This window comes from Schistocerca serialis, chromosome 3, assembly GCF_023864345.2.
Source record: "Schistocerca serialis cubense isolate TAMUIC-IGC-003099 chromosome 3, iqSchSeri2.2, whole genome shotgun sequence".
Taxonomy (NCBI): Eukaryota; Metazoa; Arthropoda; class Insecta; order Orthoptera; family Acrididae; genus Schistocerca; species Schistocerca serialis.
In genome coordinates, this window is record NC_064640.1 from 781,612,326 (window position 1) to 782,765,758 (window position 1,153,433).

The following is a 1,153,433-nucleotide window of genomic DNA, read 5'->3' on the forward strand; positions in this document are numbered from 1 at the left end:
TCACCACCAATCTGTTACAGTTAAAACCCGTTTTTGGTTAGAACGCTTTCTTACTAGTTAAAACTAGTTTATACTGAGTCACTTCATCAAAAGGCGTTTTGCCCAGTTAAAACTAGTTTTAACTGACTTCCGCTTTTGACCATCAGTAAATTCTAGTTGTAACTAAGGCTATCAGTATCAACTAGTTTCAACTAGTAAGAACGCGTTCTAATTAAACTAGACAGTTCTAGTTTTCACTAAATTTATTTAGGGGCAAATATTAAAATTAAGAGTAACCACGTGTTAATTGAAATAAAAAACAGCATTTTTGTATTTATTGAGAATATTGATCATACATCTAAGTCATTAATATTAACTACAGCAATACAAAAATAACCATACACTGAAGAAACGTTTTAAGGAACATTACAGAGCCATATTAACAGTATTAGTTACGAAAGTGGAAAAAAATAATCATACAGTAAAAATATATTAATTACTCATACATTTAACAAAAGTTGCTGCAGTCTTAATAAAAGAGAAACGTACGAAAAAATTTAACAATTAAATTTTGATTATTTGTTATTGCAAGGCAAACTGTCGTGATATTTTGAGTTACAAAGGTTTCCTTTTTTCCTACAAAAGCACCATTTTGAAAGCCATGCGTTCTTACACACACAGCGAACAAATCCTTGTCCTGATCATAAGGCTGCCGTCTTGGCAGCAGTTCTTAATGAGGCCTTTGTCTCTGGCAGATCTTCCAGTAGCAAGAATTTCTCTTTGGACACGTCGAATTCAGATCTGGAAGAGAACTTTTAATTAGCTTGTTTGATAGGCGCTTAGGTACTTAATACATATTATAAAATATATTACAATGTAAGTATTAAAACAAACAACATTAATTAATTACTTGAATAGTTAGCAACATTTTCAGAGCATTAAATCAATGAAGTAATGAATATGTCTGACATTTGTCCTTAATTATTGAAATCAATTCAGAAATACATACCTGCAATACAATTTGTCGAGTATCCCATATTTCGTTCCAATCTTGTGCAAGGCCTGTTCATCTTTCTGAAGAACAACTCCAATAATATTTGGGAGATCTGCTTTTGCTCTGTCGATAACAGAAATCGGTATAATTATATTGTCACTGATTTGTAGAGTGGCGTGTATTGAATCTGAAGCCATCTTCATTCTTTTGGCCTGTTTCGTCAGGTTTTCATGAGCATTTTCTCTAGCTGTTCGTATTTGAGATTGTCGTTTCGTAATAGCTTCAACTTCTGGATCTTTGTGACAAGCTGGAATTATTTGAGGCTCTGCTCTCGTACTAGCTACGGCTTCCGGATCCTCTTGATTGGCTGCTGCTGTTATTGGAGACTGTATACTTGTACTGGGCAAAGCTTCTGCATCTTCTTGTCTGGCTGCAGCTGTAATCTGTCCTTTGCTACTAGCCGTAACCGCTATCTCCTCTGAGTCGTGTGATAGCTCCAATTCATCAGGTGTCTCATTTACTGTGTCTACCACATTAATTTTATTTACAGCCTCTTTAAGATCAACTTCATCTTGTATGTCCTTAATAACATCCAGAGGCAAACTCGAAGTCATAAGCCCTGCTCGTGGTTCTGTGCCAAACATAGCTTTGTAAGGTGTTTGCTTGTTACCAGAATGATATGCCCGATTTTTCATAAACTGTACAGAGCGAAGACCGTTTGACCAGTTGGTGGTAATGTTGTCTTGCATCCATGAAGCCAATATTTTTTCAACGTCTTGGTTGGTGCGTTCAACAGAACCTTGGCTTTGGCTGTGCTCGGTTTCCCGTGAATCAGTTTACACTCAGGCCAAAATACAGCCAGCTCTTTTATGACAGAATTAACAAATTCTCTGCCGTTTCAGAGTGTAAAATACAAGGAGCACCAAATGTCAAAAATATATCTGCTAAATGATGTGCCACTTCCTCTGTCCTCTTGCTTTGCAATGCACGCAACAAAACAAATTTTGTCAAGTGGTCCTGATACACCGTTATATACTTAAAGCCACGATCTTCTTCAGTTTGTATGTCGATCAGATCAACTTGGCAACGACTGTTCGTTTCTGAATGAAGTATAGGTTTCAAAACATGCCCCCATTTCTTAATGCTCCTTTTGCGTCGACAATTTTCACACATAGACAGATAAATGTTTATCATCTCCACTGTTATGTTTGCATATTTTATTGGAGTTTCAACCTTTAATCTGTCTCGACCTCCATGACCAACGGCCTGATGAGCTGCTTCAATAATGCCGAAAATTTCTTCGACACATAAGTAGTACTTCACAGGCTCTTTTCTTGTCACTAAACTTCCTGGTCCCACAAATATTAATAACCGTGAATCGATTTAATATTCTGTACCGCTTCTGTATCTTTTTCTCAGCTGATTGTGCTTCCTCAATTTCGCCCACTAATTTATCGTAAGATTCTTTTGTCATAACATTGTAGTGGTTTTCTCTTTTGTCGTGTTCTTCAATCTGTAACATCCTTGAAACTTGAAACTTCCTAACAGATTATAACTGTGTGCCCGACCGAGACTCGAACTCGGGACCTTTGCCTTTCGCGGGCAATTGCTCTACCATTTTTTTTTTTTTTTTTTTTAACGCGCTTCTTCTGAACGACGAACGAAGTATGCCCCTTCTGTTGCCTTTGTTTGCAACATGGCTTGAATAAAAATAAATGTAAATTCCATTGAGAAGGCAGGTGGAAATGTAACTGCATCTGTAAATTTCGTTCTCCGTGCGTGGAAAAACGGAAAGAAGCAAACTCATTATTCCTGATAAGTATAATTTCCTTTTTCAGAAGGTAATGAAGTAAAATAGGCTTCTTCTGCTTGATTTTACACTTAATTAACATAAATGTGTCTTCTTGTGAAAAGAAAAGGAAAGAAAGACAGAAACTAAATAAATGGTGTATACCAGTTTCATCACTGTGTTTCCCCGAAACCAAAGTAATAGATACACGTAGGCTTAATTGGTCTATACTGATGATCTTCTCTGACTACTTTCTGTTGGAAACCCTCCTCCTGCTACGTGAAGTACAAACTTTAACCAAAAATCATTCGTCTAATATACGAAATGCTTGGATGTGCAATGTAAATTACGCATTTCTATTGGTTACAGGATTGTTTTAGTTAAAAAGTTTGCGTAATTTTCTTTGTATTTTTTAGTATACATCAACTTGTGGTGCTCAGTTGTAAGGTATACTCAGAAGTCCTCCCTATTACTTGATTCTTTTGTTAGGACGTAATGCATCGTTTGGCCTTTCAACCAGTTAATTGCATTTCGTTTTGTTTTAGGGTAAGGTATACCATCAGGGTTTAAAAATTCAGCAGTCGTAACGGCATTGGGCGTAGTTCTGCTGACGGTCGCTATCTTTTATCTTATGTAGAGCCATATTTCTTTTACCCTGTCACACAGCAATCTACGCTCTTCGGTATCTGGTAATTTACATAATGGACACAGCGGTGACTCGGCCAATCGAATAGAGTGAAGTTTAGAGTTCGTTGTAATTTTTCTGTTTACAGCAAAGTACCAGGTCGATTTGACATACGTTGGCAAGTTCCGGCAGTGAATATTTTCCCATATTGTTTCCCAGTTATAACAAGGATACTTTTGTTCTACGTCGTTTCTGGGTTTGTCTTTCATCAAGTTATTATAAAGTTCTTTTACTTTCATGATGTCTTTCCCAGGAATTCTTGCCTGTATATAGCTGTATTCTACGAAACAGTATTTCAAGTGGTATAGTCCGTTGGGTATGTGTTGGACATTTATAGGTGCACTGACGTCAGCAGGAGCTATTTCGTTTAACAAATGTGCAGCAAGGGTACCACTTGGCTCTTTCCAGTGTTTGTATGTGGTAGCAAGGTATAAGGCTTGCGCTTTTTTGCTGACATCGGTAAGATTTAACCCACCACATTTCGTAGGGAGCATCAGAATGTCATATTTGACTTTGAAAATACGTCCGCGGCTCACAAAGTGTCCTAGTGCAGATCCGATGCTTTTCAACAAAGTCGCAGGTGGTGGCAGAACTTGTGCTACATAATTAACTTTGGATGTGATGTATACATTTGCCACTGTTACTTTTTGAAGTTCATCGAGTTTCCTAATACTATGTGCTTGTACAGAGGCGCGTATGCTGTTAAGTAATTTTCGATAATTCGCAGCAATAGTGTGCTTGATATTTCTTTTAAAATCTATGCCGAGACATTTCATGGTTACAAGCTCGCGTAACAGATCCTGCGTTTGCGTCCCAATTCCACGGCCGATGTTGAAAATCCCCGACTTTGTTCTATTAAGTTTTGCACCAGATGCCTGTTCATATTTTGTTACTTTTCGTAGTGCGCTCTGTACTTCAGCGCCATTCACGACTAGGAAGCCAACATCATCAGCGTATGCCTTGCACACGATCTTTTCTCCATGTATTTGTAGTCCTTGTAGATGTTTCATAAGGGAGGCAAGCAGGGGCTCGATGGCGATGGCGAAGAGTGCCATTGACGTTGGACACCCTTGCCTAATGGAGCTGGTGACGTCAATCGGGCGGCTAATGTGTCCATTGATGACAAATCTGGCTGAGTTGTTTGTTACTGTATTTCTTACTACCGCAATGAATCGAGGTGGGAAGCCCATTGCGCCCATGGTGCGAAGGAGAAAACTATGGTTAACTCTGTCGAAGGCTTTGTCAAAGTCGAGGGAGATGAGTGCACATTTTATTTTGCAGACGTCGGCCGTTGTGATTAGGTCCCTGTAATCACAGAGGGTCTGGAGAATTCTTCTGTCTTTGCCCACACTTGTTTGATAAGGGCCAGTGACGCTGGTCATTGTGGTTTTCAGCCTGCGAGCGAGGATGCGGCCAAAGATTTTGTAATCGCTGTTTAAAAGGGTAATTGGCCTCAGAGCGCTTACAGATTTCGTATTGGCAGTTTTGGCACTAGCACTACGAGTCCCTCACGAAATTCTTTCGGGATGTCATTCTCAGGGTTTAGCAGTTCGTTGCAGATGAGAGTAAACTTGCCTTTTACGAGGCCACTGAATCTGCGATATAATTCTGCTGGAATTCCATCTGCCCCTGGAGCCTTATTTTTCGTGCTTCCAGATATAGCTTCTTCGACGTCTTCTTCAGTCACTTCCGAGATGAGAGTTTGTGCTTCCGCGTGGCATACTTTGCCCTGGAGGTTAATCATTAACTCGTCTTGAAGCTGTTCGTCAACCGGCTGACTAGACATTAAGGATTCAAAATGCTGTACGATTGCCTCTTTAATCTCTCTTTGCTTCGTCAGCTTCCTTCCATCATCAGTTGTTATTTCAGATAATATCTTGCGAGACGCCCTTTTGCTTTCACGAATGACATGATAAATGGAAGTAGCCCCGTGCTGGGCTATGTTCTGGGCACGCGACCTTATTTGGTAGCCTTCCAGTTGTTTACGCCGTAGTGCTAAAATTTTTGCTTTAATTCTGTTAATTCTTTCGTAGTTGTCCACAACTGTTGCATCGCACTTGTACAAATCCCGTAGACACTGAAAGTAAAATTCTATAGTTGATTTGTACCAAAAGTTTTTGTCTTTGGAGTAGTTTATGAAAAACCTCCGTATTTTAGGTTTGGCATGTTTCAGCCACCAGTCAGTGCCAGAGTTGTACGAGCTAAATTTGCTTTCACACTCTCTCCATACCTTGTGAAATGCCTCCTGACAAGCATACCATCTGAGCTACCGAAGGACGACTCACGCCCGCTCTCACAGCTGTACTTCTGCCAGTATCTCGTCTCCCACCTTCCAAACTTTACAGAAGCTCTCCTGCGACACGGCCGTGTCTCCGCAGTTTCCTTTCTTTCAGGAGTGCTAGTTCTGCAAGGTTCGCAGGAGAGCTTCTGTAAAGTTTGGAAGGTAGGAGACGAGGTACTGGCAGAAGTAAAGCTGTGAGACCGGGCGTGAGTCGTGCTTCGGTAGCTCAGATGTTAGAGCACTTGCCCGCGAAAGGAAAAGGTCCCGAGTTCGAGTCTCGGTCGGGCACACAGTTTTAATCTGCCAGGAAGTTTCATATCAGCGCACACTCCGCTGCAGAGTGAAAATCTCATTCTGTAACATCCTTCTCACAAATTCCTCTTTCCGTTGCCTTTCTTGATTTAGATCTGCCATGATAAATACGTACAAGCTGATCTGCGCGTGCTTAACCCCTAGACCGTGTTGTTTGTTGTGGCGAAAAGCGCCCAGTGGCGGGCTATTGTCGGCCGCTGGAATGCTGCTCAGGCGGGGGGGGGGGGGGGGGGGGGGCGGGGCGGGTTTGGCGCTTGGAACTGTTCCCGCGCGTGATTCTTTCCGCGCCTCTAGCGCTTATTGTAGCGGCGCGTATTTGGCGCGTTTATGTACGTTTGTTGTGGGGGCAAGTGATTATCTAACAACTGAATACGTAACAAAGCGAAGGTTTTCACAGTAGTAACGCTGTTGCAGAATTAAAAATTATTTATTATTAATTTTTATACAATGAGGAAGGGTTTTAGTGGTAGATTTAAAGGAAACGAAGTTTCTTGAAGAATATTTATTAGAAATGACTCTTTGTATGGTATAGCTCAAAGCATGGCATTGCACACAATACACACGCGTTTCTCTTATGTTTATCCCGTTGTCATCCAGTTTGCAGCAACACTCGCCATTTTCGTGTCGGCGCCTTCTTGTTTTCACTATCTGGAAAGTGATTAGATGTTTGATCAATATTCCTATAAATACTGCATTGTACAACACAAAAATACTGTTTTTTATTTCAATCAACATGTAGTTGCTCTTAATTTTAATATTTGCCCCTAAATAAACTAGTTCTGTCTAGTTTAGTGAGAACACGTTCATACTACGTGAAACTAGTTGATATTGGTAGCCTTAGTTACAAGTTCCCCCCCATGAACCATGGACCTTGCCGTTGGTGGGGAGGCTTGCGTGCCTCAGCGATACAGGTAGCCGTACCGTAGGTGCAACCACAACGGAGGGGTATCTGTTGAGAGGCCAGACAAACGTGTGGTTCCTGAAGAGGGGCAGCAGCCTTTTCAGTAGTTGCAAGGGCAACAGTCTGGATGATTGACTGATCTGGCCTTGTAACAATAACCAAAACGGCCTTGCTGTGCTGGTACTGCGAACGGCTGAAAGCAAGGGGAAACTACAGCCGTAATTTTTCCCGAGGGCATGCAGCTTTACTGTATTATTACATGATGATGGCGTCCTCTTGGGTAAAATATTCCGGAGGTAAAATAGTCCCCCATTCGGATCTCCGGGCGGAGACTACTCAAGAGGATGTCGTTATAAGGAGAAAGAAAACTGGCGTTCTACGGATCGGAGCGTGGAATGTCAGATCCCTTAATCGGGCAGGTAGGTTAGAAAATTTAAAAAGGGAAATGGATAGGTTGAAGTTAGATATAGTGGGAATTAGTGAAGTTCGGTGGCAGGAGGAACAAGACTTCTGGTCAGGTGACTACAGGGTTATAAACACAAAATCAAATAGGGGTAATGCAGGAGTAGGTTTAATAATGAATAGGAAAATAGGAATGCGGGTAAGCTACTACAAACAGCATAGTGAACGCATTATTGTGGCCAAGATGGATACGAAGCCCACGCCTACTACAGTAGTACAAGTTTATATGCCAACTAGCTCTGCAGATGACGAAGAAATTGAAGAAATGTATGATGAAATAAAAGAAATTATTCAGATTGTGAAGGGAGACGAAAATTTAATAGTCATGGGTGACTGGAATTCGAGTGTAGGAAAAGGGAGAGAAGGAAACATAGTAGGTGAATATGGATTGGGGGACAGAAATGAAAGAGGAAGCCGCCTGGTGGAATTTTGCACAGAGCACAACATAATCATAACTAACACTTGGTTTAAGAATCATGAAAGAAGGTTGTATACATGGAAGAACCCTGGAGATACTAAAAGGTATCAGATAGATTATATAATGGTAAGACAGAGATTTAGGAACCAGGTTTTAAATTGTAAGACATTTCCAGGGGCAGATGTGGACTCTGACCACAATCTATTGGTTATGACCTGTAGATTAAAACTGAAGAAACTGCAAAAAGGTGGGAGTTTAAGGAGATGGGACCTGGATAAACTAAAAGAACCAGAGGTTGTACAGAGATTCAGGGAGAGCATAAGGGAGCAATTGACAGGAATGGGGGAAATAAATACAGTAGAAGAAGAATGGGTAGCTTTGAGGGATGAAGTAGTGAAGGCAGCAGAGGATCGAGTAGGTAAAAAGACGAGGGCTAGTAGAAATCCTTGGGTAACAGAAGAAATATTGAATTTAATTGATGAAAGGAGAAAATATAAAAATGCAGTAAGTGAAACAGGCAAAAAGGAATACAAACGCCTCAAAAATGAGATCGACAGGAAGTGCAAAATGGCTAAGCAGGGATGGCTAGAGGACAAATGTAAGGATGTAGAGGCCTATCTCACTAGGGGTAAGATAGATACCGCCCACAGGAAAATTAAAGAGACCTTTGGAGATAAGAGAACGACTTGTATGAATATCAAGAGCTCAGATGGAAACCCAGTTCTAAGCAAAGAAGGGAAAGCAGAAAGGTGGAAGGAGTATATAGAGGGTCTATACAAGGGCGATGTACTTGAGGACAATATTATGGAAATGGAAGAGGATGTAGATGAAGATGAAATGGGAGATATGATACTGCGTGAAGAGTTTGACAGAGCACTGAAAGACCTGAGTCGAAACAAGGCCCCCGGAGTAGACAATATTCCATTGGAACTACTGACGGCCGTGGGAGAGCCAGTCCTGACAAAACTCTACCATCTGGTGAGCAAGATGTATGAAACAGGCGAAATACCCTCAGACTTCAAGAAGAATATAATAATTCCAATCCCAAAGAAAGCAGGTGTTGACAGATGTGAAAATTACCGAACTATCAGCTTAATAAGTCACAGCTGCAAAATACTAACACGAATTCTTTACAGACGAATGGAAAAACTAGTAGAAGCCAACCTCGGGGAAGATCAGTTTGGATTCCGTAGAAACACTGGAACACGTGAGGCAATACTGACCTTACGACTTATCTTAGAAGAAAGATTAAGGAAAGGCAAACCTACGTTTCTAGCATTTGTAGACTTAGAGAAAGCTTTTGACAATGTTGACTGGAATACTCTCTTTCAAATTCTAAAGGTGGCAGGGGTAAAATACAGGGAGCGAAAGGCTATTTACAATTTGTACAGAAACCAGATGGCAGTTATAAGAGTCGAGGGACATGAAAGGGAAGCAGTGGTTGGGAAGGGAGTAAGACAGGGTTGTAGCCTCTCCCCGATGTTGTTCAATCTGTATATTGAGCAAGCAGTAAAGGAAACAAAAGAAAAATTCGGAGTAGGTATTAAAATTCATGGAGAAGAAATAAAAACTTTGAGGTTCGCCGATGACATTGTAATTCTGTCAGAGACAGCAAAGGACTTGGAAGAGCAGTTGAATGGAATGGACAGTGTCTTGAAAGGAGGATATAAACAAAAGCAAAACAAGGATAATGGAATGTAGTCTAATTAAGTCGGGTGATGCTGAGGGAATTAGATTAGGAAATGAGGCACTTAAAGTAGTAAAGGAGTTTTGCTATTTGGGGAGCAAAATAACTGATGATGGTCGAAGTAGAGAGGATATAAAATGTAGGATGGCAATGGCAAGAAAAGCGTTTCTGAAGAAGAGAAATTTGTTAACATCGAGTATTGATTTAAGTGTCAGGAAGTCATTTCTGAAAGTATTCGTATGGAGTGTAGCCATGTATGGAAGTGAAACATGGACGATAAATAGTTTGGACAAGAAGTGAATAGAAGCTTTCGAAATGTGGTGCTACAGAAGAATGCTGAAGATTAGATGGGTAGATCACATAAGTAATGAGGAAGTATTGAATAGGATTGGCGAGAAGAGAAGTTTGTGGCACAACTTGACCAGAAGAAGGGATCGGTTGGTAGGACATGTTCTGAGGCATCAAGGGATCACCAATTTAGTATTGGAGGGCAGCGTGGAGGGTAAAAATCGTAGAGGGAGACCAAGAGATGAATACGCTAAGCAGATTCAGAAGGATGTAGGTTGCAGTAGGTACTGGGAGATGAAAAAGCTTGCACAGGATAGAGTAGCATGGAGAGCTGCATCAAACCAGTCTCAGGACTGAGGACCACAACAACAACAACAGTTACAATTACTTACTTCTTAAATAATAGAACCCAGTACGTTGTCCTCGATGGTGGGTGTTCATCGGAGGTGAGGGTATCATCTGGAGTGCCCCAGGGAAGTGTGGTAGGTCCGCTGTTGTTTTCTATCTACATAAATGATCTTTTCCATAGGGTGGATAGCAATGTGCGGCTGTTTGCTGATGATGCTGTTGTGTACGGGAAGGTCTTGTCGTTGAGTGGCTGTAGGAGGATACAAGATGACTTGGCCAGGATTTGTGATTGGTGTAAAGAATGGCAGCTAACTCTAAATATAGATAAATGTAAATTAATGCAGATGAACAGGAAAAAGAATCCTGTAATGTTTGAATACTCCATTAGTAGTGTAGCGCTTGACACAGTCACGTCGATTAAATATTTGGGCGTAACATTGCAGAGCGATATGAAGTGGGACAAGCATGTAATGGCAGTTGTGGGGAAGGCGGATAGTCGTCTTCGGTTCATTGGTAGAATTTTGGGAAGACGTGGTTCATCTGTAAAGGAGACCACTTATAAAACACTAATACGACCTATTCTTGAGTACTGCTTGAGCGTTTGGGATCCCTATCAAGTCGGATTGAGGGAGGACATAGAAGCAATTCAGAGGCGGTCTGCTAGATTTGTTACTGGTAGGTTTGATCATCACGCGAGTGTTACGGAAATGCTTCAGGAGCTCGGGTGGGAGTCTCTAGCGGAAAGGAGGCGTTGTTTTCGTGAATCGCTACTGAGGAAATTTAGAGAACCAGCATTTGAGGCTGACTGCAGTGTAATTTTACTGCCGCCAGCTTACATTTCGCGTGAAGACCACAAAGATAAGATAAGAGAGATTAGGGCTCGTACAGAGGCGTATAGGCAGTCATTTTTCCCTTGTTCTGTTTGGGAGTGGAACACGGAGAGAAGATGCTAGTTGTGGTACGAGGTACCCTCCGCCATGCACCGTATGGTGGATTGCGGAGTATGTATGTAGATGTAGATGCAGAACTAGAATTTACTGCTGGTCAAAAGCGAAAGTCAGTTAAAACTAGTTTTAACTAGGCAAAATGCGTTTTGATGAAGCGACTCAGTAAAAACTAGTTTTAAGTAGTTAGAACGCGTTCTAACTAATACGGTTGTGGCCGAGCAGTTCTAGGCACTTCAGTCTGGAACCGCGCAACCGCTACAGTCGCAGGTTCGAATACTGCCTCGGGCATGGATGTGTATGATGTCCTTAGGTTAGTTAGGTTTAAGTAGTTCTAAGTTCTAGGGGACTGATGACCTCAAATGTTAAGTCCCATAATGCCCAGACCCATTTGAACCATTTTTTTAAATACAGGTTTTGTCTGTAACAAATTCAAGGGATTGCTGAGAGATGTAGAAGCGGAGTACGGGGAATACCTTAGTACAGTACAGTTCGTTGGCTTAGTCGGGGAAAAGTTGTTATTGTTTTCTTTACTATTCGTGAGGAAATATCTACCTTTTATGAAATGAAAGGAGGAGAAATGTATTGTCTGAAGGACTTAAAATGCGTTCATAGTCGGTATAAATATGCATTTCAACAATTTAAATTTGTTATTGCAGGGCAAAAATCAGCTGATATTTGACATACACGATCAAATCAGACCTTCAATAGGAAAGTCATGTACGTCTGAGAGGCAAATTGCCGGCCGGAGTGGCCGAGCGGTTTTAGGCGCTACAGTCTGGAACCGCGCGACCGCTACGTCGCAGGTTCGAATCCTGCCTCGGGCATGGATGTTTGTGATGTCCTTAGGTTAGTTAGATTTAAGTAGTTCTAAGTTCTAGGGGACAGATGACCTCAGCAGTTAAGTCCCATAGGGCTCAGAGCCATTTGAACCATTTGAGAGGCAAATTACTAATGGTATTTAAACATTCTAAAATCGTCTGTCTTCTTTAAAACTACCTGAAGGTACTAGTTTTGGCGTTTACCAAGCCAAGATAAAGCAACTCAACGTGCCTTTTGATACAAGATTCCGAGAGCTAACCACTTTTGAAATGAGAAAGAAATTGTTCAGTTCAGCATTGCTTTCTCAGTTTCATCCGATGATTTGCAATCGTTTCTACAGTTAGAAGTTATACGCTTGTAAAATTCAACTTTGCTGAAAGACACTACAACACGCTGAATATGTTACGGTGGTATCGTTTATTACAAGAAAAAACATTTACCAAGCTGCACAAAAATGTCGCCAGTATCACGTACATGTTAACGGATTTACATTCTGTTGTGAGCGACCTTTCAATCAGTAATGAAAAGCATAAAAAGCAAGGAACGATTTTTTCTAAAACGCCATAATGAAGAGCATTCTCCGTAATAACGTTACGAACATTTTGACGCCTGTTGATTTGAATATAAAGTGTCAGATTTCAGAAACCCAATAAATGTATTCAATTTGCTTTAAAGCAGTTGCCTTCTTATTTATATCCTTATATTTGTTTCCCTGAAGTCCGCAGCTCGTGGTCTTGCGGTAGCGTTCTCGCTTCCTGCGCGCGGTATCCAGGGTTCGATTCCCGGCGGGATTTTCTCTGCCTCGTGATGACTGGGTGTTGTGTGTCTTTCATCATCATTGACTCGCAAGTCGCCGAAGTGCCGTCAAATCAAAAGGACTTGCAATACGGCTACCGAACTTCCCCGCATGGGGCATCCCGGTCAACAATGCCATGCGATAATTTCATTTCATTTTTGTTTCCCCGAAGTAGCATGAGGCTACAGCATGGCAGCTAGGAGAATTAGATTAGCGATCATGAGACAACCGACTATTTTCAACAACCAGTTGTCCAGTCGATTGTTTTTTCGTTCAGTCGGTTTTTTCAGTCGAATGAAACAACCGAATGAACGGCCACGTCACTCGTTTGAGTGGTTAATGTGACCCAAGTATCTGTCGGTTACGTAAGCTGTATGAATGTTTTCAGTCTCTGTGTTTGAGTGATTTTACTTACATAATTTTTCACCCTTTCCCGGGGGTGGTGAGGGGGAGGGGGTAGTGGGGGGCGACGGTCGTTGGTGGTTTAGGGAGTAGTAGGGGGGCGCGAGGCGATGCCGCCGTAGCCTCCTCCTACATCTGCTAGAGCCAGCGTTGCAGCCGGAGCGAGGAGGTAGCGAGGCGTACGTCGCTACAGCGGTGGCGAGGAGGTGGCGCAGCGCCCGGCACAAGCGCAGTGCTGCTAGGGCCGAAGTTAGCGGTGACTGGTTACCTCCTCGCACCGTCTGCCTCCCTGGCCCTCAGGCAGCAGGACGCTGACGTGGCCCCAGGTGACAGATAAATAAATAAAAGTAATTAATTAATATAGACATTATACCTTTCAGTTGAACTTAGCGCAAACAGTCGTAAAAATCTGGCAATGTTCCTGTCTAATAGAGCCTGTAACATTATGTGATTGCCTTATCTTTTTAAATCATTCACTAATCGAGCAGTCGCTCGGCAACAGCTACAGTTAAGTTAGCAAATAATGTTGCGAGAATGTAAAAGGTGAACGACCTGTGACGTAACTTGTTTATTGTCGAAGCGCCGTCAGAGATACAGTGAGTTATTGACTTTGACTTCTTGACTTCTTCTCTTGTCTCTTGTAACTTGTGCCGGACGCGCATGTTTTGCCGCCGTATTATTATCGTTAAAAGTAATATTATTTTAGTGTAAAGTAAATGTGCAATACTAAAAGTGCAATACTGCATAGCAGTAGATTTATTGTGCGACGTGTATGTGAAAACGTCAAAGGAATTATTTTCATTACGAGAAGAGAAGTGCCAGTCAAAACGGCATCCATGTGAAATTCTTCATTGTAGTGTAAGTTCATCTATTAACTGCCATAAATTCAGAGTTAAATGGAACTAGTGTATGGACTATTTATTTAATATGGAATCTATGTCTCACTCCTTCATAAAGTTATTTAATTTTCTTTATGTTTCTGTCAAATAGAGAGTTCACAGTCACGAATTCTTTCGTCTAAATCGGACGGAAATTGTATGCCTCGAAATATTTTCTCCGCGCCATATTCTACCGGTAAATGCATGATAAACTACGGTCCTTTAGGAAATTCATGTTGAGCTATCCAAAAATAATTATAATTTGCCCGCATCTCGTGGTCGTGCGGTAGCGTTCTCGCTTCCCACGCCCGGGTTCCCGGATTCGATTCCCGGCGGGGTCAGAGATTTTCTCTGCCTCGTGATGGCTGGGTGTTGTGTGCTGTCCTTAGGTTAGTTAGGTTTAAGTAGTTCTAAGTTCTAGGGGACTGATGACCATAGATGTTAAGCTCCATAGTGCTCAGAGCCATTTGAACCAATTATAATTTCAATAAGCATTTACTCTGCTCTGCAATGCAACTTCCGACTGATCAGACGATCCAACAAGAAACAGCCGCACACGGTCGCGTTCGCAAATATATTTCCACCGCTGATTATAGCTATATGTTACAGCACAAAAGTAAACATATTGTTATAATTAGCGACCACGAACGGGGACATTTATAACTGTATGTTTATGTATACACATTACGTAAACATATCGTTATAAGCCCCAACGAATCTTTATTAATTTAATCGCACCTGGAACAATTTAATAATTGCACAGCAGCAATCAATCCTTTTATCACTTTTAAACAGACATGCTTCAACCGCCAGAAAAACTGGTTTCACTTGAAAAGAAAGAACGAGTAAGTCAGTCAGATTAGATTAGATTAGATTAGTACTTGTTCCGTAGATCATGAATACGACACGACACTTCGTAATGATGTGGGACGTGTCAGGTTAATAAAAGATGTCTATACAAGATATTACACTAGACAAAATATTACATGACACTCAATATCTTTAATTTTTTAAAAATCTTTTTCGTGGGGGTTGGGAAATTACCCACTTACTATATCCAAAAATTCATCTAATGAGTAGAAGGAGTTGCCATTAAGAAATTCTTTTAAATTCCTTTTAATTGCTATATGGCTATCTGTCAGACTTTTGATGCTATTAGATAAGTGACCAAAGACTTTTGTGGCAGCATAATTTACCCCCTTCTAAGCCAAAGTTAGATTTAAACGTGAGTAGTGAAGACCATCCTTTCTCCTAGTGTTGTAGCTATGTACACTGCTATTACTTTTGAATTCGTTCGGATTGTTAATAACAAATTTCATAAGTGAATATATATATTGTGAGGCTACAGAGAAGATTCCTAGCTCTTTAAATAAGTGTCTGCAGGATGATCTTGGATGAGCTCCAGAAATTATTCTGATTACATGCTTTTGTGCAATGAACACTCTTTTACTCAATGATGAGTTACCCCAGAATATGATGCCATACGAAAGCAGAGAATGAAAATAGGCGTGGTAAGCTAATTTACTGAGATGTATATCGCCAAAATTTGCAATGAACCTAATAGCATAAGTAGCTGAACTGAAACGTTTCAGCAGTTCCTCAATGTGTTTTTTCCAGTTCAATTTTGAATATTCTTTCTTAGCCACCGATTTCTGATCGAAGTCTATATTTATTAATGGGGTCATTCCATTTACTGTGTGGAACTGTATACACTGTGATTTGTCAAAGTTTAATGGGAGCCCATTTGCAGAGAACCACTTAATGATTTTCTGAAAAACATCGTTTACAATTTCACCAGTTAATTCTTGTCTGTCGGGTGTGATAGGTATCTTGTATCATCGGCAAAAAGTACCAGCTTTGCATCTTCGTGAATATAGAATGGCAAGTCATTAATATATATTGTGTCGATTGTTTTCATTCGGTTGCTCCCAGAGACTGGTTTCAGGTGAAAGAAATGAACCGATACGTAAGTAAAGCCACAACCGACCGATTTTATTCTTTGTATTCAGTTGCTGCCAGACTTGTTTCACTCAAAAGAGTTCAACCGATACGTAAAATTAAAACCGAATGAGTCGATTGTCTTGCGACAAACAACTGAATCGATTGTATTCATTCGGTTGTTCCCATCACAAGCGATCAGGGAGTTCTGATGAGGCTCGGCGTGCCAGGTGCCGAATCCCATGCCACCGGCTTATTTGATTGTTGAAACTTCCTGGCAGATTAAAATTGTGTGCCAGGCCGAGACTCGAAATCGAGACCTTTGCCTTTCGCGGCCAAGTGCTCTACCAACTGAGCTAACAAAGCACGACTCATCCCCTGTCCTCACAGCTTTACTTCAGTCAATACCTCGTCTCCTACCTTCCAAACTTTACAGAAGCTCTTCTGCGAACCTTGCAGAACTAGCACTCCTGAAAGAAAGGATGTTGCGGAGACATGGCTTAGCCACAGCCCGGGGGATGTTTCCAGAATGAGATTTTCGCTCTGCAGCGAAGTGCGCGCTGATATGAAACTTCCTGGCAGATTAAAACAGTGTGCCAGGCCGAGACTCGTACTCTGTTCACAGCCAGCGACAATGCACCGCAGAGCAGAGAGCGCTCTTCACCTCAACAGGGAGCTCAGCAGCTGGAATACCCATTTCATTGATCTCCACTATTCTGTTAATATTTGTGTACGTAAATGTGTTTAATAATTTTTATTATAATGGATGACCGGAAAAAGTAGTGGAGCGACGTACAGGAAAAATTAGCAGAAGAAAGTAGGAAGAAAATAAGTGACATGTTGTCCCAAACATGAAAATTGGATTCATTTTTCACAAAGCCTACTGCCAGTAACGAAAACTAAATACCAATTAAGATTGTATAATACCTGTATAAATACAATCCGCAAGCGATACCGCCGGCCGGTGTGACCGAGCGGTTCTAGGCGCTTCAGTCTGGAACCGCGCGACTGCTACGGGCGCAGGTTCGAATCCTGCCTCGGGCATGGATGTGTATGATGTCTTTAGGTTAGTTAGGTTTAAGTAGTTCTAAGTTCTAGGGGACTGATGACCTCAGATGTTAAGTCCCATAGTGCTCAGAGCCATTTGAACCATTTTTTTTTTACTATATTCGATTTTTATGTGGTTTTAAAATCATATTTGTAATTGGTTGTAGTCTTATTTTATCGTTTGATATTATTTTCTTTGTAATAATTTTAAGTGACTGAAATGGATCCTATGTGCACAAGAAAGAGGAAGGCAGAATCTAAACAAAACCTTAGGCTGTGTGCTTTTGTTTTATTTCTATTTTTGGTTTGTTCACGTCGCGATCAGCATTACGTTTGCGTACGTGAAGGATTTTAAAAACGCAAAGCATCAAGTAGTTTCTGTTTTAAGATACCGGTAAACATACAGTACATAATAAACGTTTCTAATCATATCTAACCATAGAGCATATGATGCCGTGCAAGGTCAGTCGAGAGAAATGGTTTGTGCGTTAAGTGCCTACTTCGAGGCTCAAAAATGTAATGGCAGCCTGCTGCTCGCCTTTAAAACTAATCGATAGAACTGATGCAGCTCTGAACATAAACAAAAACACAATTTTGAAGATTGCCAATAAATGTTCGCGAAATAAAATGAAGCTGAATGACATCAAAGCTTGACATTCTTGGGGAAAAATCGTTGTATGGATAAGCGGATTACCAATACAGATTTATTTCCTGAGGATGCTATTCGTCGTCATGTTTTTGATTATAATTGCGGAAAGGAAAATCCGACACTCAGCATGTTGTTAGTCACCATTAACGAATCCTGTCTTTTTCAAGTTAGCCGCACACAGTTCTTTTTAATTTCATTAAATAACAAAGGTGACAGTTACAGCTACACTTTAAGCATCTGTAATAGCAACGAGAGTGATGTCAGTGGAGTTTTTGCGTTATCTCCACAGAAATGAAGTACATTAGGATTCAGCTGCATGTTTGAAGTGCGCAGTCTAAAATGGTAGGTAAAAAGAAAAAAAAGCACTCCGTCTTCAGGCCACGAGTGGCCTACCGAAACCATCCGACCGCCGTGTCATCCTCAGTGGAGGATGTGGATAGGAGGGGCGTGGGGTCAGCACACCGCTCTCGCGGTCGTTATGATGGTATTCTTGACCGAAGCCGCTACTAGTCGGTCGAGCAGCTCCTCAATTGGCATCACGAGGCTGAGTGCACCCCGAAAAATGGTAACAGCGCATGGTGGCCTGGATGGTCACCCATCCAACTGCCGACCACGCCCGACAGCGCTTAACTTCGGTGATCTCACGGGAACCAGTGTATCCACTACGGCAAGGCAGTTGCCGAAATGGAAGGTAACACAACGGAATTGTATTAGCGTACGTTTTAATAAGAACCTCTTATCAGCAACTAACTCCAACTGCAGTTTGTCAGGAATTCAGTCTATATCACAAAAAATAAATATTACCGTTTACAATATCACTGCAGCAATACTGAAGTAATGTTTTCGTAACGCTTTTTTTCTTTCTCCCTACACTAGATGGACTACGTAAGGTACGTTCTCTAACCACGATAAACACGATCTTATACTCTGTTATGCTCCAAATAAGTAAATGGATTAGAAAACTTCATAAGGGATTAATTATAAGTCTAGCGATCCGTTACCTACGGGCGACCACTAAGTGCGTCGTATTTAACGGACATTATTTCGTGTTTAGAAAACTCTGACAGAGTTCCGGTTAGGAGTACATGAAAATTTGATGTATTCGTAAGATTTCATCCACTGCATCTCTTCACCTTGCTTCAATAACAAAAGCGCTTCTCGCAGGTCGGAATTTCAGTAGCGTCGTCAGAAAATACAGTATTTTAAACTGCCCGTTTAGCGTCTTAATAATTTGTTGCCACAAATAAAAGTAAAATTGACACATACTGCAGCTCTTCAGGATCACATTGATCCACGTTCCACATTTATAAGGTGAGTAGTTTGCGAGCTTGAGTAAGCTGAATGAAACGTTAAGCTCACGCGTGTGCTCTCCATGCGGAACGTGGCAACTTTTGTCCGCGCCTCGGCGTTCTCGTGCCGAACTGTCAATCCTAATGTAACTTTTATAAGCTTGAAGCAAGTAATGGTAGATTTCCATCGAATTATCTCATGCGATCGTATAGATTTTACTTTACAATAACAGGCTACGTACGAATAGTTTTCTTCTTGCTTCCAAGGCTCTCGGGTGTACTGCCGCATGCAATCGTTGAAGGTGCACTATATTTCGGCGAACAACCGTTCCGCCATCATCAGGTGGTACTGACGATATGAGGAGTGTGCCGTGCGCTCCCAGTGTATAAGTTTTCCTCTTGTATGCGCGTTTTTGCGACATTTTAAACACGGATTAACCCCTTGCCGTTACTGTAAGACTACCACAACATCAAAGGACGTTGACAAATTACTACTGGACAGTAAATCTCAAAAGGTTAGCGTAGATTTTATATTTTTTGGTTTCAGTTTTGAAGTTAACCACTAAGATGACACGAGTATGCAGGAAACAGAAGAGACGGTGAAATGTGAAACGCCAATTTCTGGAATATCACCTGGTCTTCGTGAAAAGGGTGAACCTTGTGAATTTGAATTTGATTTTAACGATCCTGCTACATGGCAGAAGAGGTTTTCTGACACTGAAACATGTTATGCTATAAAAATGGCTGTAGAAAACTAACGTGATCCCCACATCAGTGAAAGCAATGTAGAATGCGGCAGTTTAAATAAAGATTGGTTTCGAAAGAAGTTGAAAATTGGACAGTAGTTAAAAGACCATGGCTAGACTATAGTCAGAGCAAAAATGTTTTATATTTTATGCCCTGCAGATTATTTTATCATTTAGGTTCAGATTCTTACTCAAAATCATTATTAGCTAAAGAAGAAGGAATGGTTAGCTGAAAAAAAAAGCCTGCTCATGAAAATTCACCAAAACCACAAGCTTTGTTTTTGCTCACGGAAGGCTCTAGAGTCTCTCACGGGAGCGGGGGCATTGACAGAGAGCTACAAGACAAGATACAAAAAGAGGAATTGTGTTATTCATGCTTTTTTCCTTTTTTTCTTTTCTCCCCTAGCAAGGAAAAGGAATCCGTTCAGAGGAACAAAATAAGTTGATGATTTTGGTGATCCAGAGGGTGGCAGCTAACTGTATACCATTGATCTCATATCACACTATAGTGCTTCCCTTCATCAGCATACTGAACGCCACAAAGATGAGTTCATTGACGTCATTGCCAAAAAAATGAGACAAGATATAATTAAAGATATTTTAGATGGTAAATATTTTTCATTGATGTTTGACTGCACTCCAGCTGTCAGTCACAATGATCAGATGACTCAAGTATTTCACCATGTCAAGTTCAATGACTCAGAAGTACTGGAAGGTTTTGTTGACTTTTTTATAGTTAGAGACAAAATAGGAGGTCTTAGTCAAGAGATACTGTTGCATCTATTCTTTGTGGCTTCAACTTCAAGATGGAATGTCTTACAAAAACAAGTCCTCATATCATTAAAATCCCAGAGTGAGACTAGGTAGTCTGCAAGAGTAAAGGTGGTCGAAATTGTTTACAAGAATTTTGATAAAGTCATAAAGGCTATGGAAGAGGTTATGACTCAGAACTTGTCAACACCAGGAACAAAAACTTAGACAAAATCTATTTTAAAGAATACAATAAAACTCTAACTCGTTGGTTTAACTTGTTTCTGGTGTGCAGTATTAAAAAAAATGGTCATTCCAATCAGTTTCTGCAAAGAGATCTTACGATTGATAAAGCTGTTCGAAAAAATTCAAGGCTTTTTGAGTTTTCTAAAGAGCAGTGGTTCCCAAACTTTCTAGGACCATTTTCCCTGAGTGTAATCAGACATTAGCTAGTACCAGCGCCCTCCTCCTCTGCCATCTGTTGCCCTCCCCCCCTCCCCCCCAAACCACATTATCACCAACTTTAGCAACTAACTAAAACGGAAGAATGAAAGACTTTTCTAGGAACACATTTATTTTTAAAATGATGAAAGATGGATGACATTTAGTTTGTGTGTGTGTGTGTGTGTGTGTGTGTGTGTGTGTGTGTGTGTGTGTGTGTGTGTTAGAATGAATGACGGAGGAATTTGTGGTGCAATGCAAGGGCTACGCACAACATCTCAAAAACGAAAGCTTGTACTCACAGTGGGTGTACACACTTATTACAAAACATGCTTCCCCTGCATTACTCCTCCCCATGCAGCACTCGCTTGATATGCACGCTGCAACCCCATTTAAAATCAAACAAGTTCAAATGTGTGCACTGTACTTGCTGTTGGTAAATCAGTTTATTGCTGCACTTACTTCTGAACTGGCAGAAGTTGGAAGACTTTAGGTTGTTAATGCTTTGTGTTCAAATGCTTCAAATGGCTCAAGGCAATATGGTACTTAATATCTGAGGTCATCAGTCCCCTAGACTTAGAACTACTTAAACCTAACTAAGCTAAGGACATCACACACATCCATGCCCGAGGCAGGATTGAAACCTGAGACTGCAGCAGCAGCACGGTTCTGGACTGAAGCGCCTAGAACCCATCGTCCACAGCGGCTGGCAATGCTTTGTGTCTAACCATTCTAATAATAATAATAATAATGCAAAAGTTTTGGATTTCTAGAGAAATAATTTCCAGTCTATATCTTCGGAATTATGTTGAACAAGCGATACTGCTATGTAAGTGATATTGCTATGTGCTTGATATCGAGAAGTACCTCGCAAATTTTATGATATTCTGGCAAATCATGCGAAATTATATATGTTCTTGTAATTCCAGAGTCTGGAGATGTGCGTAGAAAACAGGCAATCAAGCAGGTCTGGACCAGAAACGTGTTTGTGCAGAGGGGAAACAAGCCCATTTCTGCACAACAGTTCTGAGCGTGACTTTGGTCCACTGAGTTCACTCAGGTCACGCGTTGAGAGTAGATCACCACCTAATCTTGTGGGGAAGTATCTAGTGCAGTGAGGAGTATACCTATGGTGCATGTGCTTATGCTGTCTGTCTTTGTGGTATATGTACAAGTGTCTGGCAGGCGATAGCTATACAAATTATGTAAAAGGGCGATTTTGGTATGTATGTTTACTACATTGACATGGTACGTGGACATATATTGCTGGGTTGGAGAGCAGTTTCATGCTCTAATATTCAAGCTCCAGCCCTCAGTGGCAGAGCGTTGTAATTGAATAAGAGTCTTTCCATATTTGACGATCTGTAGGCCACTTTATAGGGTTTAATTGTCAGTGCAATATGATGATCTGTACAAAATAGTTTTTTGTTTGCCACTGAAAGTCTCGTCTGCAGAAAGAAATAAAATGTGTATGGTGCTTCCACACTGGCAGCATCAGTAATTTGGTGCGTAAATTTAATAAGAGCCAATCATAATGCTCCATTCATTCGCAAGACATCCTGTGTGTCAGAACATAGGAGTCTCTATTTAGCAGTGAGAAAGTTTGCATATGTTGGAAGCAGAAAGGGTAACACATCATGGATGGGGTGCCACTTTAGGACCACAAGGAAGAATGCATTAGGCGTTTTTCCTTTAAGATATTTTCTTAAACAGGGTCTGTTAGGGTTAGAATTTCCTTGCAGACAAGCTGACACATCACGGAAGCTCCTACAAAAGTGACTGTCCAGCTGGCCATGCAAAGTGTGCGTGCGCATTGGAGCCTCTTATACTTGCGGTTGATGATAGTTAAAAAGCATTTTTTACGTGCACTGAGCGTTTGTGACTGGATTATTTTCAGCTGTTTAAGCGTTGTGAGCATTACACATGCATTACCGTTTCATAATTTACAAGCTGTTTTGGTGTCTGTTGCATTATTTTGTGAACAGGTGTGCAGTGCATGATTTTGACAGTTGACGATTAGCAAGCGAGTTTGCAGCATCCTTTAGATACATTATTTTGACAATTTACGAGTTGAAACTTCCTGGCATATTAAAACTGTGTGCCGGACTGAGACTTCAACTCGGGACCTTTGCCTTTCGTGGGTAAGTGCTCTACCAACTGAGCTACCCAAGCATGACTCACGCCCCGTCCTCACAGCTTTACTTCTGCCAATACCTCATCTCCTACCTTCCAAACATTACAGAGGCTCTCCTGCGAACTTTACAGAACTAGCACTCCTGAAAGGAGTGAGTCATGCTTGGGTAGCTCAGTTGGTAGAGCACTTGCCCGAAAAAGGCAAAGGTCCCGAGTTCGAGTCTTGGTCCAGCACACAGTTTCAATCTGCCAGGAAGTTTCATATCAGCGCACACTCTGCTGCAGAGTGAAAATCTCATTCTGGAATTTACGAGTTCAAAAAATGGTTCAAGTGGCTCTGAGCACTATGGGACTTAACTTCTAAGGTCATCAGTCCCCTAGAACTTAGAACTATTTAAACCTAACTAACCTAAGGACATCACAAACATCCATGCCCGAGGCAGGATTCGAACCTGCGACCATACCAATCGCGCGGTTCCAGACTGAGCGCCTAGAACAGCTAGACCACCGTGGCCGGCAATTTACGGGTTGTTTGGCTCTCTGCACATCAATGTACTGCATTATTTCGGTGATTTACGAATAGTTTGCAGGTGTGTAGGATGTGCAATGCATTATTTTGACAGTTTGCAATTAGCAAACGTGTCTACAGAGCGTTTTACATGCATTATTTCGGTGACCTACGAGACGTTTGCAGGTCTGTAGGGTGTGCAAAGCATTATGTCGGTAATTTACGAGTCGTTTTTGTAATTGTACATCAGTGTACTGCATTATTTGGGTGATTGACAAGTAGTTTGAAGCTCTGTGTGCTGTGTAGTGTGACCCCAAGCACATCAGAGTGAGTGTTTTGTATAAGTGTAATAAATATACTGTGTCAAATCCATCCCTAAATAAATTGTTCCAAAATAAATACTCCCCTTCCTCTCTCCAGCAGCCCAGCACAGGCTAAGTCCTTTTCTCGTTATTTTCCCCCACCCCAGACCACCATCATGGATTACATCACAGGAGGGATGACAGTGCCCTCTGGTGGCGATACCGTGTACTAGGTCAGTCGGACTCCAGACCTCATGGTGGACACACTGGATGGAGCTACGTCCTCTAATTGTTTAAATAAAGACTGAAAATATAGACTTACGTTCATCCTATTCAGCACAGTCCTTTTCCCACCAATTACTAGGAAGAGGTGGTGGTCAGATGACTTAGGTTAGAGGAGGTAGCCCAAGTGACCTGTTTTTCCACCATTTTCTTAGGTTAGTCAGGGTAGTCGTGGTGTATTGCATTGTCCTGCTGGAATTTGAACTTCCGGCCATTTTCTGGGGGAGGAGAGTGGAGGCCGAGGGGATGGGGTTAGGTTAGTGGAGGTAGCCCGATTGACCTATTTTCCCGTCATTTTCTTAGGTTAGTGGAGGTAGCCATGGTGTGCTGCATTGTCCTGCTGGAATTTGAACTCCCCTTCATTTTATGGGAAGGGGAGGGGAGGGGGTTAGGTTAGTGGAGGTAGCCTAATTGACCTATTTTCCCGCCAAAATGTGAACTTCCCGCCATGACGTAATTGCAACATTGCTATATCTTTCTCCGCCGTCTTGGATCCGCCATCTTGAATAAATTTGGCAACAATGCAATGTGGGGTGGGATGAACTTTGTCCCACTACTGCCAACTACCTTCAGAAAAGACTTCATAACATTTAAATCTATATTCGATGTTAACAATTCATTTCTCTTCTTCAGAAATTGTTTTCTTGTCATTGTCAGTCTACATTTTATACCCTCTCTACTTCGGCCATCATCATTTATTTTGCTGCCCAAATAGCAAAATTTATCTACTATTTTCAGTCTCTTATTTTCTAATCTATGTCCCTCAGCATTATCTGCTCTAATTCGATTACATTTCGTTATCCTCGTCTTGCTTTTCCCTGTCAGGTTAGCTAAGGGCACTAATGGGCTCTTTCATGGACTCGTTTAGGCTGCCGGACATGGATCGAATCCGTCCGGTGGATTAACGATGAGGGCTGGTGTGCAAGCCAGCCTGGATGTTGTTTTCAGATGGTTTTCCACATCCCACTAGGTGAATAGCAGGCTGTTCCTCATGTGCTGCCTCAGTTACTTGACTTGCAGACATTTGCGAAACATTCACACTATTTCATGGCTTACACTAGACACAGACAGCTGGGGTACATTAATTCTGTCCCGGGACATATGAGGTGGCAACAGGGAGAGCATCTGGCCATCCTCCAACACTAACATCACCAAATCCATAGTAACAAGGCCGCCCCCATGTTTAAGTGGAATAGAGGCCCTAGACTATGACAATGATCCTAGCCTTGCTTTCGTTGATGTTCATCTTACTACATCCTCCTTTCAAGGCACAGTCTATTCTGTTCAACTGCTCTTCTGAGCCTTTTACTGTCTCTGATAGGATTAAAAAGTCATCGGCAAACCTCAAGATTTTTATTGCTTCTCCGAGAACTTTAATTCCTACTCCATTTTTTCTATGCAAGTTTTAAATAGCCTTTTGCTCCCTGCATTTTACCCTTGCTACCTTCAGAATTTAAAAGAGAGTCTTTCAGTCAACATTGCCAAAAGCGTTCCCTAAGTCTACAAATGCTATAAATGTAGGTTTACCTTTCCTTACCTGCCTTCTAAGATAAAATAACCTACCTTCTAATTTAAAATAACACTTCCTGAAATGATTACGAAACAGTTTCTTTTACCAACCCATTTAGCTGACACAAGGGAAATACTGACGTACGAGGCAATACCTACATCATCATTTTCTCTGCCTTGTAGTGCTGGAGTTGATAGGAGATAGTGCTGCAGCATAGCTGATGATGCCGGAAGTAGGGCACAGAGGCGACAAGTTCTTAGCTTGTAAATGACAGTCTTATTATGATGATAGAAATTAATTTTTATTAAATATAATGCAAGGACATAGTATGTTTTCTAGTGCATTTTTGAATGGGTTTCTTAGCTTTTTGAGCATTAGCAAAGCCGAAGTAGATAATCTCCCATGCTCTAAACCTGTGAAGAAAAGTTGTTTATGCTTAAGAAATGTCGTATATCTAATTTCACATGGTGAGGACAAGAAAAAGAAAGACATTAATTTCAGTGACGTCAGGGAGAGCACTGAACAGCAATTCACAGGAACCAAACATACTAAAAATTACACTTTATGATCAATTAAAATAAAATTGGGATAAGAAACCTTCCATAGGGTAAGGGTCTGTGTATACTCCTGAACAAGTTAGTCAACCATGTGGCATCATTGGCACAATTATTCTATGGCATTTTCTTGGTTTAGCCACAGCATACCCTACAATAAGCTTCAGAAAATCATCAGCTACAAGTATCAACAGAGTAATGGGTTTCAATAAAGGTGAAGTTCATTTATTTTTTCCAACTTGAGCACTATGTTTGGAAAACATGCTGTGTATGTATTTTGATAAATGTTAAGATAATGAAGGATGTTGCGTTCTTAGAACATAAATTTTATTCTGTCTGTATTTCATGCTCTTACTACTACCTTGTAAGAGTGTCAATTGTTCCCTAGGTACATGGGGCAATACCAACGGGTTTGAGACTTGAGAAAACATTTATATGACTCTGAACATACTCAACATTTTTCGATTTTTCTGGTGGAGCTAAGTGGCTAACATTCCTGGTTCACTTTATAAGGGAAGTGGCATATTCTGAAACAAAACAAGAAATCTCTTAAGGTGTCCCCTGATACCCTCCACTCTTTCATCTTTGTTCATGATCGGAGGTAGCCAAAAAAGTAAATACAGTAAAGTTGGAAATGACACTAAATAAAGTCTTCTTATTTCTGCTTGAAATTTCCAATTATTGTCGAGCTCAGTGATAATGAACTGTTGAAACTCAGGTGTATATTAACCTTGGGAAAAAGCAGCCTTCATCAGACATTATTGAAACCTACAGCTATTGGCAAAGGGTAGATATAGTAAAATTTTCTTCTGGGCAATTGAATGTGAAATGGGAACAAGCCATTTGATCATTTACATGTACTTTGAAATATCACTTGTTTTACTCTTCCTGTAGATTGGTGTAATCTGTGGTTTCCTCTAACTGCTAGGTAAAGTGTTTTGTTCAAGGGATGTGCAGTAGATCATGGTTGGAGTAGGAACAATTTCAGCCACAAATTCTGTATACAATCTGATAGGTGTTCCTTTGGGTGCTGGTGCTTTCTTTAATTTTAGCTATTTTGGCTGTTTCTTACACTACTGACACTGTATCACTCATCTCTGTAGCAGTGTAGAAATAAAATTGTTGCAGTATTCCTGTATTTTCCTTTGTAAAGGAACATTTGAAATTGGAGTTCAGGTTTTTGGCTTTTGCTTTGCTGCAATCAATTCAAGTTCCTGTGCCATTGATAACTGTTTGGACACTAACTGAAACACCACTGACAACCTCCATATATGATTAGAGATAATTTTCGTTTTGTGAGAAGTCTTTTGACAAGAGTCTGCTACAGCAGTCTTTGAAAGACTCACACATTGCCCTTTTGACAGCCAAATGCACTCCCTTTACCCTCTACCTGTGTATTTCATCTTCAAGCATTTTACATGCCATTGGTGATAATAGTTTACACAAACTGAATAATAGATAACTGTACATATAACGATAATAAGCAGTTAAATTATGTAGAATTGCATACAAACATAAAATGAATATAAGTTAAAATATTAGATCCACTTTAGCACAATCAAAAAATTCTCCTATGTAATAGAAAGCCTTCTGTTTAAGCCAGTTTTGTAGAACAATTCTGAAGGGTTTTAATGAGATAGTGGTGCTTCTGGTGGCACTGCACTGAACAGTTTTACTCCAAGGTTGGTATAGCTATTAAGAGTCTTGCTTAGTCTTGTAAAGGACTGGTCAATTTTTCTCTGTGACATGTATTGTGACAATGAAATGATTGCTTTATTTATAGCTATCTTGATTTTCTTTTGTGTAGACTAGGCAACTAAATATGAATACTGATGGGACTGTCATGACACCCAGTTTCTTGAAAAGTGGCCTACAAGATACATTGCTTTGTCAAATATGCACTACACATCTAACAGCATTTTTCTGACACATAAAAACACTTTTTGCCCAAGTGGAACTGTCTCAAAGCAGTATGCAGTAGGTTATGTGGCAATGAAAAAATACATAACAGGAGCTGAGCATGATCTTCTCACTCACTCATGCTCTAAGTCTATGTAACAGGTATATTACTCTTGATAATTTAGTGCATATATAATGTGTGGAGATTCCAAGTTAATTTGCAATCTGAGTGTACACCCTGAGGTTTAACTGACATACAATTATTGTTGGTACTGCGTAAGTTAAAAATAGTGTTTTCATTGTAATTCACTTTCTTTGAACCAGATACTAGAAATTCTTAGACCGCCTGGGCTTTGTTCCTTTAGTTCCTCTATGTTATTTCCAGTTGCAGTGAAAATGGTGTCATCAGCATAAAGAACAGATTTACATGGCATGGTACTAGGTAGATCATTAATTTAAATTGTAAACAAAAGTGTCCCAGTATGGAGACTGAGACATGCATCTTGAAACACTTAGGAACCCTTTAAAGCCCACCTTCTGCTTCTTACTGTCAATATATGATTTAATAAGATTGAGTTCTGTCTCTCAAATGCCGTAGCGTCCAAGTTTATCTATCAAAATCCAATGCCTCACAGAATCAAATGTGTTGCTCAGGTCAATCACTAGGACATCAACAGATGATTGTGGTTGAGAGGCACTGAGTATTGTCAAAACAAAATTTCCAACAGCTTTCAGTGTAGATGAATTTCCCCTGAAGCTATACTGAGTGTTCTTCAATATTTCATTGTGGGTGAAATGTTTGTAAATTTGTTGGTGTGGCAATTTTCTGCTATTTTCAAAAGTATTGGTAGGAGAGAAATAGGACAGTAGTTATCAACACATGATTTGTCTCCTTTTTTATGAAGAGGGACCACTACTGTTATCTTTGAGCAGACTGGAAAAGAACAACTCATAAAAATCCAATTTATTAGTAGGTAAAGTGGTTGCAGTACAATGTGTGCTATCTTCTTAATAACAAAATTTGACAGACCATACACATCATCTGATTTTGAGTTGCTGAATTTTGCTATTGCTACTGTAATGTCAGTGACAGCAATTTTTTCCCACTTTAGTGTAGATGCTGCAGGTTTGTTGTGTGGTATGAATAACTTTTTTTTCCTAGGTGTTTATTAATGCCTGATTTATAGCTGTCATTTTGTTGTGTTGGGTGCCGTTTGTTACCAGAATTAATAAGATTAGATTAGATTAGATTAATACAAGTTCCATGGATCATGAATACGATATTTCGTAATGATGTGGAACGAGTCAAATTTTCCAGTACATGACATAATTAAGTTAATTTAACAACATACTTAAGTTAATATAACAACTTTTTTATTTTTTGTGTGTTTTTTTTATTTTTTTATAATTTTTTTGGTTTTTTTATTTTTTTCTTAATTTATATCTAAAAATTCCTCTATGGAGTAGAAGGAGTTGTCATTCAGAAATTCTTTTAATTTATTCTTAAATACTTGTTGGTTATCTGCCAGACTTTTTGGTAAGTGACCAAAGACTTTAGTGGCAGAATAATTCAACCCTTTCTGTGCCAAAGTTAGATTTAATCTTGAATAGTGAAGATCATCCTTTCTCCTAGTATTATAGTTATGCACACTGCTATTACTTTCGAATTGGGTTTGGTTGTTAATAACAAATTTCATAAGAGAGTATATATACTGAGAAGCTACTGTGAATATCCCTAGATCCTTAAATAAATGTCTGCAGGATGATCTTGTGTCGACTCCAGCTATTATTCTGATTACATGCTTTTGTGCAATAAATACTTTATTCCTCAGTGATGAATTACCCCAAAATATGATACCATACGAAAGCAATGAGTGAAAATAGGCATAGTAAGCTAATTTACTAAGATGTCTATCACCAAAATTTGCAATGACCCTTATTGCATAAGTAGCTGAACTCAAACGTTTCAGCAGATCATCGATGTGTTTCTTCCAATTTAATCTCTCATCAATGGACACACCTAAAAATTTGGAATATTCTACCTTAGCTATATGCTTCTGATTAAGGTCTATATTTATTGATGGCGTCATACCATTCACTGTATGGAACTATATGTACTGTGTCTTATCAAAATTCAGTGAGAGTCCGTTTACAAGGAACCACTTAGTAATTTTCTGAAAGACAGTATTGACAATTTCATCAGTTAATTCTTGTTTGTCAGGTGTGATTACTATACTTGTGTCATCAGCAAAGAGAACTAACTTTGCCTCTTCATGAATATAGAATGGCAAGTCATTAATATACACTCCTGGAAATTGAAATAAGAACACCGTGAATTCATTGTCCCAGGAAGGGGAAACTTTATTGACACATTCCTGGGGTCAGATACATCACATGATCACACTGACAGAACCACAGGCACATAGACACAGGCAACAGAGCATGCACAATGTCGGCACTAGTACAGTGTATATCCACCATTCGCAGCAATGCAGGCTGCTATTCTCCCATGGAGACGATCGTAGAGATGCTGGATGTAGTCCTGTAGAACGGCTTGCCATGCCATTTCCACCTGGCGCCTCAGTTGGACCAGCGTTCGTGTTGGACGTGCAGACCGCATGAGACGACGCTTCATCCAGTCCCAAACATGCTCAATGGGGGACAGATCCGGAGATCTTGCTGGCCAGGGTAGTTGACTTACACCTTCTAGAGCACGTTGGGTGGCACGGGATACATGCGGACGTGCATTGTCCTGTTGGAACAGCAAGTTCCCTTGCCGGTCTAGGAATGGTAGAACGATGGGTTCGATGACGGTTTGGATGTACCGTGCACTATTCAGTGTCCCCTTGACGATCATCAGTGGTGTGTGGCCAGTGTAGGAGATCGCTCCCCACACCATGATGCCGGGTGTTGGCCCTGTGTGCCTCGGTCGTATGCAGTCCTGATTGTGGCGCTCACCTGCACAGCGCCAAACACGCATACGACCATCATTGGCACCAAGGCAGAAGCGACTCTCATCGCTGAAGACGACACGTCTCCATTCGTCCCTCCATTCACGCCTGTCGCGACACCACTGGAGGCGGGCTGCACGATGTTGGGGCGTGAGCGGAAGATGGCCTAACGGTGTGCGGGACCGTAGCCCAGCTTCATGGAGACGGTTGCGAATGGTCCTCGCCGATACCCCAGGAGCAACAGTGTCCCTAATTTGCTGGGAAGTGGCGGTGCGGTCCCCTACGGCACTGCGTAGGATCCTACGGTCTTGGCGTGCATCTGTGCGTCGCTGCGGTCCGGTCCCAGGTCGACGGGCACGTGCACCTTCCGCCGACCACTGGCGACAACATCGATGTACTGTGGAGACCTCACGCCCCACGTGTTGAGCAATTCGGTGGTATGTCCACCCGGCCTCCCGCATGCCCACTATACGCCCTCGCTCAAAGTCCGTCAACTGCACATACGGTTCACGTCCACGCTGTCGCGGCATGCTACCAGTGTTAAAGACTGCGATGGAGCTCCGTATGCCACGGCAAACTGGCTGACACTGACGGCGGCGGTGCACAAATGCTGCGCAGCTAGCGCCATTCGACGGCCAACACCGCGGTTCCTGGTGTGTCCGCTGTGCCGTGCGTGTGATCATTGCTTGTACAGCCCTCTCGCAGTGTCCGGAGCAAGTATGGTGGGTCTGACACACCGGTGTCAATGTGTTCTTTTTTCCATTTCCAGGAGTGTATATTAAGAACAACAAAGGACCCAAGACTGACCCTTGTGGAACCCCATTCTTGATAGTTCCCCAGTTTGAGGAATGTGCTGATCTTTGCATATTATGAGAGCTGCTTATTTCAGCTTTCTGCACTCGTCCAGTTAAGTACGAATTGAACCATTTGTGCACTGTCCCACTCTTGCCACAATATTTGAGCTTGTCTAGCAGAATTTCATGATTTACACAATCAAAAGCCTTTGAGAGATCACAAAAAATCCCAATGGGTGGTGTTCAGTTATTCAGATCATTCAAAATTTGATTGGTGAAAGCATATATGGCATTTTCTGTTGAAAAACCTTTCTGGAAACCAAACTGACATTTTGTTAGTCTTCACTTTTACAGATATGTAAAGCTACTCTTGAATACATTACTTTCTCAAAAACTTTGGATAAAGCTGTTAGAAGGGAGATTGGACGGTAATTGTTGACATCAGATCTATCCCCCTTTTTATGCAAAGGTATAACAATAGCAAATTTCAGTCTATCAGGGAAAATGCCCTGTTCCAGAGAGCTATTACACAGGTGGCTGAGAATCTTACTTATCTGTTGAGAACAAGCTTTTAGTATTTTGCTGGAAATGCCATCAATTCCATGTGAGATTTCGCTTTTAAGCAAGTTTATTATTTTCCTAATTTCAGAGGGAGAAGTGGGTGAGATTTCAGTTTTATCAAATTGCATAGGTATGGCCTCTTCCATTAACAGCCTAGCATCTTCTAATGAACACCTGGATTGTACTATATCCACAACATTTAGAAAATGATTATTAAAAATATTTTCAACTTCTGACTTTCTGTTCATAAAGTTTTCATTCAATTTGATGGTAATACTGTCTTCCTGTGCTCTTGGTTGACCTGTTTCTCTTTTAATAATATTCCAAATTGTTTTAATTTTATTATCAGAGTTGCTGATTTCAGACATGATACACATACTTCTGGATTTTTTAATAACTTTTCTTAATATAACACAGTAGTTTTTATAATGTTTGATAGTTTCTGGGTCACTACTCTTTCTTGCTGTCAGATACATTTCCCTTTTCCGGTTACAAGATATTTTTATACCCTTAGTAAGCCATGGTTTGTTACAAGGTTTCTTATGAGTATATTTAACTATTATCTTCTTCTTCTTGGGGAAGCAGTTTTCAAATGCATTTACAAAAAGTCATGAAATAAATTATATTTTTAATTGGCATCAGGTTCACGGTACATAACTGCTGTAGGCTTTCCCTGAAATTTGCAATTGTTAAATTGTTGACTGAACGTACTACTTTGGAGGACTGTTTAGTATTGCTGAATGGAGCTATGTCATATATTGTAACTAGCTGTGCACCATGATCAGAAAGACCATTCTCAACAGGCTGAGCATTTATCTGGTTAAACTTATCTTGGTCTATAAAGAAGTTATCTATCAGTGAGCTGCTATCCTTTACCACCCGAGTAGGAAAATCAATAACGGGTGTCAAATTGAAAGAACTGAGTAATACCTCAACGTCATTTTTCCTATTACCCTCTTTCAGAGAATCTACATTGAAGTCCTCACAAATAATAATTTGCTTCCCCCTGTCTGACAGATAGGACAAGGAGTCCAAATTTTTCAGAAATAGATGAAAATTTCCTGATGGGGACCTATATACAGTTACAATCATAAATGTGCCTTTATTTAATTTAAGCTCACAGGCACATGCTTCTATATGTTTCTCTACACAAAACTTTTTTGTTTCTATACTTTTTGCACAATGATAACTTTTGACATATATGGCAACTCCTCCTTTCTCCATATTTTCTCTCATTACATGTGCAGAGAGCTTATATCCACTTACATTTACCTTATCCATATCAGTAACAATGTGATGCTCAGACAGGCATAGTATATCTATTTCATCCTCAGCTTCTAAATCTTCTAAACAAACCAGAAGCTCATCTATTTTATTCTTTAAACTCCCAATATTTTGATGAAATATACTTACATTATTTTTAATTATACTTTTATGAGAACCTTTCCTTATTCTAACATTTGCAGTACTCTCCTGTCAGTTTCTCATTGTGCTTAGGCCTAGTTCCTACACCAGTGGTCACATGGTGTTCAGAGAGGCAGATTATGTCAACTGGGTTGTGTGACTTTAATTCATCAATGCAATTACCTAGAACTGAGATACAACTTGCTGGAGATAAAATTTCTGGTGATTGGTGAAAATTTATAATTGACAGGTGTGATTGGTGATCCAATGTGCTAGAATTGTGCTGTTTAATTTCTTTCCTAAACTGAAGATTTGTTTCAATCCTGACCTCTCGTAGAACTTGACATCTTTCTGTCTTACCTATCCTAAAAAAGGTGCTGCTCGAACACCTGTAACCACTGGTATTTTACCATTCATGGCAGTGCCACCCCACCTTAAATTTCCTGCTATTACCCCAGCCAGAAGTTATTCATTTCATCGGGTGTGATGTTTGTAGTATCACAAGTGGTTCTGTTAGTATTACCAAGTTCTGATTTGATAACCCATCAAGCAGCCTTGCATTTATTTTGTGATTGCTGAATATTAGTTATAATTTGCCATTCATTTCTGTTTATAATTTCTAATCTGTAGCTATTCTTCAGGTTTATCTTCTTTTACTGTTCTTAGATCTGTCATAGAGAGTGATGACATGTGTTCTTAATTTTTTGAGGTCAAGTGGGAAATATCAAAGAAAACTTCTATGATTACTTTTACTTGGTTTCCCCTTCTGTCTTTTCAATCCTGTGGGGACAGCACTTATGAAACATATTAGAATCAAGATTGACAAAGCTGTCAGCAGCTTCATCAACATTTCTAAATTGAGACAGGAAGCTGGACCATTCTGTCATACACAGCTGTGGCCTGAATGCTTTGACATAAATACCATTAACAGTTCTAATGTGTCCGGGTTGTTCACATTGCTCTGTGGGACTTTTTGTCAGAAATTTTAACCATATCCCCCCATGATCTGATAGACACATAGTAAGCAGTATAGCAAGAGTTTATTGGCAATACAATGTAAAAGATTAAGTTTCTTGGGTGCTTCACGTTTGTTGATGTGTACCTTGTTTTGTTCCAAATCTATTGAGGTCCTCCTTCTTAATGTGATCTATGGGACATGATGTTCATTTGAATGAGTGAATCTCTTAAGCCTTCCAGTGTTTCAAAGTCTCTTCCATCGCTCTTAAGGCAAGTATTAGCAATGATTAAACTGCTCACCATGAAAAATTCTACTAAGCTCCTGCTCCTTTCACTCTTTACCACAGTCCATGTTTACCTACTGTTTTGGCTTCTCTTCCTACTGTCAAAATGAAGTTCCTAATGACAATGAAAATTTCATCCTTAACATACTGAAGAATTTCTTTTCTCTCATACATTTTTTTCAGTCCTTGGAGCTAGTTGCCATTTACACTTGTACTATTGGTTTAGTGTCTGTCTTGAATGTGGTAATGTGTTCACCATGTTATAATAGTTATCTGCATACCTATTTTTCTGTTTATTATTAGATCTAATCCTACATCGCAAGTAGTTTGATTTTGGGTTGATAACCCTATATTCACTTGACCAGAAATCCTGTTCTGCCTGCATTCATACTTCACTAATTTACACTATATTTAACTTCAGTCTTTCCATTTAGCTTTCCAAGTTCTCTAATCTCCTTGCATGACTGAGTGATCCAGCCATCAACCCTCAAACCCATAGAAGGCCAGATTTATTTTTGCTGATGACAATATCCTTCTGAGTAGTTTCCATCTAGAGATACAAATGGGAGTTATTTTATCACTAGAATATTTTACTAGAATGTCTACAAGAAGAATAATGGCTATAGTTTCCCTTGTTTCAGGCATCTACAGTGCCAACATAGCAATAGCATGTTGGTTAATGTTTCAAGGCTAAATCGATCAATCATTGACACTGTTGCTCCTGTACTACTGAAAATGTTATTTCCCCTATTCAGGAACCATATGTTGTTAGTCTCTCCCCACCACACTCATCTGATGTGGTCGCATTTATGGTGCTGCCATCTGTCTGTGTGAGGCATGCATGCTTCTTAATTATTGTAACCTCCATGATTTGCTTCTTATAATAGTGTCTGAAAATCACATCATACAGAAAATAGACTTCACAAATATCCTGATACACACCCATATTCAGAAAAAACAGAACACCTTGAATGATTAGAGACAGGATATTCATATTCACAGAATATGTACATTAGTATGTTCTGCAGAACAACACTACCTGAAGACCTTATGTTGTGGGGTACTATTGGATACAACCACAAATGTCACCTGTTGCATGTCCAGGGCACTGTGACCGGTGTGACCTACATAAATGACATCCTGGGACCTGTAGCCACACCCTCTCTACACAACACCTCAGATGCCATTTTTCAGCAAGACACTGTATGACTTCATGTTGCTGCAAGAAAACATGTCTTCTTGGTGTCACAGGATGTCAGCCTTTTGCACTGGCCTACCAGATCACCAGACTTGTTGCCAATCAAAAATGTGTGAGATATGGTGAAACTACAGGTGCAGTGCTGTGACCCAATGCCTACCACAGGAGATGAACGTTGGAGCCAGGTGAATGCAGTATGGATTGCTATACCACAGGATCCCATTCATGCCTTATACGCATCATTGCCATCATGCATGGAACAAGTTATCAGGACTCATGACAGACCTGGTGCCTACTTGGCAACAGGACACATGCTGAACCTAGGTGACGGAAATCATTTCTGCAGAATATACTAGTGAACATGTCCTGTGAATATGAAAATCCTGTCTCTAGTAATTGAAATTGTTCTGTTTTTTTTTGAACAAGAGTGTATTTTATTGGATTAATTATTATTTTTTGTTTTCTACAATAAAATTTATTTACTAATGTTATCAGTTGGGAAAATTAAGAACTTATTATCAGATAATATGGGTATGGCCCCATGATTTGAATTATCTGGGCACTTCCACACAGTTTAACCAGTCATATGATAGGCAGTATCTTTAGCCAATGAGTTCATTTAAGGGTGCATAACATGCGATATATATTTCTTGAGTGTTGTCAAGTGAGGTAGCACAATTGTAAAACACTACACTCTCATCCGGATTTATATTTTCAATGATTTCTCTAAATGCAGGGATTGTTCTTTTGGAAAGGACATTGCCAATTTCCTTCCTCATCAGGTTTTGTGCTTTGTTTTTAATGATCTCATCATTTACAGGAGACATAACTATAATCTTCCTTCTACCTGAATTTTCTAAGACTACAGTTATATTGTGAACTCTGGTTTTTACCTTTTGAGTATTCTTCAATTTTATATTTATTCTTGTATTCTGTTCACCTGCCTCTGCAGTGAATTCTTATCAGATATGCCCAACTTCTAAAATCATTATTTTACTATTAAAAGCTAGTAGGAGCATTTGTTAATTCCATCCTTCTGTGGATTACTGCCATTGTCATCAATAATGTTTAGTTTATAAATAGTGCCCAGAGTGATACACAGAAATTGACATATATGTCAGTATGAATTCAGCATGCAGTATAATTAGTTTTTACTAATACAATGAATACATTTTGCCTAAATAAATAAGTTTCTTTAAAATTTTCTTACCATAACTCATCATATCATGGCAAACAAATACTTCTCATACAGATCCATATGTCAAGGATGGTGGGTAAGGCATGGCATGACTGGATAGCTGATAATACACAATATTAAAATGTAACAAAGGAATTTTGCAAAACATGTATTAAAATTAATTTAAAAGTGATAGGCTCTTTGGATAAATATTTTAGTACATGTTTCAGATAATGTCTTTGTTACAATTTAACAACACACATTATCAATTGTCTAGCCACTCTCCCTTATGCTTCCACCTTCCACCACTCCCACCCATCATCCCACACATTTTTAGATCTGAATGATACAGAGTAGGGTTAGCAATATGGTGGAGACCACTGGATGCTGTTACAAGTCTGGTATATAGCTGTTCCTCAACTTTACAGCTTATAACATTTATTTTACTAAATTTCTTGACATTTTACAGCTTATGATTAATTAATTATTATTTCAGGACTTTTAAATCTTAAAATATTTTCAGTCTATGTTAATTACTTAAATAGACACTTACTAATATTTTATTTTTATTTATACCTCTGACAATAAAATAAGTTTTTATTATTATTGTATGCATCAATTAGAACAACAAAACTGTTACATATATATTTAATCACAAAACTTACATGTGCAACTAAACATTCAATGACCCAAACTACAGTCACACTTGTCGGAAGACTCAGTCCAGTGGAGCATGTTGTTGGACACTTCATGGAGACACTTGACAGCACCGGGTAAACATCTCTTAAGACAATAATTTACAGCTTAGTTCTTTGTGTGAATATCACTGCAGTCAAATGTGCTGTGAGTTCAAAAGCCCCACTCGTGCATGATGTATTTGCACATACCATCTTCAGTTTGGGGTCTATTAAGCCTACCTCCCAAGGATGATAAAAGCCTCGAACTTTAACAGATGGATTGTCAACAAGTTCATGGCTCTGTGTTTTCATGGCTTACCACTCTTGGAATTTAAGGAGATGGAACCTTGATAAACTGAAAGAACCACAGGTTGTAGAGAGTTTCAGAGAGAGCATTAGGGAATGATTGACAGGAACAGGGCAATAAATACAGTAGAAGAAGACTGGGTAGCTTTTAGAGATGCAATAATGATGACATCAGAGGATCAAGTAGGTAAAAAGGTGAGGGCTAGTTGAAATCCGTGGGTAACAGAAGAGATATTGAATTTAACTGATGAAAGGAGAAAATATAAAAGTGCAGTAAATGAACAGGCAAAAATGAATACAAAATTCTCAAAAATGAGATTGACAGGAAGTCCAAAGTGGCTAAGCAGGGATGGCTAGAGGACAAATGTAAGGATGTAGAAGCATATATCACTAGGGAAATTAAAGAGACTTTTGGAGGAAGGAGAACCACCTGTATGAATATGAAGCACTCAGATGGAGAACCAGACATAAGCAAAGAAGGGAAAGCAGAAAGGTGGAAGGAGTATATAGAGGATCTATACAAGGGTGTTGTACTTGAGGGCAATATTATGAAAATGGAAGAGAACATAGATGAATATGAAATGGGAGATACAATACTGCATGAAGAATTTCAGAGCCCTGAAAGACCAGGAGTTGACAACATTTCATTAGAACTGCTGATAGCTTTGGGAGAGCCAGCCATGACAAAACTCTTCCATCTGGCGAGCAAAATGTATGAGACGTGCGAAATACCCTCCAACTTCAAGAAGAATATAATAAATCCCAAAGAAAGCAGGTGTTGACAGGCCGAAAATTACCAAACTATTGATTTAATAAGTCACAGTTGCAAAATACTAACATGAATTCTTTACAGATGAATGAAAAAAACTGGTAGAAGCTGATCTCAGGGTAGATCAGTTTGGATTCTATAGAAATGTTGGAACATGTGAGGCTATACTGGCCCTACAACTTATCTTCGAGGATAGGTTAATGAAAGTAAAACCTATGTTTCTATCATTTGTAGACTTAGAGAAAGCTTTTGACAATGTTTCAAATTCTGTAGGTGGTAAAGGTAAAATGCAGGGAGCAAAAGGCTATTTACAATTTGTACAAAAACTAGATGGCAGTTATAAGAGTCAAGGGCATGAAAGGGAAGTAGTGGTTGGGATGAAAGTGAGACTGTGTTGCAGCATATCCCTGATGTTATTCAATCTGTATGTTGAGCAAGCAGTAAAGGAAACAAAAGAAAAAATTTGAGTAGGAATTAAAATCCATGGAGAAAAAATTAAAACTTCGAGGTTTGCTGACAACATTGTAATTCTGTCAGAGACAGCAAAGGACCTGGAAGAGCAGTTGAACAGATTGGACAGTGTCTTAAAAGGAGGATATAAGATGAACATCAACATGAACAAAACAAGGATAATAGAATGTAGGCAAATGAAATCAGGTAATGCTGAGGGAACTAGATTAGGAAATGAAACGCTTAAAGTAGTAAATGAGTTTTGCTATTTGGGGAGCAAAATAATTGATGATGGTCAAAGTAGAGAGGATATAAAATGTAAACTGGCAATGGCAAGGATAGCGTTTCTGAAGAAGAGAAATTTGTTAACATTGAGTATAGATTTAAGTGTCAGGAAGTCATTTCTGAAAGTATTTGTATGGAGTGTAGCCACGTATGGAAGTGAAACATGGACGATAAATACACTCCTGGAAATTGAAATAAGAACACCGTGAATTCATTGTCCCAGGAAAGGGAAACTTTATTGACACATTCCTGGGGTCAGATACATCACATGATCACACTGACAGAACCACAGGCACATAGACACAGGCAACAGAGCATGCACAATGTCGGCACTAGTACAGTGTATATCCACCTTTCACAGCAATGCAGGCTGCTATTCTCCCATGGAGACGATCGTAGAGATGCTGGATGTAGTCCTGTGGAACGGCTTGCCATGCCATTTCCACCTGGCGCCTCAGGTGGACCAGCGTTCGTGCTGGACGTGCAGACCGCGTGAGACGACGCTTCATCCAGTCCCAAACATGCTCAATGGGGGACAGATCCGGAGATCTTGCTGGCCAGGGTAGTTGACTTACACCTTCTAGAGCACGTTGGGTGGCACAGGATACATGCGGACGTGCATTGTCCTGTTGTAACAGCAAGTTCCCTTGCCGGTCTAGGAATGGTAGAACGATGGGTTCGATGACGGTTTGGATGTACCGTGCACTATTCAGTGTGCCCTCGACGATCACCAGTGGTGTACGGCCAGTGTAGGAGATCGCTCCCCACACCATGATGCCGGGTGTTGGCCTTGTGTGCCTCGGTCGTATGCAGTCCTGATTGTGGCGCTCACCTGCACGGCGCCAAACACGCATACGACCATCATTGGCACCAAGGCAGAAGCGACTCTCATCGCTGAAGACGACACATCTCCATTCGTCCCTCCATTCACGCCTGTCGCGACACCACCGGAGGCGGGCTGCACGATGTTGGGGCGTGAGCGGAAGACGGCCTAACGGTGTGCGGGACCGTAGCCCAGCTTCATGGAGACGGTTGCGAATGGTCCTCGCCGATACCCCAGGAGCAACAGTGTCCCTAATTTGCTGGGAAGTGGCGGTGCGGTCCCCTACGGCACTGCGTAGGATCCTACGGTCTTGGCGTGCATCCGTGCGTCGCTGCGGTCCGGTCCCAGGTCGACGGGCACGTGCACCTTCCGCCGACCACTGGCGACAACATCGATGTACTGTGGAGACCTCACGCCCCACGTGTTGAGCAATTCGGTGGTATGTCCACCCGGCCTCCCGCATGCCCACTATACGCCCTCGCTCAAAGTCCGTCAACTGCACATACGGTTCACGTCCACGCTGTCGCGGCATGCTACCAGTGTTAAAGACTGCGATGGAGCTCCGTATGCCACGGCAAACTGGCTGACACTGACGGCGGCGGTGCACAAATGCTGCGCAGCTAGCGCCATTCGACGGCCAACACCGCGGTTCCTGGTGTGTCCGCTGTGCCGTGCGTGTGATCATTGCTTGTACAGCCCTCTCGCAGTGTCCGGAGCAAGTATGGTGGGTCTGACACACCGGTGTCAATGTGTTCTTTTTTCCATTTCCAGGAGTGTAGTTTAGACAAGAAGAGAATAGAAGCTTTCGAAATGTGATGCTACAGAAGAATGCTGAAGATTAGATGGGTAGATCACATAGCTAATGAGGAGGTATTGAATAGAAATGGGGAGAAGAGGAGTTTGTGGCACAACTTGACTAAGAGAAGGGATCAGTTGGTAGGGCATATTCTGAGGCATCAAGGGATGACCAATTTAGTATTGGAGGGCAGTGTGGAGAGTAAAAATCATAGACGGAGACCAAGAGAGGATACACTAAACAGATTCAGAAGGATGTAGGTTGCAGTAGGTACTGGGAGATGAAGAACCTTGCACAGGACAGAGTAGCATGGAGAGCTGCATCAAACCAGTCTATGGACCGAAGACCACAACAAACAAAGAAGAGAACAGAAGCTTTCAAAATGTGGTGCTACAGAGGACTTCTTCAGATTAGATGAGTAGATCACATAACTAATGAGGAGGTATTGAACAGAATTGACGAGAAGAGGAATTTGTGGCACAACATGACTAGAAGAAGGGATTGGTTGGTAGGATATGTTCTGAGGCATCAAGGAATCACCAATTTAGTATTGGAGGGAAGTGTGGAGGGTAAAAATCGCAGAGGGAGACCAAGAAATAAATACACTTAGCAGATTCAGGAGGATGAAGGTTGCAGTAGTTGTTTGGAGATGAAGAAGCTTACACAGGATAGAATAGCATGGAGATCTGCATCAAGCCAGTCTCTGGACTGAAGACCTTAACAACAACAACACCACTCACATTTCCATTCAGCATCCTGGTTGAACTCAGTAAAGTGCATTTAGACTCCTTCTTCATATGCTTGTCTTCTGGATTTGAGGAATTTCCTAGGCAGCAAGGGTAAATCTTCATCAACAGGTTTCCATTCATGTTTAGAAACTTGCTGGCAGAGGTTGAAGAGAGAATCATGTTTTGAGAAAGGTGAGCTGGACAGATGCTTAATAGTATTGGTAGCCAGCAAGCAGGTGTAGAGCTGACTGTGCCATTAATTATTCTCATAGCTACATTCAAAAGAATGTTAACTTTCTTCACATGATTGCTGCCGAGCCAATCTGGTGTGCAGTGTTCTGCTGCTGCGTATACCAATGTAGAGGATGCTCTACAGAAAATTGATGTATTTAATTCCCATGTGCTACCTCCCAGGATCCTCATCAGGTTCTCTCATGTTTGTACCTTCATAGTTGTCTTAGAAATGTGTTCAAGATATGTCAATGTCCTGTCTAATGTGACACCAAGTATGTTGGCTTATCATTATATCTGACTATGGCAAGATGACCAAACCATGGGCTGATATTTGCTGATGATAAATCACTAGAGAGGTGGAAAAAGACATATTTCTGTTTTAGAAACATTAAGTCAGGCCTGGTCAAGATTTTTCCTTCTGGAGTGCACACATACTCTGTGAGTGCAGGCAAGTCTGCTCAGCCCTCCAGCTTCCACCACCACTGCGCAATTCTGAGCAGGTGTGTGAGTGAGTCGGCTACATGCCAAAGGCCACAAATGCGGGAAAGTTAGGAAGATGTGTTTGCAACACAGTGCGGCTACTTCTAAGAGATGAATATTACAGCATACTTTTATAAGCAGAATTTTTGTCATGTGTGTTTCTTTTCATCTTTTTATTTTTCTGCCAAAACAATAAGTGTTATTACCTAATTAAATAAGTACATTAGATTGCGCTACAATGGTGAGCAGACCTACAAAAAGATTTACATGTAGGCAGTTAACATCAAGTTGTGCTGTTTATAGACTTACACACATTATGATTTCAGAATAGGTAATATATCTGAATCTATGGTTCATGGTATAAACACATGGAGCTACCCAGATTAAAATCTGGTAAAGTTGACCATTGACAGGACTGGGTCAGCTTGTTAATATAGAAAAGTTGGGACACACCTGTTGAACCAAACATTGAAATAGCCTTAGCAGCTTTTCTGTGCAATTGAAGATATTGCTCTTGAGGGTAGCAATTCATAAAAGTCTTGTAATTTACTGGATCAGAGAAACAGGTCATTGAACAGGGTGCTGCACTGTATGGCGAACAGATCAAGCTGGAAGTAATGAGGCATGTTACTGAAAACTTTAATTAGTTGATTACAAAATTTGTAACAATCCAAGGTTTAGTAAATTATTATTCCTCTTTCCCACTGTGTACATATGATAGTGGAACACATTATTTTACATGTTTATTTTTTATCATGGAAATGGAGCAGCTCAGAACATGGGTTATTATTCAGGCCATTTACTTCTCAGCATCCTTCACAGCTTAAAATTTAAAAACGAGTTGTATGCAGGATAATAACACATTTAACACTAGCTTGGGTCAGATTAATTCATTTCAGATTACCCTGTGGTCTTTTGAACTTCCCTATTCAAGTCACTGAAAGCAGACTGCATGGTCATAACACTATTTTTCTTTTTTTTGCCCTGATATTTCAATGAGTTACTTGTTACATTCTCACCTTTGCCTGTAGTATACACAGTATGAAAATATATTATGTCAAAACTCTTAGGAGTGGCAGAACAGACAGAAAAAAAGCACTTTAATCAATATAACTGTAGGTTGGAAGTCTGTCTTTAATGACTACAGGGTTCGGAAATAAGATAATAGCACTATATATGTCACCTGAATATTCCAAACATAATTTGACTTTGTCACTATGTACGTCAATAATTTATCAATATTTATGGGATTGTGACACTTTAATGAGTGACAGGAATGTTACATGATAAATATAACCACTGTACTGCATGTATTTTGATGATGTATTGTTGCAAATCCAGATCCCACTGACAGTTAAAAGTTATTCAGTAAGAACCATAAGTAACCATATGAATGAGAGAGGGGGTGGTAGGTTTGGAGGCAAGAAAATTTCTGTGGGCATTCACAATAAGAACTGCATTTTCTTGACTTTTCAGGAACTCCTATCAATTTTTTATATGGAACTATATTGTATCCATTATGAGTGTCAACCAAAACATACAGTATTTTTTATTCATCCTTACCATACAGAAGTTGCCAGAATGCCATATTACTGTATGGAACAAATTTACATTTTTTTTTTGTAGGATGAAGCTATACTTTTGTTTTAGCCACTGAAAATGATATGTATTTAATTTGCAGATTTCTGCTTACTTTCTTGTAGATTTCAGCTCTCAGAGTACATATATATTGACACTTATTGCTTATTCTTCAGATATGGGCTATCTAGCTGATAGCCCATACAATAACAGATGAAAAATAGCTGTTTATATGAATTACGGCTAAACTGATGATTCTGCCGGTAAAGTAATATCAAATTAATTCATCTTCATGTACAGAAACCTAAAGAAAAAAATAAAACAGATGATCATAAACTGCTACAGACATCACTGAATAGCCTGTATAATTGTGTTCAAAATGTTTCTGTCTTTGATTAGCTATACACCTGAATACTGCCAAAAATATGTGCAGAGTAAAATTAGACTCTGTTGCCAAGAACAAAACATGTAATTTCCTCAAACTATTGTGATATTTATCACCTTGGTAAATTCCATTTAATGCATTTCTCTTTTTACATGTTTGTTACTTCAAGTGATTTGCTTATACTTTTACAGGACACAGGTCTACTTTATTTCTCTATAAGAGAATGAAATTTAATTCATTTTAGCCCTCAGAAAATATACTAAAATAAATATATTTATTGCAAATCATTCTCACATAAATTACAAAGCATATGAAAATAATCTCTGAGTTACAACATTATATGTTTGTCAAGCAGTTCAGTACATTCATCAACACCTCTCAAACTTAGAAAGAAAGTTCATTATTGCTTGAAACACATGAAAGCAATGACATAGAGGTACAAACATTTTGGTTACTTTGCCCTGCCATTCTTGATTAAAAACAAGTTTACAGGAAATTTTATTTCATAACAAAATAAAAGTATTCTACATCTTCCCTACAGAACAAAATAACCAGACAGAGCAATTCTTTAAATGTGCAGTGCAGCCATTATAGTGAGTTGTATGTTGCATTTCTTATAATTTAGCCAAAATGAGTTTCTTAAGCATCTTTCTTTTTCACGTGGACCAATGCTGATGGTGGTAATGGATCATGTAATTAACAATTATATTAGTTTCCTGAAAGCCACATTTGTGGTTTGGTATTTATTTAAAATCTGTTCTTAGGAACAGCCAATGAATTTTTTTGAAAATATGTTCGTGGTGGTTTGCAATGAGCTGATGGAATGATCATTTTTTTTTCTGTTTTGAGTAAATCAACTGAGTTCAATGATTTGCTATGTATCTAGTATGGAATTCAACTTAGTTTCATTTGATCTTCTGTTTAATGTAGTATTTTCATAAATTTTGTTAAATAATTCATACAATTTGAAACATTTCCAAAATGAGACAACCAATAGCAACTTGGTATTTCTTTAAATGCAAGGGTCTTCATCACCACACTTCATGCTGCATGCAACTAGCAAGTGTTGGGTAACACTATCTTGTACCTTTCGTTGCTAATATGTTTTGAACTTGCTACAACTAACCATAATTGTCGTAAAGCTTTAAATTATCTCAATTATTTTTATACTCCTGTCTATCCTTGGACTGCAGACTGTGACAGTCTCAGAGTTGCACTTTAACTTTCTGTTTAAAGGTAGCTAATGAAGTTCTGGATCTTTAATTTATCATAGCATTTTGCAATATTCTACAAACTCTTGGGTACCTACTGAGCATACTGTCCAAGAGAGAGGTTAGAGAGGTTTAACACACTAACTCTCCTTGCCCTTCTTTTACAGGTGTAGCCTGGAAAAGATGAGATACTGAAGAAAGTATAATTTTTTATTGTGTATTGCACATCTTGGCCTTTTGTAGCAATCTTTTCCCATTTTAAGAGGCATGTGGTGAATTTTATGGTCCTTTTCATTATGCATATCCAGTACAGATTTAACAGTTTTATTGAGATTTTAAATGTGATCTCACTGCTTTTCTTTCTTGATGAAAGAATTTTTTGTTAATCCTGTGAGTAATTAAATATGGCACTGTAGTCTGGCTGTACAGTCTTGCCAATATAGTTCATTTCCAGTCCTGGGAAGAGACAGTACTCTATGATGTCACATTTTCAGACTTTTAAAAGCTGTGTTTGTACTACATCTTCACCTGTGTCATGATTTCCATATTTATTATTTACTTAGTGACTTTTCTTAGTGAAAATGTTTCATATACTCAATATAATCTGTTACCTTTGCTAAACAATTACTGTTGGAATGCTACTGTGCCACGGTGTTTTGCAGAAATCTTCAGCTGAGTGCACACAATATATACTATTCCCTACTGGTAAGTGCTGCAACAAAGCCCAGAATTATTAATTCCCATGTCATCCAAACAAAGCTCAATATGGCTGAGGTTTTACCAAAGAAGCATTAAAGTAATTGCTTTTGTCATGTCCACACTGTGTCAAATATACTGCTGACATGTGTTAAGAGTAACTTTTTTACCTTTAGGTAAGACATTTACTGTTGTCATTACTAATATACTGACTGAATTGTTAGGTGGCTGATGAACCGGTTGTTTTGGAGCTGGGCAGATTGTTTAGCTGTCTCTGATCTTTCATAGCTTCTGTGGTTTATGATTGTCCCAGGGCACTGGTTGTGTAAGTGGCAAAGAACAAACTTGGGTGGTACAATAGTGCTGTAACAGATATAATTCTCTTGTAACTGCATCATGAAAGAGTTCTTAGGCATGCACTCTGCTGATTAACTTTTAGTGACATATTGAATCTCACATCTAGCATATTGAAGGCCAAAACATGCAAATACAATATGTAGCATCTACCAGCAGATATTATTAGTAAACAGATGTCACATCCCTCATACAGCCAGATATAAGCCTATCTAGTTAGTAGAATATTCGCTACCTCTTTCAGCTGATAATGGTAAAGTGGTAGTGTGTTCATTTCATCTGATATAAATGAAATTTTTTGGCAACATGTAATGAAAACTTAATTTTCATTTGAATTATATCTAACAGAAAATTATATCAAACAAAAGACAAGATACTAATATAATAGAGGGAAACATTCCACGTGGGAAAAATATATCTAATAACAAAGATGATGTGACTTACCAAATGAAAGTGCTGGCAGGTCGATAGACACACAAACAAACACAAACATACACACAAAATTCAAGCTTTCGCAACAAACTGTTGCCTCATCAGGAAAGAGGGAAGGAGAGGGAAAGACGAAAGGATGTGGGTTTTAAGGGAGAGGGTAAGGAGTCATTCCAATCCCGGGAGCGGAAAGACTTACCTTAGGGGGAAAAAAGGACGGGTATACACTCGCGCACACACACACATATCCATCCACACATATACAGACACAAGCAGACATATTTAAATATGTCTGCTTGTGTCTGTATATGTGTGGATGGATATGTGTGTGTGTGCGCGAGTGTATACCCGTCCTTTTTTCCCCCTAAGGTAAGTCTTTCCGCTCCCGGGATTGGAATGACTCCTTACCCTCTCCCTTAAAACCCACATCCTTTCGTCTTTCCCTCTCCTTCCCTCTTTCCTGATGAGGCAACAGTTTGTTGCGAAAGCTTGAATTTTGTGTGTATGTTTGTGTTTGTTTGTGTGTCTATTGACCTGCCAGCGCATTCGTTTGGTAAGTCACATCATCTTTGTTTTTAGATATAAAAGACAAGGTACCATTAAAAAAAAAAAAAAAAAAAAAAAAAAAAAAAAAAAAAAAAAAAAAAAAAAAAACCCTCTGTCCAAACAGGCCTTGAAGGATCAACAGTACTGACCATCCGCCATGTCACCCTTAGCCCTTAGGTATCATTAGATGTGGATACTGAGGGGCATGTGGTCAGCACACCACTTTCCCAGCTGTTGTGTGTTTTCATGACTGGTCACTACTCTTTAATCGAGTAGCTCCTCAATTGGCCTCACAAGGGCTGAGTGCATCCTGCTTCCCAACAGCACTCGGAAGACCCAGATGGTGACCCATCCAAGTGCTAGCCAAGTCTGACAGCACTTAACTTCAGTGGCCTGACTGGAACCGGTGTTACCACTGCAGCAAGCCATTGGCAAGGTACCATCTAAGCTACTCGATTCTTCATATTTACTATGACAAAGCAAGTATCTTACATTGCATTGATCAAAAAAGATATTGAGACATGGAATGTGGAGGATGAGTGAGGCAACAAGAACTATTAAGAAAATAGTTATAGTGCAGGAATCTGACAGTTCTGCCACTTGTGGGGCCAATATATGAAACGTATAGTAACTCTGAGCAACTGATAGTCAGCATTTGTCTTCATGATTAATGGTGTGGCCAGTCTCTTGAAAAGATATGGAAATTATGAGTTTGAAGACCAAAACAGAATTGAAACATTCAACAATAGTCATAACATCCCCACTCAATGGCAAAATTTGTTAATTATGTGTGACAAAACATTAAGTGGAACATAGTTGAAAACAAGTCAACAGTCAACATAGATTGGAAATTACAGACTTCAAGAAAAATACCTAATGAGTAGGCTAATACATTTGTTTAGAGATATAGCATCAAGTAATAAAAATAACATGTTAATACACGGAATCTAAATCATTAAGAGAAAAATCAACAATTTCTACAGTATTTAAGCCTATTTCAAACTTTTTCTATAAATAACTGATACTAATACATTGTACAGACAAATAAGATATTTAAATGCATGTTCTCACAAATAAAATTGATAGTGAATAATATTGAACAAAAATATAACAAATGGTAAAGGAACTACATTACAAAATGCTCATTGATGGTTCTTTTCCTATGACATGAAGAAACAGGACATACTATTCATTAACCTACTGTGTCATAAAACAGAAATATTTCTGTTTCAATTAATATAGTGCACATTAGCTTTTAAAGAATAACACAGAGAGTTGTCTTACATGGAACAGTAGTGAAATTGCTGCCATATTCGCACACATTGACAACAGTAACACTAAAAAATATAGATCATAAGCATCTTTTCACCTCAGGTGGTAGGCATTCCACAAAATCTACAAACACATCTTTTTATTCGAGTAATTTTTCTCTTCTGCATGAAAATAGTGCCTCTTAACTAAAGCAAATATACTTTATTTCCTTCTTGCAATTTGATAATTTATACAGTTGTGTTATGAGGAATACATTGTCCTTACTCTCCTCAGATGTAGTAGCTTCAGTGCTTACATGATCTTAAGTTTCATTTAATTTGTTAGTAGAATATCTGTAAAGCATTTATGATATGTTTACAATTTGCTGACAGGAGTTACATTTCCTTTAAGTTTACAAGAAACCTGATCATAGTATTTGATAAAGTAACTATCAAAATATGTTGTTTTAATTATGATATGTAAATATGATTTTTTTCTAATTAATAGTTTGCCCAGTTTATTGTGTAATGCTGTGAAGTGCCTGAGGATGCACCCAGTAGAAAAATAATTACAGTAATCATATGTCAATCTGTACAATACTTTATCATTTCAAATGAGAATGTGTCAGTCTTTGTAGATTTTAGTTGTGTCTGATAAGTATTGGACAGAAACTTCTTCTAACTTTGTAAGACAGACAACTTTTCAACATTTGCAAATAACAGCTTCTTTTTATTTATGCATATATTGTCTCTGTTAAAATGTTGTATGAATTCTCTGAGCAACTGAATGAACATAACATTATTTCTTTTTCACAAATTTATCCTCTTTCCACATGGTCAGAAGTTGTATTACAAGAGAGTAGCTACTTACAGATGCTTTATATCCTTACAAGAAAAAAAAAAAACTACATCACACTGTGGGATGTGCAAACAGGCTTGTGTGTGTGTGTGTGTGTGTGTGTGTGTGTGTGTGTGTGTGTGTGTGTGTCAGCAGCATTCATGGCTGGACCTTCAACAGGGGAAACATAAATACTGTATTATAACACTGGCCATGTACTAATATTAGCATTCTATCATTACTAAATACTCATACTTGGAAGAAGTGAACATTGATCCCTTTCACACCTTTAAACCACATAAGAACTTTTCAGTATTATTCATAATTTATAATTGTCCTTGGAAACCATTCTCATATGCCATGCTAGTTACTAAAAATGTGTGGTACTACACTACATTGTTGTTAAGGAATAGTTTTCATTTGATTTTTTTGTTAATGTTTTCAGGATTTACAAGCAACAATGCATTTACTTACAATTTAATAATTTTTGGAATGTGTATTGCAGAAAAGTGTATAACAGTAACATCAGCACTTTTTATCCCAATTATCCACAGTGAAGCTATGTGATAGAGAGAATTGTCAGAAATGGTTGTGTCTTGATATATTTTACTTTCTTTCATTCTTTTACATAAAAATTCTGTGCAAAGAACATGCCTATGAAAAGGTATGCTATTTCAATATTTGATTTCCACTTTGTGTTGGTCCAGATTTTCAACATTTCCACCTACAGCTTCATTGGCCTTTTAGCTATGGAAATATTACTTTATCCATACACATACATTTCTTTATCTCCATTTTCAATGTCTCAACATTCTATCATTTACAGGAAATTAAAGGACTGCTTGTGTCTCAAAGGTTGCAAGTGTGTGCTGTGGCCTATCTCTAAGCAGAACTATTCATAGAATATCACAAGAGGTAACAAACAAGAAAATACAGTGTCTGTGGTTGCATTCTGCAAATCATTTTCTTCTCTGTACAGCAAAAGGATAAAAAAAAATGAATAAATGAAATGATATTCTGGAAGAATTATGACTACAAGTTCTCCACATGAAACTACACACTTTCCTGTATTAGCTAGCAAGTTCTATAAAGTAAGTAATTAAAATACTCTTCAAATGTATATGTTCTATTTACAGTCAGTATTGTGAGGCAGCTTATCTAAATACCATATGATGTTTTTATAAATAAAACCAGATTACTACTTGGAAGGTCTGATACCACAACAAAACCTGACACACTTTGGACTTATCTTGAGAAGACATGATTCACTGGAAAATATCTTAATACTGGGGAAGAGCAAAGGTACAAGGAGAAGAGGCAGCAAAGGATGAGATGAATTGTTGACATCATAAAAGTAATGGATTTCAAACTGGAAAGTCTTATGGAGATGCACCAGGACAGAAGAAATTTATATGATTTATCTCATGTGGTCAGGAAGAGTCAAAATTGATTAAACAACTAGAGAGAGAGAGAGAGAGAGAGAGAGAGAGAGAGAGAGAGAGAGAGAGAGAGAGAGAGAGAGGGTGCTATTTTTATTTACATGTCTCACTGAACTGTTTGGGCATCTCACATGTATAATAAATTTTGTGTCAGTTGGGACAAAAGTTACAGCATGCACACTGTATAGACAGGATGATAAATGTCCCCATTGAAACTGATCTGCTTCATGTTTGGCAATTATATTTGGCAATTCACAGGAAATAAATGAAATATCTGTGAATATATAAGAGTATTACAGAAGATATAGGTATTAGTAAAAAAACCTAATGGGTGCCACCACTAAAAATTAGAGGAAGGGCTCCAATTTATGTGTTGGTTTTTGGAGAATGCAGTGGTATACTTGCAGCAGGATGGGCTTTATACTAGTGTCTGATTATATGTGATAATTTAAGACTGTGTAGGGGTCTGAGAATCTGAGCTGGATAATCTCTTTTCATGGCTGTGTTCTTCCAGTTGAGCCATCCAAGCATACCTCGTGGGCAGACACACAGATTTTAGTTTTCATTTCTCTCCAAGCATACTTCATGGACAGGTTCACAAACCTTAGTTTCCATTTCTTTCCCTGTTCCCAGTGTTTTGTGTGGTAAATTTTACTTTATGTAAGCAATGAATACCTTGTGTACATTAGATTTCACAATTTCTTTCTCCACATGAAACTATATACATTCCAGTATTAGCTACAAAATTTCTATTAATATAGAATGCTTGAGAATAGCACTTGCATTAATCATTGTCTAGCACAACAATGTGTTTATGTAATTTGTACATAAATGCTCCAAATTGGAGAAAAATACTTTATTGACTTTCTTAATATTTTACTAGTATTTATGGCAGGAAATTCTGAAAGTGTTCATAGCTGGCATTTCTTCTGTTTCAAGAAAGCAGTCATTAAATAATGCCAGTACAGTGCAGTTTGTGTATACAAAATATGTTGAAATAGTTTATGGAAAGCAAGTACCAGTTCCCTATGACACAGAGAATCGTAAATGAATATCAAGAGGATCAATGCAGGCTTATTAATGATAAAAGAGAGACAGATTATTTTGTGTTACTTGGCTGCTGTAACTGAAAAGAAAATTAGAGGCAAGAACTGCAGGAAGGTCACACTAAAATGTGAGAACACAAACTACAGGGATATTTTCTATGATAGTTAAAATTTACTCTATTTTAATTGTGATGTCCATAAAATAATGTAGGAGGCTCTTATAAAACAATGTTTCCAGCTATATCATCTAATGAATGGTACCATATAAGGCATAGAGCACTCTTTGGTTTCTAGAGAATTAGGCCAACATCATGTCTTTTATAAGACATAAACTAATAACACATACTTTATTGAATTTCAGAAACTAGATCATAAGAACTACATAATAAATGAAACTTAATGAAAAGCTAAAAGCTTAATCCTTACTTCAAAGTCATTTTAAATATCACAATATTCTTAATGTATAAATGTAAAAGTAAATAGGTAATACCAAGGATCAATACTTATTTCTAAGCCGTTTCAAATACTGTGATACTTTTAGTTATCATGATCATATTAAACGCACAGAAGGATAATTATTTTACTACATTATGGAAAGTATTGATTTGAATTTATGTAATATCATTTTCGCAGTATCGCAATCACATGATCTTAAATAAATCATGTGTATTAGGTTCTTTTGTGCTCATGGCAATCAGGGTATAACATATTTTACACTGTGATTCAAAATAAATATGTTAATTTTAACAATGTGGTATGCCACACTGTACCACTGAGAGTAAAGTTAAAAATAATAATAAAGAAGAGGATTTCCAGATGCAGAATTTGAAACATACTGAAATAAGTCATTAGTTGCACATTATTTAACATGCGCCACATCTGCAATTGGGTATCTTTCACTGTGCTTCTGAGTGTGCTGACTAGGCACATGAGACTGTATACATCACGACTTTTTCCTGCATCATGATACAAAAGATAATCCTTGCCTTGATGAAAATAAAACTGCTGAGATTATATGGCAGTAGACAGTATTGGAGCAATGGGTAGCTCAAAGAGTGAAATTAAATTTTGGGGCAATTAGTAGCAGATTCATATTTATGTAAGATGTAACTGCCTCCAGTACGAAGCAAACATAGTGCACTGACTCATACTTAATTAGATCTGATTATGTTGCTTTACAACTTTTGTTGACAGTTAACATTAAGAACCGATTACAATTATACCTTTTGATGTAATATATTCTGTGGATTATGCATAAACCATTCTTGTTTCCCCATAAGCCTCTGTTTTCTAGTGTCTTTCTTGTGGGTATTGTGGTTGACAGTTTTCTTAACATTTCCAATATGTTATAAAACCAGCTGCAACAGATGGTTTATTGACATACAAAATCTTCCTTTCATAGTTATTTACATGTTTTTCACAGTCTATCAACAGAAAAAAAACACAAACTGAACCCATAAGAAGCTGCCTTGTGCTATGATATTCACCTTCCGCACAGTCCTTTCTGTGGACCAATTTCTAGTGTATATGATTGCTAGTCTATAAAATATTTAGTTGAAAAGAAAAAGTTCAGAGGTCACAGTACATATAATATTATTTTCCCTTATGGGCACACTAATTTCAGAGACAAAAGTTTAATACTTTTTTGTATTTCATTCACTGCTATTGATTAACTAATAAAGATAATCCACACATTTGTTCAGGACAGAAAGTATTTCAACTGAAAATATTTGTACTTTATTTTCATTCACACTTTGAACAAGGTTTGTGAAATGAAATACCATTCACTCCATGCTAGCCAGAGGAACTTCATATTTTTCTTTGCTTCTTCCAAAACAACTTGCACATGCTGTGTCTCCTTCCCCAAATTTCTCACCATCTTCTAAAGTTTGAGGCATTGGTTTATTCAGTGTTTCTGGGAGTAAAAGTGCTAATAAGCCTGAAGCAATGGCAATTGTGGCAAAGATGACAGAAGGTAGCTTTTTATCAAAGGAGTCCTGCAAATTAAAAAAGAAAAAAATGTTACACATATAAGATATCTTGCACTTAAGGATCAGTTTACTCCTTTGCCAAAAGTATATTTTAACTTACACTCAAAGAAACTTGTTGCTAATATAGAGAATATCATATTATACTTACATGTAATTTATTAGGTCATATGAGTAATGTGATTAATACACTCCTGGAAATTGATATAAGAACACCGTGAATTCATTGTCCCAGGAAGGGGAAACTTTATTGACACATTCCTGGGGTCAGATACATCACATGATCACACTGACAGAACCACAGGCACATAGACACAGGCAACAGAGCATGCACAATGTCGGCACTAGTACAGTGTATATCCACCTTTCGCAGCAATGCAGGCTGCTATTCTCCCATGGAGACGATCGTAGAGATGCTGGATGTAGTCCTGTGGAACGGCTTGCCATGCCATTTCCACCTGGCGCCTCAGTTGGACCAGCGTTCGTGCTGGACGTGCAGACCGCGTGAGACGACGCTTCATCCAGTCCCAAACATGCTCAATGGGGGACAGATCCGGAGATCTTGCTGGTCAGGGTAGTTGACTTACACCTTCTAGAGCACTTTGTGTGGCACGGCATACATGCGGACGTGCATTGTCCTGTTGGAACAGCAAGTTCCCTTGCCGGTCCAGGAATGGTAGAACGATGGGTTCGATGACAGTTTGGATGTACCGTGCACTATTCAGTGTCCCCTCAACGGTCACCAGTGGTGTACGGCCAGTGTAGGAGATTGCTCCCCACACCATGATGCCGGGTGTTGGCCCTGTGTGCCTCGGTCGTATGCAGTCCTGATTGTGGCGCTCACCTGCACGGCGTCAAACATGCATACGACCATCATTGGCACCAAGGCAGAAGCAACTCTCATCGCTGAAGACGACACGTCTCCATTCGTCCCTCCATTCACGCCTGTCGCGACACCACTGGAGGCGGGGTGCACAATGTTGGGGCGTGAGCGGAAGACGGCCTAACGGTGTGCAGGACCGTAGCCCAGCTTCATGGAGACGGTTGCGAATGGTCCTCGCCGATACCCCAGGAGCAACAGTGTCCCTAATTTGCTGGGAAGTGGCGGTGCGGTCCTCTACGGCACTGCGTATGATCCTACGGTCTTGGCGTGCATCCGTGCGTCGCTGCGGTCCGGTCCCAGGTCGACGGGCACGTGCACCTTCCGCCAACCACTGGCGACAACATCGATGTACTGTGGAGACCTCACGCCCCACGTGTTGAGCAATTCGGTGGTACGTCCACCCGGCCTCCCGCATGCCCACTATACGCCCTCGCTCAAAGTCCGTCAACTGCACATACGGTTCACGTCCACGCTGTCGCGGCATGCTACCAGTGTTAAAGACTGCGATGGAGCTCCGTATGCCACGGCAAACTGGCTGACACTGACGGCGGCGGTGCACAAATGCTGCGCAGCTAGCGCCATTCGACGGCCAACACCGTGGTTCCTGGTGTGTCCGCTGTGCCGTGCGTGTGATCATTGCTTGTACAGCCCTCTCGCAGTGTCCGGAGCAAGTATGGTGGGTCTGACACACCGGTGTCAATGTGTTCTTTTTTCCATTTCCAGGAGTGTATATTGAAATTCAGAAGCATATGAACCATATTAAACTCAAAATATTCTATGAAGTTAATGTTATTTACAATTGAATATGATGTAATTAACAGAGAATTTTAGATTCATTTTATGTTATCACTACTGAAATGAAGCTTGCAAAACTGGTGTCAGAATTCTGATAAAAGTAGCACAGCAATAAAACACACTTTGATAGTTCATTCATTCTGAAATCAATATACCTATTTAAAATAATTGCTTTACAGGATCTTTTATAAATAATTGAACATGGTACACCAAATGAAAAGTCACACAAAGTAGTATAAATGAGTTTGAAAAATTTTGTGAAAATATCAAGCCAAAATATGGAAGAGAATAAATAATGAGATACAAACAACTATATGTTTCATTTAAGTAAACATAAGTACCTGGGACCTGCTGGACAATGATGTAAATTATTTACCACTACCTTCAAGAAAGATGAGTATAAAAAATTAATTCTTTTATAAACATTCCGCCCTTGCTTGAATTAATAAGTGGCAAAATATTAATGTGCTTACTAGAAGTGCACTTCACTTACTGAAATTTATACAACTTGTAAAATGAACTGTGTAATTTGTGGAAGTAGTTGAATGTTTAAAAAATTTTAATAGAGTTTCTAATTAGGAGAAGGGAGTCTACAGAGTCTATTAGCAACCTTTTTCTTTGATTACATTTTGATCCTTTACCTATCTGTCTGTTAATGGAATGTGAAGAAAGTTATGTTGAATAATGTGGCTTAAACTATCTAGACTTATTTCTATGGTGCTGTGATATCTTGATACTAAATTTTGCTGCTGATTTATTCAGAAATCTCATTCAGAAATCTCAGTATACAACAATCTAATATGACTTATGTAGAATTAACTGTCAGAGCTACATCTAGATATATACTCTGCAAATCACTGTGGAGTGAACAGCAGAGGATGAATGCCTTGTACCAATTATTAGGATTTCTTCACATCCGATTCACATATGGAGTGTGGGAAGAATGTTAGTTTGAATGCCTCTGTGCACTGTGCAATTATTCTAATCTTATCCTCATGATCTCTGTGTGAGCAATATGTAGGGGCCTGTAGTGTATTCCTAGAGTCATAGTTTAAAGCCTGTTCTTGAAATTTGTTAGCAGATTTCCTTTGATAGTTTATGTCTATCTTCATGAGTCTGCCAGTTCAGTTTCTTCAGCATTTCTGATACACTCTCCCATGAATCAAACAAACCTGTGACCATTCATGCTGCCCCTCTGTGTATATGTTCAGTATCCCCTGATTGTCCTATTTGATACAGGTCCCACACTCTGGAACAACACTCTAGAACCAGTTACACAAGTGATTTGTAAGCAGTCTCCTTTGAAGATTGACTGCACTTCATCAGTATTCTGCCAACAAATGGAAGTCTACCAATTGCTTTACCCACAGCTGGGCCTATGTGATCATTCCATTTCATATCCTTACAAAGTGTTATACTTGGTATTTGTATGAGTTGGCTGATTCCAACAGGGACTCGTTGGTAATATAGCCATAGGATACTACCAGTATGTTTTTTTCATTTTGTGAAGTGCACAGTTTTATATTTTCAAAGAAAGTTTCCAAATATTTGCACCACTTTGAAATATTATCAAGATCTGACTGAATATTTATGCAGCTTCTTTCAGACTGTATTTCATTATAGATAACTGCATCCTCTGCAAAAAGTATGGGTTTACTATTAACATTTTCTGCAAGGTCATTAATATAGAAGATGAACAGCAAGGGCTCCAACACACTTCCCTGCGGCACACCCAAAGTTACTTCTGCATCTGATGATGACTCTCCATCCAAGATGACATGCTGCATCCTCCATATCAAAAAGTCCTCAAACCAGTCACAAATTTTGCTAGAGACAGTATGTGATTGTACTTTTGACAAGAAGTGTAGGTATGGTACAAATTGAAATGCTTTTTGGAAATCAACAAATACTGTATCGTTGTGACTGACTTGGTCCAAAGCTTTCAGTATATCATATGAGAAAAGTGTGTGTTGGGTTTGAAATGACTGATGCTTCAAAATGTGAAACACTGCTCTGTTATAGATCTAAACTGCTAATTACACAGACAATTCTGTTTCAGAACATTATATAGCTAAATGAGGGACTGTTTGCTTCTCCATTGCATTATGAGTAACTCACCAGAAGTGTGATTAGAGGTGTCAAAGCACCACTGAGACGTGCACACATACTGCCAACACCCAATGCTGTATTGCGCACTACTGTGGGAAAAAGTTCTGCTGTATAGTTGTAGATGATAGCAAATGATCCTGCTATGAAAAACTTTCCAAGCATAACTACTGTAACTGCAGAAACACTTCCTGTTGCTGTCTCTGGAAGTACAATAAATAATTCACATTAAAATTATATGAAAAATATAATATAACTCTGTATGAAGGCTATCATTTAAGAAAAATTTTAAATGCAATAACAGAATAGTTTCTAAAAATTAAATTATCATTTCCTACAAAAAAATCACTGTAATTCTCAGTTGTCAGACTCAAATTAAATGGTACTGCAATGATCAATTCATATTTAAAAAATAAAATAGTTCCTAATGTTACTCTTATTCATCTGCTGCTATAAACTGAAAGCCATTGTGTTTGTTTTTACTTATTGTTCAGTCCCTTATTTTATCTGAGGAAATTAGAACTAACCTCAAAATTATTCAAATAAAAAATATATCGAAAAAAGAAAGCCAATTTATTTGCTGACATACCCATCTACTACAGTTCTTTTTGTGGTCAATCTGAACTGGTTGATATATGACTGACCATTTAAAATGGTGTGTAGTGATAGAATAAATGTATGATTTACTTGAGTACTATCAGCAATGAAATTCAAAATGTGTTTCAAATACAAGAATTTGTAGAAAACCATACAGTAAAATCACTTTACTAAAATCTGTAGCAGTAGAATGTACACAGTCATAAACACAAATTAAAAGTAAACCAGTGTATTGACTATGGATACAAATGGTCTTTGGAAGATCAAAATGATGTTCCCAGTTGTCTCCTGTGTTACAGCAATAAGCAGCTAAGAGAAAGCTGAAGTGTAATTAAGTATTTAAATAATAATAATAATAATAATAGTTATATTAATAATTGCAAAGAACTATGGAATCTGAGATTAAGTAAGTGATGTTAAAGGCGCGGGAATCATGGAGGAATAAGAAAAGTAAGAAAGACGCGAATTTGCAGAGCAAACAGTATAGCTTGACTGCTAGGTTTCAAAATGTGCTCTGCAACATACTTATAAATATCTGTAAAATATCCACTATCTAGAGTGAACACCGAGAAGTAGGAATATAGTTTAGAACTGGTGAAAATGCCTAAATACTGCTAAGGAAAATTAGAAGTAAAACAGCTGAAAATAACAAATTCAAGTGAAAAAGGTGTTTCTTGCCATGTTCTGGAACTTATTGCCCCATGGTTTTTATTATGTTTGCACCTCAGTTTCCAAATATAACTGAAAACGAATGCACTCTACTTGAGACATATTAATTTGTTAACTGCTCTGTTTCCCTCTTAACAAAGCATTCTTAATTAGATATCATGTTTACCACTAATATGTGTATTTCTTCTTGCCAGTTTTTCAAAATGAAGCATACATTTTATATTTTTCACTTTTATTGACAGACCAAATGGTATTTTCAAGCACTGGTTAATGTTTGTGTATGTTACCATTATTAACTCTTTTTCCAACTTTTCCTCTTATTTTTCTCTTTTTAATCTCTTACTTTCTTTCATAATATGTATTTTGTTTTTCACTACCACTGTTATAATGTAAAATGATAATACTCTTACATTATTCATATAGTTGTTATAGCAAAGTATGTAATAATTTTATATGAAATGCAGACTGTTGGCCAGGATTAAAAAAATAAGACCTGACAAGTTTCTCTGATCTTGCATAAATTTGCTAATACATTAGGGCACCAGTAACTACCTTATACATTATAGAGGATGATCACAAACATTATGTACAAATTGTTAGGGTGTTACAGGGTAGGTCATACTAAGAACTAATTGTTAAGAAAACAATTCCATATGTTGCACTGTTTCAGTGTTAATCAACATTGAAATTAGCCAATCAGGCCATTATACATGCAATTTCAAGTGGCTCACCAGCCTTTTGTTTGGGTTCAATCCTTACTGCCATCTCATATCCAGTTTTTGTATTGCTCTCTTGTTCAGTTTTAGGAAACCAAAGGAAGAACACATCCGATGAAACTGTTCCTGGTGGGCCACTTCAATTTGCTTGTGCAACTACTTGATTGGCTAACTCCAGTGCTAATTAACTCAGAAAAAGTGTAGCATATCAATTTTTTTTTAACAGTTATTTCTCAGCACAACCTACTCTGCAACAACCTTACAAGCTTTCCAGACTGTTTCTGAGTACCCTGTGTAACTACATTAGATTTATGGACATTGGGCTATGTTATGTACTATAGTATATACGCTGAGCAAATAGAATATAATGTATTTACTTTTGTGAATAGAGAAGTTTAGAAAACACTGTTGACATACCTTGTGGAATGTAGCATGCTATGATACAGCATATCCCACCCAGCAGCATCAGTGAGCTTATAAGCGAACGTCTTCCAGTACGGTCCATCAACAAAATAGTCATGATATAACTGGGTATTTCTACCAACCCAAGAATGAATAAAATTAAATATGGATTTCCTGCAAGATTCCCTGTGTTCAGGGACAAACCATAGTATGCCAGGCTATTAGCAAACCTGCAAAACAGAGACCATAGACCTCGTAGATAATATTTTTGTGATTCATTGTATTTAAATGAATTATGCATTATGAAATTTCTAAAAGAACGGTAATATCTGTATTCAAACCGAAATATGCATCCACAAGCAGAATATTCCAGAGAAAAATGTTTGGAGCAGTGAAAGACCATACCACTGGAGACTGGCATATCCAAACGATAAACAAGAACTCTATGGCCTAATTGAAGAACCTGACAATGTAGCAAGAGAATGAGATTCTAAGATGATGTGGAATAGAAATTAAATTTACTTGCAAATTTCTAATTGGAGAGAACATTGTAAAAACAGACAAGTTTGGGAAACATTATGTGAGCAGCAAAGAGATTATGTAGCTTGTAATTCCTTAATAATAAATAATAATTGTATTTAATTTTGGAAAATAATTATAATTTTGTATGAAATGCTACTTTTAAGTAGGTGTCTGTGTTATATTTCTAAGAGGTTCAGTGTATTTCCTAGTCCTTAATGAAAGCCTCAGTCTTCTTTAGTTGCTTCATTTACTGAAACATTTTTTTCAGAATTTTACATTACACTCATCAGCAACTGAAGAAGATATAGTTACTGTATTGGAAAGAGAATGTGCCAGTCACTATAGTGACTTGCATATAATGTGAGTGGGAGTTCATCAGACTTTGTAGTGGTTTTGCCATGATAGACAGACATAAAATTGGCAAGAGGTATGATATCACAACAGTCGATTGTCACCAAATCACAGGTGCTTGTGCATGGGACAATCCACCTCTAAGATCAAGCTGTCACTGTGATTTTCATGTGTCATCTTGTCAATGCTGCACCACAAATACCTTACTTTGAGGAGATTTACCTCTAGACATATCAACTACCATATGCAACAGCATGTTAATAACAAGAGTTGCCATCAACTACAGATAGTGTAACAGAAGAGAGAGAGGTCATAACAGTAAATTATAACTTCAGTGCTGGTCAACAGCAACCAGTGAGTTGACATACAATCCAGAACCAGTTTCACATTATAGAAATCAGAGACTACAGTCCCACATCAGTACCTATGCTCATCACATGTTACAGGGAACACATACTTTAGCCTGGGAACAGTAACACTATCACTGGACGCCCAAAGTGTGAGAAAATGTTGCCTGGTCTGATGAGTCATAGTACATATTGGTAAATGGTGATGACAGGATCATTGAAAACTATATGAAGTAATGCACCCTCTTTTGAGGATGAGTATGAAGTTAGATATGTGTATATGAAGAAAGAAATGGTATCTGTTGCCCAGAAAAGAGTTCTTCAACATTCCTTCAAATAAGTTGCATCAATAGTATGAAAAAGGTGGCTATGATATCTAGTAGTGCCCCACATCATCATGTGAAGCATTTATTTAGTATGACATTGAATAATGCCCATTGGGAGATTGTTTTCACCTCTACAGTATCACATGGGGTCATTATTACAGTTCACAAGGAAGCAAGACTTATTGGAAGTTTCTGTTCTTTACCAATTGGCATGCCATGCACTGTATTGTTGAACTCATTGTAACTGGCTGTATCTCTGATTTGATAAAATACACAAATTACATGCATGAAGCATCCCCATTTACTTATTTCAAATTCTACAATTCTGTGAAAAAAAAAAAAAAATTCTGCATGAGGCGTACTGATCTGCGGTGTAATGTTTGGTTGGTTGTTTTGAGGAAGGAGACCAGACAGCTAGGTCATCAGTCTCATCGGATTAGGGAAGGATGGGGAAGGAAGTCGCCCGTGCCCTTTGAAAGGAACCATCCCGGAATTTGCCTGGAGCGATTTAGGGAAATCACAGAAAACCTAAATCAGGATGGCTGGATGCGGGATTGAACCACCGTCCTCCCAAATGCGAGTCCAGTGTCTAACCACTGCGCCACCTCGCTCGGTGGTGTAATGTTTCCCTCTGAGTAACACTAGTGCGAAATGTTGAACTCTCTCTGTGCAACAGTTTGTGTGTCTCCATGGTTCTCGTGAGGAAGCTGATCAGCACATATGTAGACTAATTGGTTCAAAATCCTAATTATTTATATGCTTCAAATATTCTTTGTATTTCAAACAACTTTCACATTTTCTTCATGATGTTACACTGTTCACAAACCTGTTCAGAGAAGTGGGTATAGTGATTACTGCTTGACACTGTGTTTATTCATCAGTTAATCAATTGGATTTACATTAAATAATATATACAGTCTCCAAAAACATCAGTTCAGTTCACAGAATTATCACAAGGAGTAGTTAAGGGTGCTTGCTTTTATTCCAGACAAGATGTCTGATTGCCAGTAAAGAAAATTTTCAGTAACTTGTTAGCAACCATAATGAGGAGTCTGCTAACAAGGTACAGGCAGTTTCAATGGTAACCACTCAGTTCATCAATTAATTTTGTAATAAAACTAATTATTGTTTATAATGTTAATGATGTCACTATGTTACTGCTATACAATATACGACTTCCACACATCTTAATTCCGTAAAGATTACCAGTGCAAGTAAAAAAGACAAGGAATTATTTTATGTACAGTGCTTAAGTAATTGTGGATTTATATGTTTATGTCAATTGTATTAAACTGTGAATTAAAATGAATTCCACAGTTGAAGATTTTTTAGCTTCTGTTGTGCTAAATAAGTTTGTCATGAATATTAATATAAACATGTTAATTTTTGTATTTCACATTTTATTTTGTATTATGTCCCACATCAAGAAGGATCTCATCACAATGGGTCTATTAAATAAACAGAGTATCTCTTTTAATCTAATGTATTGTTGGGAATGTTCCTCCCATTCCTTGAACATTAACCCATACTATGCTGTAATACACTTTATTCTTTCCTTTTACATGCAAAAAAAAAAAAAAAAAAAAAAAAAAAAAAAACTCAGTCATTTTCATTTGAGAACTGTTGTTCCTTTTCAAATGTACTACATAATTTCAGTTATGTCAATAAAAAAAATCATGGAAAATGTAGAAATTATTTTGATAAGATTACGTACCAGTTGAGACAAACATTGAGTGTTTTATTTCTGAGATTTGGTGTTTTGAACAAATCTAATAGGCTATATGCAACAGTTTCTTGCTTCTGTGCAGACAGTGCACCTTTAGAAACAAAGTGTGCTATATCCACTTTTTCTGAGTTGCTATTGACTTGTGCACCACGATCAACGATCTTCACTGCTTCAGTGACTCGCCCTTGAGCCCATAACCAGCGGGGCGATTCATCAATAAGCCTGAAAAATAAAAATGAGCTCTCAGACATTCCCCCAAAAAACTGAGCTACATAAGGAGTACTATATGATTAGAGGGAAATTCTAGTAGAAAAGTAAGTAATGAAATGGACTAAGACTTCCAACAACTGCAAAGTCAACTAGGCCACATATTACTGAAATTATATTATTAAAAGGATAGTTGTCACTCACCATATAGTTGAGATGACACACACACACACACACACACACACACACACACACACACACACACACACACACACACACACAGGGGTAGAGGAAAAGGAGAGAAATATACAGACAGTGAGCATTGGTGGAATAGAGGGCTGTGTAGTGCTGGAATGGGAGGGAAGGGGCTAGATGGGTAAGGACAATGACTAATGAAGGTTGAGGCAAGAAATGTTATGGGAAGATAGGATATACTGCAGGGAGAGTTCCCATCTGTTCAATTCAGAAAAACTAGAGTTGGCGGAAGGATCCAGATGGCACTGGCTGCGAAGCAGTCATTGAAATGAAGAACGTCATGTTGGATGGCATGCTCAGCAACAGGGTGGTCCAGTTGTTTCTTGGCCACAGTTTGTGGTGGCCATTCATGCAGACAGGCAGCTTGTTGGTTGTCATGCCCATGTTGAATGCAGCACAGTGATTGCAGCTTAGCTTGTAGATCACATGACTGATTTCACAGGTAGCCCTGCCTTTGATGGGATAGGTCATGTTTGAAACTGGACTAGAGTAGGTGGTAGTGGAAGGATATATGGTCTTGCATCTAGATCTATTACAGGGATATGAGCCATGAGGCAAGGGTTGGGAGCATGGGTTGTGTAGGGACAGACGAGGATAATGTGTAGTTTTGGTTGGTGGCAGAATACCACTGTGGGAGAGGTGAGAAGGATATTATGTTGCAAATTTCTCATTCAGGACACAACAAGGGGTAGTTGAAATCCTGCCAGAGAATGTAATTTAGTTGCTACAGTCCTGGGCGGTACTGAGTCATGAGGGGAATGCTTCTCTGTGGCTGGATGGTGCAACTTTGGGAGGGGGTAGGAGACTGGAAAGATAAGGCATGAGAGATCTGTTTATGTACAAAGTTGGGGGGGGGGGGGGGTAATTATGGTCTCAGTGAGACCCTCAGTACATTTCGAGAAGGATTGCTCCTTACTACCGATGAGACGGCCTTGGGTGGCTGGGCTCCATTCCATACAGCCTAGCCACCCAAGGCTGTTCCTATGATGTGACAAACCTATTTCCGAGAGACATACAATTGTGCCCCTTGTAAACGTATTTATTATTTGACAAGCAAACTGCAGACCAGCCTGCAGCAGGAACTAACTTATAAGGGGAGACCATGACGTTGGGAATGCAGATTTACTTCAAACATTGTACACTTTTAGTAGGCCATTAACACAACATAATGTGCAAGTAGTAGGGTGCACTAATCTGACAATCCTGAGAAAATTGCAAGAGAAGTTTTATGCATCTATTATGTAACTGATATTTCTGTGTGTAGGGTCCAGACATTAGAGTTCATGGTGGGCAAGTGTTTAGCATCTGAGCATCATAAGCTGATGGTTCAGTCTTAATTTTTAATCTATATTTTTTCATCACTGGTCATATTATTTAATTTATGACATATGAGAGGTAACAGAATTTAAAAAAATGCATCATGTGTATTTGCATGAAGTTTTAGTGAATTTCATGTTACTTGACTACTTACTAGTTTTAATTAAATTTAATTATTAGAACAAACACATTTATAGCTATTGACAAATAAATGAAGTGTCATGTGGAGTTTTCCTGAAAATGTATGCCTGTTGCAATTTGCAAAATTCCTTATACATGCAATCTGGTAGGGTACCTGGAACTACTTTGCACCTTGACACTTTGAGCTGCAGACACAGAGGCAGGCCCCATTTAGCAGTTAATCTGCATGGTGGTGGGATATTGCTAATGCAGCAAGAACAAATAGTGTAGGTGCAATTTTTTGAATATCACAGAATTTACACTTGTACTACAAAAACAAAGGTTTGAGCAGGAGTTGAACCATCTCCTCATACACGTACATCTTACAAAGCTCAGACATATTAACATGAATATTAACATCTGGCACCTGTGCACAAATACATCATTTATTTAATAGATGTGTAAAACTCTTCTTGCACTTTTCTCAGAACTGCCAGAGTAGTACACCTTGCTACTTGCACATTATGTCATTTCAATGGCCTACTAAAAGTGTACAAAGTTTGAAGTCAATGTGTGATCTCAATGTTGCGGCCTTCCCTTATTAGTCACATGAGTAGGTGCAGCTATGTTCCAGTTGAATATTGTGTACTTTACTACTTCTCCGTGCAAGTATTGAAAGTTATCAAACAAAATGTTTCAGTGGCAGTCACTATGGTTTGGTCTCAATGGCATTAAATTTAGAGATAGTTATAAGAAGAAATGTTTGACAGTGCTGATGGTAATGGAGACAGAATGTACAATCAAAATGTTAAAGTTGTGCAAGTAAATTGTGTCCAAATGACAGTGGGTGGGAATGATGTGAAGTGGAGGGTGACTGAAGTATCTAGAAGCACTGCACACACAATAAGTATCTCATTGATGATATGGATAAATGTGTTATTAGAAAATAGTATTTGTGATACTTTGATCAACAGAAAGAAATAACAACTTTGCAGAAAATTCACAGCTTTTGTTGCTCAGAAATGGACTTAGAGATTAGTAAGCAAACTTCGGGAAAAATTATTTTATCAATGGGATTTGGTTTTAAAGGCTACCAGAATAAATGAGTCATCATGTATACAAACAAGACAACTTAGTTTCACAAAAGGTAGATGAAATTAGTTTGTAATGAAAAAATGAAGCAACAGAATTCAGGCAGTTGTAACAAAGCAGATGGATTCTTTCCCCCTGTTACATTTTCCTTCCTACCAAATTTTTATTTTATTTTATTTCATTTATTTATTTGCAGATATCTTCCATATTATCACCTATATGGTCTGTGCACACTACTAAATTCTCAAATATCAACTCAGGCCTTAGCCAACTTGACTTTATTAACCAGTACCATCATTTTCTTAATCAGAATCTGTTGATGTAATTAGATAGTTTACCGAAAAACTGTGCTAATTACAAATACCAGTAATTGCAAACTTTGGTATCATTGTTCACATGTGAACATATACCCAGTTACTACCTTTCAGAGAGAAGAGGAAAAAGAGAGATAAATAATTGTAGCACTTATACGGCTAATGTTGGAGATATGATAGTAGCTTTTGCCCTCATTTGGTTTCAGAGTAATTAACAGTCTTATCTAAAACATTGTTACTGAAACAGAATACCAAATTTTGGTAAACCAGACAGCATAATTCACCAGCAATAACTCTTTTATCTAAAAAGTCACCAGTAAAAAAATCATGTTCCACTATTCAGTTATTCAGAAACAGCAATTTTTAACTGTAACTTGTAAAACCCCAGCAAATGAACATAGCTGAATTTATTGCTAATTTTTGCAATCTTACAAAAGGAAGCCTGCTGGGAGCCATTTTAATCAGTCTGCAGATGTGAATAATGTGAGCAAGATCAGTGCCTCAAATTAACGCAGTGTACCACAGATGAGTTAACGCAAATTACAACTTGTACAGTGTGCTGAGTTTTAGCTAAAATCCATGTCCATGAGGCTACTCAGCGACTGTTTCATTTGATTGACTGTGAACTTGTAATTAGTTTCATGGAATGTGTTAACCTTCTAATAATCCCTTCTGCAAACTGTGACAATAGTATCAAATTGTGAACTGTGTTATTTCCAAATTATGTTTACTGTGCATATCATTTTATTTTAATATGAATAGCTACCTGAAAGGACAGTGTAATTGATGAATGTGTTAATGATTCCCTTGCTACAAATTACTTATTGTGAATCAGGGCATTTATGTTAGATTAGTGCACTCAAACAGCCTTTGTCTTTATAGGTCATCAATTGAGTGCAGTATGTGGGTGAAACATTGTCTGTGCTTAAATTAGAGTGAATGAGACTTGATTTGGCAATAAACATTAGGTTATTGGATATCAAAGTGCCATTAAAGCGTTTTGGACTGTAAACCTGGAGTGGAAAATGTCACATGAAATAGTCTACTTTCGCCAATTACTTTTCAGCCAGATTCAACAGAGATGCAGGTTACCAGAGGCATATTAGCCCAGATAAATAGGATAATGTTACACATTTGTTGTTTATTCAGACAAATTGATGATTCATATATGTTATGCTGTTAATTAAATGTTCTTAGAGTATGTGAGCAGTATTGTTATGAAGAAGTGCAGGTCAATGTTTAATTGTTGAGCCATTCAGGGTATAAACTTGTAGCACATTAAACCACTCCATTTGCAAGAATACTGGACTGAGCACTAGTACTACTTCTTTCCCCTGTTTCTTGGCCATAAACACAATGGTACTGCCACTCTGGTTACGTTTACAGTTCAGTTTGGCATTTAATACTTGCTGATGTTGTACACTTTAATGTGTACAAGGCATACTGACACTTGCTTTCACAATTCCTCTTTGTTTGTTGGTTCTTCACCAATTGAGCTTGGTGTAATTAATGTTATCCTAACCACTTATTACAAGTATACAAGTGCACTGCTCTACACATCACTTTAGTTTGTATTTATACAAGCTGTTCTTTTTGGATGCTGCACTTGCACAATCATTAGTGTCTAAGGCAGTTGACAGATACTCCAAAAGTCTATGTCAGAGAAGGACACATGAAGCAGCTGATTGCGTTTATTGCAGTGGCACATTTTGTATAGACAAAACAGAAATGTGGGAATAACTGTATATGGTGGCAAACAGAAAATGAATACAATGAAGTGTAGCAGAGAAGATGCAGATTATTACTGAACAGATAAAATTAACATTATAATTTCAAAATTAATTTGTAATAATAAAATAAGAAAATAAGTTTGGAGCAGAAATTAAGACAATCTACTCAGTAGAACCAAGTATTTGTATTTGTTTCCTGTTTAGTAACATTATTTATAAACACCATGTAACTGTTGAAGTTATTTGTTTTCTGCACATAATACTTGAATATTTGGAGACAAGCCCCATATGAAAGTGAGAAAAGCTGCAAAAGTAGTTGAAGCAGCATAATCCTGGTACTTATATTTATAACTTTGTTTACAAACAAAGAAACTGGTGCCAATATTGATCTAAATTCTATTTTCAAATAACTTAAGTTATTTTACTCATTTACACCTATAATTTATTGATAGTAAAAACAGAAAAAATTTCTGTAATGTATTTTTTTTTTGGTCTTGCAGAAATTAGACTGTACTTACCACCAGTGTGCAATGAGAATTGTACTGTGTAGTCCATATACAACTTGAAGCAGTGTGCTGTCTTTTATAAAATATCCCCAAAATGCAACCATCATAACACCAACAGCAAACATGGCTTGGAATGTTACCCCACAGATGGTTCTTTTTGATGGGCCAACTATTTCCATTGCTGATAAAGAGGAAAAAATAGTTTCAGCAATATAGCTAAATTAAAAATGCATAAGAACATTCCCAATAAACATATAAACATACAAGATTTTAGATGTGGTAGAGAATAGAGAGTAGAAGAAGCCATTAAAGATGTATAAATGCTAAAGTACAAAATAATTTATAGAAATTCTGTTTTATGTTTTGATCTGAATTGATATTTACACACATCAAAATATTTGTGTAACATTATAGGCATGTCTTCCAGGCATTTTAAACTCACTACAACATAAACACTATTTAGAAGAAAACCAATGTTAATTTCTCAGCAGTTGATTTATTGCCATTATTGCAGTTTTAGTAGCTTTAGTTTGTGCTGATATCATTCTTGTGTTTGTGAACAGTAATATGACACTATAATTGTATCAAAAGTTTGTTGCTACTTTTACTTGACATTTAATAATTGGTAATCTTGCATGAAAACCTATGAAAATTCAGTGATTATGACTTACAATATAAGTTGCCAACATTTCTTTTACAGGATTTTATGAATCTGAAATGTGGACTTATTACCACTTTCATGAACCACATTGTTGTTTTCTTGTTTCTAATTTCTCTTTGGGTCTTGAAAATCATTAAAGGCCCTTTTTAGATTCCATTAGATAACAAATATAGTTTAACAGCTATCAATAAATAAGGAAGACATTTATTCTGGATAAACAGTGAAAGAAAATGTCACACAAAGAATTAACTAACTCTGCCAACAGTGAAATACAGTGTTGGTGAATAACTAGAAATTTGTAGATTGAGCCAAATGTACAGTGGAATTAATTCATGATAAATTAATACTGTGTTGTAGTCTGGGACTGGAAATGAGATATTTGTCTTTCATGGACCATACTCTATCATTTAGGGCATCTAAGCATATCTCACAGACTGAACCAATTCTTCAAGTCACTAGTATCTTTCTGTTACACTTTCAAACTCAAGGGTCTTCTTTCTCTCCTGCTCTATTATCAAACTTAGACTAAAGGTGTGAGATAGAATAGCTTAGTCAGAGCCCAAGAATTGGTTGCACAATGACACTTTTACTCTGCAGTGTGCCATGCACTAAAGTGGACATTTCAGACAATTTAAAAGGGGTGGTGTGATATAACACCCAAAACAATAAGCCACACACAATGTGGAAACCGGACAGTAACCTACATATGAATGTAGTCTCATGAGGGGAACCCACTATATGTCCCTCTCTGATGCAGTCCAAACACTGCAGGGTGAAATAAGAATGAAAACTGTAGTGAACCACATAGATCTATACCTCAGATCAGAGTGTGCAGTAATAAGCCATGCCACATAAGATGGCAGATGCAGCTAGAAGTTAAACAACTGTTGGACACCACCACTTGTGGATGTGTGTGCAGCCTCTTGTCCATGCACTGTACCAGCTGTCAGATAGATTTTAGAGATTGGTATAGCAGCTTTGATTCAGTTACATGTTTACCTTTGCATATGTGTTATCAGACTGTTATTGTCAGCCACTATGTGACTAATGTGCCCATTATAATAAATTGTTCTCAACATTTAATAAAGTTCTTTGTATCAGTTATTGTGTGGTGTTCTCTTGCAGGATTAGAACAGTTGCTTTCCACATTTTGGCACGGCATAGGGTCTCTGATTCATATGTTGGTGCAGGAACAGATGGACCTCATCACTGTCATGTAACAGGCTTTGCTGGTGTTGCTCTCCAAAAATTCAGCTCTTGCTCCATTTCTTCTCAGTTTGTGCTATTCAATAAAGTGGCAGAAGATTGGTAGGCATGCAAACACCACCTACAGTAGCATTTTCATACTTTCAGTGTTACTGATGCAAAGGTATGCTATGTACTGTTTTTGTCATGGATTTCTTCCACCTTGTATCAGGCATTCCAGCAGTTGGCCCCATTGCAGGAGCCTTACTCATTGTCATTTGACATTTGACATCTAACATTCGTTGATGGCTTCATATTATTGTTTCTGCATACACATCATGGTCACTAGGGTTGAATTTTACCATTGGAAGAAGCAGCACCATCAGTCTTACCATTCCTGGGCCATGACCCTCCATGGTGGCCTTAGTTGCAAGTGCCATTTTGTCACAGATAAGGCAAAAGAGTCAAATGCAGACATGGTTCGTGATGTTATCATACACTCCACCCCAGATAAGAAAGTCTGGTAATTGGCCCTCCAGAGGTTTTGTTACTTGCACAGTTGTATGAGGTTTCACAAGCCACTGGTCAGCAACTGGAAGCCTAGTGCAATGTCACAGTGGTGCAGGGAGGCCTGGCTGTATTCGGGGAGGACAACATCATGGCACTGCAAACTGGCCGATTCAGCAGCTCCTGCACAGCATGTATACACTGTTCCACCTGCCACCCGCAGTTGCCATCATGTGTGTTGGGTTGGTCCAGACATACTGATCTGGGCCTTCTGTCTTAAGTGTCAGAAAAAAAAGGCCACACTGTGGCAGTCTGCCACTCAACTGCTCAGCTGTACAGAACACAGTATCAGAGAACATAATATGGATGTTCAGGAAGTGTTGAGGTCAGAGCTGGTTCCCAACAAGTTTTTTTATTGAAGTTTAGGTTCTCTCAAGGCAGCTGCATCTGGAGGTGGACACCAGCATGGTAGTTTCTCTGCTTAATGCCCAAAGATCTTCAGACCTCATCTCTCATCAGCTGTCACAGGGAATCAGGCACCTCAGGGGATAAGGTAAACAACAAATCCGTTTGCTTGGTCAGTTCACTGAGGAAGTTACCTATAAATCAGTGACTCAACCTATTACCTTTATAGTCATTCATGATGCTAGCCCAGCAAATCTTTTCACGTTTGATGTCTTTTATGCCTTTGGCTTTTCAGTTACCGACTCAATACAGTTGGTATCTGTTGAGGTCCTCTATCAGTCTTTGGAATCTCTGTGTTCATAATTTCAGGATATCTTTGCGGGAGGTCTTGGGTGCCCACAGACTTCCAAGTCCTCATAACCTTGAAGCAGTCAGCTTGTCCTTGATTTTTTTATGCTAGATAGAGTCCCCTGGCTTACACGTCAAGGTGGAGCTGGACTGGCTTGCCTCTCACGGGATTGTGTCTCTCATTTTCTCTAGTGAATCGGCCACACCCCCTTCACTGTTAAGAAACCATCTGCTAAACTGGACCTTTGTGGTGATCTTAAGGCCCCTATGAATTTGCAGTCTGTGATCGACATATACTTGTTGCCACATCCTGACAAACTTTTCACATGCTTAGCAGGGGGTCAGTTCTCTTCCAAATGTGATCTTTCCATTTACCCCTGGATGATGAGTCTAAGCATATCATGGTCATTAACATGCCATTCAGCCTTTATAAATACCAATGGTTGATGTTCAGGGTGATTAGTGCCCCCCCAATTTCTCAATGCTGTTTGGAACAGGTCATGTCCTGTATTCCACACTGTTTCAACTTACCTGGATGACATCGTCATTACAGGATGTACTATGAGCTACCATCTGCACAACCTCCAGGCCCTTTTTTTCAAACTTTTCCATCCATCCATTGAGTATTTGGCACCTGCTATCTCAAGGCAGGGCATTCAACTCACGGAGAGTCTTTGTGCCGTTACAGACCTGCCACATCCTTTGTCATTTTGTGAACTGAAGGCTTTTTTGTTAGGTAAAATTGCCTATTACCACCAGCTCATTCGCAAGCCATCCACCACTGTGCACTCACTGCATCTCCTATGCAGAGGTGTTCCCTTTATCTGGTCCCCGGTGTGTGACCAGACCTTGACCGCACTGAAGGAACACCTCTGGTTGGCTCCATGTCTAGCTGCCTTTGATCCCATAAAACTATTAATTTTGGCTATGGATGCCTTTCACCATGGTGATGAGGTGTTCCTCTTGTATTGGACTGCAGATGGCTTGGAGCAGACACTGGCATTTGCATCCAAAACTCTCAGTCTACTATTCTCAGATCAATGAATGACTGGCCATTGAATATGTGGGCACTAAATTTCACATTTTCTTATGTGGCACCAAATTTGCATCTAATTATGGACCACAAGCCCTTACTTTTGTCATTCAGTCCATCCATCCAGATGCCTGATAAGGCAGCACACATGTTGTATTGGTGGGCCCTTTTCCTCACCAAACACAACTGAGGCATTCATTTTTGCCCCATGGGGTACCATACCAATGCAGGTGCCTTATCCCAGCTGCCTGTTGGCCCCCAGTTTGATCAAGAGGAGCTCATGTGCTTTCATCTGCATGTCTCCTCCTCCTGAGTGGTAGACAGTTTTCTGACCATGAGTGCCCAATTTGCCAAGGAAATAGCAGCCAACCCCATCCTGAGGCACATAGTCTGCCTCATCCAGCAGGAATGGTTTTCTCATCCTCTGGGCCACTTCTCTGATCTACTTTGCAACTTCTTTGTCTTGTACCACTGTCTCTCTGTCTTGGATGAAGTCTTTATCATCTCAATGGACAATGCAGCTCACTTGGTGGTCATTCACAGGAGTTTGTGGTGGGAAGTTTTACAGCTGTTACATGAGGGACACTGGTGTGCTTCCCTTACCAAAGTCTTGGCTCACAGAAATGTTCACTGGCTCAGCATCAACCAAGAGCTGGAACACTTGGTTGCTGCTTGTTGCCAGTGTGCTAGTTGACCCGTGGCTCCCAGGTCATTGTTCTCTCTGTGGTCTCCAGCAACCCAGCTCTGGGAGCACTTCCATCTTGATTTTGCAGATCTGTTTCTCAACATGATGTGGCTGATTGTTATTGATGCATTTTTGCATTTTCCATATGTGGTCTTGTGCCACTCAGCCACTATTGAGGCCATTATTCAAGCTCTCTCCAAAATTTTTTCTTTGGAAGATCTTACAATTACCCTTGTTTCTGACAATGGACGCCAGTTCCTGCCTCAGGCATTTCATAATTTGTGTGTATGGTCAAGTATTCACCATGTTTGCTCCCCTCCAGTTCACCAAAAATCTAATGGGGAGGCTGAGCACATGGTTTGCACCTTTAATACCCAGATGAAAAAATATCTGCAACACGTCCCCCTCAAATAAGCATTAATTTTTTTTTCTGGCAGCCTACCAGATGACTCCTATAGATTCCCATAGCCCAGAGGAGCTTCTCCATGGGCGCCAGCTATGGACACTGCTTCATTTTCTCCATCCTGGATATTGACCGCCACAATGTTCCAGAGTACATGGTTTTGCACCAGGGGTGGCAGTCTAGGCAAATCGTTTTCATCAGCGTCCCACTGGATACCAGCAGTCATCATATGCTGGAATGGCCATCACATATACACCCTGTGAACAGGTGACTGGGAGGTCCAGTGCCATCAAAATCAGTGCTGTGTATGGGGGAGCACCCACTCACTCCCATCCTGGGCAAAACACCACGTTTGCCGGTATCCCAGTCACTGAGACTGGCTACCTGCTAGGATCCCAGCCTTCTCTTCCACCTGTGGCAGCGCCTCCACATGAAGAGTGTATGCCTCCACAGCATACAGCAGCAGCTCTGGTGGCATTTCAGTTGGAGTGCATACCCCTCACTGGTTCAATGTCACAGGAGCAGCCTCACCCTGCATTGGTGCAGAAACTGGTCTGGCTAGTTATTCTGAGCCACTGTGTTGCCAGTGTATCCACAGTAAGTTGTTTTCAAAAATTGATAAGTTTTGTTGTGTCAGTCATCCTGTGGTGTTCTCTTGTGGGATTAGAACAGGAAGCTTTTGAGGAAATGACACTCAAAGTTTTGACACCACTTCATCAATATGTGCACATGACATTGAGCTAAGCAAGCATGTAGCATAATGGCTAAGAGCATAGTTTCAGAGTTTTGCACCCCTGTTCAAATACAATCTAATTATTCTTTTTTTGTTTTGTTGTAACAAAAGTATGACAACAATATTGGCAAAATAAATAAGCATTTCAGATCTTGATAAAAATAGAGTTAATCACTACAAATTGTATATAATTAACAGTAACTGAAAATTAAAAACATTTAAGTTCTAGTATTTCAGTTTTTGCTTTGTCTTTTAGTATTATACATTCTGTAACATCAGAAAAACCACTGCATTCCCCAGGGTAATATTTATCATTAAACACTCAAAGTACAAAAAAATGGGACACCATGGGCACTGTATGAAGGTACATATGTGACAGTCACATGTTTAGGTGTAAATGTCATTAGAAAAAGCAACCTCATTAACACTTTTGAGTATCTTGTGAACTGGTGATAATTTTGTGGCAAACTACACATATCGAAGCACATTCTTGACAGCTGGAGTGTGTAGTTGATTATGGATCAAAATGTGTATTTTAGTTGCCTCAGTTCTTCTTGTGATTTCTCTCTGCTGTGTGACAAGAAAGTGGCATTCCTGCAACCAGGGAATCTTTGCCTACTGGTAAAAGTGTAAATTGCAGAGTTGACAGAATGGCATTCTCTTTGGTGGAGTTACTCTTAATGAACATCTTGATATTCCAATTTCATCAACAAACAGCCCATTGCATAAGGGGACTGGTTTTGTCCACACCATGAATCAATAATATACAGAAACAGTTCCATTTTTACAAATAACTAAACTTCATAAAAAACTAATGATAGGTATCTTGTGAAACTTTTGCAGATTTTGTTGCTGTTTTCTACACATTCTGATACTATTTCATTAACTGTTATATGTCTTATTGGACTCAAGGATCCGATTTTCCACTGACTTCTTGGAGACAAACAAAAACTGTTTGTAACAGTAAGGGCAAGCAAACCATACATACTGAAGCATTTTCTCAAAAGCTAAAACCTTCAATCGATTGTGGATAAAGGCATGTATTTAATTGCATTACTTCTACAGAAGCCTGCGATGTAGGAGCAATGCAGTTAAAATACATGCCTTTAACTGCATTACCTCTACAGAATCCTGCAATATAGAAGCAATGCAGTTAAAATACATGCCTTGATCCATAATCAATTGCACACTTTAGCTTTTGAGGAAATGCTTCAAAATGTATGGTTTGCTACAAAATTATCACCAGTTCATGAAGTATTTGGTAACATTAACAAGGATGCATTCTCTAATGACATTTACACTAAAAAATGTGACTGTAGCATATGTGCCTTTGCACATTGCTCGTGGTGCTGAATTTTTGTATTTTGAATGTTTTTTTATGATAGAGCTCAACGTGGGAAATCTACTGATACTCCTGAAGTATAATAGTAAAATTCAAAGTAAAAATTGAAGTACTAGAATTTATATGTTTTTCATTTTCTGTTACTGTTAATTATATAAGAATATGTTATGGTAAAATCTATTTTTGGCAAGATATGAAATGTTTATTTCTTTGGTCAGGATTGATGTCACATATTTTCATAATAACAAAAGAAAAGAAACACTTGACATTGGATTTGAACACAGGACATAAAAATCAATAGCTATGTTCTTAGCCACTACATTATCAGCTTGCTACATTCAATACCACATGTGCATATTGACCAAAGGGCATCAAAAATGTGGGTGTCATTGTCTTGAAAACAATTCAGTATTGGCACCTAAGCCAAAATAGCAGTCCTTTATTTCCACTCTTTTTTCACCCCGAGAAGTTTAGACAACATCAGAGAATGACCTATTACCAGTTCCCCTTGTCAATGACATTGTGGAAGCAACCATGTTGTTAACCATTAGTGTGTGGCTCCAACCAGAAGATGTGCAAGGACAGCACTGGTTGATAACTTTGTTTGTATCCTTAGTCACTGGTGGTCAGTAGGTGAATTGTTTTGCAGATTGTTTGGCCAGGGAATGGCCACTTAAAATGAGGGGTGTGACTTTGATGCCATATGTCACATATCCAAAAGAGTGTAGTATACTGGACATTTAACTGACGGTCTATGAGGGCCACAGCAGGTGATCCTGCAGTGGGTAACAGATTACCATCAGAGAGTCAATATTGTCAACAGTCTCCACAGGAAGTCAAGTAAAGGTATTAGCAGAGGCATGGCACACTGCAGATTTAAAATTAGTGCTGTAATTTTCATTGGTTAACAGCAAATGCTAAATGCTGTGGTCATACTGTGCTCACAGGGCTATGGTGGTCGGGACGGGCTTGCAGTCTAACCTGATCAAATGGTAGTCTGTAAAGATAGTAATAAAAGTTATAGATGCTATGAATGATTGATAACACTTCTTTCTCTGTTTCAGGAACACTTGTTTTGAAGTGATGAGAGGGCTTTAAAGATTATATGATTAGGGGTTGTGACCCACACAGTGTGTGTAGTTCTATACTAAGGCTATATACTGATTTGTCTATTCTCTGAATATGTTAGCAACCTGGGATGATGTGCTTGAGACATGGTGCTTGCAACTGACAGTTCATCAAATGGCTTAAGGCTTGCTTAAAGTGAGGAGTGCAAGCAGATTGAAAGATATTATTACCAACTTATGTAGTGAGCTGAGTGATTCTGCAGTTGTAGTAGCATCTGGGATGAACTGAACATAAGAGTTCACCTTCTGAGACACAGATTATTATTTAGTGATGTAAATTCTTTAACAGAAATACTTTAGGAGTGAAGGAGACCACTCACTGAAAAGGAGAAGTGTCATTGACAGGTACATACAAAAAAGACAGAAAACTTGCTAGCTTTCAGAGCACATCCTTTCTCGAGCTTGAGTACAAATACAGACTCAAAACAAAAACATTTACAAAAACATGCATGTACACACACACACACACACACACACACACACACACACACCAGGTCCTTACACAGTGGTGGCTAGGTGCAAAATTTGAGGAATGCAGTTCAGCAGGTGAACTGGTGTAGGGTAGGGGGTAATGGTAGCTGGCAGCTTGGAGAGAGGCAGCATGTTTGCTGACTAGGAATGTGGGAGGGAGTGGTGGCAGGTGCTCAGGCTAGATATGTGATGCATGGGAGTCAAAGCCAGTAGCAAGCAGCTCTCCATGAAGGTGAAACAGAGAGGTGAATTTGGAGGGGGTGATAGAACAGATGGATGGATGGTATGGAGACAGCCAATTAATATAGGTTGTGGCCAGGACAATTCCAGGACTGAAGGATGTGCTGCAAGGATAACTTCCAACTGAGTAGTTCAGAAAAGCAATTGGTGGAGGGAAAACTCCAAGTGGCATGAATCATGAAGCAGCCATTGAAATCAAGCAAGTTGTGCTCAGCTGCTTGTTGTGCCATTGGGTGTCTATTTTGTTCTTGGTCACAGTCTGGCAGTGGCCATTCATTCTAGTGGACAGCTGATTGGTTGTCATACTGACATGAAGAGTTGGTATTTTATGATATGGCCACTTTCACAGATGACAAGGCTTTTAAGTAGTGGGATAGGATAACCTTGTGACAGGACTGGACGAGTAGGAGGTGCTGGGTGGGTGGATTGGGCAGGTCTTGCATCTGGTTCTTCCATAGGATATGATCCTTATCGCAGGGGGTTGGGAGTGGACGTGGCATAGGGATAGACAAGGATGTTTAGCAGGGTGGGTGGGTAATGGAACCCCACTTTAGGAGTGGTGGGAAAGATCTTTGGTGCAATGTTCCTCTTTTCAGGGCACAATCATAGCCCTGGTGAAGGACATGGTTCAGTTTTTCCATTCAAGGATGATACTGGGTGACAAGGGGGAGTGCTCCTTTGTAGCTGATTCTTGGAGGTGGTGGGAGGATTGGTGGTGTGTGAGGATATGGCATGGGAAATCTGTTTGCGGACTAGGTTTGTGGGTATTGCCTGTCTGTGAAGGCATTCAGCATACTGGGCAAGGGAGTTCTCATCACTGCAGATACATCATCCACTGGTGGGTACACTGTATGGGATGGATTTTTTTCTATCAAAATGCAGGTATTGTTGGTGTTTTTGTGTTTTGTTAGACAGAGGGTTGGATGGAGCCATCAGAGAGGTGGAGGTCATCATCCAGGGATGTGGTATCTTGGGCAGAGGAGGATCGGTGAAGCAGATGGGAGAGAAGGAATTAAGATTGTGAAGGAATGTGGACAGGGTGTCTTGGCCCTGAGTCCAGATCATGAAGGTAACATCAGTGAACAAATCACATGCCCAGACTAGTGGTTCGGAGTTTTGGGGGCTTGGAAGGTTTACTCTAGATAGACAATAAACAGGTTGGCATAGGAGTGTGCCATGTGGGTGCCCATGGCTGAGTCTCAGATTTGTTTTTATACCTTTTGGTCCAGGATATAGTAGATGAAGTATATAAGGGATGGTGGGTTTGGAGCCTGAACGATGATGGGAGAGATAATGTTTGATAGCAGCAAGGCCATGTGCATGAGGGTTGTTGGTGTATAGGGAGGTGGCAGCAACAGTGATGAAAAGGGATCCTAGAGGTAAATGGGTGAGGATGGTGGAAAGTTGATGAAGAAATGACCATGGATACCTGCATGGTATGTTCCTATGCCAACCTTTTTTTGGGCCATCTAGAGGAAACCTGCCTAGCCTCCCAAAACCCCAAATTCCTTGTTTGGTTCAGGTTCATTTAGGATATATACATGATCTGGACTCAGTGCCAAGACACCTATCCTCATTCCTTCACATCCTCAACACCTTCTCTCCCATCTGCTTCATCTTGTCCTCCCCTACCCGACATGACACCTTCTTGGAAGTTGACCTTCATCTCTCTGATGGCTTCAACCACATCTCTTTCTGTATGAAACCCACTGACCACCAACAGTACTTGCATTTTGCCAGTTGACATCACTTCCACATCAAAAAAATTCCACCCATACACTGTGGCCACAGATCTGCAATGATGAGAGCTCCATTGCCCAGTATTATGGAGGTCTCAAAAGGGTCTTGACAGAGAAGCACTATCCCCTCCCCCTCCACCTCCCAAATCTAGTCCCCAAACAGATTTCAAGTGGCACATCCTCACACCCCAAATCTCCCCACAAACCCTCCCCTCCATGAGTTAGCTACAAAGCAGCAACTCCCTCATCATCCAGTCTCTCCCTGAACTGGAACAGCCAAATCATATGCTTCACCAGGCCTTTGGTTAACAGCATGCCCTGAAAAGAGGGAAATCATACCAAAGATCCTTCTGACTAATCCTAAAGTGGTGTTCTGTTGCCTACTCAACCTGCACAATGTCATACGCAGTCCATCCCCATGCCACTCTCATTCCTGACCCCTTGCCACACAAATCATATCCCAGTGGAAGATCCAGGTGCAGATCCTACACAATCCACCCACCCAGCACCTCCCTCTCCATTCCTGTCACAGGCTTATCCTATCCAATCAGAGGCTGAGCCATCTGTGAAAACAGCCATCTTATATACCACCTTAGCTGGAATCACAGCACAGCTTTTTATGTCAGTATGACAACCAACCAGCTGTCCACCAGAATGAATGGCCACCACCAAACTGTGGGTAAGAACAAAACAGACCACCTGGTAGCACATCATCCAGCTGAGTACAACATTCTGCCTCATGAGCCAGGCCATCTGGATCCTTTCCTCCACCGCCAGCTTTGCTCAACTACACACATGGAAGTTATCCTTGCCACACATCATTCACTCCTGGAGCCATTGTGGATACAATATCAGTTAAACAACTGTCTGCACACCCTCTACCCAAGAGCTTCCCCTTCCTCTGTCCTATCACAATCTCTTCACCTCATCTTCATCGTATGCTACCCTCCACTGGCTCCGTCACCTGTGCTCCATACTGGCTGCCTCTCTCCAAGCTATTAGCTACCTCCCCCCTCCACCCTCCCCCCAATGCCTCCCTCCTCTGTCTTCCCCTGCCTGCCCCATGTGGCTCAACCTGCACCCCAGCATAATCTATCAAAACATGTACTACAAAAGCTAGAAAGTTTTTTGTCTGTTTTGTGTGTGCCTTTCAGTGATGCTTCTACTTTTCAGTAAGTGGTCTCCTTTGTTCTTTATTCCTAGTGTCAGACTGTAGTTCAGTAACTTGGGAGATTCTGGAAACTGTTAGATGATTTTTAGACAGAAATTTGTAAGGCATGTGCTTCAGATATTCAATATCTGGCAGGAAGATCTGGCATTTTTGTGGGTTGGAGTGCTCACCTGTCCACTTTAGTAATAAGAAAACCTATCATGTGGTGTGCTGATCTATGCCTGTAACTGTAGTGTCATCAAGGGAAGGGTGCCATGAGTTACATCATCAGAAAATGTTACAGAAACCAATGAAATGTTACCTGTGCACTTGCAGTGCTTAAGGACTTAATGAAACTGGTACAAGCCATAGAGAGTATTGATCATCATGAGTTTTTGTTATGCATTATCAATGAGTAGCTGAAACTGTGCTTTCTCTAGAGTAATATTTGTGCAAGAGTGACCACATGCTGTACATGAAAACAACTTATCAGGGCTGGCATGGGATATGTATCAATCACATATACATCAACTGTTGTCTTGAAGCTGTCACATGGACCGACCACATCATATTTTCAAAGAACAATAATGAGGATTTCCAAGCACTGGTTAGAATGCCGTGAAGCTATTCACAGTTTGACTAGACAACTGAGCTCTTCATACATCACATTGTGAAAGGTATATGGAATGGAAATGTCATAGAAAAATCAAGGGTAGTGTTGGCTTGAATGTAAATATGCACATTTAAATTCTTTGTGCTTCTGGGTCCTGTTAAAATTCAATGGTAGTTGAGTTTTTTGAATGTTATTAGCTCAGTTATGGCCCATACATAGAATAAGATAGAAAATCCAGAAGTGTTACATGAGCCAAGCTCAAAAATAATTGAAACATCATCCCAGGTGACCACCAAGCATATGAGGTGGCACACTGCCAAGCTGTACATGGGGTATGTGTGCTGCATATCTAAGATTGCAACCAATTACTCCCTATATGAGACCAATTCAATGATAAGTTTTAAAAGCTGACCAACTATCCATATGTTGTGGCTGAAATTAATTCTGCTGTTGGTTAGGTGTCTAGTTGAAATAAAAACTCATTGTGGGCAGTGGTGTGATAGAACCACAGCAACCTACCTTTGTGTGTATTATATCCATCTATTTCTGTAACATGAAAGGTGTGCTGTTCCTCTTGAATGTAGAGCAACAAGCAGTACCAGAGGAACACCAATGAGGACTGTCTACTCTTTTGTGCTGCTAGAAGCACTTAGGGCAAGATATCAAAATAAAGTAATTTTGAGGAGGCAACTCAAGTCATCTTGGTAACTTCAGAGATTATGTGATAAACACAGTCTCTAGCACTATGGTATTTTCAGCATCTTGTGTTGATTCTATTAACTGCACTGGTAAAGCTTTTGCAGCATTAGTAGTCAAAAGACTTTTGACCACACTAGTCCAGGAAATTATCACTGTGGTGGTCTGTGCCTGTAACTTGAACTGCTGCAATATGATGTGATATCTTGCATAGTCATTCAAGTCATTGGGGGTTCTGTCAAATGACAGGAATGAGATGAGGATCACCAGGCACTGAGAAAGCAAAGTGACGAAGACGCTCACTGTACCGTAAATTTTTCAGTAAGCCATTATTGACACAGAAGTTGTTGCTTTTCCAACTGTTTATGTTTTTATGTTGATCCACTATGAATTTTGGAATTGTCCCTTCCATTATGAATATGAATTCTATCCAAGTTGAATTTATGGCAATCAAAAATGTTTGCCATCATGCAAATGTGCTCAGGGGAAAGACACTTGACTCTTATTTGGAAGGATAGTGGTTCAGATCATTGTTCACTGTTTAGCCATCCAGATTTATGTTTTCTATGGTTCCTTATATCACTTAAGGAACATTTTGGGATGTTCCTTCACAAAGTCAACAGTTGATTTTCTTCCCCATTCTTTTTCAGTCCTAAATTGTACTCTGTCTCTAATGATCTTGCTCATGGATTACTAAACCCATTCTTTTTCAAAAACCTTGTGTTTTCCTACAAAAAGATGGGAACTGTGTTGAATGGATTAAAATTTTATTCATTTTACATCATAACCACAAGGAAAAGCAGGCATTACATTTGATTTTAAGTTGCTTAAAAACAATAACATTTAATGGGATGCAAATAAAACATTTTGAATACTAACTGCTTGGTTGCTCCTGTAAATATTTTATATAATGACTGGTTTTGTAGCCTAGAAGCCACAGCATCAGGTTAGATGTGTTAAATTACAAAAAAGTGTGCACTACAACTGGAGTTGAATTATGGTTACAGTCAATGGTGAATTATGGCATGAAAGCTGCAACATCAATGGGACTCAACATTCCTTGTATATATATAAATGATGTAATTGGCATATCATCAGATAATTGGAAAGCATTGGTCCAAGGTTTCTCAAGCAAGCCTAAATTTTTTTTAAAAACTGTGAGAACTGTCAAGAAATAGCCTCCCAACCTAATACAATAAAACATTTTTTAGGCAGGCTTGAGGAACCAAGAACTCATACTTTCTGTTTACATCATGATTCACTAATAGCATCATTGATTTGTGGAAAAGGAGTGTGTGGTCCTGTCCATTTTGCAACTTCAATGTAATGATTCACCATGTAAGTAATTCTCTCCACTTCTCACTACTGATTGCCACTACAGTTTCATCACAATATTAACAAACACTTTTTGTAATATAACAGATTTAATCTGATGATATGGTTTCTAGACTACAACCAGTTGTTAAATAAATTGTTCACAAGAGCAGTAATCATTTTTCAAGATATCTACTTATGTCTGTGGTTGTCCCTCATATAAGATAGTGTGTAATGACCAAACCAAGTTTTAGTTTTAGTTCATGTTTGAAATGAAACACAAAGCCAAAGAATATCAGGAATTTGATTTGAAGACTGTCAATGGGGTCAGTTAAGGTTAAACACAAAGAAACCAGATATCACTACAACATTTATCAGGCTAGGTCCCAGAATAATTTAAGTTTCATCACTGGTGACAAGGGTGGAAGTGAGTAAATCATTATTGATGAAAATTCATTTTAGTTTACTGTTTTTGCATGTTCTATGGATCATATTCACAACATAAACATATCAGTAGGCTCACAAGTAAGATACATTTTCTATGTGAAAACATGACATTTGCTGGCCATTTACAAAACTGGATTTTTGTTGTAATCTTAGCCTACAACAAAATTTGGTGAAAGTAAACTGACCAGATGCATACCGTCTACCCATAATTTCATCTATGGAGTAGAAAGAGATGTCAAGTAGAAATGATTTCATTTTTTTAGAACTTTCATTACCTGCCAGCACCTTTAATTCACAAGGGAGGTGGTCAAATACTCTTACACAAAGTAAAGAAATTGTGTGATGATTCCATCACCAAAACCAGCAATTACATGTAGAGCGAATATTACTGATCTCAAGCATTTTTGAAGACTTCTAATTTGTGATTTAGTATTCAAGTTTAGTTTAATACAAACACCCAGGAATTTTGACTAATCAGTTTTACATATTTCCTTTCTCCCTTACTGTATTGTTATTGATGATGATCTATCTTGTTTGGAATAGAATTCAACAAATCATGTTTTTTTCTAAGTTAAGTGATAGACTATTAGCAGGGAACCTATAAATAATGTAGTGTCACCGCCAGACACCACACTTGCTAGGTGGTAGCCTTTAAATCGGCAGCAGTCCATTAGTATACGTCGGACCCGCGTGTCGCCACTGTCAGTGATAGCAGACCGAGCGCCACCACACGGCAGGTCTAGAGAGACGTACTGGCACTCGCCCAATTGTACAGCTGATGTTCATAGCAAAGGTTCACTGACAACTACGCTCTCATTTGCCGAGACGATAGTTAGCATAGCCTTCAGCTACATTTGCTACGACCTAGCAAGGCGCCATATTCAATTGATAATTAATATTATGAAGCATGTATCGTAACGAGAGATGTTCTACAATTGTGGATTAAAGTTAAGTATTATATCAACTACTTACTTTATTTGCAATTCTCAAGATATTGTCCTGTTCCAGACCTCACGCCAGTCAGCGTGTAATTAAACGCGTGCATTTCGGCCTCCTCTAGAAAAACAGTGTTGGCTCTTCTGCCAACACTACAAATAATACTTGTGAATATTTCATTTATTGCTCTTTCTGTTGTTGCAGCACTGTTGGGATTGATTATTGTTTTCATCATCATCAGCAAAGAGCACTTTTTCTGCTTTATGACTATAAGATGGAAGTAATTTATACATGCCAAGAGCAGGTGTGGTCCCAGAATTGAATCTTGTGGTATTCCAGAAGTAATTTGTCCCCATTCAGAATAAGATTTATTGTGAGAGCTAAATGAGTTATCTAATATGATCCTATGCTTTGTATCAGTTAAATATGGTGTGAACAACTAACGTATTATGCCTTAAAAGTAATGATTTTTAAGTTCTCCAAAAGAATGTTGTGATTTTCTCAATACAATGCCTTGGAAAGATCTAAGAAAGTCTTGGAAGGTGAAATCTTGTCATTCAGATATTTTTAAATGTGGTCGTGAAATGGTGAGTGGCATGTTCATTGATGAGGCCCTTCTGGAATTCAGATTGTGACTGACACATAATCTTATGTTTTGCAGATATACAATCCCATTTTTAAATATGTTACCTTATGGAAATCTTTGAAAAGGAAATTGATAGTTACTAATATCTGTCCTATCATTCTTAAAGAAGGATATGACAACAGCATACTTTAGTCTCTCTGGAAAGTCACCTTATGAAATCAATGCATCAAATATGTGGCTGAGTGCAGTAGATATAATCATTGAAAAGACATGCTTTTAATACACTGCCTAGCAGAAAACAGGAAAAATACAGAAGACTTGGTTGGATGTCAATCCCGCTTTGTACATGTACCCACTATTCGTGGGTAGATAAATAATTAGAGTTGTGTTTCTCTGAGACAGGTAGAACTGCCACAAAAGTGTGTTAGAGTTGTTTGTGTTTGGTGTTGCTACAAGCCATGATAATGTATATAAAAAGTGTGAACAGCATCAGATGTTGAGTGTTCACTGTGAAAGAAATGAAGATGCCATATACACATGTCAGAGAGAGTATCAGCACCTGACAAAGTTTGAAAAGGGCATTATTGTGGGTCTCTATTTGGCTAGCTGGTTGAATTATGCAATATCCAGATGTGTGAGGCATTTGGAAGTGACAATGGCCAATTGTTGGATTGCATAAGAATGTTAGGGCAGGTATACTCATTATCAAGGCTCCATCAACTACATCGAGAGAGGATTGTCATATTGTGCACCAGTCACATCATAACCCCTTCGCATCTGCACCTGCCATCTGATAACAAGTAATGAATTCGCTACAGCATTCTGTGTCATCCTGCACCATTGGTCAGAGACAAACAGCAGCCAGGCCAGGGATTATACATGCATGGGCTTCCCAAACACCACATCAGAAAAGGCTGTTTTGAAGTGGTGCTGTGATTGCAAAGCATGGACTGCTGATGAATGGCATCACATTGTGTTCAGTGATGAATCATAGATCTCCTCTATGCCAGATGACCATCATCAGTGTGTAGGGTGGGGACCTGAAGAGACATTCTATTCTTCCAGTGTTTTGAAAGGCATTGTAGTGTTATTCCTGGGGTCATGGTGTTGGCAGCCACCATGTATGACTTCAGGTCACAGCTGGTAGTGATTGAGGGAACTCTGATAGGACAGACATCATGCATCCTCACGTGTTACCTCTCATCTGACTGAATTGTGGTGCCATTTTTCAACAGGACAATGCTCATTCACACATAGCATGTGTGTCTGTCTACATGATGTCAAGGTGCTCCCATGGCCAGCAAGATCCACAGATCTGTTCCTAATAGAACATGTGTTGGACCAGGTCAGATTCAGCTCTATTTTAGTACCAGTATCTGGGACATCAAGGACCAATTACAACAGTTGTGGACCTGCATGCCTCATGAGAGAATACAATGGCTTTATGAATCCTTCCAAATTGTATCAGTGCATTCACCCAGATCAGAGGGGTTGCAACATCATACTGATAAGTGGGCTCTTATTGCCATGTTCTTTATAAATTTTATTCAAATTTATGATTACTGAAATAACATGACACATCCTCTCAACCTCAAAATTTTCATTTCATTTTTTCCTCTTGTTTGGGGCGCTTCACTTTTTTTCAGGCAATGTGTTCTGCTTGAAATGTTTTCAACCCCCTGAGAATTTTTGGTTTTGAGAGCTCATCACTTTCTCGATTTTCAGGAAGGAATTGGTGTGACCTAGAATTGATTGAAAGCTTTGGTATTAGTCATTACATATATGGCAATGCTTTTTCTTTTGATTTGACTGTACTTAATTACTCAGTTACTTTTAGAAAGTGATTGTTAAGGAAGACTTCTGTATGTTCTGAGTCATGAACCATTTGGTTATTGTCAAGAATTGCAGAATTTTGGAACACGTATTGTGTTCGAGTATAATGACTTTTCTGGAGAATAGAAATCTACTCTGTAGGAATCAGCATGGGTTTCGAAAAAGACGGTCATGTGAAACCCAGCTCGCGCTATTCGTCCACGAGACTCAGAGGGCCATAGACACGGGTTCACAGGTAGATGCCGTGTTTCTTGACTTCCGCAAGGCGTTCGATACAGTTCCCCACAGTCGTTTAATGAACAAAGTAAGAGCATATGGACTATCAGACCAATTGTGTTATTGGATTGAGGAGTTCCTAGATAACAGGACGCAGCATGTTATTCTCAATGGAGAGAAGTCTTCCGAAGTAAGAGTGATTTCAGGTGTGCCGCAGGGGAGTGTCATAGGACCGTTGCTATTCACAATATACATAAACGACCTGGTGGATGACATCGGAAGTTCACTGAGGCTTTTTGCAGATGATGCTGTGGTGTACCGAGAGGTTGTAACAATGGAAAATTGTATTGAAATGCAGGAGGATCTGCAGCGAATTGACGCATGGTGCAGGGAATGGCAATTGAATCTCAATGTAGACAAGTGTAATGTGCTGCGAATATACAGAAAGATAGATCCTTTATCATTTAGCTACAAAATAGCAGGTCAGCAACTGGAAGCAGTTAATACCATAAATTATCTGGGAGTACGCATTAGGAGTGATTTAAAATGGAATGATCATATAATGTTGATCGTCGGTAAAGCAGATGCCAGACTGAGATTCATTGGAAGAATCCTAAGGAAATGCAATCCGAAAACAAAGGAAGTAGGTTACAGTACGCTTGTTCGCCCACTGCTTGAATACTGCTCAGCAGTGTGGGATCCGTACCAGATAGGGTTGATAGAAGAGATAGAGAAGATCCAACGGAGAGCAGCGCGCTTCGTTACAGGATCATTTAGTAATCTCGAAAGCGTTACGGAGATGATAGATAAACTCCAGTGGAAGACTCTGCAGGAGAGACGCTCAGTAGCTCGGTACGGGCTTTTATTGAAGTTTCGAGAACATACCTTCACCGAAGAGTCAAGCAGTATATTGCTCCCTCCTACGTATATCTCGCGAAGAGACCATGAGGATAAAACCAGAGAGATTAGAGCCCACACAGAGGCATACCGACAGTCCTTCTTTCCACGAACAATACGAGACTGGAATAGAAGGGAGAACCGATAGAGGTACTGAAGGTACCCTCCGCCACACACCGTCAGGTGGCTTGCGGAGTATGGACGTAGATGTAGACGTAGATGTAGAAGATCATCTTGTTCCCTGATTGACTATGCTCCATATTGGTTTGATTTTAATTTCAGAACTCTGACATGACATGAAAGTTTTTTGATTTTCTAATAACTTTTCACAAAACAACAATACTCTCCACAACATAAAATCAGTTGAACATCTGTGCTTATCCTGGCCATTAGGTGTACTTCCCTCCTACTGAGATATGTGCTTTAATATCTTTCATTTTCCACAGTTTCTTTGATACATAACTGGTACAATATTTCACAGTTTTTATTGGTAAATAACTTTTAAAAGCGGATATAAATTTATACAGATATTCAATAAATTTAGAATTTACATCCACTACATCATACAGCTCATACCAGAATGGGACTTGAAGCAGAAATGTTATTGTCTTGATAAGGCTAGAGGTGCTGAATGGCTGGAGACATGGAATTACCGCAGAAGAATGTGGCTAGACTACTGCTCAGAATGAACTGATTGTGGACAGGCAAAAACCATCTTATACTGACACTGAAAAGAAAGTTACTGCAATATACACAGTACATGAGCTGAGCTTGATCTCTTTGGATGATTATATGTCATTGATCATCAAGGTCAAATTTTGTTTGCATCTGCTCTGTACCCAATAACTGCCAAAGAGAAGTATGAGGTGTTGCTATAAAATAATGGTACTATTACTGTAAAACATTTTATTTCAGAAACATACAGGGTAGTGCACGAAATGTGTTACCAATTGTTTCTTTCACTATTTACGATGCACATTAGATATCCCACTGGGATCTCTACAGCAGTACCAGCAGAGCTTGGAAAAACAAATGAGTTACAAAATGACGTGTAATTCATGATACTGCCACTAGGAGAATAGTAAGCAGCAATGGCTGACAATGGAAGACTGACGACACAGCAACGATCGGCAATTGATTTACTTTTTCATGAAATGAAAAGCCTTGTTGTGGCTCAGAGGTGTTTTTGACAACCGTTTAACACATGATGGGTCTCTTGCAAGAAGACCATCCACAGGTTGTACGATAAATTTGTACAGGAAGCAACAGTATTGGAAGCGAAGCGACCTCGGCCTAAGCCTGTTTGTTCCCAGGTTGTACGATAAATTTGTACAGGAAGCAACAGTATTGGAAGCGAAGCAACCTCGGCCTAAGCCTGTTTGTTCGCCAGAGAATATTGAAGCGGTACGAGTTGCTGTACAGAGAAGTCCCAGGAAATCGTGTAGAAAGGCAGCAGTGCAACTGGTAATATTCAGATGCTCCGTTCAACGCATTCTTAAAAGTGACCTCCATATGTACCCATACAAGATGACCTGTGCACAGAAGCTCACTGAAGAACACAAGCAGCAGAGACTACTGTTTGCTCAGTGGGCAGAGGATAGGGAAGAAACTCTCAACACATTTGGTTTTCAGATGAGACACATTTTCATTTAGATGGTGTGGTTAACAAACAAAATGTACACTTTTGGGCCTCTGAAAACCCAAAAGTGCTTCATGAACGACAACATTATGCTCCAAGGATTACAGCATAGGCAGCAATTTCCAATCACGGACTTATTGGACCCTTTTTCTTTGAAGAAACTGCGAACAGCGAGCGTTATTTGAGCATGCTTCACAATAGCTTTATTCCACAGCTTCTTGTTACTGCCTTGCCCTTCAACATGCAGTGGTTCATGCAAGATGGAGCAAGGCAACATACTGCAAACAATGTGTTGGAATTTTTACATGAGCATTTCGACATGTGGATCATTTCACTCAGATTTCCAGGTCGCTTCAATGAAGGACAAAATTGGCACCCCAATAGTCCAGACCTCAATCCACGTGACTTTTTTCTTTGGGGGTACCTAAAGGAAAAATTTTTCCCAAAACGTCCATGTGATTTAATGGAGCTCAGAAGCCATATTCTTCAAGCTTGCAGTGAAATTACAGAAGACATGTGCTGTAGGGTAATCACTAACTTCAGTGTTCGTTTGAAGGAAGTTAGGAAACGAAATGGTGGACATATTGAGCATGTACTGAGTTAGAACAAATCTCCATGGATGGCTCTTCATTGTAGTATATGTTCCTTGCAGACTGTATTGACAATAAAGTTCATATTCAAAAACAAAATGGTAACACATTTCTTGTGTCACCTTGTATATATGTAGTTATTGTCACCCTCAATATACTCCCCTCCTCTGTCCCTACAAAGCTCAATCTGAATTTTCAATTGATGGAAACAGTGCTGGAAGTCTTTCTCTTTGAGCTCCTTGATGATGCCACTTTTTCTTTCACTGCTTCAATGGATGGGAACCTTGTTCCTTTTAATGTCTTTTTTTTATTTTCTGTAGAGCAAGAACCTCAAGGTGGTAATTTTGCTTAACAGTTTGAGCTTCAGGAACCCACTGAAGATACACCCCTCCCCCCCCCCCCCCCCCCCAAAAAAAAAAGAAAAAGAAGATAATCTCACTTTGAATTATGATTTTCTCATTCAAGCTTTCTCTGCTTTCTGTGAAACTGGACCCTTCTAATGCCTGGATTGCTGCTTAGATTCGCAGTCATAAGTGAAAAATCAATAACATAAAATTAGGGCGATTTTAAATCATATTGAAAGTGTCAGAATGAACATTTTCAGAAGCTGCTTTTTATTCAGTTGTGAGAATTTTTGGCACCAGTTTCACACACATTTTTCTCATGTTAAATTGGGCATGTAAAATTTAACTTTTGTTTATCGACTCTTACAGTTTCAGCAAGCAATCAAATACTCAACTGATGGTCATATCTAATCGGACTACCTACTTTTTTTAATATTTTCATCTGTTTCTGATGTTGAAGGATGCCCTGGGCATGAGTCATCTTCTTACCATCCATCTTGGGAATGCCTGAACCACTCAAAACCTAACACACATAATAAGCAGTCTTTGCCATGTGCTTCTTTTAGTAGAAGAGAGGTTTCAGTATCAGTTTTTCCAAGTTTTGTGTGAGACTTCACGACAATTCATTGCTCTATTATTTCACTTATCATTAGTATAGCAAAACGAAGTAACAGCTCTTACACAAACAAAGGACACAGTCACATTGATCTGCCTACAAACCACAGAGATGCTGCATGCGACTGGGAAGGCTTCAGGCTTCACAGCTATTGGTCATTTATTTTGTGTACTTACTCTGTGACAGCATCAGTCACATCATTTTATAGCCAAAGCTCATATTTCTCCAAACAGTGAGCACACATAACAGCAACAATGTTTAATAATGTCATGAAGGTCTACTTACTCCTAGAAAAAACAATAAATAGGAAATAAAATGATGGAAAGTCCAGGAAGGAATAACTACAATATGAAAGGGCTAGATTGCCACTCACCACATAGAGAAGGCATTGAGTTGCATTATTAAAGCTGTCAGAAAATACAGTCGATATGGTCACTGTCTCTGGACATGGGGCCTGATTGCGAACTGCTCCTGTGTCTGACATGCAGCATTCTAGGGCAGGTGGGGGGGGGGGGGGGGATAGCATGGGACTGGGAGTGGGAAGGATAGGAGGGTAGGGATGAGAGAGGATGTCATACTGCTTGTGGGAGTGTGCAGGGATATGGTGGGGACAGGACGTCCTGCCAGGTTTAGCGTTGGGAGGCTGTGGTGGTGATGGGGGTTGCAGGTGGAAAGGGAGAGGGGTGAGGAAAGATGTGAGGAAGTGGAAAATCCTGTAAATGTATTGGTGAGGTAGAAGGTGTGTGTAGTTCTATAATGGGAGTAGGGATGGGGCTAGGAATGGGAGGACAGGGACTAGCGAATGCCAAGGACAGAAGATTACAGGAGTGAAGGATATGTTATAGGGAGAGTTCTCACATGCACAGTTCAGAAAAGCTAGCATTGATAGGAAGGATCCAGATGGTGTAAGCTGTAAAGCAGTCATTGAAGTGAAGCATATCATGCTGGGCAGCATGTTCAGCAACTGTCTCTCGACCACAGTTTGGCATTACCCATTCCTGCAGACAGACAGCTTGTTAGTTGTCACATCCACACTGAAAGCAGCTAAGTGGTTACAGCTTAGTTAGTAGATCACACGACTGCTTTCACAAGTAGCCCTGCCACTGACAGGATAGGAGGTGCCTATTGCAGGACTGGAGGAGGCTTTTGTGGGAGGATGGAACACATCTTGCAGCTAGGTCTGTTGGAGGGATCTGAGCCATGAGGCAAAGGATTCGGAGCAGGGGTGGAGTAGAGATGGACAAAGATGACATGTGGGTTCAATGGTTAGCAGAATACCACTGTGGGAGTGGTGACGAGGATAGTGGATAGGATATTCCTCATTTCAAGGCATGGTGAGAGGTAGTTGAAACCCTGGTGGAGAATGTGATTCAGTTTCTCCAGTCCTGGGTTGTACTGAGTCATCAGAGGAACCCTACTTTGTGGCCTGACAGTGGATATGTGGGAGATGGTAGCTGACTGGAGAGACAAGGCACAAGAGATCTGCTTCTGGACAGGGTTGGGAGGGAAATTTTCATCTGTGAAGGTCTCATCGAGGCCCTTGACATATTTGGAGAGGCACTGCTCACCACTACAGATGCAACGAACATGGGTGCCAGGTTGTATGGAAGGGACATCTTGGTATGGAATGGATGGCAGCTGTTGAAGTGGAGGTGTTGTTGGTAGTTGGTAGATTTGATGTGGATGGAGATGCTGACAAAAACATCTTTGAGATGGAGGTCAATGTTGAGGAAGGTGGTTTGTTGACTTAAGGAGGACAAGATGAACTGAGTTGGGGAGAATGTATTGACATTCTGGAGGAAAGTAGGTAGTGTGTCCTCACCCTCTGTCCTGATTATGAAGATGTCATCGCTGAATCTGAACCAACTGAAGGGTTTGGGATTCTGGGTGGCCATTGAATAGGTTGACATAGTACAGTGCCATGTATATGCCCATTTTTGTACCATGGATCTGTTTGTAGGTGATGTTTTCAAAGGAGAACTACTATGAAGCACCAAAGAAACTGGTATAGATATGTGTATACAAATACAGAGATATGTAAACAGGCAGACAATGGCAGTGCAGTTGGCAACACCCATACAAAACAGTTTGTGTGTGGCACAGTTGTTAGATTGGTTACTGCTGCTACAGTGGCATGTTATCAAGATTTAAGTGAGTTCGAATGTGTTGTTATAGTTGGCGCAAGAGCAATGGGACACAGCATCTCTGAGGTAGCGATGAAGTAGGGATTTTCCTGTATGACCATCTCATGAGTGTACTGCGAATATCAGGAATCTGGCAAAACATCAAATCTCTGACATCACTGTGGCTGGAAAAAGATCCTGCAAGAATGTGAACAACAATGACTGAAGAGAATCATTCAATATGACAGAAGTGCAACCCTTCCACAAATTGCTGTAGATTTCAATCTTGGGACATCAACAAGTGTCAGTGTGTGAACTATTCAATGAAACATCATTCAATATTGGCTTATGGAGCCAAAGGCCAACTTGTGTACCATTAATGACTACATGACACAAAGCTTTACTCCTCACCTGGGCCTGTCAGCACCAACATTGGACTGCTGATGACTCGAAACATGTTGCCTGGTCTGATGAATCTTGTTTCAAATTGTATTGAGTGGATGGACATGTGTGAGTATGGAAACAACCTCATGAATTCATGGGCCCTGCATGTCAGCAGGGGACTATTCAAGCTGATGAAGGCTCTATAATGGTGTGGGCCATGTGCAGTTGGAGTGATATGGAACTCCTGATATGTCTAGAGATGACTCTGACATGTGAGACATATGTAAACATCCTGTCTGATCACCTGCTTCCATTCATGTCCGTTGTGCATTCTGACGGACTTGGGAAATTCCAGAAAGACAATGTGACACCCACACGTCCATAATTGCTGCAGAGTGGCTCCAGGAACACTCTTCTGAGTTTAAACACTTCTTCTGGCCATGAAACTCCCCAGGCATTAACACTATTGAGCATATCTGCGCTGCCTTGCAATGTGCTGTTCAGAAGAGATCTCCACCTCCTCGTACTCTTATGGATTTATGGACAACATAGCAGGATTCATGATGTCAGTTCCCTCCAGTGCTACTTCAGACATTAGTTGAGTCCATGCGACATTGTGTTGCTGTAGTTCTGCATGCTCATGGGGGCCCTACACAATACTAGGCAGTTTCTTTGGCTCTTCTATGCAATTGAGTGTGGGGATCTAGTTGATCATGATGACCATGGAGGAGGTTTGAAGTCAATCTGGCATTGGGAAAAGTTGTGTTCAAGGCCATGGGCATTGGGGATGTTAGTGTAGAGCATCAACAGTGATGAGCAGTATATGAGGAACAGGAACAGGCACTGTAGAGAGTCTGTGGAGGAAATGGGTGGTTTATTTTATATACGGCGGTAGGTTAAGGGTAATTTGCTGAAGGTTCACAAGAGCAGAGATTCTCTTAGTGGTGGCACAATAACCAGCCACAACATGGCATCCCAGGTGGTTGGGTTTATGGACTTTAGGAAGGATGTAGAAGACTGGAGTGTGGTGAGTGGTGAGGGTGGGGAGAGAGATAGGGAAGAGGTTCGGTAGTAGACCTAAGGATTACATCCTGATGGATTTCTGGAATGGGGACACCATGACAAAATATGTTGGTGGATGTATCAGAGAGCTGGAGGAGTCCCTCTGCCAGGAAATCAATGTGGTTCATAACCACAGCAGTGGAGCTTTTGTCAACAAGTAGCATTATAAGGTCAAGATCAGTTTTTAGGTGGAAGAGTGTGGTTCTCTCTGTGGATATAAGGTGGTTTCCATGTTGACAGATTCGGGAAAGTTAACAGGGAGTGATTTGGGGGCAGTGGGGATAGATCACAGTTGGATGGATTGGATGGAGGAGGAACTGAGTCAGGAAGGGTTCAATATTGGAGCACATTCTTTGCCAGGGTTTTGAATACCTCTCATCATGCCCTGAAAAGAGGAATACTGTACCCACTATCCTCCCCACAAACTCCATAGTGGTATTCCACTGCCCACTGAACTTACACAATATCCTTGTCCATTCCTACTTCATTTCTGCTCCAAACCACTTGTCTCATGGTTCATATCCTTGCAATCGACCTTGATGCAAGATGTGTCCCATACATCCTCCCACTACCACCAACTCCAATCCTGTCACAGGAACCTCCTATCCCACAAAGGCACAGTACCTTTGAAAGCAGTCATGTGATTTAAAAACTTTTTTTCCAAAAAGCTTAAACATTTAGCAGTATTTTCATTATACAATACGGGGAGGTTTATTATCGAAATTACGAGAGAGCACATTCCGGGAAGAGATGGACAACATATTACTACCGCCCACATATATCTCGCGTAATGATCACAACGAAAAGATCCGAGAAATTAGAGCAAATACGGAGACTTACAAGCAGTCGTTCTTCCCACGCACAATTCGTGAATGGAACAGGGAAGGGGGGATCAGATAGTGGTACAATAAGTACCCTCCGCCACACACCGTAAGGTGGCTCGCGGAGTATAGATGTAGATGTAGATGTGACTACAAGACAACACCACCTCTATATGGTGAGTAGCAATTTATCATTGTCATATTGTTGTTAACTAGGAAATAAAGAAGAGCCAAGTTATTTGTTTACATTTTTATCCATCCATATGGTTAATAGAGCACTTAAAGGAGAAGAGTAATCTCTGTTGGTGCTTGTCCATCAATGGATGTGAAACAGTAGCCAAAGTCTATCGAGAATGGAAGTAGAAGAGACACCTGTTATTACAAGACAGTTTTCAGACCCTCCAATTGATCACCTAGCCACCACATCTTGGAAACACTGATGATAAAGACACAGTTTTTCTATGAGAGGAGGACTCAAAATCAGCAAATCTTCCTCTGCTAGATGTCATTTAAATGTCATGTAAAAATATAGATAACATCATGGTTTGTCAACTAGTAAGAGTATTTATCATCTCTGGTGTTTTTTTCCAAGCTTTTCAAAAAAGTGTAATTGCACCCAAAGGAAAGCCAAGGATTGCTGGCAACATAAATTATGCACACCACATTAAAGGGCTCTGTTGTTTGGAAATTCTACTTTGTTGAGTTTGCAACAATATGTACATACAATATTTTTGCTTGAGTGGTTCAAGTTTGGCTCAACCAGAGGCTCAGTTTTCATGAGGTCTCATAGTAATTAGCACATTGATTTTCAGTAGCTAGATTTTTACAGAATTAATTTTAATAAATGGCAGATGCAAACATGAACAAAGAACAGAAATTAAATTTAGTAAAGAATCTCAGTGGAGTCATTGTGCTTCAACATTTGAGAAGAACATATATTTGAGAAAAACCTGCCACTAGAAAATCACATACTAATATTATCTAAATTTCAAATACTCAAGAAACAAAAGTGAAAGAGGAAATGATAACACAACAGAATGCTGAGAGCAGCATGAGAGCCTCTTGCAGAAAACTGCACTGCAACTCTACCCTCCAAGCAGTTCTTGGGATCCTGCCCATGTCCAGATGTGCTAGCTTTAGTTTTAGACATAGGCCTCTCAGCGTGCTACCAACCATCTGTCTGGTGGCAACACCTTCATGAGTTTTTAACCACTGTTCAAAGTCCCCGAAAGATGAGCTACCCAATGACAACTCTGTGAATGACCATTTGTCAGCAACCTGCAATAGCAATCCCTGAAAATTTTAAGATAGATGTCTTGATAAAATATTTATGGACTTTCACTACATAATCCAGTCAATGATCTGAAAGCTATGTATTCAACCAGTAAGATGACTGTTCAATAAAGAAAAAGATTCTTTTAGTAAATTTCGTTAACTTGTGATGATTTAAAATTTTTAGCAAATCACACACTACTCTGATGGAGTTTACTTCAGTTAATGAGTATTTTATTTCTCTCAACGATTTAAAAAAAGAAAAAGATCAATGGTCATACAAATAAATAATGGAGGAAATTACAGAGAAAATATTTGATTCAGATACAGCTATAAAATTTGCATAGTTTGTCACCAAACAAAAGATGATTCCACAGAGTGGATAATTTAATCGAAGGTGAAAGTTAAAATGATTTCATCACATTATGTGACACATATTCTTACTACTTACTCATTACAAATCCTGTGATGTAGGAACCTGCAGATCCAAAAACTCCATACAGGAATCTTATTACTAGGAATGTATAGTATTCAGGTATAAATGCCACTCCAACACCAAGAAGAAGCTGCATTACTGCTGAGAGGTAAAATATAGTCTTTCGTCCAAACCTAAGAAACGTTTCAAAGAAGATTAGGGAATATACAACAAAAAAGTGTTTTCTATCTATACAATTTATGCGATCTGTTAAACACATTATACATATTTACAAACTAAAAACTGGATTTTTCAAGTTACATTGCAAAATTGCAAATGTTTTCAGGGAGTACACTAAAATCTATCATCATACTAAAATTACAGATGGAATTTATACAATACTTGCCCCGGTTAACATTCAGGTGTATAAATTAACATTTTTTTATACAGGGTGATTCAAAAATTGAAGGAGCTGCTACAGGTGACAAACTACAACAACTTTGGAATATAAATATCTGTCTCTTCAAGGAGACTACTCATAGAAAATCAGAAGCACTGAGTTGTCAATAGGCACATTTTCTAGCTTTCAGAGTTATCCTTTTACAAGCTACAGTAAAAAAAAAAAAAATAAATAAATAAGAAAATGGAAAAACCTACATCGTGCTGGCTGGACCAGCAGTGTTGGTGCTACATTTTGGCAGTTGAACTGCTTGTGGTGGGTTCAGTGTCAAGTGGGATGGGTAGTGGGAAAGGGAGGCAGGAGACAGGGATTGGGGGTGGGTAGCAAGCAGCTCAGAGGAAGGTGGCCACTTGGTGAGATTGTCAGTTAGTTATGTGGGAGGGAGGATTGGCAGGTATAGCAGCTAGCCATGTAATGCAGGATTGTAGGTGTTGGTAGAGAGCAGTGCATGCTGAAGATGATATGGGAACATTAATTTTGAGGGTGTGACAAGACAGGGGAAGAGGAAACAGTTGGGAGGAGGGTGCAGAGACAGTGGGTTACTACAGGCTAAGGAAAATATGAATATTGGAGTGGAGGATGTGTTACAAGGATAACTCACACCTGCATACTTCAGGGAAGCTGGTGGTGGAGGGGAAGATCCAGATTGCTCAGGTTGTGAAGCAATAAATAAAATTGAGCATGTCATACATATTGTGACAGCAGGTGGTCAACTTGGTTCTTGGCAACAGTTTGGCATTATGGTGGACAGATGGTTGATAGTCATACCAAGATAAAAAACTGTGCAGTGTGTAATGGTACTTGAGTTACGTAACCATTATGGCACCTCACCTCAACCTCTCGATACCAGCAATATTCTACTGTTTTTCTGTAAAATAGTTAACATATTTCTGTGACAACATTCAGATTTGATTTAATTAATGTAGAGGCACTTCGATACATCGATATGTATATATTGCAATGATATTATTCTTATGTGTATTCTTTCTTTTGTCACTATGATCTTTGACGTACTTGTAACTCTGATGTTTGGGCGCGTAAGCGGTTATTAGAGTGTCAAGCTTTGGTCATCACGTTAAAAAGACGCAAATTGTAGTCAGTTTATGAAATGTGAACTTTAACAGTGAGGAAGATATTTTCAAGTATGTTTTATATTGTGAAGTGATGTTTTGGAATGATTTACATGATATTACAACAAAATTAATTAAAAAAGAAGTGTTAACTTAAATTCGGAGTGCTGATTACTTTTTTACATCATCACTGTCCTAACTTGCAAAAGTTTAATCTTCAAGAATGGTTTATGAAACAAATCTATAAAACTTTTGAATATCACAAAATAACACCTAGGCCTCTTTGCATCCGAGCTTGGAATCATCACTACCTAGATTTTCGATGATTGAGCCATGAGTTCACAACGAGACCAGCGTGGGAAACACGAAAAGATGAGTGCCTAGTTTATCCATTATTTCAAGAAATGAGTTTATTAACTGTGCTCTAATGATACCTACCACATAATATAACTCTGTTGTTGCCCAAAAATGCAATATTTAGCAGCGTGAGTAACACTACAATCATAATTAATTTTTGACCTTTGTTGTGGTAGGGTTGTTAGAAGTGTTTGCAGTGGAGCTGGTATTGGGTAGGGCTGCTTTCAAGGTGGCATGGCCTCTGTGGTGTTAGATAAGCTGTGACAGGACTGGAGTAGGAGGTGCAGGTCTTGCACCATGGTCTGCCACAGGAATATGATCCATGAAGCAAGGAGTTGGGAGTGCAAGTGGCTTAGGAATGGACAAAGATGATGTGTAGGTTGGATGGGTGACTGAATACCATTTTAGGAGGGCTGAGAATGATCTTCAGTAGAATGTCCCTCATTTTTTGGCATAATGAGAGGTAATCAATGCTCTGGCAAATGACATGGTTCAGTTGTTCCAGTTGAAGATGATACTGGGTAATGAGGAAGGGTTCTCTTGTAGCTGACACTTGGCAGTGGTGGAAGGATTGGGGACATATGAGGCTATGACATGGGAAATCTGTATGTGGACTAGGTTTGACGGATATTGCCCATATGGGAAGGCCTCTGTGATGACGTCAGAATACTGGGCAAGGGAGTTCTCATCCCTGCAGATACGTTGTCCATGGGTGGCTAGGCTGTATAGGAAGGATTTTTTGGTGTACAAAGGATGGCAAGTGTCAAAATACAGGTGCTGTTGGTGTTTAGTAGGTTTCATGTGCACATACATGTTGCTGGAACCATCTGAGAAATGGAGGTTGATGTCCTGAAAGCTGTTGTGTTGGGTAGAGGAGGATCAGGTGAAGAGGATGGGAGAGAAGGTGTTGAGGTTGTAAAGGAATGATGATTGTTGTAGTTTGGCCCTGAGTCCAGATCATGAAGATAACATCAATGAACCTAAACTGGACTAGGGGTTGAGAGTTTTGGGAGGCTAGGAAGGTTTTCTCTAGATAGCTTATAAATATTTTGGCATAGAAGGGTGATATGTGGGTGTCCATGGATGTGCCATGGATTTGTTTGAACACCTTCCCTACAAATGAAAAGTAATTGAGACTCAGGATGAAGTTGGTAAGGCGTATAAGGAATGAGGTGGTGAGTATGGAGTCTGAATGACATTGGAGAGGTAGAGTTTGATGGCAGCAAGGCCATGGGCATGAGGGATATTGGTGTATATTCAGTGTCGTCAACAGTGACAAGTGTTAATTCAGGAGGTAAAGAGGTGACGGAAGTGATTAGTATCTTTGCTGAGAGAGGCTAGTTTCTGGGGAATTGGTTGAGGTGTTGGTCAACAGGAGTGGAAAGTCTTCCCATGGGAGCACAACAGCCAACTACAAGTGGGTGTCCAGGAACGTTGGGTTTGTAGATTTTGGGGAGAATATAGAAGGTGAATGTGTGGGTTGTTGTTGGGATTACGAGAGAGATGGACTTGCAGGAAAGGTTCTGGGAAGGGTGTATGGGTTTTCAGTAGGGAGTGGAGGATATGTTGGAGGTATGTGATGGGATAACCTTGGCAGAGCTTGTAGATGAAGGAATCAGACTGTTGGTGGAGGCCTGTCAGGTAGCCACTGCAACTCATCATGACAGTGGTGGATACTTTGTCTGCAGGGAGGATGATTAGGTCAGGATCCGTTTTCGGGTTGTTTATGACTGTCCTTTCTTCTACAGATAGCTTAGTGTTCTTGAGAAGGAATCTGAGGAAGGATGGTGAGGCCAAGTTGGATGTAGGGAATTTCTGGAAGGTGACAAGGGAGTGGTTTGGTGGGTGGTGAGAGGGGGAGGGGGGCGGGGGAGGGAGTCTGTTATGATTGGATGGTGGTATGAACTGAGACTGACAAAGTTCAGTGTTGGGATGAGATTGAATTTCAATGGAGGCATTGGCAGCAAAGAAGTGTTTCCAGTAGGGATTGGGAGAAGGAGAGTAGGCCTTTGACGAGTCCAACATCATTAAACCTGTGTGTGGAACTGAAGGTGAGGCCTTTGGATAGCACTGATATTTCTTTGGCAGAAGGGTTAACAACAGTGCTTTGAGTTTGTCTAGTTTCTAGGCTTTATGGGGTGCTGGGAGGGAGTTTTCAAGGATCTGATGAACTGCAGAGGTCAGCTAGGTAGAATCTGGGTGCTATGAGGAGTCAGTGAAGAGTTTCACTGTGAGTAGGATAGGTGTTGATGGATATTGGTTTTCCAAGGTGGGAGTAAGGTGTCAAACAGGCTAGACAATTGATAGAGGTTGTGTGTGGGAAGTTCTTCCAGGTGTTGGAGTGCAAAGGTTTCTATTTCTGAGATGCTTTGTAAGTAGTAAGGATAGCACAGCAGCAGTATCTTGTTGAGGGAGTAGATTTAGTTTTGAGATGTGTAGGCCTATGACATGGAGAGGCATTTCTGCAGTGGAGTTGGTGGGATATGAAACTGTGAATGTCACTGTGAAAGGAATGGTGGGATCCAGAGAAGGAAATTTTTACTGTTAGGCTATTGGGGTTTTTCATAATTTAGACAGGATTTAAGACTCAAGATGTGGGACTGAGTTTTAGCCAGGGACAGGGATACCTTCCTGAACTGGTGCAGAAAAATGGAGCAGGGGTTGATTGGAATATGGATGGTGTTGGGAAACGGGAAATGATGCAGGAAATGGGTGAGTGGAAGTGTTGGGTAGTTATAAGGGAACTGGATGATATAGTGTAAGATCATGGAGTAAAAAGGACAGAAGAAGTTGTGCCAGGAGCAATAGGATGGATTTGTGGCACGTGGATATTTGATTACATGCTGGAAAGGAGAAGGAAAGACATGAAATTCTGACAGGAGCAATGACTGAGGAGGGATGAGTGGATTTGATGGTTAAATGTGGTGGTTAGTCACTGGAAAGTGTTGTAGCTGTGATCCGGGAGATGGGATGTATGTAGAACAGTGTGTGGCGCAGTCGTAACAATAGCAACCATTGCTACACGGTGTCACAAAAGTCACATGTCACCAGGTTGGTCACCACCAGTGAAGGGTGTGCGTAACATAGATGAGTGGGAAAATTTAGGAAGAAATATGGATAAACAATGCAGTATAGCAAAGAGGATTTAGATTTATGAGTAGTAACAAAGCAGGGCTCACATGATGTTTGGGGGGAAGAGAGCTAATAGATAGCGTAGACGTTGCAGGAAAGTTCTCATAGGTAAAATAATCATAAGGGTGGGAAAGAGAGTCAGTTCTGTCAATAATACTAAAATATACATTATTATTGAAAATTGGAGGTGTACTGTTTCAGTTTTGATTGGCACAGTTATGAAGGCATCAAGATTAATCACTTGTTTAATGCATGACAAAATAACTGCTCCAATAATAGTTTTATCTTACTGTTATCAAATAAAAACTTTCATTTTTTCAACTGAAATTCTAAAAATTGTTACTGATATATTAGGACCACTGTGGCAATATTTAATACACCCATAAACTTGACAATTAGAATGAATAATTATGTCACTAATTGTAAGACAAAATATTTTGTTAGTTATTCATAATTAGAATTAATTGTAGTCATAATATTAAAACAGTAAATCTGTATTTCATAATTCTAAATTAACTAGCAAAAAGCAGAAATTACATTTACACTATTCTTATTTTTATTCACATTACATGGATTATCATCATTTCTTGGATTTCAACAAAAATGAATTGTTATACAATCAGCAACCTTAATAACAGTTACAGTGGTATTAACAAATGTTACACTATATGGTTATATATTAATTTGATTTCTGCCCTTATTATATCATATTCAGAAAGTTTATGATCAATAAACATTAAAACTCTGTAATCCAATTTTAACCTACCAATAATAGTTATAATTGCAACACTAGAAGTGATGTCAAGACTGACTTTAATCACTCTATGTTAAGGACTTATTTGCAGCAAAGTAATAATCCTAAAAACAATAATTAAAAGGCCAATCTTTTAAGTCTTAGTGGAAATTTACACGTGAAGAATTGCAGTATAGAAGCACATTTGAATATAAAATTTATTTCATGGCAAGAGAGAAAGATTTTCCAGAAGTAACATTACAACACAAGACCAAATACATAAGCCATCTTGCTTAAAAAATAATTCTTCTCAAGAATGTATAAGGAGATCAGTACTTCATTTTTTAAATTATGGCCTGGGCAGAAATAGTCAGAATATCAGTAAGAATACTTACTGAAGCCAAACTAGATCAATTTATATCTATAACTGGGACTTATCAAACATATAATGTACTGTAATTACTACAGCTCACACATTAATAATGTTCTTTATAGTAGGTGGGTTTGTTAAGTGTTTTTCAGCATTAATAATCAGGCACCAGATATTGAACTTTTACAAAAAACACAATGTTTTTAAATTTTCCAATATCATTAGCAATTTTCTTAAATCTTCTGTAACAGACAATGGTGCTGGTAAAGAATGAAACGTTTCTCCACTACTGGCAAGTCTATTGGTCATGAAGAAATACCAAAAGGCATTACAATTTCTTAATTAGATTTTCCAAGTGTTTTGTCGATTTTAGGTGCAAATTAACTTTATTGGAACAGTAACTAAGACATGCTCAAAAGTATGATGACTGATCAAATACCATTATTTGTTTTATCAGTATCTATTACATCCCTTCATCTTCTAACATTACATATACTGGAATGCTATGTAATAATATTATTAACTGACCAAAACTTAAACTCATCTTTCTTTGAACTGGTAGGAGTTTGTGATTCCACTTCTACAAACATTTATTTCGATTTTCTTGGTCATGTAGAAGCTTGTACATTAATTTTATCAGGGTTTTATGTTACTTCACATACTGTTTGACAAGAAAGTGGAAAATATTTAGTACATCAAGTATAAACTATTCTATTTTATCAACTGGATTTATAAAATTAATTGTATGAGCATATCACATATATTTGAAGAACTCTGGGACCTGAAGCCAAAATTTCTTTGAATATTCATTTCATAGGGAAATGTTTAAAATTCATTCATCACATTTTACTGTCATCCCAAGAGAAATTAAAGTATTAAGACGATAAACAACACTTTACAGACCAATGTAGAAATGACACCAGTGTGTACTTTGAATTAAGTTACTTATTTATAGTTGGTGGATTAATAGGTATAGTGTGTAATAAATAATAACTGATAGTCTAGTATCTTTTGGAGAATACATTTATTTTATTATTGTTTATTATTCATGTAAGTGGATCATCATACAATAATTTTCCATTTAGTAATTTTGTCTACTGTGCACTTTGTGTTTGGGGTTGTTGAAAAGGCAGAATATACTTACTAACCTCTATTTAGGTTGATTTTACAGTTAATTCGTAGTTAATGTGTTGTAATCATTACTGTATTAATTGAAGAATTAAATGTCAGTCATCTTCTATGATATCTATCTTCTCCAGGAAAAAATAATTTTTTTGGTGAATTTTCTTGTTATTTAAATTTTGAAATTAATCATTTCAACCTGTTCATTCTTTAGGGGATAAATTCTAATTATTTATTAAGTACTGAATATAACAGTATGCTTTAAAGCAGCTATCTTCCTCTATTATATTGTATTTCGTTATTTATTATTCTAATTGTATTATTATTTTAGGTTTTCATTAATAATAATGAAATTAAAATATTGATCTTGTTTATAAAAATTAGTCAATTTATTATAATAAGTAGGCAAATATGATTTTCAGCTGTTTACCAAAATTGTTCCTCTGCTCACTGGCTAAGATTAGAGGGACAGTATCTTCACCATTCAAAGGTAGCATAATCATTATTCTCTTAATCAGGAGCAGAATCAATGATCTGATGAGAAATCAATTGTCCCTTATTAACCATCTTAGTTAAAAGGCTTAAATTTTTTTACGAACAGAAGGCCGTACAGAGCTTGACATTTCGCTTTGTATGTATTTTTATATTTACAGGTAATATTTTGTCGGGGTTATGTAGAGGACAAATAAACTCTTTATTATTACATTATTAATTTTTCTTTGTTTTGCTTCAAAAATAGCGATCATAAGTTTAAGTTACTTAATGGGTAACAGCACAACAGTTTTAATGTAAGAGCTGATACTGCTACAGGCTGTGTTGCATGCAGTGTAGCGTAGTGATTGGTGTCACTAGCTTGTGTGCTGGGGTTTACCAGTTCAGACCCACTCATCTGCAGTTATGTGTTATTTAGTATTTTACTTATGTGGAAGGTTCTTGAAATATCTTATGTTTTGTAATGTTTGTATGTTCTGGAATATTCGTTTGTATGAACACCAGCATTCTGGAATATCTGATGTTTGTATAAATAACTGCACTCGCCACCCTGGAGGTCAGTTCTGTTCTGACTTTGCGTTGGTGTAAGTAATAAACGTACTTTAGCTACTTTGCCTTCAGATTTAGCCTTGATTGTGGTTTAGACGTGCCACTGGTTGGTGGAGACGTTGGGTGCTCAACATCTATATCACTATGGCTTCAATTAGACAATGGAAGAGCCGTCGCCTAGACGGACAGAAACCGAATTATAAGCATTGTATCGTTCCTAAGACGCATACATTCAGGAAAGAGATGGACTCCAAAACAGCAGAAAGTCAGTTGCACATCAGGCATCCATCAGATGTTTGCGGATACACTGGTTAGGAATGGACAAAAATGGCTGAAAGTATTCGATCAAGTCGACAAATACAACAGATGGGATGACACAAGGTGTTTTGCAAATGTTTACTTCTCCTTGGATGGCACAGGCCATTAGTGGTTAGGAAAAACGTAGAGGCATACAGCTGGTAAAAGTTCCAGGACAAATGGAAGAAAACGTTAGGTGACGATCAGCAGCAAGTACACTTACAGGACGAAAAACCGAAGAATAGGGACCAACATCATGGGGAAGCGATACAGTGGTACACACAGAATGTTTCAGCCTTACGCCACATCGCGAATCCTGACATGATAGAAACTGACAACATCTCACACTTGATGAAATGAGCTGCAGAAGACATGTACCGAACTCTTCTGGTAAGTATGTCACAACAGAGGAATTCATCATGTGGTGCCAGGGAATTGAGGAAATGTAACACAAACGAAGTGGACGAAAAAGATATTACCGTCTGCCGAATGTGGCCACTATGGCAGTAGTGGAAGACCACCATGGGTTCGCCCCTTTCATACACCAATTCGTAAGATAAGAGATACAGCAGCGTATGGCAGCCTGGAATGTCAGATGATCACACAAGGTATAAGAGCCTTGAATGTCGACCTCATAAAGCAGGAGGTAATAGAGAATGTTGAAGAAGAGATGCATCCGTCATTAGTGTCAATCTCCGTCATCAGCAATGGGTGCCCATGCGATAGTTGGTAGGGGGGGAAGGCTAGATCTGGGGTTGTGGAGTATTTTTAATATTTAGGAAGACGAATGGCAACTTGTTACTAACTATAGAAAAGTTCCAGTTCTGCTCCTGTTAAAAACCTACGTAAAACGACTTTTAAATCATTTTATTGAGAGAGAAACACCTTACTACACTATGTTTTTTTACCTAGGAACTGGAGGGTGGAGGAAGTGACTGCCTCTTGACCCCGGACGTGGGCGACCTTGTCACCAGAACGCGTAAGGAAGAATGGACTCACTTGCACTTACGTTGCAGCCATCAAACGACAACCCAGCACTCCAACAACACAGGTAAAATCAACTCCTATGCCAAGCAGAAGGCTCCACAGAAGAACAGACATTTGGAAGACAGAGGACAACACCCCAGCGTGTTTCCACATTGGACGACCTGGACACATTGAATGTACTGCGAAGAAAGAAGGCGAGTTTTTGAAGACTACTACGCAGCCAGACCTAGTAGATAGTGTCGGAAGTTCCATGCGGCTTTTCGCGGATGATGCTGTAGTATACAGAGGAGTTGCAGCATTAGAAAATTGCAGCGAAATGCAGGAAGATCTGCAGCGGATAGGGACTTGGTGCAGGGAGTGGCAACTGACCCTTAACATAGACAAATGTAATGTATTGCGAATATATAGAAAGAAGGATCCCTTATTGTATGATTATATGACAGCGGAACAAACACTGGTAGCAGTTGCTTCTGTAAAATATCTGGGAGTATGCGTGCGGAACGATTTGAAGTGGAATGATCATATAAAATTAATTGTTGGTAAGGCGGGTGTCAGGTTGAGATTCATTGGGAGATTCCTTAGAAAATGTAGTCCATCAAGAAAGGAGGAGGCTTACAAAACACTCGTTCGACCTATACTTGAGTGTTGCTCATCAGTGTGGGATCCGTACCAGATCGGGTTGACGGAGGAGATAGAAAATATCCAAAGAAGAGCGGCGCATTTCGTCACAGGGTTATTTGGTAAGAATGATAGCGTTACGGAGATGTTCAGCAAACTCAAGTGGCAGACTCTGCAAGAGAGGCGCTCTGCATCGCGGTGTAGCTTGCTGACTAGGTTTCGAGAGGGTGCTTTTCTGGATGAGGTGTCGAATATATTGCTTCCCCCTAGTTATACCTCCCGAGGAGATCACGAATATAAAATTAGAGAGATTCGAGCGCGCACGGAGGCTTTCTGGTAGTCGTTCTTCCCGCGAACCATACGTGACTGGAACAGGAAAGGGAGGTAATGACAGTGGCACACACCGTTGGGTGGCTTGCGGGGTATAAATGTAGATGTAGAATTACCATCATAACAGTTCTGTTCACGCCACTCAGCCGCACACGATTTTAGTCGACCTATGGGACGAAGCCCATCGCTATACAGTGGAAGAGATAGCCCTTCAACACGCCACAGCCGCTCCCTGTCGCGATTCAGAGGTACTAGCTGCTCGCCTAGCTAACTGACTTCAGGAAAATTAAGTAAGGCGACCATCTATGGAAGTGAGGTCTTCGTAGACGAAAATCCTGCATAGATGACAGTCACCAAGATATCAGAAAATCTCACTGACGTCATCATTGATGGCCAATCTCTCCGGTCACTAGCTCACTGAGGGACATCCCTTTCTGTAATGCCGGACGCTTATCGCTGTCAACTAAAGAATACTATGTTCTGTGATATGAAATAGCTTGCGGTGAAAGTTACAAACTATACATACATCCAGCAAACAGGGACGTGTATTGCAAGAATAACTACCAATGACTGAACACAGCCACTCGAATTTGTTATTTTATCAGAATGTAATCATAGGGTTATTCTCAGATTGTGCTTGTTGCCAGCGTCACAAGCTGTCATAGGCTATGGAAGATCAGAGCTCCAGACTGGCAAAGCTATTCCAACAGGTACACAAAACAAATACTGCTCTGGGCGGTTGTTTGTCACTGGAGAAATTGTTATTCTACTGTCATCAACGAGACGAGCTCCAGTCGTCAATCGAGATGCACAGTTAAATTGTGAAGCTTTTGTCGATTGCAAAGAGATACTCAGGCTCACTAAAGAAGTCTACATGACTACATGACAGCGACCATCATAATCACTGGCGGTGGTCAAGGAGAACTCTGGATCACCATTGCCACGAGCAGGTGCAACACGTTCTTAGATACGCGCATAGGGACAGATGAACCAATCCAGGAAGGGCAGCTCAGTGTTATCAGTGAAAAATTATTCCAGGAAGGGCCAGTTCAGTCTTATCGACGAGGAATTGTGCCCTCATACCACTAAAGACAATGCAGAGTGCATTCTTCCAGTCTTCCTAGCCACAAAGATGTTGCACAATCTTTGATCATGAAACAATGCTCGGTGACCATGAATGCTATCACGAAGACACGTCAGCATTGCCTGATAACACGCAAAGAATTGGAGATGCTCTGTGCTGAAAATGATATTCTACTCCAACACCTTCACAACATATCTGTATAACTTGCACACAACATATCTGCATAACTTGCACGTGCACATAAGCTGTACAAAAGGCTCTCTGCCACCCCTGCATATGCAGAACACATCTCATCGCCTCCACATCAAGCGGACACGCCACCGGCGCACTTGACCACACTGCACCACTCTTTGGGAATGGTAGTCCATTCTTCACGGTTTGCTGCACTGAAGAGAGGTAGCGACGTCGGTCGGTGAGGCCTGGCACGAAGCTGTCATTCCAAAACATCCCAGACGTGTTTTATTGGATTCAGGTCAGGACTCTGTGCAGGGCAGTCCATTACAGGGATATTACTGTCGTGTAACCACTCCGCCACAGGCCGTGCATAATGAGCAGGTGCTCGATCATGTTGAAAGATGCAGTTATCATCCCCGAATTTTTCCTCAACAGTGAGAAGCAAGAAGGCGTTTTAAACATTAATGTTGACCTGTGCTGTAGCAGTGCCACGCAAAACAACAAGGGATGCAATCTCCCTCCATGAAAAACACGATCACACCATAACACCACCACCTTCGAATTTTACTGTTCAATCGTGCAATGTTTACGCTTCTTACACTAAGCGATGCGACGTTTGGCATTTACCGGCGTGACGTGTGGCTTATGGGCAGCCGCTCGACCATGAAATCCAAGTTATTTCACCTCCCGCCTAAGTTTCATAGTACTTGCAGTGGATCCTGATACAGTTTGGAATTCCTGTGTGATTGTCTGGATAGATGTCTGCCTATTACACATTACGACCCTCGTCAACTGTCGGCGGTCTCTGTCAGTCAACAGACGAGGTCGACCTGTACGCTTTTGTGCTGTACGTGCCACTTCACGTTTCCATTTCACTATCACATCGAAGACAGTGGATCTAGGGATGTTTAGGAGTGTGTAAATCTCGCTTACAGACGTATGACACAAGTGATACCTATTCACCTGACCAAGTTCGAAGTACCTGAGTTCCGCGGAGCGCCGCAATCTGCTCTCTCACGATGTCTAATGACGACTGAGATCGCTGATATGGAGTACCTGTCAGTAGCTGCCAGCACAATGCACCTAATATGAAAAACGTATGTTTTTGGGAGTGTCTAGATACTTTTGATCACATAATGTAGGCGAGATTGTCGTTTTTTCGAAGACATTTGAAGAACGCACAATCTGCCTGACAACGGTGCTGATGTTTATTCGCCTCCGCCTCCAAAGTCACAGCCCGCGCTGAGCGTGTCCCGCTTCAGACGCCCCCAGCCGTCTACCGCTCACCTGGCGCCGTATCATCTCTACACCACCGCCGCTGAGTACTAGACGCCACGAAACAGTCCAGTCGTGCCCTGCGTCGCAGTCGACTACGACACAACTGGTCATGTGTATCTGCACACGCTCTCTAAACTAACAACACTTACCAAGCATCACCACCCACAGTTGCGTTGGGTTGTTTGGGGGAAGAGACCAAACAGCGAGGTCAACGGTCTCATCGGATTAAGGAAGGACGGGGAAGGAAGTCGTCCGTGCCCTTTCAGAGGATCCATCCCGGCATTTGCCTGGAGCTATTTAGGGAAATCACGGAAAACCTAAAACAGGATGGCCGGACGCAGGATTGAACCGTCGTCCTCCCGAATGCGTATCCAGTGTGCTAACCACTGCGCCACCTCGCTCGATAACCACCCATAGTGCTCTGCACTATTGAAGGAGGAGGGGGGAAGGGGGGGGGGGAGCCCTGTGGTGACATCAGCGTTAGAGACACCGCTGATCAGAGAGTCTCCACTGTTGTGTTGAATATCTGTGTGGAGCTCGGGAAAGACAGTTCAGTCTAGAATCTCATATAATGCAGATGTGCTGTATGTACTCTGTTATAATAAAATGTTATTGCTCAATATCGTCTCGTCTACGGTCTTGGTATTTCTACCTTACGGGAAAATGTATCGCAGTGGTGTTCGTCCATGAAATCAAGAGTACTGTAAACTAAAGTGCCCATATTGACGGGCTGTGCCTTGACATCTGGAAGGCGCACTGTACCACTCGGGACTGTCGTTTACTGAACAAAATGTGAGCGAAGTGAGCACTGGATCGGATTTGTTACAGGATTCCGGGTTTCCTAGGAGACAGAAAGAAACAAACTGTTCTTAACAGGACGAAAACGTCGGATGTAAAGGTATCCCAAGGAAATTTGATAGTACCGTCACTTTTCGCAATATACCGGTATATAACTGATCTAGTGCATAACGTCGGGAGCTCGTTGACGCTGTTTGGAGACGATGCTGTTGTCCACAGGAATGCTGCAACACCAGAAGAGTGTAGCGAAGTTCAGGAAGACCTGCAGAGGAACGATGATTGGCGCAGGGATTGGTGGTTAATCCTGAATGTAAATGAATGTAATGTATCGTGCATAAATAGGCGAAGAGATCTATTACTGTTCGATAACACTGTTGGTGAAAAGTGACTAGAACCATTAAAAACCGTAAAATACCTAGGAGTAACTGTCCAGGGCGACCTAAAGTGTGATGACCAGATAGCACTAATTGGAGGAGAAGCTGATGCCAGGTTAAGATTCCTTGGAAGGATCTTAAGGAAATGTAATTATTCCACGAAAGAAGGGGCTTACAATACACTTATTCGGCCGGTTCTTGAGTACTGCTCCTGAGTATGGGACCCCAGCCAAGTAGGATTAATAGAAGAGATAGAGAAGACCAAATGAAGAGGGCACATTTCATCAAGGGATCATTTAGAAGGTGTGAGAGCGTTATGGAGATGTTCAACGAACACCAGTGACGGTCGCTACAAGAGAGGGGTTGTCCACTGTGGAGAGATGTACATATAGAATTCTGAGAGAGTACGTTCCAGGAAGTCTTGGGTGTCATCTCACTTCCTACCAAATACTTCTTGTGAAACGACCACAAGAAAATCAGAGAAATTAGAGCTGATATGTTGATTGATCAACAGTCATTTTCCCACTAATCGTTTGCGAATGGAACAGGAAGAGTGAGAAATAACCCAGCACCACACACCATGAGACGCTGACGTAGTTGCTAAGTGAAATACTGATGATAGCGAATTCACGCATCGATCTTAGAGGTGCTACTCAAACGTTCCCGGAATACACCAACAAATAAAATTACACTTTACCTGGACATTATTTATTACCATCACCTTCAAAGTAGTCTCATTGGTGGTATACACAGCTTCTAGCGTTTTTTTTTCCCATGAACTGAAAGTTCCTTGGAATGAATTTTTAGTGAGCCTGTTTAGTACCATTTGCGATTCTGTTTGAATCTCCTCAACTGTCTGAAATATTCAGATTTTTAACCTGAATTTCATTCCAGGGAATAAAAAAAATCACTCGATTGCAGTTTGGGTGAATATCGCGGATGAGGAACAACAGGAATTTTGTTTTTCGCCAGAAACGCCCGGATGATCAACGCAGTGTGTGACCTCAGACTGTCAGGAAGGGGGAACCATTCGTTCATGCGGACAAAATCCTCTGACACGTCTCGTAAGACAGCCCCAAGGCATTGCATTACGTCCTGGATGGTCTACCCACAATCTTTTGGCACCGTATTCCGAACAGCAGGTCGTCCTGAATGGGCTTCATCGTCAAACGATGTTCTGCCATCTTGAAAACTTTTAAAACAGTCGTAAATTGGACTGTGACCTAAGGCATCTTCCCCAAATGCTTCCTTCAACATGCCATATGTTTATGTAGCGGTTTGTTTTTGAGTTTGAAACAAACGTTTATACTGCATGTTGTTTCCAGGCACCCCCCCCCCCCCCCCCCCTATTTTCGCAAGACACACAACACACAAGAAGGGAGAAATGCGCATAAAAACTAAACGCGACTACCTAGCACAAAGTCGCTTAAGCCACTAACACTCAAAGAATGTATGAGATACCACCCGGCGGCGTTCCGTCGTGTTAACCAGACTTCACCAACTACACATACATTTTGGGAACTTTCGGGTAGCACATCGTATATTGTGTGAATATACACTCCTGGAAATGGAAAAAAGAACACATTGACACCGGTGTGTCAGACCCACCATACTTGCTCCGGACACTGCGAGAGGGCTGTACAAGCAATGATCACACGCACGGCACAGCGGACACACCAGGAACCGCGGTGTTGGCCGTCGAATGGCGCTAGCTGCGCAGCATTTGTGCACCGCCGCCGTCAGTGTCAGCCAGTTTGCCGTGGCATACGGAGCTCCATCGCAGTCTTTAACACTGGTAGCATGCCGCGACAGCGTGGACGTGAACCGTATGTGCAGTTGACGGACTTTGAGCGAGGGCGTATAGTGGGCATGCGGGAGGCCGGGTGGACGTACCGCCGAATTGCTCAACACGTGGGGCGTGAGGTCTCCACAGTACATCGATGTTGTCGCCAGTGGTCGGCGGAAGGTGCACGTGCCCGTCGACCTGGGACCAGACCGCAGCGACGCACGGATGCACGCCAAGACCGTAGGATCCTACGCAGTGCCGTAGGGGACCGCACCGCCACTTCCCAGCAAATTAGGGACACTGTTGCTCCTGGGGTATCGGCGAGGACCATTCGCAACCGTCTCCATGAAGCTGGGCTACGGTCCCGCACACCGTTAGGCCGTCTTCCGCTCACGCCCCAACATCGTGCAGCCCGCCTCCAGTGGTGTCGCGACAGGCGTGAATGGAGGGACGAATGGAGACGTGTCGTCTTCAGCGATGAGAGTCGCTTCTGCCTTGGTGCCAATGATGGTCGTATGCATGTTTGGCGCCGTGCAGGTGAGCGCCACAATCAGGACTGCATACGACCGAGGCACACAGGGCCAACACCCGGCATCATGGTGTGGGGAGCGATCTCCTACACTGGCCGTACACCACTGGTGATCGTCGAGGGGACACTGAATAGTGCACGGTACATCCAAACCGTCATCGAACCCATCGTTCTACCATTCCTAGACCGGCAAGGGAACTTGCTGTTCCAACAGGACAATGCACGTCCGCATGTATCCCGTGCCACCCAACGTGCTCTAGAAGGTGTAAGTCAACTACCCTGGCCAGCAAGATCTCCGGATCTGTCCCCCATTGAGCATGTTTGGGACTGGATGAAGCGTCGTCTCACGCTGTCTGCACGTCCAGCACGAACGCTGGTCCAACTGAGGCGCCAGGTGGAAATGGCATGGCAAGCCGTTCCACAGGACTACATCCAGCATCTCTACGATCGTCTCCATGGGAGAATAGCAGCCTGCATTGCTGCGAAAGGTGGATATACACTGTACTAGTGCCGACATTGTGCATGCTCTGTTGCCTGTGTCTATGTGCCTGTGGTTCTGTCAGTGTGATCATGTGATGTATCTGACCCCAGGAATGTGTCAATAAAGTTTCCCCTTCCTGGGACAATGAATTCACGGTGTTCTTATTTCAATTTCCAGGAGTGTATTTTCAAAACTGTGAGACAGTGTTCCTATTACATTTCTTAAATCAATTGCAAAACACATGTACTTCTCAAAGTTTTGGACGAATGCTTTTAAATTGATATGTATCACTCAACTGCTACAATACAAGTTACTTTAAGGTGATGCAAACAAATTGATATTACTGTTGTTATATAAAACATTTCATATATTATTATAGTTGTAGGAATCTGTGGCAAGCTAAACCTGGAGGTGTTGGTAAGATAGATCTGTGAGGAATGAGAAGTGGGAGAGAATGTAACAATCCTTCCAGAACTGAACCCAGTGTTCATGCTTGAGCATTCGAGATGTATATAGCAGAACAAGTGAAGCACAAATGAAGACACGAGTGCTACAGGTTTATGTTTTGCCTTAGTATCAATTAAAATTATTCGTAACCCTGGTGTTGTCCAGGTGAACGACAAGTAGTGGAGTGTATAAGGCAACAACATACAGGACCAAGTCAGAACACTGTAATATGGAGTGCCGGAGCTTACAATTGCGTTTGCTGGAGTTAGAATGAACAGTGCAAAATATAGCTAGAATTTCATCCATCACATTCTGTTACCGTTCCTTCAAAATCAAGGAAATATGCTTTTCCAACAGGACAGAATCTGTGCACACACTACGCACATCACTCAACACAATCGCCGAGATATCCGTCAGCTGCAGTGGCCAGTTCAGTAAACAAACTGGTCCACCACTGAGCTTGTGTAAAATTGAATAGGAACGTGTCTGGCTCAGTGTACATTACTTTAACATCCCTTGATAAGCTGTGAAAGCAAGTGGAAGTGGCATGGAACACTATTTTCCAAGTGGCTTTCAACAGCTCTGTGACCATCTGTATGCAGTATTTTTGGATGAAATTATGACTGGAAGAAGCTATACAAAATACTGAAAGTCTTTTCTGAGACAATCAGTTCGAAGTTACACAGCTCTGTGATTTTGGGCATATATCGTGTACAAGCTACTTCTCTGTGAATAAAACTTCATTCATGTGGAGCTATTACTTCCAGAGCCTTGTGTTTCATTTTCCACTAGTGTTGTAGCATCTTTTCAACTCTATTAATAAAAAACGCTGTGAGGTTGGCTGTATCCTCGCCATACATCCGTGGCGGAAGGGGAAAAATGTAAGTAAAAGTAAAAATGAGGGTGGGTAATGTTGAACCACTATCTTAGGACTGTAATGAAAATATACATTTGTTACAACTAAATAATAGGCCAGTCATTCTCTCCTCTTGATGTTATCTAGTAATCAATACGGTGCGAGGAAAGAAAAGAAAAATATTTCTGTTGAACGTCTAATATTCTGCAGTGGAATCTGAATTATTATATCATTTGTGAAAGACCTGAAACCACATGCTTCTGGTTCTAAGAGGAAGGGATGTGTCATGCTCCTCTGATGACGAAGTACAATCTACAGTAGAAAGATGATCTTGGGCACGAGAGAGTTATGAATGGTCTGATTTTGTTTTCCATTAACATCAAAAAATTGAATTCCACTTCATCCACCTGTGGCATTTCACTACACTTCCAAGTCATAACACGATGGGAATTGAACCCGATGCTATTACTGGACTTACTATTTGCTTTATTGTCTGTTTGTCCTTCTAAGAGGTTCACAGCAGCTCCACAATCTGAGACCGTGTTTTCAGCGTCCCTCAGTGTTGACAGTCTCCTCTTAGCTCATAACATATTATTGCTAAATGCAAGGCAAGTGACACATTTAAGACTGTAATATGATTGCCCTCTGCCACTATTCACATCTTTTACGCTCTATTCACCGTTCATAATTTTCTGCGGGAAATGCCTCTTCTGAAAACTATCTGATTTGGAAACACCTATAAATAGTGCAGAGCAAAGAGACGGTAAGATGGCGATATTTTGGACCTGCACTAAGATTCAGGAATGATAGAAGCACATCATCACTGACATCCAGCAAGCTACTGGCATCCATTCTATGGTGTCCTTGTCGTCTTAAGCAAGGATCTGCAGTTTGGAAATCATGTGCATACAGATGATATCACATACACAGGGTGATCAGAAACAGTTTGGAAACCCTGTAAGGGTGTTGCAGCTTAGGTTGTGCTGAGAAACAATTTAAGAAAAAAAATCGATACGTTGCGCAATTTCCGAGTTAGTTAGCGTTGAAGTTAGCCAAAAAACGTTGCGGGTGCAAATTCAAGTAGCCCGTCAGAGAGGATGTCGCCAAACGAGTCCCTCGTTTGGTTCTCTAATACCGAACAAGATAGCGATACAAGAATTGGACATGGAACTGTAGTAAGGACTTAACCCGAGGCAAAGGCTGAGCAGTCTCGTGTGCCATCTTCTATGCTAAAGAAAAACTGACGCGAATTGAATCTGGCGGGCCGCTTGATTTTGCGCGCGCAACGGCTCAGTTGACTATCTTCAATGCAAACTAACTCGGAAACGGTGCAACGTATCAAATTTTTTACTTAACAACAATTTCTCAGCAGAACTTACCCTGCAACACTCTTAAAAGATTTTCGGACTGTTTCTGACCACCTTCTTTATATTTACCGGTAAAACATCAGCTCTACTATGAAGTATTTCTGTCAAGTACAAGTCCTCTGTTTTGGTATGTTTGAGTATTTAATTATAACAGTATGCGCATATTTTCTGACATGAAATTAGTTAATCAAGAAATCAGTCTTCATATGAAAGAAAGGAAGTAAATGTAGCTCACACAAGCGTCGATCTGAAATTGTTGAGAAGATAACGCAAATTTCTAATAAGTCAAATATTTACTTTCAAGTCTTCTCAAAGTATTCTCCATCAATTTTTATTCACCGTTATGAGTGAAACGTGAGTATTTCTTAGCCTGATGATGAAAGACATTGTTTTTTTAGGCAATAAACGAATTTTTATTTAGTGCTCCATTAGGTTAGTCCACTTTGTTCAACATTCTCCAGTGAGTGTATTCTATACCAGAAGCATGATTCTTGAAGATCTTCAAAATCCCGTTCAATAACTGTTAGTATCTTTATTGGCCTTGAAATGCGTTCTAGCCAAACTTTCTTTAGGTTCTGGAATGTGTGGAAGTTACAACGTGCAATATCTGTTTAATACAGTTTATATTCGAACAGTTTGTCCTGCTGATTCCTGTTTTTCTGTTGCCTTTGTAGCCAAAACTGTTGTGCTGAAATATCACGATTTTCTCCAGGTCTCTTTCCTTGTATTTCTCGCACTGTGGAAACAGTTGTTGGAACAATATCAGCAGCAGTAGGAATGGTTCGGTTCTAACAGTAGCATCATTATCGTCATCATAATCAACAACAACCACAACAGCAGCGGTAACCACTGTTGCAACAACTACAACAAGAACGATACAGAGCGGCAGCAACATGTTCCAGTTACTGCCTTTTGCTGCATTCAACGAAACCGAGGAAACCTGGGATGTTTAATTATGACATTTCTTACTGTATTGCAGTACAGGTGCCATTTCTCACCCAGTTCATCAGTGTGTCTACTATTTTCCAGTAGTCATTTTTATGAGACAGCTTCAAAATTTACAGCTTCTATCAGCTACAGGTATGCTTGAATTATCTGTTGTCTATGATTTAGCGACAAAAAGTAATAGCCAACAACTGTCTTTCAGATCGGGAGTTATTTATGTGGACAGCTCCAAAATTTACATCTTCTAGCAGATAACAGTTGGCTAGAGTTTTCTGTTGTCTGTGATTTAGTTACAAAAAGTTATAGCCAACAAACTCGCATTATAGCCAAGTTAGAAGTCTATCAATGTACAATTCTTGACAATCCTCTTGTTTTGTATTCTATTTAAGGGCCCATACCACGTTAGCCTTGATGTTTCCGTCCTGTTCTGCAAGGATTCCTCTTTCACTATTTCCATACCCTTTCATCCCTTATCCTGTCTCTCCTCGTTACGCCTTTCGTACTTCTGAGTTACTTCATTTCACATACCTGTAATCTGCTTACATCTCTTTACTTCATTACCCATGTTTCAGATGCATAGGCCTGTACTGACAAGTAGTAATTTCTATACAGGGTGTTACAAAAAGGTACGGCCAAACTTTCAGGAAACATTCCTCACACACAAATAAAGAAAAGATGTTATGTGGACATGTGTGCGGAAACGCTTAATTTCCAAGTTAGAGCTCATTTTAGTTTCTTCAGTATGTACTGTACTTCCCCGATTCACCGCCAGTTGGCCCAATTGAAGGAAGGTAATGTTGACTTCGGTGCTTGTGTTGACATGCGACTCATTGCTCTACAGTACTAGCATCAAGCACATCAGTACGTAGCATCAACAGGTTAGTGTTCATCACGAACGTGGTTTTGCAGTCAGTGCAATGTCTACAAATGCGGAGTTGTCAGATGCCCATTTGATGTATGGATTAGCACGGGGCAATAGCCGTGGCGCGGTACGTTTGTATCGAGACAGATTTCCAGAACGAAGGTGTCCCAACAGGAAGACTTTCGAAGCAATTGATCGGCATCATAGGGAGCACGGAACATTCCAGCCTATGACTCGCGACTGGGGAAGACCTAGAACGACGGGGACACCTGCAATGCACGAGGCAATTCTTCGTGCAGTTGACGATAACCCTAATGTCAGCGTCAGAGAAGTTGCTGCTGTACAAGGTAACGTTGACCACGTCACTGTATGGAGAGTGCTACGGGAGAACCAGTTGTTTCCGTACCATGTACAGCGTGTGCAGGCACTATCAGCAGCTGATTGGCCTCCACGGGTACACTTCTGCGAATGGTTCACCCAACAATGTGTCAATCCTCATTTCAGTGCAAATGTTCTCTTTACGGATGAGGCTTCATTCCAAGGTGATCAAATTGTAAATTTTCACAATCAACATGTGTGGGCTGACGAGAATCCGCACGCAATTGTGCAATCACGTCATCAACACAGATTTTCTGAGAACGTTTGGGCAGGCATTGTTGGTGATGTCTTGATTGGGCCACATGTTCTTCCACCTACGCTCAATGGAGCCCGTTATCATGATTTCGTACGGGATACTCTACCTGTGCTGCTAGAACATGTGCCTTTACAAGTACGACACAACATGTGGTTCATGCACGATGGAGCTCCTGCACATTTCAGTCGAAGTGTTCGTACGCTTCTCAACAACAGATTTGGTGACCGATGGATTGGTAGAGGCGGACCAATTCCATGGCCTCCACGCTCTCCTGACCTCAACCCTCTTGACTTTCATTTATGGGGGCATTTGAAAGCTCTTGTCTACGCAACCCCGGTACCAAATGTAGAGGCTCTTCGTGCTGGTATTGTGGACGGCTGTGATGCAATACGCCATTCTCCAGGGCTGTATCAGCGCATCAGGGATTCCATGTGACGGAGAGTGGATGCATGTATCCTCGCTAACGGAGGACATTTTGAACATTTCCTGTAACAAAGTGTTTGAAGTCACGATGGTACGTTCGGTTGCTGTGTGTTTCCATTCCATGATTAATGTGATTTGAAGAGAAGTAATAAAATGAGCTCTAACATGGAAAGTAAGCGTTTCCGGACACATGTCCACATAACATATTTTCTTTCTTTGTGTGTGAGGAATGTTTCCTGAAAGTTTGGCCGTACCTTTTTGTAACACCCTGTATATTACTTGTCTGTGTTTTTGTGGGACGTCTTCGTTCCAAGCCAGGCTCTTAACACTTAGAAAGGAATTCTTGTGCCTGTCTAACACGCTCTCTCTTTCTCATTTCTTCCATTTTCCTATATCACACCTTCCAAATGTTTGACACTTCCACCTCCTTCGATTGTCCACCTCCAGTCCGTATTTCAGCTAGTTTGGTCTGCCTTTCTTTCTAGTTGTAACCAGGATTTGACATTTGTTTACATTTAATTTCATTCCATACCGTCTCACAGCTTCTTCCCAAGCACCCAGCTGTTCCTGAATCTCGTTCTTCCTGTTTCCGCACATTATCAAGTCATCCGCGAACACTACTGATTTCATCTTGTCTTCTCCAGTTTTTTCTGACCATAAGGCGACATTCAAGAGGAGAGGTGACGCCTGCCGTTGTGGCCGAGCAGTTCTAGGGGCTTCAGTCCGGCGCCGCGCGGCTGCTACGGTCGCACGTTAGTTAGGTTTAAGTAGTTCTAAGTCTCGGGGACTGATGACCTCAAATGTTAAGTCCCATTGTGCTCAGAGCCATTTTTGGAGAGGTGACAATGCACTGCCCTGTTTCACACCACTTGTGTGCTGGAACTAATCCACCCTTCCATTTCCCACTTTCACACAACCCATACTTCCTCAATACGGCTCTTCCACTCTCTTGTTTTCTACAGCTTCCCAGACCTTTCTTCTACAGACGCCATCAAATGCGTTATCTGTATCGAGGAAGGCTTCCAGAAGATCTTTCCAAAATTCGTAGTGATGCTGCCGGAGATGCTTCACTATAAGTGTAAGGTCAACAGTTGACCTCCCAGGTCTGAAGCCACGCTGTTTCTCTCTCAATTTGTTGACGACCGTTGTTCGGCTTTTGATCTCCTGGATCTTTTCATACACCTTCGCACAATGTTGTATTTCTGTCGCTCCTCTATAGTTTCTACAATCCTTCCTACGCCTTTTCGTACATATAGAGACAATTAGCGCCCTCTATCAATCTCTTGGAGTCTTCTTCTCATTCCACACCCCTCTCATCACACGTACAATCAGTATTTCCCACACCCTTGCTTTCACCATTTCGACACTTACTTCGTCCATAACTGGTGCCTTTCCTACTTTCATCTTGTCAAGTGCCACATTTCTACTTCTTCCCATTTCAGGTCCCCCCACCCCTCCCCCTAGAGTTTACTTCTACTTCCTTTAGTCTATTATCATTATGTCCAAGCCCGTTCGGATTTAGCAAGTACTCAAAGTAAACCTTCCTCACTGTCTTTAGTGTCTCTTTGTTATTAAATTCTCTTCCATTTTTATCTAGCATCCTCTCTCATACCTTTCCTCTCATTTTTGACCATTCCATATACTACTTCCTTACTTCTTCTGCTATCCTCCTCCATCAACTTTGTCCATTCTTCCAATCACCTTCTTCAGTAATCAGATATTGTCTTATTTGCCTTTTTCTTCTTTTCCTTATACTCCTCCCTTGCTAATTCGATCCTTTCTTCTAACTATAATCTAAAGGTCTTGTTCTTCCTTCCCACTGCCTCCTTGACTCTTTCTGCCACCATGATGACACTTTCAGTCTGCATACAGTTACTGCAGCTTCTACCATAGCACTTTTAAACTTTCCCCGTTCCTCTTCTCCTGTTTTTGGTTCATCCATTTCGTAACTTTTCCATCATAACCTCCCGGTATTCTTTCGTGACTTCCTTTTCCTTCAGTTTCCATATTCCAATTCTCCTTTCCTGGTTCTCTGTCTTCTTCCATTCCTTCATGGTTCTCGTGCAACTCACCATGGCTCTGTTTCTTCTGAAACCAGGAGTTCCCTATTACTAAACCACTTCTGTTGCAGAATTCCAGCAATCTCTTTTCATCTTCATTTCTACTTCTCCATCCTTCTGCTCCCAATACATTTTCATACCGCTGTCTTTCACTCCATTGAAGTCTCCTGTGACTGTTATCCTTTGTGTATTCATCAGTTTTCATCATTCTTCCTCAAAGTCCTACTTGAGGGGCATACACCTGAGCCACCGCCAAGCTTCTTCCCTTTGCCATTATTCTTATCTCTATTATCCTGTCGCCTGTTCTCTGTTCCTCTCCTTTTAGACCGTCCCTCATAACAACTCTCATTTCCTTCCGTCTTCATTCTTCATTTCCACTCCAATACAACTTGTAAACTTTCCTCAGTTCCCTTTTGCCTTCTCCTTTCCATTTTGTCTCTCCCATGCCTAACATATCCAGCTTTCTCCTCTCCATCATATCCACTATTTCCTCTACCTTCCTTGACGGTGTTCCGATGTTCAGAGTACCAACTTGTGGTCTGTTTGCCTTGGAGGGTCGTTGTATTTTATACCCATCCTTTCCGGGGATAGTTCCCTTGTCGAAAGCTAGTTGTTGATCCACTGTTGGCTAGCTAGGCCTATCACAGTTTTACCACAGCTCCGTTAGCCAATATTTTTCCAAAATCAATCTCCCTACTCCTCCCTTTGACAAGTAGTCATTTTTAATACATAATCTGGGATGTACTAATAAAACTGATTGCTGTTCGTGGAAGCAAGCATGCCTGCTGTATTCCAAAGGTATATCGGACAGTTGATTCAGGGCATCCCTAACTGTATTAATTATTTAGACGATATTTTGAGAACCAGACCTAAGCGATAACAACGTACAGTTAGTCGTCAACCATTGTTTAACACTGCAGGGTAACAGCTTAAAATTGTGGTTCGACAAGTACATTATTTTTCATCAGAGTTTGAAATGCCAAGGGCATGCACGAGTAAAAGGGGCTCACACCCGTGAGAGAACATATAGTGGCCATAGAGACTCTGCCAATTCTGAGGAATTTAAAAGAATAAGACTAATTTATTGGAGATGTGGCAGTGATTTGCTATCTCAGTAATCACACTCATTTCCTAACGTTAAAGTTACGTAATCGAGCCAGCAGAAATAGTAATGGAACGTATCTCAGTATGAGCTCTGTTTAATTTGATACTGATTGGTGCAAACCGCACATTCATCCAACCTTTGAACCTGTAGATTTTGAATTTTAATTGAGTGAAGGCATCAGAACTTACTGGATTGTGCGACAGACGCTTCCGACCATTGTTGCACGGAGGGCTGCCGAGCGTCTGGTAAATATGCAAGCCACCCATGGTGGGGCCGTAGTGAAGCATTTGGAAGGTTCTGCGTTCTTGGCACAGGAATACTACCGGAAAATATTAAAAGTAAGGCAAGTTGGTGGGGGTGGACACCGCTTAGCAACAGGTGGTTGGAGTTGTCTCAAGCCCTTAAACTAGCGAGAAGTAAAGGTAGTTTACCCGTAAAAATACCTTTTCAAGAGATAGCACGATCGTAAAATTATTTCAAACCGTATTTACCAGAGAGTTGGTACTTTAGGTATCAGTGTGTATCATTGTCATGTCAAAATTGTATACAGGATGGCCAGAAACAGTTAGAAAAGTTTGTAAGGGTGTTGCAGGATAGACTGTGCTGAGAAATAATTGTCAAGAAAAAAATTCGATACACTGCAGCGTTTCCGAGTCATTTAGCACCGAAGTTAGCCAATCAGGCCGTTGCACGTTCAAGTGGACCGCCAGAATCAATTAGTGTCAGTTATTCTCACATCGTAGATGATAGTGCGCGATCCTTACTACCGTCCCATGTCCAATTTTTGTATCGCTCTCTTGTTCGGTTGGAAACCAAACGAAGGACACGTTTGGCAACACTGCCTCTGACGGGCCACTTGAATTTCCACGTGCAACGGCCTTATTGGCTAACTTCAATGCTAATTAACTCGAGAACGGCGCAACATATCGACTTCTTTCTTAACAATTATTTCTCATTGCAATCTACCCTGCAACACCCTTACAAACATTCAAACTGTTTTGAAACCCTATATATTGGGGAAAGTGATGCGACTGTCATCACAATTGGCTAAAAACTGGTAAGTAGGGGTCTTAGGCCTTTGTTCGAGGCAGAAACCGACTTGTGTTGACTTTTTGATGTGCATTTTATGCTAGCAAAGTCAAAATATGAACAGTCACGTCGGAATTTATATTTTGATTAAGACAGTACCTTCGGCCTTAGACGTTGGTAGCTTAGATGAACAAAATTCATGTCGCATCGCTAAGTCATCTCTCACGCCGCTGATTGTAAGTAGGACGATGCTTAATATCTTGTTGTGGTTCAAATGGTTCAAATGGCTCTGAGCACTATGAGACTTAACATCTGTGGTCATCAGTCCCCTAGAACTTAGAACTACTTAAACCTAACTAACCTAAGGACATCACACACATCCATGCCCGAGGCAGGATTCGAACCTGCGACCGTAGCAGTCACGCGGTTCCGGACTGCGCGCCTAGAACCGCTAGACCACCGCGGCCGGCTATCCTGTTGTGAACTTTCCCAGTCTTGTGTTGTAAATAGTTGCCGATAATCTTTTGATTGCGACTGTGGCTGTCCATTTTTATAGTCTTGGAAATATGGTGCTTAGTTCCCACACACGTTCAGAACTGTCCTGGTGTTTCCTTTCCAGGGTCCCCCGAGGCACCAGTATTGCTGCAACGGCCTGGAACACAGCCACAGCTCAGGGTCTTACGTAGAGCTCAGCTGCGGGCAACGACTTTCCTTTTCAGCAGCAGCGAGGAATTTCAACACCGAACTTCCACGAGTCAACGACTAGACCGCTGACCAACTTTCTGGAAGATTCTGCAGATTCACTCATTACCGTGTGGCAACACGTGGACCTTGGTCACTGACCTAAGCTAGAGACACTTCTGCAGTTCACAGAAAGGCGGGTTCTTCCGCACGCTCAGCGCCGGACAGTGGTATCTCAGCCCTCAGGACCACCCCGTTATCGCTTTCGACAGCTGGGCAATATTGCTGCGCCTAGACCTTTGAGCTACGTTGTAACAATGACACAGCCCAGGATTCATCTCCCTGGACTGTACCACCCGCCACCACGCCACTATGACACTGCCGGCTATAGCGTTAAGATGCCTACGCAATGTTGCAACTGGCCGCCAGCTCCGAGACTGCGTCCGTTCACGCCACCACTGACTCAACGTCCAGAGTGCAACAATGTCGACCTCAGCACGTCCGCCTCCATGGTAGCGTGCATATACAGTGATGTGACAAGTCTTATCATGGTGTCGGACCTCCATTTTCCCGGCGTAGTGCATCAGCTCGACGTGGCATGGACTCAGCAAATCTTTGGAAGTCCCCTGAAGAAATACTGAACCTTGCTGCCTCTATAGCCGCCCATAAGGGCGATAGTGTTGCCGGCGCAGGATTTCGTGCACGAACTTCTCGATTATGTCTCATAAATGTTCGATGGATTCAGGCCGAGCCGTCTGGGTGGCCAAAGCATTCTCTCGAATTGTCTAGAACAGGCTGTTCCAACCGAGCTCCAGGGAGCCGGAGCGCTCCGGAGCGCTCACTGCTGCAGCTCGGAGCCCGCGTGGAGGGGGAAAGCGAACTCACTGCCCCCTGGCCGCATGCAGCCGCAACTGACGCAATAATCCGTGTTCAATGACAGCTATGACTAGCCGCGGGAGCCCTGTACCTCTATTGGAGGATACCTTTCAATTCATTGAGAGGGATGGTCGTCCGCAGTGTCTTGTATGTCATAAAGTATTTAATTCTGCGAAGAGGTACAATATACAACGACTTTATACACGTCTTCTCGCAGCGCACTACTATCAGGTGGCAGGTGTTGCACGCAGAGAACTGGTAGTCAGGCTTAAGAACGACATACTAGGAGACGTAAGTTTAAAAACGGTTTCGTAATACGGAGGGTAACAAAACATGCAACATAGTTCGTGTTCTGTAATGCGATTATTATTTTCAGGTGAATGAGAGCGGAGAAAACACTACAGAATCTGCAATTCAGGCAAGCTACAGGGTCGCTCACATCATTGCGACGAGTGGCAAGCCGTTTTCGGTGGGACCACTCGTAAAATCGTGCATGGTAGCAGTTGCAGAATGTTTGTTTCCAAGGGAGGTGCAGGCAATCGAAGCAGACAATGTGTTCAGCACTCCTTTTTCAGTTTCCCATGATGACTTGTCATCGTCACTTCAATTGGAAATTATTGATTTGCAAAATTCAACTTTGTTGAAAGAGAGGTACTACAACACGTTGGATTTATCACGATGGTATCGTTCATTACAGCAAAAAACGTTTCCAAAGCTTCACAGCAATGCCACTCAGATCACGTGAATGTTTGGTTCTACGTATTGTTGTGAGAAGCTTTTCTCAGCAATAAAAAGAGTAAAAAGTAAGGAACGATCGTTTCTTCAGGATGCAACAATGAAGGCTATCCTCCGCACTAAAGCTGCGAACACTTTGACGCCTGATATTTCCGATCTTGGGATGAAAAGAAAATGTCAAGCTACAGAGGTCCAATAAATTTAGTATGCAATTTCTTGTGGAACAGTTGTTTCTTATTTATTTCCTGAACATCGTATTTTCTGGTGTAGCATGTCTCCACGTCTTAGCGGCTAAGAGTATGAGGTTGTCGATTTTGTAAGACGCAGCTGGCACATCACAACGCTTGCCTTGCCGCCTGCCTCAGCCGGCGTGCCGGCCCACTTGAATGTTCACAGCAAGCGACACGGCTCCCTGGAGCAGGGAGCGCTCCGCGGCTCACAAAGGAGCCGACGAGCTGGAACAGCCTGGTCTAGAATGTTCTCCAAACCAATCGCTAACAATTATGGCCTGGTGACATTACATAGCTGTTTGTGAACATGAAGCCCATGAATGGCTGCAAATGATCTCCAGGAAGACGAACAGAACCATTGGTTCAGTTGGACCGCAGGATCCAGTCCATTCCATGTAAACGCAGCCCACACCATTATGGAGCCACCACCAGCTTTCACAGTGCCTTGTTGACAAGTTGGGTCCATGGCTTCGTGGGGTCTCTATCACACTCGAATCGTACCATCAGCTCTTGCCACCTGAAGTCGGGACTCATCTGACCAGAACACGATTTCTAGTCGTCTAGGGTCTAGTCGTCTAGGGTCCAACCGCGCGGGAGTGGAGCTGCAGGTGAAGTCGTGCTGTTAGCAAAGATACTCGGATCGGTTGCCTGCTGTCATAGCCCACTAACGCCAAATTTTGCTGCACTGTCCTAACGGATACATTTGTCGTACGTCCCACATTGACTTCTACGGTTATTTCAAGTACTGCTCTCGGTCGTTAAGTGAAGGCCATCGGCAACTGCGTTGTCCTTGGTGGGGGGTAATGCCTGCAATTTGGTATTCTTGGGACAATCTTGACACTGTCGCTCCCGTAATATTGAATTCCTTACGACTTCCGAAATGAAATTTCCCATTCGTCTAGCTCCATCTACCGTCCCACGTTCGAAGTCTGTTAATTCGCCTCGTGCGGCCGTAATTGCGTCGGAAACCTTTTCACATGAATCACCTGAGTACACATGACAGCTCCACCAATGCACTGCCCTTGTGTTGGCGATACTACCGCCATCTGTATATGTGAATATCGCTATGCCATCACTTTCCTCACCTCAGCATATACCGCATACACTTTGTGCTACGCATACCTCGCTTGCAGTGCTGAGAGAAAATATTACAAGACTACAGCGAGCCGTGCCAGAAATGATTGTCCAAATCAGATGGAATAATAAAGAACAGTTTTGGCTCTCTGAGCACCATGGGACTTAACATCTGGGGTCATCAGTCCCCTAGAACTTAGAACTACTTAAAGCTAAGTAACCTAAGGACATCACACACATCCATGCCCGAGGCAGGATTCGAACCTGCGACCGTAGCAGTCGCGCGGTTCCAGACTGAAGCGCCTAGAACCGCTCGGCCACCGCGCCCGGCAAAGAACAGTTTTGTTCACCGTTTACTTCTCTCCACCCTTCTACAACGGTCTCATGTCTCTCTTCGAATCACCTTAACAGTATAACAGTACAGTGCACTTTTTTCAGGGTAGTGTATTTATTTAATGGTGTATGACCTTCTTCCTGAATTGTTTTGTGATAATGCAAAGATTAATTTACCACACCTGTTGGACCAAGGGATGTCGGGTATCGCAACGGATTTTCGGTTACATCGTTTCTTTTCGTCTCCAGTTTAACCCGACTGTTAAAATTGTTCAAAATAACCGGTTTCTGAATTAACCAATTTTCAGGGTTTTATTGCTATTACTTCTACTAACAAACGTAGATTTCGAACAAAAGTGGATATTCTAATGAGGATGAAGGATTAGATCACGGGCGATATGAGGCTGAAGCTACGGCAGAAATCTGTCTCATTGTCTCCAGCAAAGACTGCGAAAGTGAAGGAGACGGACACGGCGACAGCAGAGCGTAAGGTCACAAGTTGATGTCTTCTCTGCATCGTCACTTTTGGATGGTATGAATTTTTCGCTCTGAAGCCGCCACAGAATTAAGGAAGGTAGGACGTCAAACGGGTTGACTTGGAGCAGCAGAGGCATCACAGGACATTTTAATTTCCAGTGTCTATAGTTTTACAAATAAAGTCATAAAACTTTGTCAGCATCTTCAGGAAGGATTCAGGATTCACACTCATTGCAGTGGAAGTTCGAAAACATAACAAAATAATTTTTTTTTACGTGCGAAATTTCATCATTTTTTTCACTTACTAATGGCTGCATTTGTTGCTATAGATACACTTTTCTTCATAAGTTAGAGAGATTCTTCAATGAATTTTGCACAGCATACATACCATACTCACAGGTGTATGAAACTCTAGAATTTATTTAATTTATGAAAAAACCAATGAACTGTTATATTTTAAATTTCATGATTAGAAAAAACACAAATTTTATAGTTAATTACCTCAATTTTTACCACAGTTTTTAATAGATTTGGAAAATTCTAGATTTTCATATACGAGGGCGGTTCAGAAAGTAACCTCCGATTGGTCACAGTGCGGGTTGTGGGGGGAGTAGCGATGCCATCTGTGCGTTCACGCACTCAACAGGTCAGTCGGCATCAAGCCGTGGTCGAGTGAACGTCGTACCTGCGCTAGTTTAGTTTTTGTGGCAGTTTCAAATGTGTGCTGCAATAGAAAACCCCGCCAAATGTGAAGTGCGTGCTGTCATAAGGTTTTTTACAGCCAAAGGATATTCTGCAGCAGCTATTCATCGTGAGCTTTGTGCCGTGTACGGACCAAGAGTTATGAGTGAAGGAGTTGTCCGTGAATGGGTACGTTTATTTAAAAGTGGACGAGCAAACGTTCATGATGAAGAGAGGAGTGGTAGACCATCATTGGTGACTGACGAACTCGTTCAGACAGTTGATGCAAAAGTTCGTGAAAATCGACGTTTCTCAATGTCGGAGTTGTCTACTGGTTTTCCACAGATTTCTAAGACTCTCTTGTACGAGATAGTGACAGCAAGATTGGGTTACCGTAAGTTCTGTGCACGATGGGACCCCAAAATTCTTACCGACCACCACAAAACTCAAAGAATGGCCTCTGCATTAGACTTTCTGTCACGTTATGAGGACGAAGGAGAACCATTGTTAAACAGAATCGTGACCGGTGACGAAACCTGGATTAAGTACGTGAACCCTGAGACAAAAGAACAATCAAAGATGTGGGCACATTCAAATTCGCCTACCAAACCAAGAAAAGCCTCGCAAGATTTTTCTGCCAGAAAACTGATGGCAACGGTGTTTTGGGATGCCAAAGGGGTGTTGTTGGTTGAATTCATGGAACGTGGTACGACCATTAATCAAGACGTGTACTGTGAAACAATAAAAAAGTTACGACGGGCTATACAGAACAAACGCCGTGGTATGCTGACTTCCGGTATCGTTTTTTTGCATGATAACGCCCGTCCTGACTCTGCTCGCAGAACAACGGCCCTTCTTGAGTCCTTCAAGTGGGACGTTATCAACCATCCACCTTACAGCCCAGACCTGGCGCCAAGAGATTATCACCTCTTCATGCATTTGAAGAAATGGCTCGGGTCACAGCGGTTTGATGACGACGAAGAGCTCAAAGATGCGGTCACAGGCTGGCTCCAGGCACAAGCGGGTGATTTTTATGCAGAAGGAATTTCAAAGCTTGTGAAGAGATACGATAAGTGCCTCAATCGCTATGGAGACTATGTAGAAAAATAGTGCAAAGATGTAGTTGTTAGATGTATATACTAAAATATTTTTATTTAACTTGGTGTATTTTTTTAAATCAACTGGAGGTTACTTTCTGAAGGGCCCTCGTACCTTTAAGTATGGGTTGTATGCTGTGCAAAATTCATCGAAGAATCTCACTTACTTACGAAGAAAAGTGTACGTATAGCAACAAATGCAGCCATTAGTAAGTGAAAAAATGATGAAATTTCACATGTAAAAACATTATTTCGTTATGTTTTCGAACTTCCTCTGCTATGGGGGTAAATTCTGAATCCTTCTGGCCATGCTGACAAAGTTTTATGAATTTATTTGTAAAAGTATTGTTGTTGTTGTTGTGGTCTTCAGTCCTGAGACTGGTTTGATGCAGCTCTCCATGCTATTCTATCCTGTGCAAGCTTCTTCATCTCCCAGTACCTACTGCAACCTACATCCTTCTGAATCTGCTTGGTGTATTCATCTCTTGGCCTCCCTCTACGATTTTTACCCTCCACGCTGCCCTTCAATACTAAATTGGTGATCCCTTGATGCCTCAGAACATGTCCTGCTAACCGATCCCTTCTTCTAGTTAAGTTGTGCCACAAACTTCTCTTCTCCCCAATCCTATTCAACACCTCCTCATTAGTTATGTGATCTACCCATCTAATCTTCAGCATTCTTCTGTAGCACCACATTTCGAAAGCTTCTATTCTCTTCTTATCTAAACTATTTATCGTCCACGTTTCAGTTCCATACATGGTTACACTCCATACAAATACTTTCAGAAACGACTTCCTGAAACTTAAATCTATACTCGATGTTAACAAGTTTCTCTTCTTCAGAAACGCTTTCCTTCCCACTGCCAGTCTACATTTTATATCCTCTCTACTTCGACCATCATCAGTTATTTTGATCCACAAATAGGAGAACTCCTTTACTACTTTAAGTGTCTCATTTCCTAATCTAATATCCTCAACATCACCCGACTTAATTCGACTACATTCCATTATCCTCGTTTTGCTTTTGTTGATTTTCATCTTATATCCTCCCTTCAAGACACTATCCATTCCATTCAACTGCTCTTCCAAGTCCTTTGCTGTCTCTGACAGAATTACAATGTCATCGGCGAACCTCAAAGTTTTTATTTCTTCTTCATGGATTTTAATACCTACTCCGAATTTTTCTTTTGTTTCCTTCATTGCATGCTCAATATACAGATTGAATAACATCGGGGAGTGGCTGCAACCCTGTCTTACTCCCTTCCCAACCACTGTTCCCTTTCATGTCCCTCGACTCTTATAACTGCCATTTGGTTTCTATACAAATTGTAACTAGCGTTTCGCTCCCTATATTTTACCTCTTCCACCTTCAAAATTTGAAAGAGAGTATTCCAGTCAACATTGTCAAAAGCTTTCTCTAAGTCTACAAATGTTAGAAACGTAGGTTTGCCTTTCATTAATCTAGCTTCTAAGATAAGCCGTAGGGTCAGTATTGCCTCACGTGTTCAAATATTTCTACGGAATCCAAACTACTAGTTTTTCCATTCGTCTGTAAAGAATTTGCGTTAGTATTTTGCAGCCGTGGCTTATTAAACTGATAGTTCGGTAATTTTCACATCTGTCAACACCTGCTTTCTTTGGGATTGGAATTATTATATTCTTCTTGAAGTCTGAGGGTATTTCGCCTGTCTCGTACATCTTGCTCACCAGATGGTAGAGTTTTGTCAGGACTGGCTCTACCAAGGCCGTCAGTAGTTCTAATGGAATGTTGTCTACTCCCGGGGCCTTGTTTCAACTCAGGTCTTTCAGTGCTCTGTCAAACTCTTCACGCAGTATCATATCTCCCAGACAGAAGAAATTAAAAGGTCCTGTGGTGCCTCTGCTGCTCCAAGTCGGCCTGTTTGACGTCCTACCTCCCTTAAGGGTTCAGTTCTTATTCCAAGTTTATAGCACGTCTATGTATAGACCAGGTGGGGGCAAATCTAGTAGACTGCACTTACAGGCGTACCGTCTCTATCGGACCACTGCACTAGGATCGCCAGAAATCCGGCTTTAGCCTGACATGTCTGGCTTTTTACATACGTGTCCGGCCAGAGAGATACAGATTTTGTTCTACTTTTCATCGATGAAATAGAGAACGCACTACTAGGGCCAGTTCCAAGCAAATGACGCAAGCACGAGTAATAAGTATGAGGAGGAATGGGGACATATACTATAATGATATACAAATAGAGAAATCATTGTTATTATTATGTCTGTGTCCTATGTTTCTCTTCGAAGGTCGGACGAGCCTAACACAGAATATCACAACCACACTAGATGCACAGCGAGCGAGGCAAAGAAGAATGTGCCTATCAGCCGTTGCCAACCCGCTACGCCATGATCGCACGCCTCTCCTATCCGTTTTCAAACAAGTAAGTGCACAATGAAGAATTTTATTCCGAATTATTGAAATTGGCAGAATGTTACTTTGGAATTCCAGGCCTTAACGCCAAAGTCGAACGGGTGTCCTGTTTCGTAAACGCCCAATGAACAAAGGAACGCAATAAATTGCAAACCAACACAATCGCAAAGATGTTGTGGTTGTGTAATTTAAAATTATATTGTCACGAGTTGCACGAAATTATTTCTAGGAAAAATAATGTTCTTGATAAAGTGGGTTTAAAAATGGTTCAAATGGCTCTTAGCACTATGGGACTTAACATCTGAGGTCATCAGTCCCCTAGAACTTAGAACTACGTAAACATAACTAACCTAAGGGCATCACACACATCCATGCCCGAGGCAGGATTCAAACCTGCGACCGTAGCAGTCGCACGGTTCCGGATTGAAGCGCCTAAAACCTATTTTTTTAAATCTCATTTTGTTCGTTTTCGTTCGTTGCATATGCTCGTGGCGGACGTCGCAAGACACCCTTTTTAGTTCGTCGTTGATCCATTAACTCAGTTTTTTTTATTACAGAGGGCAGCTAACCCTCCGACCGAACACGCTGAGTTACCGTGCCGCCATGGCAAAGTGGGTTCAGTTGAGAAATATTAACACTTAATTGCCTATTACTGTCCTTTGTTTATAAGTCTAAATGAAATGAACGTTTTTGAATGTCTTTTCACTTTCTGTCCCAGAAGAATGTATAATTATTTACTTTGCGTGCTGGAGAGCTTTTAGTTTATTCTGACATAATATTATCATAGGAACAACACAGCAATTCAGAAGACTGAGTACTTAGTTGCTAACATAATTGCCAAATTATAAGGATGTTTAATGATTGCTGCTTAGTTTAAGTACGTTTATTGCTGGTCTCGCAAAAAACTGACTTTAACTGGTTGTTAACAAATGATTGAAAATACCCAACTGACGATTTCTATTCAGAATTTGTAGTCCGGCTTTTAGAGCAAAAAGTCCAACTAAATATAACACCGAGTCCGGCTTTTCTGGAAACCCGCACGTCACACGACAACAGGTACAGTATTATCCCCGCAATGCCGTACTGATTCGTGTGTCTTGTGTTTTGTTGTTATTTCCTAACCGTAAGCGCCGTTATTACTGCTGGTCGATTTTCCCAAATTCTATCAGACCCAGTATTTCAAAGCAGTGGAAATTTTACGAATAAACAGCACTCGTTTTTAAAAAGGTTTTATTTAGAAAGCAAAAATTTTAGCACTGCTGCTGTGAAGGTATTTACTCGGTTATTAGCAAAAAATGAAAGAAACCTGTTATAGCCGAGACCAAACAAACACCGGAAAATACCGGTTATTCAGAACTAAAGCACGCGGAGAGATGCAGCGACCATGGTGATCCTAGAGGCAACAGGGAAGCCTCAGCTATCGCCACAGGGGTGTCATCAACCCAGGCCAAAGGCAGCAGCTGGAGACCAACTTCTAGCTGCTTGCGGACAGTGACCATTTTGATGAATTCTTCTCGAGTTATCAGCTGAGTGGTGGCGTCGTCTTGTCGCAACGTTTCAATGAGTTTCGCACCCATCATCCTCTGGTGAAGATGGGTACGAAACTCATTGAAACGTTGCGACAAGACGACGCCACCACTCGGCTGATAACCCGACAAGAATTCATCAGTGGAATACGCCGAGAAAGACTGCAATCGCAGAGACCAGTTTGCCCTGCATCCACTCACAAGAATTCTCCTACCTATTCAGAATATTCAGGAAGTGAAATCGAAATGACTATATTCAAATAGTCAAACATATTACAGAGTTCTACACTTACACCATCTGTTCAAAGGTATCGGCACACCTATTAGTGGACATTAATATGGGGTGTGTCCACACTTCGCCTTGATGACAGCTTGAACATTATTGGGGGCACATTCAGTGGGGTGTCTGAATGTCTGTGGGGGAATGGCAACTCATTCTTCCTCAAGAGCTGAAACCAGAGAAGGTAGTGATGTGGCACCTCGGGGTCTGGTGCGAAGTCGACGTTCTGACTCATCCCAAAGCTGAGTGGTCAGCGTGACGGATTGCTGTCCTACGGGCCCGGGTTCGATTCCCGGCTGGGTCAGAGATTTTCTCCGCTGAGGGACTGGGTGTTGTGTTGCCTTCATCACCATTTCATCCCCATCCGGCGCGCAGGTCGCCCAATGTGGCTTCGAATGTAATAAGACCTGCTCCAAGGCGGCCAATGACGCCAAACGCTCATATCCCTATATAGCCCAAAGGTGTTCCATTGGCTTCAGGTCGGGAGTCTCTGAAGGCCAGTCCATTTCAGGAATGTTATCGTCCACAAACTATTGCTTCACAGACGCTGTTTATGACAGGATTCATTGTCATGCTGATACAAACAACTGTCGTGTCCGATTGGTGTTTGGTGCTGGCGGGCGGTCGACGGCGAGGTTGTCAGCAGATCGTGTCCGAACTGTTTCTGTACTGTACACAGTAAAACGTGCTCATATCATACCGCATTTAAATTTCTTAAGTACAATAAGAGCGCTACACTCTGATGACGGAAAACACCCCGTACCGCAAGACTGTCCTTTGTACTCAACTGTTTAAACTACACATGATCGCAGATAACATCTGCATCTACGTCTACATCTACGTGATTACTTTGCTATTCACAATAAAGTGTCTGGCAGAGGGTCCAATAAACCACCTTCAAGCTGTCTCTCTACCGTTCCACTCTCGGACGACGCGCGGGAAAAACGAGCACTTACATTTTTCTGCGCGAGCCCTGATTTCTCTTATTTTTCCGTGATCATCATTTCTCCCTATGTAGGTCGGTGCCAACAACGTTTCCGCAATCGGAGGAGAAAACTGGTGACTGAAATTTCGTGAGAAGATCCCCCTGCAACGTACAACGCCTTTGTTTTAATGACTGCCACCCCAACTCACGTACCATGTCTGTGACACTATCTCCCCTATTTCGCGATATTACAAAACGAGCTGCCCTTCTTTGTTCTTTTTGGATGTTATCCGTCAGTCCCACCTGATGCGGCTCCCACATCCCAGCAGCAATACTCCAGAATAGGGCGGACAAGCATAGTGTAAGCAGTCTCGTTCGTAGACCTGTTGCACCTTCTAAGCGTTCTGCCAATGAATCGCTGCCTCTGGTTTGCTTTGCCCACAACATTATCTATATGACCGTTCCAATTTAGGTTATTTGTAATTGTTATCCCTAAGTATTTAGTTGAATTTACAGCTTTCAGATTTGTGTGACTTATTGCGTAATCGAAATTTAGCTGATTTATTTTAGTACTCATGTGAATAACTTCACGCTTTTCTTCATTCAGGGTCAATTGCCACTTTTCGCACTATACAGGTATGTTATCTAAATCATTTTGCAATTCGTTTTGGTCATCTGATGACTTTACAAGACGGTAAATGATAGCAACATCTGCAAACAATCTAAGACGTCCACTCAGAATGTCTCTTATGTCGTTAATATATATCATGAAGAATAATAATAATAAGCGAATGACATTGGTGGCCAGGAGACTCCTCGCGGGGCGGTTCGGCCGCCGCTCCACAAGTTCTTTAACGCCACTACGGCGACTTGCGAACGAATGAGGATGAAATGATGATGAAAGACACACAACACTGAGTCATCTCGAGGCAGAGAAAATCCCTGACCCTGCCGGGAACCGAACCCGGGACCCCGGGCGCGGGAATCGAAAACGCTACCGCAAGACCACGAGCCGCGGACTTCAGGAACAAAAGATGACCTGTAACACATCCTTGTGGGACGCCGGATATTACTTCTGTTTTACTCGATGACTTTTCGTTTATTACTACGAACTGTGACCTTTCTGACAGGAAATCCCGAATCCAGTCACACAACTGAGGCGATATTCCATAGGCACGCAGTTCTGTAAGAAGACTCTTGTTGGGAACGGTGTCGAAAGCCTTCTGGAAATCTAAAAATATGGATTCAATTTGACAGCTCCTGTCGGTAGCACTCATTACTTCATGAGTATAAAGATGGTTCAAATGGCTCTGAGCACTATGGGACTTAACATCTGTGGTCATCAGTCCCCTAGAACTTAGAACTACTTAAACCTAACTAACCTAAGGACATCACACACATCCATGCCCGAGGCAGGATTCGAACCTGCGACCGTAGCAGTCGCGCGGCACCGGACTGAGCGTATAGAACCGCGAGACCACCGCGCCGGCTGAGTATAAAGAGCCAGTTGTTTTTCACAAGAACGATATTTTCTGAATCCGTGCTGACTATGTACCAATAAATCGTTTTCTTCGAGGCACTTCATAATGTTCCAATACAGTATATGTTCCAAAACCCTACTGCAAATCGACGTTAGGGGTATGGGCCTGTAATTCAGCGGATTACTCCTACTTCCCTTTTTGGGTATTGGTGTGACTTAACATTCTCCGGTCACCTGCCAACGGAGACCCATCCATCTGATTGCCACGGGGTATAGTGTGATTCATCACTCCAAATCACTCTTTTCCAGTCATCCACTGAACAGTGGCGTCACTCTTTACACCATCTCCAGCGTCGCTGAGCACTGATGACAGAAATGTGTGGCTTATGGAGAGCTGCCCGACCGCTCTACCCCATTCTTTTTAACTCCCTAAGCACAGTCATTGTGCTAGTAGGACTGTTGGTCGCGCTTTGGAACTACAAATGACTCCTTCCGCTAATTTCGTACCATATTTTACTACCACCCTCCGCAATGCACGACGGTGGCAGCCCGTCTGTGCATGAGGTACACTTGGTCTTGGTTTAGTTGTGGTTGTTCCTTCGTGTTTCCACTTCATAGTCACATCACCAACAGTTGACTTTGGCACCTTTAGAGGGGGTGAAATGTCCCTGATGGATTTGTTACTTAGGTGGCATCCAATGACTAGTACGAGGGGCGTTTGAAAAGTCCGTGCAAAAATAAAAACTACTTATGTGTTTGGGGTAAACATTTTTTATCTTTCGGCATAGTCTCCTTTTAGACTTATACACTTAGTCCAGCGCTGTTCTAATTTGTTGATCCCTTCCAAATAATAGGAATTGTCCAAGTCTGCAAAATAGCTATCAGTTGCTGCAATCATCTCCTCGTTTGAGTAAAATCTTTGTCCTGCCAGCCATTTCTTCAAATTGGGGAACAAATAGCAGTCCGAGGGAGCCAAGTCTGGAGAATAGGGGGAATGTGAAACGAGTTGGAATCCTATTTCCATTAATTTTCCGACCACAACTGCTGAAGTGTGTGCTGGTGCATTGTCGTGATGCAAAAGGACTTTCTTTGCAGCCCAATCCCCGGCGTTTCTCTTGCAGCTTGGTTTCCAAACGGTCCAATAACGATGAATAATATTCACCTGTAAGAGTTTTACCCTTTTCCAGATAGTCGATGAGGATTATCTCTTGCGAATCCTAAAAGACAGTCGCCATAACCTTTCCGGTCGAAGGAATGGTCTTCGCCTTTTTTGGTGCAGATTCTCCCTTAGTAACCCATTGTTTAGATTGTTGTTTGGTCTCAGGAGTGTAGTAATGTATCCATGTTTCATCCACAGTGACGAAACGATGCTTGAAGTCCTGCAGATTCTTCCTGAACAGCTGCAAACCATTCTTGCTACACTTCACACGATTCCGTTTTCGGTCAAGCGTGAGCAATCATGGAACCCATCTTGCGGATAGCTTTCTCATGTCGAAATGTTTATGCAAAATATTATGTACCCGTTCATTCGAGATGCCCACAGCACTAGCAATCTCACGCACCTTATCTCTTCTGTCATCCTTCACCATATCACGGATTTTATCAATGATTTCTGGAGTCATAACCTCCACAGGGCGTCCAGAACGTTCACCATCACTTGTGCCAATATGGACAATCCGAACATTTTGAAACCACTTATAAACTGTTCTAATTGAAGGTGCAGAGTCACCGTAATGTTTGTCAAGCTCCTCTTTAGTCTCTTGAGGCGTTTTGCCTGTCATAAAGTAATGTTTCATTACCACACGAAATTCTTTTTCGTCTATTTTTTGACAATCAATCGACTTCCTTGATTCACACGAAAGCCAAAAACAAAGAAATAGACCAATATGGCTCAAACTTGGTGTGCATTCTTACCAAAGATGCTACTAACTAAATATGACCTCGATACGCGCCGGTGGTGCCATCTCTCGGACTTTGCACGGACTTTTCAAACGTCCCTCGTACACGTTCGAAGTGACTGAACTCTTTCGACCGTCCCAGTCCGCTGTTACCGCCTCTGTACTGACAACGCAGTTCTCCCCGTCTCCTTTTATACGGGCGGGTCTGCCTCTCTTGGCAGCTAGCGGTGAATTACGCATTACATGAGGGGGAGAAGGGGTTCCAGATACTTTTGATCAGATAGTGTATAGTTCTAAAAATTTTCTCAACAATGGCCTAACTTTGTTGGAAATGAACAACAAAATACACGATGATGACAATACCCAACGATAACATTCATCGGATAAGTCTAAGACTGAAGATCACGACGGAGTGAGAAACATAGGGAGGTTAGATGCCTCACTCTAAACAGTGACAGAAATTTAGGGATAATTGAGGAATGAAGAAATGGAATAGAAAAGGTGAGCAGTCACTGTAAATGACTGACAAGCTCTCTCCTCAAACCAGACCTTTGCTGTATGTATAGGACTGGGTGAGCACCCCGTCTCAAAGAGGCTCGTGATTCAAAGAGAACGAAAAGTAGTTCGTTGAAATCCCGTGGCGGAATCCAAAGAACTAAACCCAGTGAACAAAGACCAGACCATAAAGAGCAAATGTCAAAGTCGAAATAACAGCTCGCAACAAATAATGCTCATCTGGCATTTGCGCAGTTCGTACACCACCACTAGACTGGATCAGAAGCTAATGCGATTCGTTACTTCGTTTCTTACTCTGAATTGCTGTAGGCCTGTGAGCAACGTGTTTTCTGTCACCGTGATCGGCAGCAAACAACTGATGTGGTCCTTCGTTTATGTGCCTCCTTCTCACCTGTGGTATCCCAGCACATATTTTTCTGAACAAATGGTACGAATATTAATATCTTTTAAGTGGAAATCGAATGTTTTGATATTTATCGGCCAGCCGCAGTGGCCGAGCGGTTCTAGGCACTTCAGTCTGGAACCGTGCGACAGCTACTGTGGCAGGTTCGAATCCTGCCTCGGGCATGGATGTGTGTGATGTCCTTAGGTTAGTTAGGTTTAAGTAGTTCTAAGTTCTAGGAGACTGATGACCTCAGATGTTAAGTCCCATAGTGCTCAGAGCCATTTGAACCATTTTGATATTTATCAAGGTGTAGGTGGCCCCTGTTTGCGAGTATTTTCGACTTCCATGATCGAGACTGTTTAAAGTCTCCGTTTGCGGCCGTTGCTGCAGCGTGTATGCAATGTAGTGCGACTTCGATGCGGGTATACAAGCTCCGACATTTAGGCAAGGGAGTAGTGGGGCATTCGTGCGTGCGGTACATGTGGAAACGTGAACTATGGCGACGTTATTACCAAATGCGTCCAAACAGGACCAACGTGCTGTTATTCTTTTCTTGGTTTCCGAAGGATAAACGCCGTAGACGGCCATTCGAGAATGAAGAACGTGTTTGGGGCAGCATGTCTGCCGAAAACCATCTTGGTGGAATGATACGCCAAGCTCCGTGCTCGTCACGATTCGACACAAGACGCTGATCGATCTGGGAGGCTAGCCTCATCCATCAACTCAAGCGGAAGACAGTCGAGCACCCGCCATATAGCACTGATATCTCGCCAGGCGATTATCACTCCTTCGGTCCCTTAAAAAAGGCCTTGAAGAGTCGACGATTCCTGTCAAATGGCGATGTGCAGCAGGCAGTTACAGACTTCTTCACGCAGCAGGACACAATGTTTTACCAAAAGGGTATATTCATCCTGGTGCGTGGGTGGGATGATTGTCTCAATGCTAACAGCGATTTTGCCTGACCGACATGCCGATTCTGGACCGAACAGCCTTCGAACAAAAACTTTTTGATCGCTCTTTCTATCTCGTAAAGCACTGACTTTTCCTCTTTTGCTACGTCATCCACTGTTGAATATGGAATGTGAAATTTGACCGAAATCTCACAGAAGGGCAACTGCGTTAATAGAAACTATAAAACTACTCTTTTAATTCACATCTCTGTGTCTTTGCGGTGTTTCGGATAGCATAGCTGGAATCTAATGTAGACGTCCGGGGCTCAATCCAGAGAGCTACAAAATACTTTTTTGCAGTGGAAAGTTTTCGACAGGAGTCTACTGTGCCTCGTGGGACTAAGTGAGAAGCTATTTAGCAAAAGAAACGATAATGACACGCAGTCCTTTTAAGTGGCGTCCAGTCGAAATTCTTGCAACATGTTAGGATTCATACGTCCAGCGCTTGTCGTTTGTTCGTTTAGTCTTCTGCAGCCAGAAATAAGTCTTCTGAGCCGCTAGATTCCAGTAAAGAAGATTACTGTTTCACGTTCTATCGATGATGAGGTCATGATGGACGAATCACAAGTTCGGAGTAGGGAAGAAATCGACTGTGTTCTTTATAGAGAAACCATAGTGGCATCTCCCTTAAAAAACAACGGAAAACCAAAATCTGGATGGGTGGACGAATATCTGAACCTCTGTCTTCCCGAATGCGAATCCAAAATCATAACAGTTGCGCCAATTCACGCAGCTAGTACATTTCTGATATCACTAAGTGACCTATGGCAACAATCTACACTGTCTAAAACCGTTATCCAGTAAGAAAAAAATGTAAATATGTGAATTATGCTCATTCACTTGCAAGAGAACATTTCCAAGCGTTGATAAACATCTGTACGAAACTTGGCAGGTGTGTTGAGGGAACAAAATAATGCAATACATATTTTTTTGTTCGTGCCTAATTTCACTATTAAAGGGGAAAACACACTCCAAAACGTAATTTGGTGTATTAAGTTTAGAGAGAATATCTTCGCAACGACGATGTATAAAAAATGTTTTTTCATATGAAAACTCTATAATCAACTTCCGCAACATTTAGAAATTTTGCAAAATACACCACCATCATTAATTAATTTTGAAAAATTAAAAATTTTCTTACAACGTTAATTAAAGAAGCTTCGAAGCCACATACACTCCTGGAAATTGAAATAAGAACACCGTGAATTCATTGTCCCAGGAAGGGGAAACTTTATTGACACATTCCTGGGGTCAGATACATCACATGATCACACTGACAGAACCACAGGCACATAGACACAGGCAACAGAGCATGCACAATGTCGGCACTAGTACAGTGTATATCCACCTTTCGCAGCAATGCAGGCTGCTATTCTCCCATGGAGACGATCGTAGAGATGCTGGATGTAGTCGTGTGGAACGGCTTGCCATGCCATTTCCACCTGGCGCCTCAGTTGGACCAGCGTTCGTGCTGGACGTGCAGACCGCGTGAGACGACGCTTCATCCAGTCCCAAACATGCTCAATGGGGGACAGATCCGGAGATCTTGCTGGCCAGGGTAGTTGACTTACACCTTCTAGAGCACGTTGGGTGGCACGGGATACATGCGGACGTGCATTGTCCTGTTGGAACAGCAAGTTCCCTTGCCGGTCTAGGAATGGTAGAACGATGGGTTCGATGACGGTTTGGATGTACCGTGCACTATTCAGTGTCCCCTCGACGATCACCAGTGGTGTACGGCCAGTGTAGGAGATCGCTCCCCACACCATGATGCCGGGTGTTGGCCCTGTGTGCCTCGGTCGTATGCAGTCCTGATTGTGGCGCTCACCTGCACGGCGCCAAACACGCATACGACCATCATTGGCACCAAGGCAGAAGCGACTCTCATCGCTGAAGACGACACGTCTCTATTCGTCCCTCCATTCACGCCTGTCGCGACACCACTGGAGGCGGGCTGCACGATGTTGGGGCGTGAGCGGAAGACGGCCTAACGGTGTGCGGGACCGTAGCCCAGCTTCATGGAGACGGTTGCGAATGGTCCTCGCCGATACCCCAGGAGCAACAGTGTCCCTAATTTGCTGGGAAGTGGCGGTGCGGTCCCCTACGGCACTGCATAGGATCCTACGGTCTTGGCGTGCATCCGTGCATCGCTGCGGTCCGGTCCCAGGTCGATGGGCACGTGCACCTTCCGCCGACCACTGGCGACAACATCGATGTACTGTGGAGACCTCACGCCCCACGTGTTGAGCAATTCGGCGGTACGTCCACCCAGCCTCCCGCATGCCCACTATACGCCCTCGCTCAAAGTCCGTCAACTGCACATACGGTTCACGTCCACGCTGTCGCGGCATGCTACCAGTGTTAAAGACTGCGATGGAGCTCCGTATGCCACGGCAAACTGGCTGACACTGACGGCGGCGGTGCACAAATGCTGCGCAGCTAGCGCCATTCGACGGCCAACACCGCGGTTCCTGGTGTGTCCGCTGTGCCGTGCGTGTGATCATTGCTTGTACAGCCCTCTCGCAGTGTCCGGAGCAAGTATGGTGGGTCTGACACACCGGTGTCAATGTGTTCTTTTTTCCATTTCCAGGAGTGTATATCCATGTGTAATACAGCTGTTTTTTGAAATACTGTTGTCGGAAAATAAGCTGAACAAAATGTGCTGTCAGCGTAATTTCAACATACCTAATAAATATTGTAAATATTTGCATCCACTTCTTCAGTTGCTAATAATAACTTCATTTATATTTTATCATAAAGATAAGAAAACTTCTTTCTTTTGCAACGGAAATTTACTCTTGAGTACCAGACATGTTTCGCCTGTTCATGTTGGGCAATTCCAGTACAATAAATATAAAATTATTTAATCATACATATTTTAAGGGCAATACTGACCTTACGACTCATCTTAGAAGAAAGATTAAGGAAAGGCAAACCTACGTTTCTAGCATTTGTAGACTTAGAGAAAGCTTTTGACAATGTTGACTGGAATACTCTCTTTCAAATTCTAAAGGTGGCAGGGGTAAAATACAGGGAGCGAAAGGCTGTTTACAATTTGTACAGAAACCAGATGGCAGTTATAAGAGTCGAGGGACATGAAAGGGAAGCAGTGGTTGGGAAGGGAGTAAGACAGGGTTGTAGCCTCTCCCCGATGTTGTTCAATCTGTATATTGAGCAAGCAGTAAAGGAAACAAAAGAAAAATTCGGTGTAGGTATTAAAATTCATGGAGAAGAAATAAAAACTTTGAGGTTCGCCGATGACATTGTAATTTTGTCAGAGACAGCAAAGGACTTGGAAGAGCAGTTGAATGGAATGGACAGTGTCTTGAAAGGAGGATATAAGATGAACATCAACAAAAGCAAAACAAGGATAATGGAATGTAGTCTAATTAAGTCGGGTGATGCTGAGGGAATTAGATTAGGAAATGAGGCACTTAAAGTAGTAAAGGAGTTTTGCTATTTGGGGAGCAAAATAACTGATGATGGTCGAAGTAGAGAGGATATAAAATGTAGAATGGAAATGGCAGGGAAAGCGTTTCTGAAGAAGAGAAATTTGTTAACATCCAGTATTGATTTAAGTGTCAGGAAGTCATTTCTGAAAGTATTCGTATGGAGTGTAGCCATGTATGGAAGTGAAACATGGACGATAAATAGTTTGGACAAGAAGAGAATAGAAGCTTTCGAAATGTGGTGCTACAGAAGAATGCTGAAAATTAGATGGGTAGATCACATAACTAATGAGGAAGTATTGAATAGGATTGGGGAGAAGAGAAGTTTGTGGCACAACTTGACCAGAAGAAGGGATCGGTTGGTAGGACATGTTCTGAGGCATCAAGGGATCACCAATTTAGTATTGGAGGGCAGCGTGGAGGGTAAAAATCGTAGAGGGAGACCAAGAGATGAATACACTAAGCAGATTCAGAAGGATGTATGTTGCAGTAGGTACTGGGAGATGAAAAAGCTTGCACAGGATAGAGTAGCATGGAGAGCTGCATCAAACCAGTCTCAGGACTGAAGACCACAACAACAACAACAACAACAACAACAACAACATATTTTATGTTGGATTTGCAGTGTTTTTGGCAGTTTGTTCTGATCTAGTTATTTCTATTTATAATTGCGTGCTTATATTTTTTACTTACAGAAATTTTTGTGGAATTTTCATCCAGCCACTTGTTGTTCCATATGTGCTAAATGCACATTTTATAGTTTTCGTCCAGTAAATACTTCTATTCACATAATGTGTGCTGTAGAAAAGTGCATATGTTTGCACTGTTCTTGGCCACCTGCTATAGAGATGACTGAGGCATCATGAGAACTGACTGAGGGATCCTGAGGGAATGGAGTGGCGTGTTGAGCTGGGGATTGAGGAAGGATGGGTAGTGAGGCACTGTCTGTGTGTGTGTAAATTTTTATTTATTTATTCTTATTTATATTTTCTTTTCAATTCTTTTAATTTTTAATATTTTTAAACATAAGTTCATGGTAGCTTGTGAATTAGTTTGGATATGGGTCTTCTGCTGTTGCTGTTTTGGTCATTGAGCATATTTTCATTTTTATTTATGACCTTTTCGTATGAAATGTGGATGCTTTGGGATGACCATTCCCTAGCTTTTGTTGTTATGGTATAAGAATGCCATGTCTGTTTTTACCTCAGTGTGGTGGTGATTTTCTTTTATTCGGTGTTAAGCATATTTCTAGTGGGTGCATTCACTCTTCAGTGTCCTTATACAGAGTGTTCGGAAATTCTAGGACATGTAGAGGGAAGTGAGTACATAACCTTTAGAATAGGAACCCATGTCCGGAAACGTACGGTTTCCATTCCCAAACGGTTTCAATTCAGATTCTGAACTCATCCACTTCTGCTTGAGGATTGAATTTCGCGTGACGCAGAACGATTATTTGGTAACAATTCGAAAGGAAACATAACGAAACATCCATTTATCGCTTAAGCACATTTGTTTGTATTAAAACTGAAAACTTACATGTTAACATTAACCCAAAACAAAAAAAGAACCCAGCGTACTGTATGTACAGAACAGTACTGATGCATTACAACGGCGGCTGGATGTGGTGACCCTCAACGCTGTTACATTCATTGTACCTTCGAAGCAAGTTCTGGTACACACTCTCCATCCCACCAAATGGTTCAAATCGCTCTGAGCACTATGGGACTTAACTTCTAAGGTCATCAGTCCCTTAGAACTTAGAACTACTTAAACCTAACTAACCTACGGACATCACACACATCCATGCCAGAGGCAGGATTCGAACCTGCGACCGTAGCGGTCGCGCGGTTCCAGACTGTAGCACCTAGAACCGCTCGGCCACCGCGGCCGGCCCCATCCCACCAGGTATATCTTCAATTTCTAGTGCAGCAATCAGAATTCGTGCCAGCAGATCTGTCTCTACAGGAGACTCGTAAATTAAACATTTCATACGGCCCCACAAGAAGTACTCTGTAGGAGTTAAATTCGGCAATCGCGGTAACTACGCCACTGAACCACCTCGGCCTCTCCATCTTTCACTATATCGTCTCCGAACGGCACACGAGAAGTAAGGTGGTTCACGATCATGCTGAAACCACATTTCCTGACGGATATTCAGTCGCACAGCTTCCGCGAACGGGTCCAATACGTTTCATAGGCAGATCAAGTGTGCAGGACCAGTTAGCTTCAGTGGAAGGAGGTATGGCCCATTCACATGACAGCCTAGAATACCTGCCCACAGGTTAATACCGATCCGGTGCTGAAAGCCCTGAACATGTGTGGCATGAGGGTTTTCTTCTGCCCAGACGTGGCTATTTTCCAGATTCAGAACAGATGAACTTACATTCATCTGTGAACAGAAGTCGAAATGGGAACAGAGGTATTTGGATGCAGCTGCGCAGCAACCACGTGCAATAGGCAACGCGTTGTGGAAAATCTGCTGAACTCATAGCGTGTACGTTTTGTAAGTGGTATGCAAGTAATTGTTGCTTGGACCGGTCGGTTAGCCGTGCGGTCTAACGCACGCCTTTCCGGAGTTGGGAGGAGCGCCTGGTCCCCGGCACGAATCCGTCCAGCGGACTTGTGTCGACGTCCGTTGAGCCGGCCAGTCTGTGGATGGTTTTTAGGCGGTTTTCCATCTGCCTCGGCGAGTGCGGGCTGGTTCCCCTTATTCCGCCTCAGCTACACTATGTCGGCGATTGCTGCGCAAACAAGTTCTCCACGTACGCGTACACTAAAATTACTCTACCACGCAAACATAGGCGTTACACTCGTCTGGTGTGAGACGTTCCCGGGGGCCGAACCGCACAATAAACCTGAAAGAGTGGTTAGGTGTGGGGCGGCGGAGGGGTGAAGTGGACTGTGGTAGTCGTCGTGGGGTTGTGGATCACTGCGGCTGCGGCGGGGACGGAGCCTCTCCGTCGTTTCTAGCACCCGGTTAACGTACAATACAATACAATACAATACAACTGTTGCTTACGTAGAATTTCCCAGACGATACTGTGACTAACACCCATTGCACGCATAATTGTTCGAGTACTCGTTGACGGGTTCTCTTCAACGCGATGCAGTACATGTTGTTCAAATTCGGGCGTGCAGTATTGCCGTGGTGCACACAGTCCTGCCTCCTCATAGTGAAGGTACCTGCTTTTCGGAACCGCTGATACAGCCGACTAGCAGTTCTTCCGTTACCTCGAACTTCACCATACACAAGGAGCATGTCGGTGTATTCCGAAAACGCGTAACGAAGCATGTTCACTGTATCGGAGACGCACAGGTATTGAATAGGTCTCGCAGCAAAGCAGAAGTTAAATGACATCACGTAATCGTGTGACGTAGTGCAGATCATCCTGTCCACCCTGTTACATGCCAGCACAATCAACTCTCATACATTTCTCTTTCCTTCAGCAGACGTGGACACGTTACACATCTGATCTTAAACCATTGTAGAATGGAACGGTAGGTTTCAGGACATGGATTTCTGTTCAAAATATTACTTACTCATTCCCCTCTACAGATATTAGAAGTTTATAACAGGAATTTCCGAACACTCTGTATGTTCTTGTACAAAAAAAAGCTACGAACTTACGCTTCAATCTAATTGTTTACCGTTTCACATAAATGTATTTTATTAAATAAAAATAATAAGTAACTCAAAACGATTTTTTCACTCTGACCACCAGTTTTTTCAGAGATTTAAAAGAAACTAATAGTGAGTTAAGACCAAGAATTAATCTCTTTTTGAAGCTACAAATGTCCTTGTAACAACGTAGAAATCTGGTAAACAAATGTCTTACCAGGTCAAAAGATATTTGAAAGATGTTTTCTTTCCCAAGGGGGGAGAAAAATCTGCATTGTTGTTACATTCTTGGAGTGGTCAATGTGCAAGAACCGCTTAGAGCACAGCAATTGAGGACAAGAAACTTGCACATCTGGTCATCCCAAAGGGCTCGTCAGCACGAGTTAGCCGTGCGACTTATACGGCCTTTATGTCAGGGAAAACTTTATGGGAAGGTTTTCAGATCTAGTTCTGTAAAATGATTATGATGTCCATCTCCACTTGAGAAACAATATAATACAGCTGCAGTCACTGGTGCATAATCAATTCTCTTCGTCAAGCATTACCAATGTACTGAAATATGCCTGATACAAAGCTGGATATTTAGTGGATCACATATGAAAATTTGAAATCCTGCTTGATTTTGTTTTATATTTTCTCCGTCGTGTATATTATGTGAAGAAATTTCGTTAATTTTATGTGGATACTGTAAAAAACGTTATGTTTAAATATTTCTTTACAGATAATCATCATTATAATGATTTTGTATCATAGCAGTGAGTTACTATTTTCAATTAATAAAATACACATACTTGAAACACTAATCTAAAAAACAGAAAAACCATGAATGTACAACGTCAAATAACAATTTAAAACATAAAATAAATGTAAGTGAAATACAGAATTAGGATAACATAAAACGTTTAGATATTTTAATTATGTATGTTGAAAATGCTCCGACAGCACATTGCGTACAGATTATTTTCCAGAAATGTGTTTCAGAAATGAGCTTTATTAAACATAGAAGTTTGTGGTTTGATAGCTTTTTAATTAATGCTGTAACAAAATTTTTCATTTTTGAAAATTGATTAATGGTGCTTCGGTACGTTATAAATTTTCAAATTATTAAAAAAAAGTTGATTATACAGTTTTCAAGAACGTTAATAATATATTAACTTTTTTATGAAAAACGTTTTTAATGCCTCACCGTTTCGGAGGTACTCACTCTAAGCCTAATATGCCAAATTACCTTTCAGGGTGTGTTTCACCCCTTAAAAGAGACGTCGGGCACAAACAAAAAAATAAGTAGTGCATTATTATGCCCGCTCTACACACTTGACAAGTTTCATCAAGACATTTTATTTAGACTTGGGAATATTCTCTTGTCAGTGATTGAGTGATCGACATAAAGTAAAATCAAGCTAACGAGACTAACGAGCACAGACCTGTGGTACCGTACTGTTTTGCCATGATCTCTCAGCTGTACCAGATGGCTAATAACTGTACATGAATAGCCATTTCTGTCGTCATTATGATCATTTATCCTTCTAATTTTTTATTAAGACTGCAGAGACGTGGTGTGCGTAGGTCCAGTAGCGCTCTCTTTTCTGTGACCGAAGAAGTTAATGTTACGCTCCATTCAGTGGATGCAGAGCCTTCAAACGAAGTGGAAACGTGCAAGCAAGTGTATACACGCTTCGTCAACGTCAGGGGCGGCAATGTCCGCTTTTGAGTGAGTTCTACCGGGGCAGAATGAACGGTCCCAGAAAAATGGCTTTGTAGTAGTGTGGCACTGCAGCTGCGAAGGCAGAGATGAGTGTGTCGAACCAGAAGAGGGTCTTACTCGGCGACGAGTAGACACTGAACCACAGAAGGCGACCACAGTAAGGGATCACCGCCATCTTCTCCGCATGGCCGTAACCGACAGAACAGTATCGTCCACACTGTTTTTGGCTCGATGTCGGAGCTCTGCAGCGGATGGGGATATGTCTCCGTCAAAGGTTCGATGCTTTCTGATGCGAACTGGACTGGTGGCATGCCGCCATTCTGAAGCGTTCCACTGTCCAGAAACAACCAACGCCTCAGACTGCTACGGGCAGAGAACGCCATCAGTATCACGCTGAGTGGAAAAATGTGTTTTCGCACAAGTCTCACTTCAGCTTGTTTTACAGTGATAGCCGCGTACATGTTACACGCTAACGCGGTGAACGCAATCGGGCAGACTGCACTATTTTGCGGCATAGCGCACAAACGATAATTGTGGTGGTTTGAGATACCATTGGCTATAACGTGCCATCTCGCCTCCTACGTAGTGAGGGCAACCTGAACAGCAACCGCTGCATCAGGGGCGTCTTAGAGCCCGAGGCAATGTCCCTCCTGCATCAGCTACATTTGCCGTATTTCAGCAGGACAATGTCCAGCCACATATAGCAAGGAATTTTCTAGCCATCATCGAAGAATGACAGGTACCACTGCTTCCCTGCTTCACTTTGATCTCCCGAACTAAATGCTGTTCAGGGTGTTTCAGGAGGAATAGTAAATATTTTAGGAGGCGTTGCTAGGCTAGTACGAATAAAACATTTCATAAAACATGTGTCCAGTTCTTATTATTTACAACGACAGTGACTATTCCATTTCGCGTGTTGCTATCTAGTTTATATGTCCTTATTTATCGACTCTCATTGTTGTTTTGAAGTTCAGGTAATTAAATTGTGCTCGAGTTTACGTAACTGAAATTTTCAACTGTGATTGTGATTGCGGTATTTTGATCAATTGTATTGTATCGTTTAAGCATACTGTACTTATTTACAAATAACACATAGCAAATACCGAAGGAACAAAGTTACATTTGGCTGTAAGGTTAGGTATATTCTTCCAGCATGACGATGCTCCTGCACATTCTAATCGTCAGGTGACACATCATTTATACTTAACATTCCTCGGCAGATGGATCGGGCGAAATGATCACGTTCCTTGGGCACCAAGGTCCCCTCTACTTACGACTTTAGATTTTTATTTACCGAGCGAGGTGGCGTAGTGGTTAGACACTGGACTCGCATTCGGCAGGACGACAGTTCAATCCCGCGTCCGGCCATCCTGATTTAGGTTTCCCGTGATTTCCCTAAATCGCTCCAGACAAATTCCGGGATGGTTCCTTTCAAAGGGCACGGCCGACTTCCTTCCCCGTCCTTCCCGAGACCGATGATGATGATGAGATTTTTATTTGTTGGGGTTGTTGAAAGGTGGACTCTACAAATGAAATGTAGACACAAGAGTCGAACTGATCGTTCTGATTACGAATATTGCTGCCCCTTTCAAATATCGCCGAAGTAACCTCAGAAGACATTGCCAAGAGAATTCAAAAGCGCTGTTGCATGCCCACCTTGTACAAGGCAACAAACGGTTAAAATTTACATTTACATTACGGTGGTGTCGACACGAGGCGGGCGCGGAGAATAACATTTCACGATAGAGAGTGGATCAAGGGAAAACACATCATCGCGGATTCTGGCGAGCCAGACAGCGGACCTTAGCAGAAATGTAGTGAGGCAGGGCAGCTGGGTGGGATCGCGTCACCATCCTTACGTCATGAAAGAAACGCTTTTGCTAATGCAACAATGTGTACCAAGAGCTTTTACGGACCAGTCTTATACTGTAACAAATTAGCTGAGCTACCCAGCAGAGTGAGAATCGCTTATATCTTCGTTACAACAAGACCGACGTATGTGGTCGTAGCGCCGGGTAAACATTAGCCACAACGTCGCTGCATAAATACTTCAGTATTTTAGCTCGTAAGGCAGTGGCTCACACGGCTGTATGGCGTATATTACGTTCACACTCGACTTCCTGATTTCAGCAAAGCGACGTATGGCACAAGTCTCTTGTAGATTTCCTGCACGCTACTGAGCAACGACAGTCGCTACTGGGCTATCTCGCTATAATCATCATTCGCAGAGTTCAATATCACAGCCTGCTGCTGTCTACATCTACATCTACACCTACATCCATACTCCGCAAGCCACCTGACGGTGTGTTGCGGAGGGTACCTTGAGTACCTCTACCGGTTCTCCCTTCTATTCCAGTCTCGTATGGTTCTTGGGAAGAAGGATTGTCGGTATGCTTCTGTGTGAGCTCTAATCTCTCTGATTTTATCGTCATGGTCTCTTCGCGAGATATACGTAGGAGGGAGCAATATACTGCTTGACTCCTTGGTGAAGGTATGTTCTCGAAACTTTAACAAAAGCCCGTACCGAGCTACTGAGCGTCTCTCCTGCAGAGTCTTCCACTGGAGTTTATCTATCATCTCCGTAACGCTTTCGCGATTACTAAATGATCCTGTAACAAAGCGCGCTGCTCTCCGTTGGATCTTCTCCATCTCTTCTATCAACCCTATCTGGTATGGATCCCACACTGCTGAGCAGTATTCAAGCAGTGGGCGAACAAGCGTACTGTAACCTACTTCCTTTGTTTTCGGATTGCATTTCCTTAGGATTCTTCCAATGAATCTCAGTCTGGCACCTGCTTTACCGACGATCAACTTTATATGATCATTCCATTTTAAATCACTCCTAATGCCTACTCCCAGATAATTTATGGAATTAACTGCTTCCACTTGCTGACCTGATATTTTGTAGCTAAATGATAAGGGATCTATCTTTCTATATATTCGCAGCACATTACACTTATCTACATTGAGATTTAATTGCCATTCCTTGCACCATGCGTCAATTCGCTGCAGATCCTCCTACATTTCAGTACAATTTTCCATTGTTACAACCTCTCGATATACCACAGCATCATCCGCAAAAAGCCTCAGTGAACTTCCGATGTCATCCTCAAGGTCATTTATGTACGAATAGCCAAGGTCCTACGACACTCCCCTGCGGCACACCTGAAATCACTCTTACTTCGGAAGACTTCTCTCCATTGAGAATGACATGCTGCGTTCTGTTATCTAGGAACTCTTCAATCCAATCACAGAATTGGTCTGATAGTCCATACGCTCTTACTTTGTTCATTGAACGACTGTGGGGAACTGTATCGAACGCCTTGCGGAAATCAAGAAACACGGCATCTACCTGGGAACCCGTGTCTATGGCCCTCTGAGTCTCGTGGAGCCTGCATCTCGTGGTCGTGCGGTAGCGTTCTCGCTTCCCACGCCCGGGTTCCCGGGTTCGATTCCCGGCGGGGTCAGGGATTTTCTCTGCCTCATGATGGCTGGGTGTTGTGTGCTGTCCTTAGGTTAGTTAGGTTTAAGTAGTTCTAAGTTCTAGGGGAATGATGACCATAGATGTTAAGTCCCATAGTGCTCAGAGCCATTTGAGCCATTTGAGTCTCGTGGACGAATAGCACGAGCTGGATTTCACACGACCGTCTTTTTCGAAACCCATGCTGATTCCTACAGAGTAGATTTCTAGTCTCCAGAAAAGTCATTATACTCGAACATAACACGTGTTCCAAAATTCTACAACTGATCGACGTTAGAGATATAGGTCTATAGTCTGTCACGGATGGGTGGATTCCGGGGTGTTCCCAGGTCAGGACGCCAGCGATCCTGATACTTCGGCTGACTGACCAGAGCCTACCTGAACGACAGGCAAAGATCGTTGTACTACACTTCTACACGGCATTCACTATAGCGGTCAATAGATGAAGAACGGTGGTGAGTGGGAGGGGACAGAGCACTTCCCAAATCGTCGTGTGTGAATCCAGCATACGCGTCGCCATCACTCACTGTCGCAGCATCGCAGAATGGCCAGCGCCGGAGCCACCGCGTGGCAACCGCCACAGCACCAGCCGACGAGAAACGAGCGTACGGCGCCATCTACCTTGAGCGGCTAAACGACAGTAACGGCGAGTCAAGACACTGGCTATGACTTACGGAAATAAACAACTAAATCTGAATCTTCTTTGACTGCGCTTACGGGTGACAACAGGTTACCGCTATCCTTCCGAAGGAAACCCGCGAGGAGCGATCTGGAAGAGTCCCTGCTTTACGGAACTATCTCTACTTCAGCCGCCCAAACAGTCGCCTCTCTGAGTAAATAGAAGTCAGAAATGGAGCTTCGAAAATAAACTTTCATCTTAATCATTTGCCTAAGCTTAACACCTTCTGTGAGTATTTTTTTGGGTTGCATTCTAACAGCTGCGTCTCTGTAAATAATAAAAACTGGACACATGTTATACGGTTTTTTTTTTCAAATCAGTCTGCACTACAACCTCCTAAAATATTTACTGTTCCTCCTTAACACTTTGCGTCCGGCGACACCACAGTGGTGTCGCGTGCATAGTATCGCTCAGCGGCTGGCGACACTACAGTGGTGTCGTGAGCATAGTATCGCGCAGTGGCCGGTGACAGCACTTTAGTACCTTTTTTCATCCTGTTGGTGTTTTGTTTAGATAACATAAGTTACACACGTCAACAAGTTTTTTTGTTTTTATAAGTACTTGTGGACTTTCATCATGGCAGACGAAAGAGATGATACGATTATTTACGATGAATGCGCGGACATCTTGTCTGACGTTCTGGACGACTTGGCCGGTTGGGAAGAAGACATTGGATATAAAAAAATGAAAGTGAAGCAGAATCGTGGGAAGATAGTTAAATACATCCGAGAAGAATCCGGCGAACGCTACGGTTGCCAACTGATTCGGATGAATCAGACGCAGAAGACAGACTATGATTTACTGAAGACCCATAATAAATTTGGAGGATCTCCGGATCCACACATATTTCCGAAAGATACACAGAGCGTTGTGGATATCGTAGAATTACATAATGGTAACTAACTATCTGAATATATTAGCAACGAAACCAACAAGTATTATAGTCAAAATTACAATAGAAGGAAACTGGATTTAAAAAATGCCAAATCTCTCAACATTACGGGACCCGAACTTAGAAAATGGTTTGGGCTTTCTATCCTTATGGGAATTGTAAAAAAAGCAAGGATCGATGATTACTGGTCCACGAATCCGTTGATAGACACACCGATATTCGCAAAACGATGTCCCGCAACCGATTCAGACAAATATTATCATTTTTACATTTTTTTCGACAATAACAATAAACCGGATAATGCCGACTGGCTTTTCAGAGTGCAATTCGTAATTGATTATATTCCCAAAATGTTTAAAGAAACGTTTAATCTAAGTCAAAACATCTCAATTTATGAAGGAATGATACCGTGGCGTGGAAAGTTAAATTTTAAATTACGAAATATGGCATACTCGTTCGGATGCTTTGTGATTCGATTACGGGGTACATTTCCTCATACAAGATATATTCCGGTGCTGGACAACCATTAACGCGTACAGTGATGGAACTATTGCCACCTTCTTATGGAAGTGGCATCACCTCTACATAAATAATTATTATAACAGCGTAGAACTTCCAGAAAAGTTACTTGAAAAGAAAATTCGAGTTTGTGAAACGATACGGCAAAATAGAGGATTTCCGGAAAAATTAAAGCGCGGAAAAGTCAATGTGTTTCAAGCTTGTGATCATCGGGAAGGTGACAAGCGGCCGGTGACAAGCCAAGTAATGCTAATTAGCGCTGCCGGCGCCAAGCGAATAAATTTGTACGAGACGTGCGGACGGCAAAGTGTTAATTATTCCTTAAACCGTATGGAAATTGAAGTGTTTCACGAAAGTAACGTTGCAGAAAGTTCTCTGTGAGATGTAACCATGTCTGTAGAGAATTCGAGAGGCGTGTTGCAGCTCTAAGTCCACCTCTGCAAACTTCTACCTCAGTGAGAGGACCTTTTCGAGGAGAATGCCAGTAATTGTCTGTATGTGTTCTGTTGTTTCTCAAAATAATAGTGCTCCTATTACCTGCGCCATTGTGAATGAACTAATCCATTTCACACATTTCAAAGATGGTTTGGAATGTTTATGGAACAAAGATGTTTAAGGAAGCCAGTATGGCAAAGGTATCTCTTGTAAGCCTTCTATTTGCTTGTTTTACTATTGTTTTAATCGTTTTAACGTTTCCTTCATTTACCTCTGACAACGCCCTTGCCGCAGTGGCAACACCGGTTCCCGTCAGATCACCAAGGTTCACGCTGTCGGGCTTGGCTAGCACTTGGATCCGGATCCAACGAGAGCTGTTGGCAAGCGCGGTGCACTCAGCCCTTGTGAGGCCAATTGAGTAGCTACGTGACTGGGAAGTACCCGCATCCAGTGATACCTATCGACTGAGGATGATATGGAGTTTAGCTCATCTACATCTACATGATTATTCTGCTGTTCACATTCTGCATCCTCAGCTGTCCACTTCGTCACATCTCAGACTATACAGCGAGATGGCTCTGCCATCTCCTCTGTAGGAAAGAGGAATGTGGCGTCTTGGATGGCACCTAAAGACCCAGCCACTAGCCACACATCCAAGTGCCACGGGTTGCCACCCTGCCAAGGCGCCAACAAACCAATCCCACGTTATCCTGCCTGCGTCAGCCGCCGCAGTATCTGGGGGCACCACAGCGCCGCTTTTGACGACACTAGCTCTCCTATGTGGCCATGTGATAGAAGCACGACTTCCCAGTGTTCGTCTGCTTGACGGCTTTACAAGACGCTGCCCAGCAGCGCGCCTGTCGGTCTGTGAGTGTGCGTGTTCGACATCGACATTTACCGAGTGCCATTCGTCAGAGCGCAGCGCACGCCAGTCGAAACGGAGACATCGATACTGCGGCAGATACGGACTTTATCTATGGCAGTCATTTCTTACTGTGACAGGCTGCGTTCTCAAACTGTATAATGAAGAACTGCTGTCGAATAGTCAAATTTCTCATTAAATCAGTTGCATTTGCCAGAAGCTATTCAGACCCAAACGTTAGTGTGTATTCTTTATGTCAGTAATAAAGTTGTACTGTTTTTGGTTACCTGGCCACATCTCTCTTGCAGTGGTTAGCACACTGGACTCGCATTAAATCAGTTGCATTTGCCAGAAGCTATTCAGACCCAAACGTTAGTGTGTATTCTTTATGTCAGTAATAAAGTTGTACTGTTTTTGGTTACCTGGCCACATCTCTCTTGCAGTGGTTAACACACTGGACTCGCATTCGGGAGGACGACGGTTCAATCCCGCGTCCGGCCATCCTGATTTAGGTTTTCCGTGATTTTCCTAAATCGCTCCAGGCAAATGCCAGGATGGTTCCTTTCTCAGGGCACTGCCGACTTCCTTCCCCATCCTTCCCTAATCCGACGAGATCGATCACCTCACTGTTTGGTCTCTTCCCCCAAATCAATCCTAGCACATCTCTCTTCTGGCCTGCAGCACCCATGCAACGGGATACTAAATCACACTTAAATGCGGAACCGAAGGTTCACAGAACCATTTTCACATTATTTGTCAACTGTTCCACTCACGAATAGTGCATTGGAGAAATGTACACCTAAATCTTTCCGTGTGTGCTCCGATTTATCTTATTTTGTCACGATGGTAATTTCTTTCTACGTAGGTGGGAGTCAACAAAATATTTTGGCATTCGGAAGAGAAAGACGGCGAGTGTTCATCAGAGACAAGGGTACTGTCAGGAGTGCTCCAGGGAAGTGTGACAGGACCACTGTTTTTGTCATCATTATTTCCTTGAGGCCTTATACCCGCTGCAAAGCGGAGTCGGCCTTGTTATTATTAAATGGGCAGTGTTAGTGCCCTTCCTGCCACCACTCCGAACCCCCCCCCCCCCAGGACGGAATCAGTGTACCCCAGCTGTCTGCGTCTAGTATAAGACATGAAAGAATGCGAACGTGTTTCAAATATCTGCGAGTCGTGTAACTGAGGAGGGACGTGGGGACCTGCCCAGTATTCACCTAGCGGGATGTGGAAAACCACCTAAAAACCACATCCAGGCAGGCTAGCATACCGGCCCTCGTCGTTAATCCGACGGGCGGATTCGATCCAGGGCCGACGCGCCTAAGAGTCCAGGACCACTGTTTTGGTATATACATAAATGATCTAGCGGACACGATAAGTAGCAATCTGCGGCTGTTATCTGATGATGTTGCGGTGTATGGGAAGGTGTCGCCGTTGAGTGTCTGTAGGAGAATACAAGATGACTTACATTAAATTTCTAGTTGGTGTGATGAATGGCAGCTGGCTCTAAATGCAGAAAAATTTAATTTAATGCAGATGAGTAGTAGAAACAAATCCCTAATGTTCCAATACAGTATTAGTAATGTGCAGCTTGACACACTCCCATCGATTAAATATCTAGGCGTAACGTTGCAAAGCAATATGAAATGGAACGAGCATGTAAGGACTGCAGTAGGGAAGGCAAATGGTCGACTTAGATTTATTGGGAGAATTTTAGGAAAATGTTGTTCATCTGTAAAGGAGACCGCATATGTGGCACTAGTGTGACCCGTTGTTGGATGCTGTTCGAGTGTTTGGGGTTAAAGGAAGACATCGAACTAATCCAGAGGCGGATTGCTAGATTTGTCACCGGTAGGTTCCAACAACACGCTAGTAGTACGGAGATGCTTCCGGAACGTGGAAAAAAATCACCCCGTAGACAATCTTTTTTCCCTCGCTCTATTTGCGAGTGGAACAGAAAAGAAAATGACTACTAATGGTACAGGGTACTCTCCACCACGAACAAGATGGTGGCTTGCGGAGTGTGTATGTAGATGCAGATGTAGAAGTTACATGAAAAGATCTCGCCTCAAATAAAACACCTTTGTTTTAATGATTGGCACCTTATTTCACTTATCATGTCCGCGACACTCTTTTCCCCTATTTGACGATAATAACAAACGAGTTGCCCTTCTTCGAACGTTTTCGATGTCTCCCGTCAATTGTATCTGGCGCTTCAGTCTGGAACCGCGCGACCGCTACTTTCGCAGGTTCGAATCCTGCCTCGGGCATGGATGTGTGTGATTTCCTTAGATTAGTTAGGTTTAAGTAGTTCTAAGTTCTAGGGGACGGATAACCTCAGATGTTAAGTCCCATAGTGCTCAGAGCCATTGTATCTGGTATGGATCCCATACCGAACGGCAATACTTCAGACGGCGTAATGTGGGTAGTGTCTTTAGAAGATTTGTTGGATCTTCTAAGTTTTCTGCTTATAAAACGTAATCTTTGGTTCACCTTCGCCAAAACATTTTCTATATGATGTTTTCAATTAACGTTGTTCATGATTGTAGGTATTTAGTTGAACCGACAACCTTCAAACTCATATGGATTTTCGTTTTACCGAAATGTGACGAAATTTTTTTGTACTGAAGCGGAGGCGCACACACTTTTTACTGTTTGTGGTCATCCTTATTTTTCGCATCATGCTGATCTTCTTCTCCTTTTCCGTAGCGTGTATACCGCCTTGTATGGGGCCCACTTTTTGAGGAGTTTGCACATTTTATTTTGCTATTTAACTGTGTGGCTCGAAGCCTTTTCTGACGCCACAGTCGTCATGGTAACCTAAGGGAGGGATGTCGTCAGCACCATTTGCCTCTGAACCGTGCAAAATAGATTGCCGGAAAAAATTCAGTACACCCTTTAAGCGATTTCCAATTCATTCAAGATCTATAGTTGCAACAATGAATATGGAATACATGAAATGACTACATTTACAGATCAACAGCACAAGCGATTATGAGGTACCAGGTGTCGCCCATTAATCAGACACATACACTACTGGCCATTAAAATTGCTACTCCAAGAAGAAATGCAGATGATAAACGGGTATTCATTGGACAAATATATTATACTAGAACTGACATGTGATTACATTTTCACGCAATTTGGGTGCATAGATCCTGAAAAATTAGTACCCAGAACAACCACCTCTGGCCTTGATACGCCTGGGCATTGAGTCAAACAGACCTTGGTTGGCGTGTACAGGTACAGCTGCCCATGCAGCTTCAACACGATACCACAGTTCATCAAGAGTAGTGACTGGCGTATTGTGACGAGCCAGTTGCTCGGCCACCATTGACCAGACATTTTCATTTGGTGAGAGATCTGGAGAATGTGATGGCCAGGGCAGCAGTCGAATACGTACTGTAACCAGAAAGGCCCGTACAGGACCTGCAACATGTGGTCGTGCATTATCCTGCTGAAATTTAGGGTTTCGCAGGGATCCAATGAAGGGTAGAGCCACGGGTCATAACACATCTGAAATGTAACGTCCACTGTTCAAAGTGCCGTCAATACGAACAAGAGGTGACCGAGACGTGTAACCAATGGCACCCCATACCATCACGCCGGGTGATACGCCAGTATGGCGATGACGAATACACGCTTCCAATGTGCGTTCACCGCTATGTCACCAAACACGGATGTGACCATCATGATTCTGTAAACAGAACCTGGATTCATCCGAAAAAATGACGTTTTGCCATTCGTGCACCCAGGTTCGTCGTTGAGTACACCATCGCAGGCGCTCCTGTCTGTGATGCAGCGTCAAGGGCAACCGCAGCCATGGTCTCCGAGCTGATAGTCCATGCTGCTGCAAACGTCGTCGAACTTGTCGTGCAGATGGTTGTTGTCTTGCTAACGTCCCCATCTGTTGACTCAGGGATCGAGACGTGGCAGCACGATCCGTTACAGTCATGCGGATAAGATGCCTGTCATCTCGACTGCTAGTGATACGAGGCCGTTGGGATCTAGCACGGCGTTCCGTATTACCCTCCTGAACCCACCGATTCCATATTCTGCTAACATTTCACCAGGAAACGCAGGTCAACTGCTGTTTGTGTGTGAGAAATCAGTTGGAAACTTTCCTCATGTCAGCACGTTGTAGGTGTCGCCACCGGCGCCAACCTTGTGTGAATGCTCTGAAAAGTTAATCATTTGCATATCACAGCATCTTCTTCCTGTCGGTTAAATTTCGCGTCTGTAGCACGTCATCTTCGTGGTACAGCAATTTTAATGGCCAGTAATGTATATTAGTACGTGGTGTGGCCCCCACGGCAGTAATGCGGGGGCTGACTGTGGTTTCCCGTCGGTTGTACAAATGCCGAATGCTGCCCTGCCACGCCTGCTCGACATATCCACGTAGTTCTGCGAGATTTGTTGGCTGACGAGTCGCACGAAACATTTCTCGTCCCTTCATATCCCACACGTGCTCGGTTGGAGACAACACCGGGGATCTTGTTGGACAGGGACGTCGCTGCACGACTTTCCGAGCACGGTGAATTTCACGGGCAGCGTGTTTGCGAGCAGTATTCTTTTGGAACAACACATCACCTTCCTGTTGCAAAGACGCCAAAAGGACGGTGCCCCAGCAATGCCTCTGCGACGTTGTTACCGTCGTCGCTGGCGGCGCAGTGCACCTATTTACAAGACATTAAGGGTGATTGAAATTGATCTCGACGGACAGGTTAATAAGCAACAACTGATTGAAGGTCCTAAAGTGTTTTGTGGACTATGAATGCAGTTTACTTGTGATGTACAAACTGTGTTTGGAGGCAGTACATGGCTGATATTGGCAGTTGTACGGAGCAACCAAGCAGATTATGGCGGCCTTGAAGCTTTTCCAGACTTTAACATCTTGAGTTAGAAGACATTGAGTATAGCAGAGAATACAGGACTGCTTGCTAAAGTTCCTTCCAAGAACATTCTGCACGTACCGAGCCTGTTAGCGTCCTTTCCAGAAACACCAAAAGCGTACGGGAGTTGTAGCTTATAGTACCCTAGAGCATTAAGCCTGGGGTAGGGGAGCGTGCCCTGGACGAATGCACTCTACGAGACAGCGCTTACCAGGTCTAAGTTTTATGCAGAAACGACCGTAACTTGCTTGCATGAAGAAGTTACTTTCATCGCTGAAGATCATGGCGCGTCATTCCATCTTCCAAGTGATCCTCTGATGGCACCAGTCAAACCATGCACGTCGATCCTGTGGCGTGAGTGGAAGACGGGCTAGAGTGTGCATGTCCGTAGTCCCACTGTTAATGACGAGTTGGAAACAGTTCCTGTTGCTACGCATGGAAAAATGGCTCTGAGCACTATGGGACTTAACATAGGTATGACATTCCGTCGCGCTGACCACTCAGCTACCAGGGGCAGACTCATTTGTGCTGTGTCAGCTGTACGATCTGCTACTGCTGCCCTTACAAAACGACGATCCTTGTGGGCGTTTGTACTGCCTGGACGTCTACAACCTCGTCTACGAGTGTGAGAGTTTTCATGTGATCACGGATACCATCATCGTTGCACAAGTGACGCAGCATGTCTAACTCGTGTGGCAATTTTCCGAAAGGACCATTTCACCATTCGGAAGAATATAATTTGACTCCTTTCAAACTCGCTCATTTGGCTGTAGGAAGCACGAGTGCGTCTCCGTAGCATAGTGGTCTGCTTGGTTTACACGCGTGAGCCATAGTGAGGCTTATTGCTGAGAACATTCCCTATTAAAGGATAGACACAGATGGCACTCTGGTAGTTATGCCACTATGATATCTGTTGGCGGACGACGTTGAAACCATTATCAGTACTTCTACTGTCCTCCAGGTGGCATATGCCGTTATCGAATCAAAATCGACGTCGTGCTTTTAGGTATACTAATTTTTTCCCCAGCAGTATACATCCTGTGTCTTACTATATTTTAACCGTTTGTGTGTCATATTATCTGATGCAGAAGTAGGGTACCAACTTTTCATTAGCCTAAACGATCCTGCGAAACACCATCTAAACAGCACGCTCAGGCTGACTGATGTACTAGTGAACGGTCATTCATATGCTGCGCTGATTCGATTCGTATGTGGTTGATCTCCATGTCTCGCAACGTAGTGCACTGTACGGTACGGTACGCTAATAGAGCAGGTCCTCAGCACCCTGCAGATACCTTGTCAAAATCATTTTGCAATTCGTTTTGATATTCTGATGAGTGTACAAGATGGTAAATGATAGCATCATCTGTAAACAATTTAAAAGAGCTTACAAGAACATCTCATAAATCGTATGTATAGATTAAGAACTGGAGAGGGCCTATAACAACTCCTTGGCGAACTTCAGATATCAGTCCGTTTTCACGAGATGACTTCGCGTCTATTACTACGAATTGTGTCCGTGATGACTGGAAATCACGAATCCAGCCGCACAACTGAGACGATACTCCGTAGGCATGCATTTTGATTAGAAGCCGCTTGTGAGGGACGGTGTCAAAATACTTCTGGACATCTAAAAATACACTCCTGGAAATGGAAAAAAGAACACATTGACACCGGTGTGTCAGACCCACCATACTTGCTCCGGACACTGCGAGAGGGCTGTACAAGCAATGATCACACGCACGGCACAGCGGACACACCAGGAACCGCGGTGTTGGCCGTCGAATGGCGCTAGCTGCGCAGGATTTGTGCACCGCCGCCGTCAGTGTCAGCCAGTTTGCCGTGGCATACGGAGCTCCATCGCAGTCTTTAACACTGGTAGCATGCCGCGACAGCGTGGACGTGAACCGTATGTGCAGTTGACGGACTTTGAGCGAGGGCGTATAGTGGGCATGCGGGAGGCCGGGTGGACGTACCGCCGAATTGCTCAACACGTGGGGCGTGAGGTCTCCACAGTACATCGATGTTGTCGCCAGTGGTCCGCGGAAGGTGCACGTGCCCGTCGACCTGGGACCGGACCGCAGCGACGCACGGATGCACGCCAAGACCGTAGGATCCTACGCAGTGCCGTAGGGGACCGCACCGCCACTTCCCAGCAAATTAGGGACACTGTTGCTCCTGGGGTATCGGCGAGGACCATTCGCAACCGTCTCCATGAAGCTGGGCTATGGTCCCGCACACCGTTAGGCCGTCTTCCGCTCACGCCCCAACATCGTGCAGCCCGCCTCCAGTGGTGTCGCGACAGGCGTGAATGGAGGGACGAATGGAGACGTGTCGTCTTCAGCGATGAGAGTCGCTTCTGCCTTGGTGCCAATGATGGTCGTATGCGTGTTTGGCGCCGTGCAGGTGAGCGCCACAATCAGGACTGCATACGACCGAGGCACACAGGGCCAACACCCGGCATCATGGTGTGGGGAGCGATCTCCTATACTGGCCGTACACCACTGGTGATCGTCGAGGGGACACTGAATAGTGCACGGTACATCCAAACCGTCATCGAACCCATCGTTCTACCATTCCTAGACCGGCAAGGGAACTTGCTGTTCCAACAGGACAATGCACGTCCGCATGTATCCCGTGCCACCCAACGTGCTCTAGAAGGTGTAAGTCAACTACCCTGGCCAGCAAGATCTCCGGATCTGTCCCCCATTGAGCATGTTTGGGGCTGGATGAAGCGTCGTCTCACGCGGTCTGCACGTCCAGCACGAACGCTGGTCCAACTGAGGCGCCAGGTGGAAATGGCATGGCAAGCCGTTCCACAGGACTACATCCAGCATCTCTACGATCGTCTCCATGGGAGAATAGCAGCCTGCATTGCTGCGAAAGGTGGATATACACTGTACTAGTGCCGACATTGTGCATGCTCTGTTGCCTGTGTCTATGTGCCTGTGGTTCTGTCAGTGTGATCATGTGATGTATCTGACCCCAGGAATGTGTCAATAAAGTTTCCCCTTCCTGGGACAATGAATTCACGGTGTTCCTATTTCAATTTCCAGGAGTGTATAAAATGAACGTGAGCTCTCCTGTCTTGAGTTCAGGTCCTTTGCCAATATGGTCATTTCACGAGGAACACCGTATTTGATGTTTTCTATTTCTAAACATAGTTTTTGCCCCGTGATGACAATTGGGGAGCTACCTACCCTAGTTCTAACTGCTCTACGGTCTGTGAAGTTAGCAAAACAGCCCACATGCGTCACCACACTGCATCCGCACGACATCGCAAGGCACAGGATGACACGTCGACCGGTCGACATCCATTGGGCCCTTACGGCCTAGAAGAGGAGCTCGTTTTGTTTTTTCCTTGTGTTTCTAATGTATTTTTTGTGTGAGTGCCTGACAAACAAGGCAGGTCACTGCCGCGAACAACACATCCTATGGAAACTAAGATCGACTTTAAATTGATAGCCGAAAACGTAGATGTGTGCGAATGTTACCACTGAATGGTATATCAGCTCAAATAGGTACTAGAGAAAAAAGCAAAAATCATCTTGACCACAATATGCATAATCAGAGTTCCGTTTCAGAATTCCCGTCGAGAAAGCGAGGTAACTGAAATACAGATGCTTCGAAAGCAAGATACAAAGTGACGATCCAGCCGCCAGCACGACTGCCCTTCCCACGTGACATTTTTTCAGCGACTGCCGGGGCAGCGGAGGCCGAAAGCTTAAGTATCTGCTATACAGATAACATCTTACCCTCACTCTGAGCATGTTTCCATATTGTTGTAATTGCAGAATGTTAGGGAGATGATGCATTTCTCCTCTGTAGTGGAGTATACTTTGTGATGAACACTGGTGACATGTTAAAACTGTGTCGGATTGTGATCTGAAACCAGATCCACGCTTTTCGTAGTTAGATGTACACAGGATGGCTTTGGAATTTTAGTAATTAGTTAAAGTTTCAAATATTTTTCAGCTGAGGTTTACTTTCTCGTTGCTATCAAACAATACGAGCACACATCGTTAACTAAGCCATAGCTTCGACTTGCCACTAGAGTTTGGAGGACGAGGAGAGACGGGAGTAGCAATCTGAAGCCTTGTGAGAACGGTGAGGCTTTTTCAGGTCGTACAATTCGTGACTAAGTATTCACGAAAGACTAAAGTGGCACAGAGCTTTCACTTATAACATACACTATGTGATCAAAAGTATCCTGACACCTGGCTGAAAATACTCGTAACTTCGTGCCACCCTCCATCGGTAATGCTGGAATTCAGTACGGTGTTGGCCGATCATTAGCCTTGATAACAGCTTCCACTCTCATAGGCATACGTTCAATCAGGTGCTGGAAGGATTATTGGGAAATGGCAACGCATTCTTCACGGACTGCTGCACTGAGGAGCGATATCGATGTCGGTCGGTGAGGCCTGGCACGTAGTCGGCGTTCTAAAACATTCCAAAGCTGTTCTATACGATTCAGGTCAGGACTCTGTGTAGGCCAGTCCATTACAGGGATGTTATTGTCGTGTAACCACTCCGCCACAGGCCGTGCATTATGAATAGGTGCTCGATCGTGTTGAAAGATGCAGTCGTCATCCTAGAATTGCTCTTCAACAGTGGGAATCAAGAAGGTGTTTAAAACATGAATGTAAGCCTGTGCTGTGATAGTGCCACGCAAAACAACAAGGGGTGCAAGCCCCTCCATGGAAAGCACGACCACACTGTAACACCACCGCCTCCGAATTTTACTGTTGGCACTACACACGCTGGCAGATGACGTTTACCGGGCATTCGGCATACCCACACCCTGCCATCGGATCGCTACATTGTGTACCGTGATTCGTCACTCCACACAACGCTTTAACACTGTTCAAACGTCAAATGTTTACGCTCCTTACACCAAGCGAGGCGTCGTTTGGCATTTACCGGCCTGATGTGTGGCTTACGAGCAGCCGCTCGACCATGAAATCCAAGTTTTCTCACCTCCCGTTTAAGTGTCATATTACTTGCAGTGGATCCTGATGCAGTTTGGAATTCCTGTATGATGGTCTGGATAGATGTCTGCCTATTACACGTTACAACCCTCTTGAACTGTCGGCTGTCTCTGTCAGTCGACAGTCGAGGTCGGTCTGTGCGCTTTTGTGCTGTACGTGTCCCTTCACGTTTCCACTTCACTATAACATTGGAAACAGGGGACCTAGGGGATATTTAGGAGTGTGGAAATCTCGCGTATAGACGCATGACACAAGTGACACCCAATCATCTGACCACGTTCGCAGTCCGTGAGTTCCACGGAGCGCCACATTCTGCTCTGTCACGATGTCTAGTGACTACTGAGATCGCTGATATGGAGTACTTCCCAGTAGGTGGCAGCACAATGCACGTAGTATGGGATACGTATGTTTTTAGTGGTGTCCAGATACCTTTGATCACATAGTGTACGTTCTTACGACATACTGGTGGTTTGTTAATTAGATGAAAGGCATTCAATTTATTCTGCCCTATATACTAACAGTTCGTGAATTGACCGGTTGAAGGCTTTCAATGCATGTGAAATCCAAGCAGTTTATTTGGTGAAGTTCATATAGAACGTTGTTGGTAAAGACAAAACCTAACAGCCTACCTTGTACGAACAGAAGAGAAGATAAACTCTGAAGCTAGGAATATGATTTTACCTGTATAATTTCGGAACAGATCAACGTGCGAAGTATGGATTATTGAGGAGCTCTGGAGAAACAGGTAAATCGAGCTGTATGCTATTTCTGTGTCTCATCGTCTATAGTGAGGTGAGACTACTGCCTGTTTCAGACAGTAGGAAATGCACTAAAAGTCACTGAATTATTAAAAAGCGAAGAAGGCAACCTATTCATATCAGGGCAAAATTATAATATTTCACTTGACACATCGTTGAAAATAAATCTGATAATATTTTTGGAGTCCAAATAATCTTCTGATTTTGGCTGTCATGTGTAATTTAAATGTAAAATCATCTGGTGAAGAATAGTGAGCACACCTGAGTCTCTTGCGGCAGAGTAAGCAGTGTTATAATCTCGTTGCCGCGTTTTTCGCAAAAAAGAGTCGGAATTCACTGAATGTGGTGGTCACTGATAGATTTATGTTTCCATTTGTCTCACTGACAAAAGAGTGAATCATAGCCACTTGACATCAGTTATCATTCAATTTTGTTTACTACATAATAAATTCATTGTTATTTTTCACCTTCAGAGCTACACTGGAATATACATAGTTTCTGTATTCTTGATGACACAAGTTTGGAATTTGTTGAACCTTTTCTTGGTGACATTTCTCCGTTGAATAGGGCTGTTTCTGTGACTGAAATAAAATCCTCTCATTCTGGTGCATAATTATTTTGTTTATAAGGTTGTACTCAATTTTTTTTGTATTTGTGTTGAATTTCACTGTTCAAGAAAATGTTAACTTTATGGTGCAGTAGTGGCATAAAAAGTGTGAACTTTCTTATCTACAGTGACTGTATGACACATCCATTATTTCATGTGCGATCTAATTATTTGGTTCAAATAATTAGAATATTATCTTTCACATAATATTTGTTTCACATTACTTGTAATATATATGAATCGATTTATTGTTAAGGCTATTAATATAAACAATTTATCTTATCACATATTTTGCATCATTGTAAGCTATTAAATCCAGAAACAGTTTATTAAAAGTTCCCTTAATAGTTCTTTTTGTCCTAATGAGGTTCTGCAATAAGGAATTAAAAGATCGATACCATCTCTCCATGTGATCTCTGTACAAGTACAGAACTGATGTTGCTATAATTCTTTATTTTTGTCCGATGTGTTTTATTAATGGAGTTGCTCATTAATCAGCGAAAAATTTAAATTATTCCTCTTAGAAGCCTCTGTCATTCTTAGGTCACAAAGAATTTCAAAATATTTATTGAGTATATCATTCACGAAAATTAAAGTTTCCATAATGGCTCTGCTTTTTGTATAAACAGCTATTATTCATTTCATGTTATTACTTGTGCAGTAACACATAGCCTATTTCCCTTAAGAAAAATTTAGTCCACAACACATACGGACATACAGGTGGAAAGACTGTGACAATTTGTTATTACTTAAAGAAACGTAAATACTTAATCTCTAATGTTTGAAATTTGTACATTTGATTAATCTTCTTACTTTTAAAATTTGATGCGGTCTTTGTTTTATGAAGATATTACTGATCTTCTATTTCAGTATGAGTTTTTATATTTAATTATGTATTTGTCAAATAATTGTCGCAGTAACTTTAGCTGTGCCTGCTGTATTGTAAAATATATATATTTTTTATTTGAGAATGACATCTATTTTAAAAAATATTCATACATTTTGAAGCTGCAGTCATTTTTCACTGCTTAATGAACTACACTTAGAAAATGTTTCTCATGTAACAATCCTTTGGCATTTGTTCCAATTATTTTTAATAACTGATTAATTTCTAGAATGGGATGTAATTTTTTATTCAGACGAACAGTAGAGTAGTCGGAATATGAATGTAATATACTGTTAACATGCCCATCTTAACAAAATGAAATATAGCAAGAACTCCACTGACAATACACTTTCAGCTAGTTTATAACATTGATCGAGTTATCTGATGACTGTGAAACACAATCTTTATCAAAGTTAATCGCTATTTTAGATTTGGCTTTGAGAGAAATATGGCAGTAGCAAAACAGAATTTTGTATTAATATATAGTTTTAAACAATCTTTCATTGTATTTTGAAAGGGAGATACTTCTCACTTGTCATGTACCCCCTTTACTTTCATTGCAGTACTGCACTTTGTCCCATTAGAAAAGAATATGCTGAAATATTTTGTTGGTCAAATTTGTCTTTAAGAAAATTTATTGGGAAAAAAGTTGCTATTGTCTTTTTAATGATGCTCATTATCATTTCTTTTTAATTTACACCAAGACTGACAAGATAGAACTACTCATAATGCAAAATGAATGCGATTCACTTTTACACGAATAAGTAAGGGAAAGATCACTATGTATATATAAGTGAGCACTTTTAATGTACTTCTTATCTGAAAAATGCCCTGTGTTTAATAGCTACCCGTTACCTTCCAAGAGTCGTAACTTTTGATTGAATGTAAAGAGAGGCATTAGGTAATTTCTGCGTGCTTCATTTCAACTATACTAAATCAAAAGCTTTAAAAAATACTTTGTTCAATATTTTCCATCCCATTTTATAAGATCATATGGTGAAATAAATTATTTTTTCTTGGTTCTAGTGCATTTCTCCCAATCTGAGAATACTTCACCAGTCAAATTTGCAGTTGTGTGGAGGAAAACTTTATATCAGCAAGATGTCAAACCGCATGTTAAACAGTGATTTGTGCTACATACGTAAATGTAATGTCTGTTCTGTGTGCTTCTTTATCCTTAATGTGATAGTGGCCACACTTGAACAAAGATAGCCATTTCTTGAAACGATCACTCATGGACGTGAGACAGTTGTGCAAAAATGATACTCGAGTGTTAACTGAAAATGTAATAAGTGATCTTTAATCACATCTGTTTCAGATTTTTCGATTTACTTCTCTATATATCATACTCTGCTTCTCTCATCAGATGTACAAAAGCATGTTCAAGTATCTCACTTGTCAGCGAGGCTCCCCAGCACAACAGCGCCAGTAAAAACACCGAACATGTACGCAGATTGTGCAACAGCTCCCATCCACCGGCGGTCACAAACAAAATTCCACTGCAAACAATAATAAAAAGTCTTCAGGCATCTTATTGTGAACATGATATTTTTATGTACATTGAAAATTGACGAGAAATTAGTTATATACATCAGAAATGAAACCAAATCACAGGAAACAAACTCAACTGATTATGTGTCAAATTATTTCTCAGACTTTCTGAGTTTGCATTCCAAGAGTTTGTTTCTGGATTACTTTTTTCTTTTGTGATTGTGCAGATGTTTATCAATTTCAATTTTCTGATCTCCTTATGCATAGAACGCAGTATTAAGTAATGTGGAAGAGAAAGATGCAACATACAGATTTATGGAAAGTCACAGTGGCATTACGTCCTTGATAATTTCACACATACGAAGCAATCTACGCCATAGTTAGAAAACACATTAAACGTACTTGAGGGGCCATGTGAATATCAATATTGTAAATAGTTCTTTGGATTCTATCTCAGGAACTTTACTGATCGAGCTTCTAGTCTCTGAGAAAGGGATATGGTGGAGTGTAAATTCTGAGATCGCAAGAAAATGTTTGCTTTTCACAGGCCTCAGTTCTTAAAAGACCTATTTACATTCTAAATTATAAAATTTAAATTCTTTATAAATGATACTCTACTTGGACTTGTTATAATGTTTTCTATGAGCGGATGTAGCGTTTCTGAAAGTCTAAATTTTCACTATCTGCTAACTTAGCGTCATAAAGATGCAGGTAATTTTGGCACAGCAGAAGTGTTAACGTTGAAGATATTAACCAGCAGCGTCATTTTTTAGGTGTTCTGAAGTTCATCAGTAAATACATTTCACAAAGTATACCGTTGCTACAGCAAGGAGATGTATGACAGTATATAGGTACGCCTGTTTTGAAATGCGGTCTTCATCACACAGTGTTTGAAACTCACTTGCTTAGGTGTGCTTGAAGTAATTTGCGGCACATCACTCAAATTGTGTCGTAATCTCAACAGTGGCAGTAGATGTGAAAAGAAAAGAAAAAGATAATAATAATAGGGAATTCGAATACCAATATAGTATTCATAATTTCACGCCTATGAATCAAATTGTACCACAGATAAATAATGAGTAATTTTTCAGACCCGCTCGGTTTCGAATTATCGATTTAAAAAAAACTGATGGATTCCTCGAATTTTCAATACCCAGAGGCTATTTAGAACGATTGTTTGTTACGAGGGAAATATGTGAATTTCTGAGGCGGAGTGGAAGACGGGATTGTTTACGTAAAAAATGTACTTATTTTCTGATGATGTCCACTTTTATGAGGTCTCCTGGCCAGTGTTTTTCCAGTGAGTAGATTTCATTCCTGAAATGCGATTTTGGAGGATCTGAAAAAACATCTGTCTATGGCTTCCATAGCCTCATCATTGAACTTACAACGTTATCCATCCATAAATTTTGTTTTTGGAAATAGTTGGAACTCACAGACTGCAAGATCTCGTGAATATCGTCCAAGCTGCAGGAGTTTTCCTCAGGTGAGAGAATCTTTTGTTTAGTCGCCGAATCTGGTGTACGTCTCCTTCGTTTTGTTTTGACATCCAGTTGGTCGAGATGACTTGTGTATCATTCATCAGTTTTTGTTTTATCTCTGTAGGTAGAAAACAGGATATTTTACAGACCATAAAAAACTGATTATGTTCTTTCCGACTGATGAAACCAATTTAGTCATTTTTGGTACGGGGCTATCGACTTCCACTCACTGCTTTGATAACTGCTTCGTATCTTGCATGAAGTGTTGGATCCACGTCCCATCCACAATAACAAATTGGTACTCACCATTATTTGGTGGTTTATTTATGAAAGGGTTCAAACATTGGTAACAAACAAGTTTTCGCAATTTCTTTTGGTCAGTATTCAACAAAAGCGGAACCCGTCTTGCACGAAGCTTTCTCGTCCATAATTTGGCACATAACGTTACTGTTTCTTCTGATATGTCTACGGAGTTAGCTATGCCACGTTAAGCACTTTCTCAGTGTTTTCATATGTGGTTGCAGGTTTGAGACGTCTTTCACTTCTTCTTGAAAAGAAATACCGCAAGTTTTGAATTCAGCCATCCATTTCCTAACTGTTAAAATGGAGAATTCGTTGGCGCTAAACAGTCCACAACAAAGTTTAATGACGACTCTATTTTCCAGTTAATCAGTTTGTGCGAATCACAAACAAGAGAATAACTTAAAATAGCAGTAGAAACTGAACTCTTTATAGATACAATAAATACTTGATGAACGTTACAAAATATACCAAAATAACAAAAACAAAATTTCATTGCTAACAACACCATCTCTGCGGCTGGTGCCTCGTCCTCTTTCTCTACCGGTTCTTGCAGAACAGAGTCAGAACCTCTCATTCTGGTAACACATTAACTGCCAAAACTCCGTTGGCTCTTCTCTTGTGAACTGTCTATTGACAAGATTCTCCATATAATCTGATATGGAGACGTTCTTGGCTGCATGAGAACCGGAAGTGCATTGCGGAACGTCACATAGTTAGCAGATATTGATTCAAGACCACAGCTGTCATAATGAAATAGTATGTTGTGGAAATTCTATAATAATGTTTCCTGGAGCAGTTCCAAAGCCCTACGTTATTGCACAGTAATGCAAAATGCCTTACAGACAAGTTACCCATCGACGGCATTCCTGGTGCGACATGTTACCCTGGCATGCAAGATCCACTGACCAATCACACACTCGACATGGTGGGGCCCGATGTGAAGGTTAAAGTCTGGTACTAGGGATCTGAAATGCTCGTTGCAGAAATACGGCACATTTCCTCAGCAATACGTCAAGCGCCTCTATGACGCAATGGGTGTTCGCCCCAATGTGCAGTGTCTCATTTTAACAGTTGGCCATATTTGTGATGCAGATAATTTTATATTATTTGTATATACATATTTACGAAAAAAATAGATTTTATGATTTTACAATTTTTTATATCGCAAATAATATTTACAAAGAAACACGTGAAAATAATCATAAAGTAACAGAACATAAAACGGAGACACTTTAATATTCGGCTGTCCATCAACGACCCAATAAATTTCTACTTTAAAAAGTTCTCAATATATTGTTTGACATTGTTTTAGTCTTAGAATCTCTTAAATGTTTATACCGGTACCTGTTTCCTTAGCATTTTTCTGTTGTTTTTCGAGTGGGTAATGAGAAATTCTTTAGTTCTGTCTATACGGAAATTATCTATGCCATACTCTTCTTCTCAGAATGTCTCATTACTTCTCCATGAGCCTGAGCTACAGAGATTGCGAGATTATTTAAATAACTTTAGAGCAGCCAAAAGGCAGTCGCAGACGCACTGCGAAATCCTCATGTTTCATATCTCGGTGGAATATGATCGTCAATCTGACGCAAATTATTTGGTTCGACTTCTGTGCAAATACTCCTATAAAAGATTCAGGTACTTGCCTCTAGTCAAGTTCTGTCAGTAAATGTAAGTTCGCCTCCCCTAGTCGAAGATATAGATTACATATAATTACACCAGTTCCAATGTGGTTTATTGTGATGCGACGGTTTTACTTTGTAATATTTCGTCGATCAAGTGCCACTCACGCGCTCTGTCATCTGATTTATTACTTTCGTCCTTAAATGCATTTCCTACCAGTCAGGTTCTTTACTCGTGTAGTTCGGATCCATCGTACAACTGTTCACATTAAATAGGTAATCTTTCCTTTCTTTCCACCCGGTGTAATCTTGACAAAAATGCATTGTCCTCTCTGAGGGTTGATTTTGGTGCCACTGTTCTGAAAAAATTACGCTGCTAACTTAAGCAATTGTACAAGGGGTTTCCCTTAACTTACGGCTGATGAGACGTCTGTGTGTTTCACTAAGCTTCCCTTGCTGCCGCTGTTGTGAAAGTGAGAGGATTCTCTCTTCATTTCTGTACGAACGAATACATTATGATGATTTACGGCGGAGGGCGCTAAACAGAAAGGTCATCCGCGCCCGAGCGTATAGAGCCGATAGTGATGGAGAGAGATGTGTTGAAAACGAATCATATCCCTGAGCGAATCGCGCTTTTTATAGCAACAGGCCAGCAGCTGTCACTAATAGAAAGATATTGTTGGCGACAAGTATTACTGGGATGTAAAGAAGGTATTTGTTACAGTTTCAATGAGGGAACAAACGCTCGAGCCATTGGTAGCAGCATGTTTGTATATTATAACTTAATGCTACTTTAACGACAAAAAGGAAATTTTTTCCTACAGTTCAAGCCAGATATAATTGAACGGTAAAAGTACCTGTCTGAAGATTTACTTCCTTTATGTCGTTACTTACTTGCTATCATGCCTGCTTTTTGTCTGCGGAATTTCGACGTTGATGTACTAGGTTGGCCAAATATTAAAGTAATGCACTGTATATCATCCTGAAAACCTGATATATGTAACGTAATTAAAACGAACATTCCAGTACAAAACAGTGTCGCTAAATTCTGATATGGAGTGTTCAGTTTTGTTCCCTGGCGAACGTGCCATAATCGTGAAGTCTGATTGCGTTACGCATGTTCTCGGGTCACTTTCCATACTAATGGCAATGGAATTAATTTCAAAATGGTTGCAATTCGGATGTAGTGTTAGGCTGATACTACTAAGTTTACAGAACTAGACAAGGAGACGGAATAATTTTAGACTTGTAACCACGATAGCTGTAAAACAGAATGCACAAGGTATAGCTCGACAAGAAATAATATGACGCTTTTCATTTAGAAATAATATTAACCCTGAGAGATCTGAATTTTGGAGAATTGGAATTAAAAAAAAAAGAGCTACTTAGAGAATATGTATAAAGGAAATGCAGCAAATAAACCTTGCTTCGAAGCGGTAATGGCTCCTGGGTATAACGAACTGTTATCTAAGCTTCACTCGCAACTGACGTGGGACGGAAAAATCTTCTCAACATGTCTCGTGCCACTGGACCTCAGACTGACTGATGGGTATTTTATTGGAGTCATTCAAGCGATATCACGTACATAAGGCTTTATGTCAGACATCTACCCCGGTTGAGCCCAGTGTCAAAAAACTAGCATGTCCCGTTAATCGGCTGCAGATATGCAGCACTCACAGCACTTCCGTAACCAGTATATGCTGCACAACGTTTGGGCATGGGCAGTCTGGATAATCAGGTTTGAATGCATGATGCTACTTGTACGGGTCATCACTCATTCCATGTGGGGTACAGAGGGCTTGCCCAAATGGTAGGTGACTGGTAAAGGACATGGAAATATGATTTGAGTTTAACGTCTCATGGTAATCAAAGTCAATGGAAACGGAATGCTAGTTCAGTTATGGAGGTATCAGGGAAGGAAGCAGCCGTGGCCTATTTAAAGATTCAGTCCATTGTTCGACTGAAATGACTTAGAGAATACACGCAAACGAGGTTATCTAGATTAGTAGATGGGTGAAAGTGTTTCCCTTACGGTAAGTCCCCCCCCCCCTTCCCTCCACACCGCCTCCCTACCCACCCCATGCCGCACGTGTTAGTTGTCCTAAAATTTGGTGTCAGGGAATGGCGATGATCGAAACTTGTGATGTAACGACTGTTTAGGATTCTCATGTACCAACGTACTTCACTCATTGTCTAACTGTGTGACCAACAACGTCCGTTGCAAAACAATTTATTTACGATATTTACTGTTCTGTTAACAATGTGAAAGCCGAGCAAAGTACTTGATAATAAGGAGAAAGAAAACTGGGTCTCTTACATTGTTAAAGCGCTTGGGCTGCATTGACTTGATAAGATAGCTGAGCTTGTCAGTCAATACAAGGGGCAAACCGAGGTAGCTGAGATTCACCAGTTGGAGAAGACTGAAGTCTATGAACATGGTTTCAAGCGATACCAGAAATTTACAGAGGCAAATGTACGTCTAATATTGAGTACTTCTCAAATTGGCATATGATAACGTGACGTAACTTCAGCGTACGCACTGTGAACGGTTTTCGCAAAAGATGAAGACTCGCCTACTCCTGACAACACTAGAATAGGGTAAAACTCAATATTCTAACACCAGTCTAAAAGGGAACCGCACTGTCTATGTCATTAGCTATGGGATGCGAACTGCGTTGGGCGATAGGCAATACGAAATGCCTGACTGCGCTGTGGAGAGAGAAACATCCTGTGGGCAGCTAAGTCGCTAGAGGCTCTATTCAGCGGTTTCCTTCCTCGAGTTGTTTACATCGCAGTGTTTCCTCTGATTGCAGAGATTTTTAAATTTCCGGTCAATATCGGTTATTTGCACGCAGAATTAAAATTAATAGATACGAAACTCTGAGCAAAAAACAGATTATTTCTCTTTACCATGCTAATTTCTCTAAATTATCATCTTCTATGTACAGTATTTGCGTTGTATCATGTTTATCTACTTTGGGAACGACAGAAGATCAATTATTAGTCATTCTTTGTAGGTAGAAGATTTATTCAAGATTTATCGTGGTCTAGTTAATACCACGTGTAGGAACATTGGCAGACAATAAACAGAAAGGTTTAATGTATTTTAGTAAACAGTATTAGGGTGGACTTAAGGCGCAATCGATAAACTATGCATACTCTGAAAGGTTATACCGACACCTAGAAAGAGCTAAGTTCCGTTTAAGTTCCTGCCGGGTTTCGTACGTCAGTCTATCCACGGCACAGTTTATTCTTTTATAGGAGGTTCTCGTTTGTTTACTTTTCAAAAACTTCTCTAAGCTGAGCCAAAATATGTACCTGTAGCCCACAGTATACGATGAACTAACAAAATCGATTAGACTACACCTCCACGATGTACTTTGCGTGGAAAGTATCTAGTCGCCAAGAAGAGCGTTAGAATGGTTTCCATGTCCTCTTGCCACTTTACATAGACATATACTATCAAGCTACGGTATAGACGGACCTCATCTCTTTCTTGCAGCGTATAACACGGGCGTAGTGTCTCTACAGAGATAGCGAGCTCCTCAAATGCACTCTCTATCATCCATCCTGCTGCGGATAAGCTGTCCGACAGTCCATAATACATATTTTCTTAATTATTATAGAACTAGAAACATGCGACTGCATCATTTCATCACTCACCTCTATTGCTTTGCTCGATTCGTAATACGTATTATCAAACACCCAAGAGTCACACTTGATTGATTGGTTCGTCGAGTGGTCTATTATACGGCAGGAATCGAGACCGTCCTTTCCACGCGGTATATGGAATGTCAGCTCACTTGTGTTCCAAGGAGCTACACTGCGATTCACGTCAACTCCGGGAATTGCACACCTGTCAAGAGAAACAAACACGTAAATTGTTGAATGAATGTTAACTGCCATTTGTTACTGAAAGGAGAAACACAATTATTCTTATGAGAAATTACTGAGCAAATTAAGAATTAGACAGTCAAACGGTGTTCACTATGTTCTACGTTATGTTTCTGCAAAAATATTTTGCAGTTAATTCATTTAATACCTTTTTTGAAAAATCAAATGTTTTTTGGTATGATTTGTTTAAAATTAAGTGATGAAATTGATTAGAGAAACGTTTGACATGGCTCTGAATGATGCTTGAAGTCATGTACAGCAGCTGAGATGCTCATATGTTAGTGACATAAGGAGGCTAATGAGTGAAGTTCTACCAGAAAAATACTCTCCAGCACAATTTAAAATTCTAAGTTACACATTGGACTTTAAATTTTCAATCGGCACCTCATTTTCTTTACGTAATTTCAAGTATCGTTCAAAAGTGCGTAAATGTTCCTTTAATCTAGTTTATTTTTTACATTCAAATTATTTCACAAAACATTTGTTGGTCTTTCATTAAATTTTTATTTTCAAGAAGCTTGAAATATATTTAAATATCGATCGACAGTCTGTTATTATTAAGAATATACAGAGTGTATCAAAAAGAACCATCCTATTTGGCACGTCTATATTTCTGAAACTAATAAACATATACAATGAATTTTGTTTTTTCATGAACGGGAAATTCAAAAAGTTTTTCCTTTCCATAGGTGTTCAATGCGCCCCCCCCCCCCCCCCCATACCCATATGGCATTGGAGGCACGTGAACAGAGTGTTTTATAAACCCCGACAGGAAATAATCACATACAATCAGGTCCGGTGACCTTGGAGGCCAGGAATGTAGGGCTGAATTATTTGGTCAAGTGTGACCGATTCATCGTTCAGTAATCCTTCGATTTAAAAATTCCCGCACTTCCAGATGCCAGTGTGGCGGTGCCCCATCCTGTTGGTAAATGGAGACGTTCGAATCAGTCTCCAACTGTAGGAAAAGAAAATTCTGAAGCATTTCGAGATATGTGTTTCTTGTAACGGTGTTCTCGGCAAAGAAAAATGGACCATACACCTTTTGCCGTGAAACTGCACAAAACGCATTAAATTTTGGAGAGTCCTTCTCATATTGTAAAACTTCATGTGGTTCCTCCGTACCCCACATTCTCACATTACGACGGTTCAGCTTTCCATTCAAATGGAATGTTACCTCGTCACCAAACACTGCCATCCTCCATCTTGCCAAGAACGAAATTACGGAACTCCACACGTTATTGTTTGTCACCTTCGAAGAGCTTGCAGTAGCTGAATTTTGTATGGTATCATGTATAAACGTCGACGGTACATACGCCAGACGGACATAGGGGGCATGTTGAGTTGTCGACCTGTACGGAGAACGGATTTCTGCGGTCTCCTGCCTACATTAGCGTCGTTAGTGATACTGTTAATGCCAGCTACGGATTATCGTAGTACTTTATACACAAAGGAGGATTAGTAAACCTTTACGCCACTAGATCCCATGTACTCCAGAAAAAAAATACGAGAAATGTAGTTAATAGAACTGAACTCTGTTGAGTTTGCAGCACTCAAGACTTCAGCGAATTCGAGTTTTGTATCAAGGGGCCATCAGGTTTTGACTCAATGTTGCGGCACTGTAATTATTTTTTCACTGATGTCATGTCGAGTGAAATAGCACAGAAATTACTTCTTAGCTCTAAAATTAAAAACCTTAAATATGTATAAGAACCTGCAAAATAAATAAGATTACAGTGTTTTTTGTTCCTTTTTTTTAAGCTTCCAAGGTTCCGTAGTCTGAATCAAACTGGGAAACAGAGAGTCTAGTTCTATGGTCAATAGAGGACAGATCATTAGAGGGTCGCAGCAACAAAACTGCCTTAACAGGGAATGTGTAAAATTTCTTTTAACCTCTTTCACAGTGAGGGAGAAGTTAAGTCCTGTGGTAATATAAAATATATCAGTAAAGAGAATTAGAAGAAATGTGACATAATCACAGTGAAGGACATAGCGATCAGGTGCATAAAACTTGTAGAATACAAAAAAGTTTCAATTGAAATTTTTTAATTTTATTTTATGGCCAGTTTCGATCTATAATACCAACATCATCCATTGGTCAGCAAAACTAAAGGACGCGCGTGATATGTCTCTGCCAAGTAACACAGCTCGATGAAACTTCGACCATACATAGAAAGACAGAAGGTAACTGAAGCAAATACGCAATAAGACGAAAAAAATAACACCTTTGCTCAAAGGCAGTAATTACAGTGGAGTCACCACATTTTATGATGATGCCCTGGACACTACAAAAGGCGGGTGTGTGATCACCACAGGCGGTAGTGAACGCTCTAGAACGTGCTTCCATGTGGGCCACAAAGCTGATATGAGTTTCTTGTGGCAGGGCGTTCCATTCTTCAAATGGTTCAAACGGCTCTGAGCATTATGGGACTTATTATCTGAGGTCATCAGTCCCCTATAACTTAGAATTACTTAAACCTAACTAACCTAAGGACATCACACACATTCATGCCAGAGGCAGGATTCGAACCTGCGACCGTAGCGGTCGCACGGTTACAGACTGAAGCGCCTAGAACCGCTCGGTCATTCCGTCTCCATTCTTCCACCAGCGCTGTTGACAACTGCTGAATGGTCGTTCGTGCATGTGGACGTCTCCCCAATACATAGGACCTGACTTCATTTTTATGGATGACAATGCGCGCCAGCATCGAACAGAGCAGGTAGAGTAGCTCTTGGAAAGAGAAGAATTTGGCGAATGGACTGCCCTGCCCGTACCCCCCGACATAAATCTCGCAGAGCATGCGTGGAATGCGTTGAGGAGACGTATTGTGGCACATCCACGTGCACCAACGAGCGTCCAGCATTTGTCAACCGTACTGGCAAAGGATGGTGGTGGTGGTGGTGGTTAGTGTTTAACGTCCCGTCGACAACGAGGTCATTAGAGACGGAGCGCAAGCTCGGGTTAGGGAAGGATTGGGAAGGAAATCGGCCGTGCCCTTTCAGAGGAACCATCCCGGCATTTGCCTGAAACGATTTAGGGAAATCACGGAAAACCTAAATCAAGATGGCCGGAGACGGGATTGAACCGTCGTCCTCCCGAATGCGAGTCCAGTGTGCTAACCACTGCGCCACCTCGCTCGGTCAAAGGAATGGAACGCCCGACCACAAGAACTCCTTACCAACCTTATCGCCAGCATGACTATTTGTTGCGATTACCTACCATCTTACGAACTACGTTTCGCCTTTTGTAATGTCCAAAGGACCACCATGAATACCGCTGACTTCAGTGTAATAGTTGTCTTTGAACAAAAGTGCTATTTCTGTTCGTCTTATTGCGTATTCCTTTCAGTTACTATCTGTCCCAGACGGTAGCTGTTCTTTCTGTGTATTGTCCAAGTTTCATCGAAGCACACTGTCCATTCAAATTAATGTGACGACCTATCAAATGCCTAAATAACGACCTTTTGCCACACTGATCGCTGCGAGACGTGCTGGAGGAGGAGGAGGAGGAGGAGGAGCAGGAAGAGAGGATTAGTGTTGAACATCAAGTAGACAACATGGTCATTAGAGACGGAGTACAAGGTCAGATTAGGAACGGTTCAAATGGTTCAAATGGCTCTGAGCACTATGGGACTTAACTTCTGAGGTCATCAGTACCCTACAACTTAGAACTACTTAAACCTAACTAACCTAAGGACATCACACACATCCATGCCCGAGGCAGGATTCGAACCTGCGACCGTAGCGACCGCGCGGTTTCAGACTGTAGCGCCTAGAACCGTTCGGCCATAAGCGAAGGACCAAGAAGGAAATCGGCCATGTCCTTTTAAACGAACCGTCCCGGCATTTGCCTTAAGCGGTTTAGGGAAATCGAGGAAAACCTAAATCAGGATAGCCGGACGCGGGCTTGAACTGTCGTCCTCCCGAATGCGAGTCCAATATACAAACCGCGAGAAGAGAGTCATTGAGGTTCTGGAAGGTATCGACAGGGGCGTGGAGCGATGCTAACCCCAGTGCCTTAGCCACCTGCGCTAGGGCGCGGTTGAGGATCCATTGAGCGTACAGCTCGATTGAGATGGTCCCACAGCTTGACGGTCACAGGAATACAGTAAGCTCAACCTGGTGCTCTTCGAACAACGCATGCACATTGCGAGGTGTGTGACACCATGCATTGTCCTGCTGGTAGATGTCATCGTGCTGCAGAGGAACAAACTGCGTGTAGAGGTGGACATGATGCCCAAGGATAGATGCATACTTGTGCCTTCCAGAATGACGAGATCACCTTGGGGATATTGTTGCTAGCTGCTTGGTTCAACTGGGGGGGGGGGGGGGGGTCAGTTGCTCAATAGTTGCACGTCTATTCACTGTACTCATCTTCGCTACCGTCATTCAACCGTTTCATCTACGGCCCATGATGCACCACAACTGCCTCGGCGCCGGTTTTGGATAGCGCCTTTTTTACCGTACACAGTATACGTTAAACATGGTGGCACGTGAACAGTTTACAAACTTAGCCGTTTCGGAAAGGCTTCCACCCTTGGCGAGAAGCTAATGACTATTCCCTTTTGGACGTCAGGTACACTATGTGATCAAAAGTATCCGGACACCACCCAAAACATACGTTTTTCATTTTAGGTGCATTGTGCTGCCATCTGCTGCTATGTAATCCATATCAGTAATGTCAGTAATCATTAAACATCTTTAGGGAGCAGAATGGGGCGCTCCGCGGAACTCACGGACTGCGAACGTGGTCAGGTGATTGGGTGTCACTTGAGTCATGCGTCTGTACGAGAAATTTCCACTCTCCTAAACATCCCTAAGTCCAGTGTTTCCGATGTGATAGTGAAGTTGAAACGTGAAGGGACACGTACAGCACAAAAGCGTACAGTCAGACCTCATCTGTTGACTGACAGAGACCGCCGACAGTTGAAGAGGGTCGTAATGTGGAAAAGGCAGACATCTATCCAGACCATCACACAGGAATTCCAAACTGCGTCAGGATCCACTGCAAGTACTATGACATTTAGGAGGGAAGTGAGAAAACTTGGATTTCATGGTCGAGCGGCTGCTCATAAGCCACACATCACGCCAGTAAATGCCAAACGACGCCTCGCTTGGTGTAAGGAGCGTAAACGTTGGACGACTGAGCAGTGTTAAAACGTTGTGGGGAATGACGATTCATGGTACACAATGCAGCGATCCGATGGCAGGGTGTGGGTACGACGAATGTCCGGTGAATATCTGCTAGCGTGTGTAGTGCCAACAGTAAAATTCGGAGGTGGTGGTGTTATGGTATGATCGTGTTTTTCATGGAGGGGCTTGCACCCGTTGTTGTTTTGCGTGGTGCTATCACAGAACAGACCTACATTGATGTTTTAAGCACCTTCTTGATTCCCACTGTTGAAGAGCAATTCTGGGATGACGACTGCATCTTTCAACACGATCGAGCACCTGTTCATAATGCACGGCCTGTGGTGGAGTTGTTACACGATATTTACATCCCTGTAATGGACTGGCCTGCGAAGAGTCCTGACCTGAATCCTATAGAACACCTTTAGGATGTTGTGGAACGCCGACTTCCTGCCAAGCGTCACCGACCGGCATTGATACCTCTCCTCAGTGCAGCACTCCGTGAAGAATGGGTTGCCATTCCCCAAGAAACCTTCCAGCATCTGATTGAACGTATGCCTGTGAGAGTGGAAGCTGTCATCAAGGCTAAGGATGGGCCAACAGCATATTGAATTCCAGCATTACTGATGGATACGGTCGCAGGTTCGAATCCTGCCTCGGGCATTGATGTGTGTGATGTCCTTAGGTTAGTTAGGTTTAAGTAATTCTAAGTTCTAGGGGACTGATGACCACAGCTGCTAAGTCCCATAGTGCTCAGAGCCATTTGAACCATTTTTGAACCATTACTGATGGAGGGCGCCACGAACTTTTAAGTCATTTTCAGCCAGGTGTCCGGGTACTGTTGATCACATAGTGTAAATCGTTCCGTTTCCGCATTACTCCAACATCCACCCACACCCCCCCTCCCCCCAAACGCTTCATATACCATCGCTAGTGCTGACACCTGTCGTCTGCAAGTGGTTATTCCACGTTAACCTGGAATATAGGCGGTTGTCACATTAATGATCCTGGATGGTTATATTACGTGGCAGTGAAACATTATGTGAAAATTACTTTCGTCCTGGTTTTGCGTACCAGTGTATATGTCTAGAAAAGACAAAAAGAACGTGCGGTTTATCAATTGCAGCATTAGAATAGCATACAACGGCACTGGAAATAGCTTTTAAGTAATTGGCGATCAGTGATGTTTAAACCTGCAGTGAACTACCGACGTACTAACTGCAGTGTGGTTCTTTACCGCTGCCGTTAGGTCTCAATATAACAGTATGTAACTTACGAAATGGTAGGGATTTTATTTTATCTTTTTTTTTTTTTTTAGCTTGTGTAGGTTTACAAGTGTGCAAGTGTGAATTAAGTGTACGTTGTTTCTGTAGTGTAGAACCAAGTAGTCACATACCTGCGATTGTCTTCTTTTTTTTTCAGTGATTTCTGAAGTGAAGTGAAAAGTGTGGGAGTGGTAGCAGATTCGATAGCAGTGAATCACTATGCAGGGGATTTAAGGTGTACTTATGTAGGGAGAAATGTGGTGGGGAGATTACAACGAAGCTTAGTTAGACTCTTCCCTCATTTGTCAATTTTTCAGCAGTAACAGACAAACAGAGGTGTAGAAGGAAATATAAGCGTCGTTGAGGCACTGTTAGAGGGTGTCAGCAAACAATCTGACAGGCTTAAGAGGGCCGTGTGGAGACGGAAAGGGCTAGAAAGTGCAGCAGACAGAAACAGGGGGAAAAAGAGTATGATTCCGTAGAGTGATGTTAGAGAGTTTTAGGGTTGATGGAGAATGACAGATGTATCAATTTGAGGTAAGTGACCCTGGTTCAAAAATGACCGAATCGTTCTGATACCTCTGACATTGGACCTCTTATCATGCATACCTTAAGAGTTATGAACACCTGTTCAGTAGAAGAGATGTGTTACGCATAGCTCTTAATGAATGCACTTTTGAGACCATGTTTACCGGATTTCTTTTCTTATGTTGGTCCATACTTAATCCTCCAAAAATACGCAAAGCAAAGAGCTTATAGCAGAATAGGTCAAGTCAGCGGTGTCAGAACTATTTTCGCTTATAACTTTCGACTCGGTCGTTTCCGGATCAGGGTCCCTTATTACATACTAATAGGTTTACTCCTCTCCATCACCAATGACATTATCATCATCACGGAATCACCCCGTTCATTACAGACGGAATATGTATTTTTCTAGCCGTCAGATTCCAATGAATGTGTATGTAAAGTAGGTATAGGTGTAAAGAACGTGGAGAATGTTTTGAACGAACCAAAAACCATACATGAGGCTTCAAATGTCGCTTGTTTGAAGTGCCAATATGTGAGCATCACGTAACTGATGTATACAGACACATGTTTCAGTCCATTAAAACAGAATATGAGACTACTCCGCAAAGACTATACAAAGGATGATCAAGTGGCGATAGCGGATGGGATGGGTTAAGTTGCGACGGGGCAAAGTCAGCTTTTCAGATTCATGGGCTCTTATCATGAGCGACGGCTCTTCATCGGTGATATGAAGTGAAGTCTCGCACGACTGGATTACCAGTAATTTGGGTTTTTCAAGGCAGATGATCTGAAAAGGAGAGGCAGGTTGCGTGCGTCAGATTTAGGCTGTAATGGATCTGAGACATAGCTCTACTTAGGAAACTGACAAAGGTCACGGAGCAGGCAGGTCAGGGGACGGAGCCAAAGCGGTGCTGTACCCCAAGGAGTCAACAAAGTTTTAGGAAAGCGGAAGGACAGAGAATGGAGCAGTTGACGGAAGCGGACTCCCGGTGGTAGTAGGGAGGAAGGGCGGCCTACATACCCTAAATCCTAGGAGGCGTCGAAAAAAATGTCATGGGCCGGATTTGCAGGCATGGAAGATTAGATGCCTGGCATAACGACTCAGAAGGACTGCTCGCCGATTGGACAGCGGAGGTTCAGCAGTCTCAGCATAAAGGCTTTCCACAGGGCTGGTGTAAAAAGCTCCAGACACTAAACGTAATCCACGGTGGTGGATAGAGTCGAGACAACGAAGAATAGACGGCCGAGCAGAGGAGTAAACTATGCTTCCATAGTCCAATTTCGATCGCACTAAGGCGCGATAGAGGCGGAGAAGGACCACTCGGTCCGCTCCCCAGGAGGTACCATTCAGGACACGGAGGGTGTTGAGGGATCGCAGACAGCGAGCCGAAAGATAGGAAACGTGGGAGGACCGGCACAGTTTTCTGTCAAACATAAGACCCAAGAATTTAGCGACGTCCGAAAACGGAAGGTTGACAGGTCGTAGATGTAAGGAAGGTGGAAGAAACTCCGTACGTCGCCAAAAATTAACACAAACGGTCTTACTGGGAGAAAAGCGGAAGCCTGTTTCGATGCTCCAAGAGTGGAGGCGATCGAGACATCCTTGAAGACGTCGTTCAAGAAGGCTGGTCCGTTGAGAGCTGTAGTAGACCGCAAAATCGTCCACAAAGAGGGAGCCCGAGACATCAGGAAGGAGACAATCCATAATGGGATTTATAGCAATGGCAAACAGTACAACACTTAGCACAGAGCCCTGGGGTACCCCGTTTTCTTGGGAGAAAGTACGGGAGAGAGTAGTGTTCACCCGCACTCTAAATGTGCGCTCTGCCATAAATTCGCGAAGAAAAAGGGGCAGCCGACCTCGAAAGCCCCAAGAGAACAGTGTGCGGAGGATGCCTGTCCTCCGACAGGTATCGTATGCTCTCTCCAGATCAAAAAATATTGCTATGGTTTGGCGTTTCCGGAGAAAATTGTTCATGATATAAGTGGAGAGAGAAACAAGATGGTCAACTGCAGAACGATGCTTTCGGAAACCGCATTGGGCAGGTGTTAAAAGACTGCGGGACTCCAGCCACCAAACTAAACGGCAATTCACCATACGCTCCAAAACCTTACATACACTACTCGTGAGAGAAATGAGCCGATAGCTAGAGGGGAGATGTTTGTCCTTTCCAGGTTTCGGAACAGGAACGACGATAGCTTCCCGCCACCGTCTGGGAAAAGTACAGTCGGTCCAAATTCGACTATAAAGGCGAAGGAGGTAACGCAGACTATGGTATGGTAAATGCAGCAACATTTGGATGTGGATACGATCCGGTCCTGGGGCGGAGGGGCGAGAAGAAGAGAGTGCATGTTGGAGTTCCCGCATGGAGAAAACAGTGTTGTAGCTTTCGCGATTTTGAGAGGAGAAGGCAAGAGGTTGCATTTCCGCAGCGCGTTTCTTCGGGAGAAACGCTGGCGGGTAATTTGAAGAGCTCGAAATCTCAGCAAAGTGTTGACCCAATGAGTTAGAAATTGCGACGGGGTCCACTAATGTATCATGCGCGACAGTGAGCCCAGAGACCGGGGAGAAACTAGGCGCGCCACATAACCGTCGAATCCGACTCCAAACTTCCGAGGAGGGAGTGAAGGTGTTAAATGAGCTGGTAAAGAAGTCCCAGCTTGCCTTCTTGCTATCACGGATGACGCGACGGCATCGCGCATGGAACTGCTTATAGCGGATACAGTTGGCCAATGTGGGATGGTGTCTGAAAACGCGAAGAGCACGCCGCCGCTCACGTATTGCGTCACGGCATGCCTCGTTCCACCAAGGAACTGGGGGGCACCGAGGCAATTCGGAGGTGCGAGGTATTGAACGTTCTGCAGCTGAAAGAATAACGTCTGTAATATGAGTGACCTCATCGTCGACGCTCGGAAAGTGACGGTCATCGAATGTCGCTAGAGACGAAAAAAGTGTCCAACGGCTTGGGCAAACTTCCAGTGTCGCGGGCGCATATATGGCAGGTGTGGCTGGAATCGAAGGACACATGGAAAGTGGTCACTCGAGTGTGTATCAGCAAGTGTGAACCATTCGAAGCGCCGAGCTGGCGGAACAGTACCGACCGAAAGGTCCAAATGAGAGAAATTTGTCGTGGAGGCAGACAAAAATGTAGGGTCCTCAGTGTTGAGGCAAACAAGATCCGCTTGGTGGAAGACGTCTATCAATAGTGAGCCACGCGGACAAGGATGTGGAGATCCCCAAAGCGGGTGGTGGGCATTGAAGTCCCCAACCAGCAAATAGGGGGGTGGAAGCTGACCAAGAAGATGAAGCAGATCAGCTCGTGCCATTGGTATGGACGATGGAATGTATACAGTACATAGAGAGAAGGTGTATCCAGAAAGGGAAAGACGGACAGCGACTGCTTGGAAGGAAGTGTTTAAGGCGATTGGGTGATAATGGAGAGTATCATGGAGAAGAATCATGAGTCCTCCATTTGCTGGAGTGCCTTCAACAGCAGGGAGATCAAATCGAACTGACTGAAAATGGGGGAAAGCAAAGCGGTCGTGGGGACGCAGCTTTGTTTCCTGAAGACAGAAGATGACCGGCGAGTAGGATCGTAAGAGGATCGACTATTCGTCCCGATTGGCTCGAAAGCCGCGTATATTCCAATGTATAATGGACGTAGAGTGGACAGAAAATGGAAGAGTGTGACCAAGGTTGCCCTCAACTCAACGACAGCTCAGAGCTTGCGACTGACAGCGTGGAACGGCATTCAGCCGAAGGCAGATGATCCTGATCCATAGGTTGTTCAGGAGCAGCTCCTGCCACCAGCGATCGGCCGGTTGATCGGCCGCCAGCAGTGCACCTCGGCGACACAGAAGACGGCCGAGGGCGGCTACCGCCAGGTGGTGCTGTAGAAGAGACACGCCGTGGCGGAGAAGGAGAGGAACTGAGTTTCTTATTAGCCTTCTTGGAAGCAGGATGGTTAGATTTAGGAGGAACTGATGGTTGTGAATTTGGGGTACGTAAAAAATCTTCACGTGAAGGCTCTTTTTTGGAAGTCTGGGTGTCTGACTTTTGGGCTCGAGATTTAGCAGAACCCGATGAAGGGTGAGCCTTAGAGTGAGCAGGCGAAAGTGGGGAGGTTGAACGGGCGATCATTGCGCTGGCCGATCTGACGACTGTGGCACTAAAGGTGAGATCACAAGTCTGCGTGGCCGCCTCCTTTGTTGGCCGAGGAGAGGCAAGGACAGTGCTGTATTTACCTGTCTGAGGCACAGTGGGCTTTCGACTGGCGAATAATTTTCGAGCAGCAAAGGTCGACACCTTTTCCTTCACTCTGATTTCCTGAATGAGCTTTTCGTCTTGAAAAAGGGGCAATCTCGAGAGGAAGCAGCGTGGTCACCCATACAGTTGATGCAACGAAGGGATGGAGGTGGACAAGCACCCTCATGGGCATCCTTGCCACACGTAACACATTTGGTCGGATTGGAACAGGAGTGGCTGGTATGATTGAACTGCTGACACCGCGTAAGGTTTGGGATGTAAGGGCGAACGGAAATTATCTCATAGCCTGCTTTGATGTTCGATGGGAGTTGAACTCTGTCAAATGTCAAGAAGACAGTATGGGTTGAACGATGTTTGTGTCAACCCTTTTTATGACTATGAACAGCCGTTACGCCCTGGTCAGACAGGTAATGTTGAATTTCCTCGTCGGACAATCTGTCGAGGGAGCGTGTATAAACGACCCCACATGAGGAATTTAAAGTGCGGTGTGCTTCCACTCAGACAGGGAAGGTGTGTAGCAGTGAAGTACACAGCAATTTTTGGGCTTGGAGGGCACTGACTGTTTCTAACAACAAGGTGCCATTTCGTAATCTGGAACAAGACTTTACAGGACCTGAAACTGCGTCAACACCTTTATGAATAATGAAAGGGTTGACCGTGGAGAAGTCGTGACCTTCGTCAGACCGAGAAACAACAAGGAACTGTGGCAACGATGGAAGAACTGTCTGTGACTGAGACTCATTGAACTTACGCTTGTGAGCAGACATAGTAGAAGATGAGGAAGCCATTACGGAAGTATCCCCCATGATTACTGGCGTCTCCAATGGCGCGCTCCTCCCTTGTGGGGGCCCTCTCTGAGGGCACTCCCGCCTTAGGTGATTGTTCACACCTCAGGTCACACCTCCCGAGAAACGGACGGAGGGACCAATCAGCACTTTCGGAAGGTATCAGCTCGGGTAATCACACCTCCCTGGGCCTGGCCGTTACCAGGGGGTACGTACGTGTCCTACCTGTCTACCCGGGGCGGGGAATTACGCGTTACCCCGTCACCGGCTACGCATGGAAATGCGTGGGTCGGCCTTCAGACACGCACAGGGAGGAAAAAAGAGAAAGGGGGAAAAAAAATGGCTCTGAGCACTATGGGACTTAACATCTATGGTCATCAGTCCCCTAGAACTTAGAACTACTTAAACCTAACTAACCTAAGGACATCACACACATCCATGCCCGAGGCAGGATTGTAACCTGCGACTGTAGCAGTCGCGCGGCTCCGGACTGAGCGCCTAGAACCGCTAGACCACCGCGGCCGGCGAAAGGGAAAAACAAAGAAATCGGAAGGAAAGAAGAGAGGTCTCAAACTCCATAGCGGAGAAAGGGTAAAGAGAAGAGGTATGGAAAAGAGAAGGGCAAAGGAAGGATGAAGACGTGCAAGCAGAGAAAGCAAAGAATGTGTTACATTTTCGAGTGTCCGTCTCCGAACGTAGGCACAAAACATACTCCCAGAGGGGGAGAAAGGGAAGGAAAGAGGCGGTGGCGAGGGGGGGGGGACGAAGATGGGGGATGGGGGGATGGGGAAGGATGCGGAGAAGGAAGGTATGCAGCCCGGAAAGGAAGGAGGGCCACATTAGCTCGGGGTCCCGTGCTCGCTACGCACGTATCCACAAAAGAATTGTGGACCCCCTGGGGGGACTGAAAGGTATGTGGAGTCATGACTACTCCAGTGCTGCGCCAGGTTTCTCGGTTGAGGAGCCATGGCGCTAACAGCCCGATAGTGGTGATCCCACAGATTCTCGATTTAGTTTAAATCTAAGGAGTTTTGTCACCAAGAGAGTACGGCAAACTTATCCCGGTGCTCTTCAAATCACTATCGTATATTCTGAGCTGTGTGACACATTGCATAGTCCTGCTGGTACATGCAATAGTCCCGAGGAAAACCAAACTGCATGTCGGGTAGACAAGGTCCCCAAGGATTAATAGATACTTGTGTCGATCTGTCGTGCTTTCCAGAATGACGAGATTACCGAAGTAATGCCACAAAAACATTCCCCATACTACACTGAAAAGCCAAAGAAACTGGTACACATACTGAATATCGTGTTAGGCCCCCGCGTGCACGCAGAAGTGCCGCAACACAACGTGGCATGGACTCGAATAATGTCTGAAGTAGTGCTGGAGGGAACTGATACCATGAATCCTGCAGGGCTGTCCATATATCCGTAAGAGTGCGACGGGGTGGAGATCTCTTCTGAACAGCACGTAGAAATGCATCCCAGCTATCCTCAATAATGTTAACGTCTGGGGAGTTTGGTGGCCAGCGAAGTGTTTGAATTCAGAAGAGTGATCCTGGAGCCATCCTGTAGCAATTCTGTACGTGTGAGGAGTCGCATGCCGCATTGGCCTGCTAGAACTCCGAGAGTCCATCGGAATGCACAATAGACATGAATCGATGTAGGTGATCAGACAGGATACTTACGTACGTGTCACCTGTCAGAGCCACACGTACGGGTATCAGAGGCCCCATATCACTCCAATTAAAGAGCCTCCACCAGCTTGAACGGTTCCCTATAGACGTGGATGGTCCATGGGTTCATGAGGTTGTCTCCATAACCGTACACGTCCATTCGCTCGATACAATTTGAAACGACACTCGTTCGACGAGGCAACATGTTTCCTGTCATCAACAATCCAAGGTCGGTGTTGACGGGCCCAGGCGAGGCGTGAAGCTTTCTGTCGTGCAGTCATCTAGGGTACACGAGTGAGCCTTCGGCTCCGAAAGCCCATATCGATGATGTTTCGTTGAACGGTGCGTACGCTGACACTTGTTGATGGCCCAGCATTGAAATCTGCAGCAATTTGCGGAAGTGTTGCACTTCTGTCACATTGAACGATTCTCTTCCGTCGTCGCTGGTCCTTTTATTGCAGGATCTTTTTCCGCAGCGATATCGGAAACTGGATGTTTTAGCGGATTCCTGACATTCACGGTACAATCGTGAAATGGTCGTACGGGAAAATTCCCACTTCATCGCTACCTCGGAGATGCTCGTGCGCTGGCCATAACACCACGTTTAGACTCACTTGAATGTTGATAACCTGCCATTGTAGCAGCAGTAACCGACCCAACAACTGAGCCAGACATTTGTTGTCTTATATAGGCGATGCCGACCGCACCACCTTCCTCTGTCTGTCTACATATCTTTATATTTGAATACGCATGCCTCTACCACTTTCTTTGGTGTTTCAGTGTATAACGCTCCCTCCTCCATCCTGGATGCTTGCAGGACATTTGTTTTCAGATGTTTCACGCCGAACAGGGCAAAGGCCACCTATGCAGTGGAGCATAAAACGTGATTCATCTGGAAAGGGCACCTGCCGACACTCAGAGGACGCTCATTGACTTGTAAATTCCAGCTTTTGTACTGATAACAGCAGTCAGCATGAGAATATGACCAGGCCCTGGCTGTGGAGGTCCTTATGCAGCAACGTTCGCTGAACAGTCGTTGAGGAGACACTGCTAGATGGTAGCCCTTGGTTCATCTGGTGGTCAGTTGCTGAACAATTGCACGTTTGTTTGCCCGTACACATCTCCGCAGCTGTCATTCACCCCTTCCATCTATGGCCCGTGGTGCATCTCAGTTGGCATGGCGCTGGTTTTGGACAGCGCCATTTTTCCATGCTCGTAATATTTTATGCAAGGCGGCACGTGAATACTTTACAAACTTAGCCTTTCGGAAATATTTCTACCTCTGACACGAAAGCCAATGATCAAGCCCTTTTGGACGCCAGATAAATCGCTCCCTTTCCGCATTACAACGATTGCTTCGTTTTCCGCGTCCCACCGACAGGCTTTGCATACCCTCCACTGCTAGTGTTGCCATCTGCCGTCTGTGAGTGGTTATTGCACTTTAACGTAGAACATAGGCGGTGGTCATACTAATTATTGTTATTATTAGTGTTATTGCTATTATTATTATTATGTTTTTCGTGTTACGCCATACTATAACACTATAGCCCCATACTTTATTATTCTGTTTTTCCTTCTTTCTGCAATTTCGTGTTTTGCACACATATACTGTGACATTATCATAGCGTAGATATCTAGCTGAATAATAATTAAATCAAAAGGGGCATTCACATAGTAACAGTGCTCAGCTGACTGGTACAGGGGCAGGCGCTTTTTAACGATGGCTCGTGCCAAAGGGAACCTGGCGATTTATATAAAAATAACGTCACGCGTTCACATTGAGATTTTAATTGTTGGATCACCAACTCCAGAAGTGTGGCGGACATTTACAAGTATAAAGAAAAAAAGCATTATACAGCTCTTTTAATTGAAGACTGACTTCAGTACACAAAAGACGAAGATGGTAAGGCCGAAGAAACCGTTCAAGTTACGACTGTTACTATAGACTAGGCGAACAGCGCGTTAGCTAAGGTGAAGAATGGCGGATCACCCCGTCATGGAAATATTCTTGTGGAATTGTTAAACACTGGACACCATTTGAAGAAAAAAATTACGGACGGTATGAGCAACTGTTGTGAAAGGATTGAAACATCCACAGAGTGGAAAAAAGATCGTGTATGGTTTCCTTTCCTAAGAAGGGGAGAAGAAGAGACATTAACTGCTCCAGAGGCATTAGTGTGAACTGCACAATGAGCTGCTTATAATGTTACTTGAAATCCGTCTTGATTGCAAATTTTTTTTATTCATATGACTGGTTTCGGTTCATTCAGAACCATCTTCAGATCTGTAAAAATAATGATACTAATTTACTATTTCACGGAAGCAAATCTTTTTCATCCTATCTAATCAACATCAAATGTACCAGAACGTACCTGATATTTCAGTTACAGGAGTAACCCGTCCAAATCCAGCAACTTTCACATGCTACGTCACATAAAATTGGTTGGCAGAGTGCACGTCATTTATTTTAATTATAACACTATTACCGACAGGTGGCATCTGGTACATTTGTTACATTCCATTTGCACATACTGTATTCAGTAGATCTTTTTTATATTAAAAATACTTAATTAAAATATGTAGATGTCAAGGTTAAAATCTGTACTCGTCAAAATTAAAAAAAACAGTAAAATTATCATTTTTATACGATCCAAAAAGCATAGGGCGATTTATATATCTACGGTGCTGGTGTGAACTTGTTTTCCTCTACGGTCTGCTTCCGTGGTTCCCGCCATTTCGGTGTTGTGCCGCGGTCCGCTCGGTCGTCTGATGTCCGTCGCCGCGGGCAAGAGGGCCGCACAGGAGGGGCCCGTCAACGACACCAGGCCCTGCACGCGTCTTCCGGCTTCTCCACCGCGCACCATCTCTCATCCCTCGGCCTGGATCTCCACACGCAACAGTTGTCATCTTAGTGGGTCGTCATAAATGCTAAAATAGGCGTTATGATTGAATTCGCTTTGCTCGTTGAGGATTAAATCCGGATCTTTATTTTTGTGGGTGTATATTTCAATCTCTTCCAAAATGTTAAGAAACCGTCCCTTATGAGCTCTATGCAGGATGTCTAAATTGTGTTCAATGTTCGTGACAGAGTGCTTTGTCGCAGCCACATGCGCCCCAAAAGCTGTTTTGTTTTGAGAGTAGGTGTGCTCCCTGAATCTGGTTCCAAAGTTCCTACCAGTCTGCCCTATATATTGTTTACAGCAGTCATTACATTTGATCTTATATACACCCGAATCCTGAAATTTATTCCTACTATTACATATTCTATGCCGGAGCTTCAATTTTAAGGTGTTATTTGTTCAGAATCCTATTTTAAAGTCGGATTTACGAAAGCATCCCGCGCGACTGCTACGGTCGCAGGTTCGAATCCTGCCTCGGGCATGGATGTATGTGATGTCCTTAGGTTAGTTAGGTTTAAGTAGTTCTAAGTTCTAGGGGACTGATGACCACCGATGTTAAGTCCCATAGTGCTCAGAGCCATTTGAACCATTTTTGAACGAAAGCATCTTTCAATTTTGTCTGTAATTCTTCCATTGTAAGTGAGAGCTACATATGTTTTCTTGTTGTTCCTCTTAACTGCTACTTGACTTCCTTCTATTTTCTTCCATTTGCCTCTTCTTTATCTTCCTATAAATATTCATCACCTGCTTACACGTATATCCGTTCGCTACGGTCACTTGTTTTAAAATACTTAACTCCTTTTCTACTTCCTGTTGGCTTAGTGGCAATCTTAGTAGCCCGTATACCATCGAAGTAAAATATGCCCATTTGTATCGCGGTAACACAACAGCCAGTCATCACGAGGCCATTGCGAAAAGAACCAGGATGTAACTTGTTCAATTTGTAACTAAAAGTGCCATTGTGATTTCTCAGAATTTTTGCAAAATAAATAATAACTTTCGTTAGTTTCATGTTTTTCTTACACTAACTAGCACTACTCCAGTACCCAAGTATCCCACTAGTTACGTAAGAAATTTTGCGAATTTTTGTGTCATTTCCGTACATCGGACGACTCCAGAAGATATTTATTGCTGAAAGTTTTTCAGGCTTTTCTCTTTAGAACGTTAGGAGCGTCTGTCTGACTTCTGTAGTAGTGTGGGTGTGGAAATTGCATCTTGCAGGAGACACAGGGTAAAGGGTTCATCTCAAATTAATCTGTTGCGCAGAATAACAGAATAACAGATCAACCTCACACCTCAGAAAATCGCGACCCTGCCAGGAAAGGTAAAATAGGTAAGCTACCAGGATAGGAAAGTGTCAGGATAGTTAGGTACAGCAGGTCGCAGCAGTAGCACTTTGAATAACTTTCTTTCATGTATTAAATAGCTATTTGCAAAGATTTTGATCAGAATAGATACAGGTAGTGAAGAAAGCAGAATTGTAGGGAAAAGGGCGTGTGTTATTGTGTTGGAAAATTTTGCATTTTTTTTTACTATTTTTGTATAACTGTTAGGGCATAGAATTTTCAGGTGATAGGCACAGACGCAGAGTGACGCAGGGACGCAGTGTGTCATATAAATTAGAATTAAGAAATAACATTTTTCTCCCTTTGCAAGCGCACAGGTAGAGATTGGAGACTGTAGCAGAGCAGATAGAACATTAGCCGAGAAGTCACGACGTTGTTGTTGTTGTTGTTGTTGGTTCAACCAACTGGTAAGTGGTCATACAGTTTTGTAGATAGGGTTGTGGTGTGTTGAAAGAATTTCCGTGTTAACGAGAGCACAAGCCAAAAGGTTACGTGAGAGACAGCAAGTACACAAGATGGGGGAGAATCAACCAGATAGACAGCAAGTAAACGAGCTTATTGAGAATAGGACAGAAGGTGAACCTGAAAATAGGACAGACGGTGAATCAGAGAATAGGACAGTCGGGGAGCTGCAGAATCAGCAGGCTCAGTTAGACTGGGATAAAATTGAGACAGATCAGACAGATGGGAATCGAAGGGATGAGACCATCGAATTTCCCGAATATGAAATTCCAGGTAGGGCACATTCTGAGACAGAAATAGACAGCCCACGTAGGAAATGGCAAAGATTAGAAGCGAAACGAGCACAGGAAACTCGTTTGTTTGCCGCATATTCAGGGACAGAATACGCGTCAATACAGTCAATGAACCGGCAGTTAGCTAACGTTCAAAGAGAAGTAGACAGTGAGGACGAGGGGAAACATTTAGAATACGTCGAACCTATTGTACACATTCTAAATATGCCCCAACAGCAGACACAGAATTTTGCAGAGTTACGAGCGCCACGAAAAGGTTCCGTAACAGACGCAACAGTACCTGCAAACACAAGACATACACAACAGAGAGGGCAGAATGCGGAGTTGTTTGCGCCACGTAATGGTTCAACGACGAACGCAACTAGTCCTCAACACAGACAGCACGGGTTATTGGAGTTATCAAACTTAGAAACGCCACAGCACAGCCCAGTAAACGACGTAACTGACCGAGTAGAAAACAATAGATCGAGAATAAATAGTTCAGCAGAAGGTAGTGTTACAGGACAGGACGCGATCATGGAGATGTTACAAAAAATGAACGCTAGTGTGACGAAACAAAATACAGTATCAGGAATTGAAACAGGATAATCAGGAATAGAAACAGGACAGTCAGGCTATTAAGACACAGATTCAACAGGTTAAAATCCAGATGGAAGAAGGGATCGCCAGAATTGATAGTCAGATCACTCAGATAAACAAAGACGTGAAAGAATCTAGAGAAAGAATTCAGGTACTAACACAAGGTCAGCAGCAATTACGCACTGACGTGGACAAGGTCCAATTGGACATCGTAAACGTTGACAAAAAGATGGAACGTTTTACGAAAAAAGCGACTCGAACAGCAATACAATTTTCGGAAGAACAAGCAATTCAAAGCAAGGTCGCAAAGGTCGCACTGAAAAAGTATGATCAGTGGATTAATAAAATAGAACTTAAAAACAAAGATCAGTTTGAAAAGCTTCGAACAGAATAGATACAAACTATCTAAGAAAAGATCGAGACCGATTACACCTGCAGCGAAACAAATGACGCGTCAAGCATTAATTCAGTACACGAACACTAGCCGTCTAAGAAAGTTCAAGTAGAACCAAGGCTAGACGTAACACTCGCGCAGAAATCGAAACAGAAAACCCCGATTAAAGTAATACATGACATGCCACAGGACCAGGCACAGTACCCAGAAAAACATTCAGCCGATAGCAATCGAAAGACAGGTAACTGAACCAGTAAATCCAATGACACAACATAATAGCAGCACAGGTACTATACCACGAACGACGAGAGTAGAAACACACGAACAACACTTTTGTTCACCAATGACACGATATGACGCGGATATGAGTCAGGAAATTGAGAATAGGCAGACAGGCAGTAGATTACCAGAGAATAAACACGACGACACAAGCAATGGCAGATTATTTGAGTCCATGAATCAGCCACAAACCGGATTTATGAGTAGAAATGATACAGGCCACTTCCTTACAGTTAGAAAATTTCAACATTTCAAGGAAGAAGGCGGTAGCTTGCATGAACGCACATTCATCGACCAGTTTCAAGTAGGCTTACCAAACCACTGGAGCGTAGCTCACAAACTTGACTTCATTTGTGCACACATGTCAGGGACAGTAGCAGAGGTGATGCAAAAGATCGTGGCTACCTGTACATCTTACCTATAGTTCAGAACAGCATTTCTCGAAACATATTGGTCCAAGGAGGCGCGAAACAAAATTAAATACGAGTTACTTCAGATGACACCATATGAAAACTCAGGAGAGAAAAGCGTGGTAAAATTCTTTGATACAATGGACAAAAGAATCAATGCCTAGACAAACCATACAATAACGGAGAGCTGATACGTCTGTGTAAAATGAAATTACCGGTAAAGTATCAACAGGTAACAGTAGGAAAAAATGAAAATACCGAAGAATTCAAAGAGGTTTTAAGGGAACTTGAATTTATGTTTAAAGAAGACGAGGTGAAAGAAAAAATAAAGGAAAGGGAACAGCAAAAGGAGAGGACTAGAAACGAATATTCCAATAATAATAATAATAATCGTAATCCTAACACCAATAATGTCAGGCAATTTAACAGACAAGGACAGTGGCACAATGGAGACAATTGGCATAGAAACGATAACCAGAATAATTGGTACGGAAATAGGAACAGTAATGGACACTCATACAGTGGCGGTTATGGATTTAGGAATCAAAATGCCAACGGTCAAGGGTACTTTGAAAGAGGTCACGATGTTAGAAACAGCAACTGGCGAGACCAGAGCGCGAATAATTACCGAGGAAATTGTGGTCCACAAAGACAAGAACAACACAGCAAAGGGAAACCAGAAGTAGAAATTAGGCCACCAAATCCTGAAAAACGTAAAAATTGACGGGAAAATCCGGAAGAGGTTAGGCAAACTAACGCCCATTCATTAGAACACTCAAAAAAGGACATTCATGTTTTGGAAGTAGCTAGATCAAAATTATAAAAAACTGCAAATAGCCAAAATTCAGAGAAACGGCGACATACGAAAAATTCCGATAAAGAGTCAGCACCAGATACACTTTAATTACGCTACATAGTCTGGGAAAACAGCGTAGAATGGGAAAATTCTGAAAGCGAGGATGAACTGCCACCACTTCCGTGTATTAAAGAATTAAGCGATGAAGAATTGTTAACCGGACTTAGCAATATATTTGACGAGAAGCAAGTAAATGAACGCAATAAAACAAAGCAGAGTAAGCTAGATAAAAACAAAACACAGACGCCACGAACACAAAAGACATATAATGTATACAACATGGGTGACTGTATTCGACGCGTTCTTAAAAGTTGTAAAAAATGCATACAGTCAAAACATGTGACATGTCAGACCAGACCCCCAATGGTTCCAATTATCCCTGATAAATTAAGACAGGTTGCTGCAACCGATATTTATGGTCCAATTCCACGAACAAGGAAAGGCTTCACCTACATATTTGTTGTAATTGAACTAGCATCAAAATACATTACACTTCCACCCTTAAAGAAAGCCACAGGATTTATAATTAGTAAAGCATTTCAAAATGACTTTATAAAACAAGTTGGGAGAGTGAAAAGGATCATCTCAGATAATGGGCCCCAATGCAGATCAGTGCATTGGAAAAACACATTAAACAAATTAAAAATCAAACCCACCTTTATTTCCAAATATAAACCAAGTGGAAATCCGGCAGCACGTACCATGAAAGATTTGGGAACATTTTGTAGGCTGTTTTGTAGAAAGAACCATCGTACTTGGGACCTATATCTACGAGACTTCTAAGAGGTAATTAATGAGACACCACATAGTACCACGACTTATCCACCAATTACAGTATTAAAGAATATAGATCCACCAGAAAAAATAAAAGAAATCATTAAATTTCCAGTTATTCCCCGAAAGCAACATAGACAAATCGTCGCTTCTGCCCTACAAAACATTCGTTCAGCAGCAATGAGATGTAAAATCACTCAAGACAAATCTGCCACAAAGAAACGCTTCACACTGGGCCAAAAGGTATTCGTAAAAACTCATTACCTTTCACATAAGTCAAAATAAATGCAGAAAATTTTTTGCAATCAATAAAGGGCCAATGATAATTTCCAGGATCGCTCACGAAAATGCCGTAGAGCTAACGAATCCAAAAACAGGAGAAAGTATTGGCATCTACCACGTGAGCCACCTAAAAGAATGTGAATGAAAGAAATGGTAAAAGAGAAGAAAGGGAAACAGACAGAGGGGCAATCGCTAATCGTGTACTAACCACTAAATCAAAAAATAAATTAAGAATCAACAAAATAACACATTAATTAAAAGAAAAAAGAGACACAATACACACTAACAATATCTTGTAGTATCAAGTACACTACAACATGCACACAAACAATAAACGGTACACAACAATTAAAAGAATGAAGAAGTGGTAGACATAATTAGAATAAAGAAAAGATATCATATATATACACAATAATTTTTGCCACTATCAGAAAATTTTTGCATTATATAAAATCAGAGTTTTTTTTTGTAAATAACAAATATATGTAAAACAAAAATTGTAAATATTTCTGCGCATCAGAGGGACATCGCCACCAACACCAATCACCAGCTCGCTTAACACCAGATGCTTCGAGATAGCGACGGAGAGGGTACAGACATGCTGAGAAAGCACTTAGGGCAATAGCAACAACATGAAGACCAACGCCACACTGGAAATGCAGGTCGTAACCAGGGTGGACTTCAGGAGGACAACACGCAGCATGGACATTTCATATGTCACGACACTGGTACACAACACAAGAGTGTGGGGAGAATCACAATATGACGAGACGACAATGAGGGTACAAGAAATTACTAAGATCTACAAACTCATCAAGTAACAGTTGTAAAGGCAGTCAGATCCTACAAATCCTATATCACTCCTACACTAAAATTCACATATTCCTAGCCCAAAAAGAACAGAAGAATGCAAGAAAGGAGAGAAGAACAGAAGATGCAAGATGAAGAAGGGCAGAAGACAGCAAGATAACTTTCTTTCCTATCCTACAAAGCAAATTGCTACAAATGTCTTTCCATGAACTTTGAGGCATAGCAACTACTACAACCACCTCTCCAAAAATAAACCTTGAATCGTCAAACAAATACAAGTGAACGGCAAACGGAATATTAAGTAGTACCAACCAACATTATCTAGAAATAGATTCAGTAAAATGAACAGTATTCTCCCTACCACATCATCAAATTGCCATTTCCGAACCAGATGTAAAGTACCAAGACGTCACAGCACAATATTGGGTGACGATCGTCGGTAGTCAACTACAATCATCGAACTGCCACACCGTCCCAGGTGTGACAGCAAAGGAGTACCAAGATATCACTGTTTATGCAGTAAACCACAGTCATCATCATCGGTTAAAAGTACCACTCCATGATGACAATGTCAACAAGTAAGACCCGGAATCGCATGCTAGAGTGCTTCTCTCATGATTTGTGACACCCATACAAACGAGTCAATGCCCTCCAGCATTTCAGTGGGGATCATAGAGCACAGATCTGACGCAGCAAATGAAAAAAAATCACAAAACACAAATGTAGGGTTCAGAAAATGATATATTTGTAAAAGTACCTTTTCCCTTTCTTGTAAAAGTAATTATTTTTATTACATATGTAAAGTCCACAATTTATAGATACCTTAAACCTTTTGTAAAGAAACTTAGTTAGTATAGTTATATAATCTCACAAACTCATGGAAAGTCTATTTATTTCTTTTATATGTAAAAATAGAAAAGGATTTGTGCAGGATCTTTCTTCTTTAAGTAACATTCAAAGACACCTTTTTGGGGTAATAATATTAAAACCGAGGATAGAATTAAGAGGAAACGCTTCTTCATTCTTACAAAAAAAATGACACATAATGAAAAAGATAATGCCTAAATAAATAAAACAAAGTAACACAACAGAGCTTTTGCAAACATTTACGCACGCTTAACTAAAGAATAGATATAACCACACTAAAACATGATACACTGTACACTTACAAGTTTAGAAAAATTAATATTGTAAAAACAAATTTTAGGAAATGAAAAAGACAGAGACACGTACTGGCAATGACAAAGAATAACAACCTTTGTAAAGCCTATATTTGCCTAACAACAAAACATAAACTGTAATTTTGAAAAAAATAGGAACAATAGCTATAAAGAAATCATTAGAAAAAATTCTTAAGAATGGCTGAGAAAAGTTTATTGGAAAAAAAAGAACAATTTTTGCCTGACTTTGTCAATGTTTTCCTCGGCATTGACAAACCCCAGACAAAAATTTTGTCAGAAGGAGGGAGGTATGGAAGACGTCGTGGTCTCCTGATCTTCATTGCTTAGATACTCCGCCCTCACAATCATATTCCGCACATCAAGACGCATCATTCGAACCCAAACTCGATAAGATAAAGTCAATGTTGTATGAATTCATGTAAACAATACGCAATTAACAAGCAAGCACACCGTGGTTGAAATACTCGAGGCTGGCGTACACACATACATTCCAAACAATGGTCGCAGAAGCTTTTAGTTCGGGAGAGAAACCCCGCAACGGGATGCCGGACCCTTCAGAGGATGACGGAGCCTATGTCGGCCGGTGACCACCCGTGTAGCAGACAGCGTGGACCCAAGTGAAAAGGGGGAACAACCCAGTGTTTGGCTTAAAAGCAAATTCTGCTACATTGTGTGGGAGCGGCCAGGCTACGCATTCTTTACACATAGCATGCAGTTTCAGAGATTTTCACAGGGAGACAGCAAACGCCAAACGCCAATGCTACAGGTTTCCGGATTGGTCGCCTTAAACAAAACGTCGTTCTCCCGTTTTAGAAAAGCAATGCTGATTGGCAGATGATATTTCTGACGCCTTGAGCTGAAGGAATAATGGAAGAGACCGAAAGATATACCCCTTCACGTCTGGCATGGAGAGGCGCCGTTCCATTGTCGCTCTTCGAACGAGGAACAAATCTCTCCTCAGTACTTCACTGGGAGAGCACCTCTGTCGAGAGCGAATCGAAGTGCTACTCTATATTGAGTCCTTGCAGTTAAGTGTTGCTCACTGTGTTGGCCGACACACTTATTGTGCGGTGTGAACGCACAGAGTTATAGTTAAACGCCTGCGAGCGAATTCTGAGTGGCATCGCGGTGGACTGGTTATCTGATCGGTGTACCACGCCAATATTTAGACTTGGGGCGAATAGGAATCCTTGACTTCATCAAGGCATAGGGAGAGTTTGATTGGTGAAGGTCAATCCAGATAGAACGAGAGTCATTTTATTTGTCAGCAGCGAGCGGCGCAGACAGCAGTCATCGCAGCTTATGGTATTGTGCGCTACAGCTATTGCGAGCCCCATATTTCCTCCACAACAGTACACTTCACTGCATTTCACACGCGACAGCCTCGACCGTACCTAGCAACATTCTGAAGGATAATTATTCAAGTTGAGTAGGCGCGCCTCTCAGCCATTCTGCCAAGTCAACAACCATCTTTGCATAGAAATTTCATTAGCGAATCCTATCCTTGAGAGGTTACTTCACGTTTCGAAAAGAATCAGGATATAACTTGTTCAATTCATAACTAAAACTGCCATTGTGATATTTTTGCAAAATAAATAATAACTTTCGTTAGTTTCATGTTTTTCTTACACTAACTAGCGCTACTCCAGCACACAAGTATCCCACTAGTTACGTAAGAAATTTTGTGAATTTTTGTGTCATTTCCTTACAGCGGACGACTCCAGAAGATATTTATTGCTGAAAGTTTTTCAGGCATTTCCCTTTAGAACGTTAGGAGCTCCTGTCTGACTTCTGTGGTAGTGTGGGGGTGGAAATTGCATCTTGCAGGAGCCACAGGGTAAAGGGTACATCTCAGATTAATCCGTTGCGCAGAATAACAGAATAACAGATCAACCCCACACCTCAGATAGGGAACAGAGTTCTTGTTAAGGTCGTTACATATGTATTCTCTTCTCCAGTCACAACAGAGAATTTCTTACTGCTTATCTGGCAGGAGATGAAAATCTGAAGTGTAAACCCGTTATTGCTTAATAGTGACAAGTTTTCGGGTCCAGATCGTATACCAGTTAGGTTTCTCCCAGAGTATGCTGATGAAATACGTCCATGTTTTATAATCATATACAACCACCTTTGCACAGCAGAAGATCTGTACTTAAAGACCTGAGAGTTGTCATGTTACACCAGTGCACAAGAAAGGAGATCTACATCACTGTCATCAATGTACAGAAAGGATTTGGAAGACAGACTGTGTTCGAACATTATGAAATACCTTGAAGAAAACGATATACAGTCAGAACAGATTAAAAAAATATCGTTCTTATGATCTGTAATTCATACGAAGTAATGAGTGTTATCGACAGGGGATATAGTGGTGCTTCATCTGAATTAAACGTAAGGATATTTCATTGTCTATTTCTTATAGGATAAGAAAAAAAGAGTTTTTGGGTGTTGCACTAGACTTGATTGTTTTAAAGATAGATTTTGCTGTAGCGACATTGCAGAATGGCTTTATAGTATATCAAAATGAAAGCGATGAATTTTATTTCAGCAACTAAATTTAGTCAGATTAGTAGTCTTTGTGACACCTCGTGAATTAGCCATGAGCGCAAAGTAATCGGCCATTTGCTTAATGTAGGTAATATGAGTTTGCATGATGTGCAAGAAGTGCAGTCTCCAGACGGTGTGTCGCACTACGTGCTGGCCCTAGGCTTGGAAAGGACAGCTATCAGCAGATATCTCGTGTAACATGCAACGGGACCACACACTCAATGCAGCGAAGTCCCGTAAAACGTACCTCCAATTGTATCTGTTCTGTGAGTAACTTCAGAATTTTTTCGAGTAAATAAACAATTGTCTGAATATCACAAAAGACATGCCTCATAGAATGTTCGATCGAATACGAAAATTAGACTCTGCGGAGACAAGAGAGGATCGTTGGCACTGGCTTAACTAAGCTGATAGCTTTGAAATGAGAAGTTACGAAACAAACGTGATACTGTTGTAATGTATGTAGATAAATATCAACATCTAACTACTACTCCATTCGATTTTTAAAATTTTTGTGTCTGCACTAATTTCAGTTAACAAAACTTACTCACTGCCGATGGAACGCTGTCAATGGTCTCGACTTGTTAGCGAATTTAGATTTTAAATGACAGGGCAGATACAGATTATCAGCGACATTCCTGTTAGATTGGGCAAAGTAGCACACAGTAGATAATCATATGCAGTCTATGAGTGTCGTAATGAAAGTTATTCGAAGTAGATGGATATTCGTAAGATATTTCTCGATCCATTTGATTAATAGGGAATTTCCCGAAACATCTTCAGATCTGTTAATGTAGATTTATGCTGTAGTTTCGTAAGGCGACATAGGTATGTGAACCGCAGATGTGGTGTTGATCAATAATTAGATCTTTGTGTTACTTATATATGGAAAGTAAGTTTGTTATAATTCGATTTTCATCATTTCTGTTACCAATGTAAAAGTGTTATACAGAACTCAAGTAGCAATCCTAATTCTCTGTTGTCGACAAGTGCAGTACATTAAGTTCACTCGGTAGATGTTCCTAGCAGACACTACTGCGTCTGTATGACTTCGTTACTCCTTCATTTGTGGCTTAGCTTAAAGAATATTTCGTCCATGAGGCAGTTTTACTCGCTATTAATTCAGAATTCCGCAGCAAATTTTCCTCATTAGTACTAAAGAGAGCTACAAATGATGCGAGATGCTACTACCAACCCGAGCAGTTCATACCACGCCGGTAATTTTATAGAAAAGCAGAAAGTAGAAAAAAGCACGAGGTAATACACTACTGGCCATTAAAATTGCTATACCAAGAACAAATGCAGATGATAAACGGGTATTCATTGGAAAAATATATTATACTAGAACTGACATGTGATTTCATTTTCACGCAATTTGGGTGCATAGATTCTGAGAAATCAGTACCCAGAACAACCACCTCTGGCCGTAATAACGGCCTTGATACGCCTGGTCATTGAGTCAAACAGAGCTTGGATGGCGCGTACAGGTACACCTGTCCATGCAGCTTCAACACGATACCACAGTTCATCAAGAGTAGTGACTGGCGTATTGTGACGAGCCAGTTGCTCGGCCACCATTGAGAGAGATCTGGAGAATGTGTTGGCCAGGGCAGCAGTCGAACATTTTCTGTATCCAGAAAGGCCCGTACAGGACCTGCAACGTGCGGTCGTGCATTATCCTGCTGAAATGTAGGGTTTCGCAGGGAGCGAATGAAGGGTAGAGCCCCGGGTCGTAACACATCTGAAATGTAGCGTCCACTGTTCAAAATGCCGTCAATGCGAACAAGAGGTGACCGAGACGTGTAACCAATGGCACCCCAGACCATCACTCCGGGTGATAAGCCAGTATGGCGACGACGAATACACGCTTCCAACGTGCGTTCACCGCGATGTCGCCAAACACGGATGCGACCATCATGATACTGTAAACAGAACCTGGATTCATCCGAAAAAATGACGTTTTGCCATTCGTGCACCCAGGTTCGTCGTTGAGTACACCATCGCAGGCGCTCCTGTCTGTGATGCAGCGTCAAGGGTAACCGCAGCCATGGTCTCCGAGCTGATAGTCCATGCTGCTGCAAACGTCGTCGAACTGTTCGTGCTGATGGTTATTGTCTTGGAAACGTCCCCATGTGCTGACTCAGGGATCGGGACGTGGCTGCACGATCCGTTACAGCCATGCAATAAGATGCCTGTCATCTCGACTGCTAGTGATACGAGGCCGTTGGGATCCAGCACGGCGTTCTGTATTACCCTCCTGAACCCACCGATTCCATATTCTGCTATCAGTCATTGGATCTCGACTAACGCGAGCAGCAATGTCGCGATACGATAAACCGCAATCGCGATGGGCTACAATCCGACCTTTATCAAAGTCGTAAACGTGATGGTACGCATTTCTCCTCCTTACACGAGGCATCACAACAACGTTTCACCAGGCAACGCCGGTCAACTGCTGTTTGTGTATGAGAAATTGGTTGGAAACTTTCCTCATGTCACTACGTTGTAGGTGTCGCCACCGACGCCATCGTTGAATGCTTTGAAAAGCTAATCATTTGCATATCACAGCATCTTTTTCCCGTCGGTTAAATTTCGCGTTTGTAGCACGTCATCTTAGTGGCGTAGCAATTTTAATGGCCAGTAGTGTATTAAATGGCAGTCGAGTATATATGGCACACCATCGGAGGACAACTCCAGCGTCATGCACAGCCTATATTGACGGATCAAACGCAGCAGACGTGAAACTCAATCCCACAAGCTAACATCCGGCACCTGTACAACACAATGCTCAACGTTGTGGCGGTTACACCTGTTATTAACGTGAGAGCATTTCACATTTGCAATGGCTTACATGAACCTGTCATCTTGTAATGTTAATCATTTAATACACTACTCACTCTGTCGTCAGGCCACGAGTGGCCTACGGAACCACCCGACCGCCGTGTCATCCTTAGCTGAGGATGCGGGTAGGAGGGGCGTGTGATCAGCACATCGCTCTCCCGGTCGTTACGATGGTTTGCTTTGATCGGAGCCGCTACTATTCGGTCGAGTAGCTCCTCAATTGGCATCACGAGGCTGAGTGCACCCAAAAAATGGCAACAGCGCATGGTGGCCCGGATGGTCACCCATCCAAGTGCCGGGCACGCCCGACAGCGCTTAATTTCGGTGATCTGTCGGGAACCGGTGTATCCACTGCGGCAAGGCCGTTGCCTGCTAGAAGGAATATTTTGACAAAAAATAATATGGGCATGTATCTATACATAGGGAGTGTCTATTCTGTAGGACACAACTAGTGATGACGTGGTGGTGTACACATTACAGTACATGAAATATACGAATGGGAAGGAAAGAGAAAGGGTGGGTGAGAAACTATTGACTTACAGGCGCACAGAGCATTGTAGAAATGCAATGTGCAAAGTTGAAAAGATGCGCCGGATTACGATTTGAACCCTGATTTACCGCATCTCATGAACGGTTGCCTTAACAGTTTCGGCCATCCCGAAACGGTCCCTGACCGACCCAAATTTCCGAGTCACCGCACGCTACAATCAGCATCCCTTGTTCATTAACTCCCTACTCGCAAATTATTGATTCCCGTAGGAGTTCTGGAAGTATTAGTATCTTCGCACTGAAGTAAATACATGCTCGACAAAACAGACGCCAATCGTGATAACACGGCTAGTGTAGACATTGTATATGAAACAGAGGAATAGGAATGACAGAGAAATGGTGGGTGGGAAACTGCTGACTTCCAACCATATGGACCATTGTGGAGCTGCAGTGGCGGGACTCAAACCCGGATTTATCGCTTCTCGTGAGCGGCCATCAGCACATAGTAACTGACCGACCCAAATTTCCAACTTATCGCACGCTGCAAATGCAGCGTTCCTCGGCCATTAATCCGCTACTCGTAGCATTTAGGATGATATTAGTGCATCCGCACCAAGGAAAATGTCATGGAACCGTTACGCTATCACAGAAATGTATATATACACATATCCAGCAGAGCAGACACCTCTCGCACATAAAAGGGGCTAAAGAAACTGTCGAATACTTTGAGAGATGGTAGTACTCATCGAGACAAGAAAAAAAGTCCAATAAACATGGTTCGCAAACGCATACTTTCCGAGATAAACATGCGTTTATAGGAAGGTCTGTGCGACGCTTGGTTGCGGATATTAGAAGAGCCGTTGCATTGGCGCTCCGTTAAATGTGTCGGCAGGGTATTATGATGTCTTAATCACAGTACTCTACCTATCATTAGGTGGTCTGCAGTCCGTTGTGTGGTTCGAGTCGTGTTGTAGGCTACGTTAGCTTTCGTCGTGTTTGTGTGCCTTATTGTATAGTACTGTCAACTCTGGGTACATATCATGGTGTTTTGCCTTCCTTCAAAAGCGGATTCACTTATATGTTTACTGTTATTGCCGTGTTTGCACGTACGGATCGTGTAATACGTTTAGATTTTCCCTTTTCCACCACTTGTTGGTAATGGCAGCCTATTATTCGACAAGTGAAATGGCGGATATGGTATTCTGCTACGGTTTAGCAAATGGACGAAGCCTGTGACCCCGTGCCCTTTAGGCTGAAAAATATCCACAGAGAAGAGTGCCCTCTGATAAGCTGTTCGGCAGACTTTCGCAGCGTCTGAAGGTCATAGGTACCTTTGCACCTCGGAAGACTGACAGTGGAAGGTCCCGCACAATCCACAGGCCTGACATGGAGGAGCGTGTGCTACGTTCGGTGGAAGAAACCCTTGAGACCACTGTGTGATGATTAGCAGCAGGAAATTGCGTCTCCACTCTATTATTTGGGGGGGGGGGGGGTACTTCATGAACAATTGCTGTACCCATATTATCTACAGCGCGTTCAGGCCCTAAGGCCACAGGGCCATCATGGCAGATGGCGGTTCTGGCAGTGGCTGTTGCAGAAGTGTGTCGCAGATCCACTGTTCACATCCAAGATTTTGTTTACCGACGAATCAGGGTTCACAAGAGATGGTGTTGTGAATTTCCATACCCAGCATGTATCCCCAAGCAATTCAGGAAAGCGGGAGTCAACTGCGAGTCTCAGTCAACGTATGGGCAGGCGCACTTGGCTACCACAAAGGTTAATTAGGGCGCATTGTCTGGACTTCCTCATCAGTGTACTGCCTACCTTGCTGGAGGCTGTGGTATTGCCTGCCGCTGTGACCGAGCGCTTCTAGGCGCTTCAGTCCGGAACCGCGCTGCTGCTACGGTCGCAGGTTAGAATCCTGCCTCGGGCATGAATGTGTGTGATGTCCGTAGGTTAATTAGGTTTAAGCAGCTCTAAGTGTAGGGGACTGATGAACTCAGATGTTAAGTCCCATAGTGCTCAGAGCCATTTGAACAATTTTCTTGAGCTGTGGTATTGCAGCAACAAATACACACGTGGTTCATGCATGATGGCGCACCGGCACACTTTCGTCACAATGTGCGCGAACATGTGACGCAGACATTTCAGGACCGCTGGATTGTACGGGAGGCTCCACACCTTGGCCTGTTCGCTCCGCAGACGTCAATCCCCTAGACTTTTGGTTATGGAGACACTAGAAGGAATTGATCTACGCTTCGCCAGTCAACGATGTGCGGACACTACAGGGATTTTAGTGCGTGTCAGCAGGTACAACAAACGGGTATACTACAAAGGGGCGTCATTCCTTACCCCAGAGGGCAGAGGGGTGCATTGACATGAATGGACGCCACGTTGAACACTACCTGCAATCACGTGTTTATCGCAGGAAGTATGCATTTCCGAACTCGTGTTCATTGGACTTATCTTTCTTCTTTCGATGAGTACTATCACCCTTCAAAGTATTCGGCACTTCTTTTTGAAAACGCTGTATATACGTTACCGTGATTCGGCTACATGACGTTCTCTTCAGTGCGGGTGCAGTGGACGAGGGACGCGGCATTGAAGCGTGCGTTAAGTTGGAAATTTGGATTTGTGCGGGGCCGTGTCCGGATGGCCAAATCGGTTAACAAAACCGCTCGTGTGAAGTGGTGAATGAGCGTTCGAGTCCCGGTCCCGCACAGAATTTCAACTTTTGCCATTGACTTTTCTCAATTTGCTTTTGTAAGTCGCTGGTTTCCCATTCACCCTTTCCCTTTCCTTCCCATTCCTGTATTTCATATATAACGTATACACCAGCGCATCATGATGAGTGGTGTCGTTCCGTTGGACATGTCCTAATGGACAGACACTACCCGTTTATACAGTGTCAAACACCTAAAAGTTGCACCGCAAATATTGGAGAAATGGAGAGGGCTATTACTTGTAGTTTTCACAGAATGGATTGGTAGTCAGGGGCTCGTATTCTCAGCGAACAAACAGATTATAATAATACTTGGGAACTGTATTTTTTGTGCAAACATACACTTTTTAAATGGAACAATGCCTTTTGACATTAACAAACTAAAAGTAGAGTAAATTAGAGTGTCAGTGGCGTTTGTTGCAGGATTCTAGTGCGAATCGTTTACGAGATGTCGTATTTTGAAAAGTTTCCACACCGACATTTGTTTGTGCCATTCAACCTCCCTAATTGCTGGATACGATGTTGTTATGTTTGTTTATGTTGTGCTTATGTGTTCTTGAGTGCAATGTGACTTGTTAGTGAGTTAGTATGTGACAGTTCAATCGGTAGGTCGTGAATGGACGATGGTATTTACCAATGCAAAAAAAAAAAAAAAAAAAAAAAAATGGTTCGAATGGTACTGAGCACTATGGGACTTAACTTCTGAGGTCATCAGTCCCCTAGAACGTAGAACTGCTTAAACCTAACTAACCTAAGGACATCACACACATCCACGCCCGAGGTAGGATTCGAACCTGCGACCGTAGCGGTCGCGCGGTTCCAGACTGTAGCGCCTAGAACCGCTCGGCCATTCCGGCCGGCTTTACCAATGCAGAAAAAGCCGATATGTTGATGGTGTATGGAGAGTGTAGGAAGAATGCGGTAAGATATCCCAAATGACGTTAACCATCTCAACAGTTATTTATCAACTTGTTCACCCAGTTCCGTGAAAGTGGTAGTGTACCACCTAAACAACGTAACGGAGGGAATCAAGTGACGACAGAAGTGGGGGAAATCAAAGTTCTTGCTGCTTTTGCAGTTGTTCCGCACATTAGCTCCCGTGTAATCGCACGAGGAAGTGGCATGAATCAGGGAAGTGTCCTACCCTTTCTCCAACGATACAGGTTCCATCCCTATCACCTCTCTTTCCATCTATAGCTGCATGGAAACGATTATGAGACTCGTGTTAACTTCTGTACATGGGCATTAAGGCAGGATACTCCAGGTGCATCATGTATCTCGCTTAGAGATGAAGCCACATTTACCAATCATGGCCAGGTAAACCCCCGAAACATGCGCTATTGGTCTGTTGACAATGCACTTCGTCAGGTGGAACGTCAGCGTCTATGGAGTGTAAACATGTGATGTGTCATAGGAAACCATCAGCTCGTAGGCAAGTTTTTCATAGACGGAACACTGAATGCGCGGAAGTACCGCAGCCTCCCAACAGGCCATCTTCCACGGATGCTAGAAGATGTTCCTCTGCAGACTAGGAGGAAGCTATAGTACCAACACAATAGCTGTCCAACCCATAGTGCACCAAGTACTAGAGCATGTATTCACGGATTGTTTCAAAATCTTTGGACTGGATGCATAGGACCTGTACTTTGGCCGGCCCGTTGCTCGGATGTAACGCCTGTAGACTTTTTCCTGTGGGGACAGCTGAAAGACACTGTCTGCAAGGATATACAAACTACTCCCGATGATATGCAACGACGTATTACTGCAGCCTGCTCGAACATCTTCACTGAAATGCTAGGATGTATGCAGCAGTTATTTCATACCAGATTGGAAGCGGGTATTACCACTGCATGTGGTCATTTTGAACACAATTTGTGGTGGTCAGCTGTTTCATTACTGCTCAGAATCCACATAACTAGTGTATACAGTTGTGTTCTTTAGTGTGTGCTACCACAGGTATTATACAAGTGTCGATGTGTGAACTTTTTCAAAATACGGTATCTGGTAAACGACTGGCACTAAAATCCTGCGAAAACTATGCTGAAATCTAATTTACCCTACTGCTAGTTTGTGAATGTCAAAAGGCATTTTACCATTTAAAAAGTGTATGTCTGCACAAAAAATACAAGTTCTAAGTATTATTACAATCTGTTGATTGGCTAACAATACAAGTCCCTGACTACCAATCTATTCCGTGAAAACCGCATATCAATAGCACTTTCCATTTCTGCAATACTTGCGGTGAAAGCTTTAGGTGATTCACCCTGTATATAAATTTCTGTACTAACGTGACCGCTGCATGCCATTTCCTTCAGTACAAATGCACTAAGATCGTCCGAACTACTATAGTGATCAATAATTTGCGAGTAGACGGTTAATGGACGAGAGGCGTTGTATTGCAGCGTCCGGTAAGTTGGAAATTTGGGTCGGTCAGTGACTACGTGCGGGTGGCCGAAGCGATTAGGGCACCGCTCATGAGAGTTGTAAATCCGTGTTCGAGTCTTCGGTCCGTCACAGAATTCCAGGTTTAGCTATTGCGCCTCCACAATGCCCTATGCGGCTGGAAGTCTCTAGTTTCCCACCCACCTTCTCTCTTCCCTACCCAGTCCTCTATTTCATATACAAATAATGAGGGCGATCTACACTTGTCTTATCGGCAGAATTATTACAATTTATTGATGTCGTGACGGTTCGAAAACATACACAAATACGAGGCACCTGAATGTTTAATAAATTTAGTAATGCCTATTTAACGACAAATACACAACAAGTCTAGATTTTACCTGCATTATTAGCGTGTGATGCCTCTATAATCACAGAGCTTCTGCTGAACGTATCGCTTTACGCAGTTACGGGACAGCAGCCTTAAAAATTTTTTTATTACACGTCTCTCTAACTATCGAGAATATTTCCAGTAATAAGTCATTACCAAAATCATTAGATCAGAAGTGACCAAGCTTCCAGCTGTGTATATTTCTTTAGTAGCATTCCGCATATAGTGAAGAATCATCCCTCGCTGAATATGAATATGTAAGAAAAGAACGTGTTATTGTCTTGGAACCTGGAAACGCTTTGACGTACCTTTCTTCCAGAGCAAGTCTGGTATGAAGTTTTCCTCTGAATATCGTTTTTATCGTCTGTTCCTCTTTCATGATGGCTGGCCAGAAAGTTATTGGTAGGATCCCAAAAATGGTTCAAATGGCTCTGAGCACTATGCGACTTAACTTCTGAGGCCACCAGTCGCCTAGAACTTAGAACTAATTAAATTTAACTAACCTAAGGACGTCACAAACATCAATGCCCGAGGCAGGATTCGAACCTGCGACCGTAGCGGTCGCTCGGTTCCAGACTGTAGCGCCTAGAACCGCACGGCCACTCTGGCTGGCGGTAGGTTCCCACATGATAGCCAAAACCGTAGAGTGTTTCTCAACAGTCTTCAGATCTGTTAATGTAGTTTCATAGAGTAGTTTCGTGAGGTGAATAGCATGCAAATACCACATATAGTGAACATTACAGTGTGCATAAATTAATGACGTCGTACCATATTCTGCAAAATAACGGCAAATATTCAAATATTCTGCTATATTACAGTGCATATAAATTAATGATATTATGGTGTATTCTGAAAAATGGTGGAAAATTTTGAAAAATCTATCCAGTATGGAGAAGGCTCCAAGATATTCACTACAAACCATGACGTTGCTTCTAAATTTGCTTCTTGCGAGTTATCAGATGTTTTCTTTGAATTTTAAATACTACAAAATGGTACAAATCGGGAGTAAAGGTTGTAGAGTAGATGCATTGGCAGGATAGACCGTAAAAATTGGAAAACTGGCAGGACAGGTTGTAAAATGATCAAACTGGTAGCGTAAGAAAGAAACTGGCAAATTTATACGATATCAAATCTGGAAATTGGCAAATTGGCCATAAAAACTGGCAAATTAGTAGGATAGGTATTCAAACTGGCAAATCGGTAGGATAGACCATAAAAATGACAGAGTGGTAGGTGCCAAGTCTTTCCCTTACAGATACGCTAAAACTCTCACATGGAATACTCACTTTAGATATCTGAAGTGACTTTAGATATCTGAAGTGATTCTTACAAAAATATCTTTCCACGATCACCTGACAACGATGATTTCCATTTCTACTTTCTCGTATGTTAATAACACAGACTACAGTCCAACTACAGCTCGCAAGCTTTGTATATGTAACTTGAACCTGTAAGATTTATGTGAAAGATGGAAACAATAACAATAATGTTCAAGGAACAGACCCATGCGTGCCTCGATGTATACAGATAAATTCCAATTATGAAATATGTAAACTGATGTACACTCAATATTCGGAAAATGAACTACGTGATCAAAAGTATCCGGACACCTGGCTGAAAATGACTTATAAGTTCGTAGCACCCCCCATCAGTAATGCTGGAATTCAATATGGTATTGGCCCACCCTTAGCCTTGATGACAGCTGAAACTCTCCCAGGTATACGTTCAATCAGATGCTGCAAGGTTTCTTGGGGAATGGCAGCCCATTCTTCACAGAGTGCTCAACTGAGGAGAGCTATCGATGTCGGTCGGTGAGGCCTGGTACGAAGTCGGCGTTCCGAAACAAATGATTCAAATGGCTCTGAGTACTATGGGACTTAACATCTGACGTCATCAGTCCCGTAGAACTCAGAACTACTTAAACCTAACTAACCCAAGGACAGCACACTCATCCATGCCCGAGGCAGGATTCGAACCTGCGATCGTAGCGGTCGCGCGGTTCCAGACTGAAGCGCCTAGAACCGCTCGGTCACACTGACTGGCTGTTCCAAAACATCACAAAGGTGTTCCGTAGGATTCAGGTCAGGACTCTGTGCACTACACTCCATTACAGGGATGTTATTGTCGTGTAACCACTCCGCCACAGGCCGTGCATTATGAACAGTTGCTCGATCGTGTTGAACGATGCAATCGCCATCCCCGAATTGGTCTTTAACAGTGGGAAGCAAGAAGGTGCTTAAAACATCAATGTAGGCCTGTGCTGTGATAACGCCGAGCAAAACAACAAGGGGTGAAAGCCCCCTCCATTAAGAACCTGTCCGCAGCTCGTGGTCGTGCGGTAGCGTTCTCGCTTCCCGCGCCCGGGTTCCCGGGTTCGATTCCCGGCGGGGCCAGGGATTTTCTCTGCCTCGTGATGACTGGGTGTTGTGTGATGTCCTTAGGTTAGTTAGGTTTAAGTAGTTCTAAGTTCTAGGGGATTGATGACTTCAGAAGTTAAGTCCCATAGTGCTCAGAGCCATTTGAGCCATTACGACCCTCTTCAACTTTCAGCGGTCTCTGTCAGTCAACTGACGAGGTCAGCCCGTACGCTTTTGTGCTGTACGTGTCCCTTCACGTTTCCACTTCACTATCTCATCGGAAACGGTGGACCTAGGGATGTTTAGGAGTGTGGAAATCTCTCGTATAGACGTATAACACAAGTGACACCCATCACCTGACCAAGTTCTAAGTACCTGAGTTCCGCGGAACGCCCCAATCTGCTCTCTCACGATGTCTAATGACTACTGAGGTCTCTGACATGGAGTACCTGGCAGTAGGTGGCAGCACAATGTACCTAATATGAAAAATGTATGTTTTGGGTGGTGTTCGGATACTTTTGATCACATAGTGTACGTCTCCTTCTACTGCTCTGTGTCCTATTTTATGTTACACACCGAATGCTTCTTTTAACGCTACCGTGTGAGGTGTAGACCACACGCTCCGGTTGATTTCTGATTCTATTGCAGGCAGCTGCTCAGGATTAAAGTATGGACTCGCTGACTAAGCACTTCTGAAAGCTCTAAATTGCAGAGACGGTGAAATACGAAACCGCAGCCTGACAATAATATTAGACCCGTCTACTGGTTTAATTGGATGCCGTTGTAAACTACTAAATGACAAGTAAGCCAATCCCACTAAGCTTCGAGCGTTATGTGAGCACCATCAGAACCCTGATAGTCGCCAATGTGCATGTTATCGGAAGTTTTCGAGACAAAATGTGTGTGAAACCTTATGGGACTTAACTGCTAAGGTTATCAGTCCCTAAGCTTACACACTACTTAACCTAAATTATCCTAAAGACAAACACACACACCCATGCCCGAGGGAGGACTCGAACCTCCACCGTGGCCAGCCACACAGTCCATGACTACAGCGCCTAAGACCGCTCGGCTAATCCCGAGCGGCCTTTTCGAGACACCAATGTTTTATAAGCACGTAATATTTCGTCGACAGATCTCAGACAGTAACAATAATGATGATCCAAATCATATGAGCTGCTTGGCCGGAAGTCGACGGAACACCATTGTGTCAAATAAGCATATCTAATATTATGCCGACAAATCATGCGGTTTTACATGGGACCAATAATATGCTGATAGGATCTGGCAGGAGGCCACTGACGAGCTACATATACACATGGCGAAGCACTTGTTAACAGATGATAGGAAACTGAATATTTTACCAATAGCGCCTTGTGGATGAAGAACATGACGTCTTTTTAACCCTGCAGAATAACATCCATGTTGACAAAACACTGGTACTATCTGCCAATTCTATGTTTTACCACTAGAATCATAACTCTAAATCTTTCCAGATATGCCTGTTGCTGATGCAATATCATCCACTTGTAGGGGAATACAGCAATTTCGTCTTGACACTATGTCTCTCTAGAATGTACAGTCTTTCAGTTATTAAAACACGCATGTAGTATCATTCTGCCCCTGTATTTCGACACTGCTTCTGTAAAAATACATAATGTTTGCATTTCCATTTCGTATCCATGTTTTTACTTTTTTCATTATTTTCCATATTTTTCCTAATTGCAGTCATATTTTCAAAATTTTTTCAATGCCCTACCAGGTTTCTTTAGCATGCAACGTACAATGCTAGCTACCGAAACAAAGCCTTATATGTACACTGAAACATACACCCATGTGGACAGCTGACTTTACATGTCTTAAATACAGTGTTATGCCTACTGATTCTTACAAAAAAAGTATCACTCCATGACCACCTAACAACTATGACATCCACTTGTCTTTCTCATATGTTAATAACAGAGAATACAGTCCAACTACGGCTGGCAAAGGTTTGCATATCTACTCTAAAGCTACGAGGTTTATGTAACGAATGAAAACTGACTTTATCCTGTTGTAAACAAACATCGTTCAACTAGATTATTTTGTGTGATCCCCACGGTCGAGAGTAGGTCACCTACATTTTTTTGATCGCCGTTGAAATTACGTATCTTCATTTCTTGTTGGTGTGAGGTATGGCTGAAAATGGGATCACCCAGGCATAAGCGTTAGTTTTAAAAGCATAGTGGTAGGAGGAAGAGGGAGAAGTTCTGTCCTTATTGGTCTGGAGAGATAAGGCGAGGAGTGTGAAGTGTTTAGCGCTTACTCTGCTAGCAACGTTTATCCACAAATTCGTCCAATGATTTCCGTTGGTGAACGTGTATTTGTCTACGACTTACTACTGGTTTGCTATGGCGGGGTGTCCCTCACTGAATGACTAATTTCGTAACAGTGCTTTTTCTGCCAGCCACTAGCACGGAGATGATTAGACATATACACAGAGGTAACAAAACTGAGATACCTCTTAATATCGTATCGGAACTTCTATTGGCCGGCGTTCTGCAGGGGATTAAACAATTCGTTGAAGTCCCCATCTACAGCCGTCCATAATTGCGAATGTGTTGCCGCTGCAGAATTCTGTGCATGAACTGACCTCTCGGTTATTCCCCATAAATGTTTGATGGGTCTCATGTCGGACGATCTGGGTCATCAGGCAATTCGCTCGAACTGTCCATAACGTTCTACACACTAATCGCGAACAATTTTGGCCTGGTGACATGGCGCATTGTAATCCATAAAAATTCCATCGTTATTTGGGTACATGAAATCCATGAATGGCTGCAGATGATCGCCAAGTAGCCGAACGTAACCATTTCCACTCAATGATCGCTTGAGTTGGACCAGAGGACCCAGTCCATTCCATGTAAACACAGCCCACACCATTATGGAACCACCACCAGATTTCACAGTGCCTTGTTCACAACTTGGGGCCATGCCTTCGTGGTGTTTGCACCACACTCGAACCCTACCATCAGCTCTCGTCAACGGAAAGCGAGACTCTCTGACCAGGCAACGATTTTACAGTCGTCTAGGATCCAACCGATATGGTCACGAGGGCAGAAGAGGCTCTGCAGGCGATGTCGTGCTGTTAGCAAAGGCATTCGGACCGGTCGCCTGCTGCCATAGCCCATTAACGCCAAATTTCGCCGCACTATCGTAACGGATACGTTCTTCGTACGCCCCACATTGATTTCTGTGGTTGTTTCAGGCAGGTTTGCTTGTCTGTTAGGTCTGTGGAGAAAGGTAATGTCTGAAATTTGGTATTCTCGGCACACTTTTGACACTATGGATCGCTGAATATTGAATTCCCTACCGATTTACGAAATGGAATGTCTCACGTTTCTAGATTCAAATACCATTCCGCGCACGCGCCCAGAATCACGTCGGAAACCTTTTCACATGAATCACCTGAGTACAAATGACAGCTCCGTCAATGCACTGTCCTCTACATGATACTACCGCCATCTGTATAGGTGCATGTCGGAATCCCACGACTTTTGTCACCTGAGTGTAATTATACAACTTTCTCGGCCATTGCTGGTTTGGAATAGTGTTCACGGCTACACTCCCCACGTCGGTACTTTAACCTGATAGCTACTTGGAGGTTGGTCTGAAATACTGCTCACCTGCACTGTCTGTTTCTTCTATACACATTATCTTTGTTTGAAAGCATCACAATTTTGCTATGACGTCATTATTTCCATCGATATGATAAAGAGATAGTTTTAGCAAACCTTAGTACTGTAGAGATGAATTTTAAAGAGTTTATATATCGAACCATGTTATTTTGCTAGGTATCTCCAACAGGCTAACTTCACCGATCTGATGGACGCACACAATTCACCTAGATGTGTGGGTACAGTAATATTTTGCAAAACATCTAATAACTAGCCAGAATGAAATTTGGATTAATGTCATGCTCTCCAGATGTGTATTTAATTGTACTGTGCCAATTCATACACACACACACACACACACACACACACACACACACACACACACACACACACACACACACACACATATATATATATATATATATATATATATATATATATATTATTTTTGGTTGGTACCATAAGAAATTTACTATGACGTCACACAAATTATTAATGTGTTGGTGACTTAGCAGGGGTTTATCTATCACTGTGTGGTATTTCCTATACGTACTGTATCCTTGATTCAAAATCGGTAGAAGTTCAGTGCTTATCGGATTTGCTATGATGTCACTATTGACACCAATGTGTTCGTTTCTAATTCATGCAAAAATGGTTCAAATGGCTCTGAGCACTATGGGACTTAACATCTATGGTCATCAGTCCCCTAGAACTTAGAACTACTTAAACCTAACTAACCTAAGGACAGCACACAACACCCATTCGTCACGCTAATTCATGCACTATCAGGTTACACACACACTAATAATGAAGTGGTGGCTTAGCAGTGATAAATAATTCGGGCATATGCTGGACTCTGATTGGCTGAGAGCATCATGACGTCGACATGACTTCGAGAACAGTAGGGCGGAACTCACGTAATTTGGTATAACATCGAAAAATATTGACAAATAGGAAAAAATGGGTGAAACATACGTAAGATTGTGGAAAATATGGAAGAACGAGAGTATGTATATATCTGCCTGGATGTGGTCTCTGTTGGTGCCTAGAATGACGAATATTATGTAACATTAAATTATTAAAAAAATAGATCTTGAATGACATATTTTAACACAATTTGTTACTAACAAACAGACATAATGTGATCCTCTCCATACGATGCCCACCTCTAGAGTGAACCCCACTCACTTAGGTGTCCCATTTATAAAAGATGAAGATGGGAGATGGTGTTTCAATCTCTTTGGTCCAGGCGGTGGAGCAGGTGAAAGGGAGAGGGAGAAGAGGGAAGGGGGTTGCGGTTCTTCTGGATTACCTTGATCAGTTCCTGGTTGTTCTCTGGGGGTGAGAGGAGTGGAGGGTGATCATGAATGTAAGTCCCCCAAGTATGCAACCTGTCATCTGATATGTAACCTGATACTACCCCGTATCAGCGACTTACAGATAAGATCGTTATCTGAGCTCCAATGACCACAGAATAATTACTACTGTTTGCTGTGTTTACCCCTGATTATGTTCGTTTCATAGTCGCTGAGCCTTATGGCTCGCTGACAGTGCAGTGAGCAAACATGCCAGGGAGGAAAGGGGGGTTTTTATTTTCCACAAAGTGTGTTAACACCACATGGAATACCGACATGAGTTACTAATAATAATCACCCAAGAAGTGCATACGGACTGAATCTTCGTCAATTTCTGCTCGCTGTTCTACACTTCTGGAGGAGAAAATGATTTTAGTCATCCTGTACGGAGCTGTTGCCTTCTTCCGCGAAAAACTACCTTCCCTACCATGAGCGAAGCTCGCTTTTCAGGTTATGGACCATGCCTTATCAGCATTTCCTGTCCAGTTATCTTATGTGAGTAGAAAAAATAACATTTGAGCACAGTGTTGCCGGCCAGGGTGGCCGAGCGGTTCTAGGCGCTGCAGTCTGGAACCGCGCGACCGCTACGGTCGCAGGTTCGAATCCTGCCTCGGGCATGGGTGTGTGTGATGTCCTTACGTTAGTTAGGTTTAAGTAGTTCTAAGTTCTAGGGGACTGATGACCTTAGAAGTTAAGTCCCATAGTGCTCAGAGCCATTTGAGCAAGCACAGTGTTGTTATTTTCAGTTTATTAAACGAGTATTTATTTGCAGTTGTTAAGTCAGCTTATGCAAAAAAAGTTCATCAGATGAAGCTGTCATCTGTATCACACACTGCAGAACCTGTTCCATGTGTTACAGCCGGCCGATGTGGCCGAGCGGTTCTAGGCGCTACAGTGTGGAACCGAGCGACCGCTACGGTCGCAGGTTCGAATCCTGCCTCGGGCATGGATGTGTGTGATGTCCTTAGGTTAGTTAGGTTTAATTAGTACTAAGTTCTAGGCGACTGATGACCTCAGAAGTTAAGTCGCATAGTGCTCAGAGCCATTTGAACCATTTGTTACATGATGTCAACATGTGTCCTACAATGACGATTTCTTTATCTCCACTTATAACTTGTTGGAATACTTTTCACAGCATGAGGAGTAGAAAATGAACAACCCCCGCCTCAACTGTCCCATCATTTGAAGAAACCCAGACGCTTAAATTGTCTCCCTCTCCAACAGAAGTAGGTCACCTGGGAGTAACGGAACATCAGAAATTTCAAATTAAGTCAAGCAATGTATTACAGCAGATCAATGTTCTAGACTTCAATATGACTGCCCATTCCATCAGACATATTCACACCTACCTTGGAAGACATAGTGTGGATGCGCGGTAAGTATCTCCAATAAAGTAAAGCAAAGTCGTGTGGCACGGAGGGCTCGGAGACTCCAAAGGGCAGTTCAGCCGTCTAATTGGAAAGGTTTTCACTATCCTCTGCGCTGCAGGCACCTTTTCTCTGGGAAGTATAAGAGCTTTGTGTGTAAATGTATCTGTTAAGTGTAGGTGAATGGCTCTAAGCCATATGGGACTTAACATCTGAGGTCATCAATCCCCTAGACTTAGAACTACTTAAACCTAACTAGCCTAAGGACATCACACACATCCGTGCCCGAGGCAGGATTCGAACCTGCGACCGTAGCAGCAGCGCGGTTCCGGACTGCAGTGCCTAGGGCCGTTCGGACACACCGGCCGACTGAAGTGTAGGTGACTGTGATGGTGGGTGTGTCTTTGTGTATCGGAGATAATGAGGGAAGGGAAACGGTGAAACCTGGTGCCAGCTCATAGTCTACTCCTCTCGAAGAGGACGAGGGCCCGCAGAGTTTAACGTCCCCATCCGAAAGCCAGATCAACATCAACTATGCTGCATGCCCTCACATCATGAGACATTGCAGGGGGGTCTGGAACTGGATCCAGGACATTGACGCAATGACTGGTGATCAACGATTTTCTTTCAGGAGTGCTAGTACTGCAAGGTGTGCAGGAGAGCTTCTGTAAAGTTTGGAAGGTAGGAGACGAGGTACTGGCAGAAGTAAAGCTGTGAGGACGGGGCGTGAGTCGTGCTTGGGTAGATCAGTTGGTAGGGCACTTGCCCGCGAAAGGCAACGGTCCCGAGTTCGAGTCTCGGACCGGCACACAGTTTTAATCTGCCAGGAAGTTTTAAGTTTCAAGGATTTTACCCTTCTTCCGTAAAGCCCGGACAGTCATCCACCCAAGTATTGCCCACTCTCGACCGGTGCTTAACTTCAGTGATTTAACGGGAACCGGGGTATCTATCTCGGCACGGTCGCTGACAGTGGCTCCACTGAGTGCAGCCCACTCTTCAAGTGCCAGCACTTCCTGAATGGTAGAGGTTTATACAGTCTACCAGTAACAGAATTAATAGTGAGAGCAGTGCAGTAACTTTCTAGACATTCACTAATTCTCTACCAAATGACTACAACATAATTACATGGCTCTACAATATGCTGCCAACGACAGGCAGCAGCAAGGTTCAACGTTTACCAGTTTAATCCCTTTCCCACAAACACTTCAAGGTCAATGACAACATCACACTTACAAACTATACACTTCTGAGTTTTTACTTACAGAAACGTATTTTAAATAGAAGCTCGTCTAATAACGTACTCATTTAATAAACCAAAAATAGCTGCACTATGTAAACACCAACTCAGTGAAGATATTTTTCCTACGCAAGTAAGAGAAGTGGACAGGAAATACTGGGGAGGTACAGACTGTCTGTAAAATGAAAAGCGAGCACCATTCGTGTTGAGGGAAGGTGGTTTTCCCGAAAAAACATCATTGATTTGTACAATGTCTGTGTCTATATAGTGTCCGTATCTTCATATTACAATGTCCTGACACTGTTCTGGTAAATATTACGGAATAGATTAGAATTTTTCGAATGTGGATTGACATCAGCTGTTTGTGACACATGGAAATTGTACCGAGCCAGGACTCGAAACAGGATTTCCCGCTTATCGCGAGCAGTCATCTTAACCACATTGGCTATCCGAGCACGCCTCCAGGAACGATCCAAAGTTCCGTATGTCTCCGAAGAACACTTCAGTTACCGTATGGTGTGACAAGAATCACTTACTCTTCTAGTAGAGTACGACACTACAAGGAGCTTTATATAGAGTCTGTCCAAACGCGTTTCTTGTGTTAATATTATTTATAATTCATGCCTGCATTCCATGTGGTGGTAATGCTCTTTATGGAAAGAAAATACTAGATACAGGCTCCCAGGTAGATGCCATTTTCCTTGACTTCCGGAAGGCGTTCGATACAGTTACGCACTGTCGCCTGATAAACAGAGTAAGATCCTACGGAATATCAGACCAGCAGTGTGGATGGATTGAAGAGTTTTTAGCAAACAGAACACAGCATGTTGTTCTCAATGGAGAGACGTCTACAGACGTTAAAGTAACCTCTGGCGTGCCACAGGGGAGTGTTATGGGACCATTGCTTTTCACAGTATATATAAATGACCTAGTAGATAGTGTCGGAAGTTCCATGCGGCTTTTCGCGGATGATGCTGTAGTATACAGAGAAGTTGCAGCATTAGAAAATTGCAGCGAAATGCAGGAAGATCTGCAGCGGATAGCACTTGGTGCAGGGAGTGGCAACTGTCCCTTAACATAGACGAATGTAATGTATTGCGAATACATAGAAAGAAGGATCCCTTATTGTATGATCATATGATAGCGGAACAAACAGTGGTAGCAGTTACTTCTGTAAAATATCTGGGAGTATGCGTGCGGAACGATTTGAAGTGGAATGATCATATAAAAGTACTTGTTGGTAAGGCGGGTGCCATGTTGAGATCCATTGGGAGAGTCCTTAGAAAATGTAGTCCATCAACAAAGGAGGTGGCTTACAAAACACTCGTTCGACCTATACTTGAGTATTGCTCATCAGTGTGGGATCCGTACCAGGTCGGGTTGACAGAGGAGGTAGAGAAGATCCCAAGAATAGCGGTGCGTTTCGTCACAGGATTATCTGGTAAGCGTCATAGCGTTACGGAGATGTTTAGCAAACTCAAGTGGCAGACTCTGCAAGAGAGGCGCTCTGCATCGCGGTGTAGCTTGCTGTCCAGGTTTCGAGAGGGTGCGTTTCTGGATGAGGTATCGAATATATTGCTTCCCCCTACTTATACCTCCCGAGGAGATCACGAATGTAAAATTAGAGAGATTCGAGCGCGCACGGAGGCTTTCCGGCAGTCGGTCTTCCCGCGAACCATACACGACTGGGACAGGAAAGGGAGGTAATGACAGTGGAACGTAAAGTGCCCTCCGCCACACACCGTTGGGTGACTTGCGTAGTATAAATGTAGATGTAAATGTAGAAGCCCTGGGCATTTCTGCACACTGCGTCGTCGGTGATTCATATGGCGTGTTGCGGAGGATCAATATAACTTTGTGAAAAACATTTCAGCTGCTTCTTGTGATATAGTGGGGAAGGTGGAATGGGGAACCACCTTCTCGCTTTTCACTTTGCAGACCTAAGAAAGAGGGAAGTGTGTGACCACAACCCGGCGACCGTTCTTTCCTCGCACTTCTACCCTCCATCGTCCCCTCCACTCTGTTATATCCCCCGATCACAGTTTACCCTTTAAAATGGCTCTACTGCACTTAGACGTGATTCAAACATTGAATATTGGTTGTTAACCCACTTTGTTTAGCAATAAATATTAATTTTATGGTATTAAAAAAATATTTTAATAATCTGCGATTTTTCCATCCCCTGCAACGCGGAAACTATATTGCTAGAGAAAAAATGAATATGACCTTCTTTGTAGGAAATGTAACGTAGTTTAACTTTGTACTGGAAAACAGTTTCGCTAGAAGGCAGGATTTTCGAGTTATTCAAGAAAACCTAATAGCATGACCATCACACACCCCTCCCCAACCCTCACATCCTACACGTGGGGAGGCCAGGTGGGCGTGGGGCCAGTGTGGGCCAGTGTAAGTTTACGAAATGCTTCATTCTGGGCCACAAATTTCCAATCTGATTCAGGTCTTACGCTCTAACAGGTCAGTCAAATGGTTTAATGGCTCTGAGCACTATGGGACATAACATCTGAGGTCATCAGTCCCCTGGAACTCAGAACCATTTAAACCTAACTAACCTAAGGACATCACACACATCCACGCCCGAGGCAGGATTCGAACTTGCGACCGTAGCGGTCACGCACAGGTCAGTAGATCAGATCCATGTAAGCCGGTTGCAGAAGTCATCGCTGAACTGTTCGACTCGTGTGAACCGATGAGTGTTCCTGCTGAACTGGATCACTTCACTGTATTAACGCAAGTCGAGTGGCTGGAAGTGACACATGATAAGCTGCGTCTAGTGAAGCCCACTACGTGGCCGTGACGTACTTCCTTTCAGACACGTAGACGGGATCAGGTTTGCATAAGCCACAGCCCTCTGATGCACAGCTTCTTGCTCTGGAGAGAGGTTCTTTCAATGTGTGGTGCTTGTGGCGTACAGATCACTGTGTCACACATTTTATTAGACTCTGTTTTATTTGGAAACGAATTTTAAGTGCTTTAAGGTTCTGTGATCTGTTCTTAATGTGTTAACATGCCCTCATTATGTCTCCTTTGTTTTACGACGTCTGATATGAAGTGATTGTCTTGGTCTACGCCGGCCGGTGTGACCGAGCGGTTCTAGGCGCTTTAGTCTGGAACCGCGCGACCGCTACGGTCGCAGGTTCGAATCCTGCCTCGGGCATGGATGTGTGTGATGTCCTTAGGTTAGTTAGGTTTAATTAGTTCTAAGTTCTAGGGGACTGATGACCTTAGATGTTAAGTCCCATAGTGCTCAGAGCCATTTTTGTTGGTCAACGCGAATGAAGTAGGAGTGACTGAGTGAGTGTGTGATTGAGTGAGTGAGTTAGTGAATGTGACAACACACTCACATTCGCTCCTTTTAAAATTTGTAAGAGTTTTGATATCCTTGCCGTTGAGCGACACACACACACACACACACACACACACACACACACATACGAGCGTGCGCGCTGTTTCATGCCGTGCAGAATCCACTCACTGGTCCGCGCCATGATGACCATAAATTCGATGAAGTATCAGCCATCTGATGACAATCACTCCCAGCACGAGACTGTGATGCGGCCAACACACGAACGTTGGCCCACGTGGGCTTTCTGTGGGCTGTAACGTGCTCCTCATAGCTTGTAAACGATCACTGGACCGTCATCCACTGAGCTAAATATTGACTTCTCTGATACGGCCCACATCAAGTTCAGCTTGGCTGCAAATGGTTTGCTAGTATCCAGGGAAATTGGTCTCTTTCTTGAATTGGACGGCATCTAAAAACCGACTTTTCATACGTGTGTCAACTACCACGTTTTCTTGCTGAGGCTTCCACACCCTTCCTTTCTCCGACTCTCGAAGTCGGCCAAGTACTCTGTCCCGCGTCACCGCTTTGTCCACTTCTGGCACAGGGAGGTTGTACGCCACTCCTAGGTGCCACTCCACGCGCAATGGTCGAGTGCGAGGATGCTATCTGTCGTGGCCCGCGTATGCAGAGACAGTCTGGCAGTAAATGACTGTTTGTCATTTACTCGTCCATGGCGCCGTGTGTTATCTTGTTCGGTATACCTCAACTATATCCGTGTTGCGCTTGTAACACAATATCGAACAATACAATGTAAAACAAAAGTGGTATGAGGGGGGCGAACGCAAATTACTTCAGTAGAATTGCACTGCAGCGAACGCAGCCACGCGGTTACCCTGTAACTGTACAGGTTTGTTCTTACTAGTTTATTCGAGGCTGAAGCGTCTCGCCGTTCCGAACAGATAAAAGAAATTGCCGTATTGTACAGTCGTGGACAAAACGAGCGAGACCCCTCGCCTTTTCGTTATGCTGATCCGCACAGCTTTAAAGTCTGCTACACAGCATACAACGCAAGGCGACGAAGTGCTACCAACATATTATGCACAGGTGTGAAATTGAAAAACAATCTTAACTTTGTCAGACAGTTTTCAGTCACGTGTAACACTATATTTATGCTGGTTAGTGTGTTAAACAACACGTAAATATAGGATATAAACGAAAGAAGAAACGCTAGTTAGCATTAACTGTACTAATAAAAATTAATTTCTTACACCACTAAGGGACCGTATACCGCAGGAAGTGCGATACATTTCCGCTTATTAGGTCTACCTGTACTAGAGGTAAATGGGTTTTAAGGGTTGGGTAGACAGATGACGGTCAAGAAATTGAGACTAGTGGGGTTTCATTTTTACCGATTTAGGTGACGAAATCCTAACAACGAAAATAGCTACGACAGTTACTGAAGATTAGGGCCACATTAATAATTCCCCCTACTCTTTATTCGAAATGTTCTAGTTGCAGTCGATACATCAGCATAGTAATCGCAGCTACGCTTTCGATCCAAATCACGTTTACAGGAATGCAAATAAAATACATTTGCCTATACACGTGGTAATTCAGATCCCAGTATTAATGCCACCGCGTTTTAGAAGTGCGAGCATTCCCATTGCTAGCTAGCTTAAGAAACACTTCGGCTAATGAACGTTTTCTGGCTGTGGTGAGTCTAATGGAGAATTCGAAACATTGTAGAATATGTTTGGAGCTATGCAGACAGTTTTCAGTCACGTGTAACACTATATTTATGCTGGTTAGTGTGTTAAACAACACGTAAATATAGGATATAAACGAAAGAAGAAACGCTAGTTAGTATTAACTGTACTAATAAAAATTAATTTCTTACACCACTAAGGGACCGTACACCGCAGGAAGTGCGATACATTTCCGCTTATTAGGTCTACCTGTGCTCGAGGTAAATGGGTTTTAAGGGTTGGGTAGACAGATGACGGTCAAGAAATTGAGACTAGTGGGGTTTCATTTTTACCGATTTAGGTGACGAAATCCTAACAACGAAAATAGCTACGACAGTTACTGAAGATGAGGGCCACATTAATAATTCCCCCTACTCTTTATTCGAAATGTTCTAGTTGCAGTCGATGCATCAGCATAGTAATCGCAGCTACGCTTTCGATCCAAATCACGTTTACAGGAATGCAAATAAAATACATTTGCCTATACACGTGGTAATTCAGATCCCAGTATCAATGCCACCGCGTTTTAGAAGTGCGAGCATTCCCATTGCTAGCTAGCTTAAGAAACACTTCGGCTAATGAACGTTTTCTGGCTGTGGCGAGTCTAATGGAGAATTCGAAACATTGTAGAATATGTTTGGAGCTATGCAGCCGTTTATTTCCTGGGGTGGTGCAGAATTATCCTACTAAATTTACTCGCTAATAACAGTATTTTGTAATTTCGACAAACATCCCGAATGATTGTCACATAAGCGGTGACATAAAGGTAGAAAATTCATGTTTTTGACTCCAGAAAGCTCTATGCAACAGAAATTGCAGATCATTTTGACATTTTCAGTGCGAAATTGCCGGCTCATTCATGTGTGGGGTAATAATAGAGGGCTGTTTACCTGGGTTGTCTGCTAGCGTAGTGAAAAGTGTTTGCTACTGCAAGGGAGGTCTGGTTTGTTTTCGGCTCTAATCTAGATGGAGGCACATAGACTGTCAGTAATGCAATTGTAAGAAATTCTCGTGCCCCTCCAATACGTTTAATTGCTACCTTTATTATGTACCGGCGCCCTGTGGATGTAAATATGAAAATCTTGTAGAGTTTCATACTTGTTACTGCCTACTTTTTCCTCTTTTGTCAATACATGAATTGACTTAACTGTGGCAATGAATGATTTTTAACTGAATTTCGTTATGAATCTTCACGCATTGCTAAATTTGCTAACTTTCATGGTAGGTCAGCATCGGTGATCCAGTATGACTGGTCTGAACGTTGACACAGACCGTTTCACGGCCGAATGCGCATAATATTTTGCTAATTCGTAACCATCTGGGGTACTTTGTCTTACTAAAACAGTTATGTTATCTCGATAAGCTGAAATTCATTTTTATTAGTTCAGTTCATACTAATTAGCGTTTCTTCTTTCATTTATATCTTCATTTACGTGTTGTGTTTAACACACTAATCAGCATTAATATAGTCTTACACATGATTGCTAATAGTCTGACAAAGTTCAGATAGTTTTTCAGTTTCACGCCTGTGCATAGTATGTTGGTAGCACTTCGTCGCCTTGCCTGTTATGCTGTGTAGCAGAATTTAAAGCTGTGCGGATCAGCATAACGAAAAGGCGAGGGGTCTCGCTCGTTTTGTCCACGACTGTACATGTAAAACAATACGCTGTAATTATACCCTGGCACAGAAAATCAAAAGCTCTAGGGGTAAAACTGATACAATAATAAGGGAACAAATACACTTCTAAAAGTGTGTTACATGTGATGCTGTTGCCGTTGCCAGTGCATGTCGCGTTAACATTGGTGCGAACTGTACACAACCGAAGGTACCAGAGCTTATCAAGACACGCGAACAGTTTTATTTTGTCGACTGTACAGGTGCCACACAATTAATTTAAGAACTATAATAGCAGCAAACGCCACGACATTGATATCGTCGTAATTTACACAATACAAAATCTAAGTGTGCGCTCAAATTTATCAGCTATTTCACTAAGCTTTACGACTGCGATCTGTGTATGTAAATGAGGGAAATGCAATTTCTTCGAGTCGTTTCCACCCACGTTTGGAAAATCCGTTTTTCTGTGTCTTCTCATTCATAGATGTTCTTTCCCGTTCCCTCTTGCCTTACTCAAGATGTGGTTTGGTGGTTCTACCTGCGAACGCAGGAACCGCATCCGATTTGTTATTGGCAGCAGGCATGGTCAGGCCGTGGATGTGTGTTTTTCCATGACTGGTATCTCACTTGTCAGGCTGGGAGCCCATCCACCTCGGCATCACGCAACCAACTGAAAAGCATCCTGTGCTAAATGTGGTTTGAAAGTTCTGGAATTCCTTGCCGTTTTCGAGAATCTTAGTCTTCGCGCTACTTTATTATCCGAAAGTTAGCTGTGGAATTTGGAAATTAACATATGGGGTGATTCCGTGATGATGTTACGAAACATCAGGGATTATGTAGAAGGGAGAAAGGATCAATTTCAGGCAGGGGACCCTGGTCCAAAAACGACCTAGTCGCAAGTTGTAAGTGAAAATCGACTCACGTTCCACTTTACCCACGCTTATCGCTCAAACTACTAACGCGAATTCTTTACAGATGAATGGAAAAACTGGTAGAAGCCGACCTCGGGGAAGATCAGTTTGAATTCCGTAGAAATGTTGGAACACGTGAGGCAATACTGACCCTACGACTTATCTTAGAAGCTAGATTAAGGAAAGGCAAACCTGCATTTCTAGCGTTCGTAGACTTAGAGAAAGCTTTTGGCAATGTTGACTGGAATACTCTTTTTCAAATTCTGAAGGTGGCAGGGGTAAAATACAGGGAGCGAAAGGCTATTTACAATTTGTACAGAAACCAGATGGAAGTTATAAGAGTCGAGGGGCATGAAATGGAATCAGTGGTTGGGAAGGGAGTGAGACAGGGTTTTAGCTTCTCCCCGATGTTGTTCAATCTGTATATTCAGCAAGCAGTAAAAGAAACAAAAGAAAAGTTCGGAGTAGGTATTAAAATCCATGGAGAATAAATAAAAACTTTGAGGTTCGCCGATGACACTGTAATTCTGTCAGAGACAGCAAAGAACCTGGAAGAGCAGTTGAACGGAATGGATAGTGTCTTGCAAGAAGGCTGTAAGATGAACATCAACAAAAGCAAAACGAGGCTAATGGAATGTAGTAGAATTAAGTCGGGTGATGCTGAGGGAGTTAGATTAAGAAATGAGACACTTAAAGTAGTAAAGGAGTTTTGCTATTTGGGGAGCAAAATAACTGATGGCCGCAGTAGAGAGGATATAAAATGTAGACTGGCAATGGCAAGGAAAGCGTTTCTGAAGAAGAGAAATTTGTTAACATCGAGTATAGATTTAAGTATCAGGAAGTCATTTCTGAAAGTATTTGTATGGAGCGTAGCCATGTATGGAAGTGAAACATGGACGATAACTAGTTTGGACAAGAAGAGAATAGAAGCTTTCGAAATGTGATGCTACAGAAGAATACTGAAGATTAGATGGCTAGATCATATAACTAATGAGGAGGTATTGAATAGGATTGGGAAGAAGAGAAATTTGTGGCACAACTTGACTAGAAGAAGGGATCGGTTGGTAGGACATGTTCTGAGGCATCGAGGGATCACCAATTTAGTATTGGAGGGCAGCGTGGAGGGTAAAAATCGTAGTGAGAGACGAAGAGATGAATACACTAAACAGATTCAGAAGGATGTAGGTTGCAGTAGGTACTGGGAAATGAAGAAACTTGCACAGGATAGAGTAGCATCAAACCAGTCTCAGGACTGACGACCACAACAACAACAACAACAACAACAACATCGCTCAAACTAAGAAATGGTTCAAATGGCTCTAAGCACTATGGGACTTAACATCTGAGGTCAGCAGTCCGCTAGACTTAGATATACGTAAACTTAACTAACCTAAGGACATCACAGACATCCATGCCTGAGGCATGATTCGAACCTGCGAACGTAGCAGCCGCGTTGTTCCGGACTGAAGCGCCAATAACTCAAACTAAGAGCCCCAGCTTCCGAACCTTGATCATGACGTACAGAATTACCGTTGATTATTCTCATATACCCTCAGATAATATCTCCTGTTGATGGATTAGCAACTTGATGTCACAGAGACCGGAAATCGTAAGTCTACGGTACGGTAATAATGACTTCCATTTACCTGCACAAGTTTCAGAAGCCGCTACACTTACAACAGTCGTTCGTAATGGCGTCCCTCAGTGTCAATGCAGGCATGGCATCTTCGCATAAAGTTCTGTCGTACCCGTTATAATAAGCCCGGTGCCGTTTGAACAGTGGCGCAGGCTGCGAGAATTCTTGCCAGGAGAACCTTTTCAGTCTCGACAGACATCTTGTACACAAGACTTTTCACAGGGCCCCACATGAAGGAATCAAATGGGGTGAGAGCAGGTGAACATGCTGGTTACGAAACAGAACCTCTTCTGTCTCTTCACTCTTCACGGAATGTCTAATCCAGATGTTCACAAACTCTCAGTTCAAAGTGAGGCGGGCTCCACCATGTTGGAGCCACATCCGTTGATGAATAACAAATGGCATATGTTACAGGAACCTGGATAGTATGTCCGCTGGTGCATTAAAGTGGGGAGGAAGATGAAACTGGTCTAGTAAGTAATCACAGACTATGCGTGCCCACACCCTGACGGGAAATCTATGTTGATGGCTCTTCACAACTGCAACGTGGGGCTTCTCATCGGCTCAAACATAACTACAAGGTGTGATTGGAAAGTTTTAAGAATGGGCTTGTAATTGTACAATGGTGGTACTTACATGCTACTGTGATGCATCTCCTTCAAAATAGTCTCCTGACTAAACACACCGACTCCAGCGGTGTTTCCATTTTTGAAACATTCCTGGAAATTTTTTTCCTGAAGGACGCTCTCCATATTTGCCTGGATGTTTTCAGTAGAGTCAAATCGCTTCCCTTTCAGTGAAAATTTCAGTTTAGGTAACAGGTAGAAGTGCGAAGGGGCCAAATCAGGGGAATATGGCGGTTGTGGAAGCACAGAAATTTTGAATTTGGTCAAAAATTCAACGATGGCGAAGGCATGATGAGCCGGAGCATTGTCATGGTGTAGCACCCAATTCCCGTCTTTCCTCAATGCAGGTGTTTTCTTCTGCACGTTCAAGGACACGTTTGTAGTATTTCTGGTCACTTGTCTGCCCTCTAGGGGTAAATTCATGATGCACAATACCGGTATAATCGAAAAAAAATCACCAACATAGTTTCCATCTTTGCCGACCGGGGTGGCCGAGCGGTTCTAGGCGCTACAGTCTGGATCTGCGAGACCGCTACGGTCGCAGGTTCGAATCCTGCCTCAGGCATGGGTGTGTGTGATGTCCTTAGGTTAGTTAGGTTTAAGTAGTTCTAAGTTCTAGGGGACTGATGACCTCAGAAGTTAAGTCCCATAGTGCTCAGAGCCATTTGAACCATTTGAATCTTCATCTTTGAGCGACTTTGCCGTGCTTTTTTGGTCGTGGTGAACCTGGAGTCTTCCACTGCGAAGACTGCACTTTAGTTTTAGGATCATATCCATATACCCACTATTCGTCACCTTTAATTACTCTATTTAACAAATCTGGGTCATTTTCAGTCCAATTAATCAGTTCTTGGCATACTTCAAATCGGTATCGTCTCTTGTCACTTGACAACACTTTTGGAATGAATTTTGCGAACACTCAACGTATGTTCAGATCTTCAGTTAAATTGCCTGAACTGCATAGAAACTTAAATTAAGTTCATCAGCCATCTCGCTAATTGTAAGTCTATGATCAGAGCGCACTAAGTCGCAAACTTTCACAACATTTTCATTCGTTTTTGAGGTGGAAGGACGGCCGGACCATGGTTCATATTCAAATGATTCACGGCCATTTTTAAATCTGTTGAACCAGACAAAAACATTTGACTGGCTCATACAGTTATCTCCAAAAGCCGTTTTTAACAGTTCGTAAGTCTTCGAAGCTGATTTATCGGTTTTAAAACAAAATTTCACAGAAACTCGTTGCTCCGTTTTTACGTCCATTTTCACGCAGACAGCTGCCACAAGGAACTGAATAAAGGAAACGCAGTTTCCTGTCAGAGGGCGTTCAAGGACGAGGCAATGACTCACTCCCCACCCTCTGTGTACCTGCCTGCCAAACCAGTAAACAGTAGTGGATCCATTCTTAAAACTTTCTAATCACACTTCGTATTTCGACCATTTAGCATTCCGTCTCTGGTGAAACAGACTTCATCCGTGAAATATACAGGATATTAAGGATCGACTGTAAGGGCCTGTAATAACCATTGGCTGAACACGGCATGTTGTCGGAAATCAGCAGGAGCCAAAGCATGCACTTTTTGTGGATAGTAGGGTTGTAGCAGCATTTAGTGTAATAATCGCCACACTGTACTCTATGAAACATTCATTTCACGTGCGTGTGATCGAGTGCTGATTGTAGGTTCGTCATCCACTTGACCAAGCACTGCATCTTCTAAGCCTATAGTCCGTATAGTTTTACATCCTCCTCGGCCGTTTGTACTGTGATACCAATTGCCCCGTTTCCCTTAATCGTTGGAAAAGTATTGTAAAAATGGTGCGAGCAGAATGTTTTCTACGCAGATATTTGGTCCAGCACAACATTTCCGCTTCTCTGCCGTTTTCATTTGCTTGCCCATACATGGCAATCAAGTCTGGAAGATCTGCCACCGGGTACAATCCAATTTGGTTAGCTTTAAGTCACAGACTGTAGTCTACTACAGTACAGACATTGTACTCCAGGACTGCTCATGTCGGTATACAGTACGTCATCTGCACTGTATTAGTTGAGTTATTATCCCAACCTCTACACCTAAGTGCTCTTCAGGATTCCGTACTCAACAATCTTAGCGACAACATTACCGTTACATGTATTCCACTGTCAGAAGTATCAGAACGATTTTCGATTACAGCTTTCGACTCGATCGTTTCCGGACTAGGGTTCCTTACCTCAGATTGATATATTTACCCTTCTACATAATCCCTGAAAGTTTAGGTCGTCATCACGGAATCACCCTCTCTGTAGAATATAAATGTTTCTACAATTTTTTTTGGGGGAGGGGAGGGGGGGATGGGAGTCTTGTACCTTATGACACCACTACCCCTCTGCCCCCCTCCCTCCCATTTTTCCGATTCGGGGGTACTGAAGACTTCTGGAATATATCTTAAGATTCGCAAGACTGTATAGTAATGTACTTGGAAAAGTTAATTCGTTTTGTTATATATGACATAAGAGCAAATCCGTACCGACAATGCAGTGCGTAAAGACGCGCACAGCTTATGTCATTTACGGACTTAGCCTTATCTAAGGGCACTATACTGCCGCACTCAAGTGAGTCCTCAGGCTGAAAGATTACATTTTAGCCTAGTATTCCTGATCCCCTTGTATCTGTGTAACCAATGAATCGTGCACCGACTTAATTTCAAGAGTAGATTTGCAGGTATTAAGGACTTACCTGTGATCCGGTACTGCGGCGACGGTTACCAGTGACAGCATGTGCATGCCGGCTGTGAATGCGGCCATTATGTGTAGTGCGAACTGGCGCATCTGGTAGGGCCCAAACTCCCCTGCAAGCGAACGAGACAAAGTTAACACACTTCGTTAAAAAAATGGCTCTGAGCACAATGGGACTTAACTTCTAAGGTCATCAGTCTCCGAGAACTTAGAACTACTTAAACCTAACTAACCTAAGAACATCACATACATCCATGCCCGAGGCAGGATTCGAACCTGCGACCGTAGCGATCGCGCGGTTCCAGAATGTAGCGCCCAGAACCGTTCGGCCACCCCGGGCGGCAACACACTTCGTTCTCGCATTACTTAGCATAATAAGTAATAAGCTCCGATAGGCATTCGTTGAATGCTATCCAGTTCTCTGTGACCTTTTTTCCACTGTATTTAATTTCGTGTTTTATTCTGTGTATACGGAAAACATGAATTTTGTTGAAAATGTGAAAGCCTGTAGCTTTACATAATGACACACTGCATGACAGCACACAACCCGAGATAACATACCATACACTACTGCAACAGAGCGTTGCATTCTCTGAAAAATGGAGAAGATAGACTCTTTGTAATTTGTTCGCATTAAGAGGGAGAGAACTGTAATGAAATGGGACTAATACGGTCTGAGGTTTCGTGGAGATACTATATGCAGTGTATTATTGTGAGCCGGCCACTGTGGCCGAGCGGTTCTAGGCGCTTCGGTCTGGAACCACGTGACAGTTACGGTCGCAGGTTCGAATCCTGCCTCGGACATTGATGTGTGTGATGTCCTTAGGTTAGTTAGGTTTAAGTAGTTCTAAGTCTAGGAGACTGATGACCTCAGATGTTAAGTCCCATACTGCTTAGAACCATTTGAACCATTTTTATTATTGTGAGACTTATCGATAAATTTATAATTGACAGAAGTACGTCCGGCCGTCGGCGAATTCTGAACCGTGATTGTGACTAATTGTAACGGGGATTGGTTCAAATGGCTGTGAGCACTATGCGACTTAACTTCTGAGGTCATCAGTCGCCTAGAACTTAGAACTAATTAAACCTAACTAACCTAAGGACATCACACACATCCATGCCCGAGGTAGGATTCGAACCTGCGACCGTAGCGGCGACTCAGCTCCAGACTGCAGCGCCTAGAACCACGCGGCCACTCTGGTCGGCTGTAACGGGGATTGCTACGACTGATTTTAAAAATATATGGTATTACGTTTTAGGTACGTGCCCGGCGTCTATGTCTCAGTTTTTATATGTAAGATTTATTTCTACGGAAGTTGTAGACATGTGTGAAAGATGACGTGTTTAATAGAACCTACATCACAGTCAAAATGGCTCAAATGGCTCTGAGCACTATGAGACTTAACTACTGAGGTCATCAGTCCCCTAGAACTTAGAACTACTTAAACCTAACTAACATAAGGACATCACAAACATCCATGCCCGAGGCAGGATTCGAACCTCTGACGTAGCGGTCGAGCGGTTCCAGACTGTAGCACCTAGAACCACTCGGCCACCCCGGCCGGCGGGACCGATGACCTCAGCAGTTTGGTCCCATAGGAGTCCACACATACACACACACACACACACACACACACACACACACACACACACACACACACACACACACGCCGCTTATGGGAAGAGTGAACGCTTTTGTAAATGTACTATTATTAACCCATTTCAGCTCGGATGTAGCACAGCTTCGCTGTAAATGTGAAATCACATTCACCTTGAGAAGCTATTCAAATTCTATTTCAATTGTCCGCATAATAGCTGGGTGTTAATTTGTTCGCCTCCCATGCAAGGAGCCCGGGTTCGATTCCCGGTATTGTGTTGTCTTCGCCATCATTTTATTCTCCTCACCGGCGCGCAAGTCGCCCAATGTGGCGTCGACTGAAATAAGACTCGCACTTGGAGGCCGAACTTTCCCTCCCGGCCAACGATGCCATACTCTAATTTCCATCGGTGATTTATTGCTCTGAAACGATAAAATTCCTAGGACAAACATTTCATTTAACAACAATTTTCAGAGTTCCATTTTCAGCTACATACGCAGTTAAAAACGTCTGTGTCAGATTAAATAAATCATTGTAGAAATACAATAGTTACGGGAGTACAGAATTTTCTTTTCTCTCGTTCGAGTTCACATGAGTGTTGCACTAATTATCTAACTGTGTCTTCAGCAATTCAGCGTGCAAAACATTCTAAATAAACGCACACGAGTCACAGGCAGTTTGTTCAAAATGGTTCAAATGGCTCTGAGCACTATGGGACTATGGTCATCAGTCCCCTAGAACTTAGAACTACTTAAACCTAACTAACCTAAGGACATCACACACATCCATGCCCGAGGCAGGGTTCGAACCTGCGACCGTGGCGGTCGCGCGGCTCCAGACTGTAGCGCCTAGAATCGCTCGGCCACCCCGGCCGGCTATCTGGATAATTTATGAGCAAGACTGAAACAACAATGAGGGTGTGCCAAGTTAGTGCCACATTAATCACAGCAACCCACTTCTGTAGCCGAGGTCACTCACGTATACCTGTGCGCTGGAGTTCGACGTGGAGGTAATCCTGCTGGCGGATGAAATTTTCACGGCCAGTATTTGGCCGGCAAGAGGAGGAGGGGCGGCAGCGACAGTCTTTGCACCAATGTCCTGGATTAAATTCCAACTCTCTTCGTAGTGTCTCATAAAGAGAGGGACGTGACTGTGGTTGGTGGTGATCCGTCCGTCGGATGGGGACGTTAAGTTCGGCGGTCCCCTTTGTATTATTCGAGAAGCGTAGGCTACGTACCAGCACCGGCTTTCACTCTTTCCTTTCACTCATCATAATCACACAACTCAAAAAAAAAAAAAAAGACTGTACTACACACGCATCCATTACACTTACCCTCAATATACAAACACATATACGACACAACTCTCACATATCCGCAAGGAAAAGCGCTGAAGATCGCGGAAGAAAACCACTCTTTGCTAATAGCGACTGAACCCACACGTGGGATTTTCCAGCCAACACTAATGACAGCATTTGCCGTTGTACTGATGTTCTGTTACAGAAATGTAGAACTAACATCGAAAGCACGATAATTGTAACGACTGAAACCAAATAATAATATTTTAAAATCCGGTAATACACTACTGGCCATTAAAATTGCTACACCAAGAAGGAATGCAGATGATAAACGGGTATTCATTGGACAAATATGTTATACTAGAACTGACATGTAATTACATTTTCACGCAATTTACGTGCATAGATCCTGAGAAATCAGTACCCAGAACAACCACCTCTGGCCCTAATAACGGCCTTGATACGCCTGGGCATTGAGACAAACAGTGCTTGGATGGCGTGTACAGGTACAGCTGCCCATACAGCTTCAACACGATACCACAGGTCATCAAGAGTAGTGACTGGCGTATTGTGACGAGACAGTTGCTCGGCCACCACTGACCAGACATTTTCAATTGGTGAGAGATCTGGAGAATGTGGTGGCCAGGGCAGCAGTCGAACATGTTCTGTAACCAGAAAGGCCCGTACAGGACCTGCAACATGCGGTCGTGCATTATCCCTCTGTAATGTAGGGTTTCACAGCGATCCAATGCAGGGTAGAGCCACGGGTCGTAACACATCTGAAATGTAACGTCCACTGTTCAACGTGCCGTCAATGCGAACAAGAGGTGACCGAGACGTGTAACCAATGGCACCCTATACCATCACGCCGGGTGATACGCCAGTATGGCGATGACGAATACACGCTTCCAATGTGCGTTCACCGCGATATCGCCAAACACGGATGCGACCATCATGATGCTGTAAACAGAACCTGGATGCATCCGAAAAAATGTCTCCGAGCTGATTGTCCATGCTACTGCAAACGTCGTCGAACTGTTCGTGCAGATGGTTGTTGTCTTGCATACGTCCCCATCTGTTGACTCAGGGGTCGAGACGTGGCTGCAGGGTTCGTTACATCCATGCAGATAAGATGCCTGTCATCTCGACTGCTAGTGATACGAGGCCGCTGAGGTCCAGCACGGCCTTCCGTATTACCTCCTGAACTCACCGATTACATATTCTGCTAACAGTCATTGGATATCGTCCAACGCGAGCAGTAATGTCGCGATACGGTAAACCGCAATCGCGATAGGCTACAATCTGACCTTTATCAAAGTCGGAAACGTGATGATACGCATTCCTCCTCCTTACACGAGGCATCACAACAACGTTTCACCAGGCAACGCCGGTCAACTTCTGTTTGTGTATGAGAAATGGGTTGCAAACTTTCCTCATGTCGGCACGTTATAGGTGTCGCCACCGGCACGAACCTTGTGTGAATGCTCTGAAAAGCTAATCATTTGTATATCACAGCATCTTCTTCCTGTCGGTAAAATTTCGCGTCTGTAGCACGTCATCTTCGTGGTGTAGCAATTTTAGTGTCCAGTAGTGTATGTCTACTCTGCCACACCTCAAGGTCGTTTATCTGTAAAACTATGCATTTATGTACAATCTATGTTTGAAAATTGATTAAAATGAGGACCACAAAATCAAACATCATTGAAGAAACAATACAGTGTAACAGACAATTGTAACCGGCAGATTCATAAGAGTCATAAATGAGGTAGTATTTGGCAGAAAGGTAAACATCTGAAAGTTAATGGCAGATTAAAACTGCGTGCCGGACCGATACTCGAACTCGGGACCTTTGCCTTTCGGGGGCAAGTGCTCCGCCAGCTGAGCTACCAAAGCACGGCTCACAACCCGTCCTCACAGCTTCTGTTCTGCCAGTACCTCGTCTCCTACCTTCCAAACTTCACAGCCGCTCTTCTGCGAACCTTGCAGAACTAGCACTCCTGGGATATGGCTTAGCCACAGCCCGGGGGATGTTTCCAAAATGAGATTTTCACTTTGAAGCGGAGTGTGCGCTGACATGAAACATCCTGGCAGATTGAAACTGTGTGTCAGACCGAGACTCGAACTCGGGATATTTGCCTTTCGCGGGCAAGTACTCTGCCATCTGAACTACCCAAGCACTACCCACCACCCGTACTTACAGCTTCAGTTCTGCTAATACCTCGTCTCTTACCTTCCAGAATTCACAGAAGCTCCTCTGCGAACCTTGCAGAACTAGCACTCCTGGAAGAAAGTATATTGCGGAGACATGGCTAGCTCTGCAAGGTTCGCAGAAAAGCTTCTGTGAAGTTTGGAAGTTGGGACACGAGGTACTGGCAGTATTGAAGCTGGGTAGCTCAGATGGCACAGCACTTGCACGTGAAAGGCAAAGGTCCCAAGTCCGAGTCTCAGTCCAGTACACGGTTTTAATCTGACAGGAAGTTTCATATCAGCGCACGCTCCGCTGCAGAGTGAAAATCTCATTCTGGAGTTATACATTTAGTTGAAACAATTTGCGTTAACACATGCAACACTTACAAAGCCACTCTGTACAGCAGGAGAAAGTGGCGATCTGTGGAATATCTGACGATAGAGTACAATTCTCTATGCGAAAGGCTACTCGAGACATGCACCGTGTCACGGACGTAGGCCGATTGGGGGCAGTTATTACACCATTGAGGGGATCCACTTGGTGTTTCACGGGACGTGTGGACTATTTCAGCATTTTGCGGACCACCGATACCCTTCAAATCTTACGTATTTCCAGCCAGCAATGCTATCTTCCAGTAGCTTAAATGCCAATGTGGTGAGCCCAGAACCGTGCTACAGTGGTCTGAGGAACATGAAAGTGAACTCATGTTGATGCCTTGGCCAAGAAACTCCCCTGACCTAAACCAGGTTCATCTGGGACACTATCGGACGCCAGTTAGCCACAAACCACCAGCCCATAGCTTAACGGCATTGTGTGACCTGTGCATAGACACATACTGCCATATACCGCCTGAAATCTACGAATTACTCGTCTAATCCGTGCCACCAAGAATCGCTGCTATATTGTGCTCCAAATTTCGACTAAGACTCTAGAAGCAGGTGATCATAAAGTTTAGGCTCATCATTGTCTGTACTTGCAGCAGTTACAGAGTTATATTTTCCAAAATAGTTGATGTGTTGTCGTACGTTCTTCCATTCTTCCTCATCAAAGTGTAAATACAGAGTTTAGATGAAATAATTAAAAGGCGGCGTATTGGAAAAATATAGATAAGAGGAATATGTTGAGCCGGTGTATCCGCACTGCATTATTATTATTATTATTCTTTCTTTTCTCAGACGTTATGTCTGGTCAAAAATGGAAAGTGACACGGACCTTGATCAAGCGTGACTTCCTTTTAACTGTACGGTATATGTTACATTGCATTTAGGAACTTTCGGGTAACTGAACATGTATCAATAATTACAGATTTCTGTAGTTGCATATATAAGTTTGGATGTAGCTGTATTGCGTTGATGTACTGGTGGATATTGTGTGGTATGACTCCTGTAGTTGATAGTATAATTGGTATAATGTCAACTTCATCCTGATGCCACATGTCCTTGACTTCCTCAGCCAGTTGGATGTATTTTTCAATTTTTTCTCCTGTTTTCTTCTGCATATTTGTTGTATTGGGTATGGATATTTCGATTAGTTGTGTTAATTTCTTCTTTTTATTGGTGAGTATGATGTCAGGTTTGTTATGAGGTATTGTTTTACTGTTATAATGGTTCTGTTCCAGTATAATTTGTATTCATCATTCTCCAGTACATTTTGTGGTGCATATTTGTATGTGGAAACGTGTTGTTTTATTAGTTTATGTTGTATGGCAAGTTGTTGATGTATTATTTTTGCTACATTGTCATGTCTTCTGGGGTATTCTGTATTTGCTAGTATTGTACATCCGCTTGTGATGTGATATACTGTTTCTATTTGTTGTTTGCAAAGTCTGCATTTATCTGTTGTGGTATTGGGATCTTTAATAATATGCTTGCTGTAATATCTGATGTTTATTGTTTGATCCTGTATTGCAATCATAAATCCTTCCGTCTCACTGTATATATTGCCTTTTCTTAGCCATGTGTTGGATGCGTCTTGAGCGATGTGTGGCTGTGTTAGATGATACGGATGCTTGCCATGTAGTGTTTTCTTTTTCCAATTTACTTTCTTCGTATCTGTTGATGTTATGTAATCTAAAGGGTTGTTGAAGTGGTTATGAAATTGCAGTGGTGTAGCCGATGTATTTATATGAGTGATTGCTTTGTGTATTTTGCTAGTTTCTGCTCGTTCTAGAAAGAATTTCCTTAAATTGTCTACCTGTCCATAATGCACGTTTTTTTATGTCGATAAATCCCCTTCCTCCTTCCTTTCTGCTTAATGTGAATGTTTCTGTTGCTGAATGTATGTGATGTATTCTATATTTGTGGCATTGTGATCGTGTAAGTGTATTGAGTGCTTCTAGGTCTGTGTTACTCCATTTCACTACTCCAAATGAGTAGGTCAATATTGGTACAGCATAAGTATTTATAGCTTTTGTCTTGTTTCTTGCTGTCAATTCTTTTTTCAGTATTTTTGTTAGTCTTTGTCTATATTTTTCTTTTAGTTCTTCTTTAATATTTGTATGATCTATTCCTATTTTTTGTCTGTATCCTAGATATTTATAGGCATCTGTTTTTTCCATCGCTTCTATGCAGTCGCTGTGGTTATCCGATATGTAATCTTCTTGTTTAGTGTGTTTTCCCTTGACTATGCTATTTCTCTTACATTTGTCTGTTCCAAAAGCCATATTTATATCATTGCTGAATACTTCTGTTATCTTTAGTAATTGGTTGAGTTGTTGATTTGTTGCTGCCAGTAGTTTTAGATCATCCATGTATAGCAAATGTGTGATTTTGAGTTGGTATGTTCCAGTAATATTATATCCACAATTTGTATTACTTAGCATGTTGGATAGTGGGTTCAGAGCAAGGCAGAACCAGAAAGGACTTAATGAGTCGCCTTGGTATCTTCCACACTTAATCTGTATTGGCTGTGATGTGATATTATTTGAATTTGTTTGGATATTAAGTGTGGTTTTCCAATTTTTCATTACTATGTTAGGGAACTGTATCAATTTAGGATCTACTTTGTATATTTCCAATATTTGTAGTAACCATGAGTGGGTTACACTATCAAAAGCTTTTTGGTAATCAATGTATGCGTAGTGTAGCGACCTTTGTTTAGTTTTAGCTTGATATGTCACCTCTGCATCTATTATCAGTTGCTCTTTACATCCTCGTGCTCCTTTGCAACAGCCTTTTTGTTCTTCATTTATAATTTTGTTCTGTGTTGTATGTGTCATTAATATCTGTGTAATGACTGAAGTTAATATTTTGTATATTGTTGGTAGGCATGTTATGGGGCGAAATTTTGCTGGGTTTGCTGTGTCTGCTTGCTCTTTAGGTTTCAGATAAGTTATTCCTTGTGTAAGTGTGTCAGGGACTGTGTATGGGTCTGCAGTGTAACTGTTAAATAATTTATTTAGATGTGAATGTGTTGAGGTGAACTTCTTTAGCCAAAATTTTTTTTCTTATTATTATTATTATTATTATTATTATTATTATTATTATTATTATTATTATTACTATTCGTATGGCTTACATGGTCACTTTACTTCCTATATAAATGTTAAATAAATATAAAATACATAGTATGAAAGCAAACACAACATAAAAAACAAACACTCAAAAAATTAAAACTTAATATATAAGTTTCTTAACTAGTCCACAGATTTTGGTATCATCAAATATATTCACTGAGTCCACCAGGATATTTTTGTAATACACATTCTTCAGTCAGGCGTTGGTAGTTTGCACAGCAATCCCACAGTTGCACGTAGGCGCATCCTTGCCGTACAAACGGGCACCACATCTTCCGTGCCCTGTAAGGAATCGGTTAGAGCTGTCCATAGTTTCTTGGGAAGAGCAAATCCATTTAAGCGTTTCGTAGGATCTGCAGTGAGGCAAAAATTTGCTGGTGGAAACGCCTACCAAACATCCCTCCATCCTTGACACACATCATATATAACAGACGTAACTTAGGTTGTTCTGGGTGGTTTTCTGGACTTAAGTCAACTGGCAGATATATTCTGTGGCTGGTTATACAGAAGTAAATTTTGCTGAATAACACGCTTTTGGAACTCTGTTACAACTGCTGCTTTTCGTCTAATTGATGGTGGTGCAGTATTACATAATACATGGAAGTAGTGTTGATTTAGTAGTGCCGCTTATTATCCTCACAGCATGATTTAGCTTCACATCAAATTGCGTGCATCTGTACCGTATCTCCATACTGGAGCATGGTACTCTGCCATAGAGTAAACCAATGCCAGTGTAGCAGAGTATCTGCATTTGCACCACATCCTGACCGAGCTAGTTTTCTAATTCATGAGTCCAATACCAAAAACCACAGTTATTCCATTATCAAGATCTTCGCCACAAGGTGCCCCCTTTCACTGTATTATAATCATTTCATTTGAACCACACGTTCGCTGTGATGAATAAGGGAAGAACGTGCAATACAGCAATTTTATTTTAGGAAATATGACTCTGTAAGTACAGTATGTGTTAACATATACCGTTTCAATTAAATGTGTATCTTTTTTCCAAATAATACCTCGTTTATGACTCTTATGAATCTACTGCTCTTAACTCTCTGTTACGCGTATTATTGGTGCTACGACGTTTGCTTCTATAGTCTGTAGATATGTTAACTTTCAAACATCGACTGTACACAGATACAGAACTTGACAGATAAATAACCTTGATGAATGGTAGAAAATATGTATTTTCGACTATAAAAATATTTTGTATTCGGTTTCAGCCGTTAAAACAGCCTCGCTACCTTTGTCAGAATACGAGGTCATATCTCGAAGAGCAGAATCGAGCGGCAGATAAGGGAGGCAGAAACGGCAAGATGGAGTACGGCCATTATCCTAAAGTTGAATGAGACACGTTACGTTACGAAATCTCGTAAAGAAGGTCACTGGTGCAAGCAGAGCTACAGACTTAATACGAGGCTTGTGACACAATTCCCGTTTACAGCATCGCGGACGTGCTTACCGAAGAACGTGTAAGGCTCACAAGAGCACGACTAAGAACACAGGTAGGAATGTAGTGAGGATGAAAAGTTTGAGGCGTTGAACCAATAGTTTTGTAGGTAATGAAAAAGAAAAAGAAGGTTAGGGTTTAACTTCCCGTTCGACGTCGAGGTCATCAGAGGCAGAGCACAAGCTCGAAAGGTTTCAAGGATGGAGAAGGAACCCGGCAGTGCCTTTTTAAAAGGAACTATCCTGGTACTTGCCTGGAGCGACTGGAGGAAATCACGGAAGACCTAAATGTGGATGCCCGGACGCCGACTCGACCCATCGTCCTGCCGAATGCGGGTCCAGTGTGCTAACGGGCAATGGAGGAAAAATATTAGTGTCTTGTACTTACTGCAGAAGCTATCTGCAGGCCCGGATGGAGGGGGAGGGGGTGGGGCAAACCGGGGTATCTGCCCCGGGCGGCAGTTTCAGGGGGCGCCAAATTCATAGTCTTGAAGAAAAAAACCTTGTTTCACAAAGCGCCCGGCAACCGGCGCACGTTGGTCTATCGATTGCTCATACGATTTTGAAACGCATCCCTGTTGGTTTTTGAACACATTCCATATTTGAACTAATCATAAGTTGATTTTTGAATGCGTGCATAGTGTACGTGCTGTCTCTGCCAGGGGAAACCCCGTCGCATCTAGAAATAAAAAAACCTTCCGGCAGAGAAAAGGGGACGGCGCTATACGAGCTGAGCTGAATAAACTCGAACAAGTCAATGCTAATTGCGGTTTGTTTATGTGGTTGACTGGATGTGCGAATGATAAGCGTTGTTGTAATTGTTAGCGAAATCCATACACTCAGACCACCAGAGTGGAAATAAACACCGTCCGGTGTGACCGAGCGGTTCTTGACGCGACTGCTACGGTCGCAAGTTCGAATCCTGCCTTGCGCATGGATGTGTGTGATGTCCTTAGGTTGGTTAGGTTTAAGTAGTTCTAAGCTCTAGGGGACTGATGACCTCTGATGTTTAAGTCTTGAACCATTTTTTTTTAAATAAACGACTCACTGGAATAACTGATAAGAAAGATTACATATTATCTTCTAGGTATATCCAAGAAAATTAAATTCTGACAGAAAATTTTTGCTATATCGCTACACTACTAATGGCCAGTTGCAAAATCCACGGTTAGTAGTCACCTAATTCAATTTTCGGAATAGCGCAGAAAACACGTTGTACGAAAGCGTAAAATCGCCTAACCGGATAATAAACCGTGGGATAACTAAACCGATGATTCTGGCAGGATTAGTGAAGTTAACCGGAGAATAAGTTTTGACAATAACATGAATAGTTACTGAATTAGTGATGACAAGATTGTTTGTTAGAACGAGGAAAGAGAAGAAACGGAGATATCACACAAATTACATCGAAGAATATGGCGATTCCAAATTCACATAAAAATTTCGTACTATTACTACTTTTCGATTCCATGTTTGAGAAACTGGAGCGTATGAATGAAATGTGAAAGTACTTTCTAACACAAAACTTTTTGCTTGTAGTAGGCGTAAGAGACATCTGATATTGGTACGTTGTGAATTATGGTCTGTCGTGTTATTTATGTATGTGACATTGATAAAAATGACCATTTGTGCCAAAACAGTCTTGCTTATTTTGGCGTGTGTTAGAACGTTTTATTTAGCAGACAATGACAAAATGAATCTAGAAACCACACTAGTTTTGGGTACTATTCGTATTAACAGCCTTTTCAATGACAGACAACGACATTTTGATATTTCATGTAGCAAAAGTTTGACGAACTTTGATAAGGTAATAGATTCTCTCGCATAAGGCAAATGGCTAGAAGATTCGTTTCAAAAGGACACGGTACCACTCCAATCCCCATCTCTCATGACCTCGTCGTTGACGGGAAATTAAACCAACCTTCCTTTTTTATTTGTACAGGTTCATTCTTACGACGATAAAGTGAAAACAGGAACCCGACACTGTTAATAGTGTTATTTTTTAAGAAAATATAGCACCCCATTACCGGTTTAGGGCTGACAGGTTATTCATCAGACGGCTGTTCATATTTAAAATTAAATTTAGCTAATGCTGTACATGCTATGTTTGCTGATTTCCTTTGTGGCGAAAGTTCCTTGGCGTAGTGGCGCCCTACAACAAAAGAAAGTAAGGAAACGTAATAATTTAGTATAACTTGACCTAACAATGAATTAAAGCAATGTAAACAAAAAAAAATGGTTCAAATGGCTCTAAGCACTATGGGATTTAACATCTGAGGTCATCAGTCCCCTAGACTTAGGAACAACTTAAACCTAACTAACACACATCCATGCCCGAGGCAGGATTCGAACCTGCGACCGTAGCAGCAGCGCGGTTCCGGACTGAAGCGCCTAGAACTGCCCGGTCACAGCGGCCGGCCGCAATGTAAAAGACTGATCCTTCTGTCTGCATGTGGTTAAGGCTAATCTCAGGAACTACTGTAGGGATTTTGATACGGTTTTCATTAATACATAAACTTATTCACGAGGGAGGTTTGTGTATATAATTTTTAATTATAGTAATGATGAGTATGTGATATGTGTGTCGGTACGCACGGGACAGCATGCTTACCAGTATATTCCATAACACCGAGCATGAATACTTGATGTTCTTGTGCTTGTGGGTGACAAACAGATAGGGTCAACAGATAGCCCTTGCACTGGAGACCATTTGTATACCCATCAGAAGGATCGTGTTACTGTCACTTCCCAAAGCACAGGGTCAATGTATGAATATTACATGCTTCCTCCGGCATAGGCCAATGGAGCAAATCGGTGTGTTCTTTTTGCACTTGATGTGGTCTACGGTGGGCTTGATGTGACTTATGGAGGCACCATTATTTTATGGGCGATTCCTCGGGAAAAACACAAAAAAGGTTTTTTTACTATGTTTAGCCGTCACCAACGGTCCAAATTAGCCAGCCAAGGATTCCAAGATAGCTATGCACAGCAAATGGCTAAATTTTTTAAGATGTATTCCTAAGATGTTATGTTAGATTTACTGATAAAAAAGCGATAAAACTGGCATTAAAATCCCAAAGGTATCAGCGTGTAAGTGCGAGTTCAAATGGTTCAAATGTCTCTGAGAAGTATGGGACTTAACATCTGAGGTCATCAGTCCCCTAGAACTACTTAAACCTAACTAACTTAAGGACATCACACACTTCCATGCCCGAGGCAGGATTCGAACCTGCGACCGTAGTGGACGCGCGGTTCCAGACTGAAGCGCCTAGAACCGCTCTGCCACAGCGGCCGGCCGCAACGCACAATACCGACCAAAACGCAAAAAAAATGGTAAATCATTGACTTTATCGATAGCAAGAAATCCGGGTTCGAACCCCGGTCCAGCGCAAATTTTCTTTCTCGTCATTCCATTATGCAGCTGATGAGTCTCCATATCTGCAATCGCGCATACATTTCGTGTACTGTAATGTTTAATTCTACTAACACATTTGGAACTAGGTTAAAATGTTGTGTGCTGTATCCACATATACCAATTGATATGCAACATTTAGTCTGTTCTTTTATCTGGGTAACAGACTAAAATAAAATAGCAAATAAAAAATAAGTAATAAAAATGTATCTATTTCTGAGACGCTGTCGCACTGCCTAAACAAACCGGCAACGTATTGTGCAGCTCATTTTTGAATATCCTCCATCTCTTTTGCTAAACAATGATAGCAACATGCAGGTTTTTGTGGTATTGAGGTGACGACACTACCTCATGTAACAGTGGTCGTAGATTCGAGTCCCACTTCAGGCAAGGGTGTGAGTTTTAAATACGCTGTTTCTCTCTCTCTCTCTCTCTGTATGTGTGTGTGTGTGTGTGTGTTTTTTCGTAAAATTCTAAAGTATGAGTTATGAATTTTGAACCACATGATGAAGAAAATACTGTAAAACAATAAAACTGATGGAATATTTCATATCTGTACGTACTCGTATTAGAAAGTCCTCCACTGCGCTTTTCAATCTGTATGTGAAGGCTACTCTTAGGAGCCACTGTGGGAACTGTGATACGGCTTTGACTAATAGACTGATTCACGACGAAGCTTAGTGTATAATTTATTACCGCTACGCCAGACAAGTCGTCCCGCATAATCCGGGGCGGGTCGCTTGTACTTACGTAAAGAGCACAAACGTCTACTTGGCTGTATGGTCGAGTTGTCAAATGAGAATTATTTTCATGAAAATAGCTTGGTAAAAATGGACTACGTAAAAGTTCCCTTCGTATTATTATATTCGTGCCGGATCAGTGGCCGGATTATCGTCGTCTCCTTACTGTCCACGGTTCACGTCAGGAACCAGTTCCAGCGAGATGTAGCAAGCCCGCGTATGAGCTCAAGTAAGCTGCCAAATCGTCCGCTAACATGTTGTGTGAGGTCAACTGTGTGATACGTCTGAAGATCTGACAGGAATATAATCAATAAAAGAAGCTTCGTTATGAGCTCTGACCGACCAACAACACTCAAGAATTCGCCGAACGGGGTTCCTGCTTGTCACCATTTTAGTGTATAAATTACACTTACTAAGGGTCATTTCGACAAATCTCATTCCAGCACCTAGCTTCTCAATGGCTAGATTGGTTAAGTATATTTAGGTGCTTCACAGTTGAGACTCATTGTAGTGACTAATAGCTGATGGTGTAGTCAAACGGAGCCGGGTCTTCTTTTTAACTAATATTTACACACACTAGATTACATTTATTGATGTTAAATGCCAGCTGCTAGTCTTTGCAACAGGTTCTGATATTTTGTATGTGTCTTTTCTTTGTTGCCCGCAAAGATAACGCTGAGTCCGAGACGCCAATGCAACTAGAAGCAGTTTCTCGTCAGAGGGCAGTGTTGTGAGCTGCCGCCAACACTGTGACACACTAGTGAAACACGGGCCGGGCCTCTAGCGAAATGGTTCCCAACCTTTACTCCTGAGTGTAATCAGGTAGAACTCCCGCCCCAATCTCTCACCATCACCAAAATTATCGACAAACTAAATTTTATAATGAAAGAGAATTTTCTTTGAACTCTTATTTTTAAAATGACCAAAGATAAATATTTAATTTTTTGGGTGTTTTATTAAACCACGAACTAATGAGTCAGCGCCATAACTTGTAATACTTGCTTCCCAACAACCTTTTTTATGAAGCTCCCTACATACAGCTGCTTCTAAGAAAAGATAAAAGAAAAGCTAACTATCCACATTGAGAGTAGACCCTTGTTACAAAACATGATTCTGCTCTACCACTCCTCTCCCTAGCGATATTTGCTTCACCCGTATTTTGCACCCCCTGTTAACAGCAACCAAGTTGAGACTGTCAATGTTTGCGTCTGACCAATGATAATAATAATAATAATAATAATAATAATAATAATACTGTGTAGGCTGTAGGCAGTGTAGAAACTATTACATAGTTACCGTTGTGTTGTGCTGTCAATTAGTTTATCTCATGCGAAGTGAATAATGAAGTTTTTTCTGGTTCATTCTGCAAAATAGGTAGAACTCGACAAAGGAATATGTGACATATATGTCTCGGTTTTACTGTCATAGATGCATGGTAAAAAGTGCAAAGTATGTGTGTAATGTAAAGATTATGAGAAGAAGATGTTGCTCATATATTCATTTCACGAGCTGTAGCCTTCTCCACATTGTGTCATGCGTTAAGACTAGTACTATTAAAATGTATTATATTGTAATCAGTATTGCAGCCTTACGAGTTAGTGATAATGGTAATGACATTTTAAAAATAATTTAGTTTGATGACAGAAACATAGTCAAATCCTTTCGTTTTTTAACCTTCAGGAAATTTCGTTTACACCGGGTTGGGAGCCACGGCTCTAGCGTGTAATCCCCGGCCTCGAGCGGTCCCAGCAGCCGTTTATCGCCGTAAGTCGTGGGGCTCATTGCTGAGCGTTGAGACCCCGTGAACCAAGTGTCTCCATCCCGGACGGCTGCTAGTTTCTCTTAGAGCCTGCTGAAGAGGTACACCCGAGATCTTCTTGGTTTGACCTATACACCTGCTCGCTGGTCTTCCCTGGTCTGTTCCCCTCCATCTTCCCAAGCAGGATTATTTTCTCTAAATTTCCTCTATCTCTTCTCACAAAACGCCCAAAGAACGGAGAATTTTTTGGTTGACTTGAAAAGAAAGGCACCTGGGGAATGAGTTGCTCAATAATGGACATGCTGCGGCCTTAGGGGTCAATTTTTCGCTTTTATAAAAAAAGACTTCTTCGTAGACACTCGCCCTAACGTGATCCGTCTTCTGATCTCATCTTAACAGCTTCCCGGGTCGCAGATTGTTGACCTGAGCTAGATGAAAGAATACACGACTTCCAAATCCTTTTCTTGACCTGGGAATTGAACCTGTGCTCCTCAGTCAATTATGATAAGTTTGGACTTGCTGAGATTGATGTCTATTCCATATGATAAACTAATTTTCTTTATTTTCGTTAGTAGCTCAGCAGGTTCATCTTCGCTGCTAGCTAAAAGCAGGTTGTCGTAAGCAAATCGGAGGTTATTAACAGTTTTACTACCAACTGCGATGTCTTTAGTCCAACTATCGAGAGCATTCCCAATGACATGTTCTGCATAGATGTTGTACAGTTGGGATAGAACACAACCCTGTCTGATATCTTTTGATAAACTGAAGAAATCAGACGTGCCAGCACTTGTTTTTAGTAGTTTATGTTTACTGCCAAACTGCTGCTTCTCTGGTTGACGTTAGTGATCGAAGTGGCACATTGGACTCGCATGCTTCAGGAGGTGGTTCTAGTTCCTTTTCGGCCACACAAATTTAGATTTACCATGGTTTCCATAAATTGTTTACGATAAATCCCCCGATGGTTCCCTTGAAAGGATACGGTCTATATCCTTCCTCAGCTGAAGCTGGAGCTCCTCTCTAAAGACCTCGTCGCCGACCTGACTTTAAATCCTAATGTTGCTTCTTTTTCTGGTTGTTGCTTGGAAATTTATTCAGGTGCTCTGTACTTGTGAAATCACTTGACCCTTGACACGGCTCGATGTGAATTACGTTTAGGTGGGACTTGGACTTTACTGCTGATAACTGAACACCCTCGGTTATTGTTTATAATATTCTAAAAAAATGGTTCAAATGGTTCTGAGCACTATGGGACTTAACATCTTAGGTCATCAGTCCCCTAGAACTTAGAACTACTTAAACCTAACTAACCTAAGGACATCACACACATCCATACCCGAGGCAGGATTCGAACCTGCGACTGTAGTAGTCCCGCGGTTCCGGACTGAAGCGCCTAGAACCGCACGGCCACCGCGGCCGGCTATAATACTCTCTTATGCTGTGATTCGTTATTAGGTTCAAGTAATCACGGAGTCGTTCTCACCTCCTTGCGCACAGCAGTGTAATCTGAGAACAGCTTTAGAGAACTACAAAAGTTACGTGCTTTGCTAGTAGTGCCAGTAATAGGAGACCATAGGGCAGCTGGATTTTTGCAATTTTCTAATTTGTGGTAAGTGAAGTTCAGAACTCAAACATCAATCTACCGAAGTATATCGTTGCAACTCTCAAAAACTCTCGAGAAAATCGACTTCGAAGTTTTCCGTGCGTCTTTAATATCCGAAAGAATGGTTGGATTTTATTTCGAGAAGCTGCCTGGCTCTGTGGTAGGATGCTCAACAACCACGTAAGGTTCCTGATTTTGATTCCTGGCCGACAGAAATTTTTTAAAAAAGTTACGTGTTCTACGAGAATTTCTGTGAAGCTGAAAATGTAGGGTGGTTATAATTATACATTCGTACACGAGAGGGCTTCCATGAAACATTTGTAAGGACATGCAGAACAGAAATAACGAGTAAACAAGTGAAAGGAACATTTTAATTTTCGCATGAGAGAGTAATATCTGTCAGTTGCGTACCACGTTTACGTTCCAGGTTACGAATGTTGCTCATTCTGACTACCATCTGCACCCTCTACACAAAAAAAAGAAAAAGGCTCTGAGCACTATGGGACTTAATTTCTAACGTCATCAGTCCCCTAGACCTTAGAACTACTTAAACCTAACTAACCTAAGGACATCACACACATCCATGCCCGAGGCAGGATTCGCACCTGCGACCGTAGCGGTCGCGCTGCTCCAGACTGTAGCGCCTAGAACCGCTCGGCCACCCTGGCCGGCGCACCCTCTACAGTCTGTAACAGCACAAGTGATACCATTTCACAATTGTTCACACACAGCTCGAGCTGTGCAGTATTCTAAGCCACAGAAACAATAATTTTTCCAGCAATCTGTGGCAAAATTGACCGTCGGCCTCTCCCAGGAGCAATTTACAAATTGCCAGTTAATTCGAACTTCTGAATCATGTTCTTCAGTCCTACTGCGGGAAGGGGACCTCTCCGTATTGTTTTAATGCGTCAGAACTCGCGAAGAGCAGCAGAACTTTTTCTGTTGTTTTGATAAAGCGGCATTAAGAGTAAAGCCCTGTCCACTTTGTTCAGACTCATATTGACTGTCTGCAACTGTAATGCAGACCGATGTTTGTGTTTCAGCCCTACGTCACCGGACCAGTCCCGGTGTCTAACGCCAAGGCATGATATTAATACTACTAATAAGGAAAATCATGCAGCGGAACAGTCTGAAAATCATCCGCTTAATGTTGGGTACCCATACGGTAAATAGTTTTCCTTCTATACTGGCTCCAGTAGTGAAAGTTTAGTTACAGCCACCCCGTACACAAAGATGGAAAGAAGTTAGAGCGTACGAGACTGGTAATTGCTGTTTCAAGTCTCGTTTCTGTCTCTTTGTTTTCTTTTCCTTTCAGTTCAAATACCTACGTCATTTGAATATAAAATTCATCAAATGTATGCCAATTATCACATATCTATCATTTTTAAGAAAAATGCACGTCTTCTTATTACTAGTTACATATCGTACACGGTAACCCAGTTTTCATTGAAAATACAAAATCTTAATTATTGACAAATAAAATATTGTTAATAAAGATTGTTTAAACTAAAAAACACTACAAGATCTTTTTAACGATTCACAGAAATGGTTATGGAAGATGAATCTATGTTTAAAAATTCAGCATGGCTTGGAGTGAACCCTGGTTGGCCACATGCTAAACAAGCATTCTACCACAGACCCACATATAAGGTCTGAAACAGGACCTGACTTTAAGATATTAAAGACACTTGGAAAAGCTTGATAGTCGATTTTCTCGATTATTTTTGAGAGTTGCATCGGACTGCTTCGGGAAATTGATATCTGTGGTTTGAACTTCACGCACCATAAATACACTCCTGGAAATGGAAAAAAGAACACATTGACACCGGTGTGTCAGACCCACCATACTTGCTCCGGACACTGCGAGAGGGCTGTACAAGCAATGATCACACGCACGGCACAGCGGACACACCAGGAACCGCGGTGTTGGCCGTCGAATGGCGCTAGCTGCGCAGCATTTGTGCACCGCCGCCGTCAGTGTCAGCCAGTTTGCCGTGGCATACGGAGCTCCATCGCAGTCTTTAACACTGGTAGCATGCCGCGACAGCGTGGACGTGAACCGTATGTGCAGTTGACGGACTTTGAGCGAGGGCGTATAGTGGGCATGCGGGAGGCCGGGTGGACGTACAGCCGAATTGCTCAACACGTGGGGCGTGAGGTCTCCACAGTACATCGATGTTGTCGCCAGTGGTCGGCGGAAGGTGCACGTGCCCGTCGACCTGGGACCGGACCGCAGCGACGCACGGATGCACGCCAAGACCGTAGGATCCTACGCAGTGCCGTAGGGGACCGCACCGCCACTTCCCAGCAAATTAGGGACACTGTTGCTCCTGGGGTATCGGCGAGGACCATTCGCAACCGTCTCCATGAAGCTGGGCTACGGTCCCGCACACTGTTAGGCCGTCTTCCGCTCACGCCCCAACATCGTGCAGCCCGCCTCCAGTGGTGTCGCGACAGGCGTGAATGGAGGGACGAATGGAGACGTGTCGTCTTCAGCGATGAGAGTCGCTTCTGCCTTGGTGCCAATGATGGTCGTACGCGTGTTTGGCGCCGTGCAGGTGAGCGCCACAATCAGGACTGCATACGACCGAGGCACACAGGGCCAACACCCGGCATCATGGTGTGAGGAGCGATCTCCTACATTGGCCGTACACCACTGGTGATCGTCGAGGGGACACTGAATAGTGCACGGTACATCCAAACCGTCATCGAACCCATCGTTCTACCATTCCTAGACCGGCAAGGTAACTTGCTGTTCCAACAGGACAATGCACGTCCGCATGTATCGCGTGCCACCCAACGTGCTCTAGAAGGTGTAAGTCAACTACCCTAGCCAGCAAGATCTCCGGATCTGTCCCCCATTGAGCATGTTTGGGACTGGATGAAGCGTCGTCTCACGCGGTCTGCACGTCCAGCACGAACGCTAGTCCAACTGAGGCGCCAGGTGGAAATGGCATGGCAAGCCGTTCCACAGGACTACATCCAGCATCTCTACGATCGTCTCCATGGGAGAATAGCAGCCTGCATTGCTGCGAAAGGTGGATATACACTGTACTAGTGCCGACATTGTGCATGCTCTGTTGCCTGTGTCTATGTGCCTGTGGTTCTGTCACTGTGATCATGTGATGTATCTGACCCCAGGAATGTGTCAATAAAGTTTCCCCTTCCTGGGACAATGAATTCACGGTGTTCTTATTTCAATTTCCAGGAGTGTATAAATAAATATAAAAATTCGATTGGCGTGTGGTGTGTTTGTGAGACGTGGAGTTACGTCGACTGGGGATGTTCCCAACATATTTTACGTGTCGAGCTGCAGGTAGATGTGCTAACATAATGGAGTTGAGCTGTCCGTCAATAAAAGCAATACGGTTCATTTTTGGAAATATTATCAGTTAGATCTTATTACAGTAACGAAGACCATAACAAGGTTTATTTTTTATTTGTAGATTTATTCTGGTAGTGTGAGTGAGCGGGCGGGGGGGGGGGGGGGGCGGTAGGGAGTCAGTAGGTTCCAACAAAAAAATTTTAAAAAAATCGTACTGTCCTGAATGGTACTCGACGAACTGATCTTTTTCTACTTGAGGTCAAAGGAAACAGATTTAGATTGTTCAGTTTGCCCTAATGTTGCCTTCGATTAAAATCGAGCTTCTTTGGCCAGCTACGTCTGATTGCCATTGTGAGGCAGTTGTTTCATTTTTAACAAGTTATTAATAAGTTTTGTTTTACAGTTCAACTGTTTATTTATTTATGGACCTCCACGGTAGAAACGGACATGAAATAATTTCGTCTTGGAGCTTCAGGTTTGATTTCTTCTAGTCAGCCGTGTGCTTATTACGTTCATGAGACTCCCCGTTCGCGTAGGCAATTCAGTACTACTACAATATCACCTATGACAATCGTCAGGGTTGCACGGTGTGTGCGAGAAATGCACCTATAAGCTTAGGTCGCGTTAACGTAAATTCACTGGCTGCAACTACTCGAAAGTGTAGTGACATAGGGGTCAAAAGTACCTAAGTGAATTGAAACAGAAGTAATACGAAATAAAGCAGAACTAGCTTCTCACGGCCTGACATTGGTCCTATTAAAAACACTCGTGATCACCCGTCGAGAGCAAAGTGTGCGCTTCCTATAGAGTACTCATGTGTTGCGAAGGTTCCACATTGCATTCGACGCCTTGCTGAATCCGTCTTACGACTGCCCAACGTCGTCTGCAAGACGAAAACAAGAGCGACATGTCACTGAGACGGTGAATGCCTCTCAGTGGATCATTGGTTTTCAAGAACCTTCTATAACGTCAACAGTCCGTTATGACTGTCCTAGATTAACAGCCGTTGTTATCCTTGAGGCTTCTCCAATTTCAGAAAACACTGATGAAGGATCTTGCCGCGGAATAGCTTAAATAAACGTTACCGCATTTGACAGAAGCAGCTCAGGGAAGAATTGGAATATCTAGAACAGCATCGCTGCACAATTAGAAACGGAACCACCTTGACTGATCGTTTTACAGCATGCATTCTCTCTCGGTGTGATAGACTGCTGCAGCTACACACGCACGGCTTTCGAGGAGGTAGCAAGGGGAGCTGTCAGTTTGAGCAGCAGACGACACCTAAACCTCTGCTATTGGCCAAACATATGGTCCACGAAGTAAGCTGGCTGTCAGATGCGCAAAAGCTGGTCTGAAGGGGTCTGCGAGTTGTTTTCCCTAGGCGAACGGCCGTTGCAGGTGCGCCAGGGGTAAAAGCTCAGAGGTTGAAAATTATTTCACAGCCGCCAAATGAGTAAAATCCATATTAATAAAGATGAAGGAAATGCAATGGCACGGAGCACGTCTCAAAACCTACTCTGTAGATATACACTGAAGCGCCAAAGAAGCTGGTATAGGCCTGCATATTCAGATACAGGGATATGTAAACAGGCTGAATACGGCGCTGCGGTCGGCAACGACTATAGAAGACAACAAGGGTCTGGCGCAGTTGTTAGATCCGTTACTGGTGCTACGATGGCAGGTTGTCATGATTTAACCGAGTTTGAACGTGGTGTTACAGTTGGTGCACGAGCGATGGGACACATCTCCGAGGTAGCGATGAAGTGGGGATTTTCCCGTACAACCATTTCACGAGTGTACCGTGAATACCAGGAATCCGGTAAAACTTCAAATCTCTGACATCGCTGCGGCCGGGAAAAGATCCTGCAAGAACGGGACCAACGACGACTGGAAAGAATCGTTCAACGTGACAGCAGTGAAACCCTTCCGCAAATTGCTACAGATTTCAATGCTGGCCCATCAACAAGTGTCAGCGTGCGACACATTCAACGAAACATCATCGATATGGGCTTTCGGAGCTGAAGGCCCACTCGTGTACCCTTGATAACTGCACAGCACAAAGCTTTAAGCCTCGTCTAGACCCGTCAACACCGACATTGGACTGTTGACGACAGGAAACATGTTGCCTGGTCGGATGAGTCTCATTTCAAATTGTATCGATAGGATGGACGTGAGCGGGTATGGAGACAACCTGATGAATCCATGGACCGTGCATGTCAGCAGGGGACTGTTCAAGCCGGTGGAGGCTATGTAATGGTGTGGGGCGCGTGCAGTTAGAGTGATATGGGACTCCTGACACGCCTAGGTACGATTTTGACAGGTGACACGTACGTAAGCATCCTGTCGGATCACCTGCATCCATTCATGCCCATTGGGCATTCTGACTGACTTGGTCAGTTCCAGCAGAACTATGCGACAACCTACACGTGCAGAATTGTTACGGAGTGACTCCAGAAACACTCTTCTGAGTTTAAACACTTCCGCTAGGCACCAAGCGCCGCAGACATATCTAGGATGCCTTACAACCTGCTGCTCAGAAGAGATCTCCACCCCCTTGTACTCTTACGGATTTATGGACTGCCCTGCAGGATTCATGGAGTCAATTCCCTAGAGCACTACCTCAGACATTAGTCGAATCCATACCACGACGTGTTACGCCACTTCTACGTGCTCGCGGGGGCCCTACACGATATCAGGCAGGTGTACCAGTTTCTTTGCTTCTTCAGTGTATTAATACCTCTATGAGTATGGAAGAAATTAGTAACTTCTAATGGCTTTAAGCGAAATTAACGAACGAATTATCAACTGATATCGTTTCAACAGCTCTACCGGAAAGCAGCTTCAGAATTTCTATTAAAGCAGTTGAATCTGAACTATGAAATGTCATGTTGATCCCATGGGCTAAAAAAACGTGTTTTACTACAAAATAAGCAGCAAAACATTAAGTGTAGTGGTAGTATAAGAGAATAAACAGTACCTATCTGCAGAGGTTAGATTACCCGTAGATTTAAACTAGGTAATAGTAAAGGAGCCCAAATTTGACTATTTCACTGAATTAGTTAGAAATAACCCAAGAACCAATGACCTCAGCCAAAAACTAGATAGGGACGCAAAATCTAATGAAATTCTAGTCCTAATTATTCATACGTAATACTTACAGTAGCGGTAAGTTTAATGTAATTTTTATCAGTTATAAAGTTCATACCCAAACAACGAGTAACGATATGTTAAATTTACTGATAAAAAAGAGATAAAACTGGCATTAACATCTCAAATGTATCAGCGCGCAAATGCGAGTCATGTAAAGTGTTTACATTTGTAGTCCTTACAGTGTCCGCAGGTTTGTGGCTTTTTGGGGCGACAGATCGAGGCTACATAGGGGCAGTGACCTTTTGGCATAGGTCAGTTTAGGTGCGTGAGATAGAAGAGCCAAGTCCTGCTCTGATGAGCGGCACGTCAGTTTGATTAAAATGTTTGAAATATTTCGAGCAAAAAGTACAGAAATTTGTAGAATTTCTGCAGGAGTTCGTGAACTTGACAAGTTTTAGACAATCGCGTTCGTCAATAGCAGAGCGGTGTTAAAGTATTGTAAAATTTACGTACGCTATCTGATCAAAAGTCTCCAGACACCTATTAGTGATCATAAGTACGGCGTGTGTCCACCCTTCGCCTTTAAGACGGTTCGAACTCTGCGGCAGACACTTTCAGTGACGTGTCTGAATGTCTGTGCACGAATGGCATCCCATTCTCCCTCAAGAGCCGAAGCGAGAGGAGGTAGTGATGTTGGATGATGAAGGCCCGAAGCGAAGTCGACATTCTGACTCGTTCCAAAGGTGTTCCATTGCGTTCGTGTCGGTACTGTGGGCAGGTCAGTCCAGGAAAGTTATTGTCTATAAACCAGTGCCTCACAGATGCAGGTTGCATTGCCGTGTTGATACAATCATCTCCGAACTGTTCCATTACTGTACACAGTACATAGAGTTGTAAAATTTGTTCATATCCTTCCACATTTGACGTTTCCTGAAGCGAAATAAGGGCCCCACACCCTAACCAAGAGAAACACGTAACCTCCTCCGTATTTCACTGTTGGCACTAAACATGATGGCAGGTAACGTTCTCCACGCATTCGCCAAATCCAAACCCAACCATCGGATTCCCACAGAATGCAGTATGATTAATCACTCCACATTAGTCGTTTTTAATCATCCAATGTTCAGTGGTGTCGCTCTTTTCACCATCTTAAGCGTATCTTAGCATTGATTTCAGATATGAGTGGTTTATGAGGAGCTGCTCGACCATTGTACCCTATTGTTTTTAACTCCCTACACAGCCATTGTGATAACTGGACTGCTGATAGCAGTTTCGAACTGACGAGTGATTCCTTCCATTGATTTCATGTGATTTTTTTACAACCACCTTCGCTACGGTCGCAGGTTCGAATCCTGCCTCGGGCATGGATGTGTGTGATGTCCTTAGGTTAGTTAGGTTTAAGTAGTTCTAAGTTCTAGGGGAAGGATGACCTCAGATGTTAAGTCCCATAGTGCTCAGAGCCATTTTTACAACCACCTTCCACAGCGCTCGACTGTTTCTGTACGCAATTATATGAAGTGGGACAAGCATGTAATGGCAGTTGTGGGGAAGGCTGATAGTCGTCTTCGGTTCATTGGTAGAATTTTGGGAAGGTGTGGTTCATCTGTAAAGGAGACCGCTTATAAAACACTAATATGACCTGTTCTTGAGTACTGCTCGAGCGTTTGGGATCCCTATCAGGTCGGATTGAGGGAGGACATAGAAGCAATTCAGAGACGGGCTGCTAGATTTGTTACTGGTAGGTTTGATCATCACGCCAGTGTTACGGAAATGCTTCAGGAACTAGGGTGAAGTCTATAGAGGAAAGAAGGTGTTCTTTTCTTGAATCGCTACAGAGGAAATTTATAGAACCACCATTTGAGGCTGACTGCAGTAAAATTTTACTGCCGCCAACTTATATTTCGCGGAAAGACCACAAAGATAAGATAAGAGAGATTAGGGCTCGTACAGTGGCATATAGGCAATCCTTTTTCTCTCGTTCTGTTTGGGATTGGAACAGGGAGAGAAGATGCTGGTTGTGGTACGAGGTACCCTCCGCCACGCACCGTATGGTGGATTGTGGAGTATGAATGTAGATGTAGATATGAGGACTGCCTGGTTGTGGTTCAGCTGCGGCTGTTCCTTCGCGTTTCCACTTAACAGCCACATCACCCACAGGCCTGTTGGGCAGCTTTAAGGGTTGAAATGTCGCTGATAGATTATATACTGATGTTATATTCAATTGCTAGTCCACGTTCGAAGTAACTGAATCTCTCTGAATGACCCGTCCTGCTGTTTCTGCTTCTCTACTGACAAGACAGTATTCCTCGTCTCATTTTGTGCTGGCGCGTCCACCTACCGTGTAATCTAGTCGTGAACTCCACATTTCTTAGGTGCATCCGGATACTTCTGATCAGATAGGCCCGCGGACTGTAACTCTGAGCAACAATGTGGTGTGCCGGCCGGGGTGGCCGAGCGGTTTTAGGCGCTACAGTCTGGAACCACGCGACAGCTACCGTCGCAGGTTCGAATCCTGCCTCGGGCATGGATGTGTGTGATGTCCTTAGGTTAGTTAGGTTTAAGTAGTTATAAGTTCTAGGGGACTGATGACCTTAGAGGTTAAGTTCTATAGTGCTCAGAGCCTTTTGAACCATTTTTTGAACAATTTGGTGTAAGAGAATTGCATAATTTATACATCGGCTCGTGGACCTTAACTGTGGACAACAGTGTCGTGTTCTAAGATTTGTGAAACTTCTGCTTAGGTTGGTGGACAGTAAAATTATCCAGAATCTATTTTTCGAACTTTAACTCCGAACAGCAACGTGGTGAGACCGACTTAGCGCATTCGTAATACAGTTCGCGAATCGATCTGTTCTTGCACTCACAAAAACAATTTTAAGTATTGAACAGTACGCAGCTTATGTTATGGACGTTTCTCAATACTGTTAACCAAAATCCTCCCTACAATTTAGTAAAGCTAATGGATGTTAACAGAACAGTAAGAGGGTTATATGAAAGGTGTGCGGCTGTTCCCTGGACAGCTACGAAGCCAACGAACTCTAAAAATCGGCCATGAACTTAGTTTCTCTCTCTTACACGAAGGCAGTGTAAAGAAAGAGTTAGTTGGTCACATCGGGACTTCCATAAGTTGATCGTTTTATTATGTTAAAATACACTCCTGGAAATGGAAAAAAGAACACATTGACACCGGTGTGTCAGACCCACCATACTTGCTCCGAACACTGCGAGAGGGCTGTACAAGCAATGATCACACGCACGGCACAGCGGACACACCAGGAACCGCGGTGTTGGCCGTCGAATGGCGCTAGCTGCGCAGCATTTGTGCACCGCCGGCGTCAGTGTCAGTCAGTTTGCCGTGGCATACGGAGCTCCATCGCAGTCTTTAACACTGGTAGCATGCCGCGACAGCGTGGACGTGAACCGTATGTGCAGTTGACGGACTTTGAGCGAGGGCGTATAGTGGGCATGCGGGAGGCCTGGTGGACGTACCGTCGAATTGCTCAACACGTGTGGCGTGAGGTCTCCACAGTACATCGATGTTGTCGCCAGTGGTCGGCGGAAGGTGCACGTGTCCGTCGACCTGGGACCGGACCGCAACGACGCACGGATGCACGCCAAGACCGTAGGATCCTACGCAGTGCTGTAGGGGACCGCACCGCCACTTCCCAGCAAATTAGGGACACTGTTGCTCCTGGGGTATCGGCGAGGACCATTCGCAACCGTCTCCATGAAGCTGGGCTACGGTCCCGCACACCGTTAGGCCGTCTTCCGCTCACGCCCCAACATCGTGCAGCCCGCCTCCAGTGGTGTCGCGACAGACGTGAATGGAGGGACGAATGGAGACGTGTCGTCTTCAGCGATGAGAGTCGCTTCTGCCTTGGTGCCAATGATGGTCGTATGCGTGTTTGGCGCCGTGCAGGTGAGCGCCACAATCAGGACTGCATACGACCGAGGCACACAGGGCCAACACCCGGCATCATGGTATGGGGAGCGATCTCCTACACTGGCCGTACACCACTGGTGATCGTCGAGGGGACACTGAATAGTGCACGGTACATCCAAACCGTCATCGAACCCATCGTTCTACCATTCCTAGACCGGCAAGGGAACTTGCTGTTCCAACAGGACAATGCACGTCCGCATGTATCCCGTGCCACCCAACGTGCTCTAGAAGGTGTAAGTCAACTACCCTGGCCAGCAAGATCTCCGGATCTGTCCCCCATTGAGCATGTTTGGGACTGGATGAAGCGTCGTCTCACGCGGTCTGCACGTCCAGCACGAACGCTGGTCCAACTGAGGCGCCAGGTGGAAATGGCATGGCAAGCCGTTCCACAGGACTACATCCAGCATCTCTACGATCGTCTCCATGGGAGAATAGCAGCCTGCATTGCTGCGAAAGGTGGATATACACTGTACTAGTGCCGACATTGTGCATGCTCTGTTGCCTGTGTCTATGTGCCTGTGGTTCTGTCAGTGTGATCATGTGATGTATCTGACCCCAGGAATGTGTCAATAAAGTTTCCCCTTCCTGGGACAATGAATTCACGGTGTTCTTATTTCAATTTCCAGGAGTGTAGTACCTCATTCTATTATGTAACATTTACCTTCTCGAAATACTATTTGCTACTCCATTATTCAGTTTCTTCAGATTATACTGGTAGTAGGAGTAGGCAATTACAAAGCTCTTTCCAAGAAACTGTTGTTAGGTATTAAACGCTTGATAACATCTTAAACGTTTCTAGTCGTCCGCCGTTTCGGAGCTTCCGTGGCGTCTGGCGAAGCCCCACTCGCGGCAATGACCAGAGTCCACGCACTCTGTGCCGTGCGGAGTGCGAAGCAAACCAGGCGACGTATTGCTGCGTACACTCCTCCGAAACGTTTGTTGGCGGGCTCGAATTATTTCTATGGACTGTTACACAGATAGTATCACGGTATATATTGGAGCATTATGTGAAGAGCTCTCCGAATAACTCGGGATTTTTACGACCTAACGGGCCAGATGAACAGAATTTGGCACGATATCCTGCACCAGAGGGCTTCAAACTCCCTCCTGCTTCCCACCAGGGCTTCCGACCGACTCTTCCATTTAGTGATATTTAGTGAGCTTCTCACAGCTCCACGACACTCTTTTCACATGTTGAAGTTTCGGCCAATCAGCCTCCAGACCAGAAAGTAGGTATTGCGATTGTACATTTCATGTTAACGCTCGCAGTATTACTGTCACGCACTGCTGCCTGTTGACACTTTCAGGAGTTTGTTTCTCAAAGGGTACTGAAAACGTTTGTCATTCCGAGGGGCCGGCCAGGGTGACCGAGCGGTTCTCGGCGCTACTGTCTGGAACCGCGAGACCGCTACGGTCGCAGGTTCGAATCCTGCCTCGGGCATGGATGTATGTGATGTCCTTAGGTTAGTTAGGTTTAAGTCGCTCTAAGTTCTAGGGGACTGATGACCTCAGAAGTTAAGTCCCATAGTGCTCAGAGCCATTTGAACCATTCCGTGGGACCGAGCGAGGTGGCGCAGTGGTTAGCACACTGGACTCGCATTCGGGAGGACGACGGTTCAATCTCACGTCCTGCCATCCTGATTTAGGTTTTCCGTAATTTCCCTAAATCGCTCCAGGCAAATGCCCGGATGGTCCCTTGAAAGGGCATGGCCGACTTCCTTCCCCGTCCTTCCCTAATCCGATGAGACCGATGACCTCGCTGTTTGGTCTCTTCCCCCAAACGACCCAATCCAATCTATTCTGAGGGAAACCCTCGAATTTGTGTTAACGTGCCTCAGCAATGCCTCTGCGACGAGCGTTTCGTCGTCGCTGGCGGCGCAGCGCCCTAGTGTATAAGACACTGAGAGCAATAGACATTGATTTGACTGGAGTGTTTAACAAGCAACAGCTTCTGGGTGGCCCTAATGTTTTTCGTGGATGACGAATGGAGTTCACCTGTGATATACAAGCTGTTTTTGGAGGCAGTACATGGCTGACCTTGGCTGTTGTTTGGGGCAATCATGCAGACTATGGTGGTCTTGATGCTTTCCCTGATGCTAATATCTTGGCGTGGAACACTTGGAGTATAGCAGAGACTACAGGATTACTTGGTAAAGTTCCGTATGGGACCCTTGTTCCAGATAAGCCATTTACTTTGTCTACAAGAAGAAAGAAGAAGCTCAATGCAGATGAATATCTTTTTATTTGGGCCAAAGTTGGCAATGGTAATTGTAAACTAAGGATTAATGGTAACTGTATGTTCTATTACAGACAGTAAATGTCCTGTTCCTTGTCCTTAATCCTCCCTCCTTCGGATCAGATCACCACCCGTTAGCCAGATTAACGAAGACCAGACAGCCGGCCGTTGTGGCTGAGCGGTTCTAGGCGTTTCAGTCTGTAACCGCGCTGCTGCTACAGTCGCAGGTTCGAATCCTGCCTCCGGCATGGATGTGTGTGATGTCCTTAGGTTAGTTAGGTTTAAGTAGTTCTAAGTTCTAGGGGACTGATGACCTCAGATGTTAAGTCCCATATTGCTCAGAGCCATTTGAACCAAAGACCAGACATTTCATTACAGGCGTGAGGACGGTTTCTGTTCCCCGGAGGCAGGGAAACCGATGCTGCCGCCCACAGTACCGACCAGCCTGCAAATGATACTTACACCTCGTGATTAGAGATGGTCGAATGGCCACTCTGGATAAGTGTGAGTGAAGGTATTCGCTGGGGATGACAGCTGAAATTATTTGGGAAAATATAGAAAGAACTCGTCAAGTAAATATACAATAACACTGAGCATCGGGTTTTCTTGGCATTCGTCCACTCCATGGTATTACATAGCGTACAGCAGTGTTTACTGCTGCTGATCCGTAAATTGAAATAGCGGCAGCTGACAATTTCCTAATTCACTTAATGACATACCGTAGCAGGAGTCTTTACTAACAGTATCATAATGTGCAGCGGGCGGAATGATGTCTTGCAGGACATAGTACTGGACAAAGCTAGGAAAGAAGAGTCCCATAAGCGTATGTGTGGAAATTAATATTTGGTGAGATGTAGGCTATACTTTCCTGTGACACCCACTTTCCTGGTAACACTACAGATGTTACCATATTTCTCTACATATCCTTCAGTCTGCATCTACATCTATGTAGATACTCCGCAAGCCACCGTATGGTGCGCGGCGGAGGGTATCCGTCCGCAGCTCGTGGTCGTGCGGTAGCGTTCTCGCTTCCCACGCCCGGGTTCCCGGGTTCGATTCCCGACGGGGTCAGGGATTTTCTCTGCCTCGTGATGACTGGGTGTTGTGTGATGTCCTTAGGTTAGTTAGGTTTAAGTAGTTCTAAGTTGTAGGGGGCTGATGACCATAGCTGTTAAGTCCCATAATGCTCAGAGCCATTTGGAGGGTATCCTATACCACTACTAGTCATTTCCTTTCCTGTTCCACTCCGTCTGCCAAGTCATTTATGTATATGAAGAACCACAGCGGTCCTATCACACTTCACCTAAGCACTCCTGACTATACCCTTGTCTTTTTCGAAAACAATTAAGTGAAAAAATTTGAGTTATGCACACGTTACATTCTGATATCTTAACTCGATGAATAAATGGATTTCCTTTCTTTATGCGTCATGCTTACTGCGCTGCATCAAATTAAGTAAAACACTGCACGAAGTTGTAAAGACTTCACAGAGGTGAAAAGCCATTGCGTAAACTTTGCGTATGCTTCGCTTTAGCTGATACCTTTTAGTGAATCAAATGTTGATAAGATATCGACACTTTACTTTAAATTGAGAGAAGAAGGATAACTCATTTTGTTCTCGAATTATTGGGTATTATATCCCAAGGACGGTCGCACGCGATGAGCCCTTTCACGTCCTTGGCATCGCTAATCATATTGTCATAATAATCGTCGTATTTCGCAAATGGTTCAAGCTATCGAAACGAGGTTCTTTTTGTAAATGACAGCACGACATAAAATGCATATGTTGTACGACAAATACTCGAAACTTTTTGTGCAGCGAAGAATATGAATAACTCGTCCGTATCAGTGAGAAGTGGGCGGCTAAAGACGCTTTCAGACATCCATAGCACCGTAGGAAAACCCAAATGGCGCGCGTATACACGTCCATAACACCTGGGGAACGGAGTAGCAGAACGAGTATACGCGCCCACAGCAGCGAAAGGACTCATCTACCGCAGTTATCCAACAGGGGAATGGAACCTACACTTTAAAGCGGAATCCGAACTGAGTGTCGTTCCTGGTGACTCTTCGCATCACAGAGGTGAAGAGTACGTTAGAAGCAGTCTGAAATATTCCGTGGTCTAACCGGCATTCGATCCCGCGACATCTTGGGTTCCATGTACGCGCTTTACCGCTAGACCACCAGGGCCAACAATGCCTGGCCATAAATATGAACCTGAGTGGCCGAGCGGTTCTAGGCGCTTCAGTCTGGAACCGCGCCACCGCTACGGTCCCAGGTTCGAATCCTTTCTCGGGCATGGATGTGTGTGATGTCCTTAGGTTAGTTAGGTTTAAGTAGTTCTAAGTTCTAGGGGACTGATGACCTCAGATGTTAAGTCCCATAGTGCTCAGAGCCATAAATATGAAATTGGAAAAATGGTTCAAATGACTCTGAGCAATATGGGACTTAACATCTGATGTCATCAGTCCCCTACAACTTAGAACTGCTTAAACCTAACTAACCTAAGGACATCACACACATCCATGCCCGAGGCAGAATTCAGACTGTAGCGCCTAGAACCGCTCGGCCACTCCGGCCGGCTATGAAATTGGAAATTTGTGGTAATGTCTTGTGGGACCAAACTGCTGAGGTCATCGGTTCCTAAGCTTACCCACTATTTAATCTAACTTAAACTAACTTAGCTAAGGACAACACACACCCAACACACACACCCATGCCCGAGGGAAGACTCGAACGTCCGACGGGGGAAGCCGCGCGGACCGTGACAAGGTGCTTCAGACTGCACGGCTACCCCGCGCGGCCATAAATATGAATTAAGAGTCTTAAATACTTCTAATCGGCACTAGCGTTCGGAATCCACCTCCGTAATGGAGTGGTCAGTATCGATGGAGAAATATAAATGTGTCTAAGTTGTTTATTGTTTTGCATAAACTTATTACTCTGTATACCTGGTACACCACCAGTAACAACATGTTCTTCAGTAGAGAGAGCGATACAGTTATTGCATTGTTGTATATTACACTCCGATTAACAACCAGTCATTTACAGAAAAATAACTGGGGCAACGGGAACGACGACATTTCAAGAAAAACAAGCAGGTAAAATGAAGAAACTGAGAGAACTTCACAGTAAAAGGAATGAGGTTCGCCAGTTGAATATTTAAGAACTCGCGCAAAAGGACAAGCACCAAAATCTACCTACCAATTGGGAAACAAAAAAGAGCATAATTGATTTGGAATGAAGAAAAGAAAAGAAGAGATTCTGAGAAAAGTGGTTAACATTATGACTGTGCGAAACCTCTTAACACTGGAGCTTCTGAGGTTGAAATTATTGAAAGACAGAGAAGTAGAAAAATTCTGGTACTTGTTTTGTAGACAATGAACAAGCTACTATCAGACAGTACGACGTAACACCACAGTCGACAATATGAAAAACGTAGAGAGGCTTTCTAGGGTAGCCAAAACACTACTGCAGAAAGACACGAAAGAGGGGTTTGACAGATTGGTTGAAGATTTGAAGAAAAAGATCGCCAAGAAGGAAAAATACGGCACCCGCAGTGATGATGATGACATCGATTACATCAATGAATGCAACACTAAATTCAACGAGGAGTTGCAATGCTTTTATGGTGAACACACAACAGAAATCAAACAGACTCTTGAGCGTGGAATAACTGGTTGAGTGATTTATGAAACACTATTTCTATCCCAAATTTCGCCACCTTTCTCAGAGCTCCTCAGCCGTTTGTTATCAAAAACAGCTTTATTAGTGGTTTCAGACTGATTGCCGAAGAAGGATTGAGTTTAGGATAAAAGAAGAGGTGCTGTAAATAAACTGCATGTAAACAAGTGATAAGTACTGTACAGGTGCACCTTGTATCTTTGTAGTTACGTGGGAATTTTCATATTGAAAATAAGGAACATATGCCCATGACAAAAATAAGTGATTACCGATTCTGAGTGCCATGCGGAACAGTCGGATTCAGTTATCGGTGCTAAAAGACATTTTTCTTGGTGAGCGGACGGGAAAGATTTCCACTCAGCTTCATGATGCCTAGAAAGCAGTTTTAATGAGATGTAGCGGCTCCAAGATGTGGAAAGTCAGCAACCGTAAGATGAGCGATGTGCTGATCCCATGCGCCGTCATAATGCCATACCGCAGAGGTTGACACGGCGGTCGGTTGGCATCGCTCAGTCATCTCACCCTGATGGTTGAGTTTAGTTTTTTAGTTTTACCTGCATTTATAAAGCCTATCATTTCTGATCACATCGTCATTCAGTCATATACCTTACGACAATCAATGGGTGCTGGCTGTAAGTTTATGCTGTATTCTGTGAGCGAATGGCCCAAATTTCTATATAGCATTATGAAAATAAAAAAAAGGGACAGGCTGCTATTCAATCCCGACAAATAGCATGCTTCCTGTGGACTGCACCAAGGGATACACCGAGCTTAAACCCATGCAGTGAGTGGATCTCCTTCAACTATTACAGATAACCTCATTCGACGAAACACTGCTGAGAGGTTTGGGATTTACGCTACAATATTGGTTCACCGTTTACTGATTAGGAACAGTAAGCCACAATGTCTCTTTCCTCCTCCGTGAAAAAACCACGTTCGAAATTTCTTCCATAATCGACTTCCTTCACGTCAAGCACAATCCTACTATCGTGAGTTAGTAACCTCTGCCATAAAGGCGAATGGAGGTCAAGTAACTACTCGATAACATTAGCATCTGTCTCGGGAACAGCTGTCGTGAGACACTTAATTCGGTATCTTTATACACGTCACCCATAACGCTGTAGATATCGTCGCTAAACAGGAGACTGTGTTTCTTGATATCGGGAAAACCTTCGATAAAGTACAGTAATGTCGTTAATTAGAAATCAACGTCCATGTTGATTGCTTGTTCAGTCACACTGTTCGATAACAGTGTTTTTGATGGTAGGACGTAGTATGTTGCTGCAGATTGCACAAGGTTATAGGCAACGACCATACGGCCGCGTGGAATCGTCGAAGTGTGGTGGCCACACAACGTTGTTAATAGCATGAATATTTTACGCTCACACAATAGCTCCACATTTAGCAATTATATACAACGGCTCGCTCACAGAAAGATCCGTACCTAAAGACTGGAAAATTGCTCAAATCACACCAATATTAAAAAATGTACAGACCGACGAGCATTGCGGAGGGTGGTAGTACAATATGGCACGAAATTAGCAGAGGGTATCATTTGTACTTCCAAAGCGCGACCAACAGTCCTACTAGCACAATGACTGTGCGTAGGGAGTTAAAAAGAATGGGGTAGAGCGGTCGGGCAGCTCTCCATAAGCCACAAATTTCTATGGCTCAAATGGCTCTGAGAACTATGGGACTTAACTTCTAAGGTCATCAGTCCCCTAGAACTTAGAACTACTTAAACCTAACTAACCTAAGGACATCACACACACCCATGCCCGAGGCAGGATTCGAACCTGCGACCGTAGCGGTCGCGCGGTTCCAGACTGTAGCGCCTAGAACCGCTCGGCCACCCCGGCCGGCCACAAATTTCTATCATCAATGCTCAGCGACGCTAGAGATGACGTAAAGAGTGACGCCACTGTTCAGTGGATGACTGGAAAAGAGTGATTTGGAGTGATAAATCACACTACAACCCGTTGCAACCCGATGGATGGGTCTCGGTTACCAGATGACCCGAGAATGTTAAGTCACACCAATACCCAAAAAGGGAAGTAGGAGTAATCCGCTGAATTACAGGCCCATTTCACTAACGTCGATTTGCAGTAGGGTTTTGGAACATATACTGTGTTCGAACATTGTGAAGTACCTCGAAGAAAACGGTTTATTGACACATAGTCAGCATCGATACAGAAAATATCGTCCTTGTGAAACACAACTAGCTTTTTATACTCATGAAGTAATGAGTGCTATCGACGCGGGATGTCAAATTGATTTCATATTTTTAGATTTCCAGAAGGCTTTCGACACCGCTCCTCACAAGCGTCTTCTAACCAAACTGCGGGCCTATGGAATATCGCTTCAGTTGTGTAACTGGATTCGGAATTTCCAGTCAGAAAGGTCACAGTTCGTAGTAATAGTCGGAAAGTCAACGAGTAAAACAGAAGTAAAATCAGGCGTTCCCCAAGGAAGTGTTATAGGCCCGCTGGCCGGGGTGACCGAGCGGTTCTAGGCGCTACAGTCTGGAACCGCGCCACCGCTACGGTCGCAGGTTCGAATCCTGCCACGGGCATGGATGTGTGTGATGTCCTTAGGTTAGTTAGGTTTAAGTAGTTCTAAGTTCTAGGGGACTGATGACCTCAGAAGTTAAGTCCCATAGTGCTCAGAGCCATTTGAACCATTTTTTTTTTTTGTTATAGGCCCTCTATTTTTCCTGATCGACATAAAGGACATAGGAAACAATCTCGGTAGCCCTCTTAGATTGTTTGCAGATGACGCTGTCATTTGATTTGCCGTCTTTTAAAGTCATCAGATGACCAAAACGAATTCAAAATGATTTAGATAAGATATCTGTATAGTGCGAGAAGTGGCAATTGACCCTGAATTAAGAAAAGTGTGAAGTTATTAACATGAGTACTAAAAGAAATCCGCTAAATTTCGATTACGCGACAAGTCATACAAATCGGAAGGCTGTAAATTCAACTAAACACTTACGGATTACAATTAAAAATAACCTAAACTGGAACGATCACAAAGATAATGTTGTGAACAAACCAAAGACTGCTGTTCATTGGCAGAACACACAGAAGGTGCCACAGGTGTGTTAAAGAGACTGCTTACACCACGCTTGTCCGCACTATTCTGGAGTATTGCTGTGCGGTGTGGGATCCGCATTAGGTGGGTCTGACGGATGACATCCAAAAAGAACACAGAAGGGCAGCTCGTTTTGTAATATCGCGAAATAGGGGAGATAGTGACACAGACATGATACGTAAATTGGGGTGTCAGCCATTAAAACAAATGCGTTTTACGTTGCGACGGGATCTTCTCACGAAATTTCAATCACCAGGTTTCTCCTCCGATTGCGAAAATATTCTGTTGGCACCCACCTACATAGGAAGAAATGACCATCACGATGAAATAAGGGAGATCAGGGCTCGCACAGAAAAATGTGAGTGCTCGTTTTTCCCGTGTGCCGTTCGAGAATGGAACGGTAGATGGTTCAAATGGCTCTGAGCACTATGGGACTTAACATCTCAGGTCATCAGTCCCCTAGAACTTAGAACTAATTAAACCTAACTAACCTAAGGACATCACACACATCCATGCCCGAGGCAGGATTCGAACCTGCGAACGTAGCGGTCGCTTGGCTCCACACTGCAGCGCCTAGAACCGCACGGCCACTACGGCTGGCGGAACGGTAGAGAAACAGTTTGAAGATGGTTCATTGAACCCACTGCCAGGCACTTTATTGTGAATATCAGAGTAATCACGTATATGTAGATGTAGATGTACTAAGCGCACATCGCGGATTGAAACTGCATGTCAGACTGGGACTCGAAGATGGAATTTAGAAAAGCAAGAGAGAAATGTCGACAGATCAAAACTTGAAGTCGGACCACGAGGTGCAGAACCCTCGCAGGTAGTGATGTTATTTGTCGCGAGATGTCATGAAAAAAAAATTGGGAAATCGGGTAGGATCTACAGATATTGCTTGATTCAGCGGGAAAGTTGTCATCTGGTGACGAACGTAATCACGCGTATTGCTCAGTGTATAAGTCCAGGGAAAGCCCCTTATCGCTGGCTAAAGCTTCTATAATCAAACTTCGTGGCTGATTCAAACTGGCTGCTCTAATGGGAGTAGAATGCGAACTCTAGCACGTGCAAGGCTTTTATCAGCTGGGTAACTGAAGCGTTAAACTGCATAATCTACCTCCTATTTCTCCTATTTCCCAAGTTCCAGTGCCGCTGTCACGCATAAAGATAACTTGCTGCATTAGCATCTCAGCCAGAAATAAGTATGTAGATTGAAGTCACATGTAACCACTAAGTTGTAATGTGTCAAGGAGTTTGTTACTGGAAAAGAATAACTGTTTTGAAAAACAATCCATATGTTATGGATGCCAGTATCGTTTCCATATCCTTTCATATACTTGTTCAGATCCAATAAGATATACAGGAGGCTCTCTGTGGTATATGAAAAAGTCGGAAAATCGTAGTGGGAAGTAGAAGGCTCGAGGCGAATCGACGAGCGTCCTCGTGTAGCACTAAGCGCGAAGACCACATGCCGGCGTTCGAATTTATCAGGAAATTTCGTGTGTTACGTTTCTTGTAGCACCTTTCACTTTTGGTGAGAGACGCTTTGTAATTCACGAGCAAAGAAATGTGATTTAGCAAGAACCGTTCTTTCAGCACTACAAAAGGTACTCTTCATGAACATTGGCTTCCTGAAAGGTCAGGTATACCTTTTGAACATAAAACAGTACGAACTGAAAAATCTGACTTCAAATGGTTCAAATGGCTCTTAGCACTATGGGACTTAACATCTGAGGTCATCAGTCCCCTAGAACTTAGAACTACTTAAACCTATCGAACCTAAGGACATCGCACTCATCCATGCCCGAGACAGGATTCGAACCTGCCACCGTAGCGGTCGCGCGGTTCCAGACTGAAGCGCCTAGACCCGATCGGCCTCACCGGCCGGCCAATCTGACTCCCCAGACCAGATAATTAGAAGACGTACATATTCAGTAAATAGGCATCTGGAATGCGTTCTGCAACGCGTATGGTTGAAGTTTTCGCTTTTTAACAGCACCATTCAGCTCAAACAATAATGCAGTTCACTTACGGCAGCAAACTGTAACGCATTCTGTCAAAGATTTTAAAGATCGTCCGTATCAGTCCAATAAGTTACGAGACTGGATTAGTAAAGACTGGAAAATGGAAATAAGCGTTTGGCGTCATTGGACGGGTGGTATCTTACGGGGCAGGTCCGGCCGCCTAGGTGCAGGTCTTATTACATTCGACGCCACAATGGGCGACCTGCGCGCCAGATGGGGATGAAATGATGATGAAGACAACACAACACCCAGTCCATGAGCGGAGAAAATCCACGTCCCAGCCTGGAAATCGAACCCGAGCCCCTTAGGACGGCAGTAGTAAAGACTAGAGAAAAGTTGAGTTGGTGATTTTAAGGCTGCAGGTGTTCTGTATAGTCTCTCTCTCCCACCCCCCACCCCCCACCCCCCCTCTCAAACTTGAATTCAACGCACGGAACGTTCATACAACCAGGCAAAACTGTCAGATAAGTCTTTTATGACATGTTGTTCAACTCGCGTGTCACTTTGGCTTTAATGTCGATTACGTCGGGGCAGACTGTTGACCTTCCATACCAATTTATATATTTTGTCGTTTCTTAGTAGGTTCATACTGATAACGCTAAGTCTCGTCGTCAGAGGTGCTTTTTCCAGTAAAGAACTGTCCGCGTTTGTCATTTCAATAAGTCGTGGCAGGCGTCCACGCGTCGTTGTTTTTGTTCGGAAGATAAGGTGTGCGGGACGAACTTGGCACACTCTCTTCTCTTCTTCAAAACGTCCTTGAGATATTCTTGAACCCTCGATTTAGAGATGTTGCTACATTATGATCTGTGGCACAACAACGCTGACACATTACGCTCGCACGTCCACTGCTTAACGCTGCCTGCTCACACCTGATTGGTCGAATGCACATCTGTTGTCAACACCTGGAAGTTCAAAATAGTTCAAATGGCTCTAAGCACTATGGACTTAACATCTAAGGTCATCAGTTCCCTAGACACAGAACTAATGAAACCTAAATAACCTAAGGATATCACACACATCCATGCCCGAGGCAAGATTCGAACCTGCGACCGCAGCAGCAGCGCGGTTCAGGACTGAAGCGCCTAGAACCACTCGGCCACAACGGCCGGCCCTGGAAGTTCAAGCTGCCTCCGTAGTTACTGCACTGACGTCGCTCAGGAACAAAATCTGTCTCGAAACTTTTTGGACGAAAGGTGTTTTGTGCTGTAGTGCTATAGAAGTAAGATTCTGCGGTGTGACAAGAAAGTCGTTCACCAAGATTGGTATCAATGGCGTTGCAAGGGACTACTAATGTTATTTAACACTATTCAAGGGAAGTTCAGTGGGCCAGCCGGAGTGGCCGAGCGGTTCTAGGCGCTTCAGTCTGGAACCGCGAGACCGCTACGGTCGCAGGTTCGAATCCTGCCTCGAGCATGGATATGTGTGATGTCCTTAGGTTAGTTAGGTTCAAGTAGTTCTAAGTTCTAGGGGACTGATGACCTCAGATGTTAAGTTCCGTAGTGCTCAGAGCCATCTGAGCCAAAGTTCAGTGTAGAGTAACATTGTGTTGTCAAGGTAAATTAGTTACGGTTTCGATGGGCTAGTAACAACATCGCTGCTTCTTTACTGATGGGCTCCTGATCTTATCTGAAGAGAAGCCGTGGGTGTCTGCCACAAGAAACAGAGAACTATAGTAGCCCTAAGTTGCTTTCACGGCTAGAATTATGCTAGTGGTAGTGGCAAATTGAAGTTGAAGCTCTGAGTCGGTCAGGGGGCCGAAAATAAAAAAAAAATTAAAAAATGAAGTGTGCGTGTGGCTAGAGCCTTTCGTCGGTAGACTTGTCGCCTGGTGCAAGTCTTTTTAGTTGACGCCGTTTCGATGAATTGCGTGTCGAGGTTCAAATTATGTCCTCAGGGACATAACCGTCAAAGGCAAAAGATATGATTTCGAGTATTGATTCGGGCTGTAGTGTCGATGTCAGGATGTTTCAACGCCCAGTTCGTCCATCTATTGATAAAAGTGTCACGGAGGTTTGGGCGCTCCTATCGGAGCAGGTAAACGGCGAAGCAATTTTTTTTATCAGGGACGATCTTGACGTAAGATTACAAGGAGCTATTACGGCAGGTATCGCTTCGAAGTCTATGAAGGCAGTCCGCTAGACGATACTGGTTTTTGTTAGCTCTGCATTGCCATCCGCATCCTGAATGAGTACACAGATACACAATCTGATCAAACGTATCCGGAGACACGTACGTAATGCTGAGTTGAGCAGTAGATATCACGAGAGATGTATCTACCAGTATAATTGGAGGCGGAGAGTACTGAGTTGTGGGTGGAGAAACAGTATAGACGAAACATATCGATTACACGTATAGAAGACCGCTGAAAAACTATTTATTCATCAAGGAAACTCCGATAAGTCTTAATTGAGGTACAAGGATGGAATCACAAATCATACTTGCGTACACAATTTTCCGCAAACGATTATAATGTCGTAGAAAACGCATTTGAAGTTTCAGTAGCTCAAAATACGAGGGCAGCTAGGAGAGGCCACTCCGTTCGAAATACATGGTGAACGTTAATTAAACCGACAAACTGCAGGGACAGGTTTCTGACTGGAAATAGAGGAACAAAGGTCCTACAAGTCTGTGTCCGGAAATGCATCGTTGCCACAGTAGGTGGCGCTGACACTGATGAACGGAATTTCCCCCGACCATGTGCCGTGTGTTGCAGGCTGTATGATTGACGAAGCGAGCTGTAAGCAGCAGAATATTCATGTTGGGATCAAGCCGAAATGGGTTTTATATACGGCCAAGCAGATGGTTCAAATGGCTCTAAGCACTATGGGACTTAACATCGGAGGTCATCAGTTCCCTAGACTTAGAACTACTTAAACCTAACTAACCTAAGGACATCACCCACATTCATGCCCGAGCAAGGATTCGAACCTGCGACCGTAGCAGCCGCGCGGTTCCGGGCTGAAGCGCCTAGAACCGCTCGGCCACAGCGGCCAGCCCAAGCAGATGGAAATGGTCAACAGGTAGCACGGCTATACCAAAACAAGTATCCTCACAGACACCAACCACATCACACAACGTTTAAAGTCCTTTTTGGGTATTTATGTGATCATGGGTTCTTTCAGTCAGACGAACATGCAGGGAGGCAGCGGCCTACGCATGCACCAGATTTGGAGGACCGTATTCTACAGGATATTGAGACAAACCCTGGCACAAGCTTTAGGCAATTAGCCCCTCAACATGGTGTAAGCCAAAGTACGATTATGTGTATCTGCATGAGAAAAGGGCTTGAAATATTGAGTGATGTAGTTGGCGTCCGCGAGGGTACTTGTTTTGGTACAAATGGAAATGAGCGTTTGGCGTCATTGGCCGGGAGGCACCTGTGGGGCAGGTCCGGCCGCCTTGGTGCAGGTCTTACTACATTCGACGCCACAAGGGGTGACCTGCGCGCCGGATGGGGATGAAATGATGAAGACAGCACAACACCCAGCCCTGAGCGGAGAAAATCCCCGACCCAGCTAGGAATCGAACCCGGGTCCATAGGACGGCAATCCGTCACGCTGACTACTCAGCTATTGGGGCGGACGTTTTGGTACAGTGGTGCTGCCTCTCGACCATTTACATCTGCTTGACCGTGCACAAACACCATCTTGGCTTGTTCCCGAGATGAATACGGGACCACCTGCTGCCTACAGTACGCTGTGTCAATCACACAGCATGCGACTCACAAGTAAAACACGGAACGTGATCAGAGGAACATTCATTCGTCAGCGTGATCAACCGTGGCAACGATGCATTTCCGGACACATGTTCATAGTACCTTTATTCCGCCGTTTCCAGTCAGCAATCCATCCCTGCAGTTTGTCGGTTTTATTAATGTTCAACCTCTATGTCCAGAATTAGTAAATATACTGAGTTTCAGTTTTCGCTATGCTATAGCTGACAGTGTGGTGGTTTTTCTCAGGCAGACAAGTAGTTGTTAACATTTATAGCTCCAGAATTATACCACCTTTTAAAGAGAAATGTATACTTTTTTTCTCTGGCATTGGAATGACTCATTATAGAGGAGTTCAGAGCCCTAATATGTGTGGAACTTGGTTAAAATATAAGGAGATACGAGCACCGTAAACCACAGCTCCGCCTAACAGTGCCAAATGTAAGTAAACATTTAATTCAGGTACGGTATGTGTGTCTATTATTATGGCCGATATTATCAACTGCTGCAGATGTTGACTCTTAACAGTGATACATTCCTATAAAGCGATTCTGGACAGGAAAGTCTGCGCATTGATTTTCATCTGAACTTATACCAGCACAGGGCCGTGTTGTATGGGATTTCATGTCTTCATGAGAAGTCGGTGTTAACTTCTAAACCTCTTGTTTTAATTTTTCCCACTGATAAAAATCCAGAGATCTTAGTCTTGAGAGCGAAAATATTTTTTGTTTACCGAACGAAAGATGCAACAATTTCTCAGTGTTCCGTAAAGTACACTCTTAGGGGAAAAAAAAAAAAAATCCGACGCACCACAAAGAAATTACCCGATTGGCACGGAAATCGGTATATGTGATGTGCAAACAAATGTTTACAGTTTCATAAAAACTGGACGATTTATTCAAGAGAAAGAGCTTCACAAACTGAGCAAGCCAATAACGAATTGGTTCACCTTTAGCCCTTATTGACAGAGTTGCTGGATGTCCTCCTGAGAGATATTGTGCCAAATTCTAACACTTGTGGCGTTAGATAGTCAAAATTCCGACACTATTGTAAAGCCCGCCTCCCATGCTCCAAACGTTCTGAATTGGCGACGTTGTTGGCGAAAGCAGGATTTGTTCAAATGTGTGGGAATTCCTAAGGGACCAAACTGCCGAGGTCATCGGTCCCTAGACTTACACACTACTTAAAATAGCTTATGCTAAGAAGAACACACACACCCCTGTCCGAGGGAGGACTCTAACCTCCTTCGGGAGGGACCGCACGATTAGTGACACGGCGCCTCTAACCGCGCGGCCACTCCGTGCAGCTGTAGGATTTGCCAAGCACAAAGACAAGCAGTAGAAATTCGCATCGTGTGCGGGCAGGCATTATCTTGCTAAGAGGGCTTGCCACGAGGGCAACAACACTGGCAGCAGAATATCGTTGACATATTGCTGTGCTGTAAGGATGCCGTGAATGAAAACCAAAGAAGTCCTGCTATGAAAAGAAATGGCACCCCAGACCATCCCCCCTGGCTGTCGGGCCGTATGGCAGGCGAAAGTCAGGTTGATATCCCACGACTGTCCGGGAAGTCTCCAGAATGTTTTCACTGCTCGAAGCGAGACTCATCACTGAAGACAATTCTACTCCAGTCACTGAAATTCAAGGCCGAAGACCTGTCCGGAAAAGCCATGGACAGCGGTGGTATACAAGTCTGCTGTCATACGGCCCGACAGCCAGGAGTGATTGTCTGGGGCGCCATTTATTTTCACAGGATAACCCCTTTGGATGTCATCTGCGGCACCCTTACAGCACAGCGATACGTCGACGATATTCTGCACGGTGATTTGTTGCCCTTCATGGCAAGCTATCCTGGGCTTGTAGTTCAGCAATATAATGACCACCCACGCATTGAGAGAGTTTGTTCCGCTTGTATTCGTGCTTGCCAAACTATACCTTGGCCAGCGGGGTCGCCGGATCCCTCCTCAAGTTTGGAGCATTATGGGGAGGGCCTTCCAGACATCCTGGGTTTTTGACGATATAACGCTCCAATTGGACAGAATTTGGCTCGATATCTCAGGAGAACAACCAATAACTCTTTCAATCAATACCAAACCGAGTAACTATTTGAATAAGGGCCAGAGGTGCACCAATGCATTGCTGACGCACTAAGTTGGTAAAGCTCTTTCTCTTGAATAAATCACCCAATTATCCTGAAATTGTAAGCATTTGTTTGTTTGTACATACACATCAAAGGTACCGATTTACGTCCCATTCAGATAATTTCTTCATGGTGCGTGTTATTTTCTTTTCGAGTCTCGGTGTGGCACACAGTTTTAATCTGCCAGGAAGTTTCATATCAGCGCACACTCCGCTGCAGAGTGAAAATTTCATTCTGGAAACATCCACCAGGCTGTGGCTAAGCCATGTCTCCGCAATTTCCTTTCTTCCAGGAGTGCTAGTTCTGCAAGGTTCGCAGAAGAGCTGTGAAATTTGGAAAGTAGGAGACGAGGTACTGGCAGAACTGAAGCTGTGAGGACGGGTCGTGAATCGTACTTGGGTAGCTCAGATGGTAGAGCACTTGCTCGTGAAAGGCAAAGATCTCGAGTTCGAGTCTCGGTCCGGCACACAGTTTTAATCTGCCTTGAAGTTTCAAATGGATTCTTCTATGTACAGTGGGGTGTCTTTCAATAACTCAGGCAGCATATCTGTTAGGAACTGTAGATACTTGTGGCTATTTAGAGTACCATCAATGCTATGATTCTTCTCTCAGCAAGGACAGATTTTCAGCTGACCAGTAGCGAATGCTGCGATGATTGACTTGCCCATAATTTCTATTTGTATGTTTCATCCGTAAACAAAATCTTGCATAGAACCTCGGGATCACTTTGAGTTTCTTGTCGACACCATTCTGAGAACTGTAACAGATTTTCAAAGTCGTTGTCATGAAGCTGTTGATGGAGCGAAATGTGGAAAGGATGAAATGCATTGGAATGTAGTATTCGCAGAACGCACGCGTCGGTGGTCACACTCGTACGTTGAAGCTGCCTCGTAGGGACATGTGGGCTGAGTGGTACTGCTACTAAGATGTTAGTTGCATTTCTCTCATCATTTGCTGTTCTTTATTGTTGCCGTATTTTATTCTTCACAGTTTCAGTTTCCTGAAAGTTTTTCGTAATATTTGCAAAGACAGACAACGAGGATCTGACGCCACCAGGCCTTCTTTCAGCATATTACCGCACTGCTGCACTATCAGTTTGGCGATATTTGTATACGAGTATATAAAAGGCAGTGTCGTAACTGACTGACCCATCATCGCACAACCGAAACCGTTGAAGATAGGAACTGAAATTTGGAGAGGATGTTGATCTTACACTATAGGCGTCGTGGGCGAAACAGCGGCTGGAAGGTCTCTGGAAATATGTCGCTATTAGGGTAATTTTGGAACTAGACCTACGACAATTGATATTTAGTTTCTCATCAGAAATAAAGAAATACATGTTTCACCATTTTGGGAAATTCTATGGGGTGACATGGTGGGTGAACTTTGTTATGAGATAAATCGTAACTAATGAACTACTAAGCAATTTTCATAGTTAAATCTATGAAAATCTGCATTTCACTCCGTCTAGATATAAAGAAGTATGTTAGGGGATGGACGTTTCCATGGAAATATCACCACAAGAACGCGAAAGGCATGAGTAACAAAAACCTTGTAATCCAGCTACTAGGACAGCTTTTTTGTCATAAGTGCATTCGGAAAAGACCATGCTTGTCTGACCTTAAGTACCGTGAAAAATTAAGAAGGTGTTTCAATTTGTGAACAACATAAAAAATCGATTGAACAAAAACAGAACAAATCTGTACATACCATACAGTCTACAAGAGCGTCGCAGAGTGCGCTAAGCTAGTTTTACATAAACGCAAACCACATACATTCTGTACATTATCGCATACAATGTGAAATTCTGAATTGCTGCAGCAAAAAGTTGTATGATAGCTATAACAGCAGAGCACAAACTACTGTACTTCAAGCGCACAAGTAAACACACGAGCCATGTCTACTGTCCAGTTTGTCGATATTTTTTCCAGTTGGGTAGATGTATGAGGGACCTCTTCTCCTCTGGGTCAGTGGTTTGTGATGCTGTTATCTTTTTACCGCTTGAGATAGTTCCACACGTGCTACGTCTCTGAAATCCATTACGAACGCTCTTTCCAGTGCCACAGAAAAAGCATGTAGTTTCATTTAAAAAACAGGAACGAGAGTCGTAATTCGGCAGCTATAGACGTTAAAAATTACTCGCATACATCAGAAATTTTGCCACGTTGTCCGTTGCAGCATAAAGAAACTCTCACGCTCACGTATTTCCTCACTCTGGATATATCTGAGGTGACCTGTCTCAGCTGCGTCGCCCAGTATGACATATTGTAGCTACATGCCTTTGACTGCATGAGAAGAGAATTCCAACGTCTCTTTCATGACAACTATCATGTAACTTTCTTTGGTTTTTCACACGTGTCGTTAACAAACTGAGTCTGTCTCCGGGAACGATGTGGCTGACTAATCAGGAACTATGTTGATACATGTGAGTCCTTCAGAGCCATGTCAGCGTGACACCATAATGCTTTACAGTTACTGCGCGGCAACGCTGGATCAGCGTTTACCTTTGTTTCACGATTACTGCCGACTACTAGATAAGCGGCCTTAAGGCACGGAAGTCTAAGGCAAAGGCGAGCCACTAACACACGGTTATAAAACGCTGCACGCTGCACTTCTGCACTGAACATATCCACGCCGAGCGTCGTTAAGGCACTGCGGTTGTATTCGGATGAACGACGGTTCAAATCTCCTTCGAGCCATCTGCGTATTGTTTCCTTAAACCACTTAAAGTAAATGCCGGAATGGTCCTTTTGAAGACATCACTGGCCATTTCCTTCCCCATCCTTGTCGAACCCAAGCTCGCGCTCCGTCTTATTGCCGACGGGACTTTAAACTTCATCTGCCTTCGTTCCTTTTATCTCTGCATCTACACTAACTAAAAAAGGATCACAACAGCAAAAAATAAATAAAGTAGAGTAATGAAATTTCGGGAATATATTTGTCTAGATAACATACACGACTGGCCATTAAAATTGCTACACCAAGAAGAAATGCAGATAATAAACGGGTATTCATTGGACAAATATATTATACTAGAACTGATATGTGATTACATTTTCACGCAATTTGGGTGCATAGATCCTGAGAAATCAGTACCCAGAACAATCACCTCTGGCCTTAATAACGGCCTTGATACGCCTGGGCATTGAGTCAAACAGAGCTTGGATGGTGTGTACAGGTACAGCTGCCCATGCAGCTTCAACACGATACCACAGTTCATCAAGAGTAGTCACTGGCGTATTGTGTCGAGCCAGTTGCTCGTCCACCATTGACCAGACGTTTTCAATTGGTGAGAGATCTGGAGAATGTGCTGGCCAGGGCAGCAGTCGAACATTTTCTGTATCCAGATAGGCCCGTACAGGACCTGCAACATGCGGTCGTGCATTATCCTGCTGAAATGTAGGGTTTCGCAGGGATCAATGAAAGGTGGAGCAACGGGTCGTAACACATCTGAAATGTAACGTCCACCGTTCAAAGTGCCGTCAATGCGAACAAGAGGTGACCGAGACGTGTAACCAATGGCACCCCATACCATCACGCCGGGTGATACGCCAGTACGGCGATGACGACTACACGCTTCCAATGTGCGTTCACCGCGATGTCGCCAAACACGGATGCGACCATCATGATGCTGTAAACAGAATCTGGATTCATCCGAAAAAATGACATTTTGTCATTCGTGCAACCAGGTTCGTCGTTGAATACACCATCTCAGGCGCTCCTGTCTGTGATGCAGCGTCAAGGGTAACAGCAGCCATGGTCTCCGAGCTGATAGTCCATGCTGCTGCAAATGTCGTCGAACTGTTTGTGCAGATGATTGTTGTCTTGCAAACGTCCCCATCTGTTGACTCAGGGGTCGAGACGTGGCTGCACGATCCGTTACAGCCATGCGGATAAGATGCCCGTCATCTCAACTGCTAGTGATACGAGGCCGTTGGGATCCAGCACGGCGTTCCGTATTACCCTCCTGAACCCACCGATTCCATAATCTACTGACAGTCATTGGATCTCGACCAACACGATCAGCAATGTAGCGATACGATAAACCGCAATCGCGATAGGCTACAATCCGACCTTTATCAAAGTCGGAAACGTGATGGTGCGCATTTCTCCTCCTTACACGAGGCATCACAACAACGTTTCACCAGGCAACGCCGGTCAACTGTTGTTTGTGTATGAGAAATCGGTTGGAAACTTTCCTCGTGTTAGCACGTTGTAGGTGTCGCCACCGGCGCCAACCTTGTTTGAATGCTCTGAAAAGCTAATCATTTGCATATCACAGCATCTTCTCCCTGTCGGTTAAATTTCGCGTCTGTGGTATAGCAATTTTAATGGCCAGTAGTGTATTAAATGGCAACGGCCTTGCCGCAGTGGATACACCGGTTCCCGTGAGATCACCGAAGTTAAGCGCTGTCGGGCTGGGTGACCATCCAGGCTGCCATGCGCGGTTGCCATTTTTCGGGGGGCACTCAGCCTCGTGATGCCAACTGAGGAGCTACTCGACCGAATAGTAGCGGCTTCGGTCAAGAATTACCATCTTACGAGCGGGAGAGCGGTGTGCTGACCTCACGCCCCGCCTATCCGCATCCTCCACCGAGGATGACACGGCGGTCGGATGGGCCCGGTAGGCCACTCGTGGCCTGACGACAGAGTGAGTACGGTATTAAATGATTAACATTGCAAGATCACACATTCATGTAAGCGCGGATAAGCCATTGCAAATGTGAAATGCTCTCACATTAATAACCGGTGTAACCGCCACGATGTTGAGAATTGTGTTGTACAGGTGCCGGATGTCAGCTTGTGGGACTGACTTTCACGTCTGTTGCGTTTGGTCGGTCAATATAGGCTGTACATGACGCTGGAGTTGTCCTCCGATGCTGTCCCATATATGCTCGATTGGAAACAGATCTGATGATCGAGCAGGCCAAGGCATCATCTTGGCACTCTGTAGACCATGTTGGGTTACAACAGCAGTAAGTAGGCAAGCGTTATCCAGCTGGAAGACATCCCTGGAATGCTGTTCATGAATGGCAGCACAACAGGTCGGATGACCACAAATTTTTAGTCAGGGTGCATGGGATGACCACGAGAGTACTCCTGCTGTCATTCTGAATCTCACCCCCAGAACATAACTGTAGGTGTTGGTGCAGTTGTCTAACATGCACACAGGTTGTTTGCAGGCCCTCAACTGGCCTCCTCCTAACCAACGCTCGGCCATCACTGGCGCCGAGGCAGAACCAGCTTTCATCAGAAAACACAACAGACGTCCACCTGGCCCTCCAATGAGCTTTCGTTTGACACCAATGAACTCGAAAACAGCGGTGGTCTGGGGCCGATGGAATGAGCGCTTCGGAGTGTTTGGCCCGGAACAGTCTTAGAAGTAACAGATTTGTAACGGTTCGTTGTGTCAATGTAGGTGCCATCTGCTGCTCAAATTGCTCCTGCAGATGCAATACGATGCGCCAGGCATTTTTGACTGACCAACTCACCACCACATCCTGTCACAAAGGTAAGTTGCGCCCACGACCATTACAGCGCGTATTTAAAAATGGTTCAAATGGCTCTGAGCACTATGGGACTCAACTGCTGTGGTCATAAGTCCCCTAGAACTTAGAACTACTTAAACTTAACTAACCTAAGGACAGCACACAACACCCAGCCATCACGAGGCAGAGAAAACCCCTGACCCCACCGGGAGTCGAACCCGGGAACCCGGGCGTGGGAAGCGAGAGCGTATTTAAAGCAAATCTGATTTGTATCCTCATGGTGGCGCCACTATCGCCATTCTTTATGCGACTTGCTTGAAATTTGAATAGACATCGTCTTTCAGATGTAGTAACACACCTACCAACTCCCGTTTATGTCGCACTTTTCTTTCCTGGTGTTGCTGTTGTTTCCATTGTATATACTGCACAGATGTAGAGGTACACGGTTGAAGGGTTGTTTGGGAGCATATATTATATACTCCCAAACTAGCTATTCATGTACCACAGCCGGCCGCTGTGGCAGAGCGGTTCTGGGCACTGCAGTCCTGAACAGCGCTGCTGCTACGGTCGCAGGTTCGAATCCTGCCTCGGGTATAGATGTGTGTGATGTCCTTAGGTTAGTTAGGTTTAAGTAGTTCTAAGTTCGAGGGGACTGATGACCTCAGATGTTAAGTTTCATAGTGCTTAGAGTCATTTGAACCATGTACCACACTCGGTCCCGTTCGACTGCCAGTAAGCCCTTGTATAACCATTAACTTTCTTGATATTAGCATTATCATCATTTCAAGCTGTCTAGACGAACGTTAGACGAAATGCGTCTCTCTGGATTTTCTCTACGTCCCCTATTATTTTAACCTGATTATGATTCCAATCTGACTAGCAATACCCAAGAATTGGTCGAACGATGGTTTTGTCTGCTATCTCCTTTTTGAGTTACTTACATTTTCTTAGAATTCTCCCATTGTCCCATTGAATCTGTCTGTCTTCTGCCTTTTCTACTACTAATTTTGTGTGGTCAATCCATTTTAAATCGCTCCGAACGAATACTCTAAGATATTTAACGGTTTTGATTATTTTCCATGAATGATCATGAACTGCGGATTCAAATAATAACTAGCCTCTTGCCTTTTTATGCGCTACATGTGAAAATTGCTTGTGCTGGGTATAAATTCCACTCCCTTAGCCTTTACCAAGCGTCGATACTTTGTAGCTATTCTCATTTTTTATTTTTTTAAATAATTTTCTGGCCTTATGACAACCGTATTTACAACACCATTCCCGCGGCCATTCGACGTTATTCACCAAATGGTTTACGTATATCATTAACAGATCTATAACACTCCACTGGAATACAACTAATTTTGTTTCCACATCTGATTATTTTTTCCTAAACAAAGCCATGTAAATGCTGAGCTCCAGTTGCTCTGAACTCTTCAGTATCATCACAAAGGTAGGCATTCTGTAAGCTCGCATTTGGCACACAATTTGGAAATCGGTGGAAAAGTGTCAGTATGCTGGAAGGAAGAAATTTCTTCCTGCACAACACTTCAGGGTCTCCCGTATAAGAAATCAAATTGCTTTACTTTTAGTTTCCAGTGTTTTATACCTGAAATTAGCCAGAATGTTCATCACTATATAGTTCATTCTTTCACTGGGCGTGAACAAAAGTTTCTGACAGTCTCTGTTATTTTGTTGTCAATACAAAACTTATACAAAACCATCCGCAGCTCGTGGTCTCGCGGTAGCTTTCTCGCTTCCCGAGTACGGGGTGCCGGGTTGAGGGATTTTCACCCGCCACGAGATGACTGGGTGTTGTTTAGTTTTCATCATCATCATTCATTCCCATTACGGTCGGAGGAAGGCAACGGCAAACCACCTCCAATAGGACCTTGCCTAGTACGGCGGTGCGGGCCTCCCGCATCGTGCCCTACGCTCTGTTACGGAGTATGGGACTTCATCATACATAAAGCATTATAATATTTGGTCAACTTTTATTTAAGTTGTGTAGCAGCAAGGCAGAAAGAACTTTCGGTTATACTGACACAATCTGCCGTCGTTTGGAAATATCTATCTTCCTTCAACTGGAAATTTAATATTTCAGCGTTGACGAACTGCTGTTTTAAAGCGTTTGTGTGCAGGTTTAATGTGTAGACGTAGTTTACTAGGACAGTAGACAACATTTGTTTGATGAACTATTGTGCTGTAGATATGGGGAACTGAAGGCTTTGCAGCCGGCCGGTGTGGCCGAGCAATTCTAGGCGCTTCAGTCTGGAACCGCGCGACCGCTACGGTCGCAGGTTCGAATCCTGCCTTGGGCATGGATGTGTGTGATGTCCTTAGGTTAGTTAGGTTTAAGTAGTTCTAAGTTCTAGGAGACTGATAACCTCAGATGTTAAGTCCCATAGTGCTCAGAGCCATTTGAATTTGAAAGCTTTCCAACGTTTGACTCAAAAGATAAGAATACATGTGGTTCATCATTCGACGGTCAATAGCCAGTGGAATAATGTAGATTTCTTTGTGAATAAATGGAAGCCGCCGTCATTTAGATAAGAGCAATACACTGGCGATAATGATGGAGGACCTTTGTCTTTGTCAATGTCCATGCTGTCTCTGCCAGTACAGCTGGCAGGTGCTTCTACATCTACATCTACATCTACATCCATACTCCACAAGCCACCTGACGGTGTGTGGCGGAGGGTACCTTGAGTACCTCTATCTGTTCTCCCATCTATTCCAATCTCGTATTGTTCGTGGAAAGAAGGATTGTCGGTATGCCTCTGTGTGGGCTCTAATCTCTCTGATTTTATCCTCATGGTCTCTTCGCGAGATATACGTAGGAGGGAGCAATATACTGCTTGACTCCTCGGTGAAGGTATGTTCTCGAAACTTCAGCAAAAGCCCGTACCGAGCTACTGAGCGTCTCTCCTGCAGAGTCTTCCACTGGAGTTTCTGTGAAAGTGGCCAGTATTCCTGGAGGCAGGCGAATGTTACTTTCTGTCGAACGTCACTGAAAGGGTCCTGGATGGAGGTGCTTACGGGAAATGGCATCTGTCTTGGAGATGCCACAGAGTTCTCTTTGCTCCCTAATCGGATCATGAATACTCACTGTAATGTGTATGTTGCCTTGGAACATACTGTTAGATACTCCGCACAATAACGAAGTGCAGAAGTTCCGTACCATTATGCCAGTCTGTACAAGTCATGCTTTGTGTAAGTGTAATATTAAAGATTATTTCCTATGTTAAAATGTATTTATTTTTATGTACTTTGTACGGAAAGCCTTGAAACATTTCATAAACTGGACAGTAATCGTACATTCTCCTATACAGACGCTGTCCATTCCCGATTAAATTTGAAATGTGACAGCCAGATTTTGGGCTGAAACGTTAATATCTCCCCTTTATTGCCCCGATCTACAGATATCTGTATGATGACGTCCTGAGTAATGATGATAATTGCGAAAATCGAGCCACTAACACCCATGTAATGTTTTTTTACCTAACTTCACATTCTGAAAAGTAAGTCCCCGAATTTTTTATGTAAAAACTCTCAAAGCTTTTTAAATAAGACAAACGGTATCAACATTCTACATATTTATGCTTTATGCTTACATAGCTATTCTCAACGTAGTCACCTTGATGAGGAACACATTTCTCTCAATGAGAAACCTGTTTGAGGATACCGCCACCACAGAATGTCTAACTTTGTTGATAGATCCACAGCTTCAGTTGTGCTTGCACCGCTTCATCTCTGTCAAAGTGAAGTCCTCCGGATGGTGTCAAGTAATTTAATGAGGACGATCGATGACAGTGAACCCAAGGCGTCAGATTGTTGTAGATGTAGCAGAGCCCGTCGGTGGTCTGACATTATCATGCTGGAGAAGTGAGTGCTCCATGCGTGGACGAAATTTTCGAATTCGAAACTCGACTGCAGTATAGCGTTTCTCACATACCGTCATAGTTACGTTGCACACGGCCATGTTGCACGCTACAGTTCGAGGTCCTCTAGAGAGGAGGCAGAGGCCTAGGGCTGCAAATGTGTAGACGTCCGTCTGTAGAGCCCGAACATTAATAAAACGGACAAAGTGCAGAGACGGATTCCTGACTAGAAATGGAGCAAAAAGGTCCTATGAACATACGCCCGGAAATGGAAGGTGTGAATGCAACGACAACAAATTTTCCTGGAACAGCGTACACAGCTAAGCAAAGTTGGATTGCTGGTGTTGAGGATAGTAGCGGTTGCCATGGGAGATACACGCGATTGTAGTTTGGCTTGTAGTATGTTGGAAGGTGACTTTCCTGGAGCTTGTACAATGGTTCGTCGTAATATCCTGTGGAACACAGTCCTTCAGATCTGGTGCACGCACTGTCCACCTCCTCCCTGCACGTTCGTCTGTCTGAAATGACCCATGATCATACAGTCTTTTTTTTTTTATTGAATTTCGAATTCCCCCCCCCCCCCCCTCGAAGGGGGGCGGGCTGGCAGCAGCTTAGGATGCCGCTCTTCAGACTACAGACTTTGTTTGAAAAAGGTGAAGATAATACGTAATAAAAAACAGGCGATGAAATCGAAGACTTAAAGGATAACATGGAGGAAAAATCGTGGAACTTAAAACAGAACAAAGGGATGATGATGTTAATAAAAATACGTATGAAGCAAACGGGTAAAATAATAGACAGACAATTAAAAAAAAAACATGGCGACAGTCTGGTTTCTGTTCGCAAAGGATATAAAATCCACAGCATGGTTTCTGTTCGCAACACGGGAAAAGATGAAACAACACTGAACATTCACTAGAATGACATACCACAGCCGTGAGCACGTGGGGGGAAACTAGACAGATGAGGGGAAGATAAAAAAAGGGGGGAAGGTGAGGAAAAGTGAAGGGGGGGGAGGGGGGAAAGGAGCCAATGGAGGATGAGGACCCATAAGAGGGGTGGGGGGTGCTAGACGCAACAGGGAGTGGGGAAGGCAGAGGATGGGAATACAAAGGGACTTGGGGGGGGGGGGGGGAGAATGGAGGTAGGTAGAGGTTAGGCGGGGAGAAACACAGGATGGAAGGGGGGGGGGATTAGGGAGCCCAGGGAAAGGATGGGGGAAAGGAGAGGGGGGGTGAGGATCAGAGTTGATAGAAGGGATAAATGGAGGGAGAGAAGGCATCATCTGGGAGGGGGAGTTGATGGAAGCCACCTTGGGAAAGGAGATGAAGGGTGTAGAGATGGAGGGTAGGGGGGAGACAACAGTGAAGACGCGGCAGGGGGTGGGGATGGGAGAGAGGGCCGGCCAAAGTGGCCATGCGGTTCTAGGGGCTACAGTCTGGAACCGCGAGATCGCTACGGTCGCAGGTTCGAATCCTGCCTCGGGCATGGATGTTTGTGATGTCCTTAGGTTAGTTAGGTTTAAGTAGTTCTAAATTCTAGGGGACTGATGACCTCAGAAGTTGAGTCCCATAGTGCTCAGAGCCATTTTTTTGGGGATGGGAGAGGAGAGGAGCAACCAGGGGGTGAGGGGAATCAAGGCAGCAGGAGGTGTAGAGTATGTGGATATGTTCGAGGAATAGGAGCAGATGGGGGAAAGGAATGAGGTCATAGAGGATCCGCGAGGGGGACGGGAGGCGTATACAGAAAGCGAGGCGGAGTGCATGACGCTCAAGGATCTGGACGGACTTATAGAAGTTGCGGGGGGGGGGGGGGGGCAGATATCCAGGCGGGACTGGCATAACAGAGGATGGGACGGATTAAGGATTTGTAGGTGTGGAGGCATACAATCATACGAAAAGGGCTTGAAATGTTGTGTGATTGGGTTGGTGTCTGTGAGTGTACATTTTTTGGTACAACTGTGCTACTTATCTACCGTTTCCGTGTGCTTGGGCGTACACAAACACCATCTCGGCTTGTTTCCAGCATGAATACCGGACTATTCTGCTGCGTGCAGTACGCTGCATCAGTCACACAGCCTGCAGCATGCAAGGAGGACACGACACGTGGTCTCTGGAACTGCCATTCGTCAGAGCCATCTACCGTAACAACGATAGGTTCTGGACACTTGTTCATAGGACATTTTTTTTCCTCCATTTCCATTTTCGTCCCAGCAGGTTGTTGGATTTATTAATGTTCACCCTCAGTTGTGCGACTGGATTCGTGATTTCCTGTCAGGAAGGTCGCAGTTCATAGTAATAGACGCCGAATCATTTAGTAAACCTGAAGTGATATTAGGTGTTCCCCAGGGAAGCGTCCTGGGATCTCTGCTGTTCCTGATCTATATAAATGACCTGGGTGACAATCTGAGCAGTTCTCTTAGGTTGTTCGCAGATGATGCTGTAATTTACCGTCTAGTAAGGAAATCCGAAGACCAGTATCAGTTGCATAGCGATTTATAAAAGATTGCTGTATGGTGTGGCAGGTGGCAGTTGACACTAAATAACGAAAAGTGTGAGGTGATCCACATGAGTTCCAAAAGAAATCCGTTGGAATTCGATTACTCGATAAATAGTACAATTCTCAAGGCTGTCAATTCAACTAAGTACCTGGGTGTTAAAATTACGAACAACTTCAGTTGTGGGGAAGGCGAGTCAAAGGTTGCGTTTCATTGGCAGGACACTTAGAAGATGCAACAAGTCCACTAAAGAGACAGCTTACACTACACTCGTTCGCCCTCTGTTAGAATATTGCTGCGCGGTGTGGCATCCTTACCAGGTGGGATTGACAGAGGACATCGATAGGGTGCAAAAAAAGGGCAGCTCGTTTTGTATTATCACGTAATAGGGGAGAGGGTGTGGCAGATATGATACGCGAGTTGGGACGGAAGTCATTAAAGCAAAGACGTTTTTCGTCGCGGCGAGATCTATTTACGAAAGTTCAGTCACCAACTTTCTCTTCCGATTGCAAAAATATTTTGTTGAGCCCAACCTACATAAGTAGGAATGATCATCAAAATAAAATAAATCAGAGCTCGAACAGAAAGGTTTAGGTGTTCGTTTTTCCCGCGCCCTGTTCGGGAGTGGAATGGTAGAGAGATAGTATGATTGTGGTTGGTTGAACCCTCTGCCAAGCACTTAAATGTGAATTGCAGAGTAATCATCTAGATGTAGATGTATATGTATGAGGGCAGTTCAATAAGTAATGCAACACATTTTTTTTCTCGGCCAATTTTGGTTGAAAAAACCGGAAATTTCTTGTGGAATATTTTCAAACATTCCCGCTTCGTCTCGTATAGTTTCATTGACTTCCGACAGGTGGCAGCGCTGTACGGAGCTGTTAAAATGACGTCTGTAACGGATGTGCGATGCAAACAACGCGCAGTGATCGAGTTTCTTTTGGCGGAAAACCAGGGCATCTCAGATATTCATAGGCGCTTGCAGAATGTCTACGGTGATCTGGCAGTGGACAAAAGCACGGTGAGTCGTTGGGCAAAGCGTGTGTCATCATCGCCGCAAGGTCAAGCAAGACTGTCTGATCTCCCGCGTGCGGGCCGGCCGTGCACAGCTGTGACTCCTGCAATGGCGGAGCGTGCGAACACACTCGTTCGAGATGATCGACGGATCACCATCAAACAACTCAGTGCTCCACTTGACATCTCTGTTGGTAGTGCTGTCACAATTGTTCACCAGTTGGGATATTCAAAGGTTTGTTCCCGCTGGGTCCCTCGTTGTCTAACCGAACACCATAAAGAGCAAAGGAGAACCATCTGTGCGGAATTGCTTGCTCGTCATGTGGCTGAGGGTGACAATTTCTTGTCAAAGATTGTTACAGGCGATGAAACATGGGTTCATCACTTCGAACCTGAAACAAAACGGCAATCAATGGAGTGGCGTCACACCCACTCCCCTACCAAGAAAAAGTTTAAAGCCATACCCTCAGCCGGTAAAGTCATGGTTACAGTCTTCTGGGACGCTGAAGGGGTTATTCTGTTCGATGTCCTTCCCCATGGTCAAACGATCAACTCTGAAGTGTATTGTGCTACTCTTCAGAAATTGAAGAAACGACTTCAGCGTGTTCGTAGGCACAAAAATCTGAACGAACTTTTCCTTCTTCATGACAACGCAAGACCTCACACAAGTCTTCGCACCCGAGAGGAGCTCACAAAACTTCAGTGGACTGTTCTTCCTCATGCACCCTACAGCCCCGAACTCGCACCGTCGGATTTCCATATGTTTGGCCCAATGAAGGACGCAATCCGTGGGAGGAACTACGTGGATGATGAAGAAGTTATTGATGCAGTACGACGTTGGCTCCGACATCGACCAGTGGAATGGTACCGTGCAGGCATACAGACCCTCATTTCAAGGTGGCGTAAGGCCGTAGCATTGAACTGAGATTACGTTGAAAAATAGTGTTGTGTAGCTAAAAGATTGGGGAATAACCTGGTGTATTTCAATGCTGAATAAAACAACCCCTGTTTCAGAAAAAAATGTGTTGCATTACTTATTGAACTGCCCTCGTATATACAAAGAATAGTGTCCGTTTGTTTGTAATTCATACAAATCTGCAGTTTTATTCCTATCTTGATGAAATTTTTCAGACTTTACCCTCAAGACAAGAGGATGATCGCTGTCTACATAAGATTTGTAAATCTGACCTGAAAAATATATACATGCTATGATGAATGGGAGAGATTGTTGCCAAAAATCTCTGGAACTTCTTGGCCGACTTACTTCAAATTTCTCCAGGATCTCCTAATGAGGAGGAGGACATTAGCATTTAACGTCCCATCGACAACGAGGACATTAGGGACGGAGCACAAGCTCGGATTAGGGAAGGATGGGAAGGAAATTGACTGTGCTCTTTCAAAGGAACCATCCTGGCATTCACCTGAAGCGATTTAGGGAAGCCGGTTGCGGTGGCCGAGCTGTTCTAGGCGCTTCAGTCTGGAACCGCGCGACTGCTACGGTCGCAGGTTCGAATCCTGCCTCGGGCATGGATGAATGTGATGTCCTTAGGTTAGCTAGGTTTAAGTAGTTCCAAGTTCTAGGGGACTGATGACCTCAGATGTTAAGTCTCATAGTGCTCAGAGCCATTTGAACCATTTTCGATTTAGAGAAATCACGGAAAACCTAAATTTGGATGGCCGAACTCGGGTTTGTACCGTCGTCCTTCGTAAAGCGAGTCCAGTTTGCTAACCACTGCGCCACCTCGCTCGGTGATACCCTAATGAACATTTGGGCGGACGAAGGCTATAAAAGATTGAAATGGTTCAAGTGGCTCTGAGCACTATGGGACTTAACTTCTAAGGTCATCAGTCTCCTAGAACTTAGAGCTACTTAAACCTAACTAACCTCAGGACATCACACATATCCTTGCCCGAGGCAGGATTCGAACCTGCGACCGTAGTGGTAGCGCGGTTCCAGACTGTAGCGCCTAGAGCAGCTCGGCCACTTTGTTTCAAACAGCTCGAAAAGCACTTGACTGATTTACTTTGAAGTGCTTGGCAATTTACTTCAAATTTCTACATTCAGCTGAACAACGAAGAAATTTAACGAAGATTTAAAGCCTAACAAACCAACGGAGCTAACTGGAACGAGTATGCAAGGTCTGTTGAAAGGAAAGCGAATGGTACACTTCGATTTGTTGTTAGAATTATAGCAAACTGTAGCACTCCTATAAAGGAGGAAGTCTACAGAGGACTTGTATGGCACTTCCTTGAATACTATTTTAATGTTCGCGATCGCCATCAACTCGAATGAAAAGAAGACATCGAACTAATTCCGAGGAATGCTGCTAGATTTGTTGCCCGTAGTTTCGATCAGCACTAGAATGTTTTATTAATGCTCCGTGAACTCAAATGGGAATTCTTTGAGCAAAGATGATGTTCTTTTTGTGTGTGTATGTATGTGTGTGTGAATGTGCGTGTGTGTGACGAGGCGGCTGAAGTACTTCACTATTTTACTAACATATTCTCCTGATGAATGAATTTTTCAATTAACTATCTCACTTAGTTTCCCGAAATGTTTCGTTTCTGGGTAAAAATCCTTCATCTACTACCGGAAGAATATGAAATTCACGTCCGTATAAGTGAACAAAGGTTTTCTCGATATTTTTTTTCACTGCAAATGTTAACAATATCAAAGGACGAGTTTGCCAACCGGTAGAAGTGCGTGCTCGCGTTTGTGTGTTTGAGAGAGTTAAACGCAGGAAGAAAAACAGAAAGATAGTGAGAGAGAGAAGGAGATAAAGAGAGGAAGATAGAGAGAGAGAGAGACAGAGAGAGAAGAGCGATTGGATAACTGTTTTAATGAATGATTATAAATAGCCGGCCTCGGTAGCCGAGCGGTTCTAGGCGCTACAGTCTGGAACCGCGCGACCGCTACGGTCGCAGGTTCGAATCCTGCCTCGGGCATGGATGTGTGTGATGTCCTTAGGTTAGTTAGGTTTAAGTAGTTCTAAGTTCTAGGGGACTGATGACCTCAGAAGTTAAGTCCCACAGTGCTCAGAACCATTTGAACCATTTGATTATAAATAGTTTATACGTATTCCTCATGGAATTTATCTGCCACAACGTCTATCATGAACACACATCTCTGATAATTTTATGCAGCGTAAAATGTTACTGAAGGAAGTGTGAAAAGCGGAAAAATCTTTTAAATCTCATTTTATGTCAAGATACTATGTATACTGGAAAAGAATATACCTATTTCGAATGCATATATTTATTAAACTTTAAGGCTTACGAATATGAAACTTTACTCACATATTTACGAACCTCTGAAGCTCAGATTACAGGCGTTCAATATGTCCTCCATCAGCGACACGAACAATATCACATCGAAACTCAAAATCCTCCCATACTCGGGCAAGTGTGTCCGTCGTCACTGATGTTATGGCAGTACAGATACGGTTCTTCAACTCTTCCGGGTTCTGTGGGAGTGGCGGTACACAAACTTTGACTTAAATGAAACCCCACAGGAAGGTATCTATTTAGTATCTCAACCTGAAACGTCTTTGCACTGTAATCACGGAATTACACCTCGCAAACTCGAGAACACAAATGATTTCTGCTGCGGAGTAGCCATTTCAAACGTATGACGGTTACTAAGCAAAGCCGAAGACAACTGACATCTAGCGGCTATTAATATAAACTAGACTGTGTATTCGTTTCTCCACTAGCCGAGCCGGGACGCGGCGATCGGTAGTTTGAACAAAATAATACTTAGTAATACGTATTTTTAAATACTTTTGGTACACACTAATATCCACTGAAGTAAGTCTGTGTTCTGTTATTGTTGGCGGCAATGAATTCAGTTTGAACGAGTTTTTGTGAATGGATCCAAAGGGAGATTAACATGATACCACCGTTCGTACTGCTTAAAACAAACTATAAAGCTGGTGGTTTGCCATATAGTAGCTTGAGTCAAGCGTGTAGCAGACACACATAAGCGACGTTTAATGATAGGAGCCCCTTGTTGGTTGAATGAATGAATAAATAAATAAGTAAACAAGCACGTAGTTTTTGATATACACAGGGACTACTATTTAGGAGAAGCGACGTTTCGATACCTGTCCGACAGCCAAACAGGTTTAGACTTCCCGTAATTCACCTGAAGCGAACGCGGGGTGCGTTCACTTGCATGGGCCGCAGTCAAGTTCACCTCTTCCTTCCCTATTCTGTTTCACCCCTAATGACTTCTACGTCGGCTCTTAGCTTCCTTCCTTCGGAGCAGGAAAGCGTGGCGGCGTCCTTGTGTGACGACTCTGTCGTGAGTGCAATCTACGAACTTAGTCACGCTTTCGATTCAGAGAGACAGGAATTATACGAAACCTTTATTTCGGTCTGATGGTCTTACAATATCCCTTCTTTAGCGATACAGCGAACCGGAAGAAAAGATTTCAACAACGAAAACTAGCTGCGCTTGCCATGTCCTTCAACATGGTACAGTTGTAGACGCAGACACGCACAATCGAGTCCACGTGTGAGTTTTTCCCGTGTCTGCAGCACGCCGTGTACCTCTTCAGCAACAGACTACTCCGCAACACAGTAGTCTCACCTCTCTTCCGCCCGTAGGCACAGAATCCTCATTTCCATTCATGTCGGTCAAAACGAGTATGACATCGTACTAGATGTCAAGCATTAGCGTGAAGTTAGCAGCTCACTCTCTCATCATACATGAGAGGATGTATTTCTAGATACAGTACATTGTGTTCCTGGCCATTTTTTTTCGATAGCATAACGTCCCACATAATTCCGGTAGAATGTGGTTTCAACAGACTATCAACGACGAGTTGCATAGCTAAGCCGGCCGCTGTGGTCGAACGGTTCTAGGAGCTTCAGTCCGGAACCAAGCGGCTGCTACGGTCGCAGGTTCGAATCCTGTCTCGGGCATGGATGTGTGTGATGTCCTTAGGTTAGTTAGGTTTAAGTAGTTCTAAGTCTAGGGGACTGATGACCTCAGATGTTAAGTCCCATAGTGCTTAGAGCCATTTGAACCATTTTTACATGGTTAAATTCTCGAAGGGGAGCTGTTAAAAAATAAGTATCGTTGAACGAAGCTCTCAAAGTTAAATATTTTTTGTCTGGAAAGAGCTTTGGCGTGTTGTGCCGATTCAAGGACTGCGATAAAGATACGTTCCTGACACTCTAGGCTTGAACTACGCTAGAGGAAAGATGTAATAAAACGTTAATTGCTAGCGCTGCGATGAGAAAATAAGGTTCTTACTCTTACTCTTTTTTTCCAATGTAGCAATAAGATTACGGTTATCAAGTCGTAAACAATATTTTATATGGAAATTAATACAAAATAACACTACCACCTGTTATGGTCATTATTTCCGACTGACATTTCCTTGGTGGGCCACTCATACTTTGCTCAAAATTTTCGCTGGTCGATGGGTTCAGAGAGAAACTTAGCTCTCCACGATTGTTTATTGCGGGAGAGTGTCAAAGACACGGTGTACTGATACTGTCCTACGAGAAGAGGTGAAGTGATTACTTATTTCTGGAAATACATTTGTTGCTACTAGTTGTAAATAAAGTATGTAGCTGTAGACGGGGCACGAATATGCATAGAATAAGACGAAAAACATTTTAAGTATTTCTTACAGCAAACCGAAAATAGATGAATGATTCGTTTATAATACAATATAAGAACTAATTATCATGAAATTTTATTTAAAATACGAAGTACGGGAAAATTTTCAATTTGTGCTACGAATAGTTGAAGTCAATAACATAACGGTATACTAGTTTATTTTATTAAGTGGTTTCGAACCATTTGAGTCTCATCTTAAGATTAAAGGAAGGAAGTTTAATATCCCGTCGATGACGAGGTCATTTGCATGTTAGGATTAGTGAAAGAAATCGACCGTATCCTTTTGAAATGTTCCATTCCGGTATTTGCCTTAAGATATTTACGGAACATCAGTCGCTGATGTCCTCTCTCGCCTTTCTGTCATATTTATGGAAGTTTTTCATGTTTATTTAACTTACTGATTCCTTTAGACCTACTCTATCTATATAATTTGTCATATTTTTCCCATTTTTTGAAGTTAAATGTTTCGATTGATTATAAAATTATGTCTCAACACAGTAATAGTACTAGCAATAATAATAATAATAAAATAATCATAAAAGGAAATAAATATATCCAGGACGTTCCTTTTAAGAGTCGTCAGGCAGATTTTCTCTCGTATTTTGCAGACATCTGCAATTTCGTGTCTGCAGTGTTCAGTTGGAGACAGCGCAAACAAGTACTGCTCATCACGTGTTTCATTCGAAGCCCAGTGTCAACGGAAAGCGACGGTTTTTGTTCCTGTTACGAACTAAATTATTTTCAAAGCAGACTTTTTCGTGTCCATTCTATAGAATGGTCTCAAATTTGTGGATTTCGATATTTGTTTTATCGATATGCAATGACAAAGACAGTAAAAGGCGAAGAACGTCCAGTATTCCAGGAGCAAATGAGCGGCGCCCTGGGCCCCGCTGACAGCTACCACTGTCCAGCAGCGCTCGTCAGTCGCTGCTGGCGTACTGGTTCTTGTCATTCATTATCGATAAAAGGAATGTCGGACTAGACTCATTTGCGAACGTTGTATCGAATGGGCACTCAAAATTCTGTTATAAAAATAATTTTGCTTGTATCGGGTAGCAAGCCGACACTTTCCGTCGACGCTGGGTGTCGAATGAAAGACGTGATGGACGGTATTTGTTTGGGGTGACTCCAGCTATACACTAGAAACCGAAATTGCTAATATCGGCCGAAATATGAGAACAATGTGTCTGACAACTTTTGGAAAAGACACCCTGTATATTTGTAATGTATTATGTATTTACGGATTACGTATTACATATTTACGGAACTATGGAGTACTTGCATCGTGGTGGCTGGACGGGAATTTGAACCACGCTCTTCCGGAATGAGAGTTTACCTGCGACTACTTAATTATTTAATTACTAAGAATAAATCAAATTCAACAGTTCTCAAAAGGATCTATTTCTGGCAGAGACGACCCATCGTAACAGATAAATTAACTAAAGGCATAATAGTTGTTTCACGTATTTCTGATGTGTGAGGCGGGGTATATATACCAACCCAGAATACATCTACGTATGTAGATGTATGTAGAGTCGAGGGGTATGAAAGGGAAGCAGTGGTTGGGAAGAGAGTGAGACAGGGTTGTAGCCTATCCCCGATGTTATTCAATCTGTATATTGAGCAAGCAATAAAGGAAACAAAAGAAAAGTTCGGAGTAGGTATTAAAATCCGTGGAGAATAAATAAAAACTATGAGGTTCGCCGATGACATTGTAATTCTGTCAGAGACAGCAAAGGACTTGGAAGAGCAGTTGAACGGAATGGACAGTGTCTTGGAAGAAGGCTCTACGATGAACATCAACAAAAGCAAAACGAGGATAATGGAATGTAGTCGAATTAAATCAGGTGATGCTGAGGGAATTACATTAGGAAATGAGACGCTTAAAGTAGTAAAGTAGTTTTGCTATTTGGGGAGCAAAATAACTGATGATGGTCGAAGTAGAGAGGATATAAAATGTAGACTGGCAATGGCAAGGAAAGCGTTTCTGAAGAAGAAAAATTTGTTAATATCGAGTGTAGATTTAAATGTCAGGAAGTCGTTTCTGAAAGTATTTGTATGGATTGTAGCCATGTATGGAAGTGAAACGTGGACGATAAATAGTTTAGACAAGAAGAGAATAGAAGCTTTCGAAATGTGGTGCTACAGAGGAATGCTGAAGATTAGATGGGTAGATCACATAACTAATGAGGAGGCATTGAACAGAATTGGACAGAAGAGAAATTTGTGGCACAACTTGACTAGAAGAAGGGATCGGTTGGTAGGGCATATTCTGAGGCATCAAGGGATCACCAATTTAGTATTGGAGGGCAGCGTGGAGGGTAAAAATCGTAGAGAGAGACCAAGAGAGGAATACACTAAGCAGATTCAGAAAGATGTAGGCTGCAGTAGGTACTGGGAGATGAAGAAGCTTGCACAGGATAGAGTAGCATGGAGAGCTGCATCAAGCCAGTCTCAGGACTGAAGACCACAACAACAACAACAACACGTGAAGGAAACTATCAAACTAAAGATTGTCTGAAATTAATATTTCCTCTGAGTGTAAATCCAATGATTTGAAAATGGCCTACCTCTACTCTTTGTTTCTTGGAGCTCTCTTGGCGATCTGTGGCAAATTTATGGATGTGTGAGAATGTGAGTAATGGTTTTCATTTTCTTCATTTAGAATGATTAATCGTCCTCTTGACAGAGAGAAGGTCTTGAGTGACGGAGCTGGACGAGGAAGATGGCAGGAATACAGGAACCGTATACAGGAATACAGGAACATTGAAAGTAGTTTACGGAAAGTGCAGGAGCCTACGTAGAGATTGCCGGAAGGATGGTGAGAATTCCGGGACAATCAATGAGTGAAGATAACGAGTCTCTCATTGCGTTGTAACGATAACAGTCAATCTGTGTATGAGTCATAACTGAGTGCGTGTTGCAGAGAAAGGACAAACGGGGCGACACAGCTGCGATAAGAAAATCGCCTTGACCGTGAACTAATCTCTCTCCTACTCTCTCGCGAACGCCTCTGAGCCGTCCTCTGCAGCCGGCCGAAGTGGCCGAGCGGTTCTAGGCGCTACAGTCTGGATCCGCGGGATCGCTACGGTCGCAGGTTCGAATCCTGCCTCTGGCATGGATGTGTGTGCTGTCCTTAGGTTAGTTAGGTTTAAGTAGTTCTAAGTTCTAGGGGACTGACGACCTCAGAAGTTAAGTCCCATAGTGCTCAGAGCCATTTGAACCATTTGAACCGTCCTCGGCGATGGCAGGTATCGTCGCCATTACTAGTCTATCAGGCGTCAGGCACAAAGAAGCAAGAACGTTCCACCACCATGAGGTCGTTATTGGCTATGCACAAGCTCGGATTGGGGATCGGTGGGAAAGGAACGCGGCCATATTCCTCTGAAAGAACCGTCCCAGCATTTGCCCTGAGTGATGTAGAGAAATCTCCGGAAACTTAAACCTATACGCCAGTTTCTGTATCTGAACCGCTGTACTCCTGAGAACAGGTCCAGTGTCTTACCGCTACACTAATTAGTTCGGTTCCAGACTCATGGAAGACCAGGAGTACAGGGCGTGCCTCCGAATATTTTATATGAAAACTCTTAAGGCTTTTTAAATGAAACAACCACTGTTAACATTCTCGATATTTATTCTTCATGTCTACATATTTGCAACCCTCTGCCGTTAAAGGGTTCAGATTTGTAGCGCGTAACATGGTGGTGAGTATTGTTAACTATTTCGGTGCGAGAGAAACAGAGTGCTATAATCGAGTTTCGAACTCTAAGAGTTCGTCCGCACATGACACACACTATCGTTCAGCATGACAATGTCAGACCACACACAAGCTTTGTGACATGAGCTAAATTCCCGACGATTTGGGTTCGCTGTTACTGATCATCCTTGATCCGGTCCTGACTTGGCCACAAACTTAAAGGACGCGGTCTTGGACTTCACTTTGATAATGATGAGGCCGTGCAAGCAGAGGTAAGCTTGTGGCTCCGCCAACAAAGTCGGTCATTCTATAGCGACAGTATCAACAAAAATGGTTCCAATGGCTCTGAGCACTATGGGACTCAACTGCTGTGGTCATAAGTCCCCTAGAACTTAGAACTACTTAAACCTAACTAACCTAAGGACAGCACACAACACCCAGCCATCACGAGGTAGAGAAAATCCCTGACCCCGCCGGGAATCGAACCCGGGAACCCGGGCGTGGGAAGCGAGAACGCTACCGCACGACCACGAGATGCGGGCCAGTATCAACAAACTGGTATCTCGTTGAGAGGAATATGTTCGTCACCAGGGTGATTATGTTGAGAAAAAAATATGTAGACATGAATAATAAGGATATAGAATGTTAAGAAAGTTTCTTTTATTTAAAAAGCCTTAAGAAATTTCATATAAAAAATTCGGAGGTACTCATTTTCAGAACGCCCTGGTCTATTGTTAGATTATGGTTGGTTGCATGACTACGTTTTTCATAAGGGCGAAGAGGTATGTGCCACGACTTTGGCTACTCTACGCCCAAAACCAATAAAATAGAATAAAGGAAAGATTTTGGTTAAGCACATAACTTACGAGGGAAGCAACAGAACAGACGTAACATATTTACTGTATGGCGGCTATTGACAGCTATGTGTTTCATTTCTCTTCTTACAGTGCTAGTAGAAATGAATTCCTGATTTTCCACGTTCAAATCGGCTGCTATCTGACTACCAGCTGACCGCTGGTCGTCTTGTATAGGTCTGGTGAGACGACGTGACTTCCGTTCGTCAAATTTTTGTGGTCCTCTTATTTCGCGCATGGAAACATTATCTCTACGAAATTTAAGATCCACCTTGGACACCAAAATTCTCGTGTAATTCCCATAACTGAAGTCGGTTTACAGGCGACGAGCTGCCATGTTCACCACACACAGTTCTGCAACGGACTGCTCAGATACCATGTCCACACTACCGCCACACCTAGCATTTAGAGGCAACATTGGGCGTCATACACGGCACACTTCAAATGGAACAACGCTTCCCGCGACTTTTGGCTACTCACAAAAGGGACCGATCTAATCGTCAATGCCGATTTCGTCCAGATTAATGGTATATGCAGGGCTTGGCCAGAAATGAAAGTGACGGAAGAGTGAGCTCAAGATGGACAACCACTCAGAAAAAAAAATGGTGGGTTTTGACGCGAGTTGGGTGACGCATGAGCTGTTTATGTTAGCAACGCTTCGAGACAGCGGCTGCCGCAGTGGAAAGAGTGCAGAACTGTGCTCCAAGGGTCGTGGGCTCGAGTCCGTATATAAAATTTATTTTTTTACTTCACTTATAATTCAAATAAACTGAAGTAATGCTCAATACATAGTATTTATTAACATTTTATTAAAACGTATGAAAAGAAAAGCCAAAGAAAAATTTGGGATTGCGAATTAAATTCGAGGAAGAGATTATGAGGGGTATACGAGAACTTCCTATAGAAAATTTGATACGTTTCTTGTTTTACAGTTGCTCATTTACATGTCCTGGTGTAATATCCACCGTAGAAACAGGGCAGGTTGTAATTTTCTCGGCATCTTCACACGTTATAAACGTTGAATTTTTACGATCACATTGTTGTTTTAAAGTTTACGTACAAAAGCAACCCTGGTTTACATTCATAAAAAGTTCTCTTTCATTGCACAGTTTGGCAGTGAACCACGCTTAACGCATCATTTCGCTTGTAACGGTGAGCGTAGCTTGCGATGTCCAACGGAATGTATTTTGATGCAGTTTTCTCGGGATGTGATTTCTTATTATCTCTCGAAGAGATAAGAGCAGATTTGAAGCTTTTTGGTCAGATTCTTTACTTGAGGATACAAATACGTCGAAGGGTTGCACTAGCCTAGTGTATTTGTGGGGTATCGCTTTATAATTGCACGATGGCATTCCCAAAGTTTCCTTTGCCTTTCCTTTTCATGTCTTTTATGAAAATATTAATAAATACAATCTATTGAGCATTAGCTCGGTTTATTTGCAGTGTAAGTAACGTAACAATTGAAAATAAAAAATTTCTACATAGGGATTCGACCCCATTACCCTCATATTGCCGTTCAGTGCTCTTTCCGTTACGGCAACCGCTGTTTGGATACATAAATGGCTCATGCTGGCCCGACCCGCTCCAAAAAAGCTATTTTTTCTAAACGCTTGGTCATCTGGAGCTCTCACTTCCCTCGCTTTTATTTCTAGCCAAGCGCTGAATATATAATAAATTTGGACGATCGGTGTTTACTAGTAGCCGCGGTTCCCTTGCCAGTTTATGAGGAGAACATTTTGGGTTATGTTTCACTGAAAGAATCATCTGGCGCCAGCACCTTCCCTATATCCACTCATTTCGATGGACGACGAAAAACGGTTCATTTTACCTATGCGCTAGATCACGCGTGCCTTCTTGCTTTGAGTAGATGCCACGTGGTTAAAATACCTGATCCAGCTGTGATGGAGTACATAACAGTCTTTGAGGCAGCAAATGAGAAGGAATTGTAGCCCGTCCCATACTTTATTCAGTCTATAAGTTAAACAACCCGTAAACGAGACCAAAGAGAAATTTGGAAAGGGGTTTAAAATTCATGGAGAAGAAACAGAAACACTGAATTTTTCCTATTGCAAGGTAATTCTCGCAGAGACGGCAAAATGTCTGGAAGATCATTTGAACAGAATGCGGTGTGGTCGAGTAAAATCAGGCGGTACTGAATGGATTGCATTAAAATGTGAGATACTATGAGTTTTGCTATTTAGACTGAAAAATAGTTGACGATTGCCGAGGTAGAGAGATTATAAACAGCATACTGCAATAGCTAGTAAAGCTTTCATGAAAACGAGAAATTTGTTAAAGTCGAATACTGGTACAAAGCCTTTTTCATGATATTTTTCTTAAGTGTAGCCTTTTGCGGAAGTGAAAGGTCTACATCTACTTCTACACCTACATGGTTACTCTGCGATTCACACTTAAGTGCCTGGCAGAGGGTTCATCGAAACATTTTCATACTACTTCTCTACCATTCCACTCTCGAATGGCGCGTCGGAAAAAGGAACACCTAAATCTTTCCGTTCGAGCTCTGATTTCTCTTATTTTATTATGATGATCATTTCTCCCTACGTAGGTGGGTGTCAACAAAATATTTTCGCATTCGGAAGAGAAAATTGGTGATTGAAATTTCGTAAATAGATCTTGCCGCAAAGAAAACCGCCTTAGTTTCAGTGACTGCCACCCCAACTCGCGCATCATATCAGTGACACTCTCACCCCTATTGCACGATAACATGAAACGGGCTGCCCTTCTTTGCACTTTTTCTATGTCCTCCGTCATTCCTATTTGGTAAGGGTCCCACACCGCGCAGCAATATTCCAGCAGAGGACGGACAAGTGTAATGTAGGCTGTCTCTTTAGTGGGTTTGTCGCATCTTCTAAGTGTTCTGCCAACAGTCTTTGTTTCGCCTTCCCCACAGTATTATCTATGTGGTCTTTCCAATTTAAGTTGCTCGTAATTGTAATTCCTAGGTATTTAGTCGAATTGACAGCCCTTAGATTTGTGCGATTTATCGTGTATCCAAAATTTATCGGATTTTTTTTTAGTTCCCGTGTGGATGACCTCGCAATTTTCTTTGTTTAGTGCCAATTGCCACTTTTCGCACCATACAGAAATTCTCTCTAGATCATTTTCTAAGTGGAATTGATCGTCTGATGATTTTACTAGAAGGTAAATTACAGCATCATCTGCAAACAATCCAAGGGGGCTGCTCTGATTATCACCTACATCATTTATGTAAATGAGGAACAGCAGAGGGCCTATGACACTACCTTGCGGAACGCTAGACCAAACATGGACGACAAATTGTACAGGCAAGATGATAATATAAACTTCTGAAATCTAGTGCTACAAAATATAACTGAAGATCAGATAGGTAGATCGGATAACTGATGAATTGAGTAGAATCCGGGAGGAAAGAAATTTACGGCCCAAGTTTACCAAAAGAATGGATCTGTCTTTCCGACGTGCGAGTGGTAAATGCGGAAACGTGAACTATGGCGACGTTGTTACCAAATGCGTCCAGACGGGAACAATGTTCAGTAATTCTTTCCTTGGGTGCTGAAGGACAAACAGCAGTAGACATCCATCGGAGAATGAAGAATGGGTATGGAGTAGCATATCTGTCGAAAACGACCGTTGTGGATTGGACCGCCAAGGAGTGTTACTGCTTCGTGATAACACATGTCGCCGCATACCTAACGTCGTAAAGCTAAAGTTACGCCAACTGAAGTGGGAGAGACTCGAGCATCCGCCCATAGTCCTGATCTCTCCCCATACCATTATCATGCCTTCGTTCCGTTAAAAAAGGCCTTCAAGGGTCGACGATTCCTTTCGGATGAGAATTTGCAGCAGGCAATAACGGAATTTATCACGCAGTAGCATATGGTGATTTACTAATCTGGTATCTTCAACTTGGTGCGTCGGTAGGACGGTTGACTCAATGCAATTTTGCCTGAATGGCATACCGATTCCGAACTGTACAGCGGTCAGACAGAAGCTTATTGATGGCCCCTTATATATTAAACCGTTCCATCAATTACACATCGAACCGCATTAACGAGGAGTTGTAAAACGAATCTCACGGAGAAGATTCCACTTGTTAACTATTCAGCGCAGCAGCTCGTGCTTTGAATCAGTTAATGAGGAAAAGGAGGGAGTGCTCTTCGCAACTATAGATATACAACATTTAAGCTTTTGATGCAATATATGAGGTGAGAAGGGTGAGAAATGAACGATATGGAAACATATCCTCCATTTTAGAGGATAATGATCATGAAACAGTTTTGCTTTAGGGCAATAATGAAGGCAAAGTTTTGAATTTACGGAGAGGTATTACCGATACAGTGAATGTCATCAATTTTGGTTTATTTTCTCCAGCTAACGCGTTTCAAGATACGGTAGCTGGTTGCGAGGGATCTTTACCGAGAGAAACAGCTCAGTAGTACAACACTAGACTCACAGTCAAGAAGCACTGTGCTCAGCCAGCCGGTTGCAAAATCTGATTTATGTCTCGTATGGTTCCCGAAATTAATCGAAATAATACCATTAATCAAAATAATACCGTAGTGTTTCTTTGGAATATGTCACAGCTAATTCCCGCCCTTATCTTTGTCAGAATTAAACTCCTGTTCCGTCACTGAGGATCTTGGTTTCTATGGTGGTTTAAATCACACCAAAACGCACGAAAAAAAATCGCATGGAGACTCGTGAAGTGTTGTGCCCTGCCCCTGAGTGACTGCTAAAACATTGCAGGTTTTTAGCTTCAGGCTGGCCGGAGTGGCCGAGCGGTTAAAGGCGCTACAGTCTGGAACCGCACGACCGCTACGGTCGCAGGTTCGAATCCTGCCTCGGGCATTGATGTGTGTGATGTCCTTAGGTTAGTTAGGTTTAAGTAGTTCTAAGTTCTAGGGGACTTATGACCACAGCAGTTGAGTCCCATAGTGCTCAGATCCATTTGAACCTTTTTTTTTTAGCTTCAACGAATGAAACGACAGATAACTTTTATGAGCTATTATAATCGAAGTAAGCTACATTCTAGCTTTTAAGCCCACATTTCAGAAGTATTACACTCATACTCTTGCATTCTCGATACTCTTCTGCTATTGCTTATATTGGACCGTTCTTCCACTCATGCTGTGTGAAAATGTAGCTGCGGACGCAATTCATCTTAAAGATGTCAATAGTAAGCGTGTTGTATCCATTCACAGTTTGCCATCTTTCGGATGATCTGTTCTTGGCTCGGTATTATTTTTTTCCTCTGGTCCCTGGATTACTATATGGCAAATATTCCAAAATGCTCGTTGGTCTTCCTGTAAACAGCGGCGCCTTCTTTAGCATGTACTGAAAATTCTTCGTTTGTGTAGTCATAGTGTCCTTAGCTGCTTTATAATTGTCGAAGATATTTTAAATCCATCCAAGCAACTACAAGAAAATGCGTGATTTTATTGATGTAAAACATCATCAGCGGAGTTGTTTTATGTCTGATGCTGGCCCACATCGAACGAGGTAGCGGAATCGTTAGCACACAAGACTCGCATTCGGGGGGACGACGGTTCAAACCCACGTCCGGCCATTCAGATTTAGGTTTTCGTGATTTCCCTAAATCGCTTAAGGCAAATGCCCTGACGGTTCCTTTGAAAAGGCACGGCCGATTTCCTTTTCCGACCTTCCCCACTCCGAGCTTGTGCTCCGTCTCTAATTACCTCATTGCAACGGAACGTTAAACACTAATCTCCTCCTCGTCCTCCTCCTCTTTTCTCTCACAGCAAGAAGTGTCGTCTTCTTGCACATTTCTGAGGTATTCTCTCGTTTGGCACTGCTGTTCTTTCCCAGATCCCCCATAGCTTTGCAGCACCACATATTTCTTGATGTGGAACAGGACACAATGTGGCACCACTACTGTTTGCTTGCAAAGCGAAAATCGGACATAAATTAACTACTGATGACGTTTTGTATCAATGTAATGAGACGCGTGTGACGACAAAAATACGCACTTCATTTAGTTGCGCAGACGAATTTAAGGGGAGGTTTACTATCTTTGGCCCCAAAAAAGCATGTTCTTTGAGAATTTTTCCTCAGGATGTGCTATAGATACCAATGCCAAATTTTGTCAAAATACTTATTGATATTTGCTCTACAAACTGGAATTTTTCGACCGGAAATGTCGAAGAGCAAAGGTGGAAGTGCCGTCAGAACGAAACAAAATTTCGATGTAGACCTCCACGCGCGGTATGTCACAGATCAGCCGGCTCGTCTGAAATCAAAATTGAGATGACGTTAGTGAAGTATACAAGATTCTTTAGGAGTTGCACCTCGCTTAACTTATTTGGACCACAGGAAACAAAATGGTGGCCATTTGAAAAAATAGGGGATTTTTCATCGATTTTTCTACTTCGTCGACCAAGTAAAATATTTATATTTGATGGATCGGAATAAAAGATGTACGACTCCCACACAATTTAGTTAACTTCGTCGGAAACAAAGAATCATGCCAATCGCTTCAGTAATTTGAAATTACCATACCGCGCGATAAAAGAAAAGTCATTTCGAGAAAAACACGTTTGAAGTTTTGACTACACATAAATGCAATACTATGCAACTTACGTTCAATCTGCTATTCCGAGTCCATAAACTAGTCACTCCTCTTCCCCATAGAGGGCGTTCTACTCGCCCTGGGCCATCCAACGCTGCTCCAGAGCCGCGCGTACGGCCGGTGACAAGCGGTTTTCGGCAGCTTGAATCCGGTGGTCGTCCGAATGCTTGGCGAACTGCGTCGTATAGAGTCCCAGGGTGACGTCCATCGTTGTCATGGTCTATAGAATTGCTGAATACCCTTCGTTGAAGCTGCTCACTGCCAGGAAAGTCGCAATCTCTACAGTCTTCGCACCAGAATGCAAATGCCTGCTGGCTAGCTTCCAAATACACGCGTTCAAACTTTCATTGGAATTTTGTGTGTTTCCTCCCAAGCACCGGTACAATAACTAATCCTCAGAAAGAAAAAAACTGGTGCGTGAAAAAGGCCGATTTCAGCCAGGTGCATTTTTTGTTCAACCGCGAATACCAAACATTTCCGTTCCGTATTCGGAAAAACCGTTTCAGAGGTGGATTCTAAACACTTTTATGGATCCAAAAATGCAATTAAAAAAATAGATTTTTTGAACCAAAAGATAGTAAACCTCCCCTTAAAATACCTGCAATATTCATTGACTTCTCAGCTAAACCATGTGTTCCACATTTGAATGCTGCGAATCACTGTACACCACATGGATGAGGTTACTTTTTTTCTTTATTGCTACTTCAGACTACCTGCCCCAGCTGACGAGAGCGGACTGGTAACACTACAAGAATCCACTCCACAACCACACAATACTAAAAGTGAAAGTCTGATGATTTTTTTCAAGTACGAACGCATGAAATAGTTTTAATATTATTTAAAAAATTATTTCCTCTGACACTTTTACAAGTTCACACAGTCATAATTATTTTGTTTCAAACGACTCGCCGAAAAGGTTTAAAAGAAGTACTGCAAGTATCTGTTCGGGAAGGACATGCACTGGGTAAGGATAAACAAGAAGAGGGATGGTTGACTGGACTATAGGGCTTTAGTTGTGTGCTACGGCAGGATCAGGAGAGTTTGGATGTATGAGTAGGATTTGTGGTACCTGACTGTTGGGTATGAATACGGAGCAATGATGTACGGTCATCGAAATGAATCGCAGTTGGAATCAGTCAGTGCATACAAATAGCTGAGAGTAATAGCTTGTGGGAATATGAAACGGAATGATCATACGAGGTGCGGCTAGAAAAAAACCGGACTGATGCTGGAAAAAACATTTATTTACAATTATTTACAATTTCATGTTATCTCCTTCAATGTACTCTCCTCCTCGGTCTCTACACCGCTCCATACGAATTTTCCACTGTTCATAGCAATGCTGCAGATCATTTTCGGTAAGTCCATACATTGCTTCCATCGCTTTTTCTTTTACTGCTTCAACAGTCTCAAATCTATTTCCTTTCAAAGCTGACTTGACTTTAGGGAAAAGAAAAAAGTCACAGGGGGCCAAATCAGGTGAGTAGGGTGGATGATCTAAGATGGGAATGTTGTGTTTTGCCAAAAACGTCTTCACTGACAACGCACTGTGAGCTGGGGCATTGTCTTGGTGAAGGATCCATGACTTTTTTCTCCACAAATCGTTCCGTTTTCTCTGTACTCGCTCACGTAGGGTAGCCAGGACGCTAATGTAGTAATGCTGATTCACTGTTTGTCCCTCTGGTACCCAATCAATGTGCACAATCCCTTTGATGTCAAAAAAAAACAATCATCATTGGCTTGAATTTCGATTTTGACATTCGTGCTTTTTTTGTCGTGGAGAACCAGGAGTTTTCCAATGCATCGATTGGCGTTTAGTTTCGGGATCGTAAGTAAAAAACCACGATTCATCGCAAGTAATAACATTTTGTAAGAAGGTGGGATCACTTTCAATGTTTTCCAGGATGTCAGAACAAATCATTCTTCGGCGTTCCTTCTGTTCAATTGTGAGACACTTTGGAACCATTTTTGAACACACTTTACTTTGTTCATGTTGAAACTTTCATGAAGAATCTACCTAACACTTTCCTTGTCAACTCCTGTTAACTCAGACACTGCTCTGATTGTTAAACGGCGATCTCGTCGAACAAGTTTACCGATTTTTTCAATGTTTGCATCAGTTTTTGCTGACAATGGTCTGCCAGTGCGAGTGTCATCGCTGGTGTCTTCGCGGTCATCTTTAAATCGTTTAAACCACTCGAACATTTGTGTTCGCGATAAACAATCATCGCCGTACACTTGTTGTAACATTACAAACGTTTCACTTGCAGATTTTCCTAGTTTGAAACAAAATTTGATGTTAACACGCTGATCTTTCTGTACACTCAACATTTTCCGACGCACAGACAAAACGTCAACTACTTAAAACAGACGCCACGGGCAGACTGAGTGCAGGAGGCAGATGAAACTCGAGCAGTAGGCGGAGCGAGAGTCACGTGACAGGCCACGCGACTTTCAGCCTTATTGCATTCGTTTTATTGTTTCACCAGTACTAGTCCGGTTTCTTTCTAGCCACACCTCGTATAGGCTCAGTCGTAGGTAAAGCAGGAGAGAGATTTTCTTTCATGGATAGGATACAGGAAAGATGCAATTAGTCTGCAAAGGAGTCTTTTAACAAAATACTTGTGAAACGCATCATACAGTATGACCCAAGTGTGTGCGGCCTTTACCATATTCACAGGGTATATTGAAAGTACAGAAAGAAGGATAGCACAAATGGTTGCATGTTTGTTTTCGTCACAGCAGAGTGCCACGGAAATACTGAAAAACCTGAGCTTTCAAATGCTTGAAGATAGATGACACTATCCCGCGAAAACCTACTTACAAAGTTTCAAGATCCAGTGACTGGAGGTCGGTCGAAAATTCGTTGGGGAGGATATAGTGCACGTGTAGATGTCAGGTCGGCGAGATATGTAGTAAGGCATGGCCGAGTACCAGAATTGTAGATTATGGGGGAGGGGGGGGGGGATTACAGGGTTGCTGGAGTATAGTTTCCGGGAACCATAGGATATAAATCGATGTTTAATGTGTAATAGCAGAGAGCGGAAATTGACGACTTGCAGAGAGAGTCGTTTTGAGAACAAGAAACGGATACTAAAAGAGGGGCGTAATGCGTAGCGTTCGAGGACATGAAGAGAGGTGTACGCAAGGTACAGCAGGATCGGTAGGATGATAAACAAGAAGAACGCAGAAGTTACACCTCTGTACCGGTCCGAAATCTCAAATTTTACGCGATATATGTATGGGCTGAAACGGTACTTTCCTAAGGCTGCTACCGAAACGTACGTTTCGTGAATTATAAGATGAATCCAACCAATGATGCGCACATGATTTATTTTGGTGGCTTCCTCTGTAGTATGTTGAGCATGTCTCTGATACTGTCAGTTTGACTAAAGCAATACAATAAAGTAATTTCGAAGTTCTTCTTTCCATATTTCGGCACTTAATCCTTGTTATATTCAGGAGAATGTGAGGAATGTGGGGAAATGATCGTTGGAAGAAAGAATGGCTAATTGACTCGTAAATGGGTGAGTAGGAAATGTGTGTGTGTCACGACAAGCTGTCGCTTTGGGCGGGCATTCGCAGGCGGCGTGGCCCGGCGAGCTCAGATAACACAGCCGGTTGCTGACCGACCTCCATGCGGTCATCACCATGTTGCTGACTTCGTTATCACAGTTATGTCAGAATCAGAACTATAGGGGAAGAGACATTCTCACCACTTCAAAAACTGAAATCTTCCCCAGGTAAAATGCGATAACGAGGAGTTGATTTCTAGGTAGATGTTAGCTCTGTACTGCCAGCATTAAAAAAAAGTGTGCTTCATGAGAATATATTAAAAAGTTATTGATGTCAACTAGGTAGCAGCAAATGTGGATTAGTTCGAAATCACGCCCGATCCGAATACTCTCAACTCAGCCAACCTACCAGGTCAACATAACAAAAATGTAATGGCATTGAAAGTATCCAACCACAATTGTATCCTTTTATTCTGTGAAAGTATCAGTGATAAGATTGTTCTAAATTAATTATTCAGCAAACCTGCATCTGACTGCGTCTGTGAACTTGTTTCTTGCACTCCTCCATTTTGCCAGAAATGCAACATGTATTTGACTCAGCAATAAAATTTAAGAGAATAATGCCGTTTGTGCAATGGCATTAAGATGGTCCTGGAAAATTAACTTTTGGCCCTGATGTTTACTTGGTTTTTTCATTGGTGGGTAACTGTACTCTACTACTCATTTTCATATTCAATTTAAGCGAAGGATTTGGATTATGATTCAGGCTCTTAGATTGAAACACATTGTTGATCTCAATATATATATTGTTAAAATTTTAAGTCATACACAAAACCTACATTTCCAACATTTTTGTAGCACGAAACAATCTTACAAAAAATTTTACTAAACGCTTACTGTGTCAAACCTTGGACATACAAAACCAATTTGAAATCATCATATATCTTCTCTCATTTACGTGCTAAGGTTTAGTCTGGGGCAGCGAGCGTGACCTACCTTACAGCTGTCACCACACGTCTGCTTCCTCCGGGCACCTATCTGCGACTCCCCGGTTTTTTACTGCTGTGCCCGGCTCTCTTAACCATCAAAGAACCTCCTACTCGAAGATATTATACTCGTTCAACCTTGCCGTTGGCAACTACCGACTATTTTCTGCAGCTACCCTGATCAGACCTTAGCACATTCCTTTCAGCATGTACTGCAAAGAACCTAATTAGGAGATGACTTCAAATAATCTTTACCAGTTTCGTTTGCTAACCAGGTAAGCCAACTGCTACAAAATCGCTATGTTAGAATATACATGTACGAGCGAAAGCTCCATCTTCAAGCTTCTTCGCAGTTCTCACGTATCTGAAGCTTCTAATATTCTAAGCCCGAACTGCCGTTATTCGCGCGGAACCGCTCTGTAAGCCACATAGCATGACATGCAATACTAATACGCCAACCGATACTGAGTGCAGAATAAAAAATTAGGAGGCGTTACGTTTGAACACGCAGTGATAAATAGCTGCATCAGGTAAACAAGCCTAAATCTGCTTTACATGAACAGTTATTCCCCTACTCTGTAACTTATTTCTGTGAACTACAATCATCGTAACACAAGTAAATTGATCTAAAGTACTCCTGCAAGCCACAGACTGGGCTTTCTAGCAGGGAAGCCTTCTAATTAGGGTCTAATACTTCAAGTTTGTCAACGATAGCCCTCATATTTTGTAGAGTCCTCTTGTAAATGTATGATAGAAAGTTCTTCACACTTTTTGAACATAATTAAGAGTGTGATACGATGATAAATATTGAAACTTCCTGGCAGATTATCACTGTGTGCCCGACCGAGACTCGAATTCGGGACCTTTGCCTTTCGCGGGGGAGTGCTCTACCATCTGAGCTACCGAAGCACGACTCACGCCCGGTCCTCACAGCTTTACTTCTGCCAGTATCTCGTCTCCTACCTTCAAAACTTTACAGAAGCTCTCCTGCGAACCTTGCAGAACTAGCACTCCTGAAAGAAAGGATACTGCGGAGACATGGCTTAGCCACAGCCTGGGGGATGTTTCCAGAATGAGATTTTCACTCTGCAGCGGAGTGTGCACTGATATGAAACTTCCTGACAGATTAAAACTGTGTGCCCGACCGAGACTCGAACTCGGGATCTTTGCCTTTCGCGGGCGAGTGCTCTACCATCTGAGCTACCGAAGCACGACTCACGCCTGGTCCTCACAGCTTTACTTCTGCCAGTATCTCGTCTCCTACCTTCCACACTTTACAGAAGCTCTCCTACGAACCTTGCAGAACTAGCACTCCTGAAAGATAGGATACTGCGGAGACATGGCTTATGATAAATATTGTTCCACTTCCTTGTGTTCATTGAATGGTTTACGCTGTTTCTTTAAGATACATTTATATTGCCATCTATAAAACACAAACGCCGCGAGTTCTCCTGATGTGTCGTTTGTGGTCTAAAATATTCTTCGTATTTAAATGGAGTTGCCACGTCTCATACGCAAAACAACATTAAGGAATTAAATTATACAAAGACGACGATCCTGTGCTGATTACCCACTCGTAAATTCGGACGTTATTTTTATGTATGAAGAGGAGGGGCATCATGAATTCTTACTATTTCACAGAGGAAGATCTTGTTGCAGTGTTTTCTTTAAATCGCCCAAGAGAGGGAACGCCACTGGATCTGACGGAATGCCGATAAGATTCAACATAGAGTATGCGCAAGAACTTGCCCCTCTTCTATCAGCAGGGCGCCGTAGATCTTTCGAGGAGCGAAGTGTTCCTGATGATTGGAAAAAAGCACAGGTCATTCCTGTTTTCAAGAAGGGTCGTCGAACAGACGCCCAAAACTGTACGCCTGTATATCTTACGTTGGCCAGTTGTAGAGTTTTGGAACATGTTTTGTGCTACGCGTATTATGCGATTCCTAGAGGCCGAAAATCTCCTCCGTAGGAACCAACATGAGTTCCGAGAACAGCGATTGAGTGAAACAGTTCGCTCCGTGCGTCCGCGAGACCCAGAAATCAGTAGATACAGGCGTTCAAGTAGATGCCGCGTTCCTTGACTTCCGGAAGACATTCGATACAGTTCCGCGCTACCGCCAAATGAACAACATACGAGCGTATGAAATATCAAACTGTGTGATTAGATAGAAAAGTTTGTGGCAAACGGAACACGGCCTGCCATTTTGAACGGAGAGGTCTTCAGACGAAAAATAAACTTAGGCTATGCTGCAGGGGAGTGTCATACGACCATTAATTTTCACAATAGATATAAATGACCTCGTAGATAACATCGGAATTTCCGTGACTGATAGAGGAAACAGAGAAGATCCAAAGAAGAGAAGCACGTTTCGCTACATGTTCGTTTAGTAAGCACGAAAGCGTCACAGGAATGATCAACCAATTGCAGTGGCAGACGCTGCAAGATAGGCGTTCTGTATCACAGTGTGAATTATTATTACAGTTCGTTCCGAGAGCGTAAGTTTCTTGATGAGTCAATAAATATATTGCTTTCACCTCCTTCAATCTCGCGAAGAAACCACGAAGATAAAATTAGAGAGATTCGAGCCCACACGGAGGCTTAACGGCAATCGTTCTTCCCGCGAACTATTCGCTACTGGAACAGGAAAATGAGGAAGTGGCAGTGCTATACGAAGTACCCTTCGCCACACACCGCAAGGTGACTTGCGAAGTATAGTCGTAGAAGCAAGTGTAGATGAGTTGCAAGTAAGCGCTGTATCTCCTGTGAAGCAGCGTTCAGCCCTGTAATGTGTAGAGTCCTGACCATTAACTTATATTAAACGCGGCTACATCAGCCAGTTTCATTCGCCGCTACAGATATTATTAAAGTAAACACATGCACGACACTTTGGTTCACGTTTACTAAATACGCAGACGCGAAACTACCATCAGCCGTACTGCTGCTTGTGCCAAGGTATGCGTTACTATTTTGGGAGCGGAAGTTTTTGTTCTGATGCGCTGACAGAGAAGTGAGGCGCCGCGTTGGCCGCAGCATCTGTAGCAACCGGGACAGTGAACTCCGAGAAAGAGACTCGTCGTTTTAGCGATCACTGCAGATAACACACCTCCCTGCATTTTAAAATGTTTGTACAAAAACGCACTTATAGGGGTTCTGTGAAGGTAAATGCAAAGAATTTAAACGTGAAAGGGGTCTCTGTATTTATGCTCTGTATTAATCTAGTCAGGAATTTTTCTTTTTAATAGCGATGAATGACGTCAATAATGGCCCTATAACAGTCATTGTGATTCCACCGAGAAGTTAGCGCGAATAAAACGGCTGCAATTACTGTGCAAAAAAAAATCAGGCACACAATTTTTATCTGTTGGAAAGTTTCAAATCAGCAAACGACTTCGCTGCAGAGAGGAAGATTCACTTTCGAAACTTACGTATAATTACGCCGAAATCAACGAACGTTTTTACACTACTGGCCATTAAAATTGCTACACCAAGAAGAAATGCAGATGATAAACGGGTATTTATTGGACATATGTATTATACTAGAACTGACATGTGATTACATTTTCACACGATTTGGGTGCATAGATCCAGAGAAATCAGTACCCAGAACAACCATCTCTGGCCATAATGACGGTCTTGATACGCCTGGGATGTGAGTCAAACAGAGCTTGGATGGTGTGTACAGGTACAGATGCACATGCACCTTCAACACGATACCACAGTTCATCAAGCGTAGTGACTGGCGTATTGTGACGAGGCAGTTGCTCGGCCACCATTGACCAGACGTTTTCAATTGGTGAGAGATCTGGAGAATCTGCTGGCAAGGGCAGCAGTCGAACATTTTCTGTATCCAGAAAGGCCCGTACAGGACCTGAAACATGCGGCCGTGCATTATCCTGCTGAAATGTAGGATTTTGCAGGGGTCGAATGAAGGGTAGAGCCACAGGTCGTAACACATCTGAAATGTAACGCCCACTGTTCAAAGTGCCGTCAATGCGAACAAGAGGTGACGAGGACATGTAACCAATGGCAACCCATACCACCACGCCGGGTGATACGCCAGTATGGCGATGGCGAATATACTCTTCCAAAGTGCTTCACCGCGATGTCGCCAAACACGGATGCGACCATCATGATGCTGTAAACAGAACCTGGATTCATCCGAAAAAATGACGTTTTGCCATTCGTGCACCCAGGTTCGTCGTTGAGTACACCATCGCAGGCGCTTCTGTCTGTGATGCAGCGTCAAGGGTAACCGCAGCCATGGTCTCCGAGCTGATAGTCCATGCTGCTGCAAACGTCGTGGAATTGTTCGTGCAGATGGTTGTCGTCTTGCAAAAGTCCCTATCTGTTGACTCAGGGATCGAGACGTGGCTGCACGATACGTTACAGCCATGCGGATAAGATGCCTGTCTTCTCGACTGCTAGTGATACGGGGCCGTTGGGATCCAGCACGGCGTTCCGTATTACCCTCCTGAACCCACCGATTCCATATTCTGCTAACAGACATTGGATCTCGATGAGAAATCGGTTGGAAACTTTCCTCATGTCAGCACGTTGTAGGTGTCGCCACCGGCGCCAACCTTGTGTGAATGCTCTGAAAAGCTAATCATTTGCATATCACAGCATCTTCTTCCTGTCGGTTAAATTTCGCGTCTGTAGCACGTCATGTTCGTGGTGTAGCAATTGTAATGGCCAGTATTGTAAAATTTTGCAGAATATATTTCACATGGCACACTGCCTGATAAAACAAGTAAGGCACACAAAAGATATGGGCGGATGTCAATGTAACTTTGTACCCACACATACCACCGGGAAGAACAGCTATCACAGTGCGTTAGTATTGCTAATGTTTAATTTTGTAACATCCACATCTGCATCTGCATCTACATCTACATATATACTCCGCTAGCCACCAAGCGGTGTTAGGCGGAGAACACAATTCGGGTCAAAGTCATATTTCTCCCCCTTTGTTCCACTCGCGGATCGCGCGAGGGAAACACGACTTTCTGAACGCCTCAGTACGAGCTCTAATTTCCCTTATCGTTGAATGATGATCATTGCGCGATCTGAAAGTTGGTGGTAATAATATATGCTCTACATGCTCGGTGAAGATCGGATTTCGGAACTTAGTGAGCAGCACCTTCTGTTTAGCGCGTCGTCTATCTGCAAGTGTGTCCCACTTTAAACTTTCTATGAGATTTGTAACGCTCTCGCGATGGCAAAATGTACCAGTCACGAAGCTTGATGCTCTTCTTTGGACCTTCTCAATCTCTTGAATCAGACCCAACTGGTAAGGGTCCCATACGGACGAACAATACTCTAAGACTGGACGAACTAACGTATTGTAAGCAATTTCCTTTGTTGAAGGACTGCATCGCTTCAGGATTCTACCAATAAACCGCGATCTAGAGTTCACTTTGCCCGTTAATTGTGTAATCTGATCATTCAATTTGAGATCATTTCGAATAGTCACACCCAGATACTTGAGAGATGTTGCCGCTTCCAAAGACTGGGCATTTATATTGTACTCGTACATTTATGGGGATTTTCGCTTTGTTATACGCAGTAGGCTACATTTACTAATATTGAGAGATAACTGCCAGTCATTACACCAAGCATTTATTTTCTGCAAATCCTCATTGATTTGTTCACAACTTTCGTGCGATACTACTTTCCCGTAGACTACAGCATCATCGGCAAACAATCTAATACCGCTGTCAATACCATCAACCAGATCGTTTATGTAAATCGTAAAAAAACAGCTGACCTATTACGCTGCCCTGGGGCACACCTGAAGTTACGCTTGTTTCTGTTGAAGTCACCCCATTCAGGACGACATTCTGCGCTCTGCCTGTTAGAAAACTTTCTATCCAACTGCATATGTCATCGGATAGGCCGTAAGCGCGCACTTTTGGAGCAAGCGACAGTGCAGAACCGAGTCGAACGCCTTTCGAAAGTCGAGAAATATGACATCAACCTGAGAGCCGGAGTCTAGAAAGGTCATTCATTATGTCTTAACACAAAATGTGTTCCATGACTCTACAACAAATACAGGCCTGGTAGGATGTATAAGTGGGACGAACAGCGTCAGATGTTGACTGGTCACTGTGAAGGATGCGGAGACGCCGCATATTCTTCTGACACAGCGGAGTAAGCAACCGGGGTTGCGAAGCAACTCAAATCGCTTGATACGGGCAAGTCTTCAGGTCCAGATTGTATACCGATTAGGTTCCTTTCAGATTACGCTGATACAATAGCTCCCTACTTAGCAATCATATACAACCGCTCGCTCACCGGTAGATCTGTACCTACAGATTGGAAAATTGCGCCGGTCGCACCAGTGTTTAAGAAGGGTAGTAGGAGTAATCCATCGAACTACAGACCTATATCATTGACGTCGGTTTGCAGTAGGGTTTTGGAGCATATACTGTATTCAAACATTATGAATCACCTCGAAGGGAACGATCTATTGATACGTAATCAGCATGGTTTCAGAAAACATCGTTCTTGTGCAACGCAGCTAGCTCTTTATTCGCGCGAAGTAATGGCCGCTATCGACAGGGGATCTCAAGTTGATTCCGTATTTCTAGATCTCCGGAAAGCTTTTGACACCGTTCCTCACAAGCGACTTCTAATCAAGCTGCGGGCCTATGGGGTATCGTCTCAGTTGTGCGACTGGATTCGTGATTTCCTGTCAGGAAGGTCGCAGTTCGTAGTAACAGACGGCAAATCATCGAGTAAAACTGAAGTGATATCAGGTGTTCCCCAGGGAAGCGTCCTGTGACCTCTGCTGTTCCTGATCTATATAAATGACCTGGGTGACAACCTGAGCAGTTCTCTTAGGTTGTTCGCAGATGATGCTGTAATTTACCGTCTAGTCAGGTCATCCGAAGACCAGTATCAGTTGCAAAGCGATTTAGAAAAGATTGCTGTATGGTGTAACGAAAACTGTGAGGTGATCCACGTGAGTTCCAAAAGAAATCCGTTGGAATTCGATTACTCGATAAATAGTACAATTCTCAAGGCTGTCAATTCAACTAAGTACCTGTGTGTTAAAATTACGAACAACTTCAGTTGGAAAGACCACATAGATAATATTGTGGGGAAGGCGAGCCAAAGGTTGCGTTTCATTGGCAGGACACTTAGAAGATGCAACAAGTCCACTAAAGAGACAGCTTACACTACACTCGTTCGTCCTCTGTTAGAATGTTGCTGCGCGGTGTGGCATCCTTACCAGGTGGTATTGACGGAGGACATCGAAAGGGTGCAAAAAAGGGCAGCTCGTTTTGTATTATCACGTAATAGGGGAGAGAGTGTGGCAGATATGATACGCGAGTTGGGACGGAAGTCATTAAAGCAAAGACGTTTTTCGTCACGGCGAGATCTATTTACGAAAGTTCAGTCACCAACTTTCTCTTCCGAATGCGAAAATATTTTGTTGAGCCCAAGCTACATAAGTAGGAATGATCATCAAAATAAAATAAGAGAAATCAGAGCTCGAACAGAAAGGTTTAGGCGTTCGTTTTTTCCGCGCCCTCTTCGGGAGTGGAATGGTAGAGAGATAGTATGATTGTGGTTCGTTGAACCCTCTGCCAAGCACTTAAATGTGAATTGCAGAGTAATCATGTAGATGTAGATGTAGATGATGAACGGTGACGCATTTTTGTTTTTTATTTACTAGCCTTCGGGACGTGCCCATACAGCCATCTCAGTAGTGAAATGTCATGACGGTATTAACGTGAGGACAACACAACACCCAGTACCAGAGCGGAGAAAATCTCCGACTAGGCCGGGAATCGAACCCGGGCCCCTTCAGTTAGTAATACGCCATGCTGACCGTGCAGTTACAGATACGAACCGAATGCGAATTATGTCCAACAACGAACCCCGGATGACCGTCGTCAGCGAGTATGGCGGCGACCTGGTGAGACGCCCCACTTAACTAATGTTTTGGAGACGCACAGCGCTCTTACTCTGGCCACCACGGTGTGGCGAGCCACCGAATATTACTTCAGTCACGGTTAGTAGTGATTGAGGGAACTATAACGGTACGTCATGGACATCCTGCGTCATTGTGTATTGCCTCTCATGCGACAGTATTGTGACGCCATTTACCGATGGGAGATCGTTCGTCCACATATGCCAAGTGTCTCTGTGAACTGTCTAGGTGATGTTGATGAACTCCTGTAGCCAACAGGACTCCCAGATCTGTCCCCAATAGAACATGTGTGGGACCAACTCGGACATAAACACTATCCCAGTGCCAATATCCAGGACCAGTTAGTACAGTTGCGGGCCAGTTTGTCTCAGGAGAGGATGCAACGGATTTAATACATAATGCCTAACCGAATCAATGCATGCATTCAGGCCAGAGGGGGTGTGACGTTATACCAGTAAGTGGACCCATTCTGCGAAGCGCTTTGTCAATTTGACTCGTCTTTGTAATCACTGCAATAACATCACATTCCCTCTCAACTCGTGAAGTTTCATTTATTTCCCTCCTACCAGTCTGGTTGTTTTACTTCTTTTACCAGGAAGTGTATTACTCTCAAGCAATACATTAGATATTTAAGCTTTCAAAAATCTGAGATATATATAACAAACATTTATCTTACAATAAGTCTGTTTTGTTGTGCCAGTAGATTGCAAGTGAGCAACCTAATTCTTTGATCGACATTTCAAATGAGATCGCTGCACTCACGGGATGAGAGGTACTCGTCTATGAGTAGACTGTTCAATTCTCAATGACAGAAAGCATTAGAATAAACAGGATTCGAATGTCATGACAGTTCTTGATCTAAACATCATGCACCGAAGTTCATTGTTATTTGTCCGTACCTTCCAATCAAAGCCTCGTTAGCGCGCGAAAAACTATCGATGGCAATGGGTTCATTGGTAGCGACGCGAGATCTCCTAGTATGTAAGAAACACTTGGAGGAGGCACAGTTTTTCTCTTCTGTCTACTCTCTACTGTCAACTTCAACATAAGATCCACCTGGATTTCATTTACGCCCTGGCTCACCCTTATTTGCTTATTATTGACCATCACACCCGGACATTTTGTTTTGAAATGTGACATTTGCTGTATTTAATACAGCTGTAAGTGTTTTGTCCAATGAATGGTACGAGTTTTCACTCTGCCGCACTATGCAGTTCCACATTTCACTCATCATACAGCACAGATAGGAAAGGCATGCGCAAGCTGTCCTCAAAGAAGTTGTAAAGCGACCAGTTGATAGTTTCCGAAGTGCTTCTCAGTTTTTGTTACAGTGTCTGAAGATATGAATCAACCAAAAAATTGCATTTTAAAACAAGCTTTCTTAGTCCTTCGGTTCAAGTTCATACTCCATTGGCAAAGAAGTCACGGAATCTTTGAGCACATTATTTTTAACTATAAAGTTTGTTTCAGGCGACACCAACATAAGTTGTTTACTGGCTAACCAGTTTCAACTGACCAATCACTACGAGTATTTCATAAACACTTCTCAGCGGATGGTTGTTGACAAAGCGCGCTGGGTGTCAACATTTCCATGAGGTACCTACTACAATCCTCTTTTTACGCACATTTTGGAAGAGTTCCCTACATTTCCTGTTCCACAGACGCACACAGCCATCCTTGAAGATTTTTCTTCGCCAAAATGGAAAACATCGGAAGACATCATTTCTGCCAATTTTCTACGATGAACTAAAGTTCACAATGAATACAGTCAGTTCGACTCTGCGCATCCTAGCTGATATGTGCTGGTCGAATTATTTTCTTCGAAAACTGTTGTTACACTTTTCTCCAAAGAAATAAGTTCCTAGAAACACGGAACTGAACATATTTGTATGAACGACAAGAAAGACAACGGATTCGTGTGCAAAAGAAGCAGAGCTCAAATTCTCATTCAGCCATCCCAATTCACAGGCGAAATTGTACCGAAAATAAATCACGAACCAGCTACTGTTAATAGCTCTGCTTACTAAAAATGTGGCTATTATCGGTTTCTTATCGACAGATTCATACTTAGACGGCTGTGGACGTTTATTTGATGAGTTTTGCACATGCCTTTTATAATATGTCAAACAAATGTGTACGGCCGTCTTAAGATGAGCATGAGGTTCGAAACAAGTAACGGTTCTACTTTATTTAAATATAACAATTGGCTGTGGTTTGATGTTTTTCTTAGTTACAATAAAAATTCGCCTGTATTTTCACACAGCCACGCTCTTATGGCTTCAGTCTTCGACGAAACAGCATTCTGATTTAGATTTTCAGCTTTCCCCGAGTCTTTCCAATTGAATAAACCCTTCGAGAAGATTACGGTCAGTTTCCTTCCCTGTCCTTTTCTACTGATATACTGGTGAACCTCTAATTAGCTAGATGTCTGTTAGTTCTTCCTTCATTGAATGCTCAGGTTCAGTGGCGTAATAATCAGAACTACTATGTTATTACTGAACCCCCATAATGAGGTCAGTCTGGGCTTGTATACTATTGTTTTCACGAAGAGGAGCGAATGTATTTGTAAACAGGGTTAAATGCTACCTGCAACGTCGCTGTGCTGGACAATGGCCAAGATGACCAGTAAAATATAGCCTCGGCGCTAAACTTCCGAGGCTGCCGACTGCCGGTGGACAACGTAAACGCAAAAAGCCGTTCAGCAATGCCACCCAATTACGCAGCTCTCCTGGCGGCGTACGGCAGCTTTTTGATGACCACCATTTGTCGTTAGCTGACGGAACATTATTAATTTAGTCTGGAATTGTGTTTTTCAAGCTATAACTTGCATTAAAAGAATGATTATCGGTTACCTTCTTCACGCTTTTGCTGAAAGGAATGAATACATGTTGCCTTTTAGGTCTCTCTTCTGTAGCCGCAGTTTTACAAGTGCTGTGGGATGTGTTCCATCTTTGCAACTGTAATAGAAGTCTTATTTAGACCAGGAGTGTTTCGCTTAATTTTGAAGCATATTCAGTGGTCACTGTAACTGCTTTTTTCTTACAAGTCTGTCTGGCGGTATCGTAGAGAGTGCTCATGTTTGAAATTAATACTGTTGAGCAATTCTCAGGTTTTAAATTACTATTATCGCTCATGATTTTTGGCTCCTATTTCGTTTCATAAAGATTTCTACACACAGCGAAAAACGCCAACTGAGCAAAAGCTGGACATGCCTTCTTGCAGTCGCAATGATCTAAATCGGTTGGACCTCCGGAGAGGTAGGTCGCTATCTACAGACTCAGATGCAGCAATAGAAACTTGGGTGCAGCGAAATAAGGTGGTGAACAGGGTGCGCCTAACAAGTGAGTCCTGGGTATTGTGCGTTCAAAAACCATTAATAACTCCAATAAAGAGTGGTCATCAGGCTACTAAAATAAGATATTTGTCCAAATTGTCTCCAATTAATTGCGAAATGTGTGAGTCAAATAAGTAACACATATTTTCAGACAAAATGATATCGAGAGGTGTAATACAAAGGGAAAATAAAAGAAATAGCTTTTATCGACAATGAGCATCTAGAATGGGAATTTGCACTCTGCAGCGGAGTGTGCGCTGATATGAAACTTCCTGACAGATTAAAACTGTGTGCCGGACCGAGACTCGAACTCGGGACCTTTGCCTTTCGCTGGCAAGTGCTCTACCAACTGAGCTACACAAGCACGACTCACGGGTTTCAGAGTTCGAGTCTCGGTCCGGCACACAGTTTTAATCTGTCAGGAAGTTTCATATCAGCGCACACTCCGCTGCAGAGTGAAAATCTCATTCTGTAAACATCCCCTTGGCTGTGGCTAATCCATGTCTCCGCAATATCCTTTCTTCCAGGGGTGCTGGTTCTACAAGGTTCGCAGAGGAGCTTCTGTGAAGTTTGGAAGGTAGGAGACGAGGTACTGGCAGAATTGAAGCTGTGAGGACGGGTCGTGAGTCGTGTTTGGGTAGCTATAAGGAAGAAGGGAATAGTCACAAACTTACAAATTACTGATAAAACGAAACGATAACGGCGCTCCGACTTTGCCAGAAGGCATAGGATGTCACATGCAAGTACCATAACTAAATGGGTCATTTATGAGCCCTGAAACTCCTAATGAAAAGTATCGAGAGCCCGGAATCTAACTTTGTTCAAAACATGCGTCTACCGAATGATTGATAACTCTCATTCCCGATCGTCTGTGCAGCAGGTTCTCGTCATGATTTAAACCGCAGGATGGAGCAGTGTGGACGGCTGCTGACAGATTGGACGCTGCGTACAGTTTCCTCCCCCAGAAGTAGGGCTGTCCCCAACCAGAGTCACAGAAGGAGGTGGAGAGCAATGTGCTCTCGTAGAGGTATAGAACCCCGGTGTTCTCGCAGAGACGTCCTCAGTGCTCCCCCAGAGCTGTCGAACCAGAGTGCCCCTGCAGAGCTGGCTCCTCTCAGCCCCTCCCCCCCCCCCCACCCGCCCCCCTCGCGCGCGTAGGTCACATGAACTGTTCTTCGCAAGCGGCAAGGCCCCATTAATTTTTGGCGAATGAAAATCTTCGTGACAAAACTGCCGAACTCCCCTCCTAGGGAAAGTTTTATCTACCAGACAGTGGCTTATGTTTCCTAAAAGTTTCACGTAGAATTCCCACGCCCCAAAGATATTTCTATTTCAGCAAACCCGCGGTTCCTCCAGGTCCGTAATATTACCCAAAAAAGTGGTCTGCTATCTCCTACACGCTATTTTTTTTTTCAAGGGGCAACCATGGAGTCCTTTCCCTCGTTTTCTACGAAACAGAAAAACCCTTCACCCAGCGTGGAGAAGACATCCGCCTGACGGCACCTCACCGGCACAAAGGGGGGAAAGAAATTCTTAAACGAACTCACCTATTCACTCGAATAAGACAGACATCTTTATCTACTAGTGGAATCCCACGCTCCTACTTTCTAGGAAGGCTGACGGCCAAAGCAAACAAAATTCTATAAAGTGGTGCTCTCAGCGAATGGGTTTGGCTTGTAAAAATTGGCAGTATTCTGCACAGGGCGAAGTTTTCGTCATTGCTCATTATATTAGCGTTCTGAGAAGTTTCCGACCGCTGGCAGTCTGGTGCTGGTCTAAACGAAGCTGTCCGCTCTGCACGTGCTTCACCCACCCTTGGCGGCACTTCTCTTACAAACGGAAGCAACTCTCCCTTTTTATTAGCCTGGAGTCACCGGAACGTGAATGTTCCTTCATCAGACATAGAGCTACAGAAAAATTCAACATGCAATAGCTGTCAAGTGTGAAGAGAATTTGAGAACAGGAACTGATGGCTTAACCGTTGCAGTCACCTAGGCTGCTCATAATCAGCACTGATATACCTATGTAATCGGTACAAGAATGTATCAGATGCGAAAATATAATTGGAGAAATGAAATAAAAATGAGACGAGTCAGCCCAGAACAGACTAAAATGTTTCAACAGATGTTCGATTTAGATCACATTGCACTTTACGCACACAGAATACATTGTATTTTTCATGTTTGTCTTGTTATACTTGTGAACCTTTTCGATTGCGTTGATAATATCACCTTGGGTTGTTTGTGTGACTGTGGCTTCGTTTGCTGTTGTTCTGTTTATTTCTATTTTTCGACTGGTATGTGTGTGTGTGTATGACAGTTATTACTCTGGTAAAGTTCTTTATTACAGTACTATTATGGGTGATCAAGAGGGGGTTTGTTGCCTGGTTTAGATGGTAATGTTTTTCTGATAGCTACAGCGATGGGATATTATTTAAAAAATGGCTCTGAGCACTATGGGACTTAACATCTATGGTCATCAGTCCCCTAGAACTTAGAACTACTTAAACCTAACTAACCTAAGGACTTCACATAACACCCAGTCATCACGAGGCAGAGAAAATCCCTGACCCCGCCGGGAATCGAACCCGGGAACCCGGGCGCGGGAAGCGAGAACGCTACCGCACGACCACGAGCTGTGGACTCTCGCAATCCTCTAATACGAAATTAGTGATGCCTTAGTATCTCAGAATGTGTCCTATCAACCGATCCCTTTTTTAGTCAAGTTGTGTCACAAATTTCGTATCTCCCTAGTTCTGTTCATCAACTCCTCATTGGTTACATGACCTATCCATCTAACCTTTAGAATTCTTCTGTAGCACCACATTTCAAAACATTCTATTATCTTCTTGTCTGAACTATTTATCGTCCACGTGTCACTGCCATTCAAAAATATCTTCAGAAAACGTTTTCTAACACTTAAATCTATATTGGAAATGAAGTCCCATGCTTCTTGACAGAGCGTAGGGTGACGATGCGGGAGACCCGCACCGCCGTACTAGGCAAGGTCCTAATGGAGGTGGTTTGCGGTTGCCTTCCTCCGACCGTAATGAGGATGAATGATGATGATGATGAAGACGACAGAACAGCACCCAGTCATCTCGGGGTAGGTAAAAATCCGTGACCCCGTCAGGAATCGAAACCGGGACCCCGGGCGCGTGAAACGAGAACGCTACCGCGAGACCACGAGCTACGGACTAAATCTATATTGGTGTTGAAAAATTTCTTTTCGTCAGAAAAGATTTTCTTGCCAATACCAGTCTATATTTTATATCCTCTCGTCTTCGACCATCATGATTATCTTTACAGCCCCGACAGCAAAATTCTACTACTACTTTGGGTGTATTGTTTCCCAATCTAACACACTCAGCATCACCTGATTTAATTCATTCCCCTTGTTTTGCTTTTTTTGATGTTTATCTTATATCTTCATTTCAAGACACTGTCCATTACGTTCAACAGATCTTCCAAGTCCTTTGTTGTCTCCGTCAGAATAACAGTGTAACTAGCAAACCTCAAAGTCTTTATTTCTTCTCCTTGAACTTTAATTCCTTCTCCAAATTTTTCATTGGGTTAGTTTGCGGCTTGCTCAATGAAGATATTGAATAACATCGGGGCCGAGCGGTTCTAGGCGCTAAAGTCTGGAAGCGCGCGACCGCTACGGTCGCAGGTTCGAATCCTGCCTCGGGCATGGATGTGTGTGATGTCCTTAGGTTAGTTAGGTTTATGTAGCTCTATGTCTAGGGGACTGATGGCCTAAGATGTTAAGTCTCATAGTGCTCAGAGCCATTTGAACCAATAACATCGGGAATATGCTACAATCTTATCTCACACCCTTCTCATCCACTGCTTCCCTTTCATGCCCCTTGACTCTTATAACCGCCGTCTGGTTTCCGTACAAGTTGCATGTACCCTTTCGCACTTTATATTTTATCTCTGCTACCTTCAGAATTTCAGAGAGTGTATTCCAGTCGATATTGTCAAACACGTTCTCCAAACCTACAAAAGCTATAAACGTAGGTTTGCCATTCGTTAGCCTACCATCTAAGATAAGTCGTAGGGTCAGTGTTGCCTCACTTGTTCGTAGTTTCTCCGGAATCCAAACGGATATTTCCCGGGATTGTCTTCAACCAATCTTTCCATTCCTCTGTAAATATTTCGTGTCAGTATTCTGGAACCATGTCTTATTAAACGGATAGCTCGGTAATATTCCCACCTTTCAGCACCTGCTTTCTCTGGAATTGGAATTACTACATTCTTCTTGAAGTCTAGGAGTATTTCGCCAGTTTCATACATCTTGCATACCAGGTGGAAAAGATTTCTTATGGCTGGCTTTCCCAATGATATCAGTAGTTCTGCCGTATAAAACGAAGTATTTTCATTACATTTTCGGAGAAATTTGTCGGCTATAATCTCCAAATATTCATTTTTATTTGTTACGTATTTGGGGATTACTAACAACAATGTAACCCTAATTATCACAGTCTTGCTTTCTGTAGGTTTTTAGTTCCAGTCAATGCAAGCATCGCTTTGAAGATGTTACAGTAAAAGAGGAAAATATTTAATACGAAAGGAAAGTCACAGACAATATGGCGATAAAAAACGGGGAAACAAACGTCAGCATTGCGGAGTAATTGAGTGTCTCACACTCAACGATTACTACAATTTGGAACGACAGAGAGAAAACGCAGTTTCTTTTCGAACACAATACTTTAAAAATCGGGGGTGCGATATCATCTGAGCACAAAAATATTGAAGAAGTTTAATGCGGTAAATATCAATAATGTGTCGTTCAATGGACATACTGTTCAAGTGAAAACCAATGAATTTACGCTTGCGTTGGGAAATCCGAACTTCAAGTGTTCTTTATCTTGGATACAACGCTTCCGAGTTCGCCATGATATTATCACCGGGAAAATTTGTGGCGAAACTGCTGGTGTACCTGATGGCATAACAGACGAGTGGCTATCTAAGAAGGGGCCTGTTTTGTGTGAAGGTTACAAGCCAGATGGCATATTTAATGCAGATGAGGCTGGCTTGTTTTACAACATGACCTCAGGTAAGACACTGAAATTTAAATGCGAACAACAATGGCCAGGTGGGAAAATATGTAAGGCAGTAATCACAGTTATGGTTGCTGCAAATGTGACAGGATCATGTAAACAAAAGCTTTTGGTGATCGGAAAATCGAGGAAACCTAGATGTTTTAAAAAATTCACACTCTACCTTTACTTTACGAAAACAGTGCAGATTCTTGGATGACATATGACATTTTTGAAAAGTGGTTGCGTAACTGGAACTCTCAGCTGAAATTAAAGAAACGAAAAATTATTCTCCTGGTCGATAACTGACTTGCTCATTTAGTAGTCGATGAGCGTAGTAATCGACGGAAAGCCCTCGAGTAAAACATGAGTGGTTTCTGGCGTTCCCCAAGGTAGTTTTATAGGTCCTCTGTTGTTCCTTATCTATATAAACGATGTAGGAGACAATCTGAGCAGCCGACTTATGATGGTTGCAAATGATGCTGTCGTTTATCGTCTATTAAAATTGTCAGAAGATCAAAACTAGTTTCAAAATGATTTAGGTAGGTATCTGTATGGTGCGAAAATGGGCAATTGACCCTATTTATGAAAAGTTTGAGGTTATCCACATGAGTGCTGAAACAATCTGATAAAGTTCAGTTACACGGAAAATCCATCAAATCTAAAGGCCATAAATTGAACTAAATACCTAGAAATTACAACTAATAACAACTTAAATTGGGAAGAACACTTAGAAAATGTTGTGGGGAAGGCGAACTAAAGACTGCGGTTTTGTTGGTAGTCCACTTACAAGATGCAACAGATCTACAAAAGAGACTGCCTACACTACGCTTGTCCGTCCCCTTTTGGAGTACTGCTGCGCGGTGTGGGATCATTTCCAGATAAGACGAACGGAGTACATGGAAAAAGTTCAAAGAAGAGCAGAACGTTTTGTATTATCGAGAAATAGGGGAGACAGTGTCACTGACATGGTACAGGATTTGGGGTGGACATCATTAAAAGAAAGGCGTTTCTCGTTGTGGCGGAATCTTCTCACGAAATTTTAATCACTAACTCTCTCCTCCGAATGCGTAAATATTTTGTTGACGCCGACCTACATAGGGAGAAACGTTTATCATAATAAAATAAGGGGAATCAGAGCACGCACGGAAAGATATAGGAGTTCGTTTTAACGGCTCGCTAATTGAGAATGGAGTAATAGCGAACTATTGTGAAGGTGGTTCGATGAACCCTCTGCGAGGCACTTAAGTGTGATTTGCTGAGTAGCCAAATAGATGTAGATGCAGATGTAGATGCAGTGCTTAAAGCTTGTGTTTTTATCTCCAAAGGTCACTTAATTTCTACAACCAATTGACCGGGGATTTGTAAACTCTCCTAAACGCAGTACAGAAAATTTCAAGAGATGAACACGTTATAAAAAATCTAAGAAGGTGAAGGAACAGTTTCCAGTGTTCTTTTTGTAATTTTAATCTCGGAAGCGTGGGAAACTGTCACTCAAAAGACAATTGCCAATTGTTTTAAACATGCAAAATTCAGAGATCTTTCTCCACCATTCCATAATGATAATGACAAAGATGAGGATAACGTTTCTCTGGCGGAATTAGTGCAAGAACTTCGTCGTCTCTTAAAATAATGTGTGCACCTCATCGAGTGAAGAAGAAATTGTAGCTGACATTCAAAGCCAACACTTGACTGACAATTATGAAAATGAACAAAAAGAACAGAAACTCTCAGTGCGGTGAGAACTTCACAAAAATTTATTATTTTCGAAAAAGAGTTTAACTCGAATAACAATAACAAGGCGCTAAAACGAATGCGTCGTCAAATGAAAAATGTGCACGCACACCTTAAATGCAAGAAGCAAACGAAGACAACTTATTAACTTAAGTAGGACAGTATACACTTATCAGCCAGAAAATTACGACCACCAATCTACTATCGATATAAACCCGTCCTGGCGATAGCACCGCCACCTGGCAAGGAACGACTGCTAGTCAGACACTGGGCAGAGTACAAGTGTGTGTGAACACACAGTGCACCGAGCACTCCTAACAATGTACCTCCACAGCCGACGACCCATGCATGTGCTAATGTTAACACCACGACATCGCCAACTATGACTGAAATGGACACGTGGCAACCGGCACTGGATGCTGGCACAGTGGCAGATCGTTGCATAGTGTGATGAAACCCGATATCGTCTTCATCATGTCGATGAGAGGACGCGGATCAGTCGTCTTCCAGGGGAACAGCTTCTTGACACCTGTACTGCTATTATTTAGGTGGGCATATTGTTCTGGCTCATCGATGTACTGTTTGTAGTATGTGTTAGTTTTTTAACCAGTTGCTTTAACTTTCAAATGCAACACACTATCTTTGCTGTTATTGTAGAAAACTAGAAAATTCAATTCCAATATATGTTATTTTTTTCAAAACGCAGAAGTGGAGTACGAGGTGCATTCAAGTTCTAAGGCCTCCGATTTTTTTTCTAATTAACTACTCACCCGAAATCGATGAAACTGGCGTTACTTCTCGACGTAATCGCCCTGCAGACGTACACATTTTTCACAACGCTGACGCCATGATTCCATGGCAGCGGCGAAGGCTTCTTTAGGAGTCTGTTTTGACCACTGGAAAATCGCTGAGACAATAGCAGCACGGCTGGTGAATGTGCGGCCACGGAGAGTGTCTTTCATTGTTGGAAAAAGCCAAAAGTCACTAGGAGCCAGGTCAGGTGAGTAGGAAGCATGAGGAATCACTTCAAAGTTGTTATCACGAAGAAACTGTTGCGTAACGTTAGCTCGATGTGCAGGTGCGTTGTCTTGGTGAAACAGCACACGCACAGCCCTTCCCGGACATTTTTGTTGCAGTGCAGGAAAGAATTTGTTCTTCAAGACATTTTCGTAGGATGCACCTGTTACCGTAGTGCCCTTTGGAACGCAATGGGTAACGATTACGCCCTCGCTGTCCCAGAACATGGACACCATCATTTTTTCAGCACTGGCGGTTACCCGAAATTTTTTTGGTGGCGGTGAATCTGTGTGCTTCCATTGAGCTGACTGGCGCTTCGTTTCTGGATTGAAAAATGGCATCCACGTCTCATCCATTGTCACAACCGACGAAAAGAAAGTCCCATTCATGCTGTCGTTGCGCGTCAACATTGCTTGGCAACATGCCAAACGGGCAGCCATGTGGTCGTCCGTCAGCATTCGTGGCACCCACCTGGATGACACTTTTCGCATTTTCAGGTCGTCATGCACAGGTCGTCATGCTGTGTGCACAGAACCCACAGAAATGCCAACTCTGGAGGCGATCTGTTCAACAGTCATTCGGCGATCCACCAAAACAATTCTCTCCACTTTCTCGATCGTGTCGTCAGACCGGCTTGTGCGAGCCCGAAGTTGTTTCGGTTTGTTGTCACACGATGTTCTGCCTTCATTAAAGTGTCGCACCCATGAACGCACTTTCGACACATCCATAACTCCATCACCACATGTCTCCTTCAACTGTCGATGAATTTCAATTGGTTTCACACCACGCAAATTCAGAAAACGAATGATTGCACGCTGTTCAAGTAAGGAAAACGTCGCCATTTTAAGTATTTAAAACAGTTATCATTCTCGCCGCTGGCGGTAAAATTCCATCTGCCATACGGTGCTGCCATTTCTGGGACGTATTGACAATGAACGCGGCCTCATTTTAAAGCAATGCGCATGTTTCTATCTCTTTCCAGTCCGGAGAAAAAAAATCGGAGGCCTTAGAAATTGAATGCACATCATAATACTGTATTCGTTATTGATGTTTTCTGCTTATGTGCGTTGGATATTTTCAATGTTTTAGGTACAGCACAACCCCACGACGTCTGGAAGTGGTTCCACCTTCGTTTTGCCACGTGTTGAAGACACTCACCACAGAACTCCTCGAACGCTCGACAAGTCGTGCCATTATCGAAATGCTCGTGCCGAGCCTCCAGGCTATCACAATCTGTCCTCGGTCAAACTCAGATAGAGCGCTCGCCTGCCCCATTCTGCGTACAGATAGCCCGCTGGCTGATACTGCATGCACCGTGCGTGTGTCTGACTCGCCAGGTGACGCTCCTATCGCCTTGATCGGTAGTAGATCGCTGGTCACAATGTTCTGGCTGTCAGTGTAATACTCTTTTCGTTTTTGTACACTTGATCAATTTTTGTCATACAGTAACTGGAACGAATTTGCGTCATTCATGTCTGTTATACTATAGAGCACTTACAGTAAGTTTCAAACATGCCCGATATTTATCTTATTCATTTTCTAAGATCGTGTTGCTACTTTGCTGCCTCTTTCTTCACTTATTAAAGTTTTTTACATTTTGCTCCACGGCAGGCAAAAGAAACTCACAGTTTTATGCGACTATCGGCTATAACGGCCGAAAGCCGTCGGTCTCTTCAACGTCGTTATAGCCGATTTCGACTGTATGTTCTATGCGAAATTCTACTATATAGACTCGTGGTCGTGCGGTAGCGTTCTCGCTTCCCACGCCCGGGTTCCCGGGTTCGATTCCCGGCGGGGTCAGGGATTTTCTCTGCCTCGTGATGGCTGGGTGTTGTGTGCTGTCCTTAGGTTAGTTAGGTTTAAGTAGTTCTAAGTTCTAGGGGACTGATGACCATAGATGTTAAGTCCCATAGTGCTCAGAGCCATTTGAACCATCTACTATATAGATACACAATTCCTTTCCCTCGGGCCGTATTCACTTACTATTTTTCCTACTACCGAATTCCAGTCGCCCGTTATAGTTAAGTTTTCCTCTGCCTTCACTAACTGAATAATTTTCTTTGTTTCATACATTTTTTTCAAATCTCCTCATCATCTGCGAAGATAGTTACCATATAAACTTTTACCTCTGTGGTGGCTGTTGGTTTCGTGTCTGGCTTGGCTATGATACTGTATTCACTATCGTACTCCAAATACCTTACTGGCATTAATCATTCCTTATTCATTATTAGACTTACTCCTGCGTTATCCCTGCTTAATTTTGTATTTATAACCCTATACTCACTTGACAAGGAGTCCTGTTCATCCTGCCACCGAACTTCACTAATCTCCACTAAATCTACCTTCAACCTATCCAATTTACCTTTTTAAATTTTCTAACCCAACTACCTACCCGATTGAGAAGGGCTCTAACATTTCACACTCCCACCCATGTAACACAAGTTTTGTTTCTCCTGATGTTGAGATCCTCCTGTGTACTCCCCACCTGGAGAAATGGATGAGGGACTGCTTTTCCTTTTGAATATTTTACCCAAGAGTACGACATAATGAATTAACCGATCAGTAGAGCTGCATGCTCTCGAGAAAAATAACGGCTGTACATTTTCTATGGTTTCAGCCGTTCACAGAACCAGCACTGCGAGGCCACGTTGGTTGATGGTACGAGGCCACATCAGTCGGCATCCAGACTACTGGCCCTGCAACTGTTGAAAAGGCTGCTGCCCACCTCAGGCACCATCCTCAGGAAGTAGGGACTAGGGACTTGGTCACTGGGAGTGGCATGCGTGCCTCACCGATACAATCAGCTGTAACGTAGGTGCAACCACAACAGAGGGGTATTTGTTGAGACGTCAGACAGAGAAAACGACAAGAATCATGTATCCCTTACTTATGGGGATGACTGCGATGAAGGCTTGAACAGTTAGGCATTATGTCTACCTTTTTATGAACAACTATAACCTTTAGAATAATCGGTAGATTTTGGGCATTGACGAGATGCATTAGTTAAATACACAACAATGGTTTACAATATTTCTTCTGGTGGTAAATTTTAGTGATAAAAATTTCTTCCACCACTGGGATTCGAACGGCCTATCTACCTATTGGAAGCCACGTTTTATCACCCATTTACTGACTGTACTGTGTCTGTCGATAAAATGGAAGTTTATGGTTAAACGTCTCTTCGATAAGGAGGTCGTTAGAGATAGTACAAATGCTAATTTGGAACGAAGATACATTAACTTATTCTTTACTTGAAATGTACCTCAAGCTTAATACTAATTTTTAAAATTTATTAGGGTTTCATACTCTGTAGACACTGAGGTTATTAAACGCGGAGAGTTGTCTCTTGTAGAAAATGAGGACGAGGTCGCCAGTGACCGTGGCTAAAGTGGTCGGGCAATATCCATAGGGCATTGTTTGACAAAGGCTATGCAGCACAAAAATTATGATGGCGGGACCGTTATCAGGATAAAATTTTTCTCGAATAGAAATACTGTATGGTCCAAACGCAGACTTAATGTAGCTTTTACAACGAGTTTCTTTATCTAAGAACTCTTTTATATTTTCATTTTTTGTTGGTGTTGCTGTCATTGATGAAAATATGTTTGTTGACAAGTACAAACTACACAATCGGTATAAGATTCAATATGAAGAATACGTCTATTCCCAGCCAATAACTATACGTTAGTTTAAGAACCTTAATAATGGTCCAGGTTTTGGTACCAGATACGTCAGTAACCGATTCTTAATTTTTGCTTGTTATTTATTTATTTATTCATTGTCATCTTCCACATGTCTTTAATGTTATTGCGGGCAGTATGTTCTATCAATGAAAACTTCCTTCTGGCCTCGTTTATTACAACTTATCAGTGAAAAGTATCTACACTTGAAATATTGCCGCCGGCCGCGGTGGTCTAGCGGTTCTAGGTGCTCAGTCCGGAACCGCGCGACTGCTACGGTCGCAGGTTCGAATCCTGCCACGGGCATGGATGTGTGTGATGTCCTTAGGTTAGTTAGGTTTAAGTAGTTCTAAGTTCTAGGGGACTGATGACCACAGATGTTAAGTCCCATAGTGCTCAGAGCCATTTGAACCAAGCCATTTGAAATATTGCCTTGCAATGTTGTGGACTAAGAACGGGACTGGTTCATTATTCAGAAGAAGCGCCATAAAAATGTTTATGATCTGTCGTTTCCGAAAATGATTGTATATGACTGCCAGATAGATTCTATAAATACGTTCGCGGCAGATATCCAACTGGTCTAGGTGTTCAGCCTTCAGTGGTCGGGAGTTCGAGTGAACTCTCGTGCAGCAGAATAATTATATTGCAGATGTTTAATTTTTTTTAAAGTTCTACCATCCGAGTTCAGAACAGTGTTCCAGGGCCAGTGTTCCAGACGGAATGTCAACAAGGCAAACCTGTTGATGTAACAGACATCAGAACAACGCCAAGCATTGACCCATCATCGCAGAGTGAGGAAGGCAGAAACGCAACATTGAAGCGCTACGTATCAAAGCACTGGGTAGTAACACTGTGTAAGTTCAACGTCAGAACGGTATTGCAAAATCAAATAAAGGCAGAACGAACAAAGCTCGACGACCCAGATTAATTATCGTACCACAGTCAGGCAAGCAGCGATGGCGGGACCTATAAACGAAGGAAAATGCACTCATAAATCCAGAGCCATGATCGCAGGCTCGGCTCTTTTAATAACTAGGCTTTCAGACCTCAAAGACACATTCAGTCATGCTGCCAATCTGTCCATGTCCCTAGAACCAGGGAGAATGACAATGTATTGCGTTTCGGTAAAACCATAACAAGCCGATAGATAATAGTTTGCCTGCTACTTGCTTGCTGACTTCAACACTGAGATGCTGCCAGCCTGATGCATACCACAACCATAGTCTGCGGTTGTTACCTACTGGCACATCGCGGATGAGAAGTCTGGTGTGCGGTCAGCCTTCCTGCAGTACGAGTCACCGCGGACGATCTGCAAGCTGCCATCTCCACAGTGAGCAGGTGTGACATCGTGCAGCCTCCTGGCCGATTCCCGAGCATCTGCTGCAGTCTTGATCAATCTATGGTGGATGGCCAGGGCCTAGTCTTCAGGACAGACAACATGCCGGACCAAAAGACGACAGTCTTCACCTCAGCATGTGAAGGGCTGTCGTCGAAGGTGCTGAGATGGGACCCGCACTGTATCACGGAACGTTCGCGAAGGAAATGGGGGGGGGGGGGGGTTTGATGCCTCCTTGACCACCATTGCTGCCAACACAGCATGTGCCCATGGCCCACTGTCCTGCGGGGTGACGTCACATCTCGCTGACATGGCATCAGCACTTCTTCACGACGTGCCCTTACGCCCTGCCGCCTTGAAGACACTTCATAAACTCAGCACGGTAAATAAATGTTATTGTAGATACCGTTGTGTTCAGGCGTAAACTGGACCAGTCACCCTCACTCGGTACTCAGCATAACACTCACGACACAACTCCAGCTACCTGGATCGCAACAGAATGTTGAGGTTTTTGGGAAAAAGCCTGGAGTGCGAATCGTTGCATTGATAACGTATTCTCGAAAGACATGAGTTTGTCCCAGACGCGGAATTTTCGCGAGAGTGGCAACATTACTCCAAGTGAAACTGTAGGTGTGTAGGAGAAATTTGCAGGAAAATTAGCAGAGATCTAATACTCACAAGGGAACCTCCCCATCGCACCCCCCTCAGATTTAGTTATAAGTTGGCTCAGTGGATAGGCCTTGAAAAACTGCACACTGATCAGTTGAGAAAACAGGAAGAAGTTGTGTGGAACTGCGAAAAAATAAGCAAAATATACAAACTGAGTAGTCCATGGGCTACATAGGCAACATCAAGGACAACGTGAGGTCAGGAGCGCCGTGGTCTCGTGGTAACGTGACCAGCTGCGGAACGAAAGGTCTTTGGTTCAAATCTTCCATTGAGTGAAAAGTTTAATTTTTTATTTTCAGTTTATGTGACAAACTCTTATGTTTTCATCACTTTTTTGGGAGTGATTATGACATCCACAAGAAAACCTAAATCGGGCAAGGTAGAAGAATCTTTTTACCCATTCGCCAAGTGTACAAGTTAGGTGGGTCGACAACATATTCCTGTCATGTGACGCACATGCCGTCACCAGTGTCGTATAGAATATATCAGATGTGTTTTCCTGTGGAGGAATCGGTTGCCCTATGACCTTGCGATCAAATGTTTTCGGTTCCCATTGGAGAGGCACGTCCTTTCGTCTACTAATCGCACGGTTTTGCGATGCGGTCGTAAAACACAGACACTAAACTTATTACAGTGAACAGAGACGTCAATGAACGAACGGACAGATAATAACTATGCAAAGATAAAGAAAGTAAAATTTTCACTCGAGGGAAGACTTAAACCAAGAACCTCTCGTTCTGCAGCTGCTCACGCTACCACGGGACCACGGTGCTCCTGAGTTTACATTGTGCATGATGTTGCCTATGTCGCCCATGGACTACTCAGTTTGTATATTTTGCTTATTTTTTCACAGTTCCACACAACTTCTTCCTGTTTTCTCAATTGGTCAGTGTTCAGTTTATCAAGGCCTATCCACTGTGCCAACTTATAACTAAATCTGAGGGGGGTGCGATGGGGAGGTTCCCTTGTCAGATGCTAGTTGAAAAGTTCGCGTTGCCGCTACTTCAGTAATCTTCAAGATGTTGTATATATTTACAGTAGCAATGACCTTGAATAAAATTGGAACCTTTGGGGGAATACGACCAAGAGAAAGGCAGTTGACCATTGATATGAGCACACTCTAAATGTACTAAAAAGAACGGACAGGAAAATAATATCTTTGTTGAATATGAGAGCCGACTGAAGTCGCTACCGGACTGAGGAACACATTGGCGCTATGACGCTTCTGACGTATTTTGGGATATAATACCTAGGTTTTTACGGAGTATGATAGAATTTTTGAGATGCCGTGTTGAAATGGGACTTGTTGGCATGTTAAAATAAGTTACTATTCTAAAGATAGCTGAAAAACGGAAATCGACGTTCTCATAACAATGTCTGTATAGATATCTAGATTTTGTTTGGTACTGCCTGGAGCGGGTGAACAATAGACTACAAATGTACTCCATAATGGGTCTACATAATCCATTGCTATCAATATTTTATAGCAGATATATTCAAACGAAAAACGTCAAACGTTTGGAGAAGAACACAGCTGGTTTTTATTTGATGTGAAAATGAGGATTGTACTCTGTCACAGAATTTAAGATTTTCTGTTACACTGATCATGAGAAACTGAATGTAGGACGTGATTGATATGAACACAGTTACATTTCGTATTCGTCATATGATTCACGCTGTCACCTTGTACGAAAAATACGCTTAATGTGTGATTAGATAAGAAAATTCTTGACATGCGGAACATGGCACATTATCTCTAAGTGGGAGCACTTACCAAAAATATATGTAGATTTGGACGTTTATCGAGGAAGCTCGGAACGACATTTGTATCGATGGAATTTCTGAATAATTTGCAAGACGACTTGAGAAGTACTGCCTGATTGTTTCCAGGTACTTACCTGATAATAAGGTAAAGAAATATGGGTTGTAAGGCAGTCAGGTCTTCTTAAATCTTCCATATTACCTCACATTTCAATTAACTGCCAAATAATTAAAATATTTGTCTGGGTAAATGAGTATTTAAATTCACCCTGAACTCACCCCCTTTCTTGTTTAGTAGTTTGTTGATAAAAAGCCCAGTAAGAAAACTGAATTATTTCGAAAAGTATTGCAATCTTCGGCAAAATATGAGTGCATCGTAGGGACGCTAAACGACCGGAGGGATTGTCAGGGTAGTGCCACAACAGAGCAAAGTAGGCTAGGAATGCGTGAGTGCTGGACGTAGGAGTAAACGATGACGAATGATACGGGACTGCTGTAGAAATATTAAGATAACAAAACGTTTTTGAAAGAATACTGAGGCAGTAGATAGGTGTGAGTATTGAATAAGAAAATTATCGATCAAAACACCCCGTATCTATCGACACTGTATGCCGAGAACTCCATAAAGCGAATATTCACCGACGAGCTGCTATATCGAAACCATTAGTGACGACAACCAACGCAAAGAAACGTAAAGCATGGTGGCAGGAGCATAAATCCTGGACGGCTGATCAGTGGAAACACACAATGTGGTCCGACTTATCAACGTTTTCATTATTCCCAACATCGGGTCGGTTTTACGTCTGGAGAATGCCAAAAGAAGCCTGCAATCCTGATTGATCCCAACGTTTAAGCATGGAGGTAGATGTCTTATGTTGTGGGCAGCCATGGTATTCTGCTGATCCCATCATTATTCTCAAAGGCCGTGTTACAGCCAACGATTATGTGTAGATTTTATGTGATCAAGTGAACCCAATGATTCAAATGTTGTTCTCCAACAATGATGCCATATTTCAGGACGATAATGCCCACATCCACACAGCCAGGACAGTACAATTGTGGTATGAGGAGCATGCAACTGAACTGCAGCGTCTTCCCTGGCCAGCATAGTCCCTGGACTTGAACATTATGGGAACCTTATGGACGATATTTGAGCGCAGACTCCCTCGTCACTACAGGAGTTAGAACAGGTTCTGATCGAATAGTGGCGTAACATTCCACTGGATACTATAGAATCATTATATGCCAGTATTCCAAGAAGAATCGCGGCTGTATTACGTGCAAGTTGGGGCTCAATTCCTTATTAATAAATTATTCCCGAGTAAGTGCAGGTGTTAACATTCTTTCGACTATCCCTGTACACCATCTGTCCAAACGGGTCTGGTACTGATTTTATTCCTGCCGTACAAGCGACGTTAATAGGTTGAACTAACAATTACATTGAAGGGAAAAAATCCCAGCACCAAAAAATAATTAATGTAGAGTAATGAAATTTCGGGCATACTTTTGTATAGGTAACCTATTCAAGTGATTAACATTGCGAGATCACAGATTAGTGTAAGCGCGAGATAAGCCATTGCAAATGTCAATTGCTGGTACATTAATAGCCGGTGTAACGTCCAGAGTCTTGAAAGTAAGCATGCAAACGTGTATGCATTGTGTTCTACAGGTGCTGGATATCAGTTCGTGGGATGGAATTCCATGTCAGTTGTGTTTGGTCGGTCAGTACAGGACCATTTATTGCTGGATGTGCATGACGCTGAAGTTGTCGTCCGATGTTTTCCCATATGTGCTCGACTGGAGACAGATCGAGCAGGCCAAGGCATCATGTCGACACTCTGTAGACCATGTTGGCTTGCAACATCGGTACGTGGGTGACCGTTATCTTGCTGGAAGACACCCCCTTCAATCCTGTTCATGAATGGCGGCACAACAGGTTGAATCACCCGACTGACTCACAAATTTGCAGTCAGGGTGCGTGGGATAACCACGAGAGTACTCCTACCTCCACCCTACCTCCAATGAGCTCTCGCTTTACGCCACTGCAGTCGTATATGGCGGTGGTAAGGGGTCATTAGATAGTAACTGCAAGGCATGTGGCTCGGAGATGTCCTTAAAGTAACCGATCTGTAACAGTTCGTTGTGTCACTGTGGTGCTAACTGCAGCTCAAATTGCTGCTGCAGATGCAGTACTATACGCCAGAGCTCCAAGCCGAACACTGTGGTCGTCTCTCTGGGTAGTGCAACGTAACTGTCCGGAGCAAAATGGTTCAAATGGCTCTGAGCACTATGGGACTTAACATCTGAGGTCATCAGTCCCCTAGACTTAGAACTACTTAAACCTAACTAACCTAAGGACGTCACTCACATCCATGCCCGAGGCCGGATTCGAACCTGCGACCGCAGCAGCAGCGCGGTTCCGGACTGAAGCGCCTAGAACCGCTCGGCCACAGAGACCGGCCTGTCCGGAGCCCGCTCTTTTTTTTCGACCGTATGTTCTCTTGACCATCACTACCAGCAGTCATGTACAATGTCAACATTATTGCAAAGTCTTTCAGCAGTATCACAGAAGGAACATCCAGCTTCACGTAGCCCCATTACACGACCTCGTTCAAACTCAGTGAGGTGTTGACTTTGGTGTATTTGCCACCTTAAAGGCATTATTGGGTAACATCAGCTCACTATGTCCAATGTCAAAGGTTACTAACGCTCACGACCGTTACAGCGTGTATTTAAAGCAAACCTGATTTACACGTTCGTAGTTGCTCTACAAGCGCCACTCATACGCGATTGGTGCGAAATTTGAAGAGACATCATATTTCACATGCAGAAATACGCCTACCAACTTAGGTTCATGTCGCACAATTCCTTCTTCGTGTTGCAGTTTTCTCCGTCAGTTTATAAACAACAGATTTGCATAGACCAGTCAGTTGTGAGCAGGCAGTGTTAAGTAGTGAACTTACGGCTTTACTGTATCAGTGTTGCTGTGTCAGAAATCGCAGTGGAACAATGTATCTTAAATCAAGCTTTCAAGATATTCTCTGGAATGTTTGGAAGATGAGTGAAATATGTTCGAAGTTTGCCCCGCACACCTTGATTCCCGAATAGAAACGACGACGTGTGGATGCCTGCTGCGACTTGACTGAAATGTGAAACGCGGACAGTTCTCTTCTAGGAAAAATCGTCATAGGCGACGATGCTTGGCGTTTCAGTACGAACCTACCACAAAATGAAATGTCAACGCTTTGACCGATGTTCGAAATAATGAGACGTGCGAGTGGGAGAACAACCCAAAGAAGGACTTAACCGAGAATTTCACTTCATTGTGTTAAAGTTCTAAGCGTTTTACTCCAGTGGCTATGCAGAGCACCTGAAGCATTAAAACGACTGTAGTCATATTTCTCCACTTGTTACTAATCCAGTTTCGAAATATACGGGGTCTTATTCGCTAGGTCATGCAGGATCCTACAGTTACGTCACGTTGCTTGTGTGAGGAAAACTCTGACAATACGACGACGTCTGGTGCACTACAGAATCAGCACAGCGACAATTGTGGCGGTTTCCCTTGACGCGGTAATAGAGAGATGCACACCAATCGACGATACTGGACACAGGAAAGACGCCACGCCGTCTTTTCAGACGAGTACCTCTTCTACATACAACATCGCAATGGACGTATACACTGATCAGCCAGAACATTATGAACACCTACGTAATAGTCGGTATGTCCACCTTTGACATATACAGGCTGTTACAAAAAGGTACGGCCAACTTTTCAGGAAACATTCCTCACACACAAAGAAAGAAAATATGTTATGTGCACATGTGTCCGGAAACGCTTACTTTCCATGTTAGAGCTCATTTTATTACTTCTCTTCAAATCACATTAATCATGGAATGGAAACACACAGCAACAGAACGTACCAGCGTGACTTCAAACACTTTGTTACAGGAAATGTTCAAAATGTCCTCCGTTAGTGAGGATACATGCATCCACCCTCCGTCGCATGGAATCCCTGATGCGCTGATGCAGCCCTGGAGAATGGCGTATTGTATCACAGCCGTCCACAATACGAGCACGAAGAGTCTCTACATTTGGTACCGGGGTTGCGTAGACAAGAGCTTTCAAATGCCCCCATAAATGAAAGTCAAGAGGGTCGAGGTCAGGAGAGCGTGGAGGCCATGGAATTGGTCCGCCTCTACCAATCCATCGGTCACCGAATCTGTTGTTGAGAAGCGTACGAACACTTCGACTGAAATGTGCAGGAGCTCCATCGTGCATGAACCACATTTGTGTCGTACTTGTAAAGGCACATGTTCTAGCAGCACAGGTAGAGCATCCCGTATGAAATCATGATAACGTGCTCCGTTGATCGTAGGTGGAAAAACATGGGGCCCAATCAAGACATTACCAACAAAGCCTGCCCAAACGTTGACAGAAAATCTGTGTTGATGACGTGATTGCACAATTGCGTGCGGATTCTCGTCAGCCCACACATGTTGATAGTGAAAATTTACAGTTTGATCACGTTGGAATTAAGCCTCATCCGTAAAGAGAACATTTGCACTGAAATGAGGATTGACACATTGTTGGATGAACCATTCGCAGAAGTGTACCTGTGGAGGCCAATCAGCTGCTGATAGTGCCTGCACACGCTGTACATGGTACGGAAACAATTGGTTCTCCCGTAGCACTCTCCATACATTGACGTGGTCACGTTACTTTGTACAGCAGCAACTTCTCTGACGCTGACATTAGGGTTATCGTCAACTACACGAAGAATTGCCCCGTCCATTGCAGGTGTCCTCGTCGTTCTAGGTCTTCCCTAGTCGCGAGACATAGGCTGGAATGTTCCGTGCTCCCTAAGACGCCGATCAATTGCTTCGAACGTCTTCCTGTCGGGACACCTTCGTTCTGGAAATCTGTCTCGATACAAACGTACCGCGCCACAGCTATTGCCCCGTGCTAATCCATACATCAAATGGGCATCTGACAACTCCGCATTTGTAAACATTGCACTGACTGCAAAACCACGTTCGTGATTAACACTAACCGGTTGATGCTACGTACTGATGTGCTTGATGCTAGTACTGTAGAGCAATGAGTCGCATGTCAACACAAGCACCGAAGTCAACATTACCTTCCTTCAGTTGGGCCAATTGGAGGTGAATCGAGGAAGTATAGTACATACTGACGAAACTAAAATGAGCTCCAACATGGAAATTAAGCGTTTCCGGACAGATCTCCACATAACATCTTTTCTTTATTTGTGTGTGAGGAATGTTTCCTGAAAATTTGGCGGTACCGTTTTGTAACACACTGTATAACCGCAGCGACGCGTTGTGGCACTGGAGCAATGAGGCCTTGGTAGGTTGCTGGAGAGAGTTGGCACCACATCTGCACACACACAGCTCACATAATTCCCGTAAATTCCGGGAGGGGGGGGGGGGCAATGAGCTCTTACCCCATATTCAATCACATCCCAGATGTGTTTGATCAGGTTCAGATCTGATGAGCTAAGGGGCAGCACATCAATTGGAACTCACCAATGTGTTCTTCCAACCAATCCATCACACTCCTGAGGTTGTGACGTGGCGCATTATCTTGCTGAAAATGCCACAGCCGTCGGGAAACGTGACCGTCAGGAAGGAATGTATGTGGTCTGCAACCAGTGTACGATACTCCTTGGCCGTCATGGGGCTTTGCACGAGCTCCACTGGACTCATGGATGATCACGTGAATGTTCCCCAGAGCATGATCGAGCAGTCGCCAGATTGTCTCCGTCCCGCTGTACAGGTGTCAAGGAACTGTTCCCCTGCAAGACGACGGATTCGCGCCCTCCCATCGGTATGATGAAGAAGGTATCAGAATTCATCAGACCATAAAACGCTCTGCTACTGTGCCAACGTCCAGTGCCGATGGTCACGTACCGTTTTCGGTCGTAGTTTCCGATGTCGTGGTGTTATAATCGGCACATCCATGGATCGTCGACTGCGGAGGCCCACCGTTAGGATTATTCGGTGCACTGTGTGTTCAAACGCACTTGTGCTCTGCCCAACATTGAAGTCTGATGTTAATTCCGCCACAATTCGCCGCCTGTCCTGATTTACCAGTCTGCCCAGTCTACGACGTCCGAAGAGGGGTGCTTTCCTCCCCGCCCCGGTACCCCACGACGTCTGGGCGTGGTTTCACCTTGGTTTCGCCACGTGTTGAAGGCTCTCACCACATCACTCCTCGAACACCCGACAAGTCGTGCAGTTTCCAAAATGCTCGCACCGAGCCTCCGGGCCATCACAATCTGCCCTCGGTCAAACTCATATAGATCGTGTGCCTTCCCCATTCTACACACAGACAGCAAGCTCACTGATACTACATGCACCGTGCGTGTGTCTGACTAGCAGTCATTCCTCGCCAGGTGACGCTGCTGTCGCCGGACCCGTTTGTGTCCGTAGTAAAAGAAATTTGTGTTAAGGACTATGGGACCAAACTGCTGAGGTCATCGGTCCCTAAGCTTGCGCACTACTTAATCTAACTTAAACTGACTTATGCTAAGGACAACACATACACCCATGCCCGATGGAGGACTCAAACCTTCGACTGGGGGGAGCCGCGCGAACCGTGACAAGGTGCCCTAGACCGCACGGCTACCCCGCGCGGCTGTGTCTGTAGTAGGTCGATGGCGATAATGTTATGGCTGGTCAATGCCTATCGGTGTAGGCTCCGAGGAGAAGGTACGTTGTGGCATTGCATTCGTCACCGTTATAGTGGTTTATTACCTGGTGTGACCGTCTGGGGTACCATTGAATACACAAAACGGTCACCTCTGGTTCACACAGCCGGTAATTTGGACAGCAGGCGTAACATTTCTGACGTGTCAAGGCTGGTGGCTGTGCCCTGTCTTCGAGGTCGCCTGGGCGTTACGTTTCAACAGGTTAGTTAACACAAGTCCGCACGTTGCCCGTGCTGTCCTGACCTACCTCGATACAGAGTATATTTGACTGTTGCCCCCGCCGGCACATTCTCCAGATCTCCAACCCGTTCAAAACATCTGGTGATTTGTAGCCAAGACACTGGCACACAACCACTACGATTGATGAGCACGGGCACAGAGCTGAAGCTACATGGAATGACGTACACGTATCCGTCATCTTAGCTGCGTCGAACTTGATACTCTGCGGTGCTAGAGCCGTTGGTAGTGCCAGAATTGACAGCTTTGTGTACTTAATTTCGCACCCTTTATACCCCCATAACACCCTTAAATTAAATCACATATTCGTCCTACTATATCATATACAATAAGTTCAATTTCGTTATTAGCTTTCCCTTCTGGGGCCTATAGTTGCAGGCGCTAGATGCGTACTTTCATTTCCTTTTCTTCATGCGGAGCAAAATCAAGGAGCAATCCATTATGCCGTCGGCACACGGTCCATGCGTTCAAACGTCAACGTGCAACTTGACAAGTTTCTGACGCCACTGGGTGGAAAAAGCACGTTGCGGAATCTACCGGAAAGTGCAGAGCAATATCTAGCATGTCAGGTATTCTTAACGTGCGTTTAAACATAGAAAAAAAAAAGGTTCAAATGGCTCTGATCACTATGGGACTTAACATCTATGGTCATCAGTCCCCTAGAACTTAGAACTACTTAAATCTAACTAACCTAAGGACATCACACAACACCCAGTCATCACGAGGCAGAGAAAATCCCTGACCCCGCCCGGAATCTAACCTGGGAACCCGGGCGCGGGAAGCGAGAACGCTACCGTTTAAACATAGAAAAGTGAGACGGAAAAACGCCACCTACGTCACACGACGACATCCCTCTTCATTACAGAGTCCCAAGAGGCCATATTGGCTTTCAGTTGGTTGGTTGGTTGGTTTGGGGAAGGAGACCAGACAGCGTGGTCATCGGTCTCATCGGATTAGGGAAGGATGGGGAAGGAAGTCGGCCGTGCCCTTTCAGAGGAACCATCCCGGCATTTGCCTGGAGTGATTTAGGGAAATCACGGAAAACCTAAATCAGGATGGCCGGACGCGGGATTGAACCGTCGTCCTTCCGAATGCGACTCCAGTGTCTAACCGCTTTCAGTTGAAGCCCATGTATGCCGATACTAAGCACCAGAAAACTGAGGGTCTCTCGAAATCCCGTCGTTAATTGCACAATTTGTTGTAAGACAATGACGGGAAACGTCATATTCGTGGTTAAAAAAATATTGTAACTTGTGTATTATGAAAGTATGCTGTTTCAAGGCATCGGCAAGTTGAGGATCCACCAAAAACGCATTGTTCTTGGTACGATTTGTTATAATTAAATGTGAGTTAATCACATATCTACAGTTGAAACCACCAGGAAATGGTAAGACGTTAAGTATGGTTGTCTATCAATCCTGGACGATGGAGCGTAATGAATAGAGATGCAGAGCTTTAACAGGTGCTGTGTTGCTGATTCACATCTCACTGCACCAAAATATTTTTTTTTAGTTACCTACGCGTTTTCTAATATGTTCTAATACTAGCTTATTAGTTAAACAGAAATATATTTCACAATATTCGATGTTATGTAAATAGCAGTGCGCTCTTTCTGACAAGGGAATCTCCCCATCGCACCCCCCTCAGATTTAGTTATAAGTTGGCACAGTGGATAGGCCTTGAAAACTAAACACAGATCAATCGAGAAAACAGGAAGAAGTTGTGTGGAACTATGAAAAAAATAAGCAAAATATACAAACTGAGTAGTCCATATGCAAGATATGCAACATCAAGGAACACGTGAGCTCAGGAGTGCCGTGGTCCCGTGGTTAGCATGAGCAACTGCGGAGCGAGAGTTCCATGGTTCAATTCTTCCCTCGTATGAAAATTTTAATTTTTTCATTTTCAGACAATTATAATCTGTCCGTCCGTTATGTTTTCATTACTTTTTTGGGAGTGATTATCACATCCACAAGAAAACCTAAATCAGGCAAGGTAGAAGAATCTTTTTTCCCATTCGACAATTGTACAAGTTAGGTGGGTCGACAACATATTCCTGTCATGTGACGCACATGCCGTCACCAGTGTCGTATAGAATATATCAGACGTGTTTTCCTGTGGAATCGGTTGACCTATGACTTTGCGATCAAATATTTTCGGTTCCCACTGGAGAGGCACCTCCTTTCGTCTACTAATCGCACGGTTTTGCCGCGCGGTCGAAAAACACAGACACTAGACTTATTACAGTGAACAGAAACGTCAATGAACGAACGGACATTGCCAAAATAAAGAACGTAAACTTTTCACTCAAGGGAAGACTTGAACCAAGTACTTCTCGCTCCGCAGCTGCGCACGCTAACCGCGGGACCACGGCGCTCCTCAACTCACAATCTCCTTGATGTTGCCTATCTTGCGTATGGACTACTCAATTTGTATATTTTGCTTATTTTTTTTCATAGTTCCACACGGCTTCTTCCTATTTTATCGATTGATCTGTGTTCCGTTTTTCAAGGCCTATCCACTGTGCCTACTTATAACTGGATCTGAGGGGGGGTGCGATGGGGAGGTTCCCTTGTGAGGAGTTGGTTTGTTCTATTGTCCTTAGGCTGAAGACAGCTTGCACTACTTGCAGCAAGATATTCTCTCTTTCTTGTTTCAAGTCTTCTATTTCACATGTTGTTAAGATTCTGCTAGTGGATAGGAACAGTGATCGAGTAAGAACGAGCTTAGGGTTTTACTAAAAACTGAGAATGATGAAATAATTTTTATCTTATGTGGAGAACTATTGTCAATTTGTATCGCACTGTTTTCTATTAGCCGATGTCCGCACTGACTGGACATGGTACTTTCCTTTTTGCCTTGTAGCATGTTAATCGACATTAAGGTTTTATATATTTATACTACAGACAAAAATGACTAGCATATGGGCAAGGGAGGAATGAGCGTTTTAATAGAGATAACATAGAAATTTTACGCCTGTCCATTTCGTAAACAGTGTGATTTGAGAGCCAGATACAGCCGATAACTGCCGCTGGAGTGCGCTGCGATCGCGTATACCACGTTGAGTCACACATGCCGTATGCACAAGTCGCATCGTTTTCGAGCGTTCAGCAGATGTTGAACTTGACACCCTCAACTGTGACGCTCCAAATCACTACCAACGGCTTTAGTTAATTGGCTGTAGGAGGTATGCAGTCATGTGAACATCGGTGGTAACGGCTAAACAAATGCTTACACATAAAAATGTGCCCATGAGCGATAGAATACCACAGGAGAGCTGGTGACATGTGAGAACTGGATGTCAGGGCCAGGCGGACGGTGTTGGCCGCGGCGGATATCCAAGAGCACGTGACGTGGGCTGCCAGTGGAAAGCAGGAAGAGGAACGGCCGCGACCGCCCAAAGCGCTTGGCCGCCCGCCAGGGAACCTTCCCCCAAATTGGCTGCCGGCCTTCACCGGACACAGACGATGACGCACAGCGTCTCCTACACAAATCACAAACAACGGCGGCAGCTACAGTATTTACAGCGCCCACCTGACGCAGGCTACGCCGTCCAGTTGACACAGCTCAGACGAAGGTAGCTTGCGACAAAGACGCTAGTACAGTGTGGCGCACGAAATGTGTTACCATTTTGTCTTTGAATATAAACTATATTGTCAATACAATCTGAAAGGAACATATACTACAATGAAGAGCCGTCCACGGAGATATGTTCTAATTCAGCACATGCTCAATATGTCCACCATTTCGTTTCCTAACTTCAAACGAACACTGAAGTTAGTGATTACCTTACGGCACATGTCTTCCGTAATTTCTACATCTACATCTACATTTAGACTAAGCAAGCCACCCAACCGTGTGTGGCGGAGGGCACTTTGCATGCCACTGTCATTACCTCCCTTTCCTGTTCCAGTCGCGTATGGTTCGCGGGAAGAACGACTGCCGGAAAGCCTCCGTGCGCGCTCGAATTTCTCTAATTTTACATTCGTGGTCTCCTCGGGAGGTATAAGTAGGGGGAAGCAATATATTCGATACCTCATCCAGAAACGCACCCTCTGGAAACTTGGACAGCAAGCTAGACCGAGCGAGGTGGCGCAGTGGTTAGCACATTGGACTCGCATTCGGGAGGACGACGGTTCAATCCCGTCTCCGGCAATCCTGATTTAGGTTTTCCGTGATTTCCCTAAATCGTTTCAGGCGAATGCCGAGATGGTTCCTTTGAAAGGGCACGACCGATTTCCTTCCCAATCCTTCCCTAACCCGAGCTTGCGCTCCGTCTCTAATGACCTCGTTGTCGACGGGACGTTAAACACTAACCACCACCACCACCACCACCACCACCAAACTAGACCGCGATGCAGAGCGCCTCTCTTGCAGAGTCTGCCACTTCAGTTTGCTAAACATCATGGCTAAGCCATGTCTCCGCAACATCCTTTCTTTCAGGAGTGCTAGTTCTGCAAGGTTCGCAGGAGAGCTTCTGTAGTTTGGAAGGTAGGAGACGAGGTACTGGCAGAAGTAAAGCTGTGAGGACGGGGCGTGAGTCGTGCTTGGGTAGCTCAGTCGGTAGAGCACTTGCCTACGAAAGGCAAAGGTCCCGAGTTCGAGTCTCGGTCCGGCGCACAGTTTTAATCTGCCAGGAAGTTTCATATCAGCGCACACTCCGCTGTAGAGTGAAAACTTCATTCTATCACGCTTACCAAATAACCCTGTGACTAAACGCGCAGCTCTTCTTTGGATGTTCTCTGTCTCACTGCAAGCTTGGAGAATAAGTCTTCTGAGCTCCATTAAATCACGTGGACGTTTCGGGAAAAATTTTCCTTTAGGTACCCCCAAAGAAAAAAGTCACATGGATTGAGGTCTGGGCTATTGGGGGGCCAATTTTGTCCGTCATTGAAGCGGCCTGGAAACCTGAATGAAATGATCCTCATGTCGAAATGCTCGTCTAAAAACTCCAACACTGTTTGCAGTATGTGGCCTTGCTCCATCTTGCATGAACCACTGTGTGTTGAAGGGCAAGGCAGTAGCAGAAATCTGTGGAATGAAGCTATTGCGAAGCATGCTCAAATAACGCTCGCTGTTCACAGTTTCTTCAAAGAAAAAGGGTCCAATAAGTCCGTGACTGGAAATTGCTGCTCACGCTTTAATCCTCGGAGCATAATATTGTCGTTCATTAAGCACTTGTGGGTTTCCAGTGGCCCAAAAGCGTACTTGTTTGTTAACCGCACCGTCTAAATGAAAATGAGCCTCGTCTGAAAACCAAACGTTGTTGGGAGTTTCTTCCCTATCCTCCGCCCACTGAGCAAACAGTAGTCTCTGCTGCTTGTGTTCTTCAGTGAGCTTCTGTGCACAGGTCATCTTGTATGGATACATATGGAGGTCACTTTTAAGAATGCGTTGAACGGAGCGTCTGGATATTTCCAGTTCCACTGCTGCCTTTCTACACGATTTCCCGGGACTTCTCTGTACAGCAACTCGTGCCGCTTCAGTATTCTCCGGCGAACAAACAGGATTAGGCCGAGGTCGCTTCGCTTCCAATACTGTCCCTTCCTGTACAAATTTATCGTACAACCTGTGGATGGTCTTCTTGCAAGGGATGAGTCACAACAAGGCTTTTCGTTTCATGAAAAAGTAACACAATTGCCGATCGGTGCTGTATCATCAGTCTTCCATTGTCAGCCATTGCTGCTTACTAGTCTCCTAGCGGCAGGATCGTGAATTACAAGTCATTTCGTAACTCATTTGTTTTTCCATGCTCTGTTGGTACTGCTGTAGAGATCCCAGCGGGATATCTAATGTGCGTCGTAAATTCTGAAAGAAACAATTGGTAACACATTTCGTGCGCCACCCTGTATTTGCGGAGACGCCTTCCCCGTAGCTAGAGATCTGCGCGGGCGAGAGGAATCCTGTCCGCAAGTCAGTTTTATGCGTACGCAACTAGTCACTTAAGTACTCTGGAACTCTGACGGCAGGTTTGAATTTTAGCCTACTGAAGTCGGACCTCGCAACTTATCTTCCATTGAGTAAGAACGCAGAGGTCGACCATGACCACTATTTAATGCAACAAAGTTTGTCATATTCTCGACACGTTCCATAAGTTACAGTTTTCTGTCACAATTTCTGAAAATGATTTTGTGAATTTTTCTGTGCAACATTACGAAGTCGTTAACTGTATTCAATTGTTGCTTAATATGAAATGTTTATAACGTAGATCGTTTATTATCAAATGTACCTATATTAAATGATGTTAACGTGCCACGCTTACCAATATAATAAGTGTTGCAATGTATCCTCGCCGATATACTTAAGAGAAATGTCGAAAGATTCACTGATTTTGTACCGTGAATTATTTATGTAGTATATGAAACACAAACAGGAGTGTGAACGTAGAGTAATTGTTCAATACTATGTACTATCCTAGAATAGTCTTAAGGTGGCTTTGTGGCAGCTGTTAATATACACAAAGCTTAGAACTTGCAGAACAAGCTGGTTCATGTCCTTATAGCCGCGCGGTTTGAGGCGCCATGTCACGCATTGCGCGGCCCCTCCCGCCGGAGGTTCGAGTCCTCTATCGCGCGCGCCCACACACACTCACTCACACACACACACACACACACATACGCACGCTCCTACTACGCACAGTCTTTAATACTGACACTGAAGCTTGTTTTGCGAGTTGTGAGTCTTTTTATATCAGATGATGGGACTAGCCGAAACGGCGTAATCAATAAAGAAATTTGTTAAGCTGTCTAAACTGTTACACTCACAAAATGTTCAGAATGATCGTGAACATATACAGAAAATTTGTTTCTTTTATTATTGAGGATTTGAATCTCAATCCTCCCAGATGAAAGGCCAATGTCAAATCATTGCAGCATCTTGCTCGGTAAAAACTGGAGTAAAAATATTTTTAAAAATTTTTACACGTGTGTGGAAAGTTCCTCGCCAGAAATCAGAGGAAGGTCTCTGAAGACAGGTTTTGTGGGACTCTAAGGCAGCATCATTCTAAGCCGATATTGTGAAACGTTCAAATATTACACAGTCTTTATAATCAGTCTATATAAGACGTTAGGAACTGTACAGTAACTTTTTCAGAGAATGTGTGTACAAGAAGAGGATGGTGGTTGTAGAGTATATCTGTATCTGCGTATAAATTATAAAAAGTATGTATGTATGTTCAACATCTCCTCCTAAACTACTCTATCGGTTTCAACCAAACATGGGACACATTTCACATATCTGGAAAGAAGCAGTGTGGGGGCAAAAACATTCTACCTATCAAAGGGATGGGGGAAGGGGTGAACAAGAAGCCTAACGCACCGCGTGCAGTTACTCAGAATCTATTCATCCAGTATTTGACAATGAGAGCATTTAGGAGCTTGCAGCAAACTTTACCCCTAATTTCAAACGCTTATGAAACTTTTTCTCGCTGACTCTTCTCACAAAATGATGAAAAGAAAATGTTCATAGTTTACTATATTTTCGCTTTTGATGCAGTAAAACTGCCGCACGAGGCATGACGTTTTAATTTATTATTTCTTTATTACTAACTATTAAAACACAGGTTGCTGACACTAGCCACATACACCACTGAATGTACCTGAAAACTTATATCACTGTACGACATACAGTTCACGAGATATGACGTCGTAAGCACTAAATAGTTAAAAAATTAGTTTTTCTGAAAACGGAGGGCAAATTACCTAGGCTATACTCACCCACGGTTTGATAATGAGAGCACTTAGTAACTTCCAACAAACTTTAAACATGTTTCAAACCTTTTACAAAAATTTTCTTGATTACATGCGTAACGTCAAAATGGTTCAAATGGCTCTATGGACTATGGGACTTAACATCTGAGGTCATCAGTCCCCTAGACTTAGAACTACTTAAACCTAACTAATCTAAGGACATCCATGCCCGAGGCAGGATTCGAACCGGCTGCATAACGTCAGATATTTAACACATTGACTCACTTGTAAAGTGACCAGAAGTTTGAAGCTGTTTTATATAGGGGAGATCAATTGTTGAAAGTATCGTCGTACACTGATCACTTACTATCTGGAAAGAAACACTGTGGGATTAACAACCATCTAGATCCCCTAGGGGTGTGAATGAAAACGGGGTGACATTGAAGCACAGCTGAGTAACACCTGAAGCAGTTTCAACCAAATTTGTTACGTAAATGTATTATATGAATAAACATAGGATGATTTAGGAGGAACGTCACATAATTCGTGAGATGATTCTGCATGTGAAAGTAAATCAAGAAAGTCCTATGAACGCGTGTCCAATTTTCGATCGTTACGTAACTGGAGCAGGTTGAAGATTACACACACCCATGAATGAACATGAAGACAAGTCTGAATTTCACAAATTATGTGACATTCCTCCTGAAATATCCTATATGTAGCACGAATTAGATTTCCCACCTCCACTTGGGGTAGGGGCGTGAATGAGAAGGGATGATGAAAAAATGGTCGAAAACGACCTAATGGTACTTATTTCCTGTGTTTATTTGACTTGGAATACTTTTAAAAGTATAAAGTGCAATTTGTCTCCTATTTATGCTCTTCAGTGAGTCAACCAGATTGCGAGAATGATAGCTTCATCGAGCCAATAATTTTTTCAAAGTGTTTTGGGACATAAGATCGAGCAACACGGCTTAATACCGCAGATAAATTCAACATCCTCCATGGAAGCGTATGACGTAAAACAGCTGAGAATCAAACATACACGTGTGCAATAGATGTCACATACTCCTCCTAAGTAGCTAAATCTATTTGAACTTGGTACACATATTATTTACTACCTGGAAACTAATAATGTGGGGATAGAACCTCCAACGTTCCGTTGGGATAGGGTCGGGTGGGGATTGATAATATGGTGATAAACAGAGAAGGGGGAGGAGGAGCTGGCTAGAGACAGGTAGGGTGGGTGAAAAACGGACCGTAAGATAGGGGGGAGGGTGAGAAGATGTACAGAGAGATGGCAGGGAAAGAAATGGACAGATAGAGAGGGGAGGAAAAGATAGACAGATTGAGGAGTGAAGAAGATGGACAGAAGAGAGTGGTGAGGAAGAGATGGACAGATAGAGGGGGAGGAGAAGACAGGTGGAATAAATAAATATCCGGGCAACAACCGCTTTGTCAACTAGTATAAAATAAAAGTGTAAGTTTTTATGTACATGCCTATGTTCCATATCTCCTACTAAACCACTGGACCGATTGCAAGAAACTTTGGTACACGTTTACTATCTGGAAAGAAACACTGTGTGAGCAAGAACCGCTTACCTTCCACGGGTGTGGAGGGTGAAAAGGAGTTACTTAAAAGAATAACTCAGGGACGCCTGGAGCAACTTCAAGCAGATTTAGTATATTCTTGACTCATTTCTTTGTGTAAAATCGCTGTGGAGGTAGAATACCCCTACCACCCTTACGGATGGGGATGGTGATGAGAAGTGGGTGATAAATAAAAATTTTCTAAACGATCTGTTGGTATTTCTTTCTTGTATTTACGTGAATTCGAATATTTAAAAAATATGAAGTGCAAAATGTCCCTCATTTTTGCTGTTCAGTGTGTCAACCAGATCGCGAGGATATGCATTAAAGCGAGCCAATAATTTTGTCAGCGTGTTTCGGGACCTAAGATCATGCCATATGGCCGAATACCACAGATAAATTTAACATCCTTCTTGGATTCGTATGGTGTAAAACAGCAGAGAATTAGACACATATGTGTGCAGTTTATGTGGCATACTCTTACGTTGGCGAAGCCGAGAGTAAGAAGCTAGTTAATAAGCGGACTGAAATGCAAATGGAAGATGTTAAACACTGGGAATTCCTTGTTTTTTTTCGGAGAGATAACTTGGCTGTTACATACAGCATAGCTGCATTATTGTGGTGACTCTGTTACCAGGTTAGTGGACGGCTAAATCATAGCACCACTTCTTACGAAACATTTCCATCAAGAAAAACAACACTCACTAGAAAGTTCTATACTGTTCCTGCTTGGTTACTAATTGACAGTTTTTCATAAATCTGCAAGTCATATTGAATCAGAATAATCGATTTATGGTTGGAAAAATTCAAGATCATGGGGAGAAGATCACCGACAGGATTTTCTGGCACTTTTTTATTTGCAGAGTGAGCTCGCGCAGTGGTTAAGATAATGGACGCGCATGCAGGAGGATGGCGGTTCAGAGCCCGTTGTTTCCTTAAGCCGCATGAGGCAAATTGTAGGACGCACACGGCTAATTTCGTCTTCCATCATCCCACACTCCAAGCTTGTGCGCCGTCTCTAACGACCTTGTAGTCGACGTGACGTTAAATCTCGATCTTGCCCCCTTCGTTTCCTCCCATGCAAACACGGGTGTTTCCCGAGTTCGAGTCTCGGTCCGGCACACAGTTTTAGCCGGCCGAAGTGGACGAGCTGTTCTAGGCGCTACAGTCTGGAACCGGGCGACTGCTACGGTCGCAGGTTCGAATCCTGCCTCGGGCATGGATGTGTGTGATGTCCTTAGGTTAGTTAGGTTTAAGTAGTTCTAAGTTCTAGGGGATTGATGACCGCATAAGTTAAGTCCCATAGTGCTCAGGGCCATTTGAACCATTTTTTGAACACAGTTTTAATCTGCCAGGAAGTTTCAAACACGGGTGTGTTGCCCTGTGAGTAGACGATCAAATCGCTGGATGATAAATTCAGGAAGAAGAAATAAATGTTGCTGTGATTAGGGAACGATCTAACAATGCAAATTCCTTTTTTTCGGTTTTTAATGCACTCTTGTCTAGCACCGACAACGAGTAAGAGCTGTGCGGCACGTAGAACGTAGGGAGGAAACGAAGAATTCGTTCGTCTATTCTCGTAATTGGCTTTTAATAGAGTTTGTAGTAGCGGCGAGTTGTTAAAAATAAACGTCATAACGTGTACGTGGGATACATTTATTAGACAGACGGAGTGAAAGCAAAAACCGTGTGTAGGTTGCGGCTGAGGACACGAGAGGAATTCGACGCCGGAAACTCGAGTAATTATCTAATAGGCACACGCAATTACTGCCGGCACAGCATAAATGGTCAGCCAAGCTGTTTCTTTGTTGGTGCTCTTGGTCCGCTAACGAGGAAGTGTGCGTGAATGCGCCCAAGAGGTGCGTCGCCTACATGATTCGCTAGCTATGGTCAGGCACGGCTGCAACAAAATCGCCCTATGTGCTAAGGCAGAAGCACTAGACGGCTACGTACTTTCCTACTAGACAGAGATAATATTGTTTAACAGAACATTTCAAAATTTTTCACGAATTCTTCTTTTCTTTCTAAATCTATAGCTCCAAAAGGCGTTTTTCGCTGCGACGGAATCTTCTCACGAAATTCCAATCACCAACTTTCTCCTCCGAATGCGAAAATATTTTTTTGACACCGACCTACATAGGGCGGAACGATCACTACGATAAAATAAGAGAAATCAGAGCTCGTACGGAAAGATATAGGTGTTCATCGTTTCCGCGCGCTATACGAGATTGGAATAATAGAGAATTGTGAAGGTGGTTCGATGAACCCTCTGCAGACACTTAAATGTGATTTGCAGAGTATCCATGTAGATGTAAATGTAGATGTAGATGTAAAACAGAAGGTTACTGTTTATTACTGTTCACTGGCTTGGCGAACGATGAGAAAACACGCATGGGTTTTCATACAATTACGAACAAACGCCTAAAATTAAACCTTTACTGAAGTTCATTCTCTTATTTTATTTGATACTACTAAAAGAGTACAGAACTACGTCTGTCATCTTGAAACTGTAGTAATTGTTTACGCATCGAAGTGCTCTCTTCCGACCATTTCCAGGGTATGGAAATCTGGAACAGGCATCTCAAAATTTCGTGAGCGCTGCTTAAAGGCTGGCTCAATAAAGAAAATATGATAGTATTCATCTTGTGTACAAAACATCTGAATGAACACGAAATAATTAATTCGAAATGGTTTACAGAAATAGGAACCCCACTCACGCCAAGTTGTAGAATGTGAATGTAGAAATAAAGTAGAGTAATGAATTCACATCTACATCATTAATCCGCAAACTGCGAGTTCTAATTTGTCTTATTTTATTACAATGCTCATTTCTTCCAATGTAAGTGAGAGGCAACAAAATATTTTCCCATTCTCAGAAAAAAGCTGGTGACTGAAATTTCGTGAAAAGACCTAGCCGCAACGGAAAACGCCTTTGTTTCAATTATTGCCACCACACCTTGCTCATCATATACGCGACGCTCCCTCCCCCATTTTGTGATAATACAATACGAGCTATTCTTCTTCGAACTACTTCAGTGTCCTCCGTCTGTCCTATCTGGTGAGGATACCCTATCGCACACAAGTATTCCAGAACAGGATGGACTAGCGTACTGCAAGCAATCTCTTCATCAGATTTGTTCACATCTTTAAGTGTTGTGCAAATACAACGCAGCCTTTGGTCGGCCTCCCCCAGATCATTTTCTAAGAGATGGTTCCAATTTAAGTTTTTCGTATCTGTAATCCCTAGGTACGTAGTTGAATCGACAACCTTTAAATTAGGGTCATTTATCGTGTAACCGAAATTTTTCTCTTCATGTGGAGGACCTCGCAATTTTACTGTGTAGGGTCAATTACCACTTTTCGTACCATGCAGATTTATTGTCCAAAACATTTTGCAATTATTGATTTTGATCTTCTGATGACTTTACTAGATGGTAAATGTTGTGGCTTGGCAAGACAGCCAAGCCAATATGAGCAAGCCGAAAGGCACGCGTTTAAGCTCACTCAGGCTGGCGTGAGGTCTTGAACAGGTAAAGTAATTGAGACTAGTAAATAAAGTACGTAGCTGCTGGAATACTTAACTTTAATCCATAATTGGTGAACATAGCTCTTGACGGTACATGTTTTACAGCATCAATAGTAACTGGTAATGGCGCCTTGCTAGGTCGTAGCAAATGACGTAGCTGAGGGCTATGCTAACTATCGTCTCGGCAAATGAGAGCGTAATTTGTCAGTGAACCATCGCTAGCAAAGTCGGCTGTACAACTGGGACGAGTGCTAGGAAGTCTCTCTAGACCTGCCGTGTGGCGGCGCTCGGTCTGCAATCACTGATAGTGGCGACACGCGAGTCCGACGTATACTACCGGACCGCGGCCGATTTAAAGGCTACCACCTAGCAAGTGTGGTGTCTGGCGGTGACACCACAGTAAACGACGCCATATTCTGTAAACAGCCTAATAGGGTTGCTCAGTGTGTCTCCTACTCGTGCGTATTGATTAAGAATAGGAGAGAGCCTCTACTGAGGTGACTAAAATCATGAGATAACGAAATGCACATACAGATGGCGCTAGTATCCTGTTAACAAGGTATAAAAGGGCAGAGCATTGGCGGAGCTGTCATTTGTACTCGGGTGATTGCTGTGAAAAGCTTTCTCACGTGATTATGGTCGCACGACGGGAACTAACAGACTTTGAACGCGGAATGGTAGTTGGAGCTAGACGCATGGGACGTTCCACTACGAAAATCATTAAGGAATTCAGTTCAGAGATCCACAGTGTCAGGTAACGAGAATACCAAATTTCAGGCATTACCTCTCACCGCAGACAAAAGCAGCCGGCCGCTGGTGGCCGAGCGGTTCTAGGCGCCTCAGTGTGGAGCCGCGCGGCCGCTACGGTCGCAGGTTCGAATCCTGCCTCGGGCATGGATGTGTGTGATGTCCTTAGGTTAGTTAGGTTTAAGTCGTTCTAAGTTCTAGGGGACTGATGACCTGAGCTGTTAAGTCCCATAGTGCTCAGAGCCATTTGAACCATTTTGAACAAAAACAGTGGCCGACGGCCTTCTCTTAACAACCGAGAACAGTTGAGTTTGCGTCGAGTTGTCGATGGTAACAGACCAGCAACACTGTGTGAAATAATCACAGTAATCAATGTGGGGCGTACGACGAACGTATCAGTTAGGACAGTGCGGTGAAACATGAGGTTAATGGGCTATGGAAGCAGACGACTGATGCGAGTGCCTTTGCTAACAGCATGACATCGCCTGCAACGCCTCTCCGGGGCTTGTGACCATATTAAATGACCCTAGATGACTCGAAAACCGTGGCCTGGTCAGCTGAATCGTAATTACAGTTGGTAATAGCTGATGGTAGAGTTCGAGTGTGGCTCAGACCCCACGTTGCCATGGACGCAAGTTGTCAACAGGGCACCATGGAAGCTGGTGGTCTCTTCATAATGATGTGGGCTGTGGTTACATGGAATGGACTGTATCCTGTGGTCCAACTGAACCTGGAGACCATTTTCAGCCGTTCATGGACTTCCTGTTCCCAAACTACAGTGGAATTTTTATGGATGACAGTGCGCCTCTTAACGGGGCCACAATTGTTCGCGATTGGTTTGAAGATCATTCTGGACAATTCGAGCGAATGATTTGGTCACCAGATCACCCGACATGAATATCGCCCGACATTTATAGGTCAGTTCGTGCTGAAAATCCTTCACCAGCAACACTTTCTCAATTATGGACGGCGATAGAGGCAACATGGCTCAACATTTCTGCACGGGACTTCGACCGACTTGTTGAGTCCATGCCACGTCGAGTTGCTGCACGAAGCCGGGCAAAAAGAGGTCCGACACGAAATTAGTATGTATCCCTTGACTTCTGTTACATCGGTGTATCGCCTTCCTTGGCTAACCCCAGATATCACTTCGATCTCTCTAGATGACTAACCTTTAATTACTACTAACTGTGACTGTTGTAACAAGGAATCACAAACCCGAAACACGACAGAGAGAAAACACACGGTTTGACTGGAAGCTGCTTGTGACGAATGGATTCAGAAGCCTTCTGGAAATCTAGAAATTTGAAATCAACTAGAGCTCCGCTGTCGATAGTACTCGTTATTTCGTGTGAACAAATAGCCAGTTGTTTTTCACAAGAAGGATATTTTCTGAAACCGTGCTGGTATATATCAACAGAATTTTTTTCCCTCGAAGTACGAGGGCTGTTTTTTAAGTAATGGCCGTTTTTATTTAAAAAAAAGATACAAATACTTTTGTAAAAAAACTTTTATTTTCCGATTCTACACACTTTTACCTATTTTTCTACATAGTTGCCTTGTTTATTTAAGCACTTGTCATACCGTACAACTAAGTTTTTAATTCCCTCTTCAAAGAATTCGGCCGCCTGCTCCGACAGCCAAGAGTTCACGGCCGCTTTCACTTCATCGTCGTCATTGAAGCGCTGCCCGCCAAGATGGTGTTTCAGGTACCGGAAAAGGTGAAAATCGCTAGGAGCAAGGTCGGGGCTGTACGGTGCATGGTTCAAAACTTCCCAGCCAAAAGAATCAATCAAATCCCGAGTCTTTTGAGAGATGTGAGGCCTAGCGTTATCGTGCAGGAGCAAAACTCCTTTTGTCAGCATGCCGCGCCTTTTGTTTTGAATTGCTCTGCGGAGCTTCTTTAGAGTTGCTTTCGGGAGTGATATGGGATACCCATGTTTCATCTCCAGTGACTTTTTGACTCAACATATCATCCCCTTCTTCCTCGTAACGAATCAAAAAGTCCAAGGAAGTGGCAAATCTCTTTCCTTTGTGGTCCTCTGTGAGGAGTCTGGGTACCCACCGAGAACACAGTTTCTTAAAGTTTAGGTTTTCAGACACAATTTTGTACAAAACCGATCTTGAAACTTGTGGAAATTCTAAAGAAAGAGTGGAAATTGTGAATCTTCTGTCCTCACGAATCTTTGTTTCGACTGCAGCCACCAAATCATCAGTGATCACAGAGGGCCGGCCTGAGCGTTCTTCGTCATGGACGTTTTGACGGCCATTTTTAAACTCTATAACCCATTGACGCACTTTACCTTCACTCATTGCATTCAAGCCATAAAGTTCTGTTAACTGACGATGAATTTCTGCAGCTGATAGGCTTCTCGCGGTCAAAAAACGTATCACTGACCGTATCTCACACGCGGCGGGCCATTCAATAATCGTAAACATTATAAAGTAGCACAGCGATGCGTACACGTCAGCTACAGAGCTGCAACTTGCATCAGTGTGAACGGGAAGGATGCCGACAAGTGCGCGGTGGCTTGTTGCGGCGTCCGCGAAAACTACGGGACTACACGCGTGAACGGCCCTTACTTAAAAAACAACCCTCGTATTACATTACGTTGGAACACAGTTGTTGTTGTGGTTCAAATGGCTCTGAGCACTATGGGACTTAACATCTATTGTCATCAGTCCCCTGGAACTTAGAACTACTTAAACCTAACTAACATAAGGACATCACACAACACCCAGTCATCACGAGGCAGAGAAAATACCTGACCCCGACGGGAATCGAACCCGGGGACCCGGGTGCGTGAAGCGAGAACGCTACCGCACGACCACGAGCTGCGGACTATTGTTGTGGTCTTCAGTCCAGAGACTGGTTTGATGCAGCTCTCCATGCTACTCTATCCTGTACAAGGTTCTTCGTCTCCCAGTACCTACTGCAACCTACATCCTTCTGAATCTGTTTAGTGTATTCATCTCTTGGTCTCCCGCTACGATTTTTACCCTCCACGCTGCCTTCCAATACTAAATGGGTGATCCCTTGATGCCTCAGAATATGCCCTACCAACCGATCCCTTCTTCTAGTCAAGTTGTGCCACAAATTTCTCTTCTGTCCAATTCTGTTCAATGCCTCCTCATTAGTTATGTGATGTACCCATCTAAACTTCACCATTCGTCTGTAGCACCACATTTAGAAAGCTTCTATTCTCTTCTTGTCTAAACTATTTATCGTATATGTCCCAAAATCCGACAACAAATCGATGTCAAAGAAAGGAAAAGCATGCTGAGAAAAAGTCAATTAAGAGGTCAATGAAGGACCTACTTTTATGCTTGCAGATGCATATCTGTTCAGATGATTTGCATCCCAGCAATGAACTACCACTAATAAGCGTAACAGAAAGGTTATGGAGAATGTTCGCAGTAATTTTGGATCAATTGTGAGTCACAGAAACATTCCAGGAAAGCGCTTACTCACACTAATGCCGTCGTTGCTCTGTCGTGCGTTACTCTTCTTAACAGTATGAAACTGTTAGGAGGCTATCAGGAATATTATCGTGGATCTCAAAGCTTGTACCTTTACATCTTTTGACTGAAGATATTTCTTTTCGCAGGTAAGATGCTTTATTAATATAACCCATATCTCTTTAGCAATTTGAAAAAAGCCTAATATGATTAAGATGTTTTAGTTAGCGCCTAAAGGTTGGTGAAGGCGAAGGTTCACACACCTGTTCAAACTCGTTAAAAGGGATTGGTTGAGGTCTCGATCTGACATTTGCTTTGAATAGCTTAGGAAAAATTTGGAATACTTAAATCACAGTTACAAGAAAGTGATTCGAATCGCAATCCTTCTGGGTAAGAGACCTTGGTATTATTTGCTCATTTTCCACGTCTTGCGTCATTACGTACGATTCACTACTGTCGATAGCACTGGTGACTATCCAACTCTGTGCACGGCAACCATCTATTACCTGCCACAAAAATGCATTTCGCATTAGCATTAATTAACTCAACTACTGCCAAAGCCTGGCAGTTCCAGTCAAGGACTGAACAACTACCCTTCGCAACCAGGGATCCCAGATTTAGTAATGGTTATTGGTTGCCGTAATTATGCATGGTTTCAAAAAGGTAAATATTTACGTCTACATCTACATACATACACCGTAAGCCTAGGTACGGTGCGTGGCGAGGTTACCTTGTACCACTACTAGTCATTTCACTTCCTGTTGCACTCGTAAATAGAACGAGGGCCTTCGCACGAGCTTTAATTTCTCTTATCTTCATGGTCCTTAAAGCAAATGCACTTATCAATAGTAGAATCGTACTACAGTCAGCTTGAAATGCAGGTGCTCTAAAATTTCTCAAGATGTTCCTCAAAAAGAATGCCACCTTCCTTTCAGGAATTTCCACATAAGTTCACGGAGTCTCTCCGCAATGCATATTGATCAAATCTATCAGCAACAAATCTAGTAGCCCGCCTGTGAATTTGTTCCACGTTTTCCTTTAATCCGAACTGATGGGGATCCCAAACACTCGAGCAGTACTAGTGTTCTATTCGCGGTCTGCTTTACAGATGAACCACACTTCCCTAAAATTCTCCCAATAAACTTAAGGTGACCATCCGCCTTCGCTACTACCATCCTTAGGTGCTCGTTCCATTTCAAATCGCTTTGCAGTATAACGCCTAGACGCGAATATTTAATCAACGTGACTGTCAAGCAGCGCATTACTAATCTTGTATTCGAACATTACGGGATTGTTTTTCTTACTCACCTACATTCAGGGGAGGTTTACTATCTTCGGCCCGAAAAAAACATGTTCTTTGAGAATTTTTTCCTCGGGATCTGTTATAAACATCAATGTCAAATTTAGTCAAAATGTTTATTGATATTTCCTGTACAAACTGGAATTTTTTCGACCGGAAATGTCGAAGAGCAAAGACGGAAGTGCCGTCGGAACGAAACAGAATTTCGATGTAGACCTCCACGCGCGGTATGTCACAGGTCAGCAGGCTCGTCTGAAATCAAAATTGAGAAGACGTTAGCGAAGTACATAAGATTATTTAGGAGTTGTACCTCGCTTAAGTTAATTGGACCATAGGAAACAAAATGGTGGCCATTTGAAAAAATAGGGTTTTTTCGTCGATTTTTCGACTTCGTCGGCCAATTAAAAATATTTATAGCTGATGGATCGAAATAAAAGTGGTGCCATCCCTAGACAATTTAGTTAGCTTCGTCGGAAACAAAGAATCATGCCAATCGGTTCAGAAGATTTGAAGTTACCATACCGCGCGATAAAAAAAAGTCATTTCGAGAAAAACGCGTTTGAAGTTTTGACTACATGTAAATGCAATATTATGCAACTTACGTTCAATCTGCTATTCCGGGTCCATTAACTAGTCCATCCTCTTCCTCATAGAGGGCGCTCTGCTCAATGTGGGCTATCCTGCGCTGCTCCAGAGCCGCTCGTACGGCCTGTGACAAGCGGTTTTCGGCAGCTTGAATCCGGTGGTGGTCCGAATGCTTGGCGAACTGCGTCGAATAGGGTCCCTGAGTGACGTCCATCGTTGTCATGGTCTTCAGAATTGCTGAATACTCTTCGTTGAAGCTGCTCACTGCCAGGAAAGTCGCAATCTCCACGGTTTTCGCACCAGAATGCAAATGCTTGGGAGCTAACTTCCAAACACACGCGTTCAAACTTTCATTTGAATTTAGTGTGTTTCCTCCCAAGCACCTGTACAATAACTCCTCCTCCTAAAGAAAAAAAAACGGTGCGTGAAAAAGGCCGATTTCAGGCAGGTGCACTTTTTGTTCTCTCGCGAATAACAAACATTTCCGTTCCGTATTCGGAAAAACCGTTTCAGGGGTAGATTCTAAACACTTTTATAAAACCCAAAATGCAATTTAAAAAAATAGATTTTTTGAACCAAAAGATAGTAAACCCCCCTTAACTTACATTTTCTACTTTTAGAGCTAGCTGCCATTCATCACACCAACTACAAATTTTGTGTAACTAATTTGTATCCTCAACGACGACACCTTCACGTACCCCATAGCATCATCAGCAAACAGCCGAAGACTGCTGCTTACCCTGTTCCCCAGATCATTTATGTACACAGAAAATAACAGTGGTCCTATCACACTCACCTAGGGCACTCCTGTCGACACTCTTGTCTCACTCGCTGCCATGGACAACGTACTGGATTACGTTACTCAATAAGTCTTCGAGCCACTCACATACCTGGGAACCTATTCTGCACGCTTGTATCTTTGTTAACAGTCGGCAGTGTGACACCGTTTCAAATGCTTTACGGAAATCCAGGAATACGGAATTCCCCTGCTGTCGTCCATTCTTGGTTCGTAGTATATCATGCGAGAAAACAGCAATCTGAATTTCTCACGAGCCGGCCGCTGTGGCCGGGCGGATCTAGGCGCTTCAGTCAGGAACCGCGCTGATGCTACGGTCGCAATTTCGAATCCTGCCTCCGGCATGGATGTGTGTGATGTCCTTAGGTTAGTTAGGTTTACGTAGTTCTAAGTCTAGGGGACTGATGACGCAGATGTTAAGTCCCACAGTACTTAGAGCCATTTGAACCATTTCGGACGAGCGATGCTTCCCGCTCCCGGGTTCGATTCCCGGCGGGGTCAGGGATTTTCTCTGCCTCGTGATGGCTGGGTGTTGTGTGCTGTCCTTAGGTTAGTTAGGTTTAATTAGTTCTAAGTTCTAGGCGACTGATGACCTCAGCAGTTGAGTCGCATAGTGCTCAGAGCCATTTGAACCATTTGATGCTTCCCGCAGATAATCATAGACCAGTTAGGACTTTATGAAGTGAGAAGTGAGCATTCACGTGTACGTGCGTTCGGTAGGCAGCGATCGGTGTTCGACAACATGGCAAATTTTAAAGTCAAGATTAGCACTGATATTTAGGACAGCGGTAAACCAAACCAACTACTACAAACAACTCCTCTGGCACTGCGTACATCATCGCTATTACTTTTTTATTTGCACTTTATGGTTCCTCGATCACATGTCTCAGCATTTACTATGAAGCTTGGACTGTTCACTAGTCAAGAATGCAGTTGACAAAGATATGGTTTTCGTTCATGATAATGCATTGGGAAGAAAAGGTGCCGGCCGGAGTGGCCGTGAGGTTCTAGGCGCTACAGTCTGGAGCCGAGCGACCGCTACGGTCGCAGGTTCGAATCCTGCCTCGGGCATGAATGTGTGTGCTGTCCTTAGGTTAGTTAGGTTTAATTAGTTCTAAGTTCTAGGCGACTGATGGCCTCAGATGTTAAGTCCCATAGTGCTTAGAGCCATTTGAACCATTTGTAAAAATTGTAGAGGGAGTCCAAGATTTAAATATAGTAAGCAAGTTCAAGCGAGTGTAGGATACATTTGTTGTGCGGACATAAAAAGACTTGCAAGTATAGACTAGCGTGGCGTATTTCCTCAAACCAGTCGTCTGACTGACAACCATAACAACAACATTACAAAAAAAAGGGTCAAATGACTCTGAGCACAGATGTTAAATCTGTGGTCATCAGTTTCCTAGAACTTAGAACTACCTAATCCTAATCAACCTAAGGACATCACACACGTCCATACACGAGGCAGGATTCGAACCTGCGACCGTAGCGGTCACCCGGTTCCAGAGTGAAGCGCCTTTTCTTCTTCTTTTTCTTCTTTTTTTTTGTTGTTGTATTTCGTCGTCACACGACATCCGTTGAAGTTTGTTGTTGATCTGCCATGGCGGCAACTTAGAACTGCTCGGCCACTGCGGCCGGCAACAAGATTACATTTTTGTAATATACTTGTACAGTAATATGCGAAGATAACGGCCCATATGCAATGAATTAAAAAGAGCATCTACAATTGAACTGTAAGACAGTATAGCATTAGACAGTTGTGTCACTGATTAGATTTCGACGGCGATTGCATACATTGACTGTGATAACAGGATCATCGGTGAGACGTAAAGCACTAGAAACTGTAAATTAGGACAGTTGTTTGACTAACTGCTCTCTTAGCGAGTGACAACACATTATACCGTGAAGGAGCATTTCACAACGTTTGGACAGCCGGTATGTTTGCACGGTATTACACAGAGAAAGGCTGGGTGTTTCAGGGAACTGCTTGCGATTGCGGGACGCACTGAACCAGAGGCGACGTGACGTTTCGCACGAGTACCACAAGAGAAAACATGCGTCCTTCATCGAGTGCGGCCGTTACCAGGTCATCGTTATCCATCACACGGGGACATTTTAGGTCATCGGTCATTAACCGCTCTCGACCAGTGTAGTAGGACAGGATTTTGCTCCTCGGGGTCATTGCAATAGCCTCGATCGAGTAGCTGTTGTAAACAGCTGGTATGGACGTACCTCCAGTGGCTTAAATTGAGAAGTTTGACTTAACCAAACTGAATAGTTGTTATTTTATTGACACAAACAACTTACACCTTATAGAAACAACTTAAGCTTGAGTATTCCTGTTGTCTGTTGTGCATTGAGACAGGGGCTACGAACCGAGCGAGGTGGTGCAGTGGTTAGCACACTGGACTCGAATTCGGGAGGACGACGGTTCAATCCCGCGTCCGCCCATCCTGATTTAGGTTTTCCGTGATTTCCCTAAATCGCTTCAGGCAAATGCCGGGATGGTTCCTTAGAAAGGGCACGCCCGATTTCCTTCCCCATCCTTCCGTAATCCGAGCTTGTGCTCCATCTCTAATGACCTCGTTGTCGACGGGACGTTAAACAGTAATCTCCTCCTCCTCCTCCAGGGGCTACGACCCCACCAATCAGTCCCTCCGGTATTTCGCACGCCAACGACTCCGTGTAACGCGACAGGAAAATAAATAGTTGCAAATGAGACAGGATCCTCACTTAAAATCCAAAGACGAGTGTAACTGTAGTTCAGGAGCTCGTAGTAGGAATAGTACAGTTTAATTTTTCATCGACATCGCAACTGATTGCAAGCTCGGGTAACGAAGTATATCGGCTGTGTTCTTTCCATAGGAATAATCCTGGTATTCGGTTTAAGTGATTTACGAAGACTACATACTACCTAAATCTGGGTGTCCTAACGCGGTACATGCCCACGGAAACTGATATCGAAGTGAAACAGCGCACCGTCTCGTTGAAACCACATCATCTCGTGGGCACCAAGAAGCACAGTCTCCAACAACTGTGTACACACGGCTCAGTCAGCACCTGGTAACATGCGCCACTCAAACGGTACGGTAACAAATACGGTCCTGTTAGTTTCTCTTGTATAATTCCAGTTAATAAGTTAATAGATAATCGTCACTCTCGACAAAAGTTGAGAACAGTTTTTGTTGATTGTGCTCCACAGCTTTGATAAATCTTAGAAATGACATCATGGCAGAGAATCAATGTTTTAAGAATGTTCTTTGTCTTTCAGTTTAAATGGTTCAAAATATTGTTAGGCACTGTACGCAAGCCCATTATCGCTTGCTGTAATTTATTTTCATAAGACTAACTAAAACCACTCTTTGAAGAGATGATCTGTTCCGAGTTACACCGAAGGCCATAAAAATGACGAAATTTTACTTCTGAGCATATGCAGTATAGTAGGAAGAGTGCAAGATTAAGTTTGTAGCTGATTTGATGGTATACGTGATGCGGAATTTCGTAAAAAGAGCTGCAGTCTTTGTCAGCAGTAGTTGTTCTATACCGGCTGAACATCGAGTGAAGTGACATGTAAGGGTACGCCAATTCATGCTGATTCGGCTCTACGCCAGCGTTCGTCAATCGTAGTGGCTACAGAGTGTCGCGGCAACTCACAAGCACATGCTTTCCGTGGGAGAGAGATCTGTATCTATATCTACACTATGTGATCAAAAGTATCTGGACACCTGGCTGAAAATGACTTACAAGTTCGTGGCACTGTCCTGGCCCACCCTTAGCCTTAATGACAACTTCCACTCTCACAGGCATTCATTCAACCAGGTGCTATAAGGTTTCTTGGGGACTGACAGCTTATTCTTCACGTAGTGCTGCACTAAGGTGAAGTATCGAAGTCGGTCGGTGAGGCCTGGCAAGAAGTCAGCGTTCCAAAACATCCCAAAAGTGTTCTAGAGGATTCCGGTCAGGACTCTGTGCAGGACAGTCCATTACAGGTATGTTATTGTCGTGTAACCACTCCGCCACAGGCGGTGCATTATAAACAGGTGCTCGATCGTGTTGAAAGATACAATCGCCATCCCCGAATTTCTCTTCAACAGTGGGAAGCAAGAAGGTGCTTAAAACATCATTGTAGGCCTGTGCTGTGATAGTGCCAACCAAAACAACAAGGGGTGAAAGCCCCCTCCATTAAAAACGGGACCACGTCATAACACCACGGCCTCCGAATTTTACTGTTGGCACTACACGCGCTGGCAGAAGACGTTCACCGGGAATTTGCCATACACTCACCATGCCATCTCATAGCCACAATTTGTACCGTGATTCGTCACTCCACACAACGTTTTTCCACTGTTGGATCGTCCAGTGTTTACGCTCCTTACACCAAACGTCGTTTGGCATTTACCAGCGTGATGTAGGGCTTATGAGCAGCCGCTCGACCATGAAATCCAAGTTTTCTCACGTCCCGCCTAACTGTCACAGTGGATAATGATGCAGTTTGGAATTCCTGTGTGATGGTCTCGATAGATGTCTGCCTATTACACATTACGACCCTCTTCAACAGCCGGCCGAAGTGGCCGTGCGGTTCTAGGCGCTGCAGTCTGGAAACGCGAGACCGCTACGGTCGGAGGCTTCGAATCCTGCCTCGGGCATGGATGTGTGTGATGTCCTTAGGTTAGTTAGGTTTAACTAGTTCTAAGTTCTAGGGGACTAATGACCTCAGAAGTTGAGTCCCATAGTGCTCAGAGCCATTTGAACCATTTGAACCCTCTTCAACTGTCGGCGGTGTCTGTCAGTCAACAGACGAAGTTGGCCTGTACGCTTTTGTGGTGTACGTGTCCCTTCACGTTTCCACTTCACTATCTCATCGGAAACACTGGAGCTAGGGACGTTTAGGAGTGTGGGAATCTCGCCTACAGACGTACAGACACAAGTTACTCCCAGTCACCTGACCACGTTCGAAGTCCGTGAGTTCCTCGGAGCGCCCCATTCTGTTCTCGAGTATGTCTAATGACTACTGAGGTCGCTGATATGGAGTACCCGACAGTAGGTGGTAGCACAATGCACCAGATATGAAAAACATATGTTTTTGGGGGTGTCCGGATACTTTTGATCATATAGTGTACATCTTCACGATTACTTTGCAGTTCACAGTTAAGTGCCTGTCAGAGAGTTCATCGGACCACCTTCAAGCTACACTAAAATAAATAAATAAATAAAAACGACACACCACAAAGGAATTATCCGAATGGGATGGAAATCAGAAGATGTGATGTACATGTACAGACAAACAAATGATTACAGTTTCAGAAGTATTGGATGATTCATTCAAGCGAAAGAGCTTAACAAAAAGAGCAAGTCAATTACGCGTTGGTCCACCGCTGGCCCTCATGAAAGCAGTTAATCGTCTTGGCATTGATCCATAGAGTTGTTGGATGTCTTCCAGAGAGATAACATTTCAAATCCTGTCCAATTCTATTCTCAGAATCCCGTGCTAGTTGGACGGCCTGTCAATAATACTCAAAATATTCTCAACTGGGGAGAGATCCGTCAACATTGCCTGCCAAGTTGGGGTTTGGCAAGCACGAAGGCAAGCAATAGAAACTCTCGCCGTATGCGGTCGGGCGGTCGGGCATTATCTTGCTGAAATGTATGCCCAGGATGGCTTGCCACGGAGTGCAGCAAAACATGGTGTACAGTATCGTCGAGGTACCGCCGTGCTGTAAGGCTGCGCCGAGTGAAAACCACAGGTGTCCTGCTAGGAAAAGGAACGGCATGCCAGACTATTACTCCCGGCTGTTGGGCCGTGTGCCTGACGACTTCGGACTGGTATCCCACTGCAGTCCGGGGCGTCTCTAGACATGTCTTCGGCCTAGAATCTCATTCACTTGAGTAGAATTGTCTTCATTGGTGAGTACTGCTTAGAAGTGGGACCCGACGACCAGTGAAGACGTGTCTGGAGACGCTTTGGACAGCGGTGGTATAGTGACCTCACTGCCGCTAACCACACGGCCCGACAACCGTGAGTGATGGCCTTGAGTGCCATTTCTTTTGGTAGAAGAACCCGTTTCATTGTCATCTGTAGCACTTTCACAGCACAGCGGTATGTTGACGATATTCTACTCCCCGTTTTGTTGCCCTTTATGGCAAGCCAAATGGTTCAAACGGCTCTGATCACTATGGGACTTAACTGCTGAGTTCATCAGTCGCCTAGAACTTACAAGGGAACCTCCCCATCGCACCCCCCTCAGATTTAGTTATGAGTTGGCACAGTAGATAGGCCTTGAAAAACTGAACACAGATCAATCGAGAAAACAGGAAGAAGTTGTGTGGAACTACGAAAAAATAAGCAAAATATACAAACTGAGTAGTCCATGTGCTAGATAGGCAACAATAAGGAATGCGCAAGCTCAGGAGTGCCGTGGTCCTGTGGTTAGCGCGAGCAGCTGCCGAACGAGAGGTCCTTGGTTTAAGCTTTGCCTCGGGTGAAAAGTTTTAACTTTCAGTTTATGTTACAAACGCTTATGTTTTCATCACTTTTTTGGGAGTGATTGTCACATCCACAAGAAAATCTAAATCGGGCAAGGTAGAAGAATCTTTTTACCCATTCGCCAAGTGTACAAGTTAGGTGGGTTGACAACATATTCCTGTCATGTGACGCACATGCCGTCACCAGTGTCGTGTAGAATATATTAGACGTGTTTTCCTATGGAGGAATCGGTTGACCTATGACCTTGCGATCAAATGTTTTCGGTTCCCATTGGAGAGGCACGTCCTTTCGTCTACTAATCGCACAGTTTTGCGGTGCGGTCGCAAAACACAGACACTAAACTTATTACAGTGAACAGAGACGTCAATGAACGAACGGACAGATCATAACTTTGCAAAAATAGAGAAAGTAAACTTTTCAGCCAAGGGAAGGCTTGAACCATGGACCTCTCATTCCGCAGCTGCTCACGCTAACCACGGGACCACGGCGCTCCTGAACTCATACTCTCCTTGATGTTGCCTAACTTGCGCATGGACTACTCAGTTTGTATATTTTGCTTATTTTTTCATAGTTCCACACAACTTCTTCCTGTTTTCTCGATTGATCTGTGTTTAGTTTTTCAAGGCCTATCCACTGTGCCAACTTATAACTAAATCTGAGGGGGGTGCGATGGGGAGTTTCCCTTGTTAGTCCTACTTAAACCTAACTAACCTAAGGACATCACACACATCCATGATCGAGGCAGGATTCGAACCTGTGTTCGTAGCGGTCCCGCGGTTCCAGACTGTAGCGCCTAGAACCGCTCGGCCTCCCTGGCCGGCTTTCTTGTTGAAATATAACGTCACTGAAACCTCGATGATAGGACGCAGCCGCTGGCCTTAACACGTCAGAAATGTTGCATCTGTAGTCCCGATTACCGACTATGCGTGTAGTGATCGTGTTGTGTATCTGATGCAGCCCATACCGTTTAAGACAGCTACTGCGCCTTTATAACAATAACGAATACAATCTGTCAACGTTCGTCGTTCTCGGAGTTTGCATTCACGGAAACGCCCGTCGTGATGTTGTACGCACGACTGGGACTTATTTGAAAAGACGTGATGGTGCCACTCCCATGTCCTCTGTTTCCGTTGTGCGCAACACAGCCAGCGCGCCCATCTCTGCTGCCATGTCAAGGGAAACTGTAGTTATGGTCGCCATGCTGACCGTCCGTGCTGCTCAAAAGCCGTTGCAAATTCGACATGGATTCTGTTTTTGCTGCAAACAAGCCAAAGCCCAGAACAATGTGCCTGTCCTCTCAGGCGCTAAACGCATTGGGCAATTGAGATTCTACGTGGTGTCGAGTATGGCTCTCCCGAACGCACTGATTCCATGTTCACATTACACTTCTGGGATCCCAACCAATACGGGCAGCTATACTACTGAACGATAAACTGCTGTGTCGGTATGCCACGATACTGCTGTTGTTCAATTCTGTCACATGCTGGTGTACGTTTCTCCATCTTGGATGATTTCTCATAACAGAAAGAACATAGAAACGCGACTTCTGATGGAGAAACCCACTGCTTAATTTTTTTTTTTTTTTGCACACAGAATGTAGATAGCGTTATCCGAACTCACTTTTTTGCGGTTGCGTTGACATGCTAATCATTTACTTATTTTGGCATGTACCGGGTGGCTATAATCCATGTGCAGCTACTCACAAAGCTCAAGGGCGGGCTGCAATTATCGTATGGCAGCAAAACTTGGTAGACAGTTTAATGTGTTAATGTGGAACCAACTTACACTGGAAAAAAAAATTAGTTCCAATTTTGGCCACTGGGTGCAACTTTTGCGCTCTGGGTGCAAGAAAAACGTATGGAAATGGTTCCATATGTAATGTACTAAGAATGGGACGTTGGCAGAAAAGGTCACACAAATGATAAAGGCATAATGCTACCTTTATTATTAACCGCGGCTTACATAATTTGTGCAGTATGAGCACTGGAGACGTCGACGAGATGCTGTACAGCGCCCGATTGGCACCTGGAGATCAGAATTGGAACTAATTTTTTCCGGTGTAAATCGGTTCTGCAGTAACGCTTTAGCATATCTACCAAGTTTCGCTGCCATACGATAACTACAGTCCACATTGTGCCTACGTGAATACCGGCACTTTAATTACGAGAGGCATTCAATAAGTAATGCAACACTTGTTTTCTCGGCCAGTTTCGATTCAAAAAAGGCAGAAATTGTTGCGGGTCATCGTGTAATATAGCCGCTTTAGCCCTTCTAGTTTCACGAAGTTCCGATACGTGGCGGGGCTACACGTCGCCTTCAAAATGGCGTCTCTAACAGAGGTGCATCCAAGCAGAGTGAGTTTCTTCTGGCGGCAAAACAGGCCGTAGCAGATATTCATAGGAGCTTCCAGAATGTCTATGGAGACATGGCAGTGAATAAAAGCACGATGAGTCGTCGGGGAATGTGTCTGTCATCATCGCAACGAGTCGTGCAAATCTGTCCCATCTCGCGCACAGCTGTGACTCCTGCAGTGTTAGAACATTCGAGGTGATCGACGAATCACAGTCAAATACCTGCGATTCTGAAGGGTTGGTTTGGGAGGGGAGGGAGGGGGCAAACAGCGAGGTCATCGGTCCCATCGGATTAGGGAAGGACGGGGAAGGAAATCGGTCGTGCCCCTTCAATGGAGCCATCTCGGAATTTGCCTGAAGCGATTTAGAGAAATCACGGGAAACCTAAATCAAGATGGCCGGACGCGGGTTTGAACCGTCATCCTCCCGAATGCGAGTCCAGTGTGCTAACCATTGCAGCACCTCACTCGGTGCCCTCCCCTGATAGCTGAGTGGTCGCCGGCACGGTAGCTCAGCGTGTTCGGTCAGAGAGCTGGTTGGCATTTGTAATAAATAACTGAGTGGAAGGATCAACAACGAACAAAATGCAAAAAAAGGTGGTCAGCGCGACGGAATGTCATACCTAACGGCCCGGGTTCGATTCCCGACTGGGTCGGAGATTTTTTTCCGCTCAGGGACTGTTGTTGTTTTGTCCTTATCATCATCATTTCATCCACATCGACACGCAAGTCGCCGAAGTCGCATCAACTCGAAAGACGTGCACTACGCGAACGGCCTACCTGATAGGAGGCCCTAGCCACATGGCATTTCCATTCACCTCACTCGGTAGTGTGAAGGGGTTGCTCTGTTCGCTATCCTCCATCATGGTGCAACGATTAGCTCAGAAGTGTACTGTGCTACCCTCAGGAAATTGAACAAACGACTTCATCGTGTTCGTCGCCACAGAAACGCAAACGAACTTCTCTTTCTCCATGACAACGCAAAGCCTCATACAAGTCTGCGCACACGAGAGGAGCTCACAAAACTTCATTGCATTATTCTTCGTCATCATCCCTACAGCACGGATCTCGCACCTTCCGACTTCCATCTGTTTGGCCCAGTGATTGATACACTCTAGGAGTGAATCAAGTGGAGGTTATTGATGGACCAAGACATTGGCTCCGACGTCTACCAGCGGGCATACGGGCCCTCACAGTAGGGTGACGTCAGGCTGTTGCGTTGAACGGAAATTATGTTGAAAGTTAGGGTTAGGAAGCCAAAAGAATGCGGGTGATACGGTATATTGGAATCCTGAATAAAACCAACCTGCCTTCAGAAAAAAAATTGTTGTGTTTCTATCGGACGTCCCTCGTATAACCACCCGGTAGTGTGCTTCATGGCCGGCCGGAGTGGCCGAGTGGTTCTAGGCGCTACAGTCTGGAACCGCGCGACCGCTACGGTCGCAGGTTCGAATCCTGCCTCGGGCATGGATGTGTGTGATGTCCTTAGGTTAGCTAGGTTTCAGTATTTCTAAGTTCTAGGGGACTGATGACCTCAGAAGTAAAGTCCCATAGTGCTCACAAGGGAACCTCCCCATCGCACCCCCCTCAGATTTAGTTGTAAGTTGGCACAGGGATAGGTCTTGAAAAACTGAACACAGATCAATCGAGAAAACAGGAAGAAGTTGTGTGGAACAATGAAAAAAATAAGCAAAATATACAAACTGAGTAGTCCATGAGCAAGGTAGGCAACATCAAGGAGAGTGTCAGGTTACGAGCGCCGTGGTCCCGTGGTTAGCGTGACCAGCTGCGGAACGAGAGGTCCTTGGTTCAAATCCTCTCTGGAGTGAAAAGTTTAATTTCTTATTTTCAGATAATTATCAAAGTTCAGTCACTCACACATAATCAACTTCGCTCTCCAAAATTCCAGCACATGTTCAGATTTGCTTGGACATATACAGGATTTGACGGTCTACGCACGGAAACATTTGAAAACGTAAAAAACATATGTTTTGACAGAGCACAGGGAAAACTGTGCGACTGTGAAACTGTTGCATTCATTTGTTGCAGTTTATGTGACAAACTCTTATGTTTTCAACATTTTTTTGGGAGTGATTATCACATCCACAAGAAAACCTAAATCGGGCAAGGTAGATGAATCTTTTTACCCATTCGCCAAGTGTACAAGTTAGGTGGGTCGACAACATATTCCTGTCATGTGACGCACATGCCGTCACCAGTGTCGTATAGAATATATCAGACGTGTTTTCCTGTGGAGGAATCGATTGACCTATGACCTTGCGATCAAATGTTTTCGGTTCCCACTGGAGAGGCACGTCCTTTCGTCTACTAATCGCACAGTTTTGCGGCGCGGTCGCAAAACACAGACACTAAACTTATTACAGTGGACAGAAACGTCAATGAATGAACGGACAGATCGTAACTTTGCGAAAATAAAGAAAGTAAAATTTTCACTCGAGGGAGGACCTGAACCAAGGACCACTCGTTCCGCAGTTGCTCACTCTAACCACGGGACCACGGCGCTCATCAGCTAAATTGTCCTTGATGTTGCATATCTTGCACATGGACTACTCAGTTTGTATAATTTGCTTATTTTTTCGTAGTTCAACACAACTTCTTCCTGTTTTCTCGATTGATCTGTGTTCAGTTTTTCAAGGCCTATCCATTGTGTCAATTTATAACTAAATTTGAGGGGGGTGCGATGGGGAGGTTCCCTTGTCAGAGCCATTTGAACCATTTTGTACTTCATGCTAATTTGACGTATTTTGCATGCCTTCTTGTCTGTATTGCAATTTGGATGGACAACAGCGTACTTTATGAAGTCTCCACAAATCTTCCTTGAAGGACTGCTCTCTGTTTGTCTTTCACAGCTATCTTAGTACAGTCTTGAAGGAGATCGCTTTTTGGCCCTTACGCCTTCTGACTGCACCGTGTCGTGTGGATTTTTTTAGTGGTGAACGTCGAATAACTCGGCAACGCAAGCAAGACACGAGTCGGCGATTTCGCACGTGCTGTGGGACCTTGCAGACTGCGAGTTTGGCAGCGGTGAGCGGCTGCGGTGTCTGTGTAACACGGCAGCTGCGTGCTGAGGCGTGCAAGCGGCCTTGTGCTCATTCCTCGCGCATTGTGCCGCTGCTATTGCGCTTGCTTCTGGAGCACATGCTTTCCCTCCCGCTAGCCACGCTCGTACTCGTCGCCAGTGACGTAAATCCCAAGTTCAGTCTTAACCAGCTAGCGAAGGCGGCAGTTCACAATAAAATGAGTATGCATAGTGTCAGTCGCAGTTAAGTGCTCGGTCCACTGTATCACCTGAAACGGCCTTTAACCTGCTCATAAGTGATACGGTATTACCAGTTTCTGTCATCTGGGCTTCTCCATTTATCAGAAAGCTATTTACAGCAACCTACACGACTACTTCAATACTGTGGCGTAGAATAAAATAAAAGCAATATCACGTCTCTGGCGTCAATTATAAAATAATTATTCAGTCAATAGTAAAATGTACTGACACAGTTAACTGATCTTCATGTACCGTCATAATCTGGTTTAACGTTTTCGTGTAAAGTTATTAACTGCGTTAGTACATTGCCATCAACAGAAAAATATATTGTAGAGTCAATACTAAAACGTACTGACACAGTGGAACCTGATGATGATGGTACATGAAGATCAGTTAATTGTGTCAGTACATTTTACTAATGGGTATATAACGTATTTTACTGTTGACGGCAGAGACGCAGGATGGCAGAACGCCACAAAGTACAGGCAGTAAATAAAGAATTGGTTTTTGAGCAGCATGTGCGATAATCGTGAATTTTGGTTCCGATATTAAACCAATTAGTAGTTCTGGTATATTATTGGCTTATTTTTTTTATCGGAACAGGATTTCAGTCATCTGGTTTAGCCAGTACAAAGGTGTTATGGGGGTGGTTGATTCAAATGGCTCTGAGCACTATGGGACTTAACTACTGAGGTCATCAGTCCCCTAGAACTTAGAACTACTTAAACCTAGCTAACCTGATCACACACATCCATGCCCGAGGCAGGATTCGAACCTGCGAACGTAGCGGCCGCGCGGTTCCAGACTGTAGCGCCTAGAACCTCTCGGCCACCAAGGTCGGCTGTTATGGGGATGCTAAACGAACTTTAATCACAATCGTTGGTTGAACATCAGTTTTCTCACAAAAAGCCAGTGGTAAATTTATAGATCAAATTTAATTTTGAACATAAAATTATTTTACTATTTCTGAGTCATACTTTGCGCAAAGACTATAAGGACAAGCTAAAAGCGAACAAAGCATAGATGTAGCGACAGACATTTTCTATTCTGGTTTCTATTTAAATGGAACTGGGAAGGCCGCAAATAGCAATAATATAAAATACCGTCCACGGCACAGGGTGAATCATATAAAACTTGCACCGCAAATATCACGGAAATGGGAAGTGCTAATGATGTGCGATTTTCACAAAATATGGCTCTGAGCACTATGGGACTTAACATCTATGGTCATCAGTCCCCTACAACTACTTAAACCTAACTAACCTAAGGACAGCACACAACACCCAGCCATCACGAGGCAGAGAAAATCCCTGACCCCGCCGGGAATCGAACCCGGGAACCCGGGCGTGGGAAGCGAGAACGCTACCGCACGACCACGAGATGCGGGTGCGATTTTCACAGAATGGATTTGTAGTCAGGGGCTAGTATTATTAGCCAGTAAGCAGATTGTAATAATACTTGGAAAGTGTATTATTTGTACAAACATACGCTTTTTTAATGAAACAATGCCTATTGACGTTAACAAACTGAAAGTAGGGTAAATTAGAATGTCCGTGGTGTTTATGAGTTACCCATGTTTGTGCCTTTCAACCCACGTAGTTGCTAGGCATGCTGTTTGTTATGTTTGCCTACAGTATGCTTGTGTGTTCCCGGAGGTTCGAGTCCTCCCTCGGGCATAGGCGTGCGTGTTTGTCCTTAGGATAATTTAGGTTAAGTAGTGTGTAAGCTTAGGGACTGATGACCTTAGCAGTTAAGTCCCATAAGATTTCACACACATTTGAACATTTTTTTGAGTGTATTGCAACTTGCTTGTCAGTTAGTGTGACACAGTTCAAGCAGTAGGTCGTGATTGGACAATGGGATTTACCAATGCATAAAAAGTCAACATTTTCATGGTGTGTGTGTGTGTGTGTGTGTGTGTGTGTGTGTGTGTGTGTGTGTGTGTGTGTGTGTGTGTGTGTGAAAATGCAGTTCGTTCTAGTGCAGTGTGGTTCAAATGGCTCTGAGCACTATGCGACTTAACTGCTGAGGTTATCAGTCGCCTAGAACTTAGAACTACTTAAACCTAACTAACCTAAGGACATCACACACATCCATTCCCGAGGCAGGATTCGAACCTGCGACCGTAGCGGTCGCTCGGCTCCAGACTGTAGCGCCTAGAACCGCACGGCCACTCCGGCCGGCTAGTGCAGTGTGTGCGGCAATATATCTCAATAGACATCAACCATCTCGGCAATTATTCATAAACTTCTTCAACCAATTACGAGAAAATGGTAGTGTAACACCTAGACGACGTAACAGAACGAAACAATAGACGACAGAAGAGGAGGAAATTAATGTTCTCACTGATTTGGCAGTTGATCCGCACGTTAGCCCTGTGCAATCGCACGAGGAGGTGGCATGAGTCAGGCAAGTATCTTACACATTCTACATCGACGTAGGTTCCATCCCTATCACATCTCTCTCCATCAAGAGCTGCATTGAAACGATTATGAGAATCGTGTTAACTTTTGTACATGGGCATGTAAACCGCAAAAACATACACTACTGGCCTGTTGAGAATCCCCGTTGGCTTCGTCAGGTGGAACATACGCGTCCATGGAATGTAAACGTATGGTGTGGGATAGTGAACCATAAGTTCATAGGGTTGTTTTTCATAGACGGAACATTGAACGCGCACAAGTATCACAGCTTCCTAACACACCGTCTTCCACAGATGCTAGACAGAGTTCCTCAGCAGACTAGGAGGAACCTGTGGTACGAACATGGCGGCTGTCCAGATCATAGTAAACGAAGTACTACGGTATGTCTTCATGAATTGTTTCCAAATCGTTTGATTAGACGCAGAGGATCTGATCTTGGTCGGCCTGTTCCCCGTATTTGACGCCTATAGACTTTTTTTTGTGGGGAAAGCTGAGAGACGCTGTCTACAAGAACATACCAACTACACCCGAAGGTATGCAACGACGTGTGCAGCAGTCGGTGGCCGTTCTGAACACAACTTATGATTAAAAATTCGAGTGTCACCCTTCGATCGTGTATTGTCGGCAGTCTTCGGTCCTATTCGCGAGTAAGAGAATGTGAGCTGCGCGCGCATCGAACCCTCACGGTGATACAAGTGCCCACAATTCTAGCGGGCAGTATTGGCGGCAGCTCGCGCGCCCAGTCCTGTTGGCTCTGAGCACTATGGGACTTAACATCTGAGGTCATCAGTCCCCTAGAACTTAGAACTACTCAAACCTAACTATCCTAAGGACATTACACACACCCATGCCCGAGGCAGTATTCGAACCTGCGACCGCAGCGGTCGCGCGGTTCCAGACTGTAGGGCCTAGAACCGCTCGGCTACTCCGGCCGGCGCCCAGTCCTGTTCTAGAGGGATTACTGGGAGCTACTAAAGAATTAAACCAAAACTTTCGAAGTGGAATTAGGACGCAGTTCCAATTGTACACCATCCCAGCATTTATCTCTGCACTTCGTCGCTAGGGTAGTTAGTTGAAATAGCTTAAAATCGTCACTGTTAATGAGATTTATAAACATCGTTTTTCGTGGTCTATGAGAGTTATCCGGCAAGCAGATCCTGATGTCGCAACAAATAGATACATCAATGGTCCCAAAGGAACAAAAAGTCGTATGGTGTTTGTAACTGGGAGACCCCAAAGGGTAGGCCCAGCCGCGTAATCGGAAAAGATTTTCTTCCTTCGCGAATAATGGCTCCTTCGTCTTGGTGTGTGTGAATTATGTCTTAAGTGTATCTATTGAGCCAAGGTGAATGTAACGTATGCGTATATAGTGTATGATGATGAGAGAATGGAGAGAATGAAACCTAGTGGGAGGTCAGCACCAATAGGGCCGCAGAGCTTAACGTCTCCTCTTAATGGAAGGATCTGTAGCAAACTTGATACATGTTCTCACTTTATGACACGCTGTCGAGAGGTTGGGATTTAATACAAGATATTGGCGCAAAGTCTGCTCATCAAGAACTTGACGCCATCACCTCTCATCCCCTTGCCAGCCAAATACTGGTGATGATAACTTCTTCTCCTGACAGGATTCTAACCTACCAGCACGTCGAGCGCAACAAGACAAGGGTACGTTTGCGACCTCGGCTACGGTGGCAGTCTGATGCTATCATTTTATCCACAATGTATGTTACTAGAACCTCAATGACTGCAGTAAGTAATATAAATGAAGAGTACGTACAGTAATCATTGGTTAAAAGAGACGAAACTCGTCATCAGATGACGCGCATTCCTCAGCATGTAACTGAATTTACGTGATGCAGGACGTTAACATTTGTCCCGAGACGACTGTTTTTTTCATAGTGCATATTCAAGCACTTTGTGATACAACAAGTGCGTAAAAGCTTAAAGTATGGATGAACATTGAAAAAAATTGGCAAAATACTAACATTCTCAACGTGTCATATGAGTAATATGTCTGTTAGTTTTGTGCTGTGTAACGCAAGGAACAAATGTAATTTATGTACTTACAGACTCTATACAGCACAAAAAAGTCAGTACTTCAGGCATGTTACGCCATAATTTTATAATTTTTAACGTGGTACACACCCCTACGTAGTAAAGTGTATCATTGGGTGGAAATCTCACGCCATCCAGCTCATACATAAATTCTGTTGTATTACGAAGAATTCGTGCAATTCAGGTAACTTCAACTACCTTTCTTAAAACTTGTCCACATTGTTGAGGCATTTGTGGTAGCGTGATACCAGATATTATACACCCTCGTGTAAATTTGTGACAGATACATTCACTTCATCATCATCATCATCGCCCAAACGAAAATGTCGTCAACGTGAAACATATGAACTGAACATACACTGCTTTGATCATTCCAACAATTCCCCAATCACTCTTAAAAGTAACCCACTCGTACGCGCCAAGTATCCTCCGACAACAAATCTTTATGGTGTTCGCTTCAAGCAATGGTTTCTAGGTGTGAAAGCTACGATTTTGTTACCAGATCCGTATGGAAACCGGTCTCATCACTCCTAGCTAGTCGCCTATGCTGAACCACTGAAAAACCTCTCAAGTGCTGTCGCAAGTAAGCGTTTCCAGTAAGTTCGCGAGAGAGCTGCGGTAATAGGATTGATTAAAGTGTTTGGAAAGAGCCGTTCGATGTTCTACAAGCCATGTTGCGTTCACGAAATTTTCAGGAACACACTACCTTCCCATTATTGAAATTAATTACAGCGTGCCAGGTCGGACAGCGCAGCTAAGACGAACGAGACATAGTATTGTTATTCTTTCAGAGCAGTAATATAACTTAACTGGAACGAATAGACTTTCTCATACTTTAAACATGTATCGTGTGATTCCTAAGTTTATTTTTGTCCTTGGTAGAACCTCGTGAACTCCAGACATCTGTGCTAAGAAAGTGGTGAAATGAAGTCATTTAGCATCTCCCGTAAATCAAGAATCACAGAAGATCAATTTTTTCTGTAAATTCTTATCTTAATAGAACACTTGTTAACCAATAACATGCTCTATGCTATAAAACTAAAACTTAGCTAGTTTCCAGTCCATTATCTGTTTCTAGTCGAAACTTCTGTAATTTTATGATCAACGATTAATTTTACTAACACAGTCATGGAGACTGACGCATAGGACTGTCTATGGTACGTTCACCTTCCACCATCTGAGGCTAAGCGGAGTCTATAACGCAAGATAAAGCTCATGTTTAATGCGGTCACACCTTTGCGAAGTTGTAAGACATGTATGGAGCTACATAACCTAGCGAAATCAGTTATTTCTAATAACACGTTTCCTGAATTTGCTTTGCAAGCAAATGGAGGACGGGTAAGTGAGGAGAAAAAGGCATAACATGTAGCATTTGTCTGATTTTTACAAAGTGTAAAATCGACAGTTATGCCAAAATATGGCAAGTGTGTCTTTACACACGTATAGTTACGAAAATGACTAAATGACTAAAAGGAAAGCAGATCGGTCTGATGGCCAAAACTGAAGTATGCCAACGCTAAAAAATAATTTCTGGGTATTGTGATTAGACGAAACTACTTTCGACTGGTCATAACTGCGTTTTCTTTTTATTGCTCTGCGAAAATGCTCATCGAGCTGGAACACATGAAATATTAGTTCACTTTATTACACAATGGATGAAAATATTTACTTCAGGCTGTTCATTGTCAGAAGAGAGCCTAGAATATTTGCAACTGTCATTGACTACATAAGCATCACTTGATGCATACGATCACAAACTGATCTCTTGAAGTACGGTGTTCAGCTTCAACTAAAGCACATGTTCCTCTGAAACTTCCCGATCAATGTTCCTTCACAACGTTGTTGACTGCTGAAGCTGAGGTCACAAACTGGGACAGAGCTCTTGCATGCTCGACATTACTTTGACCTCAGCATGAGGGTGCAGCTCTGCTGAGAGGGAGGCGTGGTCTTCTGGCGTGCCTCTCATTGGTTGTTGCGGATTGCAGCGAGCCCTCGCTTAATGTCTGTGGCATCGATCGATTCGCGTTGTCGAAATCGGTCTGGCACCGCGAGCTCTGGACGACATCGCACTACGCTTGTTCATCACGGGACGACGGAGCATAGGCTCCAAACCCAGTTGTGATATGTTGAAAATAAGTGAACAACAGTTACTGGTCATTTAATATCCATATTCCTGGTTGTACGTATTTGGCTGTATGTAAAAATAGGGATATCAGAGGAATCAGTGGAAACGAAACGTTGTACCCCTTCTACATGTCCACATCCACATGCATACGAAGCACACCACTTTTGGATATACAGGGTTAATCACCTAAAATCTGCTCCGCAGATATTGCAGAAATGGAAAGTGCTATTGATGTGCGGTTTTCACAGAATAGATTGATAGTCAGGGGTTCGTATTGTTAGCCAATCAGTAGACTGTAATAATACTTAGAAAGCGATTTTTTATGCAAAAATACACTTTTTAAATGGAACACTGTCTATTGACATTAACAAACTAAAAGTAGGATAAGTCAGAATGTCAGTGGTGATTATTATAGGATTCCAGTGCGAGTCGTTTACGAGATATCGTACTTTGAAGAGTTCCCACACCGACAAAAATGGTTCAAATGGCTCTGAGCACTATGGGACTTAACATCTGAGGTCATCAGTCCCCTAGAACTTAGAACTACTTAAACATAACTAACCTAAGAACATCACACACATCCATGTCCGAGTCAGGATTCGAACCTGCGACCGTAGCGGTCACGCGGTTCCAGACTGTAGCGCCTAAAAGCGCACGGCCACGCCGGCCGGCTCCCACACCGACACTAGTACAACCAGTGTGGAGGCACACACTAAAGAACAGCACAAGGTGACAATAGCACACGACAGGAAAGGCGTTGAACGTCTGCAGTTCGACTGAGGCACAACACAGCGACAAAGAAACAAATAAATAATAATCTTTTCACTTCGCAATTCCTTAATCAGCACAGTGGCGTTGCAAAGTAATACATTGTATAGGTTGACAGCAAGTACAAGCGTTTCAGATTTCCAAATTCTGTCGTTCTGTTCAGTGTAGAAACGGGTGGGGGGAGGGGAGAGAGGCGATTCAAGGATAAAGAAAATATGAATAAAATATCGGTGATAAGCTAAGAACACATTTTTTATTACACTGCTATTAACTTAACACATATAATGTTACTGAGAACTTTTAAGTTCGATCAGGCACATCTTGCCGCTCGCGCGCCTTTAACGAATGAGCGATGTTAGCAGAGAGGTGGAGGAGGAACTGCTGGCTGACAAGCAGTATGGGCGCACGTGGGCGCGTTAGCAAGTGTCCACCCCTGCTCTACAAGGACGCACGCTCTACAAGGAAGCACGAACACCACTCTTCGTCCTAGATGGCTGAAAAACATATCTTTCTTGAACTGATCAAGATGTTTACTGATGGGAACTTATTTTGAAATTCAGGCGTCACACAGACACTAGCTGGCATTGTTTAGCACAGTGGTAGTTGCCTAATGAGATGGGGTACATTCTCAAGGCACGATCTTATCCTCCGACGGGACGGAGTCTTAGGAAACTATACTTCGTTTCGCTAGCCCACGATCTCCCTTTGTGAGCTTCATGTCTCTTTCCGGCAAGGACATTTTCAAGCTGAAAGTGCGCAGCCAATTCCGAGCAATTTCACTCAATAATTTGGCCACATGTGTAGGTGGAAATAGCCTAACATCACTGATTTGTGACAGTACGCTGCAGCTGTACCCTAGTTACTGGCCGGCCGAAGTGGCCGTGCGGTTAAAGGCGCTGCAGTCTGGAACCGCAAGACCGCTACGGTCGCAGGTTCGAATCCTGCCTCGGGCATGGATGTTTGTGATGTTCTTAGGTTAGTTAGGTTTAACTAGTTCTAAGTTATAGGGGACTAATGACCTCAGCAGTTGAGTCCCATAGTGCTCAGAGCCATTTGAACCATTTTTGAACCTAGTTACTGCACCTACAAATGCCAGGCAGTTACGTCACGTAGAGAGAGAGAGAGAGAGAGAGAGAGAGAGAGAGAGAGAGAGTCTCTCATATTCCGACGACAGTGGGATACATGTATTGACAAGAAACAACTAAGACACTATCTGTCGTGGCGTATTGTACTCGACTGCTGCTACGTACACAAATTTGCAATTCCCGTAACTTGCGAGTCGGTGATATGTTGATGCTGAGGCTGGCGCCTGATACCGTTCCAGACGTGGCCCATCGAATTTAGATCAAACGACTTTGTTGGCCAAGACATCAAATTGAGTTTACTATCATGCTTCTGAGACCACCGTAGCACGTTTCTGACCGTGAGACATGGAGAGCTATTTTGGTAGAATATTCCATAGCCGTCGTGGAAGACACCTAGCATGCCAGGATGCTGGTGATCCACAGTACTTTTCATGTAGTCCACACCTGTCATTGTATCTTGGATTACTACCAGAGGACACAAGAAAGCCCATCTGAAAGACCCCCCACTGTCCCCACCAGCCTGTGTCCGTGGCAAGGCACTCGACGGCAAGTGTTCACCAGAGACAAGGGTATCGTCAGGAGTGCCCCACGGAAGTGTGATAGGACCGCTGTTGCTCTCTATATACGTAAATGTTTTGGCGGATAGGGTGGACAGCAATCTGCATTTGTTAGCTAATGATGCCGTGGTGTACGGTAAGGTGTCGAAGTTGAGTGACTGTAGGAACATAAAAGACGATTTAGACAAAATTTCCAGTTGGTGTGATGAATGGCAGCTAGCCCTAAATGCGAAAAAATGTAAGGTAATGCGGATGAGTAGGAAGATCAAACCGTAATGTTCGGAAACAATCAAGACGTTTAAATATCTGAGAGTAACGCTGCAAAGCGATATGAGGTGGAACGAGCACGTGAAAACTGTGGCACGGAAGGCGAATACTCGGTTTTGGCCGACCCCGGTAGCTGAGTGACCAGCTCGACGGAATGTCATGCCTAACGGCCCGAGTTCGATTCCAGGGTGGGTCGGAGATTTCTCCACTCAGGGACTGGGTGTTGTGTTGTCCGTATCATCATCATTTCATCCCCATCGACACGCAAGTCGCCGAAGTGGCGTCAACTCGAAAGACTTGCACCAGGTGAACGGTCTACCCGACGGGAGGCCCTAGCCACACGGCATAATAAAATTTCGGTTTATTGGGAGAGTTTTATGGAAAAGTGATTCACCTGTAAAGGAGACCGCATGTAGGACGCTGTAGGGACCTATTCTTGAGTACTGCTCGAGTTTTTGGGTTCCGTACAAGGTTGGATTGAAGGAAGACATCGAAGCAGTTCAGAGGTGGGCTGCTAGATTTGTTACTGATGGGTTCGAACAACACACAAGTACTAAGGAGATGCTTCGGGATCTCAGATGAGAATCCTTGTAGGGAAGGCGACGTTCATATCGAGAAACACTATTGAGAAAATTTAGAGAATCTGCTCCATTTGCGAATGGAACAGGAAAGGAAATGACAAATAGTGATACAAGGTACCCTCCGCCACGCACCGTAAGGTGGTGGCTTGCAGATAATCTATGCAGCTGTAGATGTAGATGAATAATTCGCCTGAGTGACGGTTTACTCGAACACTATCATCGACGTGGCGTGACAAAAAAATGTTTCATCCGGCCACGGATCCCACTGATCCGCCGACCAATTTGTTGATCCCGTGTCCACTGCAGTCGTAACTGACGATGTCATTGGGTCATCTGCTGTGAGGCGGGTTGGCTTGGGGGGTTGTTTTGGGGGAGGAGACCAGACAGCAAGGTCACCGCACTCATCGGATTAGGAAAGGACGGGGAAGGAACACGTTCGTGCCCTTTCAAAGAAACCATCCCGGCATTTACCCGGAGCGATTTAGGGAAATCACAAAAAACCTAAACAGGATGGCCGGACGCGGAATTGAAACGTCGTCCTCCCGAATGCGAGTCCAGTGTGCTAGCCACTGCGCCACCTCGCTCGGTTGCTGCGGAGCCACATATTTAATGATGTGCGCTGACGGTGTGCTCTGGAAAACATTTGCTTGCACCACTCTGTCGTCAGATCTGCCACCTGCGCGATCTGTAGCGAGGCGTGTACGGCCACCTTCTACCACTATCCATCGATGCCAACCCATAAGAATTTGCCCTTCTTCAAAGTTTCTCGTGCCATCTGATTTCCCCATTTTCGGCCCTTATCATATTTAGAAGCCTTTCCCATTCTTGTCTGCTCCATTTAAATACTTTTCTTACCGCACCTCTTGTCCGCAGAGCCAACAGGAGGCCTTCAAACTCGCGTGTACAGTGGTCATAATCTTTTGGCTCTTCGACGGCCAGTGTGGCCGAGCGGTTCTAGGCGCTTCAGTCTGGAACCGCTCGACCGCTACGGTCGCAGGTTCGAATCTCGCCTCGGGCATGGATGTGTGTGATGTCCTTAGATTAGTTAGCTTTAAGTAGTTCTAAGTTCTAGGGGACTGATGACCTCAGATGATAAGTCCCATAGTGCTCAGAGCCATTTGAACCATTTTGGCTCTTCAGTGTATATTATAACACTTGCAGACCTGGCAATGCTTCGCCATTGCTAAATATGTATAGGAATTGGATATACATCCTCAACTCCTTCCCCCCTTTCTCTACCCATCTCCCACCCCTCTCTCTTTGTCCACCTCCTCCGCTCCCTCTATTTTCTTTTCCTCCCCTACCCTTTCTGCTCGATTACCTCTCTCTTTACCTTTCAGCCTTGTTTATTGTTTCTGTAAATGTTACCTTGATTTCGAATTCAAGCCCTTAAAACGAAAGGAGAAATCGGTTCCGACCATTTGTACGCAGGGTACGAGAGATACTTCTCCAGATGTTGAATTTGAAAAGATAGTAGCTTCAATGAAAGCTTCTTGTACAGTTTTAATCTGCAAATGGGTAGAATTACTCAGTGTCGAACGATTCGGATTCCATAGGTCTATTCTAATGATACACAGATAACCCCTAAGTCCAACTTTTCTGTTTCCTGTAAAGCCGACGGCGAGCAAGTGAACAAAACAGCGCATTGTTGTACACATAATTTTTGTTCGAAATTATATATAGGAAGAAAGACGGCGAGCAAGGGAACAAAACAGCGCATTGTTGTAGACACAATTTTTGTTCGAAATTATATATAGGAAGAAAGAATATACAGGTTGTTTATAATTTATGTTTCAAATTCAAACGCTGTAGAAAGAGAATCATTGCTCAGAACGACGTCAAATTTGAATAGCATATTCTCGACATATGGGGAACTGTCGCGAAAAAAAAAACGAAACTTTTATTAATGGATGGTGCTGCAAGCGTTTTAACATAAAGGGACCAGCTACAGATGACAGATAAAGCGCAATACGACGGCTATGGTTTGAACCACACATTACACCATCCGTATTTTTCAAAGTACGTAACTTCACAAGTGTGGCAGTCAACAGTTGTGGCACTGTTCATTAGGTAAGCCCTTCCACCACCGTAAGTTCGTTCTACATCGGATTGGAAAAATCTGTTTTTAATTGTGCTGAGACCAAAAACCTCATAAAAAATAAATGACATTTCTCTGCCTCGTGATGACTGGGTGTTGTGTGATGTCCTTAGGTTAGTTAGGTTTAAGTAGTTCTAAGTTCTAGGAGACTGATGACCATAGATGTTAAGTCCCATAGTGCTCAGAGCCATTTGAACCAAAATAAATGACAACGGTTTCTAATTATAGTGCCACTGGCACAAGAAATGTTTAAGATGGTGTCCACTGTTTTCTGCCACAAGTTGAAATCGAGAAACAGAGTTCCACAACACATCATAGTGTCTCGGGGGTCACTTTCAGAATGCATTACGCAATGAGTATCTTCAGTTTAGCTACGTTCGCAATTGAATAATTCGACATAATATCTTTCAGGTGACCTCTCAGCCAGAAGTCACACGGATTAAGATCAGATGATCTGGACAGCTGAGTTCTAGGGAAATGACGGCTGACAATTCTAGTATTTCTAAAAGGCCTCTGCAGCAGCTGTTTCACTGGCTGTGCAACGTGCGAAGGAGGGCCATCTTGCATAAAAATGACCCCATCCACACATCAACGCTGTTGAAGGGCTAGAATGACGTTGGAGCGCAAAATACTCTCACACCGTTTACCAATGACGGTACAGGTAACGGGACCCTCACGCCTCACGTCCTCGAAACAATACGGCCCTACGATAAACGAAGCCGTCAATCCGTACCACACAGTCACCTTTGGTAAGTTCCTATGGGACCTAACTGCTGAGGTCATCTGTCCCTAGGCTTACACACAACTTAGTCTAACTTAAACTACACTATTGGATATAAAAATTGCTACACCAAGAAGAAATGCAGATGATAAACAGGTATTCATTGAACAAATATACTAGAACTGACATGTGATTACATTTTCACGCAATTTGGGTGCATAGATCCTGAAAAATCAGTACCCAGAACAACCACCTTTGGCCATAACGACGGCCTTGATACGCCTCGGCATTGAATCAAACAGAGCTTGGATGGCGTGTACAGGTACAGCTGCCCATGCAGCTTCAACACGATACCACACTTCATTAACAGTAGTGACTGGCGTATTGTGACGAGCCAGTAGCTCGGCCACCATTGACCAGACGTTTTCAATTGGTGAGAGACCTAGAGAATGTGCTGCATCCAGAAAGGCCCGTACAGGACCTGCAACATGCGGTCGTGCATTATGCTGCTGAAATGTAGGGTTTCTTAGGGATCGAATGAAGGGTAGAGCCACGGTTCGTAACACATCTGAAATGGAACGTCCACTGCTCAAAGTGCCGTCAATGCGAACAAGAGGTGACCGAGACGTGTAACCAATGGCACCCCATACCATCACGCCGGGTGATACCCCAGCATGGCGATGACGAATACACGTTTCCAATGTGCGTTCACCGCGATGTCGCCAAACACGGATGTGACCACCATGATACTGTAAACAGAATGTAAACAGAACCTGGATTCACCCGGAAAATGTCTCCGAGGTGATAGTCCATGATACTGCAAACGTCGTCGAACTGTTGGTGCAGATGGTTGTTGTCTCGCAAACGTCCCCATCTGTTGACACAGGGATCGAGACGCGGCTTCACGATCCGTTTCAGCCATGCAGATAAGATGGCTGTCATCTCCACTGCTAGTGATACGAGGCCGTTGGGATCCAGCACGGCGTTCCGTATTACCCTCCTGAACCCACCGATTCCATATTCTGCTAACAGTCAGTGGATCTCGACCAACGCGAGCAGTAATGTCGCGATACGATAAACCGCAATCGCGATAGGCTAAAATCCGACCTTTATCGAAGTCGGAAACGTGATGGTACGCATTTCTCCTCCTTACACGAGGCATCACAACAACGTTTCACCAGGCAACGCCGGTCAACTGCTGTTTGTGTATGAGAAATCGGTTAGAAACTTTCCTCCTGTCACCACGTTGTAGGTGTCGCCACCGGCGCCAACCTTGTGTAAATGCTCTGAAAAGCTAATCATTTGCATATCACAGCATCTTCTTCTTGTCGGTTAAATTTCGCGTCTGTAAAACGTCATCTTCGTGGTGTAGCAATTTTAATGGCCAGTAGTGTAATTTACGCTGAGGACAACACACACACCACGAGGGAGGACTCAAACCTCCGATAGGGGGAGTGGGAACCGTGGCAAGGGACTGCAGACCACGCGGCTACCCCGCGCGGCTTTGCAGAATAAAGTGGCACCGGTTGATGTGCGTCTGGATTTTCCTTTGCCCATTTTCTGCAATTCTGTCCTTGGAGATGGGAATGGGCTTCGTCTGTCCACAGAGTATTCCATGGCCATTCGTTGTCCACTTCCATGCGAGTAAGAAATTCCAGCGCGAACATTTGTCTTGCTGGAAGGTCAGTACGAAGAAACGCCTGAACATGGGGGATTTCATTTGGATAGTATAGATGTTTGGACACCACCGCTCGCCCCTCCTACAATGCTGTGGCTACTACGTCGACAGATGTCGGATCAACTGCTTACCTCCTTGTGCCACATTGCACTTCCAAAGAATCTGTCTTTTCGAATTTTATGATCATATTCTCCAGACGCTTAGCAGACATCGGACTAGTGCATTTCTTCATATCCCTGAGAGTCCGAAACTTCTGCTGGGCTGCTGGCGCACAGACACCGTTCTTGTAAGTAGGATTTACCAGCAGCACGCGATCCTCCATGCAGACAGTCACTTTGAGCGTCTCTCACATAGACTAAGGAACAGCCGCCTGCCGCACGTCTGTTGGTGAGCATATTCTGACACTTACAGCGCCATCTATAGGTAAAATTTTCGTTAAATTTTTTTCTTCCGTAACGTGTCCCCCTGCTAAAATAATATGCTGCTCAAATTTGACGTTGGTTCTCTTTCTACAGTGTCTTGGAACTGGAAGTTTAACTATGGGCACCCTGTGTATGGAGAAAGAATTTGTTGCGAATACGAACAACCATCTGGTGTATTAAGGGAGTGACGACAGTGACAATGTGTGCTGGACCGGGACTGGAAACCGAATTTCCCGCTTTACACCTTAACCGCTTTGGCTATCCGTGCACGACCGGCCGGGGTGGCCGAGCGGTTCTAGGCGCTACAGTCTGGAACCGCGCGACCGCTACGGTCGCAGGTTCGAATCCTGCCTCGGGCATGGATGTTTGTGATGTCCTTAGGTTAGTTAGGTTTAAGTAGTTCTAAGTCTAGGGACTGATGACCTCAGAAGTTAAGTCCCATAGCGCTCGGAGCCAATTTATCCGTGCCCGACTCACAGACCCAAACTTCCATAGGTCGTCATTCCTACGTCACAACCTGTACTCGTATACACATTATTTAATTCCTGTACAGACGAGGACATTTTAATTGAAAATCGCTGCCCAATACTGCCGGATAAAAACGATACTGAAATGCTTGTGTTGTTAAGAAGAACGATGTAATCTTCCTTCGGACTTGGGTGCATGTCTCAAGCAGCATTGCATCGTTTTTGTTAACAACACAGTACTCCAATATCGTATCGAATTTGTCTATTGGTCTACATGCCCTGCTATCGTAGTTGAAACTGACTGCGATAAAGAAAACGAAATAGCACATTTTTCACAGCACAGCACATGTATTTCTTTCTCACAGTTGGTTTTAAGAGAAAACTTGTACATTTCCATTTAAAAAAATGTATGCCCTATGTGCGTCTTTTCAGTCCGGAACCGCGCTGCTGCTACCGTCGCAGGTTCGAATCCAGCCTCGGGCATGGATGTGTGTGCTGTCCTTAGGTTAGTTAGGTCTAAGTAGTTCTAAGTCTAGGTACTGATGACCTCAGAAGTTAAGTCCCACAGTGCTCAGAGCCATTTGAATTTGAAGAAAACAACTGCACTATAGCAACATATCTGGAAACATTATACAATGCATTTATAGTATACATTCAACAAATCTGTATTAGAGAATGATTTAGGGAAATCACGGAAAACCTAAATTTATATCATATACGTTAAAAAATATATTGCCTATAAACATCCGAATTTTCATTAGTTTATCGTTTAAAAATCTGAAGTAAATTGCTGAAGACCTTTTCAAGATTTTTGGTAACAACGTTAAACAACGACTTGTCTTTACATAGTAGCATAGATGTAGACTGCCCTTGTAGTTCAGATCACTGTTCTCGCAAATGACACAGGAGGGAGAGGGAAGAAGTACGGCTTCGCGCCTCTCGTTAGCGCAGTCGGCGGAGCACTTGCCGGTCGAGCGAGCATTGTTGCAAGTGGTCCAGCCCGCGCCGCGTGAAGTGAGAGTGCCAGCTATGTCTGCTGGCGATATCACGCCTCGCGGCCGCTACAGAATTGCACAAAGTCCAGGAGAGAAAGTGCCGCTGTGGACGGATTGGACTGCGTCCTTCCATTACTCACGTTTCTCCCATATTTCTCAATTCGCTGCTCCTTCACCGTGTCCGTATCATGCTCTCAGGAAACCGCGAATTCAGTGCGCATTGTCATTTTAGTTGCGTCCGTTGCAGTATTCAGCGTCTCCCAAAATTCTGTTGGCGACGCGGTCTCAAAAACATCAGTAGATTGTTTTATTATTAACGATTTTTCGGCTATGATTTCCTACGTGCAACTGCATAAATCCCGTTTTTAATTTGTCAGACGCGTTTCGCCCTAACTTTGAGGCATCTTCTGGGACAGTATGACGTATTATCTTGGCAACCTCATAATTCTAACATTAACTATGCGCAAAACCTTCCCCAACCAAACCGATCAGTAGCCACGAAATTTATGAAATGACAACATTTTCGCTACGCGACTGTCTGTGATGTGGCATTCAATTTACAGGCTGGACCTGAAATTCTGGAAGTGGTTCAGGCTTGTTTTTCGAGAATTTTGGTATGAGGGACCCGTGGACTCCGGTGGTTCAAAGATGGTTCAAATGGCTCTGAGCTCTATGGGACTGAACATCTGAGGTCATCAGTCCCCTAGAACTTAGAACTACTTAAACCTAACTAACCTAAGGACATCACACTTATCCATGCCCGAGGCAGGATTCGAACCTGCGACCGTAGCGGCCGCGCTGCTCCAGACTGAAGCGCCTAGAACCGCTCGACCACCGCAGCCGGCCCGGCGGCTCACCACAGAGCAATAACGTAATTATCATTTATTCGGTACGTTACTCCACTTATCTCTGTTTCCCTAAAAGTACTTTCACAACAGTGAAAAACACTTGTGAGATGGAATCACCAAGTTGTACAACCCAAAACATAGAGTAACGTAAAAGCACTGTCATGCGGAAACAGCGCAGAGCAGAGTCGTCGTGCTGCTCTTCCATTGCATACAGTGAACCCATATGTGAGATATAACTGACAACTCTTCATTAGTGAACCTCTCCATTCTGCTTTGCATATCTGTCAACATATCAAGTAACACTGTTGTTGTTGTTGTCTTCAGTCCTGAGACTGGTTTGATGAAGCTCTCCATGCTACTCTATCCTGTGCAAGCTTCTTCATCTCCCAGTACTTACTGCAACCTACGTCCTTGTGAATCTGCTTAGTGTATTCATCTCTTGGTCTCCCTCTATGACTTTTACCCTTCACGCTGCCCTCCAACGCTAAATTTGTGATCCCTTGATGCCTCAGAACATGTCCTACCAGCCGATCCCTTCTTCTTGTCAAGTTGTGCCACAAACTCCTCTTCTCCCCAATTCTATTCAATACCTCCTCATTAGTTATGTGATCTACCCATCTAATCTTCAGCATTCTTCTGTAGCACCACATTTCGAAAGCTTCTCTTCTCTTCTTTTTCAAACTATTTATCGTCCATGTTTCACTTCCATACATGGCTACACTCCATACAAATACTTTCAGAAACGACTTCCTGACACTTAAATCTATACTCGATGTTAACAAATTTCTCTTCTTCAGAAACGCTTTCCTTGCCATTGCCAGTCTACATTTTATATCCTCTCTACTTCGACCATCATCAGTTATTTTGCTCCCCAAATAGCAAAACTCCTTTACTACTTTAAGTGTCTCATTTCCTAATCTAATTCCCTCAGCATCACCCGACTTAATTCGACTACATTCCATTATGCTCGTTTTGCTTTTGTTGATGTTCATCTTATATCCTCCTTTCAAGACACTGTCTATTCCGTTCAACTGCTCTTCCAAGTCCTTTGCTGTCTCTGACAGAATTACAATGTCATCGGCGAACCTCAAAGTTTTAATTTCTTCTCCATGGACTTTAATACCTACTCCGAATTTTTCTTTTGTTTCCTTTACTGCTTGCTCAATATACAGGTTGAACAACATCGGGGAGAGGCTACAACCCTGTCTTACTCCCTTCCCAACCACTGCTTCCCTTTCATGCCCCTCGACTCTTATAACTGCCATCTGGTTTCTGTACAAATTGTAAATAGCCTTTCGCTCCCTGTATTTTACCCCTGCCACCTTTAGAATTTGAAAGAGGGTATTCCAGTCAACATTGTCAAAAGCTTTCTCTAAGTCCACAAATGCTAGAAATGTAGGTTTGCCTTTCCTTAATCTATTTTCTAAGATAAGTCGCAGGGTCAGTATTGCCTCACGTGTTCCATCATTTCTGCGGAATCCAAACTGATCTTCGTCGAGGTCGGCTTCTACCAGTTTTTCCATTCGTCTGTAAAGAATTCGTGTTAGTATTTTGCAGCTGTGACTTATTAAACTGATAGTTCGGTAATTTTCACATCTGTAAACACCTGCTTTCTTTGGGATTGGAATTATTATATTCTTCTTGAAGTCTGAGGGTATTTCGCCTGTCTCATGCATCTTGCTCACCAGATGGTATAGTTTTGTCAGGACTGGCTCTCCCAAGGCCGTCAGTAGTTCCAATGGAATGTTGTCTACTCGCGGCGCCTTGTTTCGACTCAGTTCTTTCAGTGCTCTGTCAAACTCTTCACGCAGTATCGTGTCTCCCATTTCATCTTGATCTACATCCTCTTCCATTTCCATAATATTGTCCTCAAGTACATCGCCCTTGTATAGATCCTCTACATACTCCACTACCATAAAATAAAACCGATACACAACCTAGCAGCACTGACTGCTGGCTTGTGGAGATGTAATAAATTGGGTATTGGAATTGTCAACAGCAGGTACCGTGACTGAATTGAGCAAATTTGTTTCCAAAGAAGACAATTAGTACATACTGTCAACATTTGCAATTGTGTGCAGATATTTTTGGTTCAATATGGGTACAAAAAAATCAAACGAAATGCAACTACTGTATAGCGAGCCACTGGAGACCAAAGATTCCTTATTCCAATAATGAGAAAATATCTCTGAAAAACTTCAGAAATTTTGTCGGTTTGGTTCGGGTTCACTCTGTATGTGTTGAATGTTATACCACCAACATCCTCCTAGCGGAAATGTTGTCATTTCATGAATATAAAGCGACTGTGGTGCCACCAAAGAGAAAAGCATTAATAACCGAGGAGCTAAGTACGGAATAAGCGAAATATAGTGCGTTTTTTCAATATTTATTTAACACGGTGGTACATATTACAAACTAAAATCCCCTAGAGAGTTTTTCTGTCTGTATGGGAAGGCATATCACAGGCACCATTGTAGGGATTTTGATATGGTTTTCACTAATAGATAGACTAATTCACGAGGAAGGTTTGTGTGTATAATTTATTATCGCTGCGCCATACAAGTCGTTCAGCAGTAGATAGTGCTGCCAGAGCGAAGCCGGGGAGGGAGGAGGAGGAGGAGGAGATTAATGTTTAACGTCCCGTCGATATCGAGGTCATTAGAGATGAAGCACACGCTCGGATTAGGGAAGGATGGAGAAGGTAAGCGGCCATGCCCTGTCGAAGGAACCATCCCGGCATTTGCCTTAAGCAATTCAGGAAAATCACGGAAAACCTGTATCAGGATGGCCGGGCGTGGATTTGAACCGTCGCTCATCCGAATACGAGTCCAGTGTGTTAACCACTCCGTGAAGTCGGGGCAAGTCATACTAAAAATGTGGGAAATGTAGCAGGAACGGTTACTTCCTTTCATATCAAGCCTTTTGCTGAACACAATAAAAAAGCTCAATCAATACAGAAATTACCATAAATTGGTGCGACAAAAATATAACATGAAAGATATCAGTCCAATCCTAGGCTGATCGCTCTAAACCCCCACCCCCTCCCCGTTTTGAAGCCGCTCACAGCGCAGTATTAAAATGGTGTGTAAAAATGTTGTCAAGTTACATTATTTACATATACATACTTCTATATTTAACCACTGTAATATTAAAATGACGTGAAAGACCACTCCAATCATAACGAAGTCTTTTATCCGCGATTAAAGTGAAACAGCCTATCATAGTGTAGCTCAATCTTGGCTGTTCTCAACTGTATCTAAATTATTTGTCAAAAATTTACGTTTGCAGTATTTCCATTGTTCTGGCGTAACCACAAGCGCCGGAACGAAGATGAAGAACGCGATACCAGCTGAGGTTCTGAAACGACGTCGGCCAATGGTGCACTGACCAGGACCGCGCCATGACAGGAGCGTCCCCACGCCGAAGTGAATGTAAGAGCCGCTCCTGTCAGCCTCGGCTGGACGTTAGTGGACATTCGCAGAGTATTAGCACGGCCTAGCAGAGATCCGTATCAAGTGCTTACTTGGACTTTGTCTAGAGCGAAGATCATTTACTGTTTGCATGTCACCCATTGCTTGCGACACTTTCTGTACATTCAAGTTAACTATTGTCAAATCTGCTTTACTGAAATAAAACTATTAATGTTATTTGCTTGAATCTTTGTATAGCATTCCGAGAACGCAACATCCCTTAGGCACCCTGTTGAGATGAGTGGGCAGGACCCAACATCCACATCTAAAATAGTCATCAAAACACAAACACACATCTAAAAAATGCCTAATTTGCGTAAATGACACCAAAACTATTGTCGACTAAGTTCTAATTACTCACCAAAAAAATTGTTTGTGGACTGGCTCGCAAGCCACATCTGTGAATTTAATAAGAAGCTATAAAGCATTAGCTGTGGAATATTAGAATGAGTATAAAACACTCTCCATAAGTAGTTAAAAACCAATCTTTATTGATACAATGCATTTAACAAATTAGCACTACACAGTTTTCGAACATGAGTTTTACTTTAAATAATGTTCTACAAAACTTCAAAATCAACTACTGATATACGCCCTTTTGTCCTGTCTTCGCCAACATATGGCTGCACCCGTTAACGTTCAAAGTTTCGTTGCTGTGTTATAGTGTAAGACAAAACAGAGGCATAAACTAATTATTTATTACATCTGTGATTCCTGTCAGATGTTACAATATTCTTTCGAAGTGTAAAATGTTTGCAGAAACGCATAAGCAATGCGAAAAAGTGCAGTGCCTGCGTCGAGAGTCACAGTGGTACCATCACATACCACAACATTATTTTACAAGCATATCTGTCAAATTGATGTCTAAAACATGATTCTAAATTCTAAAGTATGCTATCTCCTTGTCCAAACACACATGGGCTAAGAGAAGTAGCTGACTGTTGACATTAAAGTTAGGCTTAAAAGGTCGAATCGAACCTGACCAGGCTAAAATACAAGGCAAACACACAAACATATAGGCATTCTGAATGTAATTATTTAGGTAGGCTCTTCGTGTAGAACCATCATTTAAATATTTAAGTGTTACAATGGTATATAAACACACAAAGGCTGTCCAGTCTGTTACTGTGTACTGTCGTCACCTAACATTTTTCACGACCAGTTCAGGACAAGGGCAAAGATACTGTATCAGTAGAAAAATATAACAGATGATACTGATTGCCAGTTATTATAAATAATTGGACCTAGTCGTGGTCAAGTATGAAACTAACTGCTGCCATCGGAACTATGGCTCCGTAACACCCTTACCAGTCGGAGCTAAGGCTTTCCAAAACGTTTACAGACTGTATCTTATATAATAAAGTACTAAATAACAACAACATGGAATAAAAGCACACGGCTTAAAACACTTCACTCGTACAATATAGCAAAAAATTATTTTAGAAAGGAAGGGAGAAGGTGTTTTATTACAGGATATTACGTAAACTCGAGAACAACTGTTTTGTGTACACACACACACACACACACACACACACACACACACACGCGCACGCACACACACACACACACACTAATACCAAAGATGTTGACAGAGATATAACATCTCCAAAGACATCACTGATGTCTACAATGTCTGTGTTTATACAGTGTCTGTACCTTCACATTACAAGATACAGATACAGATAAGATACAGGAGTCAGGCACTGTATAAACACAAACATTGTAACTATCTATGATGTACCCTTATCTCGATGGCCTTCCCTGGGCGGGGAAGCATGAAGTGACGACGATGGTGTTTGCTTTGTGGAGCGCTCAACTACGCGGGCCCATACAAAGTCCCAATTTTTTCCATATTCCAGTTTTTACGCGGTTCAGTCTAACCACTGTCAAGAATAATGATGATGATGAAATTATGAGGACAGCACAAACACCCAGTCCCCGGGCAGAGAAAAAGCCCCAACCCTGCCGGGAATCGAACCCAGGACCCCGTGATCCAGTGGCAGCAACACTAGTCAATAGACCATGAGCGGGAAGCATAAAATGTGCAAGTGTAAGGGTTGTGGCCTCTGTGACAAATTGAAGTTTGTGTCGGTCCTGGAGGCGTGTTCGAAAAGCCGTCTACCGTCTGCAGCGATGGTCTGCTGTGTGCTGCGGCTGACTTCGCTCGTGCTTGGTGTGGTTTACGCTATTGCAGCTTGTCGCTGTTATTTGTGCGCGTTGTAAAGGTTTTTGAACAATGATTCAGTGATGTCAGAACTGCCTCGAATCGATATGTTGAAGTTTACGTTAGATCGTAACTTTGCAAGGCAGAACTCATTTGTGTTTGAATCGTTCATTGAAGAAGAAGTTAAGTTGAATTTTGACAATATCATTGGCATTCACATGTTTATTGTGAGTAGCGTCGTTTTTATTAAGTTAACATTTGCTGAATTATGTGATAAAATTGTTCTATCTTATGGGGGAACTTTGAAGTTCAAACACAGTGACGGAAACGCTGGTGATTTAAATGTTAGAAATGTTTCATATTCGAATAGTAAGAATATCTTAACTGCCCTTTTAATTGACAGCCGAGCAAATAAATGACGTGGTGTCGACGTACAGATAAGTTCTCAGTAACACTGCTCAGAGGCGGTCAGCTACTTGTAAGTTTCCGGTATTGATCGGATTACGCTAATTAAAAATCGAACTTCAGAAGGGTATCCATTATTATATAAACGTTTGCGAGTACCGCGACATAGTGTCATATGACGGACAACCTCGTAAGAGTGTTGCGTGCAGATTACCGGCTCACTTGTGTACAGCGGCGCGTGGCTGAGCTGCCGGCACGTAAGACCCGCTGCTGTGTCAACGATGCCTTTGACTTACGTAGCTGCTACCAGTGGCAAAAAGCCTACCTCACCGAGCTTGGAATCAATCCAGAATGATACTGTCATTGACAAAGATATTCCAGTGAACATCCCAGATACTGTGGAGGAAGTTGCTGTCGCACTGCAGTCGACCGATCTTACAACAGAATCCCCAACTGATCCCACTCAAGGGCCCTCCAAAAAAGAGGAAGAAACATCTGTTGACCAAAACGATACGGAACAGAAGCAGCGTGCTTCGTTAGACAATTCTCCAACTCCAAAGAAAAGCCGTTCCCCTAGCAAAATTCCCGGCGGGGTCAGGGATTTTCTCTGCCTTGTGAAGACTGGGTGTTGTGTGTTGTCCTTAGGTTAGTTAGGTTTAAGTAGTTCTAAGTTCTAGGGGACTGATGACCATAGATGTTCAGTCCCATAGTGCTCAGAGCCATTTGAACCTAGCAAAATAAGAAAAAAAATGGTTCAAATGGCTCTGAGCACTATGGGACTTAACATCTGTGGTCATCAGTCCCCTAGAACTTAGAACTAGTTAAACCTAACTAACCTCACACACATCCATCCCCGAGGCAGGATTCGAACCTGCGACCGTAGCGATCACTCGGTTCCAGACTGAAGCGCCTAGAACAGTACGGCCACACCGGCCGGCGCAAATTCTTTCGGATATGTCCAAAAGAACAGACACCATATCCATATAAGTATATAGTTCTGGCAATACCGGCCATAACCATGCGGATGCTCACATATTCCCCGAACTCGTACGGGACTTAGTAAGAATATCTTCCACGAGTGATGCCCTCTGTGGCTCATATGGATAGAGCGTCTGCCATGTAATCACGAGACCACGGGTTCGAGTCCCGGTCGGGGCACACATTTTCACATGTTCCCGTTGATATATATCAACGCTCGTCAGCAACTGAAGATATTAATTCTAATTTCACATATTAATTATCTGTAAGAGGACATCCAAGCGGAAATCATAGTGCTTATCTTAAAAAGAATTCGCATTGTGGATCAACCTCAGATGAATTACACTGCTCAACAGTGATTATAAAATCATGTCCCGCTTTCTTGAGCGCGGGGTTAAGATGATAATGCGTGGAGTAATCAGCCCGTCTCAGACTAGTTGGGCAAGGACAGATCTATTTTCCAAACACTGTGTGAATATCGAGATATTATAGCAACTCCAGAGGTTCTCAATATTAAATGTGCTATCGTGACTTTAAATTTAGACAAGGCTTTCGACAGGGTGGCCCATCAGTAACTCCTCAAAACGATGCACGCTCTGAGCTATCCACAACGTTTTGTTAACGTCATCGGTAGGATTTTAGAGAGCAACTCAATCAAAAATCCCGGTCAACGACCAGTTGACCAGAAGTATTCAGTTCGAGAGGGGCGCCCAATGTCTAAGGCCTATATTGCTATTGTTATCGAACTCTTACTGGCAACCATGGCGAAACACCTACAAGGGTTGCACATCCACGGCCAACAAATTATTTTAAGGCCTATGACCAATTAAAGTAGAAACACGATTGAGCAAAAACACCCTGATCGTTACTCGAACGTAATCTGGAGAAATATCAGCACCCATCATCTACCCACGAACGTCAAAGAGACGTGATACAAGGCCGTAAATAGGAAAGTAGCGATCAACTCCATACTGCATGTCATATACCTCGAAGATTTGCCGAATTGTCCATCCTGCAATGGATACCGAGGAACATAGATAAGTGTACACAAAGTCTAGGAAATACGGCCGGTCATCGGGCAAAGACCAGGGAGTTTAATCCGAACAACTCGATATACCATTACGCGAGCAGATTTTTTAAATCCCAGTGGCGTGCTCTACCCACCCACAAAAGGGAATGTTATCCACTGGCTAAAAGGACAAAAGATATATTGCAACCTGGCGGAAGATGACAAAAACAAAGAGGGTTTCTGCCTATACCGCAACAAACAGCTTCACAATATCGTGAAGACCAGAGATTACAAGAAGATTCACTGAGATGACAGAAGTCATGGGATAGCGACATGCACATATACAGATGGCGGTAGTATCGCGTACACAAGGTATAAAAGGGCAGGGCATTGGTGAAGCTGTCATTTGTACTCAGGTGATTCATGTGCGCCATATCACGAATTGCGCGGCCCCTCCCGCCGGAGGTTCGAGTCCTCCCTCTGGCATGGCTGTGTGTGTGTTGTTATTAGCATAAGTTAGTTTAAGTAGTGGTTAAGTCTAGGGACCGATGATCTCAGCAGTTTGGTCCCTCAGGAATTCACATGCATTTGAACACTGTGTTCTAATGTGTGTGAGTTCTTAAGGGACCAAACTGCAGACGTCATCGGTCCATAGCCTTGCACACTACTTAAACTAACTTAAACTAACCTATTCTAAGAACAACACACACACCCGTGCGCGAGGGAGGACTCGAATCTCCGGCGGGAGGAGCCGTGCAGTCAGTGACATGGCGCCTCTAACCGGGCGGCCACTCCGGCGCGGCATTAGAACACATTTTGATTCATGTGAAATGGTTTCCAAGGTGATTATGGTCGCACTACGAGAAATAACAGACTTTAGCTGGAGCTAGACGTATGGGACATTCCATTACGGAAACGATTAGGGAATTCGGTATTCAGAGATCCATTGTGCCAAGAGTGTATGAGAATACCACAACTGAGTGAGGTGGCGCAGTAGTTAGCACACTGGACTCACATTCGGGAAGACGACAGTTCAAACCCGCGTCCGGCCATCCTGATTTAGGTTTTCCGTGATTTCCCTAAATCGGTTCAGGCAAATGCCGGGATGGTTCCTTTGAAAGGGCACGGCCGCCTTCCTTCCCCATCCTTAACTAATCCGATGGGACCGATGACCTCGCTGTTTAGTCTTCTCCCCCCAAAGCAACCAACCAAGAATACCAAATTTTTGTCACTACCTCTCACCACGGACAAAACATTGGCCGACGGCCTTCACTTAATGACCGAGAGCAGCGGCTTTTGCGTAGCGTTGTCATTACTAACAAACAAACAATACTGCGTGACATAACCTCAGAAATCAATCCAGAATGAGATTTTCACTCTGCAGCGGAGTGTGCGCTGATATGAAACTTCCTGGCAGATTAAAACTGTGTGCCCGAACGAGACTCGAATTCGGGACCTTTGCCTTTCGCGGGCAAGTGCTCTACCTACTGAGCTACCGAAGCACGACTCACGCCCGGTACTCACAGTTTACTTCTGCCAGTACCTCGTCTCCTACCTTCCAAACTTTACAGAAGCTCTCCTGCGAAACTTGCAGAACTAGCACTCCTGAAAGAAAGGATATAGCGGAGACATGGCTTAGCCACAGCCTGGGGGATGTTTCCAGAATGAGATTTTCACTCTGCAGCGGAGTGTGCGCTGATATGAAACTTCCTGGCAGATTAAAACTGTGTGCCCGAACGAAACTCGAACTCGGGACCTTTGCAAAGGTCCCGAGTTCGAGTCTCGGTCGGGCACACAGTTTTAATCTGCCTGGAAGTTTCATCTCAGAAATCAATGTCGGACGTACGACGGACGTATCCGTTAGGACAGTGCAATGAAATTTAGTGTTAATGGGCTATGCCAGCAGACGATCGACACAAGTGTCTTTGCTAAGACCATAACATCGCCTGCAGTGTCACAGCTGGGCTCATTACCATATCAGTTGGGCCCTAGACGACTGGAAAACTGTGACCTGGCCAGATGAGTCCCAGTTCCAGTTTGTAAGAGCTAATGGTAGGATTCGACGGTGGCGCAGGCGTCACGAAGCCATGGACTCAAGTTGTCAACAAGGCACTGTGCAGACTGGTGGTGGCTCCATAACAGTGTGGGCTGTGTTGATATGGAATGTACTGGGTCGTCCGGTCCAACTGAACCCATCATTGCCAGGAAATGGTTATGTTTGGCTACTTGGAGACCATTTGCAGCCATTCATGGACTTCTTGTTCCCAAACAACGATGGAATTTTTATGGATGAAAAGGTGTCATGTCACCAAGCCACAATTGTTCGCGATTGGTTTGAACAACATTCGGAACAATTCGAGTGAAGGATCTGGCCACACAGATCGCCCGACATGAATCCCATCGAACATTTATGGGATAATTGGCCACCAGATTACCCGACATGAATGTCACCTAACATTTATGGGTCAGTTCGCGCACAAAATCCTTCACCAGCAACACTTTCTCAACTATGGACGGCTGTAGAGACAACATGGCTCAACATTTCTGCAGGGGTCTTCCAACGACTTGTTGAGTCCATGCCACGTCAGGTTGCTGCACTACGCCGGCAAAATGAGGTCCGACATCATATAAAGGCGTATACCACGACTTTTGTCACCTCAGTGTATTTAATTTGAAGTTTCTTAGAGTTTGAAAAGTGTGGTACAGCAACCGAACTTTCGTCACTAACGAGTGCTGTTTAACCTAAAACCCTTTATCAGTTGTGCAAATAAGCGAGTCGTATGCATTTTTATAAGATAATGTTTTTTGATAAAATATCTGGAATAACAGTGATCTAAATATAATTGTAATGATGTAATCAGTCTTGATCGCATAATTATAATGATGTAATCAGTCTTGATCGCAAAACAGAAGTTTCATCAATGGTGATCGGTTTCACTCCATACGGATCATGTACAGGCCATAAGCCATCTCCTTCAGTGATGTGGGGAGACGCTGAGTGGAACCGAACTGTATGCCAGAGGGCACATCCGTTAACTACAATTGTATACAGTTCGGTTGCGCTCAGTGTCTCCCCGGATAACTAAAGGAGATGCCTCACGCTCTGAAGATGATCTGTATAGCTTAAAATCGAACACAATTAATGAAACATTTTCTGTTTTGCTGTCAAGACATTACTTTAATACAGTTTTAATATGGAATACAGACAATGAGGAAATATTTAAATTGAAGTCCCAATGTACTTCCAAAGTGTGCAAAATTTTACGTATCTCGGGAAGTAATATAAAATGGTTCAAAATGGCTCTGAGCACTATGGGACTTAACATCTGTGGTCATCAGTCCCCTAGAACTTAGAACTACTTAAACCTAACTAACCTAAGAACATCACACACATCCATGCCCGAGGCAGGATTCGAACCTGCGACCGTAGCAGTGGGATGTAATATAATTTTGTTTTGCTGGAACTATCATAGAGACCTTTAATTTTGTGTGTGTGTGTGTGTGTGTGTGTGTGTGTGTGTGTGTGTGTATGTGTGTGTGAGAGAGTGTGTGAGAGAGAGAGAGAGAGAGAGAGAGAGAGAGAGAATGAGTGTGTGTGTGTGTGTGTGTGTGTGTGTGTGTGTGTGTGTGCGTGTACTCAATAAACATTAAATAATATTATCAAAGAATTTACTTTTGGGGCATCAACTCAGTCATTGTCTTTGGAAATTTTGCGCCACTGTAATCATCTTCGGTCGTGTTGAGAGATATAAACAAAGCAGTCGTTCTCCATTTTAAGTGATATATCGAATAAAACACCTTTCTTCCTGTGTTGTGTGAGTGTGGTGCTTTACGTAGAGTATTTTGATTATGTGTTGGTGTTATATAGTAGGTGATTATAGCAGATACGGTGGGGCGTGGCATGTAGTGATAGATAAGAATGAGGTCTTGGCCGGTCACGTGATGGATAAGAGGGTGCGTGGCTGCCGCCATCTTCGTTAGGTCAGTCACCTTGGTCACGTGTGTAAACAAATTAAGGTTTTATGACGTTTGAACAAAGTGCGCTGGTTAGTGCTTACCTACACTACTGCTAAGAATAATAATCTTCCAAAAAAGACTCACATTTAGGTAGAGGAGTAGAAACACTACGAAGAAAAAGAATGATTATTTATTCCATTGCTACTATGCAGAAAAGTGAATACTCAAAAAAATGTAAGTAGAAGTATGGAGTAACTGTTGTATATGAATTAGCATTCAGCGTAAAGAACCTTAATCCAAATGAAAAATAAATACACTACTTACAATCGCATGTATTATTTATTTTTCACATCGTGTGTTTTCAAGAGTTTACTTCCTCATCTTCGAGTGACAGTCTTGCTACACTGGCTTTCTGTACTGTTATATGATGATCGTATAATATCACCAAAATGTATTACAGTACTAAAAATGTTTTTATTTGTGACAATTTATTCTGCACATATGCACAGTAATATTGCTTGTTGTTTTCTCTCAACATTTTGCAGAAACGCTTTCTTCGTGTCCATAGGTACACAAATACATTTCCTATCCATCATATTTCATAGCTAAACACAGACAAATAAATTGTTTGTGGAATGTATAATCATAGTTAATGAACAGTTAGGACATCCGTGCTGTGTATCATATTCCACGCCCGGGTTCCCGGGTTCGATTCCCGGCGGGGTCAGGGGTTTTCTCTGCCTCGTGATGGCTGGGTGTTGTGTGATGTCCTTAGGTTAGTTAGGTTTAAGTAGTTCTAAGTTCTAGGGGACTGATGACCATAGATGTTAAGTCCCATAGTGCTCAGAGCCATTTGAACCATTTTTTTGTGTATCATATTTGTAATAATGCTTCGACAATGACTTAGCTATAAATGTCGACTTCGTTTTAACTATAAATCTATTTGTTAGACACTGATTAAGTCAGAGAAAACACTCGTCAAAAACCTTCTTTGCCTGTACATAGCCTGAAATGAGATGGCGTCTAATGAAACGTGCTTGTGTGCTTATGTTGATATGGACTCAGCAACAAACTGCCTTCATTGTTGGGATGTTTTCAGTGATTTCATGAAAGAAACACGTAAAAGTGCACTAAGTTGGTGTAACAGCTTCTCTTGTAATACTGGTAGCCATTCTGAGCAAGAAACACTACACTTGGCAGTAACGTCTCAAAAAGGCCATAATATACACTTCAGTAACGAGGGAATACATTTATTTGTGAGACAACGTGGAACAGTGGCAGGCATATCCTCAAAATACGGTACTGGCGTTATTAAGAAAAGCCGGAAATTGAAGAGTAGAAATGTCAAACGTTCTAAGTGACGTTTTTACCCGATTGGTTGGTTGGTTGATTTGGGGGAGGGGACCGAACAGCTAGGTCTTCGGTCCCATCGGATGAGGAAAGAACTATCCTGGCATTTACCTGAAGCGATTTAGGGAAATCACGGTAAATCTAAATCAGGATGGGTTTAAAACGTCAACGTCCCGAATGTGAGTCCAGTGTGCAAAACACTGCGCCACCCCGCCTCCCAATTGGGATCTGAATATTACTCATTCTGAATGCTTGTCCAGCATTTTAACAACGCTGCGATCGCTTGAAAAGACAGTGATACTGTGTTTCATCAACAGAAGTTGGCAGTCGGCTAATACAGGGTGTTACAAAAAGGTACGGCCAAACTTTCAGGAAACATTCCTCATACACAAATAAAGAAAAGATGTTATGTGGACATGTATCCGGAAACGCTTAATTTCCATGTTAGAGCTCATTTTAGTTTCGTCAGTATGTACTGTACTTCCTCGATTCACCGCCAGTTGGCCCAATTGAAGGAAGGTAATGTTGAGTTCGGTGCTTGTGTTGACATGCGACTCATTGCTCTACAGTACTAGCATCAAGCACATCAGTACGTAGCATCAACAGGTTAGTGTTCATCACAAACGTGGTTTTGCAGTCAGTGCAATGTTTACAAATGCGGAGTTGGCAGATGCCCATTTGATGTATGGATTAGCACGGGGCAATAGCCGTGGCGCGGTACGTTTGTATCGAGACAGATTTCCTGAACGAAGGTGTCCCAACGGGAAGACTTTCGAAGCAATTGATCGGCATCATAGGGAGCACGGAACATTCCAGCCTATGACTCGCGACTGGCGAAGACCTAGAACGACGAGGACACGTGCAATGGACGAGGCAATTCTTCGTGCAGTTGACGATAACCCTAATGTCAGCGTCAGAGAAGTTGCTGCTGTACAAAGTAACGTTGACCACGCCACTGTATGGAGAGTGCTACGGGAGAACCAGTTGTTTCCGTACCATGTACAGCGTGTGCAGGCACTATCAGCAACTGATTGGCCCCCACGGGTACACATCTGCGAATGGTTCATCCAACAATGTGTCAATCCTCATTTCAGTGCAAATATTCTCTTTACGGATGAGGTTTCATTCCAACGTGACCAAATTGTAAATTTTCACAATCAACATGTGTGGGCTGACGAGAATCCTCACGCAATTGTGCAATCACGTCATCAACACAGATTTTCTGTGAACGTTTGGGCAGGCATTGTTGGTGATGTCTTGATTGGGCCCCATGTTCTTTCACCTACGCACGTTATCATGATTTCATATGGGATACTCTACCTGTGCTGCTAGAACATGTGCCTTTACAAGTACGACACAACATCTGGTTCATGCACGATGGAGCTCCTGCACATTTGAGTCGAAGTGTTCGTACACTTCGCAACAACAGATTCGGTGACCGATGGATTGGTAGAGGCGGACCAACTCCATGGCCTCCACGCTCTCCTGACCTCGACCCTCTTGACTTTCATTTATGGGGGCATTTGAAAGCTCTTGTCTACGCAACCCCGGTACCAAATATAGAGACTCTTCGTGCTCGTATTGTGGACGGCTGTGATACAATACGCCATTCTCCAGGGCTGTATCAGCGCATCAGGGATTCCATGCGACGGAGGGTGGATGCATGTATCCTCGCTAACGGAGGACATTTTGAACATTTCCTGTAACAAAGTGTTTGAAGTCACGCTGGTACGTTCTGTTGCTGTGTGTTTCCATTCCATGATTAATGTGATTTGAATAGAAGTAATAAAATGAGCTCTAACATGGAAAGTAAGCGTTTCCGGACACATGTCTACACAACATATTTTCTTTCTTTGTGTGTGAGGAATGTTTCCTGAAAGTTTGGCCGCACCTTTTTGTAACACCCTGTAGATGTGAAAGCCACCATGCTCTGAGCGGAAAGCTAGTAAGTAACGCCTTGTCACGGATTGGAACTGAGGACAGCCACAGAAGCGCGTGTTGCGGAGAATCCGCCGTTGACCCGGACTGCAGTGTGTGTGGGCCTGCAGTGCCCGGCCTGATCGATGCCAGCGCGGCGTGCAGTCTGCTGCGCCCTGCCCCCTCCTACCCCCACCAGTCAACCACCTCCCCACTCCCCTACTCCGCCTGCGTCCCCTATCGCGCTCGCTTCACCTCGCGCCTCTGTCGCTATGTTCACTAGAGACGCGACGCCTGCCTCTGCGTGACCACGCCACAGCTGACTTGGTTTACCGTGCAGTTCAATTGGAAGCAACTAATTGTGCGTAGAATTTCGTGTAGTGGATTTCCGCTGGCAACTGCTTACATGTACCTCTATGTTAATCAGATCAGAAGTCCCTCTAATTACCAAACACTTAACAGAAAGGCTGTTGCGTTGATTATGAGACAGTCTATCGTAATGAATATATCGTCACAATTGAAAAGCTGTGTCAGACCGAGGTACCTGCCAGTCGCGAACAGTCGCTTTAACCATCTGGCTATTCGACCAAGCCTTCCTGCGTTATTCAAACTTTCATTGTCAGTGATATTTCCACCTATGATTTCCGAACACTGGGAGGTTCAGTTGGTGGAGGAGTGTGGTTTGTGCCGCCACAACAAATATATGTGGAATGAATTAAATGCGATGAAATGAATCTAATTAGCACGACGTATTTATTACATTGCAGTTTCCACACATCTGAACTGTTTGCACTGGTATATTTTGATTCACTGCTGTTCACAGATTTCTTCCCCAGGGATCCATTCATTTCATATACGATATAGCTACTAGTAAAACGGAAATGGCTTTTAAAACGAATCAATGTGAGGAGTTCAATAAGAAATGCGACACATTTTTGTCTAGTTTCGGTTGGAAAATGCGGAATCTGTTGTGCCTCATCGTGGAATTATTCCTGGTTCGGTCCCTAAAGTTTTATGAAGTTCCGATAGGTAGCGGCGCTGTGCGTAGACTTCAGAGTGGCGGCCCTAACGGAGTTGCGTTCCAAGCAGAGCGCTGTCATTGAGTTTCTTTTGGTGGAAAACTAGAGTGTCGCAGATATTCATAGGCGCTTGTAGAGTGTCTACGGAGACCTCGCAGTGAACAAAAGCAAGGCGAGTCGTTGGGGGAAGCGTCTGTCATCATCGTAACAAGGTCGCACAAACCTGTCCGATCTCCTGCGTGCGAGCCGGTAGTACACAGCTGTGACTCCTGCAGTGTTGGAACGTGCGGACACTCTCATTCGAGGTGACCGACGAATCACAGTCAAACACCTCGCTGCACAGTTGATCATCGCTGTCCGTAGGGATGACATACTCGTCCACCAATAGGCGTTCTCAAAGAGCAACGAGGGACCATTTGTGCGCAATTGAGCGTGACAATTTTTTGTCGAACATCGTCACAGGAGATGAAACATGGATTCATCTCTTCGAACCCGAAATCCATGGATTGACGTCACACCACCTCTTCTCCGACGAAAATGTTAAGAGCAGCACCTTCAGTCGGTACCGTCAAGACGACAGTCTCCAGGCACTCTGAAGGGGTTTTTTTGCTTGATGTACTCCTCCATTGTGTACCTATCAATTATGAAGTGTATTGTGCTACTCTTAGGAAACTGAAGAAACGACTTCAACACGTTCTCGCCACAAAAATGCAAACGAACCTCCCCTTCCCCATGACAACGCAAGGTCTCACCCAAGTCTGCATACCCGAGAGGGTATCTTCCGACTTCCATTTATGTGGCCCAGTGACGGGTGCATTCCCCTGAAGCAGTACATGGATGATGTGGAGGTTATTGATGTAGCAAGACATTGGCTTCGAAAATGGTTCAAATGGCTCTGAGAACTATGTGACTTAACATCTGAGATCATCAGTCCCCTAGAACTTAGAACTACTTAAAACTAACTAACCTAAGGACATCACACACATCCATGCCCGAGGGAGGATTCGAACCTGCGACCGTAGCAGTCGCGCGGTTCCGGACTGAAGCGCCTAGAACCACTCGGGCACAAAGGCCGGCCATTGGCTTCGACGTCAACCAGAAGAGTGGTATCATGCAGGCATACAGGTTATTCCAGTAAGATGGGGTAACGCCGTAGCATTGGACGAAAATTATGTTGAAAAATAGGGTTTTGTAACCAAAAGAATAGGGAATAATATGGCCTGTTGGAATCCTGAATAAAACCAACCTGCTTTCACAAAAAAAGTGTTGCATTACTTACTGAACGCTCCTCGGCAAGCCATTTCACAGTGAGTGGCAGAAGGCAATTGTTACTGGTATTATTTAGCCCATTTTATTCACTCATGGAGAGAGGAAGATACGATTGATTATATGCCATTGCACGTACACTAATCTGTCTTATCTTATTCTCGTGGTTTTTGCGGATGCCGATTAAGGCAATTAAATTACTGTGCACCCTCTCTCAGATACAGCTCCTCCAAGTTCATTCGACGTGGCTTCGCAAGAACAACTTCATTCCTCTTCCAAACTATTCCTATTTACTTTCTTAGAGCATTCTGTTACACTTTAGTATAAGGGCTAAAGAGTTGCTTCGATTCTCCCAAGGCATTTCTGAAAATTTTCGTCTCGATTAAGTTGCCATTTAATTCCCATTTACTTCTTCAAATTAATCGCTCTTTGACACTACTCCTTCACCAGGTTATCTTACATCGGGTCAATTAAACATTTGCTTGAAAAATACAAGTGAGTTCAATCAAAACAGATTTTATACACAAAAAATGTGTGTGAAATCTTATGGCACTTAACTGCTAAGGTCATCAGTCCCTAAGCTTACACACTACTTAACCTAAATTATCCTAAGGACAAACACACATACACGCCCGAGGGAGGTCTCGAACCTCCGCCGCCATCAGCCGCACAGTCCACGACTGCAGCGCCTTTGACCGCTCGGCTAATCCAGCGCGGCTTTTATAAACTAATGAGAGTCATTTTCAAATAGAGTCTGCTCTTCCCACCGTCCTGCAAAGTATAGCAAATTTTAGTTCAATAAAATTAATCTACAACATCTAGAAAACTGACGAGTGCCAAAAAAGTTTATGGTTTCTGTCCAGAGGGCCTTAGAGAAATTTGTGAGAATCTACGACGAAAAATGAAAAGAATATGAAGAAGCAGCGATAAATTTGGAAAGGAAAAATATCTGTGTGCCAAAATAGACACTCTTGTTGATGACATTTTTTCTGTACTTTTAAAAAATCTAATACATACAGAAATAACAGTGTTTCTTGTAAGAGAGCAGTTTTAACACGAAAAATGCACGAAAATATTAGAAACAGATGTTATGCGAACAGGAAACGTTAAATAGTTCTAATATGAAGAAGAGCGAATTCAAGAACTTGCGTTAGAAAAAATTTGTAACATATGGAAGAAACTGTAAAGTGGTAAGAGCACATGGAGTAACGAGGACTATTCACGGTAAATGTACCTATCTAGAAGCGCAAAAATACCCCATTATAAAGTAGCAGAGAAATAAAAATGCTGCTATGCGAACGAAATCTGGCCCCTGAATTATAGTTACACAAAAATATGAGTATGTTAGAATATAACGCCTAAAAATGAACATCGTAAGAGGATGGTTGTGAAATTATCTGCAGAAAGGAAAGAGAGACATCGCCGAATATAAAAAAATATTGGAGAAAAACTATCGTGAAAATTTTTCTCTGGTTATTCTGTGAGAATACTTCGAAGGAAGACTGTTTTCAGCAATACTGTTATTCAACATGGCTGGTATGTTTCAGCGACTTACACCTAATAAATACATAATAATTGGGGTGTCATTTTCTGTGCAAAAGACCTTCGACCCGCAAATATATCTGCACGTTTTCTTTTTTGGTAGGTGTATTCCTAAAAACTGCGGATCGTTGTGTTTCTCACTTAAAACGAACATATATTCCTGCAGCGTTTGAAACATTTTGGGTATTGCACTATGTAGCATAAGATTACAGCACATGGCAGTCGGAAATTCGACCACGATTATTTAGCGACTTACTGCTGTGAATTTCCAAAGAACAAAAAAATGTAGGGTGCATTTTCCGTTTCATGGTTTTTGAAGAGTATTTTCTTCCCAAGCTGAAGCAGAGATTATTTTAAAGTGTTATTTCCTTGTTTCGTAGACGACTAATAACAGCCGGCCGAAGTGGCCGTGCGGTTAAAGGCGCTGCAGTCTGGAACCGCAAGACCGCTACGGTCGCAGATTCGAATCCTGCCTCGGGCTTGGATGTTTGTGATGTCCTTAGGTTAGCTAGGTTTAACTAGTTCTAAGTTCTAGGGGACTAATAACCTCAGCAGTTGAGTCTCATAGTGCTCAGAGCCATTTTTGACTAATAACAAATACGCTTCTCATTTCTAATGCTCCTTTTGTACGTTCAGGCATGTTACAAGAACGATGAAAGCACTGAAGAGCTAACACGCTATGTATGGCAGAAATATATCGCGTATCAACAAAAAAAACTGCCGGAATAAAGGAACAGTCAAAGCGTCATGTATGAGATTGCTAATTTTTGAAACAAACCAAGTATTTCTTGAGACTTTTACATCTACATCTACATCTACATTTATACTCCACAAGCCACCCAACGGTGTGTGGCAGAGAGCACTTTACGTGCCACTGTCATTACCTCCCTTTCCTGTTCCAGTCGCGTATGGTTCGCGGGAAGAACGACTGTCTGAAAGCCTCCGTGCGCGCTCTAATCTCTCTGATTTTACATTCGTGATCTCCTCGGGAGGTATAAGTAGGGGGAAGCAATATATTCGATACCTCATCCAGAAACGCACCCTCTCGAAACCTGGCGAGCAAGCTACACCGCGATGCAGAGCGCCTCTCTTGCAGAGTCCGCCACTTGAGTTTGTTAAACATCTCCGTAACGCTATCACGGTTACCAAATAACCCTGTGACGAAACGCGCCGCTCTTCTTTGGGTCTTCTCTATCTCCTCCGTCAACCCGATCTGGTACGGATCCCACACTGATGAGCAATACTCAAGTAAAGGTCGAACGAGTGTTTTGTAAGCCACCTCCTTTGTTGATGGACTATATTTTCTAAGGACTCTCCCAATGAATCTCAACCTGGTACCCGCCTTACCAACAATTAATTAATTTAATTTTTTAAAGGGGCGATGGAAGTATATTGTCTCAGCCTTTATTACACTAGATTGAAATTACTTTTTTCCTTTGATCCATAGTTGGGGGATCCTCAAGGAGGAACACAGAGTAAACATTTACAAACAAGAAGAGAGAAACTAATGCTTCTTCCACAGATCCATGTTAAATGGTCCTCATGGATATGGAATAAGCCAAAGAGTCTTAAATGTATTTTCGTGTAGAAGGTAGTAAACTTGTCACAAACATGTAAATGTATAATACACTGTGGTGCAAATTATAACTCTTATGCTACAGTCGCCACGCTTCGTGAAGGAGAAAACTCAGTTTACAACACTTACTTGATCGCATCACAGCACTGACGATGTACAGAAGTCATGTTTACGTAATACATTATATGGTATCATTAATAATATATATATACATCAGTTGGTTCTACTAAAATATTCATCAACATAGTAGGAGTTTTCTACCAATAAATCCTGTAGGATAACTCATTTATTGTTCCGTGTCATTTGCACATTTTTAATTAGATTACAGGTTTAGATTTCTGTGGATCATCTTCAGAGCTAAAACAAAGTAAAACTAAACATGTACCATCTACTATTTTACAGTAAGTAGAAAAGACAAGAATAGTACATAAATGAAAAATTTCCCTACATAGTTGCGCCAGCAACCTGTCTTGTCTACTCAAAAGCACATATCAACGTACTGTGTTTTGCGACTGCGGTCACTGTTTTAAACAGTACACTGGAGATAGAGGACAGCAGGGGAGGGGGAACTGTGTGAGGCTGACTCGGGAAAGGGGGGTGGGGGGCGGAAGAGCAGGGAGGATGTGGTGGGGATGTCATGACTTTAACAAGAAGGGTCGTGCTAAAATTAAAGAAATCATAATTATGTGAAAATTTCTCTTTGAAACACTAATAACGTAGAACGTTTAGGTACTTCGGAAGTTCTGTGGTATGATCCTCTCAGTTGAATTTTTTATCGAGTTATAACCCAACAATTTGATACTGAAAACCTCTTCCATCTGCTTGTTACCATATTCTAGGGATGTACTCGAGGGAAACATCTTACAAGTTCTAATTTTTCCAACACAATGTGTATGTACAATGGAATTTTAACAGAAGGTCTTTACAAAATTGATTTTTTGCAATTTTAGTACAATAAAATTGCAAAAAATCAATTTTGTAAAGACCTTCTGTTAAAATACCACAATGTATATGTAAAACTGTAAAAAAGGGTAAAATATTAAATAATAAAAATGTAAACAAAGTAGCGAAAACCCCATCCCAACTTCCTCCCTCCTCCCCCCGTCCACCCTCCTTTACCTCTAACTTCCACCTATTTAAAACACTGATCGCGGTTGTAAACCACAGCACTCTGATCTGTGGTTCTGAATAGACAAGCCGGGTTGCTGACGCAACTGCATAGCTAAATTCTTCATTTATATACTATTCTTTATTCTAATTATCGATAAATATATGGTACATATTTAGTTTTACTTTGTTTTAGATCTAAAGATGATCCAGAGGAATAGAAAAATGTGGTCTAATTAAAAATGTACAACTGAGATGGAACAATAAATGAGAATTATCTTAAAGATCAATACAGTTGCTGAGTTTCTCAAGACGATTATTTCGGCTATAGTGAAATCCAGCAACGCTCCTTTTAAAACGAACGTCATCACTAGCAAAATTTATTACGGCTGGTGGAAAGTTAGTGAAGATGTTTGTTCCTGAATAAGAGATATCTTTCTGGACCAAAGTAAGCACTTTAAATCTTCTTGAAAATGATTCTTGTTCCTACTTTTGATTCCATAAACTGAGCTGTTGGTTTGAAAAAGGGATATATTACTTAAGACAAACTGCATTAAGGAATAAATATGTTGTGAAGCAGTAGTCAGCATCCTCAAAAATGGCTCTAAGCACTATGGGACTTAACATCTGAGGTCGTCAGTCCCCTAGACTTAGAACTGCTTAAACCTAACTAACTTAAGGACATCACACACATCCATGGCCGAGGCAGGATTCGAACCTGCGACCGTAGCAGCAGTGCGATTCCAGACTGGAGCGTCTAGAACCGCTCGGCAACGGCGGCCGGCTCAGTATCCTCATTTTCTTGAACATGCCGCTGCAGAACATTCTTGAGATCATATAACAAATAATCCAAGTTACATACTTATGGACTCGGCTTGATGAGTTATCCTGAGAAACATACTATATGACATTATGGGCTGAAGGTGAACGAACTATGCTAGCTTTTTTTTTATTTCTATATCACCTATGTCTGACAACATCCGCACAACAAATAAAGATTCGTTTAGGTACTTCGGAAGTTCTGTGGTATGATCCTCTCAGTTGAATTTTTTATCGAGTTATAACCCAACAATTTGATACTGAAAACCTCTTCCATCTGCTTGTTACCATATTCTAGGGATGTACTCGAGGGAAACATCTTACAAGTTCTAATTTTTCCAACACTACAGTTCCCTGCATGTGCCATGACTAAGGTGTGAATCTCCCTGAAAGTCGAAACCGCCAGTCAATAACAATTACATGGTGAAAACGGACAATTATCTCATAATAAAACTAATCCACTGGAAATAAAAATAAAAGTATCTTTCAGCATTGGTGGGGTGGGAGCAGGGAGACAACACTGCACAAATCATTTCCCTGTTGTTTGTCTCTCTAATTGAAAAGGGATACTGTTAGATTCAACAATAATTTAGGTGTAATTCTTCAACTTCTCCCGGCGTATTTCTTGCTCGAACAGTCCACGGGTGTACTGCCGGTCCATATTTCGGCGATCAGAGATGTCGCCATCGTCAGGTGCGCTGACGAACTGCCGAGCTCCTGAGGGCAGGCGGCCGTCCTAAATCCCCTCCCCCCGCGAGGCGTTCTCCTGGCAGTCAGCACCCACGGCCGCGCATCGGCGGTCGCTGAGAGGCTGGCGTCGGCGTCTGTGGTGGCGTCGGTGTAACTGCCTCGTCCCCCTGGTCGCTCGTTCGTTTTCTTTGCTGAGCCTCTTTTTAATTAGACTCGGTGCTGGTTCCCATGTCTTGCTGAGGTTATAGCCGCAATCTTTGTTGATGAGTCCGTCCCTGGTACGAATTTCGAGAGCCTCTCTAGCGACGTTGTCCCAGTATTTAGACGTCTGTGCCAAGACCCTGGTATGTTGGTAGTCCATTTCGTGACTTTCGGGCAAACAGTGCTCTGCGACTGCCGACTTGTTGGGGTACATAAGTCGAGTGTGTCTCTGATGTTCTCGGCAACGATCTTTCATGGTGCGCACTGTCTGTCCAATTTAAGTCTTCCCACACTCACAGGAAATCTGGTATATGCCGGTCTTCCGCAAACTGAGATCGTTTTTGACACTTCCCAATAATGCTCGTGTTTTATTGGGCGGGCAAAAGACAGTTCCTGCTCTGTGTTTCCTCAGTATTCGTCCTATTTTCCTCGATAGTTCGCCAGTATACGGTATATAGGCAGTGGCTACCTCTTCCTCCGTGACTTCGTCAGAGAGCGCGTCTGATCTGCCATTCCGAGTACCCGTTTTTCCGAAATACAGTTTTGAGGTGTTCCAGCTTACGGGGCAGACTCTCTGCGTCCGAGATGGTGCGCACCCTGTGCACCAGTGTTTTTAGTACCCCATTCCTCTGGGCAGGGTGGTGGCAGGTATCTGCATGCAAATACAGGTCGGTGTGCGTTTTCTTCCTGTATACCCATGGTCCAGGGTGCCATCCGCTCTTCTTGTGACCATGGCGTCCAGGAACGGTAAACTTCCTTCTGCTTCGGTATCCATAGTGAATTTGAGGTTCGGATGTATGGAGTTCAGGTGGGTAAGGAAGTCTAGGAGCTTGTCCCTTCCATGGGGCCATATCACGAACGTGTCATCACCATAACGTAGAAAACAAGTAGGTTTCCATTTGGATGACGCCAAAGCTTCCTCCTCGAAATACTACATATAGAAGTTCGCGACCAAAGACGAAAGTGGGCTCCCCATTTTCATCTGTTATATTTTTCTACTGATACATTATCTTTTCCCTTGTCCTAAACTGGTTGCGAAAAATGTTAGGTGACGACAGTACACAGCAACAGACTGGACAGCCTTTATCCGTTTATATACCATTGTAACTCTTAAATATTTAATATGAGGGTGCTACACCAAGAGTCTACCTAAATAATTACATTCAGAATGCCTATATGTTTGTGTGTTTGCCTTGTATTTTAGCCTGGTCAGGTTGGATTCGATCTTTTAGGCCTAACTTTAATGTCAACTGTCAGCTATTTTTCTTAGCCCATGTGTGTTTGGACAAGGGAATAGCATACTTTAGAATTTAGAATCATGGTTTAGACATCAACTTGCAAAATAATGTGGTATGTGATGGTATCACTGTGATCCTCGAAGTATGCACTGCACTTTTTCGCATTGCTGATGCATTTCTGCACACATTTTATACTTGGAATGAAGATTGTAACATCTGACAAGAATCATAGGTGCAATAAATTATTAGTTTATGCCTCTGTTTTGTCTTACATTATAACACAGCAACCAAACTTTGAACGTTTACTGGTGCAGGCATATGTTGGCGAAGACAGGACAAAAGGGCATAAATCAGTAGTTGATTTTGAAGTTTTGTAGAACATCAAGTTGACAGATATGCTTGTAAAATAATGTCATAATAATCATCATCGTCATTCGTGACGGTGGCGAGACTGGACTGTGTAAAAATTGGGGCTTTGTACGGGCGCTGATGACCGCGCAGTTGAGCGCCCCACGAACCAAACATCATCATCTGTGGATCTTGCTGCCAATGGAAGTACGTCAACGTCACGCAGACAATTCATAGAGACACGTGACAGGTACGGACGAACATTATCCTGTTGAACAATGGCACCATGACAGTATCGGGTGGGAGGTAAGACATAAGGACGCAGGATGTCGTGATTGTGCCGTCAGTGTTCCCTGTCACTACGAGCCGTGACCTGAAGCGATGTCCCACGGATCCCCACAACGGTGGCGCCATCAGTAACATCCATGTGCCTCTCCAAAACATTCGAAGAACGTGATCTCTCCTCAGGTCGCGGCCATACTCTTCGACGATGGTCGTCGGCGGTAATGCAGAGTCGCTATTCGGCACTAAACACAATACCAGTCTTTGCCTCCCGCTCACGGCACCCACCCAAAAGTAACCGTTTGTGTTGTGTTAAAGGCAGCATACGCACGGGACGGCAATTGCCTGGTCCATCTGCTGCTAATATTAGGTTAATTGTGCGGCATGACACATAGTGGTGATGGAAATCTACTACTTGCTCTCAGATGGGAGGTTCAGATGTGAAGGGGTAACGATGTGCTTGGTGCGGAATGAGGCGATCCTCCTTTGTGGTGGTGCGACGTGGTCGACCGGAAACTTGACGACCAGTATGCCTCTCCTCACATTTCCGTGCAGTCCAACATCTGGCAGTACAAGATGAAAGGCTCCTGCAGTCCCCTTTCATTATCATTTTATTTACTTTCCAGTGGCACAAAACTCTCTGGCAGGCGTGAGTGAATGAATGTGGTTGTGTTTCATGTTGCTGTACGGTGGTGTAGTATGCTGCAGAGAACCGGCGGTAGTCGTACAGAATGGCTAACCCCTGTTGTTTTCAGGTAGGCAAAGAGGTTTGCTCTCCTTACCGGTGTTAGGTTGGTGACGGAAGCCTCATCTCTGGGTTTTCCTGGCCACAGAATCGCGTGGGAGACGTTGGAGTATGTGAAACGGTCAGTCTGCTTCCAGAGTGCCGAGGGCCTGCAGCCGAGCTCTCTTCGGACGGTGAGTTGGTTTAACCGCGTGGCGCGTTGTCTCGTAGATACATCAACATTTATACTCCGCAAGCCACCCAACGGTGGCACTTTACATGCCACTGTCATTACCTCCCTCTCCTGTTCCAGTCGCGTATGGTTCGCGGGAAGAACGACTGCCGGAAAGCCTCCGTGCGCGCTCTAATCTCTCTAATTTTACATTCGTGATCTCCTCGGGAGGTATAAGTAGGGGGAAGCAATATATTCGATACCTCATCCAGAAACTCACCCTCTCGAAACCTGGACAGCAAGCTACACCGCGATGCAGAGCGCCTCTCTTGCAGAGTCTACCACTCGAGTTTGCTAAACATCTCCGTAACTCTATCACGCTTGCCAAATAAGCCTGTGACGAAACGAGCCGCTCTTCTTTGGATCTTCTCTATCTCCTCCGTCAACCCGACCTGGTATGGATCCCACACTGATGAGCAATACTCAAGTATAGGTCGAACGAGTATTTTGTAAGCCATCTCCTTTGTTGATGGACTACATTTTCTAAGGACTCTCCCAATGAATCTCAACCTGGCACCCGCCTTACCAACAATTAATTTTATATGATCATTCCACTTCAAATCGTTCCGCACGCATACTCCCAGATATTTTACAGAAGTAAGTGCTACCAGTGTTTGTTCCGCTATCATATAATCATACAATAAAGGATCCTTCTTTCTATGTATTCGCAATACATTACATTTGTCTATGTTAAGGGTCAGTTGCCACTGCATTTCGCTGCAATTTTCTAATGCTGCAACTCCTCTGTATACCACAGCACCATCCGCGAAAAGCCTCATGGAACTTCCGATACTATCTACTAGGTCATTTATATATATTGTGAAAAACAATGGTCCCATAACACTCCCCTGTGGCACGCCAGAGGTTACTTTAACGTCAGTAAACGTCTCTCCATTGAGAAAATCACGCTGTGCTCTGTTTGCTAAAAACTCTTCAATCCAGCCGCACAGCTGGTCTGATATTCCGTAGGCTCTTACTCTGTTTATCAGGCGACAGTGCGGAACTGTATCGAGCGCCTTCCGGAAGTTAAGGAAAATGGCATCTACCTGAGGGCCTGTATCTAATATTTTCTGGGGAGCTTTTAGCTTTTGGTCTCACGTCTCATCTTATAAAGATTGTTTAACCTTGTCACAGCAAGAAATGCAAGTCTTCTGCACACTTTCAGTTTGATTCCTAATGCAGACTTTGATCCGTAAGAATAACGTAACACAAAGGTGTTGCATATGTAAGAAGTGCGCCCTCGGTTCAGTGTGAATGTTTGTCTGCCTGCAACTGCGTCTGCATTCGTTCTAATCTTTCCTGAACCTCAATAATTTTGCCTCTTCGTGAATATTCTGTGTCTCATTTACCTTATGTCCGTTGGAAGCCATCTACGTGGTTTAATATTAGAGTTTGTTGGCCCACTGCTATCACCCTTTGTCTATTCAAATGGTCCTTCTGGAAAATGTTAATTGTTCGCGGCGGCGTGGTTCAATATGGTTAAAACTTGGACATGGTATGTAGATACTGTGTCTCCGCAAACCACGTGGGCATACGAGTGTGTCGTGAATCATGTATCGTTTCACAAGAAACTGTACTTAGTTACCAGGCAACAGCAGTTATGTAGATGCATTACATCAATGTTTTAAGGAATAAATAATTTTGCCACCAATCTTATCCTATGTACCGATGTTACGTCTTTATTACCTACGCCATTTACCTTGTAGTTTCCTTGTTAGCCCATCCATAGCGTTTCCATGCGTACAGGTCCAATAATTAGTGTTCCCTTTTTATTTAAAACAAATTCTTTAGAATAGATGTTGTTTTCAGGAGTGCTGCTGCAAGCTGTTCTTATGCATAGTGACCAGCCGGAGTGGCCGTGCGGTTCTAGGCGCTACAGTCTGGAAGCGAGCGACCACTATGGTCTCAGGTTCGAATCCTGCCTCGGGCATGGATGTGTGTGATGTCCTTGGGTTTAATTAGTTCTAAGTTCTAGGCGACTGATGACCTCAGAAGTTAAGTCGCATAGTGCTCAGAGTTATTTGAACCATTTTCATGCACAGTGTTTACACATTATTTACTTTTTTTAAATATTTAATTCACGTGAACAATGCCTGGACCAAACTGGTTCAAATGGCTCTGAGCACTATGGGACTTAACTTCTGAGGTCATCAGTCCCCTAGAACTTAGAACTACTTAAACCTAACTAACCTAAGGACATCACACACATCCATGCCCGAGGTAGGATTCGAACCTGCGACCGTAGCGGTCGCGCGGTTCCAGACTGTAGCGCCTAGAAATGCTCGGCCACCCCGGCCGGCTGCCTGGACCAAACTAGTAATTACATCCCATTCTTTACGAGTGATACTACAATGAATGTTCTTTTATGAGTCTTTTTGCTTAGGATTAAATTAATTAATTTTTCGATTCAGCCGAACCCTTTATTTGATGTATGCCTAGAGTCGGTGGCGATCCAATCTTTTACGTTGATTTCTATGTCAGTTAGCATTTTCTAATTTCAAAATGAGGTTCACGCAACTTACGCATAACGACATTTTTTTCCGCAGCTTACAGATAGTGACCACGACGAAAGCTAACTTACAAGGAGATGGAGCACGAACTCGAATAGAGAAAGGGTTGGGAAAAAAACCAGATGCGCTGTTTTCATATAAATCATTCATCCTTAGCACGAGTACGGAAAACATAAATATACTTGGCGGGACGCGTATTTCAGCCGTTGTCCTCCAAGATACCAGCTGATCCTTCTACCACTAGGCCATCTCACTAAGCTGTACTTTCGCTCAGCAAGATGTATAACACAGCCTAAGCGGCGAGGCTCGCAGATGAACGCAGTAAGACGAAGGTGGTGGGCAGCTCGACCTGGAAAAGTGTGCGCTAATCTTGTGATGCCCGACAACTGTCGGCGCGGAGGAAGCGAAGCCCCTGGCCTTCCGCCTTTCTGAAACTGGCGCACGGCGCCCACGTGAGGTGCGGCCATCGCCCGCGAAGTCCCTAAACTGCCTCACCTTCCTTGCGACAGCCTCATAATCTACAGCTGTATCGACTGCATTTGTAGAGGAGAACACGAGAATAAAATGTAGAAACGTCCGACCTGATTAGGGATTCTAAAAGACAACATCCGACGGCAATATTTCACCATACCAATTGGTTCAAATGGCTCAGAGCACTATGGGACCTAACATCTGAGGTCATCAGTCCCCTAGAGCTTAGAACTACTTAAACCTAACTAACCTAAGTACATCACAAACATCCATGCCCGAGGCAGGATTCGAACCTGCGACCGTAGCGGTCGCGCGGTTCCAGACTGAAGCGCCTAGAACCGGTCGGTCACTCCGGGCGACACACCATACCTATTGATATGCTGTACAGTGCTGTTCACAACATTGTCCCTCGATTACAGATATTGTTGTTGAATGACGGCCGATATGTTCAGCATTTGTTATAAAGAACAATTTCTTTGCTAAAAATCAATGGTGATGGCCACCAACGACTCTAAAGAAAAAATATTAACTGCAAGTAAATACAAATGTCCTGTCTGAAAACATGTGTGGCTCTTTGAGGCTTTTGGCATACAAGATAATTATACAGGCGTTCAAAAATTCTGTGCCCAAACTTACAGGCAATGTAAGGTGATCCAAAAACCGTTAGCATTGGAAAACATACTAATTCACAGAATAATGTAGGTAGAGAGGTAAAACTTTAGACACGTGCCTAAAATGACATGGGGTATTATTGAAACCAAACAACGAGTACGAAAATAGGATAACAGATGGGGCTAGACAGACAAAGCCCATTTCACATTTTGACGGTCTTCCAACACCCACAACTTCAGAATTTGGGCTACGGAAAATCCTAGAACTGTCGTAGAAACCCCATTGCATGACTTGAAAATCACGGTGTGGTTTGGATTTAGTACGTCAATCGTGATCTAGCACTTTTTCTTCGAGGAAATGCGGATTACTTCTCCTCAAACTGTCAGCGTGACGAGTTCAAGATACGCCGAAATGCTAAAGAACCGCATCATCCTTAGCCTGTCTTATAAACAGTAGCTGGAAGGTACGACTTTTATGCAGGATGGAACTCAATCCCATACTACTACATGTGTGAAAGATTTCTTGTGCACACCTTTTGGTAAGGATCGGGTACTCAACCACCACTATCGTCATGCTTGGTCCCCAGGGTACCCAGACCTCAATCAGTGTGATTATTGGTGGTGGGGTTACCTGAAGTTTTTATTGTTATTTCACTCCCCAAAATGGGGCAGGCTGGCAGCGGCACAATACGCTGCTCGTCAACCAAGAGAGTTACAGGAAAGAAAACATAGTCAAATGAGAAAAGAACACATAACATAGAATAGTATAAAGTGATGATTAAACAAGAACAAAAATAGATGAGTGGAAAAGGTAGATTTAAAAACAACACAGATGAGAGCCACACACACATGCAGAGAATGAACACCATGAGTCGACATGAGAACAAAGAATACTCCACAGTGGGAACACAAATGAATAATGCTGGCGACACTGTTGGTGCTGGTGGAACATAGCACTGCACACGACACTGTAGAAATACTGTCACCACAACGAAAACGTTAAACATCACTGCACCGAAGGGGACCTACCACTGGGTGAAGGGAGGACGGGGGAAGAAAAGGGGGGGAGACGGTAGTGGAAACCAGGAGGGGGGTAGAAGGGGGGCAGTGGAGGGGAGAAGGAAAGGTGCTGGAAGCCCAGGGGGGGGGGGGAGGTGAAAAGGAGAAAGAAGTTGTTCAGCAGGGAACAAGGAGGAAGAAGGGAAGGGGGAGAGGGAGGGAGAGAGGGAGCCCTGAGAAGGGGGGGAGAAGGAGGGGTTAGATCTGGTAGGAAGGGTAGATGGAAGGCACCAGGACATCATCCGGGAGGGGGAGTCAAGTCTACCACGATCGTCTGACCTGATTAGGGATTCTAAAAGACAACATCCAATGGCAATATCTCACCATACCTATTGATATGCTGTACAGTGCTACTCACAACATTGTCCCTCGACTACAGATATTGTTGATGAATGACAGCCGACATGTTCATCATTTGTTATAAAGAACAATTTCTTTGCTAAAAATTAATTGTTACGCTAATTATTGCTTTTGTATCACATTAAGCTCCACCTGTTGATAATTTTGTCCACTTTTTTGGTTTCAGTAAGACCCCATGTCATATCAAGCATGTGTATCAGTATTTACCTCTCTGCCTAAACTATTCCGTAAAGTACTGAATTTACAAACGTTAACGGACTTTTGGCTCACCCTGTATACTTCGTTACGCAACCGGTATGGAGTATCCAGGAGGTCATGTGTGATTCAGAATAAATCAGTGCTGAATCTGTTTCAGTCTTTTATTTTTGTGATCAGTGCTACGGTAAGTTTTCAAAATGAGCACTATTTACTTCAGCGCAGAGCCGGTATCGACGTAGCAAGTCGTCTCGTGCTGGACGGAAATAGGTGTTTCGTGTTTTGTATGTGTGTGGCTGTTGTAAGAACTGGCAGCCCCACAGAAAGAAATCGAATGGGTTAAGCTCTGGGAACCTAGCAGGCCAATGTTCAGGTTCTCCATGACCGATCCACTGATCGCCGAATGTACGGGTTAATGCTACACGTACTGGCTCTGCACAGTGCACTGGTAACACATTCCCCCTCTGATTCGCAGAGGTACCTCTTCCAAAAACATAGCCAGATGATCTTACAAGAACAGTACACACAATGACAACCTGAACGGAGGAAGTAACATGTGGGGCCTAAGCAAGTAGTCACCAACGGTACCGAAGAACGTGTTAATTGCAAATAGTCCCTGATGACACCGCATAACTGTAGTACGCCAGGACGCCACAGTACTACCTACCTCAGATCAACTTTGGTGTAACGATGTTTGAAGAAGGTACTTTTTATAGCTTTCGCCACGGGCATACTTACCCATGTTCAGTGCTCACTGAATATCCGTTACCGACATGTGGTTGTTTAACGAAATATATGTGTTGTTGGCACCTTAGTAATAACTGTTAATTTTGCGCATTGAATTTTTGAACAGCCTGTGTAGAGGGACGTCTCTTAGTTGGAAAATTATTACGACAGAAGACGTGTGTGGATGATCATCACCTGTTTGGATGACTAGCAGCTGCGCCTCAGTTCAAGGAAATGTAATTTAAATCGTTTGAACAGACGAAAGGACTCAATATTGTTTGACCGAACTATGGGTGGTCAATGACTGGAATCAATCTAAACTCTCAAGCACGTATGAGTGTCTGTCCGGGGCAAGCCGATGAGGAAAAACCACATAAATCTAATGGAGGTAGATACCAGCCTCAGGTTTATTGAATGAAAATGAAGAAAACGGTAACTAAACCCTCGCTCGGCTGTTTATTGAACATGGTACGTCATCCTGAAACCGTTACCAAGTCGAATTGTCGGAAGAGATAAAGAAGCTGTAAAGGACAGATACGTTATTCGTCCTGCGTTTGCTTACTTAACGTTAGAGCGTCAGAGGACTGTTGAACCATCTCCAGTGGGAGGCACTGCAAGTAAGAAAGCAGCCTATTGTTCCTGAAAGGAAGCATGCATACCCTTGCATATGTGACATGAAATTATCACACTAAATTATGGCATATAAACATGACTGACAAGGGAAATTGGGGTTTTCTTAGGACTTTAAATTATCCTTATGACTTAATACCCAGTGGCAGCTTAAACCATTACACATTTTGTTGTAACACTACGCCGCATGGCAATGCAGCCTTGCAGACTACGATTACCACAGTAGTGCCTAACACATTTGCACCCATTACTATACGACATGTTGCAGTGGGATTCGTCCAAAAATCTAAGTTCTGGTATACAGTACACCAACGATAACATTCACGTGGCCATTTTATTGGAAGACATCTGTGGGTTCTGGAGAATGGAAGTTGAATGGCATGCATACCATCAGTTCAGCTTAAAGCAGGCAGTGTCAGACTGTCGACGCAGACAGATCCATGGCTGATGCAGCCCCCAACGCCGGGTCAACTCGGTCGACGCAGCTGCAACGGGCGTGTAAAGAAAGTCACTGTTATCTCCAGCTTGTGATACCCAAAATCGCTTGGTCCCACGTCCACGTCACAGGGAAGGTATTGCTTGTCTTGTCGATGGTATTTTCAATAAAGCCACACTTGCTCTCGTGGGGCAATCTAAATGTCGAGCAACTCGGGGATCTCAGCATTCGTTTTCTGGGTACTGTTGGCGAATCCAGATTTCCTAAGATGAAAACTGGTGAGCATCGCCAGTCCTCTGTAGCTGTAAGCTTCAGCGACCACCATGCAGCGCAGCAATGGATTTTTGTGTGTCACAGGGAATGGGGATCTTGATTTAACCGTTTAAATCGTGAGGATGATAAAAACATTTATAAAAAACCTCAATCTGAATGTATGCTACGGCGATGAGACACATGGCTGCTGAGGCTGAACAGTCGTTAGCGGGCAACCTTTGGGGAACCAGCCGCACCTCAGTTATATAAAGCTTCCCCATGCAAGCAGGGCTGTCTGGGTGGACCGTTTTTTCTGTAGCTGGTCGAGGGACCGGGATGGACCTTCGAGGTTCAACAACCCAACTGCTTCCGGAATGGGTTTTTACAGTTGCAGGGTACCAACACCCAACCCAACAAGAGGGTTCGTGTTACCAATTCTTCTGATACAGGATTTACTTCAGATTCTTCATTTTATATTAACAGAACACAGGCTGCTCTGCAGGCTGTGTTTTTAATAGTTACAAGGAAGGAGAGTAGCTTTGAGAAAGTTCCTCTTTCTACATTCAAAAGGGTTTAGAGGTCATTGCTGGCAACCTAAAATCTATTAAACGATTGAAAAATGGGGCAATGTTGGTTGAAACATCTAGTTCCCGACAAACCATAAAACAGCTGAATGTCTCGGACAATATACCATCAAAAGAGAACTACACAACACCTTAAATAACAGCAAAGGAGAGTGTTGTTTCGTGCAGAGATATTGTAAATATTTCCACCTGAAAGATGAGAGGGCTCCAGAAGGTGTCACTGACGTGCAAAACGTAATGAAACGTGTTGATGACGACCTGCTCAAAGCAGATTCCTTCGTTCTGACATTCAACAGCACAACCCTTCCGGGGCATATCTAGGTAGCTTTCCTTTGCTTTAACGTGCAGCCTCGCGCCCCCAACCCAATGTGCATTGCTTTAGGCATACCACTTTTAGTGTGTCAGGGAGAAGCCACTTGCAGCAAATGTGGTAAGGCCACGCGCGATTGAGTCACTTCTTCATTCATTTCCTGTGACGTGTGTTAATTGCTCTGAGGATCGTTCTGTCGGGAGTAGAGACTATAGTATCTATCTTGAAGAAAGGGAGCTCAAAACAACGGAGGATCTACATCTACATCCAAATTCACATCTGCATCTAGACTCCGCATGCCACATTGCGGTGTGTGGAGGAGGATAGTTTGTGTACTAGTGACACTTCGTCCTTTTCCTATTCCAATCGCGATTGGTTCGCAGTTGCCAGTAAGCATCCCTACGCCCGCCCGGTTAACCGTGCGGTGTAATGCACGGCTTTCCGGATTGGGAAGGAGCGCCTGATCGAATCCGCCCGGCGGACTTGTGTCGAGGTCCGGTGAGCCGGCCAGTCTGTGAATGGTTTGTAGGCGGTTTTCCATCCGCCTCGGCGAATGCGAGCTGGTTCCCCTTATTCTGCCTCAGCTACACTATGTCGGCGATTGCTGCGCAAACAAGTTCTCCACGTACGCGTACACCACCATAATTCTACCGCGCAAACATAGGGCTTGCACTCGTCTGGTGTGAGACGTTCCCTGAGGGATCCACCGGGGACTGAACCGCACAATAACCCTGAAAGAGTGGTTCGGCATGGGGCGGCGGAGGAGTGAAGTGGACTGCAGTAGTCGTCGTTGGGTTGTGGACCACTGCGACTACAGCGGGGACGGAGCCTCTCTGTCGTTTCTAGGTCCCCGGTAAACATACAATACAATACAAGTCTCCACATGAGCTCGAATATCTCTTAATTGTATCTTCATGGCCCTTTCGCGAGATCTACGTAGGTCGAAGCTATATATTTGTTGACTCTTCTACTAACGTACGTTCTCGGAAACCACACTGTGAGGCAGAACGCCTCTCTAGCAGCGCCTGCCACTGTAGCAGGATTATCTCCGCCACGCTTTCGCACTAGGTAACAGAACCTGTAACGAAACGCTCTGCTCTTCTATGGATCTTCTCTATTTCCTCTATCAATCCTATATGGTATGGATGCCATGCTGATGAACAATGTACAAGTACTGGTAGAACCGAATCTCAGCCTAGCATGTGCCTTACCTGCAATTACTTTTGTGTGTGTGTTCCGCTTTATCCCGCTCCTTACGCACACTCATAGATAGTTTATGAAAATGGCTAATTCTAGTAACTGTTCTGCACTCGTGTGGTCATCTAAAAAAGGGTTTTTCCGTCTGTGTATGCACAATACGTCACATTTCTTAATGTTGAGAGTCAGTTGCCACTCCCTGCACCCAGCGCTGATCTTCTGTAGGTCTTCCTGTATTTCGCTACAGTTCTATAAAGTTGTGGCGTCTCTGACTTCTCAGTTCTTTCCCTGGTTACTAAAATGCGAGCAGTTGCAGGTCAAGTTCATGTGGGGATCACTACATGCGCTCTGTATCTACCATAACAAGAAGTGATAGATTCTGACGCTTTCGGAGGTCTCGTAGACCGGCTCTCCGGATAATTTCTCCTACTGGGAAACTTAAATGAGCATACCTTGTTATGGGTCTCACACTCTACTTGCCCCAACCTCACAATGTCTCAGGAGCTGTACATCTACAACGCAGTCTATCCTACTCATTTCGACGCCTTTATTGGCTCATGTTCGGCCAGAGACATTTCTTTCTGCTCCCCAGACCTCGCAGTTAAAACTCAGTGGGAAGCAGTGGGAAGTTACTGATGACCTTCATTCCAAGACCGCTTCGTCCTCAGGATTCGCCTACTAAATGGAACAATCCTTGACAGGAAGCTGCCAAGATGGATGATCAGCAGGGCTAACAGGGCGCTGTTCAGCTAGCTGGCTGTATTTGAATGAGGTAGCGACTAGGAATGGGTGGACCACATCATACGAGTTAGGCAACATGCTATTGACTTATCCATCCTGAAGTTCTCAGGTCTTTTTCGAAGGCAGCCTGTACCTTCTTGGATTGACACATTCCGCTCAACAACCTGAGTCAGACGTGTGGCTCCGTAACGGTTCAAGTGTCGCCCAGCAACAGAAAACGCCCTAGACTTTAAAGTAGCTCGGCTCATAATCAAGGAAAGCAAGAAAAGGTCGTGGCAAACGCTCCTGGACCCTATCAATCGCCCCACTTTTTCTACGGAAGTACCCAAAGTCGTCTGGAGGATTTCCGATAAAAACGTCGATTATATATGTCTACATACATCCCATAGACAACGGCAGAGCATTTTGCGATGACTGCTGCCACTGCCAGGCAGGATTCAGCGCCTCTATCGCGCGAACATGGAGAGGTGTGAGTTGCAATTCAGATCCAATAATTCTGAGTCATACAGTTGTCCTTCCCCCATGTGGATTCAGAACTGTCTAAGGCTCGTGATACTGCTCCCAGTCCGACCAAATTCACTACAGCATAATGCGAAACTTGCAAACAGCGTCAAAGGAAATCCTCCGACATTGTTTTTATACAATGTTGCAGACAGGATAATTTCTCCTCAAACCAAGCAAGGACCGAACGTGTCCCAGCAGTTACCCGAGATTCTCTTAAAGAGCTGTGTAGGAAAGACCTTGGAGCGAATGAGTCTGGTTATCAGAGACCAGGCTGCTCCTTAGCTCATCTCAGTGTGTGTTCAGGAGATGTCGATCCACTGTCGACCACCTGACCCTACAAGAGGTGGCTATACAGCAGGCTTTCCGATGTAAAAAGCCTTACATAGGGACATTCTTTGACGTCAGTTAGGCTTACAACACTTCTTGGAGGTACAATATTCTAGGACAGATCAACCAGTTGGGCTTCAATTGCCACCTCCACATATTCAATCAGTCTTTCTTATCTAAGCGCTTTTTTTTGTACCAAATTGGTGATGTGCTGTCAAATAGTTTTGAGCGGGAGAATGATGTTCCCCAGAACAGATTTTTAAGTGATATCCTCTTTGCCATAGCATTTAACAGCGTTACGTCTATGATAAGGGGTCCTATGGAGTACTCCTTATTTGTGGACGATTTTGCAGTTTTCTGTTTCTGCTCCAACAATGCGACAGCAAATAATCAGCTGAAAATTACAGTGACACATCTACACATCTACGTGTTTACTCTGCTATTCACAATAAAGTGCCTGGCAGAGGGTTCAATGACCAACCTTCAAGCTGTCTCTCTACCGGTCCACTCTCGAACGACACTCAAATTTTTCTGTGCGAGTCCTGATTTCTCTTATTTTATCGTGATGATCATTTCTCCCTATGTAGGTGGGTGCCAGCAGAATGTTTTCGCAATCGGAGGAGAAAACTGGTGACTTAAATTTCATGAGAAGATCCCGTCGCAACGAAAAACGCCTTTGTTTTAATTATTGCCACACCAATTCACGTATCATGTCTGTGACACTATCTACCCTATTTCGCAATAATACAAAACGAGCTGCCCTTCTTTGTACTTTTTCGATGTCATCCGTCAGTCCCACCTGATTGCGTATCCCACACCGCACAGCAATGCTCTAGAATAGGGCGGACAAGCGTGGTGTAAGTAGTCTCTTTAGTAGACCTGTTGCACCTTCTAAGTTTTCTGCCAATGAATCGCAGTCTTTGGTTTGCTCCACCCACAATATTATCTATGTAATCGTTCCAATTTAGGTTATTTGTAATTGTAATCCCTAAGCATTTAGTTGAATTTACAGCCTTCAGATTTGTGTGGCTTATCGCGTAATCGAAATTTAGCTGATTTCTTTTAGTACTTATGTGAATAACTTCACTCTTTTCCTTATTCGGGGTCAATTGCCAGTTTTTGCACCATACAGACATCTTATCTAAATCATTTTGCAAGTCGTTTTGATCATCTGATGACTTTTCAAGACGATAAATGACAGCATCTTCTGCATAAATCTAAGACGGTACTCAGATTGTCTCCTATGTCGTTAATATAGATCAGTAACAATAGAGGGCCTATAACACTTCTTTGGGGAATGCCGGATATTACTTCTGTTTTACTCGATGACTTTCCGTCTATTACTACGAACTGTGACCTCTCTGACAGCAAAGTCGTGATGGGCTGGAGAAGAGGATTTCAGTGGCTAGTTTTTCATTTTGTGTTGGTAAGTGTGTTTGTGTTAATTTTAATCGTTCTCGTCGTATTTTTAATTTACCTGGCTTACATGTGACGGATACTGTTCTACAGTTTAAAGGCTGTGTGAAATTTCTGGGCCTCATTTTTGATTCCAAACGGTCGTGGTTATTACACCTAAGGAACTGAAGGCAAGGACCCAGAGAGTGCTTAATATCTTAAAAGTGCCTTAGCCGCAGGGGCCCGGAAACAGACAGGGCGCATCTGCTTCAATTTTATATGGCATTCGTGAGATCGAGGCCAGATTATGGGTACACGGTACACGGCTCGGCCAGACCTTCTACCTGAAGATCTTTAACGTTATCCACCATGAGGTTACCCGGCTGGCCACGGGTTCTTACAGGACCAGCCCAATGCCCAAGATCCGTGCTGAGGCTGGGTAAATGCCACTTCCCATCAGCGGCAACTCCAATTCACCAGCGTACCATACAAGTCCAGGGTTGCTACCGACTACCACCCTGGTTACTACATGGCCCAGAGTAATTTTGGATTTAGCGCAGTACAAGAGAGGTTGGACTTCTGGATATGTATTTAATACAATATTTTACGTAATATTAAATGGCACCATAACTATATAGCTCTATTCATTGATGGGCCTGCGTTAGCTGCTCTGTTGTTTTCACTGAGCGTGTCGTCACGATCTGGTTACCTCAGGAATTCACTGTGTCCGGTGTCGAATTGTACGCGTTCATAAGAGCATTGGAGCAGATAAGATGTGTTAAGACTGCTACATTCGTCTGTTCCGAGTCCCTGAGAGTCCTCAACTCTCTACAACACTTCTACGCTACAAATAAAATAGTCCACAATATCCAGGACGCCCTTCTTCGCCTACAAAGTCTGGGTAAGCAGGTGTCTTTTTGCCGGGTACCAGGGCACATGGGTATTACGGGCAACGAAATGGCAGGTGTAGGAGCTAGCATGTCACGATAGTGTGATAGTTAGTTGTGTCATCCTCCTACATGCTAATTCTCACTGTTAAGGAACAGAGTCATGCGCAGAAGTGAAGAAGAGTTGCTAGATGTGACAGACAGTAGACTGCGTCTAAAGTCCACAACGCGGACATGGCGTATCTCCTTCCAGCCAAACAGACGGGATTGGGTCCTTTTCACTCGTCTTCGTGTAGGGCAGAGCTGTAACAAGCATGGCTTCCTGCTCCGACGTGAAAACTCTCCAATGCGTGGTGCTTGAGGCGAACGGATCACTGTACGCCCCATTTTAATAGACTGTATTTTATATTAAGACCAGAGGGCAGTAGCTAATTTACTGACAGATTTACCCTCTATTTTAACCGACAATTAAGGGAATGTCTTACGTATTTTAAGGTCTTGTGAACTGTCCGAAAGGTTCTCTAAAATCTTAGTGAGCAATTTTTAATATGTTATCACGGTGGCTGCCTCATCCGTGTTTTTTTTTTTTTTAATGTTCAGCTGCCCACATATTCCTGTGTATCAGTTTGTGTTTACCTCTTGTCATATTTGTGTTTCAATAGCCATTTTTAGAACAGCTAACCATTTTATCGCTATCTTACCCGGTGTGAGCTACACACACACACACACACACACACACACACACACACACACAATAGCTACAGCAATGCATCCTCTAGATGATTAACCCATTTCCCAGAGTACTCGCTGATATGCTCATCCTTATTTCGCATTTCCACTTGGATTGACAGCTCTTCATTGATTCAGCTTGGCCGGCCGGAGTAGCCGAGCGGTTCTACGCGCTTCAGTCTGGAACTGCGCGACTGCTACGGTCGCAGGTTCGAATCCTGCCTTGGCAATGGATGTGTGTAATGTCCTTAGGTTAGTTAGGTTTAAGTAGTTCTAAGGTCTAGGGGACTGATGACCTCAGATGTTAAGTCCCATAGTGGTCAGACCCATTTGAACCATTTGATTCAACTTGATGTAAGGATCATCTTTCCGCCCACGCAAGAGATGACGCTACTGTGTCCTCTCTCTGCAGTCTTAATAAATAAATTCTGATTCTGATATATAAGTCTACAGATCCTCCAAGATTTAATTAATTCGGGTAATTCTTGCCGGATGGTTTGAGTTCTCACAAATGACAGTGTACAAGGCTTTGGAAAGGATGGCTTCAGGTACAGGAAACCAGCACTGTATGGCCTCTCTTGGTGCTGTGGCAATGCTTATATTAGCGAGACCACCATGACCATACAGGATCACCGTGATCAACACAGCTGTCAGCGAGAAGCAAACAAATCCGTCACTACTGAGTGCTGTCTCTGCATTGTCCATCGACACTATTATTTATCCCAGGGAGGTTTGCTGTTTCAGCAGATTTTGGAATTGCTTTTTGAAAGAGGCTGTTCAGAACTAGCTAGGAAAATTAGCTACTAAACAGTGATGGTTCCTTAATACCCATGTTACCTGGTACCCAGCAGAAGGACACCTCCTTCCCCAGCATTTGTAGGTGAAGAAGGTCGTCCTAAATATTGTGGACTATTTTATTTGCAAGGTGGAAGTGTTGTAGAGAGTTATGGGCTCTCAGGGACTGGGAACAGACGAATTTAGCAGTCGCAACATATCTCATCTGCCCCACTGCTCTTAAGAATGCGTATAATTTCAATCTGATTCCACGTTGGAACCAGCATCCACCTTACTAAGAATGATGAGGGACTTACCATAAAACCAATGATCTCAGCCCAATAAAAACTGCTACAAACGTTGTGCTTGTGATATTGATATTGGCTTGACCTGCGTGATACTGACTACTATGAAATTCGCCACTTCGACATCATCATTTTAAATCTTATTTTTCCAGTTTTACTAGAGAATGGTGAGAATCTTGGCAATCGAAATATGTGTCATGGACGGTGTGACTAAGTGGCTGCGTTCCCTAACAGGTAACAAACATCAAGCCGGAAAAAGTCTAAACTGCAGATGAAATATAGCCATTTAAAACAGTCATTGAGTGTGTTGTCATGTAGACGACAGATATGCCGGTATAAACTGCGCTAAGAATATAATACTGAAGATAAAAATTGAACTGGCTGGCTTACAAAATAGACCGAACAATCACACATCGGACTTTTATCTGTGACAGTACATCGTGCAAAAACGTGACTCGTAGCGTGGGTAGAATTCTCCGTTAAACAATCTAGATGTTGACTGGTTCTCAACTATGAGAAAACTACCTCCACAGCACTACCCAGGTTGACGGCTGCTATACTTGTATTTCTTGTGGTAACGAAATAAGTTGCCAAGTGTACTGAAAATTATTGAGGGTACTCATTTCGACAAATATTTCTGCGATTTTCTGCATTCGTTTAACACGAAAATACATGTCCCGTAACTGATTTTATTTATTTGCACTCAGCCTTCTGAATGGTTCAATGAGGCCCGCCACGAATTCCTCTCTTGCGCTAACCTCTTCATCTGCGAGCATCATTTACACCCTACGTCCTCAATGACTTTTTGAGTGTATTCCAATCTCTGTCTTCCCCTACAGTTCCCTCTAGTACCATGGAAGTTATTCTCTTCTGCTATCTTAACACATGTCCTTAATCCCGTTTATTCATCTTATCAGAGTGTTCCATGCGTTCCTTTCTTCGCTGATTCTGCGGCGAACTTCCTCATTCGTTATCTCATTAGTCCATCTATTCTTCAACACATTTTATAGTACCACCACATTTCAAACTATTAGATTCTCTTCCGGTTTTTCCACAGCACATGATTCACTACCCTACAGCGCTGTACGTCAAAGGCACATTCTCAGAAATGTGTTCCTAATATTAAGGCCGATGTTTGATACTAGCAGACTTCTCTTGGTCAGAATACCCTTTTTGCCTGTGCTAATCAGCTTTATATGTCATCCTCGTTTTGCCTTCAAGTGTCATTTTGCTTCCAAGGAGCGAAAATCCTGAACTCCGTGTACTGATACCACTGTCAATTGTTCGTCAGCCGCACATCGTGATACTAGTAATCAGTAAAACGTCTGTTGTTAAGACCAGTTAATAGTTCCGGGTCTGAGAATCAAACTTAAAGTAACACACACTGGAGCACATTCTGACAGCGAGGCAAATAGTGCAAATGCGCCGCAGGTAGAGATCGAAGACACTTTTACGACAAAAAATGAAGAAAATCGTTTACCAACTTCTTTCGTCTGTAGCTGTACTGAACGTCATGTACAATCCATGTTATCTTTTATGTGTATTTGTGCGTGTGAATATGTATGTGAGTAAGAGAGAGAAGAGGTCCTTTATAGAGTCCTGGAGAATTCTTGTGCAAGCTGGATTTCGCCGGTTGTACGAAAGTTACATAACTGGCAGTGAGCCAGAATGGCTCTTGTAGGTGCTACAGCGACGTCTGAGATTAACGGAAATACGAGGCCACTTGAACCAGGCTACTATTTTCAAATAATTCAAAAATGGCTCTGAGCACTATGGGACTCAACCTCTGAGGTCATTAGTCCCCTAGAACTTAGAACTAGTTAAACCTAACTAACCTAAGGACATCACACACATCCATGCCCGAGGCAGGATTCGAACCTGCGACCGGAGCGGTCTCGCTGTTCCAGACTGCAGCGCCTAGAACCGCACTGCCACTTCGGCCGGCTTTAAAAAAATTACGCAGCGTTATAATTTATTTGTCCAGTGACAAAGTATGTTGTTTGGAAATACCAAACTAAACCATACATCAGGCTCTACATATGCTGCAAGCCTCTGTACAAGAATGGCGGAGGGCACTGCGTGCGAATGTTTGCCACTCGCTGTACTGTTACTCCATTTGTGTGTAGAACCAAGGATCAGAGGCTGTATTTATTGCTTCAGAAGGCACCCTTATCTGTCTTGTCTTATTATCCTTGGCCCGGATATACAACGAAAGTTGCAGAATTATTGCAAGCATTACCGTGAATAGCTTCTAATATAATTCCACAGAGTTTCTCAAGAGCGACGTTCACTTCTTCCAACGATTCCTATTTAAGGTCACTGAGAATCTCCTTTATAGTCTGTTTTCGCATGGGGAATACCGACTTGTTCCAGTAGTACAAGTGCATCAATACCAGCTCTACGTTTTTCGTCAGGTGGACACTGTATACGTCCCTTATGGATCTTCTTTATACTTGGTGAAATGAACTAGGGATGCCTTAGGCTTCGGATTCCATATGGAACTGTCTTATATTAGAAGAAAATTCCGCTAACTGCACACGTTTCAAAGACCGGGTCGCTTCGCATGAATCAGCAACTAAGTGCTCACCGAGTGTTCAAATGGCTCTGAGCACTATGGGACTTAACTTCTGAGGTCATCAGTCCCCTAGAACTTAGAACTACTTAAACCAAACTAACCTAAGGACATCACACATATCCATGCCCGAGGCAGGATTCGAACCTGTGACCGTAGCGGTCTCGCGGTTCCAGACTGTAGCGCCTAGAACCGTTCGGCCACTCCGGCCGGCTCTCACCGAGTGTGACACTTCTTTACTGCCCTCACAGTATCTGTTCAGGAATGTAGATTATAAGAAGTTAGTCAGAAACTGGTTGCATCTGAACATTTGTACTTTACAGGGACACACGTTATTGCATAAGAATGAGCGTTAACTACCCTTAATCACAGTAAAACGTAAGCTTGCGTTCAATATCAGAATGTCACTAGTCTGTTTAGGCTATTGCTAAGTTAATTTCCGTTTTCTCCTAAGAAAGACTTTACATGATGACTTTGAACAGAAAGCAGGAAAGGCGATGCACCAGCGATTAATTACACACATTCCTTCACTGCCACGGACTGGAAGGGGACGGGGGTGGGGGGTGGGTGTGGGGTGGGGGTGTGGAAGGATCAAGAGGAGGTACGTGACAGCAGACAGCGCCCTATAGTGTCATTCGTGTCAGAGAAACTGACGACAGAAAAAGAACAGAACCAATATTGTCTTCCGAAAAAATAGGCTGATCACATTTACGATCTGGAAAAAATGGAATTATAAAATGAAATTTACCGAACAGGATAACATGCCCACGTCAGTTATGGCCAATACGAGACATAGTACGTTCGGATGGATTAAATTTATAATCAGTGAAGCAATTCGGGTATCTTGGAGTATGCATCACTGCACGCAATGAATTAGACTTGGTCTTGAAAAAGAGGATATAAGATGATGACAGATGTTTATTCAAAATGCCAAATATTCTGAGGTCCACAGTGCCATCACATAGAACAAAGATCTGCACCTATAATTCCATCATTCACTCAGTTGCACTTTATGACTCAGAAACATGCTCATGTAGTAAGTCTGACTGAAAGGAATTTAATATCCTCGACTAAAGGGTGACAAGACGAATCGTTCGATTTGTTAAAAATGGAGGACAATGAAGGCAGCGGAAAGAAAGGAATGTATGTTCTGAAGGATGGATCCAGTGCCTTAGACACGCAATCGCGTGTGAAAATTCAACATACAGAGATGACCAATAGATCATAGGTGGAGTCATAGGCAAAGAGGTAACTCACATTTACAAAAGAAAGTTATCAAGTTGTCAGGAGTAATTATACAGTTTTCTATTTTGGAGTTTCCGATTTTGGCTGCTGGATCTCTGAGGTATCACAGCTAATATCTTCAGAGGTCATTTACATTTACTTATTAATGGTGTTATATTCAGCTTGACGGAAAATACTATGAACAAACAGCTGGCGTGGTGGTGAATATCCTATACCGCTTGTAGTGGCGAACTGTATATGGAACACGTAACAAACACACTAGAATCTGCCAAGTTCAAGTCAGTCTGTACCTGTTGATACAAGGAGGATGCATGTATGGTTTGGGCACATGGACGGAGAAACCTTGATGAAATCATGGAAAATATAAACTATATCCACCATAATATCAAATTCACGATATAACTTGAAAATGAGCGCCAGTTACCTTGCGTTAAGAGAAGAACAGACAGACCACTGGATCACAGTGTATAAGTAATGGAGCTAAGTCTTACTGGCACAGCCTGCACTGTTGCCAGATATGCCCCCTTCTCCCTTCTTCCTCCTCACCAGCTCCACCCTTCTAGGCCAGTTGCCTTATGTATAAATAGTGAGCTGTTTTATTATTTGCTAAGGCATACTGACCCAGTCTGCATGGTTGCCAGATTTCTGGAAAAATGCTCAGATAATTTATTACCCATTTAATTACCTTTATCATTAAAATTTATTACTCAAGTTGGCTACCTGTATAGTTATACCAGCCTTATCATTATTGCTATAATTATGAGCTAATATGGTTGCTGGATGTTTTTCTAAGAGAGCCTTATCTTAATTAGTATAATTTCTGACCCAATATCGCTGCCACAATCAAAAAATGTCTGACCAGACATAGCCCAATGTAAAAATGTCGAGAAATTAAAAATATCCAAGCGAGGTAGCTTGCATATTGTATGGTGTATTTATTTAGGAACGTTCAGTGCTGTGATGAGCGTAAAATGGAATGAAATTTAAAATAATTCAAGTTTGTTTGCTTGCTGAAATAATTACTAACATGTGCATTAAAAAACACTACAAGATTGTCATCCAAAGACACATGTAGAGTGTTTTAATGTTTAAGCAGTTACCACTGAAGGTATGTGTAGGATTGGATGGGAACAACTCTATCTTTGTTTATTCATACAAAGCTTTGCTGCCCCGTGCTGCTACCATTGTCCCTGCGCCTGTCTGTGCCTCTTCATTGCACTCATCAGCATGCCACTGCAAAGTCTCCAGCCACCTCACTCTCACCTCACTATTCCACCGCCATGCTGGAAGGAGCTGTACACCTGCTGCTGCCTCTGAAATGAAAATGGAATGAACGTGTGGCATTGATCACCGGGAGGCCCCACCCAGGGAAGTAAGGCCACCAAGTTGCAAGTCTTATTTCAGGTGTCGCCACATTGGGTGACTTGCGTGTCGGTGATGATGAGATGAGGATGAGGACAACACAATACCCACTCCATAGGCTGAGAAAATCCCCAACCTGGTTGGGAATCGAACCCAGGCCTCCTGGATGGTAGGCAAACACATTACTTCTCAGCTAAGCAGGCAGAATCAGCTGCCTCTGACTGGTTCAGAGGCCAAGCATGGTGTGACACTAATAGTGCGGCCAGCAGTTTTGTGTGAGATGGAGAGTGGTCTGCGGTACACCTGAGTAAGCACGTTAAGCGCCCACCCTACGCCAGGAGCAGATGAGTGTCTATGAGCCATTGCATCACCAGCCTGAGGGAGTGACTGCCAACACAAACACTGCTCCTCTGTCCAACTTAGCTGCCATACAATTGGTGACAGATTCGGGCACAGAGCAACTGATGTCGCACATGACGCAGGACTACAGGGAAATCTGTCTCAGCTAAGAGAGTAGAGGACTTCTGCTGCCTTAGCCATCTACAATATTTCCAGGAAAGAGATGTTATTAACATTCCAAAACCCTAACATAGTATCCCTAGCAAGGTCCTCCTGTATAGGACCTTACCAATTTTGGCTGCAAATACACTCTAAGAGAAAAAAAAATTCCACTCTACGAAGGAATTATCCAAATGGGACAGAAATCGGTGAGTGTGATGTACATGTACAAACAAACAAACAAATGATCGAAATTTCAGAAAAAATGGTTAATTTATTCAAGAGAAAGAACTTCACAGACTGAGCAAGTCAACAATGTATTGGTCCTCCTCTGGCCCTTATGCAACCAGTTATTCAGCTTGGCATTGATTAAGAGAACTGTTGGATATCCTCCTGGGGGATATCGTGCCAAATTCTGTCCAATTGGTGCGCTAGATCGTCAAAATCCTGAGCTGGTTGGAGAGCCCTGTCCATAATGCTCCTGTTGGGGAGAGATCTAGCGACCTTGCTGGCCAAGGTAGAGCTAGAGATCTGGTGACCTTGCTGGCCAAGGTAGGGTTTTTCAACCATTAAGGTAAACAGTAGAAACTCTCGCCATACATGAGCAGGTGTTATCTTGTGGAAATGTAAGCCCAGGATGGCTTGCCATGAAGAGCAACAAAATGAGGCATTAGAATATAGCTCACATACCACTGTATTGTAAGAGTGTCACAGATGAGAACCAAAGGGGTCCTGCTAGGAAAAGAAATGACGCAAGAGACCAGCACTCCTGATTGGTTCAAATGGCTCTGAGCACTATGGGACTCAACTGCTGAGGTCATTAGTCCCCTAGAACTTAGAACTAGTTAAACCTAACTAACCTAAGGACATCACAAACATCCATGCACGAGGCAGGATTCGAACCTGCGACCGTAGCGGTCTTGCGGTTCCAGACTGCAGCGCCTATAACGGCACGGCAACTTCGGCCGGCAGCACTGCTGATTGTCACCCTATATGGCAGGTGACTCTGGCTGTCTTCAGACATGTCTTCACTCGCCATTGGGGTGCAATTCGAAGTGGGACTCATCACTGAGGACAGCTCTACACCAATCAATGAGATTGCAGGCCGAAGATGTATCTGGAGATGCAACAAACTGGCTGATGCCTACATACAGTCCGACAACTGGGAGTGATGGTCTGGGGTGCCATTTCTTTTCATAGCAGAACACTTTTGGCTGTCATCTGTGGCACCCTTAGAGCACAACGGTACTTCGGTGATATTCTACATCTCATTTTGTTGCCCTTCATGGCAAGCCATCCTGGGCTTACATTTCAGCAGGATAATGCCTGACCGCCCATGGCAAGAATTTCTTATGTTTGCCTTCGTGCTTGCCAAACCATACCTAGGCCAGCAAGGTCACTGGGTCTCTCCCCAACTGAGAACATTTGTAGCATTATGGACAGGAACCTCCAAACAACTCAGGATTTTAAGGATCTAACATGCCGATAGGACAGAATTTGGCAAGATAATGATGATGGCGTCCTCTTGGGTAAAATATTCCGGAGGTAAAATAGTCCCCCATTCGGATCTCCGGGCGGGGACTACTCAAGAGGATGTCGTTATCAGGAGAAAGAAAACTGGCGTTCTACGGATCGGAGCGTGGAATGTCAGATCCCTTAATCGGGCAGGTAGGTTAGAAAATTTAAAAAGGGAAATGGATAGGTTGAAGTTAGATATAGTGGGAATTAGTGAAGTTCGGTGGCAGGAGGAACAAGACTTCTGGTCAGGTGACTACAGGGTTATAAACACAAAATCAAATAGGGGTAATGCAGGAGTAGGTTTAATAATGAATAGGAAAATAGGAATGCGGGTAAGCTACTACAAACAGCATAGTGAACGCATTATTGTGGCCAAGATAGATACGAAGCCCACGCCTACTACAGTAGTACAAGTTTATATGCCAACTAGCTCTGCAGATGACGAAGAAATTGAAGAAATGTATGATGAAATAAAAGAAATTATTCAGATTGTGAAGGGAGACGAAAATTTAATAGTCATGGGTGACTGGAATTCGAGTGTAGGAAAAGGGAGAGAAGGAAACATAGTAGGTGAATATGGATTGGGGGACAGAAATGAAAGAGGAAGCCGCCTGGTCGAATTTTGCACAGAGCACAACATAATCATAACTAACACTTGGTTTAAGAATCATGAAAGAAGGTTGTATACATGGAAGAACCCTGGAGATACTAAAAGGTATCAGATAGATTATATAATGGTAAGACAGAGATTTAGGAACCAGGTTTTAAATTGTAAGACATTTCCAGGGGCAGATGTGGACTCTGACCACAATCTATTGGTTATGACCTGTAGATTAAAACTGAAGAAACTGCAAAAAGGTGGGAATTTAAGGAGATGGGACCTGGATAAACTAAAAGAACCAGAGGTTGTACAGAGATTCAGGGAGAGCATAAGGGAGCAATTGACAGGAATGGGGGAAATAAATACAGTAGAAGAAGAATGGGTAGCTTTGAGGGATGAAGTAGTGAAGGCAGCAGAGGATCAAGTAGGTAAAAAGACGAGGGCTAGTAGAAATCCTTGGGTAACAGAAGAAATATTGAATTTAATTGATGAAAGGAGAAAATATAAAAATGCAGTAAGTGAAACAGGCAAAAAGGAATACAAACGTCTCAAAAATGAGATCGACAGGAAGTGCAAAATGGCTAAGCAGGGATGGCTAGAGGACAAATGTAAGGATGTAGAGGCCTATCTCACTAGGGGTAAGATAGATACCGCCTACAGGAAAATTAAAGAGACCTTTGGAGATAAGAGAATGACTTGTATGAATATCAAGAGCTCAGATGGAAACCCAGTTCTAAGCAAAGAAGGGAAAGCAGAAAGGTGGAAGGAGTATATAGAGGGTCTATACAAGGGCGATGTACTTGAGGACAATATTATGGAAATGGAAGAGGATGTAGATGAAGATGAAATGGGAGATATGATACTGCGTGAAGAGTTTGACAGAGCACTGAAAGACCTGAGTCGAAACAAGGCCCCCGGAGTAGACAATATTCCATTGGAACTACTGACGGCCGTGGGAGAGCCAGTCCTGACAAAACTCCACCATCTGGTGAGCAAGATGTATGAAACAGGCGAAATACCCTCAGACTTCAAGAAGAATATAATAATTCCAATCTCAAAGAAAGCAGGTGTTGCCAGATGTGAAAATTACCGAACTATCAGCTTAATAAGTCACAGCTGCAAAATACTAACACGAATTCTTTACAGACGAATGGAAAAACTAGTAGAAGCCAACCTCGGGGAAGATCAGTTTGGATTCCGTAGAAACACTGGAACACGTGAGGCAATACTGACCTTACGACTTATCTTAGAAGAAAGATTAAGGAAAGGCAAACCTACGTTTCTAGCATTTGTAGACTTAGAGAAAGCTTTTGACAATGTTGACTGGAATACTCTCTTTCAAATTCTAAAGGTGGCAGGGGTAAAATACAGGGAGCGAAAGGCTATTTACAATTTGTACAGAAACCAGATGGCAGTTATAGGAGTCGAGGGACATGAAAGGGAAGCAGTGGTTGGGAAGGGAGTAAGACAGGGTTGTAGCCTCTCCCCGATGTTGTTCAATCTGTATATTGAGCAAGCAGTAAAGGAAACAAAAGAAAAATTCGGAGTAGGTATTAAAATTCATGGAGAAGAAATAAAAACTTTGAGGTTCGCCGATGACATTGTAATTCTGTCAGAGACAGCAAAGGACTTGGAAGAGCAGTTGAATGGAATGGACAGTGTCTTGAAAGGAGGATATAAGATGAACATCAACAAGAGCAAAACAAGGATAATGGAATGTAGTCTAATTAAGTCGGGTGATGCTGAGGGAATTAGATTAGGAAATGAGGCACTTAAAGTAGTAAAGGAGTTTTGCTATTTGGGGAGCAAAATAACTGATGATGGTCGAAGTAGAGAGGATATAAAATGTAGGCTGGCAATGGCAAGGAAAGCGTTTCTGAAGAAGAAAAATTTGTTAACATCCAGTATTGATTTAAATGTCAGGAAGTCATTTCTGAAAGTATTCGTATGGAGTGTAGCCATGTATGGAAGTGAAACATGGACGATAAATAGTTTGGACAAGAAGAGAATAGAAGCTTTCGAAATGTGGTGCTACAGAAGAATGCTGAAGATTAGATGGGTAGATCACATAACTAATGAGGAAGTATTGAATAGGATTGGGGAGAAGAGAAGTTTGTGGCACAACTTGACCAGAAGAAGGGATCGGTTGGTAGGACATGTTCTGAGGCATCAAGGGATCACCAATTTAGTATTGGAGGGCAGCGTGGAGGGTAAAAATCGTAGAGGGAGACCAAGAGATGAATACACTAAGCAGATTCAGAAGGATGTAGGTTGCAGTAGGTACTGGGAGATGAAAAAGCTTGCACAGGATAGAGTAGCATGGAGAGCTGCATCAAACCAGTCTCAGGACTGAAGACCACAACAACAACAACATCCCCCACAAGGACATCAAAAAGTTCTATCAATCAAGGCCAAACAGAATAACTGCTTGCATAATGGCCAGAGGTGCGTTATTGACTTGCTCAGTTTGTGAAGCTCTTTCTCTTGAATAAATCATCCAATATGTCTGAAATTGTAATCATTTGTTTGTCTGTACATGTAAATTGCATCTAATGATTTCCATCCCATTAGGATAAATTCTTCGCAATGTGCCTTAGAGTGGCTGCAATAATGCATACGGGCTACAACGACCATGTATAATTTTTTTATGTATACAGGGTGTTACAAAAAGGTACGGACAAACTTCCAGGAAACATTCCTCACACACAAAGAAAGAAAATGTGTTATGTGCACATGTGTCCGCAAACGCTTACTTTCCATGTTAGAGCTCATGTTATTACTTCTCTTCACATCACATTAATCATGGAATGGAAACACACAGCAAAGAACGTACCAGAGTGACTTCAAACACTTTGTTACAGGAAATGTTCAAAATGTCCTCCGTTAGGGCGAGGATACATGCATCCACCCTCCGTCGCATGGAATCCCTGATGCGCTGATGCAGCTCTGGAGAATGGCGTATTGTATCACAGCCGTCCACTATACGAGCACGAAGAGTCTCTACATTTGGTACCGGGGTTGCGTAGACAAGAGCTTTCAAATGCCACCATAAATGAAAATCAAGAGGGTTGAGGTCAGGAGAGCGTGGAGGCCATGGAATTCGTCCGCCTCTACCAATCGATCGGTCACCGAATCTGTTGTTGAGAAGCGTACGGACACTTCGACTGAAATGTGCAGGAGCTCCATCGTTTATGAACCACATGTTGTGTCGTACTTGTAAAGGCACATGTTCTAGCAGCACAGGTAGAGTATCCCGTATGAAATCATGTACATACTGACGAAGCAATAATGAGCTCTAACATGGAAATTAAGCGTTTCCGGACACATGTCCACTAAACATCTTTTCTTTGTTTGTGTGTGAGCAATGTTTCCTGAAAGTTTGGCCGTACCTTTTTGTAACACCCTGTATAATCCATCTTTGCAGTATATATATTACGATGATCCTTGAATGTTTTGCAATTTATCTATTAAAGAATAGAGTTATTGTGTTATCTGCTTCTTATGTCTAACTCCACGGCTTCTGTTGCAAATTCTGAGCACCACACACGCTTCGATACTAACACCCCATACCACTAAACTACCCCTACAGCTAAGTACCAAATGAGATCAGATTCATAATACAGATATCACCCACTCCATTGGGAGTGTATCCTTTACTCATTTGTGGACTATATAGTAACTTCTATCGCTTAAGTCACTAATAATTATACATCTCCATGTAGCATCGGTACATACACAGATCTAGTGAAATATTGTGATTATCCTACTTGATAGTGTTTAGAAGATGTGGAAGGGTGGAGCAAAGGCTGTAGTTTATTGCCGCAACAATTAGAAGATGCAGCAAATCTATACAAAAAAGATTACTAAATAAATAGACCATGCAATGTGCAAACTATCTCACTTGGATTTGACTATGACCACTGTAATGTCATAGTGTTGGCCGTTACTTAGGCAGCCATATTTTGACTGTGGTAGACACATTAGATCATAAATTATAACAACGGTATAAATGAAGAGGCAGCCACCTTGGGTAATAAATTGTAGCCATAAGTTTAATAAATTGGGTAAGAAATTATCTCATGATGTTCCAGGAAACGTGGCTTATATGGTGGTTTGGCCAGTATTCTTCAACTAATAGGATAACAGACAGGGCGGGTGAGGAGGAAGGGGTAGGAAGAGAACTGAGAACAATGCAGGCTGGGCCAGTACAGACATTGCTTCATTAGTTGTATATAGAAACCCACACATACTGACCTTTACCTCCTCACATCAACCATCACCATATGTTTCACAGGAATTCCGTGTTAGAGACTCTGGTCCATGGAGCACGCATGCCGCCAAACAAGGGATACTTCGCTGAAGAAATACAACACCTAAGATTAATGTTAGGATGGAAGGGTACTCAGATCGACAAATTGAGCAAGCATTGCTGTCAAAATCAAAGACGATTGAGGAAGAACTTGAGACTGAAAAAGTAAAAAGAAAAAGGGATGTAGCTTATCTGCCTTATGCTGGCAGTCTCTAGAAAGTTCCGTAGACTTCTGTGGAATTTCTCCTGCCAACAAAGATAAACTCTTCTTTCTATTGTTTAAGAGGATCTAAGTCTCGAAAGTCGTGTGTGTACCGTAACCCATGTGAATGTGGTTTGTATTATGTGGGGGCAGGTTATTATGACATGGAGTATGAAGACGGACGCAAAGAACATTAGTGATATGCCAGACAAAAAGGACACGGTGTGGGTCCACTGACTGACCGTCGAAATCAGAAGTCACTATATTATTCGTCACCCTTAGCTGCATACATATTTGCACCTACGCTCCACTTCCACCAAGCATCGGTCACCCAAGCTCAGTCCACACCCCTTACAAGTGGTGTTACCAATGACTGCATCATCCCCTACACCTTTATAAAACGCTAACGAGCTCGGATAACAAAAATGTGGCGAAGGAAATCAGCCATGTCTTTTTCATAGGGACTATGTTGGCATTTGTCTGATGCGATCAACAGAATCCGTGGAAAAGCTAAATGTGGGCAAATAGAAGGGAGTCTGAAGCCCATTTCTCCCTTATGCAAGCTCAGTGTCTTAATCACTGTGACACTTCATTTGGTGTCGAGTAAAAGTCCAGTTTTGCGACAGTGCTCAAAAGTGTGTGTGAAAATTATATTAATTAAACTATGTATGTAGCAGTCATCGTCCATTTTTAACGACTTACGAATTTTTGTAATAAAAGACAACAGTCTATTCTGACTAAATAATTACTAGTGGAGAGTGTTGTACACTTCAGCTTTTCGTCTACAGCCAGCCATGTATGAGAAGTTATGTATATTTATTTTCTTATTCCATTTTTGAATGATCGCGTTCACTTTTTAAGTACTGCAGTCTTTTTCTGACATTAAAAAAAATTACTCCAGAAAACTAAGGTTTCTCGAAATATGAAAACTTTTTCCAATGTGCAACATGGTCATCTACCTAGAGAGAAAAATTGGATTGAGATTTAAGAGTAGCAATCGAAAAAATCTTTTCAATACTTTATTTAATAGTTTATCTGATACAGTATTAATCTGCTACACACAATTAAGCAGTGAGTCAAATCAAGTTAAGCAGAAGTACAGAAATATCAAAAACCTGGTTTCAATTTAAATACGTTTTGAAATAGAAATAATTACCAAACAACACAGATTTTTGTTTTCAAGGCATGTAAAATTGAGAAGACATTAAAGAAACTCAGTTCATTTGCAGGTATCACACGTTCCTCGGTAAAAGACCCTCTTCTGTGTCGAGGTACAAGAGGTGCACGACCGATGAAGTATGACTTAAATGGCCACATAACATATGGGGTGTCCCAGGAGGAATAGTCGGTATTCAGGAGTATGACAGGAACGATCATTCATATCAAAAAAGTCTAGTAAACTTGGGCTCTAAAATGCAGACCTTAAAAGGTATGAGTATTTCTTCAACTTCGGTATTGTGAATCATACCTCTTCTGCTACAAGTTCTTTGCTTTCCATATTTTGGGAAGAGGTAGTATGGACCAGAACAAGAAAAAGAAATCTGGTAAATATGGGCTCTGAAAAGCATACATTAAGAGCTATGAGCTGTTGTTCATCTTCGCTATTGTGAAACACATCCCTTTCTCTGAAAGAAGTGTCTATAATCTTAAGGTAAGGGCTCATGTTTACCAGGTAATTTTTCCTTATTTTTGTCCATACTTCCTCATCCCAAAATATGGAAAGCAAAGAGCTTGTGGTAGAACAGATTTGTCTCACAGAATCGAAGATGAAGAAGTACTCATAACTGTTAAGATATGCACCCGTGTGGAAAGAACAAATCTGACAGTCAAGCCTAGTCATCCAGTAAATGATTAAGTACCAATCCTCCAGAGATTGAGGCTCAGGAAAAGCCTTATGAAAATGAGCAACATCTTTCAACGCATTCCATCAAAAGCAAGAATGTTAACGCGAAAACTACAAGCAGTATATGATTCTCATTGGCCTCAAGCGTCTGAAAATAACCCTCCTGTCCACCAAGACAAGTGGTCTACGTGACAGGCTATCAGTTGCCTACGATGTCGAGTCAGAAGACATAGATATAATACCCCGAAATGGGGATCTCCAGTCGTCCCTACAGACTGTGACTGCAGAGAAGCGCAGACATGGAGCGCCTGATCAGCTGCTGTTCACTGTCTCGGGTCTTTCACCGAGGAAGATATGCGGCAGGCGGTTCCAAACACTCTTGAGGGTGCCCCTTCTTGGTCACCGAGCGAGGTGGCGCAGTCGTTAGTGCACTGGACTCGCATTCCGGAGGACGACGGTTCAAAGCCGCGTCCGGCGGTTAGGTTTTCCGTGATATCCCTAAATCTCTTCAGGCAAATGCTGGGATGATTCCTTTGAAAGGGCGCGACCGACTACCTTCCCCATCTTTCCCTAACCCGATGGGAACGATGACCTCGCAGCTTGGTTCCCTCCTCCAAATCAGCCAACCAGCCAACCTTATTGGTCATTCATGGTATAATCTTCCATGCACCTATACTTAATCGTGTTTACTACATGTAACTTGCTTCATACACTCTTTTTTTTCATTTCTTTGTACTGATCCTTCTCACACGAATAAAAAGTGGTCAAGCGAACCGCAGGTCTTGTAGACTGAAGCAGTTGGATGCCCTAAGAATAATTCGAGTCTGGTGACCCTAATATACACTCTACGAGGTATGGAGAGAGCCAAACAGCCCTTATGTAATTTACTTACGCAGGAAGTCCTGGGATTGTGAACTCAAGGGAAAGTCGTATTCGAGACAGAAGACTGCACCATGTTTATTAGTCAAACTTATCTGAGCGGACGTGGAATGCATTCATGTACGCTTTCCCTGCCGACACAAAGTATATTATACGAGACATACAGGGTGATTCAAAAAGAATACCACAACTTTAGGAATTTAAAACTCTGCAACGACAAAAGGCAGAGCTAAGCACTATCTGTCGGCGAATTAAGGGAGCTATAAAGTTTCATTTAGTTGTACATTTGTTCGCTTGAGGCGCTGTTGACTAGGCGTCAGCGTCAGTTGATGCTAAGATGGCGATCGCTCAACAGAAAGCTTTTCGTGTTATTGAGTACGGCAGAAGTGAATCGACGACAGTTGTTCAGCGTGCATTTCGAACGAAGTATGGTGTTAAACCTCCTGATAGGTGGTGTATTAAACGTTGGTATAAACAGTTTACAGTGAATGGGTGTTTGTGCAAAGGGAAAAGTTCTGGACGGCCGAGAACGAGTGATGAAAATGTAGCACGCATCCAGCAAGCATTTGTTCGCAGCCCAGGAAAATCGACTCGCAGAGGTAGCAGAGAGCTGCAAATTCCACAATCAACTGTATGGAGAGTCCTACGAAAAAGGTTAGTTATGAAACCTTATCATCTGAAATTGGTTCAAGCACTGTCTGCAGCTGATAAGATTAAAAGAATCGATTTCTGTGATTTTATCCTTGCTCAAATGGAAACAGATGAATCTTTCGTTTCACAGATTGTGTTTAGTGATGAAGCAACTTTCCACACTAACAGGAAAGTCAACCGTCACAATGTCTGTATATGGGGCACTGAGAATCCGCGGGAAACAACTCAGTATGAACGTGACTCGCCTAAGGTGAACGTTTTCCGTGCCTTTTCAGCCAATAAAGTTTTTGGTCATTTTTTCTTCGAAGGTGCTACTGTAACTGGACTACAGTATCTGTTCTCTCAGCTCGAACGAGAAGCACAACAATTCAGCAGGATGGCACTTACCTGTCCGTAACTACCTGAGGCGATGGATCGGCCGCTAGGCAGCCCGTGACAGAGCACTTCATCACTGGCCTCCAAGAAGCCCTGATCTTAACCCCTGCGATTTTTTCTTATGGGGGTACGTTAAGGACATGGTGTTTCGGCCACCTCTCCCAGCCACCATTGATGATTTGAAACGAGAAATAACAGCAGCTATCCAAACTGTTACGCCTGATATGCTACAGAGAGTGTGGAACGAGTTGGAGTATCGGGTTGATATTGCTCGTGTGTCTGGAGGGGGCCATATTGAACATCTCTGAACTTGTTTTTGAGTGAAGAAAAACCTTTTTAAATACTCTTTGTAATGATGTATAACAGAAGGTTGTATTATGTTTCTTTCATTAAATACACATTTTTAAAGTTGTGGTATTCTTTTTGAATCACCCTGCATATTGGGGTTCTGCTCTTAACATACATAACGCACGCGCCGAATAATCCGAACTTTAATAGGCGACAGAGAATATCTCGTCTAGTCACATTGACGAGCAGTGGCGTGTGAAATAACGACTAAGGGGTGACAAAGTCATAATACTTTTCCCGAGGAGATAATTTAAAATTCGTTCAGATCCGATTGAAAAACAAAGAAAGGAACCCAAGCGACGTGGCATGTCGAAGTGTTGGACTGAACGGGAGATATCTAGTTTGTTTTTTTTAATTTCTTTTCAGACTGTCATAATTTACACTGTTCACTACTTCTCAAAATTCTCTTCCTATCAGTACTCTTTTAATGAGACTGTGGGAAACTTTCGCTTGGCCTTATTGGAATATCGTTCATTCTCCGTATCTAACTTCCTCGTGATAATAGTAAGTTATATGTAGCATACCTCCTGATCTCATTGTTTCATGGTACACCCATTTTTCAGGAATTGAATGTTCGGCAGATGGTGATGACTGATTAAGTTTTTGTGATCCTTTGCGCGTTTCACTGAGCGAATACAGGATTGCAATCCATGCATAGCACCTCCAACTCTAACCACAAATAGATGCTAAATTGTTTATAAATCTAGCTACCTTAAACGTTTCTCTATAGGACGACAGTTTTATTTATACGCTCTATTAGCATTATGTTTTTGTGGACTAAACGACGAAGAGTAAAATTTCATCGAGGATAATCCTTTGGAAACGAAGCAAGAAGGTTGCAACATCAGAACCAATGCCACCTTAGGATAGTGTAACACAACTTCGTACTGACGTGTAGTGAATTAGATTCTGTACGTAACTGAGTGTTGTACAATAAGCAGTGATTAAATAACAATATGAAGACTGAAATTTCCTGGCAGATAAAAACTGTGTGCCCGACCGAGACTCGAACTCGGGACCTTTGCATTTCGCGGGCAAGTGCTCTACCATCTGAGCTACCGAAGCACGACTCACGGCCGGTCCTCACAGCTTTACTTCTGCCAGTATCTCGCCTCCTACCTTCCAAACTTTACAGAAGCTCTCCTGCGAACCTTGCAGAACTAGCACTCCTGAAAGTAAGGATCCTGCGGTTCTGCAAGGTTCGCAGGAGAGCTTCTGTAAAGTTTGGAAGGTAGGAGACGAGATACTGGCAGAAGTAAAGCTGTGAGGACCGGGCGTGGGTCGTGCTTCGATAGCTCAGATGGTAGAGCACTTGCCCGCGAAAGGCAAAGGTCCCGAGTTCCGAGTCTCGGTCGGGCACACAGTTTTAATCTGCCAGGAAGTTTCATATCAGCGCACACTCCGCTGCAGAATGAAAATCTCATTCTGGAAATATGAAGACTGTTTATAATCAGCAAAGATTGGCTGCTAGTCAATGTAGTAGCTAAAATTTTGTGATAATAGTCGATTTATGTGGTACGATATGTTCTATAAACTCCACCACTTTAAGTATATAAGCAGAACAGCTCAGCCATATCCAAGACAAGCGGCTCCTGGAAACTGCAAGATTAGTATAAAGAAGGCTTGAAGGGTCACCACTGTAAGGTCATCGTTCATTAATCCTTGTTATGGCGGGTTGTTTTTTGAGACACGTCGTAGTATCTAGTGGAAAACAATTTACATATTCCGTGTGTACTGTCTATGCTAGGATTCAAATAATCACTGTAAAGAGAGATAAGAGAATTACATTTCATTCTGCAGACGAACACGTCATTTACCTCGTGTTTTCTGGCAGTAACAAGGAAGCACGGAGAAACACTCTACTAACTGAATAACCGTAGTACACACGAAGATAAGCTGCATTTTTTGAATGCGTACGCCGTCATACCAGCCGCATATCAGGTCTGTCTCCGCGTTCCTCAGTGATATTCAACTTACACTTAATATCATCACATGCAACTGGCTGCTGGCGCTCTAAAACAAACTGATGTTGTTAACATTCATGAGAGTGCAACCCTCACTATGTGTGAAACATCCATACTGTGCGAAAATTGAACTCATTTTCAATAAAGTTACTGGTCGATCGGAGATCTGGAGATTTGTTTTTTTATGATTTTTATGTGTTTTCAGCCGGCCGCTGTGGACGAGCGGTTCTAGGCGCTTCAGTCCGGAACCGCGCTGCTGCTATGGTCGCAGGTTCGAATCCTGCCTCGGGCATGGATGTGTGTGATGTCCTTAGGTTAGTTAGGTTTAAGTAGTTCTAAGTCTAGGGGACTGATGACCTCAGATGTTAAGTCCCACAGTGCTTAGAGCCATTTGAACCATTTTGAACCCTCTCAAACTGTGAACTTTTATTTCGTTTACTCCTCTCCTGTGTCTTACCCTTTTTTTGTCAGACAGTGTGTTTTGAAGTGCTGGCGCTAGTATCTCGAATTTCTCAGAACGTAATGTGGACTCATTGCGAAGAGCGTTTATTATGAGTGATATCCAAATAAAGGAACCTTTCTCCCACTTCAAACTCAATATTTCTTCATCCTCGGCTTTCCCCTTTGGGTGGCTCACAAAATTATCGAATACATGAATTTACATGGTGTGCAGGAAGAGAGCCAGTGAGGTTATGTAAGATACCGATAGAGATGTGGAACCGTGCCAACTCCATTGCGGTGACCAGCTGCGCTAGAGTTGAGGATCCATGGCGCGAACAGCTCGATCAAGGTGGTCCCACAGATTCTCGATTAGGTTTAAATCCGGGTAGTTCAGTAGACAGAGTATGGTAAACTCCTCCTCCTCCTCCTCCTCTTTCTCCCGAACAGGCCATGAAGGCCCAAAGGTATAGACCGGCCGCCGTGTCATCCGCAGCCCACAGGCATCACTGGATGCGGATATGGAGGGGCATGTGGTCAGCACACCGCTCTCCCGGCCGTATGACAGTTTCAGAGACCAGAGCCGCTACTTCGCAATCAAGTAGCTCCATAGATTGCCTCACAAGGGCTGAGTTCACCCCGCTTGCCAATAGCGCTCGGCAGACCGGATGGTCACCCATCCAAGTGCTAGCCCAGCCCGACAGAGCTTAACTTCGGTGATCTGACGGGAACCGGTGTTACCACTGCGGCAAGGCCGTTGGTGTAAACTAATACTGGTGCTCTTCAAAACACATTTGTGCACTATGAGCTGTGTGAGACGTTGCATTGCCCTGCAGGTAGATGCCATCGTGCCGAGGAAAAAACAAGCTACATGTTGGGGTGGACATAGTCCCCAAGCATAGATAGATGCATACTTTTGTTGATCCATTGTGCCTTCCCAGGGAATTCCACAAAAACATTGCCCAAACCATTACGCTCCCTCCTCCGTCCTGGACCCTTCCGAGGGTTGTTGCAGAGCCATAAACGCCAAAGGCCATCTGTTCGATGGAGCATAAAACATGATTCATCTGAAAAGGCCACTTGTAGCCACTCAGTAGACGTCCAACTGCTGCACTGGCGTGCAAATTGCAGCCTTCGTGGCCTATGAACAGCAGTCAGCATGGATGCAGGAACCACGCGTCTGTGCAGCGTACCGTATGCAGTAACGTTCGCTGAACAATCGTTGAGGAGACACTGTTGGTAGCCCGTTGGTTCATCTGGGCGGCCATTTGATGCATAGTTGCACGCCTATTCCCCCGTACATCTCTGCAGCCGTCGTTCAACCATGTCATCTATTACCCGCGGTGCACCACAGTTGCCTCAGCGCCAGTTTTGGATATTGCCATTTTGCCATGTGCGGTATACTTTAACCACGGTTGCACTGGCCTGTTTACAAACTTAGCCATTTCGGTTATGCTTCCACAGAAAGCCAATGATAACGATCATGTCCGTTTGGACGTCAGATAAATCGCTCTGTTTTTCGCGGTCCTCCGACACTCCTTATACACTACTGGCCATTAAAATTGCTACACCACGAAGATGACGTACTACAGACGCGAAATTTAAACGACAAGAAGAAGATGCTGTGATACGCAAATGATTAGCTTTTCAGAGCATTCACACAAAGTTCGCGCCGATGGCGACACCTACAACGTGCTGACATGAGGAAAGTTTCCAACCAATTTCTCATACACAAACAGCAGTTGACCGGCGTTGCCTGGTGAAAAGTTGTTGTGATGCCTCGTGTAAGGAGGAGAAATGCATACCATCACGTTTCCGACTTTGATAAAGGTCGGATTGTAGCCTATCGCGATTGCGGTTTACCGTATCGCGACACTGCTGCTCGCGTTGGTCGAGATCCAATGACTGTCAGCAGAATATGGAATCGGTGGGTTCTGGAGAGTAATACGGAACGCCGTGCTGGGTCCCAACGGCCTCGTCTCATTAGCAGTCGAGATGACAGTCATCTTATCTGCATGGATGTAACGAACCCTCCAGCCACGTCTCGATCCCTGAGTCAAAAGATGGGGACGTATGCAAGACAACAACCATCTGCACGAACAGTTCGACGACGTTTGCAGCAGCATGGACTATCAGCTCGGAGACCATGGCTGCGGTTACCCTTGACGCTACATCACCGACAGGAGCGCCTGCGATTGTGTACGACGAACCTGGGCGCACGAATGGCAAAACGTCATTTTTTCAGCCGAATCCAGGTTCACTTTACAGCTTCATAATGGTCGCATCAGTGTTTGGCGACATTGCGGTGAACGCACATTGGAAGCGTGTATTCGTCATCGCCATACTGACGTATCACCCGGCGTGATGGTATGGGGTGCCATTGGTTACACGTCTCGGTCATCTCTTTTTCGCATTGACGGCACTTTGAACAGTGGACGTTACATTTCAGATGTGTTACGCGCCGTGGCTCTACCCTTCATTCGATCCCTGCGAATCCCTACATTTCAGCAGGATAATGCACGACTGCACGTTGCAGGTCCTGTACGGGCCTTTCTGGATACAGAAAATGTTAGACTGCTGCCCTGGCCAGCACATTCTCCACGTCTCTCACCAACTGAAAACGTCTGGTCAATGTTGGCCGAGCAACTGGCTGGTCACAATACGCCAGTCACTACTCTTGATGAACTGTGGTATCGTGTCGAAGCTGCGTGGGCAGCTGTACCTGTACACGCCATTCAAGCTCTGTTTGACTAAATGCTCAGGCGTATCAAGGCAGTTATTACGGCGACAGGTGGTTGTTCTGGGTACTGATTTCTCAGAATCTATGCACCCAAATTGCGTGAAAATGTAATCACATGTGAGTTCTAGCATAATATATTTGTCCAATGAATACCCGTTTATCATCTGCATTTCTTCTTAGTGTAGCAATTTTAATGGCCAGTCGTGTATATTCTCTACAGCTACAGCCGTCACCTGCCATCTGTGCGTGGTTATTGCACGTTGACGCCGAACGTAGGCGGTGGTCACATTAATGTGACTGAATCGTGTAGAAACCAAGATGAAATATTACTAGAAAACACACACCTTCATTTGAGCTGTCGCTTATAGTACATAGTTAAACAGTTTCTAGAAGATTTTACTAAGTACCGTGAAATAAGGAATTCGTGGTCGGCAATGGTTATTCCATGCAGAACGAGGTTCAAATCAAATGACTCTGAGTATTATGGGACTTAACATCTGAGGTCGTCAGTCTCCTAGAACTTAGAACTACTTAAACCTAACTAGCCTAAGAGCATCACACACATCCATGCTCGAAGCAGGATTCGAACCTGCGACCGTAGCAGCAGCGCAGTTCCGGACTGAAAAGCCTAGAATCGCTCGGCCACAACGGCCGGCTGCAGAAGGTGGTTTTGAATGAACAGATCGTGTGTGGTACACGTTTGAAAATTTATTTTTTTCATGAAAAACAACAGTCTACTACCTCGCTGCTTGTGGTGCTACTTGGAAAACAATATGAAGCATCTGTTCTCCTTAAGGTGCGTTTACACTATGTGAGACTTGCTTCGTAAGACAGTTGCGTGAGGCTGTTTCGTGAGACAGCTGTCTTATCCTTTCACTTGCACGGAGAGAAACTTTTGTGCAAAACAAGCACGGAAATGGTGTCCCATCAGTTTTGGCAAGAGAACAATGTTGCGCATAGACGCACCTCCGGTTTCTGCAGTCGCATTCACTCTCATTATGACGTTCTATGTGAAATAGAAATCTAAACGAGGACGCCGCTGGTGAAGAAAGGAATTATTCCGCCACCGATGCCAATATGGATCCAGTTTGTGAGGGAAATTCCAGTGTAACCCATACCCTATCAAAGATATCAACAGCAACTTTCAAAGTTGAGGCTGGTTGCTGAAGGATCACGCTTATTTCATTCCATACATCCTCCCTTTTTGCATGAATGTGATGGACTTTTTCTTTAAGAGCTCCCAAAAGTGAAGAGCTTTTGTAAAATTCTGTGAGGTAGATGCTTTCCTCGTGGTTCAGTGTCTAGTGTGCATCAAGGAATGATATCTACACCAGGCGCGACAAGAGAAACGAGACACTTTGCTTCGCGCCCACAAACCTCCAGGGGTCTGGTTCACCGCGAAACAGCCTCGTGTAACACGTTTCGCGATGGGGACCACGTCTGCTCCACGTGAGACTTGCCTCGAGAAGCTGATACAGTAGGCTGTTTCGTGTAATGTAAATGCAGTTTTAGAGGTGATATGAAGATAAACGAAAATACAGATTCTTATATTTGGAGACGTACACAGTCAAGTAGAGACATTTCGTTTAATGGAGTTTGACTCGTTTGTGGGTTCAGATACCATTCTTATCAAGTGATAAGAAAGTATCGCAAGATTTACATTTCAGTACAACTTACACATTTGACTTATATTGCTCGATACTTTAGCACCAACCAGGCACTTAAAATTTTTCTCACAGGTATACAGCTTACTTTTTGCAGTTACTCAGAATGGTGGTGTCACACATCATATTTTTGAATGATGCAAGATATTTCACACATCCAACGTCTTGAGAAGACTATTAACACACATGGGGAATTCGCTATGAACAGAAGAGCCAGTCTGGCATGGACTTAAACTGCTAGTGCTAGCCCACGGTGAAAACTTCGTAGCCTCGTACAAAGATGGTGTCAGTATCAAAAAAATGGTTCAAATGGCTCTGAGCACTATGGGACTTAACATCTATCGTCATCAGTCCCCTAGAACTTAGAACTACTTAAACCTAACTAACCTAAGGACAGCACACAACACCCAGCCATCACGAGGCAGAGAAAGTCCCTAACCCTGCCGGGAATCGAACCCGGGAACCTGAGCGTGGGAAGTGAGAACGCTACCGCACGACCACGAGATGTGGGCTGTGTCAGTATCACTGAAATCTTGTTTCCGTTACTTTGATGCACGTTGTACAATAACACTAGTCAAACATCTGTTGGCTCTCCGGAATAGGTTTTTACACGGCTTTCTATAGCAGTCGTGTTTTTTGTGTTTCATCCAAAGGGATGAACTTGAATATCGTGGCGTCGAAAACATTTCCTGTTCTAGACAGCTTACTGCCCAGGAATCTGTTTCAATCTGAACAACTACGAAAGGAATGGCTGAATTCGAATGAGCCGTAATTCTGTTGAAAACAATCTACATGAAGGACATCCCAAAACTATAACCACTTTGAGAAACTACGCGATATGATATTGTACAATCGAAGGTGACTGAAATGACATACGCCACATTTTACACGAAGAATTAACTACAAGAGATTTTTGTGCGAGACGTGTGCCGCGTAAGTTAAATATTCACCAACAGCAAATACCAAAATGAATGGATCTGCAATATCAGTGCCATTTTTAAAAAATCCCCTTATTTTGGTTTGTCGATTTTTCCCTGGAGACTGGATATGATCCAGTAGTTTACACCAGACAGAAGCAGAAACGAAATTAGTGGATGTTGCACCAAAAAGACAAGGCCGATATCACCTGCCGGGAAAATTACGGCAAACATTTTTTTTTCAAATGTAAAAGGGTATCTTCTTATTGCTTATTTCGCAGAACGTATAACAATAACTAGTGAATAGTATATGTATCTTCTGGTCCAGGTGCATAAACCAGCCGGCCGGTGTGGCCGAGCGGTTCTAGGCGCTTTAGTCTGGAACCGCGCAACCGCTACGGTCGCAGGTTCGAATCCTGCCTCAAGCATGGATGTGTGTGATGTCCTTATGTTAGTTAGGTTTAAGTGGTTCTAAGTTCTAGGAAACTGATGACCTCAGATGTTAAGTCCCATAGTGCTCAGACCCATTTGATTTGGGCCGGCCGAAGTGGCCGTGCGGTTAAAGGCGCTGCAGTCTGGAACCGCAAGACCGCTACGGTCGCAGGTTCGAATCCTGCCTCGGGCATGGATGTGTGTGATGTCCTTAGATTAGTTAGGTTTAACTAGTTCTAAGTTCTAGGGGACTAATGACCTCAGCAGTTGAGTCCCATAGTGCTCAGAGCCATTTGAGCCAGCCATTTGATTTGCATAAACCATATGTGGGAAGACAAGAAATGGTTCAAATGGCTCTGAGCACTATGGGACTTAACATCTGATGTCATCAGTCCCCTAGAACTTAGAACTACTCAAATCTAACTAACCTAAGGACATCACACACATCCATGCCCGAGGGAGGATTCGAACCTGCGACTGTAGCGGTCGCGCGGTTCCAGACTGAAGCGCCTAGAACCGCTCGGCCACAATGGCCGGCGTGGGAAGACACCTCGATTGCAAAAGAAAGTACTGATATTTCTTTAGGACAACGTGCCTGTCCATGAAGTGCCACCACAGTAGAAAAACGTAGGGATTTGGAGAGCAGATTGCTAGAATACTTACCGTACTCATTAGATTTGGCATCGTATAACTACCACCTATTGTGTTTATAAAAAAAAAAAAGAATTGCGTCTGGAAAACAGTCTGACGACCACCCGTAAGTAGACCTTCCAGAATCTTCTTCAGAGCAAGGAATCTTATAAAAATTTTTATATTTGATCTACAAATCATGTGTTTCAACGCCAGGCCGAGGTATTCCCGCCTTGTTCTCGTATGAGACTGTTTAATTATACTTTCGGTGGCGGTTTACTCTATTACAGGTGTCCCAACCTAATGTGGACTTTGTCTGCTTTTTTTATTAAGACGTTTTATAATTTATTAATAAAATTATTTTGTATATGTGACCGCATCATATATGACAAAATATCAAACGTTTCGGCTCTATTGCAGGAGCAGTCTTCATCACCACCCTTATGAAGGCTACCTGCAGTAGCAGTAGATGACACACGTAGAACAATTTCATTAAAATTGACTCCGGCCTTAAAAGCCTACGCTCTTATATGCTTATATTAATACAAGTAACTTACATTCAACAAGAACGTTGGCGAGCACTACCCATGAAGTAGAATTTCGGAGGAACAGGAGAACATGACAGTACATTTCTCTGATCTTTATTCAAGCAGTTTTAAGCCAGAGTGTACACTGATATCTATACTGGACCAGACACGAGTCCTCTCCCACACTTTTGCACTCTATCACACTGCTCTAACGTAAGTATTGTTCCGATAGCAGACCAGGTAATGTCCGAAGTCAGGTGTCGAGTCGACTCTCATTTCATAGGTGAAATAACTTGTTCCAAAAAAATTTTTGAGACTATTCTAAACGAGCGTGTTCGTATCTTTATTTCTAACCCGCACTCTCAATTAAGTTGCGTATGTGCCAATTCATGTCTGAAAATCATGGTATGTCAGCAAACACGTTCCGCAGTGTTGCGATTTCTTCTTTACATAGTCCACTAGCGGGTCACTTACGATATGCGACTGTCCACGAAGTTAATATATTCCTGAACTTTTGCCTGCCATCACAGAGAAATTCATGGCACGACGTTGTTGGTTCAAATGGCTCTGAGCACTATGGGACTCAACTGCTGAGGTCATTAGTCCCCTAGAACTTAGAACTAGTTAAACCTAACTAACCTAAGGACATCACAAACATCCATGCCCGAGGCGGGATTCGAACCTGCGACCGTAGCAGTCTTGCGGTTCCAGACTGCAGCGCCTTTAACCGCACGGCCACTTCGGCCGGCCACGACGTTGTAACCGACACATAACTCATCTGAGACGCTCGTAATGTTTCTGCCGTTTATTGGCTTATCGATGAACCCATAACACTTATGTCACTTTGATGGTTTTTTTTAATCACGGTTCCCCCTGCTACGCAGTACATTTGCTCGATACCTATTGTGGAGTATTGTAGCAAGTCTAGTTGGGGTTGAGGTCGAACAGATACTACAACAGACTAATTATTAGTAATATGTTAAAGCTTGAACATGGTGAATACTTAACTTTGGAAACAAGTAGTGTCCATACAGATGACACGAAACTGATGCTGTCTCTGACACTTATAAAATTCAGCACTTCATTGCAGAATAGTAGTTTCACATCCGAGCTAATTTTCTTTTGCATGACACGATGTTCAGCATAGCTGTTCTAGTCGCACGCAGACGGATCTGTACTATGACGATACCGTCGAAGTAAGCGATGATTACTACTGATCGCTGATTACATAGAGAGTAGGCTGAGCGGCACTGTGCTCGGACGTAAATAACTTTCCAGCTGCTGTGACGTAAGGAAACATTGGGGGCGCGTCTGCACAGACTTCTCAGATTCGTCGCTGAGTTTTGCAGCGACTGTCTGTATTTGTGGTGCTGTCTTGAGGTACCAAATTTTGTGTGATACCTTGTTCTGCGGACATCACACACTACCACACACACAACACCGAAAATTATTTAATAACCGACGGATTTTGGGTTGTTTGGTGGAAGAGACCAGACAGCGAGGTCATCGGTCCAGTCGGATTAGGGAAGGACGGGGAAGGAAGTCGGCCGTGCCCCTACAAAGGAACCATCCCGGCATTTGCCTGGAGCGATTTAGGGAAATCACGGAAAAACTAAATCAGGATGGCCGGACGCGGGCTTGAACCGTCGTCCTCCCGAATGCGAGTCCAGTGTACTAGCCACTGCGCCACTTCGCTCGATCAATAACCGACGGATATGCAGTCGCGATCGTCAGTTGTTGACACGTCGTTCAAGTAAAAACTGGTTAGTGCGAGGCGACGCAAACCACGTGATTGCTGCATATTTGTAGAAATGTAAAGCTACGTACGTATTTTTTCGACCTTGTACAAACTCCAGAGACTGATCGATGAGAGGGTACGGAACAAAAAAGGTCTATTGAATTTATGTCTAGAAATGCATGGTTTCCATGCTAGAGACCATATTCAAAAATGGTTCAAATGGCTCTGAGCACTATGGGACTTAACATCTATGGTCATAAGTCCCCTAGAACTTAGAACTACTTAAACCTAACTAACCTAAGGACAGCACACAACACCCAGCCATCACGAGGCAGAGAAAATCCCTGACCCCGCCGGGAATCGAACCCGGGAACCCGGGCGTGGGAAGCGAGAACGCTACCGCACGACCACGAGATGCGGGCTAGAGACCATATTTTCAAACATGTTTGTTACAGAGACTGCAGTCTAATACGCGCTGTACCATGCAGTCACAGTTACAGTATGCATGGTTTTCTCCTAGAGGGTGCTACCATTCCTCACACGTCATGACCTAGCGCCCTCTCCTGCCCTAGTAATTGGTAATGTTGTGTCCGATTCACTCCTCTTGCTGACTCATCTTGTAGTGGATATGATTCAGCGTTGTACACAATGGTTCGATGTTCGAATAAAGAGCTTGCCGACATGGTGCTTACTTACGGAAAGGCAAATGGCAACGGGCGGCGGGGATCAAGGTTGTTTCGGGAGACATATCCCCGTTGACAACAACCACAGTATTCAATTTTTGCAACAGTGTTTCGCCGTTTTCTGAGACAGGGTCGTTTCAGGAAGCAGGAAATCATGAAGGACGTAGCCAACATGTTCGGACACCAGACGTGGAGGAAAACGTGATTAACACTGTGGAAGGCGACAGCCGTGTTAGTACCAGGCAGTAGGCCCTCCAGTTCAGGGTAAGCCTTGTGTGGAAGTTTCTCCATGACAATAGTTACTACCCTTATCACTTACAGCGAGTGAAGGGCTTACTAGCGACAGACTTTTCACACTAGGAGCAGTTTTGTCACTGGTTTCTTCATCAGGTAACCACGATTCCAGGATTTGTGTCATTCACAGATGCGTGGAGTGGTACGTCGAACTTTCGTAACAAACATCCTTGGAACAGTATACAGAACCCCATGCTATTGTAACACCGAATCATCAGAATCGGTGCAGTCGGAATGTGTGGGCCGGGATGATTGGCGACCGTATTTTGGGACCAGTTTTCCTTCCACGACGCCTAACAGGCCGGAACTATCGGCGTTTCTTGTGGGTGACTTTGCCTCCCCTGCTGGAAGAAGTGCCATTGACGATCCTAAGGGTTATGTGGCTGCTACATGACGGTGCTCCAGCCCACTTCGCCGTTAACGTCCGGACGCATCTGAGTCGTGTCATCCCTGGTAAATGGATCGGACGAGAGGATCCAGTCGCATGGCCTGCTCGTTAACCGGATCTCTGCCCTTGCGATTTCTGGATATGGGGCTATCTGAAAAGTATCGTGTATGCAGAACCCATTCCAGATGAGGAGACACTGGAGCAGCATATTCGTGCTGCCTTTGACACTGGTCGGATGCAGCCTGGCCGATGTGAGCGTGCGAGACAGAACATGCTACGGCGCGAACACGCGTGCGTTGAGGCACATGGAAACCCTTTTCAACACATACTGTAACTGTGGCAGTCTCTGTAACAATGTATGATGGAATAAATGGTCTGTAGCAAGGAAACTATGCATTTCTGGACATAAGTCCATTAGATCTTTTTTGTTCGGTATGCTCTCATTGATCAGTCCCTAGAGTTTGTACTCGGTGGAAAAAATCACCCTGTATACGTTATCGGAGGAAGAGTATCCGCACCCTCTCTAATGCCGGCCGAAGTGGCCGTGCGGTTAAAGGCGCTGCAGTCTGGAACCGCAAGACCGCTCCGGTCGCAGGTTAGAATCCTGCCTCGGGCATGGATGTTTGTGATGTCCTTAGGTTAGTTAGGTTTAACTAGTTCTAAGTTCTAGGGGACTAATGGCCACAGCAGTTGAGTCCCATAGTGCTCAGAGCCATTGACCCTCTCTAATGGGGAACTGACCGCTAATTGTCACAGGCGGTATACCAGCCAGTATAAAAGGAGAGAGAGACAATTCGGTAGAGAAAAAGTAACAGCAGATTAGGTCGGTTAGGGGAGATTATGTCTTTAAACATGGACCAGTCAGTGGATGTCATCTGAGTAACAAATTCACCAGGGACATTTCAACCCTTCTAAAGCTTCAAAACTCGACTCTTGGTGATGTTATTGTAAAATGGAAACGCGAAATGTCTACCACAGATAAACCAAGACCGACCAGACTCATGTACTGACAAACAGGGACCTTTCAGCACTGCGGAGTATGGTTGTACAAAACTGCGTCAAATCAGCAGAATGAATCACTCGTTACTTCCGAAGTGCTGCCAGAAGTCCAGCTAGCACAGTGATTGTGCTGGGGACTTGAGGTACAATGATCGAGCTGCTCCTCATAAGACACAATTCCATAGTCAATGCTAGGCGACGCTTGAATTTGGGTAAGGCGAATGCTTGGAGAACGTTACCTGCCACTACGTATAGTGCCATCATTCAAGTATGGAGGACGTGGTGTTACGGTATGGCGATTCTTTTCATGGTTTGGGTACGGTTCCCGTATTGCGCTTAAGAAAACGCTAAATGTGAACGGATATGAACACATTTGACAGCATTACGTACTGCGTACAGTAGAGGAACGGTTCGGAGATGATGATTGTTTGTACCAGCACGCTCCCTGTAATAAAGCGGCATCTACGAGCAAGCCGTTTGTGGACAGTAAGATTCCAGAAATGGAACACCTGGGATGAGTTTGAACGTCGATTTCACTCCAGACCCCAGCGTCGGACAACATTACCTCCTGCGGCTCTTGAGGAAGAAGCCATAGACATTCAGACACCTCACTAAAAGTGTCCCAGCAGACCTGATCCCGTGTTAAAGGCGAAGGTTGGACATGCACTATATCAGTAGCCACTAGCAGCTGTCCGGATAATTTTGGTCGTACAGTGTACACTCCAGAAGCCACGTTACGGTGAGTCGTGTAGCGAATTTATCTTCAGACCCTTTTCCAGTTCAATACGAGAACGGTGCACAGGAAATGCATCTGTCGGTAAGCTCAGTATAAGCTAGAATTTCTCCGATTTTACCAGCATAGTGATTTCGTGAGATACATTCGAGAGGTCCTTACTTCACTGTAAAAACCGTAACGGGTAAAAGATAAGTATCCGAAGTACTACGGGCTGTCCAGTAGGAAGTACCATTCGAAATATATTGATATATGTTGCACCAGCACGATGGGTTCATGGCTCACAACTCGCTTGTTGCTAGGGAAGAGATCATCCAGCTCTTTCTTCCTCGCTTGGTAGAAGGTGAAGACGTTATGGGTTGATCTATACGTTCGCCTGGTTTGGCGCCATTGGACTTTTTTTGTCTGGGGTAAACTAGAGATGAAGTCAATGCGACGGCCCAAGAGGATTTAACACGTATGTCCAATGATAGCGGTGGAATCTGTTCATTCTGCCTAGAAGTCTTTGCAACAGCGATTGCAAATGTGTATTGCAGTAGATGGTGGACATTTCAAAAACTTGACGACATAAATGGAGTTTCAAGGAGGCTCTTATCACCACATTCTTTTGTGATTTCGTTTTTGCTACTGTTGCTGATGTGACTTTGCAATATGAGTGTATCTTGACAATAAAATCATTCCCTGTTCTAAAAATCCATTCAATTTTTAATTTGCATATTTTTTAAAGGCTCTGGCAGAAGCAGGAGGAGAACTGCACCGTAGTTGACTGTTAAGGTGCCATGTATTTAGCCATCTGGTTGGTGTGTCGGTCCAACCACGTGCACGCAGAAGTGATTAGTATCAAATTAAAATTTTCTTTGTTATTTTGCGTTTATAAGTAGACTCTTAACTGTACCAAGCTGAAGTGACCTGTCAGGACTGGACTCGCATTCGGGAGGACGACGGTTCAATCCCGCGTCCGGCCATCCTGATTTAGGTTTTCCATGATTTCCCTAAATCGCACCAGGCAAATGCTGGGATGGTTCCTTTCAAAGGGCACGGCCGACTTTCTTCCCCGTCCTTCCCTACTCCGATGAGACTGATGACCTCGCTGTCTGGTCTCCTTCCCCAAAACAACCCAACCCTGATACTGATGCTACTTACAGTGGGAGAACTCTATTTCGGTAGCATAATATATTCCATTCGCAACTTTTTTCAGAGACTTAATGAACTATTTTCTGACTTACCTCGATTAAATGGCTCTGAGCACTATGCGACTTAACTTCTGAGGTCATCAGTCGCCTAGAACTTAGAACTAATTAAACCTAACTAACCTAAGGACATATCACACATCCATGCCCGAGGCAGGATTCGAACCTGCGACCGTAGCGGTCGCTCGGTTCCATACTGTAGCGCCTAGAACCGCACGGCCTTACCTCGATTAAAATGTACTTTATTCCAACTATAGCTTAACAAAGATTACTTATCGGCATATGGTCAGCTCTTATCACTGTACAGGCTACATCATTAAGGTAAAGCATTTACTACTGATCTCTGGCCCAACCGCAGTAATGACGTAGAACAAACCTTACGTCCAGAAATAAGGGACTTGTTGGAATAATTGAACAATTAATGTAACTCGTCCCGGTCTGGAACTGATAAAAGGACGAATAATGTGACAACTGTGAGATCTTCTTTGCTCTACTTGAAGCAGAAAAACCCATGTGGCACAAAAAGTCTTAAATCATAGTTGCTGAAATATGGAACGCCACTGTCTCACCATACATATTTACTTGCCTAACGAATAGACTAAAGTCCAGAGAAATAATTTCATCTGGTGAACTGATACAGAGAATATTATTAATACCGCAGCTACGCTATTTTTCTCTCCTTGCATTCGTCTTTCGGTTGTCCTTTTATTACTTACGAACCTAAATAATTTGTAGTGTGGAATACTAAATGCTGGGAAACGATCAGAATGACGTGAAACTGCGATACATTCTAATTGCATCTCGCTGAACAGTATACGTGGACTATAAACACTGGCTCTGGCTGAAAGTAAAAGTTCCCGAGCTGTAACTTGGGTAGATACTTGTTGCGAAAGGCCACGGTAGGACAACACTGTGAAGTGTCTGCCAAGTGACAACATGCAAAGAGGTCGTGCTTGTTTTCTTTCAGCGTGTTGACAACATGAGAGTACGTAGTGTTTCGCTATTTTTGTGGCAGCTTGTTTGGGAGCCAGTGAAGTCTTACGAACGAACTGCTTACAATGGCTGTTGAGCTGGGAATCAGTAAACAGTTTCGCACTGAGGTTTCTTTTGAGATGGCAGACGGACCAAAGGGTTGAAAAATCTGTGACGGACTTTAGAAAACGCAGCTCGTTAAAACTGATGGTTGTACAGCCTCTTACCTTGCTGAATATTACTTTTCGTTTGCAATTTGTACCAACAAATTTGTATTTACTTTATTTTTAATGCTTACTAAAGAGCCTATAATGTATACAGAGCCTGACAAAAAAGTGAAGCACCCAGCCATGGCTGGATTCAACGTAATTTCGTACGTACACACCATCGGCGGATATGGCCGGCCGAAGTGGCCGTGCGGTTCTAGGCGCTGCAGTCTGGAACCGCGAGACCGCTACGTCGCAGGTTCGAATCCTGCCTCGGGCATGGATGTGCGTGATGTCCTTAGGTTAGTTAGGTTTAACTAGTTCTAAGTTCTAGGGGACTAATGACCTCAGCAGTTGAGTCCCATAGTGCTCAGAGCCATTCGGCGGATATGTAAATTATTGTCTGTGACAGGTAGAACTGCCAGCAGATTACATTAGTATTGTTCATGTTTAGTGATGTTAACAGGCCTGGCAGGGATTATAAGAGGCGTAAACAGGGTCATATAACGAATTATGACAGTCAAGGACAAGGTGATGCCGCTTTTTGGTGTGAGATAGTGTCAGGGTAACCTAACACAATTTGAAAGGGGCCTCATTGTTGGTCTCCATTTGGCCAGCCGACTGATTCGGCAGTCTAGAGATTTGTGGCCCGATGTTGGACTGCATGAAAACGTGAGGACAGGCATACTTTTCGTCTAGGTTCCAGCAGACTATGACTGACCACAACAAGGAAGAATCACCGTATTGTACACCAAACACATCGTAACCTTCACATCTGCGTTCGCTATCCGAGAAGAAATAAAGGAATCTCTGCAGTATTGGTAGGAGACTAGCAGCAGTTGGCTCAGGGATTTATTGTCCCATATACAGGCTGCCGTTAACAGCACGGTGCAAACGGCTGCGTTTTGAGTGGTGCTCTGATAAATGGCGTCGCATTGTGTCAGCGAGGAATTACGCTTCTGCACTACTCGGATGACCGTCGCCTGCGACAATAGCGGCGACCTGGGGAGATGTCCCATTCTTCCAAAGTTTCTGAGAGGCACAGCAGTGTTACTCCTACCGTCATGCTAAGAGGAGCCATCGGTTATGACTATTCGTCACGGCTGGTAGCGATTGAGGGAACTCTGGCGGCACAATGGTATGTCATGGACTTCCTGCAGCCTCATATGCTGCGTCTCGTAATACAGTATCACGGCGCCGTTTTACAACAGTTCATTGCTTGTCCACAGTTGGCACGTGTGCCTATGAGCTGTCAATGTAATACTGTGGTACTCTCGTGACTAGCAAGATCCCCGATAAGCTCTCAATAGAACATGTGTGGGCCCTCTTCGGATGGCAACCCCATCCCTGTTCCAGTATCAAATGGTTCAAATGGCTCTGAGCACTATGGGACTTAACATCCGTGGTCATAAGTCCCCTAGAACGTAGAACTACTTAAACCTAACTAACCTAAGGACATCACACACATCCATGCCCGAGGCAGGAATCGAACCTTCGACCGCAGCGGTCACGCGGTTCCAGACTGAAGCGCCTAGAACCGCTCGGCCACACCGGCCGGCGGATGTGTGTGATGTGTGTGATGTCCTTAGGTTAGTTAGGTTTAAGTATTTCTAAGTCTAGGGGACTGATGACCTCGGATGTTAAGTCCCACAGTGCTTAGAGCCATTTGAACCATTTTGAACCCTCTCAAACTGTGAACCTTTATTTCGTTTACTCCTCTCCTGTATCTTCCCCTTTTTTTGTCAGACAGTGTGTTTTGAACTGCTGGCGCTGGTATCTGGAGTTTCTCAGACCGTAATGTGGACTCATTGCGAAGAGCGTTCATTATGAGTGACATCCAAATAAAAGAACCTTTCTCACACTTCAATCTCAATATTTCTTCATCCTCGGCTTTCCCCTTTGTGTGGCTCATAAAGTTTTCGAATACATGATTTTGTATGGTGTTGTTGTAGAACTCCGTAATCAGCATTTATTTTCCGTGCTGATCAGAATATGTCAGTCCACAAATTCAGGTATGATTAATGTTTGGACAAAACGTAGGTTGTTATATGGACACCATTTGACTCCTTTCCTGAGGTGTTCCCTTGCTCAACCATCTGTGTGGACCATGATGCTGCGAGGTTTGCACTGCTGTGTGTAATAGACTTCTGAAGGCGAAGTTGATCGTGCGGAGATGGTTGTATACTGACTGTGTGGGTCGACACCCTCCATCCAGTAGCCTCCAAAAACAGAGCTCTGTTGCAGTGATCTCTGTGTACGTAAGTGACATAATTTATAAGCAGCGGTCATCAGCTGGTTATGTCGACCGTGACGATCATCACAAGGCACACTATCTGATCAAAATTATCTGGAAATCTCTATCTAATGCGGAACTGATCACTAGATATCACGAGAGACGGACCCGTAAGTATAATAAGAAGTGAGGAATATTGTGTTGTCAGTAGAGAAGCAGTAACAGAGGAATGGGTCAGTCAGGAGAGCTTATTGACTTCGATCGTAGACTAGTTATTGGATGTCTCCAGAGTAACAAATCCATCGGGAACATTCGAGCTGCCCAAGTGGGTTTTTGGGGATGTGACTGTCTAGTGGAAACGTGAAGGAACAACTATAGCTATACTAAGACCAGGCAGACGGAGAGGGGCCGTCGAGCATTCCAGAGGACGGTTGAGCAGAAATGCATGAAATCTTCGTAGGGAATCATTCGTGAGTTACATAGTGCCGCCCGCGAGCACAGTATGTAGGAAGTTAAAAAGTAGGTGGTATAATGGTCGAGCAGCTCCTCAAAAAATGTTCAAAATGTGTGTGAATTCCTAAGGGACCAAACTACTGAGGTCATCGGTCCCTAGACTCACACACTACTTAAACTAACTTATGCTAAGAACAACAGACGCACACCCATGCCCGAGGGAGGACTCGAACCTCCGGCGGGAGGGGCCGCGCAGTCAGTGACATGGCGCCTCTAACCGAGCGGCCACTCTGCGTGGCTAGCTCCTCATAAGCTAAAAACATTACTATAATTAATACTAAGCACTGTAATTAATACCAAGCGATGCTTGAGATGGTGTAAAGAGCGAAGCCACTGGACAGTGGAAGACTGGAAGCGAGTGATATGGAGTGATGAATCACGCTGTAGCCTGTGACAATCCAATGAAAGGGTTTGGGTCTGTCGAATGGCCGGAAAACGTTACATGCCATCATGTGTAGTGCCAACAGTGAAATAGTGGAGGCGGTGTTAAGGTATGAAGTTGTTTTTTGTGGTGGGTAGGCTGTGGTCCTTTTATTGCACTTAAGCAAACGCTAAATGCCGAAGTATATGGATACATTTTACGACATTGTGTACTGCGTACAGTTGAAGAAGAGTTCGGGGAGGGCCCGCCGGAGTGGCCGTGCGGTTCTAGGCACTACAGTCTGGAACCGGGCGACCGCTACGGTCGCAGGTTCAAGTCCTGCCTCGGGCATGTATGTGTGTGATGTCCTTACGTTAGTTAGGTTTAATTAGTTCTAAGTTCTAGGCGACTGATGACCTCAGAAGTTAAGTCGCATAGTGCTCAGAGCCATTTTTGAAGTTCGGGTACGATAATTGTATCAGCGGTACAATACAATGCGTCATAAAATAGCATGCGTGAAGCAGCGGTACGTGGACTATTGGTTACTGAAATGGACAGGCCCGACCTGAATCCAGTGGAACACCTTAGGGATGTGTCTGAAAGACGACTTCATTCCAGACCCCAGCGTCCAACGTAATTACATTCTCTGATTTCAGCTCCTGATGATGAATGTGCTGCCATTCTTTCACAGACATCCGGATATATCACTGAAAGTGTCACCAGCAGAGTCCGAGCCGTCATAAAGGCGAAGAGTGGACGCACCCCACATTAGTGTCCACTCAAATTCAAATGGCTCTGAGCACTATAGGACTTAACATCTATGGTCATCAGTCCCCTAGAACTTAGAACTACTTAAACCTAACTAACCTAAGGGCATCACACAACACCCAGTCATCACGAGGCAGAGGCAGAGAAAATCTCTGACCCCGCCGGGAATCGAAACGGGGAATAGTGTCCACTTAGCATAAGTTAGTTTAAGTAGTGTGTGAGTCTAGGGACCGATGACCTCAGTAGTTTGGTCCCTTAGGAATTCACACACATTTTGCTTTTGATCAGGTAGTGTATTGCTTCAATAGTTCATGTCTCACGACAGTGACTGAATATTCGAATCAAGTCGTGATGTACACCAATCCGGTGGGCAACTCGCTGTGATGACAACGCTTGTAACTGTAAAGTGTTAATGCTTAAACTGTCTATGTCTGAAATGAAACTTCGACACATTCTGACAAATTGAACAGTGTACACAATCTGGTGACATTCATGATTGGAATCACAGTGTGCCCTACTGAACTGTACTGAAACTGCAGGGCTATTTACTTCCATTATGCAAGTAATAAAGAAAAGAAACATAAATAACGCAAGTCTTTGGCGGAGGAGGGTGAGGAGGTTGTGCCAGAACTTAGGCAGTTTAGTAATAGTTAAGTCAAATCTACACTACTGGCCATTAAAATTGCTACACCACGAAGATGACTTGCTACAGACGCGAAATTTAACCGACATGAAGAAGATGCTGTGATATGCAAATGATTAGCTTTTCAGAGCATTCACACAAGATTGACGCCGGTGGCAACACCTACAACGTGCTGACATGAGGAAAGTTTCCAACCGATTCCTCATACACAAACAGCAGTTGACCGGCGTTACCTGGTGAAACGTTGTTAAAAAAAAAAAAAAAAAAAAAAATGGTTCAAATGGCTCTGAGCACTATGGGACTTAACTTCTGAGGTCATCAGTCCCCTAGAACTTAGAACTACTTAAACCTAACTAACCTAAGGACATCACACACATCCATGCCCGAGGCAGTATTCGAACATGCGACCGTAGCGGTCGCGCGGTTCCAGACTGTAGCCCCTAGAACCGCTCAACCACTCAGGCCGGCTGAAACGTTGTTGTGATGCCTCGTGTAAGGAGGAGAAATCCGTACCATCACGTTTCCGACTTTGATAAAGGTCGGATTGTAGCCTATCGCGATTGCGGTTCATCGTATCGCGACATTGCTGCTCGCGTTGGTCGAGATCCAATGACTGTCAGCAGAATATGGAATCGGAGGGTTCAGGAGCGTAATACGGAACGCCGTGCTGGGTCCCAACGGCCTCGTATCACTAGCAGTCGAGATGACGGGCATCTTATCTGCATGGCTGTAAGGGATCGTGCAGCCACGTCTCGATCCCTGAGTCAACAAACAGATGGGGACGTTTGCAAGAAAACAACCATCTGCACGAACAGTTCGACGACGTTTGCAGCAGCATGGAGTATGAGCTCGGAGACCATGGCTGTGGTTACCCTTGACGCTGCATCACAGACAGGAGCGCCTGCGATGGTGTACTCAACGATGAACCTGGGTGCACGAATGGCAAAACGTCATTTTTTCGGATGAATCCAGGTTCTGTTTACAGCATCATGATGGTCGCATCCGTGTTTGACGACATCGCGGTGAACGCACATTGGAAGCGTGTATTCGTCATCGCCATACTGTAGTATCACCCGGCGTGATGGTATGGGGTGCCATTGGTTACACGTCTGTCACCTCTTGTTCACATTGACGGCACTTTGAACAGCGGACGCTACATTTCAGATGTGTTATGACCCGTGGCTCTACCCTTCATTCGATCCCTGCGAAACCCTACATTTCAGCAGGAAAATGCACGACCGCATGTTGCAGGTCCTGTACAGGCCTTTCTGGATACAGAAAATGTTCGGCTGCTGCCCTGGCCAGCTCATTCTCCAGATCTCTTACCAACTGAATACGTCTGGTCAATGGTGGCCGAGCAACTGGCTGGTCACAATACGCCAGTCACTACTTTTGATGAACTGTGGTATCGTGTTGAAGCTGTATGGGCAGCTGTACCTGTACACACCATCCAAGGTCTGTTTGACTCAATGCCCAGGCGTATCAAGGCCTATATGACGGCCAGAGGTGATTGTTCTGGGTACTGATTTCTCATGATCTATGCACCCCAATTGCGTGAAAATGTAATCACATGTCAGTTCTAGTATAATATATTTGTCCAATGAATGTCCGTTTATCACCTGCATTTCTTCTTGGTGTAGCAATTTTAATGGTTAGTAATGTACAACTAAAGCATTCTACCTACATCAGACTCACGGACACCACTGTTGTAAGCTACAACAACAACAACAACAACAACAACTTCTGATAGATGGCCACAGGACCCCAAAGGTACTGCGTGCAGGAGACACTGAAGTCGCTTTGGAAGCCGTCCACCCAGTGTTATTGGCGAAATGGGGAGCACTTCGTAAGTCACACCTCATACAAATAAATGCTAGGCGGTGGGTCGTGTCGTGTGTGGACCAACCTAAGTATACTTACGAAATTTATTCGCAATTTCTGAACCTTTTTGACATTAGCTGCATTAGGTATGAAGATACTATTTATTATCTCGAGCGGGAAATGCAGGTTTGAGTTCCGGTCCGGCACAAAGTTTCATGTGTCACCAGTAGGTAATAGCCTCATATTTAATGCAGCTAATGTCAACTGAATTCCGCAGTTGCGAAAAAATTTCATAAATTTTGTGCAGCTGCAAGATCATCACCGTTGTATGTTTCTCCAGACATTGTTAAAAATAATTATGTATACTTATTGCGTTGGCTAATTATGGTAGACCATGTGGTCCTGTGGAAACGTGTGACATTTCAGAATTACCGGTGACTGTGAATTAGCTACGTTTAAGGGACGAATTTAATAACTGCAAGAGTATACATTTCACTCACTCGTTGGCACGGCTGGTGATTCTCGTTGCTCTAAGTGGAAATGCAACAGTAGTTTGAAGGGATTTGCTATACCCTTATTGTACGTCATTATTCAAAAACAGATAGCAAATGGTTTCCGAAATCTGTTTTTAACAGTCACTCGCATTCCTCCCCCTCTTCCCCCAATAGACGCACATCTGCAGAAATATTTCATCAGAAATCGAGTCTTCACTTGTGAAAATAAGGAAGAGTAACATGTGTGAAGATAAGGATTGCAAGAAAAGTGTATAAGTACTTAGAAGCTTACTACAGGTAAATGAAGAGTACTTATTTTTGATCTATGTACTAAAGCGTTGCCGATATGGAAGAATCAGCTGTCGGGTGTCGGTCTAGGCTTTAAACACTTCTGGGAGTTAAGATAGACATCGTTCCACGTACCACTTCTTAACAGACTCTCATATGCTAGTGCACCTTAGCGCTCTAAATCTTACATGCTGGTTCACAGCGGTTCAAACGGCTTTGAGCACAATGGGACTTAACTTCTGAGGACATCAGTCCCCTATAACTTAGAACTACTTAAACCTAACTAACCTAAGGACATCACACACATCCATGCCCGAGGCAGGATTCGAACCTGCGACCGTAGCGGTCGCGCGGTTCCAGACTGTAGCGCCTAGAACCGCTCGGCCACCACGGACGGCTCTTACATGCTGGATCTTTCACCCTATAATCCAAGTGTTTGTCTCATCTGTCAATTCCCTGTTTGAAAGAACACTTGCAAGCTCGAGATTTGCAGATAAAAATGAGGTAAATAGGCTGAACACAGCTGGTTGCCTTCTGAAAGAGGAAGGAAATAGTTTAACGTCTCTCCAACACTGGAGTCATTACATATTGAAATGTAACTAGATGAAGGATGGTACATGGAACAGATCATGGTCTTCAGGGGGGAATATTTTTCAATTCCCCAGAGGTGATGTAGGGAAACCACAGCATTTCCAAAGTGAGAAATGAAGCATTCTCTACTTAAATCGAGTTCAGTGCGTTAACCACAGACCCAGCTGCGTCTGGTTGAATTCCAGGACTAATTTCTTTTCTCTATCCGTATTCTCTAAGTTCATGGACGTGGTAACTGAAGGATGCGAAATTCTGTTCATTTATCATCCGTGAACTTTCTAGAGAAAACGTTACCAAACCACAAACACCATGGACCCAATATAGCAAAAAGAAAGGGTAATTATAATTTATAATAATATGGAAACGCGTTTTTTGATTTATAAGATTATACAAGTTTTGCTAGATTTGAATTCCAAAGGTATGATTCGGAATAGAAGTAGCTGGAAGTAGTGTTTTTTTCATCCCCCGTAACTAAAATACGAATTATAAACAAAATTAGTTAGGACCCTTTTATTAACGAGGTATTCCAAACAGTTTTCTCGTTTACAGTTCACTTTCAGGACGCACAGAGAACCCATTATCTCCCATATAGTATCATTGCGGCCTATTTAGCGGCCATGCTGAATCGCTCATCGGCGCACGCGATATGATTCCATATTTAAATCTGTTCATTGTTATTTAAGTTCATTTGGTTCTATTTGCATAAGTTAATTTGCTGTAAGGTATTACAGAAATCTGATACTGTGAGAAGTAAATAATTATTCCACGAGTTTATTGGAGACTATCTGTATTTTGGACTTCTTCGTATTTTGTTATAAATGGCAACACAATATGCGGTTTTAACCACAAATTAAATACGAAGTTCTTCACTTAACTAAAAGTCTTCATGTTTGATAAAGTTTTGTGCGAGAACTTCATAAGGTAAGATTCACGCGAAACAGATGGAGCCCGACGCGGCCAGGTGTACTAGCTCTACAACGGCAAAGATACATGTTTCAGACTCATATCTCATTCTGTCCAGGAGTGAACACTCGCTTCCACTGCATCTGGGTCTCTTCTGTAAAGAATTCAAATTGTTCAGCGAGGTAACAAGGCACTGAAACAGATCAGCGAGAGAATTATTTGGGAATCAAAATTAGGTCACACAATGCAAAACGAGCCAAGCTGCGATTAAGTGAAGCTTTACACGCAATGCACGTTACGAAAACCATCAGTGGTCCATCTGGGAACACAAAACACACAAATCTGAAAAAGCAGTTGGATCCGTTCAGCACCACGGCACACACTGTAACGAAAAAGTGCGTTCTGGTACTCATACTTCACACAGAATACGAAATGTTCGCTGAGCGTAAGGTAGTAACACAGCATGCACAATGCAGAGTTATGCAAGAATAGTTGCGAAACGTAAAAAAAAAGGAAGTTAGTCAGGTATGGACCAAAAAATGTGTGGTGACTGTCACTCAGTGGACATTGAACATACCCTGAAATCACTCAAGTTCCGAATTGCAGAACCCAAGACGACTCCTGAAAAGTGAAAGAACACACTTAAAGTATGCAACGCAATTTAAACCCTTTTAGCAACATGCAACGCAGACGTAGCAACATTTCTCGCAGTACCTCTCTAGACGTATTCGTGACTGTAGCTGACACATAAGCTGTCCTCTCTGTTATCAGAGATTGAAAGGCATAAGGAAGCCGAAGCATTTACGTCATACCAAACAGAGAGAGGTGGCAAACTGCTAAGGCGATGGACCCGCGCTCGGGAGATATACGCTGTACTAATTTGGTGCCCATCTAAAGACCACAATAAGCTTACAATCATTACGACAGTTGCTTTAGTTCATTGTATCGTTGCTTAAACCAGATGTTTTCATCCATTCACATTGTCTAGTAGAGCGTTCATCCGAACATTTGGCACCAGTTGTTCACTTCTCGTCTCGGTTGGCCGCATGTAACTATAGCTACTCGGTGGAAGTTTCGGTTTTGTGTATGTTCCGGTTGTATGCACATTTTCTCTAGATCTGTTTTTTACTTTCATATACCAGATTATTCTTGTTTTTATGTTCCAGTCACACATTTTTACGATACGTTTCGTCCATTCGGAATCATTCATTCTTCGTACATAGTCATAAAACCGAATAATCTGTAAAATATTTCTCTCTTTTCGCTATAATTCCGCTAGTATATATCTCTCAATGAGGATGACACACTCGAATACATATAGAATCACTGGCTTTATGACAGAGTTATAATGATGAATTATGCTATTTATGGGAAAAAAACTTTTTCTTTGAAATGTTTCATGTGGATGGGAAAATTGTTTCTATTTTTCTGACTCTTGCTTTCAAGGCTTCTTTATTAAGTCAACTGGCTTAAATTTATTCGCCCAAGTATTCGGAACTATTCACACGGTTTATTGTTCTGTACCTGTGTTATACTGGGATGAATTGTCCCTGTTATCTGACAATACTATCGTGTTCTCAAAATATATTTTCAAGCAAGTTTGTTTTGCTACTCCTTTCAACACATTAATCTGTTCTGTCGATGTTTGACAACCTTGAATTACTATGGCTTTATAATATGCAAATGCTAGACAGGCTCTTCCACTTCGGTTCCTCCTGCTGTAGACACAGTGAGAGAATCAGGAGGTAAATCATTGCAGTTTCAGACTATTAATCATCTCTTGCTGTCCCGAAATAATTATATAACGTTCGCTGATTCGCAATTAAAACTCGATAAGGCTTCACACCTTACCTCCACGGCAGGAGATAAAAATTTGAATTTGCGACCACAGCATTACACCTAAGCCCAACCAACTGCACTGGAAAGAAATGGCGACAGAGAAAAACCATGTCATGCTTCCACATTTGTTTTTCTTAACTTTGAACCATATATCATTTGTACATATATCATTTGTCCGTTTTCAAGAAGGGACGTCGAACAGATGTGCAGAACTATAGACCTATATCTCTAACGTCAATCAGTTGTAGAATTTTTGAACACGTATTATGTTCGAGTATAATGACTTTTCTGGAGACTAGAAATCTACTCTGTAGGAATCAGTATGGGTTTCGAAAAAGACGATCGTGTGAAACCCAGCTCGCGCTATTCGTCCACGAGACTCGGACGGCCATAGACACGGGTTCCCAGGTAGATGCCGTGTTTCTTGACTTCCGCAAGGCGTTCGATACAGTTCCCCACAGTCGTTTAATGAACAAAGTAAGAGCATATGGACTATCAGACCAACTGTGTGATTGGATTGAAGAATTCCTAGATAACCGAACGCAGCATGTCATTCTCAATGGAGAGAAGTCTTCCGAAGTAATAGTGATTTCAGGTGTGCCGCAGGAGAGTGTCACAGGATCGTTACTATTCACAATATACATAAATGACCTTGTGGATAACATCGGAAGTTCAGTGAGTCTTTTTGTGGATGATGCTGTGGTATATAGAGAGGTTGTAACAATGGAAAATTGTACTGAAATGCAGGAGAATCTGCAACGAATTGACGCATGGTGCAGGGAATGGCAATTGAATCTCAATGTAGGCAAGTGTAACGAGCTGCGAATACATAGAAAGAAAGATCCTTTATCATTTAGCTACAATATAGCAGGTCATCAACTGGAAGCAGTTAATTCCATAAATTATATAGGAGTAGGATTTAGGAGTGATTTAAAATGGAATGACCATATAAAATTAATCGTCGGTAAAGCAGATGCCAGACTGAGATTCATTGCAAGAATCCTAAGGAAATGCAATCCGAAAACAAAGGAAGTAGGTTACAGCACACTTGTTCGCCCACTGTTTGAATATTGCTCACCAGTGTGGGATCCGTACCAGCTAGGGTCGATAGAAGAGGTAGAGAAGATCCGACGGAGAGCAGCGCGGTTCGTTACAGGATCGTTTAATAATCGCGAAAGCGTTACGAAGATGATAGATAAACTCCAGTGGAAGACTTTGCAGGAGAGACGCTCAGTAGCTCGGTACGGGCTTTTTTTGAAGTTTCGAGAACATACCTTCACCTAGGAGTCAAGCGGTATACTGCTCCCTCCTACGTATAGCTCGCGAAGAGACCATGAGGATAAAATCAGAGAGATTAGAGCCCACACAGAGGCATACCGACAATCTTTCTTTCCACGAACGATACGAGACTGGAATAGAGAGGACAACCGATAGAGGTACTCTAGGTACCCTCTGCCACACACCGTCAGGTGGCTTGCGGAGTATGAATGTAGATGTAGATGTAGAATAACAATACCACGATTCCGTTGTTGAAGGGGCCCACAGAGCTGGTCTGTCCGCGTACTGGCCCACCCGTCTGACAATACCGACCGAGGATTGACGAAAAATGAGTTCCATAACAGCCTCACCGCACAAGTAGCAATAATGGCCGGTGCTCTATTTCGCGGTGGTGGAGACGACGGGCCGGAGGTGACTGTCCGGATGAACGTCACCGTTGATGCGGCGGCGCTTCGCCTAATAAACGCGAGCCACTTAGGTGATTTCTAAGTATTGGTCAACAAGATAATGGCTGCAGGCGACGCCGGCCGCATACAAGTGGCGTGTAGGCGCGCCGTGGGACGTGCTCGCGACCACGGCCGCTGCTCACGGCTCTTGCTCCACCTATGCAGCCACCAGATGGTCGAGCGCGTCGACGAAGGCTTGGCGAACCGCTCTGCTGAATCATTCCTAGTCACCCTCTAAATGATCCTTGTTGACTTGCATAGTAGGAAGCCTCTACGTCTATGAGTCACAGGCGACTGAAAGTAATGGTGTAATGTATCGTTTACGCGCACGGAGGTACATCAATAAACTATCCGATCCGAAAGACAGTCGGGGTTGGGATGGAATTCTAGATATCGAAGCAGCGACGACAATTTCCGATTATGCCCGTCCGCTCGAGATGTTTCTGGAAGCCTCATTGAGTGATAAGCATCTGCACTGTACAGACACGAACATTCGCGATTAGATTTTGCCATGCCGATCGTGTTTGGATCTTGACAGCATTCCTCGGTGTTTCCTGATTACTTGCGTCCTAAATACTTCATATTTTAGAAGTGACGATGATTTTCGTGTTGGAAACTAACCACTCTAATTGGCAACATGCTTAACAACACAGTTTGAGTCAGCTGCTGTTTATGCAATCCCACATAACAAAACAGTGTTGTTGCTCTTTTCGCTCTGGAGATGTGAAGCACATTGTCAAAATGTTCCAGAATAACTGGTCAAGTATACGAAGATATGTTAAAAACAAATCTTGTTTATTTAACTGTTTTAGCACATGAACGCAGCGAGTCATATATTAATCTTTTCATTGGGTTGTATACCGGAAAGTTTTCACTTCCACACTTCCCATTTTGATATATCCTATTAATTCCGTTGTTTCTGGTGGAAAAACCACTTTATAATGCAATATTGCTATAAATGGATAAACTTACAGGCAACCACAATCTGTATGACTACACTGCTAATTACACAAAGAAAGATTGGCGACACTTGGTAAGTATGGCAGAAGTAAGATATATCTTGGTCTAAAAATACCGTGTAACTCATGGCCAATCCTCACTTGTATTATCCTACAGTGTCATTCGTTTGCTAACAGTCTCCCAAACCTCTGAGAACTTATATCGATTATGTGGCTGTCGTCTGAATAAAGTTTCTGATTGAGATTTGGTGTGGTTTGCATATAACGACGTCAGTAGCAGCAGCTGAATCAGTCACCCTGCAGATGCTTCCATGTTGTCTCAGAGAACTCTAAAAGCAGAGTTCACTAAATAAATGATGGTATCCCACAAGGATCTATTTTGGCCCCACTCCTATTTAATTTGTGTACATGCGACCTTGGAAAAACAATGTCTATGGAATTTTTTGGCGCCGATGATATTACTCTGATCGCTCAGGATCAAGCCTTTGGAGAATCTGAAGCAACACTAATATCAGACCTGAAGACGCTGGATGAATACTTCAAGCATAACTCTCTCCAACCGCATTATAAAAAGACCACCAACTTGCCACCTACTGAATAAACAAAATACAAAGCAAATATCACATTTAAAGATCAGAGTTTCCAACACTGCAGCACTCCAAAATAGCTAGGTGTGACCCTAGACGGGTTTTTCATGTATAAAATTCAGCTCCGGATAGTAGCAACTAAAATCAGAACTCAAAACGATAAACTTCTCAAGTAGCCACTACAACAGTCGTCAGTCCTCAAGTTCTTTCGTTACAGAATACTGCTGTTCCGCCTGGCTAAACAGTTCCCACACTGAAACAACGGACACACAGCTCTATCAAGTACACGTCTCATCACAGAGAGTAGTCGTTCCACAAACACGCGCTGGCTACCAGTCCTCACAAGGGAACCTCCCCATCGCACCCCCCTCAGATTTAGTTATAAGTTGGCACAGTGGATAGGCCTTGAAAAACTGAACACAGATCGATTGAGAAAACAGGAAGAAGTTGTGTGGAACTGTGAAAAAATAAGCAAAATATACAAACTGAGTAGTTCAAAGGAAGATAAGCAACATTAAGGACGATGGGAACGCCGGAGCGCTGTAGTCTCGTGGTAACGTGAGCAGCTGCGGAACGAAAGGTCCTTGGTTCAAATCTTCCATCGAGTGAAAAGTTTAATTTTTTATTTTCAGTTTATGTGACAAACCCTTATGTTTTCATCACTTTTTTGGGAGTGATTATCACATCCACAAGAAAACCTAAATCGGGCAAGGTAGAAGAATCTTTTTACCCATTCGCCAAGTGTACAAGTTAGGTGGGTCGACAATATATTCCTGTCATGTGACGCACAAGCCGTCACCAGTGTCGTATAGAATATATCAGATGTGTTTTCCTGTCGAGGAATCGGTTGACCTATGACCTTGCGATCAAATGTTTTCTGTTCCCATTGGAGAGGCACGTCCTTTCGTCTACTAATCGCACGGTTTTGCGATGCGGTCGCAAAACACAGACACTAAACTTATTACAGTGAACAGAGATGTCAATGAACGAACGGACAGATAATAACAATGCAAAAATAAAGAAAGTAAAATTTGGAGTCGAGGGAAGACTTGAACCAAGGACCTCTCGATCAGCAGCCGCTCACGCTACCACGGGACCACGGCGCTCCTAAATTCACATACTCCATTATGTTGCTTATGTGGCCCATGGACTACTCAGTTTGTATATTTTGCTTATTTTTTCACAGTTCCACACAACTTCTTCCTGTTTTCTCAATTGATCTGTGTTCAGTTTATCAAGGCCTATCCACTGTGCCAACTTATAACTAAATCTGAGGGGGCTGCGATGGGGAGGTTCCCTTGTCAGTAATATTCCACCACTATCCGTAATATGTGGACAAGAATGACAAAGTCGAGAATTACCAATTCATTCAGAAATTTAGTTATCAGAATCTCAACAACTGAGGGTTAGAAAACCACCGTGACACACAGCGCTCAGCTTTCAGGACAATAACTTCAACATGTAAGAATTCTAGAGCAATCTTCCATGAAGCAACACCAACTAATCAAAACTCCCTGGGAGCAATCAGTCGGTTTTCACCTACCCTATCGAGGGAACGATCAGCAGGTTTCTTTCCACCCTGATGACACTCCTACATACTGAATCGGATCTGAATTGGCCGTGGCGGATGTGGAACACTGCTGCACAGATGGGGGTGGAAGTCCTCGCCTGAACGTGACTGCGGTGAAGAGCAGCAAACAGTACATCACATAACATGTGAATGTTAACTCAAATCAATGAAAGGGACAATAAAAGCCTTTCACAATTTGTCTATAGGAGCTTCTGGCTGGATATCAAACCTTAACGTAGAGCTATAAACCCAATACGAACTTGAGATTGTGTGTGTATGTTTAGAAATGATTGAATTTTCTCTTGGTGAGAAATTAGAAGGAGCGATCTGTTTTGCTTGGTAAAATGCTTTATATAGCCAAGATCGCATAAATTCTTCTTTATTTTCGACAACCTTTTTGGACAGACTTTTCTGTCATCTTATGGTCTTTTTTGACGTCCAGAAGATGACAGTTAAGTCTATCGAAACTGGTGGTCGAAAATAAATAAGAATTTATGCGATCTTGTCTATAGAGAGATTTTTTACAAAATTTTGAAATGAACATTTGTTGTAAATAATAATAAATTTCTCTTGTCATCATACAATAAACAGAAAAAATCCAAGTGGACTGTTATATTACTAAATATGCTATTCTCAAGTTACAGCTACTGTGAAGTGCGTCAATGTATAAAAAATACTTTATTTCAAGAAGACACTGTCCTCGTGTCATACATGTTTACATATTCTATGCGCATAACAACTCGTGGATTCCATAGTAAATATTACATGAAGTGCTACGTTATTTTATATAGGGTGATGTTACTGAACGGGGACAAACTGCAAGAAGCGATCACCGAGATGTTGAACAAAAAAGGTCAGATAGACATATGGGCGGAAATTTGTTCCATAGGAGGTACATCCACAAGGATGGAAATAAAGGAACTTCGACTGTCATCCAGTATCCGCACCAAGGAGGTGGCCTGCCAGCCTGGGATACGTTAGACGTCCGTGTGAAACACTGTCCACGACAGCTGCCACTAACGTATTACTTACAAAGCGCGCTGGTCTTGTTACGTACGGACTTGCCTCAGCGGCGACTGTTTTGTCGCTGGTTCGTCGCACAGGTGATATGATTTCTGTCATCCATCCTATTCACAGATGAGGCTACATTTACGAGGGGTGGTACAGCCAACATTCACACCACCTGCTTGTGAGCAGCGGAGAATACCCACGGATGGTAATATCGAACCATCGGCCCCGGTTCAGCATCAGTGTGTGGATGAGGACTATTGGCTACAGCTTCCTGGGACCACGCACTTCTACCACGCCTCATAGGCGAAGTGTATCTGCACTTCCTGCGCCCGACCCTCCCGCCCTTCTGGAAGACATACCTTTCGTGGTACAATGGGTAATGCTGTGGCTGCTGCAGGATGGTGCTCCAGCTGTCTTGTTGAGTCTGGCGCTAAAATAATGGCACGGAGAGAACATTACCACTTGCCTATTGTGTTCTCATGTGTGTTTCCAATCATTGAAGGCTACACAGTCAAAGTAATTTTATCTCCACCTTCAAGTGGGTGAACCTTCCTTGGAACACATTTCCGGCCATATGTCCAAATGACCTTTCTCGCTTCTTGTTCTTTCATAGATCGTTCCCTGCTTAGCAAAGTCACCCTGCATGAATGACGAAGACTCCTGTTTTACTATGCGGTCCGCAACTCGTGGTCTCGCGGTTGCGTTCTCGCTTCGCGAGCACGGGGTCCCGGGTTCGATTCCCGGCGGGGTCAGGGATTTTCACCTGCCTCGAGATGACTGGGTGGTGTTGTGTCGACTTCATCATCATCATTCATCCCCATTACGCTCGGAGAAAGGCAATGACAAAGCACCTCAGCTAGGACCTTGCATAGTACGGCTGTGCGGGTCTCCCGCATCGTCCCCTACGCTCTGTCGAGGAGTATTGGACCTCATCATCATTTACCATGCACTTGGAAAGGTAAACATGGTTGCCACGAGGAGAGCGTCCTCGTAGAAGGAACGATTATGCATTGAGGCACATCACTGTGAGTTTTCATGTGACAATGGTGTAAGAGACCGAAATCGCGATCACGAATAAATACATTTAATAACAGTACAGGTGGAAAATGTTGTCGATTATAAAATTAAACCCAGGACTAGTCACATGACATTGCCTAACGGCAGAGCTTTTATGGACATTAGGGTAACAAACGATAGTACAAGAGATGCTGTCAAGTGACGCTACCCGAAAGAGAAATGCATATACTTATAGACAGAGAAGAAAGAATGAGACTGACCATTACTGAGGCCAATTAATATCTTCCGCAGTCTAACCACTTCAACAATTTTTAGTAGCTTTTATAAACGTTGTGCGCAGTTCTGCAGGACCATCAATACGTTCTGCGGTGGCGCAAAATGCAGTGATGAATTTCTAATTTCTTTAAAATGGAAGTTAAGATAGGGTTGACTAAAGCAAATTTAAAGCCTGCAGCACTATCGTGAACCACATTTTCATAAAATATGGTATATATACTCTTGTATCGGCTCTTTCAGTTTTCGAAGGCAACTGAGTTCTTATGATAGATTGTAGAACTAGTCGCAGAATGGAGGAGATGTTGGTCGAATAAACGGATTAACAGAGGTCTTTTGAAATGGAAATGAAGCGTATTGTTCCGTGGAAACTGAAGTGTTCCATTTTGAGTGACTGACTTTCGTACGTTTTAGTTCTTATCTAGAAATTTTACTCCTAAGAGAATCAGAAGACATTGCAAGTGCCGGCCGGTGTGGCCGAGCGGTTCTAGGCGCTACAGTATGTAACCGCGCGACCGCTACAGTCGCAGGTTCAAATCCTGCCTCGGGCATGGATGTGTGTGATGTCCTTAGGTTAGTTAGGTTTAAGTAGTTCTAAGTTCTAGGGGACTGATGACCTCAGATGTTAAGTCGCATAGTACTCAGAGCCATTTGAACCAACATTGCAAGGAAATGATTTAGATGTTAAATAGTCAGTGTTCACGGTTTATCGATTCCTGGTCGGCTCTCATTCTATTCGAGTGCAGTCAGATTGCTACAGGGCATTCATATCGATGGTGTAGGCGTGGTCACTATTTAACCGATTCTAGAGAGTCCAAACTATGCTGATGACCATTATTAACATTATTTAACCATTTTCGGATTGCATGAGGTTGAGCCAGGTGCGTCACTTAATGTTTCTTTCACTGACCGCGATATTTACGTCGCGTAGCAAAACTGTGTTCACCACTAGTAGTCAACAGAGCAGCGGGAACAATGTAGTATATTTCCAACAGTCATAAAGGAAGGAAAGGAGATTAGGGTTTACGTCCCATCGACGGCGAGGTCATTAGAAACGGACCACAAGCTCTAAGTGGAGAGCCGGCCGAAGTGGCCGTGCGGTTAAAGGCGCTGCAGTCTGGAACCGCAAGACCGCTACGGTCGCAGGTTCGAATCCTGCCTGGGGCATGGATGTTTGTGATGTCCTTAGGTTAGTTAGGTTTAACTAGTTCTAAGTTCTAGGGGACTAATGACCTCAGCAGTTGAGTCCCATAGTGCTCAGAGCCATTTGAACCATTTTTCTAAGTGGAGAAAGAAGAGAAAGAAAATCGACCGTGCCCTTTCAAACGATCTATCCCAGCATTCGCCTTAAATGAATTAGGGAAATCACGGAAAACCTAAATCAGGATGGCAAGATGCTGATCCGAACCGACGTGCTCCATGATGTGAGTCATATCACTATTCCATCCCTTGTCGGTTGCTGTTAAACGACGACTCGAGGTACCAGAAGGAAGGCTTGGGTTTAACTTCCTGATGACGGCGTAGTTATTAGAGATGAGGGGCTTGCTCAGATGGAAAGGAAGTCGATCGTGCGCCGATAGAAAGGAAACATGTAGCAATTCGCACTGATAGATTTAGGGAAACTGTGGAGCGTCTAAGTGTGGTCGACCGCGGGAGTACTGGAATACCGCGCCTCTCGACTCTGACAACTTGAGCCAACTTACTCTGCAGAAATTAATGGCGAGGCACGGCCTGGAAAGACGGTCCATGACCTACTAACGTCGTGTACCGGCGCAGCGTCGAGCAACTGGCACACTTCATAACTGGTCAAGGCCTCCATCCGTACTACCTATGCAAAAAGACAAGTGGTCCTATTGCATGTTTGCAGATCGGACTTCATGTGATCAATGTCGGTAGCGCCCGCTAGAACGGGGGTTGCCATTACAAAAGGTAACCTATTCGAATCCTGGAGGGGAAAAAAATGAACGGCAGAGTTTTCGGGGCAGGGGCAAGAGCGGTGGATTAGAGACTTGGTCACGAGAGTGCCATACCTCTCTGCACTGCCTCATGGATTAAAGACGAGTGACACTGTTTATGGTGATCCGTTCTCAGGCGTTAACATTTTCAGTGGTCCATAGTGATGATGGAGATGAGATGACTACGTAGTAGCGCCATTTTTCATCTTCTTCCTTCATTTACTTTCATCAGCAGCACACTCTTACTTGACAAAGCATCCGGTACCCTAGCCGTAGAGAGAACTGATTTGGTCACTTGACTGGCTACAGCTTCCAGTCCAGGGAAATTTACGTTGTTAAAAACGGAAGATCAGGGTTTAAGGCCCTGTCGATCGATAGGTCATTATACATGCATCAAAAGCTCTCATTATGGAAAGATATTGGTCAGAATTTGCCTTAGACGATTTGAGAAAACTGCAGAAACAGTAAAGTGGTATGGCTTGGAAGTGTCTTCGCATCGCACCGCCTCGCTCCGAGTCTACGTTGTTTTCTCCTGGCACCTACAGGCATGTGCACTGACCCCACAAAATCTCACGGACATGCGTGACCGGCTTTACATCCATTGTTGATGACAAAAGGACTGACAACACCGGCAGAGAAGGCGATGGAACGTGAGTCTAGGATTAGTAAGTCGCTGGTCTACATTTACACCTACATGATTACTTTGCAATTCATAATTAAATGCCTGGCATAGGATTCATCGAACCACCTTCAAGCTATTTCTCTACCGTTTCACTCTCGAACAAATGGTTCAAATGGCTCTGAGCACTATGGGACTCAACTGATGAGGTCATTAGTCCCCTAGAACTTAGAACTAGTTAAACCTAACTAACCTAAAGACATCACAAACATCCATGCCCGAGGCAGGATTCGAACCTGCTACCGTAGCGGTCTTGCGGTTCCAGACTGCAGCGCCTTTAACCGCACGGCCACTTCGGCCGGACACTCTCGAACAGCGGGCGGGAAAAACGAACACTTAAATCTTTCCGTGCGAGCTCTGGCTTCTCTTATTTTATTATGGTGATTGTTTGTCCTTATGTAGGTGAGCAGCAACAAAATATTTTCGCTGGCGGAGGAGGAAGTTTAAATCTCATGAGAAGATCCTCCTTTGTTTTAATGATCGCCACCCCTATTCGCCTGTTATATCCGTGGTCCTCTCTTCCCTATTTAGCGATAATACAAAACGAGGTACCATTTTTTCTACTTTTTCGATGTCCTCCGTCAACTCTCCTGGAAGAATACCATACCGCACAGCAGTACTCAAGCAGAGGACGGAAAAGCGCAGTTTAGGCACCCTCTCTAGCGGATTTGTTTCATCGTCTAAATGTTCTGGCAATAAAACGCAGTCATCTGTAAGCGTTCCGTGTTATCCCTGGGTATTTAGTTCAATTTGCAGTCTTTATATTTGTGTAATTTAATTTATCGTGTAACCGAAATTTAACGCATTACTTTTAAATCTATTGTGGATGTTCTCACACTTTTCATTATTTAAAGTCAGTTGTCACTTTTCGCACCATACAGACATTTACTGCGTTGGCCACACAAACCGCAGTCGGTCTTTGGCCTCACCAATCAGCCTCCTCCAGCGTCCTCGGTCCATGTATTCTTCTTCAGACTGCCCCAACGTACTCATATCCTCTCTGACCTGATCAATCCATCAGAGTCGTGGTCTTCTCTGTGGTCTTTTGCCTCTAATATCTTCCTCCACTACCTGCCCGATGATCTAGCCTTCTCGACGCATTACGTGTCCATACCACTCCAGTCTTCTTTCTTTGATCACTGCCACGGTGTCCATCGACTTGTACAACTCCTGCAATCCACAGTTCTTTCTTTTCCTTCATTCAAAATGGTTCAAATGGCTCTGAGCACTATCGGACTCAACTGCTGTGGTCATTAGTCCCCTAGAACTTAGAACTACTTAAACCTAACTAACCTAAGGACATCACACACATCCATGCCCGAGGCAGGATTCGAACCTGCGACCGTAGCAGTCTCACGGTTCCGGACTGCGCGCCTAGAACTGCGAGACCACCGCGGCCGGCTTTCCTTCATTCATCTCCGTCCTTCACTGGCCCAAAAATCTGTCTGAGGATGTCATTCCCAAATGTCAGGAGTTTTCTTTCCATCTTTTGGTTGATTGTCTAGGTCTCCGCTCCTTATAAGACTACAGGTTGTATTATTGCCGTGTAGATCTTGGTCTTTGAGGATCTCGATAGAAGCCGGGACGTTAACACCTTCAGCTTTCCCAGAGCAAACCTTGACCTCTTTCCTGCTTGTATTCGTGCGGTAATTTCCTGGTCTATCTCGTTCCTTTCATTGAGTATATTTAAAGTCTTTTACCCTTTCAAAAAATTGGTCCTCCACCTTCAGGGGCCTGCCATCATTTTCTCTGGCAACTACGAGGTATTTTGTCTTATCCATATTCAACTTCAGGCCTGCTCTCATTGCCTCTTCCATTAACGTTCTTGTCATTTGAACCAGGTCTTAGTCTTTCTCTGCTATTAAAACTATATCACACGCATAGGCCACGGTGTTGATCCTTCTTCCCAGCTGTACTCCTGTCTCTAGGCTTGCTACCTTTCTCAGGGCTCTCCCCAGCACCAGGTTAAACAGAAGAGGGGAGAGGCAGTCTCCTTGTCGCACTCCAGTCCTCACCTTGAACTTCTTTCATATGTTTCCATTTACTTTCACCATACATGTTGTCTCCTGGGTGCATATCCATGTCAGTTTTATGAGTTTTCTGGAAACTTGAGCCCTTTCGAGTTCTTGTCATATTGCTTGTCTATTCACACTATCATACGCTTTTTGGAAGTCCACAAAAAGGCAGTGAACATTTTTGCGGAATTCCCAGCTCTTTGTCTAAATCATTTTGCAATTGGTTTTGATCCCTCGACAAATTTACTAGATGGTAAATGACAGTATCATCTGCAAACAATCTAAGAGAGCTGCTCAGATTGTCTCCTAAATCGTTTATGTAGATCAGAAACAGCAGAGGGCCTATAACACTGCCTTTGGGAATGCCAGATATTACTTCTGTTTTCCTCGATTCCTTACCAGCTATTACTTTAAACTGTGGACTTTGACAGGAAATCACGAATCCAGTTGCCCAACTGAGACTATATTTCATAGACACCCAAGCTGGTTAGAAGTCGCTTGTGAGGAACGGTGTCAGAAGCCTTCCAAAAATCTAAATATCTGGAATAAATGTGATATCCACTTTCGATTGCACTCATTACTTCCAGAGAGTGAAGTGCTAGTTTGTCAAGGTTATCTGTCAATTAATCAAATGGCTCTGAGCACTATGGGACTTAACACCTGAGGTCATCAGTCCCCTAGAACTTAGAACTACTTAAACCTAACTAACCTAAAGATACACACACATCCATGCCCAAGGCAAGATTCGAACCCGCGACCGTAGCAGTCGTGCGGTTCCGGACTGAAGCGCCTAGAACCGCTCGGTCACCGAGGCCGGCGTCAATTAATCGTTTGCGAAATTACGGGATAAAGAAAGCGTTGACGAGTTATTTAGAGTGTCTGGCCGAGAGAAAAGAAGAAACAAAGTACTCACAATAAGTACTCCTTGGACAATATGATAAACTTGTTATTAGCGAGAAATTTATACGATATCGTGGACAGGACAAAGAATTGAAACTTCCTGACAAAGTGAAACTGTGTGTCAGAAGGTGGCTCGGACTCAGACCTTCTTCTTTCGACGGAAGTGCTCTTGCTGGCTGAGCTCTTTAGATACGCCTCATGGCTCACCTGGCAGCTACAATTTGCCGTTACACATCTCCTTCATTCTGTCATATCAAGGCTTATCAATTCTGTGAAACACTCATAGATTTCGGTACGCATACTCACACAAAAAAATTCTGTCAACGAGATTTCGTTTTGAAAGAATAAACGAGTGATGATATTGAAGCAAAGGGCATAATTGCGAAGAGTGCATACTGAGCAAATGCTCCATCCGCAATGACATCGACAGACCGATTTTGTGCGGGGTTGGGGAACCAGACTCGAGAAATCGACTTCAAATACCCGTCCGGCCATCCCGAAATAGGGATTATTTAGCTTCAAAATGGTTCAAATGGCTCTGAGCACTATAGGATTTAACTTCTGAGATCATCAGTCCCCTAGAACTTAGAACCACTTAAACCTAACTAACCTAAGGACATCACACTCACCCATGCCCGAGGCACGATTCGAACCTGCGACCGTAGCGGTCGCGCGGTTCCAAACTATAGCGCCTAGAACCGTTCGGCCACCCCGGCCGGCTATCTAGCTTCCCTTATACACTTGAAGCAAATGTCGAGACTCTCCCTCCGAGAAGGTCACTGTCACTTTCTTTCACTATCGCTGTTTAGTGCGTGTTCTTTCTCAGCTTTTAATGATACTATCGTCGACAGGCCGTAAAACGCTAATAACCACATCTTCCCAATCTCAGTGAGCTACAAGTCGAGGAGACTTGTAATTCTCACTTTTCTGATGTCCTTTGTTATATTCTGTACTTCTCCCAATAAACTACGATTTTCTCTTATCTTCACTAGTATCAAGTAAGCTTTCTTTTCTGTTTTTTCTGGTTTCCTTTATGCCTGTCTGTGTAAATTACTGTATTGTTGTTACTATTGTCACTACCAAAACTAAAATGTAATGGTTGCATCAGTCGAAGAGATACTAGTTATGCTGCCAATCTTTTTTGTTTTGTTTTTGTTTTCGTTAACAAATTAGTCATCTAACAGAAATATATATGTATGAAGAGTCAAGATAAATATTCCTAGAAAAGTGTCATACATTGAGTAAAAAACACAACAGTCTTTGAAACTACGTGGCAGATTAAAACTGAGTGCCGGGACCTTTGCCTTTCGCGGGCAAGTGCTCTACCATCTTTTTTCCGTTAATACTGTTGGTTGTGTTGGGTCATACCGGATGTAACATGACATCCACTGAAGTTCGTTGTTACAGAGACCAGCCGGTTCTCTGATCGAACACGCTGCGCTACCGTACCGGCATAATGTAAGCTACCCAAGCACGACTCACGACCCGTTCTCACAGCCTTACTTCCGCGAGTACCTTGTCTCCTACCTTCCGAACTTCACAGAAGCTCTCCTGCGAAACTTGCAGAACTAGCACTCCTGAAAGAAAGCATATTGCGGAGACATGGCTTTGCCACAGCCTGGGAGATGTTTCCAGAATGAAAGTTTCCTGCTCTCCTGAAAGTTTCGCAGGAGAGCTTCTGTGAAGTTCGGAATGTAGGAGACGAGGTACTGGCGGAAGTAGATATGTAAGGACGGGTATTGAGTCGTGCTTGGGTAGCTCAAATGGTTGGGCACTTGCCCGCGAAAGGCAAAGGTCCCGAGTTTGAGTCTCGGTCCGGCACACAGTTTTAATCTGCCAAGAAGTTTCGTATCAGCGCACACTCCGCTGAAGAGTGAAAATTTCATTCTGGACAAAAGTCCTTTTCCACGTTCCTATACCAATATAAGTCAATGCGACCGAATTTCATAAAACAGAGAGATGTGAAATTCTGAGTTTTCCTGCGCACCTGCAGTAACAAGAAGGAAAAGCGGCAAAACTGCATAATTCGTCTGCGTTGTACACAGCACACTTCCTCGAATCGTCAACTGCTCTGTCCGTTTACAGCTCAGAATTCACGTGGCTTGAGACCGTACCCATTGTGATTGGAGACAACGTGTGGTTTACAAAGTCTTATACGACTGCACGCACTCTGCGGAGAGATCTGGTTTTTCCATGTGTTTGCCCAGCGCTGGCCCACACAAAGACTTTAGCGATAAATGTTATACATTTATGGGAGAGTAACGTCTCCGGACCTTTAGGTAGCGTTTCATTAAATGGTAAATGGATAAATTTTGTTTCTTAGTTTAGCGGTCAATTAGTCCAGGAATGAATCATGTTCTTGACTGGTTGTGAATGCAACAAACGATCCTTGTAATAATCTGCATCGCTTATGACGCACCCTGTGTGTAGGACTATCAAAAACAATCTGTTAACAAGGTCAGAGCAGGGTAGCGGACGTCGAATATAGCAAAATTTTCGTCATAAACACAGATCAGAAGCGCACCGTTTTGCAGTCACGCTATAAAACGACAGCCATCCAGCGACGAGCGCATGGCTCTTTGTCCACGTGTTTGGGCGTGTCTGCCAGTGCGGTTTAATCCGAGTTAACTGCTGATTATTACCTCAACAAATTAATTTCCTTACGGTACTTTCAGCGTAGACGGTTTGACAGTCAATCTTTACCCAGTAAACATAAGAGAAAATCCATGTATAACGTAACGAGCCTTGGAATGGTATTTTTTCGAATTTAATTAGTAACTGCATTCTTTAGCATAAAAGGTATTACCCGCGGCTAGTTGTCATAAATGAACACACTTCCGCACGATCTTCGCTCTTTTTTGCCATTTTATGGCCAAAGTTCCAAAATGCCGCAATATAGTCCTACAGTTACCTGGAAAGTTTTGTTCACTTCGAAGGCCCCTACCCTCCTGTATCATTATATTACGTCGTTTTTCTCAACCATATATATTCAGATCCACACGCCCCCTCGCTACACGCGAACTATTGGACCTACAAAAAAATTAACACGTTACTTTTGTAAGAAATTTACTGTAGTTACGTTTTATGCTGATATACTTTTTCGTAAAAGGCCGAAGTTTTTGAATTATTCAAGAAAAACGTGCAAAAGTGACCTTCAAACAAGCTTTTCTTGAATAACTCGTAAACGGTGGCCTCCAGTGAAAACGTATCACAGTACAAAATTTAACTACATAAGTTTCCTACAAAACGATCTTGTTCGTTTTTTCTTTTTTAGACTAATAGTTCGCAATAGTAAATGAGAGAATATGAAGGCGTTTCGGGTTGCATAAATCCTGTTGGTAGGGGCAGTTGAATATATATATATATATATATATATATATATATATATATATATATATATATATATATATATATATATACTTACTTACTTATCGCGAATGGACCCAGAAGGATCACGCAAAGCTTTCTGACGTCGTTTCTTCCATACTTCTTTCATTCGTTCTCCATGTTTTCTTTTTCTTTCTTCTGTCCATTTTGTTCCTGGTCTCTTTAGTGCTTCCTTCTCCGACAATACAATCCACTTTTCCACCTTATTTCTAAAAGTTTTTCTATCTTTGACATCTTTAAGTTCAATATTTGCTTTTTGTAAATCTAATTTTACTTGGCTAATCCATGGTGTTGTTGATTTGACTTTTTCTATGTAAGTGAGAATTCTGTTGGTGAGTCGTGTGGGGGAAGTCTAGTGAGATGTCCATAAAATTTTAATCTTCGCCTTCTTATGTCTGCTGCCAGGTTTGATATAGTTTCTGTGGTTCTTCTTGATTGTATCCGGTATCCTTCTTCTGTTAATTTTGGACCTAAAATCTTTCTCATAATTTTGCGTTCTTCTTTTAGTATTTTTTCTAAATCACATTTTGTGTGGAGTGTGAGCGTTTCACTAGCATATAGTGCTGCTGGCTTAATTACTGCGCGGTAGTGTCTGATTTTTGTGTTCGAGGAGATGCATTTTTTATTGTATATTTCATGTGTCATACCATATGCTCTCTTCATTTTCTGTTGTCTGATCTTCTGTGCAACTTTCTCTCCTCCGGTTGGCTCCAAAATTTCACCTAGGTATTTAAAATGTTTTACTCTATTTATTTTTCCATATTTTGTGTTCAAACTGTGTATATGGAATTTCGTACAGAAAAATTCTGTCTTTTGAAACGAAATTTGTAAACCTACTTTATCCGCGCATTCCTTAAGGATCTCTATTTGTTTGGTGGCGATTTCTTCATCATCTGCAAGTATGGCCAAGTCGTCCGCGAATGCTAAAAAAGATATCTCCACGTTGTCTTTGGTTCTACCAAGATGGATTGGTTTCCAGTAGGATTGATTTTTTAATTCTTTTTCCCATTCCTTAATGACTTTATCCAGGATTATATTAAACAGAAGTGGAGATAGCCCGTCACCTTGACGTACTCCAGTTTTTATGAGAAAAGGTTCAGAGATTTCTCCCCTGAATTTAACTTTAGATACAGTGTCTGTCAGTGATTCTTTGATAAGCCTTAGTGTTTTGGAGTCAAGTCCAAGTTCCTCTAAAATGTTAAACAAAGATTGCCGGTCAATTGAGTCATAGGCTTTCTTAAAATATACAAATGTACAAATTATGGGGGCATTTCTAATTGCTTTGTGTTTTAATATTGTCTTTAAATTAAATATTTGTTCTATGCATGAGCGACCGGGGCGGAAGCCTGCTTGATAATCACCAATTTGGCGTTCCAGCTGCTCTTGTGTTCTTTTCAGCAGGCATGTTGAGAGAATTTTGTAGGTGACTTGTAAAAGTGAGATTCCCCTGTAGTTATTGACATTTGTTCTGTCTCCTTTTTTATGTAACAGGTGAATAAGGGCACATTTCCAATCCTCTGGTAATTTTTCTGTTTCCCATATTTTTGTTATTATTTTTGTGAGCTCTTGCAACGTCTTTGGTCCTAGGTTTTTTAATAGCTCTGCAACAATGCCATCTTCGCCAGACGTTCTATTATTTTTTAAGTTTTTAATGTGACATTTGATTTCTTCCTGTGTTGGTGGTAATGAATCCGGTTGAGCGTTGGCACTGATTTCTTTGGGAAACCTTAAACTAGGTTCTGGGCAATTTAGTAGGTTAGAAAAATATTGAGCCAATACTTGACAGTTTTCCTGGTTTGTTAGGGCTAATTTACCATCTGGTTTTCTGAAACATAAATTTTGAGGGATATATCCTCGTATTTTATCTGCGAAAGCTCTGTAGAAGTCTGTTGTATTATAGTTTTGGAAATTTTCTTCTATGGCATCCAGTTGTGCCTTTGTGTACTTCCTTTTTGCTTGCCTAATAGATTTTGAAACCTGTTTTCTAACCTCGTTAAATAAATGTAGACTTTCTTGTGATTTTTTACTGTTATATTCTTGAAATGCCTTTTTTCTCCTTTCCAATGCATTTTCACAGTCTGAATCCCACCAAGGGTGTTTGAATATCTTTTTCAAGGGAATAGTTTCCTTAGCTATTCGCGTGATTTTAGAATGAAATTCTTCCCATGTGTTTGCCTTTTCCTTCTCCCATTCTTCTTTTACTTTAGATTCTTTAATCTTCTTGGTGTCATATTTCTGTATTTCTGTTTTCTTCTGATGACTTCTTCGTGCTGTAAACTGGGTATGAAATCGCCACATGATCTATTTGAAACTCGCCAATTTGTTGTATAGGAGATCTCCATGTGTTTTGTTTTCTTGGACATTTTCTTAGAGATGTTGACATTATCTTCAGGTTATTCTGCTTACATAGTTCGACGAGCCTTGTACCATTTTTATTGGTAAATTTATGTGCAGGATATTTGCCTACGGTTTTTTGGTGGATTTTCTCTCTACCAATTTGGGCATTAAAATCGCCGAGTAGAACTTTTGTATCATCTTTTGGAATCTTGGCCATTATATTCTCCAAATTTTCCCAGAACTTTTCTGTTTGTATGGGGTTTTTCTTGTTGTCTCCGTTTGTGGGAGCATGAACATTAACCATTGTGTATGTTTTGTTGGCACATTGTAAGCGCATCGTCATTATCCTATTATTTACGGGAGTAACTTCCTTGATGGAGCTGAGCACGCTCTTGTGTATGATAAACGCCATCCCGAGATGGGGGGCTCCTCTTCCGATTCGTTTATCCGTCTTGCTCTTAAAGATGCGATAGTTGCCATAATCTGATGTTTCTTCATCTGTAAAACGTGTCTCCTGTAAAGCTAGTATTACTATCTTTTGCTTTTCAAGTTCTGTTGTAAGGCTGAGAAGTATTCCTGGTTGGATTAATGTATTTATGTTAAAGGTTCCAATGTATGTAGGTGTTTTAAGTGGAAGTTTGCCAGAGAGCTCCGACTTTCTCTGATGTAATCGTGTAAGTCCAGGTTCCCCAGAATCCGAATTCCTGGTTGCCATCTGTTGATGGGTGGATTGGTTACCACCTGGGGTAATGTTGTTATTACTTGCACGAGTCATACTTGCTTGTAATCAAGTTGGTCCAGTGTTTCCACTGGGTGTTTAGAACCAGGGATTGTTAGTTCCTGGCGCATTATGACCAGCCGCACATTGTGTGAACAGACGCTGACCAGGATGCCGATGGTTCCCACTTCAGACGCGTCCTGGATATATATATATATATATGTGCGTGCGTGTGTGGGCTTGCTTTTGAAACATCTAAATGCGATAGATAGCATCACGGGGAACAACTTTTCTCCTTTGGTACCGACTATGCTCCTGAGAGGCTACGGGGTATTGGCGCTCTGCGGTGTGCATATGTTTTATGTATTGCCGATAACAAAGTTATTTGCTCCGGGGAGGCTCAGCAAAATTAGAGTTCCCAATTGGCTTTTAAAATGTCTTTCTCCGCTTAGAGACGCCGATTCTTAAGATTTTCTTGTTCAAGGTCACTCTATCAACTCACTGGGGTAGGTTGTCTGCAGCAACAACTGTGTAGTAACCTATGCTAGTTAGGTGGAAGTTCGTCGTCCAAGTGGCGACGAAAACTAAAGGACGCCTAGCGTATCCGGGAAGCTTCTGTGAACATTTTGTCTCGAAGAAAAGTTGTTGCTCATGGCTTGATGAATTACCCCTTGACATTTGATGCAAAGACTTTGAAACATTCTGTACATAAAAAATGGCCAGCAAAATATTTGTAAGACTGCGCGGAATTCCCCCTTTTTAATGTACAGGAGAACTGCCTTTCCCAGAAACTGTTGGAAACCGTGATTTTGATGCACCAATCAGCTGCTGTCATATGTGTGCTCATGCGCATCTCCCGCTCGCTCTGTCCCGAGTATTTCGCTGTGTCATTACGCTTGAGTGAGTGAGAGGAGCAGACATGTTTAGTGGCCAGTTCAGCGCAATACAACATGGTGCTCACGATAAAATGGCGCATGCTGATTGTGTTACGCGAAACACATTTCGTGGAATAGTGTGCGGTACTGAATACTCAAGAGTTTAAGACTGGAAGTGTTTTGGAAAAACTTCGATCAAAGTCTGCAATCCAAAACTTTGTACAAATGGCGCGAAACGGGCTCTGTAGCGAATAAAACAGCAGCGGAATGGGTCGCTCAGTATTACCTGAGTATCAGATTCATCGGGGACATTTCAGCCCTTCCAAAGCTGTCCAAGTCGACTGTTGGTGAGGTGACAGAAGTGGAAACGCGAAGGAACAATTACAGCTAAACCAAGACCAGGTAGATCTGTGTACTGACAGACAGAGACTGTCGATCATCGCGAAGAGCGGTTCTACAAAAACGCATGGAATTGTCGTAAGGAATCACTCGTGAATTACAAAGCACTGCCAGCAATTCTGCTAGATCAGTGATTGTACGTAGGAAGTCAAAAATAATGGGGCAGGTCCACAAAAGCCCCACATTACTGTAGTCAGTGCTAACCGACGCTAGAGGTGATGTAAAGAGCGACGCCCCTGTATAGTCGATGCCTGGAAACGAGTGATTCGGTGTGATGAATCACCCTGTATCCTGTGGCAATGGAATGGAAAAGACTGGGTTTGACAAATGCCGTCATATGTGGTGCCAACGCTGAAGTAATGAAGAGGTGGTATTAAGGTACGGACTTTTATTTGTGTTTAAAGTGTGGTCACCTTATTACTTAAGAAAGCGCTAAATGCGGCTGGATTTGAACACGTTTTACAGCATAGTGCACTGCATACGGTAGAGGAATATTTCAGAGAGGATGATTGTATCAGCATGACAATGCTGTCATCAAGAAATCTCTACGAAACAGTGGTTTGTGAACAATAACACTCATGAAGCATACTGGCTTGCTCAGATAATCGACCTGAACCCGATGGAAAATCTTTGGGATGAGTTAGAATGTCGAATGCGCTCCAGATGCCAGCACCCAACATCACTACCTTCTTCGGTTTCGGCTTTTGGGGAAGAATGGGCTGTCATTCCTCTACAGACATTCAGGTATCTATAACTACATCTACATCCATACTCCGCAAGCCACCTGACGGTGTGTGGTGGAGGTGAAAATGTCTCCAGCAGAGTTCAAACCGTCATAAAAACAATGGATGCACACTTCCCATACTACTGCCCACTAATAGGTGTCCAGATACACTGATAAGCTAAAACATTACGACCACTGCCCACCGCGACATTGCATGCTGCCTGGTGACGTTGCAGGCACGTGACGCGATAGCAAAAGTATGTAAGCGCAGCAGACACGGAAGGGAAGATGTTGGCTGCAAATGGGGAAATGCATTGAGATAACCTACTTTGACAAAGGGCAGATTATAATTACGCAGAGCCTGCGAACGAGTATGAAAACGGCGAAGCTGATCGAATGTTCACGTGCTACTGTCGTAAGCATCTACGGAAGAGGTAGAAGGACAGTGAAATGAACTCTAGGCGCTAAATGGTTGGATATTCACGACTCTTCACAGAATGTGGGGTCCAGAAGCTTGCCTGCGTTGTAAAATAGGTTACATGATGACCTGTGGCATCTCTGCCGAAAGAGCACAACGCTGGTGCACGCACAAGTGTTTCGGAGCACACCGTTCATCGTACATTGTCAAACATGGAGCTCCGCAGCAGACCACCCCTACGTGTTCACACGTTGACCCAACGACATCGTCAATAACGTATATTTTGTTTTAGGGCACCAAAAAACAACTGAGGTCATACGCACCCAAGTCAAAACGTAAACACAGAGACAAGGAAAACGACTATATGTCAGTCCCAATGGAAAGAATAGGAGACATCTAAACAAGTCACGTGGAAAAGGGGCTAAAACACCATAAAAATGGACATCCAAAACTAAAAATTAAATGGCCTTCACCATATTGATTCGGCGGATAAAAAGTAAAACGCGGGCGACAGCCCGCGCGTCATTTGCTAAAACAGCTGATAAATCAAATGGCAAACCAAAGATGGAATGTAAATTAGTAAAAAAATGGCATTCCAGCACGTAGTGGCCGACAGTTAAAATTTGGGCGCAATGCGTTCAAAGTGGTGGGGTAGCGCCATTGAGCAAATTACGGTGGCTAAAAAGGCAGTGCCGAGTTAAAATAATCTCCTCTCGGCGGGAGGGCCGAGAGGAGGTCGTCTAAGGCGCCGGGAGAGGCTTAAGAAGCCGAAGCTTATTCCCGTGAAGGGAGGACCATTGGCGAAGCCAAAGGGACACCACCTCCTGACAGACGGCAACGCAGAGATCATCGGAGTGAAAAGAAGTACTCACGGGCTGAGGTAAGAGGACTGCAGCCTCGGCAGCAGCGTCAGCAGCCTCGTTTCGTGGCAGACCGACATGACCAGGGATCCACTGAAACATGACATTGGCTCCACCAACAGTGAGCAAATGACAGTTTTCCTGTAACCGCTGCACTCAGGGATGACCAGTGTACAGCGCACAGAGACTTTGGAGGGCGCTGAGTGAGTCTGTGCAGAGGACACAATTGGGAAGGCTGTGTCGCCGGATGTACTCCGTGGCCTGATACAAGGCGAAAAGCTCGGCTATAAATACTGAGGAGCGGGCCGGAAGCCGATATCGAAAGACACGAGTGCCAATGACGAATGCACACCCGATCCCAAGATCAGTCCGAGAGCCATCAGTGTATACAAAGGTACTATCGCTAAGTTCCATGCGAAGGCCGTGAAACAGGAGGTGATAGACCGAGGCTGCAGTAGTGTCCTTAGGAAGCGAATGAAGGCCAAGGTTAACATGGGCCAAGGTGGTGAAGGGTTCACACCCCACTGGGAAAGTTGCAGGTAGCGTGAAGCTAAGCCGCCGTTCAAATGGCGAAAGCGGACGCCAGGAGGTAACAGGGAAGAGGGGCGAGCCCCATACTGACGATCTAAGGAATCATTAAAGGAGGAGGCATAGGAAGGGTGGCCACGCATGGCAAAAAAAAATGGTTCAAATGGCTCTGAGCACTGCTGTGGTCATCAGTCCCCTAGAACTCAGAACTACTTAAACCTAACTAACCTAAGGACAACACACACATCCATGCCCGAGGCAGGATTCGAACCTGCGACCGTAGCAGTCGCGCGGTTCCAGACTGTAGCGCCTAGAACCGCTCAGCCACTTCGGCCGGCCACGCATGGCAGACGAACGGCATGCATACCTACCGAGGAGAAAGTCATGGCGGTAGGACAGTGGTAGTTCAGCAGCTTCAGCATACAGACTCTCAACTGCGCTGGTGTAAAAGGTACCCGTGGCCAAACGGATACCACGATGGTGGATAGTGTTGAGACGGTGTAAAAGGGATGGGCGTGCAGATGCATAAACAAAGCACCCATAGTCGAGTTTCGAACGGACAAGGGACCGGCACAAACGGAGGAAAGTGGTTCGATCGGCACCCCAATTAGCACCATTGAGGACACGGAGAACATTAAGGGACCACGTACAGCAGGCTGCCAGGTAAGAGACATGGGAGGACCAAGAGAGTTTACTATCGAGTATGAGACCCAGGAATTTCGTAGTGTCAACGAACGGAAGGGCAACAGGGCCAAGATGTAGAGATGATGGGAGAAACCATTTCCACCGCGAGAAATTAATACAGACGGTTTTGTTAGTGGAAAATCGAGAGACATTGGCGATGCTCCAGGAGTGAAGACGGTCAAGACAGCGCTGAAGACGCCGCTCAGTGAGACAGGTCCGTAGAGAACTGGAATAGATGGCAAAATCATCGACAGAAAGGGAGCCGGAGACGCCCAGCGGAAGACAAGCCATGACAAATCGTCAATAACGACTGCAGTGGGCACCGGACCGTTGGGATTCGACCAATGGAAATGTGTCGGCTCTTCACGTAAATCATATTTTTGGTACGCTAGGTCGATGGTCGAGTCCACAAACGCCGTCATCGAGGTGAACGAACGCTAGAAACGTGCAGCGCGTCACGGACACAGGCTGGTGGGAGCAGTGTTATACTATGGGAGACGTTCTCCTGTGCTTGCGTGGGACTTGTGGTAGTAATCGAAGACATTCTGACAGCTGCGAACCACCTTCATTCCTTCATGCTTAATGTCTTCCCCGATGGCGATGTCATCTTTCAGCAATATAATTGCCCGTGTCTCGGAGCCAGAACCATGGTTCTCACGTTCATAACGCGGCAGCCAAATTCACCTCATGTAAATCCCATGTAACCAATCTGGGTCGCTATCGGGTGGCATCATCGCGTACGCAAATCAGCAGTCCGTTATTTACGTGAATTACATGACCTCCTCGTAGACATCTAATGCCACATACCTTCACAGATCTACTACCAACTGTAGAACCCTGATACGTAGAATCAGAGATGTATTTCGTTCCAAAGACGGACAAACAAGCTATGAAGCAGGTAGCCATAGTATATTGGTTCCTCAGGTTATAAAGCAGTTCCTAGCAACATATTTCGTCTAATGCAAAAGTGTAGAAAAGACTAGTTCCAATACTATTTTGAAAAGTTCCTTTTGGAGTTACGGTTTGGAAGTTCTGCGAATCTCCCTACAAAACATTCTGCATTCTGCTTGTCCGAAGTCTCCCTTCTGCTGTCACACATCTCTCCTCATAGCGCTCCCTTAGTTTGGGAAACGTGACTAGTGGAATGGGTAAAGAGAGTGCTGAGTGGATTGGTATTCGTGTCACACGTGATAACAGTCCTGTGCCACCTACAGCGGGAACGCCCGCAACAACAAACTCAGTAGCAAGCTCAAGTTTTTACGCTTGCGTTGCAAGAGAGGGAGATAAATAGTCCGACACGTGGCAAGGATCTTGTCCGCACGTGCCTGTCCGCCACGTGGAGCCACGTGGCAGTCGGTCACAGCCGCAGTGAGACGCTCAACCTAGCGCACAGAAGCAGCGCCAAGTCCTGCTCGTGCCCCTGGCTTTACTTTGATCTGTACCCGCCTCGTGGCCGAAGTCAGATGCCCTCTGTTACAAAAAAAACTGAGTGAATGGATCAACGATGAACTTGAATAGGCGTCATAGGACGTCCACCCTGAACATATGCAACCAACAATAACGAACAAAATGACAATGATGTAAGCCGGTTCGAATCCTAATGGTGGGAAAAAATGTTTACTGCCAGTACTTTTCAGGCACTTGGAGGAGAGCTGGTGGCGTAAAGTTCCTGATCACCGAACTTCGCGCCATCGTCCTGGTTTAAATACTAAACCTCTCCGCAATGTCTCATGAGGTTTGGATATGTCACACTGTTGATGATCCGTCCGTTGACAACCCCCTTTGCGCTATTCGATAGGAGTAAGCTATGTGTAGGCACACACACACACACACACACACACACACACACACACACACACACACACACAAAATACAAAATATTGTATTACAAATGGTGTGTAATGGGGCAGGTTGTAAATGAACAAACAAACAAAACTTTCATCTCGGTAGCTGTTTCCCTGTGTAAGACAGCGGGGATGATTTGAGATTCTTCATCTCTATCTACGTTAATCAACACGGGATGATCTTAACAGCTGGCCTCAGCTCACGGAGTTTGATTGTAGCACAGCCCAAAGAAGGCATTTTTCAGTTGACATTGTACAAGCTATGCTTGATAGGATGGTGGTCTATTGATCTCTGAAGCAGTCTCCTGCCTCAGGAGTGTGCGTCACACTGGTGTGACACAGCCGGGTAGCACAGTGTGGAGCTGGAAGGACAGGCGTCTAGAGGGTTGCAGTAAGCAAACGAAGCCCTCGTTATGAAACGGGTACTTGTTATTTCATTTTGTTGTAACCATTTAAACCCCACATTAGTATTACACCACTGACCAAAACCGTTCCGTTTTGGCGAATGGGGTTTGTCATCTGACATACTTTTCTACGCGCATGTACCAGTATTTATCGCAGCTCTCCTGTCCAAACCACAGACCAACACACGTCAACACAGACCCATATGTCATCAAAACAGAATATCTGCAAAGAATATAGACTCTACTACAGACACAAAACCGATAGTTATAAATGAAAAACACAAAATGTGCATATTCTACAATAATAATTTGTTTAGTGAATCACATTGGCATAATTATCTGATGACTGACCGACGTGTTGCGTTTTGTATTTGTAAATGTTAAGTTGATCTACCAAGCGGCGATGGAAGAATTAGTTAACATGACAAAACTAATACATCAACATACACATACTCATACAATAGCACACGTACCTAACTAGGCCTACGCAGGGTTCATCGTGTCCGGCTGTTACATTCGTATGGACACGTTAAATGTGTATTAAGAAATAAGCAATAGATTAGATCGCGTCTGGCTGTTGTTGCTAAATCGCCGGCCGAAGTGGCCGTGCGGTTAAAGGCGCTGCAGTCTGGAACCGCAACACCGCTACGGTCGCAGGTTCGAATCCTGCCTCGGGCATGGACGTTTGTGATGTCCTTAGGTTAGTTAGGTTTAACTAGTTCTAAGTTCTAGGGGACTAATGACCTCAGCAGTTGAGTCCCATAGTGCTCAGAGCCATTTGAACCATTTTGCTAAATCGACACGTTGAAAAATTTTGAACAGTTCGGGACTAACCTATAGTTAACCTACATTGTAGACATACTAACTTAGGCAGGACAATAAAATAGTTCCACATCACGAAGAGAAGAGAATCAATTTATGTGTGTGTGTGTGTTTGTGTGCGTGCGTGTGTGTGTGTGTGTGTGTGTGTGTGTGTGTGTGTGTGTGTGTGTGTGTGTGAAAGAAAGAAAAAAAGAGAGAGAGAGAGAGAGAGAGAGGATGCAAATTTATCGTGATAAACACAAACACGTTAACTATCTGTAATTGAAGAATGCAGAAGAGTCAGCGATAACACTGAATAAAATGTTCTTTGTTTTCCAGGAGCATAAAATGCTTAAAATGCCATGAACCATCGACCAAACACTCCCTGGTCATTTCTGAGTAGAATGACTGTTGACGGGCTTCTAGTACATCCCTATATAGTCTAGATGGTCAGCGCTGCTCACTGCATCGCTATATATGGGCATACGTCGACTCCGCATTCGCTGCCCCGCTTTACCTTCATGACTGCTGGATCGCACGCTGCCCTGAGCTACAGGTCTCCGTCTCCATTAGTGGTGTTATCGGTTATTTTTATTTCGATGGATTCCTTAACTACACAGCCCCAGCCGCCGTTAGTGCACACCATGACAGAGGTTTCGTCAGATCTCATCCGGTGATCGTTTTCTAGAACATGCCCAGTTAAAGCGGATTTTTCGGGGTAGTGCAGGTGATGAAACCTCTCTTAATCCTTCGAGTGTTGTTCCGCAGCGTGCACCGTTTGACCGGCGTAAGACTGGGCTCACTCGCAAGGTATCATGCAGAACCGGTGTTCTGAGACCTGTCGCACCTGTAACTGGTCTCAGTAACTGTCGGATTTTGGTAGGACATCTGAAGATAGGCTTGATTTTATGCTTTGCTTTCTGGAAAGAAACTTCCTGTTTTGCCATTCTGCTGCTCCTTGTCGGGAAAGATAATCCGCCTGCAGAAAATACACATTTTCTTCATCTGCAGTTCAGTTGATAATCACTGTAATTTCATTGTTTGGGTAATAGCTGAAGGTCTCTTTAAAAAGGCTGCTGGATACAGAGCGTTAGTTCAGTTCATCTTCATATACATAGATACTCTGCAAGCCATCGTACGGTGCGTGGCGCAGGGTATCCTGTACCACTAATAGTTATTTCCTTTCCTGTTCTACTCGCAGATAGAGGGAGGGAACACGACAGTCTATATGCCTCTGTATGAGCTCTAATTTCTCGTATCTTCGTGAGCCTTACGCGTAGTGTATGTTGGTGGCAGTAGAGTCGTCCCACAGTCAGCTTCACATACCGATTCTCTAAATTTTATCAATAGAGTTTCTGGTAAGAACGTCGCCTTCTCTCCACGAAATCCCATTTGAGTTCCTGAAGCATTTCCGTAAGACTTACGTGTGTTCGAACCTACCGGTAACAAATCTAGCAGTCCGCCATTGAATTGCTTCGATGTCTTCCTTTAATCCGACCTGGTATGGATCCGAAACACTCGAGCAGCACTCAAGAATAGGTCGTACCAGCGTCCTATAAGACGGTCTCGTTTACAAATGAACCACTCTTTCCTAAAATTCCCCAATAAACCGAAGTAGAACATTCACCTTCCCTACCACAGTTACCACATGCTCGTTCCATCTCATATCGCTTTGCAGCTTTTCACCCAGATATTTAAATGACTTGACTGTGTCAAGCAGTAAACTAGTAATACTGTATCCGAACATTACAGGTTTGATCTTCCTATTTATCCGCATTAACGTAGATTTTCCGCATTTAGAACTAGCTGCCATTCATTACATCAACTACAAATTTTGTCTAACTCGTCTTGTATCTTCCTACAGTCACTCAACATTGACACCTTACATACACCACGGCATCATCAGCATACAGAGGAAATTGGTTAAAAAAATCGATTTTTTAAAATTGCATTTTTGGATCCATAAAGGTGTTTAGAATCCACCACTGAAACGGTTTTTCCGAATGGGGAACGGAAATGTTTGTTATTCGCGATTGAACAAAAAAAGGCAGCTACCTGAAATTGTCCTTTTCCACGCACCAGTTTTTTTTTCTTTCGGAGTACGAGTTATTGTACCGGTGCTTGGGAGGAAACACACAAAATTCAAATGAAAGTTTGAACGCGTGTGTTTGGAAGTTAGCCCCCAAGCATTTGCATTCTGGTGCGATGACTGCAGAGATTGCTACTTTCCTGGCAGTGAGCAGCTTCAACGAAGGGTATTCAGCAATTCTGAAGACCATAACAACAATGGACGTCACCCTGGGACTCTATTCGACGCAGTTCGCCAAGCATTCGGACGACCACCGGATTCAAGCGGTCGAAAAACGCTTGTCACCGGCTGTACGAGCGGCTCTGGAGCAATGCAGGATGGACCAGATCGAGCAGAACGCCCTCTATGAGGAAGAGGAAGGACTAGTTTATGGACCCGGAATAGCAGATTGAACGTAAGTTGCATAATAATGCATTTATATGTAGTCAAAACTTCAAACGCGTTTTTCTCGAAATGACTTTTTTTTTATCGCGCGGTATGGTAACTTCAAATCTACTGAACTGATTGGGATCATTCTTTGTTTCCGACGAAGCTAACTAAATTGTCTAGGAGTTTTACCACTTTTATTCCGATCCATCAACTATAAATGTTTTTATTTGGCCGACGAAGTGGAAAAATCTATGAAAAAATCCTATTTTTTCAAATGGCCGCCATTTTGTTTCCTATGGTGCAAATAACTTAAGCGAGGTGCAACTCCTAAAGAATCTTACATATTTCGCTAACTGCTGACCTGTGACATACCGCACGTGGAGGTCTACATTCAAATTTTGTTTCGTTCCGACGGCACTTCCGCCTTTGCTCTTCGACATTTCCAGTCGAAAAAATTCCAGGTTGTAGAGGAAATATCAAAAATGTTCAATTGTGTGAAATCTTATGGGACTTAACTGCTAAGGTCATCAGTCCCTAAGCTTACACACTACTTGACCTAAATTATCATAAGGACAAACACAAACACCCACGCCCGAGAGAGGACTCGAACCTCCGCCGGGACCAGCCGCACAGTCCATGACTGCAGCTCCCTAGACCGCTCGGCTAATCGTGCGCGGCAGAGGAAATATCAATAAACATTTTGACCAAATTTGACATCGATATCTATAGCACATCCCGAGAAAAAAATTCTCAAAAAAACATGCTTTTTTTTGGGCCAAAGATAGTAAGCCTCCCCTTAAATAAATGAGGACGGCCGAATGCAACTTCTAAGGAAAACAAATCGCATCACTGCATCCCCTCGTCCTTTGTACTTCCTTCAGCTGTCGTGAAAGTTGAGTATACGTGTTATGCAGTTTGAAATCACTTGCCCCGGAATACGCTCCCGTTTCTTGCCAAAGTGTTAGCCTGCTTGGTAAGCTGTAGCCCCTCGTAACCACTACAAAAGAAGAAAGAGAAAAAAAAAATTTTCTCTTGCTTCTCGACGAGCATTTTATTTACGGAGCTTAGCAACCCGGAGTTATTCCTTTGTTCGAGATATTGGGGCGGGTTGGCTAAATAGCATTCTCCGTCTGGCCGCGGTGACGTATTGTGGGGTTACGGTGCCGCGACGTTATATCTGTGTGTACTGGCGCCGTGCCGCGCCGTGACGTCGCCAAGTGTCTCCGCATATAGCGGCCCTACAGCAACTGGGTTATTGCGTCCCAGCCTCACTGAAGTCCGCTAATGAACGGAACGGCAGCCTCTCGGAAATGAGCCGCAAATCTGAGAGCACTGTTAAGAGCCAGACATTTAATTTTCCACAACGTAACTTCAGACAGGTTCAGTAACACGCTTCTAACTATGATATACACGCTGCCTGACAGAAAGTGAAGCAGCCAGACAAGGAGATCGAAACGAAATGAAATTTCATCCATTGAGAAGACATGTAATGTCACTTCAGTGATTACCAAACCCAGTATTACGTTGCTCCTCGTCTGGCCTGGATGGATGCTCTTATTCGGTTCGTAAGGCCGTCATTAAGCCATTGGTTTCCCCCCTTAGGCAAACTGTCCCACAACCAGACTTTGATGTCGTCGATACTAGCACTGGGACGGAGTTGACGTCCAAGCTGGTCCCACACATCTTCTGTCGGGGCAGATCTGGGAATCTTACTGGTCACAGAGGTACCTCAACATGAAGCAGACAGATCATAGAGACACGTACCACGAGTGGACGAGCATTATCTTCTTGAAAACTCCCTCGCTGCTCTTCCGTGAGAGGTAATATTTGAGGATTCAGGATGCCCATGACGCACCTCTGTGCAATCAGAGAACCCTAAATCACTACTAGCCGTGGCCTGGAATCATACCCGATGGATCCGCATATTATGACGCAAGGAGTACTAGTGCTGTGCTTCTCCAAACCATTGGACAATGAGAGAGTTATCCCCAAGTCGCCGCCATAATCGCCTACGCTGGTCATCCGGTATAGTCCAGAACTGCGATTCACTGCTCAACACGCAGCGACGCCATTCATCAGCAGTACACCTTTCCTGGTTCATCAATGGTTCAAATGGCTCTGAGCACTATAGGACTTAACATCTGAGGTCATCACTCCCCTAGACTTAGAACTACTTAAACCTAACCAACCTAAGGACATCACACACATCCATGCCCGAGGCAGGATTCGAGCCTGCGATCGTAGTAGCACCACGGTTCCGGACTGAAGTGTCTAAAACCGCTCGTCCACAGCGGCCGGCACGCTTCCTGGCCACGACACCACTTCAAATAAACACTTTAAAAAATTCCGGCATATAACTGTAATTACTATCCGTTTATTTCACACAATCATGATTTCGGCTTATAGCCATTCTCAAGTGCAAGCTGAAATGTCCGACATATCTAAAGGACATGTCGTCGTCGAAATAACGTATACTGCTGGAAAAAATTAGTACATTCCTTTAGAGGTTTCTAATTCACCCAGTATTTATTGTTGCAACAGTGCATTTGGAGTACAGGAAATGATTACTTTACAGGTCATTAGCACAAGCGATTCCGAGGGACCAGTGATCGGCCAGTGCTGCGTCACCTATATTAGTACTTTGTGTAGCCTTTACGGGCGGCAATGTAGGCGCTGACTCTGACAGCCTGTCGACTGTACAGATTGCGATACGGTCCTGGGATACGTTATGCCACGCCTGCTCGGCCTGTTCACGTCGTCCTGCAAGAGTTGTTGGTTGACGAGTCGCACTAGTCACTTCTCATCCCATAGTGTCCAACATGTGCTCGATTGGAGACAAGTCCGGGGGTCGTGCTGACTAGGGACGTTGCTACAGGTCTTGTAGAGCACGTTGGGTTTCACGGGCAGTGTGTGGGCGAGCATTACCCTGCTGGAACAAAATACCACTTTCCCGTTCCAAGAACGGCAAAAGAACGGATTTGACAACATTCTGCTCATACCGAGCGCTGGTTAGCATCCCCTTCAGAAACACCAAAGGTAAACGAGAGTTGTAGCTTATCGCACCCCAAATCGTAAGGTCTTGAATGAAGGCGCTCTACGAGATAGCGCTCACCAGATCTACGTCATACGCGTACAGGCAGAATCTGGTTTCATCGCTGAAGACCACGGCGTTCCATTCCATTTTCCAGACGATTGACGGCGCCTCCCGAGCTGTGCACTTCAGTGCTGTGGCGTGAATGGAAGAAGGGCTAAAAGCGTGCGTGCCCGTAATGCCACAGCTAATAAACGGTTCGCAGCAGTTCGTGTTGACATGTCTGGGCTCATAAGCCCTCTTATCTGTGCTGTGGTAGCTGTACGACACGCCATTGCTGCCCTTAGATTACGATGATCCAGGCGGGCGCCTATGCTGCGTGGCCGTCCAGAAACTCGTCCACGGCTGTGAGAATGTTCCAGTGACGACTGATACCAGCATCGTTGCACAACTGACACAGTACGTACAACTTGTGTGGCAGTTCTCCAAAAAGGCCATCCCACCAACGGAAGACCACATTTTGACCCCTTCCATTCCTGCTCAGTCGGCTGTAGAAAGCACGAGTGCGTTTCCGTGACACTGTTACCTGCTTGCTTCGCACATCTGCGCCACACTGAGGCTTCTAGCAGTGAACATTTCTTATTAAAGGGTAGACACAGATGGCACTCAGGTAGCTATGCCGCTACGTTTTCTCTTGGCGGACGACGTTGAAATCATTATGAGTATATCTACTATCCCCCAGATGGCAAATGCCGTCATCGGATCAAAATCGACGTCATCTTTCCAGGTGTACTAATTTTTTTTTCTTTCAGGCTGTGTATATCTGATGTGACTTCTGAAATTTTCCCGGCGTATTTCTTCTTCTAATAATTTCCGGGTATGCAGCCGGATCCCGTCGACATTCTGCCACGATATTTCGGCCCAGAGACGTCCTGCCATCATCAGGTGAGTACACAACTACTGCAGAGCCCAGGTGCAGTCGCGGTATTTATGCCGAATCTCGCGCATGCGAAATGTACTGGCATCCTACAGGGCATGCGTCAGGTGTTGACATGCGCAGCATAGCCGAGTTGTACGTGCTGCCCTCGGTGGTGAAAATAAAGGTTCATCTAGTCATTGAGTATCGAATGACACTGTCGAGCCCGCATCTCGTGGTCGTGCGGTAGCGTTGTCGCTTCCCACGCCCGGGTTCCCGGGTTCGATTCCCGGCGGGGTCAGGGATTTTCTCTGCCTCGTGATGGCTGGGTGTTGTGTGATGTCCTTAGGTTAGTTAGGTTTGAGTAGTTCTAGGGGACTGATGACCATAGATGTTAAGTCCCATAGTGCTCAGAGCCATTTGAACCATTTTTGACACTGTCGATTCCGCTGTGATTGTATAATTTTAATAACAGGATTCCAATTTTTATCCAGCTGAAAGCCGTTGTCACGATTTATAAGATTATAGGCAAGACGTATTTTCACTGATTCCTTGATTACGGAATCCCAAAAACCGGAAACCGGGGCTAAAATTTTTGTTCCATTGTATTCCATTGAATGTCCCATTGAATCCCCCACTGTATTTCATTGGGACGTCTCTGGGCCGAAATATCGTGGCAGAATGCCGACGGGATCCGGCTGCATACCCGGAAATTATTAGAAGAAAAAAAAAAGTGTATATCTGGTTTTACAAACGAGTCGTCGTATTACAATACACGAGTTCAATGTCAGCCTTGTTATTTATATTTGATATGTACTCGTATCACGTAGTACGATGACTGGTGTAGAAGACCAGTGTACGCTGAGGCGACAATAATCACAGGCTACCTCCTAATATCGAGTTGAACCTCCTTTTGACCAGCGTAGTGCAGCAACGCGTTGTGGCATGGACTCAAGAAGTTGTTGGAAGTCCCCTGCAGACAAACGGAGCCTTGCTGCAGGATTTTGTGCACGAAATAAACTCTCGACTATGTCCCTTAAATGTTCGATGAGAATCATGTCAGGTGGCCTGTGTGGCCAAATCATGAGCTCGAACTGTCCAGAATATACTTCAGACCGGTGAAATAACTCACTGTCATCCATAAAAGTTCCATCATTGTTTGGGAACATGAAGCCAGTGATCGGTTCAGTTGGACGAGAGGACCCAGATCTTTCGATTCAAGCACAGCCCAGACTATTATGGAGAGACCACCAGCTTGCGCAGTGCCTTGTTCACAACTTTGGTCCATGGCTTCGTGGGATCTGCACCACACTCGAATCGTACCACTAGCTCTTACCAGCTAAAATCGGGACTCATCCGACCAGGCCACGGTTTTCCCCTCATCTGGTATCCAACCGATATGGTCACGAGCCCAGGAGAGGCGCTGCGGGCGATGTGCTGTTAGCAAAGGCACTCGAGTCGGTCGTCTGCTGCCATAGCCCATTAACGTCAAACTTCACCACTGTCCTAACCGATACGTTCGTCGTACGTCCCACATTGATTTCTGCGGTTATTTCACGCAGAGTTGCTTGTCGGTTACCACTGACAACTCCACGCAAACGCTGCTCTCCTCGGTCGTTAAGTGAAAGCCGTCGGTCAATGCACTGTCCATGTTAAAAGGTAATAGCTGAAATTTGGTATTCTCAGTACACTCTTGACACTGTGGATCTCGGAACAGTGAATTCCTTATCAGTTTCTGAAATGGAATGTCCCATGCGTCTAGCTCCAACTACCATTCCGCGTTTAACGTCTGTTAATTCCCGTCGTGCAGACACAATGACGTCTGAAAGCTTTTCATATGAATCACCCGAGTACAAATGACAGCTCCGCCAACGCACTGTCCTTTTATACCTTGCGTATGCGATACTACCGCCACCTGTATATGTGCATATCCTTATCCCATGACCTTTGTCACTTCAGTGCAGAGGTTGTGAGCTAACTCTCAATGCATCCTGCACATTCGAAGGGGGATTACAGTTTTATACAGCGTGCAGAAAAAAGGGCATGAGGTTACATAATGAAACAACTAATAGTGCTGAATTAATACCTGAATTCTTAGCCTAGTTCGCAGTTGCGTTGCAGTGGCATTCACCCCGATCTGCTATTTCCGGTACTGGAGGAGTTTTATTGGCAGTATCCCACCGGATAGAAGAGGAGTAGTCGTGGGTATGCCGGCCGCTGTGGCCGAGCGGTTCTAGGCGCTTCAGTCCGGAGCCGCGCTGCAGGATCGAATCCTGCCTCGGACATGGATGTATGTAATGTCCTTAGGTTAGTTAGATTTAAGGAGTTCTAAGTCTAGGGACTGATGACCTCAGATGTTAAGTCCCATAGTACTTAGAGCCATTTGAACCATTTCTTTGCGTCGTGGGTATTAGTCCACATCACCAGACCTTTTATAAAACTTCTCCTCAGTGTCTCATGGACTGAGGACATATGGCACTGTTATATTTGGAGGGGGGGGGGGGGGTGTTTAACTTAGTGACACCTTTAGTGCTAAACGAAACGAGTATCGTTTCTGCCGATAGCACGTGTCACAACTGCCCGTCTTTCCGTCTTTCATTCCGTGCCCATCCATTGCAACATCGACGCTACATTTCTCAAGCTCTCATTACAGCTATCCGTGCGATGCGGATTCACACTTGATACATCGTGGCAATTTGGAGGAAGGTAACAGCAATATTCGCATCGATTTTGCAAAAAACAGCAATGAAGAATTCTTGCATTGTTCACCATATAAATTACGTAGGTAAGGTATAGTTCTTCACTCTGGCCCCAGACGGGCCAACCGAGCTCGACCGACCACTGTGTCATCCTCTGCCAACGGCTTCATCGAGTGCGGTGTGGAGGGAGATGTGACCAGCACACCGCTCTCCCAGGCCTCAGGTTTCTTGATCTTGGAACTCTTGAACTCTCCTACTCACTAATTAATAAAAAACACATCTCTACACGTGACTGAAAAAATTAAATCTGGTAGTACGTTTCACCTTCTTCCACAGAAGTACTCCTCAACACTTTGCCCGTGTAGCATTTCAGCGAGGTAGCCTCTGCAAAGTCTGCAAGAGTAGGAGAGAGCTGCTGTTGTAATGGAGCAACGAAACATGTCATGAAGCATTCTCGGATAATTCACTTGATGAAAGGTTTCGTGTGAAAGACAAAGACCCATCAATAATGCTGTATTTCTGCTGACTTTGATATAGACAAATGTGGCGTGTGCTCTGCCCCAGTAGCAAAAAACAGTTGCCTGCATAAGGAAAAACAGAACTTCTCATTTCTGGTTTCGTGCTGTTGTTCTCTGTACGATCAAGCAATATATGAACATTGACTTTCTTTAACCAAGAACCTTTATAAATTAGCTATTTTTTGGAATTTTGGGAAAACTCCTGCTATAAGGTTTTCGCTACTCTAATTAATGAAGTTTCGTGTGTAGCTGTTTCGGTAGTAAAATGTTTTCCGTTAGCATCTTCCATTCGATGCACTGATTTCTATCTGTTGAGCAGCGGGTGTACTTCCTCAAGAAGAGTTTTAATGCGTTTCATGTAGCGTAGTGGATCTCTGGGACTTTTATCTGTTGTGTCCTGTATGTTTGTTTACTGTTTAATATACTAATGGTATTAACTTGAGCCACAGTTCTTCCTTTTATCATAGGCCGAATTAAACGATTCTGCCTTCTGCCTAATACATCATGGGACCACCCACGTATCCACTTTACCGACCAAGCAGAATTTTCCGCTATCTTTGTAAGTTCTTGATCATTTTTGCAACAACTGCACCATGATCACAAATCCCAGTCCCTATAATCAATATCCTTAGAGAATCCAGGTCCGTCTGTTATGTGTAAATTTCCCAGAGAAAGCGTTGAGTATGGTGCCGTAGCAAGTTTCTCTAGTGGGCCACCTACGAAATTGTTATTTTGTTAATCAGCTGTAAGGCGTCTCAAATCTTCCGTAACTATTTTGTATTGAGACCTGGAGGATATAGAGTACTAGTGAACATTAAGAAGCTATAAGTGAAGGAAGCATGCTCTGGCGTTCAGTAGAAGAGGTGTAATTCAAGAGCGAGAGTCCTTGAAACGGACACAGAAATCACGTGACTGATAATGGTTTGCATCCACAAGTAGCTTACAGGGGACGGGAGGAGGACGAAACAGGTAGTTAACAGCTTATGACTCGTTTAAGCTTGTTTACCCGGTCTGCAGCCCATATCGTCACTACAGACTGAACTGTCCGACGGTGTTGATTATTCCGCCTTGTTGGTTACTCCGTCATTGGCTGTTCAGAGGCAGCAGCCTGTTGCCTAATACTCAGACAAGGCTTCCATGTTACTGCATTTAACCTATGAAAACATCTTAGATGCCTCCTTCACATTGTTGTGTACTGGTTGTCCGCACGCCTCACGTGCACCAACATCTGCAGGGTGGTAAAAAACAGTCTGAAAGGCTCGTAAGGGTGTTGAAGGATAGGTTGTACTGGGAAATAATTGTTAAGAAAAAATTCGATACGTTGCGCCGTTTCACAGTCACGTCAGCCAGTCAGGCGTTTGCCAACGCGTCCTTCGTTTGGTTTCCCAAAACCGAACAAGAGAGCGATACAAAAATTGGACATGGGGCGGTAGTTAGGATCGAATCAGAGCCATTATTTACGCTATGAGAACAACTGACACTAATTGTATCTGGTGTGCCGCCTCAGTGCTAATTAACTCAAACGGTGAAACGTATCAAATTTTTTTCCTTAACAATTATATCTCAGCAAAATCCACATTGCAATACCTTTACAAGCTTTCCAGGCTGTTTCTAATCACCCTGCAAATCTACTCCTATACACCGCAAGTCATCTCACAGGGCGTGGCGGTGATAACCTTGTACACCAGTGTAACTTACCCCTTTTCCTGTTTCGGTTTCATGTGGTTCACGGGACGAACGATTGCTGGTAAGCCTCCGTGTGGACTCGAATCTCTCCAATTTTATCTTCATGGTCTCTGCGCGACATAGACATAGAAGGAAGCAATATATTTGTTGTACACTCTCGGAACTTTAACAATAGACTATAACTTGATGCAAAAAGCCTCTGTTGCAGCGTCTGCTACTAGAATTGGCTGAGAATCTCCGTGACGCTTTCGCGCCGACTAAATGAACCTGTTACGAAACGTGCTGGCATTCTCTGTATATTCTCTATTCCCTCTATCAGTACCGTCTTGTACGGATCACATACTGACGAGCAATATTCAAGCACTGATCGAACGAGAGGTTTGTAAGTTACCTCCTATGTTGAATAACTATACCTCCTGTCACCAGGATGCTAGATCTCCAAGTGACCCTTTTCCACTACGTCAGATACCCACGAGCCCGATATGGCGTAACGTTAACGACTGGTAGTGCTCTTTGCTTATCAAGAAAAGATGAAAGTTGTGACTCTGACCGTTTAATCGTGTCGACGCTTTTTACCTCCATCTTAATTTACGCGTATAGAGATCCAATTCCCGTGGAGCTAGAAAATTTCAAATCTAGGAATGCTGACAGGGTAAAATTCGTTTCCTATAACTAGATTTTGCGCTAGTGTTCTCTGTAGCCTCTTATGGAATGAGGGTGTAAGTATCTGTTAATGGTGATTCGTTCATCGGACGGTACACACTCTTTGCACTTTTCATGCAAAATTGATTTCGTGACGGATTCATGCGATAATTTGGTACCATATTCGTAGAACACTTTAGTGTAATTGCCAAGCACTTGGCGTAGTCGGATCCGAACGAGGTAGAGTTGAGATTACCACACTGGTCCCGCCTTCAGAGGAGTGAGGTTCAAATCCCCACGCGATCATTCATATTTAGGATAAATCAGTTAAGGCACATGCTGGGATGGTTTATTAGAAATGCCGGTTTCTTACAACACTCAGATCTGATCCTTAGTCGTGCTGTGTTTCTAATGCCCACGTGTTCATCGAGTCTTTAAACCTTAACCAGCCTTCCTTCGACGTCGGCGCCCATCGTCTACAGTTATATACACTCCTGGAAATTGAAATAAGAACACCGTGAATTCATTGTCCCAGGAAGGGGAAACTTTATTGACACATTCCTGGGGTCAGATACATCACATGATCACACTGACAGAGCCACAGGCACATAGATACAGGCAACAGAGCATGCACAATGTCGGCACTAGTACAGTGTATATCCACTTTTCGCAGCAATGCAGGCTGCTATTCTCCCATGGAGACGATCGTAGAGATGCTGGATGTAGTCCTGTGGAACGGCTTGCCATGCCATTTCCACCTGGCGCTTCAGTTGGACCAGCGTTCGTGCTGGACGTGCAGACCGCGTGAGACGACGCTTCATCCAGTCCCAAACATGCTCAATGGGGGACAGATCCGGAGATCTTGCTGGCCAGGGTAGTTGACTTACACCTTCTAGAGCACGTTGGGTGGCACGGGATACATGCGGACGTGCATTGTCCTGTTGGAACAGCAAGTTCCCTTGCCGGTCTAGGAATGGTAGAACGATGGGTTCGATGACGGTTTGGATGTACCGTGCACTATTCAGTGTCCCCTCGACGATCACCAGTGGTGTACGGCCAGTGTAGGAGATCGCTCCCCACACCATGATGCCGGGTGTTGGCCCTGTGTGCCTCGGTTGTATGCAGTCCTGATTGTGGCGCTCACCTGCACGGCGCCAAACACGCATACGACCATCATTGGCACCAAGGCAGAAGCGACTCTCATCGCTGAAGACGACACGTCTCCATTCGTCCCTCCATTCACGCCAGTCGCGACACCACTGGAGGCGGGCTGCACGATGTTGGGGCGTGAGCGGAAGACGGCCTAACGGTGTGCGGGACCGTAGCCCAGCTTCATGGAGACGGTTGCGAATGGTCCTCGCCGATACCCCAGGAGCAACAGTGTCCCTAATTTGCTGGGAAGTGGCGGTGCGGTCCCCTACGGCACTGCGTAGGATCCTACGGTCTTGGCGTGCATCCGTGCGTCGCTGCGGTCCGGTCCCAGGTCGACGGGCACGTGCACCTTCCGCCGACCACTGGCGACAACATCGATGTACTGTGGAGACCTCACGCCCCACGTGTTGAGCAATTCGGCGGTACGTCCACCCGGCCTCCCGCATGCCCACTATACGCCCTCGCTCAAAGTCCGTCAACTGCACATACGGTTCGCGTCCACGCTGTCGCGGCATGCTACCAGTGTTAAAGACTGCGATGGAGCTCCGTATGCCACGGCAAACTGGCTGACACTGACGGCGGCGGTGCACAAATGCTGCGCAGCTAGCGCCATTCGACGGCCAACACCGCAGTTCCTGGTGTATCCGCTGTGCCGTGCGTGTGATCATTGCTTATACAGCCCTGTCGCAGTGTCCGGAGCAAGTATGGTGGGTCTGACACACCGGTGTCAATGTGTTCTTTTTTCCATTTCCAGGAGTGTATTAGGCACAACTGATAACTATCGAAGGTAGTCAATGGCGTAGGAAGTAGTCCTGAACGGCATTTCTTAATAGATGGTTGAGTATATATTTGTTCATTTCTACTACAACAAACATGGAATAAAAGTCAGTTTACCATAATCACAGAGCAAATAACCAGAAGTACCTCTCTGTATATGTCTAGAGTGTAGTCGAACAGTCATTTGAAAAAAAAAATAGATATATTATCTTTTTTACGCATGTCACTACCAATATCGTAACGAGTTTTCGAGCACACCATCCATTAAACAAGCGACAATCGTAGGATGCACTGTAACCATCAGTCTACATCTTGGCGAAGCGTAGTTTTTGCTTGGCGATAATGGCTGCATCGCACGGTGTTCTTCAGCTACTCAGAGCACACAAACTGAAACGCTAGGTAAGAACAGATAGTCGTACACTCTCTATTACTATTACACTCGCAAAGTAGTAGGTACGTCCTCAAGCCACTGTACAGTGCGTAGCTGAAGGCGCTACTTATTTATATCAGCAGCTCTGTCAAATTCTCTCCGCGTGTGGAGTGAGGCTACTAAGCAAGGAAGGGACTGCTGACAAATGGCTCAAATGGCTCTGAGCACTATGGGACTTAACATTTCAGGTAAGCAGTCCCCTAGAACTTGGAACTACTTAAACATAAATAACCTAAGGACACCACACACATCCATGCCCGAGGCAGAATTCCAACCTGCGACCGTAGCAGTCGCGCGGTTCCGGACTGAAGCGCCTAGAACAGCTCGGCCACAGCGGCCGGCGACTGCTGACAGGTGGAAGAAATATGTGGAGAGGCTTTAAAAGAGAAATGAATTTCTAAGCAATATTATACAAAGGGAAGAGAAAGTAGATGAAGATGAGGTGAGGGATGTGGTTCTGAGAGAAGTGTTTGACAGAGCACTGGAAGACCTAAGTCGAAACAAGGCCCCTGGAGTAAACGACATTCCTTCAGAATTATTAAAATCCTTGATGGAGATAGATGTGACAAAACTGTCCCACCGAGTAGCAAGATGTATCAGACAGACGAAATAAGCTCAGACTTCAAGAAGGATGTAATAATTCCACTGGTGCTGACAACTGTGAATGTTACCGAACTGTCAGTTTAATAGGTAAAGGTCACAACGAAGTGACATGAATTATTTACAGAAGAATGAAAAAACTGATAGAAGGCAACGTCGGAGAAGATCAGTTTGGGTTCCGGAGAAATGTAGGAACACGCGAGGCACTACAGGCCCTACGGCTTGCCTTTGAATATACTTTAAGGCAAGGAAAACCTACGTTTATAACATTTGTAGGCTTAGAAGTAGATTTTGACAATGTGGACTGCAATAAACACTTAGAAATTTTAGAGGTAACCGGGAGCGGAAAGTTATTTACAGCTTGTGCAGAAAGCAGACGGCAGTTGTAAGAATCGAAGGACATAAAGGGTTGGTTGGTTGGTTGGTTTGGGGAAGGAGACCAGACAGCGTGGTCATCGGTCTCATCGGATTAGGGAAGGATTGGGAAGGAAGTCGGCCGTGCCCTTTCAGAGGAACCATCCCGGCATTTGCCTGGAGTGATTTAGGGAAATCACGGAAAACCTAAATCAGGATGGCCGGACGCGGGATTGAACCGTCGTCCTCCCGAATGCGAGTCCAGTGTCTAACCACTGCGCCACCCCGCTCGGTGACATAAAGGGGAAGTAGCAGTTGAGAAGGGGGTGAGACAGGCTTTTAGCCTATCCCTGCTGTTATTCAGTCTATATAGTCAGCAAGTAGTAAAGGAAACAAAAAAAAAAATTGGAAAAGAAATCAAATTTCAGGGAGAAGAAATAAAAACTTTGAGGTTTGCCGATGGCATCGTAATTCTATCAGAGACGGCAAAGGACTTGGACGAACAGTTGACCAGAATGTACCATTTCTTGAAAGGAAAATTTAATTGAACATAAAAAACCCAATACAAATCAGGTGATGTTTAAGGGATTAGATAGGAAATGAGACACCAAAAGTAATAGAAGGAAAGCAGTTCTCAAAAACAGGAATATAAATTAAAGTCTTAGGAAGTTTTCCCTGAAGGTCTTTGTCTGGAGTGTAGCCCTGTACGGACGTGAAACGTGGACAAGAAGTATTTCAGACAAGAAGAGAAGAGAAGCTTTTGAAATGTGCTGCTGCAGAAGAACGCTGAAGATTAGATGGATCGACCTCGTAACTAATGAGGAGGTACTGAATAGAGTTGTGGGGTAAAGAAATTTGTGGCATAACTTGACTAAAAGAAGGGAACGGTTGATAGGACACTTCTGAGACATAAAGGAATAACGAATTCAGTGTCGATAGGAATTGTTGGGGATAAAAACTAGAGAGGAAAAGTAAGAGATGAATACAGGAGCAGGTTCAAACGGGTACAGGTTGCAATACTTAGGCGGAGACAACGAGGCTTGAACAGCATGAAGGTCTGCATCAAACCAGTCTTCGGACTGAGGACCACAACAACAACAGCAAAAATGTGGAGTGAGAGTAGACTCACTATCTATATTACACGTTATGCGCCGTAATCTGGTTTATCTCACTCTTATGATTACTACGTGAGATATATGAGGAAGGCAGTATAATTGTTACACGTATTTTCTGGAACAGTATTTTTCTAAAGTAATGGAACAGGGTTTCGCGAGAACAACGCTTGATAAAGACTCCAAGCTGTCTATTGGTCTTGTATCTAAAGCTTACGTTCGTTGTTCCTACTTTTGGTTTCACGTCGTCATTGCATCTCATCAGTGATGTGATGGGCTCCATAACCTTTACACTCGCCTTGTAGTAGGATATATCGAGACCTTTCTCTTTGTTGTGGGCCTTATATTTAATTTATCTGTGTTTCAAGATATCTATCGTTTAGTACTCTACTTGGACACGTCGTCATTGCATCTGAACAGTGATGTGATGGGCTCCATAACCTTTACACTCGCCTTGTAGTAGGATATATCGAGACCTTTCTCTTTGTTGTGGGCCTTATATTTAATTTATCTGTGTTTCAAGATATCTATCGTTTAGTAGTCTACTTGGAAATATTGTCTGAGCCTTTGGCACTTTCACACGATCATCTGATGATATTGTTTTTCTCTAGGCAACAACAGCATCAGCGAACAATCTGAGAGTGCTGCTCAAACTTTCTGAGAGCTAATATGTAAGTGCTTTCATCTATGATAACCTCGATGTCGAAAATCTAGCAGATCCTCATTTGAAAACCGTACGCGCTCTGAGTAGTTTTAATCATGACTGCTTATAACTTTATTAATGAAAAGTTTGATATTTGTGTGTGTGTCAGTAAATGATCGGAGACTGGGGACGAATCAAAGTGGCACACTACACAGCGTGATATGAGGGCGTTTGCACTGGGTGTTTGCGCAAAGAAGATCATCCCACTGGCGTTTACCGAGAGAGGTGGTAACGTTAAGAGTCAACGCATTCGACAGAGCAAGAGAAGGTCACTTAGCATCCGCAAACAGGAATTCCGACAGCGAAATCTGTCAACAAATTTGTATCCCATCCCCAGACGTAGCCCAGTTATTTGAAGAAAAAAAACAAACAAAAAAAACGATTTCTTAGTGCTGCTGATTAATCCTCAGAGATCCTATAGAAACAAATTCAACCATTGGGATGGTTGTGGTATAGTGTTATTACTTCAAAACACGAGAATGTTGTCAAGACATGATGTGTTTATGTTTTTCAACGTATCGAGGGTCTTTATCACTTCACTACCATCAACTGGAATAATAGCTCGTTTGGTCACAGTTTTGTGTTCCATCAACATCTCATGACAATCTATATTTTCGTGCTGCCTGTCATCTCACAATAGTACTCCGATTAGCAGTTCAAAACGCCGTCTGTCAATCAATAGTCAGTTCATCATCATCCATCCACGCTGAGAGAATTGAAAGAAGGAACGTGTATTAGGGTTTAATGTCTCGTCGACGACAAAATCATTAGAGATGAGAGAGAACTGAAGGTAACCTGGGAATGCATGAGGGGTCTGGGAAGACCGGGAACTATCAATAAACTCAATTTACTGTTGAAACAAGGTGTTGCAGGTCTACTGCGGTGGGGTATACAGAGGCCCTTCAGTAGCAGGGCGTGTTCTGTCGGTTGCCTGTCTTCAAGGGTAGGGACTGCCACGGTTCAACCTGTGTTATCCGACTACGCGTGCTCGGTCAGTTATTGTCATGTATTGTTATCTGGTTACGAGTTTAATTGTATAACAGTTTTATTTGGTATTTCGGTCTTTTACTTATGAGCGACCAGGCACAGCCTGCTTCCAGGGTGAAGAGCCACGTTTCAGATATGGCCCTGTAACAATGCGCCAAGGAGATTATAAAAAAGAAAGCAGCCACAACAGGAGCAACAGCACCGTTATAAAAATGAAATCAACCACCACCACCATAGGCGCCATCGAAGCAATATAGAGGCGTGTGGCTAGGTATATTACCGGATCAGTTACATATGCTACGTATTTCGTGCTAAATGACGAGCACCTCTTAGCTCGCCTTGGCTGGATACGGGTTTAGCTATCAAGTGGATCCAGAGACAAGCTTTAACGTTAATCGCAAACTACCTCCAGAGAAAGTATTTCTTAATATGGTAAATGACTGAGAATGCATGAGAACTATGTAAACTTGAGCTATAACAGACGTATGACATTCACCTATTCTCTTTCTATTCATAACTCGATCTCGTGTTCGTACATCTACATATATACTCCGCTAGCCACCAAGCGGTGTGTGGCGGAGAGCATAATTATCGCCCAAGTCATACCCCGCCCCCCCCCCCCCCTCTCTGTTCCACTCGCGGATCGCGCGAGGGAAGAACGACTGTCTGAACGCCTCAGTACGAGCTCTAATTTCCCTTATCTTTGAATTTTGAATGGTGATCACTGCGCGATTTGAAAGTTGTTGACAATAATATATGACCTACATTCTCGGCGAAGATCGGATTTCGAAATTTAATGAGTAGCCCCTTCCGTTTAGTGCGCCGTCTATCTGCAAGTGTGTCCGACTTCAAACTTTCTATGAGATCTGTAACGCTCTCGCGATGGCTAAATGTACCTCACAAATCTTGCCGCTCTTCTTTGGACCTTCTCAATCTCTTGATCAGACCCAACTGGTAAGGGTCCCATGCATACGAACAATACCATAAGACTGGACGAACTTCAGGATTCTACCAATAAACCGCAATCTAGAGTTTGCCTTACCCGTTATTTGTGTAATCTGATCATTCCATTTGAGATCATTTCGAATAGTCACACCCAGATACTTGAGGGATGTTACCGCTTCCAAAGACTGGGAATCGACCGTAAATAAAAGAAATTAAAAATGTAATAAGATGAGTAGAATCACTGTGAGCACTATTGGTTACTGACTGTTCTTGACTGTGACGAAAATGTAGGCGTACAAGTATTTATATGGCTACAGCCAAACTGTTTATGATCCTGTTATACAGCTGAGAGTTAATTTTGAATAGCTTCTAGAATATGTAATCCTAAGAATACAGAAAGAACAGTTTCAATTGCTAGTGATAACACTTTGGTCATTGTCAGTACTCAGTGATCAGCTAGTATTTTAAAATTTAGTGAGAAGTCTTCATTTAGGATTCCTCTCTGCATTTATTTTGAATAACTTAATACTGACACTTTTTTCCTGTAAATAAGGTGAAAGAGTCTGGCTCACGTCGCTGAGCGTAATGGGGATGTTGCCAATCTATCCAATTACTTATGGGAAGTCATCTAAAGTCTAGGGTCATGTATTACATTGCGTTCCAAAGGCGCTGTCCATTTAACTATGAGCGTATATGAACTCATTTTATTGCTGTCATGACATATTCTGGGAGACATTTTTGTTACATTTTGATACAGTGAAAATGGAATTCGTTCTTGTTCTCCCTGAAGCATTGTGAATAATGGTTGCGGGATTCAGGTCGGGGGTTTCAGATGAACAGTTCAGCAAATATATATTCTTGTAAGAACTATACGACAATCTTGTTTTGTGGATGTAATAAAAATGTATAAGACGTATACAGGGTGGTCCATTGATAGTGACCGGGACAAATATCTCACGAAATAAGCATCAAACGAAAAAACTACAAAGAACGAAACTCGTCTAACTTGAAGGGGGAAACCAGATGGCGCTATGGTTGGCCCGATAGATGGCGCTGCCATAAGTCAAACGGATATCAACTGCGTTTTTTTAAATATTACATATACGTGTAGTACGTAAAGAAATATGAATGTTTTAGTTGGACCACTTTTTTCGCTTTGTGATGGATGGCGCTATAATAGTCACAAACGTATAAGTATGTGGTATCACTTAACATTACTCCAGTGCGTTCGGTATTTGCTTCGTGATACATTACCCGTGTTAAAATGGACCGTTTACCAATTGCGGAAAAGGTCGAAATCGTGTTGATGTTTGGCTATTGTGATCAAAATGCCCAACGGGCGTGTGCTATGTATGCTGCTCGGTGTCCTGGACGACATCATCAAAGTGTCCGGACCGTTCGCCGGATAGTTACGTTATTTAAGGAAACAGGAAGTGTTCAGCCACATGTGAAACGTCAACCACGACCTGCAAAAAATGATGATACCCAAGTGAGTGTTTTAGCTGCTGTCGAGGCTAATCCGCACATCTGTAGCAGACAGATTGCTCGAGAATCGGGAATCTCAAAAACATCGGTGTTGAGAATGCTATATCAACATCGATTGCACCCGTACCATATTTCTACGTACGAGGAGTTGCATGGCGACGACTTTGAACGGCGTGTACAGTAATGCCACAGGGCACAAGAGAAATTACGGGACGATGACAGATTTTTTGCACGCTCTCTATTTAGCGACGAAGCGTCATTCGCCAACAGCGGTAACGTAAACCGGCATAATATACACTATTGGGCTACGAAAAATCCACAATGGCTGCGACAAGTGGAACATCGGCGACCTTGGCGGGTTAATGTATGGTGCGGCGTTATGGGAGGAAGGGTAATTGGCCCCCATTTTATCGATGGCAATCTAAATGTTGCAATGTGTGCTGATTTCCTACGTAATGTTCTACCGATGTGACTACAAGATGTTTCACTGCATGACAGAATGGCGATTTACTTCCAACATAATGGATGTCCGGCACATAACTCGCGTGCGGTTGAAGTGGTATTAAATAGCATATCTCATGACAGGTGAATTGGTCGTCGAAGCATGACCCGCACGTTCACCGGATCTGACGTCCCCGGATTTCTCTGTGTGGGGAAATTTGAAGGATATTTGCTATCGTGATCCACCGACAACGCCTGACAACATGCGTCAGCGCATTTTCAATGCATGTGCGACCATTACGGAAGGCGAACTACTCGCTGTTCAGACGAATGTAGTTACACGTATTGCCAAATGCATTGAGGTTGACGGACATCATTTTGAGCATTTATTGCATTAAATGTGGTATTTACAGGTAATCACACTGTAACAGCATGCGTTCTCAGAAATGATTAGTTGACAAAGGTACATGTATCACATTGGAACAACCGAAATAAAATGTTCAAACGTACCTACGTTTTGTATTTTAATTTAAAAAACCTACCTGTCACCAACTGTTGGTCTAAAATTGTGAGCCATATGTTTGTGACTATTACAGTGCCATCTATCACAAAGCCAAAAAAGTGGTCCAACTAAAACATTCATATTTCCTTACGTACTACGTACACGAATATGTAATAAAAGTGGGGGTTCCTATTTAAAACAACGCAGTTGCTATCCGTTTGACCTATGGCAGCGCCATCTAGCGGGCCAACCATAGCGCCATCTAGTTTCCCCCTTCAAGCTAGACAAGTTTCGTTCTTTGTAGTTTTTAGTTTGACGCTTATTTCGTAAGATATTTGGCCCGGTCACGATCAATGGACCACCCTGTATAACAAAGGACACTTTGACGACACTTAACTTCACCGATAAACTTCCATTTCTGTTAAGGAACATACTCTTCGTAATACGTCGTTAATAAGTTATACAGGTGAGTTTTCAGTAAGATTCTGGGATGATTAACAACATTTTATAAATGATTTGCGTTTTGTTAAAGCTGTGTTGGAATAAATTTACAGTAGGTCTTAAGCATATACGGGGGCTCAAGACTGGTTGATTGATAACTTTCGTAAATTTATTCGATTATACCTTTCGTAAAGTGTAATTCTTATACAGTTGTTATTCACTATCAGAACATTACGGACAAACTGTCTGCGCAGCTCGTGACCGATAGGCAACAGCAGATGTGTTCCTTATTGTCAAGAATCCTGCTCTCTGTGTGAACTATCGTCCCTCAGTGTTTGTTACTGATTTCCTGGCTTTGAATTATTCTTAATGCTCAATTGTTTTATTCAATTTAATGTTGGTGCGGTTCGCGAAAATTTTATAACAGCGAGTCTAAAACAGTCAGTTGTTACGTAAACAGTTGTGTTGGAGAGCCAGAAGGAGGAAGACTGTGTGAACAATCGATTTTTGGATTGTATAATCTACGCAAAAGAGGCAGATTCGCATACAAAAATAACAAAAGACTTTATCCAAGGTTGAAGCCAAGTTATTTTAACATAAAAACCTCTTTCTGTGTGATGTAAAAGTTACATACTGAAAACACACGTTATTCGTAGGTGAAGCAAAATTGACGGAAGAGGGCACTAGGGGAATAAAGAGAAGGTCTGGATACGCAACCTAAGAAGCTCATACTGACGCTGGAACTGTAGTAACGAGAGGAATGCAGCGCGCAGTGTAGGAGGCGAGGTTAAGTGTATCACTAAAGACCGAGAAACGCGAGAAAGTGTATTGAATTTCAGTACGCCTCTTACTGACATTAATGGAGACACGTATCAGACCGAGGCAACTGTAGACGGACCTCTATCGCCTTTAAGGGTTGTAGGGTTGCTGTTGTTTTTCAGCGGTATAGAGGAGGAAGTTGTTTGTCACACTGAAGTAACCTCAGTCTCACTGAATTCAGGAAACAGAACGTGGATGCAAAATTTATACAGATAAGAAAGCTATTATTCAGTGCTTGAAACGACGAAATAATACGAGTAGTTCCAAATGCTTTTGGCATTGGTGTACAAGATTTTTACAAGAATTTTCACTTGCAGTCTAGAAAAACCATTCGATATTAACCAAACTAGAGAACAAGCTGGTTTTGAGAGCGAATATAATAAGATGGATCATCCGTTTGTCGTACATGAATTACGGTTTTGTGATTTCGACAAAACTTTCTCCCTGCGTTCCAACAAACTGCACGTTGACATTAAAAAACGCCAATTAAAGATTGTCTATTTATTGAGTAACTTTTTTACTAGGTCTACACCTTCAATTGAAATCGTAACAAAGTCAGCAATTGTCAAAATACAGCGCAATCTCAAAAATTCTTTTTCGAATTCTGTAACATGCCCACACGAAGTTTTAACTTATCCACCGCATAAAACTGATTGATGTGGTAGTGATACGTACTATTGACTGTAAATCAATTTCGTATATGTAATATTTCGTGTGAAAATTCCAATAACTCTTTATTTATTTATGAAGAGGATATGCTTAAGTATTAATAACTTATTTATAAAGTATAAATAAAACTGCACGTTTGGTATACAAATTGTATGAAGCTGTATATTTGAAATGAAAGGTCAAGCAAGCATTATTTGCTGTCGTCAGCATTTGAGCCCACGCAGCGCTCTTGAGTGTCCCATTCCATCGTCAGGACAGCTCAGACATGCTTGAGTGGACTAGACTGAATGCTGGGAAGAGCGTGCCAAGAATGTTTACTGGTCTGCAGCTGAAGTCTGTGTCAGTACAAAGATGTATACAATACCTAAATGAGAGCGGATGGTAACCCGTCAGTATTTTTACCCGACAGTAATGGCCACTTTAGCATATTTAAAAGTAAACAACTCACTTAAACTTCACTTTAAATGAAACGATGTAGAAGAAGTTAAGCCGGCCGCGGTGGCCGTGCGGTTCTAGGCGCTTCAGTCCGGAACCGCGACACTGCTACGGTCGCAGGTTCGAATCCTGCCTCGGGCATGGATGTGTGTGATGTCCGTAGGTTAGTTAGGTTTAAGTAGTTGTAAGTTCTAGGGGACTGATGACCTCAGATGTTAAGTCCCATAGTGCTAAGAGCCATTTGAACCATTTAGAAGAAGTTATACTTTTTATATTAATGAAAACCACGAGACTGCAATGAAGACATTGTAAGGTGAGAACTCGTTAGTTAAATAAATTGATGGTCTAAAACAGTGGCGGTCAACCTGGTTCCTACCGCCCACTAGTGGGCATTCCCACTTTCACGGTGGACGGTAGGCGGTGCGGGTTGTAAAAATATTTTCATTACGTTTTCATAAAATTTTAACAAAGTATTAGGTACGCAATTATTATTATTGTTGTATACTTTGACCTTATAAATTTTATAAAGTAAAGTTACTTTCCTACTTTGCAAATCATTGTTTTCTGGAACAGGTGGGCGATTAGAAAAGCTTATTACTGACGTAGATACAGAACTGAGCGGTGGATAAAAGAGGTTGAGTAGCATTACTTGAGAACATCCACCACATTATTGCGCTTTTCGTTTATAAATATGAAGTTGTTATACCAGTCAGTGTCACAAGACTTAGTCCGTATTATAATTAACATTCGTTTCAAAATATGTGTGATGGTCTGTTATTACGCCCATATTGAAAATCTTGTTCCTCTTCGCTGAGTGAAATATCACTCATAGTTGTGAAACACGTTAGCCTCATTCTCTAATATTATTTCTACAGTGTTATATACAGGTTGTTAGGTGTATAAGTGCAAATAATTTTATTGGTGACTTCGAACAGTGTTCTGAACAACATTACATCATTATTTACTTCATAATTATGGCTACTAGTAGCAGTATCTTTTTAGATTGGTTAGTGCCTCCAAGTATATGTGGCAAGACCAAGCCGTTAAAGCTTATTTACCCCTGCGCAGCAGGTGAGGTGTTCATTTGTGGACACGAGGACGCAAAACGGATAGTCTTATAATGGCAGCCGTAATCGACTTACACTACTAGCCATTAAAATTGCTGCAACACGAAGATGACGTGATACAGACGCGAAATTTAACCGACAGGAAGAAGATGCTGTGATATGCAAATGATTAGCTTTTCAGAGCAATCACACAATGTTGGCGCCGGTGGCGACGCCTACAACGTGCTGACATGAGGAAAGTTTCCAACCGATTTTTCATACACAAACAGCAGTTGACCGGAGTTGCCTGCTGTAACGTTGCTGTGATGCATCGTGTAAGGAGGAGAAATGCCTACCATCACGTTTCCGACTTTCATAAAGGTCGGATTGTAGCCTATCGCGATTGCGGTTTATCGTATCGCGACATTGCTGCTCGCGTTGGTCGAGACCCAGTGACAATTAGCAGAATATGGAATCGGTGGGTTCAGGAGGGTAATACGGAACGCCGTACTGGATCCCAACGGCCTCTTATTACTAGCAGTCGAGAAGACAGGCATCTTATCCGCATAGCTGTAACGGATCGTGCAGCCACGTCTCGATCCCTGAGTCAACAGGTGGGGACGTTTGCAAGACAACAACCGTCTGCACGAACAGTTCGACGACGTTTGCAGCAGCATGGACTATCAGCTCGGAGACTATGGCTGCGGTTATCCTTGATGCTGCATCACAGACAGGAGCGCCTGCGATGGTGTACTCAACAACGAATCTGGGTACACGAATTGCAAAACGTCATTTTTTCGGATGAATCCAGGTTCTGTTTACAGCATCGTGATGGTCGCGTCCGTGTTCTGCGACATCGCGGTGAACTCACATTGGAAGCGTCTATTCGTCATCGGCATATTGGCGTATCACTCGTCGTGATGGTATGAGGTGCCATTGGTTACACGTCTCGGTCACCTCTTGTTCGCATTGACGGCACTTTGAATAGTGGACGTTACATTTCACATGTGTTACGACCCGTGGCTCTCCCCTTCATTCGATCCCTGCGAAACTCTACATTTCAGCAGGATAATGCACGACCTGTACAGGCCTTTCTGGATACAGAAAATGTTCGACTGCTGCCCTGGCCAACACATTCTCCAGATCTCTCACCAATTGAAAACGTCTGGTCAATGGTGGCCGAGCATTTGGCTCGTCACAATACGCCAGTCACTACTCTTGATGAACTGTGGTATCGTGTTGAAGCTGCATGGGCAGCTGTACCTGTACACGCCATCCAAGCTGTGTTTGACTCAATGCCCAGGCGTATCAAGGCCGTTATTACGGAGAGAGGTGGTTGTTCTGGGTACTGTTTTGTCGGAATCTATGCACCCAAATTGCGTGAAAAGTAATCACATGTCAGTTCTAATGTAATATGTTTGTCCAATGAATATCCATTTATCAGCTGCATTTCTTCATGGTGTAGCAATTTTAATGGCCAGTAGTGTATATGTGGCAAGAACAAACCGTTAAAGCTTATTTACCCCTGCGCAGCAGGTGAGGTGTTGAGGTATGGACACGTGGACGCAAAACGATTAGTCTATAATGGCCTGCGTAGTCGACTTAGTAGTGTAGACCATGCAGAAAACATCAGATAGTTAATTATGTGACATGTTTGCGGAAAGAGCGTTAGATGCAGACAGAAAACACCACACACACTGAAGTGGGTACATATTAAGGTACCAATGATCACAGTATCTGCAGTTATGCCCCCAACACCTTGTATATGTACATGAATGTGAGATGTGTGTGCTGACAGGGCTGAGTAATTAAATGCGCAATTTTTCCATTTGCGGCTTCAAAGGTTATGTAAGCTGAAAAACCTTTTGTGACTTTGATTCGGTGTCGCCCATTTCTATGTACTCTTATTGTGTTTCATTCGTGCCGTACTATTTCTAAAGTTTTCTTGAACTCTGTTGGACATATTTCGGTGGAAAAATGAAGCATTTTTCCATTTTTTCAAATAGATAGTTCCGCCTTAGGGGTGAGATTAATCTTAATACGTATCTCTTCAGTGTAGATGTTCTGAAACAGACGTGCTAGTAGCTACGGCAGCACTTTGTGTAGCGGACTGTCAACGAGATTTCAGGTATAGGTCAGGATAGGGAGATGCAGTCCATATCTTCGTAAGTACATTGTCCAATCACAATAATGTGACCACCAGTCAAAAGCCTTAATAACAACTTTTTCGAGCATTCGCAGAGTGAATGAGATCCTGGGATGTGGAGCCATGCCGACCCCAGTGCAGTAGCCTGGTGCGATAGTTTTCTCGGTTCGCGATCCGTGGCACGAAAAGTCCGATTGAGGTGGTCGCACTGATACTCGACTGGTTTTAAATCCGGGGAGTTTAATGGTCAGGAGAGTACGGTAAACTCAACCAGATGGTCTTCGGACCACTCACGTACACTGCGAGCTGTGTGACACTTTGCATTGTCCTGTTGGTAGAGGCCATCGTGCCGAGGAAAAACACACAGTATCTAGGATTGCTCATGCTCCCGAAGGATAGATGCATACTTGTGTTGATTCATTGAGCCATCCACATTGACAATGCCACGAGAACATTCCACAGACCATAACGCTCTTTCCTCCAGCCTGGCCTTCTAACGATTGTTGCAGGATGTTTTCCACCTTTCCGATGGAGCATAAAACGTGATTCATCTAAAAAGACCACCTATCGCCACTCAGTGGACATATATTTGCGGTACTGACGTGCAAAGCCCAGCCTTCGTCGCCGATGAACAGCAATCAACATGGATGCATGGACCAGGCGCCTGCTGCGGAGACCCATGTCCATATGCCGCTCGACGTTCTCTGAACCGTCGTTGAGGAGACACTGTTGGCAGCCACTCGGTTCATCTGGGTCACTTGCCGAACAGTTGCACGAGTATTCGCCGTTTTGGACTGCGCCATTTTCCTATGCACGCTATACTTCAACCACAGCGACACGCGAACAGTGTACAAACTTAGCCGTTTGGAGTTGCCTCCACAGTGATGTGTGCACATCGACAGAGGGATTATCGATCCCGTCTGGCGTAAAGTTTGCCTATATAGCGCGCGCCTAAGACGAGGCACGAGAGGAGAGAGTGAACACGGAGCCGCTAGCAGGCGTGAGTCGCGCATGCAACGTGTTAGGAAGCACGCTGGAGCAGTATAAACTGGCAACGCGTAGAACAGAGACTGGCGTTGGTGATTCTGACGTTCATTTGTTGACGATACTCTGAGTGAACAGACTTTTTTTTGCTCACGACGACACTGGAACTATGGTTTTTTTTTTTTTTTTTTTTTTTTTTTTTTTTTTTTTTTTTTTTTTTTTTTTTTTTGTGGTGAGCAAAATTTCAGCCCATGAACTGTGGTAACAACGTGATTTAATGTATTGCTGCCTCTTGTTGCCTCATTCGAAACTCTCGTCAGCTTCTTCAGTCTGTGCTATGGGTATTACCAACTGCCAGTCCTAACGATTTCGACCCGCCAGGATAGACGAGAGCGCTAACGCCCTGCTTCCTGGACTCGGGTAGGTGCGCCGGCCCCAGATCGAATCCGCCCAGCGGATTAACGACGAGGGCCGATGTGCCCGCCAGCCTGGATGTGGTTTTTAGGCGATTTTCCACATCCCGCTAGGTGAATACCGGGCTGGTCCCCATGTTCCGCCTCAGTTACACGGCTCGCAGACATCAGAACACTTTCGCACTATTCCATGGATTACACTCGACGCAGACAGTTGGGGTACACTAATTCCGTCCCGGGGGGTACGGGGTGGCGGCAGGAAGGGCATCCGGCCACCCCTTAAACATTAACATGCCCATTCCGACTAACAATGGCTGACCCTGAGTAACTGTGGGACAAGGCTCAAGCGATAGATAGATAAAAGTCCTGAACGATTTCCTTAGTAGTGAAATGCCCGTGTTTTGATGGTTTATCAAGTGTGGTTAATTTTTTTTTTTATTTTATTTACTGGACCAACGGCTGCTTGAAGTTTTCCAGGCCATAGTTTAAAGTGTCATTATGGTCTGGCCGGTATTCCCTGAAGCTCGTATGAACATGTTTTTGAGGCCTGTTGAATTAACACCATCTGTTTATATGTTTTAGAAGCTTGTCTTGTTACTTGGTGTTCTCTTCCGCGTGTACAACGACCTGCCTTAGGATACGGGCGAGCTGGGCCTGTTGATTGTTGGAGAGTAGAAGGGCTCGTACCAAGAGCCGCAGTTCATGTGTAATGAAAGGAAAGCTGTTTAATCCTGCTTTAAGTATACGCCTCGAATTATAACCATTATCTCTTGATGCATTTGTAGTTACGTGAGTGGTGGCTTCATTTTAAAACTACGAGTTTGTTCAATGTTGTTTAATGATCCTGTGTTGAACTATTGCAGAAGTTAAAACTAAAGTCATTTACTTGTCAGCTTGAATTTATTTTAGAGATTTCTATATTTAACTAGAGAAATGTTTTTATGAGAAAAATGGTTCAAATGGCTCTGAGCACTATGGGACTCAACATCTTAGGTCATAAGTCCCCTAGAACATAGAACTACTTAAACCTAACTAACCTAAGGACATCACACACACCTATGCCCGAGGCAGGATTCGAACCTGCGACCATAGCAGTCCCGCGGTTCCGGACTGCAGCGCCAGAACCGCACGGCCACCGCGGCCGGCTTTTATGAGAAACTTTGTCTTAAAATTCTATGCTCTCTTCTTCTTTTGAAAAAAAAATCATGAGCTCATTGGTAGTTGCCGGCTTAGGGTAAGACCAAAGGTTATATTCTGGTCTAGTTATTTTTCTAGTTGAAGTACCAGGTTTATTGAATTGTGATTGCTTTGGTAGTGGTTGTTAAATATTATTGTTTGGTAAAATATATTTTAGTTTTTTATTATTTTAATAGCTTGACTAAAAGTTTAATGCTAAATGAGCTGATGTTTGCCTACCCTTGCTTAAGATGAAGTCTGGAAGCGCAATGATTCTGTATGTATATTTTTTTGTATAAGTACCAAGGAATGAAACTTGCTCAGAGAGTTATATTGTAATAAAGTCAATCATGTTTGAGAATTGTGGCCTAGTCCTTTCACTGACTGAACCTTTCCTGTGATAGCGTAAAGTTGAGCTACAAGACACAGTTAGCCCGAAATCCAAATATCATGCTCTTTTCGACGTCAGATTAATCGCTCCGTTAGGCATTACGACATATGCTGTCCTTTTTCCCGCGTCTCCCCGACATGCTTTATATGTCGTCCACTGCTAGTACTGCTAGCTAGCGTCTGTGAGTAATTATTGCACGTTGACGTCGAATACAACAGTAGTCATACTAATGTGACTGGACCGTGTATTATCCGAACAGAAAACGCCTCCCATATATACATCTACCACTTTTCTGGAGGATAATGTCGTGTCCAGTTATAGCACGTGCGTTTTTCCGTTCGAGGCCGCAAGAATTGTTTAAATCAATCGGAAGAATGAATACATTGGCGCACCCACCTGTACAATCTGTATTTAAATGCCTCCTTATTCGAAGTAAGTATGTATGAAACAGATACACACGGCTCTAAAGGTATCACCAATAAAAATAAGCGCATTGGACAAAAAATTAGTGATTCTCAGCAGACATACTGTAACACCGTCTGAAGCCTTGATAAAGGACTGTTTGGCGAAGAAGAGCGTCTATAAGTTTCTTCAGGTGTGCCATATCCAGATGAAGCCATTCGTAGCCAATTAGATCCCACAGAGCTAACAAATTGTGGTGATGTTGATCACTACATTAAACCCTCTGTTCAAAGTAATATTACGCATTTTCTGAGAGACAAGAATCGGGTGATTCAGCAGGTCAGTCAAGGTGCGATAGAGTGCTCGAGTATTTGTCAAACCGAGAATATAGACGTGCAGCCCCGTGGACAAGGGTGGGGTCGTCTTGGAAGACGGGATTGTCCTCAGCATTCATCGCGAAGATGTAGAAGAAACGACAACATCAGGTCGCCGAAAATGTTGAAATAAACATTGAGTTTCATATTCACGACTATCTGAATGAGTGGGCTTACGTTATGCTACAAGAATCGCCACAGAAGCACCTGAACAACACTGAGGTCATAAAAATCTTGGGATAGCGACGCGCACATATACAGACTGCGATAGTATCGCGCGCCCAAGATATAAAAGGGCAGTGAGTTGGCGGAGCTGTCATCTGTACTCACGTGTCCCATGTGAAAAGGTTTCCGACGTGATTAGGGCCCCACGATAGGAATTAACTGGCTTTGACCGCGGAATGGTAGTTGGAGGTAGACGCATAGGACATTCCAATTCCAATTCCAATTCCAATTCCAATTCAATATTCCGAAATCTGCTGAATCAAGAGTGTACCGAGAATACCAAATTTCAGGCATTACCTCTCACCACGGACAACGTAGTGGTCGATACCCTTCACTTAACGACCGACAGCAATTGTGTTTGCGTAGATTCGTCAGTGCTAACAGACAAGCAACACTGGGTGAAATAACCACAAAAATCAATGTAGGACATACGACGGGCGTATCCTTTAGGGCAGTGCGGCGAAATTTGGAGTTAATGGGCTATGGTGGTAGACGATCGACGCGAATGCCTTTGCTAACACCACGACATTGCCTGCAGCACATGTCCTGGGCTCGTGATCATATCGGTTGGACCCTAGACGACAGGAAAATCGGGACCTGGTCGGACGAGTTTCGATTTCAGTTGGTAAGAGCTGATGTTAGAGTGTGGCTCAGGCGGCTACATAATAGTATAGGCTGTGTTTACATGGAATAGACTGGGTCTCCTAGGTCCAACTGAACCGATCACTGACTGGAAATGTTTATGTTCAGCTACTTCAAGACCATTTGAAGCAAAGAACCATGGAATTTTTGTGGATGGCAACGTGTCGCCGGGGCACAATTGTTGGCGTTTAGTTTGAAGAACATTGTGGACTATTCGAGCACATGATTTGGCCCCTCACGTCACGCGACGTTAATCCCATCGAACATTAATGGGACATAATGGAGAGGCCAGTTCGTGCACAAAATACTGCACCGGCAAGACTTTCGCAGTTAATGACGGATACAGATACGGTATGGCTCAATATTTCTGCAAGAGACTTCCAACGACTTCCTGAGTCTATGCCACGTCGAGTTTCTATACTATGTAGGGAAAAAGGAGGTCCGACACGATATTAGGAGGTATCCTATCTGTCGCCTCAGTGTACATCTACGAACTGTGGGTTAAACACTTCAGTTGCTATCGGTGCACTTACATTGTTTGAAAAGTAAAGTCGTGACTCGTTGGGCTACAATACACGCTCACACTCAGCTACTGTCAAGTTTCTATGTTGTTTGACCTACTGAAGACGTGGAATTTCAAGTGGCTCTCTAGCCAATGTTCTTATCCCAGGTACTTGGCTCTAAAAGACCATTGCATTAAGTTCCCTTTGCAATGGTCACCCGCAAAACCGGTTGAGTTGTACCTGCTTTCGCTGACAACACCAATTTCGCCTGGTTTGAAACCGACTGTCATTGGCAATGCGTGACACTTGCCTCCCCTCTCTATCCGTTACGATCTTTTTACGTCCGCTGTTGTTACACCGTGTTTCACCAGTGCGAATGGTGCAATCTTTCTTGTAGACACTAATAAATAAAACAAATGTCGTGTGACTAGGGCCTCCCGTCGGGTAGACCGTTCGCCGGGTGCAAGTCTTTCGATTTGACGCTACTTCGGCGACTTGCGCGTCGATAGGGATGAAATGATGATGATTAGGACAACACAACACCCAGTCCCTGAGCGGAGAAAATCTCCGACCCACCCTGGAATCGAACCCGGGCCCTTAGGATTAACATTCCGTCGCCCTGACCACTTTTTTTATCTCATTTTGTTCGTTTTTTATCGTTGTATCTGCTCGGGGTGGACGTCACAAGACACCCGCTTCAGTTCGTCGCTGATCCATTAACTCAGTTTTTTTATTACAGAGGGCAGCTAAGCCTCTGACCGAACACGCTGAGCTATCGTGCCGGCGACCGCTCAGCTATCAGGGGCGGACTTGTAGACACTCATTCACAATGTAGTCCTGGGAGCGACTATAGACGATAGCTGGAGTCTATCGTTCTGCGTCATATCCGCTTTGGCAGTGGTGGCACGTGGCACCAATTCTACACAATCCAGTGCGCTCCAGTACGACCAGTCTGTTCTTCTCAAGGGGCTGAGTAACACATACTTTGTTCGTTGAGCTTATAAGATCACACATCTAAAGCTGTGTGATTAAGACTGAGTGAATGCTGACATCATCTCCTCCGCTCCTCTGCACTCACATATCTGACGGTCGCTGTGGCATTTCATTGTCATTCTCACTCCAGAAGTAAAATAGGCACGCTCATCGTCTCTAAAATGATGATACAGTAATGGGTTTGGAATTATAAATCGTCTCAGAGCGCCCCAACACCATGTAACTTAATATACGCGATACAGTTATTGTTCAGAGATGTGCAAGTATCGGGAGACCGCACGGACGCTAGGGAACGTCTGACCGAATTGAAATTATGTGTAAGTAGCTCACAAAGTAGCTTTAGTGTCACGATATGTATCAGGACGAAAGGAAAGACAATCGAACAGTTCGGTAGTGATACTTTGTAACATGTAGGCTAGTAACACATTAATGCCATCACAAAAAGGATGTCAGAAGATCTCAATGAGAAGATTAGGACATCATCGCAAAAATTATGACAGTATATTTATCGAATGTCACTGATTCTATAATCAATTGGGCACAACTTCTCAGGATGGACCTTATCAGCAACTAGTGTTCGAGCTAGTCAACGCCTACTAACGCAACGTAACGTTTTCGAATTCACTATGGCCAGCGTAATCGTTTGTACCTTTAGTGAGTTATCAACAAACGGTCTGCGTAACTCTCATTTTTTGTGTGACCAGGTGGAAAAAAATTCATATTAATTCATAATGGAGTTGATAATTTTGTTCAGTGTTAAGGTCAGTATCCAAACAATATTAGTGTTTCATCAAAATTGTATGCAGTATAACGCTGACTGATTTTAAAGAGACAGTGTAGAATGCATATGATTTTGTGAGAGTCGGAAAAGTAACATGAAAATTGTTGTTGAAAACACAGTAGTGAATTCGAGTAACTGAAAAGGTTGCTAAACGATTACGAGTCTAAAGCTGGCGTTGGACATGGTTATGGAAAAAAACGCCGCAAAATTTGTGAAAGTATTGAAAGCATTATCTAATAGTCTGACATATAGACATAAGGAAAGAGGCCGATGAGATCAGGTATGCTACACGTTGAACTTACATCCCTATCCATATGCTCAACACAGCTAGCTATTAGTTTGTGCATCGCAAGCTTTGAGCCAAACTGTTCTATCTCACCATAATAGATGACCATAAATAATAAAAACATGGTCGTATGTTCATATCTGCTTACACATTAGGAATCCGAAGGTGATAATTTCTTGTCCAGAATGTAACAGAGAACGAAACGTGGACATGTCACTTTGAGCCGCGACCAAAGAGCTTCCCCGTCGGAAAAAAAGAGTTCTTCAGTTATGTCACTGGGAAGGATAAATTTAGTAGGTTTATGCCCGTGAACTGCATGATTTACTGGGCGAAATGAATTAGAATGTTTACTAAATTACAAAGCCTTTCAATAAATGCGTTTTACAGTAATAATGAGTGAGTATTTGTTGTTATTCTGTTTAAATTTTTATTATTGCGACCTATCTCGAAGTGCAAACCTCACCGTCACGTAACTATGCCAATACAATAAAATTTACACTAATTAAATAATGATCATTTTGTGGTATTAATGTGTTAGTGTGCACTGTGGATTACTTTATTCATCAGTTTAGGACATATGATGTACTCCCCTCATTCCATCACTGTAGCTGATCGAATTTCGGCCATCAGAATCTGAAGTTTCTTGCCATTTACGGACAGCGTGCTGTATACTGGTTCAAATGGCTCTGAGCACTATGGGACTTAAAATCTGAGGTCATCATTCCCCTAGAACTTAGAACTACTTAAACCTAACTAACCTAAGGACATCACACACATCCATGCCCGAGGCAGGATTCGAACCTGCGACCGCAGCGGTCGCGCGGTTCTAGACTGAAGCTCCTAGAACCGCTCGGCCACACCGGCCGGCCGCTGTTTACTGTACACATTGTAAAAACCTTGTGCTGAAACGGTAAAGTAACTTAGAAACAAATTTTCTGAGGGATTGGAAGTCATAGAACTAAGAAAAGAATTTGTCATTGTGCGTCACACACTCTTTGATACCAAAGACGAAATAAGTATATTGGTGAAAGCCACTGTTCCTCTGCATTTTTAGCTGCGAATGTTTCATCTTCAAACGTATTCCTTTTCGATTTTCTGATGAAGTGGTCTGTGAAAGTATAAACGGAATATTAATAAATACCAGTGGAACAAAGCCGCGAAGGTATACAGGCTCATGCCCCGTAGTGGAATGAAGCCATCATTTGGAATAAGATTGAATTGAAAAACAGATTTTCGTAGTTATCTGACATGTTCGTAATGTTCTGTGCTTAAATGTGGAATGAGATACTTGTCGACTACGATCAGAGCTGAACTTCTTGTGGAATATTTTGAGCGAGGTGGCGGAGTGATTGACAAATTTGATCCCGTTTGTGGGGCGTATGGTTCAAACCCCACCCCATTTATCCTGACTTAGGTCTCTATGTGCTTTTTCTTACCTCTTTGCAGGCGAATTACGTGATGGTTCGCATAGCAATATGACAAGTAGTTTCTGCCTCTAACCTTGTCCGCCTGCGCTATTACGATGTCTCTACCGTGTAGATGTCGACGGAACGCCATACTTCTCGTGTTTTCTTCGTCTCTACATCGTTTACTTTCGGCAGTTACGATCACCACAAGCACGACCACTAACGGATTTTTATTCGAATAACGACTTTGTACAAGTTACAACGCTTCATCAATAAAAATTTCAGAGAATGCGTTACAATAGCGCTCCCCTTGTTATGCTAACACAGTAAGAACATTTCACGCGACTCGCTTTCAGTAAGCAGCATTAGGTATAGCTTTCAGTTGCACCGTTTTAAATGAATGAGACAGTTGCCCGAACCTGTTTACCACAGGCCAAGGTAAAAGTCCAGTCATCAGAACTCGATATATCAGGTTCTTCCGGCTGTGGCCACTGGCTGGGCGAGATAACCAGGTCATTACTTGCTTACGGGCACAGACTGTCGATAATACCGACAAACATTTGTGGGCTGCGTACGATAAACTTCCAAGGACTTACTTAATTATCACTTTGGGCGGATATACAAAGTACACATGAATAACGCTTGAGTGACCACTTACAAATGGACGCTTATCTTAGACAGTGAGTGTTCCCCTTTCGAACAGCAGCGATGTGACAGTGTTGTGGTGAGCGTCGTAATTCTGTGGTGTGACCTGTCACGATACGTACAACACGACATTTATAACAGATACAGACGTGGGGAACGCATCAGAGTGACTGAATAAGTCACTCGTTCCCGCACATACTAGTGTGCTTCGGACCCGGGGACAGCCTCAAAGACTTTTCATTTATTTCACGCGTCTAGTTCCGTAGGACCAAATTGAGGAGCAAACCTCCACGGTCATGGAATGTGACAGTACACGAAATTACGAAAGAAAAGGAATAACAGATAAAGTAAAATGTTTATGAATCCTAAAAACACAAGTCTATATGAACACAATAAGCAATATAACACAGGAATCAGCTTAATTTCTCAAGGAAGTAAACTCTTCAGTTTAGATCTGAAATCGCGTGAATTACTGCTAAGATTTTTCAATTCTTGCGGTAGCAAGATGGATGCACAGGAGTCAAGGAACTGCGATCCAAATATTCATTTGATTTCTGCCTAGCATTAACTGAGTGAAAGCTGCTAATTCTTGGGAATAAGCTGGTCTTGTTAACAACAAACGACATTAAAGAGTATATTGAGAGTCTAGTGTCAGAATGCTCGGACTAATGAAAAGTAGTTGGCAAGAGGTTCGTGAACTTACGCCACTTATTATCCGAAACTCCCTTCTCTGAGCCAAAAATACCCTTTGACAATGTAAAGTGTTACCCCAAAATATAATACCATATGTCATAAGCGAAAGAAAATAAGCAAAGTAAATTACTTTTCGTGTCGAACTATCTATCATTTACTTCAGACACTGCTCCAGCAGTAAAAATGGCAGCAGTAAGTCTTTGAAGAAGATCCTGAAAATGGTGTTTCCACGACAGTTTACCATCTATCTGAACACCTAGAAATTTGAACTGTTCAATCTCACTAATCATATGCCCATTCTATGTAATTAAAACTTCAGGTTTTGTTGAATTGTGCGTTATAAACTTTAAAAATTAAGTCTTGCCGTGATGTAGCGTTAGTCCAATTTTACATGTTATGAGGGTGTCTTGAACGGTACTGTTTGAAACAGTGCCAACGTTGTACACAACATCCTTTACTACCAAGCTAGTGTCATCATCAAACAGAAACATTTTAGTATCATCTGTAGTAACAGAAGGGATATCATTTATATAAATAAGGAACAGGAGCGACCCCAGAGCTGATCCCTGGGGTACACCCCTTCCTCCTCCCCAATTTAATCATGCCAGACTCGGACACCACACCATAGCCATAATACTGTGGAGAATGACCTTTTCTGTCTGTTCTCCAAATAAGAGGTGAATTAATGGTGAGCTTTTCTGTCTGTTCTCCAAGTAAGAGGTGAATTAATGGTGAGCTATTCCCCGTGTTCCACAATGGTCTAACTTCTGGAGCAATGTTTTGTGATCAACACAAACAAATGCATTACTTCCATCAAAAAATATTCGAAACCTTTTGTTCAATCCATCCAGTACCTCACAGAGGAAAGAGAATACAGCATTTTCAGTTGTTAAACCACTTCTAAAAAAATACTGTATATTTAACAGCAAATAATATGAAATGAAATGATCAATTATCCTTACATACACAGCCTTTTCAATAACTTTAGCAAACATTAATCGCATAGAAATATGTCTAAAATTGTGTACATTATTCCTTCCTCCTTTTAATAAAGCAACTTCACTAATGAGTACTTTAATCGTCCAGGGAACTGACCATTCCTAAAGGAAAAATTACAAATATGGCTAAGTACAGAGCTAACATGTGCAGCACAGTACTTTAGTATTCTGTTCGATACTCCATCATCTACAGGAGAGTCTTCAGTCTTCAGTGATTTAATTATCGACTCAATCTCCCCCTTGTTAGTGTCACATAGGAGTATTTCAGATATCAGTCTCAGAGAGCCATTTTCCAAGAGAGTTATATGATTCCCTGTATATTTTATTTAATTCACCTGCTATCTTCAGAAAGTGATTGTTAAATACTGTACAGATATCTGACTTATCAATAACAGAAGTCATTTTTACTACGTAATGACTTAACATCCCCGACCTTGTGCTGCTGACCAGACACTTCCTTCACGACTGACCATATGGTTTTAATTTTACACTGTGAATTAGCTATTCTATTTGCCTTCCTAACAACATTTTAACAACCTTACAGTACTGTTTGTAATGGGCTACTGTGTCTCGATTGTGACTGCTTCTAACATTTTGATATAATTCCCACTTTGTTCCACATTATATCCTTATCCTACTAGTGAGCCACCCAGGTTCTTTTTACTGCTAGCCCTGTTTAATGTTCTAATGTTCTAATGGAAAGCAACTTTCAAAGAGCATGAGACGTGTTAAGGAAAGCATTATATTTGTCATCTATGTTATCAGCACTGTACACATCCTTTCACTCTTTTTCCTTAACGAGGTTTAAAAAACTCTCTATTGCCGTTGGATTAGCTTTTCTACATAGTTTGTAATTATACGTATATAAAATTTGTTTGAGCGTAAAAACCTTTTAGTGTTAAAATTTGGTCATCATAGTCTGAAAGGGCATTCACCCTTTTACTAACAGAATGCCCATCTAGTAATGAAGAATGAATAAAAGTATTGTCCATGATTGTGTTCACTTGCACCCACGTTGAAAACATGCAGTCTGTATCAGATCATATAATTTAGATCTTCCAACATCCTTTTTCTTGCACAATCACGTACAAAAATAATATTGAAGTCACCACATAAAACTAATTTTTGGCAATTCCTTTAAAGTGAACCAAGAATCCTCTCTAGCTTGAGGAGAAGTGTTCTGAAGTCAGAGTTAGGGGACCTATACATAACAACTAGAAGTTTAGTCTCACTAAATTCAACTGCCCCTGAGCAACATTCAAATATCCGTTCAGTGCAGTGCTTTGATACATCTGTGGGCTCGAATACTGTTTTTTTAAGTACATCGCCAATCCCCCACTCCACAAAGAACCCCCTGAAAAACAGCCAGCTAATCTGTATCCTGGTAAAGACTCTGAACTATCACATCATTTAAGTGGCACTCTGATATGCCAATAATGTCAGAGTAAACATCTATAAACAGTTCACTAACTTTATCTCTAATATCTATTATATTTTGCTGAAATATACTTATTATTTCACTACTTGGGTACTTGACCTTTTTTGAAGGTGGTTCCTTTATTAGAGAAACATCCGTTATGAAGGGATACCTATCAGCTGACTCCAATTTAAAAAAGGCGCAGCTCTAACACCAACTACTACAGGAATTTTCCCATGAGTGATCCCATCACCGCCCACTACACTGTCCCCTATAAGTTTTGCCAAACTCCCCTTACCATACCTACCGAGGTGCAGGCCATGCCTAGTAAAGCCCGACCTACTGATAGACTCAACTGCCACCACTGCAATCTGAGCCATGCCCTTCGCCAGCAGGACCTTCACAAGCCTCATGCTAACATGCCTAGTAGCATCATTACAATGAGGCCGATCATGACGCTGAAACAGTTGCACCAAGTGCACATCTGTGGCACCAGTTTGCGTAGCTATCTTTTCCAGGTCACCATCTACATCACACTCCCCGTCCCTATCAAGACTATTTCCAGCCCCATCCACAATCACTACCTGATCCTCTTTCGTAAAATCCCTACGTTAACTCCCCTAAGTTAACAGTCACCTGAGCCAACCCTGCACTAGGCTTCACAATACTGGTGACCTGGTAATCACTCTTTAACATTCTTGCAACTGTTGGCTTACACCTTTGCCATGTGAACTACCTAATAGCACAACCTTTTTCTTTCTATTGAAACTGCAACTATATTACGGTCCTTACCTACTGAGGTGTGCTACGTGTTTCCTACACCTACAGATACAAGAGGCTCCACTAAACTGTGACAGTTGGTTAAATCTATTGGTGATACGCAGAGTACAACGGTCTGAATATCTCCCTCTCGTAACAGCCTTCTTACCAACTGTCAGTTCCCATTCCCGAGACCACTTCTCCCTCCTCGTACTGTTTAGGTCCTCCATTGCGTTCTGTAAATGCACCTGAAGGGCACAGATATTACGCTCCTGCTCCTCTATTAACTTATCTCTGCCACAAATTATGCATTTCCAGGAAAGGGTCTCACTAGATTGCCCACTGGCTTCCCCACTGCATTCCCCCAAGGAAAATACTTTGAACAAATCTCACACCGTAACCCACTGCTCACAAACCTACGACGAAGCCCACAGTTCTCACACATGGTAAAATGTTAACAGTTACTGAAAAACTAAACGTCCACGTTACAGAAGTTCAGTTACTACACTAGAACTATTAAAGAACTAACAACAGTGATCTCGAATTTTGCTCTTTACTAAGAAAGCAACTACTTCTATTAATGCTACTAAACCACAACTGATAGCAATACGACAGAAAAAATGGTTCAAATGGCTCTGAGCACTATGGGACTTAACAGCTGTGGTTATCAGTCCCCTAGAACTTAGAACTACTTAAACCTAACTAACCTAAGGACATCACACACATCCATGCCCGAGGCAGGATTCGAACCTGCGACCGTAGCAGTCGCGCGGTTCCGGACTGCGCGCCTAGAACCGCGAGACCACCGCGGCCGGCCAATACGACAGAAACTTCACACGATTTCTTGTCTAAAAACAAAACTCCAAGCGTCCACTGGAACACTCAACGAAACTAAACTCAATGAGCTTAAGTTTTCAGTGAAATATTTCTTTAGAAACAGCAAGAAATACCGGCTGAAAATTACCGAACTCAATTTAATAAATGACTACAGTGCACAAATAACTTTATTAAACACAGTGAGCGAAAGTTTCTGGAATTTTATTGAACCGTTCTTTCACCGTCCAAAACCACTAAATGTAACAACCGAATACAGTGCACAAACAACCTTGTCAATACTTAGCTTTAAAACCGATTCACCTTCAACTGCTCGCCGCGAAATACACTCCTGGAAATGGAAAAAAGAACACATTGACACCGGTGTGTCAGACCCACCATACTTGCTCCGGACACTGCGAGAGGGCTGTACAAGCAATGATCACACGCATGGCACAGCGGACACACCAGGAACCGCGATGTTGGCCGTCGAATGGCGCTAGCTGCGCAGCATTTGTGCACCGCCGCCGTCAGTGTCAGCCAGTTTGCCGTGGCATACGGAGCTCCATCGCAGTCTTTAACACTGGTAGCATGCCGCGACAGCGTGGACGTGAACCGTATGTGCAGTTGACGGACTTTGAGCGAGGGCGTATAGTGGGCATGCGGGTGGCCGGGTGGACGTACCGCCGAATTGCTCAACACGTGGGGCGTGAGGTCTCCACAGTACATCGATGTTGTCGCCAGTGGTCGGCGGAAGGTGCACGTGCCCGTCGACCTGGGACCGGACCGCAGCGACGCACGGATGCACGCCAAGACCGTAGGATCCTACGCAGTGCCATAGGGGACCGCACCGCCACTTCCCAGCAAATTAGGGACACTGTTGCTCCTGGGGTATCGGCGAGGACCATTCGCAACCGTCTCCATGAAGCTGGGCTACGGTCCCGCACACCGTTAGGCCGTCTTCCGCTCACGCCCCAACATCGTGCAGCCCGCCTCCAGTGGTGTCGCGACAGGCGTGAATGGAGGGACGAATGGAGACGTGTCGTCTTCAGCGATGAGAGTCGCTTCTGCATTGCTGCGAAAGGTGGATATACACTGTACTAGTGCCGACATTGTGCATGCTCTGTTGCCTGTGTCTATGTGCCTGTGGTTCTGTCAGTGTGATCATGTGATGTATCTGACCCCAGGAATGTGTCAATAAAGTTTCCCCTTCCTGGGACAATGAATTCACAGTGTTCTTATTTCAATTTCCAGGAGTGTATAAACACAGTGCTGAGATTTCGATTAACGACGTAAGCACACTCACGAATAACAGACCACTTGCATCAATAACACAACAAGAAAGGCTGATATGAATGAAAATCCACTAATATACAACTTTTACAGCAAATATTATCAGCAATAATCGTTAAAATAAGTATTTGAACCATAAAACTTTATAAAATATTGGTGAGAGACTTGAACAGCTGTCCAGTACTTGTTTGCTTCACCAGTATTTGGCCGAAAAGGCGAGGAGGGGTGGTAACGTAATGTTCCTGACCACTGTATTATATGTCAACTTTTCGGTTTACAGTTTCTCACCGAGAGAGGGCATGTATTACTGTTAGAGAGCGCAGGCGAATTCTTACAATAAAATAAAAATAGCAACCAGCCGCTGTCAGTAATGCTAAGAACAAAGATTGCTGTTACCGGTTTCGAGATGACAGGATCACCATTGCACGACTTCTTTCTTAACGAATAGCACTGTTTACAGTGGTTGGTTTCTGTTTTTACTTTATTGTAAAAATTAACCTACGTTCTCACCCAGCAATGTCTCACCATACCAGTATTCACCAAATACATAGGAACTCAAGAACTGAGTTAAACATGTCGTCCCACGCTGGGACCATTGCTCAACAAGAGTAGCGCATTTTCAGAAGAGAGCCCATGTTTGGGGTTTCCTGCACTCGCAGTCCTGCTGAGGCCCCGATAACAGGTGGCTCACAGTGTGAGAGTGAAAAGACGCGTCGACTGGAACAGCACTCCTGAGTTGAAGTAGACGGGACATTACGATTCTTGTGTGGCGAAACGCCTATTTGCACGCAGATTCAACGTGAAATTCTGGCGGTAATATGGACCAAACGCAGTATCGCTTCCAGCCGCCCAACGGCACATAGACGTGGTTAATGCTAGTCTCGAAGGAAACCTTCAACATCGACCACAGACGAATATGTCCAAACAATCGAGGGATTTTCCGACGAGGAGGTCGTTAACACAGCAGTTTTCGAAGGGCTCCATGTCAAGGACAGGATTTCCGTCGTTGAGGAATTGAACGATTTGTAGAGCGCTCCAATCGTTGTTTACAGATACTTGGTGACCATGTTCAAAATAGTGTCGTGTATCTGTGTCATTTTGGAGTGTAATGCAGATGTCAATAAAAATTACTTGGTCTGCCATAATATTGAGTGACTTACTTCTTGAAAAACCTTCGTAACACAAAGTTTTTACGGAAATCAACACAATAACTTGCCCCCAAGTAGTATTAGATTCAACCGTCCGACGTTGAGCTCGGCGGCTCCCTTCGTGCTATTCGATAGGATTAGGCCTTGCGCTGGTACTTCTTTAATGCCTTTCGCATCGTCGTATACACGGCAGCCACAGTACGAGAGTTTACAGTTCGGTCAAGAAATATGTGTGCTCAGAGGAACAACGGTGTATTTTGGAACTGTTACCGCGCTGGAAATTATGCCGAATGATTAGAAATGTATTCACGCAAAAGAAGGCACGAAAGAACTACAGGAAGACGGTTCGGTAGATTTTTATCAGTAGACTAACATCTACAGTATTCCTAAGGCTCCTTCGTTCCTTTTGCTATTGAAACACGAGAATATGCCAAGAATGTGCACAAGTCACCATATGGAAAAAGATAAATGTTCCGTATTTCGCGGATGATATTATGGCGATAGGAAAGAGCATGGAAGACCTGGAGAAAAGGGGAACTGTACTGATGGAAGAAGCTAAGAAAGTAGCTCTAAGTATAAATGAAAAAAGTTCATGATAATTGGAAGAAGAGTTCATAGAACAAAACATCGTAATGACAATTCAAGCAGGGGCAAGATATCTAGAAGCTACGCATAACATCATAAGATCTAAGTTAGTATCCAGGCAGGCAAAAATAAGAATATATCGGACCATCATCAAACCAATACTGTGATACACAAGCCAAACATGTACCTGACAAAAAAAGAGGAAAAACTCATTACTTATGAAAATAAAGTACTGAGAAAAATATGTGGATCGGTGAAAGAAAATAAACGGTGGGGAATGAGGAAAAACAGAGAACTCAAACAATTGTATAAAGTACCTGACATCGTAGCGTGTGTGAAAACTACAAGACTCGGGTTCAACCGACATGTGAGGAAGAGAGGGTAGAACACGGTAATAAAGGCAGTGATGCATGGAGAAGCCGAAGGAACGATAGACTAGGACGGCCAAGAACGAGATGGAGGATGAGACATGCAGATACTAGGTGTGGGATATGAAGGTGCGTCAGACAGGAAAGTGTGGAAGGCTGGACTGAGTGAGGCTAAGGACTGGCTGCGATATGTGTGGCCAGTATAAGTAAGTATTCCTCCTATGCGAAAAGAAAAGGAAAACCGATTGCACATTTTTCCATTTGTGGTGGATATACGAATAGCTCCCTCCTCATGTACCGAATGTACAACACAGGGCTGTATCGCCATGCACGCCCTGCACTGAAGACTGTACAAGCGCCCATCGCAGTCACCTATACGAAACGATTACACTTAACACACACTACGAAGCACCGAGCGACGGGGTGACATTCGACTCACATTCGTGTGTTTGTAGGGAGGAGAGAGGGGGGAGGGGGGAGCGGGAAACAGGTTTAAATCCTCGCCTGACAATTCAGATTTAGTTTTTTCGTGGTATCCACAACGAGCTTAACACGAATGACGGGAAGTTTGTTTGGAAATGACACATTCAGTTCCCCTCCCCATCCTTGTTCAATCTGATGTTGTGCTACGCCTCTTACAATCTCCACATCAACGGTACTTTATGTTATATGACGGGCTGCTTTCGTGGGAGATATGCTGACGATCTCAAATCCGAGATTTTTATCTTAATGTCGATCTAACTATCCGAGACGCATCATCACTTTCAAATGCACACTCAGGTTCAGAAAAAAAAAAACAGAACATCTTGAACGCTAGAGATAGGACGTTCATAGTCACAGGACATGTTCTGCAGAAATGATTAGCATTTCAGTCACCCCAGTTCAACATGTGTCCTGTTGCCTAGTAGGCACAGGGTCCACCATGTGTACCCTGATAACTTGCTCCACGCATGATGGCATCGACGCGGAAAAGGCGCGAATGGCGTCCTGTGGTATAGCCATCCATGCTGCATTCACCTGGTTCCAAAGTTCATCTGTGGTCATTGGCATTGGATCACAGCGTTGCACCCGTCGTTTCACCATATTCCACACATTTTCGATTGGCGAAAAGTCTGGTCAGCTGGCGGGCCAGGCCAAAATGTTGACACCCTCTGACACCAAGAAGGCATATGTTCCTGCAGCAACATGTGGTCATGTGTTGTCTTTCTTAAAAATGACGTCTGAGGTATTGTGCAGAGCCCGGCCGTGGTGGCTGAGCGGTTCTAGGCGCTACAGTCTGGAACCGCGCGACCGCTACGGTCGCAGGTTCGAATCCTGCCTCGGGCATCGGTGTGTGTGACGTCCTTAGGTTAGTTAGGTTTAAGTAGTTCTAAGTTCTAGGGCACTGATGACCTCTGCAGTTAAGTCCCATAGTGCTCAGAGCCATTTGATTTAGTTGTGCAGAAAGGGCATGGCTACGCGTCGCAGGATGTCATTCATGTATGTCACTCTGGTCACAGTGCCCTAGACACGCAGCAACAGTGATTTGTGTTGGTACCCAATAGCACCCCATACCATAAGCCTTTCAGTTTGCGCTGTATGTCTTGTGCTAATGCTGTCACTGTGATGCCTCTCCCCTGTCTGCCGCGAACCAAAATGCAGCCATCATTTTCAAGTAAACAGAGCCTGAATTCGTCCAAATACACTATCTGATGCCATTCCTGTCCACAGTGATGTCGTTCCATACACCATTGCCGTCTAGCATGTTTCTGTACATTCGTCGAAGGTAGGTAGGCGGAGAAGTGGAATACCTATGCCGCAATGAACGGCGACAGATTGTGACCCCTGATAGCGATGTATTTCACTGCTGCACTAGAGCTAAGGAGGACGCAGATCTGTCCTGAAATGCCATTCGGAAGAGGTGTTGATCTTACATGGGTGGTGCGACCAGACCCATCTCGTTGTATTGTAAGGCCTTCCGAGAAGCATACTGCACACACCCGTTGCACTGCCGAAACACTTCGTCCCACACGAGCAGCAGTTTCCCAGATGTCCGCAGCTCGTGACCTAGTGGCTAGCATTGCTACCTGTGGGTCACGGGATCCGGGTTTGATTCCCGGCCGGGTTGGGGATTTTCTCTGGCCGTGGACTGGATGTTTGCGTTGTCTTTCTCATTTCATCATCATTCGTGACAGTGGCTAGATTGGACTGTGTACAAAAATTGGACTGTGTAAAAACTGAAACTTTGTACGAGCGCTGATGAACGCGCAGTTTAGTGCCCCACAAACCAAACATCATCCTTATCAGTTTCCCAGATAAATGCATTATATTCTCTCATACCAATAATGAGCCCTTTTTTAAACTCACAGATTTCACGATACGGACCTTCGGTTTATAGCGACAAGAGCCGCATTCACATTTTACCGGTAGGTGGTGTTGCGCCGTGATGTCGATGTTGACCTTGAACCCGCGAGCCGACATGGTTTAAATTCTAATCATTTCTTCACAACATACTAATGTACACGTTCTGCGAATACGAAAGTCCTACCTCTAGCCATTCAAGGTGTTCTGTTTTTTCTGAACATGAGTGTAAATTTTAGTGACTGCTTGCGGAGCGATTATATTGTTCTAACCGTGCTCTTTTCATCTATATGAAGCGAGTAATTAACTTTAAACTTAATTCTGGCAGCAAAAGTGCACAAAATGTTTCCTTTGTCTTAGAATCTGGTCCACAGCTGTAGCAAAAAAAAAATTTCTAGATAACTCAAATATCCCTCCTGTTGGCGCTACTGATTATTCTTTTGCACTGAACTATCCGTGTAAATGATTCCCCATGAAGCTGCTGCTGGAAGTACATTACAATTCTCGAATGTTCACCTCATAGCTCTGTACTGAATGGGGAAAAGGTATATTTGTCTGACTACTTCAGCTAACTTTATTTTACATACTCAAACTGTTAGACATCGACAAAAAGCGTTGAAGTAAATAGCGAATCAATTACTAAAAACTAAATTAATGTGAAACTTCCTGGCAGATTAAAACTGTGTGTCGGACCGAGACTCGAACTCGGGACCTTTGCCGCCTTTCGTAGGCAAGTGCTCTACCAACTGCTACCCAAGCACGACTCACGGCTCGTCCTCACAACTTCACTTCTGTCAGTACCTCGTCTCCTACCTTCCAAACTTTACAGAAGCTCTCCTGCGAACCCTGCAGAATTTGCACTCCTGAAAGAAAGGATATTGCGGAGACATGGCTTAGCCACAGCCTGGGGGATGTTTCCAGAATGTGATTCTCTAAATTAATGTGGTACTCAGCAGACTACCTGAGGCAACATTCTGAGACATTATTTCTCGGTGTTGAAGATGGACAACAGATGTAAAAGAGAAGGTTGAAATTTACATTACATGTACTCAGCGATGATTACCACTACTGACTTATAGTTTCTTCTAGATTTTCTTTTACCTCCAATTCATTAACATCTTCAGCTTAAAATATTACGGTACACCGTCCGTGGTGCGCTTTATAATAACAATAAGTCATTTATTTCAATGCAGTTCTTAGTTCGATTACAGTTTTTTAAAAGTTTGAAAAAAAATAGCAATCATATATTCGATGCCACTATGAGATGATTAGTTGCTAGTCATCAGCGAGGACAAGGGTGACTATACTATGCAAAACTGAGTGATATTGTTACAGGTACAGGCTCACCAGACCAGTTTCTACGAGGCTCCTCATGATAAGATCAGTTAACCCTCTTTTCGAGGATACAGGTCTTATATTTCTTGCTGCACTGCTTACCTGTAAAAGAAAAGGGTATACATAAGTATATGTAAACATACGTTTTCTGAAAAAGAGTGGAAACATTTAGTGAAGCAACAAATTTTTAATCGACATACTTAAGAATTTGGTTCCTAGATCCTGAAGGGACATTATGAGCTCCATTTTCGAACCACTGTCTGCCAGAGGAGCACACTGGCTAGAACCTGACTGTCGTTTCTGTTGTTGTTGAGGTGGTTTGATGTATTAGTCGTCCACAGTATTACACTGGGGCGACAAAAGTCATGGGCTAGCGATATGCTCATATACAAATGGCGGTAGTATCGTGTGCACAAGCTATAAAAGGGCAGTGAATTAGCGGTGCTGTCATTTGTACTCAGATGATTCACGTGGAAAGGTAGCCGACGGATTATGGCCGCACGACGGTAACTAACAGATTTTGAACGCGGAATAGTAGTTGGAGCTAGACGCATGAGACATTCCATTTCGGAAATCGTTACGGAATCCAATATTCTGAGATCCACAGTGTTAAAACTGTGCCGATAATACCGAATTTCTGCCACTACCTCTCACCATGGACTACACATTGGCCGACGGCCATCACGTAACGACCGAGAGTGGCGTCGTTTGCGTAGAGTTGTCATTACTAACAGACAAGCAACTCTGTGTGAAATAACCGCAGAAATCAATGTGGGTCGTACGACTAACGTATCCGTTAGGCCAGTGCGACGAAATTTTGCGTTAATGGGCAAAGGCAGCAGACGACCGAAGCGAATGCCTTTGCTAACAGTACGACATCGCCTGTAGCGCATCTCCTGGGCTTGTGACCAAATCGGTTGGACCGATCCATTATAATACTTAAAATGTGGTTCTCCTAACACAGAGAGAACACTGCCCTCTACCCAATTATCCCCGATTACATGGTGACTTGATCTTAATATTTGAAGCAATACCACCAATAGGCAACACTCTATTCGACGAACCCAATCTACCAAATTGTGGAAGAGAGATCGGAGGATGGGAAGCTGAGCAGGTTTACGCTGGATCGACATTCGAAAAGACGATGTACCGAATCCACATTACGTAGATCGCTCCAAGAGACTGAGACGACGGGTCCAATGATTCCACGACCCACCGGACGCCGGAACTATGCTACGTGTTGTTCAAGTGCTTCGCTCATATCGTCCCAATAAGAAAAGTGTGCTGGAAAAATCACTATTAGTGTCCTCATTGTAATGGTTCAGTGGACCCAGTTCATGTAAGAGAAGGCAGAATGTGCTTTTGTTTACCGACATGACATGTTAGTAGTGGCCAATCGTCAATTGGCTGCAATACGGTTCCGGCTTAAGCGAGATGTGACTATTGAACAGTCCACTGCACAATGCTCCAAAGACGAACGTAGACAGGGTGTTACAAAAAGGTACGGCCAAACTTTCAGGAAATATTCCTCACACACAAATAAAGAAAACATGTTATGTGGACATGTGTCCGGAAACGCTTAATTTCCATGTTAGAACTCATTTTAGTTTCGTCAGTATGTACTGTACTTCCTCGATTCACCGCCATGATTTCATAAGGGATACTCTACCTGTGCTGCTAGAACAAGTGCCTTTACAAGTACGACACAACATGTGGTTCATGCACGATGGAGCTCCTGCACATTTCAGTCGAAGTGTTCGTAGGCTTCTCAACAACAGATTCGGTGACCGATGGATTGGTAGTGGCGTACCAATTCCATGGCCTCCACGCTCTCCTGACCTCAACCCTCTTGACTTTCATTTATGGGGGCATTTGAAAGCTCTTGTCTACGCAACCCCGGTACCAAATGTAGAGACTCTTCGATCTCGTATTGTGGACGGCTGTGATACAATACGCCATTCTCCAGGGCTGCTTCAGCGCATCAGGGATTCCATGCGACGGAGGGTGGATGCATGTATCCTCGCTAACGGAGGACATTTTGAACATTTCCTGTAACAAAGTGTTTGAAATCACACTGATTCGTTCTGATGCTGTGTATTTCCATTCCATGATTAATGTGATTTGAAGAGAAGTAATAAAATGAGCTCTAACATGGAAAGTAAGCGTTTCCGGACACATGTCCACATAACATTTTCTTTCTTTGTGTGTGAGGAATGTTTCCTGAAAGTTTGGCCGTACCTTTTTGTAACACCCTGTATAAATTGTCAGTTCCGAAAGTCGGTCATACGTGGTCAACCATGTAGTTTCCTGTCCTGGCAGTTTAAATTCCAGTTTTGGGACTATCTAGCATTTCGCAACTCGCAACTCATGTCGCAACTGCGGGTGCACTAAAATATTTTCGACCGCATCAATTGTTCCATAAAAGCCGAGGGCAACAAGTAAAAATATGCTTTTATGTTATCGTGTGGCATTAATGGCCCATGCAACAGGCCTGCTACGTAACGGTGCTATCGTGACAAGTGCTTCGTTAAATGAAGGACTGTGAAGGGTATAAACTCAATTGCATTCTGGTCGTTTTACCTAGTTCGGAAACAAGTGATTCAGCGGAAATTAATTACAGGCTGAATATCGGTTAGAGCCTTCGATATACAGCTACATAAAAAGAAGTTTCGGTTCTTGTACACTCTTCATAAATATGTGTAGGATATGAAATGCCTGTAAAATGAAATGTACATGTGAAATGAATATGAACACTTGTGAATGACAGTATAGTCCCACACATCGTAATTTCCATTCATTATGTTGCAACTGTTTCCATTAAAGTACCGCTTGTACATGCGAAATGAATATGAGGACTTGCGAACAACAGCATAATCCCACCAAACGTCATTTACATTCATTATAATGTAACTGCTACAAACAAATTACCGCAAATTGTAGCAAAATGCCAAATATCCCCGATATGGAATAGTGATAGGTCCGACTGGAAGCGAATGTCTGCACAGATACTGCTTTGAGGCTATTATAATTTGTGTACTGCACTTATTAGTACAGTCGTGGACACTGTTATTTATGCTGACACATTGACATTATTTTAACTTGTTTTGATACCTTGATAAGTTTGTGAAATATTAAAGGCTGTGGTATCAGACACTTCTATCTTCCTGCGCATTATCTCCGTCTGCAATGAGTGAGGCGGGCGGGGTATTTAAACTTATGAAAAGAAGGAAGGAAGGAAGATTAGGATATAGCATCTCTTTGGCGACGAGTTAATTAGAGACAGATCACATACTCGGACTGAACAACAATGGAGAAGGAAATAGACTGTCACTAAGCTATTTAAGGATAGTGCATAAAACCTAAATTTGGATGGCGTCACAGAGATTTGGAGCCCACTTCTTCCGAAATTGTTACCTTTAACAATAGAATGACTGGTCATTCTTACACTGAGTACAGAATACTTCAGGAATCATTTGTTATTGGGCCTATATTTACTAAAGTATTTTAAAATTTTGTAAAACACGACGACATACAGCTCAGAGAACAAGATACCACGTCACCGACATGGCTTTGTTAACACACGACGAATTCGCTATGGAGCGGACTGAAAGATGCTCTGACTGTAGAAAATATTAACGCTTAGACATTACTGCCGTAATAATGGATCTGCCACATTGGGTAAGATGCTTCTTCCAGATCCATTGTTTCCAATTAGGTTCAAAATATGGAGGCTCTGAAGCCCAGAGAACATGGGTGATTACTTCCAAATATTGCTAATGCCCACCAGTCACAGACGGGGCAAGGTAGATACGGAAATTACTATCTTCGAATATGTGGCCTCGTAAAGATGGCTGCGCGGCCTGACATATGGAATGTTGGCCACCACTGCCTTGCCGCCATCGTGTGCGTTGATACGGCAGGTGTCGCTCATCGCAAGAACTAATGCCGCACCGACAAGCAGTAAAAGTATTGATGATATCCTTGTCACGTGTTACTCCAGAGTATTTCATTCGACTGTAGCGGCAGGATCGTTCTCTTTCCAACACAGCAGTTCTATCAAATTCAGTAGCTTGTGTATGCGTGTTTTTAAACCTTCCATTAAAGTCTTTACGTTTCCTGTTTCAATACTCCGCAAACGGTACTGGATGTTTTTCAACCTTGTCTATTGCAATCTGAATTTTAACAGAAAATAATACCTTCATAATCACGGTCTCACAATGTCTGTTTAAGGATAGGTACCAAATTTCCGAGAAACATGAGAATCTCCAGAATCTGATGACTAAAATTCTGATAATTATAACCCCCTGCTGCCGTGAGCCATGGATCTTGCAGTGGTAAGATAGCTCGTATGCCTTAACGATACAGATAACCGTGACGTATGTGCAACTGCAATGAGGAGGTTGTGGGAGGGGGGGGGGGGGGAGTAGTAGCTGTACAGAGGCCAGGCAAACCTGTGGTTCCTGAATAGGGTTAACAGCGTTTTCAGTAGTTGCAGGGGCCACAGTCTGCTTTATTGACTGATCTGGCCATGTTACATCAGCCAACATGGCCTTGCTATGCTGGTACTGCAGACGGCTGAAAGCAAGGACAAACTGCAGCCGTTATTTTTCCCGAGGGCATGCAGCCTTACTGTATGCTTAAATGATTATGTCGATCCTCTCGGGTAAAATATTCCAGGGGTAAAAAAAAATCCCTCATTCGGATCTCCGGGCCGTGACTATTCAGGAGGCTGTCGTCATCACGGAACACAAAACTGACAGTCTACGAGTCGGAGCGTGGATTGTTAGATCCCGTAATCAGCTGTAGATAGATATAATGGGAATCAGCCAAGTGCGGTTGCAGGAAGGTCAAGATGTCTGATCAGGTAACTACAAAGTTACAAGTATAAAATCAAATAGGGGTAATTCATGACTAGATAATTCTGGGTAACAAAATATGAATGCGGGTAAGCTTTTATGAACAACACAGTGAACGCAGTATCGTAGCCAAGATAGTCAGAAGCCAATATCCACCACAATAATACAAATTTATATCCCAGCTAGTTCCGCAAATGATACAGCAATTGAAAAAATGTGGGATGAAATATAAAGAATTACCCAAATGGTAAAGGGCGACGAAAATTTAATCGTGATGGGTGAGTGGAATTCAGTAGTAGGAAGGGGAAGAGAAGGAAGAATGGTAGGAGTGCTTGGACTGGGGTAAAGGAATGAAAGGGGAAACCTCCTGGTAGAATTTAGCACAAGGCATAATTTAATCATGGCTGATACTCCGTTTAAAAATTGTGAAAGAGGGTTGTATAGGTGGAAGAAATCTGTAGACACAGGAAGGTTTCAAATAGATTACATAATAATAAGAGAGAGATATCGAAACCAGACTTTAAACTGCAAAAATTTCCAGGGGCAGATGTGGACTCTGTCCATAGTTTATCGGGCATGAACTGCAGATTAAAACTGAAGAAATTGCAGAAATTTGGACCTGGATCAGTAGATAGAACCAGAGATTGTTGGGAGTTTCAAGAGAGAATTAGGCAACAATTCACTGATATATGGGTAAGAAACACAACAGAAGACGAATGGGTAGCTTTGAGAGATGTAATAGTGAAGGCAGCAGAGGATCAAATAGACAGAAAGACAAAGTCCAGTAGAAATCCTCAGATAACACACGGTATATCGAATCTCACTGACGAAAGAAGAAAATATAAAAATACAGCAAGTGGAGCAGGTAAGAGTGATACAGAAGTATAAAAAATGAGACCGACATAAAGTGCAAAATGGCAAAGCAGGAATAACTTGGCGAGAAATGCAAGGATACATAAGCATTCATAACTAGGGAAAAGATAGCTGCCGGCTATAAGAAAGTTAAAGAGACTTTTGTAGAAAAGAGAAGCAGCTGTATAAATGTCATAAGCTTATATGGCAATCCAGTACTAAGCAAAGAATGGGAAGCTGAAAGCTGTAATGAATATATAGAAGGGCTATAAAAGGAAAATGAAACTGAAGACATTGATATAAAATGGAAGGAAGAGGTAGATGAAGATCAGTTGGGAGGTATGATACTGCAAGAAGCATTTAATAGAGCGGAAGAAAACCTAAGTCGAAACAAGGCCCTCAGAATTATTAAGATTCTTGGTAAAGCCAGATATGACAAGATTATTCCAACTGGTGAGTAATATACTTGAGACAGGCGAAACACCCCAGAGTTCAAGAGGAATGCAATAATTCCAATTTCATCGAAGACCAGTGCTGACACCGAGCGAGGTGGCGCAGTGAACAGACTCTGGACTCGCATTCGGGAGGATGACGGTTCAATCCCGCGTCCGGCCATCCTGATTTAGGTTTTTCGTTATTTCCCTAAATCACTCCAGGCAAATGCCGGCATGGTTCCTCTGAAAGGGCACGGCCGACTTCCTTCCCCATCCTTCCCTAATCCGATGAGACCGATGACCACGCTGTCTGGTCTCCTTCCCCAAAACAACAGTCAATATTACCGAACTATTAATTTAATAAGTCATGGCTGCAAATGCTGTCACAGATTATTTGGAGACTAATGGAAAAACTGGTAGAAGCCAACCACGGGGAAGAGGGTACCCGAGAAATGTAGGAAAGTGCGAGGTAAAATTGACCCTAGGACGTGTCTTAGAAGATACGTTAAACAATGGCAAGACTACGTTTATATCATTTGTAGATTCAGAGAAAGGTTTTGACAGTGTTGACTGGAGCATAATTTTTGAAATTATGGAGGTATTGAGTATAAAATACAGGAGCTAAATTTATTTATAGCTTTTAAAGAAACCAGACTGCAATGCTAATAGTCAAAGGACGTGAAAGGGAAACAACAGCTGAGAAGAGCAAGAAATAAAGAAAATCAAAGAGAAGTGTGGTACGGGAATTAAAGTTCAGGGAGAAGAAATAAAAATTTGAGGTTTGCTGATGACATAATTCTGTGAAATGGAGCTAAAGATTTGGAAGAGCAATTGAATGGTATGGATAGTGTCTAGAAAAGAGGTCGTAAGAGGAACATCGACAAAAGACACTAACGGTAATGCAACATATTATGTAACTTTAACGTGGTAGGCAAGGGAGGGGGGGGGGGGGGGGGAAGGAAAGGAAAAGGAAGAGCAGACATTCATGATGTCAACTGCATCAGGAGTTTATGCGAAGTCAGCAGCGACGAGTGTAAATGTGTGCCGGACGGGGATTCTAACCCAGGATCTCCTGCTAACTAGGCAGTTGCGTTAACCACTACGCCACTCGTACACTGTGTTTATCGCAACTGAGCGGACTATGCCGGTACGCCACTCGGCTGACCCACATTCCCACTCAGCGCCACTATGTGTAGTACCCATCCATATCCCCCATGCTCGCTACTTTGAGATTCCCGCAGGAAGTCGAACGTTACTGTGCATTCGCACTGGAGATGGATTCATAGCCTATCGTTGCGAATCATTTATATGAGTTACTACGCACAGTTTTCCGTAATTCCTTCACGAAAGAAGACGGAGTAAAAATTCCAGAATTCGAAACCAGAACAGCTGTTAGCATGAGTGACATAAAAGTAGATATCTTAAGTGTTGCGAAACAACTCAGATCACTTAAGAAAGTCGAGTCTTCCGGTCCAGATCGTATACCAATCAGGTTCCTTTCAGAGTATGTAGACACAATAGCGTCTTTCTTAAACGAAAGGTCTGTTCCTAAAGACTGGACAGTAGCACAGGTCACACCAATACTCAAGAAAGGAAATAAAAGTAACCCATTGAATTACAGACCCATATCACTGACCTCAATTTGCAGTAGGATTTTGGAGCATATACTGTACTCGAACATTATGAATCACCTTGAAGAAAATGTCTTATTGATACATAACCAACACGGATTCAGAAAATATCGTTCTTGTGCAACACAGCTAGCTCTTTATTCCCATGAAGTAATGAGTGCTGTCAACAAGGGATCTCAGATCGATTCCATATTCCTAGATTTCCAGAAGGCTTTTGATACCGTTTCTCACAAGCGACTATTAACCAAATTGCGTGCATATGGAGTATCGTCTCAGTTGTGTGACTGGATTCGTGATTTCCTCTCAGAGAGGTCACAGTTCTTAGTGACAGACGGTAAATCATCGAGTAGAACAGAAGTGATATCTGGCGTTCCGCAAGGTAGTGTCATAGGCCCTCTGCTATTCCTGATTTATATAAATGATCTAGGTGATAACCTGAGCAGCCCCCTTATACTGTTTGCAGATGACGCTGTAATTTACCGTCTAGTAAAATCATTAGACGATCAATTCCAATTACAAAATTATCTAGAGAGAATTTCTGTATGGTGCGAAAAGTGGTAATTAGCACTAAACAAAGAAAAGTGCGAGGTCATCCACAAGGGCACTAAAAGAAATGCGATAAATTTTGGGTATACGATAAATCGCACAAATCTAAGGGCTGTCAATTCGACTAAATACCTAGGAATTACAATTACGAGCAACTTAAATTGGAAAGGCCACGCAGATAATATTGTGGGGAAGGCGAAGCAAAGACTGCGCTTTGTTGTCAGAACACTTAGAATATGCGACAAACTCACTAAAGAGACAGTCTACTTACACTTGTCCATCCTCTGCTGGAATAGTGCTGCGCTGTATGGGACCCTTACTAGGTAGCATTGACGGGGGACATCGAAAAAGTGCAAAGAAGAGCAGTTCGTTTCGTGTTATCGCGCAAAAGGGGTGAGAGTGTCACTGATATGATACGCGAGTTGGGGTGGCAGTCACTGAAACAAAGACGGTTTTCTTTTCGGCGAGATCTATTTACGAAATTTCAATCACCAACTTTCTCTTCCGAATGCGAAAATATTTTGTTGACACCCACCTACATAGGGAGGAATGGATCATCATAATAAAATAAGAGAAATCAGAGCTCGAACGGAAAGATTTAGGTGTTCCTTTTTCCCACGCGTCATTCGAGAGTGGAATGGTAGAGAAGTAGTATGAAAATGGTTCGATGAGCCCTCTGCCAGGCACTTTAGTGTGAATTGCAGAGTAACCATGTAGATGTAGATGTAGAATGCGTGGTATCTGTTCTTTCGAGCATGTGCGAAAGAACAGACACCACACATTCATGTAATTGATTTGTCTCGATGCATATGAAGCCCTGAAGCAACTGACATTATGAATTCCTTCCTCTTCCTTTCCTTTTTCCTTCCTCCACCTTCTATTTACATGGTATGTGTCACACCTACAGGTTTCATGAGGTGTCTGTTCTTTCCGAGATATACAAAAGCATATTGTCTGATCACCTGCATTCATATAATGGAATGCAGTTGAAGCAAATTAGGTTATGCTGAAGGAATTGGATTAGGATGAGTTTTACTGTTCGTCCAAGAAAATAACTGATGATGACGAAGTAGAGAGGCTGTAGCTCGTAAAACGTTTCTAAAAAAGAGGAATCTGACATCATTTAATATAAATTTAAGTGTTAGTAAGTCTTATCTGAAGGGATCTGTCTAGAGTGTAGCCTTGTGCGAAAGTTAAAGTGAACAATAAGCAGTTCAGACAAGAAGAGAATAGAAGTAGCGAGTAACTAATGGGAACTCATCGAATCGAATTGCGAGAAAAGAAAGAAATTTGCGACACATCTTGAGTGAAAGAAGGTATTGGTCGATATGACGCATCCTGAGACATCAAGGAATCGCCAGTTTAATAATTAATGGAAGTGTAGGTGCTAGGAAATGTAGAAGGAACTCAAGAGATGAATACAGTACGCAGTTTCAAATAAACGAAGAAACTGGTACACCTGCCTAGTATCGTGTAGGACCCCCGCGAGCACGCAGAAGTGCCGCAACACGACGTGACATGGACTCGACTAATGTCTGAAGTAGTGCTGGAGGGAATTGACACCATGAATCCTGCAGGGCTGGCCATAAATTCGTAAGAGTACGAGAGGGTGGAGATCTCTTCTGAACAACATGTTGCAAGGCACTCCAGATATGCTCAAAATGTTCATATCTGAGGAGTTTGGTGGCCAGCGGAAGTGTTTAAACTCAGAAGAATGTTCCTGGAGCCACTCTGTACCAATTCTGGACGTGTGGGGTGTCGCATTATCCTGCTAGAATTGCCCAAGTCCGTCAGAATGCACAATGGACATGAATGGATGCAGGTGATCAGACAATATGCTTTCGTACTTGTCACCTGTCAGAGTCGTATCTAAGCGTATCAGGGGTCCCACATCACTCCAACTGCACACCTCCCACAGAGCCTCTATCAGCTTGAACAGCCCCCTGCCGACATGCAGGGTCCATGGATTCATGTGGTTGTCCTCATACCCGTACACGTCCATCCGCTCGATACAATTTGAAACGAGACTCGTCCGACCTGGCAACATGTTCCCAGCATTCAACAGTCCAGTGTCGGTGTCGACGGGCCCAGGCGAGGCGTAAAGCTTTGTGTCGTGCAATTATCAAAGGTACACGAGTGGGCCTTCGGCTCCGAAAGCCCATATCGATGATGTTTCGTTGAATGGTTCGCACGCTGACACTTTCTGACGGCCCAGCATTAAAATCTGCAGCAATTTTCGGAAATTTTGCACCTCTGTCACGTTGAACATTTCTCTTCAGTCTTCGTTGGTCCCTTTCTTGCAAGATCTTTTTCTGGCCGCAGCGATGTCGGAGATTTGATTTTTTACCGGGTGCCTGATTTTCACGGTACACTCGTGAAATGGTCGTACGGGAAAATCCCCACTTCGTCGCTACCTCGGAGATGCTGTGTCCCATCGCTTGTGCGCCGACTATAACACCACGTTCAAACTCACTTAAATCTTCATAAACTGCCACTGTAGCGGTAGTAACCGATCTAACAACTGTGTCAGAGACTTGTCTTATATAGGCGTTTCCGACCGCAGTGTCGTATTCTGCCTGTTTACATATCTCTGTATTTGAATACGCATGCCTATACCAGTTTTTTTTTGTCGCTTCAGTGTATTTCGATTGCAATACTAATTCGAAGATGAAGAGGCTTGCGTAGGATAGAGTAGACCGGAATGCTGCATAAAAAAAGTTTTCAGAGTTATGACCATAACGATGAGACCTCTTACATTCAGCTATGACTAGCATATGCTATATGATCGTAAGTATCTAAACACAAGTATATAATAATACTAAAATCTCAGGGACATCAACTTCTGTCTCCAAAAACAAGAACAAAAAGAGAGTAGGGTGTTCTGCAAATTTCCAATATGATCGTGTAAATAAACTAATGTTATTAGAATGACATTTCGATCCAGATGTATCAGACTCCGTAAACGTGGAAAAATATCAGAGCGAAGTATAATCTGATGGTACATCTTTATTCTCTATTGCGCCGCACAAAGAGAAAGGTTGGCATCGCGTTGCTACTGAACAACAATGAGCTCCAGTGTCTTAGATTAAATTATTTTCAGCCACTTTTTGAAAGGAGGCATAAAATGTGCACGGTCCAATCACGTGAACTATGTCAATGAGCAATAACCACTAATTAGAGACAGCTGTATGGGGGGGGGGGCGGAGGGGGGGGACGCGGATAACAGCGGAGTAGTTGTCGTAATGCTGAAACAGAGAGGCTTATCTGACGTCCAAATGGGCATGATCATTGGCTTTCGAGCCAACGGCGGAAGCGTTTACGAAACGGCGAAGTTTGTAAACTCTTCGCTTGGGGCCGTGGTTAAAGTTATACCAGCAAAATGCCGTTATCGAAAACCAACGCCGAGGCAAATGTGGTGAAACACGGGCCACAGATGACAGGGGTGAATTTCGGCTGCGGCGATGTGTACAGGCGAAGAGACGTGCAACTATTGAGTAACTGACCGCCGTGTGAATCAAGGGGCTACCAACAGTGTCTTCTCAATTACCGTTCAGTGAACGTTGCTGCATTTCGGCTTTCGCAGCAAGCGCACTGTTCGTGCACCCATGTTGACTGTTGTTCATCGGCGACGAAGGCTGGACTTTGTACGCCAGTGCCGCAGCTGGTTGTCCACTGAGTGGCGACAGGTGGCCTTTTTAGTTTTTAGATGAATCACGTTTTTTGTTCCATCGGACAAATGGAAAACACCCTGCAACAATCCTTGGAAAGCCAGAACGGAGGATGGAGCATAACGGTCACAATGGATCAACACAAGTATGCATCTATCTTTGGGGGCTATGTCCAATCCTACATACAGTGTGTTTTTCCTGGGCACGATGGCTTCTACCAGCAGGACAATGCAACGTATCACACATCTCGCAGTGTACCTGTGTACGTGCATGGTTGGAAGACCACCAGGATGAGTTTCCCGTACTCTCCTGGCCACCAAACTCTCCTGATTTAAACCCAGTCGAGAATTTGTGGGGCCACCTCGATCGGGCTGTTCCCGCCATGGTTCCTCATCCGAGAAACTTAGCGCAGCTGGCTACGGCACTGTACTCAGCATGGCTCCACAATTTACAGAACCTCATTAACTCTCTTCATGCACGTCTCGCAGCGGTCCGCACTACAGAAGGTGGCTATTCAGGCTTTTGACAAGTAGTCACATTAGTGTGACCCCAAGGGGAAGTTTAGAGCTGAATCCGAAACACGTGTCATTTCTGGCGACTCTTCACATTATTGAGATGAGAAAAATTCGTGGATCCATAATTACTGCTGGTTCCAGTTTGTGAGATTTAATCTAAAGTTAATAAATCCATCAACAAAGTTAAGAGAGCTTTTTTGGTAGAAAGAGCAGATAAGCAATTGTTAGCATCCGATTAGAAAAAGAAGAGACATTTAGTTCCAGTATGAGGGATCCAGAGGAATTATTGGCGAAGTTAAAAGGATTGTAAATCGTGCTCTGGAGACTTATGTGCCGACTAAATAGATTAAGGTTAAAATGGATCCAATGGCTCTGAGCACTATGCGACTTAACGTCTGAGGTCATCAGCCGCCTAGAACTTAGAACTAATTAAACCTAACTAACATAAGGACATCACACACATCCATGCCCGAGGCAGGATTCGAACCTGCGACCGTAGCGGTCGCTCGGCTACAGACTGTAGCGCCCAGAACCGCACGGCCACTCCGGCCGGCTAGATTAAGGTCGGGAAAGATCCACCGTGGTTTAATAACGAAATTCTGAAAATGCTGAGAAAGCTGAGGCTGTCGCACTCTCAGTTCAGAAAAGAACGAGCAGATAACGACAGGAAAAAGTTAGTAGAAATTCGTGAATCTGTAAAAAGAGGGACGCGCGATGCATACAGCAACTACCACCGTCATACTGGTTCTAAGTAACATCACTAAGTGGGTCCGAGGATTCTTTCTATCCAGTCACTCGTAGGACAGTTTGGTGCGGCAACAGAAGCCAGCAAAAGGAAAGTCAAAGTTTTACATCTCACGTTTAAGAAATCACTCACACTCGGAGGATCGTACAAACATACCATCGTTTGACCTTCGTACAGACTCCCGTGTGGACCACATAGTAATATGCACCCATGGCGTAGAGAAGCAACTGAAAGAGTTGAAAATAAACAAGTCACCAGGTCCGGATAGAATTCCAGTTCAGTTTTACAGAGAGTACGCTACAGCATTCGCACATTACTTAGCTTCCATTTATTGCGAATTTCTCGCAGAGCGCAAGGTCTCAAGCAATTAAAAAAAAAAGCGCAGGTGAAACTTGCGAATGCGAAGGGTAAATGAACGGATCCGCAATATTCCTCACATTGGTTTGGTGCAGAATTCTTGAATATCTTCTGAGTTTGAACATAATAAATTTCCTTGAGACTGAAGAGCTCCTCAATTCAACACGGTATTAGAAAGCATTGCTCGTGTGAAACTTGCCTTGCCCTTTCTTCACATGATATCGTACAAATCGTGGATGAAGGGCAACATACAGATTCAATATTCCTAGATTTTCGGAAAGCCATTGACACGGTGCCCCACTACGGACTGTTAACGAAGGTACGAGCAGTCGTAATAGGTTCGAGATGTGTGACTGGCCCGAAGTAGTAGAAACCAGAACTTTGTCCTCGACTACGAGTGTTGATCAGAGACAACAGTGTTGTCAGGAGTGCCCCAGGAAAGTGTGATAGGAGACGGTCAAAAAGTTTTCGTTCGAAGGCGGTGCAGTCCAGAAGAGGTATGCGTATCAGGCAAAACCACCCAGAACATTGAGGCTATCATCCCACCGACTTACCAGGTTGAAGATACATGTTTAGTAAATCACCGTGTCCTGCTGCGTACAGAAGTCCGCAACTGCCTGCTGCACATCCTCGTCCGTCAGTAATCGTAGATCCTTCAATGTGTTTTTTAAGGGAATGCGTGATAATTGCATGGGGGAGAAAGCGGGACTATAGCGCGTGTGCTCGATTATCTCCCACCTGAGTTAGAGTAGCTTCTGCGATACGACATTTGCTATATGGGGACGTGCTTTAACGTGAACCAGCAGCACCCCTTGGCGCACCATTCAACAACTGTGGTTTTCGTCAGACATGCTGCCCCATACACGGTCTCCATTTTCCGATGGGTGTCCGCTGGTTTATGTCCTGCGGCACGCAAGGAAAGAATAGCAGCACGTTGGTCGTGTTTGGACGTATTTGGTAATAACATCATCATATCTTACGTTTCCGTATTTTTCGCACGCAGGTGGGGTAGACTTGAATAACACCCTAATCCCTTGCCTGTACGTGCTTATATACCCACATCGGGTTCACGCTACGTTGCATATATGCTGCAGCAACAGTCTGAAACGGATACTTTGTGATCGCCACGTATGCACAAATGATCTGACGGACATGGTGAGCCGTAATCTGTGGCTGTTTGCTGATGATCCTGTGGTGTACAGGAAGGTTTCCTCATTGAGTAACTGGAGCAGTATACGAGATGACTTACACAAAATTTTCAGTTGGTGAGATGAATGGCGTATTGCTCTAAATGTAATTTAATGCAGATGAATAGGAAAAACAATCCCAGTAGTGTATTGTTTGACGCAGTCACCTAGGTGTAACGCTGCAAAGCGAAATGAAATGGAATGAGCACGTAAGGACGGTAGCAGGGCAGGCGGATAATCGACTTCGGCTTACTGGGAGAAGTTTAGAAAAGTGTGTTCATCTCTAACGGAGACCGCATAAAGAACATTAGTGGTTGGTTGGTTGTTTGGGGAAGGAGACCAGACAGCGTGGTCATCGGTCTCATCGGATTAGGGAAGGATGGGGAAGGAAGTCGGCCGTGCCCTTTCAGAGGAACCATCCCGGCATTTGCCCGGAGCGATTTAGGGAAATCACGGAAAACCTAAATCAGGATGGCCGGACGCGGGATTGAACCGTCGTCCTCCCGAATGCGAGTCCAGTGTCTAACCACTGCGCCACCTCGCTCGGTGAACATTAGTGCAACCCATTCTTGAGTACAGCTCGAGTGTTTGGGATTCCCACCAGATCGGACTGAAGGATGACATCGAAGCAATTCAGAGGCGGGCTGCTAGTTTTGTAGCGGTCGGTTCGGTCAACACGCAAGTATTACGGAGATGTTTCCTGAACTCAAATGGGAATCCCTGGACGGAAGATGACGTTCTTTTCGAGTCAACTACTGAGAAAATTTAGAGAACCGTCGTATAAAACTGGCTGCAAAACGTCTCTACTACTGCCAACGTACATTTCGCGTAAGGACCACAAAGATAAGAGAAATTAAAGCTCGTGCAGAGGCACGTAGGCACTCGTTTTTTCCTCGATCTATTTGGGAATGGAACAAGAAAGGAAACTACTAGTAGAGATGGGTTGCGGAGTATGTATGTAGATGTAGATATACTCCATGAAGCTCAGGCCTGTTATTGCAGTGATTCACAATTACCCGAATAATATTTGTATACATGAGATGACACTACAGTTACTATAAAGCTGTGCGGGAAACGGTTGGGAAGTAGATTTAGTACTGTGGACCGCTAGTGATTCCAAAAGTGTTAAGATTCTGATGGATACTGTGAACACGTAAGTTAGTTTTCTACATTCAAGTGATGAAAACTGTAAATTACATAGTTAGGTATTTTGACGACTACATTTATGTACATCGACGGAAATGTCAATTCCGGTACATAGGTAGTGTTACGCATCTTCATTCTAAACTTGCATCTACTAGATAACAGCGATCAAGCAATGAAAGTAATTACTGCAGAAAAGAATGGTTGTCACTATTTATAACCAAACTGAATGTGATAAGCATGGAAGTCGCATACTAGTGTTGTAGACCTTTATCTTGTAATTACCCCTCACACTTTGCTATAATTCAATAAAATAACTAGTGTACCCTCTGACTCTTTAGCAGTAATGGCAAATCATATCTGTGTGCAAAGAAACAAAAGAATTTTAGTGTACCAAGAACCGTGTCTACAAAATACTGTATTTATATACAAATATGGGAAAAATTATATGTTGTTCATGGTCGTTGCATCAACGTAACTACTGTAGACGGTAAGATAAATAGGGAACAATTTAAAGATGAACTATTGTCATACTATTTCACCCACACAGTGTGTATATTTACGTTCTGTACACGAGAATTTCTCGGGCTAGTGTTTAATTTACTCAGGCGCTGCCGTTCTTAAACGCTACAGTTGTCATCGGAGTTGGTTAATCTCCACTTGAGCTGAGGCTTTTCCATAATTCCGATGTAAATGAAGACAGTCGCTGAATTTCACAGTCGCTGAGGAAACGTACTGCTCATTCTAAGGTAATTAAGGACTTTGGACGTAATTTTCCCTTTTCCCATTAAGCGATTTCCGCAGAAGTCATGGTAGGCATACTAATGCTATTTTTTAATCCTCAAATAACATTTTCACATTTGCCTTGCCGCGTCAGAACATTGTTTGTTTACGATATTATAAACTGCAACATTATCTTCAGCTTGTGGTCTGTATAACCTTTATTCACAATGCCACTAATGTGGCGGAACGTATTCTCTTAAATAGGTTTGTTTTTCCGTAAAAGGACGCCCACCTCGTTACGGGCCATCAGTCAACCAAACGGCTAAGTGATCCGATGTTGTAAGTCTCTCAGGAAAATGTAGAATGATGAATTGTGCTTGCAGGAAGTTTATGTGGTATCTGCATACACTGATGAGCCGAAACATTACAACCAATAGCTCGTTGTTCCACCTCTGGAACACAACACAGCTGCGATTATTCATTTCATGGATTCTAAAAGACCTTGGTAGGTTTCAGGGCACATATTACACCAGATGTGTGCAGAGGGTCACACAATTCCCGTAATGTAAGGACCGGTGGTTTTTGGCACGGAGGTAGTGCCTGACAGCGTCTCAGGTAAGTTCCATCGGGTTCAGATCGGGAAGATTTGGTGGCCAAGATTTCAACGTCAGTATTGTATGCCTCACGCCACAATTTATGCGGTTTCCATTTCCGACGTCCACTGCGCCCTTTGACGCTCTTTTGTTTAAGAGAGCACGAACTGACTCAAAATGGTTCAAATGGCTCTGAGCACTATGGGACTTAACATCTGAGGTCATCAGTCCCCTAGAGCTTAGAACTGCTTAAACCTAACTAACCTAAGAACATCACACACATCCATGCCCGAGGCAGGATTCGAACCTGCGACCGTTGCGGGCGCGCGGTTCCAGATTGAAGCGCCTAGAACAGTTCGGCCACTCCGGCCGGCGACTGATACTGTGTGAAACGCAAATTCTCTCAGCGTTTTCCAACTCTGATGACGGATGAATCGCATTCCATGTGAATGTGGCATGCCTTAGGTCCTGCAGATCGTCAGAACAGTCGAGGAGAGATGCAAGGAACATCAATGGCACACCCAACTATAAAACCAAGCAAATCAGTTGCCACCTTGCACTCCTCGAATATAATCATGTAATAAAATACGATCAGACCAGTATTGTGGTGCGATCGCCCTTTCTGGGACAGGATAATTAAGGCGCCTATCGAAATAAAGATGTCAGAGAACCTATTAGACAGGGATGGAGGTTTCAATTTTAATAACGCTTGGGTTCGGCACTCAGTTAATGAAAATCTTGCCCACTGTCAAATCCATCAGCGTCGGAAAACGGTGAGTGAATTTGCGTTTCACGGAGTATCAGTGTGTGCTCTGTAAAACGAAAGATCTTCAAGGGGGCGTATTTGGATGCCGGGAATCGAACTCAGCTATAAATAGCCCCATAAGACCAATAATACAGTGTATTTATAAATGAATATCTGGGTTTTAACGCTTTATAATATTTATTATATTAAACTTACAGTTATAAATGATATGTCAAATGAAAGAGCAACTCAAACAGTTTTACCAATAACCTTATAAATGTTCAACGTGAGCATCATCTGTCACACGGCACACATCAAGTCTATAGCCGAGTGATAAGTGTGTCTTCAGTGACTGTAGCAACAGCTGCTTCAATCCGGTTTCTTAATTCAGGGAGGTCTGCTAGTTTCTTAAAACTTTCCAAACCGTCGACACGGGAACTTGTAATTCACGACAAGCCGTCCAGACTGATTTCTTTGGGCTATGAGTGAACGACTCTCTCACTCGCTCAACAGTCTCTTCACTAACTCTTGGTCGTCCTGTGCTCTTCCCTTTTCAAAGGCAGCTGGTATCATCAAATTGATGATCCCATCTACGAATGTTATTATCACTTGGAGGATCACAACCGAACTTCAGCCAGAACGCATGTTGCTCAGTAGCTACAGATTCTGTCTTTGCAAACTGCAAAACACAAAACGCTTTCTGTTCATTATTCGCCATCTTCGCTACTACCGCTGTCTAGCAGATCGTGACAGAAACATTGCGCGCTGCGCATGTGCACTGGTGCCAGACACAACTGTTTGAGTTGCTCTTTCATTTGACATATCATTTATAACTGTAAGTTTAATGTAATAAATATTATAAAGCGTTAAAACTCCGATATTCATTTATAAACACCCCGTAGATCGCAGTCTGGTTGGAGTCTAGGCAGCGAGTACACACAATAGCAAAACTCACAGTGCCTGCAGGAGACAGATGGGTCGGTCGTCGAAATATTGTGCATAAAATGGAACAACAACTCTGCTGAACACTTGGAAGCTCGCTCTTAATCAATCACGCAGAGAAAACCGCAGAGATCACAACGTTCATACAGTCCACAAGTATCATGGCACTTCGATTATTAACAAAGGTTCCAAGGAAGCCCAGGCGTATGTCTCCCATAACATAATACTGCAGGCGGCGTGTTTCCATCGACCCACTTTCCAGTCGTTAAGATCCCGCGCCCACTGCAGTCATAACTGACCATTCGTTGGGTCAACATGGAAACACGTAGAGGTCGTCTGCTGCAGAGCCACAGGTTCAGCAGTGTGACCTGAATGGTGTGCTCCGCAATGCGAGTGCTTGCACCAGCATTGTACTTTGTCAACAGATCTACCACACATCTTGGCCTATCCTGCTTAAGAGAGGGGGCAAGCCTCCTCCTACCTATACGTTCTCTGATGAGGTCTTTACGCTTAACGTCTCGTCGCCTACTTGTGATTTCACCGTCCAACTACTTTCCGTAGACGCTCGCGATACTAGTACGCTAACAGCCGACTGGATTCGCGTTTTCTGAGATGTTCTTTCCCATGCGTCGGAGCATAGCAATCTGCAATTAATGGCTCTCATCATTCGCAGCCTGTGTCGTCGCTAGAACAATGCGCGATCTGTCTCTGCTTGCTTAGGCTATATAAACTGACAAAAAAATCGCAAAAAAAAAATTATGTAGAGTAATGAAATTTCGGGAATGCATTTGTCTAGGTTACATATTTAAGTAATTAACATTGCAAGATCACAGGTTAATGTAAGAGCCAAAAAGGCCATGGCAAATGTGAAATGCTGGTACATTAATAACCGGTGTAACCGCCAGAATGTTGAATACGAGCATCCAGACGTGAATGCATAGTGTTTTAGAGGTGCCGGATGTCAGTTTGTGGGATGGAGTTCCATGCCGGTCCTGTTTGTGTACCCCTGGAATGCTGTTCAAGAATGACAGCACAACAGGTCGAATGACCAGACTGACGTACAATTTTGCGCTCAGGGTGAGTGGGATAACCACCAGACCGCTCCTGTGTCATACGAAATGACAACACAGATCATAACTTCAGGTGCAGAACCAGCTTCATCAGAAAACACAGTAGACCTGCAGCCTGCCCTCCAATGAGCTCTCAGCTGACACAACTGACTTCGCAGATGGCGGTGGTTTGAGGTCACTGATCTGCACGGTACACGACGCTAAGTAGCTGTCCTTGAAGTAACAGATTTGTAACAGTTAGCTGCGTCACTGTGGAACCTACTGCTACTCATATTGCTGCTGCAGATGTAGTACGATGCGCCAGAGCTATCCTCCGAAAACGATGGTCTTCCAACTCCGTAGTGCGACTTGGCCGTACGGAGCCCGCTCTCTTTGTGTCCGTATTTTCTCGTGACCACCGCTTACAGCTATCATGTATAGTGATTACAATGCTGATAAGCCTTTCTGCAATATCGCAGAATGAATATCCAGCTTCTCTTAAATACACGACCTCGTTCAAAATTGGAAATTTGTGGTAAGGTCTTATGGGACCAAACTGTTGAGGTCATCGGTCCCAAAACGTACGCACTACTTAATCTAACTTAAACTAACTTACGCTAAAGACAGCACACATACCCATGCCCGAGGGAGGAACCGAACCTCCGACGGAGGGAGCCGCGCGGACCGTGACAAGACGCCCTAGACCGCCCGGCTACCCCGCGTGGCCCTCGTTCAAAGTCAGTGAGGTGTTGATAATGGAGTCTTTGTCGCCTGAAAGACATTCTTGACTAACATCAACTCAGCACGTCCAATCTGGAAGGTAACTAACGTTCACCACCGTTACAGCGTGTATTTAAAGCAAACCTTAGGTCCGCAGCTCGTGGTCGTGCGGTAGCGTTCTCGCTTCCCGCGCCCGGGTTCCCGGGTTCGATTCCCGGCGGGGTCAGGGATTTTCTCTGCCTCGTGATGACTGGGTGTTGTGTGCTGTCCTTCGGTTAGTTAGGTTTAAGTAGTTCTAAGTTCTAGGGGACTGATGACCATAGATGTTAAGTCCCATAGTGCTCAGAGCCATTTGAACCAACCATTTGAAAGCAAACCTTATCTGCATTCTCATAGCGGCACTATTAACGCCACTCCTATGCAGTTGGTGAGTAACTTGAATAGACGTCATCTTTCAGATGTAAAAACACGCCTACCAACTTTCGTTTATGTCGCACAACCCCTTCTTGGTGTTGCGATTTTTTTTCTTCAGGGTACATCTTAAACAGCGTGAGATGAAAGACATTTGCCAAAATATCACCACAGATGATGAAAACAGAGATGTAGAGCCGTTTAACAATGCTTATGGCTTTCTTATAATTATTAATACAACTGAATTCCTTTTCCGTCTTCGTATTTACAAAGAAATATTTGTATAATACGTTGATCATGTCTATGCATTTCTTCAACACAAAACTGCAAGCCGTGTTAGTATGAGCAATGGTGAAATCAAGAAGACCATCAGTTTGTGAAAGGATCTCAGTTCAAAAAATCTGTTGCGATTTTTTCGGTCAGCGTAGTTTACTCCCCGCGTCACGTTCCCGTAGCGTCACCGGGTGACATTCAATTTTTCGGTAGGCAGTGGTCATCACCTTTTGACTCAGCAGTGTCAGAACTTTACTGTTACGATAAACAAATGTTCCATGTCCTATGTGTTGGGCCGGTCCAGGGTGGATACCGAGGAACAGGTAAGTGTTGAGACAAAGCAAAATGAGTAGAAAATGGCTCTGAGCACTATGGGACTTAACTTCTGAGGTCATCAGTACCCTAGAACTTAGAACTACTTAAACCTAACTAACCTAAGGACATCACACACATCCACGCCCGAGGCAGGATTCGAACCTGCGACCGTAGCGGTCGCGCGGTTCCAGACTGTAGTGCCTAGAACCGCTCGGCCACAAAATGAGTAGAATCAATGTCTTTTACTTAACTTCCTTCTGCAAGTCCAAACAGTAATCCACAATAGTCTGTTATACAGGCACGTTCATCATAAACAATCGCAGTAGCAGGGAAGTAAACTGGTAACGCTGCGAAGGCTCCAAGTGAACTCCTCGAGCAGTCTGGATGGCGCCTGTGCGGCGTCTTTTTAAGGTCACTCGGTGATGGCGCTGCTCGCACGTGCAGCAGAGGGTGCGTGTACTAGCTGGCTACGGATTGGCAGGCAGTCACATGTGTTGCTGCGAACCTCTGGACGTAGAATGCCTGGCGTGGTGTCGATACTGTATGACACCATACTATGCAATGTATAGAACGTGGCGGAAGATACATAGTTCCACCGATAGCCACCTCCTGCTCTAACCCATTCGTGAATGGAACTACGAAAACCGACTGTCTGTATGCTTCTGTACTCGCCTTAAGTTATTTTATTACTTCTCGCGCTCACACGCGTGACGTATGTAGAATTGTTGCAAAATCTTCCTCGAATGCCAGTTTTCTAACTTTACCTACCACATCATCATGTATCTTCCAAAGAGCCCCGCACGATTTCTCTGAGCATCTCTGTCATGTTTTCGTATGAACCTCGCCGACATATTTGGCACCTGGTGAGCGTGTTCAAATTCGTTGTGTCGCTGTTATGCCTATTCGATTTCACACCCTGGAATAGATAGCCCTATCGCCTTTTAAGCAATTTTCTTAACAGATCCGTTGCAACTGAACAGATTCCTCCCAATAAATCCAGTGAAGTTCCCCACAATTGAAACTGCGTTTTCGTTCCACATGCCACTACGATGTGGCATGTGTAGTTTAGCACTTATATTGTAATTAGATGCTATCCCATTCCTTCTCTTATTTACGGATATTATCTTCCATTTAGTCACACTTAAACGGAACCGGCATCCAAATATATTATAAATTAAAGTCAAATATTTTTTATTCCAGTCTTTGATCACAATATCAATTCTTTTGACGATGACCGGTTTCAGTCAGTAATGACCATCCTAAGATCTTTTCTACGCCATGTCCTAAAGTGATAAGGCCGTAATGGTATCGTCAAAACATATAAATATACTCAGCACAGCATCGTCACATAGATCTAAAATATGGTGTAGAATAGGCCACGAGTTGCTAAAATGACTGTGTGGACGATGTGGCCTATTCTACACCTTATTTTAGATCTATGTGACGATGCTGGGCTGAGTATATTTATATATTTTGACGATGCCATTACGGCTTTATCACTTTAGGACATGGTGTAGAAAAGATCTGAGGATGGTCATTACTGACTGAAACCGGTAATCGTCAAAAGAATTGATATTGTGATCGAAGACCGGAATAAAAAACATTCGGTTCAAATGGCTCTGAGCACTATGGGACTTAACTGCTGTGGTCATCAGTCCCCTAGAACTTAGAACTACTTAAACCTAACTAACCTAAGGACATCGCACACATCTATGCCCGAGGCAGGATTCTAACCTGAAACCGTAGCGATCACGCGGCTCCAGACTGTAGCGCCTAGAACCGCACGGCCACTCTGGCCGGCTAAAAAACATTTGACAATATTGAATCACTGTTCATATACGCGACTATGTCGCAGATGGTGAAAAATTAGTGTCTTGCAGCGTAATTATGTCTGTGCGTGAAGGCTGATTTCAGGAACTACTGTAAGGATTTTGCTATGGTTTCGATTAATAAATAGGCTGATGCACTAGGAATGTTTGTGTATGTAATTTACCAGCCGGCGTCCGTAGATACTTGGTGGTATCCGTTTGAAGGTGGGGCAAGTCGCTCGTTCAGTATACAGATTGGCGGTACTATCTTAAACCGTTTTACATATCCTTACACTTACCCAGAAACAATTCCTGCAGAGAACAGTATTATCAGTAAATATGAGAGTGCTACTGGACGAATATCATAAATCGTGTATGTACGCTAGTGTTTGTAAAAAGTGAAACACCAAGACCGAGAGATGTGATCACAATGAAACTTATTCCACCTATGAGGGACATGACACTACACAAATGATTAGCATTACAGACCTGTAGATGAACAGTCACTGTGCGGAGTAGTGCCACCACGAGCTACAATCAGAGCCTCCAGACGTCGTGGCATGGTGTCAAAGGGCGCCTGGATATGCTACTGGGGAATACTCTGCGACGTGTTTTGTACACGCGTCCACAAACAATCAGTTGTGGCTGCAAGAGGATCTGAACGAACAAGTTACCGACCGACTATAACCTACGCATGTTCAATGAGCGACATGTGTGGAGAAAGGGCAGGCCAGGGAAGCAGAGGGGCTTGCACATTCCTTGCCACATGCGACCGGACGTTGTCCTGCTGAAATATGGCATGTGCAACAGCCTGCAGGAGGGGCAATTCCTCGTGCTGTAAGACCTCCCTGATGTAGCGGGGTAGCTATTGAGATTTCCTCAAGACGTAGGAGGCGAGACCGCATGTTATAGGCAATGGCGTCCCGAACCGTCACACTTCACGTTTGTCCGCTATGCCGCTCAATAATACATTCTGCCCGACAGTGTTCACCAAGGCGGCATAAAACGCGTATGCAGCCATCAGTGATGGACAGGTTGAAGAGTTACTCGTCCGAAAACACTAAATTTTGCCACTCAGTAGGCCAGCATCGGCGTTCACGTGCCCAACAGTCTGCGGCGTTGGTAGGTTCTGGTCTATGGAAGCCAACGCAACCGCATGCGTGCCATCAGTCCAGCCCGCAGAACACAGTGTAGAACCGTCGACGCAGACATATCCACACCCGTTGCAGTACTCCAATGTCGAGCGAACACTGTGGACGGAGCTGTTCTGTCCGTTACGGTCAAGAGGACAAGATGGCAGTCATATTCCGCTTTGGTGACATCGTGTCGTCCAGTACCCTGTCGGCGTTGTGTACGGCCCTGTCCTTTCCATTGGTTCCACATGCGCCTCATTGTTAAAGCAGCTTGTGTCCTGACGAGCCGCAGTTTCACGGAACGACAGACCTGCCTCCCGGAGAGTAATCGTTCTGTCGCGTTCGAACGCACTCACATGCTGCTATTCCACTCTGTGATGTCGGCGAGGCATAGTGGCACACGTTTCCACTTCGTATGACACCTCCGCAACGACTGAGCTTTGCGTAACACTTTGCGCAACCCTTGTTCACAGTACGAGCAGCCCTTAGCGGCTCGCCATCTCACTCACAACTATTCATGACGTCACCTTTCCGGCTTAGATCTTTTTTAATATGTGACTTGTAAGTACTGCATCTTTTTCCAGTCAGTACAAACTTTAATTTTCTTAATGTATTACATACCTAATATGTTTTAGAACAGTTAGTCTAATTCTGAAGACGACGCTCATAGTAGCGTCGAAACCTGGTCAATTTTGACTTAATATTTGTGACCGAGGGCTTATTTGTTCTAATATAATATGGAGGAAAGTTTTGCAAAGAAAGTGGATATTTTTAAAGGCTACGTTTTAAAGATTTCCCGTCAAAATTTTCAGAAGAAGATGAGACGTACTTGGAAGTGTAACATCCTTAACATCAGTTTTAAAATTACGTTTTTATTTTAACGATTGTGTTTCTTTGTCACGACCTCAATTTTCCCATTATTTTAACTGATAAAAGGCCATGAAATGTGTCCACGCTTCTTAATAACACGCTAAACTGTGATTTAACGGACAGCGTAGGCGCCGAGGGTATGCGTTGGTAATTATAGAAAATGTCCTATGACCTCGTCAGTGATTGTCCCACGTAAAATGAATCTCATGGACGTTGTACTTCGACATCATGTACAGTCAACCTGGCGTTTGCGACAGCACTTATATCTCATAATTTACAAGACTCTAACGCGACTTCCACGTTATGCTATAATTCAATAGAATAATGATGGTGTCAACAGCGGCTATGAAACATGCTTGGGTGACAGGAGACAAAACTGTCTTTCACAAGGCTGAGGCGATCTCCAGAAACAGAATATCAGTAACCAGGAAAGCCGGTGTCAAACTGAAGGTTTGCGGCCGCCCTTGAGGTAAGCTTGTATAGGTCAGAAGTCAGAGCACGGGCAGCCAAACCCAGAGATCCGTGTTCGTATCCCTTTCTGGCAAATCTTAAACTGCTGCAAAGGTTCGTAACAAGCTGCTGCCGACTGCAAGATTCCATTCAATAAGGAATTTTATACACACTACTAACATATTTACTCAAAATAGCTATTACATTAAAAATTAAGACGTAATATTTTCGAATGACATAATTTTCACAAACACCATTTAGCTCCACCAATACAGCAATTGTCAATACCTGGAAGTATTTCTGGATAAACCCACAATTAAGAGTTAGAAGTGAAAAATGTGAGGAGTTAACGGTGCTTACATTCAGACGTCACGATGTATGTAACAAAGGAAACATTGTTAATACTAAACGTTTTGACGCCTGACTATGGATAGTGGGTTTACCCTGAAAAACAGTCAAGCGTTGATAAATAAAATATTGGTGCAACTTCATGATTGTGATGAAGATTATATAGTTCAGCAAATGTTTGTGGATTCAAGGCATGGTGTCCAAAAACGTTTGTCATATTTTTGTTTGCTGTAACTTAATTTTGTTTTATATCTATTGTAATGAAAAATTATCTAGACACAGACCATTAGTTGAATCTTTAATCTGGACTCATCTGCTTCTCTGTTTCTGCCAACCATAACTGTAGCGAATTAATCCGGGCTTTTCGTACCATACGACACTATGACGTATACAGAGCGTTCGGAAATTGCCGATACAAACGTGTAGGACTTACAGAAAGGAATGAGTGCATAATATTTTGAATAGGAACCCCTATCCGGAAACGTCATCCAACGATGCTACAGAGTGTCGAAGTTACTGGTGGCCGCCCATGTAATATGTATGTACATACAGGGTGATTCCGTAATCATGTTACAAACTTTCTAGGATGATGGAGATGGATAAATGAATCAGTTTGAGGTAGAGGTCCTTGGTTCAAAAATGAACGAGTCGAAAGTTACAAGCAAAAATCATTTTGATACCTCTTGCAAGTGAAATACATGTGCCGCTACTGTTGTTGCTAAGAATGTAGAGCATGCAACTTTCAGAGGTGGAACAAAACAAGGAAAAAAGGCCAGTAAACATTGGCTCTAAGATACATACCTGAGAAACTACGAGCACTTTTTCATCTTCACTACTGTGAAATACCCAAGTTTCTTATTAACAACGGTAGCGGTACATGGATTCCACCGACACAGGTATCTGAACGATTTTCGCTTCCAACTTTCGACTCATTCGTTTCGGAAGGAGGGATCCTTACCTCAAATTGATACATTTATCCATCTCCATCATCCTAAAAAGTCTGTAACACCATTACGGAATCATCCTGTATGTACATACATTTACAAGCACAGGCGCCTAAAACTTCGACGCTCTGTAGCATCGTTGGATGACGTTCCCGAGCATGGATTGCTACTCGAAATATTACGTACTCACTCCCCTCTACAAGTCCCAGAAGTTTGTAACGGAAGTCTCTGAACACCATGTATAGGAAGCATACGGAGCATTTGTTTATCGTAACAGCAATTTTGATCTCAGTAATGACATAACGTCCTTCCCTTCCTAGCCGGCTGCTGTGGCCGAGCGGTTCTAGGCGCTTCAGTCCGGAACCGCGGTGCTGCTACGGTCGCAGGTTCGAATCCTGCCTCGGACATGGATGTGTGCGATGTCCTTAGGTTAGTTAGGTTTAAGTAGTTCCAAGTCTAGGGGACTGATGACCTCAGATGTTAAGTCCCATAGTGCTTAGAGTCATTTGAACCATCCTTCTCTTCCTACCCAACAACTATCTCAGTTACGATCTTAGTATTCTTTTATTTTCTTATTTTTTTAACATAACATAGCATAATGGCATCCGTATAGATTTCTGGCCTCATAATATCCATATGAAACCATTTCAGTAGCGTACGTACTCCTAACATGGCATTGTCCCAAACGTGTACGTTGGTGTCACAATGTAGATTCTTTTACAGTATACTGGTTGGATAGTGAGATGTCCTGGTAGAGCGCTAGACTAACAGACACTGAGAATCAATCGTTCTCGAGGCTACACCACGATTTACCATGAAAAGGTGGGTCACTGCCCCTCCTGTTCCTGGGTCCACTCACACAGGGAAGAACCATAGTCGCTGAGCCACGCAGTATAATTGTGTGAGGGAAATTCTTAGGCGGGTCTCAGGTATACCAATAACACCGCTCAACTCTCCAACCAAAGCTACTACAGGTGCTTTAACACTCAGATGTTTCCTTAGTGTTGTGTGATATTTGTGGAGGACTCTGACGAGTGCACATTTGGTGTAGCACTGACAACACATTCGACGTTGCCGCATGTAATAAACATAAATATAATCATAGCAAATTGGGCATAGATACTTGAATCCAATCATATTAATAAATTAAATACATGAAATTTATTCGCAGTTGCGAATGAGAACAACCATCAGCTACATAATGAGATGACGGCAGTGAATATTTGTGCCACACTGGGACTCGAGCCCCCATATGCTGCTTATCGCGAGGTGTAGTCACCACAGTGCCTGTTCCTTCGGACAGGTATGTATGTCCGAAGGAACACTGCATCGTAATTCTGAACAACACAAGCACTGCAGTACCGTACTAGATTAAAAGCTTTGTAACACGTTTTTGGATTGTTGCAATCTCTCTCAAAAACCTTTAATCGAATAATAACTCGGAGTCTATTAAGCTCCATTATGGCGTCAATAAACCTTGAAAAGATCGTTATCGGGATTCCTTAAAGAGGCTACTGCCTATTTCCTTCACTATCCTTGCTCAGTACGAGCATTTGCTCACCTCTGATGATATCGGTACCGATAAAACGTTAAACTCAAAACTTCTTTCATTGCCTATGGTATTTAACAATTTGTAAAGTAGTCGTAGTTGGATGTGATGTTTTTATCGCTTCAGATCGCAACAGAAGCTACTCTTCGGAAGTGAAAAATACTAAACGGGACTGCTAGGCCTTTTTTGCTATTGGGGACGCCCGCCGCATCGCTGCCATTCCCGAAGGTCAGTCGGTAAAATAACTCGTCGTGGAAGTTCCATTTGCGTCAGCAAGCAGTATATGGAATTATTTTGACATTACGCACGAAGAAGTCCAGAGGCGACTGACTACTTTTCCATCGATTTGTATCTGGACGCGTTTTTAGTAGACCTCTCTTCCGTAACCGAGCGCTAGCGACACTAGATACTGCTCATCGTTTTCCCTGTTCGCTATAATTTCTGTGGCTGAATCGCGTTATCAGCATTTGTAAGAGACAGGCCTGATAGTTCGGTGAAGCCGAACAAGGTAGCACATGTGTTACGCTAAACTCGTAGTCTGAAGAAATAGGACTCAAACTCCGTTCGGAAGCAGATGTTCAGCCTTTCCGTAACTAGCAGAGTCACGTCAGGCGGGGATGGTTCCTCCACCAAGCCCCACCGACGACTGTATCCCCCATTGCCCTCCAAGAGAAACACTGCTCATTCTCTATCGAATTCACTGTCGTAATTATGTTAAGCCGTAATCATTCTTCCTGTTTTCTGCTTGTCGGATGTTTCCAGGCCCAACCATAGGTGTCCATACTCATCATTTTGATTTGCGGCTCCTTGTGTTGCCGTGTTTGCAGTTAAAATCGTTGAATGTGAGGTCCGCCAGTTATGCAGAACACCGTTTCTTCCCAGTAACTAAACATGTTTCGGCACCACTGTGCCATGATTAGTGGGTTTTCGTTTCTATTTATTCTTTGTATTTGGTGTGCATGAGTTTTCTGGATCACTTGCGTGTCAATTACTACAGGTAGCTTCCATTCTCCGCATCATGCTGAGGTGTTGTGATGCACACGTAACTATAAAAAGTATTTTCCATAAATAACGTAGTAAAACACTTTTCACTTCACCACTTCTCACAAAACACACAGAGGCATTCAAAGATGCAAGGGAGAAGGTGGAAAGGGAGAATTTTCCAACAATTTAGTTTGTTTTAACTCATGCGCTACAAATGTGGTTAGTGGAGCCTTGTTTGAGTAACTAACAACTTCAGTGTTTACATTGTTGTACAATTTTAAATACCTTTAAATCGGTGTTGAGTCCTAATTATGTTCTCAGTGATTTGTCTAATTAATGTAGAGTTGTTATACAGGGTGTTACAAAAAGGTACGGCCAAACTTTCAGGAAACATTCCTCACACACAAAGAAAGAAAATATGTTATGTGGACATGTGTCCGCAAACGCTCACTTTCCATATTAGAGCTTATTTTATTACTTCTTTTCAAGTCACATTAATCATGGAATGGAAACACACAGCAACAGAACGTACCAGCGTGACTTCAAACACTTTGTTACAGGAAATGTTCAAAATGTCCTCCGTTAGCGAGGATACATGCATCCACCCTCCGTCGCATGGAATCCCTGATGCGCTGATGCAGCCCTGGAGAATGGCGTATTGTATCACAGCCGTCCTCAATACGAGCACGAAGAGTCTCTACATTTGGTACCGGGGTTGCGTAGACAAGAGCTTTCAAATGCCCCCATAAATGACAGTCAAGCGGGTTGAGGTCAGGAGAACGTGGAGCCCATGGAATTGGTCCGCCTCTACCAATCCATCGGTCACCGAATCTGTTGTTGAGAAGCGTACGAACACTTCGACTGAAATGTGGAGGAGCTCCATCGTGCATGAACCACATGTTGTGTCGTACTTGTAAAGGCACATGTTCTAGCAGCACAGGTAGAGTATCCCGTATGAAATCATGATAACGTGCTCCATTGAGCGTAGGTGGAAGAACATGGGGCCCAATCGAGACATCACCAACAATGCCTGCCCAAACGTTCACAGAAAATCTGTGTTGATGACGTGATTGCACAATTGCGTGCGGATTCTCGTCAGCCCACACATGTTGATTGTGAAAATTTACAATTTGATCACGTTGGAATGAAGCCTCATCCGTAAAGAGAACATTTGCACTGAAATGAGGATTAACACATTGTTGGATGAACTATTCGCAGAAGTGTACCCGTGGAGGCCAATCAGCTGCTGATAGTGCCTCTACATGGTACAGAAACAACTGGTTCTCCCGTAGCACTCTCCATACAGTGACGTGGTCAACGTTACCTTGTACAGCAGCAACTTCTCTGACGCTGACATTAGGGTTATCGTCAACTGCACGAAGAATTGCCTCGTCCATTGCAGGTGTCCTCGTCGTTCTAGGTCTTCCCCAGTCGCGAGTCATAGGCTGGAATGTTCCGTGCTCCCTAAGACGCCGATAAATTGCTTCGAAGGTCTTCCTGCTGGCCGCGGTGGTCTCGCGGTTCTAGGCGCGCAGTCCGGAACCGCGTGACTGCTACGGTCGCACGTTCGAATCCTGCCTCGGGCATGGATGTGCGTGATGTCCTTAGGTTAGTTAGGTTTAAGTAGTTCTAAGTGCTAGGGGACTGATAACCTCAACAGTTAAGTCCATTGTGGTCAGAGCCATTTGAACCATTATTCTGCCATCTCAGTAGTGGACTGTCAGTTATAACGGTACAAACCTGAGAACACAACACCCAGTCCCCAAGTGGAGAAAAAGCACAGACCCCAGCCGGGAATCGAAACCTTCTTGACGTTTGTAGATACCGTAAACTTCCGCCTAAGCAAAATGTTTGATCAGATTTGTTGCGCCGCTATGATGTTACTGTAAACGTGATTAATGATTGAAATTAGCTCATTCATCCTTGAGTATTACGTTAACCACTATGCAGGATGGATATGTTTTGATTTGCAATCAGATGGGAGGTTTTGTTTGTCCGTCTTTTGTAGTTACGATATTACATCATTTTTAAAACCTGATTTACACGACTTAAGGGATTAATTGAATATATAAATTAGAGTGGACAATGCCGCACTGATTATGAACAAAATCGACAGATGTAAAGGTAATATCCGGACTGCCACAACGAAATGTGATAGGACCATTGCTGTTTGCAATACACACTATGTGATACGTTTTTCATATTAGGTGCATTGTGCTGCCATCTACTGCCAGGTACTCCATATCAGCGACCACAGTAGTCATCAGACAGCGTGAGAGAACGGAATGGGGAGTTCCGCGGAACTCATGGACTTCGAACGTGGTCAGCTGATTGCGTGTCACTTGTGTCATACGTCTGTCCGCGAGATTTCCACACTGCTAAACATCCCTACGTCCACTGATTCCGATGTGATAGTGAAGTGGAAACGTGAAAATTCACGTACAGCACAAAAACGTACAGGCTGATCTCGTCTGTTGACTGACAGAGACTGCTGACAGTTGAAGAGGGTCGTAATGTCTGATAGTTAGACATCTATCAAGACCATCACACAGGAATTCCAAACTGCATCATGATCTACTGCAAGTACTACGACAGTTAGGCGGGAGGGGAGAAAATTTGGATTTCATGGTTGAGCCAAACGACGCCTCGCTTGGTGTAAGGAGCGTAAACACTGAACGATTGAACAGTGCAAAAACGTTATGTCGAGTGACGAATCACGGTACTCAATGTGGCGATCCAATGGCAGGGTGTGGTTATGGTGAATGCCCAGTGAACGTCATCTGCCATCGTGTGTAGCGCCAACAGTAAAATTCGGAGGCGGTGGTGTTATGGTGCGGTCTTGTTTTTCATGGAAGGGCTTGCACCCCTTGTTGTTTTGCGTGGCACTATCACAGCACAGGCCTACATTGATGTTTTAAGCACCTTCTCGCTTCCCACTGTTGAAGACCAATTCGGGGATGGCGATTGTATCTTCCAACGCGATCGAGAACCTGTTCATAATGCACGCCCTGTGGCGGAGTAGTTACACGACAGTAACATCCCTGTAATGGACTGGCCTCCACAGAGTCCTGACCTAAATCCTATAGAACACCTTTGGGATGTTTTGGAACGCCGCCTTCGTGCCAGACCTCACCGACCGTCATCGATACCTCTCCTCAGTGCAGCAGTCCGTGAAGAGTAAGCTGCCATTCCCCAAGAAACCCTCCAGCAGCTGATTGAACGTATGCCTGCAAGAATGGAAGCTGTCATCAAGGTTAAGGGTGGGCCAACACCATACTGAATTTCAGCATTACCGATGGAGGGTGCCACGAACTTGTAAATCATTTTCAGCCAGGTGTCCGCATACTTTTGATGACATAGTGTATTAAATGATCTAGTAAAAGCGTCGGATGCGCTTTAAGGCTATTCGGCTATTCGCAGATGATGCTGTTGTCTATACCAAAGTAGCAACGCCAGAAGATAATAAGAATTTGCAGAATGACCTGCAGAGAATTGATGAATGGTGCATGCTCTGGAAGTTGATACTGAACGTAAATAAATGTGACATATAGCGCATACATAGAAAAAGAAATCCACTGCTGTACAGCTACACTATTGATGACAAACAGCTGGAGACAGCGTCTGCCGTAAGATATCTAGGCGTAAATATCCAGAGTGACCTTAAGTGGAACGACCACATAAAACAGATAGTGGTAAGAATCAGATATCAGACTCAGATTCATGGCAAGAATCTTAAGGAAATGTAACTCATCTACGAAAGAAGTGGCTTATAAGGCGCTTGTTCTCCCGATTCTTGAGTATTATTTATCTGTCTGGGACCCTTATCAGGCAAGACTGATAGAGGAGATAGAGAAGATCCAACGAAGAGCGATACGTTTCGTGACGGGATCGTTTAGCTGGCGAGAGAGCGTTGCGGAGATACGAAACAAACTCCACCGGCAGACTTTACAAGAGAGGCGTTACGCATCACGGAGAGATTTACTACTGAAATTTCGGGGCAGCACTTTTCAGAAAGAGTCGGACAACGTATTACTTTCCCCCACATACCTCTCGCGCATTGACCACGAGGAGAAAATTCGAGAAATTAGAGCCAGTACAGAGGGTTACCGATAACCATTCTTCCCACGCACTGTTCGCGATTGGAACTTGGTTGGAGGGATCAGATAGTGGTACCGAGAGTACCCTCCGCCACACACCATTACGTGGCTTGCGGAGTATGATACAGATGTAGATGTACAACAGTGAATCTTCGCAGTGATCAGGCAGCCCATCGCTGCCGCCCGAATGAACGAGTGAAGATAACTACTAAAAAAGAAAAATTACTTAAAGTATCGACTTTGAATATACAAATATCCCTCGTAATCGGCAAGCAGAAATGTGGTAGTGAGTCATTTTCTTCCCAAGATGTGGAAATATACGTAAAAACCATATTCAGGCTTGTTAAGAAACTGATTCCTAGTCATACGTCAATCTCGCTACCGATAAAAATCAGCAGATCCACTACAAGTAGAGCCAATACACGCTTTTAACATATATGGCTAAATGTGATGTACACAGGTTAGTGCGAAGCTTACCTTCTCGACAAAAGTTTCTGTATCTGACTTTATTCTCGAGCATTCGTAGGCGCTGTTGTGCACGTTTTAGATTGTGTTCAGGAAAATAAAACTTTGATCCGGGTACCTGTCTGGTATGTAGCTGCTTTTCTACACTGGCTGAACAGAAGGAAGGAAGGTGTGGCCGCGTAAGTTTTTTATGTACTCGAGAGCAACCTAATATGATTTTCCTCTCTTAGTTTTCTACCGTTTTCTTCAAATGAGATGACTGTTGGATCTGGCCTTGATTAATTCCTTTCTTGGCACTACTGTGTGTATCCTTAGTGCAATCAAGCTACTAAAACCAATGCCAGCGGTTTCTAAAGAGTAATAACGATCTAACACCTAGGTTTTTAGTAGACGCTGCATTGAAGCAACATCTCTCATTGTATACCACAGGTACGTATTTGTGTTCAGGAGGACGGCTGATAAGCTGGAGGTCCGGGTTGCACGGTCAAGATTGTCAGCAGCCCAAAGTGCACCCACCTACGATAAAACAATTCCATGAGCGATATGTTCGAGGTTGACACGTCTGGAATTACGCAGATAGTGTGAAGGACAGATAAGTTTACAAAAGTAATGTTCTGTATTATTAATTAACGTTCTTTTGAGTACTTTACAGCAATGAGACGACACATTCTCTGAGCCCATAAGATAATCATCACTTCTGAGTGTGTAGGTTAAGAAAAAACACTGGGCAAACGTTCGGGAGCAGCGGTGTTCAAAGATGGGCTGCTTTCCCAGAATTACTCTTTAATGAAAGTCAAAGTCCATTCAACAGCCAAATACGAGAGTGTGCTCCATGGCTGAGTCTTCAATGGCCTCATTGTGAAGACAATATAGAACTTTATTTTGCTATCTTTCCATCTGATGATCTTGTTGTATACAACGAGCTAAATAGTAACATATTGCCTGAAAGACATATGGAAATAGTGAAATGGCTGCATATATAGATGTAGATGCTTGAAGTAGTAACAGAAATAGATAAACTTTCGGTTCTGTCGTTGTGAAACACTTGGCTACGGTACGGGAACCAACTCTACTGCACTGCTACTCTCTCCGCCTTACTGCATGGTCAAAAATACAAAAGGAGAGTGCATATTCACCTGCGAATGGCTCCGTACGAGTCCTAATCTCTCTTATCTTGTCTTTGCGGTCCTTAATTGCACGTTGGCAGCAATAGAATCTTTTGCAATCAGCTGAAAATGCTGGTTCTTTAAATTTTCTCAATAGAGTTTTGAGAAAAGAATATCGTCCTTTAACCAGGGATTCCCATTCCAGTTCACGATGCGTCCCCATGATGATCGCGTGTTGATTTAATCTACCGATAACACATCTAGTGGCAAGCCTCTCAGTTGCTTCGATGTCTTCCTTTAATCCTACCTGCTGGGGAGCCCAAACAACCGAGAACTGTTCTGCACACGGTCTCCTTTACTGATGAGCTACAGTTTCCTATTCTCCCAATAAATTCTGTAAAGCTTTTGCGCAGTGTATATAGAGGATTAGAGCGTTCCTATCAGACTTTCCTAAGATTTCCATGGGGCATTCTTGATGATACCGTTGTCCCTGATGAACATTTGCCGTCGAAAACAACGTACCGGGTTCTACTGCTTCCGAAGACTTTGAGCCACTCACATATCTGGGAATCTATTCCACGCTCAGACCTTGCTTAAAAGTCTGCAGGGGGGCATCGTGTCAATCGCTTTCCGAAAATATAGCAATATGGAGTTTGCCTGTTGTCCTCCATCCACGGTTTGCAGGATATCATATATTGAAAAGGGAAGCTGAGTTTCGCACAAACGATGCTTCCAAATCTGTACTGATTTGTGGACAGAAGCTTTTCTGTTAGACAATGATATAACTTCATATTCGTTATATCATGTCGTCTCTAAAAAGTAGCATGGAATTTTAGCAAATCATTGAAGAGCGATGGGAAGAGTTGAGATGTAACAAAAACCTTGCGATGAATCAACATAGTGGGGACAGTTCTGTCAAATAAAGTCAGTTTTCTTACAAAAAATTAAAAAATGCTAAGTGAATTAAAAAATTACCAGTGTACCTTATTTTCCAAGCCTCACTTTCATTTCAAGCTACAAGGAGAGCCACATTTCTTGGTATACCTACAGAGCTCGGACAAAAATATGGAAGCAGCGCAAGAAATACATGGTTGAACATAAATGCACATACTAGCCAAGCCTGCAGTTTGCGGTGTTGTATCTGACAACGCACGGCACCTGGATTATGTCCCGAATACATTGGGAGTGTCCGTCGCGGTCAGAACAGTGTTCTGTATAGCTGTGAGTGCATTATGTCGACGCTAAAGGAATTCGAAAGGGGGAAATTGTTGGTGTTCTTATGGTGGGTGCTTCTATAAACAGGAGAGCCGAAGTGTTTGGAACTTCAAGAGACACGGTATCGAAGATTTATACCGCATACAGGGTAATCGGAAAAAATCATCCGTTAACTCACAAAGTGTGTGTTGGGTGATCGTGACAGACGGTCATTGAAGAGGACTGTAACGAAAAATAAGAGGACGACAGCAGCGAAAGTCGCTACGGAATTGAATGTCGCATTCGCAAATCCCGTCAGCACCAAAATCACACTAACAAGGGAACCTCCCCATCGCACCCCCCTCAGATTTAGTTATAAGTTGGCACAGTGGATAGGCCTTGAAAAACTGAACACAGATCAATCGAGAAAACAGGAAGAAGTTCTGTGGAACTATGAAAATATAAGACAATGACAAATAGCCACAAGCAAGCAATGGAATATCAACTCCATTACGTGCTGGTACGATCTCAGTTGCAGCGGTAGCTCGGGGTCTTCGCAATGCGCACAACACTCGAAAGACACCTGTTGCGTCCTCGCACTTTCAGAATTATTCGAAGAATTAGCCGATAAATTTCTCTAGCGTAACTGGAGACAGAATTCTGTGCTATATATTTCTCGCAGACTCAGACCGAGGGAGGGCACTGATTATGGCACTGCAGGAACGAGATTCAAATACCCGTCCGACTATTCGTATTTAGGTTTTTCTAAATCGTTTAAGGGGGGTCGGACGTCAAACGGGCCGACTTGGAGCAGGAGAGGCATCACAGGACATTTTAATTTCCACTGTCTATACTTTTACAAATAAATTAATAAAACTTTGTCAGCATGACCAAGAAGGATTCAGAATTTACACTCACAGCAATGAAGTTCGAAAACATAACAAAATAAATATTTTTTTACATGTGAAATTTCATCATTTTTTTCCACTTACTAATGGCAGCATTTGTTGCTACAGGTAGACTTTTCTTCATTAGTAAGCGAGATTCTTCGATGAATTTTGCACGGCTTACAAACCATACTCAAAGGTGTATGAAACTCCAGAATTTTACAAATCTATTAAAAACTGTGGAAAAAATTGAGGTAATTCACTAGAAAATTTATTTTTTTCTAAACATGAAGTTTAAAATATAACAGCTCTTTCGTTTTTTCATAAATTAAATAAATTCTAGAGTTTCATACACCTGTAAGTATGGTTTGTATGCTGTGCAAGATTCATCGAAGAATCTCTCTAACTTATGAAGAAAAGTGTACCTATAGCAACAAATGCAGCCATTAGTAATTGAAAAAATGATGAAATTTCACAGGAAAAAAAATTATTTTGTTATGTTTTCGCACTTCCACTGCAATGGGTGTGAATCCTGAATCCTTCCTGGCGATGCTGACAAAGTTTTATGAATTTATTTGTAAAAGTATAGACACTGGAAATTAAAATGTCCTGAGATGCCTCTCCTGCTCCAAGTCGGCCCGTTTGTCGTCCTGCCCCCTTTAAAGTGAATGGAAAAAAAAATTCTGTTGGAAAGGTTACGGTCGATTTCCATTCTTATGCTTATTCTGATGAACTGCTCTGTCTCTAATAACGCTTAACCATCGACAGAAATGTAATATTAAAATTTAAACTATCATATATAATTATACAGACGAATTCAAATAAGCAGAAATAACTGATCGCTTTTACTGACATTTGTATCAACGGCATATTGTGAACCTCTCAGAAGAAAATTTTGTGAAATATTTAAACTTTCGTCGTGATGGAAGGCAGGAATGCAGACGTATGATGAGTTGAAATTGTAAATAAATTAGTCTGTGGCTGATCGGGATCATAGCTTGCTGCCAATACTGTTTCTACAGTACCACACAAAATTTTGTCTGCCGACCGCTGATGTCTCAAATTTTGTGTTGCTTTGGAGACAAAGGTTTGTTGCACGTATTGTTGATCGATGATGTCAGCAAGCAGCCAGAGACTAATTTATTTGTAATTTCTAATTTTACGAAATATCTCGTTGAAACGTCTAAACACGTTTGACAGACGTTAGTAGACACAGATACAAATAATAATAGCGTTAAAGAACCGTTAACTGTCTTTTGATTTACATGTGGCACGTTCTCGGAAAGTATATTTACTTATGTATATTTCTTGTAAGGAATAAAGATTCTCTTTATTAATCCTATAGCGAGCCGTATGGTCGTACTACTTAAATCTTCCTAGTTTCGTTTTCTTTCTGTCGGCTGCGTGACCTAACTAACAGCGTGAGGAATATAGTAATAAATTAATATATTAATCAATATAAATTAATATACATATTGAATCAAAAGTTTTTGAGACGTGAAAATGCTGTCCTGTTGACTTTTCCACAGATTCCGAGCCATTAGATGCAGTTTTTATTGTCCTGGTCACATTTTTGGATGACATGGTGATAAAATACCGGCATGTTCATCCACATTTTGGTTTGCAACGGTTTCACCAAATGTCTTCATGAGAGTATCTGGATGTTTAGTCAGGAAGGCCTTCGGTTTCCGCTTCTTTTAAAGGTCGTGACCTTTTTTATCTTTAGCTTTCCATTTTTTGGTAAAATGTGTGCATGCTTCCATACTGGGAATGATAACATCTTTCCCTATCCACCATATTTTTATTCACCTCTGACTTATCAAGTCTAATTTGAAACACCTACCAAATTTTTCAATTTAGCCAGGTTAGTACTGTCTTCGAGTAATAAAGGGATTTTTATAGATAAATGAAGAACATTTTTTGCTGCATGTACGACGGTGTAAATTATCACCAGTAACCTTTAATTCTGTTATAACGCATTCACAGCACCACAATAGCAACGGAAATGTTCTTTATCAAGTTGCCCGTTACGCAGCTAGAGAAACAGAATGGCATCCTAAAAACTGAGTTTAGATTCGTGATAAGTGGGTGGCACTAATTCATATGGAAGCGCTCGATGCTGCTATTCTAATGGCGGGATGTGTGCAGGAGAATTTATTGCTCGATCGACTAATGACGACTTCCTCTCGGAATTGAGGAGTCTGTAGTGGCCACGTGTTAATCATCAGGGAGATATGTATCTGATGTTGTGAAATGTGTGGTGAGTTTAGACAGCGTTGACGCTCGAAGTATTAAGCACAACCATGTGTACGAGAGATCAATTTCGATATAATTAGCCTCCCGTTCATTTGTGAACGTTGTTCCTATGCGTTTTAATGCACTAAATGGAAAGGAATATTCCGCTTGTGAGTGAGGGCAGTGAGTCGTACGTGGGTGCTCAGTCGGTAAGAGCGTTGCCATAAAAATACAAGGCTCCGGGTTCGAATACCGGCCTGGCATACACCTTTAATCTGCCACGAAGTTTCACTTATTGAACTAATGGTCAAATAACGACATCTTTTTGCACGGGCAAATATGTGAATAGCTACAAGCTGTAGGAAGTTACATTACTGCAAACCAGTAGCATCAAAGAGAAACTAATTCTGTGTGTAGAGTATGTCGTGAGTTGGCAAGGTAGAAAACTTTATCACCTTAAAATCCTATACAGCGAGACACGAGTTAGTCATAGGGAACACGAGCGCTTGTTGTCTATATTCTCGTCCAGATTGTCGCACGCGACGCCTTGCGTGCATGCAAACAGTTACATTGTACCTACTTACTTCTCAAATATCATGTTACTGATACAAAGAAGCTATCTATCTGCTAACGTGCCTCAGGCACTGTGCCTAAATGTATCCCAGTTGAATTTAGTGCAGTATCTCGGCAACAACGTGACCTTTCTGCCAAAAATTGGTCAAGCCGACGTGCTTACTCTTCTAGTTGCTTTGAAAAGACGAATACAAGTGGCAGTACAGAATTAGTTCAGCTGCAAGTTATATTCCTTATAAAGTTCATGTATGTTTTCTATATCTAAGCTGAAACTTTCTGGCAGCTGGAAACTGTGCAGGACTGAGACTCGAACTCGGGAAGTCGGGAAGGCAGGAGATGGGGTACCGGCGCAAGTTAAGTTGTGGTGACGGAACCCCAGCCGTGTAAAGTAGGTCAATTGGCACCGGCACGGTAGCTCAGCGTGTTCGATCAGAGGACTTGCTACCCTCCGTAAAAAAAAAAAAAATAAATAAATAAATTAAAAAAGAGAGAGAGAGAGAGAGAGATCAACGATGAACTTAAACCGGTGTCATATAACGCCCGAGCAAAATGAAGCAATAAGAAAAAAAAGTTGGTTGAGCATTTGTTCACGAAAGGCAACGGTCCCGAGTTCGAGTCTCTGTTTAGCATACAGCTTTAATCTTCCAGGAAGTTTCATATCAGCGCGCATTCCGTTGCAGCGTGAAAATTTCATTCTGGATATATCTAAGTTGTCTGGCAATGTGTGTGTGTGTGTGTGTGTGTGTGTGTGTGTGTGTGTGTGTGTGTGTTAGAGAGAGAGAGAGAGAGAGAGAGAGTTCCACTATACAATTATTAAGCAATATTGGACATCGACCAAAGGAATGTGATGTCTGGTCCATTCACAGGAAATATCGTGGTAATCATTAAACGCGAGTGAATAGACTCCAGAAATATCTAAATTTTCATGCATTAGTGCAGTTTCGTATTTGACCGTGTCTGTAAAGTTGAGCGATAGGGGCCGGCCGGTGTGGCCGAGCGGTTCTAGGCGCTTCAGTCTGGAACCTCGCGACCGCTACGGTTGCAGGTTCGAATCCTGCCTCGGGCATGGATGTGTGTGATGTCCTTATGTTAGTTAGGTTTAAGTAGTTCTAAGTGCTAGGTGACTGATGACCTCAGCAGTTAAGTACCATAGTGCTCTGAGCCACTCTTTTTTTTTTAAGTTAGAAGCCCTATGTAAAAATATTGAGGCATGCTGCCGCTATAGCTGACCGTAATTGCGAAAGTGTCGCCGTTGCAGTATTTTGTGTACGAACTGACCTCACGATTATGTGCCATAAATGTTCGATTGTAAAACTCTGGGGCGCCATGACGATGAAAAATTCAAGTCTGCTTCTTCCTAGACTTGTCCTACGTCTCCATGTATCTAGTGTTATTTTATATCCAAGTATAAGAACGTTTTATAAATGTTTGCGTAGCATGTATCGGAGGCAGGACGTGGATACCAGCTCCGTTTTTACCCAACTGGATGTGGGAAACCGGCTAAGAACCACATCCAGGCTGCTCAACTCATTTAGCTCACGTCGTTAATCCGTTGGGCGGATTCGATCGAGGCCCAGCTCACTTCCTCGTGGTCCGGAAGCGAAAGCTTTAATGCCTTCGACTGTTAGATCAGGTTGAAAAACTGAAATCAGATGCTTCAAAAATGCGTTCGTATGGCGTATTCTGTTTAAACAAGTCCTTTCTTTCGATAACAGCAGCTTCTTTGTAGCTTTTATAGCAGACCAGATTGATCGATTTGGTGTCTTGGTGTTATGTGGCAGTTTATGCCCAAAATGTCACGCAAACTATGCTATAATGTATTTTGCACATCCCAACAGTCACTATAGGCGATTCTTTAACGCTGCATGAAACCTGCAGACAATATACACTACAGCCAATGATTAAGCAGTGAATTGCTTCTTCTTCTCCCTTCCTTTTACTATGGCGAGGAGGACCTGTTATTTTCTGCAGGCTTGGGAGTTTTCTTTAGCTGGCTCAAGAAAGGGAAATTAACTTAGAAAGACCAGAGTGTCATAAACTTCTTTGGCAGTGAAAGCAGCCCCCGAGCAGGCAAAGAACAGGGAAGTCACAGTGTTCCAGCCTCGCATAGGAGGCATGGAGGACGATGGCCTGCGTTCCATAAAAGTCCATTGTGCAAGATTCTGGAAAGAATATTTTTATTGAGATAAAGATCTGAAAGCCAGACGAAGCATTCAGAACTCGAGTCCGTGGCACCGGTCGTTGTCTGTAGCTGCACCATGAAGGAATGTTCATTTAATCTGGAGTAAGAATGACTCTGATTGGTTCACAATAATTATTTCGGTATAAGGTGGTTTTCCTACATGTGTCTACGTGCAAATCTTTTGGTTGACTGGGGTTGGAAACCTGTCATGTAGTCGGAGAGATTTTCTGCCCACTTTCCTGTGCCACATCATTATTGGTCAACTGTGACAGAATCCATGAGAATAGGAATTATTTAAACATGTTTATAAAATAAATGTTGGTCAGAATTCGCAAGGTCTGCTGCAACTGTCCGGCGAGATTCCTACTCTGGCAAAACCAGCTATTTTTCTGGGAGTAAAGTCAGAAAACACTTGTCGCAGCGACATCGAAGAGTAGACTTGCTCTAGGACGTTGCAGAATATTCTGGAGAGAGACGTCTGAAATTTAGACCAGAGTACATAGGTTGTGTTGGACTCAGAATTTCCAGCGACTGCAGCAGCTGTCTTCCACGCCCATTCCAACTAAGGGTGGTAATCATGAGCTGGCAACGCAGTCACCGAACCGAGAGCGCCGTGAAGCTAGTCAAGGGGGATAGGACTGAAACGGGCCGACTTGGAGCAGGAGAGGCACCACAGGACATTTTAATTTGCAATGTCTATACTTTTAAAAATAAATTCATAAAACTTTGTCAGCATGACCAGGAAGGATTCAGGATTCACACTCATAGCAGAGGAAGTTCAAAAACATAACAAAACAATATTTTTTACGTGTGAAATTTCATCAATTTTTCATTTGGTATTGGCTGCATCGTTGCTGTAGGTACACTTTTCTTCACAAGTAAGAGAGAGTCTTCGATGAATTTTGCACAGCATACAAACCATACTTACAGGTGTATGAAACTCTAGAATTTCCCAAATCTGTTAAAAACTGTGGTAAAAATTGAGATAATTAACTATAAAATTCGAGTTTCCTCTAAACACGAAGTTCAAAACGTAACGGCCCATTCATTTTTCCATAGATTAAATAAATTCTAGAGTTTCATACACCTGTAAGTATGGTTTGTAAGCTGTGCAAAATTCATCGAAGAATCTCTCTTACTTATGAAGAAAAGTGTACCTATAGCAACAAATGCAGCCAACAGTAAGTGAAAAAATCATGTAATTTCACATTTAAAAAATATTATTTTTTCGTGTTTTTGAACTACCACTTCTATGAGTGAATCCTGAATCCTTCCTGGTCATGCTGACAAAGTTTTATGAATTTATTTGTAAAAGTATAGACAGTGCAAATTAAAATGTACTGTGGTGCCTCTCCTTCTCGAAGTCGGCCCGTTTGACGTCCTACACCCCCTTAAGTTACATCAGGGTTTAATTGCTCTGGTTTAACATTTGCAGCCAGCTATTTGCACCAATCATACACTTTGGTGAATCTGTTGGTGTTCGTATTTGCTTTTCTGGGATTCTTTTTCAAATCACTAACAATTTTCACAGTCATTGCCAATACCCGAGATATTGTTTCACAGTATGCTTTTATATGTCCACCCACTTGCACCATCGCTATTACAATGTTCTGTCCACTTATTAAATATTTACTTGCTTGATATAGTGGGTAAATCATTTGGTTGATGTCTTATACTAATAAAGCAAACTGTTATAGTGACAACTAATTTCATTTTGTAGTTAGATGAGCCGCTTCATTAATATATCAGTGTGGGGTGTGGTACCCACACTTCCACGCGTAATTGGTCCACCCATAATAATTTTCATCCAATAAGACGTAATCCGTTGCGCGACGTAATTTCTCTTAAATTTCCACTATATTATGGAGAGCATCTCTGCCCTGTAGGTCACCAGGGATCGAACTTACAGCATCTTAGCAGGATGCTAAAAAGCTACACTAAACAGGAAAAATTAGTTAAATAAGAGCTCCGATGTCAGCCGCAGCAGCACTTACACCTCTACAATACAGCTTGTTGACATCAGATGTCATCTTATTTACAATAACAGAAACACAGAAAGCGCAGTTCTTTAAAGAATCGATCTCCCATGTATAAAACACTGTTTCACGCTACTCAATTCTTTATGGCGTTATATCTCCTGAATTATATATCGCATAATGAAATAATTTTGTCTGTCTGCAAAGTGTATTGAGAAGAGATTTCTTAGCTAACGAGTAATAAATTAAAACATCATGCCTGATGCTAAAGTTTTGCTGCACGAACAGAGAAAATATAGTAAACGATAAACTTTTTTTCCTCTCATTATTTTATGGGACGTGTCAACGAGAAAAAGTTTCATAAAGGTTTGAAATTGTGTGTGAAGTCTGTTGGAAGTCACTGAGTGTTATCTGGGCAATTTGCGCGCCAAGAGTTGCTGAGTGTTATCTTCCCAAATTCTGCATGAATATATTCTGGGCAATTTGAGCGCCAAGAGTTGCACTGCCACAAGACATATAAGCCTGCACATTTTCTGACTGTAAAACCTGTCTTACTGTGTTGAACCTTTAACGTAAAGCGAGATGGTGCAGTGCCAGACACACATAGTGGAATAGAGCAGTTCAACTCACTGTCTGGCTATTCTGATTCAGCTTTCCGTAAATCACTTACTGCGGACATTGGGGTGGTTGCTTCAAAGGAGACACAGATGATTTCCTTTCCCAGCCGTCTCCAGCTCATCTAGTGTTCAGTCCCTTGTAGCCGAACGGGACGTTAAACTCTAAATTTTCTTTCTTCTAGTGTAGCTTGCAGTACTAAATTTTTTTCTTGTCATGCCACGTTTATGATTGGAGTTGACGCACTCCTAGTTCACGGAACGTGCATTTTACTAAGCGAAGTGTCTCACATTAAAAGAAAAGCTCTAAAAGAAATCTTTGGAAAGTTTTCATTCAAATTTTAACTGATTTCAGCTGGAACGTGTGATCTTTCTCATCTATCTTCAGGTGGAGGAACAAATTGGTCAACAACTAACATAACGTAAGTTACTGGGCATGAAAGCCGGAGGAGACTTTTTACATGGAACCAGATAAAGGCCACATGAAGCATTGTTCGTGTCAGGAAAGTAACTGCCCCAAGATATAGATGTCATTTAATATAATAAAATTGTGAATAATACCCTACACAAGACACAGCAACGTTAGGCTGATACTTCATGCACGGGGTGAACCCGAAATGCCGCGCAGGATTAGCCGAGCGGTCTCAGGCGCTGCAGTCAAGGACTGTGCGGCTGGTCCTAGCGGAGGTTCGAGTCCTCCCTCGGGCATGTGTGTGTGTTTTGTCCTTAGGATAATTTAGGTTAAGTAGTGTGTAAGCTTAGGGACTGATGACCTTAGCAGTTAAGTCCCATAAGATTTCACACACATTTGAACATTTTTTTGAACCAGAAATCCACAGACAAAATTTCGGTGATGTTCGTGGATATTTTGTGAGTGTTGTGAAATTAGAGCAAATACGGAGACTTACAAGCAGTCGTTCTTCCCACGCACAATTCGTGAATGGAACAGGGAAGGGGGGATCAGATAGTGGTACAATAAGTACCCTCCGCCACACACCGTAAGGTGGCTCGCGGAGTATAGATGTAGATGTAGATGTAGATAAGAGACCCGTGGTATCCGGAGGACCATCACAGAGTAATTGCATTTTGTGTGATTTCTTACCTCATGTATTTTCATATCTGTATTACTCTGAAAGTACCTTCATACCAGTGTAAATGTCGACAGTATGCTCTGTGTGTCTTGTCTTGAAAAATCTGTTCTATTCAGTCACGGTACTTGGTGTTGACACCAATAATATCCACATAACTATTCACACTCAAATATTCATTTGGAATTACTCGGTTCTATGTCAGACTGGTTTTTCCGGCAGTTTTAGTTATAAGTCAATAGTAATACACAGCAGCATCGATAGGTTTACATATGACAAGTTGTTCGATAGGAGCCACGTGTATGGAATCTCTGGATGTTAAGTTTCCAAATCGAAGCACTGATGGTAAACTTTCGACATATTCGCACGTGAAAATACCAGTGCCTGTGTGACGTCTGAGATGGAGTTTCCCATTCAGCAAAGACGGCATTTATTTCACTCATTCGTTCTTTTGGGAAGAAAGATATCTGGTCGATTTCACTTATCCAAATAAAATCTAGAGTACGTGGATTGTCTCTTGTGACTCTATTATCACTGTAGCTAAAACGCACAATAATTTGATATTGTGTATTCCAGCAGGGTATGTGCTTTGAAAACAATGTAAATGACGATATTTACCACTGCAGCCACGAGGAGTCATTACAGGTTATCTCAAGTTGCAGAAGTAGTTGGAGTACCCACTGTTAACGAGAGAGCAAGGTAAGAGCTTTGAAAACAGTGTAAACTACGATAAACACCTCCACTGCGAAATCGGTACGTACACTACCAGATCAAATGTTTCTGTACACCTATTAGTGGACATGAATATGGGGTGTGCCCACCTTTTGACATTATGACAGCATGAACTCTGCTGCGAAAATTTTCAATGTTCGTGAATGTCTGCTCTTCTTCAAGAGCCGAACCCAGAGAAGGTAGTGATGTTGGACGCTGGGGTCTAGATCGAAATCGACGTTCTAACTCATCCCAAAACTGTTCCATTGGGTTCAGGTCGGAACTCTGGGTATGTCAGTCCATTTCAGGAACGTTATTGTCCACAAGCCATTGCCTCGCAGATGGTGCATTATGATAATGCCTTCACAAAAGAAGATGAAGTAAATATTCCAGAATTAGAATCGAGAGTAGCTGCCAACAAAAAATTTTTTTTTTTCCAGATGTGTGTGAAATCTTATGAGACTTAACTGCTAAGGTCATCAGTCCCTAAGCTTACACACTATTTAACCTAAATTATCCTAAGGACAAACACACATACACCCTTGCCCGAGGGACGACTCGAACCTCCGCCGGTGTCAGCCGCACAGTCCATGACTGCAGCGCCTCAGGTCGCTCGGCTAATCCCGCGCGGCAGCTGCCAACATGAGTAATGTAGAAGTAAATATCCTCGGAGTAATGAAGGAACTTAAATCACTTAATAAAAGCAAGTCTTCTGGTCCAGACTGTATACCAATTAGGTTCCTTTCGGAGTATGCTGATGCATTTACTCCATACTTAACAATCATATACAACCGTTCGCTCGACGAAAGATACGTATCCAAAGACTGGAAAGCTGCACAGGTCACACCAATATTCAAGAAAGGCAGTAGGAGTAATCCACTAAATTACAGGCCCATATCGTTAACGTCGACATGCAGCAGGATTTTGGGACATATATTGTGTTCGAACATCATGAATTACCTTGGAGATAACGGTCTAATGACACCCAGTCAACATGGGTTTAGAAAACATCGTTTCTGTGAAACACAACTAGCTCTTTATTCACATGAAGTGTTGAGTGCTATTGACAAGGGATTTCAGATCGATTCCGTATTTCTGGATTTCCAGAAGGCTTTTGACACTACCACACAAGCGGCTCGTAGTGAAATTGCGTGCTTATGGAATATTGTCTTAGTTATATTACTGGATTTGTGATTTCCTGTCAGAGAGGTCACAGTACGTAGTAATTGACGGAAGGTCATCGAGAAAAACAGAAATGATTTCTGGTGTTCCCCAAGGTAGTGTTATAGGTCCTTTGCTGTTCCTTATCTATATAAACGATTTGGGAGACAATCTGAGCAGCTGTCTTTGGATGTTTGCAGATGACGCTGTCGTTTATCGACTAATAAAGTCATCAGAAGATCAAAACAAATTGCAAAATGATTTAGAAAAGATATCTGAATGGTGCGAAAATTGGTAGTTGACTCTAAATAACGAAATGTGTGAGGTCATCTACATGAGTGCTAAAAGGAATTCGGCCGGCCAGTGTGACCGAGCGGTTCTAGGCGCTTCAGTCTGGAACTGCGCGACCGCTACGGTCGCAGGTTCGAATCCTGCCTTGGGCATGGATGTGTGTGATGTCCTTAGGTTAGTTAGGTTTAATTAGTTCTAAGTTCTAGGGGACTGGCGATCTGAGAAGTTAAGTCCCATAGTGCTCAGAGCCATTTGAACCAAAAGGAAGTCGTTAAACTTCGGTTACACGATAAATCAGTCTATTCTAAAAGCTGTAAATTCAACAAAATACCTAGGCATTACAATTACGAACAACTTAAATTGGAAGGAACACAGAAAATGTTGTGGGGAAGGCTAACCGAAGACTGCGTTTTATTGGCAGGACACTTAGAAAATGTAACAGACCTACTAAGTAGACTGCCTACACTACGCTTGTCCGTCCTCTTTTAGAATACTGCTGATCGGTGTGGGATCCTTACCAGATAGAACTGACGGAGTACATCGAAAAAGTTCAACTTCGCTACTGTGAAACAAATCTTTTCTACTGAACAAATGCCCATAGATCTTAAGACATACATTTTAGAACCTATACTTACAGTACATTTTTTCTTGTTTTGGTCCTTACTACCTCCTCCAGTAACATGGAAACCAAAGACATTTCAGTAGTAAAGATGTGTTTCACAGTATCGAAGTGAACGACTGCTCATAGCTCTTACGGTATGCGTTTTAGAGACTATGCTTGCTAAGCATTTTATTGTTGTTTTGGTCCATACTACCACCTCTGAGAGCTGCCTACCCTATAATCTTAGCAACAACAGTACTGGTACGCCGGCCGGGGTGGCCGAGCGGTTCTAGGCGCTACAGTCTGGAACCGCGTGACCGCTACGGTCTCAGGTTCGAATCCTGCCTCGGGCATGGATGTGTGTGATGTCCTTAGGTTAGTTAGGTTTAAGTAGTTCTGAGTTCTAGGGGACTGATGACCTCAGAAGTTAAGTCTCATAGTGCTCAGAGCCATTTGAACCAGTACTGGTACTTGTATTCCACTGTCAGCGGTATAAGAAAGATTTTCCCGCATATCTTTCAACTCGGTCGTTTCTGGACCAGGGTTCCTTACCTCGAATCGATGGACTTACCCTTCTCCATCATCCCTAAAAATTTGTAACATCATCACGGTATCACGGTGTATACTGCACAGCATCATCCCATGCCAGAAAATCTTAGGCTTTGTCAAAAACATACCACGTGACATAACCTTCCAAATAATAATGGGTTACAAAATACACTGAAGCGCCAAAGAAACTGGTATAGGCATGCGTATTCAAATACAGAGATATGTAAACAGGCAGAATAAGGCGCTGCACTCGGCAACGCCTATATAAGAGACCAAATGTCTGGCGCAGTTTTTAGATCGGTTATCAAGATTTAAATGAGTTTGAACGTTGAAAGGTGGCTGCACTGTGCCACTGCGCCAGAGATTGCGCCAAAGAGTACTATTAAGCCGCCTCCACAGTGCTTGTTGGGAGTTCGTAGCGGGCAGTGTGTGTTTAGAGTTCATGGCAGTCAGTGGTTGTCGAGAGATCGTAGAAGTCAGTGCTTGTCGTGTCGTGAAGTCGGAGTAAGATGTTGTAGTAAAGAGTGTTGTTCCATGTCTTATGCAGTTATTTGATGGGAGAGATAGCAGATGTTATTGTAATGAGTGCATTTCGTCAATATATATGAAGGTAAACACTACAATGTTCTTTTATTGGTTGTGTATCTGAAATAATGTGTCACTACAGGTTCAGTCAACAAAGCATCTGGCTTGTGTTCTTGTATTAGAGTGAATTCTGGTTTTCTTACGCAATTACAGTTTTTCTAAATTTCTTTTGTCACGTCAGCATAGTTGGTATTTAAAAAATTCTTGTCTTGTTGGAAAAGAACCGTGCCAGATGTGGACGTTGAGTCACACTCCCACATACAGAACAGTTACTCTTGTGCTTGTTGGCTTCGTAGATTTTTATAGTTGCTGGGGACTTAATTAATTAACTGTGTTTACGAAAATTTTCTTACATTGTTTGTTGCAGTCAGATTGCGTAATAGTACTAGTCAGGGCCAACCGATTACGAAACACAGCGTAATCGGACATACAGCTACTAAAAACCAAAATCATTTTCAATCTTACATTTAATCGAGCCGCCATGCACGTGGCGACCGCTGCTTCGGATCGTCCCTTGGATTCTTCTGATTGTGAAAATTGTAGACTGTAGTATTGTTGTAGCAATTTGTAGTTTAGTAATTGTAGGTTATATTGCATGTGTAGATTTGGTAATTGGCATTCTTCTAATGGTATTTTTCAAAATTTCATTTTATTGCCTTGTATACGCGTTTGACAAATTAGTGCAATTATTTCAATTGTCCGATCAATCGTGTTTGAGGGAGTCATTGCATGTGAATGGTATTGTTGAGATAAAGAGTCACCGTGTGTAATTTTCGTACAGTGACGAATTTTTTGTATGTTTTGCAAATGATTACGCGATCGATGAAAAAGGCAAAAATGATGAATAGTGAGAATGACGAAATTGTTGACATGGCGAACTCGCCAACAGAGGAAAACAGTATGGTGGATAATGAGGTGGAAAACAGTGTAATAAGTCGGGAAAATAGTCCGGAACCATTTCAAAACTTTTCGCAATCAGATAATCCACAGAATCCGAGATTAACGATAGAAGATTCTGGAATAGTATCGAACACTGATAGCTTTACAGCTATGACGAAGGAAAATAGTTTTGCGGGAGATGTTAGGGGCGAAAAGAATTCTGAACAATTTAATATGGAGCAGTTGATGGGTGCAATATTAAATCTGGGATCACGAATGGAAACAGTTAAAACAGAGATAGGAACACGGTTAGACTCACAAGAATCTAAGTTTAAAACAGAGATGGGAACTTTGCGATCTGAAATTAAAACTGATATAGGAACAATGGAAACACGGATGGGAACAATGGAAACTCGGATAGATTCACGAATAGGGACATGTTTCAAAAATATGAAAGATGAATTAAAGAAAGAAATCAGGGAAGAAGTACAACCGATTCTGAATTCTCACAATAATAGATTAATTGCAGTAGAAATCAGACAAAGGGAACAGGATAGAGAACAGGAAGAAAGAGATCGCGTGATAGTACAGAAATTTTCAGAGTTAAATTTACAACGTGCACAAGACAAGGAAGAAATATTTGAAAGAATCGAGGAATCCGTACCAAATGACAGAATAAATAATCTAACACGACAATATGAACAGTTAACTACCAAATGTGTCAATACTGAAACCCGAGTCGCGACACTTACGGAAGATGTAAACAAACAGAAAGAAAAAATAGGTGACTTATCGGAAAGAGTTGAGGAAATTTCAGATAAACTGACAAATCTTAGTTTACATGGGGACAGAGATTCGGATGATACAGTTCCATTACCATTTGCAGAAACCGAAGAGTATCAGAACATAAATAAGCATGTTGAAAATCAGGGAAGATTTAATGAACGCGTGAAAAAGGAATTTGAGGCATTACGGAAGCAAGTCAAGCAGATTGAAGGCGAAATTGTAGGAAAAGATAGCAGAAGAAATTTAGAATCACAGGTAGCAGAGGGGTTTGAAGAAAATAATTTGTTTCATTTACGGGATGCAACAAGAGAGCGCCAGGCGCGTGAACTTTACAATAATCGACATTCGGACCGGGACAGACGCGGTAGGTCTTTGTCGCCACGAGGCGAAAACTTTGACTATAAACACTTTTTGACTGTTCGGAAATTTAAGATATTTCGCAATTCTAAGAATGACATACATACATGTGCATGGTTAGATCAATTTACGTACGCACTTCCGCCAGATGTGCCACAAAGTCACAAACTAGAAATTATGTGCGGCTTTTAAAGTCCTCAGGGGATTCACTACTCTTAAGTGAATATGTGCCGTAGCGAGCATAGGGCCCCGAGCTGTAGTGGTGCTATTTCTCTTTTAGTTTTCTGTACCGCTGCCTACTCTTTTACTATTCTTTGCATCTGTCAAAACAACTCTTCGGCTATCAGTCTATCTAGTGAGTAAGTAAACAATAACCGGATTTGACTAATTGTACCTAAAAGTGATTTCGTAAATTACCATTTGGACTTACTGTACCTTCAGCAGCATTCATTCGTAGCTTAAATGAAATTTTACCTGTTTATCTTCGTGACAATATTACTTCATATGTTGACGACATTCTTATTGCTAAACGTTCTTGGAGTGAGCACAACAAAATTTTGGATTCATTATTACGTATTTTTGCACGAGTTGGCATGACAGTAAACTTGGAAAAATCTGAATTTGGTCGTTCTCAGGTGAAATTTCTCGGTCACATTATTTCTACAGAAGGTATTCTTCCTGATCCAGAAAAATTAGATGCTATTCGTAATTATGCTGTTCCTACTACAAAACGTGATGTTCGTAGTTTCCTTGGTGTCTGTAATTTTCTTAGACGCTTTGTTAAATTGGACGATTTGGCCACACCTCGTTTATGTGAACTATCTGGAAAGAAATCTAATTGATGTTGGGATGAGGAAGCTCAGTCAGAATTTGAACAGCTTCGTGATGCTTTAGTTGCTGCTCCACTTCTTTCACATCCGGATTTATCAAAAGAATTTTGTTTGGCAACGGACTCATCATACAAAGGCCTAGGTGCACATTTATTTCAAGAGATAGAAGAAAACGGCGTTGTAGTACAGAAGACGATTGCATTTGGAAGTCGTGTTCTTTCTAAATCAGAAAAGAATTATTCGATTACGGAACTTGAAGCTTTGGCTGTTGTTTGGGCTTTCACAAAATTTCGCACATTTTTGTTTGGCAGACATACTAAGGTTTACACCGATCATCGAGCTCTGGAATTTCTTATGTCAACAAAATTAACTCACGGCAGATTGTCACGATGGGCGTTGTACCTACAGGAATTTGACTTTAGTATTGTTTACATACAGGGTTCTTCTAATATTGTTGCCGATGCTTTATCACGTGCACCTATAGGTTTGAAACGAAGTGCTGAAGAGGACTGCAAAGAAAACAATTATTGTTTGATGTATATTCAAGGTGTTGCGTTTGAGAACTTTATTTCGTCTTCACTCCAGGACATCGCTAAGGAGCAAAATAAGGATCCAATCTGGAAGGACATTAAGGAGAAGTGGAGGAGAAAGGAAAGCGTAGCGATTAGACAGCATTATCTAGTTCGCAATGACATTCTTTTTAAACGAAAATCGGTCGACAACTCCGTTTGGTTAGTTTGTATTCCTGATGAGTGGGTTAATAAGCTGATTTGGTATACGCATTTCAGTTATGCACACTTTGGTCCCAGAAAATGCTTTCATAAATTACGAGAAAATTGTTATTTCAGTAATATGGAAAAACGTATTCGATCTGTTCTGGCCAAATGCAAATTATGTCAAAAGGCTAAGCCGCCAACAGTTTCTCACAGAGCACCGTTGTTTCCTATCATTCCAACGAAATTAAAGGAGATGGCTGCAGTTGATTTGTTCGGTCCAGTGGTTCGTTCTACTAATGGTTTTGCGTACATTTTCGTAGCAGTGGAACTGACATCAAAATATGTATGTTTTACACCTTTACGCAAAGCAACAGCTCGTTCAGTATCTAACGCTTTCATCAAACATTTTCTTAAAGAAGTTGGTCACGTTGATAAGGTTATATCAGATAATGGATCACAGTTTCGTTCTAAAATTTGGCTTCGTACTCTACACCGTCGTAAAATTAAACCAATCTTCATTTCACTTTTTCACCCTCAATCTAACGCTTCAGAGAGATGGATGAAGGAAATCAATAAATTGTGTCGTCTTTATTGTCATCAGAATCACAGAACATGGGATCAGTATCTTCATATTTTTCAAAACATTCTGAATGAACTCCCTAATGATTCAACTTCTTTACCGCCTATAATGATACTAAAAAACAAAGCACCGACAAATCGCATATCTGAAATCGTCCCTTTTCCGCCTTCACGGAAACTACGGCATTCTGAAGTTGTCAACCTGGCTCTACGAAATATTGCATCTGCGGCTGCTAGAAGAAAGAAATCGGCGAAGCGTCCTGGTCGTTTAAAAATCTTGTCAGTTGGTCAAAAGGTATTAATTAAGTCTCATCGTTTGTCGCATAAAGGAAAAGGCTTGTGTCGCAAATTTTTTGTGCTCTATAACGGTCCATATAGAATTCGTAAAATTATACATGATAACACTGTCGAAGTAGAAACTCTTAAATCTCGACGCTCTAAAGGAATACATCATATATCAAACGTTAAAATTTTTGTGGAATGACATACTTGTGGGAAACTAACAGCTACATGTAAACATGCGGAGAGTACAAGGATACCGCGCTGTGTTTTGGCGGCGGCACATACTCAAAGCAACAGTCAAGTCTGCGCGCCGCACAAGGCAGTCGTTGACCGCGAACAATTGCTTCCTACGTCACGCGCCTACAGCTGATCGAGCGCTCAGTGCGAATGCACTGACAGACGTAAACAAATACACAGTCTAATTTCTCCGACTAAATTCTGTATAAAGCTATAAGGACTTGTTGAATTGTGTTATTAACATTCAGTATTTTGCAGGATACGGTGTATAAAGCATTTAAGAACTACAGGTAAATTGTGTGCGTGTCCGACGTTAAGACGACCTGCTATCGAGAAAATTTCAGGAAGAATGTAATTTCGAAGAAGAAACTAATTAACTAAAAAAAAAAAGGTAACTATTAATTGAGTTTATTTTCAAGTAACATAAATTCACTTAGGTACGTACTTTAGACGTAATTTGCTGCTCGCGATTACGTGATGTGCTAATTTCATGTTCTATGAAATTACTTGTGAAGCGACGTGCTTGCATACGTTAACTGAATTTGAAAATGATTATTAATGAACTGGGTTGTGACTTGTATATATTATGCATCGCTTGGCTGCTATGCTTTTTCACTGATGTCATATTTTTTAATTATGTGCCTGCTGTGCTTATTTATTTAAAGTATAATTGTAACCTGATTTATTGTGCTGATGTGGTTAGGTATGTAAGTTATACTTTGTGATTTATCTGCTTGCGCCTTCATGTTTACTTATTAAGATGACATATGAACATTTATTTGCTTAGGCTGATATGATGCTAATGACTTGTTTATTACGTAAGATATATGTTTGCTGCTTTTTGTAAGGATTACATATTTACACATTTCTGTTTTGTTGCCATAACTGCTCTTTAATTTGGTGTATAGAAATGCTGATGTACAGTGTATAAACATAGAGTTTAGGTCACACTATGGTATTAATTATAGATTGCTCGCTTGGCAGAGCCTCGTTGTAGGAATTGTGCTGCATCCACTTGTTGACATTCTGTTCTCTACTGGTATATTTAATCGCTATTGCATGTTTTGCTTACGCTCAGTGCCTTATATTTTTAAGATAAGAAAATTAACTGCTATAATTCGACGAACGACATTAGTACAAGAAAGTCATAGAAGTCACATGAGCTGGAGGTTTTATGGAAGCTGTATAAATTTATGCTAATAGGAAGGAAGCTAACGACATGACAGACCAAAACTAGGTTTAGACCATTAACAATTATTAGACTGCATTTTTCGTAAGCAATTGAAATAGGAAGTGACACTTGACACAAGAAATACTCCACATGTTTGCTTCTGCTATGATTCTTGAAGTGGTGTACACACTGTGAAATATTATGATCATTCACACTCCGTAATCGTACTTAATTACTGAGAGTTATTCGAACTAAGTCTGTTAGAGGTCAGGTATGCATTTCTTTTATGTAATGATGGACAAGGAACCAAAATGTATCTTATAATTTATAATGAGTAGAAGATTGGGCTCAAATGGATTACACAGAGGTTGTGTGTTGACAATGTGTCTTCGGATTGTATGGGATGATGAGGTTTGCATTAGGATTTTATCTGTACTTGTTCGAGGAGACTGACTAGAGGAAAAAGTTGTTATGGAAGTGAAATGATATTGGTGCTGAGGTTTATATTTATCGACGTATTATTGAGGTATAGAGATTATATGAAGTTGATGATTATTGGAGTTTTTGTGGACAAGAGGTAAGGTAAATGATATTGATGATAAGACGTATTGAAGAGGTATTATTAAGGTGTTATTGAGATTATGTGATGCTGATGATTATTGGAGTTTTGGTGTATAAGAGGTAAAGTAAGTGAGGAGCATATTTTTTTTTTGGTTGGTCTTATGGAACAAGGAGGATGAAGATAGCAGACTAGAACACTAAAATAGAAGGAAGATAGTCTATACACACACTTTGTTAAATCACTAAGCAGTATATACTTTTTTTTGAAGAGAGGAAGTAATTGCATATCTTGGCTCACTGACAGTTGCTCAACAACAGTACATTTTGATCTGGCTTGGCAAACATTGGTCTTGACATGATGACTATGACGTTGACCTAACTATTATTGACTATTATACATTGCTGCCAGTACTACTTGATACACATGATGAACATCAGATTTAGACAGAATTTCATTTACACAATTAACACTATTCAGTTACACAGTAGTACTTAATGTGGATGAGAGATGAGTGAGTGTGTTTTGTGTGTTTTCCTTTCCTAATCCTACCCACCTATCTCCTAAATATTATTTTATTTGTTGGTAGTGGCTTGCACTGACACCCATAAATATTATAGGTTTACTGGTATTTGTGTATTGTAATAGTTAATAGGACAATTATCTGATATCATTTGTGTGTTTGTTATGATTTGTATGTTACTGTAAAAGCATTTGTATGTGCATTCAAACTATTGTTCATGCCTGAACTGTCTGATTAGTGAAGATAAATATTCTGAACTGTTACCTGCACTTTTTCAACATGATGTGTGACATTTGGTCATGTATAATTTCTGCTGAAGAATTGTGTGATCAGTGATTCTAAAAAATTATGGACTGTTATTTGTACCTTTTCTACATGATTGGTGCCACTAGGACATGTTTAATTTCTGCTCATAAACTCTGATAAACAGTGTGATCAGTGCTAGTGAATTTTTTGGAACTGCTTCTGCTGAGAGATGTGACTTTTTGCTGGTGTCTGCACCTACTCAACATTGCTGGGTGCCACTGTTAGAACTGTTTCTACTGAAATGATGTTACTTCTTGCTGTCTGCACCTACTCAACATTGCTGGGTGCAACTGATGGACTGCTTCTACTGAAATAATGTCACTTGTTGCTGTCTGCACCTGCTCAACATTGCTGGGTGCAACGGATGGACTGCTTCTACTGAAATAATGTCACTTGTTGCTGTCTGCACCTGCTCAACATTGCTGGGTGCAACTGATGGACTACTCCTACTGAAATGGTGTCACTTGTTGGTGTCTGCACCTGCACTCAACATTGCTGGGTGCAACTGATGAACTGTTTCTACTGAAATGAAGTCACTTGTTGCTGTCTGCACCTACTCAACATTGCTGGGTGCCTCTGATGGATTGCTTCTACTGAAATAATGTGACTTGTTGCTGGGTGTACCTACTCAACATTGCTGGGTGCAACTGATGACCTGTTTTTACTGAAATGAAGTCACTGGTTGCTGTCGGCACCAACTCAACATTGCTGGGTGTCATTGATGGACTGCTTCTACTGAAATAATGTCACTTGTTGCTGTCTGCACCTGCTCAACGTTGCTGGGCGCAACTGATGGACTGTTTTTACTGAAATTGTGTCACTTGTTGGTGTCTGCACCTGCTCAACATTGCTGGGTGCCACTGATGAACTGCTTCTACTGAACTAATGTGACTTGTTGCTGGGTGTACCTGCTAAACTTTACTGGGTGCAACTGATGAACTGCTTCTACTGAAAAGATGTCACCTGTTAGTGTCTTTTTTTTTGTTTGTATAAACTAATCATTGAAAGCATTTTATGTGAACATTTGTATAAACTGATTTTTTGTATATTGTGTAAACTATTATGTAAAGCCACATGTATGACAAAATTTGTATTGCCTACTGTATTTTAGATATTAGGTTATTGAAAGGTCAGTGCAAAGCCAAAATTTTTAACTAATTATGTGATATTTAGGTATTAATATTATCTTTTATTTTTGTCTGTATTTTTGTGGACGAATTTGGTGGTATTTTCACCACCAATGCTCGCAAAAATACCATCAAATTCTGGCCTGTGGAGGAGGGGCATATGAAAGGTGGCTGCACTGTGCCACTGCGCCAGAGATTGCGCCAAAGAGTACTATTAAGCCGCCTCCACAGTGCTTGTTGGGAGTTCGTAGCGGGCAGTGTGTGTTTAGAGTTCATGGCAGTCAGTGGTTGTCGAGAGATCGTAGAAGTCAGTGCTTGTCGTGTCGTGAAGTCGGAGTAAGATGTTGTAGTAAAGAGTGTTGTTCCATGTCTTATGCAGTTATTTGATGGGAGAGATAGCAGATGTTATTGTAATGAGTGCATTTCGTCAATATATATGAAGGTAAACACTACAATGTTCTTTTATTGGTTGTGTATCTGAAATAATGTGTCACTACAGGTTCAGTCAACAAAGCATCTGGCTTGTGTTCTTGTATTAGAGTGAATTCTGGTTTTCTTACGCAATTACAGTTTTTCTAAATTTCTTTTGTCACGTCAGCATAGTTGGTATTTAAAAAATTCTTGTCTTGTTGGAAAAGAACCGTGCCAGATGTGGACGTTGAGTCACACTCCCACATACAGAACAGTTACTCTTGTGCTTGTTGGCTTCGTAGATTTTTATAGTTGCTGGGGACTTAATTAATTAACTGTGTTTACGAAAATTTTCTTACATTGTTTGTTGCAGTCAGATTGCGTAATAGTACTAGTCAGGGCCAACCGATTACGAAACACAGCGTAATCGGACATACAGCTACTAAAAACCAAAATCATTTTCAATCTTACATTTAATCGAGCCCCCATGCAACGTGGCATTATAGTCGGCACACGAGCGATGGGACACAGCATCTCCGTGACGGAAGTGCAACCCTTCCGCAAATTGCTGCAGATTTCAATGCTGGGCCATCAACAAATGTCAGTGTGCCAACCATTCAACGAAAAATCATTTATAAGGGCTTTCGGAGCCGAAGGCCCACTCGTGTACCCTTGACGACTGCACGACACAAAGCTTTACGCCTCGCCTGGGCCCGTCAACACCGACCTTGGACTGTTCATGACAGGAAACATGTTGCCTCGTCGGACGAGTCTCGTTTCACGTTCTATCGAGCGGATGGACGTGTACAGATATGGAGACAACCTCATGAATCCATGGACCCTACCAGTCAGCAGAGAACTATTCAAGCTGGTGGAGGCTCTGCAATGGTGTCGGGCGTGTGCAGTTGAAGTGATATCAAACCACGGATACGTCTAGATAAGACTCTGAGAGGTGACATGTACGTAAGCATTCTGTCTGATCACATGCATCCATTCATATCCATTGTGCATTCCGACCGTCTTGGGCAATTCCAGCACGACAGTGCGACACCCCATATGTCCATAACTGCTACAGAGTGGCTCCAGGAACATTCTTCTGAGTTTAAACACTTCCGCTGGCCACTAAACTCCCCAGGCAGGAACATTATTGAGTATATTTGGGACGCCTTGCAACGTGCTGTTCAGGTGAGATCTCCACCGCCTCGTACGGATGTATGGACCGCCCTGCAGGATTCATGGTGTCAATATCCTCCAGCACTGCTTCAGACATTATTCGAGTCCATCCCACGTTGTGTTGCTGCACTTCTGCGTGCTCGCGGGGGTCCTACACTATATTAGGTAGGTGTACCGGTTTCTTTGGCTATTCAGTGTAAGTAGCGTCCGAAAAATAAAGAAGGGCCACCCTAAAGGATCAGTGCTAGAGCGTGCGCTTTACAGCCTGTACATATTCGACATGCCAGAAACAAAAGGATGTAAATTTGCTTATGGCGACTGCCTGGTCATAGCTGTCCAAATCAAATGGAAGATGCTGACAGTCTCCTTTCCAAAGAACTTGAAGGTGTTGGAAAATTCTACGCTGACTGGAGTCTGAGTGTCAACACAAGCAAAACGGAAATAGTGTTTTCACATGAATAATGAGGAACCCACAAAATCTCCCAAAGTATACTTCGACAATAAAGTGATTTCCCAAAATCAATTTCCTGATTACCTTGAAGCCATACTGGATCGCATCTTGTCCTTAAGGACCGAGCGATGTGGCGCAGTGGTTAGCACATTGTACTGGCATTCGGGAGGAGGACGGTTAAGATCCGATTCCGGCCATCCAGATTTAGGTTTTCTTGATTTCCCTAAATCGGTCTAGGCAAGTGTCTGAATGGTTTCTTTCAAAGGACACAGGCGATTTCCTTCTCCATCCTTGAAAAAATTCGGGTTTGTGCTCCATCGCTTATGACCTCGACGTCGACGGGACGTTAAACCGTAATTTTCCTTCTTTCCTGTCCTTTAGGAAACACCTAAACACCTAGAGCCAACGGCAGTTAAATTCAATAGATGCAACAATGTATACTCTGTCGTCGAATACTGCTCCGCAATGTGAATGACCACAATGACGTGACAAAAGCTATGGGATACCCCCTAATATCGTGTCGGACACTTTTTTGCCCGGCGTAGTGTAAATAACTCTATGTGGTATGGGCTCAACAAGTCGTTGGTAGTGCCCTGTATAAATATTAAGCCATGCTGCCTCTATAACCGTCCATAATTGCGAAAGTGTTGACGATGCAGGATTTTGTGCAAGAACTGACGTCTCCATTATTTCTCATAAATGTTCAATGGGATTTACGTCTGACGATATGGATAGCCAAACCATTGGCTCGAATTATCTAGAACAGGGGTCTCCAAACTACGGCCCGCGGGCAGAAACCGGCCCGCGAGGGCGGCAAACCGGGCCGCGTTAGCTGGCCGGACATCCCTGGTATCCGGCCCGCCAAATATTTGAGGTGGTACCTATACTGCTAACAATTGAGTTTCGAGGCCTATCGCGACCAATACACCGCGACATTGGCTCTCCTACTCACTACAAGACTACATAACTAAACTTATTGTTGCGCCGCTTGAAATAACAATGCGTTGACATACTCTACCTCTGTTACGTCTTGCAGTAATAGTGTTGCTAACAATGATTTTGAGATTTCGTTAACTTTGCAGGACGCTTTCGTGAAGAATGTGCAGTGACATACTTTTTTGTCGGTGAAATTCACCAGAATAATATACGCCATAATTTCGGTCAGGTACGTCCACCAATCAAAATTATGTAATTAAATAAAAATCGTAGTTCGTTTCAGTGATAGCTATTCCCACAACCTTAGATTTTTGCGATTTTATCTTTCCTTTAGCCTTACATTACGGTGATCATGGAGTGCTAGGGTGCTTTAATCCCACTAGGTAGATCTTGGCCCTTATGTCTTCGTGGAGGAGTCAATGTGGCCCGCGGACTAAAAAGTTTGGAGACCCCTGATCTAGAATGTTCTTCAAACTAATCACGAAAAATTGTGGCCTGGTTACATACGTTCCCTTATGTCTTCGTGGAGGAGTCAATGTGGCCCGCGGACTAAAAAGTTTGGAGACCCCTGATCTAGAATGTTCTTCAAACTAATCACGAAAAATTGTGGCCTGGTTACATACGTTCCCTTATGTCTTCGTGGAGGAGTCAATGTGGCCCGCGGACTAAAAAGTTTGGAGACCCCTGATCTAGAATGTTCTTCAAACTAATCACGAAAAATTGTGGCCTGGTTACATACGTTCCAGTGTATATCTCAGACGTCAAATAAATAAATAAATTCGATAAGTGATAGTACGCAAAAGGTCGAGCATTTTGCTGTGCGTCCAATCCTCGTAACCATTTTTTGTCTGTTACGTCACTGAAGCACTTATAGGTTTTTATACTAAACTATACTTCCTTGACGACATTCGAGATACTTGAAAAACTATTTCAACACATATAATGGTTTTTAGTAAAGTTCGCGGGCTTTAAGGCCTCATATTATCAGAACAGAGGACAACTGAGTGGAAAATGTGCTGTTGTGATTTTTAGGCTTTAACTGTAGCACAACGCTATCTCACTGCGATCATTTTGCTATGTTCCTACACTCATATCCAACTGTTGTTTGAGAATGCTCGACCACACAATGCTGGCCTAATAAACGATACTCAGACTTAAACCCGGTTGAATCTGCAGGGCCGGCCGGAGTGGCCGAGCGGTTCTAGGCGCTACAGTCTGGAACCGCGTGACCGCTACGGTCGCAGGTTCGAATCCTGCCTCGGGCATGGATGTGTGTGATGTCTTTAGGTTAGCTAGGTTTAAGTAGTTCTACGTTCTAGGGGACTGATGACCTCAGCAGTTAAGTCCCATAGTGCTCAGAGCCATTTTTGAATCTGCAGGCTTACGTTCACAACACCGCCACCACGGGCTTTTCATGATCTCCAGAGGGCTGTTGTCGATCAATGGGAAGTGTTACCTAAGGTCATGCAGGATGGTCTGTATTGCCGTGCAACGGCATCGCAGCCCGTATTGACGTTCTCTATGCCGCCGGTGGAGAGACATCTCGGTTTACTGTCTAGCCGTATCACTGTCGCAAGTCTCACAAAGTTGCCAAGGAACCATTTAGAGAACACATTTTCGGCACACCACATGTCGCTTTTTTGGATCACAAAAATCCTCTGGACGTCATCATATTTTCAAGAGACTTGAATAAGGTTATATTAATTCATAATCCTACTAAAAACAGTTGATTAGGTATCTCAGTGAAGTTAAAAGCCCTGACACTACCTGAAGATATTCGCCCGTTTGGCCCGTTTGGGTACTGGAGCTCGTCGACACTATTGCTTCGATAATATCGTCGGCTCCAAAAGTTTTAGAGGCTAGCAACTTAGATGATGGCTAGTACTTCTACTTTGTTTATTCGTAATTTACGAAGTGTAAGAGAAACAAATTTAATTCACATTTGGTTTTCACTTAACATATATTAGGATAATTTTGTTTGGAGGATTTAGAGGGTAAAAGAGGTCCAATACAATTATAAATGTGTTATGTCACAATTTGAAGGTTCTATACGACACATGTTAAATCTACCTGATATCGGTAATCAGGCGTGAATAGCAAGAACAAGATAACAGTCAATACTCGTTAAGACAAGGTATTACGCGGAGTTACACCCTACCATCCCATCTAAGACCTTAAACGTTGTTATTTGTCATACCAAACCATCACCACGATGTGCAGCTTAGGATTTGCTATTGTTTTGTCTGTCAGACGTGTGTAGACTTAATATCTAAGAAATGGCATTATGTGGCTGTGATACTGTGGCGATTGGATATATTTGTCCCTCTTTTTCTCAAGCAGGAAGTGTATAAGCGGATGGGAAAATTTATGCAACAACTAAGAATATTATATGATTATTACCGCAAAACATCAACCCAGTTTTAAACTAGGACAAGCCAGAAATTCTTAAATTACTTTTTGGATTTATATTAGAAGCTCTTTTCACTATATTAATTAGTGTCTTGTGTAATTTTATGGTTTTAATTCTTTGTTATACATCATCTTGAAAATTCTAAGTATATTAGTTATTAACGTTAGTTGTGCATTTTAGCTAGATCACTGAAAGATGTATGATGTCACTGTTAGATGTAAGAAACTTTGTGTAACTCGTTTAAAATGTGTAGCGATCATCGTAAAGCGTTAACGTGAATATTCACTTAGAAGGGCCATAGGATCTCATTGGGCCAAATCTCGAAAATTTTAAAAAATTCTCGTCTGAAATTCAGTTTCATGACAATAACTCTGCTATACCGCCTTCCAATCAAACATTTTCTATAATTGCTGTTCGGTAGCGCAGTAGGTATAGAAATTCAACTAAATTAGCCTTCCTAGGGCAGAAAAATACTTTTCAAATTATAAATTCGTCTGCAGTACTTAAAAATGAAAATTGCAATTAGTTTTCATGATATCTATTGGATCGAAGTTTTCTACAGGAAAGTTGCAACACGGAGAGTGTTTCGAGAATAAAGGAAGTACAGAAAATGTGTGCAGAATACGTATAATGAGAAACTACTTAAATATATTTATAATGCACTTTTTATTTTTAGTAAAATTATCGTCGTTGCCAATACATACAGTGTTTCTGTGAACTACGTCTGGAATCAAATTTCGGTGAACCAGTAAGGATGTTACGCACCTTTTGTAGTCTTCCCAAATGACTCTTATTCTGGGCTGGAGATGATGTCTTGAAATTTCCTAAGATGTTAAAACTATAATATCAGGACTGGGATTCGAACCCAGAACCTTTCCTAACTGCGGGTAGAATCCAGACGCAACTCATGACTCGTCCTCCCAGCTTCAATTCTACCAATACCAGTGAACCAGCAGCCATCTCTTGCTTGCCATAATACACTGAAAATCTCCTGCACACCTTACCAGACTACCATTGAAGGGTATTTTAGATAAATGGTTATACGACAGCCTAGGGACTATTTCCAGGATGAATCTTTATCTCTGCAGCGTAATGTTGCGCTATTTTGAAACTTCCTGGCAGATTAAGCTCGTGTGCCGGACCTGGAATCGAACCCAAAACCTCGTCCACTTATACTCTTTTTCTGAGTAACATTTTGGATATAGAAAACGTTACTAAAGGTTATTTAATGGAGATGATATAACTTTCAGTATTATGAGGAAGGAGTAAGAACACAATACAATAGTGCCGGTTTTAATATAGGACTGTTAGAAGCGTAGCACACCCTCACTCATGTTTAGATAATTCTCTTATGCTTGCCCGTAGTTCCCAAACTACAGCGATGTTTCTCAATATTAGTCGTCGCAAACTGAGTGCAAACAAAATACAATAATGTGTTGATCCTGGTTCGCATGATAGAATTTGGGATAGTATTGTGCGTGGGGACGCTTACAATCAACTTACAGTAATGTAAGTCTGCCACTAGAGTATGATGGACTACGTCGTGTGTACTCGACGTGCAATGCACCATTTTTAAGGAGATCTGTGCGAAAATTGCTGACTACATGTTCTACTATATTGTCTGCACATGAACTACGTCAAATAATTCCTCATGGAAACTCTGAAGAGACCGGTTTCACGAATTCATCTCTACTGCATATATATGGGCTAAAAGAAAAGAAGGCCTACGACTCTGTTGACAGACAAACACTATTCCACATACTTTATGAATCAGAGATAGATGAAAACACCAGAAGACTTGTTGAACAAACGCTCACAGATACAACATCAAGAATTAAGTTTCAAGGCGAAATTTCTGAACCACTCAAAATCAAAACAGGAGTTCGACAAGGTGACGGACTGTCCCCAATTCTCTTTAACTTGGTTTTAGATAAAGTAGTAAAAACATGGGAAAACACATTAAAAAACAGAGGCACAAAGGGTATAAGCATGGGCCAAGGAAAGAACAAATTTGAAGTAAAATGTTTAGCCTTTGCGGATGATATGGCATTGATAACTGAAAACCGAACAGACGCAACAGTTATGCTTGATATGTTACACAAGATTGCTGAAAAGACTGGGCTAAAAATATTCTACGAAAAAACCGAGTATATAGAACACAAACATAATACAGAAAAGTTTATGAAAACAAAGTATGGAAAAATTAAAAGAGTTGATAGATTCAAATACCTGGGGGAGTGGATCCAAGCCAATGGACTGGATAACACAACAAATAAAGAAAGAATAAAAAAGTTGGAATTTGCATATAAATTAACACAAAACTACTACAATAAGAAATCAATATCCATACAAGCAAAGATTAAACATTATAATTCAGTTATTAGGACACAAGCAACATATGGATCAGAGTGCCTAACATTGAATAAGAAAGGCGAATTAAGAGACCTAGAAAAAAGAGAGAGAAAAATATTAAGAAAAATTCTAGATCCTGAGAAAAACAAGGAAAATAGGTGGATTAAAAGGAGAAATGAAGACCTATACAAAAATACAGAAAAGATCACAGATACAATGAGGAAGAGACGGCTAAAATTTTATGGACATTTAAAAAGAATGGAAGAAACACGGATTACAAAGAAAATTTTTAATTACGTTAGTAAGCTGAAAAACACTGTAGGATGGATAGAAGCAGTAAAGAAAGACGCCAACAAAATAGGTGTTACAGAAGAAATAATACGTGACAGGAATAACTTTTGGCTACTTATAGAAAACGCAAACTATGAAGAAGATGCGCCAAAACCTCGACCCAAGAGAGTGTGGACAGTTGGCGAGAAAATGAAGAAGTACTGGGAAGAACGGAAGAAAAAGAAACACCATAAGTCTTAAGTTGTATGCGGTCCATAGCTGGCCAAATTCATAATAAAAAAAAATGGGCTAAAATAAATCTCTTCTTAGTTACGGCATGTTCCTCAGTATTTCTAAGCGAAATTGTGACTAGTGTAGAATATTTTTTAACAAGAGCTTCGCTTCATGAGCAAGCCATAGCAAGACGAAGAACATTATTTTTTGCAGCGGCTGTCGTTTTTCACGGTATACTGCCAGCGAATGTGCTCATGGTACAGATTGTAACGCTACCACTGTCATGTTTCATATTTTTTCTAAACATTCTCAGTGACAAACAGAAGAAATAATATTGCAACACCTCTGCTGCCCTTATTGCTTTAAATGTACTGCACTGCTCGTTCACTACCCTTTCGTCTACGTACAGACTCCAGTGTTATATTTCCGTTTACAAGGCAGCGCAAAATGTCACCACGTTCGTTTCCGTCATCACCTGGTTAAGTTTATACGCAGCTTACACATTATTACTAATGATCGCTCATGAGAATTTATTACTGAGTTTTGGGCAGTCTAATTATCACGAAGAACGTCGTAAATAATAGGTCCTACTGCATGTAGCTAATGCAAATCAAGGGTATCGATCAAATTTGGTGGAAACATGGACTGCACACCCAGACTGCGGAGGCCAAACAGAATTCCCACAGGGACCTCCCACTAAACCGTCTGGCAGACTTTAGCGAAAGTAATACTGATGTTAACTGAATACTGCATTGTTTGCATTTATGCAGTCTAAGGATTTTTCCACCAGGAGCCATAAGAACAGCAGTAATAGGAAGTCGACATCATGTAGCAAATATATTAAATAGTAATTACATCTATCAATTTTTGCTGTCATATTATTTAGGAGAATAATTTACAAAAATCACTAATCGCTTCGAAAAGTAGCATATTACTCAGAATCAAATAGACTGCAACCTGTGTTGTCCATTCCTATATATTACGTTATGTGACTGTGCTGTCATTGGCATAAATACTTCACACACTATTGGAAGATTCATAACTGAGTGCGAACTGATTGTGTGAATATAATTGCAATATAACTGGCAACTGGAATGCTTCATTTCAGTCATGCAGTCAACAGTTGTGGACGTTCTGGCCCTTCGAGTACAGGCAGCGCAACCACTGTCCGATGGAAAAGATTATAAAGAAAATAACAGCCTCAGCTCCGCTTTAAGAAGAGAAAGGAATAAAATATTGCATTTCTTACTTGTCTCACTAATTTCTTAATACCTTCCTAACAGCAATCAAGAAAAAATTTTATTTATTCGCCCGGATGTTAGCGGTACCTCAATGCTACAATCGAAGAAAAAATTGTAGCATAGAATTTTTACTTTCCCCACAGTATATCTCGGAGAGTTAAATAAGACAATGTTTTTCTTAAATCAGACAATAATACGCAGATTGCTGAAGACGCAGTCCAGGAGACATAACGTCATATATCAGTATTAGGACCACTGTAAGTGTATGCAGGTGACCTTCAACTACTTACATATCTGTGATTCTTGAGTTTCTCCCGGCGTATTTGATAATCAAAATATCCACGGGTGTGCTGCCGGTCTATAGTGTCCAACGGGCACAATATTTCGGCGATCATACATGACGCCATCATCATGTGAACTGACGGACTGAGCTCTTGTGAACGTGCCGGCACGGAGATCCGTACGCTATGGCTGCTCAGAGGGAACTATGCTACTTTTCGAAGCTCAGAGGGAACTCTGAGCAGCCATAGCGTACGGATCTCCGTGCCGGCACGTTCACAAGAACTCAGTCCGTCAGTTCACCTGATGATGGCGACATGTATGATCGCCGAAATATTGTGCCCGTTGGGCACTATAGACCGGCAGCACACCCGTGGATATTTTGACTTATATATCTGACTGCCAGGCAAGAGAGCCTAAGAGCCGCCATAACTCAATCAAGCAGGCCCTCGAAGTTATTTACGAGTGGACCAAGAAATCAGCGAAAGTGACGTGTGCGAATATCATTCGAACGAATATACAAATCCTTCTCAATGCCTCTCTTACAGATTTAGTTTTAATGCTGAATTAACATTTAACCTACACTGGAAATACAAAATGGTTCAAATGGCTCTGAGCACTATGGGACTCAACTGCTGAGGTCATTAGTCCCCTAGAACTTAGAACTAGTTAAACCTAACTAACATAAGGACATCACAAACATCCATGCCCGAAGCAGGATTCGAACCTGCGACCGTAGCGGTCTTGCGGTTCCAGACTGCAGCGCCTTTAACCGCACGGCCACTTCGGCCGGCTTGGAAATAGAGTTTGCTACCGACAGTAGTAGTATTTACCGCTTCATATTAAAAAGAAAAGAAGAAAAAACTTGAAAAAAATATTGTTCAGGACTTAATTTTATTTCTCTTCGTGCAACTCGACGACCTACAGCGATGTCTAGATAGTGAAAACTTGCTCCATTGACCTCGCCATAAATTCCTCTGTGGTATAAAAATGGTTCTGAGCACTATGGGACTTAACATCTATGGTCATCAGTCCCCTAGAACTTAGAACTACTTAAACCTAACTAACCTAAGGACATCACACACATCCATGCCCGAGGCAGGATTCGAACCTGCGACCGTAGTAGTCGCGCGGTTCCGGACTGAGCACCTAGAACCGCTAGATCACCGCGGCCGGCCCCTGTGTGGTATACACAATGAAAATGCTATTGATGATTGTACATTAAAATCATAATTGATTTTTCCGTCGCTGCTTGGTAGAACAGCGTCATGCAGTAGAAGATTCACAATTTTGCCCTCTTCACTTACAATTATACATAACGCTTTTCTACAGACACCTACGTTTTCTCCGTCGTCTGTTCTGTATTGCAATCTTACACATACGAGGTGATTCAGCTGCCCCTACCGATGTCGTTTTATGCAACCTGCAATGTTATATTTGGCCTTCTCTCACTCGCTACGCGCAAACTATTAGTGCTCCCCCAATAATTAATAGGACCTTTGTGTAGGAAATGTAATGTACTTAAAGTTTGTGCGGGAATACGTTTTCGCTGAGGGTCACGGTTTACGAATTATTCAAGAAAAACGTATAAAAGTGACCTTCAAACGAATCTCCAACCCCATACTCATCCCTCCCCAGTCGAGATTTCTAGTACGGTGTCCGTGACACTCACCCCTGTACATAAATTTACGACTACGTAAGCTATTCCAGATATTCGACCTTTTTTATGGATTAGACTATTATGCCACCAGCATAGTCCAATATTCCGTTAACGTTATTAATTTGAACGTGCCCGTGAGGATAATGAAAGACAGTTGGTTCGTTGATTTGGGGGAAGGCATCAGATCGGTCCCATCGGATTAGGAAAGGATGGGGAGGGAAGTCGGCCGTGCTTTTTCAAGGCATTTGCCTGAAGCGATTTAGAGAAATCACGGAAAACCTAAATCAGAATGGCCGGACGCGGGTTTGAACCGTCTTCCTCCAGAATGCGAGTCCAGTGTGCTAACCACTGCGCCACCTCGTTCAGTGACAATGAAAGAAAAACTACTTTTTAAAAAAAGTCACGCGAAAACAAGTTACGTTCACAATTCGATCCAGACTTAACCCTTACAAGCACAGTAGTTTCGTAGTCAGAAAGCCCGACGAATACAACGATCTAATCGTTTATTTTATGCTGCCAAAATTCACAAAGTTGTTAGGTAAAATTTACACATCCATCAATATTAAAATTTGTAAATGGTCGACTTAGCCGGAAGCGGCTTAAGGCCAATCAGTGAAGATAAAAAACGGTTGAATGTGGGAAATAATTCGTCCAGTCGCAAATTTTTGTACTGTGGTAGGAGGGAGTGCCATGAATAGCGACTGTTAGGGGCTGAGTGTGTGAGTGGGGTGCATTTGAAGGTCACTTTTGTATGTTTTTCTTTAATAACTCGAAAACTATGGCCTCTAGCGAAGACCTATCCCAGAACAAAATTTAACTACATTAAAGTTCCTATACAAAGCTTCTATTCATTTTTTTCTGTATGACCAATATTTGGCGCGTGGCGAACGAAAGAATATGAAAATATCGCGCGTGATTTTTGAAGGCCAGATAGATCATTGCGGGTTACATAAAACGACATGGTAGGGGCAGATGATTCAGTCTGTGTATACTGTCAAATATAGTCTTTCATACCAACAACTGTCAACGAGAGACTTCCTCGGATTGAAAATTACCTTATGTACCTCAGACGCCTCAAGTACTTGCCATTTCGCATTTCATGCACTTGACTGCAGTATCATTTGAATCGTAATACTGATGAAATCTCACATTTTAGTACTTAAAAAAATAAAGTGTATTATTAGCAGTTAATTTAATAATTTCTTTACTTCTCTCCTCCTTTTTTTCTTTTTCTCCTTTCCTTTCTTTTCCTTTCGATTCTTCAATTTTTACTTTAGTTTTTGTTTTTACACTGTCATTATTATAAAGTTTAGTGACAGTACGACTCCGTGTATTGCCATATACGAATCCATCACACACTGCCAATGTTGTGTAAGACGTCGAATACCCGTGGCCTCACCATGAGCGAATCGTGAGATCTCACGCGTCACTTCTCTGACAATGTCTTCACGTATTCGAAAGCCAGTTCAAAAGCTTGTTCTACGCAGTGGCTCTTCCAGTTTTGGTACGAGGTCATAATCGCAGTGTGATAACTCTGGCGAATATAGTGGATCCTCAAATACCTCCCATGCCCATCGCACGAGCAGATTCTGTACACACACTGCCGTATGGGCTCTCACGTTGTCCTGAAGAATTAACGAATCGAGTAGACTTTCAGGATGTTTCTTCCGAATTGCCGGTCGTAGGTGCTGTTGCAGGAAAGTGTGACAGTAGAACAGTGCATTAAAAGTTTGTCCACGTGGGAAGAAACGGCACAAAGTCAATCCTCTAATGCCATAAGCTATGATGACCATTAACTTGACAGGAGAGAGAGGGCGACGAAATTTCTGCCTGCATGGTGAACCTGGATGACGCCATTCTGCGGACTGGCGTTTCAGTTCTGGCTCATAGGTCCTGGACCAAAATTCATCTATGGTGACGATTCTCGTAAGCATACTGTCTGCCTCCTCCTCGTAACGCACTTGATGCACACGACACGTTTCGTATCGTGTCCACTTTTCCACTTCACTTAGTACATGAGGCACACACTTTGCAGCATCTTAGAGGACCTGTAGCTCGTCACGTAAAATTCTATAGAGTGTTGTCGTCTCAATACCAGTGTGGCGGTGTAAATTCCTGCAGCGTCCATTTTCTGTTGTTCTACAAGCATTGGGCGATCTGAATACGAGCGTAGTCCATACGCATACTGACAGGTAGCCCGGATCGCTGTATGTCGACTGTTACAGCTCTACCACGCCGGGATGCGTCCATCCACCCAGCAACCGTTCGGTACGTTAGAGCAGTATTTCCTACCGCTTCCGCAAGCTCCTCGTGGCATTGTCGCGCATTCCTTCCGCGGTGAACTGCAATCTTTACGTAAGAGCGCTGTTCAAGTCGGGTAACATCCTTTCTGAATGGCTACTCATCTCTCGCTGTGCTCACTCGTCACGCTTCGTTTTCATAGAAAGAACTACCAGCAAGCGTCACGTCACGATCCTGTGGATTTTTGGAGAGACTCCTGATACCATGGAATGTGTGTAGTTTGTAATGTACTATTGTGTATTGTGCAACTGAGAGTGAAAAACGTTTGCGACGACAAACTTTTCTTCATCTTTTTTTGCTATGCCTTTATGTTGTGTGTGTGTTCATCCATCTCCCTACATGTAATGTTTACATGTGAACTAACTTTCAATTTGCATATTTCAGAATCTTTTAATTCTTCACGATTTTCGAGATAAGAAATAGTTGCCCAGATTTTTGCAACGACCCTTGTAAAATACAAGATATCACGTTTGATGTCCGAGATGGACATGATAAATTACCAAATCAATGAGTAACTAAAACACATAGAGGACACATGTCTGTTTAACACCTCCTTTCATTTTAAATTATATAAAATAACTATGATGTACACTTGCTGCTATAAGAACCGTAAAAAATGGCGCATTCCGCTGATAATGCTGAGATAGACCGTTTTATTCTGTTTGGTTCCTCTACAGTACTGTGCCGCCAAGATTTCAGTTTGTACCGGTATTGCAGATGTATATCTGCAAATAATCAATTGATTGCATAAGTTTATTTTTCCGAAGTGGTAATTAAAATCTTAGGAATACCTCTCATACATAGATCATTTGCACAGTTTCTGTCAAAACGATGGGTCATATGTCGATTTACGTGCTACGTAAATTATAATTTTGTTTGCATGTATAGCTATATGCAGCCATTTATAGATTACTAGATAGCGCAGTGGCTTTAATATGAGAGTGACACTACTCAGATTTCTCTTCAAAGTTACACATTCTACTGGTTTTTAGTTTCAGATTCGTCTGTTGAATAGAAGGAGTTGTCTAGTAGATTCAGTATCCGGTTACATTTAAAATTTTCTTTGGTTCGGGCAAATGAACTGTGTCTTTTGTGGCTGAAAATGTGACGCCTGTTTGAGCTACTGAAAGCTTTAGCAGTTAATAGAGCAGGTCTTTTTTTTCTTCTACTACTGTAGCTGTGAATATTAGAGTCCTTCTCAAATTGTGTTGGATTAGTTATAACGAATTTCATTAGGGAAAGTGACGATGGATACGTAATTTCTAACTACCTTCAGAAGCGGCTAGAAGATGATTGGAGACGAACACCACATGTTATTGACGTCATATTCGACATGGGTGCTGAACTGTAGCTACCGATGTCTATGTGCATTACTGACGTTTTCGAGAATCCAATATAGCAACTGTAACTGAAGCGCCGGGTTGGATCCATATCGGGCGTTTCCTTGGCAACAACTCCAACAAGTAAATTGAAGGTTAGTGGAATAAGCCAGATCCAGTTAGAGTTTAATTCGGGAGCAAGTTTGTCGGCATGGAGCGCTAAGTGAGCCGGCTTGGCGATTGTTCAATACGCGTTTCTGCTGCGAGAAAGCTTTGTCCTTCCACTGGGCGCGCGGCGAATGCTCCAGGCGGCTCTGAAGAAAGGACCACCTGCACTAATGGCCACCACTTCTCTCAACAAAAGAGCTTGCTTTCGTCCGCCACTCCGCATCAGTTCTACTATTCTGCCAAGTTCTAACAAGGCTGAAAAATCGCAAGTTTGAGCGATCAGCCTCCTTGTAACCACCTTGTTATATTATTGGCTCTGAGCACTATGCGACTGATCCTCTGAGGTCATCAGTCGCCTAGAACTTAGAACTAATAAAACTTAACTAACCTAAGGACATCACACACATCCATGCCCGAGGCAGGATTCGAACCTGCGACCGTAGCTGCCGCTCGGTTCCAGACTGTAGCGCCGAGAACCGCACGGCCACTCCGGCCGGCCTGTTATATTATTATTATATATTTTATTATACAGAGTGATTGTTATTAACATTTAAAAACCCCCGAAGCGACATAGATGACTCTGAGATAACTAATTTAATATGAGACACATGTGGCCGCAAATGTCGGGAAATACCCCAAAAGTGACTGACAAACGTTGAACGCGTGACGTCACCAGATGACGTACCTCGCAGCACGTTCAGTGGTTGGGTTTGTCGATCCTACCCTCGAGAGTAGGGACAGTGCTACACATCGCTCAGCTATTTTTTTTTCCTTTGGGATCGTATGAAGGAGCTGGTTTACAGCACCCCGTGAGTCGAAAATGGACCTCATAGCCAGCATAGCCGTTGCCGCTGCGTAGATCGAGCACGTGCGTAAAGGGCTGATTCAGCGATGCAATACTTACATTCAAACCGTGCAAATATCGAATACCAATTGCAAATGTGGTCTGTTGTAAAAGTAGAACTTACAAAATTATTGTCCTTGCTGTAACCAAGCAAAAACTGTTTCTATTTTGTGTTTCTTTCCTTTTCGCTCCTCTGTTTTGTTTACAGACATAATTTAGTAAAGAAAACGTAGGTCATCCACTGGTAGCGCGGCAGTTCGGAAGCTTATACTCATTTACTTCTGACGCAATATGATAGGTTTCTGTTGTACCGTATTTTGCAATAAACCAGCGGAGACCGCGAGACCAATAAATAAAATAATGAATCTTATTTGAATGTGAACATGTAACTGTCTAGCGCGATGCAAAAAATACTGCCTGCCAGACGCAAGACTCGAACCCTGAGCCTCACGCTCTACAGTCACGCACGCAGGCCAGGAGCCACACCAACGTGAATTCTTGACTTGGGTTGGGATGATCATTTGCGACTGACCGATAGGGTCAACCGCTGCATGTGCGGCGACGTACATCTGGTGACGTCACATGTTCACCATTTGTGATCCACTTTCGAGATATTTGTGGCTCCGCGCGCCTCATATTGAATTACTTGTCTCAGAGTGTTCTAAATCGTTTAAGAGGTTCTGAAACGTTAATAACAATCACCCTTTACAGTGTGGGGCAAATAAAAGTGGCCTGGAGAGCAGAATTTCATGGTGCAAAGAAACACAGCTGAGGCAAGGCAGTCCTGTACTAACCTGACTATAGCATATTTTGAAAGTGACCACCATTCATCTCTTGGCACTTTTGAGCCTGGTCTGCAAGTTGCTGAAGATGAATGGAAGCTGGACTGCTGGAATTGCTGCAGTCTCATCCGAAATGTTCTGCTGCGTTCTTGAAGGCTATGAGGATTGTTGAGATACGCCTTAGACTTGAGGGCTCCTCACACAAAGTAATTGCGCACTGACAGATCAGGTTACCTGGGTGACCAGCTAGGGCCGCTACCAGACTGACCTTTGCTAACAACTCTGTCAGGCGTGAAGATTGTGTAAATGAGCTCCAATGTTCGGACGGCTGTGTGGGCAGTTACTCAATTCTCTTGGAAGTAACTGTAGATCTTTTCCTCATCCATTAATGCTGCTACCAATGGTTTCAAAATTTTGGCAATCTAACGCGCCGAATCTGGGCCACTTTTATTTGCCCCATCCTGTATATGGTTGCCTCAATTTTTCTGAATTTATCAGTGTAAACTGGTTTCACCAAAAACGATGGTTTAAAGAAATAATAAAACTAATTAAAATTTAGGATACAAAGTGTAGCATACCTATCGTGTCAGCCCTTATCTTTTAAAATAGCGCTCGCCAAAGATTTTGTTAGCTGAGCAATTACGGATAAAGTGGTTGATAAGCTTCGTCTTGCCTGGACTCAGTTAGAATTTGAGGACACGTAGCCATCTTCAGGACCTCAGATGGGAAGATGGCGCAGAATCATCGCAGCTGAACAGAGCTCTCAAAACCCAACAGTCTGGTAACTGTTTGGCATGGCCGCCCTGGTAGCTGAGTGGTCAGCGCGACGGAATGTGCTACATAATGGCCCGGGTTCCATTCCCGGTTGGGTCCGAGATTTTTCTCCGCTCAGGGAGTGGGTGTTGTGTTGTCCTTATTATCTTCATTTCATCCCCATCGACACGCAAGTCGTCGAAGTGGCGTCAACTCGAAAGGCTTGCACCAGGCGAACGGTCTACCCGACGGGAGGCCCTAGCCACACGGCATTTCCATTTTTACTGTTTGGTATCTTCCGTCGATTCAGTGATGTCATCGGATCAAACTCCCTGACCCATGGAGCACGCTACACAGGATAATAAATACGCTTAAGGTGTGGCTGCCCTTGACCTGAAGTTTGGTTTGAATACCGAAGTGTTTCACTAGGTATGGTCCATTGGAAGTGGTACGTCCTTGTCTTCCTCCGACCTTTGAACTGACTTACTCCATCCTTTACATAGTATCGCACATATTATCGTGATCTCCGAAATAAAAGTCAACTTGGCATTTTTCGCAAGAGTTGAAAAAGTAATTGACGGAAAAAAATCGAAGGCCCACTCAGAATTCATCACTGTACCTAAGAATTCTTCGTCTGACGCATACCCAGTAAACTAATGGGATACTTTTTACAGTTTAAGTGAGAAAAATATTCATATAACATATCCTATATGAAATAACTGTATTTTTATTTTAATAATAACAGTTCATGTTTTCTTAAAATGGAAATTCGAGTTAAGCACTGATTCGGGATCGATGCGCCTTGCAGGGGAGTCGTATTCTTTCCTGCTCGATGAATCGGGATAGCGATGGGAGAGGGTGGGGGTGGGTATTTAATTCACCTTTATTATTTTTGCGAGGATCCATGATATTCCTTCAAGAGATGAAATGAAAGACTGCAGTCGGGAAACATACTCGCCACTGCCACATGCATCGCAGCACCCAAAGCGCGAAAATATGGGGGAAGGATGTGAATAGAACAAGATTATAAATATTTTGAAAATATATAACACTAAACGGAAAACAGGCAAAGCTCTTCACTCACAATAATTTCAAAAAAATTTATTTCTGAATTGAAGTTAATACTTTTTGTTTTAAAAACCAAAAGGAACGTTGATTTAAAACAGGAACCGAAAGAAAATTTTGTTTTTTCTCACTACAATATTGAAAATATTTTTTTAAAATATTAACTGCCTTGCAAGATTTTTAAAGACGATTAGTTTGATAATTACATAGAATCGGCGTAAAATATGAAAAAAAAAGTTTCTGAAAAAATCAGTTTGTCAGCTCGATTCAACGATTTTAATATTTGGATTTCCTGACTTTTGGGAATTCTGAAGTTTCTACGGTTTTGATTACATCCCAAGAAATGTGAGCTGTGCCATTCTATTCATCCTTAATGATTTTCCAAAAACACATTTCGCCCCCAAAATCTTAGACGTACCATTTTCGAGAAAAAGTTTTCTTAGAGTCGTCTAAGACATCTTCCATACTCAAATTTAGAAAGTTTAAAAATGTATTTCATCATGTCATCTGAGTCATGTCATGTAGTCCACTCTTTAATAAATAATTCTACAGAACATCTTCAACAACCAAGTACCTTCAAAACATTCGTAATTTATAACTTTATGCCATATTAAAATTATCAATAAAAATCTATTTTTATGAGTTAGCAAATATTAATATTTGCTGCCTATGCTGTTAGTTTAAAAAACAGGGTCGCATTTGAGAACAGACAGTAACATTAAGAACTAACGGCTGGCAAGACGCATATTTAGGAGTATTTCTGAAATGTACCCACGAGGGAAACACTTCTGCTCTAACGGCTGAAACTGAATAAAAAATATTTTCAGACACGCAGGTGCGTCTCTTCTACCACCCATGAAGGTCATTTATTTGTACGAATGTGTACAACTCATGTTTGAAAGTTAACACTGTAAATAGTACAGAAGCACAAGCCGCTGAAGAGACAATACCGGCTAACCGACAATATTATGACGGACAGATTCACAACAGTCATACATGAGGTATCATCTGACGAGCATCTAAACATTCTCTTGACACAATAGGTGTTAACGCATGCAGTACTTACAGAGTAAAGATTTCCAATACAAAAGTTGATGTGTTGTCATACGTTCTTACCGCATTCGACATCTAAGTGCCAATGTGGAACTTAAATGAGGTAATTAAAATATACCGGAATGGAGAAGTTTCAAAGATCTGGATAACATTATCACTTGAATTTTCATATTGGACTGCTGCAGTGTGGCTGAACCGAAAGTGATGTAGCATGTCCACAAGTTGCCCTCAGCAAGAGTGGATACTTATCCATTCCTCTGTGTGTTAATCAATTCATTGAAACTCCACATATCCAGTTGGTTGAAGGATAAGGAAATAGTGTGCGAAAACGCTGGACCTTCTATTTTGGGAAATATAACTCTTTAAGTATTGTATATGTATCACATATTGTGTCAAGCAAATATATAGCTTTTTAATAAATAATATCTAATTTATGACTCTGCTGATCACAATTGTGTGATACAAAGTAGGAGAGAATGTTGTATGCTGATAAACTTTTGACATTCATCTCTAGATAACAGAAGTTTAATGTATTTTCTTAGCTCACTTTTAAATGATGGTATTCACATTTTATGTGATGCAGTCTTTTTCAGAAATTACAAAGATTACTCCGAAAAATAAAGGTTTCTCTGAATGTGAACACATCTTCCAAGGTACAACATGGTTATACACCTAGAAACAAATATTCGATTGAAATCTAAAAGATTTGCAATTGAGGAAATCTTCTAAAAGCTGTGTTTAATAATACATGTATTATTACACTAACACAAACCAATAACCAGTAAGCGAAATCAAGTTAAGCAGAAGTATTATCATAACCATTTACAAGTTAAATTCATTTTGACAAAGAAACTAACTCCAATTTTCAGTCTGAAGACAAGTAAACTTGTTAAGACAATAAGCAAACTCACTCATTTGCAAGTATTGTATGTTCCATGATAAAAGACCTTCTTCTGTTCCAAGGTACAAGATGGTGCTCAATCGACCAAGTATGGCTCGACCGTACACAAGTTACGTAAATAGTTCTAAAAATATGTAGCATTTAATCACCATAAAATTATGAACCTTAATAATAAACAACATATTCAAAGTAGCTTTAATATATTACGGGGTGTTTGGAAATTTCGTTACAGGTTTCTAGGATTTGTGGAGGAGAGTAAGCAAATAATAATTTGAATAATAATTTGAATAAGATACCGTTTCTGTTCTACGACAGTTTCAATTTATGCATAAAATGCATGTTTCACCATCAACCGCTTATAGTGGTGTACACTTGTTATTATTAAGTTCGCTTCTCAATGTCCTGTGTCGTATATTGATATTCATGACATGCTCTACAGAGGATTTAAGTAATGACAAATGTAATGTTGTGGCTTAAACCATTTAACCCTTATCAGTGAAGAGGACCCGTGACTGAAAACGGTTGATATTTGGGTTTAAAATAAAAGCGGCTGATGATCGAACAGGCATTTTATACGTTACTTGACGGCTGCTGATAGTCACCTCCGAAAAAACGGTTTCAATTTAGAAGTTAAACTCACTCATTTCTGCTTGGGGAATTAAATTAAGCGTCATACAGTACAGTTGTTAGATAGCAGTTCGAAAGGAAACGTAATGAAACGTCCATTTATCACTTACGCACATTTTTTGTATTGACACTTAAATATTACGTGTTTACTTTATTCCAAAACAAAAATGCACCCAGCATACCGTATATATAGAGCAGTGGTGATGCATTACGACAGCGGCTCGATGTGGCGACCATCCGCGTCGTTACACACATTGTGTCTCCGAAGTATGTTCTGGCACACACTCTCCATCCCACCTGGTATGCCTTCAATTTCTACTTAAGCGGCCAGAACTCGGCCCAGCAGATCTCTACAGGAGTCTCGTAAATTAAACTTTGCATAAGACCCCACAAGTACAAGTCATCCTGTCCACCCTACTGCATACCAGGACAAGCAACTCTGAAACTTTTTTCTTTTCCTTAGCAGATGTGGACGCATTACATATCTCAATTGAAACGGTCGTAGAACAGAAACGGTACGTTTTCGGGCATGGGTTCCTATTGAAAATATAATGTACTCAGTATCCTCTATAAGTGCTAGAAGTTTGTAAAGGGAATTTCCGAACACTCTACACAGCACTTAAATGTGTAAAACGCGAAATATTCACAAATTCTGCGCAAAACACAATATCATGTCTAACAACAAAAACTGTAGAAAAATGTAGAAACTTCATATGGCGGCCTCCAGTACGCATTCTTTCATGTGATTCGAAAATCAATCACTAGACTGAAGTAACGACCAAAAACACGATGTGTTCCTAGATACGCTACCCTCTCCTCTACCGTTTCTTCATTGACTCGTGCTTCTGTAATCTTTACATATCTTCAAAACTCGATTGTACACAAGCGCAGAACTTTGCAGTAAATGACATTGCTGGGTGGTGGAAAAAACACCTTTCTGAACTTTAAAATAATTTTTATTGTTGAAGTGAATGATTGTAGCTCCGTCATAAGTCGCATTGAGAAGTATCTTTTTTTATTTCTTGATGGTGACTAGATTGGGACACCTATGTCCATTTTCAGACGTTCCGTGTAGTAAGTGAGACATGTATAGGCAATATCCTATGTACAAAAGCTACCCCTGCAGAGAAGATCAAAGCGGCACTATGGCCGACTCAACAACAGTAAATACACCACACAGAACGGAATTGCAGTACGCTGCTAGTTCGTAAGTTTTCATTGTGTTTTAGCCGCTACAGATTAGGTACCTCCCTTGGCAGATAGACATAAAAGAGTGTCGTTGATTCAAATAGATCCAGAGTCTAATGATTTTAGTGGAAGTATGCAACTCATTCCGCTTAAATGAACGTCATGAAAGAAGGTGTCATACACACTGAACGAAGTATCGTTATATTAAGCCGTAAATGTTTATTTGAGGCATCCACAATTAAATTGTAAAGCTTAAAAAGGAAGCATTTTTGACAATAATTTAGCAACGTTAAACTCGCAGGGTATTGGGATAATGTTCAGCTGGACGTAAGGCTGGAGTAATTAAAATTTGTAGCCGTTGTTTCGAAAAATAACGAGCTTCAACAGCAAGTATTTCAGAAACTCTTTTTATCTTTAAAACGGAAAGAAAATATTCAGTTAAAGCCCCATGTCATTCAAGTTTAAATATTACGTCAGAGGATCAAAGAAAAGATGACGATCATGTTATTACATTGACAGAAACTCTTCCACGCTCGCAGAATGTCCCTGGATATTTAACAAAAGTGTCCAGAAAGATTTTGAACTACTTCGCAGACAAATCTGATACATGACTGAATTTGTAGCGCAACAAGTACTAAGTATCAAAAACAAAATTTCTTTGATATCAATGCTATGTGAGTGCTAAGCAGAAACCTTTTCACCTAACTCTCGAAACAGGCGAAATTTTACTAACTGATGTGAAACAGAACGAACACACATATTTCGTTGCAGAGAGATTTCTTTGTAGTACCCCCGGAAAACATAGTGTAAATGCAAAGTATGAAGGGCCGTCAGACGAAAATTAAACTCCCGTCACAGTGTGATCATGGAATGGTTTCATTCAAAAGCAATCACCACACGCGTTAAGACATTTATCCCACTAGGAGACGAGATGATCGTCTCCTGCATCGTAGAGGGCGGACGGCCGCTGGCGGAACCGCAAGCACACCCACTCTTACACTTCCTTGTCAGACTCAAACCGGCGTCCACAGACATATTTCTTCAGCTCGCTATAGATGTGAAAACACGTGGTGAAAGATCGGGGTTGCAGTGTTTCCCAACCAAATCGCTGAAGCGTAACCTTCGTCTGATTGGCAATGTGGGGACGTGCGTTATAGTAAAATAGGGTACTTCGGGTCCGACAGCAATCCGACAGCCTGAGATCAAATGGCAAAGCCAACAGTGGAAAACATTCGACATCTCCTCTGCCGAAGAAATCCAAAGCTGTTCACACAAGTTCCAACAAGATCACGATGACCTTCTTCTTAGACTGCAGAGGCCCTCTCCTCGTAGAAATCCTCAAGCGTGGAACCACAATAATGCGCAGTGCTATGAAGACAATTTGCAGAAACTGAGACACACCATAAAGTTAAAACGCCAAGAAACGCTGTCGGACAAAATCATCCTGTTTCATGATAATGTCCGCCCCACACAGCCCTCGGACGCAGGCTATGCTTCAGCGATTTTGTTGGTAAACACTGCAACAGCTTCCGTACAGCACGGATCTCTCACCGTGTGATTCTCACATCTTTGGCAAATTGAAGGAAGATATGTGTTGACGTTGGTTTCAACCGGACGCCCCCACACAGCCCTCGGACGCAGGCTATGCTTCAGCGATTTTGTTGGTAAACACTGCAACAGCCTCCGTACAGCACGGATCTCTCACCGTGTGATTCTCACATCTTTGGCAAATTGAAGGAAGATATGTGTTGACGTTGGTTTCAACCGGAAGCCCCCACACAGCCCTCGGACGCAGGCTATGCTTCAGCGATTTTGTTGGTAAACACTGCAACAGCCTCCGTACAGCACGAATCTCTCACCGTGTGATTTTCACATCTTTGGAAAATTGAAGAAAGACATGTGTTGACGTTGGTTTCAACCGGACGAGGAAGTGCAAGAGTGGGTGTGGTTTTGGATCCATCAGCGGCCGGCCACTTTTGACGAAACAGGAATTGATCACTCGTCTTCCAGTGGGGTAAATGTCTTAACGAATGTGATGACTAGTTTTAAATGAAATTATTTCACGGTCCCGTTGTGGCCGGTGTTCAGTATTCACTTAACTGCCGCTTACAGCGTACGGAAAAGACACCGGTGCTATTTCTTCTAAACTTTGCTCCAGTTTTTAGAATCTTCACGATATCATATAAAAAAGATTAATCTAATGAATCCATGGAAGTGTTGTCAAATTTGTTGTGCCGGCCGTTGTGGAAGAGCGGTTCTAGGCACTTCAGTCCGGAACGGCGCTGCTGCTACGGTCGCAGGTTCGAATCCTGCCTCGGGCATGAATGTGTGTGATGTCCATAGGTTAGTTAGGTTTAAGTAGTTTCTAAGTCTAGAGGACTGATGACCTCAGATGTTAAGTCCCATAGTGCTTAGAGCCATTTGAACCATTTTTCAAAGATTTGTTGTTATGTTATGTGGCAATCTTTGCAGAGAAGGTGCCATTATTTTCGCGAAACTTTAAGTAACCAATAACTGAAAAAATTAAACTCTTCTCCTACTTCCTTCGAATATCTCACATAAGGATCATAAGAACAATATAAGATAAATTAGGGATCAGGGATGTACAGTCAGTCACTCTTGTGGAACATCATTTACGAGTGAGGCAAACACTATACAGTGATTTGTGCTATATTTAGGAGTATCGAAGGCAGCTGTAGCCCTTGTTACTGAAATTAGCCCTCTGGAGTGGACAGGTTAACGCTCAAAATACGTATATGAGAGATCGTACTAGGTGCGTACGTAGAGATTGCAGTCTCACGCAGAGTGGACGTCAATATGCTACCGCTTTTCAGTTATTGTATTTTATTGGCTTTAATAACTTACCAGCTTTACCCACAAGCAAGATCACTGCCTTGTGACGCACAAAGTGAACGCCGAAGAAGTAGATTCCATAGAATGTAGGCCATGCAATCAGGCAGATAGTTTTCGTTTTGTAAAAATAACTTACATTCTGAACAACAGAGGCTTGTTTAAGGCCTTTATCTTCTCGAATTCGTTTCATTTCTTAGAAATCCTGTGCATTCCCCATATCTCAGATGCGTGTCTAGTTTTCATACAGGAAACAGAGAGAAAAACAGTTTGCTCGTTAACTCTGTCACTTCTCGCCTTTGATGTTCAGGAATGCCGTAATTGGGGAAGCGCTTCTTTTTACTGCTCCCAGGATGAGTCAGATATTGAATCGCGACTTTTAACGAGACGATGTTCTTTGGTAGCGGAGCGAAGAACTGTGCTTACGCTACTCGGCCGATGGCTCCGTATTCCACTGCTAGCAGACACTGAGGAGTGCGGCAAAGCGCTCTGTTTTCTTAACTCTTGTCTATGTTCATCACATTGACAGGGGTTTGTGAGAATAAGATGGAGCGACCACAATCGGAAGACCGTACTTATTCGCGCTAATGCTACAGAACAGTCATTCGATCCAAAAATCTAATTATATTTCTGCGTTATGGAGGTCCTAAGTTGTCAGCATTTCATCATTTCAACGTGCCACGTAGTAACGTATGATCGTATTTTATTATATAATGTATGAAAGGTGTCTTAGAGAAACCGTCATCAGGGTTAGTACAGTGAAAAACATCGTCTGGATGTATGATACAACTTAATATTTTTAGTTTCTTCTTATTTGGTGCACAGATTGTTTGAAAACAATAATCTATTCACTAGGTCTAAATCGGTCCGCAAAATACATGAAAATATTAGTGATCAAGACGTTGTTGTTTCATTAAATGTTTTCTAACCATACGAAGGCTATTCGGAAAGTAAGGTCCGATCGAAATGGAAATGACAATGAAAATCCACTGAAACTTTGCATAGATATGTTGGACGGTGTCTTTAGTATGCCCCTCGATCATTCAAGTCACTCTTTTCAATTCTGAGAGCCCAGTGAGCACATAACGTAACCTCAGCTAACCTAACGTAACCCAACCCAGTACATGCCTAGAAAATAGTGTCTCCGGCCAAGTATGAGTTCCTGTGAGAGATTTCCCCGAATGTCACGCAGGCTACACAACGTACCTGTGATGCATTTCCTTCTTCATGACAATTCTCGGCTGCACCCTGCAGGGACAATGATGACGCTACTGCAGCGCTACCAATGGGAAGTGTTTGATCATCCACCGTACATCCCGGGTTTGTGTCCCTCTGATTTTCATCTCTGCTCGCATGAAACGCTGACTATGAAGACATCATTCTCGCACATGCAAATAGCTGGTGATCAGGAAGAAAGCACAGGCGGCTGCCTTCGATGACGAGGGTATTGGGAAGTTGGTACAATGCTACGACAAATGTCTTAGTCGGAATGGTGACTATGTAGAGAAGAGTTAGCTAGAAGGTGTAGCTAACTGTTTCAAATAAAATACTTTGATTTTCAGTGTGGTTTCCATTTCGCAACCGATCGGATCTTAATTTCCGAACAGTCCTCGTATTTAGGGAAGGTTGTAGAGTTGGTGCACGTTTATTTTTCAAGACTCTGATACTAAAACTGGCAGATTTTAGAGCGACATCTGATGTTCTACACAAAACAGTTCAAGACCAAATGCATCGTGGACGCTGTAGGTGAGTGTGCGCAGTTACGAAACTTACAGGAGGTCCCGAGACAAGCTTCTTCTCCCTTACGGTTTGACGACAAATCAACGGGAAAGTGTACACGCCAGTGTGTGACAACATCAATGCATTGGTGGTACGGAAGTCAGGCAATTCATGTGGATTTTATCAAACAGACAGTAGACCTGCTGCAAGCAGAGAAACGATAAAGCGAGAAATATCAATTTTATGAATGATGGACGTGCTCGCCAGTTTTTTCAGAGCGTGTAACTCTGCAGCGTCATTAGCAGTAAGTATCAGGAATTCGTGTATCACAGGAAAGAGGCCACAAAGAGTCAGTATGGCCAGCCCAATGTAGCGCTTAGTCCCATTTATTTATTTACTTGTCAGGTTCCGTGATAGCATGCAAGCCAAAGCCACTTAGCTAGAGCGAATCACTGCGTAGTTTATAGAGTGCAGACAAGAAAATCTACAAAGAATTTAGGAATTAATAAAACACGGAAAAACTGAGTATACGAATAGATGATACTGTACAGAGAAAACTTCTCAACTACTGCGAGGATTTCCAGTATAGAATAGGAGTGTGCCGCAAGGAAACTTTTGAAGATGAATCTGAATACTTGGGGTTTTATTTGTATCACTCAGTTTTTTTTTCAGTCCTGCTGGAAGCCTATTGAAAATGAAATAATTTCATTGTGAAAAACCATTCAACAGCAAAGAACCCATAAAGTATTTCTTTATTTAAGATAACCTGTTTCAACAGACATTTGCTGCCGTCTTCAGGTCTTAAAACTCTTTTTGCTGTAAAACATTTTCATTTTATGCTTAACCTCACGCACAAGAAGTCAAATGTATAAAACTCAGCACATTGTAAAAGGTCTGTAATCGTTAAAATACTTAAAAATATAAAGCACTTTGTGCAAAAGGCCACGTCCATATACGTATTGCTCACAGATGCTTGTTACATCATACCGTACTGTTTTTCTGATGTAACAAGTATCTCTAAGCAATATGTATATGGACGTGGCCTTTAGCACGAGGTACTTCATATTTTTAAATATTTTAGAGATGGCAAACATTTTATAATGTGCTTAGTTTTATCCACTTGACATCTTGTGCGCGATATAAACATGAAATGAAGGTGTTTTGCAACAAAAAGAGTTTTAAAACCGGAAGACGACAGAAAATGTCTGTTGAAAGAGGGTATCATAAGTAATGAAATATTTTACGCGACCTTGACTACTGAATGGTTTTTTACAATTAAAATAGATCGCCTTTCAGGGTTTTCAAAATTTGAAAACTCAACGAAATACGTTCATTACCACACACGTTTCTGTACAATGCTTAAGTAAGTGTTATCCAAGAGTACGTTGCTTACCCTCTAGTGTTCACTGTAGGGAAGTTGCAGTTCCTGCTGAATCAGCCAATACTGACAACAACAAATTACATGATGGAATATACACTACTGGCCACTAAAATTGCTACACCACGAAGATGACGTGCTACAGACGCGAAATTTAACCGACAGGCAGAAAATGCTGTGATATGCAAATGATTAGCTTTTAAGAGCATTCACACAAGGTTGGTGCCGGTGGCGACACCTACAAAGTGCTGACATGAGAAAAGTTTCCAAACGACTTCTCATACACAAACAGCAGTTGACCGGTGTTGCCTCGTGAAACGTTGTTGTGATGCCTCGTGTAAGGAAGAGAAATGCGTACCATCACGTTTCCGACTTTGATAAAGGTCGGATTGTAGCCTATCGCGATTGCGGTTTATCGTATGGCGACATTGCTGCTCGCGTTGGTCGAGATCCAATGACTGTTATCAGAATATGGAATCGGTGGGTTCAGGAGGGTAATACGGAATGCCGTGCTGGATCCCAACGGCCTCGTATCACTAGCAGTCGGGATGACAGGCAGCTTATTCGCAGGGCTGTAACGGATCGAGCTGCCACGTCTCGATGCCTGAGTCCACAGATGGGGACGTTTGCAAGACAACAACCACCTGCACGAACAGTTCGACGACGTTTGCAGCAGCATGGACTATCAGTTCCGAGACAATGGCTGCGGCTACTCTTGACGCTGCATCACAGACAGGAGCGCCTGCGATTGTGTTCTGAACGACGAACCTGGGTGCACGAATGGCAAAACGTCATTTTTTCGGATGAATCCAGGTTCTGTTTACAGCATCATGATGGTCGCATTCGTGTTTGGCGACATCGCGGTGAACGCACATTGGAATCCGGCGTGATGGTATGGGGTGCCATTTGTTACACGTCTCGGTCACCTCTTGTTCGCATTGACGGCACTTTGAACAGTGGACGTTACATTTCAGATGTGTTACGACCCGTGGCTCTACCCTTCATTCGATCCCTGCGAAACCCTACATTTCAGCAGGATAATGCACGACCGCATATTGCAGGTCCTGTACGGGCCTTTCTGGATACAGAAAATGTTCGACTGCTGCCCTGGCCAGCACATTCTCCAGATCTCTCACCAATTGAAAACGTCTGGTCAATGGTGACCGAGCAACCGGCTCGTTACAATACGCCAGTCACTACTCTTGATGAACTGTGGTGTAGTATTGAAGCTGCATGGGCAGCTGTACCTGTACACGCCATCCAAGCTCTGTTTGACTCAATGCCTAGGCGTATCAAGGCCGTTATTACAGCCAGAGGTGGTTGTTCTGGGTACTGATATCTCAGGATGTATGCACCCAAATTGCGTGAAAATGTAATCACATGTCAGTTCTAGTATAATACACTCCTGGAAATTGAAATAAGAACACCGTGAATTCATTGTCCCAGGAAGGGGAAACTTTATTGACACATTCCTGGGGTCAGATACATCACATGATCACACTGACAGAACCACAGGCACATAGACACAGGCAACAGAGCATGCACAATGTCGGCACTAGTACAGTGTATATCCACCTTTCGCAGCAATGCAGGCTGCTATTCTCCCATGGAGACGATCGGAGAGATGCTGGATGTAGTCCTGTGGAACGGCTTGCCATGCCATTTCTACCTGGCGCCTCAGTTGGACCAGCGTTCGTTCTGGACGTGCAGACCGCGTGAGACGACGCTTCATCCAGTCCCAAACATGCTCAATGGGGGACAGATCCGGAGATCTTGCTGGCCAGGGTAGTTGACTTACACCTTCTAGAGCACGTTGGGTGGCACGGGATATATGCGGACGTGCATTGTCCTGTTGGAACAGCAAGTTCCCTTGCCGGTCTAGGAATGGTAGAACGATGGGTTCGATGACGGTTTGGATGTACCGTGCACTATTCAGTGTCCCCTCGACGATCACCAGTGGTGTACGGCCAGTGTAGGAGATCGCTCCCCACACCATCATGCCGGGTGTTGGCCCTGTGTGCCTCGGTCGTATGCAGTCCTGATTGTGGCGCTCACCTGCACGGCGCCAAACACGCATACGACCATCATTGGCACCAAGGCAGAAGCGACTCTCATCGCTGAAGACGACACGTCTCCATTCGTCCCTCCATTCACGCCTGTCGCGACACCACTGGAGGCGGGCTGCACGATGTTGGGGCGTGAGCGGAAGACGGCCTAACGGTGTGCGGGACCGTAGCCCAGCTTCATGGAGACGGTTGCGAATGGTCCTCGCCGATACCCCAGGAGCAACAGTGTCCCTAATTTGCTGGGAAGTGGCGGTGCGGTCCCCTAAGGCACTGCGTAGGATCCTACGGTCTTGGCGTGCATCCGTGCGTCGCTGCGGTCCGGTCCCAGGTCGACGGGCACGTGCACCTTCCGCCGACCACTGGCGACAACAGCGATGTACTGTGGAGACCTCACGCCCCACGTGTTGAGCAATTCGGCGGTACGTCCACCCGGCCTCCCGCATGCCCACTATACGCCCTCGCTCAAAGTCCGTCAACTGCACATACGGTTCACGTCCACGCTGTCGCGGCAAGCTACCAGTGTTAAAGACTGCGATGGAGCTCCGTATGCCACGGCAAACTGGCTGACACTGACGGCGGCGGTGCACAAATGCTGCGCAGCTAGCGCCATTCGACGGCCAACACCGCGGTTCCTGGTGTGTCCGCTGTGCCGTGCGTGTGATCATTGCTTGTACAGCCCTCTCGCAGTGTCCGGAGCAAGTATGGTGGGTCTGACACACCGGTGTCAATGTGTTCTTTTTTCCATTTCCAGGAGTGTATATTTGTCCAATGAATACCCGTTTATCATCTGCATTTCTTCTTGGTGTAGCAATTTTAATGGCCAGTAGTGTATGTGCAGGGACGCCGGAGTTATAATTCTGAGAAACTCTGAATAACAGTGTAAACGACGTTCTCCAAATCACACCGCAGATCAACCTGACCTCCAGTTTCAGGGCTGAGTCCACTGAGATGACAAACGTCATGCGATACCCCCTAATATCGTGTCGGAACTTCTATTGCCCGCCGTAGTGCAGCAGCTCCACATTTCACGGACTCAACAAGTCGTTGGAAATGCCCATGCAGAAATATTGAGCCAACTGCCTGTATAGCTGTCCATAACTGCGAAAGTGTTTTCAGTGCAGTATTTTGTGCAGGAGCCCACCTCTCGATTATGTCCCATAAATGGTCGATGGGATTCATGTCGGGCGATCTGGGTGGCCAAATCATTCGGTCGAATTGTCCACAACGTTCTTCAAACAAATTGCAAACAACTGTGGCCCATGACATGGCGCACTGTAATCCATATAAATTTCAACGTTGTTATGGAGCGCACAGTCCTAACGGACACGTTCGTCGTACGCCCCACATTTATCTCGCGGTTATTTCACGCAGTGTTCTTTGTCCGTTACCTCTGGCAACTCTGCGCAAACGTCGCTGTTCTCAGTCGTTAAGTGAAGGCCGTCAGTCATTGCGTTATCCGTGGTGAGACGTAATGCCTGAAACTTGGTATCCTTGGCACACTCTTGACACTGTGGATGTACGACTACTGAATTCACTAACGATTTCCGAAATGGAATGTCCTATGCGTCTAGCTCCAACTACCATTCCGCGTTCAAAGTCTGTTATCTACCGTTGTGCTGCCATAGTCACTTAGGAAAATTTTTCACATGAATCAGCTCAGTACAAATGACAGCTCTTCCAGTGGACTGTCCTTTTGTACCTTGTGTACGCGATACTACCGCCACCTGCATATATGCATATCGCTATCCCATGGCTTTCATCTCCTCAGTGTACCACAAAATGACATGCGTTTGATGGGCAGGAATTCATCAACAGGGGCCACGTGATTAGTGCGCACATACTATTATCACGCCCAAAGTATGTTTTGAAACTTCCTGGCAGATTAAAACTGTGTGCTAGACCGAGACTCGAACTCGGTCCGTCACACAGTTTTAATCTGCCAGGAAATTTCATACCAGCGCACACTCCACTGCAGAGTGAAAAATCTCATTCTGGAAAGTATGTTTTGTGATGCATGCTGCTGGTAACATTATTCATTTGCTGAGAGAAGATGGACAGCCTGTGGATGCAAGTATTCCCCTGAAACGTTTTCATAAATTAAGTAATAGCAATGGAGCACCACGACTTATTTTCAAAGTATTTATTACTCAGACGAGTAGTTTCAACCCTACATTTGCGTCATTTTCAGATCCTACTATTAACCTTATAAGTACTTCCAGTCACTCGCTCATGTGTCGTAGGACACATAAATAACTATTTGCCGTGGACTGGTATTCATCAAAAGTATACAGGGTGTAAATTTTAAGTTGACAAACCAGAATAACTCTAAAAATAAGCTTCACACGAAAAAATGTGTAGAATCCAAGGTTGATTATTTTCGAGGGGGACATCTACTGGTGCTAAAATTAGCCCGCCACCCCTGGGGATGGGGTGGGAGGCAACTTTAAAATTTCAAACGGGAACCCCCATTTTTTTTATTGCAGAATCAGATTCCACATAAAAAACTACGTACATTTTGTCTTAAACATTTGTTTTGATTCTTGGTAGTTGGCGCTGTAATTCAAGAAAATCCATGTTCTCATTTTTGCGTGGAAAATGGTTACGGATAAATAAAAAATACTTATTTATTTCGTAAATTTTGATTCGCTAAAACTAAAACTCTTCCTCTTGGGTTAGTCTTTTCCTCAGTTAGTCCTTTACTTTGTTTACTCTGTAGTTAATGAGTTCACTCGTTACCAGGTAGGATGTTTGGTTAGTTAGTTAGCTAGTCAGATGATTTGTTTGATAGTTAAAAGTTGGGTGGCCTCATGACCACGAGAGGAACAAAACTTATCCGAATCTGCGGAAACAAATATTTAGGTCAACATTTGTAAAACTCTAATTTCTCTCTCTCAAACCCCACCCTATGGGGAGAGAGGGAGAGATTTTTGTTTTAGCGAATCAAAATTTACGAAGTAAATAAGTATCTTTCATTTATCCGTAACCGTTTTCCACGCAAAAATGAGAACATGGATTTTCTTGAATTACAGTGCCAACTACCAAGAATCAAAACAAATGTTTAAGACAAAATGTACGTAGTTTTTTATGTAGAATCTGATTCTGCAATAAAAAATAGGGGTTCCCATTTGAAATTGTAAAGTTGCCTTCCGCCCCATCCCCAGGGGGCTGGGGTGGCGGGCTAATTTTAGCACCAGTAGATGTCCCCCTCGAAAATAATCAACCTTGGATTCCACAAATTTTTTCGTGTGAAGCTTATTTTTAGAGTTATTCTGGTTTGTCACTAGTCGTCTGGGTAATAAATACTTTGAAAATGCTGCTCTGGTGTTCCATTTCTATTGCCTATATTGTTAGCCGGTGTCCACGTCAGTAAGGATGAACTTTAACAAGGGTATCATAAATTCACAAGTTTATTATAAACTAGTCTACATTCTCTTGAATGTAAATCATGGAGGCACACAGAAGACCAACATGGAAATCGGACCTACGTACACAACATCCAACTTATCATTAGCTGATACGCAGAGCTACGTTTGAATCAATTCCTCTTTTTTTGTAATACACAACACTGTGATGGCAGTATTTGTATATTACTCCCATACATTTTGGCAAGTAAATGTACATCACAGTCTTGTTTAAAAATTTAGCGAGCTAGTAAGCAGTCGGTATAAATATTTAGGGCATATTAAGCAGTCAGGACGGAGAACACATATGTGAGTGAAAAACAGGAAGCGAAAGAGCTCTAAAATAAGTCTGGAGTCACGATGCGCGACAAAAATAGCACTGCAGCGTGGGGCCGATTGGCTGCAGCCAAGGCACAGTTCCGATTTGGTGGACCACTTCCTACACGCCGTTATTTCATCACTGTCAACTCGCTAACTGAGTGCCATTCTGTCATTATTTGGCGGCGGAGGGTGAAGAGGGGACTGGAGAACTCGTCCACAGATCGCATCCTGATTTGGGTCATTTCCTCAGTAGGGTGATGGAAAAACAAAAGGTACAGGAAGACAAGGTGGCCGAAAGAATCGGACTGTAAAAGAAGGGTAATAGAACGGACCCCCAAAATTGCAGGCCAATATGCTTAACAACGGTTTGCTGCGGAATTGTAGAATACCTTCTGAGTTCGGATATAATAAATTTCCTAGAGATCGAAAAGCTTATGTCCACGAATCAGCAAAGTTTTAGAAAGCATCGTTCCTGCGAAACTCAGCTTACCCTTTTCTCACGGGATATACTGCGACCTGAGGATGAAGGGCAACAGGCAGATTCCATTTTCCCAGGGCCCCGAAAAGCATTCGACACGGTACCCAACTGCAGACTGTTAACTATAGTTCAATTCTTTTATCTTGGCGGCTCGCGCATGCCCGCCCAGACGCGGGAGATTGCTGCGTTGCCAGTTGCACACGATGCACGCGCCAATAGAAGCAGCGCCATAGTGTAGCATAGTTCGCAAGCTTACGTTTAGGGGGGAGCGCGCAGTTTATGAAGTAAAGCCACCACGACCGCATTAACCCTTTCGCTGCTACAGAGACGTGCTCCCCACATTCCGTGGTGTGCCCGATTTTGTCACTGCACTGCTCGCCTGTGCTGACACATGATGTTCCGACTGCTTTGACACTCTTATCATTCGATTCCACAAAAAATACGAGGGCCCAAAAATTAGATTTTTACACATCTTCTTGACTGATACTTTCCCCCCATAAATGACTTAATTTTGTTTCGATGTTCAACGCAGTTATTATGCAGCATTAAATATAGTAAACCATTGCACGAAATTTTGAAGAGTTTGCCGAGGTAAAAGTCCATAGAGTATACTTTCCGTATGGTCGATTTTAGTTGCCACAATGTTGTAAAAGCATTAGGACTTGAATACACCGTCTATCAGTGACGTGCTCTGAGCTATGTTAAATATAATTTTTGTGTGTGGCACACACAAACAGAATTTATTTGCTACAACACTGATCGGCCGACACAAACGTTGAATATTGTGTTACCGCTGCATAAAACTACGAAAGGTGACTTGGCAATGGAGGACACAAAATACTGTCCACTGAAGATGCTTCAAAAGATAGAAACGCGTCTGGTCTAAATAAGTCGCTTATTACAGTTACAGAAGAGGAATATATTTCAATACCATTGGTAAAACTGCGACTGTGGAACAAAAATAAGAAAGAGAACATGAGCACCATTGTGTATGTGCCATACCTTTCATTGATTGGAGTGCTTTAAAATAAAGCGAAACGCGCCCGGTGTAAATAAAACTTTTATTACAGTCGCGAAAGACGGAATATTTATCAATATTACATACGACACCTATCTGGTACTTAAATTAAATGAGATACTGTTATATGGTAAATTTTATATGAAATTTAGGTATCTTGTCCACATTTCATTCTCAACATTGTGGCAACTAAAATCGACCATACGGAAAGTATACGCTATGGACTTTTACCTCTGCAAACTCTTCAAAATTTCTTGCAATGGTTTACTACATTTAATGCTGCACAATAACTGGGTTGAACATCGAAACAAAATTAAGTCATTTATGGGGGAAGGAATCAGTCAAGAAGATGTGTAAAAATCTAATTTTTGGGCCAAATAGTTTTTGTGAAATCGAATGATAAAGTGTGTCAAAGCAGTGGGAACACCATGTGTCTGCACACGCGAGCGCAGTGATGACAAAATCGCGCACAGCGCGGAATGCGGGGAGCAGCAGCGAAAGGGTTAATGAAGAGACAAAGCACTAGAAGTTTCAAAAAACTGCATTCAAACGAATAAAATTCGTGAAGTAAGACATTTCGATATTGTTTTTAAATAAAGAAAACATTGAGCACCGCACAAGGTTTGATCTCCACACCTTTCGCTTACTATCCAAATGCCTTAACCGTTACGCTAATGTAGCTCGTCCTACAATGCGTCTCCTTGACAAGTATAACAGATCACGCAAAATACTGACAAACACTGTTGGTGTGACTGTGAATTATTCACAGTTCGTCGAAGTACAATAGGAAATAAACAATTACGGCTGTTCTTTATTGCGAAAAAGCAGTTCGTGAGATTGATACAAACACCCACACCTTTCCTTGCTATCGCCTGAATTAGTAGTCTTATTGCTTGTTTGGTTTAATTAATTAATAGAATATGAAGCAATTGGTATAAAGAATGCTTTTTTCCAAACTTTCTATAAAAGAAAGTCTGCTATCAAGAAATTACTTTTGTTCTATTACTTTATTTATGACTGAACGTTTCTAAAACTGAAGACACTCGTCCGTGCTCTGCTCTGCAGTCGAGATCTGTCAACGTCGTTCTCTGTTCATTGGCTGACTGTGTTTTGTGACGTCAGATGCGCAGAACGAACCTAAACTCGGCCGCCAACATAAATGATGCGCACTTTAACGTACGAGCATACTGATTCGGTTCCCAGATATGCGAGTGGCTTGAAGACTTCTTAAATAATAGAACCCAGTATGTTGTCCTCGACATCGAGTGTTTGTCGGAGACGAGGGTGTCGTCAGGAGAGCCCCAGGGAAGCGTGATAGGACCGCAGATGAATGACTGTACGATGATACAAGATGACTTAGACAAAATTTCTAGTTGGTGTGATGAATGGCAGGTAGCTCTAAATGTAAAAACAAAAAAGTAAGTTAATGCAGAAGAGTGGGAAAAACACCCGCAATGTTCGGATACAGCATTAGTAGTGCTCCGCTTGACACAGTCACATCGTTTAAAAACCTGGACGTAATATTGCTATATGAAATGAGACGAGCATGTGGGGATTGTAGCAGAGAAGGCGAATGGTCGACTGGAAAATGTGGTTCCTCTATAAAGGAGACCGCATAGGAGTCGCTAATGCTGCGTTTTCTTAAGTACTGCTCGAGAGTTTGGAATCCACACCAGATCGGATTAAAGGAAGCAGTTCAGAGGCGTGAAGCTAGATTTGTCACTGGTGAGTTCGAACTACACACAAGTGTGACGGAGATGCTTCGGAAACTCAAATGGGAATCCCAGGAGGGATGGCGACGTTCTTTTCGTGGAACGCTGCTGAGAAAATTTAGAGAACTGACATTTCAAGCCGGCTGCAGACGATCATACTACCGTCAACATACATTTCGCGTAAGGACCACGATGATAAGATACGAGAAATTAGGGCTAATACGGAGGCATATAGAGAGTCACTTTTCCCTCGCTCTATTAGACGTAGTTGGAATTAAAATCCACGGAGAAGAAATAAAAACTTTGAGGTTCGCCGATGACATTTTAATTCTGTCAGAGACAGCAAAGGACCTGGAAGAGCAGGTGAACGGAATGGACCGTGTCTTGAAAGGAAGATATAAGATTAACATCAACAAATGCAAAACGAGAATAATGGAATGTAGTCGAATTAAATCGGGTGATGCTGCGGGAATTAGATTAGGAAATGAGACGCTTAAAGTAGTAAATGAGTTTTGCTATTTGGGGAGCAAAATAACTGATGATGGTCGAAGTAGAGAGGATATAAAATGTAGACTGGCAATGGCAAGGAAAGCGTTTCTCAAGAAGAGAAATTTGTTAACATCGAGTATAGATTTAAGTGTCAGTAAGTCTTTTCTGAAAGTATTTGTATGGAGTGTAGCTATGTATGGAAGTGAAACATGGACGATAAATAGTTTAGACAAGAAGAGAATAGAAGCTTTCGAAATGTGGTGCTACAGAAGCATGCTGAAGATCAGATGGGTAGATCACATAACTAATGACGAGGTATTGAACAGAATTGGGGAGAAGAGAAGTTTGTGGCACAACTTGACTAGAACAAGGGATCGGTTGGTAGGACATGTTCTGAGGCATCAAGGGATCACCAATTTGGTATTGGAGGGCAGCGTGGAGGGTAAAAATCGTAGAGGGAGACCAAGAGAGGAGACATTAAACAGATTCAGAAGAATGTAGGTTGCAGTAGGTACTGCGAGATGAAGAAGCTTGCACAGGATAGAGTAGCATGGAGAGCTGCATCAAACCAGTCTCTGGACTGAAGACCACAACAACAACAATTAGACGTAGGTGTATAAAGAACCACTCCTCATCCACCTCAAGGGCACAGGGAAACCGTGGGAAACCTCAAAAGGGTAGCCTGATGCAGATCTGAATCCAGTACTACATGTATAGACCTACATCATTAACACATAAATATTCGTTGAAGTTGGATGTGAAGTTTCGAGTTATATCGAGATGCTGAATATTCTATGGTATTATTCTATAAAACAGGATATGATTGACCGCCTTCCACTGATATACTGCCTCACAAAAAAATGAAGCACTCAAAAGTGGAAGAGGAAACGGAATGAAACTTTGCAGGTTGGGAAGGTATGTGATGTCGTTTCGATAATTATAAAATCGAGTAAAAAACAACAGCGCTGTAAAAAACAACGTTTTATCCCTTGGCCTGAATGTGTGCTCTGATTCTCCTGGGAAGAATGTCATAAAGCTGTCTGCTCTCCTGGGGCAAGCTACCCATAGCTGTTGCAACTGGTCCTCTGTAACGTCGATACTGACACTAGGAAGGATTTAACGTCCAAGATGGTCCCACATATGTTCTATCGGGAAGAGATCTGGGGATCTTGCTGGCTACGGGAGTACCTCAATATCTCGCAGACACTTCATAGAGACACTTATCATGTGTGGACGAACACAGTCCCGTCGAAAAATGGCATCACTATACTGTCGCATGAGATATAACGTATGGGGACATTGGATATCTGTACCATACGGTTGTGCCGTCAGACTTCCCTCAGTCGCTAACAGGCGTGACCAGAAGTCGTACCCGATGGATCCCCACACGGCGACGTCAGGAGTAACATCGCTTCAGTCCGGAACCCCGCTGCTGCTACGGTCACAGGTTCGAATCCTGTCTCGGGCATGGATGTGTGTGATGTCCTTAGGTTAATTAGGTTTAAGTAGTTCTAAGTCTAGGGGATTGATGACCTCAGATGTTGTCCCATAGTGCTCAGAGCCATTTGAACCATTTGAAGTAACATCGCTGTGCCTCTTCAAAACATTGGAAGAATAGGACCTTTCCCCAACTCACCGCCATACTCGCCAACGGTGGTTAACCCAGGTAGTGCAGAACCACGGTTCATCGTTGAAAACATTGCAACGTCATTCATTACCAGACCAGACTTCATAGTTAACGTACCAATCAAATCGTAGCCGTTTGTGTTGTGGTGTTAATGACAGACTACGCGTGGGACGGTAATTCCATAGTAGGGATGTTGCTAGTTCCCGACCTATGATGCGGGATGACACAGGATGTTCCAGGGAGACCATTACTTGCTCTCGGATGTAAATCATAGATGTGAAGGGGTTATGATGTGCTATGTCCACAATACGGCGATCCTCAGTGGTGTGGGTCAGATGTGGTCGACTGGAAGCTTGACGACGTGTTCGCATTCAGTCCAACATCGTGCACTGGCACATATGAATGCTCCATAAATATGGACGCTACACGATTCGACCAGTCGGGCAAATGGAGACAGACAATGAGGCCCCTTTCAAACTGTGTTAGGCGCTGATAACGCTGTCTTACACGAGTACGTAGTATCTCTGGGACCTTCACAGTGATCACTCAACATCTGACGCTGCTCGCGGACCTTATATACCCTACGAGGATTGGTAACAACGCTAAGCGTGAACGACTGAGCGAGGTGACGCAGTGGTTAGCACACTAGACTCCCATCCGCCCTTCCAGATCTGTCTTACATGATTTCCGTAAATCACTCCAGGAAAATGCGAGGATGGTTCCTTTGAAAAAAGCACGGCGATCCATCACTAACGACAGTACTGTCGACGGGACATTAATCTCAAATCTTCCTTCCTTCCTTTTTGTAATCCGAGCTTGTGCTCTGTCTCTAATGACCGCGCTTCAGACAGGACGTTAAACTCTAATCATCCTTTGTTTTTAAACACAAACAACAATAACGCACTCTAGTTGCCGTTCTACCTGCCTCAGAGAATTGAAACTCTAATCATTTATATATCCACCGACTGTGTATATGTGTAAAAAGCTACATTGATATCCGACCATGTCTTGATAGTGTTTCACATTTTTGTCAGGCAGTATATGCGCTGGGAACGTTGCAGGTACCTTCACACAGCAAAATACGACTATGTTTGCAGCCAAAATAATAGCTTAGAAAGTCAACTAAGTATCTCTGTAGTCCTTAAATCTCATTTATTACTCTTTGAAGTTCATTTCCTTCAGTTTTTTATAACGCCATGTCCTTTCAGCTTGCTGTGAACAAATCTCTAGATTCCTAGCTGCTGTCGGTAGCCAATTGCAATCAACATTGACGATAAAGTAAAGAGCTTCACTTTCTCGTCCGAGTATTCTCTTATATATTTCTTTCTCGAATACGATCCTTTTGAAACAATATGTGACTGATATATCTGCTCGGCGAATCGTTGACAGCTGCACAACACAGTACCAACATGACATGAGTACAGATTTACACAAAGTACCCTCCGCCACACACCATAAGGTGGCTCGCGGGGTACAGCTGTATATATTGCGATCTCAGCGCTGTCACATCGTCGATACTCCATACCTCAAGCCGTACAGGCATTGTGTTATTCTGGGGCCACTATGTCAAGAGTCGACCGTGAGTACATCGACTTGGCTCATTTGCCGTGGCACGCAATGCGCATATGACACGGTTCGTCGTCTGCAAGTTGGGATTGTATAGCAAAAAGAAAAGACCTTGCGCAATGAGTCACATCTCAATTCAAAGCCGGACAACAACACGTGAGCAGTTATACGGTCGCTTATGAATAGAGAAGACACTAAAGGACAACAGACAACAACATGTGAGCGACTATACAGTCGCTTATGAATAGAGAAGACAAGAAAGGACATTCCATAAGCCCCCCACCTTAACGTCCAGCAATTAGTATGGCTGCAAGTTCACACTCAAGGGATGGTCGACGCGTGGGAGAAATAGCCTAAACTGAGAAATTGCCGTACGTGTGCATGTTGCCTCAATTCGAGCGTATGAGTGCGTGAAAAGAAAGCCCACGAAGTGATGGTTCTTCAACCAGCAGGGTGCATTTTAGGATGCTTGTGTCGTCTCGTAAGGGGAATGTTTAAGTGACACAAAACACATCCCCTGGTAAATCTGCGGTATCCATGGACGATAACTGAGGAAGGTGTCCTGATTTGTTTACTGGGTTCTGTAGGTCATTCGTAAGAGCAAAGAACTTGCAATAGAATTGATGTTTTTCACGTCACCGAAAATGAACACTAGCTCGTAGCACTTAAGATGTTCATTTTGAAGCACATTTTCACTGGACAATTTTATCTCGTTTTGGTCCATACTACCACCTCTCAAAACATGGACAGTTTTTATCACATTTCTGTAACATCACGATCAGAAACCAGAAATCTCAAAATACACTGAGTTTTGTGAAAATTGTAACAACCTAAATCAATCGTCTAAATGTATCAAGACTAGGTGTCACGTTTGTACTTTGTTTGATAGTACTTCACTCTTAGCTTGGTATAACACTGATCTTTTCAGTCACATGACAAAGGGCTTTGCTGGTCCTGCATTTACGTCATCTGTACAAAGTCCAAGTCACTCGTTGACGGTTCACTGTTCTACGTATCCACCAGGCGCCACTGAGCGTCGTTGACGTCAAAGGCCAGCATAACAGCATGTGAATGAGATCGAAAGCAGTCGTTTGATCTCTAGGTAATGGAGTTCCCCATAAGTGATATTTTAGCCGGTTCAAAGCATGCAGCCATTACAGCAGTTGGATAGAAGAGGGTCGCACGTGCGGATATTGGACCACATAATATCATTATAGAACGGGATGATTAGCACCATTTTTTCTGAATGGTCGTAATGGACAGTACAGTACTGATCCGTCCACTGCAATGGCTGGCCGATGTGGCAGAGTAGAAGGTGACGGATGTGGAGCTGTCGATATCGATGGCTGTAGTCCATTTGCTCTTGTCTGGTGTAGGTGCATCTTAGTCCATACCACACGAGGTCATTATATAGGGTGTAACAAAAATGTACGGCACAAATTGCAGGGCACATTGCTGATACGTAGTCCTAGAAATTTCGTTATATGTACATGGGTCTGGAAACGCTTTGTTTCCATGTTACAGTTGATTTTCTCCGACTCATTAATCATGGGAAACATAAACGGACAGAACGCACCAGCATACAACATGCAACTCTTTCTCCCAGAACACGTTCAACATGCCCTCCATGGGCTTTGATACATGCGTCAACCCGCCGTCGTAGCGGATCTCGGATGCACTGATGTATCCCTGCAGTATTACGTATGGTTTCACAGCCTTCTATAATACAGGCACGGAGACTCTCAACATCTTGTACTGGGGTTACATGCACAAGAGCTTTAAAACGCCCCTACAAATAAAAGTTAAGTGGGTTTAGGTCCGGAGAGCGTGGAAGGCAGGAAATTAGTCCATCTCTGTCTATCCATCTGTCACCGAATGTGTTATTAAAGTTGACGGTCATTAGCGCTAAAATGAAGAGGTGTTCCATAGTGCATGAAGTACACATTTTATTGCACAACTAAAGGCATAATATCTGCAAACAGATTAGGTAGAACATTCCCTACAAAATAAGATAACTTTGTCCGTTGAGCCTGGGTGGAAGAAAGTGAGGCCCTTCCAAACAGTGACCAACAATACCAGCCCAAACACTGACAGAAAATCTTTGTTGATTACCTACTTCAACAGCTGCGTGAGGATTGACGTCTGCTCTTACATGTCAATTGTGAAATTTTACAATCAGAGCTCGCGGAAAAGACGCCTCATCTGTAAACAGAACCATTTCACTAAAATTATGGTTGACACTTTGTTGAATAAACCATTTGCAGAAGAGTACCCTTGCAGGAAATCAGCTCCTGATATTCCCTGCACACGCTGTAAATGGTATGGATGCAGCTGGTCCTCGTGTAACACTCTTCAGCAAGTCATGTGGTCAACATCCAGTGTTGCAGCTACCTGTCTTGTACTGACACTAAAGCCGTCGTCAACTGCATGAAGAGCTGCCGCCTTCCGTTGCGGTGTCATCGTCCTTCTAGACTTCCCCGGTCGCGAGTACCAGGCCTAAATGCCCCATGTTCCCTAATACGACGATTAATGGCTTCAAACTTTTCCTGTCGGGGCACTTTCGTCCTGGAAATCTCTCCTGGTACAAACGTTGAGCGCAAGCGCCGTTGCCTTCAGCTAATCCATACATCAAATGGGCATCTGCCACCTCTGCATTTGTTTACACTACCATTGCTCGAGCCAAGTCTGTGATTATCTCTACGTAGTAACCCGTGTCCTCGCAACGGTCGTACTGATCGCTGGCACAATTGATGTTGCCTGTAAATAAGCAATGACGTACGTCGCATGGAATGTAATACAGAACACTGGCGGTGCACAAAGTAACCAGATGTCACCAAGAGTGAATGCCCCCCTGATTCTAACTTTCTGTTCTTGTGCGTTTCAAAAATGGTTCAAATGGCTCTGAGCACTATGGGACTTAACTGCTGAGGTCATCAGTCCCCTAGAACTTAGAACTACTTAAACCTAACTAACCTAAAGACGTCACACACATCCATGCCCGAGGCAGGATTCGAACCTGCGACCGTAGCGGTCGCGCGGTTCCAGACTGTAGCGCCTAGAACTGCTCGGCCACCCCTGCCGGCGTCTTGTGCGTTTCCCATGATTAATGAGTTGAAGAAAATGAGTTGTAACATGGAAACAAAGCATTTCCAGGCGCATTTCCGGACGCATTTCCGGACGTCCATGTCCTGCTTGGCTAGGTGGTAACGTGCTCGTTTCCCATGCAAGCGGGTCCGGGTTCGATTCCCGGCCGGGTTGAAGATTTCCTCCGTTCGTGGACTGGGTGTTGTGTTGTCCTCATCATCATTTCATCCTCATCACCGGCGTGCAAGTCGCCCAATGTGGCGACGAATGAAGTAAGACTTGCACTTGGCAGCCGAACTTCCCCGAATAGGGGCCTCCCGGCCAACGATGCCATATGCTTATTTCAATTCATTTCTACGTGTATGTGTGAGAAATGCGTCTTGCAATTTGTGTCGTACATTTTTGTTACACACTGTACAGAAACCAATATCTCTGCCAGTTGACAGGTATTTCTTCCCGCAGGCGGTTTATGAAATAAGCGTTAATTTTCCTTCTTTACTGTGTTTTCTGCAAAGGTTTTGTATTACGGGAACTTCAAAACGTAAGTTACACATTATTATGGCAGACCAAGTAACTCTTACTGAATGCGCACAACACTGCAAAGTGACACAGCCGCATGACAGTAGTTTTGAACATAGCCATCCAAACTGTGTAACCGACGGTCATAACGTTCTACCACCGCTCAATTCCTCGACGATAGAAATCCGCTCCTTGGTCAAGGATCCATTGGAGAACCTCTTTCTCAACGTCCTTGTCGTTGGAAAATCTCTTTCTTCCAGATGTTCTTCCAGCTTGCCGAAGAGATGAAAATCGTATTGTGCTAGATCTGGACTGAATAGTGGATGCATCCAAATCTACCATCTAAAACGGTGAAAAAGATTGTGTTGTGCTCTCTGTGTGGGGTTGCATTGTCGTGCAGGGTGTAATGGAACTTGAATTACGTAACCATTACGGCAGCTCACCTGAACCTCTCGATACCAGTAGTATTCTACTGTGTTTCTGTAGAAGTAGTTAACATATTTATGAGACAACATTCAGATTTGATTTCACTTTTGATACATCGATATGTTTATATTGCAATGATATTATTCTTATGTGTATTCCTTCTTTTGTCACTGTGATCTTTGACGTACTTGTAACTCTCATTTTTGGGTGCGTAAACGATAGTTAGTTAGTTGTTGAGTTGTTAGAGAGCTGGATGTTGAGAAAGTCAAGTGTTGGACGTCATGTTGGAAAGACGCATAACGTAGTCCGCTTATAAAATGTGAACTTTAACAGTGACTGTGAGAGAGATGTTTTCAAGTATGTTTTGTATTGTGAAGTGATGTTTTGTGTGTCACGTGATATTGCAATAAAAGCAATTAAAAGGAAGTGTAACTTAATTTCGGAGTGCTGATTATTTTTTTACATCACCATTGTCCAGCAAAAGTGTAATCTTCAAGGATGGTTTGTGAAGCGCATCTACATAACTTTTGAATATAGCAGAATAAAATCTAGGCCTTTTTGCATCCGAGCTTGGAATCATAACCACCTAGATTTTCAACGATTGAGCCATGATTTTACGACGAGACCAGCGTGGGAAACACAAAAAGATGAGTGCCTAGTTTTTTTTTATTATTACATGAAATGACTTTATTAACTGTGCTCTAATGACACCTGCCACATAATATGACTGTTGTTGCCCGAAAATGCGGTATTTAGCAGCGTGAGCAACCCCACAATCGTTATTAAAATGATGACCTTTGTTGTGGTTGGGTTGTTAGAAGGGGAACAATGGCTTTGCCTAATCTTCCACGCCTCTTGCACTTTATAGTGATGTGCAGCGGTGTCATTGTTGCAAAGTAGGATCGGCATTAATGGTTGTGTCCTCCGCCATAAACTCTGTGCACACAATTCCGTCAAGGTCGCAGAAAACTGTGGCCATGACCTTTCCTCCTGATGTTACTACTTTGAATTTCTCCCCTGGAGGCAGGGGGAGAGGGGGTGTGTCTATTCCATAGACGTTCTTTTTATTGCAGGTGTGAAATGATGGATCTACGTCTCACCGCCTGTAATGATGTTGGTTAGCCAATGATTGCCTTCCACGGAGTAACGCTCAAGGAAGTCCAGAGACATCATAAACCTTACGTCTTTGGGAGCAGGTCACAATGGTCACAGAACCTAGCGAGAGCACAGATTTCGACACGGCAGACGATCTCGGACGATGGAATGAGCACTACCTACTGGGCTGCGGATCTGCTGAGCAATGTCTGCGATGATCACTCTGCGATTGTTGTGAATCAGTTCTTCGACTGCCTGGTCATTGTTGTATGAGGTCAATGCTGCTGACCTTCCTTCCCGATCAGGATCATTCATATCTTTGGGAACTTTGTCACCATTCCACTACGGCTGGACACGATACTGCGGCTGGTCCATACACCGCCAGAGTTTCACGGTGAAACTCTATGCAATGTAGACGCTTTGCTAACAATAATCGTACTGTAGCGCGAACTTGAGCCTTGAAGTACGTTTCCAGTTCCCGCGCCGTATCACTAGCCCACTCGCGTGCACCTGTTATCCGTACCGCAGCAGAACTATGTCTCTAGGAAACCTGGAATATGTTTTCTCTTTTTGCGCAATGGTCTTAGTGTGCGACGACACGAGTAACTTACTTTCTGAAGTCCCGACGTATAATGGCGAAGTCTTGTGCAGCGTTTCATTACATCGACAAATATGTGAAAGGAGTAATATTTCGTTATACAGTGTAGGTCGTTTTAAATATACACAAGTCTTGCGAAAACGTTTTCCAATATGAGTTTAATGAATCGTAGGCCGAAACTAAGAAGTGACACCGTTCCAGGGACAGATGTGGATGATCTTTACTTGAGAGTTGTTACTTGTATATAAATATTAGGAACTAATTGATAATGGTCATTACACCTGTCGCTCGTAAAAATACGTACAAAAATTTATCAAATGTTAATTTTTTCTGTTCGTGTTACGAAATTCATAATTTTTTATGCAATATCAATACGGATAAAAGGTTTACCACTGAAGAAGTACGAAGAAAAGTTTACAGCCCAGCTTTGAAGAAAGAAAGAATTCCAAGGAAAATCACCACACGAAGCTATGCTGCAAACAGTTTGTGCTTGGATGTTTTGACAATGAGGACTGTGGAATCGAAAGGAAATTGAAGCTAAATGTGCTACCAGTTTTGAATTTTCCACCGCATTTAGAAAACCACCAATTTAGAGTATTATGCGATAAGCGGTAGCTGCATCGGAAAATGTAATTCAATATATATTTTATTTGTACTTTTATCGATGTTAATGCAAAGAAAACTGTGCACAAGTTTCAATCGCTTAAATCTACAGTTTCATTCAATCTGAAACTATCTTTATCTGAAGTTTGGTTTTGATTCTATAAAAATCTATGAGGGACACTGTGACTAGTGTTGCTGAGTAGGAACTGCTATGATCAAAGCATTAAACAGTCTGGCTGCAAAACTTCTGTAGCAGAATGTGGTACGTATACTTTGTAAGTAGTGAAATGTTAACTTGTGTTGAAAATCAGTGTAGAAAATTTGAACAGCACAATATAACTTCCTTTCCCTGTGTCACAAACTTGTACCTTTACCATAACAATCAGTTTTCTTTTGCGCTCATTGACACTAACCTGAGGGCTATACTGACCTTCTTGGCTGCGATCCTACAAATCAAATTTTTCAAGCACTAGAAACGCACTTCCCAGTGACACTTTACCATATAGTCTTCTGTGGTCTCATTCTATGACGAAAATTACATCGCTCATTGCTAAGCTTACCTGACTCATTGCAATACATATCTTAATAATAAACGTTTTCTAATATATTCATCTTTATATTTTGACATCATTTCAGTATTTGTACTAGATTTAGTAAACTTCGCAAAACTCAAACCTTACTGGGTGTAAAAACCAGACATGGTACAAAAAATCGGGTACCCTTTTTTGAAAGCGGGAAAACAATCTTACAATTATTTTTTGAGAAATTACCTGAAAATTAAATGATTCGCGCTAAATTTATGTTTGAATGCACCAGTCCTGTGGAAGTTCAAGTCACACTAACGTTAAAACCAATTTTTTATTTTCGCTATAAATGAGGAAAACAGTAACTGTGAGGAGACCCACTTCGCATAGTCCGTGATATAAAGTCTGCTTTATTTCACTCGTCCCTTAATTTAAATATTCAGAATTTAAATATTCAGACTACTATTCATTTGGCTGCCACTACTCAGAAACCCCAAAGGCAAACTGCTTTATGCACATTGAAGGTCGTCGCAGCGGTGCTGAAGGGGACACTGTATTATTTGGTATACTACTCTACAAGTTCGACACTTACGTGCTGGACAATGCGGTGATAACCGTAATCTGGCAGCCTGCATTATTGAACGACATCGAAAACAAATGCCAACGCCTTTTGTAGCACATGCGATCTCGCTTCTACGTATGGACAGCCTCCCTAAGCGCAGCAGAACCGTATTATGGAATAAATTGTGTTCTGTGATGTTACAGTGCGGAAAGGTGGCGGCCGAGGTTAGAAGTGTCGGGGAATTAGGTCGCCGGATTGTGGTCATGCATTTCCCTCCGTCATACATCTCCAAAATGAAGAGCGAGCAGGCATTTACCCATTTTTTCTACCGCACTATGTCATAAAAAGCAGCTACAAGGTATTTCAGAAAGTTATACCGACCCTCCCGTAGCTCGCCTTATGAAACAGTGGCTACCAACGCAGAGGGGGGAGGGGGGGGGAGGAGAAGTGGGAGTTCACTCTGAGCAGCAGAACTGCTGCACCTAGATAGACTTTGGAGCCCAAGGTGTTGCCCCTCCTTCAGGCAACTGCACATGGGATATTTTAGTGGCACAACTATGTGGCGAAAATTTTGAAGTGTTTATCGAAGTACGACGGGTATAACAGCTTGTATGTTGGGTGCGTTGGCCTGACACATAGTCCACTAAACACGTCTAGAACGTGGTTGGTCAGCAGCTTGTTCATTGCGGTTCTCCAGGAGTCAAAGGTCGTACATAGTTCTGTGACATGTAGCATTTTCTTATTGCCTTGTACGTATACTGTCCAGCAGTCGAGTCAACAAAGACCTTAAAATGTCACCCGGAGGAAGAAAATTTGTGTAATCGCAAGGTTTTGGACAATGGTAGGAGGCAGTGTCATGGACAACATACAAAAAATCCTGACCGGTGGGGTGTGAGTGTGGGGGGTAAGAGAGCGTTTAAAGGTCACTTTTTTTACGTTTTTCCTGAATATCTCGAAAACCACGGCTTCTAACGAAAATGCTTCACAGTAAAAAATTAAACTACGTTACTTTTCCTACAAAAAATGTTCAATTTATTTTTTTCTTTAGGACTAATAATTTCCACGTTGAAGAGGATGGAAAAATCGCAGATTATTTAAAAAATCGTGTTTTAATGATATAAAATTGATGTTTGTTGTTAAATGAAGTGGGTTAGAAACAAATATGAAATTTATGTACCACTTTTAAATACATCAGAACCGTATTAAGTGATAAGTTGTGTTCTAAAGTGTTACGGTGTGGAATGGTGGCGGGGGTGGTAAGAAGTGTGAGGCCAGGTAGGTCACTGGATTGTGGTCGTGCATTTCCCTCCTTCAAACGTCTCTAAACTGAAGAGCAGCAGGCAATTTTCTACGGCATTACGTCACAAAAAGAAACTACAGGGTATTTCAGAAAGTTATAACAACCCCTTCGCAGCTTGCCTTATGAATCACTGGCTACTTATGCGCTAACAGTCCCGGGGAGAGGGAGCTGTTTATTTTCCACAAAATGTGTTAACATTACATGGGCTGTAGGTATGAATTACTAATAATATTAACGCAAGAATCGCATATGGACAGAATTTACGTAAAGCTCTGCTCACTGTTCTGAACACTACAGGAAACATTCTTAGTCATCCTGTACTGCAGTTGTAGCATCCTTCCAGAAAAGCGACTTCCTCTACCGTGAGCGCTGCTCGCTTTTCAGTTTACACATGGGCTATGTCTCCCAGCATTTCTTGTCAGGTTCTCTTATGTTAACAGACAAAATAACTTCAGTCATCTCCTGTTTACTTTCAGTTTCCTATAAATAATGGCTGAGAAGTGCTTAATTTGTAAATGCGATGTTGTCAGTGACCTTTGTAGTGTTGGTGAAAAAGGGATTGGATTGGCATATGTGCCATTTTACGGCTTTATGTCGTTGGCTGATTGTCATTCCAAAACCGTGTAACCTTGTTTCAGTCACTTGGTGGTGAATTAACAAATGACGAGAAAATTTACCGCTCTTCTCCAATTATTAATTGGGTTACTGTCAGACTGAGTAAATCTCTGACACTTATAGAGTGGGCTGCACTGTGTGGAGCCTCTTGCCGCTCATCCAAGTATATCTTGCCAGGTGGGCGTCAATGTGTCTGATGAAATAGGGCTGACCATGTGTAAATCTGTAATGTATTGCTTGACATGTGCTGAAATATCTGAAGTTCCATAACACGTAAGTGACCTACTTCCACCGCAGAGGAAGCAAATTTAAGACTCTGGGCCACTTCAGACGCTGAAAGAACTGAGGTTGAGGTGATGCATTTGATTTCCCCAAACTTCGAATAGTATTCCCCTCACTGATAGCGGAGACAATGAAATCGATATTGTCCAATACATCTTGACAGAATGTTACATTTGCAGCAGGCTCTTCGGTTTGATAGGCAGATGCCGGCTCCAGCTGTTGAGCTTTTTTACGTAACAGCTCATTTAACAACTTCAAATAAATAATTAATAAACTGTAAATAACTCCACAATACAAATACGAGATCACTGAAGTTATTTTTTCTACTCACATGAGAGAACTGGACAGGAAATGCTGGAGAGATATAGCCTGTTTTTAAATTCAAAAGCGAGCAGCACTCGTCATGGGGGTAGTTCCCTTTCCTGGAAGAACGCTACAATTACCGTACAGGATGACTAAGAACCAATTTCCCTCTAGCATTGTAGAACAATGTGCACAGATTAACGTATATTCAGTCCATATCCGATTCTTGCCTTAGTATCGTGAGTAATTCATATGTGTATTCCATGTCGTGTTAACACATTTTGTGAAAAATAAACTTCCCCTCCCGCCGAGACTGTCTGTGCGTTGGTAGCCACTGTTTCATAAGGCGAGCTACGGGAGGGTCGGTATAACTTTCTGAAATACCTTGTAGCTGCTTTTTATGACATAGTGCGGTAGAAAAAATGGGTAAATGCCTGCTCGCTCTTCATTTTGGAGATGTATGACGGAGGGAAATGCATGACCACAATCCGGCGACCTAATTCCCCGACACTTCTAACCTCTGCCAACACCTTTCCGCACTGTAACATCACAGAACACAATTTATTCCATAATACGGTTCTGCTGCGCTTAGGTGTGGTACAAACATTTAGTATTTGTTGTAACCCAGTTCATTTTAAAATGAGCGTCAATTTTATTCCATTAAAGACATTTTTAAATAACTTGCGATTTTTCTATCTCCTGCAACGAGGAGATGTCCAAGACAAAAAATTGTATACGATATTTTGTGTAGAAAATGTAAATTAGTTTAATTTTGTACTTGAGGACATTTTCGCTGGAATCCGAGATCCCAAAAATTGAGGAAGAACCTAACAAAAGTGACCTTTAAACTCTCCCCTTACCCCCAAATTCACACCCCAACGGTCAAGATTTTTAGAGTGTTATTCATGACGTTCCCCCTAACAATGTACAAAAATTTTGCGAATATACGAATTTTTCCCCTCATTTTCCTTCGTTGACTGGACTAATAAAGTTCATTTCAGCCTCATTAATTCTTCATTTCTGCAGCAGCTTAATGTTATGTTACTGTACTATGGAATACAGTATGATATCGGAGGTTCAGGGTACGGTAACCAGGAGGTTCAGGAAATGGTAACGAAGAGTAAGTCTTATTATAACTTCTGTCGTCTTTCGACAACTTCTCAGAAAAGTGAAAAATCGTCTTAAACTGAAAGTGATCTTCGAACTGCAATATGTGTTTGCTCCCAAATGAAAAAATGGTATTTCTGATTCGAAGAAGCCCGACAACACACGCTTCTTTGTTTATTGCATTCCGTTGTGAGGGGGATCCTCTTATCGACATAAATTTATATAAACTCGTTTAATGTGGGGAGAATGATATTACAAAAACAGTTGATACGTACGGGAAAAAGTAACGACCAAAGAGCAATTCATGACAGATATATTGGTCCGTTCCTTGGTATTGACAACACTGATCTTGTGCTAATTGTTCACTTAAGGTGTGACTATCATGCAAGAAAGTGAGAAAAAGCATATATTTAATTACTGGTCAAAAGACGAGTGATGCAACCAATCTTTTCTTACTTACTACACAGTAGCTTCTGCTGCAAAAAATTTAACTTTGAATTTCGTTTCTAACACTTTCCTGATTCTTTAATTCAGTCTTCAGTCGAAGATTCTGACGCAAGAACTCTATACATTTTTTTGGACTGCTGTGTGTTTCACTAAATCTTCTAGCACAGTTTCCTGGTACTCATTAGTAAAGACGTGAAATGAGCCGATTGTGTCCTTTACAAGAATTGCCAATGTTATCATATGATGTGTGGCGCTGCTGGAAGTAGTTAACATTTAGTGAGAAGACGACTATGTCCCAGAAGTAGACTTTGCCATCTCTCTCTCTATCGCTTCACACTTACACACAGCAACACAATGCATGAAAGGTTGCTAATGTTGACAAAATCAAATTTCTTGAGCATTCGCATTATTCACTTTGGTCACAACACGTATTCGCTTCGTAGCTGCTGGGTAACTGTCAGCTTCAAAGAAACGCAGTGCTGTCGTTCCGTCAGTCCAAAGATACACATCAAAAAGTCTTGCATCATCCAGGTTCTCCCAGAACTCCTGAAGGTAGACGTTAACTGTGGATATTGTATCACAGACACAGTCCCTTTGACTGTTCAGAGATGTCACTAAACACGCCCAAAGATGTAAACAACAGCATTAGCAGCGCCTATTAGACGGAGGGGGTCAGACAGCCGATCAGTTCCAGTCATTCTACCAGGAAGGAGCTACACGGCTCGTGTTGTCTGTAGTTTAACCATGGCTAGACTGTCAATACCGCGGTTCGATCGCGTCCGCATTGTTCCTTTGTGCCAGGAAGGTCACTCAATAAACGAAGTGTCCAGGCGTTTCGAAGTGAACCAAAGCGATGTTGTTCGGACATGGAACAGATACAAAGAGACAGGAACTGTCGATGACATGACTCGCTCAGGCCGCCCAAGGCTAGTACTGTAGTGGATAACCACTACTTAAGGATTATGCCTTGGAGAAAGCCTGACAGCAGTGCCACCATGTTGAATAATGCTTTTCGTGCAGCCACAGGACGTCGTGTTACGACTCAAACTGTACGAAAAAAGGCTGCATGATGCGCAACTTCACTCCCGACGTCCATTGTGAGGTCCATCTTTGCAACCACGACTCTATGCAGCGCGGTACAGATGGGCCCAACAACATGTCGAATGGACAGCTCCGGATTGGCATGAAGTTCTCTTCACCGATGATTGTCGCATATGCCTTCAACTAGACAATCGTCGGAGACGTGTTTGGAGGCAATCCGGTCAGGCTGAACGCCTTAGACACGCTGTCCAGCGAGTGCAGCAAGGTGGAGGTTCCCTGCTGTTTTGGGGAGGCATTATGTGGGGCAGACGTACGCCGCTGGTGGTCATGCAAGGCGCCGTAACTGCTGTACGATACTTCAATGCCATCCTCCGATCGATAGTGCAACCATATCGGCAGCATATTGTCGAGACATTCGTCTTCACGGACGATAATTCGCGCCCCCATCGTGCATATCTTGTGAATGACTTCCTTCAGGATAACGACATCACTCGACTAGAGTGGCCAGCATGTTCTCCAGACATGAACCCTATCGAACATGCCTAGGATAGATTGAAAAGGGCTGTTTATGGACGACGTCACCCACCAACAACTCTCGAAGGGATCTACGCCGAATCGCCGATGAGGAGTGGGACAAGCTGGACCAACAGTGCCTTGACTAATCTGGACCAACAGTGCCTTGTCAATCTGGACCAACAGTGTCACGACGAATACAGGATTGCATCAATGCAAGAGGACGTCTACTGTGTATTAGAGGTACTGGTATGATCATCAATCTGGACCACCACCTCTGAAGGTCTCGTCGTATGGAGGTACAACATGCAATCTGTGGTTTTCATGAGCAATAAAAAGGGCGGAAATGATGCTTATGTTGATCTCTATTCCAATTTTCTGTACATTTTCCGGAACTCTCGGGACCGAGGTGATGCAAAACTTTTTTTTTGATGTGTGTGTATACCTAAGAGTGATGACTTTCATGTGAAACGACTACTCAAAAATTACTCGAGGCTTCCGTGTGAGTAAACGAGGAATTGTTGAAGGCATATTGAAGGAGACACGGCAAATAACTTATCCTAAATCACTAAAAACGATTTTCGGGCTCAGTTTAGTATGGATGCTTTTATTCTTAAAGCACTTAAAAACTGATAAATTCTCGCCTCGGTTTAGGTTACCGATTGGCTTGAGTTCTTGAATCATTTGGAATCTATAGGCATACAGTCGTAATTATATGTTCATGTTCGGTTCGTGATGTTTCCAATAATGTCTAGTCATTTTGATGAGTGATGGATCTGTTCTTGCCGGCTTCCAAAAACATTTTCATTCATGGTGGTGATGCTCTATTAGAGCAACGAGATACAAGTCTTCTGTGAAATTTAATGTCCACAGTCTGTCCTTTACTTTTATTTTTTATTGCTTATTTAGCCTGACTAGATTAGGGAATTACGGCCCTCTCTTACATCTGACCAGGAACAACACATACCAACGACGTTACAAAACATTTCCAATAATAATAATAATTGACAATAATAATTAATGGCAAATAGCAAATTTGAAGCCATGTTTAGTATTATCAGAAGCGAAATCGATCAAGAAAGAGGAGAAGATTGAAATGACAGAGACAGTGGTTGTTAGGAAAGAACAGAACAGAATATTGGGCAAGGGGCAGGGAAAAATTGTGTGGCAGGGAGGGGGGAGGTGACGAGAGAGAGCGGCACGCGACATGTGAGAGATGACTGAGACGCGCGGAGTGGCCACGCGGTTTGAGGCGCCATGCACGGATTGCGCGGCCCCTCACGTCGGATGTTCGCTTCCTATCTCAGACATGTGTGTGTGTGTGTTGTTCTTAGCATGAGTTAGTTTAAGTGGTGTTTAAGTCTAGGGACCGATGACTTCAGCAATTTGATCCCTTAGGAATTCACACATATTGGAAATGACTGTTGTAACAGAAGGTCGGCCATTAGCTGTATTTGAAGTTTGGAAAGAATTTAATTTCTCTGATATTTTGAGGAAGATTAATCCAAAGTCTTGTTCCCGATAGAGAAAATGATTAAGAAAACATGGCAGGGCTCTGTGATGGTACGGAGAGAATTTTACTTTGTTGTGAATGAGTATTTCTGCTGTGCTGTTCAGACAGTAGCGTAAGAGTTGAAGACAAATAAGGAGTGCAGTGATTGAGAAGACGATAGAGCAAACGTATAATATGATACCAGAATGAGATTTTCACTCTGCAGCTGAGTGTGCGCTGATATAAAACTTCCTGGCAGCTTAAAACTGTGTGCCGAACCGAGACTCGAACTCGGGACCTTTGCCTTTCGCGGGCAAGTGCTCTACCAACTGAGCTACCCAAGCACGACTCACGCCCCGTCCTCACAGCTTTACTTCTGCCAGTACCTCGTCTCCTACCTTCCAAACTTTGCAGAAGCTCTCCTGCGAAACTTGCAGAACTAGCACTCCTGAAAGAAAGGATATTGCGGAGACATGGCTTAGCCACAGCCTGGGGATGTTTCCAGAATGAGATTTTCACTCTGCAGCGGAGTGTGCGCTGATATAAAACTTCCTGGCAGCAGGCACTTGCCCGCGAAAGGCAAAGGTCCCGATTTCGAGTCTCGGTCCGGCACACAGTTTTAATTTGCCAGGAAGTTTCATATGATATGATAGTTTCTGCTCTTATGAGCACCTAGCAATAATAATCGTTCATAGGCAGGAGTGATATCGTCGAAAAAGCGTCAACACAAATGTAGCGTACACAAGCTTTCATCACCAGTTCCAGCCTTTGTCAGCTTTAATACTAAAGTCTTTCGACAACAGCATCAACAGGTCAAGAATGGGGAGTATTAGACTCTCTACGAGCTTCTTTTTAAGCTCGAAAGGAAACATTTTTTTCTGTGTCTGTAGAGAGTGAAGTGACGCTGACACCTTCTTACAGACTTCAGTTCAGTCTAAGTGAAAGTTGAGAATTAGCCCCAAGTTATGTGCAGAAAAAATCTTATTTCTGTGCCGTTTAAAATTAATGGTGGAAGAGATTCTCTGCACTGAAGTGTAATAAGTCTTTTGTGAGGAACTAAACTGCTTGCGTTTCGGACAGGTTAAGTTTCAAATCCATGTTCTGCGCCCACTCTGACAGGGCAAGTAAATCGACATTTACATGCGGGGTGGCTGTGCACAAGTATGTTGGACTTGTACTTCGATATAAATGAGGTTCGTTAGCGTATAGGGGCTATTTGCAGTGGGAGAGAATAGTTGACACAAAATTAACATATACTGATAAGAATAATGGGCCCAATACTGATCCTCGTGGGATCTCTGACACAACAGAGGCCATCCACATTTGTGTGACCACCGCCCATTTCGACGTCAACGTGCAGTTACCACTCGCAGACGGCACGTTGCCGCATTTGCAGTGGAGAGTATATAAAGGGTGTCGGGGCACACGAAAAAAAGAACAGTCGTTGACGTAAAGCGGAAACGGATCGATTTATCTGGCGTTCAGAAGGGCATGACAATAGGCTTCCGGGCCACGACTGGAAGCATTTCCGAAACGGATAAGTCTGTAAAGCGTTCGCGTGCCGCCGTGGTTAAGTATACTGTGCATGGCAAAATTGCGCCATCCCAAACCGGCGCCGAAGCAACTGTGGTGCACCACGTGCCGTAGACGACAAGGGTGAACAAATGGCTGCGGAAATGTGTAAGGGCGAACAGACGTGCAACTGTTGAGCAACTGACCGCCCAGATGAACGAAGAGGCTACGAAGAGTGTTTCGCAACGACCGTTCAGTGAACGTTGCTGTGTACGGGTCTTCGCAGTAGACGCCTGGTTCGAGCACCAGTGCTGACTGCTGTTAATCGGTGACGAAAGCTGGAATTTGCACGGCAACTGGACGTCCTTTGAGTGATGAATTACGTTTTATGCTCCATCGGATGGATGGTTGTTGGTGTGTACGGCGTGAAACATCTGAAAGCAAAAACCCTGCTGCAGTCTTTGGAAGGGTCCAGGCTGGAGGAGGAAGCGTTATGATCTGGGGAATGTTTTCGTGGCATTCCCTGGATGATTCCGTCATTCTGGGAGGCACACTGTGCAACAGTTGCGCATTAATGTAACTGGGCAGTGTACACCCCTCCATTGTGACCTTTTTGTTCCGATCATTGCTCAGTGTTGGCGAGATGGAAGGTATGAGTGGAACCACTGCACAGCAAATCGACAGCATGAAAAGCTTTGCTGAAATCCAAGAAGCAAATAATAGTCGCCTGTGGATTGTCGATAGCTCGTTATTGCCATAATTCTTTTTTGGTCTCTAGGGTGACTGTTTATGGATGGACGATGAAAACCTAAACGTGTACGCAAATTGTGTTTCGTCTCTTAGAGCATTCATGTATTGGCCCTGCATTTCTGCCATAGCAGCATGCTATTCCGTCGAGTAGCACTATAAACTGAAACAACATAATACTGCGAAGTTGTTGCGTATTTTAAAAAAATATGTTCTTTTCGCGACATCTACCACATTTTTAGGAAATTTCCGCTCATTAATAAGCTTGTTTCTCATGAGCTGGCTAATAAGGGTTTCCTTTGCTTAAATCCCTCTGCAGAGAAGCTGATTGCGTCGACAAATAGTATATATTCTTTAGATGCTCCCCATTATATGATCTCTAACGAAATGTTGACAAACTGCACGACACCTTGCTGAATGAAATGGTGTGATTTAGTTGATACGACACTCTACAACGTGGCATATGCTTTCTGAATCTCGAAACCAGTCATATGAACTTTGGTTAACCGCAATTTACAAAGTCGATCCACCCAATAGCTGAAGTAGTTTCTTCGACAGGGTAACTTGCGTTTACGACCTTGTCTGTATATAACACATAATAATACATCGTCTCCACGTTTCTGTATACGCATGTGAAGTGCAGCCTGACGTAATACTTTGTTTGAAGTGAATTTTATACCTTTCTAGAGAAATAATTGCAATTAATAGTTCGTTAATGTTAAATGGAAAGTCCTGTTAGATGCATCTCTTTCAAAGAGCGCCGGCCGCTGTGGCCGTGCGGTTAAAGGCGCTTCAGTCTGGAACCGCGTGACCGCTACGGTCGCAGGTTCGAATCCTGTCTCGGGCATGGATGTGTGTGATGTCCTTAGGTTGGTTAGGTTTAATTAGTTCTAAGTTCTAGGCGACTGATGACCTCAGAAGTTAAGTCGCATAGTGCTCAGAGCCATTTTTTTAAAGAGCTGCAACTCTGGTCCGGATTTGTTCCGATAAACATAATGACACGTAAGTGAAGGTACTGTGAACAGGATGGATCAGTGCACGGAAGCGTGTGCAGGTCTGGTTGATACGATTAACACCGTCTGGCTGAACCCAGGCTTGTGGGCTGCGCGCAGTAATTATGCAGACGTGGTCCTACGCAACATTCGCTCCTGTGACTTATTGACAGCAGCTGTCGTTGCGTCACGGGCAGCGTAAAGGCTTTCCCGAACACTACACCAGACGACTACGTGCATGTCTCCTCAATCAATACTTCCGTAGGCTGCACCAATAAATTTACATTTAACTGAACCTGCGCATCCCGATGATATTAAACTGTACGCTTATCACGAAGGCACAATTTTCGGAAACTAATAAGTGCGACGTAAGAAAGAAAGAAACATTAGGTTTAACGTACCGTCGAATATATATATAACGTAAAACTGGGTAATTTTTTGACAATAGTGCGTTCAGACTTTTTATTCATAAAAACTGTAATTCTGGTCAACATTCAACATACACCTTTGCTGATGTGTGTTCTTGTATAGTACGGTCATTAACGATTAAACCTATAAGTATGTGATATCACACTTAAGCTGGTCAAAAAACTGTTTTGTTGGCGGGTGGATAAATGTGTTCGTACATGTCTTGGAAACTTTCTGTTACTGCTGATAACTTTGAAGAGCTGAGTAACTGAGGGTAAATTGATATAAACGAGGTATATGTGCAGATCGTTCTGTATAAGAGTTACTTTTTACAAAAATTTTGTTGAACCACTGGAAAAGCGAAATAAGTTTGTAAAAAATAACGAAGATCTATTTCGCATTATAACTTTGTTTTTAAATAAACCTGCAGTTGCTCAGAATGTTGTGTTGGCCGGCCGAAGTGAACGTGCGGTTCTAGGCGCTGCAGTCTGGAACAGCGAGACCGCTACGGTCGCAGGTTCGAATCCTGCCTCGGGCATGGTTGTGTGTGATGTCCTTAGGTTCGTCAGGTTTAAGTAGTTCTAAGTTCTAGGGGACTGATGACCTCAGAAGTTAAGTCCCATAGTGCTCAGAGCCATTTGAACCATTTTTTAATTTCCTTGCTTAGAGGTTACTGTGTTAATTGCAAATAGTGTGACATGTTGCTTTTTCTCATACGGTTCGACTGAACAGATGCATAAATATGTATGTAGAAGTATTGTTTAATTACCTTGCTTAGTGAAGTTGATTTTTTCATTCTCACTTTGTATGAATGGGGATAGGCCTATAATTATTTAGTTTTTAAGAAAATTAGAAAACCACATCTCACCAAATTGGTCAACTTTGAAACAAATAATTTTTTGCATATGAGTGAAACAAAACTCACAAAAACTGGGCAAATTTGTAACAAAGTTGAAACTGCGTTATAAAGAAATACTAGGTCACCCCATCTTTGCGACAGATGAATTTAACTCAACATTCCGTGCCTTAGACTTCACGTCGCAATGTTGCCCTAATGTGAAGATTAACTTTGTGACAATTAATATTCAATATTCCGAGTACCTCACTGTACATCAAAACTTTATTTTTATCAAATGTAAAGGCCAACGGTTATGAAATTCCATACGTGTACATTAAATGTTCAAATGGGTGTGAAATCTTATGGGACTTAACTGCTAAGGTCATCAGTCCCTAAGCTTACACACTACTTAACCTAAATTATCCTAAGGACAAACACACACACCCATGCCCGAGGGAGGACTCTAACCTCCGCCGGGACCAGCCCCACAGTCCATGACTGCAGCGCCATAGACCGCTCGGCTAGTCCCGCGCGGTGTAAATTAAATGTCTCAGTACAGGTTGGTAAGAGGTTTTGTTAGAAGTGCTAAGTTGCCCAGTTTTACAGTACACACACACACACACACACACAGTCAAAAACAGTAATTCGATCCGTCGCGCCATTATAGAGTTAATTAGCATTGAAGTTAGCCAATGAGGCCGATAGGCGCGGAATTACAAACAGTCTGCTGCTAGGGAGGGTGCTACCAAACCTTTTGTTCGTTTGGTTTTCAAAAACCGAACAAGACTGTTATACAAAACTTGGACATCGGTCGGTAGTAAGAATCGAACCCGAGCCAAAGGCTGAGCACTCTATTGCGCTATCACCTACGCTATGAAAAAAACCGACTAGTTTTATCTGTCGAACCGCCTGAATTTGCACGTGCAACGGCCTGATTGTCTAACTTCAAGGTTAATTAACGCGGAAACGGCGCAACGTATAGAATTTTTTTCTTAACAATTATTTCTCAGCACTACCTACGCTGCAACGCCCTTGCAAGCTTTTCAGATTGTCTCTGACCACCCTGTCTACCAGAGTTTATACCATGTACACTGTTTTAATGATTTAGCTAATTTATTCCTCCTACACCTTGTGGCCAGACGTCCCCAACGTCAGTTATACTAAGGGAAGGAAATCGTGTGCAGCATCTATCTGTGAACTGTGTAAACTCCGTTATGAGTTTTTAGCTGCTTGTGTATCGTATTGTCTAGGGTCACTTCGTGGAGCAGCCCAGCATTTGTCAAAACGACATGGGAAATCACTTAAAAAGCACACTCAGGCTGACCGGTAGATTTGTTAAGACCTTCAGACATCTATTTTCACCTGCGAACAAGAGCTAGACGGGCTAGAAGCTCTCAGGTGGCCTTGAAAACTTTATTTCAGAACTTAATTACGTTACGTAAAGAAATATGACAATGCTCTGCGGAAAACTTAAAATATATTCCAGTCTTTGTTGCTAACTTGTCACGATTACCGTCAGGTACTTCGGTATTAACTTAAAGTGCCGTACAACCACTGAGCAATTACTCACTTAACTAAATTTACCTCTCGTAGTTTCAAGTCATTTTTATGTTATAAGAGCATCCGAGGATGACACATACGAGTTCTATTTGGTTCACTTACGACACGGGATAAGAAACATTGTTGAAGATGCTGTCTTCATGCAAAGCAAAATTCCGTCACATGTGAGTGAGTTGCAATCCTAATTCGTGTTTTCTATTTCCTGGGTTGAAAATATTATACATTTCAAGTGAAATGTTCTTCACGTTATAACCAAACACAAAATTAAACAGGTCACAATTTCATGATGAATCCTGAGAAGGTCTTTAGAGACGGAACATCGTTTAAGATAGGAAGAAGGGAGGAACATTAGCGTTTAAATGATAAATAAATCAAGGCTCTACGCTGTCGACAGGCGGTGATATACATGAACGGGGACAGTTAAAAATGTGTGTCCCGACCGGGACTCGAACCCAGGATCTCTTGCTTACATAGCAGACGCTCTATCCATCTCAAACCACCGAGGGCACAGAGGATCTAGCTACTGCAGGGCTTAGCCCTTGCACGCTCCCCGTGAGACCCACATTCCCCACCTAATGTCCACACACTACATTCGTAGTGCCCCTGCCCATTACACTCATTACTCGCGGCACACAATCTTACCGAGTCCCGTAAGAGTTCGGGCAATACGTGTGCACCCGCACAGAAGAAGAAGGTCAATGGCCGGTCAGCCTTAACTACATGAAGATGGTATCTGTTCTTTCGGACATGTCCGAAAGAACAGATACCATCTTCATATTAGCGTTTAATGTCTCACTGATGGCGGGCTCGTTAGAGACGGAGCACAGGCTAAGACTGAACAAGGATTGGGGAGGAAATCGATAGTAACATTCACCTTCAATGGCTTAGGGAATCATAGAATACCTACGTCTAGATGGCTGGAGTCCATTCCCTTAATCACAGCATCGAATCGCCGTGTCGTTGGAAAAGAATGAGTAAAGGAATTGTCCATAGACTTATCCAGAGAACTACCTATCCATTCGCATGAAGTGATGTAATGAAACCATGAAAAATCTAAATAAAGACGGCGTGACCGGCATTTAAAAACCGTTCCACAAGCTGCAAGCTCAGTGCCTTAAATATTGGCTATGATCAATCGGTTGCTAAAATCGCGTCATTATCTATACAATTGTGGTAACGAATGAAAACTGAATGTCCTTTGACGTATATTGATGCGCTGTTCGGTTATGAAGTAGAGATATTTTATGGTAAACGGTCATCACTAGGTCGAGAGCGCATGCATTCCGTCTAGCATTATGGGCAAGTAACTGACGCCTAATAGCTATGCAACCTTTGATACACGCTTCAGCTAACTGTTCAGTTTTTATGAATTCTTCCTACGTGTTGAAAGATAGCTATTTTTCTTGAAAATACCTCCTGCTCTCGCATGTATGCTAAACATGAATTTTAGGAGAAAATCTACTCTATCATACAAGTGATTAAATATGGTACTAACCTTATCCGGAAACTGCAGTAGGCCGTGCGGTTAAAGGCGTTTCAGTCTGGAACCGCGTGACCGCTACGGTCGCAGGTTCTAATCCTGCCTCGGGCATGGATGTGTGTGATGTCCGTAGGTTAGTTAGGTTTAAGTAGTTCTAAGTTCTAGGGGACTGATGACCACAGCAGTTAAGTCCCATAGTGCTCAGAGCCATTTGAACCATTTTTTTTTTTTTGAAACTGCAGTACTTGTACATTTTATGTCTGCGTTGTTTGAAGGAAAACAAAAAACGAAACATAGTTGTGTCCTTGGAGGACTAAACTCACAAAGGAATCTATACTTCCAAATTTTGTCATTTTAATGTTTTTCGTTCGAGACCCGCAACTGTGCAAGCCTCCTTACGATGTAAGATGGCGGGCGGCTCTTCCTAGTTCCATTCGTGAATGGTTCATGGGAGTAATGGCTATCGATAAGCCTGAATTTCAAGCCTAATTTATCTGATTGTCCAGTCGTGGTAATTTCGCGAGATGTGTATGAGAGGAAGTAATAAATTGTTTGACTCTTGTTGGAGCGTATGCCATAGGAATTTTCTCAATAAACTTTGTCATAAAGCTCAACGCTTCTCTTCTATCATCTGCCACTCTGATTTGATGAACATCTCCGAAACGTTCTCGAACTTACTAAACGATCCCGTAACAAAACGCGCCACTCTCCTTTGGTACTTGTCTATCTCTTCTGCACGGCCTAGTCACATTAATGTGACCACCGCCTACGTTCGATGTCAAAGCGCATTAGCCACTCATAGACGGCATTTGGCAGCCATAGTAGTGGAGGGTATATAAAGGGTGTCGGGAAGACGCGGAAAAATAGCGCAGTCGTTGTCCTAACGCGGAAACGGACGGCTTATCTGACGTCCAAAAGGGCATGATCAATGGCTTTCTGGCAAAGGGCGGAAGTGTTTCCGAAACGGGTAAATTTGTAAAATGTTCGCGCACCGTGGTAAATTATACCGTGCGTGGCAAAATGGCGCTATCCAAATCCGGCGCCAAGACAAGTGTGGTGCCGGCCTGTGTGGCCGAGCGGTTCTAGGCGCTTCAGTCTGGAACTGCGCGACTGCTACCGTCGCAGGTTCGAATCCTGCCTCGGGCATGGATGTGTGTGATGTCAGATTAGTTATGGGATTGATGACATCCAATGTTAAGTCCCATAGTGCTTAGAGCCCTTTGAACATTTGACAACTGTGGTGCACCACGGGCCATAGATGATAGGGGTGAACGACGGATGCCTGTATGTATACGGGTGAACAGATGTGCAAACTGTTGAGCAACTGAGCGTCCAATGGTGCTTATGGGCCTCCTCAGTAGGTGCCTAGTTCACGCACCCATGCTGATTGCTGTTCATCGGGGACGAAGGCTGGAAATTGCACGTCAGCACCGCAAGTGTACGTCCACTGAATGGCGTCAGGAGCCCTTTTCAGAAGAATCATGTTTTATGCTCCATCGGACAGATGGCCGTTGGCGTGTACGACGTGAAACGTGTGAAAACCAAGACCTTGCTAAATTCGTCTATAAGAAAGCACAAAAGCCGAAGGAGAGAATATTATGATCTGAGGAATGTTTTCGTGGCATTCCCTGGGTGATCTCGTCATTCTGGAAGGCAGAGTGGATCAACACAAGTATACATCTATATTTGCGGGCATGTCCACCCATAGTTGCAGGGTCTTTTCCCTCGGTGTGATGCCATCTATCAGCAGGACAATGGAACGTGTCACGCAGCTCGTAGTGTACCTGCGTGGTTCGAAGGGGACCAGGATGAGTTATGTACTCCCCTAGCGATCAAACTCCCGGATGTAAAACCAATTTACAATCTGTGCGACCACTTCGATCGAGCTGTTCACACCATGGATCCTCACCCGAGAAACCTATCGGAGTCGGCCACGGCACTGGAATTGGCCCCAAGTCCCTGTCGGTAGCTTCCAGAACGTCACTGACACTCTTCCTGTGCGTCTCGCAGTGGTCCGGGTTGCAAAAGGCGGTTCATTCAGGCTTCGACTCGGTCTTTCGGGACCAGTGTCCTTGACATTAAATCGATGCATTGGACCATCTCCATCATCCCAGAAAGTTTGTAACATCATCACGAAATCTCCCGGTCTATAAGCAACACCGTACAATTATCTACTTTGAGAGTCATCTGCCATTAATGTGACTGATCAGTGTATTAATTCTACCTAATAAGGGTCACAAACTGAAGAAAACCCTCAAGAATCGGTTCAACGAGTTTGTAAGCCACTTCTTTCGTGCATGAACTGTACTTCCTTAGGACACTTCCAATGAATCACAACCTGGCATCTGTTTCCTTGCAGCTATTTTCATGTGGTTTTTGCACGTTAAGTAGCTCCGGACACTTACTTCTGGGCATTTTACGCTTGATATGTCCACTGACTTACTACCAGTACTGTAATCGAGCATTAATGTATCTCTCCGCTTATAGAGGATGATTCCGTAATAATTTCATAAACTTTCAAGCGTGATGGAGAGGCGGGACCTTAAATCGATGCATTGGACCATCTCCATCATCCCCGAAAGTTAGTAACATCATCACGAAATCTCCCGGTCTATAAGCAACACCGTACAATTATCTACTTTGAGAGTCATCTGCCATTAATGTGACTGGTCAGTGTATTAATTCTACCTAATATGGGTCCCGAACCGACGAAAACCTTCAAGAATCGGTTCAACGAGTGTTATGTAAGCCACTTCTTTCGTGCCTGAATTATACTTCCTTAGGACACTTCCAATGAATCATAACCTGGCATCTGTTTCCTTACAGCTAGTTTAATGTGGTTGTTGCACGTTAAGTAGCTCCGGACACTTCTAGGCATTTTAAGCTTGATGTTTCCACTGACTTACTACCAGTACTGTAATCGAGCATTAATGTATCTCTCCGCTTATAGAGGATGATCCCGTAATAATTTCATAAACTTTCAAGGGTCATGGAGAAGCGTGAATGTATCAATTCGAGGTAAGAGACCCTTGTCTGGAAATGGTAGAGACGAAAGTTATAAGCGAAAATCGTTGTGGTACCTCTGACAGTGGAATACATGTACAGGTGCTGTTGTTGCTGAGGCTGTAGGGTAGGTAATTTTCAGAGTAACACATACCTTAAGAGCGATGAGCAATTGCTCGTCTTCCTTACTGTGAAACACATGTCTTCTGTTGAACAAGTGCTCATAGCTCTTCAGGTATGCATTTTGAACTCATGTTTACTCATTTTTTTCTGTTTTGGTCAACCTCTGAAAGTTGCGTTCCCTACAGTCTTAACAACAACATTACAGGTGTATTCCACTGTCAGAGATATCATAAGCATTTTCGCATATGTCTTTTGACACGGTCGCATCCGGACCAGTGTCCTTGACCTTCATGCACTGGCCCATCTCCATCATCCCTGGAAGTTTGTAACATCATCACGAAAACTCCCGGTCTATAAGCAATACCGTACATTCATCTACTCTGAGAGTCATCTGCTATTCTCGGCGCCATTCATCAATCCACTTCATATCATCCCGCTTACCGCTACAGTCAGTTTGCGTTCAAACTTTCCTACAGACAGCGGCACCATGTGCGAATAACCTCAGAGCTTCAGGCATTATCCAGGAGCTCATTTGTAGGGGCCTATATACTCGTATATTACAAACAGTAACACTCGCGAACGTCTATTTAGTGGTACTCCATATGCTACGTTTACATCTGAAGATTTCGTCCCATTAAGAACAAAGTGTTGAATTATATCTGCTAGTCAGCCACTCGTCCAAAGCGTGCAACTTGTACCGACATCCTGCTAGACCAGCCATCCTGCTCTAAAGCAAAAGTCTTTCTTCAAGAGCTCTTCGGTTCTTCTCGTACCGCTTTCTGTAGCCTTTTCCCCACGCAGCGCGTGGCTTCGTTTGCTTATCAGCAGTTCGCATTATCTTGTTAGGGCCTTAAAACTGGGCGCAGTGGCACATCGACCGACGCCAGCCGGAGACGGTACAGCTTTGTGCCGGCTCGGCTCTTCTTAGCCACTATTTCAGGCTGTGTGGACGCACGCGACTACCGCTTAACTTGGTCTCCATTTCTCCCGACTGATTTTATGACAGCACAAGTTCTTGTGCCGATAATGAAGAAATTTTTTATATTCTTTTCGAAACACCATTTTCACGTGTTCGTCGCTGTGTCTGCAGACAGTAGGAAGAGGTTCCCGTATTTCCGACTATCGATTCGATTGAGTAAAATTAGGACTGTTTTATAGAACATAATTATTTAGCTGTAATTTTGCGAATTTTGCGTGCATCTGTTCCATGCTGCACTGGCTCATCTTCCTGCCTTACTTACCCTCGGATAGGTGTGCAGACGATCTCAGTCCGTAACTGAAATGACACTGTGGCGCCCGACGTGGAAACAGACAGATTGAAAAAACTTCCACCGCGATGATTCAAAGTGACAATTCCGTAATTGAGCGCCACAACAATAGCGTGCGTCAGCGACTTCCACCACTGAGGAAGGTACGCTGTGTGCACCAACTGCCAGCCCTCAGCCTTCCCGTAGCTCGCTTGTGGCTCTTAGAAATGCAAACAATACATCGACTGTCAAAAAAATGTGTGTGAAATATTATGGGACTTAACTGCTAAGGTCATCAGTCCCTAAGCTTACACACTACTTAACCTAAATTAAATTATCCTAAGGACAAACACACACATCCATGCCCGAGGGAGGACTCGAACCTCCGCCGGGACCAGCCGCACAGTCCATGACTGCAGCGCGTCAGACCGCTCGGCTAATCCCGCGCATCGATTGTCAGATGTGACAATGTAGAGGTACCGATATTCGTGCAGTATTATTACATTCACTATACGAGGTGATGCCGTGATGATGATACAAACTTTCAGGGGTGATAGAGAAGGGTAAATGTGCCAATTTCAGGTAAGTGACCCGGGTCCGGAAACGACCCAGTCGATAGTTATAAGCTAAAATCTTTTTGATACCTTTGAGAGCGGACCACTTCTACTGCAAGTCTTTTGCCTTCTATATTTTGGAAGTAGTTCCTATGGACCAAAACAAGAAAAAATTGTCTCGTAAACATGGTCTCTAAAAGGCATACGTTAAACGCTTCGAGCACTTGTTCACTTGAAGAGACGTGTTACACAGTAGCAAATATGAACAAGTGCTCATAGCTCATTAGGTATGCACGTTAGAGCCCATGTTTGCTAGACATCTTACACTACTGGCCATTAAAACTGCTACACAATGAAGATGACGTGCTACAGACGCGAAATTTAACCGACAAGAAGAAAATGCTATGATATGCAAATGATTAGCTTTTCAGAGCATTCACACAAGGTTGGCGCCGGTGGCGACACCTACAACGTGCTGACATGAGGAAAGTTTCCAAACGATTTCTCATACACAAACAGCAGTTGACCGGCGTTGCCTGGTGAAACGTTGTTGTGATGCCTCGTGTAAGGAGGAGAAATGCGTACCATCACGTTTCCGACTTTGATAAAGGTCGGATTGTAGCCTATCGCGATTGCTATTTATCGAATCGCGACATTGCTGCTCGCGTTGGTCGAGATCCAATGACTGTTAGCAGAAAATAGAATCGGTGGGCTCAGGAGGGTAATACGGAACGCTGTGCTGGATCCCAACGGCCTCTTATCACTAGCAGTCGATATGACAGGCATCTTATCCGCATGGCTGTAACGGATCGTGCAGCCACGTCTCGATCCCTGAGTCAACAGATGGGGACGTTTGCAAGACAACAACCATCTGCACGAACAGCTCGACGACGTTTGCAGCAGCATGGACTATCATCTCGGAGACCATGGCTGCGGTTACCCTTGACGCTGCATCACAGACAGGACCGCCTGCGATGGTGTACTTAACGACGAACCTGGGTGCACGAATGGCAAAACGTCATTTTTTCGGATGAATCCAGGTTCTGTTTACAGCATCACGACGGTTGCATCCGTGTTTGGCGACATCGCGGTGAACGCACATTGGAAGCGTGTATTCGTCATCACCATACTGGCGTATCACCCGGCGTGATGGTATGGGGTGCCATTTGTTACACGTCTCGGTCACCTCTTGTTCGCATTGACGGCACTTTGAACAGTGGACGTTACATTTCAGATGTGTTACGACCCGTGGCTCTACCCTTCATTCGATCCCTGCGAAACCCTACATTTCAGCAGGATAATACACGATCGCATGTTGCAGGTCCTGTACGGGCCTTTCTGGAAACAGAAAATGTTGGACTGCTGTCCTGGCCAGCACATTCTCCAGATCTCGCACCAATTGAAAACATCTGGTCAATGGTGGCCGAGCAACTGGCTCATCACAATATGCCAGTCACCACTCTTGATGAACTGTGGTATCGTGTTGAAGCTTCATGGACAGCTGTGCCTGTACACGCCATCCAAGCTCTGTTTGACTCAATGCCCAGGCATATTAAGGCCAGAGGTGGTTGTTGTGGGTACTGATTTCTCAGGATCTATGCACCCAAATTGCGTGAAAATATAATCACATGTCAGTTCTAGTACAATATATTTGTCCAATTAATACCCGTTTATCATCTGCATTTCTTCTTGGTGTAGCAATTTTAATGGCCAGTAGTGTATTCTTGTTTTCGTCTGTGCTACCTCTTTCCAAAATATGGAAGGCAAAGAGCTTACGGCAGAAGTCATCCACTGTCAGAAGGGTCAGAGCGAATTTTTGTTTTAAATATCGACTCGGTCATTTCCGTACCAAGATTCCTTATCTCAAATTGATACATTTACCCTTCTCCATAATCGCTCAAATTTTTAACATCGTCATGGAATCACGCTCTTTATCAACACTATCGATACATATTCCCAACAAAACTGGGTTCCCAAAAAATTTTTATTGGACGCTGAAAGTAAGTAGGCATTTGGTTTTAACACATATCCCACCAAACAAGTTTAACAAAGATTCATTAAGTATTTCCAGCATCACATAGATAGATGCTTACAAGCTCATCTATGTGGCATGTGCTTAGTTGTTTTTAATAGAATTCATTGCGACTTCTAGATGTTTCACACATGTCACACTTATTCGCGTCCGTCACTACAAATAAACATCGAACAAGTCGATTGATTCCCATAATACTTCAAAATGTCTATTCGGTGAACCCTCCGTCTGTGTGAACCAATAAACTCGGTAAGTTCATTGCTTGTCCGAAGCGTATTGTGCCTCCCCATCTGTTCAGTTCGGGTGGTTCAATCGAATCCACGTGCTGTGTTAATTATTGGAAAGTAGTTAACGGAGTTACATATTGAATCTTCCGCAATTTTTTAAAGAGTGTGTTGTTAGGTACTAAACTGACAAAATGAAACGTCTTCTAAAAGTGATGTGGATATACTTTCAAAAAAACGGTACAGCGGACGATATGTGCAATAATTTGAAACATCTGAAAACAGAATGAAGACTTTCACGGCAGGTGCTTTCATCACTTAACACTTCCGGGCTGAGATGCCGTGGTCCATACATAAAACTCTCCCCTGACGTTTCACCTTCGACTGCGGAAGGCGAAACTTCAAGGGAGAGTTTTATGTATGGACCGCGGCATCTCAGCCCGGAAGTGTTAAGTGATGACATCTGAAAACACTTCACACATAGCCGGCCGCGGTGGTCTCGCGGTTCTAGGCGCGCAGTCCGGAACCGTGCCACTTATACGGTCGCAGGTTCGAATCCTGCCTCGGGCATGGATACGTGTGATGTCCTTAGGTTAGTTAGGTTTAAGTAGTTCTAAGTTCTAGGGGACTGATGACCACAGCAGTTGAGTCCCATAGTGCTCAGAGCCATTTGAACCATTTGAACCACTTCACACATAACGACCCAAATGCAACTTCACACATTAAAACAAGAAGTGGCTGATATAAACTATAAATCAACAGCAATCAAATCAAGTGTGATGGATATCTACAAACTAGTGACCGACAATGTGCCCTGACAAACCTGATTTTGAAACTTAGTAGCAGGATAAGGCTAAGTTTGGAAGACGGGAATTCAGCGCGCGTTTTATAATCGCTCGTTTAGACAACCAACATTGAACTCAGAACCGATCATATGAGCGAGCGTTAACACACTGTGGCGCATGTTAACGCAGAGTTCACGGAGGAAATCTACACTCCTGGAAACTGAAATAAGAACACCGTGAATTCATTGTCCCAGGAAGGGGAAACTTTATTGACACATTCCTGGGGTCAGATACATCACATGATCACACTGACAGAACTACAGACACATAGACACAGGCAACAGAGCATGCACAATGTCGGCACTAGTACAGTGTATATCCACCTTTCGCAGCAATGCAGGCTGCTATTCTCCCATGGAGACGATCGTAGAGATGCTGGATGTAGTCCTGTGGAACGGCTTGCCATGCCATTTCCACCTGGCGCCTCAGTTGGACCAGCGTTCGTGCTGGACGTGCAGACCGCGTGAGACGACGCTTCATCCAGTCCCAAACATGCTCAATGGGGGACAGATCCGGAGATCTTGCTGGCCAGGGTAGTTGACTTACACCTTCTAGAGCACGTTGGGTGGCACGGGATACATGCGGACGTGCATTGACCTGTTGGAACAGCAAGTTCCCTTGCCGGTCTAGGAATGGTAGAACGATGGGTTCGATGACGGTTTGGATGTACCGTGCACTATTCAGTGTCCCCTCGACGATCACCAGTGGTGTACGGCCAGTGTAGGAGATCGCTCCCCACACCATGATGCCGGGTGTTGGCCCTGTGTGCCTCGGTCGTATGCAGTCCTGATTGTGGCGCTCACCTGCACGGCGCCAAACACGCATACGACCATCATTGGCACCAAGGCAGAAGCGACTCTCATCGCTGAAGACGACACGTCTCCATTCGTCCCTCCATTCACGCCTGTCGCGACACCACTGGAGGCGGGCTGCACGATGTTGGGGCGTGAGCGGAAGACGGCCTAACGGTGTGCGGGAGCGTAGCCCAGCTTCATGGAGACGGTTGCGAATGGTCCTCGCCGATACCCCAGGAGCAACAGTGTCCCTAATTTGCTGGGAAGTGGCGGTGCGGTCCCCTACGGCACTGCGTAGGATCCTACGGTCTTGGCGTGCATCCGTGCGTCGCTGCGGTCCGGTCCCAGGTCGACGGGCACGTGCACCTTCCGCCGACCACTGGCGACAACATCGATGTACTGTGGAGACCTCACACCCCACGTGTTAAGCAATTCGGCGGTACGTCCACCCTGCCTCCCGCATGCCCACTATACGCCCTCGCTCAAAGTCCGTCAACTGCACATACGGTTCACGTCCACGCTGTCGCGGCATACTACCAGTGTTAAAGACTGCGATGGAGCTCCGTATGCCACGGCAAACTGGCTGACACTGACGGCGGCGGTGCACAAATGCTGCGCAGCTAGTGCCATTCGACGGCCAACACCGCGCTTCCTGGTGTGTCCGCTGTGCCGTGCGTGTGATCATTGCTTGTACAGCCCTCTCGCAGTGTCCGGAGCAAGTATGGTGGGTCTGACACACCGGTGTCAATGTGTTCTTTTTTCCATTTCCAGGAGTGTATATATGCAGCCGCCGGCCGCGGTGGTCTAGCGGTTCTAGGCGCGCAGTCCGGAACCGCGCGGCTGCTACGGTCGCAGGTTCGAATCCTGCCTCGGGCATGGATGTGTGTGCTGTCCTTAGGTTAGTTAGGTTTAAGTAGTTCTAAGTTCTAGGGGACTGATGACCACAGATGTTAAGTCCCATAGTGCTCAGAGCCATTTGAACCATATATATGCAGCCGAATGCGTTTTGACGCGCGGTTAGAAAAATACGTGGCGTCCGTGCGCTGTTCAGTTGACAGCGCGGTTTTTGTCGTGAATAAACGTATTTCCAATTTGTTCCTGTTTTTTCTCTTTATTGGATGTCAATAAAATCCAGTTAAATCGAAAGTGAGAATATTGACATCGAACTGCTAATTGACGAAGTACAAAGAGGCCTCATTACGGTATATAACATCGGAATTGTATAAAAATAAAATTGTGAGACGGCAAGCTTCGGTAGAATTTGTTTTGATCTTGTATGTGGGAAATAACTCGAGCAAAAAAGGAAAATATAGGTAATAAAAACTTATTTCTAACAAGTACATTTCTTCCATAACATACTATCTGCATGTTCAAGTCATTAAGAAAATAGTTGGGAAATTAAGCTCCAAAGTCTCATTACATTTTCCGTCAGTCCAAATGCCAGTTCACCTACAATTATGTAAGACAGTGCCATCTAGTGGTTTACTGTTAAAGGTCGTTGTTTCGGTGCAGCCAGAAAATCTCTGAAAATTCCTGAGTCGCTATCTTTACCAGTAACGTGAATGTCTAACGAGATAAATCGAGTCCGCAGCTCGTGGTCGTGCGGTAGCGTTCTCGCTTCCCACGCCCGGGTTCCCGGGTTCGATTCCCGGCGGGGTCAGGGATTTCCTCTGCCTCGTGATGACTGGGTGTTGTGTGATGTCCTTAGGTTAGTTAGGTTTAAGTAGTTCTAAGTTCTAGGGGACTGATGACCATAGATGTTAAGTCCCATAGTGCTCAGAGCCATTTGAACCAGATAAATCGATATTGTTACATAGCGCCAACAGCGCTACAGAAAAATAATGTTTTATACATAAAGTTTAAGGAACTTCAATGTTCTGATACGATCAGCGTCGAGAGTTCCTATGCTATGAAGAAACATTGCGTACTGTTCAAATCCTTGATATATATCTTCGTCTGGAATATACTTCACAATGTCTGTTTACTTCATCAAGATAACTTGGCACACTTGACGAATAATCCCAAATGTAGTCGATTTTGCAATTTTGTATGAATAGTGTAGCTCCCTCACTGAACACACATTTGGCAGATATCTGAAACCGAAATGGACCGCGAGACAGTAACTGCAGCGACTAATGCGCTCTGGCGCTCATCATCTGAACTTTTTTGAAATTCGATCGCGGGATAGCGTGCGTCAACGCTCGTTACTTCTCAACAACTGTATGTCGGTAATCGAACCAGGAACCACGCCTTTCGCGCTCAACTGAGACGTCCAAGGATAACTCGCGAGTCGCCCTCATAGCCTTACACTGAATTGACGAAAGTCATGGGATAGCGATATGGACATATACAGATGAATGTAGTACCACGCACACAAAGTATAAAAGGGCAGTGCACTGGCGTAGCTGTCATTTGTAGTCAGGTGATTCATGTGAAAAGGTTTCCGACGTCGTTATGGCCGCAAGACGGGAATTAACTGACTTTGAACGCGGAATGATAGTCGGAGCTAGGCGAATGGGACATTCTGTTTCGGAAATCGTTAGGGGAATCGGTACTCTGCGAGCCAGAGTGTGCCGACAATACCAAATTTCAGACATCTGCTCTCACGACGTACAAAGCAGTGGCCGACGGCCTTGACTTAACGACCCATGGCAGTGGCAGTTACGTAGAGGTGTCATAACTAACACACAAACAACACTAACAAGGAGACGGCACTACAGTGGGGTCGGGGTTTTGTCAGAAATTTTGTGTGGTGAAAGAGAACCCCTAACACCTCACGTGGTTAAAATATTAGGACGCACTACCCGGAAAATCCCGGGAAAAATTGATCCAAAGTTTCTTAGGTGCCTTATAAGATGTTAGTCCATTGCCGAGCCGCCGTCTCGCCCAGATGGTTAGGGCTCGGACTTTTACGCCAGAGGTTTCGGGTTCGGTTCCTCCTCTGGCACTTTTTTTTTCTTCTTCTGTTTCATTTTCTTTTGTTATTCCACCAATTATTTAGAAAGTTTCCCAGACTTACATTATCTTTAACAAATTAATTACATTATTGCATGAAAATTATTTTCTTTTTGTCCAACAACACAATTCATGGCGGTGGGCTTTCCATTTTTCATTGTAAAGTATATGAGGAGAAACATTGGGTTCTTAATCAGAATAACAAAGTCGATTGGGAAACATTCAGTTTTTATACATACAATAATTACAAACAAGAACCGCAGTGGTAATTATCGTAAAAACAAACAAAGCAATAATTTTTGCGACATCTTGCGCAACATATAAATGCGGAATTTTTACAATCACAGGGCGTTTGCAATAAATCTGTACAAAAACATGCCCCATTAACATTTACGAAAATGTTTCGAGTTTCTGATAATTTTAAGGCAAAACAGGCATATTGAATCATGTCTCGGAATGTTGGTGACGATAATTGATGGTGAATTATAGAATGAATTTTTATACAATCTTCCCGGGAATTAATTTCACGATTCTCCTGTAACAATGCCCTGCAATTTTGCAAGCGCTTTATGAAATTTTTAACTTGCCTGTAAAAGTAAACGTCACAAGGTTGCACCAAAGAAGTGCATTTTGGAGGTATGACTATTACAGACCAGGTAGGCATATTTTCGTCTTCTTGAAAAATTGCATCACATATCTCCGGATTCGTTTGACCTCCTTAAGAGTCAATGAGAAGTAAATATATATTCTCCCCGACGTAAGATTTTGAACACTTCCGGAGAAAATCCATGTATAAAACCGTTATTAATTTTCCGGACTTCGATGATGTTACGATGACGTTCGTATAAGTATTGGCATAGCCATCTATTAATTTGTGAATACGAGGTCCGAAATGACCGGTCGCTTCTTGTAAGCATATTAATCATCTAACTCAGACGGCAGCTCGGCAATAGACTAACATTTTGTACTCATAAAGCACCTAAGAAACTTTGGATCGTTTTTTCTCGGGATTTTCCGAGTAGTGCGTCCTAATATTTTCATCACGTGAGGTCTTAGGAGTCCTCTTTCACCACACAAAATTTTGGACAAATCCCCGACCCCACGGTCGTGTCGTCTCCTTGTAAGTGAAATAACCGCAGAAACCAATGTGGGACGTGCGACGAATACGACGAACTTTTCCATTAGGAGAGGGCGGCGAAATTTGGCGTTAATGGTTTACGTCAGCAGACGATCGACGCGAGTGTCTTTGCTGCGGCTTTCCTGGGCTCGTGACCATATCGGTCGGACCGTAGGGTGTAAAACCGTGATCTGGTCAGATGAGTCCCGGTTTCAGTTGGTAAGAGCTGATGGTAGGGTTCGAGTGTGGTGCAGACCCCACGAAGCCATAGTCCCAAGTTGCCAACATTACATTGTGCAAGCTAGTGGTGGCTCCATAATGGTGTGGGCTGTTTTTACATAGAATGTAAAATAACGAAATTAACTGTAAATAGTTGTGTTCGCTGCTTAGAGACGATCTGCAGCCATTAATGGACTTCATGTCCCCAAACAATAATGGAATTTTTATGGATCACAATGCACCATGTTACCGGACCACATTTGTTCCTGATTGGTGTGAAGAATATTCTGAGCAATTCGAGTGAATGATTTGGCCACCCAGATCGCCCGACATGAATCCCATTAAACGTTTATGGGACATAATCGAGAGGTCAGTTCGTGCACAATATCCTGCACCGGCAACACCTCCGTAATTACGGACGGCTATGGAGGCAGTATTTGTACAGGTGAATTCCAACGACTTTTTGAGCCCATGCCACATCGTGATGCTGCTCTTCGCCGGGCAAACGAAGGTCCGACACGATATTAGGAGGTATCGCAAGACTTTTGCTACCTCAGTACACTTTTGCCATTACGTTCTGTGAGCACGTCAGAAACCATACAAAACGGCACATACCTCTATCCCGTTCAAATAGGCGGTGTAGGTATTATCGTGTGAAGAATGTGCATGTCCGATGATAACGGCATCACTTGTGCATCTGTCAACGCGTCTCATTGACGAACGATATGGGAACCTAGTTTGTGATTATCTGGTCTGTTTGTTCACTAACGGTAACCTGCTAATAATGTACCGCCGCATCGCTGGCGAATTATGTCAGAATGGTTTGAGATACAGTCTACATCTACATTTACATCCGTACTCTGCAAATCACTGTGCAGTCCATGACAGAAGGTACTTTCCATTTTACCAGTTATTAGGGTTTCTTCTCGTTCCATTCACGTATGGAGCGCGGCTGGAATGAGTTCCTCTTTTGGCGCTGTAATTAATCTAATCTTGTCCTCACGATCCCTAGGGGAGCAATACGTAAACGATTGTAGTACATTCCTAGAGTTATCGTTTAAAGCCCGTTCTTGTAACTTCGTAAGTAGGCTTTGTCGGGATAGTTTACGTCAATCTTCAAGTGTCTGCCAGTTGAGTTTCTTCAACATCTGCGTGGCAGTCTCCCATGGATCAAACATCCCTGTGATCATTCTTGCCGGCCTTCTCTATACACGCTCAGTATTCCCTGTTAGTCCTATTTGGTACACTTGAGCAATATTCTCGGACGGGTCGCACGAGTGATCTGTAAGCAGTCCCTTACTTAGCCAAAAACATTTCCCTAGTATTTTACCAATGAACCGAAGTTTCTCACCTACTTTACTTACGACTGGGCCTATCCCTACAAAGTGTTACACCCAGCTGTTTGTATGACGTCACCGATACCAGTTGTGGTCCTGTGATGCTGCAGTCATCGGATACTACGTTTTTTTCATTTTGTGAAGTGCTCAGTTTTGCATTTCTGAACATTTAAGTAAGTTGCTAATCGTTGCACCATTTTGAAATCTTATCAAGATCTGACAGAATGCTTATAAGTTCTTTCGACGGTACTTTATATATAACTGCATCATCTGCGAAAAGTCTAAGGATAAGGTCATTAATATACAACATGAAGAGAAAGGGTCCCAAAACACATCCTTAGGACACACCCAAAGCACTTCTACATCTGTCTGTCACTCCCCATCCAAATTAACTTGCTGCGTCCTCTCTACCAAAAGAGCCTCAGTTCAGTCACAAATTTCACTAGATACCGCGTAAGATCTTAACTTTGGTAAGATGTCGTGCTGAGCAAATAACTTTTCGGAAATCAAGAAATACTGCAGCTACCTGACTACCTTGGTCTATGGTTTTCACGATGTCTACATCTACATCTATATGGATACTCTGCAAATCACAAATATCTGTTGTTCCAATCTCGTATAGCGCTCGGAAACAACAATCACCTATGTCTTTCCGCGCGAGCTCTGATTTCTGTTATTTGATAATGGTGATCGTTTCTCTCTATGTAGGTCGGCGTCAACAAAGTATTTTCGCATTCAGAGGAGAAAGTTGGTGACTGGAATTTCGTGGGAAGGTTCCCCCGCAACAAAAAACGCCTTTTATTTTAATGACGTCCATCCCAAATCCTATATCGTTTCAGTGTCACTCTCTCCCCTATTTCGCGGTAATACAAAGCGTGCTGCCCTTCTTCGAACTTTTTCGATGCACTCCTTCAACCCTATCTGGTAAAGATCCTACACGGCGCAGCAGTATTCTAAAAGAGGACGGACAGGCGTAGTGTAGGCAGTCTCCTTAGTAGATCTGTCTTGTCAATAAAACGCAGTCTTTGGTTCGACTTCCCCACTACATAATCTGTGTATTCCTTCCAATTTCAGTTGTTCGTAATAGTAATTCCTAGGTATTTAGTTGAATTTATGGCCTGTAGATTTGACCGATTTATCGTGTAACCGAAGATTAACGGACTCCTTTTAGCACTCACGTGGATGACCTCACAATTTTCGTTATTTAGGGTCAACTGCCAATTTTTGAATCATACAGATGTCTTTTCTAAATCGTTTATCATCTGTTTTGATCTTCCGATGCCTAGTCGATAAACGACAGCGTCATCTGCAAACAACCTAAGACGCCCGCTCACATTGTCTCCCAAATCGTTTATATAGATAAGGAACAGCAAAGGGCCTATAACACTACCTTGGGGAGCGCCAGATATCACTTCTGTTTTACTCGATGACTTTCCGTCAATTACTACGAACTGTGACCTCTCTGACAGGAAATCACAAATCCAGTCACATAACTGAGATGATATTCCATAAACACGCAATTTCACTACTAGCCGCTTGTGTGGTACAGTGTCAAAAACCTTCCGAAAATCCAGAAATACGGAATCAGTTTGAAATCTCTCGTCAATAGCACTCAATACTTCGTGCGAGTAAAGAGGTGGTTGCGTTTCACAAGAAGAATGTTTCCTAAGTCCGTGCTGACTGTGTGTCAACAGACCGTTTTCTTCGAGGTATTCATAATGTTTGAACACAATGTATGGTCTAAAATCCTGCTGCATATCGACGTTAATGATATGCGCCTGCAGTTTAATGGATTACCTTTCTTGAATATTGGTGTGACCTGTGCAACTTTCCAGTCTTTGGGTACGGATCTTTCGTCGAGCGAACAGTGGTATATGACTGTTAAGTATGGAGCTACTGCATCAGCGTAGTCTGAAAGGGACCTAATTAGTATACAATATGGACCGGAAGACTTGCTTTAAAAAAAAAAAAAGTTTCAAACGGCTCTGAGAACTATGCGACTTAACTTCTGAGGTCATCAGTCCCCTAGAACTTAGAACTACTTAAACCTAACTAACCTAAGGACATCACACACAACCATGCCCGAGGCAGGATTCGAACCTGCGACCGTAGCGGTCGCGCGATTCCAGACTGTAGCGCCTAGAACCGCTCGGCCACTCTAGTCGGCCAAGGAAATTCGTTCAAACTTTTAGACACTTATAAGTTCAGAGGTATGAGGAATAACAAAGTCACGACACACTCAACATAACATTGGTTCAAATGGCTCTGAGCACTATGGGACTCAACAATGTGATTTGAAGAGAAGTAATAAATGAGCTCTAACATGGAAAGTAAGCGTTTCCGGACACATGTCCATATAACATATTTTCTTTCTTTGTGTGTGAGGAATGTTTCCTGAAAGTTTGGCCCTACCTTTTTGTAACACCCTGTATTTCTCACCATTTGCCACACATCTGGTCGCCAGGGGAATTTTGTCCTCTAGCAAGAAATGAAGAGAAGTTTTAGTTCAAATGGTTCAAATGGCTCTGAGCACTATGGGACTTAACATAGGAGGTCATCAGTCCCCTAGAACTTAGAACTACTTAAACCTAACTAACCTAATGATATCGCACACATCCATGCCCAAGGCAGGATTCGAACCTGCGACCGTAGCGGTCTCGCGGTTCCAGACTGTAGCGCCTAGAACCGCTCGGCCACTCCGGCCGGCAGACTTGCTTTCATTAAGTGATTTAAGTTACTTCACTACCCCGAGGAGATCTATTTCTACGTTACTCATGTTGGCAGCTGTTCTTGATTCGAATTCTGGAATATTTACTTCGTCTTCTTTGGTGAAGGAATTTGTTTCCGCAAGAGTGTTCTGGTCCGTTTTGTTTGCCAACGAGGATCAGCTCCGTCGTTTGTTAATTTATTCGGTACAAATCTCTCAATTGTTGTCGATACTGTTTCCTTGAATTGAAGCCACGTCTGGTCTACACTTACATTGTTAATTTGGAAGGAGTGTAGATTATCTCTCAGGAAGGCGTCAAGCCAAATTTTATCTGCTTTTTTGAATAGGTATATTTTTCGTTTATTTTTGGAGGATTTGTGGGTTACTTTACTCACTCTCACTACGACCGCCCTGTGTTCACTAAACCATGTATCCGTTTTGATGCTCGTTACTAGCTCCGGATTATCTGTTGCCAAGAAGTCAAGTGCGTTTTCACAATTGTTTACTATTCCCGTGGGCTCATGAACTAACTGCTCGAAATAATTTTCAGAGAATACGTTTAGGACAATTTCGGATGACGTTTTATGCATACCTCCGGAATTAAACATGTATTTTTGCCAACATATCGAGGGTAAATTGAAGTCACTACCAACTACGATTGTATGAATCGGGTACGTGTTTGAAATTAAAGACAAGTTTTCTTTGAACCTTTCAGCAATTGTATCATCTGAATTGGGAAGTCGGTAAAAGGATCAAATTATTATTTTATTCCAGTTGCCAAGAATGACCTCTGCCCATACTACTCACAGGAGCCATCTACTTCAATTTCGCGACAAGATAAACTACTTCTAACAGCAACAAACACGCCACCAACCTTGTTTAGCGTATCCTTTCGGAACAGTTAGATTTTTCGCAAAAATTTCGACTGGACATATCTTCAGCTTGAGCCAGCTTTCAGTGCCTTTAATGATTTGAGCATCAGTGCTTTCTATTAGAGCTTGGAGCTCTGGTACTTTCCCAACACAGGTACGACAAGTTACAACTGTTATACCGATGGTTCCTGTATACCTATGTACTTCCTGTGGTCTGCCTGCACCCTTTATGACTGAAGCCCTTTTTGAGTTTTCCCGGGACCCTCTAACCTAAAACACCGCCCAGTCCACGCCACACAACCCCTGCTACCCGTGTAGACGCCTCCTGCGTGCAGTGGACTCCTGACCCTTCCAGCGGAACCCGAAACACGAAACCCAACCACCCTATGGCGCAAGTCGAGGAATCTGCAGTCATGTGAGAAAAGCGTGAGTTAGTTTTCAGCCTTGTCGATGTTTCCGGTATTCGTTCTAGTTGGCAGGTGATTCTGTTCGAGAAATCTCATTACACTTGATGTCAGAATATGTTACAAGATTCTACAACAAATGGGCACTCAAGGAAGTATAGGGACACGCACCCTTCTTGCAGGTCACCTGACCTCAGTCTTACTGGGCGCATCTGAGACTCCAATGAGTGGGATGAGTCGTCCTAAACCCATCACCTGTTGTTGCCAGCAATTGAGATGTCTTATATCGAATATCTCCCCACAGCTTTCAGCGTCTCGCGGAGTCCATGGCACGACACTTTTTCGCTGGTATTGTGAAGAAGGAATGAGTTAAACGCTACCAGATAGGCGAAATCTTTGCACCTCGGATGCATTCAGTAAAAATTATTCTGACAAAAAGCATCGACTAGAAACTGTATGAAACAGTAGTTGTCATCAACCGAAACGGTGTCTATCATTTCGCCCGTCACTGGTTTGACTACACAAAGTGAACCCGACCTTCACTGACAAAATTTTAGAAATGTTCGGGGATTTTTTCTAGGCACTATGGCATCAGGGACCCGTGGTCTACTGTGAATTGTTACGGAGAAATTGTATTTCGTTTGAACAACAATGGATTTCCCGAATGAATTTTCGCTCTGTAGAGGGCGGATAATGATTGGTGCTCGGGTAGCTTAGGCGGTGGAACACTTTCCCGCGAAAGGCCAATGTCCCAGTCCGGCACAGAGTTTTAATCTGCCAGGAAGTTTTAACAATGCATTTTTCCCGGTGGTCCTGTTACACGGTCAGCTCGGTCGCCAGACGTGACGCAAATGGACTTCTACTTTATCGGACACGTGAGGAGAACAGCTGACGAGACTCCTGCCGAAACTCACTGTGCCTGGCTGCTTGGATTGTCGCAGCAGCGAAAGTAGTGCTGTAAACTCCTGGAATTCTTGAGCGTGCAAGACGGCCGACGATGCACCGCTGTACACCCTACCGTCATCATGGTGGTTGACATTTTGAACAAAATACTTATGTTACTTACTGGATTGTACCCTGACAAAATGTTTTCAACAAGCTGTGATTAACCAGAACGTTTTTCGTCTGAGGTTTGTTTCGTTACTCCGTGTTTTGTGATTTTTTTGTGATTGCATATTACAGGCTTTTTCACTATTGCAAAAGTATTTTCACGGAAACATAGGTAATCCGGGGTAACAAATGGAATAAATCATAATAACATTACCACTCTGTAATTATCCACCAAATACCACAGATCCCTTACATCAAAATATTCTGCAAATATCCCTGAACAGCATCCGAGAATTTGTTGGTGGAGTTATGCCATCCATGCTACATGGCGTATTGGCCCGTGCTCTTTTCTATAAAATGATGTTTGTTCAAAAACAGTAATGGTAAAGGGTGGTGATGATAAACTGCTCTGAGCAGTGAATGCAGACGACCCTGATCAGCATCTAACAGTCCACATTTGTTTGAAACTCCGTTGCTACCAACTTATCTTTCCAATCGATAAACTTGAATCTAACATAAGCGAAGTCTGTACGACATGGAGAACAGGGAAAGAATGGGAAGGAATGAGTGGGACGTGACTCTCAGCCGCACAGGGAACTGTGGTAAAGCAATGGTGAAAGTTGAAAGTTTTTGCTGGACCGGGACTCTAACTCGTATTTCCCGCTTCTCGTGAGCGGTTATCTTAACCGCTGTGTTAACTTCATTTTCTTCGTCATTGTTCTCGGCGCTTGGTCTGGGTGGACGTCACGTGACATTCCTTCATATTAATCGCTGAATACTTCACTCGTTTTCTTTTATTACAGAGGGCAGCAAGCCCTCCGACACTGTTTCGGCCATCTGGACACGGTCCCTTACCACTCAGATTTCCATCTTAATGCACCCTGTAACGCAGCGTCCCTCGTCCATTAGTCCCATACTCGCAAATTATTGATTCCCGTAGGAGATTGGACCATATGTGTGCATCCGTACAGAAACAAGCGTCAAGAAGCCGTCGCGCTCTTACAGAAATGTATATATTTGAGCGATGTCTGTTCTATTGGAAATGTACGACAAAATAAGTACCACTCACACTTATACATTAACAAAGTCGCCACTGTGCCTACGACGCTATCCAGAAGACAGCGTATACAAGCCATACAGATGCGTAAAGTGGTCCCGCCTGCTGGACAGACAGAGGAGCACGAGACGAAATGTAATGTGTAAACACTTCTTTTCTACAACCAGTTTCTTAGACAATTAATCAACAGCGCCATAACGTGAAGTCTGTAGTGTATGTATAGCTAGAAGACAGGGACACAGTAGCATTTGCTTCTCCCAGACCTAGTTTACCACGGCAAATATTGCCACTGCAGTAGGACAAAACCTTTGAAGATCGCTATAGAAATAATATTACATGTACGAGCAAGTCAGGGTTACTTATTAATGAATCTAACGGTATATCGAGCGAAGAAACGATGTACCGCTCTTCCATGTGTGACGCCAGATCTAAAATGAAAGATAATTTCTTCTTTATCTATACCGCATAGCTCAGCTGCTTATCTTACGGGACAGCATAGTCTTATCGTGTTTCTTATTTTGTTAGATGACGTTCTACGTTTGAAAGGTGTTTTAAATAGATCAGTGTGATTGTAATCATTGGTACATTGTGAATGAGATCACCTAGTGTTACAAAATGAGCCAAGCACTTTTGCTTCTATTTTTAGTCGATGATCAGCCTTGCCAAAGCCTTCTAGAGAAACTAAAACCTTTCCCTTTTGCCTTTCAGTTTCACGTAAGACCACATAAATTGTAGCCGTATTCTCTTGAGGAACTACCAGATTACATAGGCACTGGGCCTTATATCCGCTTACCTTCGCCCGTCGTCACCGTACGCTGCACTCAGACCGAAGGTTTAGTGTTTGGATATTATTCAGACTGCTCTGAAGTTTGTTGTTTTTAGCATAAATTACTCCAGATGCATATCGAGGTGCAAGGCCACAGTCGATCCCATCTTTTATCTCATAAAATCTAAATCACCATTCGTAGCGATTTCGCTGTTTGCGGCGCATGGAACTTCTCACTGGCCGTGCTCCCCCATCCACAGATCGTTACCGCAGAACAAAAATGATCCGCGTTATCCTCAGTTCAGAGAGAATGTCGATAAAAATTGGAGAAAAAAATTATGTTAACAATAGCTGTGTTTATTTTGTACATTTGCTCATGGTCTCACGAATGTGGGTCATTGGTGTGATAGTCGCTAGTGACAGATGGTGGCGCAGAATCACACACAGACGGTGTTATGTTTCGTAACTTGATGCACTCCAGTTGTAATTCTCAAAAATACAGCTGGAAGTTCTATACATCAATCTGGTCATTTCCTAAACGTCTGCTGTCTCGATTGTAGAAATAACTATGAAGATAACTGTCCACTGCTTTACCGAGTTGTCAGTTATGTACTTTGTAGGTAAAATATTCATTTACCTCTTCCACTTTTTGTTCAACAAAATGGCTCAAATGGCTCTAAGCACTTAACATCTGAGGTCTTCAGTCCGCTAGACTTAGAATTACTTAAACCTAACTAACCTAAGGACATCACATACATCCATGCCCGAGGCAGGATTCGAACCTGCGACCGTAGCAGCAGCGTGGTTCCGGACTGAAGCGCCTAGAACCGCTCGGCCACAGCGGCCGGCTTTGCTTAACAAGATGATGTGTTGCAGTCGATATGAAACTGTGCACAACGTTTCGTTTATTCTATGGAAGAGATCAAATCGAAATTTCGTAACTAAACTGTTTTCTGGACCATTCTATCAGCCAGTTCTACATAAAAGCTGTGTTATAGCAGTTTACTATTCTTGTGGTCCTGTTCGTTTAGTTTCCAGAGACTGAAATCGTAATGGACCTGCGCATTTCTTCTGGTCACAGGTGGTCATCCACCTTTGTCTCCACGTAGACATTATCCAAACACTGCTGTTTCGCTCCCGTAAATCTGACGAAAGAAAAACAGCTCTCACGTCTGCAGTGCCTGGTGTCGGCTTCTATTTACAAGTATGTTCTGAGTTTTGCTGGTGCGATATTATGCAGTGTTAATGATTTAGAAATGTGTGTTGATAGTGTTTTTTCTTAGTTATCGGTTCATTACCTCAGTATCCGCTAACAGAAACATAATTTGTGAAATTCAGTGTTTAAGAAAACCATTTTCTTTTTTATCTTCTATGTCCCGCGAATGTTATTAGCGAGTACAAAGAGTTGGGCTCGCGATGAGTAGATGTACGACACAGCAATAGCTCACAGTGAGCTTGGAGACAGGAGAGCGATAATGTACGGGACCGCTGCTTTCAGCAGCTAAGTAGTACGACTGGTTCGGTTGCCCAGGTCTGCGGATAATCAGCTCGCATGGAAACCTGAAAACGTTCCATCATATACGTTGGCTATGATACCTGCTCGGACCATTAGCACATGTCCGCAGTAGTCATTACATTCTAATATAATTTGTGAATCGTACTTGTTACTCGTTCTCTGCATAACAACTGGTGTCCAGAATCGGTCGTTGCACTGAATCGGGATTCACGTAAGAACATCTTCCTGACACACGATGTTCAGTATCTTGATGCAAACTCACAGCGGTGGCTGACAGTCACTGTAAAGCGCCGCATCGGCTTCCGGGCATGGTAAACTCATCGTGAAGTAGTTCTAGTAGAAATAAGGCTAACTAGAGAGGTCTGAAGAAACTTGTGTAGTTGCGGTTTTGATCCTGTTCATTTGGCTGGCTACTTACCGATACTCATATCCTCTCGTACAACTGTCACAAACTCTGTGATACTAACAACATAGCTGCTTCTTTGGTAACACCAACATCTTTTCCCTTCCTTTTATTCCTTTCTTTTTGTTTGACCTTCCGTTACCTGTAAGGCCAACAGAGACGGCACGTCAAATGATTTCCTACTATGGTCACAGAAAAGAGACGCCATATATCTTGAGAAAATTTGCTTAGGAACTTCTAATGATCTGATTTCATTGCTGAATCTAAGGATGTCAGAACATTTCGGTACAGGTTTTTTGCCCCCAGCATGTTTTGGCGATTCGTATGTGAGTTTATGATATGGCGAGAATCCAAAATTTCTTCAAACGAACCATTTCTTTTCTTATCATCAGCGTGGCATTTAAACCCAGCATCAGACGTCGGTGTACATTTCTTGTGTAAATACTAACGACTGACGTAAGAGTCGCTTCACACTCGCAAGCTTAGGAAATATCACGTATTTTCAAGAACATTGACTGAATGAGTTTAATATTTCCAGAGAAAATGCCTGAATGGGAAGTTAGCCCTAGCGATGAAATGAAACAGAAATTGCCTGCAATTGTAGTAACAATTACGGCCTACCTATAAGTTAGTTTTTTGCGATGTTAAGCATCGAAAAAAAAATTTACCATAAAACGGGTTGTGAAAATTATGTAAGGGCCGTTCAATGTGCATGGTAAAATATTTTATGCAGTCTGCAGCATCACGTAGCACAATATCAAATGGTCTTATGAGAAGATATTCTCTCTAGATGCCACAATCGTGTTTTCGATGTACTGTCTGTAAGTGTGGTAATATTTGTGTCTTCACAACAATTCCATACTCAAATCTAGAGGCGAAAGGAAATTTTTGGTCTGCTCTTTCCGTCATTCAAATTGCTACGTGTACCTTCAGTTCCCACAGTCTAAATTAGTATGGCTGCTACCGCCTACACGCAAAAGGCCTGTGCTATAACGCCGTGGAATTGAAACCGACTCTCAGTGTGTCGTTGTGTGCTAATTAGGTTCTCCATATATCTCGTAAAGGAGGACTGAGTTCAAACACAGATTACTGCCGACATTCTCTTGTGGCCTAGATGTTCAATGAAACGCTCTCTCTCTCTCTCTCTCTCTCTCTCTCTCTCTCTCTCTCTCCCTCTCCTTCTAATCTTCACGTTCTAATATTGATTTGTTTGGTTTCAGAGGTATGCGATGTGTGTTTGGCACTGTATTTTATTTACGCAAGGTTGTGCCTTCCGTATGTAATATCGTTATTACACAGTTGAGGTTGAGGCTTTCACACAATCTACAGTACATACTCCAAATCAAACTTGGCAGGCCAGATTTTCACCCTGCTACTACCATGCTACTGAGTCGTGCTACGTATCTCCCGACTGTTTCTCATCTATGCTTTAGAAAGAGGTGGTGATATGGGTGCCTTCACAGCTTCAGATTTTCATCTCATAACGAAGTTTAGATGAAACAATTACTATCTTAAAAGTTTCTACATATGATAGAATCTGGAGGAAAGATGTTAATTGGAAAACATATTCCAGACTGGTAGCCTCTGGTAGGATCTGATGGATCCATAACAATTATACTGAAACCTAGAGAGAATGCTCATTTACGAAAATGAACTCAGAAGAAAAATCTCATTATTATGCATATAATGTACATCTTTTGGCATATTGATAAGTAGAACAGCTATCATACCGTCCTATTTCACGACTTTCCTTAGAATTGTCCCAATTTTTTCTAGAAATATGTTACTAAAATTGGAATCATCAGACCTCTAAATAACGTACGCTGGAGTCTGTTAGAGATAATATGCTTCCCCGAGGGCATTATATGGTACATTCGCTAGGAGATTCGAACAAATATTGAACAGATTAAATCAGCCTGTCCAAAAACACTTTTGCCACTGAATCCCGAGGCCAGAGTCGGAGAGAGATAATATGAACTTTGAAAGCTCAACTTGTGTGGCAGCGTCAGCAATGTGGACGGAAAGAAAAGGGAAACCGTAAGCACTAGGATGCTTTCCGGGATGGCAACGTAAGAAACGCACTCGCTCACCAACGCTTGAAAGATGATTGCCTAGTCGTTGCCGTTTGAATACTTTTCTAACAAAATAAGCGCTACTACTTAACAAATGTTGAGGAGAGAACTGAAGGTCTACAAGTAATTACTTTAACATATGTTTTCGATAAGATGAAAAGGCAGAAAAGTGAATATTTTGACTGAATTCCATAACGCAGGTAAAGACTCGTTTCCATCTTAACTTCTTCCCGTCGTATCGTATGATGTAATAGGAGGTTGGTAAATTCCAATTTCGTGGTACCAGAACGGACGTTTCGCGTGTGTGCGAAACATTTTCCAGTTAAGCGAAAGCTAGTTTCAATAACTAGAGGCGATAAACTGCAGTATCAGTGCGCTACGACTTCTCGGCTTCCGTGGAAGAGAAGTGAAAGTGTCTGGCGTAAGGATTTCATCAGCCGCTGTACCATGGACAGCGGCCGCCTGTTTCGTGTCCGGTAGGTAACTGTAACGTCCGGGACCAGACAACTTCCCCAAAAACACTCTTATGCGCTTTTCTGGAGAGCTGGAGTGTTTACAGCAGCGAGAAACGCTATTCCAAACATGATTGGAAAGGTTATCCCGCAGTCCAGACGATATGAGTGGAGTACTTTATAATTAGGAATATGTTCCTTGGAACATATTTATGGATAACGTTAAGATATGAAACGTTTCAACTGGACAAAAATATAGAACAGTCTTTTTTTTTTTCAAATGACGCAAGTTCTTGTTTTGTTGTGTTTCACTTACTACATCCAAATAAATGTATATTTCGTTTATCCCGCAGTCTCTAATAAATTATGTGAAATCTATCGGTTGATTTTGAGCCAATTTGCAGTATGCACACGACACTGCATTCCGCGTCTATAAATTTGAAAAGAAGAGAGACTACAATTTAATACCCAGCCGGCAACGAGATTATTAGAGACGGAGCACACGGCAGGATTACTGAGAAACGGGAAATAAAATCCGCTATGTCCTTTTCAAAGGGACCATCCCAGCATTTGACTTCATCTATTTAGGGAAACTATGTAAACGTTAAATCAGGAGAAGTGGACGGAGATTTGAAGAAGTATCATACCACTGTGCCATGTGAATCTATAAATTTAAGGTGGTCGAAACGTGAGTGTCTAGGTTATAGCTGCCACGGTTCTTTACTTGACCTACTTGATTGAAAAATCTCTCAAACTGCAGCCATACATTTAGCAAATAGAGGAATCTCATTAAGTTTTGGCGGGAAAAGGATCAATGTGTTTTACTTTTGACGGCGGATTCAAAAACAACGTTCGACTCAAAACTGTATGAAGTCGTGACTTACGTCGTTCCGAGTACTAAGAGCAGTTATCATTTTCTTGAGGGCTGGCCCCACAGGCTCTATAAATCTGAAGAAAGACATAATTCCACCAGGCTGGTTTTTCTTATTGTACTTTATTCAGCACTATTAGTTTCGTGCACAACCCATTTTAAAAAAATGGTTCAAATGGCTCTGAGCACTATGGGACTTAACATCTGAGGTCATCAGCCCCCTAGAACGTAGAACTACTTAAACCTAACTAACTTAAGGACATCACACACATCCATCCCGAGGCAGGGTTCGAACCTGCGACCGTAGCGGTCGCGCGGTTCCATACTGAAGCGCCTAGAACCGCTCGGCCACAACGGCCGGCCAACTCATCTTAAAGTGCATCTAAAAACAGAACAACACATCATAATGGAAAGAAAGTTACAATTTTACCGGAAACTGGTGCTTACATCTGATTATGAATCAAAATACACTACAGGAATTTCTCCGGAACTAATTTCACATAATTTTTTCGTTTATTTATTTATTCTTTTAAATTCATTCACCATATGTATAATTATTGGAGGAATAAGGTCAATGCAATTTCATTATACACTGGGAAACATTCGTGCAGGAATCTTTTATGGGCATCGGTACATAAATGAAAAAAAACGGTTGTTTTAGTTTTTATGAACGTAGTAGTTATACCCATAACAGATGAAGATACATCTTCTTCATACCTGTATATTCACATCTGTTACAGGTAATTACTTTGTGAAAACACTTCATCCATTGTAGTTGTATGGCTTTTAACTTCTAACTTTCGTTTCATTATTGTGTTTTGTTATGTTTTTAAATGCACTTGAAACTAGAAGCACCGAATAAAGTACAATTTGAAAATAGAGCTCGGTGGAATGGTATCTTTCTTCAGAATAACAGCAGTAGCACGAAACGGCGTGTGCTGCCTAACAGTGGGACGCAGGTTGAATTTTCGTTGCAGCTAGACGCGTTCGCTTGCGCCTAGGCGGAGGCTGTACAGCGTGACACAGGCCCGGCGACGCCGCCCGCTTCTGCCAGCACGTCTTATTACAGTCTGTCTAGCATTTCTTCGCTCTCGTTTCATACCGCACTCGCTCTTTCACCGGACGCAGTTTTATATAACGCTCCTCTTATACTGAACTATCCGAATTAAAAATAAATCTCAGAGGAAATTTTACTCGATTAACCGCAAAATAATACTGGTTCAACATATAGGTACTTTCAAACACTATTATTTGGCGAAAAAAACAACAGCAAAATAAATGCGTGTAGTACACTGTAGGTGGATGTTCGTCACTGATTACCACGGGCGAAGCAACTAATGATAACGCTTGAGCGAAAACTAAGAACTTCCATTTTTTCCTGCAGGCACTGACTGTCAACAATGTATTTACTCGTACTTGTGACGCTTTTGGGAATAGATCACGGTGAGATTGAATGATACGCAGACAGACGAGCCACTGTTCGTCGAAGTGGTGTTTCATTACACATGCACTCGTAGTGAATAGTATAGGTGCTCGTCACGTGCCATTAAAAAGCAGTACCAAAGGTACGCATTCCTCTCGCTGCTCGATTTCCTACATAAAGAAAATCAATAATGAAGTGGCCTCGTTCCGCGGGACAATCCGTGGAGCGTTGCATGACTAAGGCAATTGTTTCATGCAAGGCATCACAGACCTAAGAAACTGTCTAAAACGTGGCCAATTTCTTTTTGGTGATTTACGAAAAAAAATTATATCTGAGGAAGCGAGTGCTGAGGACTGGTGTGTGAGCCGCGACAGCCTAGGTGAGAGTAGGAGTGAGGGAGGGTTGTGGTGGCCCGAGCAACAAGTGGCGACTCACCCAGGTGCGCCATGAGCTGCTCCAGGTCATTGTCGACGTCCATGTCTAGGCTCTGCGCCGCGAGCTGCTGGCGAACTGACGGCCGACGGCGCGGAGCAGCCAGCCACGACCAGCCGCCGACTCCGCACTGCGCACGCGCGCCGCCGCCCCCTCCACGCGACGGCGTCTTTGCCACTACTCTGCCGTCAGTAACCGCCGCTCTTTGCTACCGACGGTACGCACCCGGCGTTGTCTTCATTACTCACTCTGCATGCACAGTACACCATCTCGCACCCTGCGTACGGAGGCTGGACGAAGTAGTGTTAAGACACACGTACTAGTGCGTAGGGCGACACTGACATCTGAAGGTGCGGCGTTAATGGCAGCACGAGCCTAGCGGTGGTATCCGTCCGCCTGTTCAATGGCACTCCTTTACGTAACTGAATGCAACCCTTTCCAGCGTCTTTAGTCGCCCAACGGCAAAGACACAAAAGCGCTGCGCGACATGACTAAAGAGGAGCACACGGCGACTGCCATAACCCGATTTACCGGACACTTCGCCCAGTAGAAGAGGGGTCAAAATAACGCCACACATGTTTCGGATTAACCGTACATACTCCACTCTTTCTGAGAACACGACAGTCAAAGTTTTCGTGGTACTTTAGTGCCATTCAGCGAACAAATTGTTGAACTGAAATGGTGGCACCGTAGGTAGCGTCGCAGCTTCGCACTTGCGTGCTACATGTTCGAACCCCGGTAGTTACTTTTATTTTTTTCATTAATCTACCGATGCCCATAAAAGATTCCTGCACGAATGTTTCCCAGTGTATATTGAAATAGCGTTGACCTTATTCCTCTAATGATTATATCTATGGTGAATGAATTTAAAAGAATAAATAAATAAATGAAAAAGCTATGTGAAATTAGTTCCGGAGAAATTCCTGTAGGGTATCTTGATTCATAATCAGTTGAAAGCGCCAGTTTCCGATAAAGTAATCCTACACTACTGCGCATTAAAACTGCTACACCAAGAAGAAATGCAGCTGATAAACGGGTAGTCATTGGACAAATATATTATACTAGAACTGACATGTGATTACATTTTCACGCAATTTGGGTTCACAGATCCTGACAAATCGGAACCCAGAACAAACAACTCTGGCCGTAATAACGGCCTTGAGACGCCTGGGCATTGAGTCAAACAGAGCTTGGATGGCGTGCACAGGTACAGCTGCCCATGCAGCTTCAACACGATACCGCAGTTCATCAAGAGTAGTGACTGGCGTATTGTGACGAGCCAGTTGCTCGGCCACCGTTGACCAGATGTTTTCAATTGGTGAGAGATCTGGAGAATGTGCTGCCCAGGGCAGCAGTCCAACATTTTCTGTATCCAGGAAGACCCGTACAGGACCTGCAACGTGCGGTCGTGCATTATCCTGCTGAAATGTAGGGTTTCGCAGGGATCGAATGAAGGGTAGAGCCACGGGTCGTAACACATCTGAAATGTAACGTCCACTGTTCAGAGTGCCGTCATTGCGAACAAGAGATGACCGGGACGTGTAACCAATGGAACCCCATACCATCATGCCGGGTAATACGCCAGTATGGTGATGACGAATACACGCTTCCAATGTGTGTTCACTGCGATGTCGCCAAACACGAATGCTACCATCATGATGCTGTAAACAGAACCTGGATTCATCCGAAAAAATGACGTTTTGCCATTCGTGCACTCAGGTTCGTCGTTGAGTACACCATCGTAGGCGCTCCTATCTGTGATGTAGCGTCAAGAGTAACCGCAGCCATGGTCTCCGAACTTATAGTCCATGCTGCTGCGAACGTCGTCGAACTGTTCGTGCAGATGGTTGTTGTCTTGCAAACGTCCCTATCTGTTGACTCAGCGATCGAGACGTGGCTGCACGATCCGTTACAGCCATGTGGATAAGATGCCTGTCATCTCGACTACTAGTGATACGAGGCCGTTGGGATCCAGCACGGCGTCCCGTATTACCCTCCTGAACACACCGATTCCATATTCTGCTAACAGCAATGTCGCGATACGATAAACCGCAATCGCGATAGGCAACAATCCGACCTTTATCAAAGTCGAAAACGTGATGGTACGCATTTCTCCTCCTTACACGAGGCATCACGACAACGTTTCACCAGGCATGCCGGTCAACTGCTGTTTGTGTATGAGAAATTGGTTGGAAACGTTCCTCATGTCAGCACGTTGTGTGAATGCTCTGAAAAGCTAATCATTTGCATATCACAGCATCTTCTCCCTGTCTGTTAAATTTCGCGTCTGTAGCACGTCATCTTCGTGGTGTATCAATTTTAATGGCCAGTAGTCTATATACGTAGTTTGCGGCGCAATTACTGCCAACGCGTGAAATCTTCAGCTATGTTAACGACGTGTCTTCTCGAGTGAGAGTCGTACGAAGAAATGACAGTGTGCCAAACATGGCTTCGAGCAGTGACCATGGCGTTCGGAATTTCGACGTTTAGTAGATGGCGCTGCCATATGTCAAACGGATATCAACTGCGTTTTTTAAAAATAGGAACCCCCACTTTTATTACGTATTCGTGTAGTACGTAAAGAAATATGAGTGTTTTAGTTGGACCACTTTTTTGGCTTTGTGATAGATGGCGCTGTAAAAGTCACAAACGTATAAGTACATGGTATCACGTAACGATCCGCCAGTGCGGACGGTATTTGCTTCGTGATACATTGCCCGTGCTAAAATGGACCGTTTACCAATTGCGGAAAAGGTCAATATCGTGTTGATGTATGGCTATTGTGATCCAAATGGCCAACGGGCGTGTGCTATGTATGCTGCTCGGTATCCTGGACGACATCTTCCAAGTGTCCGGACCGTTCCCCGGATAGTTACGTTATTTAAGGAAACAGGAAGTGTTCAGCCACATGTGAATCGTCAACCACGACCTGCAACAAATGATGATGCCCAAGTAGTAGTTTTAGCTGCTGTCGCGGCTAATCCGCACATCAGTAGTAGACAAATTGCGCAAGAATCGGGAATCTCAAAAACGTCGGTGCTGAGAATGCTACATCAACATCGATTGCACCCGTACCGTATTTCTATGCACCAGGAATTACATGGCGACGAATTTGAACGTCGTGTACAGTTCTGCCACTGGGCACAAGGGAAATTACAGGACGATGACAGATCTTTTGCACGCGTTCTATTTAGCGACGAAGCGTCATACACTAACAGCAGTAACGTAAACCGGCATAATATGTACTATTGAGCAACGGAAAATCCACGATGGCTGCGACAAGTGGAACACAAGCGACCTTGGCAGGTTAATCCATGGTGCGGCATTATGGGAGGAAGGTTAATTGGCCCCACTTTTATCGATGGCAATCTAAATGGTGCAATGTGTGCTGATTTCCTACGTAATGTTCTACCGATGTGACTACAAGATGTTTCACTGCATGACAGAATGGCGATGTACTTCCAACATGATGGATGTCCGGCACATAGCTCGCGTGCGGTTGAAGTGGTATTGAATAGCTTATTTCATGACAGGTGGATTGGTCGTCGGAGCCATACCACAGCCGGCACGTTCACCGGATCTGATGTCCCCGGATTTCTTTCTGTGGGGAAAGCTGAAGGATATTTGCTGTCGTGATCCACCGACAACGCCTGACAACATGCGTGAGCGCATTGTCAATGCATGTGCGAACATTACGGAAGGCTAACTACTCGCTGTTGAGAGGAATGTCGTTACACGTATTGCCAAATGCATGTGTTCTCAGAAATGATAAGTTCACAAAGGTACATGTATCACACTGGAACAACCGTAATAAAATGTTCAAACGTACCTACGTTCTGTATTTCAATTTAAAAAACCTACCTTTACCCACTGTCGTCTAAAATTGTGAGCCATATGTTTGTGACTATTACAGCGCCATCTATCACAAAGCGAAAAAAGTGGTCCAACTAAAACATTCATATCTCTTTACGTACTACTCGAATATGTAATAAAAAATGGGGGTTCCTATTTAGAAAAATGCAGTTGATATCCGTTTGACCTATGGCAGCGCCATCTAGCGGGTCAACCATAGCGCCATCTAGTTTCCCCCTTCGAGCTAGACGAGTTTCGTTCTTTGTAGTTTTTTCGTTTGACGCTTATTTCGTGAGATATCTGGCCCGGTCACGACCTTTGGACCACCCTGTATAATAAATGTATGACACCTATTGTGAAACCAAGTTGTAATTTTACAATTAAAATAACACCCTTATATCACCTAACTTGATAAGGAAACGTTTGTGTAGTAACCTTCAACGGACATTGGCAGACAAATGGAAAGAAATAAGAAATAAAATAATTAAAAAGAATAATCGGGTTTCGAAGACGGGGCTCAAAATTGAGAGCCCGCTACGCTAACGACTGCGCCTCTGTTTCGACGGAGAGTAGCACTCGCCAAAAGACCTGTAAATTAAGTAGAAAACTTTGCCCGTCGCTTTCTCAGAAACGCTTGAGTATCTATGGATAATCTGAATCTTCTTCCACTGAGCGAAGTTTCTGGGAAACTGGGCTATGGCACTTGCCGCGTTCGCCGGCCGGAGTGGCCGTGCGGTTCTAGGCGCTACAGTCTGGAACCGAGCGACCGCTACGGTCGCAGGTTCGAATCCTGCCTCGGGCATGGATGTGTGTGATGTCCTTAGGTTAGTTAGGTTTAATTAGTTCTAAGTTCTAGGCGACTGATGACCTCAGAAATTAAGTCGCATAGTGCTCAGAGCCATTTGCACTTGCCGCGTTCTCCACGTAAGACGCCATTGGAAAGGGTTGAATTCAGTTGTTTCAAAGGTGCATTTACACCTGTGCACCTTTGCATAGTCGCCACGCGCCTGTGTTTCCTTCATACACAACAGAAGGCTGCGTGTCGGTGCATGCCGCTTTTTCGACGTGTGCGCAAGCGTGATTTCATTGTGTTGCAGCCATCGAGATGTCCGCTTTGCTAACAGCAGATATCGCTATAGCCGGTCTGTTTTGAGACCAAGACGAAACTGTAAAAAGGAGCCAACGTACAGGGATATTAACCCTCGCAGTACGAAAAGGGGGGAGGGAGTGGAAAGGTACTTTATGCCCACCTTCTGAAAATATTGTATTCTAGATTATTTCTTTATATTTTAAATACTAAAAGAAAATATTTATTGTTTTTAAAGAATTCTGCAACCAAGTTCCATATATGTTTCAAATTTTCCAGTTAAACATAACCCAAAAATTTAAGTCTCAGTAGTAGATGTCATTTCCCCACCGAAGGTCGTATTCAATATTTCCAGGTTCAGGGCCTTAGCTACACATCAGTATCTCTTCAGAAAGTATGTTGAGAGAAAAAGCCAACAACAATGAACGAAATTTCCATTTTTTATATTTTTTGTGTTGGTCACATAGTTGGTACTACACGTTGTTGCTAAGAGTGTGCTAAAAGATATTTTCAGGTTCTGTACCGTGATTACACATCAGTACCTCTTTCAAAAGTATGTTGTTAGTATACTGCAACAACATTAAAGATTTTTTAAATTTTTTATGGTGGGCACAAATTACCACCCTCCCCTGGCAATGCTCGTTTTGGTAAATTCGTTGGCATTGCCAGGGTTAATACCTTTTCCGTATTCCATGTGTGAGCGAGATGACTCACTTAAACTTAGTCCTTCAAATGCTATGTAGCATTGGGCATTGGGCAACAAGTTTCTCCAGCGTACTCGATCAGCTACCAGGTTTATAGCTTCCTCTCAGTTTATGTCCATACTTTGAAGATTCTTTGCAAAAGTTTGTTTCCAGGTGTTACGAGGTCTGCCACTACTTCTGTATCCATCTTCCCACAGCAGGACTGATTTACCGAGTCTTCCATCTTTCGTGTGCAAAACATGACCCGCAAGCTTCAGTCTTCTCTCAGCAACGTTTTCGTGCAGGCTGCGTAGACCAATTCTTCTCAGCACTTGGTAATTTCAAAGGTGGTCGCTATAGCTGATCAAAATTCGCTTCGAGCATCGTTTGTGAAAGTAAGATCTGCACAGAAGCTAAATGTTTGACATTTTACGGGTCTCACGTGAGTGTATGGTTATCGGGGCCATGATAGAAGAGTACAGCCGATTTTGACTACATATGTTTTCACTTTTTATGCACATTGTGTTTGGCTTTTAACTATTTATTGTTACGTCTACAGAGCTCACCATCCCATCCACCTTGGTAGTCACCAGTTTTGCAGTATCCATACTACAGGGGAAGAAGCTATTTGTACTTGGTGTGCAAAGTATAACCGACACGGAAAATATTTCATACATCGTAAGATAGGCAACCCAACTTACATTATCTGCCCTGGTTGCAGACGATGTAAGTTGGGTTGCCTATTTAAGGTGCATGAAATATTTTACAGGCCAGTTGTAGATTGGCCACGCTATATGCCAAACACGATTTCAATGTTCTTTTATTTGCTCTCGTCGATGCGAACTATTTATAAACCAAAGCAGCTCGTAAAGGAACCAACACGGTTTCGGCACATCAGAGGTTCCAGAATCAGACCTCTCATTCAAAATGTATTCGTCGGAAGTACGAACGAAGGCCTTTTATATTGCTCAGCTTTGCTATTGTCAAATTGTTCTTAGTTGTGAGGAAATGTAGAAATCATTTCGTTATACTCTGTCTTCACAGGCTGTGTATTAAACCCAACACAAACAAGGAAATGCACACGACAATATTTTTCAAATTCTAAATATTTCTCTCTAGACCACTCAGCCAAAGTGCTAGCGCAAAGGCAAATTTGAATTTGTGAGAAGGAAGTAAAGCTTTGACAGGAAGACGTAGTAAAACAAACCACCATACGAATAGCAGTATGGACAGCTAGTATTGTGATTAAAATCTTATAAATTAATTTTGCTTGCTTCTTTATTTTATTTTCTAGGAAAATAGCAATTAAACAGATTTATATATTATTAGTAAGCAGGTATAAATTTTCAGGTGAAAAACACTGATATAAGCCTGAAATTTAACAGGTCTCTCTTATAATCTCATCAATATGTTTCAGATCCATTGAAAAATTTCGCACACGCGAGACTAAAAAGCAGAAAATAAAAAATTAAATTTTAATTACCATGTTTTTTAAATCAGACTGAAAAGTGCAAAATAATTTCTCCTGGTCCCGTACAGAGTTCTCACTCCATACAAATAGACCTGAAAATTTTGATTGTAAATCACATTCTATATATAATTGATGCATGAATAGTTTACCTTCAAACTATTACAGCACTTACTAATTAATGCATGAATAGTTCACCTGCTCACTATTATCTGTTGCACGCAACCCAAGTTTTTCGTTTTAAATCTTACAGGTTTCTTTATAGCTATTAAAAATTCACACTTATAAATTTTCAGGTCTGTTTGTATGGTGTCAGGAATCGGGGCTTGGAGAAATTATTTTTTATTTTTAGTCGTATTTAGTGGGGAACTCTATCGAATGCCTTACGGAAGTCAAAGCAAACGGCAGTAACCTTTGTCTACAGCACTCTGGATCTCTTGGACGAATAGAACGAGCTGAGTTTCGCAAGTTTTCTGTTTCTTGAATGCCTGTTGACTTTTATAGAGAATAATTTCTTTCAGCAAAAACATCATAAAGCGTGAGCGTAAAACATGTTCCGTATTTCTACAACGGACTGACGTCAGCGATATAGGGCCACAAATATGTGTATCTGTTCGACGACTGTTCTTGAGAACGGGACTGACATGTATTTTTTTCCAATCGCTAGGAACTCTTCGCTCCTCCAGAGACTTACGGTGCACTACAGATAGAAGGCAATCGATGTATTTCTAACAATCTCTGCAGAAGCTCACAGGGATCCCGTTGTTTCACAAAGGTTAGGGCAGCGTGTAAGGTTCTCGGCCTGACAGTAAAAACCATCTTTAAAATATAACATGCAGTTTTGGGTCCATGCATTTTGTCTAGTCTGCACCCAGTCAGTGTCCTGATGTACCATGGAGTGCAATTGGAGAAGTTCTGTAACATTTCAGTCTACAGTGTTCATAACTTCTACACTGAATTAAAACCTTTTGCAGCCACTCATTTACTTGAATACAGGAACAGGGAGAATTTATAAGGCGCGAAGTGTGAAATGCAGGGTGAATGACTCTGCCTCTTGTACTTCAAACCACCAGTTTTCTCATGTCCTGACCAATTTTGTAAGCAACTACACTGACCTGATCAAAGATGATTTATTCTGTCTGAATCGAGATAACTGCTCGCGCATTCTTTCACCCAGTCGGGCCTGAAGACTTCGTTAATTACAATTTCAGCTATAAACTTTCCAGCAGATGAAATCGACTTCGACTTTTCTAGCACAACATCACCGATATCTAACCATTGCTTTGCTATGGTTACCCCATTTGCTTTAGGTCAGAATTCAACAAATTTCGTCACCCGTCTAGAACAATGTTTTCTCATAGGTAATTGTTTCGTGCAAATTGTACCGTCTTCTTTATTGACAGAGGTCTGTGATGTCAGGTGTTTAATACACCTCTAATTTCCTAGCGTCCAATAGAATATTGTGCAATTTTTCTACATTTTTATGCATGATTAAAATGTTGCGATGTCATTCATGTGAACCACCTTCAACTGAAATGTATCAACGACTAGATTTAGTTTACTATTTAGTAAGTATAAAAGATGAAAAGCAGACTCCTTATAGACCTTAGCAAACTTTTGATGGATTTTAATTCACAATCAGCTGTACCAAATAAATATTTTTGTGATATGTATTTCACCCTGCCCATTAGTACGAAACAGTTACAGCTCAACTATTTCAAGAGCCGCATATGAAGTCGATGCCTGACTCACGTTATTATGCAATATCTAGCAACAAAATAAAATAAAAATTTTCTTTAATAATTAGGTCATCTCTTTCCCAGTTATGTAGATATCTCCAGCAGCTAATCATCTTTCGTCTTCTCCATATATTTATACCATTATCGAATATGATTTCCTTTATTTAAATGTCCCGCAGTAAATGTGGGTAAGAGTAACGATCTGAAAAGATGTACCTGACGTTACGAGGAAAATATATATGTCGATAAGTGACAGACCAACACGAGACAATTAGCTTCTAAAACAGGGGACAGCAAAAGTGAGTATTGCCAGGTACTCGCTGTCTGACCGTGCGCATGCCGTTTACTAGCTGTCTCCTGTGTTGTGTTTTATGGACACATTCTGGAATTATTGCCCAGTACCCTCCTGGGTGCCATCCATTCGGTTCTGTTCTGTTGTGGGGTGTTTCATGTTCAGTAAAGGCTGAATATCATGTCCTCATTAAAAGCCAAATGTCACAATTTGTCCTTGACTCTCATCAAGGATCCTGTAAATAAGTTGATTCATTGCTGTGGTTAACGTAAATGTCATCACTTCCAGAGGATAATCGTGATTGCTATTCAGAATACGGAGCAGGTTGTATAATTATTCTCATTATATGAGAGCCACCACCACGTAAAGACTCCGCCTCATTTGGTACAGTTATATCACTCCAAATATTTAGATTTGTAATGCTGCATGCAGCCCGCCATTTATCCGATAGCTGCCTGCCCGTCCCCATCTGTGCTTTTTTTAAAATCATCTTTCATTCCCTCTCGTAAACGAGGACCAATGTAGAACTTAGTTCCTCTGAGCTATGCAACTTTAGCTGGAATTGAGGCAGCACGAGCCCAGTGCGGAATAATAACCTGTCTCCCGCCACGTTAGGTTTGAACTTAGTCGCGTCAGTAAGAGGTACACGCGGGCCTTCCGTGAACGACATTAGACGTCAGTGGTTCAATTTTGCTCTTTTCTACGACAAAAATGTAGCCAAGTATCAAAGCAATTGTGAAATCAGTCGATTGTCACGTTACCTATCTAAATTGTGTAAATAATGTCTCCATAAAAATGCGTTATTGCGTTTGTATTTATTAAATAAAATGAATCTTTGTGAAACAAGTGATATTCAGCGCGATTCAGCTGCTCATACTGATGTCGTTCTATTCCACCCACAATGGTATATATGGCCTTCGTGAGTTTCATATTCTCTCGCTCGCTGCGCACAAACCAATAGCCCTACAGAAAAAATGAACAGGACCTTCTGAAGGAAATTTAATGTAGTTAAATTTTGCTCTGGGATACGTTTTCGCTGGACGCCACGGTTTTCGAGTTATTCAAGAAAAATGTACAAAATTGACCTTCAAACGCACCTCCACACTGCATCTAAATCTACATAGAGAGTCCGCAAGCCAGCGTACGGTACGTGGCGGAGAGTACCCTGTACTGCTACTTGTCATTTCCTTTCCTGTTCTAGAGCTTGCGAAAAACGACTATCTATATGCCTCCGTATGAGCCCTTATCTTCGTGATCCTTACTCGAAATGTATGTTGGCGGCAGTAGAATCGTTCGGTAGTCAACTTCAAACACCGGTTTCCAAAATTTTCTCAGTAGTGTTCCTCGAAAAGAACGTCGCCTTTGATCCAGGGATTCCCATTTGAGTTCCCGAGGCATCTCCGTAACACTTACGTGTTATTCGAACCTACCGGTAAGAAATCTAGTAACACGCCTCTGACCTGCTTCGACGTCTTCCTTCAATCCGACCTGGTACAGATCCCAATCTCTCGAGCAGTACTCAAGAGTAGGTCGCGCCAGTGTGCTATATGCGATCTCCTTTAAAGGTGAACCACTCTTCCCTAAAATTCTCCCAATAAACCGAAGTCGACCATTCGCCTTCCCTATCAAAGTTCTCACATGCTCGTTGCACCTCATATCGCTTTGCAACGTTACGCCCATGTATTTAAATGATTTGACTGGTCTTGTATCTTCCTACAGTCACTCAACTTTGACACCTTACCGTACACAACGGCATCATCAGCAAACAAAATGGTTCAAATGGCTCTGAGCACTATGGGACTCAACTGCTGAGGTCATCAGTCCCCTAGAACTTAGAACTAGTTAAACCTAACTAACCTAAGGACATCACAAACATCCATGCCCGAGGCAGGATTCGAACCTGCGACCGTAGCGGTCTTGCGGTTCCAGACTGCAGCGCCTTTAACCGCACGGCCACTTCGGCCGGCGCATCAGCAAACAACCGCAGATTGATACTCACCCTGTCGGCCACTCAACCCTCACCAATCAGGATTTCTCGTATGTAGTTCGTGACACTCCCTCCTATTACCCTACAAAAATTTCCAACAACACGAACTATTCCCGATATTAGCCTTTTTATGATTTGCATGGTTGGCTTATTACGTCACCAGAACAGTCGGCTATTTCGTTAACGTTATTAATTTAAACGTGCCCGTGAGGGTTATGAAAGAAAAACGACTTTTGTAGGCGTTACTCTGAAACTAATTACGTTGAAAATTCGATTCCAACTTAAACCTTACAAGCACAGTGGTTTCATAGTCAGAACGCCTGACGAATACAGCGATGTAATTGTTTATTTTATGATGCTAAAATTCACAAAACTGTTAGGCAAAATTTACACAAACGTCAGTTTTACAATTTGTAAGTGCTAGACTAAGCTGGCGGCGTAATAAAGTCAATCAATGAAGACCAAAAGAGGTAGAATGTGGGAAATAATTCGCGCAGTGGCAAATTTTTGTGCAATGATAAGAGGGAGTGCCATGAACAACATACTAGTAATCCGAACCGGTGGGGGCTGAGTATGGGAGTTGGGTTGCATTTGAAGGTCACGTTTGTACGTTTTTCTAGACTATCTTGAAAACCGTGGCCTCTAGCGAAAACGTAGCCCAGTACAAAATTTAACGGCTTAAGGGTCGTCAGCAAACAACCGCAGATTGCTACTCTGGTGTTTCGTGAGATACCTGCAATTTCCCTTTTGCAGTGTGTAACTGGACTCAAACCAAACAAATATTACTCATCACGTCTTTCATGCGACGCCTAGTGTTGACGGAAAGCGTTGGTTTGTTTCCCATTACAAACAAAATTGTTTTTGAAGAGGAATTTCACGTGCCCGTTCGTTACGGCTGAGCCAAACTATTCAGTTGTGATATTTTTGTTTGTCACTGTTTATTATGGTTCAAATAGCTGTAAGCATTGTGGGCCTTAACAATTGAGGTCATCAGTCCCCTAGACTTAGAACTACTTAAACCTAACTAACCTAAGGACATCACACACATCCATGCCCGAGGCAGGGTTCGAACCTGCGACCGTAGCAGTAGCGCGGTTCCGGACTGAAGCGCCTAGAACCGCTCGGCCACGGCGGCCGGCACTGTGTATTAACAGGGACAGTAAAACACGATGGATAATCAGTACTCCAGCAGTAACAGCACCGCTCTGGATTGCACTGCAGGAGCGCTTCCTACTTGCCGCTGGAGTGCCAGTCATTCCTCGTGTTTTATTTGTTCCTGTTAACATATACTGATGAAACGACTATCGCACTAGACTAATGTGGGACGGCTCTATCGAATGGGCACGTAAAATTCCGCTTTAAAAAATCATTTTATTTGTAACAGGAAACAAACCGACGCTTTACGTCGACACTCGGCGTCGCATGAAAAATGTGATGAGTGGAGTTTTTTGGGCTGGCTCCAGTTACACATTGCAAACACTAAATAGCACATATTTGCCAAAACACCAGAGAAAATACGTCTAATGACTCTTCGGAGACATCCTACATTTACCAATATACCAGGTGGTCCATGCACACCGTCCTCCGTTGACATTAGTGAATCCCGGATATCACAGACGCCGAAAGGTTTACCTAAGCAGAACAGTAAAGGGTACTCCACACCAACAGAGAGGAGACCATGCCAAACGTAAGATCAGCGCTTGAAAACAAACACTTTACAGCTGTATCTGGTCCTATAGCTCGTCGCTAGAAAACTTGCTTGCTGTGGAAGGGGTGCTGGGTTCGATTCCTGAGCTCGAGAAAGGTGCCTGTGAAGAAAAATTATTGTTCCTGACCAAAACAATACGCGCAAGGGCTAAAGCACATTAATTACCTGATGCTATCGTATCTTTCACTGCAATGAAGAACATTGAATATAATTAATATAATAAATTATGTTCCTTTAGACCTACATTATAGACTGATAGATCTTTATAACTGCATTACTCATGGTACAAACTTTCAAATGTATGTCTGTCTTGTTGGATGAATTGATGTTAGCGCCTCTCGGTATTATCATGGACACCTCTTAACATTTCCGCAGATACTGAAGCGTAAGCGTGACGTATTCGTTCTTTTAATACATCTGGATTTTCCGGTTCCGTTTCGTAAATCTTAGCTTTGATATAACCCCATAAGTAAAAAATCCAAGGGCGTTAAATCAGACAATCTCACTGGCCATCAAATGCAGCCACCACGACCTTCCAACTTCGGAGTACATATTGTTGATATATAGCTAACCCCTCTATAATAACGGGGTGGTGCACCATCATGCTGAAACCAGTGCCTCACAGCTAACAGAAGCGGAATGTCTTCTAGGACACGCCCAAGATTCAGCTCATTCTGTAGGAATTGCAAGTGCAACCGACCAGTTAGTCTGGGAGCCAAAGAAACTGGTTCAGTAATGTGGTCTCCTATAATTCGGCACCGTACATTAATTTCCCAGTGCGCTTGCATACTATGTGGTCGTAACCAGTGGGGATTTGCAGGAGCCCAGTAATATAGATTGCGTCTATTGTCAGTGGCGTCATTGGCGACATAGCATTCATCAGCGCATAAAATCTGCCTGATGAAATCCGGACTTACGGCTGCTTTATTTACGAGACGTCTGCGGAACGATACTCGATTTTGGAAATCATTTCCAAATAGTTGTTGATGTAGGTGCAGCTTAAAGGGGTGCCATGTCCTATTGGATCCACAGTATTTACATCAGGCGAATTTGATCGCCGAGACATCAACGTGAGTTCACTATAACGCTCCTCAAACCACTCTAGCACGGGTTTGGCTCGAGACACGGACAATTATACTGCTGAAAGATGAAATCGCCGTCGGGGAGGCCATCAAGCATCAAGGGATGCAGATGGTTCGCATCTGACAACGTGCCTTCGATTACTACCACAGGTCCCATGCAAGCGCAGGATCTCTCCCATTGCATAATACTGCTCCCACCAAGGCTGGTGTAATGTAAGTGTCGAGCCACCATTCACCTCGATGACGGCGTTTGTGGAGACGACCAACGACCTAGTGTAACAAAAATGTGGTTCACCTGAAGAGCTGACACGTTTGCATTGATCGATGGTCGCCCTATGGTCCCGTACTCTCAGAAATCGTGACTGACGACGCCGTTGGGTCAACATGCGAACACGTAGGGGTGGTCTGCTGCGAAGCCCCATGTTCAACAATGTAAAATGAACAACAATGTACAATAAACGGTGTGCTCCGAAACACGTGGGCCTGCACCAGCACTGTGCTCTCTCGGCAGAGATGCCACAGATCACCATCTATCCTATTTTAGAGAGCAGACAAGTCTCTGAACCCCATGTTCTGTGAAGAGTCGTGTACGTCCAACCAATTAGCGCTTAGTGGTAGTTTCACTGTCCTTCTACCTCCATCCGTAAATGCTCACGACAGTAGCACCTGAACAATCGACCAGCTTCACCGTTTCCGAGATACACCTTCACAGGCTCTGCGTAATAGTAATCTGCTCTTTGTCAGAGTCACTTATCTCAATGGATTTCCCCTTTTGCAACCCATACCTTCGCTAGGGTGATCCCCCGTCCGTCTCTACTCCACTCCGATACTTCTGTTAACCGTGTCACATGCTCGCAACGCTATCAAGTGGCATCCAACGTCGAGGTGGCAGTGGTCATAAAGTTCTGGCTCATCAGTGTAAACGCAATAACACGACAGCACTTTCGTTACACTACATTTTCCGTACGCCTTATTTTCATTTAAGCTATGCTTACCGTGCTTGAGATGTGCTCCAAAATACTCAATAACGTTCCAGGCAACATCGGGTGCGTCGCGGGTTGGTCTTTCCACGGCACGTTGTATGTGGAAAGCTCCCTCGGTTCTTAAACGCATCTCTGTACGTGTAAAAACGTGCACAGAAGGTAGACGTCGCGTTGGAAAACGTGAACATAGCCTTTGGACCTGAGCTGCTTTGCGGTGCGTCTCCCCATACATCATTATCATATCGGTGTGATCATCGCTGGAGTACGCTGCAGTTGTTACCTGTTTGACTGTAAGACGTAATCGAACTACAAACAGACGTCGACCCGACGTTATCAGAAGGCAACCAGGAGGACAATGCAGGCAGGTGGAGTCACAGCTCGGCTTGTGTGGGCCACCTGGTGCATACACACATCAAAAAAAAGGTTTGAATCACTCCGGTTCCCAGAACTCTTGAAGACAGACGTTGACTGTAGATGTTGTGTCACAGACACAGTCCCTTTGACTGTTCGGAGATGTCACTAAACACGCCCAAACATGTAAAAAACCATGCATGAACAGCGCCTGTTAGGCGGAGTGGGTCCGACAGCTGATCATTTCCAGTCATTCCACCAGGAAGGAAGTAACGGCTTGTGTTGTCTGTAGTTCAACCGTGCCTAGACGGCCAACACCGCGGTTCGATCGCGTCCGCATTGTTACTTTGTGCCAGGAAGGGCTCTCAATAAGGGAAGTGTCCAGGCGTCTCGGAGTGAACCAAAGCGATGTTGTTCGGACATGGATGAGATACAGAGAGACAGGAACAGTCGATGGCATGCCTCGCTCAGGCCGAGCAAGGGCTACTAAGGCAGTTGATGACCGTTACCCACGGATTATGGCCCAGAGGAACCCTGACAGCAACGCCACCATTTTAAATAAAGCTTTTCGTGCAGCCACAGGACGTCGTGTTGCGACTCAAACTGTGCGCAATAGGCTGCATGATTCGCAACTTCACTCCCGACGTCCATTGTGAGGTCCATCTTTGCAACCTCGATACCACGCAGGGCGCTACAAATGTGCCCAACAACATGCCGAATGGACCGCTTAGGATTGGCATCGCGTTCTCTTCACCGATGAGTGTCGCAGATGCCTTCAAAAAGACAACTAGTCAACCCGGTCAGGCTGAACGCCTTAGAACACTGTCCAGCGAGGTGGAGGTTTACTGCTTTTTTGGGTGGCATTATGTGGGATCGACGTACGCCGTTGGTGGTCATGGAAGGCGCCGTAACGGTTGTACGATACGTGAATGCCATCCTCCGACCGATGGTGCAACCATATTGGCAGCATATTGGCGAGGCATTCGTCTTCATGGACGACAATTTGCGCCCCCATCGTGCACATCTTGTGAATGACTTCCTTCAAGATAACGACATCGCTCGACTAGAGTGGCCAGCGTGTACTCCAGACATGAACCCTATCGAACATGCCTATGATAGATTGAAAAGGGCTGTTTATGGACGACGTGACCGACCAACCATTCTGATGGATCTACGACGAATCGCCGTTTAATAGTTTGACAATCTGGACCAACAGTGCCTTTATGAACTTGTGGATAGTATGTGACGTCAAATGCAAGCATGCATCAACGCAAGAGGACGTGCTACTGGGTATTAGAGGTACCTATGTGTACAGCAATCTGGACCACCACCTCTGAAGGTCGCGCTGTATGGTGGTACAACATGCAATGTATGGTTTTCATGAGCAATAAAAAGGGCGAAATGATGTTTATGTTGATCTCTATTGTATATGAAGGCGTGCTGAAAAGTACTGTCTCCGAATTTTTCACGTGACGGGTTTTAAAGCTTTTTAAATAAAACAAACGTTATTAACATTCTAGAACTTCATTTTTCATCTCGACATATTTATTTCTCAACATAGTCATCTTGATGACGAACAAACCCAACGAGAGACCAATTTGTTGATACCGTCGCTGTAGAATGTTTGACTTTGTTGATGGAACCACAACCTCACATCTGCTTGCCCCTCTTCATCATTATCAAAATGAAGCCCTCGAAGGTGTTCTTTAAGTTTACGAAACAGATGAAATTCGGATGGGGCCAAGTCGGGACTGTACGGAGGATGATCGATGACAGTGAACCAAGGCGTCATACTGTTGCAGATGTCGCAGCCCTTGTATGTGGCCTGCCAATGTTCTGCTCAAGGGAAAGGTGCTCCATGTGTGGAGTAACTCTTCGAATTCGTGCTTTCAGTTTCTGAGGGTCTCGCAGCACGTTACATAATTTGTGATGTTGCCCTTAGGGATGAATTCCAAATGTAGCACACCCGGAACATCCTAAAACAATAGGAGCATGAAGCTGCATGCCGATGGCATTGTCTTGAACTTTTTTGTCGTCGGTTTTTCTTTGTGGCGCAACTCCTTTGATGATCTCTTGTATTCGGTATCAAAATAGTCAATCCAGTTTTCACTGTCTATCGCAACGTTGTTAAGGAGCTCATGACCCTCATGCTCAATACGCAAAAGAAATGGTTGACATGTCCAGTCACCTACGCAGGAGTGGGAATTCGAGGCACCTACCATGCACAAAGTTTTCTGTATCGCGGTTCTGCAATAATGGCCTGTAGACGCTCTCGTGACATGCCACTCTTACCTGCGAACTGTGTCTGTGTTATCCGACGATTTTCTCTGATGAATTCATCAACGTGATTCTGGTGAGTCTCGTTGGTTGCTGTATGCCGTAGTCCACTCCCAGGGCTGTCACATACTTTGAGGTTAGCACCACCGTTTCCTTAATTAAGAGCACGAAAAACCGAACGTCACACATTACTGATGTCGATACAATTATCACCATACAGAGCTTCATTCTTCTATGGATTTAAATCGGAAGCACGTTTCCTGCGGTTAGAAGCTCGATTACAGCACGCTGTTTCCAGGTACCGACATTTAACACGCTACAAGTTGGAGCCCTCTTGCGGGTTGCAACTTGCGTCAACGGAAGGGGAAAGTCGCCCAAATATTATGCATGACATGTAATACCTCAACTGATTTTGAGAACAGAATAAAACATTCGGAGGCATTACTTTTCACCACACAGTGTTTTTCTTTTGTTTTTTTCTGCATAGTACTAGCAAGTCTCTACATCCCTAATTTAGATGGTTATGAAACCTTCCTTAGTAATTTACTCTCAAACAGTTCCCTTAATAAATGTTCATTTCCAGTAATGCAAAATGGGGTGAATAGAAACAGTTTGAGCTTTAAAAGGAAAATTGATTTTTATTTTTAAAAAGAAATATGAAAAGTAAAATTTTAGACGTAACTCATGCTTTTGTAGAAAAAATAGTAATTTAATGTTTCTAATCACCTCACATAGAGGCGTGGATAGAAACAGCGGTGTCTTATTGGTTATTGGGTGAATAGGGATATTTCAGTCTGATCCGGATCCAAGAGAGTAACAAACAAAATTTATCTGGTGCAAAAAAGTTTTATTCAGTTCATCAACAGAAAATATTGGATGAATTGTAGTCTTTTACTCCGTTTTCGAAATGAAAATTGTTTGATTTTTAATTACTTTTTAACATTAAATTTATGAAATTTGTTTGTCTGTTAATACATTAAGTCACTAACATCATGATGTTTTCGAATCTACAAGTCGTACCCCCAGAAGTGAAGATCTTTCGAACAAAATGTCCGTGACAAAAACTGACTACTCATCATTGAAAACAACGTGTTTAATCGGCCTTATGTTACAAAAACATTATTTTTGCCTTCTTAATAACAAGCACACAACCTAAATTACTAAAAATGGTTCAAATGGCTCTGAGCACTATGGGACTTAACATCTGTGGTCATCAGTCCCCTAGAACTTAGAACTACTTAAACCTAACTAACCTAAGGACAACACACACATCCATGCCCGAGGCATGATTCGAACCTGCGACCGTAGCGGGCCCGCGGTTCCGGACTGCGCGCCTGAACCGCTAGACCACCGCGGCCGGCCCTAAATTACTGCTTACTTCTTCGATACATTTAATCACAGCATGATTTCCTTGGTTGAGAACAGCTTCAGGTGGTTCTTCATTTCCTTCAAATGCCTGCTTTTCTTCTGAAGAAACATTGACGATTACTGTTTCTATTCATTCTACAAATTGGGAAAACACAACCCTACATTTACAATTAGTCGGAACACAAGTCTGATTAAAATGTACTCTGAAACTGAACTTGGCGTTAAATAAGTGAAAATACAAACGTGTTTACCAGGTACGTAAATTAAAACAACACGATTTAGGTTGGTACTTACAAATAAAGATAAAAAGGTTCAGCACCACATCTGTGGTTGTCATAGAGTGAACAAAACAGCAGTGTCGCCAATTTTGAAGATCATAATTTCCCTGTTAGATTGGTTCACTACGAAACAAGACAAACAAATCTTTGTGTGATATTACAGTTTATCTTCTGACACGATAGTATAGAAATTTATGGAAGTTTGTTTCTATTGACCTCATTGTTTCTATTCACTCTATTTCACGGCAACTGAATGTTAGTGTCTGTGTCGTCATGACTGCCACCACTTTCTCGTGTCGCTTAATTCTACATATTAAGAACTAGTTATTATCAAATTGATTGACTTGTAACGCGTAAATGGTAAGTTTTTATTAATATCTACATATAATGTTGTGTTTTTATGCATAAAAATCTTTTTGTTGATTTCTCAAGTCTTATGAGACATTTGCCTACAACTATCTTTACGTATGTTTTTCCAGCGTTTTTTTACGTGTATATGTGTATGCGTGTGCTTGTGTGTCGTAGGGGTGGCGAGGTGTTACTCTTATATGACCAGTGATGAAAAACATATAGACGAACGTTAATTTTGAGCGGGAGTCGGACTGTCGCCTCAGACACGTTCGTCTGACGAAGCTCAAACGTTAATTACTTAATCACCATGAACTCAAACGTATGGTGTTACGAACAGATACATAAGTCACATAATAGACGCATAAGCCTTCTCTAGGGATTTTCTCGGAATTTCCAGAGTATTGCACCTTACTACTTGCACATTATGTTGTTTTAATGGCTTACTGAAGATGTGCAAAATTTTGAAGTAAATCTGTGTTCCCAACGTCGTGGTTTCCCCCTGTGAGATATCATACAATGATTACAGCAGACCTTACAGTTATAAACTAGAGAGACAAGTACACTTACTTTGAGATAGAGAAACTAGCTTTTCGGAGTCTCTGCCTGTGGCTGTAACAAGAGGCACTACAACGATATTTTACCCGTGTCAGCTCCGCTCAATACCGTCTGCTGGTTTGAAAAGTACAAGTCAAGGTCTCAAGTTGTTTGGAATGTCTATAGTTGAAGTTGGAATAGTGCTATAGTTGCTTTAGCGCTTTAGTAAAAGAATCGGTGAAGGCAGCTTCCAGTCACCACTGTACACTTGATAACTTTTCTATCCCATCTTGCCACAAATGTCCAAAACAAAGTCTCCCACGCCTCGAGGTATCGAATATTCTTGTATGAAACAAACTAAGAAGAACGTAGATTGGCGACAGGTCTAAGCCCCTTCTTTTCTAGTACGTTGTACCGAAACCGCTGAGACGTCTGAGACAATATGAATTAGAGTTTTCAAGAGTCATCTTCCACAAAACGGCAGTGAAGTGCTGACGTAAAGAGCGCCGCAATGCTGACTATCTCTTAGCGCCGCGAAAAAACAGTAAAGCAAGGCAACACAGTACCGTGAGATGAGACAGCATCTATGTCACAAGGAATGTCACAAAATCGAATGGTCGGCATTATAGGGAGGAATACACTAGTTGCTATGTGTACTGGTGGCCAATAAAATTGCAATACTATAAATAGTGCATGCAACAAATGTCAAACTGGCTTGAAGCGTACTGCATGGGTGGATAACTGAAATGATTAGCGTTTCAGCGCAGCTACGCAAAGCAGATGGCAGTAAGGCCATCTACATTCTGAATATAAGAATTTTCCGCAGCAGCTGACCAAATGTACACTGATAGAAAAAATCGCAACACCAAAAAATAATTGATGTAATGAAATTACGGGAATACATTCGTCCAGGTAGCGTATTTAAGTGATTAACACTGCAAGATCACAGGTAAATGAAAGTGCGAGATAAGCCATCACATATGTGAAATTCTGGTACATTAATACCCGTGTAACCGCCAGAATGTTTAATACAGGCATGCAAATGTGCATGCATTGTGTTATACAGATGTTGGACGTCAGTTTCTGAGATGGATTTCCATGCATGTTGCACTTGGTCGGTGAGTACAGGGTGGTTAATGCTCTTTATGGATGACGCTCGCATTGTCGTCCAATGATGTCCCATATGTGCTAAACTGGAGACAGATCTGGTGATCGAGCAGACCACGGCAACATGTCGACACTCTGTAGAGCAAGTTGGGTTACAACAGCGGTATGTGGGAGAGCGTAATCCCGTTGGAAACCACTCCCCTGGGATGCTGTTCATGAATGGCAATATAACAGGTCGAATCGCCAGCTTGACGTACAAATCTCCAGTAAGGGTGCGGGGACATCCATTACATTGCTACTGCTGTCATACGAAATCGCACGCCAGACCATGATTACAGGTGTTGGTCGAGTGTGTCAATGGTTCAAATGGCTCAAAGCACTATGGAACTTAACATCTGAGATCATCAGTCCCCTAGACTTAGAACTACTGAAACCTAACTAACCTAAGGACACCACACACATCCATCCCCGAGGCAGGATTCGAACATGCGACCGTAGCAGCAGCGCGGTTCCAAACTGTAGCGCGTAGAACCGCTCGGCCACACCGGCCGGCTTGGGGTGTATCTAGCAAGCTGACAGGTTGGCTGCAGCCCTCGACTGGTCTCCTTCTAACCCATACACGATCATCACTGGCACCGAGGGAAAACCAGCTTTCATCAGAAAACTCAACAAACCTCCACCCTGCCATCCGATGAGCTCTCGATTGACACCACTGTAGTTGCAAATGGTGGTGGTTTGGGATCAGTGCAACGCACGCTAAAAAGCGTCTGGCTCAGAGCTGTCCTTGAAGTAACCGATTTGTACCAGTTCGTTGCGCCACTGCGGAGCCAACTGCTGCTTAAACTGTTGCTGCAGACGCAGTGCGATTCGCCAGAGCCATACGCCGAACACGATGGCTTTTAGCCGTCCGGTGTGACCGAGCGGTTCTAAGCGCTTCAGTCTGGAGCCGCGCGACCGCTACGGTCGCAGGTTCGAATCCTGCCTCGGGCATGGATGTTTGTGATGTCCTTAGGTTAGTTAGGTTTAAGTAGTTTTTAGTTCTAGGGGACTGATGACCTCTGATGTTAAGTTCGATAGTGCTCAGAGCCATTTGAACCATTTCGATGGCTTTCCTCGCGGTAGTGCCACATGGCCGTCCGAAGCCCGGTCTTCTTGCGACCGTACATTCCCGTAACCACCGCTGCCAGCAGTCATGTACTCGTACAGTGGCTACATTCCTGCAGAGTCTTTCTGCAGTACCGCAGAAGGAACATCCAGCTTCTGATAGCCCTATTACACGACTCAGTGAGGTGCTCATAATGGCATTTTAGTCGCCTTAAAGGCATTTCTGAATAACATCACTTCACCATGTCCAATCTCAAAGGTAACCTGATTTGCATCTTCATAGTGGCGCTACTAGCGCAATTCTTATGCGACTGGCACGAAATCTGAATATACGTCATCTTTCAGATGTAGAAATACGCCTACCGACTTTCGTTTATGTCGCACAACTCCTTCTTGGTATTGTGATTTTTTTCCTTCTGTGTATGTGGTACGCATTTTACAAGATTTACTAAGTCTTAAAGTAGACGTACGTTCCTTTGTAACTATAAAGTATGTGTTCTGTTCCTTTTTTGCTTTTTTCATACAACTGGTGATCTCTGGGAGAATACATGACTCTTCCGAAGACGAAGCTGTGCATAGTTGCTGGTCACCAGCGGCAAATGCGTCGAAGGCCATCGCTGCTCTGAGAAGCGCTCGTGTATTTTCCTCATTGTAAAGGCCTGGAGATCTGTTATTTCTATTTACCAACAAGTTCAAATGGTTCAAATGGCTCTGAGCACTATGGGACTTAACTTCTGAGGTCAGCAGTCCCCTAGAACTTAGAACTACTTAAACCTAACTAACCTAAGGACATCACACATATCCATGCCCGAGGCAGGATTCGAACCCGCGACCGTAGCGGTCGCGCGGTTCCAGACTGAACATCCTAGAACCGCTCGGCCACAGGGGCCGGCTTACCAACAAGTTATATATTTTATTGTTTTCTGATGTATTGTAAGTGGTAACTGTCACCATGCTGGATTATGGTCAACTATGTCGATCGCAAATTGGCGATTCTTATTTCTGTGAAGATAGAGGATAACTCAGCAAAATATTTCAGACTTATTAATATTTCGGAGAACAATTTCAACAACTGATTTATTTTTTTTGTACCAGCTGCGAAGAGGAAGTCTGCACAGAATATTTTCAGTAGAACATAATGAATGGTTTCTTCGAAGAGAGTGAATATACTGCACGAGACGCAACAATTTATATACTGTGCTTTCATACATATATACAGTCTGTGACGATCAGAGGTAGATATTTGATTTAATTGACGGCAGAGCAAGTTGAAGAGTTTAATAACTGTCGTCAAGCCTGGTTTTCCCGTACCGGCTCTTCTCTCTCGTGTTGACAGAATAACCTGCAACGACACTTTTTAATTAATTGAGAAGCGAGTTTGGTTAAAAGCAGGGAGAGTATATATAATTAAAAGTATTGGCATTCCTTGATAGACAGGGATGATATTTATGTGGGATACGAAACACGGTCAGCCAGCAGTTAAATTGTTAAATAAACGAAAAAGAACAGTACTGACAGCACGTTAAAACTAGAAGTAACCTCATGTCTAACTAGTATTTGACACAATACTAAATTATAGCATGACCTCGGCCAAATTGAAAGTTTTACGATGTTAATAAATTATATTTCTGTTCTTTCCATAATCATACGTGTAAAACGAATATGTATCTGTAATGCCAAATATCTGATAGCGATCCGAGACATGAGAATAAAATCTCAAGTCATTTCAGTGCACATAAGTATACAAGCAAAAATCATAAGTACCTTACAAAAAAATTCAAATCCAATACAGGTTTTGTTATTCACTGTTGTAACACGTTTTAGGACCACCACATTTCCGTTAATAATGAAGAGTAAACAGTCTCAGAAATTCGCTCTATCGTTAGGAGCTATTAAGTTCCGTGCTCATGCTCGAGCTGCGCCTATTTCAAAATTAATATTCCGAAAAGACGCTCTTTTTTCGGCTTTTTATGGTTATTTTTCTAGCTGAATGCCACTATCTCTCTCGGAAGATTTTGTTCCTCTCTTACAAATGAACTTCTTCAAAATACTGGTAGTCAATATGTTGTTTGGTACTTTAGTGACAGCCTCACATCTAGGACGATACAAAAACATATCCTGTGCACTCTCATTCCTTTTATAGTTCAAGTGGAATTGCTTTGCAAACAACTATAAAATTTCAGAATTAAATTTTCACTCTGCTGCGGAGTGTGCGCTGATATGAAACTTCCTGGCAGATTAAAACTGTGTACCCTACCGAAACTCTAACTCGGGTCTTTGCCTTTCGCGGGCAAGTACTCTACCAACTGAGCTACCCAAGCACGACTCACGACCCGTCCTCAGAGTCACCTGGCTGTGAGGACGGCTTCTCAGTCGTGCTTGGGTAGCCCAGTTGGTAGACCACTTGCCCTCGAAAGGCAAAGGTCCCGAGTTCGAATCTCGGTCGAGCACACAGTTTTAATCTGTCAGGAAGTTTCAAGTATAAAATTTACCGTACGTAATGGCTTCGATTTCATTACAACTATTTGTATATTACGCAAATGAAAGCGAAAAATGTTTTAAGCTGTACAATGTAATAGAAACGAATATAGTTTTACTACTGCTAACTGGTAAAGTGAAATGGCCACAGTCAACGAACCTTTCTATTAGCGTTACGATGAGTTGCATGTCTTTCCATTACTTCCGTTCATAGTATATAGGTAGGCATGTAAATTTTGTGCAGATTTTGCCATTTCGTATGTTCATATTACATATAGCTATGCGAACTGTGCGTCAACAAATCATCCCACTTACCACTTGTCCACCTAGTTAAGCGTTCGAATCACAACATTATACATAATCTTCCCGCTTTCTATGCAGTGGTCATAACAGATTCAGGAATTAATGAATGAGCACGTATCAGTATCTACTATGTGTTAAATAACATCTTAAGCGAATGTTATATTTTGAATGTCAGTAATCGTTATGAGTTATTTCTAAACGCTCTCGTAAGGATCTTCATGAGATCGCATCAGTGTAGTTACTCCACATGACGTAGTTGTTGATTACCTGCCATTTAAAGCGACTGCGCGCAGTTGCCCTGAGCTAATAACGCCTGCATGTTATGCCGCCCGACAAACATCAGCGTGAGAAAGGCTCCGTAAACTCTGCAAACTCAGGAGTAATTCCGTTGCTGACAGCTGCTATGCTGGAGAAGAAGCGCTCGTGTCACCACGGAGCCGGAATAGTTGGACATATCGCGATACTTAGATATCGTCAGCGCTGCAAATGGCCATCAGTGTGACAATGGAGCAGTGGATGAGCAAGACGAGCGACTGAACGCTGCCCGACACACCACACCAGACACTCATTTTCCGACGTCGTACAGGAACTGCGCTTTTCACGTGTCGCTGTGTCAAGGATGTACCGTGAGTACCTCCATTCCGGGTGGGACGTCGCTGTCAAAGTTAACTGCCGTGTAAACCAACATGTTGATGACAAGGCTCTTCGTTGATAGTTAATAGACGTCCGCAGCTCGTGGTCGTGCGGTAGCGTTCTCGCTTCCCACGCCCGGGTTCGATGCCCGGCGGGGTCAGGGATTTTCTCTGCCTCGTGATGACTGGGTGTTGTGTGATGTCCTTATGTTAGTTAGGTTTAAGTAGTTCTAAGTTCTAGGGGACTGATGACCATAGATGTTAAGTCGTATAGTTCTCAGAGCCAGTTAATAGACAGGCCACATGGTAACAAATCTCTCAGTGGAGGGGCTACACCACCACATCACAGGTAGAACAAACATTCGTTTTGTTTTATTGTGTACGAATTAAAAGGTGTGGTGAAAGAAAGAAGTAAGTTACGCGTAAAATAATCACGAAGTAACATCCGACTTAATTTTTTGATGATGTAGTCAGAGACTATCCTTGTTTACAGTGGGCGAAGAACAACAGTTACTGTAATCTATATATTTACCTATTGTCCCAGATGATCGTTTCCATGAAATTCACGAGGAAATGGCACTGCCTGGAATATTCTGCTTACGATCATGCCTCCTGTGATTTGTCGCATCCATTCCTACTTACAATGACGGAAAAACAAAATTGCAACACCAAGAAGAAGGGGTGCCACATAAACGAAAGCTGATAGACGTATTTCTACATCTGAACGAAGACATATATTCAGACTTGGTGCCAGTCCCTTAAAAATGGCCTTAGTAACGTCACTATGAAGACGCAAATCAGGTTTGCTTTAAATACACTGTAATGTTTCTTTATTTACGTGACCATTACGGCTCTCCAACCCCAGTTCTCGATACCAGTAATATCGTACTACTTTTCTGCGAAGTAACAGACATATTTACGTCAGAATATTCACATTTTGTTTTATTAATGTATAGGTACTCCGGTGTATTGATATATTACAGTGATATATTTCTTGTGTGTATTCATTTCTGTGAGACTGTAATAATCTTTCACTTATTTGTAACCGTTTTGGCGCGAATGCGCACAGGGCAGTCTTTGTTACACTTGACGATTAAGAAAAAGTGTATGTGAATTTACAAGAAGTTTAATAAAAATGTGAATCGTGATCACCAAGTGTGATCTGGGATTGTTTCATCATTAAGAATTTCCTGAAAAACGTATTTGTTAGGTCTTCAAATATTGCTAAAATACAGATCTGGACCTTCTAGCAGACAAAGTGGAATCACCCTAGAATCAACAAGATGAGCCATAACAACTTCGACGAAATCTACGTGGGAATCCATTCAAAATAAGTGTCAAAATTAATGAATTTTTTACAGTGACTTCATTATTTCCATTCTGACGATACCATCCACAGTCAATAACTTTGTTGTTGCCCGATAAAGCGAACATATGCTGCGTGAGCAACATTAATAATCTGATTTCTAATCTTTTCTGCAAGCGGTGGTATTGTTAGAACACGCTATAACGGTCGTGAGCGTCAGTTACCTTTGAGATTGGGCGTGCTGAAATGATGTTATTCAGGAATGCCTTTAAGGCGACAAAGACCCCATTATCAGCACCTCACCGAGTTTGAACGAGTTCGTGTAATAGGGCTACGAGAAGCTGGATGTTCCCTCTGCGATACTGCAGAAAGACTAGGTAAGAATGTAACCACTGTACATGATCGCTGGCAGCGGTGGTCACGGGAATGTACGGTCGCAAGAAGACCGGGCTCCGGATGGCCACGTGGCACTAGCACGAGGAAAACCATCGCATTAGGCGTATGGCTCTGGCGCATCGTACTGCGTCTGCAGCAACAATTTAGGCAGCAGTTGGGACCACACTGACACAACGAACTGGTACAAATCCGTTACTTCAAGGACAGCTCCGAGCCAGATGCTCTGTAGCGTGCGTTCCACTGATCCCAAACCACTGCCATTTGCGACTACAGTGGTGTCAAGCGAGAGCTCATTGGAGGGCGGCGTGGAGGTCTGTTGTGTTTCCTAGTGAAAACTGGTTTTGCTTCGGTACCAATGATGGCCGTGAATTGGTTGGCAGGAGACGAATTGAGGGCCTGCAGCCAATCTGTCTGCGTGGTAGACACACTGAACCTACACCTGGGCTATGGTCTGGGGTGCAATTTTTTATGACAGCAGTAGCACTCTCGTGAATATCCTACACACCGTGACTCCAAATTTGTACGTCTCTCTGGTGATTCAACCTGTTGTGCTGCCACTCGTGAACAGTATTCCGGATGGTTTTTTTTCAACAGGATAACGCTCGCCCACACACCGTTGTTGTAACCCAACATGCTCTACAGGGTGCCCACATGTAGCCTTGGACTGCTCGATCACCAGATCTGTCTCCAGTTGAGCACATATGGGACATCATCGGACGACAACTCCTGCGTCATCCACAAACAGCATTACCTGTCCCTGTGTTGACCGACCAAGTGCAACAGGCATGGAACTCCATCCCACAAACTAACATCCGGTACCTGTACAACACAATGCATGCACGTTTGCATTCTTGGATTTAAGATTCTGGCGGCTACATCGGTTATTAATGTACCAGCATTTCACATCTGCCATGGCTTATGTCGCGCTTACATTAATCTGTGATCTTGCATATGATCAGTTAAATATATTACCTAGACAAATGTATTCCCTAAATTTCGTTACTCTATATTCGTTATTTTTTGCGTAACTACTGTAACCTACATCCATTTGAATCTGCTCACGGTATTCGAGCCTTGCTGTCCCTCCACTGTTGTTAACCCACACACTTCTCTCCAATACGAAAGCGACGATCCCATCATGTCTCAGGGAGCTTCCTATCAGCCGATGCCTTATTTTAGTCACGTTGTGACATAACTCTCTTTTTTCCCAATCTGGTTCACTACATCCTACTTAGTTACTCGGTCTACCCATCTGTCAGAATTCTTCTATGGCTGTATATATTAAAATCTTCTATTGCCTTCTTGTCTAAACTGTTCACTTCCGTACAAGGCTACACTCTAGCCAAATACCTTTAGAAAAGTCTTCCTGGCATTTAAATTTATATTAGATGTTAATAAATTACTCTTTTCTCCGAAATGCTTTTTGTACTATTGCCAGTCTCCATTTTGTGTTATCTATGCTTCTGACATTGTTACCTATTTTGCTGATTCTTATTAACTTTTAAAAACACCCGAAACGACATAGATGACGCCGAGACGAGTGATTTGATATATAACACATGGGACCTTAATGTCGGGAATACCCCAAAAGTGGACGACAAATGTAGAACTTGTGACGTCACCAGATGACGCACGTACAGCGGTTGGGATTGTCGATCCTACCCTCGCCGTTAGGGGACAGGGCTACACATCGCTCCGCTAGGATACTCAGTTTCCGAACATCTTTTGTAAATATATGTTGTAAACGAGTTGTTCTCGCTGTAAGCAAGCAAACGCTGCTCTTATTTTGTGTTTCTTTCGTTTGTCCCTTATTTCTTTGTTTACAGACTTTATTCAGTAAAGAACATGTAGAACATTTACTGGTCGCTGTACAATTGGGAAGTTTATACTCATTTACTTGTTACACAATATAGTAGGTTTCTGTAGTAATGTAATTCACAGTTAACCATCGAAGACCGTGAGACCGGTAAATAACTAATGAATATTAACTCAATGGAAACATATAACTGTCTAACGGAACACAAAAAGAATACCACCTGCCAGGCGTAGGACTCAAACCTGAGCCCCACGCGCTAAAGTCGCGCACGAGGGCCAAGACCACATCGAGGTGAATGCTTGCCTTGCGGTGGGATGATCAGGTGCGAGGGAGGGATAGGCTCTACCGCTGCACATGCTGCGAGGTACTTCTCTGGTGACGTCACGTGTTCAGCATTTGTCATCCAGCTTTCGGGATTTCCAGACATTTGCGGCCCCGTCTGTCTTATGTTAAATTACTTGTCTCAGCATCATCTACGTCGCTTTGGAGTTTTTTTAAACGTCAATAAGAATCACCCCGTACAGAAAAACACATGTGTTACTATTAACCTCTTATTTCCGTATCAGTTCCCTCAGAATCACCTGATTTAATTCGACTACATTTCGTTACCCTTGTTTTACTTTTGTTGATACTCATCTGATAACCTCTTTCCGAGACACCATGCACTCCGTTCACCTGCTCTTCCAAGTCCTTTTCCTTTTCTGGCAGAGTTACAATGTCATCAGCAAGTAAAAGAAATACCGAACACAAAAGATACAATTTTGTATAGGAGACACATGTAGGTCATTAATTTCGGAAATGAGAAGTAGTCCAAAGAGAAACGATGTACAAAGTATTTTGTATTATTTAAATCGTATATATCATTTACTTACCATATTTTTCAACTTGAAATGTGTAAGAAAAAAACTGTGCTGTGTGAGAGTCAACCTCGAAGACTTTGACACGTAGCTGGCGTACATTACAGTTTAATCACCAGAACAGTCGCTTATGTAAAGAGGCTTTTGGTTGATCATTGGCTAATGAAATTAATAACCGAGACACTATCTTGAGCACCTACGTGAAAAGATATATGAAGATGGTATCTGTTCTTTCGGACATTTAGTTAAGGCTAACGGGCCACTGATCTTCTTCTTCTTCTGTGCTGGATGCACACCCATTGCCCGAACTCTTACTGGACTCGGTAAGATTGTCTGCCGCGAGTAATGAGTGTAATGGGCAGGGGCACTACGAATGTAGTGTGTGGACAGTAAGTTGGGAACGTGAGTCTCGCGGGGAGCGTGCAAGGAATAAATCACTGCAGTCCCCCTATCCTCTGTGCCCTCGGTGGCTAAGATGGAAAAAAATTGCAACCCTAAAACGTAGTGTAATGAAATTTCGGGAATACATTTGTCTAGGCAACATATTTAACTGATTAACATTGCAAGATTACGAAAGATAAGCCATTGCAAATGTGAAATGCTGCTACATTAATAACCAATTTAACTGTCAGTGTGTGGAAAGCGAGGTAGGAAAAGTACATGCATTGTGTTGTACAGGTGGCGGATGTCAGTTTGTGAGATGGAGTTCCTTGCTTGTTGCACGTGATGATCAATACACGGAAGGTTAAAGCTGGTTGTGGAAGACGATGGAGATATCGTCAAATGATATCTCACATGTGCTCGGTTGGAAACAGATCTGTTGATCGAGTAGGCAAGGCTTTGTAAAGCAAGTTGGATTACAACAGCGGTATGTGGGCGAGCGTTAAAATGTTTGAAAACACCCCTGGAATGCTGTTGATGAATGACATACAAAGTTGCAGTCAGGTTGCATGGATTAACCACGAGAGTGCACCCCAGACCGTGTAGATCCAGCACGTCTACCACGCAGACAAATGGCTATGAGTACTATGGGACTTAACTACGGTGGTCATCAGTCCCCTAGAACTTAGAACTACTTAAACCTAACTGACCTAAGGACATCACACACATCCATGCCCGAGGCAGGATTCGAACCTGCGACCGTAGCAGTCGCGCGGTTCCGGACTGCGCGCCTAGAACCGCTAGACCACCCACCCAGACGGATTGGTTGCGTGTCCTCATCTGGTCTCCACCTAACCAAATACGGCCATCACTGGTCTGAGGCAGAACCAGATTTCATCAGAAAAGACAACAGACATCCACCCTGCCCTCCAATGAGCTCTCGCTTGACGCCACTGGTTTGAGGACAGAGGAATGCATGCTGCAGGGCGTCTGTCTCGGAGCTAACCTTGAAGTAATCCATTTGTAGCAGTTCATCCTGTCACTGTGGTGCCAGCTGCTGCTCATATTACTGCTGCAGATGCAGTACAATGTGCCAGAGGCCTACGCCGGACACGACGGTCTTCCCTCTCGCTAGTGCCAAGTAGCCGTCTGGAGCCCGGTCTTCTTCCGACAGTACATTCCCATGAATACCGTTGCTAACAGTCATGTACAGTGGCTGCATTCCTGCCAAGTCTGCAGTATCGCAGAAGGAACATTCAGTTTAAACGTATAACACGTCAGCCTCAGTTGCAATTAAAAACCAATCTTTACCTAGGTTTCAACCAAAATAACTTGGCCCTCTTCAGAAGCTATTGACAGTAAACTATTGCATCCCAAAGCTTGGCCATGTCAAGCATAAAACTGTAGCAGCGTAGTACCCAGTCATAAACCTACATTACTTAGCTGAAGAGAAACAGCAGGCCCCACTGCACGGACGAGGTCGGTAGGCCGTGAGAGCTGCGCCGGAACTAATCGCAGCGAGCAGCTTTGTACTCACAAGGAAACTCCCCATCGCCAGCTCCTCAGATTTAGATATAAGTTGGCACAGTGGATAGACCTTTAAAAACTGAAAACATATCAATCAAGAAAACCGGAAGAAGTTGTGTGGAACTATGAAAAAAATAAGCAAAATATACAAACTGAGTAGTCCATTGGCAAGATATGCAACATAACAGGGAATTGTGACCTCTGGAGCGCCGTGGTCCCGTGGTTAGCGTGAGCAACTGCGGTACGAGAAGTTCTTGGTTCAAGTCTTCCCTCGAGTGAAAAAGTTTAGTTTTTTATTTTCAGACAATTATCAAAGTTCAGGCACTTACACATAATCAGCTTCGCTCTCCAAAATTCCAGGACATGTTCAGATTTGCTTCAACATATGCAGGATTTGACGGTCTACGCACGGAAAAATTTGAAAACGTTAAAAACATATGTTTTGACAGAACACAGGGAAAACTGTACGACTGTGAAACTGTTGCATTCATTTGTTGCAGTTTATGTGACAAACTTTTATGTTTTCATCACTTTTTTGGGAGTGATTATCACATCCAAAAGAAAACCTAAATCGGGCAAGGTAGAAGAATCTTTTTACCCATTCGCCAAGTGTAGAAGTTAGGTGGGTCGACAAAATATTTGTACATCTACATCTACATCTACATCCATACTCCGCAAGCCACCTGACGGTGTGTGGCGGAGGGTACCTTGAGTACCTCTATCGGTTCTCCCTTCTATTCCAGTCTCGTATTCTTCGTGGAAAGAAGGATTGTCGGTATGCCTCTGTGTGGGCTCTAATCTCTCCGATTTTATCCTCATGGTCTCTTCGCGAGATATACGTAGGAGGGAGCAATATACTGCTTGACTCTTCGGTGAAGGTATGTTCTCGAAACTTTGACAAAAGCCCGTACCGAGCTACTGAGCGTCTCTCCTGCAGAGTCTTCCACTGGAGTTTATCTATCATCTCCGTAACGCTTTCGCGATTACTAAATGATCCTGTAACGAAGCGCGCTGCTCTCCGTTGGATCTTCTCTATATCTTCTATCAACCTTATCTGGTACGGATCCCACACTGCTGAGCAGTATTCAAGCAGTGGGCGAACAAGCGTACTGTAACCTACTTCCTTTGTTTTCGGATTGCATTTCCTTAGCATTCTTCCAATGAATCTCAGTCTGGCATCTGCTTTACCGACGATCAACATTATATGATCATTCCATTTTAAATCACTCCTAATGCGTACTCCCAGATAATTTATGGTATTAACTGCTTCCAGTTGCTGACCTGCTATTTTGTAGCTAAATGATAAAGGATCTATCTTTCTGTGTATTCGCAGCACATTACACTTGTCTACATTGAGATTCAATTGCCATTCCCTGCACCATGCGTCAATTCGCTGCAGATCCTCCTGCATTTCAGTACAATTTTCCATTGTTACAACCTCTCGATACACCACAGCATCATCCGCAAAAAGCCTCAGTGAACTTCCGATGTCATCCACAAGGTCATTTATGTATATTGTGAATAGCAACGGTCCTATGACACTCCCCTGCGGCACACCTGTAATCACTCTTACTTCGGAAGACTTCTCTCCATTGAGAATGATATGCTGCGTCCTGTTATCTAGGAACTCCTCAATCCAATCACACAATTGGTCTGATAGTACATATGCTCTTACTTTGTTCATTAAACGACTGTGGGGAACTGTATCGAACGCCTTGCGGAAGTCAAGAAACACGGCATCTACCTGTGAACCCGTGTCTATGGCCCTCTGAGTCTCGTGGACGAATAGCGCGAGCTGGGTTTCACATGACTGTCTTTTTCGAAACCCATGCTGATTCCTACAGAGTAGATTTCCAGTCTCCAGAAAAGTCATTATACTCGAACACAATACGTGTTCCAAAATTCTACAACTGATCCACGTTAGAGATATAGGTCTATAGTTCTGCACATGTGTTCGACGTCCCTTCTTGAAAACGGGGATGACCTGTGCCCTTTTCCAGTCCTTTGGAACGCTACGCTCTTCTAGAGACCTACGGTACACCGCTGCAAGAAGGGGGGCAAGCTCCTTCGCGTACTCTGTGTAAAATTGAACTGGTATCCCATCAGGTCCAGAGGCCTTTCCTCTTTCGAGCGATTTTAATTGTTTCTCTATCCCTCTGTCGTCTATTTCGATATCTACCATTTTGTCATCTGTGCGACAATCTAGAGAAGGAACTACAGTGCAATCTTCCTCTGTGAAACAACTTTGGAAAAAGACATTTAGTATTCCGGCCTTTAGTCTGTCATCCTCTGTTTCAGTACCATTTTGGTCACAGAGTGTCTGGACATTCTGTTTTGATCCACCTACCGCTTTGACATAAGACCAAAATTTCTTAGGATTTTCTGCCAAGTCAGTACATAGAACTTTACTTTCGAATTCATTGAACGCCTCTCGCATAGCCCTCCTCACACTATATTTCGCTTCGCGTAATTTTTGTTTGTCTGCAAGGCTTTGGCTATGTTTATGTTTGCTGTGAAGTTCCCTTTGCTTCCGCAGCAGTTTTCTAACTCGGTTGTTGTACCACGGTGGCTCTTTTCCATCTCTTACGATCTTGCTTGGCACATACTCATCTAACGCATTATGTACGACTGTTTTGAACTTTTCCACTGATCCTCAACACTATCTGTACTTGAGACAAGTGACCCACATGCCGTCACCAGTGTCGTATAGAATATATCAGACGCGTTTTCCCGTGTAGGAATCGGTTGACCTATGACCTTGCGATCAAATGTTTTCGGTTCCCATTGGAGAGGCACGTCCTTTCGTCTACTAATCGCACGGTTTTGCGGTGCGGTCGCAAAACACAGACACTAAACTTACTACTGTGAACAGAGACGTCAATGAACGAACGGACAGATCATAACGTTGCGAAAATAAAGAAAGAAAAATTTTTCCCTCGAGGGAAGACTTGAACCAAGGACCTCTCGCACTGCTGTTGCTCACGCTATCCATTTTTTTTTTTTATTTTTCATTTTGTTCGCTTTATTTCGTTGCATCTGCTCGGGGCGGACGTTGTAAGACGTCCATTTAAGTTCGTTGTTGATCTGTTAACTCAGTTTATTTTATTACAGAGGGCACAATACCCTCTGACCGAACACGCTGAGCTACCGTACCGGCATCCATGTGACCACGGCGCTTCTGAGCTCAAAATTTGCTGTGATGTTGCGTATGTTGCGCATGGACTTCTCAGTTTGTATATTTTGGTTATTTTTTTCATAGTTCCACAGGACGTCTTCCTGTTTTCTCGATTGATGTGTGTTCAATTTTTCAAGGCCTATCCACTGTGCCAACTTATAGCTAAATCTGAGAGGGGTGCGATGGGGAGGTTCCCTTGTGAGCACCGCTGCTGGTCATGCGCGTGCGCGCGTGTAAATATAGATGCATCAACAGCAGCTACCTTTACGTTAGGAATTGGATTAATATGACCATTTCCACGCACGCATGCGCATCACCATCAGCGGTGCTCAGTACAAAGCTGCTCGCTGCTATTAGTTCCGGCGCAGCTCTCGCGGCCTACCGACCTCGTCCGCGCAGTGGGGCCTGTTCTTTCTCTTCTGGTAAGTAATGTAGGTTTATGACTGGATACTATGGTGCTATAGATTTATACTTGACATGGCCAAACTTTGGCATGCAATAGTTTAGTGTCAATAGTTTCTGAAGAAGGCCAACTTATTTTGGCTGAAACCTAGGTAAAGATTGGTTTCTCATTTGCAACTGAGGCTGACGTGTTATATGTTTAATTATCACAGTTACTGACGGGGCTGCACGATGTTAAAAATTCTTAAACATTCAGTTTCTCGTAGCCTATTACACGTGCTCGTTCAAACTCAGTGAGGTGCTGATAACGGGGTCTTTGTCGCCTTAAAGGCATTCCTGGACAACATCGTTTCACCAAGTCCAACTCAAAGTTTACTGACCTCACGACCAATACAGCGTGTATTTAAAGCAAACCTAATTTGCATCCTCATAGTGGCGCTACTAGCGCGACTGGTGCGAAATCTGAAGAGACATCATCTTTCAGATGTGCAGTAGAAACACGCCTACCGACCTTGATTTATGTAACACAGCTTCTTCTTAATGTTGATTTTTTTCGACAGTGTAATACTGAATGGAGCTGTAGGAATCCCTCACCAATAGTACTTTGCCAACCGAGGCATTGGACCTTTTTAGCACGGCGAACAACGTAGGAAACCACCGAGTCTATGCATCAAGCTTGCTGACAGAACAAATTGCAGGCATATGGTGCAGGTACTCTCTTGTGGATGATTCTTATATGTAATGAAATATGATGTCCCTCATACGTCTGTCGTCATTCCTTTTCACCGAATAATACGAGAATCCACTGTCCCATCGTGGGCATCCGTTTATTGGCTTACAACACCCCACATCCGACATTCAGTAAAACAGTGCACCACCACATCGCGCCCTAATTGTGTCAGAATGGTTTGAAGAGCACTGCACGGACATAAATGTGCCTGTGTGGCGACTTACTTTGCCTCACTTCAGTCCTTCCAACCACAACCAAGATACCATCGAGAGGGGATAGGAGTGCGTTGGCCGGCCGGTGTGGCCGTGCTGTTCTAGGCGCTACAGTCTGGAACCGCGTGACCGCTACGGTCGCAGGTTCGAATCCTGCCTCGGGCATGGATGTGTGTGTTGTCCTTAGGTTAGTTAGGTTTAAGTAGTTCTAAGTTCTAGGGGACTGATGACCACAGATGTTAAGTCCCATAGTGCTCAGAGCCATTTCATTTTCAAGTAGTGCGTTGGATCCAACTGCGAAAAATCTCCGTGAGTTCTGTGTTGCACTTAAGCGAACATAGGTGCGGACAGCTGCCCGATGCGTTTCATGTCGACGCCACGACGCGTGGCCACTGTCTACAGGACGCAGATTGGTGCTACACCTTGGAAGTTAGGTACCGGTATCTCTAATTTCATTGTCCATGGCTATAAAGTGAAAAACGTATTGAACATAACGTCATGATTAAATATTCATTCCATCCGGAACTGATACCCTCATCGACATAAGTAAGACGTGTCAACCACATGGGCACAAAAAATGGTTGAAATGGCTCTGAGCACTATGGGACTCAACTTCTGAGGTCATTAGTCCCCTAGAACTTAGAATTAGTTAAACCTAACTAACCTAAGGACATCACACACATCCATGCCCGATGCAGGATTCGAACCGGCGACCGTAGCGGTCTCGCGGTTCCACACTGCAGCGCCTAGAACCGCACGGCCACTTCGGCCGTCACATGGGCACAAATATACTCTTTGTATTCGTTATGATAAGGAAACAAACAACCTCTGAATCTCATCTTGAGGATTTCTTTCGTATGACTGAAACACATGCTGTGTCAGTTCATGAAGATCGCTGGTTGAAGGCTGGTGAAAAAGTATGCATCGCATCCTAGACATTCTCTACGGGTGATACATCAAGGGAGCTATAGGTCAGTCAAGAATCCATACGATCCTCAAGCGGTTTGTAGGATGAACTGCAGCTTGCATCATCCTGCTGGAGTATGTCATTTGTTACTGTGGTCATTAAGCGTATGACAACAGGGTTTCCAATTCTTGCCACAAACTGGCGAGTATTCAGTGTCCCTTCAATAGTCAGCAAATCAGCCCTGTTACAAATCTAGAAGGCCGGCCGAAGTGGCCGCGCGGTTCTGGCGCTGCAGTCTGGAACCGCGAGACCGCTACGGTCGCAGGTTCGAATCCTGCCTCGGGCATGGATGTGTGTGATGTCCTTAGGTTAGTTAGCTTTAACTAGTTCTAAGTTCTAGGGGACTAATGACCTGAGCAGTTGAGTCCCATAGTGCTCAGAGCCATTTGAACCATTTTGAACAAATCTAGAAGCCCACTGCACCATCATTCCAAGAATTGTACAGGTATGAGTCTCGAGAATCACAGCTTTCACCATGTCGTCTATGGACACGTTGGCGTCAGTCTTACCACCATAAACAAAAGTGAGACTTCGCTGAACAACATTGCACGCCCCAGTCGACTCAGGTGTCAGCGGTAATTGACATAAGGCGGTTCGACATCTCAGCCCAGCTTCCAGTAGTCTGTTCCCTGCAGTTTGTGGTGACATTCTACATATAACTTCTGCCCGGATTGATGCAACATTGTTTGCCCCTGCCGCTGGCAGCTCAGTCGGGTGTGCACGGCAGTAGCGCCCGCCCATCGCCCGGCAGTACTGCTGAGCCGACGGAAGCCTCGCATAGGAGCCGTTACGTCACGGACGGTCGATGGCCCCAGGCGTCGCATCTGGCGTGGCCCTCGATGGACGGCGGCGAACAGCATCTTCTGCAAGCCGATTTCCGACCCTCTCGTTCCGAAGAGCGCCCGGCAAACTACTCCCCTCCATCCCAACCTGTAGTATTCGTTGTCGTGTAGAGTTCGCCCCGCGCCCTCCAGTTAGGAGATAGACGTCAGCAGCATCAGTGGAGGAATTGCGTGAACAGCAACACTGGCTCCCACTCACGACGGAGGATGGCAAACAGCTTCTTGGCCCTGCTGGTTAAGCCACCAGTAGGCCAACAGAATGATGGCGGTCTCTGCATCCCATCAGTGTTAATCGCAAGGTTGGCTCTGCAGCTTAATGTGACAGAGTCTCGCTAGCGAGACTTGCGACACCATAGATGATTGTAGACGATAAGTCTCAAAGAGGGTCGACAGATACAGCCTCCACCCTACCACGGGACAGCTACAACTGAGAATGACATTAAGAAAGGCGCAGTCTCTATTCTGGCGCTTTCTGTTCGCTCTGCTGCGGGGGAGAGGCGTGGGGGTAGGGGTAGGGGAGGTGTAGCAGTGACATCTGCTCTCCTAGTGGCTTCAGACTTCCTTACCTTTGGCTTTCATACGCTCTTTTCTGCTGCATCAGTGGCTGAATAATTATTGTTGCGATATACAGGGTGGTCCATTGATCGTGACCGGGCTAAATATCTACCGAAATAAGCGTCAAACGAAAACACTACAAAGAACGAAACTTGTCTAGCTTGAAGGGGGAAACCAGATGGCGCTATCGTTGGCCCGCTAGATGGCGCTGCCATAGGTCAAACGTATATAAACTGCGTTTTTTTTTAAATAGGATCCCCCATTTTTTATTACATATTTGTGTAGTACGTAAAGAAATATGAATAGTTTGTGGGGCGGCGGGTGGAATTGTTTGTTTAACTGTTGCATAAATGTTTGTAGAATGTTGAAACACTTCATTTCCTGTTATTTTTGCTGTCTCTCGCCGTACTCAACACTGGCTCTCTAACTACAATATTGGCTACCAGAAAGTGATTAGCAAAACGTGAAGCCTGTAATTAGAATTCCTAGTGCCCACTTCATCTGAGAATACACTTATAGCTACAGCTTATAGCTCTGAGGAATTAGGAGATTGTCCGGGATTTATAATCAAAAACGATTTTCTAAAATAGCTGAGTATATTCTGAAAGTCACAGATGAAAAACAAAAGAATCCACACAACCTAACTAACAGAGCAGTTCAGAGTCTAATGCGCTGATGCAACTATAAATGTCCAAATTAAATGTTTAAATGAATGCTCGCCATAATTTGATGATTAGGTTCATCAAACGCCACGCTAAATAATGGTAGAATGTTTGTCCCGCGACGGCACGTGAAAATACGACAATACGCAAACTGAAGATCGATAATTAAAGTCAACCCAGAATTAACAATTCACTCGCAAATGATTTCATGGTTATGCGTATCTTAATACGGCATCTGAGGCTGTTTGTAGCAATGATACCGACGCGACGCGACTCCCGACACAGATGACGTGCTATTCAGCGTCTGGAGAGAACTGAGTCCTTGCTTCCTCGCGCAGCGTTCTTATATATAAAGCCACGGTGCGGACGGCTAAGGGAATGCCTGATCAAATCGGCTCTCCCGACTAGCCGCTGGGCTAGTAATGCACCACATTAAGTTACCGAATAAATCATAGCTTCTTTTGCTGATGGCCGATGAAGCTCTTAATTTAAATGTGCAATCAGCACACACGTAAGTAATCATAATAAAAGTTTGACGTGGCTAAGTTAAATATTTTGGGCGAGAGAATTAATTTAATTACACTGCACGCAGTAGACGAGCTCTGAACTGGCCCTTTGGAGATACGCTATCGCTATAGTTTTATAGGTATTCAAATGAAACTTCTCACATCCTTATGGTGATAGCGGATCTCCATACTACTTAAATATAAACATCCTAGCCTTATTTATTAGCCTACTTAATCTATCTTGCTTCCATAAGTTTTAAGACGAAAACCAGAAAATCATGAATTTCCACTAAAATCTTAATTTGTGAGATCCAGAAGACTGTTTTTATTAAATAATTATGAAAAATGAATTTAACTACAAATTTTTAAATCTCTAGCTCTTTTCTGTTGCGCCAATGATTTTTACAGAAAAACGTCCAAATTTCGAAAATGGTTAAAGTTATCGAACTGATATTCAACACATATTAATTTAGTATTACTCCTGACATGCTAGAAACATTTTAGGTTATTTATTTGATTTTTAAAGTATTGCGCAACATTTATGACATCAGAGCTAGTTACAGCGGACTGGCTGGCACACAACGGAAAGACTGATGTGCATTTATTACGGCGTGAGTAGGCTGCTTCCCTACAAGTTGGACCACTTTTTTCGCTTTGTGATAGATGGCGCTGCAATAGTCACAAACATATGGCTCACTATTAAATTAAAATACAGAATGTAGGTATGTTCGAACATTTTATTTCGGTTGTTCCAATGTGATACATGTACACTTGACAGCAAAAAAAGTGGGTCAATGACGAATACAACCAACATAACGTAGCTGTGTTGCAGGTCCTCTAAACACCAAAACCCCGTGGGGTACAGTCGTTTGACTACACACAATGGGTACCGCAAGAGACTACTAAGAGACCAAAGGTCTTTATGGCAGTCAGTCTAAGCGTCAACTAATATCGTCACACAAAACATATTAGAAAACACGTTCTTAGCGATGAGACACCCCATAACACTCATAAACTAACCTTAACTACAAGTGACATTCCAAAAGTTCTGAGAAAACGGATTATTTTACATATATCGTACAGTAATCCTTAATCAAAATTAAATACTTGAGACAATATAGCGAGTTACAAAGGTGTACGGCAATTGGAAAAAAGTATTTCGCTCTCTAAAAGGTTTTCCATCCACGTGCTGAAGGTCGCTCAACAGCGAGTGCCTCTGGAAACTGGATATTGGACGAGCCAGTAGAAAAACGCGATTAATGGCAACAAGCACTCTAAGGAAATCTCAACATTAACAGTGAATCACCAATAATATCATTATTCTCGTAACACATTAACAGCTTCCTGTACACAAATTTGAATTTTAAATGACATGACCAACGTCGTCGTTCTGGACCTGGATTCAAACCCAGCACCTATAGCCATTGCCAACTAAGCTAAGCTTTGTTTGTGCCTTATTGAGACCGGATCACTAGGCATAACGAGACGTGAAGTATAGACGTTTGCACCAGTATCAGTTAGCTATTCAGATCCTGAAAATAAATGACAAAAATGTTTGTACTGAACTAGGAATCCTGTCATAACACTTACTGTCCTGGGAACTACCCCCAACGACGTTTAATATGGTGTCATTCACAAGGAACAAGGTATGCTCATGTTTAAAATTGAAATGCCATCATATAAAGCTTGTGACAGGGATACGAACCCAGCACCTAATCGGATTGTTAACGAAGTACAGTCATGCTCAAAATTATCGGAACGACCTGGATTGCATTTCACCTGATTCCCATGCAACCAACATAACGCAGCTGTCTAGCAAGTCCTCTAATCGCTCCTTGATACAGTCGTTTGACTATTGAAACTGGTTCCAACAAGTCACCACTAGAAAACACTGCTCTGTATCGCAATAACTCAGGATGTAAAGTAACACCACGATACTAAAAATATCAGGGAGCACCTCATCACAGATAATTCCTCTTCAAAGTAACATACCATACTTGTTATTTAACACAAAATGTCGTTAAAAATTTACGTTACTCACGAGCAGCTAGCTGAGAATATGTATGAACCTCAAATGACACGATGAACCGACTCGTTCTGCATATGGATTCAAACCCAGGTCATGCAAACTAAGATTTTATGACTGACGGAAATTAACAGTCGTTCCTGACTAGGCATAAAGAGAGTGATGTACCTCGATTTTAGACAGTATCAGTTAACAAATAGCCCGTATCTCGTGGTCGTGCGGTAGCGTTCTCGCTCCCCACGCCCGGGTTCCCGGGTTCGATTCCCGGCGGGGTCAGGGATTTTCTCTGCCTCGTGATGGCTGGGTGTTGTGTGATGTTCTTAAGTTAGTTAGGTTTAAGTAGTTCTAAGTTCTAGGGGACTGATGACCATAGATGTTAAGTCCCATGGTGCTCAGAGCCATTTGAACCAAGTTAACAAATATCGACTTTAAATTACATAATGTAAACATCTTTAACGGTCGCGAATTCCTACCCAGCATCTATTGTCCCTGTTAACGAACTACGAGAGATGTTAAATACTGCTTCTTCACAAGTAACTTACTTGAAATGCAGTGAAGTAAAGCTTTGTGTTGGACAGGGATTCGAACCCAGATCCTAATCGGATTGTTGTCGAAGCACAATCAACTTTGACATATCGGATTTTCTCGGCAGTAGCTACATGTTTTAACTGAAATGACGAGACGAAACATTAATTTTTTCCTTCTCTGGACTCCAACCCGGCACATATCGCTGTTATATTCTAGAGAAAAGCAACGTTAAGTATGGGTTTGCTACACCAGCAGCGACAATAATATGACAAAGAGTTCAGTGCTGACTAGGATTCGAACCCCACACATATCGTTGTTGACTACACACAAAGAGACGGCATTAACCGAATTTTTCTCCACCAGCAGCTCGAAATAACATACTTGAACTTAGTGACCTCGCAAATAGTTCTGTGTCTCACTGGGAGTCAATAACATCAGATATCGTTAGTGTTGACAACGAATGAAAATGCATTAAAAATAAAAATTATTATCCAGCAGCAGATAGGTGTTCTCATGCTAGAGCTTGATAATACATAGTGAAACGTTTAGTGCTGGGCCAGGATTCCAACCCATTCATGCGCAATATGTGGAGATGTTGAGGAATCTGCAGTTTTGAACAAACAAGTTGTAGTCGAACTGTATTGTCACGAAGGGATCAAATTCCGCGTTAAGGGCGGTCTGAGTTGTACTCCCAGTTCAGAACCAATTTTATCGACATACAGAAGCTCAAATAATAGATGGAATAAGTGTCCTGTGACCATACACAGGGTTTGTTTCGTCACTAGAAATAAATAACTAGTATAAGAAAGGTTACTGGTGATAGAGATACTAAGATACTACATGTCGCCACTCGTTATTTTATTGTGGTTCCACCAAACGTCTCCTTGGTAGAGAAGGAATATCATGTTTAATGTGATTTCCAGATTACAATGTCATTATACCTTCTTCACGTGGCGTAGCCAGAAGAGAATAGAATCTGCCTCTCCCTGTCAAGAAACATCGGCAGAAGTTGGAATCGAACCGAGACAATCATCATATGAAACTATCATCAGTCCAACAGACCACCAATCCCTCGTCTCCACAACTCATTTCTCAATTATTACAGCGTTGCGGCACACAAGATGAGAATTCTGACACACAGGCTCCCTGTAGTGGTTTGCAGAACGTTCAGTACAATCATTTACTTGGTTGACCGAATCGTCGTGAACTAGCTGCCTTGGTTACCCAGTGCATACATTCGACTCTGTTTTGTAATCACCAAAATAAAGTAACATAACTGCCACCTACAGAGAACTGCCAACAGTGTAGGATGCAGAAATTTAAATAGGAAGTGTTCCTTTCCATTTGAGATACTCTATTGCGCTATCTGTTTGTTGAAATCATCGTGTAGTGCAACAGAAATGCTGTAACTGTCTGTCTCTAAGATATCTAGATCCGCCATATGCATTATCTCACAGCAATGTGGAATGTCGAAGTTCTGGAGGAACCGATGTTCACTTCCAGAGGTACTGTAGATACGTCACAGGTAGTAGCGTAACGGTAAGCGTCGCGCACTGTTGATAAGACCTGGCGTGTTCTATTACATTCGCTACTACATTTTTTTTAACCGCAATTCTGCTGTCTGCTGAAGTTATCAATTTAATGGAACTTTGAACATAATTCTCTTCACTTCTCAACCCAAAATAGTCACATGTGGAAAAAAGGCTAACTTATGTGTCATTTTGTTCTTTTCAGGTTTAATAGACAGCCAGGCAGCAGATGCATCTCGAAGCTTTGGTATTATGTATGGGGAGAGCGCATCGTGCCAAAACAGTCAGAAAAGTATTTTCTACATTAGCTGTCGTCTGGTAGTGGCATTTTATTCTTCTTCAAACCTTTTTTGACAGCTTTAACTCCGAGCAAGTTTTCTACATGCATGTAATCAATAAACTGCATGTGCATTGTCAGACTGTTATAGATAACATCAGAGAATTCGCATATATCGTTGATGATTAATTTCTCTCACGTGTTTAGTATTGTTTTAACAAAACTAAAAGAAACCTTGCGAAAACTGTGCACTGTATTGTAAGAAATGAAATAAAACAACCCACGATAACCTTACGACGAAAGTCTGTTTTAACAGAACTGAGTATCTTACACAAGCCTGCCTCTATCTGCACGAATTAGTACAACACTTTTCACCTAGATTTCGATTGGGTCTGTGTTTAAATGCTATGCTGTGTCATACTCCACAGGTATGCATACGTGGCATTTCATAAATAAAGTCACGTATACCTAGAACCCCAAAATTTGCTTGTCAGCAGCGGAAAGAGGCGTTACCTGTTGTGCAGCATTGTAAGTTTTTCACCATTGCACTATGAGCTGAAAGTATTTTCTTGCAATTTGCTTATCGATGTTTGATCTGACTGCTTGCAGCTGTTACACAGAAGGGATAAAAACGTGACCCTCAGCGAGGCTGGAACCGCAAACCATAACAGTCGCCTTTCCACAGGTCAGCACGTCAACACAGAGCTAGCGGACAGATATGTTTTGCACCTTCCTCTTACGAAGGCCAATAGATGCTAGAACTCGCAAACCGCTATTTACAGGACGAGATTAGTTGCGATTGCTACGTTCAATGACTTTGCTGGGCTGAAAACAGTAAATTTACAATCTTCTGTTACACCTCAAGCGATAACAACTCAGGTTATTCAATGGAAATGACACGAGAACTCAAGTGAACTTTGAGGCTTAATTCCGTGCACACCAGGAAGTAACACGTCGATCACAGAGTTGCCAAACATACCTGGCGTTGTTGCCAAATCTCAGTTACATTACCAGCAGGAAGAAGACGAACCGATGTGATCCTATAGCGGACTGGGAAGTGACCATAGCTGGCGCCTCAAAGACGCGGCTGCTACGGCCTGGAATACGTATTGCGTCTGATTCGCATTTCTGTAACTAGGTTTAGGGACTGGAGCTTAGTTGCTAATAATACTCAAACTGACTGCTGCTAAGCATCATAAATCAGTAACTCTTACAGTTGTTTTTATATTTCTTTGTCCGCAGCTCGTGGTCGTGCGGTAGCGTTCTCGCTTCCCGCGCACGGGTTCCCGGGTTCGATTCCCGGCGGGGTTAGGGATTTTCTCTGCCTCGTGATGGCTGGGTGTTGTGTGATGTAGTTAGGTTTAAGTAGTTTTAAGTTCTAGGGCACTGATGACCATAGCTGTTAAGTCCCAGAGTGCTCAGAGCCATATGATCCATTTTTTATATTTCTTTCGTAACTGTACTCAAAACTAAGCAACTCATTCACGGACGTTTTCGTGCCTCGCCGATAGTCGAGCACAACAAACAAATAAAAAGAGAATGTGTGTGTGTGTGTGTGTGTGTGTGTGTGTGTGTGAGAGAGAGAGAGAGAGAGAGAGAGAGAGAGAGAGAGAGAGAGAGAGAGAATTGTTGTAAGGAAATTGAATACTGGTACGTAAAGAAATCTTTTATTAGCATGACTCGTTCCACATCATTACGAAATGTATTCACGATCTATGGAGCAAGTATTAATCTAATCTAATCTAATCATATCATATTGCTGACTATCCATGAATAGTCATGAAGTACCGAAATTTTCGCCTATATCAGCAACCAAATCTAAACTTGAAAATAAAAGACGACAGTTTTTGTAATAAACCAGGACTTCTATCAAGACCCTTTCATCCCTGTTAACTAACCATGAAAGATGTCTGATATACCTCAATTCAGAAGTAACGAAGTGTGTATGAATTTAAAGATGAAGCGCATGATGTGAAGTTCTGCGATGGAAATACGAACCCAAGACGTAATCGGATTGTTAACTAAGTAAAATCAAATGTTACGTATCGGTTTTTCTTGCCAGCTGCTAGGTGTCTAATCTAAAATAAGGACACAAATTTTTGTGCTGAGGGACAATCGAACCGCACTCCTATCATTCTTCTTTCTTGTCCACGAATATTGCTTAAGGATCAATTGCTTACTCACCAACAGTAAGATGTGTGTGTGTTTGTCCAGAAATTGTTGGCAACATGAACAGACATTAAAAATGCCCGTTAATTTTCACTAGCAGGCCGGTGTGCACGTGATAGGGCTTGAAATGAAATTATGAATATTTTTGTTCTGGATCAGGATTCGGACCCACATATTTACCTTTGGAGGAGACCTAGAGAAGACTGCAGTCTTCGGAAAAGGAATGAAATGATTGAACTATACTGTTCCGAGAGATTCAGATCCTCGAAAGAGGAGATACGAATCCGAATCACAGTCCAGCACCAAATTTTTCAACGTCTTTAGTTCAATCAAGTACAAGTAAAATAAGAGCCCTGTTCCTTTAGACGACTATCAGTTCATCAAATAAAAAAAAATCTAATGTAAGTAAGTTTACTGGTGACAGTGTTTCTGTTGACCCTGACCTCCACCTATGTCATTTTCCAACGTAAACCGGCTCTGCCCAGTTTGGAATGAAGGAACGTGATGTTTAATGCGGATTGTGGATTATAACAGCTTTCTCTTGAGGTTACCAGAGGTAAAGTAAATCTGTTTGTGCCTCTTAAAAGTAAATGCCTGAACCCACGCATTGCACTTGTGATAGTTCGTTCCACCAGACTATTGTGGCCACATTTCCCAGCCCCAGGAGTGTGCTGTAATGGATGATGTGCTTAGCTTACTAAACTAGTCACGGTGGAAAAAAAATGCGGGTCTATTAAATGGTTAAGTAGAAGCAAGCTTCTGACGTGGAGATTATGCTATTCTCATGTCAGCAGGATGTAAAGACTCTTCTAGGCGTCATAGCCTCGATTTGAAGCCATTTTGAAATTTTCACTAATTCAGGAAATTTCTTAGTTCCAGAAAATCCACTGTGAAGTGTGAAGTTACCGGATAATTCGACTATCACCGTCATTATTACTATCATTTTCTTCATACCGCTGCTGGAACACATGTGCCTGAAGATCATTTAAGTCCTTTTGGTCATTATAGAAGTAGTTGCCCAGGGAGAAGTTCTTTCCCTGTCTACGGAATCCTTTTCATGCTAATATCAAACATCAGCAATTACTCGTAGATCGCATTAAAACTAAAGTAATTGATGAAGACGTTACTTGATAACGAAAACGTGCTGCCTTTCTTCATTTACTTGCGCCTAGAAATGGCTGTCTAATACTGCCAAACCAAAAGCCAAGGGATCTTACTGCCTTCAAATATACGTCGCTGTCGGTTCTTCCATATGATTTGGTCGACGTGACCTGTTTCAAGTTGTGTATGGCACAGAATGTTTTAGAAAATCAATTGTTTTCCTTTGCAATAAACAGAAAGATTTTCATTCTAAGCTATCCAAGTACAAAATTTTCGCAATATTAGTTCAAATTTAATATTCGCTTCCATAATGTAAGGAAAGTATTTCACAGTTGCAAAACCCGCATCCGACTCACTGTCCTTACACTTAGTCGCTGGCCATAAATTCTAGCTCAAAGTGACGCCAGTTTAAGTTACCTAATGTAGCGAAGACTGTTTGCCAGTGCTCTTTCTCACCGGAAAATATGCAATTCACTCATTGGGCTCCATAAGTACACCGTAACAGTAATTTCTGTGTGTATGCAATGCATACGGATTGTAGAATTTAGCGGTGCTCTCTCTTCCACTTTTGTGTAGAATATGCCTGACCTAAACGGGCCCTTCATCATTACAGGCCCTGGGCGGTGCAACATCATATTGGCAACGGTAATGTGCTTATACTGACAAACTCATTGTTCGTTTTACCCGATTTTGTAATCATTTAAGTAAAACAACATGACCTTCGAGTGGGAGACATTTCGTCCCCCTTTTCCTTCTGTGAAATTTGTCAGTAAGCTTTTCGCCTTCGAACCAGCGAAATGTGGCAGAGTGCGGCAGGTAAACGATTTACAAACCACGATTTAGTGCTGTTAACACGATTTCTTTAAACATTGGCGTAGCTGAAGGAATTTAGTTTTTTCTTAAATCGTCTTATGCAGCAACGTTCACAGATATCTCAAATAGGAAAAGCTCTTTATCCAGGTACGAAGGTTGTAAAACAAACTTCCCACAGTTTCTGTCAGGTTGATCTTTTCGTCTGATAGCACTGCGTAAGTATTTTGTGTAAGAGGTATTAAAGTAGTGTTCCTGTAGCTGTGGGAATCATTGGTAGAAAACGAGTTTCACACCAATGGGTACGGTACTGATAAATATTCAAAATGATTATCAACCTAAGTCTGCGTTCATCCACAAACAGAGGCGTATTTGTAATATTGAAGCTAGACTAGGTATCCTTGTCTTCCCTGAGTGTTCATTGGAAGGCGTTCACACACACGTATACGAGGGTAATCCCAAAGGTAAAGTCTCCTAAAGGACACGCAAGTGCCAACGCAGGCACAAACGAGAGATCCTTAATTTTAATGGCAAGCACAGTGTTGGCTGCCTGGTGGCAAGGTGATATAGAGCAAGACTATGGATACGAAGGTCTCAGGTTCGATCCCTCACAAGTCCCACGATTTTTATGTGCCGTTTTACACATATTTCCCCTGGGGAGGATTTGTTGATGTGGAAAATGCCGAGTTGCACTGTGGTCCGAAAGCCACGTAAAACTGTAGGTTCCCCTATTAACTCGCTAGGTAAGTCAACTCAAAGGTCGGATGAAAGAAACAGCATACCACCTCCAACAAGTCCGTGCCTATTAAAGCACTGTGGTGTTCAAACCACTCTTGCGACTGATGACTGCTTTACTTTCTATGGGTTCCAAAACTAATGCTCTTAGGGTTATTAACATTTTTGTGTTTTCATGCTGTAGCTTTGATACCAGTAAGCGTAAGTAACCGGCCGAGCACTGTCACCGTTCGAGTTATCAAGGTGGTAGACGACGGTGCTGTCGACCCCAGTTACAATTTTGGTCATGGCTATGTTTCAGTCGAATACCTCTATGGGCCTTTCTGCGTATTTCAAGATATACTTTTATACACTTGGTACGCTTCCAAACTGGTATCTGATAGAGCTGTATTTAGCAACATGAATCAGATATGTTTTCCGTGCAATGTATCGGACAACACGTCAGTGCAGCGAGATTTCGTTTATGTGTTGGGCATGGTGCAAGAAATATTTGTATTTTGCTTGCTTCTGTGATAGGTTTCACCCTACTGAATGCGAGCAAGCTCACGAATAGACTGTCAATAACTGGAATTACACAGTAACACACTTACAAGTTGTATTTTTGCATTATGTATCCCGATGAAAATAACTGTAAACAGGCTATATGCCTACTTGCTTATTATTCCCGCTTCTCGATGCTTTCCTCAAAAAATTAAAATAAAAATAAAATGAGAGAGAGTGACAGAAAGAGAAAACAGAAATGTATTTCAAATATCAGCTCAGTGACGCCATGTTCGTCTCTTGATGTAAAGCAAGGATAGTTGATAGGTAATATCTCGTTGTACTAGCAATATATATGGCTACAGGGTTCTTTGTTTTCTCTCTGCAAACAACTAGAACAGAATTCAGTAACAAAGTGGTAAGAACACCTATTCAGTGCACCAATTAAACACTCAGCCATTCTTGGTTATTTTGTTAATCGTCTGTAATGCAGTAAACATCCTTGATTATTGATTTGTAATTACTACCATTGTTATTGTTATTAGTCACCCCACAACAACTTTCCTATCACTCATTGCCGCCAACGCACGTAACGAATGGATCAGGATGAATGGAATGTGGGATGTTTCGTCACGGAGAATACACACATTATTTCGGTGTCTTGTGTCAGGGTAATACGAAAATCTCAATAAGAAAAGACGACAATAACACCCAACTATTTCTGTCCACTTAACACCATGACGACAGACAAATTGGCGTCTCATTGTATTTTGATTATAATTCGTTAGCCTTTTTGCGACCTCATTTTAATACCTCGTAGGAGGAGGCATAATATTTTGCTTTTTGAACACCGAACAATAACACACAAAGATAGTAGATGGAAGGATACAAAGAAAAAATCAGACTCATGGGTGTGGATCCAGTTCATCATAAGAAGACTAAACAAGAGGGAAACATTACGAAAGCAATGAACACGCTGGTTAGTACACATTATTTGTATATATCTGAAGATGAAAAAGCGCAGATCTGCACAGTGCCCGCATTTGCACTTTAGTTTCTGTCTTAATGGGCATAATTTTTGGTTTCTTCTCTTCTGAATTATCAGATGAATTGATTATTGCGTGGTACAGAATAATTAGGTAACTGTGTTTCTTACAGCTTCCATTCGCACCAACATTTTTCTACATTCTCGTGCAATTCATGAAATTCTACTTGTATGATCACAAGACTGCACATAGATGCAATCGATTTCGAGATGCAAAGTGTTTGTTATCTTACTTTTCGTGACAGGTTGTCAAAGTTGAATTCCAAAGACTTTTTATTGTATTGAAATAATCTTTTGTAACAAAGTAACAAGTCAAGTGTTTTATTCGTATATATTTTGTGGGAAACTGTAATCGTGATGGAAGATTACACATCTGAATGTTTGACACAGCTGGTAGGAGAAAACGCTGCATATTAACCAAACCCCGCGCCTCCTCACCGTATCCTCCTATGACAGGAGCACAGGATTCTCCTCCTATAATGCTACAGAGCTGTTCCTAGCACAGCTGAGAATTGGCAACATCGTCACAAACATTTGGCAACACTGTGACAGTGCAATCACTTCCGCGTATGGTACTGAACTGACTCGCGAAATTCGCTTGATATTCCCTTTCCATTTGAATGACTCGTGGTATATAATCCTCACGTAAACTAAGACACTGAGACAGAAATTTCAATTTTTTGGCTAAAGAAATGCTATTCTTCACACAAGTGACAACTTTTAATATCTTTCACGATGCGTTACGAGGCTGAGCGACCAATCCCATGACGAGAGTGGCGTGCTGGCAGCAGTGTGTCTGTAGCCCCGTGGTACCACCCATGTCTCGTGTTCCAACGGTTACGCAAATCGTCAGTTCCAACCGTGGAAGAGGCAGCGCGTGCGAGCATTTTTAGTGTATTATTTCATGGAGCTGCGATTTTCCAGAAAAAGTTCTGTAACAAAATCAGAAGAAAACCTTTACACATCAAATCCTCTTGGCAGCTCAACTCAGTAAGTTGTGTTAATGGTCATAGATCTCGGCTTTCTGACTGCCAAGCTGCTATACAACACAAGCGTCTCTGAAGAAATTCGAATCGACCGTCAACGATACGAAATTCGACAATGTTCTTCACTTAAGACTCCCATACCAGGGTGAAAAGTATGAGGGAAGTAAATCAATTAGGAAATCGTAAGAAAATACTTTCAGCTCAAAGTGCAATGATGAAAAACTTACAATGTTGCACAACAGGTATCGCCTCTTTCCGCTGCTGACAGGCAAATTTTAGGTTTCTAGGAATACGTAACTTTATTTATGAAATGCCACATTTGCATACCTGTTGAGTATGACACAGCATACCATTTAAACACAGACTCAATCGAAATATAAGTGAGTAGTATTTTCCTAAATCGTGCAGATAGAGGCACGTTTGTGTACAGATACTCGGTTTTGTTAAAACAGACTTTCGTCGCAAGGTTATCGTGGGTAGTTTTATTTCATTTCTTACAATACAGTGCACAGTTTTCGAAAGGTTTCTTTTAGCGTTGTTAAAACAATACTAAACATGAGAGAGAAATTAATCATCAACGATATATGCGAATTCTCTGATGTTATCTATAACAGTCTGACAATGCACATGCGGTTTATTGATTACATGCATGTGGAAAACTTGTTCGGAGTTCAATCTGCCAAACGATGTTTGAAGAAGAATAAAATGCCACTACCAGACGACAGCTAATGTAGAAAATACTTTTCTGACTATTTTGGCACGATGCGCTCTCCCCATACATAATACAAAAACTTCGAGCGCATCTGCTGCCTGGCCGTCTATTAAACCTGAAAAGAACAAAATGACGCAGAAGTTAGCCTTTTTTCCACATGCGACTATTTTGGGTTGAGAAGTGAAGAGAATTATGTTCAAAGTTCCATTAAATTGATAACTTCAGCAGACAGCAGAATTGCGGTTAAAAAAAATGTAGTAGCGAATGTAATAGAACACGCCAGGTCTTATCAACAGTGCGCGACGCTTACCGTTACGCTACTACCTGTGACGTATCTACAGTACCTCTGGAAGTGAACATCGGTTCCTCCAGAACTTCGACATTCCACATTGCTGTGAGATAATGCATATGGCCGGATCTAGACTTCTGAGAGACAGACAGTTACAGCATTTCTTTTGCACTGCACGATGGTTTCAACAAACAGATAGCGCAATAGAGTAGCTCAAATGGAAAAGAATACTTCCTATTTAAATTTCTGCATCCTACACTGTTGGCAGTTCTCTGTAGGTGGCAGTTATGTTACTTTATTTTGGTGATTACAAAACAAGTTCATGGCGATTCGGTCAACGAAGTAAATGACTGTACTGAACATCCTGCAAACCACTACAGGGAGCCTGTGTGTCAGAATTCTCATCTTGTGTTATAATAGAGAAATGAGTTGTAGAGACGAGGGATTGGTGGTCTGTTGGACTGATGATAGTTTCATATGATGATTGTCTCGGTTCGATTCCAACTTCTGCCGATGTTTCTTGACAGGGAGAGGCAGATTCTATTCTCTTCTGGCTACGCCACGTGAAGAAGGTATAATGACATTGTAGTCTGGAAATCACATTAAACATGATATTCCTTCTCTACCAAGTAGCCGTTTGGTGGAACCACAATAAAATAACGAGTGGCGACATGTAGTATCTCTATCACCAGTAACCTTTCTTATACTAGTTATTTATTTCTAGTGACGAAACAAACCCTGTGTATGGTCACAGGACACTTATTCCATCTATTATTTGAGCTTCTGTATGTCGATAAAATTGGTTATGAACTGGGAATGCAACTCAGACCGCCCTTAACGCGGAATTTGATCCCTTCGTGACAATACAGTTCGACTACAATTTGTTGTTTGTTCAAAACTGCAGATTTCTCAACATCTCCACATGTTGCGCATGAATGGGTTGGAATCCTGGCCCAGCACTAAACTTTTCACTATGTATTATCAAGCTCTAGCATGAGAACACCTATCTGTTGCTGGATAATAATTTTTATTTTTAATGCTTTTTCATTCGTTGTCAACACTAACGATATCTGATGTTATTGACTCCCAGTGAGACACAGAACTATTTGCGAGATCACTGTAAGTTCAAGTATGTTATTCCGAGCTGCTGGTGGAGAAAAATTCGGTTAATGTCGTCTCTCTGTGTGTAGTCAACAACGATAGGTTTTGGGTTCGATTCTCAGTTAGCACTGAACACTTCGTCATATTATTTCTAGTTCAAACATGCTCACATGTCGCTGCTGGTGTAACAAACCCATACTTAACGTTACCTTTCTCTAGAATATAACAGCGATATGTGCCGGGTTGGAGTCCTGGGAAGGAAAAATTAATGTTTCGTCTCGTCATTTCATTTAATACATCTAGCTACTGCCGAGAAAATCCGATATGTCAAAGTTGACTGTGCTTCGATAACAATCCGATTAGGTTCTGGGTTCGAATCCCTGTCCAACACAAAGCTTTACCTCACTGCAGTTCAAGTAAGTTACTTGTGAAGAAGCAGTATTTAACATCTCTTGTAGTTCGTTAACAGGGACAATAGATGCTGGGTAGGAATTCGTGTCCGTTAAAAATGTTACGTTATGTAAAGTAAAGTTTATATTTGCTAACTGATACTGTCCAAAAATGAGGTATATCGCTCTCTTTATGCCTAGTCAGGAATGACTGTTAATTAGCGTCAGCCACGAAATCTTAGCCTGCATGATTGGTTCAAATGGCTCTGAGCAATATGTGACTCAACATATGAGGTCATCAGTCCCCTAGAACAAGAACTACTTAAACCTAACTAACCTAAGGACATCACACACATCCATGCCCGAGGCAGGATTCGAACCTGCGACAGCAGCAGTCACACGGTTCCGGCCTGAAGTGCCCAGAACCGCACGGCCACCGCGGCCTAGCCTGCATGACCTGGGTTTGAATCCATATGCAGAACGAGGCGTTTCGTCGTGTCATTTGAAGTTCACACATATTCTCAACTAGCTGCTCGTGAATAACGTAAATTTTTAACGACATTATGTGTTAAATAACAAGTATGGTATGTTACTTTGAAGAGGAAATCATGAATACGACGAACTTACTAAGTGCATTACCTATTGGACGTAATAATGAGAGTGCTAACATTTCAGGTATGTCATTTATTGCAATAAATGTGAGCTTACAAGCCTTAAGGACAGTCTTATCTGTGATCAGGTGTTCCCTGATATTTGTAGCATCGTGATATTACTTTACATCTTGAGTTATTGCGATACAGAGCAGTGTTTTCTAGTGGTGATTTTTTGGAACCATTTTCAATAGTCAAACGACTGTACCAAGGAGCGATTAGAGGACCTGCTAGACAGCTGCATTGTGTTGGTCGCATGGGAATCAGGCGAAATGCAATTCAGGTCGTTCGGATACTTTTGAGTACGAATGTACATAAAATCGTAAGTTAAATATCAAATGTTTTCACCAATAGCGAAATGCTGGAACCTTAATTGACGATGGGATTGTTTTTGCCTGACTGGGATTCGAACCCAGCATCTACCACCGTCGTTTTCTAGCCTGGAACAGACGATAAATAGCTATTGTTGGTTCACCAGTAGCGAGATGGGCGCATGTTTAGCTATACATCAGGCGACGAAAAGTTCTGTGCTGAATGGAATTCAAACCCCGCACATGTGGTCATGAAGAAACTTTAACTATCAAATTCTTTTCCAATAATAGCTATGAATGGCATGTTTGTACTTTCAATGATGTGATGGAAAATACTCTGCTGGCTAGAAGTTGAATCCACAACATGTCGTCGTTGGTGGTCAGAACGAACACAACGACAAACCCAAATCCGTTTTCACAAGTAGGATGGAGAGGAATGTTTGATCTTGAAAAGATGTAAGGAAACATTTGATCTTGTAATGTTGTGATAAAAAGCTCATCATGTGGCTGTGAGTTGAAACGAACACGTTACAGCTGACAACGCACGAAGAGACGTTGAAAATGCAACTATTTTTCACCAGTAGTTCGGAGTGCACATGCTAGGGCTTGAAATGAAATAATGAATATTTTGTGCTGATCAGGATTCGAAACCAGATAGGTGCCTTTCGAGGACGCCTAGAAGAGTTTGCAATCTTCGGGAACACAGTGAAATCGAATTCTAATCCCAGTCAGCACCACAATTTTCAACGTCTCAGTTTCAAATAAAGTAAGAGCCTTGTGAACTTACATGGCCATTGGTACATTAAATGAAATACGTTTTCTAGTTTGCGACGGCTTACTGGTGACAGAGTCTCTGCCTTACGGGGTTTCTCCATCTGTCACAGCTCAAATGAATGCCCAGTCGGCAGCGAAGGGATGTTATCTTTACTGCGGATATTGAACGACGGAGCTTACTGGCGTTCTGCACTTGCCGTTACTAGGGGTGAAGGAGAGCTGCTTGTGTGTGTTAAAAATCTACGCCTGACGTGAGATGTGAACCTACACGTTTTACACATCAATACAAGATTAATCCACCAGACCACAGAACGCCCTGCCAAGCACATAATTATGAATTGCAGAGATTCATTTAGATGTAGATGCAGATGTCAAGGGACGCGTAACAGGAAGGAGGGCGGGATCTGGGAATGGATAGAAGTGCAGAAGTGCAAAATATAAGTGTGAAATGCTTGCAAAGTATTGCTTACTTAGATGTGTGCCACAGTTCGTTTTATCTTAGGACCGAGAGATAAGGAAGGACTGTTCTCAGAACGAAGAATGGGTTATAGGGAAGGGGAGATCAAAGAATACGGTTTCATAGGTGGTGAGAGGAATGATAGAGAGTAAAGACAGCAGCAATTAAAAGAGAAAACCGCTAGATTTGTTTACGAAGTTTTGGGGGAGTGTAATAGAAGGGCACTTGCGGCGATAGTGTCAGAGAGAGAGAGAGAGAGAGTGTGTGTGAGAGAGAATAGAAGAGATATTAATAACGAGTAAACATAAACGTTCAAATGTGTGTGAAATCTTATGGGACTTAACTGCTAAGGTCATCAGTCCCTAATCTTACACACTACTTAATCTAAATTATCCTAAGGACAAATAAACACACCGATGCCCGAGGGAGGTCTCGAACCTCCGCCGGGACCAGCCTCACAGTCCATGACGGCAGCGCCCTAGACCGCTCGGCTAATACCGCGCGGAGAGTAAACATAATATGAAATCGTTGGCGTATTGTATGGGGGACGGAGGGTGTATTCATGGATGGTGGGGAAGAGAGAGATGTATTTGAAATAACAAAAACTACTGTGACAGAGTCCATCTACGCTGATTAGTTAGTAAGTATGTAGACAGGGTATAAATGAAATCAAAATAGTATACTTAACAAACTGTATATTCAAAAGAAACCCACTTGAATTAAAAGGGTAACTCAAAGGAAAGCTAACCCATATTGTATCTTTTCTGTTGCCACGCGATCTTCCACTAGCTCCCAATGAGGAAAAATGACGAAAAAGAAGACATAAAAAAACATTTTAAGAAGTCTAATATTTTATCCAGAATCCTTCACTATTTTGTACTTCTGTCACGCGTCTTGGCATAGAATGCATAAGCCGTCGGACGTAACAGCCTGAAGAAGCAACTTCCTCCCAGGCTTCCAGGACGCAGTCCCAAAGAGCGTCCGCAGTAGTTGGTTGGTTTCGTGGCCAGTTCTCTGTTAACGTTCTGGCGACCTCAGCCCACATGTTTTCCATGGAGTTCATATTAGCCGCCCGTGGCGGCCAGTCCATGACGTTGACGCCAATCGTGGAGAGCCGCTGCTGAACAAATGCAGACTTGTGAATGGGAGAATGGTCCTCTTCCAATGTGACGTCCCCTTCTGCGTAGAGCATTCGCACTGACGGAAGCATCACATTTTCCAATATGCGGGCATACTGCGCGCTGTCCAGGGTTCCTTCTATCCTGTGAAGAATTCCCGCCCCTCTCGCAGAATTCCAACCCCAGCAGGTAACAGATAGCCGGCCACTTCTTCTCTTCGTGGTTACATATTCGCGTCGATGGCGAGTCCCTTGCGGCCTGTAAACGATTCGTGGACCATCGTTATTGGTGGAAAACACCTTCTCATCAGTGAAAATGACGTTGTCCCACGACGCCCTCAGATGGAGCTCCGCAAATGCTAGCGGGTATAAAACGTTGTCTTCGCTGAGCTCTTGTTTCACGGCGGATCGTCGTGCATGCAGTCCAGCGTCCCTCAGCCTTCGGCGAATCGTGTCACTGGGGCTGGGGGAGTTGGTCTCCCGCCGCAAGTGCTTCGCGTTCAGAAAGAGATTTTCTCTGCTCCTAGACACTAGGTCCCTGTCTTCCTGCTGTGAGATCACTCGCTTCCTGCCTGAGCCAGGAGCCCTGTTGGTGGTGCCTCTGTCAAGGCAGATCCTCAACCATATCGTTGCAGTGGTATGTGGTACGCCATACCGTCTGCCAGCTTCTCTGATGGAACATCCTTCTTCCTCAATGAGAGCGACGACTCTACCTCGGCCGGCCGTAGTGGCCGAGCGGTTCTAGGCACTTCAGTCTGCAACCGCGTGACCGCTACGGTCGCAGGTTCGAATCCTGCCTCGGGCTTGGATGTGTGTGATGTCCTTAGGTTAGTTAGGTTTAAGTAGTTCTAAGTTCTAAGGGACTGATGACCTCAGATGTTAAGTCCCATAGCGCTCAGAGCCATTTGAACCATTTTTTGACTCTACCTCGAATAGACCTCTCCCAGTGAGCCATTACGGCAGACAGCCTGATATGTATTTCTGCTTGCCGCTCTTATACTGATTCCAGGAGAGGAGGTAAACATACACTCCTGGAAATGGAACAAAGAACACATTGACACCGGTGTGTCAGACCCACCATACTTGCTCCGGACACTGCGAGAGGGCTGTACAAGCAATGATCACACGCACGGCACAGCGGACAAACCAGGAACCGCGGTGTTGGCCGTCGAATGGCGCTAGCTGCGCAGCATTTGTGCACCGCCGCCGTCAGTGTCAGCCAGTTTGCCGTGGCATACGGAGCTCCATCGCAGTCTTTAACACTGGTAGCATGCCGCGACAGCGTGGACGTGAACCGTATGTGTAGTTGACGGACTTTGAGCGAGGGCGTATAGTGGGCATGCGGGAGGCCGGGTGGACGTACCGCCGAATTGCTCAACACGTGGGGCGTGAGGTCTCCACAGTACATCGATGTTGTCGCCAGTGGTCGGCGGAAGGTGCACGTGCCCGTCGACCTGGGACCGGACCGCAGCGACGCACGGATGCACGCCAAGACCGTAGGATCCTACGCAGTGCCGTAGGGGACCGCACCGCCACTTCCCAGCAAATTAGGGACACTGTTGCTCCTGGGGTATCGGCGAGGACCATTCGCAACCGTCTCCATGAAGCTGGGCTACGGTCCCGCACACCGTTAGGCCGTCTTCCACTCACGCCCCAACATCGTGCAGCCCGCCTCCAGTGGTGTCGCGACAGGCGTGAATGGAGGGACGAATGGAGACGTGTCGTCTTCAGCGATGAGAGTCGCTTCTGCCTTGGTGCCAATGATGGTCGTATGCGTGTTTGGCGCCGTGCAGGTGAGCGCCACAATCAGGACTGCATACGACCGAGGCACACAGGGCCAACACCCGGCATCATGGTGTGGGGAGCGATCTCCTACACTGGCCGTACACCACTGGTGATCGTCGAGGGGACACTGAATAGTGCACGGTACATCCAAACCGTCATCGAACCCATCGTTCTACCATTCCTAGACCGGCAAGGGAACTTGCTGTTCCAACAGGACAATGCACGTCCGCATGTATCCCGTGCCACCCAACGTGCTCTAGAAGGTGTAAGTCAACTACCCTGGCCAGCAAGATCTCCGGATCTGTCCCCCATTGAGCATGTTTGGGACTGGATGAAGCGTCGTCTCACGCGGTCTGCACGTCCAGCACGAACGCTGGTCCAACTGAGGCGCCAGGTGGAAATGGCATGGCAAGCCGTTCCACAGGACTACATCCATCATCTCTACGATCGTCTCCATGGGAGAATAGCAGCCTGCATTGCTGCGAAAGGTGGATATACACTGTACTAGTGCCGACATTGTGCATGCTCTGTTGCCTGTGTCTATGTGCCTGTGGTTCTGTCAGTGTGATCATGTGATGTATCTGACCCCAGGAATGTGTCAATAAAGTTTCCCCTTCCTGGGACAATGAATTCACGGTGTTCTTATTTCAATTTCCAGGAGTGTATTTACGTCAAACGGAGCGGCAGAAGCAGAGGCATGCGGCGCAGCCGTGCTGGCTCGTCCCGGGCTGTTGGCTCACCAACGCCACCGCCAGCTCGCTCACTTCCGTCTCGCCTCGGCCAGCCTGGCTGGCTCTTAGCTCGCGAGCCGCGGCTAGTACAGACCCGGGCCGCATGGGCACGATCACCCCTTGAAGGATCAAAAGTTACACCTAACCTACCCAAGTCTGTAGTACAAACTAACGCAGCTACAGCTATTATGCTATAACATGTGCAGGCACACCTACAGTTGACGATTTATTCAAATATTTGACGAACAATACTTTCAAAAATACATTCATTTTAAACATAGCTACCACAAAATATTTAACCTAGCTAGCAATAGCATGACGCAGGAAACTATACTTTCTTGTAAGCGCTGTGCATTAGATGTAGCCTTAAGAAAACCTGTATTCACCCACTACAACTAAGCGGAATGTAAAAGTAAACAGGTTTGGCGGCAGCTTCTCCAAATAATAGTATATACTTAGTATATAATACATGTTTTGCGCACTTACAACATGTACTAAGTGTCTCTGAAACAATACGTGCTGCACGACGGAAATTACGTTCTGCTGAGGCACTTCATTTACATCTCCATGACACACGACTACTAGAGAACATTCCTCTTTACGGCAGTCAATCCACTTGTAAATTAACGTCATGATATCGCAGAAATTAGGCAACACGTCACTAGGGATGATTAAGGCCTTATGGTTTGCAACTAAACATGCTACTCCTAGCTACTACTGAATATGAAGTTGATTATTAACGTGTCTTCATAACCATGTGTGCGGCGTTCGACTCTCTGTCAGCATAGACGTTTTTCTAGTTAAACGCGTGCACATCTCGCTGATCGTGGACCAACATTGGACATTTCTCGTCTGTTCCTGGTTAGACAATGCCGGGTTCGAATCCCAGTCAGGCAATACAACTTCAGTCGTCATTTAAGGTTCCAACCCCACTACTGGTGACAAACTGTGACATCTACATTCTGATTTTGCATACTTATTCATCAATCCGATTAGGTGATGGATTCGCATCCTTGTCCCGAGCGTTACGTGATGGCATTTCAATTTTAAACATGTGCATCCTTTAATCCTTTACAATGCAGCACTATACAACGTCTTTCGAGGTTAATTACCTAGAAGGTAATTGTCATGTTAGGGTTCCTGCTTTCGTACAAACATTATCGTCATTTACGTTCAAGTTGAGAATTGATAACTGATACTGGTGCAAACGTCAATATTTGACGTCTCTTTCTGCCTAGTGATCGAGTCTCGATAAGGCACAAAGCTTTGCTTGGTTAACAATGGCTTTACGTTCTGGGTTTGCATCCGGATCCAGAACGAAGACGTTGGTCATGTCATTTAGAGTACAACTTCGTGTACAAGTAACTGTTGATGAGTAATGTGACCAATGATATTACTTGTGATTCGCTGTTAATGTTGGGATTTCCGTAGAGTAGTTGCCGCCGTTAATCACGTTTTCTTTTAACTGCTTAGTATTACATAAAGTTGATGCGAAACCACTCCCCGTTGAACGTTGAACGACGTTCAGCATGTGTTGGATAAACCTTTTAGACAGCAAATATCTTGTTTCCAATTGCCATACAACTTTATAAATCCGTATACTGTGTCAAATATTTAATTGTGCCTAAGGATTACTGAACGATTTATGTGACAAAACTAGTTGTCCCACAACATTTGAAATGTCACTTATTGTGATTAAATTTAATTTACAAACGTTGAGGACTGACTGATCTCTTCTGTACTATCGTGGTGTTACTTTACATCTGGATGGACTGTCATAAAGACTGGTGTTCTCTAGTAGTTTCTAGCGGTACCCATTGTCTGTCTTACAACGACTGTACTGTGGAGAGTTGCGACTATGTGCAACACAGATATGCTCTGTTGGTTGCATACATTCAGGTGCAGCCTACACGTTGGAATTCAGGGGTGACCCATTTTTTTTGCTGTTGAGTGTACCTTTGTGAACTTATCATTTCTGAGAACGCATGCTGTTACAGCATGATTACCTGTAAATACCACATTAATGCAATAAATGCTCAAAATGATGTCCGTCAACCTTAATGCATTTGGCAATACGTGTAACGACATTCCTCTCAACAGCGAGTAGTTCGCCTTCTGTAATGTTCGCACATGCATTGACCATGCGCTGACGCATGTTGTAAGGCGTTGTACGTGGATCACGATGGCAAATATCCTTCAACTTCCCCCACAGAAAGAAATCCGGGGACGTCAGATCTGGTGAACGTGCGGCCATAATATGGTACTTCGACGACCAATCCACCTGTCATGAAATACGCTTCAACCGCACTGAGGGAATGTTACGTGATACCACGTACTTATACGCTTGTGACTATTACAGCGCCATCTGTCACAAAGCGAAATAAGTGGTCCAACTAGAACATTCATATTTCTTTACGTATTACAACAATATGTAATAAAAAATGGGGGTTCCTATTTAAAAAAAACGCAGTTGATATCCGTTTGACCAAGGCAGCGGCATCTAGCGGGCCAACTATAGAGCCCTCTGGTTTCCCCCTTCAAGCTAGACGAGTTTCGTTCTTTGTAGTTTTTCCGTTTGATGCTTATTTCGTGAGATATTTGGCCCCATCACTATCAATGGACCACCCTGTACAACTGGGCTTTCTTGTGACACACTGTTCTGTTACCAGTATGACGATATCTCTCTATTACCGTGATGGCAGTGTGCTTCGTCTAAAAATGGGTCTGTCGGCCGGTCCCACTTTTCGCAATCCCTTTCGAGTTCACTCCTCGGCCTGTTCAAAATGTCCTCCTACCTTGCAGTTTTCGTCTTACTTATGGTGTCGCCAGTGATGAACCTTATCAAATTTTTAGTGTTAGCTTGCGATACCATTCCGGGATGCAACTTACATTGCTCCCATATCTCTCATGCCAATGATTCGATCTTTTTCAGAGCCTAAGAGATGACGACAAGCTCCACGTGTACATCCTCTCGGCATGCGTGTTGCGATCTATGTCTGAAAATAACAGTACTGTTAGTTATACCAAAATCTATGCTGTCACACCATTCATTGGTGGACTGGTTTTGTTCTGTACAGAAAATGCTGAAAATAAGCTGACATACACTCCTGGAAATTGAAATAAGAACACCGTGAATTCATTGTCCCAGGAAGGGGAAACTTTATTGACACATTCCTGGGGTCAGATACATCACATGATCACACTGACAGAACCACAGGCACATAGACACAGGCAACAGAGCATGCACAATGTCGGCACTAGTACAGTGTATATCCACCTTTCGCAGCAACGCAGGCTGCTATTCTCCCATGGAGACGATCGTAGAGATGCTGGATGTAGTCCTGTGGAACAGCTTGCCATGCCATTTCCACCTGGCGCCTCAGTTGGACCAGCGTTCGTGCTGGACGTGCAGACCGCGTGAGACGACGCTTCATCCAGTCCCAAACATGCTCCATGGGGGACAGATCCGGAGATCTTGCTGGCCAGGGTAGTTGACTTACACCTTCTAGAGCACGTTGGGTGGCACGGGATACATGCGGACGTTCATTGTCCTGTTGGAACAGCAAGTTCCCTTGCCGGTCTAGGAATGGTAGAACGATGGGTTCAATGACGGTTTGGATGTACCGTGCACTATTCAGTGTCCCCTCCACGATCACCAGTGGTGTACGGCCAGTGTAGGAGATCGCTCCGCACACCATGATGCCGGGTGTTGGCCCTGTGTGCATCGGTCGTATGCAGTCCTGATTGTGGCGCTCACCTGCACGGCGCCAAACACGCATACGACCATCATTGGCACCAAGGCAGAAGCGACTCTCATCGCTGAAGACGACACGTCTCCATTCGTCCCTCCATTCACGCCTGTCGCGACACCACTGGAGGCGGGCTGCACGATGTTGGGGCGTGAGCGGAAGACGGCCTAACGGTGTGCGGGACCGTAGCCCAGCTTCATGGAGACGGTTGCGAATGGTCCTCGCCGATACCCCAGGAGCAACAGTGTCCCTAATTTGCTGGGAAGTGGCGGTGCGGTCCCCTACGGCACTGCGTAGGATCCTACGGTCTTGGCGTGCATCCGTGCGTCGCTGCGGTCCGGTCCCAGGTCGACGGGCACGTGCACCTTCCGCCGACCACTGGCGACAACATCGATGTACTGTGGAGATCTCACGCCCCACGTGTTGAGCAATTCGGCGGTACGTCCACCCGGCCTCCCGCATGCCCACTATACGCCCTCACTCAAAGTCCGTCAATTGCACATACAGTTCACGTCCACGCTGTCGCGGCATGCTACCAGTGTTAAAGACTGCGATGGAGCTCCGTATGCCACGGCAAACTGGCTGACACTGACGGCGGCGGTGCACAAATGCTGCGCAGCTAGCGCCATTCGACGGCCAACACCGCGGTTCCTGGTGTGTCCGCTGTGCCGTGCGTGTGATCATTGCTTGTACAGCCCTCTCGCAGTGTCCCGAGCAATTATGGTGGGTCTGACACACCGGTGTCAATGTGTTCTTTTTTCCATTTCCAGGAGTGTATGTATGAAGTTTTTATCAACATATCCCATAGGCTTGGAAATGCTGGAGTACCGGTTTGGTGGCGTTCAATCACGTGTTCATGGCGTAACACCTTTCACTTCCATCAGTGAAGTAATGTTCCTTCATTTTGACATCTTTTCGGCTAACGTTTCCAGTTCGTTATTTTTTTCATGGAAATATGTTTACCAAAAAAATTTCCTTTAACTACAGTTATTTGACACTGTTTTATGCTGTGCTTTATGGTGAAGCAATGATGTTTCCTAAATTCATTAATTCTTAAAAATCGTAAATACATTTCATAGCATAACGTAGCGTAATACACCGACGTGTCTAAAGTTACGGGATAGCGATAGGCACATATCCAGGTTGCGGTAGTACCGCGTACACAAAATATAAAAGGACAATGCATATGCGGAGCTCTTATTTGTACTAAGTCGATACATGTGAAAAGGTTTTCGACTTGATTATGGCCGTACAAACGGAATCAACAGATTTTTAACGTGGTATGGTAGTTGGAGCTAGACGCATGGGACATTCCATTTCAGAAATCGTTAGGGAATTCAATATTTCGACATCCACTGTGTCAACAGCGTGCCGAAATAACAAATTTCAGGCATTACCTCTCACCATGGGCAACGCATTGGTCAATGCCCTTCGCTTAACGACCGACAGCAGTGGCGTTTGCGTAGACTCGTCAGTGCTAACAGACAAGCAACACTGCGTGAAACAACCGCAGAAATCAATATAGGGTGTACGACGAACCTGTCCGTTAGGTCAGTGAGGCGTTAAGGGGCCATGGCAGCAGGCCACTAAGTCGAGTGCCTTTGCTAACAGCACATCACCTGCAGCACCTCCCATGGTCTCGTGACCATATCGGCTGGACCCTAGACGACTGGAAAGCCGTGGCCGGGTCAGATGAGTCCTGATTTTAGTTGGTAAGAGCTGATGATAGGGTCCAAGTGTAGCTCACCTCCAATGAAGCCATGGCCCCAGTTAGTCGCGATTGGTTTGAAGAACATTCTGTCCAATTCGAGCGCATGATTTGGTCTGCCAGATCACTCGACATGAATCCTATAGAACATTTATGGGACATAATCGAAACGTCTGTTCGTGCACAACAGCCTGCACCGGCAACACTTTCGCCGTTATGGGTGGCTATGGAGGAAGCATGGCTCAGTATTTCTGCAGATGACTTCCAGCGACTTGTTAAGACCATGCCACGTCTAGTTGTTGCACTGCGATGGCCAAAAAGAGGTCCGACACGACATTAGGAGGTATCCCAAGACTGTTTTCATCTCAGTGTATTAAGTGTGTAACATGATAACTGCACAAGAAGTTACTTTCGTCATGATAGCCTAACCACCTTTTCGTGCCTCGGATTTCGATCAAATTTTGTTGAATGTTTTTGAACGGACCCTAGTGGTTCCACTTCATATACCAGAGGAAAAGTAGTGTTCGCGCAACAGTCCAAAGGGGACGAGAGCACGTTCTGTATATTTACTTCCCCTGATGATTTATTGTTCTATGTATTCTGAATGTGGTTTTCAATAAACAATACATATTTAATGTGTTTATACACTACCCTCCATAAGTTTGGAAATACCTAGTAATTATAGACAGTGGAAAGGAAATACAGTATTAAAATGCATTTTGTTGTTTTCAAAGTGTTTATTAAGCCACCCTTTGCTTTCATCACTGCCTTGCACACTCTCGGCATGCGTTGCGTCAGTTTTGCCAAGGTTTCAATTGGAATTAATCTCCATTCTTGCTGCAGGACCTCCCACAATTGAGACCCTCTCATGATTTGCCGTTTTCGGATCCTCCTGTCCAATTCATCCCATAGCAGCTCGATTGGGTTACAATCAGGCGACTGGGTCGGCCTTTCCATGTTTTTCAATATTTTACCAACCTCTAGAGACTTCACATAGTTTTGACACAAGCGAGACGTATGTTTCGGGTCGTTGTCTTGCTGCAAGGCAAACTCTTTCCCAATCAGACGCAACCAGATGTCTTAGCATGTCGCTGGAGAATGGCATGACAATCCTTTTGGTTCAGTTTTCCATCTATTTTCAGCAAATATCCGATTTTACTCCCTCCAAAAGATCCCCATTCCATCACAGAACCCCCTCCATGCTTTGCAGTTGGAATTATGCACTGAGGATTCAAGCGTTCATGGGGTAACCGGCGTACAAATTGACGGCGTTAACTTGTCTGCCAGGTGTCGTCTCATTGTTGACTCACTCACCGGTGTATCCCTCGTTGTGTTTAGTTCAGCAGTCAAGTCACGGACAGTTTTTAATCTGTTACGTTTGTTGATCACTACCAAATACTTTGTCTGGCGTTCTGATATTTTCATGGGTGCTCCTGAGCGAGGACGATCTGCATAAGAGCCTGCTGCTCGACGCTGGTGTATGGTTTTGACAACTCCGCTGATGGAAACCATCAGTTTCTTTGCTATTTGTCGGACACTATTGCCTTCTTGGTGCAAAGTGATTATCATTACCCGTGATTCATATGGAATCTGGCCCTTTGGGGCCATTTTCAAATCCTTTCGCGGCGTGTTATACCTTTATGCAAACGCAACTGCAAGTGAACTGAAATGTAAACAACGAACCTCTACATAGCCATGCGGTCTACTCCGCCATCTGGCGGGTTTAGTAGAACTGCTTGGACAGGTAACGTCGGTTTACATAAAACGGAAACATCAGCCTCCCAATATGTATGTATATGTACAGTCGTGCTCAAAAGTATCCGAACGACCTGAATTGCATTTCGCCTGATTCGCATGCAACCCACATAACCCAGCTGTCTAGCAGGTCCTCTAATCACTCCTTGGTACAGTCGTTTGACTATTGAAAATGGTTCCAACAAGTCACCACTACAAAACACTACTCTGTATCCTTAAGATGTAAAGTAATACTACGATACTACAAATATCGGGGAACACCTTATCACAGGTAAGACTGTCTTTAAGGCTTGTAAGCTCACATTTATTACAATAAATGACATACATGAAATGTTACCACTCTCATTATTACGTCAGATAGGTAATGCACGTAGTAAGTTCGTCGTATTCATGATTTCATCTTCAAAGTAACATACCGTACTTATTATTTAACACAAAATGACATTAAAAATTTAAGTTATTCACGAGCAGCCAGTTGAGAATATGTATGAACTTCAAATGACTCGACGAACCGTCTCGTTCTGCGTAAGTATTCAAACCCAGGTCATGCAGACTAAGCAATGATTTCGTGACTGACGGAAACTAACAGTCATTCCTGATTAGGCATACAGAGAGTGATATATCTCGATTTTAGACAGTATCAGTTAGCAAATATCAACTTTAAATTACATAACGCAAATATTTTTAACAGGCGCGAATTCCTACCCAGCACCTATTGTCCCTGTTAACGAACTACGAGAGATGTTAAATATTGCTTCTTAACAAGTAACTTACTTGAAATGCCGTGTGGTCGTGCGGTAGCGTTCTCGCTTCCCACGCCCGGGTTCCCGGGTTCGATTCCCGGCGGGGTCAGGGATTTTCTCTGCCTCGTGATGGCTGGGTGTTGTGTGCTGTCCTTAGGTTAGTTAGGTTTAAGTAGTTCTAAGTTCTAGGGGACTTATGACCACAGCAGTTGAGTCCCATAGTGCTCAGAGCCATTTGAACCAATTTTGAAATGCCGTGAGGTAAAGCTTTGTGTTGGACAGGGATTCGAACCCAGAATCTAATCGGATAGATATCGAAGCACAATCAACTGTGACATATCGCATTTTCTCGGCAGTAACTAGATGTTTTAACTGAAATGACGAGACGAAACATTAATTTTTTTCTTCCCAGGACTCCAACCCAGCATCTATCGCTGTTATATTCGAGAGAAAACGTTAAATACGGGCTTGTTGCACCAGCAGCGACATGTGAGCATGTTAGAACTAGAAATAATATGACGAAGAGTTCAGTGCGGACTGGGAATAGAGCCCCACACATATCGTTGTTGACTACACACAAATAGACGTCAGCTACCGAATTTTTCTCCACCAGCAGCTCGGAATAAAATCTTGAACTTACAGTGATCTCGCAAATAGCTCTGTGTCTCACTGGGAGTCAAAACGCCAAATATCGTTAGTGTTGATAACGAATAAAAATACATTAAAAATCGAAATTATTATCTACCAGCAGATAGGTGTTCTCATGGTAGATCTTGATAATTCATAATGAAATCTTTAGTGCCGGGCCAGGATTCGAACCCATTCACGCGCAATATGTGGAGATGTTGAGGAACCAGCAGTTTTGAACAAAAAACAAATTGTAGCCGGGCTGTATTGTCACAATGGGAACAAATTCCGCGTTAAGGGCGGTCTGAGTTGCATTCCCAGTTCAGAACCAATTGTATCGACATACAGAAGTTCAGATAAAAGATGGAATAAGTGTCTTGTGATCCTACATAGTGTTTGTTTCGTCACTAGAAATAAATAACTAGTATAAGAAAGGTTGCTGGTGATAGAGTTCCTACATGTCGCCACTCTAGACTTTATTGTCGCTCAACCTAACGTCTACTTGGTAGAGAAGGAATATCATTTTTAATGTGAATTTCAGACCACAATGCCATTATATCTTCTTCACATGGCGTAGCCAGAAGAGAATGGAATCTGTCTCTCCCTATCTAAAATCACTGACCGAAGTTGGAATCGAAACCAGACCATAGATATATGAGCCTATCATCAGCACAACAGACCACCAAATCCTCTGCTGAGTGGCGAATTTTTCTATCATAACGCCGTTGTGCCACACTGGCTGAGAATTCTGACACACAGGCTCCCTGTATCAATTTGCAGCATGTTCAGTAAATTCATTTATTTTGTTGACCGAATCACCATGAACTAGCTGCCTCGGCTACCCAGTGCATACATTCAGCTTTATTTTGTAATCACCAAAATAAAATCACGTAACTGCCACCAACACAGAACTGCAAACACTGTAGGATGCACAAATGTAAATAGGAGGTGTTGCTTTCCATTTGAGCTATTCTGTTGCGCTATCTGTTTGTCGAAAACAGGAAAGGTGTAACTGTTTGTCGTTCAGAATTCTAGACCCGGTCACATGCATTATCTCACAACGCTGTGGAATGCAGAAGTTCTGGAGGAATAGTTTTCAGTTCTGGAGCTGTTGTGCCTATGTGTCAGCTGGTAGCGTAATGGTAAGTGTCGTGACCCATATAAAAGATGTCGCGATTTCGGGTACATTCATTGCTACATTTTTTAAAACGCAATTCTACTGTCTGCTTAATTTATCAACGTAATGGAAGGTGGAACATAATTCTCTTCACTTCTCAACCCAAAATAGTCGCATGTGGGGAAAGGTCTAACTTCTGCAACATTTTATTCTTTTCAGTTTTAATAGACAACCAGGCAGCAGACGCATCTCGAAACTTTTGTATTATGCATGGGGAGAGCGCATCGTGCCAAAATATGTCGGAAAAGTATCTTCTGCATTAGCTGTCGTCTGGTAGTGGCATTTTATTCTTCTTCAAACCTTGTTTGACAGCTTTAACTCAGAACAAGTTTTCTACATGCATGTAATCAATAAACCGCATATGCGTTTTCAGATTGTTATAGACAACATCAGAGAATTCGCATATATCGTTGATGTTTAATTTCTCTCATGTTTACTATTGTTTTAACAACACTAAAGGAAGCCTTACGAAAAATGTGAGCTGTATTATAAGAAATGTAATAAAACTACCCACAATAATCTTATGACGAAAGTCTGTTTTAATAAAACTGAGTATCTGTACACAAGCGTGCCTCTATCGACACGAATTGGTAAAATACTACTCACTTAGATTGTGACTGGGTCTGTGTTTAATTGGTATGCTGTGTCGTACTCACGATCTATGCAAATGTGGCATTTCATAAATAAAGTTATGTGTTCCTAGAAAACCAAAATTTGCTTGTCAGCAGCGGAAAGGGGCGTTACCTATTGTGCAGCATTGTAAGTTTTTCACCATTCCACTATGAGCCGAAAGTATTTACTTGCGATTTCCTTATCGATGTTTGATCTGACCGTTTGTAACTCTTTCACAGACGGGATAAAAACGCTACACTCAGTGAGACTGGAACCGCGAACAATAACAGACGCTTTCCCACAGGTCAGCACGATACCACAGAGCTGGCTAAAAAGTATGTGTTTTAGCTTCTTCTTACGAGACCAATAGTGGCTAGAACTCGTAAACCGCTATTTGAAGGACGAGATTAGTTGCGATTTCCTCGTGCAACGACTTTCCTGGGCTTAAAACCGTAAATTTAAAACCTTTTGTTACACCTCAAGCTATAATAACTCAGTTTATGCAAAGGAAATGACAGGAAAAATCAAGTGAACTTTGAGGCTTAATTCCGTGCACACCAGGAAGTAACTCGTCGATCACAGAGTTGCCAAACATACATTGCCTTGTTGCCAAATCTCAATTACAATACAAGCAGGAAGAAGACGAACCGATGTGATCTTACAGCAGACTGGGAAGTGACCATAGCTGGTGTCTCCAAGTCGCGGTTGCTACGGCCTGGAATACGTAATGCGTCTGATTCACATTTCTGTAACTAGGTTTAGGGACTGGAGCGTAGTTACTAATAATACTCAGAACTGACTGCAAACTAAGCATAATAAATCAGTAACTCTCATTGTTGATTTTATATTTCTTTCGTAAGTGTACTAAACACTAAGAAACTCATTCACAGACGTTTTCGTGCCTCGCCGATAGTCGAGCACAACAGACAAATTAAAAAAAAAGAATATGTGTGTGTGTGTGTGTGTGTGTGTGTGACTGAGAGAGAGAGAAATCAAAAAGAATGAGAGAGAGAGAGAGTAAAAAATTGTAATGAAATTGAATCATGGTATGTAAAGAAATCTTTCATTAAAATGACACGTTCCACATCATTACGAAATATCGTATTCATAATCTATGAAACAAGAATGAATGTAATTTAATCTGATCTAATCATATCATATTGATGACTAGCCATGAAGAGTCATGAATTACCGAAGTTTTTGCCAATACCAGTAACCAAATCTAAACTTGAACATAAAAGACGACAATTTCTGTAATAAACCGGGACTTCTGCAAAGACCCTTTCGTCCCTGTTAATTAACCACGAAAGATGTTTATGTTCAAGTTTAGATTTGGTTACTGGTATTGGCAAAAACTTCGGTAATTCATGACTCTTCATGGCTAGTCATCAATATGATATGATTAGATTATATTAAATTACATTCATTCTTGTTTCATAGATCATGAATACGATATTTCGTAATGATGTGGAACGTGTCATTTTAATGAAAGATTTCTTTACATACCATGATTCAATTTCTTTACAATTTTTTACTCTCTCTCTCTCTCATTCTTTTTGATTTCTCTCTCTCTCTCTCTCTCAGTCACACACACACACACACACACACACACACACACACACATTCTTTTTTTCTTTTTATGTGTCTGTTGTGCTCGACTATCGGCGAGGCACGAAAACGTCTGTGAATGAGTTTCTTAGTGTTTAGTACGCTTACGAAAGAAATATAAAATCAACAATGAGAGTTACTGATTTATTATGCTTAGTTTGCAGTCAGTTCTGAGTATTATTAGTAATTACGCTCCAGTCCCTAAACCTAGTTACAGAAATGCGAATCAGACGCATTACGTATTCCAGGCCGTAGCAGGCGCGACTTGGAGACGCCAGCTATGGTCACTTCCCAGTCTGCTGTAAGATCACATCGGTTCGTCTTCTTCCTGCTTGTATTGTAATTGAGATTTGGCAACAAGGCAATGTATGTTTGGCAACTCTGTGATCGACGAGTTACTTCCTGGTGTGCACGGAATTAAGCCTCAAAGTTCACTTGATTTTTCCTGTCATTTCCTTTGCATAAACTGAGCTATTATCGCTTGAGGTGTAACAAAAGGTTTTAAATTTACGGTTTTAAGCCCAGGAAAGTCGTTGCACGAGGAAATCGCAACTAATCTCGTCCTTCAAATAGCGGTTTACGAGTTCTAGCCACTATTGGTCTCGTAAGAAGAAGCTAAAACACATACTTTTTCGCCAGCTCTGTGGTATCGTACTGACCTGCGGAAAAGCGTCTGTTATTGTTCGCGGTTCCAGTCTCACTGAGTGTAGCGGTTTTATCCCGTCTGTGAAAGAGTTACAAACGGTCAGATCAAACATCGATAAGGAAATCGCAAGTAAATACTTTCGGCTCATAGTGGAATGGTGAAAAACTTACAATGCTGCACAATAGGTAACGCCCCTTTCCGCTGCTGACAAGCAAATTTTGGGTTTCTAGGAACACATAACTTTATTTATGAAATGCCACATTTGCATAGATCGTGAGTACGACACAGCATACCAATTAAACACAGACCCAGTCACAATCTAAGTGAGTAGTATTTTACCAATTCGTGTCGATAGAGGCACGCTTGTGTACAGATACTCAGTTTTATTAAAACAGACTTTCGTCATAAGATTATTGTTGGTAGTTTTATCACATTTCTTATAATACAGCTCACAATTTTCGTAAGGCTTCCTTTAGTGTTGTTAAAACAATAGTAAACATGAGAGAGAAATTAATCATCAACGATACATGCGAATTCTCTGATGTTATCTATAACAGTCTGAAAACGCATATGCGGTTTATTGATTACATGCATGTAGAAAACTTGTTCTGAGTTAAAGCTGTCACACAAGGTTTGAAGAAGAGTAAAATGCCACTACCAGACAGCAGCTAATGCAGAAGATACTTTTCCAACGTATTTTGGCACGATGCGCTCTCCCCACACATAATACATAAGTTTCGAGATGCGTCTGCTGCCTGGTTGTCTATTAAAACTGAAAAGAATAAAATGTTGCAGAAGTTAGACCTTTCCCCACATGCGACTATTTTGGGTTGAGAAGTGAAGAGAATTATGTTCCAAGTTCCATTACGTTGATAAATTAAGCAGACAGTAGAATTGCGTTTTAAAAAATGTAGCAATGAATGTACTCGAAATCGCGACATCTTTTATATGGGTCACGACACTTACCATTACGCTACCAGATAATACATAGGCACAACAGCTCCAAAACTCAAAAACAATTCCTCCAGAACTTCTGCATTCCACAGCGTTGTGAGATAATGAATGTGACCGGGTCTAGAATTCTGAACGACAAACAGTTACACTTTTTCTGTTTTCAACAAACAGATAGCGCAATAGAATAGCGCAAGTGAAAGGAACATCTCCTATTTACATTTGTGCATCCTACAGTGTTGGCAGTTCTGTGTTGGTGGCAGTTACGTGATTTTATTTTGGTGATTACAAAACAAAGCTGAATGTATGCACTGGGTAGCCGAGGCAGCTAGTTCATGGTGATTCGGTCAACGAAGTAAATGAATTTACTGAACATGCTGCAAATTGATACAGGGAGCCTGTGTGTCAGAATTCTCAGCCAATGTGGCACAACGGCGTTATGATAGAAAAATTCGCCACTCAGCAGAGGATTTGGTGGTCTGTTGTGCTGATGATAGGCTCATATATCTATGGTCTGGTTTCGATTCCAACTTCGGTCAGTGATTTTAGATAGGGAGAGACAGATTCCATTCTCTTCTGGCTACGCCATGTGAAGAAGATATAATGGCATTGTGGTCTGAAATTCACATTAAAAATGATATTCCTTCTCTACCAAGTAGACGTTAGGTTGAGCGACAATAAAGTCTAGAGTGGCGACATGTAGGAACTCTATCACCAGCAACCTTTCTTATACTAGTTATTTATTTCTAGTGACGAAACAAACGCTATGTAGGATCACAAGACACTTATTCCATCTTTTATCTGAACTTCTGTATGTCGATACAATTGGTTCTGAACTGGGAATGCAACTCAGATCGCCCTTAACGCGGAATTTGTTCCCATTGTGACAATACAGCCCGGCTACAATTTGTTTTTTGTTCAAAACTGCTGGTTCCTCAACATCTCCACATATTGCGCGTGAATGGGTTCGAATCCTGGCCCGGCACTAAAGATTTCATTATGAATTATCAAGATCTACCATGAGAACACCTATCTGCTGGTGGATAATAATTTCGATTTTTAATGTATTTTTATTCGTTATCAACACTAACGATATTTGACGTTTTTGACTCCCAGTGAGACACAGAGCTATTTGCGAGATCACTGTAAGTTCAAGATTTTATTCCGAGCTGCTGGTGGAGAATAATTCGGTAGCTGACGTCTATTTGTGTGTAGTCAACAACGATATGTGTGTGGCTCTATTCCCAGTCCGCACTGAACTCTTCGTCATATTATTTCTAGTTCTAACATGCTCACATGTCGCTGCTGGTGCAACAAGCCCGTATTTAACGTTTTCTCTCGAATATAACAGCGATAGATGCTGGGTTGGAGTCCTGGGAAGGAAAAAATTAATGTTTCGTCTCGTCATTTCAGTTAAAACATCTAGTTACTGCCGAGAAAATGCGATATGTCACAGTTGATTGTGCTTCGATATCTATCCGATTAGATTCTGGGTTCGAATCCCTGTTACTTGTTAAGAAGCAATATTTAACATCTCTCGTAGTTCGATGACAGGGACAATAGGTGCTGGGTAGGAATTCGCGCCCGTTAAAAGTATTTGCGTTATGTAATTTAAAGTTCATATTTGCTAACTGATACTGTCTAAAATCGAGGTATATCACTCTCTGTATGCCTAATCAGGAATGACTGTTAGTTTCCGTCAGTCACGAAATCATTGCTTAGTCTGCATGACCTGGGTTTGAATCCTTACGCTGAACGAGACGGTTCGTCGAGTCATTTGAAGTTCATACATATTCTCAACTGGCTGCTCGTGAATAACTTAAATTTTTAATGTCATTTTGTGTTAAATAATAAGTACGGTATGTTACTTTGAAGATGAAATCATGAATACGACGAACTTACTACGTGCATTACCTATCTGACGTAATAATGAGAGTGGTAACATTTCAGGTATTTCATTTATTGTAATAAATGTGAGCTTACAAGCCTTAAGGACAGTCTTACCTGTTATAAGGTGTTCCCTGATATTTGTAGCATCGTAGTATTACTTTACATCTTGAGTTATTGCGATACAGAGTAATTTTTTCTAGTGGTGACTTGTTGGAACCATTTTCAATAGTCAAACGACTGTACCAAGGAGTGATTAGAGGACCTGCTAGACAGCTGGGTTATGTGGGTTGCATGCGAATCAGGCGAAATGCAATTCAGGTCGTTCGGATACTTTTGAGCACGACTGTACAATAATTAAGAGTACAATTCTGTACGTGTCTTTATTAACCGTTATTTGAGCTTGCTATTCCGTATTCTAACCAATAACTCACATAGATCACTTCCATCTTGCTCCGTTGTAATATGCAGCATGGTGTTTCCAAACTTATGGAGGGCAGTGGATATCAGAATTTTATTTCATATGAAGCATAACAGAGGTTAATTTCAGGAACGAGTTAACTCTTTCTTTTTTAAAACAAAATTTCAACACGAACATCGATCACGCGGTGTTATTCCTAAGTCACAACTTGTTTGCAGCGTGATGTGTAAATCTTTACGTGATCGTACAATGAATTGGGTTACGTTCAATATCATCATCTGAGAACTGCATTTTCTTCGTCCTTTCCGTTGTATCTCGTCGTCTTGTTGTACTGATAGCACATGCTGTGGAGAGAACACCCAGCTCAGCTTGGCCCACACTATACAGGGTGGTAGGAAGTTCCCGTTACAAGTTTCTAGGACTTGTAGAGGGGAGTGTGTACGTAATATTTTGAATAGGAACCCATGTCCGGAAACATCATCCAACGAGACTACAGAGCGTCAAAGTTATAGGCGTGGGCGCCTGTATATGGGCGTATACACGGGGTGATTCCGTGATGATGTTACAGACTTTCTAGGATGATGGAGAACGACAAATGTATTAATTTTAAGTAAGGATCCTTGTACCGGAAACGAACGAGTCGAAAGTTATAAACGAAAACCGTTCTGATACCTCTGACTGTTGAATATATGTACCGGTTCTTCTGTTGCGAAGAGTGTAGGGTTGGAAACTTTCAGAGGTGGTAGTGTGGACAAAATCGAGAAAAAATGTCCTATAAACGTGGGCTCTAAAGTTCGTACCTTAACAGCTATGAACACTTGCTCAGTAGAGGAGATGGGTTTCACATTAGTGAAGATGAACGAATGGTCATAGCTCCTCAGGTATGCAATTTAGAGCCCACGTTTATTGGACATTTTTTCTCGTTTTTGTCCAGAAAATAAGTATCAAACTATAGCATCCCATTTAAAAAAACAAATTTGACCTTCATATATCTGAAGCGACCCCACCTAGCAATCAAAAACCAACGTCATATTATGGCCCCCGTTGTTCCATGCAACTTTTGTCTCTCAAACTTTTCTGCTGCTATCATACTTTCTGAGTTATTATTGGTGGCAATAGTTAGTGTCTCACCCTATATATATATACTCCGAAAGTATGATAGCAGCAGAAAAGTTTGTGGGACAAAAGTTGCATGGAACAACGGGGGCCATAATACGACGTTGGTTTTTGATTGCTAGGTGGGGTCGCTTCAGAGATATATATATATATATATATATATATATATATATATATATATATATATGTGTGTGTGTGTGTGTGTGTGTGTGTGTGTGTGTGTGTATGTGTGCGTGTGTATGTGTGTAGGTGTGTGCCTTTGCGTGTGTTCAAAATGGCTCTGAGCACTATGGGGCTTTACTTCTAAGGTCATCAGTCCCCTAGAACTTAGAACTACTTAAACCTAAGGACACTACACACATCCATGCCCGAGGCAGGATTCGAACCTGCGACTGTAGCAGTTGCGCGGTTCCAGACTGAAGCGCCTGGAACCGATCGGCCACTCTGACCGGCTTTGCGTGTGTGTCTGTAGGTGTGCGAGTGTGCGTGTATTGTATATAGTCTACTTCACTTTATGCTCGTGGTCTCAGAGTTAATAGTGTTACATATTTTTTACATCGTATGTAAAAAAACACCTCTATTGTCAAAGTACACAATGGTAACCGTACTTCTAATGAGAAATTGTCTGTTGACTTCTGTTTCGGGTTCTTCAGCTGACATTAGTTTGATGATTTTTCTGAGGTTTCCCCAGCACTAGTGGCTGGCATTGTCAAATCTTCACGCTCCATTGCTGGTGGCAGATCGGAGGGTGAAGCTTTAACAATGCCAGTCACTCGCGCTGGCGACGCGTCAGAAAGATTATCGAACTAATGTCGACTGAAGAACACGAGACAGAAGCCAACAGGCAATTCGTCGACAAGTGGCCAAGAAAGTTTTAGCAAATTGGTATCTCTAATATTGCATTAACTGCATTAAAGAATCTAAAAAGTATCTAATAAAACAGTTTTATCAAATAATAATAACTGTAACATTTATACACAAAAAAGGACTGCCCTGGGAGGTGTACTATACAGACTATGTTTTAGTTTTAATGTAAAAATGATTCTAGTCATTATTATTAAATAGTATCAGTGGAAAGTATCGACCAAGGAGAAATGAATCTCTGTATTTCCAGACGATATTATTAAAGTATCTCTGTACAAAAGAAAAAATTGTATGTATTTTCCTAGTGAATAAACCAGAAATTCTTTTGTTATTTACAAAAAAAAATCCATTCGCATTGGCAGTTCCACTGCATAATAAAAATATAGTACACTACTCACTTACTGAGCTACAACAGCTGTGCATCTTCACCTACTTAAAATGAAAGTTTTAAACAATCATTTATTTTCTTTTTTTAATCTCAGATAACTTTGTAAAGAGCATGTACATGTATGCATGTATTTATTTCGCAACATTGGGAACTCATGATGGTTTATATATTCTGCATACAGAATCACGAGGAATATCGAATCTAGTACGCAAAACTTCCTCCGAAATATTTTCATGATTGAGCTCCTTGAGAGCATACCATGTTGCTGTGGTCTTCAGCCCGAATACTGGTTTGCTGCAGCTCTCCCTGTTAATCTCTCTTGTGCAAACCTCTTCATCTCCGAGTAACTTCTACAGCCTACATCTATCTTCTTACTCTGTTCATCTCTTGGTCTCCTTCCTCGATTTTTACCACCCACACTTCCCTCTGACACTAAACTGGTGATACCTTGATGTCTAAGAATGTGTCCTACTAACCAGTCCCTTCTTCTAGTCAGGTTGTGCCACAGATTTCTTTTCTCCCCAATTCTATTGAGTTACGTGATCTATCCATCTAATTTTCAGAATTCTCTTGTAACTCAACGTATCAAAATCTTCTATTCTCTTCTTGTCTAAACTGTTTATCGTCTATGTTTCACTTCCATAGATAGCTACACTCCATAGAAATACTTTCAGAAAAAACTTCCTGACATTTAAATCTATACTCGATGTTAACAAATTTCTCTTCTTTAGAAATTTTTTTTTACCATTGCCAGTCTATTTTATATCCTTTCTACTTCAACCATCGTCAGTTATTTTACTACCCAGATACTTCAAATGTCTTATTTTCTAACCTAATTCTCTCAGCACCACCTGACTTAATTCGGCTACATTCCATTATACTCATTTTACTCTTTTTGATATCCCTCTTACAGCCTTCTTTCAAGACACTGCCCATTCCGTTCAACTGCTCCTCCAAGTACTTTGCTGTCTCTGACAGAATTACAATGTCATCGGCAAACCTTAAAGTCATTATTTCTTCTCCTCGAACTTTAATTCCTACTCCAAGCTTTTCTTTGGTTTCCTTTGCTGCTTGCTCAAGATACAGACTGAATAACACGGGGATAGGCTACAACCCTGTCCCAGTTCCTTCTCACCACTGCCTCCCTTTCATGCTCCTGGCATACCATATATACCCGAAAAAGCAATACTCATACCCTCACCACCCGAGATGGTCATTCACAGCACATTGCATGTCCGAGCTAGCAGACATCAAGTTTGTGAACATTGATTCCTGAAAATGAGTGCACTGTCACTATTCCCGTTGTTGTGAATTTTGATTCTTCTTTGGTAGTGCCAAACACGTGCTGTATGGCAGTCCAGTAACACAGAGACCATTTGAGCACTGCACAGTGAGGTCAGGTATGAAAAATTTTGACATAACTTGTAAGGTGGCTATAATTTCGCACCTTATAAGCACTCGTCCATATACTTTGCCGAGATCTACAAACAAAATTAGGTATCATGTGATAGGTTGTACATCGTATGTATGAATATATAAAGGAGACTGACATTGTCACGTCCGTCTTGTAAATAATTGTTAACGCTTATTGCTTGAAAGGTGACGGAGTGTCGTAATTAAAAAACGGCGTAATGAATGATTGCCTATACTAGTAGAGGTTGGAACGCCAGTAGAAATGAAACGGCTGGCGGAACTGAAGCCCTCGTTGGAAGGTCCACACAAGTGTGTTGGTCCTGCTTAAACATAGGAAATAGCAAGGCGGACGTCGTAGCACCTAAGCGCTGGAGCACAATAGAGTCGCGACCGAACGCTTTTGTAGCCGAACCGGAACGATTATACTTCGGAAACACTGAAAATCTTGGACGCAGGTGAGAGGAACGAAGAAGCAGCGCCTCGGAAACCACGCAGGCTGGGTTATTTCCAAGGATTTTTACTCAGAAACGTATCATTGTACGAGTATAGGTTTTTCCTCGCAAACCTTGCGCGCTGGACGACAAAAGACTGCAATGTGGTTGGTCGGCGTTCGGAAGAATCCGTAGAGAGGGAGAATATTCCGTGGTTTCAGGAATATGATTCGTTTTCGGAATTACGAGGGTGGGGAGCCAAGCCTTGCTGGGAAGCCAGCGCTGGAGACAGGGTCTTCCGTTGTGAGCGCCCGTGTGTAACGGTCGCCTGATATCAGCTTTGTTGATACAAACTTGCTGCCTTAGCTCTCAGGAGAGTTTATAGTTATAACAGTTAGGCACTGTACTGATGCGAACCTATACGAGTCTGGACTTCACCTCCGGTTAGAAGTCGTCTTTGAGTACGCAACGTTCAGTAATTGAGAGCACTTCCTCTTCCTGTGCTTACGTTGAGACGTTATCTGAACTCCGTCCTTGTGGCTGGGAGTTCGCGTTTGTCGTCTGTCGAACACAGAGAGGAGAAGACAGTATTAGAGTATATTAGTCAGAGGACCTCCTTTTGCCGTCCTACTGTATGAAACAGTTTATTTGTGGCTGGAGCTCTTCCATCGTCGCAGACGAGTACGAGAACCATCACTTCGACGCACCAGACGCAGTACATACGGTGATATCGCAAATTGCTTCGTCTTATTAGGGCTATAAAAACTAAACAGCTGTGATCACGTTAGTTTATTTCCACTGAGGTTCCACACCACCGTAGATCATCTTTGAAAGTAGCGTCTTCTAGTGTTTGGTACGTAGATGATGTCAGTCATTTCGCGTTATTGATATTAGACCACGCAGTCATAATAAGGGGCAGAGTTGGGCAATTGATTAGTAATTTTACTTAGGAAATGTTAACTTTGTAATATAAAGGTTTTTGTTTTAATCTATAGTAAATATATAAGCAGGAACAACGTTTATCATTTAGTAGGATTAGTTGCATTGATCATTCACTTATGTTTAGATTGTAATTTATATAATTAAGAGATCCTAAGATCTGCTTCATGGGGCAGTCAGACAGGGCCAAATCTTCATTTTAGCGTGTATTTTTTTCCATTGCGCACATTCATTTTACACTCGCCTGGAGTAGCATCTTAGAAACTGACACCACTCATAGGATGCACGCCGCTAGAAAGCGGATTTTCAAACACTACCACTGTGTTGAACTCTTCTCTATAAGACGCGCCCACAACGATATTCTTATAGCCATTCACATTTTAATTGTACGTTACTGAGAATAGCATCACTTTAGCACCTGAGGTATGCCATCATAACCGCCTGATGAGTAGTTCTAAAGTCTTGATTGCAGGGACTTTCAGTCCCGGTAGAAGAGTTTTTTTTATGCCCTGCTGCTGCTGCTGTTGCTGTTGTGATATATCGCTGGTGCACTGCTGTGGCGCGCACTCGACGTCAGACAAAGAATCAGGTGATGGAAACTCGAAGTTTCATAAATCAGGTATGTGCTGTGGTAACTCAGTTGGCTCCAATAAATCTGGTAAGTTGACTGCATCATCATCATCAAGGCTTCATGCGCTCTGGAAGAAATAATAATAACAATAAATGAAAACCACATAATAATAATAATAATGAAATTTATTCCATAAACAAAAATTCCAAGACAAGGGCATAGGATATATAAAACTGATACTGAAGCTTTGAAAATGAAGAAACAAGAATTTCAGGAACGCCTAAATATAGATTCAGAAGACTGAGAGGAGATTAAAATAAAATTAATCAAAATGAGCCTTGAAATAGCGCCACCCGAAACACACAAATAGCACAGATGGCGAAACGAACAGTGTAAAGAAGCATTAGAGCTAAGAAACCAAGACTGGTAGAAATGGTACTCCAGCGTTTGATTGGAAGGAAACCATCTTATATACCCGTATGAAGGCTAACATTTTATATTCATGTAACGGTTTCTAAGGTCAAATATGAACTTTTGTTACTCATATGTACATTGGTGGACTTTATGCTTACACTTACATTTAAGGCTGTAGTTTGAAAATGGACGTGATGTTCCGAAACTAGTCGCCACAAAGAGATGACTGTTATCGCAACTGTGGCGGATAGTGGAAAAATTAAAAATAGTTCATACTCAAGTTGCTAATCCTACCCTCCATTATGCTGGAACTTCATATTAAATGTTTTCTTTTGAGGGCTCTATCAAGAAGCCACTGCCACATATACACTACGTGATCAAATGTATCCGGACACATGACTGAAAATTACTTACAAGTTCGTGGCACCCTCCATCGGTAATGCTGGAATTCAATATGGTGTTGGCCCACTCTTAGCCTTGATGACGGCTACCACTTCCGCAGGCATACGTTCAATCAGGTTTCTTGGGGAATGGCAGCCCATTCTTCACGGAGTGCTGCACTGGGGAGAGCTATCGATGTCGGTCGGTGAGGCCTGGAACCAAGCTGGTGTCCCAAAACATCCCAAAGATGTTCTGTAGGATTCAGGTCTGGACTCTGTGCAGGCCAGTCCATCACAGGGATTTTAGGTAACCACTCCGCCACACGCCTTGCATTATGAACAGGTGCTCGATCGTGTTGAAAGATGCAGTCGTCATCCCAGAATTGCTCTTCAACAGTGGGAATCAAGAAGGTGTTCAAGACATGAATGTAAACCTGTGCTGTGGTAGTGCCACGCAAAACAACAAAGGGTGCAAGCGCCTCCATGGAAAACCGACCACACCATAACACCACCGCCTCCGAATTTTACTGTTGGCATTCCATACGCTGGCAGATGACGTTCACCGGGCATTCGCCATACCCACGCCCTACCATCGGATCGCCACATTGTGTACCGTGATTCGTCACTCCACACAACGCTTTTCCACTGTTAAATCGTCCAATGTTTACGCTCCTTACACCAAGCGTGGCGTCGTTTTGTATTTACCGTCATGATGTGTTGCTTATGAGCAGCCGTTCCACAATGAAATCCAAGTTTTCTCACCTCCCGCCTAACTGTCATAATACTTGCAGTGGAACCTGATGCAGTTTGGAATCCCTGTGTGATGGTCTGGATAGATGTCTACCTATCACACAATATGACCCTCTTCAACTGTCGGCGGCCTCTGTCACTCAACAGTCGAGGTTGGCCCATACACTTTTGTGCTGTACGCGCCGGCCGCTGTGGTCGAGCCGTTCTAGGCGCTTCAGTCCGGAACCTCGCGGCTGCTACGGTCGCAGGTTCGAATCCTGCCACGGGCATGGATGTGTGTGATGTCCTTAGGTTAGTGAGGTTTAAGTAGTTCTAAGTCTAGGGGACTGTTGACCTCAGATTTTAAGTCCCATAGTGCTTAGAGCCATTTGAACCATTTTGTGCTGTACGTGTCCCTTCACTTTTCTACTTGACTATCACATCGGAAACAGTGGACCTAGTGATGTTTAGGAGTGTGGAAATCTCGCGTACAGACGTATGACACAAGTGATACCCAGTCACCTGACCACGTTCGAAGACCGTGAGTTCAGCGGAGCACCCCATTCTGCTCTCTCACGATGTCTAATGACTACTGAGGTCGCTGATATGGAGTACCTGGCAGTGGATGGCAGCACAATGCACCCAATACGAGAAACGTATGTTTTTTGGGGTGTCCGGATATTTTTGATCACATAGTGTACAATGAATATTATAAATGCGACGAACTCTGAGGCTATGACTCTCCCTTGTTGGCTGCATCACTACTTTACTTTTCTTATGTGGCTTAAAAACAATTATAATCCTTCGACAGTTTAAGATTCGCCCAGTGTTACTGAACTTTGCCCCACAGAATGGAAGGAACGTCGAGAGCTTATCTTGATATGTTGATTGGCCGAATGTGAGTCAGAGTTTTCAAGAGGGAGTCGACCTAACCTCATATGTCTGATAGCCTTTTGTCTGGATACAGACATTAGGTGGTTCTCTTCCATTACGCCTTTAGCGCCATGTATCAAAGTGTTCAGCGTAGCTCTCCCGTGTGAAGGTTGCCAGAAGCTGTGCCTTTAGAGGTATCTGTCCATCTGGGTCTGCTTTTGATACGTCCGCAGCTCGTGGTCTAGGGCCTAGCGTTGCTGTCTCGGGATCACAAGATCCCGGGTTCGATTTCCGGCCAGGTTGGAGACTTTCGCTGCCTGGGGAGTAGGTGTTTGTGTTGTCCTCACCATTTCATTATCATCATTTGTGAGAGTGATTAGATTGGATTGTGAAAAGAAACTGGACTGTGTAAAAATTGGGACTTTGTACGGGCGCTGATGACCGCGCAGTTGAGCGCCCCACAAACCCAACATCATCATCATCGTCATCATCATGCTTAGGATACGCAGAGTATCCAAGTCAACCGTTTTGATTTCACTCATCTAGAACGTCTGAGAAAAGCCGCTTTTCATCCATTTCCATTTCTAACGTAAACTTTACGTTGGTATCTAAGCTATTCATGTGATGAATCAGTTGGTACATTGTCTTCCTACCATGGCGCCAAATCAAAGAAATATCATCAATGTAACAAACGAGTGAAGTAGTGAGGGGTTTAGGGGACGTTATACAAAAATCAGCACGATAGAAATTGGTAGCGGTAGAAGATAGAGATAATACCATGGCCAGAAACGTGTCTTCTACAGGTAACTTCGTGAATATCGATTCCGCTTCGGAAGTGACCATAGCTTATGTAACATTTCATACAACTTTCTAGTGATATCATGGTAACGCATCTGGCCCCGAAGTGCTGTGTTAGGAAGAGCAATTCTTGCAGCTTCTGTAGCATTCTATAAGCTGTACGTAATTGATGTCAAATGACGAGCACTTCAGGAAATTCAGCCAGACTTTTGCAGATAAGGATTCCTCGAGCTAGAGGCTGGTGAGCGTTGACAGTTAGCTATTAAAATCCGTCAGAAAACTAAATATAGAGAGTGTGAGCTACTGCTCTTCTTACCCAACAACGGCACGAGGAACACCAACCGGTTGTTTCACTAGATCATACCGGGCATTCGGCAATGGACCTGTTAAATCTGGGGTGATGCAGGCTGCACAGTCAGAAATACATACAGGAAGTGTTAATTTTTTCATTAAGTACCTCAATAACATACAAAACACAGTACATGGTTCGTGTTTCGATTCACCATATTATATGCTAAGAATTGAACCATATTCGTAAAACCTACAGAAACTGCAGTAAATTTAACTAGGGCTATTCGGAAAATTAGGTCTGATCGGTCGCGAAATGGAAACAACTGTCAAAATCAAAAATATTTTATTTGCAACAGTTTGCTACACCCTCCAGAGACTTCTCTACATAGTCGCCGCTCCGAAGTAGACATTTGTCATAGAGTTGTACCATCTTTCCAATGCCTTGTCGCAGAAATAAGGCGCTTGTGCTTTCACAGCCAGCGCTTCATGTGAGCAGAGATGAACATCGGAGGGGGCCAAGTACAGGTTGTATGGTGGGTGATCAAACACTTCCCACCGGGCATGGATGTGTGTGATGTCCTTAGATTAGTTAGGTTTAAGTAGTTCTCAGTTCTAGGGGACTGATGACCACAGATGTTAAGTCCCATAGTGCTCAGAGCCATTTGAACTTCCCACCCAAAGCCCAGCAGGGGCTTCTTCATTGCCTCTGCAGTGTGCGGCAGAGGGTATCATGAAGAAAGACATGCAGGACTGGTACGTTATGTGGGCCCGCATGATATAAGGCGGAACCAAGCAGTGGCCACCCATAGTTAGCAGGAGACGCTATTGTTCGAGGCGTCTTTACGTGCTCACTGTGTGCTCAAAACTGAAAAGAGCGACGTGACGCAATCGACAGGCATACTACAGACACAGCTCGACCCATCTATGCAAAGTCGCGTCATCGGATTTTCACTGTCGTTTCCACTTCGTGACCTACCGGATCTTACTTTCTGAATATGCTTCGTATGAACTACTACAAATATACACTCGTGCTCATAAATTAAGGGTAATGATGATACATCGTGAAACAACGCTTTGGTGTGCGGTCTGCGGGTTTAAATCACCTCGGGGTATGACCATGCGGCGCATTTGACCCGCGGTCGTCGCACGGTGGCGCTGGCAGCAGTCCACATACGCAGAGGTGTGTTGGTGCTTGTCAGAGTACGGTGCAGCGAGTAAGTGTACAGACGTTTTCAGACGTTCTAATGGTGACTGTGTGTTGAAAATAGCTCAAAGAACACATATTGATGACGCTATGAGGGGTAGAATACTAGGGTGACTGGAGGCTGATCAAACACAGCGGGTCGTAGCACGGTCCCTCCGTGTACAATAAAGTGTGATCTCAAGATTATGGCAACTATTCCAGCAGACAGGAAACGTGTCCAGGCGCTACAGTACGGGACGTCCACTGTGTACAACACCACAGGAAGACCGATATCTCACCATCAGTGCCCGCAGACGGCCACGGGTATTGCAGGTAGCCTTGCTTGGGACCATACCGAAGCCACTGGAACAGTTGTCTCCAGACACACAGACTACGGACGACTGAACACACATGATTTATTCGCCCGGAGACCTGCAAGGTGCATTCCACTGACCCCTGGTCACTGGAAAGCCCCTAAAGCCTGGTGTCAAGAACAGTACATGGTCATTGGAACAGTGGTCCCAGGTTATGTTCAATGACGAGTCCAGGTATAGTCTGAACAGTGATTCTCGCCGGGTTTTCATCTGGCGTGAACCAGGAACCAGATACCAATCCCTTAATGTCCTTGAAAGGGATCTGTATGGAGGTGGTGGTTTGATGGTGTGGGGTGGGATTATGATTTGTGCACGTACACCACTGCATGTCTTTGACAGAGGAACTGTAACAGGTCAGGTGTATCGGGACGTCATTTTGCACCAGTATGTCCGCCTTTTCAGGGGTGCAGTGGGTCCCACCTTCCTTCTGATGGATGATAACGCACGGCCCCAACGAGCTGCCATCGTCGAGGAGTACCTTAAAACAGAATATATCAGGCGAATGGAGTGGCCTGCCTGTTCTCCAGACCTAAACCCCATCGAGCACGTCTGGGATGCTCTCGGCCAGCGTATCGCTGCTCGTCTTCCAACCCCTAGGACACTTCAGGAGCTCCGACAGGCAGTGGTGCAAGAATGGGAGGCTATACCCCAGCAGCTGCTCGACCACCTGATCCAGAGTATGCCAACCCATTGTGCGGCCTGTGTACGTGTGCATGGTGATCATATCCCATATTGATGTCGGGGTACATGCGCAGGAAACAGGAGCGTTTTGTAGCACATGTGTTTCGGGACGGTTTTCTCAACTTATCACCAATACCGTGGGCTTACATATCTGTGTCGTGTATGTTCCCTATGTGCCTATGCTATTAGCGCCAGTTTTGTGTAGTGCCACGTTGTGTGGCACCACATTCTGCAATTATCCTTAATTGATAAGCATAAGTGTAGAACGCAGCGTATGTCCATCTGTATTCATACATGCCTTCAATTTACTCACAGGCGGATGAACAGACTATAATAGGAATTTCAGCTGAAAAAATGCTGCACAAATTTTATCGGATCTTCATAAAATTTCAAAGCGGTGCAAAGATTGGCAATTTGTCTTAAACGTTCAGAAATGCAAACTTTTGCACTTCACAAAACGTAAAAACGCAGTATCCGATGACTACAATAATAATGAGTCACAACTGGAATTCGTCGACTCATAAAAATTCCTGAAGATGCGGTTGGCAGGAAACACAGTTTGCTTCTGTTTATGGTCATACTGTGTACCCACTTCTCCGCGGTGGTGTCAGCAGTGGCCTGGAGACGCGGCAGCCAGTAATACATGTCTGTGTTGTGTACTGGTGGATCCTAGGGGAATACAACAGTAAGAAAGCAATATCTACAGACCTCAAGAAAGAGGACGTCCCGTTACGCATTCAATCAGCTCAGTCATCTCACTCAAACCACTTTGTGTGATCCCCAACGCTGGCCCACACCTATGGCAGGGTGTTGGGTTGGTTTCCAGGCACAGCTACTGACCCGTGGTAACTTACTTATCATGGTAGTCCGCAATGGGATAAAAGCTCTGACGCCACTTCGACCAATTTTGCTCCTGCAGTGCACCCTCATCCTCCAGATTCTTCCAGGTTGGTACCGGCCTCCCTCTCCACCTCGACAATATAAACTTAGACCTCACCCTGGAACATCTTCATAAATAAGCCTGCCCTACTTCCATTCTTCTTCAGCGGGTATCAGAGAACCCACTAATGCTGAAACACTGCCGCTGGTACTGTCACTGCCACCTCTGTTTCTGTAACACAGGACACCTTCCCAGAACAGCTATCTCCCGCCACATGTGAACAGGACCTGGTGCACAACATGGACGCCGATGTCTCAGACGACGCCTCTCCAGATGTCGAGATGGGTCCACATCTGCAGTTGGAGTTTTTGGCCAGGTTGCTTACATCACCTCCTTCCTCCTGTTTTGGCGTCACCGTCAATGGCCCAGACGCTTTTGGCTCTATTGGTCAAGTATAAGGGGGAGGATTTTTGTATCCCAGCCTGCCGACAACTCAGGCTCCAACTCAGAGATTGATATTGAAACAGCGCAATGACTGACCCATAGCACCTGAAGCTAGGAAGAACTCACAACACGTCTAGTGGTGCCCTAAACCACAACACGTGGACACTATACAGGGAACAGTATCGGCTGTGCAAGATCACTATGTATCTTTAAGCAGTTACTGACATCGCCCAAACCAATTGAGAAAATATTCCATTACCTGTGCATGTGGACACACACAAGGGTTCTACATTGGAGAGTTTAGTTATAAGGCAAGGCAACTTGGCTTTGCTCAATGAACATTCTGGTTTAACCGTCATGTTCTGTTTTAGACTTTAGTGGACTCTGAGTCGACACAGACAGGTTACAATCTAATTCACTTGTTGTACTTGGATTGTACTTTCAGTGTGTGGCAGGCCGCTGTGACCGAGCGGTTCTAGGCTCTTCAGTCCGGAACCACGCTGCTGCTACGGACGCAGGTTCGAACACTGCCTCGGGCATGGATGTGTGTGATGTCCTTAGGTTAGTTAGGTTTAAATAGTTCTAAGTCTAGTGGACTGATAACCTCAGATGTTAAGTCCCATAGCGCTTAGAGCCATTTGAACAATTTGAATTTCAGTGTGTGAATAAGAGTATTCGTCAAGTAAGTGTTGAATATTTCACTACGGAACATCTGCAACATCTTACGTGGGTTTTACCTGAGTCGAATTTTGATTCCATAGCCTCTCATGTGATGCTAATTTATCACATTTCTCACGACAAGAAACCCTCCAATTTAGAAGGCTCGATAGGGTAGTTCAAGAGAGCAGTCGTCCAATGCTAGAAAACTGAGAGTAGTAACAGGGTACATTTGAATCGAAACGTATTTATTGTAACTGAAAGGACGAAGGGGCGTTCGACGTGGTGTCTCCTTCCCATACTCGAAGAAATGTAAGCCACGGATCCACAGCACTTGGCCGGAATACAGAAGCTGTGGCCCACGATTATCATGATACAATACGACCTGGGCTAACCACATTTCACCTCACTAGAAGCCCCAGGCACACTTTCCAACATATTTGTCTACACTAATTGGTATATAGAGCCATCGAAGATCTACAAGCTACTTCTGTTTCTTAAAACTAAACTAAACTCCGTCCGAACAGACTTTGGAAGGCCCAACGGCACCGACCAGTCGCCATGCCATTCTCAGCACACAGGCGTCACTGGATGCGGATATGGAGGGACATGTGGTCAGCACACCGCTCTCTTGGCCGTATGTCAGTTTAAGAGACCGGAGCCGCTACTTCTCAATCAAGTAGCTCCTCAGTTTGCCTCACAAGGGCTGAGTGCACCACGCTTGCCAACAGCGCTCGGCAGACAGGATGGTCACCCATCCAAGTGCTAGCCCATCCCAACAGCGCTTAACTTCGGTAATCTGACGGGAACTTGTGTTACCACTGTGGCAAGGACGTTGGCTACTTCTGTTTCTTAAACCCAAGATACCACGTACAACTGATCCATTAGCTTCACGTCTTTCTACAAAAACTTCTTTAATTATCTTCTGCACTATTGTCTGTAATTTCTGATGAATATTTAAGATTATATATTCCACGTAAAATCATCTTTTATCTCAGTATTTGCATGATTCACATTATGTAGGCCTGTGGCGTAGTGCCAAAATGTAATTCTTGTTGGCCTCCTGCTGTAAACTGATTGACCATAACATTTGTGTCTTTCAATGCGTTTATGTCGCCGTGGACGTAAAGCAGGCTCTAATTCCAGTGTCTAAGATAATAACTAAGAGGGACACACAGTTTACTATGGCAAACGTAAAGTGGATCGACAAAAATATGGAAACCCCAAAAACACAACCCATTACTATGAATAATACGGTGTAGTAAACCATTTGGCATTCAAAATAGCGTCCATTCTTCTCGGAATGGATAAATACAGGTCCTGTATGGTTTTTAACGGAATCTTATACCATTCTTCCTGCAAAACAATGGCAAATTAAGGTAAATATGATGGAAGTGGATAGTGATCAAGCAGCCTTCCCTCCAAAGTAGACCACAAAGTCCTCGTAATATTAAGATCTGGCGACTGGTGTCCAGGGGAGATGCGATAATTCATCATCGTTCTCAAAAAACCAGTCCTGGATAATGTGTGAACTGGGGCCTGCTGTCTTTGAACACAGCATCACCACTGTGTAACAAATATTACTTCATCGGATGGACCTGGTCAGTCAAAATGTGCACATAAACCTTTTCAGTAGGCCCCCGCCATGTTCCAATTTTGGAACGTAATCTTTGCCAGAAGCTGGAAACAGCGTGTAACAAGCCTTATCTGTCCAAATGACATTCTTCCATTGCTTAGCCGGCGCATGTGGCCGAGCGGTTCTAGGCGCTTCAGTCGGGAACCGCGCTACGGTCGCAGGTTCAAATCCTGCCTCGGGCATGGATGTTTGTGATGTCCTTAGGTTAGTTAGGTTTACGTAGTTCTAAGTTCTAGGGGACGGATGACCACAGATGTTTAGTCCCATAGTGCTCAGATCCATTTGAACCATCCATTGCTTCAGAGTCCAAGTTTTGTGGCTTCGGCACCACGTTTTCCTGATTTGCATCACTGCTAAATGGCTCTGGAACTCTAGCTCGCTCTAAAATTCCTTGCTTATGGAGCTCCCTTAGCTTTCTTTTCGTACTGACAGGTTTCACGAGTGCGTCATTCAGTTCCGCAGCCACTTCTACAGCTGTCTTCCTCTTGCTTTTCTTCACAATCCTCTTCAGTGACCTTCCGACACGATCACTCAACACACACTTTCTTCCGTGTTGTGACTTCTACATTTACATCTACATACATACTCCGCAATTCACCGTACTGTGTGTGGTGTCGTTTCCTTTCGTCTTCCACTCGCAAACAGAGCGAGGGAAAAACGACTGCCTATATGCCTCCGTATGAACACTAATTTATCGTATCTTATCTTCGTGGTCCCTACGCGAAATGTATGTTGGCGGCAGTAGGATCGTTCTGCAGTCAGCTTCAAATGCCCGTTATCTAAACATTGTCAGTAGTTCTCTTCTAAATGAATGTCTTCTTCCCTCCAAGGATTTCCACATGAGCTGCCGAAGCATATCTGTAACACTTGCATGTTGATCGAACCAACCGGTACCAAATCTACCAGCTCGTCTCTGAATTGCTTCGATGTCTTCTTTCAAACTGAGCTGGTGCGTATCCCAAATACTCGAGCAACACTCAAAAATAGGTCGCACTAACATCCTATTTGTCGTCTCCCTTACAGATGAACCACACTTCCCTTAACTTCTCCCAATAAACCAAAGTCGACCATTCTGCTTCCCTACCACAATAAGCACATGATCGTTCCATTTCATATCGCTTCGCAGCGCTACGCCCAGATATTTAAACGACGTGACTGTGTCAAGGAGGACACTGCTAATGCTGTATCCGAACATTACGGGGTTGTTTTTTCTACTCATCCGCATTAACTAACATTTTTCTATATTAAGAGCCAACTGCTATTCACCACACCAAATAGTAATTTTGTCTATGTCATATTGTATCAATCTACAGTCACTTATCTTAGACACCTTCCTGTACACCACAGCATCATGATCGAACAACCGCAAATTGATGCCCACTCTGTCTGCCAGATCATTTATGTACGAGGGTTGGAACTTTAATAGTGACAACTATTTATTTACAGCTCGTACAAAATGGATACGTGTTTCAAAGTTCTACTGACCTTCAAAGTACGAGGACAGTTCAATAAGTAATGCAACACATTTTTTTTCTCGGCCAATTTTGGTTGAAAAAACCGGAAATTTCTTGTGGAATATTTTCAAACATTCCCGCTTCGTCTCGTATAGTTTCATTGACTTCCGACAGGTGGCAGCGCTGTACGGAGCTGTTAAAATGGCTTCTGTAACGGATGTGCGTTGCAAACAACGGGCAGTGATCGAGTTTCTTTTGGCGGAAAACCAGGGCATCTCAGATATTCATAGGCGCTTGCAGAATGTCTACGGTGATCTGGCAGTTGACAAAAGCACGGTGAGTCGTTGGGCAAAGTGTGTGTCATCATCGCCGCAAGGTCAAGCAAGACTGTCTGATCTCCCGCGTGCGGGCCGGCCGTGCACAGCTGTGACTCCTGCAATGGCGGAGCGTGCGAACACACTCGTTCGAGATGATCGACGGATCACCATCAAACAACTCAGTGCTCAACTTGACATCTCTGTTGGTAGTGCTGTCACAATTGTTCACCAGTTGGGATATTCAAAGGTTTGTTCCCGCTGGGTCCCTCGTTGTCTAACCGAACACCATAAAGAGCAAAGGAGAACCATCTGTGCGGAATTGCTTGCTCGTCATGTGGCTGATGGTGACAATTTCTTGTCAAAGATTGTTACAGGCGATGAAACATAGGTTCATCACTTCGAACCTGAAACAAAACGGCAATCAATGGAGTGGCGCCACACCCACTCCCCTACCAAGAAAAAGTTTAAAGCCATACCCTCAGCCGGTAAAGTCATGGTTACAGTCTTCTGGGACGCTGAAGGGGTTATTCTGTTCGATGTCCTTCCCCATGGTCAAACGATCAACTCTGAAGTGTATTGTGCTACTCTTCATAAATTGAAGAAACGACTTCAGCGTGTTCGTAGGCACAAAAATCTGAACGAACTTCTCCTTCTTCATGACAACGCAAGACCCCACACAAGTCTTCGCACCCGAGAGGAGCTCACAAAACTTCAGTGGACTGTTCTTCCTCATGCACCCTACAGCCCCGATCTCGCACCGTCGGATTTCCATATGTTTGGCCCAATGAAGGACGCAGTCCGTGGGAGGCACTACGCGGATGATGAAGAAGTTATTGATGCAGTACGACGTTGACTCCGACGTCGACCAGTGGAATGGTACCGTGCAGGCATACAGGCCCTCATTTCAAGGTGGCGTAAGGCCGTAGCATTGAATGGAGATTACGTTGAAAAATAGTGTGTGTAGCTAAAAGATTGGGGAATAACCTGGTGTATTTCAATGCTGAATAAAACAACCCCTGTTTCAGAAAAAAAATGTGTTGCATTACTTATTGAACTGCCCTCGTAGTCACCAGCATTTTGTATAACCCGTTGCCAGCGCTGTGGAAGTCGTAGGATACTCTTAACAGTGCCAGCTGTGTTAACAGTTCGAGAGGCGCGGTCTATTGCCCGACGAATTAGTAGCAGTTCTGAAGCGGATGCCGTTAAGTGTTACCCTCAGTTTATAAACCGAGTTGAACTTACGAGGGCTTAAGTCTGGGGAGTGCAGTAGGTGGTATAGCACTTAGCATCCCCATCAGTCAAAAAAATCAGTAACAGCTTGCACTGTACGTGCTTGAGCATTGTCCTGCAAAATGATAGTCAGGTCTTGCAGAAAGTGTCTCTAAGCTGGTCGTAGGTTGTGTTCCACAAAAGAACAGCATAGAGACAGAAGTGATGACACTTTCTGCAGGACCTGACCATCATTATGCAAGACAATGCTCAAGCATGTACAGTGCAAGCTGTTACTGATTTGTTTGACTGATGGGGCTGCTAAGTGCTATACCGTCTTCTGCACTCTCCTGACTTAAGCAGTCGGTAGTTTAACTCGATTACTAAACTGGAGGTATCACTTTACGGCATTCGCTTCAGAACTGCTACAATTTCGTCGGGCAATAGACCGCGCCGCTCGAACTGTCAACACAACTGGCACTGCTAAGAGTATCCTATGACTTCCACATCGCTGGCAACGGGTTATACACAATGCTGGTGACTGCTTTGAAGGTCAGTAAAACTTTGAAACACGTATCTATTTTGTACGAACTTTAAGTAAATAGTTGTCACTATTAAAGTTCCAACCCTCGTTTATAGAAAAATAGCAATAGTCCTATTACATTTCTCTGGGGCACTCCTGATGTTACCCCTGTCTCCGATGAACAGTTCCCGTTGAGTAAAAAATACTAGGTTCTAGTACTTAAGAAGTCTTCGAGGCAGTCACATATCTGGGAGCCTCTTCTGTATGCACGTACCTTTGTTAACATACTGCCAAATCAGACTGGTCAACGAGAGACTGAATGGAAGCCTTAGACCCGCTTAACGATTTCATATAGGACTAGAATGTTTTCGGGATCTTCGTCAGATCTTTAACCAAGGTATGACGTTGGTAGCTGTTGTACAGTATGTTCCGCTCTTAGATCTTTTCACAGACGCACGAATCTCTAGTAATCTTTGCCTGTCGTCATTTGCGTGTCCTGTTTTCAACCGAGAGTGCAACAAACTTTGCTTCCTCGGTGTCTTTCGAATTTCGTTATTAAACGACGGTGGGTCTTTTCCGTCCTTAATCCACTTACTAGGCACATACGTGGTGTTCAAAAAGTCTCTCCGCAGTGCCGTACTATTGTTAGCCGCGCGTGCCGTATGCAGCAGTGAATATACCGAAATGAAACTCAGTGAAATACAAGTCATTAATTTATTGAATATTCATCTTTACTTACAAATTTTCACATTAAATGTTGAAAGTGTCCCCCCTGTTGTTGAATACACAATTCAATTCGTCTAATCATGTTTCCAAACATAAGCTGTAACTGATACGCCCGCTAAGCCGTCTGGGCAGAACAGGTGATTAGGATGGTGGAAAGGGCCAAATAAGATGTCGGTCAGTTTCACTCAAAATTGTAATTTATTGTAATTTAACAACACATTTAAACCAAAACCGCACATAGCCGAACCTTTACAGCTACGAGTTTCAAAATCGAATTCTTTCTCGGCTGAAGGCCTCCAAAGAAGAAATCTTAAAAATCAACAAGATAAATTCCAAGTGACTAAAACACGCAGTTAAAATTACAAATAATATACGAGGACTATCCACAAAGTACATTACGTTTTGGAATTAAAAATAAATAAAGTACTGGAAATTTTTTTATTACATACAGATGAAAGCCACACTTAAATACTACTTTTCTACATAGTTGCCATTTAAATTAAGGCACTTATCGTAGCGATGGACGAGCTTGGAAATTCCTTCGTCGTAAAATTCGGCCGCCTGCGCCTTCAACCACGTGGCGACTGTCTTTTGGGACAGAAAAGGTGTGATTTTTGTGGATTTCCTGGAAAGAGGCACTACAATAAACTACAGACAAGATGCAATACAAACGGCTGAAGGCCGACACTAAAATTTTCAAGATTTTAAAATAAATTACCATAAACTTGCAAAGGTAGAAGGCCGCAATGTTTAGGCTTGAAAGGTAATTTTAAGAATAAGGTTCCAAGCGGCTGAAGGCCCACAACTGATTTTTCAAAATTGAAAAATACCATAAACCTTTAAGGGCAGAAGGCCGCAATGTTTAAGGTTGACCGCCATAAGGCAGAAAATTCCGCTGGTGCACTTGAATTGTAGTCAACCAATATAGTTAATTCCGCCGCATGGCGGCTAAATTTCAGCAATACAAACACTCGGTGTGAAACCAACCACACAACATGAATGGACGTGGCCTGGGTACTTAAAACACCACTCAACTTTGACGTTCTAGGTCGGTGAGCCACGAAGCTCGTAGCGATCGGACAGCTCCACACACGCTCCGACACTGCGCAGGGGCCTCCAACGGACCCAGCCGACCGCACCGCACGGAGATATCCTTCCTGATCCGCACCAACCGACCGACTCCTCTCAGAATGCCGACATCTAAAATAGTCGTCAGTGGAAATAACGCCAACTACACACTCAACCTGACAAACACTTGCACCAAGACCTGAACGATACCCAACAGTAACTATGGACGCACGAAGACCAATCGGGAGTCGATGAACACACACACAACCGACTCATGAACGATCGGCGAGCCAAAATGCGTCGTCCGGTAGGACGACCGACCGACAGTCCACCAAGACCGTGGCCCGGCTCAAGAGATGCGTGGCGGCAAATGGTCGGGCGAGCCATGACGACGTAGACCTTACAGCTCCAAACCGACTGCGCTAGTGCCGCATTTCAACTCCCCGACTGGCGGGTCCGGACTGCGCTCGAGACGCGTTCCAACTGAGTGACATCCCGAACTCGGCACCCAACTGGCTTACGACAGACAAGGACCGGGAAGTAATAGCAGTCGAGCAAAGATACTACGAGTGGGGATATATTGATACGCGGTGCTAGCGCCGCTCACGGTCAGGCAAAGCAGCAACTCAGTGACACCAGTAATTTAAACTAACGTAGTGAGGTGGAAGTACGTTAAAAACAGGGTGTAATACATGACAGCGGGAACATGAGCCACGCACGGCTCAGTAACATTTCTTCTGTAATAGAAGCAGTGAAAGTGGATATTGCAGTTTTCAATTCATCGATGGATTTTGGACGCTTTTTATAGACAACTGCTTTCGGTGCACCCCAGAAGAAAAAGTCAGGTGGTGTTAGGTCAGGCGATCGTGGACGCCAAAGTCCCTCCAGGCAGGCGAACAATCATACGGCACGCGCGACTAACAATCATACGGCACTGTGAAGAGACTTTTTGAACACCCCGTAATTGTCCAGAGCACTATTTACAATCTGTTTAAACTTTGCCCATAATTCTTCTATGGGCCTCATTCTGGAACTAAATGATTGCAGTTCATTGCAGTTCAGTGAGATGCTAACAACTGCTTATCTGTTCTTTCCAACAGAGACACTCTCCTAGGCCTCTTGACTGATTTATTCACTTTCACTATCATATCGCTATGATGGCCTCATGCTCACTAATCCCCGTCACTACACTGACGCCATCGATAAGGTCCGGCCAGATTATAGCTTAACTTAACGGATAATGTTTTACCGCCTTCCCAACATGCAGTATAAATGTCCGGCATGGTACCTCTTCAAACACCAAGCACTTCGGCTACCTTGGTTACGGAAGCATGCACTATACGAGCAACAAAAGTTTTCCCACGATCGAACGCACGGAGCTCCGTACTGCACTCACATTTACACGGAACACTGTCTGACTGAGGCCAGATGCTGTTTGTGGTCAAATACAACAGTACATCCTGCAGGCTTGGCTATTATCTGCACTCATGTTCAGGCATGCATTTCTCGCGGTGTTGGCATACTTTTGTACATCCCCGGTGTGAGACTGTTATTCAGCTATAACGTCAGCTGCAAGCTACACACGCTACAGTTGAAAATTTGTTTCCTTCAGTCATCATGCTCTATTAGTTACGCTAAATTACCAGCTCACGGAGTGTTCCCTATTCTTTCAGTCATGTTGTTGTTGTTGTTGTTGTGGTCTTCAGTCCTGAGACTGGTTTGATGCAGCTCTGCATGCTACCCTATCCTGTGCAAGTTTCTTCATCTCCCAGTACTTACTGCAACCTACATCCTTCTGAATCTGCTTAGTGTATTCATCTCTTGGTCTCCCTCTACGATTTTTACCCTCCACGCTACCCTCCAATGCTAAATTTGTGATCCCTTGATGCCTCAGAACATGTCCTACTAACCGGTCCCTTCTTTTTGTCAAGTTGTGCCACAAACTCCTCTTCTCCCCAATTCTATTCAATACTTCATCATTAGTTATGTGATCTACCCATCTAATCTTCAGCATTCTTCTGTAGCACCACATTTCGAAAGCTTCTATTCTCTTCTGGTCCAAACTGTTTATCGTCCATCTTTCACCTCCACACCTGGCTACACTCCATACAAATACTTTCAGAAACGACTTCCTGACACTTAAATCTATACTCGATGTTAACAAATTTCTCTTCTTCGGAAACGCTTTCCTTGCCATTCCCAATCTACATTTTATATCTTCTCTACTTCGACCATCATCAGTTATTTTGCTCCCCAAATAGCGGCGTCCAATGTGAAACCTGCTGTAGCCTCCAGGAGCAAACGGCTGTGATTTAACATTTTTTTGAGGGCCCTTGTACACATTCGGTCATTTTGTAAGCCTAATTACAAATGATTTTATGCCATATTGTTTATCGTTACATGTTTGTTGTCGGAATTTCCGAGGCAACAGACACCACACAAATAATAATATAATTGCAACTTGATGGTAATGACAAGTTCAGTGCGGTTGTACACTATGGCCGGCCATTGTGACGGAGCGGTTCTAGGCGATTCAGTCTGGAACCGCGCTGCTGCTACGGTCGCAGGTTCAAATCCTGCCTAGGGCATGGATGTGTGTGATGTTCTTAGGTTAGTTAGATTTAAGCAGTTTTAAGTCTAGGGGGCTGATGTCTTCAGATGTTAAGTCCCATAGTGCTCAGAGCCATTTGAACCATTTTTTGTACACTATGTCCGAACACTTGATGGTATCAGGTAAGGCTGCGAACGCTGACAACGGACAGTGGACGCTACGTATGTAGTGTGCGACAAGTTGAGAATTTGTGGTGGAAGGGAAGCGTGTTTGAATAGCCGAAGCCGGAGCGGTTACGGCGTAAAACCGAAAATCATTGTTCGATTCCCGATACGGCACAGACTTTCACTGGTCACAATTGCATTTAATTCAATTCTCAACTGCGCCTGAGATCCGTAGTTCTCGTAAATCACGTACATACAGGATGGTCAGAAAAGTCTGAAAGTTTGTAAGGGTGTTTCAGGGTACGTTGCGCTGAGAAATAACTTTCAAGAAAAAAATTCTATATGTTGAGCCATTTCCGAGTTAATTAGAGGTAGCCAATCAGGTCGTTGCGCGCGCGAATTCAAGTGACCTGCCATATACAGTTAGTGTCAGCTGTTCTCATAGCGTAGATGACAACGCACGAAACTGATCAACCTTACCACGTCCCTCCCCCCCCCCCCCCCCAGTCCAATTTATGTATCGCTCTCCTGTTTGGTTTTAGGAAACCAAACGAAGGACACATTTGGCGACACAGCCTCTGGCGGGCCACATGAATCTGCGCACGCAACCGACCTGATTGGCTACCTTCAGTGCTAATTAACTTGGAAATGGCGCAACGTATCGAACTTTTTTCTAAACAACTGTTTCACTGCAGAACCTACCCTGTAACACTCTGACAAGCTTTTCAGTCAGTTTCTGACCACACAGTATATACATGGCCGTTGTATCAAAAAAGGCGTTAGCTTACGACCGAGCAGAAGTGAATGAAAAACGCCTATAATATACACAACTGGATAATCAGTATTAATAGTTAACTCGGCACATTCGCTGATTTATGTCTGCCTCTCCCACGCCTGCTGGAAGCAAATGATCAACCCAAAGAATCAACTGAACAGATTGTGTGTAACTATAATCTTAATAAAATATTTCTGTTTAATCTTCTGGCGAAGCTACCTGGCGAACGTAAATACTTTCCAGTTAAAAAGTACCTTTACTGTAAGTTTATGGAGGAATGACGGCCGTTATACAGCGAGCAAATGTTGGTAAAAAGTACAGGGTTATTACAAATGATTGAAGCGATTTCACAGCTCTACAATAACTTTATTATTTGAGATATTTTCACAATGCTTTGCACACACATACAAAAACTCAAAAAGTTTTTTTAGGCATTCACAAATGTTCGATATGTGCCCCTTTAGTGATTCGGCAGACATCAAGCCGATAATCAAGTTCCTCACACACTCGGCGCAGCATGTCCCCATCAATGAGTTTGAAAGCATCGTTGATGCGAGCTCGCAGATCTGGCACGTTTCTTGGTAGAGGAGGTTTAAACACTGAATCATTCACATAACCCCACAGAAAGAAATCGCATGGGGTTAAGTCGGGAGAGCGTGGAGGCCATGACATGAATTACTGATCATGATCTCCACCACGACCGATCCATCGGTTTTCCAATCTCCTGTTTAAGAAATGCCGAACATCATGATGGAAGTACGGTGGAGCACCATCCTGTTGAAAGATGGAGTCGGCGCTGTCGGTCTCCAGTTGTGGCATGAGCCAATTTTCCAGCATGTCCAGATACACGTGTCCTGTAACGTTTTTTTCGCAGAAGGAAAAGGGGCCGTAAACTTTAAACCGTGGGATTGCACAAAACACGTTAACTTTTGGTGAATTGCGAATTTGCTGTACGAATGCGTGAGGATTCTCTACCGCCCAGATTCGCACATTGTGTCTGTTCACTTCACCATTAAGAAAAAATGTTGCTTCGTCACTGAAAACAAGTTTCGCACTGAACGCATCCTCTTCCATGAGCTGTTGCAACCGCACCGAAAATTTAAAGCGTTTGACTTTGTCATCGGGTGTCAGGGCTTGTAGCAATTGTAAACGGTAAGGCTTCTGCTTTAGCCTTTTCCGTAAGATTTTCCAAACCGTCGGCTGTGGTACGTTTAGATCCCTGCTTGCTTTATTCGTCGACTTCCGCGGGCTTCGCGTGAAACTTGCCCGCACGCGTTCAACCGTTTCTTCGCTCACTGCAGGCCGACCCGTTGATTTCCCCTTACAGAGGCATCCAGAAGTTTTAAACTGCGCATACCATCGCCGAATGGAGTTAGCAGTTGGTGGATCTTTGTTGAACTTCGTCCTGAAGTGTCGTTGCACTGTTATGACTGACTGATGTGAGTGCATTTCAAGCACGACATACGCTTTCTCGGCTCCTGTCGCCATTTTGTCTCACTGCGCTCTCGAGCGCTCTGGCGGCAGAAACCTGAAGTGCGCCTTCAGCCGAACAAAACTTTATGAGTTTTTCTACGTATCTGTAGTGTGTCGTGACCATATGTCAATGAATGGAGCTACGGTGAATTTATGAAATCGCTTCAATCATTTGTAATAGCCCTGTATATGACTTCGTATTCGTCAGTAGTCTGCAACAAATTACAGTGGAGAAGATTAATACGTGAGAGACATCCAGAAATTCCAATCAGAGCGTTACATGGCTCTAGCTCTTCGTGTCCACTTCTAACAACCCCATTCCCAAAGATATATTTTAACCAACATCCGATATAGTGATGTAATCTCTCTAATTATTAAAACAAAGACATAGCCTCTACAATTACAACAAGCGCCGTCAAATTAAGCGTCACAGCAAAATAATTTCGTGTTGCAATGTCAGCTAACAACCACTGTGTCTTGGACTACAGGTTACTCTATTTTCTATCTACATTCATGCTTCAGCTTGAGGAAGGCATCTGCAGAGCACTCTGACGGCAACAACAATGACGAAATATTTTTTTAAAAGATTTCTTCATGTCTTCAGCTGCCATTCTCTTTATTTCATGTACGATTGTAAAATTTCGGTCTTAGATCATTTTCAAGTATCTAATGCGGAAGTATTATACATTAGATACTTTAATGAAACTTGTGATTTTGATGTAGGAACAAGTCATATCTGTAGATACACTAGGTGCATTACAACTTACTTCATGGATGATTGTTTAGTAGTTAATTATGGCATGTATGTCGTTGCTCCTATGACACCATGTTATGCTCATAAAATAAATCCCAGATATTTACGCTACGTCAGGAGCACGTTACTTTTGGCAGTTGTTGCAAAGCTCTTATGTATAAGGAATACAGTCATATTTACACCAATTATGAACGATAATTAAATGTAATTGAGAACAGAGCATATGCAGGTTAAGTACCAAATTTCTGTAAAGTAATTATATCCTTCCTAGTGTTAAGTACGTTAAAATATGGCCTTGTACATAAGAACTTTGCAACAACTGCTCGAAAGTAACGTGCTCCTAAAATAGCGTAAACATCTCGGATTTATTTTATGTGCATAACATGGAGTCATAGGAGCAACGACACACATGACGTAATTTACTACAAAACAATCATTCATGAAGTAAGTTATAATGTCCCTAGTATATCTACAGTTACGATTTGTTCCTACATCAAAATCACAAGTGTCACTAATGTATCCAATGTATAATACTTCCATTTTAGATACTTGAAAATGGCCTAAGGCCGAAGTTATACAATCGTACATGAAATAAAGGGAATGGTGGCTGAAGGCATCAACAAATCTTTCAAAAAATTCATCGCAGCTGCGGAACCTATCTCACTGAAAATTACGAAATAAAAAAAAAAAAACGCAACACCAAGAAGGAGTTGTACGACATAACCGAAAGTTGGTAGGCGTCTTTCTATATCTCAAAGATGAAGTTTTTTTCAGATTTCGCGCCAGTCCCATAAGAATGGCTCTGGAAACGTCGCTATAAGGATGCAAATCAGGTTTGCTTTAAATACACGCTGTAACGGTCGTTAGCGTTAGTTGCCTTTGGGACTGGACGTGGCAATGTTAAGCAACAATACCTTTAAGGCGACAAAGACATCATTATCATCACCTCACGAGGTCGAGTAATATGGTTACGAGAAGCTGGTTTTTGCTTCTGCGATACTGCAGAAAGACTTCGCAGAATGTAGCCACTGCACGTGACTGCTGGCAGCACTGGTCACGAGAATGCACGGTCGAAAAAAAGAGTGGGCTCCGGACAGCTACGTAGCACTCCCGAGAGGGATGACCATCGTGTTCGGCGTGGGGCTCTGGCGCATCGTACTGCATTTGGAACAGCAATTTGAACAGCAGTTGGCACTACAGTGACACAACGAACTGTTACAAATGATAGCTCCGAGCCAGATGCTCTCTTGTGTGCATTCCACTGGCCCCATACCACCTACATATGCTACTTCAGTGGTACCTTGGTGCTAGTGATAGCCATGTGTTGGTTAGGAGCAGGCCAGCTGAGGGCCTGCAGCCAATATGTCTGGGTGATAGACACACTGAACCTAAACGTGGAGTTATAGTCTGGGTGCGATTGTATGACAGCAGGAGCACTCTCGTGGTTATCCCACACACCTTGACTACAAATCTGTACGTCAATCCGGTGACTGAACCCGTTGTGCTGCAATTCATGGACAGCATTCTAGGGAGTGTTTTCAGACACGATAACGCTCGTCCACATACCGCTATTGTAACCCAACATGCTGTACAGAGTGTCGACAGTGTTGCCATGGCCTCTTCGATCACCAAATCTGTCTCCAGTCGAGCACTCATGGGACGACAACTCTATCGTCATCCACTAACAACATTAAATGTCCCTGTACTGACCGGCCAAGAGCAACAGGCAGAGAACTCAATCCCACGAACCGACATCCAGTACCTGTACAGCACAATGAATGAAAGTTTCCACGCTTGTATTCAACATTCTGGCGGCTATATCTGTTACTAATAGACCAGCATTTCACATTTGCAATGTCTTATCTCTCGTTTAAATTAACTTGTGATATTGCAATGTTAATCACTTAAATATTGTACCTGCCGCTCGGGGTAGCCGTGCGGTCTGGGGCGTCTTGTCACGGCTCGCTCGGAACCCCCCGTTGGCGGTTCGAGTCCTCCCTCGGGCATGGGTGTGTGTGTTGTCCTTAGCGTAAGTTAGATTAAGTTAAATTAAGTAGTGCGTAAGCCTAGGGACCGATGACCTCAGCAATTTGGCCCCTTAGTCCTTACCACAAATTTCCAAAAGATTGTACCTAGACAAATGTATTCCAGAAATTTCATTACTTTACATTAATTATTTTTTGGTGTTTCGATTTTTTTCCGTCAACGTATTTAATACTGCACTGCACCTCGAGTGTTCAACAATTCTCGTCGCCCTTTTGCAGTTATTTTGTAAGCGGCACATGCACCAGCTGAAAGTAAAAATAATACAATTCAGAAATGTTTACATTTATGCGATTTAGCCATATATATATATATATATATATATATATATATATATATATATATATGTGTGTGTGTGTGTGTGTGTGTGTGTGTGTGTGTGTGTGTGTGTGTGTGTGTGTTGGGGGAAGGGGGGGGGAGGGGTTCGACGAACATTAGTTTGCACAGTAACTGTCGAACAATGGGAATGCATCGCAAAAGGTTCTGTCGAGAATCCCAAACGACACTTGGGAAATATCAAAACAGACACCATTTTCGATGTAGTGAGATAACACTGGACTAGAATTCAGAATGAAAGGTTTCCAAATGCCCGGCAAGCCATCTTGATTTAGATTTTTGTGTTTCCAGTCAGTAGCTCCAGGTGAATGCCATAAGAAAAAGGAATGCCGTGTTTCCTTCCTCATCTCAGTCCAATTCGAGCTTTCGCTTCATCTTTGTTGTTCGGGACACTGACTGGACGTCTAGCCACTATCTTTCTACGTACCATGCTATTTCTGAAAGCTGAGCTTGAAACTGCTGGCAGACGCATATTGATCGGTGCAGAGCGTTAAACGAAACCAATTACGAATTCTGATCAACACAATTAATTAACTGAGAGCATTTAATGAAATGCAAACGTGGAAAAAATGTTTGTTTGTTTCTGCCCCTGGATCGTTGACGCTAACTAAACAGTATCGGAACTACCTACCATTCGCAAGAGACGTCAACACCGACTTCGTATACTGCCTAATGCTTCGTAGTTAATATCCCGGGCAGCTGTTAATCATGACTGAAGACAGACATGGGATATTTCCATATATTAAAAAAAAGTACCTAATCATTTATACACGAATGTGTATGCAGGCTCTGTGTTTCCCAGTTTCGTTTGCAACGCAAATTACCGACGTGATTTTCAAAAATACAGGCTTTTGTACATCATATTCAAATGTACTTTTTGAACGGGAAGCATTAAGAGTCTGCTACATTAGTAAGCTTTGGGAGTCTGCTATTGATGATTAAAGAGAATATTTTATACGCATCTACCTATCTAATTATTAGGAAGCACCGTGCATGCTGGGTACTCACCAGCATGGATGGGGACGGAAGTTCTAGAACGGATTGCAGTTACCGCCGAATAAGTAGAAATCAACACATTATTATTTCCTTGCAAGATGGATTTGCTTTCTGAATGTGACTGAAATTGCATTAGAGGAGCATGGACGGTTGCATTCATCAGAAAGTGGATAGAGTAATACTAATTATAATTAATTATTGTAAGTAATTCTTTTCAAATTCATTGTTTGAGCTCTCCTCGCAACTCCTACGCTGTTTTCACAGAATACACTCAGAATGCAAACAGAACAGGGTAGAGGTGTGCAAGTAGTCAAGTGGGCTTAGGATGGCGAGAAAGATGTTTAAATACCAGAACACTGCAATATTGCGAATACTGAAAAACCATCTTCAAACGGAGTTTTATCAAGTCTGCCTTACGCTGCCAGTGTCATGACCTGACAAGTGATGATATAAATTACATCCTCTTTCAATTTAAAATGTATGAGAAAAGCAATTACAAAGTTTTAAATTTTGTTTGACAACATGGCCAGATTTACAGCAAAAGAGGACTTACAAATCTAAAAGTTAAGATCAATGATTAGTTCAAGAAAGTAACAGGAGCAAATATTGTTACTACAAATAATATTTTAGATATCAAGTGAAATGTAGTCTAACCCTAATCCTGTAATACTTACAACTTGAGAACAGCATTAACAGTTTTGTTTTTGTTTATTTTTTATTTAAATCTGTAATTCTGTAACAGTTTTAATGAGTCACTATAAATATGGTAATGTATAAAATTTGGATGGCGTCTTGGAAGGAGAATATAAGATGAACATCAACAGAAACAAAACAAGGACAATGGAAAAGCAATCGAATTAAATCAGGTGATGTTAAGGGAATTAGATTAGGAAACGGGACACTAAAAGTAGTAGATGATTTTTGTTATTTGGGCAGCAAAATTACAGATGGTGGCCCAAGTAGAGAGAATATAAAATGTAGACTGACAATGTCAAGAGCAGCGTTTGTGAATAAGATAAATTTGATAGAATCGAATAGAGACTGAAATGTTAAGAAATCTTTTCTGAAGGTATTTGTCTCAAGTGTATCCATGTATGGAACTGAATTATGGACTGTTAATATATATGAGTGTACTGAAGACTACGACTGTAATATGACTGAGGAAGATGTTTTTATAAATATCGAAACCTAGGTCAAGGGCTAAATAAGCCTTTGGTTTTCAACTGGTTAGCTGGTTTTCTCGATCTCTTCAAATTTATACCGTTGCTGAATCGCAGCGATGTGTAATATTATGAAAAAAATACGTGTTTCAGGATTTTGGAAATTCAAGCACTAAGGGGGAAAAGTAGTGGTAAAAGTATTTTTACGTAAATCATTATTAAAGAATTACTAAAGCATTTTTTTAGTTATATCTATGAAAATTGGTACTTGACTTCTCGGTTTAGAAGAAAGAAATTCACGTTTCACCATTTTTGGAAATTAAACAGCCTAAGAGGGTGAAATAGGGGATGAAAATTTTTGAAATTATTTCATTATGGAAGTATTTTCAATGCAAAGTGGCTGGCTCTAGATGGATCTAAGCACTATGGGACTTAACATCTGAGGTCATCAGTCCCCTAGACTTAGAACTACTTAAACCTAACTAACCTAAAGACATCACACACATCCATGCCCGAGGCAGGATTCTAACCTGCGACCATAGCAGCAGCGCGGTTCCGGACTGAAGCGCCTAGAACCGCTCGGTCACAACGGCCGGCTCAATGCTAAGTCTATGAAAATTTGTATTTGGCTTCTCTGTTAGAAATAAAACAAATATAAAATGTGTGTTTCACTGGCTTTTGGAAATTCAGCCCCTAGGGGAGTGAAATAGGGGTTGAAAATTAGTAAGCACATATTTTGTTATATTAAAATTTTAAAGCCAAATTATGAAAATTGTTATTTCAAATCTCAGGTAGATATAAAGAAACATATGTAAGGGAATAAAAGTTTCTAGTGAAATATCACCGTACGAAAGCAAAACGCACGACTAACAAAACCAATGGAATCCAGCTGCCAGAAGCACTTTTTCGTCAGAAGTACATTCATTAGAAAACAATTGAAAGAAAAACAGCCCTCGGTCACTATTTTTAACGAAGTAACCGGGTTTCAACACTGCTAGGAGTGTCTTCCTTAGAATTTAAATCAAAGAATGGTCTATATTCTATAACATGGTCACAGAATTATGGCTAAAAACGTATGATAGAGTATAAGTACGGAATCATCGTGAAAGACTAGCAGTACTTATATGTCATTTATAAAATAATAAATATGCCAAAAGGGCATTAGTCACAAAGATATTTAAGAGAAAGAAAACTGTGATGGCGTGCCACTAAGGGCTGCTCGTTACCTGAGTGGTGCAGGTTGCAAAACGTCGATTGATAACGTCGACTACGCACATGACCAGTACATAGTAACCAGAAACGTCCGTGTGAGATCACTTTGCTTAAACCGAACCGATAGCAAAAACCTGCCGTTGCCCGTGAACTTGGACATGTACTCGGTTAATACCTTGGGAATTCTGCTACTGCTTACAACGATTTGGACTGGATCGCTTTACCTTCTGTTTAAATTATCATGTTCTGTCTTCGACTGTAGAAGACCTTGGCCTGGTACAGAGAGGTTATGAACTAATTCATGTGTTGTATTGTGACTGTAATTTCGTTGCGCAAATAAATCAGATCACTCATCAAATCAGTGTCTAATACTTCAGTGGAGACGACGACTCTCGTTAGTGCATCGACTGGACTCAAACCCCGCCCCCTGTCTGCAACACTCAGTGCTGCCAAGGGCCCAGAATTCTTGAAATTGTGGCAACTACCGCAGTAGGCTGAGGAACAAAGAAACAAACCACGCAAGAACCTTGGGGCAACTAACACAGTGATCTGTTTCTCTATTGCAACACACTCGTAACATAACTGTCCTGAAACCTGAGGAAGACGACATGGATAGCTTGCGTCGCAGAGTTCTGCTGCACTTTCAGGCATGTAAATCACAAGTGTTCTTCAACGTCGTTGTCTTTTAGTAACCAGCCCTAAGTTAATCTCTATCCTTCATAAACTGCGTTCTCTTGTAGAAACTCAGACACTAGCTTTGCAGGCATTTGTAACATGTTGATGATGATGTTTGGTTTGTGGGGCACTCAACTGCGCGGTCATCAGCGCTCGTACGAAGTCCCAGGTTTTATACAGTCCAATTTTTTACACAGTTCAATCAAGCCACTGCCGCGAATGATGATGGTGAGGAGGACAACACAAACACCTAGTCTCCGGCCGGAGAAAATCCTCAACCCGGCCGGGAATCGAACCTGGGACCCCGTGATCCCGAGGCAGTAACGCTAGCCATTAGACCATGAGCTGCGGATATATTCTCACCCATTTTCGTGCAATAGTGTTACATGGTCGCTACTAAAGTATGGCTGCAAACTGAAATCCTAGCAGACGAGTACCCACGCTTTCTACACCACTACCTTACAAGAATAACCTAGGGTTTTTTTTTTTTTCACACGGTTATACTGACGCTTCCGCAGCGCGCCTTTTAAATCTGTAGCAACAAAGGCTGCAGACACGCCTGGCCAATGTTAATTTTAGACTAAACGCCTTAAAACTGTACGGAATACAGAAGCTGGTAACGAATATAACCAACACAAGAAACGCACAGGAACGGAAGTTTCATAAATCACCACACGCTGCACTGAACTGGTAGTCGGAAAATTGATTCTTAATCACTCTCTACGGCAGTTGTCACGTTCTTCAAGGATCTGCTACTGCCCCACCATAAGCGTTGTTCGGTCTACAGTTTACAAACATGATACAGGCTCGAACTTTTCAGTGTCGAATGCAGACCTTAAACAAACTTACGCAGCTTGGACGGAAGATTTGAAATAGGAGGGTTGTGCATCAAGTAAGTTCCGATCGGTCGCTAAATGGAAACCACAGTGAAAATCAGAAACATTTTATTTGCAAGAGTTAGCTACACTTTCCAGATACTTCTCTACATAGTCACCGCTCCGACTTAGACATTTTTCGGAGCGTTATACCAAATTTCCAACTCCATCGTCATAGAAGGCAGCCACCTGTGCTTTCCGATAATTCTCTACGCTGGTCTATAGCGCATAGCCTGCGTCCAGGTGTTGTCTTCGTATCCAGCGTTTCATGTGAACAGAGATGATACTCAGGACGAGCCAAGTAGGGCTGTGTTGTGGGTGATAGAACACTTCCCATCGAAAAGGCAGCAGGAGCGTCTTCACTGCCCCTGCAGGGTGCGGCTGAGAATTGCCATGAAGAAGGAAGTGCGTGGCAGTTGTGTTAGGAGGGCTGCATTCATTAAGGCGAAGCCTCTCAGCAGGCCCTCCTACTTGGCGGGAGACATCGTTGTTCTATGCATCTTTACTCGCTCACAGTGCGCTCACAACTGAAAAGAGCGTCTTGATGCCATCGACGGTCATACCAGATACACTAACTAACACATCTGTACAAAACTTCATCGGGTTTTCACTTTGGTGTCCATTTCGCGACCAATCGGAACTTACTTTCTGGGCAACCCTCGTATCTTTCCCTAAATAGTTGGTTTACTAGTGAAAACATTGTCAGTGGACAGTCGTATGCAGAATCTTCAGTGCACGATGTCATTCTTTACGCTTATGATCGGAAAGTGGCTTAACAAGGCTTGAAATTAGACCAACTCACCCTAGACGAAGTTCTTGCAATAGCTAACGCTTATAAGAATTCTACTTCACCACACCGTTCTTTCGATGAATATGCTTTGTCTAATCCTTTCCGTTCTGAAAAAAATGATAGGAAGCACTGGCCAACAGATCTGTCTTCAGCTTATTCGTGTCCATGCAGGTCCTTGCGGGGCCAGACAGGAGAGTTCGTGGACAGGGTGTGATATAGCATCTCGTTCTGTTAAAAGAAACACAGAAAACTACGCAAGTTTCTCCGGGTTGCCATCGTTGCTTGATTAAGCATCTTCATGTACGGTATCCTAGACAGGACGAGGAATGAAATGACTGCGGCAACGCATCAGCTGCCGGCACAGCCGCAGTCACCGTCACCACGAACAGCTCACGTTGGGCACGGACAGCCCCTGACACCACAGAGCAAAAATGTCAACAAGTTTTTCGCGCAACTCGACCTGTCCACGATAAGACCTAAGCAGATACTAATCCAGTTTGCTATGAATATGACTTATAATCAATTTCAGCACGATACTGCATCAAACCAGTCTCAGGACTGAAGACCACAACAACAACAACAACTGTCTCATTAGCAAATGAGCCCACATACGAACAACCGCGTGTGCCATCCATCAAACTTACTTCAGCCACGTTGTTGATGCGACAGATTATTCCACTTTGCGGCGTTTGCGAATTGCACGCAATGTACAAAAAGTCAGGCCGTCTCTCCTTCTTGGTTGTCGCTCCTATCAGGGTGTAGAGTATTTTTCGGTCATATGCATTTCAAGCCTTCGGTCCTCTGATCGATGACAAAGACTATAATGTGTCACAATGTGTTCCCTACTATACTTCAGAGGCGTTGCGTTACGAATCTCTTTGACGACAGCCTGGGATGTGCAGAAGGCTATATTGCACACGTCAGGCTCAAACCCACAGTCACGCCAAAGTTCCACCGCGCCGTACCTATTCCTGTCGCCATCGGTGATTCCTTCAAACAAGAACATCATTTCGAACGAAAATAAATTCTGGTGCCTGTCTCTTCTATTCAGTGGTCTACGCCTCTAATAGTACTAAAGAAATTTAATGACAAACTTCGCCTCTGCATCGATTTCAGTTCGTCTATCAATATTGAACCTATACCCAATCCTCACCCTTCTGGCCAAACTTGTAGGCTGTCATTTCTTTTCCAAACTCGACCTGCGTACCTCCAGCTACCAGCTGACAAACCGTCCTTTTCACACATTGTCGTCAACGCACCATTTGTTTTGTATTGCAACAGTTGCTTGCCTCTCGGCTTTGCCACTTTAGCGATTTTCCAGCGCTTCCTCTAACAACTTATCTGCAACAGTTTTGGCAATTGCATGGAAGATATAATTCTCACGGGCCGTAATTTAAACTGAACACCTTCAAAATTGGCACCTGCTTTTCACCAGAATCCAGCAGACTGGTCTAAAGGGCAATTTAGATAAATGTGTAATATTCAAACCTCAAGCAGAATGTCTGGGACATTTTTAGCATTAGAGATTTAGAACGGAGAAAGAACAAGTGGAAGCCATAACTCATATACATGCAACAACAGACCTCAAGATCTCCAAGTTTACTTATGAAAAGTAAATTATTACTCTAAATTCGTATCACAGGCATTTGAGATTACAAACCTTTTACAATTTCCTAAAAACACATACACTTCTTTTACACATCCGTCTATCAGGCAGCATTTGAAGCTTTAAAAAGAGATCTTAAAAATCTGCTGCTTTGCTACTTTTAATCCCGACTAAGCTCTCACATTACAAACCAAAAATGGCATCAGAGTGGTTCTGTCCCATAACAATCGTAAGAAGTTTGCATAAACAGATGCTGACGCATTAAACTCTGACCCACAGCTCAGGTTAACTACAGCCAGACCGAGAATTAAGCTCTCGTCAATATTTTTGCTGTGGAAATATTACAAACACTGAGGTGACAAAAGTAACTGGATACCTCCTAATATCGTCTCGGACCTCCTTCTGCCCGGGTTAGTGAAGCAGCTCCACGTGGCGTGGACTCAACAAGTCGTTGGAAGTCCCCTGCGGAACTATTGAGCCGAACTGCCTCTACAGCCGTTGATAACTGCGAAAGTGTTACCGGTCAGGATGTTGTGCACGAAATGACCTCTGGATTATGTCCCTTTGATGTTCGATGGGATCCATGTCGGGCGATCTGGGTGGCCAAATCATTCGCTCGAACTCTCTAGAATGCTCTTCAAACAAATAGCGAACAGTTGTGCCCAGTGACATGGTGCAGCGTTGTTTGGAAACATAAAGTCTATGAATGGTTGCAAAAGACCTCCAAGTAGCTGAACATAACCATTTACAGTCAATGATCGGTTCAGTTGGACTTGAGTACTCAGTCCATTCCATGTCAACACTGCCCACTCCATTATGGAGCTACCACAAGCTTGCACAGTGCCTTATTGAAAATTTGCCCCATGGCTTCGTGAAATCTGCGCCACACTTGAAACCTACCATCAGCTCTTACCAACTGAAATCGGGACTGATCTGACCAAGCCACAATTCTCCAGTTGTCTAGGGTCCAACCGATATTGTCATAAACCTAGGAAAGGTGCTGCTTGCGATGTTGTGCTGTTAGCAAAGGTACTCGTGTTGATCGACTGCTGCCATAGCTCATTAACGCCACATTTCGCCACACTACCCTACCTGATAGGTTCATCGTACGTCCCACATTGATTTCTGTGGTTATTTCACCCAGTGTTGGTTGAGTGTTAGCGTTAACAACTCTACGCGAACGTCGCTGCTCTCGGTCGTTAGGTGAAGGGTGTCGGCCACTGCGTTTCCCGTGGTGAGAGGTAATGGCTGAAATGCGGTATTCTCGGTTCACTCTTGACATTGGGGATTCGGAATATTGAGTTTCCTAATGATGTCCGAAATGTAATGTCCCGTGCATTAGGTGTTCAAAGTCTCTTAATTCCCATCGTTCGGCCATAATTACGTTGGAAACCCTTTCACACGAATCACCTGATTACAAGCGACGGCTTCGCCGCTGCACTGCCCTTTTGTGCCTTGTTCACGAGATACTACCGCCATATGGGTATGTGCATATCGCTATCTCGTTGCTTTTGTCACCTGAGTGTAAGTTCCTGCATGGAACCAAATTTCACTCAATAACTGATCACAAACCAGTCGTTGTATTTTCGGACCTAAATCTAAGTTGCCCGATAAAACAGACCAACCACCGAAACCAATTCCAGAAAAATGCCCATATGACTGTCCCTCCAGAATGAGTTACAGGTCATCAAGGGAATAATTGCCCACCTCCTGGAAAACTAAGACTACAAGGTGAGTGTGACTCAGCAACTACACCCCCATATCCTGGAGATACTAAGTGTGGGCATCACTTTCATGAAGGCGATGGAATGCCGTCACATATACTGGCCAGGAAAGGACAGAGACTTCTACCACACGGCTATCGCCTGCACAGCCTGCATCATCCACCAGGCTCCTCCGTCACAGCGCTACACATCCTGGCCCATACCACAGGCTCCATGGGACCGTATCCTCTTAGCAGGTTTCCTTCGTGACATGTGGCTGCTCTTCGTTAACAATAATTAATAATATCCTGTGGCTCAACGAACTGGTGCAAGCCATTTCGGCGACTTCCATGTCCCTAACCTTCCCCATTATTTCTACAGGGAAAGGACACCTTCGAATCATGTATGGTTCCTGGCGGATCTTCATCATACTTTCTCGTAATGGCAGGTATGAACTCTACTGCTGCTCATGCTAGCATCTAGGCTCTCAAAGTGAAGTTGTTATAGAAGGGGTACTTTGGACCCTTGTACTATACAGTGACCCACAATTTGTCTTTGCTGAATGCTATCCCTTTGACATTGTAATGCCTTCCATTTGCCATCAAACAGCGAAGCAGAACACTACGTGCATCCCTTCAAATAACAACATAAGAAAGCAATAACACCACAACAAATAGGATGCGCGGGCAGCGTCTCGCTCTTAACACTGAACCTCTCTAATACAGGGCAGTCTGAGGCTGAGGTACTCCATGGCCACTGCATCCCACAATGCATCCATCAGCTCAGTCAGCTCATTCAAGCTGCTCTGTGTGACTCCCAGTATTGGTCCCTAGCTATGGCAGGATGCAGGTTGGATCCTGGGCTCAGTTGCTGGCACCCGTGGTGAGAGGCTCACACAATTGCTCCATTAATCAAAGAGGGGAGCTTGATTCTTACTGATCCTGCGATATAATGGGGGAAGGGGACCATGAATGTACCTTTTGCAATATCCCCCTGTGCGTGGGCAAGGTGGGTGTTCACACAGGAGAGTGGAACTGGGGTCGGGGAGGGGGGGGGGGTGGAGCTGTAGAGATACCAAGACCAATTGCCTCAGGTGTAACCGGGTACCCTGGAACTCTTATCTTAACTTATCAGTGGCCCTGATATCTGCGCCAGAAGTGATATTGATACCCTACTCGAGACGTCTACATTGAGCCCCGTTGTGACTTTTGCAGATATCATCCTCTTATTTTTCGTCAGAGTTCCCTTCAGTGACCGTCTGTCACGATGACTCAACACACACTTTCGTCTTTGTTGTGACAGCGGATGATGTTTCCCAGATTTCACTCTATGCGGTACAAATCTTCAATATAGTACGCCTAGAAACATCGAGCACTTCAGTTACCTTCACTACGGAAGCACTCACTATAGGAGCATCAACAATTTGTCCTCATTCGAATTCATTTACGCTTGATATAATGCACTCACAACTAAAAATAATACTGCTCTGACCTTGATAGATAGTTGAATCGTATGAAGGACATTGCGCAAGTGCCCTTTGTGATCAAAAACAACAGAGCAACCTGCTGCTTTGGCTAGCATCTGTGTTTAACTTTAAGAACGAATTTGTTGCTGTGTTACCATATTTTTGTCCAACCACTGTATATCCGTTGATGTACCAATATTAGATCTCCATTTTTCAGAATTTTTATGTATTCTTTAATAGAGTTTGAAACTCTCTCTACCTAGAGGAATGTAGTAACAATTTCTTTTAACGTTGCAAACCATTCAATTTATTCTCATTATTATTATTATCATTATTATTACTCTCATCTTTTTGGAGACATTGTCCGTCTGCGCAACCAATAATAACTATGTTTGTTTTATACCACACGAGCATCCTTTTTTTTCACGAAGCATTCTCTAATACAGATTTGTTGCATGTCTACTATAAATGCGTTGTATAATGTTTCCAGATATGTTGCTATAGTGCAGTTGTTTTCTTCAAATTCAAATGTCTCTGAGCACTGTGGGACTTAACATCTGAGGTCATCAGTCCCCTAGAACTTAGAACTACTTAAACCTAACTAACCTAAGGACAACACACACATCCATGCCCGAGGCAGGATTCGAACCTGCGACCGTAGCGGTCGCGCGGTTCCAGACTGAAGCGCCTAGAACCGCTCGGCCACACCGGCCGGCGTTGTTTACTTTTTCTCTTATTGTTACCGAGCGAAGTGGCGCAGTGGTTAACGCACTGGACTCGCATTCGGGAGGACAACGGTTCAAACCCGCGTTCGGCCATCCTGATTTAGGTTTTCCGTGATTTCCTTAAATCACTTCAGGCAAATGCAGGGAGGGTTCCTTTTATTTGATAGGCATGGCCGACTTCCTTCCCCATCCTTACCTATTCCGATGGGACCGATGACTTCGCTTTTGGTCCCCTCCCCCCAAATCAATCAACGAACTAACCAGTCTTATTGTTAGATAAGAAACAACTTTCTGGAGTGCAAGTTTCGTAAGGTTAAATTATTGTTTCATTACTCTTACGATTTTCAAGATTTTACTATCCCCCCATGAACCATGGACCTTGCCATTGGTGGGGAGGCTTGCGTGCCTCAACGATGCAGATAGCCGTATCGTAGGTGCAACCACAACGGAGGGGTATCTGTTGAGAGGCCAGAAAAACGTGTGGTTCCTGAAGAGGGGCTGCAGCCTTTTCAGTAGTTGCAGGGGCAACAGTGTGGATGATTGACTGATCTGGCGCTGTAACACTAATCAAAACGGCCTTGCTGTTGTGGTACTGCGAACGGCTGAAAGCAAGGGGTAACTACAGCCGTAATTTTTCCCGAGGGCATGCAGCTTTACTGTATGATTAAATGATGATGGCGTCCTCTTGGGTAAAATATTCCGGAGGTAAAATAGTCCCCCATTCGGATCTCCGGGCGGGGACTACTCAAGAGGATGTTGTTATCAGGAGAAAGAAAACTGGCGTTCTACGGGTCAGAGCGTGGAACGTCAGATCCCTTAATCGGGCAGGTAGGTTAGAAAATTTAAAAAGGTAAATGGATAGGTTAAAGTTAGATATAGTGGGAATTAGTGAAGTTGCAGGAGGAACAAGACTTTTGGTCAGGTGAATACAGGGCTATAAATACAAAATCAAATAGGGGTAATGCAGGAGTAGGTTTAATAATGAATAGGAAAATAGGAATGCGGGTAAGCTACTACAAACAGCATAGTGAACGCATTATTGTGGCCAAGATAGACACGAAGCCCAAACCTACTACAGTAGTACAAGTTTATATGCCAACTAGCTCTGCAGATGATGAAGAAATTGATGAAATGTACGATGAGATAAAAGAAATTATTCAGGTAGTGAAGGGAGACGAAAATTTAATAGTCATGGGTGACTGTAATTCGACAGTAGGAAAAGGAAGAGAAGGAAATATAGTAGGTGAATATGGATTGGGGCTAAGAAATAAAAGAGGAAGCCGCCTGGTAGAATTTTGCACAGAGCATAACTTAACCGTAGCTAACACTCGGTTCAAGAATCATGAATGAAGGTTATATACATGGAAGAACCCTGGAGATACTAAAAGGTTTCAGATAGATTATATAATGGTAAGACAGAGATTTAGGAACCAGATTTTAAATTGTAAGGCATTTCCAGGGGCAGATGTGAACTCTGACCACAATCTGTACTGTAGATTAAAACTGAAGAAACTGCAAAAAGGTGGGAATTTAAGGAGATGGAACCTGGATAAACTGAAAGAACCAGAGGCTGTACAGAGTTTCAGGGAGAGCATAAGGGAACAAGTGACAGGAATGAGGGAAAGAAATACAGTAGAAGAAGAATGGGCAGATTTGAGGAATGAAATAGTGGAGGCAGCAGAGGATCAAGTAGGTAAAAAGACGAGGGCTAGTAGAAATCCTTGGGTAACACAAGAGATACTGAATTTAATTGATGAAAGGAGAAAATAAAAAAATGAAGTAAGTGAAGCAGGCAAAAAGGAATACAAACGTCTCAAAAATGAGATCGACAGGAAGTGCAAAATGGCTAAGCAGGAATGGCTAGAGGACAAATGTAAGGATGTAGAGGCTTATCTCACGAGGGATAAGATAGATACTGCCTACAGGAAAATTAAAGAGACCTTTGGAGAAAAGAGAACCACTTGCATGAATATCAAGAGCTCAGATAGAAACCCAGTTCTAAGCAAAGAACGGAAAGCAGAAAGGTGGAAGGAGTATATAGAGGGTCTACACAGGGGCGATGTTCTTGAGGACAATATTATGGAAATGGAAGAGGATGTAGATCAAGATGCAATGGGAGATATGATACTGCGTGAAGAGTTTGACAGAGCGCTGAAAGACCTGAGTCGAAACAAGGCCCCGGGAGTAGACAACATTCCATTAGAACTACTGACAGCCTTGGGAGAGCCAGTCCTGACAAAACTCTACCATCTGGTGAGCAAGATGTATGAGACAGGCGAAATTTCCTCAGACTTCAAGAAGAATATAATAATTCCTATCCCAAAGAAAGCAGGTGTTGACAGATGTGAAAATTACCGAACTATCAGTTTAATAAGTCACAGCTGCCAAATACTAACGCGAATTCTTTACAGACGAATGGAAAAACTGGTTGAAGCCGACATCGGGGAAGATCAGTTTGGATTCCGTAGAAATGTTGGAACACGTGAGGCAATACTGACCCTACGACTTATCTTAGAAGAAAGAATAACGAAAGGTAAACCCATGTTTCTAGCATTTGTAGACTTAGAGAAAGCTTTTGACAATGTTGACTGGAATACTCTCTTTCAAATTCTAAAGGTATCAGGGGTAAAATACAGGGAGCGAAAGGCTATTTACAATTTGTACAGAAACCAGATGACAGTTATAAGAGTCGATAGGCATGAAAGGGAAGCAGTGGTTGGGAAGGGAGTGAGACAGGGTTGTAGCCTCTCCCCGATGTTGTTCAATCTGTATATTGAGCAAGCAGTAAAAGAAATAAAAGAAAAGTTCGGAGTAGGTATTAAAATCCATGGAGAAGAAATAAAAACTTTGAGGTTCGCCGATGACATTGTAATTCTGTCAGAGACAGCAAAGGACTTGGAAGAGCTGTTGAACGGAATGGACAGTGTCTTGAAAGGAGGGTATAAGATAAACATCAACAAAAGCAAAACGAGGATAATGGAATGTAGTCGAATTAAGTCGGGTGATGCTGAGGGAATTAGGTTAGGAAATGAGACACTTAAAGTAGTAAAGGAGTTTTGCTATTTGGGGAGCACAATAACTGATGATGGTCGAAGTAGAGAGGATACAAAACGTAGACTGGCAATGGCAAGGAAAGTGTTTCTGAAGAAGAGAAATTTCTTAACATCGAGTATTGATTTAAGTGTCAGGAAGTCATTTCTGAAAGTAATTGTATGGAGCGTAGCCATGTATCGAAGTGAAACATGGACGATAAATAGTTTAGACAAGAAGAGGAGCTTTCGAAATGTGGTGCTACAGAAGAATGCTGAAGATTAGATGGGTAGATCACATAACTAATGAGGAGGTATTGAATAGAATTGGGCAGGAGTTTGTGCCACAACTTGAGTAGAAGAAGGGATCGGTTGCTAGGACATGTTCTGAGGCATCAAGGGATCACCAATTTAGTACTGGAGGGCAGCGTGGAGGGTAAAAATCGTAGAGGGAGAACAAGAGGTGGATACACTAAGCAGATTCAGAAGGATGTAGGCTGCAGTAGGTACTGGGAGATGCAGAAGATTGCACAGGATAGAGTAGCATGGAGAGCTGCATCAAACCAGTCTCAGGACTGAAGACCACAACAACAACAACATATCTCAAAAAATCGTGAGCAGAAACAAACTGGTGGTGGATAAGTTGCGCTTGTGGAAGAAAACTGGTCACCTCCTTTTTACAGAAAACATCCTTTATTTAGCGAAAGCACAGATAACCTAAATCCGTCTGCCACGAGCGGGTTTAAAGTGCCATCATCCCGAACCCCGGTTCGTGTTTCACCACCGCTGCGCTACATCGCTCGATACGCCTCTTTTAGCAACTGAAATACTTTTATTAGTGCTCCAACGTTTACATACATAGTAAAGTGGTTGCTATTTTGTTCACTGCGCTATGCTTTGAACAAGTGCATTTACTGCTCTCTGTAAGTTCTCAGTGATAAAACGTTTCTACGTCATGCCTCTAGAGAATTTGATTTTTAATTTGACGTTAGTGTATGCACGGCAGCGCTTTAGAGCAACCATCATGTTGTACCTTACTGTACTTACAAGCAAACATGATGACACAACTGAGTCAGGTTACTAGTGTTCACTAACTAAAAGTTTTTGGTCGCGCAGCGAATGTGATTTCGAGTTCAGTACAGGAATTGGTACCGACAGAGTGTTATTAATAAAGGTACTCTTATCCATCTTCTATTATCGACCTATCAACCACAAATGACACAGGATGAAGCTCATTTAGGCCTCTCTCCTATGCCCTCAATTTAACTAGATGTTTTCTGAAGACGCTATCTGCTTCCACAGATAAGTATAAGGGCAGTCAAATAAAATCGAGACAGATGGAAAAAAATAAGTAAACTGTTTATCATTTCAAATATAATCACCATAACTCTTAATACATTTATCGCACTATGAGACAAGACACTCAATGTCTTCATGCAAAAATGTTTGCAGTTGCCTACGGAACCACGGTTGTACCCAGGCCTCCATCTCTTCGTCCGAAACAAATCGGTGGCCGCGAATGTCTTTCTTCAGGGCTCCAAGAATTTTGAAATCGCATGGGGAGAGATCGGGACTCTATGGACAATGAGTAGGGTCTTCCTAGCGAAACTTCTGCAGCGTAGACGCAACAACCTTTGCAACATGTAATTCGTCTACATTTCATTACTCTTGTTTTGTTTTTGTTGATGTTCATGTTATATCCTCCTTTCAAGACACTGACCATTATGTTCAACTGCTCTTCCAAGGCCTTTGATGTCTGTGTTTGAATTACAAATCATCGGCCCACCTCAAAATCTTTATATTTCCTCCCTGAACTTTAATTCCTTCTCCAAATGTTTCTTTGGTTTCCTTCACTGATTGCTTAATGCACAGACTGAATAACATAAAAGATAGGCTACCACCTAGTCTCACTTTCTTCTCAACTATCCCCGGAATCCAAACTGATCTCTCTGAGGTCGATTCCTACCAGTTTTTTAAATTCCTCTGTAAATAATTTGTGTTAGTATTTGTCAGCCATGACTGAGCTCATAGCAATATTCACACTTGTCAGCACCTACCTTCTTTGAAATTCGAATTTTACGTTCTTCATGGAGTCGGAGGGTATTTAGCCTGTCTTATACATCTCGCACACCTGTAATAATAACATTGTTATGGCTGCCTCTCCCAAGGTATGCCGTCTACTCCAGGTGCCTTGTTTCGAAATGGTTGAAATGGCTCTGAGCACTATGGGACTTAACATCTGAGGTCATCAGTCCCCTACAACTTAGAACTACTTAAACCTAACCAACCTAAGGACATCACACACATCCATGCCCGAGGCAGGATTCGAACCTGCGACCATAGCGGTCGCGCGCTTCCATATTGAAGCGCCTAGAACCGCTCGGCCACTCCGGCCGGCTGCCTTGTTTCGACTTAAGTCTCTCAGGGCTCTGCCAAATTCTTCTCGCGGTATCATATCTCCCGTCTCATCTTCATGTAAGTCCTGTTCGCCTATAATATTACCTTGAAACTGATATCCCTTGTATTCAGCCCCTCTACATACTCCTTCTACCTTTCAGCTTTCCCTTCTTTACTTAGTACTGGTTCCCCAACTGAGCTGTTGATATTCATAAGTCTGCTTTTCTTTTCTCAAAGCGTCACTTTAATTTTCCTCAGGGGAGGGGGGGGGGGGCGGGGATCTGTCTTTCAAAAAAAATGGTTCAAATGGCTCTGAGCACTGTGGGACTCAACATCTTAGGTCATAAGTCCCCTAGAACTTAGAACTACTTAAACCTAACTAACCTAAGCACATCACACACACCCATGCCCGAGGCAGGATTCGAACCTGCGACCGTAGCAGTCCCGCGGTTCCAGACTGCAGCGCCAGAACCGCACGGCCACCGCGGCCGGCTATCTGTCTTTCCCATAGTTATATAAAGCTCCCATATCCTTTCATTTGTCCTCTAGTCATTCTTGATTAGCCATTTTGCACTTCCTGTCAGTTTCATTCTTTAGACGTTTGCATTCCCTTTCGCCTCCTTCAGTTGCTGCTTTTTATATTTTCTAGTTTCACCAGTTAAGTTCAATATTTCCTGTAATATGCGAGAATTTGTACTAGGCCTTGTCTTTTTCCTATTTGATCCTTTGCCGCCTTCACATTTCATCTCTCAAAGTTATCCATTCCTCTTCTGCTGTATTCCTTTCCCTTGTTTCAGGCCGGCCGCGGTGGTCTCGCGGTTCTAGGCGCTCAGTCCGGAACCGAGCGGCTGCTACGGTCGCAGGTTCGAATCCTGCCTCGGGCATGGATGTGTGTGATGTCCTTAGGTTAGTTAGGTTTAATTAGTTCTAAGTTCTAGGCGACTGGTGACCTCAGAAGTTGAGTCGCATAGTGCTCAGAGCCTTGTTTCAGTCAATCATTGCCTTATTCAGGGCCAATCTTCTTAATTTTCTACCTTTCTTTGCAATTTATTTAGTGTTAATCTACAGTTCATAACTAATAAATTGTGGTCAGAGGCCACAAAATTCCTCTTTCATTCCTATCCTCGAGGCATATTCACCAACTATTTTTCCTCCTCTTCCTTTTCTTCTTTCGAATTCCAATCCTCCATCACAAATTTTCCTCTCCCCTCCCTATCGGAATAATTTCTCTTGCCTCGTCACACATTTTTCCAATCTCTTTATCATCTGCGAAGTTATCTAGGATATAAATTTGTACTGCTGTGATGAGTGTTGGCTTTATGTTTATCTTGGATGTGATAATGAATTCACTATGCTGCTCAGAGTGCCTTACCCGCTTTCCTATTTTCTCATTCATTATTAGACCTACTCCTGCATTATCCCTATTTCATTTTGTATTTATAGTCCTGTACTCACCTGTACAGAAGTCCTGTTTATTCTGTCACCGAACTTCACTTATCCCCCTTGTATCTAACTTCAGCATACCTATTTCCATTTTTAAATTTTCTAACGCACCGAGCTGATTAAGAAATCTAACATTTCACGCGCCGACATGTAGAATGCCAGTTTTCTTTTTCCTGATGACAACATCCTCTTGAGTAGTCCCTGCCCTGAGATCGGAATGGGGGGCTGTTTTACCTCTGGAGTATTTTACCCAAGAAACTGCTGTCGTCATTTGACCATGCAGTAAAGCTGCATGCCCTCGAGAAAAGTGACGGATGTAATTTCCCCTTCCTTTGAGCCGTTCGCAGTACCAGTACAGCCAGGCCATGTTTGTTTATGTTACAGGAACAGGTGACAGTTGTTGTTTTGTCAAACTAAAGAGAACACAACCTTTCGCATTTTGAAATGTTTTCTTACAATATATTTTACTGTGTTTTTACCCACATGACATAATTTTCTATAATTTATTCAATCATAACAAAGAAGTTATAAATTTATATGACCTCTAAAATATTTTTGTGTATCGGACAGCCTGGTTTTCTGAATATAACGGATACTCGATGCGTCTGTAAGTATCGAGTCTCCGATATGTAGTAAGAGGAGAATAGCAGGCGCCACTTGGCCCTTTGACTCTCGAGAATCACAAAATCAAGGAGAATGACGCAAAGACAGATGGGTGGAACAAATGTACCACTGGGCCACAGTCACCCAAGGAAGTGCAAAATGAATTTACCAATTACTTTTTTCACCAGAAGAGGAAGTAGAATGGCAATACAGAAGTCTTTCAATTGTAACTGAGTTTTTAATGTTAGCGTAGACATAAATGCTTATATATGTGAAGAAATTAATATATACTATTTGCAGAAGGTTAAATTTGTTATACTTACCAGATAATCCTATGTGTCCTTGGGAGTGTGGGCGCAAACATAAATTTCATAGCATCATACACACTTTCTGTATCCTTTTCACTTTTAGGTTTTTCATTTTATTAGTTTCCTACTCACGTTGATGGTTCAAATGGCTCTGAGCACTATGGGACTTAACTTCTGAGGTCATCAGTCGCTAGAACTTAGAACTACTTAAACCTAACTAACCTAAGGACATCAAACACATCCATGCCCGAGGCAGGATTCGAACCTGCGACCGTAGCAGTCGCGCGGTTCCAAACTGTAGCGCCTAGAACCGCTCGGCCACCCCGGCCGGCGCTCTCTTTCAATCCACAGTTCTTTTCCGTATTTTGGTGTCAGTCGTTTCGAAATTTGTTGCAGTATTTACAACAGTATAATGCGACTTAATTCTACTTTTAAAGTCCACATGTTTAGAATCCCACACTACAGGGAAGCACTAAACTTTTTGAATTATGAATTGTGTTTTATCATAATGCCACACATATTTATCACATTTGGTCGCTGACACTGTCATTTTCATACATGTGTAAACATGCAGAATATCTACAAGTTCGAGGGGAACTTCGAGAAAACTGAAAGTTCAGCAAGTAGTTGCAACAGGTAGCACTAAACTGTATCCACCAACTTGCGAATACTACATCCGTAGGTTGACAAAACTTGCGGATGTCGACATTCTGGAGGTGATTTTACGCGAAATAACTTTCAGACGTAACTTGTGCAAGCAATTTCCGGAAGTTTTTTTTTCAAGTGGAGACATGCCCCTATTCTAAGATCAAAATCCGACTGTCCTCATGGTGCAGACACAAATCCGTCTCATTGCATAAATTTACTAGCTGAGTAACTGACGTTGCCTGGGTATATGTTTATTTCAGTTCTATTAGTTCCTCTCTTTCTTCCCCTCCCCCTCCCCCCTCTCTGTCCATCTCATTCCCCTCCTCCCTCTGTCCATATCCTTCTCACCCTCTTTCTTTACATCTCCTCCTCTCCCTCTCTGCCAATCTCCTCTTCGTTCAAAGGTTTCACTGACGTTAGCCGCCCGGATCTCGTGGTCGTGCGGTAGCGTTCTCGCTTCCCACGCCCGGGTTCCCGGGTTCGATTCCCGGCGGGGTCAGGGATTTTCTCTGCCTCGTGATGGCTGGGTGTTGTGTGCTGTCCTTAGGTTAGTTAGGTTTAAGTAGTTCTAAGTTCTAGGGGACTGATGACCATAGATGTTAAGTCCCATAGTGCTCAGAGCCATTTGAACCATTTTTGAACTGACGTTAGCCACATCTAGACGCTGAAAAGTAACAGGTGAAAATATGTCCCGGACTGGGATTCAGAGCCGGATTTCCAGCTTAAACGAGCGATCGTGACGTGACGTGACGTGACCTCTGGGCTTCATGAGGGGCACCCCGACCCCAGTGTAGGTGGAGTGCTAATAGGCTGTCCCTACTTTGCCTCCAGGTCTTCTGTGGAATGGTGAGTGGGTTTTCTTATCGTTGTCTTCTTGTCTGCACGTTGCCCTTCTCAGTATTTATTTTCTTCTTTGCTGGTTGTGTTTCAGTCAGCTGTGGCGGCTCATGGTAGGCCGGCCTCGCTGTTTCCGGTGCGAACGGCGTAGGGAGCGCTTTACTGCGACGGCTGCTGCGCGGCCGCCGGCGTGTTCATCGCCTCTAACAATTGCAGAACAAGGCACTCCGACGAGTATCCCATGTACATCCACAGTTTGCCTGCCCGCATCTCGTGGTCGTGCGGTAGCGTTCTCGCTTCCCACGTCCGGGTTCCCGGGTTCGATTCCCGGCGGGGTCAGGGATTTTCTCTGCCTCGTGATGGCTGGGTGTTGTGTGCTGTCCTTAGGTTAGTTAGGTTTAAGTAGTTCTAAGTTCTAGGGGACTGATGACCTTAGATGTTAAGTCCCATAGTGCTCAGAGCCATTTGAACCACAGTTTGCCTCACGATACTTACATGAGGTAGCCAGGGAACCTGCAGTATTACAACGGTTGCAGGCCTCCGCACGAAAGATGTATCAGAAGACGAATGCCTCCGCTAATCCTCTGGTGCAGAACCTCGGTGCCCCTGACGACGATGGCGCCTCTTACAAAAGACCTGTTGCTCTTATCGACAGGTAGTATGCCTCTTTGCGTACCACGAAGCCCCAAGTATCTCCAATCCAAATCGTGACTGGACAGCTACACCGCAAATAAAGAATACACACTCCTACCCCCAAAGTTCCTGACCCAATACACAGCTTTGGTAGTAAATGCCTAAGGGTAAATACTACATTACCCACATTACGACGACCGGCGTGGCGGTCAGCACTGCCTCTGCAACTCTTTGCAGTGTTTCGGCCAGGTGCGATACCTTTTCTATTACTCCAGAGAGTGCGGAGACGGCTGCAGGTAGCCGATCTTCCTGCGCAGCGGATGCTGTGCTTCGGCTGGGTGCAGCTGGGTTGCGGGCGGCGGCTGGGTTGTTTCCACTCCTGCAGCCTCCCGACAAGGTGACGTCTTCTTTACGCGATTTCACTCTGGGGGCGGCGGGTCAAAAATGGTTCAAATGGCTCTGAGCACTATGGGACTCAATGTGGTGTCACCGCCAGACACCACACTTGCTAGGTGGTAGCTTAAATCGGCCGCGGTCATTTAGTACATGTCGGACCCGCGTGTCGCCACTGTGTGATCGCAGACCTAGCGCCACCACAAGGCAGGTCTCGTGATACGAACAAGCACTCGTCCCAGTTGTACGGACGACCTCGCTAGCGACTAGATGTACGAAGCCTTCCACTCTCATTAGCCGAGAGACAGAATAGCCTTCAGCTAAGTTAATGGCTACGAACTAGCAAGGCGCCATTAGCCTTACAGTGATTGTAATTAAAGTCTCCTGTGTATAGTCAAGAGCGATGTACCACAATGATTGATTAAAGATAAGTATTAATCCAGCTACATACTTTTCTTCATAGCATTAATTACGTAGCCTATTCCAGTACTTGACGCCCGTCGGCGTGTGTGTGTACGCGTGCCTTTCTTTCGGCTACCCGTCACTGTGGACTGGCTGCCTTGTCAGTCCACTTCACTCAACTTCTGAGGTCATAAGTCCCCTAGAATTTAGAACTACTTAAACCTAACTAACCTAAGGACATCACACACACCCATGCCCGAGGCAGGATTCGAACCTGCGACCGTAGCGGTCGCGCGGTTCCAGACTGTAGCGCCTAGAACCGCTCGGCCACTCCGGCCGGCTCGGATTTTGGTAGGACATCTGAAGATAGGCTTGATTTTATGCTTGCGGCTCGTAGGTCTTCAGGTGTGCCCTCTCGAGCACATTTTCCGGCACGAACGCGCCGTCTTCTGACTCGTCCAGGCCGCCTGTGTGCCTGGGCGCGGACGGCCGAGGGAGCGGTCGGCAGTCTTCTTTGTTGTTTGCCCGCGTTGGCGTGCAATTGGAACTTTGATTACTTCACAGCCGCGATAACGCGCCACGTGTGCGCCGCCACAGTTTCCACACTTGAGAGTGTGCGTCCTCGGAAGCGGACAGTTTCTGCCCGCACTCCTCGAGGAAGGAGCAATGGCGAGCCACGTGGCCCATCCCGTGGCAGGGGAACCACTGCACCGAGCCAACACCGACTCAAAGGAAGGCCTCGGCGCTTGTTCGTTACGTCACGTCAGCTAGGCACGGCGAACGCCAGGTCTGTTGTAGGCATACTCATAATGGTGGTGTCTCCCTCTCTTGACACAGGAAAATGTGAAACTATTGGCGGTAGTTGACCAACACACATTGTTCTGAGAGATTTCTGCAATCAATTAATTGTGCAATTCATTACACTTCTTAACAAATAGTGTACTCCTAAACTTAAATTTCCACCTGTTTTAAGGATTGACATACAAAAACAACTTCATGGTCCAGCACCAACAGAATTCGTGCATCTTTACCTTATTTGTAATTCTGAGGAAGTTACGTTTGTACTGGATTGCTTTTACAAGAAACTGTGAACATATTGGTGCTCTTCTTTAGGTATGTTGGTTGACTATGGGGTGAGGAGCACTGAATGTTAATGAAATATATTGCGATTGTACACGTTGGGGGAGGGGGTGGGGGACAGAAGAAGAGGCAAAAGAGAGATACTTGTTTTATCAAATAAAATTTTTTTATCTTATAAAGTTTCTCCCTTCAGTTGCAAGAGGGGAATATTTATCTTTTCTAATGTGCATGTTTAAAAAAGTTAAAGCTCAGCAGTATTTTCGATATATGAAGCTATTTTGTTTCCTGTTTAGAATTCCTTTCGTTGAAAACGACTGTAATCTAATGACTGGTAACAGTTGGACATTTACACATGCAAATTAGTTCACATTTTCAGTGACGATGTCAAACGAAAATAAGTAAATAAAAGGAATGAGTTCATTGTAAGGGGGTTTGCGTAGGTTTCGATAACAAAATGGATCAAGTAAATACAGTTACTTGTATGTAAAATTTCCGAAGCTTGCAATGGGGCAAAGCATCTTCTCATATTGATCTACGTTTGTTTGCACAGGATTCAGTAATACAGAACTATGATCTTCATTTGTAGCTTTACGATAGTAAGAAAAATCTTTCATCTAAATAAAACTGCAGAATCCAAAATAATACCAAACATTTTGTCCAAAAATAAGAGATTTATAGTGATAAGCACGCCCAGGCGTTTCTGCCTGCATTAGACCTGGCGTTAGCCGTGCCTAGCTGACGTGACGTCACCAACAAGCGCCGAGGCCTTCCTTTGAACCGGGCGAGGTGGCGTAGTGGTTAGACACTGGACTCGCATTCGGGAGGACGACGGTTCAATCCCGTGTCCGGTCATCCTGATTTGGGTTTTCCGTGATTTCCCTAAGTCACTCCAGGCAAATGCCGGGATGGTTCCTTTGAAAGAGCACGGCCGACTTCCTTCACCTTCTTTGCCTAATCCAATGAGACCGATGACTTCGCTGTCTGGGCTCCTTCCCCAAACAACCCAACCAACCCTTCCTCTGAGTCGGTGTTGACCAAGCCCCTCTTCTGCTTCAGGTTCTCTGCCGTGACCTTGGTGTTGGCCACTCTTTGCAGCTGGTAGAGCCGCCTGTTCTCTGGGGTGTCGGTGGCGATCACCAGCAGAGGAGGCGGCTACTTGTGCGTGACGTTGCACACATTGCCCACACTGAAGTCAAGCTGCGCCAGTTCGTCCCTCAGTTCAGGTTCCGCCGCCTTGGGAAAGCCCTTCACGACGATCTTCAGGAGTCTCTAGCGGACGGCGGCGTGTACCACTGCATGCCCTGGTTCGACGACTCGCTCGTCACCTTGATGGAATCCTCTGTGTTTGCGACTTGCAGTCGCACGAGGTTTCCTGCTGCAGCTCGCACCGTGAAGTCTGCAGTCGTCCACTGCTTCACGAGCAGCAGGAAACCTTTATAGACTTTGGCCACCTCAAAGACGAGGGGCGGCGCCGTGGCTGCGACCCTCTGGCGGTGGTGTCCGATCGGGAGGCGGTCGCTTCTTCTTCTGCCGAAAGACCAGCGTGGGCAGCGGCCGTGGTCTCCGTCTGCTCGAGTGCTGATGGCTGCTCCGACTTCTCCTCGTCTGCTAGCGCGCCGTAGAGGTTAGCAGTAGCCGTAGGCGGCAGGCAAGGCGTCGCCCTGGGTCTGGCCACCCGCCGAGACGCCTGCCACGCTGTCGTCTGGTATGGCACGTCTTCTGCCGTCGGTAGTGGAGACAGCAAGCTGCCTCATCTTCTTGGGCGCCCTATTGGCGCCGGTGGGTGCTGCGGAGATTGGCCGTATGCGCCGTTAGCAATCTGGGCGCTGCAGCGCGCTGGCCGTCATTCTTTGCGCCCTCTCGTCGGCCGGGAGTGCATCGTGCACTATGACATCGTCTCCTCCGGAATCGTCGCCCACGTCGAGGTCCACGGACGGTGGCCGGTTCGTTCTAGGCGGCGGGTCAGACGGGGCCGCCAGGGGATCGAGCTCCTCCGAACGGGGTCTGCCACGCCAGCATCTACAGTCGTCGTAAATGGGGGTAAGAGGGGGTGGGGGGGGGGGCAGATGGGGCCGTCGACCGAGCAGGCACGGCCGAACAGCAATCCGCCACACCCATCCTTCTATTCAGCGCTCCTCTAAACTCCGGGCGTGCCCACGACATTTCTGCTTTCTGCACTACTGGCCATTAAAATTGCTACATCAAGAAGAAATCCAGATGATAAACGGGTATTCATTGGACAAATATATTATACTAGAACTGACATGTGATTACATTTTCACGCAATTTCGGTGCATAGATCCTAACAAAACAGTAACCAGAACAACCACCTCTGGCCGTAATAACGGCCGTGATTCGCCTGGGCATTGAGTCAAACAGAGCTTAGATGGCGTGTACAGGTACAACTGCCCATGCAGCTTCAACACGATACCACAGTTCTTCAAGAGTAGTGACTGGCGTATTGTGACGAGCCAGTTGCTCGGCCACCATTGACCAGGCGTTTTTAATTGGTCAGAGATCTGGAGAACGTGCTGGCCAGGGCAGCAGTCGAACGTTTTCTGTACCCAGAAAGGCCCGTACAGGACCTGCAACATGCGGTCGTGCATTATCCTGCTGAAATGTAGGGTTTCGCTGGGATCGAATGAAGGGTAGAGCCACGGGGCGTAACACATCTGAAATGTAAGGTCCACTGTTCAATGTGCCGTCAATGCGAACAAGAGGTGACCGAGACGTGTAACCAATGACACCGTATACCATCGCGCCGGGTGATACGCCAGTATGGCGATGACGAATACACGCTTCCGATGTGCGTTCACCGCGATGTCGCCAAACACGGATGCGACCATCATGGTGCTGTAAACAGAACCTAGATTCATCCGAAAAAATTACGTTTTGCCATTCGTGCACCCAGGTTCGCCGTTGAGTATACTATCGCAGGCGCTACTGTCTGTGATGCAGCGTCAAGGGTAACCGCAGCCATGGCCTCCGAGCTGATAGTCCATGCTGCTGCAAACGCCGTCGAAGTGTTCGTGCAGATGGTTGTTGCCTTGCAAACGTCCCCATCTGTTGACTCAGGCATCGAGACGTGGCTGCACGATCCGTTACAGCCATGCGGATAGGATGCCTGTCATCTCGTCTGCTAGTGATACGAGGACGTTGGGATCCAGTACGGCGTTCCGTATTAGCCTCCTGAACCCACCGATTCCATATTCTGCTAGCAGTCATTGGATCTCGACCAACACGAGCAGCAATGTCGCGATACGATAAACCGCAATTGCGATAGGCTACAATCCGACCTTTATCAAAGTCGGAAATGTGATGGTACGAATTTCTCCTCCTTACACGGGGCATCGCAACAACGTTTCGGCAGGTAACGCCAGTCAACTGCTGTTTCCGTATGATAAATCGGTTGGAAATTTTATTCATGTCAGCACGTTGTAGGTGTCGCCACCGGCGCCAACCTTGTGTGAATGCTCTGAAAAGCTAATCATTTGCATATCACAGCATCTTCTTCCTGTAGGTTAAATTTCGCATCTGTGGCACGTCATCTTCGTGCTGTAGCAATTTTAATGGCCAGTTGTGTAAAAATATATATACAGGGTGTAAACGGTATAAGCTGCCAAAAAATCCTGTTAGTAGAACACAAGTAATTGATATAAGAGGTCTAGTAACATGTTTGGTCATTTTCTACGGTTGTCCTAGAAAAAAATAGTTCTTCTCGAAACAATGTTTTTGGGCAAGTACACACTGGACAGTGCACGCGGATTAAACGTGATTTGTGTAAACGTTATGCACAGTAGACAGGGAGTGTTCATTACACGAAATCAAAACACTACTAGGTACCTACTCCGCCCCCTCTCCACAATGCAGGTGCACATATGTAAGCAATCGGTTCGTGTTATTTACCGCTACGTGTATTGACATCACGAGCGTGAGTCGCAAACTCATAAGCAACTACGATCTGAGTGGTTGAGTCATTGTAATACGTCGATCATCGACAGTCGTCGAGTTAGCTGTGCAGATGTTATTGCAAGTCGGTTAAACGTTGGGATGGAAGCGAGATTTACTATCGCTGAACTATGAGATATTCACTTAATTTATGGCGAGCCAAAAGGTGTTGGGAGGGCAGCTGTACGAATTTATCCCACAACAAAGACTTCCTGCGCGATCGACATTTGTTGCTGCTCAAAAAAGTGGTTCAAATGGCTCTGAGCACTATGGGACTTAACTTCTCAGGTCATCAGTCCCCTAGACCTTAGAACTACTTAAACCTAACCTAAGGACATCACACACATCCATGCCCGAGGCAGGATTCGAACCTGCGACCGTAGCGGTCGCGCGGTTCCAGCCTGTAGCGCCTAGAACCGCTCGGCCACCCCGGCCGGCGTTGCTGTTCATCAAAGTTTTTTTATCATCATAATACTCTACTTTTACTCGATTATTTTGTAATTAATTCGTAACGAAGTACAATAGTTTTCTTTGCCTTTTTGCATTTGATTCTGTAGGCGAAATGTATAGTCTGTTCTGATACGCTTTATTTTATTATTAAATAAATCATGACTGAATACAGCTTACGACCACGTATTTGATTTGCATAGACTGAAACATACTGGTTCTTTACCGCCCCACGCAGAAGGCAGAGGACCACAACGCGAAGAACGTAGATTGGAGACTGCAGAACAAATTCTGGACCGCATCCGCGAAGATCCCACTCACAGTACTCGAAGCATCACTCGGCAAGGGGTGTATCGCACGCTGTCGTTCATCGCACTTAGAAAAAAGAGGGCCGTGGCCTTAGCACATTCAACAGGTAAAAGTGGCGGAAGAGCAAGATTCCCCTCCACGACAAGCATTCTCAGTGTGGTTTTTGTTACAAAGTGCACAGAATGATTTTGTAAACAAAATATTCGTCACATATGAAGCGTGTTTCATTCGCGAAGGGATAACTAATTTCCATAACTTGCATACGTGGAGAGTATGCAACCAGCGCGAAGTAGTAGCAACACATTTACAGCGCAGCTTTTCCATAAATGTATGGGCGGTTATAATCAATGATTGATTACATTATTGGCCTTATGTTTTACCTGCAAGATTGACTGGTGACAATTACCGAACATTGTTACCACATTTGTTCCGTTAGCTGTTCGTGATAACATGTGGTTCCTCCATGATGTTGCTCCACCCCCACTTTGGTCACAGAGTACGAAGATTTTTCAATAGACGATTTCCAGGACGATCGATTGAGCGTATCGGTTCACAACGACGGCCAAGACGCAGTCCTGATTTAAATCCACCGGATTTTTACTTTTTGGGCCATATGAAGGAACTTCTTTATGCTAAGCAAGTAAATAAAGTAGACGCTTTTCGATACTGCTAATATCATAAAGGCAAATGTCCATATTTATGAACGAGTACGACGAAACTGCATTCGCCGTAACGAAACATGTGTCGAATAGAGTGGCGGGCATTGCGAACACTTATTGCAGTATTGTTATAAGAGGAAACAAAGTAAAGTGGGTTTCATTTCCGTTACAATAGTGTTGTCAGTTGACAACGTAACCAGAAATGCATCTGCTGCCAACCTTACAAATACACTACTGGCCATTAAAATTGCTACACCAAGAAGAAATGCAGATGATAAACGGGTATTCAATGGACAAATATATTGTACTAGAACTGACATGTGATTGCATTTTCACGCAGTTTCGGTGCATAGATCCTGAGAAATCAGTACCCAGAACCACCACCCCTGGTCGTAATAACGGCCTTGATACGCCTGGGCATTGAGTCAAACAGAGCTTGGATGGCGTCTATAGGTACAACTGCCCATGCATTTCATAAGGAGTTGTGACTGGCGTATTTTGACGAGCCAGTTGCTCGGCCACCACTGACCAGACGTTTTCAATTGGTCAGAGATCTGGAGAATGTGCTGGCTAGGGCAGCAGTCGAACATTTTCTGTATCTAGAAAGGCCCGTACAGGACCTGCAACATGCGGTCGTGCATTATCCTGCTGAAATGTAGGGTTTTGAATGGATCAAATGAAGGGTAGAGCCACGGTTGGTAACACATCTGAACTATAACGTCCACTGTTTAATGTGCCGTCAATGCGAACAAGAGGTGACAGAGACGTGTAAACAATGGCACCCTATACCATCACGCCGGGTCATACGCCAATATGGCGATGACGAATACACGCTTCCAATGTGCGTTCACCGCGATGTCGCCAAACACGGATGCGACCATCATGATGCTGTAAACAGAACCTGGATTCATCCGAAAAAATGACGTTTGTCATTCGTGCACCCAGGTTCGTCGTTGAGTACACCATCGCAGGCGCTCCTGTCTGTGATGCAGCGTCAAGGGTAACCGCAGCCATGTTCTCCGAGCTGATAGTCCGTGCTGCTGCAAACGTCGTCAAACTGTTCGTGCAGATGGTTGTTGTCTTGCAAACGTCCCCATCTGCTGACTCAGGCATCGAGACGTGGTTGCACGATCCGTTACAGTCATGCGGATAAGATGCCTGTCATCTCGACTGTTAGTGATACGAGGCCATTGGGATCCAGCACGGCGTTCCGTATTACCCCCTTGAAACCACCGATTCCATATTCTGCTAACACTCATTGGATCTCGACCAACGTGAGCAGCAATGTCGCGATACGATAAACCGCAATCGCGATAGGCTACAATCCGACCTTTATCAAAGTCGGAAACGTGATGGTACGCATTTCTCCTCCTTACACGAGGCATCACAACAACGTTTCACCAGGCAATGCCGGTCAACTGCTGTTTGTGTATGGGAAATCGGTTGGAAACATTCCTCATGTCAGCACGTTGTAGGTGTCGCCACCGGCGCCAACGTTGTGTGAATGCTCTGAAAAGCTAATCATTTGCATATCACAGCATCTTCTTCCTATCGGTTAAATTTCGCGTCTGTAGCACGTCATCTTCCTGGTGTAGCAATTTTAATGGCCAGTAGTGTAATTTCCATAACATGGATACGTGGTGAGTACGCAACCAGCGCGAAGTAGTAGCAACACATTTACAGCGCAGCTTTTCCATAAATGTAAGGGCGGTTAAAATCTATGATTGATTACATTATTGGCCTTATGTTTTACCTGCAAGATTGACTGGTGACAATTACCGAACACTGCTACCAAATTTGTTAGAAGACTTTCCGTGCTGTTCGTGATAACTAGTGGTTCCTCCATGATGGTGCTCCACCCCACTTTGGTCACAGAGTACGAAGATTTTTCAATAGACGATTTCCAGGACGATCGATTGAGCGTATCGGTTCACAACGACGGCCAAGACGCAGTCCTGATTTAAATCCACCGGATTTTTACTTTTTGGGCCATATGAAGGAACTTCTTTATGCTAAGCAAGTAAATAAAGTGGACGATTTTCGATGCTGCCAATATCATAAAGACAAATGTGCATATTTATGAACGAGTGCGACGAAACTGCATTCGCTGTAACGAAACATGTGTCGAATTAAATGGTGGACATTGTGAACACTTATTGCAGTATTGTTATAAGAGGAAACAAAGTAAAGTTCGTTTCATTTCCGTTACAATAGTGTTGTCAGTTGACAACGTAAACAGAAATGCATCTGCTGCCAACCCTACAAATATCTTTTAGGAAAAGAAAAATGAAGAACACGATACAATGATATTTCATTAGACTTTGTTGTCAAGCACACTGAGACGTATCGTCTGTATAATTTCGGCAGCTTATAGCGTTTACGCCCTGTCTCGAGTTTGCGAGTGTAACTCTACGCCGCGCGGTCCGTGCGGCTCCCCCTCCCCCGTCCCCGCCGGAGGATGGAGTCCTCCCTCGGGCATGGGTGTGTGTGTTGTTTTTAGCATAAGTTAGTTTAAGTAGTGTAGACTTCAGCAATTTGGTCCCTTAGGAATTCACACTCATTTGAACTTTTTTTTTTTTTTTTTTTTTTTTTTACTGTACTAGCATCAAACGTAATTGCTTTGGTTGCCTAAGTTATGTGATCAACTAATTTTTAGTACTTGTGAAATACGATTTATATTCTGTAAGAATACCCAAGGGAAGAACACTGAATGATGTGCTGTTGTAATTATGTGCGAAACAGCCAAAAAAGAAAAACAAAACGAAGTCATGGCTCCCAGTTTCTCCTTTACACATTCAGTTTTCTTTACCTTCCAATTCTACCGGTAATCCGATCATTTACTACGTCATTTATGTTCTCTACCAAATCTTAGTCTTGGTAGAGCACAACTCTAGCAAGGAGTGCTACCTATCAGGTCTGCAAGTACGTGTTGTTACTATGGCAGTGTTGTGGTTGGCAGTCGACTCATACTACGTGACTAAGTTGCTTTTATTCAGTAACAGCCACTTAGAAGATTAACCTTGTCGACTGCTGATCGTTTTTAATCGTTGTTTTTCTCCTGTGATTTTCGTTTATCTGTCAGAATGGACATTTTTTTAAAATGTAAGTACAAAGCATGATCTTTCAAATGTATCATTCATTTCTAAAGAAATTAATAGGCGGAAATGCAGGAAGTATAACAACCACTCGAATTTCGATTTTACGTGCACTACTGTTGGAAATGAATGACCACAGCGAGTCACTTGTTCAAAACTCTAACTGAAAGCATCCTTCCTAATAAAATGAAATGACGTTTGGAGTCAAACTACGGTAGTCTGGCACACAAACCACGATGATGCCTTCCCATGAGATAAAAGAAATGTAAAAAAGTACATCCAAATATTGTTTTGAACGCCATAGACGTTGCCCTGTTGGAGGTGGTGCACTGAAGCGCCAAAGAAACTGGTATAGGTATGTGTATTCAAATACAGAGATGTGTTAACAGAATACATCGTTGCGGTCAGCAACGCCTATATAGGACAACAAGCGTCTGGCACAGTTGTTAGATCAGTTACTGCTGCTACAAGGGCAGCTTAGCAAGATTTGAGTGAGTCTGAATGAGGTGTTATAGTAGGCGCACGATCGATGGGACACAGCTTCTCCGAGGTAGCGATGAAGTATATCAGAAATCCGGTACAACATCAAATCTCCGACATCGCTGCGGCCGGAAAAAGATCCTGCAAGAACGGACCAACGACGACTGAAGAAAATCGTTCAATGTGACAGAAGTGGAACCTTTCCGCAATTGCTACAGAATTCAATGCTGGACCATCAACAAGTGTCAGCGTGCCAATCATTTAACGAAACATCATCGATATGGGCATTCGGAGCCGAAGGTCCACTCGTGTACCCCTGATGATTGCACGACATAAAGCTTTACGCCTCGCCTGGGGCCCATCAACACCAGCTTTGGACTATTGATGACAGGAAACATGTTGCTTGGTCGGACGAGTCTCATTTCAAATTGCATCTAGCGGATGGAAGTGTACGGGTATGGAGACAACCTCATGAAACCATGGGCCCTGCATGTCAGCAGGGGACTGTTCAAGCCAGTGGAGGCTCTGTAATGGTGTGGGGGGTGTACAGCTGGAGTGATGTATCCGCCCTGATACGTCTATATACGACTCTGACAGGTGACACGTACGTAAGCGTCCTTTCTCATCATCTACATCCATTCGTGTCCATTGTACATTCCGACGGACTTGGGCAATTCCAGCAGGACAATGCGACACCCCACACGTCCATAATTACTACAGAGTGGCTCCAGGAACACTCTTCTGAGTTTAAACACTTCCGCTGACCACCAAACTCCCCATACATGATTTTATTGAGCGTATCCGGGATGGCTTGCAACTTGCTGTTCAGAAGAGATCTCCACCCCCTCGTACTCTTACGGATTTATGGACAGCCCTTCAGGATTCATGATATCAGTTCCCTCCAGCACTACTTCAGACATTAGTCGAGTCCATGACATGTCGTGTTGCGGCACTTCTGTGCGCTCACGGGGGCCCTATACGACATTAGGCAGGTGTACCAGTTTCTTTGGCTCTTCAGTGTATATTGTGATCTTACGACTTCCGAACTGACTTACCGTTGCTAACAACAAAACTGTGAATATGTACTCTAACAGGCGACGTCACGACAGCAATTAACATTGTGTCAGTGGTCGAAGCCGATGACTCGTATTGTCTGTTCCTCTTGACCCAAATTGTGCAGGCGTGTGTGAAGATAAAGGTCGTCGTATGACTGACTGTTATGCAGAATTGTAAGCTCTGATCCGTAAAGAGACTCCTCAGGTTATCTGGAAACGCTGTTTTATTCCCCGAGCAGCACTGGTCTTAGAAAACATGAGCCTTGTCTTTCATTAGCTTCTTTAGTCAGTGACTAAAGTGATAAACTACATCAATAGCTGGACAATTAATTCGAGATGTTTTCGATAAATGTGAATTGACACTTTCTAGCAGATTAAAACTGTGTGTCGAACCGTTGCTTGAACGTGGATCGTGAGTCGTGTTTGTGTAGCTCAGTTGGTAGATCACTTGCCCGAGAAAGGCTTAGGTCCTGGTTTCGCGTCTTGGTCCAGCACACAGTTTTATTCTTCCAGGAGGTTTCACATCAGTGCACTCTCCGGTGCAGAGTGAAAAATTCATTCTGGGAACAATCTCCAGGTTGTGGCTAAGCCAATTCCCCGCAATCCTTTCTTCCAGGAGTGCTAGACTTAAAAGTATTGCAAGATAACTTCTGTGAAGTTTGGAAGGTAGGAGATGAGGTACTGGCGGAAGTAAAGCTCTATGAATGGGTCGTGAGTCGTGATTTGATAGCTCAGTTGGTAGAACAGTTGCCCACGAAAAGCCAGGGGCCCGGTTTGAAGTCCTAGTCCGGACAGTTTTAATTTCTCCTGCAGTGTGAAAAATTTGTTCTGTAAATGTGTGTAAGAGGACTTCTCTTAAATTTTTTCTAAAGGTCCGATCGGCTGAGGAATGAAATCCACACTGAAAATCAAAAATGTTTTATTTGCAACATTTATTTACACCTTCCAGCTATTTCTCTACATTGTCGCTGCTCCAGCTTAGACATGCTTCGTAGTGTTGCACCAACTTTCCAGTACCCTCATCGTAGTAGGCAGCTGCCCGTGCTTTCCGCCAATTCTCAGTGCTTGTCCGCAGCTCGTTGTGTACCAAAATGATGTCATAGCCAGGGGATGATTTGAGCAAAGACACGCAAATCAGAGTGAACCAACTCCGGGCTGTACGCTGGATGATCAAACATTTTCCATCGAAAACGCATCAGGCGTGCCTTTGTTGCAGCTGCAGCGTGCGTTGTCATAAAGGACAATGACTGATTTGAAGATTATTCTTTGCATGTTCTGTATTGCCTTTCGTACAGCATTTTCTCAAATCGCCTGAGCTAGTCGCTGAACAAGAACATCACTTTAGATTCGCTTCCTTCCCTGACCATCTGCATGATGGACGTCTGTACGTCCTGGTTCAAAGTTCCTGCACCATTGCCGCACTAGACAGTTTGGTTACAGGGTCTGTATGAAATCTGGCGGAAGTCTTCAACATGACGAAACTGAATGACTGCACGTACTTCACACTTTGCGTGGGAATCTTTTGTTCTGGGCGTCTTTACGTACTCTCCGGGCACTCAGAATAAAAACGTGCTACCGTCACGTGATCGACGAGCAACCTAGAAACACTGCACAACACGTCTGTGCAAAGCTTTATCGGATTTTCCCGGTGGTTTTGATTTCGCGACTGATTGGTCCGTGGGGGAAAATGGCTCTGAGCACTATGGGACTTGACTTCTGAGATCACAACGAGCGGGGTGGCGGAGTGACTAGCACACTGGACTCGCATTCGGGAGGACGACGGTTCAATCCCGCGTCCGGCCATTCTGATTTAGGTTTTCCGTGATTTCCCTAAATCGCTCCAGGTAAATGACGGGATGGTTCCCCTGAAAGGGCACGGCCGACTTCCTTCCCCGTCCTTCCCTAATCCGATGAGACCGATGACCTCGCTGTCTGGTCTCCTTCCCCAAACAACCCAACCCAACTCTTAAACTTAACTCTAAGGTCACCAGTCCCCTACAACTTAGAACTACTTAAACCTAACTAACCTACGGACATCACACACAACCATGCCCGAGGCAGGATTCGAACCTGCAACCGTAGCGTTCGCGCGGTTCCAGACTGTAGCGCCTAGAACCGCTCGGCCACACTGGCCGGCGTGGGGGAAAAGGAAACGCCTTCCTACATTACGTTTTCCCTGTTCTTCACACAGTTTAAGAAGGCATTGACTTCCAGTTGAGCAAAGAACTGAAGTCTGCGTTTGTGGATCATGTAACTCAATTCAGTAATTATTTTCTGATGTACTTTGTAGAAGAAGTTGATCGGCACAACTGGATCAAAGATCCTTTAAGTACAGTACTTCCATTAACACTTACCACTGAAGAACATGAACAATTAACTGACATTTCTTCAGACTCCAAAATGAAATCGAAGTAAGTTTCCTCTTCCCTGCTTGAGTTTTGGATCTTCATGTGGCAGAAGTACCCCCAAGTACGTTACAAATCTCTATCAGTAACATACGTAGCGTTTTTGTTTTACATAATTATCCCCCTGTCAGTTACTTAAAAATTAATGATATTTATAGCAAAATTGAAATTTTCAATGTTTAATTCACGTTTTATTCGAAAATTCTTGATTTGTAACGTGAAACAAAGTATGTTATAGTAAAAATAAAAAGCAATCCAGGTTTACAATATAGCGCTATAAAACGCAATTTCGTCACAAAAAGGTGAATTAAAAAAAAAAAACAAAGCGAAACAAAAATATATCAAACATCGCTTCAATACATGATCAAGCTCATGTAAAACGTGTTTCTGTTATTGATAAACAGCTTTCGCATTTATCAATAATGACAGGACACTCCAGTCTTTGATCTTGCGAAGTATGAGTGATTTCAGGTGTGCCGCAGGAGAGTGTCGTAGGACCGTTGCTATTCACAATATACATAAATGACCATGTGGATGACATCGGAAGTTCGCTGAGGCTTTTTGCGGATGATGCTGTGGTATATCGAGAGGTTGTAACAATGGAAAATTGTACTGAAATGCAGGAAGATCTGCAGCGAATTGACGCATGGTGCAGGGAATGGCAATTAAATCTCAATGTAGACAAGTGTAATGTGCTGCCAATACATAGAAAGAAAGATCCCATATCATTTAGCTACAATATAGCAGGTCAGCAACTGGAAGCAGTTAATTCCATAAATTATTTGGGAGTACGCATTAGGAGTGATTTAAAATGGAATGATCATACAAAGTTGATCGTCGGTAAAGCAGATGCCAGACTGAGATTCATTGGAATAATCCTAAGGAAATGCAATCCTAAAACAAAGGAAGTAGGTTACAGTACGCTTGTTCGCCCACTGCTTGAATACTGCTCAGCAGTGTGGGATCCGTACCAGGTAGGTTTGATAGAAGAGATAGAGAAGATCCAACGGAGAGCAGGGCGCTTCCTTATATGATCATTTAGTTATCGCGAAAGCGTTACTGAGATGATAGATAAACTCCAGTGGAAGAGTCTGTAGGAGAGACGCTCAGTAGCTCGGTACGGGCTTTTGTTGAAGTTTAGAGAACATACCTTCACCGAGGGGTCAAGCAGTATACTGCTCCCTCCTACGTATATCTCGTGAAGAGACTATGAGGATAAAATCAGAGAGATTAGAGCCCACACAGAGGCATACCGACAACCCTTCTTTCCACGAACAATACGAGACTGGAATAGAAGGGAGAACCGATAGCGGTACTCAAGGTACCCTCCGCCACATACCGTCAGGTGGCTTGCGGAGTATGGATGTAGATGTAGATGAAGATCATAATTACGCTGTACTGAGTAAAAGGTAACAACAATAATCATATACACAGATGAGCCAAAACATTATAAGCACTGCCCACCGCGAGGTTGAAGGCCTCCTGGTGGTGTTGCGGGCACACGGCGCAGTAAGGAAAGAATGTAAGCGGAAGAGAAACGAAGGTGCAGTCATTATAGCGAAGATACGTTCCACAAATACAAAAATCCACTGATATAAGCGGTTTTGAGAAAGGGCATATTGCTATGGCGCTGCAGCCAGAAAAGAGAATTTCTGAAACGGCGAAGCTGATCGCCTGTTGGCGTACTACTGTCGCGAGCACCTATGGAAAGTGGTTGAAGGATAGTGAAACCACGAGTAGGCCGTATGATATTGGGCGACAATGTCTCATTGCAAAACGCAAAGATCGGGGTATCCCACACTGTGTAATCCAGGATAGGCAGCGATCTGTGGCAGATTTGACGACAGAGTACAATGCTTCGGAGCACACCATTTAAAGGCGACGGCTGCTGTGGCCGAGCGCTTCTAGGCGCTTCAGTCCGGAACCGCGCTGCTGCTACGGTCGCAGGTTCGAATCCTGCCTCGGGCATGGATGTGTGTGCTGTCCGTAGGTTAGTTAGGTTTAAGTAGTTCTAAGTTCTATGGTACTGATGACCTCAGATGTTAAGTCCCATAGTGCTCAGAGCCATTTGAACCATTTCGTTTAAAGGCCATTGTTGAACATGGAGCTCCACATCACAATACCGCTGTGTGTTCCTCTGTTGACCCAACGACATCGTCAGTTATAATTGCAGTGGGCACACCATCACTGAGTTTTCACAGAGGATCAATAGAAACGTGTCGCCTGCCGAATGAATCGCATTTCTTGTTACACCAGGCCAATGGTTGTGTCCTTACACGCTGTCATTCAGGCGAATGGGTGCACGAAACGCGTACCGCGTCACGGATGGAGGCAGGTGAGGACAGAATTATGCTATGGGGTATACTGAGTTGGGCTTTCATGGGATCTGTGGTGGTAATCGAACTCATCATGACAGCAGTGAACTACGTCACCATTATTGCGGACCACCTGCCTCGCTTCATGCCTGAAGTCTCCCACTACGGTGATAACACCTTCCAACAGGATAAATGTCAGCGATGCAAGGTTTGAAGGGCATTACAGTGAACTCACATTGATGCCACCAAACGTGCCTGATCTGTACCCACTGAAATACATATCGGGCGCCAGCTGCATGCACGTAAACCATCATCCCGTAATTTTCGGGGACCAGCGCATAAATAACTGGTGCCACATATTTCTGGAATCCTGTCAAGGACTTGTATAGTCCATACCAAGCAGAATCTCTGTTGGACTGCGTTGGAAAAGTGAAGCAACATGCTATTAAACAGGTGGTCGTAATGTTTGGGGTCATCAGTGTAGGTTTTCTATGTTTGTGCATGTAAATTGTACTTGCATCAAAAGAAATTACTTTTGCTAGATGAGCGTGCCGATATTACGCGATCAACCAATTTTTATTACTAATAAAATACGATATATTCTTTAAGGATATAAAAAAACAAAATGGCCTGCACCGATTGATGTGCAGTTCAGATTATGTGCGACACCAACAAACAAGCACGCAAACGAAAACTCAAAGAGATTTCATCCGCAGCCAAATCCTCCCATACACATTCGTATATGTTTCTTTCCGTACCAATGCTACAGTAGGAGCCGCCCTCTGCCGGGCTGGAAATCCCTGCTAATTCGTCAGGATGCAGACGAAGAACCTGTGCGGCGTTGCCAGACGTAATAAAACAGTATTCAAAATTATTACATTACTGAAAATAAAAGCTGCTTCTTCTGCGTCGACTGGCAGCTCCGTAATCCAGAGAAGAATCTGCTGAATTCAATAGCAGACTCACGGCTGCCGAGGACACTGCGTCAGTTCGAAGTGGAAGTCGATGACACCCTGATGTGGCGATTTTGCCGCCGGCTGGCAAAGTAAGCATATCCTGTCGGTAGCTCGGTGACGTGTGTGTTTTGACACACACGCAGTTTCGGGCAGTCCCAGATCTCCGCCCGTGTTGTCCCCTCAGATGGACCGCGATGTCTGATGCCGTGTAGTCGTGCTGAATGCTGAAACTGACCCGGTACGGCATGCCTTGAGAAACATGCGGCGATGCAGTTCAGGGCAGATCCTGCCCTGGCCCGGAGTCGTGTTGGTAGACCCCCAACTACCCATCAGCGCTGACTGCTGTGCTAACGTCACTACTGAATGCTGGACTCCATCAGCAGTGGTTTCGGATTGATATTCATCTCGTAGGGCAGCGAGTGCAACAGCAGCATTGGAGCAATCTCACACACAAGATGTCACCATACTATAAACCAGAGGATCGAGTGTGTCACATAAACGCCATCGGTCAGTATGATCGATTACCAAAGGTGAAATGTTTGTGTCACTGAGGAGAGACTCTGCTCCACGACGCCATTCACATTGACCAAATTGCTTCTATTTCCTTAGTCGTCAGCGGTCTGCACTTCCGCTGCATTTTCTTAAAGAATTTGTTACAGGGTCTTTACTTCTTAGTCCAACTCCTGCTAGACGTTGTTGCGTCGTACCTAGTGCCTCCATTCACACCCGTCGTTAAAATCTAGGTGAGTACCTCTGAAAAAACACGTCGGCCGCTCCCAATTTTCCGCTTTTTTAAGTAATACTGTCAGCATCTGACATGTGCACCAGGTCATAAGTCTGTGCATTAATTTTGCATAGCCTGTTAGAATGTATTTCGAATGATTCATTTCCTTTCTGTGTTAAAATATTGAGTTTCTCTATACCAATGAAGCAAAACTTTCCGCTAACTCAATACTGATACTTTATTAAGCAATTTATGGTATGAAATATTAGTTTTTGTCGAGCCCTGATATGTAATATAGCCATCTTCGATCATGTTTCATCTAACAGCTACTTAATGCAGTCATGGCTAATGCATCGTCTATAAACACAGTATCCGTCGTTATCTCGGAGAAGAGAGTTATTAGGTATGCGGCTGAAGGACCAGTGAATGACTAAGCACTTACTACTGTTTTAGTCTCACAGAAATCAGACAGACTGTTGTTCTGCCAATTAACATTGTACTTGCAGTGTTAGCTGTTCGTAAAATATTTCCTGCTGTTCATTCTCCAACAATTTAAAAACCTGCTCCATATGAGCGATCACACGGTTAGTATTAGCTGCCCGTGTTTGTGTCATACACTATGTGGGCAAAAGTATTAAAAAACATACGTTTTTCATATTAAGTGCACTGTGCTGCCACCTACTGCCAGGTACTCCATATCAGCGACCTCAGTAGTCATTAGACATCGTGAGAGAGCAGAATGGGGCGCTCTGCGAAACTCACGGACTTCGAACTGGGTGTCATTTGTGTCATACGTCTGTACGCGAGATTTCCATACTCTTATACATCCCTAGGTCCACTGTTTACGATGTGATAGTGAAGTGGAAACGTGAAGGGACACGTACAGCACAAAAGCGTACATGCAGACCTCGTCTGTTTACTGACAGAAACCGCCGACAGTTGAAGAGGCTCGTAATGTGTAATAGGTTCACATCTATCCAGACCATCACACAGGAATTACAAACTGCATCAGGATCCACTGCAAGTTCTATGACACTTAGGCGGGAAGTGAGAAAACTTGGATTTCATTGTTGAGCGGCTGCTCATAAGCCACACATCACGCCGGTAAATGCCAAACGACGCCTCGCTTGGTGTAAGGAGCGTAAACATTGGACGATTGAACAGTGGAAAAACGTTGTGTGTAGTGACGAATCACGGTACACAATGTGGCGATCAGATGGCACGATATAGGTATGACGAATGCCTAGTGAACGTCATCTGCCAGCGTATGGAATGCCAACAGTAAAATTCGGAGACGGTGGTGTTACGGCTTAGTCGTGTTCTTCATTGCTGTTTTGAATGGCACTATCACAGCACATGCCTACATTGATGTTTGAAGCACCTTCTGGTTTCCCACTGTTTAAGAGCAATTCAGGGATGGCGATAGCATCTTTGATCGAGCACCTGTTCATAATGCACACCCTGTGGCGGAGTGGTCACACGACAATAACATCCCTGTAATGGACTGGCCTGCACAGAGTCCTGAACTGAGTCATATAGAACACCTTTGGGATATTTTGGAACGCCGACTTCGTACCAGACCTCACCGACCAACATCGATAGCTCTACTCAGTGCAGCACTCCGTGAAGAATGAGCTACCATTCTCCAAGAAAGCTTCAAGCACCTGATTGAACGAATGGAACGAGTGGAAGCTGTCATCAAGGCTAATGGTGGGCCAACACCATACTGAATTCCATCATTACCGATGGAGGGCGCCACGAACTTGTAAGTCATTTTCAGTCAGGTGTCCGGATACTTTGGATCACATAGTGTATCGTGGCCGACTAATATCCCCCGTCCCACGAGTCGCTCCGTCCACAGTCCGAGCCCGCAGGCCCAGGTCGGCGGTCGCGGAGATGCTAGCGTCGGCGTCTGTGATAGCGTTGAAGTAAGTTCTCTGTCCACCGTGGTCGCCATATCGCTTTGCTTGCTAAGATCATAGCTGCAAACTCAGATGCTGACATCGTCCCTGGTGCGAATTTCTATTGCCTCTCTAACAACGCTGTTCCAGCATTTCGAAGTCTGTGCCAAGATCATGGTACATTCGTATTCCATCATGTGTTTCTGAGACAAACAGTGCTCTGCGACCGTTGACTTGGAATACGTCAGTCGAGTGTGCCTCTGGTGTTCTCGGCAACGATGTGCGACGGGGCACACTGTCTGTCAAAAATGGTTCGAATGGCTCTGAGCACTATGGGACTTAATATCTGAGGTCATCAGTCCCCTAGAACTTAGAACTACTTAAACCTAACTAACCTAAGGACATCACACCCATCCATGCCCGAGGTGGGATTCGAACCTGCGACCGTAGCGGTCGCGCGGCTCCAGACTGTAGCGCCTAGAACCGCTCGACCACTTCGGACAGCCACTGTCTGTCCAATATATGTTTTCCCACACTGACTTTCAAACTAGTATACGCCGTCCTTCTGCAAACCTAAATCATCTTTAGCGTTTCCCAATAATGCTCCTGTTTTATTGCGTGGGGAAAAGAAGGTTTTCACTTTGTGCTTCATCAATATGCTTCCGCTTTCTCTCGCTATTGGGCCTGAGTACGGTTTAAGAGCAGTGGCTCCCTCTTACTCCATGACGTCATCCGTCTCCACAGGTTGTACTATTGTGGTAGGGCGGAGAACACGCCTAATCTGCCGTTCTGGGTACCTGTTTCTGAGGTGTTGCAAGTCTTGAGGCAGACACTCTGCGTCAAATGGTGTGCGATTTGTATACTAGTGTTTTCAGTATCCCATTCCTCTGCGAAGGGTGGTGGCAACTGTCTGCATGCAAATACAGGTAACTGTGGATTTTCTTCCGATAAATACCGAGGCCTGAGGTTCCATCAACTTATCTCTTGACCATGGCGTTCAGGAACGGTAATCTTCCTTTTGTCTTCATAGTGAATTTGATTTTGGGGTGGATGGAGTTCAAACGTGTAAGGAAGTCTAGAAGTCTGTACCTTACATGGGGCCAAATGATGAACATGTCATCCACATAACGGAAAAAACACGTGGCTTTCCATTTGGATGATGCCATGAGTTCCTCCTCGAAGTACTCCATATACAAATTTGTGAGCCAGAGAGGACTACCCATTGTGACTCCTTCTCTTTGTTCATAGTATCCTCCATTAAACAGAAAATACGTGGAAGTCAGGACATGCCTGAAAAGGTCAGTGGTCTTTTCATCAAATTTCTGACCAATAAGTTCTAGTGACTGTCATAGAGGTACCTTGGTGAATAACGAAACGACATCAGAACTCACCAGTATATCTGAGGGTTTCACGCTGAAGTTGTCGAGGCGTTTTACAAAGTGCACAGAATTGCGATATGATGAGTGCATTTATCCACGTAAGGATTTAGTATTTCCACCAGGTATTTTGCCAGCAAACATGTAGGTGCCAAAATGTTGCTGAAAATGGAGCGCAATGTCGCCCTACCTTCGTGAGTTGTAGGGATTCAATTAAGTCTTATAGGTACATGTCCTTGAGGTAACAGTTCCTTGGCGACCCCCTCTGGTATATCCACGTCCTTGGTAAGACCCTTAGTCTGGTTCTCCACCTTGTTCTTTCCCCCAAGGACTACACTGAGAAGCTGCAGTCTGTTAAATGACTCCTACAGGAAGATAAGCGCTGACACCGCAAAGAAGATGGAGAACAAGACTAGGGATCTTCTCAAAAACGCAGATTTACTAGAGGTAAAAGTTCAAAAGATGGGGTGTCATTGTGCCTCATTGTCAGCAACATTAGGGCATCTACACATTTGCCGGCAAAATACCTGACAGAATAGGCTAAGCCCTTATGTAGGTAAATACACTCAACATATCCACAATTCTGTTCATTTTATAAAACGCCTTGGGAACTTCAGGGTGAAACACTCAGATATCCCGGTGAGTTCTGACGTTGTTTGATTGTTTTCACCAGGGTACCTCTACGACCATCACTAGAGCTTATTGGTCAGAAATTTGACAAGAAGACCACTGACCTTTTCAGGCATGTCCTGACCTCCACGTACTTTCTGTTTAATGGAGAATACTATGAACAAACGGAAGGAGTCAGAATGGGAGCCCAGTCTCGTCTGTGGTCGCGAATTTGTATACGGAGAACTTCAAGTATGAAGCCTTGGCGTCATCCAAATGGTAACCCATGCGTTTTTTTCCGTTATGTGATGAAACATTCGTCATCTAGCCCCATGGAAGTGACAAACTCTTTAATTTCATTACACATTTCAACTCCATACACCCCAACATCAAATTCACTATGGACACTGAAGGAGGAAGATTACCATTCCTGGACGCCATAGTCAAGAGAAGATCTGATGGCACCCTCAGCCACAGTGTGTATCAGAAGAAAACACACACTGTCCTGGTTTTGCATGCAGACAGCTAGCACCACTCTTCACACAGGAATGGAGTGCTAAGAAAATAATACACTGGGCACACCATTTCATACGCAGAGAGTCTGCCCAAGGCGCTAGAACACCTCTGAACTGTATCCCGAAAAAACGGGTACCCAGAATGGCAGATTATGCACGTTTTCTACCCCACAACAACAGTACAACCTGTAGAGACCAAAGGCATCACGGAGGGAGAGGCAGTCACTGCCTCTATACTTCCTACACTGATGCACTATCGGGAAAAATCGGACACACATTGAAGAGTCGTCGAGTAAAACCTGTCTTTCGCCTGCCCAATAAAATATGAGCATTATTGGGAAGCACCAAAGACGATGTTGGTTTACAGAAGGCCGGTATATACTAGATTCCATGTCGATGTGGGAAGAAATACAGGGTGATTCTAAAGTCACTATACATATTGTACTTAAACAAATTTTATTAACCAATATTTAATGCCACTGCAACTTATGTTACAATAGGACATAATTTCCGTACATTTCAATGCGACTACCCTGCATGCCTAGGCACCCCCCCCCCCCCTTCCCACACTCAATATGTAAATAGAAAAGGAAGAAACCCTAATGACTGGTACAATGGGACATATCCTCTGCCATGCACTTCACAGTGATTTTCAGAGCATAGACGTAGAATGAATAAAATGACTGAACTCTTAACACTGTTTTAATAGTGTTGAGAGTGTCTTCACTTGGCTCCCTGCAGTAGTATGGAGAGATGGGTGAAACTAGTTCTCAGCCCAGAATAATAATAATAATAATAATAATAATAATAATAATAGTAATAATAATAAATAAGAACAACAACAAAGGCATTTCTAGTAGTGACAAAAATGCCAGTGTTACTGAAGTACATTGAAAACCATATGTTGTTTCAAAAAGATATTGTGGTGTCGTTTTGGATGCCACCATGCCCAGAAATGGAAAATGCTTTGATGCTGTTGATATACAGGTACATCAATTTGTCTATGGTAATGGATCAATAATTAGAGCTAAGGGTGATAAAATCAAGAGCAAGAAATAGACAGTTATACTGCACCTATGGATTGGCTCAGTAAATTTCAATCATGTTCTGGAACTGTTTAGCTGAAGTCAGTGGTGAAGGTGAACCTATTAATGGTTGGTTAGCTGGATGATTAAAGGACCAAACTACTTGATCATCAGTTCCTTTTTCCTTGAACAGACAGTTCTACATGATTGTACATAAGAGATAGCCTACCCCACACAAAACCCAAGGGAAGAAAACCCCAAGATCTACAGAATGTCAACGAGGGCTACATGAGGGACAAAAAAGAAAGAGTGACGTAGGAAGAAATGCAGCTGAAGTGTCCCATCTAGGGAGCAGCTGCAAGTTCCCAAAGGCAGAGTGCAATGAGGGGACGTACATCCCCCAACCCCCCCCCCCCCCCACTTACCACAAGTACCCAGTAACTGCCAAGGAAAGACTAGCAACATGGACAGGTAAAGAGAAGCACAGACAGACAAAAGACAAACAAGTCAGACAGACCACAGGAGAGAGAGAAGAGGAAGAAGAAAAGAGCAGGTAGGATGAGGGCCAGGGTGGACCACCACTCCCAGGCACCGGCAGCCTGGTCAGGGAACAGTAGGCAACGGTGTGTTCTGCCGACTCCTCAATGGGCCGATAAGGTTAAGTGACCCATCCTTAAAGACAGTGGTAAGAACCCCCTTCATGAATAAAATGTGAAACTAAATCAGATGCTGCTCCTAGCACTAGGTGTAGCGAGTCAGGGAGATTGAAGAGTCTGCCACAGGAAGGCTAGGTTGGCAGAGTTCAGCAATATATGGACCACCATCAAACAGGAAACAATATAACAATGGGGTGTGTTCTCGGAATGGAGGAGATGACCATGAATCAGCCAAGTATGGCTGATATGGATCTGGCAAAGAATGACAGAGTCCTTGTGAGAGGCCTGCATGGAGGACCTCCAGATTCATAGTCTCCTTTATCACCTGTAGTTTGCTGAATTAAGAGTGAGCCATACCATTTCCCAGATCCCTAAAACTTGATGGCGTAATACTGATTGGCCATCTGCTTCTGGCACACCAATCTCAAGAGTTGGCTTACTGATAGCCAGGTTGCCCAGTCTATAAGCGAGTTCATTCCCCATGATCCCAACATGGCCTGGGGTCCAGAAAAAAGTCACTGAGTGTCCACATTGTTCAAGGACATACGGGGAATCCTTGATGTCATGACCAAGGGATGGTGAGTGTAACACTGGTTGAGAGCTTGCAAACTACTCAAGAAGTCACTGCAGATGAGAAATGACTCACCAGTGCAGGAAAGGATATGCTCAAGAGTACCAGAGATGGCTACCAACTCTGCAGTGAAAGCCTTACAGCTATCCAGCAAGGAGCACAGTTCATTATGTCCCACATGAAAATAAGCAAATTCTACATGACCGGCAACCATCAAGCCATTAATATAGACTACTACTGTGCCCTGTGATGCGCCAAGGTGGAGAAAAAAATGGTAGTGGTGGACTTCAGGATGAACCAAGTCTTTCTGACCTTGTGATAGATCAAGACGAAGCTGTGGCCGAGGGATGCACCATGGAAGTGTACATGAGTGGGCCTGGAAGAAGGGGTTAGAAGGAACAGTTCGGGTTCAGAGAGGAGGGACTGGATACAGATTGCAATCCGAATCCCTGATTTGGACTGCTGTTGTGGGAAATGAATCTCCCTGTTTGGAAAGATGAGACAGTAGTTCAGATGCCTAGGGGAGCTGCAAACATGTGTAGCATAATTGGCAAGCTGTTGATGGTGCCTAATCCACAATGGGGAAGCCCTGCCTCCAGGAGCATGATATTCACAGGGCTAGCTCAAAAGGCTCCAGTACCTGCTATGCTGAGGGCAATACCAAACCATATATCAGACTCCCATAATCAAGACAGGATTGTATCTGGGCTTTGTAAAGCTACAGAAGGTTAGTGTGATCTGCAGCCCAGCTGGTGTTACTCACATGGCAAAGTGTATGAAAGTGCAGCCAGCACTTTCGATTAAGCTGAAAAAATAAGGGGAATCCATGTCAACCAAGCATTGAAGACCAATTCTAAAAAACAGTAAGTCTCCACCACATTGATTAGTTGGTCGTTGAGGTAAATTTTGGGTTGTGAGTGAATGGTACAACATCGACAGAAGTGCACAACATGAATCTTGATGGCTGAAAATTGAAAGCCATGGGTGACGTCCATGCCTGCGTCTTTCGTACTGTGCCTTGCAGTCAACATTTCGTGACACCCCACACTAGAACAGCAATAGTAGAGGCAAACGTCATCAACATACTAGGAGGGTGATACTGAGGACCCCATAGCTGCTGCTAGACCATTGATGGCTGTTAGAAAGAGAGGGACACCCAGTACAGGGCCCTGCAGGGCTCCATGCTCTTGGATATAAGGAGAACTGTGGGAGGCACCAATTTGAATGTAAAAATATCATGAAACAAGAAGTTCTGGGTAAAAATCAGGAGTGCATCCCAGAGACCCCATTAGTGTAAGGTAGTGAGGATGTTATATTGCCATGTGGTATCATACGCCTTTTGTAGGTCAAAGAAGACAGCTATAAGGTACTGACATTAGGAAAAAGCTGTTCAGATGGCAGACTCCAAGTAACCCAGATTACCAGTAGTGGAACAGTCTTGGCAAAATATGCGAGTGCAGGCTTTCTCGGCAAATTTCATATATGAAATCTTCATGGGTTGTCAGCCGAGTAGCGTCGTCATCTCGTAGCAACGTTTTGATGGCACGCGTCTCCATCATCTTCAGGCGAAGTGTCGGGATATCGTTGGTCGCGGGCTGATATCTCTGCTGGACCACTCTCCACTTCCCGCCACTGGCCAAGGTCTTGGCAAAAGTCACCCTGAGATAGAGCCAGAAGACCCTGAGAGTCAAGGAGCCAATACAGCTGCTGGCTTTCAAGCAACTGACACAGAACACTGATGAGACTAATTTGGCGATAACTGTCCATCTCTAGCGGATGCTTACCCTTTTTCAGTACTGGGATGATGATGCTTTATCGCCAATGCGATCGGAAAATGCCCTAGCTCCTGATGCAGTCAAAGATGGCAAGGACATGAAGCTGACAATCTACTGATATGTGCTTGAGCATTTGGTAGTGGATGATGTTTGGCCCTGGAACCGTATCAGGTCAGTGGGCTAGGACACAAGAATTCCCACTCACTGAATAGAGCGTTGTATGGCTCCAGGTGGTGTACAGTAAAAGATAATTGCTTTCACTTCACCCATTGTTTTAGGAAACAAAAGGCAGGTTGATAATTCTCCGACACAAAGGCTCAAGTATAATGCAGAGCAAAATATTCGGTGACGGCATTCAGGCCAGTGTAGACAGCACCCTTCAAGGTAGTACCATGTACACCGTAGAGGTGTCTGATCTTTGCCCAGAATTCCCAAGGAGAGGTACACGGTCTGATGGTTGAAACAAACTGTTTCCAGCATTCTTGCTTCTATCCTTTTATTAGTTGGCAGACCCAGACATGGAGCCACTTAAAGGCAATAAGGCGCTCCACTGATGGATGCCGCTTATGGCACTGGAAAGCCTGCCTACAACCTCTAATGGCATTTGTAATTTCTGACGACCACCAAGGTAATGTCTTCCATCGAGGCAGTCTTGAGGAACAGAGGATCGCTAAATCAGCTACCAGAAGAATGGCTATAATTGCATTCTGGACTGCCTCATTGACATCTCCATGTGGTGGGCAGCCATGGGCAACAGAGGGGAAAGCACCCCAGTCAACACTGTTGAGAGACCATGTGGGCAGGCACCCAGGGCAGTGATGCTGAGGTAGGGACAGGATGATCAGGAAGTGATCACAACCACATAGGTCATAGTGGATGTATGGGAGAAGACAGGGGCTGCAGACGGAATGGTCAATGGCCAAGAAAGTTCTGTGCACCTCACTGAGGTGTGTGGGAGCACCTATATTCAAGAGGCAAAGGTTACATTGCGCCACTAAGTTTCCACTGTGGCCAGTGATCATTATTCCAACCCGTGAAGGGTTTTGGGCACTGAAGTCCTCCAAGATTACTAAAGGTGGGGGGAGCTGAGAAACCAATGCAAACAATATATTTTGAGACACTTCACCATCGGTACGGAGGTAAACACTGCAAATGGTAATATCCTGAAATGCCCTTACCCAAACAGCTAGTTTCCAAAGGTGTGTTAAGAGGCGTAAGTTCACAATATAGCGTCCAGAACATATGTACAAACTCCACCCGAAACCTTGTCATTGCGTGATTCATATAAGATCCCTGGTATTCACAAAGGGCAATGCAGAACACAGGGGGAGTGCTTAAGAAACGTCCTATTTCAGCCAGGTGGTGGAATAAACTGCTACAATTCTGCTTGAGAATAATGTTGTTGATGTACTGTGAGGTCATGGAGGGGCCAAAGAGGTAGGTGATGCCCTAGGGTCACTGCTGCCACTGGTTGAAGGGTTATGGCATGAACAAACATAGTTTCTGGGTTCCATTGTGTGGGGCAACCTGGGGCCTCAGGAACCACCGGAATGGACAGGAGTACTATCACCAAAGGGGGCGACATCGTCATAACTGTAGCAGATGACTGTTATACTGCTGGGTGCAGCTGATTGTACTACCTCTCTTGGTTTGTCCAGAGTCTTACGTTCTTGCATTTTCTTCCCTCTCTGGAAAATGTTGCAATCTGGCGAGCAGGATGAATGGTGCTTTCCACAGTTGACACATATGGGGAAAAGGTACAATGAGAGTTCGCATGCAGTGGTCATCCACAGTCTCTACAGATGGGGCTAGCACTGCAACTCTAAAGACATATGCCTGTATTTCAAACACTTGAGGCACGAGGCACCGCTTGGGGGGGATATGGTTTCACATAGCATCGGTATACCATCACCTTGACCTTTTCAGGCAATGAATTGCCTTCAAAGGCCAAGATGAAGGCCCCAGTAGCAACCCCATTCTCCTTTGGCCCCCTGTCACTCCAATTTGGTGCAAAGCTTGTCATCAGATTGCAAGAGCAGGTCTCAGTGTAAATGGTGCCCTGAACCATTGGATAATTATGGGGAGTGATAATCACAAGGGATGCTGTTATCAAAACTAGCATTCCTTCTATGTTCTCCACAAAGAATAAGGGCTTTGTAGCCAACAAGAAACTGCCATCAGTCCTTATACAAACCACATATTGGGGGAAGTATTCTCCTCCCAGCCTGAGCAATGGCTACTTGGCTAAGAATCAGTTACTTAGAGTCTCTTGCCCCAGTCACTATGGGCACATACTCCTTGGCACACATGGAGAGTTTTCAGCTCAGGCACCAACAGTGTCATGGTCATGTGCAGGTACTTGAACCATTTTCTTCGCAGTTCTCTTTAGCATGACACATTACAGCCTTTGTAATGGGACTGATGAAACTAATTGTTCTATAGTCTTTGCATTATTTTGCATTGCACTTTCTAAGTAAACATACTACATTGGTGTTAAGTAAATCTTCACACCAAATTCCTGTCAGACATTCTGTTTACCTCCATCAACCTGGCTACTGAATTTGGACCTAAGACATTCAGTGCCTCAGATGGGACTCTATCAATGTCCAATGTTTTCTTCTCCTGGAGTTCCTAAACTTCTTTCTCCAATGCCCATTCCAAGATCTTATGACCTGTTATTGTCATTCCGTTCCCATTCATCTTCCAAGATTACTCTGATGTTATCTGCCAGTGCACTATATAACTCTTCCATATAATCTATCCAAACATTCTTCTCCTTTTCCATACATATGGTCTTTTCCCCACGTTTATTTAACATCCCTTGTTTGTTCACTTTCTTGGCATATATTCTTGTTGAAGATGTCACTATTCTGTACATTTCTTCCAATTTTTCTTTCTTTTCCAGTTCTTCTATTTCCTCAAATTGTTTCCTTATTCAATCCTCTCTAGCATATTCAGTAAACTTTCTTAGTTCACTATACAGTTTTCTGTATTATTCTGAACTGTCATTTTCCCATTTTCAACCTAGTGACTGCACTCTTTCCTATAGTCCCACATTCTTCAATTTCTCAACATCTCATTTCTTTATCTGTTGTCTTTTCTTAATGTGCTTCAATCTTGTCCTAGTATCTCATACAAGTAAATTTTGTCTGTATTAGCATATCCATCTAGAAAGATTTTTGCTGTCTTAATGCTATTTTTATAAAAGCCATTTGATATCTATCAATATCACCTGGAGCTTTCCACGTGTATAACCTTCACTGAATACATCAGTTTTTATCCCCTTTAATTGTCTTTCCCAGTCCAAAGTCTCCAACTGTGTTGTCCCTTCTTCCCTTTCCCACTATACTATTACAGTCTCACATCATTCCAGTTCTTACTTGTCCCTTCCCATTTTCTTCTCATTTCCTCAGTCTGCCCATATATATTTTCCAATCCCTCTTCATTTTCATCCGATGTTAGCACATAAATGTAAATAATCAATGTATCCACAGGTTTGTTTTATGCTTTCACTGCTAACACTCTAGAATAATCCTATGTGCGCGCGCGCACGCGCACACACACACACACACACACACACACACACACACACACACACACACACTCACTCACTCACTCACTCACTCTCTCTCTCTCTCTCTGCAACAAATACTTACCTTTGAAGCTGAATTGGACTGGAGAAACAACAAACTCTTTCAATTGGAGCTGTGTGAGAGTTGTGCAGACTTGTTTTGAGCAAACAACAGCTGAGGAAATAAAACACTGTCCTAAAACACTTGAGCCTTTCCTACTGAAAACAGTCAACTGTGAAAATGCCAATTTCTGTGTGTCTCAATAGCAAAACAAATGTAGGAAGCACCATCAGTAGAGCACAGTATAGCACATACAAGTTAACTTCTATAAGCAGGAAACTAAGCATACAATGAAGGAACATATGCTCATATCTGATAATCTGAAGTGCTAACAGATGCCTGTCTGACCTATTTAAGTAAACTAAGGAAATCTATAAGTGGCCACCTGAAGCAGTTACAACAGCTTCTCTTATATATTAAGAACTGCAACACGTTTATAGTAGCTTATACAATAATTTGGTAAATTTTACACTCTGATGTTTGGCAGTAACTATTACAAAGGAGAAAACTTATTTCTTAACAAATACAGACTTATGCCACCAAACTGTTAATTTAAATAACACCCCTAACTCTCTCTCTCTCTCTCTCTCTCTCTCTCTCTCTCTCTCTCTCTCTCTCTCTCTCTCTCTCTCCCCCCCCCCCCTCCCTCTCTCCTTCCCCACCCTCTTCTTCTCTGCAGTTACTTAGTTTCAAAGATCTGATTCCAGAATATTTAGCTTTTAAATGGCAGAAGTAAATGAGACACAGAACAGGAAGTAAACAAGTGTATTTAATGCCTACAAATGAAAGTCTTTTAAAAGTAGTGTAATTGGTGTATTTTTTCCTGACAATCACAATTTTATTACCAAATCCATTTTTAAATCACACTCATCTGCAACAGAATGGACTTTTCAAAACAGAAATAAAGAAAACAGTACAATACTTTCACATAGTTGAGAACTTCTGGTCCCATATCACATTATTACAGAGTTGAAAACAACATTGAATTGTAAATTACAATCACTGAAAAACAGTGAAGTCATGATCACTAAAACAAACAAGTCTCCACACAGTTACAGGTATGAAGACAATAAGCAACTGTAAAATACTCATCACTAAAAGAGTGAAGTCACAAACAATCAAAAAAATAAAATAAAAAAGAGGTGCCCATATTATCACATCATTTAAATATGTGAAAACAACTTCTTATTGTAAATGTTTAATCACTGACACAGTGAAGTCATGAACACTACAATAATATAGTTTCTCAGAATAAAGCTTAGCAAGGTCTTGTTCCCATGAAGTCACTTATTCTGTTGAATATTTCATGGGTAAGTGCCTATTCACCTGCTGTGCAAAAAACTGACTTTTTCTACATGCCAATAGGCATTTGATTCTCATATACAGATCAGACAACCTATTAACTTCACTGTGTAGTGACAATCCACTCTCACAGTTATAAAACTGTTTTTGCAACATGTTTCTCTACTTCAACAGAAGGTATGGCAAGCATCCACAAAATTCCCATGCAGAATATGTGTAAATCACAATGACAGCAACATTGCACTAAGTTTTACACATATTTTGTATCTATTAAAGATAGCAAGTGTAGTTACATATTAATCACCACAACAAAGAAATATTCTGAACAATAAAGAAAGAATACAATGCAACTTATTTATTAACCCTTCAAGTTGGGTGCCCCGAGTATGTATTCACATACTGTGAGCATCTGGACTGGCAGTATTCTGAGTGTGTACTCGCCATTTGCAGTCTGTTACAACAGTTGATGGTTACAATGATACTGACAGTTTGGAAGAAACAATAAAAAACGTGAAGTAGAAACTGAGGATCATGAGGACGTCACACGAGTTGCACCAGTGCAAAATGTCAGTATGAAGAAGACTGGATGTGGGAAGAAGTCAACTATTCTTCTGTTGCCTTTAAAAACACTGTTTGTTGGTGAATGTGAACCTGTGATATAGGTGAATTTTGCAGCAGAAGCATTAAAAAAAAAGACATTTATGTGAAATAATCACGTGTGAAACTAACCATTATGCTGCAGATTTAGTTGCTACAGTAACCCCAAGAGGCATAAGAGTACAAAAGCCTCAGTGCATTAAATAACACAATATTTTTATCGGTGGTGTAGATCTGAAAGATTGGAAATACAACCTTCTGTCAAGGAAGGAAGAAGATGTAAAGTAGTACATAAAAATGTTTAGAAGGTTAATCAATACTATAAAGCATGATGCCTTTATTTTTTATAAAGCCGGTGGAAAGACAAAGGAAGAAGTACATGTAAATTTCAGGCTACTACTCACACCAGAACTGCTGGAAATTCACAGGAATAATGTAGCTTAACCTCTGTGTGATTGCCCTTCAGAAGGTGTTATGCCTGACCCACACACAACAAGGCATTTCAAACCGTATAAGAGCAAGCTTAAAATGAGATGAACAGTTTGCTGCAAGAAACAGCATTCTGCTGCAGAGACTGCAGTGTAGGACTTTGTTTCAAAGATATTTTTCAAGCTATTGTATAAAGAAAACCAATTTTAAATAATAATGAATGTTTTAATCATACCAAACATATATTGTTAATTTCTGAAACCTTTATTTCTTTCCTACTAATAATTTCCTAACTACAGCAAGTTCATTAGCAGCCAGACATAAACTACCACCAGTGCACTAGGCATGCGCACAGACTCTACCAACTTGAAGGGCTAATATAATTGAATACATCAAATACATCACAATATCAAACAGTAAGTTTCTAGTAATGTCTATCACACACAAATTTTAAGCAACACAAAAAACTAGTGATAAGGAGAGGGGAGGGAAAAATCAAAATTTTTCTAAACCTGATTTGAAAGTAAAATAGTAAATCTACACTCGCATAATGTTCTAAAACGAACACATTCACATTTGTTCCAAGGTTTTCATTACTTGGCATTGTTACAATATTTAGAATTAAAACCTATAAAATGTATTTAAAAAAACGTACATAGTACAAGTCTTCATATTATCAGCAATAAGGCATTTTTAAACATTAAAAATGTCAATTATAAAAATACAAATAAAATAAATTAAAACCAATTTTAAATTCATTGTCATTTAAAACAATAAGCACTCACATAGGAATACTGGATTTGGGGGAAGGGGGGGGGGGGGGGGGGGGGCAGGGATGGGGAGGGAATTGCAACCAAACTGAGAAGTTCATTTTCCTTCTTCTGGTCACACACATTTAAATTCTATATGTCACTAACACACCACCATTCAACTCAGGAAAACTGACACCACAACAAAGAGGCACAGATACTGTAGCTCCTGATCTATGCTTATCAGGCATCAGCTGAATGTATACTTCACAGAAGCTGTAAAAGACTTACTTTTGAATACAAGATGGAACTGTATAATACATGCTCCAGTTCTACAATCCTTCATACTTCTACACTTATGCATGCTAAGTCAGTCTTCTCTTATGTAAATTTGGTAAAATCTTCGTCTGTTATGTAGTGATACCTACATTTCTCAATCCTTTGAGAAATAATCCGTAAGTATGCACAGCACATGTGTGCACATGCACGCATGTGTGCACACACAAAACACACAAAACACACACACACACACACACACACACACACACACACACACACACGCACACACACAGAGCTCATCTCAGAGGTAGTTGAGGTGACAACACTTTTCTTCGGATTTACAACATGAGAGCAAGCCACTTTACATAAAATATTAGCAGCCCTTAAAAAGTGGTACTTCCACTTAAAGTCTACACACAAGTTGCAAGTAAAAACCTCAGTTTTGTTTGTTATATCCACGGACTCACTGTCTGTAACTCTGTGCTGTCAACACTGTGCTGCCAGGAGTTACATAGTCTCCTATCATTAAACTGTTGTTCACTGGGTAATGAGAAGTATTCTGGAGGACTAGTTGATGAGTCTGAAAATAATAATAATAATAATAATAATAATATTACAAAGAGAAACACAATAATTTTATTTGTTATTGTCATGTAGCAGTACGAAACATTGAAAAAACAGATTCATCCAGGTTTCTTCCATTTCATGTCCCACTTGTACAAAGTTGAAAGACATATATTCTTAATTTTCATAATACTACACACTAACATAGTGATGTTTTTATACTATTTGTGAAAAAATTCTACAAAAAGATCCTTGGTACCTGAATGCAGCAGTCCAGTAACTGTAAGGAGAACAGACAGCGATTATCAGTAACCGTATGTTCATTCAGAGTTTCTTAGCGAATGTTGGCAAAATAAACTAGGAGGAAGTATTGGTAGAGCCTACTTTGGACACAAAACTGAATGGAAATTGTAACAAATAATCACAATGAAAGTGTCCCTCAAACTGTTTGGCTGACACAGAAAATCGAGCAGAGTACGACAATGAAAACCCACTCAGTCACCAATGCTGATCACCCCACTCTGAAACTTAGAACAACAGACTGGACAGAATGCTTTTGCAGTCCAACAATGTGTGTGGATGCAATCCTCCTCGTGAGTTTCAAAAATAACCTCTGTGTCAGCAGGGGTGAAACTACCAAGTTTACATGTAGGTATGTCAAGCACTAGTCCTCCTTTGCCATAAGAACTTGCAAATCACAGCAGCCAATCTCATAATTTTTGTCCAGTCTTCTATACAAGGACACTATATCATTGGAGATGCCATTAATTATTTTTGTATTAAATTCAGTAAGAGTCATCAGATCCTACACAATCTAGGGTAATTCTGTACCAATTTATTATTGTAGTTGTCATGTAGCAACAACAAAAATGTACACCTATGTGAAACATAGAAACTGCTCACAATGTTCCTGGAATAAAATAATCTGTTTCCACTTATGCAAATGGTTTTGATTATAATGAGAGAGAATATTCTGTGTTCTCAGATAAGCTACACCGATGGACAGATACAACTGTCTCTCTGTAAAGTCCTCTATCACGAGTCACATCAAGGGATGTCGAACTTTTAGATCAAACAACCTGAAACCCACTTTTCCATGCAATAGTATCATTAATTTTCTTATTGAGTTTTGAGATGAGAACAACAAACTCAATCACAGCAATTTGGACCAATCTGAAATTTATCTGAGATTAGTGAGACACTACCTTATACAAAGTGACTATGCTAAGCTGCTGACCCAACTATTTCTGGAACCATTTAAGGTATATTAATTCTGTTTTCACCCAAAAGAATTTTACGAAGGTCCTCACCTAAATTACACACAGTCTCTTTCCATTGCTACATTAAGTACAGAGATAGTGGCATCAACTTTGCTTTTTCAAATAAAATTATAGTAATTTCCCTCACTAGTGTAATAGTTCTAAAACAGACCAATTCAATGGCATTTTACACTTCATAATCAAATTACTAGTTTCAGGGTAATTATAATAGTTAGAAATAATTTACCAGTTTTGAACATGAAACCACTGGTTATCTTACAAAGAAGTTCTTAATAGGCACTTAGGGAAATATGTCACATTGCACAAGGAGGAAACTGTTTTGTACCATTGCAACACCAGTATAAAAGGAGCACCAAGGAATTGTAGCTTTCATTCTGTCTGTGTTATTCATGTATGCTGAGTGCTGTTTGGTTTAAAAAAATATGCTTCATTCACAAATCAAGAGAAACTGGATATGATACTACCATGCACAGAATGCAGAAGGAACATGAAGACAACAGTTGAACTGTATGCACAAAGGTATCCTGACAAGGTGTACAACAAGAATGACAGTTTGTATTGAAAGTGCACTGGAATACCTTGCAAAGGGTATGTAATAAGCCTGTAATGAGCATATCAAGCAAAATAGATGTTCAGGCAGTTTTTGCTCATAAGAAGCAAGGCGGGGGAAGAAGCAAGGCGGGGGAAGAAGCAAGGCGGGGGAAGAAGCAAGGCGGGGGAAGAAGCAAGGCGGGGGAAGACACATGGAGTTCTGTCACTTGGTTCTGAAGCAAGATCAGGACAACGTGTTTCTTCTTGGAATTATTTGTGCCAATCAAACTACATTTACAATCATGCAGAGTTGAATGCATTATTGCATCACCAAGAACCCGCACTAGCTGAGGCAGGTTGAAAATTGGAGGCAGTTTAGAGTGAAAGTATGGTGATGGGTTATTGAAGACTATTTGACTGGTCTGTACTTCATTGAAGAAACCTAACAGGTAAAATATGACACACACCATTTCTTAGCAAAGTGCTGCCAGCTCTCCCAGAGGAAGTACCACTCGAAATATGTAGATGTATGTGGTACCAACACAATAGCTGCCCAGCTCACTACTTGCTTATTTTTCAGAACGCTCTAGCCCAGCTGTTTCCTGCTCGCTGGATAGGATGTAAAGATATTGTCAGTTGGCCTGCTTGTTTGTTTGTTTATTTGATTTGATGCCACAGAACTTTTCTCCACTGAACTTTTTCTCTGGGCAAAACTGAAAGATAACATCTACGCAGAAGTCCTGGCGATTCAAGAGGATTTAAAACTTCATACTGTGCAGCACATGCTATGATGTTTATGGAATCTCTTTGGTCCATTCAGACACCCTTGCAGTAACAACTGCTAACAAGTATTGCAATAGATGGTGGGCATTTCAAACATCTGACATAAATGAAATTTTAAGGAAGTGTTCATGACCACATTCTTTCACAATTTCATTTTTGTTGCTGTTACTGATGTAACTTTGTAATGGGAGTGTTAATCTCAACATTAAACTTATGATGCCATGTTATAGTATGTTTTACGAAATCATTCAATTATGATGTTCACGTTTCTTTCAAAGCTCTGCAGAAACAAGAGCAGAACTGTTACTACAGTCAAATGGTGAATCATCCTAAGATGCCATGTATTTAGCTTCCAGTTGGTGTGTCAGTCCAACCACATGTATGCATGTCAGATTAGTATCTGTTTTAAGTTAATTAAATTTTACAATTCATCTGGGTGAAAACAGAATTACAATGTCTTAAATAGTTCAGGAAATATCAAAGATGAAAAGATTGCTTCAATTCCCATGTGCAAGTAAGTAAAATGATAGAAAATGCTCTCCTTTGTAGGCTGCCACTACAGCTAGCTGCTATCATTAAATTTCTGATGAGGGAAAAGACGACAAAAGGTGCAAGCAATTTGTTAATGCTGAGAAAGTCGATGCACAAATTTCAGCAGGAAAAGATGGTGGTGAGGGGAATGGGATTCAAATACTACCCCAAAAAGGCAAAGAAATAAAGAAAGAGCACGCAATAAAATATCTGATGGATAAATGTCTTGTTAGAAAGCAATGTTGTGATATGGTGAACAATATCACAAAACATCAACTATGAGAAAGTTAACAGCTTTTGTCACACAGGCTAGCGAGGAAACTCAAAGTCCTGCCTATGGGATTCCGTTTTATAAGACATCATAATAAATAAGTCTAAAAACAACACACAGTTTTAGAAAAGACATACTATTACAGATTTTTATGAAAAATGAATAATCAAAAATAAAGTAGCTGGCAGCCCTTTTTGACAAAACTGAATTCATAAATATGGCACTGAATATGTGATACCAAGCTCGCAAGGAACATTGTTGAATGAAAGTGATATTCAGCGTTTAATCATTATGTTATACAGGGCATTAGCACACAGATGTGTAGTGCGTAGAAGCACTCCAGTTTTATTAGAAAGTATGCTGTTACTACCTCCTCTCCCTGGCCAGGCCTTCAAATTTCCTGGGACAGGTAATAACATGTTCCTGTTCCCACTGATAACTGTTAGTTTAGTTTGAACTTTTGTTACAAAACAAAAACAGTAAACTCCTGCAAGGATATTGAAGAATTCATTCCCCAATTTTAATAACAATTACATCTTCATTTCATTTGCGAAGTACGCAAATTGTTAAATAAAACCAACCTGTTCAGACAACTTGCAAAAAATCTCTGTTTGCGACTTAAGTGCAAACTTTAATCACAGTCTCTGCATGAGAAAGAAGCAAGAGCTATGAATATCTGCAATATGAAGTCGCTTAAAGTAATACTGTCTCCTACCGTGGGAGAAGGGCAATTAATCAAACTGACAATGCCACACAACATTTAACATTATCTTTGACTTGAGTACAAAGTCAACAACAATCACTAGTTGCCTGTAAGACCAGTAGCAGGAACCTAATTTATTGCAGACACATACTTTCAGCAACAATCGTTACTACTGTGGTACATAAAACTATAATTGTATGGTCACAGAATAAATACGCTACTACGCTCCTAACCTATCACTGCCTTTCTGAAACACACACACACACACACACACACACACACACACACACACACACACTTCTAAATACAGAATTACTAACCGGTGATGTAAATAACGTTGGTGATATTCCACCACCTATCAACTGGGCAGCCTGGGTAGATGTAGCAGTTCCTGCACATACTCGTTGACGTCCAGTACTTGAAATGGATCCTGGGTGAATATTCGGTTGACCATCTGCATGAATTGAAATGTAATGAAACACTTCGAATTTAATTTGTATTGCACAGCTATCTTTAGCATATTTCATGCAAAATTAAAAAGAAAAACACACTGGTTATATAAAGCTATGTTACAGCACATAAAACAGCAGCTGGTTCCAAATTAAATAACCTGGAAGGAAACACTAGATCATGCAGATTAGTTGCATCATTGCTACAATAATGAATGACAGGAAGAATTTTCTGCATTCTGGATAACATAACAGTCAGACACTACCATACAGGCCAAGTACTGTTTGTCCATGATAATTTGACGATTTTGCTGGTGCTGCCAGAAGCAGAGAAAATCAGCACTAGTTGAAAGATATTCACTTGTTGCAGAGTGCTGCCCGCATTGAGATGCCCATAGATGTCAAGCATGATTGTATGCATTGAAAGGCTTGCATCCACTAACTAATGATTAGCTTCTGCAAGCAATTTCCGAGGTGAATTTTATCCATAGTGGATACTGTTGAGCTCTGTGACTGTTCCTTTATAAGGTGTAGAAAAATTTCCACTACCAGTCACAATAAAAGATTATTTGTCACATGACCGGTTTAGGGCTTGTGCCCACCATCAGGTGTTTATACATTCATGTACATGTTTATATTGCTGGAGATCACTGTATAAATACAAAGAAAATTATTTGCTGGTGACTAAACAGATACAAGTGGAACAATTGTAAGTGGCAAGGCAGCATTTGTCAAAAACATATCTGTAATGCCACTTACAATTGTTCCACTTGTATCTGTTTAGTCACCAGCAAATAATTTTCTTTGTATTTATACAGTGATCTCCAGCAATATAAACATGTACATGAATGTATAAACACCTGAGGATAGGCACAAGCCCGAAACCAGTCATGTGATGAATGTTGTTGTTGTGGTCTTCAGCCCTGAGACTGGTTTGATGCAGTTCTCCATGCTACTATATCCTGTGCAAGCTTCTTCATCTCCCAGTACCTACTGCAGCCTACATCCTTCTGAATCTGCTTAATGTATTCATCTCTTGGTCTCCCTCAACAATTTTTACCCACCATGCTGCCCTCCAGTACTAAATTGGTGATCCCTTGATGCCTCAGAACATGTCCTACCAACCGATCCCTCCTTCTAGTCAAGTTGTGGCACAAACTCCTCTTCTCCCCAATTCTATTCAAAACCACCTCATTAGTTATGTGATCTACCTATCTAATCTTCAGCATTCTTCTGTAGCACCACATTTCAAAAGCTTCTATTCTCTTCTTGTCTAAACTATTTATCGTCCATGTTTCACTTCGATACATGGCTACACTCCATACAAATACTTTCAGAAATGACTTCCTGACACTTAAATCAATACTCGATGTTAACAAATTTCTCTTCTTCAGAAACGCTTTCCTTGCCATTGCCAGTCTACATTTTATATCCTCTCTACTTCGACCATCATCAGTTATTTTGCTCCCCAAATAGCAAAACTCCCTTACTACTTTAAGTGTCTCATTTCCTAATCTAATTCCCTCAGGATCACCCGACTTAATTCGACTGATGAATAAATAATCTTTTATTGTGACTGGTAGTGGAAATTTTTCAATATTTCTGAGGCGTTTACATTGACACAAGAACTTATTCAAGTTTGCTTCTTCAAGTCACTGGGACAAGCTAATTTCATGAACTTTCAGCTAGTGCTTCTTACAGAAGTGCAATGGTGCTTAAAAACCAGAGCAGTCGCTACTGTCATTGCATTATTATTCATTAATAACAGTTGAGACGTAACACAAAAATGAAGGGGGGTGGGGAATAAGAGAAAATGTTAGGTTCAAAAATGGATTCACAGGAGAACACATCAATGTCAACAAGAAATAATATTGAATGAATTAAAATCAGAGGGCTGGACTTAGATTAAAAACTTTCTGAGGAAGTCATAAGCAAATTTCGAATGTCTCTTGTCTACTTTACAATCAAGTATTTGATAACTGAATACAAAAAGTCAGGAGCTATCTCACCAAGAAATTGTTTTTGACAGCCCTTACAAGATTGGTTATTAAACTGACTGTTGGACAAATGACAATGCAGTAACAATCTTTTTATTAATTGTTTATCGAACTGACAAGGAACTTCACTTTTTACATAGAACAATGTTTACAAAACAACATCCAGGTTTCTTGGTACACTTAGAAACTTATCAAGAACCTCATCATCACTAACTATAATGTCTCTGTGGACAGGAAGTAAAGCAAGCTCGTTAAGGCTACTTTCAGATGTACTGCTCCTTAGGTAAGTCTTCAATCTTCTCAGACTGGATAAAGTTCACTCTACAGTTGCGACAGAAATGGGAAGAACTGCGAGTGATTTCAGAAGGATATAAATGTTGGGGAAAACTGTCTTGTCACGTCTTTCAAGATAACTCATAGCTGTTTTTCGAAGATTAGAAGGATTTTCCTGACTCTACTATTCTCTCCACAACATAAACTCACTTTGTGCAATATCTTTATGTGACAAATCTTCTTCGTAGAAATTAAAAGCAGCATCCAATGAACAGAAATCTGTTGTAATACAAAACTATGGAAGAATGTTTTGTACGGGTGCAACTCTTTCCTTGAGAGATTCAAAGCATTCTTTATGTGAGTTACAAAAATCGTGCAGGTATGGCACATAAACAGCTTGTCGGTAGTATTCTTCTTCTGTGGTGTAAGGGACATTGTTATATGCTGACTGAAGGCAACAAATTCTTCGAATCTCTTCCTTAATGTCAAGTTCGGCCAGTGAATGTCTTCACTTCATTATACAAGGCTTTAAATGAGTCATCTGCATTTGCCCTTTCCTTTGACAGAAGTTGTAAGATACTCATAACATTAGTCAAGGCCTGGGGAAGATCAATATTTTTGTTTTCAAGCTGCTCAGATAAGTTAGGGGTGATTGACAACACCTGGATCAAAACAAAAAAATTAACAAGAAATGTAAATTGACTAATAGCTCTACTTAGAGTGAGGGCCTTAGATGCCGTGTCACTTAATTCTATTATTTAGCAAAGGGAGAGAAAGATAGGCTCCAAATATAAGTCTGGGGATTCTTTCATTTGTCAGCCAAAAGAACAGAAATATTGAAATCAATGATTTATGAATGTTGTCCAGAACAAAAGAAGAAACTTATTTTACTGTGCGAATCCCAATGGGTAGGAAGGCACAGCTCAGTACTTTATTTTATGACACCCATACAGTTTCTTATAGAGGGTATTTTGCTTGCATCCGACACACAAATTCAGAGTGTCTGAAGAACAATGTGTATATAGGGCCAACGATAGCTTTTCTGTGATGGAAGCTTGTACACCTCTGACTTGCCCACACATTGTGGCAGCAACATCATACTTTTGGCCTCATTTTGTTTAGGTCAAGACCTAATGCTGACAAGGTCTTCAATATTGTGTCATCCAAACCTGCTCCAGTGCCATCATAAATGGGGACGAATGCCAGGAGATCTACTCAGATTTTGAAAGCTTGCTCCTCTACATAATGTACACAGAGAAAATTGTTCAATTTGACAGATGTCAGTGGTGTCATCTGCTAAAACAGAATTAAAAAAAACAGACTTTCTGGCATTTCTACAACTTTTAATTGTATTAAGTGATCAACTGTGTTAATAAGTTCATTTTGAATTAAAGAACTTGTATACATTGTCTTCCCATCACTGGTCATTAATTGGTCTTTAAGAATATGATCTCCACTGCTGGCTCTGTATCTTAACAGTGATCGCAAATTTACATCATTTTCGTCCACTTCTTCAAGGTTTCCTCGTCCAGAGTCACAATGACCCCTCAGAGCTATCTGCTGTTAATTATTTCGGTGGGGGGGGGGGGGGGGGGGGAGGCCGCTCCCTGCCCCTGCCCCTACCATTACTGCCAATGGTATGCGCAGTTGAAAGCTTCAGGATGGCTCTGCAAGGTGAAATCAATGAGTCAACCAGTAACAAGTGAACAAACAGTTGACTGTGTGCATGTGTGTTTCACACGCAGCCAACAGAAGTCGATAAACAGAGCAAGCAGAGAGCAGAACATACAACAAGCAAATGTTTTGAAGATCTTAAGGTAACACCAAAGTCAGAGATTTCAATTTTTGACAGAGTTGCAACAGCTTATGGCAGAGGACAAGTTTTGTGAGAAACTCATCTTCATTGATCAAGTAACATTTTTTATGAATTGCACAGGGAACAGGCATGACATGCAACTCTGGGGACAGTGAACGAACTCCCACACTAACATGCAGCACATTCACGATTTAACAAAAGTTAATGTGTTCTGTGGAGTCTCTCAGTTTACAGTTTATGGTCCTGTTTTCTTCTGCGAAAAGACTGTTACAAGAATCATGTATCTAGGCATGTCAGAAAACTGACTCATGCCACAAATGGAAACTGACAGTGCCATCTACCAACAGGATGGTGTTCCACTCCACTTCCATTATGATGTTCATGAATTCTTAAATGGGAATCTGAGAATGTCGTGGTGTAAATGATCAGCAATTCATGTCATAGCTTCTGCACTCTCTTAACCTAACTCCATGCGATTTTTTCCTTGTGTGTGTGGGGTTATATGAAAGATTCAGTGTTCACACAGTCTCCACCAATAAACCTACCATATTTGTGAACTTGCAACAACAGTGCTTTTGAACAGATTTGTAGGGAAATGCTGCATCAAATGTCAGAAGAAACTGATTGAAGACTTGATTTCTACAGAACCAGCAGGGTGCATGCATGTGTAGGCACGCATAGAGCCCTGTTACAATATATCAACTAATATAGCTACAGCAAATCTGTAAAATTGCTTTAGTCATGTATAATAAATGTGTATTATTTCTAAACCTATTTCAATTGCATATATAGAGGATTACTGTAAACACACCATAGTTTTGGCACGTGGTGTGGGAGTGAATGTACAGAAATCTCTTATCCACTACTCCCAACATTCCTCACACTAAGTGATTAAGTGCAGTGCACATACAGCTGTGTTAAATCTTTACTTTTGACATCCTTTCATTGTGGTCCAACAATCTGGTAAGTATACCACCTTTTGCTTAGGGCAACATGTGGATATGTCATGCACGAAACAGGTTATTTCAATAGGCAGGTCATGCAAAACACTCTGGAGAAATTCTACAACATGAAACACATTGTGCCCAGCTTGCGGAAGCTTTTGCCAGTTTTGTGAAAGAAGATTGGTTGGAGGTGGGGACTACTTCACTCACTCACAAAAGTATTGAAATAAATGGGTTTTGTTTGGTGTTGCATGTGTAACATATGAGCTGTATTACTGAAGCTTCCTGACATCGTGTCTTGGCATTCGTGTTTGCTGGTAGCAATGAAAACCATCAGATGATGTTCTTGGACGAGTCGTGGACTGACAACAACATGACTTTTGGCAAATATTGGCATGCAGAAGGTGTTATTGGTAGGGTAGTACCTCAAAGAAGTTGACTCTTGCTAGTGTGGGATTCAAGAACAGATTTATCACGAAATCACATCTTTAGTTGTTGGCAAAGTCAACTGTGGGTAACTACCTAGGACAAACAAATGCCACTACTTTTGAAAAATGGTTTGCAGATATGGTGGCTCCTAATATTCCATCCAATTCCGTAATTGCGATGGATAATGCACCATACCACAGAAGGCAGGTTGAGAGAACACCCAATAAATATGATCTTAGGATTATAATGTTAGAGTGGTTCTGAGACAAAAAAATAGACTGCAAAGACTCAACGAGGAAGGCTCAACTGTTATCTAAAGTAAAGGAAAACTAACATTTATGTTGTGAATAAAATCACTGTCCACAGAGGCCACAAAGTAGACTGTTTACCACCCTACAACTGTGATCTAAATCCGACAGACTTGGAATGGGCCAAAACAAAACAATTTCAGGGAGAATAATGTCACTGGTGAAATGCTAAAGGAAAGGTGCAGAATCTTGTTAATGCTCTTCCCTCTCAGTTACTGCAGGAAAGGGCAGCAGCTGAAGCAAGAGTATTGGACACAGTATGGAATAACAGAAATGGTCTCAATGAAGTAGTGATCAATACCATGCCCTCAACCAATGGCGATGATAATGACGATGATGATGATGATGATTCAAACACAAAATGAATGTGATCTTTAGTGAATATCATTTTGATAATTCTTTTATGCATATTAAGCATACTTTATAAACATTACTGCGGCACTGTACCGAATAAATGCAATGTGTAAACAGATTTCAAAAATCAGTTTTTGACTTTCGATTCTTAGTGTCGTAAGTTTTACATTAATTTACTTTCATTTTTCATAAATAAATAATATATAAGTTGTAGGTAAAAGTCTCATGCATGAATATGTCAACAAATCAGGTGATTTCTGACCCGACACAAGTCATTTAATTGGACACTATTTCCGAAAGTGCAACCTCCGATTACACATTAAGCACAAAACATGGGTAATGGCGACAGTGCTGCTACAAGCAACCAATTCTGCCTTTCTGTTACCGCTCCTCACCCATCAGCAGCTCTAATGTGGGGGCAAGGCCATTCCCAACAGCTACTGCACAATTCGTCAACTTATCATGGACAAATAGTAGGAAGCTGGATAGTAAGGACAAGTTTTAGTAACATCATATTTCTACCACAAATAAAAAGACCATCATTACAGTAGTCTTCTTTCTATTAACATTTGCAACAGTTTTGCTCCAGATATTAACATAAAATCATTGCAATGACACACCGCAGTGAGGAAGATTTTAATAGCAGCCAGAAAATGGGGTGGGGGTGGGGGTTGGGGGGAGATTGGATTATGTGTGTGGGACGAGGTAGTATTCTGACACCTCCTTTCCTCTCCCTTCATACAGCTTCTATTCTGTTCCCTATACACTAGTCTTCAGGTAGCTAACACAGGACACGCAATCCAAAGAGGGATTTGCAACTTAGAAGTGGTGTGATTGGATTTTTGTTGTGAAGATATGCAACAAAATTATCTTCCTCAACAATAAATCTCTGCACTTAATACTGCTCATTTTCCACAATCTAAGTCGTGACAGTACAACTACATACTCAGATTTTACTGCAAGACTTATGGAATGCAAGGCACATATTTCTGTATTTGAAAAAATATTCTAATTAATTAAACATGAAGCACCTTAAAAGTGCACCAGATATGGCAAAAACACCTTAAGTGTAACACAGATCTAAAATTAAGTCTTTGGTGTCAAGGCTAGGTCATACCTCACATCATAAATAAAAAAAAATTCTAATATAATGCAGCCTCTCTTCAATTTTCATAATGTGAGTAAACTGTAAAAGAAGGCATTTTTGAAATGAACACACAAAATTATCAAGGAAGGGGAGACATTGAGATGTACTTTATCAGAAATGCTTGTACATAGGCTGGACAAAAATATGGTGCAGCAAGCCCATGGCATTCGAAAGAGCCTCTAGTCATCTCCAAAGATATAAATACAGGCCCTCTGTTCTTTTCAATGGAGTTTTATACCACTCTTTCCACAAAATATTGGTAAGTTTGGGTAACAATGATGGAGTTGTAGAGTTATCACCTTCCCTCTAAAGTAGACCACCAAGATTCAATAATATTGAGATCTGGTGACTCTGGTGTCCATGGGAGATACAGCTATTCACCCTCATGCTCACAACACCAGTCCTGGATTATGTGAGCTTTGTGAATAGGGGTCATGTCGTCTTTGAACACAGCACCACTATTGGGGAACAAATATTGTACCATGTGATTAACCTGCTCAGCCAAAATGGTCACACTCTCCTTGGTAGTAACAGCACAATATGGCTGCTCAAATCATCTCCGAATCCCCAAATCTGACTAACTGATTTTCTTTCCTTTGCTACATAGTCCACGTTTTATGGTTTCAATGATACATTTTTCCGCTACAGGCATTTGCATCACTGAGCTGTTTTGCAATTCCAGCTAGCCTTTTGATTCCCAGCTTACAGGACTCCCTTCACATTGTTTCGGTGCTGGCATGGTTCGCAAGTGCAGCATTCAGTTCTGCAGTGACTTTTGCAGCAGTTGTCCTCTTATTTTTTGTAAGAATCCTCTTCGATGACCATCTGTCATGATCACTCAACATGCACAACCATCCGCATTGTGACTTGACACATAATATTTTTCCACTTTCCCTGCATGATACAAATATTTGATACAGTACCTCTTAAAACACCAAATACTACTGCTACCATAGTTATGAAAGCACCCACTATACGAGTTCCAACAACTTGCAAACATTCAAATTCACTTAATACGGACATAGAGTACTCAAGACTACAAGAAGACTGTTCTGATGATGACTGACACTTGCAACATATTGAGGACACTGCACAGGTGCTGTTCATGGTCAAATAACTGCAGGATGACTGGCACCTGCATGTATGTTCAAAGTGTGCATTTCTGTCCACCCCTGTACATAGAAGTACATGTGACTTATGGAAAAACCTTTTATCTCTCTCGGAAAGTTACTAGCTTTTGTGGTGGAATTGCCTGGGAATAAATGACATTAATACTGACAATTCTGCTTTGTTCAGACATATCTTTTTTCAAAATTGGCCCTCACAAATTTGTTATACATCAAATAATAATTTGAGTAGGTAACTAACAACAGCTGAAAGATATTTATAGAACATAATTTTTTGCCATCAGCTGTATATATTTAAAGTTACCCCTCATAGGCTTCAGTAATTTCAACCAACACCACTGAAAAACTTAAGCATCTGTTGGATAAAAAATGCATGTTTCTCAAGAAACCCACATGAAAATATAAAATAACCATAATTTGGCCATACCTTTAAAAAACGCAGGCAAGATCCAAACAATTGACAACTCAAATTCTTTTCTTTAACGTTACTGCATCATCTAGTGCATTGTCTACTTGAGGAGGATACAAACATTTTTATTTGTTTCACTTTTTGTGGGTGGGTGGTGAGGGAGTGGGGGAAAGGGGGGGGGGGGAGTGTAACACAGTGCCAAGGCTGGGAAGGGAAATTACACTGTGTGTCTAGAGCATCAAAACACCTTGCACCAGCTCTGTAGAGAAGTGCAGCAACACCCATGCACACAGACATACAGCCAAAATTTAAAAAAACATACAATTTAAAGCAAACATCATTACTGAAAAGATAAAGCTTTACAACAAGGAAACGATTTACATGGTTAACACACAAAAATGCACTTTCTCATAGTCTCACAAGACAACATAAAAGAAAATTAAGCACTTCAAAACATGGATGCCTTTGCATACTTCTGATATTTATTACTCAAATGAGTAAACCAAATAAGCCATTCTAATCATGAATCAAATTTCTAAATATTTTCTGCCAGAGCTCAATAGCATGTTGTTGGAGACTTTCCATATTTGCACTACCTTCTGACCTGAACTTACAAAGCTGTAAACAATATGGTACCTGAGGCATTCAACATAAATGATAGGTGTTAGCAAGTGTTGTTTGACTCCCACATCTGCTTATCATAGTATTATTAAAACAAATCTAGGTACTTTAACAATGAGTTCGGTTTCACTGTTACGGAAACATTCAACCCTACAAAAGAAATGTATCATATAATTTTAGAAATGCACAGCATCAGCACAAAACTCATTTTTAGAATTACAGTAACGGTTCCAATACGAATAAAAACACTGGAATGAACATAAACAAAGAAAATATAAACAATTATTATTTTAGTATAAACTGCAATCAAACAGTGTTAGCAAACAAATCATGATGCTTGCTACATACAGACCACACCTTTCATCAGAGTTAAGATGGCGTTAAAAGTGTGAACAGTCTGGAATTCAATACTCTCCAACAGTCTCAGGTGAATGTGTTTCCTTGCAATTCTAAAATTTTAAAGTAACACACACTAAAGTCTTTGAAAGTTCTTCAATCATATTTATATTTCAGTGTGTTCCTATAAATCCCAGATAGTGTATATCACAGAAGTTTCTGAACACAACAAAAGCAGTTATTATTATTATTTACAGGGACTCTTATTAGCACTTTATCAGTCCTTTCAGTTTCCAAAAATTGGTAGCTCTGTTACTTTCAATCAATATCTGTAGCATGTCACAAGGCAATCCTTTCATACTTATCACCCACACCAACTCAAAAGAGGATGACATTTTGTTATTATGCCCACATCCTCACAAAAAATTTACAATGTACTTGGCACCAGCAGTATTATCATGTAGTATCTGTGGTAACAACATATCCAGCTTCAGACCACATTGCAGATAAACCACCAGATCGACATACTCTATGAGGATATGAGAGAGAATCAGGGGGGTACTCAACACACACAATGGCGCAAGAATACTTGTCACAGGACAAATTCATGTGTCTGGTGTGCAAATGCACAAGCCTTCTTTTGGGGAGGCTTTGAAGTTCAACACTCCTTAGTGGTCTCTCCCATCTCTCTGAGTTAGTTTGAGGAATGCAGTGGTTTGCTATTCCTTTTCCCAGGCCTTCATACTGTGTTACAGATGTGACCTAACACCAGTACTTTGGGATCTCAGAGCTAATGTAGCCATTGTGGTTGCCTTCATGATTTAGTGTCCGAAGGGAAGTTACAAGAATTCCAGGTCTGTGTAGGTCATACAGATTTTGAATACTGGAGGCCAGCATGTTTTTGCAAGTAATATTTTTCTTTTGCTAGCATTCCATTCAAAGAATCACTGCACACAGAAGTTATGGACTGGAAGAGCTCTGATGTGTCACAAGAGCTCTGGCTACAGTTGTCAGTTGTGCAGTGCTTTTGGTAGAATGTTTCTTGTAGCTGCCTGTGTACATTTAGGCATAACCAACAAGATTGCTGACCTTTGAGCCATCAGTGTATAAAATTTAAATATGCCGCTAATCATGAAGGATTAAGTACAATATGTATTCGGTAAGTGGTGGGATCTGATTTGGTGGGATCTGATTTCAAGGGAATCATGGAGCGTGTCCATCCATACTATCAGGTAGGAGATGTATTACATGGGAGATGCAGAAGAAATCTGAGTTCACAGCATAGGTCCTCAAATTACACCTCTGCCTGTCTGCCTTTTCTGAGACTATTCAATACAAGTTGGATCCATTGGTTTTAGGACAGTGTGCTAACTATGGTGTTTGGGCCTCTGTTCAGTTGTGACTGCATACTTCACTATGTGTTGCTGGCATTGAAAACACCAAGGTGTTTAAAAAATAGGATCTAGTTGCTAATCTGACTGCACTAAAGGGTAGAGGATGTAACAATTGAAGTATGGATAGTGCTCCTGAACAATAGACAGTACATCCATAACATAAGGGAGATAAAACTAACATTTTGTAAAACCATCCCATCTGTTCCCCATGAGGTACTTCTGAGAAAATGAAGAGCATGAAGTTATGCCATACAATTTGCCTTTAGTTGGCACATGTATGGTAACAAAATTAGTATGTTGTTAAATAGAATACCTACAAACTGGAAGCGTTCAACTACCAGTAGCAGTTGACCTAAGTAAAACTCAGGCCGAGGATGTAAAGACTTGAGTCTGTAGAAATGTACGACACACAATTTCACTGCTGAGAAACAATACTCCCGATTTTAGACCAACCATGTCCATTATGTATAGCTCTCTCAAGTTGATATTCCACAGTGCACAGTGATGTAGAGCTGTAATAGAAGCGGAAATCAGCATCATATATTGTTAATTATGCTGTAGGTCCCACAGCAGTTACATTACTGTTTACTGTTATGCAAAGAGGGAAGTATACGTCACAGATACCGGGGAGTCCTGATTCTCCTGATCGTGTTGGCTACAAAGAGCTGTGTCCCCTTGGACCCGAAACAATAAAAGTAACAGAAAGTTATCCACAAAAATTGACAGGCATCCCAAAAACACCTTTTATGAAATATGAAGAATAGTTTGCAAAGACATTCTTCAGTAAGTCTTTTGTATGTCAAACATGGTAATCACGTGTCAATGTGCAAAGGTATCATGGACTGCAGCTTCTAGATACAGAAGATGGTCACTGATGGACTGGAGTTCTTGGAAACTACATTGGAATTGAAGGAATATCTATATTACAAGCACCAACAAAGCCACTTTTTAACCTTCTTTCCAGAAATTTACATAAACTGACTATCAGACAAAATGGTCAGTAACTGCTTGCATTTTGTGCACATTTTCCCAATTTCAAGGTAGTAGGCACTAACATTGTGCTTTATGGTATGAAATTGTCACCATGAAGGATCTCCACTATACAGGGGAATAGTTGTTAATTAATAGACACAACACCATACATGACAAAATTAAATATCTTATTTCCCATCCTTCCTGTGGATACAGACTTCACACCGTCACTAAGTTAGAAAAAGATATTCCTGTCAATCTTGTGTTACAACTCAAATTATTTCATACAATTACATTTCACATGGAATTTAGAATTAATTTTATGTAAGAACGACAAGCACATGTTACTGCATCTCCATTCTGAAAAGGAACATCCAGTTATACTTAATAACACAGAATACTTTACAATATTGTGGCAGAAACAAAAGAAAAACAAGTATGTCCAGAATTGACCATTTAATAAATGCATATATTGTTTCACTCAAAACAAATCATCATAACGTGACAAAATAAAAGCCGGGCGTAATTGAAACTGACTGGATGAGTTACATTTTATAAATATGTTGATACTACTGAATACCTTAAAATTTTTTTTCATTTCTCAGTGAGAACGTGCTTTCGTTGGCCAGTCATATGACTGGTCTTGGCACTACAGGGTTAAAAAAACTCTAGGGCACTGCTTTTACTGATACTGCTGAGATGTTTTAACATTGGATTATGCATCTTGTCAGGCCTAAGGGAAGGGTCCTGACAAAGTCAAGGTGCTTGCATTCCCATTCATTAAAAGAAATAATGCAAGTTTCAAGGTGTTGGAAGCTGAAAGTTGAATTTCCGTGTTCTGCAAGGCGCTGGTGATTTGCAAAAGCGGGATGGGAACTGTTTGACACACATTTTTGCATAGTGTGCTGTTAAGACGTTCTAAAATAATTTGGACGATGGTGATGTCTACATTAGCGGCAATGTCAGAGATTACTTAAGTAAATGACCAGAATGCAGTTGAATTTGGTCCATACTAGAGAAGATGAGGCTGTGTACCCTAACAGAAGAGAGTCATTGTTCACTCCCCCCCCCCCCCCTCCATTAAAAATCTTGCTTTCACACAGTGTGAGTACAATAAAATTAAGTTGGCTATTGACAGATGCTATTGGAGTAAGTTTTCCGATTTCTGTCAAGGGAGGCCCAAAGAATCTAGGATTGTAGAATCCATATTGCATATGATAGTAATAGAAGCATCTCATATCACCTCAACGATTGCTTTCTCCTGTGTACCTACAATGGCACAGCTGGTCAGTTGGCTCAGCTATGAGACCAAGGTGGCATAAACTCGTTATTTCTATTGTCTGATAAGGCTACAACAACTGAGTAGATGTCACTATCAGAGATCTCCCTGAGCATTCCATTTTGTTGCAGGAGCATGAAGTACTGTGTGCATCACTAAAATGCACTGACTCTTCTGCATTAAGCAAGCAGAGTTCAAATTCAGAAAGTAATATTCCTGGTAGCTGTCCTCCACAATTCATCATGTTGCTGCCTCGCAAATGACCAAAGCATTCCTTAATAATGAAAAAGCTGGCAGTAACTGTTGTGGAAAGAAATTACTCCTTACTTCGTCAAGTGAGGGGTTAAATATTACATATTGTTATTGTGGCAGACAACTTGGCACAGATTCTGGTGTAGTGTTAAGCAGCACTTGCTCACCAAAAGCATCCCAGTGTAGCTGCATACAGACACCTCCATGCGCCCTTTCAGTGTTTATTCAGTTTTTGCAAAATACAATATAGTATTAAGCAAGTGATTTCCTAAGAATTTCTGCTCTTGAAGTCAATGCACACAGCAAGTTAAATGGTCATCAGCTGACAGGCCCTGCTAGGTGGTGCTAACCATCACAGATCCATCGAAGTAATGTCAAAAAATGGGTACTGAAAGCAGTGAAGGTGTTAGTGTGTATGCATTATTTTACTAGGTGTTCCTGCACTTCCTGTGATAGTGATGTAATATTCATATAAATGGGCTCATCTGCATTCCAAGGGGGGTCCAGGTCAGTTACAACTGCCATTACAGATTCAGGTTTAGAATTTTCTCTCTTTTCTTTTTATCTCAGGAGTTTTGGTTCTTACAGGAATTTTCAGTTTAAAATTCTAGAAAAAAATAATGATAGGACTGTCTTGTCACACCCCACCAGTAGCTAGTATCAGGTCATAGATCTGCATGGTTTTGGGTGGGAACCTTCATTGGCATTCTCTCAGGTGATGCCAGAGGTACTCAAGGTTTCTCTGACCTTATGAGCATGGAGGTCTCTGCTGGTGCTATACTTCTGGGAGCTGAGGTAATTGTTGCTTCTCTATAGAACAGGTAGTCTGACTTACTTCATGGCTTGGGGTATTATAATGAAGTAAGCAATCTGTGTCACTACAGATTAGATAGTGTTTGCAGAATTAGTTTCCAAATTGACAGGATGGAGCTAGTATACTTCCTTTTGACTTAAGTAGGATGTCAACCAAATGTTACACATTTGTATTTTCCTTTTAGAATACAGGGCAAATCTGAGCATGAAGAATACACTGAAAGTTTTTTGCATCGTCTTTCTTCATGCAGTGCTTTTTCATAATTTCCACAAATAGGTTCAGCAGTAAAATGGGAGGACATGTGTCTGAAATACAAGAACTAGTAGGATCCCGCAGGTGAAAGAACATAAGAATTTAATGTTTTCAGGTAGGATGTTCCCTTCCAATGCGAGAACAAAAGAACCCGTCTCTATCCAGTTGCCCTTAGGATCTCTCTGAATGTGTTGTACAAAATGGTCTCCTTGTCATTCTAGGTTGGTTCGCAATTCATCGTCAGTCTGACAGTTAAGATCTCTTGCGGAACATCGTGCCTTGAATCAAATTGAGGCTATTATGTGGAGGCAGAGTACCTGATGTGTCCCCAGTTCATTATATTTTTGGAGTGTTTCTGACTGTGTAGCACTTGTTTTAATTAGCAGATCCATTTGAAACCTACATTACTGAACTGCTATTCTAGAAGCCAGTACCAGTTGGAGATTGCCCATTTAATGGCTTCAGCAAGCAACAAAAATCTGATTTTCAATATTTTGTATAGTCATTGACTGAATTTAAAAATCAATCAATCTATGCATTAAGAGATATAATACGTTAACTGATGGTAAGCAAATAATTGGACTTGATTCATCCAGTGTTTTAGAATTAGAGTACTTGGTGGCTGCCAACAAACTTTAAGAATAATTTCAAACCTCCTTTAAACTTTTCTCACTTGCTGAATTTCAAATACTTAACACATTAACTCATTTGTAATGTAATCTGATGTTTGAGGCTGTTTTATACATGAGAATTGAATTCTTTAACAAACTGGGAGTTTACTAGTCTTTTCTGATGCCGCTACTTCTCCAAACTTTTCCTCCACACATTCCACGAAAATTGAGGTTCGGGTGCTGTAAACAATCTTCCGTCAGTTCTATAGCATACCAGATATTGTGTAAACTGTCTAGTTCTATTCCTTCATACTTGACCCTTATCTCTTAGGATGGCCAGAGATGGGACTATTAGAGGGTAATAAGTGTTTGTAAAACAACTGCTAGTTCTGTCCCCTGAGAAAGCCGGGTTAGTACAGCCATTTACTTGTACACAGTTGATCGGTTATTTTTGAAAGATCTACCCTGATGATACTCTTAATCAGATGTTCGCTCCATGGGTCACACCCTATCATGGCAATGGTCACCTGGCACAGTGGGGCCATTTTCCAGGATCCTTGTGTCCCAGGAAAGATGGAGGCCTACTGTACAGCCTGTACGGGGCATTTACAGTTCAGCATTGTGTTGTCAGGCAGCTATGACAGAGGGTACATGTTGACTCAACACTGGACTGGCTACCATTTTGGATTTTTTGTGTGTGGAAGATGATGATGCACTGCAGACAATGAGTGCCACTTAAGGAGTCCTTCCCCAGATAAACTGTGCTGCTGCAAAATTTAGAAAAAAATAGGAGGTGAAACCCTTAATGAGACATAAAATTTAAATAATCCAGAAGGCTGGTGATGGTGGTTGTATTAAACTGAAAGAAAGAACTAATCATTTTTCTTTTGTAAACTTCGGAGGCTTGCCTATGTTGCAGCTCCACTTAGTCACCTCTTGAGACACACAGGAGTTATCGCTATCCTATTCAAACTGCAGTGCTGCTGGGAAGTGTACATGGAATAGTCTCACCCCCCCCCCCCCCCCACACACACACACACACACACACACAAAGTGATGAATTAAATTATCCTAAATGTACTACTTATAATCACACACATAAAACTATTTAAGCACACCAATACACCTGGAATGAATAATTTGAAAATTTTTACCATAAAAATAACAAAAACTCATCACAATGAGTTACAAAAAGAATTCACAACAATGATTTTAAACTGACAATAATCGAAAATTCTTCTGAGGAAGTTCAAAAGCTGTGATACTAAAATGATAAAATTACAAAAAACAAATGGGTGCATTAAGGTGAGGTACATTTTATTTCTTGGTACTTAACTTATTGAAATCAATACAGGACACAATGAACATAAGAAAACCCTATTTCAAATAGACAACACATGCTCAAGTGTCATCAGCTATTAGAGATAGCTTAACTATTTTCCTCATATGCTCCCTTAGCAGACCTGGTAAAACTTTGGTATCATCTTCCCACTTGTTCTGTATCTATGTAGTTCAACTCTAAGTTCTCAATCTGAACACACCATTTCACAGGAAGACATGGCTGTTAATGTGTGAACAATTATCATACACAATAAAATGACAAGGATGATGTAATTTCTAGAGGATGTATGTTTGGATTTTGAACGAGTACCTTATTTTGGGGTGGCTCAGTGGGAAAGTGCCATACTACAAATCCGAAGGTCTCAGGGTTCAAACCCCAGTCAGTCCAATGATTTTTTACTTATCATTTCTTTCACCTCTGCCAGTGAATGATGATGTGAAGAATGCCTCGTTGCACATTCCAATATAAGCACCCCCCATAACTAGTCGGGTGACTCATTTCAAAGGTCAAAGGAATGTAACAGTGTACTGCCTCCACCAGGACCATACCTAGTAATGCATTGTGGTGTTTAAACAATCTTTGGATTGATGCTGCTTTAAGTTATTAATGTATTTTGAACATGATGGGATATAATCAAACTTAAAATATTCTGTGAGGAATTACATGACTCATCTATAAAAACATTTTTAGAGTTCTACGAACCATTACAGGTCTTTGGAATTAAGAGTATTATGTTTCAACGTATAAGAAAAAACCATCCTGGTGCTCTAATCTATGCAAGTTTCACAGAGAAAGGTACACTACAGGCCATTAAAACTGCTACACAAAGAAGAAATGCAGATGATAAACGGGTATTCATTGGACAAATATATTATACTAGAACTGACATGCAATTACATTTTCACGCAATTTCGGTGCATAGATCCTGAGAAATCAGTACCCAGAACAACCACCTCTGGCCTGGATACACCTGGGTATTGAGTCAAACAGAGCTTGGATGGCATGTACAGGCACAGCTGCCCATGCAGCTTCAACACGATACCACAGTTCATCAAGAGTAGTGACTGGCGTATTGTGACGAGCCAGTTGCTCGGCCACCATCGACCACACATTTTCAGTTGGTGAGAGATCTGGAGAATGTGCTGTCCAGGGCAGCAGACGAACATATTCTGTATCCAGAAAGGCCCGTACAGGACCTGCAACATGCGGTCGTGCATTATCCTGCTGAAATGTAGAGTTTCACAGGGATCGAATGAAGGGTAGAGCCACGGGTCATAACACATCTGAAATTTAGTGTCCACTGTTCAAAGTGCCGTCAATGCAAAGAAGAGGTGACAGAGACATGTAACCAATGGCACCCCATACCATCACGCCAGGTGATACGAAAGTATGGCGATGACGAATACACGCTTCCAATGTGCGTTCACCGCGATGTCGCCAAACACGGATGCAGCCATCATGAAGCTGTAAACAAAACCTGGATTCATCCGAAAAAATGACATTTTGCCATTCGTGCACCCAGGTTCATCGTTGAGTACACCATCGCAGGCGCTACTGTCTCATACAGCGTCAAGGGTAACCGCAGCCATGGTGTCCGAGCGGATAGTTCATGCTGCTGCAAACGTCATCGAACTGTTCGTGCAGGTGGTTGTTGTCTTGCGAACGTCCCCATCTGTTGACTCAGGGATCGAGACATGGCTACACGATCCATTACAGTCATGCAGATAAGATGCCTGTCATCTCAACTGCTAGTGATACAAGGCCGTTGCGATCCAGCACGGCATTCCGTAGTACCCTCCTGAATCCACCGATTCCATATTCTGCTAACAGTCATTGGATCTCGACCAACGCGAGCAGCAATGTCGCGATACAATAAACTGCAATGGCGATAGGCTACAATCCGACCTTTATCAAAGTCGGAAACGTGATGGTACGCATTTCTCCTCCTTACACGAGGCATCACAACAACGTTTCACCAGGCAACACTGGTCAACTGCTGTTTGTGCATGAGAAATCAGTTGGAAACTTTCCTCATGCCAGCACGTTGTAGGTGTCGCCACCGGTGCCAACCTTGTGTGAATGCTCTGAAAAGACAATCATTTGCATATCACACCATCTTCTTCCTGTAAGTTAAATTTCGCGTCTGTGGCACATTATCTTTGTGGTGTAGCAAAATTTTAATGGCCAGCAGTGTAGTTATTTTGCCTCTACGCCACATTAAGAAGCTAGAGTATGTTCTTAGGTTTTATTACAGTTTCTTGGCAGTGTATCACTCACATGAACAATGGGTAAGGGCAACAAGCCACAAGAAGGGCAAGGAGTAAGGAAGCCAAAGTTTTAAGTCCTCCCCCATGCTCTAGAAACTTGGCTTTGAGGAACAAAGTTGCTCAAGCAGTACTCTGGTCATCAAACCCATGTGGTGGCAGTGCAATTGCAGTCTCATGTGGTCCAGATCATCAACCTGCAAGACCTCTCACTTAAATGCTGGTGTGAGTGTACTCTGATGTGGTACTTCGCATGCATATGTTCTAATTAGCAATGTGATTTTCAGCACCTGACTCCTTGTTTGACCACCTCCTTAGCCAAACTTGCCCAGATCGTTTACTCACATAAACTTACGACTGTGGTACAGGACTGCTTTCCGATAATTGGCAGGGAGCAAAGTTAGGTATTTGCCGTAAAGAGCCCCTTGCACCCTGTGGCATTGGCCAGGTGACTGTGCCTTCTGCTGAGCTGCTGTGTGATGATGCCTTTGACCCTACGAGTGCTGTGAAGCTATGGCACCCCCTTGTCTTCACCCGTGGTGAACCCAGCGGGTACAAGTCAATCAGGTGTGGTCCACACTCTTGACTTTTCTGGCCCTTCAACATCGCTGTCCTTCTGCATCTTGTTCCACTTGTGGGCAAGTCAGTGGTCCTGGCTCAACTGTCATGTAGTACATATTCAACAGGATTGCGCTATGTACATGCCTTGTGTGGGGTATGCCAAAAAGTATACAGTTTGGCATCTGTTTGTTATATCAACAAGCCAAAGGAGGGCCCTCAGATGCCTCAATGCTTTCCTTGGACTCCTGCATTGCCCAATAAATCAAGATGGGTCTTGTAATTAACAGTGTACTCTTCTGAGGGGGCCATTTTCCATCTGTGCATTATAAGAATGTGAAATGGGAAATTATGTTGTTGGTAGTCCGCCCCAGGTAGCTGAGTGGTCAGTGCGACAGAATGTCAATCATAAGGGACCAGGTTCAATTCCCGGCTGGATCGGAGATTTTCTCCACTCACGGACTGGGTGTTGTGCTGTCCTAATCATCATCACTTCATCCCCATCGACGCACAAGTCACTGAAGTGGCGTCAATTCGAAAGACTTGCTGCCAGCGAACAGTCTACCAGATGGGAGGACCTAGTCACAAGACATTTACATTTTATATTGTTGGTCATTAAATCACATGTGACCCTAAATATTTTTGGGTTGAATGCCTTCTATTTTGGCTACCAGATGTTGGACAAAGTACATTTAACGTGTCAGTTGGTCCCCTTTCATGATCTGATCTCTACTAACTTCACGAGACCAGCTGTTTGCTAATTCCTTGGGTCACGCAGAAAATTTCAAGATACGTATCTCCCTTAAGCCATCAGTAATACCTAGACCTTTTTGCCCCCATCCCACCTCCTCTATCAAGTGTGAGAAGGTCCAGGATGAGCTGCAGTGCTGGCAGGACCTTTGTGTTGCTTCTCCTATTTCATCTTGACAGTGAGTTACCCCCTTGGTGGGGATTCAGAAGCCAGATGACACCATGCACCTTGGTGGCAGTTTTGAACATATAGTCAATGGGTATGTGTCATGGACTCTTATCCATTTCCATGGCAGGAGCAGTTGTTGGCCTGTTTGTCAGGGGGCCAGTGTTTTATATGGATTGCCTTGTGTGACACTTACCTGCAAGTGCTGCTGTTGGATGTTGGATCTCAGAGTTTCTTGGTGCTCAACACCACTTTTGGGTTTTACCAAGTCTAACTGTTTGCCATTTGAAATTTAGTCTGCACCACCTAATTATCGATGATATTTGAAGCAGTTGATCCAGGACATTCCTTGTTGCATGAACTACGTCGATGACATCTGGGTCACAGGCAACATGCGAGAGGAGCATTTACGAAATATGCACGCATTTTTCCAACGTATTCTGGAGAATTGCCTCCATTAGAAATTGGAAAACAATGTAGTGTTCCTCAAATTTGCATTTTTTTTTTGTCATGTCCATACCAAAGGTGACCTCATCTTTAAAAATAAGCACGCCAAAGTCATTATGAACTGGCAGATGCCCAGGAAGCTGACGGAGCTCCAGTTCTTTATGGACGAGGCAAAGTTCATCCTCCAGTCTGCACCCATCTGCCATCATCTTAAATGACTTCACTGGTGCGCAGACTGTTAATGGGTTTTGCAGTCCCTCAAGCAGTGTGTGTGCTCCACTCCTCGTTTGGTTTCTTTTACACTGCATAGAACATTAATCCTGGCCACAGATGTGCCCCAGTATAGCATAGGTGCAGTCCTGTTGCATTGAAACCCAGCTAGGACACACAAACCAACTGCTTATGCATCAAAGACACTTTCAGAACGATTATTCATAAGTCGAAAAAGAGGCACTGGCTATAATATTCAGGATTAAAAATTACATGTTAGACCCCAAGATGCTAGTTTCCTTATTTGGCCCTTATTCCAAGCAACCAGATATGTCCACCCATCAACTGCACAGGTGGACACGCCTGGAATAGTACTTATTGCTATGACACTTGTCACTGGACCACAGCCCAGCATGCTAATGTAGATGTAATGTCGCATTTGCTAGCACAATCAGATCTTGAGTTTGATCGACAGGAGGCTCTCTATTTCACAGTGTATGATACCTCACATCAGACAATACTTGATTTTCTTTTGATTGTGGGAGGCAGTGACCCCATTTTTTTTTAGAAAAGTGTTTCAGCTGGCCAGATGGGATGGCCCAAGCACAATGCTTTGGGAGCAGAGTTGGCATGGTATAAATTTTTCCTACTACATGACTGCCTAAATATGGGTGGGGTGGGGGTTAGGACACTCACGTTTGCCACGGAGGAGCAAGGCTGTCAAGCGGTCATCCCTTCAGTGTTCAGAGTTGCATCTTCACATACTCCAGCTGCTGCATGCATTGTACTGGGTTATGTCTTGCATGAAGGCATTATAAAATTGTTTCACATTCTGTGAGTATGCATTGATGAAAGGCTGTTTGTGCCAGATGAAAATTTGAGAAAGACCAGGAGTTGAACCTGAATTTCCTGCATATTGAAAGCAGCTGCCTTAACCACTTTGGTTATCCGAGAATGCCTCCAAAGCGCTCAGATAAACACAGTGGTTAAGACGACTGCTTGCGGTAAGTGGAAAATCCGGGTTTGACACACACAAATGTTCAGGTGTCGCAAATAGCTGATGTCAATGGATATTCACAGAATGCGAAACTATTTCCTTATATTTAACACAGCTTCAACTGTCAGTGACAGTGTCTGCAGACATGCACACATATCTGAATGACATTGTCTTGTGATGAGAGACACAATGTATAAACACAGACACTGTAACCATCAATGTCATATGAAGGCTTTGGCACAGTGGCACGTCTACCAGCCAGTTATCAATCATGATTGCTACCTTCAACATTTAATATTAGATGTGGCGAGTGCACTGCCATACTTCACTTGGTAGGTGCCAAGCAATTTCTGATTGTGCATCTATCACCAACTTTTTAACAATTTTGAAGTTGGTATTGTCTGAAAGGTTGCCTTGAGGGCTCCAATTGGGATTTGGAGTCATTTGTTTCAGACACATTATTGAACAATATTGCACCTGTCAGAAATTATTCACAAGATTTAAGTGTAACCGTAAAGTTGAACAGATGTATCAGGAGTATCAGCAGTTTTTGTTTATACGTAGGATGCAGTTTAGATTCTGTTCTCAGGAGCTGCTCAAAGAAGTGAATGGTATCTATTTACAAGTAACTTACGGGACAGCAGTCAGGTTACATCTTCGACAATCTTTGATATACGAATGCTTTGGCATCTCTGGTGCCTATAGTCACCTGGGATCCCTGATGTTCTATTGTCTTCATATTCACTAGTCCTAGCCGGTTGATAAACTGACTGAACGGTGAGGAGAGGTGGTACTGGGAATGTGGGCAGAAGACAAATGAGGATACTGGTTACATGGCTGTCCTCTTACACTTATTGTCCACTGCTGAAAGTACATCTGAACCAGCATAGGATGTAGGGTCTGGGGGCAACCTGAAAGATCTGGACAGGCACAGAGAGTGGGACTGCTTATCACTGGGGGCTCCTACATTAGACGGTCCGTGGAGCCCCTTAAGCAAATAGTGGGCAGATCGGGAAAAAATGACCAGTGTTCAGCGATGGGTGCACCTTGCTGCATATCAGACTCATGTCAGCCTAAATGACACTACTTGTATTGGTTTAGTGGACACCCTCAGGTCCCTGGAGGTGTCTGGCTGAATTGGTGAAGTCGGCTTCTTTCATGTGCGGGATAGATGGAAGAGCCAGTATTTTGCAGCACCGTTCCCAGAGCTGATCACAGTCCTCTGGTTTAGAGCCACTAGTGGAAGGCTTAAAACAGAGGTTCAGGCAATTCTATGAGTATCCTCCATGTGCATTTCTTGTCCACTGCTACTGACTGAAGAACTGTAGGACACCCTTTAATAGGTCAGGAAGCAGCAACTAGGGACATCAAGAATGTGTGATGTGCACATATGGATTTTTTTAGGACAGGAAAGTGTTCCATAGGCCAAATAAAATACATTCTGATATTAGGCAAGGAAGAATACTATCCCCATTAATTAAAGAGGGCAGTGTTCAACACGGCAGATACTGGGGGACAGAAGACAGGCTGAAACCGGATGTTAATAGCAGTGAAAATCTAAACTCTGAGTTCAACACTGCTGATGTAGGTGTGTTTGTAGTCACACAAAATGCAATAATATCTAGTGAAGTTTGTACACATTCTGAATGAGAAATAATTTGGGTCAAATTAAGTGGTCAAGGCGAATCAACTGTGGTCATCAGATGTTTTTATAGCCCCCTGCCTCCCAAGCAGTTGTAGCAGAGCATTTGAGGGAAACAATGGAGATGACCTCATAAATTACCTGGTCTGTTACACTAGGTGTTATCATTGAGTGAATGTAGGAGGATACAAGATGACTTCGACAAGATTTCTTGGTGTGATGAATAGCAGCTAGCTATAAATGTAGAAAAATCCAAGTTAATGCAGATGAGTAGGGAAAATAAAACGTAATGTTCAGATACACCATTAGCAGTGTCCTGCTTGACACAGTCATATCATTTAAATATCTGGGCATAACGTTGCAAAGTGAAATAAAATGAAACTAGCATGTGAGGATTGTGGCAGGGAAGGCAAATAGTTAACTTCCATTTATTGGGAGAATTCTGGGAAAGTATGGGTCATCTGTAAAGGGAACTGCATATTCTTTAGTACTGCTAGAGTGTTTGAGGTCTACACCAGATTGGATTAAAGAAAGACATTGAAGCAATGATTTGTTATCATTATGTTAGCATTATGGAGATGCTTCAGGAATTCAAATAGAAATCCCTGGAGGAAAGGCAACATTCTTTTTGAGGAACATTGTTGGGAAAATTTAGAGGACCGGCATTTGGAGCTGACTGCAGAACAATTCTATTGCCACCAATGTACATTTTGCATAAGGATCACAAAGATAAGAGTAAAGAAATTAGGGGTCATACATAGTCATATATAAAGGCACTTTGTGAGTGGAACAGGAAAGGAAATGACTAGTAGTGTTAAAGGGTACCCTCCACCATGCAATGTATAGTGGCTTGCAGAGCACGGATGTAGATGTATATTTCAACTTATATGCTATGGACTGGGAACTCAAGTTATTAAAGTACTATTATGGCAGGGAATCAAGTGAAGTTGTTCTAAACGCCTTTCCCAAAAATTACCTTGGGCTACTAATGAGGTAACAATCGTGAAGAGCACATCTTTGGCCTGCTGATGACAAACAGACCCGAATTTTTTGACACAGCATAGAATAACAGTGATCATAAGGCCATTACAGCATCCCTGAATAAGACTGTAAATAGGAATAAAAAAAATATGTAAGAAGATCTTTCTGGTTACCAAGAATGACAAGAAACATTTCAAATTACCTGAGCAGTCAGCACGAAAATTTCATCTCCACTAGTAACAACACTGAGTATCAACGGACAAAGTTCAAAAGCACTGAACAATATGCTTTAGACAGGTATGTGCCGAGCAACCTTGTGAGGGATGGGAAAGGTCCACTGTGGCCCAACAGCCATATTAGAAAGTTGCTATAAATACAAGGAGAGCTTCACTGCCAATTTAAACATATCTAAGGAATCGCAGACAAACAAACTGAATAAAGCCAAATTAGCATCGGGAACCCCACGTGTGAAGCAATCAGCTAATTCGAAACTAAAATTGAACCTACTGCCTTGACACAAAAAATCCTAAAAAGTTTTGGTCTTACATTAAATTGGTAAACAGATTGATGCCAACAGTCAAGACACTCCGAACATAATAGCATTAAAACAGAGGTTGACAGAGAGGGGGTTGAAATACTGAACACCTTATTCCAAAACTGTTTTATGGACGAAGATCGTACTGTGGTTCCTTCCTTCCTCTGAACTGTCACACTAACTGGACCTGATAGATATCAATACCATTCTGCATGATTACATGAAAACTTGTTTCCCCATCTAGCAGTACTGTACCGTAGGTCACAGAAGAGGTAAAATGTTCCTAGTGACTGGAAAAATGTGCAAATCATTCCTGTTTTCAAGAAGGGTCATAGAACAGATGCACAGAACTATAGGTCTAGATCTCTGGTGTCAGTCTGTTGTAGAATTTTGAAACATGTTTTATGCTCACCTACCATGAAATTTCTGGAGCTGTAGGATCTCCTCTGTACGAATCCAACACATGTTCTACAAATAATACTTGTATGAAACCCAACTCCCTCTGTTCATCCGTGAGACCTAGAGGACAGTAGATACCAGTGCTGGGCGTACTCCAAGGGAATGTTATAGGATAATCTAGTGGATAATGTCTGGAGCTCTGTGAGGCTTTTCATGGCTATAGCTGCTGCTGATGATGATGATGGGTGATGTAAAGAGAAAAGTCTTAACTCTAGAAAATTGTAGAAAAATGCAGAAAGACCTGCAAAAGATTGACACTTAGTGTAGGGGTTGTCACTTGACCCTCAACATTAACCAACTGAACATAATGTACACAAATACGCTGGAAAAGACACTGTGGGATTACACGATTACAGCACAATCACTGCTGGCAGTCACATCCATACAATATCTAGGAATATGTGCACAGAGCAAAAATCTAACAATCACATAAAAATAATTGCAGGTAAGGCAGATGTCATACAGTCATGGAGGAACCCACAGGGAGTGTGGTCCATCCAAAAATGAGGTAGCTCACCAAACCTCTGCTGTACCTATAATACAGTTCATCAATCTTTGATTTATACCAGATAGAATTGATAGAGGAAAAAGCAAAATCCAAAGAAGAGCAGTGCATTTTGTTACACGTTCATTTGATAAGTGCAGGAGCATCACCAAGTTGCTCATATAAATCCAATGGCAGATGCTAGAAGAAAGGCATCACGGGGTAGTTTACTATTAATATTCCATTTTTAGAAGAATCAAGTATTATATTCCTTTATCCTAAATATACCTCACGAGATGACCATGATCATACAATTGGAGAGATTCAATTTCACATGAAGACTTACGAAAAATTCTTTCTTCCCACGAACCATTCGTGATGAACAGGGTGGGGGGAGTGACTAAGCATCCTCTGCCACACACTGTAAGGTGGCTTGTAAAGCATAGATGTGCATGCAGATGTAGAAAATCAGTGATAAATTAAAGCTGCCTCCGAGGGAACCAATCTTCATGTTTGGAAGGTGACTGGAGAGGTGCTTTGCAGCATCTGCACAGTACACAAAGCATGCTTTCTGGATTGTATCACTGGCTATTGCTAAACTTTTAAGGTTCCTCATTTCAGAAAGGTTTGGGAAATGGAAAGCTCATTAGTGCATTCTGTTAACATATTTACAATAAATTTCATAAAAACAGACAAAACCACTTGTCAGTAATGGTGACAAAATGTGGCTGTATGAATTAGACCTTGGGATTGTCATGCATGGATCTGGAGATACACTTGTACAAAACGAGAATACAACCAGTAATAGGTAAGTGAGTATATAAAAACAACACACACACACACACACACACACACACACACACACACACACACACACACACACACACACACACACACGAACAAATTAGGGCCAAAACTATCAGGTTTCACCGCAACAAGCATCATTACAGAGCAGCCAGACAACACGTATCTTGAGAGGTCCCAAATCCATATCCCTTAACATCCATTCTACACACCAGATATGGTCAATAGAAGTTTGCTCCAGGTTTTGAAAAGACAAAATAAACAACTTGTGGGTACTGCCTTTGGGTTTCCTGAAGCAGCTTTGCCTGGATGTAAAGCATTCCTTAACAAGAACACAGGTTAATGCTTAAAATCTCATTAATAATGATCTTTAACATTTTGATTGCTGGCCATGTAAACATCGCCGTCTCTTACAATTCTGACCACTTTTATGGTTTTTGAACCTTTTTCTTTATTATGAAAACCAGCCAATATTTAGCTGTAATGCTAATCTTATATAAAATCCTGAATCTATTTCTGCTAGTTTACCTGTTTCAAGCATCTCCATTTGTTTAACTGTTTTATATACTTTTATACTGAATATTAGATTTTGCAAAACACATTCACCAAACGCAAAACAATTGAAAACTTTTATATTAAAATCACAATTATAAACTGTTACAATCTTTTTCATGTAGTATAAGCATCAATCAAATGAAAACAAGATAGATGGAGAAAAATAAGTAAACTGTCAACTATTGGGAAGTAATCACCAGTGCTGTTAATACTTTGATCCTACTGTCAGACAAGCCAGCCAACATCTTTGTTGAAAAATTTTCGTACTTGCCTACAGAACCACGACTGTACCTTGTCATGCACCTCTTCGTCCAAATCGACAGCCACTAATTTATTTTTCAGGGCTCCAAAAATATGGAAATCTTGTTGGGAGTGTTCAGGACTGTAGGGAGGATGCTTAAGGGCATCTCAGTGAAACTTCTATAGTGCTGTCTAAACTTGGCACCATGTGGGCTCACTGTAGGAAAGTTGCAATAACATTTTCCTTAACTAAAAGGACCCCCCACTCACTGACTTTCTGGAAATGGCGCCACAATTAACAAACAACAGTATGAGGAAACTTTGCAAAAAATGAATTGCACCATCAAGACCTAATGCCCAGGAAGGTTGACAGACAGCATCATTCTGTTGCAGGATAATTCCCACCAATATGTTGCCAAGGTTGTTTCAAATATGCTGCCCATGTTTCACAAAGAAGCACTTCCACATCATCCATAGAGTCCTGATCTCTCTCCATGGGATTTCCAGTTTTTGGAGTTCTTAAGAAACACATTAATGGACATTGATTTGCTTCAGACAAACACGCTCAGGCCTGTGTACAATCATGGCTCTACAGGCAGCTGCTATTATTTTTCCATGAAGGCACTGACTGTCTTGTCTCACAGTGGCATAAATGGTTTAACAGTTATTGCAATTCCTTTTGAAATAATAGTTTACTTATTTTTTCTTCCAATTCTCACTTTTATTTGGCTGACCTTCACACAATTTTTTTGACTGACACACTTTTAAATGAGGCACACTGCATATGACAATTTTGCACTCATTGCACTGGTGTGTTGTGTCTCTCTTACAGTCTTTCCACTTTGCTTTTCTCTCGTCTGACAAGGGGATAGCAACTATTAGTCATCACTGATTTTGTCCAAATTTATGATACATGCAGGGCTTGGCCAGAAATGAAAATGACAGAAATGGAAGCTGCAGACAGCCAAGCATTCAGAAAAAAACATTTTTGACACGGGTTGGGTGACGTATAATATTTTTATGTTATCATACTTTCCAAGCACTGGCTGGCCAGTGGAAATAATGCAGAGTGATAATCCAAGGGTCACGGAGTCAAATCCCTATCTGGAAGAATCTTCAGGTTTTTTTTATATTACTTACAATGCAAGTAAACTGAAATAATGCTCAATACATTGCATTTATTAATATTTTCATAAAAAGCATGAAAAATATAGGCAGTGGAAAATTTGGAATTACAAATAAATTTTCAGGAAGGGATTGTAAGGCATACATGAGACCTTAACATTTAAATTAGATAGTTTTATTATTTTAAATTATTGATTTATACATGCTGGAGTGACATTCATTTTCAAAACAAGGGATGCAGTAATTATCTCAGCATCTTGAACACGTTATGAATACTGTATTTTTACAATTGCATGGTTACTGTGAAGTTTCTACAGAAAAATGAGGTTGATTTACATTCATAAAAAGTTCTCTCTAATCACATAGTTGGCTGTGAACCAACCATAAAGCATCACTTTGCCAAATATTGGTAAAGACAGCTTGTGATGTACAATCGAATGTATTTTGATGCGGTCTTCTCAGCATGCGACATTTTTCTCTTGATGTGGTAAGAGCAGTTTTGAAGCTATTTGATCAAATTCTTTACCTGGCGACACAAGCTCACACAAGTGAACTGCATTTGGGGTAATCACTTTAATACTGCACAATGCCAATCTTTCAGCTTGAAAAATCTTGTCATACATTTGTGGGTTTGTTTGTCTCCCATGAGTCAACTAACAGAAGACAATTGTTCTCCTGCACAAAAGGCTTTATTTTCAAGCCAACTCTAATTTTCCCTTGCCTTTTTATGTTTTTCATGGAAATATTAATAAAACAGTATACTGAGCATTATTTCAGTTTTTTGGAGTGCAAGTGAAACAAAAATTAAAAATAATGAAGTTCCACAAAGAAATCGGAGTGCCGTTTTGTACTCATTCTATCACTTTTATTTTTGGGCAAGACTCACGTATCAGTTTTGGTGGAAATCTGATGATGAGTAGGCAATGGTCCCCTGCTGAGTGTACTTTGCACATCCTTTGGATTCTTGTTTAACCTGGCGAAGGTGGAATTTTTCCCAGAAAATATTTTTTGGTATATGGCCCGTTCAGTTGGTTCCCTGCACATTGGCATTCCTGCATACAATTCCTTCATAAGCACACTACCTTACTTTCAATTTTATTAGCTTCCTCCAGAATTTCACTGTTATGCACCCAAACTCTGATCAGACCGATCAATATTTTTTTTTTTTTTTTTTTTTTTGTTGGTGTATTCCATAACACAAGCAGGTTTCATTTTTTGTTTACCTCTTGTGTCTTCATAAATTATTTCTGCTTGGTGTCTGATACTTGGCATGCATATTTATTTCCCCAGCATACAGCCAGAAGGTTCCCATTGCTCATTAACACCTGTTCCATTTCTTGTATGCTGCATGACTTCAAAGTCAGAGGCATTCCCTTAATCTTCATTATGGTTTCATCAACAAGACCTGTCTTCTCCTTTCATATCTCTCTTGCAAGAGTAGTGCTTATGTAGAACCTACTGGACAATAATATACACCGTTAGCTTTGCTAAGGCACCAGGTAGTCTTTCGCACAATGCCAATATCAAAATTCCAGACAACCAGAATTTGACTGGTATCACGTAATGTTTCGTGTCGTATTTGCTTGGTTTTGTGGTATATACAGCTTGAAAATTTCTGCACTTATAGTTACACATGCCTTCATCAATCAATGTCTTTGAGAAGCAGATATGCCTGTTAAAACCATTAATGAACATTTTCAACTAGAGAACAGCCCTTGCATAACAGATGATACCCTGCTTCATCTCACTTTTCTCACTTTCCCAATGAATTGGCATTCACGTGGAAGTTTAACCTGATCTAGAGGAAAATATTTCTGTTCAATAAATTTGAATAGTGATGACAAAGAGACAAGGATCCTGACTCCAATGCTCCTGTACAAGGGACTTTTTGTTGATGCTGGTGTGGAAAATTATAGACCAGAACTTTTTACTTCTACATGAGTGACCTCTTCCAATCACACATTCTACATTATGTAGGAGTGAGTTGACCTCTACCTGTCAGTTTCTATATATCCTGTATCATGTAAAAATTAGTATATACTTTGAAATGAGTGAGACGGTCACTGTCCACAAAATGGAGAGGGGAATTTCACACAAATTTGAGACAGCATCAGCCCCACCAAAAATTTATGTACTTTGAAAGCAGTCTGCATCCATCCATCCTTCTTCAGAATCAGTATGATTTATTGTTGTCTTGGCCTACTTTCAGTGTTGTCATGACTCATATTTTGTGGTTCTACATTCACCACATTCTTCACTCACTCACTGAACGTACAACATAAAAATATGAGTCATGGTACAGAGAATTTAAAAAACGCCAGAAAATAATATAAGCAATTGTGTCACTCAACTTTTAAAAAATCAAAATGAGAAATACTTTAAGTCTGACGTATTTCTTCCAGCATAAAATCAGGATCATATTAATTATCAATATCACCATTCTCAGTGTTCTTGTCAATGAAATCTTTCTCCAATTAATGCACAACTTCATAGTCTGCAAGAAAAATTTAAGCCACATCTTATTTCTTTCTGTACCGAATAAACAGCTGCTGTTCTCCAGAAGCTTGATTGCACACAACAAATGCAATCTACCAGTTGCTTTAGACCCTCACAACACAATGATGACAAACCAAGCACATCAATATAAATGATTTCATATTTGAAAGTGTGAGAAATCGAACCCTGCCAAATGACAGGCTAAGCAGTCTACTGAAATTTTTGTGTCCGTCAACTGACGGGATTGTCAATCAGAGCATTAAGAGACTGGGCACAAGCTTGTATTACCCAGGATGGGAGAAAAATCGATTAAGTCATTCCAGGTAATCACCTCATTCTTGAGCAAGCTTCTGAGGGAGGCATATCAAAGTCTTCACGAAGAGGCCTAAAATGCTACATGGGGAGAAAATAATCAAGAGTACTTCAACAAAAAGTAAAGAAGCATTTTCAAAGAAGCAAAAATTTATCTTTGGCAAAACTGCCTAAGCTGCTGCTGATGCTGCAGAATCACTGTAACCTTAATTTCAGTGTAACTAATAAACTATTCCACTGCTAGCTGTATCACATTAGCATGTATTTTAAGGGTCACTTAACTCTTGCATTTTAAACAACTCCACTCTCAACGACTGCATAATGCCCTCAGAAAAGAAATATAAAGCCTGAATTGTAGGAGTGCCGAACAGATGAGACTGTAATTCACTGAACAATTACATAAACTTTTCACATGCATTTCAGCAAAACCATTACTAACTAAGAAGACACTAGAATATTAATTTACTGATTTTTGAATATTCATTATACAACAGGCAAAATACTATTTAAAGCAAACTAGCACTTTAAATGTAATACAAACAAGAAGCAATGCAATGCAAAAACTGTCATGCACAGGTTCAAATACGTAAAAGTTACTGAATCACTAAACGAAATGAGGAAATATATACATAAAAGTGAATGAAGTCTACAACAATCTGTAATACTCCTGTTTAAGTAATCGAATTTTGAAATTCAAACCTGTGTTAAATGTACTTGATGTCTTGTGCTGTGCTGCTAATTAAATGTTATGGGGCTGCCATCAGTAATCATTTAAGAAGCTCAAATGTAACATGCCAAAGCACACACTAAAACCCCCAAGCCGACACTAAACTCAAACAACATGTTCCACAATTGCCTTCTTCTGACAAAACACAAAATTATTTGCACATTCACTGGTGTATTAAACAGAATTCACAGGTCGATATCAATAAACATGTCAATAGTTGTGAGCAAATAACTAAAACTGAAGGAAAATTAATATATCTATAATGATATTTTGTGCTTATCATGGTTAATTCTGTCATTTCTTATGTCCAACTGGACTGCAATCAGTGTATGCTTCACTCTGAATATTAATTGAGCAGTCCAAATCAGCAAATGTCTTATAAATGATTCAGATTGCAACCAATATGTCATGAACATTCACACACAAAGATAATGTTAGTGAGACGTAACGGGTTTCTTACTGCAGTGACACTAATTTGCTCACCCTCCTCTCTTTCTTCACATCTCTTCTTTTGTGTACCTTTTCCTTTTTTTATTCATTCCAGACCATAATGTGTCATGCATTCAACCTTTTTGAAAGAACTGATTAATTCATAATTTAATAATGCTCTTAAGTGCAAATATATTCACATTTGCTTCACTGCTGTGGGCAGCTAACAATTCAATCCATGTTCTTAAGCCCATAATAAACGTGGCACAGTTGTTGCTGTAATTGTATAAAAATTGAATTTTGACTTATTCTCTACTGTTCATGCCCAATTCCTACATGTTAAACAAATATTTCTGTCCAAGTAATATTTGCATCATCTCTAACAATGACTCTGCTCTCAGTTTAACGAAAAAAATTGCTTTTTACCAACAAAGTGCTCATATTTTGGATCACAGTCTCTTTCTTACATAAATATCTCCCCCTTTCTCATAAAAATCTCTCGACAGTAGAAAAATAATTTAAAATTTCCATTTACAATATCTATTAATACTTAATGAATTACGATTGAAGTAACTAAAACAAGTGACATGATTGTGGAAAGCTAATGACTGATGCCAACACAAAGTAGTTAAGCTAGTATGCATAGAAGAAGTGTTTTCTGACAATACATTCTTGCATCAGTGATAGGCAGCAAATGTTTATTTTCTTGCTTACTGCTACCTCACTTTTACCCAAGGCTTTAATCATAGGACCACCAATCACGTGCAAAAATTGTCTGTCCTTTTTTCTTTTATTAAAAATAATATCAAATATTCCATGTTATGGGTGTTATAAAGTTAATCAGGCAAAAAATTAAAAATTACAAATAAATACAAGTTGTATGCTCAAGGGCATATTTTGACCTGGGTTGGTACTACCTGTGACCATAATTCTGTGTAAAAATTTCATTTGGCAATCTTTAATGCAAGTTTTACTCTGCACTGTTGATAGTCCAATTTTGAGTTTCATTTTGATTGTTGATTTGTAGCAGTTTGTCACAGTGTAGCATGTGAAGTGAAGTGAGGAAGATTTTCTTTAATCATTGTGAAGGCTCGAATGAGGCAGAAATTCTAGCTTAACTTTTGGTGGGTGATGAATTATTAGATTTCAATGATTTTGAATCTGATCACGCAGAAGCTGAAAAGGATTCAAATGATGATGAAACTGAGGACAAAGAAGAAACAAACCACACAGATAATGCTCCAAATAAATGTGTTAAAAGTTATGGTAGAGTGTCTTGCAGAAGCTCCAGGGCAACGTAAAAGGCATCTTGCCAATGTAGTCCGTGAACCTCAGGGAATAACTACTATTGGGAAAATAACCGATGTATGTGAGTCATTGAAGAAATTTTACACTCCAGAAATTGTTTGGAAAACTGTTGACCATAGAATTGAAGAAGTTGAAAGAAAAACTATCTTCTGCTAATTTTGAAATACATGAGTTGATGAGAATTTTAATTTTAATGTGAGTTTACCAAAGCACCAATATTTCATTATCTCAGCTGTGGTCAAATTTATTGGGAAGAGCCAGGTATAAAGCAAATATGAATAAGACAAGAGATTATCAACTAATGAAAATTATTTGTTTTGTTGGTAAGGGCACCAGGCATAAAGATGTGTACGTGACAAATTTGCACTGCGTAAGTACTTTAAGAACTGAATGGAATATTCCTGAAGTACTTCAGAAGTGAACATCACAATAAAACTGATGAAATGCTATGTCTTGTCACATGTTGTCCTCCATTTAAAGTTTTTTTGACACATGCCAGGGTCATATGGTACATTTGTTACAATTCTCAGTAGTGCAACTGAACAATACACAATAAAAATGGAAGTATATGCTGCAAAAGACACTAGACCTGCCTTTCAATGAGGTCCCTTTGAGATTGTGAAGGGGCTGGTGGAGCCAATACAGAATACAGGTTACTACGTAACAACTGACTGCTTCTACACTTCTGTGGAATTGGGAGACACACTGAATGCAAATTACAAATTGGGTCACTCAAATTCAACAGAAAATTCATACTGCAAGAACCTAAGATGCAGCAGGCACAGAACTGTATTACTCTAAGTTTTCACTCACAAATCCATCAACTAAGAAGCCTCTAGTAACAGTTGTCTCTTACATTACAAAGGAAAAAATGCCTACACAACATTGTGATGCAGGAGTACAAGTTGATGCACCAAAAAAGATACTCACATAAACCTATATTACAATTCCATTAGAGAAGGAGTGGATGCCGGACATACCCTACAAAAAGAGGTACGAGGAGATAGCCACTATCAATGTTCTAGAGCCTACTTTATATATAGCCACAATAAACTCTTACACAGTGTTCCAGAAGAGAGTGCCTATGTGGAATAAAGGGAAAACAAGTGCCAGAAAATTGTATTGCATGAATTAACCCTTGAATATTGCATGAATTAACCCTTGAACTTTTGAAGCCATATGCAGAAGAGCAATCCAAGGACTTGGAAGGACTCCAACTGCCTATTATTTAAAATACATCCTTCAAAAGAAACTATAGATAATCAAAATTACTCCAAATGATGAACCAACTAGAAAATCAAGATGCTACATATGTTTGAAGAATATAACTAACCAGAGATACCACAAAACCAAGTTAAAGTGTGGAAGCTGTGGTCACCATCTGCGCAAGTCTTGCAGAACCAACCCTTTTGAGTGCAGGGGGTAAATGTCATCTGTAAATGACAGTATTATCTACAATTGAAAAGTGTTTGTTGAAAGTTTTCAATATACTGTAATCTATATCTGAGCAAGTGTTTTTATTTCTGTTTTGGAAGTTTTTGTCAAGGACGAAAACGGATTATCCTGTTATTAGATCGAAGAGTGTGTACAAATTTTGGACAGCCTGTATATTCAAGTACGGACTTAATATTACTAGTTTGCACAAACTTTCATTGTCCAAGTTTTTAGCACTGCTGCCTGTTATATTTCACGAAGAAAAGTAGTATATTTACTTAAACACTTATGGTGGTCTCTACATGTTCCAAACATTACGTTTTTAATTATAATGACACTGAGTACTTTTGAACTGATCTCACACTGGAATCACAATCCCTTAAAATAAATATATATTACAACATTTATAGCCTTTTTTCCCCTTGCGTGGTGCTGCACATAACCTAAAACAACACTGTGTCCCTTCTGTTAAGCCACACCATTGGTTGCCTCACTTCATGGTCACTGGGAGTGGTTACTCCTGCAAGCCTGATGATCTGCAACTCATTTGTTGTGGCAACCAAGTGTGTAACTAACCATACTTCCTTTGACATCTACTGGCTGCTGTCACGTTGGTTGCTGGCAAAAATTTGACAATATGTAATAGGCCAAAGGAACCTAAATTACTTGCATTAGCAACTAGCTTTATTATTTTTAATTTACTGCATGGCACTACCCAACTTTTTATCTGCACAATTCCCTCAAAAAATACACACTCAAATATTCAAATTTGGTCAAAAATTTAACAATTTAGTATTTATACTGTATTTGCTTACTTCACTGAGAGCATCCTCTCCAGGAGACATCACCAATTCTATGAATCCTGAGGTTGACAACAACCCCTGCAGTCCACTGCATTCAATATCAATTCAGAAGTTGAAATTTGTTTTACATGGTTAAACAGCTGTACAATAATGTGTGTTGTCGCAAAGGCAAAGGGTGCAACACCCAGCTGGGAAACACTGAGCACACAAATACCTCCTGCTGATCTTGCAGGCCAGAATAGGAATGAGAGAAGTTTGAGACTACACAAAAATGTGTTAACATAGATTCAAAAAGCAGGAAAGACAAATATCCTATACTTGAAATGATAATCAATGAAAAAATGTTAAATTTTTGGAGGCAATGCTAGAAACATATTCTAACACTAAAGAAGAGAATAAATATAAAGTGTATAACTGGATGACAAAAACTGCAACAATGGTAAGTCCAATAATTGATTACACATGCAAATGACAAAGCGTAATAATTATTAAATTAAATAGTTTGTGTGACAACAGAAACCCCACATTAGAAGAGCTGAAAGCAAAATAAAGAAAGCAGGCAGATATACCAAGTGTGATATGTAAAGTGGGGAAGTAAGATTTCAGGAATAGATGAAAGAATAAAATTCATTTAAGGGAGTAAATAAGCAAATGGAATTTCAGTAGCTACAGATATAATAAATGAACTGGTAGGCCTACTTAGGCAAGTGGCTGCAATGTGAAATGCTGGCAGAAAAACAGAGCAATATTAAGACTGTAAAACCAGGATTGAAAAAGGAGTTAAGAAAAGAACGTAAACAGGAATCAACTATCCAAAAAAAAATTAGACTGGGAAGGGACTAGGATGATGAATAGAAATCCTGTTGTTACTTTTTCTCCTTACAGAAGCACTATGTTGCTGATCAGTTTTTATTCTCTCAGGTACTCGATAAACTGTATAGACTGAATTTTCACGTGTCTCATTCCTTTAAAATGAATGTTAACTTTCTCACTGACAATGATTACTGATGGCATACTGCATCACATGTAGCCAAAACAGTCATGCAACATAACTTCAGACTCTTTACATCTCAACAACAGAAGTGGATGATGTACTATCTGCAAATAATAAGCAGAAATTGATATGTAGTATTTTTTTTCTGAAGAGAGAAATCACAAATATCACATTCTTAGCACAGTACGTGCTCCATATGCAAAGTTTATCATCCTATTAAACAATGAACATAGTGCAACAATCAAAGCACATATTTAAACAAATCCCTAAACAATGTAACAAAATATTGTGAATACTATACCAACAATGTTTCTTTATAGCTTTGAACACATGATGATAAAATGAATGTCTTTTCAATTATTATTACCAATACCGAATCTTAGAAACTGTGCACCAACAACACGATGAGAACACTACCTATGTATGATGCGAATATATCACTTCAAGTTCACAAAGTTTAAATGAAGTTACATAACAGCAAGAATTCATCATGTTTCGTGCTTTACATTTACCACAATACAAAAGTTGTCAATTGTAAGGAAAAAAATAGTGATTTAATGCAATCACTCACTTGGGGAGGAGCTGCTGATGCAGTAAACAGATGGCACATGCCGCTTATCTTTGGATCTCCGGAATCCTTGGTCATAATGGTGCAAGTAAATTAATGATACTGCTTGCTGCAGTCCAACCCACACTGTTCCAAGGGAAGGAAGGGGGTATCCGAGAAAGAGAGAAAGAGAGAGAGAGAGAGAGAGAGAGAGAGAGAGAGATTTTAAGTGATACACAACAAAGAGCAGCAGGGGAGGGAACAGGAAAAGCACAAGGATGAAATCTGATTGAATGATTATGAAATGTGGACTGTGTATTACTTCCCGTCAACGTTTGTTTAAAATGTTAGTTTTCAGAAGGATAGGACTACTATTGAGTTTACATGCAGAATACAATTATTAATTATTTGTACCAGAACACAAGTAAATTCATGAAATTAATAGGCAGAAAGAACGCACTAACACAAACCAATAAAGGAGTGCACGGCAGGTAAGGAGCAACTGTGGGACAATTTAAAGTACACTGTGCTTTTCATACTACCACACACTGTGGATAAGGGAGCATCGGTACAAAGCAATTTGCTGGTATCACTGTCTAATTTGAAAGTGTAATGTTAATCAATGCTACTGCCTGGTGTAAGAATCTGCCAACTGATTTTGTCTGCATAATAAATGTAAAGGTATATACTGTAAACAAACTTGGCCCAGTCGGTGAAGTGATCTGCAAAAGATCAAAGTACTGACTACCCACCATTTTAAACAATAATGTATCCCTGTTAGCATACTACAGTCTGAACAAAATGGCACTCCACATGACACCTATGCGTTAAACAGCATATCATCCTCTATATTAATTTTAGTATGAAATTTTCTTCTTTGTTTCCTAACCATGTAGCTACACTTCCTTTTTACGTAAAGAACACATCTGCTCTGACAAACAGGCAACTAAAACATATCCACCCTCATTCATCATGTCCAATTTGAAGAATTTTTAAATAAATTTAAGGAAGAATACAAAAGGTTGGCAAAGAAGTCCATTCAGTTTATTATTTTCTGCAAGTTATTTCCAGTATAGTCAGGTTTTTATTCTACTCTACTTTCAAAAACAAAATACTAAAATTGGCTGATACCAGTTCTGTGGAAAAGAAAGGAAATAATAAGAACTATATTTTGCTTTACTGAAGAGTGGGGGGAGGTGGGGAAGAGAGAGATATGAGCTACAAAGATATTTGACAACACCCAATGGATGAGAAATGTTTTAACAAAACACTTCAAACCTGGTCAGCCAATTTTTATCCTGCAAATCTTCACAGTAGTAGAAAGTTCATTCAGCTCTTCAGTCAGATGGTTTTGAGTGTTATCACAGAACTTGCCAAAAAACAATAGAGGGGAGGGATATGAAGGTTAAAGATTAACTCTTGTAACACACAATATATTCTACTTAAAGAAAGGTAGGTAGAACCTATATAGTTCCTTAGATGTTTCCAGTTTAATGCACATTGTATGAAGTCTTTTGAAACAATCTGATGATTGCAGCTAGCTGTTTGATTTGCAATAATATGCTTATGAGTAATTTTACAAAGCAGCACCTAACAAGAAGTTGATTATTTACTGTAAGCAGGCAATCATGCTCATAACAGTATCTTTATTAACTAGCATGTGCTGCCAGGATCTGAACTGGATGAGAGGACTGCAAATGAACACTAATGTACTAGGAAATTACAAGGAGACAGAATACTGGCCACTACTTACCTTCAGAAGATTAAATTCCAGCACTGCCAATACACATAAAAGTACGAACAAATCTGTTCCCAAGTTTTGGAACTAGGAGGACAGGGAAAGAGGTTTCTGAAAGCTGAGAAGGAGTTGGCTGGCCCTCCTTCCCAACCATGAAAAACATCCCTCTTTCCTCCCCGATTAAGAAAGTAACAGTTTCAAAAACCAGGGACAACTGTTTTCTGCTTTAATGTGTGTCAGCATTACTGAAATTTATACCTCCTGAATCTCCAATTCTTCCCCCCCCCCCCTTGCCCCCTCCCCTAAATACACACACACACACACACACACACACACACACACACACACACACACACACACTCTTACTAATGACTCATGCCAACTGTGTATGTTCTACAAGATTTATCTATTTTGAGAGTAAGTTTTTGGCTTACTTTAACTACTATCATTGTTTTAAGTTTTGTGTTAGTTATGACAGTAGAATAAATGCTATATAACAAATTCCAATTAAGTTTTGACAAAATTTGAACCTATAATGCAATTTGGCTCTCATTTTGAAACCCCCCTTTGCATTTCTTTACACTTAGTACACTTTACTGCAACAACAGTTACACTGTCCAAGTGATCTTCATTTCAAACTCATTTCATTTGAAACATTTCCCTCAAAGTTTTCTACCAGCTTGCCAACATCTTCAACAACTGCACTGAGTTATTCCCCAGTTGTCTCTTAAGCAAAAACTAGTTTCAAAAGAAAGAAAAAAATAAAGTACTGCAGAACATATACAATTTGTGTAAAATATTCTGTCTCCTTGCTACACCAAATTACAATAAAACTACTGTCCAAAGACTATCTCAATCACCTTCTTAACAAATACAATGTATGTTACTGCCAGAAGCTCTGGTCTTTGTCCTAGTCAGATATGTCAAAGCAACTGGCAGTATCTTATATGAAGGTGTCTCAAACTCCATTCTCATCCACAGTTTTCGTTTCCATTGATAAAAAGATTTCAATTTTAATAGTAGTATTAAATAAAATTTGTTGTTCTGATTGAGAGTGGAATAATTAGTGTTCTCTGGACAATGTTTCAATCTGATTCTTATGAGTAATGTATCCATTTGTAAGATGCTTTTCAGTCAGTTTGGCAACTACTAAAATTTCAATTATGTTTTACACAACCACATTTCTCCCTTCAAAAGATGTATGGGGACTTCTAGAAAGGTAATGGAAAGTCTAAAATACATGAGACTGATTGGGAGGGTTTTTCCAAGAATTTCATAGCAACCAAACTTGCCTAAATTATCAGTTGATCATCTATCAGAGCATATATTTAATACATTTACTATGGACCGTCCATAACTCCTAAAAGGTTTCAGACTAATTTTGAAACTCCTATTCTGCTGCAATCCACACTGCACATAATAGTTCACTGATAGTCACAATATTGTGACCAGATTATGTAATTACATTTTTGCATGAAAGTTATCATTTCATTACACATTAAAAACTGAAAAGACTTATTTGCCAAACCAATACTCATTTCGAAATATTTTTCAAAAAGCAAAGAGCTACTTCAATAGTGGAAGTTAAATGAAAACATAACCACCCATCGCAACCTACAGCAATAGGTTGGGACAAGGGTTTAACAACTCCATAAGAGATGAAAAAACACTGGGCTTGCACTCACATCAGAGTCCATGATAAGGACTGGTCCCGATGGTGAAACATAATATACATCTAAGGACTTTCTTAAGCTGCTGTGCAAGGAGCTGCAGGTAAAATACAAGAAGCATAACAAAAAACAGAAAAGGTATGATTGATGAGTTAACAATTAACAACAGGAATGCGTAACACTTTAATAAGCACAAGTAAGGGAAAGATAAGGGTGACGTGGCTAAAAAAAGAATCAGTAAATGTTATCAGAGACGGTCAAGAATAGGATATACAGTACTTGAGTGTGTGTGTGTGTGTGTGTGTGTGTGTGTGTGTGTGTGTGTGTGTGTGTGTGTGTGTAGAAGTGTTGGGGCAGGAGCCCAGACAGAGTTCAAGGAAGGGGAGATAAAGATTAGGATGGAGAAGAAAGATCTGATTGGTATAAGAAGGAAATGTGTATATTTGTGGGTGGGGATGGGGCAGCACAGCTGTGCTGTTTCATTATTTATGCAGTATGTGTTTCAATTTAACCTTCTTTGTTCCAGCATCCTTCACCAAACATTCTTCAATGCCTACAAAATTTAATAAATATTGCTTTAAACATTAGTTTAATGTTAAAGTTACCACACAAATAATTTCTTAATGATAACTAAAGCTAATATATGGCCCTTTTTGTTAGAGAAAAAACTGCCTTCTCAATATTGGAAATATGAAGCAAGAGTTCCTATTTCATCACCTTTCATTTTAATACTAAATTGCATGGCACCTTATATATGATCGTAGAAATAATATAAATTAATGGCAACATTCAAGTTCACATTAACACATTTTTTAACAAAAAAAGAAAGCAGGACACAAAATCACTAAAAGATTTTCAATGAAAATATATTCAAATACACAAGGTGTCCACTACTACTCTACACTTATTAGTATACTTTTCATACATAAAAATTATCCAAAACTCTTTCTTCTATGCTAGAGTTATCACACTCATAGAATGAAATAATGTCATCTTAGATATCACCCTTCCAATAAAGTTCAGTTTTATCCATCACTCAATGAAAGTGACATCCAGTTGTAAGTCCGCAATTTCACAATTTATGAGAATAATTCTGCTCAACCACAATGGAAAACGTCAATCCTCTTAAAATTCTTTTAAGAGGATAACATTATAAATGTGATGGAGATGAATTATTCTTTTAAATTGTTTTTACCCGAGATTTTATTGTGAGATTTTGACATTGAGCTGTTTGTCATTATGCTGACCAGTTCACTTACACCTAATAATTATACACAGTATAAACACTGTAAGCAAATGTATTCAGTAAAGACAATACCCTACAGAGAAAGCTTATGACAGGAAAGTGTCTTACGCGAATTATTTAATGCCTCATACCCAGAGAACAAGTGATTTATTGATGTCTGAATTTCAGAAAACTACAACTCGTATCCTACATGCTGAATTTATGTATTTTGCACACACTCCATTAGGCCAACCGAAGTTTTACTCTAAAGAGTGTGCAACCTGTGGGCTCACAAAGATTGCCAACATAGCTCAAAGTATCTGGACATATGAAAATGATTACATTGCTTTAACAAGAGTTTTTACTAAGTCACATGCATAATTAGCACACACCCCTCTGAGAAGTTCAGGGAAGAAAATCTTTCACATACATCAACCAGAGATGTTATGTCACAGGAGACCTAGTTTCCACCCGAATGGCTAAAGGAAGTGAAACAATATCATTCAAAATTATTATTTCAAAAACTTTCAAGTATTTTCAGAAGGTCCCAATTTCCAGGTGGTGCTTAGGCAGGGAACCTGATAGCATGGCTTAAATTTTATGAAAATTAGTTTATATAACAGAATTCTGCAGAACTGTATTTTGACACAAGCATGACCATGTCTTTTTGGTTGCTTCCTTTGGTCATTTCAGCGGACGCAAGATCTCCCATTTTGTAACAGAAAGAAAAAACAAATGGCAGTTGCAGACTGAGGCTTGTAAGAACCAACAAAAAAAGTGCATCTCCTGTGGCTGACAGCAACAGATGAAATTTTTACTTCTGTTATTTTTGTGCCTCATAAAAAAATTCTTTAAAATAAAGATGTGCAGCTACGAAACTCCCAGCTGGTGGAATATACAAACAAGATATGGAAGAAGTTATACATTAACCAAAATGCAAAAAGAATAAAAGTATTCTAAAATTAATGACAAAAAATGGATACACAGCAGTAGTTACAATGCAAGTGTTGACAGTGCACATCAGCAGCATAAATATTTCAAATTAATTATTTAACTGAGGGACAATGACATTAGTTCCAACTTAGATGAAAGAAATTTTCACTAATTGCAAAATCCTCATGTATAAGGTTTTTGGACATCACAATATCAAGTCAGTTTCAATTCACTTTTGACAGTCATAAAATTTCTCTAAGAAGAAAATGGAGATTTTCTGTCAAGCATGAAGGAATAAAATGATAAGTATTTTATTTTTCAGAATGAAACAACAGAGGTGCAGGAAGAACACTAATCTGATAAGTAGTAGGAAGGGTAATTGCTAAAGGTAGAGTATGAAACTATTAGAAAATTCATTCTGACAAATATAACAAAACTAACAGACTTTTGGCTTAACAGAATTAAACTTTGAGGTTTCCTTAAGAATGCTGTACAGATTTTTCCTGTAGACAACACCAAATGGAACACTAAAAAAGCATTTCTACCGTTTCCAGTTTACATATGTAGTCCATGAATAAGAAAGAAGGTGAAAATTAATCAAGCCAACAACATGCATAAAATTAAAGAAGAGCATTCCTACCTATAATCAGATAATGGCTGAGTTGCTTACCCAGTCCCATTAGGTTGGGTGCTGTCTGACTTGCATCTATCGTGGCAACTTCTCCCAAACCATTCACTGCTATTCCATTCACCATATTCACTGCTAGAAAGGAAGGAATTATGAAAAAGTGTCATGTGGTTCACGAGTACTTTAAAGTAAAAGTATACAATCATTTCAAAATTGTAACACAAAAAACAAATGCAAATATGTTAGATTAAACACAAACAGCAATTTTTGAATATTGTCTCACTAGGATTGTGTTGCAAGACTGGCCACTACACAAAAATGTGAAAACTATAACTTTCCAGTACTGAGAAAGGGAGGTGTTTGTTGGGGGAGGTGTTTGTTGGGGGAGGTGTTTGTTGGGGGAGGTGTTTGTTGGGGGAGGTGTTTGTTGGGGGAGGTGTTTGTTGGGGGAGGTGTTTGTTGGGGGAGGTGTTTGTTGGGGGAGATGTTTGTTGGGGGAGATGTTTGTTGGGGGAGATGTTTGTTGGGGGAGATGTTTGTTGGGGGAGATGTTTGTTGGGGGAGATGTTTGTTGGGGGAGATGTTTGTTGGGGGAGATGTTTGTTGGGGGAGATGTTTGTTGGGGGAGATGTTTGTTGGGGGAGATGTTTGTTGGGGGAGATGTTTGTTGGGGAGGAGCAAGCACGGTGTGGGGTGAAGAGTATCAGATCAATTTTAATCGATATCTGTTGTATTACAACTCACATATGGAGTAAGGGAAAAATGACTGCCTATATGCCTCTCTCGTACCTTATTCTCGCAGTCTAGGATCTTGTACAAGGGGTGTTTGAAAAGTCCGTGCAAAGTCAGAGAGATGGCACCATCGGCGCATATCTAGGTCATGTTTAGTTAGTAGCATCTTTAGAGGGAACACACACCAAGTTTCAGCCATATTGGTCTATTCTTTGTGTTTGGCATTCGTGTGAATCAAGGAAGTCGACCGATTGTCAAAAAATGGATGAAGAAGAATTTCGTGTGGCGATTAAACATTACTTTACGAAAGGCAAAATGCCTCAAGAGACTAAAGAGAAGCTTGATAAACATTACGGTGACTCTGCACCTTCAATTAGAACAGTTTATAAGTGGTTTCAAAATTTTTGGAGTGGCCATATGGGCAAAGGGATGCTGAATGTTCTGGATGCCCTGTGGAGATTACGACTCCAGAAATCATTGATAAAATACATGGTATGGTGATGGATGACAGAAGAGTTAAGGCGCGTGAGATTGCTAGTGCTGTGGGCACCTCGAAGAACGGGTACATAATATTTTGCATAAACATTTGGACATGAGGAAGCTATCTGCAAGACGAGTTCAACAATTGCTCATACTTGGCCAAAAATTGAATCGTATGAAGTGTTGCAAGGATTGTTTGCAGCTGTTCAGGAAGAATCCGCAGCCTAAGTGTTGTTTTGTCACTGTGGATGAAACGTGAGTACATTACTGTACTCCTGAGACCAAAAAAACAATCTAAGCAATGGGTTACCAAGAGAGAATCCCCACCTAAGAAGGTGAAGAGCAGTCCTTCAGCTGGTAAGGTTAAGGTGACTGTCTTTTGGGATTCGCAAGGGATAATCCTCATCAACAATTAGACCATTTGGAAACCGAGCTGCAAGAAAAACGACGGTGATTGGACCGCAAAAAAGTGATTTTTCATCACGACAATACACCAGCCCACACCTCAGCAGTTGTGGTCGGAAAATTAATGGAAATAGGATTCCAATTCGTTTCACTTTCCCCCCCATTCACCAGACTTGCCTCCCTCGGACTACTATTTGTTCCCCAATTTGAAGAAATGGCTGGCGGGGCAAAGATTTTATTCAAATGAGGAGGTGATTGCAGCAACTAATAGCTATTTTGCAGACTTGGGCAATTTCTATTATTAGGAAGGGATCAACAAATTAGAACAGCGTTGGATGAAGTGTATAAGTCTAAAAGGAGACTGTCGAAAAATAAGTTTTCCCCAAACACATAAGTAGTTTTTATTTTTGTACGGACTTTTCAAATGCCCATCATATGTTATTTCCTTTACAGGCGCAACATTTTCTGAGAACCTTTCCAACACACACACACACACACACACACACACACACACACACACTTCCATTCATCTTCCCCACTACTGATTTCACATGTCCATCAAATTTTACATTTCTTAGTACTATCTGTAAATATTTAAACAGTGTGACATGCTATAGGTGCTCATTACTAATTTCATAATCACAGACTGTTAGGTTCATTCTCTGAACCGAGCACTGCATTTTGTCGTATAATCATTTTGTATGTCCAGGAGCACCAAAATGAAGTTCATTCAACAATTCTCTGACAAACTGAGCTATCCGGCCATGACTCTCAACCTTCCCTAATAGCCTCTACTCTACTTTCCAAACTCTCCCACATACTTAGCAGGACTAATGGTCTTTGAAGAAAAGGTAACATCAGCATTAGCCTGGCAAAACAACAGTGATAAAATAATGTGTAAACAATTTCACCAGTGCATACTGCAGTGCTCATGTTTGTATATCAATATGAATATGGCCTTTGCCTTATTGGATTCTTCTCAGAAATACAGTGTGGAATATCGCATGCCCTCTAATCTAGTGTGATCTGACGCAAAACAGTTACAGCATATTTTTACTACTGCACTAAATTCACCCCAACAGAAACCAAAAACTTTGATTTATTCACTGTTACCATTCTTTAACGTACTGTATCATTGGAAATATTCTTGGATTGTGGGACATGTTATCCACGAATGCCTGGATTATGTAACACTATTTTTAGAGAATTTCGAAAATACTGCCTGTTTTGGAACCATCCCACCTCATAACCAACAGCTTCTGGTCACTTCATTGACCTACCCTAAATCACTTTCATCACGAATCCTTAACTATTCAATTGACATTAATCAAATACGAATAAGTTATAAAATATGACATACCTCAGAAAAGACATTCTGAAGCACAAAAAAGGAAGAATAAGCATTTTTAATTCTACATAAACAAAACTAGCATACTTTCAGACAACCAAAAAGAGGAAAAAACATATCATAGAATGATATAACTAAATCTATAAAAATGAATTTCAATTATGGGCAGCAGCTAGAGAAACCCTTTCAGATGTTTACAGCATGGTTAAAACTCAAAAAATTTTCTTCATCCCAGCATTACTTACCCTGACGTGCTCCCTGTGCATCGATCTGGCTCCAGTATGTTTCACTTGGAGAGGTATGATTGACACCAGGTGGAGGTTGTGCTGCTTGTCCCGTGTAACGGAAATAAGGGTTCTTTAAGTCCAGTGTATTAGATGACCTTGTACCTGTGCCTTCCACACATAGCTCAATTGTTACATCATAACTCTGCCTGTCAAAGAGATTAGAAACTCATCAGCTAATTCTTATCTTTAAAAAGAAGTTTTCTGTAGTCTATATGATGGAATCATTATTAAAATATTTACATTAAAGGAGACAAAATACTCAGGAGTGGGATTTTTCCACTTTTAGATGTTTCTATCAACAATAGTTACTTTTTAAGCTTTTATGTTCCTTCTTTGGGGAGGGGGAGGGCGGCGGCGAGATGGAGGGGGAGGGGGAGAGGGGAGGGGGAGGGGGGAGAGGGAGGGGGGAGAGGGGAGAGGGAGGGGGGAGAGGGAGGGGGGAGGGGGAGGGGGGAGGGGGAGAGGGAGGGGGAGGGGGAGAGGGAGGGGGAGAGGGAGGGGGAGAGGGAGGGGGAGAGGGAGGGGGAGAGGGAGGGGGAGAGGGAGGGGGAGAGGGAGGGGGAGAGGGAGGGGGAGAGGGGGAGGGGGGAGGGGGAGAGAGAAGCTGTCATCAGGGTTAATGGTGGGCCAACACCATATGGAATTCCAGCATTACCGATGGAGAGCACCAAGAACTTATTTTCAGCCACGTGTCCGGATACTTTTGATCACATCGTGTACATACTGAGGTCAATGTCAGAATTCCCAGACTCTGAACAGGGATCAACAGAAGGTTTACGAACTTACACTACACATTGCCCAAACTGTCCATTTCTGGACCAAGAATAAGGGAAAATACAGCCGCATTCCTTTTTTGAACAATATCCTGAACATGGGTTTTCTATGTCAGCTTACCATCTATAATGAACACCTAGGAATTTGGACTGTTGAGACTTGCTAACCATATACCCATTTTGTGTAATCAAAATGTCAGAACTGTATGTTAGAAACTGTAGAACTAAGTCTCATTGTTATTTAGCATCAATTTACTTTCTACAAGCAATGAACTTATGTCTTTAACTGCATTATTTGACAGATTACCTATATTGCACTTAACTAGTGTCATTAGCAAACCGAATCATTTTAGAATCACTGCTATCTGTCAATCACAAAGTAGCTGCTTTTAAAAGCTTAAGATAGATCCTTGCTACAATGGTTAAATTATATCATACAAATGTGCCTTAGTTTCAGACAAGGTATTTTATGTTGCCTCATAACTTTTCAATCACTATAGTCACTGGACTGTGGTGAGAAGAAATAATTACTGGACCATGGTGGGAATAAGAGTGGATATAATGCAAATGGTTACACATTTTAATTTTTATGGGGCAGGCAATAATGCATATATAAAGTAGGTCAGTAATTATTCTTACATATAGTAGCCAGTACAATGCAGTTGGAAAGAAAACAGGGAAACTCCTTTCACAATACATGACCAAGGAGGTAAGGGTTGCCGAGGTCACATTTTACTAACAGCCAACCCTCCAAAGTCAATTTTCCACAGAGCAACAAGAGGACTTCACACTTGTGGAGAGATAAATATCTAATGTGTTGCCCAGCTGACAATGGAAATGTCGCAGCCATTCTTCGAGCTGCAGATTATCTCAGCAAAGCAGCACTTGTGTTGGATGATTATACATGCAGATGAGCAGAATGTGATCCTGTTCTGTCGTTTATCAGGAAATGGCAGACCTGTTTGTTTTTGAACTACTTCATGATGCCATTAAGAATATTAGGGTCTGATCTCATAGACCTACCACACTGTAAAGCTTGCCTAAAATTCCTAAATGAGATGTTGCCCTGAGACCCATTATTAGTGCTGTTGGTTTTCCCCACCTACAAATTAGCCTAATATCTTGTTACATCAAGGTGCCCATAATGATTGTGAACATGTGATGTTCACATTGAAAACTATGATTTTTGTCAAGATAAAAGTAAATCAGTTTAGCTCAATAATATTGAGGGCTAACTGTGTAGTGTTGGCAGAAGAGCCAACACTGTTTTTCTAGAGGAGGCCGAAATGCAGGCGTTTAATTACACGCTGACTGGCGTGAGGTCTGGAACAGGACAATATCTTGAGAATTGCAAATAAAGTACGTAGTTGATATAATACTTAACTTTAATCCACAATTGTAGAACATCTCTCGTTACGGTACATGCTTCATAATATTAATTATCAATTGAATACGGCGTCTCGCTAGGTCATAGCAAATGTAGCTGAAGGCTATGCTAACTATCGTCTCGGCAAATGAGAGCGTATTTGTCAGTGAACCATTGCTATGAACGTCGGCTGTACAACTGGGGCAAGTGCTAGTAAGTCTCTCTAGACCTGCCGTGTGGTGGCGCTCAGTCTGCTATCACTGAGTGGCGACACGCGGGTCCGACGTATACTAATGGACCGCGGCCGATTTAAAGGCTACCACCTAGCAAGTGTGGTGTCTGGCGGTGACACCACAAACTGGATGTAGTTTCTGTTAACAAACAGCTCTGTGGCAGGTACGTTACCAGACTGCTTTCCTCCTGGAGACTGAAGCTGTTTTGTCACCATCTAATTTTTGCTATGCAGAAAATTTTATGAAATGACAGATGGAATGGCCTTGGGTCCTCCACTATTTCCAGCCATGATTAACAACTTCTTTATGGAGCATTTTGGAGAGCAGTTGTAAATAAGTCGACACAAGAAGCTACTGTGTCTTACAAAAACCACTTGTATTCTTGGATTTTTTAGGATTATAATAGTTTGCACAATGCAAATATCATCCCATATTCAGGATGTGAATGAAAGTAGGCACAATATACACTCTTTAGTGTTTTTTCATTACAGTAGGATTTTGTTAAGCAAAGAAGATAGCAGTTCTTGCTGAATTTTGCAATAAGACATTTCATTTTCACATTCTATTTTATTGTGCTTTGTAATCCTAGGAATTTGGTTTCTGTACTGTTGCCAACTGGCTCATGATTGATGGAGACAAATGGAATGTACATATTACTGTTTAGAGCACTGAAATTTTAGCCAGATAGTTCCCTTTGTTCTAAGCTGACTATTCTGTGCTCAGTTGCAGAGTCATTTTGTGGTCATGTTTACTGATTGCTTTAACTCTTCCTTACTACTTCTTTTAGTAGAATTTTGGTATCATCTACAAGTGTGATATTTTTATAAATGTCCATGTTTATGTCACCCCACACATTTTCAATGCATCTGGGAAAGTGCCTGCTTAGAGCAAGCAGTCACATCAGTGCAAGTGCTTCAAATAAGATAGAGCACTCTTTGTTAAGATCGGTACAGACAAATCACCAATACATGTGGAGTTGGAGTTTTTCTAATCCTTCTAATACATCTGTTACTTCATCTTGCATGGCAGTGCTGATGCACATTGACCTATTACATGTGGTTATTTTGGGTTTGTTACTTTATTTTCTTGTGACAATGTTACATTTTTACACAATGCTCTCTTTTCACCAGTGGCTTTTCATAACACCCCATATAGCCTAACTGTTTGTTGAATTTTATATGTATTTTCCATTACATATTATTTTTGCTACTCTCATTACTTTTCTTAGTATTTTTAATATTTTTTATAATATGTTTAATTCACATGAGGAAGTAATCATGTTACACAGTATAGCACAATTATGACTTTTCTTTCATCTCAGCTGAGCTGTATACTAGCCAGAAGCAGTACTTCAACCAGAGTTTTTAAACATTGCAAAGATATTCACTGAGGCATTTACATTCCAACAGGTTTCGCTATCACAAACCACCAACTTCTAGCAGCATAATGACATTCAATGGTTCTTGATAAAGATGATGGAAATTGTATAAAGCTCTGGTGATTTATTTTCCTTTCTTTGTAATGTGATGTGGCAAGACTTACGACACCATTTTATACAAGGATGTTATCATGAGAAACTTTGTTCTCATGCTAAAAATTATAAATTTATAACATTTCGATTTTAGCTCTAAAACTGTTACTGCTTTAAATAGCATGATCTGGTTTCTTTTACATTTTACACTTGTCTGTCATGAATCAACTGATTGTCAATACTCCAATACTGACACCAAGGGCATGTTTACACGAAATAGCTAATGATGAATTCAAATGGAACATTAAATCTGCCAAAGTGGAGGTGAAAATGAAAGGAGGTACAAAGGGGGAAACAAAAGCAAAATAAAAAAACCTGTCCTAAAAATATAAATCTGGAATGTTCCTTTGTTCAGTTGTCTACAGACTTTCACTTCTGAAAATGTACATAGGCAAAAGTTCAATATTCAAATTAAATTATAACAGAGTAGTTTTCAGCGTTTTTTAAATTTACCTTTGATTGGCTAAAAGCAAAACTCGTCCAGTAAGCAGCTGTCCAGCTTTCACAAAAATTGGTGTCTCCAAGAGACATCTAACCTGGTACCAATGTGTGAGAGGCTCTGATGGAGCTGTTGAGAGCCATATTGTTGAATTTTTGCCAATAAATGCAACATCAAACCAGAACGCTAATCCATGAACTGTTCCAGATTCCAACAGGTGAAACTGCAGAGGAATTTCTGTAAGACGAAAATGAATTAATGTGTTTTAATAAACATGTGATCTTAAAAGCTGGAGCTCAAATGTGTGCACTTCTCATAACACAAAAATGTGTACTAGACATAGTGCATAATTACCAAGAATAGCAATTTCCCACCATATTTATCAGTTTATGGATTGAGTATCTTCAATTTGGAACGCGATTAACACCATTATTCAACTGCAAACACAAAATTCTTCCCCAGAGTAAACACTTTGACATCACTATCAACCGTAAAGTAAAATACTCTTTCAGACAATCACAAACGGCTTTGCTATTGTTTGAAATTCCAGTCCAATATTTGTAAGTATTATAAAGTAACAACTATGATTGTCCACACAGATGTCACATTAGGCAAAGTACTCTATTTGTGTTTAAATAAAACCACTCATTCAGCAGTTTTCTTTACTTACCTATTCGATGGAGATCTGTTTCACTCGCCTGCTGAAAATCCACAGTATGCCTGACAGACTTTGCCATACAAACACGGACATCAAATGTGTCCACTATGGGTTGCCGGAAATACTCTTTCATTGCAGCATGCCTTAAACTGCTTAAGTCCACTCCATGGAAACACTGCTGATACCTGGGGAAAAAAAAGAGTCACAGTCAACTCTCTAGAAGTTTACCACCTGATTAGTATAATTTTTGGACAGATTTGTGTAATAACAGCACTACATAAATACATGCTTTAATAATTAGGAACTGATTTAAAAATTACACGTAGCATAACTTTATTACATACATGTCATCATCTCCAGGCTGTTCTTTTTCCTTTCGTTGTACATATCAGTAGATAACACTCCCCTCAAAACCTGTAGGGGTTACTAGTTAGTGTACTTTTCATGCAAAGGGAGGTGTCCTTTTTGTAACTCTGTGCTAACATTTGGTTTAGAAGCTGAAAGAAAAATAAGAGAAAGAAGAACACTGTTTTCTGTAACTGACCTCCCCGGTATTTACTGAAAGATTAGAAATAATTGCCTACCAAAACTGATAGGCATCTGTTCAATTATTTTTCATTTGAATGCTTCTGGATGTCTTACTTTTTACTTAGAACTAAACGTTAGCACATACCCAGGATCTGATCTAATGGGTAGAGGGGATTAAGACTAGATTTTGCATGACCTTGTCAAAAAATAGTCACTCTGTATACAAATATTTCAATTTCCTTGTGATACAATGCAAAGTGTTCACTTAAATACATGTTGACTTGCAAGAAGATGCTAAAATAATGAATGACAGCAACACACACACACACACACACACACACACACACACACACACACACACACAGACAGACAGAGAGAGAGAGAGAGAGAGAGAGAGAATTGTCCACTGATCTAGATTTCTTTGAAATGAACTGAGTGAGGTGACGCAGTGGTTAGCACACTGGACTCGCACTCAGGATGACGACAGTTCAAACTCGCACCTGACAGCCTAATTTAGGTTTTCTGTGATTTCCCTAAATTGCTTCAGGTAAATGCCAGGATGGTTCCTGTACAAGAACACGGCCGACGTCCTTCCCCACCGTTGATCAATCCAATGTGGCCTATGACCTCACTGTTTGGTCCCCTACCCTGAATCAACCAACCAACCTGAAAACCACAGAGAAACCTGAAGTTTCCACTTAATTTTCCTGTTTGGTGTTTTTACTCCTTCCTTGTTAAATTATATAACATGTAACCACAATCCTCTGCACTTTATATTTATTTGTACTTAACTTCGTACGAAATGTTTTGTACACATAATTAAAAAGATTATCTCAACTGAAGCCATGAACTGACATGCAGCAGCAACATCTAGCCTGCCAGAATACAAGCATGTCACTTGCCACTGTACAGTCATATAACTGGTTTCCTGTAGATGCCAACACTTATTTCAAAATGGTGATCATGCACTCACAATTTGTAACTTAGTGATGAAGATTGTACGGCTTCTTATTGTGGCTGTACCATCTCCATATTTAATGACAATATGTGAAGTACATCAAATCGATTCAGGTATGGAAATGTTGTCATATTTTGCTTAAAGTTATTTCCAATTCTATATGTGTAATTTGGAACAGTGCAGTCAGTAGTCACTGTTGAAATGCAGAAATGGAGGTGGGAGGGGAGAGGGAGGAGGAAGAAGAGCAAAGTCATCTTCGAAATTAAGCTGCTGTTCATCTCAAATTCACTTTCCTTATAAACAGTACTTTGCTACCTTACAATTTTTTTTTTTTTGTTTCTTTCATCAAACTAAACTATTCATACTTTTTTACATGATCATCTGTGACTGAAAAAGTGTGCGTACTCACCAGAAATTTGCTTTGTTAAACTGCTCCATGTAAAGGTTATCATCAGTAAAGGGGGCTATATGCAGATCCCCCCTGGTTGGGAACATTTTACCTAAATTAAAAACCAAACGATCTTTATCAGAATTTATACATATCACAATACATGTCTACTACAATATCTAAAAACTGTAAAATCCTGCGAACTAAATGACTGACAAAATAAAAATGTAACATCATCCCTCTTTATAATACCAACTGATTCTTTTACAAAGAATTCTTTTGTGTCACATATTGAAATTATCTTTTCTTTTCATTTTGTCCATTAAGCAAGCTAATTCTGTAAAAACTGTACGGGGATAGTTATTACTGATTTTAGTACTAATATAACTTAATCAAACAATATACGAAGGACAGGATACCTTTTTACACTTGTCAAGGTAAAATACACTACAGTGAATGATGAAAGCAACATACTAATTTTTACAGTAGCAATTACCTATATTCACATTTACTTATTCATTGCTGCGAGATAGCATCATTCCCTTCACATTCCAGCTACCCAGCTATACAGGGTGGTCCATTGATCGTGACTGGGCCAAATAGCTCACGAAATAAGCGTCAAACGAAAAAACTACAAAGAATGAAACTTGTCTAGCTTGAATGGAGAAACCAGAAGACACTACGGTTGGCCTGCTAGATGGCGCTGCCTTAGGTCAAACGGATATCAGCTGTGTTTTTTTTAAATAGGAATCAACATTTTTTATTACATATTCATGTAGTACATAAAGAAGTATGAATGTTTTAGTTGGACTATTTTTTTCACTTTGTGATATATGGCGCTGTAATAGTCACAAACATATGGCTCATAATTTTAGGCGAACAGTTGGTAACAGGTAGGTTTTTTTAATTCGAATACAGAACGTAGGTACATTTGAATATTTTATTTCGGTTGTTCCAATGTGATAAATGTGCCTTTGTGAACTTATTTCTGAGATCGCATGCTGTTGCAGCGTGATTACCTGTAAATACCACATTAATGCAATAAATGCTCAAAATGATGTCTGTCAACCTCAATGCATTTGGCAATACGTGTAACGACATTCCTCTCAACAACGAGTAGTTAACCTTCCGTAATATTCGCACATGCATTGTCAATGCGCTGACGCATGTTTTCAGGCATTGTCCGTGGATCACAATAGCAAATATCCTTCAACTTTCCCCACAAAAAGAAATCCGGGGACGTCATATCTGGTGAACATGCCAATTGGGCATTTTGATCACAATAGCTATACATCAACACGATATCTACCTTTTCCGCAATTGGTAAACGGTCCATTTTAACACGGGTAATGTATCAGGAAGCAAATACCGTCTGCACTGACAGAATGTTACATGATACCACATACTTATACATTTGTGACTATTACAGCACCATCTATCAAAAAGCAAAAAAAAGTGGTCTAACTAAAACATTCATATTTCTTTACGTACTACACAAATATGTAATAAAAAATGGGGGATCCTATTTTAAAAAATAGCAGTTGATATCCATTTGACCTATGGCAGTGCCATCTAGCGGACCAACCATAGTGCCATCTGGTTTCCCCCTTCAAGCTAGACAAGTTTCGTTCTTTGTAGTTTTTCATTTGACACACACACACACACACACACACACACACACACACACACACACACACACACACACACTCACTGATTAAACTTATCAGCCAAGAATCTTTTAATTAAACAATGGAAGGAATAAAGGTAATCACTCATTGTAGGTGAGACACTGAGTAACCCAAGACTGAACTTTCAGTTAAGCTTTCAGACAACAAACACTTGTGCAGGTAGGCGAAGTTGCGTAGGAGAGGTGTTGAAATAGGATGTGTGGGAGAAAGTGGGAGAACAGTATAGACTGGAGGAAGAGGGATACCACATAAACAAGGGTGTTGATTAAATGGATAGATGGTCAGTGAATTGTTACCCTCACTCCATCCATTGTGTTTCACCCATAACTTTCGACTATTACACTGACTAATTCTCAAATTATGCATTCAGAACAGCATTTGTCATGACTCTCAACATAATAATTTAATGGCAATGACATTTAAACTATTACAACAGTTAGATACCTGAGTAATCAAATCCCAGAAATATTCTTGAGCACACAAACACTTTTCCTTATAACTTAAGATATGTTAATTGTTTAACCCCCTCACTGCTACAGATGTGCTACTGCTGATTATCTGAGCTGGCCTTATTATGGCTCTGTGCTGAATGCTTTGGATGTAGTTTACGTGGTAAATGCTTTAGAATCTGTACATACACTCCGTACACTTCCTCTGTGCTCTAGGTGCATTTTCGCACAATAAATCATTCACAAATGATTCATAAGGGAAATCAAGTGCTTGTTGGAGCACTCTTGATGTAACTGAAAACATTTTGAACCTGATGATAAAATCACCTGATAAAGAGATGAATCTGTACAACTTTTTACTAACTGATGTTATGTTGTGTATTTACTTTTAGTTCAAAATAGATGTCATTGCCTATGAAGAACCAGGTCCATCTATTGCCGGCACACTACTACATCTGGAGAGATGCTTAAAACACTGAATCTTTAAGGTTTTGAATTGTTTACATGAGTGCAGTTTGTGTTATAAATCCTATTGTAAGTTCCACAACAACTTCTGCAATCAATTACCACGATCCCAGTTACATCTATCTACATTACTCGGCAATACTTCTTGAATATCACAAGTGAAAGAATTTGTACAATTTTCATTTTACTGACAATGTATGCTGTGTAATTACATCGTGTACAAAATAGATATAGCATAATCTAAAACATTAAGTCTGTTTCTTGTCAGCATACTTCCTCATTTGGAGACAGACTCCAAAGTGAGGCAACAGTTGTTTGGATACTTTTTACAATAATTAGTATGTATTTTCAATCCCTCCTTATGTCAGACAAGTTTCAAGATCAAATAATCAGGGTATTCAAATGCAATTCTTTTAGCCATATTAGAATAGTTTTATAACATTGTAAAGTGACACAAAGTGATTAATATATATCGCTCTTATTCAAGTGGTATACGACTCTTGCGCATATACGTCACGAACAGGTCAGGAACTTTTAAGCATTTGAATACTTGTTTCAATGTACAGTATGTATTTCAATGATGTTTTACAACCCTAGGTAAATTTCAATGTCAAAAATAATGGTAACTGAATACATTTTTCTACATTACATGGAAATAATTTTAGTGAATTGTTAACAAGTGTAGCTATAATACTTTTGTTTTACTGGCACAATGTATGTAGTGTAATTACTAGGGGGACAAAAAATTTACAATCTGAGATAAATGTGAATGTAGATGTGAATCTGCCTCAAAGTGCAGAAATGGGAAATTGCCCTCTAAGTGCTGTTTTATAGCAAATTGTATCTAGATGAACTATTTTATCAGAGAGAGTGTGAAACAGCTTTATTTTCTGTGAAAACATGTCCAGTTTTTGGTTACTGGTATTGTATATTGTCTAAAGAAGCCCAGTTTCTAATTACAATATGCATAAGAACAAGTTTGCAAAATAAAAAGTTTACCAACATGACATACCACTTATAGGCTATGTACCTCGTGAGTTCTATCTCTAGTGTTAAGTATGGGTCGCACCAATATAAATGCCCACAACACATCACCATCAATATTGGTACTTGGCAGATTTTTATAATTAGCAAATTTGAAGGGAAAAGAAAAATAATGTCATGAAACACCTTAAATCAGCAGTGTGAAAAATGGTGCTGCTTCTCAACACAATCATTTGTCAAAAGCTTAAATATAGCCACAAGAAGAAAAGACATGAAGATCATTTTAAAAACAACCTAACTTAAGTTTTCCAAAAGCAAACACTCCACTCACAAAGATCCCCAGTAACTACTTTCCTTTTCTTAACAGCGAATTTCAAAGTACTATGTTACAGTATGCGCCTTCAGGCACATAATGTGGCAACCTTTTGAACTTCCACTTATCATTTATAAACAAAAAATCAGATACAAATTTGGTCATGAAAGAAAGATGCAAATTTGGCCAAAAAGGAAAACTGCAAAATTGGGCAAAAAAGAAAGATGCATATTTGAAAAAAAAAAGAGATAGATGCAAATTTTGCTACAAACATATGCAAATTTTCAGGTACCTGAGAATTATATTATGTAAAGAATATAGAATGAAGCATCTAACACCATGTCTGTCTGCCAGTGAACTACATCTGAAAGAACTACGAAAACTTTTTACACTCATTTTATTGTTTCCATTTTTCTTTCTGATGAAGGTTTTGAACCCCCCCCCCCCCCCACCACCACCAAAAGAATTTATTCAGAAGTCCAGATGATAGTTAAGTTTCTATATGCACTAAGTCTCTAAATAGATTGCAAAACATAATGTTACTCTGCAAGTTTCCATTTGTATCTGGTTTCCTGGTCTATTTTCTTTTATGGAAAACAAGCATCTGTGAATTAGCGTATTTTTCTTTGAATGTTTACCCACAGTAACATTCGGAAATGCCTTCCTTAAGGGGATACTCATTGTCAGAGCACCTCCCTCTACCAGCTTTTCTTTGTTCTGTTGCATGTTGTTTTACAGTTTACCTAAGAAATGAGAGAGAAAACTCAGTGTGCCATTTTTCACCCTGTAATAAACCCATGGAGAGCATGAGCATTTAAAATGCACAAATACAGAATGTGAAAAAATGTTTCTTGTATCATTTCAGCCTTACACACTGATGTTGTTGAGGTCAGTACCTTGTCACAACAGACAACTGCTCGTATACTTCAATTGTAATCTACAATACATTGGGGTATCTTTATCCCCCACCCAATGTTTCTGTCAAGTTTCTCTGTTTCAATGATTTTGTTGTGTTTCATGAGCTCAAACATTCACACTTCTCTTATCGCAATACTTGAGAGCAATCATTTTGTCAGTTGACTAGCTCAGCTTCTCGTTTCAGTTTCCTCTGCAGTTCTGGCATGTTGCATCTATTCTTACGAACAGTCCCCAATACGCGGTTGTTCCATGGTTGTGAAAGCAGAGCAATAGGTCTGGGCTAGCATATCAGTTGCTGATATACAGAGTATTTCTCTGTCCAAATGTGGTCTCTCAACACTTAGGAGCCAGTTGTTTTGAAGATTATTGGGCCTACGAAACCTGCCATTTACACCATTGTTTAAAGTGTTACTGGCACATGTCTAATTGACGTGGCACATGTGTAATTGACGTATCTCCAAGGATAATACAGACAATAAAAAGACCAAGCTTCAAGATTTATTTTTCATCATCACTATAGTTCTTTAATAAATTACAAATTTTAAAGTAATAACAGAAAGTATAATTATCCTTCAAAAAGTTTGTGAGGGGAGTTACTGAGCAATTTCTTCCATTCAAGCTTCCAAAATTTCTGGCTCACTGAACAAACGTGATACATTTGTAGCAGAATTAAAGGTAACTGCAAAACCTAATGAGTACACACATGAAATTACGTCAATGTGATCATATTGGCTCACTCATTTGAGACGGCAGCTGTTACATTCACTAATGTTTTTATCAAAAGAATTCTAAAAATTGACAAAAGAAGACAGCAAAAGTCAAGGGACAGGTAGCAAGACGTCTGTACATTGTTCTCATACACAATGTGTCCAGTTTTCAAGCAACAGACAGCTCGTGCATTGAGAAAAATCACAGCCTGACCAATACTCAGGCATAGTCTTTAAACACAAAGTTGTGGCACAGTTGGTCTATGAAATGTTGAGTGTTCACAAACTCAGTAAGTCAATAACATGTTTGTTCACATCTGGCCCTTATGCAAGCAGTTATGATTGATGGAGTTGTTGGATATCATCCTGAGGGATATCGTGCCAGATTCTGCCCAATTCCTGCATTAGATCATGAAAATCCCGAGATGGCTCGGGAGCCTTGCCCACAATAATTCAAATGTTCTCAATTGAGGAGAGATATGGTGACCTTGCTGACCACAGTATGGTTTGGCAAATATGAAAACAAGCAATAGAAACACTTCTTGTGTGTGGGCAGGCATTATGTTGCTGAAATGTAAGCCCAGACTGGCTTCCCATGAGGGGCAACAAAACATGGTGTAGAATTTCATCGTACAATATGCGTTAGATGAGTATGTGCCAAGCAAGATCGTAAGAGATTGAAAAGAGCCACCGTGGTACAACAACCGAGTTAGAAAACTGTTGCGGAAGCAAAGGGAACTTCACAGCAAACATAAACATAGCCAAAGCCTTGCAGACAAATAAAAATTACGCGAAGCGAAATGTAGTGAGAGGAGGGCTATGCGACAGGCGTTCAATGAATTTGAAAGTAAAGTTCTATGTACTGACTTGGCAGAAAATCCTAAGAAATTTTGGTCTTGTGTCAAAGCGGTAGGTGGACCAAAACAAAATGTCCAGACACTCTGTGACCAACATGGTACTGAAACAGAGGATGACAGACTAAAGGCCGAAATACTAAATGTCTTTTTCCAAACCTGTTTCACAGAGGAAGACTGCACTGTAGTTCCTTCTCTACATTGTCGCACAGATGACAAAATGGTAGATATCAAAATAGAAGACAGAGGGATAGAGAAACAATTAAAATCACTCAAAAGAGGAAAGGCTGCTGGACCTGATGGGATACCAGTTCGATTTTACACAGAGTATGCGAAGGAACTTGCCCACCTTCTTGCAGCGGTGTACCGTAGGTCTCTAGAAGAACGTAGCATTCCAAAGGATTGGAAAAGGGCACAGATCATCCCCGTTTTCAAGAGGAGACGTCAAACAAATGTGCAGAACTATAGACCTATATCTCTAACGTCGATCAGTTGTTGAATTTTGGAACATGTATTATGTTCGAGCATAATGACTTTTCTGGAGACTAGAAATCTACTCTGTAGGAATCAGCATGGGTTTCGAAAAAGACAATCGCGTGAAACACAGCTCGCGCTATTCATCCATGAGACTCAGAGGGCCATAGCAACAGGTTCCCAGGTAGATGCTGTGTTTCTCGACTTCCGCAAGGCGTTTATACAGTTCCCCACAGTCGTTTAATGAACAAAGTAAGGGCATATGGACTATCAGGCCAATTGTGTGATTGGATTGAGAAGTTCCTAGATAACAGAACGCAGCATGTCATTCTCAATGGAGAGAAGTCTTCCGAAGTAAGAGTGATTTCAGGTGTGCCGCAGGGGAGTATCGTAGGACCGTTGCTATTCACAATGTACATAAATCACATTATGGACGACATTGGAAGTTCACCGAGGCCTTTTGCGGATGATGCTGTGGTATATCGAAAGGTTGTGAAAATGGAAAACTGTACTGAAATGCAGGAAGATCTGCAGCGAATTGACGCATGGTGCAGGGAATGGCAATTGAATCTCAATGTAGACAAGTGTAATGTGCTGTGAATATATAGAAAGAAAGATCCTTTATCGTTTAGCTACAATATAGCAGCTCAGCAACTGGAAGAAGTTAATTCCATATATTATCTGGGAGTACGCATTAGGAGTGATTTAAAATGGAATGACCATATCAAGTTGATTGTCGGTAAAGCAGATGCCAGACAGATTCATTGGAAGAATCCTAAGGAAATGCAATCCGAAAACAAAGGAAGTAGGTTACAGTACACTTGTTCGCCCACTGCTTGAATACTGCTCAGCAGTATGGGATCCAAACCAGATACGGTTGATAGGAGAGGGAGAGAGAGAGAGAGAGAGAGAGAGAGAGAGAGAGAGAGAGAGAGAGAGAGAGAGAGAAGATCCAACGGAGAGCAGCGTGCTTCGTTACAGGATCATTTAGTAATCGCGAAAGCGTTACGGAGATGATAGATAAACTCCAGTGGAAGACTCTGCAGGAGAGACGCTCAGTAGCTCGGTACGGGCTTTTGTCAAAGCTTCGAGAACATACCTTCACCGAGGAGTCAAGCAGGATATTGCTCCCTCCTACGTATATCTCGCGAAGAGACCCTGAGGATAAAATCAGAGAGATTAGAGCCCACACAGAGGCATACCGACAATCCTGCTTTTCACGAACAATACGAGACTGGAATAGAAGGGAGAACCGATATAGGTACTCAAGGTACCCCCCACCACACACCGTCAGGTGGCTTGTGGAGTATGGATGTAGATGTAGACACATAGCTGTGATGTAAGGGTGCTTTCAGATGACAACCAAAGGAGTCCTGCTACAAAAAGAAATGGCAACCCAGACCATCACTCCCGGTTGCTGTATCATATGGTAAGCGACAGTCAGGTTGGTATCCCACCACTGTCTGGGTCATCTCCACACACGTCTTCAGCCTGGAACCTCATTGACTGGAGCATAGTTGTCTTCAGTGATGAGTCCCACCTTGAACTGATCTCTGATGACAAGCAAAGAGGTGTCTGGAATTGTTTTGGACAGCAGTGGGATACCAACCATTCTGCCATATCTGTCACACAGCCCTACAACCAGAAGTGGTGGTCTGGAGTGTCATTTCATTTCATAGCAGGACCATTGGTTGTCATCCACGGCAACCTTACAGCACAGCGGTACACTGACAATATTCCATGCCTGTTTTGTTGCCGTTCATGCTAAGCCAACCCGGGCTTACATTTCAGCAATATAATGCCCAATCGTATGTGATGGGAGTATCTACTGCTTGCCTAACCCTAGTTGACCAGAAAGGTCGCCGGATCTCTTCCCAATAAAGAACATTTGGAGCATTTGGGCAGGGCCATCCAACCAGCTTGGGATTTTGATGATCTAATGTGCCAATTGGGCAGAATTTGGCACAACATCCCACAACTATCAGTCAATGTTGAGCCAAATAACTGCTTGCATAAGGACCAGAGATGGAAAAATGCTTCACTGACTTGCTCAAATTGTGAAGCTCTTTCTCTTTAATTAATTTTTCTGAAATTGTAATCATTTGTTTATCTGTATGTGTACGTCACATCTACTGTTTTCTGTCCCATTCAGATAATTCCTTTGTTGTGTATCCTTTTTTTTTCAATGTATCAGATAATTTTAATTATGTGTTAAGTTTTAATAATGATATTTTACATTTATGCTGGTGGTTTCAATCGAAACCACCATGTCGAAAAGCATTTTCAATTTAGAGGTTATGTATGTAGTGAATCTTTGAAAACAGAACACATTACTGAATAACTGGTGGTCTAATTGTGAAAAATTCTTACACATAATTCAATTTTTAAATTATTGTGATGTTTATTCCATGAAATCAATAAAATTGACAGCGAACAAAAAAGAAGATGGGAGCACAACTACGATCAACTGTCCAAAAATTGTCAAGGACTATATTAAAAACATGGTATTCATTGACAAAGCAGACATGTTTCAGGCAACATGTGCCATTGACTGCAAAAGCAGAAGATGGTAGACAGATTATTCTAGCACCTCACTCGTGGCAGTACATAAAATTTAAATGTTCACAATAAACTTTCCAATCAGTTGCCCAAGTTGTTACTCAAATCTTTCTTATGTGAGGTAACTACAGGATTTATTGGGGCACATGTTTCACCCCCCCCCCTCCCCTCTGGGGAGGAGGAAGCCTGATAATTCAAAAAATCACTTCCAGACCTACATCTCAAAGGCAGTGCATACTGATAAAGCAGCACACACGCCTGAAGAGCACTTCACACTGTGCCTGTTGTAGGGGGCAAGCACAATCCCAAACAATAAGGGTGTGTTGCATGCGCAAAGTTCAATTATGTATGATGAAGGGAAGAGTGTGTTTTCAGCTGTACCAGAAGTAGTGCTTTCACTTGTGAGGACTGAACATGAAGAATTCTAAGGAATTTTTGTGCGACTGGAATGTATAACATGTGGATGGTATAACTAAAAATTTTCATTTGCAATAAATAAAAATGTGACAGTTTTTATGCATAGGTCTACTAATGCTGATATCACGATGGTGGTTTAACACTGAAACCACCATTTTATGCCCTCATGACACATTGAAATTAAAAATAAATGTTATATTTCAGTTTACCTGATGCAATTCCATAAGAAAAGATTAATTTCAACTGAGTTTTAAACATCAAAATAATTTGTGGTTAAAATGATAAAAATGCAAGGTCTGCAATTGATTTCAGATGTTCCAATTTTTGTTCCTGAAGATCCTTCAGTAATTCAAAAATAGAAGGTTTTAAAACAGTAAACTGTTCCAGTCTCCATACTTTCTATTTAATTCAGTCGAAAACTGTTGCAGCTGAAAGTGTGATAATGTATACAGCTTCAGAAAGTTTACAACTGTACAACCAATTTCATCATGTGCTCTATGCTTATGAACTTAACATGAAGTGCATCTTTATGTACAGAACAATGAATCCAATCTGTCTATCACTATAATTGTTTGCTCTTTCACCATCACTAAATCTTTAAATTCTTTCTGCACAATGTTGTAATGTCGCCCCATAACAAATTTGTGGTATCTGTCAATTAGTTATACGCCTGCATAATAGATATTGGGAATTCGCATCATTCTCTCTTTCATTCCAATTCAGTTTTAAAGACTCATCATGACAGATCACTATATTGCCTCTTTGTGCAAACAGTCACTGGACCTGTCAAGTTCCTCTATATCATGAACAAATAGCATAGGGTAAATGGCACTGACACCTCATCTCTGCCAAACTGAAGAATGTCGTGCCAACTGAAAAATGACACACCAAATGCTGGAAGAAAGTGTCACATTTTTCTGCTAAATGAAATGTCGCACTGTACCGAGTACTTCCAAGAAGGACTGAGCAAAGCCGAGACAAGCCGAGACAGGCCGAACGTCAGTCCACATGCATGCAGCACATCATGCTCACATGCACTTTTGCATGATCTGGCTGCCTCTGGATTAGAGTGTTTCCACATGGAAAAATGAAACCATAATGTACCATCCCTCAGACAGTTTCAATTATAAAACAGTCAGTGCCTATGAAACTTTTCAAATAGGGGAAACTTCAGAAGCTTCCATTCATGTACTAACAGACCTATGTATGTATTGCAGTGTTGAAATGACAGTGATGATGGATAGGTCATCATCATTTAAAGGGACTAAACTACTCCGTTACCAGTCCCTCTATTTACAAGAAAACGACTTAAAAAGATACAAAACAACAGATGGAGAATTGAGAACTCCAGGGTCTGTGACAATGTCATCGTGGTTGATAATGTATGGAACAGTAGCTTCAGTCCCAAAGTTGAAAGTGAGATAAAACCCATGGAGCTATAACTGTAGCTGGACAGTAAGGTCATCACAGTACAACTAAAATGGGGTGAGGAAATGCAGACTTTATGAACAGACAGCTACTGAGCTTAGAAAGTTAGAAAAATGAAACACTTACAGTAAAGTTTAAAAATGCAACAACGATGTCAAGGGACAGAATAGCTTGAGGCCATTTGGGGCCAAAGACAACTCTAAGAACACAGACAAGAAGGGGCAGCTGGATGCCCTTGCATTAGTTTCCAACTGTATCCCTGCTAGTCTTGCCATTTTTCGGTGATTCATACACAGTGTGGACTGTTGCTTGTGAAACAGCCTAGTAACACAGATGGGTAGTCATCTCTCAACTTACGGTTACTTTAATATCACTGACGTAAAAAAACACCTTTTAAAAACAAAATGTTTCTTAAGTGTAACTATTTGATGACACGGCAAAAATCACATCTTATAAATGAACCAACAGTGTTTGCAGTCACTAAAGGAAACAAAGCCAATATTCCATTTTCAAAGGAACAACTTCACATTAAATTTCATTACAGGCACATGGTCTTGTTAAAAGTGGACAAGCAATAAATTTTGGACAGAGAAGAGAAGGCTTCACCAAGCACAATGAGTATACTAACTGGGTACCTTTACACTGCGTAATTTTCCATGTCCATTGTTGCTTATTTCCACAATTTAGGTAGAATAATGATACTATGCACACTGTTCTGTACCCGCATCCTCTCCCCAATCTTTAGTAAGTTTTGGAAGAACCTATCAGTGACTTCTGAGTCCTCAATTACAACAATTCTCAAAATTAATGTTTAAGTCTCAGAACATCTATTATGGCATTTAGTGTAATCAGAATGGACAACATATTACTACAATTTAAGATCATTGCTGTATAACACCACATCAAATATTTTCTCATGTGCAGTAACCAACCTAGTCTACCAAGTCTTCACAGAAATATCTCAATATTATTGAGCAATCTATTCTTGCCCAATGATGTCATTACACAAACAAACAAGATGCATTTTTCCCTCTGCGGTAAGAAATACTGCTTACCTCCATCCTTAAGCCACTTTTTAGCATGTAGGTATGTTTCTAACATTCTTTCGTTGTACAACATGTAACCCATTGGTTCTGAAACAATGACATCAACTTTCTCTGTAAGAGATATTTCTTCTACCTTGCCTGCAATTACTACTATCTTTCCTTTCAAATTGTTTGCATTCACCAGGGTCTGAAACATATGGAGTAAATAGATAAAAAAAATTGGCAGATGAAAATATTAAGCAAATCAATTTATGCCAGTCGCCATTTACACATAACACTCATCAAAACATCATGTTAAAATGTAATTTCATGTCTACTTGAAAAAATATTAGATTCACACATCATTCTTCAAAACTTATACAGACTGAAACATTTATAACAGAATGAAAAATTAATTTTTCAGCAATATTGAGCATGTATACACAATTTTCAGAAAACTGTATAGCAAACCACTGCCAGTTTCTTTTCTTGATAACAATGAACAAATTATTGTTCAGTATAAATGAGGTATCACAGCTGACTGAGGTACCAGAGTCAGAGATAGGCGAAAAGGGGAGGGGAGGTACGATATGCAATGGCCACTTACCTCTGCATGGTGTGCCATTGTGCTTGCCTCAACTGCATAAACTTTTCTTGCTCCAGCTTGAATAGCAAAAAATGACAAAATTCCTGACCCCGCACCAACATCTAAGACAACTTTATCTTTGAAATCATCTAAATTTGCCAAAATTGCTCTTTGGTATGTGCTTGTCCTAATGTAATCTTGCATCATATTTTGTTGTTGGGATAAATATCCATAAAACTGTAAATGAAAAATTTGAACAATGAAAGTTAAACTCTAATTTCAGAGCTTAAAATAATTTTTTGTTGCAGCTAAAAATTAAGAGCAGAAACACTAATGCTGGCTGAATGGTCACCAAAGAATCACAAGTTTTTTTTTCGTCTTTGAGAATGCAGCATCTAAATGATTAACCTAATAAACTGCACTGAAAGCAAATAATATTTTATTATGAATCATAACAGGAATGAAAATTGAAGAAACCACAAAAGAACTCCAGGAACAGTATCTGCAATGAAACACCAATGATTCATCAGCAGCATTCATAATACTGATCATGACAAATGCAACTGTCACAAACCAGACCTCTCCCCAAAATCTTAAGCTTCATGTAGCTAAGCTTATCCTGTCAGTTTCTTATTACCAACCCACCTTCCATTAGGTAGCCTTCCAAGTCATTTCATAAGGTGAGAAGCAGTTATCAGTCTGATGATCAGGCTACATGCCCAGCCAATAGCAATTTCAGGTATTTCCAACTACTATAGTTTCAATTAGCCATTCATTTGTCTCTCTGTACCTCCTCATCTCCATAATGCTCAACATAGGTAACTCCTTTGCATGTTGTACAATTCAGTTTTTGGATGGTTTACACGTATTGCACCCCAGCAAGAAAAGTGACAAGTCGAAAAATTGCATCTTTACTTTATGCCATTGAGAATTGCCTCTGAAGAGGCCCTATGTGCACAAAAAATATAATGAAACTTACAGCCAACAACACTTATTTGAAATTTAAAGGAAGTTTATACTGTTTCAATATAAGTTTTATATAATTATTTCTTCAGGTCGAGTTTTCTCAGGTATCACATTTTTGAGTTGTGTCACAGTGCGTATCTGGCTGTAAAAAGGACACCAGCTTATCATGGTATTTGACAATCAGTTCAGTATAGTGAAGTTTCATAACAGTACTCCACAGTAAAGTGATAAACAGGAAGGGTAGGGAGTATGATAGCCACCAAAACAAGATACTTAGTTACCTTCAACACCCAGCTCAACATCTGGTAACACCATGTGTATTTTTGTGAATAAAGGTACCACAAAGATCAACATAACCTAATTCTAAGCTACACCTAATCTGCAAGCTCCCTTTCCTATTCCATCTGCAAATGTTACGTGGAAAGGAAAACTATCAGTCAGCTCCTATACAAGAATGAAGTACTCTGATTTTCCATTCATGGTCATCTCAAATATTGTCTATGGATGACAGTAATATTCTACCTAGCCTCTTGAAACATGCACACTGAAATTTTCGAGTAAACCTATTTGTGATACGCACCACCTCTCTGTAGTTTCTGCAACTGGAGTTTAATGATCACCTCTGACATTATTGCACATACTAAATGAACATGTAATGAAATGTTCTGCTCTTCTTTGGATCTTTCATATCTCCTCTACTGATCTGACATGGTAAGGGTCCCTAATTGACGAGCAATGTCCAAGAACTGGTCAAATGAACTTCAAGCTACTCTTTCATGGGTTCATTATGTTTATTTACTATTCTCCCAATGAATCACAGCCTGGCACTTAACTTTTCTTCAACCAGTTTTATGCGGTCATTCCACTTTTTGCCACTCTAAATAGTTACTCCCCAATACTGATGGTTGTGGCGAAAGTCATTGAAACTATTCCCCCCCCCCCCCCCTTGCAGATACCAACCTGGTTGGAAAATGCGACATACAAATGAGAGGATGAGATGAGAATTACATGTGTGGATACTGAACACGCGAACATAGTGACACACATTTAGAACAGTAGTGTACAGGACAATACTGGTTTCATGGTTCAAAGTGATTACAGAAAAGCAGACACAGTTGACACGGCGAAATGAGGTCTACATGCCTTCAAAGTAGTCTCCTACAATGTTCACCAAATGCTACCAACAATGTGGGAGGTGTCAATACCATTTACGTCACTTTTTGCCACACCATTTCTAAGTTGGATCATCAGTTGTTGCACAGCACTGGCAGTGTCATAGTGTCACAAACTGTCTACCGGGTGTAGGGGAGCATCACAGTTGCTGCCACACACACACACACACTGCTTTATGTGGTTTCATATTGTCATGCCATATGACAGCACTGCAGCCCTGTCCACAAGATTCAGACGTTTCTCCCGAATGCTACATTGTACTTGTAGCACTAAGGTGTCCCTGTAGTACTCTATGCTCATTGCTCTGTCATGTGACATAGAAAGCATTACTCATGAGGGCTTCGACCCATTCACTGTGACATTCTCTTGCATTTCTCCCTCAGAGAATGGCTACTTTAATGTTCGTGCACTGCTCAAGATGAGTACTTCCATCTTCCACAAAGCTCACCACACAACTGACATCACAGTGCACTCTGTGCTATTACCAGCAATCACAGAGCTATCTGTTGTTGGAATACACACTATGCCTATATAGCCCCCACATGACAAATAGCAGTTTGTGATCCGCTCACTTACCTGCAGGGGGGGAAAAAAAAAGTAGTTGCAATTGCGAACTTATAGCACGCTGGAATAATTGTAGGTCAGCACTTCTGTTAATCAGTACAACGAAAAATTCGCAAAAGCTGCAAATTTCTCTGTTTTTTATTCATACAATGAGTAGTTTTGGACTGGGACCCATTTTCAAATCATCGTAACAGAAATCAAATTGGTATTTCCAAAAAATGCAAAAGCCATGCAAAAAATGTGAAAAACTAAAAGTTACAGCGTATACAGGCTATCTGTTCGAAAATAGATCCCTGCCCAAAACTGGTCATCAAATGAATAAAAATAAAAAAAAGTGAAATTTGCAACTTTAGCTAGTTGCAATTATTTTTGCCCCAAACCTTGTATTACAGATGTTGTCAACAGAGAAATTTAACAATGAATCATTATGCCTATTTATGCACAATATTTATTTATTTACTTAATCTGATGTGATAATGGCTATCAGGCCCCTCTTACATCGGACCCAGGTTTCACACATACAGTACCTTTACATCATAGTTATCTAAGAATCTTTATATTTTTGTTGGGCGTAGAGAGGTGTTAATGCCTTCTTGTACAGTGCAGTTATGTGCACAGTACGATTAAAATTTTCATCTATTATTACTCCTAGACTCTTCGCTGAGGGAGAGAGATTGATATTTGTCCCATTTAGGGTTAAAGATGGTAGGGATTCCAGATATTTGTGGCTAAAGAGCCTAGAAAAACCCACCAGTACCACTTGCATTCTTATCAATCGTCTGAATTATTATGGTTTTATACATGGCATAGAATTTTCGGCACATTAGAAAAAGAAATTCAGAGGAAAAAGACACGTTTTGGAAATATCTTTGATGTGCAGCAGAATGTACGCTGCGTATTTTCGTATTACAAAAGTATACAGTGGAATTCCACCACCCAACACTGCATGTTACTTTCCATATCATTGAAATCGAGATTGCAATGCACTTCTATAAGCCAGTCATGGCTCATGTCACGTGATGTCGGCAGCTGATGACAGCAGATATTCAGAGCATAGGACATGTGACGTAGTCAGCCAACAGTATCACTGTTAAGTAGCACGAATACACAAGCAGGGAAAGTTAATAGTTTAAATTAATATACATAATGCTGCCACAAGAAAAGCAAAGCTTTCACATATAATACTGGTCTCTAAAGTTAATAAGCTACAAGAGAAGCTAAGCTTTTTGCGAGTGTTACACTTCAAGATATATCACACAAATGTGCAAGTAAAATTTTTAATAATGACAAATGTCTGATCTTCAGGGTTCAAAATTCTTCTAAATGGCTCATCATCAAAGAGTTGATATTTAAATGAGAGTCAAACACACTGTGATTTAAGAAAGTCACGGTACATTCTCCACACACAGTTTAACTCACATAAAAGGATATTTACTTTGAGAGTAATGCTTTTCAAAGCACCATTCACAATATTTTCCCATGACCTGTTAGAAACAGGTTCGTTTCAGCAGTTACCAGAGAGCGCAGATAACAGGCGACAGTGCACTTGCGCAGCTACCATGATGTAGGAAGCCCGTATGTACAAACGTGTAAAACATTGAAAGATCATACATTATGTCATAAAAGAAACAAGACATCAGCGGATACTCCAAGAACATCGGAATTTCGTGAACCATACTAAAATGTGCACATTTAAAGTGCATACTTAAAGTGCACATTCATAAGTTCAGATTCCCAATGAAGTAGACCTCAACTTGATATCAAGCTTTTCAGTGTCGTTTTCGGGATGTAAATTTTCTTGGAGCATCAGTACTGTATTACATCACTTTGGTTCTTTATTATGGCATAATGCCATACGTGCTAGAAGATGAAAATGTGCACTTGAAATGCAGCGAATAGTTGAAACTAGCCAGTACCGAGGAATTAAACATTTGGTTTTAAATACATTGACTGCCTCTGTGCTAAAGGTTAATAAAAGTCAAATTTCCTTAGCAAACAGACAAAAATAACTTCATTGTTCTGCAAGGCGATTAATGCTTGACTGTCAGAAAGGTGCAACTAGAATAAAATCTGAAACTAATGACATATTTTAGCCTTCCATAATTACGTGAATATATTTTAATTCACTTGATAGCTCCCAGCCACAGATATTTTGTTTTTATTTCCTGTGAGGGTAAACAAAAGGGAGACAGCAAAATCACTAAATGTGAACCCGGGTCATATGGAGACTACCCACTATAACTAAGACTGCTCTGCCATCACAGCCCCGGATCTACGATATTTGCGAACCGAGTCAATACTAAAAAAAATCTTATTTTCAAAAATATGTTCATCTTGTAGCACACATCTTTCTGAAAAGTCTGAAACATAAAACATGTGTTCGAGGAAATGTAAGACATGTCATTTGGTCTTTAAGTGTGCCAAAGTGCAGTATCACGCCTCTTCATAAAGCATTCTTCTATCGCATGTCACTGTATTTCGCTCTGTGGAATTTAAACATGTATATTTTGTAATGGATGCCATCAAACTGTATTCAGGACAGTGGATATTTAAATGTCCTGTGGTGCCTCTCCTGATCCCAGTTGGTCGGTTTGACAGCCTGCCCCTCTTTTTTTAAAAAAAAACACCCTCACAATTAATAACGGATGGGATTATTTGTAATTGGGAGAACAAGAACTCTTCAGAAAATTTGCACTCTTTATTGCCATTAGCTAATAACTTGCTGTTTTGTGTGATGTAAAATCAAATATAGGATACATAGAACCAATAAAGACAAGAGATAAGCAAGAAATTACACATTTCTTCAATCCTTAGCTCCTAGCATTTTTTTCTCTCTCTAACCTTGCTACAGCTTTACATGGCGTGCTTTCCTTTCTGTGAAAGGATCTATTAACTTATCAAAGTTCGTCAAACGTTTTGCTACATAAAAATCGAAATGTCGTTATCGAATACTGAAAAAGCTGTTAACACAAATAATACCCAAGACTCATGTGGTTTCTCGATCTAATTACGTATATTTTGTCACTGTCTGATAGATAAAACAAAATAGGCCTTTCTAATATTGCAGCAATTTTGTAACACATACCAAATAAATGAGACTGTTTTGGCAAAAATGGCAATTTTTATAATGCGACAGAATATAACTCACGAAGTACCAATACCAAAATGCCTATTAGGCCTACTACAAGCAAAAAGCTTTATGTTAGCAAGTAGTGTATGTTAGCAAATAGTGTCACATTTCATTCACACGCACCAGCTTCTCAAGCATGAGATTGAAAAGTAGTATTAAGTAATTTTTAAATATATTTGGAATTGTCTTATTCTTCCATAATTTGTGTGATGTCCCAATTTCTTCTCCTTCCTCGTTCTAACAAACAATCTTGTCATCACCAATTCTGTAGCTATTCCTGCCATTGTCAAAATTTGTTTGCCGATTACCTTCACTAACTCTGCCAGAAGCACCGGTTTAAACATTCCGCGATTATTCTCCGGTTAGGCATTGTTACGCGTTCAAACAACACTTTTCCATGTTACTTCCAGAATAGAACTTAAACGGCTGCTAGCCAGGGACTGTATAACTGGTCCTTACTAGCGATCTGGCAAAAAAATTTTCTTCAAAATTTCCTTTTCTTGGATACACCGAGAAGATAATACGTAATCTTTCTCACCTGTTATTCCTGTCAGTCATTTATTTCCATTTTGGTAGTCTGAATCTATGGATTTGGCTAGTAATTATAACAACGCTAATCATTCGCAAACCCAATCAACCGCATAATCAGACAGCGATTAGCATTAATCCGTTCGGCCTTACTCTGCTCAGCTCGTATAGCCCCGTTGCCTTTTGTCTGCAGAAAGTTTATTTATAGATGCAACGAGGATTCTCCTGATAGACATCAGGTACACTATGCACGCATTCACAAATCAACTTACGATTCATTCAGAAATCGACTTAAACTGTGTTTAAAGATGTTCAAAAACCAACAGGGAAGCACTTCAAAATCATGCGAATAATCAATAGACAAACGTGCGCTGGATGCTAGACACTTTGTGAAACACGTTTTTTTTCCTCAAGAATATGAATTTGGCGCCCCTTTTCCCAGTAGCATCTAGCTGCTTGCTGTGACTGCTTGCACAGCCAACAGCTAAATTCCTGTATGCAGAAGCGGGAGAATCTACTGCTCAAACACGAATCAACTGCGCATGCGCATGAGCCTGCTCGTAACTGCTAAAATGAATCAAATGTAAACAGCTGTGAATTCACGCTCATAGGAGGCAAATTATTGTAATGAAGCACTGCATGGTCTTCCTAAAGCCTTTGGCACATTCTGCTGTTGGCAGACGCTTGCGAGAGCACTGTGTGTCGTCGTAAATGGCGCATTTCCTTTGTATTTTCATTTTTTTCTCTCGTTTATGTTTTATTGTTGAAGTATTATTCTGCAGTAGCGGAATACAGTAATATCCTTTGTTAGAGTATCGGTTCTTACCAGTCAAAATTACAAAAATTTAACTGAAAACTAAAACAATTAAAAATTCCCGGAATTCTAAAAAATTCCCAGGTTTTTCCCAGTTTTCTCCCGGATGAAAAAATTCCCGAGTTTCTCCCGGATCTCCCGATTGTCCTGGGTCGTATACACCCTGTTTAACCCTCTATCCTGCACCCATTTTGAAAATGCAAACACAGGTTTCTGTCAAGATTCTCAATGGCTGTCTTTAGGTTCACTGGCTTTGCACTAGTTACAGCTTGAAGTTATCAGCATACATGTGCTATATGCACCAGGATAAAACTGATAACGTAACTCACATACAATGAAAAGTGTATCGAGCCTAATACACAACCCTGTGGGAAGTCAAATACTATATCCATCCATTGTTACTATAGGGTGACCAACACGAACACAATGCACTGCTGGAGATATGTCAGATATAAGTAAAACCACAACATTGCACTTTTCGAGAAATTTAGCCTGCTAAGTTTGGCAAGTAAAATATCGAACTCTACTATGTCGAACACTTTGCTGAAGTCCAAGAAGCATGTGGTAGTCACCTCTCCTGCATCGATCGCAAGCTTCAGGTCATCTGTTACCTTTATTAATACAGTGCTGCAATGTTTACCAAAAGTTGATTCGTATTCATTTAGTATGTTGTTTGCAGTTAGGCAATTTGTTAGCAAGTCATGGACTATATATTCTAAGACCCTGGACAGTGTAAGAAGAATGCAAGTAGGTCAGTAGTCAGGGGATCCTGTGGCAATGTCATTTTTAGGTAGTGGCTTAACTAGTCCCTGTTTCCAGGCCTCAGGGGAAACACTTGTGGTACAGAGTCATAGAATATACCTGTTATAGTGAGAAGTAGTGGGACAATAATAGGCTGCTTCATTTGAACTGGGATGCCATGTCCACTAGGGTCTGATCTGATATGTATGTCTGCTTTTTGGATGGTACTATAGGTAACATGCTTTAGATAGAATTTTTCATGGCTACAGTTTATTACCCCATGAAGAAATCAATGAGTCTCTGTTTTGTTTGCAGCTCAATTGTAGCTGCAGGTAATATGAAGCACCAGTTCAGTTCTTCGGCTAGGAGAATGGGATCACTTCCAGCTTTTACTTTGCCTGTACCAATACCACACAGATTTTTCCACAGGACAGATGGTCTATTATTGTTGTATGTTAGTGTATGGGTATGCCTTAGTTTTGCATTTCTCACAGCTTGACTGTGTGTTCTGCTTCTGCTTGTACTTGTACTTGTAAGCAATATGATGTTGCACTTGGTATGTCCAATGTGCAGAATTTGGGACTCAGTTGTTTTAGTTCTTCAGTTAGTCAAGATGCAGGTTTCCAACTTATTTTTCCAGTATTTAAACAAGCAGATTTGTCATACAACTGATTACGTATGTTAGTAAATCCATGAAGTTTTTTTTTTTTTGTTTATCTCTGAGACAGGATTAGAAGACGTCCCAGAAACTATTTCTTGCACCTTAGCTGCAAGCTGACATAAATTAATGTGTTTGAAGTCCAGGTATGTAGTAGTTGTTTCTATCTGGGACGTTCTAGCAAGTACATCATGAAAATTATGTCCTGGGCAGAGATGACAGGTGCAGATATTTGAGAGGTACAAATTACTCTGGGGATTTCGTTGCAAACAGATCTACGAGAGTGTGACTACTCTTCGTATGATGGGTAGGGGCAAGCTGAGGTAGCAATACATTTGAAGAAGGAAGCATCAACTTAATTTGTATAAAAAAAATTTGTATCACCAACTATAATTACATGCTCGTATGTTGATTCAAGACTTGTATTAGCAGTTTTGAAGCAGGCAAACCTGTGTACTTTAGGAAGTTTATAGAAAACATATATCAGGCACTTTCTGTTAAGAGATTTCATTTCCATGAACATATATTTCACTTGTTTATCTTAATTATTGTTGAATGTGTGTAGTACAGTAGGTGATAAAGCAAAGCATATGTACACCCCCGTATGCCACCCCCTTGTCTGTTACATCTGTCTAGTCTTATAAAGATGTAGCCATCTACATTTACTGAACTTGTGGGAATACTTGATTTGAGCCAGGTCTGTGTGTGTGTGGGGGGGGGGGGGGCGCAACATTGTGTTTGACACGTTCTGGTGATGACTGTGTGAGGATGCTGCTGTAGGAACACTTTTGACTCTGGGTCAGCATTGGTGAGGGAACAGACCAAGTGCTGAGGTCGGGGAATGCAGGTTCCTGGAAGTGAAAGCAGACGATATCTTCAGGGAGCTGGAAGATTTTGTGACTATGGCCAGCAGGGTTAGGAACAGTCCAGCAACCAAACAGCCAACTAGTGACAGGACGCTACACAATGTTCGTTTATGCTGATGGTCAAATGCCATCCTCTGCACATGCATCGAACCCCTGCTGGTTTTCCTGCACTGTGCCACTATTTTCTAGCTTTATTACTTCTCCATATGCAACAGGATGATCCACAGTCTTGCAGAGCTCCAGACATTACCTGACATAATTTAAAGGGGCGTTGACACTCATTTGAGTGACACCTAAAATTGCTTTACATCTTACTATTTTGATTATTGAGTTCTATCTGCTAAGTAGTCCTGAATTCAGTCACAAAGCAAGTCTGATAATCTGAACATACTTTGCTCACAAGGATGTAACATGCAACTTCAAATTCCTTCCATTAATCTGGGCACTGTTATCAACTGCCATCTGGATTTCAAAGGTGATCTAAGTTTCACAACATTATTGTTGGTGGTATTAATGCTGATTCCTAAACATGAGATTGCCTGCCTGAAAACAAGAATGACATGCACCTGTATCCAGCTACTTGCTACCCTCGATTGTTCCAACCACCTACAATAAACTGCCGTTACAAGGAGAAAAAATTTCTTCATACAATCTTCATAGAATTATACAGGTGTATCATCTGGTGTCAAAATGCGTTTTCTATGATGAATTATGTTAGTTAATTTTCTACTTTACAATCACTTACCTCAATATCTCTAATTTCAGCATTTGTACAACATAAGGAATCTTGTTATGGATATTTTGCAGTGAACATTTTGGGAAGATCAAATTAATTATTTCAGCCTTCTATCACACTACTTCTCATTTTTTTCCCCTCAAATTCATTTAACATTTCTTGGATGGCCCTCTAACACTAATTTTGGATTTGTTTAGGTTTTCTGCATTCATCACAAAATTTCTTGCCAGACCTGCCCAAAGCATATTGTAAGTTGCTTTTGAACTGTATACAATGCTAATCCACAGAATTGCCTGTAGAGGTGACCAAATGATGTCGAATGCTCAAATCATTTGTATTCTGTTACTTTTAACACCTGCTAAGCAGAAATAGTTCCCCTTTTTTTCAATTTCCTTTAATGCATATATTCATTGATGATATAACATTCTTATGTTCAACAAACTGAAAGTTCTCTTCAGTTACAAGGATATCCAAGACATTATCCCCTCAAACTGATTCTCCAACTGCAGAAGCTGTTTTCAGAAAAGACATTCAGAAGGATTACATACAAATTCCTGATCCTGCACCTTATTGCAATGATTTAACTCTCCCAATCTATAGCTGGGAAGTTGTAATCTCCCCTACAAAACATTAAAAATCACAAAATGTATCCAAAATATTTTCCTAGTTTGCTGTAAAACATTCAGCTATCAACTTTCGTGGATGAAGCAACAAGAGGCTAACAAATAGCATATCTAGCTTCTCTGTGTTCTCAGTTTAATTCTTTAATTCACTGCAATTTTTGTGTTTGAGAGGTATAGTAATGTGTTTTGGTAATGGTAATGTGTACATTCATGCAATCATCATTCGTTTGTTTTTGCATGGCCAGTAGCCAGTAACCACAGATCATCAGTTGAGAGCATCCACTGCTGAAGCACCATGAGACTATCAAGTCACATATTTGACTTTTTCGGTTTTTAATCATAGTTTAATTCTCAAGTTACTAGCAGGAGGTACTTGCTGAGTGCAGATGCAAGAGGAGCTGGCTGCAGTTCTTAAACAGTTGAAGATACTTATGACCATGTCAGCCACCTGCAGACTGCTACCTCAGGATGTGGCAGCAGCGGAGAAACTGGCACGTCACATGGAACATCTCTGGTGTCACTTGTTTCACCCACAGGCTCTGCTGTCAAGGCACCTTCCTGCATACCCGACATGGGATCCACACTCTGCAGGGTGAGTGGTGGGTTGTTATGCAGTCACATCACTCATCATAGAGTGTCGATGTGCAGACTCGCCATCTGCCCTCACACATTCACTCTGTGAGTGGGCAGATGGCCACTCCTTCAGCAGGGTCTGAGCAGATACAGGGGGGCAGGGGGTTTACTAGTTATTGGGAGCTCCAATGTTAGGCACATTGTGGAGCCTCTTAGGGAAATAATGTCCAGGGCCAGACAGAATTCCAACGTGCACTATGTGTTTGTGTGCCAGGTGGCCATATCTGAGATGTGGGGGAGTCTCTATCTACGGCTGTTAAGGGTGCAGGGTGCCTTAAGATTGAGTTGTTGCAAATGTTATCACCAATTATACCTGTCACTTGGGTTCTGAGAACATCCTCAAATTCTTCTGGCAACTGGTGGTAGTGGTGAAAACTGCTGGCCTCACTTGCATGGTGCAAACAGAGCACCCATGGTGTATCAGGGTTCTTAGATTTGGAGCCAAGTTGGGGACCTCAACCAGAGGTTTCACTGATTCTGTGACGGTCATGGCTGTAGATTTCTGGGCCTGTGTTATAGCATGCAGAGTTGTAGGACTCCCCTTGATAGTTAAGAGGAGCACTACACAAAGGAAGCAGCTACTCGAGTAGTTGAGTACCTGCAGAGTACATATGAGGCTTTTTTTTCCTTGGCCAGGCAGTAGTTTGAGGTTCTCTGCTGAATGTTTGTAAGTCAATATGTGGGGAGCAATATCAGATCACATACAAAGTAGAGACACTTTGACTGTCGAAAATTTAACAGTGAGTTCTTTAAGTATTTGTAATTTCTGGCCCTCCAGAAAATTTCTTTTGCTCAAATTATTCTCAGGACTAATAACTGGCTGAAACACAAAGTAAAAAGCTCCGAGATATTTAGCGATTCTTGGTACGTATATAGGAAAGACAGATTAGATGCCATAGGAGTGTGAGTTCATTGCAGTTGACAAAAGTATTGTCTCCAATGCAGCAGAATTTGAGTGTGATAGTGAAATCATCTGCAAGAATGTAACAAGTCTAGGTCAAATCGAGTTAATTGTTAGACAGTTTTACCAGCCACCTATTTATGCTGTGATAGTTTGATTATAATTAAAAAAGTCCACAGTCAGTAGCAAGTAAATACCCAGGTCATTCAATACTAGTTGGAAGCGACTTTAACCTACTGTGTAGATATTAGAATGTCTATGGATTCACTGCAAGTGGCACGGGCTAACAGTCTTGTGAAGCACTTCTGAACATGTTTTCCGAAAAACTACCTTGAACAACTAGTTAAGACAACCCACACACAATGGAAATATATTAGACCTTGTAGCTACAAACAGGCCTGACCTTATCGACAGTTTCAGATACACGGATTAGTGCTCATGATGATATTGCGATGACAGGAGAGTGTTTATGCTTAAAAAAGCATAAGCAATTGTTAGACTCTCACTTAGCAGTGAATGGACATCATTTAGCTCCAGCATGGAAGATATACAGGGATTCTGGGCAAAGTTTAAACAGACTGTAAATCACACTCTGGAGATGTATGTGCCCAGTGAGTGGATTAAGGATGGAAAGGACCCACCATAGTCTAATAATCAGTTTCAGGGAACACTGAGGAAATAAAATATTGCACTCTTGGTTAAAAATAGTGCACAAATGCCAGCAGGCAAAAGTTAGTAGAAGTTCAAGCGTCTGAAGATCAATGCACACAGCATATAACAACCTCCACCATCATACCTTGCTCTTGCTGAGAACCCAAGACAATTCTGGTCGTACATAAAATCACTAAGTGGGTCAAAGGCTTCATTTGGTCACTCTTCGAGCAGTCTACGGAGACAACAGAAGATAGCAAAAGGAAAGCTGAAGTTTTAAATTTCATATTTAAGAAATCATTCATGCAGGAGGATCATACTAACATACCATCATTTCACTGTCTTACAGACTCCCACATGAAGAACATAGAAATTTGCATCTGTGGCACACAGAAGCAATTGAAAGATCCGAAAATATATGTTGCCAGGTCCACATGGAATCCCAATTCAGTTTTACTGAGAGTATTCTGCGGATCTGGCCCCTGATTTAGCCTGTGTTTATCGTGAATCTCTCACCCAGCGAAAAGGTCTCAAGCGATTGGAAAAAGCACAGATGAGACTTACCAAACAAAAGTGCTGGCAGGTCGATAGACACACAAACAAACACAAACATACACACAAAATTCCAGCTTTCACAACAAACAGTTGCTTCATCAGGAAAGAGGGAAGGAGAGGAAAAGACGAAAGGATGTGGGTTTTAAGGGAGAGGGTAAGGAGTCATTCCAATCCTGGGAATGGAAATACTTACCCTAAGGGGTAAAAAGGACAGGTATGCGCGCGCGCGCCCCCCCCCCCCCCCCCACACACACACACACACACACACACATCAATCTGCACATCAGATTTTGTGTGTATGTTTGTGTGTGTATCAACCTGCCAGCGCTTTTGTTTGGTAAGTCTCATCATCTTTGTTTTTTTATATATATACAAGGTAAAAGAACTAAGTAACGTAATTGCATACCAATGTCCTTAATGTCAGTATGCTACATAACTCTTGAACACAATCTGAGTTAGAATATAACAAACTTCCTTGAGACAGATAAGCTTCTACCAACAAGTCAGCATGGATTTAGGAAACACTGCTCATGCAAAACTCAATTTGCCCTTTTCTCACATATCATCTTACAAACCATGGATGGAGGGCAACAGGCAGATTCCATTCTTCTAGATTCCTAGGAAGCATCTGACATGGTGCCCCACTGTAGACTGTTGATGGAGGTACAAGTATATGGGATTGGTTCCCAGATATGCGAGTAGTTCGACGAATTATGAAGTAATAGAACCCAGTATGCAGTTCTCGACATCAAGTGTTCATCAGACAATAATATCATCAGAAGTGCCCCAGGGACAAATAACCTGATGAACAATTTATGGTTACTTGCTGATGGCAATGTGATATATGGGAAGGTGTCATCATTGAGTGACTGTAGGAATAGAAAAAATGACTTAGACAAAATTTCTAGTTGTTGTGATGAATGGCAGCTTGTTCTAAATGTAGAAAAATTGAAGTTAATAAGGATAAGTAGAAAAAAGCCTTGTAATACTTGACTATAACATTAGTAGTGAGCTGCTTGAAAGTCTCATCAATTAAATATTCAGGTGTAATGTTGCAAAGTGATACAAAATGGGATGAGCACACCAGGATTGCATTCACACAATAATAATCAAGTATACTTATTGCAAGACACTGCTTAACATTTCAAATAATGACCTTAGACTTTCATGGGCAACAATTAAGATGTACCAACATAATTTGTCTGCTCACTAAGATTCATGATCCATTAAGATTCATGATCAAGCCACGGTGTTTATTCAAAATAAATTAAAGGTATACTGAGAGATAATATATACTGTGCTCCACATCTTTTACTGTAGTTCGAATTAAGGCTGTTCCTCATAACAAACCTAAGAAGATAACCAACTCCACCTCTTGACGGGATATTACACCATTGTCTTAACAGGTCAACTGGATGGCCACAGTGCTTTTATCTTCAGTGTTATGGTCATGCTTATACTCATTAAACCACAATAAAATAATCATCAGTGCTCGTGCTCAGTCCCCATGGATTTCATCCAAATCAGTTTTTAAAACTGTTTCTTCCACATTTCACAGGATTTGCTAAAATCATTTTATAAGGCTATCAAATGATAACTGCCAGACACCTGACTCAAACTTACTCCATGACCTCTACAAAGATCTTGTTTACAAAAAAAAATGATGCCCTCTGGCATTTTACAAACCATGGAATTGGTCATCAACTTCAGTGATCTGTTCCTGCCACCATTATGAAAGTTTCTTCACAAATCACAACATTCAGATTATGTGCTCGGTGCCACTCTTAGAAGTACTTTAACACAATGCTGCTGGTTAGTTCAATGTATTTGGTATAAAAAAATTTCACCTGGAAATACTGCATGGCTGAGGAGTCTTCCGTGCGATCTGTAAAAACTGACGAATCCTTTCCAAGTTTTACTTTGCTTACAGCTTCGTGAAATGCTCTAGCATCTGAGGAAAGAGAGAATAAAATCAAAGGATTAAGTCAACAAAATGGACTGACATGGCAGAACAGAAGCAGTAAGCAACAAAATTGCATTGATGCAGAACTTCATACCTGCTACACTCTGAAATCTGAATAGGAGGCTCTCTGTATCAAAAGTGAATACATAACCTTGTGGTCCCACTCTAGCACATTCAGTTGCCCTCGAAATGGGATATTCACCAATGCTGTCATAAGTACTCTCATCTGAAATTTTTAAAAAAGAAAAAGAACTCTTTGAAAATATACAAGACAGTTTATAAATGAAAAAAACACTTAAAACTTTTTGTTATCGAAAGATACGTGTTATGCACAAACCAAATCCTAGAACATATGATATTTACAAACTGAAGTGGGTTTTCTAATGCTATGATTTGCCTCAGACTGCCATGATAAATGTCCTGCACCAGAACTCAACATTGAAATTTTGATTTCCAAAAGTTTCCTACCATGTAATTAAAAAAGATTAACCTGGAATTTTTAAGAAATTAAAAAAGTCTGACACAAACTTTAACAATGTCCTTCATACCGATTTGATCAGTGTAGGGTCAGCTGCAGTATTCAGCCCATTCGGCACATTTGTGAAACTTTCTCATTCAACTATTAACTATGCTGTTTGAAATCAATATATTATTTACAGCACATCTCAAAGGTATAAATATACTAAGAACAGGTTAGGCAGGCTTCTACAGGTTCTTGAATATATACCACAAATAATTCATACCATATGCTTTTGTTACTAGGAAACTTTGCTTGATGAGATCCCTGAAAAAAATTGTACCATGTGACATTAATGAAAGTGACAAGGAGTCTTGTACGTATGGGTCCACAACTGCTGCGAATTTCCTGTGTAGGTTGTTTTATTTTGAAATAATCACTATTTTTTGAGTTAGCTGTTAGCTAATTCCCCCCTCCCCTTGAATATTTTAGAACAACCTCTTATTTTCATCACAATGGAAAATTGTACGGATATAGCATCATATAATCGAACCATCACTGTAGATGAAAAAACATTTGACGGTGTCCTTAATGGACCCTCGTAACCATTGTAGTTGTGGGCACAACTACCTCATATGTCAAGCCCATACGTAAAAAAGAGAAAATTTGACCTTGATGCGAGTTTTGTCACTGTAGCTGCATACAAAACATTAAAACAGTTTCATGTAAGATTTAAACTGAGATTACACATGTTGTAAAACAGACCTGAAGTCCTGGTAGAGGTGTGCAACCATAACAACAGTAACTATGAAAGTGAGTTTACAAATGCTGATAAGTTGCATAAGTAATACAGATCCAGATCATATGCAAGATTCATGCCACCCACCAGCTCAAAAGTGTGTAGTATTGTACTGTACTGGTGAAAATGAATTAACTTTGTTTTATTGAAAAATAATTATTTTAATTAACTTTGCATTGGATGTGATGCCCCCTACTGAAACTATGATCATACCAAATATGGTTCTATATGACAACGTAAATGGTGCGTCTTTTATACTGTACTATACAAGTGGCCTTGCACGTAAGTACTAATTGAGCTTTTATTATTTTATATTAATATTTGTATTTTACACTTTATCAGAAGAGCTGCCCCGTACCAATACAAGCTTATGTTATGGCTCCATTAGCAGTGCCTTGACAATGTAACTGTATTCAGCTATTGGTTAAGCCTATTTCTTGTATATGACATGTTTTGCTTGACCTTTGTACAGACGTTATTCAGCATACTTGACAATGCATGTAATGATCTTGGATGGTATGTATTCATGTTCTTCAAAAATTGTGTACAATTAATTTCATTTGAGATTTATATAATCTCAATTATTTGGTTAAGCTGTATTGTACGATATTATTAACACTTCTCTTTACCTGTCACCAGATCATCTGGTGACGGACTATGCTCAAAACACGTCATGAGCACAAGAAAGGATTCAGTACCATCTGGACCTATATCTCTTATGCGACTTAGAAGCACTTTTAAATTCACTTTCATTGAAATTACACACAGATGCTGCCACATGTCTTCCCCAAACTGATGTGTGGAATATATGACACTATATGCTTAAAATTAATGTTAGGAAAGGAACAGAGGTAGCTTTAAAATGTCCAAGGGATTAAATTAGCTAATTGCTAAATCATGAAATACTGATTATTTCAAACTGAAACAGTCTATGCAGGAAAATGACTTCTCTCGGGGAATTCACAGCAGCTGTGTGCCCATATATGAGAATAAGTATTCCACATTTTACATTTATATATTTCGTATGGAAAGTGTTTAACTTCTACAAAACTGCTGCAAAAGTGCATATAGGATCTGACTGTTTCACCAAGTTCATGCAACTTCATACAAAGGTGCACAGAACAATTGTTCCAACTTAATACATCATTTAGGTATGTTCATAACTTCCATATATATATACCAAATCTAGTTGCAAAATTTTTAAATTACTTCATGAACTTTGGCCAATCAAAAGTACAGTGTGGTACTTTGAACTAAATCAGAATGCTGGCTTTCTTTGAAGATAAGAAGTGCTACCCATATTTTAGCCCAAAACACAAGAAAATTAAAAAATGCTAACCAACTTTTTTTCCCCAGCACTTGGCAACATCTGAAATCAATACTGAATGTCAGCACTTCTGTTTTGTTTGCTGTGCTATATGAATTCTACAAAAATGAATGATGCACTTTCTATACTGTGTGATACACAACATGGAGCTAGTATTGAGAAGCTGCGGTGGCTGAACATACCAATACTGAACGTCAGTGTGCAAACAAGAATAGAACAGGAAACTGATAATATTTTACTTTATATTATTTTCTGAAATATAGGTTGTGTCGAGACTGATCTGCAGCATTGGCCTAGGTTAAATTTAAATTGACTTACTAAACCCAACAAATGCAAGATCGTGAGAATCATCATAATTTTACACTTATTGGATTTCACTGGATGTTCTCTGTTTGCCATTTTCACAATTTCATAGGCAAAAATAGATAGGTTGTATCAGAAGGTGTGTCAGCAGGTTCAATATTTCTAAGAAGCTAATTCATTTGCAGTTACAAGAAACAAGTATTCATTAAGTCTGAATGTCCATTTCTATCTTCATTTGTGCTCAACATAAAGGTAACGGCTCTGTTTCTCATGTTAGCACAATTACAATAGCAAAGTGCAGCTGAACCCTCAACAGCACAGTGTCGCAACTTTTCTCTACCACTATCCATATCCTAATACAAATACGAAATTTACACATACAAATTTCTCAGTAACAGTATAAGCTGACGAGCAGATTTCACCTAAAGACATGAGAGATTTTCTGTTAAATTAGTAATATAAGTTGTGAACCAGAATGTCAATCACTGAGTAACGAACAAAGATTGTCACATACTTCACAAGGAATTTTTATCTTCTGTCTCACTATACAGTCTGTCAATAAATTTGCTGGCTGCTGAATTAGCATGGTACACGCCACTTTGTTAAAAGTAGTGTCAGGCTCATAATATTTCTGCAAACGTGAAATGTTTGACCAGAAATTAATTCCACATCCTGGAAGCAGTTTATGATATTAATGAATAATCTCACTTAACAGAGCAGCTAATCCAATCTGTGACAATACATAACTGAAAAAAGATTCCACCAGCCCAGGTGTGTTTCCTACTTTGGAGATGTAAATTGCCTTCAGTGTCAAACATCCTCATACAACTTCATGCCAATTTAATAACGAACAAATCAAGATTATGTACACAAAGTGTGTAATGGCCAAGTTCAAGTGGGAGCAGCTTTTGTATTGCAGACCTGTAGCCCTCCAACTTCCATGTGATTGGTTTGCTAAAAAAAACATCTCAGGGGGAAGCACAGCAGCTCTAATGACAAACTGGAGGACAACAATGAATGACTGGCTCCTGTCACAGCTGCAGGAAATCCGCAAGAAGGAAATCCTCCTGCTCATTAAAAACTGAGTTGGCTGTGCTCAGGGCTCTGGCAACTACTTTTGAATAAAGACTTCAATGTTACCCACAGTGTTGTTTCTTATCTTATTCTGAACACCCCTAATCCTAATATCACTATAGGCCTCAAATATTTTTCTGCCTTTTTTAACAGTTTTCAATACATTGGGACCAAGTGATGGGAAAGCAGATGAATTAATGCGCTGACAGATAAATGGTGATAATTTTACATTATCAGAAAGTAGGCCATGACAATAATATTTTTGTTGATACAAATCAAAATGATACCCAGAATATACTAGAGAAACATTTTTCACAGAAAATTTGATGTTACAATACTGGGTGTAAATTATTAAGGGAAGAGTCAGCAGTGGATATAAACATGTCAGAACTTATTGACTGCCACCCATGTAAAAAAAACAAATGTAGATGATTGAAGAGTGTCAAAAACACAAGGAATATCTGCGATAAAATTCAGAAAAACAACAACAATGTTGTCATCACAGCTAAAAAATTTATCAGGTTTGAGATGTTATTGTCGCATTGATTTCAAAAATAACTAATAGTGTGTTACTCACTTGTGACTATTGAAAAAAAGAGATAGTAATCAACCTATGTCTGATCACCCTATTGAGATTAATGTAAATTTATTTAGGCAAATAAAAGCTACAACTTCAAAACTGCCACATCCAACTTCAAGAGGAAGTATTCAAAATGAATACTGAATACATCCGATTCATATAGCGATCTGAGATTTAATTTAATCAGCCCAGGTGTTTATTAGTTATGACACTGTATAAAATACTGAAGAGTGAAAGGACATGCTAGATGTAGACAGAATTAAAAAGGTTGTTGGATGGTGAATGCAATAATACACTACAGGGAACTAAAGAAGTAAGACAGATTAGTAAAATTCCTTAAGTGAAGCACACTGAGGAATTCAGATAGCACACATAATCACAAAAGGTTTTAAAAACCACAGTGATTTAAAACAAAACAGAAAAACACTTTTCTACAGAAGTTTCAAGGACAAATCTTAATGTAGCAGGCAAACATTTGCTTCAAAAGATGAAACTGATCAAACATGTTTTGAATACCTTGACAACAGTCACGTACCACAAATGTGTTTTAAGGCCCTTGTAAATGACCAAACAATTTGTCAAATTTTACTACAGTTTCCAAAATTTGACTGTGTACAGTGCTGTTTGATGTGTGAGCCAGAAATTCTGATTGACAGAAAATCTGACAACATGGCAAACATTGTTAGTGTTGATTTTTCACTGTGTAAGCTTTGTGAAAAATTGTTTTATTTCAATTTATTGCAGTTTATCATGACTTTCCACAGCCATAGAAATTACGATCAAGGATAAAAACAAAATAGTACTGGTAAGTACCAAAATGGTAGAGGTATTACCTTTCCCCGTGCATATTATGCAGGAAGAGGTTAAGAAGAATATCAATATTCTATGTACAGCATACAAAGAGGAGTGCAATTAAGATAGAAAAATGTCTGGTTCTTAAACGGATCATGTAGGCTATATGTTCCCACACTGCCATATCTTAATGAACTGTCTTTGGAGGACCTAGTAGAGGAGAATGAATTTTCGCATACTTGTGTATTATTCTTCAATGTGAGGGCGAAGTAACTCTAAACAAATCATTAAAATTTCCACTGTATAATTGCAGAAAATTGATGCAATCAACAGGTTCCAAGAGTAACATTCCCTTTAACAGGTTTTAATGTGTGGAGATGCTTTATCATTACTACATTACACTGCACTGCATTAATACTTGTTCCATAGATCATGAATACAACATCTCGTAATAATGTGGAAAGTCAGTTTAACATAAGGTTTCTTTATGTTATGTAATTTTTAATTAATACCTAAAAATTCATCTATTCAGTAGGAGTAGTTGTCATCCTGTAATTATTTTAATTTGTTTTCTAAATGCTATCTGTCAGACTTTTAATGCTATTTGGTAAAGGACCAAAGACTTTTGTGGCAGCATAATTCAACCCCTGTGCCAAAGTCAGATTTAAACTAGAATAGTAAAGCTTATTATCCTCCCTTTTAGTCTTGCAGCTATGCAATTTGCTATTGTTTTTGAATTGGGCTGGGTTATTAGTACCTAATTTCTTAAGTGAATATGTATTGTGAAGGTACTGTGAATATACCCAATTCCTTAAATAAATATCTGCATGCTGATCTCCAGTGGGCTACAACTATTATTCCTATTACACACTTTTGTGGAATGAATACTTTCCTTCTCAATGATGAATTATCCCAAAATACGTCATATGAAAGCAGTGAATTACAACAGGCACAATAGGCTAATTTACTGATACGGTTATCACCAAAATTTGCAATAACCCTTATAGAATAAATAGCTAAACTCAAACAATTCAGCAGATCATAAATGTGTTTCTTCCAATTCAATTTCTTAACAGTGCACAAAACTGGAAAGTGAACATTCTGTTTTACCAACATACTTGTGTTCAAAGTCTATATTTATCAATAGTGTTATGCCATTTACGGTACAGATCTGTACATATTGTGTTTTCTCAAAATTTAGTGGGAATCCATTTGCAGAGAACCACTTAATTTTGTGAAAGACATTTACAGTTTTCTTAGTTAATTCTTGTTTGCTGAGTGGGATTACTGTATTGGTATCATCAGCAAAAGGAACTAACTTTGCATCCTCATGAATATAGAGTAGCAAGCTATTAATATATATTGGGGACAATAAGGGACACAAGATTGAACGCTGTAGGACACTGTTCTTGATACTTCCCCACTTAGGTTGGTTGGTTTTTGTAGACTATCTGTATAGTTAATTTCAATCTTCTTCATTCTTCAAGTTTAATTCATATTTAACCATTTGTGAACTGTACCACTCATGCCACAATAGGTAAGCTATCTAGAAGATTTCCATGATTCACACAGTGATCACAAAAAAACCCAATGGGTGATGTTCAGTTGTCAAAAGCCTTTAATATTTGTTCAGTGAAAGCATATATAGCAATTTCTGTTGAAAAGCCATTTTGAAAACCAAACTAACATTCTGTTAGTACTTCATTTTTACAAACCAGCATTTGTAGCCATTACCCCTAGTGTCAAAATACAGCACACTCAAACAGTAACTGCTTCAAAAGTCAGAATAAACTGACAAATGCTGTATGTATGTATGCACATATGTATGCATGTGTATGAACTTTTTTGACAAATTCATGACTAAACAACATAATATTCAAAATTTTCACAAATATAACAAAATTTTTAATACTCTACAATTTTTTTGAGTATAGAATAAAACAGTATAATACATTCACATCAATACAGTTTATTCAACAAAGTCTCAAAATGGAAAAGTAGTATATAACATTATGAACACTCTTAGAACTAAAGATATGTTGCAGATTTAATGTTCCACTGATTAACAACAAAATAAAGCCAGCAATGACCAAACGAAATATTTCTACAAGTGTGACATTTTAGTCATCGTCATGAATTGTACAATAGCATGAACTGTCACAAGTGAAGATTCAGATGTAAACATAGGAAATCAACCATGATGCCATGTAGCAGAATTTCTATAGGGCATGTAAATTTACATTTGTTGAATGCTTTCAATTAGCCAATGTTTAAGTTTATCAGCATTCAGATATTTGATGGTCTACGGCAGTTTATTTTGCAGTAAATACTTTTACCAAATCTGAACACATTTAAGTGACTATATAATTACTACTACTTTATTGAGTAAAACAAATAACATTCTAATGTAACAATGTATTACCTCTAAAAGATCCATAAATAATTTTCTGAAAATATAGTGGGAGCCTGAGGAAACATTAAGTGCTTCACTCTAAATATGAAATAGAAGAAACCACACACTGCCATTTTCATGTACCAAAATATATTTTGGGCCTCATGTTTAACGTGACTTGATAATTTATACAAGTCAATGTTTGTTTCCTGTTTCTGTTTATTTATTAATATATCCACCACTCAGCATTTGCACAGTCTACCAGGACAATATCAAGATTACAACAGTTTATGAATTCAAGAGTGTGAACCACTTTTACATACATATCTTTTTTTTTCATTTTTCAAGGCATTTAGTGAGACAATGTGTCAATGAAGGTAATATATTAGATAGATTTGTATCTGTACATCCGTAACTATTGTTTTCTTAAGTCAAATTGTTGATATATCACTCTTTGCAGTTGTTATATTTATTTACAGACTATCTTGAGTTATACCTACACATTTTTCTTTCCTATACAAAACTACATTTCCTGTCAAAAAAAATTTTTGGGCCCCCATGAGATTTGCACCACAAAACAATTTTGATATGGAGGGGGGTGGGGGGGAATCAGAAGGAATTAAACAATAGTTTTTTTTTTTTTTTTAAACTGTTCGCATTTTACTCAAAAGTTTCACATTCAAACTAGGTATTACATAACTTACAGTACTCCCAATTTCGTAATTACAGTTAGTATACATCTTACAAATGTTACATCATCTGCAATAAGCATAGATTTACAGGGCGTGTTACTGGGTAGCTCATTTACACAGTGAGAGTAACATTCAAGAACTGACTTCATAATTTAGTTTAGTTTCTGCATTTTCCAAATATCACCCACACAACAACCGACCATGATGTGGAACATGTCATAGGTTTACAAACAGTTATTTCTCTGTGAAAACTCTGCTACATCATGGTCATTTACAGAGCTAGAATTTAGTAATCTTAATCCACAACAAAATTCAATAAATGTAACCCACCCATGTACACATAACTTTTTCTTGTTTATGAGATTTGACTCAACTGTAAAGAATGGAAAAGGAAACTGGCAATTCCCTGTTTCAAAGGTACTATCCGGGCATTTGCCTGGAGTGATTTAAGGAAGTCACAGAAGACATCTGGCCGGCCATTTGCAGATTTCAACTGCCATCCTCCCAAATGTGAGTCCAGTGTTCTAACCATTGGGCCACCTCATTCATTAGGTGTAAAGTGGGCATTACTGTCTTCAACAGCAAGCGCCGTGAGTGAATGGCACACCTTTGTTTCCAAATGAGACACACACAGTATACCATCAACACTATCTGTGCAGATATTTTTATTGCACTACAGATACAAAAATAAATGGGAATCAGAAATTACTCTGTAATGAGCAACAGGAGACCAACATCACTTGTACCAAACTATTCAGAAAATATCCGTGAACAACCTGGTGTTCAGACATGGACAAGATCAAAATATTCCTCTGAATGCTGGTTCATTACTATGAAACTGCAACTATGCTACAGGAGATCCCTCGCATATCCAAAATACGGATAGGCCAAACATCAGCCACTTCATACGTAAAGAAAAAGTGCTGACAATTACACTTCTTTCATCCAAAATCTGAAACGAAAGTTCACTCAATAAACAAGTCGCTGAAGTCGCGCTCTGACGTTTCTCGCCTCTGGTATTACCAAGCAACAGTCAAAATACTGCTTCGCAAAAATCAGAGTTAATCATATGTCGTCAACGTTATTGTTAGTACCTATACACTACAGCTGTTCACGACCAATAGTGATCACTTCTAACCGACGCTGTTCAAACTAGAACTTTCCTTTTTAACAAAGAAATTTCTAATGCGCTCCGAAGGTTCAGTTTTACATACGAAATATTTACCACAGTACAATGGCCTTAAATGTTTAATCTCAAAATTTTCTAAGAAATTTCGATGAAAGTAAGTTTGCTTGGTTTGTACCGGTATCCAAGTCTCAGAATGAGTTTCAATGACTACTTGAGAAATAAAGGAATTGCGATGACTAAGAACGTCCTTATGCATAACCAGGTGAATAACTGAACAAACCTGCTCTTTTTTCCTATCCTTTTCTCTTCAAAAAGACGCGTCGGATACACACAATGAGATGTTTGGTATAAGAGAATTTAACGAGAAATAAGACTGATTACCTTTCCGAATTTTTGCGCTGAGGCCCTGAGGATCGTAGTCTAGCGTAACAACCACCGAATGTTCATATTTTGGCACAAATTCACACGTAGTAGTAGCGCACAAGACATTCACCCTGCGAAATATCTGCGCCATTTTTCGTATTAGATAAGATAGCGTGACACTAAGCTTATGCCTACAAGCTCGAAGCAGTGCAAAGAACTTCAAATACAATGCTGCAATGATGAACTTGACCACAGTAAATTATCCGCATATTTACGATAGGTTCTGAGATACTGACCTATAGACATGGAGGTATAATAGTAATTGTACCTCCATGTCTATAGGTCACTCATATTTGGTCAATTTGTTTGCAGCGTTAAGTGCTAGGGGCCAACTGTAAGACGCCGCATAACTGCTGTATAGAGTATTACAAGAATTTCGACGTAAATCAGGTGCATTCTTCTTTACTTATTTGTTTACCTCGAATACTTGGATTATTTTGGCGGTGTTATTGAATATTTTGGAATGTAAACAAACAATAAAAAGAAACAGAAACAAGGCATTTGCAGAAAAAAAGTTTTCAACATGTACGAAAAACCAAAAATATCTTAAGGAATCAAATTTATTTATAGGCAATAAAATTCGCAAAATTAAAAAAACAACATACTTTGTATCTTCTCAGTGTCCATTATGACAAAAAAGTTTATTAAGACACGTTACATGTATAAAAGAACTTATCTCTCTTCGATGTAGGCCTATGCTTTCAAAAGCAGACTGTACACTTGATGGTCTAACAAATTTTTATCACTGTATTTATTTAGTCACGACAACATTTTTATAAACGCTTATCATCTCACGTTCAGCCTATAATCTATACACGAATCACTCCCGTGATCAAATTCATTTGACAAAAATGAGTGCATGATAGTGGCAGCATTTTTCTTAGGCGAATCTATGTATGATAATCTAAGCATATAGTACAGTTACTCGGCGCAATTTTATGCTGACACAGAAGCGCTTCATAATTTTGGCGTTGCTGAGAAGTTCCTTCTTGTATTTCTCTTGCCAGAATATTGCAGATAATTTTCCATTCCTCCAGACATATGTTGTAGTGTGTGGATAGTATTTTAATGCCTAAACCCGTTTAGTACAGTCTACATAAAATGTGTATGAACCCTTTGACTGTTGTGGACGTGCTAAGATGCTTTCCGGGTTGCTATGAGAATCTTAACACGGCCCAGTCTACCTTTCTCAACATCTAAACATATTCTATCTGTCCTGCCCTTGAGTGCTATAGGCGCATACGACGCGGCGCCACTCAGGCACATGGGTGCTGTTGACATCTTTGACACACACACACAATCGCATTTGTGTCCCGTTTCGAGGAGGTCTTCAAAGTTAGGGTTTTTTAGTTGTAGCATTTTGGGCATTTGTTGTTGGGTTCTACTGTTAAAGTTTCTGACTTGTCTTTACGTTTCTGGTTATTTTTCAGTATAGATATTAAGGTCGATCCACACTTGAAGGAATGGGATGGGGTGGAATGAAAAGTCAAAACATTCCACAATGTATTTCAAGTGGAGGCATTCACAAAGGACTCAATGTTTACGTTTGTGTGGGGAACTGAGTCGTCGGCTAACATCGGAAGTTAACCGATTTTCACTGCACTCACACGTGTTGTCATAGTGGATTTAGCGGTTTTGAAGCTTCCTAGTCTTCATTGTATTATTTTGTTTTGTTTTCGTAATGTCGTGCAGTTGTTCCATGAGTAACTGGATATTTTTTCCATTGAACGTTCATTGACCAGAGAGGTCCGATACATGAAAGCAAAAATTGATTTATAGCCAATTTACACCAGTCATCAAGGCAGGCGACGTCACTGTCAAATGGTGGAATATTCCAACTAGATGGAATGTCCAAGCAGCGTCACTTTGCTTAGCCCACCACCAGACACTGACGTTGGGTGATGAAATACCCTGTGTGATTCAAAAAGCCAGAATATAATATCAGAATTAAGGAACTAACAATGACAAAATTTGTTAATGGCTAAAGCAAGGATGTTCTTGATAAAATTTGTATGGTAAACTGCTGAAAACTGGAGCAACATTTCAAGACAGTGAAATATATAATGATTATACAGTCACATTGAGCTTGTTTATTTTATAATTTCATGTTTTTTTTCTTTCTAAGTCCAAAACAATGTCTAAAACAACTGTATTTTTTTGCTTCAATAAAGCTGATGCTTACACCGTTAAAAACGGTTATTTAACGAAAAGGACTTCATCATATTATGTTCTTATTTATACACAGAAGGTGTTTTCTCAGTGCTAGTATTGTAGATCCAAATTTTCTTTCCCTCCTAGGTATCTGGTCTCTCTTGCAGAAGAACACAACACGAAAAAAGTAACAAAGTTGTCATGGAACATTTGCGTTGTACCAGGGAAACCAAACAAAACACAACAATAAAATAAAGGCTAAGAAAACGAAAAAGTACGAACTCGATGCTATAATATGAGTTGAGTGTTGCGAGAATATGTTATCGTCCGACACTAGTAGACGACGACACCATTGCCCCTCCCCCCGCCACACACCAACGTCAAAGCCAAAACTTTCTTCCCAAGACACCCTGACATTCTGTTTACAGCCTGTGTGATTGCTGCCATTTGAAATGCAGTGTGAATTGTTATGACATTATGTTCTGCCTCATTTCGTTCTGTTTAGTGTAAATCGACCTTTAGGTTTTACAATACCTGGGTAGAAAAAAGCTTACAATTTGTAAAAATAAGAACATACACCGATGAAGAAATTTTCATAATAACCTTTAATAATCATTAATTTTCATAATAACCATTAATTTGATGGTGAAAAGTTCAGCTCTATTGAAAGGAAAAAGTACAGATGTTTCTGACGTTATTTGATACGTATAAAGAAAAAATCGCCATAAATAAGGTAAATAGGACCTTTGCTTTGCCATATAAACAGTGCTGTTTTTCTGGGGGAACGCTGGGGGATGCGTACTCCTAAACTTTTTCGCCGACAAAGCAATTTTTTTACGATGTTGAGAACTTGCAAGAGTGCCAAAGATTTATTTCACGGACGTAAATTTTTCATTTCTTTTTTCGGTTGGTAATTGCAATACGAATGATACCAGTGCAGTTTTTGGTGGGAAAATCGATGTCATTGACTGTTTCAAGCATTTCGAAGCTGCGGCAACCTTCTCAACAACTGAATCGCTGGCAGGCAGCTCGACAAGCATGTTGTGCCTTCGCCCGCTAATAGTGGGCGATGGTAGTGCTAAACGGATATGCATACACTCAAATCGCATGCTTCATTTGAGGTGATGTAAACTGATGTGTTCGATACCACTTTCTCAGTATCGCCTGCTTCATTTGAGCTATAAAGTCAACTGAAAAGTACGATAGCATTTTTTTTGTATTTCGACATGTTGATGACATCATGGCCAAAACCAGATGGGTGGTATCCCATGCTTCAGTTATAAATAATTTTCGCTGCATTATATCCCATGTCATGGTACCCTCAAACTTTTTTTTTCAGAAAAAAAGCACTGCATATAAACATTATCTGATATGTTTGTATGAATATATTATCACTACAAAATATATGTCAATGTTTTGAAATGTCTGGATTGCGCTTTTCCAACTGTTTCACTTTACAGGCGTTTACTGTACAAACTTTATCAAGGATATCCAATATAAATTTTGGTATTGTGATTGATAACCTTTGCCTGTTCTGTAATAGGCCATTTTCATGTGTTAAAAATATTATTCAGATTGTTGTGGTTATTCGGAATATTTATAATATTAAAGCAGCATTTTCGGCCAGTATTGTAAGTGTTAGTTTTATGTAGTTAAAGCTTAAAAATCATTAAATTTCAAGATTTGGTCACATGATTGAAAATGCTCTCTTACTGGCTGACACTCTGGTGATGTCACAGGCTAGGAATAAGGCAAAGCTATACGTGTTTTATAGGAGTGTTACTTGAAGTAACTGCAAACAGTTTCGTTATTTAGTCATGGAAAACGCATTTAGGAATTTTAAGTGACAATGGCAAAGAATTTTGTGAAGGCTGATAGTGGAAACCCTCCGAAAGTTGATGCATTTGTGGTCTCTTCATTCTTCAAAAGCAATTCAGATTTTTATGTTCTGGAAATAATAAACATGAAAACTGCACTGGACGGCGACTGTGGAGGAAATACTGTGACACAGCAATAAGTCGCAGAATTGTCTTAAAGCTGAAGGAATCTGGACCTGGATTATTTGCTTGGACTATGATGAAAAGGTTTCCCAGAGCAACTTGTGAAACCACGTTCAATAAAACACAGTGACAATTTTTTCATTCAGAAGATAATTCTGCTTGTTAACACTTCTCTTTTCTCAGTTTTCAGCCAGCATAATAACATTCACAGGGAGCTGCAGAGGACTAATGTGTTTGCCTTCAACATCTTTACACACTGCAGTTTTTCTGTTCCTTCAAGTCATTAATTTAAACCAAAAGAAAATAGAGTCTACAAAATATACAGTTGACAGAACAGAACCTTAAAGTGTCTTGCTCTACTGTATACTTAACTGCTGCAACACTATGATTTAAAAGTGCTTAAGCAGGACCAGATTTCTATTTATCATAATGTGCTGGTTTTATTACATTTTTCGTAAGTTCTCTTAGCCAAAATCGTACAGCTATAATAGGCTCATTGGAGACAGTTGGAACTGGAAAACCGCTGTCTTCTATGACTTGTTTGCAAAGAGTAATGCGGTCAGAAATTGTTAAATGGATTCTCAGATTCTTCAGAATATAGCTATGTCAGACACGAAACACATTTTCTTAACAGCATTCTTGTGGTTTATCACAAATTGATCAAGTGTATAATGGAGCTAATACATGAAAATAGATATCAATATGTAATATCATACAGAATTTAAAGCTGTTACATAACTGTATTATGAATAAAGTGGACTTAAGAAGACAGTAGTATTAAGTGAAGAGAACAGGAAAGGAAACGAAAAAAAACTTGCTCTTAAGGAGGCTCTATTTTGTCAAATTTGTAATAGCACCCCAGAACACTATATATTTTGCTAAAAATGACGTTACCTTATATCAAAATAATTCATACGGGAATAAATACGCATAGTGATCACCATCTCACTTGGATCTCTACAAGCGAGTTGCAGCCACATTTTATGCATCTTCTCATTCTTTGGGACACTCAAAAACTATTTTTTAGAACTTTTTATAGATGTATTTCTACAATGTGGTACTACACACCATTTGTAAATTTTTCGAAACATAAATTGCGAAACAAGGTACCACTATTAATGAGCTTTAAGACAGAAGAATCAGCGTGCTAGCCAGACACTTCACAGACATCACAGCTTTAAGACAGTAGGAACAGCATACTAGCCAGTGATGTCAAAGACACCACATGACTCAAATGGAGCATTTTAGTGGACTTTCAAATTAGTTGAATATCTTTTTCATTTTTTTAAAATAATGAAGTTAAGGAGGAAAAACAGCTTGTTATGAGCATAAAATGACAATTAACATTTTATGATTATTTCCAGAAACCAGTGAAATACCCTATTCTGATCATATTTTTGGACTTTAGTATCGCTCATAGTATCTTATATCCTCACTTTCATCGTTCGAGGCTGGGCTAAGCGAAAGTCAGTTGTCCTGATGGGTTATCTAGTGTGTATGCACCATTTGATAGTGATATCGCTTGCTGTTCCATTCCTTTGGCGTCTAGTGTGAATGGAGCTTTAGTGTGTTATTCCCTTGTTATTCTGTTCTACACAGGCAAGGTATATTTCAGTTTTGTTACGAAAATTACACTTCATCATATCACAGAGGAAAAAATGCTAATACAAGGTCCAGTCTCATTAATGTGACCTCCCCCTATTTTCAACATCAACATGCAATAACGACTCACAGATGGCAGGCCGCAACAGTAGCGTTGGAGCATGTATGAAGCATATCGGGGGATGTGGATAATAGTGCAGTCATTGTCATAATGTGAAAATGTAGCAATTTATCTGACGTCCAAGAGGGCATGATCATTTGCTTACAGACCAAGGGTGGAAGTATTTCTGAAACAGCCAAGTTTGTAAATTTTTTGCCTGCCACTTTAGTTACAGCACACTGTGCACAGCAAAACAGCGCAATCTAAATCCAGCGCCAAGGCAGCTGTGGTACACCGCAGGCCATAGATGACAGGTGAGTAGACCTGTAACTGTTGAGCAACTGGCCACCCAGATGAACCAAGCGGCTACTGACAGTGTCTCCTCAACGACTATTCAGCGAACTTTGCTGCGTATGGGCCTCTGCAGCGGACATCTCACTCATGCACCCATGGTGACTGCAGCTCATTGGTACACCAGTACTGTAACTGGATGTCTCCTGAGTGGTGACAAGTGGTCTTTTCTGATCAATGTTTTACACTCCATTGAACAGATGGGCATTGGGGGTATGGTTTCAAATATCTGAAAGCAAACACCCTGTAACAATTATAGGAAGGGTTCGGGCCAGAAGAGGGTAAGTGTGGTACCTGTGTGATCTTGTAGTTCTGTAAGGTACAAGGGATATCATCCCTACGTGCAAGTTGTTTTTCCTTGGCAAGATGGTATCTACCAGCAGGGCAATGCAACATATCACACAGCTTGAAGTGTACATGCATAGTTTGAAGAGCACCAGGATGAGTTTACCATACTGACCTGGCCACCAAACTCCCTGGATTTAAACTCAAACAAGAATCTGTGGGAGCACCTCGAACAGGCTGTTCATATCATTGATCCTCAGCCAATAACCCTAGTACAACTGGGCATGGCCCTGGAGTCAACAGGTTCCATTCCCATGTTGGTATCTTCCTAATCTCACTGACTCTCTTTCTGCACATCTTGCAGTGGTCCATAATGCAAAATGTGGTTATTCAGGATTTTGATTGGTGGTCACATTAATGTGACTGGACAGTGTATATTTTTTGATATTGCAGATTGTGATTATTGCTACAGAATTTTAAAGTAACAGTTTAGAACAGTTTACTTCAGCAGGTGTAGCATGCCATTCAAGTCGTCCTACATCTTCATATTTCGAAAAATAGGAGGTGATTAAACTTTTGAGAAAGGAGCATGCTTTAGCAACAACTTTTATTGAGAATGAGTGATTTTTGGCTATTTACTCACGTGCTTTATGATCTGACTCCCATACCCAAAAGACAATTTGGTAAGGGACACCTTTCATGACGTTTCTAAAACAAGACTTGGTTATCTTTACAGTAAATGATATCATTCTATATTGTTTGTACACCACAGCAATTTTGTAAAAGTTAGTTTGTTAGAGCAAAACAGAAATATATGGGATTCAACAAACTTTATCACATCATTGATATTTTAGTATCTGTCTGACCATGCCAAGATCTAAAATTTATCAATCATTGAGATGAAAATGTGCATTTTGATTCGTCATTTTTCTACAAAATTATTTTCTGGCTGCATTTTGTGTTATTGTTGAGAATTCTTTAGTCTAGAAACCACTATGCAGTTACTAGAGGAGAAATTTCCTAAAAAACTAGGAACAATGTCGATAAAGTTCGTGAGACGTCTCTCAGTGAATATTATCCACATTAAAGCATTTAAGTGACAAAAGCTTTTAAGAGTTGCAAGTGAGTTACCTTTTAAACAATGTGCTCCATCCAAACAAAGTAGATATTTACGTTAACAACTGACATCGTCCCAGATATGTTTTCTTAGATCAAAAGCAAGGAATCATGGCATGTGATACTATGTGAAAGAACAGGAACAACATCAAAATTACTGAATAAACTGAATCGAGGAGAATTCCACCTCAATTCAACTGATATGCCATTTGACAATCAAGCTGTGAAACACAAGAGAAACATGAATCTTGACTGCTTGCAGCAACATACATTTGCTTGAGGTGAAGTAAAATTCAGAAATAATAATGAAAAAATCAGGGAACAGCAATCTATTGATTAAAATTCGACCCTCCTGATTTACTACTAGCTTCAATGGAATCAGTGCTTAGAACTATGAAACTTCACAGAAAGATTATTTTTCTCATTTGGACACTTGAGGGAAAAAAGTGTTAGTGACTTATTGATATTCCAACTTTAGATAAAAGCATAATTGTATACTTCCATTTGCTTGTTATAAATAATATAAATAGCATGCATCACATCATCATTTCATCATACTAGTCATAATATCAATAAACTTGCAATTCTTCAAAGTGCTGAACACAACTATCTACAAAACAACTTTAAATGTCTGATTACTTTGTAAATGAGGAAAGATTAGAAATTATGTCTATAGTTTGTTGGAAATCACCAAGTGCTCTCATTATGAAACACTGGTTGAATATAGTGAGGGTAATTTTCACTTCAGTAATGCAAAGGCTAGTTTTTCGCACAGCTCGATGTTTATGACATCATGTCTCCTGAACTATGTGTTCTACATAATTTTGTGGGTGTGTTTGGTGATATATGTAGATACTATCTGTGAAGTATGTGCCAATAGAGCTAGTAGTATAGAAGTAGAAAGTCACAGTTGTGTAGAAGTTTCACTGTATGCCATTTTAAGGAAAAGCTGGTTTTACACACATCTTAATGTTTACGATGTTATAGCTACTTAACTATCTGTTGAACAATGATATAATTTTGAAGTTACATTCTGTGGAATATTTTGACATTGTCTGCAAACTACATTGCGAATAGAGATGAAGGTAAAGAAGTAATAAATTAAAATGTCCCACCTGGTGCTGAAGTTTTGTTGCATGAAAAATGAAAATGTAGCAAGCAATAATCTTTTCCCTTTTATCACTCTTTGGTGGGTGCCTGTGGGAAAAGTTTCGTAAAGATTTAAAATTGTTTGTAAAGTTTGTTGGAAGTCGCTAAGTACTCTCATTGTCAAATATTGGGTGAATAAAGTCTGAGTATTTGTGCACCATTAGTTACACTGCCTCAAGAAAACACACACAGTTTCTAAATGTAATACTTGGCTGACTGTGTTAAACTTTTAACACAAGCTCATACCTCTTAATGATTAGTTTATGACAATACTTTGAATTTTTAAATTCGGTCAATAATCAGATGAAATATTCTGGATACGGTATTTGATGATGTTTATTTATTCATTTTCATCATCACTAACTATATTTTCTGATGTTAGATTCGGACAGCAGGCTTGGTACACAGGGGGTATGTATGGAAGAAATTTCTGTATATCCTTCAATTTTGCCTCTTGCGATTTTTCTTCCTCCTGGATACAATATCATGTGCTCTGGCTCATTTGTGGATGAAGACGAACGAATTTTCATTTAGCAAGGCCCAAATTTTTCCAGTATTCAATGTCACCCATGATATATTTGAATTTCATTATCATTTGATAGGTGTATTCTATATAAAGCCTCTAAATTTTCAGCCTGTTACTCACTGTCCATCAGAAGTGTTTCCTTTTTTCCTTCACTTGAAATCTGGTAATAAGTTTTAAATTTATCACATACTTTGCATGTGTCTCTTTTCTGCATGTGGTAACAGTAAAATCTTCATAAAAATGTTGATTTCAAAGACTTTTTGTAAAGAATTACATTTCTCTGCCCCTGCAAAACCCTAAAAACCTATCACAAACAATTTTTAGTTTTAATTCAGAAGAAAAATATTTTATTACATTCGCAATGTTATTTTAGTTTCTAGATCAATGTCTCACATTTGTGGAAAATGAAGCTATATGTTTCTTCCTCCATTCAATTTTGCTATGTGACGAAGTTTGGGGAATCATGTCTGGGCGACTGTTACTGGTATGTTTAATGTTTTCAAAACGAACATTCATTTCAATGCATGGAGAAAATGTTTTTTTCTGACCGTATCTGTTCCACCTAATCCTCTAGACCTAAACAGTGCCACTTACTTTCTCTGAACGAAACGTGCAATGAAACTACTTTATGTAATTACATTTCAAAAAGCCCAAAATGATTCGTGAGTTCCTTTATGTCTTCTGTATCTACTTCCATGCAGTATACCACAGTCGTCCCTGCGTTTATGACTGGGCTGATCAGCAAGATGTTTTTCTCCAACGTGTCAACTGATTTTAGTTTTATATACCTTTCGCGAGCTTTTCAGCGGCCTTCAAACATGGATTCATTTTGAGTCTTCTGCATCTGACAGTTGCTGTCGGCTTCTAGTCTGTCATTAACGAAAGAAGAAAAATGTAACAACGTCATCGGCGTACACACCCAGGGAGGGATTCAAATGGTTCAAATGGCTCTGAGCACTATGCGACTTAACTTCTGAGGTCATCAATCGCCTAGAACTTAGAACTAATTAAACCTAAATAACCTAAGGACATCACACACATCCATGCCTGGGGCAGGATTCGAACCTGCGACCGTAGCGGTCGCACGGTTCCAGACTGTAGCGCCTAGAACCGCCAGGGAGGGGCTGGTGGGTTGAGGCAGGAGCTTTTTGCCTGACAGATCTCCCTCTCCATCACAATAACAACAGATGTCTCAAAAATGGTCCACTTTTTGACTCTAGTGTCAATTTTAAAGCTGTATTTTTTAATTTCTCATACTGTTGATTGGACGGTAACGGGGTGAAAACAGTAGACTTTAATGTGTCCCTGGTAAGAGACTTGTAGAAATTTACACAACACAGTGGATAACAGTAAATGGAGGAAGACGCCCTGATGACAAGAGTTGCATATTATTTACAGAAATGTATTTCTCAAATGTCTGAGAAAGCAAACACTTCAAGAACTCTGTGCTAATGCGTTGGTGCCAAGTGCAGATTCAGGATTGGGTTCTGGTCACAGTTTGTTACTCTGCTTCCAGGTAGCGAGCCACAAAATGGCCACAGTAGCTGCACAGAAATACCTATATCCAATTTATATCTGCTCCGTGATTTCTTGTTAGATCTACAGGCGAGTTATATCGCTGAATTTGTCTCATCAAGATCTATTATTCTGGTGGCAAAAATAGTGTGGTTACATTTAAAAAGCGAAGTTGATATCTGTTTCTGAGTTATTAGTGGCGTTGCGAGAAGGCATTACTGTTTATTTTATGGGACTCTATTCCCTCAAGCACATTTACTAAAAGCATTTGTATTTTGACGCATATCAATTTCCACATTTCTCGTAGAACTTTCAGACAACAAAGTAGCATACAAAATACATGTGTCGGAAATGGCAACGAATTCTAGGAGTGACAAGGTACGTTTAACACAGAGGAATTTGTGTGAGCAATTGCTCATATCCATATACGTGACCTTACAGCCTAACCACCTGCAAAGAACGTCCCAGCAACGAAAAGGCACATATTCAAAGTCTGACCGTACTTGCTGTCAGAAACAAATACGACATGGTTCGTGAGTGAAGTTAATTTTATGTGACGCTGAGTTATATAAGAAATTTCTGATGCTTTGTTTCAAACGTTATTTAATGTAATGAAACACATACGCTGTCCAATCACGCTTATGTGATCACCTGTCTAACGCTTGAATAACTACCTCTTGCAGCTCAGACCTCTGCGAGACAATCAGGAAGAGAGTCCATGAGGGTCTGGAAGGTACCAACAGGGATGTGGAGCCAAGACGACTCCACTGCTGTGGGCAGCTGTGCTAGGTTTCTTGGGTGAGGATCCGTGGCGCGACTAGCCCAACTGAGGTGGTCCCCCAGATTCTCGATTGGGTCTAAATCCGAGGAGTTTATTAGGCTGGGGAATATGGCAAACTCATCTTGGAGCTCTTTGAACCACACACATGACTGCATGAACCAGGTACTTGCTGCGGAGGCCCAAACACAGCAACGTTTGCTGAATGGTCGTTGAGGAGACACTGTTAGTAGCCCCTTGGTTCACTTATGCAGTCAGTTCCTCAACAACTGCACGTCACAGCTCCGCAGCCGTCGTTCAGCCCTGTCATCTATGGCCTGTGTTTTTGGATAGCTCCATTTTGCCAAGTACGGTGTACTTTAACCATGGCAGCATGCAAACAATTTACAGACTTAGCCACTTCGGAAATGCTTCCACTCCTGGCCCATAAGCGAATGATTGCATCCTTTTGGATGTCAGATAAATAGCTTCAACTCCGCATTATGACAACGACTGCATAGTTTTGGTCCCCTCCCCCCCCCCCAACACTCTTCACATTATATACCCTCCACTGCTAGTGCTATAACCTTCCGTCTGTCAGTGGTTACTGCACGTTGACATCGAACATAGACGATAGTCACATAAATGCTACTGGATCCTGTAGTAACCATCCTCTAGCCACCACGAAAAAAACACTATCAGGCTCATATATCCACTCACGAATACCTACCCCATAATCGTAATAAACAGTTTTAGCACAGTAACACACACAGTGGGTAACTTCAGTGCAAGTCTGTGTGTGTGTGGGTGTGTGTGTGGGTGTGGGTGGGTGTGTACTTTCTTTGTAGTACATGGTTCTCATGCATCTAATGCACATGTGCCGATGATATACGAGCACATCCGAAAAAGAATACAGACCACAGTCTCGCCAAAATTACATACATATATTTCCAGTGTCACTCCTTTGCAAGAAAATGGGTTGGTGACTGTGAAAAGGGGCAGTACTCAACATCATTTTGCTCTATTAATTTTTTTGTAGTCTGCGTGAGTTTATAAAAAAAACATGTTCTATAGAAGGTTTTATTTTCATGTTAGACACTAGAATAGAAGCTCCCAGTACTGCGAAATAAATGTATGGCTTTTTTTTTTCCAAGAGCATTCCGCTGGTTACCTAGTGATATCTTAAACGCAACAGAAACAACACTTTGATTCAGCACCATCGTAGAAGTTAAGAAAATACAAGCTGAGTGCTGGGTGGTCTCAAAACAGTCAATAACGTTACTGCTGAGACATTGACACATTTACTAAGTGAGTGCCGACCACAGTGACTTTCACACCGGAACACTAAAACGTACTCTAAACAAAATAACCTTCCTGCGATCCACAAACATCTCACCTACTGTGCTGAAAAATAACTATTTTTATAGTCATAAAAAGTCATTTTCCCCACAGAACTAGTCTTTCTACAACTCATGGAGGAATAAGGGTAGAACTCCTCCTGAACTCCTTATGAATACATAAATGTACATTATCTCGAAGCTTTCAAGTTCACAATACAACACTCTGGAACTCTTGGAGTAGCAAGACTACAAGTAGCATAGTTTTCTAGCAGTGCACAGCTAACCAAACGTAACTGGAGGGACAATTTTACTCATATAAAGTGAACAGTTCATTTTCCCATGTGCCATGCTGAATGTAACAGTAGAACACGTGAAAATTCCTAATGTCTGGGTATCTGGGAGACAACTACTATACTGTTCCACAATATCTCTAAAGAAACCCATTCACGAATAAAACACCATTATCTGGGGTATGGAGACCTCTCTCCCAGAATGACTGCAGCGACTGTGATTCTGCAACGGACAATGAGTCGACTTTAGGCAGCGTTCCTGCAGACGTACTACGGAGCCGAACACCTATTAAGAGTTCTGCAAGAACCCAGATAGTGGCTACGAAATGCCTCTAGTCCTTCACAAAATAATTAATAGCTTTTTCCCGGTTGGAATTTTGCTAAAGAGTCATCATCTTCTTCTTCTAAAGACTAAACCTTGTCGCTGCAAGCACTCTCCCCTATTCTACGCTGATTTTGACACTTTGTTACTCTCAACAGATCTTCAGCTATGTTTTCTTTTTTTGTATTTTCCTTAAAAATTTTCCTTCTAATACGTCTGTTAAAAATTTAGCCATTTTCAGAACGTTTTAGTTGTTATGAGGCTCCTCATCTCTTTCAGAACATCTTATTTCTGTTCAGCTGGTTCTCATTATTGGCAAGGTGACTTGAATGGTAGTAAAACTGCGATGTGGAAAGCATCACAATATTTAATAAGTACAGCAACCATAGAAAGTACAGAGAATAAAGAGATATATTTAGCTCTGAGGTGGGATTGCATCAAGATGAGCTACCCATTGAATGCCCCATCAGTGAAATCTCCCTAACTTTTTTTGGCTCATATAGAGAACACGATATTCAAGAACACTGTGAAACTAACCGAGTACAAAATAACAGACTGGTACTGACATATAGCTGGCATAATTTGCCTGACACAAAGTAGAGTAGAAGAGCTACACAATAACATCAACACAACACATCCACAAACACAGATCACAATGCAAACTAAAGAAAAAAAGAAACTGAATTTTCTGGACTTCACAGTGAAAAGAAAAAACAACCAACATTGTGCTAGTGTAAGTTGTCGCCAGCACACTGGTCTGCAAAGATGAAGCAAAGATCGACTAGTAGGCGCTGGATCAACCACGCCTATCACGAGAGAGGTCAGAGGCACACCGACAAGCAACACGCTGCCAACGCTCTCTCGACAGCATGTATTTAGGCCACCGCCACCGACTGTAGGGCCTCACTCATTGACTCACTGGCTCCCTCTTCCAGTTTGGTGTCTGTCAGTACTTTCGCAGAGTGGGCTCGTCGCAGGTTACGACAACACATAGCGTGCAGATTAGTGACTACAGCGAGACTAAAGTTTTTAATAGCAACATTACCGATATTGCCTGCAATAGGACTATTACTGAAGAGCTTGTACTACAGAACATGGACTCTATTCAAGTTAAGTAAATGTCCATTTAAATAAAGAACTGTATTAATCACCGTGTGCATTTGTGCTATAGAAAGAGAATACCAGCCACCCATAACGACATCCTCTCCCTTGCTTCCTTGCAGTACAAGACTCTACAAACATGAACTTCTTAACTACAGAAAACCCACAGCCACTAACACTGTTATCCATAACACATCCAGCCATCCAACTACATATAAAAATGCAAGTTTCACACAAATGTTCCACAGGTTAAATAGAACAAATCTTATACCTGAAAACTACACACAGAAGCTAAAGATAATCAATTTTCTTCTGAAAAAAATACAAAACAGACACTATAAAAACAAACACAGTCACAAAATAAAAGAAATGATACGTAATCAAAGTGGCCACTTACATAAGTACGTAACTACAGTGACTGAAAAATACAGAGGCGGAGAATATAGACAATACAGCAGACCACATCACATACGAAAAATAAACAAATGGCACACATTAACATAACATAAAGTGGTAAATAGAATTGGAAGTATAATGAAGAAGAAGCAAAGGCTCCCAATAGCACACATAACAAAGAACACAATACAAAAATCTAAGATCTCCAGGGCAATTCAGGAATATACCAACTCTTGTCAACCCCAATACACAGGACAAACATGCAGGAATTTACAAACAAGCACATAGACTACATGAGATATCTAAAGAGTGATAGCTCGCATTCTACTTTCGCAGAACACTTGCCAATGATAAGACCACCACCTCATAAATATCGAAACTGATCTACACACAGCAATAGCTTGCACAGTAAATTAACGTTAGAGCCACTACATATAAAAGGCTTACTACAATTTTTGAGAGGTTTCCTCCAGCTGCTGAGGTCTTCAGCGAGCTTCTCCCATTTGTTAGAGTGATATTAAAAGAGTTCATGTCACGCTTGACGCAATCTCTAAGCTCAAAGCAGGCCTTCCCAGGGGCCTCTTCGTATGTGCTGTCTCACGTGGGTGCATGTCGCTGGCGATGTAAACTCGCAATAAAATCACCATTCTCACCGAATTTAGAAAGTGATTCTGCTAAGGAACGTGGTATTAAGCTGACACTTGCAGCCTCCTCATGCCGCCGCTAGATATTTCTGAATCTAACAAACAGTATTTGGAACGCATTCTATCTCGATGCCATATAGGCAGTGTAACAGAGGTTCTGCGATACATACACTGGGTTATAGGCGAGGGCGGTTGAGTGATAATGATCACATACAGTGGATGATGTGCTATGTGACGAATCACTAAAAATGCAACGCTAGATTGAAGTCATAACAAATGTACAAGAATAATAAATTTACATATGTCGTATCACAAACCCAGGTGTGACCCCAAAGTTAGCAGCAACCATCTTATAGATTTTTATAAAGTGTCCTTAGGTAAAGAGCGTTGTGTTGTCAGCTGGGGAAATGCAATATACAATTACAAAATGGATTGCGTGTTTGACTCTGTGCAGGACTGTTTAGGTGTTTTAAACTCTAATAAACAGTATTTACTATGCGCTTCTCTTTACACTCCACCAATCACAACCATGAGGTGTCAGCTATCAAAAACCTTACAGAACAGTTGCTGTATGGTTTTTTAAAAACATTCTACTGTATGTCTGTTGAGGAAATAGTGATACAAGCAAGCTGACTGCTGTCATTGATGCTTTCCTGGAAAAGAGAACCATCTGCCTCTAAACTGACTTGGATCTGCGTTAAACGATGACAGCGATGGAGCGATCGGTTGAGATGGGGTTGTAATGAGATATGATTTAATAGTAGACTGATGATGCATTCTAGAGAGAGGGAGATGTTGCTGCAGGTCATTAATCGCGCATTTAACCATTTCTTTCGGTTTTTCTCTCGGAGTGTATCAGTTGTGTGATATAACCTTTGTTCAACTAGTATACAACTGCGAGTTCTGTGTGTGGCTTAGAGCATTATCTACCTGTGGTCGTTAACAGAAAACCTCTCCATACTACAGTCAGCAGAGGACACCCAACGTGTGCGTGATGAAACATGTTAGTTGCAGGTGTTTGTGAGGTACTGCAACTCCTGCGTATACATTGGCTTGACAGATGTGTGTGGAAGAGACTGCGTTCTGTTCCCGGAGTTAGAGAAGCATGGAATCTAAGTTCACATGTCAAACGCTGCTGCTATGCGTTTGTTTGTTTCCTTGAAAGTATTATTCTCTATTCAAATGGTTCAAATGGCTCTAAGCACTATGAGACTTAACATCTGAGGTCAACAGTCCGCTAGACTTAGAACTACTTAAACCTAACTAACCTAAGGACATTACACACATCCATGCCCGAGCAGGATTCGAACCTGCGACCGTACCAGCAGTGCGGTCCCTGACTGAAGTGCCTAGAACCGCTCGTCCACAGCTGTCGGCTATTCTCTATTGCTATCGATCATTTTATAGGACTGATGCGAGCATAGTATAATTTCTCAACCATGATCGGATGTGAACAATATGCGTGAGCTATATTGTGCATGCGTCACAAAGAATCTATGCTTTTTTTTCACTACTGTAGAAGGAAGTTGTTTTATCCTCTTAAAAGATTGTCACCGAAATCAGTGGGAAAGAACACTTTCAAGGTAGATGCTAGTGTTACTTTAACATCGATGCAAATGCTCAAATGCGTGTGAAATCTTATGGGACTTAACTGCTAAGGTCATCAGTCCCTAAGCTTACACACTACTTAACCTAAATTATCCTAAGGACAAACACACACACACCCATGCCCGAGGGAAGACTCGAACTTCCGCTGGGACCAGCCGCACAGTCCATGACTGCAGCGCCCGAGACCGCTCGACTAAACTCGCGCGGCTTAGCATCGATAAAATGTCGATTAATCAATAGTATCTGCACTATCGTCACTATCGGTAGTCTGGTTTAACTATCGATAATCCTGTCGTTTATAATGAAATTATTTTTGCATTGGCACCTGAAAAATTGTCGGTTCCTATTACCTCCATTGTCTTTGGAGTGCAGAGGGAAAGTAGATTGTATGGATGTATTTAATCAACAACAAATATGGTGGCGCTTGGTCAGTCTAAATCGTTTATAAACTGTGTCGTTAATGGATTGGTCGCTGTGGGGGAGGGGTCGTGAAGAGAGAATTTTCTTGTTTGTCTTCCACTGATGACAACTCACGGTCGTACGCATCTCGTACCGATCAGATACTTAGGGTAAAAACTACATACGTAAATAACATGGATATGTAAATGCGCATTATACTGATTTTCATCTTCAAAATTGTGAGCTTAGGTACCTGTAGCAGTGAACACAGGCGTAAATATGGCTGTTATACACTACTGGCCAATAAAAATGCTACACCAAGAAGAAATGCAGATGATAAACGGGGTTTCATTGGAGAAATATATTATACTAGAACTACCATGTGATTACATTTTCACGCAATTTGGGTGCATAGATCCTGAGAAATCAGTAACCAGAACAACCACCTCTGGCCGCAATAACGGCCTTGATTCTCCTGGGCATTGAGTCAAACACAGCTTGGATGGCGTGTACAGGTACAGCTGCCCATGCAGCTTCAACACGATACCACAGTTCATCAAGAGTAGTGACTGGCGTATTGTGACGAGCCAGTTGCTCGTCTACCATTGACCAGACGTTGTCAATTGGTGAGAGATCTGGAGAATGTGCTGGCCAGGGCAGCAGTCGAACATTTTCTGTATCCAGAAAGGCCCGTACAGGACCTGCAACATGAGGTCGTACATTATCCTGCTGAAATGTAGGGTTTCGCAGGGATCGAATGAAGGGTAGAGCCACGTGTCGTTAACACATCTGAAATGTAACGTCCACTGTTCAAAGTGCCGTCAATGCGAACAAGAGGTGACCGAGACGTATAACCAATGACACCCTATACCATCACGCCGGGTGATACGCTAGTATGGCGATGACGAATACACGCTTCCAATGTGTGTTCACCGCGATGTCGCCAAACATGCATGCGACCATCATGATGCTGTAAATAGAACTTGGATTCATCCAAAAAATGACGTTTTGCAATTCGTACACCCAGGTTCGTCGTCGAGTACACAATCGCAGGCGTTCCTGTCTGTAATGCAGCGTCAAGGGTAACCGCAGTCATGGTCTCCGAACTGATAGTCCATGCTGCTGCAAACGTCGTCGAACAGTTCGTGCAGATGGTTGTTGTCTTGCAAACGTCCCCATCTGTTGACTCAGGGTTCGTGTCATGGCTGGACGATCCGATACAGCCATGCGGATAAGATGCCTGTCATCTCGACTGCCAGTGATACGAGGCCGATGGGATCCAGCACGGCGTTCCGTATTCCCTCCTACACCCAACGATTCCATATTCTGCTAACAGTCATTGTATCTCGACCAACGCGAGCAGCAATGTCGCGATACGATAAACCGCAATCGCGATAGGCTACAATCCGATCTTTATCAAAGTGGGAAACGTGATGGTACGTATTTCTCCTCCTTACACGAGGCATCACAACAACGTTTCACCAGGCAACGCCGGTCAACTGCTGTTTGTGTATGAGAAATCGGTTGGAAACTTTCCGGATGTCAGCACGTTGCAGGTGTCGCCACTGGCGCCAACCTTCTGTGAATGCTCTGAAAAGCTAATCATTTGCATATCACAGCATCTTCTTCCTGTCCGTTAAATTTCGCGTCTGTAGTACGTCCTCTTCGTGGTGTAGCAATCTTAATGGCCAGTAGTGTAATACAAGCAGTTAGTAGAGGAAAAAATTACATTTTAAAGAATTGTTAATTGTTACTGATAGTACTGTATAATACATTTTAAAATAAATACAATTATTGTCGTTTTTAATTAAACACACATACCTCATTGTACTTACAAGTGTTTTCAGTTGTACATGTTAATGTGTAAAGTGATTTGAAAATACAAAACACTGACGCAGTCCTAATGCCCCTGCGTCACTTCTGCTTTTGCAGAAGCACAAATATCATTCATATGTTGGATCCCACATTGTGGTCGATTAGTGCAGCTTGTTCCTTCAAGGATACACCAGCTTCCGCAGAACTGAATATAGTAAAAACACAGTTTTTTTACTTCGGTGGTGGCTGGACATCATCATTAAAATATACATCTGTATTTACATGCTATCTGCTTTCACAGGATTGCAGTGTATATTCATAAGTAATTCGGGCGAAATGTGAATGTTTCAGTGGATGTGAGACAAAACCAATCTCGTCTTGCCAAGAGATGACTGTGAATGTCCAGGAATGTTTTTTCAAAACCCCAGATCTTGTAGATATTTCTTAATCTCTTGCCCGTTAATGCTGAAACCCCTTGTTTGAAACTTGTGCAGCGGATGAATAAACTCCCCATTATTTTTATTTTTATTTTTTTGAGTTTACCTCTTTCTCCAACCTGATTAATAATATTTCGAGCGTTACGAGAAAGAATTTTGCCTCTAAACCTCTAGCTCTACGCGGTATCATAGGAGGTGACCTCACTGTGCTAACAATGGCTTCTTCGTTACTCATTTCGTAACTTAAACGCCACACAACAACAGGATTATTCTTCATCACGCAACTATAGCGCCACAACTGTTGAATCGCTGTCACTGGCAGCATTATGACAAAGAGCACAGTAGCGGTTCCGAATGGTGCCGACATGAAACGACCAGTACTTTTTCGCACGGCACCGATAGTCTCTGTTGGCTGATTATTTTCCAAGATTATTTTGTTTATGTAAGAGGTGCGTAAATAGAGTTGTTATTGTTTTGAAATGAAGCGTAAAAATCAGTCATCTGTGTGGAACTTTTTCAAGAAAGTGTGGGATAATAGCCTGTTTGTTAAGTGTACCAACTGCGTTAAAGATTATAAACATGATCAGGGAACAGGACTAATTCAGGAGAAAGCATGGTGATAAACTAGGAACCACGAATTAGTAATAGAATTGAAAGGTGAGGGATCAACTTCTGAGCTAAATCAAGTGCAAGAGGTGCAACCACAAGAGTGGAGAAGCTCTGTAAAAAATTATTTTAACGGAAGTCAGTTGCACCATGCCAGTTCAAAAGTAAAGGAAAGGAACTTGATTCTCTTTATGCATAAATGATTACTATCAAGATGCTGCCGTACAGAACTTCCGACCATCAAGGTTTGAAAAAATCTGTGTATGCCTTAGACAGTAGATATGATGTTTATGCCTTAGACAGCAAATATGAGCTGCCAGATAAAACCACACTTAAATGTTTACTGATCTCAAAAATATAGGAAGAAATAAAAAATAAATGAGAGAAAATGTAAATTTTTTAGTGTTACAACGGACATGTGGAAAAGCAACGCGAATGAAGGCATAATTCCATTGCTTGCCACTTTATTATAGACGAGAAATTAGTTTACCCATATTAGAAGTGACAAAAACTGCATGTCATCACAACAAAAAATCCATGCACATGTAACTAACATGTTTTAAATGTTTCTTTCTTTAAATCGTCAACACCATGCTGAGTTTCGTTTCATTCTTGTGATCGGTACATGTCGGTGTAAGTCAAGTCGGTGTAACTTGTAAAGTATTTCTTGGCAGTTTCACACCTCCCCTCCCCGCCCCCACTACCCCTCACCCCTCTTGTCAATAGAAATCTGAAGCCGTCGTGTCATTTGAGTTCTGCTCACGGACACTGCCTACCGTAGCAAATGATTGAATAATTGCGTTACAAAACGCTTAATATATTTTCATATTTATTACTACAAATAAGCAACACATTTGAACATACACTCCTGGAAATGGAAAAAAAAACACATTGACACCGGTGTGTCAGACCCACCATACTTGCTCCCGACACTGCGAGAGGGCTGTACAAGCAATGATCACACGCACGGCACAGCGGACACACCAGGAACCGTGGTGTTGGCCGTCGAATGGCGCTAGCTGCGCAGCATTTGTGCACCGCCGCCGTCAGTGTCAGCCAGTTTGCCGTGGCATACGGAGTTCCATCGCAGTCTTTAACACTGGCAGCATGCCACGACAGCGTGGACGTGAACCGTATGTGCAGTTGACGGACTTTGAGCGAGGGCGTATAGTGGGCATGCGGGAGGCCGGGTGGACGTACCGCCGAATTGCTCAACACGTGGGGCGTGAGGTCTCCACAGTACATCGATGTTGTCGCCAGTGGTCGGCGGAAGGTGCACGTGCCTGTCGACCTGGCACCGGACCGCAGCGACGCACGGATGCACGCCAAGACCGTAGGATCCTACGCAGTGCCGTAGGGGACCGCACCGCCACTTCCCAGCAAATTAGGGACACTGTTGCTCCTGGGGTATCGGCGAGGACCATTCGCAACCGTCTCCATGAAGCTGGGCTACGGTCCCGCACACCGTTAGGCCGTCTTCCGCTCACGCCCCAACATCGTGCAGCCCGCCTCCAGTGGTGTCGCGACAGGCGTGAATGGAGGGACGAATGGAGACGTGTCGTCTTCAGCGATGAGAGTCGCTTCTGCCTTGGTGCCAATGATGGTCGTATGCGTGTTTGGCTCCGTGCAGGTGAGCGCCACAATCAGGACTGCATACGACCGAGGCACACAGGGCCAACACCCGGCATCATGGTGTGGGGAGCGATCTCCTACACTGGCCGTACACCACTGGTGATCGTCGAGGGGACACTGAATAGTGCACGGTACATCCAAACCGTCATCGAACCCATCGTTCTACCATTCCTCGACCGGCAAGGGAACTTGCTGTTCCAACAGGACAATGCACGTCCGCATGTATCCCGCACCACCCAACGTGCTCTAGAAGGTGTAAGTCAACTACCCTGGCCAGCAAGATCTCCGGATCTGTCCCCCATTGAGCATGTTTGGGACTGGATGAAGCGTCGTCTCACGCGGTCTGCACGTCCAGCACGAACGCTGGTCCAACTGAGGCGCCAGGTGGAAATGGCATGGCAAGCCGTTCCACAGGACTACATCCAGCATCTCTACGATCGTCTCCATGGGAGAATAGCAGCCTGCATTGCTGCGAAAGGTGGATATACACAGTACTAGTGCCGACATTGTGCATGCTCTGTTGCCTGTGTCTGTGTGCCTGTGGTTCTGTCAGTGTGATCATGTGATGTATCTGACCCCAGGAATGTGTCAATAAAGTTTCCCCTTCCTGGGACAATGAATTCACGGTGTTCTTATTTCAATTTCCAGGAGTGTAGATGTCTCTATAATGCACTTTCTCAGAACATTGTTACTTACGCGCCCAAAGTTTTCGATTGAAAGTTTGTGTGATAGCAGACTGCCAAGTGAGAAACGAACGCCAACACCAACACCGTCTGAACCAAAATTAATACAGCAAAGCAAAATCAGCTGGCAGTGGCGTTACAATTACTGTGTTGCTGTCTTCCAAGTACATAAACAATTTGCATATCTGGCGATTTATGAGGAAGTGCTTCCACTGTGTTAGCGAATCGGAACACAATTAAAACTTTCGGTCCTTATAAAACAACGTCAATATTAACACATATATTTACCAAAAAAGACTAACCATAGTAAGTTGTAAATATAGGCGTTACTAACCGAATCGGAACTTTGCAATGGTGATGGAAAACTCTCCACTATTGTGTAATGGAAGCTGTTGTATTGCCACTACACTGAAGCCGACGAAATGCTATCTGTCAGGTTCTGTCAAGTGAAAACTTCGAAAGGCGCGGGTATATTATAGGAATACATCAGTATGATGGGTGAAGGTGCCAAAACTGCTGTCTCTCGCAGCACCTTTCCTCATCCTTCATTAAAACCGCATTGTGTTCTTTGTACCTCTCCGTGTGCTTCCCCCGACCAAAGGCAAAAGACCCAACAAAACTTCTACAAGCTACACACTTTATGTCGACTGCACTAAGATCAGAAGTGCTGCCGATCTGAGAGATGTAGCACCTGTAGCACTGCAGTACAGTGATGGCCCTTTTGTTTTGTACTGATTATCAACGCAACTGAGAAAAACACAATGAGTTAAGAAGCCACCCTTGATCTCTTTGACGTAGTTTCTACGAGGGCGGTTCAGAAAGTAACCTCCGATTGGTCACAGTGCGGGTTGTGGGGGGAGTAGCGACGCCATCTGTGCGTTCACGCACTCAACAGGTCAGTCGGCATCAAGCCGTGGTCGAGTGAACGTCGTACCTGCGCTAGTTTAGTTTTATGTGGCAGTTTGAAATGTGTGCTGCAATAGAAAACCCCGCCAAATGTGAAGTGCGTGCTGTCATAAGGTTTTTTACAGCCAAAGGATATTCTGCAGCAGCTATTCATCGTGAGCTTTGTGCCGTGTACGGACCAAGAGTTATGAGTGCAGGAGTTGTCCGTGAATGGGTACGTTTATTTAAAAGTGGACGAGAAAACGTTCATGATGAAGAGAGGAGTGGTAGACCATCATTGGTGACTGACGAACTCGTTCAGACAGTTGATGCAAAAGTTCGTGAAAATCGACGTTTCTCAATGTCGGAGTTGTCTACTGGTTTTCCACAGATTTCTAAGACTCTCTTGTACGAGATAGTGACAGCAAGATTGGGTTACCGTAAGTTCTGTGCACGAGGGGTGCCCAAAATTCTTACCGACCACCACAAAACTCAAAGAATGGCCTCTGCATTAGACTTTCTGTCACGTTATGAGGACGAAGGAGAACCATTGTTAAAGAGAATCGAGACCGGTGACGAAACCTGGATTAAGTACGTGAACCCCAAGACAAAAGAACAATCAAAGATGTGGGCACATTCAAATTCGCCTACCAAACCAAGAAAAGCCTCGCAAGATTTTTCTGCCAGAAAACTGATGGCAACGGTGTTTTGGGATGCCAAAGGGGTGTTGTTGGTTGAATTCATGGAACATGGTACGACCATTAATCAAGACGTGTACTGTGAAACAATAAAAAAGTTACGACAGGCTATACAGAACAAACGCCGTGGTATGCTGACTTCCGGTATTGTTTTTTGCACGATAACGCCCGTCCTCACTCTGCTCGCAGAACAACGGCCCTTCTTGAGTCCTTCAAGTGGGACGTTATCAACCATCCACCTTACAGCCCAGATCTGGCGCCAAGTGATTATCACCTCTTCATACATTTGAAGAAATGGCTCGGGTCACAGCAGTTTGATGACGACGAAGAGCTCAAAGATGCGGTCACAGGTTGGCTCCAGGCACAAGCGGGTGATTTTTATGCAGAAGGAATTTCAAAGCTTGTGGAGAGATACGATAAGTGCCTCAATCGCTATGGAGACTATGTAGAAAAATAGTGCAAAGATGTAGTTGTAAGATGTATATATTAAAATATTTTTATTTAACTTGGTGTATTTTTTTAAATCAACCAGAGGTTACTTTCTGAACGGCCCTCATATATTGTTATCCTCATGTGCAGTTTATACACTATCTGCTGCATGCATGCCCTAAGGTAGCAGCATTGCATGGCAGACTAGTAAACACTTTCCCTCTCGCATTCCAATTCCTTATGGTGACTTTTCTCTTCTTCTTCTTCTTTTTCTTCCTGTTCCTCTTCCTGCTTTCCCCGTGCTTCTACGACTCTGAAGCTCAACGTAACATCAACAATAAATATGTTCGCCCAATTTTTATGAGAATTATTTTTTTATATATGAAAGTAATTTTTTGCTAACAAGACGTTGAAAGGCGAAATTTTTGACAATATTATGCAAAATTTCGGACATACTGGCAGGTTATTTTAACATTACATTTTTTCAGGTCATCAATAAAATCTTACTAGAATTCAATATCCGTAATAAGACAGTAGTAGTGGTTACAGACAGCGCTGCAGTCACGAAAGAGTTGCTTAAATCTTAAGGATTCTATATGCAACCTGTTTTGCTCACTGCATCAACTTAACAGTAAAAATTGTTTCAAAGCAGAAATATTTTCCAAAATTTTATTGAAAACAAAGGCCATTTGTGACTTTCTTTCATAACTCTATACTAGCGAGTGTCAAACTGCGCAATCTTCAAAAAAGAGCAAACAAAATGAACTGAGACTGACACAAGAGGTGCCGACTCGATGGAACAGCTCATGCCACACGATCAAAACAATTCTGGAAGTACTAAGTGAGCTTGAGATTGCGATCAATGAAAGTTCAAAAGCACTGCCTTCCCTCACAGCATAAAATTACTTAGCTATACAAGAGATAATAGATCTTCTTGAACCTTTTGATGTAGCACGAACTACAATCTCAGGGGAGTCATACATCAGGGGACTGATGACCTCAGATGTTAAGTCCCATAGTGCTTAGAGCCATTTGGAGTCATACATGACTCCTTCCTTAATTATAGGCCGGCCGCAGTGGCGCGCGGTTCTAGGCGCTTCAGTCTGGGCCGCGCGGCCGCTACGGTCGCAGGTTCGAATCCTGCCTCAGACATGGATGTGTGTGATGTCCTTAGGTTAATTAGGTTTAAGTAGTTCGAAGTTCTAGGGGACTGATAACCTCAGATGTTAAGTCCCGTAGTGCTCAGAGCCATTTGAACCTTAATTATACCTCTTATACGAGGTATTGCTGCAAAGTTTTCAGACTTGTAAAGCACCTTAACAACTAATGAAGGACGAAATGTTCTGGATTCCTTGATTAAATCAGTCAGTGAAAGAGTGAAACGATTTCACAAAATAAATAGTTCAAATGGTTCTAACCGCTATGAGACTTAACATCTGAGCTCATCAGTCCCCTAGACTTAGAACCACTTAAATCTAACTAACCTAAGGACATCACACACAACCATTCTCGAGGCAGGATTCGAACCTGAGACCGTAGCAGCAGCGCGGTTCCGGTTGGTTGGTTGGTTGGTTGGGGGAAGAGACCAAACAGCGATGTTATCGGTCTCATAGGATTAGGGAAGGATGGGGAAGGAAGTCGGCCGTGCCCTTTCAAAGGATCCATCCTGGCATTTGCCTGGAGCGATTTAGGGAAATCACGGAAAACCTAAATCAGGATGGCCGGACGCGGGATTGAACCGTCGTCCTTCCGAATGCGAGTCCAGTGTGCTAACCACTGCGCCACCTCGCTCGGTCGCGGTTCCGGACTGAAGTGCCTAGAACCGCTCGGCCACAGCGGCCGGCACCGCTTAACACATTCACTGTTAATATGCTTGTGATATTATTAGATCATAGATTAAAAAACTCGTTTCAGGACATTTAAAGAGGAAGAAAACGTTGCACATGTACTTCAGAAAGAGAATACTGCTACCATCGCATCAACTACAAGAATAATACCTGAAACAGTAGCATTCATGAGCAGTCTACTGATTGTCTAACAGTTTGAAATCGGATGATGAATTTTTTTTCGCTCAAATAGCAACAGCGTAACGTCAGTGTCGTTACACCTGTCAGTGATTCCATAATTGACTAACATCAATATTTTGAAAAGCCTGTAATAGACAAGCATGCTTGTGTATTAGAATATTGTGCAAAATCTAATAGTATGTTGCATATAATGGCCATTAAAGTTTTGTGGTGTCCAGAGACTTCAGTTCCCGCAGAGAGAGTTTTCTCCAAGGCGGGATAAACAATTACTTAAAAATGCAACAGACTAAACGAGAAGAATTTAAACACTTTACGTCCATCTTTTAATGTTGTATTTTAAACAACATACTAAAGGACAAGAATTTAAATACTTTACTTTTATAAAACAAAATTTGCATATCTTGTAGTTTTGTATTTTAAGCAATAAAAATTCTTAGAAAGCTATCTTTTATTTGAAACACCTGCAAACAACAATCGATATTTAATTGATACATCGACAGGTATAAAAAATACAGCCGATACTACCGGCAGTGACAAATATCGATATTTAAGTAACACTAGTGGATGCATGTCAGATCTTGGACATGTATGTCCTGCATTAGAGAATTAACAGTGTTACACTCCGCAAGACTGGTAGTTTCCATTGACAAGATCGCATTGTGTCGACTGCACTAAGATCAGAAAAGCTGCCGATCTGAGAGATGTTTGGGACTGGATGAAGCGTCGTCTCACGTGGTCTGCACGTCCAGCACGAACGCTGGTCCAACTGAGGCGCCAGGTGGAAATGGCATGGCAAGCCGTTCCACAGGACTACATCCAGCATCTCTACGATCGTCTCCATGGGAGAATAGCAGCCTGCATTGCTGCGAAAGGTGGATATACACAGTACTAGTGCCGACATTGTGCATGCTCTGTTGCCTGTGTCTGTGTGCCTGTGGTTCTGTCAATGTGATCATGTGATGTATCTGACCCCAGGAATGTGTCAATAAAGTTTCCCCTTCCTGGGACAATGAATTCACGGTGTTCTTATTTCAATTTCCAGGAGTGTAGATGTCTCTATAATGCACTTTCTCAGAACATTGTTACTTACGCGCCCAAAGTTTTCGATTGAAAGTTTGTGTGATAGCAGACTGCCAAGTGAGAAACGAACGCCAACACCAACACCGTCTGAACCAAAATTAATACAGCAAAGCAAAATCAGCTGGCAGTGGCGTTACAATTACTGTGTTGCTGTCTTCCAAGTACATAAACAATTTGCATATCTGGCGATTTATGAGGAAGTGCTTCCACTGTGTTAGCGAATCGGAACACAATTAAAACTTTCGGTCCTTATAAAACAACGTCAATATTAACACATATATTTACCAAAAAAGACTAACCATAGTAAGTTGTAAATATAGGCGTTACTAACCGAATCGGAACTTTGCAATGGTGATGGAAAACTCTCCACTATTGTGTAATGGAAGCTGTTGTATTGCCACTACACTGAAGCCGACGAAATGCTATCTGTCAGGTTCTGTCAAGTGAAAACTTCGAAAGGCGCGGGTATATTATAGGAATACATCAGTATGATGGGTGAAGGTGCCAAAACTGCTGTCTCTCGCAGCACCTTTCCTCATCCTTCATTAAAACCGCATTGTGTTCTTTGTACCTCTCCGTGTGCTTCCCCCGACCAAAGGCAAAAGACCCAACAAAACTTCTACAAGCTACACACTTTATGTCGACTGCACTAAGATCAGAAGTGCTGCCGATCTGAGAGATGTAGCACCTGTAGCACTGCAGTACAGTGATGGCCCTTTTGTTTTGTACTGATTATCAACGCAACTGAGAAAAACACAATGAGTTAAGAAGCCACCCTTGATCTCTTTGACGTAGTTTCTACGAGGGCGGTTCAGAAAGTAACCTCCGATTGGTCACAGTGCGGGTTGTGGGGGGAGTAGCGACGCCATCTGTGCGTTCACGCACTCAACAGGTCAGTCGGCATCAAGCCGTGGTCGAGTGAACGTCGTACCTGCGCTAGTTTAGTTTTATGTGGCAGTTTGAAATGTGTGCTGCAATAGAAAACCCCGCCAAATGTGAAGTGCGTGCTGTCATAAGGTTTTTTACAGCCAAAGGATATTCTGCAGCAGCTATTCATCGTGAGCTTTGTGCCGTGTACGGACCAAGAGTTATGAGTGCAGGAGTTGTCCGTGAATGGGTACGTTTATTTAAAAGTGGACGAGAAAACGTTCATGATGAAGAGAGGAGTGGTAGACCATCATTGGTGACTGACGAACTCGTTCAGACAGTTGATGCAAAAGTTCGTGAAAATCGACGTTTCTCAATGTCGGAGTTGTCTACTGGTTTTCCACAGATTTCTAAGACTCTCTTGTACGAGATAGTGACAGCAAGATTGGGTTACCGTAAGTTCTGTGCACGAGGGGTGCCCAAAATTCTTACCGACCACCACAAAACTCAAAGAATGGCCTCTGCATTAGACTTTCTGTCACGTTATGAGGACGAAGGAGAACCATTGTTAAAGAGAATCGAGACCGGTGACGAAACCTGGATTAAGTACGTGAACCCCAAGACAAAAGAACAATCAAAGATGTGGGCACATTCAAATTCGCCTACCAAACCAAGAAAAGCCTCGCAAGATTTTTCTGCCAGAAAACTGATGGCAACGGTGTTTTGGGATGCCAAAGGGGTGTTGTTGGTTGAATTCATGGAACATGGTACGACCATTAATCAAGACGTGTACTGTGAAACAATAAAAAAGTTACGACAGGCTATACAGAACAAACGCCGTGGTATGCTGACTTCCGGTATTGTTTTTTGCACGATAACGCCCGTCCTCACTCTGCTCGCAGAACAACGGCCCTTCTTGAGTCCTTCAAGTGGGACGTTATCAACCATCCACCTTACAGCCCAGATCTGGCGCCAAGTGATTATCACCTCTTCATACATTTGAAGAAATGGCTCGGGTCACAGCAGTTTGATGACGACGAAGAGCTCAAAGATGCGGTCACAGGTTGGCTCCAGGCACAAGCGGGTGATTTTTATGCAGAAGGAATTTCAAAGCTTGTGGAGAGATACGATAAGTGCCTCAATCGCTATGGAGACTATGTAGAAAAATAGTGCAAAGATGTAGTTGTAAGATGTATATATTAAAATATTTTTATTTAACTTGGTGTATTTTTTTAAATCAACCAGAGGTTACTTTCTGAACGGCCCTCATATATTGTTATCCTCATGTGCAGTTTATACACTATCTGCTGCATGCATGCCCTAAGGTAGCAGCATTGCATGGCAGACTAGTAAACACTTTCCCTCTCGCATTCCAATTCCTTATGGTGACTTTTCTCTTCTTCTTCTTCTTTTTCTTCCTGTTCCTCTTCCTGCTTTCCCCGTGCTTCTACGACTCTGAAGCTCAACGTAACATCAACAATAAATATGTTCGCCCAATTTTTATGAGAATTATTTTTTTATATATGAAAGTAATTTTTTGCTAACAAGACGTTGAAAGGCGAAATTTTTGACAATATTATGCAAAATTTCGGACATACTGGCAGGTTATTTTAACATTACATTTTTTCAGGTCATCAATAAAATCTTACTAGAATTCAATATCCGTAATAAGACAGTAGTAGTGGTTACAGACAGCGCTGCAGTCACGAAAGAGTTGCTTAAATCTTAAGGATTCTATATGCAACCTGTTTTGCTCACTGCATCAACTTAACAGTAAAAATTGTTTCAAAGCAGAAATATTTTCCAAAATTTTATTGAAAACAAAGGCCATTTGTGACTTTCTTTCATAACTCTATACTAGCGAGTGTCAAACTGCGCAATCTTCAAAAAAGAGCAAACAAAATGAACTGAGACTGACACAAGAGGTGCCGACTCGATGGAACAGCTCATGCCACACGATCAAAACAATTCTGGAAGTACTAAGTGAGCTTGAGATTGCGATCAATGAAAGTTCAAAAGCACTGCCTTCCCTCACAGCATAAAATTACTTAGCTATACAAGAGATAATAGATCTTCTTGAACCTTTTGATGTAGCACGAACTACAATCTCAGGGGAGTCATACATCAGGGGACTGATGACCTCAGATGTTAAGTCCCATAGTGCTTAGAGCCATTTGGAGTCATACATGACTCCTTCCTTAATTATAGGCCGGCCGCAGTGGCGCGCGGTTCTAGGCGCTTCAGTCTGGGCCGCGCGGCCGCTACGGTCGCAGGTTCGAATCCTGCCTCAGACATGGATGTGTGTGATGTCCTTAGGTTAATTAGGTTTAAGTAGTTCGAAGTTCTAGGGGACTGATAACCTCAGATGTTAAGTCCCGTAGTGCTCAGAGCCATTTGAACCTTAATTATACCTCTTATACGAGGTATTGCTGCAAAGTTTTCAGACTTGTAAAGCACCTTAACAACTAATGAAGGACGAAATGTTCTGGATTCCTTGATTAAATCAGTCAGTGAAAGAGTGAAACGATTTCACAAAATAAATAGTTCAAATGGTTCTAACCGCTATGAGACTTAACATCTGAGCTCATCAGTCCCCTAGACTTAGAACCACTTAAATCTAACTAACCTAAGGACATCACACACAACCATTCTCGAGGCAGGATTCGAACCTGAGACCGTAGCAGCAGCGCGGTTCCGGTTGGTTGGTTGGTTGGTTGGGGGAAGAGACCAAACAGCGATGTTATCGGTCTCATAGGATTAGGGAAGGATGGGGAAGGAAGTCGGCCGTGCCCTTTCAAAGGATCCATCCTGGCATTTGCCTGGAGCGATTTAGGGAAATCACGGAAAACCTAAATCAGGATGGCCGGACGCGGGATTGAACCGTCGTCCTTCCGAATGCGAGTCCAGTGTGCTAACCACTGCGCCACCTCGCTCGGTCGCGGTTCCGGACTGAAGTGCCTAGAACCGCTCGGCCACAGCGGCCGGCACCGCTTAACACATTCACTGTTAATATGCTTGTGATATTATTAGATCATAGATTAAAAAACTCGTTTCAGGACATTTAAAGAGGAAGAAAACGTTGCACATGTACTTCAGAAAGAGAATACTGCTACCATCGCATCAACTACAAGAATAATACCTGAAACAGTAGCATTCATGAGCAGTCTACTGATTGTCTAACAGTTTGAAATCGGATGATGAATTTTTTTTCGCTCAAATAGCAACAGCGTAACGTCAGTGTCGTTACACCTGTCAGTGATTCCATAATTGACTAACATCAATATTTTGAAAAGCCTGTAATAGACAAGCATGCTTGTGTATTAGAATATTGTGCAAAATCTAATAGTATGTTGCATATAATGGCCATTAAAGTTTTGTGGTGTCCAGAGACTTCAGTTCCCGCAGAGAGAGTTTTCTCCAAGGCGGGATAAACAATTACTTAAAAATGCAACAGACTAAACGAGAAGAATTTAAACACTTTACGTCCATCTTTTAATGTTGTATTTTAAACAACATACTAAAGGACAAGAATTTAAATACTTTACTTTTATAAAACAAAATTTGCATATCTTGTAGTTTTGTATTTTAAGCAATAAAAATTCTTAGAAAGCTATCTTTTATTTGAAACACCTGCAAACAACAATCGATATTTAATTGATACATCGACAGGTATAAAAAATACAGCCGATACTACCGGCAGTGACAAATATCGATATTTAAGTAACACTAGTGGATGCATGTCAGATCTTGGACATGTATGTCCTGCATTAGAGAATTAACAGTGTTACACTCCGCAAGACTGGTAGTTTCCATTGACAAGATCGCATTGTGTCGACTGCACTAAGATCAGAAAAGCTGCCGATCTGAGAGATGTTTGGGACTGGATGAAGCGTCGTCTCACGTGGTCTGCACGTCCAGCACGAACGCTGGTCCAACTGAGGCGCCAGGTGGAAATGGCATGGCAAGCCGTTCCACAGGACTACATCCAGCATCTCTACGATCGTCTCCATGGGAGAATAGCAGCCTGCATTGCTGCGAAAGGTGGATATACACAGTACTAGTGCCGACATTGTGCATGCTCTGTTGCCTGTGTCTGTGTGCCTGTGGTTCTGTCAATGTGATCATGTGATGTATCTGACCCCAGGAATGTGTCAATAAAGTTTCCCCTTCCTGGGACAATGAATTCACGGTGTTCTTATTTCAATTTCCAGGAGTGTAGATGTCTCTATAATGCACTTTCTCAGAACATTGTTACTTACGCGCCCAAAGTTTTCGATTGAAAGTTTGTGTGATAGCAGACTGCCAAGTGAGAAACGAACGCCAACACCAACACCGTCTGAACCAAAATTAATACAGCAAAGCAAAATCAGCTGGCAGTGGCGTTACAATTACTGTGTTGCTGTCTTCCAAGTACATAAACAATTTGCATATCTGGCGATTTATGAGGAAGTGCTTCCACTGTGTTAGCGAATCGGAACACAATTAAAACTTTCGGTCCTTATAAAACAACGTCAATATTAACACATATATTTACCAAAAAAGACTAACCATAGTAAGTTGTAAATATAGGCGTTACTAACCGAATCGGAACTTTGCAATGGTGATGGAAAACTCTCCACTATTGTGTAATGGAAGCTGTTGTATTGCCACTACACTGAAGCCGACGAAATGCTATCTGTCAGGTTCTGTCAAGTGAAAACTTCGAAAGGCGCGGGTATATTATAGGAATACATCAGTATGATGGGTGAAGGTGCCAAAACTGCTGTCTCTCGCAGCACCTTTCCTCATCCTTCATTAAAACCGCATTGTGTTCTTTGTACCTCTCCGTGTGCTTCCCCCGACCAAAGGCAAAAGACCCAACAAAACTTCTACAAGCTACACACTTTATGTCGACTGCACTAAGATCAGAAGTGCTGCCGATCTGAGAGATGTAGCACCTGTAGCACTGCAGTACAGTGATGGCCCTTTTGTTTTGTACTGATTATCAACGCAACTGAGAAAAACACAATGAGTTAAGAAGCCACCCTTGATCTCTTTGACGTAGTTTCTACGAGGGCGGTTCAGAAAGTAACCTCCGATTGGTCACAGTGCGGGTTGTGGGGGGAGTAGCGACGCCATCTGTGCGTTCACGCACTCAACAGGTCAGTCGGCATCAAGCCGTGGTCGAGTGAACGTCGTACCTGCGCTAGTTTAGTTTTATGTGGCAGTTTGAAATGTGTGCTGCAATAGAAAACCCCGCCAAATGTGAAGTGCGTGCTGTCATAAGGTTTTTTACAGCCAAAGGATATTCTGCAGCAGCTATTCATCGTGAGCTTTGTGCCGTGTACGGACCAAGAGTTATGAGTGCAGGAGTTGTCCGTGAATGGGTACGTTTATTTAAAAGTGGACGAGAAAACGTTCATGATGAAGAGAGGAGTGGTAGACCATCATTGGTGACTGACGAACTCGTTCAGACAGTTGATGCAAAAGTTCGTGAAAATCGACGTTTCTCAATGTCGGAGTTGTCTACTGGTTTTCCACAGATTTCTAAGACTCTCTTGTACGAGATAGTGACAGCAAGATTGGGTTACCGTAAGTTCTGTGCACGAGGGGTGCCCAAAATTCTTACCGACCACCACAAAACTCAAAGAATGGCCTCTGCATTAGACTTTCTGTCACGTTATGAGGACGAAGGAGAACCATTGTTAAAGAGAATCGAGACCGGTGACGAAACCTGGATTAAGTACGTGAACCCCAAGACAAAAGAACAATCAAAGATGTGGGCACATTCAAATTCGCCTACCAAACCAAGAAAAGCCTCGCAAGATTTTTCTGCCAGAAAACTGATGGCAACGGTGTTTTGGGATGCCAAAGGGGTGTTGTTGGTTGAATTCATGGAACATGGTACGACCATTAATCAAGACGTGTACTGTGAAACAATAAAAAAGTTACGACAGGCTATACAGAACAAACGCCGTGGTATGCTGACTTCCGGTATTGTTTTTTGCACGATAACGCCCGTCCTCACTCTGCTCGCAGAACAACGGCCCTTCTTGAGTCCTTCAAGTGGGACGTTATCAACCATCCACCTTACAGCCCAGATCTGGCGCCAAGTGATTATCACCTCTTCATGCATTTGAAGAAATGGCTCGGGTCACAGCGGTTTGATGACGACGAAGAGCTCAAAGATGCGGTCACAGGTTGGCTCCAGGCACAAGCGGGTGATTTTTATGCAGAAGGAATTTCAAAGCTTGTGGAGAGATACGATAAGTGCCTCAATCGCTATGGAGACTATGTAGAAAAATAGTGCAAAGATGTAGTTGTAAGATGTATATATTAAAATATTTTTATTTAACTTGGTGTATTTTTTTAAATCAACCAGAGGTTACTTTCTGAACGGCCCTCATATATTGTTATTCTCATGTGCAGTTTATACACTATCTGCTGCATGCATGCCCTAAGGTAGCAGCATTGCATGGCAGACTAGTAAACACTTTCCCTCTCGCATTCCAATTCCTTATGGTGACTTTTCTCTTCTTCTTCTTCTTTTTCTTCCTGTTCCTCTTCCTGCTTTCCCCGTGCTTCTACGACTCTGAAGCTCAACGTAACATCAACAATAAATATGTTCGCCCAATTTTTATGAGAATTATTTTTTTATATATGAAAGTAATTTTTTGCTAACAAGACGTTGAAAGGCGAAATTTTTGACAATATTATGCAAAATTTCGGACATACTGGCAGGTTATTTTAACATTACATTTTTTCAGGTCATCAATAAAATCTTACTAGAATTCAATATCCGTAATAAGACAGTAGTAGTGGTTACAGACAGCGCTGCAGTCACGAAAGAGTTGCTTAAATCTTAAGGATTCTATATGCAACCTGTTTTGCTCACTGCATCAACTTAACAGTAGAAATTGTTTCAAAGCAGAAATATTTTCCAAAATTTTATTGAAAACAAAGGCCATTTGTGACTTTCTTTCATAACTCTATACTAGCGAGTGTCAAACTGCGCAATCTTCAAAAAAGAGCAAACAAAATGAACTGAGACTGACACAAGAGGTGCCGACTCGATGGAACAGCTCATGCCACACGATCAAAACAATTCTGGAAGTACTAAGTGAGCTTGAGATTGCGATCAATGAAAGTTCAAAAGCACTGCCTTCCCTCACAGCATAAAATTACTTAGCTATACAAGAGATAATAGATCTTCTTGAACCTTTTGATGTAGCACGAACTACAATCTCAGGGGAGTCATACATCAGGGGACTGATGACCTCAGATGTTAAGTCCCATAGTGCTTAGAGCCATTTGGAGTCATACATGACTCCTTCCTTAATTATAGGCCGGCCGCAGTGGCGCGCGGATCTAGGCGCTTCAGTCTGGGCCGCGCGGCCGCTACGGTCGCAGGTTCGAATCCTGCCTCGGACATGGATGTGTGTGATGTCCTTAGGTTAATTAGGTTTAAGTAGTTCGAAGTTCTAGGGGACTGATAACCTCAGATGTTAAGTCCCGTAGTGCTCAGAGCCATTTGAACCTTAATTATACCTCTTATACGAGGTATTGCTGCAAAGTTTTCAGACTTGTAAAGCACCTTAACAACTAATGAAGGACGAAATGTTCTGGATTCCTTGATTAAATCAGTCAGTGAAAGAGTGAAACGATTTCACAAAATAAATAGTTCAAATGGTTCTAACCGCTATGAGACTTAACATCTGAGCTCATCAGTCCCCTAGACTTAGAACCACTTAAATCTAACTAACCTAAGGACATCACACACAACCATTCTCGAGGCAGGATTCGAACCTGAGACCGTAGCAGCAGCGCGGTTCCGGTTGGTTGGTTGGTTGGTTGGGGGAAGAGACCAAACAGCGATGTTATCGGTCTCATAGGATTAGGGAAGGATGGGGAAGGAAGTCAGCCGTGCCCTTTCAAAGGATCCATCCTGGCATTTGCCTGGAGCGATTTAGGGAAATCACGGAAAACCTAAATCAGGATGGCCGGACGCGGGATTGAACCGTCGTCCTTCCGAATGCGAGTCCAGTGTGCTAACCACTGCGCCACCTCGCTCGGTCGCGGTTCCGGACTGAAGTGCCTAGAACCGCTCGGCCACAGCGGCCGGCACCGCTTAACACATTCACTGTTAATATGCTTGTGATATTATTAGATCCTAGATTAAAAAACTCGTTTCAGGACATTTAAAGAGGAAGAAAACGTTGCACATGTACTTCAGAAAGAGAATACTGCTACCATCGCATCAACTACAAGAATAATACCTGAAACAGTAGCATTCATGAGCAGTCTACTGATTGTCTAACAGTTTGAAATCGGATGATGAATTTTTTTTCGCTCAAATAGCAACAGCGTAACGTCAGTGTCGTTACACCTGTCAGTGATTCCATAATTGACTAACATCAATATTTTGAAAAGCCTGTAATAGACAAGCATGCTTGTGTATTAGAATATTGTGCAAAATCTAATAGTATGTTGCATATAATGGCCATTAAAGTTTTGTGGTGTCCAGAGACTTCAGTTCCCGCAGAGAGAGTTTTCTCCAAGGCGGGATAAACAATTACTTAAAAATGCAACAGACTAAACGAGAAGAATTTAAACACTTTACGTCCATCTTTTAATGTTGTATTTTAAACAACATACTAAAGGACAAGAATTTAAATACTTTACTTTTATAAAACAAAATTTGCATATCTTGTAGTTTTGTATTTTAAGCAATAAAAATTCTTAGAAAGCTATCTTTTATTTGAAACACCTGCAAACAACAATCGATATTTAATTGATACATCGACAGGTATAAAAAATACAGCCGATACTACCGGCAGTGACAAATATCGATATTTAAGTAACACTAGTGGATGCATGTCAGATCTTGGACATGTATGTCCTGCATTAGAGAATTAACAGTGTTACACTCCGCAAGACTGGTAGTCGATACCTAAATGCAGGATGCAGAAGTGATGATTTTGTATGGTGCTGGATACGAACTGTGTTTATTACATCGATATGGTATGGTGACACAATCGTTTGCGGTGACATACCCTGGTTGGAGATAAGTTTCACGCCGAAAAGTTCAAGCTTTCCTCGACACTAGCAGAGCAGTGTGATTGAGGGGGTGATTTTGGCGAAAGTTTCCGTATTTCAAGAACTGTAGACTACTTTTTCAGGGTTTAACTGTCAGTGCAATATGACTGCCGTATGTTTTTCGATCTGTAAAACATAGTTTGCCGCTGAAAGTCTAGTAATTTGCCCATGCGAAGAAAGTGGTGGAAAGTGCTCCCAAATCGGCAGCAGCAGTTTGGCGGGTAAATTCAATAAGAACCAATCAGAATGCTCCATTCACAGGAAGTTCCATGGCGTCAGAGAGTAGCAAGACACACTGTGTGGGGCGTAGGAGCGTCTAAGGAATGGTACGAACAAGACAGGGGCAAGGTATCTACGGAGAGCTCTGAGAGTCACGTGATGTCTTCTTTGTTCGAGTGTTCCGAGACAAGACCAAGCAGACCATCCTCCTCTGGTTTTTACAGGTGGGATGCTGTCCCATACCCGCCATTGTGGCTTTAGGGCATCCCCAGACCAGCAGTTGTAGGACAAAGAAAATTCACCCAAAATTCCAGCCATTTTTCTTGCCTGTAAGACAGTGCTTCGAATTCTGTGATTTTTTTTTTCTTACGATCTGTTGTGGCTTTCGAAATATGTCATGAGCTTCTTTACACACTTAATTATTCTGATTTTTTCGTCTATGCTTGGACACCAGTTGCTTCGAAAATCAAGGAAAATAAAAAGCAAGAACCGTAACATCCCAGATTCCAGCAGCAAATATAAACTAAGCCCACTCAGCGTTTCAGAAAAGTGATGAACACCGCAGCAGCTGTGGGATTCAGAATTTTTTCTCTCTCTGGCAGTGCCTTCAGACAAGTAGCTAAAACTCGAAAAGCGGTGAGCCTCCTATTTAGAGTTACACAGATATTTATTTCGACTTCCAAATATCGTCGTTCTGGCGTGTAAAATCAGTTACTGCAGCTGACATCGATTACGGGATCGATAAATTAATTCGCGATTGACGAATATTTCTTGTTGACATAGTTTAGAAAGTAATTATTCATGCAACTCCAGAGCATGGACATGGTCGCAGCTACTATTACAGGTCTCACAGTGCTTTGTGTGCAAGTGTGTTTCGAGTAATATTTTTGTGATTTACCGGGTGATCAAGAAGTCAGAATAAATTTGAAAACTCAATAAATCACGGAATAATGTAGATTGAGAGGTACAAATTGGCACACATGCTTGGAATGACATGGGGTTTTATTAGAACCAAGGAAATACAAAAGTTCAAAAAATGTCCGACAGGTGGCGCTTCATCTGATCAGAATAGCAATTATTAGCATAACAAATTAAGACAAAGCAAAGATGATGTTCTTCACAGGAAATGCTCAATATGTCCACCATCATTCCTCAACAACAGCTGTAGTCAAGGAATAATGTTGTGAACAGCACTGTAAACCATGTCCGGAGTTATGGTGAGGCATTGGCGTCGGATGTTGTCTGTCAGCATCCCTAGAGATGTCGGTCGATCACGATACACTTGCGACTTCAGGTAACCTCAAAGCCAATAATCGCACGGACTGAGGTCTGGAAACCTGGGAGGCCAAGCATGACGAAAATGGCGGCTGAGCGCACGATCATCACCAAAGGACGCGCGCAAGGGATCTTTCACGCGTCTAGCAATACTTTGTCGTTTTTTTTTTTTTAGTTCTAATAAAACCCCATCTCATTCCAAGCATGTGTATAAATTTTTACCTCTCTACCTACATTATTCCGTGGTTTATTAAGCTTTCAAATTTATACGGACTTTTTGATCACCCGGTATATTCAGTTCGTTAAGCGAATTATTTAATTAATGTTTCCTGTGGCACATCTTCTGTAGCAACATTTGCAGAGTTTTTCGACATCTTCAAGATATGTATGTAACAGTATTCCGTACATTGCTTAAATACGAGATTTGATAACTCCAGAAGCAGTTCGTGTTCAACGACATAAAGAATGAAAGTGTGCCAGGGATCAGGAGGAAGGCTGAGGTATTTCCCCGCGCGACAGAAAGTGCTTAGCGGGGCCATACGGTTGCTGGTGGCCGATGTGGAGCGACCAGCGCATGGCTTCTTCCAGAGCCCGCTGGTCTGGTGCATGAAGCGCGCGTGAGAGAGTTTTTCATACATGTTTAGCGTGATCTATGACAGTGTAATTACGCTGTTTCTTTCACTATCGGAATAAAAAAAGTACCATAATTGTTTAACATCGTCTAAATTGTATATACACCACCGTAAATTTCGAAATGTATTGCGATTTCAGAAATAATTAAACAATATTCTTAAACAAATTGTTTAAACAATACCTTATGCACGCATACTAGCCTACCGTTGTGAGATACTCCCAGTCCAGCAGCCCGACGCAGAATTTACCGCCAATTTCCAGATAAGGTGTAGGTGTGGGGAATGGGTAGGGAGGTGGGGGATTGCCAACAGCGCCCTCTCATGGTGGTGTTGTCAACTTGGTCATTTGGTCTCTGGACTTCAAGGTGAACCATAAAATTCGATATTCCCACTAATAAATTTGAACTTGCCACAATTTTTTTTTTTTTAATTTCCCGCATTTCAAGGAGTGTGTAGGGAGGGAGGTGGAGTTAGGTTAGTAGAGGTAGCCCAATTGATCTGTTTTCCCGCCAAAATTTAAACTTCCTTCCATGACGTTAGTGCGACGTTGCCACATCTTTGGCCGCTATCTTGTTCCGCTATCATGAATAAATTTGGCAAAAATGCAGAGTGAGGTGATGTCCCTGTTGTTCTATTACTAACACGTTCCTGACATGTAAAAGGGGTGTTTCGAGTATAAATCAATGCTCTATTGTTAGTACGCTTTCGCTTCGTTTATTTCAAAATAAGGAAGCTATCTAGTGCATCTGTAGTTTCACAGAATAATGAAAATCTGAACAGTAGAACAAATAATCAATTGCATCACACATGCAGAAGTATTGATTATGATAATAATAATAATAATAATAATAATAATAATAATAATAATAATAAGTGTAACAGAAATAATAGTACTAATAACAATAATAAGGCGCTGCAGTCATGGACTGTGCGGCTGGTCCTGGCGGAGGTTCGAGTCCTCCCTCGGACATGGGTGTGTGTGTTTGTCCTTAGTATAATTTAGGTTACGTAGTGTGTAACCTTATGGACTGATGACCTTAGCAGTTAAGTCCCATACGATTTCACACACATTTGAACAATAATAAGAACAAGTACATAACGTTCAGGAATCAATATAAACACCACCATACGCGCACAGCTTTGTTCATTCAGGAACAAAGCTTTGAAATTAATGGTTGCGTACAAAGAAGTGTGTCAAGAAAATCACTTTCGTACACCAAGTACATTTGATGACTCCCATTCAAAGGGTCTGGGCTTAGCAACGAGTTTATCCATTATCCAGCCATGACGACGAGAATCATAGACACGTGTAGAATACAACTGATTGTATGTGGAGCATTGAAGTTTAAGAAGATCATCCCAGTGTTGTAGATTAATCTCATCCAATAAATCTCGAGGAAGATCTGAGATTTTACGAATCATAATCTTGTACCTTCCCCCCCATGAACCATGGACCTTGCCGTTGGTGGGGAGGCTTGCGTGCCTCAGCGATACAGATAGCCGTACCGTAGGTGCAACCACAACGGAGGGGTATCTGTTGAGAGGCCAGACAAACGTGTGGTTCCTGAAGAGGGGCAGCAGCCTTTTCAGTAGTTGCAAGGGCAACAGTCTGGATGATTGACTGATCTGGCCTTGTAACAATAACCAAAACGGCCTTGCTGTGCTGGTACTGCGAACGGCTGAAAGCAAGGGGAAACTACAGCCGTAATTTTTCCCGAGGACATGCAGCTTTACTGTATGATTACATGATGATGGCGTCCTCTTGGGTAAAATATTCCGGAGGTAAAATAGTCCCCCATTCGGATCTCCGGGCGGGGACTACTCAAGAGGATGTCGTTATCAGGAAAAAGAAAACTGGCGTTCTACGGATCGGAGCGTGGAATGTCAGATCCCTTAATCGGGCAGGTAGGTTAGAAAATTTAAAAAGGGAAATGGATAGGTTGAAGTTAGATATAGTGGGAATTAGTGAAGTTCGGTGGCAGGAGGAACAAGACTTCTGGTCAGGTGACTACAGGGTTATAAACACAAAATCAAATAGGGGTAATGCAGGAGTAGGTTTAATAATGAATAGGAAAATAGGAATGCGGGTAAGCTACTACAAACAGCATAGTGAACGCATTATTGTGGCCAAGATAGATACGAAGCCCACGCCTACTACAGTAGTACAAGTTTATATGCCAACTAGCTCTGCAGATGATGAGGAAATTGATGAAATGTATGATGAGATAAAAGAAATTATTCAGGTAGTGAAGGGAGACAAAAATTTAATAGTCATGGGTGACTGGAATTCGAGAGTAGGAAAAGGGAGAGAAGGAAACACAGTAGATGAATATGGATTGGGGCTAAGAAATGAAAGAGGAAGCCGTCTGTTAGAATTTTGCACAGAGCATAACTTAACCAAAGCTAACACTTGGTTCAAGAATCATGAAAGAAGGTTGTATACATGGAAGAACCCTGGAGATACTAAAAGGTATCACATAGATTATATAATGGTAAGACAGAGATTTAGGAACCAGGTTTTAAATTGTAAGACATTTCCAGGGGCAGATGTGGACTCTGACCACAATCTATTGGTTATGAACTGGAGGTTAAAACTGAAGAAACTACGAAAAGGTGGGAATTTAAGGAGATGGAACCTGGATAAACTGACTAAACCAGAGGTTGTACAGAGTTTCAGGGAGAGCATAAGGGAGCAATTGACAGGGATGGGGGAAAGAAATACGGTAGAAGAAGAATGGGTAGCTTTGAGGGATGAAGTAGTGAAGGCAGCAGAGGATCAAGTAGGTAAAAAGACGAGGGCTAGTAGAAATCTTTGGGTAACAGAAGAAATATTGAATTTACTTGATGAAAGGAGAAAATATAAAAATGCAGTAAGTGAAACAGGCAAAAAGGAATACAAACGTCTCAAAAATGAGATCGACAGGAAGTGCAAAATGGCTAAGCAGGGATGGCTAGAGGACAAATGTAAGGATGTAGAGGCCTATCTCGCTAGGGGTAAGATAGATACCGCCTATAGGAAAATTAAAGAGACCTTTGGAGATAAGAGAACGACTTGTATGAATATCAAGAGCTCAGATGGAAACCCAGTTATAAGCAAAGAAGGGAAAGCAGAAAGGTGGAAGGAGTATATAGAGGGTCTATACAAGGGCGATGTACTTGAGGACAATATTATGGAAATGGAAGAGGATGTAGATGAAGATGAAATGGGAGATATGATACTGCGTGAAGAGTTTGACAGAGCACTGAAAGACCTGAGTCGAAACAAGGCCCCCGGAGTAGACAATATTCCATTGGAACTACTGACGGCCGTGGGAGAGCCAGTCCTGACAAAACTCTACCATCTGGTGAGCAAGATGTATGAAACAGGCGAAATACCCTCAGACTTCAAGAAGAATATAATAATTCCAATCCCAAAGAAAGCAGGTGTTGACAGATGTGAAAATTATCGAACTATCAGCTTAATAAGTCACAGCTGCAAAATACTAACGCGAATTCTTTACAGACGAATGGAAAAACTAGTAGAAGCCAACCTCGGGGAAGATCAGTTTGGATTCCGTAGAAACACTGGAACACGTGAGGCAATACTGACCTTACGACTTATCTTAGAAGAAAGATTAAGGAAAGGCAAACCTACGTTTCTAGCATTTGTAGACTTAGAGAAAGCTTTTGACAATGTTGACTGGAATACTCTCTTTAAAATTCTAAAGGTGGCAGGGGTAAAATACAGGGAGCGAAAGGCTATTTACAATTTGTACAGAAACCAGATGGCAGTTATAAGAGTCGAGGGACATGAAAGGGAAGCAGTGGTTGGGAAGGGAGTAAGACAGGGTTGTAGCCTCTCCCCGATGTTGTTCAATCTGTATATTGAGCAAGCAGTAAAGGAAACAAAAGAAAAATTCGGAGTAGGTATTAAAATTCATGGAGAAGAAATAAAAACTTTGAGGTTCGCCGATGACATTGTAATTCTGTCAGAGACAGCAAAGGACTTGGAAGAGCAGTTGAATGGAATGGACAGTGTCTTGAAAGGAGGATATAAGATGAACATCAACAAAAGCAAAACAAGGATAATGGAATGTAGTCTAATTAAGTCGGGTGATGCTGAGGGAATTAGATTAGGAAATGAGGCACTTAAAGTAGTAAAGGAGTTTTGCTATTTGGGGAGCAAAATAACTGATGATGGTCGAAGTAGAGAGGATATAAAATGTAGGCTGGCAATGGCAAGGAAAGCGTTTCTGAAGAAGAGAAATTTGTTAACATCCAGTATTGATTTAAGTGTCAGGAAGTCATTTCTGAAAGTATTCGTATGGAGTGTAGCCATGTATGGAAGTGAAACATGGACGATAAATAGTTTGGACAAGAAGAGAATAGAAGCTTTCGAAATGTGGTGCTACAGAAGAATGCTGAAGATTAGATGGGTAGATCACATAACTAATGAGGAAGTATTGAATAGGATTGGGGAGAAGAGAAGTTTGTGGCACAACTTGACCAGAAGAAGGGATCGGTTGGTAGGACATGTTCTGAGGCATCAAGGGATCACCAATTTAGTATTGGAGGGCAGCGTGGAGGGTAAAAATCGTAGAGGGAGACCAAGAGATGAATACACTAAGCAGATTCAGAAGGATGTAGGTTGCAGTAGGTACTGGGAGATGAAAAAGCTTGCACAGGATAGAGTAGCATGGAGAGCTGCATCAAACCAGTCTCAGGACTGAAGACCACAACAACAACAATCTTGTACGTTCTGACGAAATAAAGATTAAGCTGTTGACAAAAGGCGATCGTGTTTGCTGGAATTGTGTGAACTGTAATTTTCTCTTCTATCAGGTTATTTTGTACGTGCAGGTCGCGAAGAACACTGCCGTCTTTGTAGGGCCTGAAAGAATCCCGTTTTAGTTGAAGTTTCTCCCCACTGATTTTTTCCACTATCGCTCCTTGTAGAAATGTCCTCAAGATCTCTTTGGCTATTTTGCCGGAGGAGTGAAGTAGGACGATTAAATCTGGTGCTGTGAATATGGACTGACGTATATGACCACGCAAAGAACGAGGCTCTTGGAGGGCTACAAACAGCTTTGGAGCAAGTTCACCTGTTTGTGAAAGTAATGGAGCAAATGTGTATGTATAGGCTCTTGCGTGCATGGAGTGTACAACTCCTCTGTAGAACCCCTAGCTGGAAGAGTGCGGCCCACAGTCATCTTACTGAATCCACTTTCGTCGGCATTGTAGATATCTGCTCCTGTATAGGCTGCCATGAGTGCATGAGTAGCTTGTTGCCAGTCCTCTACCGTTTTTTAGATATCGTTTCAGTACTGCTACGTTTTAATTGTTACAAAATCTTCGACTTTACTACTTACATTATTGTTTTTATGCTTCCAGCGCAAGACCCAACAGTCACTTGCGTCTAAGCTTGGGGAATTCAACTGCCTTTCTTTTTTTTTTCCCGCAACTTGATGTCTACTTCATGGACACATCGACTCTCCTGGCGTGGCTGTTTGAAGGTCTCCATCACATGCATTATAATATGTTTGTACTTCTCTTTTATGGACATTAACTGCCGGCCGGTGTGGCCGAGCGGTTCTAGGAGCTGCAGTCTGGAACCGCGCCACCGCTACAGTCGCAGGTTCGAATCCTGCCTCGGGCATGGATGTGTGTGATGTCCTTAGGTTAGTTAGGTTTAAGTAGTTCTATGTTCTAGGGGACTGATGACCTCAGATGTTAAGTGCCATAGAGCTCAGAGCCATTTGAACCATTTGGACTTTCCACTTTTCCACAGCCGTTTCCATTGACAAAACGTACACAATGCAGGACATCTAGTCCGAAATCCGATTTTCATTGCAGACGTCATGCGATGTGCAAATTTTTGAATCGACTTCGGCAGTATTTGATGATTTTCTCGTTTCTTGAGTAAAACACTACTCTTTCCTCCTTTCGTCATTTCTATCACTTGAGGACTCTTCTGGCGATGATATCGAAGACGTTGACTCTTTTGCATGCACTTGGTCACAAACGAAAGATTCCGCTCCCGCTGGTGTACGCTCGCCGACATATAATGTTTCCTCTTCTGTGACGTTCGAAGTTTTCCACTGACGAGTTATGTCCAATAGAAATGCTGCACACTTTCTCTTAATTTCGGTCATTTACTTTGTTGCAGGTACACAACTGTGCTAAGCAACAATACAACGAGAACGTCAGTAACGTTCCATCGATTCGTATCCCAAAACAGCACTCTCAGCTGCAGCGGAAGCAGTAGTGTACTGGCTGGACAGCAATTTCGGACCCACTTCTTCGTGTGGACACAAACACGAGAGCCTAGCCACTACACGCTCTTCTGATACATGCGGCGTTGCCGTCTAGCAGTCAATTATTACTAATATTATTTTTATTGTTGTTACTATTAACACTTCCGCAAGTGTGTTAGCACACTGACCTCGCATTCGGGAGGACGACGGGTCAAACTCACGTCCAGCCATGCTGATTTAGGTTTTCTGTGATTTCCCTAAATCGCATCAGACAAATGTCGGAATGGTTCCTTTGAAAGGGCACGGCCGACTTCCTTCCCATCCTTCCCTAAAACCAATGGGACCGATGACCTTGCTGTTTGGTCCCCTTCACCGAATCAACCAACCAACCGCAAGTGTGGTGCATCTGCTTCTTTATTCTTCTCTTCCGATTGTTTATGTTTATTCCGTGAAACTACAAATATGCCCTGTAGGTTTGCTACTTACAAATAAACGAAGCGAGAGCAGACTGCCAGTAGACCATTACTATAGTCTCCGAACAGTCGTTTCACATGTCAGGAACATGCTGTCTCATACAACAGTTTCAAACGTACTACAGTACAAAAACTGGCATGAACAGTGTTCGAACTCGGAATCCTTGGTATCACAAACTAACACTGTGCCGACTTTCCTACGGGAGATGTCACAACAGAAGCTCGCAGCTATGCTTTTCCTGTGCTCCATAGGTCAGATGTTACTTATTACTTAGTGCTTATGCATGTTCTCCTGGACGACAGAAGCACAAACCATGACGGCGTTTTGGTTGATATCCTATCGACTTACAGCGTTTGGTGCCGATCTTACTTCTGACATATGGAGGTTTGGGCGTAAGCACACAGAATCCCGCGGAAAAGAAAGGGGCGAGCCAAAAAGTGGCTCTGGAACGACGGAACCGACCTAGTCGGCAAGTAGCACCTTCACTGAGCACAACTTCAAGTGAAAATGCAGGATACTCTCGCCAAATCTGATATGGGACGAGATAGTGAGAAGTGTCTCTGGGGCCAACGAAAAATGCGTGATGTCGTTGTCAGTGGCAGTGGTAGCTGGAGGGGGCAGGGTCTGGGTGGCAGAAGAGACAGCAGTGTTACGATCGTCGCCTAATCGGCTACCCCCAATTGCCAGTGATGAAAATAGCAGCGCAACATGAAAGCTGCGTCGCCAACGACGGAAATGGACGTCGCAAAACGTTGAACACCTTCGCTATGACAGAAATCGACGTTGCCAGGAAAAGTTTTATCCTCGTTGTCCATTACGAAGTTTGGCAGTCGAGAGGAGGTTGGTGTGTTGCCGTAACTATCCTCTTCGCCATGATAGTATCTGCGTGCGTGAATAGTGAAGGTGCACGCAGGTATAACAGCAGTCAAGTAGACTGGAATTCATAACTTATTTATTCTGTATTTAATTACAAGAAAAGATAACACAACAGGTCTTGGTACAGGAAGCCTAGGTCGGAGAGTGTGGATCCACCGGAAGGTAACCTCTCGAGGAACCGTGGAGTGGTCGGCGCAATTGACCAGCATAAAGTCCTCACGGTGAATGACTTCTCAGAGATCGAGCGCCGATACAGCTGAGGCGGATCTACAGAGCACGGATTATTTCTGGGCATGTGCTGTGTGAAGGGAAACAGTGTCATGCTGGATTTACGTAATGTCATTGACTGGCGCTAGCTCTTGTGGCGTCCTAAGTTCCCGGCGATACCAAGCCGCGTTGTATTTGTTGTTGATTATCCTGGCTTGCTACCCAGAACTTTCGTCATCGAGCTGGCTTGCAGGCGTCTGTGGAAGAAGTAGACAACGCCTGAAGCTTAGGCCACCCTGCAGGACGCAGGTGTGCGTGCAGTTGAAGTCCGATCGAGTCTAGGAGCGAATATCGCACATTAATACAGGGTGTACATAAAGTCCGGGAACACTTTCAATTATTTATTGCACAAGAACCAAACAAAGTTTTTTTTTTCGTGTATACCGCCACAGCGTAGTTTGGTAATTCGCCGATAGTTAGCGCTAGTCGCAAACCTGGCGAGTTCAGGCGCAGAGCGAGCTTTCTGTGTGTTGGAGTTCGACAAAAAACAAGTGTCCTACAGCTGTTCAACGGATGTTTAGAACCACGTATGGTGAGAAGCCACCAACAAGGAAGGCCATTTTCCACTGGCACAACAAATTCGTTATGGCGGGTTATTTGTGCCAGGCAAAGAGAAACGGACGTCACAGTGTGAGTGAAGTGAATGTGGAGCGCGTACGAGAGAGATTCATAAGGAGTCCAAAGAAATCGGTGCGTCGTGCATCCCGTGAACTCGAAATGGCTCCAATGACAGTGTAGAAAGTCCTGCGACAGAAGCTGTCGATGAAACCATTGAAATTGGAGCTAGGATAGAAGCTCAACGATGACGACAAAGACGAACGTTTTGAGTTTTGTTCGCAGTTGCAGCAAATGAGTGAGGAAGGGGGTGGCATTGTTGATCGCTTAATTTTTAGCGACGAAGCCACTTTTCATACTAATGGGGAAGTGAACTGGTCTAATTGTCGAATCTGGGGTACAAAGCATCCACACGAATGTATTGAATTTGAGCGTAATTCCTCAAAGGTATTTTTTTTTTTTTTGCCATATCACGTCGAAAACTGTAAGGGCCATTCTTCTTCGCCGAGAGCACTGTCATTGGATATTCCTACTTGGACATGTTGCAGCAATGGCTGGTGCCTCAAATGCAGTCGGACTCTCCATTCATCTTTCAGCAGAATGGAGCTCCACCCCATTTTCATCATGAAATTCGTCGGTACCTGAACACGGAGCTGGCGCAGCGATGGATAGGTCGTGCTCAGAAGAGGAGAGCTGTTTCACGAAATGGCCTCCCCGATCACCAGATCTCATTCCGTGTGACTTTTTTCTGTGAGGACACATTAAAGATCTGGTGTATGAACCGCCTCTACCACGTGATATGTAAGTAGGCTGTTTAGGTTTTTTTATTGGTAACGCCACCTCTGTATGAAAATCACTGGCTGTGCTGTGTGCAGTCTGTGGCTGCTTTGCATTGTTGTAATACTCGCCATTGTAGTGTTAGGCAGCTGGCTGTGAAGAGCGCGTAGCGTTGCGCAGTTGGAGGTGAGCCGCCAGCAGTGGTGGATGTGGGGAGAGAGATGGCGGAGTTTTGAAATTTGTCATGAACTGCTATATTTATATATGATGATATCAAGGTAAATACATTGTTTGTTCTCTATTAATATCTTTCATTTGCTAACTATCCCTATCAGTAGTTAGTGCCTTCAGTAGTTTGAATCTTTTATTTAGCTGGCAGTAGTGGCGCTCGCTGTATTGCAGTAGCTTGAGTAGCGAAGATTTTTGTGAGGTAAGTGATTTGTGAAAGGTATAGTTTACTGTTAGTCAGGGCCCATTCTTTTGTAGGGATTATTGAAAGTCAGATTGCGTTGCGCTAACAAAATATTGTGTGTCAGTTTAAGCACAGTCATTTGTATAATTCTTCAAAGGGGACGTTTCATAGATATAGCAGAGCTCCGAGAGAGAATACCGGAAGCGACTTGCACAGTCGACGATGCCATGCTGGGACGGGTATGGCAAGAATTCGATTACCGTATTGACGTCTGCCGGGTCACTCATGGTTCGCATATCGAATGATTGTAAAAAAAATCTTTCAGAGATTCTCTTCAAAATGCAGTATGTATGACATCTGTACAATGTTTAGTTCTTGTGTAATAAATAAATGAAAGTGATCCCGGAATTTATGTACACCCTGTATAGTTTGTGTCCACCCTTTGCCTTTATGACGGCTTCAATTCTGATGAGAACACTTTCAATGAGGTGGAGGAATGGCAGCCCATACTTCCTGAGGAGCCGAAGCCAGAGAAGTTAGTCATGTTTGACTTTGGGGTCTGGAGCGTGGTCGACGTTTTAACTCTTCCGAAACTTGTTCCATTAAGTTCAGGCCAGGCCTCTGGTTAGGTCAGTCCATTTCAGAAATGTCACTGTCCACAATACATTGCCTCACAGATGCTGCTTTAGGACAGGTTGCATTGCCATGCTGATACAACCATCGACTCCGAACTGTTCCTCTACTGTACGCAGTACATAATGCTGTAAAATGTCTTCATATCCTTCCCTATTTAACGTTTTCCCAACCTCAGTAGGGGGAGTACCCGCCAAGCTAACCACGAAAAACACCCCCATACCCTAACACAATATCCTCTGTACGTCACTGCTGGCACTACAAACGGTGACAGGTAATATTCTTCAGGCAATCGCCGAACTCACCCTCCATCGGATTGCCACAGGGTATCTACATCTACGTGATTACTCTGCTATTCACAATAAAGTACCTGGCAGAGTGCTCAATGGACAACTTTCAAGCTATCTCTCTACCATTCCACTCTCGAACGGCACGCGGGAAAAACGAGCACTTAAATTTTTCTTTGCGAGCCCTGATTTCTCTTATTTTATCTTTATGATCATTTCTCCATATGTAGATGTGTGCCAACAGATTGTTTTCGCAATCGGGGGAGAAAACTGATGATTTAAATTTCATGAGAAGATCCCGTCGCAACTAAAAACGCCTTTGTTTTAATTATTACCACTCCAATTCACGTATCGTGTCTGTGGCACAATCTCCCCTGTTTCCCAATAATAGAAAACGAACTGTCCTTATTCGAACTTCTTCGATTTCATCCGTCAGTCCCACCTGATGCGGATCCCACACCGCACAGCAGTACTCCAAGATGGGGAGGACAAGCGTGGTGTAAGCAGTCTCTTTAGTAGACCTGTTGCACCTTCTAAGTGTTCTGCCAATGAATCGTAGTCTTTGGTTTGCTTTACCCACAATACTATGTATGTGATCGTTCCAGTTTAGGTTATTTGTAATTGTAATCCCTAAGTATTTAGTTGAATTTACAGCCTTCAGGTCTGTGTGACTCATCGCGTAATCGAAATTTACCGGATTTCTTTTAGTAATCATGTGAATAACTTCACACTTTTCTTTATTCAGCGTCAATTGCCACTTCTCGCACAATACATATATCGTATCTAAATCATTTTGCAATTTCTTTTGGTCATCGGATGACTTAACAATACGGTAAATGACAGCATCATCTGCAAACAATCTAAGAGGGGTACTCAGATTGTCTCCTACGCTGTTAATATAGATCAGGAACAACACAAGGGCCTATAACACTTCCTTGGGCAACGCCGAATATTACTTCTGTTTTACTCGATGACTTTCCGTCTATTATTACGAACTGTGACCTTTCTGACAGGAAATCACGAATCCAGTCGCACAACTGAGGCGATATTCCATAGGTACGCAGTTTGGTTAGAAGACGCTTGTGAGGAACGGTGTCGATAGCCTTCAGGAAATCTAAATATATGGAATAAATTTGACATCCCCTGTCGATAGCACTCATTACTTCATGAGTATAAAGAGCTAGTCGTGTTTCGTAAGAACGATATTTTCGAATCCGTGTTGACAATGTGTCAATAAATCGTTTTCTTCGGGGTAATTCATAATGTTCGAACACAGTATATGTTCCAAAACCCTACTGCACACCGACGTGAATGATATATACCCGTAATTCAGCGAATTACTCCCATTTCCCTTTTTGGCTTTTGGCGTGACTTAAGCAATTTTCAAATCCGTAGGTGCGGATCTATCTGTGAAAGTGTGGTTCTTCACTCCAGATCACTCGCTTCCAGTAATCCACTGTCTGGTCGAGTCGCTTTTTACACTACCTCAAGTGTCACTTAGCACCGACTAGAGAAATGCATGGCTTATGTGGAGCTGCTAGACCATTCCACCTCATTATTTTTAACTCCCTACGCACAGTCATTGTGCTAAATGTACCGCTGCTAGCACAGTGGAACTTACGAATGATTCCTTCCGCTCATTTCATGCGATTCTTTGCAACCACCCTCCACAATGCTCGACGGTCAGTACATGAGGTCTTCCTGGTCATAGTTTAGCGGTGTTTGTTCCTTCACGTTTCCATTTCACAATCATAACACCAACAGTCGACATGGGCAGCTGTAGAAGAGTTGAAATGTTCCTGATGGATTTGTTACCCAGGTGACATTCAATGACTAGTCCAAGTTCGATGTCAGTGTGCTCTCCTGACCTACCCAGTCTGCTGTTACTGCTTCTCTACTGACGGCACAGTACTCCCTGCCTCCTTTTGTACTGTCGTCGGGTTCACCTTTCGTGACACCTAGTGATCAGTTCCACATTACATAGCCATGCCCAGATACTTTTGGTGAGGTAGTGTACTTAGGTGAAGTGCTAGTGTGTTTGCACTTACATGTTACATGCACAGACACACACATCAGATCAAAATACATCTGCATTTGATACGATCGTTTGGAAAATGACACACACACACACACACACACACACACACAGATATATATATATATATATATATATATATATATATATATATATATATATATATATGATGATGTTACAAAAAGGTATGGCAAAACTTTCAGGAAACATTCGTTACACACAAATAAAGAAAATATGTTATGTGGACATGTGTCCGGAAACGCTTACTTTCCATGTTAGAGCTCATTTTAGTTTCGTCAGTATGTACTGTACTTCCTCGATTCACCGCCAGTTGGCCCAATTGAAAGAGGGTAATGTTGACTTCGGTGCGTGTGTTGACATGCGACTCATTGCTCTACAGTACTAGCATCAAGCACATCAGTACGTAGCGTCAACAGGTTAGTGTTCATCACGAACGTGGTTTTGCAGTCAGTGCAATGTTTACAAATGCGGAGTTGGCAGATGCCCATTTGATGTATGGATTAGCACGGGGTAATAGCCGTGGCGTGGTACGTTTGTATCGAGACAGATTTCCAGAACGAAGGTGTCCCGACAGGAAGACGTTCGAAGCAATTGATCGGCGTCTTAGGGAGCACGGAACATTCCAGCCTATGACTCGCGACTGGGGAAGACCTAGGACACGTGCAATGGACGAGGCAATTCTTCGTGCAGTTGACGATAACCCTAATGTCAGCGTCAGAGAGGTTGCTGCTGTACAAGGTAACGTTGACCACGTCACTGTATGGAGAGTGCTACGGGAGAACCAGTTGTTTCCGTACCATGTACAGCGTGTGCAGGCACTATCAGCGGCTGATTGGCCTCCACGGGTACACTTCTGCGAATGGTTCATCCAACAATGTGTCAATCCTCATTTCGGTGCAAATGTTCTCTTTACGGATGAGGCTTCATTCCAACGTGATCAAATTGTAAATTTTCACAATCAACATGTGTGGGCTGACGAGAATCCGCACGCAATTGTGCAATCACGTCATCAACACAGATTTTCTGTGAACGTTTGGGCAGGCATTGTTGGTGATGTCTTGATTGGGCCCCATGTTCTTCCACCTACGCTCAATGGAGCACGTTATCATGATTTCATTCGGGACACTCTACCTGTGCTGGTAGAACATGTGCCTTTACAAGTACGACACAACATGTGGTTCATGCACGATGGAGCTCCTGCACATTTCAGTCGAAGTGTTGGTACGCTTCTCAACAACAGATTCAGTGACCGATGGATTGGAAGAGGTGGACCAATTCCATGGCCTCCACGCTCTCCTGACCTCAACCCTCTTGACTTTCATTTATGGGGGCATTTGAAAGCTCTAGTCTACGCAACCCCGGTACCAAATGTAGAGACTCTTCGTGTTCGTATTGTGGACGGCTGTGATACAATAAGCCATTCTCCAGGGCTGCATCAGCGCATCAGGGATTCCATGCGACGGAGGGTGGATGCATGTATCCTCGCTAACGGAGGACATTTTGAACATTTCCTGTAACAAAGTGTTTGAAGTCACGCTGGTACGTTCTGTTGCTGTGTGTTTCCATTCCATGATTAATGTGATTTGAAGAGAAGTAATAAAATGAGCTCTAACATGGAAAGTAAGCGTTTCCGGACACATGTCCACATAACATATTTTCTTTCTTTGTGTGTGAGGAATGTTTCCTGAAAGTTTGGCCGTACCTTTTTGTAACACCCTGTATATACAGGGTGAGTCACCTAACGTTACCGCTGGATATATTTCGTAAACCACATCAAATACTGACGAACCGATTCCACAGACCGAACGTGAGGAGAGGGGCTAGTGTAATTGTTTAATACAAACCATACAAAAATGCACGGAAGTATGTTTTTTAACACAAACCTACGTTTTTTTAAATGGAACCACATTAGTTTTGTTAGCACATCTGAACATATAAACAAATACGTAATCAGTGCCGTTTGTTGCATTGTAAAATGTTAATTACATCCGGAGATATTGCAACCTAAAGTTGACGATTGAACCCTCCGACGTTCAGTTGCGTGTTGTAACAAACACGGGCCACGGGCGTTTCATAGGACGTGGAGGACGCATAAATTGGTCAGTCCGTTCTCCAGATCTTACACCACTGGACTTCTTTCTGTGGGGTACGTTAAAGGAGAATGTGTACCGTGATGTGCCTACAACCCCAGAGGATATGAAACAACGTATTGTGGCAGCCTGCGGCGACATTACACCAGAAGTACTGCGGTGTGTACGACATTCATTACGCCAGAGATTGCAATTGTGTGCAGCAAATGATGGCCACAACATTGAACATCTATTGGCCTGACATGTCGGGACACACTCTATTCCACTCCGTAATTGAAAACGGAAACCACGTGTGTGCGTGTACCTCACCCCTCATGGTAATGTATATGTGCGTCAGTGAAAAAGACCAATAAAAAGGTGTTAGCATGTGGACGTAATGTGCTGTTCCAGTCTCTTCTGTACCTAAGGTCCATCACCGTTCCCTTTGGATCCCTACGTAATTCCGTGCTCTCCGATACACACGATCGAACAGCGGAGGAGTGGTACTCAAGCGTCAACTTCAGGTTATAATGTCTCCGGATGTAATTAACATTTTACAATGCAACAAACGGCACTGATTACGTATTTGTTTATATGTTCAGATGGGCTAACAAAACTAACGGGGTTCCATTTAAAAAAATGTAGGTTTGTGTTAAAAAACATACTTCCGTGCATTTTTGTATGGTTTGTATTAACCAGTTACACTAGCCCCTCTCCTCACGTTCGGTGTGTGGAATCGATTCGTCAGTATTTGATGTGGTTTACGAAATATATCCAGCGGTAATGTTAGGTGACTCACCCTGTATATACTACTGGCCATTAAAATTGCTACACCAAGAAGAAATGTAGATGATAAATGGGTATTCATTGGACAAATATATTATACTAGAACTGACATGTGATTACATTTTAACGCAATTTCGGTGCATAGATCCTGAGAAATCAGTAACCAGAACAACCACCTCTGGCCGTAAAAACGGCCTTGACACGCCTGGGCATTGAGTCAAACACAGCTTGGATGGCGTGTACAGGTACAGCTGCCCATACAGCTTCAACACAATACCACAGTTCATCAAGAGCAGTGACTGGTGTATCGTGACGAGCCAATTGCTCTGCAACCATTGACCAGACGTTTTCAGTTGGTGAGAGGTCTGGAGAAATGTAGGGTTTCGCGGGGATCGAATGAAGGGTAGAGCCACGGGTCGTAACACATCTGAAATGTAACGTCCACTGTTCAGAGTGCCGTCAATGCGAACAAGAGGTGACCGAGACGTGTAACGAATGGCACCCCATACCATCACGCCGGGTGATACGCCAGTATGGCGATGACGAATACACGCTTCCAATGTGCGTTCACTGCGATGTCGCCAAACATGGATGCGACCATCATGATGCTGTAAACAAAACCTGGATTCATCCGAAAAAGTTGCGTTTTGCCATTCGTACACCCAGGTTCGTCGTTGATTACACCATCGCAGGCGCTCCTGTCTGTGATGCACCGTCAAGGGTAACCGCAGCCATGGTCTCCGAGCTGATAGTCCATGCTGCAGCAAATGTCACGAACTGTTGGTGAAGATGGTTGTTGTCTTGCAAAAGTCCCCATCTGTTGACTCATGGATCGAGACGTGGCTTGGTTCAAACGGCTCTGAGCACTATGCGACTTAACTTCTGAGGTCATCAGTCGCCTAGAACTTAGAACTAATTAAACCTAAGGACATCACACACATCCATGCTCGAGGCAGGATTCGAACCTGCGACCATAGCGGTCGCTCGGTTCCAGACTGTAGCGCCTAGAACCGCACGGCCAATCCGGCCGGCGAGACGTAGCTGCACGATCCGTTACAGCCATGCGGATAAGATGCCTGTCATCTCGACTGCTACTGATACAAGGCCGTTGGGATCCAGTACGGCGTTACGTATTACCCCCCTGAACCCACCGATTCCATGTTGTGCTAACAGTCACTGGATCTCGACCAACGCGAGCAGCAATGTCGCGATACGATAAACCGCAATCGCGATAGGCTACAATCCGACCTTTACCAAAGTCGGAAACATGATGGTACGCATTTCCCCTCCTTACACGAGGCATCACAACAACGTTTCACCAGGCAACGCCGGTCAACTGCTGTTTGTGTATGAGAAATCGGTTGGAAACTTTCCTCATGTCAGCACGTTGTAGGTGCCGCCACCGGCGCCAACCTTGTGTGAATGCTCTGAAAAGCTAATCATTTGCGTATCACAGCATCTTCTTCCTGTCGGTTAAATTACACGTCTGTAGCACGTCATCTTCGTGGTGTAGCAATTTTAATGGCCAGGATGAAGAATGGGGATACAGGCGTCGCACATCCACATAGTTATCGATCATGAGAGCGTTTTGAAGATGCTGTTCTATCAGGCACATCTTGGCAGAGTTGGACGCTGAAAACGTCATCACAACTTGAATCCCCTCTTTCCACCATACTTGCACTCAGTACGAAAAGAAAAACAGATCGTACCAGTGATTAGAGCGTATTTGACCATTGTAAAATAAGTAATGTTAATCTATTTCTCAATTCGTAATTTTAGTTATACGGTAACCTGCAGCTGGACAGGGACAAAAATATTTACCAGCTGCTTGATGATATGCACGCAAGTATTTGAGTGTCGTATTATGAACCGGAGCAAGAAGAACAAAATTCAAATGGGAGTATGTTAAGTCTTACGCAGTTCAAGGGTCTCGCGCCAGTTACGTTGACTGATTGCTCAAAGCAGGAAGAGTCGACCCAGACTGGATCTGTAGATGTCAGAATTGAATATTAAAGGCTAGCTATTGCCCAAGAGAAGCGTTGTTCAGCATGTGGAACAAATCCTTTACGACCATAAGAAATCCATGTCAGTTGACAATGTCAGTTCATTGTAGAACGATCTTTGTCGATGTTCAGGTATTTGGAAGCGAATGTGGCAAATTTATATACAAGGAAGTAGCACTGAAAGCGCTCGACGTGAAAGGATGTATTGTATCAACGTTAAACACACCCGAGTCAGCTCGCAAGCTGTTTGCATCACTAAAATGTCCGAAAACCACACAAGCTGCCACATGGTTCAATTTGTACTATCACGGAATTTCCTGGGATCAATCGGGGATTTCATACGTGATATAGTTCATGTCTTAGGAACATTTTATCATCCTAAATGCACAGTATTTGCTATGGGCTACGATGCAACCGAGTGGATGAATCATGTTTTTATGTACAATGCATCTGTCAACATCGAAGATATTGGCAGACCATCTTCCCAAGAAAAGAATCCCTGAAGAATTCCCCACTATGCAAAAGAAAACAATTAATAGCGTCTGTTCCCACTCAGACAGAGAATGACTTTCCTAAATTTCTACTATAATGCAAACAGTAGGGCGGATTGAGATTGCTCGTTTAGCGGTATCGTTTCGTGCCTGCCGACTGCCTTACAAAACGATGCAATCGTCGCAGCGCCTTGTTCCATTATACAATTTCTTGAAAACTGTAAGCACTCACCCGCGTCTTCCCACTAACAGCGAAAAGTTATTGGTCAAATTCAGACAGAAACTGTAAACGCTTGCCGGCCGGGGTGACCGAGCGGTTCTAGGCACTACAGTCTGGAACCGTGCGACCGCTACAGTCGCAGGTTCGAATCCTGCCTCAGGCATGGATGTGTGTGATGTCCTTAGGTTAGCTAGGTTTAAGTAGTTCTAAGTTCTAGGGGACTGATGACCTCAGAAGTTAAGTCGCATAGTGCTCAGGGCCATTTTGTAAACGCTTCTTTGGTCCCATTCCTGAAATATTATTGGGAAGCCCCCACCATATATTCATATATACCACTGAACGGAGCTATATATGCCACGGTTCCTTGCCGAGTAGATGCAGTTAATTTTTAACTCTGTTACAGACATGAAATGATCAACATCAGCAACATCCGGTGAGAGGAGTCAGTGACGCAACCTTGAAGCGCCAGGTGTTATGCTTTTTTTCTTTATGTACAGTTTTACCTGTCATCACTGGTGTTTCCTTCCCGTTTGAAATTTACTTATGAGTGTCTCTTCTTCTTTTTGTAAGGGTACGGTTGTCGATTCCCTTACTAAACAATCTATTATAGCCACCTTCTTCCGGTAGATATCATATCACTGGACTTCTGAATAGTTCCAGAAAGGAACACCTGTGGTTATTAAAATATAGGAAGTGAGTAGTTAATAACTCTGGGCGATACACGAGAATTTGTTTGATATTCGTCTGAATCAACGAGATACGGCAATAAATATTGGCAGTCTATTCCACAGAGTGAGCCCATGAGCATCGACTCCAGCGTAAGACAGCGCAAGAGTGAGGTTATCTTTCTTCTTCTTATTATTATTATTATCATTACATGTTACATCTAAACTGTAGTCTTTTGAGAAATATTTAAGCATATCTGAGGACCGTAGCCTAAGCTGAACACTGTCACCAACTAACCAGTACAGTTCAGCGTTCCGACGGATCACTCTAAATCGCTCAACATCGGCGCCACTGCGTGAAAATTCTATTACATCCGACACAATATGCCATATGAATAATTTAGAGGTCCGTGTAATTGCTCACTGATTTTTACTATGTCTGAAACTTACACTTCTGTAGCTAACAGTTCAAAGTTCAACACTGTTAATTCCAGCCGCCCAGAATCTGTCTCGGTAACCTCCATCAAACTTTTTTACGTTCTGTTGGGCCCGCAGCATAGTAGCGTCGGTATAAGAAATAATGGAAATGAAAGCTCCAAACCAGCTCCAATAAGGTAATATGTACTTTTAAAATATTTTACACGACAAGCCTGTTTCGGCTTATTGCCATTATCAAGCGATCTGCGAAATAACGTTAATAAAATTATCTGTTCATAAATTATGGCTGTTTTACGTTTACATTTGTTCAGCCGGCCGGTGTAGCCGAGCGGTTCTAGGTGCTACAGTTTGGAACCGCGCGACAGCTACGGTCGCAGGTTCGAATCCTGCCTCGGGCACGGATGTGTGTGATGTCCTTAGGTTAGTTTGGTTTAAGTAGTTCTAAGTTCTAGGGGACTGATGACCTCAGAAGTTGAGTCCCATAGTGCTCAGAGCCATTTGAACCATTTTTACATTTGTTCTGATACTTACGTCTAGTTGGAAGTGACGACCATATCGCAATTTTCTTCTCTTTGTGGTGTTGAGTTTTCAGAAACTGCGTTAGAAATATTACATAACATATCGAGAGGACTCACTACGAATATTCTTGCAGAAATGGAAATTTATATTCGTACAAAGAAATATTCAAATGAAATTCTGAATGAACACACAGATTTTAAACAGAAATGCTATCTAGAAAACTTTATTGACATAATAGAAGAGGGAAAGACATAGTCAAACTGTAAACAAAACTTACACGGACCACAAACAAAATTTAAAGGAAAATAAGAATAACGGTGGCTAACATCATCTTTGGTAAGCTATATATACTTTGTACACATAGAGCATCATATTGGTTCAAATGGCTCTGAGCGCTATGCGACTCAACTTCTGAGGTCATCAGTCGCCTAGAACTTAGAACTAATTAAACCTAACTAACCTAAGGACATCACACACATCCATGCCCGTGGCAGGATTCGAACCTGCGACCGTAGCGGTCACGCGGTTCCAGACTGAAGCGCCTTTAACCGCACGGCCACACCGGCCGGCAGCATCATATTAAAGAACTGTCAAAATTGAACTGTCAAAGTATATAACAAAAACTTATTTTTACATTTCGTAACTACACGAACTATTATATTTACCGAGACATGACAGAAAGACTTTACTATTGATGCAATATGGTCGTCACCTCCAACTAGACATAAGTACCAGTGCAAATGAATACGTAAAACAGTCACAGTTTATGTACAGATGATCTTACTAATGTTATTTCGCAGGTCACTTGAGAATGGCAATAAGCCGACACGGGCCTTTCGTGTAAAATATTAAAAAAGAAAAAAAAACATATTACCTTATTGCAGCTGGTTTGGAGCATTCATTTCCATAATGTCTTATTCCACTAAACTTTCCAACTCATATAATCCCTCGTTCCCTTGGATCAAACACTGTCCTTCACTCTGCACACCCCGTCCCTATTATATGCGCCCCCACTCTGCCTCGAAATCATATATTTCTACTGTCCAAATACAGTAATGACATTTTTCTATGGCAGAAATACCTTTATTAATTTCCAAAGAAAATGTTAAAATGTGCTTTTTATTTCTGTTGTGACTCACTCATTTGTTATCCAATGAAAAGCGCTCCTGTTTTAAGCAATTTGTCTATTTTTCTCCATCAAACGACGTTTTTTGGCTGCTGAGTATTATCTATAGGGGTGAATGTTATCGAAACTTTATATTGAGATGATAAGGAAATGCTGGCATTCTCTGGCAGCACTCAGCGACAGCCATCACGTAGTCTTGGACAGCAAACATCGGAGAATTCTGCCGCACATCATTTTCTGTCACCATGCTGCGCTCATCAGCTAAGCCCACCTTCCCTCAGGCTCGCCAATCGTTAATTCGGGACCAGAATCATTATATTACATCTCACCCTGGAATGAGTCTGTAAAATCGATCTGCTTCATCTCCTACGGGTCTTCAGATATAGTCCAGGGGAGAGGCCTGGCTCTGGGGTCGACTGGTTTTGGCCACAAGTATGACAGGCCCAACAGTATTTTCTATTCTAGTGTCTATTCTGAACCAGAAACACAGTGATATGCTCGTGCCTTCACGCTTTACATACCACAGTGCAATGTATGGAGCAACTGGAGGAAGGACGGAATGACAAGTCGACATTTCTCTTCTTCTGCAACGAACACCGTCCATGTTATTGAGATGGTGCCACAAAGAACACCATGTCCTGTATGGTAGATTGATAGCTTTTTGTAGATACTCTGATTATTTCCTCCATCTCGACAACAAAAATCTATAGTGTAGCGGGTCCTGTCCTGTAGCTGTAGCTATCTCATCAGAAGCAACTGGGAATAAATCTACAGTTTGGCGCCAGACAAAAATCTCACGGCCTCATTATTGTCAAGTTATTTATCTAGACCCATAAGCAGATGGGGACAGACTGCTTGCATTTGCGTGTGCGTAGTAGGTCGGTACTGAATGTCGGAATTACTTAGAGGTTCCACCTTTGCAGCCACTGCACTATTTTTTATGTATGTTCGGAAAGGACTCCAAAACATAGCGTTAGAGATTTGTTATTTGTAATCAGATGAAATATCGTGCCTTAAAGATAAGTATGAAATCTCTTGGCTCCATAAATAATTGCTCACACCTTTTCTCTCTTTATGAATAATTACAATAGGTGGCTGTGGGTGTCTTAAATTCATAGGTGCTCTGTGCTACCTTTGTGTTTGTGATATAACATGGCCCCTATCTCATATAAAGAGGTGTCAGTTCGTAAAGTAATATGCTATCTCAGCACCCGTATTAAATCCCAAATGTTCAAATGTGTGTGAAATCTTATGGGACTTAACTGCTAAGGTCATCAGTCCCTAAGCTTACACACTACTTAACCTAAATTATCCTAAGGACAAACACACACACCCATGCCCGAGGGAGGACTCGAACCTCCGCCGGGATTAGCCGCACAGATTAAATGCCACAAATGTCTCAGCATAGACACTGTTCCTATCCTCTAACTCGGAGAAAATCTGACATAAAGACACTGGTACGGAACAGATGTACTATGAAGCAATCTAAACCCAGTCCATGCCTCCAATACCAACCTCCTTTCTCGACTAAATCCCAATCTGCAATCAAAAAATACTAACAACTGAATTTGGCAAATACATCTTTTCTTTCCCCATAAAGCAAATCATTCCACAGAGAGAATACGTCCTAATAAAGTCCTCCAACCTTGACTTCCACACCAATCTCCCCTAGAAAATTCCTTGTATCACATTTGGTCCAAATGAAAACCACACATTTCCCACAGATGCCCACATCAGGCATCTGTAATCTCAATGTCGTCCCTCCATCCTCACCTCTGTGATTGATGGGGTTGAATCTGAAATTACAGGGGAGAAGATGAAGTCCGAACTCAGTTTCCATCCTGAAATTGACCCTACCTCGTCTGCATCTTTATGGAATCACTATCAACCATCGATCATTTAATCGCTAACAGCACCTTGATATATTCCCGCAAACATAAACTTCAACCTTCAAAGTCCCATTCGCAATCCTACTGATGCCAAAAATTTCTATTATATAACGACCACCTGACAATAGTGTGTACGAATCCCCCACCTGCCCCAATGTAAATCCAACCATTTCCTCGAACAGTGCCTGAACCTCACTCCTCCTTCTACATGTAACACTGGTAACCTATCACATCCTACTTATACCTCAAAGTGTAAGGCTAAACCCCGATTGACCAAACCAGAGCCCACAGTTTCCATGCAACACACTGAAACATCACTTGCTCCAAATAACTTCATCCACTCTCCCCCCCCCTCTCCCACCTCCACCACCACCCCAAAACGGAATATATCATATGATTCCTCACTGTTGTCCTTCAAAATACTCATCCATTTCAAAGGTCTCACACTCTCCAACAAATATCACTTGATGCCCATTTTGTATTTCATCCCAATGCGTAAGAAATGTAGTCCTGCAGTCATGTTCATTTCGTTTGAACCTCATCAGCATAGCCGAGCGGTCTGAGGTGTCTTGTCACGGTCTGCGCGGCTTCCCCGCCGGAGGTTCGAGTCCTCCCTCGGGCTTGTGTGTGTGTGTGTGTGTGTGTGTGTGTGTGTGTGTGTGTGTGTGTGTTGTCCTTAGCGTAAGTTAGTTTACGTTAGATTAAGTAAGATGTAAGCTTAAGGACCCCCCCATGAACCATGGACCTTGCCGTTGGTGGGGAGGCTTGCGTGCTTCAGCGATACAGATGGCCGTACCGTAGGTGCAACCACAACGGAGGGGTATCTGTTGAGAGGCCAGACAAACATGTGGTTCCTGAAGAGGGGCAGCAGCCTTTTCAGTAGTTGCAGGGGCAACAGTCTGGATGATTGACTGATCTGGCCTTGTAACATTAACCAAAACGGCCTTGCTGTGCTGGTACTGCGAACGGCTGAAAGCAAGGGGAAACTACAGCCGTAAATTTTCCCGAGGACATGCAGCTTTACTGTATGATTAAATGATGATGGCGTCCTCTTGGGTAAAATATTCCGGAGGTAAAATAGTCCCCCATTCGGATCTCCGGGCGGGGACTACTCAGGAGGACGTCGTTATCAGGAGAAAGAAAACTGGCGTTCTACGGATCGGAGCGTGGAATGTCAGTTCCCTTAATCGGGCAGGCAGGTTAGAAAATTTAAAAAGGGAAATGGATAGGTTAAAGTTAGATATAGTGGGAATTAGTGAAGTTCGGTGGCAGGAGGAACAAGACTTTTGGTCAGGTGATTACAGGGTTATAAATACAAAATCAAATAGGGGTAATGCAGGAGTAGGTTTACTAATGAATAAAAAAAATAGGAGTGCGGGTTAGCTACTACAAACAGCACAGTGAACGCATTATTGTGGCTAAGATAGACACAAAGCCCATGCCTACTACAGTAGTACAAGTTTATATGCCAACTAGCTCTGCAGATGATGAAGAAATTGATGAAATGTATGACGAGATAAAAGAAATTATTCAGGTAGTGAAGGGAGACGAAAATTTAATAGTCATGGGTGACTGGAATTCGTCAGTAGGAAAAGGGAGAGAAGGAAACATAGTAGGTGAATATGGATTGGGGGGAAGAAATGAAAGAGGAAGCCGCCTTGTAGAATTTTGCACAGAGCATAACTTAATCATAGCTAACACTTGGTTCAAGAATCATAAAAGAAGGTTGTATACCTGGAAGAATCCTGGAGATACTAAAAGGTATCAGATAGATTATATAATGGTAAGACAAAGATTTAGGAACCAGGTTTTAAATTGTAAGACATTTCCAGGGGCAGATGTGGATTCTGACCACAATCTATTGGTTATGAACTGCAGATTGAAACTGAAGAAACTGCAAAAAGGTGGGAATTTAAGGAGATGGGACCTGGATAAACTGAAAGAACCAGAGGTTGTAGAGAGTTTCAGGGAGAGCATAAGGGAACAATTGACAGGAATGGGGGAAAGAAATACAGTAGAAGAAGAATGGGTAGCTCTGAGGGATGAAGTAGTGAAGGCAGCAGAGGATCAAGTAGGTAAAAAGACGAGGGCTAATAGAAATCCTTGGGTAACAGAAGAAATATTGAATTTAATTGATGAAAGGAGAAAATATAAAAAAGCAGTAAATGAAGCAGGCAAAAAGGAATACAAACGTCTCAAAAATGAGATCGACAGGAAGTGCAAAATGGCTAAGCAGGGGTGGCTAGAGGACAAATGTAAGGATGTAGAGGCTTGTCTCACTAGGGGTAAGATAGATACTGCCTACAGGAAAATTAAAGAGACCTTTGGAGAGAAGAGATCCATTTGTATGAATATCAAGAGCTCAGATGGCAACCCAGTTCTAAGCAAAGAAGGGAAGGCAGAAAGGTGGAAGGAGTATATAGAGGGTTTATACAAGGGCGATGTACTTGAGGACAATATTTTGGAAATGGAGGAGGATGTAGATGAAGATGAAATGGGAGATAAGATACTGCGTGAAGAGTTTGACAGAGCACTGAAAGACCTGAGTCGAAACAAGGCCCCGGGATTAGACAACATTCCACTAGAACTACTGATGGCCTTGGGAGAGCCAGTCATGACAAAACTCTACCATCTGGTGAGCAAGATGTATGAGACAGGCGAAATACCCACACACTTCAAGAAGAATATAATAATTCCAATCCCAAAGAAAGCAGGTGTTGACAGATGTGAAAATTACCGAACTATCAGTTTAATAAGTCACAGCTGCAAAATACTAACGCGAATTCTTTACAGACGAATGGAAAAACTGGTAGAAGCGAACCTCGGGGAGGATCAGTTTGGATTCCGTAGAAATGTTGGAACACGTGAGGCAATACTAACCTTACGACGTATCTTAGAAGAAAGATTAAGAAAAGGCAAACCTACGTTTCTAGCATTTGTAGACTTAGAGAAAGCTTTTGACAACGTTAACTGGAATACTCTCTTTCAAATTCTGAAGGTGGCAGGGGTAAAATACAGGGAGCGAAAGGCTATTTACAATTTGTACAGAAACCAGATGGCAGTTATAAGAGTCGAGGGGCATGAAAGGGAAGCAGTGGTTGGGAAAGGATTGAGACAGGGTTGTAGCCTCTCCCCGATGTTATTCAATCTGTATATTGAGCAAGCAGTAAAGGAAACAAAAGAAAAATTCGGAGTAGGTATTAAAATTCATGGAGAAGAAGTAAAAACTTTGAGGTTCGCCGATGACATTGTAATTCTGTGGTAGACAGCAACGGACTTGGAAGAGCAGTTGAACGAAATGGACAGTGTCTTGAAAGGAGGATATAAGATGAACATCAACAAAAGCAAAACGAGGGTAATGGAATGTAGTCAAATTAAATCGGGTGATGCTGAGGGGATTAGATTAGGAAATGAGAGTTTTGCTATTTAGGGAGTAAAATAACTGATAATGGTCGAAGTAGAGAGGATATAAAATGTAGACTGGCAATGGCAAGGAAATCGTTTCTGAAGAAGAGAAATTTGTTAACATCGAGTATAGATTTAAGTGTCAGGAAGTCGTTTCTGAAAGTATTTGTATGGAGTGTAGCCATGTATGGAAGTGAAACATGGCCGATAAGCAGTTTGGACAAGAAGAGAATAGAAGCTTTCGAAATGTGATGCTACAGAAGAATGCTGAAGATAAGGTGGGTGGATCACGTAACTAATGAGGAGGTATTGAATAGGATTGGGGAGAAGAGAAGTTTATGGCACAACTTGACTAGAAGAAGGGATCGGTTGGTAGGACATGTTTTGAGGCATCAAGGGATCACAAATTTAGCATTGGAGGGCAGCGTGGAGGGTAAAAATCGTAGAGGTAGACCAAGAGATGAATACACCAAGCAGATTCAGAAGGATGTAGGTTGCAGTAGGTACTGGGAGATGAAGAAGTTTGCACAGGATAGAGTAGCATGGAGAGCTGCATCAAACCAGACTCAGAACTGAAGACCACAACAACAACAACAAGCTTAAGGACCGATGACCTCAGCAGTTGGGTCCCATAAGACCTTACCACAAATTTCCAGTTTCTTCCTCAGCACATTATTTTAAACCCTGTCCTTGCCTCAACCCACCCCACGCCTCTACCCATATCTTATGCTATAGTGCTGCAGCAGTACAACATTCTTTTCGACAACATGCACCACTTACAAACAAACAAACCTTTATTCATGAAAACGCTCTCCAAGCAGCAAGTCCATGCTTCACCCTCACTGAAACCTTCCTCCGTCTGTATAACATCTGAACTCTCCTTTATATCCGACTTCATGTAGGTAACCCACATCCCATAGTGTGTGGCACAGTTTCTATTGGCCACCAAAACAGCATCCTTACTTCGCCACAAGCTCTGTGCAATACCCTCACCAAGCACCTCATCCTCAAGCCATGTTTCCTAACCCTAAGCATTACCTGTGCCATTATAGACACCTGACGCTATCCTCTGTGACTTCTTCTACCATACAGACCACACCTTCTAGGCCCATATTACTACTGCCGACCTAAACATCCATTGTCGATCCCTTGCAGAGTTCCAGCAGTAGCGTCTTAACATATCTTAACCTCCTTGGGTGTACCACTGCAGAACTCCATGATCCTATTGCAAGTGATCACTTACCCATCCTACCCGCAATCTCCCACAGAACAGCTCACACCCACACGTCCTCTCTCAATACTAATTTACGGAATTTATCCAAGACGACACCCATCTAAACAGAAATGCCTATATGCAGATACGCAAATTGGAAGCCACCCCTTAACGTTCGAACAGCCTGCTGACATCCATCATGCCTCTTCCTTCTTGCACCAGACCTCGCCAGATGCCGTATCCACCAACATTCCTACCGCTCCCATCTATTCTCATCATCCCACACTCCGCCCATGAGCTCCACGCATTCTTCACGAGTTCTGTCCATTGTATCGTTCCTTTCTGCAGACTCATAACCGACAAACTTTTAAACGACAGTGGCAAATACAGCGGCCCATCAGAAATCTACTAAACGCAAATAAACGCCCGGATAGACGCCAGACATGCACCAATCGCAACACTACATTATCCATAAACTCCACTATGTACTGGAATCATTACCCATAAACACCTCTATATTCTGGAAAGCGTCCCATGCCTCACTGGAAACAGTCCTGTTCCTACCACACAATTTTACACAATAATCACCAATTTACTGAGAACGCAACTTTGGCTCAGCACTTTGAATTTGGTGTTTCATATATCTTTACGAACCCTGATGAAGACCTGCAGTTTGATTATTCCTTATTGTCCATAATCCATGAACGAACTGACACATCTTACCTATCTTTTTCTCCTAGCTTCCAGTACCGAGACGACATAACACAAGTAAATCTTAACATTCGAGACACAGCACAAATCATCATAGAAACACTACACAAAAAAACGAAACACATTATTACCTGAATGAATTTCCATGCCCCTTGCCAAGAATCCCTACCAAACTCTACAATGTGAGCCTTCACACAAGCTGCTATCCTGGGCCATGGAAAACTAGCCGTATCCAACCTTTCAAATGGTTCAAATGGCTCTAAGCACTTTGGGACTTAACATCTGACGTCATCAGTCCCTTAGACTTAGATCTACTTAAACCTAACTAACCTAAGAACATCACACACAGCCATGCCCGAGGCAGGATTCGAACCTGCGACCGTAGCAGCAGCGCAGTTCCGGACTGAAGCGCCTAGAACCACTCGGCCACAGCGGCCGGCCTCCAACCTTTCCTTGAATCCAACAAACCTGTCAGTAACACCTCCTCCTGCAAACCTATCAGGCTCACCCCAGTATTCAGCAAGGGCTTCAAATCCATCCTCTCGCAGAGCATACATGAAAACCTAAACTAGCATCTACTTCTACCGACTAATCAGTGTGACTTGTGTCCTCACTTATTCTCTTATGACCAGTTCCTGTGCCTTACCCGTCTCCCACCCCACTAACTTGTGAAGTACTTCTGAACACGTTTTCCTAAAAGTGCCTTGAACAACTAGTTAGACAACCCACACGCAACAGAAATATTTTAGACCTTGTAGCCACAAACAGGCCTCACCTCATCGACAGATTCAGTATGGAGACAGTCATGGTCTCGTTGTAGCGACGATGGTTACTAAAGTTAGCAAATCCATCAAGGAGTCTAGGAAAGTATTTATGCTAAAAAGCAGATAAGCAGTTATCAGTATCCCACTTAGACAATGAACGGATACCATTAAGTACCAATTTGACGGACACAGAGGAATTATGGGCAAAGTTTAAACTGATTGTAAATTGGGCTTTGGAAACGTAAGTACCAAGTAAGTGGATTAAGGATGGAAAAGACCTACCGTTGTTTATTAATAAAATTATGAAAATGCTGAGGAAGCAGAGATTGCTGCACTCTCAATTCAAAAAAGAACGCGCAAATGTCGACAGGCAGAAGTTTGTAGAAAATCGTGCGTCCGAAACAAGATCGATGCGTGATACGTTAACATCTACCGTCATACCTTAGAGAAAGATGTCGAGAGCTCGAGAAAATTCTGGCCGTACGTAAAATCACCAAGCGGGCCGAAGAGTTCTATCCAGTCACTCGTCGCCCAGTCTGGGATGGCAATAAAATACAGCAAAAGGAAAGCTGAAATCTCAAATTTCACGTTTCAGAAATCATTCACGCAGGAGGATCGTACAAACATACCATAGTTTGACTGTCGCACGAGTTTCCGGACGGAGGACATAGAAACAGTTATCCCCAGCATAGAGAAGTAACTCAAAGAGCTGAAAACAAATAAATTGCCAGATCGAGATGGAATCCCAATTCGGTTTCACAGAGAATACTTTGCGGTGTTGGCGTTATACTTAACCTGCATTAATTGCCAATCTCCCACGCAACGAAATGCCCCAAGCGACAGGCAAAAAGCACAGGTCAGTCGTGTATATAAGAAGGATAAAAGAACGGTCACGTATAATTACAGTCTAATATCCTTAACATCGGTTTGCTGCAGAATTCTTGAACACTGTCTGAGTTCGAATACAAGAAATTCCCTTGAGATAGAAAAGATTTTGTCCACAAATCAGCGCGGATTTAGAAAGCAGCACTCATGCGAAATTGAGCTTCCCCTTTTCTCAAATGATGTCCTGTGAATTGTGAATGAAGGGCAACAGGCAGATTACATATCTTTAGATTTCCGGAAAGCGTTTGAAGCGGTGAGCCATTGCAAACTGTTCACGACGTGCGGCGGATACCGGTTAGATTCGTAGATATGTGAATGGCTCTAAGACTTCTTAAGTAGTAAAACCCAGTACGTTGCCCACGGCGGTGAGTGTTAATCAAAACAAGGTTATCGCCAGCAGTGTCCCATGGAAAAGTGATAGGGCCGCTCTTATCGTCTGTATACATGAATCTACATCTACATCTGCATCTACATGGACGCTCCGCAAAATACGCGTAAGTGCCTGGCAGAGCGTTCATGGAACTATCTTCACAATAATTCACTATTATTCCAATCTCGAACAGCGCGCGGAAAAAATGAACACCTATATCTTTCTGAGCGCACTCTGATTTCCCTTATTTTATTATGATGATCTTTTCTCCCTATGTAGGTCGGCGTCAACAAAATATTTTCGCACTCGAAGGAGAGAGTTGGTGATTGAAATATCGTGAGAAGGTTCCGCCACAGCGAAAAAAGCCTTTGTTTTACTGGTGTCCACCCCAAACCCTGTACCATATCAGTGCCACTCTCTCCCTATTTACCGATAATACAAAACGTGCTGCTCTTCTTTGAACATTCTTGATGTACTCCGTTAATCCTGTCTGGTAAGGATCCCACAACGCGCAGCAGTACTCCAAAAGAGGACGGACAAGCCTAGTGTAGGCAGCTTCTTTAGTACACCTGTTGCATCTTCTAAGTGTCCTGCCAACAAAACGCAGTCTTAGTTTCGACTTCCGCATAACATGTTCAATGTGTTCTTTCCCATTTAAGTTGTTCTTAATTGTAATTCCTAGGTATTTAGTTGAATTTACGGCGCCTTTGGATTTGACAGATTCATAGTGTACACTTTTCATTATTTGGGGTCAACTGCCAGTTTTCGAAACATACAGATATCTTTTCTGAATCATTTTGCAATTTGTTTTGATCTTCTGATGGCTTGATTAGTCGATAAACGACAGCATCATCTGCAAACAACCTAAGACGGCTGCTCAGACTGTCTCCTCCCTCGTACCGAGCGAGGCGGCGCAGTGGTTAGCATCCTGGACTCGCATTCAGGAGGACGACGGTTCAAATCCGCGTCCGGCCGTCATGATTTAAGTTTTCCGTGATTTCCCTAAATCGCTTCAGGAAAATGCCAAGATGGTTCCTTTGAAATAGCACGGCCGACTTCCTTTCCCATCCGTCTCTAATCCAATGGGACCGATGACTTCGCTGTTTGGTCCCCCGTCCCCCAAAATCAACCAACCAACCAATCTTAAATCGTTTATACAGATAAGCAACAGCATAGGACCTATAACACTACTTCGTGGAACGTCAGAAATCACTTCTGTTTTACTCGATGACTTTCCGTCATTTGCTACGAACCGTCACCTCTCTGACAGGAAATCACGAATCCAGTCACATAACTGAGACGATATTCCGTACGCACGAAATTTGACTAGAAGCCGCTTGAGAGGTACGATGTCCAACGTCTTCTCGAAATCTAGAAATACGGAATCAATTTCAAGTCCCTTGTTAATAGCACTCAACGCTTCATGTAAGTAAAAGAGCTAGATGTATTTCACAAGAACATTGTGCTCTAAATAAGTGTTTACTCTTCAAGGTAATTCATAATTTTGGAACACAGTACGTGTTCCAAAATCCTGTTACATATCGACGTTCATCATATGGGCCTGTAATTAAGTGGTTTACTACTACTACCGTTCTGGAATACTGGTGTGACCTATGCAACATTTCAGTGTTTGGATATGGATCTTTTCGACGAGCGAGCGGTTGTATATGATTCCATCAGCATACTCTGAAAGAAACGTAATTGGTATACAGTCTGGACCGGAAGACTTGCTTTTATTTAAGTGATTTAAGTTTGCTCTATTCCGAGGATATCCAGTTCTAAGTTACTCATGTTGGCAGCTGTTACTGATTCGAATTATGGAACATTTACTTCGTCTTCTTTGGCGAAGGAATTCCGGAAGGCTGTGTTTAGTAACTCTCCTTTAGCAGCGCTGTCATCGATAGTACTTCCATTGCTATTACGTAGAGAAGGCATTGATTGCGTCTTGCCGGTAGCATACTTTACATACAACCAGAATCTCTTTCGAATTTTCTGCCAGGTTTCGAGACAAAGTTTCGTTCTGGAATCTGTTATAACCATCTCGCATTGGAGTCCGCGTTAAATAGCGAGCTTCTGTGAAGGATTGCCAGTCTTGAAGATTTTGCGTTAGTGTAAATTTGCCATGCTTTTTTTTCGTTGTTTCTGCAACAATGTTGTGACCCGTTTTGTGTACCAAGGGGGTTCAGCTCCGTAGTTTGTTGATTTATTTGGTATAAATCTCTCAATATCTGTAAATATTGTTTCTTTGAATTTAAGCCACATCTGGTCTATACTTAACGGTACACGATCTGACGGACAGGGTGAGCAGCAATTAATAGCTGTTTGCTGAAGATGCTGTGGTGTACGGGAAGGTGTCTTTTTCAGTTCCTGTAGAAGGAAACACGGGGACTTAGACAGAATTTCTAGTTGGTGTGATGAATGGCAGACTGCTCTAAATATAGAAAAATGTAATTTAAAATGGCGGCTCTAGGCGGCTCCAGGCGCTTCAGTCCGGAACCGCGCTGCTGCTATGGTCGCAGGTTCGAATCCTGCGTCGGGCATGGATGTGTGTGATGTCCTTAGGTTAGTTAGGTTTAAGTAGTTCTAAGTCTAGGGGACTGATGACCTCATATGTTAAGTCCCATAGTGCACAGAGCCATTTAAAATGGATGAGTAGGAAAAACAATCCCGTAACGTTCGAATACGGCGTTAGTAGTGCTCTGCTTCACACAGACTCAAACATTAAATACACTACTGGCCATTAAAATTGCTACACCACGAAGATGACGTGCTACAGACGCGACATTTGCCGCGCGGAATTAGCCGAGCGGTCTTAGCGCTGCAGTCATAGACCGTGTGGCTGGTCCCGACAGAGGTTCGAGTCCTCCCTCGGGCATGGGTGTGTGTGTTTGTCCTTAGGATAATTTAGGTTAACTCGTGCGTAAGCTTAGGGACTGATGACCTTAGCAGTAAAGTCCCTTAAGATTTCACACACATTTCAACATTTGAGACGCTAAATTTAACCGACAGGAAGAAGATGCTGTGATATGCAAATGATTAGCTTTTCAGAGCATTCACACAAGGTTGACGCCGGTGGCGACACCTACAACGTGCTGACATCAGGAAAGTTTCCAACCGATTTCTCACACACAAACAGCATACGACCGGCCTTGCCTGGTGAAACGTTGTTATGATGCCTCGTGTAACGGGGAGAAATGCGTACCATTGCGTTTCCGACTTTGATAAAGGTCGGATTGTAGCCTAGCGCGATTGCGGTTTATCGTATCGCGACATTGCTGCTCTCGTTGGTCGAGGTCCAATGACTGTTAGCAGAATATGGAATCGGCGGGTTCAGGAGGGTAATACGGAATGCCGTGCTGGATTCCAACGGCCTCGTATCATTAGCAGTCGAGATGACAGGCATCTTATCCGCATGGCTGTAACAGATCGTGCAGCCACGTCTTGATCCTTGAGGTAACAGATGGGGACGTTTGCAAGACAACAACCATCTGCACGAACAGTTCGACGACGTTTGCAGCAGCATGGACTATCACCTCGGAGACCATGGCTGCGGTTACCCTCGTCGCTGCACCACAGACAGGAGCGCTTGCGATGGTGTACTCAACGACGAATCTGGGTGTACGAATGGAAAAACGTCATTTTTTCGGATGAATCCAGGTTCCGATTACAGCATCATGATGGTCGCATCTGTGTTTGGTGACATCGCGGTGAACGCACATTGGAAGCTTGTATTCGTCATCCCCATACTGGCGTATCACCAGGCGTGATGGTACGGGGTGCCATTCGTTACACGTCTCGGTCACCTCTTGTTCGCATTGACAGCACTTTGAACAGTGGACGTTATATTTCAGATGTGTTACGACCCGTGCCTCTACCCTTCATTCGATCCCTGCGAAACCCTACATTTCAGCAGGATAATGCACGACCGCATGTTGCACGTCCTGTATGGGCCTTTCTGGATACAGAAAATGTTCGACTGCTGCCCTGGGCAGCACATTCTCCAGATCTCTCACCAACTGAAAACGTCTGGTCAATGGTGGCCGAGCAACTTGCTCGTCACAATACGCCAGTCACTACTCTTGATGAACTGTGGTATCGTGTTGAAGCTGCATGGGCAGCTGTACCTGTACGCGCCATCCAAGCTCTGTTTGACTCAATGCCGGCATATCAAGGCCGTTATTACGGCCAGAGGTGGTTGTTCTGGGTACTGATTTCTTAGGGTCTATGCACCTAAACTGCGTGAAAATGTAATCACAAGTCAGTTCTAGTATAATATATTTGTCCAATGAATACCCGTTTATCATCTGCATTTCTTCTTTGTGTAGCTATTTTAATGGTCAGTAGTGTATTTAGGCGTAACGCTGAAAAAAGATATGAAATGGAGCGAGCACGCCAGGTTGGTTGTAGCAAAAGCGATTGGTCGAATTCAATTGATTGGGAGAATTTTGGAGGACTGCAGTTCGTCTATAAAGGAGACGGTGTACAGAACACTATTGCGACCTATTTTCGAGTACTGCCCGAGTGTTAGCGATCCCCACTAGGTCGGATTAAAGGAAGACATCGAACCAATTCAGAGGCGTGCTGCTAGATTTCTTACCGATAGGTTCAGTTAGCACACAAGTAACACGGAGATGCTTAGTGAATTCAAATGGAAATCGCTGGAGCGAAGGCAACGTTCTTTGCGCGAGACACTTTTGAGGAAATTTGGAGAACCGCTATTTGAGGCTGACTGCAGAACGATTCTACTGCCACCAACGTACATTTCGGGTAAGGACCACGAAGATAAGACGAGAGAGATAAGGGCTCGTACAGAGGCTTATAGAAAGTCGTTTTTCCTTCGCTCTATTTGCGACTGGAAATGAAAAGGAAATGGCTACTAGTGGTACGTAGTACCCGCTGGCATGCACTGTACGGTGGCTTGCGGATAATGTACGTAAATGTAGATGTAGAACACATTAACCGCAAATCCGCTAGCTCTGTGTCCCTTGACCTTGAGGAAACGTATGACCGTGTATTACACTCTGGTCTCCTTTTCAAACTCAAGATGTATGCGATTCCAATAAACTATGTCCGCCATCCTGCATCTATTCTATCCAACAGTCTATCCTACGAAACCATAGCTCCCGCATCTTACACCGCATTGCAGGTTTGCCTCACGCCTCTTTCCTTACCCCACACCTGCATATCCTCTACAGCGCCGAAATGCTTAAACTCCTCCCCCTGTCTTCTATCTAACCTCTCCAATGCCCTGTATACCACCCTATAGGGATTACAGCGATCCCTTTAATTCCACATCAAGCAGATTACATCCTGGTGCAACCAGCAGCTTCTTTAAATCAACCTTCTCAAATGGTTCAAATGGCTCTGAGCACTATGGGACTTAACTGCTGACGTCATCAGTCCCCTAGAACTTAGAACTACTTAAACCTAACTAACCTAAGAACATCACACACATCCATGCTCGAGGCAAGATTCGAACCTGCGACCGTAGCGGTCGCACAGTTCCAGACTGTAGCGCCTAGAACCGCTCGGCCACCCCGGCCGGCAAACCTTCTCAAGACACTAGCAATAATTATAGGTCGAAGCACCTGCAGCTTCCATTCCAATGACTTCTAACTCACCGTTTACATCTGTCCCATCTAATGAACTAACAAATTAAAACATCTACGACTAACGTTCGATCATAACTTCGGTATTGCGTTTACTAAGCATCCAACAAAAAGTCTACAGTTGACTAAAACTATTGAAACTACTAACTGGAGGAATACAGAGATTGCACCCCTACATCAAACCCCGCACCTATAAAGCTTTAACTCGTGTAATTCTCTCTTATGCCAGTGTTACCTGGATTTCTGTTTCACGAAAACTTCACCACACCCTACAAATCCTCGAACGCCATGCACTCCGACTCGCCATACGTATCCATCTACCATCCCCCATTTGGACCCCGTATTCCACCAGTTTCCTCTCCCACATTGTACACCTTTGGGTTTCCTGCCCTTACTGCAAACTTGACTCCAACATCCTTATGCACTTTGTCACTCTGCAATGAAACTTTAACCACCTCCTCGGATCCCACGGCCGGCCGCGGTGGCTGAGCGGTTCTAGGCGCTTCAGTCCGGAACCGCGCGACTGTTACGGCCGCTGGTTCGAATCCTGCCTCGGGCATGGATGAGTGTGATGTCCTTAGGTTAGTTAGGTTTAAGTAGTTCTAAGTTCTAGGGGACTGATGACCTCAGATGTTAAGTCCCATAGTGCTCAGAGCCATTTGAACCCATCCCACGATGAAATTCATCCAGAAATATACCTATTCTTCCAGCTTTAATAAAGTATACCTCTTCCTCTCCAGGTGACAGCTCCTTCCAACACTCCCCTCCCACACCACACTTCCCTCACTCCCTTTGGTTCGGGTCCTCCAACCAGTTTTCCATACCACACCATTTCCAACGTACTCTGCCTGCAATAACTCTAGCTACCCCTTACAGTGTAGCGCTCCGTTTTAGGAATACTGTTGCGTTTTTTGACAGTATTTTGAACAAGCAACCACATTTTACGTAAAATACTAAATGTACCAACGCTTGTTTTAATAATCTTAAATATATGTATTTATTTTATATCTTAACTTTTTAGAAACAATGCCTTTGCATTATCGGCGGAAGAGGGGAAATGAACTGCTGCCAGCCCACTCTCGTTCTCATAGGTGAGGAAATGAAATAACAACAAAAACCAACTTTGTGTTGTCACCGTTGATGGGTGAGTGTAGTTCTGGGAACTTGTCCCGAAATCTTCAGCAATTAACTAACACTAGATTTAAATTTTCTTCTTCCGACTTAACAGTGATGTTTATTCCTCTTCATAACAACTGCAGGTGACCCACATATGGTTCCTTGGCCTACTATAGTCTGGGAGACGAGTCTTTGGTATTGACAGGTCGGTAGCGTCTTTCCGTTGCCTAGCGACCGCAGGCAGGCAGCCAATGACGGCCTGACTTCGAGCGGGTAGCAAGGGCCACGTTGCCGCTCTGAAACCCGGTCGCGCGCGCTTGTGAAACTTACCAGTGTCTCGCGTGCAGGCGGTGCGGTCGTTCGTCGTTTGTCTGAAGTTGAATTCGCAGTTTATTTCGTTTTTGTTGTTTTTAGTGTTTCTTTGTTTATGTTTCGTTGTAAACAATGTCTAGTGCGGCGGGTAGTACCAGCCCAACACAAGAAGTGAAACGGAGGAAGAAAAGTGTGCTACACACCCAGGCCCGTGAATTCGTGTGCTCTGTGAGGGATTACTTTGAGAAAGAAAAGGACAAAGGTGGGCCCTTAATTCCTGTTGCACAGGTTGTGAAGAGAACTGCAGCAGCATTGAAAATAAGTAAGAACACTGTTGTAAAGATAGGGAAAGAACAGTATAGTGTAGATTGTGACGAGAGTGGCACAACAAAGCTGCACACACCAGGAAAGAAGCGACCGAGAAATAAGCATGTGACAGCTTTGGACGATTTTCAGAAAGATGCTATTCGTCGTCATATATACAGCTATTATAAGAGAAAGGAACATCCCACTCTATCTAAATTACAGGTGTCGCTTCAGAAAGACGATCTTTTTAAAGGGAGCAAATTTTCATTGCGTACAGTGTTGAAAGACATAGGCTTCAGCTATTCACTGTTTAACGGACGCAAAATATTAATGGAAAGGACAGATGTAGTTGCATGGCGGTGCAGATTTCTGCGCAGGATCATGGGTGTGGAATTCGAAAGTATAGTGTGGTTAGATGAAACTTGGGTCAATGCCAGCCATTCTTTACGTAGAGGCTGGAATGATGGAACGCCCGAGGGGACAATGGCAGTGCCTGTTGGCAAAGGAGGGCGTATTATTGTCTTACATGCAGGAACATCGAAAGGTTTTGTGCCAAACTGCTTGAAAATGTTTCGGTCAAAAAAGACGGGAGATTACCATGAAGAAATGAACAGTGTAGTATTTCAAGAATGGTTCGAGACATCGCTTATGACGAATCTGACAAGTCCATCAGTGATTGTTATGGACAATGCGCCTTATCATTCCGTTGTTCACGATAAGGCACCAACCTTGGCAACAAAAAAAGACGATATCACTCAGTGGTTGAAACGGCGAAAAGTAGATTTCAGAGAAGATTTAAGGAAGGCGGAACTGCTCGAAATTGTGGGACAAAAGAAACCCCAATTTCCAACATATGTAATTGACGAGATTGCTAAAAGGCACGGGCATAAAATCGTTCGGCTTCCTCCATACCACTGTCACTTCAATGCAATTGAAGGAGTGTGGGCGCAGATAAAAAATTACATTGCTGCAAACAATAAAAAATTCACGATCTCTGAAGTGGAAACTCTCCTTCAAGCAGCTATCAATAAAGTGACAAGCGAGACGTGGGCTAAAATTGTAAACAGCACTGCAAGTGCCATCAGAGAGGCGGCCAAAACCGAAGGGGTTGTGGAAGAATGCATGTTGTTGTTGTGGTCTTCAGTCCTGAGACTGGTTTGATGCAGCTCTCCATGCTACTCTATCCTGTGCAAGCTTTTTCATCTCCCAGTAGAAGAATGCATCGAAAATTTAATTATACATCTGGGAGAGAGCAGTGATAGTTCGAGTAGTGCTGAGGAAGACAATGTCAAATCAGATTCTGACAGTGATGTGAGTGGTGTTTTCCCATTACAGTAACTACAACGTATTCAGGAATGTAAGGAGGGAGTTTGCTATCGATCTACAACCAGATCATCATATTGTGAGTACTTTCTTCAGATTATAACTCTTAATACACTGACCAATTATTCTGTAGCTTGTAGTACAACAAATTAATAATGCTAATACTTAACAATGGAAACCAAAACTGCTAATGTTCAACAACTTGCGAAAATAGTTTTCATTTCAGTTGTGAAGTTTAACAAATAACTTTATTACGTTTCAGCATCTTAGATACTTGTACTAAATAGCTCTTATCAGTTTTCGAGTTAATATATTTCAAGCATCAACTTTAAATAAATTCACGCGTACCAATACGACTTGTATTTTGTCTCGCTTTTATTTCTGCTGCTAGAGAATGCGTGTAGCAGACAGGGCGCCGCGTGCTGTGAGCCACGTTCGGCAACAGCGCCGTCTGCCCGCCGGAACTGTCAGTACCAATCACTCGTCTCACGGACTATAGGTGTTATACTGTTCATAGACGGGATTTTCTAATCCAAGTCCTCTTCTAGCTGGGACTTCTGAAAGTAAATTTACACGTGTCGTCCAACGTTAAGAGTGGCGCATTGTCAAAAGAGACTAAATGTCCTCAGTTTCCCGCAGACACAGTTCTGCTGCGGTGAGAATAACAGGGGCATGACGGCGAGCGACTAGAATGGCGTGGTAACTGGGAACACACTCCAGAGCAGACGTATGCGGAACGGTATGATGCCCGTGGGCAAAACGTCTATATTTTACACAGATCTTCCATTAAAATCTGGAATTTCAATGTCGCGATCAACCATAGTGAAATGGAGGCAACAATTTGACCGAGGCCGCACAGACGCCGATGACGCTGATCGGGAGTTCCAGATGCTGATCCATGCGATTTCCATCTTTTCAGAAAGCTGAATGAAAATCTGCGGGAAAAAAGATACTCAGGCGGTGAGATGGTTCACACAGCGATTCTCCAATGGCTTCTTGACCAAGGAGCGGATTTCTAAAGACGAGAAACTGAACAATTAGTGGAAAGTTCCAGCTGTTCTTTACAGAGACTTGGTGACTATGTTGAAAAATAGAGTTACTGGCAAATGCTTTCTTGTCAGTGACTGGAGCATTCTCGTGCATCGATTATTAGTGTTCCAAAATCCATGTTGTCTCTGACTCACAGGACGTGCTGTCGATAAGGAACCCATATCTAGTGGTAGCCTCTACATCCTATAGCGTGTGGGTGGTTTTTCGGGTTCCGTGTCTCAGGCGGTAAAAACGGAATCCTTACATGATCACTTTGTTGTACGTCCGGCCGTTTGTCTGTCTGTCCGACTGCTAAGACCCCTTTTTCTCAGGAACAGAAAGAGGTATAAACACCACATACTAAAGTCTACGGGCCCTTGGTGGTGTAAAAAATTTAAACTTCTAAATCAATGCATTTAAAAGATACGGCCGTCTGTGTAGATCCATTTTTCTCAGGAATAGGTAGAGTATTAAGCTTGAAATTTATGTTAAACACGGAGGTCTATGGTCCCTTGGCGGTGTAAATAATTTAAGCCTTTGTGTCAATGCAGTTAGAGGATACAGCCATATATGTCACATATTTTGACGCTCGCAAACTCACTCATGAAAATGTATAGGTGAGCTAACTCAAGACCACCTACAATAAATCAGACCTTAAGGCAGATATCGATACTTGACAATATGGCGGCAATCGTGGGAGAAAAGAAACCAGCGTGCTTGTGTTTTCGTAACGTGTGTGTAACATTGTATACGTGACAGTCAAGAGATTGTCAGCTAAAGCATTTATTACTACCTATTATTTACGCAATATGCTGTGAATGTTGTCACAAGTGTTACGCTATTATTTATTTTCTAGATTCTGTAGTAAGTTCGTCATAATTTAAAGTGTAAACTGTTCTTGCGATGGGTCATAGCTGTTGTGTACCATGATGTAAATCCAGTTATGGCAAAATGTACGACACTTCAACAGTTAAGTTTCCCAAAGAAACAGCATTGAGGAACAAATGGATTAAACTAATTCATAGAGACAATTTTGAAGTGAACGGTAAAACTGTGGTATGCATTAAGCTTTTTGAACCTAAGTTTGTGGTTAGGGGAGACGTTTTTCCTATGGAAAACAATGAACCCATACATGCATCACGAAAAATACGAAAGCTAAAAATGATGCAGTTCCAACTACCTTTCCTAATCAACCTTCGAATCACACAGTACCAGTTCCTAAGGAAAGGAAGAACCGTGAAGAACGTATTCAACAGCTACTGTAACATGATGGATGTAATTTCCGTAACTGATGCGAAAATGTCAGTATACGTGACTTTCAGCATTTTAAAAGCGAAGTGCAGAAAAGGAATGTTTATCCATTTACACTTTTAGTAAAGGATAACTACGTGTCTTTTATTAAATTTAAAGGATGATTCAGTCAGTGTTGTGCCATTAGTTTCAGTGTGCTTCAAGATATCAAGTTCCTTGGAAGTAAAAGTGTTTCATAAAAATGTGTGTTTGATTACAGAAACCTTGAAATGGATATTACAGTATGGGGAGCAAGAGAATTTGAAATGTGACAAATGGACAAAATTCAACAATCTGGTGATTCACCTAAATTGTTTCACAGATACCTCTACTGGTACCACTGACAAGGTTATAATTTTAGTCAATGTTCTCAAACAGGCACTGAAAGCTGGTAGTGTTTCTGAAGATGATATAGCCCCAAAAATAGAATTTGTTTTGGAGTAATTACTACTTGCAATAACAAAGCAAATTAGATATTCTCCTGAACTTTTGTTATGGACCGCAAACATTTGCTTTTCATTTCCTGGTACCCACCATCACTTGAGAAAAACAAATGTGTTAACATTACCTCATCCTGCTTATTTAAGGCACTTTCTATGCAAAATCGGTCCTAATAAACCTTGTATTGGTCCACCATAGATAGCTTTTTTGAGGGAAAAAAATAAATTTCTTCAGGAAAATGACAAGGTAATTTCAGTGATGCCAGATGAAGTTTATGTTAATTCAAAATTCTCTTATAAGGCAGGAAAGATACTTGGAGTTGCTGAGAATACTTCAGATACTAGAAGAGCAGGTACAATGCAGGTTTTCATCTTTGCATTCTGATTATAAAGAAGTAATAGCTCTCTTTCCTGTAAAAAAAGTTACTTTTGATACACTACTGAAACTGACAGTTGAAGTATTAAAGATAATGAATTAGATTGGATATGATGTAATATGTCTGCTAACAGATAACCATAGCACTAATAGGAAAATGTATCAGCTTATGTGTTATGGCACTTTACAGCCATGTATTAGAAATCCAATTGCTCGATCTAAATCTGTCTTTCTTCTGTTAGACAGTGTGCACTTGCTTAAGTGTATCAGAAATAGCTGCTTAAATGGAAAAAATGAATCATTCATAATGCCTAATATTGAGGAAACGTTTGCTTTCATTAATGCCTTTCTACACAGTGATGAAGGGAATGATGCATGTGAATGTAATTTCAGTGAAGCAAAATTTTCAGATTTGAGAAACCTGTTTCATTCTGAGAAAAATAAACTGTTGAAACTTGCCCCAAAGCTAGTGAGAAAGGCAGCATATTCAACTTATATTGAGTGACAAAATGTTTTCCTTGCTATCAGTGATTTTGATTCTAAAAATGTGGCATTAGAAATTTTGAAAAGTCAGGGGATTGTGATTGCTAATGACACTACACTCTTTTTAAAATTAATCATTGAATGGTGGACAGTTTCTAATGTGCAGCATCCCATTAAAGGCAAACACACTCCAGATGATAATGCTAGCCCAATCAATGGACCCACTGACCCCAAACTTCTGCTTCTTGAAAATTTGAAAACGTATCTTGATATCTGGCATGCATTGCATACTCATGGAAAACTAACCAATGAAACATATGTTGCTTTCTCTCACGCACTTGCAACAACAGTTCAATTGTGCAGATATATTTTTGACACATACAACTGGCCTTACATACTTACAGCAAAATTACACATTTATGCTTTAGAAACAAGATGTGGAGCCTGCAGAAGGCTAAGTGGCTGCACATATAATGTTTCAGTCGAGCAATTCTTGGAATCTGAGAGGAAAGTCAACGTAATAAGTCTACTAAAGCTCAGATCTACTAAACATTGTGAATTTACTTTAAATGACTTTGCAGCAAAAGTAAATTACAGCATAAAACACCAAACATAGGAACATTTAGATAAATTAGAACCTGCTCTGGAGGAACTAGCAAACATTTCCATGATGGATGAAGATTTGAAAGTCTTGGTCAGTGTTGCTCGATACACTAGCAAAACAGTACTTGAAAACAATTTTGGTAAACATTTTTGGAATACAGTGATCAATTGTTATATTTAGATTAAAGTTCAGTCTTGATCACGTCTGCACAGCAGCAAGGAGAGCTCCACCTACCAACCCAAGGGAGCCAATGGGTCTGATGATGGTTTTATAGAAAAAAAAAACCGAAACCGGTTACCCATTAAAACAGACGTGATCAAGACTGAACTTTAATCTAAGTACTTGAAAAGCTGAGAAAAGGTGGAAAATGTTCATATTGTGAATAAATGTTACAGACAGAGGATGAAATCCAAAGAACTCCTTTCCTATTTCAACCACCTGAATTGTGGGGGTTAAAATATCCTTCGTCCATTACGATTTCCTTGTCCTGTAATATATATAAATTTTTCAAGTTCTGATTAGCAGCACAGCTGAATCTGAATTTCTCAAACTTGAAAATCAAAGAGATGCAGTGCTTACCTTAAGAACTGAATTGTGTGAAAATGCCATTAGTAACCTCAGTGATGTGTGGAGATATGGCATTCCTTTAAAGACAATAATCAAGAAAAGTATTAAAGTGCTTTCCAATATTTTTATTAATAATTATAGAAAAGTCTTGAATAAAAAGTGTGTTTCAAAGGAAATTTCTCGAACACTAGTAAAACAGAAAAGAGGAACTCATGAAGATATTGCAGTAAAAATAACAAAACGCAAAGCCGGAAGCTGAGCAGCAAATAAATCCAATAGGTACTCAAAATCAAACCATTTCTAGCATATTACATAATGAGAGTGACTAGAATTAATTACATGTTGTTTAATACAATTTTGAGATTTAGCTGCACCCTTCACTTATTATTGCTATGTAGCTTCTATTCTGCAAATTATTATTAGTGTCCAAATATGCAATTTGCGTCTGCTGTGGAGTAGTCTGTTTGGATCTGATACTGAGTTGCATCTCCAAATTTCACTTCGTCATAGTACTTTTTGCATAATTTGTGACTTTAATGCAACATTTTATTTGAGTTTGAATATAGATAAATACATAACAATACGACATTTCTTACGCAATTTATAATCATTTTCTAGTTATGAAGTTTGTAAATAATTCGTGTTAGGGCACCGCTGAAATACTTGGCCTAAGACTGCCGCCATCTTGGTTTCTGTGTTGTGGTCTGATTTATTGTAGATGGTCTTGGCTAACTACACCACTGGCCATTAAAATTGCTACATCAAGAAGAAATGCAGATGATAAACAGGTAGTCATTGCACAAATATATTATAATAGAACTGACATGTGATTACATTTTCACGCAATTTGGGTGCATAGATCCTGAGAAATCAATACCCAGTACAACCACCTCTTGCCGTAATAACGGGCATTGAGTCAAACAGAGCTTGGATGGCGTGTACAGGTACAGCTGCCCATGCAGCTTCAACACGATACCACAGTTCATCAAGAGTAGTGACTGGCGTATTGTGACGAGCCAGTTGCTCGGCCATCATTGATCAGACGTTTTCAATTGGTGAGAGATCTGGAGAATGTGCTGGCCAGGGCAGCAGTCGAATATTTTCTGTATCCAGAAAGGCCCGTACAGGACCTGAAACATGCGGTCGTGCATTATGCTGCTGAAATGTAAGGTTTCACAGGGATCGAATGAAAGGTAGAGCCACGGGTCGTAACACATCTGAAATGTAACCTCCACTGTTCAAAGCGCTGTCAATGCGAACAACAGGTGACCGAGACGTGTAACCAACCAATGGCACCCCATACCATCACGCCGGGTGATACGCCAGTATGGCGATGACGAATACACGCTTCCAATGTGCGTTCACCGCGATGTCGCCAAACACGGACGCGACCATCATGATGTTGTAAACAGAACCTGGATTCATCCGAAAAAATGACGTTTTACCTTTCGTGCACCCAGGTTCGTAGTCGAGTACACCATCGCAGGCGCTCCTGTCTGTGATACAGCATCAAGGTTAACCGCAGCCATGGTCTCCGAGCTGATAGTCCATGCTGCTGCAAACGTCGTCGAACTGTTCGTGCAGATGGTTGTTGTCTTGCAAACGTCCCCATCTGTTGACTCAGGGTTCGTGTCATGGCTGCACGATCCGTTACAGCCATGCGGATAAGATGCCCGTCATCTCGACTGCTAGTGATACGAGGACGTTGGGATCCAGCACGGCGTTCCGTATTACCCTCCTGAACCCAGCGATTCCATATTCTGCTAACAGTCACTGGACCTCGACCACCGCGAGCAGCAATGTCGCGATACGATAAACCGCAATCGCGATAGCCTACAATCCGACCTTTATCAAAGTCGGAAATGTGATGATACCATTTCTCCTCCTTACACGAGGCATCACAACAACGTTTCACCAGGCAACGCCGGTCAACTGCTGTTTGTGTATGAGAAACCGGTTGGAATCTTTCGTCGTGTCAGCACGTTGTAGGTGTCGCCACCGGCACCAACCTTGTGTGAATGCTCTGAAAAGCTAATCATTTGCATATTGCAGCATCTTCTTCCTGTCGGCTAAATTTCGCGTCTATAGCACGTCATCTTCATGGTGTAGCAATTTTAATGGCCAGTAGTGTATGTAGGTATTCGGCGTGGTGGTCTGGAGGTAACGTCAGTCGAGTGGCAGCCGTGAAAGCGAGCGGACGTTCGGCAGCCGTCTCTCGTCCACCGCCGCTGTCGCTGTATGTTTACGTATCGCGTGAGGGTCTTGATTTCGTGTGTGCCGTAATAACGTTCTGTAAGTAACATGTGGAACTTAAATAGAACAGAGTGTATCCAGTGCATCTTCGATCGGAACTCTCCGCGACCTACTACTTTAGACAATCACAAATGGATTTGTGACGAACTTAAGAATGCGCGTAAAGATACTTTCGGGTATCAGTTGGATTTAATTTTGAACTCTATAAGACTCAAACTTCGTAATTATATGAAGGTATTGTAAATTCCGTTGGTGGCAAGCGAAAATTTAAACGTTTCGATGGCTCGATTAGTGTGGCTCGATTTGTGATGCTGGCTGTAGGATCCGCAATGTACGCGTATTCAATCTGCAGTTCGAATTTTCCAGCGACGATATTTCACGACGGCTGCGTCCCTATGGAACCGTCCTTAGCATCAATAATGAAAATTGGCTGTCTGTTAACATCTACCAAGTTGACAGCGGTATTAGGAATGTTCGTATTGACTCGAAGAAGCATATACGGAGAGTCCAAGAAGTATTCGTCTAGCTGCATATCCTTTACAAAACAAAGTCTGTGTAACATGAAAAGAAATGTATACAAAATCTAAAGAGCCAGTCATGTAAGAAATACCTCCGTAAGTAATTTTTGTTGAAAAGCAAGGAAAGAAATACATGCAAAAGGCTAACAAAACTGAAAATGTAATACAAGAGCTAGTTCATAAAGTATTCGTCCACCATCTGAACATACCGAAATTCTGCGCGCAGTGATTAAACTGTAACGCTGACCCACGGCACACAGTAGAGTCATCCGTGTTTGGCCCCACTCTATCGCCTGTCGAAGTTCTGAACGGCGCCGATACAGTGCAATTAGCGCTATGGGCCGTAAGGGTAGTGAGACGACGTTGATCGAAAGGAAACTTACTCTGTGCTTGCATAATGAGCGCAACTCTTCTTACGAGATTGCTAAAGTAGTCAGTAGACCTAGATCGACGGTTCAGTCGATAATATATCGATTTTGCGCAACAAAATCATTAAGAAACCAACCACGTACCAGACGCCCTCACACTTTCACTGATGCAGACGAGAGATTTATCAGGAGGTAAATGAAGAAGAAACCTAACATCAGCGCTCCTAAGTTGGCTGGGGAGTTAGAGTGTAGGAGAAAGAAGGTATGTGCCAACACAATCAGAAATACCTTCAAAACGTATGGGTATCACGGTCGGGTAACGCGCAAGAAATTTTGGGTCAGTGAATAGAATCGAAAGAAACTTCTTCATTTTGTGATGGAACGTAGGTTCGAAAAGGAAGAGTTCTGGAATAGATTAATATTTTCCGATGAGAGTAAATATAACGTATTCGGGTCGGATGGCCGGCTAATGGTGTGGTGTAAGATGAACGCGAAGCTGCTGCCATGCAATCTTGCGCCAACGGTTAAACATGGTGGTAGCTCCCTGATGGTGTGGGGCTGTATGAGTGCTGCAGGTGTTGTAAAATTACATTTCATAAGAGGTACAATGTATCACCATATGTATATCAATATTTTAAAGGACAATCTGAATCCTAGCGCCGAAAAATTAGGTCTGCAAGGAAATTACATTTTTCAACAAGATAACGACTAAAAGCATACTGCTCTAAATACAAGATTGTGGCTCCTGTGCAACTTAACACCCCTCCTCAGAGCCCAGACATTAATCCTATTTAACACCTTTGGCAATTACTGGATGATAGCATCAGGAGAAGACACATTTCTAACAAGAGAGGCCTAAAAGAAGCGCCGGCCGGTGTGGCCGAGCGGTTCTAGGCGCTTCAGTCTGGAACCGCGCGACCCCTACGGTCGCAGGTTCGAATCCTGCCTCGGGCATGGATATGTGTCATGTCCTTAGGTTAGTTAGGTTTAAGTAGTTCTAAGTTCTAGGGGACTGATGACCTCAGATGTTAAGTCCCATAGTGCTCAGAGCCATTTGAACCTAAAAGAAGCACTTCAAGACGAATGGGACAAAATTCCAGCATCTCTGATGGCGAGCTTGGTCAATTCGATGCCCAGACGACTGCAAGCAATAATAGCTGCAAAGGGAAACCCCACTAAATATTAATGTTTGTAATTGAAATCATATTTTCAGATTGTAAATTTAAAAAAATACGAGTGGACGAATACTTTTTGAAGTAGCCCTTGAATACGTTCTCCGTTTTGTCAAATTTGTTATCACTATTTCCTTGTCCATCAATAAAAATGACTTACCAATGTTCGTTGCATATGACTGGATGTTCACATTTTATGTTCCCTTCCTTTCACGTGACATGTACTTAGTTTTTTAAAAAAAATTACAACTAGATGAATACTTTTTGGACTCACTGTACCTTAAAACCTATCCGTTGGTGACATACGAACATTCATATCGTACAGTGTGCAGCCCCCACCTACTCTCTCTGCGGCTCGAATGAGCACTTGGGGGTAAATGAAATGAAATGTCGTGTGGCTAGGGCCTCCCGTCGGGTAGACCGTTCGCCTGGTGCAGGTCTTTCGATTTGACGCCACTTCGGCGACCTGCGCGTCGATGGGGATGAAATGATGATGATTAGGACAACACAACACCCAGTCCCTGAGCGGATAAAATCTCCGACCCAGCCGGGAATCGAACCCGGGCGCTTACGATTGACAGTCTGTCACGCTGACCACTCAGCTACCGGGGGAGGACCTTGGGGGTAAATTGTAGCAACTGCAATCCGGGGCAACTTCCCCGCGAAGCAAGTCAGCCACTGCCCCAGCAGACAAACAGTTACACTGCCACGCTTTCGCGTAATGTTTTGACTGACACGGTCGGGCACTCGCTGACGCGAACACCACTACTATCTCACGGCATCCCGAACCGGCAGCCGCCCATTCCCCTACCGAGGACCGCATTCGCGAATCGAGGGAAGACGGAAGAGGCGACCTCGAACGGCGTGGAAGGTTTCATCTGCCACTCATTCAGGTGTCGATATTACCGACGAAACAAGCAGTGTAATTGCGGTTGGAAGCAATGACCGTGCCGTCCTCACCGCCGCAGGCTCCAATCAGTGTTCCGACCACGAAATTCTTCCCAAAAATCGATATATCAAGAACACGAAAGGAAAAGGGAAGGGAGACACCTTACATGTGACACCCGAAAAAAAAAAATCGCGCAGCGCATTCCAGGGCGCAGAAGGAAACTGAAGACCTATATCCAACTGAACACCTAAAGCCTACTCTATTGAAAACGGTAGTGTCCATTAAGGGTGTTGCGCCCACTTCGGAATCTACACCTGGTGCCATTGCTGCCTCTGTAACCATGGAAGAAGACCCACCCGCAAAGTCCGAAACATCGCCCTGGCGGGGCGGAATTTGAGACGGGATGGCCAGCTCAAGCTGCAATGCAGCTACAACCCCCTGATGCAGCGGCAAAGTTATAATATCACTACAATCTAAATTAACCGGATTACTTGCGGCTATAAAATCCGCGCTCTTGCAGATCTTCTGTACGGCACTACGGTCGATCTTGCTCTTCTTCAGGAACTTACCGCTGCCGATAGTACTGTTGCAATAACCATCTTGAGGTTGAAGCTCTTCTGTCCGTGTTTGCTCACAAATAGATTTCTGTCTGGAGAGGATCCGCCTTGAGCAAAATACAATTTTTCTTTTTCTCTTTATTTTCCAGACATGTTTCGTTGAAGTTTCAGCATCATCGCCGGGCGGTGTAGCCGCGTGGTCTCAGGAGCCTTGCCACACTTCGCGCGGTTCCCCCCGTCGGAGGTTCGAGTCCTCCTCGGGCGTGGTTGTGTGTGTTGTCCTTAGCGTAAGTGAAGTTGGATTAAGTAGTGTGTAAGCCTAGGGACCGATGACCTCAGCTGTTTGGTCCCATAGAAACTTACCTCAAATTTACAAATTTTTTTACAGCATCATCAGTGGTTTTTTTATCTGTTTATTAAACAGGAAAAATGCTCTTTACTATTTGCACATACATAAATTTGAGTTTTTAAGACATTATTTGCATATTTGAATAAGAGACAAAGTTTTGCATATATACCTCGTTACCAAATGCTGTGAATTTCCTGGATTTTTTGGTTTATTTAATATAGTTGTTTTGTTTTACAGTTCGTCATCTGCAACCACACATAACTTAATGTAGAACAGTTATTTACTTCGAAATTTTACGACTGGGAATGTTATGGTTATGCCTATCATTAACTAATTCTGTGTAGAAGATGGTGTGTGTGTGTGTGTGTGTGTGTGTGTGTGTGTGTGTGTGTGTGTGTGTGTGTGTGTTAGAGAGAGAGAGAGAGAGAGAGAGAGAGAGAGAGAGAGAGAGAGAGGAGGGAGGGAGGGAGAGAAAGAGAGAAACAAACATATCGCAAACACACACACACACACACACACACACACACACACACACACACACACACACACTGTATAGTTGCACATGACAAAGTGTGAAACAAAATAACTGCATTAAATAACATGAAAATCCAGGAAACCCAAACATGCGGTTACAAGGTACATATACAAAACTTCGTATTTCAAATATGTAAATACTGTCTTAAAACTCAAATTTATATGTGTACAAGTAGTAAAGATCATGTTCTCTGTTTTACAGAAAGATAATAAAAAAATCCAACTGATGGCCGGCAGCGGTGGTCTAGCGGTTCTAGGCGCTCAGTCCGGAATCGCGCGACTGCTACGGTCGCAGGTTCGAATCCTGCCTCGGGCGTGGATGTGTGTGATGTCCTTAGGTTAGTTAGGTTTAAGTAGTTCTAAGTTCTAGGAGACTGATGACCACAGATGTTAAGTCCCATAGTGCTCAGAGCCATTTGAACCATTTGAATCAACTGATGATGCTGGATCTTCAGCAAACCATGTCTGGGAAAGAAAAAGAAAAATTGTGTTTTGCTCAAGACGGATCCTCTCCAAAAGCAAACCTATTACTGTTGCAAGTTATACTGCCATTTTTAACGTTAGTAGTGAAGATTCTACTGGAACGGCAATCCTGATACGTGGTGGCATTCCCTTCACTAATTTTCATCGTCTTCTTAATTGTCGAGGTATCTCATGTACAGTCAAAGGAACTGTGCTCCATCAGGCTCACCCATAAGATACGAGCATTCCCTGTTTTTTTAAAAAAGAGCTACCAAGTCTTATCGGTACCACTGGTAATCCGCTACTCATTGTTGGAGACTTTCACTTCACTCTCCATGCTAAGAACCAGTCGTCCTTACATGGCGCCCGCGTCGCATTACCCTATCTATTCCACTGTGCAGCAAGCAGACTGGACAGGATATATGTCTCTGACACAGCCACCCCGACCCTCTGACATGATGCTACACAAAGCCTAGGCTTCAGTCAACACTGAAACAGTACGCTATGCGGAAACGCTTTTGCCAAAAATCGAGCATAGAGTTTTACTAGCAATGTATCAGGGACATTTGCCAAAGAACTACTCGCGTTGACGTTTCATTGTACGCAAAGCCCAAGTGCAATAACGTAAAAAATTGCAACACCAAAAAGTTATTAATACAGAACAATAAAATTTACAGAATACATTTGTCTAGATAACATATTTAAGTGATTACCATTACAATATAACAGGTTAATATAAACACGAGATAAGCCACTGCAAATGTGAAATGCTGATGCATTAATAACTGGTGAAGCCGCCAGAATGTTGAGCAAGCATGCAAACGTACATGCATTGAGTCGTATAGCCGGCAGGAGTGGCCGAGCGGCTCTAGGCGCTGCAGTCTGGAACCGCGCGACCGCAACGGTCGCAGGTTCGAATCCTGCCTCGGGCTTGGATGTTTGTGATGTCCTTAGGTTAGTTAGGTTTAAGTAGTTCTAAGTTCTAGGGGACTGATGACCTCAGAAGTTAAGTCCCATAATGCTCAGAGCCATTTCAACCATTGAGTCGTATAGGTGCCGGATGTCAGTTTGTTGGATGGAGTTTCAGTCCTGTTGCACTTGGTCGGTAATATAGGGACGGCTAATGCTGTTTGTGGATGACGCGGGAGTTGTCCCGTACGTGCTCGAAGGGAGACAGATCTGGTGACCGATAAGGCCAAGGCAACATGTCGACACTCTGTGGGACGTGTTGGGTTACATCAGCGGTTTGTGGGCAAGCGTTATCTTGTTGGAAAACATCCCCTGGAATGCTGTTCAAGAATGATAGCTCAACAGGTCGATTCACCAGATTGGGGCACAAATTTTTAGTCACGATGCGTACGATTATCACGAGAGTGCTCCTGCTGTCATACGATATCGCACTCCAGCCCATAACTGCACTGTGTAGATCCAGTGTGTCTAGCGCGCAAACAGATTGGTTGATTATTAATGGTTCAAATGGCTCTGAGCACTATGGGACTTAATATCCGAGGTCATCAGTCCCCTAGACTTAGAACTACTTAAACCTAACTAACCTAAGGACATCACACACATCCATGCCCGAGGCAGGATTCTAACCTGCGACCGTAGCGGTCGCGCGGTTGCAGACTGTAGCGCCTACAACCGCTCGGCCACCCCGACCGGCTACAGATTGGTTGCAGGTCCACAACTTGCATCTTCCTGACCAACACACGGCCATCACTGGCACAGAAGCAAAACCAGTTTTCATCAAAAAACACAACAGACCACCAGCCTGCCCTACACCGAGCTCTCGCTTGACACCACTGAAGTCGCAAATTGCAATGGTTTGGGGTCAGTGAAATGGACGCCACAGGGGTTTTCGGCTCGGAGCTGTCCTTGAAGTAACCAATCTCAAAGGTAATCAACGCTGACGTCCGTTACAGCGTGTATTTAAAACAAAGCTTATTCGCATCCTCATAGTGGCGCTAGCTGTGACACTCTTATGCGACTGGGGAGAAATTTGAATAGACATCATCTTTCAGATGTAAAAACACGCATACCAAGTTTCGTTTATGTAGCACAACTCCTTCTTGGTGTTTCGATTCCTTTTCCAGCAGTGCATTTTATAGCTAAAATCACTGACATATAGTGAACGCAGCTCTCTAGAGTCTTTGTTCAGTCTCGAGGAAAAGTAGCAGCGGCCGAAAAAACGGTATTGCTGTTTCATGTTTTGCGCCTTGCACGACGACGGAAAGCGCATCTTATTACTGGAGTTGTGAATGACTCCGGCCAGCGAGTTGATTCCCATAGGCGGCTTATGGACTGTGTCGACGCATATTATACACTACTGGCCATTAAAATTGCTACACCACGGAGATGACGTACTACAGACGCGAAATTTAACCGACAGGAAGAAGATGCTCTGATATGCAAATTATTAGCTTTTCAGACCATTCACACAAGGTTGGCGCCGGTGGCGACACCTACAACGTGCTGGCATCAGGAAAGTTTCCAACCGATTTCTCATACACAAACAGCATACGACCGGCCTTGCCTGGTGAAACGTTGTTGTGATGCCTCTTGTAGGGAGGAGAAATGCGTACCATCACGTTTCAGACTTTGATAAAGGTCGGATTGTAGCCTATCGCGATTGCGGTTTATCGTATCGTGACATTGCTGCTAGCGTTGGTCGAGATCCAATGACTGTTAGCAGAATATGGAACCGGTGGGTACAGGAGGGTAATACGGAACGACGTGCTGGATCCCAACGGCCTCGTATCACTAGCAGTCGAGATGACAGGCATCTTATCCGCATGGCTGTAACGGATCGTGCAGCCACGTCTCGATCTCTGAGTCAACAGATGGGGACGTTTGCAAGACAACAACCATCTGCACGAACAGTTCGACGACGTTTGCAGCAGCATGGACTATCACCTCGGAGACCATGGCTGCGGTTACCCTTGACGCTGCATCACAGACAGGAGCGCCTGCGATTGTGTACTCGACGACGAACCTGGATGTACGAATGGCAAAACGTCATTTTTTCGGATGAATCCAGGTTCTGTTTACAGCATCGTGATGGTCGCATCCGTGTTTGACGACATCGCGGTGAACGCACATTGGAAGCGTGTATTCGTCATCGCCATACTGGCGTATCACCCGGCGTGATGGTATGGGGTGCCATTCGTTACACGACTCGGTCACCTCTTGTTCGCATTGACGGCATTTTGAACAGTGGAGGTTACATTTCAGATGTGATACGACCCGTGGTTCTACCCTTCATTCGTTCCCCGCGAAACCCTACATTTTAGCAGGATATTGCACGACCGCATGTTGCAGGTCCTGTACGAGCCTTTCTGGATACAGAAAATGTTCGACTGCTGCCCTGGGCAGCACATTCTCCAGATCTCTCACCAATTGAAAACGTCTGGTCAATGGTGGCCGAGCAACTGGCTCGTCACAATACGTCAGTCACTACTCTTGATGAACTGTGGTATCGTGTTGAAGCTGCATGGGCAGCTGTACCTGTACACGCCATCCAAGCTCTGTTTGACTCAATGCCCAGGCGTATCAAGGCCGCTATTACGGCCAGAGGTGGTTGTTCTGGGTACTGATTTCTCAGGATCTATGCACCCAAATTGCGTGAAAATGTAATCACATTTCTTCTTGGTGTAGCAATTTTAATGGCCAGTAGTGTAGTATCGACTATCAGGGCTGTCACGCAGTGCTAAGTACCATCCAAGAAAACTTGGAAGAGGCGGATAGAGTCACTCTGGAAGCCCCATTCACGATTGACGAAAATTAGAAAGCAACCTTTCGCGCAGTTCCGGACCAGTGCTATTGTGGCATGCTCAAAGAGTCTCTTCAAGTTTTTGCTAATCACATGTGGCGAGGCGCAACGGTACCTGATGCTCTGCAAGAAGGAACAGTACTTCTCCGGTAAACTGGCCAGAGCGCGTTTGTATGCAAACTGCGGCCTGTCACACTACTTGATGCACATTTCAAAATCATTACGCGCATGAATAAGATTCGTGTGGCGTCACTCCTGGAGATGACTTTAGGCAGCTACCAACACAGTGCCATCCGTCGTAGAAGCAACCTTACTGTAGTATATGGACTTCGGCACGTGATACGCTCCGCAGCAGCGGCCGGAACTGAAGGAGCAATTGTATTTTTAGACTTTTCGAAAACGTTTCACCGTTTGTACCATGAGTTTTTACGAGGCCTGTTCAGAAAGTAAGCTCCGAATGATTGCCAAATTGAAACCACAGTGAACATCAGAAATGTTTTACTTCTAACAATTAGCTACACCTTTCAGCTACTTCTCTACGTAGTCGCCGTTCTGACTTAGACTTTTGTCATAGCGTTGTACCAACTTTTCAATAGCCTCATCATAGAAGGCAGCCGCCAGTGCTTTCCGCCAATTCTCCACGCTGGCCTACACCTCGTTGTCTGTGTCAAAATGTTGTCTTCAAAGACAGCGGTTCATGTGACCAGAGATGAAACTCAGGGGGAGACAATTGCGGACTGTATTGTGGGTAATCTAACATTTCCATTTGAAAACGATGCAGGAGCATCTTCATTGCCCCTGCAGAATGCGGCTGAGAATTGTCTTGAAGAAGAAACAGCACGACAGTTATGTAATGTTAGCTGCATAGCTTCAGGCGAAATTTCTCACCAGGCCCTCGTACTTGGCGGCAGACACTATTTTCTAGACATCTTTACGCACTCACTGCGAGCTCAGAAATGAGAAGAGCGACGTGATGTTAACTGGGGTTATACTAGAGACACTACCCAACACATCTGTGCAAAGTTTTATCGGATTTTCATAGTCGTTTCCATTTCGCGACCGATCGGAGCTTACTTTCTGAACGCCCCTCGTAACTGAAGCGTTGAAGAAGCTATGGCGATCGTATTACAATAATCCTCCACAGTATGTTATCAGATTTTTCCTCTTAGATTTTAAACAATGATCACCTCACAAAATCTCTCCGCATTGGTCAGGCAAGGATGCCAGCTGTTGATGGCGCTATATGCCGTAGCCATTCAACTATTACTACGTCTAACTGAAAACAGTGCTAGAGGACTAATTGTTCACAACACGCGGATCTGCTGCACGCCATACGCAATCGACGTGTCTTTTGTTGTGTCTTCCCAGCAAGACTTGGCCTCCCTGGAAGACGTACTTAAAATCTACATCAAGGCGTCTGGCGCTCAGATCAACAACAGGAAGACGACCACACTTCTCTTAGTGGACGCTTTGTCGAAACTACTGAAGTGACATGGGCCGACGAACAGACCTCGCACTGTTCTCTAGGCATCTACTAGGAGGCCACGTCTGGCCGCATGATAACTAAAAAGAGGGCGAACCTCCTGAGCCACATCTGGGCCGCACTGAATTTGCACTTCGACAGGCACCTGAACATCCTGCAAAAGACGCAATCAATTCCTGTATCATCACAAACAAAATGCACTACATGGACGAAGCTCTACCTCTCCATGAAGCTCTGGCGGCAAATATTCAGCGAACATTCAGCTGGTTGCTTCTCCGTGGCAACGTATTTAAAATAGTTAGCGGCATTCATTCTGTCTCCCTCACAGGGCGGCCGTAGGGTAATCAGCGACCGACACAAATGCGCGACGCTCCTCATCATTCGAATGAGAAAAGAAATACAGCGTCAGGGCGCATGCCTTCTCCACAGTCTCTTAACCAGCATGAGGCCAACGAGCCTAGCCCTACCGATACATCGCGGGCAATTCCTCCAGAATACCAGCACATTCAGATATACTTTCTTGAATTTAGTTATGTGTGCGTCAGCGTCCCAAACACCTCTTAGTTCCTTAACAAGAAAATATACACAATTATGACAGAGACCGCACGTGGAAACCCCACTGAATAAAGGGAATCACAGGTGAACTGTACAGTACTGTGGCGAAATACACAGACGGAAAGATATAACAACACTACAAAATAATTAATGTAGAGTAATGGAATTTCGGAAATACGGTTGTCCAGGTAACATATTTAAGTGATTAATATTGGAAGATCACAGGTTAATGTAAGCGCGAGATAAACGATTGTGAATGTGAAAAGCTGGTACATTAATATCGGTGTAGCTACAGGATGTTGAATGCAAGCACGCAAATGTGCATCCACTGTGTTCAAAAAATGGTTCAAATGGCTCTGAGCACTATGTGGTCATCACTGCTGTGGTCATCAGTCCCCTAGAACTTAGAACTACTTAAACCTAACTAACCTAAGAACATCACACACATCCATGCCCGAGGCAGGATTCGAACCTGCGACCGTAGCGGTCGCGCGGTTCCAGACTGTAGCGCCTAAAACCGCTCGGCCACTCTGGCCGGCCATCCACTGTGTTGTGCAGATGCCAGATGTCAGTTTGTGAGATGGAGTTTCATGCCTGTTGCACTTGGTTGGTCAATACAGAGACGGTAAATGATGTTTGCGGATGACGCTGAAGCTGCCATCCGATGATGTCCCGCATATGCTCGATTGGAGACAGATCTGTCGATCTAACAGACCAAGGCAACATGTCGATACTCTATAGACCATGTTGGGTTACAACAGCGGTATGTGGGCGAGGGTTATCCTGTTGGAAAACACCATCTGGAACGCTGCTCATGAACAGCAGCACAACAGATCGAATCAGACTGACCCGCAGTTTTCAGTCAGGGGCGTGGGTTAACCACGAGGGAGCTCCTGCTGTCAATATGAAATCGCACGCCAAACCATAGATTTACGAGTAGGTCCAGTGCGTCTAGCACGCAGACAGGTTGGTTGCAGGCCCACAACTTGCCTCCTTCTATCCAACATTCGGCCATCACTGGCACAGAGACAGAACCAGCTTTCATCAAAAAACACAACAGACCCACCCTGCCCTCCAACGAGCTCTCGCTTGACACCACTGAAGTCGCAAATTGCGATGGTTTGGAGTCAGTGGAATGCACGCTACAGGGCTTTCCGGCTCGGAGCTGTCCTTGAAGCAACCGATTTGTAACAGTTCGTTGTGTCACTGTAATACCAACTGCTGTTCAGATTGCTCCAGCAGACGGAGTACAATACGCCAGAGCCACACACCGAACACGATGGTCTTCCCTGTCGGTAGAGCCTAGAGGCCGTACGGACGCCGGTCTTCTAGCGACGGTACATTCTCGTGACCACTGCTGCCAGCAATTATGTACAGTGACTGCATTCCTGCCAAGTCTTTCTGCAATATCGTAGAAGGTACATCCAGCTTCTCGCAGCCCCATTACACGACCTGGTTAACTCAGTGAGTTGTTGATTATGGCGTCTTCGTCGTGTTAAAGGCAATCTCGACTAACAAAAACTCACTACGCCCACTCCCAAAGGTAACCAACGCTAAAAACTGTTACAGCGTACCGCGCGGGATAAGCCGAGCGGTCTCAGGCGCTGCAGTCTTGGACTGTGCGGCTGGTCCTGGCGGAGGTTCGAGTCCTCCCTCGGGCATGGGTGTGCGTGTGTTTGTCCTTAGGATAATTTAGGTTAAGTAGTGTGTAAGCTTAGGGACTGATGACCTTATCAGCTAAGTCCCATAAGATTTCACACACATTTTTTTGTTACAGCGTGTATTTAAAGCAAACCTTAATCGCATTCTGATAGTGGTGCTAGTTGCGCCACTCTTATGCGACTCGTGCGAAATTTGAATAGACATCTTTCAGATGTAGAAACACGCTTACCAACTTTCGTTTATGTCGCAGAACTCCTTCTTGGTGTTGCAATTTTTTTCCGTCAGAGCATTCACCAGCCGTTCCTGCCTTCGCGGATTCGCTCACGGTGGTATCCGATCGTGAATGACAAAATCCCTACAACCGACAAACTGCACCGAATCCACCTCAGTGCAACAACAGCGTGCCACAAATGCGGAAACGTTGAGTCTATCGCGCTAAGATTTCTTTGCGGAGCAGCGCAGGACATCTGGTATTTTCTCAGCCACCGGCTAGCCATCATTGATGGAACGAACGCACGCTATCCGAACGTTCGAGAACTGATGCGGCCTGAGCGCATGCGATACCCAATCACTAAACAAAATGTAGCGCTATGGATGATCTGACATACGGCCCCCTACATTACTGAGAACCGAGATGTTACAAAAAATGGTTCAAATGACTCTGAGCACTATCGGACTTACCTTCTGAGGTCATCAGTCCCCTAGAACTTAGAACTACTTAAACCTAAGTAACCTAAGGACATCACACACATCGATGCCCGAGGTAGGATTGGAACCTGCGACCATAGCGGTCGCGCTGTTCCAGACTGTAGTGCCTAGAACCGCTCGGCCACTCCGGGAGGCCGAGATGTTACATTCTCAGTATATTCGACCTACATTATAGGGGAATAGTTTCGAATTTCGGTAGAAGACAACCATGGGAAAACAATTGGCAACATGCTGCATATCATGATTAGAGAGTCCTCGTAAGGGCTCTGCATTACGCCAATTAATAGATAACTGACACCATGTGAAAGTAGAAACTAGCAAGAGTCTCTTGTATTGCTATAGCTATTTCATATAAGTGATTCAGGTGTGTGAGTAGCAACAGAATTCGGCAACAACGGATAAATTTCCTCAAAAAACACGACCGACTTTTAATCGTTTGGAAAATGAACTTACAACAACATAATATTGCTTTCCTTTAATTAGAAGAAAAATTTCTTTTCACTGCAGATACAGTTACTTCTTTCCTCCATAACGGCGAGAAAAAAGGTTATTTTCTTGTCAAGTGAGAAGAAATACATTTTATTCAACCAAAAGTAATACGTGCCTAAATTTAGTCCACCATTTATCTTTATTAAACGACTTTTATTACTGTCTGAAATCGGAAGAAGGACGACATTTTATTTATTTCTTCATTTCAATATCATTATTTTATTATCACAAAAAGTTAAAAAAATAAAAAAAATAAAAAACCAAAAAGTGGTAAAGGCCGTGCCTGGAAACCGACAGATCGTGGGATCTACTCTCGGTCAGATCAGCCGATTTTTCCGTTTTAACCTAGTCTTTAGTCTTTGCCTCTCACCTATGTGAGAAGTCGCCAGAAGCAACACGTAGTTCGGATTCCACGTTAAACTCGAGGTACCATTTCCCCAGTTGGAAAACTGGGGTAGGTTAAGGACGCGCAAGTCGCCAAAGCGGCGTCCAATAGGAAGACCTGTACCAGGCCATTCAGCCGTATTAAATTATTATTATTATCATCTATATGCATAGTTAAGTTTGTATGGACCCCTCAGATCGCGAGTCCTACTCGTACTTGTCCGATTTTTTGGACAGTATGCCGACTTACATAAAGTAATTGCCGTAATTTAACTACTTTATGATTTACTACACTATTATGGGTCGGATCGCTTCTACAATATGGGTTGGCTCCTGTCGAACCGAAACGCTATCGGCTACAGCAGCTGACTCTGGTTATTCCGTATTACCGTAACAGATGTTCTCAATCGTGATGGTCCGTGAAAAGCAGAATGCTTTCAGATATGACTCTTGCTTTAACTGATCAAACGGACACAAAATTCGAAGAGATTGCGTGATTTGCTCATCCTGTACGGGAATGTCACTCAAACGGCCAAATAAGGTCTCAGTGTCATCACATTCACGTTTCAAGAACAATTATTCCATCTACCAAGGGCTTCTGACATGCCCACCATGCCGAATACTTACTGTTGTAATGCAATTGTTCTTCAATGAACGATTCGTTGTATGTAATTGTTAATGTCCAAGTCGCGGTGAAATGACAACAAATACAAAATATGTTTTCCAAAAAGACGTATCATTTCTGTGGTTGTACGTCGTTAGATGTCCTGTCTTTTCTGTGGTTCCTCAAGCGGCCACGGCGCTGGACTGGTATTCGTGAGCACTGGGGTTCAAATTTCAAATGTGAGCCCTGTTTTCCGTGGTTTCGCCAGATCAATTGAGGGGAATACCTGAATGAGTCCTTCAAACAGGCCACAACCAATTTCCGTCTCCACCCCTTCCACATACGAGCTAACGTCCTGCCTCTAACGATAGCGATGTTGACATCATATTAAACTATTGGCTTCGTTCTTTCTTGAAATATCAGTAGGTGTCACCATTTTTTAACTTCTGCTGACGACAGAAAGATAATTTGTAAATAAATTTGAAAATAAATAAATGAAAATTTATCCACTGTTCTTTGAAACTGAAACTGGTCGTGTTCTCTGCCAATTATTTGGGCATTCTCGAGTTATTATTTTCACATTTACGTCTAATTGTTGATTGGTGGCCATCTAGATAATGTTTCATTTCAGGGTGAAAGGCAACAGGAATTTTCCAAATGCACAGAGTGAAAGTCTCCTAGCCAGCTAACACTTTCAAACATCAATCTACACTTCAGCTAATTATATCGTACTCAGTTGGCTACCCTGATGTCCGGCAATTTTACTAAGATTCAACGATGGAAGACGAATTCTTTTGGACATAAGCTATTCGGAAGGAGAAACAAATCAAAATACAACATTCGTAAATGACAATCGGTCATAGCAAAAGGACGAGGACCGCCGAGACCCCAGGATGTCAAGGCTGTCAATGACCATTTCAGATGATGGAAGGTTAAAAACGTCTTCGACACTGTGTCGTACGGCCGTCCCGAAGTTCCTCTCAGATACAGGAGATTGCAAGAATCTCAAGTGACGGGTGACAAGGTATCTATAAATGTGATTGACATTGGTGGGGGAGAGGGGGAAATTCTTTCACGATTAGCAACTTCCCAGCACTGAACGGGGTGCCAAGCGCGCTCCCAGTCAGCTTCGGATGCACATTATGGCGTTTGCTAAAATAATTAATGCATTGCTTCCAACCAGAGAGACAGGAACAGTCAAAGCAGATCATTTCTCCTAGTGATGTATTATAAAGAGGGCTGAACCCCCTTGTTCTTCGTGCTACCACATCCATCATCTTTTTCCCGATTGGTCCTTTGCACTTGCTTTCTCTTCAAAACGCTGCAGAAATGACACCCTGGCAGGAAACTTCCGTGGGAAAACTAGTAGGGACAGAAACCAACTGTTGTTTTACAGAGCTCAAGAAAACACATTGTGGACCATTCTAATGAATGATAAAAAATATGGCTACAATGTGAACATCAAAAATTTATGTTGAACATTGGTAGTGCTAACAAAAGTAGGGAAGCACACAGGAGGAGAGGAGGAAACGAAGTGAAACTACACGGTGTGAGAGGGCAAATGATTCGTATTTGATGTTATTGATGTGATTACGAAATCGATTCACATGTACAAATAACTTGGCAGTACGAGTTCACTTATAAATAAGACGTTGCACCTCCTCTGGCCGGGATGCCTGCATCAATTTGCCTCGGAATGTTGTCATCAAGGCGTTGTATCATCTCCTGAGGCAAGCTGGCACGTGTCTCTGTACAACTGCAGTGACTGGTCCTTGACAACCTGGATACTTGCAATGGGACGAAGTTGACGTCTGAGCTGGTCCAACACATGTTCCGTCAGGGGCAGATCTGTGGATCTTGCTGGCCTCATAAATACCTAAATATCATGCAGACATTTCATACAGACATGTAGCGTTGTCGGCCGCTGTAGCCGAGCGATTCCAGGCGCTTCAGTCTGGAACCGCGCTGCTGCTACGGTCGCAGGTTCGAATCCTGCCACGGACTTGGATGTGTGTGATGTCCTTAGGTTAGTTAGGTTTAAGTAGTTCTAAGTCTAGGGGACTGGTGACCTCAGATGTTAAGTCCCATAGTGCTTAGATCCATTTGAATCATGTATCGTTGGTGGACAAGCATTATGCTGTTGAAAAATGACACCACGACTCTTTCGCATGAGAGATAAGACATGAGGACGTGGGTTGGCAGTCATTTACTGTTGCGCCGTCAAGAGTCACTACCAGCCGCGACCTGAAGTCATACCAGGTGGTTCCCCACACAATGTCACTATGAGCAGCACCGCTGTCCGTCTCCAGAACATTACCTGGCCGCGGTGGCCGAGCGGTTCTAGGCGCTTCAGTCCGGAACTGCTTGACTGCTACGGTCGCAGGTTCGGATCCTGCCTCGGGCATGGATGTGTGTGATGTCCATAGGTTAGTTAGGTTTAAGTAGTTCTAAGTTCTAGGGGACTGATGACCTCAGAAGTTATGTCCCATAGTGCTCAGAGCCATTTGAACCATTTTGAATCAGAACATTGGAAGAATGTGACCTCTCCCCAGATTACCGCTATAATCACCGACGATGGTCATCCGGGGTAGGGCAGAACCGTTACTCATCGCCGAACACAATGCGATGGCACTCATCAGTAGCCCAAGCTTCCCGGTGACGGCACCACTCTAAACGCACTCGTTTGTTGTGGAGTTGTGGAGTTCACGGCAGCTTACGTATGGGATGGTAATTTCATACTCCGGCTGCTGCTACTCTTCGACCAACGGTACGGAGTGACACAAAATGTTGCAGGGAATCCAGCGGCTTATGATTGTTTTTTTTTGCCATTTTTGGGGTAAAATATTTTTTGGCGGTAACTTTTGGGGTACCGAAAAGTTTGGCGAAATTTCTGGGGAAGAAAATTTCGGTACCAGAGAAACTGGGTAAGTATTTATCTGCATAGCCTTACTAGTATTAATACCTCCATCTGTGATATTTTAGTTCAGACAGCATGTACTTAATTTTCTAGGTATTCAGCAGATCTCTCTCTCTCTCTCTCTCTCCCTCTCTCCAGGTTAACCAATACAACTTTCCTTTCGTGAGAGATGGCGGTGATACCTCTCTGTGGCATTACTATGACATGCACATGCCTGTTTCGACCGTTTGGGATGTCTACTTCCACTTTTGTGGACGCGTCACTTTCTAACGAGACACCATATTGGAATTCGTAGTTTTAGTTGAAGCTTGTATTAGACGGGTTTTATATTATAACGTATGTCCTGTGAATAAATGTTGTGTCAGATATTGAGGATCTCTTGAAAACGCATTGGCAGTGATATAATTCGTTATAATTAAATGTAAGGTAATCACAGATCGGCGGTTAAGAGCCTGCAGGAGGTGTAAATGAAACACACATGCACGGATTTTTAGCTTTCAGAGAAGCATAGTGGATAGAGGTGTCGGGTTGCGAAGTGTGATATAGGTGGCATGCTAATGGAAAATCAGTAGAACATGCATCGAGCATCAAGCGTTAAGAAAGTAAATATGGCGCCCCTAGAGCAGGTTTTTTCTACTTTTCTGGTCAGGCTTTTCATTTTATGTACTACAATTTTTTATATGTACAATAATTTCACTGCCCCGAATACATAACCCCACCTCTTCAAGCTGCCAACACTAATAATAAATAATATTTTAAAGGAATAGGTCGGTTTACGATATTTGGGGAAAAATTGTCGAAACTGTATCATGGTCCAAATGGCTCTAAGTACTATGGGACTTAACATCTGAGGTCATCAGTCCCCTAGACCTAGAACTACTTAAACCAAACTAACCTAAGGACATCACACACAGACATGCCCGAGGCAGGATTCGAACCTGCGACAGCAGCAGCAGGGCGATTCCGGACTGATGCGCCTAGAACCGCTCGGCCACAACGGCCGGCTAAACTGTATCATGTTGTGGATTTTTTTTTTTCTGCAGTGGGGGAATTTTGAAAACTCAATCAGGGAACGCTGAGGTAGTCTATTGTTTGTTCTCGGATGGCAGCGCATGTATGAAGGGATTACGATGTGCTTAGTGCACAATTCTATCCTCCATTTTGGTGGTCAATAGTACAGACAGGAACGTTGACGATGAATACGCCTGCCCTCACGTTCCATGCAGTCCAACATCGGGCCACTGTCATATCCGAATTCCCCTACAAATAGGAATTTTGGACAGTTTGACCAACCAGCCAAATGTGGACCCACAACGAAGTCCCTTTTAGACTCTGGCAGGTGCTGATAACGTTGGCTCACACGAGTACGCGGTATCTTTGTGTCCTTCACGGCGATCACTCAACATTTAATACTGTTTATACCTCTTACATACCCTACCAGGCCTGGTAACAACATTAAACACGAACTACAATAATGCATCCTGCAGGCCGTTCTGTCTCTCACAGAGAATTGCACCTCTAATCATGTACAGCCCGCCGATGGTGTATACCCTGTACCTGCTGGAAGTTGCGTTGACATCTAACTATGTCTTTGGGTTCTTCATTTTTTTTTTTTTTTTTGTTGAGGAAGTGTATTTATTAGCACGACGCATTTTGGCAGCGTGCTGCCATCATCAGTTACATTTTAGTTACAAATACATTAATCTGAAGTGTGATGACAACTGTTTGCTCGGTGTGCTCGTGAGGTTATGCACTTAAATTTAGCCCTGTACGGAAAGATCAATTTATTTTAGTGTATACTGTAAGTGAATTGTATGCTGAAACCATTTCATTGATGCCTTTACCTACATCTTTTTTCTAGAAATTGTTTTGTCTGGCACACAGAGCACAGTAATAAACACTCCACCATCACTTAACAATTTCACATTCACATGTCTATATACCAAAGTGTAGAGTACATGCGAAGCCCTCTCTGCAGGCCACCCTGGGAGAGATTTCCAAAACAGATACAGCGAACGCATAAATTTTAAGATTTTAAATGTGGCTGCACTTAAACATATCATTTTCCTAAGCTAATTTATTTATTTATTTTGCTCCTTAATCAGCTCGTCCCATGCGTTTGCAGCAACTGTGCATGAAAGAGCTTCAATGGATTGGAAATAGAATCCAACCACTTGCAAAATTCAGGTTTTTTTAACTATGAGCGAGGTTTAATAATCGTGTATTTTGCAACTGATTGACTGTTAATTCCAATACATTGAACGTATAAATGCTTGCCACACAGACAATCATGCAGAATCAGCAATACTACCCACAGTAACTACACTGACCACCCAATGCAAGACATTGCGAATTACCTACATATATTACATAAAATGGACAAGGGACACAAAATAAGATTTTATAAAGAACGAGAAATTTTGAATCATGGCACAATACATGGTACCAGGTTGCTAAATGATAAGCTAGACAGTAACAATATAAATTTCGTCAAAAATTTCTCCAATGTATAATACTCGCCGTATTAATACAAAAAGTTAACTCAGAACACAATTATCTTAATATCACTAAGAAAATCAAGTAACACCAAATAATCATACTACTTAATATATGCCTTGACATAAATATGCCAATATAAAAACATTGTACTTTCATTTTGTGCACTAACTTAGCAACTCAATTACTTTTTTCTTAGCAGTTAAAGTTTTCGGAATGTAAACATCTTGTGAAAGTTTTAAGTAATGGTGAAGTGTTTATTGCTGTACTTTGTGTACCAGACAAATTACCAGCAAAAGTGGAAGAAAAGATATCAAAGAAAACATACAACTCACTTAAAGTATACATTAAAGTAAATGAATCATTCTGTATAGGGTTAAATTTCGACGTTTAACCTCACTGGCACATCTAGCAAATAATTCGCATCACACTTCAGATAACTGTACATGTAACTGTAATGCACCTGATGATGGCAGCATGCTGCCGAAACGCAACGTGCTCATAAATATTAGTAAAACGTGACTGAGGCTGTAAAAATTATTTCATAACTTTATAATACAGTCATACAACATGAATAAATTTTAAAAAGTTCCAGAAGTTCTACGCAGAACGCAACAGAATTCTTTACGTGAAAACTGTAGGCTGAATTCATGTACTACGGCACACTGTCGTATGAAGAGGTGCAGCATAAATCGATTTATGGAGCTTTACACGTATAAGTTATGTTGGTAACAAGCATGCAGATAGAACCTACTATTGGTTAATTAATCTGCGAGTGCTAGCCTCACAGATGAATCGATTTCTGGATCACTACATAACCGGTAATACACAAATGAAAACCGTAGAAACGGTAAAATACCTAGAAGTAACAGTCAGTAGCGACCTAAAGTGAAACGATCAAATAAAACTAATTGTAGGAAAACAGCTCTCGAGCTGAGATTCATTGGAAGAATCGTAAGGGAATGTGATCTATCCACGAAAGGAGTGAGTTACAGAACACTCGTGCAACCGAATCTAAAGTGTTGTTCGACAGCATCGTATCCTTATCAGGTTGGAGTAATAGAAGAGACGGATATGATCTAACGAAGGCGGGGATATCTTAACAAGCACGAGAGAATTATGCGGAACCACAAACTCCAGTGACGAGCCTCTAAAAGAGAGACGCGCATAACAGAGATACTTACCGCTGAAATTTCGAAGGAGTGCGCTCCGAGGAAAGCTGGGAAACAAATTGCTGCAGGGTTCGCGAAAAGTACACGACGAGAAAATAAGAGAAATGACTTCTCATGTAGACGCTTATTGACTGCAGTTTTTCCCATGCACTATTCGTCAGTGGAACAGGCACACCTTAACATGGCTTTCGGACTATAGACTGACATGTAAATATCGCAGATCTATTTAAATACGAAGGTCCATTTCAGTTCTGCAGTAAAAAATAAAAACTGAGTGGTTTGAGGAAAAACAGACTTCTTAGACTTAATTATCACAGGAATAAACAAATTAAAGCTATAACACCAGCCTAGAAACCTGCTTGGACTAATTTATCTACAGATTTCAGACCGACTGGTCTTATGGGAACTCAAAGAGAGCGTTGTTGCTTGTACCTGGTTTATACACAATCAACAATGGTAGTCAGTTTTGGTCCAGCTATTCGGTTTCGTTTTCCGCCTAGTATATCTTGTTTTATCAAAAGGACCGGAATTTTACTGCGATTTTTCATATTGTAGTAAAAAGTCGATTTGACAATGCTAAACTTTCGACAGAAGAACTGGCTTAGATTTTATAAAGCACTCTCATTTAATGTTCTACGCTTAATGATTCTTATTTACTCCTAACGCTCATCTTCGTTCTGTGTTGTACTGTACAACTAATAAACTTCAAGCTATCACAAAGATGGAATGTAACACACTTCGTCATATGGGATTTAGCAAGCGAACTAAGCACGCTTTGACTTTGATGTCTGCTTGTAACCAACAATGACACAAACTGAAGAAAAAATATTTTTAATTGTTTGCACCAAAGCTGCTGATTATTTGTTGGCTGACTAGGTTCGAGCTTTTCCATTTTCACAAGCCATCTATTATAGAGAACAAAGTTTTTTATGTGTCGATGTGTTTATTGTGGATAATAAAAGTTACAGTAATTATATGGTCCAGGTGGTAACTGCTTACGTAAATTATATCTGTGATCCACTTGCTGTAGACAGTTCTGTTTATGTCACAGCATTTTACATGTAGCTCAGATCTGCATAAAAAATGCAACAACTGTAGTTACATCTTACTGTAGACAACGTATAAGCATAACTACAGACAGCGTCATTCATAATACGCTCCTGCAAATGGAAAAAAGAACACATTGACACCGGTGTGTCAGACCCACCATACTTGCTCCGGACACTGCGAGAGGGCTGTACAAGCAATGATCACACGCACGGCACAGCAGACACACTAGGAACCGCGGTGTTGGCCGTCGAATGGCGCTAGCTGCGCAGCATTTGTGCACCGCCGCCGTCAGTGTCAGCCAGTTTGCCGTGGCATACGGAGCTCCATCGCAGTCTTTAACACTGGTAGCATGCCGCGACAGTGTGGACGTGAACCGTATGTGCAGTTGACGGACTTTGAGCGAGGGCGTATAGTGGGCATGCGGGAGGCCGGGTGGACGTACTGCCGAATTGCTCAACACGTGGGGCGTGAGGTCTCCACAGTACATCGATGTTGTCGCCAGTGGTCGGCGGAAGGTGCACGTGCCCGTCGACCTGGAACCGGACCGCAGCGACGCACGGATGCACACCAAGACCGTAGGATCCTACGCAGTGCCGTAGGGGACCGCACCGCCACTTCCCAGCAAATTAGGGACACTGTTGCTCCTGGGGTATCGGCGAGGACCATTCGCAACCGTCTCCATGAAGCTGGGCTACGGTCCCGCACACCGTTATGCCGTCTTCCGCTCACGCCCCAACATCGTGCAGTCCGCCTCCAGTGGTGTCGCGACAGGCGTGAATGGAGGGACGAATGGAGACGTGTCGTCTTCAGCGATGAGAGTCGCTTCTGCCTTGGTGCCAATGATGGTCGTATGCGTGTTTGGCGCCGTGCAGGTGAGCGCCACAATCAGGACTGCATACGACCGAGGCACACAGGGCCAACACCCGGCATCATGGTGTGGGGAGCGATCTCCTACACTGGCCGTACACCACTGGTGATCGTCGAGGGGACACTGAATAGTGCACGGTACATCCAAACCGTCATCGAACCCATCGTTCTACCATTCCTAGACCGGCAAGGGAACTTGCTGTTCCAACAGGACAATGCACGTCCGCATGTATCCCGTGCCACCCAACGTGCTCTAGAAGGTGTAAGTCAACTACCCTGGCCAGCAAGATCTCCGGATCTGTCCCCCATTGAGCATGTTTGGGACTGGATGAAGCGTCGTCTCACGCGGTCTGCACGTCCTGCATGAACGCTGGTCCAACTGAGGCGCCAGGTGGAAATGGCATGGCAAGCCGTTCCACAGGACTACATCCAGCATCTCTACCATCGTCTCCATGGGAGAATAGCAGCCTGCATTGCTGCGAAAGGTGTATATACACTGTACTAGTGCCGACATTGTGCATGCTCTGTTGCCTGTGTCTATGTGCCTATGGTTCTGTCAGTGTGATCATGTGATGTATCTGACCCCAGGAATGTGTCAATAAAGTTTCCCCTTCCTGGGACAATGAATTCACGGTGTTCTTATTTCAATTTCCAGGAGTGTAGATTTTGTCACTCATGGAGCTATAAGGATCAGCAGTAGATCGAATCGCCCAACAACCTCTCAGCAACGCAAATATTAAATCAGAAACAAACACACTCAGGACATTAGTAGTCAGTAGCGGCTATCACCCACGGTAAGTTAACGAAGGAAACAAAAAATAAAATAAAAACAAAGCGCAAAACCGTTAAAGACGAAATCGCGTTGACAAAGACTGAAACATACAGGGAGCATGTATCAAACAGAAGAAATTACGCATAAAAGAAAGCAGATTACAGGATAGAGTCCTGTACCAGCCAACACATTAGGAGCTAACATCATTCATATAATAGACGAAACACAACGATATAATAATTGTGGTGTTTACAAAATTGAATGCAGGGTTAGTCCAAATGAAGTGGTCCAATAAAAATTAAGTTGGTTGCTTGACCATTTTTAAAAATTTTAATTTTTTATATGTGATTACCCTATAATTGAGAAATTCAAAACAGTTTTTAAAAAATTTTACCCCTCACCTTTATTGAATGGCAGCAATTTTCGTTTGTAGGCCCGCGTCGATGTATCAGTTTAGAGACGTTAGCAAAAATATGAATATCTCTGCACTGGGTTAAGTTACAACATTGCAATTAACATGATTGCTCTTAGAAAAGTGTCCTCTACAACAGTGTCTATTACACAAAATACCCTAAATTCAAAAATAACCAGTTAAAATGACCTCCAAAGTTTGGTATCCAAATGTTCAAAAATCCACTTTTTAGGCCCAAAAATAACAAACAAAGAGCCATTTATGAGAGTCTATTTTTTCCTATAGTTAGATATCATACACTACTAGCCTCATACAGAGCAAGAACACTTACAAATGTTTCCTTAGTTTGTTGTGAATTATTGAATTTTAAAAATGTTCATTTTTTGTAAAGCTTGGGGTTAGTTATCTCAGGTGGCACTTAATATAAAAATATGATTGTTGCACAGTTTGTACACCTATATGATAGCAACGTGCTGTAAAAATTTCAACGTTGGTATCTGACTGTGAGCAAAGATATGAATTTTTGAAAAAGAGGAAATAATTCACATTACTCAACAACTGATCTTATGGCTGTTGCCTATTCATGTGTGATACTGGCGGAATATAATCAATTATTATTGATATAAGGTACTAAATTATATACAAAAAGTGGAAACATCACTGGAATTAACATTTATATTATTTTGACATACTTAAAATAAATATTTTCAACTAACATCCTTCGAGATGCGACTGTTTCTAAACCTGGTGGTGAATTTCCAGAATGGTGGTGAATGTTAAGAACACTTAAGAACACTTATTTCTTCAGACAGTTTCTGTGATATAGAATAAGACCTCCCAGTTGCTGTGGTAAGTTCAAGCACTGAAAGTTTCCTTAAAACATTTTTCATTGGTGTCCAAACTTTGTCACTGATAGATTTCTTGAATTGTGTTCTTGAGCCAGCAGGGTGGTAAAAATGCACAAAAACATCATAGTTTTCCAAACTTATTCTTTCAACCTCTACAAGCCACCACTGTCCATCATACACACATGCCACAATGTCATTCAACGTTAAAGACAGAGGTGTAATTTTACTGACACAATGATCCTCTTAAGTTTCGGTTTTTGATGTTACATAGTATCGAACTAAGTTTTCTGCAATGCCAAGGAATTTGTGGAAATGTCTTGTTCCTTTTATTGCTATACAGTTTTCAAATCCGGTTGGAAGTGTTGTTTTCATATGCAGAACTACTTCCTCTTTCTTGATCAGAAAATAGGTAATGCCTTTAATATTATCCTTGCAAAAGACATCATGTTCTGTACTGTGAGAATTTGGTCTGTGGTTGGTCTTTCTAGGCTGGCTTTACTTACTACACGTTTTGTTGTACCTCCTACTCCATAACATGCATTTTAACAATGGCAAGATGGAAAAAAGTGGCATTTAGCTTCCAACCCAAAGTCTACTTTGTGGTTGCACAGATTTGAAAAATTCTTTTTGTTCTTATACTGACTACTACTTCCATCTGAAAAGTATATCAGCTTCTCAACCTTGGTAAAATTTTCTTTCATGTAATTTATTACATACTTTTGAAACACATTTACAGCCAAAGTGTTGTGCTCCAAGTTATCGCTTCGAATGCAAATTGAAGAACTACAAACTTCATCTTTCTCATTTTTAGAGTAAAGAATAAATGGATGCACTGTTGCCTGGTCATTGACCCAGTGGTACCCTTGTATTGCATCCTGAATCACAAATGTAAAATTTTCTGCAAAATCAGCTAGCACTATGCATTCAGTTTTATGAAGTTGTGCTTTTTTGTCCTTCAAAAACTTACTTTGGATTTTATAAACATAGTGGTGACTTTTGAGTTTTTGTAAGTTATCAGTTAAAGATTACAAGTACTCTTCCTGAGAATTAACCACTGTTATCATTTCTGCCCTGTCAGTTGTGACCCACTGTTTGAAAGTATACTGTCTGGCATTTCCTCATCATATTCGTGAAACAATTCAATAACGGTTTCCTTACCAGGGCATTTATAAAACTCATCTTGCAGTCATAACTGTTAGTGCCACAGACCATTAAGTCTAGTAACTCCTTGTAGTTAAGATCACTGAGTTTTGCACCCGCAATCATCAGTTTGACATTTTGATGATATTAACAAACACAATCGGAGTATGTCCCTGAGGACCCAGCCAAAATACACAACTTAGGGCGGAGGACACAAAATTTAGACCTTCCAATTTTGCATTCAGGATGAGAATTTCTGAAAGCTACATAAAGTTCATTTAAATTTGACAACACTAGTCGTTTCTGTTTTGTTACTTTAACTCTATTTATAACAACTCTTTTGCTATCTTTGCAACCTGGGCGCATTCTACTGTTTTCATCATCTTCAAAAAACTGCTGGATCTTTTTAATTGTTCCTTCACTTATACCTACTCCCTTCTTCTTTCCTAAAACTGGAAGAATGCCTTGCTCTTTCACTAATTTTCGCGTTAGTTTAACCAAACGGTGAGAAATGTTGAATTCATGAATTATTTTTTCTCTTGACCATGAGTCAGGGAGGCAAATTAAAATTTTAACTTTTTCCTCTTTAGATGTCACTGAACATTTAATTTTTAATTTCTCTATTAACAAATATTCAGTGTCAGATGATGCTGGTGGTAGGTTTTCTTCTTTTTTAGAAATAACGTTTGTATCTGTATTATTAAAGCATGATTCCAAGTCTTTTCTAATTTTGTCTGAAATTTGTTGTACCTTATTTTCAATAGCTGCTTTTCTTTTTCTGCTACTTAATTTTATTATTTTCGAAGCAGGAGATACGTCTAACTTAGAACAAGCAAAATCCAATATGCTAACAGCTTCCTCATTAGGAACATAAATGTCGTTAACAAGGTTACATGATTCTTGTTCTGGATTCACAACAAATATTTCTGAGTAACGATTCGGGCACAGGGAAGTTTCAGGAAGCACATTACGTTTCACTTGGGAAGCTGTTTCTCTCTCACATAACAAGGACAAATGTTCAAGTTTTATTTCCCTCAAACCTTTAGTAATAGGCTTTTTATGAACTTTAAGTGGATCACAGCACTTTCTTCCAAAAATGTGGTTGCAATTCAGAATATATTTCTTCTCATGATAATCACACACTGATGTTACAGAAGAACTTACTAGGAATTTAAACAAAGTTTGTCTAACTTCGTCAAAGTCGTTGACATTTTTCAAGTTTTTTGAAACTGAACCGTAAACTGTTTTGTTACGTACTTCACTTGCTATCTGTCCAACAGAGCACTGTTCATCCATGTTATTGCATTCCAGTTAATCTCTCAAAATTAATTACAAATTACACACAGAACAAAGCACATAACACTCTCGATGAAGTATGTACATGCACTCTAAAACAGGTTTCAGAACAGACTGACTACAACAACACCACACACAGCAATAATGTACTTATTTATTGACAATAAACCTAAACGTAAATGGGCAGTTTTATTACCATAGAACAAAAGCGAAACCACCTATTGTTTAACGTTGCATTATTAAAAATAAATAAACTAAATGAATATTGGTTGATGGTGTTGACTAAATATATGTCACAATTAAATTTTATTACAATGAAACAATAAACCATTTAAATAGGCAACAGCCATAAGATGCGTTGTAGAGTAATGTGAATTATTTCCAGCCGGCCGAAGTGGCCGTGCGGTTAAAGGCGCTGCAGTCTGGAACCGCAAGACCGCTACGGTCGCAGGTTCGAATCCTGCCTCGGGCATGGATGTTTGTGATGTCCTTAGGTTAGTTAGGTTTAACTAGTTCTAAGTTCTAGGGGACTAATAACCTCAGCAGTTGAGTCCCATAGTGCTCAGAGCCATTTTTGAATTATTTCCTCTTTTTCAAACATTCATGTCTTTGTTCAAGTCAGATATCAATGTTGAAAATATTACAGTACGTTGCTATCATATAGGTGTACACTGTGCAAAAATCACATTTTTATATTCAGTCCCACCTAAGATAACTAACTTCAAACTTTACAAAAAATTAAAATTTTCAAATTTCAAAAATTCATAAAAAACTAAGGAAAAATTTCTAAGTGCTCTTGTTCTATATGAGGTTAGTAGTCTATGGTATCTAACTATAGGAAAAAATAACTCTCATAACTTACTCCTTGTTTGTTATTTTTGGGCCTAAAAAGTGGATTTTTGAAAATTTGGATACCAAACTTTGGAGGTCATTTTGACTGGTTATTTTTGAATTTAGGGTATTTTGTGTAACAGACAATGTTGTAGAGGACACTTTTCTAAAAACAATCATGTTAACTGCAATGTTGTAACTTAACCCAGTGCAGAGAAATTTAAATTTTCGCTAATGTCTCCAGCCTGAAAAATCGTCGCGCGCCTACAAATAAAAATGGCCGCCATCCAGTAAAGGTGCAAGTTAATTAATTTAAAAAACTGTTTTGAACTTTTCAATTATAGGGCAGTCACATATAAAAAATTAAAGTATTTAAAAATGGTCAAGCAACCATCACTGGACCACTTCATATGGACTGACCCCGCAGCGAATATGATAAAGCCTACATTGGATAAATGAGCATAACTTGTAAAATGAGACACAGAGGACATATAAATGTAAGCGAAAATAACCTTTCAGCATTCGGTACGCACTTCTGAGAAAACAAACTCTCCACTGAAAATAACGAGAGAAATTTCAGTATTTTATATAATGCCTCCAAAGGCCACTTACGGGGCATTTTGGAAAAAACAGAAATCTACAGTCACACGGCTAAACACCCAGAACAAATGTTAAACGAACAGCATTTTGCAACCAAAAATTCACAGAAAGTTTCAATAGCGCCTTAATCAGCATAAGAAACGCACCATATCGTGCATTAATCACAAAAAGCGCGACTACAAACGATTCATAGACACGAAAATTTGTTGTGCAACTGTAATGACGTGGAATACAGTGTCTCACACTGAATACAATCAGTGATATTAATGTATTTGCAGTGTAAACTTAATATTTCAGAGATTATGTGAGACCATATAGTAAAACTCCTTGCATCAAAATTTGTCAAAATTACGACAACGCATACGAAAATAGTCAGCGTGATGCACAGTGAATTCCAATGGAAACAGATTCTCCACGTGATATATCGTTGTCAGGTGGATCAGATCATGGTAGATAATGAAGGTACCACAGTTAAAACAAATATTTCTTATGCTCATACACTGACATACTACAGTTAAGGTGATGCTACAAGGACCGTCCACATCAAGCATATCCCAAACACAAAATAAGTTAAGTAGTTACCATCTCGACTATATTACCCACACTCTAAGTTATCAACTCATAAAAAACTTTGTTCTCTGTAATAGGTGGCTCGTGGAAATGGGCAAAGCCCGAAACTAGTCAGCCAATAAATAATTAGCAGCTTTGTTGCAAACAATTAAAAATGCCTTTTCTTCAATATCGTAGAGCTGTAAGATGCTACGTACTGAAGGCTCTTATAACGGTACAAACATTGCTCATTACGGTCGCGGCTGATGTAAATGGGGAGAGAGAAGGGATGCGTTCAACATTTCACAATGAATGAGCTGAGTCCTGTGTGTGAACAATGTCCGGTACAGGAAGGAGGTGTTTCACTTCATGATGAAACAACAGTCCGAATTATCCCAAAATCAGTTAAGTCCGAATTAGTGGCGGTTTACTGTATTGTTTTGGTCAGACGTGGTCGACTGCAACCTCGACGACCCCCACGATCCCATGCTATCCGTCACAGCCGGCCTGAATATACACACTGATGCCCATTTGAAACGTTGTCAGTTGCTGATAACGCTGTCTCACACGGGTACGCGGTCTCCGTGTTCTTCACAGAGATCACTCAACATCTGACCATCCGACGCTGCTCAACGCCCCTTATATACCTTGCCAGGCCTTGTAACAACACTAAACACGAGCAACACTAAAGCAGTCTGGTAGCCGCTCCAACCGTGACAGTGAATTGCAATTCTTCTAATGGTTTACAAACCCGCCGATGTTGTATACGTGTGCTATTTTCCGCTCTACGCGATCGGTCGCCTTAACCGCTTTGGCTACCCGCTTGCATACATGCATGTCTGAAGTAACACTGCATCGTTCTTCTGAACAACACAGGCACTGCAATGTCGTATCTTGGAGTGGTCTTAAACTATTACGAGTCGATTTCAGTGGGTTGGTTTACGGGCTTTCTTACCTTCATCTCCCCTTGGTTACACTTTACGCAAACTACCCAAAAATATAGCTTTATAAACACATTTTGTTTAACTAGTATTATGCCAGTCATCATTAAAAAATAGAAGATATGAAAATAAGTTTTATAATCGAAGGAACTGTTGTAGACGTCATCAAATTTGCATATGCGGTTTTTGAAATTTATTTACTGCTTCCTCTCTTTGCAAGTTATTAATCAGTGGCAGCCTTTGGTTAGATATTTTTGTTAATATCCAATAGGAAACTTTCGATTGATCTAACTTTTTTCTGTTTCGTATGTTTAATTTTCAGTCTCAACCCAAAGTTATTGGTATACGAATAAAAATATTTTGTGCGAATATTTTCTCGCGCTATTTCAAAATTCATAGGATAAGCAGCGTTTGCGATGTAATTACATTACACATCATTAAATGAAAACAGTGGCACCCATAGACAATTAATGACTTCAAATGATGAACTTTGAATATAAAGTTACCATTCATGCATGAAAGCAATCTATTTTTTAAAAAAATTATAATGTGGATAATTACCAATCGTTTGAGATAGAATAAGTTCTTATGTACTTCTTGTGTGCATTCTTGGTAGAACTTCACAAATAACTGTTAGTGCTCTTACCTTAAAGAGTATGTTGATAATGCCTGGCGCGAGCGGTGACGGGAATGTAAGATGGCAGAAGAGCTGATTTGTGTAGCCAGTAACAACGATACTTTCGTTTCAAACGCGGAGGAAACAAATATTACATTTTTTGCAACATGTGATGGACCTTAAGTTTCGCAATGAAACACGGATACACAAAAAGACCTACTAAACGATTTAACACAAGTGATAGCATCATATTCTTGGAGATGTGACCTGTCTATGGAACAAAAAAAGATTTTATTTGTATCGTATAAAGGTTTCGTTTTTTTGTATTTAAGAAACTCCATGTATTACAAACCACTAATGACACTTCGTAAATAAGTACAAGCGAAATGTGTATGACAAAAACAAACAGCCTTTTATTTAGTTACATAGACGGATCACATCTCCAGGAAAATAAAAATATAGAAACGACGAAGGAATTTGAGAAATCAAAAAGATATTAACACCATGATTTTACTGAAAATAAGGGAACACACTCGGGCTTGTACACTGTTGCTGCACTCTTCGTGAAATGCGTAAATAAAGCCTGCTTTTGAGAGTACCTTCTGCCCCACACTTATTCAAACAAGTAACTCTCAAAAACTTTTTTTGCACTGTCTGGTGCCGTGAAGAGATCTCCTTACGGTTGACCAGGTGCCTTCGATACTATTAGTGTGTGCACCCATTTCAAGATCCTTAAATGTCGCTTTATAGTTACCTGTAAGATGCTTGAATCCTTCAGCGTTCAAGCATTTGTACGACCTACAACAGTCCGAAATGACAGTCGTTCCTGGAAGGATGTACTCCATTATGATACTTAGCGGCACCTTCTTCGTACTTCTGAGAACAACTTTGAAAAAACACTTCCTCTTTGGATTCCTCCGAAAAGCCACCGTCATGGTTTTTTACCCCTCTGCCGTATTTCCTTCTTCCAAACAAAGCCTCGTCGATCTCGACAATGACTACATCGCCACCTAAGTTTCTCACGTTCGTTGAAGCACATTTCAATACATAATTGTCCAATCCATTAGTCTTCTAAAATAACTGTAGTTCATCGATAAGAGAGAAGTTTCTGCATCTTTTGACCGAGGGACAAATCAACTCTAGAATTTTAGCGATGCTGAACTTGCTTTCCTCAAACCACGAATTTTTTCTAATGCTGCAACGAACTCTTGCGATAGTCTTTTTTTCAGCTCCGCGCACCACGTCTGTAACATTTGTACGAGAAATAAGGCTCATATCCCCATCACACATCGGACAATGTCTACGACTGGCTGTAAAACCGTGCGACATACACCAGTTAACTACATTGCCTTCATGTACCATAAGGACAATGTCCCTGTAGCGATATCGTTCGAAGGCCATAGCTGAAAACAATGGAGTCAAATCTAACTGCCGACTCAAAAGAGGCTACACTCTTCTGTTTCGGTATTTCTCACTGATTTCTTACAAGAACGTCAAATGCAGCATTAATAACTATGGCTGTTTTATAAAGGCGGCCACACAAGTAACTGCATGCTTGACAAGCACACTTGCACAAACGCGCTTGAGTAACCTTGCACAAATTCCTGGTGCCTATACACGGTTCAATCGTACGTATACTGTACAAGCATTAATTTGTTTATTTGTTTACCAGAAAATGACGATGCGCTGGCTTAGGCAACCTTTTTCCCTGTGTTGCAAAAAAAAAAAAAAATAAATAAATAAATAAAATGTGATATGTGGAGTAAATAGTGGTTAAAGAAACGAAAACATTATTCGCGTATTAACTATTCGTGGTAGACACGCTGTGTGTAACGTTGGTTTTTCTTCTCTCTTCCTCCATTTAATAGTGTAGTCTTTGACTTCACCTACAGTACAGTAAAACCTTTGAACAGAGCGTAATTTAACAAGACCAAATACAAATTAAATCAAACCAAATCATTCACAAATGCTTGCACAAGCCTCCTTGATCTTAGTACACAAGCACAAACATACACACACTTGAAAGCTAGCACAAGCATACGTAATCGAAATTCGATCAAGCATGAAACTACTTGTACAGTCAAAATGCATGCGCAAACTTTTCATACACAATCTTAAGCAATTTTCGACAATCACGCCTGTGCAATTACGTATGGGACCACCTTAAGCTGATTAGAGACAAACAAACTCGGGTCTGATAATTAAAAGGTAATATCTCTGGAAACAAATACGCTTGAGTAAATTTTTCTTTAGGTTAAAGCGCAATAACCCCCCCCCCCCCCATTATACAAACCGACCTCTTTCGATGTGTGCTGATCATAAGAATATGTGCAACATACAAAAGAACTATTAATGGAACATACATTAGTATCCATTTACCACTGCATACTCTCACAGGTTGAGACACACTCCTCTTACATAGACTTTGGGCTACACTACATGTCAGTCTGACAACATAACCAGTTTTCCAGCTTTCACATACGCTGGCGTAGCAAACTCACGACCACACTGTTGCCACACAACTTACTCTACGCTGCATATCGGTATGTCACCATATCCAGTTTTTCTGCTTTCACATTCGTTGGCTTTGCCAACTGTCGTCTCAGCCATTGCCTTCCACTTAACCTAGGCCACGGGATACACTAGACGTCACTATGTCATCACCAGCGGATCTTCTTCTGCTTTCACATTCGATGGCTTCGCCAACTCACAAAAAACTGCTGCTGTCCATCCAAAATTAGGCCTTGGGCTATGCTACACACGTCCAAACTATTGCCTCAGGTACGCACAGGTACATCAGTCACTACATGCAGCTTTTCTCCTTTTACATTCGTTTCTTACGCTAGGTTACAACCAAAGTACTGCCTTTCAACCTGATCTATGCCTAAGGCTACGCACAGCTCAATCAGTCACCACAACAAATTTTTCTCTTCTCACATTCGTTTATTTCGCCAATTCACAAACAAACAATTGCCCTCCAACATATACTAGACCTCGGGCTGCACTACAGATCAGCTGATCACCACAATCAGTTTTTCTGCTTTCACAGTCGCTGATTTCGTCAATTCATAAAGGAACTGTGGCTTTCCAACCTAACGTGGGCGTCCGGGTAGACATAGGTCAACTAGTCGCCACAGCCAGTTTCTCTCCTTTCATGTTCATTTATTTCACTAATAGATGATCAAACTTCTTCCTTCCAACCTAATCTATACCTCAAGCTATGCTATTGGTCAGTCAGTCACCACAATCCGTTTTTTTGCTTTCACATTCTTCAACTACGCTAATTCATAACCAAATTGTTACCTTCCACACTAACCTAAGCCTCCGGCTATGCTACATCTCAGTTTGCACCACAACAACTATTTCCACTTTCACATTAGTTGGTCTTGCCAATCCACTACAAATCTGACGCCTTCCAACATAGCCTAGGCCTCCTCCTATTATACAGGTCAGTTTGATACCACATGTTTTTCACGTTACACATTCGTTAGCTTCCTTAACTTACAACCAGACTATTGCCTTTCAACCTAACCTCGACATGGAGCTACGCCACAGGCAGTTTGTCACAACATCCAAGTACTTTTTTTTATTTTTTTGCTCTCAGAATCGTTGGCTACACGAACCCACAACCCAAATTTTGCCTTCCAACGTAACGTAGGGATCGGGCTACGCGACAGGTCAGTTTGTGAACATTAACATCTTCGGCTTTCACGTTCGTTGGCTTCACCTGCTCACAAACTAACCATTGCTTTTCAACTTAATTTAGGCCTTGGGCTACGATAAACGACTATCAGTCACCACAACCAGGTTTTCTGCTTTAACATTAGTTGGCTTCCCCCACTCACAACTATACTTTTGCCTTTCACATTCACTGACTATGCCCATTCACAACCAAAGTGTTGCCTTCTATAATAATCTAGGGTTTGGGATATGCTACAAGTCAGCCTATCACCACAATCAATTTTTTGTGCTTCCACATATGTTGACTTCGCCAGATCACAACCAAACCGTTGCCTTCCAACCTAACCTAGGTTTTGGGCTTCACTATAGGTCACTCTGTCACCACAAACAGTTTTTATTGCTTTCACAGTGTTTGATGCTTCAACAAAGTGCCAGTTTGTTGACTTCGAAATTAACCTAAACCGCAGGGTAAGCTACACCTTAGTTTGTGATCACAACCACTTTGTTTGCTTTCCCATTCGTTGGCCTCACCAACTCACAACCAGTTTGATGCTATCCAACCTAACAAAGGCCTCGGGCTACGTTATAGGGCAGTTCGACACAACTAGTTTTCCACCTCTCCACTCATCGGTTTTGCCAACTCACAACGAAACAGTTACTTTCAAACCTAAACTAAATCTCGGGATTAGCTGCAGGTCAGTCTATCATCACAATCCGATCTTCTGCTTTCCCTTCTGTTGGCTTTGCAGTTTCCCTACCCAACTGTTACCTTATAACCTAACCAACATCTCAGGCTACGCACAGGACAGTGAATCGCCACAAAATTTTTATCTTTTCACATTCATTGCCTCCGACAATTCACAAACAGATTTTTGCCTTCCGACTAAATCTGGACCTCAGGCTATGCTACAGGTCAGTCAGTCACCACAAGCCGTTTTTCTGCTTTCACTTTCGTTACCTTCACCATTTCATAACCAAATTGTTACTTTCCATACTAACCTAAGCCTTGGGCTACGCTACATCTCAGTTTGCACCACACAAACTATTTCCACTGTCACATTAGTTGGTCTTGCCAATCCACAACACATCTAACTCCTTCCAACATAACCTAAGCCTCGTGCTATTAGACAGGTCAGTTTGACACCACAACATGTTTTTCACCTTACACATTTCTTGGGCCGCCCGGAGTGGCCGAGCGGTCGCAGGTTCGAATCCTACCTCGGGCATGGATATGTGTGATGTCCTTAGGTTAGTTAGGTTTAAGTAGTTCTAAGTTCTAGGGGACTGATGACCTCAGATGTTAAGTCCCATAGTGCTCAGAGCCATTTGAAACATTTGAACATTCGTTAGTTTCACCAACTTGCAACGAAACTGTTGCCTTTCAACCGAACCTAGACATTGAGCTACGCCACAGGCAGTTTGTCATCACAACCAGGTACTTTTTTTCTTTTGCTCTCAGAATCGTTGTCTACACGAACCCACAACCCAAATTTTGCCTTCCAACGTAACATAGGCCCCGGGCTACGCCACAGGTCAGTTTGTGAACACAACCATTTTCAGATTTTCACATTCGTTGGCTTCGCCAGCTCACGAACTTACCATTGCTTCTCAACTTAATTTAGGCCTCGGGCTACGCTTAAGGACTGTCACCACAGCCAGTTTTCCTGCTTTCACATTAGTTAGCTTACCCCACTGACAACAATACTTTTGCCCCTCATCCTAACCTAAACCGCGAGCTACGCCATAGGTCAGTCAGTCATCCCAACCAGTTTCTCTACTTCCACATTCGTTGGCTTCGCGACCATTCTTTTAAGTAAATTAAAATATTATGGCGTCACTGGTAGTGCTGCAAAGTGGTTTCAGTCTTATATTACTAATAGAAAACAAAGGGTGTCATTACGTAACACTTCAGCAGTAGGCAATCAGACATCATCTGACTGGGAAGAAATTACATGTGGTGTTCCCACTACTGTTTCTTGTGTATATTAATGACCTGTCATCTGTTACATTGCCAGATGCCAAGTTTGTCTTATTTGCAGATGATACAAACATTGCAATAAATAGTAAAGCAAATATAAATTTAGAAAGCGCAGCTAATCAAATTTTTACTGACATTAATAAGTGGTTCATAGCCAATTCACTGTCACTAAACTTTGAAAAGACCCACTATATGCAGATGAGAATTTCCAAGAGATTTCCCTCTGGTGTGTGTATAAAATATGATGACATGGAAACAGGAGAAGTTGAGAGTGTAAAATTCTTGGGATTACAACTTGATAATAAATTCAGTTGGGAGCAACGTACTAACGAACTGCTAAAGCGCCTAAACAAGTCTGTGTTTGCAATGCGAATGATGTCAGACATAGGAGATATAGATATAAAAAAACTGGCATATTTTGCTTATTTTCACTCCATTATGTCATATGATATCATATTTTTGGGTAACTCCACAAAAAGAGAAAAATTTTTTAGAGTACAGAAAGAGTAATGAGTAGTATAAATCCAAGAACATCATGTCGAAACCTACTCAAAGAATTGGGCATATTAACCACAGCTTCTCAATATATTTATTCCTTAATGAAGTTTGTTGTAAATAATACATCTCTTTTTCCAACTAACTGCTTAGTACACTGTGTCAATACTAGGAATAAGAACAATATACATAAAGATTTAAAATCACTTACTCTTGCCCAGAAAGGAGTCCAGTATTCAGCAACGCATATTTTCAATAAGTTACCAGCAACCATTAAGAGTTTAGTTTCAGACAAGGCACAATTTAAACATAATTTAAAAGAATTTTTGGTGGCCAACTCCTTCTGTTCCATCCATGAGTTTCTCAACAAGTGCAGTAGACCATTTTAATGAAAATTTATTATACTTTAATTTTTGACCATACTTGGTTGTAACAGCCAAGTAACTACCACTGTGTGAATGATGGATGTATGGAAAGCAGATGTAAGTCTTAAGTCTGTAAATAGTGGAAGTTAAATTTTAAATCTTGTACATAATCTGACTGTTCTTAACTGAGGATCACTGAAATGAATAATTTACTTTAATTTTTGACAATAATTGGTTGTAATAGCCAAGAAACTAGCAAATGTCTGAATGATGGATTTAATGAAAGCAGATGGAAGTATTAAACCTGTAAATATTAGAAGTTTAAATTTAATTCATGTACGTAATTTTATTGTTTACTGACTGAGGATCATTAAAATTAATGAAACTCAAGTTTTTCTAATTACATTTTTGTAATGTGTTTATCTGACATGTTCCACACCCAGGAGGATTCCCTCTTCTATGGGTCTATGGAATGAATAATTAATCTAATCTAACCTCGCAACTATACTGTTTCCTTCAATCCTAATTACGGGGTTTGGCTACACTGTAGCGCAGTCTCATGCCCACAACGAGTATTCTTGATTTCACATTTGTTGGATTCGCCAACACACAACCAAGCTGTTGCCTTCCAACCTAACGTAGGCCTCGGGATACGCTAAAGCTCGGTCTGTGACCTACTTTCGCATTCGCTGGCTTCACTATCTCACAACAACCATATCGCTGACTTCCAACCTAACCTAGGCATGAGGCTACCCTACAGTTCTCGTTGTCACAAAAACTGGTTCTTCTTCTTTCATATTCGATAGCTTTGTCAACTCACAACCAGACTGTTGCCATCCAACATAACATACGCCTCGTTCGGCGCTACACCTCTGTCTGTCACGACAATCACTTATTCTGCTTTTACATTCGTTGACGACGTCAGTTCACAACCAAACTCCGTCCTTCCATCATAATCTAGGCGACGCGCTACTCTACAGGTCAGTCTACCATCTCACCCTATTTTCCTGCTTTTACTTTAGTAGACTTCGCCAAATCACAACCAGACATTGGACTTCCAACTAAACATAGACAAAGGTTTACACTATAGGTCCCAACCTAGGCCTTGGACTTCGCTATAGTTCAGTCTGACACCACAACTCATTTTTCTGCTTTCGCATTTATTGCCTTTGCAACACACAACCTATTTGTTGGCTTCCAACGTAATCCAGACCTTGGGCAACTCTACACCTCAGTTTGGTACCACAACCTGTTTTTCCCCTTCACATTTATTGGCTTAGCCAACTGAAAACCACACTAATGCCTTCCAACCAAACCTAGACCTCGGGCTGCGCTACAGGTTAGTCAGAGATCACAGCCAGTTTCTCTGCTTTCACAATCATTGGTTTCGCCAACTCACAACCAGACTGTTCCTTCCAACCTAACTCTAACCTAACTATAGGACAGTCTGGCACCACAATCAGTTTTTCTGCTTTCACATTCATTGACTATGCACTTTCACAACCGAAGTGTTGCCTTCTATAATAATCTAGGGTCGAGGTTATGCTACAGGTCAATCTATCACCACAATCAATTTTTTGTGTTTTCACATATGTTGTCTTTGCCAGATTATAGTAAAATTGCTGCATTACAACCTAACCTACGCCTTGGGCTACGGTACACCTCAATTTGTCACCACAACGAGTTTCTTTTTCTTATTCTCCTTTTCACATTCGTTACCTTCGCTAACCCACAAACACTTACGTGGGCGTCAGGCTATGCTACAGGTCAGACTGTCATCACAACCAGATATTCTGCGTTCAAATTCGTTAGCTTCACCAACTGACACCCAAACTGTTGCTTCCATCTAACATAGGCCTCGGGCTACGCTACAGGTCAGTCTTTCATCACAACCAGCTGTAGTTTCACTTTCGTTGGCTTCACCAGCTCACAAAAAAACTGTTGCCTTCCAGCGTAACCTATGCCTCGGGCTATGCTGCAGGTCAGTCCTTCCAAATAAACAAGTTTTTTGCTCTCTCATTTGCTGGCTCCGCTAACTCACAATGAAACTATCGCATTCTCACCTAATCTGGACATCGCTAGGCAACAGGTTATAATAAAAACACCAAAATGTTCTACGCGCAAAAAATATATGTTCATGTACGCAACGCATTTAATTCGTGTCTTATTGGACCAAGAATCAGGATTGTATACAATTTATTTCCGATCAGAAAGTCAAAAAACAAAATCGTCGTAATTTAGACTTTTTCGTAATAGCTTCATCATAAAAAGCGCCAAACTGTTGAGATATTTATATCGTTAACAGAAACGCCAAAATGCAGCAGAAGTAGAAAATTAGTAATCGGCCGCTCATAAAATCTGAATTACTTTTACTAATCCGTCACCAACAAAACATGGCACATACTAAAATGAATTATTGATTATATTTCACCACGGAAAGTGCTATACGAATGACAGAAACGGCAATATACTGTACAAGCAGAAACGGAAGAACGAGCCGTATAAGCAACGTATTTAAGTTGTCTGTCATCGGAACAAAAATTTACTACAGTATACAAATTACTTGCCATCAGACTGTCACAAAACAAATTTTCTTAAGTTAGACAGACGGCGTAATAACTGCTTCGACATAAAAAAAGGCAAAACTGCCCATATACGTCTATTACAGAAACGGCAAAATGCCGCAGAAGTAGAAAATTAATAATCAGCCACACATAAAACGCTTAGAATCTTTTGCTGTCTGTCAGCAATACAACATTCCATATTTTAGAAAAAAAGTCATTTGTAATGTTTCGTCATACAAATTGTTAGATATATAAATAATAGAAACGTCAGCATGCTGCAGTAATAAAAATTAATCAAAGGGTCGTCTACATAAGGCGAATAACTCTTGTGCGTCCGTCACCATAAGTGAAATATCGTGTTCTGATCTTTATTTACATCATAAACGTAGATATCGGTCAAAAATGTGTGTGATAGTAACACGAATCATTCGTATTTTCTCATTTTCTGGCTAACTCATTAGCTCTACAAACGCTTGTCTCCAATTGGCTGCCACCAATGAAACAAGCAAAGGCGTTGCCAAAATTTGCGATATACCACGAGAGCAGCGCGTGGATGGCCCATGGTAAAATTTTGCCTACATTCTCATATTCCCCGAATCATTATCATCTAACATAGAAGTTTTACGAGAACATGCTCAAAAGCAATGCCTCTGAATTTTTTATGTGAAAACTCTCAGAGCTTTTTAAATAAAACAAACGGTATTAACATTCTGCTTCTTTATTCTTCACGTCTCCATATTTATTTCTCAACATACTTACTCTATCAAGGAAACACGCTTCCCCAGATACAAGTTTGTTGATGCCGTTACTATGGAAATCTAAAAGAAGTCCTCGAAGGTGTTCTCTAGGTTTTTGAAACAGTTGGGAATCGGATGGCGCCTAATCTTGACTGTATGGAGGATGATCGATGAGAGTAAACCCAAGTCGGAGGATGCGCCATGTGCTTACGTTTCCTGCGGTTACAAACTCTGTTTCTCACGCAACGACAAACTTACGTTAAACACTACCATGTTATGCCCTACAATTCTAGAGCCCTCTAGCGGCAGACGGTTGCAACTTGCATCAGCGAAGCGGGAAAGTCGACCGAGTAATATGCATGACACGTAATACCTAAATCTATATTGAGAACAGAATAAAACATTCGGAGGCATTACTTTTCAGCATGTCTACTCTTGTACAAATATCCGCAGACGCCCATGGTACGTATCACCCAGTAGGAGCATTAGTAAGTTTGATGATTAATAAACAAGTGATTAATACACACAATTTCAATTGTTTTTCGTTTTCTTTTGTACGAAACTGTGCTTTCCTCCATCCCTGCCTCTTCCACGAAACTAACGTGAATTATCATCCCCCCTCCCAATAGCTCAGATCTTGTGTAGGCTCCTGACGTTTAGTCATTAACATTTTTTTAGCAACCTGCCTATAGTTCCTTTACTTACATTTCGTGGAGAAACATACTTATTTTCTGAAATTACTTAACATTTTCGAGCAACTGTTGTTAGGTAACGTAATGTGCAGTCGGTAAACTTTTTCTTGGTATCTGAAAGGACGATAAAATACATAGTGTGAAGAAATCAAGCTCCGAACAACACAATTAGTGCAGTGGTGAAAAAAGCTGGAAGGAAGGGAGAAAGCTTCGGCCTAGGTGCACAGTATACTGTGAACCGTTCTTTGTATTTCGATATGAGCATTTATACAAACAGAAAAGACACAAGGAGGTATCTAACATTTAAAAGAAATGAAATGGTGATATAGTCATTAGAATGTAGCGATCACAGTAATGTTAGTAATGTCAAATTTTTCTCATTCTGTCGCACAGTAACTAAGTATTTTTATTAACATAAGACTGATTTCAATGACTTTCGCAATATCATCAGATACAAAATGTTTGACTAAAAACAGAGCGTCATTGTGAACTTTCGCATATGCTGATTGTGCATATGGTACTGAAACCGATAATATGTTTTACGATCAAGGTAGAAAACTTTCATATTACGAACACTTGGATGCTTCATGTAATCGGAATTTAAAGCACGTTACCGGCACGGCCCATAATGGTGCTTATTGCCACAAATTATGAATCAGCTCTCAAAAACACGAACTTCAATAATGCCAACTATAATGCTGTTTGTTTGACATGCAAGGCGGAGCACACAACCAATAATATATGTTCTACTTCAGATATATGAATTTGACACTAGTTACAACGCTAAATAAACATGTGGATTAATGCAATAGGGCGAATATAAACATAAATAAATAGCACGCAACTAAGAAACGTATTAAATGTAATGAAAACAAGTGAAAAACTCTAGCGCAGACTCAGAAATGGCGGCGGGCGTGTTTAAATTCGTATCTCCAAATGCTGGCAAGAAGATAGCGCATTCCAGCTCGTTCCCCTCTCTTGTTTAATTTTCACAGAGTGTTGGAATATCTGGGAGACTGTGTTCAATTAGCGAACTGCCACACAATGTCGTAAATCTTTTGTTTACTGCTAACGAAGGAGGTGCGCACAACGGGAACGCATGGTCATCTCCAATTGCATCCGCAAAACGTTTCACGGGCACAAAAGAGTCAACGTGGACGCGCACTTCGAGAATAGTTATTAGAATCTGAATATTATATTCTGGAAGCTTTACAACGTTAGCGAAAAACCAGGACGCAGAGAAGTTAACGTGAAGTTCGCTCGCAACTGCTCTTTACGCACCTCCATGCTGTTAAATCGGCAATCTCACACTGCACGCTAACATACCGGGCTTTCCAGTATTTTGCATGAACTATTACAAGCAACAACCTACTCAGCTACAGTTGCTACCTCAAGTAAAGAGAATACATACTTAGAAGTACACTGTGTACTTACGAATTACTCGTAACGATGCGGCACCAACTTCAAATCCGTTTGGAGAAATTAAGCACAGGTGTTAAAAAAAACAATAACTGCAAATCCTGTACGATGTAAAAATTCTGTTTCACAATTTTACACAACGTTATTCCTTTACCACGTTTTTCGTTTGTCACGCACTGTTACCGGATAGCACGAACAAAGATACTACTAATATTGGGGAGTTATTGCACAAAGAGTTTAACATCTCGTAGACTCAACGTACAAAGATAATTTTGTTTCGGTACCGAACGAAATTCGCGGACTTTATTACACACACGTGCAAATGTAGTTTATTAATATTACCTTCGCCAATTTAAATTTACTAATCGGAAGTAAGAAAGGAAGTAAGAGCTGGATTTAATGTCGCTTCGCCGAGTTAAGTACATCAGAGTATTTCCTGCTGTCTTACCTGAATAGCAATTTGTTATCTGTGAATTTCAAACTTTCTTACATACCACGCAATGTTGCCATGCTAATGGTTTTTCTTATTAAGTATGATGGTTTTGAGTACATGTCAAGTGTGCAGGTTTTTTCGTTTAGTATATACTGGGAATTATGGTGGATTAAATTTTTTATGGTTTTACGCTAAAATTATTTTTAAAAATAACTTGATCCATTCAGTATACAGCAAACAGCACTTTATTAATTTCCAAACGTCAAGTAGCTTCTAATTTTATATCGCCTAAATATTTGTAATACACTGTCTTCTGTCTTCGTTTCCATATTGTTATGCGTCCGTACTGTTAAGCGCTCTAGTATTAATAAATCGGCAACTGCATAACGCATAACAGTAGTGCCGGTATAATGTGGTGTTCTTTACGTCACTGAATGTTATTTTAGTGGTAAATGTCGGTAAAGAAAAGGCAAAATATACCGAGAAATTTCATGCTGAATGGCTACGCTATTGTAAATTTAGACTGGCCAAAAAGAATTCAAGGCAATGACACAAGAGCATACTGTAAATTTTGTCTTAATACTCGTTAGTGCGTTGTACCGACATATTAAGCCACAGTGTCGCAAAAAAAAGAGCTATACAATCATTTTCTAGCAAAAGACAAACAAAACTATCTTTCAAAGCTTTGAAAGAATCTTTAGAAGCGAATCAAGTTGAGGGTTGCCTTTCACTATTTGTTTCCAACGATTGCGTGACCATGCCATGTGATTACGTAAGAGATTTACCCAAGAGTAAATTTACAGACAGTGATGTTGCCAGAAAATTTCAAATACTTAGAACAAAGTGTAGTGCAGTCTATTGCCCGAAGAATTTGTAGCAGTTCTGAAGCAAATGCCGTGAAGTGTTTCCTTCAGTTTAGAAATCGAGTTGAACTTAGGAGGACTTAAGTCAGAGGAGTGCAGTAGGTGGTATAGCACTTAGCAGCCCCATCAGTCAAACAAATCAGTAACAGCTTGCACTGTACGTGTTTGAGCATTGTCCTGCAAAGTGATGGTCAGGTCCTGCAGAAAGTGTCATTACTTCTGCCTCTACGCTGTTCATTTTTGGAACACAACCTACGACCAGCTTAGAGACAGAAGTGATGACACTTTCTGCAGGACCTGACCATCATTTTGCAGGACGTTGCTCAAGAGCATATAGTGCAGGCTGTTACTGATTTGTTTGACTAATGGGGCTGCTAAGTGTTATACGACCTACTGCACTTCCTTGACTTAAGCCCTCGTGAGTTCAACTCGATTTCTAAACTGAAGGAAACACTTCACGGCATTCGCTTCAGAACTGCTAGAAATTCGTCGGGCAATAGACAGCGCCTCTCAAACTTTCAACACAACTGGCACTGATAAGAGTATCCTACGACATCTACATCTCAGGCAACGGGTTATATACAATGCTGGTGACTATTTTGAAGGTCAGTAAAACTTTGGAACACGTATCTATTTTCTACGAGCTGTAAATAAATAGTTGCCACAATTAAAGTTCCAACGCTCGTATACATCCCGTAAGAAGCACGAAGATAAGATAAGAGAAATTAGGGCTCTTACGGAGGTATATAGAGGGTCGTTTTTCCTCACTCTGTTTGCGAATGGAATAGGAAAGGAATCGACCAATAATGGTATTAGGTACCCTCCGCCTTGCACCATACGGTGTTTTGCGAATTATGGATTTAGATTTTTGCGAAAGTCCCTTCATCCTTAATAACCACTGCAACCTACATCAATTTGAAATAGCTTCCTGACTTACACGAGAAATAATCCTGAAGAATCGGCAATCCCTCGGGCGCAGATGCACCGCATATACGACGTTGATTTGATTCCGAAGATGAAGGAACCACTTCGTCTCATTCGCTTCAGAACTGTTCCATTCGCACCATCAACAGAACGGGCTCTGCCAACGGTATACTACGCCTTCCACATCGCTGGCAACGGGTTCTACACAACGCTGGTGACTACTTTGAAGGACAGTAACAGGCGCAAACATGTAACTCTTTTGTGTCGGTTGTGAATAAATAGTTTCCACTATTTAAGTTCCAACCCTCGTATACATATCTCGAAGGCGTCGCCTCCCAGGACGTCGGCCACCGACAACTGTGATACAGAAACCGATAGGCGGCAGAGCAAGCGCCACCAGAGGTCCTCCTCACTGGAGATCTACTTCTCTCCGTGTAGTCACGTCCGTAGAAATAGATCCACAAGTGTACCTCCGCGCACCGGCTGTTTCTTGCGGTGTAGCTCCAATCATCGGCAGTTCTCCGTCGACACACTGGGCGAACTCATGTGTCGGTTAATCCTAGCCCTTCAATCAGAGCCCGGTAGGAGCCACCGCAGTACTTCAGACCTTCCCAACATCACCCCCGCGATTATCATCGACTAGCTTCCACCAAGTTCACTGAACTTTATCCAGTGGGAAACTTTGTTAGGTTAGTCTCTATGCCCCATCATCTAAATTGACTTTGTTGTCTTCCAGGTACACACCCGATAGAAGACTGAGAGCGTTTCTAGTAATTTTTGTGACAAATGTTTTTGTTTTGTCTGCGTCCGTTGTTTTGTTAATAAAACTTTCTCTTGTTGGTCTGGAACGTGTTGTCTCTTAGGCATCTCACAACCTCACAACGTGAATACATCAGTGGCGACGTTTTTTTTTTTTTTTCAGGCTCAGGTGGTCAAATGTGTGCTTTTCTGTCGTTTACTTTCCCCACTCAGTCTCCGAACCCCTCAACGTGACCCAAAAAATGTTACTCTTTCTGTGAGACATTCAGCATGTCATGCAATGGTTAGTAAACATGATGGTGGACTTTATCGTAGCATTTGTGACGGATCACAACGCTCTTCTCGAATGGACTCCGCGGCTAAAGCCTTCTGGGGAGCCCATCCGCCATTTCCGACATTTGACAGCAAAGTGGAACCTTGGTATACTGTGTGTCCCATCTCGAGCAGCATTTTCTGCATTTTGGTATCTCAGGCGATGCATATCGTGGGGCGTTGCTCGTCACCTACGTTGGGCTGCAGTTCCACTGCCTTCTTCAGCAATTATACCCTAAACCTGAAGCACATGCCCTGCAATGTGAGCAGTTGAAATTTTGTTTGCATGAGTATTTCGACTCACTGGTGTAGGTTGCGGTGGTGTGGCACAAATTCTATAGCTGCCATAAGCAACCGGGCAATCGTATCGGGAATGGACTGCGATGCCCCAAGGTCTGTCTCGGGAATGCCGTCATCGGTGCAAAAATGATGACTGTCAACAGCCGCTCATTTCGAAAATGATCTTGGTGTATGCCTCACATGAGAGACTTGACACAGACTTACTGAGCTGAAAGACCCCACGTTGGACTCTTGTCTTCGGATCATCCCTTCGTGTGTCAGCAGTCCTGCACGGTCTGTCTCAAGTCTGCCGCCAGCTGCATCTACCGTTCGCTACCCTAGGAGCTCCCGCACTCCACAAAGTTTCCCAGTAAACCTGCATTCCCCGTCCGCCAATCTTAACAGTTGCACTCTTCCATTAACTGTTTTGTCATGCATCCTAGGTACCAGTGCCAGTTTCGCCGTGCAAAATGTGCCTCATGTCGCAAAACAGATTACAAAGCACGTGTCTGCTGAGCCTCCTCGAAGATGCACTTGTATTATGCGCAGAAGAACCCCTCCCGCAAGAGGAACCTAATGTGGCAGGCCCGCAGGTCCTCTACGATCAGACGGCGCTCAGCATCTTGGATCCACAAGTGTGTCTGCAGGTGTACGTCAATGGTCACCCAGTCGACTTCCAGGTGGACTCCAGTTCTACCTTATTGAGCATCGTGTAGAGCACCTACCGGTGATTGGGCTCTTCTCCATTTCAAACATTCGACCAGCGCCTTCGCAGTTACAAAATGGTTCAAGTGGCTCTAAGCACTATGGGACTTAATATCTGAGGTCATCAGTCCCCTAGACTTAGAACTATTTAAACCTAACTAACCTAAGGACATCACATACATCCATGCCCAAGACAGGATTCGAGCCTGCAACCGTAACAGCAGCACGGTTCCGGACTGAAGCGCCTAGAACCGCTCGGTCACAGCGGCCGGCTCACAGTTACAGCAATAACATAGTGGTGGTCAGAGGACAGTTCACAGCCGGCCGGTGTGGCCGTGCGGTTAAAGGCGCTTCAGTCTGGAACCGCGTGATCGCTACGGTCGCAGGTTCGAATCCTGCCTCGGGCATGGATGTGTGTGCTGTCCTTAGGTTAGTTAGGTTTAATTAGTTCTAAGTTCTAGGCGACTGATGACCTCAGAAGTTAAGTCGCATAGTGCTCAGAGCCATTTGAACCATTTTTTGGACAGTTCACAACCCTCATCCAACGTGGTGTCACAACGTACAGGATGCGTCTCCTTGTCATCTATTCGCCGGGAGCGACAGACGTATTGAAACTTAATCTCGTCGACACTTTGGAGCTAGAAGTGCCCAATGCAGCCAGTAGCATCCAGCCTGACATTGACAGTTCTTACTTCCACGCTTTTCACTCGAAGTAGTGCTCAGTTTTTGAGCCTTTTACTACATTCGTCGTGGGATTTGAAGCTCTCATCATCCTCCTATCGGTGTCGATGCCCCATTTTTTTCAAGGCACAGAACGTCCCATTCTCCCAGCAGGATAAGTTACGAGCAGAGATGTAACATTTTTAAGACGCTGGCGTCTTGACGGTTGTTTCTCATAGTCAGCGGGTAACGCTCATCGTGCTGCTCGGCAAACCAGGTGGCTCCTTCTGCATATGTGGCAATTTCAAGAATATCATTAACGCAGCGTCCATTGTTGATGCGTACACTATCCCAGAGGTGGACGAGATTCTTACTCGGCTGACTGGAGGCAAAATCTTCTCGAAAATTATCTCAAGGATGCGTATTTACAGCTTCCTTTGGATACTGCATCGCAGAATTTGCTGGAGGTCAATACGCCCTTCTGTCTCTTCCTCTACAGTCGATGCCCCTTTGGGATAGCAAGCGCTCCACTGATACTTCAGAGATATTTGGAACTCCTTACGTGGAAAGCGCTGGGCGCTGCCAATTGCCTGGACGACATCTTCATTGCAGGGCAGTCTGTCAGGACCTTAGCAGGCATTGCTTTGGTCCAGATGTCTGATGGCTTACAATATGTTGTTCCCTGTCGTTGTCACAGCAGATACTAGAAAACGCCGACATCGGTTAAGTGTGGTTATCGACAGATAGAATTTCACGACTATGTTTACGGTCGCCATTTTAGACTTTCGACAGACCACAAACCATTGCTGCTCTTTTTTCAATGTGATGCCAACATTCCCGCAAAATCGGCTCGCAACCTACAAAATAGGCTTTGTTTCTCACCGGTTCTTCCTACTATATCCAGAACCGTTCTACGACTTACCATACCAACGCTGACTTATTTTCAGAATTGCTGGTGGGTCAGGACTCCTCCTTTGACACCGACCCAGAAGTATGCTGGCGTTGGGACACTGGTGATGAAGAAGCTGTCGCCTCGCTCGCTATAGATGCCAACCCAGTGTCCCAGCGTTTGGCAGAGTACCACATTCTTCGCGAGCTCCTCTTTCTGCTCTAGCAGGGATGGCCATAGGATAGCCAGAATATGCTCAACCCAGAACTTCAGAGTTACTGGCAATACAGGCACAATTTCTCTGCCTTCAATGGTGTTCTACTACTACAGGGCGAAAATGGCTGAAGTAGGGAGATCACTCTGCCCTCCCTCCAACACTGGATCCTGTACCTGCCTCGTCGTGGTCATTGAAGCATTGTGCTAACAAAACACCTGACACGTCAACATGAACATCGGAAAGGGGTAGATGCCAACATTTCTGCCATGGTGGCAGCCTGCATATCCTGCCAAAGCAAAGTAGCAGCCCCAGCGCATCACAATTTCCCATGGCTGTAGCTATCGATATCATCGTCGCGGCTCCATCTCGATTTTGCGGGAACTTTCCTCGGCCATTCCTGGTTCACCATGGTAGACGCCGGATCTAGTTTTCACTACGTGTTCCAGATGTCTTCTACGTTCTCTATGAATGCAATTCGAGGCTTTACACGAAACTTTGTCATTGAAGATATTCCCGAAACAATCGTCACGGACAACAGGCCTCAGTTTACGACTGCTGAGCTAACATCCTTCTTTGTTTCCAATCAGATCACTCTCATCGACATGGCAGCTCTCCACCCTGCGTCCAATGGTCTGCCAGAGCATTTTGTCTGAACGTTTAACGATCAACTGCAGAAACTCCGACGTCATCACTTATTGGACGACGCACTCTCCACCTTTTTGGCCTCTTATTGCATAACCTCACAGAAAGGGGCCAGTCCACTTGAACGGCTGCAAGGGCGGCCACAGCGATCACACATCTCCCTTCTACAACCACGACAGCCGAGGGAGCCACCCGCACAGTGTTGTCGGCACTATTTTTTTGTCTGTTATGACGTCTTGGTCCTAACATTCTTCCGACGTTGCCGCCTTTGGACTCCTGCGACAGTAAAGCAACTGATGGGACGGGCAGCGGTGGAGGTCTGCTGCCGCAAACATCTGTACCAAGTCCGCCCCAGGAAACTACCATTGGATCTCGACATGGGCTTAGCACCTTTTCTTTTTTATTTTTCCAGATTCATCTGCTCCACAGCTCGAAGCCATCACCAAAGCACCACCTAGGCGGCTCCTCCACCTTCAACAGCAGACAGTGGCCATCCAGCACCCTTCTCCTGGTCAACTCCAATGGACATAGACCAGAGAGCCCTGGATCAACACAAGCTGGGGGGATTTGCTGACACACTGGAGATCGACAAGACTTCGAGACCGGTTACCATATCTCTCCTCTTCTTGTGGGGGAGGAATGTAATATACCAGAAGTACACTTGAAGGATCAGAAACACTTTGGATGGAGAAGCATCACATACATACATAGCTAGTCAAGTGCGCAGAAATAGATTCGCAAGTGAACCTCCACGACTGGCTTTTTATAGCGACGCAGCTCCACTTACCGGCAATTTTCCAACGACGCTCTGAGCCAACCCATGCGCCGGCTAATCCAATCCCTTCAATCAGAGCACAGTAGGAGCCACTGCAGCAGGACTTTGGACCTCTTTAACATCACTCCCGAGTAGTATCTTCGACCAGCTTCCGCCGAATACACTCTACTTTCTTCTCGTGGAGAACTTCGTTATATTAGTCTCTACGTCCCATCATCCTAACTGACTTTGCTGTTTTCTAGGTGCCACCTGATAGAAGACTGAAAGAGTTTATATTAATTTGTGTGAGTAGTAGTTCTTGTTTAGTCAATGTCCTGTTGTTTTGTTAATAAGTCTTTGTGCTATTGATCTGGAACGTGTTGTCTCTTATGCACCTCACAACTTGAGATATAGCACTTCCTGTATTCATATCTAGGTAACCCTTTACACTTTTTAGCCTTTCACATTTCCGTTCATTACCAAATTAATTGCCGGCCGGGGTGGCCGAGCGGTTCTAGGCGCTACAGTCTGGAACCGCGCGACCGCAACGGTCGCAGGTTCGAATCCTGCCTCGGGCATGGATGTGTGTTATGTCCTTAGGTTAGTTAGGTTTAAGTAGTTCTAAGTTCTAGGGGACTGATGACCACAGAAGTTAAGTCCCATAGTGCTCAGAGCCACTTAAACCATTTAAACCAAATTAATTGTTCCTTGATGCCTCAGGATATATCCTACCAATAGATTTCTTTTTTTAGTCAAAATCGTCTCATAAATTCCTTTTTTCTCCAATTCGATTCAGTACCTCTTCATTATTTATTTGATCCACCCAAATAATCTTCAGCATCCTTCTGTAGCAACACATTTCAAAAGTTTCTATTATTCTCGTTTCTGAACAGTGTATCTTCCACGTTAACTGCCGTAAAAAGCAATACTCCAGGTAAATGTCGTCATAATTGACTTCCAAACACTCGAGTTTAAATTGTATGTTAATACATTGCTCTTTCTCATAAATTAATTTCTTGCTGTAGCCAATCTGCATTTTACATTGTCTCTAATTCGACTATTATTAGTTCTTTTGCTGGGAAAACGCAAAACTCAACGTTTACGTTTAGTGTAATGTAATTCCTTCAGCAGTGCCTGGCTTAATTCGATTCCATTCCACTACCCTTATCTTACTTTTGTTAATGGTCATCTCCTAATCTCTTTTTAAGACACTACGCCTTCTGTTGAACTATTCTTCCGAATCGTTTGCCATCTCTAACCAAATTAGAATGTCATCGCCAAACTTGTTAGTATTTCTTCTCCTTGATCTGGAAATTCTTTTCCTAATTTCTTGTTGGTTTCCTTTACCGCCTACTCATTGTACAGACTGAACAACGTTGGGGATAGGCTACAACCCTGTCTCACTCTCTTCTCAACCACTGCTTCCTTTTCATCTCCTCGACTCTTACAGCTGCAGTCTGGTTACTGTAAAAATTGTAAATAACTTTTTTCTCACTGTATTTTAATCCTGCTAACTTCAAAAATTCAGAGTGTAGTCCAGTCACGATTGTATAAAACTTTCTGTATGTCTACAAATGCTATAAACGTAGGTATGCCTTACTTCAGTCTAGCTCCTAAGATAAGTCGTAGAGGTAATATTGCTCAGCCTGTTCCTACATTTCTCCGGAAACCAAATTGCTATTTTCCGAGATCGACTTCTACAATAAATTGCGGAGTAAAAATGCAGTGTATATTTGGATTTTTGTGCTGTTGTTGCGGACGTTTGCAAGGCTGCACGAAGTTTACGCCGCTCTGCACGGTAATTTGTGCCGCTGGGTTGAGACGCAGGGTAATGTTTCACCATTAGACTATACATGGAGAGTGGAGTAACTTCCCGGCAGCGCTACTTTCAAACAAAATCTACAACAGCACAAAAATACCCATACTCCACGTATTTTTACTCAAACATTTCTTGCAAGACCATAAAACGGTCATATTAGTAAATTTGTTTCAAACTCATCTGCTATTCTGGAGCAAAAGGCACAAGTCCCAATAAAAAAGTCGATGCCTGTACCTCGGTGATTAATGAGTTGCCGCTAATGCTTGTGTCGTGGCGTAACAAGTTTGCTACGTCACACTGGGAAGGGAGCCGAAAGAAAGGCACGCGTACACACACGCCGACTGGCGTCAAGTCTGGAACAGGATAACTATTGAATGGTAGCAAGAAAAGTACGTAGCTGCTTTATACTTAACTTTTATTCTTTGATGAATACAGCGTTCTTCTTGAGACATTTATACGATAACTCTCAAAGTAGGTAAGGCTAATGGCGCCTTGCTAGGTCGTAGCCATGGACTTAGCAGAAGGCTATTCTAACTGTCTCTCGGCAAATGAGAGGAAGGCTTCGTCCGTATTGTCGCTAGCAATGTCGTCCGTACAACTGGGGCGAGTGCTATCTCGTATCTCGAGACCTGCCTTGTGGTGGCGCTAGGTCTGCGATCACACAGTGGCGACACGCGGGTCCGACATGTACTAAATGGACCGCGGCCGATTTAAGCTACGACCTAGCAAGTGTGGTGTCTGGCGGTGACACCACAGCTTGGTCTTACTTTTATGAGCTCGTGATCACTATTCTTCTAGATAATAAGAAATTACTAACATCTGTAACGAGCCAAACATTATTGATGTGAACAGTTGGGCGCTACACTTCCAACAATGGGTTTCAAAAAGATTCATTCGATTTTACAATACTGTACCTTTTTTATGAATAGAGATAGAATTTGGCGTGAATATTAAATTCTGAATCTGTTGCGCACAGTGTGTCCCAGTTCCATTATGACTGTGGCTATGAAAAATAGAAGTCATGGTGTAAGACGTCGTGGTCTCCTGACCTTCATTGCTTACATATTCCTCCCTCACAATCATATTCCGTACATCAAGACGCTTCATTCGAACCCAAACTCGATAAGATAAAGTCAGTGTTGTATGAATCCATGTAAACGATCTGCAAATAACAAGTAAGCGCCCCGTGGTTGAAATACTCGAGGCTGAAGTACACACATACATTCCAGACACGACGGTCACAGGAGCTTTTAGTTCGGGAGAGAAACCGCACAACGGGACGCCGGTCCCTTCAGAGGACGAGTCAACGTCAAACGCCAAGGTGACCGCCTGTGGAGTGGACAGCGGGTGCCCGAGGGAAATGAGGAACGACCCCGTGTTCGGCTTAAAAGCAAATTCCCCTACATTGTGTGGGAGCGGCCAGCCTACATATTCTTTACACACAGCACACAGTTTCAGAGATTTTCACAGGGAGACAGCAAACGTCAAATGCCGATACTACTTGTTTCCAGATTGGTCGCCTTAAACGAAACGTCATTATCCCATTTTAGAAGAGTAATGCTGATTGGCAGACGATATTTCTGACGCCTTGAGCTGAAGGAGTGATGGAAGAGATCGAAAGATATAACCCTTCACATCTGGCGTGGAGAGGCGACGTTCCGTTGTTGCTCTTGGAGCGAGGAACAAGTCTCTCCTCAGTACTTCACTGGGAGAGCACCTCTGTCGAGAGCGAATCGAAGTGCAACGCTATATTGAGTCCTTGCGATTAAGCGTTGTTCACTGTGTTGGCTGACACACTTATTGTGCAGTGTGAATGGACAGAGTTATAGTTAAACGCCTGCGAGCGAATTTTTGAGTGGCATCGCGGTGGACTGGTTATCTGACGGTGTACCAGGCCAATAGTTAGATTAGGGGCGAATAGGAAACCTTGACTTAATCAAGGCGTAGGGAGAGTTTGATTGGCGAAGGTCAATTCAGATAGAACGAGAGTTATCTTATTTTTCAGCAGCGAGTGGCGCAGACAGCAGTAATCGCAGCTTACGGTATTGTGTGCTACAGCTATTGCGGGCCCCATATTTCCTCCACAACAGTACACTTCACTGCATTTCACATGCGACAGACTCGACCGTACCTAGCAACATTCTAAAGGATAATTATTCAAGTTGAGTAGGCGCGCCTCTCAGCCATTCTGCCAAGTCAACAATAATCTTAAGCTTTGTATAGAAATTTCATTAGCGAATCCTATCCTTGAGAGGTAACTTCACATTCCGAAAAGAACCAGGATATAACTTGTTCAATTCATAACTAAAAGTGCCATTGTGATTTCTCAGAATTTTTGCAAAATAAATAATAACTTTCGTCAGTTTCATGTTTTTCTTCCACTAACTAGCACTACTCCAGTACCCAAGTATCCCACTAGTTATGTAAGAAATTTTGTGCATTTTTGTGTCATTTCCTTACAGCGGACGACTCCAGAAGATGTTTATTTGCTGAAAGTTTTTCAGGCATTTCTCTTTAGAACGTTAGGAGCGTCTGTCTGACTTCTGTAGTAGTGTGGGGGTGGAAATTGCATCTTGCAGCAGCCACAGGGTAAAGGGTACATCTCAGATTAATCCGTTGTGCAGAATAACAGAATAGCAGATCAACCCTACCCTCACTGAATGGGCTATGTTCACAAAATCACTGTAGTTTTTCAAATTAGTCTCTCCCGGAATCAAAAAAACATCTGAAATCGTTTTAAAAGTGTTTTGAAACAGTCACTACAGCCCTTTTTTGAAGTTGCATTTAGTACTGCAGTACAATTTTCTTGGAATCCTTAACTGCGTCATAACGGTGTCCTTTCTTTGCCAGCTTCAATTTGGGGTACAACCAGAAGTAGGCTGCGGCCAAATCCGACGAATATGGTGGATGATCCAGGACTGTGATCCATTTGCGGACCAAAAACTTGCTGCACTGTCTTCGCTTTGTGGGCTGAGATGTCGTAGTGGAGGAGCAACCAGGAACCTGCCACTCAGTTTTCGGGTTAAATTTGACGAATTCTCGCCCACAATGCTCGAGAACTCAAAAAATTTGATGTTACCTCGCTGTTCCGCTGTCATTATCCGACGACTTTCAGACACGTGCTGTTGCAATGTTAGCGCCTTAACTTTCAAAACAGCTGTTTTTGAAACTTCAAGAATCGTAACATCGCACGAGATGGCATTGCAGTTTTGAATTTCACGCAAGCAGTCCTAGCGGAACTGGGATACACTGTGTATTCCCCAAATAAATTTGGCGCCCAACATAAACGTATCACAGAAAATATTTGCTGTATTGACGTGGCGTCTAGCATGTTGCAATTGTCTCGCCACAGGGCAAAGTATAGCTGCAACAGCGTGCACAATAAATACTCAACTTCAGGGTGATGAGAAAGAATGATACTGAAGTAAAAACTGTAAACTCTGGTCTAGCCGAACTCAGTGAACGATGACTAATATCATTGTAGTTCAATCCGGACTGCTGTCAATTTATAAGCTCAGGCTCAGTTAATACATGACGGAAAAAATTGCAACACCAAGAAGTAATTAATGTAGAGTAATGAAATTTCGGTAATACATTTGTCTAGGTAACATATTTAAGTGATTAACATTGTAAGATCACCGGTTAATTTAAGCGCGAGATAAGGCATTGCAAATGTGAAATGCTGGTACGTTAATAACCGGTGTAACAGCCAGAATGTTGAACACAAGCATGCGTACGTGCATGCATTGTGTTGTACAGGTGTCGGATGTTAGTTTGTGGAATGGAAATCCATGCCTGTTGCACTTGTCGGTCAACACTTTTGTAAAACCTCGTCGCCAGTTTTGTGAAGGCCTCGTCGCTACTGCTGTGGAGGCCGAGTTGCCACTGTTGTTACGGTAGGCCGAGTTTGTGAGTTCGTGAAACGGCTTCACCACTAAGACAATTTCTCCCTGCCACTATTACACAACTATGCCCAAGGGTCAGGTAGCAGGATAGGAGAACGAAGGTTCTACAACACTCCAACAAATTAATAACAAAATCACACAAACGGGTTAAAAGGTTCACTTATCTGTATGACTAGTTGAATACTGAAGTCTGCAACACTGTTTCTATATAACACAGAAAAGGCCCTCAATGGCTAAGTGCAAATAATAGTAGGCAAACTTCACAGTACATAGCAAATTCAACTCCAACAACTGTCTGTTCAATTCTAAGAGCTCACTAAACGACGTTCCGTGTCCATGTCAGCCCTGGACGATGATCTATAACTAAGTGGACAAGAGCTGCTTTTCTATCTTCCGAGTAGCCTTCTGTCCGTTGTAATCCGGTCATTGGCGGATTGTACTCCGCGGGCAGTTGGCCGAGGCGAAGTCGGTATCTTCATCCTCAACGCCGCTGGTGGAGCTCGCGCAAGTGGCGAGTCTATGGCACTGTCACCTGCTCGCATCTTTGCGCCTGTGGTGCTTTTGCCCTGGCTTGTCTTGTTCGGACGACACAGCAAATACATGGATGGTTACTGCTGTTTGTGGATGACGCTGGAGTTTTCGTCCTATGATGCCCCTTACGTGATCGTTTGGAGACAGATCTCGTGATCGAGCAGGCCAAGACAACATGTCGACAATCTGTAGAGTATGTTGGGTTACAACAGCAGTGTGTGAGTGAGCATTATCCTGTTGGAAAACACCCTCCGGTACGCTATTCACGAATAGCAGCACAACAGGTCGAATCGCCAAATAAAAAAAAAATGGTTCAAATGGCTCTGAGCACTATGGGACTTAACATCTATGGCCATCAGTCTCCTAGAACTTAGAACTACTTAAACCTAACTAACCTAAGGACATCACACAACACCGAGTCATCACGAGGCAGAGAAAATCTCTGACCCCGCCGGGAATCGAACCCGGGAAGCCGGGTGCGGGAAATCGCCTGATCGACGAACAAATTTGCAGTCAGGTTGCATGGAATTATCACTAGAGTGCTCCTGCTGTCATATGAAATCGCATTCCAGACGATAACTCCAGGTGTAGGTCCATTATGTCTTGCACGCCGACAGGTAAGTTGGTTGCGGGAAGTCAACTGGCCCCCTTCTAACAAACACACGGTCATCACTGGTAAAGAGGCAGAACAACCTTTCATCAGAAAATTCCCTGCCGTCCAATTTTAGTGACACCACTAAAATCGCTAAGGGCTGCAGTTTGGGGTCAGTGAAATGCACGCTACAGGTCGTCTGACTCGGAGTTGTCGTTGAAGTAACCGATTTTTAACAGTTCGCAGTGTCACTGTGATGCCAACTTAACGCACAAACTCCTGCTACAGATGGAGTTCGATGCACCAGAGCCATACGCCGAACATGATGTCTTCACTTCACTCACACCTGGCCGCCCGAAGTCCGGTCTTCTTGCTAACGTACGTTTTAGTGAAACCGCAGCCAGAAATAATGTACAGTGGCTTCATTCCTGCTAAGTCTTTCTGCAGTATCGCAGAAGGAGTATCCAACTTCTCGTAGCCCTATAACACGATCTCGTTCGAACTTCTCGTTCGAACTCAGTGAGGTGTTGATAATAGCGTCTTTGTTGCCTTAAAAGTATTTCTGACTAATATCAGCTCACCACGTCCAATCTCAAAGCTAACTAACGCTCACTACCGTTACATCGTGTATTTAAAAGAAAACTGACCTGCGCTACTAGCGCTACTCTGATGCGACTGGGAAGAAATTTGAATAGATATCATCTTTAAGATGTAGAAATACGCCTACTAATTTTTGTTTATGTCGCACAGCTTCTTCTTGGTGTTCCGACCTTTTTTTGCCGCAAGTGTAGATAAACAATGCCACACTCGGCGTTGAGTGTCCGATGACTGCTGACGGCATCTCGTTGATAACTGTTTGGCAACTCCTGGAACTGGAATAATAACAGTTCGGCAAAAATCTGCGCTCTGTGGAAGGACGTTCATCTGGCAACTACTTGGCGGATGGAAGAAGTAGCCTTGGATATCAGCTGCCTGTATTACATCAGACATAACTATCGGCGGATGGATCAGACTATTTGAAAATCGCGTGGCGAAAGCATAATGTGGTTCCTGTTATGTGTTGATCGTAACTACGTGGCGCCACGCTTTAGACTGCATGGCGTTTGGCACCCTCTGTGGGTATAGCGTGCGCCATATCTGACGGTGGGCGCAACAGCATCGAACGAAACTAAAGGCTTGCTTGGCGCCAGTTGCAAATACGTGGTCCATGAGGCTGTCGATGGTGATCTCCCTGGTGCAGCTAGCTGTTCGCTGGTTCATTGTCGAACGTGAGTCGAAATTGGAATTTTGTGGTAAGGTCTTATGGGCCCAAACTTCTGAGGTCATTGGTCCCTAAACTTACGCACTAATTAATCTAACTTAAACTAACTTACTCTAAGGACAACACACATCCATGCCCGAGGGAGGACACGAACCTCTGAGGGGGGGGGGGGGGGGGGGGGTGGAGCCGAGCGGACCGTGACGAGGTGCCATAGACCGCGCGGCTACCTCGCGCGGCAACGTTAGTCAAGTCCCGATTGTGATGATACAGCTAACGAACCATACCGGATGTTTCCTTTTCAAGAGGATGAATCCCCACCGTACTCGCACCTGGAAGTAAGAACATCTCTAAGCATAAAACTGTCTTAACGACGTATCTACCGTTAAGGGCGTACGGAACTCGTATTGTACCGTTGGCCTCCAACGTCGCCTAATCTCACGGTATGTAATCTGTTTTCTTGTGGAAGGCTCCTCCTACAGCGTTGGACAAAAATACGGAAAGAAAAAACACACAAGACATTACTATGCCTAACACGGTGTACGATAAAAGTTGGCATTTAAAACAGCTTCGGTTGTCTCAGAATGGAAAAAGAGAGGTCATGTATGGTTTTCAAGGTTTTGTAATACCACTTTTCCTGAAAGTAGTGGCCCTTCAGGTAACTTTAATGGAGGCGTATAGCGACCACGCACCCTTCTCTCCAAAGTAAACCACAAAGGTTCAATAACAGCGAGATCTTCTGACTGTGGTGTCCAGGAGAGGTGCGACACTTCATCCTCGTGCCCACAAAACCAATTCTGGACGCTGCGAGGTGTGTAAACATGGGCCCTGTCGTCTTGGAACACAGCAGCAACATTCGAAACAAATATTGTTCCAGGGGATGGACCTGATCTGCCAAAATTGTCACACAATCCTTGACAGTAATGCGATCTTGCAGTGTACCTATGGGGTCCATGGAATACCACGATAAGGCTACTCAAATCATTACCGAATCCCCGCCATGTTTCTTTCTTAGCAGTAAGCAGTCTGCATCATAGGCTTGGGACGGCGTATTCCAGACGTAAGGTCGGCCAGAAGGTGAGAGCAGTGCGAAACAAGACTTATCCTGCCAAATCACTTTCTTCCATTACTCCATAGTCTAGGTTAAATGCTTCGGCAGCAGGTTTTCTTGTTACGGACATTTCCATCACTGGTGTGCGATTTTGGAATTCCATCTCGCCCTGCAGTTCTACATCTGCATCTACATCTACATTTATACTCCGCAAGCCACCGAACGGTGTGTGGCGGAGAGCACTTTTCGTGCCACTGTCGTTACCTCCCTTTCCTGTTCCAGTCGCGTATGGTTCGCGGGAAGAACGACTGCCGGAAAGCCTCCGTGCGTGCACGAATATCTCTAATTTTACATTCCTGATCTCCTCGGGAGTTATAAGTAGGGGGAAGCAATATATTCGATACCTCATCCAGAAACGCACCCTCTCGAAACCTGGACAGAAAGCTACACCGCGATGCAGAGCGTCTCTCTTGCAGAGTCTGCCACTTGAGTTTGCTAAACATCTCCGTAACGCTATCACGGTTACCAAATAACCTTGTGTCGAAACGCGCCGCTCTTCTTTGTATCTTCTCTATCTCCTCCGTCAACCCGACCTGGTACGGATCCCACCCTGATGAACAATACTCAAGTATAGGTCTAACGAGTGTTTTGTAAGCCACCTCCTTTGTTGATGGACTACATTTTCTAAGGACTCTCCCAACGAATCTCAACCTGGCACCCGCCTTACCAACAAATAATTTTATATGATCATTCCACTTCAAATCGTTCCGCACGAATACTCTCAGATATTTTACAGAAGTAACTGCTACCAGTGTTTGTTCCGCTATCATATAATCATACAATAAAGGATCCTTCTTTCTATGTATTCGCAATACATTACATTTGTCTATGTTAAGGGTCAGTTGCCACTCCCTGCACCAGGTGCCTATCCACTGCAGATCTTTCTGCATTTCGCTGCTATTTTCTAATGCTGCAACTTCTCTGTATACTACAGCATCATTCACGAAAAGCCGCATGGAACTTCCGACACTTTCTACTAGGTCATTTATATATATATTGTGAAAAGCAATGGTCCCATAACACTCCCCTGTGGCACGCCAGAGGTTACTTTAACGTCTGTAGACGTCTCTCCATTGAGAACAACATGCTGTATTCTGTTTGCTAAAAACTCTTCAATCCAGCCACACAGCTGGTCTCATATTCCGTAGGCTCTTACTTTGTTTATCAGGCGACAGTTCGGAACTGTATCGAACGCCTTCCGGAAGTCAAGGAAAATGGCATCTACCTGGGAGCCTGTATCTAATATTTTCTGGGTCTCATGAACAAATAAAGCGAGTTGGGTCTCACACGATCGCTGTTTCCTGAATCCATGTTGATTCCTACAGAGTAGATTCTGGGTTTCCAGAAATGACATGACACGCGAGCAAAAAACATGTTCTAAGCTTCTACAACAGATCGATGTCAGAGATATAGGCCTATAGTTTTGCGCATCTCCTCGACGACCCTTCTTGAAAATTGTAACTACCTGTGCTCTTTTCCAATCATCTGGAACCTTCCGTTCCTCTTAGACATTTGCGGCACACGGCTGTTAGGAGGGGGGAAAGTTCTTTCGCGTACTCTGTGTAGTATTCTGATTATGGAGCTTCCTTCGTGTTGTTTTGGTGCTGACAGGGTTCGTGAGTGCGGCATTCAGTACTGCAGTTACTTTCGCAGCTGTCGTCCTCTTAATTTTTGTCACAATCCTCTTTAATGACTGTCTGTCACCATCACTCCACTCACACTTTCTTCCGCGTTGTGACTTAGCTGATTATGTTTTCCCACATTCTTTGTGTGCGGTATAAATCATCGATAGAGTACCTCTTGAAACACGAAACGCTTCGACTGCCTTGGTGATGGAAGCACCCACCATACGAGCCCCAACAGTTTGCCCACGTTGGAATTCATTTAGCTCCGACATAATGCGCTCACAACTACGCAGAACACTGTTCTGACCACGACTGAAGCTTGCAACGTATTTAGAACATTGTAGAAGTGCTTTTCGTGATCAAATACAACGCAACCTGCAGGCTCGCCTTAGCACCTGCATTTGTGTTCATGGACGCATTTCTCGTGGTGTTTCCCTATTTTTCTCCAACGCCTGTATTTGCTTCCCGTTCAGACAACTTTGGATGAACAGCATTTAATGTAGTAGCTGCAGACATGCTTGCAACAGTCTAGATATTTGTTGTGTGTCTGGTAGAACGCACATTGAACACTTGTGAAAGTAAATGAAAATTATTCATCTAAACTTAATTGTAAAAAGAACCCTAATGTTGTATGAGCGTGCATGTAGACGATATAGTTTTGTAAAATCGGATGGTTCTTTTGAAAATAAAAACTTCAGTCATATGCATTAGATAAAACTTATGGCCAGTTTCTACACTGAAATGATAATTAAATCAAGACCCTACGCTGCCGACAGGCGTTGATATACGAGGGCGGTTCAGAAAGTAACCTCCGATTGGTCACAGTGCGGGTTGTGGGGGGAGTAGCGACGCCATCTGTGCGTTCACGCACTCAACAGGTCAGTCGGCATCAAGCCGTGGTCGAGTGAACGTCGTACCTGCGCTAGTTTAGTTTTTGTGGCAGTTTGAAATGTGTGCTGCAATAGAAAACCCCGCCAAATGTGAAGTGCGTGCTGTCATAAGGTTTTTTACAGCCAAAGGATATTCTGCAGCAGCTATTCATCGTGAGCTTTGTGCCGTGTACGGACCAAGAGTTATGAGTGAAGGAGTTGTCCGTGAATGGGTACGTTTATTTAAAAGTGGACGAGAAAACGTTCATGATGAAGAGAGGAGTGGTAGACCATCATTGGTGACTGACGAACTCATTCAGACAGTTGATGCAAAAGTTTGTGAAAATCGACGTTTCTCAATGTCGGAGTTGTCTACTGGTTTTCCACAGATTTCTAAGACTCTCTTGTACGAGATAGTGACAGCAAGATTGGGTTACCGTAAGTTCTGTGCACGATGGGTGCCCAAAATTCTTACCGGCCACCACAAAACTCAAAGAATGGCCTTTGCATTAGACTTTCTGTCACGTTATGAGGACGAAGGAGAACCATTGTTAAACAGAATCGTGACCGGTGACGAAACCTGGATTAAGTACGTGAACCCTGAGACAAAAGAACAATCAAAGATGTGGGCACATTCAAATTCGCCTACCAAACCAAGAAAAGCCTCGCAAGATTTTTCTGCCAGAAAACTGATGGCAACGGTGTTTTGGGATGCCAAAGGGGTGTTGTTGGTTGAATTCATGGAATTCGACCATTAATCAAGACGTGTACTGTGAAACAATAAAAAAGTTACGACGGGCTATACAGAACAAACGCCATGGTATACTGACTTCCGGTATCGTTTTTTTGCATGATAACGCCCGTCCTCACTCTGCTCGCAGAACAACGGCCCTTCTTGAGTCCTTCAAGTGGGACGTTATCAACCATCCACCTTACAGCCCAGACCTGGCGCCAAGTGATTATCACCTCTTCATGCATTTGAAGAAATGGCTCAGGTCACAGCGGTTTGATGACGACGAAGAGCTCAAAGATACGGTCACAGGCTGGCTCCAGGCACAAGCGGGTGATTTTTATGCAGAAGGAATTTCAAAGCTTGTGAAGAGATACGATAAGTGCCTCAATCACTATGGAGACTATGTAGAAAAATAGTGCAAAGATGTAGTTGTAAGATGTATATATTAAAATATTTTTATTTAACTTGGTGTATTTTTTTAAATCAACCGGAGGTTACTGTCTGAACGGCCCTCGTACATCAACGGGGTCAGTTGAAAATGTGTGCCCTTTGGTCTGGGCGGATGTCACAAGACATCCGTTCAAGTTGATCGTTGATTCCTTGATTCAGTTTTTTTATTACAGAGAGCACGCAGCCCTCTGACCGAAGACGCTGAGCTACCGTGCCGGCTCTGAGCCACCGAGGGCACAGAGGATAGTGCGACTACAGGTACTTATCCCTTGCACGCTCCCCATGACACCAACAATCCCAACTTAATGTCCACACTCTACATTCGTAGTGCATCTGCCCATTACACTCATTACTCGCGGCAGAGGGTCTTACCGAGTCCCGTAAGAGTTCGGGCAATACGTGTGCATCCAACACAGAAGAAGAAGGTCAATGACCGATTAGCCTTAACTATATGAAGATGGTATCTGTTCTTTCTGACATGTCCGAAAGAACAGATACCATCTTCATATAGTTTCTACATTGTCCAGTCACATCACTGTGACCATCTGTCCAAAGGCCGAATAACCATCTTTTGCAGCTCGAACCGCTGCGAGACGTGCACAAAGAGAGTAAGTGACGTTCTGAAACGTACCGACAGACATCTACATCTACATCTACATCTACATCCATACTCCGCAAGCCACCTGACGGTGTGTGGCGGAGGGTACCTTGAGTACCTCTATCGGTTCTCCCTTCTATTTCAGTCTCATATTGTTCCTGGAAAGAAGGATTGTCGGTATGCCTCTGTGTGGGCTCTAATCTCTCTGATTTTATCCTCATGGTCTCTTCGCGAGATATACGTAGGAGGGAGCAATATACTGCTTGACACCTCGGTGAAGGTATGTTCTCGAAACTTCAACAAAAGCCCGTACCGAGCTACTAAGCGTCTCTCCTACAGAGTCTTCCACTGGAGTTTATCTATCATCTCCGTAACGCTTTCGCGATTACTAAATGATCCCATAACGAAGCGCGCTGCTCTCCGTTGGATCTTCTCTATCTCTTCTATCAACCCTATCTGGTACGGATCCCACACTGCTGAGCAGTATTCGAGCAGTGGGCGAACAAGCGTACTGTAACCTACTTCCTTTGTTTTCGGATTGCATTTCCTTAGGATTCTTCCAATGAATCTCAGTCTGGCATCTGCTTTACCGACGATCAACTTTATATGATCATTCCATTTTAAATCACTCCTAATGCGTACTCCCAGATAATTTATGGAATTAACTGCTTCCAGTTGCTGACCTGCTATATTGTAGCTAAATGATAAGGGATCTTTCTTTCTATGTATTCGCAGCACATTACACTTGTCTACATTGAGATTCAGTTGCCATTCCCTGCACCATGCGTCAATTCGCTGCAGATCCTCCTGCATTTCAGCACAATTTCCTATTGTTACAACCTCTCGATATACCACAACATCATTCGCAAAAAGCCTCAGTGAACTTCCGATGTCATCCACAAGGTCATTTATGTATATTGTGAATAGCAACGGTCCTACGACGCTCCCCTGCGGCACACCTGAAATCACTCTTACTTCGGAAGTAAGAGTGCTGACTCCAGTACCAGGCCAGTTGTGCTAGGTTTCTCGGTTGAGATTCTATGCGCGAACAGTCCGACTGAGGTGGTGCCACAGATTCTCGATCGGGTTAAAATCTGGGGTTTTGATGGTAAGTGGAGTATGATAAACTCGACCTGATGCTCTTCGAACAACGCATATACACCGTGAGCAGGGTGCCACTTTGCATTGTCCTGCCATCGCGCTGACGAAAAACAATCCTGCTGGTATATGCCATCGCGCCGACGAAAAACAAACTGCATGTAGAGGTGGACATGGTGGCCAGTGATAGATGCATATTTCTGTTGATCCACTATGCCTTTCAGAATGATGACATCACCCAGGTAATGCCCTCTCCCCTGGATGCTACTGGTGACTGTTGCAACGTGTTTGCTTTCAGACGTTTCACGCCGCACACGCCCACGGCCGACTGTCCGATGGAGCATAAAACGTGAGTCATCTGAAAAGGCCACCTGCCGCTACTTAGCGGACGTCCATTTGCGTGCAAATTCCAGCCTTCGTCGCCGAGGAACAGCAATCAATATCCAGGCGCCTACTCCGGAGGCCCATACACAGCAACGTTCACTAAGCGGCCATTGAGGAGGCGCTGTTGGCAGCCCCTTGTTTCATCTGCACGGTCAGCTGCTCAGCATTGCCCATATGTTCGCCCATATACATCTCCGCAGCCGTGATTCACCCCTCGCATATATCGCCCGCGGTGCACCACAGTTGTCTCGGCACCGGTTTTGGAGAGCGCCATTTTGACATGCGTGGTATACTCTAACCATGGTAGCACACGAAAAGTTTACAAACATAGCCGTTTCGGAAGTGCCTTCACCCTTGGTCCAAAAGCTAATGATCATGTTCTTTAGGACGTCCGATAAATCGCTCCATTTTCGCTTTACTACAAAGACTGAAGTATTTTTCGCATCCTCCCGACATACAGGGTGGTCCACTGATCGTGACCGGGCTAAATATCTCACGAAATAAGCGTCAAGCGAAAAAACTACAAGGAACGAAACTTGTCTAGCTTGAAGGGGGAAATCACATGGCGCTATGGTTGGCCCGCTAGATGGTGCTGCCATAGTTCAAGCGGATATCAACTGCGTTTTTAAATAGGAACTCCCATTTTTCATTACATATTCGTGTAGTACGTGAAGAAATATGAATGTTTTAGTTGGACCACTTTTTTCGCTTTGTGATAGATGGTGCTGTAATGGTCACAAACATATGGCTCACAATTTTAGACGAACAGTTGGTAACAGGTAGGTTTTTTAAATTAAAATACAGAACGTAGGTACGTTTGAACATTTTATTTCGGTTGTTCCAATGTGATACATGTACCTTTTTGAACTTATCATTTCTGAGAACACATGCTGTTACAGCGTGATTACCTGTAAATATCACATTAATGCAATAAATGCTCAAAATGATGTCCGTAAACCTCAATGTATTTGGCAATACGTGTAATGACATTCCTCTCAACAGCGAGTAGTTCGCCTTTCGTAATGTTCGCACATGCATTGTCGGTGGATCACGATAGCAAATATCCTTCAACCTTCCCCACAGAAAGAAATCCGGGGACGTCAGATCCGGTGAACGTGCGGGCCATGGCATGGTGCTTCGACGACCAATACACCTGTCATGAAATATGCTATTCAGTACCGCTTCAACCGCACGCGAGCTATGTGCCGGACGTCCATCATGTTGGAATTACATCGCCATTCTGTCATGCAGTGGAACATCTTGTAGTAACATCGGTAGAACATTACGTAGGAAATCAGCATACATTGCACCATTTAGATTGCCATCGATAAAATGGGGGCCAATTATCCTTCCTCCCATAATGCCGTACCATACATTAACCCGCCAAGGTCGCTGATGTTCCACTCGTCGCAGCCATCGTGGATTTTCCGTTGCCCAATAGTGCATATTATGCCGGTTTACGTTACCGCTGTTGGTGAATGACGCTTCGTCGCTAAATAGAACGCGTGCAAAAAATCTGTCATCGTCCCGTAACTTCTCTTGTGCCCAGTGGCAGAACTGTACACGACGTTCGAAGTCGTCGCCATGCAATTCCTGGTGCATAGAAATATGGTACGGGTGCAATGGATGTTGATGTAGCATTCTCAACACCGACGTTTTTGAGATTCCCGATTCTCGTGCTGTTTGTCTGCTACTGATGTGCGGATAAGCAGCAACAGCAACTAAAACACCTACTTGGGCATCATCATTTGTTGCAGCTCGTGGTTGACGTTTCACATGTGGCTGAACACTTCCTGTTTCCTAAAATAACGTAACTATCCGGCGAACGGTCCGGACACTTGGATGATGTCGTCCAGGATACCGAGCAGCATACATAGCACACGCCCGTTGGGCATTTTGATCACAATAGCCACATATCAACACGATATTGACCTTTTCCGCAATTGGTAAACGGTCTATTTTAACACGGGTAATGTATCACGAAGCAAATACCGTCCGCAGTGGCGGAATGTTACGTGATACCACATACTTATACGTTTGTGACTATTACAGCGCGATCTATCACAAAGCTAAAAAAGGGTGTCCAACTAAAACATTCATATTTCTTTATGTACTACACGAATATGTAATAAAAATGGGGGTTCCTATTGTAAAAAAACGCAGTTTATCTGTCTGACCTATGGCAGCGCCGTATAGCGGGCCAACCATAGCGCCATCTGGTTTCCCCCTTCAAGCTAGATGAGTCTCGTTCTTTGTAGTTTTTTCCTGTGATGCTTATTTCGTGAGATATTTGGCACGGTCACTATCAATTGACCACCCTGTATACCCTCCACTCCTAATCATGCGTTCTACCATCCGTGAATGGTTATTGTATGTTGACATCAACGTGAGTGGTGGTTACATCAATGTGACTGGACCGTGTGCCTTCATTCATGTGCGACATGTAGCCTCGTTAAATCAGATGAATATATATATATATACAGGGTGAGTCACCTAACATTACCGCTGGATATATTTCGTAAACCACATCAAATACTGACGAATCGATTCCACAAACCGAACGTGAGGAGAGGGGCTAGTGTAATTGGTTAATACAAACCATAAAAAAATGCACGGAAGTATGTTTTTTAACACAAACCTACGTTTTTTTAAATTGAACCCCGTTAGTTTTGTTAGCACATCTGAACATATAAACAAATACGCAATCAATGCCGTTTGTTGCATTGTAAAATGTTAATTACATCCGGAGATACTGTAACCTAAAGTTGACGCTTGAGTACCACTCCTCCGCTGTTCGATCGTGTATATCGGAGAGCACCGAATTACGTAGGGATCCAAAGGGAACGGTGATGGACCTTAGGTACAGAAGAGACTGGAACAGCACGTTATGTCCACATGCTAACACCTTTTTATTGCAGAATGAGATTTTCACTCTGCAGCGGAGTGTGCGCTGATATGAAACTTCCTGGCAGATTAAAACTGTGTGCCCGACCGAGACTCGAACTCGGGACCTTTGCCTTTCGCGGGCAAGTGCTCTACCATCTGAGCTACCGAAGCACGACTCACGCCCGGTCCTCACAGCTTTACTTCTGGCAGTATCTCGTCTCCTACCTTCCAAACTTTACAGAAGCTTGTAACCTCTCCGGTGAATTTTTAAAGACAGAAATAATAAATGAATGGGAGCCAAACGTAACCTCCCTGCAATGAAATGTACTGACAAAGGCAATAAAAATGTGAAATTCGCAATCTGACTCAAGGTGTAAACTCTCACGAAAATAATGAGAGACAATTTAATGCTAATGAAACTTCAGTGATAATGATAACTCAATTAAACCGAAATATCGGTCTTTGGCCCTGTGAAAAAAATCAGAATTAATTTCTTACCTCAGTATAACTGCATGTCAAATTTCTGCTCTTATTGTTGGCCACGGCTTGGAGGAAATGCATTGCAAATAATATTTTTTTTGTTTTGTTTTGAAATTTAACTGAAACTTTTCTTTAAAGGAAATGGAAGGAGATCGTTGGTTCAATTAAAAGGTTCTTTTTTTAAAAAAATTGCTTTGAAATCAAAATTATTATTGGGGCGATTATTGCACAAATTAGTTACAGTTAATTTACATTATTAGCTGAGCGCATTTAAAAATAATATACCTCGTCCTGTATCTTGACCAGAATGCCATGTCGGCGCCCGCCGACTCCTCACACACAACTGCACTCGACTGCTACTACCGACATACTGCACTGCTCACAGACTGCTCGCAACTGTACTGCACGACTACTACCGACCGACTACTGAACGCAACTGAACTGAGCTACTGCTACCGACAGAGTGCTGCTCGCAACTCTCGCGCGGTCAAGCGCAGACTAACCACGATAAAAGGCTCTCTGGTCAAAGATTATATCATGCGTCTCCATCGCTGCTACGTTACATACGTGTTTCAAGCTCTCCTGCGAACCTTGCAGAACTAGCACTCCTGAAAGAAAGGATACTGTGGAGACATGGCTTAGCCACAGCCTGGGGGATGTTTCCAGAATGAGATTTTCACTCTGCAGCGGAGTGTGCGCTGATATGAGACTTCCTGGCGGATTAAAACTGTGTGCCCGACCGAGACTCGAACTCGGGACCTTTGCCTTTCGCGGGCAAGTGCTCTACCATCTGAGCTACCGAAGCACGACTCACGCCCGGTCCTCACAGCTGTACTTCTGGCAGTATCTCGTCGCCTACCTTCCAAACTTTACAGAAGCTCTCCTGCGAACCTTGCAGAACTAGCACACCTGAAAGAAAGGATACTGTGGAGACATGGCTCAGCCACAGCCTGGGGGATGTTTCCAGAATGAGATTTTCACTCTGCAGCGGAGTGTGCGCTGATATGAAACTTCCTGGTGGATTAAAACTGTGTGCCCGACCGAGACTCGAACTCGGGACCTTTGCCTTTCGCGAGCAAGTGCTCTACCATCTGAGCTACCGAAGCACGACTCACGCCCCATCCTCACAGCTTTACTTCTGGCAGTATCTCGTCCCCTACCTTGCAAACTTTACAGAAGCTCTCCTGCGAGAGGTCGTAAACGTTAATTACCTTCGAAATTGGTCGTAGTGAGTCGATGTTAGTCAAGAGTATCTTCGAGGTGAAAAAGACGCCATTATCAATACTCCACTGAGTTTGAACGAGGTCTTGTAATAGGGCTACGAGAAACTGGATGTACCTTCTACGATTCTGCAGAAAGACTTGGTAGGAATTTAGGCACTGTACACGACTACTAACAGCGGTGACCACGAGAATGTACGGTTGCAAGAAGACCGGGCTGTGGAAGTGTCACTATCGAGAGTGAAGACTATCGTGCACCTGTTAGAAATCGGTTACTTCAAGGTATAACGATGCTACATTCTTCTTGATCGTTACTTAAAATTACCTAACTGTTTCCTGGAGTTCATTTTGATGAAAGAACATAAATTTGCAACTTCTCATTATTTATTGACAACAGAACTGCATTCTCGACATGTTTAAACAAAGCACTTTACAGACATCACTGATCTCTTTGACAAACTGACCTCACAGGTTGACTCTCAAACAGACTCTCAAGCAGACTCAACAACAACTCAACAACTAACTCGCAGCCTCGCTGCATCAATTTATATAGGATTTCAACAATAGCTTTCAAAATAAAGCATCATTAAATTTGTACAATTTCAATGTTACAAATAAAATTTACAAAACGTAAAGAAATAAATGTTACAGCCGGATAAGGTATAAAATACAATACTTGAAAAAACAATCTTTTCTAGTAATATCTTTAGTTTTCCATAAGAAAATGATTCTGAAGTTTAATTACAATAATGTCTCTCCTATTATTTTAGTTACGTAATTAATTACAGTATGGATTTGGTTCCTAACATTCAATGATATTGCAAATATTGTGCTTTACCTGACTGCATACGAGAAAGTTACAAATAAAGACTCAAATTCTGAAATTGAAAAACTGTGAAATGTAAACAATTGGAAAGTTAATTAGAAATGTAATTACAAGGACTATTAATAGCAAAGGAGGACATAAAAATAAATAACAAATGAAAATACATCGCTTGGTTTCCGCCAAATATTTATCCCTTCAATTTCTTTATTATACATTCAATCCAGCATTTGTATGTAATTTTGTTAATAACAACAATCTCTTGATAATGATGACAACGCACGATCTTCTAGAACATTCCATACGCCATCGCAATGAATATCAAGTTTTTTATCAAATAGGACAGAAGGATATATATAAAGACATACATACAAGGGCTTAGGAAGCACTGAGTTGTCCGATAACTATCCGGATGCATATAAAAAGAAGGTGGTATCAGACATTTCATATTTGTTTTGGGGAAGGCTGTATCGTTACAAAGGACAGCTTCGAGCCAGACGCTTTCCTCAGACCCCAAACCACCGCCATTTGCGACTTCAGTGGTGTCAAGTGAGAGCTCGTTGGACGGCGGAGTGGAGGTCTGTTGTGTTTTCTGATGGGAGCTGGTTCTGCGCCGGTGACAGTGATAGCCGTGTGTTGATTAGAAGGCCAGTTTTGGGCCTGCAACCAACCTGTCTGCTGCCTAGGCACACTGGACCTACACCTGAAGTTATGGCCTGGGGTGTAGAAGCACTCTCGAAGTTATCTCACACAACCTGACTGCAAATTTATACGTCGATCTGGTGATTCGACCTGTTGTGCTGTCATTCATGAACAGCTTTCCAGGGGGTGTTTTCCAAAAGGATAACGCTCGTCCACATACCGCTGTTGTAATCCAGCATGCAAAGTGTCGACGTGTAGCCTTGGCCTGCTCGATCATATCTGTCTCCTATCGAGCACGTAAGGGGCATCATAGGACAACTACAGCGTCATCCACAAACAGCATTAACCGTCACTGTATTGACCGACCAGTTGCAACAGGCATGGATCTCCATCCCACAAACCGACATCTAGCACCTTGACAACATAATGCATGCACGTTTGCATGCTTACATTCAACATTCTGGCGGTTACACACTTTATTAATGTACCAGAATTTCCCATTTTCAGTGGCTTATCTCGCTCTTGCTTTAACCTGTGATATTCCAATATTAATCACTTACATATCTTACGTACACAAATGTATTCCTGAAATTTTATTATTCTATATTAATTATTTTTTGGTGTTGCGATATTTTAACCGTCAACGTCGTTTGGAAACTTCTTGAAGAATCTGAGCCGGTCGCTGTGGCCGAGCGGTTCTAGGCGCTTCAGTCCGGAACCGCGCTGCTGCTACGGTCGCAGGTTCGAATTCTGCCTCGGGCATGGATGTGTGTGATGTCCTTAGATTAGTTAGGTTTAAGTCGTTCTAAGTTCTAGGGGATTGATGACCTCCGATGTTAAGTCCCATAGTGCTTAGAGCCAGTTTTTTGACGAATCTAATCCGTTTTATTCTCAGCCATTCTTTTATTACATCTTCCGAACTGACAGAATGAACTATTTCTTTGTGCTAGGATGAAAATACTGTCACCAGTTCTACACGCAACTGCGAGCGAGTGAAGGAAACCATACACGTCTGTAATAATGAATCAACACCAACTACAGGGAAATGCGGGGCATAATTGGCTAACTGAGTATCATAGTCTAATTTATGGAAGAGCTGTTTCAATTGTGTGTGAAATCTTATGGGACTTAACTGCTAAGGTCATCAGTCCCTAAGCTTACACACAACTTAACCTAAATTATCCTAAGAACAAACACACACACACATGCCCGAGGGGCCGGCCGCGGTGGTCTCGCGGTTAAGGCGCTCAGTCCGGAACCGCGCCACCACTACGGTCGCAGGTTCGAATCCTGCCTCGGGCATGGATGTGTGTGACGTCCTTAGGTTGGTTAGGTTTAAGTAGTTCTAAGTTCTAGGGGACTGATGACCACAGAAGTTAAGTGCCATAGTGCTCAGAGCCATTTGAACCATTTGAACCATGCCCGAGGGAGGACTCGAACCTCCGCCGGGACCAGCCGCACAGTCCATGACTGCAGCGCCTTAGACCGCACGGCAAATCCCGCGCGGCGAAGAGCAGTTTATCGCAGTGTGAAAATATTGTTTCCAGTTGTGTTACGATATTATCCATTACCTAGAAATACACCTGTTTATGCCGGCCGGAGTGGCCGAGCGGTTCTAGGCGCTACAGTCCGGAACCGCGCGACCGCTACGGTCGCAGGTTCGAATCTTGCCTCGGGCATGGATGTGTGTGATGTCCTTAGGTTAGTTAGGTTTAAGTAGTTCTAAGTTCTAGGGGACTGATGACCTCAGAAGTTAAGTCCCATAGCGCTCAGAGCCATTTGAACCATTTTGAACACCTGTTTATGTTTTGACATGACTGGATTGCCAATGTATTCATCCATTGCTTCATCTCTATTCGTGGAAGCTCCAGGTTCTGAATTAATCGAGCGTGTGGTATCGTAACCAGTCGATACCACACATACCGTGTATGGAGGTTGGCGCCACAGATTCCAATGTTGTCCGACAGCGACCGGCACCACTCAACGCCGGCCGCAATTGTGCCACGCCACTGAGTTCAGGCGCTACCGCCACCGACGATCCCGTGGATAAGAAGCCGCCCGACTGTAGTTCTGACCGAGTTCTCGCCCAGCTGTCGCGTACCTCCAGTTAGCAGCAGTCGAGACTCGTCATAGCGCAGTCGCAACTTTCTCTATGAAAGTACTACATTAGAATTGGCCTCAGTACTTATGTTTATTTCTATATAGTGAACTGTTGATGTGTTTAACATGTAATTTTTATTTTTAATTTATTATGCTTTTACAAACGGAAATGAGTATACAGGGTGAGTCACCTAACATTACCGCTGGATATATTTCGTAAACCACATCAAATACTGACGAATCGATTCCACAGACCGAACGTGAGGAGAGGGGCTAGTGTAATTGGTTAATACAAACCATAAAAAAATGCACGGAAGTATGTTTTTTAACACAAACCTACGTTTTTTTAAATTGAACCCCGTTAGTTTTGTTAGCACATCTGAACATATAAACAAATACGTAATCAGTGCCGTTTGTTGCATTGTAAAATGTTAACTACATCCGGAGATATTGTAACCTATAGTTGACGCTTGAGTACCACTCCTCCGCTGTTCGATCGTGTGTATCGGAGAGCACCGAATTACATAGGGATCCAAAGGGAACGGTGATGGACCTTAGCTACAGAAGAGACTGGAACAGCACATTACGTCCACATGCTAACACCTTTTTATTGGTCTTTTCCACTGACGCACATGTACATTACCATGAGGGGTGAGGTACACGTACACACGTTGTTTCCGTTTTCAATTACGGAGTGGAATAGAGTGTGTCCCGACATGTCAGGCCAATAGATGTTCAATGTGGTGGCCATCATTTGCTGCACACAATTGCAATCTCTGGCGTAATGACTGTCGTACACGCCGCAGTACATCTGGTGTAATGTCGCCGCAGGCTGCCACAATACGTTGTTTCATATCAAATGGCTCTGAGCACTATGGGACTCAACTGCTGAGGTCATTAGGCCCCTAGAACTTAGAACTAGTTAAACCTAACTAACCTAAGGACATCACAAACATCCATGCCCGAGGCAGGATTCGAACCTGCGACCGTAGCGGTCTTGCGGTTCCAGACTGCAGCGCCTTTAACCGCACGGCCACTTCGGCCGGCTTGTTTCATATCCTCTGGGGTTGTAGGCACATCACGGTACACATTCTCCTTTAACGTACCCCACAGAAAGAAGTCCAGAGGTGTAAGATCAGGAGAACGGGCTGGCCAATTTATGCGTCCTCCACGTCCTATGAAACGCCCGTCGAACATCCTGTCAAAGGTCAGCCTCGTGTTAATTGCGGAATGTGCAGGTGCACCATCATGCTGATACCACATACGTCGACGCGTTTCCAGTGCGACATTTTCGAGCAACGTTGGCAGATCATTCTGTAGAAACGCGATGTATGTTGCAGCCGTCTGGGCCCCTGCAATGAAGTGAGGACCAATGAGGTGGTCGCCAATGATTCCGCACCATACATTTACAGTCCACGGTCGCTGTCGCTGTATCTGTCTGAGCCAGCGAGGATTGTCCACGGACCAGTAATGCATATTCCGTAGATTCACTGCCCCGTGGTTTGTGAAACCCGCTTCATCGGTAAACAGGTAGAACTGCAACGCATTCTCTGTTAATGCCCATTGACAGAATTGCACTCGATGATTAAAGTCATCACCATGTAATTGCTGATGTAGCGACTCATGAAACGGGTGAAAGCGGTGACGATGCAGTATGCGCATGACACTACTTTGACTCAGTCCACCGGCTCTCGCAATGTCCCGTGTACTCATGTGTGGGTTTATGGCAACAGCAGCTAACACACCAACTGCACCCACTTCTCCTGTGACGGGCCTGTTACGGACCCGTTTGCGTGCTACGACCATACCTGTTGCATACAGTTGGCGGTAGATGTTTTGCAATGTGCGGCACGTTGGATGCTCTCTGTCCGGGTACCGTTCTGCATACACCCTGCAGCCTTCAGCTGCATTTCGTCGACACTCGCCATAGATGAGTATCATCTCCGCCTTTTCAGAGTTCGAATACACCATGGTCACAGTTCCTACAACACTACACAATCACAGACGTCTGGTAACACGTTGTACTACAGTTGGTCTGCGTGCGGAGACGAATGCAGAATAGCAATAGCAGCAAACGCTACATGCGGACACTGCGACAGCTAGACCAAACCACAACAGTGCACTACAGCCACACTCGTAAACACGGTCGTCATCGTAAACATGTCCCTGCAGATGCTGCTCGACGACCGTGGCCCGTGTTTGTTACAACACGCAACTGAACGTCGGAGGTTTCAAGCGTCAAATTTAGGTTACAATATCTCCGGATGTAATTAACATTTTACAATGCAACAAACGGCACTGATTACGTATTTGTTTATATGTTCAGATGTGCTAACAAAACTAACGTGGTTCCATTTAAAAAACGTAGGTTTGTGTTAAAAAACATACTTCCGTGCAGTTTTGTATGGTTTGTATTAAACAATTACACTAGCCCCTCTCCTCACGTTCGGTCTATGGAATCGGTTCGTCAGTATTTGATGTGGTTTACGAAATATATCCAGCGGTAACGTTAGGTGACTCACCCTGTATATTACGTTTTCCGTGTGTAACTTACGGTTTTGATATTGTGGCGTTTTCTCAGATGTTGTTGGCGAAGTGGATAGGCAGATTTCGTGACCTATGGTCGCTTGACACTGCAATTATACCAACTAATATGCAACTGCTGTCAATCTATGTGGGCCAAACATACAGGAATTTCAGAACCAGGTACACAGAACACCTCAGAGAACTGAAAACCAATAGCTCACACTCAACATTTGCAGACCACCTGATAGCACACAATCACCACCCAACAAACGTTGAAACTGACTTACACATCCTGAAAACTAGTGCAGCTTATACCAAAAATTAACTATAGAAGAAAACTCTCACATCCAAAAATCAATAGCCCTAGGAAAGAAAGTACTCAATGAATACACATCACTGTGCAATAAAACCCTCTTCGCCACAATAGCAGAGCTATACAAATAACACCCACACCAAAACTACTCATCAGAAGAAGAAGAAAAAAAATCTTTTTCCCTCCCTCCCTCCCTCCCTCCCTCCCCCCTCCCCCCCTTCTCTCTGTCTATCTATCTATCTGTTTCTCTCTCTCTGCCCCAGTCCTGAACGCACACACACACACACACACACACACACACACACACACACACACACACACACACACACACAAACAAACAAACCAAACACTATAGATGCCAAATACACTTCAAACTCCCGGGCCTTAGCCATCCAAATGCGCTATGAAACAAATGAATTCAACACAGCCACAACAACACGTAATGGCGGCGAAAACTCTGCCTATGTTTTGAAAATTCGGAGAAAGTGCAGTGTCAAGCGACCATAGGTCACGAAATCTGCCTATCCACTCCGCGAACAACATATGAGAAAGCATCAAAATATCAAAACCGTAAATTACACACAAAAACGTGAAATATACTCATCTCTGTTTGTAAATGTACAATAAACAAAAAATAAAAATTTCGTTGTGCTGTTTGCAGATGAGAAGTTATAGATTATGTAGCAGAATAGCTACCAAAATAAATGTCCAGTAGTATCATGCAAGGTACGTAAACTAACTCATACATCCACTCTTCTTGCCAATTAGCTATAAATAGAACTTTGACATAATGTTATAAACAGCACATAGTGCATCAGGTCTTCAATAAATATCTCAAATGTGAACTATGAACAAATGATGTATAATATTTTACAACAATTATTCGTTCACAATTGTAAATATCATGTACCAAAAGTTTCGCTGAATGTTAATCTGTAACAACAAATTTACAGTTAGAAAATAAAAAATAACTCACTGAAACATGTCTGAGTGAAACAAAACAGGAAAAAGGTGTCTTGCATAAGGCAGAATTCCTCTTCCCATTACCGTCTTCTTTGCGGGGGATGGTGGTGCCCACTGACCACAGCAATCGCGACGACCCAGGCTGTGGGAACGGTGCTACTGCACGTGGTGTTTGCGGGCTCTATTCTGACGGCCCAAACTGGGGTGACGAGTGAGCACAACAGTGGCAGATTCAACTACGATATGCCGGCCGGTGTGGCCGTGCGGTTAAAGGCGCTTCAGTCTGGAACCGCGTGGCCGCTACGGTCGCAGGTTCGAATTCTGCCTCGGGCATGGATGTTTGTGATGTCCTTAGGTTAGTTAGGTTTACGTAGTTCTAAGTTCTAGGGGACTGATGACCACAGATGTTAAGTCCCATAGTGCTCAGAGGCATTTTTCAACTACGATATGGCAAGTCTACCTCCAGATTGCTCTACAGCTTCGCGAAGAAAGACGTGAGATTGATAAATATCCCGCACACACATATGCAACAGATATACACTGAAGAGACAAATAAACTGGTACACCTGCCTAATATCTTGTGGGCCCCCCCCGAGAGCACGCAGAAGTGGCGCAACACGACGTGGCATGGACTCGACTAATGTCTGAAGTTGTGCTGGAGGGAACTGACACCATGGATCCTGCAGGGCTGTTCACAAATCCGTAACAGTACGAGAGGGTGGAGATCTCTTCTGAACAGCACCTTCCAAGGCAGTCCAGATTTGCTCAATAATGTTCATGTCTGGAGAGTTTGGCGGCGAGCGGAAGTGTTTAAACTCAGAAGAGTATTCCTGGGCCCACTATGTAGCAATTCTGGACGTGTGGGGTGTCGCATTGTCCTGCTGGAACTGACAAAGTCCGTCGGAATTCACAATGGACATGCAGGTGATCAGGCAGGATGGTTACGTTCGTGTCACCTGTAAGACTCGTATCTCGACGTGTCAGTGGTCCCATATCACTCAAACTGCACACGCCCCACACCATCACAGAGCCTCCATCAGCTTGAGCAGTCCCCTGCTGACATTTAGTGTCCATGGATTCATGAGGTTGTCTCCATACCCGTTCACGTCTATCAGCTAGACACAATTTGAAACGATACTCGTCCGACCAGTCATCAAGGGTACGCGAGTGGACCTTCGGCTCCGAAATTCCGCATTGATGATGTTTCGTTGAATGGTTCGCACGCTGACACTTGTTGATGGCCCAGCACTCAAATCTGCAGCAATATGGAAAAAGGGTTGCACTTCTGTCATGTTGAATGGTTCTCTTCAATCGTCGTTGGTCCCGTTCTTGCAGGATCTTTTTCCGGCCGCAGCGATGTTGGAGATTTGATGTTTTAGCGTATTCCTGATATTCACGGTACACTTCTGAAATGGTCGTATGGGAAAATCCCTGCCCTCGGAGATGCTCTTGAGCCGACTATAACACCACGTGCAAACTCACTTATATCTTGACAACCTGCCATTGTAGCAGCAGTAACCCATCTAACAACTGTGCCAGAAACTTGTTGTCTTATATAGGCTTTGCCGACCGCGGTGACGGATTTTGCCTGTTTACGTGTCTCTGTATTTGAATACGCATGCCTATACCAGTTGCTTTCGCGCTTCAATGTATACGTCCACCAATAATAACAATTTCTGATACTTAAGTTGCAGTTCACTGATACCAAGAAGTGTTTCCAACCTTTCGTCATCATCATTATTAGGGATATTTCCATCATATTTTAATATTTTACAGTTGACTACGGCATATACATTCCTTGTAACATTGTCACTGAGAACATCTAAAAAAAAAAAAAGAAAGAAAGAAAGAAAATCACATAATAAGCACTGTATGCAAGAGTTAATTATTGTTATTGTTACACACGTCAAAACAAGTTTTGCATGAGCTCGGTTCCGAGAGTTCCGGAACCTGCACAGAAAATTGGAATAGAGATCAACATAAACATCGTTTCCGCCCATTTTATTGCTCATGAAAACCACACATTCCATGTTGTACCACCATACAGTGAGACCTTGCACAGGTGGTGGTCCAGATTGCTGTATGTACCTCTAATACCCAGTAGCACGTCCTCTTGCATTGATGCATGCCTGTATTCGTTGTGGCATACTATCCACAAGTTCATGAAGGCACTGTTGGTCCAGATTGTCCCGCTCCGCAACGGCGATTCGGCGTAGATTCCTCAGAGTGGTTGGTGGATCACGTCGTCGGTAAACAGCCCTTTTAAATCCATCACAGCTTGTTCGATATGGTTCATGTCTGGAGAACATGCTGGCCACTCTAGTCGAGCGATATCGTTACTCTGTAGGAAGTCATTCATAAGATTTGCACGATGGGGGCGCGAGTTGTCGTCCATGAAGACGAATGCCTCGCCAATATGCTGCCGATATGATTGCACTATCTGTCGGAGGATGGGATTCACGTATCGTACAGGCGTTACGGCGCCTTCCATGACCACCAGCGGCGTACGTCGGCCCCACATAATGCCATCCCAAAACAGCAGGGAACCTCCACCTTGATGCACCTGCTGCACAGTGTGTCTAAGACGTTCACCCTGACCGGGTTTCCTCCAAACACGTCTACGACGATTGTGTGGTTGAAAGCATATGCGACATTCATCAGTGAAGAGAACGTGATACCAATCTTGAGCAGTCCATTCGGCATGTTGTTGGGCCCATCTGCACCGCGCTGCATGGTATCGTAGTTGCAAAGATGGACCTCGTCATGGACGTCGGGAGTGAAGTTGTGCATCATGCAGCGTATTGCGCACAGTTTGAGTCGTAACACCACGTCCCGTGGCTGCACGAAAAGCAGTATTCAACATAGTGGCGCTGCTGCCAGGGTTCCTCCGACCCATAATCGATAGGTAGCGGGCATCCACTGCAGTAGTAGCCCTTGGGCGGCCTGACGAGGCATGTCATCGACAGCTCCTGTCTCTCTGTATCTCCTCCATGTACGAACAACATCGGTTTGGTTCACTCCGAGACGCCTGGACACTTCCCTTGTTGAGAGCTCTTCCTGACATAAAGTAACAATGTGGACGCGATCGAACCGCGGTATTGATCGTCTAGGCATGGTTGAACTACAGACAACACGAGCCGTGTACTTCCTTCCCGGTGGAATGAGTGGAACTGATTGGTTGTCGGACCCCCTCCGTCTAATAGGCGCTGCTCATGCGTGGTTGTTTACATCTTTGGGCGGGTTTACTTAAAATGGCGCAAATGGCTCTGAGCACTATGGGACTTAACATCTGAGGTCATCAGTCCCCTAGAACTTAGAACTACGTAAACCTAACTAACCTAAGGACATCACACACATCCGTGCCCGAGGCAGGATTCGAACCTGCGACCGTAGCAGTAGCGCGGTTCCGGACTGAAGCGCCTAGAACCGCTCGGTCACCGCGGCCAGCGGCGGGTTTAGTGACTTCTCTGAACAGTCAAAGGGACTGTGTCTGTGATACAATATCCACAGTCAACGTCTATCTTCAGGAGTTCTGGGAACCGGGGTGATGCAAAACTTTTTTTAGGTGTTTATTATTATTATTATTGCTGTGTAGCATTTTTTTTAAATGCGTAACACATATATATAGATATAAATAGGTATACTTACATTTCTGTGAATCATTCAGGAGGAAGCCATACTTTAATCGTCGAATAGTGGTAACGGTATGCTCACTACTTCATTGTCGTCACATGATGAACGAGGACGCTTACTCGCGTCATCGGCATTAGCACAGTCAGACTGACATTTCATATTCGCACTGTAGCCGTCAGTCATAATCGGACTGAAGTGAAGAGCAGCTGCTCGGATCGACTTATTTTTACTCAGCACCATCATGAGTTTTTGCGTAGTTATTGCCATGGACATTCTGTATCACCTGTGACGCCTTAAAATTGTTTATGACTACTATGTAGATATCTTAATTAAATTTATTTTAATTGCCTTTAGTTTGTAGCTTAATAAATTCTTGGAGTGAAAAAGAGTACTGTGAATGGGATATGTAACCTACGAATCGTGCTGTAAGTGGGGCAACAATTTTTTTTGTGAATTCCTTTACCTTCATGGTTACTGGGTCGATGAGAGACCAAAGTGATCTACTCCATTTGCCATCGTGTTTTATTAAATGTAGCCTTGTACGAAGAATAATGATTTAGTTATAGAATAAACATTTGGTTCTTTGCATACACCGCTAATAACGGCTTCTATTGGTTACTAGTAGGCTAATATTTTTCACTATTTCCTTTCATTGTGTACGCCCTGTGTAAACCCATTGAGACATTTATTTATTTAATTATTTCTCGTTGTTTACTTTATCGTATATTTGAAATTGGTTTCACCTGTGAGGGCTTTGTGCTACACCTTGAATATGTACTTGAACTAAGCCACGTGTGGCGCTATTTTTTCAAGCAGTTTTTTATTTTGTAATTTCATATTTTGAATATTCGTTTCGCCTGTTGGCTATTTTTGATGTAACCTGAGCGTCTACTTACAGACCACGCCGCATGTGGCGCTATATTTTATGCAGTCTGTAAACTGTAATGATAACATTACAGTATGAGAACTGTTTCTTATATAAGAAACATTTAACATTTTGTCTTACATGCACACTGTCACTAGCAGCCTCTTGGAAGCTGAAGGTGATCTCCAGCATCAACATACTTCTCTTCTCACTGCTCATTGTAACTTGTCTGTTGTACGTTTAAGTATCTACATTACCACTTGGATTATTTGCTGCTGTTCCACGCGTGTATACATAACTGTATTCAGTCACTTACCAACAGTACAGTGTGAGATTGGACGAAAGTCCGAAACTAGACACCATCAATAAATAAATGAGACTTCCTAATGCAACTAACGACGGTACTCCAACAATTCATTGCATTAAAGATAACGTTGCGGTCCTATTTCACCTCTGACATGCTGGAGACCTATAGAATATAAGGTGCTCATGATCATTCTTCGTATTGATATTGATAGTGAACTTCAGTTAAGTGTGGAATGTAAATTTAATCATTTAATACCCGTTATGTGATGAACATCTACAACAGTTTGGTAAGTATCGAACAGGTGTTTCATGGTGTAAAACTTGCCCTTTACATCAGTGTATTAATATCAAACACGAGTCGTGTCTCAGCTAGTGGAGGGGACTAGTCGACACTAAATTAACAGTTCTCATAAGGCGTGAGAAACAGGTATTTATTAGTACAGAGCTGTGCAGCAGCTCAGAAAATGCAAGTTTCAAACCGCGGTTCGTTTTAATCCATACTACCATCTGTCCCTGTTACTGAATGACTCAGGTACGTGACGTAACAGTTAACGCAATGTACTTTCATTCAGTAGGCGTGAGACCAAATTCACGTCGAGTCATGCTCACTTAGTTTCCCATGGATTTCTTTACGTCACTTCAGATGACTCCCAAGACAATTCTCAGAGAGGTTACATCGCCAATTTCCTAATTCAAACTTGTCTCAGTAACCCGTATTTTAGACTAAGTTTTTGCAGTTCTTCATACTCACAGTAGGGCAAGAGATATCTACAACTGCTTTAAAATTCCCTCCAACCACTACGTTTCCAACACGGTGGAGTACATGGTGAATAACTTAACATCATAGTAATCATCGATGATCTACTGTGCATTTCCGAGAAAAACTAAGCGTAGCGTCATTGCCGTGGTTATTGGACAGCTTTTGGGCATGTTACATGCAGTGGAGCTCACATAATAATAGGTACAGAAAGCAGATTAAAACCTGAAATTTATAGTAGTGAAATATCTGAGCAAAATCTGGGGTACATCGAAAGGATGTGCTAATGGTAATGAGTGTGGTGCATTTCTCGCAGATGGCAATAAACGCAGTTCCGCCGAGAAAGAAGTTGAAACTGCATCCGAGATTGTCTGGGCAAGACTCAGTATCAAGGGTGGGTATAAACTTATGTCAGATCGTTCTATGATCTCCAGTCTCACACCGAGCGAGGTTGCGTGGTGGTTGGGCACTGGACTCGAATTCGGGAGGATCACGTTTTAAATCCGCGTCCTGACATCCAATTTAGGATTTTCCTGATTTTCCACAATCACTCCAGGCAAATGTCGTGATGGTTCCTTTGAAAGAGCACTGTCGATTTCCTTCCTCAAATTTAAAAGGACAGTCCGAGCTTGTTATACGTATCTAACGATCTCGATGTCGACGGAACGTTAAATCCTAATCTTCCATCCTTCCTTCTAGCCTTACACCCAGACAGAACCGTAATCTTTCAAAAAGAAAAACTACAGTCACTAGTACAAATGTTTCATGATCATATTGTCGCCATTTGAAGATACTTTGATAATCCAACAGTCAATTGGAAGAAATTACATTTTAACCTTCGGCGTTCAAAACAGCTTCCACTCGTCTGGGAAAGTTGAAATACAAGTACTGTATGTTTTTAGATAGAATTTTATACCATTCTTCCCGCAAAATAGTGGCAATTCCAGTAAACGATGATGGACGTAGGTAGGGACGACGCACGTTCCTTTCCAAAACAGATCACAAAGGCTCAATAATGTTGAGATATGGTGACTGTGGTATCGAGGATGACGCGACAATTCATCCTCGGGCTCGCAAAACCAGTCCTAGGGGATGGAAACTGTGTGAATAGGGGCCATGTCGTCTTGGAACACAGCTTCGCCATTGGGGAACAAACATTGTACTGTGGGATGGACCTGATCAGCCAAAATGATCACATAATCTTTGACAGTAATGCGACCATGCGGAGTAACCGTGGTGCCTATGGAATACCTTGATTTACCTGCCCAGATCATCACCGAACCTCTGACCATGTTTCACACTTTGGACGTATGCGCGTCCAGAAGTTGTAAACAGTGTGAAACAAATGTCTTACCACCAAATAAGTTTCTTCACTCGCTCCGTAGTCCAGATTTTATGGCTTCAGCACTACTTCTTCTGTTACGGGCATCTCTATCACTAATGAGTGGTTTTGGAATTCCATCTCTCATTGCAATTCCTAGCTTCGTGTTGCTTTTGTCCGGAACGGGTCTGCGAGTGTGGCTTTCAGTTCCGCAGTGCTTTTTGCTACTGCCGTCCCGTTACTTTTCGTCACAATCTTCTTCAATGACCGTCTGTGCGCGGTAGACACTACGGAGAGAAAATTCACGGAACTTCTCCTAATATCGTGTCGGACCTCCTTTTACCCGCTCTAGCGCAACTCGACGTGACATCGATTCAACAAGTCGATGGAAATCCCCTGCGGAAATAATGAGCCATGCTGCCTCTATACCCGCCTGTAACTGCAGTATTGTTGCTGGCGCAGTATTTTGTGGACGAGCTGACCTCTCGATCATGTAGCATAAATGTTTGATGAGATTTATATTGGGTGATCTGGATTGCCAGATCATTCACTCGAACTGTCCAGAGAGTTCTACAAATTATTTGCGAACAACTGTGGTCTGGTGGCATGGCGCACTGTCAGCCATAAAAATTTCATCGTTATTTGGGAACATGAAGTCTACGAATGGCTGCAAATGGTCTCTAAGTTGCCGAATATAACCATATCCAGTCAATTATCGGTTCAGTTGCACCAGACGACCCAGTCCATTCCATGTGAACGCAGCCCACTTGATTAGGAGCCACCACCAGCTTACACAGTGCCTAGTTGACAACTTGGGTCCATCGCTTCGTGGGGTCTGCTCCACACTCGAACACTACCATCAGCTCTTACCAACTGAAATCTGGACTCATCTCACCATGCCACGGTTTTCTTGTTGTCTAGGGCCCAACTGAAATGGTCACGAGCCAAGAAGAAGCGATGCAGACGATGTCGTGCCATTAGCAAACGCACTCGCGTCAGTCGTCTGACGTCATAGACCATTAACGCCAAATTTCGTCTCACTGTCCTAGAGGATACGTTCGTCGTACGTCCCACTTTCATCTCTGCGGTTATCTCACGCAATGTTGCTTGTCTGTTAGAACTGACAACTCATCACAAACCCCACTACTCTCAGTCACTAAGGGCAGACCGTCAGTCACTGCGTTGTCTGTGGTGAGAGATAATGCCGGAAAATTTGCATTCTCAGCACATTATTGACACTCTGGATGTTGGGCTATTGAATCCCCTAACGATTTCGGAAATGGAATGTTCTATACATCTAGCTCCAATTACCATAACGTTCAAAGTCTGTTAATTCCCATCGTGAGACTGCAATCGCTTCGGAAACAGTTTCACATGAATCACCTGAATATAAATGACAGCTCCGCCAATGCACTGCCCGTTTATACCTTTTGTACGCGATACTACCACCATCTGTAAATGTGCAAATCGCTATCCCATGATGGCCGAGCGGTTCTAGGCACTTCAGTTTGGAACCGCGCGACCGCTACGGTCGCAGGTTCGAATCGTGCCTTGGGCATGGATGTGTGTGATGTCCTTAGGTTTAAGTAGTTCTAAGTTCTAGGGGACTGATGACCTCAGATGTTAAGTCCCATAGTGCTCAGAGCCATTTGAACCGCTATCCCATCACTTTTGTCATCTCAGTGTAAATCTTTGATCGTTGCTTCTTAGGTTATCTTGGTTATGGAAGCACCCACCATACGAGCACCAACAATTTGCCTACAGTCGAATTCACTTCCCTCCGACATAATGCACTCACAATTAAACAGTTCTGACCACGACTGACGCTTGAAACGTATGGATGACATTGTGCAGGTACCGTCCGTGGTCAAATACAGCAGCGCAACCTGTGAGCTTGGCCAGAATCTGCATTCATGTTCAAGCATGCATTTCTCGTGGTGTTTTCAAATTTTTGTCCAAACACTGTAATAGCAACAAATAAACTTGACCTATCTGAGCATTTTCACGTTGACACTGATATCACTGTCCATGAGGCAGGTGTAGCAACCAAGAGCAACTAAAACGAGCGGAAGGATTTATGACGTCGTTGTGGAACAACAGCGATCGAGCTTAATATTGTAATAAAAATTTATTGCGTTTCATTCCGTTTTTTATTGAAATAGAAGAATTTGTATGATTAGTAAACAAGGTAAATGAGGCAGTAGGGCCGCATCCCAATAAGAAACTAGAAACATCTACCTTTGGAATCTGGACGGGACCAGGTAGAAGACTGTGTGTCAAGGTTAGAAGAGTACTTAACCAATCCCGTGATGGATATGTACGTAGTAGAAGAGTTCATGATGGGAGGGACCGTCCACGGTATACAGTTACTAATAGAAACGGATACCACTGCCTAATAGGTGTAAAACAAGGCATGGGGCTGTAGATAATTACGTAGATGCTGAACGAAACGCGTTTAGCTGTCAAGAGGGTAACGCGTGAAGTCTTCAACGACTGCCATAGCAGAATATTATCGAAAGCTCTCTTACAAAACCCAAAGAAATTGTGGTCGTGTATATTTGCTGTTGGTGGTACCAAAGTTGGTGTGCAAACACACATGGATGAGCCAGGAACTGAAATTTAGGATAGCAAAGCAAATGCGGAAACGCCAAATTCCGTTCTCAAATGTTCTTTTACAAACGTAAATCCAACGAAATTGCCCCAATTTACCTCTCGCACCACTGCAGAGATGCCTGATACAGATGTTACACCTACATCTACATCTACATCTGCATACATACTCCATGGCTAGCAAGGTGGAGGGTACCAGCCATTTCCTTTCCTGTTCCACTCGCAAATAAAGCGAGGGAAACAGTCTTATCTAGGAGTCTCCGTATTAGCCCTAATTTCTTCCATCTTACTTCCCTGCTCATTAGCGAACTGTACGTTGGCATCGGTAGAATCGTTCTGCAGTCGGCCTCAAATGCCGGTTCTCCAAATTTCCGCAATAGTGTCTCGAGAAAACAGTGTCGTATTCCTTCCAGGGATTCCCATTTGAGTTCACAAGGCATTTCCGAAATACTTGCCCCCTGATCGCAGCTATCGGTAACAAATCCAATTGCCCGTCTGTAAATTGCTACGATTCTTGCTTTAACCCGAGCTTGTGGGGATTCCACACACTCTGTAGTACTCAACAATGGCTCGCACTGCCATTCTGTACGCCGTCTGCTTTACAAAAGAGCTACACTTTTCCAAAATTCACCCAATAAATCGAAATAGAGCATTCACCTTACCGATTACCAACCTGACGTGCTCATTCCATTTCATATCGTTTTGCAGCGTTACGCCTAGATATTTAATCGATGTGACAAAGTCAGGGAGTACATTACTAATCTTATATTCGAACGTTACACGATTGTTTTTCCTACACATATGCATTAACTTAAAATTTTTCTACTTTTAGAGCAAGCTTCCATTCATCACACCAACTAGAAATTCTGTCTACGGCATCTTGTATCCCCCTACAATCGCTCAAGGACGACACCTTCCCATACACCGCAGCATCATCACCAAACGGCTGTAAATTTCTGCCGGCCGCTGTGGCCGAACGGTTCTAGGCCCTTCAGTCCGGAATCGCTCTGCTGCTACGGTCGCAGGTTCGAATCCTGCCTCTGGCATGGATGTGTGTGATGTCGTTAGATTTAAGTAATTCTAAATCTAGGGGACTGATGACCTTAGATGTTAAGTCCCATAGTGCTTAGAGCCATTTTTTTGTAAATTGCTATTGATCCTGTCACTGATGTTGACGAACAGTTAAAATTGCTTAAACTGAACAAAGCTCTAGGGTTCGATAGAATCCTTATCTGATTCTATACCGAATTTGCGGCAGAGTAACCACTCTTTTAACCAGGATCTATTGTAGATCTCTCGAACAAAAGTCCTTGCCAAGTAGTTGGAAGACAGCACAGGTCCCAAGCATCTACAAGAAGGGTAGCAGAAAGTAGAGTAGCTAGGAGCGTTCTGACATAAAGTGCTACCTTCAGCATCTCCCCTCTCTCCCTTAGACGTTATCGATGTTGTCCTGCAACCTTGCCAGATTTCCCCCACCACTCTGACATAGGGCAATTGCCATATGTATATACAATAGCAGAAAATTCAGAATATCCCAATGGTGCTACAAGATTTTTCCCCCACTCCCACGACATCACTGTGGAAGTAGGACTGTTGTCTTAAATACATAACCGAGCGAGGTGGCACAGTGCTTAGCACACTGGACTCGCATTCGGGAGGAAGATTGTTCAAACCCGCGTCCAGTCATTCTGATTCGGGTTTTCTTAAGTCCCCTAAATCGCTTCAGGCAAATGCCGGGATGGTTCCTTTGAAAAGGCTCGGCCGACTTCCTTCACCATCCTTCCTTAATCGCCGGCCGCGGTGGTCTCGCGGTTCTAGGCGCGCAGTCCGGAACCGTGCGACTGCTACGGTCGCAGGTTCGAATCCTGCCTCGGGCATGGATGTGTGTGATGTCCTTAGGTTAGTTAGGTTTAAGTAGTTCTAAGTTCTAGGGGACTTATGACCACAGCAGTTGAGTCCTATAGTGCTCAGAGCCATTTGAACCATTTGAACCTTCCTTAATCCGGTGGAACTGATAACCTCGCTGTTTGGTCACCTTCCCCAAATCAACCAACCGACCTTATGTATACACTGACAGGAAGTACAAAAATCCAAGATGATATATTGTCCTGTTGGTGTGAAATTCGACGATAGATTCTACGACCTCAGAATCCCAAATGGCGACCTAAAGTCGCTAATCTGGGATAATGACACAGGCTCTGTGATGTCATAATCTAAGATGGCAGACCTGGACTTACTGGCACAGGCTTCTGGGTACACTTGCACAGGCTCTATGTCATCAGAATCCGCGATAGCGATCCAAGATATGGGATTTGGGGATACTGACACAGGCTCTATGATGTCAGAATCCAAGATGGTGGACTTGTTGGTACTGGCACAGTCTGCGTGGTTCACCGATGACTTGGGCTAAATATAGAATTAAAGATGGCTAATATTTTGGATACTGGCACAGTCTGCATGGTTGCCAGATCACGTATCCTAAGTTTAAAATGGCGGTAAATTCAAAATTAAATGGTTTTCACACTCCTATGACGTTCACTTACCCTAAGTTTAAATCCACTTGTGCTGTGTATAAACAATTTCCCCGGCTTCTCTTTCGTCACTGACACAGTTTGCATCAGTGTTAGCCTAAGTTTTGATCTTACCTGATCCTGTCTCGGGCATGGATGTATGTGATGTCCTTAGGTTAGTTAGGTTTAAGTAGTTGTAAGTCTAGGGGACTGATGACCTCAGATGTGAAGTCCCATAGTGCTTAGAGCCATTTGAACCATTTTTTGATCTTACCTGCTCTATGTTGAAAACTATATAATGTGAAATAGGAGTATGAGAGTTTCTTTATTAAAACAATTACCACACTGGGGAGAGCCAACTTCCATGGTATATACTGTACAGACAATGTTTACAAAATTAATTTATCAGTGTACAGAAAGAAAGAAATTTATACAAAATATGTCTACAGGTTTACATGGTTTTTTACAGTTGATGCGATTTTACGTTTTTTTTCTCCCAACAATGTAGAAAAGTATAGCATAGTTGATGGACATACATTTTTTTTGTACTACAGTTGGTGCACTTTTATTCGTAGTTCCCCTGTTGGACAAAAATAGGAAAAAACCACGAGAAATGCATGCTTGAACATAAAGTCAGATGCTAACTAAGCCTTTAGGTTGTGCTGTTGTATTTCACCGTAAATGGCGCCTTTGCAATTTCCTCACTACATTGCAAGTGTCAATAGTGGTCACAATAGCGTTCTGTATAGTTGTGAATGCATTACGTCGGATCTAAATGAATTCGGATGTCTGAAAATTGTTGATGCTCGTACAGTGGGTGCTTCCATAACCAAGGTAGTCAAAGTATTTGGGGTTTCAAGAGACACCCTATCAAAGATTTATACCACATACATGGCCAGAGGAAAAACATCATCCAATAAGTATGTATGCAAGTATGTGTCAAGTGATTGTGACAGACAGTCATTGAAGAGGGTTATGACGAAAAATTAACAGAAACCCAAACTCAAAAGTCACTGCAGAGTTCAATATCGCACTCGCGAACGCTGTCAGCCAGATAATAGCAGTGCCAGCCGGAGTCCCAAAACCCCTAATCAGTGATAAAAACGCCTGTAACGCCTGTTAACAGGAAAATGTGGTGCTGAAGTCATAAAACCTGGATTGTGGAGCAGTGTAAGATGTTAGTTTAGTCGGATGAGTCTTGTTTCATATTGTTTCAAATTTCTGGCCGAGTTCGTGTCCAAAGAGTGAAACATGGCTTCGTTCAGTGACGATTTGGGCAACCATATCATGTTATGGCATCTTCATGCTCACAGAAACAGTCTTGAACGATGAAGCTGTGTGAACATGGCCAAGTCGTCTTAGTACACAGCTTCATCATTGGGAAACAAGCATTGTAGCATGGAATGGACCTGATCAGCCAAAATAGCGCCTAATCCTTGGCATTAATGCGACCTTGCAGAGTAAACAGAGTCTGTACTACATCCCTCACCTGCCCCCAGGAATGGCACATAGGTGCGGAAGCAGCCCAACTTGTCCAGCTCCACCACAGGCACAAGGAACCACTGTTGGAGTAGGATCCTGAGCCACAACTGCTGGAGCTGGAACTGAGGGTTCCCTGCCAGAGATGAAGCTGGTAGGACCTGCATGTCTGTCTCGACAACTTCCAGCTGCACATATCGTCTGTCGCCATGGAACTTATGCCACTCGTGGAAGGCTGGTCCATGGTTTCTGGTGCTGGAACAGAGAAAAATGGAGGCACAGGAGCCCAATCCATGACTATAAAGTCACCAGGTAGGAGGTGTCTGCAGAAAGCGTGGTGGGGGGGGGGGAGGGGGGAAGGAAGGGGACAGGGGCGCAGATTGTACAGACCAGAGGGGAGTGTTGTCGTCCTGGGCCCTCCTCTGCTAAGACCTCACACATCCAGCCATGTGCACCTTGGATGACAGCTGGTACTCAGGCCAGATCTCTTCCAAACGATTGGGCCCATACTAGGGTGCCCATCCGGTACTGAGTATGGAGTTGGGACTGGGACAAATGAGGGACCAGGGGTACGAGCAGGGAGTGAGGGGTGTGAGGCAGACATCTGTGGAGTAATTTGTCTGGGCTGTTCTCTGCAATTGGGTTGGCCCTATAGGCGGCCAAGAACAAGGTAACGGCATCGTCCAATGGCGTGGATTGTGCCAGGGCCTCCTTCTTTTCTTTGAAAGCCCACACCACCTGTTACGCTTCCCCACTGGACTGGTGAGTGAAAGGTGTTGTAAGAAGGTGTTGTATCCCATGCATTTCACAGAAACGGAAAAACAGGGTGGAGTCAAACTGAGAGCCTTTGTCTGACACAGTGGCTTGAGGAAGGCCCTTAATGGTGAAGATTTGCACAAGAGACTTTATGACATTAGCCGGTACCATGGAGCCCATGGGTGGAATTTGGAGTATGAGTCTACTGCAACCAACCGCATCTGGTGCAAGAAAGGACCAGTGAAGTCTATGTGGAGGCTCTCCCAAGGGCCAAACGGGGGCCAGGACAAGAACACCTTGGGGAGCACAGATTTCTGTTGAGCGCACCCTATGCAGAAATGGGCCTTGGTGTCGATGTCCTTGTCAATTGCTGGTAAATAGGCGTGGCAGCATTCCACCTGTTTCATGTGGGACATGCTCCAGTAATCTATAGATAGGAGTGCAATAACCATGCGACACAGAGAAAGGGAAGAACGACCCGAGTGCGTTCGTGCTCTGTTTGCAGCACGGGAACTCCATCACAGGGGAAGCGCTGGCTTTAAAAGGGAAAGGTCAAAGGACGCTTCGTGTCGACCACGTTCCTTCGCCGAGAGACATAGCGGACACTCACCCTTAACTCATTTAGCCACAGTGACTAGAGTAGGGTCCACTCTTGTCTGTGTCGGGATCATTGTAGTATCAAGGGTAAAGGCGTGTAGGACAGACGCAGAATCCGAATCCAGCTAAAAGATAACGACTTCCCAGGTGTCAAATTCCGGATCGTGCACCATTGGAAGCCAGAACAAAGCATCAGCGTTTGTGTGGCAGCTGGTTGGTTTATAGAGGATGTCATAGGTACAGACTGACAAGAACAATGCCCACCGTTGCAGCCTTTGCACTGTCCTTCCGGGCGGCTAGAAAGTGACCCAAAAAATGGGAGTAATGGCATGGGGTCATTCAGCAGATGGAATTTGACGCTGTATCGATAGGTGCGAAATTTCTTAAATACATAACGGTGGCCAGTGCCTCTGTTTCAGTCTGGGAGTAGTTGCATTGGGCAGCATTGAGAGTCTTGGACACAAAAGCAATAGGATGTTCAGGGCCATCCGTTTCCTTGTGGTACAGGAGAGCCCCGACCGCAAGTTGTGCATCATCTGTGACAAGAAGAAGAAGCTTCCCTGGTGAAAGCAGGATGTGATATGGTACTGTTTGGAGAACTCATTTATAGCAGAAAAAGTTGCGTCGCACTCTAGAGACCACAGGAATGGAACATCTTTTTTTCTGCAATGTGTTAGTAGATAGGACAACTTTGCAAAATGGGAAATGAAACGGCTGTAATAGCTCATTTTTCTTATTAAAGATTGCAGGTCCTTCAGATTCTGGGGCCTGGGCATGTTTTGTATTGGACAGACGTGCTCACTGGCAGGATATATGACCTGTTTGCTAATGATAAAACCGAGATACTCAACCGACTGTTGGAAAAAATTTGTATTTGTGGATGTTAGATTTGAGACCGGGTATGAGAAATCTTATGGGACTTAACTGCTAAGGTCTTCAGTCCCTAAGCTTAGACACTACTTAACCTAAATTATCCTAAGGACAAACACACACACCCATCCCCGAGGGAGGACTCGAACCTCCGCCGGGACCAGCTATACAGGCTGCAGAGGCCAACTAATGTGTTGAGCTCCAACAGATCCTGAGATTCTAGGTGCAGCGGAACCTGTAAGTATGCCTCCGATAAATCGACTGTAACATAACAGACACCATTTTGTAACGTGAAAAACAGTTCTTCAGGCGGGGGAATGGGAAAAGTATCGATGATGACCTAGGCGTTAACGGCGTTAAAATTACCGATTAGGTGGAGAGAGCTGTCCGCTTTTTTCACAGTGACAAGAGGTTGAGCCCATTGGCTCGATGAGACAGCTGTAATCACCATGGATGTCCTTAGGTTAGTTAGGTTTAAGTAGTACTAAGTTCTAGGGGACTGATGACCTCAGAAGTTACATCCCATAGTGCTCAGAGACATTTGAACCATTTTTGGTCATCACCATGAGGGCCTCCAATCTGTTCAGTTCCGCCTTAACTGCATCCCACAGGACGAGCGGAACTGAGCAGGCTTGCGAGACGTGAGGCACGAACCCCAGGTTTAAATGAATTTTTACAGCCTTATCCACAGTCTGTCCTAACCCAGAAGTAAACAGATCCAAATATGAGGCAGTTCCAATGGTTCAAATGGCTCTGAGCACTATGTGACCTAACTTCTAAGGTCATCAGTCCCCTAGAACATAGAACTACTTAAACCTAACTAACCTAAGGACATCACACACACCCAAGCCCGAGGCAGGATTCGAACCTGCGACCGTAGAGGTCGCGCGGTTCCAGACTGTAGCGCCTAGAACCGCTCGGCCACCCTGGCCGGCTATGAGGCAGTCAAGTCGTCAATGCCACGAAAGGGAATCACTGTGGGAACGAAACACACGTTCTGCAAAATGGAAAACACAAATTGTTTGATTGGATCTAACCTAAAGATATTTTCCGCATTTCCAGAGGTAACAACCAAAATTAAAACCTTCCTTGAAACGTTTTTATAGGAATCTTCTGTAGCAAAAACACCTTTCATGTAAAACTCCCTGGCAGATTAAAACTGTGTGCACGACCGAGACTCGAACTCGGGACCTTTGCCTACCGCGGGCAAGTGCTCTACTGAGTTCGAGTCTCGGTCGGGCACACAGTTTTAATATGCCAGGAAGTTTCATATCAGCGCACATTCCGCTGCAGAGTGAAAATCTCATTCTGGAACCTTTCATGTATATTTACTGGCCGCCATACATCACCGATGAGAAGGCTGTAGAGGAGGAGAACCCAACGCAACAGAGGTAGCACTACTCATAAGAGAAGAGCATGCACCAATATTGACCCGTAGCAGGATGAGTCAACGTTTCAATGGAGTGCATCACCTCAGTAGGGGAACTGTGACCAGATTCCATGAACGACGAGACGGGAGAACGACAATTTGCATTGTACCCATGGCTCCGGACGTCGGTCGACCGACACACACTAGAAATGTGCCCCCTAATGCTATACGAAAAGCAAGTAGTTGATCGATGTGGGCAGAGGGAGAGAAGCGGTCAGTGGAGATACTGAGAACAAGAAGGTAGGCGACGCAGAGTGGAGTCCTGTCGAGATGGAGAACGCGGAAAAAGATTCTGAAATTGAGTTATAAGGGAGGGATCGTTCACCGGCCGGAGTGGCCGTGCGGTTCTAGGCACTACAGTCTGGAGCCGAGCGACCGCTACGGTCGCAGGTTCGCATCCTGCCTCGGGCATGGATGTGTGTGATGTCCTTAGGTTAGTTAGGTTTAATTAGTTCTAAGTTCTATGAGACTGATGACGTCAGAAGTTAAGTCGCATAGTGCTCAGAGCCATTTTTTTGAGGGATCGTTCAGAGACACTTGAAGTGTCATGCCCTGTTCGCATGCTCCTATTCCATTGCGCTGACGCGCCACATGTTTACCGAGCGGCCGACACGAGCCCGTGATTTCCTGTTGCGCCGATAGGAGGTGTTTACCGTCGCACCGCTGGTGATGACAGGCAGTACGGAGTGGCTATTGGTTTCCTGTGTGAATTCGAAAGCATGAGCAGTAATAAGTACTTCGTCTAAGGACGGATCCACATGCCGTAAAGACTATGAGCAGACTTTCTTGTCAGGCGAGTGTTGGAGAAGCAAGCCCCGAATCAAGGAACCGGGATTGGCGATATAATTCTTCGGAGCACACACAAGCACAATGGCGACTAAGACCCCGAAGGTCAGTGAGCCAGTCTTTGTAGGTTTCCAACGGTTGTATACAACGTTAGTAAGAATTCAGCCGAGCAAATGTCACAAGGGACTGACACTCATAATGATCCGGCAGCAGATTACAAAGTTCAGCAAAGGATAAACTATCAGAATGTTTTGTGGGGGACGATTGTGGAGTAGTCCCAACACACTATGCAAAGACCAAGGGAGAAAAAAAGACTGTTACCGATCTGAGCCGGTCACCTTGTAAGCAGTGAAGCGATGGTGGCCGTCCACAAACGCACCAAATGGTGGAACTGCCGAAGTCGCCTCGCTCATTACAGACAACGCCGTTATTTGTTGCTGCAGTAAATCCAACTGCTTTACTGTTGTTCCAGTAATTCCAATTCGAGAAGTCACTGTTCCTGATGTTGTTGGTGCGCTGGCTTCATAAATTCCGCATCCATGTTGTCGAATATTTTAATGTACTGAAAGTTCGAAAAGACCTGTCGCCACTGTATAAATCTGCACTTATGAGAACAATTTATTCGGTTTATTACACTAATGCAGTAGAAACACACAGTACTGACAACAGTGTATAACGAAATGATAGTTAAATCAAGACCCTAAACTGTCGACAGGCGTTGATATATATCAACGGGGACAGTTGAAAATGTGTGCCCCGACTGGGACTCGAACCCGGGATCTCCTGCATACATGGCAGAAGCTCTATCCATCTGAGTCACCGAGGGCACAGAGGATAGTGCGTCTGCCATGTAAGCAGGAGATCCCAGGTTCGAGCCCCGGTCGGGACACACATTTTCAAATGTCCCCGTTGATGTATATCAAAGCCTGTCGACAGCTTAGAGTCTTGATTTAATTATCATTTCGTTCTAAGAGAGCTGTATGGTCACCGGTAGTACCTGTTCTTTCGGACATGTCCGAAAGAACAGATACCATCTTCATACAACAATGTATAAGTTTGATGTCACACAAACCAAAGATAGCTGGCCAATGATAAAGTCCATACCAAGTCTGAGATTAAACCTAAGGTCGCCAAGAAATAGTGGACATTACAGTGACCATTCCACCAAGCGAGCACAAAAGGGAATGAATCCTCTGCGTGGCAGGCACATGGTTATAGCCGATCGGAGTTCGTGGGGTCCCGTCAGGTGATGCGACGTGAGCTCTGGGGGCGTGGTCTCTTCCCAGAGTACTTCATGTGGAGACAGCTTGTAGACTGTGGCGCCACCGATGGTGCAGGATGGAGGTAGGGATCGATCTCCGACAGCCGTGACAGCTCCTTATCGCTGTCAGTGTCTGTTACCACACTGTGTTTTTGTTGTCTCCATAGTTTCGTCCACCCCTGTAACATTAACCTAAATACGATTTTTTGGTATGGCCAGCTGCAGTAAAACTTAACCTAGTGAGCAGATGGTATATACGATAGACACAAAGTGTACCTTCTATCCCAAATACACAATAAGCACTCGCACACATGATGTGCAAAACAAACTGAGATACACTGTGGTGACAAAAGTCATGGGATACCTCCTAATACAGCGACGGACCTCCTTTTACTCAACGCAGTGCAGCAACTCGACGTGGCGTGTACTCAACGAGTCACTGGAAAGCACCTGCAGGAATAATGAACCATGAGCTACCCAAGCACAACTCACGCCCCGTCCTCACAGCTTTAGCTCAGTTGGTAGAGCACTTGCCCGCGAAAGGCAAAGATCCTGAGTTCGAGTCTCGGTCCGGCACACAGTTTTAATCTGCCAGGAAGCTTCATATCAGCGCACACTCCGCTGTAGAGTGAAAATTTCATTCTAGAAACAACCCCCACGCTGTGGCTGAGCCATGCGCAATATCCTTTCTTCCAGCAGTGCTAGTTCTGCAAGGTTCGCAGGAGAGCTTCTGTGAAGTTTGGAAGGTAGGAGACGAGGTACTGATGGAATTAAAGATGTGAGGACCGATCAACCGGACCAACGCATCAGTTCAAACCCTTCGAGTCGATGTACAGATTGATCAGCCTCAGCAAATTCCCCAGGTGGCAGGAAAAACAATCTATGTCGAAGTAAAGTCACCCCGATGCCAAGAAGGAACTCTGTTATTGACAGTGCGGTCACATAAATGTGAGTTACTGGACAAAATGCATTGTTATGTTGCCAGAGCGTAGGCGTAGCTACAGTGGTCAGACAGAATGTAGCTAGAGTCCCAGTAACAATAACGAACATGAGCAACAAAGACGTTGTATTACCACGAGGAACGGGAGTTGCTGAAATATCGAGCATAAGTGAAAGTAATTTCGTACAGATTCCAAGTGAAGAGTCAACTGGTGCAGTTAAGAACTCAGATTTTTGTAGTGGTACGAAAATTGCAGTCAGGAGGCGAAATTAATAATGAAATAAAGAACAAGATTTGGTGGAAGATAGAACATTCGACAGTTGAAGAGCAGAAGATTTTATCACCTGTTTTATTGTAATATGCAGATCTTTTCCGAGAGCGTTCAAATTTACCTGTCACTCATCTGGTTCAGTATCGTATACATACTGGAAATCCAGCACCGATCACTCAAAGATCTTATAGTACACCATTCAGTCAACGAGAGTTGATAGAAGAAATAGCTAAAGAACAACTGGAAGGCGGAATTATAGAATTAAGAGATCCACCATCGTGTCATTATTAAGGAGAAATCTGTCTCCGGAGAACCACAGTTCCGTTTTTTCGTGGATGACCGAGCTCTGAATGCAGTAAACACACCAGACATTTACCCCTTACCAAACCTGGTATAAACCTTGCATTACTTGGCCAGATGTCGAATTTTTTCGGTTTATGATCTAATAAGCGGCTGTCTTCAGCTGGCAGTTCATCCAGATGATGGAGCGAAAACTTCGTTTGTCACAACTACAAGAGTGTATAAATACTTGGGTATGTCATTTGGACTCATAGTATGCCAGCCACTTTTCAACGCCTGATGGATTCCGTTTTACAAGGGCTCACACAAACTCAAGCTCTTGTATACCTTAACGACGTAATAAAAAAAAATGAAATGTGTGTGGAATCTTATGGGACTTAACTGCTAAGGTCATCAGTCCCTAAGCTTACACACTACTTAAACAAAATTATCCTAAGGACAAACACACACACCCATGCCCGAGGGAGGACTCGAACCTCCGCTGGGACCAGCCGCAAACGACGTAATAATTTTCAGTGAAAACATGAAGCAGCATACTGAGAGACTTCAAGCAGTGACCGAGCGTATAAGAAGAGAAAATCTGTCCTTGTCAATATATGAATGTCACTTTCCCAGAAATCAAGTGAATTATCTTGGATGTGTTATAACTAGTGAAGGCGTCCATCCTGATCCAAAATTGGCTCTGAGCACTATTGAAGCTCTCTGGAACCATGGAATTTAAAGGAATTACAATCATTCTTGGAATAGCAAAGTTCTAAATGCGTTTCATAGCTGCAAATATACCACATCCAATGCCACAGTTACTGAAAAAGGGAACTACATTCAATTGGTCAACAGAATGCACAAAGGCAATGGAAGAACTTAACACTGCCCTAACCACAGCTCCAGTGTTAGCCTTTCCAGATTTCAGCAAGCCCTTCATTCTTTCGACAGATGCTTCAAATTTTTCTGTTTTCCTATTTTGTCTCAAGAAACTGATGGCTATGAACACCCAATATCATTTGCTTCCAGACAATTAATCAGAGCAGGATGTAATTATACTACAACGGAAATGGAGCTCTGTGCATTCGTTTTTGGTATAACACATAACATATGTTTTTTGATAGGAAGATAACTGACAGTGATAACAGACCATGACACACTTAAGCGGCTATTAAGCTTAAAGGACCCAAGTTCCAGACTAACAAGGTGGGTTTTGAGACTGAGTGAGTTTCAGTTTAAAGTTATTCATTGGTCTGGCAAACTGCATGAAAATGCTGACACGACGAGCTGAAAAGTGCATGTTGTGTTACAGTAAGTCAAAAAGAAGAGTCAAAAGCAGCTCAGGAGGAGGATCCACAATGCAAAATATGGAAAAAATGATCAACGTTTTGTCGAAATAGATGGACTGCTGTACAAGATCGCTAGTAAAGGAAACCACATAGTTATTCCAGAAAGCATGAGAGAGAAAATCATGATGGAACAAAATGATTCTTTATTATCTGGACACTGCAGTAAAAAAGCAACTAACGTTAAAATGGCTGAGGTATATTGGTGCCCAAAACCTAAAGCTGACGTTTTTGAGTTTCTTTCACAATGTGATTCCTACAACAGATGGAATAGTGTGGGAAAACCTAAGGTACCATTACAAGAACTGCTGGAGACTAGTGAACCATTTGAAAGAATAGGACTTGATGTTGTTGGACCTTTGCCTAAGACTAAAGATGGGAATGAATACATATTGACCGTGTCAGATCATTTCTTCAGATATCTTCACATGATACCAACACCTGATCGGATTCTGAAGTTTGGATCACCATTAAGCATAATCAGTGACCAAGGGTCAAATTTCATGAGTGAATTGCTTAAACAGACTTGTAAGCTAATGCAAATAACGCAACCAGCACACCCTGAAGGAAATGGATGTATTGAGCTAGTTCACAGCATAGTCATTAAGATGGTAAGCCACTACGTAAGCAACAAGGATGATAATTGGGATGTGTGTCTTCCGTATGTCATGACCATTTACAATACGTCAACTGGCTTAAGTCCATATGAAATTGTATATGGAACAAGGATGCATTCACCCTTAGACCTTACATGATCAGCTGCTGGAATTAGCAAAAAACACATAAAAGAATTAGTATGCAAGCTGAAGGAGGCATGTATGGAGTCAAATAGCGGAATCATCAATTTTTTCTGCAGCAAGTGAAACAACATGATCGCCAAGCAGTTGCGCCACAGTATCGAGTCAGAGATCTTGTCTACCTGAGCAACGTAGTGTTGAGGAAGAGTCAGGTCAAAAAGTTTAAGATGATTTGGAAAGGACTGTACCAATCTTGGAGTTGTTGTCGCCAGTCACTCTTAAGCTCCAACTGCCTTTTCATTCGATTGTTGTTGATGTCAACCGTGTAAAGTCATATCTGGGTAGACTTCCTGTAGCATCACGAGATGACGATGACGACTGACCGAGGGACCGACCAGCTGTTACTAAATCCAGGACATAAGGAGCGCGAGGTTCCGACTTCGAGGCTGATGGTGGTCATGGCGATAAGTTCCTATGGGACCAAACTGCTGAGGTCATCGGTCTCTTGGCTTACACACTACTTAATCTACCTTGAACTAACTTACGCTAAGGACAATACACAGACCTATGCCTGAGGGAGGAATCGAACCTCCGACGTGGGGAACCGCGGGAACCATTGCAAGACGTCTCAGACCGCGTGGTTACCCTTTCGAGCCTGAGGCGTCGCCATGCACCGAGTGATCCAATCCCAGACGCTCCTGCAATCTTTGTGGCTGTATGTAGTGTGAATGAGTATAAAACGTGTGCTTATTTCCCAGCCATGTGTATATGTGAATGTGTTGTATAAATATCCATTGTAGCTATTAAAAAATTCGCAGGTGCAATTAAATCTTATTCCACAAGTTACAACAAAGAGGCATTTGTGTCATATTCATTGTTTAACTCTAGTGTTTAGAACTACGTGATCATGTGCATTGTAATTCTGATTTTTACTATGACAATGTGCTCCATTAATGCTATGGTAATAGTACCACAAGTAACAGGTGTTTTGTTTGAACCATGACTGGACATAGTACTTTCAACAAATAATGCTAAGCTTGTACTAAAATACAGTTTGAGTGAGAGTCAACAATAATTCAATTCTGTTAGGAACCAACCAGATCTGATTCGTTCAGTCAAAGATAATGACACTGTTTTGGAAATGGGAAAGTCTTGATATAGCAATTGGATATACAGGTCGAGTCCACATTTGTCGTTTTGAGCCACATTCAGTAGCTCATCTTCTTTTGGAAGTGTAATGTAAGGATCACAGGCTTCGACGCAGCCGCCACTTGTGAGTACAACTGTGAGCTGGCGTTATCCTGGAATGCTGACGAACTGTGGTGTCGGTATCAAAGGTGGCCAGAGCGCGTCCATGCGCACAGTAGTAGTCGAGTCATGTCGCTGGTTGCCTGCATGGGCAGAACTGTTTCCAACCCACGTGGTTCTGATGTGGAATTTATGTCTTTTTCAGCTCACAATGGAGTCTTGACAAATCCGTATTTATTCGTGATAGGGCGTCAGACACAGTTATGACGGGCCGGTGTAGCGAGCACGTTATTATAAATGTCCTTTAGGAAAAAAGTGGTGATGGTTAATAACTCGTAGTTCACGTATTTCTGTACCTCATGGATCCAATGCCCACAATAATCCTCACAAACATCAACGGAGGCCCTCAGCCGAGGACACAAACCTCATAATTGCCTTGTACTTTGTAACTAACCGCCCATCACAGGCTAAGCTAATCTTAGACTTCCGGTCGACCGAAGCATCATGCACACTCGTGCTGCCGGGCGGAGCGCACTGCAAGACAAGCAGAGCAATTCTGTCCCAACATAGACACTCCCCAGTTTAAAAAATCCACTTTACCTAATCCGAGACAGCGACGTTGTTGACCATACACCTTGAATTTCTCACGCGAAATGTAGATTTCTCCATTTATATGAGTTATTTTCGAAGACAGAAGAAATCGGGGCATAGACGCGTTTTCACATCGCTAAAGTGTCGTTACTTGTTGTGAAAATCATTCAAAAAATGGTTCAAATGGCCCTAAGCATTAAGGAACTTAACATCTGAGGTCATCAGTCCCCTAGACTTAGAACTTCTTAAACCTAATTAACCTAAGGACATCACACACATCCATGCTCGAGGCAGGATTCGGACCTGTGACCGTAGCAGCAGTGCGGTTCCAGACTGAAGCGCTTAGAACCGCTCGGCGACAGCGGCCGGCTGTGGAAATCATGTAACAGTATCACTTAGACTATATTTCCTCTAAGTATTCACTCATCAAGTAAAAATATCTGTTCTAATCGACTTACTATCCGTTAGGTACTACATCACAGGACCAGAATATTAAACTCATTTTTGGTTCATGTTGGGGTGCTAAGATCTACCTCTGTCACAGGCGCTTAGAACCGCCTTTCGAACGCTCTTTAAGTAGTCAAATGCCTTGTCACATAAAAATCTCTTAAGGTAACAGCAAAAAGAAGTTGTATATATCAGGTTTATACTACATATCACTTCATAAATTCGGTAATATAGCTGAATTTATTACAATGGTCATCTCTCCCTGTGTAGGTGGGAGATTGAAATTTCGTTAAAAGTCATCGTTGCAACGAGAAAACGCCTGATTACTGCTCCAACTGCCAAATCATATTCGTGGTAGTCTAGCCCTCGCTTCCACCCGCCTGGCGGCATGTCATTGATATCAAATTGATAGGATAATTAAATAAATTGTTCATGAGAGTCAATTTGCATGGTGGATAATTTCTATCCAGCAGTCGGGCTACACTTTCCAGGTAACTCAGATGGGAATCCCTTGAGGGAAGATGATGTTCTTTTCGAGGAAACTATTGAAACTGACATTTGAAGCTGATCGCAGAAGGATTCTACCGCCACCAACATACATTTCGCGTAAGTGACACGAAGGCAAGGTATGAGAAATCAGCGCTCATAAGGAGGCATGCAGGCAGTCTGTAACGTTGTTGCTATAATTTGTTATGAAAGCGGTGCTGCTATTCACGACCATAAAAGTGGGTTAAAAGCTGTGAGCTATCTGAGGAAGTTAACCTTGCATTACTGCGCAACTGTTTCACCAGGTATCGAGTCTAGCTTACCAAATTCCCAACCAAACTAACATTAATTATAATCTTTTAATAGTCATACGACAACCGGTGATATATATATATATATATATATATATATATATATATATATATATATATATATATATATAAAAGAGAATTTAAATAAAAAGAAATAAATCAGTTTATATTTGGAAAATTATTTTAACATTGATCATTTAAATTTCAGCATATTAAACTTGATTCATAACTAAACTGGTGCCTTATTTAGGACTGTGAAAATGTGAGTTTGTAATCTTACAGAACACATCAAATATGGAGCCAAAATTGGGAGACTGCATACAACACTGCATTCATAAGATAACACATGAAGAACGTTGAAACATATGCAAGAGGAAATTAAACACTACCAACCGATTCAATTTTCACCCAAAGAAGTTACGTTCGTAGTGCAATCCTGTCCGTCATGTAATTACCACACACTGGTATACTAAATTCATACTAACT

The 1,153,433-nt window shown here is 42.6% G+C and overlaps 2 protein-coding genes and 2 pseudogenes across 8 annotated transcripts; all 4 read right to left on the reverse strand.

The window, feature by feature from the left end:
* Window positions 1-54,313: 54,313 nt before the first annotated feature.
* On the reverse strand, window positions 54,314-707,226 carry LOC126470624 (organic cation transporter protein). The gene is made up of 10 exons (XM_050098587.1): window positions 707,123-707,226; window positions 236,458-236,569; window positions 178,115-178,307; window positions 170,950-171,053; window positions 98,519-98,676; window positions 69,662-69,830; window positions 64,097-64,330; window positions 60,852-61,066; window positions 58,465-58,655; window positions 54,314-54,677 (listed from the first exon to the last, which is right to left on the reverse strand). Exons 1-10 carry the CDS (start codon window positions 707,163-707,165, stop codon window positions 54,465-54,467), a joined length of 1,632 nt encoding a protein of 543 aa, XP_049954544.1. The 5' UTR covers window positions 707,166-707,226; the 3' UTR covers window positions 54,314-54,464.
* On the reverse strand, window positions 208,203-208,320 carry LOC126472342 (5S ribosomal RNA; annotated as a pseudogene).
* Window positions 458,540-458,657, reverse strand: LOC126472018 (5S ribosomal RNA; annotated as a pseudogene).
* Window positions 707,227-866,044: 158,818 nt separating the features above from the next.
* Window positions 866,045-964,094, reverse strand: LOC126470625 (histone-arginine methyltransferase CARMER). 7 transcript variants are annotated; one of them, XM_050098591.1, is made up of 12 exons: window positions 963,919-964,094; window positions 954,087-954,218; window positions 953,877-953,980; window positions 938,512-938,727; window positions 937,935-938,112; window positions 925,645-925,735; window positions 923,762-923,934; window positions 923,106-923,328; window positions 918,708-918,895; window positions 915,540-915,629; window positions 871,231-871,364; window positions 866,045-866,827 (listed from the first exon to the last, which is right to left on the reverse strand). In XM_050098591.1, the coding sequence occupies exons 1-12, from the start codon at window positions 964,049-964,051 to the stop codon at window positions 866,711-866,713; spliced, it is 1,779 nt and encodes a 592-aa protein (XP_049954548.1). In that variant the 5' UTR covers window positions 964,052-964,094; the 3' UTR covers window positions 866,045-866,710. The 7 variants fall into 7 exon arrangements, with proteins under 7 accessions (XP_049954548.1, XP_049954546.1, XP_049954547.1 ...); XM_050098589.1 differs by having other exon boundaries at window positions 915,510-915,629; XM_050098590.1 differs by having other exon boundaries at window positions 915,540-915,632.
* Between the last annotated feature and the right edge of the window lie 189,339 nt (window positions 964,095-1,153,433).

Coding starts and splice junctions, on each gene's coding strand:
- LOC126470624 (XM_050098587.1), bottom strand. CDS start 707,165: ATGGACGTCGACAATGACCTGGAGCAGCTCATGGCGCACCTGG. Junction 171,054..178,114: donor AATCGAGCAAAGCAATAGAG/GTGAGTGATGAA, acceptor TATTGTTTGCAG/TGGAATTTTGTTTGTGACCG. Junction 98,677..170,949: donor CTGGGGAGCCTCGCTGACAA/GTGAGATACTTG, acceptor AACGTTTCTTAG/GTTTGGACGAAAGACTATAT.
- LOC126470625 (XM_050098588.1), bottom strand. CDS start 964,051: ATGGCGCAGATATTTCGCAGGGTGAATGTCTTGTGCGCTACTACTACG. Junction 954,219..963,918: donor CAGCGCAAAAATTCGGAAAG/GTAATCAGTCTT, acceptor TAAAAATTTCAG/ATGAGAGTACTTATGACAGC. Junction 953,981..954,086: donor CAGATTTCAGAGTGTAGCAG/GTATGAAGTTCT, acceptor CTCTTTCCTCAG/ATGCTAGAGCATTTCACGAA.